At 49.8% G+C, this 1,144,709-nt stretch overlaps 13 protein-coding genes, 10 long non-coding RNA genes, 3 other non-coding genes and 1 pseudogene across 51 annotated transcripts; 17 read left to right on the top strand and 10 right to left on the bottom strand.

The window, feature by feature from the left end:
* The first annotated feature begins 34,234 nt into the window (after positions 1 to 34,234).
* On the top strand, positions 34,235 to 50,987 carry LOC109256071 (uncharacterized). Of its 2 annotated transcripts, none has more exons than XR_002075494.2 (3): positions 34,235 to 34,439; positions 42,726 to 42,858; positions 50,523 to 50,981. It is a non-coding gene; the product is annotated as an uncharacterized LOC109256071 (long non-coding RNA). The 2 variants fall into 2 exon arrangements; XR_002075495.2 differs by having other exon boundaries at positions 34,253 to 34,439; positions 50,875 to 50,987.
* A 1,154-nt stretch (positions 50,988 to 52,141) lies between these two features.
* Positions 52,142 to 123,334, top strand: RAB7A (RAB7A, member RAS oncogene family). The gene is made up of 6 exons (XM_019430964.2): positions 52,142 to 52,360; positions 103,276 to 103,336; positions 104,876 to 105,002; positions 115,032 to 115,250; positions 116,817 to 116,945; positions 121,837 to 123,334. The coding sequence occupies exons 2-6, from the start codon at positions 103,284 to 103,286 to the stop codon at positions 121,930 to 121,932; spliced, it is 624 nt and encodes a 207-aa protein (XP_019286509.1). The 5' UTR covers positions 52,142 to 52,360; positions 103,276 to 103,283; the 3' UTR covers positions 121,933 to 123,334.
* LOC128775704 (ATP synthase subunit s, mitochondrial-like) lies at positions 107,508 to 110,546 on the top strand (annotated as a pseudogene).
* On the top strand, positions 109,301 to 109,407 carry LOC128775839 (U6 spliceosomal RNA). The gene has a single exon (XR_008420793.1). It is a non-coding gene; the product is annotated as a U6 spliceosomal RNA (small nuclear RNA).
* Positions 123,335 to 149,331: 25,997 nt separating the features above from the next.
* On the top strand, positions 149,332 to 150,850 carry LOC109256056 (histone H1.10). The gene has a single exon (XM_019430990.2). The coding sequence runs from the start codon at positions 149,717 to 149,719 to the stop codon at positions 150,356 to 150,358; it is 642 nt and encodes a 213-aa protein (XP_019286535.1). The 5' UTR covers positions 149,332 to 149,716; the 3' UTR covers positions 150,359 to 150,850.
* Positions 150,851 to 160,723: 9,873 nt separating this feature from the next.
* Positions 160,724 to 179,656, bottom strand: HMCES (5-hydroxymethylcytosine binding, ES cell specific). The gene is made up of 7 exons (XM_019431000.1): positions 179,527 to 179,656; positions 178,882 to 179,087; positions 172,079 to 172,222; positions 171,458 to 171,583; positions 164,705 to 164,886; positions 163,226 to 163,418; positions 160,724 to 161,340 (listed from the first exon to the last, which is right to left on the bottom strand). The coding sequence occupies exons 2-7, from the start codon at positions 179,062 to 179,064 to the stop codon at positions 161,113 to 161,115; spliced, it is 1,056 nt and encodes a 351-aa protein (XP_019286545.1). The 5' UTR covers positions 179,065 to 179,087; positions 179,527 to 179,656; the 3' UTR covers positions 160,724 to 161,112.
* A 1,046-nt stretch (positions 179,657 to 180,702) lies between these two features.
* Positions 180,703 to 204,922, bottom strand: COPG1 (COPI coat complex subunit gamma 1). Of its 2 annotated transcripts, XM_019430944.2 has the most exons (24): positions 204,769 to 204,922; positions 203,800 to 203,852; positions 203,276 to 203,356; positions 202,943 to 203,014; positions 202,755 to 202,834; positions 201,226 to 201,301; positions 200,859 to 200,951; positions 200,366 to 200,452; positions 198,921 to 199,078; positions 198,696 to 198,829; positions 197,529 to 197,596; positions 197,100 to 197,288; positions 196,072 to 196,167; positions 194,718 to 194,961; positions 193,824 to 193,899; positions 191,351 to 191,454; positions 190,762 to 190,887; positions 190,399 to 190,467; positions 187,059 to 187,201; positions 186,578 to 186,749; positions 185,453 to 185,550; positions 184,329 to 184,467; positions 183,662 to 183,760; positions 180,703 to 181,206 (listed from the first exon to the last, which is right to left on the bottom strand). In XM_019430944.2, the coding sequence occupies exons 1-24, from the start codon at positions 204,803 to 204,805 to the stop codon at positions 181,076 to 181,078; spliced, it is 2,625 nt and encodes an 874-aa protein (XP_019286489.1). In that variant the 5' UTR covers positions 204,806 to 204,922; the 3' UTR covers positions 180,703 to 181,075. The 2 variants fall into 2 exon arrangements, with proteins under 2 accessions (XP_019286489.1, XP_019286490.1); XM_019430945.2 differs by lacking the exons at positions 203,800 to 203,852; positions 204,769 to 204,922 and adding an exon at positions 203,611 to 203,717.
* Positions 201,898 to 202,004, bottom strand: LOC128775729 (U6 spliceosomal RNA). The gene has a single exon (XR_008420709.1). It is a non-coding gene; the product is annotated as a U6 spliceosomal RNA (small nuclear RNA).
* A 61,429-nt stretch (positions 204,923 to 266,351) lies between the features above and the next one.
* Positions 266,352 to 277,030, top strand: CNBP (CCHC-type zinc finger nucleic acid binding protein). Of its 4 annotated transcripts, none has more exons than XM_019430949.2 (5): positions 266,352 to 266,504; positions 273,966 to 274,082; positions 274,202 to 274,294; positions 274,472 to 274,673; positions 276,022 to 277,030. In XM_019430949.2, the coding sequence occupies exons 2-5, from the start codon at positions 273,980 to 273,982 to the stop codon at positions 276,137 to 276,139; spliced, it is 516 nt and encodes a 171-aa protein (XP_019286494.1). In that variant the 5' UTR covers positions 266,352 to 266,504; positions 273,966 to 273,979; the 3' UTR covers positions 276,140 to 277,030. The 4 variants fall into 4 exon arrangements, with proteins under 4 accessions (XP_019286494.1, XP_019286491.1, XP_019286495.1 ...); XM_019430946.2 differs by having other exon boundaries at positions 266,353 to 266,504; positions 273,966 to 274,103; XM_019430950.2 differs by having other exon boundaries at positions 266,354 to 266,504; positions 274,475 to 274,673.
* On the top strand, positions 274,687 to 275,780 carry LOC128775487 (uncharacterized). The gene is made up of 2 exons (XR_008420150.1): positions 274,687 to 275,435; positions 275,703 to 275,780. It is a non-coding gene; the product is annotated as an uncharacterized LOC128775487 (long non-coding RNA).
* Positions 277,031 to 280,289: 3,259 nt separating the features above from the next.
* LOC128775546 (uncharacterized) lies at positions 280,290 to 289,311 on the top strand. Its single transcript, XR_008420307.1, has 2 exons — positions 280,290 to 284,587; positions 287,811 to 289,311. It is a non-coding gene; the product is annotated as an uncharacterized LOC128775546 (long non-coding RNA).
* Positions 289,312 to 293,025: 3,714 nt separating this feature from the next.
* ISY1 (ISY1 splicing factor homolog) lies at positions 293,026 to 318,375 on the top strand. Its single transcript, XM_019430972.2, has 11 exons — positions 293,026 to 293,236; positions 295,319 to 295,341; positions 295,945 to 295,996; positions 297,710 to 297,775; positions 298,780 to 298,822; positions 303,432 to 303,544; positions 309,209 to 309,326; positions 312,927 to 313,049; positions 313,844 to 313,965; positions 317,206 to 317,292; positions 317,678 to 318,375. The coding sequence occupies exons 1-11, from the start codon at positions 293,234 to 293,236 to the stop codon at positions 317,783 to 317,785; spliced, it is 858 nt and encodes a 285-aa protein (XP_019286517.1). The 5' UTR covers positions 293,026 to 293,233; the 3' UTR covers positions 317,786 to 318,375.
* Positions 318,376 to 323,636: 5,261 nt separating this feature from the next.
* Positions 323,637 to 353,810, top strand: RAB43 (RAB43, member RAS oncogene family). 2 transcript variants are annotated; one of them, XM_053898571.1, is made up of 3 exons: positions 323,637 to 323,987; positions 349,266 to 349,443; positions 352,931 to 353,810. In XM_053898571.1, the coding sequence occupies exons 1-3, from the start codon at positions 323,784 to 323,786 to the stop codon at positions 353,179 to 353,181; spliced, it is 633 nt and encodes a 210-aa protein (XP_053754546.1). In that variant the 5' UTR covers positions 323,637 to 323,783; the 3' UTR covers positions 353,182 to 353,810. The 2 variants fall into 2 exon arrangements, with proteins under 2 accessions (XP_053754546.1, XP_019286518.1); XM_019430973.2 differs by having other exon boundaries at positions 323,641 to 323,987; positions 349,260 to 349,443.
* A 13,863-nt stretch (positions 353,811 to 367,673) lies between these two features.
* Positions 367,674 to 369,681, bottom strand: GP9 (glycoprotein IX platelet). Its single transcript, XM_053897645.1, is given in 4 exon segments — positions 367,674 to 367,922; positions 367,924 to 368,291; positions 368,399 to 368,527; positions 369,266 to 369,681. Coding segments are annotated over 4 exon segments (741 nt in total). The 5' UTR covers positions 369,333 to 369,681; the 3' UTR covers positions 367,674 to 367,745.
* Positions 369,682 to 391,016: 21,335 nt separating this feature from the next.
* Positions 391,017 to 432,325, bottom strand: EFCC1 (EF-hand and coiled-coil domain containing 1; the record flags this gene model as incomplete). Its single annotated transcript, XM_053896722.1, has 8 exons — positions 391,017 to 392,997; positions 393,823 to 393,892; positions 395,618 to 395,758; positions 397,583 to 397,721; positions 398,914 to 399,052; positions 400,800 to 400,957; positions 429,706 to 429,989; positions 431,345 to 432,325. Coding segments are annotated over 8 exons (2,049 nt in total), but the record flags the coding sequence as incomplete, so codon positions are not given.
* Positions 432,326 to 432,441: 116 nt separating this feature from the next.
* Positions 432,442 to 433,582, top strand: LOC128775605 (uncharacterized). The gene is made up of 2 exons (XR_008420444.1): positions 432,442 to 432,777; positions 433,406 to 433,582. It is a non-coding gene; the product is annotated as an uncharacterized LOC128775605 (long non-coding RNA).
* An 8,244-nt stretch (positions 433,583 to 441,826) lies between these two features.
* On the top strand, positions 441,827 to 513,849 carry CFAP92 (cilia and flagella associated protein 92 (putative)). 5 transcript variants are annotated; one of them, XM_053897741.1, is made up of 16 exons: positions 441,828 to 442,709; positions 443,329 to 443,620; positions 444,839 to 445,029; positions 445,852 to 446,056; positions 448,109 to 448,240; positions 449,175 to 449,247; positions 450,804 to 450,925; positions 455,127 to 455,270; positions 459,003 to 459,187; positions 481,127 to 482,031; positions 487,353 to 487,547; positions 489,475 to 489,772; positions 508,793 to 508,957; positions 509,498 to 509,710; positions 509,799 to 509,943; positions 513,608 to 513,849. In XM_053897741.1, the coding sequence occupies exons 2-16, from the start codon at positions 443,362 to 443,364 to the stop codon at positions 513,640 to 513,642; spliced, it is 3,267 nt and encodes a 1,088-aa protein (XP_053753716.1). In that variant the 5' UTR covers positions 441,828 to 442,709; positions 443,329 to 443,361; the 3' UTR covers positions 513,643 to 513,849. The 5 variants fall into 5 exon arrangements, with proteins under 5 accessions (XP_053753717.1, XP_053753718.1, XP_053753716.1 ...); XM_053897740.1 differs by having other exon boundaries at positions 449,172 to 449,247; XM_019430952.2 differs by lacking the exon at positions 441,828 to 442,709 and having other exon boundaries at positions 442,855 to 443,620; positions 449,172 to 449,247.
* TRNAL-UAG (transfer RNA leucine (anticodon UAG)) lies at positions 466,018 to 466,102 on the top strand. The gene has a single exon. It is a non-coding gene; the product is annotated as a tRNA-Leu (tRNA).
* ACAD9 (acyl-CoA dehydrogenase family member 9) lies at positions 511,384 to 557,501 on the bottom strand. 2 transcript variants are annotated; one of them, XM_053897744.1, is made up of 18 exons: positions 557,296 to 557,501; positions 551,641 to 551,734; positions 533,588 to 533,689; positions 530,442 to 530,548; positions 529,394 to 529,494; positions 528,249 to 528,327; positions 527,077 to 527,251; positions 524,396 to 524,469; positions 520,893 to 520,968; positions 519,261 to 519,331; positions 518,883 to 519,002; positions 517,612 to 517,740; positions 515,603 to 515,682; positions 514,746 to 514,872; positions 514,453 to 514,530; positions 513,861 to 513,989; positions 513,152 to 513,224; positions 511,384 to 512,282 (listed from the first exon to the last, which is right to left on the bottom strand). In XM_053897744.1, the coding sequence occupies exons 1-18, from the start codon at positions 557,443 to 557,445 to the stop codon at positions 512,182 to 512,184; spliced, it is 1,866 nt and encodes a 621-aa protein (XP_053753719.1). In that variant the 5' UTR covers positions 557,446 to 557,501; the 3' UTR covers positions 511,384 to 512,181. The 2 variants fall into 2 exon arrangements, with proteins under 2 accessions (XP_053753719.1, XP_053753720.1); XM_053897745.1 differs by lacking the exon at positions 551,641 to 551,734 and having other exon boundaries at positions 557,296 to 557,397.
* Positions 557,502 to 572,026: 14,525 nt separating this feature from the next.
* LOC109256072 (uncharacterized) lies at positions 572,027 to 582,770 on the bottom strand. The gene is made up of 2 exons (XR_002075496.2): positions 580,923 to 582,770; positions 572,027 to 572,873 (listed from the first exon to the last, which is right to left on the bottom strand). It is a non-coding gene; the product is annotated as an uncharacterized LOC109256072 (long non-coding RNA).
* Positions 582,771 to 583,798: 1,028 nt separating this feature from the next.
* Positions 583,799 to 1,008,861, bottom strand: IQSEC1 (IQ motif and Sec7 domain ArfGEF 1). 11 transcript variants are annotated; one of them, XM_053896948.1, is made up of 15 exons: positions 1,008,502 to 1,008,858; positions 874,360 to 874,389; positions 630,229 to 630,520; positions 624,416 to 625,665; positions 611,643 to 611,804; positions 608,725 to 608,847; positions 607,023 to 607,189; positions 602,216 to 602,355; positions 601,692 to 601,721; positions 600,037 to 600,162; positions 598,721 to 598,820; positions 596,052 to 596,213; positions 595,050 to 595,226; positions 589,574 to 589,623; positions 583,799 to 586,082 (listed from the first exon to the last, which is right to left on the bottom strand). In XM_053896948.1, the coding sequence occupies exons 1-15, from the start codon at positions 1,008,771 to 1,008,773 to the stop codon at positions 586,038 to 586,040; spliced, it is 3,126 nt and encodes a 1,041-aa protein (XP_053752923.1). In that variant the 5' UTR covers positions 1,008,774 to 1,008,858; the 3' UTR covers positions 583,799 to 586,037. The 11 variants fall into 11 exon arrangements, with proteins under 11 accessions (XP_053752923.1, XP_053752922.1, XP_053752926.1 ...); XM_053896942.1 differs by lacking the exon at positions 583,799 to 586,082 and adding an exon at positions 586,475 to 588,281 and having other exon boundaries at positions 1,008,502 to 1,008,861; XM_053896947.1 differs by lacking the exon at positions 589,574 to 589,623 and having other exon boundaries at positions 1,008,502 to 1,008,859.
* On the top strand, positions 720,138 to 721,197 carry LOC109256031 (uncharacterized). Its single transcript, XR_002075477.2, has 2 exons — positions 720,138 to 720,331; positions 720,793 to 721,197. It is a non-coding gene; the product is annotated as an uncharacterized LOC109256031 (long non-coding RNA).
* Positions 813,545 to 814,552, top strand: LOC128775496 (uncharacterized). Its single transcript, XR_008420194.1, has 2 exons — positions 813,545 to 813,782; positions 814,238 to 814,552. It is a non-coding gene; the product is annotated as an uncharacterized LOC128775496 (long non-coding RNA).
* Positions 863,298 to 868,846, top strand: LOC109261542 (uncharacterized). The gene is made up of 2 exons (XR_008420195.1): positions 863,298 to 863,528; positions 866,857 to 868,846. It is a non-coding gene; the product is annotated as an uncharacterized LOC109261542 (long non-coding RNA).
* LOC109261392 (uncharacterized) lies at positions 880,866 to 888,633 on the top strand. 2 transcript variants are annotated; one of them, XR_002077362.2, is made up of 3 exons: positions 880,866 to 881,012; positions 887,943 to 888,104; positions 888,579 to 888,633. It is a non-coding gene; the product is annotated as an uncharacterized LOC109261392 (long non-coding RNA). The 2 variants fall into 2 exon arrangements; XR_002077361.2 differs by lacking the exon at positions 880,866 to 881,012 and adding an exon at positions 883,198 to 883,444.
* A 17,991-nt stretch (positions 1,008,862 to 1,026,852) lies between the features above and the next one.
* On the bottom strand, positions 1,026,853 to 1,034,059 carry LOC109261553 (uncharacterized). Its single transcript, XR_002077437.2, has 3 exons — positions 1,031,148 to 1,034,059; positions 1,028,943 to 1,029,016; positions 1,026,853 to 1,027,192 (listed from the first exon to the last, which is right to left on the bottom strand). It is a non-coding gene; the product is annotated as an uncharacterized LOC109261553 (long non-coding RNA).
* Positions 1,034,060 to 1,034,312: 253 nt separating this feature from the next.
* On the bottom strand, positions 1,034,313 to 1,143,558 carry NUP210 (nucleoporin 210). 4 transcript variants are annotated; one of them, XM_053898569.1, is made up of 40 exons: positions 1,143,171 to 1,143,558; positions 1,123,804 to 1,123,940; positions 1,121,979 to 1,122,110; positions 1,118,616 to 1,118,712; positions 1,114,975 to 1,115,125; positions 1,112,750 to 1,112,882; positions 1,107,498 to 1,107,656; positions 1,106,850 to 1,106,918; positions 1,104,427 to 1,104,533; positions 1,103,291 to 1,103,431; positions 1,102,270 to 1,102,407; positions 1,100,875 to 1,101,030; positions 1,099,179 to 1,099,377; positions 1,094,196 to 1,094,341; positions 1,084,538 to 1,084,759; positions 1,082,239 to 1,082,412; positions 1,076,505 to 1,076,697; positions 1,075,869 to 1,075,975; positions 1,073,994 to 1,074,098; positions 1,073,810 to 1,073,911; positions 1,065,290 to 1,065,418; positions 1,064,079 to 1,064,206; positions 1,063,854 to 1,063,989; positions 1,062,209 to 1,062,271; positions 1,061,862 to 1,062,041; positions 1,058,701 to 1,058,781; positions 1,057,496 to 1,057,627; positions 1,056,227 to 1,056,385; positions 1,053,064 to 1,053,155; positions 1,051,275 to 1,051,449; positions 1,049,695 to 1,049,870; positions 1,047,494 to 1,047,714; positions 1,046,135 to 1,046,271; positions 1,043,223 to 1,043,340; positions 1,042,054 to 1,042,200; positions 1,040,247 to 1,040,497; positions 1,039,043 to 1,039,259; positions 1,037,202 to 1,037,297; positions 1,037,039 to 1,037,122; positions 1,034,313 to 1,035,832 (listed from the first exon to the last, which is right to left on the bottom strand). In XM_053898569.1, exons 1-40 carry the CDS (start codon positions 1,143,341 to 1,143,343, stop codon positions 1,035,732 to 1,035,734), a joined length of 5,664 nt encoding a protein of 1,887 aa, XP_053754544.1. In that variant the 5' UTR covers positions 1,143,344 to 1,143,558; the 3' UTR covers positions 1,034,313 to 1,035,731. The 4 variants fall into 4 exon arrangements, with proteins under 4 accessions (XP_053754544.1, XP_053754543.1, XP_053754542.1 ...); XM_053898568.1 differs by lacking the exon at positions 1,143,171 to 1,143,558 and adding an exon at positions 1,137,986 to 1,138,527 and having other exon boundaries at positions 1,082,242 to 1,082,412; XM_053898567.1 differs by lacking the exon at positions 1,143,171 to 1,143,558 and adding an exon at positions 1,137,986 to 1,138,526.
* Positions 1,143,559 to 1,144,709: the final 1,151 nt, after the last annotated feature.

The following is a 1,144,709-nucleotide window of genomic DNA, read 5'->3' as shown; positions in this document are numbered from 1 at the left end:
CATGGGGTCCTCGCCACCCTGTGAGGAGACACTGTTTTTACACGCATCTTATAGATGCGGAAGTTGAGGCTCAGAGCCGTTATGAGGCTTGCCTGGGGTCACTCAGCAGGTCAGTGATGGAGCGAGTTGCGATTTGATCCCAGGCGGTCTGGCTCCAGACTCCACGCTCTTTACCACGAGACTGCATGGTCCCTTTGGACCCCGACCAGGCCCTAGCTCTCCCTCCTGGTGACTGGTCCAGGACTCTGGGATGGGTCTGCCATAGGGCCCCTCATGGAGTACAGAAGAGCTTTGTCCCTGAACCCTGGATCCATGGTGGGTCTGGGCCTGCCCTGGGCCTCCTTGGCCCTGGAGGGTGCCCTCCCCAGCTTCCGAGGCTGAGCCAGGCCAGCCGGTGTTGCTCCTGTTTGCGGCCGGGGAGTCCCAGCTCCAGTTAGAAACTTCTCTCTTTTGTAGGCTCTAGAAACTCTGAGAAGGGACCTAAATGGTGGGCCCTCGATTAAGGGGTTTCAGAAGGCAGGAGCCCCAGGGACACCTTGCTTTGTGAAGCCTCTTGTGTTCCAGGGAACTGCTCTCTGTGGCCACCTCAAGACAAGGTGTTTTTGACAAACATGTGTCACCTTCATGACACTTGTAAGCAGTTATGCCATGGCCATAAATCTGGGCTTGTGCTGCCGAGTGCGATACCGGCTCCTACATGTGGCTGAAGCACTGCCAATAGTGTCTCTGCTGGTTTGCCTGGCAGTCGGGGGTGCCAGGCTGCTTCAGGACACATCGGCTCCCAGTCAGTGGCTGTGTGCTATGAAGGTCCCAACGCCGACGTCTTTCTCAGCATCCCACCCTCCCTTCCTAACCTTCGCTGGCTCCCTCTGGATGTCTCACAATGTGGACACTTTTGCACCCAGTCATGCTAATTGCTCTGAAAAGAAATAAAGCGGGAGGAGTGTGCAGGGAGTGACGCAGACCATTTGGTAAGAATGATCTGTGATCTCCGGTTTGTTTAACAAAGCCTACTGGGTCAGAGCCTGAAGGAAATGGGGGGGGGGGGGAGCCGTGCGGGTATCCGGGAAGAGCATGCTAGTCAGGAGAGCTGCACATGCAAAGGCCCGGAGGTCAGGTTGGGTCTTATGGGTTGGAGGCAGGTGTGTCTGGAATGCAGTGAGAGGCGCAAAGCTGGGAGCAGGGTGGGAATAGGGAGTATGGTGTGGGATGGTGAGGCATTTGGGTTTCACCTGGAGTGTCATGGAAAGCGGCTGGAAGGCCCTGGGTAGGTCCAGGAAACCGTAGAGGAGGCCAGATGGCTTAGGCGCAGCCACTCCCGGGCCAACTATACCTTGGTCGTAACTGTGCTGACTGTAGATCCAGCTGTAGAGCAGAACCCAGGTAACAGCAAACCTGAGGGCCAGGTGACGGTCCCGAGGCCAGCCAGTCCACCTGCCTGCAGCCAGGCCTCTGCCTATAAATCCTGCAGCCTGTGCATCCTGCCCAGAATGCTGGGATGCCTGGATCAGTTAGTTTCTGCTGCGGAATAACCACCCCGAAATGTAGCAGCTTGCACCAACTGTTGACTTAGCTGAGCAGCTAGCTGGTCGGGCAGGTCTTCCGGGCTCCCTCAAGCACGTGTGGTCGATGGCAGGGGTCGGCTGATTTCTGCCTGGCTGTTGGCCGGGGCGACTAGGGGTGGTGGTGAGTAGGCTACATGTGTCCCATTCTTCCAGGAGGCCGTCTGGGCTTCTGCACATGGTGGTGCCAGGGTCCCGAGAGGGTGGGCACGCAAGGCCACGAGGCTCTTTGAGGCCTACACCTGAAATTGGCACTGCATCATTTCCACCACATTCTTTCGGCCAGAGCAAGTCACGGAGCCAGCGCAGATTCAAAGCGGGGGGATCTAGACCCCACCCCTGATGGGAAGAGCTGCCCCATCATAGTGCAAAGGGTAGGGAGACAGGGGGTGGAGGAACAGAGCTGTTTAGGGGTCAACCGCAGTGTCCCGTGTTCTGGAGAGAGGAGCAAGGCAGGAGCCAGGGCCCCAGAACAGTCAGCCATGGCTGTTTCTCTGTCGCCCTGAAGAAACCAGACCCCCAACAATCCAGGACTAGGCAGAGGAAGCTCGGACCATTTGTTACTTTGTCACCAAATGCCACCTAGCCAGTAGCGATAGACTCAACAGTCCCCATGGAGGTGTCTTTCTCTGGGATGCTTACACCCAAGGACTGCAGAGATCATATGGAACATCGCACACCTTTGGCACCACCTCTTCCAGGAAGGCCTCCAGGCTTCTTCTGGGCTCTCCCAGGCTCACCCCCCACCCCCCGTCACAGAAGACAGTGTATTTGTGTCCCTCATTGGTGCATGTGTGTGTCAGCCTCCTGAGTCAGAAAGGCCAAGGCCTGAGGACGGGGCTGTGTCTCACTCACCCCAAATCCCTACTCCTAGCTGGGAGTGTGCACTGAGGATGAGGCTGGCAAGGTATGGGTATACTGGGGACCTGCATTCAGTGCTGACTCACAGTTGATGTCTGCAAGGGAAGGGGAGGGTCACTGTACCTGGTAGCAGGCCCCAGATGAGCTCGGCCGGGAGCAGGGACGGGGGTGCTGGGAACGGATGCTGGATGCAGGTGGCAGCCAGAGCTCAGCGGAGCAAGGGCAGAGACCACAGTCCTCTTGCAGACACAAATGGGTCTCGAGCTCTGGGCACCAGCACCAAGGCAGGAAGGCAGCCCACAGGAGAGCATGCAGAGAAGCCACTCCGGGTGTTCAAGGCCAGCACTGGGCAGATGGAAAGGCAGGCAGGGCCTGCCACCGCCGAGGAAAAAAGAAACATCAGCCACGTTTGACTAGAGTCAGCTTTCGTTTACTGGAGTTTCCCTTGCCTGAGATCCACTGTACCCAAAATCAATATTATTAGCATTAAAAAAGAGAAACAAGCCAACTAGGATGTAGCAACCCCGAATGCACTGTGGTTTCGGTGCCATCACAGCACAGGAGAAAAATCTTCATCACCTTCTCATGCATACCAGAGACAAGGGAGGGAAGAATGGCAGCGGTGCGGGGGGGGCGGGGGGGGAGCCGTCTTCACGAGGCCTCCAGGAGTGCCTCCCTGGGGCTCATGGTGAGTTAAGCCAGCCAGGCCTGCTAGTGTGCCAGCTCCTCCTGCCCACCTGGCGTCAGCACCATTGCCCCGGGCTGGGCCGGGCAGTCTCCCTTGGGGAGAGAGCTCGAAGCTTTTGCAGTTTGTAGTGGTCTGTTGTATTTAGAAACTCGAGCATCCCAGAGTCATAAATTACCTTGAACTAGTTTGCTAACCCTTGTGACTCGGTACAGCGCCTTTTCAGAAGCGGCCAGTTATGTAACGGACTGAGTGAGGCATGGCCCGGTCCCCTCAGTGAGGCAGTGTGTGCCAGGCCTGGCGTGGGTGGTAGCCACCCAGGACCACGGGGACAATGCAGGGAGGTGCCGCAGGTCTGTGCACGGCATTTCTGTGGAAATGCACTCCCAGAAGGGAGAAGGGTCTGCGAGTCCACGAAGTGGGATTCTCACTCCCAGCACGTGGTCGTGAGATCTGTACCACATGGAAGAGGCAGAGCGCACCATGTAGTTGAGCATCTCCTGTTACATCCCTGCTAGAGGATCAGCTCCTGCTTGCACCTTTCCGGGGATGGGGGCTCATCACTGCCTGAGACATTTCACACTGACAGGAAGTTAGCTTCGCACAAATTCCAGCTCCATCATCTGGGTACATGTTCTGAATCCATGCTTGCAACAGCCTGGACAGAGTGGGAGGCCGTTGCAAGGCTGCTGGCCAGCTAGGACGGCTCTCCCAGCCTTTCCTCCATTGCCACAGCCCTCTGGTCACAACAGGTGCTAAAGGGCCCATCTGGTTAGACATTCCGAGTGTTATCCCCGCACTGCAAGTTCATTGGCCGCGGCAATGTTGACATCGAGAGAAACACGTGTCATCTTCTTATCTCTAAAAAGAGCTCCAACCCCCTCCCCGTTTTTGTATTCAGAGAGCAGAGGGGTGACCCACACTTTCTGGGGTCATGGGGAGGAGATTCAGGTGTGAAGGGAGCATCTGCTTGTAATGTGGGATCCAGTTCCAGGATCCCCTGGCGTTCCTTGAAATTTGCTGGAGAAACAAAACCCATTTGATGTTCAAACCCAGGCTTCCAACAGAATGGGACAGCTGAAACACCCCAAAAATGGACAAACCACATGAAACAGGTTTTGAAGGCCGCAGCCTTTCTGGCAGTCTGAGCCTCCCCGAGCAGCAGGGAACGGGTTTTGCCGGGAGACGCCCGTTTGCGATGGCGCACGCGCTACTTTTCCCCCGGGCGAGACAGGTGCAAAGTCAGATGTATTCATTTTCCACCAACGAAACGACTCGGTTTTGACCATGTTGCAGACCTAGGACTTGGCTCCCTTGTTCCTGGGGGGTGTGTGTCTGGTTTTCACTCCATTCCGAAGGAGCCTGTGGAGGCTCCCAACTTTGAACCTTCTAATGATAATGATTTACTGGTTTCAGGGGGTTCGGGGTGGGGGTGGCGGGGGGAGGTGGGACAAGAAGAGTGATGCAGAGTTTGGAGTCTGAAGGAATGATTAGCTGGGTGGAGGGCCCGGGGCCAGTGCTGATTCTGTAGTTAAGGCACAAGGACTTTCCGCAGCACCAAAGCATCACCTTTTGCTTCTCATCAACCCCTTGAAACGAACTCAGTCATGTTCACTGATAGCAATCAGTGCCACATAATGAGTGTTTGCCATGGGTCGGGGCCTCACCGCACCTGTACAACCAACCCCACCTGTTCAAGAGGGTTATGGTGCGCCCCAGTGTTTGAGCTCTGGGAGACTGGGGTAGAGAAATGCTGAACAGCTTCCCTAGATAACACGGCTTTCAAATGCAGATCTGAGACTTCCCACCCTAAGCCTTTCCAGGTCCTGTCCTTGGTGCCTGTGGAAGGTACAGATTTCCAGGCCCTGTCCTTGACGTGTCTGACTCGGTAGGGTCGGGGGGCGGGGCCTGAGACTCTGAATTTTGCCCCCTTCCCGCGTGATTCCAGCAGGCAGCCTGGACACCCAGCCTCTGTCCAAGCAGGCCGCGTCCAGTATTCGGCTGTGCCCAGCTCACCAGTGTGAGCTCAGAAACACCGAACCAAGCAGTTCCCATAGATCCCCCCACCCCCCACCCCTGGCAGAAGAATCCTAAAACCCTGACTGGCATTTTCCAAAGGTCCCAGCAAGCTTCTCGGGACCCTGAGCAGCCAGCCAGTGAAACCTGAGGACTGCTTGTTTGGGGAGTGTGGGGGCTGCTTCTGGAGAAGGTGGGCTTGGTTACAAGCGTTGTCTTAATTGGCATGAGGACGTGGAAGGGAAAGCAATGAGTCCAAATTAATCTGTTTTGCTGTGAACATCTCCCACCACTCCGTGCCAAGGCGAGGCAGCCTTTGTAATGAACTGACTGGGCCTTTTCTCCCCCCAAACCCAAAATGGGAGCGTGCAATTTATTTTGTGTGCGAGGTGGTATGAAAATTGACAAAGTTGGCAGATGAGGCTGGGATGTTGGTGGAGCTGGGTAAGCAGGGCTGAGCTGTCTGTCACCTCCAGGTCGGAATGGGGAGCTGGCTCCAAAGCAGGGACAGGGGCTGGGGCCACGGAGGTGCTGTGCCGAGGGCTGAGCAGGTGGCCTTGGGAGGAGAGCAGAAACTTCTTAGCACTGTGGATGGGAGTAGAGGCACTACAGTTCTGAAATCAAAGCCTTCTCCTCGTCCTACCCTGTGTCACCACGGACCAGACACTTAACTCTCCAAGCGTCAGAGTCCACGTGGGTTCAGCGGTCTTTACTGAGTGCCTGCCGTGTGTAGTGAACCCAAGTTCATCTGCCTGATGCGCATCAAGACCATCACTGAGACATGGAGTATAAAGCAAAGCAAGAGTTTATTCCAGAGGCAGGAGGGCGAGCCTCACATCCACCTCCCTAGAGGAGGAGAGTCAGGGGTACTTAGTGGCAAAGGAAAAAGGTCAGGGTACAAAGTTGCGGCCGCTAACCCTTTGGTTACCCTTTTCAGTCCCCAGGGTCTTTTGATCCGTCCTCATTCTTGTGGGTATTGGGACCACGACCCGGCCGCGGCTGTTACTTCCTCCTGAGGTGGGGTGAAGACTGGGGTTAGACAAGTGGAAACTTTGGGGTGGAAAGGAATGTTCTGCATTACCGGGATTTTTGTCCTTTGGTCAATAGTTCCTGGACCATGTTGTGTCTAGGGTTTTAGGGGTACTAGAGAACAACAGGTAGCATGTTGTACTCATGGCTTGATTCCCTTGGACCAGTTACCCCGAGTCGGAGGTTCAGGTCCGGCAGAGGCTCACTGGTCTGAGCCGGGTCCCTTTCGACCTCCTCCCTGCTGACAGGGTGTAGGGAACCTGTGGATTCTTGTCATTCAAGTGTGAATCCACGGCTCAATTCCCTGTAGTTTCGGGGGGAGTGGGGGGTCAACAGCACCTCTCAGGGTCTGACCTGTCCAGTGAGGCTGGAGCTGGTCCTCTGGGCTCCCGCTCTTCAGGTCTTTACTGACATCTTTAGTGACACCTTCGGATGTCACTAAGGGATTCAGGCAGCGTGAAGACACATCTGTGAGGTACATCAGCCTGCCGGAAGCAAACTCAGGCCCTGGATGTACCTGATAGTATCCAAATCGCTGGTGGCAGCCCCGCCAGCAACTTCTAGGTCACGAAAAGGACATAGAAAGTCTTCCATATAACATTCCACAGGGGCTTAAACCAAGCCCTCTTCTAGGGACCACTCTTTCCCAAAGCAGGGCAGATGGCACAGGTTGTTCCCAAGTCAAGTGGGTTTCTTGGCAGAGCTTTGCCAAAGTTCATTTTTTTTCCCTTTTTCCACTGTCGCGGTGTCTCCAGGAAGCGTGTGATTTCCACTGAATGGCCAAGGCCTTGGACGCTGTGGTTGTCACTCCATTGTCACTCTGAATTATTAGCGGCAGTCCAAACCTAGAAATGATCTCGCTTAAAAGCATTTTGACAACTCCCGAGGCCTTCTCTGAACAGCAGGGAGGAACCTCAACCCCGTTGATAAAGGTGTCTGCAGATACAAGCAAACCCCGAGAATTTCCCATTGTTCTTTGCATTCCGGGAAAGGCTGCCTGCCGGTCTTCCCCAGGTTTAGGGCCTCTCAGTTGTATACCCTTGAGAACTTGTGGGCACCCAGTCTTAGGATTGTTTTTAGCACAAGCGTTGCCTTTTGTAGCATTTCGCTGAAATCGGAGCCCACAGTATACTTCTGGATCCACTGGAGAGTGGCATCTTTCCCATAACGGGTGCTTCGAGGAATGTGGCTAATTATTTCTTTCATCAGATGCTCTAGGGTAAGGATTCATTCTATTTCCAGCCGGTGTCAATGCCAGCACGGTGTCCAAACCCCCACTCCTTACTTAACTCCTCTTTGGTCCTCCAAGGGACGTTGGGGTTGATATGTAGTTAGGTCTATCTTTGGCACTAAAGCTCTTCCAGAGGGTCTTGGAGTCTTCGACGGGCTGCCAGCATGGTTCCCTTGGGCAGTCGGTCCACTTTGTGGCATCTTCCGCAGCAGACGATAGCTGATGGGTCACCACTGCACCCAGCTCTTCCTTGTCTTTGACCCGTGAAACTGTCCCCATCCGTGAACACGTCCACGTCTGGATGATCCGATGGCAGCTTGTCCAGTCGGGAAGGCTGCGATCAGCTTGCTCAGCTATCCATGTGTCTCTGGTGATCTTTCTGAGTGGCCCTTAGATCACCGGGCCACTTTTCTGTCACGTGTACCTCGGGTGGTCTGGCTTCGATTTGCAGGGCTTCAGGGAAAAGCAGTTTTCGTTCTCAGTGCTTCCAGTCAACACAGTGGGAGAAAACTGGAAACCTTAGTTTGGAGAGTCAGGGTCAGACATTCAAGGAAACCAGAAGAATTCAGGACCCAGCCCAGATGTATAGACAACCAACGAACCCTCAAAGACGGTTCATCGGAACTGTGATCTTACATTTTCACAGGTGTGTTACTGGAACAATCTCTCTCTCTGAAACCACCCTCATCTCCACCAAAGATCGCCAAATTAGGACACATTTCTTTGTAAAATTGTCCAGTTGAAGCTGGGCCTGTTTACACAAGCGCCATCACAACGGTGATTGGTCATATAGGTGTTTGGTTTTTTCAATCTGCTTCGCTGGAACTTTTCGTAAGGAATGTCAGATTGAACTTTTAACAGCCTTGTCAGGCTCAAGAAGCCAAGCCAAATACTGGCCACCAGTCTTTGCCTGCCATACCTATAGATGTGGGTGGCTCCCTCTCTTCTCGAGATCCCCCAAATACCCTGAGGTTCCTGCACCTGCCAGGAAGTGACAACCTTCCTTATTCACCTGGTAGTGCTGCTGGAAACTTTGTAAGCAAGGTACGAGGCAAGTTTTCCAAGGGGCTTCATTGGCTAGGAAAGTCAACCTTAATTAGTTCCTTAAAGCTCTCTGATTGTAGCTGAGTCTAGGCATATCTCCCTCAACTGTGACATTCCAGTCAAAGCCTTGGCAACATGACCAATGTTTCCAGTGGCGTCCTGTTGCAAGGAGAACGGATTCGTATCGAACTTCTGCAAATAAATACACTGCCGTGAAAAAACGAGAATACTCCCTGAGAGTTTTGAATTCTGGTGGTACCAGGTAGGGAGAAAGGGATAAATGTTTCCTATCTGTTTATGAAGAACTTATTTACCAAACGTCTACCAAATGTCATAGGCAGACTTAAATTTAGAAGAGCAAACATTAGAGGACCAGCAATGTTTACACAAGTGTCTGTTTGAAAGCAGTTTCCCCATTAGTTCTGGAAATTCTTACTAAGCTTAGCTTTATGATCCTGAAGGGATCAGAGGGCTAGCTGTATTTGTCAATGCAGTGCAGCTGGCAAGGAGATTCTGTGACACACGATACTTCAGTAGTTAGTATTACAAGCGATGACGCTATACCAGGACATATCAAAACCTTAGGAATCTTATAAAATCTCTAGGACACTTAGAGCAATCACCCATACAACAAAGCCTAAGAAGGTTCCTCATCGCTTATTTGATGATGCCTCCCATGTCATTTGACACACCAGGGAATAAGCCTAATTCGTCAAAAAGACTTCCATTCACAAGCTGGGTTTTTGGAAGTTGGTGAAATACCAGAAGGTTTCAAAACACGTGCCTAAATAGGATTACAGATCGTTACAAAACGGGATACTTATTTAGCCAGGATGGCAAGAAGAGATTCTCAAGGTAAATGCAGACAGCAAGGTAAATGGAGCTGTGAGCAAACCTTAGCTCTCTTAACACTGAGCAGATTCAACTTTCTTAAGTAAGCAAAGACCTGACAAAGACAAGACATAGAAACTTTGTTTTTCTAGGCAGATTAAAGGTAAAGAAAAACCTCTGTTGATAATTTAGACCCATCATCTAAGAAGCCTCTGTCACATTAACAGCGAGAAAACCCAAATTCCAGTCTTATACCGCTGTACTTTGGATATTAAAACTCATTCGTTGCAACGAGATGAATTTTTAAAAAGATATGCAGTCCCTTCTTTCTTCCTCCGTGTCACCTCCCACGTTGATACATACTTATTTGGACAAGGACATCCAGGGCACTGCATGGGTCTGAGTTCTTGTGACGGGTGTTGGGATGTGCTGACCAGAATCTCCGGCAGGAACCAAGGTCTCCCAGCCATAGCAATGCTGCCTACAGCCTTCGACGCTCAGACATCATCAGGGATCGCCGTGACTGTAGACAGCGGCCTTGCCAAGGGCATTGCCCGCTGCCCAGGTGGTCACATCCAAAGACGCTTACGAAGAGCCAGCCCCTTTCACCTAAGTTTGGATGCTTCCGAAGGGCAGTCCAACTTTCGGGACTGCTCAGAGAGTCGGCTAAGGCTTCCGTTGAAGTGTCACTGCTCAACTTCTGCCTGACATCGTTCTCTGCCTCCCCCTTCTCTTCGCCGGGGGTGGATCGCTGCCCTCATAAACTTGTTTCTTACATGCGAAACTCCAGAATCTCGGTCCCGACCATGCATAGCATTTCTTTCGAAAGATTCCCTTCTCGCAAACCTTCTGCAATTTTCCCTTTCTCATTCCTTCAGATTTTGTCCTACGTTTTCCCCTCTTTATTTTTTTTTAAATTTTGTTTGAGAGAGAGAGAGAGAGCACAAGCGGGGGAGGGGGGGAGAGAGAGACACAGAGAGACACAGAGAGAGAGAATCTCAAGCAGGCTCCACTTGGAGCCTGACACGGGGCTCAATCCCACAACTCTGGGATTATGACTTGCGCAGAGGTCAGGAGTGGGATGCTCAACAGACTGAGCCACCCAGGTACCCCAAGTTTTCCCTCTTTGAATAACCAGTCTCACTTTCATTAAATACAGAATTTTTTCCCTTATTTTTTCAAGTAGCCTTAATTACATTTATTAAAATTATTTACATCTGTCTGTCTGTCCTTCACTTGCCCATAAAGCTTCAGAAGCCATTGGACAGGGCTCTAACGTCTTTTTCTTTTCCATCACATTTTGTGACAGTCACAACGCCAACAGCTGGTTTGACTTACAGTAAACACAAGCAGAGTGAAACTATCATATTTAATGTTGGCAATTCTAAAGACTTATGTCCATTTTAACTAAACGAACAACGTTACATTAGCTTTCATACCAAATATTATCCAAGATCACTTGAACTTGAACGACACCTGGGGTTAGTTTCTATCTTTCTGAGTTTTAGAACGCCCAGTTCTTTTTTTTCTTTTAATTGTTTTAATGTTTATTTACTTTTGAGAGAGAGAGAGAGACAGAGCGTGAATGGAAGAGGATTAGAGAGAGAGGGAGACACAGAATCTCAAGCAGGCTCCAGGCTCTGAGCCCTCAGCACAGAGCCCTATGTGGGGCTCGAACCCACAGACCACAAGATCATGACCTGGGCTGAAGTCAGACGCTTAACCGACCGAGCCACCCAGGCGCCCCTAGAACACCCAGTTCTTACAAGCACTTGCCTTCAAACCAGCTAAGTAGAGCACTTTTACAAATTAATTTTCACAACCACCACCCGGAGGTAGAGAAACTATCTCACATTTACAACATACATAGACACACGTACCATTCCACAAACAGGGTGCAAGCAAAACCTTAAAGGCCCAGTTTCCTAATATCTTCCTTTTACAAAACACAGCTAAGTACAAGATGGTCTTACCATTTATGGATCCCTTCATTGGTCGTCTTTCTCAGGAGTCTGATGAATATTGTGGTGGAGCAGAGTTGCCAAAAACAAACGATGGCCTCGTTTGGGAGACTCCAGCCCATAGGGCTGGATGTGCAGATAGATTGTCCTTTCCCAGCGTCCAACGAGGACATGGCTTGTTGTATTCAAAGATGCCCAAAGCGGTCAAAGCAGCTGACAGACCAATTGAAGCCCAGGTTACCTCCATGAATTTTCCCCTCCCCACCCCACCCCCTGCCCCGCTTCAGCTGTGTCCAGTCTGCGGTGTGGCCCATCCGTTGTGGACGGAGGCTCTCAGAAGAGGTCCATAGATGTTCAGCCTGATTCTGGAGACACTACTGGTCCTCTCTTTCCACAGACAAGAGAAAGGTCTCTTTTGTCGCTGAGAAAATAACTCATCTGGCTGGATATTTTCGAAAACTCCTCTGGTGACTGTCTGGAAGGTGGCCCAGAGATATTTAGGGTGCATCAAAGCAATGCCGGCCTGATAGAATTAGTTAGGAAGTGTTCTTTCTCCTGAATTTTTTGGAAGAGTTTGAGAAGATTGGTGTCAATTCTTCCAATGTTTGGTAGAATTCACCAGTGAGGCTGTCAGATCCGGGGCTTTTTTTTGTCAAGTGGTCTTCGATTGCAGCCTCAATCTCCTCCCTAGTTATGTACGAATCTCTTCCGATTTTCTCTTTCTTTGTGATTTAGTCTTGGTAGGTTTTCTAGGTCTAGAGATTTGTCCATTGTATCTGGATTCTCCAATGAGCTGGAATACACTTGTTGATAGCACTCTAACCCTTTCTACGTCTGTAAGGAGTAGAAAGACGCTCTGTTTCATTTATCTCTGCTCTAATCTTTATTATTTCCTTCCCTTTGCTACCTTTGGCTTTTTCTAGTTTCTTAAGTTGCACGTCTATGGTGTTGATTTAAGATCTGTCTTGATGTTTACTGTGAGCGTTTACAGCTATAAATTTCCCCCTCACCACTGCTTTGTTGTTTTCCAGGAGTTTTGACGCGTCGTGTTTCATTTCCCTTCACCTCTACGTATTTTCGCATTCCACTGTGATTTCTTCTTCGACACATTGGTTCTTTGAGAGTGTGTTTTCAGTTTTCACAGCTTTTTAAATTTTCCACTCTTCCTTCTGTTACCGATTTCTGACTTCATCTTCTTGTGGTTGGAAAAGATACTTTGTATGATATCTATCTTGTAAAATCTACTGAGACTTAACTCGTGACCTAATGCAAAGTCTGTCTCAGAGAAGGTCCCTCGTGCCGTTATTGTTGGGTGGGGTCCCGTGCCCGTCTGTTAGATCTGGCTGGGCTATCGTGTTCTTCAATCCTCTGTGTCCTTACTTACCTTCTGTCTGGTTGTTCTGTCCATTATTGACAGTGGGATATTGAAGGCTCCAATGATTATTATAGAACTATTTTTCCCTTCAGTTCTGTCGATAATGGCCTCTCATTATGTGTGTAAATGTTTATCATTTTTTCTTCTTGCTGTACTGAACCTCTTAATTCATATAAAATGTCCTTCTTTGTCTCTTGTAACATTTTCTGATTGAACGTCTGTTTTGTCTGGTATTATTACAGCCACTCCACCCTTTCTTTTGGTTACTATTTGCATGGATTATCTTTTTCCTTCCTTTCATGTTCAACTTTTTTGTGTCTTTGGATCTGAGTCCCTTGTAGGTAACAGATAGTTGGATCCTATGTTTTTATCCATTTCACTAATCTGTTTAATCTGCTTACATTTAAAGTCATTACTGATAAGGAAGGAATTCCTTCTGTGGTTTGCTCTCTGTTTTCTATATGCCTTAATTGCTTTCTGTCTCAAATTTTCTGCATGACTATCTTCTTTTGCATTTAGTTGATTTTTTTTGTAGTGAAACATTTTAATTCCCTTCTCATTTCCTTTTGTGTATGTTCTGTGGCATGTGTGTGTGTGTGTGTGTGTGTGTGTGTGTGGTTGTGTGTGGTTACCATGGGATTGCTTTTAACATCCTAAAGTTACAACATTGTAATGTCAATTTATACCAGCTTAACCTCAATAACACATGAAAACTCAGCTACTTTACAGCCCTGACCCCACCTTCTTTCAGTTGTTAATGTCACAAAATTACATCTTTATGCATCTTGTGTCCAAAAGCATAGATGAATAATTAGGTTTTTAAGTATATCAGTCTCTTAACATAGAGAACAAAAAGTAGAGCTACAGACCAAAGTCATAACAGTACTAGCGTTCATAATTGTCTGTCTGCTTACTTTTACCAGAGATTATTTCTTCAGAAGGCTTCGAGTTACTTGTTCAGTGCCCTTTCATTTCAACCTGAAGGACCCCCTTCACTGCAGGGCCGGTCTAGTCATCAGGGCAAGGCTTTCAGCTTTGGTCGATCTGGGAATGTCTTCATTTCTTCCTCATTTTTGAAGGACAGTTTTCCCAAATGTAGGATTCTTGGTTGACAGCTTTTTTCCTTCAATGCTTTCAACACATCAACCCATGCCTTCTAGCCTCCAAGGTTTCTGATGAGAAATCTCCTCACAACCTTATCAGTGAAAATATGATGAAAAGCAATGTTCCTCTGAGCTTTATAGATGTTAATAATGAGCCTTATCGTGTTTTACACAACACAACATTTCCTTATACGTTGTAGCACCATTTTGAGACCAGGAACTGAGTATTTTAAGTGTAGACATTACAAGGTCTATACAAGCCAAAATTACAGTTTTCTAAACTTGAAGTGAAAAGGCCACTGAACCATCTTACAGATTTTGATTTCTAACAAAGTAAATATCAATCTTGAAAAGCCCACACAAACAAACAAAAAGCCCATTGGGGGTCTTTTTTTTTTTATTGAGTAAAGGGGTTTTGGGAATAAAAAGTGAGGAAACCACTGTGGTCTCAGACATCCCCAGCCATGATTGCATAATTGGCCCATTTCTTGCTGTGCCCTCACAAAGCCCCATGGTGAAGTCATGGCAAGACCTGTCTATATAAGACCCTGGCTCGGCTGGGTGTTTGGTCTTTACAGTCCAGGAAGCTTTGGTGACCTGTCGGCCTTTGACCCTAGCTAGTTTGATTTCGACTTCTCTTTTTTTCATTTTGTTTATTTATTTTTTTATTTTCATTTTTCTTTCTTCTCTACTCCTTTTCTCTCCCAATTTTTTTTGCCTTTTTCTGTTTTTACTTTTTTCTTTTTTTTCTCCTTTTTTAGTTTTTCTTTTTCTCAATTTTTCTTCGTTTCCTCCCTTCATTTTCTTTGTGTGTGTGTGTGTGTGTGTGTGTGTGAGTGTGTGTGCGCGTGTGTGTTTTTCATTTGTTTTTTTTTGTGTTAGCGTTTTAGTACAGTTAGTATAGTTCATATTGTTAGTATAGTTCATATTGTTAGTATAGTTCATAAGCATAGTATTGTTAGTATTGTTAGTATTTTGTAGGTTGGTATTGTTGGTTAGCATAGTCCGTGTAATTAGCATTATTTAGCGTTAGTATAGTTAGTAGGTCACCATGCTTCAGGGGCGTAAGGCCATTACCGCTGGTGAGGAGGACTTCTGTATTTACGAGATCCCCGAGATCACCAGTGAGGGCAGCGTCCCCCCCAGGAAGCAGTCTGATGTGACGTTCATCAAGAAAACCCAGAAGGACCCCGCTGGCCTCCAGGGACTTTGTCGTGAAGCCCAGAATATGAAGACCTCAAGTCACCCAAGTGTTGTCAAGTCACTTGAGGTGATCAACACCAAGGAAACATTGGTTCTCCTTTCAGAATACGTAAGCAGAGACAACCTGCGTGACGATTTTACGCACCATGGCCAAGTGACGGAGGAGGTTCCAGACAAATTCTGCCAGCTGTTATCGGTGGTGGAGTACTGCCACCAACAAGGGATGATAGGCGGGTATCTAAAGCTAGAGAGACTGCTTTTTCAAAAGAAGCTGAAGGTAAAACTCACGGGGGTTGGACTGAGCATCCAGTTTGCTGGCTACAAACTCCACACTTTCTGGGACAGCCCCCCTTATTCTGCCCCGCGACTCTTCCTGCAGCAAAGGGAGGACACCCCTTCCGCAAACGCTTGGAGCCTGGGGGTGGTTTGGTACTGCTTGGCCACCGGGTTGGAGCCGTTTGAGGGGGAAGTCTTCTGGGACGCGGAACGAAATATCGAAAACAGGGAACACAGTGCTCTGGTTTTCATGTCCCTGGAGAGTGAAAACATGTGGTACACGTTGACAACTATCCAGCCCACGATCAGGACACCAACCACAGTCCGCTCCTGGAGCTCCATCGCAACCTGTTCCAGCACAGGCCTGTCCTCAGAGCAGAGTAGTCTGACCTCCGAAGGGACCAGCATAGGGACCACGATTAGCGGGCCCAGATGCAACTCGCCAGCCACAAACTCCGACACCAGCAGTGAATACAGGCAGCCAGGGAGGATGTCCCTAGAGCCAAAAAATCAGGTTCTCAAACATCTCAATTAAAAAATGTATTTAAAAAAAATAATAAAATACAACCCCAAAAAAACAAATGAGAGCCATGAAAGCCACGTGTCCGTGCCTTTATTTTATTTTGTTTTTTAACTTTAAAGGAACTTAAATGTTTGTTTTGAAAGAGAAGGGACAGTGCGAGTGGGGGAGGGACAGAGAGAGAACCCCAAGTCTACTCTGTGCTATCCGCTCGGAGCCCGACGCGGGGCTCCAGCTCACAAAACTGTGAGATGGCGACCTGAGCAAGACCAAGAGTGGGACGCTTGAGCCACTGAGGCCCACCCAGGAGCCCCGTCCCTGCTTTTTAAGTGCAGGGAACGATGCTGAGCTCCAGGAAGCCCAGGGACATGGCACAGGAGATTGGCCAGGGCGACGGGTGGGACCAGATCCAGAACAGCTTCACAGGCTGGAGGAGTGTCGGTGGGATAGTGACCTGCTGGATGTGGAGTTGTAGGAAGCACAAGGTGGAGGTGGTGAAGTTTTGGAGTGATGGGGGGTTCGTGGGTCTGGAGCCGATGGCCAAGGAAGAATTCGTGAAGAAGTCTTTCACCTTTTTGCACCAAAGGTGCACAAAAGGTGCAAAAAAGGTGATTTTATTAAAGCACGGGGACAGGTCCATGGGCAGGGAGAGCTGCACTGGCGTCGTGACGGGTAGCTCATTATATACCCTCAGGTTGGGAGGGGGTTAGGGAGAGAGCCAGAATTCCTTGGAGACTTACTCTAGGACTCAAGGTTCCAGGACCTTGAGGGGCTAGCTGTTGCCAGGAAAACGCCATTTCTTGCCGTTTAATGAAACCTCAGCCATGAGACTCTTTAGATGGATCTGGGCAGGCCATAAGCGTGGAGGATGATTGCCAGCATATATGTTGCGGGGGTTGAGATGAAGTAGATTTGTCATTATTTGTCATAATGGCGTGTGGGCAGCGGGGGCCCCGGGGGTGGGTCACAATGGGGTATGGGCAGTGGGAGTCCGGGGGGTGGGTCACAATGGGGTGTGGGCAGCGGGAGCCCCAGGGGTGGGTCACAATGGGGTGTGGGCAGCGGGAGCCGGGGGGGTGAGTCACAATGGGGTGTGGTCAGCGGAGGCCCCGGGGGTGGGTCACAATGGCGTGTGGGCACAGGGAGCCCGGGGGGTGGGTCACAATGGGGTGTGGGCAGGGGGCCCCAGCGGGTGGGTCACAATGGGGTGTGGGCAGCGGGAGCCCCGGGGGTGGGTCACAACGGGGTGTGGGCAGCGGGGGCGCCGGGGGTGGGTCACAATGGCGTGTGGGCAATGGGAGCCCCAGGTCCCCTTCCAGGGACTACCCACCTGGTGGGGAAGGGATGAGCTGGGTGCAAACACTCTGGATATCACCCTCTCTTTCCTGTGCACCCACTGGGGACCAGACCTCAGCCGGTGGATGTCCCAGCTCTCCCTACCCCACCCTCCCCCCTGCTGTCCCCCTCCTCCCTTCTGCCCTGGCTCCGGACTCACCTGCTCTCACTGGCCACAGGTGCAGGGTCCATCATGGCCCCCTTCCTTTCATGTCTCACTTTGGCCACCTCCGGAAGCTGACTTGGATGACCACGCATAGCAGGCTCTTTTTGCCCAGATGTTGGGTCAACAGTAATCCACTTATCTCACTGGAAAGTCTTAAGACACCACATAAAACCAAATCGTGGCTCTGTGCCCTCTGTATACATGACAGAGAACCCCAATATAACAGACTGGTGAGGAAGGAGGTGGGGTGAGATCAGAGGGTCCCTAGTAATGGCCCCCGAGTTGTAACTACTGAGAGGCTTGTCACCTCTGGGTGCCCCAGGAGATTCACTCCTCTCTCCCCTTCATCCCCGACCAGAAACACTCCAGATTTGTGCCAGCAGACTGGTTGACTGTACTGTGTTTTAAAGGACAAGGAGTGCGTAATTCACTCATTTATTCACTCAACAAACACGTTTACATGATGGTATATATGGTGGAGGTTCCATGGGGCACAGGACCCAGTTCCTGCCCTTCAGAGCTGAGGCCACCGGGAATAGGTAAGGGAGCGTGGAGTGCAGTTCCAGAGTCAGGTTCAGATCGCAGCTCTACCACTGACTCGCCATGTGACCTTGGGGAAGTCACTTAACCTCTCGGGGCCTCAGTCTTCCCACCTATAAAATGCATACACTAGTGATGCCCGCCTCGAGGACAGCTGTGAAATTGAAATAAGGTCATTTAGAGAAGCTCTGGGAACACTGCCCAGGGCAAAGTGCGGCAAGTATTTACTGCTCATTTAGCGGCCATTACTGAGCACCTACTATGTGCCAGGCACCAGGGATGCAGCAGTGATGGAGACACTGATGGGGTGCTAGGCCCCGGAGGGGTAGACAGGTGAGCAGTGCAGAATACCCAGGAGACCCCAGGTGTGGGAAAGCAGAGGCTCCTGGGGATCACACTCCCTCCACCTTTCCCTGCCCTGAACCTACAGCTGCTGGCCCCTCCTGCTCACCTGCCAGCCAGACCCCATTGTCCTGCGGCATCTGGGGAGCGCTTTGCCAATTGCCTGCCTCAAAGGTGCACTTGTCCTAGCTCTTGCCAGCTGGGGGACCTCAGGACACTGCCTTGGCCTCTCATCACCTGCTTTCTTTCTGTGAGGGAGGACCCAGCCCTTCCACGGGGGTTCAGCGAGGAGCAGGGGACAGAGTGGATGGCATCCAGCCAGCAGGGTCAGCTCCTGCGGTGACCGGGAAGCAGCTTTAAACACACCTGCAGCTCCCCTGTGGCTCGCGGAGCCTCGTGGTCTGTGGTCTGCAGAGGCGGCCCAGGGCGGGTGATGTATCTGTGCCCCAGGTGTGGTGGAGGGGGGTTAATTAAAAAGGTGGCTGGGAGATGAATTTCTGGAAACACAAATTGGAAACCAGTGGAAGCTATTGATCTGCCTAATGGGAAGCCGATGGTTTCTGAGCGTGCAGACAGCTCCGGCACAGCCAGGTGGCAGGAATGATGTGGCCCCTTCCCCGAGCTGATCGGCCCCAGGTGCACTGGGAACATGGGTCGGGGAAGGGCCAAGGAGGTGCCCACAGCCTCCCGGTGGGGCTCTGGGGTACTGATTCTGGCTCAGAGCTGGGGAACCCGCTGCGTTTCTGCTTGGGGTCCTCATCAGAGGAGCTCCTATCCTGCCTCAGTTTCCTCATCTGGAAACTCCTGACCCCTGGTATTATTGTCAGGTTAAGTGGGTTGTGACAAATACCGTCCTCAGTGCTGGGTACACGGGAGTAAACACCCTGGCCCACGTCTCAGCCCTCCTGGAGCTCACACTCTAGTGGGTGCGACACACAATGAGCAGATACAGTTTCAGGGAGAACTGCCTGTGCAAAGGCCTTGAGGGGGGAGGACCCGGTGGCCTGCAGTTGGCAACAGTAGCCTGGGATGTGAATAGACATCACCGTGGCAATCCACAAATACCCCCCAAATTTCAGATCCCCACACCCCCAGGGGACTGCGGCACCATTGCGGAGAACCGGTGATGTGGATCTGCTCGTTTCCTTTTCACGGAGTCCCTGCGGCATACACGTAATTTTATGCCCGTTACATAGATAAACAAAGTAAAGCTCAGAGACGCTTGGCCAGGGCTGAAGGCCACACAGCTAGGAAACCGAGCCTCCAGTGCAGTGCTTTGCCACAGCTCATGGAGCGGGCGTGGCTGTATTCCTTTGGTGTCCCCGCACTATCACAGCAGGGCTGGGCCCAGGGCCTGGCTCACCAGCCCCGGCCCATCTCGGGCTGCGCTGCTGTAGAATGTAGGCAGGTGACTGTTCACACTGCCCCTGGTGAGTGGATGCCATTGAGGCGTGGGCAGACTTTATCAAGCGCCGGCTGGTGCCTGGGCTCCTGTCTCACCGCAGCCCCTCCTTCCCTCCCTAGACCAGAGTCAATTTGAAAGCACTTACTCGTGAAATGCTCTCTCAGGATTTGGGTGGGGAAGATGGCCAGTGTTAGTCTGCTTATTGACCGCTGGACTTTATAAGGGTTTATCTCTGAAACAGTAAAACTGAAAGATGGCCTCTAAATTTATATCTCCAGCCTATATCTCCACCGCCTCCCCCCCAATTCCAGGCTTTTTAGCACCAGTGGCCCTTCAGGCATCACACTGCCCATCCACCCAAGGACCTCCTGGGTCTCCGTTTCCTTTCTACTGTCTCAGCAGGGGGAGCTTTTATAAGCACAAACCACATCATGTTGCTGGTTTGGAACACCCGATGCTTTGCACTTTGCCCAAAATCTAGATTCCCCATCACACCTGCCCCGCCTCCCCCTCTACCTCCCCTGAAGGGGCACTCCCCTTCAGACACTCCATTCCCCTTGCAGCTCTTCAAGTACACAGGGTGTTCTCTGGCCTCAGGGACTTTGCACTGGCCACTCCCTGTCTGAACCACTAGCATCTCAGGTCTTTGCATGACTGGTGCCTTGTCACTATCCAGGTCTCAGCTCACAGGTCACCTCCTTGTGAAACACTCCCGGACCATCCCCAGACACCTTCACGGCGCGTAGTGCCCTCTCCAAGTATTGAGTGTGCACCTGTGCACAAGCTTCCCGTCTATCCCTACCCCCATGGTAGCAGGAACTGTCTTTCCTACTTACCGCCCAATCCCCAGGGCCTAGGCCAGGGTTCGGTAAACATTTGTACAATTAATCAATGAACAGAGTGTGAGGCTTTGCAAAAATTCAGCCAGAGACACAACCTGACTTGGCCCGGAATCCTGGGGCTTTGCTGGATTTACCCTCACTTGGTGGCATTGTGCTGGGTCTGCCCGCCACCCTCTCCACCAGTCCCAAACCACTGACCTGAGGATAGGTAACCCTGTGGTGTCCTCAGCCCCTGGCTCTGTCCCAGCTCGGAGGGCGGGCCTCAAGGGGATGTCCTGGAGGCCGGTCTGCACTGAAAGTCCAAGCCCTCTGTGTGTGTTGAGGGGAAATGCCTCACCCTGGGCTGCCAACCCCAGCAGAGGAAACCACCCCAACACCCAAGGGGTTAGGACTTGAGGATGAAGTTTCACCAGGCAGATGAGGAGAGAGGGAAGAGTGTCCTGGGCAGAGGGAACAGTGTGTGCAAAGGCCTAGATGTAGGAAGAGCCTGGTATAAAGACAGAAGAGGAAAGAGCCAGCCAAACCTCATTTTGGAAGGAGGACTATGGTCTTCATCTGCCTCATTGGATCTCCCCCACCACTCTATGCTAAGGAGGAGTCGGTGGAGCTTCACTCAAGGTCATGGGGAAGTCTTCTCCCATGGCCCCTTGTACCAGCCTCCTCCCTGCCCTCCCTGTTCCTTCCCTTGCCACCCTGCTATCTGTTCTCAGCACAAAGCCAGAGGGGCCCTCCCAAGGCTCCCACCTTAGAGTAAAGGCCAAGGCCATCCAAAGCCTGCACCAGCCAGTCCTCTGACCACCCCTCCTCAACTGTCCCCATCACTCCCTCTGCACCAGCACAGCGGCCTCCTCGCTGATCCTGGAACACACCAGGCACACTCCTACCTCACTCAGGGCCTTTGCACGTGCTGAGCCCTCTGCCCAGAACCACCTCCTTCATTGCTGGTTCTGCTTTTATAGGGAGACAAGGTGAATTGGGCACGAACAGGGAGCACTTTGAGGTTGAGGGGGCTTTCCTGGTATCTAAAGCTGCCCCAAGGGAGACCTTTTGGGGAACACTGATGGCTATTTTCCTAAAACTTAGGGCCAAGAAGCCCTCCCAGAGCTGGAGCCCCAGGGTGATCTGGGAGAAGTCCCATTTACCTTGGCCTGCTTCATTCCTGTAAATACTGACTGTGGCTTCCCAAAAGATCGAGCTCTGCCAGTGATGTGACTTAAGTGGGGCCTCTAAGGGCTACGGATGCCTGGGCCAGCACTCAGGCACAGAATGGCCACTACCTGTAAGCCCTGCCTGGTGCCGCCTCCGCTCTTTCTGAACAGAGGACGGTAGTGACCTCCGTGACCACCCGAGGGACCTGAGCCTGAAAAGCATTTGTCCCACTGGCTCTGAGAGGATGCAAGTCTTAGTGGTTTTAAAACGTCAGATTCTCATGAAATGCCATCCAGCACACCTGAAGCAGCATCCCCTCCCACCCCACCGAGTACTTGTCAGCTACCCCCAGGCCGGAGTCTGACACGCCCACGTGCCCACTTCTGGCATCAACTTCCCCAGGTGGCAGACACAGGCAGCCTAGTCCAGCTGCACCCATTCCTGGACCTGAAACTCCACTCAGGTCTCTGCTCAAGTGTCGCCTCCTAACCCCCCTCCCCATTTTACCCCAGTTCCTTCTCCTTCAGGGCACTGTTGGCTACCTGACATGTGACATAGTCATTTACATATAGAAAGCCCACCCGCTTAAAGCATGCAAGGCAACGGTTTTAGTATATTCAGAGTTGTGCAACCATCACCACTGTCTAATTTTGTGATGTTTGCATCACCCATAAACCTATACCCATTAATAGTCATTCCCCGTTATTACCCCCGTCTTCCAAGCCCCTGGCAACCACTTACCCATTTCCTGTCTCTGTGGACTCGCCTGTCCTGAATATTCCTATAAACGGGACCATGCGCTCTGTGGTCTTTTGTGACCGACTTCGTTCATGGAGCAAAGTGTTATTTCTAATCATCCATTTCCCCCTACCTCAGGGCCTTTGCACTGCTGCTCCCTTTGCCGTGAATGTTCTTCCTCAGATACCTCTGCGGCTCCTTCCTTCACTCCCCTCCTCAGCAAGGGCTTCCCCAACCCCTATTTAAATGGGTAATTGTCGCCCTCTTCCTGGCCCTTCCAACCTTACCAGCTTTGCTTTCCTTCAGAGATCTTAGCTTCCCCCCACTCCCTGACATTGCTGCACTTCCCTATGATTCTGTTATCAGCCTCCCCAAAAGTCAGGGACCTTGTCTCGCTCACTGCTCAGTGCCCCCAAAAATGGCTGCATGTAATAGCTGCTCTGTGTTGGTTGAATGAAGAAATTCCAGGGTCTTCTGGGATCCTTTTAACCTTATTCAGAGCCAGCCTAGGGTCTGGTGAGGCCATGAGCCACCTGGGGGCAGGCACGCATCAGGAGCGCTATCACCCTGGGATGCTCAGTTTCGGCCTCTAGATGCCGCCACAGTGCTCAGGGTTCCAGGGGCCGAGCTCAGCAAGGGCCTTAAGTGTCCGGGGCCTTCGGTGCCCACGAAGGGCAGCTGGGCATCTCCCACAGTGCCATGGAGCTGGCCATGAGGACAAGGTCTGCAAGCAGGGCTCAGGCCTCAGCCTTCCCCGGTGACAAATGGCTGATAATTAATGTTGGACCCGCACGTTATTAATCAATTTAAAGTCGAGTGCGCAGCCAGAAGCGATTCCGAGGAAAAAAATGTTCAGCCCCACATCCTCTCATTCTTACTCATCAATCACCAATTTTGCAGGCAGCTTATTAAAATGTAGAGAAAAGCATGGCTGGAGAAATAAAAAGCCCTTAAAGGCCCAGAGATGGTTTATCAGGGTTTTGCAGATGCGGAGGCAAAGGGTGGAGAGAGGGGTGTCAGGAATGGCAGAGCTGAGGGGCCAGGCCCCATTTCACAGAGGGAGGGGCTGAGGCCAGATCCTCAAAGGTGAAGGGCGATGGTGTGAAATCCAGAAGGGTTCATGCCAGCCCAGGAGCATGGCCAGAGGCTCGAGCCCCCAGCCCAGGAGGGGGGTGGAAGGGGGGGAGGGGGGGCGGAGCTTGCATAACATGCCAGCAGACAGAACGAAGATCCCATGTGGAGGACTTAGTGACCGAGGACAGCGGATCTAGGTCCAAATGCAGGGCAGGGGAAGACCATTGCTTTGGAGCTAGGCAGATCTGGATTCAAATCCCAGCTCTTCTCCCAACCAGTGGTATTAGCGGGTAAGTCGCTTTCTGTCTTGGAGCCTCAACTTCCTCCTGAGCCAGGAGAAAACCAGACCACTCTCAAAGGTTTGCAAGCATGGAAGGAGGCCACGTATACGAAGGCCTGGGAGACTTTAGGCAGAGAATAGATGCTCAGTAAATGAGAACTATCTCTGAAGGCCCAGAACCGGTCACAGACCACAGCTGGTGTTTCTTCCGTGTCTCCGGAGGGCATGAGGATGTATTTTGAGTCTAGAGCCAAGCAGGTTTGCCCTCTGCTAGGACAGTCTTTCCAAGTACCAGAAGCCTGCTATGCTTTTGCTTGTCCTGTTTCTTGTCTGGGAGTGTGCTTTCTTGTCTCCTTCCCCTAGGGAACTCTTACGCATCCTTCAAAACCTAGCTCATACGGCACCTCCTCTGTGCTGCCTTCCCAGTACTGTCAGTTGCTTGACTTCTGTGTTCCAAACATACTGGATTCTTGCTAGATTGTGAATCCCTTGTGGGAAGGGCCTTGCTTTGTGCCGCCTCAGGCGGTGGCATAATACCTTTAATTTGATGAATAACTAAAGGGATGAGCAAATAAATGAATGGCCGTTTACCCCTTCCCTGATGTCACTTAGAGGCCTGTCCCTCGCCATCCTTTGCCTCCATGACTGTGAACTTCTCAAGAGCCAGAGCCTGGTCTAGGGGTCTTGCCTTTGTCTGTCTCCCACTGGCCAGGTCCGTTCTTGATACATACTAGCTACTCAAAAGGTGTCAGAATGACCGAGAGGGAAAAGAGGAGACGGGAAAGCTGAGCCCATGCTTAGTAAGCACCTACTAAGAGTCAAGGGTGGTGCTGAGCATTTTTACCTGTATGATCCTTTTTTTAGCGTCATACCAAGCTCATGGCGCAGATGTGGGTACTGGGGCAGAAGGACCCAGATATGTGCAGGAGCCAGAATTTAAACCACAGAGTCTGAATGGCCCTTGAGAGCTGTTGCCATTTCATGATGATGCCTTCCAAAGGCGTTCATGCATGCATGAGTGACTTAATGAGTACACAGATAAATGAATGAATTACAGAGTTCTCAGGAGAAGCCTGCTGCCTCCTTCCTCTCTCACGCCAGTCCCTCTGCCTCCTGCCCAGGCCTTTCTCCGGTACAGCTGGGTCAGCGCTTTTATTTGGGGCTGTAGAATGAGACCTGGCCCGCCCCATGCCTTTGCAGGACTCCTACCTCCCTGCAGATTTTCCTGTGCGCCGCCCCCCTCCTACACCCTACCTTTCCTTGCTCTGCAGCTGCTGGCCCTTCCCGCTCCCCTGCCAATCAGACCCCCATTGTCCTGCCACATCTGGACTGCTCTGCAAATTGCCAGCCCCAAAAGGCTCACTCAGCATTCTCTGCAAGAAGACGTCCAGGCTTCATTCACAAACACGCGTTCCTAAAAGACTGGTGATTGTGTCCTCAGCATCCCCATTGGGGCCTACCTGGAGACTTGGAGTGGCAGAAAAAGCCCCAGATGGCTGGGGAGGGAGGGGTGATGGAGCAGGAAGGGAGCTTGGCCTCTGGGAAGTGCAGGGCATGCATTACAATATCCTTTGCTCCATGGGCGCCAAAGCCTGTGTTCCTGCCTCTCAAGAGGTAGTGTCTCCCTAATGGGGCTGCAAGGATGTCGGTGGGAAGGCTGTTAACACCCCGAGGGCTGGACCTGCCCCGGGGTTCTGGTTCAAGAAGCCTGGGGTGGACATTTGATGCTTTGGTTAGGGGAACCATGAGGAGGCTTCAGGAAGGGCGAGACCCTGCCCAGCTGGGCTCGCCTCTGGGGAAGGCAGTGACCATCTGGACCGGGTCACACGCAGCCCAGGGGACCCCAGGGACAGGGATGGTGGCAGTCTCTGGCTCATTCGCCTGTGCAGTAAGCCTAGAGCAAGGTGAGGAAGAGGGAGGGTGCTCAGAGAGCAAGATCTGACTGGTGCCAGCTCACTGATGACCATGGTCACTACCATGGTGAAACAGCAGCAGTGGCCCCTCTGAACCCCTACCGTGCGCCAAGTACAGAACACCTACCTCGCTTAGGGTCTGATTTGACATCAGTGAAGTCTTTGTTCGTGAATAATCTGAATGTGCCCCTCTGCTTTCCGGGGAGGTAATGATCGAACTGAGCTCCCACCCTCCCTGAATTTCCAGTAGAAGCCCAGAGAGGGCATGCACTCTACCCCAGGTCACACAGCTTAGCAGGTGTAGGACTGACTGAGAGAAGGCCCTCGCGAACATGTGGTTGCTGGAATCAGTTGGCCTGGGTTTGGCTCCTGGGCCCCTCTGCTCAGCCGTGTGGCGAGAGACAGACCCCGAGCTTCACTGTCCTCAGTTTCTACTTCTGTTCTATGGGCCTGAGGAGAAGAAAGAGGCTGCTGTGACCACTCACGCTCAACCCCCCCATCAGTGGGCATGGCTGCTTCTCTGCCACCACCTCCTTATGGCAAACCTGAGAGACGAGGAGCCTGAGGGTCAGGGTGAGGCAGTCCCCAGGGTCACACAGTGCAGTCCCCTCCCTGAGACATCGCTCCTCCTCTGGAAGCTGCTTTTAGAGGCTCGTGGCCTCCTGGAAGACCGTGTGCGGGCTGTGCTCACCCTGAACCTGGTGTCAGAGCCAGGGTGAGGATCTTCCTGAGCATAGGCAGGGCAGGGCCAGGCCTATAAGCTCCTCACAGGGCTGTGGGAGGCAGGACTCAAAATGCCTTGGATTAAAATACATAAGAAAAACGGACAGTGGAAATTGATAAATGCGAAATTAGTGTCCTCAAGGTAGGATATGGCAGCTGACCAGGCACAGCCCGGCCCACCTCCCCGGGCTCTCAGAGCAGACTGCCGAGGGACACCTTGTGACTTAGGACCTGGGTGGGTCACTGAGAAGTGACAGTATCTGAGTGGGACCTTCAAGTCTGACTTAGTGCATGGGTGAGGCCACTGAGGGGTGACTTTGGACCTGGGTGGGGCTAAAACAATCCCACGCACGGAGATGTTGCCAAAAGGATCCAATCTAGAAACAAGATGTAGGGACTGGCATGGGTGTGGAGGTGGCGAGTGGTCTCATGGGCAGGCCTGGGAGGGAGCCAGGTCTGTTGGGCCTCTCTGGACCTCCTTGAGTCCCAGAGGTTTGGGGTTTTGCCAGCAACTCTTTCCAGGACTGTGTGGCAGCCACATGCTGCCCTCTGCTGGGACATCGTAGTATTACACCCCATGACATTGGGCTTGGGGCAACACCAGGGCTTCCCTGAGAACTTCATGGGGACATCCCTGGGATCCAGAGTCCTCAGGGCTGGCAGAGGCTCCCAAGGCCTTCTTCTGCCCCTGACAGACCCTTGATTTCTTAGTCACGGAGACGGGGAGCTCACTCCTTTTTGCAGTCAGCTTCAACCCTGCACAGCGCGGATCAGCTTGGCCCCAGAAGGCGTTGCAGTTGGCTCCCTCCTGGTGTCATCTCTGCTCTCTGGGTTTCAGGACTGCCTGTAGAGCCTGGGGGTGCTAGGCTGCCCTCCACCAAGCTGCCCTGCTCCAGACCGGGCTGTCCGGTTCCTCCAGGCCCTGCCCACCCTAGCCCTACACAAGCTGCCTTATGCCTGTTCATCTTCCATGGGGGAGCTCCAGACCAAAGAGACCTGGCAGGAGCTCCGAACAGCTGAGCACCCCCCCCTCCCCTGGAGGGTAAGGCTTTCTCAGGAAAATCCCTGCAGATCTCTCAGACGTGCCTGTGTCTTTGTTTCTATGCCAGAGACACTCAGTGTCCCTGGATCCAAAGGGAGGCTGACAATGGGCCAGGAGTTGAGGAATAGCTGGATATGGACAAAGGGGTGAGTGGCCGGCTCAGAGAGGCCAGCCAGGGTGAGGCCGCAGCACAGCCGGGAACTGGGACTTCTCTGGAGCATCATGGACAGGTCCCACAGGGGGCTCTCAGGACCTTCCACGCCCAAGTTCCTGCTCCTGCAGGAGCCACAAAGGAGGGTATTCTCAGGGAGGCCAAGGAGAAAGGAGAGGGGAGGGGGAAGTTGGCAGGCTTGGTGGTGAAGGAAGAGGACCGATCACTTGAGTAAAAAGCCCAGCGACTTTATCCGTCATCATGTAAGCAGACTCGTTCATTTGCTCGTTCCTCAAATATGTTTTGAGTACAAGCATACCTTACCTTATTGCGCTTTGCAGATACTGCATTTTTTTTTTTTTTTTTTTACCAATCGAAGGTTCGTGGTGACCCTGCTTTAAGCAAGTCGCTCGGCGCCCTTTCTTCTGCAGCATTTGCTCGCTTCACGTCCCTGTGTCACATCTCGGTAATTCTCGCAGTATTTCAAATTTTTTTGTTGTTAATCTATTTGTTCTGGCGATCCGTGATCAGAGATTGTTGAATGTTGCTGCTGTAACTGATTTGAGGTGCCGTGAACCGCGTCCATAAAAGATGGGGAATTTAATCGAAAGATGTGCGTGTTCTGACGGCTCCAGCGACTAGCCCCTCCCCTTCCCCCCTTCCTCTCCTCGGGCCTCCCTGTTCCCCGAGACACGATAATATTGAAATCAGGCCAGTGAAGAGGCCTACAGTGGCCTCTACGCGTTCGAGTGAAATGAGGACTCCCACGTCTCTCACTTCACGTGAAAAGGTAGAAGTGATTCCGCTTAGTGAGGCAAGCGTGTCAAAAACCGAGAAAGGCCCCAAGCCAGGCCTTGTGCAACAAATAGCCAAGGAACGTGGCTGTGATGCGAATGCGAAGGAAAAGTTCTGGAAGGAAATTCAAAGTGCTCCGCCAGTGAACACAAAAACGGTAAGAAAGTCACGCAGCCTGAACGCAGATATGGAGAAGGTTTTCGTGGTCTGGATAAGAGATCAAACCAGCCGCAACATTCTCTTAAGCCAAAGCCTAATCCAGAGCAAGGCCCTGACTCTCTTCAATTCTGTGAAGGCTGAGAGAGGTGAGGAAGCCGCAGAAGAAACGTCTGAAGCTAGCGGAGATTGGTTCGTGAGGTTTAAGGAAAGAAGCTGTCTCCCCAACATACGAGGACAAGGTGAAGCAGCAAGTGCTGATGTAGAACCCCCAGCGAGTTTTCCAGAAGGTCAGGCTGAGATACGAATGAAGGTGGGTTCACTAACCAGATTTCCAGTGTAGATGAAACAGCCTTCTGTTGGGAGAAGATGCCGTCTAGGATTTTCATAACGAGAGAAGCAAAGTCAATGCCTGGCTTCAAAGCTTCAAAGGACAGGCTTGCCTCTCTTGTTAGGGGCTAATGCAGCTGGTGACTTTAAGTGGAAGCCAGTGCTCACTTACCATGCAGAAAATCCCGGGGCCCTTGACAATTACGCTTTATCTACCCTGCCAATGCTCTCTACGTGCAACAACAAGGCCTGAATGACAGCACATCCGTGTACAACGTGGATTGCTGAATATTTTAAGCCCACTGTTGAGACCTACTGCTCAGAAAAAAAGATTACTTTCTAAATATTACTGTTCACTAATGATGTATCTGGTCACCCCAGAGCTATGAAGGAGATGTTCAAGATTCATGTTTTCATGTCTGCTAACACAACATCCATTCTACAGCATGGGGATCAAGGAGTGATTTCAACTTTTAAGTCTTATTATTTAAGAAATACATTGTGTAGAGCTATAGTTGCCATAGATACTGATTCCTCTGATGGATCTGGGCAAATTCCATTGAAAACTTTCTGGAAAGGATTCACCATTCTAGATGCCATTAAGAGTATTCGTGATTCATGGGAAGCGGTCAAAATATCAATATGAACAGAAGTTTGGAAGAAGTTGAGTCCAACCCTCATGGAGGACTTTGAGGGGGTTCAAGGCTTTAATGGAGGAAGTCACCACAGATGTGGTACAAACAGTAAGAGAACCAGAATTAGAAGTGGAGCCTGAAGATATGACTGAATGACTGCCATCTCATGATCAAACTTTAACAGATGAGGAGTTGCTTCTTATAGATGACAAAGAAAGTGGTTGCTTGAAATGAATCTATTCCTAGTGGAGATCCTGTGACGACTCTTGAAATGACAACAAAGGATTCGGAATATGACAATGACTTAATTGATAAAGCAGCAGCAGGGTTTGAGAGTTTGGACTCCAATTTTGAAAGAAGTTCTGCTGTGGGTAAAATGCTATCAAACAGCATCACATGCTAGAGAGAAATGGTTCATGAAAGGAGAGTCAATCAACGCAGCAGACTCCATTGTTGTCTTATTTTAAGAATTTGCCACAGGGGCGCCTGGGTGGCTCGGTCGGTTAAGCGTCCGACTTCGGCTCAGGTCATGATCTCGCGGTCCGTGGGTTCGAGCCCCGCGTCGGGCTCTGTGCTGAATGCTCAGAGCCTGGAGCCTGTTTCAGATTCTGTGTCTCCCTCTCTCTGTGACCCTCCCCCGTTCATGCTCTGTCTCTCTCTGTCTCAAAAAAAAATAAACGAAAAAATTTAAAAAAAAAAGAATTTGCCACAGCCACCCAGCCCTGGGCAACCTAGCTACCCTGGTCAGACAGCAGCCATCCACATCGAGTCAAGATTCTACACCAACAATAAGGTGATGGCTCCCTGAAAGCTTAGGTGATGGTTAACACTTTTACCAGTAAAGTATTTTTTACATTAGGTATGTACATTGTTTTTTTTTCTTAATTTTTATTTATTTTAAGTAGGCTTCATGCCCAACACAGGTTTTGAGCTCACGACCCTGAGATCAAGAGTTACATGCTCTACCAGCCGAGCCAGGCACCCCCCATACATTGGTTTTTTTAGACATAATGCACATTTAATAGACTGAAGTGTAGTGTAAACATAACTTTTACATACGTTGGGAAGCAAAAAATTCATTTGACTGACTGGATTATGCTATTTGCTTTATTGTGGTGGTCTGGAACCAACCCTGCAATAGCTCCAAGGAACGCCTGTGTCTTGTCAGTTTTCAGCCAGGACAAACAGTAATATTTCTGGCAGTATTAAACAAATTCCTTCCTTGGATGTGAGAGGGGTCCCCAAGAGGGTGCAAAGGATATTACCTTCCCAAGATCCGGAATCACTCCCAAAGGTAGCCAAAAGAAAGGACTGACAACCTGTATGCTCCAGGCAGGCAGAAAGCCAAGCCAAGTTCTTAGTATACAAAACTAGGCAAGAAAGAAGGCAATAGCTATTTCTGGGAGTGAAAAGGTTGAAAACCAACAGGTCCGGGTTTGCAAAGGAAGGGACAAGGCGAAATTTTATTTCCCGGCATGTAGGGGATGTGATTTCTTTGGATGGGGATCTAGAATTTATCTGCAAAGGACATTGATAGGAAAGCCTGATGTTGGCAGAGCCTGATTGTAGAGCTCAGCAAACCAAGCCCTATTCCCTGTCCAAGGGGCTTCTACTAACTTTACTTCCTGACTTTTAGCACTTAAATGAGCAACCTATATACCACGGGCCTGAAGATCAGGCCAGAGAGCTCTCTGTAAATCTTGTAGGGAAAAGGAAGTCGAAATACACAGACACGGCTAGATTTTAAGAAGGAGAATTCGGGGCACCTGGGTGGCTCAGTCAGTTGAGTATCTGACCTTGGCTCAGGTCATGATCTTACAGTTTGGGGGTTCAAGACCCACACAAGGCTCTGTGCTGACAGCTCAGAGACTGGAACCTGCTTTTGGATTCTGTATTTCCACCTCTCTGTGTTCATGCTCTGTCTCTCAAAACTAAAGAAACATTTTAAAAAATGAAAGGAATTCACATTGGATTTAATTTTTGTTTTAAGTCTAATTCGTGTTCCTTCATCTTGTTAAGGGAGTCCCTAAGGCTAGCCATTATAACTTGTTGTGTCCTCTTTTTAATTTGGTCTTTGTATGGGTACCAATAAGATACTTGTTTAGGATAACAGCTCTCTAAAACACTTTTTTTTTCTTTTAAATATAGCCAGTTCAAAGGCTCCATCGACGAATAACTCCAACCAATAAGTCTTTTTCTTTTTAATTTTTTTAATGTTTATTTATTTTTGAGAGACAGAGCGTGAGCGGGGGAGGGGCAGAGAGAGAGAGAGAGAGAGAGAGAGAAACAGAATCTGAAGCACTCTCCAGGCTCTGAGCTGTCAGCACAGAGCCTGACACGGGGCTCAAACTCACAAGCCATGAGATCATGACCTGAGCAGACGCTTAACCGACTGAGCCACCCAAGTGCCCCCCAATAAGTCTTTTTATGACTTAACCATGAACTCAAGAGGTATTTCCAAAGGAGAGTATAAAAACTGCAGCCCTAACAAGGTCCAAAAATATTCACTCCCAAAGTTAGCCTGAAAATGATCCAGCCGCAGATGGGGGTACGCTCACAATTCTATCCTGCAAAACTAGTGACAACAGAGATTGAGAAAACAAAGGCTCCTTATGGACCAGGACCCCTTATGTCAAATTCCCCTGAAAACTGGCACAGTTGGACAAAGAGAATTCTGCTTACGAGATCCACAGGCTATGGCTATCCACCCGATGCAAACCAGTACATGCATCCTCCAGAGTATTCTCGCTGTTGATAAAGCCAAGTTCTCACGACATAGAACAGGAGAAAAGGGAAACCTCATCCAGTTTTTCTTATATGCACGTTAACAGCTTTAGCTAAGCCTTGGGTCTCTCAGACCCAAATTAATATGTAAGACGGATGTGCCTCAGGGTTGGGGATTGTGTGGTGGTTTACAGTGTGCCTCATTACACAGAAATTTTCTTAAGGCTGGCAGGTGACCTACGGTCAGCCAAACCTGTTCTGTAACCAGTGTATCGTAACACATGAGTCTTTGAGTTACGTGACGATCATTCTAACAGCGTTTAAGTGCTAGACCCGTGCCCACCAGTTTTGTGGCTTTGGCTTCCAAAATGTCCCTTAGCAACAGTCTTTATCTCATGTGAACAATTACCCACAGCAACGTTTGTCTAAGTGAACACGGGTCTGTTGAGAGCCATGGGCTCACCATTCTGGGAGGCCAGGTCAGACAGCAGGCTTACAGGCCCACGCCTGCATTCTTCCCTGTGGCTTTCTTCCTCCCGACAAATGACACAACAGAGACAAAGGAAAACAGTGACCATCTCTGGGAGGAAAAGGATTAACAAAAAAATCAAGAGTATGCCTATCAAATCTTCACCGGAGTCCCTAAATCGAAGGACCTAGCTGCACACAGATTTTCTCCTGCTTATCTAAATTTAGAAAAGGAGAGGGACGCCTGGGTGGCTCAGTCGGTTAAGTGTCCGACTTCAGCTCAGGTCATGATCTCATAGTCCGTGAGTTCGAGCCCCGCGTCGGGCTCTGTGCTGACAGCTCGGAGCCTGGAGCCTGCTTCGGATTCTGTGTCTCCCCCTCTCTCTGACCCTCTCCCGTTCATGCTCTGTCTCTCTCTGTCTCAAAAATAAATAAACATTAAAAAAAATTTAAAAAAAAATAAATTTAGAAAAGGAGAAAAGTGGGAAAGAAAAGAGTCACCACTGTCTCTTCCACAAGTCTCTGTAGGCAGAGATCTGGGAGACTGAAGTGGTAAGAATTCTTACTGCCTGCTAGTGCTTGTCAGAGGTCCCAGGCCCTCTATGTTGCAGCAGCCTCAAAGCAAGCAGTTTCCAGCCGGTGGTGCATCCTGCTGGGGAGGTGCTGACTGCTGGGGAGGAAAAATCTTTCTTGGTAAATTGATATAAGACAGATTAACAGGAGAAAAACAAATTTAAGAGCGCCTGGGTGGCTCAGTCACTTAAGTGTCAGACTTTGGCTCAGGTCATGATCTCCCAGTCCATGAGTTCAAGCCCTGCGTCAGGCTCTGTGCTGACAGCTCAGAGCCTGGAGCCTGCTTCTGATTCTGTGTGTGTGTCTCTCTCTGCCCCTGCCCCACTTGTGTGTGCGCACTCTCTCTCAAAAATAAAATAAATATTAAAAAAAAAAAGAAAGACAAATTTAATTGCATACATGTGGGGACCCCACAAAGACAATGAGATTCCAAAGATGAGACAGTCAGTTGAGGCTTATATGCCCTCCGAAGCTAGGGAATGGGATGGGGGCCTGGTGCTTCAAAGGGACAGAGGGTCGTTCACAGGACAGCAGGAAGAGTGGATGTTTGGTAATTAGGTGTTTGCCCTGCTGTACAGATAGATCTTTCAGATAAACAGCCACTTTTGGTAACAGCTCTCTTTCTGGGCCGGGACCCAATTCTAAATTCCTTTAGGTAGTTAAGGAAGAAGTAAAAAAAAAAAGTTTTTCTTGAATCTGCTGGTCTTGATTGCCTTCAGCTCAAAATAATCCTTGTGCCAAAGTGACTGACATATTTTGGGGTCAGGTATTTTGCTCCCTCTCATACGATTCCATTCGTATGAGGTTCCTGGAATAGTCAAATTCATAGAGTCAGAGTAGAATGGTAGTTACCAAGGGCTGGGGAGGGGAGAATGGGGAGTTATTTTTTAATGGCTACGGAGTTTTAATATGGAATGGTGAAAAAGCTCCGTGGATGGTGATAGTTGCCAAACAGTGCGAATGTACTTAATGCCACTGAATTAAACACTCAGAAAAGGTCAAGATGGCCAACTTCATGTTGCATGTACCCCACTACGATAGAAGTTTTAATTAAAAAATTTAAATCTACAGACTTGAATTACTATATGGTCATTGGAAAAAAACGGAAGACCTTTAAGAGGCCGTTAAGTAGAAGTAGTTGACTTTTATTTCCTTTTTTTAAAGATTTTATTTTATTTTACTTTATTTTGTAAGTACGCCCTATGTCCAAACTGGGGCTTGAACTCATGACCCCGAGATCAAGAGTGGCCTGCTCCCTGGACTCCGCCAGCCAGGCACCCCTAAAAATGGTTGAAGACAAGAAAAATCAAAGGTTGCCCAAGAAAGGAAATGTAACCATAGTATGCTGCTTGGTTGTGGAGGTAATAGTGCTTATTTATATAGTTTTAATCCTATGAACAATATTGACTTTTCAACTTTAGTTTTTAATTTTTATTTAATGTCTCATTTATTTTTCAGAGAGAAAGAGAGCACGGGGCGGGGGGGCAGAGAGAGAAAGGGACAGAGGATCCGAAGCGAGCTCTGTGTGTTGACAGCAGAGAGCCTGATGTGGGGCTTGAACTCCAAACCTGTGAGATCATGGCTGGAGCCAAAGTCAGACGCTTAACTGACTGAGCCAGCCAGGCGCCCTTAAAAGTAGTTCGATAAGTTCAGTACAAGAAAAATCAAAGGCTGTCCAAGAAAGGAAATATAACCATAGTGTACTGCCTGGTAATAATGTTTATATAGTTCTAACCCTGTGAGCAATATTGACTTTTCAACTTTAAAAGTCAACCTATAGACGCAGCAAGGAAGAGAATTTTGGTTACAGAACAAAACATAAGCACTCTCTGGTTTGATAGTGTAAAATTAAAATCAGAGATCACAGGAGTAGGCAGGTGGGAGAAAGAGGCAGAGGGAAGGGTAGATGGCAGAATAGCCGTATCTGACAGTCTTGGAACTTAGATTCCAAGTCTACGGTTCATAGAACTAAACGCTCTCACGGTTTGTGGGTTCGAGCTCCTCATCAGACTCTGCGCTGGTAGCGCAGAACCTGCTTGGAATTCTCTCTCTCCCCACCCCTTCCCCACTTGCGTGGGCTCGCTCTCTCTCTCTCTCTCTCTCTCTCTGTCTCTCTCTTTCTCCCTCTAAACAAATACATACATACGTACATACATGCCCAAAGCTGAGGCCTAGAAGATGTTAGGGCAATGGTTCTCAATCTAGGACATAAAACAGAAGTTGTTTGTATTGTAGCAAGAGCAGTGGGCTGCAGGGATGCCCGAAAAGACCTTCTCCTTCCCTACTGGTTGGCCCTGGTCTGTAGCATACGACAGCGTTGAAACCTCTAGCCCAAGAAGCACTCCGATGGCCAATGGATCCCTGGAAAGGCTGGCTTGGGTCTCACTCCCTCGTCCATACGCTGCCCTGAGCGAGTCCTGGGGCCACATGAGTCATTGGCTTTGGACAAGGAGCTCTCAGCCTGTGCTCAAGCAGCATCCCAACCCCTTATGCCATCTCCACTGAACTTTCTCTTTTATTTTCCTGGAATATAGACCGTAGCCCACAGACGAGGGCAAGGAGAAGGAACAGAGACCCAGACAGGCCCCTCCCTCCTCTCTGGTCTTGAGCCTTCCAGTCTGCACACTGGAGGGTGCAGCAGATCTCCTGGAGGGAGGGAGGGAGAGAGAGAGAGAGAGAGAGAGAGAGGGAGCACGCAAGTGGGGAAGGGGTGGAGAGAGAAAGAATTCCAAGCAGGCTCTGCACCACCAGCGCAGTGCATTCTCTGCAACAGATCAGCCCCATCAGAGGGGAACTGGGAGCTGATGGATGACCACAGCCACCAGGAGGAAGTGGCCTGGAAGAGTTTTCACTTCTCCAAAGTTAGCCCTGCTGGTGGCTCTCACAGTCTGTATGTGACGAAGTGGGGGTGGGAGTGGGGTGGCCAGGAGCGAATCTCAACTTTGTCACTGACCACTGCCACCACATCACCCTGACAGGTCATTTCTATTTTCTGACCCTCAGTGTCCATTCTCAAGTGGGGGAAAAAAATAAGCAACTGTTACAGTTGTCAGGAGGACTAACTACGATCCTGCAGTGGGTTTTCCAAATCCTAGGAATTGCTATGCCACCTGCGTGGTTTGCCGTGCTCTATTATTACTTACCTAATAATTCCCCCTACTTGGTTTGCCATTTAAATATGTCCCGAAGAGGGGCGCCTAGGTGGCTTAGTCAGTTAAGCATCCGACTTTTAATTTTGGCTCAGGTCATGATCTCATTGTTCGTGGGTTCGAGCCCCGTGTCAGACTCCAAGCTGCTTGGGATCCTATCTCTCCCTCTCTCTCTGCCCTTACTCCACTCATGTTCTCTCTCTCTCTCTCTCTCTCTCTCTCTCTCTCCCTCCCTCAAAATAAATAAATAAACTTTAAAAAATTAAAGTGTTCATGTGAGAATTTAAATAAAAACTTGAAACAAACAAATAATAATAAAAAAAAATGTTCATGTGTGTACCACATGAATGGTGGGGTGACAGATGCAGAGAGATCACTCCTTCCTCTTTGCTTATGCACCACCACCTCTCCCCACCCCTGCCTCCGCAGGCTCTGATTTAACATCCATGGCTTTGTTTGTACGGAAATGAAAGAGGCTCCAAATTTCTGTAATGGTAGGTATTTTAACACATTCAGTATGTCCTTGCAGAGACTCAAGTGGCCTGAGTCACGGCTAGGTCTCACCTGCCTTTGTTTACACAGCTAAGCAAGGTCAGGGCCAATTCCTTTTAGCTCCTGCCATATAAAAAAGAAAAAGACTGAAGCAAGGTAGCAAAATTTCTGTACAGCATAAAGGTTTTAAGTTTAGACTAGAAGAGACACTCGCTGTATAAAAGAATTCATGATCTAGGAAGTCCTATGTGATTTTTACTCTATCTCGGGTGGTTTTTCTTAACAAGATAACATGTTCCAGATTTAAAGGAGTTCTAACAGGATACAAAATGGTCATTACATAGAGATGTCCATCACTGCAAAACATTGGAAATAACCTAATAATAAATCGACATGGAAGGGATTAAAGAAACAATGATTCATTCATTCAAAGGAAAATTGCAGCCATTAAAATAATGACAATTACGTGTCAACATATAATGAGCTTTGAAGTTACGCTGAATCAAGAAAGATGATAAAATAGTCCTCAAATTGGGAATCTATGTTGAAAAAGCATGTACACAAAAAGAACCAAAAGCCATGAACACTTACAGTGTGATAGGCCTTCTGCTGAGTCTTGAGGATACACAAACGAATGAAATGTGGTCCTAATACGGCTTTCTGCTATGTACCTGCACCCACTGATGTGCAGTTAAATATTTAGCAGCCAGCTACCAGTTGGGGGTAGAGAGAAACATTTTGTACTTTTGCCAGTTTCTGTGATGTAAGCATTTCTGCCATGGCCCATTTCAAGCTACCAATGGACTTTCATTGACCAGAGATTTGGGAAGAGAGGTATACAAGTGGGTCTTGCGAGTCAGTGCCCCCTGGCTCCAGCATATCCCTGGAGATTTCCACCATCTAATGTCGAACAGTTGGGAGGCGGTTCTTCAAGCAACAATAATTTATTCATAGAGTGGAATGCAATTCAGTCATGAGAACATCATACTTCAGAATAATTAGTCATTTGAAAAAGTTCAGAGTTCATTTTCAAGTTTAAAAAAAAAAGTAGGTGTGAGTGAGATCAGTGAAAATGGCAATGTAAGGACTCAAAAAAATGTTTCCTCCCTAAAATCAACCAGAAAACTGAAAAATGATCAAAATCAACTTTTTGAGGCCTGTGGAAATTAGCCAAAGGCTTGAAACAACCTGAAGAACACTTAATCAAGAGTAAATATGAGTGTCAGTACAAACAGTGTTTTATGACATCTTCACTTGCCCTAGACCCATCCCTTGTTGTCCAGGTCCACAGTAACCTTCAAAAATAACAACCTGCAGGCCTGGTCTGGTGTGGCAGCTACCAGAGGAAGAAGAATGGAGCTAGAACTCTTTAAAGATGCATTCCTGAGGGGCGCCTGGGTGGCTCAGTCGGTTGAGCGTCCAACTTTGGCTCAGGTCATGATCTCGCGGCTTGTTGAGTTCAAGCCCCACTTTGGGCTCTGTGCTGACAGCTCAGAGCCTGGAGCCTGTTTTGGATTCTGTGTCTCCCTTTTTCTCTGCCCTTCTCCCATTCATGCTCTCTCTCTCTCTCTCTCTCTCTCTCTCTCTCTCTCTCTCTCTCTTTCTCTTTCTCTTTCTCTCATCAATAAACATTTAAAAAAATTTTTTAATTGTTTAAAAGAAAATGTTCTGGAATAAGTGGTAGTGTTTCCACAACCTTGTGACTACGTCAGAAATCACTGAATTGTACCCTCTAAAATTGGTGAAAGGTCAATTTTGTGGTATATGAATTATATCTCAAGTAAACAAAACACCAGTAGGTTACAGAATAATGTTTTGTATAAGCTTTTGTATAAGCAGTCAGTAGGCAGCCCCTTACATGGCCCCCAGGGATTCTCATCTGGCCTTTTGGTATAGGCCAGATTTAGGGACTGGCTCGTAACAACACAGCTGAAGTGGTAGAACGTTGCTTTTGATACTGCTTTGTAAAAAGATTGTGCCTTCCATACTGGAGACTCTCCATCTCTCTGCTTCTCCCTTCTCTCCTCGTTCCGGAGAAGCCAGCTGCCATATCATGAGCAGCTCTATGGAGATCCCGTGTGGTGAGGAACTAATGTCCGCAGACCACAGGGCAGACCGAAGGCCTGCCAACAGCCAGCAAGTCAGCTTCAAAGTGGATCCTTCTAAGGGGCGCCTGGGTGGCTCAGTCAGTTGAGCATCTGACTTCGGCTCAGGTCCTGATCTCTCAGTCCATGAGTTCGAGCCCTGCGTCGGGCTCTGTGCTGACAGCTCAGAGCCTGGAGCCTGCTTCTGATTCTGTGTGTGTCTCTCTCTCTTCCCCTCCCCTGCTCGTGCTCTGTCTCTCTCTCTCTCTGTCAAAAGTAAAAATGAACATTAAAAAAAAATTAACAAAGTGGATCCTCCCAGCCCCAGTCGAGTCTTGAGATGAGGATAGTTTCAACCACCCCCTTGATTGTAGCCTTTTGAGAGAATCTGAGCCAGATGCACCCAACTAAGTTGCTCCTGAATTCTTGACCCACAGAGACTGTGAGATAATAAAGTGTTGATTTTTAGCTGCTGAGTTTTGGGGTAGTTTTGATATTTTCTAAAGTTAACGAATACGGTATGTTATGTTGTTACGTCAAACATGCACAAAAAACCAGTAATGATGTATACCACATATTATTTTGCTGGTTATCTCTAGGTAGTGTGATTGTTGATGCCCTATTTTCCTATTCACGGATTCCTGATCTTTCTAAACTGTTCAATAATGAATATATTGTTTACATAATGAGGGAGAATAGGAAAGTGATAGCTACTTTTATTTATTTTTTATTTATTTTTGAGAGAATAGGGGGAAAGGCAGAAAGAGGGAGACAGAATCTGAAGCAGACTCCGCACTGTCAGTCCAAAGCCCGATGCAGGGCTGAAACTCATGAACCGTGAGATCATGACCTGAGCCAAAGTCAGACACTTAACCGACTGAGCCACCCAGGAGCCCCAGTGACAGCTACTTTTAGTATGCTTAGGGACTATTTGGTAACATATAAAATGGATTTGATACAATATTAGGTAAAATAAGCAATATAAAAATCGTATGTGTAATATATCACTATTATTACATAAAAATTCCTTCTGTATTTGGATAAAGTCTGTAAAGGAAAGCTCAAAACAGTTAATTCTGCTGGCTCAGTCAGGAGATCATGCAACTCTTGATCTCAGGAGTTGTGAGTTCCAGCCCCATGCTGGGGTTGGAGCTTACTAAAACAAACAAACAAACAAACAAACAAACAAACAAAAAACCACCACCAACAACAGTTAATTCTTCAGAATCTCCCTTTGAATTTCAAATTCATTGTTATCATGGTGTTTAATTATTGAGTTCCACTTGGCTAGAACGTTGAGAATGAAGAAAGATCACCTTGGCAGACCTTGGAGAAAGGCAGAGTAGAGGCTAGGCCCTGGGAGGAGAGTGGAATGGTAGGTCTGTATGGGGTGTAGAGCTCAGAGGTTGGAGTAGAAAGAAGGATGAACCCAAGAGAGGATTAGGAGGCCATATGGGTAGACCCTGGTGCCTGGTTAATAAGGAGGCAGAGAGAGATGACCAGAATAAGTATCCCACACTTGACATAGTCTCTAAAGACCCCCGAGAAGGGAAATTGATCTACTCACTCACAGTGTCAATGTTACTAAGAGGTTATTTGAAAGCTGTACATAATTCTTTGTGTTCTATTCGCCTTGCTTTCCCCCAAGAATGGATTAGAGACCTGGCCCTTTCAGGGTGTTCACCAATGCACACAATGGGTAAACAGTGTGATAGTGGTCGTTAGTATTCAAATTCTCCTCCTTTCAGGAACTTAGTAAGATCTTGCTTCCCTGCCTAATTGAAGCTAGTTAGGGCATGACAGGCTTTGTCTCAGAAAACAGAAATGGAGGCAACAGGTTTCACACGTGAGTGGGGCCCAGGGCATAATTTCCATAGCCACACCCCCATGACACAGCACGTGCTATGCCAGTAAGGGGAGGCCTGCTCCATCAGCCCAGGTTCCTAAATGAGGACAAGTTGGGGCAAGACATACCATTAAAAAACACACAGAATCTACGGTGGTGGATACACAAATCTAGACAGGAGATCACATTACATAGAATTTAGTACACACACACACACACACATACACAAAAATGAGTACAAGTAAAAGTGAGGAATGTTGAGTAAGATTGATGTCAGTAGGGGTGCCTGGGTGGCTCAGTCGGTTAAGCATCCGACCTCAGCTCAAGTCATTATCTCGTGGTTTGTGAGTTTGAGCCCCGCGTCAGGCTCTGTGCTGACAGCTCAGAGCCTGGAGCCTGCTTCGGATTCTGTGTCTCCCTCTCTCTCTGCCCGTCCCCTGCTCATGCTCTGTGTCTCTCTGTCTCTCATAATAAGTGTTAAAAAAAAGAAAGATTGATGTCAGTATTCTCACAGTGAGGCACTATATAACTCTGCAAAATGTCACCACTGGGGGAAACAGAAAAGTATACGAACCATCCCCGTATTATTTCTCACAACTGCGTGTGAATCTACAGTTGGCAACAGATGATAAAATTATTCCTTTTTCAGTTTTTTCTGATCTTTCTGATTACCCAAAGTAGAAATTATAAATATGACAGCCATGTACCTTGTACACTTCTCTGACACTTGCAAATTCCCCTTTTGAACAAAGAAAGAGCAAGATTCATTCTTAAAATCTTCACCAGACAATATCTATCTATAATTCAATAATGCTTAAGCATGCTTATTTTGGCAGTTATCTTTATATGTTAAGAAAGACTCATTATCCCCTTATAATGGTGATACAAAATTTTCCTTTAAAAAAATAAATTAAAAGACAATTTAAATCAACTCCCTTTCTGTAAAAAGCAGTATTGGGGTGCCTGCGTGGCTAAGTCAGTTAAGCATCCGACTCTTTTTTTTTTTAAGTTTATTTATTTTGAGAGAGACGGAGACAGAACAATATGGGGAGGGGCAGAGAGAGAGAGAGAGGGAGGGAGAGAATCCCAAGCAGGCTCCGTGCCATCAGCACAGAGCCCCGGTTGGGGCTCCAGCTCATGAACCGCGAGATCATGACCTGAGCCAAGACCAAGAGTCGGACGCTTAACCGACTAAGCCACCCAGGTGCCCCTGACATGAAATATTTTTTGAAGTGTAACATGTACAGAAGCAAGTATTTGAGTCATAACTTTGTAACTCGGCAAAATTCTCCTCAAATGGATCTACGAATGCCATGCAATTCTAGTCAACATTTATGGCAGAATTTTTTTTGTGGAAATTGACAAGTTGATTCTAAAATGTATATGGAGATCCAAGGGGCCAGCAAGAGCCAAGACAATTCATAAGAGGAAGAATAAGGGTGGTGGACTTACGCTACCAGATACCAGATACTTACGTAAGTATAATAATTAATACAATGTAGTATTGGCATGAAGATAGGCAAACAGCTCAGTGGAACGGGACAGAGTCTAGACATAGACCCATAAATATGCAGTCATCTGATTTATGAGAAAGGTGATACTCCAGAGCAGTGGGGAGAAGATGGTCTTTTTAGGAGATGATACAGGGCTGTGGCTGCTTCTCTGACTATGCTCACTGATCCTTGACCTCTTCCGTGGGGCCTGCATTTCTAACAGGGCATGTGTGAGTTATGCACAGAACCCTGTGGGGTCTTCCCATAGATCAAAATCATAATGAGGGAGAGCTGACTCAGCTCTGTTGAGGATAAACCCCCAATCCGCTTAAGGATCCCCCCTTCCCTCACCAGCCCTTCTGGGTGAGAAGGCAAAACAGGGATGTGGTCTCCAGCCTCCACTTTGGGCCCAATGATCTTTACCTCCTGGTGTTCATTTCCTGCTATAGTTTCCTCTTACACAGAATCAGAGCTGAACTGTATGGTGAGTAGAATTCTGTACAGGTGACAGTGTATGACTTCTGAGGCTTGGTAGTATCAGACATTACAGCTTCTATCTTGGTCCTTTGGGTTGTTTTCTCAGGGGGGAGTCAGCTTCCGTGTCATAAGGACAAACAGTCCCTTGGAGTGGCCCATATGGAAAGAAACCAATTTGTCAGCACCAGTTTGCCGGCCATGTGCGTGAGCCACCTTGGAAGTAGATTCTCCAGCCCCAGGTAAGTCCTTCAGATGATGGTAGCTTCTAGCTGAGGTCCCAGACATCATGGAATAGAGATAGGTCATGTGTACTGTGCTCCATCTGAACTCCTGGTCCATGGAAATCATGACATGATAAATGACTATTGGTTCATGGCTCTAAGTTTTAGGGTATTTTGTTTTGCAGCAATAAGTAGCTGATACAGTGGCTCAAGCCCGATGCCCTTCTGGCCCAAACCCTTGATGTTGGGAAACTCCTGCCCATTAGCCTCACCCCTGAGGGTTTGTTGGCAGCTCCCCTGCAGCCTCCTCTTGTCCTCATGTCCCTGTCCTTTCTCTGTCCAGGGAGGCAGAGGGCAGGATCAACACACCTGCTGCCTAAGTGGAGGTTCCACTGGGAAACCAGATGCACATCAATCTTGCTCGTAGCCCCCCACCCCAGCTTTAAGAGTAAGTCTCATAGAATCCCCTCACCTTGGCGATGGTGGGGAAGGGAAAAAAAAACCAGGAGTCCCCAGTGGACCCTGAGCCTACATGGATTCCCTGTCTCACCTCTTCCCATACTTTTGCTCATGGAGGGGCGGAGGAGGAGGGTGACTGTGGTAGGGCCAGTCCTGCCACTTCTCTGTATACTCCCAGGGCAGTGTCTGTTCTTGCCCCGGTCTTAGTAGACATCCTTAATCATCCTTAAATGCGAGGTCCTCAACACTGTCCTCAACCTTGCATCTACTTCAATTGTCAATACCAGGAAAACAGGAAAAGGCCCCTGGCAACATCTAGGTCAAAGGTGTTCACATCCTATTATGACCTACTCTTTCTTCTTAGGTTTCCTTGCAGCTCTTGCTTTCTTTCCTCTAACGCTGTTTCCTAGGAACACTGAACCATCATCAATTTCTGGAATAAGTTATGACAAGGGGCACCTGGGTGGCTCAGTCAGTTAAGCGTCTGAGTTCGGCTCAGGTCATGATCTCACGGCTCATGAGTTTGAGCCCTGCGTTGGGCTTTGTGCTGACAGCTCGGAGCCCAGAACTTGCTTTGGATTCTGTGTCTCCCTCTCTCTCTGCCCCTCCCCTGCTCAACTCTCTCTCTCAAAAATAAACAAACATTTAAAAAGTTAAACAAAATAAGTTATGACATGCTCTCTCTTTTCTCCAAACCTTTGCACATAGTCATTCCTCTGTTGGCAGTAACCTCCTTCTTCCTTTGCCCAGCAGATTCTTTCTTACCCTTCATGAGTCACCTCATCACTACCTTCTCTGGGAAGCCCGCCCATGACTCCTCTGTCTCTCAGGCTACATCAGGTGCTTCTCCTGGGCCACCCTCACCCCTTTGTTTCCTGTATGTAGCATGTATCATGCTGTATTTGTGTCAGAGGCAGAAAGCTGTCCACCAAAGTTTCTTCTCCAACTTCCATGGCAAACAGCTGTTGCCAGAAGGCAGCTGCCTAACCCTGTCCTTCATTTCCCACCTCCTCTTGCAACTAGAGATGATATGGAGAAAATGATACCATGCAACAAGGCCATAGGATAAAGAACTACTGAGAAATGCATTAGGCAGGGTGATCCAGGGGGGTCACCTATAGTGTCATTTGAGTTAAGACTCAAATGGTAGGAAGGATCCAGCTGTGTAAAGATCTTCAGAGTGGAGGAGAGGGGAAATAGTTGAGACAGAGGACCTAAGAAGGCAATGGTGGTAACAACTCTGATGTATTTGAGAACAGGAAGAAGACCAGTGTGGCAGGAGTGGACTGATCAAGGGAGAAAGGGAGACTAGCTGGGGGCAGGGTCCTGCGCCAACCCCACTTCCCCACTGTATTTTTCTCCATCACACATCGCTATCTAGTATGCTACATATTTCACTTATTTATATGGTTTATTTTCTGTGTCTGCCTCGTGTAAGTTCCACGAGGGCAAGGGTTTTGTCTGATTTGTTCACTGCTCTCTCTCCGGGGCTTAGAATAATGCCTGCCACACAGTAAGTGCTCAAACTAGGTTTGTTGCATGAATAAACGCATGAAAGATAGACAAAGGCCAAATGATGTAGGGCCTTGAAGACCATGGTATAGGGGCATCCCTGGCAAAGGGGACCAGAGGCACACACAGGAATAATGGGCATGTGTTGCTAAAGGCAGGACAAAGCACCCATAGCATTGTCGGGATGATGGCTTCAGAGGCTAGAGGGGGCTTCGATCCACACTGTAGAAAGAATGCCTGGGTGGCAGCAGGACTCCCTGGTCCGTGTGGTGCTTATTAACCTGAAGTGCAAAGTCTGAAACAAATACAGTGGTCCACCTTGGCAGTGGTCCCCAGGGCAGACATCACCCATATGAGAGAACACAGAAGGATCCCACGGCCACTGAATGGTTAGCAGCCCTTTCTCCTAGCCTCATTAACTCAGTGTGGCAGGGGCCAGCTCTGGGACTCAACCTCCTGTCTTCTGGGGTGACTGCAGTGACCTACTACTGCTGTGGGGTTGCCACCTTGCCCTTCATAAGGTCTTTGGACCTTCTCATCCATCCTAGGCTATCAGTGGGGTGGAAACTCCTATCCTCATTCCACAGAAGAGGAAACAGGCCAAGTTTTCATCAGGACTCTTGGATGTAAGTGACAGAAATCTAACTTGAACTGCCTTATGTGCAAGGCTTGGCTCCTAGCACATAGCACCTGAGAGCAAGCCTGACATGCTGCTGCTTTATTGTTAAGTTCAATACCTGGGCAGCAAGAGTGAAAGAAAAAGCAAAGTGAGGAAAGGACAGGGGAGAAGGGAAAACAAACAGAAGGTAATGTGTTATCATACTGGTCACAGCCTCAGCAGGCACAGCTGGTTGCTGGGTCTCATACAGGCTGCCAGATCAATATAGGACGCCCAGGTAAATTTGAATTGCAGATGAATATGAATAATGTTTTAGGCCAAATTAAAAAAAAAATTTTAACATTTATTTACTTTTGAGAGACAGAGAGAGAGAGAGACAGAGCATGAGCGGGGGAGGGGTAGAGAGAAAGAGGGAGACCCAGAATCCGAAGCAGGCTCCAGACTCGGAGCTGTCAGCACAGAGCCCGACATGGGGCTTGAACCCATGAACCATGAGATCCTGACCTGAGCTGAACTTGGACGCTTAACTGACTGAGCCACCCAGGCGGCCCTAAGCCAAGCCTTTTTATTTGCTAATTCTGACAACTTTAGTCCCATGAGATATCTCTAGACAGGCATTTGGAACCATCCACTGCGGAAAGATAAAAGCAAGACTTTACCTCTCAGTTCCCAAATCCTGAGTCCCGTTGATCAGAGTTTATCCAGGGGGATGTTCACCCCCCTTCATTTCTGGGCTGTATTTCCTGCCTCTTCTGAGCAGTCCGTAGAAGAGTCACCAAAGCCTGTGTAAGTCCACTTGGGCGGGACTTGGGACCTGAAGCCGCTGTAGCTCCTGCTTGAGGCTGGCCCCTGGGAATGGCTGTGACTTTCCCTTAAACAAGTGGTGAAGGCTGGAGGGTGGAGTGGAGATGGGGTTGGGGAAATGGGGGAGGGAGGAGGCAGGTGGATTCAGGCATCACTGGATACAAGTGCCCAGATTTTAACCCTCAGACATGTCCCTCACCATCTCTTTGTTTTCCTCTGTTTTTATTTTTTACGTAAAACCCAGCATGGGGCTTGAACACATGACCCTGAGATTGAGAGTTGCATGCTCTACCACCTGAGCCAGTCAGGCACCACTGTTTTCTTCTGTTATTTAGTAAGTAAAGACTCCCAGGCGGTCTGCCTCAAGGTGACAAGAAATCCCCCAGCAATTCTAGACATGTCTTACTCTTTATCCACAGGGAAAACGTCTTCTCTCTTCCAAAAATCTGCCTTCTTCCACCCCAAAAAAGAACTGGACTTGAGCAGTTTTTAAAAAAAATTTTTAACGTTCATTCCTTTTTGAGAGAGAGAGACAGAGAGAAAGCGGGGGAGGACCAGAGAGACAGGGAGACACAGAACCTGAAGCAGGTTCCAGGCTCTCAACACAGAGCCCTATGTGGGGCTCGAACTCACAAACTGTGAGATCGTGACCTGAGCTGAAGTCAGCCACTTAACCAACTGCAACACCCAGGAACCCCTGGACTTGAGAGTTATTAGCCTTGATTTCCCTGGAGCTGATCGAGTGCCCATTCCTAACAGGGTTACTGTGGGCAGAGGGCTACAGTGCAGCCTTGTGAGCAGGAAAGCTCTGGAAAGCAGTCTGTGGCTAGTGTTATGGGAAGAGGAAGAAGACCTTGTGTAATGTGAGGTTGTCTTTTTGTAGGTACACCCCTGACCACATACACACACACAACACTGGGACCTCTTGGAGCACAGGGACCGTGGCTGGTACATCTCTCTGTTCCTAGGGTTGTCCTGCAAGCTGAGAACTGATTTGTTTTGGATGAACAAATGAATGGATCTTTCTTTCCTTCACTACATTTAGCAGGAAGATGCCTGAAGCCACCACCCCAGATTTATCTCACCCAGCAACTGATATATAACTTCATTCATTCTCCTACATGTGATAGAGTACTTGATAAATCACTTTCACATCTGATTCCCACAATAACTCAGAGTTGGTGTTATCAATTCCATGTATTTATCTTTTTTTAATGTTTATTTTATTTTTGAGAGAGAGAGAGAGAGAGAGAGAGAGGGATTGAGTGGAGGAGGGGCAGAGAGAGAGGGAGACACAGAATCCGAAGCAGGCTCCAGGCTCTGAGCTGTCAGCACAGAGCCCAACGCGGAGCTCAAACTCGTGGACCGTGAGATCATGACCTGAGCCGAAGTTAGCACTTAGCCAACTGACCCACTCAGGCGCCCCACTACCATTTTTGGATGAGGAAATTGAGGCCCACATTGCTCAAGTGAGTTTCTCAAAGGCACAGGGGCTTAGACTGGGGAAGTACCAAAAAGGGAAGATTAGAGCAGGCATGAAGGGACAGCCAGCAAGTGACTCCTGGGTTAGTAGGAACTGCCAAGGAAGGAACCCTTGAGCAAAACTTGGCTATGTTTCTTTTTTTTTTTTTAATTTGTTTCATTTCTATTTATTTTATATATATAGAGAGAGCACGCAAGCAGGGGAAAGGGGCAGAGGGAGAGAGAGAGCGCGCAAGAGAAAGAGAGAGAGAGAGGGAATCTCAAGCAGGCTCAGAGCAGAGCCCGTCATGGGGCTCAATCCCACAACCTTGGGATCATGACCTGAGCTGAAATTGAGAGTCAGATGCTCAACCGGCTGAGCCACCCAGGCGCCCCTGAAACTTGCCACGTTAAAATAGCAAACCCCATGGAGGGGCGCCTGAGTGGCTCAGTCGGTTAAGCATCCGACTTCGGCTCAGGTCATGATCTCGCGGTCCGTGAGTTCGAGCCCCGCGTCAGGCTCTGTGCTGACAGCTCAGAGCCTGGAGCCTGTTTCAGATTCTGTGTCTCCCTCTCTCTCTGACCCTCCCCCATTCATGCCGTCTCTCCCTGTCTCAAAAATAAATAAATGTTTAAAAAAAATTATAAATAAATAAATAAATAAATAAATAAATAAATAAATAAATAGCAAACCCCATGGGGTGCCTGGGTGGGTCAGTCGGTTGAGCATCCGACTTCGGCTCAGGTCATGATCTCTCAGTCTGTGAGTTCGAGCTCCGCATCGGGCTCTGTGCTGACAGCTGGGAGCCTGGAGCCTGCTTCTGATTCTGTGTCTCCCTCTCTCTCTGCCCCTCCCCTGCTCACGCTCTGTCTCTCTCTGTCTCAAAATAAATAAATGTAAAAAAAAAAAAAAGGAGTTGGATCCTTAACTGACTGAGACACCCAGGTGCCCCCCTCCCCACCCAAATTCAAAAGGAAGGGAAGTAGACTCCACATCTCGAAGTAGGAGCAAAGAATTTACCACTGCCTTTAATCTACAACAGACCCCCTTCTAGACACAAATTATTTCTATTACTTACTTCCATGTGCAAAAGATATTTACTTCCTCCCAAGGACCCTTGAAGTCTCATCCCAAAATATCATTGGCTCATAATGCATCTTATCATATAAATCAGGTCCAGGTACAGATCAGGTACAGATGATTCCTCAAGAACAGCTTCTTGAGTACTATTCCTCTTGATCTGAAGACATGCAAGCTACAGACGGGTTTTCTGCTTTCCAGATACCCAGCAAGTAGAGTTGACCAGGCTTGAGCTCACCAGATCTCAAGCAGACACTTCTGTTCCAACAAAGGGGGAAAACGGGAGTGATGTGGCTACCCTGGGTCATAGCAATTCTGAAATCCAGTTAGGTATGCGTTGCCAGCTCTTAGATTCTGGTCCAATACTGCTTCCTGGGACCGATTCTCTGCAGCTCTTGACTCTACCCTCTGGTGAGTTTCTTCTGAGTCATCCCTTCTATTCCATAAGAAATAGCCCATGTTTACACCTGAATAGCCTCCTCAGTCAGCTTCTTAGAAGGCAGGGGCTCACAGGTTTCTCCTTTTGTGCTCTGCCTTTCCCTATGTTCTGTAATTGCTTATCTTCAATCCTAGCATTTTGTAAGGCTGCAGGATGGGGCGCAGTTTCCATAATTCTTGGCCTTTGAGACTATTTCCAACTTCTATTCCCGTGAATACTCTGCGAAAGGTACTCCTTGAGCACCGACTGTGCCCTAGCACTATTTTAGGGATCAGGGACATAGCTATGAATGAAACAGACAAAAATGCCTGCTCTTATGGAGATGCCATTCTAGTGGAGAGATGGGCAATAAGCAAGTAAGCAATATAAACAAACAAACAAACAAAGCGAGCAGGGAAATAGCAAGTGGTATTTTGTGTCAGTAGGAAGGAGAACTTCCATTTTAAATAGGAAAGGCCATTCTCACTGAGGAGATGACATTGAAGTCAAGACCTGAGAAAAGTGAGAGTGGCCGTACAGGTATCTGAGGGAAGAGTCTTTCAGACAGAACGAAATACAACTGCAAAGACCTGAGTTAGATGTGTGCCTTCTCTTTTCTTAAACTAATGTAGTTTGAGCAGACCTATCTGAGGTCAGAGAGGTATTTGGGGATCAGATGGGGTAGGACCTTTTGCTTGTGAAGCTTTTAGTTTTAGTCTGATTTATGGGAAGAGTTTGACCAGGAGAATGACATGGTTTGACATTTTTATAGAATTACTCTGGCTGCTGTGTTAAGAATTGACAAGGAATGAGGTGGGAGCAGGAAACCACGATTTTTTACTGCAATCCAGGGGAGAAGTGATGGAGGTTCAGAACAGGTGGTAATGGCAGAGATAGTAAGTGGTCATGCTCTGAATATCTTTTGAAGGCTGTGAACGAGGGGTACAAGAGAGAGGGGAGTTTAATTCATTTTCCAGGACTGCTGTAAACAAATCACCACCAGCTTGGTGGCTTAAAACAACAGAAATATATTCTCTCAAATACATCTCAAATAGAAAATTCAAAATCAAAGCCTCCACCCCCCACCCTACCCTCCACCTTTTTTGTCTCTTTCAGCTTCTGGTGGCTGTCAGCATTCGTTGGCTTGTGGCTACTCACTCCAATCTCTGACCCCATCTTCATATGGACTTCTTTTCTCTGTGTGTTTGTACTCCGTGTGTATCTTCTAAGGACACTTGTCATTGGATGTAGGACCCACCTGGATAATCCAGGATGCTTTCATCTCAAGATCTTTAATTACATCTGCAAATACCCTTTTTCCAAATCAGGTCACATCCACAGGTTCCACGGTATAGGCTTACCTTTTGGCCGGTGACTATTCAGTCCGCTACAGGAGACAAGAATGATTCCAATATTTTTTGGACCGAGCAACTGAAAGAATGAAGCTTTCATGAACCAAGACAGGAAAGGACTATGAGGAGAGCATGTTGTCGAAGATGTTGATCTGAGTTCTGAGTTGATCTTAATGTGCCCAGATGGGGCAGGTGCTTGGTAGGGTGTCCCACCCTCCTAAGCTCAGAGAGTCTTGAGCTGTTGTCACCAGCTGGGCCCCAAAGCCTGACCTTTACTGCCTACCTGTCTATTGTACTCACTGACCTTTCTCTCACCTTTTTCCTTAAGCTCTACTTTCCAGCTTATCTCTTAACTCAGGCAAAAGACCTGAGGGACATAACATCCCAGATGGAAACACAAATACCTCTCAAGCAATAACAACTGCCTAGACCACCCAGACCCACTCTTGTCTGTGCAGATGGACCATGGAGAGATCCGTGGAGTGACTGACAGTTACAATTACCTCATTATAATAGTAAAATCTCTGCCCAAGGAGGAGCATACACCTCATATACATAACATACGATGTATGTATAGGCATGTTTCCTTAAGGTGCCTGCGCCTCCTTTTGCCCCCCTCTACATAGGATGACAAGGCTTCCCTATCTAAATATTCATCCTAACCCTAAGTGGAAGGAACCTATTCACCCTCGCTCAGGAAGTCATGGCTTCGGAAGTTATTCCTCAGCAATCTCCTTATTTGCTGCAAATAAAGTTTACTTCGTGTGACAGCTCCACCTGGCATGGCTGTGACTCACTAAGAAGCGACTTCATGTTAGTTGGATAACACTGTTTTTCCGTTTTCTTGGACCCTTTCTTCTGCCAGAAAAAAAATGTTCTGGTAGTGTCTAATTTACCTCCATGTCTTTATCACTCTGTAACACAATGGTGTAGTCGTTTGCCGTCTACTCGATTATGCACATTGACATCAGACATCCCTTGATTCACATCCCACTCTACCAATTACTGCGTGGAGCGATGCCGAGTGACCTGTAGTGGGTCTCTGTTGCCTATTTGCAAAATGGTGAACATAATCTTTCCCTAAAGTGGTTAAAATGGAGATGATCCAAAGGTTTATAGTACAGGGTCACGGGAGATACTCAATATATACGGGTGCCCTTCCTCAACCCATTGTAAGTTTGTCAAATAACCACACTCTTGCGTCTTAACACTCAGATTTCTCCCTAAGAAAGCCTGTTCCTACAGCATGCTTTGTGAATCCTGAAGAACTCAGGGCACACAGTAGGACTCTTTAGTTGTGATCAGGGCCTTCTGCAGAAGGACACTAATGGAAGAGCCAGTTTATTCACGTCCTCTCTTCCCTGGCATTCATTATTCCAGGGTAACGGAATAGCTGAGACATCCGTTTGCGGGTTCAACATGGCGCCGTCCTGCTCATTGTACGAGCCTCAAAGATGGCGACAACCACTAAGGGGCAGACATGTTTGTGCCACATGATCAAGGTTCAGCCCAGAGGCGGCCGGAACGAGACGGAAGATTGAGGCGGGGCTCCTCCCCCGCACTCCTGGCGTCGGGCGTCTCGTGACAGGTACTTCCGCTCGGGGCGGCGGCGGTGGCGGAAGTGGGAGCGGAGCCGGAGTCTTGGCCATAAAGCCTGAGGCGGCGGCAGCGGCGGCGTTGAAAGCTTGGGGAGTGCCGAGGAGTCCTCTGGAACCGGAACTTGGACTTCTCTGCCTCTGTCCTCCCTTGCATCTCCTCCTCGGTGGGAGCCCTAGCTACGCGCCCGGCCCGGAGCCCCCAGCGGAGCGGCCGCGGTAAGCAGCGGGCCCAGCCCGGCCGGTGGCCTGGTCCCATCCCCCTCCTCAGCTCCTCGGTCGCCTGGGCCTCGCGTCGTCCGTGTCTTGGGTAGGCTCTGGACCCAGCGCAGGCCTCGCGGGGAAACTCCGCGTCGCCCAGGGCCCAAGCGCAGGCCCGGACCGCGCCCGGCCGGGGGGAGGTCAGAGGTCGCCGGGTGTGACCTCTGGCCGGGTTGCGGACCCCGGGCCGGCTGTCCCGGACGCCTTGTTTATTGGTGGCGTCAAGACCCGAGACCCGGGAGGGTCTCCTGATTCGGGGGGGGGGGGGGGGCCTCTGGACACTGGGGGCCCTGCGGCGCGGCGGGACGCGCTGTTGGGCTGGGGCTCTTGGAGTAGCTAGCCGGAGTGTGTCGGAGCCGACCCCGCCCGCTGACTTGTCCGGGGGACGCTGGCCCGGGACCCGCCGACCGCGCGGGCCTTGTTAACAGGCGCCCAAGGCTGAGCCACGTTCCTATCTGTCTGTTCAGTTGAACAGCCCGACCCTGCTAATGAGAGAGGTTCCCTGACAGCAACTGAGTCAAGGCAGTGAGTCAGATCACGTGCACTGGGCTCTCCCCAAGCACTTGTATACATGTGAGACGCCTCTGGCTCTGGGAGACAGGGAGCTTTTTGTCCTAAGTATGTTGTAAATCCTGAGAGAAGTTTTCAAACTTACCGGTGGGGGGGGGGGGGGGGGAAGATGGTGTTTGGCTGTCGGGCTGTGTTGGGATTCCACCGCGTCGGGGGATCTTCTACCGCATTAAATTGAACCTTGGTGCATAGTGGTTCTTAAAAGTGGAAAATCGAGAAGAAGAAGAATAGCAAGCATTTGAGCGTGTGTTGTATTTTGGGCAGGTGGGCAAGAACTTTGCACAGATCATTATGTTTAATCCTCGGAAAGGCCCTCTGAAGTAACCATTATTGTCGAAGAACGGGGAGGTTAACTTGTTTGTCCAAGGTCACCGTAAATAACTTCTGGAGGGAGATTCGACCCCGGGCGGTCAGACTCCGGAGCACTCTGATCAGTCCCTGGGTTGTACTGCCTTCCCATGCTGCTGAAGTTTGTGATCCATCTTTCGCTGTCTGGTGTATTTGCCTCTCTCTGCCTCCTTTGTTTTTAGTGATGCGTTTGAAAGCCTATTCTGGTAGCTGCCTTAGTGCTACCGCATAAACCGTAAGCTGTTCTCTATGCGGTTGTGACTTTTAACACAGCTTGTTTGTAGTGCTTGTAAAGGAGAAGCTCTACGGTTCCAGCAGAGTGCTTGATTGAGGTCTGAAGAATTTTGTTACTTAAATCTTTGGTCAAACAAGTTAAGTCTGGCAATCCTGCCGTGTGGACAGCCTTTCTTAAAACCTTAGTGTGTGGGTATCTAGCCAGTTGGTTCTTTCCTGTTGAAAATACTGTATCTTCTCTTTGGATTCCAAAAGAACAGGCTCTTGTCTCTTCCTTGTGACTTAAGCAGCTGATTAGCCGCATGACTTCTCATCCACGGATTAATAGAGTCTCCTATTAGTGTGTTTGTCTTCAGACTTGGGAGAGTTTGCTCAGATTTGAGTCTAAGAACTGGAAGGTGAGTTGTGAGTGCTTCTGAAGATACTGTCCAAGCTGAAGCTTAGTCCTCACCACCCTGTTGTATTCTAATTTCTTTTTTTTTTTTTTTTAACTTTTATACCTGAACTGATGTATTTAAGCGAGTGGTAAGTGCGTAGTACTTAAGTGGTAAGTCTTAAATAATGTCTGTGTTTGGAAGAGAGTAGTGATGAGCACTTTTTCATTCATTCGGATGTTTTGAGTATCTAGCATGTATGAGGCATTACTGGTTATTGACTCAGAGAGGTAGGTGTGGTTCCTGTCCTAAAGGAATTTAAAAATGGTGTGTGATTGTGGTCAGGCGTTCTGTTGTGGAATGGCTTGGTGGTAGAACCTGAGGCTTTTGGAAAGAGTGGTTTCTCACCTTTTCCCAAGTGAGTTCATAGTAGGCAGTCTGGTGTTCCCGCCAACTCGAAGGCTTTGTTAATTGCAGTGGCATTTGTATGGTTTGCTCTTGAAAGTACAGAAGATAATATTACAGTTTCAAATTGATCATGCTTTTTGAAGAGTAACCTTCAACACTAAGCTTGTTTCTCCTTTTGCTCTAGTGGCATTTTGTTGTTGTTGTTCACTGGAGGGAGTTCATGTCACTGCCATTTGACACTGCAAACGTTAGCTGTTGCAGTGCTCTTTGAGCAAAGGCACATTTGGCATGCTGGATTTTTTTTCTTTAGCTGATGAAGAAAGTTTAATATAGTGCTTACCAGTTACAGTGTCTGTATTATACTAAACAAAACCCTGTGCTGTCCCTTCTTTTGCAACTGTTCCGTCTTCCCTTTCAAAGGAGATGTGAGTTTTGCCTTTGTGGTAGAACTGCATGAGTAAACAAACAGAAGGGTGGAATGTAGGAGAAGGCATTCTAAAAATAGTTTTGTTAGTATATCTCTCCAGGTGATTCTCAGCAATCACTTGGGGCATTTGCTTGTTTTGTTATGTTTTGGGGGGCCAACCAGGCCTAAGCCCCCAACCCCATCATCAAAAAGCACTGCTTTATAGTACAGTATGGCTTTGCATCCGATTCCTGACCCCACCACCGAGTGAAGCAAAAATGGTTTTGGTTATTTGATTAGCTTTTAATAAACCTCCAAAGAGAATTACACAAATAACATCTCTGCCCTTATATTTGGTATTAGCCTTTCTGTGCAAAGGTGTAGCAAATTCAGACCACACACATGTGATAGTCTTATACACTGTTCCTTTCTGAGATTTGACATAAATAGTTCTCATTATTATGCCTGTGATAAAGTGTCCTAATTCTGTATCTATATAATTCAACAAATATGGCTGAGGATTTGACAAGATATTGGACTAGGAGTTATAAGCAAGGTTTTCCAGGGAAGTAAGGAGGTGGAATCCTCTTGAGTAAGGCTTAAACAGTGGTTCCCTTGGCACTGATGTCATCCTCTGAAGGAGACTGAAGCTCTAGAAATTAGCACTCCCCCCCACCCCTTGCGGCTACTGGCTTTCTGCTGACTCTTATCTCCCATGTAAGGTTGCCATTGTATTCTCAGTCATCCATTCCTATGTGTTATCAAACATTTATCTGTTAATGCTATCTAATAGCTCTGTAGGTTGTGCCTCTGCAGTTTGCTGCAGAAACATTTTCAATGTGTTGATCTCTTCAGTATTTGCTTTCACATCTTCCCTCTATTTTCTGACTTTTCATAAACACAGAAAAATAGCTTGTATTTATGTTTTAAAACTTTTTCATGGTAATTGTGGTCAGTGTGATTTGTGAATCAAAGGTAAAAGTGATGTGTCGTGGGTGAAATCAGAACAGGCCTCGTAGCAGTGCCTCTGACTAGTTTCAATTTTAGTACTCAGGCTGTGATTTCAAAAACAAATTTAAGAATAGCTACTTGCAGAATATCTCTGTGGGGGAGGAAGAAAGCTTGGGAGTTGGTTCCAGTGGTGACATACAGTGTTGGCCTCGTTCATTTGCCTGAAGATGCAGTACTTAATGCGGGGGACCTCTAGCCTCTCCCGGGCTGTCTGGTGATGTCATCGCTGCCGTGGAGATCAGTCTGACTGATTTTGTTGTCCATTTCCTGGTTGCCTCCGACTGTTTGCTTTAGGGGCAGAGTAAATCTGAAGCATGTTTAGGGAGGTCTGGGGACCTGGGCAGTTTAGGAATCCTGTAACCTCACTTGGCTCTCAAATGAGCTTGCTTGTGTGACTGCTGCCAGACCCAGTGAAGGAGCGTCTCTGTTCTCCCTGACTCTTCAAGTAACGACAGCTTATGCTTGCTACTGGCTTTCCTGGAGTCACCCAGCCCAGTTCCGGAATCCTTTAAAAATTGCGTTGGGAGGTAAATAGTTAACATCGTTGGTTTCCAATGTTTGTATGCAATTTTAATTAAAAGTCTATTTCAGATGGCTAAACTCTTAGTTCGAGTTAATTTGAGAATACGTGACAGAGCCGAAAAAACCCAGTCGTAACAGCACAGACTTTATGAAAAGTAGTGCCTCTTACATATGGTAGTCAGTCTACCAACAGTGCTCTGTGCACTGTGCACTTAGAGATCTGGGGACCCCCAGAGATAACTCTGGGTCATCTGGGCAGCCCACAGGGTAAGAGCCCCTCTGAAATCCTGTGACCTGTGCCAGCTGATGGTTGTTAAAGAGTACTAACGTTTTGTAGAAACGTTACTACGTGATACTTGTCTTTAAATAGATGCTTTTTAGTGTTTGTGTGTTGCCTACCTTTTACATAAGGTTTCATTTGGTGCTTAGAACATCTCTGTACGCTGAGAGGATAGCCTTTTCTGTTTTTGTGTCTGAGAGAGCTACTGCTGGTGCTCAGGTGGCCCAGCTCCTAGACAATGCTAATCTAGGTCTGCTGAAACACATAGCTCAGTGCTCTTTCTGATACACCACCCTCCCTTTTTGATTACACGATTGCCTTAAAGCCCTCAGCATTTGGCTCCTTTTTTTTTTTTTTTTTTTTTTTTTTTTAACGTTTTATTTATTTTCGAGACAGGGAGAGACAGAGCATGAACAGGGGAGGGTCAGAGAGAGGGAGACACAGAATCTGAAACAGGCTCCAGGCTCCGAGCTGTCAGTACAGAGCCTGACGCGGGGCTTGAACTCACGGACCGCGAGATCATGACCTGAGCCGAAGTCGGCCGCTTAACCGACTGAGCCACCCAGGCGCCCCAGCATTTGACTCCTTTTAAAAATGTATTTGTCTGGAGCTCTTGTGTGGGGCAGTCCAACTCTGGACTTCCTCTCAGGTCAAGATCAAGCCCTGCATCAGGTTTTGTGCTGATAGCGCAGAGCCTGCTTGTGATTCTCTTTGTTTCTCTCTCCCTCTCTCTCTCTCTCTCTCTCTCTCTCTCTCTCTCTCTCTCTCTCTGCCCCTCCCTTGCCTGCTCCTGCATGTGCTCTGTCTCAAAATAAATAAATAATACTAAACATTAAAAAAAAGGTTTTTTCTTCCACTACTGTTTATTTTAACGTTTTTTTTTTTTTGTTTTGTTTTTTTTTTTTGTTTTTTTTTTTTTTGTTTTTTAAGTAATCTCTACACCCAACATGGGGCTCAAACTCACAACTCCAATCTCAAGAGTTGTATGATCTTCCAACTGAGCCAGCCAGACACCCCCCCAACAACCTTTTGTTTAAAATGATGTTACTCGGGACACCTGGGTGGCTCAGTCAGTTAAGTGACTTCGGCTCAGGTCATGATCTCACAGTTGCTGAGTTCGAGCCTTGCGTCAAGCTCTGTACTGATAGCTTGGAGCCTGGAGCCTGCTTTGGATTATCTGCCTCTCTCTGTCCTTCTGCCTCTCTCCCTCATTTGCGCACACGCTCTCTCTCAAGAACAAACAAATAAAGCATTTAAAAAATTTAATAAAATGGTGTTTCTCTTTTGCTGGTTATTAAATGAATCCATTCTTTTAAAGGAAACACACACACACACACACACACACACACACACACACACACGGGAAATACAGAAGTAAAAAGGAAAAAACCACCATTCACTATCCAGAGGAAGACCGCAGAGTTAACTGGTTGTTTTCTTCCTATGAATGCATCCTTTAATACCTTTCTTTTATGAAATAGACTAAAATATGGTGTGAGAATTTAACTATGACTGGGACTGGACACTTGAATCCTTTGACCTATGGGACTTCTAATAAACACTGTGATGGGAAGCTGGGGACCATGAGGCTAGCTGTGGTTTTCAGATGTTTAATGGCAACAGGTGAAGAACCTGATGGATTCAGTTCCAGAATAAAGTTATTTGGCATGGTGACGCTGGATAAGTAAAATGTTGCCCTGATTTTTAAGTAATTTGTCATTTTTATATGCTGCTAAACTTTGAAGTTGAAGCAGAACATACTTATAGAAAAGTACACAAGTAAGTGAACTTGGAGACATTTATTTAAATAATTTACTTTTTGGGCTTTTTTTTAATGTTTATTTTTGAGAGAGAACACAAGCGGGGGAGGGACAGAGAGAGAGAGAGAGGGAGACACAGAATCTGAAGCAGGCTCCAGGCTCTGAGCGCTTAGCAAAGAGCCCGATGTGGGGATCAAACTCACGAACCACAAAATCATGACTTTAGCTGAAGTTGGATGCTTAACCGACTGAGAGACTCAGGTGCCCCAACTTGGAGGATTTTTGTAAACTTAGAAGCCCCCTTGTGCCTCCTTCAAGTCATTATCATCCCCTCGTCCCTGGGTAATGAGTCTGCTGATTTTTAGCACTGTGGTGTGATTTTTGCCCGAATTGGACTTTATATAAATGGAGTTATACGCTATGTACTCTTCTGTGTCTGGTTTCTTTGATCCATTATTGTTTGTGAGATTTTGTATTGAGTGCAGTTCTCAACTCCATTTTTATTGCTCAGAAGTGTTCCATTGTGTGGTATACCAGATGTATTTATTAATTTATTGACGTGCATTTGGGTAGCTTATAACTTTTGGCTGTTACAAATAATGTTGTATGAATGTTCTTGTGTGGTCAGAATGTTTTTCTGACTAATATGTGTTCGTATTTCTATTAGGTTAATACCGAGGAGTGGAAAGGCTTAATTTTAGGCTTAAAATGTATATGTATTCTTTTGCTAAGGCTGCTGTAATAAATACCACAGACTGAGTGGCTTAACAAAAAGAAAAAATTTTCGCCATAATTCTCGAAGCTAGAAGCTCAAGATGCTGTGTTGTGTTGGCGGGGTTGATTTGTTTGTTTGGAGACTTCTCTTAGCTTGTAGATGGCTGTCCTGTGTCCTCACGTGCCTGTGTCCTAGTCTCTTCTCATAAGGACATCAGTCATATTGATTAGAGCTCACTCTCATGACCTCATTTAATCTTAATCACATCTTTAAAGTTCCTGTCTCTGAAGATAGTCATATTTTGAGGTATTGGGGGTTAGGACTTCCACATACGAATTTGGGGCGGATACAGTTCAGCCCATAACAGTATGTTACACTTTGGTATAGATACTGTCAATTATCCAATTGTTGTACCAGCTTACACTCCCACCAGCAGTGTTTTGCATTTATGATCTGGATCCATTCCTGCTGGTGGAATGGGCCCCAAAGGATCATCTGTGCTTTCATTCAAATTCTTTGCTTTGACACTTGAGTCCTTAAAATACTGGATTCCATCATACACATGCTAGAAATAGGTCTGTTTACATGTTCTGACTGACCATTTACATATTGGTGTTTGACCAACAGCTTTCTGGCTAAGTGATCTTGAGCTTTGTACATCCACTGTAGACCTTAGTTTGGTTGGAATGATATTACATGACTTTGCTTCCCCCCACCCCTACTCTAAACTCCTTGAGGGCAGAGATAAATTATTCTAGGATGGATCTTGAAATATTCAGTAAACTTAAAAAATTTTTTCCAGTTCTAACTTTGCACAGTAAATTACTATTTGTAGCATGTAAGTTATGCTTCTGGGCCAGTGATTAATATGTAGAGCTTTCCTGAATGCTGAACTGTGTTTTGTGTTCATTTGACAGATTTTTATTGTCTGCTGTAAGAAAACACTGCTGACAGCTGTGGGGAGTATAAAATGAAGATCACTGGAGGTTTAGGAATAATTGTAAAACAAGGCAAATGAGAGTCATAAAAATAGCTTAAAGAAAATGCTAGAGGTGTTCAAATGGCTGGGTTAGGTGGGTGCTGGGTAGAGTTGTGGTATGGAAGGGAGACTTGGGAAACCCATTGTAATTGGAGAGACTGGCATAAGCAAATGAATGGAGGTAAGGAAATGCTAAGGCAGATGGAATGACTGCATTATCTCCAATTTGGGAATGAGTATATGTACGGGGGCCAGATGGAGTGGGGGAGGGGAGGCACTCTAGTGCCTTCTTGAAGGATTTATGTTTAACAAAGTGATATTTGAATAGATAATGCTAGGATAGGGCATAATCCTCTCACTTGAACGTCACAACCCTATTGAGTAAGGCAGGTGGTACCCCAGGTATGGGTAAGGAATGACTTTGATATTATAATTTACCTAAAGAAACACACATTGAGAGATTAGTGGGGCTAGGAGTCAAATACAAATGTGTTTAAACCTTCAAAGAGGTGCTTCCTTAGAAGTGCATTTAACACAGATTAAAAGGAGTTGGTTTGGAGGGATGGAATGGAGAAGGAGCAGTTAGTTTGGTTTTCCTCTTTAGCCAGCCAGCCCACTATGGGCTCCTTTTAGCAATTTATGAGCAATCTATTTTACTGGTAAATGTCTGAGATAAGCAAGGGTTGCTATAAAAGCTTTGAGTTATTGAAATGGTTCTGTGTAACTGTCTATTTTACTAGCTAGCTGCTTTCCAGTCTGTTTTACCAAAAAAGAAAAAAAAAAAAAAAAGGCACTACCATCCGGGTCTCTGACTAAAGCCTCTGCTCTTGGTTTGGTACCTGCCTTTAGAAAGCTCGAGAGCAGTGAGCGCAACATAGTGGAGAATCTATTGGGCTGGGTTGCCAAGTCCTCTTAACAAGAATTGCTTTTCAAGAAACTTGCTTTTTTAATTTTAATTTTAATTTTATTTATTAAAACAATTTTTAATGTTTATTCATTTTTGAGAGAAAGGGAGACACAGAATCTGAAGCAGGCTCCAGACTCTGAGCTGTCAGCACAGAGCCTGACGTGAGCCATGAGATCATGACCTGAGCTGAAGTCAGACGCTCAACCTACTGAGCCACCTAGGCTCCCCAATTTATTTTTTTAATTTACATCCAAGTTAGTTAGCATATAGTGCCACAATTATTTCGGGAGTAGATTCCTTAATGGCCCTTACCCGTTTAGCCCATGCCCCTTCCCACAACCCCTCCAGTAACCCTCTGTTCGTTCTCCATATTTAAGAGTCTCTTGTGTTTTGTCCCCCTCCCTTTTTTATATTATTTTTTCTTTCTTTCCCTTATGTTCATCTGTTTTGTCTCTTAAAGTCCTCATATGAGTGAAGTCATATATTTGTCTTTCTCTAATTTTGCTTAGCATAATATTCTCTAGTTCCATCCATGTAGTTGCAAATGGTAAGATTTCATTCTTTTTGATTGCCAAGTAATACTCATTTTCTTTATCCATTCATCCGTGGATGGACATTTGGGCTCTTTCCATACTTTGGCTATTGTTGATAGTGCTGCTATAAACATTGGGGTGCATGTGCCCCTTTGGAAGAGCACACCTGTATCCCTTAGATAAATACCTAATAGTGCAATTGCTGGGTTGTAGGGTAGTTCTATTTTTAATTTTTTGAGGAACCTCTATACTGTTTCCTGGAATGGCTGCACCAGTTTGTATTCCCACCAGCAGTGCAAAAGGGATCCTCTTTCTCCGCATCCTTGCCAACATTGTTGTTGCCTGAGTTGTTAATGTTAGCCATTCTGACAGGGGTGAGGTGGTCTCTCATTGTGGGTTTTTTTGTTTTGTTTTGTTTTTAACGTTTATTTATTTTTGAGACAGAGAGAGACAGAGCATGAACGGGGGAGGGTCAGAGAGAGAGGGAAACACAGAATCCGAAACAGGCTCCAGGCTCTGCGCGGTCAGCACAGAGCCCGACGCGTGGCTCAAACTCACAGGCAGCGAGATCATGACCTGAGCCGAAGTCGACCGCCCAACCGACTGAGCCACCCAGGCGCCCCTTTCATTGTGGTTTTGATTTGTACTTCCCTGATGATGAGTGATGTTGAGCATTTTTTCATGTGTCGGTTGGCCATCTGGATGTCTTCTTTGGGAAGTGTCTATTCCTGTCTTTTACCCATTTCTTCACTGGATTATTTGTTTTTGGAGTGTTGAGTTGGATAAGTTCTTTTAGATTTTGGATACTGACCCTTTATCTGATATGTCGTTTGCAAATATCTTCCCCCATTCTGTAGGTTGCCTTTTAGTTTTGCTGATTGTTTCCTTCGCTGTGCAAAAGCTTTTTATTTTGATGAGGTCCCAGTAGTTCACGTTTGCTTTTGTTTCCCTTGCCTCTGAGGACCAGTTGAGTAAGAAGTTGCTGAGGTCAAGATCAAAGAGGTTTTTGCCTGCTTTCTCCTTGAGGATTTTGATGGCTTCCTGTCTTATATTGAAGTCTTTCATCCATTTTGAGTTTATTTTTGTGTATTATGTAAGAAAGTGGTCCAAATTCATTTTTCCGCATGTTGCTGTGCAGTTTTCCCAGCACCACTTGCTGAAGAGACTGCCTTGCTTCCAGTGGATAGTCTTTCCTGCTTTGTCAAAGATTAGTTGGCCATACATTTCTGGGTCCATTTCTGGGTTCTCTATTCTGTTCCGTTGATCTGAGTGTCTGTTCTTGTGCCAGTACCATACTGTTCAAGAAACTTGCTTCTTTGTAAAAGTTGCCTTAGTTTTTCCCCCTTTTCATGAGTGATACATGGAACAAAGTGTGTATGTATAATTATTCTCTTACAGAGCTCAACTGTTACCTTGTTTAAGCTTCACTTCAAAGTTCAATCTAAGCAGCATGTGAGTTATTACCATCTCTTTGCAGACACGGAAATGGCCTGAAAGGATGCGCTCAGTACCATGGAGTACCCAGGTAGTGGGATTAGAACTGGCACTTCATATTCCAAGTAGCCAAATGTTTCTTTAACCCTAATAGTTGTGAGAAAAATAACATATAGAAGAAGAGCTTATGTAAATTTTATTTAGTTTTGTTTAAGGGTTTGTAAAAAGAAGGATGCTTTGTTCTCTTTTGATATGTAAATTTCCAGGTAGTGAATTTTCCAGCGGAATGAGACTGAATAGGCTAGGTTATTCTGCAGCAATAAATAACCTCAAAATGGTCGAAAGCAACACAGGTTTATTTTCTGCTTGTGCAGCATGTGCATCATGAGTTTTCCAGGGGCTCTGCCTAATTCCTACTCCACCTGAAGGAGCAGCGACAATATGGAATATTGCTGGGCATCTTGGCAAAGTGAAAAAGGACTATTGGAAGGTCTTGCTCCTGAAGTTAAATGTTCCAGCCCAGAGGGACACGTCACTTCTGCTTACAACTCACTGGCCAGAATGAGTCACACCACACCAGAGACCAAGAAGTGGGATTCTGCCGTGGGCTTGGAAAGCACAGAGTTGGAAATATTTAGGAAACAGTACTAGTTGTATCGTGGCTTGCTGTAACAGGTAATAGGTGTTGGGGAAAGACTGCCTCATAGATTCTTGCCCCAGTCAACTGGTAATTTAAATGCCAAAAGGATAACAAATTGCCTCACTCACAAATCACCTTTCTATCCTAAGAAATCTACTTCTTTTAAATGGTGTATAATAGGGGCGCCTGGGTGGCTCAGTCAGTTAAGCATCGGACTTCTGCTCAGGTCACAGCGGGGAGCCTGCTTGGGATTCTCTCTGCCCCTCCCCTGCGCACGTGTTCTCTCTTTCTTTCTCTCTAAAAAATTAATTTTTTAAAAAATTTATTAAAAAAATAAACAATGTGATCATCTCAACTCAAGTGTCTTGAAATGCCCTTTGCATGAAGTAGGTGTGAAAGAAACAGCCAAGTGTGAGCATTCTCTTGCCTGCCATATTTTCAGTGTTGGAATCCTATAGATACCCTAAATGTCTTTTTACTGATTTCTCACTCCCCTTCTCCTCCAGTCCTTCTCCTAAAGTGCTACCAGATAGTCATAGTCTTAAAAGTACTCCTAAGTCCTATTCTTTCCCTGCCCGCAGAACCCTTTGTTTTTTCAGTGCCCTTGGTTATTTCCCTCCACAAACTGCCTGCAGCTGGTCTTCCTGGTTTTGTGCTTTCTCTGATACAGACCCTTTATTGAGAGTTGTTTTACTTACTTTTCCTTAGGACACTTTGTTCCCTGCTGCTTTCAGCTTGGTTCCTGCCAGGTCCCTTCATTTCTGTTACATCTGTTGGGATCCTGCCTGGCTCAGGTACCACCAGCTTCATTTTTAGCCTGTACTATTCTTAGCTTTCCTTGAATCCCTGTGACTTGTATTTCATGTGTGTGTCTGACACACACATATATGCATCTTACCTACTCTAGGAGAGGGGCTTCAGGGTAGATCCTAGACTAATTTATGTCCGTCCCCCCCCCCCCCCCCAAAGCTAAGCATTTGAAAGAAAGAACTAAAAATATATTCTCCAAGTGGCTTTTTATACACACACACACACACACACACACACACACACACACACACACACACACTCTCTATTGTGTTCTCTGGCTGAAAAAAAAAAAAAAAAAAGAAATTCATGTTTGAAATCAGTAGGCCAGAGGCTGTAGGGTGCAGAGACTTCCTTAAGCAGGGCCACAGGATGACTCTCAAGTGAGTTCCTAAGCTTCTGTTTCCATTTTTGAAAAATGAGAGTAGCGGATTGGCTGTCCTCAAGATCCTTTCATATTTTGGCTTTCTTTGGCTCTTGGTCATACTGCAGTGGCTTTTGCAATATCCCAACTGGCAAGATGACTTTGAGTACCCTTTCAGCAATTTCAAAGCTGTCACCTACATGGAGCCCTGCTCATTCACTTCTTTATGAGGAGCAAGAATAACCTCACTGTATAGAGGTGGTTAGAATTTTCCTGAAGTGAACTTGTTTCTAAATTACAGAAGCAAGTGAATAGGTTTCTGTCACCCTCCTGGATAACTTGGTGACTATATTTATCTTTGTCCACTTATTTGATCATTTCCTTATAATTGTTATTCATACTTAAAATTTGGTATATATTACCATACAGCCTCCAAGAAGTTTGCATACTTAACATTTGTAGCTTGAGAATTCTATTTATATAGTTGCCTATGTCAGTCATCAGTTTTCTTAATGGTTGCCAGTTTAGTGGGAAAAATTTAAATGATACCTCATTTCCATTTCATTGATGATAGATTAAACTTTTAAAAAATAGTAACCATTTATTTTTCTTCTGTGATTTGACTGTTTTGTATAAAGCCCAAGTGAGACAGGTTTTTGTTTTAACCTAAACTTTTTATCTATAGCAAGAATATTGACACTTTTTCATGTTGCAAACATTCCAGCCTTGTTTCTCATGGCTTGGTTTGGTTGATGGTGTGTTTTTGTAGTAAAGAAACTTTCCTGTAGTCAACTGTTGATTTGTGTGTGGGGGGCGGGGGAGTTTACATTATTATATGTTGGCCCAACCTATCCTGAGGGCAGTAAAACAATGTTTTCCCCTAGTATTTAGCGCATTGGAATTCATTTTTTTTTTTTTAAGGTTTTATTTATTTCTGAGACAGAGAGACAGAGCATGAGCAGGGGAAGGGCAGAGAGAGAGGGAGACACAGAACCCAAGCAGGCTTCAGGCTCTGAGCTGTCAGCACAGAGCCCGACGGCGGGCTCGAACTCACAAACCGCGAGATCATGACCTGAGCCAAAGTCGGACGCTTAACCAACTGAGCCACCCAGGCACCCCCGGAATTCTTATATATGATGCAATATGATGTCAGAATCTTCCTAAATGTATCGTTGTCTCAGTATTTCATTATATTGTCATCCTTTTCTCACTGACTAGAAATCTTTTTATCACATACTAATTACCCACCTACATGTGTCTTTTTTTAACTTTTCCATTCTTTGTCTCTGGGACAGTACTGCTGTCTTATTTGCTTCTGCTTCATAATACATTTTGATAAGTTTGCAGTTTTCCATCTTGCATAGAACTCTGTTGAAGTTAGGCTCAAAACACGTTTGCTTCTGATTAAATTGGTACTCTTTCTACCCTTGGTCCCTTAGTCAATTTGTAGGACAGTTTCATCCATCAAGTTTAGAAGAAGCTTTTACTAAGGTGCCCTGACAGAGGGAAGCAGTGAAATTCTCTCCCCTATGTATCTGGGACAAATACTGTATAATGGCTCATGTAGCCAGTAGGTTTCATTGAGCAGCCACCACGTCCAAACCCTTGTGCAAGGCAATAGCTGTACGAATAGTAGAAAACCTGCTGGTTTCTGACCCCCAGTGAGCCTTGGATTTGGTGGGGCAGTGGTACACATCTTTTAGTCTTTTTTTTTTTTTTTTTAATTTTTTTTTTTAGCGTGTTTATTTTTGACAGAGAGAGAGAGACAGAGCATGAACGGGGGAGGGTCAGAGAGAGAGGGAGACACAGAATCTGAAGCAGGCTCCAGGCTCTGAGCTGTCAGCACAGAGCCCGACGCGGGGCTCGAACTCACGGACTGTGAGATCATGACCTGAGCCAAAGTCGGTCGCTCAACCAACTGAGCCACCCAGGTGCCCCACATCTTTTAATCTTAGTATCCAGATGCCGAATGTAAAGGATTGAAAAAGGACACTGGAAAGCAAGTATTAGGTTTTAAGTTATGTTCATAAAGCTTTTATGTATTTCATTTTTTTTTTAAGGTTTATTTATTTTTGAGAGACTGAGACAGAGTGCTAGTAGGGGGAGGTGGGGGAGAGAGAGGGAGACAGAATTCGAAGCAGACACCAGGCTCTTGAGCCGTCAGCACAGGGCTGGGCTCGAACTCAAAAACTGAGATCACGACCTGAGCCCAAGTCAGAAGCTTAACTGACCAAGCCCCCTCATGTTTTGTCTTCTGTGGTCATTTCTTGCAGTATTCGAACATACACAGTTACTTATAATCTGTGTTCTAGATGGATTTTTTACTAACTTTTCTTGTCTAACTTGGACAAAATAGATTTGTTTGTCACTCCTGGTAGAGGGTTGTAATAGCAGATTCCATAGGAATGTCCCAAACTTGACAAGAGTTAAAAATGTTTTTTTCCTTTTATTAATTAATTCTAATATATAAGGAGGGAGTTAATTAATTTTCACAGATGAAGATCACACCATTGGGCCAGTCTTTATTTTCAGGGTTGTTAAAGGAATGTTAGTCTGAATTGGTAAAAAATGATTGCCTTTCTACAGGAAAAAAGTACACTGGGTTTGCCAGTTCTTCCTTTTTTCCCTTTGCTTATTATCTTCTAAAGTTATAGCTAATCATTTTGCATGCCGTCAACATGAAATTCTGTGTACATATGACTGGCCACCACTCTGGCAAATGGCAGCCTTCTATGGCTTGCGGTTCTCTGAGCCCATAAAGTCGTCTGGAGTTATAGAGCACCCACGATCTACTTGGGGGAGAGAAAGGAGTGCTGTCTCTGTGAAGGTTGGAACCTTGTGGCCAGAATTCTGTTAGCCCACTGGAGCCATGAGGCAGTAGCAAGATTCCACTTGTGAGTTTGAGAAGGGGGTGGGAGGTTAGAGGGGAGTGAGGAGGAAGGAGCTCATGTTGGCCAGCCTTGGAATGTACCCCCTCCCTAGACACGTGGTATACACACACATTTAACGAATAACTTCACCTGTGGTTGTTCACAGGCCAAAATCAAACAGTGCATGTCAGAATCTGAGAAGGGAGTTGGTTTTTCTCCTTCTTACTGCTCTGGTAGGGAACAAGTTCTACCCCTGGTGATACAGGGGAAGTGGACATGTAGTTATTCAGGCATGCAAGTATCCAAATGGTGCTTCGTGCCGAGTGCTACGCTAGGGAAATGCCAAAGGAGTAAGATAGTTCCTGTCTTGGAGGAATTTTTCTTTTTGACTGCATGACACATGAGGAGCCACCCACAAAAGGGGGTGATGTAGTATGAACAAGATTTGATAGGAGGCTTTTGGACAGGTGTTGAGTTTTTGGATGTGAGGAGGAGGTAATGATACACTTCATAAATCTAATTGTACAGAAGGAAACCTTGAAAACAAATATTTTCATACCTCAATCCCTCCTACCTTAGAGACAATAGTGAACCCTATAAAGTTGATTGGTTTTGACCAAACATGACACTTTCATAGGATTCAGCCTAATAAACACAAATGGAAACATTATCTTGTTCTGTACCATACTTAAAGAAAACCTGGGGCACCTGGGTGGCTCAGTTGGTTAAGTGTCCAACTCTTGATTTAGGCCGGGGTCGTGATCTCATGGTTGTGGGATTGAGCCCCACGTCAGGCTCCACGCTCAGCATGGAGCCTGCTTAAGATTCTCTCCCTCTGCTGCTCCCCTGCTTGGGCACATGTGCTTGCTTGTGCTCTCTCTCACAGAAAAAATCTAACTACATTTTAGAATGTTCACTCATAATACATGTAAGTCTGTCCCTGTGTATTTATGTGTTTTGAATATGCATTTTGAAGCAGGGGCAGATTTCTTTCCCCCACTTGTATTTTCTTGGCTGAGAGAGATGCATCAAGGAAAGGGGAGAAGTGGACTTATGACCTTCCAAATATGTTCATGTGGCCAAACCTGGAAGTAGGTGTCTAGATTTTTGGCAGTGATTGATTTGAGGTGATAGATTTGAGAGGACGGTAGGCCTTAAAAATGAGGAAAGACTGGGGCAATACAGTAAGAAATCCAGGTGGTATGCACTGCTGCTCAGGTAGTTCCAGGTGCGGCAGGCTTTGTGTTTTTCAGGTATGTTACCGTTCAAGAGCGTAGGCAGGAAGCTCTATGATGTTCTGTAAAGGCAACAGATTTTTGGTACCTCTCTTTTTCACATTAACCACATCTCATCATGATAATCTATCCATATTTATGTATTTGAAAGGAAAAGATAAGAAAATATGAGGGACATTACTCTGGTTGAAAGGATTTACAAGTTGTATAGAATGGGTATGATGTGTATAAGCCTGGTCTAAGATGGTGACTGTGGCTCTAAAAGCAAGAATGCCTATTTGACAGGCTTTACGCAGATAGGGGTCTGCTTGGGCAAGCATAGCCGAGTTGGTGAAAGAGGAAACAGAGCTAACTGCTCCTGAAAAGACAGGATTAACCAAAGATGCCTAGGCAGTGCTGGTATGGTATGGTGCCCTGACTTGTATCCATTTCTGGTGATACTGAAAGGAAGTTCTCAACTTCCCCTTTTGCTCCTAACCAGTGATTATGTCCTATTCATGGGGAACTCATTTATAGTTACAGCCTCTAACTGGTTAACTGTTGATGTAGTTTGGCTGTTTTTGGAGGAAGAATTTGTTTGATGGGAATTGCTGACTGTTAGGACATTAATTTTCCAACCATTGTAACTCTCAGCTTATCCTACTGATAGAAATTTCTTACTTCAAAAAAGGCATGTTTTTTTTTTTTAATTTTTTTTTTTTTAGCATTTATTTTTTATTTTTGAGACAGAGAGACAGAGCATGAATGGGGGAGGGTCAGAGAGAGGGAGACACAGAATCTGAAACAGGCTCCAGGCTCTGGGCTGTCAGCACAGAGCCCAACGCGGGGCTTGAACTCACGGACCGCGAGATCATGACCTGAGCCGAAGTCGGCCACTTAACCAGCTGAGCCACCCAGGCGCCCCAAAAAAAGGCATGTTTTAAAGAGAGAAGGTTTTTGGAGTGAGAGCTAAGTACTTTACCTGTATGGAGCATTCTTTGTATCCTTTCTTATGTATGCATCCAGAAAGATGCTTCTATTAAGGCAAAGGAATATTCAAGTTCCTAATGTGTGCTGAGCACAGAGAAGTGTTAACTCTTCTTCAGAGCACTGGACGGTTGAATAATGACTCTTTTTTTGTTGTTGTTGTTAATTTTTTTACGATTTTATTTTTAAGTATCTCTACACCCAGTGTGGGGCTTGCACTCACAACCCTGAAATCAAGAGCTGGATGCTCTACCAACTGTGGCAGCCAGGTGCCCCCACACTCAACAGTTTGTTTTTTATTTTTTAATATTTACATCCAAATTAGTTAGCATATAGTGCAACAATGATTTCAGGAGTAGATTCCTTAGTGCCCCTTACCCATTTAGCCCCTCTACCCTCCCATAACCTCCCCCCCCCCAGTAACCCTCTGTTTGTTCTCCATATTTAAGAGTCTCTTCTGTTTTTTTCCCCTCCCTGTTTTTATATTATTTTTGTTTCCCTTCCCTTATGTTCATCTGTTTTACCTGTTAAAGTCCTCATATGAGTGAATTCGTATGTTTTTTGTCTTTCTCTGACTAATTTCACTTAGCATAATACCCTTCAGTTCCATCCACGTAGTAGTAAATGACAAGATTTCATTCTTTTTGATTGCCGAGTGATACTCCATTGTATGTATATACACCACATCTTCTTTATCCATTCATCTGTTGATGGACATTTGGGCTCCTTCCATACTTTGGCTATTGTTGATAGTGCTGCTATAAACATGGGGGTGCATGTGTTCCTTCGAAACAGCACACCTGTATCCCGTGGATAAATGCCTAGTCGTGCAATTGCTGGGTCGTAGGGTAGTTCCTATTTTTAGTTTTTTGAGGGACCTCCATACTGTTTTCCAGAGTGGCTGCACCAGCTTGCATTCCCAAATAATGACTCCTGAAGGGAATTCTGTGCCATGTTCCCAGTCAACTACCTCTTAATACGACATTTCACTTCTAATATTTTGAACAGTACTTAAACCCAGGAGCCACTAGTTTGATATTTTGAGTCTGTGCTATTAGATTATGTTCGTCTTCTGCCGCATGTCAAATCTGTTCCTGTGATGGTCTTCTGTGGTCACAAAAGATTTAAGGAAGAACTAACATTTAGGGAAGGAGTGACTCATTCTGATCCCTTACCAAAACTAGAAAACAAATCATACTTCTGTTCAAAAAATAGGCATGTACCTGGCATTTTCTGCTGAGAGAATTAGCAGTGATTCAAGGACTTGATTGAGTTTGGTCAAGGACTAAAAATTGGACTCGTTCACTGATATTTAAATTAAGACTATAGGAACACCTGGGTGGCTCAGTCAGTTAAGCATCTGGCTCTTGGTTTTGGCTCAGGTCATGATCTCACAGGTCGTGAGTTTGAGCCCCGCACTGGGCTCTGTGCTGACAGTGCAGATAGAGCCTGCTTGAGATCCTCTCTCTCCCCCCTGCCCTGCCCCTCCCCTGCTTGCTCACTCTCTCTCAAAATAAACTTAAAAAAAATTGAGGCTATAGACCACAGTGATATCACACAAAATGACAGAGTGGGAAGCTTTGGAGGTCAGTTCCTCTACCAGTCAAAGCCATTGACCTAGAGAGAGTGGTTAGAATCAACTGTTTTGAAACTCTGGAACCTGATTGGATGGAGATGTGCTTCACGCAGGGATAGGCTACTGATCTTTCATAAGTGAGTGGTGTGCTTACAAATGGATGGTTCCAGCTTTCAGCAAGCAACAATGAGCAATCCCTGATGAACAAGAGAGTGAGATTTCCAGGATACCACATTATAGTACTCAGAATGTTCATTTCTCAACAACAACAAAAATCTGAAACATAAAGAAACAGAAAAGTGCGTCCCATCCACAGGAAACAAAGGAATTGGACAGAAACTATCTCGGAGGAAGCTCAGACATTGGAATTGTAAGTCAAAGACGTTAAATTAACTGTGTTAAATATACTCAAAGAGGTAACGGAAACCATGGACAAAGAACTAAAGGAAATGGAGAATACAATGTCTGAACAAAATGAGAACATCAAGAAAAAATATATAAAAAGAAAAAAATTCTGGAGCAGAAAGGTACAGTAACTGAAATGAAATTTATTAGAAGGGTTTAGGAGCAGATTTGAGCAGACAGAAGAAAAGATCAGCAAGCCGAAGATAAAACCATCAAAATTATTCAGTCTGAGGAACAGGAAAAAGAATTACAAAAAGTAACACAGCCTGAGTGACCTGTGGGACACCATCAAGCATGCCAAATATACTTCCCAGGAGCCCCAGAGGGGGAATATATACGAGGGGTAAAACATTTTTGAAAATATAATGGTCCAAACCTTCCAAAATCTAATGAATCTACGCATCTAAGAAGGTTAATGAACTCCAAGTAGGGTAAACTCAAAGGAGATTTACACCAAGGCACATTTATAGTAGAGTAGTAACTTGAACTTTCAAAGCAACAAGGACTTGAAAGCAAGAGAATCAACTTGTCATATATAAGAGATTCTAAATAAGATTTTAGCAGCTGATTTTTTTTTTATTTCAAGATTTTTTTTTTTAATGTTCCCTATTTATTTTGAGAGAGGCAGGGGAGGGGCAGAGAGAGAGGGAGGGTAAGAATCCCAAGCAGGCTCTGTGCTATCAGTGTTGAGCCCAACAAAGGGTTGCATCTCATGAAGTGTGAGATCGTGACTGGAGCTGAGATCAAGAGTTGGATGTCTAAGCCACTGAGCCACCCAGGAGCTCCCAACAGCTGATTTTTTATGAAAAATCATGGATGCCAAAAGACAGTAAAAATGGCATATTTTGAAGTCCTGAAAGAAGAAAAAAAAATAATCTTATCAACTAAGAATTCTGTGTCTGGCAGAGCTATCCTTTAAGAATGAAGGAGAAATTAAGATATTTCCAAATGATGAACAAAAGCTGAGGGTATTCCTTACTGGTACGCCTGCCCCACAGGAGATGCTAGAGGGAGTTCTTCAGGATGAAGTGAAAAGACACTGGATGCTAACTCAAAGCCATAAGGAGAAATAACACTGGTAAGGATAACTATGCGGGCAAATTTAAAAGCCAGTATTCTTGCTCTTTTTGTTCTCTTTTTTTCTTACATTTATAACATGAAAGTTATAAATTTGTCATAACAGCCACACAGTGTATATAGATGTAATCTTTGGTAATATAGAGAAAGGACAGAGATTAGAACAGAGTGTATACTATTGAAATGAATTGATATTGTTTAAACTAGGTTATTATAAGTTTAAGATGTTAATTGTAATCCCTGACGTAACTACTAAGAAAATAATAAATATACACAAGAGGAAAGAAGAGGGAATTGAAATGGTATGTAAAAATTACATTAAAAATTCAACTAAATACAAAAATATCAGTAAAGGAAGAAATGAACAACAACCAGAAATAGACATTTAGAAAACAAATAGTATATGACAGAGGTAAAGACTTCCTTATCAATACTTACCAACTCCTCTTGCCCAAGCGTCTTGCACGCACAGCATGTACTTCTTACATTGCTTCTGCCCACGGCTCTTTGTGTCCAGTCTCTGGTTGATCTGTACTGTGTTGCCAGGCTCCCTGGAGCTCAGCATCTTCTTTCTCTACATTTAAAATGCAGGGAGCACAGCTCAACCTCCCCACGGTCTTTGATTTGATTTCTGCCTTGGCCATCCACCATGAGAAATTCAATTGGCTTCATTCTGTTTTGTTTGCTGTTCTGATTCTTGCTGGGCAGCCTGAACAGAAGTGTCTTAGAATAAACTTGAAGGACCTGCCCCCCCCCCCCCGCCCCGCCCCCGCCTCCCTTCCCCAGAGGCAGAGGCTTGGGTCATACTATCAGGCTGTCTGGTTTGGAGCAGATTTTCTTTCAATGACACACCTTGAGGACAGTTGGTTCCCTCTGGCGCCATGCTACTGGTGGTGGAGGAGGAGGCCCACCAATGCTAGGGGGCTGAGCTGGGGATGGTGGTCCTCAGCTCCAGCCTGCGTAGGGGATGAGAAGGCCCTGTGGCCTTTTATCCTGACTCCTGGTCCTCCTCGGGCCACTGATTCTCTGCCTTGGAGAACCAGGTGGGGATAGCAGGCTTGCTGTAGGTATTCTTCACTTCATCGTTAGACACCTGCTGAACCTTCTGGGTTGGAGAAAGAATGCAGCTGTTGGAGTCAGCAGAAGGGGAGGGCCTTACTGTGATGGGGTGGCCCTCCACCTTGGATTTCTTGAGCTTGGATCACTTTGGTGGCCATCACACTGTCATACATCCAGCCTGTTGATGGGTCCTGGATCTGGTCCCACCCATAGCTCATGTTCATCATCACCTTGGTCACACCGGCGGTTCTTGTTGTCATGAGGCAGCTCTGTGTAAGATCTGAGTTTCTCCTCCTGGCCCATATTTATCCATGGGCCATTTTATCTTTTTTTTTTCTTTTTAAGTTTATTTATTTTTGAGAGGGAGAGGTAGAGAGAGAGAGAGGGTGGGCAGGGGCAGGGGAGAGGAGGGACAGAGAGAGCTAGAGAGAAAGTCCTAAGCAGGCCCCATGCTGTCAGCGAGGAGTCTTGCTCAATCCCATGAACCATGAGATCATGACCTGAGTTAAAATCAAGAGTCAGACGCCACCTAGGCGCCCCCCCCCCCATAATATCTTCTAACGTTCTACTGTCACTGGGGTTGAGGGCCATCAGTTTTCTCAAGAGGTTTTCACATTAAACAGATAAGAATATTGCAATGTGGTATTGCCCCCTCAGGATCTGCTTCCATAGCTGCCAGAAGTCCTCTCCCACAAAAGGCTGGGACACTGGTGACCATGGTGCCAGAATGACTCCTTATGCTCCACACATCCACCATGGTGGATCGTTGTACTTTTTGGCACAGGAAGAGTTCTGGGGTAGCATAAGGGGGGCTGTTAGAGTAGGTATTCCACTTATGGCCAATGGTGAACTGATTGCTAAAGCCAAAGTCTGAAATTTTTATATTTAGCTGCATGCCACAAAGCAGGTTCTCTGGCTTCAGGTCCCTATGGATTGTACCATTCTGATGGCGGTACTGCACAGTGGATACTAGCTGCTGGAATTTGCCTCTGGCCCCTTTCTGTCATGTGGCCATGGTCCAATAAATAACCGAACATGTCTCCTCCACTAATGTACTCTAAAAAAGGAATAGTGCTTCCTCAGTGTCACTCACCTCAAATAACTTTACAGTATTGGTATGATTCAAGGCCTCCATGCTGCGTGCTTCACAGCAAAGTCCCTGCAGGCTGGAGGAGCTCTGCTCACTCTTCTTAATGACCTTCACCGCCTCTGTCCCGGTCAAGATGTGCTGGGCCAACCTCACTTTGGCAAAGTTACCCTGGCCAGTGGTCTTGAGGAGCTCATAATTGTCGATATGGGTAGTATGTTAGCAGAGATGGCCGTGAGGCCCTGCTGCATGATGATCTCCTAACCCAGTTGTACTAACAACACTAATGATACAAAACAGTAGTTATGCTTACTGACTATGCTAATAAAAGAAAAAGGAGAAAAATGAGAAAAGACAAAAAGAATGAAAAAAAATTTAAGAAAATAGAACAAAGAAAAATAAGAAAAAGGAAAATAGGAAAAAATGGGAAAAACAAAAGAATGGAGACAATAAATAAGATGGAAAATTTTTCAAAAGGAGAAGACAAGCTGTCAGGTCACCAGAAATCAACTTTCTGGGCTATAAGGACCAAAAAACCTAGGTGCAGCCAGGGGCTGATTGGGGTGTTTGTGATTCCATCACCAATGGTGCAGAGCGAGACATGGACTGATAGTGGCTAGAGATAATCTACGGTGGTTTTCTCACTTTTTTGTCACAAGACTTTTCGTTCTTTTTTTTTAAAAGGGACTCCAAAGAACTTCTTGTTTTAGGTGGGTTATTAGAGACTAATATTTATTTTATTGAAAATTAGGGGTGCCTGGGTGGCTCAGTCGGTTGAGTGTCCGACTTCGGCTCAGGTCATGATCTCACGGTCTGTGAGTTCGAGCCCCGCGTCAGGCTCTGTGCTGACAGCTCAGAGCCTGGAGCTGCTTTGGATTCTGTGTCTCCCTCTCTCTCTCTGCCCCTCTCCCGCTCATGCTCTGTCTGTCTCAAAAATAAATAAACATTAAAAAAAAAAAAAAGAAAATTAAAATCTGGGGTGCTTCAGTGGGTTTTTCCTTTCTAGTTTGGAAATCTGTAATAATTTTTGGCTTTGAAGACCTCAGTGTTTATACCTGAAATCTTTGTTTCCTTTTGCTTAAGCTCTGATTGGTGTTAAAATGAGGCTACAACTATGTTTGCATCACAATACTATAGGAAAGGGTTTTGTGGCATAAGACGCAATAAGGTACGTTATTAACATCTGTAGCGTTGAGAGGAAGATAGCTTTCTTTCATCTTATTTTCACCAATGTGATTATGAGTAGATTTCTAATGAGAAACCTTGGAGGCCAGAAGGCATGGGTTGATGTGTTCAAAGTGTTGAAGAGAAGAAGCTGTCAACCAAGCATCCTGTATCTGGTAAAACTGTCCTTCAAAAATGAGGAAGAGATTAAGAGATTCCCAGATAAAGCAAAGTAGACAGACCATTACCCCTATACCTGGCCTACATGAAGGGAGTCCTTCACCTTTGAAAAGAAAGGACACTAGACAGTAACTCAAAACCTTATAAATGAATAAGGATTTCTGGTAAAAGTAAATACCTGGAAAATTATAAAAGCTAGCACTATTGTAGCTTGGGTTTATAGCTCTGCCTTTTGTTTTCTTTGTAATTTAAGAGACTATATATGTATATATTTAAAAAAAATTTTTAGTGTTTATTTTTGAGAGGGGCAGAGAGAGGGAGACACAGAATCTGACAGGCTGTGTCTGAGCTGTCAACACAGAGCTGACATGGGGCTTGAACTCAAGAGCCGTGAGATCATGCTCCAAGCCAAAGTTTGATACTCAACTGACCGAGTCACCCAGGTGCCCCTGTGTGTGTGTGTATGTATATATATATTTTAATATTTATTTATTATGAGAGAGAGTGAGTGCACGGGCAGGGGGAGGGGCAGAGAGATGCGGGGGTGGGGGTGGGGAGAGAAGACCAAGCAGGCTCTGCACTGTCACCATAGAGCCCAATGTGGAACTTGATCTCATGAACCATGAGATTATGACCTGATGTGAAATCAAGAATTGGAAGCTTGGGGCGCCTGGGTGGCTCAGTCGGTTGAGCGTCCGACTTCAGCTCAGGTCACGATCTCACGGTTCGTGAGTTCGAGCCCCGAGTCGGGCTCTGGGCTGATGGCTCAGAGCCTGGAGCCTGCTTCCGATTCTGTGTCTCCCTCTCTCTCTGCCCCTCCCCCTTTCATGCTCTGTCTCTCTCTGTCTCAAAAATAAATAAACATTAAAAAAAAAAAATTAAAAAAAAAAAAAAGAATTGGACGCTTAACCAACTAAACTGCACAGGCACTCCAAGAGACTAATACAGTTTTTAAAATTAATATGTTTTTGGATGCATAGTACATAAAGATGTGACATCTGTAACTGAAAGGGGGTTGGGTCAGAGCTGTAAAGGAGCTGAGGTTTTGTGTTACTAAAGCTGGTATAAGTGCACATAAAAGTGTTATAACTTTAGGATGTTAAATGTAATCTAGGGGTAATGACAAAGAAAATAGCTATAGAATACACACAAAAGGAAATGGAAAGGTAATTAAATATTTCACTACGAAAAATCAACTAAACATAGAAGACAGTCATGCAGAATGACAAAAAAGCTCTAAGATGCATAGAACACAAACACCAAAGTCACAGAAATAAATCCTTCCTTGTCAGTAATTTATTTTTTTAAGTATTTTTTAAAATATTTATTTTTGAGAGAGAGAGACACAGAGTGTGAGCAGGGCAGGGGCAGAGAGAGAGGGAGACACAGAATCTGAAGCAGGTTCCAGGCTCTGAGCTGTCAGCACAGAGTCCAAAGCGGGGCTCGAACTCACCATGAGATCATGACCTGAGCTGAAGTCAGTCGCTCAACTGACTGAGCCACCCAGCCGCCCCAGTAATTACTTTAAATGAAAATCCATTAAACTCTCCGTGTAAAGCAGATGGGCAGATTGAATAGAAAAAAACGTGATCTAACTATTTGCTGTGTACAAGAGACTCAATTTAGATCCAGAGACATAAAAAATTTGAATGTGGAAGAATGGAAAAAGATAATCCATGCAAATTTATGTAACTGAAAGAGAGCTGAGATGGCTGTACTGGTATGAGTCAAGATAGATTTTATTTTATTTTATTTTATTTTAATTTTTCTTTAACGTTTATTTATTTTTGAGACAGAGAGAGACGGAGCATGAGTGGGGGAGGGTCAGAGAGAGGGAGACACAGAAGTGGAAACAGGCTCCAGGCTCTGAGCTGTCAGCACAGAGCCCGACGCGGGGCTCGAACTCACGGACTGCAAGATCATGACCTGAGCCGAAGTCGGCCGCTTAACCGACTGAGCCACCCAGGTGCCCCAAGATAGATTTTAAATGAAAAAAGTTATGAGACAAAGAAGGACATATGTTAATAAAATGTTCAGTACAGGAAGAAGATAAAATAATGATAAACATTTACATGCCTGATGACAGGCCATCAAATTATATGAATCCAAAACTGACGGGACTGAAGGGAGAAATAGACGATTTTACAATGATATTGGAGAGTGGGTAGAACCAGAGAGAAAGTAAGTGAGGAAATAGACAACTTGAATAACAATAACCCAACCAGATCTAAGAGACAGGACCCCACCCAACAACAGCACAAGTTCTTCTCAAGTGCCTATGGGACCTTCTCCAAGACACACCTGCTGTTAGACCACAGTTTAAGTCTCAGTAGATTTTGCAAGGTAGATATCATATAAAATGTCTTTTCTGACCACAATATTGAGATAAAGTTAGAAATCAGTCACGGGATATGGCACCTGGGTAGTTCAGTCAGTTAAGCATCTGACTTTTGATCTCAATTCGGGTCTGGATCTCAGAGTTGTGAGTTCATGCCCCACATTGGGTTCCATGCTGGGTGCAAAGCCTACTTTAAAAAAAAAAAAAGGAAATCAGTCACAGGAGGAAAACTGGAAAATTCACAGATTTATGGGTATTAAACAACACACTCTTAACTAATGGGCCAAAGATGAAATCACAAGGGAAATTTTTAAATACTCAGGTTAATTAAATGAAAAGTCAGTACACCAGAACTTTGGGACACAGCAAAGCAGAGCTAAGGGGGAAATTTATGGCTGTGAAAAAGGAGAAACCTCTCCAATCAACAACCTAACTTTATTTCCTAAGGAACTGGAAAAAAAAAGAACCAACCAAAGCCAAAGCCAGTAGAAGGAAAGGAAATTGTAAAGATTAGAGCAGACAAACTTTTAGCTAGATTGACTAAGGGGGGAAAAAGTTCATGTCACTTAAAGTCAGAAATGAACTTTGTGGGGATGTTACTACCAATTCTACAGAAAAAAATGGATTATAAGAGAGTTGTATAAACACCTATACACCAACAGATTCAATATCTGGATGAAATTAATAATTTCTAGGAATGTAAACTACCAAAACTGACTCCATAAAAAATTACACTTGTTGTCAAGTAACGAAATGAAATCAGTTGTCTAGAACCTCCCAACAAAGAGAAGCCCTGGACCTGATGTCTTCTCTGGTGAATGCATTTAAAGAACTAATACTGATCCTCAGATTCTTCCCAGAAATCAGAGGGGGAAACACTTACTAACTCCTTCAATGAGGGCAGCATTGCTCTGATACCGAAGCCAGGCAAACACTACAGAAAAAGGAAAACTACAGTGATTGAAAAACTCCTGAACGGATACCAGCAAATAAAATTTCCCAGCATATTAAAAGGATTATTTGTCATGAACAAGTGGGATTTGTTCCTGGGATGCTAGGATGATTTCACATTGAAAAAGTGATCAGTGTATACCGTATACGGTACTTGTACACCACATTAACGGAGTAAAAGGAACAGCAGCAACAAAAACAAAACATCATCTCATTTGATGTAAAAAAAAAAAAAAAAAAAAAAAAAAAAAAGCTTTGACAAAATTCAGCTTTTCATGACTCAGAACACTAGGAATAAAAGGCAATTACTTCCAACATAATAAAAGCCATATATGAAAAGCACTCAGTGACCATGATAATGGTGAAAGGCTGATAGCATTTCCTCTGAGATCAGGAGCAAGGCAAGGATGCCCACTGCTGCCACTTCTATTCATAATAGTCCTGGAAGTTCTAGCCTGACCAAACTGGCAAGAAGGAAAAAAAGGCATAGGAATGGGAAAGGAAAGAGTAAAATTATCTCTGTTGTGGATGATATACTCTTATACATGTAGAATATCTGAAGATTTCATACTAAAAATAAATAAAAACCCATTAGAGCTAATAAACTAATCTAGCAAAGTTACAGGATAGCAAATGCACACACAAAGAAACCAGCTGCATTTCTATATACTAACAACAAACTGTCCAAAAAGGAAACCAAGAAAATAGTTCCACGGAAAATAGCATCAAAAAGAATAAAATTAGCTTGCTAGGAAAGACAAGTACCCTATGATTTCACTCACATGTGGCATCTAAGAAATAATTGAGCAAAGGAGAGACAAACTAAGAAGCGGACTCTTAACTATAGAGAAGAAACTGATGGCTACCAGAGGGGAGGAGAGCGGGGGATGGGTGAAATGGGTGATGGGTGATGGGGATTAAGGAATGCACTTGTAGTGATGAACATTGGGTGATGTGTGGAAGTGTTGAGTCACTATATTGTACACCTGAAACTAGTATAAAACTGTATGTTTACTGGAATTTAAAATAAAAAATGTTTAAAAATTAACTTGGTACGTGAAAGGCCTGAAAACTATAAAACTGCTGAAAAATTGAAAGAAGATATAAATAGAAAGATAGCTCATGTTTTTGGATTAGAAAAGTCTATTAGGATGACAGTATTACTCAAAACCATCTACAGATTCAGTGCAGTCTTTATTAAAATCTCAGTGACTTTTTGCAGAAATAGAAAAATGCATTCTAAAATTTATATAGAGAATCATGGGACCCTGAATAGTCAAAACAATCTTGAAAGCTCAAAACGAAGTAGGAGGTGTCCCACTTTGTGATTTCAAAGCTTACTACAAAGTCACAGTAATCAAAACATTGTGATATTGGCATCTGGATACATGTGTAGAATATAGAGCCCAGAAACTGACCTTCACATACATGGTCAGTTGAACTTCCACAAGGGTGCTAAATCCGCCTAGTGGTAAAAGGACAGTGTCTTCACCAAACGGTAATGGTACTGGAAAACACGTACCTGCCAAAGTGACCCTTAGCTATGACTATGAACAAAAATTAAAACTAATCAAAGACTGGGGTGCCTGGCTGGTTCAGTCAGTTAGGTGTCCGACTTCAGCTCAGGGCATGATCTCGTGGTTCGTGAGTTCGAGCCCCGTGTTGGGTTCTGTGCTGACAGCTCAGAGCCTGGAGCCTGCTTCGGATTCTGTGTCTCCCCCTCTCTCTGCCCCTCTCCTACTCATGCACGTGCGCTGTGCTCTCTCAAAAAATGAATAAACATTAAAAAATGTTTTAAGCTAATCAAAGACTTAAATCTAAAGATTAAAACTATAAAATTCTTAGAAGAAAACATAAGGGAAAGTTTTGTGCATGGGTTTGATAGTGATTTTGTAAATGTGACACCAAAAGCACAGGCAACAACAGGAAAAACAAGTAAATTGGATTTGATCAAAAAATCTTCTGTGCTTCAAAAGACACTATCAAGAGAGTAAAAAGACAACCCTCAGAATGAGAGAAAATACCTGTAAATCATACATCTGATGAGACATTAATATTCAGAATATTTGAAGAACTCCTACATCTTGCTGGCTCAGTCTGTAAGAGCTGCGACTCTTGATCTCATAGTCATGAATTCAAGCCCCATGTTGGGCATGGAGCTTACTTAAACGCACACACACACACACACACACACACACACACACACAACTCCCTACAACTCAGCAACAAACAACACAATTCAAAAGGGGCACAGGACCTGCATAAACATTTCTTCAAAGATACGCAAAATGCACATCACCAGTCATTAGGGAAATATAAATTAAGCCAACAGTGAGATACCACTTCACAGTGACTGTGATGGCTATTCATTTTTTTTTATTTTTTTTTTAATGTTTATTTATTTTTGAGACAGAGAGAGAGCGTGAACGAGGGAGGGTCAGAGAGAGAGGGAGACACAGAATCTGAAGCAGGCTCCAGGCTCTGACCTGTTAGCACAGAGCCCGATGCGGGGCTCCAACCCACGAACTGTGAGATCATGACCTGAGCCGAAGTCGGACGCCCAACCGACTGAGCCACCCAGGCATCCCTATTCATTATTTTTTTTACGTTTATTTATTTATTTTGAGAGAGAGTGTGAGTTGGGGAGGGGCAGAGAGAGTTGGGGAGAGAGAGAATCCAAGGCAGGCTCCATGCTGTCGGCACTGAGCCTGATGCGGGGCTCAATCCCACACACTGTGAGATCATGATCTGAGCCAAAACCAGCCAAGCCACCCAGGCACCTCAGTGATGACTATTATTTAAAACACAACAGCAACATGAAGAATACATGAGGTGAGGATGTGGAGAAATTGGACGTCTTGCTGTTGCTGCTGAGAAGGTGAAATAGTGCTGGCCCTGTGGAAAGCTAGAGTCAGAACCCAGACTCACTGTATGTCCTGGCAAAGCCACTCTCAGGTGGATGTGAAAACAGGATCTCAGACAGATATTCACACAGTCGTTCGCTGGAGAATTGCTCACAACAGTCCAAAAGTAGGAATAACCCACATCATCAGCAGATAAAAGGATATAAACCAAATTTGGTATTTACACGCAGTGGTGTGTTATTCACCGCCTGAAGGACTGAAGCGTGCACGCTGCAACGCGGATGAACCTTGAAAACGTGCAAGTGAGGTCAACCAAACACGAAAGGATGAATATCGTATGATCCCACTCACGTGAGCTCTTTAGAAAAGGAAGATTCATGGACAGAAAGTGGACATTGCTAAGGGCTAGGGGAGCGGCACCTGGGGAGTTCTTGCTTAATCTGTATGGAGTATCTGTTTGCTGTGATGAAAAGTTCTGGAAATAGACGGTGGTGATGTTGCACCATAGTGCGATGTTCTTACAAATGAGGAAATTAAGATCAGTAGCTTCTCTTCATACACACTCTTCCTCTCAAATAAAGCCAAACTGCATCTTAGCGGACAGATCTCTGCCCTTGAAATATGATTTCATAGTTACATTGAGGCTAGTAAGCAGCAATGGGGAAACGGAGAAGCTCTGTTCTAAAGCAACTATCCCAACCAAGGAAGAATAAAGTTACATAAACTGATTTACCACCTCGTGGTGTGCTCAGCCATGCAGTGTGGTGTGGTAGAAAAGCACATAATTATGGAATGTGAAATGTTCGTCCCTTTTCCTTTTTTATCAGGGTAGCTGTGTCCTTCACCTTGAGTTAGTATTCAGCAGTGATCTCTCTAAATGTTGTCCGAAGCAAGCTGTCTGTTGGCGATCGTGTTTGGCGGGTGGATCTTCGTTTTGCCGAAATTGTGTGAGCCCGGTGTTAGTCCTGTTAAACCTACTCTTCAGTAATGTAACCCTTGAAATAGAAGCAGTGTTGTGAAACTTGTGACATTGCTGTTCGTTAGCATTTCCTTCTCAGCCCAAAGAGCTGGGCCTGTGCCTGAGCATCACAGTTCCTCATTTCACCTGACTCTGTTAGCTTTCTGTGCCTACCCCTTGGCCTGGTGGCTTATTTTGTGTCAGCCTGACTGGGGCCCGGATGCCCGCTTATTTGGGTAAAGCGTTACTCTGGCTCTATCTGTGAGGATCTTTCTGGATGAGATGAACATTTGAATCTGTAGACTGAGCAAAGCACCTTGCCCTCATCCAATCGGTAGAGTCCTGCCTAGAACAAAAGGCTGAGCAAGAGAGAATTCACTCTCTCTGAAGGTTTTCTCCTGGTTGTCAGACCCTCACACTGCAGATCTTGGCCTCCTTAATCATGTGAGCTACTTCCTTGTAATAAATGGCATATGTAGAAATTTTATGTATGTGTTTATATGCTCACATATATATTTATATGATCGTATACATTGTTGTATATGTAAATCTCATGTATATGAAGTGTATTATTTTTGAAGTTTATTTTTAACAACATATATATATTTTTTAAGTTTATTTTGGGAGAGAGCAAGCAGGGGAGAGGAAGAGAGAGAGGGAGACAGAATCCCAAACGCCATCAGTGCAGAACCTGATGCAGGGCTTGAACTCATGAACTGTGACACCATGACCTGAGCCCAAATCAAGAGTCAGACGCTTAACTGACTGAGCTACCCAGGTGCCCCTTAACATTATATTTAAAATCTCACTTGAAGGTAATTGGCAAAATTTGGACTTTTTATGGTGCCAGCAGAGCCAGTAAGTTCTTTTTCTCCATCTGGTGGTTCTGGTGGTTCTGGTGGTTCTGTATTTCTGGAGAACCCTGACTAATGAACTTGGCATTAATAGAGTCACTCTTTCCTAGAGATAGGTCCCAGAGTATCCTTATATGATCCTTTACATAGTTCTGTTTCTCAGATAGTTCTTAGAATTCAGGGAACTAGTGTCTGGTTTTTGAACAGCCAGCTGTATTCTGGCAGAAAGTTTAGTCACTTAACCAACAGGCTTTTTTGATAGTTAAGCCTTTGGGTAAAAGTGAAGAAGTTCATCCAGCAACCATAACAGAAGTGAGATGTAGAAATGAAAGGATGGGTAGCTTTGGGGTGAGTGAGAGCTATAGGAAAACAGTCTCTAGGTTAATGGATTCAAAAAACATATGGGAATAGTGTTAACTGAAATCTTTTAAAATCTCATCCTGTTTGTAGGAGAGACAAGGCAAGAATCATATTCTCTACTGTCAGTCCCATATTGACTTCAGAGAAGTTGTATGCATGTAAAGTGTTTTATTGTTTACAAGGCTGCTTTACCTATTCACACGTGGAATCCTCCCTACAACCCTACAACCAGTTAGAGGTGGGCAGGAAGTCTCTCTCTTACATGTGAGGAAGGAAATTGAATTGTAGATGTGAAAATTTGTTTATAAAGCTAGTAAGGTTAAAATGGTAAATTTTATGTTCTGCATATTTTGCCACAGTAAATCATAATAAAATAAAGTAAGAATGCTTTCTATAACTTTATGCTAGTAAATTTGAAGACCTGTTGGGGTGAGGATAGTCTTGGCAATATTGAACTAAAAATGATGGGTCAGTTTGTTCTAGGCTGCAGATAGCTTTTGTTGTGTGGAGGTTAAAGATGAAAAAGGCTAAGGGAGTAAGGGAAGGGAAAACAATGGAAACTTTAAGGATTTCTGCCCACCGTCCCTCAGGAATCAGAAGGAATGTTTACCAGGGTACCTAGGTAGCTCAGTTGGTTAAGCACCTCACTCTTGATTTTGGCCCAGGTCATGATGTGAGATCGAGCATCTCACCACTTGGTCGGGCTCTGTGCTGGGCATGGAGCCTGCTTGAGCTTCTTTCTCCCTCTCTCTCTGCCCCTCGTCTGCTTTTGCTTGTATTCTCATTCCCTATAGGGGAGAAAAAAAAAAAAAAAAAAAGAATGTTTACTAGAATTTGTGCCCTTTCAAGCTCTTCTGTCTCAACACAGTAAACTAAGCAGACCATGTTATTTATTATTCTTTATTACAAACCCCTCCCACACTTCTTAACTTTCTGAAGTCTTATCACAGACACAACCCTCTAAAACAAACAAAAAAAATGGGAGGGAATTGTATGACTAGATGCAAAGGATTACTTAAATCTGAACTAAGTGCTCAACTGTCTAAGCACACCTGCAGTACTTTGGAAGGTTTTATTTGAGGCACTTCTGCATGTTGAAGTTCCTTGGCAGGTCTAACAGCCCACGATGAAGTTGGGGAATCCTGGGGGTTAAGTATCAGAATGTGATCTGGTCAGAGGTCATGCTCTAACAGTACTGCTTCAGGAAGCCACTCTTCCTCTAATGTGGAGTAGCCATCTCTTTTTCACATGTTCTATTCCGGGGGCACCTGGGTGGCTCAGTCGCTTAAGCGTCGGACTCTTGGTTTCAGCTCAGGTCGTGATCTCACGGTTTGTGGGTTCGAGCCCTGCGTTGGCCTCTGCTCTGACAGCGAGAAGCCTGCTTGGGATTCTCTCTCTCCCTCTCTCTCTGCCCCTCCCCTGCTCACTCACATGCTCTCTAAATAAATAAATAAACATCTAATAAGTTAAGTGTTCTGTTATGAAAAAATGCAAGTAAATAGAATCATAAAATATACGAACACACACACTCCTACCTAATTTCAGCAGTTGATCCTTGAGCAGTGCAGGGGTTAAGGGTACCAAGTCCCCATGTAGTCAAATTCAAGTATAACTTCTGACTCCCCAGAAACTTAACTATTAATAGACTACTGTTGACCAGAAGCCACACCCATAAACACTTGTATGTTACATGTATTATATACAGTATTCTTACAATAAAGTAAGCTAGAGAAAAAACGTTAAGAAAATAGTAAGAGAAAATATAGTTACAGTACTGTCCTGTAAAAAGTACACATATAAGTGGACCCACACAGTTGAGACCTGTGTTATTGCAGGGTCAAGTCTGTTTGCTCTATCTGTTCTGTTGGTTGACCTAATACAAAATAAAGTAGATATTATCATGACATTTCACCCCTAAATGCTCAAGTCTTTTCATCTAGACTGTGATCCCTTCCCCTCCCTGCTTTTATGTCATTAACTTTGAAAAGATCAAGCCAATTGTCTTAACAGAATGTTCCACATTCTGGGTTTGGCAGGTTGCATCCTTTGATAGTCAATGTGTTCCTCTAGCCCTGGTATTTCTTGTGTCCTGGAAATTACAACTAAAAGCTTGGGTAAATTTAGGTTATGTGTTTTTGACAAGAACATTTCATAATGTCTGATTATCCCACTGTTGGTGGGAATAAGTTTAATCGCTGTATTAGGGTAGTCACAGTTCTGTACTGCTCTTCCTTCCCAGCCTCTGTGATTAGGAAGTGATCTGTGAAATGCTGTTTCAGTGCCTTGTGGATCTTTAATTCCCCACCCACCTTTCATCTATGGTATTAGCATCATCGATGATCTTGACCTGAATCTTTCCTTTTCATTCAGGGTTGCAGAATAATTTTTTTTTTTTCTATTTCAATCATTCCTTCTGGCATTCATCTGTTCAAAATTTTTTCCTACTTGTCAGCTGGTACAATTCCTATTAAAAAGGCAGGGTACATTGCTTTCCTCTAATTACATATCTTCAGGATGAGGAATTATATGAAATAATGGTTTCTTGAAATAATTTTGTTCATCAGAATTTACACTTTATGATGCTCTTGGTAGCTGATTATAAAATCATGAAGCCAGAAAGGAATCACATGGTACATTTTGTCCAGTCTTGCTGCCGTGATGAATGACCTACCTCCTGTTGCCCGTGACAGTGTTTACCAGTGTTTAACAGTGGTTACCAGTGTTTTTTGGTGTAGCCTGCGTTTTATTCAGCAACTGGTAGTTACTGTTCGTCATTTCGAAACTTAATTGTTTTCTTTACTTAAAAAAGATTTTTTGGGGACGCCTGGGTGGCTCAGTTGATTAAGCTTCCAGCTTTAGCTCAGGTCATGATCTCACGGTTTGTGGGTTCGAGCCCCGCATGGGGCTCTGTGCTGACAGCTCAGAGCCTGGAGCCTGCTTCAGATTCTGTCTCCTTCTCCCTCTCTGCCCCTCCCCCACTTGTGCTCTGTCTCTCAAAAAAATAAAAAAAGATTAAAAAAAATTTAAAAAGAAGGATTTTTTTAAAGTTTATTTTTGAGAGAGAGAGAGAGAGAGAGAGAGACACGGAGCACGAACAGGGGAGGGGCAGAGAGAGCCAGAGACACAGAATCTGAAGCAGGACCCAGGCTCCAAGCGTGTCTATTGGTAGAGCACATCAATGTTAGTGGTAATTTTCTGCATGTGTGAGTAGAGAGGCCAACTGAAGACAGAAATTTGTTCAGTTTTGGAGGCGTTATTTGTGTTACCCAAGGATGGTGAGGAGCAAGAAGGCCTTTCCAGTTAAAAGCAGTGTCAACTGGCAGAGTCAGAAGTAGAAACGTCTCAGGCACTGGAAAGGGATTGAATTTGGCAAAATGAGAAAGTTGTGGCTAAGAGCTGTTTCTTTCAAGGCATGGGAATAGCGTATGCAGTCAAGGCTGTCTCTGTCCTGCTCATCACTCACATGGACTGGCTGGGAGGAATTACCACAAGGATACTGGGGAGAATCTTAGGGAAGTCTTTTTCAGCCCAGCTTAGCACGAGTGGGAAGGTTGTCATCTCTGTGGAACATCTTGTGGTTGCTCATCTCTCCTCCCTTGTTGACTTTTTTAGTTTTTCTAAGGGCCCAAATTATTTTTCTTACTGGGAGTTTGTGCTCTTTACATCAGTTGGTACCATTTGGGTGGTTTCCTCTTTTTTGGCTATCGTGAATAACGATGCTATGAATATTTGTGTGCAAGTTTTTGTGTGGACATGTTTCATTTCATTTCTCTTAGGTTCATATCTAGGACTGGAATTGCTGGGTCATAAGGTGACTGTTTAACTTTCTTTTTTTTTTTTAAGTTTCTTTTTTTATTTTTGAGAGAGCATGCGCAGAGGGGCAGTGAGAGAGGGGTACAGAGGATCTGAAGTGGGCTCTGTGCCAACAGAGAGCCCGATGAGGGGCTCGAACCCTCACACCATGAGATCATGACCTGAGCCAAAGTCAGATGGTTAACCGACTGAGGCCCCCCCGCCGGCGCCCCTATGTTTAACTTTCTGGGGGACTGCCAGCCTTTTGCAGAGCAGCTGCACAGTTTTACCTTCCCACCAGCTTGGACTGTGTGGGACTTCCGGTTTCTCCACATGCTCATCAGCACTTGTTACTGTCTGTCCTTTTGGTTATAGTCATCCTAGTGGATATGAAGTGTGTTCTTCTGTTCTCTCTACTGACACCTGGGTCTGACTTGCGTGTTCTGCATCCTTTGTGCCTAGTATGTGGCACTGCTTAACCAAGCTGCATGCTGGCATTGAGATTCCATTGAGAATGTGAGTGGTTCAGCACCTACTGTGTGGATCGACAGCTTCCGTCAGTTGTTTACCTCTAGGCTAATCAGGAGTTGCTGGGTTTGGCTCATAGTACAAGAGGGATACTCCTTGTAGGATCCGGAGCTGGGAGAGTGTGGAGAGGCAGGGTACAGTGGAAGGGGAATTTGGATGTGGTAGGCAAATAGACCAAAAGGGAGCGGGGGCCTATCCTGGGAAGGCTGTAAGAGTTAGCCCAAGGAGCTCTGCCTTTGGTAGCTAACATTGTGTATGTACATTATGTATAACATTATGTAGCAAAGCAGACTAAATAGAGCAGGGGAACTCTGGGGCTAAGGAAATAAAGTGCAGTAAGTAGCGAGGATTCAAAGTGAGGTTGTTCCAATGGAAAGGAGAGGTTTGGGGAGGATTAGTTATGGGTGGGACTAGATCAGATGTAATGCTTAGAGTAAAGGAACATAGGAAATAGTGTTGAGTCTGAGCACAGGAGAGAATGTTCCTCTTGAGAAGGACAGATTTGGGTGGGTGGATTTCTGTATGTAATGTGACTTTAGATGCTGACAGAACACGTGACAAGTGTGTGCGCAGCAGATAATTAAGAAAAGCCTAAACTGGAATCCGGATTTGATGTCCTCGATGAGGTGGGAACTGAAGCATTGCAAGGTCACCACTTCTTCCATGTCATCCCCTCAAATATCTGCAGATAGCCTCTGATTACTTTCTCTCTCTTTTCTTAAGTTTATGAACGAGGGAGAGGGAGAGAGAGAATCCCAAGCAGGCTCCACCCTGTCAGTGCACAGACTTATGAACCTTGAGATCATGACCAGAACCAAAGTCAAGAGTTGGATGCTTAACCAACTGAGCCACCCAGATGCCCCTATTACCGTCTCTTCTTTTAGAACACCTTAATTGAGGTATAATTGCCGTATAGAAAATGCCATACCTGTTTACGCTATACACGTTGAGTTTGACACAACACAGTTTGACATCTGTGAAACTATCACCACAATCAAGACAATGAATGAATGCATTACCCCGAAAAGTCTCCTAAGGCTCCTTTGTAAATCCTCCCTCCTGCCTACTTCCCCTTCCTTTACCCATCCCCAGACAACCACTGGCTTGCTTTCTAGTTTGCATTTTCTGGTATTTCATTTCAATGGAATTGTGTGTATGCTTTACGTAGATGTGCATTCTGTGGAGGTACTTTTGGGGGAGAGGTGTCTGCCTTTTCACTCAACGTCATTATTCTGAGATTCATGAATCCATGTTGCATGTATCAGATGTGATGCGGCATTATCCTGCTGTAGTAAGCTTATGAAAAATTCAGACAGAAAGTTTGCTATTGAAGAACCAGCATTTTTATTGTGTTGTCAAGAATGAAAGGTGGAAGGTTATTGATAATGAAACAAGGAATGGCCGTAAATTGAGATTTGAGATGTTTGAGGGCTCGTATTAATCCTGGTGAAATGCTCCAGAATTGTTTAGACCAGCACTGTACTATAAAACTTCCTGTGATAATGGAAATGCTCTATATCCGCACTGTCCAGTATGGTAGGTGCTAGCCACAGCTGGCTATTAAGCACTTAGAGTGTGGCTAGTGTGGCTGAGGAACTTATTTGACTTCACTTAATTTCATTTAAGTAGCCACCTGTGGTTAGTAACTACTGTGTGGGGCATGTAGTAACTACTGCATAGGACATGTGCACTGTCCAAGCAGTCATTGTTTGCCAAGCCCTCGTGGGCCATGCACACTGTTGGGAGTTGGGGATCCAGGGATGGAGGAGAGACTGCCTTCAAGGAGAGCTTTCCTCTTCCTCCGCCCCCAGTTAGGTGACAGACAGACACTCAGGTAAGTCACGATTCCGTATGATAAAAAGGGACATGGGACCCAGATGCCCTGGGGCTTGCGGAGTGGTGTCCAGGAAGACAGGCCGTCAAGACCGCCTCGACATTGCCCCTTCTCACATGAGCAGGCTCCTGGGTACATGATGGGGGTGGGACCCTGGGGAAGGAGCGCGAAGTGCACTTGAGACACAAGGCCTGTTGGGGTGGAAATGATGCCTGTTCTAGAGAAATAGTGTAAGGTTTGGTCGTCTAGAGTGCCCATGGCGAGAGAGGCTTTAGCTTTTGTGTGCCAGCTCCAGCCATGGTGGATTTGTCCCCTTGGGCCCTGTGCACATCCCAGCTGTCTTGGCCCCCAGACGGTTCTTTTTGATCCCTCTGATGTCTAGCTGCTCCTCAGACCTGACCCCTCACAGTCTTGATCTTCTCATTTCAGCCTTTTAACATCTCCCACTGAGCTTCCTGGGAACTTCTCTGAGGCTAGTAAGGAATGGAAAACAAGTAAAACATCCTGACCAATTAGTTTTGACACATTGAACACTCCTTAGGCATTGTGGGTACAGCTGTTCAGTCTTGCTTTTGAAATGTTCCAGTATTCCTGCTGATACAGTTCTCTCCCTTGCCATACAGCACTCTTAAAGTACTGTCTGTATATGCCCTGTGTAATGATGATGTCTTCTTGCCTACCAGACAGCAAACCTCTAGAAGGCAAGGCCAGCCATCTATTATTCTTTGTACTGCCCTTGTGTGCCCGGTGAATGCTGACATTCCCATTTTAGCACAGGCATCTAGACTGAAGTCCTAAAATCCTAACACAAACAAGTATTCCCTCAGCAGTGAAATTTGAGATACAACTGAATACAGTGTATCTTAAAAAATATATATATATGTATATACATATATATATATATTTTATATATATATATAAAATATACATATATATATATAGGGGCACCTGTCTGGCTCAGTTGGGAGAGCAGCACCTGACTCTTGATCTTGGGGTGGTGAATGCGAGCCCCACGTTGGGGGTAGAGTTTACTTAAAAAAAAAAAAAAAAAGATTTGACTGCAGGGTTACTCCAGGCCCTCTCATAGGAGGAAAGGGGAACATGATAAAACTCAACTGAGCTCATATTTTTCCTAGACTTGGAAATCCCTGTAAGCTGTAACATGAAAGTAGTTGAAATATGAATTTCAAAATACACGTTCCTCATCAGATCCTTGACTCTGTTAAAGCAGTGGCTCTTGAACTTTCCAGGGTACAAACTACTTCAGCAGGGCAAGAAATTCCACAGCCTCTGCCCACTGCCCAGACATTTATGTCCCAGGCGTAGGCTCCCTCTTGGGGCAGATTCCACTCTAGGTTGGTCATCGCTTAGTCCTACCCATAATATCTCTTCGTTTATTGGGTGGATATAATGGAAACTGGCAGAAGGAAGACTTGAGTCTGTCTTGGGCCTTGGGAAGGCTAAAGGAGGCTTCTTGATGAAGGCAGCATTTGACCCAAAAGGGAAAAACTACCTACAAACTCTGGTGCCCTGGGCACAGAGAACCTAGATTTAAGGTTTTACAGTTATTGTGAAATACAGTTGTGTTGAAAGAAGGGCATTAAGAGATTGGCCAGTTGAATGGCAGGGAAGGTGCTCTAGGCCAGGCAAGTGACTTTATTCAATAAAAACAAGACAAAGGTTAGTTAAACCTAAGAGTGGCTTGCTTGCCTAAATGCCTGTTGTGCATCCAGAGATAGTGATTCTTCTGACCTGGTTGCTAAATTCTGCTTTCCAGCCTAATCCTGTTGTCTCAGTTTCTGGAACACCAGCACTATCCTGAGCTCCCCCAAAGTGACTTCATGATTCCACAGAAAGGGCTTTTGTCAAAGCCCTCCACTCATCCCCTTCCCTCCTCCTTGACAGACTGGCACCCTGCCAGTCCTACCCCTTGCCCAGAATGGGCCTTTTCCTCTCTCATGCCTTACATCCCCTCCTGGAAGTGTATGACTGTGACCTACTTTTTTCTCTCCTTCGCTTTCCTGTACCTGCACCCGGTTCTTGTACCATCTGATCATGGGGTTTCCAAACAACTCCAGTTTCCATCTTTCTTGTTTGCTTATTGGAGGGACATTTTTGCTACTGTTTGAAATTGTGGCTTCAATTTTAATTCAGTAGCTCTCACAACCTCATTTGGTGATGTTATTTCTCTTGCCTTTCCTCTGGGCCTAGAATTTTGAAACCATTTTTATGTTTAACTCAGGCAATCTGTTATGTCCCTCTCCTTTTTCCTCTTTCTTTTAGTAGAGGATTTCTCTGATTTGCTAACCCTTGGATTGTTAGAGTAGCCACACTTCAACTCTCCTCCCCAAAGGACACTGAACACCCTTAAACTGTCCTGTAAGGAACACTCAGTTATCTTACTCTTCATGTTTACCCAGATAAGATGCTTAGTCTAGAGACCAGCACACAGTGAGTTTTCAGGAGAAGCACTTGGTAATGTTTGATTCTTAGGCCTCTGTGTAGCTAGTCTTCCTTCACTTCCTTCACTGTATTTCCTATGCCCATCTAACAAACCTACCTTCTGCAAACCAGCATAACTTCCTTTCTTCCACCTTCTGGCTTGGAGTGCTGGTGAGAATTGTTTTTATTTACCTTTATGACATTGCATGGCTGTCTCCCGCTACTGTAGAACCCTTATGCAGTGTCTTTCAGCAATTGGAATTGGCTAGGTGATATTATCTGTTGAAAAATTCTATTCTTTGGGGGCCTGGCTGCCTCAGTCGGTAGAGCTTGCAGCTCTTGATCTCGGGATCATAGTTTGAGCCCCATGTTGGGGATAGAGATTATTTTTTAAAAATCTGCTCTTTTTCCAACTTTTCACTTTTTTTTTTTTTTAAAGCTTATTTATGTATTTTTGAGAGAGAGCACACAAGAGGGGTAGGGGCAGAGAGAGAGAATCCCAGACAGGCTCTGCACAGTTAGGGCAGAGCCCAATGCGGAGCTCAAACCCACAAACTGTGAGATTATGACCTGCACTGGAGTCAAACTCTTAACTCAACTGACTGAGCCACCCAGGCACCCGTTCACTTTCGCTCTTAAGCTGCTCTGTTGTAGGAATCCAAACTCCTATTATCCCTCTCCCTTTCTTTCTCAAACTGATCTTAAAACAAGTTACTTTGGGGGCACCTGGCTGGCTTGGTTGGTAGAACATGTGACGCTTGATCTCAGGGTCATGTTGGGTGTGGAGCCTCCTCAAAAAAAAAAAGTTACTGGGCGCCTGGGTGGCTCAGTCAGTTGAGCTTCTGACTTCAGCTCAGGTCATGATCCCGTGCTTGGTGGGTTCCGGCCCCACATCTGGCTCTGTGCTGACAGCTCAGAGCCCAGAGCCTGCTTTGGATTCTGTGTCTTCCTCTCTCTGCCCCTCCCCCACTCATGCTCTGTCTCTCAAAAATAAACATTAAAACAAATTTTTTTAAGTTACTTCTTATCAAAGTCATAACAATTTTTTTATATAGTCTTCTTTTTTTTGAGTGAGTGAGAGAGAGAGAGAGAGAGAGACAGCGTGTGAGTGGGGGAGGGGCAGAGAGAGAGGGAGACACGGAATCCCAAGCAGGCTCCAGGCTCTGAACGATATAGGCTTCCTTTTTAGAAGGTATGTGCCGTGTTTCCAACCTAAGATTTCTATGGTGACAAAACTAACAGTCGGCTTGCCCTCAGACCAAAAGCTGATCATCACAGATGATGATTTATCAAGCCTGAATCTGGGACACATTTGCCATAAAAACTTGCCACAGTATTTTTATTAATGAAAATAAATTTACACATTCTTGATTTTTTCCTCCAGACATTCCTAATTTGTTAAAAGTATGAATTGTATTTACAATTTTTTATGGAAAATCTCAAATATGTACAAAAATAGCATGAGCAGTACTATGCGCCCAATTTCTCAACATGTTACTAGCTCGTGCTGGTCTTGTTTTGGCTATACACTCCATCTCACCCTCTGGGTTATTTGGAAGCATGAAATGCCTTTTTGATCTTGGTGGGCAACCCAGTGTAGTGGCTGAGATGAACAAGGTCTTTGTAATTGGTCGTGGGCTCCAGTCTCACATCTGAATATTTTTACAAATCCAGTGAACACCTATGAGCTTCTGTTTCCTCATGTGTTAAATGAGAATAAGACCTTATAGGCTTGCTGTATTAACTGCATGACCTTAGTGAAGTCTATAATGTAGTGCCTGGTTACAGAGTGCATTCAGGAAGGGGTCTTTTATTCTGTGCTCTTCAACTGTTTAGGTCCTAATCTGATTCTTGACTTTGGAAAGTTAAAAAGAGCATACCTACAGTAGACATTACTGTTCAGGTTGATAACCAGCACAATAATAGTATATGACTGCAAATGCCTTCCTGGTGTCTCCCCTGTAACCTTCTCCAAAATTTTACCAGCACATGTTGCTTGCTTATTTCATTCTGACCCTTCTATTTGTTGGTTTTGAGGACAGGGTATGCTGCTGGGTCTTTAATGGTCAGGTACAGAGCACGGAGTCTTGGAAGAAAATGGGATGGAGCTGTTCCATGCTGGTTAAAGTTTAGAATGGTACTTTTGAATCCGCTCAGAAGCCTACAACTTCTGGAATCTGCGTCCCCATGATGCTTCCCTTTCAGTACTATATTTAAACCATGTATGCAATAAATCACATTATGGTAGGTAAAACAGGCAGAGACCGTCAAAGACAGCTGAGAGATACCTGGTTGAAATGTTTGACCTCTGCTAATCTAAAGAAATGCAGGTGGAACCAGTTGACCCTCTTTTCTAGGTATATGATTAACAATGATTCGTGCTAATGATAGCTGGGGTATGGTGAAATGGAAATACTAGTTCACTGCTGGTGTGGGTGTTAATAAAGCTGTTCTGGAAAATAATTCGTCAGTATGTTTCAAGGGCCTTGAAATTTTTCATACTATTTTGCTTAGTGATAACACATTTGTGTGTCTGCTCAGGTTATGCTGACAGATCATACACATAGGTTCATCTCATAATTAAAAATAACTGCATGCTTAATAACAAGGAAATGAGCGGGATTATCCGTATGCTGAAATAAATCATGCAACCTTAATGTTAATAACATGGGGGGATATTTAATATACAAAAAAACCAGGATGCAAAGTTACATACAGCATAATCTCAACCATCTGAAGGAACACTAGAAAGACCTATACTCTGATGCTAATAGTGATTGTTTCTAGATGAAATTGTGGGTGCCTTTTTTGTCTTTGCTTCATTCTTTTGTGTACCTTTCTGAATTTTCTGCAATTCAGTACTTTATTTGGGGGACGGGGAGAGACAGGGTAGCAGAAAAGTCAACTGTATGATTAGGACCTACGTGTTACAGGTAGGCAACTTGGCAGCACCAAGCAAATAAAACTATCAGCTGATTTCTCTGTCCCATCCTTGTTGCACCTTTAGCATTTGTTCACATATTTAGTGCTGTCATTGCATCAGACACACATGCAAATCACAACGGCAGTTATGACCTCAAGTCAGTGGTTTCCAAACCCTGTGTGTGTGCCTCAGTTGCTAGAGGGAACTTTTCACAATGCCTAACTGAGGACTGATTCCCCACCCTGGTGAAACAGATCCTCTTTGCTGTGAGAGCTGGTATCACAGAGTGGCATGATGGTTGATTGTTGGGGCCTGCACTGACATGCCTGATAATTCTAGCTCTGTCACTCAATTGCTGTGTGTCCTTGGACATGATACAACACCTCGTTCACTTTCATTCCCTGCATTTTACACTGTTGTCTTAATGGCTTTGCAGATGCTTTGCTTTCAACTTTTTTTTTTTAATCTTTCGATATTTTTGAGAGAGAGAGAAGAGAGAATGAGGAGGGGAGGGGCAGAGAGAGAGGGAGAAGAGAATCCGAAGCAGGCTTCAGGCTCTGAGCTGACAGCACAGAACCCGACGTGGGGCTCGAACTCATGGACAGGACAGTGAGATCATGACCTGACCCGAAGTTGGAGGCTTAATCGACTGAGCCACCCAAGTGCCCTGCTTTCAACTTCTTAATACTGTACTTCCTTAGAGCCTCACCTCCACTTGACTGCAGTCATTGTGAGTTTGTGATCACCACGCAAAATTGCACTGGCCAGACTTTGCAGTGGCCTGCTGACCCCCAACTTCTGCCCCTTTCCTTTTGGTCCAGTTTCTTTCATATCAGTTCTTTGTTTTCTCTGCCCTCCACCTGACCATTCTCGGTCAGGCCTTTTCTGACTGACCCTGACAGGCCCTCGCTGACCCTGCCCAGCCCAGACACCCCCACCCCCCCACTGGCTTTTTTTTTTTTTTTTTTTTTTTTTTTTTTTTTTTTTTGAGAAAGCGAAAGGGAGCAAGTGAGCAAGGGGCAGAGAGAGAGAGAATCCCAGGAGGGGCGCAGAGAGAGAAGTGGGGCCCACCTGAAGTGGGGCTTGAGCTCACCCAAAGCAGGGCACAAGGTCACTCTGTATGGGACTTGAACCCACGAACTTTGAGATCGTAGCCTGAGCCGAAGTCAGATGCTTGATGCCAGAGCCACCCAGGCGCCCAACCCAGCCCCTTGAACAGTATTTTCCTGACCTTTTCTACTTACTTGGGCTTTCTTTGTTGTTGGGCAGTTGGCTTCTCCGCTTCAGAGATGAAGAAAGTGATAACTTCAGGCTAATAGAGGAAAATTCTAGCTATTGATTTATTATACAAGAAAAATTATCCTTGAGGGAAAGAATTGATTCAGCATATGGAATACTGTTAGTGTTTGCTCAGAAAAAAAAGTGCCTATTGGGGTGCCTGGGTGGCTCAGTCAGTTGAGCATCGACTCTTGATCCTGGCTCAGGTCATGATCTCACAGTCTGTGAGTATGAGCCCCACGTCAGCACAGAGCTGCTTGGAATTCTGTCTCTCTCTCTCTCTCTCTCTCTCTCTCTCTCTCTTTCTCTCTCCCCCCCTCTCCCCCTCTCCCTCTCTCCCCCTCTCCCTCTCTCCCCCTCTCCCCCTCTCCCTCTCTCCCCCTCTCCCCCTCTCCCTCTCTCCCTCTCTCCCTCTCTCCCTCTCTCCCTCTCTCCCTCTCTCCCTCTCTCCCTCTCTCCCTCTCTCCCTCTCTCCCTCTCTCCCTCTTCCTCCCTCCCTCCCTCTCTCCCTCCCTCTCTCTCTGCCCCGTCCTCCACTTGCATGTGTGCATTCTCTAAATAAATAAATAAATAAATAAATAAATAAATAAATAAATAAATAAATAAATGTTTAGGGGTGCCTGGGTGGTTCAGCCAGTTAAGAGTCTGACTTTGGCTCACATCATGATCTCACAGCTCATGGGTTCAAGCCCTGCGTGGGGCTCTGTGCTGACAGCTCAGAGCCTGGAGCCTGCTTCAGTTTCTACGTCTCCCTCTCTTTCTCTGAACCTCCCCCACTTGCACTCTGTCTCTTTCCCTCTCAAAAATAATAAACATTAAAATAAATTTAAAATCTTTTTTTAAATTTTTCCCCCCTCCACAGGTCACAATAATATAGCATAAAGAAAACAAAGCTATTTGTAATTCTGTCACCCAGGAAAAACCTGCTAATATTGTGTGTATTCCTTTCAACTTCATTTTTACATTTAAATTTTTACTCCTTTGGGAATCTGTTTTGGAACATGAAGTATAGGGATCTTAATTCTCATCAGAATTTTTCTGGCTGCCTTCACTTAGTGAATTTTTTCATCCTTTTGCTACTGAATTTTATAATGCTATATTTGTCTGAGTTGTTCATTTCTGGGCTCTTTTTCTGTTTAGTCCTATTCCAGACCCATATTTTTAATACTGTATAACATACTTTCCAAGACTGTTAACACAAGTCCTCTATCAATATTCTTTTGGGGAGAGGAATGGGAGGGATTCCTGTGCACTTATTTTTATGAATAAAGTTGGGTTATCAAGTTCCAAAACAACCCTTAGTATTGTTTCAGCAGGGGAGAATTTTTGTCTCTGTATTAAGGATTTCTGTTGGGAATATCTCTTCATTTATTCAGATTCCCTTTGTTTCAATAAGATTGTCATTTTAAGTTTTTTTTTTTTAATTTTGAGAGAGCAAGAGAGAGAGAATCCCAAGCAAGCTCTGTACTGTCAGTGCAGAGCTGGATGCAGGGCTTGAACCCTCAAACCCTGAGATCCTGACCTGAGCCAAAACTGAGAGTCAGACACTTAACTGACTGAGCCACCCAGGTGCCCCGAGATTGTCATTTTCTTATTTAAGTCCTGTGCTGCTGTTGGGGCACCTCGGTGGCTCAGTCAGTTAAGTGTCCAGCTTTTTATTTCAGTTCAGGTCATGATCTCACAGTTCATGAGTTTGAGCCCTGCATCGGGCTCTGTGCTGACAGTACAGAGCCTGCTTGGGATTCTCTCTCTCCTCCTTCTCTCTCTGACCCTACCCCGTTTGCTCTCTCTCTCAAAGTAAGTAAACTTTAAAAATTTAATTAAAAAGTAATAAAAAAATATTAAGTCCTACTGCTGTTAACCATTGCAACAGTTGCAGTGTATAAATGTGGAAAATCCTTCAGGAAAGTGAGTTAGTGAAAGTCATGAAGATGTTTATACTTTTGACTCAGTAACCCCATTCCTAAACATTATCTATAAATTAAATTTAGGAAAACCTTTTTTTCCTGTGTGAGAATTTGACCTTTGGTTAATTTTGTTTCCTGGGAACCTGATAAAGGCAGATTGTTGCTTCTGTTGCTGGGCACTGTGGCTTATGGTTAAATGTCTCCTGGTTGGTAATTGCATCCGGACAGGGAGAGGCTGTGCGTCATACTGATGGGCCCCCATGCTTGGGCTTCACAGAGCACAGTGGCTCTTGTGCTGGATGTGTCCCTCACATGGAGCTAAAGAAGCTATTCAAAGAGATGATTGGCTCCCCTCAGCAGTGAAGGTTTTAAGTCAGGTTGAACCCACGCTGTCTCCCTGTACCTGAGAGCTGCTATGTGGATTGTTGCACGAACAGCTAGCAAGCTGTGTTCCTGTCCCAGTCCTCAGTAGACAAGTGCCAAGTATGGCCTGTGATAGTCTTGTGAGTCTAAGAAGATTGCTGTGTCCCAAAGAAATGATCCCACAAACTGAAGTTCAAAGATGTTCTTTATAGCATTACTATCCCCAGATTTTTGGTATAATATGTAAAAGGCAGGAATGGCTGTTTAAACACTTAATTCACTCAAAGGAATATTAGATGTGAAGACTATAACAGAAGCAAGTACTAGCAACAAGGATAAAGAATAATATAGGAGAGGGGCGCCTGGGTGGCGCAGTCGGTTAAGCGTCCGACTTCAGCCAGGTCACGATCTCGCGGTCCGTGAGTTCGAGCCCCGCGTCGGGCTCTGGGCTGATGGCTCGGAGCCTGGAGCCTGTTTCCGATTCTGTGTCTCCCTCTCTCTCTGCCCCTCCCCCGTTCATGCTCTGTCTCTCTCTGTCCCAAAAATAAATAAAAAAAAAAAAAAAAACGTTGAAAAAAAAATTTATAAAAAAAAAAAAGAATAATATAGGAGAAACAAAATACAGATTGTGTGCTGGGGATGTGCACCTGCTCTAGTGGGCACTTAGGAGACTTTAGTACTGTGTGTTCAGGTGTCTTCTGGGATCACCGTGACTGAAGAAAACCCTCAGGGCTCTGCTGCTCAAGAGAGTCAGCCTAACAAGGTAGCTACACAGGTCGGCTTGCCTGCAGCCTGTGTGAGCAGAAACACAAAGGAAACAAACATGAAATCTGTCATGTGGGAACAGCAAGGTGAAGCGCATTTCTTGGTGTTTTTTTAAGTAAATTTAAAATCATCATTTGTTAAATTAGTATTTATAATATTTACTTTTAAGCCCTCTTTATTATTTTTTTAATGTTTATTCATTTTGGAGAGAGTGCAAGAGTGCCAGAGAGCTTGAGCCGGGGTGGGGAGGTAGGCAGATAGAGAAGGGTACTGAGGATCCAATGCAGGGCTCGAACTCACGAACCGTGAGACCATAACCCAAGCCTAAAGTCGGACATTTAACCGACTAAGCCACCCAGTTGCCCTTTGTTTATAATATTTAAAAGCCATTAAGTAATTCTTGGTACATCAGTGAAATTCACTAAACCAAGTTATGGAAATCCCTTTTCACATTCTCATAATCCTTCCTAAATATTCTTCAAGGCTTTCTTTGTAAAGTTTCTCCTCTTTTTTCATCCCTTTCCTTAATTTGCCCTTCAAATTTGAATCTTGTCCAACTGTCATAATCTGATCTCTACCCCAAAATGTAGACCAGACCTGGGTTGATTTTTTTTTTTAACTTGTTTTATTTTTTATGGTTTTAAATTTACATCCAAATTAGTTAGCATATAGTGCAACAGTGATTTCAGGAGTAGATTCCTTAGTGCCCCTTACCCATTTAGCCCATCCCCCCCCCCCATAACCCCTCCCATAGCCCTCAGTTTGTTCTCCATATTTATGAGTCTCTTCTGCTTTGTCCCCCGGGTTGATATTCTTAAACCTTGGTCAAGGCAGTCTCTGGGGAGGAAGGAGGGGGTGATGGGGCTCCACAGGTAACAGGTGATTTGGGGGTATACCTCTCACGGTGGGGGGGGGGGCACGGGAAACTAGGTATGATGGAAGACTAAAGGAAACAGGTTTTGCACAAACTCAGCTCGTCTTGTACTGCCCCCTAATTGGCACTAATGGGAGTTTTATAGACAGATACTGGTGGGCAGAGATGGTGTCTTAAGTAGACCTGCCAGGGGAGTGAGGCTTTGGGCAGTGAGAGACAGCATGACCCTTGGGTGTGTCATGGGGCCTGGTTTACATGCCTGGTAAAACTGTCTTCTGGTCTCGCTCCCACTGCTGCACTCTTTGAGAAGCCATGGAAAACGCCACCCTCAGGGGCATAGGATTCATTATCTAACCCTGCCCTATGGGGCAGTAGTCAGTTGTAAAATTTCCTTTTAGTTTGTGGTCTTTGTTGCAGTGCCACCTGTTGAAAGAGCAGTTGACAGCCAAGCACCTGGAAATGGGGGAGTGTGGCTTCCTTACCTTGTCTAGGCTCTGTGATTTCCTGGTTCTCTCAGTGCCTTCTGGAGTCTTCTGTTACACATCTCTGTATTTGACACTCATTGAATCGGTAGCAGCCAACATTTGTTAACTACTTACTATATTCTAGTGACCGTCCTGAGCATTTTAGTCACTCAGGCCTCATAGTATCCTTAGGACATGATGGCTCTGATCCCTGTATCCCCATTCCAACAGAATGGTTCGATAATTTGCCTGAGGTCACATAGCTAATAAGTAGCAAAGCCAGAGTAAAAATCTAAGTAGTCTGGGAACAGTTTTTGCATGCTTAAGTCACACTGTAGCCAGTACTATCTGCTTCAGCCTTCTAGAAGCTAGGTGGTTAAAAATGAAACTAAAAAGTAGCTTTTCTAGGACCCAGTCCTGACTGCCTGTTCTCCCAAACTGTAGAAGAATAACAGGCTTTATTGAACACACTTATTTACTTTTTTATATGTAAACACTTATTTCCCCCAGTTCCACTGGAGGCAGGAGGTAGAGTTGACCCTGGCCTTGTTACTTGTAGTCTGCTGCCCTAGCTGTTTCACTGTCTGGTGAGGATAATGGGCCAGAGCTTGGTAGTGGTTCTCCGAAGATGTAGATGTCAATCTTGAGGCACTCACATTCAGTCTTGAATTCCTGATTCTGGAGGAGAACACAGGCCTCCTGCTGGGGATTCCAGCCGCGCCTGAGGAGTGTTCCTCCAGCAGTCTTAGATTAGTCGCTGCCATTGGGGTCCAGAATTTAGGACTCCTACTCTCCTGGAAGTCACTGAGTCAGGTTTGGGACACCGAGGGATAATTAAGACAGGAACCCTGTCTTGATAAGTAAACAGGGGCAAGTTCTGGAATAGAGATGAACACAGATTAGGCGTCTGACATATGGTCAGTGGTAGGGAAGGCTGCCTAAAAGATGTTCTAGAAAACAGTGATCCCAGGAGCTACAGGTCAGGTATTATTCTCACGCTAACCCAATATTTGATAATAATTCTCTACTTGGCACTGGAGATGCAGCAGGGAATACATCTGTCTTGGCAGAGATTATTGGAAAAGGGAGAAGACAGACAGATGTAATAGATGCGAATGTGAAGTAATGGTAGGTTCTCTGAAGAAAACTAAGGCCATGTAAAGGGATAGAGAGCAGATAGGGAGAGGGGGTGCTACTTTCGATAAAGTGATCACCTCTCTGATGAGGTGCTGTTTGAACAGTGACTTGAATGAAACAGGACCGAGCTGTTGAGTAAGTTGGGAGCATTGATCCAGACTGATCCAGGAGGGAGAATCCATTCTTTTAGGCCATTTCAAGGGGCAAGATGGCCAACAGGAAGGCTCGGGACACAGTTCTCCTGCGTCTCTTGAGAGGTTTGTGCCAGGGGAGGTGGTTTGCCTTGGTAATTCTGTCACACTCACAGTGTGTTTTCCTTTCTCCTTTTAGTTTGAAGGATGACCTCTAGGAAGAAAGTGTTGCTGAAGGTTATCATCCTGGGAGATTCTGGGTAAGTGGCTCTCACCATTTGAACTGACACATTGGTTTGGATGAAGCCTCCTTTGAAGCCCGTGCGCTCCACGCTGACACCTGCCACTTCCTTCTCTGGTAGTGGTGGCATGAGGGCCCCAGGTCTCCAGCTGTTTTGGGCACAGCAGAAATGTGAACGATCTCTTGTTATATAACCCTTCGTTCCATGATCTCAGGCATGATTTGGGGGGAGGGGGTGCTATTTAAACTCAAGAGCAGTTTCATGGAGTCCCTTTTTTCCAAGCTGGTTAGACCGAGGAGTGCTGTTTAAGTAGATTTGTTGCCACTGATGCCATGCCTAGCAGCTGTGGGGCCTAGCAGTAGCTCAGAAAAGGAGACTTCTGAGGTGACCTGTGAAACCTTAGACCAACTGAAAGCTGGGTCTTTTTAAAAATAATAATAATAATAAACACAGGTGTGCCTCCATATCCCAAAGTCCCCTGCCCTTTAAAAAGGCAGTGATTTTTCTACTCTGGCTGGCTTTTTCAATTGCCTGAGGAGCCTTTTAAAAGTTGGTGTTTTTCCAGACCAGTGGGTAGGGCCGAGTTGGCAGTACCTTAAATACACACATCTGTCTGTCTGTTTGTCTGTCTCCCTCCCATACTCTTAGTGACTCTAGTGTGCTGTCAGGATTGAGGGATACGGTTTTAGGCCCAAACTTGCCCAGAAAGAATCACCAGGCCTTTACTCGATTCTGGATCTCCTGTCCTCTCCCCTGAAAATTCAGATGCAGGTGGCCTGGATTGGAGAACACTCACTTCCTTAAGCTGTAACTGTACTTCCAGGTGCTCTGCATATACAGATAAGAATGTTCCTTAGTGAGAAAGGAAGGTGATCTAGTTGGCTTTGAAGAAGGCTTTTGCATCATCTTCAGCCTGCCCTAACTAATCTCATCACCAAGAAATCCATTGTCTCTTTGCTGAGTTCTCATACTGGGGGGGGGGGGGGGACGGGGGACGGGACATCTCTGGAAGAGCTTACTTTGAGGTAGATTCTGATTTGGTGGAATACTGGTGCTTTCTCCTTCAGATTTTAGACTTTGAAGCAGCAGGTGGCTGACTGGTGTATATGTCTGCTCTCAGCCAGTGACTTCCTCCTGCCATTACTTTCTTGGACTGAATAGCAGCCTCTAAATGGAGAGACACCAAAGACATAAGGGATATTTTTGGAATATTGGGACGATCTTATTACTGTAGCTTCTTTTAGAAGGAGAGTATTTGCTGACATCTTTCTGGAAGGAAAAAATAATATTAGGCTCTACCATCTGAGGTGCTTGTACCAAAACTTACAAGCAACTTTTCAACATCTGGACTACATTTGTACCCTCTATTTTTATCCCAGGAGAAAATACAATCTCAAATGAATAATGCTGGGCAGTTTGCTGGCACTGCCCTCTGTTGTGATTACAGTTCTTTGTTTTCTTTCAAGATAGGCAAGTCTCTTCAGAGCTGCAAATACCGGAATCAGTTTTCAGTCCCTTCCTAGTTGACCTATACTTGTGGTTTTTCTCCAATTTCAGAGTTGGTAAGACATCACTCATGAACCAGTATGTGAACAAGAAATTCAGTAATCAGTACAAAGCTACAATAGGAGCAGACTTTCTGACAAAGGAGGTGATGGTGGATGACAGACTAGTTACAATGCAGGTAAGCACATGTCACAACTTTGCCAATCAAATCTTGTTAGTTCATTCATTCTGAACCCTTTTTTTCATGCCTAGGCATTTCCCCTCTCTGTTCTTCAGTTCCTACTACTATATTCATGGATAATTTTCCACAGGTGATATTGCCGAGAAAATACAGGACATCAAGTATGACCATATATTGCATGAGACATACTAGAAATTTTTCATTGTCTTTCCAGAAAAGTTCAAATTTCATTGGACTTCCTGTTTTGGGGTTTTGTTTTTGTTTTTGCTGAATTTGAAAACACACAGTCCTCTGTCTTATTGTGTCTCCAAAATGTCTAACTCATGCCTTTTTTAATATCCTTGCATAGTTTTTTAGGCCAGAACATCTTTGGGTCTCTCCTAGGTTCTTACAGTAGCTATTAATGTAGTTCCCTGTTTTTCTGGCTTCTTTTCATCTGTCCTGCCTGTAGCCGCCAAAGTTGAGTTTCTTTTAAGCCAGCCTGGCTTTTGCATGTATCACCTTAATCTTTCAAGGGCTTCTCTTGCAACAGTTAGGATAAAATACGGGTTCTTTCATATGGCCTTTGGAAAGCCTTTGCGTTCTGGCTACAAACTGTTACTTCGCTTTTTTGTCTTTTGCCAGCTCTTCCAAACCATGTGCTGCTCTTACAACCCTGTCCTTGCACATGTCTGCTTCCAGCCCAGCCCCTTTGTCCCATCTCTGCCCATCCCCAGGTCTCCAACCTTTAGCCCAGGTGTTGTCTTTTCAAATTCCTACCTCCACAGCAGTTATTTCTTCCTATATTAAATGATGCCCTTGGCAGACTCAGGCCTCTTGAGACAAATATAGTTCTTATCCCACTGTAGTCCTAGCAAACGCCAAGTTTGCTGAAATGTTTGAATGATCCAGGCGTTACAGATGGTTTTTATGCACATTGACCTCAAGCTGTGACGTGCTCCCAGAGGATAAAGACTCTTGACACTTCCTTGACTTACACCTCCAGGATGCAGTTAATATGGATTTCCCCTCCCCACCTCCCTCACACATACACATAGAGATGTTTAAAATACAACTAAAGTTTTTTTTAAGTTCTAAGTTTTATTTGACAGAGCGCATGCGCTCACATGTGCATGTGAGCAGGGGAGGGGCAGAGAGGGTGAGGGAGAGAATCCCAAGCAGATTCCCAAGCTGACAGTCCGAAGTCCAGTGTGGGGCTCAAACTCAAGAACCATGAGATCATGGTCTGAGCTAAAATCAAAAGTCGGATATTTAACCAACTGAGCCACCCAGGCTCAGACTAAAGTTTTAAAGGCCAAGCTTGAGAGAAAAGGAAATTTCCAGATTACAGGAAAGAAGATGGAACTGAGAACTAGTGATAAGCCCAGGGACTTCTGTCATGATGCTTTAAAAGCAACTTTATAATCAGGACTAGAGTTTTATCACTCACCATGGGCAAGAGAAGTGACTACAAAAGGTGGAAGAGCTGGAACTAGGAATCCCCTTGGAGAGAGAGAGGGAGGGAGAGAGACTCCCACTCACATGGGACCTTGGAAAGATGTGAAAACAGGAACAAATGCCTTAATCCAGTGAAGTGGCAGAGCTCTGCATGAAGTAAAAGCTTGGGGCTTTTGCCTCTTTGCCTTCTTGTTGGAGACGCTCAGTCCCACTATGCTCATGTGTGGGTTCTGAGCTTATACTCTACATGGTACAGAAATGTTAAAGAATTTGACATAAACCTATAAACCCCTGCCACTCTTGACACAAGCAGAGTCGAGACCATTTTATAGGAAGACTTGCAACCTCAGAACGGAAGGTGAGCTCATAGCCACATGAGGAAATAACGTACCACAAAAGATGTTCCCAACGACTAGAGATTTTTAGAAAGGGAATAGAAACCATAGAGAAAAAGGACACTATAAAAAATGAGGATATGGAAAACGTAGAACTTCAAGAAGTGAAAAGATGGTCATTGAAATAAGACAAACGAACAGTTAAACTGCAGGTTAAAGACACCTGAAGAAAACAGCTGTAAGAAGTGAGCAAATTACCTGGGAAACTCAAAACTGCAGAACACCAACAAGCAAAATCTGTCTCTGAAGAGAAGAGACTGATTACTTAACAACAGTTAGAGGAGTTCTCAGAGACAATAGAAGGCAGAAGGGAACAGAATAGCTTCAGGGTACTAGAGTAAAGTAGCACCTGAGGATTCCACATGTGTACCAGTCAGACTAAAAGCTGCATCCTGTACCTAGGAGAAACAGAGCTATAGGACCAAGCTGTGGTTTTGACGGCGATGTGGGCTGATTCAGAAGTCAGACCCCAGGTCCTCCTGGGTTTGGGGCCATTATAATAGAGCCCACATACCCTACTAAGCTTGCACCCTATACTGCTGCACTACTGGAGTGAACACCATCTGAAGAACCACTGGTCACTGGAGTCTGGAAACAGTGGGAAAGAGAACGTGTTCCTTTTTTTTTTTTAATATTTTTGAGAGAGTGCGAGCAGGGGTGGGGTGGGGGGGTGGGCAGAGAGAGGGAGACACAGAATCCGAAGCAGGTTCCAGGCTCTGAGCTGTCAGCACAGAGCCCAGTGCGGGGCTCAAACTCATGAACGATGAGATCATGACTTCAGCTGAAGTCAGACACTTAATCGACTGAGCCACCGAGGTGCCCCAGAGAACGTGTTCCTGAAAGGTTGAAAGGCACAGCTGGCCCTCATGCTGTTGCAGGCAGCTTGAAAGACTAGAAGTAAATGAGAGTCATCATCTCTGGACAAAGGCATCATCAAGGTAGATCTTGAAGAATCCTCACATATTTTTCACGGGCTTTTAGCAACGTGCAATAAGATGATCCGAATAAGAAAACAAGACAAGAACCAATGGAAAGTTCCCTGATCTTTCAGAGTGGTTTTTATATTTCAGAGAAATAAGACAATCTTAGATATCTGGAGAGAAGAAACTAAACAAGTGTGTAAGTTAATAGAATTTATAAAAAGAAAATACAATAACCAAAAGGTGGAAATCCGAGAATGTTTTTAGCAACAGATCAGTATGCTAGAAGAGAGCTGAAATGAAGAATGGTAGGAGAGGTACAAACAGGATTCAATAGATAGGTCAGACTTCCTTTTAATCAATCTCAAAACAAAGATCAAAGATAATATTTGCTGCGAATTTGCTAGAACTGATGTGGCACCAATCCACAGATTGAGGAAGCTCAAACTCCCAAGATGGATAAATAAAAAAGAAATCTCGATGAATCATAATGAAATTACAAAAAAAAAAAAAAAAAAAAAAAAAAGACAGGGGCGCCTGGGTGGCTCTAGATTTTGGCTCAGATCATGATCTCAGCATTGTGAAATCGAGCCCCACGTTGGGCTTCATGCTGAGCATGGAGCCTGCTAGGATTCTCTCCCTCCCTCTCCTGCCCCCCTCCCCTGGTGCACTTGGTCGTTCTCTCTCTCCAAAAAAAAAAAAAGACAAACTTGAAAGCATCCAGAGAAAAAAGATGATCTTGAAAAGGAGCAGAAATGAGGCTGTTGACTCCAAACAGTAACTGTGGAGATCACCAGGCAGTGGAATATATTCTGAAAGAAACCTTGACCACAGTATTCTGTCTCTACTAAAAATACTAAGAATGAAAGCATATATCCTTGAGTTCCACGGTGAAAATTCTAAAAGATGTACTTCAGACAGAAGGAAAGTGATTTCATTTGGAAAGGTTAGGAAGATAAATTGAGGTCAACTTTAATTGTATACATGTATTTATTGTTAGAATTATGACCATAATAGTAAGAGTATGTAACTTCTAAACTATCATAGAAAACCAAGATTGGACCTCTGTAATTTAATGTGTGGAGGAAGATTAGTGACTGCTGTGGGTTTTTTAAATTCCTTACATGGTTCAGGAAGAAGCTAGAAATCAGTCAGTAGTAAACATTAGATGGAATCAAGTATGCATGAAAAATTTAAAGGTAACTTACTCTGAATCCATAGCAATTTAAACTGTGATATTGTCAGAGACATATCAAGGGAACAGAGAGCACACAAACAAGCCACCCCCAGCTGGACACTGAGTAGAGAGGTGGCTTCCAGAAGACTAGCAAAGTGGAGTTACACAGTAAATGGGACGGGCCAGTGGTTTTCCCTTTAAATGAGGAGGAGTAACCAAGAGGGAGGGTTCAAGACCTGAATGAAAAAAATACAAAATGAAAACTTTAAAAGTAGAAAAAAAATTTTTTTAACCTTTGGTGTTTAAAATAGAGAAAGAGAAAATCCTAAAGGATTGACAGTAAACTACATTAAAGTAAACATTTGAGTGCTCGCTTCGGCAGCACATATACTAAAATTGGAACGATACAGAGAAGATTAGCATGGCCCCTGCGCAAGGATGACACGCAAATTCGTGAAGCGTTCCATATTTTTAAAAAGAAAGAAAGGAAAAAAAAAAAGTAAACATTTGAATAAGACTCCCTAATGACAAAAACAAACCACAGACCAGAAGAAGATGTTAGTAATGCATCATAGTATCCAGTCAACAGACAACCCACTGGATAACTGGACAAAAGACATCAGCAGGCTTATGAGAAGAAGCCTTTAATTCCAATGGCTTAACTGCAGGGAACTGCAAATTTAAAAAGGTGACAGGGCAGGCTGGACCACTGTAGGTGCAGGGAACACCTCCTCTTCCTTACACCCTCCGCTTCTCCGACGCTATCAAATGATGCCTTCGGGAAAAACTTTCCAGCAGTTGTGTGGCTTAAAGAAACTCCCGTGGTCCTGTGACTCCAGATACTTCTGGGCCTGGTTGAATAAAGTGGATGTCAACCCTGAAGGGACAGCATCCATGTGGCTACTGTGCGGTGGGGCCGTGGTGCGCTGCCGTGGCCAGGAGAGTTGACAGAAGGACTATAACGACCTCTCAGCAGGCTCCCTAGACAGACAGGATTCAGGCAGTTGATGCACCGGCTCTTAAATCCTGAGCATCGGGTTTGGTCCCACGGAGCACTAACAGCATGCTAGAAAGATAAGGTCATGCACGTGTCATGATATTGAGGATTACTGTTGAGACTTTGTAAACTTAAAAATTTACAACAAAGTGTGTTGGAAATGGAAACAATTCTGTGTGGGGCTATCACAGACAAAGGCATCATTTCTCTGCATCACTTAAGTAAAACCCTCAAGTGTTTGCTGTTAAGTGATCTTCCTGGAGTAACAGAAAAAGAAAACCTTGTCCAAGCCTTTAAGATAGTACTGCCTTCTCTGGAACTAAAATTAGATTTGAAGTAAAATTATAATATTCAGTGAGTGTTTTATTTCATATGGAAGCAGCCCAAGTGTCCATCCACAGATGAATGAATAGACAAGACGCGTATACATACAATGGAATGTTACTCGCAATAAAAAAGGAATGAGATCTTGCCATTTGCAACACCATGGGTGGGCCTATGCTAAGTGAAATAAATCAAAGACAAATACCATATTTCACTTGTCTGTGGAATCTGAAAAAAACAAATGAATAAACAAAAACAGACTCATAAATACACAGAACGAACCGGTGGCCACCAGAGGGGAGGGAGGGTGGGAAATGGGAGAAACAGGTCAAGGTGAAGGAACAAACTTCTGGTTATAAAATAAGTAAATCATGGAGATGGGAAGAAAAGTGTCTTATTTCAATATAAAGTATTATCTGAAATTGTTAATGGTATAAATTAAAACATTAAAAAAATAATTTAAAAAAAAATGGGGCGCCTGGGTGGCTCAGTTGGTTAAGCGTCCGACTTCAGCTCAGGTCATGATCTCGCAGTCTGTGAGTTCGAGCCCCGCGTCGGGCTCTGTGCTGACAGCTCGGAGCCTGGAGCCTGCTTCGGATTCTGTGTCTCCCTCTCTCTCTTCCCCTCCCCTGTTCGTGCTTGGTCTCTCTTTGTCTCAAAAATAAATAAAAACATTAAAAAATAATAATAATTGAAATCGTTAATGGTAAACAGTAACAGATATTCTATTTACCGTCCATAGGACTAAAAGAATGTCATACTGTAACTTTTTTTTTTTTAACTTATTCATTTTTGAGTGAGAGAGAACACGAGAGGGGGACAGGGAGAGAGAATCCTCAGCAGGCTCCATGCTGTCAGCTCAGAGTCCTACACAGTGCTTTGGGACTTGCTCGCAAACTGTGAGATCATGACCTGGGCTGAAACCAAGAGTTGGATGTTTAACCGACAGAGCCACCCAGGAGCCCCTTTACCATAACATTTTAAACAAGGAGTCCATCATGTAGAAAATAAATATTCAGACATGACTTATTATTAAAGTCACTGAGTTGCAAGTGAGAGTTTATATACATTTTAAGAAAAATGCAAACTAGATAGCCTTTTAATTCTAATATATTCCTCATTTTATACAGATCTCTCTTGATGTAGATAGAGTTCTTTAAAGTGATTCAGATGTACTACCCAGATATTCTTTATTGTATTTTAACAGTAATTTGTTACATTGTAATTTAAAGTTAAAGCATGGGGTGACCCAGACTCGAGTCAGTTGAGTGTCTGACTTCAGCTCAGGTCATGATCTCACAGTTGGTGAGTTTGAGCCCTGCATCAGGCTCGCTGGTGTCAGTATAGAGCCTACTTCAGATCCTCTGTTTTCCTCTGTCCCTTGCCCACATTGTGTGTCTGTCTGTCTGTCTCTCAAAAATAAACATTTTTAAAAATTTTAAGTTAATAAAGTGTGTTACTATAAATATGTACACGTGAAGGGACACCTGGGTGGCTCGTTCAGTTAAGCGTCCGACCCTTGGTTTCAGCTCAGGTCATGATCTCTCAGTTTGTGGGTTTGCAGAGCCTGCTTGAGATTCTGTCACTCTCCCTCTCTGTTCTTCCCTGCTTGCATGCATGTACATGTGGCTTTCTCTCCAAATAAATTTTTTTTTGAATGTGCAGACATGGAAAAAAAGGCTGACAAAATCAAGTTTGGGCAGGAATATAGGGAAGCAGAATATTCTCAAGCTGTTGGTGGGATATTAGCTCTTCTTAATAGAGACTACCATTTTGCTTTCCATTGTTGAACATGCACAATTCTCTGTCTAGGCAGGTAGCCTAGAGAAATTTACCTCTGGGCACAAGAAGAGAAGCCTAGGAAAAATGCTCATTGCAGCTTTTTTGAAAAACTGCAAACAGCTCAGATGACCAGGGAATAAAGGATGTATATTAAGAAAGTGGAATGCTATATAACCATTAACTTTTGGAAAAGGGGGAAAAAAAAGCAAATTGCAAAAAAAGATGTATAGGATAATACCATTTGTCTAAAAAGTTCTTCAGGAACCATTTACTTCTGGGGAGGGAGGAAAGGGAATGCTGTGAGGAAGGGTTAACTCTGTTTCCTTTTAAAAAAGGGGATGGGGTAGGGGGCTGGGTGGCTCAGTTTAAACATCTGATTCTTGATTTCAGCTCAGGTCATGATTTCGAGGTTCATGAGTTTGAGCCCCATGTTGGGCTCTGCACTGATGGTGGTGCAAAGCCTGCTTTGGATTCTCTCTCTCTCTCTCTCTCTCTCTCTCTCTCTCTCTCTCTCTCCCTCTCCCTCCCTCTCCCTCTCTCTCTCCCTCTCTCTCTCTCTCCCTCCCTCCCTCTCTCCCCCCCTCCTCTGCTCTCTCTCTCTCTCTCTTTCTCTCTCTCTCTGTCTCTCTCTCTCTCTCCCCCCCCCCCAAAATCAATAAATAAACTTTGAAAAAATAAATAATTTTTTAAATGACTAAAATTTAAATAAAACTAGACAATAAAAAAATAGTAAAAAAACTGACATGAAGGTGTCAGTGTTAATATTTGTCACATTCGAGTAGCACGTAGTTATATGGGTGTGTTTTGAATGTAGAAAACAAAATATTTCAGTTAAAATACTAAAAAGTTTTAAAGACCACAGTTATAGGACTATATTTTTCTAGGTTTGAAGATAAATTAATTTTTGAAAGTTGCTAAGAATAACTGCCCAGCTTTTCAGCTTTTCTCTTTAACAACCCCTTACTTTGCCTTCTCTGTGTGTGTGAGTTCCAAATACCCATTAGGTTCCACCCAAAAGTGGTAGAGTTCTTATGTAATTCTCCTGTTGGGATTCTGTCCTAAACAAGCACCTGAAATACAGAAGAGGCTCTGTATGTTAGCATTCATTACTGAGTTACAAGTACAGAAAATTGGCAGCCGGGGTGTTTTTTTTTGTTTTGCTTTTTTTAACAAGGATGAAGTTATTTGCTGAGTTTGTTGGGCATCCATAAAGGTGTGAGTCGCTGTCAGAGAAAGTGCTGCAGTGTTTCACAGGGCAGAGAGGAGTGACGTGTGGGGGAGGATTTCAGCTACATAAAACCCCACAGCACGGACACCTAGAGTAATGGTCTCGTGGGGCGGTGTGTGCCAAGTGTTTGGAGGGCTCTTTTGGCTTTACTTACCCAGATGTTTACATAAGAACAATGTTACTTACTTCTCTAACGGAATTTTTTTTTTTTTTTTTTTTTTTTTTTTTTTTTTTTGGTACAAGCCTAGATTTAAATTCTGGTTTTAAATCTTGTTTTCTTATTTTCTCTTTATAGGAATAGTTGTCTGTTTCTACTTTCCTTATTGTGTGACCAAGCTCTCGAGTCCCCCTTCGTCCCAGTCTCTCTCTTACGAGAAAGGGTTCATTTTTTCACTCAGAGACGCACATTCAGTGTAGGATGTTGGGAAACCCGAAAAGCACAAAATCAGACCTCACCAACAGCCCCTCTGCTGGGGATCCAGTGACGCTAGAGATCACATCATGTCTACATGTGTGTACTTAGCTTGTTGTCTTGGGGGTGGGGCAGCATTTAGTCCTCCAACTCTGATGAGAGGCAGTTAGACTAATAGGCTTTAGGTTTGTTTCTGCTGCCCTTCAGCCTCGCACCTAAGTCATCCTAACCAGGCATCCTAGCCTCGTCTTGTATGGTGCTCTTCTTACCTGAACTGGGAGCTCAATCTTTGTATGGCCTAGGGACACTTGACGTGTTGCCCAGGTGTTCCAGATCACCTGGAGTGAGGCAGGACTGGCTGCCTGAGAAGGGCTTCACAGAGGAGCTCAACCATCTTTCTGCAGAATCTGGTTCTGGAGATAAAACCATAGTAGTCCAATCCACACCCCATTTGGGTTCAAACCCTGGGCCTTTGGGGTGGTTGGCCGGTGATGTGGACGTAAAGTTGGTATGTATCTGGGTTGTAAGGATGGTCCAAGTTCTTGTGTTCTGAAGCTGAGCGGGTTCCCTGCCGACAGTGAATCCAGTAGTGGGAGGGAGACCCGTGTCAGCTGGAGGTAATAGTATGCTGCTTCTGACCCAGCCACTTTCTTAAACCTGGTGACTGGCTGGGGGATGTGGGACCATTTCTCATAACACCTGTCATCTCTCCAGGCTGATCAGGGTGGCCTTGTTAGGAATCTAGGGCAGTGAGGGAATCCATCTTCGCTCTCAAACCTAGCAAGGCAATGAACGGCGTGAAGTTCTTTGAGCTGGTCAGTAGTACATGGTGTTCAGACTGAAAGCCGGCTTTCACCTATATTCTAGAGTGTGTTCTTGTTGTCTGTCTTTCCCTTCATCTCTCTCTGTCAGGGGTTTTTGTTTGCTTTTTTTGTTTTTAAGTGAGTTATAGTATAAATAAAACATGCTGATTTTTTTAAGGTAAGCTTGATAGACAGTAAAATGTGTAAATTTAAATATACAATTCAGTGAGTAATCACCTCCCTGTATTCTGTCACCCCCAAAAAGTCCCCAGAGTACATAAACCTTAAGGTTACATCATGAATTTCACATAAATATCTGTTCGTGTGACTACCACCTGGATCAAGGTAAAGACATTTTCTAACAGAGTTCGGACTCAGTGTCACCCCTCACAGACACATGCACTCACACATGCTGTCTGTCAGGGCTCTTCTGGATACTCTGGTTCTGAAGTCACTTGTCTCTGAGTGTCTCCATGATCCAGCTCGTTTCCTCTGGTGTCCCCCACTCCTACAGCCGTGTTCCCCAAGGAATAATGTTTTCTCTCTCGCAGATCTGGGACACAGCAGGACAGGAACGGTTCCAGTCCCTTGGTGTGGCCTTCTACAGAGGCGCAGACTGCTGCGTTCTGGTATTTGACGTCACTGCCCCCAACACATTCAAAACCCTTGATAGCTGGAGAGATGAGTTTCTCATCCAGGCCAGTCCCCGGGATCCTGAAAACTTCCCCTTCGTGGTGTTGGGAAACAAGATTGACCTCGAAAACAGACAAGTAAGTGCCAAAGGTAGTGACAGTCGAAAATGTGGAGGCTTACGAATCTACCCTCATTTAGGTCGTGGCTGCTGGGCCTTCTTTTAAAAGTAGCAGCTAAGTTTCAGATGGCTACTGTTTTTAGTTTTGATTAGTAAAAAGCCACGTGCCTTAAGGACCAATACCCAGTATCTCTGTGTGTGTGTGTGTGTGTGTGTGTCCCAGTCCCATACTGGGGGAGAGGGGAGAGATCACTAGTTACCCATCCAGCCCTTGGAATAAAGCCTTGCTTCCTAACCGAGTAATGGCATACCAGTTTTGCTTTCTCTGTGGCAGCACAGGGACAGTGAAAGTCTGCAGTGGTTTTCCCTTTGAGATTATGCCAGCAAAGTAGCAAGTCCATCACTTTTGGTCCCCATGAAATAATTGGACTTGAGGCTGGGTTGCAGTCTGCATTTTGGTCTTTTGGATTTAAAAGCAGACTTGCATTTAAAGCCTGGCTCATGCACTTTTAATTTGGGAATACTTCTTGGAGTCTGAACGTTGACTCCTATAACAAGAATACTCTGGGATCAGGTGACGCTGCACCTGAAAGCCTGGCACCCAGGAAGAGCTTGGAAAATGGTGGCTTTCTATGGGCCCGTTGTTATTTTCCCCTCCTGTGAGAGGCACTGGCTTCCACGGTGCCTTGTGGTTTGGAGGGTTCTTTGCTACGCTCAGAATGGCTCTAGAAAGGTATATGTGGGAATGTGAACTACCTTTTGGCCAGCTGCCTTTGAGGACCAGGGCTCAGGAGACCTGGTTTAAATCCCCACGCTGCCCCTGACCGGCTGTGACTTTGGACCATTGCCTTTGCCTTCTGAGCCTCAGTTCTTCTTCTGCACTTGAAAGGAAGGGATTAGATTTTGTAATTCTGCTCTCCTGCACCTCGGAGGCCTGCCTGGATCTCCATGTGTGCAAAAGATTGCGCTTTGGGCTTTGAGTAAAATTGCTCTGGTTCACTTTCAAATAGCATTTCTCTTGGGAACATAGACTCTTAATTATAACTAGGTTTATTTCTGGCCATTGATCTCATTTTCTCCCTTTTCTAAGTGACAGTCCCCTCATGCCTGAAAATAGGCTAAGGCTCAGGGAAGGAATTGGGGTAGGAGAGGGTAGGGGTGCTGGTGAGAGCAGCAGGATTCTGTGACACAAGGTTGTGACACAGGTGGTTTAATATGAGCAGTAATGGGTAAGGGACAGTGAACCTTAGAGACCAAGCTGCCAGGCATTTCCTGGGCTGGGACCTCTGAGGTCCTAGGAGAAATGATTCAATACTTCTTGGGCTGGCTGCTTACTCCTTTTAAGTGTAGCTAAGGGTCAGAAACTATGGATTATAGAATGGGCTTTGGGTTTGAGGTCTAGCTGTGTTATGCAGAGCCAGCAGGGTGACCTTGGACAGGTCTGCAGCTGTGTCCCTGCACACCCTCACCCCCCAGGTCTGCTCCCTCACCTGTGCTACCTATAGGCTAGGGACCATGATCCTTCTAGAGAAGGTTGAGGCCGTGCTAGATTAGGAGCACACATACACCCTGCTTCCTCTTCCAGGTGGCCACAAAGCGGGCACAGGCCTGGTGCTACAGCAAAAACAACATTCCCTACTTCGAGACCAGTGCCAAGGAGGCCATCAACGTGGAGCAGGCGTTCCAGACGATTGCACGGAATGCACTTAAACAGGTGGGTCTCCAGCAGCTATCTGGCTCCCTCTGCTGACTGACCATCAACCCAGCCCCTGCCTGGCTTCCTTGTCCGTAATCTTCTTTCCTAGCTCTTTTGTCTGTGTAGCCAGAAAACCCCATGTGTTTATCTGGGAAGGTAATGAGGCATTTTGCTAAATCTCCCAGAAATTCCACCTCTATAGGACAGGGGCAGTGAAGACAGGCTGAGGGCCACCCTTACGGGTATGTGCTTATTCTCCCGCATGCTGTTAGGAGATCAGACCGCTAGGAGGCCCCTGGCCACATTGCTCCTTCCATTGGAGGAGAGCATCAATTGGAATTCAAATTCCAGGTTTGCTACGCATCATTAAATTTAGTGGTGGTGTGTGTGTGTGTGTGTGTGTGTTTCATCTCTGAACTTCCATCCCCTCACAAAAAGAGAATACTTGCTTGCAGGATGGTTAAGATTGAATGAGATGGGGTCACTCCTGTCATCCTCATAAATGGTTATATTTGATCACCAGAAGGAAAGCTTACCCAGAAACTCGAGGAAATGTATTCCTTGAATGAGAATTTCTTTCTTAATGTTGTTTACTCAGCTGTTTCCAGAAAACAAACAGTTACTTCTTGTTGTTGGAATGTGGGAGTTGAAGACTCTTTTGATTGAGTGGCTCTGTTAGGGCCAGTGAGTTAAGGGACATCATGAGGCATCGTCCGTCATCTGTGATAGTCAGACTTAGGTGGGGAGTGAGTGTCAGAGGTGAGGCGCCTGCCAGAGGGTGCAGAGAACATTTGAGGAAGCACGTGGTGGCTGTGAGGGGCAAGGCAGGTTCTGCCAGCTCCTGGAAACCAGGTTTCTAGAATGCAGCAGTTCTCAGCAGGATGGGGCATCTGGACCTGTGGGCAGGGAGGTAACTGGAATGAGTTGTTCCCATTCTGGAACAACTGGAGGCTGCACTGAGGGTTCCGTGATGAAAGGGGGCGGTCTTGCCTGACGAAGAATTGATTGACCCAGAATGCCAGGATAGCCCCTGTTGAGAAACGTGGATAACAGGGTGCAGGCCTGAGGCCTAGGCCTCCCTCTCTTCCGCTTCCTCTAACCCACCTTCGCACCTAGATCAATAATAGCCTGCTATGTTTTCCCTAATGTTCCTGATACTTGCATGCGAATCTAAACAGGTATGGGGAGTTGCCTTCAACCAGTTCCCTGTTGACTGGCATCACTGTCAGTTTTTCTCTCTGAATATTGCTGTCTCTGTAGCCTTATTATAATGCTTTTTTGTTCCTACATGCTAGCCTCTCAGGAGTAAGATTGTTAGATTGAAAGGTATGTGTGCTTTTAAAAGATGGTGCCAGGGACACCTGGGTGGCTCAGTCGGTTAAGCGTCTGATTCCTGGTTTCGGGTCAGGTCATGATCTCACGGTTTGTGAGTTCGAGCCCCGCATCGGGCTCTACGCTGATAGCAGGAGGCCTGCTTGGGATTCTCTCTGCCCCTTCCCTGCTTGCACGTGCGTGCTCTCTCGCTCTCTCTCAAACTCTAAAAAATAATTAATAGTAAAAGATGCTGCCAGAACGTTTTCCTCAAAGGCAGCAGTGCTTCAGCCCTTTCTCTTACCTGCTGACCAGCGAGCAGTCGGCACCATCTGTAGGTCTGCTGCTGTGCTGCCGGTCTGGGGGTTCCCTGTCCTGTAGGCCACCGCTGTGCGGCACTGGGGCCTGGGCACCTGTCGCTGATCGTGAGCACTCTGTGAACAGGAATTAACTTTACCTGCATCGCATGTGACTTTTCCAATTATGCTTTATCCCTGGGCCATAGGAAAAGAGTAATTTTTTAAGACAGGTATGTCATTTTAAATTTCTAGGTTTTCTATATCTAGCTTATGTGTTGTCTGATTCAACTGGAATTCATCTAGGCTTATAGGCGGAAATAGAGTCTCACCTTTCTCTTTAAGAGGGATAGCCAATTATTTCCAACATTAGTTGCAAATTGTTAAAAAACCACTTTCCCCAGTGGATTGAAGCATTACCTTTATGTAGGTGAATGTTCATGTATACTGGGATCTATTTCGGGTCTCTCCAGTCCATTTGACAATTGTGCATTGGACCGTCTTGATTTGACTGCCTTTATAGTGTATCTGACCTCTGATAAGGCAAGTCTCCCCCCACTCCCCCACCCCCCCCAGTCTTGTTTGTATTTTTCCCTTGGCCATGTTGGTGCATTTTCCATTTAGGCTGAGAATTTTATTATAGTTCCACCTTTTTTCTCCCCCCCGCTCCCGGCACCCAAGTAGAAAACTTTATTGAGATTCTGACTGGGATTGCGCATTACAGCTGTCTTATTAGTATGCTCTGGATGCCATAACAAAATACTATAGACTAGGTGGCAAAACAGCAGGCTTTTATCTTCTCTTGGTTCTGGAAGCCAGAGGTTTGTAATCACCGTGCCAGCAAATTCACTTTCTGCTAAGGACTCTCTCCCCCACTTGCTGACTGCTGTGTTCTCGGGTGCATGGCTTTTCCTACGTGATCACAGACAGCAAGACCTAGAGCAAGCAAGAGCCCCCTCTCTCTGGTGTCCCTTCCTTCAAGGACACACTAATCCTGTCCGATCAGGGCCCCAGCCTTATGGCCTCATTTAACCTTCATTTCTTATTCCTAATACTAGCACACTGGGGATTAGGATTTCAATGTAGGAATTTGGGGGAGACACAAAGATGCAGTCCATAACAGCTATTATTTTAGGTCTTGTGTGATATCCTTCAATAAAACCGTATCATTTTTCAGATCCTTTGCCTTTCATATTAAATACACTCCTGGTGGGAATGTAAAATAGTGCAGCCAGTATGGAAAACAGTCTGGCAGTTCTTCAAAAAAGTTACACATAAAGAGTTATCTTTTTTTTTTTTTTAAGTCTGTCTATTTTTAAGAGAGAGAGTGGGCAAGCAGGGGAGGGGCAAAGAAAGAATCCCAGGTAGGCTCTGCACTGTCAGCATGGAGCCCAGTACGGGGCTCAAACTCAACGAACCATGAGATCATGACCTGAGCCGAAATCAAGAGTCAGACACTTAACCGACTGAGCCACCCAGGCACCCCAAGAGTTACCATTTGACTCCACTCCTACGTATATACTCAGGAAGAGTGAAAACATGTCCATCCAAAATAGCCATAGTAGCCAAAAAGCAGAAACAAACAAATGTCCATCAAGTGAAGTGTCCAAAATAGGCGGATCTATTAAGACAAAGTAGATGGGGGCACATGGGTGGCTTAGTCAGTTTAGCATCCGACTTCAGCTCAGGTCATGATCTCACGGTTTGTGGGTTTGAGCCCCACATCGGGGTCACTGCTATCAGCGCAGATCCTGCTTCAGATCCTCTATCCCCGCATCTCTGCCCCTCTCCCGCTCATGCTTTCTCTCAAAAATAAATATATTTAAAAAAAAAAATGTAGGGGCACCTTGGTGGCTCAGTCAGTTGGGCATCCGACTTCGGCTCAGGTCATGATCTCGTGGTTCACGAGTTCGAGCCCCGCGTCGGATTCTGTCTCCTCTCTCTCTGCCCCTCCCCAGCTCATACTCTGTCTGTCTGTCTCTCTCTCTCTCTCAAAAATAAATAAAACATTAAAAAATAAAAATAAAAAAAATGCAGATGAGTGGTTGCCAAGGCTTAGGGGTGTCTGATGGGGATGGGGAATGACTGCTAATGAGTGCAGGGTTTCCTTATGGGGTGAAGAAAATGTTCTGGAATTAGTGGTGATGGTTGCCCAACTTTGTGAATACACTAAAAAACCACTGAATTGTACACTCTGTATCCCTCGGTAGACCTTTTACTTTTTTTAATGTGAATTCTTGGGGGTTTTTACTTTTATAGCTATTGTGAATAGTATAATTTTCCCTAGAAAACTTTGTTTTAAATTTTTTTCCGTGTTGATTTTTGAGAGAGAGCGTGAGTGGGGGAGGGACAGAGAGAGAGGAAGACAGAATCCAAAGTCAGCACCACACTATCAGCTCAGAGCCCGACAGGGGGCTCAAAACCACGAACTGTGAGATCATGACCTGAGCAGAAGTCAGACACTCGACTGACTGAGCCACCCAGGCCCTCATTCCCTAGACAACTTTTAGCGACTAGAAACATTGCTTGCTTCATCTCCATATCCTAGAACAGTTGCTGGCACATAGGTGCTCAGTGTTTAAGTGACAGATTATTTTCCTACACCAGGAAGTAGAAAACTGCTCCTCACTGGATACTTGTTAATTCAGCAGAAAGTCACACTAAACTGACCACAGTCCATCTGCTGTGACCTCGCAACCACAGTTGGTGATAAAATTCATCCATAGCTGGTTTCTGAGCACGCAGCACTTAGAGACAAAAACCCTCTTAACTTTGGAAGAAAAAGAAAATATACCGTAAGTCCAGAAAAATGAATGTCAAATAGGGGCCTAGGGGAATGTTTTGGGACTGAGAGGGCAGCCAGCACTCCAGCCCCAGCCCCTTCCTGCCTTGTGGAAGGGCTAAGAGCTGCCAGGATCCAGCCCATGCTGAAGCCTGACTTCTGAAGTGTTGGCAATGATATGATACGGACCACTCCAAGCATCTGTGAGCTGGCTGTGGTCCCCAAGCCACCAGATTTCGATTATGATGGAGAGCATGAGTCAGCTCTGTCCTGAGTGCTCAGTGTCGATTGCTGCCCTTCCTGCTGAATTTCTCTCTTCACCTTGTCCCAGAGTTATTGCAAAACCTGTCTTCCCCCCGTTTGGGCCTAGAGGGTTGAATGCCTTCCACCAGAGCCCTCTGTTCACTGCCAGGTCTGGCCCCTGGCCCCTGCCCACTGTGCCCAGTGGAAGAGGGCCAGAGCTGAGCTCAGAAACTCCCCATACCCTGAGTAACAGGCCTTTCTCTCTCTCCCTGCCCAGGAAACAGAGGTGGAGCTGTACAACGAATTCCCCGAACCCATCAAACTGGACAAGAACGACCGGGCCAAGGCCTCGGCGGAAAGCTGCAGTTGCTGAAGGGGCAGTGAGAGCAGAGCACAGAGTCCTTCACAAACAAAGAACACACTTAGGCCTTCCAACACAAGCCCCCTCTCCTCTTCCAAACAAAACATAAAGTCATCTCTCAAATCCAGCTGCCAAAAGAAACCCCAACAAACATACTCACCCTTACACACACACACACACACACACACACACACACACACACACACACACACACACACACACACCCCTATACCTACACCTGACACAAGCAGACAGACTCCAGCCCAGGCCTGTGATGACTCCATCGGGGTCTGCCCACCCACCGCATCAGCCCTCGTATGGCAGCCAGGACAGGCAAGCTGTAGAAATCGTTCTGGTGTGGAGTCGGCATCGGAAGCTTATTCTTTTTGTCCACTGGGGAGAGAGAACTGTTTACAGTTAATCTGTGTCTAATTAGTTATCTGATTTTTTTAACGGTCTTGTGGTCTTTTTACCCCCCCACCCCACCCCTCCCTCCTGTGAAGGCTACCACTTGGGAAGGCTGGTGCCCCATGCTTCATTACAGGCTCACACCCAGTCTGATAAGGCTGAGTTTTGTATGTATCTGTTAATGCTTGTTACTTTTAACTAATCAGATCTTTTTACAGTATCCATTTATTATGTAATGCTTCTTAGAAAAGAATCTTATAGTACATGTTAATATATGCAACCAATTAAAAATGTATAAATTAGTGTAAGAAATTCTTGGATTATGTGTTTAAGTCCTGTAATGCAGGCGTGTAAGATGGAGGGTTGAACCCTGTCTGGATTGCAGAGTGTTAGCAACTCAGAATTCAGAAATCCAGCTAGAGGCAGTATTCTGTACAGTAGACACAAGAATTATGTACGCCTTTTATCAAAGACTTAAGAGCCAAAAAGCTTTTCATCTCTCCAGGGGGAAAACTGTCTAGTTCCCTTCTGTGTCTAAATTTTCCAAAAGGTTGATTTGCATAATACAGTGGTGCGTGCAATGGATAAATGGTTGTTTCAGAAATTAAAATTCTCATTTTTCCTCCCCTCCCCACTTCCACACTTCGATCCCCTATAGATCAGCATCCTACTGATAAGAGGGAAAGGAAAATCCTAACAGATCTGTCCTAGTGATTTTACCTTTGTTCTAGAAGGCGCTCCTTTCAGGGTTGTGGTATCCTTAGGCTAGCAAACCTTTTTCTCCTTTTCCCCACCGACTCCCAGTCTTGCCCATTATTAATTAACCTGTTTCTTTGGTATGGAACCCTGGCAGTTCTGCCCCCTCCCTAGGATCTGCCCCTGCATTGTAGCTTGCTTAACGGAGCACTTCCCCCTTTTCCAAAGGTCTACATTCTAGGGTGTGGGCCAAGTTCTTCTGTAAAGAGATGAACGTGATGCCAATAAAATGTAACAAGAACAAAGATCATCTGCCTTTGCCCTGTCTTTTTTCCTTCTTCTAGACCCTTGGCTCGGTAGAGACCATGTTAGCTAATCATAGCCAGTGCTTTATCAAGCTAAAGAGCCCTCCATAACTGGGCTCATGTGGTTCTCTGAGGCAGAAAGGCCTTGTCACATCCAGCTGTGCAGTACCTACCCCTAGTTTTGGGGTTTGTTTTTTTTTAAATCACAGTGATGGGGCCTGGGGACTCTGAATGGAGAAGACGTTGTCCCTTTAGAGGAGCAGCTACCGAGTGTTGGTTGCCTGTGGACCATGCACAGCCTGTGGGTATGACTATAACTTAGCCTTTGTGTTCTTTTTGTTCTGTGTTGTGGTTGGCATAGTTGCTGATACTTAGATACCACATAGTTCTGGATTTCTGATCTTTCGCAGGAGAGGAAGATGTGGCAGCAGGGGCCCCGTGTTCAACATTCTAGGTCACCAGCTGGAACTGAATAGATGCCACGTCAGAGGGTTGGCGTAGGTTTTGCTTCTAGAAGTGCCCCCGTTGACTAAGCTCTTGGATTCTCCTTTGCTACACGTTTCTACATTCCCACGTCTCAGGCTCCTCATCTGGTTCCTTCCCTCGCGCCTGCTGTTGGCTCCATTTGTGTGTTACAGATAGCATTCTCAGAAGCGCACAGCTACAACTCCACCTTGGCTGGTGCCGCGTGGCCTAGATCTTCTCTGGTTATGGACCCTGGGTGATGCGCTCCTCTACAGACCAGGCTCCTGTTCAGCGATCTTGTTCTCTGGTCCTAACCTTAAATGTGACGTGGAGATTCACCTTGACCTCTCATCGCAACCATTATTCTAAGACGGATAACCACCCTGGCCGTTTACAGAAAGAAGGAATGGCTGACACTGAACCCTGCACTAGTACAGTATCTTTTTTCGTATTCCCACTTAGATTCACCATTAGCATGTGCTTTTGACCAAACAAGTCGATTTGCTTCAACAAGCGGTAAGGATTTATTTTTGAGGAGGATGTGTGGGATGGAGTTTGTTTTCATTGATACTTAGGATTCTCTTCAGTAACACTCCTCGGGTTCATTTGAATGTGCTCTGCCTCCCGGTAAGAACGTGAATGGAGACGGATGCTGTTGCTGTGCTCACGCTCATCTCCGTTTGCTCTGATAGGGAGATGTTACTTTTGAGAAGAATGGGAATGCGTTTGTTGCGCTAACACAGATTTGTTTAAGTAGTATGCTTTAGTTGGACCCAAAGTCACTGTGTGTCACAGTGTGAGTGTGGATTGCTGGGTTTACTGGTAGTTTGCTCCAACAACCTATAAGGAGTCCCAGGCCGATTTTGTTACATTGACAGGAATTCTTATCCCAACTCCTCTTCAGATTGAACCTAATTCCTCCCACTTCTCATTAAAAATATGCCTTTGAGATGAATGTGTGTTGCATTGCTTATGTTCGTGTTAGTTGATACTAACTAGGTAATGAGGTTTTGCCTTTAGGAAGAATGCCTGAGACCGAGCTCATTTGAACTAATAATGATGCTTCTCAATAGCACTAATTAGATTCGTGCTAATTCACTCTACCTCCCAGTAAGAATGTGCCAAAGAGATGAACGCATGGAGCGCACTTCTTGTGTCCATCTTGGTTTAGACTAACTTGCAGTTAGGAGTAACATAAATCAAATGAATCAGACTGAGTGTGCTTACACTAATTAGACTCCTCTTAATTGGCTCAGACTCTCAGACCTGGCTCTTGACGTGAATTTATATTGCTGAGTTTTCCTTCATTTGTTTCACTAATCCTGACCCAGACCCTGATGCTCAGCCAGACATACTCTAAAGACCCATGATTTGGGGGCGCCTGGGTGGCTCAGTTGGTTAAGTGTACGACTTCAGCTCAGGTCATGATCTCAAGGTTCATGGGTTTGAGCCCCACGTCGGGCTCTGTGCTGACAGCTCAGAGACTCAAGCTTGCTTCGGATTCTGTGTCTCTCCTCTCCCTGCCCCCCCCCCCCCGCCTCTCCCTTGCTTGTACACACACGCGCTCTCTCTCTCTCTCTCTCTCTCTCTCTCTCTCTCTCTCTCTAAAAATAAACTCAAAAAAAATACACAGGGGCACCTGGGTGGCTCAGTCAGTTTAGCATCCAACTTTGGCTCAGGTCATGATCTCATGGTTTGTGAGTTTGAGCCCCATGTCGGGCTCTGTGTTGACAGCTCAGAGCCTGGAGCCTACTTTGGATTCTGTGTCTCTGTCTCTCTGTCTCTCTCTGCCCCTCCCCCACTGTATTCAGTCTCTATCAAAAATAAATAAAATGTAAAAAAATAAAAAATAAAGACCCATGATTTTGCCCCCAGTCTGATCTTGAACATGAACTTGATGCTGAACCTCTTAACCTTCACTATGACCTTGATGATCTTCCTGGCTTTGAAATGACCTTGAAACTCATTCTGACCATGTTTCACCCTTTGAACCTGACCTGATACTGCCCTGATTCTGACCATGTCTCATCCTGATTATAAGTTGACTCCGTTCTTTACCTCAAACTGGACCTTTTCTGTGAACCCAACCTTGACCCGCCCTGGCTATAAAGTGATCTTGGACTTGGTTTTATGCTAGAACCTTCCCTCGATCCTAACCCTGATCCAGTCTCTCACCCTTTGGATATCATGTTTCTCTTGAATTACCTTCATTTTGAGCTTGACCCTAAACATCACATTTAATATTCATTACAACTTTGGGATGAACTTAAACTTCAAAATTGACCTTCAGCCTGATGCTGCCATGCTAATTAACCAAGATCAATGCTGAACTTACCCTTGAATTTAATCATGAAATGACCATGAAGTTAACCCTTGTCCCAGCCCTGATCATCCTCCATCTCACAGAGCCCCTGGTTTTAACCAAGAACCACTTGATCCGGACCTTGTCCTTCTTACACTAATGATCCTGACTATGATCCCCTTGACATGACCTTGGGTTAACTTTAAAATTAACCTGGAATCTCACCCTGATCCACTAATGTTCTGACTATAGCTCACTCTTTGAACTTGACCTTGATCTTCAACCTGTACACTGATAATCATCCTGACTTTAACTCTCCCTGAAATTGGAATTACTACGAATTTGACCTTGAGTTTGAAAGTGGTCCTGAACCAGGCCCTAATTCTAACCCTTGTTTTCATCCTAACCATCATCCTTACCATATTTTGCTCTCAGTTTTAACTTGTCCTTGAAACTGACCTAACTTATGACACAGAACCAAATGCTGACACTGATGCCTTCAACCTAAATCTGAAACATCCTGATTATTGTCCTGGCCATCTCATGTCCTAAGTTTATATTTGACCTTGATTCTGTCACTGATGATATCCCTGATTTTGAGCTGCCATGAACTTAAAATGTCTTTGACCCTGGCCCTTATCCTTCACTTTATTCAGACCTTTCAGCAGACTCTTAACTCTGATGCAGACCACCACCCTGACCATATCTTACCCCAAATTTGTACTTGATCTTGAAATGACCCTAATTCTTAGTATTCTTTTTTTTTTTTAAGTTTGTTTGTTTGTTTGTTTGTTTTTGGTAATCTCTACACCCATCATGGGGTTCAAGCTCATTAGTCCAAGATCAAGAGTCTGGACACTTTTCTGACTGAGCAAGTCAGGTGCCCATTTGAGACTCTTGTCCTGACACCAAAACGTTCTGTATTGTGAGACACCCTGGCCTTGAGGTGAATGTGAGTTTGAATTTTTCCTTGAATCTGACTCTGGTTCTGACCCTGATCATCATGATTATATCTTACTTTCATTTTGAACCTGACCTTGACCCTGCTCTAGATTCTCACTTTGATACTGACAGTCATTCTAACCTTTCTCAACTTGACCTTGAAATAACATTACCTTCATACTGATCCTGCCACTGTATTAACTGACCCTTGTAACCTTGAACCTTACATCGTAACCATCCTTTGGACACAGGCCATGATCCATACCCTGTCTTGAAATAATTGATAATTCTCCTTAACACTGACCCTGATCTTTGTCCTCTTACCTTCATCATGACAAATCACGATCTGACCTGCCACACCATGAACTTTATCCTGAAGCCAACTCTGAACCTGACTATGATGTGCCCTCCTAGAGTCCTTTTCCCATTTCCCAAACTATTTTCACCTCACAGATCCCATTGTGTTCTTTGGCTCTTCTCTTGGATATGTCCTGTATTAGTTTGCTAAGACTACTGTTACAAATATGCAGAGTCTGGGTGACTTAAACAAAAGAATTTTATTTTCTTGCAAGTTTGGAAGATAGAAGTTTGAGATTGAAGTGTCAGCAGAATTGGTTCTTTCTGGGGGCCCTCTCCTTGGCCTGGCCTGTAGGTGGGTGTCTTCTCCCTGTTTCTTCACATCGTCTTCCCTCTGTGTGCGTCTATGTCCTAATGTCTCCTTACAAGGACACCAGTCATACTGATACTGGGTTAGGGCCCATGCATACGACCTCATTTCAACTTAATTACCTCTTGAAAGAATGTGTCCTCACATTCTGAGGTACTGGAGGTACCATTGCAACATGTGAATTTGGGAGGGGACACAATTCAGCCCTTAACATGCTATCTACATGTGTTAGCTCCCTCGTCTCTCGTTACCTTTTAACATTTAACTTTCATTTTTTTAAGCCTATTTTGAGAAAGAGAGAGAGAGAGAGAGAGAGAGAAAGAAAGAGAGAATCCCAAGCAGGCTCTGTGCTGTCAGCACCAGCCTGACGTGGGTCTCAATCCCACAAACAATGAGATCATGACACCTGAGCTGAAATTAAGAGACACATGCTTAACTGATTGAGTCACCCAGGTGCCCCAACTTTTCTTTTATTTTTTTTTTTATGTTTATTTTTGAGGGCAAGAACGAGAGTGCGGGAGCTGGAGAGAGACGGGGAGGTGGTGGGGAGGACAGAGGATCCAAAGAGGGCTCTGTACTGACAGCAGAAAGCCCAGTTCGGGGCTCAAGCTCAAACCATGAGATCATGACCTGAGCTGAAGTCACCTTTCATTGCTTAAAACTGGCTTCATGCCAGGTTTCCTCTTTCCTGACTTAAAATTTTTCCCTTTCTTTAAAACCCTGAAAAGTGAGGGGCTCATGGGTGGCTCAGTCGGCTGAATGTCCAACTTTGGTTCAGGGCATGAACTTGCTGTTTGTGAGTTCAAGCCCCGCGTTGGGCTGTCACCACAGAGCCCACTTCATATCCTTGGTCTCCTCTCTGCCCCTCCTTTGTTTGTGCTCTCCCTCTCAAAAATAAACAAACGTTAAAAAAAAAAAAGAAGAAAAGAAACCTTGTAAGGTACAAACTACCCTATGTAAAGAGGAAAAAAAACAAGTTGAAGAGAAAACAGCTTGCAGAAGGTTCCTTTCTCTCAAGCTTAGCTGTGTATTAGAATCAGCTGGAGGCCTGGGCCCCATCCTATTCACTGAACTTGACAGTGCTGGGGTATCCCAAGTAGCTTTTTTAAGATTTTATTTTTAATCTCTACACCGATCATGGGGCCTGAACCAAAACCCCAGTATCAAGAGTTGTGTGCTCTACTAACTGAGCCAGCCAGGCGTCCCTTTTAAAACTTTTCCAGGAGGGGAAACCAGTCTGGTTCCATTAGTTGAACTTCTGACTCATGGCTCAGGTCATGATCCCAGGGTTGTGGGATCAAGCCATTTGTTGGGCTCCTCGTTGAACGTTGAACGTAGAGCCTGCATAAGATTCTCCCTCCCCCTCCCCCTCTGTGTGTGTGTGTATATATATGTGTGTGTGTGTGTGTGTGTGTGTGTGTGTATATATATATATATATATATGTATATATATATATATGCCCCTCTGCTCCTCTCCCCCACTTGTGCCTGCTCGCTCACTTGCTCGCTTACTCTCTCTCCAGTAAATTAAAAAAAAAAAAAAAAAAAAAAAAAGACAATGGAAAACAAAATACCTCCTCAGGTGATTCTAACGTGCAGCCAGAGTTGAAGTGGTATAAAAATAATACCCTAAAGTATTTTGAGCTACAACTAATGTGTAAGGCCCACAGAGAGAAGAGGATTTAGCCTTAAAAAAAAAAAAATTTAAAGATATCAAATGCGTGCTCTAGCCAGCCCCTCTCCCCACCACTAAGCTTGCAGTCTTGCCCATTGATTGCCTCCCACAGGGAGGTCAGTCTCACCAGCCATGAGATCACGACCTGAGCCAAGATTAAAAGTTGGACGCTTTAACCAAGTGAGCCACTCAGGTGCCCCCTGCCTGTTAACTTTTGATTCTACTTTCCCTACATGCATCCAACCAATATATATATATTTTTTTAATGTTTATTTATTTTTGACAGAGAGAGAGAGAGAGACCGAGCATGAGCAGGGGAGGGGCAGAGAAGGAGACACAGAATCCAAGGCAGGCTCCAGGCTCTGAGCTGTCAGCACAGAGGCCGATGTGGGGCTCGAACCCACGAACTGTGAGATCATGACCTGAGCTGAAGTTGGACGCTAAACTGACTGAGCCACCCGGGTTCCCCATCCAACCAATATTTTTAAACTGGAAGATAGCACACAATATCCAGTTTTCTAGCTGCTCTTGAAGTAGAGGAAAGGGGTGCCTGCCTGGCTCAGTTGATGGAGCATCCAACCTTGACTTTGGGGGTGTGAATAAAAGCCCCATGTTGAATTGTAGAAATTACTTTAAAAGAATTTGGGGCAGGGAAAGTGGGTGATGGGAATTAAGGAGGACACTTGTTGGGATTGAGCACTGGGTGTTGTATGTAAGCCAATTTGACAATAAATTCTATTTTAAAAAGAAGAATTTGGGGCACCTGGGTGGCTCAGTCAGTTAAGCGTCCAACTTCGGCTCAAGTCATGATCTCACAATTCTCGAGTTCAAGCCCTGCATCGGGCTCTCTGCTATCAACACGGAGCCCACTTTGGATCTTCTCGTCCCCGTCTCTCTCTGCTCCTCACCTGATTACACTCCAAAATAAACTTTTTCTTAAGTTTAAAAAAAATAAAAATTTGTGAGGGCACCTATAAAGCCTACACACTAAAATAATAATAATAATAATTATTATATATATATATACACATACATATATATATATTTTTTTTTTTTTTATTTTTTTTTTTATTTTTTTTTTTTTTAATTGGAAGAGGGGCACCTGGCTGGTGCAGTTGGTTAAGCGCCTGACTCCTGATTTCGGCTCAGGTCTTGATTCATGAGATCAAGCCTCAATTCTTTTTTTTTTTTTTTTTTTTTTTTTTTTTTTTTTTTTTTTTTAATTTTTTTTTTTCAACGTTTTTTATTTATTTTTGGGACAGAGAGAGACAGAGCATGAACAGGGGAGGGGCAGAGAGAGAGGGAGACACAGAATCGGAAACAGGCTCCAGGCTCCGAGCCATCAGCCCAGAGCCCGACTCGGGCCTCTAACTCACGGACCGTGAGATCGTGACCTGGCTGAAGTCGGACGCTTAACCGACTGTGCCACCCAGGCGCCCCTATCAAGCCTCAATTCTTGAGATCAGGCGTCGAGTTGGGCTCTGCACTGACAGTGTGAGGCCTGCTTGAGATTCATTCTGTCTCTTTCTCACCCTCCCTCCTTCCCCTGCTTGCATTCTCTCTCAAAATGTATAAACATTTTTTTTAATGGGCAGAAAATGGAATACTGTGATCTCATTCCTGAATACCTCAGAATGATCATTAATTGAGGACCCACCTCAGTTAAAACTTGCATGCACTGCTCATATGTTGTAAAAAAATGCCTTTTGCAAGTGCCGGCTGAGAAGTCTGAGTGGAATACACGTGCTTCAGGAGACCTGGTTATGGGTGTGAGGCGCTGGCGGGACTTCTTTGCCAAGTGGGCTTAGCCCGTCCCGCTCTACCGGCTTTCCATGGCCTTCGTTTCCTGAACCAGCCAGAAAATCCTGGCCGTCTGGAAGATAACCTGAGCACCAGCATGGTGCACCCTGTTCCTCTCTCCTTCCAGGAGAGGAGCCCTGTGCCTTCACAGTACCTTTCCTGGCCCCCCTTCCTCTGGCAGAAATCCCACCTCCGCACTGCAAGGCTGAAGATGCCCCCCTCTGCTGGGGCGCATGTAATTTTCCTGGAATTACAGGAAGGGAGCCAGTGCTGGAACTTTGTCAGCCACTTCGGCCTTAGTCTGGTTCATGGGTGGATTATTACTGCCTAGTCTAGACCAGGGAGGAGAAAGGGTAAAGGCTGTGATAAATTTCTAGCCTGAGGGGAGGAAAAAGCCACCTTGGGGGCCTACTGAACTAAAGTGGTGGATTCGGTAGTAGGATTTGCATCTGTGTATGTTGCTTCTGCTTTGAGAAACTTGCCTGGCTGTCAGTTCAGAAAAATACTCTGGCTCTGGCTCTAGTCATTTTTCCACCCCTAGCAAGCACTGTTTGGGGGTTGTTCAGGAGTTGTGGAAGGACAGGGAAACTTGCTGTCTTTTCATTCCTTGCCATGGGATCGGATCCTCCAACTCTGACATCACTTCAGGTTATCCTGAAGAGCACCAAATTAAAAGGAGTATACACCAGGGCCAAGTGGTACTTATTCTTAGAATGCAAGGGTGATTCAGCATGAAGATCTATCAATATAATCCACATTTATAGAAGGAAGGAAAAAATCCAACATGACCCTCAATTGATGCAGAAGAAACACTGAAAAGTATTCAACAAGAATTGAATGGGGAAAATAGTTACACATCATATTCTGATAAGGGGTATTAACCCCCTTGGATATATATCCAAGATACAGAAAGGGTTATAACTCAATAGCAAAAAAAAAAAAAAAAAAAAAAAAAAAATCCAATTAAAAAATGGGCAGAGGAGCTGAATAGACATTTTCCCAAAGATAGATAGCTAACAGGTATATGAAAGGGTGCTCGACATCACTTATCATCAGGGAAATGTAAGTCAAAACCGCAATGAGATCCCACCTGTGACAATGGCTAAAATGAAAAACAAGTGTGGTGAGGATGTGGAAGAAAAGGAACCCTCGTGCGCTGCTGGTGGGAATGCAAACTGGTGCAGCCACTCTGGAAAACAGTATGGATGTTCCTCAAAAAACTAAATCCAAAGGAAATGAAAATACTAGCTCGAAAGATACCTGCACCCAGTGCTCACTGCAGCATTATTTATAGTAGCCAAGACATGGAAGCCACAGAAGCGTCCATCAATCAGTGAATGGATAAGGATGTGTGTGTGTGTGTGTGTGTGTGTGTGTGTGTGTGTGTGTGTGTATGTATGTGTATATATATATATATATTCAGAGCCACAAAAAGGGAAATTTTGCCATTTGTAACAACATGGATAGACCTCGAAGGTATCATGCTGAGTGAAGTAAGTCTGAGAAAGATGGAGTACCCTATGATCTCACATGTGGAATCTAAAAAAGCAAAAAACCAAACTCATACAGAAAGCAGAGTGGTGGTTGCCAGAGGCAGGGAGTGGGAGGTGGCTGAAATCAGTGAAAGTGGTCAGAAGTACATACCTCCGTTACAAAGTACAGAAGCCCATGATGTAGTTAATGTACAGTATGGTGACTAGAATTAATACTGTGTTCCGTGTCTGAAAGTTGCTAACTGTAAAACTCTTAAAAGTTTTCATCAGAAGAAAAAAAAATTGTAATTGTGTTGATGGATGTTAACTACATTTGCTGTGATCATTTGCCATATACACAAATAATCAAACCATTACGTTGTACGCCTAAAATTGATGCCATGTTGTATCTCGAAAAAATTCAACATCTTTTCATTATTAAAACGCTGAAAACAATAGAAGGAAGTTTTTTGACGTAACAAAGGCCATACTATGGCAAAAGCCATTTACCTAAAATCAGGAACAAGACAAAGATGCCCACTTTCTATTCAACATAGTGCTGGAAATTCTATGCAGAACAATTAGGCAAGAAAAAGAAAAGACTTCCTAATTGGAAAGGAAGAAATAAAATATCCCTGTTCACAGGTGACACATATACATAGAAAACCCTAAAGGATACACACACACACATATACACAACATTAGAGGTACTAAACTAAGTAACACTGCAAAATACAAAATCAATACACAAAAATCAGTTGCATTTCTATACACTGAAAACAATTCAAAGTAAATTAAGAAAATAATTTCACTGGGGCCCCTGGGTGGCTCTGTCAGTTGAGCATCTGACTTCGGCTCAGGTCACAATCTCTCTGTCCACGAGTTCAACCCCCGCTTCAGGCTCTGTGCTGACAGCTCAGAGCCTGGAGCCTGCCTTGGATTCTGTGTCTCCTCTCTCTGCCCCTCCCCCACTCATGCTCTGTCTCGCTCTCTGTCAAAAATAAACATTAAGAAAAGTAAAATAATTTCATTTACAACAGTACCAGAAAGAATATTTTTAAGTTATAAAATACCACTTTTTAAAATTTTTATTTTTTAATTTACATCCAAGTTAGCATATAGAGCAATAATGGTTTGGGGAGTAGATTCCAGTGATTCATCCCCTATTTATAACACCCAGTGCTCATCCCAACAAGTGTCCTCCTTAATGCCCCTTACCCATTTAAGCCCGTCCCCCCACCCATAACCCCTCCAGTAACCCTCAGTTTGTTCTCTATATTTAAGAGTCATGTTTTGTCCCCCTCCTTGTTTTTATATTACTTTTGCTTCCTTTCCCTTATGTTCAAATGTTTTGTATCTTATATTCCACATATGAGTGAAATCGTAGGATATTTGTCTTTCTCTAATTTCATTTAGGATATTATTATCCTCCAGTTCCGTCCACATAGTTGCAAATGGCAAGATTTCATTCTTTTGATTGCCGAGTAATACTCCATTGTATATATATACCACATCTTCTTCATCCATTCATCCATCGATGGACATTTGGGCTCTTTCCATACTTTGGCTATTGTTGATAGAGCTGCTATAAACATTGGGGTGCACGTGCCCCTTCAAAACAGCACACCTCTATCCCTTGGATAAATACCTAGTAGTGCCATTGCTGGGTTGTAGAGTAGTTCTATTTTTAGTTTTTTCAGAAACCTCCATACTGTTTTCCAGAGTGGCTGCACCAGTTTGCATTCCCACCAGCAGTGCAGAAGGGATCCTCTCCACATCCTCGCCAACATCTGTTGTTGCCTGAGTTGTTAATATAGCCATTCTGACAGGTATGAGGTGTTGTCTCATTGTGGTTTTGATTTGTATTCCCCTGATGATGAGTGACGTTGAGCATTTTATCATGTTTCGGTTGGCCATCTGGATGTCTTCTTTGGAGAAGTGTCTATTCCTGTCTTTTGCCTATTTCTTCACTGGATTGTTTTTTAGGTGTTGAGTTTGATAAGTTCTTTCAGATTTTGGATACTAACCCTTTATCTGATGTGTTGTTTGAAAATATCTTCTTGCATTCCGTTGGTTGCCTTTTAGTTTTGCTGATTGTTTCCTTCGCTGTGCAGCAGTTTTTTATCTTGATGAGGTCCCAATACTTCACTTTTGCTTTTGTTTCCCTTTCCTCCAGAGATGTGTTGAGTAAGAAGTTGCTGCAGCTGAGGTCAAAGAGATTTTTGCCTGCTTTCTTCTCGAGGATTTTGATGGCTTCCTGTCTTACGTTTAGGTCTTTCATCCATTTTGAGTTTATTTTTGTGTGTGGTGTAAGAAAGTGGTTCAGGTTCATTTTTCTGCATGTCGCTGTCCAGTTTTCCCAGCACCACTTGCTGAAGAGACTGTCTTGATTCCATTGGATAGTCTTTCCTGCTTTGTCAAAGATTAGGTGGCCATACACTTGTGGGTCCATTTCTGGGTTCTCTATTCTGTTGCATTGGTCTGAGTGTCTGTTCTTGTGCCAGTCCCATACTGTCTTGATAATTACAGCTTTGTAATACAGCCTGAATTCCAGGATTGTGATGCCTCCAGCTTTGGTCTTCTTTTTCAGGGTTGCTTTGGCTATTTGGGGTCTTGCCTGGTTCCGTACAAATTTTAGGATTGTTTGTTTTAGCTCTGTGAAGAATGCTGGTATTATTTTGATAGGAATTTGCACTGAATACGTAGATTGCTTTGGGTAGTATCTACATTTTACGATATTTGTTCTTCTAATCCATGAGCATGGAATATTTTTCCATTTCTTGGTGTCGTCCTCAATTTCTTTCATAAGCTTTATTTTTCTTTTCTTTTTATTTTATTTTTGAGAGAGAGAGAGTGTGAGCGGGGAAGGGACAGAGAGAGGGGAGACGCAGAATCTGAAGCAGGCTCCAGGCTCTGAGCTGTCAGCACAGAGCCCGATACGGGGCTTGAACCCACTAACCACGAGATCCAGGCACCCCTGGATATTAAGGCAACAGTACTACCCAAGATTATACAAATTTAATGCAATCTTTATCAAAGTCTCATGATGTTTTTGCAGCAATAGAAAAACCTGTCCTTAAATTCATATGGAAAATCATGGGACCTTGAAAATTAAAACAATCTTGAAAAAGAACAAAGTTGAAATTCTCACGCTTAACTTCCTGATTCAAAACTGAATGCAAAAGTACTGTAGGTGCCTGGGTGGCTCGGTTGGTTAAGGAACCAACTTCAGATAAGATCATGATCTCACAGTTCGAACCCCTCATGGGCTCTGTGTTGTCAGCTCAGAGCCTGGAGTCTGCACTTGATTCTGTGTCTTCCTTTCTGCCCTTCCCTGCTCTCACTGTCTCTCTCTCTCTCTCTCAAAAATAAACATTAAAATTTTTTTTTAGTTTAAGAGTATATAAAGAACTCCTACAACTCAGTAACAAAAAAATCAAAGGACTTGAAAAGACATTTTTCCCAAGAAGATATACAGATGGCCAATAAGCACAAGAAAAAGATGCTCAGTGTCATTAGTCACTTGGGAATGCAAATCCAAACCACTTCACATTCATTAGTGTGGCTATTATACAAAGTGGAAAACAAGTGTTGAGAATAATGTGCAGACATTGGGGCCCTTGTGCATTGCTAGAGGGAATGTAAAATGGTGCAGCCGCTGTGGGAAATAGTTTAGTCATTCCTCAAAAAGTTAAATGTGGAGTTACCATATGACCCAGCAATACCACTCCTAGGTACAGACCCCAAATAATGAAAGCTGGGACTCAGAGAGATACTCCGACATTGTGTTCACAGAAGCATTATTCACAATAGCCAAAGGGTTTGGGGCGCCTGGGTGGCTCAGTTGGTTAAGCGTCCAACTTCACTCAGGTCATGATCTCACAGTATGTGAGTTCGAGCCCCGCATCGGGCTCTGTGCTGACACCTCGGAGCCTGGAGCCCGCTTCAGATTGTGTCTCTCTGCCCCGCACCCACTCTGTCTCTCTCTGTCTCTCAAACATAAATAAACATTAAAAAAAAAAAATAGCCAAAGGGTGGTTACAACCCAAGTGCCCATCAGCAGATCAATAGGTAAACAAAATGCAGTATATGTTCACACACACACGGAATACTATTCAGCCATAAATTCTGAGTCATGCTATCACATGGATGCACCTTGAAGGTGCTATGCAAAGTAAAATAAGTCTGACATAGAAGGTTAAGTAATGTATGATTCCACTTAGATGAAGTGCCTAGAATACGAAAAATCCAAGACCCTGAATGTAGGATAGAAGTGGGGGCGGGGCAAGGGAGAGTTAATATTCGGTTGATACACTTTCTATTTGGGCTGTTGGAAATACTAACTATGGTTGCACAACATTGTGAATACACTCAATGCCACTGAACTCTATGCTAAAAAAGGTTAAAATGATCAATTTTATGTTATGTACGTTTTATTTTTAAAAGGAAACTATTGATGTAAAAAAGTCCAAGGCTTTTTTAGTACCTAAAGTCATAGTACCTAAAGTCATAGTACCTAAGTCTATGACCCTGAAAATAGGGCTTAGCCTCACAGAAACCCCAGCTCCCTTGTATAGATAGAGTGTGAGCTCCATGCAGTGTTGCGGAGGAGTTAAGGAGGGATGATTTCTCTGGCCATAATGCTTTGAGAGCCTGTGGACCACCTGCCACCTTTGCTGGTGGAAGGGGGTATAAGCAGGAGTGAAAAGAGAATGCCTTTGGGGCACCCTTCCCCCTGCTCTCCATGACCGGTGAAATGGTCCGGGGGAAGTGTGGTGTCCGCCGCCCCCCCAGATTTCCCTGTTATCCCAGCTTCAGATTGCTCTCTACTGTTGGGAGTGCTGCCATTCCAGAAACTGGGGTGCCCAGAAGTTTGTCCCTTTCACCATTAGGAGCCCCTGGAGCTCATCTCCTCAGGCTGGGCCACAGAGTTTGAGCTGCCAAGGCAGTATTTCACATGTCCCAAGACGGTCATTCTCCCCCTTGGTGATGCCCAAGGCGGTCATTCTCCCCCCTACACTTGTGTGGAGGGCTAGAACTTTAAGATATTTCATGGGGCGCCTGGGTGGCTCAGGTGTTTAAGCATCTCATTTTTTTTTTCCTCTTTTTAATGTTTATTTTTGAGAGAGCGTGAGCTGGGGAGGAGCAGAGAGAGATGGAAACAGAATCTGAAGCAGGCTTCAGGCTCTGAGCTGTCAGCACAGAACCCAGTGCAGGGCTCGAACTCACGAACCGCAAGATCACTGCCTGAGCTGAAGTTGGATGCCAACCGACTGAGCCTCCCGGGTGCCCCTAAGCATCTGACTTGATACCAGCTCAGGTGATGATCTCACAGTTCTCTCTCCCTCTCTGCCCCTTCCCTACTCCGTGAGCTTTCTCTCTCCCTCTCTCTCTCTCTCTGTCTCTCTCAAAATAAGTAAACAAACATTTTCAAAATAAAATATATCCTCATGTCGGGGCCCTACCATCAGTGCTTTCAATTCAATTGGTATGAAAGAAAGCACTGTATTTTTTAAAGCTTACCAGGTGATTTGAGTGTGTAGCCAGGATTGAGAACCACACTTCTTGGGGGTGATAAGTCAGCAGAAGCTTTTGGCTCAAGGCCCCATACAAAACTAGGAAAGGAGCTGGGAGTCATTGTATTCTAGCATATACCCAAGGGTCCATATACCCAAGGGTCTAAACTCTCTAGGCTTTGGGGTCAATTCCCTTCCCAAGCCTGCCGATCATCATGATCCATCATAAGAATCGCCTTGCTAAAGGAGATTCCCACGCCCCTCCCTGAACCTATTGACTGACTCTTCAGGGAAGGAGTCTGGGAGTCTGCATGTCAATAAGCGTCTGGGAGACAAGGCTCGCGGTGCCCAGAGAAGGCGCGCAGGGCAGGCACGCGCCGCCGCAGGACGGCCTTTGAGAGGCGGGCGCGGTGCAGCGTGCGGGTCTCCGTGGAGACGAGGGGCGGGGCTGGCCCGCGACGGCTGGGACGTCGGGGGCGGGGCGCGCGCCCAACCCCTAACGGCTGAGCCGAACCCAGTGGCCCGGGGCCGTCTCGCCGCTGCCATTCCCGCCCGCTCCCGCTCCGGGGACGGGCCTGGCCCGGCGGCTCGGACCTCTGGGGGCGGTGGGGCGGTGCGGCGGTGGGGCGGGTGGGGCGAGGGAGGGAAGGGCGCCTGCAGGCGGCGGCGAGACAGAAGCGCAGGGTCCCGCGCCGCCTCTTCGGCAAAGGCCGTCGAGGGCCGCGCCCCCCCTACCCGAGTGCTCGGGCCCCCGTGAAACGGAGGGGCGGAGGGGGCACTATTGCACCCCCGCTCTGGAGAGGCACCGACTGAGGCAATAGCTAGGCACCCACCACTGCTAAACCCCCTAGAGTAGAGAAGGGCACGTCCGCTTGGGGGCCAGCACCAACACCTTGCCGGTGTGTCGCCGGAACCCTTTATCTTATGTCCCCCAAAGGTCTCCCCGTTGACCCTGACCTCGGCCGTCGCTTACCCGAACTACGCCACATCCTCCCGGTTCGTTTTCAACCCTGGCTTTGAAACCCTCCCGTTCCCTGGACACAAAGTTGCCCCAGGTGGGCCCGTTCTGCCTCCGGCTGGGGTGAACGGCCACCTCGTGGCAATCCTGACCTGAGATGGGGGGCTCCGGGAAAGATGCTGTCTTGGCCTTCACCCCCCCCCCCCGCCCCCCCCCAGGCTCTCCAGACACCTGGTGTAATACTTGGGACAGAAAAGACCAGGCCAAATCTCTGTACCCCGGAGGGGCCCTTTTTTTTTTCCTTCATTTATTCAAACAAATATTTATTGAGCATCTATTGTGTGCCACGTACAGAGGATTCCGTGATACACAAGACAGATAAGCTAACTTTAGGGTGGGGCAGAGAAATGAGGATTAGAAACGCACAAACTCCCCAATAGTGAGACGTGCTATGACGAAAAACATGGGAAAGTGTGGAGGAAGGGGGGGCGTGGGTAACCCTACTTCAGATGGGGTGTTTAAGGAGGGTTTCCCAGAGAAGGTGACATTAACTTGTCACAAAAAGGGGCAATTGCCGTGAAAGTCTTCAAATTGAAGACTGGAAACAGCACAAAGGCACTGCGGTGGCCTGCGGCTTGGATGTCCAAGGCATGGACAGAAAAGCCAGCAATGAAGGGGAGCCAGGGTAAAAACAGGAGACCAGCAGGGGACAGGACCACATCTGGCCTTCCAGGCTGTGAGGAGACGTTTGGATTTTACTCCGAGTGTGATGGGAAGCTGTCCAAGTGTTTCGGCAGGGGTGGGCAAGATCCCACAGGGGCTTTGGGGAAAACTTGGCCTCTGTGAAGATCTGGCAACAGGGAGACCCACTTTGAGGCTTTCTCAATGTCTTGGGGCAGGGGGTGCAAGGCAGGCAGGTCCAGAATACAGTTTAGCGTCAGAGAGAGCTCAGTCCCTCTTGGTATTCTTCTCGAGGTCAAACACCCCCTTCAGCTGTTTCCAGTGAGGCATGGTTCTGGGGCCTGGGGCCCAGATGAACAGCCTTTATGGTTGTCTTTCACACCCAGACAAGGGTGGCTCACAGCCTGATGCCCGCCCTCATCCTGTGGCCCTGCTCTCCCCTCCCCACGCCCAGCCAACTGGACAGATGGGGCAAGGGTACTGGACTGGTAATTAGACTTGGAGTAGAATCCGCATGCCCCAAGTGAGTCCTGCCTCTTCTCTGGACCTCAGCTTCGTCATGTAAAATGGGGCGGGGCGGGGGGGGGGGGCGGACAGGGCAGATGGGACAAGATGTGGGCTAAGAATCCTCCCATTCAATCCCTTGATGGTCTCAAAAGCATTATTCAAAGCCCACTTCTTTCAAGAAAGATTACCTGAGGAGGGGGGGAGAAAAGGAAGGGAGCATATTTTTTGAGAGTTACTGATGTCAGGCTCCAGATTACACGTTGGTTTGGTTGGGTATTTTTTCCCCCATCTTTAAATTTCTGAACCTGACTTAGGGCCAAGAGTTAGATTCGTTTCTAGATTCTCATCATTCGATGCTACACAAGACAGCCAAGGTCTTGGAGGCAGGCGGACAGATAGGAAGCAAGTAAATAAAAGCTCATGCAGCTGGAGAAACCTTAAGAGAAAAGGAATCAGGATGACAGGATGGAGGGAGCCAGTGTGGATGGGGGCGGCAGTCGGGGGTGGGGAGGGGGCAGGCTAGCAGGATGCCTGGCGCCACAGCCGGCATGTCTGCAGGGGTGTGCCCGCCAGGAGAAGGAGCCCGCAGGGAGGGAGGGAGCGCCGGCGGATAAATTCGAAGAGGTCAGCGGGGCCTGGCGGAGTCGGGGTGGGGGGTGGGGCACTGGAGGGTCCCAGCAGGACAGTCACAAGCTCTGGTTTGCCTTTTAAAAGCTCCTCTGGCTGCCTCGTAAGTAGAGGAAGAACTGGATTGAATTTGGCCGAGGAGGGGGACCATGGCAGGGCCAGGTGTATGTATGGTGGCCATCCAAGCGGGACGCCTTTGCTGCCAGCTACCCGGTGCAGCCGTAATGTCCCCACCCTTCAGGCCCCCCTCAGATAATGGCAATTAGGGAGCAGTCTGGTGTGAGGCTGTGCCTCATCACGGGAAGAAAGGGGCAGTTAACACATACTTGACTAGTAGAAAAGTTCAAGGTCCCCAAATGGGACAAGCAACGATGAAATAAAATTCTGTGCCTTGCAAAGGTCGCAGTAGGCTTTCCACTAGGGTCTTCAAAGGTGTCACAATTCTGTGGGGTCCCTGCCTGCTCTGCCAGGCAGCCCAGTGGGCTCAGTGCACAGATACTTCGAGTTGTGACCCATGTAAGGTCAGTGCTGGGACAGGAAGCCAGACCCGGTTTGAATCCCATCTCATTCATTCAACAAATATTTACTGAGGGCCTACTATGTGCCAGGCCCTATGCAGCAGTGAGTTAGACAGGGCTCCTGCTCTAGTGGGAACAGGCAGGAGACAGGATAATCTCAGAAAGTGATAAGTGCGATAAAACAAAGTACATCAAGTGTCTGGGGGTAGGGGAGCGGGGGCTACTTGCAATGGGGTAAACAGCAAATGCCTTGCCATCTTTTTCTGGCCGGATGTCATTGGGGCATTGCCCAACCTTTCTGAAGCCTCAGTTTCCTCATCTGGACAGTGGAGGGACATGCACCCACCACCCCCTGGAAACGATATTCCGGGAAAGCGTGGTGCCCAGGCTCCCAGCTGCTGAGCATGGGGCTGCAGGCTGCTCTCCCCGCCGCCCCCGCACCTGTTTAGGGCTTTCAGTTCTTCCCCAGGAAGAAAGTGTCCACTAACTGAGGTTGGTTGTGACAAAGGGAGATAAAGCCAAGTTTCCCTTGCCTGCACCTCAGCCAACAGGGATTGCGCTGTAGGGGTGGCCAAAGCAGGCCACTGGGGCTGGTGGCCCAAGGAGACACAGGCAGGTGGTTTCTGCCTGTCGGCTTTTGTCCTCGTCTTCTGGATCCCTCTCCAGAATGGTTTCTCGATCCTGTCCTAGCTCCTTGGGCCTCAAACCGAAGTTCTGGGGAAGAGATGTCCCCCAGCTCCCTCCCCCCCAACTCCACACTCCCCTCTAAGGAAACCAAGCCCTGCAGGGGCAGAGGCGAGGCCGCAGGTCCCGGAGCCCGAGCCAGGCCAGAGCTCCCTCTCGGAGCCTGTAAACTGACCCTTGGGTGGGGGGAAGAAGCGGGGGGGGGGGGGGGGGGACCGGGAATGTACCCAGAAGACCCCTGCCCCCCAAGGAAAGGGAATCCCCAGAAGGCTTTGGGCTGGGAGCTACCCTCTCCTCACGAGGCCTTTCCTCCCTAACGTTAACCACCCAGCTCCTCTCAGCTGCTCTCCTTGGTCCCCACCCAAGGGTGAGCCTGGGAGGGGACAGTTACTCAAGGGCGGAGCCTGGAGAAGCCATTTTCTAGTTTCCACTGCTCACTCCCTCCTTCAAATCCTCACCCCTGGTCCAGGCTCTCTGAGCGGCCCACATGCAGGCCCTGTGACACACACACGGACGGGAGGGCTGGACAGAGACCCCAGTTCCAAGCCTCAGGATCCCCGGGGCTGGGGATGCTGCTTGGGGGCAGGGGGAGGTGCAGTCAAGTGTAGGGTGAGCCCAGAGCAGCCAGGCGGACTGCTGAGGCCACTAACAGGAATGAAGAATGGGATATGAACTTAGAAAAGCAGGCAGGAGGCAGACCACAGCCAGTCTCCGCCACAGCCCAGAAGAGAGGGCAGTGGGGGTGGCGGGGTGGGGGGACAGAGGCCCTGAGGAGTGATGGCAGCACCTGAGGTGGGAGCCCAAGGGAGGGCACGTGCACACCAGCTGGGGGTTACAAAACCTGAAAAGGAAGAAAAACGAATCCTGAGGGTCCAGCGCTCTCCCTGTGGGGTGGCACTCATGCGTGGAAAAAGGCCCCAGGTGGGGACACAGCACAGCACAGCAGTAGGAAATGGTGGGGGGGGGGGGGGGGGGGACATGCTCTTGAGGGCAACCTGGTCTCAGGTCACCAAGAGTTAGCAAATCTCTTGGACAGAGGAACCCCATTTACAGGACGAATCCTCTAGATCTTTCCAGGATAGCAAGGAAGGCTAGTCCCGGCTTGCGCCACACATCCACCCACAGGGCTGGTGGAAAACACCCAGGCCCTGTTCTGAAGGCCAAGTTACACCTGGATGTGTCAGTGGAAACGTCCTGTTCAACAGAGCGGGAAGCACAACTGCGTGTGCGACAGGGAGCGGTGACACGAGGGCCCCCGTTCAGCCGCGGGCGCCTGCCAAGAGCTGGGCCGAGGCCAGGCGGTGGGGGCGAGGGGCGGGGACTTGGTTTTCCCTCCGCATCCTTCCTTCTACACCGTTGGGTTTTATACCACGAACAACTTTATTGAGAAAAAACTAACGAGCTTTTAAAGAACTGGGGGGAGGGGCAAGGCGGCCTGGGGAAGGGCAGCGAGATTGCTGGCAGCGCCGCGGCAGGCTGGGCCCCCACCCCCCTTTCCTCCTGTGCCCGCTGCTGGGTCCCGCAGCCTTCCGACTTTTGGAGGACGGACTTTTGGAGGACGGACGGAGGGGGGCGGCTGGCTCCTGGAGACAGGTTCAAATCTCCCATCACCCTCAATTCTTTCACCCTCGCGGCCTTATCTCTAGTGGTTGGGGATTCTTACTCGATACCCATGGTCCGCAGGTGCCTGGGGTGAAGGCTCCCCTAAAGGCCAAATGCAGACGTGTGCACGCGGTCCTGCCATCCCTTCTCCCTTAATGCCATTCCGAATGAAAACGGCACGAAGCTGTGTGAAGTTCCACGAAGGTCTGGTTTCTTCCACGAGAACTACTTACCTCCATTCTTAAAACAATGAGTACTGTATTAGAACCCTTCGCGGGGCTCACGCTTTGCCGGTGCCCTAAGCATGGGCCACCTGCACTTCAGAGCCTGCCCCCTGGCCTATCCCATTCCACCCGGCTCTTCCTTTACGCCCCGCTCGGGCCTGGGGGGCCAGCAGGCTCCCTGCAAGCGGGGCCTCCGGGAACTCCGAGCTCTCTCGGTCCCCACGTTTCGCACCCTTTCAGCCTCAGCAGCGACTTGGCCCCTCCTTTGATCTCTGGCCACTCTGCCCGGGTTCGTCTGACCCACGGACCCCTCGGAGCCCACTGCCCGGCCACAAGGGGCTAGGGGCCAGGGCCCCGAACAACGTCCCCATTCAGGGTTTCACAATATACATTTGCATCTTAAAGGCAACCTTCCCCACCGTCTCGCCTGGTGAATTTCCCTTTGTCTCCACTTAAATGCTGAAAAGTACTTAATGCCTCTCTATTTACATTTAAAATCCCAAACTGGGCCCAGCCACCCTCCCTCCCAGCCCAGGCCTAGGCTGGAGCCAACCTCTCAGTTTAAAACCCCTTTTGGGGAGACCGATTCTTTGGCCTTCAACTCTCTGCAGCCGGCTCAAGCCAATGAGGCCTTTCCGGGTGAAGGACCCTCAGGGGGCAGGGTCTCTGAACCCCATCCCTGAGGCTGGTGACTCCCACGCAGGTCTTCTGAAACCCTCCCAGGGGAAGGTGCCTCCATTCGAGCTCTAGTGTGTGTACCCCTTTTACAGATGACACTGAGGCTGACAGAAGCACAGGAGGGAACCTGCCCAGAGCCCGGGGTTTTGCATCCTAGACCCAGACTTGCCATCAGGCCCAGCAGACTCCTCTGCTGACACCAAGATCTCTGTTTTATGTCCCATCCTCCAGGCAGGCTGTGTTCTTCCCAGTCCTCCCTTCTCTTGAGGACATCTCGGTTTGGCTTTCCAGACTCAGACTGCCAAAGCTGGAGGAGGGTCGTTCAAACTGCACACATCCCTTTTTCACAAACTGGGGAACCGAGGCAGAGCAGTGGGGGGTGGGGGGCGGTGGGTGGCACAAGAGGTCTGGGGGAGTGGCCAGGGTCGAGGTCAAACCAGGAGCTCATGGCTCTGGGTCCATCTCCCTGTTGCTGCAGTACAGACAGCAATGAACAGGGGTACCCAGCAGGCAGGGTGTGGCCAGGGCTGGGATCTGGCAGGGAGCAAGGCAGGCCCCACTCTGTTCTTACAGTTTTACACAAGCAAATAGACAGAATAGGGTCAGATGATGATGGTAAGCACATGATCAGAGGATGATGTGATACAGGTACTTCAGCCAGGCTGGCGTGGAGGCTGCCCTGAAGAGGTAGGTATTCATGGATTGCAATCGAAATAAAGGCAGTCAGCGGTACACCAAGTGCAAAGGCCCTGAGGTGGGAGTCCCCTGGGTCTGTGTGAGGAACACAAAGGCCAGCGTAGGGGCGCCTGGGTGGCTCAGTGGGTTAAGCATCCGACTTCAGCTCAGGTCATGATCTCCCAGTTTGTGAGTTCGAGCCCCGCGTCAGGCTTTGTGCTGACAGCTCAGAGACTGGAGCCTGCTTCAGATTCTGTGTCTCCCTCCCTCTCTCTCTGCCCCTCCCTGGCTCACACTGTCTCTCTCAAAAAAATAAACATTAAAAAAAAAAAAAAAAAAAGGCCAGTGTGGCTGAGTGCAGACTCCTCTTAAGTCTGATGAAAAGCCACTGGAGGCCTTCTCAACAGAGGTGGGAAGCAGGGGATCAGACTTCACATCAGCTGCTCTGCCTGCTGCTGAATGGAGAGGACTGTGGAGAGTGTGGGGGTGGGCTTGGGGAGGAACCTGTTTGGGGGTAGCTGTGACAGGAAACTATGGGGTGAATGAGAGGGTAGAGGGAAAAAAAAAAACAGGGCGAGTCTATGCTTTGGGGCTAGGACTGCCTGGGAACCTTGGGGAGAGGAGCAGGTTTGCAAGAGAAAAAAACCGAGTTCTGTTTTAGCCAGGACGCAGATGAGATGTGTCTGGACATCCCAGTGGAGGCCACGACAGGCGGCTGGATGCCAGAGTCCTTTGGTCAGGAGAGAGACAGAAATGAGGGCTGATAGAAACGGGGGTCAGCAGGGTATGGATGGTATTTGGAGCTCCAGGATTGGATGAGCTCAACTAGGGAGAGAGAGAGAGAGAGAGAGAGAGAGAGAGAGAGAGAGATGCCCTGGCCACTTCCATATGTTTCTTTTTCCAAATTTTGTCATGTTTCATTGGTTTGCTTGAGGCCTTCCCCACCTACGTTTCCATAGAGGGGTGATGGGGGTGGGGAGCTGTTTGGGAGGTATGGGGTTTGAGAAGCATCCCTGAAGGCTGGCAGCACCCCAGGCCTAGAATCCTGGCTAACTGGACATCCAGGTAGCCCCAGGCCTCAGTTTCCTCATCTGTACAACGAGGCCAGTGGGATGAAACCACTTGCGTCTCTGGCAGTTCCCAAAGCCCTAGAATTATTAGTCTCCCAGAGCCCTGGTCTACAGGTCCACAGGCAGCGCTCCCCTCCCCCCACAAGCACCTGCTCCACCAGCAGGCCAAGGAGCCCACTAGGGCCGGTGTGGACTCTGAGCCGCGTCTTCTGCACCCTCCCCACCGCCTGGGCCACACTGCCCTGCCTGTACGTATTCACTCCCTCCGCTGGTTCCTTCTCCCCTCCAACCCTGGCAGGCCTCCCCCAGGGCTGGAGAACCTTCCCTCTGCCCCACACTGGCCACACTCCCTAAACTGACCAGGTGTTGGGGGTCTAGCCCATCTAGCAGAAAAACTGTTAACTCAGGCCCTGTTCTTTCTGCCCCCACCCAGGGTGAGTCCTCAGATTTTTTGAAGGGAAAGCTGAAGTCTGGACACATTTTTACCCGAAATCACCTGATTTTTTTAATCCTGGTGTTTTAAAACCCACGGGGCAAACCGGGCAGATTCCAGCCAGGGGGTCTCGAGGGCCGGAAGCTCGCCGGTCCATTCTGATAGACTGATCCACTTTCTGAAGGGGCTGCACGGTGACCGACCAGCCCTTGTTTCTTGAAACTCTCTCTTCCTTAGCTTCCGTGACACCTGCCACGCCTGGTTTCCTCCTCCCTCTCTGACCGTTCTTCCTCTGTCTCCAGTGGAGCACCCCTCCCTTTTCTACCATTTCCACGTCCTCCTTTTCCCTGCGCGATGACCCCAGGGAAGACACCCCTGACCCAGCCTGCTCCAGATTCACATTTCCAGCGACCTTCTCTCCCGGAATGGCTGGGCAAATTTCAGTCTGAGGATGTCCCTGCGGCCCATGCCAGGGTTCCCCCAGGGGCATCACCCTCTGCTCTTGCTCTGACCTTTAGAGCCCCAAGCTCTAGCCTCTCTAGGCCAGGCACCTGGCTACCCCCTCCACCTGATTTCCTTGGGCCGGCTCTCTTTCCGGTGTCCCTGTTCCTGCCCCATCATGTACCCTGGGCCACCGGGTAGGGCCGCCATGCCCACCTCCCCCGGCGTGCCCTCTGCTCATTCTTGGATGGCTCCTGTTCCTGGACAGACAGACACTCCTCAGGGGGCTGCAGCAGCTCCGTCTTCCTGCTTCTCGGTCACTGCACTGCATCCTCCAAGCAGCCCAGCCTGCACACACTTTGCATTTCCGGAACCTGTGGTTTTTGTGCTCAAGTCACGTGCAGTTTCTGCAAGACCTTTGCAAGACCACCCCAGCAAGACCTTTCTGCTCCCCAGGGCCGCCCCCAGGGCTCAGCTCTGTGGCACTTTCAGAAACCCCTCTCAGTCAGGAAATTCCTGGCGGTCTTTTCTCACTTTGGCTGAGGTCTCAGGCCCCAAGGTTTTCCTGGCCCTTGACAGACAGTCCACTCAGGGGGGTCCTCATTCCTGGAAGAGGGGCTTGGCCTTCTTTGCTGGGACGGGACCTGTGATTATCTCCCCTCCCCTATGGGCCGTACTCACCGCCCTGGGAGTGAAGCCCTTCCTGGCTCCCAGCGACTGACACCCCCCCCCGCCCCCCTCAAAACCACTCCCCGTCTCACCTTTTCCTAGCTTCAATTTCTTCCTCTCCTGGACCTTATTCACTAGCTTGTCAGAGGGCAAATGGGGTCTGTGCTTGGGGGTGCGCGCCGACAAGAGGGGACTCTTGGGGTAGAAGGCCCAGAACACCCCCACTCTGCTTTTCCGGATTTGAAGGCCTCCAGCTCTCTCCACCCTGAAACCCCAATTTTCTACGTCCCGTCCCACCCACCCCTCCATGCTCAGGCCTAAAATCACTTACCCCAAAGGGATCAGCTCTCCTCTCTGGGTGTCTCCCCATGGTCTCAGCTTCCCCAAGCAGAGGCTTCTTTGGCTTCAAGAAAGACCGTCCGGCGCCTCCTCCGCACCCGCGACACTGGACCCCGCCCAGCTCAGGGCCGCCAGACTTGCACGATCCTCTGCGGAGGACTTCGCCTGGTACCAGGAGAAAGGAGCCGGGCGAGCGGTCTCCAGGACCCGCTCTCAATCGCACTCTCCCGACGAGAATGGGAGGGGTGTGGCCGGAGCAACTCCCCTCCCCCATCCTGTCCGAGAACTCCTTCGGGGGTCGCACCCCGACATTTCGCTCAACCTGCTTCACCGTGGAGCCGACATTTGGCTTTGCGGGGGGGGGGACCGTGGCGGCTACTCGCGCACCACAAAATGGGGCACTTAGAGCATCAGCGCCAGTGGGGGTGGGGGGCTAAGAAATGTCCTCAGAGAGACACTTGCGGTCGTCCCCCACGTCCTCTCGGGCGGTGCCCGGGCCCCTTAGGCCTAACAAGACCCCGGGCGCACAGCTGGAGGGCGCCTCCAGCCGCCATCCCCTCGGACTCGGGTGGAGACCCCCCTCGAAGATGTCCTAGCACACTTCACATTGCCCCAGCCGACCACGTGAGGGCGTGCCCTGTGTTAGTTCGGACAAATTAAAGCTTGTCCTGCGGGCAGGCCTGGGGCCCCCTGGACGCGCTCGGGGCTTAGGTGGCCGTGGCGCACTCTTGGCTGCCGGCCGCAAAGCTCCGCGCCGCGCGGCCTCCCCCGGGGCCCGAGCTATTCGTCTCCAAACCGGGTGCCCCCCTCCACTCGCGCTCCCGCAGCCTAGGGTGCACCCCTCCGTTCCCCTTTGTCGAGCCCTTCCTGGGCGCAGGCCGCTTCTCCGCTGCGCCGCAGGCTCGGGCCCTGTCCGGGGCGCTCGGCGGTGGGCTCGGTGGCGCCCGGGAGGCGCTGCCCGGGAAGCCAGAGGCCGAGGAAGGGGCTCCAAGAAGCACAAGTTGGCGCTGGCTCCAGACCAGGCTGTTGTTGTTCTCAACGTGGTCCGCCACGGAGCTATAAAGGCGGAGCGGAGCGCCCTCCTCACCAGAGCGCAGCGCGCACGCCCAGCGAGCTCCGGCGACAACGGTGGTAGCGGCAGCAGCGGCGCTTCCCTCGGCCGATTTCCTCGCTCCTGCAGGGTCCCGGCTCCGGCGCCCTCCGCTCCGGCCCCTCCGCTCCGGCTCCGGCTCCGGCCCCGGCCCCGGCCCAGGACCCCGGATCCGGCCGGCCCGGCCCCCACCCCAGCCCTGCCGCCCGGCCCCAGGCCCGGCCGCGGCCGCTCCCGCCTGGAGCCGCCGCGCGCCCCCAGTCCCCCGGCGCCCCCTCGGCCTCTCGCCTTCCTCTTCCCGGCGCGGCCCCCGGGCTTCCGCGCCCCGCCCGCCACCAACCCGCTCGCCACCATGTCTGTGGAGCTCGAGGAGGCCCTGCCGCTGACGACCGCCGAGGGGGCGGCCAAGAAGGCGGCCAAGGCTGGCGGCTCGGCAGCGCTGTCCCCGTCCAAGAAGAAGAAGAACAACAAGAAGAAGAACCAGCCGGGCAAGTACAGCCAGCTGGTGGTGGAGACCATCCGCAGGCTGGGCGAGCGCAACGGCTCGTCGCTGGCCAAGATCTACACGGAGGCCAAGAAGGTGGCGTGGTTCGACCAGCAGAACGGGCGCACCTACCTCAAGTACTCCATCAAGGCGCTGGTGCAGAACGACACGCTCCTGCAGGTGAAGGGCACCGGCGCCAACGGCTCCTTCAAGCTCAACCGCAAGAAGCTGGAGGGCGGCGGCGAGCGGCGCGGAGCCACAGCGGCCGCCACCGCCCCGGCGCCCGCCGCGCACAAGGCCAAGAAGGCGGCCCCGGGCGCGGCCGGCCCCCGGCGCGCGGACAAGAAGCCGGCCAAGGGCCAGAAGCCCGAGAAGCGTTCGCACAAGAAGGGCGCCGCCTCCAAGAAGGACAAAGGCAGCAAGGCTAAGAAGGCGGCGGCTGCCGGGGGCAAGAAGGTGAAGAAGGCGGCCAAGCCCAGCGTCCCCAAGGTGCCCAAGGGCCGCAAGTGAGCTCGCCGGCCTGCCGGGTCTTTCCGGTGTTCGGTTTTTCTACCCCAAGTGTATGTAGGTTTTTGTACGGTTGCCCGGCCAGGCCACCGCCGCCCCTGCTCTGAGCCGCACGGAGGGCCCGGGGCTCCCTCCATCCCCTTTCCTGCCCCCCCCTCCCCCGCCGCGGTAGCGGTTTTTTGTTGTTGTTTTTGCTTTAGATTTTTGAAACGGCCAGGCGACGCCCCTATTGGCTCTCGCCCTTGGCAACGGCTGTCTCCATGGTAACCGGCCCCTAGGCGCCAATGGCCGAGGCCGCGCCTGCCTGCCAGGGCGGGGGCCGCGGGTTGGCCGGGCCCTGGTGCGCTGAGACGCCGCCGCCGCGCCGCCCTTCCCCACTCCCCACCCTCCGCCTTTGGGTGCGCGACAAACAATCGCTCGGGGCGCGGGGCCGCGCGGCCTTCCTTTCCTCCCGTTGGCCTTTTTGGGGCACAATAAATTGTTTAAACCTTTGAACCGCTCTCGTTTTCTTCCGAGTGGAGTAGGGATGGGTGCGGTCGGCGAGCAGCTTGGGTTGGATGGTGGGTCCCAAGGGTCTTGGGTACCCCGGATGTTAGCTAGGTAGGCCTGGAGTTCCCCGTGAGGGGTGGAAACTGCGGGGAGGGGGCGCCTGGCTGATGCCGGAAGGAGCCTCAAGGGACCGATCTCTAGTGTGCGGAGGTGGAAACATGCTGGAGATAGGCTGCTCCGGTCCCCGACAGGGGGTGGGGAGAGGGGGAGGGGACAGCCATGGCTTTTTGGGCTTACTGGTCAGTGCCCCTCAGCACGTACGAGGTCCCTCCAGGATGAGCCTTGGCAAAGGTTAGTTATTCCGAATTCACTGAGACTTTGTGTTGATGTGAGAGGGATGTGGAGGCCTCGGGCTCTGGCACACTGAGCACAACCCGAGGTGTGGCCTGAGCAAGGCAGGGATCCTCAGCTTGTTTGTTCATCTGGAGTGCACACGCGGGACCCCGGAGGATTCCTGGACAAGTTGGAAAGTGTGAACCTGAGCCCTGGGACACTCTGGTGTCCAGCATATGGAATAGTTGTACTTAAGGCCGTTTGAGCCTTTGACAGATGTTCCTATGAGGACAACCCTGCAAAAGGAGGGCTCTGGAAGCTAGGGAATGTTCTAGAACAGTGCGTGTGTACATGTACCAAACGGTAAGCCTGGGCTGGGGGTAGGTGAAAGATGGAGATGATCTCTGTGTTAGTGTTAGAGACTAGGAGAGGGGAGGGAGCATCACTGGAGAAGCGCCCCTGGCCTGCTGGTATCCCAGAGCAGGGCCTGGCAGCCACTACCCTCCCCCTGCACACAGAGTGGGGGTCACAGAGCAAACACTTCAGCCATCTGTCACCCTGCAGATCCTTCCACACAGGGCGAGTGGCCACTCCACTTGCTCTTTCAGTGTCTTAAAGTCAGTGGGGGCTCCTCCCTGCTGCCTCCTGCCTCAGGGACAAGTCCCAGACACGTCCCTTGGCACATCATTGCTCTCTAGGCAGAAGGTTTGAGGACAAGGTGCCCCTCCACCTACTAGCCTGGCTGTGACTGTTCTGATTCTGGGGAACTGGGGGTGTCCAGGAGGCAGGAAGGAGGCCTGGGTTGGAGACTGTGGGTATGGTGGGCCAGGGCTGACCATTCACTCACCCTGCCAGCCCATGCCCTGGCCACTTGCCTTTCAGTAATGGCTTCATCCATTTTGCATCTTTGACTGGGGGGTGGCACGGCCAGTGCCTTGCTACAGGATCATTGAGCCAGCCCAGCTCCTGTCCCATACTGCCTGCAGGGCCACCTGAGAGGCTGCCAGCAGCTAGAGGCCAGGACAGGCCCCGGCCTACCCAGGATTCTGGGGGGGGTGGGGGGGGGTGGGGGATGGTTCTCCTGACCAGCTGAATGTGATCTCTGATTCCACACCCATTCCCTAAACCAGAAACCCAAGCCCAGATCCCACCTGGCCTCACCCCAGTTGTCCAAGTATCAGTCTGAGGCCAGGGGCCTGGGACTTAGCTTTTCGATCAGCTCCCAGGTAACAGGTTCTGAGACGGTTCAGAAGGGCTGCTACAGGGGCCACGGGCAGGGGGACACTGTACCTTCCCATGCAACAATTCACACTGAGCTCCATCCCTTCTGAGTCCTTCCTAACCAAAGCCCCCCCCCACCCCCAACCGTCTATCCTTTGCAGACATCACGGGAGCTCCAGGGCCCCAAAATGCCCTTCAGGTCCATTTTATTCGAACCCTCCTTTCCGTGTTTCCCACCCAAACCCACCCTCTTGTTCATACCATCTGGCTCCCCCAGTGGCCTCCTGCTTTGATGCTGCTGCCCCACCTCTGTCCTGTCTCCTGTCTCCATTCCATGAACACTTGGGCCCCTGGCTGTCCTCTCCATCCTAAGGCCTGCCTTATAGCCCATGGACCAGCCCTCCACGGGGCAGGCCTCCCACTCTATTAAAGGACATTGTAATATTTTTCTGGTGACCCAAACCCCCCTACTTTCAGGCCACATGGCTCTGGATTTCTCCATGAGGGTCATGTGGCTGAGGACCTGGCCAATGAAGAGCATTCCATTGTTCACTTTGCCACAGCCAATGGGTCAGAAATAGGTTCTTGAAGGCAGTGAGTTGAATGAGTGTCAATCCTGGCACTCTTCCCGGAGCTACTGAAAAAGAGGTGCTCCCTCCCCCAGGTAGGGACAGGAGGCCAGAGTTACCAGTAGCCATTTTTGTCAGTATACAGGGAGGGAGAGCCCATGTGACAAAGGAACCCCAACTGAGAAAGTTGGAACCACAAGATGGAGATAGATAATCTGAGGACATTAACGGAGCCTCTGGATCCAGCCATGCCTGAAGCTAGTTAGATCTGACTACCACGTGAACTGATACATTGCTTTCTACGTAAGCGCATTTGAATTGTTTTTTTTTGTCACTTGCAATCTGGTCTCTCACTCCTTTGACCCACTTTACCCTCCCATGCTCACATCCTGGACACCTTGTCATCCCTTTAAATTGTTCTTCTGAAAGGACTTTCCCAGTGTCCCACCGTCTACCCACAGGCCCTCCCCCTCCTCTCTTCTCGGGGTGCTCACTCAGCCCCTTCAAGCTGAGCTGCACCTTGGGGTGGGGCCCACATCTCTGACCTGCACCCCAAGTTGAAGAATGGATGGCCGTAAGCAGCCCCATGTGAACACTCTGTATGTGGCCAGCACTAAGGCAAGCTGCACAGGTCTCCTCTCAGCCCTGTGACAGCCCCAGCGAGGGGAGTGTTTAAAAGCTCGTCGTGTGGGTTTGGAGCTGAGACTGGGAAGGCTGTATTTCCTGCCCTGACACCACACTCAGCTCCTGCACGGGACTGAGGAGCCCGGGACCCAGCATTTACCTACTGTGTCTTTTAGACCTCACTTCAAAGATTCCCAATTCCAGGTGAACCTTGGAGGCTCATGACACTGGGAGGCTCTGGAGGAGAGCTTCCTGGGGCAAGTGACCCTGGTGCAGTGAGGAAGCAAGGGACCAGGTGTATTTGCTTATCTGCAAAATACGGGCTTAGCAATGGCCCCAGCCTGGTCTCCTCTCTGCACCCTTTGATAGGGATGGGGGTTGGGTGGGACCAGGTCCCTGGAGGCTGAGGCCAGCTTTCTGGATCTTGTCCACCATGTCTTTTGTTCTGGGCAAGACTGTTCTCCCCATTCCTCAGTTTCCTCATGTCTAAATGGAACCAAGAAAGATTTCTTTTACTCACCTATCTGTTAACCAGGGGGTCCAAACACACTGCCTATGGCCGGGGTCTCCAGGATTTCCCTGCCTTCTTCCTCTCATGAGGCTGGGACCTGCCTCCCTTTGATATCCTCAGGCGGAGGGGGTGGTACTCAGGTCTGCCTTCTGGGTCCCTAGATGCAACTTCTCCCTGGGCCCAGGACAGCCTTGAAGACACTGGAAAGGCCCCTTTGCAGGCAGTGCAGGCCTTAGTGACCACAGGATGGGGTCTCCACTGACTGAACAACCTAGCTGAATCTGTCCCTCTGCCAGGGCAAGGCTTAGTACTGAGCACAGAACCTGATGGGGGTGAGGGGCTTGAGCACTCAGCACAAGGTCGGGGATGGCGGGGGGGTGCTGCTATCCCTCTGTCCCAGGCATCAGACTTTGGGTGATACAGCCAGAGGGCCCATTAGTTGTACTAGCAGCTCCATTAGTCCTGAGGCAACAAAGAGGCCCTGGGGTCTTTCGTATGGCCTAGTCCATGGTCACTCATTGAGGACACACTGGCTGAGGAGGCAGGGATCTGCTTCCTGTTCTTGAGGAGGATGCACAGGACACACAAACCGGCAACAATGGGGGATCGACAGTCCAGGCGGGAGCAGCAATGACACAGGCTCCCAGTGTGACAAAAGCTCCTGAGTCTGGGGAACGGTGAAAGCAGCAGGTACACTGACAGGCATGAGGCAGGAGTCAGCAGGGCTTCAGGGTCCCCGCTCAGTCAGAGTTCGGTGGGGAAGCAGAACCGGAGGGCTAGTGGCACTGACACACCCATACACCGGATCGGTTACAGGGAACTGGCTTGCACACTTGCGGGGCCGATGAAACAGTTTCCAGGAGGCTGGATCACCGTGACAGAGGCTGGAGCCGGAGGTGCCCAGGCAGGAGGGGAAGCTCACGAGCAGGCTGAATCCGCACAAGCTGGAACGCCAGGACAGACCAACTTGTGTTGGTTCCCGGTGCCTCTGACCTTGGCGATGACGGTACCCTGTGGAAGCTAAGACGCTTTGTCAGAGTTAACCATGCACACCCCTGAGTCAGCAAGACCGAAGGAGAATCCAGGGAAAGTCGTCATTGGTGCTGCCTCACACCAAGGAGGTAAATCAGCAGATCGGCAACCACAACGATGGCTTCCTTCCAAATCTGGCCAGAATCCACCTTGCGGCCCACCCTACAGGAAACACACAGAGAAGGGAATTGTGGGAAATGTAGTTCGGCCTAGCCCAGTTGGACACAATACAAAGCCAATCCAGTTCCCCATTACAAACTGGGCATGCATGGAAGGCGGATGAGGAGGGACGAGACCAGGGGTCTCTAACACAGATGTGCATGGGCACCAGGCCAGGCAGGGCGGTCTGGCCAAGTGGAAGACACAGACCCCACCTGAAGACAGGCAGTGACGACCAGTTCTGCTGACTGCTTCCCGTTTTCTCAGACCGTATTAGAAGCACCTCCTGACAATGTGTCTGAAGATGCGGCTTGGGCCATCCAGGGGGCTTGGGAGGGTGCCTCAACCTGCCAATGGTCCCACATGGGGCTAAGTCATCAGAAGCACCTGCTGAGAATTTTTTATGTAGAAACTATGCACTTTTTGGGTGTGAAACCTCCCGCTTGTGAAATGTGGGTTTAACCAAAAGAAATACTCGAAACGCCCAACCATCAAGACGACTACTTAAAAAAAAAAAAAAAAAAGCGTGGGCGAGAATGTGCAGAAATTGGAGCCCTTGGACACGGTCAGTGGGATTGTGAGATGGGTGTAGCTGCTGAGGACAACAGTATGGAGGTCCCTCAAAAAAATTACATGTCCCATCGTCATATCATCCAGCAATTTTACTTCTGGGTATAGGCCTGAAAGAATTGAAAGTATCAGCTCAAAGAGATGTGTACAGCCACGTTCACAGCATTTTGTCCACCACAGCCAAGAGGCGGAATTCACACAAGCGCCCACCGCCTGGCGAATGGATAAGTAGAATGTGGCGTATCCATCCAACGGAGTGTTATCCCACCTTCGCGAGGGAGGAGATTCTGACACAGGCTATGGCGTGGATGAAGCTTGAGGACATTATGCAAAATATAGTAACCCAGTCAACAAGAAAGATAAGTTCTGTATGAGTCCACTTACATGAAATATGGCCAAAACCACAGAGACAGGAAATTGAGTGGTGGTTGCCAGGGACCGGACGGTGGACAGAAAAGGGAGTTGTTTACCGGTCACAAAAGTTTAGTTTTGCAAGATGCAAACGTTGCGGAGATCGGTTGCGCAACAATGTGAATACACGTAGTGCTACCGAAATGGTTAAGATGGCAAATTTTATGTTACGTGTATGTTACCACAATTGAGAACAAATAGATGCGAGATGGGCCAAACAAAATCACGTGTGAGCTCAGGGGGCCCACGATTCCCTGCCTTTTGAGATCACCCAACTTGATCTTCTGTGAGAGCCCCTTCTGGCTGCTTCACAAGACAAGAAGTAATGAATGGTGGTGCCCTGATGGAAACTAAGCCAAAGGAAGCTATAAAGTGGTGAAAGCCAGAGACCCGGCCTGCCCCCACCGAAAGTCTGCACCAGGGGTTACGCCCTGTCCATACAAGATTGGCATTAGGATTCCGGAGCCTCGTGCAATGCACCGTGCAGACACATGCTCCCAGAGGCCCTTTTTCTTCCCCACCTCCTCTTACCTCTCCCAGCGCCTGTCTTCTGGCTGCCTCCATTAGGGGCCAGGAGTGTGGCTTTGGGGCCCTGCCCCAGCCTGACTGCCCTTGAAAACTTTTCGTGTTGTTCAGCTTAATCATCCAACCCCTTTCACCGATGCCCCAAGCTCCTCCAAATAGTCCTTCCTCTAGCTTCTGCAGCCCACCAGGTGTTGCCTGGGAAGTCTGCAGCATGCCTCTCCTCCCTGGAGTCCTGGATGCAAAGGGAGATCCTCATCTTTCTCTACATGAGGGGCTCCAGCCCAGGGGTAGGTTCTGGTCTCCCAACAACCAGCATCTGTTGCTCTGGGCTCCTAGGAGTTCAACTGTGAGTACCCACTCTCCTGATTCACAGATGGGCAAATGAAGTCTCTGAGGAGCCAAAGGACTTTGTCAATTTTTTAAAAACATTTTTTAACGTTTATTTATTTTCAAGAGACAGAGAGACAGAGCGTGAGTGGGGAAGGGGCAGAGGGATGGAGACACAGAATCTGAAGCAGGCTCCAGGCTCCGAGCTGTCAGCACAGAGCCTGACGCGGGGCTTGAACTCACAAACTGCAAGATCATGACCTGAGCCGAAGTCGGACGCTCAACCGACGGAGCCACCCGGCGCCACTGTCAATTTTTTTTAAACATTTTTTTTTCATGTTTACTTATATTGAGAGAGAGAGAGAGCTAGAGAGAGAGCGCGAGCACGTGCGCACAAGTGGGGGAGGGCCAGAGAGAGAGGAGAAAGAATCCCAGGCAGGCTCCATGCCGTCAGCACAGTGCCCAATGTGGGGCTTGAACCCACAAAACCGTGAGACCATGACCTGAGCTGAGACCAAGATTCAGACACTTAACTAAGCTACACAGATGCCCCTGGACTTTGTCAATTTTTCACTGGGGACCCCCCTATACAGCCTAAGGCAAAGTTCCTTTCCCCAAGGAATGACCTCCCACCCTTCCCACCACTTGCTTCTCACTCTGGCTGCGAAGGGGGAGGGAGGGTATATAGGCCGAGTGAGGATCTAGGAGTCTGAGGCCACCCATTACTATCTCTGGTTCCCACCACCAATCCATCCTCCGGGTGTTTGCAGCAGCAAACAGGAGCTTGTCCAGACTCTCTAAGTTTGAACACCTCTCCCAGGTCAGGAGCCCCTTGGATATGTCCTCAACTTAACCTATGCCTAGCTATGTGTTCTTGACCAAGCCCTTCCCTTGCCCCAGTCTGTTCTACCTCTACATGAAGCACGTTGGGCTTTAGGAACACAGGCTTTGTACTAGGAGATGGATCTAGATGGATTGCAGATGGGGGCAGATACCTGTCTATTAGGACCTGGAGTACCAGGGACCCTCTGCCTCTTCTAAGGCTACAAGAGGAGGGAAGAATCCCCTAAGGCCCGGACCCAGGCCTGGTCACTGCACAGGTAAAGCAGAGGTAAGGGGAGCTGCCATCTGGGGGACCCAGCCAAGGGCCAGACAGATTTTAGGGCTGTCCCACCTGCCCCAGGAAACAGCTGGGGCCCTGGCCTGACTTGGCCACATCAACTGGCAGGTGAAGGCTGCCCTCTTTGTCTCTCAGATTTATTCTTTAAAAGCAAAGGACAAGAAGAGGTGTTCCACTGCTCTAAGTAAGCAAGGTAAGTATTGGCAAAAGGTGGGATTCATATGTCCCTGAAATAAGTGAAAATCTGTGGAGAGCAATTTGGCAATACCTATGAAGGCTGTTGACCCAGCCAAGAAAAAAAAAATTTGCAGAACGAAATGCCCAAGAAGATAACCATTTTTGTAAACCTGAAAATCACAAAATATGTTCTCAGGTACATGAATGTGCTTTTAACATCACATGTATTTGCAAATAAACCTGAGTGAAAAGGATACATGCCCCTGAGGACATTCTGTCATCTGACTTCAGATCTGGTCATGATCTCTGGTGGGTTCAAACCCTGCATTGGGCTCTGTGCTGACAGCTTAGAACCTGGAGCCTGCTTTGGATTCTGTGATTCCATGTCTCTCTCTCTCGCCCTACCCCGCTCCTTCTCTCTCCCTCAAAACTAAAAATTAAAAAAGAAAAAAGAAAAAAAGAAAAGTCCCCACCACAGTGATTTCCAACACTGACAAATAGTGGAGATGGTAATAAAAAACAAAGGGAATTTCATTTTTGTTGCTTATTAAATTTGAAGCAAATATGACAAAATAGTCGTAACAGTCAATCTCTGGTTAGTTACATGTATTTTTAAATTTCTTGGTAATACTAACAACCAAAAGCCCACGCAAATCAGCCCAAACAAAACGAGGTCACAGTGAAAACGCCCCCGCCTGCAGGGTGCAGGAAGCCGGAGCGCTAACCACCCAGGGCCAACTCCGCCCCCTCAGCCGGAAGGGAGGCCGCTCCAAAGAGGAATTTGGAGAGCGGGGGAAGGCAGGCCTCCGCTGTGGTCTGGGTTCCGAGTCGACCGACTAGCCCGTGCCCCGCCCCCGCGCAGCTCCCCGCCCCCCCTCCCAACTCGAAGGCGTGCCGCGCGCTCTCATTAGCAGGAACAGCGCCGGAGCTCCCCTCTGATTGGTGAGAATTGCGATCCTTGATTTGCATAGGGCTTGGAGCCAGCGCCCCCGCCTATCGCGGGCTGCGTCTGCGCGGTGGTCCAATCGCACTGGGCGGCCTGCCACCCGCGGAGCGCGATGGGTCCGCCCCGCCCTTCCTCCTCCTCTCGTCGGCCCACTTCCGTGCAAAGCCCAGCGCAGCGTTTTGTGCTCCTGGTCTCCCTGATGCCCCATAGAAGAAGTAGCGGAGCGGCCCTGGCGCTCCTGGAGATTCTTCTGTGCCCCATCCTGTGGGAGGGCCTCTCCTGTCTCACCAGCGCCCCGCGCTTGTTCTCCATGGTCCGTGCACCCTCTTCTTCCCCGGAGGTTTGCTGGAGACCCCACTGACAGTGGCCCTCTGGATACTTTTCCAGTCCCTTGGATATAGGCGCTAGGCGCACACCCACACCCACAATTGCCAGGTGTGGTTATCTAATGCCTGCCGTTTCTTGCCCAGGGTGGGGCATGTAGTAAGTGCTCACATTCACCTAACAAGTACTTAAACACCGACCATTAACACTGGGAGAAAATAACGGTGAAAAAGCGGCCCCTGCTTTCAGAGAACTAATGATCTGGGTGGGGAGAGGTTAATAGGTAACCATTCTAAATAATTATAAAGAAGGTTCAGTGCCAAGGAGGATTCTGCAGAGTAAATCACAGGGGCTCTGACCAGGCTGGGGCGGATGGTCAGCCCTGCTCCGGTCCCCAAGTCCATGTCACCCTCGTACCCTGCTCTGCTCTGAGGCTGGGAATGTGGATAGGGCTTGGTGGGCTGTGACGGGGGGCTTCTCCTCAACCAGATCCTATGCTCCCTGTGGTCAGGACAGAGTTTTGGCCTCTACAGCATTCTCCCCCTAGTCCCCTGTGTTCGGCAAGCACCCAGGTTGGTTTTAAGCTAAAGGATTCACAGGGGTGCCTGGGTGGCTCAGTTGGTTTAAGCGTCCCAACTCTGGCCTAGGTCATGATCTCAGAACTGGTGGGTTTGAGCCCCGCATCAGGCTCTGCTGACAGCTCAGAGCCTGGAGCCTGCTAAGGATTCTGTATCTCCCTCTCTCTCTGCCCCTCCCCTGCTCATGCTCGGTCTCAAAAATAAATAAAAAACCATTAAAAATTTTTAAGCTAAAGGACTCACAAAACTTACAAGTATTAAGAATAAAGAGACTCAATAAAGAACATTCCCTAACCCCCACTGAACCTTCTTACTATTTCCAAGAAAGCAGTTTTATCCACAGAAAGCCCCAGTGCTCCATATTTGTGACAAAGTCCATTCCCTAGGACTGATCCTAGGAGAAAACAGTAAGATCCAGAACTTCCCCTAACAGCAGCATTTTCTGGAATGTAGACAGTTTATCAAATATAATTTATTCAGAAAAAAAGACAACGTCTTGAGAACTTAATTCCAAAAGCTGGCAGAAAACAGCCTTTTGTAAGCAGTACCAGGTCAGGGCTGAGAATTGCCAGCAGGGTCCACCAGTCAAACCAGCAGAGGGCCACAGCCATAAAGCCCCTTATGCACTGATGGTGGTGGCCCCTCGTCTTTCTAGGCTGCCCATTTGCCCCCCTGTGGGTTCATGGTGCAGGCAGGATAGCTACTCATTCATAAACCCACAACTGTCAACTACTACTGTGCTACCGCATCCCAAAGCAAATCCACAAACATACAACGCAAGCATCTGTCACCAGCAACAATATTTAATGCAGCAAATCGTGGCAGTAGTCTCTGAAAGTCGTTACTGGTTGTGCGGCCGCTTGGCCATGGGCTCCTCCTGCTTCAGCCATCGCTCCAAGAGTCCTGTGGCACCTCTCTTGGTGGGGAGTGGGCTCTTCTGCAGGAACTGGTTGGACCACTGGGGCACATCTGACTCTGTCTTTTGGGGTGTTTTGGGGTCTTCCTTTTTGGGTGACTTTGTGGCCAGCCATTGCATCATCTTCTGGCTACTACGACTTGCCTTGGGCTCCTAGGACAAAGAACGCTCAAACCACCCAGCTCTAGCTTTTAGGAAAACACCAACTCCAAGGGAAGAAACAGGGGTAGAGGCATTAGGTACTGACCCAGGCTTAGAAAATGTTATTAAGAGCCAGATGGGGATGACTGGTCAGGAGTGAGGGGAAGGAAGGAGCAACGGAGTATGCTCCAAGGGGTACAAACAGGCAGGGACCAGCTCTCAGAGCAAGCTTCACATATAAGGTGCGTGGGACTGGTCAGAAAAGAGGAGTTGATGAGCATTTCAAACAGGTGCAGAGAAAGAAGCTTTCTTAGGGAAGAGGATGTAGTTCAGTGAGAGCAGGCTGAGCATGGGGAAATGACACTGGAGAGGTATGGCTTTGAAGAGTCACCATGATTAAGGATTCAGCTAAGGCTGAACAGGCTGACTTGTTTCCCCGCTGGGCAGCCTCTTCTTGACCAGCCTGCTCCCTCCTGCTCTCTCACACCTGCACCCCAACGCTGAACTGAAGGTTCTGAATTTGCCTAATGCCACCTCTCCAGAATGGGAGTTCTTCAGGAGTAAAGACCATGACAGAAATGGGGCAGAGTCTAGTACAAAATGAATGCGTATCATTACATTTTTAGAGACATCTAAGAAATAAAAGATCAGGGTTGCAGGAGTTTGCAAAGAACTGCGACAAAAGAAAAAGATGACACAGAGTATGGAAAACGTAGAAACCTGAATAAAAATGGGGGGTGGGGGGAGCTGTTTTGTAATCATTGTCCTTAACACTTCTCAGGCATTCTAAAATGTCTATTCTTGGAACACTCAGCCATGTCCTATTTTTTTTTTTTTACGTTTTTTTTTAAAATTTATTTTTGAGACAGAGAGAGACAGAGCATGAACGGGGGAGGGTCAGAGAGAGAGAGGGAGACACAGAATCTGAAATGGGCTCCAGGCTCTGAGCTGTCAGCACAGAGCCCGATGCGGGGCTCGAACTCACGGACTGCGAGATCATGACCTGAGCCGAAGTCGGACGCCCAACCGACTAAGCCACCCAAGCGCCCAGCCATGTCCTACTTAAGTCCCTCTGTGCCACCTGGAAACAGTTGCTACTCCTAAATCTTCATCCCCAAATATTGGCAAAAGCCAGTTTTTTGCTCTGGAACTTCTGTTCCCACTGGAGGCCTTTGGTCTGCTCACCTTCCCTTGAAAATACAACTGGATCCTTGCCAATTCTAAAAAGTTAAAGTTCAGGGCAGGAATGTTCTCAAATCCTCCTAAAGGAGTACAAGGATTGGAACTCCTCCAACTTGTAGTTGGGAAAGCAGATACAGAAAAGAGAAAAAAAAACTACACAGCTGGGAGGCAAAGATACAATTATGGACAAGGATTCCTTTGTCTTTCTTATAATCACCCTCTAGATTAGCAATCTTCAAACTTGGCTTATCAGACTTACTTAAGAAGCTTCTTAAAGACACAGAAGCCCAAGCCCAGCCCTGAATACTGACTCAATAGGTCTAGATAGGATCCAGCATTTACATTTTGAAAGAGCTCTCCTGAGGAGTCTGAGTCACAGCCAGCTTGGAGAATCACTGCTCTGTTCAACCTTGCCATACCCAAGGAAATGTGAGCATTGGGTGGTTTAAATTAGAGCTAATTGTCGTGTGCCTGGGTGGCACAGTCGGTTAAGCATCTGACTTCGGCTTAGGTTTGTGAGTTTGAGCCCTGCTTCGGGTGAGCCCCACTTTTCTCTCTCTCTCTCTCTCTCAAAACAATAAATAAATAAAAATAAATAAATAAATAAGTTAAAAAAACATAAAGCTAATTGGGAAAGGCCGTATCCTAAAAGAAAAAGATATCTTGACAGAAGACAGAAAGCTCAGAAAGGACTGTCAGAATCACAGGCCCCTACCTTTTTGACCAGTAGGCTGATAGGAGTCACACATTCAGGAGTGTTGTTTCCGGAGTCGTTCACCACGGAAGAGACTGCATGGAAGGTGATATTCTCTGTGGGGTGGATTAACTTCAGAGCTTCCTGAGTTGAGACCTCACCAAAGTCAAGCCATTTAGAGACTTCCTCCTCTCCATCTAATATAGCAGGCATCCTAGCCAGTGAGGTAGAGACATTAGTTAGCAGGTAGAGTAGAGTGAGGGTAGGGACAGAAGGGAGACTTGAGTCAGTGCAAATCATCCTAAGGAGAAGCTCGTCCTTCCTCTGCACCTCACGTGCTGATTGTTGCCATGTGCTCCTTGACCACAACTTGACAGGGCACGAAATTCACCACGAGGAGAACGAGCTTACACAGTTTTATGGCAAAGACAGTGAATGGTGCTATGATTGGATCCAGAGCACTCCAGTGTACATGCTAACCAACTGGTAAACTTCCCACGATGCCTCAGCCAAGAATTAAAGGGAAATTAAAGGGAAAACTTACAATATTAATCTCTAAATTTACAGTAAGAAAGAGTTATTCCCAAAATTGTGAACTATGCCTATGCCTCAGAAGGCAAAATGGCTGCCTTAAGATGCCTCCTGGGACCCAGATGTTAGGAATAATTTTCTCAGCAGTGATACAGAAGTTAATTGCAGGAGGAGGCTATACGTTGGATCAAATTGTTCAATTCTGATTAAATACATACCTATTATAAATGCATGTCTTGAAGGAACAACACTTCAAAGGCAGAAAGACATGCCCCAGTATTTAAGACCGCAAAAGATCATAAATTTTAAATAATCTTCCTTTCATTTCATAATAGCTCATAAGCTACAACTTTTCCAACACTCATTTCCAGAAGCAAATTTTTCTAAGGTAAAGTGCCATATTTAATGTAATATCTACATAGACAACAATAGTACTGTTTTTAATATACAGATCCCTATTATTTCTTCATGTGTTCCTGACCAATTTTTAGGTGTTGCCCCTTAAAACCCCACTTTTCTCATAAGTTCTTGGGTATACACTGTACAGTTTTGCATAGTGTGACTTTTAGGAACACATGTCATATTATAGTGAAACTGACTGTAACTGTATTTTGCAAAACAACTTCTACTCTCTAAATTTGTGCATACAGGGGCGCCTGGGTGGCTCAGTCAGTTGGGCGTCCAACTTTGGCTCAGGTCACGATCTCACTGTCTGTGGGTTCGAGCCCCGTGTCGGGCTCTGTGCTGACTGCTCAGAGCCTGGAGCCTGTTTCAGATTCTGTGTCTCCCTCTCTCTCTGACCCTCCCCTGTTCATGCTCTGTCTCTCTCTGTCTCAAAAATAAATAAATGTTAAAAAAAAAAAAATTTGTGCATACAGAAACACTGAATCCAAAAGCTACCTATCTAAAAGCAGGAAACAAATCTTCCTCTGAATCCTTTTGGACCCAGGGATAAGATCTGTGACTTGCCTAGGGTGAATGTCATTCAAGCTTTTGCAGGAATCTACTGTGATGATGGTGTAGGAATACAGGAGGTCTCCTCCTTCTGGGGGCTCCCAGCAGTCAAAGATCCCCGCCATTGTCAGCAGCCTCCAGTTGTCCCAGACTTTCCTCCAGTGCTCAGAACTCTCTGCAACATCAGTGCTACCTGACTGGAAGCAAAATATGTGGACAGATTAGATATTCAGCAGCCCCCTCCTACACACAGTTGGGTACTACTATAGACTTAACATGACAATGTTTAGAGGTACTTCAGCCCATGTGTTATTAACTGTTCTTGATCCACTGTTGCCAAAAGAAAGAGGTTTGGTGGTAAGTACCCACTGAAGCTATGGATTTATGGCTCCTTAATGCTTTCAGAATACAAACCAACACCATCAGTAGGCATTCAGGTTTTCCAGGATCTAGCCTGTCATTCCCCTCCACCCTAACAATAAGAAAAAAAGCTAGGAGAGGCACCTGGGTGGCTCAGTCAGTGATCTCACGGTTTTGTGAGTTTGAGCCTCATGTTTGGGCTCTGTGCTGACAGATCAGAGCCTGGAGCCTGCTTTGGATTCTGTGTTTTCCTCTCTCTCTGCCCCTCCCCCACTCACACTCTGTCTCTCTTTCTTTCAAATAAACATGAAAAAAAAAAAAAAAAGCTAGGAGTACCTGGGTGGCTCAGTCAGTTAAGCATCCAACTTTGGCTGAGATCCTGATCTCAGGGCTTGTGAGTTCGAGCCCCACATCAGGCCCTATGCTGACAGCTCAGAGCCTGGAGCCTGCTTCGGATTCTGTGTCTCCCTCTCTCTCTGCCCCTCCCGTTTGTGTGCTTGCTTTCTCTCTCTCTCTCTCTCAAAAATTAACATTAGAAGAAAAAAATATATATAAAAAAAGAAAAAAGCTAGATAATCTACAAAAATCATAACTTCAAAAAAATTCATCAGAAAACTGAGGTCACTGGGCAACAAACTGGCCTGAACTTTACGGAAAGACAGGGGCCTCCAAGGGAAGACAAGACATAAGTACTGGCTTACTGATGGCAATAGGAGGAAGACAAGGCCTTCATTCAGACAAAATTATTACCAAATTGTTTAAAAGCACTGTGTGGGCTAGCCTGTGAGTCTACTGTGAGTCTAGAACCCGTGGGAGCTGCAGACATCAGGGGACTTTGCATCAGCTTGCAGACTCTTCTCCATGAACCTTCCTAGCTGCTCACAAGAAAGATGGAGGCAGAGCAGGAGACTAGAGAAAGCCTTCCTTGCTGGTATGCGCCTAGAGGAGGGGAGCTCTCCTGCATCAGGAAAGGCGTGAAGTCTCACCCAATCATTTCTCCTCTAAGGAGCAAAAGCCTTAAGGGGCCAGAGTATGGGTTATAAACCCTATTGACCATAAGATACAGGTAAAGACCCACTGAGTCTGGGGAAGGGTGAAAGAAAAATCCCTCTACTCTCCTGGGGAAAGAGCAGGATCCCTGAGAAAGCCTGAGCTTGACAGTTCTCAGATTTGAGGCTGTATGAAGACAATAAAGAATGCTCTCCCACCCTTTAGATCAGCAAGCACCACATGGACAGCAACAGCAGCCTAATTCTGGGGAAGCAGCAAGAGCACAGACAGAGCCTATCCACAGCACAGGCTCAAAGGGAAGTACTACAGCGGAAGGAAGCAGGGCTACTGAGAAAAACTCTCTGGAAAATCACCCTTACCATGAACACAAAATGGCACAGAGAAATTTAAAACCTGTAATGAACAAAGGTAATCGTATCAACAAAACCAGTTCAGCTCCTGATAAGATCAACTCAACCTCACACATTACCCTATTAGAAGGATAAGTGTATCCATTTCCAGGCAAAAATTTATCTCAGCCTGTATGTCTGGCAATCAATCAAAAATTACAAGATCGGGGGTGCCTGGGTGGCTCAGTCAGTTGAGCATCTGACTTCGGCTCAGGTCATGATCTCACCTTTGTGAGTTCGAGCCCCACGTCAGGCTCTGTGCTGACAGTGCACAGCCTGGAGCCTGCTTCAGAATCTGTCTCCCTCTCTCTCTGCCCTTCCCCTGCTCACACTCTGTCTCTCTGCCTCTCAAAAATAAACAAAGATTAAAAAAAATTTTTTTTAGGGGCGCCTGGGTGGCGCAGTCGGTTAAGCATCCGATTTCGGCTCAGGTCACGATCTCGCGGTCCGTGAGTTCGAGCCCCGCGTCAGGCTCTGGGCTGATGGCTCAGAGCCTGGAGCCTGTTTCCGATTCTGTGTCTCCCTCTCTCTCTGGCCCTCCCCCGTTCATGCTCTGTCTCTCTCTGTCCCAAAAATAAATAAACGTTGAAAAAAAAAATTTTTTTTTTTAATTAAAAAAAAAAAAAAATTTTTTTTTTAAATTACAAGATGGGGTGCCTGGGTGGCTCAGTCAGTTGAGTATCCAACTCTTGATTTGGAATCAGATCACGATCCCTGGGGTTGTGAGATCGAGCCCTACACTGGGGTCCATGCTAAGTGTAGAACCTGCTTAAGATTTTCTCTCTCTCCCTCTGCCCCTCTCCCCTGCTTGAATTCTCTCTCAAATTTAAAAAAAAAAAAAAGCCAGAAAACAAAATGAACTGTCAAGGGATATAGAAATCAACAGAACCAGACTCAAGACACCACTTTCCCCAAATGCTCAACTATCAGAGGGAATTTAAAATAAGTTTAATTAGAGGCCCCTGGGTGGGCCCAGACAGTAGGCATCTGACTTCAGCTCAGGTCATGATTTCATGGTTTTTGAGTTTGAGCCCTGTGTCAGGCTCTGTACTGACCGCTCAGAGCCTGGAGCCTGCTTGCTTCAGATTTTGTGTCTCCCTCATCTGCCTCTTCCCCGTTCACGCTTTGTCTGTCTGTCTGTCTGTGTCTCTCTCTCAAAAATAAACATTAAAACATGTTTAGTTAATATGTTAAAGGTTCTTGGGGCACCTGGGTGGCTTAGGCATCTGACTCTTAATTTCAGCTCAGGTCATGATCTTGGCATCATGAGTTCACATTCCGTGTTGGGTGTGAAGTCTACTTAAAAAAAATGTTAAAGGCTCTTGTAGAAAAGGTGAACAGCATACATTCAACAGTTAAGAAATGTTGGCAAAATAAGAAAATATCAGTGAACTTAAAAATTTGACAGTAAAAACTACCCAAACTAAAACAGAGATAAAATAAAATACACAGAACACTGAAGAACTATGGGACAATATCAAATGGTCTAACGTGCAATTAGAATCACAGAATGTGAAGAGAAATGAGTAAGAAGAAATATCTGAATATACAATGGCTGAAAATTTACCAAAAATTATGAGAGACATCAAACCACAGATAGGAGGAAGCTCAGTGAACATGCCAAACATACAAACGCACAAAACTACACATATCATATTAAAACTGCTAAAAACCAATGGGAAATGTTGAAGGCATTAGGGAAAGAGGGGTGATAGAAACACATTACAAATGGAAGAAAAAAGACAAAAATTAGAGTAGACTTCTCAAAAAAACCCTAGAAGAGCCAGAGCCTATGGAGTACTTTTTTTAAGTGCTGGAAAAAAACCGAAAGACTGCCAACCCAGAATTCTATACACAGTGAAAACACCGTTCAAAAATGGAAATAGTGGGGGTACCTGGGTAGCTCAGTCGGTTAAGCATTTGACTCTTGATTTTGGCTCAGGTCATGATCTTACGGTTGGTGGGTTCAAGTTCCGGGTCGGGCTCTGTGCTCATAGCTTAGAGCCTGGAGCCTGCTTCAGATTCTGTGTGTGTGTCTCTCTCTCTCTGTGCATCCCCCACTTGTGCTCTGTCTCTCTCTCTTTCTCTCAAAAAAAATGTAAAAAAAATGTGTATTACAGAATAGCTACCAAAAGCATTTTTATTCTATTTTTGTTTTTAACTAAACGAAGCTTCTTTTTATATTTTATCTTATTTATTTATTTTTAAATTTTATTATTTTATTTTTGAGAGCACATGTGTGTAAGCAAGCAGGGGAGGGGCAGGGAGAGAGGGGAAGAAAGAATCTTTTTTTTAATGTTTATTTATTTTGAGAGTGAGAGAGAGCTCAAGTGGGGGAGGAGCAGAGGGAGGGGGAGAGAGAGAGAATCCCAGGCAGACTCTGCATTGTCAGTGAGGAACCCAATGTGGGGCTCGAACCCATGAACCATGAGGTCACGACCTGAGCTGAAGTTGGATGTTTAACCGACTGGACACCCACCCAGGTGACCCACAAAAACTTTACTTATTTATTTAAAATTTTTTTGAGAGAGAGCAGGGGACGGGGTAGAGGGAGAAAGAGAGAATATCAAGTAGGGTCTGCATTGTTAGCACAGAGCTTGTCACAGGGCTTGATTCCACGACCCTGGGATCATGAACTGAGCTGAATTTTAAGAGTTGTATGCTTGACCAACTGAGCCACCCGGATGCCCTCAAAAAACAATTTTTTTAAATTTTTTTAAATGTTTATTTAAATTTGAGAGAGAGAGCGAGCGTGTGCACAAGCAGGGGAAGGGCAGAGAGAGAGGGAGACAGAATCCAAAGCAGGCTTCAGCGCTCAAACCCACAAACTGTGAGATCACGACCTGAGCCGAAGTTGGATACCTAACCGACTTAACATTTTTAAAAGAAGTAAAAGTAAGCAGCCAACAGTGGAGACGAAATGGAATCATAAAAAGTACTGAATCCAAAAGCAGCCGGGAAAAACATGAGAAAAGGAAAAACGAGCTAATGAAAACAACTAGCAAACTAGCAGAATGCTGAATTTTTAACCCCACCAGATTGCTAATTACATCAAGGGCAAATCTTCTAAACGTTACAAAGTTCCCTCCTCTGGGAAGCCTTCTGAGATGCCCCAGGCTCAGTTACGTGCTGTCTTCTGTGCTGCCATAACTCACAAGCATGCCTTCAGTGAGCATTCACCCCTGACCTGCAACTGTTGACTTGTGTGTGTCTTGGTAATCGAGTATCGAGGGCAGAAATCCTGTCTCACTGAACTTCCAGGAGACTAGTAGCAGGACCATATACAATCGTATGTGGTTAATGAAAGTCCAGTGAACAGATACATTTTTATAGGTAAGAAAAACTGTATAGGACTGAAGGAAGTCCCATCCTAATCCACACAAATGCCTCGTAGTCTCTCAAGAAGAGTGTCCAAGGAAATTGCAATTTTAAGATAGGAAATTCCTAAAGATGGAAAAGCTAAGCACTAGGAATCTTTTGGAGTGGATTCCTCTAGAGAGCCCCAGAATTCTGACTTACTAGTAATTCAATTTAATTTAATTAATTAATTTATTTATTTTTAAAGGTTTTATTTTTAAGGAATCTCTATACCCAATGTGGGGCTTGAACTCGCAACCCTGAGATTGAGTCACGTGCTCCACTGACTGAGCCAGCCAGGCGCCCCCCATAATTTGCAATTTTAACAAAGCAAACTGCAGTGAGAACGCAAAGGCTTTAGCAGTATTAGAGCAGTAAATCTGATTAAAATGAGAACATGATGTTGGCACACCTGATTTGTTTTCAATCTCCTCATAATGTTATGTGAACAGGCTAAATTTACCATTTGTCTTAAAATGAAAGTTCTAGGGGCGCCTGGTGGCTCAGTCAGTTGGGCGTCCGACTTCGGCTCAGGTCATGATCTCACAGTTCGTGAGTTTGAGCCCCGCGTCAGGTTCTGTGCTGACGGCTCAGAGCCTGGAGCCTGTTTCAGATTCTGTGTCTCCCTTTCTCTCTGCCCCTCCCCTGCTCATGCTCTGTCTCTCTCTGTCTCAAAAATAAATAAACATTAAAAAAAATAAATAAAAAAAATAAAATAAAATGAAAGTTCTAGGGGCGCCTGGGTGGCTCAGTTGGTTAAACGTCCCACTTCGGTCAGGTCATGATCTCACAGTTTGTGAGTTCGAGCCCCACATTGGGCTCTGTGCCGTTGGTTCGGAGCCTGGAGCCTGCTTCGGATTCTGTGTCTCCTTCTCTCTCCACCCTTCCCCTGCTCATGCTCCGTCTCTCTCTGCCTCTCAAAAAATGAATAAACATTAAAAAAAAAAAATTAAAAAAAAAAAAATGAAAGTTCTACGAGGAAAATGTGAAGTATAGAGTTACCATGTGACCTGGCCAATTCACCCCTAGGTATAAACTTGAGAAATTAAAACATACCCATGTAACAACTTGTACACGAATGTCCATAGCAGCCTTATTCATAACCATCAAAAGTAGAAACAACCCAAGTGTCCATCAACTGGTGAATGAATAAACAAAATGTGGCCTTTCCATACAATGGACTATTACTCAGCCATAAACAAGCAATTAAATAGTGACACATTCTATCACATGGATCAACCTTGAAAACCTTATACTGAGTAAAACAAGCCAGATACAAAAGACCACATATTATACGACTCCAAATATATTAAATGTCCAATTAGGCAAATCTATAGCGACTGAAAGATTCGTGGTTGCCAGGACTGGGAAGAATAGGGAATGGACAGTGACAGGTAACAGATATGGGATTTCTTTTGGGGGCAATGAAAATGTAATATTAGACAGCAGTGATGGTTGCACAACTTTGACTATACTACAAAAACCGCTGACTTGCATCCTTTAAAAAGGTGAATTTTATGGTGAATTATAGCTCAATAAAGCAGTTATGTCAAAAAAAATAACCCACAACTCTATGAGGAAAGATACAAAATGTCCTTTTTTGCATCGGTTTCTCTGTCCCTTTCCAAACTGTGAATGCTGTTGACAATACCTCTTCTGTTTTGGCTTGGGGAAAATAGATGAAGTACGGCTGCTTTTGGCTTGTTCCCTGACGTCTCCGCCACTCGTAGAATCCATCTGCTAAGACGACACAGCGTCTTCCTTTTCCAAGAGGGACCTGAGGAAAAACGTGAGCAAGACACAGTCTTGGTGACAGAATGTTTCATGTACTTGAGCGAAAAATCTCACATCCACCAATGTGTGACCTTAATTATTTAATGTCTGTGTGCCTCACTTTCCTTATGCATAACTTCCTTATGCAGATGTTGAAAAGATTAAATAATGTACTCCAGCCCCAGCTGTCATTTGATTATAAGTGCATGAAAACCTCCAAGTGAAAACTGTCTAGTTGTCATTCTCTCTCTCTCTCTCTCTCTCTCTCTCTCAACCTAGTCAACCTACAAAATATGAGAAGTAATAGTTTTGTTTTAAACCACTATGTGTTGGCATGATTTATCATGCAGTAATATGCATAACCACCCTCAACATTATTCGCGACTGGGAACACACTTTCCAGGAGATCCTTATTTTATTTCTCAGGTGTATAAGATACTAACAACTCTGTCGGAAAACAGAACAGAATATGTGCCTTTTCTCTAGACCAGCTACCTACCTTGAAGGACCGTTTCTCCATTATGGTATCACTACGACAGTTGGTAGTGTTGAACTGAAGTTTGGAAGGATCATCCTCTTTGAACCAAGATGGGACCAAGCCCCATCGCATGGGAGCAATGATACGCTCAGATGGGTCTGCACCCTGCCACAGGAAAAGGTTAAGATCCAGTGAGTAGAGCATAATGAAATTTACAAAACCAAATTTGGCACATGCATTATGTTACTATTAATATCAAAATACAAAAAGTACAGAGAAGAACACTAAAAGGGAAAGATCTATTTGAAAAACAATTTTAATGATTTATCTATCATGATGTGAGTAACTTGAACTCTTCAGCAATTCACGTTCTTTAGCATTTATTAGAATGTAAGACATACTGCTTGGGTAGGGTGGGGGATACAAAGTTTAGTCCCTGTAGACTTTGAATTAGTGCCTGCTATGAGAGAGAGAGAGTGCTAGGCCTAGCAGTTTATGCAGTTCCAGCTCTTAAAAAGCACATACTACAGAGGAGCTGGGGTGGCTTGGTTGGCTGAGTGTCCAACTCTTGATTTTGGCTCAGATCATGATCCCAGGATTGTGGGATTGAGCCCCACGTTGGGTTTGGCACTGAGCATGGAGCCACTTAAAGCCCCCCCCCCTCTCTCTCCTTCTCTACACCACTCACACTCTCTCTCTAAAATAAAAATAAATAAGTCAGCACATGTTACAGACAACGATAATACAATGAGGGACATGCTAGGATGAGGGATGCTCAGGGTGCTGTGGGGGCACATAGAAGAGTGCTTAACTTCAAAGGACTTGCACGATGACATATGAGGCCACAAAGACATAAAAACATTAATAATATAATATACAACAAAACATTAATAATATAAGATACGATAGGCTAAGGGCCATAGAAGTGGTACATACAAGGGGCGCCTGGGTGGCTCAGTCGGTTGAGCGTCCGACTTCGGCTCAGGTCATGATCTCACAGCTCGTGGGTTCGAGCCCTGTGTCAGGCTCTGTGCTGACACCTCAGAGCCTGGAGCCTGCTTCCGATTCTGTCTCCCTCTCTCTCTGCCCCTAACCCACTCTCATTCTGTCTCTGTGTCTCTCAAAAATAAATAAACATTTTTTAAAAATTAAAAAAGAAGTGGTACATACAAGGAGTCACAAAGGAGTTCAGCAGAGAGTGATCCGTGAGAGATGGAATGGAAAAGTATCAGCTCCTTAGAAGAGGCAGAAAGGACACGGGTGAGGTAGTTCTTAAACTGGATCCCACAAGAGGTACAAAATGCAGACAAAGAAGAGAATGGGAGGGAAGACCAGATATGAAATCAAACGAACATGGGTGCCTGGCTGGCTCAGTTGGAGGAGTCTGCAACTCTTGATCTTGGGGTCATGAATTCCAGCCCTACACTGGTTGTAGAGATTACTAAAAAAAGTAACTAAACTTAAAAAAAAATTAAATGAACAAAGAGGCAATGTCAAGAATGTGTAGGAAGTGGTTTTGTGCAGAAAAGTTATAGCAAGTCCAAGGATGCTATTTTCAGGAAGGCCTGCTTACAAGGTTGGCCCTTAGCATCTGGGACCTTGGATTTTGAGTGTTCCCCTTTTCCTAACAGATACAGGATGGTTCACTGTACCTAGTCTGTACAAAAATGAGGTTTATGCTGAACATCTGCTTTCCTTTTGAGACTCTGGAATTTAGGTACTTGCTAGGCAGAGTACCTAATAAAAACCCTGGGCTTTTAGTTTCTAATGGATTGCCCCAGGCAGAAACACCACACATTACTGTATTTTTCATTGCTGGAGAAGGATATTTCCTGCCATATCTCCTCACAGGAAGGAGAGAACCTAAGGAAGCCTATGCATGGATTTTTTTTCCAGACTCCTACTTATGTCTCTTTCCCTTGCTAATGCTATTGCATATCTTTTCACTGTAATAAACCTGAGCCTTATACGCTAAGTCCTTCTAACCGAATCTCCAAATGTGGGGGTAATCTTAGGGGCCTCTGACACATAGTCGTTACACTTTATTGGGGTAATTGGCCCCTTGAGACTTTGATGAAATCTACAGATTAAAATGCACGCGCGCGCGCACACACACACACACACTATTCTATGTGGTGTGGTACAATACAGGTTGGAAGAGACCATGAGCAGAGAGTGAATTCTATCACTCAGCCATAAACAAGCAATGAAGTAGTGACACATTCTATCAAATGGATCAACCTTGAAAACATTACACTGAGTAAAATAAGCCAGATATCTCTGACAACTCAGAGTCTGGAGCCTGCTTCAGATCTTGTGTCTCCCTCTCTCTCTGCTCCTCCTGCTCATGCTCTCTCTCTCTCTCAAAAATAAATAAACATTTAAATAAGTAAGTAAATAAAATACTAGCCAGCACTCTAGCACTATGCTTGGGAGCAATTTTTTTTTAATTTATTTATTTTGAGAGAGAGAGAGAAAAAGTCCAAGTGGGTGGAGAGAGAGGGAGAGAAAGAGAGAATCCCAAGCAGGCTCTGCACTGTCAGCTCAGAGCCCCATGGGGGACTCAAACTCAGAAACCATGAGATCATGAGATCATAACCTGAGCCAAAGTCAGACACTTAAACATCTGAGCCACCCAGGTGCCCAGCTTGGGGGCAATTTCAAACAGTGAAATCACCAACAAAATGCAGAGAAATGCAAGAAATAGCACTAAATCAACTCCAAGAAGAGTACTTGTTTACAATGTAAGAGCTGAAACAAGAAGGTAAAGTTTTGCCTTACTCAACCTCAGCTGGGAATGTGTACTTTGGGTAATTCAAAATTTCTTCCTGTCTATATGTCTGTGAAAGACTTCAAAAGCGACATGAGTATTATTTTGGGGAATATACACAATTTTAGCAAGCAGACACATTTGCAAACATGAAATCTACAAATAATGAGTTTCAACTGTGCATGTGTGTATACATATGCACACGTGTGTATATTTTCCTGCTTAAAGACAGAGGCAGTCTGGGTATCTTGTATGCCAAGAGGCAGGAAAAACAAAAGCAACTGATGAGCGTGCAACGTAACTAAGGAAAAGACTACCCTAGAAGAAATGGTAGTATAACTGAACTAACAGTTGACTTCGCTCCTTGGTGAGTTCCACATAGAGACTATACCAGGTGGAGTCACACAAAGGAAACTATTTGCAGCAAATAAGACGGGAGGAGGGAGTAAGATGGGGGAAGTGGAGATGGGGGTGGTGGTGACTGGGTTTATTTTAGGGTTAGGATGAACATTCAGAAAGGGGAGCTTTGTCACTGCATGTGAAAGTGGACATAAGGCTGCACAGGTGTACTTAGAGAACATGACTATACATGCAACCTATATTACATTAATGAAGCCTGTGCTCCTTATAAGGAAGCAGAGGTAACTGTAGGACAAGGGGAAAGGGGTTAAGGGCAGGCTCAGGGACAGCAGTGTGTGAACTGCATGGGGCTTGGGCTCATTATTTCAGGTAAGGAATGCTGGACCTTGTTTACTTTTGAAACAGCACTGGGAGTTTTACCACTGGTATGGTTAGGCTACTTCCTGGACTGGTAGAGAGTGTTAGTTTTTGCATTCCCTTTTTTCCCTTAAAATCCTTAACTACAGGAGGTTTTTGTATTTCTTTGTAATTCTGACACCTCCTTTTGAAATTCTGCAAGAAGTGTGCTTAGGCAAGTGGAGCCAGTAGGGCGTAGATCACAGAAAATAGGTAGGGGCCTAAAATGACTTCTCTTGTGTCACCAAAGCTATGTCTCATCTTTCTTTTTCTGGGGGCCCCTCATTCCTTCTGTTTACAGTAGGGTAGACAATGAAAATCCAAGTGTTAATCTCATCTGAGATAGGAAGAGAAAGAATGAAAACAGAGCTTTTGTAAGTCCTCTTTTCCAGAATCAAACGTGCCTTCCAAGCCCCCTACCCAAAGCATAAATGAGAGAACATTATACAATGGTCAACTAAATGGATTCTCATCAGGAATCTGCAAGACAACAATACTCTAAATTTGAGATTCGCAACATGTGGCAAGTGTGACAATCCTTCCCCACCACCAAGATCTAGGGGGTAGAAATCTGGCGGGTAGAGGCCAGCAAGGCTGCTAAACATTCTGCAGTGCACAGAACAGCTTCCCACCACAAAGAATCTGGTGGTTAGAGGCCAGTAATGCTACCGGCATCTGGTAGGTAGAAGCCAGCAATGCTGATAAACATGCTGCAATGCACAGGACAGCTTTTCACAGCAAAGACTTTTCCCACCCAAAATGTTGATACTGCTTAGGTTGAGAAATCCTACTTTTACAAATCCCACCGATCACCTTTAATGCTAGTGTGTTCACTGGACGATTGAAAACTGAACCTAGGGGCGCCTGGGTGGCTCAGTCGGTTGAGCGCCGACTTCGGCTCAGGTCACGATCTCGCGGTCCGTGGGTTCGAGCCCCGCATCGGGCCCCTGTGCTGACAGCTCAGAGCCCGGAGCCTGTTTCAAATTCTGTGTCTCCCTCTCTCTGACCCTCCCCCATTCATGCTCTGTCTCTCTCTGTCTCAAAAATAAATAAACGTTAAAAAAAATTAAAAAAAAAAAAAAGAAAACTGAACCTAAACATGAGGCTGCCCCCTACTGGGAACAAGAAATAAAAGGTGGCTGAGAAGCCAAAATACTGAAAATATTGCTCAATATTAGTCATCTTTTTCCTCTACCCTTTTGGACTTGTGACCAGAACAGCTGGTAGAGCTGGGGTAGATAAATGAAAGAGGAAGTAATCTGCAAATCAGTGGTTTCAAATGCAAATATTGCAATCTGTACACATGTTGGCCGTTGATGATAAGGTTTAATGAACAGCTGAAATGATTCTAATTTTGTTTTGCAATTTACAGGTTTGAGACAAATGGAACCTCAAATTTTATCAAAATTAGGAAACCCCAGCAATCTTAACAAAATTTATTAGAGATGTGGAATCAAAACACTACATCAGCAAATTCATACCACTGACGGAAAGAGAGGGCTACTTTTGCTAGAGGCTCCACCTTCCCCATTCCTAGTTCCGGGAAGCATCCACTGGAGTGGGGAAAGTGGTCTGGACCTCAGTCCCAGCTCTGTCCCTCATTTTGCTGGGTAACCTAGGACAAGTCACAATATGTCTACACTTCTTTACATCTGCTAAAACAAATATTTTCTTCCAGCTGACATTCATTCTATAATTTTAAAGAGGTGATATAAAGAGAACCAAGGCTAAAAAAGAATAAGGACCACACATTTAATCCGTCTCTCTTTTCACTTCCAATTTGGTCTTCCTCTGAGACATGTTTAATTCTTTCCTTTCCAAGTTAAGATCCCCCATGATATTTATTTTGATTTCCCTCTCATAAAAAAAAAATTTTTTTTTAGTTTCAACAGGGAGGTATGCACCCAGTAAAAATGGCTCAAGAATAAGCCATTTACTATTTCATTCAACAAAAAAGATCAATGTTATTTAGTATGCTTATTTCTTCTAAATATTATATTTTTGAGAGAGAGAGAAAGAGTGCAACAGAGTGCGAGCAGGGGTGGAGCAGAAAGAGAAGGAGACACAGAATCTGAAGCAGATTCCAGGCTCTAAGCTGTCAGCACAGAGCCCGATGCAGGGCTCGAACTCAAGAACTGCGAGATCATGACCTGAGCCAAAGTCGGATGCCTTAACCGACTGAGCCACCCGGGTGCCCATTTATTTCAAGTAATATAGAAACGAATCTTGACTACAATATTATCACAAGAGTTCTGAAGAGTAAGTAGCAAGGGTATAATTGACTTTATAAATTGATTTAAGCATTATGGATCCAATAGAATAAATACCCATGATGGAAAACAATCATAATTTTTCATAACCTCTCAAGGGCATTTAAAATGCTTAAGACATGGAGAGACCAACCATTCATTTCTAGAATTAGGCATTTTATTTACTACATGCTAGCACTGGCACACAGTTGCACGCACACATGTGAACACACACATTCAGGAGTTAAACCAAAGAACCAAAACATGATTATGCATTATTGGTCACTCCAACACTACATGGGTAAATACTGTAGAAACAATAAGGTGGAATTAAACTTCAGATAACCAAACCAAATGCATCTGTTCCTAGTTTCAATAAAAGACAAAACATAAACCGACTGAAAACACAAGCAGAAAAAAATAGAAACTTCAACATTCAAGAAGCACCACAAGTGTTTCACATTAGCTAGCCTTAATCCTGCCCTAGGCCTAGAGATTCTGGTTCAACTGGGCTGGTAAGGGGCATGGAAATCTTTTTTTTCCCCCAAAGGTACTCAAATGACCTTGATGATCGTGAGGTTTGAAAGATGTGATCTTAAAAAACCTTCGAGGGGCGCCTGGGTGGCTCAGTCATTAAGCGCGGGGCTCTGGCTCAGGTCACGATCTCAAGGTTAGTGAGTTCCAGCCCCATATTGCGCTCTGCGCTGACGTTCGGAGCCTGCTTGGGATTCTGTCTCTCTCTCTCTCTCTCAAAATAAATAAAAACGTTAAAAAAAAAGTACTCAAATGGGGGGGCGTGTTCAAATAAATTTGGCATGTATTATGACTAGCCTTCAAGTGAGCCTGAAGAATAAATACGGCATCCTCTTCTAAGGTAAGAAGAAAGCGATAAAACTTCTTGCAGTGAGGTCCAGAGTGGTTCTCAACTGGGGATCAGACTATATGAGCAACGGCTGGTTTTCAAGTTCAATGTCAGGGGCTGAGCAGACGCCAAACCCTACTGAAGCGGATGGGCCGGAAGCTGGTGTGGCGCAGAGACCCGCGGTTACCTTCTCAAAGTGCAGACGTGACAAGAGCACGGGGCTGTTCGACTGAGGGCTCGTGTTGTAAGAGGGGCAGTACTTGTCGGGGTCCTTCCACTCGGGGAGCCGCTCCCGGCCCTGCCGGTCCCGATAGGCACACGCTCTCGCGAGCACATCTCTGGGCAGGTGACAGGAGGTTCGGCCGCACATCCTCCGGCGGGGCCCCGCACACCCTGAAGACGAGAGCACACCGGGAGCGGGTCGCACTCGCGTATTCACGGCCCTCTCTCCACGCCGCGCGGGCACCCGTGCGCGGGGAGGCGGCCAGCTCCGAGGTGCTATTCTTGCAGCTCAGCGGTGCGGCCAAGAAACACACGAGGCGGGGGGGGGGGGGGGGGGGGACGGGTACGGTCACAGCTGGAGCCACTTCCTCTGCGTGACCCTCCCCGGCCCCGCTCTTCTCCCCTCAGGGCACCGACTGGGGCCTCCCGCCTGCTAAAGCTCCAGGACCGCAGCCGGCGCCGCCAGGGGGCGGGCCCTCCCGGAGGAGAGGTCCGGGGCCCCCGCGTCCCCGCCCGCCCCACCTCGCGGCTCCGCGCCCGGGCCGCGGACCGCCTCGGCCGGCCGCCCCGCCTCTCCTCCATTCGGCCCCGCAGTCCCGCCTCGCCTCACCTCGTCTCACTTCGCCTCACGTCCACCTCCGCCCGCCTAGCCTCACCTCACGTTCACCTCCTCTAGGCCGCCGGCGACGCTCTTCCCCCGCGGGCGCTCCGGCTCGGCGGGCCAGCGCTCACGGCGCCAGGCCCCACCCCCAGCCAGGTCAGCCCCGCCCCCAGCGACGGCGCCTAGCCCCGCCCCCGCGCGCCTGGAGGTTCCCGTGGCGTCCAGCTATCTGAAAGTAGCCGGGGCGGGGGAAGACTACGACTGGCTTTGGGGACTCCCCGGTTCTCGAAGCTCAGCTCTCCTCCGTAAAGGCCCACTGCCTCCCTGCCTTTGGGGACTCCCCGCTTCTTGAAGCTCAGCTCTCCTCCGTGAAGGCCCACTCCCTGCCGTAGGAATGGGGTGGAGCCCAGGGAGCGTGAGGTGTCCTGGTCTGTATAGTGGGAGCCGGAATTAGAGCACTGGGTCGTTGTAGGGATGATAACGGAACATTTGATTTACTTCGCAGTGAGGCTGACTGCCTCAGAGTTTGGGACAAACGTTGAGAAACCATCAGGAAAACTTACGTGAATCATGCAAGTCACTCTTAAACTTCAGTGGGCACCAAAATGTGACTTTCCAGGCCTTTGGCTACCTTCCCAACCCAAATATGAATTCCTAAGAGTCAGGCCTGGATTTTAGAAAACAGGCTTTGCAGACCTGTTTCAGCCATGAAATTAGCAAAGCCGCCTGGCTTGAGTTTAAAAGGGCAGGCCTCTGAGCCTGCTGCCTTGGGTCGTGAACCAAGGATTTCTGCATCTTCAGCCAATAGAGTGCTCTCTAAGGCCTGTCTGTTCTCCTCTGTGCATTCACTGAACTGGGAGCAGGCAAACCCCAGTGCACACTCCACCTCAAACCTCATGCTAGGTAATACCCAAGTGATCCACCCAAACCCTCTGCAGCCTCCATTCACCACCTAGAGCAGGAGGGTGGTGGTGAGGATGCCAAGGGCAGGTTCATGACCTCAGTGCCTGCTGTCATACCCTCAGCTCTTGTTCCTGGGGCTTGGATGGGGATGAGTGAGAGCAATCTGGCCTCAAGGTAAGTGCAGCAGCCAAAAGGCTGTGGAAGTGAAGGGGATAGAGGTGTTCTCAGTGGGGAGGCTCAGAAGGGGGAAAGGGGAACGCTTAAGCATGAGTCTACAGAAGCAGTAGTCATTCAATAAATACATGCGGATTTATTTATAGGGATAAGATGGTTTCCTTGGGGATAATTTCAGGAGGAGGTGTGTTTTATTCATCTGGCATGTCCCTACCGTGACAGGGCAGCAGGTTCTAGGACAAGCTAAAATCATCCCCTATTTTAAAAAAGAAAAAAAAGTTACCCCCTAGTCGTCCTGGGGCAGGGGTTAAATTAAAAAAAAAGTTTTTTTTTTCAGTGATTCCTAATTGTTTTTGAATACAGAGACTTAGGATGGAGTTTCCACTGCGTTCACGATGAAGGTGTGACTTCTGCGTAGTGTTGGCGGGGGGTGGGGGGTGGGCAGAAGAGGGTAGGAGTAGGGCCCATGCAGGCTGGCCTCTTAGCCCACAGACGCCAAGATCATGTCTACTGGCAGCTCCTCCGAACTTCTGGCTGTCACCTGCATTGTTACTGTGTCCAAAAGCAGAAGTCGGGAGCGCACCAGGATGTCATGATTTCCCCGGAACACACCTAGAGGGAAGAGAGGAGTACAAGTGTGTAAGGCAGAAGTGAGCTGCAGAGGCTAGGCTGAGGGTGGCAGCTGCAGCAACTGATCAAGGCAGCTGTGGTACAGTGAAATGGAAGGGGTCTGGGAACTGGAGAGCTGGGCTGAAATCCCTCTGAGCCACAGTATTGCCAATTACAAAGTAGAGGAGATACTAACCATTGTTTAAGCTTCTGCCAGGTACAAATGAATTAACGGACATACAAGGCTTCTACCTGGCACGGGAGAGGCTCTAATGCATGTTGGCTAAATCTAAGAGCACTGACAGAGGGACAGCCCCTCTATGACAAAACCGCACAGCAGGTGTCTGCCAGACCCAGGGGACTGAGTTGCTTCAGTGTGGCCAGAAATGATTTGCTTGGGGTCCATCAGCTGTGAGCAGGGCACTGAAGCGGAGCTGCCTCCCAACCCTGATTATAAATACTCAGAAAGAAAACAAAAAAATCTCTGACTTCCTTTTGTTCACAGTTCTCGGTGTGACGACTGTATTGCCCCCACTCCTTTAATTAATTAATTAATTAATTAATTAATTAATTAATTAAAATGTTTATCATTTTCGAGAGTGAGCAAGCAAGAGAGTGCATATACACGCACCCTCTAGGGCAGAGGAGGGGCAGAAAGAGAGAGGGAGACAGAGGATCCAAAGTGGCTCCGCACTGACAGCAGGGGAGCCCCATGTGGGGGCTCAAGTTCACAAACCTTGAGATCATGACCTGACCTGAAGTCGGATGTTTAACTAAGTCAAGCAGGCACTCCCTTCCCCACCCCTTTAAACAAAGACTTTAGAGACATCCAGATCTAGAGATATTTACATACAAAATGCTGTATCTGGAATTTTCTTTAAAATAACCCAGGGCGGGGAGTAGAATGAGTGGCGGTATAGATGCTGTTAGTTGTTGAAGCTGGAAGATGAGCACATGAGGGTTCATTATACCATTCAGTTTTTGTGTGTATCTGAAAATTTCCATGTTGACTTAAAATTCCATTCCTATTAGAGAAGACCAACCAACCCAGTAGAAAAGTAGAGAAAGGATATGAAAATAATTCACAGAAAAAGAAATACAAATGGCACACACGTTTCAGATGCTTAACTTCATCCAATATGTAAGAAATGTGAAATAAAAACGACACTAAGATACCATTTTTCACCCAGACTGTGAAAAATCATTTGCTAATGATTTGATAATATGCTGTGTATATTACTGATAATACATACTGTGTTGTCCACAGTGTGGGAGGAAAGGCAAACAGTTCCTATGGAAGGCAACTAGAAATTTTTACCAAAATGAGAAATGCACTTTAACCTGATAATGCCTTGGGAAATTTTTCCTATAGACATCCTTAGGGCACACATACAAAATAAAGTATGTGTGAATGTATGTATGTATGTGGTTATTCACTACAGCATTGTTTATAATAGCAAAAGCCTGGAACACTCTAAATGTTCATCAATACAGACTAATTCTATAAAATATGGCACAACCATAAAATGGAATATGAGGAAGCTACAAAAAAGTGTGAGTATTCACTTTGGGATGATAAAAAAGTCCTGGAGACAGATGGTGTTGATAACCACACAATAATATGGATATACTTAATGCCACTGAACTGCACACCTAAGGTTAAAATGGTAAATTTTACTTTATGTAGATTTTACCACAATTAAAAAAAGAAAAAGAGGAAACTCTATTTTTAATCTAATCTCCACCCCCAATGTGGGGCTCCAACTCATGACCCTGAGATAAAGAGTCGCATGCTCTACCAACCGAGCCAGCTAGGCACCCAAGAAAACTCTATGTATTGACAAGATAGATCTGTCAAGTGAAAAGCAAAGTGCAGAACAATGTATATACCATTTACACATAAATATCTGAGTTAAAATAGGGAAATGTATACATCCTAGCTTTCATATCCATAAAATGACTGGAAGGATATAGTAGCATTGTTTGTAATAACAGTGCTTCGGTGCCTGTTGCAAGGAACTGGATGAGAGGCAGATGAGAGGGTCAGAGGGCATTTCACTACTGGTCTTTTTTTATTATTTAAAAAAAATTTTTTTAAATATCTTTTAATTTTTTTATGTTTATTTTTGAGAGGGAGAGGGAGAGACAGCACGAGCAAGGGAGGGGCAAAGAGACAGGGAGACAGAATCTGAAGCAGGCTTCAGGCTCTGAGCTGTCAGCACAGAGCCCAACACAGGGCTTGAACCCACAAAGTCTGAGATCGTGACCTGAGCTGAAGTCACACGCTCAACCGACTTGAACCTACCCAGGCGCCCCACTGCTGGTCTTTTTAACTCTGTAAATTTTCAATGCTACGAATTTGAATCCTCATGTTCCCAGTGGGAGCCCTCAGCCCAGGATGCAGTGGCATCCAGGCTGTGAGCTACCCAGGCACTTCCCATCTAGAAATGTTGCTTACCAGCCAGGAGCAATGTGTGGGTATTCTTGTTATCTGGCACTTTGTCTGACCTCTCACAAGGGTGCATTCCCAGGAATTTCACAATATTGCCCACAGCCTCTGTAGGGAGAAATCGCAGCATCATTAAGCCACACCTCATTTCCCTTTTGTGTCACCACTACTACCCCATCCCCAAAGTCTGCTCTTAAGGGCTTTTTTTTTTTTTTTAAGTTTATTTTTTTATTTTGAAAGAGAGAGAGAATGCGGAGGGGCAGAGAGAGAGGGGGACAGAGGATCTGAAGCAGGCTCTGAGCTGACAGCAGAGACCCTGATGTGGGACTTGAATTCACGAACCATGAGATTATGACTTGAGCCGAAGTCAGATGCTTAACCAACTGAACCACCCACGGGTGCTCCTCCCCGCTCCCCCCACCCCCCCAACCCCCACCGTCTTTTTTGAGTTTGTTTAGTTAGTAATCTCTACACCCAACATGGGGCTCAAACTCACAACCCCAGGATTAAGAGATGCATACTCTTCTGACTGAGCCAGCCAGGTGCCCCTCTAAGGGGCTTTTAATGAAGTGGCATCTGAAGTATATGCTCTAGACATGGCCTTGGATCCCTGGGGAACAAAAGTTGGGAGGAGTGAAAGGGGAGGACACATTTCAACAGTAGCCAAGGATTTTACCTTCAAGTGTCTTGATGGTAGACAAGGTGAATGTCTCCTCCTTCTCAAACTCATCCCCTAACTGATCCCAGGCTGCTTCAAAGTTCAGCACCATGACCTTTTGGATGTGATCAGCGACAGTGACTTCCAGATCTTCCAGCTGGGGAGATGGAGGTGGAAGTTAGGCACATACCTCCAGGGGAGTGAGTTCCTGCTCTGTATACCTCTGGGCCCCTGCTCTGAACTCATTCCCCCCCACTTTTTAATGTTTGTTTATTTTTGGGGTGCCTGGGTGGCTCAATTGGTGAAGCATCTGACTTCGGCTCAGGTCATGATCTCACGGTTCATGAGTTTGAGCCCCGCGTCGGGCTCTGTGCTAACCGCTCAGAGCCTAGAGCCTGGAGCCTGCTTTGGATTCTGTGTCTCTCCCTCTCTCTGCTTCTCCCCAACTCGTGCTCTGTCTCTCAAAAATAAATAAACATTAAAAAAAATTTTAAATAAGGGTGGTAGGGGAAAGCTATGTACTAATTCAGAAAGAGCTCTAAAATATAGTACGTGAAAAAATACAACAGCTTTAAAAAATAAAATAAATAATAAATGTTTGTTTATTTTTGAGAGAGAGAGAGAGAGAGAACGTAAGCAGGGAAGCAGGAGAGGGTTAGAGAGAGAGAGGATCTGAAGTGGGCTCTGTGCCAACAGGGCTCGAACCCATTAACTGCAAGATCATGACCCGAGCTGAAGGCGGACGCTCAACCAATTGAGTTCAACCAATGAACTCATGACACCACGATCAAGAGTCACATGCTCCTCAGACTGAGCCAGCCAGGTGCCCCTACACTATGGTTTTAAGTGGAAACTGGAAGGTGTGTGATGTACACAATCAATGACCTTTATTACGTAACTCCTGCCTACTCCTCCAAATAACTCCCAAGGACCATGAGTAATGTTTTCCTGTTTGTTCATGCTTGGTTTTTACACTTCCCAAGTTTTCTTTTCTTAAAGCATGAATTCTTTTGAGTTTAAAAACGGTTTCTTTCAAAGAGCCAAAACAGCAAGAAAAACGTTAAGTCTAGCTGTTAGCTCCTGGACAGGGTTGCTCTGCAGCCTCAGGCACAAAATTGAGCCTCCCGACATTAGCTTCTTACCACATATTCATCTTCATAGCCTTCATCGTCGGTCTCCCCAGTGGTGGGGTCACAATCCTTGACAGTGAACTTCATCATGCAGCTGAATGTGCAGGCCACTGCAAGGAAGAAAGGCTGGATGGTCAGGATGACTCCAACCACAGCGGGGGAGGAGTTCCTCCATAGGGCAGGTGGCCTCACCCTGCTCCCCAGGCCTCTATTACATTATCAGTAGCGGCAACCCCACAAATAGCCATCTGACTCCACAAATCTGGACAGAAGATACCTTGGGAAAGGGCAAAAGAGTCAAGTCATGGGTCTGGGAGTCCCCTCACAGGAAAGGAAGAAAGAGGAAAGCAGGGGTGCTGCAGGATGGCTAAGCCCATGCCACAGTCACGTGTCCATTGTGCATGGCCTGGAAAAAGAAGCTGGTGGGTTCCTTGGAAGGGGTGGAGCTGGGATGTTTCCGTGCTTGTTCATGGTAAAATGAAAGAGTACAGGTTGAGGACCAGATAGACCCAGGTTCTGCCTCTTACCAGCCCCGTGAACTTAGGGGAGTCATTTAACTTGAGTCTCAGTTTCCTTAGAATTTCCTAGTCCTAGGAGTAAGAGCAGTACTCATCCCCATAGGTCTTCTATGAAGGTGAAATGGGATGACATAGGACAAGTTCCCAGGACTCAGCCTTTCTTCTTTAACCTTTCTCAACCTTTTTTTTTTTTTAATGGCTTAGATGCATTTTATTGGTTTTCTTTCAGAATCCTACAAAAAGCAAAGTTAAAAACCAAGTCCCTGGCAAGAAAGTGAACACCTCCTCTTTCCTGAGAGCCCCCCACCTCTTCCCCTGTTCCCTAGCTGTGTCAGTACTTGTTTCATGGGCATGGAGGGCTTGCTACTTTCATCCCCTACCAACTCCCAAAAGGGGAAAGACCTACCACCTAGCAACCCCCTGCCCCTCAGCCCCATCCCCCACATGTTGATCCTGGTCACAGAAAGCCAAGGTAAGAATTTAACCTTGATTTTCTCAAGGTTAAAATCAAGGAGTTGAGGCTCTCATAGGAGACAAATGGTTGGTGCACAACTGGCCCACCCCATCTGGATCCCAAGGCCTCCCAGAAGACCAGGGTGGGGTCAGGAGAAGGGCTCACCAGCTGTGGGGTCTTCCTTGGGCAGTGCCACCAGCGTGTAACAGGTCCCAGGCTGGTTGTAGGGTAGGCTTCGGGCAGGCACATAACAGAGCACTTCATAAGCTTCAGTGGGCTCCATCTGGACTGTGACATTCTCCAGAGTCTGGTCATTGAGTGTGTTTGTGCAGTCAAACTGGACCAGGGAGGAGAGGGATTGCTTAGACACTGCTCTAGGTCAAAGCCCTGCTGCAAAGGAAGAGCCCGGAGGTCCTAACTCACCCCATGGGCCAAACTGACTCCTATCCCAGGTGCCCCCGCACAGGGTCCCTGACCCCACGTTGACACACAGGAGCCAGAGAGGTCCTGGGTCAAGGCTGCAAGACACATACCGGCCGGTGACAAAACCCAGCATCAAGTTGGGCTCCTGACCTATAAGACCCGTCACACTCGGGACCACTCCCTGGGCCCAAGCCTCAGCAGGGCCTCAGCCCTCCCCACTCACCTGGAACACCATGTGGTCAGTGAAGGTGTGTTTGGTACAGCGGATGACATACTCTGTCTCTGACTCAGTGAGGGCCACAGGCTCAGGCGAGGACTTGAAGAGGAGCCCCAGCCCATGGAACTCTGGCACTGCCGCCAACTGTTCTGAAAGCCACAGGCCACACGTTTACTCAGCCTTTCAATTCTCAGACCAACCTGTGATGGTTTCTAATAAATGCTCATGGCCAATTCTCCAGGGCTTTTACCCTACTGAGATGGATAGATATGTATATACAATGACAGGTTACTCGCTATATCCCAAATATACTGATCATTTTCTCCTCTCGCTAACTTTCCTCAAGCTGTACCACGTCCCATGAATACTCTCTTCCCCTCTGTCTCACAAAAGACCTCAGCCACAGAACACTGACTGGGAGATCCCCAATGGCCTAGGCCTAATCCATCTGGAGACTCCCACAACTTTAGAAGCTCGGCAAGGATTCTTAGAAGGTAGAGATTAGGAAGACTCTAAGGATGAGATGAATGCTGTTATCGCCCCAGAATCAGGCAAAAGAACGAACTGATCCTACACATTTGTCAGTTAAGAGAAAAGGCCAGTACTAGGAGATGTTTCAGATTCAGACTTGCCGAAAACCCCACTTCAGGTGGTATGTGAGTACCTGGGAAGGCCCATCTGTACACCTCAAAGCCAGGTTCCAGCAGTGGGCTGGGTCCAGTAGCCCACAGGCCGCCAACGTGGCCCGTCCAGGTGAAGGAGACATCTGATAGCCGCCTGCACACGATGTCCACCTATGACGGCCTGCGGCTACTGCTCTCTTTCCTATTCTATGGCAGGGGCAGTGTTCCTCAATGGATCACTAGTGTCAGAATTACCTGGGGGTCGGGGCTTATTAAAAACTGAGATTCCGGGCCCATCCTAAATACAGTCTATCAGAATCTTTGGGTTTGGGACTCAGGAATCTGCATTTCTTTTTTTTTTTTTAGGAATCTACATTCTTAAGAAATTTTGCCAGCTGATTCTGATGTAAGCTGATATCTGAAGACCACTGCTCTAACATTTTTAACTTGTCTTCCCAAATCAATTGAACTCTATAAGGACAGAAAATGTGCCCTGAGGCCAGGGATCTGGTATTTTGCCCTGAACTTAGAACGTACTTCATTCATGTTTCATGGATAGAGACAGAAAGTAGGCATTATTATTATTATTATTTGGCTTTCTCCCCCCACAGAGTCAGGCTTTGTGACTGCTTCAGCCCTCTGCGGCCTGAAGGATTATATTTGATGAATGTGCAGGCAGTGAAAAGCCCAGAAAGAGCCAGCTTAGAAATGAGGAGGCACTTTTGGGCCATTGTGATCATCAGCCACCAGAGTGCTTTTCTGTGAGAATTGATTTCACTGGGATATCAAGTTTCTAGACCTGACACTTAACTACCCTGGGGGATTCTGCTAGAAGCTATCAGTTAATGCCTCTGAGTTTCCAACTCTTCACCGATAAAATCGATACAATAATCTTGCTCACAGGATTGTTGTGAAGATAAATGAGGCAATAAATGTCAGGATCTAGCAAACCTTCTAGAACCGAACAGGTGATCAATAAACGTTAGGTTTCAGAAGAGTGCTTAAAGATGAAATTGATACCCTCAAAGAGGCTTAAAAAGAGTCTTCCTTTGAAGCTGGGGCAGAATGGTAGCCTCAAGATACGCACAAGCTAATTCCCAGAACTTTTACCCACATGGTAAAAGGGAGTTCGCAGATATGATTAAATTGGATCTTGAGACTGGGAGATTATCCTGGATTATCTGGATGGGCCCAGTGTCCTTATAAGAAGGAGGCAGAAGGCTCAGAGTCAGATTTGAAGAGGCCATGCTGCTAGCTGTGAAGGCGGAGGAAGGGGTCACCAGGAGAGGAATGGAGTCCTCCAGAAACTTGAAAAAGCAGAGACCTAATTCTCCCCTGGAGCCTCCAGAGGAAGCTCAGCACTGCCAATACAATGAAACCCATTTTGGACTTCTGCCCTCAGAATTGTAAGATAACTGTGCTGCGTTAAGGCAATGACTTTGTGGTAATTTGCGAGAACAGCAAAGGGGAAGTAATACAGAAGGGAAAGTTTTGGGTGAGAGTGATCCCAGTTACCTCAGGATTCAGATTTTGCTCAATCTGAAAGATGTGTTGACAGAAGACAGGCTTCTCAAATGGAATGGGGGCGGGGGAGGATTTGATTAATTAACTAATTAATTTTTATAGTTTATTCTCATGAACCGTGAGATCATGACCTGAGCCGAAATCAAGAATCTGATGCTTAACCAACTGAGTCATCCAGGTGCCCCAGCGGGGGTGGTGGTGGAGGATGTAATTTAATTCAACAATCATTGGGAGCTCACTGTGAGGAAGGAAGGCACTGTGCTAAGTACTGTGATAGAGAATATAAAGGACAGAACCTACAAAGAACCACACGGAACTACTTGAGGGAAGGCGGAAGACTGGGAGTAGAAGTGATGAGCACAGGAGATTCTTCATGAAGGAAGAGGGACACATGTCAGTCCTTCATGGTGGGATTCAGTAGATAATATGGTCTGTCGCTTAGATACACAGCCTCTACCCTTAAAAAGATGCTAGACCAGGGGCGCCTGGGTGGCTCAGTCGGTTAAGCGTCTGACTTCAGCTCAGGTCACGATCTCACAGTCTGTGAGTTCGAGCCCCGCATCGGGCTCTGGGCTGATGGCTCAGAGCCTGGAGCCTGCTTCCAATTCTGTGTCTCCCTCTCTCTCTGCCCCTCCCCCGTTCATGTTCTATCTCTCTCTGTCTCAAAAATAAACATTAAAAAAAAATTAAAAAAAAAAAAGAAACACAAAAAAAGATGCTAGACCAGAGGGATAGATAACCACCCAAACAAAACCTTACCAAACAATGTGGACTGAGGCCCTCTGGAACCCAAGAAAAAGTATTAGCGTCTTTGGACCCCAACTGTGCTGAATCTGACATCAGGTACCGGCCTGGGCTCCAGGGACCTGAGCCCTCAGAACCAAGGCCGAGGGGCAGCTGTGAGCCAGTTTGATGTGGATCTTAATTCCAGCCCCTGCAGTTTCTTGCGGTGCAGCCTTAGGCATATCACTTTCTCTCTCTGAACTTCCAATTCCTCCAATACCAAATGGACCCGATAACTGCCACCTGAGGGTCAAATGTGTTGACTAAAGTACTCTCAGGACCCAGAACTCAAGGGTAAGAACTGTCGTTGAGTAGGTCTCTCCTAATTCCCCTGAGGAAAGCAACGACACCCCCCACCCCCAAAGCTGAGGAGACCAAGCCCAGTCCTGAGCGCCCCACCAAGCACCGCTACTCACCCTGGAAGATGTCTTCTCGAGTGGCTGCCACTTTCTCCGCCTGCTTGGCGGCTGTGATGGGGGTGCTTTCTGCAGGAGCAAACACACATGGTGACCAACAACTCCAGTAATGGGGCAGTGTGGGGCTGACCACAGAGCTGGTCCAACCCCCTGAGAGAGTGTGAGCACGCGAGAGAGCGAGTGTTTGTGTGCATGTGTCTCCAATCCTGGAGTCAGCCGTAGAAAGGATTAGAAAGGACTGTTCCATCCTCTTGGTACAATCCCCCCCATCCTGGCTAGGTTTAGTGGTTTCACGGCCCATGCAGACCCTCCAACAGAGGCCTGGACCTGAAAGTCTCTACAAGGAGCACAGACATTACTTACCTGTTCTCTGCTCTGCCATGGGCGTGGTGGCCAGGGGCACAGACTTGAGGTCAAAAGGTTTTTCCGATGGTTCTAGAGTGTATTGCTGCAGAGCTCTCTCCAGACCAGGGATGGAAACAGTCAGACCTAGAAGCCAGTGGGAGCGAGGCACTGCCTGAAGGCATGACAGAATGAGCAGCCGGAATCCCCCACGGAAGCCTGTGGCCCTGGGGTCTAAGTTGTATGACTCTAGACCACTGAGAAAACCACTTAACACTCTCTGGGCTTCCACTTTCTCATCTGGATCCTCCTGGGCTGGTATGGTGATAAATGTATACAAGAGTGACTTATATAAAGGACTATGGGAAGAGAGGTTTTTATCAATGACTAGTGTTTCAGTTCACTGAGCTGCTGCCACCCACACTGGTGTGAACTGCAAGATTCGCGGTCTCCTGAGGTCACAGTGATGCCATGAAGTTGCCATGAAAGTCCAGCCCAAAGCGTCTTGCCTCAGACTTCCCTACCCAGAGAGGGTGTGCCTGCTCTGGAGTGGGGAGGAGGGCCACAGCTCTGGGAGGGGGCCTAGTCGAAGACAGCCAGGGAAACTCACCATTTAGGATATAGCCTGCATTGAGGGCCTTCTGCTTCTGCTCCAGGACATTGAGATAGAAAGTGGCTCGGTCCCTTACTTCATTGTCATCGTCCATCACGCACCTGCAGCCAGAAAACATAGTAATCTGTTTTTTGTTTTTTTTAATGTTCGTTCATTTTTGGGAGAAAGAGAGAGAGAGGGAGAGAGCGAGCGCCCACAAATGGGGGAAGAGCAGAGAGAGACAGGGGACAGAGGATTTCAAGCAGGCTCTGTGCTTTCATCACAGAGCCTGACACAGAGCCTGATGTGGGGCTTGAACCCACAAACTGCAAGATCATGACCTGAGCCAAATCCGGATGCTTAACTGGCTGAGCCACCCAGGCGCCCTGGGAACCCATGGTAATCTTGACTGCGGCCCCACGGGTGGCAGGGGAACACTGCAGGGTTTCATCAGACGGTAGTAAGGGGAAGCAAGTCTCTTAAAGTTCAGTCCCCAGATGAACATGCCTGTGGGATCCAGGCATCAAACACACGGAGGGGCCTATAAAATTCTAGCTCATTACCTAAGAGGTGGCCACATTCATATTCCCCGGGCCCACTCCCTAAAGCCCACCCAGTGAAGGAGGCAATCTCCTACATCCAGCAGCATATGTCAAAGAAGAATTTAATATGACCCAATAATTCAACTCCCAGGCATCTCCTCTTGAGAACTGACAACATACATCACACAAAAACTTGTACGTGAATGTTCATAACAGCATTATTCATGAGAGCCGAAAAGTGGAAACCAAACCAAGTCTGTCAATTGGTGAATAGATAAAATGTGGTGTGCTCGTGCAATGAATTATTTGGCCATAAGAAGGAATGAAGTACTGATATATGTTGCAGCATTGATGAATCTTAAAAAAAACATCACAGAGAAGCCAAACATAGGAAAGGTCGCAGATTGTACGACAGCATTTCTAAGAAACGACCATAATGGGCAAATGCATAGGGACATAAAGTAGATTAGTGGTTGTCTAGGGCTGGGGGGGAGTAGGTGTTGGGGAGAGGGCAGTGACTACTAATCAATATAGGGTTTTTCTTTAGTACTTAAAAAAGTTTTTAACGTTATTTTTAAGACAGAGCTAGAGACAAAGACAGAGCACGAACAGGGGAAGGGGCAGAGAGAGAGGACACAGAATCCGAAGCAGGCTCCAGGCTCCGAGCTGTCAGCACAGAGCCCGATGTGGGGCTTGAACTCACCAGCTGTGAGATCACGACCCGAGAGGAAGTCGGACACTTAACCGACTGAGCCACCCAGGCGCCCCTCTTTCTTTTTTTTTTTTTTTTTTAAACCCCCCGCTAACCAGCAAAACAGGCAAGCAGGCACAGCTGAAAACAGCCTCACCAAACTCCATACACTGCAAAAAACCACAGGGACCAAGGATTCTTAATGCTGGAAACTAACACCCACACTGAAAATACTGTCCTAGCCTAATAGACATTTACTCTGCCCGGTAAACACCATGGATATCAGGTTTCTATTGGCAATGATAGAAATGTTTTAAACTTAGATTATGGTGATGGTCACAACTCTGTGAATATATTAAGAAACATCATGTTAGGGGCGCCTGGGTAGCTCGGTTGGGCGACCAACTTGGACTCAGGACATGATCTCGCGATTTGTGAGTTCGAGCCCCGCGTCGGGCTCTGTGCTGACGGCTCAGAGCCTGGAGCCTGCTTCAGATTCTATGTCTCCCCATCTCTCTGCCCCTCCCCTGCTCACGCTCTGTGTCTGTCTCTCAATAATAAATAAACGTTAAAAAAAAAAAAAAGGAAACATCTTGTTATATGTTTTATTTATTTTTTGATGTTTACTGATTTATTTTGAGAGAGAGAGTACAAGTAGGGGGAGGGACAGAGAGAGCCGGAAAGAGAGAATCGAATCCCAAGCAAGGTTAGTGCAGAGCCTGACGCAGGCTTAATTAATCTCATGATCTGTGAAATCATGATCTGAGCCAAAGTCAAGAGTCAGACACTTAACCCACAGAGCCACCTACTGCCCCAGAATTTTATTTTTTTATTTTAGAGAGTGAGAGAGTGTGAGTGGGGAAGAGGAGCAGAAGGAGAGGCAGAATTTTAAGCAGGCTCCACGCTCAGCACGCAGCCTGACATGGAGCTCAGTCCCATGGTCATGACCTGAGCCAAAATTAAGAGTCGGATGTTCAACTGATTGAGCTACCCAGGTTCCCTTTATACGTTTCAAATGGGTAAACTGTATGGCTCGCAAACTGTGTATCAATAAAGCCATTTTTTAAAAAAGAAAGGCATTAAAAAAAAAAAGGAAGAAAAAACTCAACAATAGTCACACCTAGGTGGAGGGATTTTTGCATGATATTTTTCCATGCTTTACAATGCTTTCTATTTTTTTCCCCCTACAATCCATTGTTGTATAACCTCTCCCCCGGGGAACACCGTCACCCATCAGGGACCTCTGGCCTATACTCACCTCTTCAGCAACACCAAGATACTGGGTAACATCTCTTCATTCTGGGCTCCAAACTTGGCCAGAGCACTCACAGCGCCTGTGTTTATGAAGCAAATATAATTTACTTAACCCACCTGATAGCTCACGACAGTTCCAGTACTTGTAACGAATCTTTGGGCAGAAGAGGTCCTGAGTGAAGCAGTTCTCAGCCTGGAGGCCCACAACTGCCTGCAGTGCAATGAGTGGCCCTGGGTGGACCTCCTTTGGGCCTCAACTCCCTCAGCTGTTTCAAGGAGAAGACAGTCCCATTCCTGGGTTCCAGGAGCCATTTCAGCACTGACTACGACGTGGCCACAGAAGCTAGCCACACACAGGCTTCTCACCTTCTGTATCCAAATGGGTTCAATTCAGTTAGCCTTTGTATTATATAAATGAGAAAACGACCCATTACTTAATGAATATTAATTGCTGAAAGAGGAAAAATCTGTCCAGTGGGGGCATGAGAAGAACAGTAAATTTAAAGTTAAGAATATGATGGATGCACACTGAATTGCATACTCACGCAAAAGAGTAAATTTTACAGTATGTGAATTACACCTCAATAAAGCTAACCATTGAAAAAAATACCTAAACACTTAAAAAAAAAAAAAAGCAAGCAAGAGAGAAAAAGTTAAACACCAACATATAGTGAAAGTTAAAAACCAAAAATCAAAAACCAACAATACAAGTCAGAGCTAAGGAACCACTGAACTGGGTGACACGCAAGCATCCAAGATCCTGCCCACAATGTTATAAACCACGGAGCTGGTGAGGCTAGAACACAGAGTGCCTGGGGACTGAGGCTCAGGTCCCTCTGACAGGTCATCTGCTCAAGAAGCAGCAAAGAGCCCCAGTTCAGCCCTGGCTCAGACCCACCTGCCCGGACCTCCTCATGCTCCAAGACCACGCGGTTATAGATGAAGCGGATATACTTGGAGGGGTTGTTGGTCTTGGGTCCCTCCTGGCCCAGGAGATGCAGGATGCGGGTGGCCAGGACGGTGAACTCGCAGTCCTCGATGAACTCGCACAGGTGTGACAGCCCGGTCTCCTTGCTCTCTGTGTTTTCCTCAATGATGCTAATGATGCAGTCCACGATGGCCCGCTTGTACTCAAAGCCGCCCTGCAGTGGGAGGGGTCAAGCTGAGCGAGGAGGCTGCTCTCTCCAGAAATGAGCTGGGAGGCCCAACACCTAACCAGGACCAGGGAGGACAGCAGTCCAAACAGAACATGGAGGTAAGGGACCTGGCTATCTGGGCTCTACCTTATTTTCTGTGTAAAATAAAAGGCCTGGACTGAATGTTCGCTGGGGCCCTTCCAGATCTAACAGTCAACTGTTAAATAGAAACATTTTGTGTCTCGTTAAGAATTTTATTTTATTTTATTTTAGAGAGAGAAAAGAGTGCGAGCCAGGGAGAAAGCCAGACACGGGGCTTGATCCCAAGACCTTGGGATCATGACCAGGGCCGAAATCAATAGTTGGACGCTTAACTGAGCCACCCAGATGCCCCTCAGATCCCTGATTTTTACAGGGAGAAATTGATGTCTGTTGACAAGACCTGTTATGAGGGTAAGACTGTGTATGCTGTGTAGTGTCTCCAAAGTACTGGACCTATTAGCTGAAGGCTTCTTAGGTATTAGTGCCCTCCTCCAATCTCAGGAGACCCAATGACACCCAAGGCAAGGGCTTCTTGGTCCAAGGGCCACTCTGTGCTGGGGCGAAGGGGCAACCAGATATGTAGGGACCAAATCTACTCCAAAAACCCTTTGCTTCTGCTCTTCTGAATTACCTGGTTTCGTTGAGACATTCAAGGAAGGTAGTGTAAGTGAATCACTAAGACACGTGAGAAACAAAAATAGAACCCAATGTCAAATTATTAGCATCAATTGCAGAAGAAACCATGCTGGAGGTCCCAGAATGGCCCAGAAAATTTCTACACTAGGCACCAGTAGAGAACACAGGTTTTCCTGACTCCAGCACAAAGCATCGCCTCAGGGCATCTGCTGTGACTTTAAAGCCAGGGTGGTGAGTCATTACTTATTACTGTAATCACTAGGAATTGGTGCATGTTTATATTGTCAGGTCTGTAGGCACCAAGAAATTCACTTGGCCAACGGGTTGATATGCATACCTTCCAAGAAGAGACTCTTGGCTCCAAACTGAGAATGGAGCTTACAGCCAGGTCACTCCCTGCACCAGAAGACCTGGCATGCCCCAAATGCCTGCTCTTACCTCTTCCCGCAGCATGGTGAACAGGAAATTCATGAGCACGGCGTGTTTGCGAGGATACTTCTGACATAGGGCACTGATGGCCTGGACCACCACCACCTGAGTCAAACAGACGTGTATGAGCAGCGGCCCCTGCCTCCAGGCTTGAGTTACTTAGTTCACTAAGTGCCAACCAAGTCCTTCCTTAGGCCCAGCCAGGCCCTGGACCCAGAGGGCAAGGAGCTGAGAGGAACTCCATCTCTACCCTCAGGGAGCATGCGATCCCTGAGCCCATCCAAGTAGGGTAGCAGGCACATCAGTTCCAACAGCCCCAGGTCCAGCCTCTGGGTCCCCCAAACTCTGATTTTCTACTCAGACCTCAGGGTAGGTCCACTGGTCCCTCTACAGCCTGCCTGTTCTGCTTCTCTTCCTACCTCCACCCCCACGATCCCACCTATAGGCTGTTCAGGCTCCTCCCTGGGTACTTTGGCCTGGGCCCTCTCCCCTTTGCACACGGTGTCTTTGGCAGTCCTACCTCCTCCCGTGGTTTTAACCCACCTCTTCCATGCCACTCACTCCCAAACCTTTGTCTGTGTCCGAGCTCAAGCCCAATGTTAGCGAATGTCTACCAGACAACTCCACCTGGTACCCATGGCACCTCAAACTCAACACGTCCACAATCACCATCATTACCTTCCTACCTCCCTCACCTAGGACCTGACTCTCCCTCCTTCCCCAAATTGACCAACAGCACCACCATCAGCCCATACCAGAAAACTAGAAATCTCTGACAACATTTGCTCTCAGCCCTCACCCCATGCCCTGCCACTGGCCTTACGAAGGAACCGTACGGACAAAGACCCCAAGGCTGGATGTGCGCGTCTCCCAAGGGCGAGCCCCGTGAAGAGCGATGTGCCACCTCTTCCACTGAGTCCTCAAGCCCTACCAGGCCCAGGTCAATCCTGGCCTGGGGGCTGGGGAATGTAAGGGAGCAGGCACAGAGCATCTTCCTCATTCCGGGAACGGTGGGTGTTGCAGGCATGCCTGGGCACCTTGAACTCATCTGAGATCTCCGACATGAAGGACGAGATCTGCTTCATGAGGCGATCGATGCTGCTCTCGCTGCCAGTCTTGAGGAGTGTGGTGATGGCCAACGTGGCGATGCTGCGATTTGAATCTGTAACCAGGTTCTCTAGGTCCAGATTGCAGGCTGTCACTGCTGACGGATGCTTCATGGCCACCTGTTTTGGGAGGACAGAACAGACATACAAAGGGACTTCCGTCATTCCACTGGATGACTCTGGCCTGGTCAGAGGTCCTGTGGATGGGCTCATCTCGCCATCTTGTAGGAAGCAACTGTGATCAGTGTTACACCTTCTGCAGCTCCGGTCAGGGGCCAAGACACGCCTCCAGCTGGATCAAGCACCTCCCGACCCTCTCAAAAGGCAAAGTGCTCATTCTGCCCACCCCTAAACTCTCACCTTATTGAGGGTACGGACAGCAGCATAGCGGAGAGCGGCCTTGGGGGAGCTGCAGAAAAGCTGGAGCACTGTGGAGAGATACATGCCACATGTCAGGCCTCCCTCGCCGCTCGGCAGCTAGAAAAGCTCAGGCCTCCGGGGAATGGTCAGGCAGGGCATGGGGGATACATGAGGGCTATGAAGCTGTTCTGACTCAAACCCTCTGTTCAGCTCATATCCCTGCTGGCACCCTCACCCCAACCAAGGAAAAGAGCTCACGAGCACAGAGGCTTTAATACGTTTATGAGAGCCCAGTGGGTCTCGTGAATGACGGCCGCTACTTACTGAGCACCTGCTATGTGCCAGATGTTGTGCTAAGGAGCTGCTGTGCCTTGTCTGATTGGTTTCTCACAAGCCCACAAAGCAGCTATTATTATTATCCCCATTTAACAGATACAGAGACTGAGGCACACGGGTAAAACTCACGTAACTCTAGGTTAGCTACCAGTAAATGGCAGAACAAGGATTGAGATCCAGGACTACCCATACCTGATGCCTGAGTCTTTTATCCAAAGTAAAACTCCACTCCTCTCTCCTGGGGCATGTATGCAGACCAGCAGAATTACCTCAGTCCTGCCTTAAACAACTGCCCTGGTTCCTATTGTACGTGGTTGCATGTCAGGCAGCAAAGCCCTCCGTGTGCTTTGGCTCTAGGAAAGCGAGGACTCCAACCCAGGCTATTGGGCTCCAGTATGCAGGCTTTGAATGACCCCTCTGAATTGCCTTCTCCTTTGCCTGAGATAGCCTGGCCCCTAGCAAGCAATTATAAAACCTGGTTTTATAAATTTTGGGTTCTTCCACCAGGGCCTCTTGCCATCACTAGCCAGCCCAACAGGCTGCAGCATGGATCTGAACCCCATCTCTGCCTCTTAGCGGCGCCCCAGCCTCTTTAATGGTAAGATGGAACTCAAAGTACCCAAACATGATGAGTGTGAGAGACCCTGGCACAGCGTGCCTGGCACCAAATGGGTACTTACTAGGTCCCAATTCCTCTTCTTAACACCCCGCCGTGGCCTATCTGAGGGCATTTTCTTTCTTTCTTTCTTTGTTTCCTCCAACCCCCCAGCCCAGGGCCCAGTTCCCAGCAGGCACAGATGTGTGGGGCCGGGGCGAAAGGAGGTGTGTAACCTGACACAGCGGGGGCCAGCTCTTTGGCGCTGCAGCCTGGCAGGTTGACGATGGCCGAGGCGGCTTCGTACACCACCATCTCGTGCTTGTTGCGCAAGCAGCTCTCAATAAAGTCGAACAGAGGGCTGTCACGGCTACAAAAGGACACGGGCGGCAAGAAGTTGGGGATGGCCCAGCGCGGAATAGGGCGCCATCTGGCCAAGGGGGACAAGAGCCATTCGTTACCTGCCATCCTCTTCCTCCAGCTGTTTGCTGGCCACCCGGATCATCATGCAGTAGGCAAAGGGAGACTTGAGGCCATGCCGGGTGAACTTGCTGATCATCTTATTGACAGCCAGGCGGTCGTTCTTCCGCACGTGGTACAGGAGCCCCAGAGCATGGTACTAGAGAGCGGGAGGTCGTGGCAGAGTACAGGTGCGTGAAGCCCAGGTCTACCAGCTGTGTGGCCCGAGAGAGGCCTCCGCACCTCTCTGGGCTTCAGCCTTCTCGTGTCTAAGATGGGCATCACAGTAGCTACCTCGCAGAGTGGCTGTGACAATTTCCCCAGATGCTCTGTACGGATGGCCCCGGGACGATGCTCACCACACCACGTGAGTGTTGTGTGTAGTCTAGCTCCCGCCCTCAAGTTCAGCAAGGGCCCCAACAGGCATCATGAGTACATATGTGGAGGGGACAACAGAGACCACAGTGATGAAAGAATGGAAGACCAGGTGTCCTTCAACAAGAGAAAGTGGGTGCCAGGCCCTGAGCATGGACAGGTGTTATAAGGTGCCATGCAGCACACCTCATACAAGACCTTGTAGAATTAAACCTTACGCCACCCCTGAAGGTAGATACTCTTAGTCTCACTGAGTTGCCCAAGGACACATGGCTGGTACTGGCAAAGCTAGGTCTGGAGGGCTCAAAGTCAAGGGATTACCCTTCTGGAGATATAAGGTACACAGAGTTATTTCCTGTTCCCTCTGCTCTTTTTTGTTTCTTTACCAGGGTGGCATTCAAGGGCTAAGTCATGCGACTGTGGGTGCCTTGTATGGGAGAGCCTTCTCTGACACTGGGAAAGATCTTGAGGGGCCATGGCTGGCCCTGGAGAGAAGAATCAGCACAAGGGGTGAGGAGAAAGAGAAGAGAAAAACACACAGGGGGCGCCCACAGGTATGTACCCAACAAGTCAGATGTTCTAGATGCTCTTTCATATTATCCTCACGGCTTTGTGAGGCAGAAACTTTCATTCCCATTTTATAGACAAGGAAACTTGTCTTACAGAGATAAAAGGAATTTCTGGACTAGGTCACTGAAAAAGTGTTAAGTAGCTGAAAGCCCCACCAAGACATTTACATGCATCACTAAAAAAGCCAGCTCGGCAAAGGCTCTCTGGCTGCCTGGACCAAGTTTGCTATATCCCATATCCCAAAACATGACTCAGCTGGTTATCAGACACTTGAACATTTTAGTTCCAGCCGGTAAGGAGCTCCTAACTTAAACCATGCCAAGTGGTACCCTGGATCGTTTCCCCAAACCCCCAAGTCTCCCCACAATCCAGTGACAAAAGATGAAAGCCTGCTCCTGCTAGGGGACACCAGGATCTCCGGGGTGAGCGTCCATTTCTGAATCACCAGTCCCAGCTCATTTGCCTAAGAATCGTCAATATTATTGCTCTGCTCACACCTCACCTGGACCATGATGTTATCACTGGACGCCGCCTCCTGGGCCTCATTCACCCAGCGCTTGACCACGTCAAAGCTGCACTTCAGTAGGTGCTAAGGGCAACAGAGTACATTAAGAGGCGGGCAGACAAGGTGCCCTGCCATCATGCCTCCTGGCCCTGGCTCACAGTTCAGTCCAGCTCTGGGTCTTCCCTCAGACACGGCCCAGAGCCTCTCCGTTGTCCTGGTTCTCTTGACACAGCACACAAGGATGGCTCCCACCCTCACTCTCTGCCCTGGTGGTAGATCTCCCACGAGGCCCAAACTCCCCACAATCTGTCACCCCAAGGGATGGGTCAAGAGTTCCCCAGGCACTCTTCACTGAGAAGGTGGGTGGGACTCTCAGATCTGGGAAGGGATATAGAAACTTTCTTTTTCCTACTGAAAAGCAACTCTGATATTTTCTTCAGTTTCCCAATCTGCTGCCCAGGCCCCCGCCACAGGGTCCCCAGCTACATACCAGGGAAGACACCAGGGCAGAGCTGGAGACACTGGGCACCTTGTCCACGATGGCCTGTTTCATGTAGCGCTCAATAGCCTGCAGCATGGTGCTCTGTGGGAACAATGGGTGGGGCAGAAGGGGACCCAATCAATCCTTGGCAACCGTCAGGAGTGCATGTGATGGGTGGGGAAGAGTGGGGACAAGAAGGAAGGAAGCAAACCTGTTTCTTGTGTTACTGCACCCTACCCTCATCCCCACACCACCTGGCTCAGTGCTTTGCTCAGGAGACGTGGGACAACCTAATGCATGCACAGAGGATCATGACTGAGCCTTGCCCAAGAAGCAGGGAAAAAGAGGAACAGCTCAGCAGGGGCAGCAGACTCACATCAGTGATCTGGCAGAGGGCACGCACAGCCGGGCCACGGTAGTTGTCTTCTTTCCCAGTCATGTCCTTTGTCAGGCTGTGGGAGGGGAAGGCATTGTCCGCGCAGGAGCATGGCCTGTCCTCCCCAAGCCCTTGTCTGCACCCGCTCCTCCCTAGCTCTAGTCACACCCCCTTGTCTGGACTACTACACAAGTCTAACTAGCGTTCTTGCTGTATTCTTACTCTTTCCCGGTCAAACTCCAAGCAGCAACAAGAGAGATTTTTTACAAAACTCCAGACTCTGGGGCGCCTGGGTGGTTTAGTCAGTAAGCATCTGACTTCGGCTCAGGTCATGATCTCACGGTGCATGAGTTCGAGTCCCACATCGGGTGAGCTTGAGCCACGCATCCGGTGAGCTCGACCCCCACTTTGGGTGAGTCCCTCGCTCACTTGCACCCCGCCCTCCTCAAAAATCAAGGTCACTCCCCTGCTTGGATTAAAACATTCCCAAGGCTTCCTACTGCCCATTACCATCAAGCATAAACTCCTTAACAGAGACTCTCCTCTCCGGGCCTTGACATCTGCTATTCCCTCAGCCTAGAGTACTCCTGGCCCTCTCCATCTCTGTCCTGCTATTAATAAGCATTTTTGGAAGAGATTAATTTTCAGTGGCTTCTTTCATTCTTTTGGGAGGGGGATATGGAACACTTCCCGAATTTGCCTGTCATCCTTGTGCAAGGGCCATGCTAATCTTCCCTGAGTTGTTCCAATTTTAGTATATGTGCTGCTGAAGTGAGCACTGTCCTGCTATTTCTTGCTCATCCTTCAGCACTTTGCTCAGACAGGTCTAGGGGGCCTTTCCTGATCCAAATTCAAGTTGTATATCCTTCTGGTCTGTTCTCACACCCTATCATACTTCCCCGGATAAACTCTGTTATATATTCTAATGCCTGTCTCCTCGGTTGTTTCTCTGGGACTGCAGAGGCCATGTCTACCTTACTTACTGCTAGCTTCCCAAAGTTATGCACAGGGACTGGTAGATGTTCAAAAAAATGCTTTCTAAACCACCCTACAATGGAATGTATAGCATCTCCCCGCCCCCCATAAACTGTGGCAAGAGAACTGAGCTCCAGTTCTTAAGGACAGGGATTATATTTTAGTCACACCTTTCCCCTGAATAACTCAGTCTAACACAGAAACCAGTACTTGGGAAGTGAACCTGTTTGTATACCCCCTGCATTCTCTATGTCTATTTTTCTTGTGTTCTCTCTTGGCACTCACTAAAGTCTTTCGTAAGCTCCAGCCTGGCTCAGCTGACTGAGAGGAATCAAGGCAAGGAAGGGTTTGTACCTCAGGTAAGGCTAGGGAAACTGCACACTCTAGAGTGCCATGGAGGGGCAGCAGTAACTGAAAGGTGAGGGAGACAGAAGAGGAAGGGGCACCTGACATTATGTCAAACAAAAGTCTCATCACCTGATACACATGAGTAAAAATGGCTTCTGTGTCAATGGCACCCGTCAAAAGAGCCATACACAGACCCGAAGACTCACCTGCTGGTAACAATAATGACATCCTCGGCAATGCAAGACATCTCCTTGATGGTCAAATAGCACATCCGACGGAGTGTGGGCTGGGAAAGAGAGAGGAAAAGCCTATGACCACTGACTCAACACGAAAGCCAAGGTTAGGAAAACTCCAATCCACACAAAGGTAGACCATACTGACTGTGGGCACTTACATCGTTGGACTGAAAGAGCTTGGTCATGGCAAAGAAGGCCTCGGTTGCTTCGGTGGTCCCTAGGTGCTCCCCCTGTTTTAATCAAAAACGAAGTCTCAGCTTGGGACAGAGAGGCCAGAAGGCTCTTCCTGCCAGATCAGCCCAGGTCATATCCACAGACCCTACAGAGGCTCCATCAAGGGCAAACACATCAGAGTTAGACCCTGAGGGAACCCAGAGCTGGGCTATATCCACACAGGAGCTATCAAATACCCTAAGGGCTATGTGACTTATGCTAACGCCCCCAACAACTCCCAGCACCATGATCCCTGCCCCCAAACTTCACTCTCTTACCTGGTTTATGAGGTAAAGGATCTTGGTGAGGATGTGGGCACATTTTCGAGGGTTGATGGGTGTCTCATTAAATACACGGGCCTAAAAAGAAGCAACCAAGAACATTACCTTCTGACTTAGTTTATTTCCCTTCCATTGACTGCCTCTCAGGTACATTCAAGCTCTGAGAAGTCCCAGGGTAAATACATACATTTGCCTGGATAAGCTTATTTTCATAAGGAAAGTTTTGTTTTGCTTTCTCCCTAATCCATCTATTAAGAACTCCTGAAATCTGCCCTAAATATCAGTTAGGGACATGCTGACTTACTAACAGATACTCAGTAAACACGTGTTACCTTGAAAGAGAAACACAGAACGACAACAACTGCAAGCGTATTGAACTCTCTCCAGGAGCAAAGCGTTCCTGTCTTTCCAGGAACAGGTTTTCTCCCCTACTGTTCTTTAAACCACCCCTTTGAATGTGTTAGTATTTTGAGCACGTTGACTGTGAACACTTGGGATGGCAGGTGACAAATGACACTTGCCTCCTGGAGTACTGCACTCTTCTCAAGATGCTGGAATGGGTTGGAGCCTCCACCTAAAGTCAGAGAACGGAGAAGAGTGAGTACAGGTTGTAAGCCTGAATTGCATATACAGAGACATAGAGAAGGGAAAGATGTCATTACCGTCTGCTTAGTCAAGTTCAAACTACTCCAGAATGGCAATCAAAGCTCTACAACCTGCATATAGGTCCTACCACTCTACCTCAAACCACTTCCTTAAGTCACCTAGCAACCCTGACATAGTCCTTCTGTGCCTCTCATAGCATCGTGTCTTGCATTCATGTATGTAACTTGTACTTAACTGAATCCCTACAATATGCGGGAACCATCATCTGGTGACTGGGCTTTCTTCACAGCAAATGTCACATTTGTAATTAATTATATGTGTCATTATCTGGTTGATATCTATCTTCCCTACTTCGCCTGTGACCATTTTAATATTCCCAGCTCAGGCACTGAGTGTCTCATTTGTTCCACTGCAGTATCAGGACACAGTACAGTGCCTGGAACACTGTAAGCGACCAATACATATTTGCTGAGTAGTTACATTAAAGAGGGTTCTCAGCGCAGAACATTGGCTCCACAGATTACGCCCCATTTGGCCAGTAGCAACGCAGCCCGGCGAATATCAAGAGGTCACCCGGCGAAAAGTCACAGTGGTTCACCAGGCTCTGCCCCTTCCCCTGACAACTGGGGAAACCGAGGCCCACAGGAGAGTGACCCTCCCAAGGTCACCGAGCGAATCGTGGTCCGAGCTTACGAGTGGGGGCAGCGGAGCATGCTCGGGCTCTCCGAGGCCCGCCGCTGACCAGTTGCCGACCTTGGCATAAGCCCCTGCCCCTCACTGGGTCTCGGCTTCAGGTCTACGCAGAGGCCCCGAAGGAGGCACCCAAGGAGGGTGCAGAGAGCTTGTAAGAGGGTCCAGCCTCCCCCAAGCCTACGCCCTCTCACCCGATTCCTCGTCTTTCTTATCAAATTTCTTCAGCATGGTGGTGCCGGCCGGGCCCAAAGCAGCAGCCCTGCGCTAGCCGGGTTCAGCGAGCAGGGGTTGTCCGGCGGCGGTTCCGCACAGACCACTTCCGGCCGGCCACGTCGCCCGGATCTCCGCGCAAGCGCAATCCGCGCTCTGCGCATGCGCACACTCTCCGTCGCTGCGCCCTGCGTTAACCTTTTCCCTGCCGGGGAGGGGCGGGCCAAGGGCTGGGGGCTCGGGGGGAAAGGGCGGAGGCCTTAGACTCGGGGCTGACCACCCCAACTCTGCACCTTACGTCCTCCTTATCTGTGTAATGGGAGCGGTCGTTCCTGCCTCACTGCGTTGTGGCGTTATTTTAAAGGGGCTTTCGAAGGTGAGGCCCTCAGTAGACACCCAATTGTTACCTGTTACTATTTTCACCTTTTCTGGGTGGCTTCACTTTGTTTCCTTACCTCGCCTGATTTTTTTTCTCCCTGGCTCGAACCACCATATAACACACTGTATTTTTACACTATCGATTTTATTGTCTTTTATTCACTGTCGTGGTTAGTGTTGGCATACAGTAGGTGCTCAAGTCAATTCCTGTTAACTGAATGAATGCATGAACTTTCTCTTATAATTCCTATCTGCCCACCCCCATCCCCCATCACATCTAATCCTGGTGCAAATTGTTTTGTACTTTATTAACTTTCAGGGATCGAAAGTAAAAAGCCAGCATAGGAACTTCAATGTGCTTTTAAAATACTTTGGATACCTATCGAGCGCCTACTAGATGCGCCGCCCTAGCGCAGAAGGCTGGAATGGGCTGAAAGGGGAAAACGAAACGTCACCCACAGTTTAGGTCTTCCTGGGCATCTGCGCGGGACACCCTGAAGCTAAGGTAAGGATGGTGCGTGCCAGCGTGCCAAACTGCATTTGGCTACGGCAAACCCGAGTCAGGGTGGCCGAGAGCTGACGCATGGCAGGCAATCGGCTTGCCTGAGTAGGGGGCTGCCCGAAACCAGGCGGGGGAGAAGGAGACCTGGTGAGCCAGGAGAGGACACGAGCGGCAGGGGTCTGGGGCTGAGGCCCACAAGTGAAAGAGGAGGTAACAGCTTAGCGAGAGGAGGGGACTAAGGGGGAGGGGCCAGCCTCTAGGGTCTGGCTTTGCAGAGACGGAGGCTGGGGACTTGGAGGAAGCAGGGGAGGGGGATCTTGAGCCAAGATGAAATTGTTAAGAGCCAGAAAGATGTTCAAAATCCTTAACCAGTAACCCACCCCTTATCTGGTGGAAATCATCCTCAAGAAAATAAAGTTGCTCACTGCGGCAGTGTGCAGCAAAGTACCTGGAAACATCCTAAATGACCAGCAAAAATGAGATGGTTGAGGGAATTATGGTGTATCTATCCGGTGAAATATTCCACACCCTCTCTAAAGGGATATTTCTGATGACTTGGGAGGCGATATGCTAAAATATAATTTTATGTTTTAATATTCTATAAAACTATACCGAGGCCAAAATGTACAATTTTTACAAATACCTTTCCGAGAATGAGAATTGTAGGTGGGCTTATATAGATAATTGTATGGGCTCTAAGGAAGGGCTTATATACATAATTGTACGGTTTTTATTGTTTTTAAATATTAATATACATTCTTCTTGATAATTGCTAAGTCCTTTATAAAAACACAGAATACTGAAAGTACAAGAGAAACAATGAATAACATTGGTAGATTGTACCAATATTCAATACACTGGTTGTGATATTATGTTTTATTAATTTTACTAGTTTAAAAAATTGAGCTGGAACACTACCTAAAATTCACCTTTTTAAATATACAACTCATGGTTCTCAGTGTCTTTGGAATTGTGTACCCACCGCCGCTAATTGTAGACCTCACTCCTAAAAGAACCTGGTATCTATTAGAAGTCAATCTGCATTCCTCACTCCCCTTCCTTCCCCAACCATTAATCTACTTTCTGTCTCAGTGGCTTTTCCTCCTCTGGATATTTCATATAAATGGAATCATACAATATGTGGCCTTTTGTGTATCTGGCTTTTTTCACTTAGCATAATGTTTTCGAAGTTCAGCTATGTCATAGCATGAGTGAGTACTTCATTCTTTTTTATTGCTGAATAATATTCCATTTTATGGATATGCCACATTTCATTTATCATGCATTATTGGTTGATAGGCATTTGGGTTGTTTCTACTTTTTGGCTTTCATGAATGATGCTGCTATGAACATTTGTATACCAGTTTTTATCTGACATGTATTCTCATTTTTCTTGGGTGTATACCTAGGAGTAGAAATGCTAGGTTATATGATAACAGTTTAATGTTATAAACAGTTAATTTTCCAAAGCATCAGCACCACTTTATAGTCCCACCAGCAATTTCAATATCAATTTCAGTTTCTCCACATCCTCACCAACACTTATTGTCTTTTTGATTTTTTTATTGTCTTTTGATTATAGCCATCCTAGTGGGTGTGAAATGGTATCTCATTGTGGTTTTGATGTGCATTTCCTCAATGGTTCATGATATTTTGGGTTCTTACATGCCATTTGTATGCATTCCACTTTGAAGAATTGTCTATTTTAATGCTTTGCTCATTTTAAAATTGTTTTTTTTTAATTCTAGAGTTGTAAGATATTTTTATATATTCTGGATACTAGATCCTTATCATGTATATGATTTGCAAATATTTTCTTACATTCTGCGACTTGTCTTTTTGTTACTTGTTTTACAATGTCATTTGAAGATGAAAAGTTTTTTTTTTTTTTTTAATGAGGTCCAGTTTATTTTTTCTTTTGTTGCTTGTTCTTTTGGTGTCATATATAAGAAATCATTGCTTAAGCCAAGGTCATGAAGATATATCCTTATGTTTTTTTACCTAAGAATTTTATAGTTTTACCTCTTAAGTTTCAGATCTTTGGCTCATTTTAGTTTTTGTATATGGTGTGAGGTAGGGGTCCAACTTCATTTTTGTTTTGTTTTTTTTTTTGTTTTTTGGATATCCAGTTGTTCCAGCACCATTTGTCAAAAAAGACTGTTCTTTCACCCATTGAATTGTGTTTGGTCAATTTGACCTTTGACAATTGTGGTTTTGACCTTTGTCAAAAATCAGTTGACACTTAGGGTGCCTGGGTGGCTCAGTCAGTTAAGTGCCTGACTCTTGATTTCAATTCAGGTCATGATCTCACAGTTTGTGGGTTTGAGCCCTGCATCGGGCTCCGTGCTGACAGTGTGGATCCTGTTTGGGATTCTGTCTCCCTCTCTCTCTCTGCCCCTCTCCTGCTCACTCTCTATCTCTCTTTCTCTCTCTCAAAATAAATAAATAAACATTTAAAACATTAAAAAAAAATCAATTGACAATAATGTACGGCTTTATTTCTGGACTCTAAATTCTGTTCCATTTATCTATACACTATGGTTTCACAAAATGTTATTATTGGGGGAAACTGGGTAAAGGACACCTGGCATTTCTCTATATTATTTCTTACAACTGCTCATGAATCTACAGTTATCTCAATAACAATTTAATTTTTTAAAAGCACAGGTTATTTTTAAGCTACATTCTTACCACCACCTGTACCCCTGAACTAAAAGACCTGTCTTATTCTAAGAATTTTTCTAGCCTTTGTCTGAGTTGCCTACTCTCATCCTCCAGGTGGCACCAACTCTCTTTTTTTACTTCTAGTTTTTCACAAGCAAGAGCCGGAAAAGGCCCTGCCAGCGTCTTTTGACAAGTGCAAGGCCCCTTGCCAGACTCTGTCTGTTCACCAGAATGACTCAGGGGCTGTTTCAGGGCTCTGGCCTGCCCTGAAGTTCCCCTCAATTTAACAGGGAGATTCAGACCTGCTGCTTACCTTTGCCTTAGAGGCAGCTTCTAGCCTCATAAAATTAATTCTGGGGTGCCTGGGTGACTCAGTCAGCTAAGCCTCTGACTCTTGATCTCAACTCATGACTTGAGTCCATGAGATGGAGCCCTGTGTTGGGCTCTGTGCTGACAGTTCAGAGCCTGCTTGTGATTCTTTCTCTTCCTCTCTCTCTCTCTCTCTCTGCCCCTTCCCCACTCATGTATGCTTTCTCTCTCTCGCAATATAAATAAATAAAACTTTAAAAAAAGTTTGTAAAATGAATTCCCAAAAGAAGCAGTCCACTATTTTTTCTCTTGTTACACCCACCTTTGAAAGCATTCATTCATTTATTCCATCAGCACCTACGGAGCACCCACTATTATATTACTCTTATAAACATAGCAAGTATTCTATACATGTAAAGTATTATTTTAATAAAGTTAGGCCTTTTTTCAGGATCAGATAATGACTATAATTCCCCACACACTTTTGCAACCTGTAAAGGGCTACACTATAATAAGGTGCGATCATTATTGGGGCAGGAGGATCACAATATAAGTGCGGGCAGACCAGAAGACAGACACTTCATATATTTTATCCTTAACCCACCCAAGCAAAGCTCAAAGTAAACATCACTGTGCTCTTACAGTCACAAAGAATCCAAATCTCAGAGAAGTTATGTACATTGCCAAAGGACACACAGCTACTGAATGACAGAGCTGGCATTCACAGCTAGGTTCTCAGGTTGCCAAAGACTGATGCTTCTTCTCCTGAACTCCCAGCCATCAACTGAAAGGAAATCTCAGGGTGAAGCCACCATCAGGAAGGTTTGTGCTCCACACATAGTTATTAAATGACCAGGGAAATTGGTCAGCCTCTTAGATATGCTTTTCTTACACCATTTCTTCCAAGTATCCTAACACAGTTCTATTTATAAATGATTCCTGAATTTAGCAAGAGACATTTCCCAGATAATGTAATATATTTCTTTTTTTTCTGATTAGGAAAAAAAAGCATATATATTTGGGGGGAAGAAATCATAATACAGAAAAGTAAAATGAAAAGGAGAAAACTATTCCCTTTTTATTACATCTTTATTTACATTTGGTGCATACAAAGGAGTTTATGTAATGCTTGTGTAAGTTTGGGGGCATGATAATGCAATGACCCTCCTGAATTCACCTCCCAAATGCAGATCTAGAACATCACCAATAACCAGAATCCCTCTACATTATCATGCCATACCCACCCCCCAGAAGTCACTAACACCCTGAATTTTTAGTGTATTGTTTCCCTGCCTTTTGAAAAAAAAAAAATCATCTATGTATGCATGCTTAAAGAATGAACTTTGTACATTTTGTTTATTTTTGAGCTTTATAAAAATAGTATCACACCATAAGTAGTATTCCAGGACTTAATGTACTCAGCATTATCGAAGATTTATCTTAAAGTCATGTAGCTGTAGTTTATCCTTTTCATGGCTGTATAATATTCCATTGTGAATATACCACAACATACTTATCTGTTTTCCCAATGCTGGGCATTTAATTTGTTTCCAGGTGTTTTTTTTTTTAATTAAAAAAATTTTTAATGTTTATTTATGTTTGAGAGAGAGACAGAGTGCAAGCAGTGGAGGGGCAGAGAGAGAAGGAGACACACAATCTGAAGGAGGCTCCAGGCTCTGAGCTGTCAGCACAATGAAGGGCTCGAACTCAGGAACTGTGAGATCATGACCTGAGCTGAAGTCAGATGCTTAACCGACTGAGCCACCCAGGCGCCCCTCCAGGTTTTTTTTTTAAGTGTTTATTTATTTATTTTGAGAGAGAGAGAAAGAGAGTGAGAGTGAGTAAACAGGAGCAGGGGAGGGCCAGAGAGAAGAGAGAGAGAGAGAGAGAGAGAGAGAGAGAGAGAGAGAGAGAGAGAATCCCAAGCAGATGTCAGTGCAGAGCCTGATGTGGGGCTTGATCCCACAACACCTGAGATCATGACCTGAGCCAAAATCAAGGGTCAGACCAGACGCTTAACTGACTGAGCCACCCAGGCACCCCTCCGGGTTTTTTTTATTACCCAAAATTGCTGCTATGAACATTCTTGTGCCTGTTTCCTATGCATATATGTAGGAATGCCTCTTGCATATATGTAAGGAGAGGAATTGCCTAGGATATTAAACCTTGCAAGATAATTTCCAATTGTTTCCCAAAGTTGTTGTACCAATTTATAGTCACACCATGAATCCACATCCTCTCCAAGTATTGTTAAAATTAGTTTTTGCCTATCTAGTGGCTATAAATGGAATATGACTGAAGTCTAATTTACTTTTCCCTTTTATCTGTTTATTGGACAATTATGAAACATCTCTGAAATACCCATTCATGTCTTTTGTTGTTGTTTTTTGGTCGCCAATATGTAGGAGTTCTCTTTATCTTGTGAGCGCTAATCTTTGTCAATTACATTTATTACAGATAATCTTCTCTCGGTTCTTGACATGTCTTTTCTTTTTTTTTAAGTTTCTTTATTTTTTGAGAGAGAGAGAATGTGCGCAGTGGAGGGGGGGGGGGGGTGGAGACAGAATGGGAGAGAGAGAATTCCAAAAAGGTTCTGTGCTCTCAATGTAGAACCTTCACAGGGCTCAATCTCACGAACTGTGAGATCATGACCTGAGCCAAAACCAAGAGTCAGATGCTTAACCGACTGAGCCACCCAGGTGCCCCATGACTTATCTTTTCATTTGCTTTATGGTATGTTTTGATAAATAGAAGTGTGAATATTTAATGAATTGAATTATCAATATTTCCCTTTGTGGATAGCATTTTTTGTCTTTTTAGAGAAATATTTCCCTTTCCCAAGGATGGAAAGATATTCTTCTATATCAAATATTGTTCCATAGGACTTTCTCCAGTGATGGATATGTCCTTTATCTGTGATATCCAGGACAGTAGCCACTAACCACATGTGGCTACTGAACACTTGAAATGTGGCTAGTGTGACCCAGAGACTAAATTTTACATTTTACTTAATGTTAATTTAAAAATAATTTGAGGGATGCCTGGGTGGCTTAGTCAGTTAAGCATCTGGCTCTCAAAATAAATAAATGAACAAAAAAAAATAAAAATAATTTAATGTTTTTAAAGGTGTTCTTTATTTTATTTTATTATTTTTGAGAGAGAGAGAGAAAATGCGAGCAGGGAGGAGCAGAGAGACAGAAAGAGAAATCCCAAGCAGGCTCCATGCTGTCAGCACAAAGCCAGATGCAGGGCTTGAACTCACGAACTGTGAGATCATGACCTGAGCCGAAATCAAGAGTCCAACACTAAACGACTGAGCCACCCAGGTGCCCTTCAAAATAAAAATAATTTAAAATAGCCACGTGTGGTTAGTGCCTGATGTATTAAACAGTATAGTTTTATGTTTTCTTCTTTAGAAGAAATTTTGCTTTTCACATTTAATTTCTGACTTCATCTGAAAAATTTGGGTATGGTGTGAGACAAGAAGCCAATTTCATTTTTTTCCAGTATGGATAATCAGCTGCCCCAGCACAATTGATTGAATAATTCTTTCTTTCCACACTGATCTGGACTGCCACTTTTGTCCTGTATCAGTCTTTCACTTATATTCTATTTATACGGTCATATATCAAAGCCCCATTTCTATGGGTGTGTTTCTAGGCTCCCTGTTCTCTATCCGTCAATCCGTCTATCCCTGTGTCAATTCCACAATGTCTTAGTTATCATAGTCTTAGAATAAATCTTGATATCAATATCTGGTAGAGCAAGGCTTTCCCTGTTATCCTTTTTGGAGAATGCCTTGCCTCTTCTTGGCCTCTCCTCCTCCATAGAAATCCTCCAAATAAAGCTTATGCCATAAACAAACCAAACAAACCTGTGGGATTTTAATTAAAATTGCATTAATCTGTAGGTCAATTTGAGTAATCTGAGGCACAGCTATCGATTTTATATATGTATGTAGCTTTTGGCTTTTTAAAAGTTGACCTGGGGTCCTTGCATTTTCCCCAAGGGATCCCACATCCTACTGGAGCCTGATGGGTGCCAGGTGCTGAGTGGTGGGTCACATGTGCACTTCCATGTAATCGTATCACAACCCTAGGTGGCAGGGGTGCTATTGTTGTCTCCGTTTCCCAAGTTAACTGAGGTTTACAGGATTTGATGACTTGCCAGAAGTCATCCAGGGAGGCCCTTGAAGAGCCATGTCTCTGCGACTTCAAAACTCTAGCTTTAATGTACCAAAGTGTCTTTAAACCGCCCCTTAGCTCAGACATTTACTTGTTTCCGGTTTTCCTCTATGTAAGTGACATTGTAATGAACATCTTTGGTATTCATTTTGTCTCTGTTTCTCATTGTTTTCCTGGGTCACATGGGAGGTAGTCCCTTGTTAAAGGATATGGCGATACTGCCTCCCAGAAAGTTCACGTCAGTTCTACTTTCCTGTCTTGTTTTAGTGTCAACATTTACCAGTCACTGCCCCTAGTGAACAACCAGAAAAAGAAACTGACATCTCTACTGCCACTTCTTTGGGTGGGACAGAGTACTAACTCACTCTCTTATGTTATCTCATTTGATCCTCACAATGATGTCAGGAAACTACAGCTCAGAGAGGAACATTCATTTGCCCAGGATCATATAGCAAGCTAGACATGCAAGCAGCCAGAGTGTTACACTTCTTAGAATCTTCCAAAACATTACCCTTGTACTAGGAACAAAATCCAAACTCCCCCCTACGGCCTGTGAATCCCTAATGCCTTGCATACTTCCTCCCTCTCCCACCATGCTCCCTTCCAACCATACTGGTATTCTTTCTGTCCCTCCAGCTCTCCAGGATCCTGCCCACCCCAGGGCCTTTGCCCAACCATCTCCTCACATCTTTTACATGGCTGTTGCTCTTTCAGTCTGGTTTAGCTGAAAGGCCACCTCCTCAGAGAGGTGGCCCTGACCTCCATAGCTAAAGTACCGCCCTCCTCTTTTTCTCGATCTTGTTTTATTTTCCTCACAGCAGTTTGTCATTGTCAGATCGATCATTGATTTGCTTGCTGTATTTGTCAGGATTCTCCAGAGAAACAGAAACAACAGGGTGTATGCATGTGGAGAAAGAGAAATTGATTTACTGTAAGGAATTTTCTCACGCAGTTATGGAAATGGGAAGGTCTGACAATCTGCAGGGTGAGCTGACAATCTGAAGACTCAGGAGAGCCGATGATTTAGTTTCAGTTCGGGTCGAGAGGTCTGAGAACCAGGAGAGCTGATTGCATTGTTCCCAACCAAAGACTGGTAGGCTCAAGACTTAGCAAGTGCTGATGCCTCGATACGAATACAAAGGCAGAAGAGAAGCTGATCCCTCAGTTTGAAGGCAATCAGGCAAGTGTAGTTCCCTCTTATTCAGCATTTTTGTTTTATTCAGGTCTTCAACTGATTGGATGAGGCCCACCCACATTGAGGAGGACAATCTGCTTTACTCGGTCTACTGATTTATTTAAAAAAAATTTTTTTAATGTTTATTTAATTTTGAGACAGAGACAGAGTGTGAGAGGGGGAGGGGCACAGAGCGAAGGAGACACAGAATCTGAAGCAGGCTCCAGGCTCTGAGCTATCAGCACAGAGCCCGACTCTTGGGCTCGAACTCACTGACTGCAAGATCATGACCTGAGCTGAAATTGGACACCTACCGACTGAGCCACCCAGGCACACCTCGGTCTACTGATTTAAATATTAATCTCATTCCAAAACACCCTCACAGAAATACCCAGAAAAATATTTGACCAGATATCTGGGCACTCCATAACCCAGTCAAGTTGACACAGAATTAACCATCACACTTGTTTACTGTCATCTCTCCACCTTTAGCTGCTAAGGCAGCTCCTTGACTGCCCTGTCCCTGGCATCCGGCCCATAGTAGGAACTCGGCAACAGCAGTCGAATGAATGAATGGCAGAGCCTAGACTCCAGCCCTGATCTGAGCAATTCCACATTTATTCTTTTTCTGTAGTAAATTACTTCACGTTGATCACTGATGGTTTCCTGAAAAGAAAATCATGATGTAACATCTCAAGTCAAATCAATGTCTGTGTGCAAGCACGTGATGTGTGTGTGTGTGTGTGTGTGTGTGTGTGTGTGTGTGTGTGTGTGTGATGACAGAGCCCCGGATTGGGAGTCTGAGGGCACTACTCAGCTTCTTGGGGACCCTTGGTTCCCAAGCAACAAATTAACACCCATACTGCTCTTCTCTGAGTGTGGGACCCTGAGCCAACTGCAAGCCCAGTAGACCTGTAGCAGAGCTTCAAGGTTACTGAGAGATGATTTCCTGTCACTGCGAGGTAGGAGGAGAAGCATCCACAGGAGGGGTGAAGTAGCTGAATACTTATTAGTGATTCATCAGCAGCTGGTGACAGTGCATAGAAAGGGTTAGAACATCTTCACCCATCAGACGGAAGAATAATGACCTTCCAGTATATCCAAAGGGAGTATCTGTGATAAGCTCTGAGGCCCGGCCTTCCCCACCCCCCCACCCCCCGTGAGTGCTTTATGTCAACCATAACACCTGGGCCCAGTAAACATTGGATTGTGCCTGGGTCTGGGGATTCTGTAGTCAGAAGGCCCCCAGAACAAGTCTGTCTTTACTTAAACAGCCAAAATACACATGCATGATGTGGTGGAGTGCACACAAATTACACTTGTGTGAATAAAGCAGGAACACACTTCATGTGCAAGGACTTGGCTCCGGCACCCCCCTGGAGGATGTTTATGGTACAGTTTGTGAAGGACCTTTGACTCAGGAACCCCCAGGAAGTTCAGCCATAGGGGTGATTTTGTTGTCTCTTGCAAAAAATGTCATCGGGGACCTACTATGCATATGCATTGTGCTTTGCTTGGAAGAGACTTGACCAAGACTTGGTGCATTGGGGAAGGAAGGGTAGGGAGCTGGATTGCCCAAGAGACAGATTGAACATGTATTTGCAACCCAGCCAAACAGGGGCACCAAGAGGAAAGAGAGAGGGAGAATCCTCGAAATAATCAAATCTTTAATATTTACCACCCAAAAAACACTCAAAATAGCCAGTCAAGGGAAATAAAACTAGAACATTACTGGTTTACATTGTCTTGTTTTTTATTTTGCTTCAGAATTAGGCAAGCAAGCAAAACCTTTTGGTAAATGTGCAAGCTCGAGAGCCACTCAGGCTGGGTTCCAGTTCTAGTCCCACCAGAAGTGCCATAGGCATTTAAACATGATCAATTCTTTCCTATTTTAAAAAGGAAAAAAGGATAAAACCCTCCTGACTACTACCATCTTCCCTTTATCTCACCCTGTCTGGAAAGAACATAGACAAGCCATAAAAATTTTACAGACCATGACTTAAAAAGTTGTCCTTATTCTTCTTTGCCTTCAGGCTTGCTGCTGCCCAGCCCTGCCCACCCCACCCCCACCCTTGGAGTGAGTAGAGTCTGCTCTGCCCAAGGTCCCCACCTTTGTTATGTGATGACTGCGGGAGCTTTTGTTTCAGTTCTCTTCCTCAACCTTTCAGCTGCTTTGGAAACCAAACTCCCTTCTTGGAACTCACAGAATGAAATGGTATATTACTTATTTCTTGCTACGTAAAAATCACCCCAAAACTCAGCTGCCGAAAACAACACACGTTTAGTAAGATACTACCTCATGTGCTTTGGGGTGGCCACTATAGAAAAAACAAACAAACAAAAAACCCAAAACAAACAATCCCCCAGTAAAACCAGTGTTGGCACAGATGTGGAGGAATTGAAACGCTTAGGTACTGCTAGCTGGAATATAAAATGGTGCCATTGCTGTAGAAAACGGTATGGTGATTCCTCAAAAAAATTAGACAGAATTACCATATGATCCAGTAATTCTACTTCTGGGGATATATTCGAAAGAACAGAATATAGGATCTAAAAGAGATATTTGTACACAATGTTTATCGCAGCACTAGTCATAACAGCCAAAAGGTGGAAGCAATCCAAGTATCCATTGATGGATGAATGGGTAGACAAAACGTGGTCTGTACGTACAATGGAATATGATTAAGCCTAAAAGAGGAAGGAAATGCTGACACATGCTGCAGCAGGGATGAACCTTGAGGACATTATGCTAAGTGAAGTAAGCCAGTCACAAAAAGACAAATGCTGTATGATTCCTCTTCCATAAGTCATCTAAAGTAGTCAAAATTATCGTAAGGACAGAAGGTAGAATGGTGGTTACCAGGGTCTGAGATGAAGGAGAAATGACGTTGTTCCGTGGATATAGAGCTTCAGTTTACAAAACGAAGAAGTTCTAGAGATCTGTCATACAACAATGTGAATATAGCCAATGCTACTGAACTGTATGCTTAAAAATGGTTAAGATGAAAAAAAATAAAAATAAAAATAAAAATGGTTAAGATGATAAAGTCTATGTAATGTGCTTTTATCACAATTATACATATATATCTTTATTATCTCATACTTTATATATATACATATATATATGTATATTTTATATATATTATCTCACACTTTAAATATGTATAATATATATATATACTATACATATACCTTTACACCTTAATAAAGGTGTATGTATAATAGATATATATAAAGATATATATCATATATATATATATACATATATATATACACACACACACACATTCATAGGGAGGAGATTAGACAAGGGCATGAGCGCCAGCAGGCAAGGATCCCTGGGGACTATCTTAGAAATCTTGGGGCGCCTGGGTGGCTCAGTCGGTTAAGCATCCAACTTCGGCTCAGGTCATGATCTCACAGTTTGTGAGTTTGAGCCCCGTGTAGGGCCCTGTGCTGACAGCTTAGAGCCTGGAGCCTGCTTCAGATTCTGTGTCTCCCTCTCTCTGTGCACCTCCTCTGCTCACACTCTGTCTCTCTCTCTCTCTCAAAAACAAACATTAAAAATTTTTTTTAAGAATTAAAAACAAAAAAATAAATCTCATAGGCAGAGAAGGCATGTCCAATTAGAAGTAGGTTCCCTCCCATTTTTCAAGAAATGCTTGACTGTCTTAGTCTATATTTTGTTTTCCTACTTTCAGTAGAAACATACATTTAAGGTATCCTCTCCTTTCAGGGTGCCTGGCTGGCTCAGTCAGTAGGGCATGAGCTCTCGATCTTGCAGTTGTAGGTTTGAACCCAACGTTGGGTGTAGAGATTACTTAAATATAAAATCTTAAAATAAAAAAGAAAACCTCTCCTTTCTTTTAACCCTACTAGAAGAAAAGCAGTAATGCAATTGAGATGGTGTCATAGGCTGAATGTTTGTGTCTCCCCCAAATTCATATATGGGAACCTTAATCCCAAATGTGATGGTATTAAGAGGTTTAGATCAGGTCATGAGGCTGGGAGCCTCATGATGGGATTAGTGCCCTATAGGAAGAGGAAGAAAGGAAGAAAGGAAGAAAGGAAGAAAGGAAGAGGATAAGAACCAAGGAAACGCCACGTGAGCACCCAGCAAGAAGGTGTGGCTATTTGCAGGCCAGGAAGCAGGCTTCCACTAGGAACTAGTTCACAGCCTCCAGAACTGTGAGAAATAAATGTCTACAGTGTAAGCCACCCAGTCTATGATATTTTGTTATAGCAGCTCAGGCTGACCAGGACAGAGGGTGAATGACACCTGCCAGGCCTCACACCTCAGCTAATAGGGACAGCCATTTATGACTTATGGCACTTGGCTCTTGGCATACAGGAATTCAGGCCCAGAACGGCCCACATTCCATTTTTTTTCCAGGGAAACTAGAATAGAGATTTCAAAAGAAATACTCTTATTTTGGGGCCATCTGGGTGGCTCAGTCGGGTTAGGTGTCTGACTCTTGATTTTAGCTCAGGTCATGATCTCATGGGAGATTGAGCCCAGCTCTGGGCTGACAGTGGAGCCTGCTTGGGATTCTCTCTCTCTCTCTCTCTCTCTCTCTCTCTCTCTCTCTCTCTCTCTCCCCCCCCCTCTCCGCCCCTCCCACCCCTCAAAAGTAAATAAGTAAACTTAAAAAAAAGTTTAAGGGGCACCTGGGTGGTTCATTTGGTTAAGCATCCAACTCTTCATTTCAGCTCAGGTCATGATCTCCTGTTTTGTTAGTTCCAGTCCCGCGTGTGGCTCTATGCAGACAGCGTGGAGCCTGCGTGGGATTCTCCTTCTCTCCCTCTCTCTGTGCCCCTCCCCTGCTCACACTCTCTCTCTGTCTCTAAAAATAAATAAAAATAAACCTTTTTTTAAAAGCATTGAAAAAAAAAAAGAAATACATAGTTGAAATTTTAGCAACTAATTCAAAATGTTTTAAAATATTGTGCAGGCCAAGAAGACAGACCAAAAAAAACATATATGCTCCAGCCCAATGATGCCTGTAGATACCACATTGCACCCCCTTCTCTTTTTCCTTGGCTTCTGTGGGGGAGGGGTCACACTGCCCTGGTTTCCCACTTAATTTTTCAGCTGCTGTTTTGCTAGATGCTTTCTTCTCACAACATCAGACATTGACGTTGCTTAAGGCTCTGCCCTACGTCTTCTCAAGCGAGAACTCAACATACTTCCGTGGGTTATCTCAGTTACCCCCAGACTCCATTTACTACTTATGTGGCGACCACTCCTAAATCCACATCTTCCACCTAAAACAGCTCCAGAACCAGGGCAACATAATAAGTGTCTTCTCAGTGCCACGTTCCCTAATCCAGTCCATCCCCCTGTCTCCAGCCTAACCCATTGGCTGCCCCTTCTTGGCTCCTCACCTGGTCAATGACACCACCCCAGTTGCCTAACCCAGAAACCTGGAACCATCCTGACGTCTTCTTTCCCCTCATTTGTCACATCCAATCTATCTACATTCTTCCCTGTCTCTTCGGCAAATACATGCAAAGTTCCTTCTTATGGACCAGGCTGTGCGCTTGGCTTTGGGGATCAGCAACAAACAGGACAGGAAAGATCTCTGCTCTCTCAAAGCCCACACTCTAGCTGAGACAATAGTTTAAAACTTATTTCTTCAGCTTGAAAATTAATGTAAAATAGGACTTAACTGGCACATAATAAGTATGCTCAACAACTGCTTGTTGTTAGAGAAAGTTCTGGGCTGGGCTGAGGTAGAAGAGGTGGAGAGAGAGAATGGGACCTACACAGGAATGTTTCAGAAGCAGAATCGACATGGTCTGCTGTGGGTGGGTGAGGCAAGGGAAAGGGAGCAATCAGAGAGGATGTCCATGTCTGGCTTTCATTTTCCAATATCATTTTTGGAAAGGGGATTGTCTAGCACACCACCAGTGTAGGGGAGGGGTGGAAAACAAGGCTCCCAGCGGAGAGCTCCAATAGACTGTTTCCTGCATGGTCACTTGAATCCACCCTGTCCCTCCCTCTCCCCTATCACCCCGTAGTCCTGGCCGCCTGCCTGTCTCCCTGACTTCTGAAGTAGCTTCCATCCTGTTTCACTGGTGTCCAGCCCTCCTTCACTGTGCAGCTCAGGAGGCCTCGTCCACACAAACTTTCTCTAGTCACTCCCTGGCAAGCAAATAATTGCTTCATGTAAGAGTTCAATAGGTGTCTGTTAACTTATAGGTTTATAAGCTATTGGAGCCAAAAGGGGCCTTAACACCATCTACTTCAAATATTCAGTCAAGTAGTCTTTCTGCTTCCAGATTTCTCCTCCACTGCTCTGTCCTTATGAGGGGCAGTGTGGCATCGTGACAGAGGTAGGCCTTTGGAATCAAGTAGAACCTGCATTCAGTTCAGGTAAGTTACTTAAATTCTGGGGACTCTAGACATTTTCTTTGTGAAAAAAAGAATCTCCTTTGTAATTGGTATGTTAGGCCCCCAGGACCGCCCTCAGGTTCATGATTTGCTAGAAAGACTTAGGCACCTCAGAAAAGCTGTTACACTTGTGGTTACAGTTTATTACAGCAAAAGAATAATGCTTAAAATCAGCAAAGGAAAAAAGTGCATCAGGCAGAGTCCAGCAGAGACCAGATGTGTGGTTCTAGTTGTCCTCACCCAGGGGAGTCCTACAGACAGAGCTTGACTCTCCCAGGGATGATGTATGACAGTGCACACAAATGTTGCTAACCATCTGAGCCTTGGTGTCCAGGGTTTTTATTGAGGGTCAGTTGTATAGGCGTGGAGCACCCGCATGACTGGCCACAGGTATGTAGTCTTTGCTACCACTCCCCCACCCCAATCAGTCAGACTAAAATAGCGTGGCCAAGGCCCCAGCCAAATGAAAACAGGCATTCATCCCAAGTCACATTGTTAGCATAAGCTATCTGGTGTGACCCAAGGCCCTGAGTATAGAAAGACGGTCTTATCAGGCAGGATATTCCAAGGGTTTATAGGTTATCTCCCAGAGCCAACCAAAGGCCAGTCCTTTCTTTGGACTGTGCAGAGTTTGAGGACTCCATTCCTGCTGATTTAATCCTTTACTGCATAGTTAGTTTAAAAAATTACCGTGCAAGGAGCACCTGGGTAGCTCAGTCGGTTGAGCATCCAATTTTGGCTCAGGTCATGATCTCGCAGTTTGTGGGTTTGAGCCCTGCCTCAGGCTCTGTGCTGACAGCTGAGAGCCTGGAGCCTGCTTCGGATTCTGTGTCTTCCACTCTTTCTGCCCCTCTCCTGCTCGTGCTCTGTCTCTCTTTCTTGCTCAAAAATAAACAAACATTAAAAAAAATAATAATAAAAAATATTGTGTGTATCAGCCAGACTCCAGGCAGGAAAATCGAAACCACTGTAGTTATTTAAAACAGAATCGAAATGCCTGGATGGCACAGTTAAGCGTCCGGCTTTGGCTCAGGTCACGATCTCGCAGTTCATTAGTTCAAGCCCCATGTCGGGCTCTGTGCTGACAGCTCAGAGCCGGAGCCTGCTGTAGATTCTGTGTGTCCCTCTCTCTCTGCCCCTCTCCTGCTCGCGCTCTGTCTCTCTCTGTCTCTGTCTCTCTCTCTCTCAAAAATAAACATTAAAAAAATAAATAAATAAATAAAACAGAATTTAGTAAAAGGTGTTGGTTACATAGGTGATGGAGGAGGTGAGAAGCTAGGCAGGAGACAATGAGGGAACCCGGAAATCGGCAGCAACAACAGGAAGCCTCTCCTGCCCCTAGGACTAGAGGTGATACCAGAGCCCAAAGGCTGGGGTCATCTGTGGGAACAGATGGGTGGGGACATCTGGGGGACGCTGGGACCACAGAGGGAGGGGCTATCCTGTAGGGAGCCAGAACTATAGAGGAAGAATCAGCTCCTATCCCACCCCCAAGCAGTGGGAGATAGGGAGATATACCCTGGCTTCTCCCTTCCTCCCATCTGTTAATCTCCCACTTGCATCTCCTATTGGCTGAACCCAGCCATGAGCTTACTGATAAGGGAGCTTGGGAAATGTAGTTTTCACAAGGGTGGGGGCTTTCCAGGAGATGACTCAGACACCGCTTACTTAGGGCCTGTTGTATTATGACACCGCCAGACATGTTCGCCCACACCACCTACGTAGCCTGCCTGAGAACTGCCCTGCAAGGAGATATCACTGCTCCATTATACGGATGAGGACATTTAGGGACTCAGATGAAGAAAAATAGTCTGTGGGGGGGTAGAGAGGGAGCAATTGGAGTGGGAGAAAGGAGGCAGGACTGCAGGCTTTATCCCATCATCAATGCACACAAAGTTTTTCCAAAAACCTTCCAAGTCAGGAAGTATCCGCTGTAGCCAGAGCTGACAGAGGTGGGAAGAGTGAGGTATTAGTTCAACACGTTCTTTTTAATTTTTTTTCTTAACGTTTATTTATTTTTGAGACAGAGAGAGACAGAGCATGAATAGGGAAGGGTCAGAGAGAGAGGGAGACACAGAATCTGAAACAGGCTCCAGGCTCTGAGCTGTCAGCACAGAGCCCGACGCCGGGCTGGAACTCACAGACCACGAGATCGTGACCTGAGCCGAAGTCAGACGCTCAAACGACTGAGCCACCCAGGCGCCCCAGCACCTTCTTTATTAATTTAACCCAGTAAGGAATTTCCTTCCTCAGTCAAATTGCCTGACCTGGGTCTCCCCAGTGAAGACCTGGGTTCATGCACAGCAGAAATCGTTTGCACTGAATCTCTTCAGTCTTTCTTGTTCTCTCTCACGGCTGCAAAGATGACTCGTGGCTACAGGTTTTGTTTCTCCTCAAAGACTTACTCGCTTCTGTTGGTTCCTGTCACTCTCACGCTGCTGATAGGTGAGCTCAGCCTGGGGCTTGCTAGTACACAGGCAGCTGATTACACAGGCTCAGAATCCAGAGGCCAAGGAGCTCCCACAAATAGTTTGAAACAAACCCTTGAATGATGCTAACTTCACACGTTTGTCCGGGTCTCAAGATCAGAAAGCCCTCTCGTGCACATCCCCCACATTTGGCTCAGCACGCTGGCCGACTTTCCTGTGCTCCTGGATAAAACTTGGAGATAAAAACCTTATCTCCTTCCTCCAAGCCCTTTGTTCGAAGATTCTGGCTAATTATAGTTAATTTTCTCAGGTGCGACAATGGTTTGGTGCTTATGTAGAAGAATCGGACTTACCTCCAAATCTTTGAGGAAAACACATGTACACGTGTGCACACACACAGTGAATATGGAAACTTATTTTTTTTAATGTTTGTTTTATTTTTGAGAGAGACAGAATATGAGTGGGGGGCAGGGGCAGAGAGAGAGGGAGACAGAATCTGGAGCAGGCTCCCGGCTCCAAGCTGTCAGCACAGAGCCCCCACGTGGGGCTCGAACTCACAAACCGTGAGATCACAACCTGAGCTGAAGTCAGATGCTCGAAAGACTGAGCCACCCAGGCACCCCTGAATATGGCAACATATTAATTGTTGGATCTTTTAACTCTTCTGTATATTTGACCTTTTTGTAATACAAATTTTAGCAGCAAAATAATCCCTACTTCCTCTCCTTCAAAATTTTTTTTACATATTTATTTGTAACTGTAAAGTTAATTATTTTTTTACTCTCAGATAACCAATCATCATTTCTTAACCGACTGAGCCACCCAGGTGCCCCAACCAATCATTTCTAATCTCCTTGAGTTGAATTGTGTCACCACTTTGAATTTATTTAATTGCATCCAAGAGGGCAAAAAAAGAGGAAAAAGAAATATTTAAACTTAGGTTTGGAGGCAGTATAGAGTAGGATTTGGTTTGGTGGTTTTTGTTTTGTTTTTTAAACTTTTTTCTTAAGTTTATTTATTTATTTTGAGACAGAGAGAAAGAGAGAGAATGACCAGGGGAAGGGCAAAGAGAGAGGGGAACAGAGGATCCGAAGTGGGCTCTGTGCTGACAACAGAGAACCTGATGCAGGGCTTGAACTCACAAACTATGAGATCACAACCTGAGCTAAAGTCGGATGCTTAACTGACTGAGCCACCCAGGTGCCCCCTGGTTTGGCTTGGCTTGTCTTGTCTTGTCTTGATTTGGTTTGGGTTTTAAAGACATGAATGGCTTCAGGGTTAGGTAGACCCGCCCCATTCTCTCTCTCCCTCTCTCTCTCTCTCTCAAAGAATAACCAGTGCTATGGAAACGGGGAACATAGGATGGGTGTGTGTCTACCGGGGGCCTAGGGAGGGGAAGATGTGTCCCCCAAACCTCAGGAGTCAGAGAGAGAGGAGAGAGTGGCTTGATGTCAGTGCTTCGTGAGCTGTAAAATGACCCTATTACACTTGATGGCCTTGAAGATCATATGAGCAAGGGACTACAATCACCTTGCCAACTTCCCTGCTTTAAGACAGCAGCCTGAACACTGATGCTCAGCTTGAAAGCTGCTCCCTAGGTGGGTAGAGTCTTCCCCCAAGTCTCCGGTGGCAGAGTTAGCCATGCCCTCTCTGGGCCCCCACAGGCCTTTCTTTGGCCTCTATGGACACTGGTGTTCAACCTCCTGCACTTGGGCTGCTGTGCTGGGAGTTGACCTCAGGGAACAGCCGTGTGAAGTGTTTGGGAAGTGAATCTTCACTACCTCTTTGTGCACCTTCTGCATCATTGGCACACACACATACACACATGCACAACTGTCTGCACACAGGTGGCACAGAGACTAGCGTGTAGAGGGGCTCAACAAATCTCTGAATGAAGACTCTTGGATTGACTTAACTTGTGCAAGATGCCCGGCAAAGTGGGAAAAACAAAGATAATTATATTGCATCCCTTTGCCTCGGGCTCACAGTCTAGTAGAGGAAGGGTGTAGACGCATACACAACCACTTGTAATGAGAGAGACACTGGTGTTTCAGCTACCTGTTGCTGTGTCACAAGCCATGCCAAACTTATAAAAAATAATGATTTGTTATTTCTCAAGGTTCTGCCATCTGGGCTGGATCCAGCTAGGTGGCCCTACCTGGTATGTGCTGGGGAGGAATGTCCCAGGGAACTTCTTCACTCACATTTCCAGCACTTCGACAGGAACGGCTGGAATTGTGGGGGCTGGCGGGGCTCATCTGTCTCTCCATGTGGTCCCTTCATTAAGGTAACTCTTTACAAGGTAACTCAGGACCTCAAGACAGTGTCCCAAGAGGACAAACAAGCATTGAAGGACTTATCAAGCCTCTGCTTACATCACACTTGCTAGCATCCTATTGGAGAAAGCAAGTCACATGACCATGCCTGGAGTTGATATGTGAGGGACTACAAAAGAGCATGGATATTGGATGCTGTGTTTCATTGGAGTCCACCAATGTACCAATCTAGCACGACTGAAATAAGCACTGCATACAGGAGTAAATATACTGCCATGGCTCGCCCAGGAGGAAGCTATCCTGCTATGAAGATATCATAGAGCCTTTCACTCATTCATTCGTGCAACAAGCATTTCTTGTGTGTGGGAGTGCCGGGGATTCAGTATGGACAAGACAGATGTGCTCTTGACTCTGGGAGGTATCAAATAACAAGTACATACGCACATGAGACCATCTCAGGTGATGGTAAGTGCTAAGAAGAAAGTAAAACAGTATAATAGGGTAAAAAGTGAGTAGAGGTTGAGGGACGGCTACTTTAGCTAAGGAGGTCAGGAGAGCCCTTCCTTGGAGGGGTAGCTGCTCGGAGACCTCAATGATGAGAGGAAGCTGGCCATGTGGAGATCTGAGGAAGAATGTTCTGGGAAGAGGAAACAAGGGCGAAGGAAGGGGGCAGGAATACACCTTGACTAAAACTCGACGTATTTTAGGGACACAAAGAGGTGCCAGAGTGGCTAGCGTGTAAGAAGAGATTGGAGACAATGGGAGCTAAGGTCCAAGGAAGCACGCAGGTGCCCTGCTAGACCTTTGGAGGCAGCCTTGAAGTATTTATTGAATGTCAGGAGCTGTGACCCATAATTCCTTGCCTACAAGCATGGCCTTGAGCATTTCCAGAACCTTTCTGAGAAGCTTGCTAGATGGGGCAACTGCCCAAAGGGGAGGGGCTCAGAAGGAAGTTAAAATAGATCACATTTGAGGCCTGACGTCCCTGTCCTGGAAGTTGGGGAGGCAACACAAAGACCCCCACCACTATCATCTACGATGCAAACAGATATACTGTCTTGACATAGATTCAAGACACAGGGCCCCTGTTACCCATTTCTAATTATAACCAACATTTGTTTTCACATACATCATCCAATGTAATCCTCACATCCAGCAGGGAGAGGCAGTCTAAGGAAGCAAACATTTGAGCGACCTTGGTGCTAAAGCCCTGTGCTAGGCACCAACCTATGTATTATCTCAGTTATTCTTCCCCACAACCCTGTGAAGGTTTTATTACTGTCTCCATCTTGCTGTGGAGGACTTAGGTTCAGAGTCAACACAAGGAATGGCAGAACTGCAATTCCAACGTGAGTCCTTTGATTTCCTGCCATAGGTTTGTCTACTCCCTGCAACTCTTGCTGTCTCATAGCAGGGCCTGGCATGGGCAGGTGGCCAGGTTGTGCATTCTCCAAGAGCCTCATCTCTATATAAGGATGTGCATGAGTCAGAGACACCCTGGCAGGATTTAAAGAAGACACTTACCATATTACCTTGAATTTGTCTTCCTTTATCAAATCAGAACACCGGGAGTACACTATGAGTAGATAGATAAATAGATAGATAGATAGATAGATAGATAGATAGATAGATAGATAATTCATATATGTGTAAAAATTTCCCTGTTTATTTACTGTATTTTTTCAAATGAACAATTGGATCTGTTGCTTTAATTTTAGATGTTTTGTGCCTGAAAAAGTGGCTAGAGATTAAAGAAACAAATACTGTGGGGCGCCTGGGTGGCTCAGTTGGTTAAGTGTCCAACTTCGGCTCAGGTCATGATCTCACTGTCCGTGAGTTCGAGCCCTGAGTCGGGCTCTGTGCTGACCTCTCCGAGCTTGGAGCCTGCTTCAGATTCTGTGTCCCCACCCTCCCTCTCTTTGCCTCACCCCGCTCACAGTGTGTCTCGCTCTGTCTCTCAAAAATAAATACATGTGAAAAAAAATTAAAAAGAAGAAACAAATATTGAACATATAATTTGAAAAGGTAACTAATATACTATTTAAAAACAAACTTATCCCATGTCTTGACTTTCAAAAATACCTATACGTTCCAAAAAAGAAATATATGTATCTCCAGACATTCATACAAAACTCTGTAGTTATCTTTAGCACTATTATAAATGCAATGCTTCTGTGTTGAAAGTGTTAATTTTTAAACCTGATTTGATATTTCTTCATATTGGAAAAGCAAATGAGAAGTGGCCCAAGCCTCTCTCAACCCCTTAAGGGGCCCTCTGCTCCAGCTAATTTGAACCATATCAAATGTAGGATTACTTTGTGTTTTAAGTTTCAGGAAAAAGTGACCTGCTTGGAGTAGTTTAGTTTGCATCCCATGTTCAGATATGGCAAAAACACTTGCTGGCCAATCACATCCCCTCACTTGGCAGAGACTGACAAGGGAATCCTCTGCCTCTCTCTCTCTCTCTCTCTCTCTCTCTCTCTCTCTCTCTCTCTCTCTCTTTCTCTCACCAGCCGTTTCAGATCCTCACCACTGTGTCCCTTACACAGGCTGTCACATGTCCTAGTGACAACCTCTGGCCTGGGGTTGTGGCTGTAACTGAGCATGAGCCTGCGTCCTAAATACCTCTCACTGTGGCCAAGCCTGATTACAATTCTTTCTGGATATAGTCTCTGATTTGCTTTCCAAAGGTCAGCAGCTTGAGTTAATGTGTCCCAAGGATGACCCAATCAGCTTGTATTTAAGAAAGACCTTTTCTAACTTGAAAAAGAAGATTGTGTGGTGCCTGGGTGGCTACGTCCGTTGAGCCTCTGACTTCAGCTCAGCCATGATCTCATGGTTCATGAGTTCGAGCCCCACATTGGGCTCACTGCTGTCAGTGCAGAGCTCACTTCAGATTCTCTGTTGCCCTCTCTCTCTGCCCTTCTCCCACTTGCTCTTGTGCACACTCTCTCTCAGAAATAAACACTAAGAACAAAAAATAAGATTGAGCTTCTGGGTCTTGGGGAAGCACACATTAAGTCTTTTTCCTCTATTTTTGATTTGTATTTTTTTTGCAATGTAATAATATAGGCAATAAAAATTGGAAAGCCCTCAACAATCTCCACATTTTTCCTGTCCAGCCCTTATCCAAATAGGGGCATATTGTGACAAAGCCGTAGTTGTATCACTGTACAAATTTGTGTTCTAACGTCATTAATTCCAAAAATGAAGAACTTAGCTATCTAGAGGGGAGGGGTTACTTTTTATTCTAAGATGGTGTAATATTACGTAAAGTTTGGGGAAATTGAAAAAAATTTATTCACAAGCCTGCCATCGTTACTAAACAATTTTAATTTTCGCATTTCTATCTATACTTGGTTCACTGCATCCATATTTTGCATATTTTACATAATGAAACTATTCTGGTTATTGCCCACAAGCATTCACAGGTTTAAAAAAAAGAATGCATATGTCTACACTCTAAAAAACTCTAAAAACCTGTTTGAGTTCTCCTTACCAGCCCTTATCCACATGCATATTTCATTTTTACAGTTGTAACCAAAGCATGAATTTAATTTAATGTTTTAATTATGTTATCATATATTCCAAGATATTTACAGTTTTCTTATAGTCTTTGTCATTCTTTTTTTAAATTTTTTTTTTAATGTTTATTTTTGAGAGAGAGAGAGAGAGAGAGAGAGAGAGACAAAGCGTGAGCGGGGGAGGGGCAAAGAGAGAGGGAGACAGAATCCCAAGCAGGCTCCAGCCTCTGAGCTGTCAGCACAGAGCCTCATGTGGGACTCAAACACGCAAACGGGGAGATCGTGACCTGAGCCAAAGTCAGACGCCCAATGGACTGAGCCACCCTGGTGCCCCTTTGTCATTCTTAAGTTTTCTTTAAGAATTAAAAGAATTAGGGGCACCTGGGTGGCCCAGTTGGTCTGACTTCACCTTAGGTCATGCTTTCATGGTTCATGGGTTTGAGCCCCACATCAGGCTCCGTGCTGACAGCTCAGAACCTGGGTCTGCTTCTGATTCTGTTTCTCCCCCTCTCTCTGCCCCTCCCCACCACCGCTCACACTCTGTCTCTCTCTCTCTCAAAAATAAAAATAAATAAATAATTAAAAAAAAAAAAAGACTTGAAAGAATTACAAAGACAATTCATACTCATTTATTACAAGGGAAATAATATAGAATTTTGTGAAAGAAAAATTATGTCTGCTCTACACCCTACTCTAATTTCATCCCCCGAAGTAATAAATACTAACAGCCTGAAGTGCTCAATGCATATTTTTCTATCTTTCAGATATAAACAATATATACAATATATACTTCTTTTTTTTAACAGAACATGATATTATGCACATTTCTTGACAAATCAGTTTTTTTTTTTTAAATCATGGCATGCCTGTTTCTCCAGATCAATAGATACCAATTTAACTTACTCTTTTATTTACTTTTATTATTTTTTCTCTTTTTTTAAGTTTATTTATTTATTTATTTTGAGAGAGAGAGAGAGCATGTGCACAAGTGGGGGGAGGACAGAGAGAGACAGAGAGGGAGAGAATCCCAAATAGGGTCTGCACTGTCAGCCCAGAGCCCAACGGGGGGCTCAAACTCACAAACCGTGAAATCATGACCTGAGCCGAAGTCAGACGCTTAACTGACTGAGCCACTCAGGTGCTCCTGTTTATTTTTAAAGATTTAATTTTTAAGTAATTTCTACACCCAATGTGGGGCTCGAGTCCACAACCCCGAGGTCAAGAGTTGCATGCTTCACCAACTGAGCCAGTCAGGTGCCCTTCCAATTTAACTTATTCTTTTAAATGGGTTCATAATATTCTACAGGAAGGACCTACCTTAATGTATTCAGCTATTTTCCTAATGATAAATATTCCTATCATTTCCAGTTTTTTGCCTCTAAAAACAGTGCTGTAATAAAACACCATTTACATATATTCTTCCATATGTATTCTTCCGTACTTTTATTTCTGCTGGCCTGATTTTCTGAAATGGGATTTACAAGATCAACAAACACATATATTTGTATTCTTAACTTTGAAACAGGCATTGGGGTGCCTGGCTAGCTCAGAAGAGCATGCAACTCTTGACCTCGGGGTTGTGAGTTCCAGACACACATTGGGTGTTAAAGATTACTTAAATAAATGAAACTTAAAAAAAAAAATCACAAGAAACCAACTCTATTGAGATATAACATACATACAGTACAATGCTCCCATTTTAAGTGTCTCATTCAATGAGTTTTGACAAATGTATTCAACAAGGTAACTACTGACACAATCCAGGTACGAAACTTTCCATCACCCCACAGGGCCCCTTCTGCTCCTTCACTGAAGAGCCCTGCTCCCACTGCCCATATAGGTTTCAGTTTCCTGGGATTCCATATAAATGACATCATCGATGCATGGACACTTACGTCTGGCTTTTTTTACTTGGCACTCACAGTGCTTTTGAGATTCGTCCATCTTGTTCATATCAGTAGTTCCTCCTTTTTTGCTGCTGAGTAGAATTTTAATTTTTTTTTTAGTGTTTTATTTATTTTTGAGAGAGAGAGAGAGAGTACGAGCGGGGAAAGGGCAGAGAGAGAGGGAGGCACAGTATCCGAAGCAGGCTCCAAGCTGACAGCACAGAGCCTAATGTAGGGCTCGAACCCACGAACCGTGAGATCATGACCTGAGCTGAAGTCGATGCTTAACCGATGGAGCCACCCAGGCGCCCCATTGCTGAGTAGAATTTTGAGAATACCTCATTATTTTCCCAAAAAAAAGGTTATCGTAGGTCACGCTTCTACCAGCAATAAGCAAGAATGTCTTTTTCCCTAATTTTTACAAGGACTGGATGTTCTTCATGCTTTCTGGGTTTTGCCAGTCTCACAAAGGAATGTTAGTACCTCATTGTTGCCTGAATTTGCATTGCCCTAACTGTAGAGCTTGTGTTTCTGGGATTTCTTCTTATAAATTGTCCGTATGTATCATTTACCCATTTTTCTTTTGGATTTTAATTTTACTAAGTAAACTTACTGTTTACTAAGGATGTCAACCTTTGTTGTACATATTACAGTTTTTTCCCGCTGTGTTCATTGTCCTCTGACTTTTCAATAGTGTTTTTTGTCGTAAAACTTAAAATATTTTAAGTGGCCAAATATGAATATCTTTGTTTTTATAGCTTCGGGATTCCCTGATGAGCATAATGCATATATGCTTTTGTGTTCTTTTTCTTCACTCAAGATGTAAGTATTTCTCATTTGTTACAGCCCTCACAATTATAATTGTTGGTGGCTGCATAATATCCCAGCCAGGGATGATCCATAAATTAATTAAACTTATTCTTCTCTTGGATACATAAGTTGTTTTGATTTTTCATTTTTTAATTTATTTTTTTAAGTAATCTCTACACCTAATGTGGGGCTCAAACTCACAACCCCAAGATCAAGAGTTGCATGCTCTTCTGACTGAGTCAGTGAGGCACCCCAGTTTTTCAGTTTTTATTGAAACATCTTTGTGCTCATGCCCTTTTCTACTTATTCAATTAATTAGTTTCAATAATTTCTCAGGAATAACCCTAGGTTTTGAATATGCCATGTACATTTATTTTTTTTTTTTAATGCTTATTTATTTTGAGAGAGAGAGAGAAAGAGAGCATGAGCTGGAGAGGGGCAGAGAGAGAGAGAATCCCCAAGCAGGATCCTTGCTGTCAGCGCAGAGCCCGACGTGGGGCTCAATCTCATGAACTGAACCATGAGATCATGACCTGAGCTGAAATCAAGATTTGGAGGCTCAATCGACTGAGTCACCCAGGCACCCAGGTAGAGGCAGAGGGAGAGGGAGAGAATTTTAAGCAGCCTCCACACCCAGCACAGAGCCCTACTGGGGCTTGATTTTAAAACTGTAATATTGTGACCTGAGCAGAAATCAAGAGTCTGACACTTAACTGACTGAGCCACCCAGGTGCCCCTTATCATGTAATTTTAAAAATATATCAGTAATCTCAAGAAAAGCCAGCACAACATCATTAATGCTTTCATTAAGTTTTTTGTAATGTTTATTTTTGAGGGAGAGAGAAACAGAGTGTGAGTGGGGGAGGGGCAGTGGGGGAGGACATGGGGCTCTAACCCAAGAGCCTGGAGATTATGACCTGAGCTGAAGTCAGACCCTCAACCGACTGAGCCACCCAGGTGCCCTAATCATTAATGATTTCATAGTTGAGTGTAAAACAGGGCTAATAAGAGACTTACAGGTTCAAGGGACGACACATCAACCCCAAAAGTGCCTGGAGCTCACTGCTGTCTGGTTTGTGGTGGAAAAGAAAGAGACACTTAATGCTACTTGCTCTAGGCTTTCCCAGATCTCGTTTGACTGTACTATCTCTCCCACCCCCATCTCCTTTTTACCGCCGAGTAAACAAGCTCAGAGCCAAGTGGGTACAGCCAGGATTGGATCGCAACCCTGAATCTGACTCCAAAGCCTGGTCTTCACGCTCTATCTGTGAATAAAGTAACATTTGTACAGCACAGAGCCCATCACGGTTTACAAAAGCCCTTTTACATCTTTTTACACTAGGACTCCCTTTCTGCTTTTCTCAGCCCAGTGAATGCCTTCTCTTTCTCGGGATGGTCTTGCCATTCACTACACTGTATTTTAGTCTGTCATTTATGTCAGTCTCCCTGAGCGACCCTGGCTCCTCTGCCCACTTGGGGTCTATCAGAAGGGCAGCAAGTACCTTCGCAGGCTGAGCATGGTCAGGGGCCCACGTGGTGGGATCCGTGTGAGGGGAGGGTGGAGCTGCTAAGGTTGGCTGGGGCTGGGTCACCAAGAAACTTGCTTGCCACGCAGGAGACTAGACTTCATCCTATGGTTAGCATGGAGCCGATAGAGGGGCTTAAATCGTGTGCAGGCTGATGACAGAGTCAGGGTCCAGCAGAGACAGCTGGGACAAAAGTCAAGGAAAAATTTGGATTCCAGAGAGAAATTGTACTTTGAAACAGTAAGTCTTGGCCGCTGTAGTGTCTGCTGCTATTCAAGAACACCCTGGGTTGATTTCCCCCTTCAGAACTTGACAAGCCAGACAGGTGGGGCGTGGGCATCGGAGTGGATATGACAAAGCAAAATAAGTGACTAAGGGTGTATGCAGGGTCTGGGGCTGGTGTGCCTGAGTTCAAATCCTGAAGAGTGAGTGTCCTCACTATGCCCTCTCTAGGCAGCCATTGTTTTCAGCTTTAAGGTGAGAGTACCTATCTCATTGTGTTGTCGGGGAGAGTAAGAGTTAAGGGACGTAAAATGCTTTGCACACAATAAGCATTCAATAAATGTGAACTGTTAATGGCTGTAAGAACATAACAGGTTAGCCCAGAGAAACAGGTTAGCACTCACACAGGCCTGGAACAGCCATAAGACTTTGTGAAAGTGGCTTAGGGGGTGAATCTGCCAGGAAGCACACCCCAAAGGCACAAGACACAAGAGAATCTAGAGTCTTCCTTGTTGGTGACGGTGGAGGAGTGGAGTGGAGGAAAATGGGTTTCCGTGTGCATTCTGTAAACTCATGGCTTAAAATCTTGTCTCATTCTTCCCCCTTATGTCTGGCACAGGATCAGCTCCCAATACTTAAATGAATGAAATGCTTCCAAAATATTTTTTTTTAATTTTCAAAATTTCGTGTAAATTACTTTTATTAAAAAACACTCATAGCAAAAAATTTCACCCGTTCATTAAAGAAACTTCAGAAGACAGACGTTGTCAAAGCTGCTTAATGAATCGAGTCTGCCTGGCTTTGATAGAATGAAGAGGAAGCTTAGGCAGTCTTTTAAAATTACTTATATTTATTATAAAATTTTTAAACATAACAGAAGATTGTCCAATATAAGAGTATGTAATCTACCCCAGCTCCCTGTTAGGCAACAGCACACCCAGGCGAGTTTCTTAACTTATAGGTGGATGTCATGTTAGGGACACCCCGTCCTCACAGCTGCTAGACACTTGCTCACTGTGGGTGGGATCCAGGACAAAGGCTTCCTCATCAGAGGGGGGACCAGAGCTTTCAGCCAGAGACTCACTCCACCTTCAAGAGTTGGAAGGTGGGAGAACAGCATGCCACCCTGCTGCAGTGCAACACATGACAAGTCCTGCCAGCTCAGGTTTTTGAACTTTGGAGTGGGGAGTGGATTTCTGAGATTGATTTCCCAATTTCCCAATTGATTGATGGGGAATCATTGCCCATTGCCTCCTATAGTGTGATCTGCTGGGCTATGTGCAAATGAGCAAACCCTAGCATGTTGTTTCCAGGTACGACTGGTGCACATTTGCCTCTCCTGTAGGTCTTATGAATATGCAAATAGGCAACCCCAATATGTCAATACCAGTATGATGTGTTTACCCTCCCTAGGATAGGGCAGGCCGCATGTGTTGGTAATTGATAAGATACTGTGCCCAGAACTAGGACTTTGAGTCATAGGCACACCCACTCAACATATATAAACAAAAATGAAGAAAATTGTAATTTCTCATAATCCCACCAGTGATGACATTTTGTTGAGGTTATGTGTGTGTTGTGTATGTTGCTATGTTTTATATATCTGTATAGACACATTTTGAAAAAATGAAAACAAAACCTACAGCAATAAAAATGAAATAATACTATACATACAGTTGCATACCTTATTTTTCACTTAAATTAATGGATGTGTGTCTGGGCTTGCCACTTACTAACTAGGTGGTCTTGAACAAGTTACTTAACCCCCATGCTTCAGTGCTCTCGGCTATAAAATTTAAAAATACTAGTATTTTATCACAGGGAGTTATATTGTGAGGATTGAATAAGATAATACATGTGGAATACTTAATTAGGGCCCAGCGTATGTTAGTTACTATTATTAAGTGATTAAATACTCTTCTCCAGTATTTAAAAAAAATTTATTTTTATTAATTTTTTTAATGTTTATTTATTTTTCAGAGAGAGACGGAGACAGAATGCGAGTGGGGAAGGGGCAGAGAGAGAGGGAGACACAGAATCCGAAGCAGGCTCCAGGTTCCGAGCTGTCAGCACAGAGCCCGACATGGGGCTCGAACTCACAAGCTGTGAGATCATGACTTGAGCCGAAGCGGGACGCTCAACTGACTGAGCCACCTCGGTGCCCCTAAAAAAAAAATTTTAATGTTTATTTATTTATTTATTTATTTTTTTATTTTTTATAAATTTTTTTTTTCAACGTTTTTTATTTATTTTTGGGACAGAGAGAGACAGAGCATGAACGGGGGAGGGGCAGAGAGAGAGGGAGACACAGAATCGGAAACAGGCTCCAGGCTCCGAGCCATCAGCCCGGAGCCTGACGCGGGGCTCGAACTCACGGACCGCGAGATCGTGACCTGGCTGAAGTCGGTTGCTTAACCGACTGCGCCACCCAGGCGCCCCAATGTTTATTTATTTTTGAGGGACAGAGAGAGACATGGCACGAGTTGGGGAGGGGTAGAGAGAGAGAGAGGGAGACACAGAATCTGAAGCAGGCTCCAGGTTCTAAGCTGTCAGCACAGAGCCCGATTTGGGGCTCGAACTTATGAGCTGTGAGATCATGACCTGAGCCGAAGTCGGACACTCAACCGACTGAACCACTCAGGCGCCTCTCCAATATTTTAAATGACTATATAGCATTGATACACTGACATATGTTAAATAAATATATATTTGTAGAATATAAATATATTTACATGTTATTTATATTACCTATTATATGTACATATGATATATATCTGGCACATATATTGATATACTGGTGTATGTATACTGGCACATGTTTATTTATACATATGTTATCATATAATATATATGTATATATAACCAATTCCTGGGGCACCTGGGTGGCTCAGTCAGTTAAGCATCTGACTCTTGGTTTTGGCTCAGGTCATTATCTCACTGTTTGGGGGTTCGAGCCTCACACTGTCAGTGCAGAGCCTGCTTGGGATTCTCTCTCTGCCCCACCCCCACCTTCATGCACATGCTCTCTCTCTCTCTCTCAAAAAAAATAAACTTAAAAAAAAAATTCCTTATCTTTAGACATGTAAGTTATTCCTTCTTTTTCAGTATGATAAGCAATTATCTTAGTCCATTTGTCTGCTGTAACAAATCATCATAGACTGGGGGGCTTAAACAACAAGCATTTGCTTCTTACAGTTCTGGAGGCTGGAAAGCCCAAGATCAAGGTGCTGGCAGACCTGGTGTCTGATGAGAGCCTGCTTCCTAGTTTGCATATAGCTGTCTGCTCATTTTGTCCTCACATGGTAGAAAAGGAGCAAGCTAGCTCTCTAGCCCCTTATAAGGGCACTGATCCTGTTTGTGAGAGCTCCACCCTCCTGAGCTATTTACCTCCTAAAGGCCTCACCTCCAAACACGATCACCCTGGGGATTAGGGTTTCAGCATATGAATTTGGGAGAGACCCAAACATTCAGTCCATAACAACAGTCCTTCAGTGAACATTCTTGCAACTAAATATTTGTGCATATCGGGGCGCCTGGGTGGCCCAGTTGTTAAGCATCCAACTTAGGCTCAGGTCATGATCTCACGGTTCATGAGTTTGAGCCCCGTGTCAGGCTCTGTGCTGACAGCTAAGAGCCTGCAGCCTGCAGTCTGCAGCCTGCTTCAGATTCTGTGTCTCCCTCTCTGTCTGTCCCTTACCACCACCCCCAAATTAAATAAACATTAAAACAGTTTTTTAATAAATAAATATTTGTGCACATCATTGAACATTTATTTCATTAAGATAAATTTCCAAAAGTGAAAATGATGAGTTAAAATATCTTAAATATTTTTCCCAACTGGTACATATTTTATTTTAAATACCAGAGTGTTAACTGGAGCTGAAATGCAGTGGAATCACGAGAATCACCATCAGTTAGTTTCACTTACTTCCAAACATTTCATAAGGGGGAGTCCTACAGCATATGAATCTGAGACTCATCCGTGTGTTGGCAGGGAGTCATGCTTAGTTCCTTGTCCAGTGCTGCACAGTATTCCACTGCCACACCCGTTTCACTGCCTCCTTTTACTTCTACATTACTATTCATTGCTTTAAATCTTTGTTTTTTATTTTTTATTTGAGAGAGAGAGAGAGAGAGCAAGTGGGGGAGAAGGGCAGAGAGACGCACAGAGAGAATCCCAACGCAGGGCTTGATCCCGCAATTTTGGGATCATGACCTGAGCCCAAATAAAGAGTTGGATGCTCAACTGACTAAGCCACTCATTGCTTATATCCCTAAACTCTCATTGCTTATATCCAGGTTCTGCTCAACATCTTAGGCTTATGTTTGTGGGCTAAGCATAGAGAGAATAACTTTATCTCCTTTGGATAATTTCTTTTGTGAAAATTCTAATACCATTATGAACATTAAAACTATTGGATAAGTCAGCCCCATAACTCTCTAGTTTGTGTGTGTGTGTTTTCATTTGTCTCTCAAGAAACCTTTAGAGACTGCCCCAGATGCTCCAATGAGGATAGAATCATCAATTGAAAATTTTAGGAGAGAAGGTTTTTTTCTATCTTGTACTGTGTACCCAATTTGGTCCCCAAACGTTGGAATTAGAAGCATTCTTGGAGATCCCAGTCCAGCCCTCTCATTTTACAGAAGAGAAAGCAGATCCAGAGAGGGGACTGTCTTTCAGGTGGTGGCAGAGATGTACCTGGAACATCTGTCTTCCGGACGGCATGTTCCAGTGGCCTTTCTGCTCGAGCACACTGCTTCCTGAGGCGCGACCTTGGCCAGCTCCTGACTGCTTGAACCACTTTTTCTGTTGGTCCATACAACTGCTGAGCAGACAGTCCTATGTGAGCCCAGATGACTCAGAGCTGAGGCCTAGGAGGGGTCAGGGTGGGGTGGTGGGTGGTGTAGGAGAGCCCGGTTACTCACAGGAGGGAACCAGACTCTCAGACCCAGGAATTGGAGAAGGCCTCGTGGAGCTGGGCCAGTAGGATTTGGGCGCAGGCCATGAGCAGCCTAGAAGAGGTAGAAGAAAAACTGCTGGAAAAGTCTGGAAAGGCAGCATGGAGGGTCCTCCCTGCCAGCTGTAGTGGATTTTGAGTTCTGCAAGACTGTGGAGCCACTGAAGGGTTTTTTGGTTTGTTTTTTTGTTTCTTTGTTTTGTTGGGGAAAAATATATAAAAGTGGCCATTTCCACTATTTTTAAGTATACACTTCAGTGGCACTAATTACAGTGTTGTGCAACCATCGCCACTACCTATTTCCACAACTTTCCATCACCCAAAAGAGAAACTCTAAACTCTGTACTTAAGCAACAACTCCCCGCTTTCCCCTCTGCTCCCAGCCCTTGGTAACCTCTAATCTACTTTCTGCCTCTATGAATTTGCCTCTTCTAGCTATTTCATTTAAGTGGAATCATACAGTACTTGTCTTTTTGCATCCAGCTTGTTTCACTTAGAAACGTCTTAAAGATCCATCCGTGTTGTAGAATATATCAGAAGTTCACTCCCCTTTTGTGGGGGAGGGGGTCCTAAATATGTCATGTTTTCATTTGCTTTTACCTTATTTTGATAAAATATATGTAACATAAAATTTACCAGTTTAGGGGCGCCCGGGTGGTTCAGTCAGTTAAGTGTCCGACTTGGTCTGGCTCAGGTCACAATCCCATAGCTTCGTGGGTTCAAGCCCTGCATCAGGCTGTGTGCTGGCAGTGTGGAGCCTGCGTGGGATTCGCTCTCTCTCCCTCTCCCTCTGCTCCTCCCCCACTCGTGCTGTCTCTGTCTCTCTCAAAATAAATAAACTTTAAAAAATCCAGGCTAGGGGCGCCTGGGTGGCTCAGTCGGTTGAGCGTCCGACTTCGGCTCAGGTCATGATCTCACAGTCCGTGGGTTCGAGCCCCGCGTCAGGCTCTGTGCTGACCGCTCGGAGCCTGGAGCCTGTTTCGGATTCTGTGTCTCCCTCTCTCTCTGCCCCTCCCCCACTTGCACTCTGTCTCTCTCTGTCTCAAAAATAAATAAACATTTAAAAAAAAAAAAAATCCAGGCTAGTCTTATTTTTTTTTAAATTACCCGTGTGACCATTTTTAAATGGATAGCTGAGTGACATTAATACATTCACACTGTTGTGCAGCCATCACCACCATCCATCTCCAGAATGTTTTCATCTTCCCAAACTGAAACTCTGTTGCCATTAAACACTAACTACCATTCCCTCTCCTCCAGCCCCTGGAAGCCACTATCCTATTTTCCATCTCTAGGAAATTGACTATTCTAGACATGTCAAATAAATGGATTTGTACAATATTTGGCCTTGTGTGACTGGCTTATTTAACTTAGCATCATATTTTCATGGCTCGCCCATGTTTAGCATATGTCAGAATTTCATTATTTTTAAAAGACTTTCTAAAATATATATATTGTTAAATAATCTCTCCACCCAACATGGGGCTCGGGCTCGCAACTCCGAGATCAAGAGTTGCATGCTCTAGGGACTGAGCCAACCAGGCACTCCAGAATTTCATATTTTTTTGAGCCTGAATATGTGTTTATGCATTTATGCATTGTTGGACATTTGGGTTGTTTCTACCTTTTAGCTATTGGGACTAATGCTGCTGTGAACACTGGTGTACAAGTCTCTGTTCAACTCTTTGCTTTTAGGTCTTTTGGGGTATTTAGCCAGGAGAGGAACTGTTGGATCATATAGTAATTTTATTTTTAATGTTTTGAGGAACTCAAACTGTTTTTCCATAGCAACTGCACCATTTTTCATTCCCACCAGCAAAGAATGAGGATTCCACTTCCTCCACATCCTCGCCAACACTTGTTATTTTCTGTTTTCACTCCTTTTTATGGCAGAATAAGATTCTATTGAATGTATATATCACATCTTTTTTTTATCCATTCATCTATTGATGGACACTTGGCTTTGTTTTCACCTCGCGGCTATTGTGGTGAATAATGCTTCAATATACACTGGCATACCAGTATCTGTTTGAGTCCCTGTTTTCAAATCTTTTGGTTCTACCCCTAGGAGTGGAATTGCTGAGTCATATGGTAATTCTGTCTGACCTTTTTTAAAATTTTTATTTATTTATTTATTTTTTGACCTTAAAAAAAATTTTTTTTTAATGTTTATTTATTTTTGAGAGAGAGGGAGACACAGAGTCAGAAGCAGGCCCCAGGCTCTGAGCTGTCAGCACAGAGCCGGACTCGGGGCTTGAATCCACAAGGCGCGAGATCATGACCTGAGCCGAAGTCGGGCGCTTAACCGGCTGAGCCACCCAGGCGCCCCTAAGTCTGACTTTTTGAGGAGCCATCAAACTATTTTCCACTGTGGCCACACCGTTTTACATTCCCACCAGTAATGTACAAGGGCCACTGGAGGGGTTTGAGCAAGCCTTCAGAATGAGCAAGCACTTTCCCGCCTGGCCTGCCGCAGTCAGTATTCCTCGGGGATTAGGAAATCACTTCTGTGTAAACTGCCTGCTTCTGGGCTATTCCAGTGCCTCCCCTGAGGCTTTCTTTTCTTTTTGGTGTCAGTATTTTAATTCTGTAGTGATTACCTTTCTTCTTAATCCTACTAGATCCCACTCTATGGAGATAATGAGCAAAACTATTAGATCTCCCTATACCAGCATATTTCTGCTTTGTTATATGTTTTCTCACCTCCTTAAACACTTTCTTATTAGAGCCTATTGGATTTGGGGAAAGGGTTGTTGTCCTGGTTCTGTGACTGTCAGCAGGTCACTGAAAATTTTCTGGGCATATTGCCTCCTGGAAGATGTTGGAAGATGTGATTTCTGAGTTATTTTTTTCAGAAAATTGTCTGTCCTGCTACTTGGAAAAAAAGAACCCAGTTATATAGCATATCTTCATGATACTTCAAATATACCCATGCTTGATGTTAAGATTTTAATTTTTTTTTAATGTTTATTTATTTTTGAGAAAGAGGGAGAAAAAGAGAGAGAGGAAGAGGGGCAGAGAGAGAGAGGGAGAGACAGATTCCGAAGCAGCTCCAGGCTCTGAGCTGTCAGCACAGAGCCCGATGTGGGGCTTGAACTCAAGAACTTCAAGATCATGACCTGAGCTGAAGTCAGACACTTAACTGACTGAGCCACCCAGGCTCCCCAATGTTTTGTTTTTTTTTTATTTAAGAGAGTGAGAAAGACAGAGACAGAGTGTGAGTGGGGGAGGGGCAAAGAGAGGAAGACACAGAATCTGAAGCAGGCTCCAGGCTCTCAGCTGTCAGCACAGACCCCAATGCAGGGCTCGAACTCACGAACCATGAGCTCATACCCTGAGCCCATGTCGGAGGCTTAACCAACTGAGGCACCCAGGTGCCCCTTGATGTTGAGATTTTAAAACTGAGATCCTAGTTATTTTTAAACTTTTATTTCCAAATCACAGGGGTGGTTTACGCCTTAAAAATCATTTTAACTGAAGTCCCTACAGAATAATTCAAGTTCACATTCCACGTGCATTTGAAATATTGTTATTATTAAGTTTTATTCAGTTTTTAACATTTTTTCCATGTTTATTTATTTATTTTGAGAGAGAGAGAGAATCTCAAGCAGGTTCCCAGCCCTCAGCACAGAGCCTGACACAGGGGTCCATCCCATGAACCATGAGATCATGACCTGAGCTGAAATCAAGAGTCGGACACTTAACTGACTGACCCACCCAGGTGCTGCATGCATATGTTTTATTCATTTTTATTTTTTTAATTAAAAAATTTTTTTTATTTAATGTTTATTTATTTTTGAGACAGAGAGAGACAGAGCATGAATGGGGAAGGGTCAGAGAGAGAGGGAGACACAGAATCTGAAGTGGACTCCAGGCACGAAGCTGTCAGCACAGAGCCTGACGCAGCGCTCGAACTCACAGACCGTGAGATCCTGACCTGAGCCGAAGTCTGACGCTCAACTGACCGAGCCACGCAGGCACCCCATATGTTTTATTCATTTTTCAATAAAAATATTTATATCATCTTGGATTTTCTTCCTATGGTGGATACTGATAAAATCATCAAGGCAGCTTTTATTTGTCACAATTTATACGTTAGGGGGAAGTATTTTAAATGTGTTCAAAATCAGTAAGTACCATTAATTTTGCATATATAAAAATACATATCTACATTCTTTATAGTGATATAAATATATAAACATGCTACATTTATGCATATAATTATAAATATGGAATATAACTACTTTCTTAATGGTAAGACAGTGTAAGAAAGCAGTATTTCCTGGTTGGACTGTTTTCTAGATGCACTAACAGTTACCACTTTGACTTCAGTTTGATAAATTTATGATAGGAAGAGGTGATAAAAATTCCTGTACCTAGAAAATATTATATGAAAAAAGTAGTCAAATACTAAAGTATGAGAATAAGGCATTAGTAAATATTTTATAGATTGTCATTTTCCTATAGACTAAAGATTTCCTTGCACCAATTAATGCACACTTTTTGTAAAGATTTATATAAGGCAATACAATCCATGATATATATTAATTGGTTTGTCCTAGACTGGAAAGTTCCTAAGATATTTTGTTTATGGAAACTCATTTGTATCTATTTCTCAGAAACACAGCTCCAGAACACAGGCTGATTATCTCAGAGCCTGCGGATAAAGTGAAATATCTAAAAGGAAACAATGTTTCCAGTTGCTCTGATTCAGCACAATTTAGATTCTCCTTGGCAAAGAAAACTAAATAATGCTCTGCTACTTCTCGGCCTCAGTCAATAGAGAGAACTTGGAGCTCCTTGTCCAAATGATCATCACTGCAAAGGCAGCCTCAGGAGAGGGCCTGGGGAGCCGGCGTGGACCCATCGCACCGGATGCTCCCTCTTGGCCAGCCCATGTCTTTAGGTTGCCTCTGCTCAGTACATTTGTTTGCAAAATCAGGACTGATTTTTGTTGTTGTAGTTTTAAGGTGAAGCAAAATGAATAAATAAAAATTCAGATAAAGAACTTATGGACACAGGCTCCAACATGGATGAACCCTGAGGACACGGTGCAAAGTGAAGTAAGCTGGTCACGAAAGGGTAAATATGGTAGGGTTCCACTTATATGCACAATAAATACTCTGCTCTTCTAGTAGAGTCTTCAAACTGATAGAGACAGAAAGTAGAATGGTGGTTTCCAAGGGCTGGGGAGGGGAAGTAGGGGGTTGTTTCATGGGGACAGAGTTTCATTTTAGGAAGACACAGAAGTTCTGCGGCTGGATGGTGGTCATGGTTGTACAACAATATGAATACACTTAATGCTGCTGAGCTGTACAATAAAAAATAGTTGAGGTGGTAAATTTTGTTAGGTATATTTTACCACAATAAAAAAGAAAATTCAGTTGGAGAATCTACCTCAAATCCACATGGTTTTGTACGTTTAGGCTTTGGCCTGTTAAACAGAAATCTGCTTAGTCTTCCTTTACTGAATACTAAACCTTTTTTTCTTTAATTTTTTTTTTAAAGTTTGTTTATTTGGGGGGGGGAAGGCAGAGAGAGGGAGAGAGAGAGAATCCCAAGCAGGCTCCACACTGCACATAGCCTGATGCAGGGCTCAAACTCACAAACCTCAAGATCATGACCTGAGCCGAAGTCAAGAGTCAGATGTTCGTTCAACCGACTGAGCCACCCAGGAGCCCCTAAGCCTTTTTTTTTTTTTAAACTTTCATAAATCAGATGAAAACATAGAGAGGTGGAGATTTGGGAGATTTTCTTAAAGAAAGTTAATTTTTCCAGATTAAAATTACAGTCAGTCTTGGCTCAGATACAGCAGATTCAGTGGTGCCAATACTCGGGGCCTAACCCTACCATGTGCCAAGAGGTAACTGGGTGGTCCCAGGCTGCTCACAGACTACATGCAATTGAACTAGAAATCAACAACAGGAAAGAAAGCTGGAAAGCCTTCAAATACATGGAGATTGAACAACACACTTCAAAATAATACAAGTATCAAAGAAGTCTCAAGAGAAATTTTAAAATATTTTGGCTATACAAAGAACACTTAAAATTAAAAACTAAGAAAAGGGACAACCCGAGGATCAGTTGATTAAGCGTCTGAGTCTTGATTTCGGCTCAGGTCGTGATCTCGTGGTTTGTGGGATGGAGCCCCTACCGGGCTCCGGGCTGACAGTATGGAGCCTGCTTGGGAGTCTCTCTCTCTCTCCCTCTCTCCCTCTCTCTGTCCTCTCCTGCTCACCCACATGCACATACTCTTTCTCTCTCAAAATAAATAAATAAATAAAAAGAAAAAGGAACAACTCAGTCAAAAAATGAGCAGAACACCTGAACAGACATCTCACCAAAGAAGATACAGAGGTGGCAAATAAGGATATGAAAAGATGTTCAATATTGTATGTCATTAGGGAAATGCACATTAAGACAAAAACAAGGGGTGCCTGGCTGGCTCAGTCCACAGAGGATGTGACTCTTGATCTGAGGGTCGGAAGTTGAAGCCCCACAATGGGCACGGAGCATACTTAAAAAAAAAAAAAACCAAAAAAACTAACAAAAAACAACAAACAAAAAAACCAAAATACCACTACACACCCCTATCAGAATGCCCAGAGTTCAATACACTGACAACATCAAATGCTGATGAAGACGTGGAGAAACAGGAACTCTCATTCATTGTTGGTACAGCCACTTTGAAGGACAATTTGGCAATTTCTTATAAAACTAAACGTACTCTTGCCATAGGATTCGGCAATCGCACTTCCTGATATGTACCCAAACCAAAGGAGTTGAAAAATTTTGTGCACAAAAAACCTGCACACAGATGTTTACAGCAACTGTAAACAGTTCTTCATAACTGCCAACACTTAGAAAACAGTTCTTCATAACTGCCAACACTTAGAAGCAACCAAGATGTCTTTCAGTAGGTGAATGGGTACATAAACAGTGGTACCTCTGGGCAGTGGGATGTTACTCAGCTCTAAAAAGAAGTGAGCTATCAAGCCACAAAGAGACATGGGAGAAATGTAAATGTATATTACCAAGTGAAAGAAGCCAATTTGAAAAGGCTATATACTGCATGATTCCAACTAACTATACAACATTTTGGAAAAGGCAAAACTGGAGACAGTAAAATGAGCAGTCTTGCCAGGGTTTCTGGGGGAGGGAGGTGGGAACTTTCTGTACGCTCCGTTCAATTTTGCTGTGAATCTAAAACTGCTCTTAAAAAACAAAAAAAAAAAAAGTCTGGAATTAGATAGTGGTAATGATTGCATGGCTCTGTGAATGTACTAAAACTCACTGAACTGTACACTATAAAAAGGTGACTTTGGGGCACCTGGGTGGCTCAGTCGGTTGAGCATCCGACTTTGGCTCAGGTCATGATCTCGCGGCTTGTGAGTTCGAGCCCCACATCGGGCTCTGTGCTGAGAGCTCAGAGCCTGGAGCCTGCTTCAGATTCTGCGTCTCCCTCTCTCTCTCTGCCCCTACCCCACTTGCACTCTGTCTCTCAAAAATAAATAAACATTAAAAAAAAAAAAGTGACTTATGGCATATCCATTATATCCCAATAAAGCTGTTATTAAAAAAAATACCTACTTCATAAGGTTGTACAGATTAAAGAAAGTCAGGAGTGGGGGGGGGGGGGTTCCCCTCCCTTTGCTGGATGGGATGCTCCTAATTCATGAATTACTTAATAAAGCCAATTAGATCTTCAAGTTAAAAAGAAAAAAAAGAAGAAGGCCCTGAGGCATTTTACACATGGCTGTTATCACACTTAGCAAATACTGTTTTGGAAATGCTTGTCCCTTTCCACATTTCCCTCCAGAGCCTGCACTGCGTCTTTCATATTTATATCCTCCGGCACTTAGGGAATGCTAAGTAAAGATTTAAAGAAGGAATTGGAGGTGAGAGATAAAGGAGAGATAAGGCCACTGATGACTCCAGGGCTTCTAATCTAGACAAACAGATGGACTGTGACAGACAGGGACTTCAAGATGGGAGGCAAGTTTCCTTCTATTTATTTGTATGTTGAGTAAAGCTTATTCTAGTTTAAACAAATTGTATTGAGTAGTCTGTGGAATGCCCCAGTTAAAGCATCCAAATTTTCAATGAAAAATACAGGTCTCAAACTCAAGAAAGAAGTGTAGGGTAAAGCCAGTCACAGGTTGCTAACCACAGTCTGTAGGCCAAATCCGTACTACTAATGGGATTCATTTGGCCAGAGTAATTTTTTTTGATAGACACTATTTTTTAGAGTAGTTTTAGGTTCCTGGGAAAATTGAGTGGAAGATACGGAGAGTTCGCCTATACCCTCTGCCTGGACACACACGTACTGTCCCCCACTCTCAACATCCCCCACCAGAACGGTGTATTTGTTATGGTCAGTGAACCTATACTGACACATCATAATCACCCAAAGCCCATAGTTTACATTAGGATTCACTCTTGGCACTGAACATTCTTTGGGTTTGGAGAAATTTATAATGATATGCATTATATATAGTATCATGGAGAGTCGTTTCAGTCCCATAAAAATCCTCTGCAATTTTTTTTTTAGCATAACACTTTTTTTTTAAGTTTATTTATTTATGTTGAGAGAGAAAACGCGTGTATACACACGCACGTGTGAGCAGGGGAAGGGACAGAGAGAGAGAGAGACGAAAGAGAATCCCAAGCAGGCTCCACGTTGTCAGCCTGGAGTTGGACACAGGGCTTGAACTCATGAACTGTGAGATGATGACCTGAACCAAAGTCAAGAGTCAGACGTTTAACCAACTGAGCCACCCAGGCATCCCCTCTGCAATTTTGTTAATTTTATTTTACTTTATTTTTATTTTTTTAATATTTATTTATTTTTGAGAGAGAGAGAGCAAGCAGGGGAGAGGCAGAGACAGAAGGGATAGAGGATCTGAAGTGGGTTCTGTGCTGACAGCAGAGAGCCCAATGTGGGGCTCGAACTCACAAACTGTAAGATCATGACTTGAGCCGAAGTCGGACACTCAACTGATTGAGCCACCCAGGCACCCCCTCTGCCATTTAAAAAATAAGTCTAAAGCAGTTGAAACTGGGAAATTTGTCATAAGAACCAAGAATTTCAACTTCGGTCAAAAAATGAGACATCTCAGGTGCCTGTGTGGCTTAGTTGATTATGCACCTGGCTCTTGTTTTCCACTTAGCTCATGATCTCATAGTTGTGAGATCGAGTCCCACCTCGGGCTCCCAGCTGAGGGTGGAGACTACTTAAGATTCTCTCTCCCTCTGCCCCTCCTTCACCTGCGTGGGTGTCAACACTCTCTTTCTCTCTCTTAAGAAAAAAAAAAAAAAAAGACATCTGGCAACCCTAATCCCATATTCTCCAAAGACAAGTAGCTAGATTTGAATAAGGGCTATCTCCTTCGAGCAGGTGGACTCACATGTGCTCGTTTGTTTTGGTCATTTTCATTCTACCCCTTCCCCAAATTTAACTTAGGTAACTTTCCCCTTGCCTCCTTTCCTCTTTGGTAAATGGCAGTTGAAACAGGGAAATTAGGGAGTGAGGAGAGAAAGCAGCCAAGGACAGAACCTTCGGGAACACCAAGGGTTAAAGATTAAGAGGGGAAAGCAGGCATAATGGGAGGTCTTATGTTCAATGGTCTTTCCACTTCTGAGCCTTTTTCTGGGTTTCTCTAATCTTTTTTTTTTTTTTTTTTAATGTTTATTTCTGAAGGAGAGAGAGAGAGAGAGACAGAGTGCGAGTGGGGGAGGGGCAGAAAGACGGAAACACAGACTCCAAAGTGGGCTCCAGGCTCTGAGCTGTCAGCACAGAGCCTGATGAGGAGCTCAAACCCACAAGTTGTGAGATCATGACCTGAGCCAAAGTGACCGACCGACCAAGCCACCCAGGCGGCCTTAGGTTTCTCTAATCTTTTTTTTTTTTTTAGCGTTTATTTATTTATTTATTTATTTATTTTTAAAATATTTATTTATTTTTGAGACAGGGAGAGACAGCATGAACGGGGGAGGGTCAGAGAGAGAGGGAGACACAGAATCTGAAACTGGCTCCAGGCTCTGAGCTGTCAGCACAGAGCCTGACGCGGGACTCCAACTCGCAGACTGCGAGATCATGACTTGAGCCGAAGTCGGATGCTTAACCGACCCAGCCACCCAGGCACCCCAACGTTTATTTATTTTTGAGACAATGCGAGAGACAGAGCACAAGCAGCAGAGGGGCAGACAGAGGGAGACACAGAGGGAGCCTGAAGCAGGCTCCAGGCTCTGAGCTGTCAGCCCAGAGCCCCACACGGGGCTCGAACTCACAAACCATGAGATCATGATATGAGTTGGAGTTGGACACTTAACGACTGAGCCACTCAGGCGCCCCAGGTTTCTCTAATCTTTAGCTTGGCTTCTTGTTGCTTTGTCAAGAATCTAATCCTGGTTGATCTTGGAGGAATTGATGAAGAATCTAACCATAGTTACCTTGTAGTTGGAACCCCTTTCCACAATTCTTTTATCCTGTTTTGTCTTTCCTAGCAGAAGGTTATTGGAAACTGGAAATTAAAAGTAGCCTTCTTCTTCCTATTCATTGTGATAAAACACTTGCACTGGATAAGAGTGAATGAGATAGCAAGTCTTGAGGTATTTTGCCAGAATACCATTTCACTGACCAAAAATATTGGAAAACCACTGCTTTGTCATATAGAGTAAAAATGACCTGGAATACTCTTTATAAGGTGCTATTGGTAGTTTTAAAATAATAATAGTGGCTAAAATATGGATAGCACTTTACAGTACTTCTTACAAACATTATTCTACAGTCCTAACCCTTGTTAGGTAAGCATCAACCTTTCCTTTGAATGGTAGTTCCATTTTAAAACTATTTGTGTTAACATCAGTTCTGGTGATTCCAGATTTTGTTACTGTATTATTGCAAAGGCCAGCAAAAAAACACAAGCCAACTGATGTTGTCACCAGAAAATCGAGGTTGGCCAGTACTGAAAAAAAAAACAGGAAAAGCCTGTGGGAAATGCCTTGTCTTAGCGACTTTCGACTTTCGAGTGAGATGTAATAAATGCTGGCTCTGAGAACAATGAAGAATCTGGGCAATCTTAGGCGTGCTGCCGAGACAGACAATGAAATCTTCATTCACTCAATAATAATTCATTGAGGATCTATATTCAAGATACTCTGTTAGGTACTGGTATTATAAAAATTAGACTTTGCCTACCCTTGACCTTGGAGGGCCTACAGTTTAGAATCGTATAATGAAATTAAGAGATTTGTGACTTCCTGTGATTTTACTTTTCTGAGTTACCTTTTTCTCCTATTGTGGATCTTAAAAACTACAGTTTCACCTTTAATATCCCCATATGATAACCTGTCCTTTTATATGGGAACTTATAATGGTCTTAAAAGTAGATAGGATGAACAAATGTGTAAGGGTCTGTGGCTATGATACGGGGAACCTTGAAAGAGCCTATACTTTATTAGCCTCTCTACAAAATCTACCACGAAAGATTTAATGGACTCTTCAAGAAGGACCCATGGAAGAAACCCTGGAAAAGCTGAGACCCTTGGCTAACTTCTCAATAGGAAGCTCTTTGTTGGCTCTTACTCAGCTGAGATCACTACCTAAGAGTAAAGGAAAGACAATGGTAAGGAGGGGGAAAGTGACTTGTGAAAAGGAAGAGGGACAGAAATCAAAGACAATTGTCACCTTCCAGATGGGTCTTAGGTCCCCCAGAGGGCAAGTCAGTATCCTTGGAGTTGTTGGTCTCCAGAGGAGGTTTTACCCTCTTGTGTTATTCTTCCAATCTCCCAATAATCAAGGGCATGTAAGGTTCTGTGGGCAGGTGAGCATGTGTGTGAGCGCAGGTGCTGAAGCTCTCAAACATCTCTTCTAATAGCCCTTCACCCCAGCCAAACAGCCCCATTGATGATTTCCTGGGAGTAGCAAGCCAACAGGAAAAGCTGGTCGAACAGCAGTCAGATACTCAAATGTTCCAGTGCCAGCCCTGGGCTCCAGGTTCTTCTGCTCCGAAAACTCTGCACACAGAAGGAGTAGAAAACAGGAGGTTGGTTCTGCCCTCTTTTTTTTTTTTCTCCCTCCATTTGAAAAACACCGTTAATGCTCAAGTATAGCTGGCCAGAGTGTTGTAATTACTCAACAGCATCCTTGCCATATCACAGGGCGAAAATGATCTTGTGTTTTATTTTTAACAGCAACAGTATATTTCTTGAGGATCTTTTCTTCCACCATAATCACCACACACATTACTCCCAACAGCTGACCCTCAAGGCCTGATCCAAAGGCAGATACTTAAACTGGATTAGGCGAGAGGCTCTGGAAATGCCACCCCCACGTACTTCCCTTCTCCTCTTCCACTGTTCAGGATTCCTTTGAATGTCATCTGATTTCCCACACTCGCTCCCCTTGCAGACCCTCCGTTCCCTCTTTGCCCAATCTACCTATCCTTCATGTTGTCTTTGTGATCGATTACATTTTGTTGTACTTCCTCTGCTCTTATTTACTTCATATTTATTCTTAAATTAACTCATGTTTTACTCTTAAGAGGAAACTTGACAAAATTCTTTTATTTAAATGTAGTGGAGGGGTGCCTGGGTGGCTCAGTCGGTTAAGCGTCCAACTTCGGCTCAGATCACGGATCTCACGGTTTGTGAGTTCCAGCCCTGCATCGGGCTCTGGGCTGACAGCTCAGAGCCTGGAACCCGCTTCGGATTCTGTGTCTCCCTCTCTCTCCCCCTCTTCTGTGCGAGCTTGGTCTCTCTGCCTCTCTCTCTGAAAAATAAATAAAAATTTAAAAAAATGTTTTAATATGAATGTAGTTGACACACAATGTTCTACTAGTTTCAGGTGTACAACATAGTGGTTTGAGAAATTTCTACCTTATGCTGTGCTTACCACAAATGTAGCTACCATTTGTTACCAACACTGTTACAATACCATTGACTATATTCCCCGTGTTGTACCTTTCATCCCATGGCTTATTCATTTCATAATTGGAAGCCTGTATCTCTCACTCCCCTCCTCTTCCCCACCCGACCTCCCCTGGCAACCACCAGTTTGTTCTCTGGATTTATGGGTCTGTTTCTGCATTTTATTTGTTGTTTATTTGAGGTTTTTTTGATTTTTGTTTTAGATTCAACATATGACTGAAATCATGTGGTACTTGTGTTTCTCAGTCTGTATAGACTCAGTCTGCTTTAGTATAAAACTCACTAGGTCCATCCCTGTTGTCACAAATGGCACAATCTTATCCTTTTTTATGACTGCATAATATTTTATGTACAGAGCCTGACGCAGGGCTCAAACCCATGAACTGTGAGATCATGACCTGAACCGAAACCAAGAATCAGATGTTTAACTGACTGAGCCACTCAAGTGTCCCTGTATTTCTTTTTTTTTTTTTTTTTTAAATTTTTTCAATGTTTATTTTTGAGAGACAGAGAGACAGAGCATGAGGGGGATTGGGTAGAGAGAGAGGGAGACACAAAATCTGAAGCAGGCTCCAGGCTCTGAGCTGTCAGCACAGAGCCTGATGCGGGGCTCAAACTCATGAAACGCGTGATCATGACCTGAGCCGAAGTTGGACGCTTAACCAACCGAGCCACCCAGGTGCCCCTGCCCCTGTATTTCTATTTATAATTTTTTGAGGGAACTCTATACTGTTTTCTACAGTGGCTGTACCAATTTACATTCCTACCAACAGTGTAAGAGGGTTCCCTTTTCTCCACATCCTCACCAAGACTTGTTATTTCTTGTCTTTTTTGTTTTTAGCCATTCTGACTGGTGCAAAGTGCTATGTCATTGTGGTTTTGATTTACATTTCCCTGATGATTAGTATTATTGAGCATCTTTTCATGTGTCTGCTGGTCATCTGTATGTCTTCTTTGGAAAAATGTCCATTCAGGTCCTCTGCCTGTTTTTTAGTTGGATCATTTGGGTTTTTTTTTGGTGAGGTGTATAAGTTCTTTATAGATTTTGGATATTAACCCCTTATCAGATATATCATTTGTAAATATCCTCTCCCATTCAGTAAGTTGTGTTTTTGTTGATTGTTTCCTTTACTGTGCAAAACCTTTTTATTTTGACATAGTCCTAATAGTTTAGTTTGCTTTTGTTTCGCTTGCCTCAGAAGACACATCTAGAAAAATGTTGCTATGGCCGATGTCAGAGAAATTACCGCCTGTGCTCTCTCCTAGGATTTTTATGGCTTCAGGACTCACATTTAGGTCTTTAATCTATTTTGAGGTTACTTTTGTGTATGTGTTAGAAAATGGTCCAGGGACACCTGCGTGGCTCAGTTGGTTAAGAAGCCGACCCTTGAGTTCAGTTCAGGTCATGATCTCATAGTTCATGAGTTCAAGCCTCATTTCAGGCTCTGAGCTGAGGGCACAGAGCCTGCTTGGGATTCTCTCTCCCTCTTTCTCTCTCTACCCCTCTCTCTCTCATTGATGCATGTGCTCTTTCTCTCTCTCTCTCAAAATAAATAACTAAACATTTAAAAAAAAGAAAAGAAAAGAAAAGAAAGAAAGAAAAAAGAAAGTGACCCAGTTCAGGGCGCCTGGGTGGCTCAGTCGGTTGAGTGTTTGCCTCCTGATTTCCACTCAGGTCATGATCCCAGGGTTGTGGGATCAAGCCCTGTGTCCAGCTCTGCACTGAGTGTGGAGCCTGCATACTTCTCTCTCTTCCTCTGCCCCTGTCCCCTGCTTGTGCTCTGTCACTGAAAAATGAAAAAAAAATAAAAAGGAAATAGTCCGGCTTCATTCTTTTACTTGTAGCTGTCCAATTCTTCCAGTACCGTTTATTGAAGAGATTGTTTTCTCCTCATTGTATATTCTTGCCTTCTTTGTCACAGATTAAATGACCATATAATCGTAGGTTTATTTCTGGGCTCTCTATTCTGTTCTATTGTTCTATGCATCTATTTTTTTGTGCCAGTATCATACTATTTTGATTACAGTTTTGCAGTATGTCTTGAAATCTGGAATTGTGATACCTCTAGCTTTGTTCTTCTTTCTCAAGATTGCTTTGGCTATTCAGGGTCTTTGTGGTTCTGTACAACTTTTAGTATTATTTGTTCTGGTTCTGTGAAAAATCCTGTTGGTATTTTGGTAGGGATTACATTGAATCTGTAAATTGCTTTGGGTAGTATGGACATTGTAACAATATTAATTCTTCTTTTCTTAAAAAATGTTATTTATTTTTGAGAGAGAGTGCAAGCAAGCAGGGAAGGGGAAAGAGAGAAGGAGACAGAATCCTAAGCAGGCTCCATGCTGTCAGCACAGAGTTCGATGTGCGGCTGGAACTCATGAACCATAAAATCATGAGCCAGGATCAAGAATCGGACATTTAGCCAACCAAGCCAACCAGGCGCCCCAACAATATTAATTCTTCTAATCCATGAGCATGGGATATCTTTTTATATGTTTGTGTCATCTTCAATTTTTTCATTGATGTTTTATAGTTTTTAGCATACCAGTCATTCATCACTTTGGTTAAGTTTATTCCTAGATTCCTAGATAAATCTAGATTCCTAGATTTATTCTTTTTTAAAAATATTTATTCTTTTTGGTGCAATTGTAAATGGTATTGTTTTCTTTTTTTTAATGTTTATTTCTTTTTGAGAGAGAGAGAGGGGGCAAGATGGAGCAGAGTCGGGGAGGGGCAGAGAGAGAAGGAGACACAGAATCGGAAGCAGGCTCCAGGCTCCGAGCTGTCAGCACAGAGCCCGAAGCAGGGCTTAAACTCAAAAGCTGTGAGATCATGACCTGAGCTGAATTTGGACTGCTTAGCTGTCTGAACCACCCAGGTGCCCCGGTATTGTTTTCTTAATTACTTTTGTTTTTAAAGATTTTATTATTATTATTATTTTTTTAAACACTTGCATTTTATTTATTTTAAAATGTTTTTATTTATTTTTGAAAGAGAGAGAGTGCAAGCAAGGGAGGGGCAGAGGGTAGGGGAGACAAGAGGATCTGAAGCTGGCTTTGTGCTGACAGCAGAGAGCCTAATGCAGGTCTCAAACTCACAAACCATGAGATCATGACCTGAGCCGAAGTTGGACACTTAACCGACTGAGCCACCTAGGCACCCTTTAAAGATTTTATTTTTAAGCAATCTCTACACCCAATGTGGGGCTCGAACCCACAAACCTTGGATCAAGGGTCGCACACTTCACTGACTGAGCCAGCCAGGTGCCCCGTTTTCTGAATTTCCAAGAGGAAACTTCTGGAAACAACATAGATGTCCATTGACGGATGAATGGATGAAGAAAATGTATATATATACAATGGAATATTATCCAGCCATTAAAAAAGAAGGAAATCCTGCATTTTGTGACAACACGGATAGACTTTATGGGCATTATGCTAAGTGAGATAAGTCAGACAAAGAAGTACAAATACTATATGATTTCACTTATATGTAGACTCTAAACAAACAAACAAACATACACACACACACACACACACACACACACACACACACACACACACACAAAGAATAAAAGCTGATAGATACAGAGAACAGGTTGGTGGTTATAGATACAGAGTTGGTGCTGATAGATACAGAGAACAGGTTGCTAGAGGCAGGGGGAGGGTGGTGGGTGAATTAGGCGAAGGGGTCAAAAGGTATAAACTTCCAGTAATAAATAAGTCCTGGGGATATAATGTACAGCGTGGTGACTGCAGTGAATCATACTGTATTTTATATTTGAAAGTTGCTAAGAGAGTAAATCTTAAAAGTTTTCAAAATGAGAAAAAAAATTGTGACTATGTACAGTGATGAGTGTTAACTAGATTTATTGTGGGATCATTTCACAATATATACAAGTGTCAAATCATTATATTGTTACACCTGAAACTAATATAATATTTTTTGTCAATTATATCTTGATTAAAAATGCCCAAGTCTGCAACTTACTCTCAGCTGCTTCAGCAATAAAATACGTGTATGTGTGTGTGTATGTGAACAAAAGAGGAAACTTGATTACACAAGTGAGAAAACAGCGTAACTTGTCTATTGCATTATCATAATAAAATGATAATGTTCTAGATGGTTACTTGGACCTACACTCTCCTCATTAAGAAAGGTTAAATACAGTCCTAGAGGAGTTAAAGCCTGGTAAGCACCAAAGTGAGACTTTCCCCTTGAGACAGAGGGATTACAAGAACTTGAAATGAGACTTTGTTACCATATCATGTAACTTTAGCTGATGCCCTGCCATATACCACCTGGAAGCATTGCATGAGTCAGGAGGCTAATGCCTCCTACTTACATATATAGATCTTACCTAGAGAAGTTATGCTTGAATCTAGGAGGTTTCTGTAAGAACTAAATAAGATAACAAAGGTGAAAATACCATGGGTAGTATGGCACATAATAACATCTCAATGATACCAGCTGAATGTTTATGTGCAAACCATAAAGTGCTATGTAAATTAACTTATTATTAACCTAGCATGATGATAGTCCTATGTAAATTAACTTATTATTAACCTAGCATGATGATATTAACCTAAGATGATAGTCCCGATAGACAGGGCAGGTCAATCTTGAAGAGAAAAGGAAGTGGCCCTGATCGACTCAGGAAATCCCTAGGAAACTAGAGGTGTATTTGAAGTGTCAAAAAGGAGGAAAATAGGAAGCCCAGGAGGGATCACATGAAGCACCCCCATTAGTTTAGTCCTGAAGTGTCTTTAATTTTTTTTAATGTTTATTTATTTTTGAGAGAGAGGGAGAGACAGAGCGTGAGCAGAAGAGGGGCTGAGAGAGAGGGAGACACAGAATCCAAAGCAGGCTCCAGGCTCCGAGCTGTCAGTACAGAGCCCGATATGGGGCTCGAACCCACAAACCGCAAGACCATGACCTGAGCTGAAGTCGGACGCTCAGCCAACTGAGCCACCCAGGCGCCCCATGAGCTGTGTTTAAATTCTGTACCACGCAGGCAAATTTCATTTTGGATAAATCTTCAGCATCCGTAAGTTTTAGAGTCAGTTTTAGTCCCCTGAGAACTTTTATTGCATCAAATGGAGCAGCCAACATCTAAATAAAGGGAAAAAATTACTTCCAATCATTCTTCAAATACAATTGAAATATTATCATTGCCTATTCACATGTCCAAGATACTGTTTATGTGTTTTAAATCAGCGTACAAAAGGAATTTCATGCCTTAGATGTATCAGAAACGAATCCTAATAATATTTTACCTTGGTAAGACACTTTGGAATTAGTGAAGCATTTTCATATATTATACATTATTTAATCCTCACCACTGCCCTTTGAAAATATCCAAAGCCTCTTAACATTTCTTTGTATAGCTTAAGTATAAATTTCATGCTCCTAGAAATCCTGGTACTTGCCTTTATGTTTTGTTTTGTTTTGTTTTATTTCCCCTGTGGTTTGAGGGGAAATTATAAGAAACTTTGTGTATCAGTTTCTTCACAGGCAATCCATGAACAATTGCAATGTTCTTATAAATAAACTAGTCAAGATAATTTTGACCAGTGAATATTTTATAAGGTAATTTATTGAAATGAGAACTAAATTTGGAATTGTTAACTCAGCTATGCAGACTGTTTCACTGTAAGCGCCACACCCCAGCCTGGACTCTGCAGATGGGAAAGACAACTCACTGAGCTCAGAAGGACAGGACTGGCCGTGCCAGCTAGTACAATCCACAGCTTTATGGCCAGGATTGTAGAAGCGTGGCTTCCCCTTCAGTCAAAGGAGAAAGGACAGTAACTGAGCAGAAGAGAAAGTTAGAAAAGTCTCACTGTTACCTGAATTGCATTGGTTTTGGTTTGTCCAAAAGCTATTTCCCCTTTCAAAGTCACTTTGTGAGCGTTGACCATACCAGAATGATCAGCATTCTGTGTGGCTGGCTGAAGGGTGAGTCAGGATTCTAAATTCCAGCTGCAGTGCTGGGGAAAATGGAAACACCAGTGGAGTACATCATGATGTCAGCAATTTCCGAGGGCTATTAAAATGCTGAAAAACAAGATTTTGTGATACAATAAATTGCATCTGAATGCCCTGCCCCAAAATGAGGCAAAGGGTTTGCTAAAAGCAAATCTAAGGACTCTTACGTGGCATTTGCTCTCAGGCAGGCAGAAGTTTTGATATGCTCTGCCTAGCATCCAACATGCCACCATTAAAGCATATTGATGGCATTTAACATATGCAAAGGAGGTGCTGCAGAGCATGGGGGCTGCAGCAGTATTCCCACACTCCTTTTTTTTTCTTCGGAACTCTCGATGGGTAGCCCTGAGTGACAGTTCCTGAATGAAATCACTCTCTGTCTTCATCAATGATCTAAGTCCAAGTTCCAGGAATTCTTCATCAGTTCCTAAACTTTACATCACGTTGAGAAACAACGATCAGCAAAATGTCAACACATACAATGTCATATAACTGACAAAGGATTGGTATCCAGAACATATAAAGAATGCTTTCAGGGGCACCTGGGTGGCTCAGTTGGTGAAGCGTCCGACTTTTGGTTTTGTCTCAGGTCATGATCTCAGGGTTTGTGAGTTTGAGCCCCACATCAGGCTCTGTGCTGACAGCATGGAGTCTGCTTAGGATTCTCTGTCTCCCTTTCTCTCTCTCTCTCTGCCCCTCCTCTGTTCACTACCTGTTTCTCTCTTTCTCAAAATAAGTAAATAAACATTAAAAAAAAGAAAGAAAAAAAGAACGCTTTCAAATCAGTAAGAAAAAGGCAAATGACAAAACAGACAAAATGAGTGAAATCAACCCTTCTTAAAAGAGGAAACTTGAAGAGTCTACAAATATGTGAAGAGATGTTCAGCTTCATTGGTAATGTGGGAAATGTTAATTGAAAAAAATGAAATACCGAATGAAAACGTGTTCACACAAAAACCTACACAGGAATGTTCATAGCAGCTTTATTTGTAATAGCCCAAATTTAGAAATAGCACAGGAGTCTTTCCATGGGTGTTGGTTAAACTATGGTTCATTCATATTGTGGAATGTTACTCAGTAATAAAGGAACAAGCTATTTGATGCACACAGCTACTCCCATGAATCTCCAGGGAATTATGCTGAATGAAACAAAAGCCAATTCTGAAAAGTTACATACTGCACAATTCCATTTATGTAACTTAAAAAAAAAATTGTATAACATTTTCTAAAAGTTTATTTATTTATTTATTTGTAATCTCTACACCCAGCGTGGGGCTTGAACCCATGACCCTGAGATCAAGAGTCATGTGCTACTCCAAGTGAGCCAGCCAGGTGCCCCTATACATAACATTTTTGAAAGGACATTTTAGAAATGGAGGACAGGGATTAGGGAGGAGTGGAAGGGTGGGAGGGAAGTGGATGTGGCTATAAAGGGGTCTTCTGTATCTTGAGTGCAGAGGTAGTTACATGGACCTACATTAAGATTTGATTGCATAGAATTACACACATGCACATACACACACATAGACACACAGAGTATAACTAAAATGGGGGAAATTTGAACAAAACCAGTGGGCTGTATCAATTTCTTTCTTGCTTTCTTCCTTTTTTTTTTTTTTTGAGAGAGAGAGAGAGCTCAAGTGAGCAAGGGCAGAGAGAGAGGGAGAGAGGGAGGGAGAAAGGGAGAAAGAGAGAAGTGGGGGTTGAGCTCACTCAATGCAGGGCTCAAACTCAAGAACTGTGAGGTCATGACCTGAGCGGAAGTCAGATGCGTAACAGACTGAGTCACCCAGGCACCCTGGGTTATATCGGTTTCGATATTCTGGTTGTGATGTTATACTATGTATTTTTGTAAGATGTTACCATTGGGGGAAATTGGGTAGAGGATATACAGGATCTCTCTATATTACTTCTTTCAACTATATGTGAATCTACAATTATCTCAGTAAAAACAAACAAAACAGAGACAACATGTCTCATCCATCAGGCTAGCAAAAAATTAAATAATTTCACAGTGTGAAGTGCTGGCAAAGATTTGAGAAACATGGCACCCTCACTCATTGCTGCTGGGAGTATAATTTGGTGTGACCACTTTGGAGAGCAATATGGCAGGCAGCCAGTGAAATTTAAAATACACACCCTTCCTTGTCCAACTGTTCTCCTTATGGGTTTCTATGCCCTGTAGACACTCTCCACATGTGCCTGAGGAGACTTGTATACAAGGGCACTTTTTACAATGTTGTTTATAATAGCAAAAGAGTGGAAGTAATATAAATATCTTCCAATATGGGCACGAATACTAGTATATTTATAATACATAGCAGTAAAAATGATGAACCAGATAAGATTATATATATATAATATACGCTGTAAGTCAGAAACACAACATCAAATTTAAAAAGCAAGATACAGATTGATATTTATTTATTCAGCAAATATTTGAGTGCCTGCCACATATAAGGAGCTGTTCTAGGGCCTGGAAGTACAGCAGAAAACAGACAAAGTCAAAGTTCTTGCCTTGTGGATTTTATGTTCTTGTAAGGGAACACAAACAAATAAGCAAATATATATGGTAGTATTTATGTAAAATTTTTAGTTATTCATGTGTATGTACACACACATATGTATATATACATATATAGTAATTATATATACACACATATGTAATACACTTACTATAGACTATATAATTACTGTATACATATATAATTGTTATATACTATATAGATTTATTATATACTATATGCATAGTAATTTTATTATATATTATAAGAAATAGACCTGAAGGACATACCCCTATTTGTAGTATGGGGAGGAAGGAAAAGAAGTGGGACTCAGGGTAAGAAGGGATAAAGGGAGCATTAGTATCTGTAATATTCTAATTGCCTTAAAAGCCATTTTTTTGCCAAGTATAATTTCAAATGTTCTGTTTTGTAGTTACAATTCATAATTGAAAGATGTTTTCCTAGTATAAAAATTTAGAGTCTAAAGTCAGTGTTTCTTGGGGCACCTGGGTGGTTCAGTCGGTTAAGCATCCAACTTCGGCTTAGGTCATGAACTCATGGTTCATGAGTTCGAGCCCCATATCAGGCTCTGTGCTGACAGCTCGGAGCCTGGAGCCTGCTTCAGATTCTGTGTCTCCCTCTCTCTCTGCCCTTCCCCTGCTCACGCTCTGTCTCTATCTGTCTCTAAAAATAAACATTGAAAAACATTTTTTTAAGTCAAAAATTTTTTTATTTAAATCCAAGTTAGTTAACATATAGTATAATAATGATTTCAGGGATAAAATTCAGTGATACATCACTTACATATAACACCCAGTGCTCATCCCTAATGCCCATTGCCCATTGAGCCCATTCCCCCCACCCAGTATCCCACCAGCAACCCTCAGTTTGTTTTCTGTATTTAAGAGTCACTTATGGTTTGTTCTCCCTCTTTGTTTTTTTCTTATTTTTGCTTCCCTTCCCCTATGTTCATCTGTTTTGTTTCTTATATTCCACATATGAGTGAAATCATGTGGTATTTGTCTTTCTCTGACTTATTTCTCTTAACATAATACGCTCTAGTTCCATCCACATTGTTGCAAATGGCAAGATTTCATTCTTTTTGATCTCTGAGTAGTATTCTATCATCTATCTATCTATCTATCTATCTATCTATCTATCTATCTATATTGCATCTTCTTTATCCATTCATCAGTCAATAGACATTTGGGTTCTTTCCATACTTTGACTATTGTTGATAGTGCTGTTATAAACATTGGGGTGCATGTGCCCCTTCAAATCAGCATTTTGGTATCCTTTGGATAAATACCTAATAGTGCAATTGCTGGGTCATCAGGTAGTTCTATTTTTAATTTTTTGAGGAACATCCATACTGTTTTCCAGAGTGGCTGCACCAGTTTGCATTCCCACCAGCAGTGCAAAAGGGTTCCTCTTTCTCTGCATCCCTGCCAACATCTGTTGTTGCCTGAGTTGTTAATTTTAGCCATTCTGACAGGTGTGAGGTGGTATCTCATTGTGGTTTCGATTTGCATTTCCCTGATGATGAGTGATGTTGAGCATCTTTTCATGTGTCTGTTAGCCATCTGGATGTCTTCTTTGGAAACATGTCTATTTATGTCTTCTGCCTATTTCTTCACTGGATTATTTGTGTTTTGGGTGTTGAGTTTGATAAGTTCTTTATAGATTTTGGATGCTGATCCTTTATCTGATATGTCATTTGCAAATATATTCTCACATTCCATAGGTTGCCTTTTAGTTTTGCTGATTGTTTCCTTTACAGTGCAGAAGTTTTTTATCTTGATGAAGTCCCAGTTGTTCATTTTTCTTTTGTTTGCATTGCCTCTGGAGATATGTCAAGTAAGAAGTTGCTGCCACCGAGATCAAAGAGGTTGTTGCCTATTTTCTTCTCTAGGATTTTGATGGCTTCCTGTCTTATGCTTAGGTCTTTCATCCATTTTGAGTTTATTTTTGTGTATGATCTAAGAAAGTGGTCCAGTTTTCCCAACACCATTTGCTGAAGAGACTGTCTTTTTTCCATTGGATATTCTTTCCTGCTTTGTCAAAGATAAGTTGGCCATACATTTGTGGGGCCATTTCTAGGTTCTCTATTCTGTTCCATTGATCTATGTGTCTGTTTTTGTGCCAGAATCTGTCTGGCACAATCATACTGTCTTGATGATTATAGCTTTGTAATACAGCTTAAAGTCCAGGATTATGATGCCTCCAGTTTTGGTTTTCTTTTTCAACATTACTTTGGCTACTTGGGGTCTTTTCTGATTTCATACAAATTTTAGAATTTTTGTTCTAGCTCTGTGAAGAATGCTGGTATTATTTTGATAGGGATTGCATTGAATATGTAGATTACTTTGGGTAGTATTGACATTTTAACAATATTTGTTCTTTCAATCTATGAGCATAGAAAATATTTCCATTTTTTTGTGTCTTTTTCAATTTCTTTTATAAACTTTCTACAGTTCTCAGTATACAGAGTTTTCACCTCTTTCCTTAGGTTTATTCCTAGGTATTTTATAGGTTTTGGTGCAATTGTAAATGGGATTGATTCCTTGATTTCCCTTTCTGCTGCTTCATTATTGGTATATAGAAATGCAACTGATTTCTGTACATTGATTTTATATCCTGTGACTTTGCTGAATTAATATATCAGTTCTAGCAGGTTTTTTTGGTGGAGTCTTTTGGATTTTCCACATAGTACCTCATGCCATCTGCGAAGAGTGAAAGTTTGACTTCCTCCTTGCCGATTTGGATGCCTAAAGTTAATGTTTCTTATATTGAAGTCTGAGTACGTTTCTCAAGATTTAGAAATTGATTGTTTATTCATCTTTGTCAAACTCATAAACGACTACTTTATAAATGAGAATGGCCATTTGTGTTAATTTCCAAAGAAAAAGGCTAGAGACACATGGTACAGTGTACAGTATTAGATTTGGGCTCTCCTTTTCTTACTAACTGCAGTTACTTGAATTAACCAGGTCACAAGCATAGCTAACAGCTCCTTTGGGCTCTTAGTCACTCAGTTGGAAGAGCTTGCGAGACTCGTAATCTCAGGGTCATGAGTTCGGAACCCTGTTAAGGGTAGAGATTACTTAAATAAATAAACTTAAAAAAAAAAAATGCCCTAACAGCTCCTTCCTTATGAGATGTGGGTGGCACCCTGGTTTGTTCATGTCAAAAACATCAGTTCTTTTGGGAACTTGTGGGAACCCTGAGTAACTCTATAGCCTTTTTCTCATTTAAATGAGGGGATTAAATGAAATATTCTGAGATTAGGCTAAATACTCTTCTAGATGTTAGATTCTAATTCACCCGAATATATAGTGCTTCTTTTTCAATTTAATCTTGAAAAGTCAGTTACATTATTTTTGTAGATTATGAGAGCCAAATGATCAAATTTATAATGCTCTCTCAAAAAACAACAGAAGACATTTTGTAAAGTTCTACGTGGAAAACATGCAAACACCGTTATTTTGCTATTCACTACGTATTTCAAGATTTAACTAAATAATGAAAAGATGAAGTTACTTTTTTTAAATGAATGCAACTGCTTTTCTTTTAAGAAAAAAAATGGGTGGTTTCACTTTGAACCTTTAAAAATTATTTGTAAATAAAGTTCTCTTGCCAGTTAGTTTGCAGAAGTAGAGAGAAGTTCAATTCAAGGTCATAGAGGAGGAAGCCAAATGATGGACTGCTCACTAAATTATTAGTCGGTGTTTCATATTTCCCTTATCAACAGTTAATATTCTCTACACTGTCACTTTAAGGAGTCAATGGAAAATTGTAGGATTAGGTTTCAATCACTACTGGGAGGCTGGAAGCTTTGTGCTTAGGCACTTAGGTTGCCTTGGTTTGAAGCCTGCACTATCATTTATTCACTCTCTGACCTTTAGCAGAATACTTCAATTCTCTGGAATTTTATTTCCTCCTGGGGATAATAAAAGTACTTATCTCATAGAGGTTTTGTGTAAACTTAAAAAGAGATTATAAACAATGACTGGCATATAATAAGCACTCAATAACAATAACAAAAATAATAGATAACACTTTAATAGTAATTATGCCAGGCCCTTTTAAAGAACTTTATATACACTATTATCTATTATTAGTATAACTGATTTCAATTTCAGGATTTAGCTTAATAAACTGTGTTTTAGTTGCAGGAGCAGACAGGAGAGGTAAAAACGATATATGCTCTTTAACCTTAGTTGCATACTTTCCAGGTCAAGTCACAGAGACTATTTCCCTGCAGGCAGAGAAAACAAGACACTGAAGGTTTAGAACAATATATACGATATCCTCTCCATTTAACAGCAGAATTTAAGGCATGTACTATTGCAGTTGGGCATTTTAGCGGAAATTAAGAGTTGGCAGGTGCTGCTGCTCAACTCGTACTCATTTTAAGGAATCCTGAATCATGCTGAATCATAGCATTTTAGCTGGTCCTCCCTCAGGATACTTAATACTTTCTTATGGCTTTTTTCATCTTGCAAGATCTTCAAGGGCAAGGTTTGTCTGAACTAGTCACCTTTGTAACACATTGCTGAGCATAGTAGTGTTGGTAAGACTGACTACTGGAAGGGAGGAGGGAGAGAAAATACATTTCCAGGGGAAGGAAATGTAATAGGAGACTTTCTTCATATATAGTTGGCAGTTTATCTTCTGAGTGGGCTGCCTTTTTCCTTTCTTATTTTCAAGCATCTCTAGTGAAAATAGGTGTACCCAAGGGTATAACCGGACAACACAAACTACTGTAGTTAAATTTCATCATAGACCTCTGGAGACAGAATGCCTCATGATCAGTCTGGCTTTGTTAATAATAATAGTCACTACAGAAAGCTGGATGTCGGGTGGAGAAGAGCCATTACCTGTTACTACTCCTAGAGCCTAGCAACAAAGACCATATTATGCTTCCATTCCTTCCACTTAAGTCTTTTGAAACCTACAGAAGATCATATGTTCACTATCTGTTTCACACCCACCCTCATTTTTCTTTTAACATTAGGAACATTCTGTCCCTGGGTCTATAATAAATATCAAACATTTTATGTAGCATTGTGGTTGGGATGATAAACAAAAATCAAGTCAAAAATATGAATTTATGGTTACTATGACAATTTAACTAATCTTCCTGGCATGATGCGGATGCACCCAGGGTGGACTTCCTCCATATAGCCTCTTGCATTGTACTGACTCACTGCTGGGGCTTAGGAAATCACTACTTAAGTGTCTGCAATTACCACACTAGTACTTACCTCAAGATATTATAAAGATTAATCAGGGGAAATCTATAAAGCTGTGTTAAGCTTCTTGGTAATAAAACCACAGAAGCACAAAACACTGTTTTATTATGGTAACTGGTATTAAAACTCAACACAGAAACTGCTGGGCAATTCAATCTTATTGGAAATGGGACCATCTCCTACTGAATTTTGAAATATTTTTACTTTAATCGTCTTGGTTAAAAACAGCTTAAAAATCATTGGTCCTTGAGATAGTTCATTCACTCTTTGATAATTGCTACCCTTTATTGAGCACGATGTTGCGTACAATCTGCTAAATGCGCTACAATGATTGAGTCAGCACTAGTGATTTGAAACCAGGTTTAATGCCTGATTCTCAACACCTGTGGTCTTCACTGCTTTGCCTCCTCATAAACATGATTTCAGAAGCCATACAGCCTGGGGACCGGGACGATTCAATGAAACCAAGGGCAAAGAACAGTTCCAGTCTTTGTAGCTACCCACGGAACTAATGCTACACACAAGGACCATTCATCAGTTTTAACATCTCAATAGATCTGTACAGTTAATTTCAAAGAAGATGGCCATTAAAGGAAAGAAAATTTCTGGGCTATACCAGCCAACAACATGGGCTGCACACCAACCTTGAGAAGCATATTAAGCTCAGTAGGAGACTATAGTCGCTTCAGGGCTTTTAGAGCTCGAGAGGCTGGGGACGCTTGTTTTTTTCCTGTTTGTAACAGAAGCCCTTCCAAAATGGTACACAAAATTCTCTAACATTTTAGTTCATATTCAGCAATTTAAATTGTTTGCATCCTGGAAAAGTATCTGACTACATAGCCAATCTTTTTTTGGAGAAGATACCAAATCTCAACTGAAGGCCATTCCTGAACATGATAGCCCAGGCCAGATGGCTCTCCTGGCACTCCATGTTACCCCTTAAGTCGCAGGCAATGTCACTCATCAGTGTGCTGAACAGTCACTAGGTGTGTTGTGAGGCAAAGAGGTCTCGGTGCCATCCCTTCGCCATCCTCACACCCTCACAAGGTACTTTTCTGGGAGAAAGGGATGTTTGGGGGTTGGTGGTGGCGGTAGATGTTAGAGGTGAACACAGCAAGGCGTTCCAGGCTCTGCCGAGGCTCACACAAAAACCAGAACAAACCTCAGGGCCCGTGACCTTCAGCCACAGAAACTTCCGTCACTTAGCAACCAGGACTCTTCCCCAAACTGAGACGTGTGTATTAGGAAATGGGTCCTGGCTCCGAAAGCCAGAACGATACAAAGGCCTAGCGGCAGCTTTTTTCTGAGCCCCAAAAGGGACCGGAATTTTCCCCGACCCCACGTTAATCACAGCCATTTCACTCAGACCCGCCCTCTGGCATCCCTCGTCGCCGGCTGCCGCGAGAGATCACCAAGGCCGGGACGGGGTCGCGAGGGGCCTGGAATTTAGCGGGAAGAGCCCGAGAACGGTCGGGGGCCGAGGTTCCAGGCGGGAAAGGCCGCGCGCGGGGCACGGCGGGAAAGGCCGCGGCGCGCCGAGGTAGAAGCCGGCCCCGCCCCGCGCCGCGCTCAAGCTGGGCGGCCCTCCTCTGGGCGACTCTGATTGGACCGCGGAGCTCCGCGCGCTGATTGGCCGCGTGGGCGAGGCGGAGGAGAGCCGTGCGCAGCGGCGTGTGTGGGGCCGTGTGCAGACCCGCGTGTGGCGCAGGCAAGGACCCTGAAAATAAACAGCCGCTACCTAGCGAGCCGACTTCTCCGGGCCTGCGTCCGAGTCTCCGCCGCTGCGGGCCAGCTCAGACGCCGAAGGTGAGGGCCTGGAGTGGGGCCTGAGCTTGGGGGAGCCACGGTGCGGGCCCTGGCCGAGGCGGACGGAGAGGGTAGGGAGCGGTGAGGCGGAGATGGCGGCCGCACTCTGGCCTGCTCTGCTGCTGCGTCAGGCGGGAAACTCGGCTGCCACCGCTGCTTCAGGTTCAGGTTTCTGGCCTGCCGCAGTCGGACGACCCTTCCGCCCTTCCTTCCGTCTTGGGAAGCCGGGCCGCTGCACGTCGGGGCCTCTTCTGCGGCCGAGGCCGCACCCCAGGCCGCAGCCTTAAAGCAGAGGAGGCCCAGGCCCGTGCGCCCTTGGGACTGAGGCCCTGAGACTTTAAGGGTCGTGGAATGCGGGAAGGAGGGTCGATTTGGCGGGAACTTACTGGAAGGTGGTTGTGGTGGGGAAAAGACCCTAGTGCAGATGGGGAGCGGGGGGGTTGGGTATTTATGCAGGCCATGTGCTGGGGTAGTGGGCCTGGCGGGCCATGTGCCAAGTGTTCTGATGGGCTTAGAAAAGGGTCATTGAAGACGCGCTTGCGGTTAGAGTGAGGGGATACCCTGCCAGAAGGTCTGAGAATGTTTGAAATTCTTACTCTCTATACTTGATAGCTTTCCGATCCTTGAATTTTTATCGTCGTTCAAAGGCTAAATTACTTGTCTTACATGGCAATTCGAAAAGAGGCAGCTAGGTTTCGCTTTCCATGAATCAACGAAACACACATCATTTCTTGGATTCATTAAACGAATATAATTTAATCTAAAAACGAGACGTGAAAGTTAATGAGCCAGCCCCCATCTAGATATTCCAAATGTGAAAACCTATTTTAGAAGGACATAATTGCCCACATTTGGGTTTGGGTGTTGATTTTATTATGGGTAAGCATTATGCTTGTTGCCACATGTTAACCACATGGCCCCAGTCACAGGGCACTTCCAAAGGAAGTGACTGCATCTGGTATTGGGGAGCTTACTTAGAAAAAGAAAATATTGCTCAGTAGTCATTTGTGACTTGGGATAGTGTGTTTCAGTCATTCAGAAAGACAAAGTGTAAGAGGAATCTGGGTTGCTTTTTTCTTTTAAGGTAAACAAGGATTAATTTACAGCCTCCTCATAAAAGTTTTTTTAAAAAGGCTTTCCTGCTTTCCTGTCGTTTGACTCCGTTTTTGAGAGAAACATAACCAGTTAATTTCTGCATGGAAGAGTTACCTTAAATTAAGATAGCAACTTTGTTACTCTGTTGCTCAAGCGCTGTAAATTGCATGTAAGGTTTTGAGGGTTTTTAAAAGATGCAGGAGATGAAATTCCCACCTCTTAGGCTTTTTTCCCCCTCTGCAAAGCAGTCATTTTCAAATACTTGCTTAAAAATTGCTCTGATCATGGCTTAATCACACCTGCAAATGCCACGTACTTAGGTGTGTACTCTGTTTAGGTTGTTGAGCCTGATTCTTGTCTACAAGGAGCTCTCTTGCACTGGAATATAAAAGGAATCATTTATTAGAGTCCCAAGGGCTGAATTAAGGACTTGAAAGTTTCTCCAAATTGCAACTCTTGGCAGCGGTGGTTTTGTTTTTTTTTTTTTTTTAAAGCTATCCGTATGTTTGTGTACTTATCTGCATGTCACATTAGAAAACTTGGATGAGTCTTAGCAACCCAAAGGTCCACATTTTCATGTTTGATAATGAGAGGTAATGATTTCAAACAAATGTGGAGTCTCTAAAATATTTTGAGCCAAATCAATGGAAGATCAAAGGGCATTTATTGCACTAGAATTTGAACAACTGGAACAGGCAGAGTGATCTCTTCTTTACGGTATTATAAGTGGGTTTTGTGAATGGTTTTATATGTTTGGATTATTTTTACTGTTCTTTTTAAATCTAATAAAAATACCTGGTACCTACATCCTACATGGGAAGTTACCAAATTGGTGCTTAAAAGCAGTGGAACCACAGTTTGACTAATTGGAACGATTGGTCTGTTGGCTAAGCACTTGACCACAAGAGAGATTTTGCTTTTTTTTTTTTTTTTTTTTGCAGGAGTGAGAGTTTTAAAAAATTGTTGGCTTCTTTCCTCTTCCTAGCCTCCTGACAGTAAGTGGAGAGCCAGAAGACTGATGCCAAGGCATCCTGGCCTGCTATGTGGAGAATGCTCTTTCCTTACTGTCTCACTTAATAGAACTCCTATTCTGGCAGTGTCAGATGCTGCTGCAGTAAGGGCATGCTATTGAGAATTCCAGTAAACTGTGCACCATTTTTGTGTTGTAAAAAACTGCTGGAATAATAAAGTGAGAGCTTGTGGCAACCAAAATGCAAGTTGTAAGTAGAATCTATTAATCAGTAGTATGAGAATGTAATATAGTGATCACCTGGAGTGGCTCCGTAATTACAAATGAGGGTATTAACTAGGGAAATCAGGTGGTCAGTCTTTGGATGTGTAGTGACACTTTAAGTTCTACAAAGAGGTTTGAGAAAATCTGTCTTGGCTTAAAATTCAGGAAAGCTGTGTGATGGTATGCTGTGAATAAATTTGTGTATGGTTGTGTATGGCTGTGTATTTTTAAAAAGCTATCAGTTCTAGTTTTGATTTATCTAAAGAGATAAGAATACAGAATACAAATACTTTTTGTATTAAAATTGACATGTTTTATGTGGTCTCAGTTCTTGAGCTTCCCTATCAGTAAAATGGGAACAAGAATGCATAACTTGCATAACTTGTTGTAAGGATTGTAGATACTATGTTTATTAACCTTTGATCCGTAGTAGATATCTAGCTATTAAAACCTCCAAACCCTTTGTGGGTAATCAGAGCAGAAACCAGGATGAGAACCCAGAATCACTCCCACTGTTGCACTCTGGTCTCTATTATTCTGGCGGGAATGCAGGTAACTATACACAATGTAACTTCCTTCCATTCTGAGTTTTTTATTTGTCTTAAAACAGCCTGAAATGTTGCAGTACCATGTTGGAACACTGAACCACTTTATAAGAGTGTAGTGATGAATGAGTATATTCAGGGGGACAAAAGCTCCCCTATGGTCTGGATGCAGTTAGGGTTACATGGATGAGTCAGGGATAATCCTACACTTGAGGGAAATAACTAGAGATGCCGAAAATGTGAATATATACAGGTATATTAGGAAAGCCATATAAAACAGGATAGCCAGGTCCCCATCATACCTTGTCACCCTCCCCTCCCCTCCCCCACTTAGCTATCACTACCTATTTTAAATGTATTTATAGAGACAGGGTCTTTTATTCATTGCAACTCACATTGTTAGTCTTGAATTGTGTATTAAGATTTAAGTCATTTACTGGCTTTGTTCTTATAAAAAATGTGGAACAATTACATTGATGAAGACAAGTTAGTATTACGGTGTTTTGCTACCAATTGTGAGATTTAAGCCTAGATGAGTGTAAAATAGACCTCTTAGTTACATATGGTCTTTCAGTGAATTTTCAGTCTTTTCAGGCGATATCTTGACTGCATTATCCCTCCTGCTGCCTGGCATGACCTGTGCTCCTACACATCTTTAAGTGTGGTTTGTGTCATGAAAATTAGATATACAGAAATTAAAGTGGAAACACAACATTTCTGTTGTTGGGAATGTGAAGTCATTTGGCACTCACCCATTTTTCTTAGCTCTTCTCCATTCCATTGAGGAAGTAGACTTTGAGATGGAAAACTTAATTATAAGCACAGTTTGCCCTATGCTAAGTCTGCTCTGTAGGCATTGCACTGAGTTCTAATCCACCTGGTAACACTTAAGCACAGGGCACCTGGTAACACTTCTCATCACTGATCAGTTTTCCCATCTTTTCCTAATACATCAAATTTCTGAGGTAACACAACAGGTGGTTAAACTGGGTTAAGTTGTTAACCCAGGCTTACCTATGGTCCCCAAATCTTTTTACTATGTGAAGATAACAGGTGTAGAGATACCTAGCAATGAGTTTTAGCAGCAAAAGGAGGAAAATACATGCTCTCTTTCTGCCTGGCAACAGTGAAAATACAGCATTTTGTCTTTTATCTTAAATTTGTAGATACGTTTTGTAGCATTCCATAAAATATTACTGAGGTCTAGTTGATTGAATTTTTGGAGTAATAGGATTTTGTTAGGTAATCTGAAATAAGCATTCTTGAATTCAGAGTTCATCCTTAATGAGTACATAATTTAAAAATACATTGTTACTCTAATGGTGCAATAATTCCCGTGATAGCAAGAATTTAGGTGTTTTATTGTTAGTACTTGGTTAGATTGGGTCTGTACAAGAAACAGTTTGTTTCATTCAGCAAATGACTATTAGTTGCCCCCCCCCCCCCCAGCAGTTAAAATACTGAATACAACTGCTACTAAAAGAATAATTATATGGGGTGTTGTGATGATTGAAAGGTGAAGTACTTGGTCTCTGCCCTCAAGGTAAGAGGCAATATGGTAGTGTCATCAGACAGATCCTAACAAAGTACCCTGGGTTTAACTAGGAAGGAGAGTTCCAAGCTGGGAGATGTGGTCAGATTCTTTTATAAGAGTTGGCATTTGAGCTGGCCCTTGAAGGTTGGAAAAGGTTGTGACAGGTGGAGGGGGCGGAGGCAGAACAGTGCTGCAAAATTGCAGCCAAGAGCAGTCATACGCTGTGAGAAGCACAGAGCCATAATTTTCAATTTTCTTACCTTACTGGCACTCCTTTTCATAGGGAATAGCATACAGTTCTCTAAAGAACTTTTAACTCAATACATTTGCATATAAGATGGATATTAGGATGGGGATCTGCTCCTAGGATAAGTGGCAGGTCTCTAAAATGTAGTGGGAGTGGGTTGGTTTAATGTTAATGAAGAGACAAATATATCACAGGGGACTTAGTGAAAATACAGAACAGCTAATTGACTGCAATTGGCTTGGCTGAAGGGAGAAGAGGCAGATTGCACACACGGTACCTAAGCCCACTGAGAAGACCTTTAAAAAAGCCTGTGGCCTACTGATGATGGTCTTTGGGATATTAATGAAGTTAATGTTTCTTTTACCTTTCAAGATGTAGTATTAAGCCTTAATTTATTCCAGTGAACAAAATTATGTGAGACTGAAATTGGTTGATGGCAAAACAAATATTTAAAATTAGTTACATGTATAAAGTTGCATATCTGTTTTGTGGAATAGTTTAATTTCTGTCTAAATGAAGAAATACCTTTTTCCCTAAGTAATTTGTGGTTCATACAGCAATGATCACATTTTAACCAACTTTCAATTAGGAATTAGGGTAGGAGGAAGTAGAGCTTAGTGTTTAATCTTTTAATGTTACTTTAATTGTCTTCTTTCCAGAAGTACTTTTCCTATCATTTCTTTTTCCTTTAGGATCTGGGTACCATGAAAAGAGAGATAAGGCAAAACGGAGAAACAGTTCATGAAAAATCTACGTGTAAATTAAATCTTGAGTCGTTTTTTAAACTGATATTTCTATACCAAAAGTATAGAAAAACCTGAAATTTTTTACCTGTTGACTTTATTCCACTGATAAACACATGATGATTCATTATAATGCATTTCCTTTGTACTTTATTATGAAATAAACAAGGCCCTTTTAAAGTAGCAGTCTAAAGGGGAGATTACCTGGAACGATCATTTTTTTTTAAATTAGCATTGGAAATACATAGCGTGTTGAATGTATAGGATTGTCATTTTCTGTAAAAACAGTCTTTAAATATTAAATGGTAACCTATTAAGGACTTTTCATATTGCCTAACTTACGATGTAAAAGAACACGATCATTTCTGTGCAAAGAACTCATCGACAGCAGTAAATGTGCTCAAATTGGTCTGGCTGTAAACTGGAGAAGATCCAAAATGAAATGGGGATGGAGAGGAGGATGAGGTACCCTAAGCAGCTCTTTTCTGTGATCTTTTTATCTTATTTTGTTCTCTCTGGAAGCCAGGACCTCGCATAATATTGAAGGCTAATACCAGTATAAGAAAGCAAATGTAATCTCAGATTTTCCAGTGGCTGTTTTCTTCTGGCTAGAAATGTACATTATGCATCTGAAACCACTAATGCTTAAGTATCCCATGCAGCTCCGCACCTGCCCTTCCTTTTTTTGTTAATGTGTTCATATGGCAAGTGGCAAGAATTGATAGAAAGATCCCTTTTGAAAACTTATCCTGAATCTGATTGCAGAGACTTGGGATAAGTATTGAATTCTTTTGAATATTTGACAATGGAAACTTTTGAAACTGAACTTCAGCTTAATTTTTAGTTACTATCTGTATAACTTGTGATGAACCAGTTAAAGAATGGGTGGAGGCTTTACTGTTTTGCTGTCATTTGATATTTGGTGCTGTGGTTGGTTTGGGTAATTCCACTGTCCAGTCAGTCTTGTTCCCTTGAAGCAATATGTTTTGCTAGACCATGGTCCTTAACGGTTGGCTTTGAGAGGGTAGTTAAAAAAAACTTTTTATACCATGGCTTGACACTGGAAATAAGGGTAAAAATGTTCAGATGTGGAAATGTAAAGGTTATTACATTGTTTTGAGCTGGGTTTTTTTTAACTACTTTCTGAGGAGTTTGTCCTGAAACATTCCATTCTTTTCCATTCTATTCCAGGAATAGCCCTTGCTTATTTTTAGATTGTTACATAAGAAGTATAAAATCCATTTGCTTTAGTGGGAGTTTTTCCCTTTTTTGTAAAAAAGTAGTACCCAATAAAGGAATCTATTGTGAAATTCCAAGTAGCGTTGTTTTAAATGTAAAACTGGGAAAACTTGGAGAGAATAGAAAAGAGAAAAAAGTGGTCCCAGTGCTTTAGGTGCTATTAGCACTTTGGTGTGCCTTTTTGTTGTTTTTCTAATATTTTTAACATACTGTACCTTCTAGAGATAAAATTTGTCCTGCGTTTCTTCTAACACATCTGCTCTAAAGAGTCAGCAGGCAAGTGTTGCAGCACAACTGGGTGTTAGATACTAAAGTTACAGAGAGAAATTGTTTTTCTTTACTCCTCACTTTCAATCCATACTACAGCTCCATTGGTTTGAGCTTTTCTGATTTTATGATGATTAAATAACTTCCAGTTGCCCAAAATAAAGTTTACTGGCTTGTAACCATGAAAATGTGTCCGTTAAGTTGGACCTCGCGTGAGGTAGATGTTATTTCTAATACTGGATATTCATTGATATTAACTCTATAAATTCCATCACCCCCATCAATAACTGAATTAACATTTGTATTAATATATGCATAATCCTAATGGTTTTAAAGATCAAGAATTATATCAAAATATGTTTACATTTTTTTTTTTCACTTTTAATATATTTCATAATAGGTGTATAATGCCAAAGTGTATAGTTGTGTGGCTGTTTTTCCTAACCAATATATATTCTGGCTTCTTCCCCCCCAGAATAATTATCCAAAAATACACTAAAAGGGCAATAAAAGTTAATTCCAAGTGGTTTAACATTGTCATTTTTAATATTTTGAAGATCTAACTGCAGCCATGAGCAGCAATGAGTGTTTCAAGTGTGGACGATCTGGTCATTGGGCCCGGGAATGCCCTACTGGTGGAGGCCGTGGTCGTGGAATGAGAAGCCGTGGCAGAGGTGGTTTTACCTCGGATAGAGGTATTTTTGTCGAATAAAAAATTTTGAAGTACTTCAGTGTTTCTTAGTATCAAGACTGGTCTAATTAGTCAAATTCTTTTTGTTTCTGCCCAAAATAGGTTTCCAGTTTGTTTCCTCATCTCTTCCAGACATCTGTTATCGCTGTGGTGAGTCTGGTCATCTTGCCAAGGATTGTGATCTTCAAGAGGATGGTAAGTATTTAATACTTCCTTTTCATACCTTTCTAGAACTTGGAGCGGTGAGGATGTACTACTACTGCACGTAGCATTGGAAAGGACTTGCTACTTTTGAGATTTTGTATTGGGCTTAGAACAGCAACGTTATGTAAAGGTTTTATAGTCTTGGTCTGCTTCTTTTCCTTATTGTTGAAGCCTGCTATAACTGCGGTAGAGGTGGCCACATTGCCAAGGACTGCAAGGAGCCCAAGAGAGAGCGAGAGCAGTGCTGCTACAACTGTGGCAAACCAGGCCATCTGGCTCGTGACTGTGACCATGCTGATGAGCAGAAGTGCTATTCTTGTGGAGAATTTGGACACATTCAAAAAGACTGCACCAAAGTGAAGTGCTATAGGTAAGTTGTTAGGGTGTTACTGAAGGAAAGCTCATTGTAGAGATTATTTTAGAAGTGAGCTATAAATGGAAGGACCTTGCGGACCAGTACATTCAGTGAAAGTTGGTTGTGACCAGATGATAATGGTTTTAAGCATATATAACCAGCAGCCTATCTGTACATCAGTCACTATTCTACCATGATAATTTGTGGCTTATGGCTGCTGGACAACTTACACAACTTGGGAATTTTTAATGTAAAAATTAATGTTATGCTGTAATTTGGTGTTTTCAGAGACATTGGAGAAAACTAAATTCATAATTTGCATACACAGATCTGTTTTTGTTTTGTTTTTAATGTTTATCTTTGTGGGGGTGGCACAGAGAGAAGGGAGAGAGGAAATCCCAAGCAGGGTCCGCACTGTTCACACACAGCCCAACGCTGGACTTGAAATCCCAAACCTAGAGATCATGACCTAAGCCAAAGTTGGATGCTTAACTGACTGAGCCACTAAGGCACCTCCCCACCCCCATCCACAAATCTTTTGTCCTGCAACCAGAAATCTTTGTGGTTGTGACATATAATGTACATATTTAAAGTGTAAAATTTGGTAAGTTTTGATACGTACATACCAGTGAGATCTTAGGGATTAATTTGTATAAAGGTTCAACATCTTGGGGCACCTGGATGGCTCAGTTAGTGGAGCATGCGACTCTTGATTTTGAGGTTGTGAGTTTGAGCCCCATGTTTGATGTAGAGATTACTAAAAACTTTTTTAAAAAGGTAACAGTTGGGGCGCCTGGGTGGCGCAGTCGGTTGAGCGTCCGACTTCAGCCAGGTCACGATCTCGCGGTCCGTGAGTTCGAGCCCCGCGTCAGGCTCTGGGCTGATGGCTCGGAGCCTGGAGCCTGTTTCCGATTCTGTGTCTCCCTCTCTCTCTGCCCCTCCCCCATTCATGCTCTGTCTCTCTCTCTGTCCCAAAAATAAATAAAAAAAAAAAAAGTTGAAAAAAAAATTAAAAAAAAAAAAATTAAAAAAAAAAAAAAAAAGGTAACAGCATTTTGCCCAGTGTTATTGTTGTGTTGGTTTTGATATTGGTGGATCTCTTACAGTGAAAATTTTAATTTTAATGTAATGGCTTAGGCTGCACGATTGAGTACTTTGTTATCTAATTCCTCCTTTCTGCTCTTAGTTTAGGGGTTAATGAGGCTGTTTTGAGGGGGAAAAATATGTTCCTTCACTTGTTAACTGCTTTTTGTTCTGCAGTTAATTATTGCTTCACTATGGTTTTGTACTTTCTGAACACATTGTGGAAAATTATCTTAATTTCTTTCTCTTCTTTTTTTTTTTTTTTTTTTTTTTTTTGTAGGTGTGGTGAAACTGGTCATGTAGCCATCAATTGCAGCAAGACAAGTGAAGTCAACTGTTACCGCTGTGGCGAGTCAGGGCACCTTGCACGGGAATGCACGATTGAAGCCACAGCTTAATTATTTTCCTTTGTCGCCCCTCCTTTTTCTGATTGATGGTTGTATTATTTTCTCTGAATCCTCTTCACTGGCCAAAGGTTGGCAGATAGAGGCTACTCCCAGGCCAGTGAGCTTTACTTGCCGTGTAAAAGGAGGAAAGGGGTGGAAAAAAATCGACTTTCTGCATTTAACTACAAAAAAAAAGTTTATGTTTAGTTTGGTAGAGGTGTTATGTATAATGCTTTGTTAAAGAACCCCCTTTCCGCGCCACTGGTGAATAGGGATTGATGAATGGGAAGAGTTGAGTCAGACCAGTAAGCCCGTTCTGGGTTTCTTGGATATGTTCCCATGTAGGAGGTAAAAACAATTCTGGAAGTATCTATGAGCTTCCATAAATAACTTTAATTTTAGCATAATGATGGCCTTGGATTGTCTGACCTCAGTAGCTATTAAATAACATCAAGTAACATCTGTATCAGGCCCTACATAGAACATACAGTTGAGTGGGAGTAAACAAAATAAAAAGACAAACGTGTGTTAATGGCTGTGCAAGAAAGATCGGGATAAAGGCCTAAACAGGAACAACTTCATCACAGCGTTGATGCTGGATATACATAAGGTGATGACAAAGGTTTAGAACACATTTTTTTCAAAGACTAAATCTAAAACCCAGAGTAAACATCTAAGCTCAGAGTTAGCATAATTTGGAGTTATTCAGGAATTGCAGAGAAATGCATTTTCACAGAAATCAAGATGTTATTTTTGTATACTATATCACTTAGACAACTGTGTTTCATTTGCTGTAATCAGTTTTTAAAAGTCAGATGGAAAAAGCAACTGAAGTCCTAGAAAATAGAAATGTAATTTTAAACTATCCAATAAAGCTGGAGGAGGAAGGGGAGTTTGACTAAAGTTCTTTTTGTTTGTTTCAAATTTTCATTAATGTATATAGTGCAAAATGCCATATTAAAGAGGGGAATGTGGAGGACTAAAAGCTGACAGTTTGGACTTTTCTTTGTGTACTAAGTCACGTCTTAGTAATGAAAAATACCTGTTATAAGGAAGCATAGGCTTTAGCTATTTAGGTGTCCGTTTGCGAAGATGTAAAAGTTTTATTTCTCTTTGTAACCCATTATATTGCTGTCCTTGAGCTCTGGTGTCCACTCTCAATAGTTTTAATGCCATTGTTGTTATGTTTTTATTTTTTATTTATTTGTTTTTATTTTTGAGAGTGAGCAAGAGGGGGAGGGGCAGAGAGACACAGAATCTGAAGCAGGCTTCAGGCTCTGAGCTGTCAGCACAGAGCCCCACATGGGGCTTGAACCCACAAACCGCGAGATCATGACCTGAGCCAAAGTCAGACGCTCAACCAATTGAACCACCCAGGTGCCCCCATTGTTCTGTTTTAGCATTTAATAGTTTTCCTGGGCTTCACAAGGATCTGAAATGTTCGATTGTTTTTTCTAGGATTTGATCTAGAGGTGGACCTTAGAAATCATTTGGTTTAAGGAACTCACTTTGTACATGACTTAGTGGAAACTTGGTTGAAAAATGTATGGCTGTCTAGAGCCTAGAACCTACTCCAGTATCCTTCCCACCTTGTGTCCTCTTCTTTTTTTGTTCCCCACTCCCCATAAGCTAACTATAGTTAGTGGCTTATGCCTTCCTGACTTAGTTTTTCCCCTCCATGTGATTCTTCGCATTGGATGTATTGTGAATTTTCATCCTCGTGTGATATATATCATTGCACGATTAAGATGTTGGTGCCTCAGCCATGCTATGCTAATTCCTACTTTGTCAAATTAACAGTCAAAAGCAGGCAAAAAAACCCGAAGTCCTGTCGTGTAGGTCCGTTCACTTACGAATACAAGCTTACAAATTCCTTTTTCATTTGATATTTTTACTGAGCAAATGGTATATCTCAGATGTTAACTAAGCAGCATCTTGATAATTTTTCTTTCTATTGCAAATAAACAATGTAAGGGAAGACCTGTTTTCAAGGGGATCACTGTTAAATGTAGTTAAATTCAGGTTTGGGGGTGGTGCACACGGAGCTATTTTCCTTTGAGGTTTCTGGCCTCAGAAAACCCAGCAAGTGAGATACTTAGAACTGCTTTGCTTTACACAACTGTTCTTTGTGTTGCATTTGTAGTACCTAGCAGCCTTTTGTTCCAAGCTCTTTGATAAACATAACTGAGGGCCTATTCACAGGCCACATAAGTGTTCTTTCATAAGATAGCATTTAGTTGCATTGACCTTGATGATTGGGCAAGTACAACATGAAAATTCTAGGGAAATTCACTTAGCTATGCTGGAAGCCAATGAGCCGTTCCTGTAACAATTAATGGTTTGTTATAAGAGTGGGTTTTAAGCAACTTTTTTTAGGTGTATTTATTTTGAGAGAGCGTGCACATGTGGGGGAGTGGGGAGAAGAGAGAATCCCAAGCAGGCTCCAGGCTGAAGCTCAGACCCTGATGCGGGACTTGATTTCCTGAACTTGGGAGGTCATGATCTGAGCTGAAATCAAGAGTTGATGCTTAAACTGACTGAGCACCCCCTGGCGCCCTGGTTTTAAGCAACTTTTTAAAAACTTTTCGGACCTTAATTAACATTCCCTTGATTGGCGAATGGTTCTTTCAATAGTGAGGTTTGCTTGGGGGTTTAGCAGCTTTCACCTTTGGTTAAGAAAACTTGAATTCTTCCTCTGGGGGATCTGGATTAGGAAGAAACTAATCCTCCGTTTCTATAATACCGACTGAGGTTCCTATCCTTGCAGGCTATGATAAAAATGTCAAGGATTTCTCTTGTGACAAAGGGTTGAGGGGATGATGGAAAGATTAGTGAAGGTACTACAATGAGTTTTTCATTGTGTAACAAAATTTCTTCTTTGCATCATCATGGAATTTTGCTACTTTTTTGCCTACTTCTGGAATGGCTATTTCTCTTCAGCGTCTTGAAGCTGCTTCATCAGTGACTTAAATGAAGTGGATCAGATGGCAAGCTTTTGCCTACAAACTTATTTTGAAGAAGTTAAAAGAATAATCTGTACACTTACGGGCGCCTGGCTGGCTCAGTCGGTAGAACCTGCAACTTTTGATCTTGAATTGAAGATCAAGCCCCACAGTGGGCTTAGAGCTTACATTAAAAAAAAAAAAAAAGAAAAATACATTGAACACTTTCTACTCCCCACCTAGATTTAACAGCAAACATTTGCTGAGCCATTTGAAAATAAGTTGGTACACCTGACACTTATCTCTTATTGTGGCTTACATGTCCTAAGAACTAAGATGTTCTCTCAATCACAAGGATTGCAATCCATTATCATACTTAGAAAATTTGACCTTATTTCTCTAGTACCATCTGATCCTTAATAAAATAATTCAAACAGTGCCGGTTGTACCAAAATCAACATCGCCAGGTTTTCCAAACTGGATCTAGTCAAGGTATGTAAGTTGTGTTTGGTTGATAAGTTTATTTAGACTCTCTTCATCTAACAGTTCCCTACCTTTCCCCCTCATAACCATGGGTTTTTGGTTTGTTTTTGAAGAGACCAGAGCAGTTTTCTTGAATGTCCTGTATTTACTAATTATTTTTTCTTCCTGGTGTCAGCTTATTTATGTCTTCTATTTTTCCTGCTGTAGAGTCCTGATTATTAGGTTCAGCTTGAACTTGTTTTGGCACGAATGTTTTAAAAGTATGTAATGTTGCATTTCATTAGTTTTACTTTTGATACAGACCTTTATCGATCGTTTAAGACTATTTTTTCATTGCAGTGATACGTGTTTCTCTTGAAAATTTAGTAATCGGTCTCCATCCCCAGTATCTTTTCACGTAATGCTTTTAGCACGTATTATGCCTTGTTCAGATGTTGCTTTGAGTTCATAAATTTGTTGTGCAATTGCTAGGGATGTAGAATGTAATCTCACTAGCTCAGCAAAGCCAGGTTATACCCAGAATGATGCCGGGTATCCCAAACCATAGGTTCTTTATAAATGTTAAGTATCTCTAAAAAAGCCACAAAAGGAAAAGTTGGTTTTCTTGATATAAATTATAGTCCCGTTTCTGTTGAAGTTGTGGGTACAAAACTTCTAAAATAAGCATATGTGTATGTATGTATATATATATATATATATATATATATATATATATATATACACACACACACACGAGTTTTCATGTTAAATGTTACATGAAACCTGTTTTTAATAGTTCTAGAGCCAGGGTCAGATGCTTGGGTTTTCTAATCATAGCAGAGTATGAGACATTTTTCTCTGGGAAGTGTAGTGGTCCACCTAGCTTGAGGTAGAAAGCTTATTTAATAACCTTGAAGTTGAACATCCCATCTAACTTAGATATGCATAGCAAAGAAAACTACACTTTTAGGTACTATTTTAAAATGTTAATTTGACTGGTCTTTGCATTCTTGGTGTGACACTTTATCTTATTTTTAAATTATTTAAAAAAAGTATTTTAGGGGTGGCTGGGTGGCCCTGTTGGTTAAGTGTCCCAACTTCAGCTCAGGCCATGATCTTACAGTTGGGGAGTTTGAGCCCCGTGTCAGGCTCTGTGCCGACAGCTCGGACCCTGGAGCCAGCTTTGGCTCTCTCTGCCCCTCCCCCATTCGTGCCTCTGTCTCTCTGCTTCGAAAATAAAATTTCAAGAAAATTAAAAAAAAATTTTTTTTTAATGTTTATTTTTGAGACAATGCGAGAGAGTGCAAGCAGCGGAGGGGCAGACAGGGAGACAGAATCTGAAGTGGGCTCCAGGCTCTGAGCTGTCAGCCCCAGAGCCCAATGGGGGGCTTGAACTCACAAACCGTGAGATCATGACCTGAGCTGAAGTCGGATGCTTAACCGACTGAGCCACTCAGGCACCCCCAAAACGTTTTTAATACAGAGTATGCACCTGTGAACAGGAGGTGGGGGAGGAGAGGAAGAGAATCTCAAGCAGGCTCCACGCTGAGTGTGGAGCTGAAGCAGGGCTTGATCCCATGACCCTAGAGATCATGACCTGAGCCAAAATCAATAATTGGATGCTCAACTGACTGACCCCCCCCAAATTTCCCTTCTTTTTAAAGTTTTACTTGAGTAATCTCTACACCCGACATGGGGTCAAACCCACAACCCCAAGATCGAGTCATGTGCCCATCAGACCGAGCCAGCCAGGCACCCCTTGCTTTGATACTTCCTTCCTTTTCCTATTGTAGATAAGTCCAGAATTCTCTCTACACAGCCGATATGCTGGATTGCGATGATGGAGGTGATTTCGTGATGCACTGGTTACATCTGAAGCACGTCTGCTTTATTAGGAGTCTAGTGCAGCGCTGTACAACAATGTACAAAAACTTGAACGTACTGCTTTGATGAGTATCAAAGGGCATTGGGTAGTCGACTTCAGGAAACGTTTAGGTTCTGCTGTCTGGTACAGGTGCGCTTGTAACCTTGTGCACTTAAAAGTCCCCCAAGGTAAAACCTTGGTATTTGGGGGGAGTTCAGTGTTTGGTGCGTACTTTTACCATCTGTCTCTTATTTTCTGTTTTGGATGTGTTTGCTTTAATATGCATTAGTATTTGTTGTGGTAGTCTAAGTTAATGACTTTTCAAAGTTCTCTAAAAGATTCGGAGCACGTGGTTTTCTTGTTGGATTCTGTTATGTCCTAGGAAGCATTAGACATCGTATTTCCTGTGTGTAACCGGAAGTGCTGGGGGTACTGTTGTGAGTCTGGTGTGCTTGCTGTGCGGAGCGAGCGACTGTGAAGCAGTGAAGCAGGAATCTTAACAGCCTCGTGGCTGGGTGCTGGTAACCGATAGAATTAGGCATGCAGGCATCTAGGTCTAATTTGGGTGGGTCCCTAAGCTATTGGTGTTTTATAAGCTTCTAGATGATTCTACGGTACCAGTGGGTTGAAAACCACTGGGGTACGTAACTGAGGTCATAGCCCCAGTGGTGCAGTTGGAATTTGAAAACTCAGTCCTGTGCTTATGCTCTTGGTTACAGGGGTTTACACGTAATTACCCTTTCTTGCTTGCTTTAGAACTGAAAGAACATTCATTAAACATACCTGCTTCACATCTATTCCATTTTCAACCCCACAACAAACCTTTTACAAGGAACGTAGCTGCAATTCTGTTGAGTAGTGTGGATGCATTTTAGTCTTGATATTTCCTGATCTTTTTTCTCCCTACTATTGTGGTTCTTGGTTTTCAGCACTGCGTTTTTCTTGGTAGTTACTTTGCAGTGTGACCCCCCAACAAAGGGCCTAGAACTGGACTACTCTTGTCTCCCCAGGGAACATTGTTAAGTGACCAAGCAGAGGCAAAAACAGAGTTAATTAATTCAGTGACTTCTCAGTATGAATTTTTCCACTTCAATTGAGATGGACTTCTTTCCTAAGTGTGGCTACTTCATGGCTTTGTCTTCCCAGAGTAACCATCCTTTTCCCTTAGGTTCATTTCAGATATTCTTAGTTGCAGTTCGCTTGCCTTCTTGTGCCCCAAATAATGATAGTCATAGGAGCAATGGTATCACAATGGGACCTCCACTTAAAGTGGGTGCAAGTGGAATAGAACGAGGGACAGTTCCCTGGAAGGAGAATTGGGATCTCCGGTCATTCTGCCTGTATATTTATACTTCATGGATCAGGCCACCATAAGCAATGCAATAGGCAAATGTGCTTGTTGCTTAGCTGATGCAACTGCCATTTGTGAGGCAGCCTTATATGATCACTGGCGCTCTTAAGAGCCTTCTCATCAAGAATTGATTGCACCTGGTTGAATGGCTCAACGTCAGAAGATTTTTGGCTAATCTAGGTATAAGGCCACTTGGATGGGCATTCATTCAGTGCTTCCACGTGGTGTTTTTAATTGGGAAGGGTCAAACTATATTTGTACATGTTACATGGTGTTAACAGGTGAGGTGACACTTCTCTTCAAGCTGTGGTCACTTGTCCACTAATATTTTTGGGCGATAGTTTCTACACAGTGAACCTGAACAGATGTGGCAGAGGTCAGAGCTTACAGATTTTTCTTTTTTCTAAATCGGACAAAAATTCAAGGGCAAGATTTTTGTTTTTTGAAATTTTAAACTACAGCTGAGAGCAGAAGCAAAAACTGGTCATTGCTGATGACCAAAACCTTTGCTGATTCTCTCTTGTGAATGGAAGAGAAAGTCTATTCACTCTAGTATTTTCATGCCAGTTTGAGAATTAGCTCACAGTCATTCTAGCTGCCAAGTTAATCTCAACTTCTTACAAACGTGTTTCATTAACTAGGTTTCTGAATCAGATCAACCAAAAAAATGCCTGGAATTGGAATATTTGTAAAGTGGTAAGTGGTAATGTATGGAGGAAACGTGAATTTCCCACTTGATTTCATTTTAATTTTTTCTAGTTGGTTTGTTGGATCAGGATCCAAATGTTCTATATACATTGCATTTGGTAATGTCTTATATTTGTAATAGTTGCCTGTCCTTATTGGAAAAACAAATTGAGGAATTCCTAATGACTTGCATTTGGCTGATTGTATTCCTGTCATATTGTTTCATACGGTTTTATCTCCCCGAGTTTAGTAATAGATCTAGAAGCTTGATTATGTTTTGATTATTTTTTAAGGCTAGATACATCATAGTGGGTGCTGCATACTTCCTTTTGCATCATATCAGGAGGTACGTAATGTCAGATTGCCTTACTTTTGATACTAAGCTTGGTTAGTAGATTCTAGTGATTTCAGGGTTTTCTATCCATTATAAAGTCTTCCATCAACGTTGCACCAAATAGTTTTAGCAGCCATGGATGATAAACATCTACACTGATACTTTAGTCATAAACAACAAATTAGTGAAAGGACCTTAAATTTCTTAAGGCAAGCCCAGAATACAAGACCCCAAGAATTAATATATGTGACTTCTAAAAGCTGTGCAAGTTATCTAGGGTGACTGGGTGGCTCAGCCAGTTAAGTGTCTGACTTCAGCTCAGGTTACGATCTCGCTGTCCGGTCAGTGAGTTCAAGCCCTGCGTCGGGCTCTGTGCTGATAAGCGTGGAGCCTGGAGCCTGCTTTGGATTCTGTGTCTCCCTCTCTCTCCACCCCTCCCCACTTGTGCTCGCTCGCTCTCTCCCCAAAATAAATAAACCTTAAAAAAATTTTAAAAAGCTGTGCAAATTATCTTGCACTTTTCCCCCCAAGGTCTGTTGGTACTGCAGTATCTATGCCTCCAAAAACCTGGTTTTAGCTTCACGGCCTTGCTCATTTTTGAAACAGTGGCATCATGCAGCCAATATGGGCTGTGGTGTCAGACTTCACTGGAATCTCAGTTCTAAGTCTGTTGTTGGCTTACATTTGAAACAGCAAGATTTCTAAGCTCCACTTTCCTCATCTGTAAAGTGAGAAAACCTTGTATTTATTTTGCAGGATCACTATGATGGATTACATGAGACATTGGCAAAGGGCTTAGCACTTACTGGAATAATAAATGGTACATACTATTTTTATGCAAACTTCCTACAGTGCCACCAGATTGCCGCATGCCAACTGAGAGGAATACCTCTCAGGATGTTTGGCAGGTCTGAAAGAAGACCTGGCTGAACCAGTTCAGGGACACCTTTAATGTATGCCACTAACTCCTGAGCCTTTGGAAGGCAGCAGATGGTGCTATGAATGAAGCAGGTCAGCTGGGAGATGGGGGAGGTGGTGCTGTAGAAAACTCTGGAGAAGAGCCCACGTCCCTCCAGGGACAACAGCTACTTGGCTCCTCCTGATTGAGAGATTCTCTAATGATTTGGTGCAAGGAGGAGCAGTCTACTATTTTATTACTTTTTTAGTAGTCTGTTTTAAACTTTGATACATACTCTGTTAAACCTGAGCAACATTTTGAAAATCAGTTTTTCTCGGGCATTGAGGCCTTGGTTCCAAATATGTCCAAAATTTAAACTTTGAATAGAAATTTAATCTGGTTTTGGGGTGCCTGGGTGGCTCAATCGGTTAAACGACTGACTCTTGATTTTGGCTCAGATCATGATCCCAGTCATGGGATCGAGCCCCATGCACCGAGCGTGGAGCCTGCTTAAGATTCTCTCCCTCCTGCCTCTTTCCCCCTTGCGTGCTTGCTCACTCTCTCTCTCTCAAAATAAACTTTAAAAAATTTTTTAATCTGGTTTTGAAATTTTTAAGCAGAAACACTACAAATACCATGGTTTAAAGTTTTACTAAGAACTTTACATTTTTTCTGCCTTTGTGATGTTCCAGTCATACACCTTCCTAAGGATCTTAATAATTCTACCATATTCCATTTTTTAAAAAAATGTTTACTTTGAGACAGGGAGAGAAAATTGCAAGCAGGCTCCATGCTATCAGCACAGCTGACAGCACAGAGCCCAATGTGGGGCTGATCTCACTAACTGTGAGATTATGACTCGAGCCGAAATCAAGAGTTGGTGGCTTAACTGACTGAGCCACCCAGGTGTCCCTACCATATTCCTTTTTTAATGCTTTTTCTTGAGTATAAACAATCAGATGCAAGAGAAAGTGGATGTCCTCTCATCTCAGGTTGTCAGTGGGAGTTTCTGGTATTTTGGGCTGGTTAGCCCTAGGTTAGGACAATTCCAAAGGTGATTAAAATCAGATTCTGGAAGTGAGGTTGAATCCTCTTTTTTTTTTTTTTTAATTTTTTCTTTTTTAACATTTATTTATTTTTGAGAGCTAGAGACAGAGCACAAGTGGGGGAGGGGCAGAGAGAGAGGGAGACACAGAATCTGAAGCAGGCTCCAGGCTCAGGGCTGCCTGCACAGAGCCTGATGCGGGGCTTGAACTCACGGACTATGAGATCATGACCTGGACCAAAGTCGGATGCTTAACCAACCGAGCCACCCAGGTGCCCCAAATCCTCTTTCATAACAGTTTTTCTTAATATGGTCGTACACAACAGGTCTCCTGACCCCTATCTTTCAAGCACATTAAAACAATTTTTTTTAATATTTATTTTTGAAAGAGAGCATGAGTTGGGGAGGGGCAGAGAGAGGGAGACACAGACTCTGAAGCAGGCTCCAGGCTCTGAGCTGTCAGCACAGAGCCCAATGTGGGGTTCAAACTGAGACCGCAAGACCAGGACCTGAGCCGAAGTTGGACGCTTAATTGACTGAGCCACCCAGGCGCCCCCTTTCAAGCACATTTAAAGTGTTTGGACCCTTTTTTCTAGAAACAAAGTGGTCTTGCAGTATTTTTTAAATATTAGACCACAGGTGTTGATCAGACCTTTTTGTTCTTTGTGTAGTTTATACATTTTCTGGATTGTTTAGCTGATTTGGGACATTTTGATTCAGTTCATGGGCGAAAAGTACACATCTATATAATTAGAAGTTCCTTTAAAAGAACTATATGTTCATATCTTTGTAACTAGTTTTCATAAACTCTTTTTAAATTTTTTTTTAACATTTATTTATTTTTGAGAGACAGAGCACAAGCGGGGGGGGGGGGTCGGGGAGGTGGGGGGTTATGGGCAGAGAGAGGAGACAGAATCCGAAGCAGGCTCCATGCTCTGAGCTGTAAGCACAGAGCCCGAAGCGGGCTTGAACTCACAAACTGCGAGATCATGACCTGAGCCGAAGTTGGACGCTCAACCGACTGAGCCACCCAGGCGCCCCTCATACGCTTTTTCTCTTAAGCTCACTTATTTATTTTGAGAAAGAGCATGCAGGGGAGGGGCAGAGAGAGGATTGCAAGCTGGCTCTGCCTTGTCAGCACAGAGCCCAACATGGGGCTCGAACTCCAGAAATGTGAAATCATGATGTGAGCTGAAATCAAGAGTCTGACGGTTAACCGACTGAGCCACCCAGGTGCCCGTGTATATTTTAACGTAGCAAAATTGTGAACCCATGGACTTTTACAAATTACCTTTTATTATTTTATGCTCATATTGTCACATCCTTATTTTCTGCTAAGAACAGCATTCTACAAGATCCATTCTGTTTTTTTTTTTTTTTTTTTTTTTTTTTTTCTGCCCAAGTGAAGGAATCAATCACTGTATTAGTTTCCTGTTAATGATGTAACTTAATCACACCCCCAAAGTCCTTTGGCCATGTAAGGTAACTCCCAGGTTTTGGGGATTAGGACATGTACATCTCTGACAGGGCATTACTCTTCCTACCTCAGTCTGGCTTCTGGCCCCTAAAGATTCACAGTCACCTCACATGCAAAATGCATTCATTTCCTCCCAGCATCCCCCAACATGTCAACCCATTATACACCAAAGAAAAAAACCTCCCAACTCTCAGCTCCAAAGTCCAAGTCTCATTGTCTAAATCAGGTCTAGGTAAGAGCTGAGCATGATCTATCGTGGGGCAAAATCCCTCTCCATCTGTGGTTTTATAACAGGTTTTTAAGTTATCTGCTCCCCAAATGTCAATAGTAAGATAGGTATTGGACATCAGTAATAGACGTGGTCCTTCGAAATGGGAAGAAATGAAAGGGAAAAAGGAGTCACTGGTCTCAACCAATTTAAAAATCTAGCTGGGCAAACAGTGTCCAGTTTAAGGCCTGAGGGTATTCTCCGGGCTCAAGCTATACCTTCCTGAGTCCTCCCTTCTTTTTCATGAAAGGTAGCGCTTGTTCATAGCTGAGTAGTTTTGTCAGCTTGTTTCCTGCTTACAGAATTTCGGGAATTTAACAGACTTCTTTAATTTGATCCTTTCTCCATCCCTCAGAGTCCAGGCTGGCAGTGTTTCGGCTGGTATAAAAATTCTCAACCTTGATCTTCTGTGGATGTCACGGAAATTCACTTCATTGGACAAGAGGTGCCTCCACAGAACTTTCCTGGGTAATCCCATCTCTATTCCTGGGTTCTGCTGAGATGGTTGAGAGTATTCATGAGTCACACGCCTAATCTCCTATCTGTGTGGACAAATATGACCTTTTGGTCATTCTGAGGCACTAGAAAAAGGGGGCTCAACCACACCTTGGCTTTTTCTCCAGAGCACACTTCCCTGTGAGTCTCCTAATTTTAGCATCTTTTGCAGTGTGGATAGGCTGAGATTTCTGCATTAAGTTCAGGTTCTGTTTTAACCGTTCTTCCCTAGATTTATCTCTTTGCTCTTGCATTTTACTACAAGCATCAAAAAGAAATGAAAAAAAATCCCTTCAGCTAAATATCCAAGTTTGTTATGTGCAAGTTCTGCCTTCCACATAACTGTTGGGTACAACTCAGCTATGTTTCTACCATATAAGGATTCCCCTTTCTTCCAGTTTCCGCTAACATTACCCAATTCCTTCTGAGCCCTCACCAGCCGTGCTTTTAGTGTCTGTATTTCTATTCACAGTCTGTTTATGTATTCTCTAAGACTACAGATTTTCTACTAGGCTCTTCACTTCCTTCTGAGTCCTCACTGACAGAATTGTTAACATTCATGTTTGTAGTAACAATCCGTGGAAAGCATTCTATCATACCCATAATTCTTCCAGCCTGTGTCCATTTTTCAGTTCCAAAACCACTTCTACATCTTAAGGTATTTGTTACAGTAGCATTCCACTTCCAGGTACCAAAATCTGTTTTAGTTTCTATATTGCTGTTGTAACAAATTACCACAAACTTAGTGACTTCAAACACTTTGAATTATTACACTTCTGGAAGGCAAAAGTTGGAAATGGGTTTTACAGGACTAAATGGAAAAAACAGGGCTGCTTTCCTTCTGGAAGCTCTGAGAATCCTTCCTTGCCTTTTCAAGCTTCTAGAGGATGTCTGCATTCCTTGACTAGTGGCCACTCACTCCAACCTCTTCTTCTGTAGTCATGCTTTCTTGGACTCTGATCCTTGGTCTCCTTATAAAGATCCTTGTGGATGACACTGGGGCCATCGAGTAATCCAGGATAACCTTCCCCTATCCCAAGATCCTTAATTTAGTTACAGCTGCTAAGTCCCATTTGCCATGTAAGGTGATATGTTCACAAGTTTTGGGGATTGGAATGTGGGCATCTTTGGCCAGGGGTGGGGGAGGGGGTGCTTGCCTGCCACACCTGCTCTCCAATGCAGTATTGAGGTCCTTAAATGGGTGCTAGGGGACACATGAATGAGTGTTGCTAGGTGAAACTACTGCCTCTGTTGCTTGTTGGGTCAGACAGAACTGGAAAATGTCTTTTTAATGTAAAGAGGTTTTTTTTTTTCCCCTACCCAATTAAATGTATTGCATTAAATGTATTACATGCTCACAACATGGACTGATTTAATATTAAGGTTTTTCACTTGTATTGACAATTACTGTGCAGGCATGTGGGTTCAGTGTTACCTCATATCAGGATTTCTATGTGAGATTTTCTAGTTCTTATAACATGATACAGGGCAAAGCAATGCTATAGGCCAAATTCAGCCTGCTGGCCAGTTTATAGCTGTGGTCTTATGGATTAGTGATGTGATCTAATGATAGATCGTTGATTGTGGATGCATAAGTAGATAAGATATATATGACTGATACTGGGATATGAGTACAAAAAGTCTTAGCACTACAAATATGCTGTTCAAATTTACAGGGTGGCTAAGAAACACAGCATTAAGTTGAGGCTGTTGGCACAAAAATAAGGCAGTTTAGTGCCACTGTCTTTGCTCCTTTATTCGTTTAGCCATGGTATCTCACAAGTCAGACCTATAGAGTGGAGATAAAAAAAACAAGATAGGATTCCAGTAGGGCAAGACCTGTAAATCTTAAGTCTGGTGATTTAAAGACTAACAAAGCTAGGGGCACCTAGCTGGTTCAGTCAGAAGAGCGTACGACTCTTGATCTCAGGGTTGTATATTTATATAAGTAAGTAAATAAATATATGTATATATAAATAAATAAAAGGCTAACAGAGCTCTTACAAAGCCCCTGAGCCTCCCAGCTGTACATGGAGTTGGATAAGGCCACGTAATAGATTTGACTGCCGATCATGGGGTTTTGAGTTTTGAAATAGTTACTGAGAAGTTTACATAGATCTGTTCTGAGCACCTTATATGCTGTTCCCTCTTTTTATTAAATTTGTTTTTAACGTTTTATTTATTTTTGAGACAGAGACACAGCATGAACGGGGGAGGGGCAGAGAGAGAGGGAGACACAGAATCGGAAGCAAGCTCCAGGCTCTGAGCCATCAGCCCAGAGCCCGACGCGGGGCTCGAACTCGCGGACTGTGAGATCGTGACCTGAGCTGAAGTCGGGAGCCTAACCGACTGAGCCACCCAGGCGCCCCTGCTGTTCCCTCTTTTTAATAACAGGTCTGTAAGGCAAGTGTCCCAATTTCATGAGTGATGAAAAATGAGAACAGAAGGGTAAATACTGCTATGTCAATTTCACAATAGAAATGAAACAGGTTGTGTAAGTCACCTAAGGCCACAGAACTACTAAGTGGTGGAACTATGATAAATCCAGGATGTCTAAATTGTCTCAGATGATAAGTAGGCATAAACAAGGAATATTTGCAGAGTGGAGGCAGGGTGCTGCAGGCAAAAGGAACACTATGGGCAAAGACAGGATCATTGTGCACGCAGCGAGGACATTAGCAGACTGTGGCAAGATAAATGGTATCATCAGGATGCTCTTAGTTTTAAGTACTGGTAGGTCTAACTTTTACTTGTTTCAACACTAAAGAGAGTTTATTGGTCTATATAACTGAAGACTGAGCGGTGGGTGTGAGTGGCTGACAGCAGCTTCTGGTATTACATTTGCTCTGCATCTAGCAGGATGTATTCTACCCAGCATTGCAAGCCAAGTCCTGAGACTCAACTTTGGGTCAGCTTGGGTTTGTTTTGTTTTGTTTATTTGTTTGATAGAGCATGGGAGGGGCAGAGAGGGAGGGAGAGAGAATCCCAAGCAGGCTTCACCCTGTCAGTGCACAGCCTGATGCGGGCTCGATCTCACAGTTGGTGAGACCTAAGCTGAAATCAAGAGTCAGATGCTTAACCAACTGCTTGGGTTTTCAGTCCACCAATCAATATTCATAGGGAGATAGGATGGATTGTTTAGCTTAACCTAGCTCTTTCATTCTGCTCTTAAAGCTGGGCATGCAGTTCCCTTCCCCTGAACCGTAAGATCCCCAAATGTAATTCAGGTAAGCGGGTAGGGAGAATGGATGCTGGAAGGACAATCAATACAGGTAATGCCTCTTGAATCCTGTTATATATGATCTCTGTATCCTAGAGTCAGGGATTTAATGGACAAAGATACAGAAATGTGAGAAACTTCTGTCTCACAAATAACTTGAGTGAGAAATGACCTTGCTTGTTTGGGAACAGGTGTTATTTATGGTAAAGGTTAACAAAGGTAATAAAAGACTCCCAAATGCAGCAGCTTACACAAGACTAGGTTTGTTTCTTGGGGCACCTGGGTGGCGCATTCGGTTGACTGTCCGACTCTTGATTTCAGCTCAGGTCATGATCTCATTTCAGCACAGGGCTCTGTGCTGACAGCACGGAGCCTGCTTGGGATTCTCCCTCTCTCTCACTCTCAATCAACATAAACATTAAAAAAAATAAAGTTTGAGAAGCAAAACCATTCCTCTCAACGCTTATATTAAAAAAAAAAAAAAAAAAGAAGACCATGTTTATCTCTCTCATTTCACAGGGCTAGATGTTCCAGAGCTGGGAGTGTAGCATCCTCCCAATTCAGTTCTTCCATTTCTGAACTTGAGGTGGCTGTTGGCCATAGTCACCTCTCAGCCGTGAAGGGAAAAGGGCAAGGGAAAGGCGTGTCCATACTTTTCATGGCATTGCCTATGTGGCATTTATTCCCTCCATTCAATTCCCATTGGCGGTTATATAATCACAAACCCACAATTATCTGTCAGAAGTGGGAAGATGGGAATCTAGTTGGGTGGCCATATGCCCAGCTGAAATTTTAAGAACTTGTCCTTATCACCGCTCAGGCATGAGATCCTGGTGTCTATTCTGAGTACATGTCTGTCCTGTCTGATCCTGAACCACATGTCAGCTGCTTTCCCCAGATGGCTTGTGCCTCCTGGGTGAAGCTGAAGTGCCCATCATTGGTTGCGTCCTCTGGTAGAGAAGACACCATGGCCGAAGCTGTAACTGGCTTAATTTGCTACTGTCCTTTACCTGAATTCCACACAGCTCTGGACACCATATGGGGATAGCCACCAGAACCGTACGTATCAAGTGGCCTCTCCCGTGTCCCTGGGTCCTTGTCTGACGATCTCCTGATCCCAGCAACGCGCCCATCACACACTGACCGCATCTCTCTGGGTAATGACCCAAACTACCTTTCTAACCAACCTCCTCCTCCAAGTAAATAGGCTTTTCTTCCCTGGGCCTTAAATTTCTTATCTTAAAAGAGGGTGACTTAAAACACTGGTCCAGCTCTGATTGAGCCTGGCGATTCCAGAAGAGCTCAGAAAAAGTTAAGTCCCCACGTAAATGACAGGGAAACGCGGAGGAATTTACGAAGCCCCGCCAGCTCGAACTCCTGGAGAACACTCGCTCTGACCTGACCAAAAGGGCGTTTCAGCGCCTACTACCTGGGGCCTGCGGCTTCCACTTCTTGAGCTGCCTAACCTCTTACGAAGGCTGGGTTCAGCGAGCCCAGTCGGCTGTGAGGACTCAGGTCGTTCAGAGGCATGAGGACGAGCGACTTCCGAAAGGGCATGTTTCCTCTCACCAAAAGAAATAAAAAGGGGGCCGGTGGAATGCGATCCAGAACGGCAACCATAACCCCAAGCAGCTTACAGTCAACCGCACCCGGTGTCCTCCGCTTCCGCAGTAGCAATAGTTAACGCAAGAAAATTTGCACTTGTTATCGCGAGAGCGAAACCAGACGTCGGGAGCGGAGTCTAAGACACGTCAGTCTCACTACGCAGGCGCAATTTGCCAACGCCCCCAGTCTTCGTACGCGCGTGTCAGTGCGACGCCCGAACGCCTAGGGAAGGCAGTCCTACAAGAGCGCTTTTGCGTTTCCTCTTCCTCCTCTAGTAGAGAACCATTTTCGCTTCCGGCCCCCAACTTCCGGTCCATCCCGTTTGTCCTTCCGACAGAAAAATCGGTGGTGCGGCCAGCTAGAGTGTTTCAGTTCCCGCCGGGGTCGGCCTCGCCCGAGTCAGTGAAGCTCCCGGGGCTGGGGCCGCGCGGCCCGAGGGCGGCGCCCTCACTGCCACCATGGTGAGTTGGGTGGGTGCGTGGTGGAGGGGGCGAGCGGGCGCGCAGTGAGGGCTCCCAGCCCTATTCGGTCGCTCGTGGTGGAGGGGTGCAGCCGGGCATCACTGCAGGCTTCAGGCTCCTTGTCTACCTGTAACTTGGGTTCTCTTCCTCCTCTCTTCAGCTGTCAGAATTTGGGGTGGGAAATGGGAACCTCGGAGAGCGGAGTTACCGTCTCCAGCACTGTTGTAATCTCGATGAAGCGCCTTATCTTATCGCCCGGGAAAACTAAGAGAGGCGCAAGGACCGGCAGCGAGTCACGGTGCCTGGCGTGGGCCCACTTGTTTGTCCCCAGGTCCCATACGGGGGATGAGCAGCGGGGGTGACAGTATGTTTCTGGGTTATTTGATTTATGTCTCTTCTCTTCTCCATCTCCCCCGCAAGATGTAAACTTCACGGGGGTCGGTCTTTTCAACATTGCTTTCTTAGTGTCTAATAGTGGCTTTCTTAGGGGTGTGACACGTTGTAGGTGTTCAGTAACGATTGAATGGATGGCGTAGTGTTACTACCACAGAGGGTATGATCTCTGTGGTCTGGAGTGGTTTGTTGGCTTTTCCATTGGTTCAGGAAGCACACCCGACATGTCAGTGTGAGAATGCACCTAGCGCTGGTACAAAGAAGATGCTCATACATGTTAGTTACCATATTTTCATTAAGCGAAGCCCGCATAAGAAGCACAACACGCAGTAATGAGGTTATAGAAGATGTATTGCAAGCTCTTGTAGATTAATGAGCCCAAGATCCCAAGAAGGGAAGAAACCTTCTTGGGCTGGAATCAGACCTTTCTGTGGGAGACTATATCCCAAATTACTGCTTCATACTGCCCTGCTCAGCCTTGAGGCTCGTCATTTCTGAACTCTAACAAACATAGGGAATCCTTCTGCCTATTCCCTAGCAGGGGAGAAGAATCCCTGGGCCTAGATATTTTTGGGTACAGGAGTTGTTGGGTATTTTATATCCCTGTCACCATCACACATTCATATATGAGTGGGCTTACGTTACCCTGGGTACCTGCCCGTATCACATTGATTCATTGTTTGGTGTGGAAGTTCCAACGAGCACCTACCGCGGTGTTTTAAGCATGCAGTAAACATTGAGAAACACTAAATTAAATATCTAGAATCTCTAGGATTTAGTAAAATAGGTAGGACACTGCCTCAGCCTTCAAGGTGATGGCTTCCCCTGGGAGAGCTGCTTTGTTTTATCCTTAGTTGGTAATGTGTTCACGTATCCGCCAAGCTTTTGCCAAGTTTGTTGCTGTGTCCATTGTAGCAGAAGGCCAGGAAGGAGACTTACGTTGAACTTAACTTTTGCTGAGGCTCTAGAAGCTGCATACCTGATGTTTTTATGTGTTTATCTCTTAAGTCTTCATGACATCTCTAGGAGATAAGAGGTATGATCCCTGTTGTAAAGGTGGGGAATCTGAGAGACTACTTCTCCGGGATGGTGAGTGGAAGAGTTGAGAGTAAAGTTCAAGTCCCTGACTTAGCAAGTACTCTTTCTACTTAAACTACAACCCAGAAAACATGTTCTGTGCTTGACAGTGTTTCAGGGACAGTGGACTTGACACTTGTGTGACAGTAGTTACATAAAACTCCTTTTGGAAAAGCCAGTCTTTTCTTCCTCAAGTTCTGCTGGCTGGAAACAGACAGTTGGGATGCTGAGTGGAAAGGACCATGGTAGTTACAAACCCACACAAAAGGTAGCAGCCCAGTTGGGAAGAAGGGGCCACAGATGAACTTTCTGGGATGGCGATGACACCGGTGATACATTTTGAAGGATGGATAAGAGTCAGATCCAAAGGGTGGGGAGGGACAGTGGAGGAGTGAAGATTTTAGGCGGAGGGAGCAGCGTGGGTAAAGTCACAGGATTTGGACGTCTTTTGATTATTTTTTCTTTTGGTTTTCTTTTCTTTCTTTTTTTTCTTTTGGGATACTAGTTCAAACATTATGCTTGTGACTGTCCTTTTGATACTTTTCTCTAAAAGTATGTGAAAAAAGAGTATTTTAAACATGGGCATTTTTCTCCCCTTCTGTCTCCTTTTAGGCCCGAAATGCAGAAAAGGCCATGTAAGTATCAATTCAGTTTTGTCTGTAAATTTAAGGGACTTAATTATCACCATGGAGCTCTTTTTGTGTTTGGTTCTTTCGTATTTTTCTTTCTCTACGTGTGTTAAAATAGTATGCCTGTGTTCGATGTTTGTTTTCCCTACTAGTGTTTTCTGACAACTCCCCAGAACTTATACTGGATAAACACTAGTTTAGTTGGGGATGGTACAGGGGCTATGAGAGTGACAACTAGGCACCCCATGATGCTAGTCTTTTAGCATCCGGATGTGTTGCTCACCAAGTGGTCTGATCAGGAGAGTTTCCCACGGTCTTTACACACAGTGTAAGTAAAATAGATATTTGGGTGTTCAGGAACACCCATGGCTTTTTAAGTTCCACTGTCGGGACACGGAAACCCAAAACTTCTCTTTGGTGTCTTAATCTCTTGTGCATGCTCATGTATGCTCTCTTTTTATGAAGAATAATTATTATAATCTATTTATGAATAATGTTCATGAATGGCTGATGTTAAATATGGTCATGAGCAGATCTACGTCATCTAGGAACTTGAGTGATAAGAAGTCTGTGAGCGGTATCTAATGGATTCTTCTCTGTTTCTGATAGGACGGCCTTAGCAAGATTTCGCCAAGCTCAACTGGAAGAGGGAAAAGTGAAGGTTGGTGTAAATCTTCATGAATTGTAAATCGTTAAGAATAAATGTGGTAAAACTCTCTCCTGAGCAGACGAGACTTCCAATTTCTTGTCTATAGCCACTGGCACTCTTAGGAGTCTATACATTTGAATTCTAGGTGTCTCTCTGTAGCTGGGGCAGTGTGATTGATGATCTAGCTGCTTCCATTTCCTCTGTATTATGATAATTGGCTTTCCATATTATCCCAGCTCTGTCTAATAGTGAATAATAGAAAATGGAATGTGCTATGGAGAGGAGCTCTAAGCTGATACCAGTAAATGATCTCGACTCATGGAGACTCAACCAGGTCAGGGATAATAGGCAGCATTCTTTCAATATTTTTGTTTTATTTTATAGAAATTAAACACACAGGGGCGCCTGGGTGGCTCAGTCGGTTAAGTGTCCGACTTCGGCTCAGGTCATGATCTCACAGTCTGTGAGTTTGAGCCCCGTGTTGGGCTCTGTGCTGACAGCCCAGAGCCTGGAGCCTGCTTCCGATTCTGTGTCTCCCCCTCTCTCTGCCCCTCCCCCACTCACACTCTGTCTATCTCCCTCTCTCAAAAATAAATAAACGTTAAAAAAAATTAAAAAAAAAAGAAATTAAACACACATGCTCACACACACATGCATGTGTACACATACACGTTTATGTATGTTCTGAATATTGTAGATATTTCTTTTTTTTTTAAGTTTCTTTATTTTGAGAGAGAGAGAGAGAGCAAGTAGGGGAGGGACAGAGAGAGAAGGAGAGAGAGAGAGAAGAGAGAGAGTGAGAGAGAGAGAGAGAGAGAGAGAGAGAGAGAATCCCAAGCAGCCTCCACACCATTAGTGCAGAGCCTGATAGAGGGCTCGAAATCATGAACCATGAGATCATGACTGACTGAACCACCCAGGTGTCCGATAGACATCATTTCTTTTTTCTTTTTTTTTTTTTTTTTTAATTTTAACATTTATTTATTTTTGAGACAGAGAGAGAGAGAGCATAAACAGGGGAGGGTCCGAGGAAGAGGGAGACACAGAATCTGAAACAGGCTCCAGGCTCTGAGCTGCAAGCACAGAGCTGACGCGGGGCTTGAACCCACAGACCGTGAGATCATGACCTGAGCTGAAGTCGGATGCTTAACTGACTGAGCCACCCAGGCGCCCCGATAGACATTATTTCTTAAGATAATACGAATATTCCATGAAGTGAATATAACCTAGCTTACTTAGTCATCTCTCTATTATTGAACTTTTAAGTTGTTTCCAGTGGTTCACTGTACCAGATACAGTGCAATGTATGTATGTTTTTGCATGTATAGTTGTTTCCTTTTTTAAAAAAAGTTATTTATTTATTTTAAGAGAGAGACAGTGCATGCACAAGTGGGGCAGGGGGAGAGGGAGAATCCCAAGCAGGCTCCACCCTCTTAGCACAGGGCCCATTGCAGGGCTCTGTCCCATGAACCGTGAGATCATGACCTGACCTGAAATCAAGAGTCAGATGCTCAATTGACTGAGCCACCCGGGCAGCCCTCGTATAGTTGTTTCCAAGTGGAAACTGTAGTGTGAGATATAAGGCTTGATGGAGATCATTTGGAACTGAAACTTCAAGTGTGTTTAGACCACTAGACATTTAGTCTTCAGGGCTGAATCAGTTGTGAATGCTGCACAGAGCTTGTAACTAGTACAGTGGCAACATGTGTATTTTCTTCTTCATAGGAAAGAAGACCCTTCCTTGCCTCAGAATGTACTGAGCTACCCAAAGCTGAAAAGTGGAGACGACAAGTATGTTCTGGGTGAATCTGGTCTTAGTAGAAGTAACAAGTCTCTGATTGTTTCTTTTTTTTATTGAAGTACAGTTGACACAGAATGTTACATTAGTTTCAGGTATACAACATGGTGATCCCACAAGTGTAGCTACTATCTATTACCATAAATGCTATTATAATACCATTGACTATATTTCCTATGCTGAACTCCACTGCACCTCCCCACCCCCCGCCACTGTGAGTTATCAATCCATAACTGGAAGCCTGTATCTCCCACTCCCCTTCACCCATTATTATGCCCATCCCCCACCTCCTTCCCCTTTGGCAGTCATCAGTTTGTTCTCTGTCTTTATGGGTCTGTTTCTGCTTTTTTGTTTGTTAATTGATTTGATTTGCTTTTTAGAGTCCACATGTAAGTGAAATCTGTCTGGCTCATTTCACTTAGCATAATACCCTCTAGGTCCATCCATGTTGTTGAAAATGGCAAGATCTCATTCTTTCTTATGGCTGAGTAGTGTTCCGTTGTATATGTGTAACACATCTTTCTTATCCATTCAACTGTCCAAGGACACTTGGGTTGCTTACATATCTTGGGTATTGTAAATAATACTGCAGTTAACATGTATCTTTCAAATTAGTGTTTTCATTTTCTTTGGGTAAATACCCAGGAGTGGAATTATTGGATCATATAGTATTTCTATTTTTCATTTTTTTTGGAACCTCCATGTTTTCCATGGTGGCTGTACCAATTTACATTTCTACCTACAGTGCACGAGGGTTCTCTTTTTTCTACATTCTCACCAACACTTACTTCTTGTCTTTTTAATTCTAGCCATTCTGACAGGTGTAAGGTGATACCTCATTGTGGTTTTGATTTGTATTCTGATTGTTTCTTATTCTCTCAGTGATTCTTTACCAGAATTCTAAGTATTTTTAATTACTAATTTTGAATTATATGTTTTCTGTGCTTTCAGACATAATCAAAAGTCATGAGAATATTACCTTTTCTTTTTTTCACAGATCATTGGAGAGATCTCTAAAAAAGTGGCTCAAATTCAGAATGGTAAGCTAATTTGTCTTTTACAGTGGTTTTTTTTTTTTAAGTTTTACTTATTTTGAGAGAGAGTGCATGCATGCACGAGGGGGGTAGGGGCAGAGAGAGGGAGAGAGAGAATCCCAAGCAGGCTCCATGCTGACAGCATGGAGCTCGACCCCACAGAACCATGAGATCATGACCTGGGCCAAAGCCAAGAGTTGGACACTCAACCACTTGAGCCACCCAGGTACCCCTGCAGTGTTGATTCTCAAATCCACCATTAGACTTGGGGATTTCAACACTTCTCTTTCAATAATCAGTAGAACAAGTAGATAGAAGATCATTAAGGACATAGAAGAACTGAATAATAGTATGAGTCAATTGGACACTTCTAGAACATTCCACCTAGCAAAAAAAACATTTTTTAAAAGTTTTATTATTTTTTATTTTATTTTATTTTTTTGAGAGAGAGAGCCAGATGGGAGGAGCAGAGAGAGAGGGAGAGAGAATCCTAAGCAGGCTCCGCACTATCAGTCTGGAGACCAAAGCGGGGCTCAAACTTACCAACCACCGGTGAGATCGTGACCTGAGCCGAAATCAAGAGTCGGACGCTTAACCGACTAAGCCACCCAGGCATCCCAGAATGCTTTCTTTTTTTAAGAGCATCTAGAATAGTCACGAAAATAGAACATGTTCTGGGTTATAAGACAAATGTTAGCAAATTTAAAATAATTGAAATCTTACAAAGTATGTTCTCTGATTATAACAGAATTAATGTAGAAATCCGTAACGGAAAGACACCTAGAAAATTCCTAAATATTTGGAAATTAAGCAGCATGTATCTAAGCAACTCATGTGTCTAAGAGCAAACTGCAAGGATATTCGAAAATATTTTGAAGTAAATGAAAATGAAAACATAATATCAGAATTTAAGGGACAAAAACAATTTTGGAGGGGGATGTTCTTTTTTTGTATTAAAATAATAGAAAATAAGAAAGGTCTCAAATCAATGATCTAAACTTCTACGCTAAGAAACTAGAAAAGAAGAGTAAACCAAACCCTAAGTAAGCAGAAGGAAGAAAATAATAAAGGTAAGAGCAGATATCGATGAAACTGAAAATGGAAGATGAAGAGAGAAAAGTCAAAAGCTGGTTCTTTTTTTTTTTTTTAAAGCCTCACCGAGGCTTTACTCTTTTATTTTTTATTTAAAAAATTTTTTTAATGTTTATTTATTCTTAAGAGAGAGAGAGCACGTGAGCAGGGGAGGTACAGAGAGAGAGGGAGACACAGAATCCGAAGCAGGCTCCAGGCTCTGAGCCGTTAGCACAGAGCCAGTGTGGGGCTCGAACTCAGTAACTGTGAGATCATGACCTAAGCCAGAGTCGTTCAACCCAACGCCCCTAAAACCTGGTTCTTTAAAAATATCAGTAAGTGATGCCTGGGTGACTCAGTCGGTTAAGTGTCTGATTCTTGGTTTTGGCTCAGGTCATGAGGTCACAGTTCATGAATTTGAGCCCCACATTGAACTATCAGTGCAGCAGAGCCTGCTTGGGACTCTCTCTCTCTCTGTCTCTCTCTCTGTCTCTCTCTCTCTCTGTCTCTCCCCTCCTCCCACCCGTCCCCTGCTCACTCTTTATGTCTCTCAAAATAAATAAACTTCAAAAAAAAAGAAAATTAAATAAATAAAAAGGTCAATAAAATTAGACTGACCAAGAAAAAAAGAAGATACAAATTAGGAACATCTAGGGGTGTCTGGCTTGCTCAGTCAGTAGAGCACGTGACTCTTGAGCTCAGGGTCATGAGTTCGAGCCCCACGTTGGGTATAGAGATTACATAAATAAACAAGCCAACAAACAAGCAAACTTAAAAAAATTACAAGCACAAGGAATGACACTGGGAATATTACTACAGACTCTCCAGACATTAGAAGGTTAATAAGGGAATGTTACAGACAATGTTATGCCTGTAATTCATCAACTCAGATGAAACCGACCAGTCCTTGAAAGACAGAAACTTAAAGAGAATTAGTTCTTACCCAGGGGCAGTTTTGCCCCTCCAGGGGACATTTGTCAGTATCTGGAGAAACTTTGATTTTTATAACTTGGGGTGCTACTGGCATCTAGTGGTTAAAGCCAGGGAAGCCACTAAGCATCTTACAGTGTATCCTGCAAAGAATTATTTGACTCAAAATGTCAGTAGTGCCACTGTTTAGAAACATTGTTCAAGATGAAATTGAAACCTGAGCATTCCTATGTCTATTAAAGAAATCAAGAATTTTTTTTTTTTTTTAAGTAAACTCCATGCCCAGCATGGGGCTCAAACCCATGACCCCAAGATCAAGAGTTGCATGCTCTACTGACCGAGGCAGTCAGATGCCCCTGTATCTGTTAAAGAAATTGAATTCATAGTTAAAGCCTTCCAGCAAAGAAAACTCCAGACCCAGATGGCTTCACAGGTAAGTTCTACCTAACATTTAAGGAAGAAAAAATACCAATTCAACACAGTTTCTTCCAGAAAATTGAAGAGGAAGGAACACTTCCTCCTTCATTTTAGAAGTTTGACTATTAGCATTACCATGATACTATAATCAGAAAAAGACATTACACGTAAAATTTCCAACTAATATTCCTCATGAGTGTAGAAATCTTCAATAGAATATTAGCAAACCAAATCCAGTAATTTATAAAAAGGATAACACATCACAACCAAGTGAGATTTATCCTTGGTGTACATGTCTGATTCAGTATTCAGAAATGAATATAATTCACTGTATCATCATTCTAAAGTAGAGAAGCCTCTCTAGATGATCTTTAGTAGAGATCATCTCAGTAGATGATGGAAAAAATTTTTGGCAAAATTTAACATCCACTCATGGTAAAAACTCTCTGCTAACTGGGAATAAGAGGGAATTTTTTTCACCCAGATAAAACACTTCTCCCAAAAAACCTATAGCCAGCATCGTACTTAATGGCAAAGGTTGAATGCTTTCCTCCTAAGAGCAAGGACGAGGCAGAAATTCTTACCGCTTATATTCAAGGTCGTACTGGAATTCCTAGTCTGTGCAGTAAAGCAAGGAAAGGAAATAAAAGGCACACAGATTGGAAAGGAAGAAATACAATTCTCTTCTCAAACTATGTCATTTTCCGTGTAGACGATCCCAAGAAATCTTATGGGAAGCTTTCTAAAGTGAGTAAGTGAGGTTAGCAAGGTTACAGAGTAGAAAGGACAGTACACACAAATCAATTCTGTTGTTATAAACCAGCACTGAAAAATTGGTAATAGAACATTTGCAAAAAGGGCTATTTACAAAAGCACCAAAACAGAAGAAATACTTAGGCATACATCTAACAAAATGTATGTGTGGTCTGTTTGCTTAAAACTAAAACATTGATGAAGGAAATCAGAGAAGACCTAAGTAAGTGGAGAGGTACACGGCATTCGTGGATGGCAAGACCCAAACCTAGTAGTGATGTCAATTCTTGGTCTTTTCAAATACTACCACAATCAAAATCCCGATGGGATTTTTTTTTTTTATATATAGGTTGCCAGATTTTTTCTACATTTTAAATGGAAAGTCAAAGGAACTAGGATAGCCAAAATAATTTTGAAAAAGAACAAGATTGTAGCATTCATACCACCTAACTTTAAGATTTTATATAAAGCTACTGTATTCCAGATAATGGGGTGGGTAGTGGTGAAAGATAGACCAATGGAAGAGAGTAAGAAATAGAGCCACACATGTGGTCAGTTGACTTTTGACAGTGGTATAAAAGCCATTCAGTGGAGAAGGGGGAGGGAGGTTACTCCCTTGCAACAGCCACGTGATACTTTGTTTCAACATATCAAGGTTCATTAGCCATTTCCCTTCCTTTGTGGTGGGATGCTCCAGCTGCTCTTGGCTGGGAGACAACACCTCTGCAAACTCTCTTGTGCATATTCCTTTAAATGAGTCCCTTAGGGGGCGCCTGGGTGGCTCAGTCGGTTAGGCGGCCGACTTCGGCTCAGGTCATGATCTCACGGTCAGTGAGTTTGAGCCCCACGTCAGACTCTGTGCTGACAGCTCAGAGCCTGGAGCCTGTTTCGGATTCTGTGTCTCCCTCTCTCCGACCCTCCCCCGTTCATGCTCTGTCTCTCTCTGTCTCAAAAATAAATAAACATTAAAAAAAATTTTTTTAAATGAGTCCCTTAGGCTTCATTCTCAGAGTATAGTCTTTGCCAAAAGACGTTCCCATATAACAAAACATTGCTTTCCTGAAAGGGTGAAACCAACACAGAATTCTCCCAGTCCCGGTGCTTATGTCAGCCTCGCTGCATATTTGCTGACGTTGGATGCCAGGTGCCCCCACCACCAAAGTATTTTAATAGTTGCATAAATGGAACAGTAGGATTGCTTCAGTTTATATTTCTTCAGTTGCTAATGATGATGAAGGTTTTCCTCAAGAATTTTTTTCCCCTGTGCTGGTGGGGACTCGGTTCATAATCCTTGCCATTTCCTTTGTTTGGGTGTGATGGTTTTTCTTATAAATTTAAATGAGTGTTTTTGTCCCGCATACCTTTGTAGGTATTGACATTTATTATTAGGGTATAACATTGAGTGCTATTTTGAAGAAACAATGTTAATGTTTTTGTTTTCCAGCTGGTTTAGGTGAATTCCGAATTCGGGACCTGAATGATGAAATTAACAAACTGCTAAGAGAGAAAGGACACTGGGAAGTCCGGATAAAGGAGTTGGGTGGTCCTGATTATGGAGTAAGTAAGCCACTGTGCCAGTGGATCTTGCGGGTAAGCGTTTTGGCAGGCTGGGTAACTTTGCATCCGCTGCAGCTCCCAGCCCATGCTGGTCATGGAGTAGGTACTTGAGGAATGAAAGAAGCTTTGAAGAATGCCTGTTAAATGTGGACAGGAAACATGGGAAAGGTAGGGAGGATAATTCTTTTTTTTTTTTTTTTTTAATTTTTTAATTTTTATTTTTTTTTAATGTTTATTTTTGGGACAGAAAGAGACATAGCATGAGCAGGGAAGGGGCAGAGAGAGAGGGAGACACAGAACGTGAAGCAGGCTCCAGGCTCTGAGCTGTCAGCACAGAGTCCGACGCGGGGCTCGAACTCACAAACTGTGAGATCATGACCTGAGCCAAAGTTGGATGCTTAACCGACTGAGCCACCCAGGTGCCCCTTAATGTTTATTTTTGAGAGAGAGAGAGACAGAGAGCGAGCAGGGGAGGGGCAGAGAGAGAGGGAGACAGAATCTGAAGCAGGCTCCAGGCTCCACACAGCCAGCACAGAGCCTGACGTGGGGCTTGAACTCACAAACTGTGAGATCATGACCTGGGCCGAAGTCGGACGCTTAACCGACTGAGCCACCCAGGCGCTCCATGGTAGGATAATTCTTAAACACCCCATAGCACAGCCATCAGAGCAGATAGGGCCCCTCAGTTTACTGTCCAGATGTTCTTGAGTAAGCCACTTAATCTCTCTGGGCCTCTTGTTTGTTCGTTTATTTATTTATTTTTAAATGTTTATTAATTTTTGAGAGAGAGTGCGAGTAGGGGAGGGGCAGAGAGAAAGGGAGACAGAGTTTCTGAAGCAGGCTCTGCTCTGACAGCAGAGAGCACAATGTGGGGCTCAAACTCACAAACTGTGAGATTGTGACCTGAGCCGAAGTCTTAGGCTCAACCAATGGAGCCAGCCAGGCGCCTCTGGCCTCTTGTTTAAAATGACCATGGTCCTGGAGCACCTGGCTGGCTCAGTCAGAGGAACATGCCGCTCTTGATCTTGGGGTTGTGAGTTTGAGCCCCACGTTGGGTGTAGAGATTATTTAAAAGAATAAAAATATTTAAAAAATGTGTATTATTTATTTTGAGAGAGAGAGAGTGGGGGAGGGGCAGAGAGAGAAGGATGGAGAGAATCCTAAGCAGGCTCTGCGCTGTCAGTGCAGAGCCTGACATGGGGCTTGATCTCACATTCTGTGAGATCATGACCTGAGCCGAAATCAAGAGTCAGATGATTAACCAACTGAGCCACCCACGTTCCCCAATCTCACTCTTTTTATGGCTGAGTGTTCCATTATACACGCATACACACCCCACATCTTTTTTTTTTTTTTTAATTTTTCTTACTAACATTATTTTTTGAGAGTCAGAGAGAGACAGAGCACAAGCAGGGGAGGTGCAGAGAGAGGGAGACACAGAATTGGCTCCAGGCTCCAGGCTCCAGGCCCTGAGCTGTCAGCACAGAGCCCGACATGGGGCTCAAACCTACAAACTGTGAGATCATGACCCGAGCTGAGGTTGGTTGCTTAACCGACTGAGCCACCCAGGCGCCCCACACACTACGTCTTCTTTATCCATTCATCAATCCATGAACAGTTGAGTTGCTTCCATATCTTGGTTATTGTGAATAATGCTACAGTATTAGGAGTGCATTTTATCTTTTAGAATCAGTGTTTTTCATTTTTCTTTAGGCAAATACCCAGTAGTGGAATTATTGGATCATATGGGTAATTCTGTTTTTAATTTTGAGGAACCTCCATACTGTTTTCCACAGTGGCTGTACCAGTTTGCATTCCCACCAACAGTGCGTGAGGTTCCTTTTATTCCACATCCTTGCCATGCCAACACTTGTTGTTTCTTGTGTTTTTGATACTAAGCCATTCTGACAGGATATCTCGTAGTTTTGATTTGCATTTTCCTAATGATGAGTGATGTAGAGCATCTTTTCAATGTGTCTGTTGGCCATCTTTGCCTTTGGAAAAATGTTCATGTCATCTGCCCATTTTTTAATTGGATTATTTGTTTCTTGGTGTTGAGTTGTAGAAGTTCTTTTATATTTTGGATATTAATCTCTTATTGGATATATCCTTTGTAAATATATTCTCCTAATTAATAGGTTGTCTTTTTGTTTTATTGATTATTTCCTTTGTTCTGTAGAAGCTATTTATTTTGATGTAGTCACAATAGTTTATTTTTGCTTTTGTTTCCCTTGCCTTAGGAGACATATCTAGAAAAGTGTTGGTATGGCCGATGTCAGAGAATTTAGTGCCTGTGCTCTCTTCTAGTGTATTTATGGTTTCAAGTGTCACGTTTAGGTCTTTAATCCATTTGGAGTTTCTTTTTGGGTATGGTGTTAGAAAGTAGTCCAGTTTCATTCTTTTGCATGTAGCTCTCCAGTTTTCCCAGCACTGTTTTTGAGGAGACTGTCTTCCCATTGCATATTCTTGGCTTCCTTTGTTGTGCATTAATTGGCCATATAATTCTAGGTTTATTTCTGGGCTCTGTCTTGTGTTCCGTTGACCTGTGTGTCTGTGTTTGTGTCACTGCCATACTATTTGGATTATTACAGTTTTGTAGTATATCTTGAAATCTGGAATTCAGCTTTGTTTTTCTTTCTCAAGATTGCTTTGGCTGTTTGGGGTCTTTGTTGTTCTATACAAGTTTTAGCATTATGTGTTCTAGTTTTTTGGAAAGTGCTGCTGGTATTTTGATAGGGATTGCATTAAATCTGCAGATTGCATTAGGTAATATGGACATCTTAACAATATTAATTCTCCCAGTACATGAGCATGGAAGAGCTTTCCATTTCATTTGTCATCTTCAATTTTTTTCGTGAGTGTTTTACAGTTTTCAGAGTACAGGTCTTTCACCTCCTTGGTCAAGTTTATTTTACAAATTTTTGGTGCAATTCACATTAATCTTTCAATATTTTTCTTGAATTTTTTTTAATGCTTAACAGTTTTATTTCCATTTTCTATGTGTAAAAGTAATACATTTAAAATTTTAGTTTCACAAGATGAGACGAGTTCTGCAGATTAATGGTGGTGAGGGTTATATAATATTATGAATGTATTTAGTATCACTGAATTGTCCACCAAAAATGGTTAAGATGGGTGGTGCCTGGGTGGCTCAGTTGGTTGAGTACCTGGCTCTGGATTTTGACTCGGGTCATGATCTCATGGTTTGTGGGTTTGAGCCCTGTGTTGGGCTCTTCGCTGGTACTGCAGAACTGCTTGGAATTCTGTCTCCCTCTCTCTGCTCCTCCCCCCACTTGTGCATGCACGCTGCACACTCTCTCTCTCTCCCTCTCTCAAAATAAGCAAATAAACTTTTAAAAAAAGGTTAAGATGCTGGGGCGCCTGGGTGGCTCAGTCAGTTAAGCATCCGACTTAGGCTCAGATCATGATCTTGCAGTTTGTGAGTTCAAGCCCTGCGTCGGGCTCTGTGCTGACAGGTCAGAGCCTGGAGCCTGCTTTAGATTCTGTGTCTCCCTCTGTCTCTGCCCCACCCCCACTCATGCTGTCTGTCTGTCTGTCTGTCTCTCTCTCTCATAAATAAATAAACTTAAAAAAAAAAGGTTAAGATGGTAAATTTTGTTATGTGTATTTTGCCACATTAAAAAAGAAAAGTAGTACATTTATCAAGTTCAGAAAAGTATAAAGAAGCAGGATAGCATTCAGTCAGGATGGCATTACCTGGATGAAACTACTTGAATAGTTCCTTCTGTTGTTTTCCTGTGAGTGCCACGATTGAGATCACACTCACTGTGTATACAACTTTGGTTGTAGGATTTGTTTCTTTCCAAAATAGTAACATTGCCTGTGTAGATACTACAGAGTTTTATGCAAAAAAAAAGAAAAAAAAAAAAGGAAGAAAATATAAAATAAAAAATCATAAAAATTGTAAAATATTAAAAAATTTGTTATATTCTATGAATGATACAGAATGTTATATAGTTTTCTACTACACAGAAATAACTACTACTGACATTTTCTATTTAACCTTTCTAGCATTTTTTCTATGTATATATATGTTTATTTTTACGGAAATTGTTTTTTATTGTAACTATATGCTTTGTTCACTTAACAGTGTTTCAGGAGCATACTTGCATGTCAATAGTCATTTATATCATCATTTTATTTTTATTTTTATTTGTTTATTTTTAAGTAGGCTCTATGCCCAATGTGGAGCTTGAACTCATGACCCTGAGATGAAGAGCCACATGCCCCTCATCATTTTAATTTTTTTTTTTTTAACGTTTTATTTATTTTTGAGACAGGGAGAGACAGAGCATGAACAGGGGAGGGTCAGAGAGAGGGAGACATAGAATCTGAAACAGGCTCCAGGCTCTGAGCTGTCAGCACAGAGCCCGACGCGGGGCTCAAACTCACGGACCGCGAGATCATGACCTGAGCCGAAGTCGGCCACTTAACCGACTGAGCCACCCAGGCGCCCCGCCCCTCATCATTTTAAAAAGCATTTTTGAGGGGTGCCTGGGTGGCTCATTCGGTTTAGTGTCCAACTCCTGTACTTGGCTCAGGTCATGATCTCGCGATTTGTGTTTCAAGCCCCGCGTTGGGATTCTCTGTCTCACCTTCTCTGCCCCTTTCCTACTCGCTCTCTCTCTCTCTCAAAAACAAATAAACATTAAAAAAAAAAAAAAAGCAAATTTTTGAGAAAGTTGCAAAATTAGTACAGAGAATTCTTATATACCCTTCATACACATTTACCAGATTTTGGCTTTTTTCCTGTGTTTACTTTGTCATTTTCTGTGTGTACCTTAATACATTATGCTTCTTTATCCCTTAATACTTAGTATCTCTTGTGTATATTTTCTCTCTTTCTTATTTTTGTTATTTTCTTATTAGAGAGAGAGAATGCAAATGGGGGAGAGGGGCAGAGGGTGAGAGAGAGAGAGAGAGAGAGAGAGAGAGAATCTCAAGCAGGATCCATGCTCCATGCAGAGCCCATCATGGGGCTTTATCCCATGACCCTGCAGTCATGACTTGAGCTGAAATCAAGAGTTGAACGCTCGACTGACTGAGCCACCGAGGCACCCCTGTGTGTATTTTCCAAGAGGAAGAATGTTCTCTTACATAACTGTGGTAGAATTATCAAGTGTAAGACACTTTGGTACAGTCATTTTATGTAAAGTACTTGACTGTTTCATAGATTTTCCCAACAATATCCTTTTATAGTCCTATAGACCTGGCTCAGGGTCACCATACTACATGTAGTTGTTGACATCATCATTTTTAATGGGTAGAATTCCGTTTTCAGGATGTATCTCATTTGTCTTCTACTGCTCGTCATTTAGGTTGTTTGCAGTTGTGTTGTGAGCTTTTGTCACTTACCTCATGTTATAAGTGTTTTCCCAAGGCAGTATAGGAGTTTCATAAGAATCATTATCTTTAAGTTATAGAATATATTCCATCCATGACAGTGCTATAATTTACATAAATCATCCTCTTACTGTTAGGTATTTAGGTTGATTTTAATTTACAAAAAAAAGTGCCCAAATGTTTTTCCGTGTACATCAGTATTTTCCCACAATTAGTGTTATTATCTTAAAATATATTTGCAAACATGGAAATAGTGGGTTAAAGGATCAGATTCATTTTCTCTTTTTCCTTCCCAATAAGAAAGTTGGCCCTAAAATGCTGGATCATGAAGGGAAAGAAGTCCCCGGAAATCGAGGTTACAAGTACTTTGGAGCAGCCAAAGATTTGCCTGGTGTTAGAGAGCTATTTGAAAAAGAACGTAAGTGACTGCTAATGTTTGTGAAGGTCTTAGCCTCTAATTGTTGGTAGTCATCCTAACAGATCTGTATGCTAGGTGCTCCTCCTGCATGGTTTCTCAGCTGCACAGTAGTAGTGTCAGAATTACTGTTCCCCCATTTTAAATGAGAAACTTTAAATACCAGGAGTTGAAGTCACCGACCCAAGGCATGCAGTCGGGGTTGGGAGCGAATCCAGAATTGACTGGCGCCAAATTCTCACATGCCAGTCTCTCAGTCTGAATGACAAGTTTCCGATTTGAAGTTTCCTCGAACTATCAGGGCAGGCTCTGATGTTCATTGAAATGGGCTCATGTTTCAGTTACTTGTTAGCTGAAAAAACCCTAGCCAAAGAACAAAAGCTTGGACCGAACCCCAGTAGGTATAAATGGAGTAATGGGGAACTGGTCTATGCGAATTCAGGGCTGGTCCCCTCACCTGTCCTGCCTTTTCCCTCCGTGGCCGTGGGGAGCTTCAGCCAAACCTTGGCCTTCCAAAATGCAATTGGAAACCACTAGCCTGGGGTGTTTGTGGATTTTAATTTTGCCTTTTAAGAAAGTAGTCTAAATATTATAGAAAAAAATGTGAATAGCAGAGAAGAATGACAGCAATATTCTCACCACTGTTGGTGTTCTTCTCTATTTCCTTCCAGTCAGTTTTTCTTTTAAAAATATAATTCTAGGGGCGCCTGGTGGCCCAGTCGGTTTGAATGTCCGACTTCGGCTCAGGTCATGATCTCACGGTTGGTGGGTTCGAGCCCTGTGTCAGGCTCTGTGCTGACAGCCTAGAACCAGCCTCAGATTCTGTGTCTCCCTCTCGCTCTGTTCCTCCCCCAACTCATGCTCTGTTTCTCTCTGTCTCAAAAATAAATAAACATTAAAAAAAATTTAGAAAAGAAAATATATAACTCTAGGGGCGCCTGGGTGGCTCAGTCGGTTAAGCATCCGACTTCTGCTCTGGTCATGATCTTATGGTTTGTGAGTTCGAGCCCCAAGTTGGGCTCTATGCTGACAGCCCAGAGCCTGGAGCCTGCTTCAGATTCTGTGTCTCCCTAATCTCTCTGCCCCTCCCCCACTTGTGCCCTGTCTCTTTCTCTCAAAAATAAATAAATGTTAAAAATATATTTATAATTCTATCTGTATTCAGCCCTGTTTTTTTTTTTTTTTTTTTTAAGTTTGTTTATTTATTTTGAGAGATAGAGAACTGGCAGGGGAAGGGCAGAGAGAGGAGGGTGCAGAGGATCCAAAGCAGGCTCTGTGCTAACAGTAGAGAGCCCAATGCGGGGCTGGAACCCACAGACCGTGAGATTATGACTTGAGCCGAAATCAGACACTTAACCGACTGAGCCACCTCAGTGCCCCAAGCCCTGCTTAATTTTAAATTAATTATGCCCAAACTGGTTTTGCATGCGTTATTAACACCACTTAAAATTAATTCAAGGGTTACCTGGCTGGCTCAGTCGGTGGAGCATGTGACTCTTGATCTTGAGGTTGTGAGTTTGAACTCCACGTTGGGTGTAGAGGTTACTTAAATATAAAATTGTAAAAAAAAAAAAAAAAAATCTTAAAAAAACTTTAAAAAATAATTCAAAGTGTAAGTATCATGCTGTTCATTGTGAAAATAATATAGTTTTATTACAGAGAAGTGGTAAAATACAGAAAATCAGAAAAACAACTGCCCATATTTTCCCATCTGTAGATGACAATTGTTGACCTATTGGGACATATTTCCATCTAGTTTTTAAAGGGAAATGACAACCCAACAGATTGGTCAAAGAATCAAAGCTGATAATTTAAGAAGAAAAAATTCATATGTTGGGGGGGCACCTATATTGAGGTCATTATTTTTAGAAAAATAATTTTTCTAAATTTATTATTTATTCCAGTTGTAGATTTTTTTTTTTAAATGAGAAGGTATATAAGTCAGTCTTCATGAGTATATTCAAAAGTACTCTCCCCTGGGTACCACCCCCCTTCCCCGTGCCCCTGGATAACTGGTAATCATTATTATCTGTTTGTTACGTTCCCTTCCAGGTCTTTTTTAATGCACTTACGTGCTTATTTCATAAGCTGAATTTCATCAGTGTGAGTGACACTTGGCTTAACCCCAATTCAGTTTAGGCAGGAGAGTGAATTTATTGGCTCACATAACTGAGAAGCCCACGGTGGTTTGCTTTCAGGAATGGCTGATTCCAGGCCACATTTCCTCCATGTTGCAGTTTTGACTTCCACTGCGTGAACTTTTTTCTCTGTTTAGTTCTCTGCTTGTGGCAGCAAGTGGTTTATCACCAACTTACATTTTGTCCTCTTCAGCAAGAGATTTTTTTTTCTCCCAAGCAGTTTAAGCAAAACCCCCAGAATTGAATCTGGTTGGCTTTGACCAGATCATAGTTCTACCCTTAAACCACTCCCTTTGACTGGGAGGAACGCAGCGTTCTGAGCCAGAGGGGTTTTAGCCCTGAACCTGGTCCTGGGTGCAGCCAGCATGGTCACGGGTCAGGGACCAAGAGTAGTGGAGCAGTGAATGGTGAGATCGTGACCTGAGCCAAAATCAGAGGTCAGGACTGAGCCACCCAGGCATCATGCTAAATGAAATTTTTATACATGTGAGCTTTTTCTGCTGAAATGATCAGCTTTTACTCTTTCACCTATCTGTTGGGTTGCCATTTCCCTTTTGATTTTTTTTTTTTTTAAGATTTTTTATTTTTAAGTAATCTCTACACCTAGTATGGGGTTCAAACTCACAACCCTGAGATCAAAAGTTGCATACTCTACTGACTGAGCCAGCCAGATGCCCTCCCTTTTGATTTTAAGAATTACTTAGATATCCTGAATAGTAACCCTTAGTCTGAAAAAAAATTTTTTTTTAAATTTTTTTTAATGTTTGTTTATTTCTGAGACAGAGAGAGACAGAGCATGAACAGGGGAGGGGCAGAGAGAGGGAGACACAGAATCCGAAACAGGCTCCAGGCACTGAGCTGTCAGCACAGAGCCTGACGCAGGGCTCGAACTCACAAACCGTGAGATCATGACCTGAGCTGAAGTTGGTCGCTCAACCAACTGAGCCACCCAGGTGCCCCTGAAAATATTTTCTTTAGGACTTTCTCATTTATCTTTTTTGGTTTTTTATAGTTTCTTTTGTCTTATCTATATACTTACATTTTCCTATCCTGTTTTTTTCATTTAACATGACATTTCCTATATTATCAAAGCATCTTGTGTAAGAGCAGTACAGGGGTCATCAGATACCCCATTTTACACACATCCTACAGCTTACATAGAGCCTTAGGTTATTCCAGGCTTTCACGACCCTGTGAATAATGTATATCTCTGTCCATTAGGCTTTGCTAGCTTTTGTTTTTGTGTTTTTAATTAGTATAAATTTTTTCTAAATAGACTAATTGGGTTAAAGTTTTAAAAAGGGTTGTACCACTTAATGTAAATCTCTGGCTAGTACAGAGAGGTGCCTACATCATGGTATTTTCTTGAGCATGCACACTCCACGGCCACATAACGTTGTCCAGGATGAAGGCTTGGGTGTGACTGTGGTGGGATATTTAGCTGAGCTGGTGCTGTTTCTTTCAGCTCTTCCCCCTCCAAGAAAGACACGCGCTGAGCTCATGAAAGCAATCGATTTTGAATACTACGGTTACCTTGATGAAGATGATGGTGTCATCGTGCCTTTGGAACAGGAATATGAAAAGAAATGTAGGTCTCCGAGCATTTCGTTTCATTATAGATGGCATCTGGTTTCTGTTCTGTCCTTTGAAAATGTCCTTTACACCAGAAGTGGGTTGGTTTTATTGCTGATGGTCTTCTGAGGAAATGGTCTGCTCGGTATCTATGATGCAGTCAGGGCTGTATTGGGCCAGAAGCAGCAGGTTGGGGAAGCCCAAGAGTGACATCTGACCTGCCCCCTATCCACCCAGAATGCATCGTCTAGATTCCTTCCCACGTTGGTTTTCTTGAAATCGGGAAGTGGTGCCCATTTAAGTAGCTTTCAGATATGCTTTAAGCACAGCTAATAGGTTATCAGTGTAGAGCAAGGTGGGTGTCTCTTTCTGAGTGCTTCTTCCATGCCAAGCCTTGTGCTGAACATTTTATGGACATTGTCCTGAAGCCTCATGACAGCCCTATGAGGAAGAAGTTAGTGCTGAGACCCCTGGTGTGTCAGCTAGGGCTTTGGGGGCAGGTGGTCAGGAGTCTGAGCCCTCTTCCGGCATGCTGTACCACTGTGTATCCTCTTTCATGTAGGCATGTCAGGAAGTCACTTAGGTCGTTGAACTGGGGATGATCTGGGGTTGTCCCCTGGCAGGCTGCCTTGTTGTAACTGGGAGGTAGAGCTGTGGTGTGACCAGACTACCTCTCACACTCCACTCCTGCCTGCCAGGGCAGAATGGAGGGTTCCCCTCTTCCGAGGGGACATGTGGGCCTCACCCTGCATTGCACATAAAGCTGATTAGAGGCCTGACTAAGCAGCACCTGCTCTCCTGTTTCTCCAGTCAGGGCCGGATTGGTGGAAAAGTGGAAAGCTGAGAGAGAGGCCCGGCTGGCAAGAGGAGAAAAGGAGGAGGAGGAGGAAGAGGAGGAAGAGATCAACATCTATGCTGTCACCGAGGAAGAGGTACTGTGGGCAGTGGGGGGCCCCGGTGCTCACTGCCTCTGCTCTGAGCCACGAAGGCTGGGCCTTGGGAGAATGGGTGGGATGGTAGGAAGCCTCAGCCCATTGGCGGGGGGTCGGGGCCAAAGCCCAGCCCTGAGAATTCAGTGTCCTCAGCTGGAAGATGGATGTGAGGACTCAGCATCCCAGGGAGGGTTCTAGAAGGGAATGGCTGTTAGAGCACTTGGTAAACTGTACTTTATACCCAGCATTACTTACCTGCTTTGTAGAGATAGGCCCTTCTGAATACACTGCTGTCAGACTTATAAACACATTTGATGCCATGAGTTCTAGCCCGTGTCCCCATCGTTTCTTTTTATTTATTTATTCGCTTCTTTATTATTACCACGTTTTCAGGTTTAATTATGTATCTATTGTATTAGTTGCTTATACATTACAAGGTACCACAGATTGGGCGGCTTAAACACCAGAAATGGATGTTTCTAGCCTCAGAGTTCTAGAGGCTAGAAGTCTAATATCAAGGTGTCAGCAGGGTAGGCCTCAGCATTTATTTTTATTTTTTGATGTTTTTATTAAAAGTTTTTTTTGAAATGTTTGTTTATTTTTGAGAGAGAGCATGCGGGCCGGGGAGGGGCAGAGAGAGAGAGGGACAAAGGATCTGAAGCAGGCTCTTTGCTGACAGCAGAGAACCCGATGCAGGGTCGAACTCATGAACCGTGAAATCACGACCTGAGCTGAAGTTGGACACTGACTGAGCCACCCAGGGGCCCCTCATCATTTCCTTTTAAGTGGCAGTGCCAAAAGGTCTTGTTTAGTCTTAACAACCCCATTTTAGAGATAGAAACCAGCCCAGAGCAGAGAGGGCCTTATTCAGAGGGTGGTGGTTGAGGTTGGAGCTATGATCCTGCCTCTCAGGCAGAGCCTGCTAGCTCTGGACTCTTCTGAAGAGCCTGCCATGCAGCCCTTGCTCCCTGGACACATCGAGAAGGGATGAAATGGATTTGCTGGACTGAGAAGGGGAGGGGAATTACCCGTGCGTGGGCGATAGGTCAGGTCCCGGGTGAGGAACTTGCCGTGACATCGGTGGCAAGGAAGCAGGCTCTGAGAAGTTTAGTGACTTGGTCATTATCACACAGGGTACGGCGGACCTGAGGTTAGGCTCATATGCAGGTCTGGCTGCTCAGCAGTGGGGACAGTGAAACATTTGAAGCCCTAGGAAGGTCTTCTTCAGCTGCAAATAATTCATTTGCTCTTTCAGCGGGTGTTTGTTTAATTAGTGGCTACTGTGAACCAGGCCTGTGCCAGGGGCACAGCAAGAGACAAGCTCTGCTTGTAGCTTAGAGTCAGTGGGGAGACAGTCCGGTGAGCAGAGACAGTGGGAACCAGTGGCTGTGACAGCGGTCTGCGATAGTGATGTGGTGCAGGGAGAGCCCATGAAGGCTCTCCCTGGGAGCTGACCCTTCAGCCGAGGTCTGGAAGATCAGGACAAGTTAATAACCAAGGGAGAGGCAGTGAGGGAAGAGTGTTCCAGCAACGGGGGAAACATATGTACTGAAAGACATCATGGGAGTGTGAGGGACAGAGGATGGGCCGGTGTGGCTGGAGCACAGTAAGGGGCTGCTGGGGTGGAGGCAAGGCAGAACAGGCTGGCGCCCCTGCTCCATGGTGAGAAGGGTTTGCCTTCATCCGAAGAGCGATGGAAAGCCACCAAAGGTGGGTTTTTTTTGTAGTTTTGAAATAATTTACAGGAAGTTGTAAAGGTGGTACAGAAGGTCCTGTATATCCTTCACCCAGTTTGCCCCAACGGTTACATCTTCCAGAGTTACAGGACGGTGTCAACACTAGGAAACAGAGATGGCGTAATGAGTGTATAGCATTGTGTGTCTTTTATCACACGTGTGGATTTGTACAACCACCATTTTGGTCAAGATACAGAGCCGTTCCCTTCGCGTGTTGCACCCTGACAGGCCTCCTTCCTTCCCCCATCCCGTGGCCAACTCCAGTCGGTTCCCTGTCTCTATAATTCTGTCCTTTTGAGGATGTTTCACAAATGGAAGCATACCGTATGCCACCTTTGAGGATGGTCTTTATACTCAACACAGTGCCCTTGAGCTCCATCCGAGGTGTTGAATCCAAGAGTTCATTCCTCTGTATTGCTAGGTAGTAGTCAGCGGGTGTGGGCAGAGGCTGGTGCAGGGCGTCTGGCACCGACACTGGCAAACAGCGGACCCCACCACCTCACGGGAGCCCTCTCTCCTCAGATTTCCAAGGCCACATTATTTCTTGAAGTTATTGGCAATCTCTTTTGACTCGTGGGCAGACCTGAATTGATCTTTTTTCTATATTTGGTACATTTTCCATATTGGGTACATTTGGTAATTAAATTTTTTAAATTTTAATTAAAGAACTAGATAACATTCACAAGGTTCAAAAACCAAAGAATGTGTAAAGACCAACAAAGATTCCCTAGTTCTCTGGGTGCAAAGATGCACTCGGTTCTCACGGCTGTCACTAGATTCTCTTCTAATTCTCTTTCCTCATTCAAAAGGTAGCATCATTTGCACAGTGTTTTGTGGCTTTTTTAAATAGTTAGTGGGTGTCTCCATGTCTTTCTGTGTGAGCACTGAATGTCCCCATTCCTTTTGTTTTTTTCCTTTTATTTTTTATTTTTTTATTTTTATTTGTTTATTTTAATGTTTTATGTATTTTTGAGACAGAGAGAGAGAGAGCATGAGCAGGGGAGGGGCAGAGAGAGAGCGAGACACAGACTCCGAAGCAGGCTCCAGGCTCTGAGCTGTCAGCACAGAGCCCGACACGGGGCTCAAACTCACAAGCTGAGATCATGACCTGAGCCGAAGTCGGACGCTCCACCAACAGAGCCACCCAGGCACACCTGGCATTTATTTTTTAAGTTTATTTTGTGAGAGAGACTTTATTTATTTAGTTAGTTAGTTACTTATTTATTATCTCGCATACACAAGAGAGACCAGGGGAGGAGCAGAGAGAGAGAATCCCAAGCAGGTTCCATTGCTGTCAGCAAGGAGCTCGAGTGAGGCTAGATCCTACAAACAGAGAGATCATTACCTGAGCCAAAATCAGGTTGGATGCTTAACTGACCAAGCCACCTAGGCACCCCTGTTTTTTTCCTCTTAAATAGCTGCCGAATTGTGCGTTTTGTAGCGGTTCCAACATGTGTGTAACAGGCTCTGGCTCACTGCCTTTTGGTGGTTCTCTGTTTTGTAGTCTGACGAGGAAGGCAGCCAGGAGAAAGGAGGTGAAGACGGGCAGCAGAAGTTCATCGCCCATGTCCCAGTGCCATCACAGCAAGAGGTAGGACAGAGGCTGAGAGCTGCTCCCCTTGCAGGTGGGGCTTCCCCAGTGCCAGGGGACTCGGGGAAAAGGAGCCTGCACAGAGTGCGTTTGTGGGTTTTCTTCGCCCTTCCTATCCGTTAGGGCAGCTCTGACTCTGACCACTTGGCACTGGTCGCTATGCTTCCGGTAGGTAAGGTGCAGCATGCAGCGGGGGGCTGGGTCCCGTCCACTTCAGGGGATACTGACAAACAGGGTTGTTCCTCCGCTTCCAGTGGGAGCTGGCTCTGGGGTTTGGCTCCTCGATGGCCTCTGTCTGGGGATCTCCCTCCTGGCTGAGCTCCAGCAGGGCACGGAGGGCTTGTGGAGGAGTCCAACATGAGCTCTTCACTCTCGCTGTCCACAGATCGAGGAGGCCCTTGTGCGAAGGAAGAAGATGGAACTCCTCCAGAAGTACGCCAGTGAGACCCTGCAGGCCCAGAGTGAAGAGGCCAAAAGACTTCTGGGGTATTAGGGCTGAGCCGGGACCTGTGCAGGGTCTGGAAATCTGTCAGGGGACCATCATCCCCCGCTGGCCCTTGCCACAGGGCTCTGCTGTCCTGGGACTGCAGACGGGCAGGCTGGCGCTGTGAGTCCTGGGGCTCCTTCTCCCACCTTCTCTTACCCTGGCCCCTGTCCCTCCCTGGCAGGCTGTGCGCTTCAGCTGTCACTTTTGTACACATGTTTTGCTTTTGTAGGAACCCACTTATTTTTATCTTGAGTGTGTAAAACAGGCTGCTAGCTGGGTGCTTGCGTTTTATTTAGCTTTCTCCTGTCACTCCCGGGGGGGGGGGGGGAGGTCAATTTATGACTACCGTTAAAAAGATATACTGCTACCTCCTCTTGAAAAATGAGACTGTGTCAACTCGGCCCACAGTCCCATGTGTCAGCCACCAGCTAGAGCTGTTCCTTTTGGGTCGGCTACTGCTCGCAGTTCTCCGTGGCCTTCCCAGCCTGCCTCATTCCCTCCTGCCCAGGTGGCAGGACTTTCAGTTTGGTACTTCCGTTTTATGACAGGTTCTGAAGAGAGCTATTTTTATTAAAGATTTTTATATGGAAGGGCAACCCCCACGTCTGCGGCTGGCTCCCTGGGAACCGTACTGAGGCGATGGCTGCAGCAGGACGCGAGGTTCAGAATCGCTGCAGGGGACAGAGTCCCGAAGCACACAGCCCACGTGGGGGAGGGCTGGGATGGTCCGGGCTCCGTCCAGGGCCGAGGTGGGCGGGCAGAGCCGTCCTCGCCACACCCCCGGGCTGGCCCGCATGAAGGCACACCACGGATGTCCAGGAGGCGCGAGTGGGAGCCCAGCCTGCCATCCGGGCTGGGTCTTTTCTTTCCGGGGCGGGGAACCGACGGCAGCGACGGGGGACAGCCGTCTCTGAGACTGTGTGTGTGGGAGGGGGTTCCCCATGCTCCGGAGGGCTCCTAGGAGTAGCTGGGAGTGAGTGTCAGGACCAAGCAAGGGGGTGACCCGGTCGGTCAGTGCGTGGCCTGCTTTAGGAAGGTGTGTGGAGCTGGGTGTGGAGACGGGAGGCAGGAGCCAGGCCAGGCAGAGGCTGGGCAGAGACTGGCTGGGGTGGGGAGTGGCCGTGTGGGGAAAGGGACAGAGGACGAGGAGAGGGGATGTGACTCGGGTGAGGGCACCCTGCGTCCTGGCTTCCCCAAAGGAGGGGTGGCGCGGTCCCTCCTCAGTTGAGCCCCTGGCTGAATGTGTGGTTGGGGTTGGGGCTTTGGGGGCCCCCGGGGGGGGGCGGCCAGGGCCAGACTCCACTCTGGGACCTAGGACCCAGCCCCAGCCTGGTCCGGGACAGGGGCTCAGGAGCCAACTTGGGACTTTGAGTGAGTCCCTCTAGGCCCCTGGCCTCACTCTCCCTGTTTTCAAGCCCAAGACGTTGTCCCAGGGTCTGGCAGTCCCATGGTGCGGGCAGAGGCAAGAGAGGGCCCTCAGCACAGCCTCTGGGGGCCACGTGGTGGCCCGGCTCAGACCACCCAGTTAGGGGTTTTTCTTCCAAGGGCCACATGCAAGCTTGGGGCCGCCCTGCATTCAAGGACACCAGGAAATTCAAACAACAGGTATCTCTCCCTGGAAAAGGTCACAGAAGAGACTGCGGTGTGGCCCCTCTGGAACGCCCAGGGCTCCAGGCCGGCCTCTTGTCATTCAGTTCATGGAATTCACAGGTTTCGAACCTCTGGGACAGTCAGAAACAGGCGTCGCTGCTCCTGTCCTTCAGTTTCCAAAGTCCCTCCCAGCTGGGATGTCCTGGTGGCTTCCCAGGATGCAGGCAGGACAGGAATTCGTGTCCCACGTCTGAGGAAACTGAGGCTGGGTAGAGAAGCACGTAGCACAGGTGTTACTGGCTGAGACGGACCCAACCCCAGATTTCTTCCTATCCTGAAGGCCCTGGCTACTTGTCTGCCAGGGGCCCCAAGGGGGAAGATCTGTGCATGTCTCCCACTCTAGGCCTGTAACAGCAGAGGAACTGGCTTGGCATGTGTGACCATTGGTGGGGATGTGATTCCCTTGGCCCAGTTCATTGCTCAGGGGCAAAGGAACCAGTCTCAGGAACCTTGATTTTGTTGACAAAATCTGTTTCATGGTTTGGCTTTGGCTCTGCCCAACATTTCCAGAGAGGCGATTTTTCATGGATACATTTCCATAGACCTCCTTCCCCTTTGCTTATTCCTTGTTTTCCTGAGCAAAATGTCAATATTCCTCTTGTTTTGCTTTAAGATTCGACACACCAGCCCCACCCAGGCCTCAGACCGCCCTCCTTTTCCTGCATCACCCCCCCACCTCCCTGCACTCTGCCCCCTGACCCTTGTGCTCCTGCTCTTGAGCAATTTATAAACAAGAAGGAGATTAAAATCTTTCTCCTCTGGCCCTGGATACCTTGGGCTGCTATGAGAGGGCCAGGCCTGTCTCAGAGAAGCAAAGGTGCTGGTTTTGATGCTGCACAGACTGCCCCGTTCCCACCCCCACCCCATCCTCTACTACTGTCCTCCTCCCAAAGCCCCAAGAGAGGATGGAGTAGGGGTGTGTCATCCTCTGCTCACAGGAACTGCGAAGTGGTGACAGCAGGAACCCATCTGGGTACATCAGGCCTTCCCTCACTTCCCTCACTGGGCAGGCACCACTTAACTAATGAGCAGAGACAGGCCCCCTGGGAGATTTGTGGCAGCAGCATGCCCCTTCAGGCATTTTCACATCATGTCCATCTCCTTCATTTCTCCCCACCTCCCCCTGAAAATAAGTGTGGCGGGAAGGTCTCCTGCAGGACTGAGCAGGGCAGAGTTCCTGCACAGGGTATTTTTTGCAAGCTTCAGAGCCTGGGTTTCCGCCTAAGCATGGTGAGGAGTGGTGAGCTCAGGGCTGATCCCACCAGTCCTTCCGGCAGGACCCTGGAGGATTCTGTGAAAACTGGAAGGTTGGAGGGTCTGGGAAACAGGGGAGGGGCTTCCTGGCAGGGGAACAGATGATTATGGAGGGGTGGACCTTGAAGGTGTGGGTGTTCCAGAGGGTCTGGGCTCATCACTGACATTTGAGCAGGGGGAGTGACCTCATAAGAGCCCTTCCAGCAAGCCTATTTGGTGGTGGGGGACTGTGGGGACTAGAAGCTGGCAGGGGAGAAAGCCAGGGCAGTGCTGGGTGGGGCACTGAGCTGGGTGTGGGGGTAGCAGAGGGGGTGGAAGGGCAGCATGGAGTTGGTAGAGGTTGGCATAGGGGTGCTGAGACCCAATTGCTCCCTTATTTCTAGGCAAAGCCTCAAGCGTGAAATGGGTACCATCAACGGAAGCAAGGGAGGCCTGGGGGTCATTTGACCAGTGTTTATAACATTTTGGGGTTTGGGGAGGGGGGAAAGAGTGGGATGGCTGCCATTTTTTTGGCCACCAGGTGGGTTGAGGGCTGCCCCTGCGAGGGAGCCTTCCCAGTCCTCAGCCATCACCAGCCCAGTCCTTGCTGCTCTGTTATATTCTAATAATGTGCACCAAGCACTCTTTACTAACGCAGGGTATCACGGTTGGTGTCTGGTCTTCTTTGTGGTGTTTTCTCGCCTTCGTGTATGTTGGGGACACATTTTTAGCACTAGCCTGGGCACTGACAAGTAAAACTCAAGATGGTATTGTTAGAGGCTGTATATTTTACCAAAGGTGACAGTGGAAAGAAAGATAAAGATGAAAAAGGAACGGAGGGAGGAACTAAGGAAGAGGGAAGATGGCATTTGTCTCTCTAACCACTGGGAGGAGTTCTGATCCACGCTGTGTGGGGGTTACAGTGCATGCTTCAGCATGTCAGCTAGGCTGGTGCCCCCCCATGTGACAACGGCATAGTTAAAACTCAGCATTCCCCCTGCCCCCCCCCCCCCCCAGCTGTAAGAATGTTAAATTCTTGACCTATTTTTTAAAATTTGGGATGTGCATCATTTCACATTTGGGGCATTAAGTGAGACATCATAAAACATTTCTAAATTTGAATTGCTGTATTTCAAATGTGCATAATTCAACTTCAGATAAAATGGCACCCGGCTACTCAGAAACTTCCCACCAAAAAAGAGGAAATGCGGATATTTTTTAAACAGCTTTATTGAGGTGTAACTTAACACACCATCTTCCCCACCCATGGTAAGTGTAGTTTAAGGACTTTAATACATTTCCTGAGTCATGCAGCCCTCATCGCAACAGTCTGGTTTTAGAACCTTTCCATCACCCTACCAAAGCAAGTGGTGGCTGGGCCTTCTGGCAAAATCCATAGCAAGACCAACATGCCCCCACCCCACCCCAAACCAATTCCAGGCAAGGCAAATGAAAAGGCCAGTTCAGTTCATCAGCCACTCATCCACCCCACCCTGCAACTGTTGACATTCTTCCTTCCTCTCCCGGTGCTTCCAGCAGCTAAGCCTTGGCTCAATCCAGCTCCTGGGCTCACCTTTCCCTTCCCTGTCTCCACCAGTGGCTGTGAGTAGCCACTCAGGGCTGGAGCAGATGTTATTTTCTAGAGTTCTAAGCTTTGACATGCCCCAGTTTCCCAGAGCCAACCCCAGCATGTGGAAGCCCTCCATCCCATATCCTGTCTCCTTCCACCTCAGGATGGAGGCTATTTCCTGCCACTCCAGTCTGATGTAATAAAGCTGGGCTCCCAGAATTGCTTTTCCATGGCACTTTGGGGGTTCCTGTCTGGCACTGTTGGGTATTTACCATGGGAGTAGAGTTCACACTGTTCCAGAACAAATTGCTCCTCCAACATCTCCATGGGTCTGCCTTTGCCTCCTCATCCAGTCTCTTCCCCACTTGGCCAGTAAAGCTGGTCAGGGATCCTCAAGGTACTGGCCCTGGTGGACTTGCCCTCTGTGGTCTCCTTAAGCCATGGAAAAGCCCTCTTTCCTTTTCTACTGGGGAGGGTATGGATTTTTGTCTGCTTTGTGGACTGAAAGGAACAAAGGCCCTAGAACAGTACCTGAACCATGGTAGGCATTAACCAAATTTATTGAACTAAGTAGAATTGGAGGGCAAGAGTGTTCTCAGTTCCCTCCCATCTTGGTGGTCGGGAAGCCCTTTGGGGGGATAGGTCCCATTTGATCTATTTTCAGCTTCTTATAGACATTTGGGTTCCATTTCTCCAAGGACCCCTGGTTTATGGACCATCTTGGCAGGAGCTGATCTGCCCTTCCATAGAGCTCCCCACAAACCTCCCATGTTCCTCTGCTCAGGCCAAGTGTTTGGTTCTTTTTGGCTGGGTCAGGCCCAAAGATCCTACCGTTGCCTGGAGCCTGTTCCTGACTGCTTCTGCGAGCGGGCTGACTAGCGGGACGGCGGGGGGCGTGACGAGTGCTGGGGGCGGTGCTGCGGGCGGAGTTAGGTTGTGGGAAGGCTTAGGAGCGGTGCTGAGGGGGTTCGTCCACCCGCCTAGGGCCGCGGCGAGCGCGCAGTCGGGTTGGGGGCGGGGCCGACAGCGATGCTGGGGACGGAGTCTGGCTGGGGGCGCGGCCAAGAACGGCGCTGCGGGCGGAGTCTGGCCGGGGCGGGGCTGAGAGCGGAGTCTAATCGGGGGTGTGGCTGAGGGCGGAGTCTGTCCTGCAAAGTGCTGAGGTTGGAGTGGGGATGGGGGGGGCCCGATGTGCTGAGGCTAGAGTCGGGCTGGGGCCGTGCGGGGGGCGGAGCCTGGCCGCGGCAGGGCTGAGGCCGGACCTGAGGGCCGGACTGGCCGGGAGCTAGCAGAGGGCCGGCCGCGAGCTTTGCGGAGGAGGGACCGGGCGAGTCCCGGGCGGAGCCTAGGCCGGTGGGCTCCGGCCTGGCCGGGGGCGGGGCGGAAGGGCGGAGAGGCGGGGCCGGGGCGGGCCCGGGTTGGGGCCGGCAGTCGGCTGCACCCCTTCTTCAGGTGTTGCGGTGGTTCCACGTCGCCTGGCGGTCCGTAGCTTCCGTGAGCCCGGGCTGCCCCCAGCGTCCGGAGCGCCGGCCCTTCGGCTCCCGCGCGGCCATGGCGGGGCCGGGCCCGGGCCAGGGGGACCCGGACGAGCAGTACGATTTCCTGTTCAAGCTGGTGCTGGTGGGCGACGCGAGCGTGGGCAAGACGTGCGTGGTGCAGCGCTTCAAGACGGGCGCCTTCTCCGAGCGTCAGGGCAGCACCATCGGCGTCGACTTCACCATGAAGACGCTGGAGGTCCAGGGCAAGCGGGTCAAGGTGGGAGGCCCGGCCTGGGGTCGCCGCGCGGGGGGTGGTTTGGCCTTCTCTGACTGCGGCGCGGCCGGGGCAACGACGGGCACTGGGGGTCGACCAGGGACCCCGGAAGGCGCGCTCCCCCAGCGGGGGCAAGGGCTGGTTCAACCCCAGACCGCAGCGAGCGCCCCGGATTGTTCTGAGGTTCTGACAAACCCCTTTCATTTCCCCTTACCCTTCCTCCTGTAGTAGCAGGCCTGGGCCTTAGGGTCTAGGTCAGGTTCAGTCCTCAGAGCGCCGGCCTTGGGGTGTGTGTGTGCGGGTGTGGGTGTGTGTGTTTGGGGATAGTGTGGGGGAGGAGTCCCTGCCCTCCCGAGCTCACACCCTGGGGGCACTTTGCTCCAAAATAACTTCGCCGGTGGAAGGCAGCAGAGCGCCTCGGAGTGCGGGGTATAGAAGGGCCCATGGTTGGCCTGACCCTTCCCCACCGCGATCGAAGGCCCTAGCTCGGCCCCGGGCTGGGAGAACCCGGCCAGAAAACTACCCCTTCCCCCCTCCCTCCACGACTAGAAAGGATCAGGAAGTAGTTGCTTCTAGGACCGGAGGGCCAAAACTTTTTGTCAGAATTTCCGGCCTGGCCACGCCTCCCTGCAGTCTCTTTGTGGACCTGGTGGTGGAACTTTACTCGACTAGGGCCAGCACTGGGTCCCCTCCCCCATCTGGAGTTTGATAGAAACTGAAAAGTTCACAGATACCGGAAGGTGGGGGAGAGGACCAAACTTTGGCAATGGCTCTGAATAGAAACAGCAGGATGTAGTTGCCACAATGTCCTGGCAGTGGTTTGATAAATAATATTTGTGATTAATGAATCAGAGTTTTCTTAACCTGGGTGCCAGCTCTCCCTAATAGAGTTAGGAGATCGTGGCCAGGACCGAGCATTGTTTTTGCCCAGTAACTTTACTTAACTGAGCTGTGCAGAAATCTTTTCCATTCTTTCATGGTTTTGAATTCACATGATCTCCAGGACGGCTCTTAAGAGCACCGGGCAGGGGCGGCACAGGGCAAGTGTTTTCTCCTGTTATCTCTGTGTTTTCTAGAAGATGAACCAGAGTACTGAAGTCCCTTGAGGCCTGATGCTCTGGTGCTTTGCGTCCCTGGGCCGCTGGAGCCCTGCTCATGTTTGCCTTTTGCCAGGGTACTTCGCTCTTTGTTTCTGCAGAATTGGGATAATTTGTGGGTGTTGCCTACCTCCTGTCTCTCCGTGGAGAAAAAGTAAGCCAACAAACTTTACATGACCACAGTGCCCCTAGAATGGATGTGCCAGAGGAAGCAGAAACTCCCTACCTGAAGCGTTTGTTGTTTGTTTGTGTGTGGTTGTTGTTTTTAAACAGTCTTTTCGGTTTCTGTGTGTTTTGGTTTCTTTCGGAGAGCAGAAAAAAGGAGCAGCGTGTGGCAGGCAGCTTTGAGTCATTATTTGGGACCACCCCTTTGGAGCAGATGGTGAGGGAAAGGGCTGTAGGATGGGTGGGGTGTGTCTCTGGATGAGTCTGTGCCCTGTGATGATGCCAGCAGCCACAGGGAAAGCGGAGTGCCTAAAATATAGGCATAAATAGCCGTGGTGTTCCTGTGAGCTGTCGGCCTTCTCCTGCACCCAAGTGTTTGTGGTGACTGGGTGCTGACGGTGGTCAAGGAGGGGGCAGTGTGTTTCTGTTTACCTGGTGTGATAACAGCCTGTGCCCCGGTGGAGCCCAGGGTGTACTGTGTTCCCGGGCACAGGTTATGCAATGCAGCGCGGGCAGTTTGTGATTTCTTTTCCTTATGGTCACCTCCTCATTCAGAACAGTATGGGGATGGTAAAACCCCTGGGTAGTTACGACGGCTGTTGTGACTCACAACGTGGTAGTTGAGAGTCTGTTGTGTGCCAGCTGTTTTACAGCTGTGTGTGTGTGTGTGTTTAATGTTTATTTATTTTGAGAGGGGGAGGGGGCAGCGAGAGAGGGAGAGAGAATCTCAAGCAGGCTTTGCGCTGTTAGCGCAGAGCCTGACGTGGGGTTCCATCTCACGACTGTGAGATCCTGACCTGAGCCAAAATCAAGAGTCAGATGCTTGACTGCCTGAGCCACCCAGGCACCCCTACAGATGTGTCCTTATTAACCCTGTCTGGCATAGGACAGGCTTGCCCCAGGGCACACAGCAGGTAATGGTAGCAGTGGGAATTTTCTTCCACTGTTTCAGTTTCCACAGCACTGAGGTCTTTCCCCTTACACCAGACTGCTTCTTAGAATCTGATTGTTTGGAGTGGGAAAGTCTTTGGCAATTATTTATCTCTTCATTTTGTAGTCAGAGAAACCTGAGGCCCAGGATGCTAAAGAGGCTTTGAATTAAAACTGAGCAAAAAAGACTACAAAAAACACAAAAAACTGTGAGCAGTAGTGGGTGGGGGACTTTTGGGGTTCTACTGACTCAGAAGGAGCAAGTCACTTTTGCTTTCTGAGTCTGTTTCCTCATCCATAAAACACCTAGGAGGTGTCTTTTTTTTCTCCCCTCAAAAAACTCACCAGGTTTATTAAAGTTTAATTTATGCTCCTTAAACATTTCCCATTTTAGGTGTGCTGTTCTGTCAATTTTGACAAACGTATACAGTCCCATAATCACCCCCACAATCACAATATAGAATACTTCCAGCGACCCAGAAAGTTCCCTTGTGTCCCTTTGTGTCAGTGTCCTCCCTTCACCCCAGCCCCTGGCAATCACCGATCTGTTTTCTGTCCCTATAGTTTCAGCAATGTGATTTTAACTGGAACCTTTGGTGAGCTAGATTTTATTGTTATTGTTCCTGCAGAAAGTGTGTCCGTATCAGGGATTTAGTTTAAAACCTTTCCAGGGGCTGTTGGGGTTCCAACAAGCATCCAACATGATCTCCCAAACCTCCTCTCCGTGTGCCACAGGCTTTTGTTAGAGCTCCAACAACCCAGAGATAGATCACCCGGTGTTTTTCCAGCCCCTCTGAACGCCAGTGCTAGGCAGGGCAGCTGGGGTGGGGTACTGCTGCAGGGGTGAAGGGGGAAGGCCGAGGGGCTACAGGTTCTGGCTTCTCACCCAGCCAGAGTAATACTCCTTTTATCCACTTCTGTATTGAGGGTCCACTTGTTTCTATTTGACTGAAAAGTTCTGCTAAAAACTGTTTGAAATGTCACAGATCTAATCAGACTTCCTTATTTCTATAGTCACTTCCTGTTGCAACCACAATAACATCCAGACTCCTTACCTGAGGAGGTGGGCCCCCGTCTACCTGGGCTGATTTCATGTCCCTCCCTCTGTCCCTCACTTGCTGCTGTCTAGCCTTGCTAGCCCTTTCTGCCTTGGGGTCTTTGTATCTGTCCCCCTGCCTATCATACCGTGTTCCTGTATCCGCTTGCTGCTTCATTATTTGGCTTCCACTGCAAATGCCTTCTCTTCAGAGAGAGGCCTTCCCTGACCTTCTAGACCCTCTCTCCCATTACAGTATAAGTTCATAGCACTTATTAGGACTTGAAATTACCTCGTTTGTTGGTCCCCTCCTGTACGATGTGTATCAGCTCCTTGGAAGCACAGGGATCTAGTCTGCCTTATGGGCCTATGAGTCCCTAGCACATTGTTAAGACACATGATGTGCAGTACATGTTTGTGCATTGATTTTTATTAATAGAGGGGAAGCTGAGGCCAAAATAAATGAAGTGACCAGCATGCCCAAGGCTACACACAAGTCAGTGGCAAAACCAGGACTTGAGCCCAGGGTCTGCCTGGGTCCCAAGCCTAGTGCTTGTTTTCATACTCAACACCTCCCTGCCTCCCCCACCCGCCCCCCATCTGAGTCCCTCTGAGTTCATAATAATGACCCTCAGAGTCTGCAAGTTAATGAATCTAGTAAAAATGCAGTTGCAGCCACCGCACTTTGAGACAAGAATGTGGACTTGGGCATTTCATAGATTTTTCAGTAATAAGGGTTGAAGCCTCAGTGAGTTCCAGCATGTTTGTCCAGTAACAGAACATCTAGCCAGCCTTGAACAGCCCACAGAGCCTGCTGTGCTGGCTAGGAAGGCACCTTATGGGGTGACAGGTTCCTGTGCCCAACCTCATGGGGATTCCTGAGGTGCTGGCTATGCAGGTTGAACTTCAAGAGTGAACCTGGGGGCGCCATCTTGCACACCGTGCAGTCTCTGAAAGAGAGCACTGGCTTAGGAGTCTGAAGGTCTGAATCTTCCATCCAGCTCTGGCACAACCGTGGCGAATTCCTTTTCCCTTCTTGGAGCCCATGGCTTGCTTCCTCATTTTTGAGTTGGGACTAATGATCTTTGCTTGTTTCTTAGGGCTGTTGGAAAACTATGGACGTACTTAAAATAGTGTAAAAATTCCCCTTACATATTTTTGAATGGATGATCCATCCACGTGGTCCAGAATTTCAAAATTTCGAAGACATAAAAGGGCATACAGTTAAAAAAAAAAAAAAATCTCCCTTTGACCCCCAACTCTGTGGTGCCCTCTAAGAAGAGACAACCAGTGTTACTCATTTCTGGTCTATCCTGAAAGTGACGTTGCGGATAAAATCAAGGAATTGCAAATATGAGGACTTACATTATTATTGCTGTTGTTACCATTTTTCCTCCTCAGAGCAGACAGGTGATTTCTTAACTCGCCCCTCCTCCACCCCTCACTCCCCACCCCGCCCACCTCACTGTCCCCCAGGAAATCTCAGCCGGTTCTAAATCCTTAAAACATTCTGACCGCTCCTCTACTCTCTCTTATCTGGGACAATACAAAGGCCTGTTATGTAAACTCGTTTTGCAGATCACTGGGGACACAGGCCTCAAGTCCACACACAGAGGTTAGCCTTGTCGAATTGTACCCCCTTTATTCAGCTCTCTGTCGGGTTTACTCTCCCCTTGTTGGGGAGGTTGCCAGATCTCTCCTTCACAGAGGTAAAGTTTATGCCCTTGGGCCTGGGCCTCCAGATTTCAGGACCTTGGGCCTTGGCTCTCAAGCTTCCCCGGGCCCTACAAGTAATCTTTGTTTTTGTAGCCTGGCACTTCCAAAAGAGGGGGCAGGGGCAGGGAAATAGGCATTGCCTTCTTTTAAAGTTTGCATCCTCGGTCCTTCCAATCGGGATTTTGTGGTTCGGATCAGGTGCTTTTCCTACTTGGGTCATATTGGTTGGACTTTTTCAGTTTTGATCAGAAATAGCAAAAGGACTGTTAGATAAGAAAGAAGTACTGGGTCGTGCTGGTTGTCCGAGGAAATCTGTTCTTGATGAGAATGACAGCTATCCCTGTTGCAAAATAAACCTTGCTGAGGTTTCTGACCGTCCTGAGGCAGCACGTGTAGCGGAAAGACCGTGGAACGAGCTCCAGGAGCAGACCCACGCTGCTCCTTAAGATTTACCACCTTGGGGCGCCTGGGTGGCGCAGTCGGTTAAGCGTCCGACTTCAGCCAGGTCACGATCTCGCAGTCTGTGAGTTCGAGCCCTGCGTCAGGCTCTGGGCCGATGGCTCGGAGCCTGGAGCCTGTTTCCGATTCTGTGTCTCCCTCTCTCTCTGCCCCTCCCCCGTTCATGCTCTGTCTCTCTCTGTCCCAAAAATAAATAAAAAACGTTGAAAAAAAATTAAAAAAAAAAAAAAGATTTACCACCTTAAAATCTTGGCTTTGCCACGTAGCCCTTTAGGCGTGTGATGTCACCTCCTCTTACCGGCTTCACCCTCAAACCCTGCAAACCCCTTCGCTTTAGGGACATGGCCCATTGCAGATCATCAGTAAATGGGTGCTGACGTTGGTATGGAAATCACCTGGGAGAGAGAGCGAGCGAGTGATGTGGCGAGTCAGGAAGCTTGGGTGCACAGCGGACCTTACGCAAGTCATTTCACTGATCTGTTACCCTGTCAGTGAATGCAGGAAGGATCCCTGTCTTACCTACCCATATGGGGTTTCTCCGTGGCCACCCTGTGAGAGAGACCCTTATCTTACAGAGCAGGACATGGAGGCCTGCGGGTGACAGATCTGAACAGAACTGAGCCTTCTGGCTCCCGGTGCTTCTGCTCACTGTTGGCCATGCCCTCCCCTGCCCCCCTCCTGGTAGTACCCGCACCAACACCACGCACACGCAGAAAGGTTGGGGAGGAATGAGTTCAATATCTGGGCTGTCATATATCACTTGCATTTCACACTCTTCGTGTGTTTTGATTAGCAGTACCGAAGCAGCATCCTGATGCCAGGTGCTTGTTACACAAATCCTTGTTAATTCAGATGAATTGGGTGAAGTGGTGCATTTGGCTGGTACGAACAAAAGAAAAAGCCTATCTTCTAGAATGGCTTACAAAATGCGGTCCTGTTGAACACATAGCGACAGAACCCAAGCAAGGACTGTTAGAGGATCCCTCCAGCCCGCTGGGAGGGATTAGTAAGTGAAGACCATTTCTCATTAGCAGCTCCTGTATATACACCACGACACACATGGACTTCTCTGATCTTACTTGCTCTACTGTGCCTCGTAAGCCTCTGTTTCCCAGATTGGAAAGAGGCGAATTTAACCCGAGATGAGGTGTGTGAGCATCGGCGGTTCTTAGAGGTTTTCTCACCTATTCGTCAACGTTTGAGGTGACAGCATCCCAAATTTGGAGCGTGACTAAGGAGCGATGTGCCTGATTTGTAAAAAATAGCAACCCCAGAACCTGATGTGTCCACGGGTGCTGCGCCTTTCAAAAGAGTCTCCTTGAAAAATTGTACACGTATTTCCCAGATGTTTAACCAGCTGCGATGATCCTTACTCAAATTCTTCAGAATGTACAGATCTTTTTTTTTTTAAGTTTATTTATTTATTTTGAGAGAGAGAGAGAGAGAGAACAAGTGAGAGAGGGAGAGAAAGGGAATCCCAGTCTCCTCACTGCCAGCACAGAGCCTGATGTGGGGCTCAAACTCATGAACCATGAGATCATGGCCTGAGCCGAAATCAAAGAGTGGGACGCTTAACCGACTGAGCCACCCAGGCACCCTGCAGCTCTTACTTTTGGCAGGACTTTCAGGGATGTATTTGAACACCTGCCATAGTGTTAAGCACTTCTTCAGTCCAAAACGAGGTCTGACTATAAAATCACAAATCTGGTGTATGGCAGGCCAGGGGGCTTGCCCATGTGCCCTGATGGCAACTGCAGTGTGTGTTGGGCAGTGATAGGTCATTGGAGTGTGTCCCGTCTTGAGACAACCGCTTTTTAAAGGGATGCCATTCATCCTTTTTTTTTAAGTTTATTTATTTTGAGAGAGAGCACGTGCACATGAGCGGGGGAGAGGCCGAGAGAGAGAATCCCGAGCCCAATGCAGGGCTCGATCCCACAAATTGTGGGATCATGAGCGGAGTCGAAATCAAGAATCGGACGCTTAGCCAACTGAGCCACCCAGGTGCCCCGGGGATGCTGTGCATCTTGATGTGAGAGGCTCACAGCTGATGGTTAGTGGGTTACGGTTGCTGATGGTGAGGATGTTGGACCATTTCACTGAAAAAAATTTTTCTTATAATTTCAAGCCAGGTAACCTCCACTCCTGCCATTTTCATGCCCGAGAAGGGTAAAAATCCAATAGTTTTTAAAATTAAAAATATTCCGTTTACATTTTCTAATGAAAAACTTTGATTTTTTAAAATTTATTTAACTTGTTTTTTTATTCTTGGGTTTTAACTCTCTAATGGATACACAAACAGTAGGTGATTTCGTGATGAAAAAGTGGATCAAAGCCGTCAGAATAAACTTCAGTTCGCTAGCTCTGAATTGTACATATCTTGCCATGTTTATGTGATAGATGAATTACATAGAAAAAGATCAATTTTATAAAATACATGAACATTCTTTGAAATACATAGAAAAGAGTCTATTTTATTATTGAAACCACAAGGTAAATTAAATACCTCTGTGTGCACTCTGACTCTAGGGTTTTCTTTGGGTTATTTTCCCCAGAATAAGCCCTTGATACGTGCTGACTGAGTGAACGAGCAAGTTAGTGAGAGGGAGGGAAGGGTAGAGAAGGAGGGAGAAGGGAGAGTCTTCTAAGCGGGAAAGGGTGACGGTGGGGCTCTGCTTGAAGAGTGGGGTTCATGCATCAGCTGAAGGGCTCCTGGCCAGGGAGGCGAGTTAAATGACTGATGAGAGCAGGAGACCTTACGGGGAACTCCATTTTTGTTTTGTTTGATTTTATGACTTTTGAGAAATAGTACCACCACAGCACAAGTTGATGGGGAAAGTTTTATAGACTAGTTTGCTAAAAGGCCTGATCTCTTGGGACACCTTGGTGGCTCAGTCGGTTAAGTGTCCGACTTCGGCTCAGGTCATGATCTCGTGGTTCGTGAGTTCGAGTCCTGCGTCGGGCTCTGTGCTGACAGTACGGAGCCTGGAGCCTGCTTCAGATTCTCTCTCTCTCTCTCTCTCTCGCTCTCTCTCTCTCTCTCTCTCTCCCCACCCCCCACTTGTACTCTGTCTCTCTCTCAAAAATAAATAAACACTAAAAAAAGTTCAAAAAACAAAAAACAAAGCCCGATCTCTTAAAATTTAATTGGCAAAGTTGGGCTAATTTGATGCAAAATGGTCACACAGTTGGTACTTTCAAGCCTAACATGAAAAACTCATTAAGTATTAAAAGGACTCCAAGCTATAGAATTCCCACTAGATTCTTCTTTTTACCAGTCAGGGTTTCCCCTGCCTCTGAGCAGGAGCGTGGTAATGGATGGAAGGCCGTGGCTATTAAGATGCTTTGGGGCAGTTTGCTCTGCGTGTGTGCACATGTGTGTAAACATCAACAGATTGTTATTTTGCTTTACATGAGTTGGCCTTACTGGACTAGCTTGTCTAAAGTAGCGTTCTACCAAGTTCCTTTAAAAAAAAAATCTTTATTGGGGTGCCTGGGTGGCTCTGTCAGTTCAGCCTCTGACTCTTGATTTCAGCTCAGGTCTTGATCTCAGGGTAGTGAGTTCAAGCGCTGCGTTGGCCTCCACCCTGGGTGTGGAGTCTACTTAAAAAAAAAAAAAATTCTTGGGGGGAACCTGGGTGACTCAGTTGGTTAAGCGTCTGACTTTGGCTCAGGTCATGATCTCACAGTTCCTGAGTTTGAGCCCCACAGCTGTGCTGACAGCTCGGAGCCTGGAGCCTGATTCTGTGTCTCCTTCTCTGTCCACCCCTCCCCTGCTTACACTCTGTCTGTCTTTCTCTCAAAAATAAATAAACATTAAAAAAAAATCTTGGGGTGCCTGGGTGGCTCAGTTGGTTAAGCGTCTGACTCTCTGGTTCAGCTCAGGTCACGATCTCACCGTTTCATGAGTTCGAGCTCTGCATCGGGCTCTTTGCTGACAGTGCAGAGCCTGCTTGAGATTCTCTTTCTCCCTTTCTCTCTCTGCCCCTCCTCTGCTCACATTGTCTCTGTCTCTCTCAAAATAAATAAATAAACTTAAAAAAAAATTGAAAAAAAAGTCTTTACTGAGATATAATCCATATCCCGTAGAACTCCCGCATTGAAAATGTTCAGTTCAGGGTGGTGATGGCGTGTACTCACAGAGTTGTATAACTGTCAGCACACTTAATTGCCAGGTATTTTCATCGCCCCAAGAGACACCTTCTACCTGTTAGCAGTCGCTCTTGTTGCTGCCTCCCCATGCTCCTGGCAACCACCTGTCTACTTTCTGCCTCTATAGATTGCCTGTTCTGGACATTCTGTGTAAGTAGAACCCACAATGTGGCAGGTATTCCCGCATCTAGCTTCTTTCGCTGAGCATAACGTTTTCGCGGTCTGCGTTCCTTTATATCCTTTACTTGCCTTACTTTTTTTTTCTTCCTACCACTTACCACCACCCCACATCACACGCTTTCTTGTTGGTTCCCAGGCCCGGGAGGGAATGTGAGCTCTGCTGTGTCCCTATTCCACTGCCCGCTCTCTGTTGTTGAATGAACTGGATGAAGCCTTCTGCCCTCACTGTTCAGTGACTGCCTTTTTCCACGTCACGAAGTACGTCTTTGCCTTTGGCGGATCCAATATTTGTCTGTCTCCCATGCTACCCTCTAGTAGTTGGGAAATCCATATACCCTATTTCTACTTATCTTGTTAAATGTTAAATGCGTATTCAAACTTATATTTTTCTACCTGCGGTCTAGAATCAGCATTTATTTCTTTGACCCTAAGAGTACAAGAACCTGGCACATTCTCCCTGTGTGTTTATTGCCTCCTCATCCCCAATTTCCACGTTGAAATCATCTAAAACTTGCGTGTCAGATCATTGTTGATTTTTTTTTTTGGCATTATGCATTAGATAGAAACAGTATGAATATTCCTATACTTCTGAAGGCCTAAGGAATTTTTTAAAATGTCTCTCATAAGCTCCTTCTTGTCATTTTCCCTGTTCTCTCCTCCAGAGCTTGCATGGGACAGGAGCTGGAACTTAGGGTCTCTTCTCCACATCGCTTGCCTTCTCCTCCACTTTAACAGCGTTGTGTTCTGTTGTGTTGTATTCTGGACAAAACCTGGGCTCCACCTTCTGGCACAACGATTTCCTTTTGAGCTGTATCTGTTCTGATCATTCATCTCTCGGTTTCTTTATTTTGACAAATACGATTTTCGTTCCCAAGATCTCTAGCTGGTTTTTTTCATATCTGTAATACCTTCATTCTGAGGTTGTTATTAATACTCTCATTTTCCCTGACTTTTTACTGTGACAACTTTCAAGCGTAACAGAAAGGGTGAAAGAACACAGTAAACCGTGAAACTGTCCTCCGCCTGGATTCAGCCACTGTTTGTATTTTGCTGTGTGCCTTATCTTTCTGTATATGTAATATAATTTTTTTTAATTTATTTATCTATTGGGAGAGAGGGCGAGCGCACCAGCAGGGGGAGGGGCAGAGAAAAAGAGAGGGAGAGAGAATCCCAAGCAGGCTCCACACTGTCACCACAGAGCCCAGTGTGAGGCTTCAACTCACGAACTGTGAGATCATGACCTGAGTCGAAATCAAGAATTGGGTGCTTAACCGACTGAGCCACCCAGGCATCCCTCTTCCTAATGACTTTCTTTCTTTCTTTTTATTTATTTATTTATTTATGTTTGTTTGTTTGTTTGTTTGTTTAAATTTACATCCAAATTAGTTAGCATTTAGTGCAACAATGATTTCAGGAATAGATTCCTTAGTGCCCCTTACCCACTTAGCCCATCCCCCCACCCCCTCCCACAACCCCTCCAGTAACCCTCAGTTTGTTCTCCATATTCATGAGTCTCTTCTGTTTTGTCCCCCTCCCTCCCTGGTTTCCCATCCCTTCCCTTATGTTAATCTGTTTTGTCTCTGAAGTCCTCATATGAGTGAAGTCATAGGATGTTTGTCTTTCTCTGACTAATTTCACTTAGCATAATACCTTCTAGTTCCATCCACGTAGTTGCAAATGGCAAGATTTCATTCTTTTTGATTGCCGAGTGATACTCCATTGTAGATATATACCACATCTTCTTTATCCATTCATCTGTCGATGGACATTTGGGCTCTTTCCATACTTTGGCTATTGTTGATAGTGCTGCTATAAACATGGGGGTGCATGTGTCCCTTCGAAACAGCACACCTGTATCCCTTGGATAAACACCTAGTAGTGCAATCGTAGGGATTATGGCTTTCTTAATAACATTGCTTTCTCTAGCTTATTTTATTGTAAGAATATAGTATATAGTACATATAACATATAAAATACATGCTAATTGACTGTTTATGTTATCTACAAGTCTTCCAGTCAACAGTTAAGCTATTAGTAGATACGTTTTTGAGAGTCCAAAGTTACCCCCAGATTTTCAACTGCCCAGGGGGTTGGCGCGTCTAACCCCCACATTGTTCAAGGGTCAATTGTATTTCTATAATAGCTTCTACTGTCTAGCTGATTTTTAAGCTTTTCCAACTTTTCTCCCAAATGTCTTTTATAGTGTGTTTCCTCTTTGAACCAGAGTCTAGTACAGGCTTGGTCCAGAACAACACCTTGCTACCTTTTTTTTTTTTTTTTTTTTTTATGATACTGATTTTTTTTTTCTTTTTTAAGATTCGCTCCCTGGATTTGTCTTGTGGTTTCCTTGGGGCGTCTTTGGACTTGTCCCTTTGTCTCCTGTATTTCCTGTAAACTGGAGATTGGGTTAGAGGCTCACTTTGGCTCGGGTGGGATGGTTTGGGCAAGAATGAATCATAGGTAATGTGTGCTGCCCATTTGCACCACGGCAGGCAGTACCAGCTGCCAGGTTACCCCCTGGTACTGATGCCTTCTTTGATCACTTGGTGAGGGGAGTGCCTGCCAGATTTCTCTGTTCACGTTTATTGTTAAAAGATTCCTTTCTGCTCTTAGCTTGTTTCTTGGGGGATCACTTCAGAGCCATGGCCTTGACCTGGCCTTTTCTGCCTAGAGCAGCAGACAAGATGAAATGGGATTGAAAGGGAAAAACGCCTAACGTTTAGAAGGTACTCTGCCCAGCTTAATTACAGTTGTTGGTAGAATTTACCATCTGACACCCTGAGACACCAACTGCATATCGGGGAGATCATTAAATGGAGACTCATTCATGGGTTATCCATCCATTCTGTAACTACCTCCTCTTTCCCCAGGCACCGTTCTAAGCTCTGAAGAGAAAAAAAGGGGAATAAGAGACAGTCCCTGTTCTTTAGGAGCTCACATCTGGTTGGGGGAACAGATATGTAAACAGATAGCTAGCGTGCAGTGCTGTGAATGTTGCTACCCAGTTTCTGAACCCAGAATTGGAGCATGTGGCCTGACAAGTAAGTATGTGTGTATTTATTGTGGCCACAAGACCAAATATGGAAAATTAGGACCAGGACGCCTGGGTGGCCCAGTCGGTTGAGCCTCTGACTTCAGCTCAGGTCATGGTCCCCCGGTTCGTGAGTTCGAGCCCCACATCGGGCTCGCTGCTATCAGTGCAGAGCCCTCTTCAGATCCTCTGTCCCCCTCTCTCTGCCCCTCCCTTGCTAGCGCTCCCCCCAAAATAAATACATATTTAAAAGAAGGAGAAGAAAAGAAAATTAGGACTGTTCCCACAAAGCAGGGCCCTGTGGTTGCCATGGCTGTCCTAGGGGTGTTGGCTGAGTGCTGCAGGGCCACCGAGGAGGCAGCAGTCCGCTCTCCCCAGGGTTGCAGAGGCAGGGAGTTTCAAGCTTAGGTAGGCCCTGGAAGATGAGTCAGTGTCCCATTGAGGAAAGAGAGAAGAGGCTTTGCTACCAGAGCCACATATGCACAAAGCCATGGAGGTGTGGGAGAGGAAGTGTAGGTGTTCGTCCAAGTCCAAAGTGGCTGGAGTGTGTTGGGGTGGGGGCAGGGATGAGCGTAAGGAGGGGGCTCAAGACCAGACTTCTGAACATAGAAGGCGCGTCAATGGTGTCCTGAGGGCTGTGGGAAGCGTTCTCTGGAAGACCCACTGTTTGTCCCTCAGGGTTGATGCGGGCGGGAGGCACGATCAGCTGTGGCTGAGTGGAGGGGCGCCCAAGGGGTCAAGGCCGAGCGGGTATCCCTGCTTGGTGCACTCTCCATTAACCCTAGTGGCAGGGCACTGGAGGGACACCTTGAGGGAAGGCAGAGCTCAGTTTGGGACGTATGGCATACAACCCTTCTGTGGGCTGAGTCCTTGCTGCTGAGGAAGTTTGGAAAAAGAGAAGCCGGTGGGCTTAAGGGAATTACTGTCGAGGCAGTGAGGGCTCTACCAGACCGTTTACCCAGAGAGTCTGAGCTTGTGGCCGTGGCTTTAGGAATGCTGCCGTTGCTTGTTCTCGGCCTTTCCTGGGAGGCATGGGTTGTTGCCACAAGGAGCCAGCAGCCCACCCTGTTTGTTATGGGCTCTTCCTGGCCTAGCGGGGGACTGCCTGATTACTGAATCAGGTGGGGGGGCCTCCTGGCACCCTGCTTGGGTCAGGTCCCTCTCTGTTTCCCCGCAGCACCTCAAAGGGCCTGTGAGTGCAGTTTGGTGGCAGCAGGGAAGGGGGACGGGTGGGGGGAAGGGCTTGGGTTGTGCTGGATGGTCTCCGCTTCCCTGTGAGAAGGAGGAGGGGCGTCCCTGGGGAGCCAGTGGCCCTTTGCTAGCGACCGAGGCAGGACTCATTGGTCAGAGGCTCTGGTCTTTTTCCCACGTCGTGCCTTTTCCCCATGCAGACTGTTCAGGAAGGGGTTTGACTGATTCCTGCAGGAGGTATGAATCATCAGTGAGGTTTCTTGGAAGAAAGAAAACAAAACCAAACCAAACAAAGCATTTAAGGTTTGTGGAGGAGCCATACACAGTAAAGGTCATGGGGTTTTAGAATCAGACCAGGCTCTTCTGCCAACGGCTTCCCTGTGACCCTTCGACCCCTGGTGTAGAAAGTCATAAACCTTCTAGAGCTGTCGTGAGGATGAGATGGACTGGCAGATGTGAGCAGTAACACTGGTGGTGCCTGATGTTCTCGAAGCACGTTAGAACCCTTCCTGCGCCCCGTGCCCCCCGCAGCCCTGCAGAGGGGGGCTGGTCGCTGCTCCTCCCAAGATCCTGGTGAGGAAATACCGACTCCAGGAAGCTACTGAACCATCCTTGGCCCCTCGGCAGATGGAGAACGGGAACCCGAGAGTCCTGATGGCTCTTTGACCTCAGACTACGGGTAACCTGCCGAGGAGGGCTGCGTTGTAACAGGGGATGAGAACTCTGTGACGCTGGGACCTGGAGCAGCTGTGTTTAGGGGGCAGGAGGAATCTGGACTGAGGAGTCCGTCCCCAGCACTCACTGCCCGCCACAGAGGAGCCATCTGTGTTCAGGGCCACGTTGCTTGCCCTTCCCTGTCTCGCCCTTGTCTCCCTCACTCAGTGTCTGTGCTGCCTGTCTTCAGCTAGTATACTGGACGTTTGGCAGCACGTCACTGTCGCTCCTGATGGCACACCCGTGTCTCGATCGTGGCTGGTTGGCAAGCCCCAGGCCACCCTCTTCCCTGGAGGACTGGGGCAGAAGTGACAGCAGCTGGCTGGAGGAATGGCCTGCAGACTCCACCTCCTGGTTCGACCCCCCACATCCCAAGACATGACGAAAAATAACTCAGGAACTCGTATTTGGGTCAGTCTGGCCAGTTTTCAGAGTTTTGTCCTGAGAACTCATTTTCCCAGGGTCCTTTTCTACTCTGAATTAGCAAGGAACTTTGCGTCGTCTGTTCCGTCATGCAGGAGAAAGACTGTTCAAATAAAATCTTCTCTTTCCACTGGAGGAGACAGTGCTAGACATAGATTTTGGGAACTCAACCACTAGCAATGCTTTTAACCTAATGAGCAGAACTGATTTTCCACTGGGGCACATGTGAACTCACTCCTTGGGGACAGCCGGCACAGATCCCTGGAAAGCAGCTTTAGCCTCACTGGGCCTGTTGTCCCCCTCTTGTCCCCTCTCACTGCCCCAACTACCAGGACTTGTCTTCAGAAAGCTTCCTTTATTGTTGAGTACCTGGGTCTGTGCCAGGTTGCTGGTAACACAAAGAATAGATGGGGTCTCTCCCCTCAAGAGCCCATTCTTTTTTTTTTCCTAAGTTTATTTATTTTGAGAGAGCAAGAGTGAGCAGGGGAGGGGCAGAGAGAGAGAGAGAGAGAGAGAGAGAGAGAGAGAGAATCTCAGGTAGGCCCTGAACTTTCAACATGGAGCCCAATGCAGGGCTTGAACCCACAACCCATTGAGATCATGACCTGAGCTGAAATCAAGAGTTGGACACTGAAATGACTGAGCCACCTACGCTCCCCTAGAGCCTATTCTTGATGGCAACAGACAGACTTACAAACCTAGAGCCCCAGACAGACAGCCCTAGGCCAGTTTTCCACTAAGAAACCTGTTTTTGTGTGTGTGTGTGTGTGTGTGTGCCTACAGAATGGTCATTTGTTAGTTTTTGGGTTTTTTTTGGATTTGCTTTAGGCAGGATTTCCTTTTCTGTTGTCTTGCTACTTTTTTTTTTTTTTTTTTTAGTTCTTTATTTTGAGAGACGGAGATGGTGAATGGTGGAGGCATAGAGAGAGAGGGAGACAGAGGATCCCAAGCAGGCTCTGCGCTGTGAGCGCGGAGCCCAACACAGGGCTCCACCTCTTGAAACCCTGAGATCATGACCTGAGCTGAAACCAAGAGTCAGACGCTTCACTGACTGACTCACCCAGGCACCTCAGTCTTGCTGCATTTTATGTTCCTTGCCTGGCCCCCAGGGCACCTTCGTTTGGGACAGTTGAATGAAATGTTGAACACAGTCTGCCGTGGGTGCTGTTACAGAAGCAAGAACCAGGATGCTAGGGAGCCAGGAAGGAAAGAAGAATGAATTCCCCTCTGGGCTGGGGCCTAGGCCTGTGTGTCAGGGAGAGCTCTACTAATCAGATGACTTCTGATCTGGGGTCTTGAAGGTTAGGTAGGAGTTCACCAAAAGGTCAAGATGAATGCCATCTATCCTAGAAAAGGAAGATAAAGGTGTCGTCCCTAGTGACTCAGAGGGACAGTGTAAACTAGGACTCATTACACATGGAGCTTAGGAGAAAAAATAAGCGTCATCCCTCATCCTGAGACTGCTTCCCCCCACTGAGGCTGTGATCAGTGTGCCTGAGCCCTCCTGTCACCAGGGTGGAAGAAGGACCTGATGAAACCCAGGACTCTTGCAGCCTTGGAATCCCTACCCCTTGCCCATTTGAAACTTACCTGACTGACCCCTGCTGAGTGGGAGTGGGGGCAGCCTCCCTCTTCTGAATGTACATGCTTTGGGAGCCCTTCTCCATCCTAACTGGGCTGCCCTCCTGCCCTCTGTGCCTAGCAGATGCTTCTGAATGTCACTCCAGATGTCAGCAGCCCCGAAAGTTTCCCCTGAAGTTGAATGTAAGATGTGGAGGCCTGGCTGGGGAAGGTAGGAGAGGCTGGCAGTGTGCCAGGTGGGAGGTGGGAGAGTGAGGGAGGGCAGGCTGAGACCTAACCCACAGGACAAAGTCCCTATCTGTCAAGTGAGCGTGCGTGCAGAGGACTTCCGGTGAGTGGGGTAGTAGTTTCAACTTGGCAGATGTTCTCTTGGCTTCAGGCTGATTATGGACTTGGGGTAGGATTCCAAGCTAACTCCATGGTTAGCTTTCCTAAGCCAGGCCCTGGAGCCCAATCTGCTAGATGGAGACCTGGCAGGGCAGGGTGACAAGGCTTTAAGGGCAGACAGGGTGCTCATCTGCCCAGCATGTATTAATCGAGGACCTTCTTCATGCCAGAAGGCTCAGCCGGTTAAGAGTCTGACTCTTGGTTTCGGGTCAGGACATGATCTTACAGTTCATGAGTTTGAGCCTTGCATTGAGCTCTGCACTGACAGCTTGGGATTCTCTCTCTCTCTCTCTCTCTCTCTCTCTCTGCCCCTCTCCTGGCTTTCTCTCTCTCCTCTTCAAAATAAATAAACTTTAAAATAGATAAAAAGATCTGCGGAGGAAAAGTAAATTGGGGTGAGGGGACAGGACGGACTGCTCTTTTAAGAAAGGGTGGTTGTGAAAGAGCTGTGAGTGGAGTTGATACTTGAAAGCAGGCTGGAAATGAAGGGTGGTGCCAATCGTGCACCAGTCTGGGAGAAGAACACTTCAGGAAGGGGAACATCAAGGGCCAGGGGCTTGGTATAGAGACCCCGGAGTGCTCAGGGATCAGCCAGGAGCAAATATGGCCCCAAGGGAAGTTCTGTGGAGGTGAGTAAGGTCCATGCCGCAGGACCTTTAGGCCTTTCCGGGGAGGAGAATGGAGGAGTGACGAGATTCTTAATACTGTTTTCGTGGCTCTACGTTGGCTGTGGGGTGGACAATGGACCGCAGTGCAGGAGGAAGCCTGGGGCGGGTTTGAGGCCATCCGCAGTGGCCCCGTGTAAGGCTTGGTGACAACAGGTGTGGAGGGCACGGAGCAACGAAGGACTCCGTGTCCATGATTCCTGCTCACCCAGGCCCCTGCTGAGGGTGGAGAGCAAGGAGGTAAGCGGACAGACAGACAGCCAGACAGACTCGCGTGGGCCCAGCACGATGCTCACATGTCTCAGCCAATCATGGGGCTGTCAGAGCCTGCCTTTCTGCTCTGTGCCTTGGGCTGGTAGTCTCTGCCTGCAGGCTCTGTTGGGGACCCGGTGAGGTGGCCTGCACGCCTGCCCCAGGACCCCACAGCATCCATGCAGTGGATTCTGCTGTCACTTCTGAGAAGTAGAGCCTGCATCATCCTCTCCGATGGAAGGTTCAGGATGGTGCTGGCGTGCTTGCCTGCCTCGTCACCTTCCTGTCTCTTGAGGAGCTGAGGTGGCTGATCACGCTCATTAAACTTTTCACCCAGACCCCCTCGGGGCGCTGCCTAATGGCAAACCTGGGGCTCCGGCAGAGTAGCTTCACTTGGCTGCTGGGAAAGCAGGGCCTCCCCTGGTTTGGCTTCTCGCACCTCTTCTGGAACACAGAGGGCATTTGGGCCAAGAGATTGAGCCTCCTCAACTAAAACCTCCTCTGCGATCCCACGGCAGGACCGCGCCGCGCTCAGCAGCCCAGATGTACTTCACAGACATCAGTCAAGAGTGCTTCTCGTCTTAGCCTGGGCTCCCTCTGGAAAACGGCCTGAGACAAGGGCTTGCTCGCAGCTCGTTTGTTTTGGCAACTGGAGAGGGGGAAACAGAGGAGGAAGGACACGTTACAAGGCCGCATCCTCAAGTTGGTCGCTGCCATGGGCAGATAGGGCTTGATCTGGCCGGACATCCCTTGCTCCCCATTGGCCAAGGGTTGATCCATAGGGTTGGTGAGGCCTTCTCACATGTGTGTCACGAAGGCATGAAAGCTTGGTGGTTTGTGCAGCACCGCCCCACCCCCGCCCCTGGCTAGAATCGGAGAGACTCCCAGGTGGGATGGAAGAGATGTCTAATGTATATTTCCCTGATGCAGACCATCTCCAGTGGCTTCCCATCGCGGTAAAAATAAAACCTGCACTTGACGATGGCCCGTAAGATCCCACACGTTCTGGCTTCAGTCTGCCTCTGACCGCGTCTCCTTCCATGTCCCTTTTCACTGCCGTCTGGCCACACTGCCCTTTCTGTATCTCCCAACACGGAGAGCTTTGTCCTTCTGGACACTGTCGCGCTGTTCCCTCTGCCCGAGCACTGTCCCCATGATTGGCTTCTCATCATCAGGCCTCAGCTCGAGTGCCCCCTTCTGTGACCACCCGAGGAGGCCCCTGTCCCAGGGAGTCTCTCCTATTACCTGTATCCTCTTCAGAGTGCTCGTTACCCTTCTCTGCAAGGATCCTGTCTGCATTCCTGTCTCTCCTTTTGCTGCGATGTGAACCCTGTGTTTGTTTTGTTCCCTGCAGTATCTCCAGTTCCTAGAGCAAGGGCTGGCACACGGCAGAAACTCAGCACACGTTAGATGAACAAGTGGTTGGCCCATGCCCACAGCCCAGTAGGTTTTCCTTTGGGCATTTCATGTATTCTACCTTTTACATTAAATCTCCTTTGTGTATATTAAAAACACTAGCCAAAAATTGTAAATAGCTACGCAAATATTGTTAAATGGCTGCATTTATCCAGCACCTTCTCTGTGTTAGGCACCGTGCACACTGAATCTGTCATGTGGCCCTTACTGGACCTTTTTTTGTTTTGTTTTGTTTTTTTTGGAACAGATGAGAAACTGAATTCAGTTGTAGCCCAGAGATAACCGTGCTGGAAAGTGACAGAGTCGGGTCGGTCGGACCCCAAGAGCGCTGACACTGCTCTTTTCCTTCCCTTCCTCTAATGTGGGAGAGGATGAGAATATTGCCAGTCATGGGAAGGACCTACTTTCCAGAAATACCTCCTCCATTGCCACCCAAATTTCACCAATTGGTTGACCCAGATACCTTGACCTGTAGCTATTTTGTTTTTAATTTAGTTTTTATTTTTATCAGAGTTGTACTTGTGTATGGTTGAAAGAGTCATCTGGTTCAACAAGGCGCGGTACAAAAAGGTCTCCTGATACGGCCACCCGCAGCCTCTGGGGGTAACCCCTTCGAGCTCTTTTCAGTTGATGGGGTTTTTCTATTTATTTTGCTTACATTGCTACCTGCCTCCACTTCCCCCAGTTACACACGTAGTCTGTTGACTTCTGACTTCAGAAGGTGAGAGTTAACTAACTCTCAGTGCCTCCCCAGCCCCCATCACACACGTACACACTCCGCATCCTCCCAGTAGAGTGGTGTGGCAATATTGATTAGATCAACAGTATGTTCCTTTCAGCACTGTTCTCAGAACGTATTCTGAATTTGTTCCTTTCTCCCCACCTTCGCTGTGGTAACCACAGGGTGGTTACCACCCTGGTCCAACCGCTGTCTTTTACCTGGATGATGGCCCTTGCCTCCTAACTGGTCTCCCCATTTCTGTCCTGGATCTCTTTTGATCTCTTCTCCGGGCAGCAGTCAGAGCGATCCTGTTAGAAAGTAAATCTGATTGGCTCTAAACTCCCATGGCTTCCCACCTTCACTCAGAGTGAAGGCCAAAAGTTCTTGCTATGGTCTGGAAGCCACTGTGTGATCTGGTCCCCCCTCCCCGCCCCGATCATCCCTGACTACTCTCTCCCTTTGTATTCTGTGCCAAACACACCCATTGTCTTGCTTCTTTGTCTCTGCTTCAGGGCCTTTGCACTTGTTCTCTCTCCCTGAAATACTTCTCTCCCAGACATCTGCACTGGTAGCTAACCTTCTCCAGATCTTTACGAACAATGAGGTCTTGTGTGGTTGTCCTATCTAAATCTCCATTCCTCGCCTTGCCTCATAATTCCTTTCCCTGCTCATTTTTTCCCATCTGATCACTAGCTACCATAATTACTATTTTTATTATTTACTTTATAATTGATAGTATTTATATTATAGATATTTATGTATAAATAAATATATTTTATAATAATTATAAACCCTTATTACTTATGATCTTACTTAGCATTTGTCTCCTGCACTGTAAGCTTGAGGACAGCAAATCGCATCTGTTTGGTTGGCCCCAGTATCTCTAGTATTTTCTTGTTGAAATGGTTGAAGGGGGGCGCCTGGGTGGCTCAGTCGGTTGAACGTCTGACTTCAGCTCAGGTCATGATCTCACGGTTTGTGAGTTCGAGCTCCGTGTCAGGCTCTTGGCCAACAGCTTGGAGCCTGGAGCCTGCTTCAAGTTCTGTGTCTCCCTCCTCTCTCTGCCCCTCCCTGCTCCTGCTCACACTCTGCTTTCTCTCTCTCTCAAAAATAAATAAACATTAAAAAAACACTTTTTTTTAAAGAAATTGTTGAAGGAATTGTTCAACTAAGGGTGATGATTATATCACTAAGAGTTGTTCACTGATCTTCCGTTGGCCACGTCCCACTAGTTCTTCCTGGAAGCACTATCATCTTGGTTTTGCTTACGTGTCTGTGTTTTTACCATTAATTCATCTCTGCAAGTAGGGGAGATCCTAACTGGGATAGCTGTCCTCCCCATCTGTCCAACATACCGTAAACCCTGCCTCTCAGTATATGACCTTCCCTCAGTTCTGTCTTCTTGAAGAAATCTCTCTCAGAGCTTTCTTGATTTCTATTTTAGGTTTTTGTTTGTTTGTTTTTGTGGTGAGAGTACTACTCTATAAGAATTCCATTTTTGAAATGTCCTGAGACTTACTTGAGGCCCAGTGTATGTATATGGTTTATCTTGGTGAATATGCTGGGTCCACTTGAAAAAAAAGGGGGCGGTTCTGCCGTGTTGGGTATGGTGTTCTGGAAATACCAATTTGATCAATAGTGTGGTTTAGATGTTCTTTACCCAACACTGATTTTTTTTTTCTCTGTTTATTCTATCAATTCCTGAGAGAGAGGTATTAAATCTCCAACGATAGTTGTGGATTTGTTTCTCCCTTTAGTTTTATCAGTTTTAACTTCATGGGATTTAAAACTCTGTAATTAGGTAGATACATATGTAGTATCATTATTTTGAGAGGGAGTTGGGGAGTAGTAAGTCTGAGTGGGAGAGGCACAGAGGGGTGAGGGGGAGAGAGAATCCCAAGCAGGCTTTACACTCTGTGCGGAGCCCAACATGGGGCTCGATCCCACCATGGGGCTCGATCCCACATTGTGAGATCATGACCTGAGCCGATACCAAGAGATGCTTAACTGATTGAGCCACCCAGGTGCCCCAAAGTGTCTCTTTATCTCTTGCAATTCTTGGTCTGGAAGCCTTTGATATTACTGTAACTGTCATTCATATACTTTCTTACCCTCACTTCTTATATGTATTTTATTACATGTTTCGTTTTTTTATAGGCTACCTATTTGTGTCTTTATATTTAAGGTGCCTCTCGTTGGGCTCTATGCTGACAGCACAGAGCCTGCTTGGGATTCTCTCTCTCCCTCTCTCTCTGCCCCTCCCCTGCTTGCACACCTCCCTCTCTCTCTCAAAATAAATTTAAAAAAAAATTTTTTTTTTAAATACCAGTTTATTTCCTCTACTGACTTGCTGTTTCTCTTACTAGTTGATGTAGGGCCAATGATAAGTTAGGGCGTCCTTAACTTATAAAGTCTCTTTACAGTTTTGTATCACTTCATATGTTACAACTGGCACTGAACCCTTCTCATTTTTCACTTCACATCTGACACCGCACAAGTGTAGTCACCTTACAACAGGATGATTTCATGTATCTGCTTTCCTTTTTTGTGTCTGCTATTATTGTCCTACTTTTTTATTTCTTACACATTAGAAATCCCACTTTACAGTCCTTATTTATCGTTTTCTGGTCAGTTGTCTTATAAGGAAATTACAAGAAACAATAATTTTTTTTAATGTTTATTTATTTTTGAGAGAGACAGAGATAGAGCGTGAACAGGGAGGGGCAGAGAGAGAGGGAGACGCAGAATCCGAGGCAGGCTCCAGGCTCCGAGCCGTCAGCACAGAGCCTGACGTGGGGCTTGAACCCGTGAACCATGAGATCATGACCTGAGCTGAAGTCGGACACTTAATGGACTAAGCCACCCTGGCGCCCCTAGGCATTTTTCATTGGATATCTAATGCCATATGGATTTTTATGAAACTTTAACCTTAATACCTGTTTTCTTTTCTTTTTTTTTTTCTTTCTGGAAGCTTTTAGCACTTTCCCCTACCCCATTGTAGAATTCCCACACAGTGTGTTGGGGGGGGGGGGTGTCTGTTTTCTTCCATTGTGTGTTATGTTCAGTGGGCCCTTTGAACTCTCAGAGGGAGTTTTCTTGAAGTCTTTCTTTGATTTCCTCCCCTTGATTTTACTGTTCTTTTTCTTTTTTTTTTCAGTTTTTTTTTTTTTTTTTTTTTTAATTTTTTAACGTTTATTTTTGAGAGAGAGACCGAGCATGAGCAGGGGAGGAGCAGAGAGAGAAGGAGACACAGAATCCGAAGCAGGCTCCAGGCTCTGAGGGCTTAGCACAGAGCCCGACACGGGGCTCAAACTCAAACCATGAGATCATGACCTGAGCCAAAGTCCAATGCTCAACGGACTGATCCACCAGGCGCCCCACTGTTCTTTTCCTTCTGAAATGCTTACTATCCCGATATTAGACCTCTTAGGCTGGCTCTACAGTTTTTTCCCTCTTACTCTTCTTATTTCTTCTTATTTCTTTGTATTTCTTTATTTTGGAAGGATTTCTTCAACTTTATCTTCCAGCCCTTAGGTTGTACTTTTCATTGATATATTTTTAATAGTCAAAAGCTCTTTTTTTCCCTGAATACTCCCACAACTTAAAAAAAAATAGTATTCTATTATTGTTTTGTGGATCTTTTCCTATCTCTGAAAATACCGATGTTTGGTTTTGATAAACAAAAATTTGCTTCTGCCTAGCTTTTGTTTCGTCCAGGTCACTTTTTTTTCTGTGTTTGTCCTTTGTCTTTTGTGTCATGCGCTCTCTCTGGGGTATGGGGATGAGTTTCTTGGTCAACTGGATTCCAGATTTGTGTATTGCCAGACTTCATGCCTTTCGCTTCGCCCCCCCTTCGCCCCCCCCCCATCATGCGTAAGCAAGCAGATACCTGATTTCCTTGGAACCTTTCATAGTTGAGTAAATAGGAGGTCTTGGGACAGGAGGGTCTCATTTGGCATGTTGTGGCTGAGTTTGTTAACTCTTGAACGTCTCTTTGTGGGGCCGAGGGAAGAGGTTGCTCACCTCCATGGTACCAGGGCCTGAAGCCCTGCCCTCAGGAACAGTCTGAGGCCTCTGGGGTTTTTCTCTACCCCGGATGGACTAGGGTGCCTCCCAATACCTTGAGAACTAGATAAAGAGGCCCCCAGAATGCTTGTGCCAGCAAAGGAAAATGGATGGACCCAGAGCTTGGTGGAGACCCAAGGCTCGTGTTCATCTTCAGAGAGCCCCAAGAACCTGTGATCTGTGGAGCAGAGAAAGCAAGTCCTGAGCCCCCAAGAGTCCTGCCATCTGCCTCCTCTGATGCCTGCCTGCAGTCCATCTCTCCCAGTTGCAGAGCTGGTGACCTCCACCCAGAGTGCGCAGCCTCCCAGCCCGGGCACAGTGAAGGTCCAAGGTCTACCCTGGGTTCAGGCCCTCCCCCTGCCCTATCTGGGAATGCCAGACTATTGCTTCTCCAGAAACTAGGGAAGCTCCCGCTACACAGGCACCTCTCGTCCATGGCCAGGGTGCAGGAAGGCTTGGCAGTGGGCACTGATGGGTGTTAGTTAAGTGAAAACATGGGCAAGGAAAGACCCCAAGTTCCTTGCCTTTGGCCAAGGCTGGGCCAGCAGGTGATAAAGGCCCCGCCAGAGGACTCCATCCACTGCTTCCCCCAGGCCGTCACTGCCACCAGGCATCACCGAGGCAGAAGTAGAGAACCCTAATGCTGGAGGAGCTTTCCACGTGGCTGGGTGTAGCAGTGTGTTTACGGGCCCAGAGAGGGGAAGGCACAGGACATGCACACACAGCCAGCATCATAGCATACCAGAACCAGCTCGCCGGACCGTGAGCTGCTGGAGCTCTTCTGGTTCAGTGTCCCAACAGCAGAGAGCCCAGCCTTAGGGGAGCCTTGGGCACTCTAGAGAGCAGAGATGAGGGCTCCCCACCTTCCTTTGCATCCTCCTGCCCCCCTCAAAGCTGGGCCACTGAGTTGTCTTGTAAGGGATCAGGGGTCCTCTCTGTCCACCTTCTAGCCCCTCTTGCATGATTCCCGCCAAGGTGTGGGCTGGTGGCCTGCCCAGTGGAACCAGCGCTTTGGGCATGGGTCTGTGGGATTGCCCTCCCTATCCCCCGTGCTTGGTCACACCACCAGGTTCACGGGAGGCCCCCTATTTCTTTAGCTGCAGATCTGGGACACAGCTGGCCAGGAGCGATTCCGCACCATCACCCAGAGCTATTACCGCAGTGCCAACGGGGCCATCCTGGCTTACGACATCACCAAGAGGAGCACCTTTCTGTCCGTGCCTCACTGGATCGAGGACGTGAGGAAGTACGCGGGCTCCAACATTGTGCAGCTGCTGATCGGTGAGCTGAGGGGAACAGGGCCAGGGCCAGCAGGGTTTCTCGGGGCCACGGTTCTGTCTCTCTGTCTTAGTGTCTTTCTCCTTTAAAAAAAAAATTGTTTTTAATGTTTATTTATTTTTGAGAGAGAGAGAAACAGAGCACGAATGGGGGAGGGGCAGAAAGAGAGGGAGACACAGAATCGGAAGCAGGCTCCAGGCTCCGAGCTGTCAGCACAGAGCCCGACACGGGGCTCGAACCCACGGACTGTGAGATCATGACCTGAGCCGAAGTTGGACGCTTAACCTACTGAGCCACCCGGGGACCCCTCATCTTTCTCCTTTTTAAACAAAGGGCAGGTGGAGCGCAGAGAGAGGCTGAGCTTGAACGGTGATCTTGCAAATTCTGATCCTGCCAATCACTTACAAAGTCATATTCAAAACTGGAATTGGAGGGAGGGAGAAAGGAGCGAACATTTGCTTTTTACTTCCCGCATATCCCCACCATGGTCAGCCCTGGTTAAACCTTCACGTGTGTCTCTGGATTCAGTTCCCATAACCTTGGCTACTGGCTCCTCCTGGTTTGGCAGGGCTAGAGCCGAAGCTCAGAAAAGTGGAGTAACTTGTCCCAGTTCGCGCACCCTGTGAGCCTATAAATCCGAAACTGGGGCCCTGCTGGTGGTGCTTTGGTGACATGCTGTCCCCCCACACCGCAGAGCAGCGCTTCTCAAACCTTTGCGCTCCGAAGGTTTGTTAAAGCACAGATGCCAGGCGTGGTGTCTGACTCAGGAGGGCTGGGTGGGGCCCATGAATGTGCATTTCTCACAGGTTCCCAGGTGACGCAGGTGACGTCCATGTTGGCGGCCCAGAGACCCCACACTGAGAACCACTGTTGCAGAGAGATGCTCTTACTTCCATTTTCCCTTTTCCTCCTACATAAACTCCCCAGACCTGGGCTCAAGCGCTTTGGACCATTTCTGTGGTCCCCAGGGTCCTCATTCCAACAGTCAGGCGGATTCTTCTTCCTTTTTTTTTCTTTTCTTTTTTTTTTTTGAGAGAGAGAGTGAGAGAGCACACGCACATGCACACAACTGGGGAGGGGCAGAGGGAGAGAGAGAATCTTAATTTTCTTAAGTTTATCTACTTATTTATTTAGAGAGAGAGAATCTTAAATTTTATTTTGAGAGAGAGAGAGCACACCACGCACAAGTGGAGGAGGGGCAGAGAGAAAGAGAGAGAGAGAGAATTGCCAGCAGGCTCCGCACTGTCAGCAAAGAGCCCGATGTGGGGCTTGAACCCACAAACCATGAGATCACAACCTGAGCCGAAGTCAAGAGCTGGACGCTTAACCAACTGAGCCACCCAGGCGCCCCAATTTTGTTCTCGTTTTTTAGAGGCAGATTCTTCTAAGATGAATTTGTACAGATGGGGCTGCACATAGCTCCACCTGGGGAAAGGGTGATGCTTGGTTCCCTGCCTGGCCTCGGATATGGGAGCACTCAGTGGAGCTGGGCTCCCCTGCCAGGAATGGGGTTCTCCTTACCTGGCCTGACACTTCCCTTTTATCCAGAACATTCAAAATAAAACATTCTGGGGCGCCTGGGGGGCTCAGTTGGTTAAGCATCCAACTTTGGCTCAGATCATAATCTCACAGTTCGTGGGTTCAAGCCCCGCCTAGGGCTCTGTGCTGATGGCTTAGAGCCTGGAGCCTGCTTCAGAGTCTGTGGCTCCTTCTCTCTCTGCCCTTCCCCCACTCACATTCTGTGTCTCTGTCTCTCCAAAATGAATAAACGTTAAAAAAAATAAAAAATAAAACAAAACATTCTATCATAGAGCATTTTATACAAGTATAAAAATAGAATAGTGCACTGAACCCCAGATACCCAGTACCCAGCTTCAGCAATGAGCCATTCACGGCCAGTTTCCTCTCTACCCTCATCCCTTCCCCTCCCTTGTCTTACTTTGGAACAAATCCCAACACCAAACTATTTCATTTATCAATATTCCAGCATAAATCTATAAAAGGTACAAACACTTCAATAAAAAGTACATAACAATACCATTTTCACATCCACAAGATATTGATATTTTCTTCTTATTATTATTATTTAGTTTATTTATTTTTGAGAGAGAGAGCAGGGGAGGGGCAGAAAGAGAGGGAGAGAGAAGCCCAAAAAGGCTCTGCACGGTCAGCCCAGAGCCCAATGCAGGATTTGAACTCACGAACCACAAGATCATGATCTGAGCCAAAATCAAGAGTCAGATGCTTAATCGACTGAGCCACCTAGGCACCCCCCATATTGATATTTTCTTAATATAATCAAATGGCTGATGAGTGCTCAGATTTATAATTGCTAATAAATATCACATGTACTTGTTTTTTTTCTTTTTGTTGAAATCAGGATCCAAACGAGTTCCACACATTGAAATTAGTTGCTGTAGCATTTAAGGTTACCAAAGACAGTCTTGATTTTTATAGGTGGTTATCTATTTTTTTTTAATGTTTATTCATTTTTGAGAGACAGCATGAGTGGGGGAGGAGCAGAGAGAGAGGGAGACACAGAATCCGAAGCAGGCTCCAGGCTCTGAGCCGTCAGCACAGAGCCTGACGCGGGGCTCAAACTCACGAACTGTGAGATCATGACCTGAGCTGAAGTCGGACACTTAACCAACTGAGCCACCCAGGGGCCCCGTGGTTATCTTTTTTTTGTGTCCTCCCTATAACCACATTACAAAAGTCAACCGCTTAGAGACTTAAAAAAAAAAAATTCTTCTAGAAATCGGGTCAAGGAGCAGTTGACCAGATTATTTAGAACATAATGACACAGCTGACACCTTGTAGGAGCAACCAGAGGTGCGCTCTCAGGTCAGGCGGTGGGCTGTGCTCTTACTATCAGCAAAGCAAAATAATCAAAGTCCCCGTCTTCCAGGCAATGAAAGAATTCCAGATGAGAATAGGAGAGCCTAAATAATAAGCATAACGAAATTGTAGCCAAGGAAACAATTGGCAGTGCGAGACTTCCTTGTTGGCGTCCCCTCGTAGGGAGCGTCTGCCAAGTGCCCGTTGCTTTCAGGTTCACTGTATCATCTGATCCCTCCTGTGCTGAAGGTGGCATCACAGATGGGGAAACCGAGACCCAGGGATGAAGTGACTTCCCCAAGGGTCACGCAGCAGGTGCAAGGGAGCTGAAGTTTCCTGCAGCTCTAAGGTTCTTTCCACCAAAGTTGAGTGCTCCAATGTGTCAGGAAGAAGCCATAAAAGACACCAGCCTCTGGCAAAGATAAAAAAGAGAAACAAAAGGAGGGACTAAAGGCTGGACTAAGAGCCTTAAAATAAAAGAAGGTCTTTTTTCTTCCCCCAAAAAGATGGAGGGCCACACCAGAAGGTATTCATTGGTGGCTGGCCGAGCGCGGTGGGCGGCTTGACGTGTCTTGGCTTGGCCCCACCGGGTGGGACAGGGCAGGCTGGCACCCGTGGGCCTCACCAAGCTGCACCTGGCCTTTCCCTACAGGGAACAAGTCGGACCTCGGCGAGCTCCGGGAGGTCCCGCTGGCCGAGGCACAGAGCCTGGCAGAGCACTATGACATCCTGTGTGCCATCGAGACGTCGGCCAAGGACTCGAGCAACGTGGAGGAGGCCTTCGTGAGGGTGGCCACGGAGCTGGTCATGCGGCACGGCGGCCCTCTGCTCAGTGAGAAGGGCACCGACCACATCCAGCTGGATAGCAAGGACGTTGGAGAGAGCTGGGGCTGCGGCTGCTGACCGGGGTGCAGGGCAGGCAGGCAGGGGCCTCCCCACCTTCTCTCTCTGGCCTGCCAGGCCCACCCCCCCAGAGCTGGCCCTCCACGGTGCCAGCGATCCTAGAGCAGCTGGATAAAGCCCTGGAATTCTCCATTCCGTGGCCTGGGTGCTTGATGGGAAAGCTACCCTGGATGAAGGAAGCAGCGGGATACCTTCTGAGGGAGACCTGTTGGCCTGTGGGGCGTGGGGCGTGGGGCCCCACCTGCCAGCCAGTGGCCGTCCCCTCTGTGTTCTTCACAGTCCAGGACTGGCCCAGGCCTGCCGGTGTGGATCCCAGCAGGAGAGGGGCCGGGATGTGCCTCCCTTGCTGCACATGTACTGGGTCTGACCATTTCGCACCTTGAGTCTTGCTGCAGCTGAGGCGGCAGGGGTGTGTGGCTGGTGCCTTGGGTTCTTTCAGGTCACTCCAGGGCCTCTGTACCGAGTGAGAGCAACCCGCCCAGCAGACTCGGTTCCTGAGCATAGCCCCAGGGAAGCCCCAGCTCCTTCCAGGCCGGGAACTTCCTTCCTTCCTTCACTGCCAGCTCGAAGCTCACAGACAGCTTGGGGCTTGGCCTGCTGCCTTAGCAAGACCTCTCAAGTTTTCTGGTTTTCCGTGTAGCTTCTTGTTTTCGTCGGCACAAGTATGGGGTCATGGCCCACAGCCCAGCGGGGACCGTCTGCTGGCCTGGGGCCCAAAGTGTGGCCACTCAGGTTGCAAAACCATCTGATTCCTTCAGCACCGACTCTCAGAACTTGGGGGTTGGGGGAATGAGGTGGGAATGTGGACACTTAAGGGAAAAGTAAACGCTTGCATCCCTGAGGCTACAGTCTGAGAGGGACCCTCAGGGCACTTAGTCTTAGCTGTGCAGAAGCCCTTCCTGCCACGTTCAGAGCGACAGCTCCCTAACTGCTTCCAGTCTAGCTTCTGGTTTCTCAAACCAAAAAGGTGATGCCCCGGCAGTCCTGGGTCTGGCTTTTTTATCCTGGGCCTTACCAGCCTCAACGTGTGCAGGGTGCTGAGGTTAGAAGGCGGGTGGGGGCTGGGATCACTGGGGCTGCACTCTGTGGGTAGCTCAGAGGGTCACAGGGATTGAGCTGGGGGAGGCGGGTGATCTCCCCGTACTACCCGGACCCCCCATGTCAGCCCAGTCTAGCCCCTTAGGCCCCCTCAGTGGAGGGCCCCGGGAAATAAACTGCCGTCAGAGCCGTGGGGAAGGTCACATCGTGGAGGTGCAGCCCAGAGCCTTGTGGGGCCCAGGCGGTGCTCCAGCCGACTTCCCTTGCCTTCCACTTCCTGCACTTTCGTCTGCACCGTCCCACCCCTTCTTGTAGGCAGGCCTGACCGCAGAGTGAGAAGCCAGACCCACGACATTCTGTGGGCTTGGGCATGGAAGGCTTCCCTGGCTGAGACCGAGACCAGCAGGGCTGATGACTCTGTTTCAGGCAGGCATGTCTGAGCCCGGTTCTGGAAGGGAAGGATGTTGGCCTGGTTGGGCCAAGAGCTGCTGAGCAGGGTCCTGTGCTGAGGGCAGCCGGCCCACTGGTGGCCGTGGTGGGGTGGGAGCTGGGAGCAAGAAGGCCACTTGGCTTCCTTCCTCAGTGGCCTTGTCAGTGAGATGGGGTGAGCGGGGCCTGGGGTCCAGCTGCTGGCAGGGAGAGCTGGTGTCTGCCAGGCCCCTCCATTGCAGTGCCTGGGCTCTACCTCCAAAGTAGAAAGTGCCTGTCACTGAGACACATTCAGACCATGGCCTCTAAGGGCTGATCTTGGGGCAGAGCTAAGCCGTCTACCAGGGCCCAAGCTGGAAGAGCGATCTCATGAAGCCTGACCTTCCAGAGGCCTGCTGCTTTGGGGGGCGGTGGCGGGAACGCGGGGGATCTTGGAGCACGGGTCTGGGCCTGCACCCCCATCGTTGACTTGCAGCCACAGTTCCAGCTGAGCACAGGTGCAGGCCCTTGCTGTTGTTACCTGCTGCACCTTCTCTGCCTCAGGGCTGGGATGGCTTTGGCAAGGTGGGGAGACCTTTCATTTCCTCTCTATGAGCCATCTCCCTCCTCCTCCAGACCCCTGGGATGGAGACCTGAAACTTTGCAAGGGCCTGGCTGAGAGGGGGCAGGGAGCAGCTGGCCCAGCCTGGACCGGGGAGGTTTCCTCACTGGCAGCCTCTTGGCTCACCCAGCAACAACCCCCAGCACGATTCTCTTCTCCCTTCAGAGTCCCAAGGTGTCTGAAACGTGGGCTGATTGGTCTCTGGCCATCCCTCCTTCAGGCACCACAGCCAATAGGGTCTAGCCAGGACCCTCCCTCTCCCCTCCCCACCACAGTGCTGGGATCCCGCCTCCATACTCCCTCCCCCCCCCCCCCCCGCCCCTGCTCTGGATGGGCCCCAGGATCCCCTGGACATCTCATGGACCTCTTTGGCTCCTGGGCCTCTAGCCTGTGCAGCCCAAGCCACCCTCGTGCTGCAGTCAGAGTGGCATTTGTAGAAGGTCACAACTGATGCTGCTGCCCCCTCCCCATTCCAGGGTGTCTGGGGCCCTTGGGATATGGCCCATACTCAATCTAGGTGTCCAAGGCCTCCACAGCTGCGCCCTGGCTTCTCCCAGCACCTTGTCCCCCAGGAGCACCCTTTACGCAGGCCGCGCCCTTCCTGCCCTCCCCCACCCCCACTTACCCAGCCTTTTTATCCATGTCATTCAGAGTCCCACAAATGACCCAGCTGGACACCTCTGAGCACTGGCCCCACCCCAAGCTAGTCCTTAGCCCATAGTACCCTCTGGTGAGATTGAGTTCCTTCTCCCCCTCTTCCTGGGCAGAAGCCATTTCCTGCAGCCTCGAACAGAGACCATTTCCGGGTTTCAGTCACAGGCGCAAATGCTAGTGCTCAGGGCCCCACGCTGGTGGGCTGCCTGTAGTGAGGCATCAGGCAGGAACCTCACTACCTCCTGGGCCTCAGTCTTCTGTCACGTGGGGACCCGGATTTGGGTAAGAGAAAACAGGGTAGCTGTGTGAGACAGAACACAACCCACCTTTGTTTCCTCCTGCAACAGCCCAGGCCTTCTGGGGCTGAAGGGAAACAGCTTTATCTCTCCCTCTGTTTATAAATTACCCAGTAGCAGGAGCCGATGAGGTCAGAGGCCAGGGTTTAGGAGAGGAGGCAGGGATCAGAGGGCCAGGAAGTATCCTGGCCGCCACCAGGTCCCCGGGGACAGGGCAGTCTGTGGCCTGGGTGGGGCTAATGGGGCGTGGGCTGAAGAAGGAGAAGGCTGGTGTTTTCTACTCCCAGGAGGAGGAGCGGGGCTGCCCAGAGGGTCCCTGTCCTTCCAGAAAAGGGCTTCAAGGACACAGACCCCGGCAGGCAGCCATGGAGCTAGAGGAAGCTCCTAATTCATATTGAATTCAGTTACTCTTCCCCAGGAGGGCTGCCACGGGTGGGGGCCTCAAGGACCCTCTGAGCCCTGCTGGACTGGACTGTTGGGCTGCAGGGAGGGCCTCAGCATTGCAATAAGGCAATGCCATTTTGCATTTGGGAATTTTTCATGTTACCTATTTATGATACATAAATCTTTATAGCAAATCTATTTTTTAAAACATGGGAAAGTTGCCTTTATGGAAACTTAGCAGAGCCAGAGTCTACACATTCCTAAACCATTAAACAGATTTCTGCAAAGAGTCAATGGCGCCCAAGACTGCTTCTCTCACCTTTGAGCCCAGAGCTGGCCCAGGTGGCCACATCTCTACAGATGGTCCCACCTGCCCAGCTGGTTTCCCCGACTAGTCTCCAGGCCCAGAGTGGACGGGTGGGTCTGCACTTCTCACCGCCCATCTATTGCCTGGAGCCCTGTTAAGACTTCTCTGCCCCAGGCCAATGTGGGATCCTTTGGCAGAGGAGCAGTCAGTGCCCAAGGGGCAGGAAAGAGCTTGGGTTCGGTCCTCACTCAGCCAGGGAGACCACGGGCAAGTCACTGAACGACTCCTGGGCCTCTGGTTCCTTCAGCTGGATTTGAGTTGGGGAGGCAGGTTGAGGAGTACGGTTGGGCGATGCCCGGGGGAACCAGGCCTCTCCCACACCTACAACCCTGTGGGGGAGGTGTTACCATCCCCGTGCTTTGCAGATAAGCCAGTGGACTCAGTGGTTGGGAGTGTCTTGCCCGAGCCTTGCAGCTGTAACAAGTTAGACCTTGTATTCCAAGTCAGGAGAGGCCCTACAAGGGCCAGGACTGGTCTTGCTCACTGCTGCTATGTTCCCAGGGCAGAGAATGGTCTGGGTGCATACTAGGTGCTCAAAAAACTGCCAAGTGCCTGAATGGGGCCCCTGCCACCAGGAACCATAGCCCGCCGAGACCATCTGGGATCTGTCCCCGGTCATTCTCAGAAGGGGGCCTATGCTGACACAGGGGCCAGATGACGATAGCGTGACTGTGCACGGTGGCCAGGTAGTAACTGTACCCGGCTGGCAGCCCGGCTCTGAGACACGCTGACAACATGGGGGTCAGACCAACCTCCATTCCAATCCCAGGTCCGCTATGACTAGTGTGACCTTAGGCAAGTCATTTCTCCACCCAGCCTCAGCTTCCTCAGACGTGGGACACAAATTCCTGTCCTGCCTGCATCCTGGGAAGCCACCAGGAGATCCCAGCTGGGTGGGACTTTGGAAACTGAAGGACAGGAGCAGTGACACTCTGACTCTGTCCCAGAGGTTTGAAACCTGTGAATTCCACGGACTGAATGACGGAGGTGGGCCTGGAGCCCTGGGCGTTCCAGAGGGGCCACACCGCAGTCTCTTCCGTGACCTTTTCCAGGGAGAGATACCTGTTGTTTGAATTTCCTGGTGTCCTTGAATGCAGGGCGGCCCCAAGCCTGCATGTGGCCCTTGGAAGAAAAACCCCTAACTGGGTGGTCTGAGCCGGGCCACCACGTGGCCCCCAGAGGCTGTGCTGAGGGCCCTCTCTTGCCTCTGCCCGCACCATGGGACTGCCAGACCCTGGGACAACGTCCTGGGCTTGGAAACGGAGAGTGAGGCCAGGGGCCTGAGGGACTCACTCAAAGCCCCCAGTAAGTTGGCTCCTGAGCCCCTGTCCCAGACCAAGCTGGGGCTGGGTCCTAGGTCCCAGAGCGGAGTCTGGTCCCAGCGCCCCCCCCCCCCCGGGGGGCCCCCAAAGCCCCACCCCCGACCACACATTCAGCCAGGGGCTCAGCTGAGGAGGGACTGCGCCACCCTTCCTTTGGGAAAGCCAGGATGCAGGGTGCCCTCACCCAAGTCACATCCCCTCTCCTCGTCCTCTGTCCCTTTCCCCACACGGCCCCTCCCCACCCCAGCCAGTCTCTGCCCAGCCTCTGCCTGACCTGGCTCCTGCCTCCGCTCTCCACACACCTTCCTAAAGCAGGCCACGCACTGACCGACCGGGTCACCCCCTTGCTTGGTCCTGACACTCACTCCCAGCTACTCCTAGGAGCCCTCTAGAACGTGGGGAACCCCCTCCCACACACACAGCCCCAGAGAGGGCTGTACCCCATCGCTGCCGTCGGTTCCCCACCCTGGAAAGAAAAGACCCAGCCCGGATGGCAGGCTGGGCTCCCACTCGCGCCTCCTGGACATCCGTGGTGTGCCTTCACGCGGGCCAGCCCGGGGGTGTGGCGAGGACGGCTCTGCCCGCCCACCTCGGCCCTGGACGGAGCCCGGACAGTCCCAGCCCTCCCCCACGTGGGCTGTGTGCTTCGGGACTCTGTCCCCTGCAGCGGTTCTGAACCTCGCGTCCTGCTGCAGCCATGGCCTCAGTACGATTCCTGGGGAGCCAGCCGCAGACGTGGGGGTTGCCGGTTCAAAGCTGCTTCCTCACCAGCACAGTGATGACGGTGTCCACCAGGGAACTGGAGGCCCTGTGTGCAGGGTTCAGGGGACATCAGGAGGTGCGGACCCAGCAAAGGAGGCCAGGAGACAGAGAGGGTGGTCAGGGGGCTGGTGAGTTAGCTCCCGGCCAACATGCTCCAACCTTATGCCCAACGTGTGGTCCACGGGCCGCCAGCCCGGCGTCATCCGGGAGCCGGTTAGAAACACGGGATCTCAGCGTCCACAGCAGAGCTCCTGAGTCAGAACCTAGATTGCAGTAAGTTCCCCAAGGGATCTGCATGCAAGTTACAGTTTGAGGAACCCTGGTCTGCACCGCCTGCCCACCCCACTCATGTGTCCCCTGGGCAGGTCTTCGTGCCTCAGAAGTTTTTAGTTTCTTCCTAAAAAAGAAGAGCCGAAGGTTCTTGCACGTTTACCCCTGAAGAGTGTTTTCTGTCCTCTGCACAGAGGCAAAGGACATCAGAGGCAAAGGGCTGGTGGCAGGGTCTGATTCTGATGGCCAGATCACCTGACACCCAGCACTCTTCCATCATACTCCAACCCCCTCTGGCAACATTTGAGCTCGTGCCTGATGCGGGTTCTGGGTCTTGTCTGGATCTGTGACCCCTTTAAGCTGTAGACCTTCCAGTTGGAAAACATACGGATTCACAAGAGAATTCACGTAGAATTTGAGGCCTTGCCTCAAATGCACATCCAGTGAACAGCAGAGATGAGATGCGAGGCCTCGATGTGGTGCTGTAGGGTCGTGCCTTGACCCCCCTGAAATCCTGGGGGGACCCCTTGGGTTTCATCGGGTGGGACTGTGGCTGCAGTGACAGTGCCGTGTACTCAGGTTTAGATTCGACGAAAGGGACTCAATTCTAAGTGGACAGGTCTGAAAAGAACGGAAAACTTACAGGGATCTATCTCAAGGAACACATCTTTTTCTTTTTTAAGTTTACTTATTTACTTTGAGAGCAAGAGAGAGAGAGTTTGTGCGCATGTAAGCAGGGGAGGGGCAGAGAGAGAGAATCCCAAGAAGGCTCCGTGCTGTCGGCACAGAACCCGATGTGGGGCTCGATCTCATGAGCCATGAGATCATGACCTGAGCCAAAATCAAGAGTCAGATGCTTAACTGACTGAGTCACCCGGGCGCCCCTCGAGGAATGATTCTTAAAAACAATAAAACCTCTACGCACAGGAATATCCATGATAGCCTTATTCCCATATGAGGGGGACCCAGGAGGTAGCCATCCCTCGCTGCAGAGTATTTTAGACAGTATGTTGGAACGCTGGAAATGTAGGACCATCTCTCAGTGAAGGGCTGGGGAGCTTGGGTCTTCCTTCTGCCTTTCTACACTCTCCAGTCTTCCATAATCAATATCTACTATTTTTGTAATAGAAAGGCATAATATATATACTTCAGAAGAGTCAGGAAAACAATGTAACGTTCAAAAATATGATGCAATAGTCAGCAAACGATCCAGAGTACCCAAGTAAAGAAGTGTTCCGACTGATGTAAACAAGAAAGTCGGGACATGAAAATGTTAACAGCGATTGTGTTAAAATAGAGCTATGAAGAACTTCCTCCTTCTTTTCTTTCTTTTATAAATCTTAAAAATGGAACTATCTTTTATATATATATATATATATATATATATATATATATATATATAACGTATTTTATATGTATCCTATTGATACATATTACATAAGTGTGTGTAACTATATACCTATATCTAGCTATAGACACAGGTACATATGGGTACATGCTCATATGGGAAATAAGTAATAAATCTGATGAGAGGGGTGCCTGGGTGGCTCAGTCGGTTGAGCGTCCGACTTCAGCTCAGGTCATGATCTCCTGGTTCGTGGGTTTGAGCCCCGCGTTGGGCTCTGTGCTGACAGCTCAGAGCCTGGAGCTTGCTTCGGATTCTGTGTCTCCCTCTCTCTCTGCCCCTCCCCCGCTCACACTCCATCTCTCTCTCCCTCTCAAAAGTAAAGAAACATTAAATTTTTTTTTAATTCTTTTGTTTCATTTCTGAATAAGAGTCACATCACAATTGCAACAGGGGAGCATGGAGCCTCCTGGGGGTTCAGTGGGGCAACGCTGCGGCCCCTCCTCGGTGGTCCCAGTGCAGGCCATGGGGGGAGCCTCCTGTCACCTGCTGAGGCAGTGGCGACTCCTCTGTCCACTGTCCGTCTTACAGAAGCTTGTGGGCATCACTTTCCTACTGTTGTCTCCTCTATTAACCCATCCTTGGAAACTTACCCTTTTTTTTTTTTTACATTTTTTTTCAATATATGAAATTTATTGTCACATTGGTTTCCATACAACACCCAGTGCTCATCCCAAAAGATGCCCTCTTCAATGCCCATCACCTACCCTCTCCTCCCTCCCACCCCGCCATCAACCCTCAGTTTGTTCTCAGTTTTTAAGAGTCTCTTATGCTTTGGCTCTCTCCCACTCTAACCTCTTTTTTTTTTCTTCCCCTCCCCCATGGGTTTCTGTTAAGTTTCTCAGGATCCACCTAAGAGTGAAACCATATGGTATCTGTCTTTCTCTGTATGGCTTATTTCACTTAGCATCACACTCTCCAGTTCCGTCCACGTTGCTACAAAGGGCCATATTTCATTCTTTCTCATTGCCACGTAGTACTCCATTGTGTATATAAACCACAATTTCTTTATCCATTCATCAGTGGATGGACATTTAGGCTCTTTCCATAATTTGGCTATTGTTGAGAGTGCTGCTGTAAACATTGGGGTACAAGTGCCCCTACACATCAGTACTCCTGTATCCCTTGAACTTACCCTTTTTTTTTTTTACAATCATCTAATAACTTCCATGGGGCTTGAGGCAGGGAGAGCTGTCTGTCCCATGTGGTCAGCATGCTCAGCGTAAGCAGTCTGGGGAAAATTCTGTCCGCCTCACCCACGCCCCTCCAAGCTGCCGCTCTGGCTTTATCTGACTTTCTGCTTAAACCTTTCACGAGGATTGATAAGGAGGTTCCAGTGACGCCGGTCTCATCCCTCATTTGTCAGGTTCTATAGCAAAAATTTTGATTGGGATGACATTGAATTTAGAGACTAATCTGGGAGGACTGAGTGTTGCGGTTCTTGAACGGGTACCTCTTTCCATTTCCAGACCATGTGTCCTCAGAGACAGTTCGCTGTACTTGTTTTGTTTTTAATTTTTTTTTTAACATTTATTTATTTTTAAGACAGAGAGAGACAGAGCATGAACGGAGGAGGGGCAGAGAGAGAGGGAGACACAGAATCGGAAGCAGGCTCCAGGCTCTGAGCCATCAGCCCAGAGCCCGACGCACGGCTCGAACTCACGGACCGCGAGATCGTGACCTGAGCTGGTCAGACGCTTAACCGACTGCGCCACCCAGGCGCCCCTGTTTTTAATTTCTTAAAATGTTTATTTACTTTTTGAGAGAGAGACAGACAGACAGAGTGTGAGCGGGGGAGGGCCAGAGAGGGAGGGAGACGCAGCATGTGAAGCAGGCTCCAGGCCCCGAGCCGTCAGCGCAGAGCCAGAGGTGGGGCTCGAACCCACAGCTGTGAGATCATGACCTGAGCCGAAGTCAGCCGCTTAACTGACTGAGCCACCCGGGTGCCCCTGTACTCTTTTTTTTTTTTTAAACCAAATTTTAATACCCCACTAAAACTCTAGACCTGTGTTTCACAAATGGGCTTTTGGAAGAGTCTTGAAGCCTGTCAGTAGCCCACAAAAGGCAGGGATGGGGAAGGAGGGAAGGATGCCAGTTAGGCCCCCATCCAACTAGATGGAGACACTTTATTTCATATACCAGGTACTGCCTAGGGGTTCGTTGGTAGAAAGGTCTTACTGCTAAAAGGTTTGAAAACCATCACTCTAGACTTCTTTTTAAAAAAGAATTTTTTTTTTAATTTATTTTTGAGACAGAGAGAGACAGAGCATGAACAGGGGAGGGTCAGAGAGAGAGGGAGACACAGAATCTGAAACAGGCTCCAGGCTCTGAGCTGTCAGCCCAGAGCCCGATGCGGGGCTCGAACTCACGGACCGCGAGATCATGACCTGAGCCGAAGTCGGATGCTCACCCAACTGAGCCACCCAGGCGCCCCTCTAGATTTCTTTTAAAAAGTTGTGATAGCACATGCATAGCATAAAATTTACCATCTTAAGCTTTTTTAAGTGTCTAGTTCCGGAGTGTTAAGTATATTCACGTGGGTGTGCGACCATTGCCACCATCCACCTCCAGAGCTTCTTCGTCTTAGTTCTTGCAAAACAAAACTCTACACGCCTTCAACAGCTCCCCAAACTCCCCACCCCCGAGTCTCCACTGTCGACTTTTTAAAGGCTTCAATTACAGAATACAATTATCCGTGTTTGTTGAAAGATACTGCATAAATATACAAAGACTTTCTGTATGGTAATTCAAACTTTCTGAACTCAGAGGAAGGAATAGTCATTCAGCTTGCGATGCAGGTGTGCGGAGTTCTTTTAGATTCTGAAACGTCAAATGCATGTATTCATGCTTTTGTTTTCACTAACAAGTCAGCACCCTGAAGCATCAGATAAAGAACCCAGCAGGTTGGATGAACCTCAGAGCCCGACCTCTCTTTTCACGATATCGTTGTAAACCTCATATTTGTTTTCTACTTAATAGGGGTACACAGATCTAAAAGAAAGGAATAGGACTAAATCTATGTCCCTCTAACAGTCTGAACACAAACAGGACAGGATCAATAGGGCTGATCCGGGGCTCCATCTGGCTCCTTCTGTATTGTTGCCCTGACAACCCCGAGGTTTTTTTGTTTTGTTTTGTGTGTGTGTGTGTGTGTGTGTGTGTGTGTGTTTATTAAGAAAGTAATATAGTTTTGGGGCACCTGGGTGGCTCAGTTGGTTAAGCGTCTGACTTCAGTTCAGGTCATGATCTCACGGTTCATGGGTTCGAGCCCCGCATCGGGCTCTGTGCTGACACCTTGGAGCCTGGGGCCTGCTTCAGATTCTGTCTCCCTCTCTCTCTGCCCCTCCCCCACTCATTCTCTCTCTCTCTCTCTCTCTCTCTCCCAAGAATAAATAAACATTAAAAAAGAAAATAGAGGTGTCTGGGTGGCTCAGCCAGTTAAGCTGAGTTAAGGGCAGCTGAGTGGGTTGAGCATCTGACTTCAGCTCAGGTCATGATCTCACGGTTCGTGGGTTCAAGCCCCGTGTTGGGCTCTGTGTTGACAGCTCGGAGCCTGGAACCTGCTTCGGATTCTGTGTCTCCCCCTGTCTCCTCCTCCTCCCCTGCTCACACTCTGTCTCTCTCTCTCAAAAATAAATAAACACACACACACAAAAAGAAAGAAAGTATTACAGTTTTGCTTTCCTCTCTGAATTTAACCCACTTAGTTAGAGATCTATCTACAGAAACAAAACTTTCCCAAGATTTTAAGACATATTGCCTGTAGTGATTTAAAATGAGGATTCTGGCCCCAGAGCTGTTTAGAAAGCTGACATTCAGAGGCCAGGGGTGTCTGTCAAGTCAGATGCTGTTCTTAGAAGATTCCTCAGGCCCCGGACTCAGCGTCCCCCTTTGGAGCGGAGCCCGGGGAGGGCAGAGCCTTCCACCTTCTCTCTGCCATCTCAGCCACATACACAGGGGCTGGCTCAGGCCGCTTTCAAGAAATGGAGTGCATCCTTTGCCCGACAAGGAATTCACTCTTATCAGGTTTGACGTGTCAACCCCAGGGGCTGGAGACGGTGAGGGTCCTGGCTGGGCCATGGAGCCTTAGGAGACTCTGTGCACACATGCACTTACAGGAGGTGTGGTTAAGTGTGTATGCAAAACACATGAGATGGGCACCGTGTTAGGGGCTGGGTCTGGCTGTGGCTCAGGGCCAAAACTCGGCGTGTGCCCCGAGACCGCCCAGGTTTCACAGATTCCCTCTCTACAGTGTGCCTGCCTTCTGATCAAGTGCCATTACCTTTGCGTAGACCGGGTGGGGCCGGCAGTGGCCAGATGCCCGCCTGCTGCTGCGGTTGGGCACACATGGGGAGCAGTTCCAGGCCTCCCTTGTGGTTAGGGCGGGGCCGGTGGCTGGTTCCAGACAACAGCTGCTTGCAAAGGCCCTCCCTACCACTTCCAGGCCCGGCCACGAACATCCGCGCTTTCCTCTTTGGTCTCTCCACTCACCCACTGGCCAGAGGATTGCAGAGGACCAGCAGAGGGCTCTGAGCAGGCCCTAGAAGCCGAGTGGAGCAGGAGCCTTGGAGCAGGGGCAGAAGGCCGAGGTGGCAAGGGGGTCAGCAGCTGGTGAAAGTCACCTTAGCGAATTCTCCACGTGCCGCTTGATTTTGAAAACGTTCATGAGGGAGATGGTCATGAGGATTACGTCAGGGTGACTGTGGGATAGATTGACAATGGTGACAGAGATGACATTTTGCTTATGATGGGGCCAAGGTCCCTGGTTGTTTGGTGCTAGAGGTGACAGAAGCAGTAGGGGGCTGGCGGGGCAGGAGGTGGGCAGTGTCACCTGATGTCTGTGGCTGTGGCCGACCCGTAGGAGACAGTGGTGGCCGGTGGATGGTCGGCCGTGGTGATAGGATCTGTGGATGCTGGGTTGGTGGCTGTGGAGTGGGTGGGGACTATGCGCGTGGCGCTGTGGTGGCCACCTTGCTGGCCTGGGACAAAGACCATGGGGACAACGGAGGTGGCCAATTGAGTTTCCCAGTGCACCTGTTTCCCTGGGGATTCTCGTGTGAATCCGCCATCCACCTCGGGAGATCCCTGCCCTCCCTACCTCCGCGGGGACGTCACCCTCTGCATTGACGATGCTGTGCTGTCTGGGCTTCTGGCAGGGTCTCATGGGACCAGCTGCTTGGCCAGTAGGATCAAGGCTTATGATCACTACTGTGCCAGAGCTGTGGCTGCATGTGTGGGCCTCAGGAAGGGGCAGTAGCAGGATTTAGGGGCACCCTACATGGGGGGCCCTGGGGTTGCTGAAGGGCCTTAGTTTGAGGAAGCTGTCAAGGGGGCACTTTTCAGGTACGAAAGGGGACCTGTCTGAGATCACGCCTGTGAAGAGACTGTCGTGGGCCCTGGGGCTGTGTCCTCCATCCGGTGTGGGGGAGCAGTGCCCTCCTCACGGGGCATATAAGAAGGCCCCATGGCGGGTGGTTCACGCAGGGCCGCACACCTACTAAGTGCCCTGTGGGGAGATGCCAGCTTTTCCTGCTTCCCAAGGCCGCCCCGTTCCAGCTGATCCCGACTGTAAAATTCACAGACTCTCAGCCTACGGACTCCATCCAGTCAATCAATGTATTTTATGTGTCCTGTTGATGTATACGTATTTTTTTCCGGATTTACTTGCCAACACTGAGGTTGGGATTTCACATACAGATGTACATTTCCGATCTCTCCGGACGAATGGGAAGACAGGGTTCACATCTGCACAGGGCAGCACAGATGGAACACGGGCTGTCGGGGTTTGCCACAGTCTCCACCTCTCCCTATAGCTCACCCCCGCCCCCGAGTTCGGGCCTCCTGCTCCAGCCTCAGCTCTGTGGCTCAGTGCCCTCCCATGGTTCTCTGTGCCTACCTGACCTTCCTTATGGTACCCTCTGAGCCCTAGGCCCACCACATGCAGGATCTCCTCCAGGGAAGGACCTTGGGGTGATTATATTTGGATTCGGATTGGCCGTAACAGACCTGGAAGCACTCTCATACAGTGGAGAAATGTTTTATTAGTTTAACTGCTGGCACCAGAATCCTCTGAGGGAGAGAAGAGTCTTGTTTGAAGAATTTGGTGACCATTGCTTGGGGTAGAGGTGGGACTCCAGAGTTTGAGGTGTCTGATGTCAGTACCTGGAGTTGTTTCCATGAGAAAGGGAAAAATTTCTTTTGTTTCTTTTTTAAAAATGCCTTAGATGTTTATTTATATTTGGGGGGGAGGGGCAGAGAGAGGGAGACACAGAATCTGAAGCAGGCTCCAGGCTCTGCACTGTCAGCACAGAGCCTGACGTGGGGCTCGAACTCACAAGCCGTGAGGTCATGACCTGAGCCAGAGTTGGACGCTGAGCCGACTGAGCCACCCAGGAGCCCCACTTTTGTTTCTGAAGAAAGAGGGATAGAGAGAGGAGGAAAGGAGAGAAGGCCTGCAGGAGAAGATGAGAAAGGATGGGGCTGGAAAAGCAGGTGTCTTTGTGGCCAGGACACAAAAGGCTGTTTTGGACACGGTGGTGTGCCTTTCAAGGTATGTCTGTCACAGAGATGGAAACTCCTCCCACCTGCCTGGGGTCTTCTGCGCCTCCCGCTTGCTCACTGCTGTGTCGTGAGAGCCAGCTTTCTGCAGAATTTGGACGGGAGCCACGTGTTGATGTGAAATTCGCCTGGGCCCTCCAGAGTGTCCCATGTGAGCGCCGGGACAGAGGAGAGCGTGCGGACCGGAGTCCTGGGACCTGTCAGGCACCGAAGAAGGGCTCGGGATGTCCACAGATGGTGGAATTGGGGGTGGGTGGTGTGGGGGAGGTGGAACAGCCCATTTTACTAGGAACCTGGGGGACAGAGAAGCCCCAGTTGATATCAGGTTATAACAAAACGGACCCAGGTTTCCAGAAGGAGCCAGACTTGGGTACCGAGAGGAAACACAATTTTTCTGAGCTTGGAGACAATGGTTGAGCAGTTTATTTTGGGTTACTGGGGGCTCAGGCTGGGGGGAGTGACCCTGGGGGCCCCGGGCTCAGTCCAGGGTCTCTGTGGCGGTGCACAGCAGGCCAGCCAGGAGAGCCAGGCCCAGCGTGGCCACGACCACCAGCGCCACGTCCTGCCAGAAGCCCGGGTAGGCCCAGGATGCCTGCAGGTGCCAGCCGCAGCTGCCCAGCTCATAGCCCGTGAGCTGGCCCAGGGGGTGGGCGGGTGGCGAGCTTGGGGCTGGCGCAGCGGACGTGCAGCAGGGCCTCGGGCGTGCGGTCCTCCAGCCAGAGACGCAGGTAGGTGAGACTGCAGTCGCAGTGCCAGGGGTTCTGCGTCACGTCGAGGACCTGTAGCTGGGGCAGGTGGTCGAAGGCACCCGGAGGCACGGAGCTAAGGCTGTTATTGGCCAGCAGGAGGTGGCGGGTCTGGGTGGGCAGGGCGGGCAGGGCCGTGAGCCCCCGCCCCCTGCAGTCCACCGACAGCCCCATGGTTTCCAGGGCCTGGCAGGTGCACTCCGCCGGGCAGTCCTTGGTGGCCTCTGCGGCAGCCCAGAGCAGCAACAGGGCCCCCCAGGCAGGCATTGGCAGGCTGGCTGTGGGGAGGGTGGCCGTGAGGTGAGGGAGGGTGAGGGAGGGCCCGGCAGCCTCCACCCCATGCCAAGGGCTAGGGGGATCGAACCTGAGACAAGGGACCACTCACCTCCGCTCTCAGGCCTCAACTTTCTCCTGTATTGAAATGGGGTGGTGAAGACAGAAGCAAGTGTAATGCGTCCCACCCAGGCCTCGCTGAGCCTCACTGGACACTCAGAAGGCAGGATGGTGAGCGTGGCTGTGATGGGGGACGGGAGGAAGGGTACGAAGGTTCTTGGGAAGGGACCTCCTGGCCCCTAACAGAGACCCCACCCCCAGTTCATGGGTGAGGGGCGCTGATGCCTGCTACGTGATTCCCAGTTCCGACCCCTGGCCCCCAGGCTCCTCCCAGCCCCCCTACCTCTAAGCCTGGGGTCAGGCAGCCAGTGTGAATTTCACAGCCCACACCTCCTCCCAACCATGCCAAACAGCTCGCCCCGAGGCCGAGTGAACTCTTAGGTGAAAGCCAATGCTGAAAACTGGATGCTGAGGCGCAGACAGGGAAGGAGAACAGAAGAGGTTCCCTGTGGGAAGCCATGCATCTAGGCTAATGCTCAGAGTTGGGGAAATTGAGGCCCAGGGACGGAGCGTGACTTGTGCAGGGTCACCCAGCGGTCTGTGTCAGAGAACAGACTCAAACTCAGGCCTCGTGAGCTCCAGGTGACTTCCCTACGAGCGTTTCCCCTTCCTAAGACAGGCCCTCCCCACCAGGGCCTGGCCCGCACAGGCTTCCTGTGAATTTGGGTTGAATAAACCAAGGAGCCAGTGTCTCAGAGCGAGTGCCCCCCGCCCAGCCCCATCTGGAGCGGAGAGCTGAAGGTGGGACACAGGCAGGCCTCGGTGGCTGGCCTCCCCTGCCAGGCCCTGTCCCATTGTCCTACCTGGGTGCGGGGGTGTGTGTGAGAGGGGGCGATGGGTAATAGGGAGGGCCACTTACTTGTGAGGCCTGCAGTCGGCACCCTCTTCTGTGGTTTGAACTGTCCTGGTGGAGGCTGAGTTGGCATCTGGATGTGAGGCGGCAGATGGTGGGCGCTGCTCGAGTGGGAGGAAGGAAGTGATGAAAATAGCCTGGCTTATCCCCTGAATGCAGCCGCCGGGGGGCCCTATCTGCGGGGGCAGCGGGCACTCAGGGATCCAGCAGGCTTGGGCCCAGAACGGTAAGTCGACCCCAGTTTACGGAAGGGGGTCCCTCAAGGTACGCTATGTGCCACCAGCGCCTCACTGGGCCTCAGTTCAGGGTCTGTGGGAGGACCAAGGAGGCCCCTCACCAGGTCCCCGGCGGTGGGGAAGGTTTCCAGGAAGAAGAGGCCTTGGAGCTGAGTGACTTTGCTGGCTGTTCCTCCAAATCTCAGATTTCCTCATCTGTAAAATGGGAGCGATGATGTCTGTCCTGCTTGCATACACGGGGTGTGGGCTGGGCAGCTCCTATGGGCTGAGAACCCCACAGGGGGAGAACGACGTGGGTTTTCATTTTCTTCGGTTCTTCGGAATAGGCCAGGGAGAAAGTCGCTTTTTGGTTCCCCTGTGTCTTTAGCGCCTTCTAACGCTTTGCTGAACCCTGTTTTTCACAGGACACTGCAGTCTGGGGCTCAGTTTCCATCAAACACTGGTCTCTAGCTAGAGACCATTTTTAATTTGCATTATATTTAGACCGTGCCTCAGTCTGACTTCTGCTCAGGCCATGATCTCACTGTTCATGAGTTCGAGGCCCGCGTCGGGCTCTGTGCTGACAGCTCAGATTCTGGAGCCTGCTTCGGATTCTGTGTTTCCCTCTCTTTCTGCCCTCCCCCGTTCACTCTCTGTCTGTCTGTCTCTCTCTCTCTCTCAAAAATAAACATTAAAAAAAAAAAAACAACATTAAACACCCCGTTTACACACTACCCTAGACCCACAGGAGCATTCCTGTGTTCACATGGAATGTGGGTGTTTTATTTTTTTAGCATCTGGCAACTCCCAGGCCACTTCAAGGTATGGCATTGCTCCCATTCTTGTGTGTATCTGTCATCTGCCTTTTCCTCAACTGCACAGGGGTCCCTGAGGGCGGGAACCGTCTCCGCGGTCCCGTGACAGTGCCCAGGTCAGTGCCTGCACGTTGCGGGTCCTCACTTAGTTTGTGCCGGGTGATTGCAGGAGGGAGCCAGTGCTTTGACTCTGACCGATCCCATCCGCAGGGGGGACCCTGGTCCTCTTCTAACCTGACCCCTCATTGTGTGGATGCCGGATGCTGGCAGGCAGCTCTGAGGGGAGCCCTGGCTCACCAAGAGCCTCACCTGTCACGGTGGCCCCGGGCTTCTGAGCAGACTTCTGGTCCTAGGACACCTGGGATTGGGTTTGTTTTTGTTTTTAAATACCCAAAGCAGTGTTGTTAATGGTAGCAAAGAGCCGGAAGCAAAAGGGATAGGTACTGGTGCATTCACACCCCGGGATATGATACTGACATTACATTAAGTGACATAAAACTGCATGAATTGTGTTGAAGGAATTTCCATTGTATTGAGTGTAATGTAATACCTCATTTCGGTAAAACAAACTGCGACAAACTATCCAAACTATCCTTGCCCAGGGCGGGGTGGGGGGTGGGGAGAGGGGGGCTTGAGAATGGGGGCCTTCTTGTTTAGTTTACTTATTTATTTTTATATTTGTTGTTTTTTAAGGTTTATTTATTTTGAGAGAGAAAGCGGACATGTGAGGGGGGAGGGGCAGAGAGAGGAGGAGAGAGAATCTCAAGCAGGTTCCGGGAGGTCAGCGAAGAGCTCCACTCAGGGCTCGATCCCATGAACTGTGAGATCGCGACCTGAGCCAAAATCAACTGTCGGGCGCCCAACGGACTGAACCACCCAGGCGCCCCAAGGCCTTCTTATTTCTTACCATGCACCTGCCAAAGGGCCAGCCTCCCCGACCTTCTGATGCCTGGCCCAGAGCAGGGTGGGAAAGGTGTCATTCGGGCCCCTGGAATCATGCCTGCTGTGGAGATTGCTTGTTCCAGGTGGGGTCCCCTGGCAGGTACTTGGTGAACATTCTCAGTAGAGCCTGGACCCCAGACGGGAACCTCGGCCTCCATGGACCCTCCCTTGGAGGTCCACTTGTGAACGCCTGGCCTTGTCCCATCTCCCTCTGCCTGCATGAGTTTACAGCAGTTGGGGAAGGAGTCCCGGTGAGTGGGGGTCCCACAGCCCCCAGGCTGTGTTCCCTGACCTGACCTGACCTAGTTGGGCCCACGCTCTTTCTTCCTCTTGGCCCTCTGAGATCGCCTTCTTATTTTTAGCATGTACAACTAAAAAAAAACAAAAAAGGGGACAAATGAGAACTCATTTTTGTTGTGGAAAAATTGAGCGTTCAGATGAGCAGGAAAGAGACAATAAAATGTTCTCTCAATTCTAATACCAAGCAGGCTTGCCTTTTACTTTTTCCCTGTGTGTATTTTTTTTCTTACCCAAATCAGGTCACTTGGGGCCCATGCTCTTCTGGAACCTTCTCCTCCCACCTGTGAAACACCCACATATGTCACCAGCATTCGCCATGACTCCATTGTATGGATGTGGCACCTTTTATTTAAGGACTCTTTGGGCATAAGGAACATGCCTTGCTCTCCTTATCTCGGTCAGACAGGCCTTTGTGGGGGCTGAGGGTGGGAGGGGGACAGCTCTTGGGGCTTCCTGAGGTGGGGAGACTCCTCCTTCCAGGCCGACCCAAGTTGGCTGGCCTGGTTTATTACACCATTTTCCCTGTGGGGAAACTGAGGCATTCTCCTTTCCTGCCCCTTCAGGCTCCTTACCAGGTCACCCCCCACTCTCTATATGTGGAGGCCTCTTCTGTCTGGCCCCTTCCTTCTTCTCAATTCCTGTACATGCTCATGACCTCTTATATTCTGGAAAGATCTTGTGCGTGTGTGTATGTGTGTGTGCATGTTTTGAACACCACAGCATGCTCCCTGCCCATTCCCCTCATCCCCTTGGGATGACGACCATCCCAGATACAGTCGCTGCGTCCCACAGGCACCAAGTCCTACCTCAGTCCTGTGTGTTCTCTCTTAGCTTCCAGTCCAGCTGCACTGCTCGCCTACCCATCTCCAATGCCAGCCCAGACCTGGGTATCCTGTAACTCCTGGACAAACCCTCTGAGTGTCCTACAGGGTGGTCACACCCACCATGGCCTAAACCTGGTTGTTTTTCCCCAACGCCAGCCCTTCTCAGTGTTCTCCACCTTAGGGAGGGCCAGCTTCGTCCACCCCATCACCCAGCCAGAAACCTGGGATACCATTAGGGATGTCCTCTCTTCCCCACTCTCATATCCCATTGGCCTCCAAGCTGGCCAAATGCCTCCCACATATCTGTAGACTTCGTCCCGTTTTGGGTGGCTCTCTGCTCACTCTATGTCCCCCTCCTCTGGCCTTTCTTTCCACCTCTCTCAAGCAACCCTCACCACTCCCCTTTCTCCTCTCACATCCTTCTCCACTTCTAGAATGGAAACCCAGCTCTTCCCTAGGACCCTATCCTCTTGCTCCTTCTTGATGCTTGTTGTCTACCAGGCCACCTACTCCTGCCAGCAGCTCCCCATCCTGGTCACTCCTCTTCTGGGTGACCCCCACTTCGGGTACATGACTTCCTGTCCACCATGAACACTGCCCTCACTCTCTGTAATTCTAGCATCCACGTGGATGACCCTTGGTCCCCCTGGCCTCACAGTCCGTTGGCCTCTCCCTGCACTGTACTCCTGCCCTCTGCCACTCACCCTCACAATCCTACCCCAGACTGGCCATCACCAGCAACCACTCCTCCTCCAACCCTTGATTCAAGTGCCCCACCCCTTGACTACACCTCTCCATTCCAGCACAAGTTTTTGAGCATACCTGCTCTGGTCCTTCTCTGACCTCATCAAGATCTCCAGGCCAGTGGCCTTATCATGGTCCTTTTATACTCTCAATGTCATGGCCTCACAAGCTGACTCCGGGATGACCATTGTCTTTCAGTGTCCACTCTTCCTTTCTCTCACACAAATAGAATTTTAGCTGGACATGTGGCCGCCAAGCTAAAGACTATATTTCCCAGCCTCCTTTGCCTTTCAGTGTAGTCATGTGACCAAGTGTAGGCCAATGGGGAAAGAGGAAGAAGTGATCAGTTCTGCTTTCCACTGGCTGCAGAGGGCAGGGAAAGCCATCTTGGTCCATGAGGAATAGCCCTGACTTGACGATAGCAGAGCAAAAAGAAGGAGCCCGGGTTCTTGATGGTTCTGGAACTGCCATCAGGCTCAGGCACGTGCCTCAGCAGCCTATGTGCCTCTGAGGGCAAACCCCGCCAGTCTGCCCGTAGGTTTGCCCTCACACATTCTGCCATGCCACCTGCTACAGTGCAAGGAGGCCCTGCGGTTCTGGGGCACCTGGGTGGCCCAGTTGGTGAAGCATCTGACTTTAGCTCAGTCCATATTGGGCTTTCTGCTGTCAGCACAGAGCCCACTTCGGATCCTCTGTCTCCCTCTCTCTCTGCCCCTCCCTGCTCGCTCTCACTCTCTCAAAAAGAAAAACAAAAAAGAAGGTCCTGCTGTTATAAGGCTGGGTGGGCAGAATTCCTAGGAATGCCTCCCTAACTCCAAGATCCCACATCCGAATCCCCAGAATTGGTGAATCTGATGAGACATCACTGCCATGGTGGTGCTGTGTTTTATGGTACAGTTGACCGTACAAAGGGAGGTGTTCCAGGAGGGCCTGATCCACACATGTGGGCTCTTAAATGCAGAGAATTTTCTGTGGCTGCTGGCAGAAGAGGAAGTGAGAGAGATGCGGCAGAAAGGGAAGCTGGAGAGATCCGGAGTGTAAGAATGGAATCGTTCTAGAAATGTCAAGGTGGATAGAAATTAAGGTGGACACACTAATTCTTCAGGAAGGGGGACTTGAAACTAAACAAATGTTTCTCTTCCTCACTTTTTTTTTTTGAGAGAGTGTGTGCACAAGTGGGGGAGGAGTGGGGGGGGGGAGAGAAAGAGAGAGAGAGAGAGAGAGAGAGAGAGAGAGAGAGAGAGAGAGGAATCCCAAGCAGTCTCCATGCTCAGCGTGGAGCTGGATGCGGGGCTCAATCTCACGACCGTGAGATCAGGACCTGAGCCTAAATCAAGAGTTGGACGCTTAACCTACTGAGCCACCCAGGTGCCCCCTTCTTCCTCATTCTTGAGGCCTCTCCCCTCCCCTTCACTTGTTTTTCTGTAGAATGCTTTGTTCTGGAACTTGGTATTGATACTTAATAATGAGGCTTGGATAGCCTGTGCCAGTGCCAGTTATAAGACCATCTCAAAGACATGACACACGTGACTGAAGCATACCAGATTCTTATCAAAACTGCCCAGATCCTGTATTTCCCTATAAAACCCCTCAGCCTTTTACCCTGGGCAGGTCTAAAGCATTAGAAGGCATTTGAAGGCATTCAGCCTGCTGCAGCCTCCTTTTGCCTGGCAAACTAATACAATTGTTCCTCTTTATCCCCAAACTCTGTCCTCCTGTTATATTTCAGCTCCAGAGCACAGAGGTCGGTTTTTGACCACGAGGACTTGATGTGAGACTTCCGATTTGAAGACAAAGCAAGAGCTGAATGTTGCCAACGGCGGGAATGAGCCAGCGAGTGGATTCTAACCCAGAGCGTCTGGGAAGGAACACAGGCAGCCCTGCCCACACTTGATTTCAGCCTTGTGAGACCTTAAGCACAGAACCAAGAGCCACACTGGGCCCACACCTCTGCCCCTTGAAAAATGTGAGATAAGAAACGAGTGTTGCTGTAAGCCTTACTACAAGTCTGTAGTAATTTCTCACAGCAGCAAGAGAAAACCAGCGCCAAGGGCAGGCTCCGCTCAGGTGCTCTGCATTCTATCCCCTTTGGGAAAAGTCATGAAAGGAAATCTTGTTCAGAATGGAGCGGGGAGGCAGGCAGGGGGAGCGCTCATGCCCTACCACCCATGGTCAATTATAGACCCAATAGGAAGAGAGGGACCTGGCACTTGAATGCTACTTTACTCTCTAGCAGGTGGAAGGAAGGTTTCTCTTGCCCCGCCTTCGCAACAGCCCAGCCAATGAGAGGCTGTCACAACTCAGCCAATGAGAAGTCACTACACTTTGAGCTCCTAGTTTACGCCAAATAGGCTTTTTGTTTAATGAAGACAGCCCCTCCCAGCTCCTCCCTTTCCTCTATAAAAGAGCCTTCTCTTTTATTCTGCGGATTTGCCTATGGTTTTGCAGTAGCTTCTTTGTCTCCAGTTGCAATTCTCTGCTGTTCCCGAATAAGCCCATTTTTTTGCTGGCAAGGTAACTGATAGTTTTATTTTTAAGGTCATCATCTTTCACCTTCTTAAGCACATTGCTCCCACAGCTAGCCACTCTCCCGCATCATCAAATTTATCCTCTACAGTACCATTCCCATTAGATTGCAAATGGTCTATAATATCGTCCTTTTATAAAACCCTCCCTAATGCCACACTTTAATCCAGTCTCCTCCACTTCTCCTGCCTCTCTCCATCACGAAATTCCTCCAAAGATTTGGTTTCACCTGCTATCCAACCCATCAGTAATTCCTGTTGTCTCAGCCCCCAAATATACAGAATTTACCCACTGGACTGCCACTGCCCTGGTCTTCTGTAAACTTTCTCAGCTTCCTATTGCAACTAGAATAAACTCCATTTTCCGTGTTATATGAGGTCCTTTGTGGCTTGACCCCCACCCAGTTCTTGACCTTTGCTCCCTAATCTAAGCCACGCTGACCTTTTTTTCGGTTCCTCAAACACTCCAGTATCTTCCTGCCTCAGGGCCTTTGCACTCCCAGATCTCTCTGCTTGGAGCACCCTTCCCCCAGACCCTGCCATGGCTTCCTCCTGACCGTCATTCATGTCTCAATTGAAGTGACCTCCTTCTCAAAGACTCTGCCCCCACCCGCTAAGGCAGCTCTCCATTATTCTGCCCCATAGTATTCCATTCAATTCCTTTAGAGTGGTGGGGTCCAGAGCTGATGGCCAAGAAAGAATTCTTGAGACACCATTGGTGCAAAAAGGGGGGTTTATTAAAGCACTGTGACAGTGCCCGTGGGCAGAAAGAGCTGCCCTGGGGTTGTGATGAGTGACTGGTCATATACTATGGAGTTGGCGGAGGTCAAGTCAAAAGGGAGGCCTCCAGGAGGACTTTCACATGCTAAAGAGGACTCAGAAGATGCCAGGGACCTTGCTATTGTCAAGCTAAGGGTGTTTTCCCTCTAGTAAGGCATTAACATGAAGACAGAAGGGAGTTCCTGGAGAAATGTTCTACTCTGTATTTGCCTCAAGTATTTGTCAATGAGCTGCAGGCTATAAGGAAATTTAATTTTACCTGCCTTTTCCTTCTTGTCTTTGTTTCCCACATCACTATGGCGGGGAGGGTGATGTTGGGGTTCCAGGAAACTGAGTCTCTAGGTTTCTGGAGATCCGGCTATTGATAAGATGGCCTTTTTCTTGTAATTAACTAAGATTTGTTAACTCAAGTCCTGTAGGACTGTGCTATTGGTTAACCATTTGTTTTCTTTCCTTTCCTTTGTCCTCATGCAGCCAGGAGTGCCTGGGGAATGTCACACACATCCCACCTGGGGCGGGGGTGGGGGGGCGGTGCTTGAAGGGTGTCAGCTTGCTTTATGCTCCCTCATCAATAGCACTTGATGGGACCTAAGATTATCTTATTTTATTTTTTATTTTTTTAATGTTTATTTTTGAGAGAGAGAGAGCATGCACGAGCAGGGGAGGGCCAGAGGGAGAGGGAGACAGAGGATCTGAGGCAAGCTCTGTGCTGACAGCATAGAAGCCCAATGCGGGGCTTGAACTCACGAACCTTGAGATCATGACCTGAGCCGAAGTTGGAGGCTCAACTGACTGAGCCACGTAGGCGCCCCTTCTATGTACATTTTTGAGCATTTCTTAAATGTCTGTGCCCCTGACGCTGAACTTCAAGAGGACAGGGACTCTGTTAACTACTGTTTATAACCACACCTATGCCTGACACATAGTATGTGCCTAATACATATTTGTCAGTTTTGCTGACCAGCTCTCCTCCGATGCTGGCTAGTCCATATCTCTCCAGGACTTTTGTCTCCTGGATGCCAGTCTCTGCCTCTGGCTACAGAGGTTTGACCTTGACACTCAGCTGCTCAACATCTTTTCATGGCTCCTTGGTTATCTTCAGGATGAAGTCCAACTCCTCCTCAGAGTTCTCCTCGGCCATCCACTCCAGGCTCCCCTGTCATGTCTTCCTGACCAGAAGCCTCAGGGTAGGTCATCTCTGATGCTACTCCCCACCCACATGCTGGTTTCCCTCTCTGTGCCTCTCTCTTTCTGGAGTCTGCTCCCCTCCCCAGCTGGTTTTCCTGTCACACTCCTCTCTTTAAGATTCACCTAGGATGAGGGGCGCCTGGGTGGCTCAGTCGGTTAAGCACCTGACTTTGGCTCAGGTCACAATCTCATGGATCGTGGGTTCGAGCCCCGCATCGGGCTCTGTGCTGACAGCTCATAGCCTGGAGCCTGCTTCGGATTCTGTGTCTCCCTCTCTCTCTGCACCCCCCACCCCCGCCATGCTCTTTCTCTCTGTCTCTCTCTCTCTCAAAAGTAAGTAAACATTAAAAAATATATATATTCAGGGGCGTCTGGGTGGCTCAGTTGGTTGGGTGACCGACTTGGCGCAGGTCTTGATCTCACAGTTCGTGAGTTCGAGTCCCGCGTCGGGCTCTGTGCTGACAGCTCAGAGCCTGGAGCCTACTTCAGATTCTGTGTCTCCCCTCTCTCTCCCCCTCCCCTGCTCATGCTCTGTGTCTGTGTCTCAATAATAAATAAATGTAAAAAATATATACATATATTCACCTAGGACATGACCTCTTTCCAGAAGTCCTCCCAGACCTGCTTCCCCAGCTGAGTTAGTGGCCCTGCTGTTTGCCTGTCTGTCTGCCCATAAGCCCAGCTCCTTGGGGACTGCAGGCACCCACAGAGGTATAATGGATGAGCTTCACAGAGTGAGGAAGGACTCAAAGCTGTTTGAGTTTCTCAGGTGATCTCAGCACATACACATGCCTTTGACATACATACTAAGACACAGGAGGGACAGAGTCACTCCTCTCCCATCCCCTGACCCAAAGGTGATGTCGGAGCATAAGGCAAGCTGAGGTCAAAGCCCAAGCTAGCAAGCCCCTCCCCCCAACCCCAGGTGGGATATGTGTGACATTCCTCAGTCACTCCTGGCTGCCCTAAAGCTAAAGCAGAGGGGAAAACAAATGGTGAACTGATAGAGATCACAGTCATGAGCTTCCATTGGTTTCCAAATATCTTAGTAAATTACAAGAAAAAGGCAATCTTATCAATAGCCTGATCTCCAGAAACCTATGACCCAGTTTCCTGGAGCCCACCCTCACCCTCCCCTCCATAGTGATGTGGGGAACAAAGAAGGAAATGGCAGGTAAAATTAAATTTCCTTATAACCTGCCTAGGCAGAGTAGAACATTTCTCCAGGAACTCCCTACTGTTGTAATGTTAATGCCTTACTAGAGGGAAAACACCCTTAGCTTGACAATAGCAAGGCCTCAGGTATCTTAGGAATAGTCTAGCTTTTAGCATATGAAAGCGCTTTTGGAAGCCACCCATTTGGCTTTACCTCCCCCAACTCCCCAGTATATCATCAGTCACTCTTCACAGCCCCGTTGCAGCTCTTTCTGCCCACCGGTCCTGTCCCGAGCTTTAATACACTCACCTTTTTGCACCAAAGATGTCTCAAGAATTCTTTCTTGGCCATCAGCTCCAGACCCCACCACCACTCCAAAACCGCATCAAAGGAGAGAGCCTTGGTCTGCTTATTGTATAAGGGAAGCTGCTTAGAAACCCTTTATTTGGGGACCCCAGGATCCTTCACTGTCCTCCTGAAATAATTTTTTCTTCTCATGGGAAGCAGAGGAGAATAAGACGTGATTACTGTTACCTAGCATTTCATTTTTAATTGTGTTTTTTTTTTTTTTTTTAATTTTTTTTTTTTTCAACGTTTTTTTTTTTAAATTTATTTTTGGGACAGAGAGAGACAGAGCATGAACGGGGGAGGGGCAGAGAGAGAGGGAGACACAGAATCGGAAACAGGCTCCAGGCTCTGAGCCATCAGCCCAGAGCCTGACGCGGGGCTCGAACTCACGGACCGCGAGATCGTGACCTGGCTGAAGTCGGACGCTCAACCGACTGCGCCACCCAGGCGCCCCATAATTGTGTTTTTTTTTTAAAAAACTTTATTTATTTACTTTGAGAGAGAGAGAGAGAGAGAGAGAGAGAGTGAGCTGGGAGGGGCAGAGAGAGAGGGGGAGAGAGAGAATCCTAACCAGGCTCCACACTGCCAACGCGGAGCCCCAGGTGGGGCTTGAACTCACAAACCGTGAGACCATGACCTTGATAAGGGAGCCCAAGGCAAACAGGGCAATGCACAGCTAGCACGCCCCAGGTGGGATGTGTGTGACATTCCCCAGGCTCTCCTGGGAAAGGAAAGGAAACAAATGGTTAACCGATAGAGATCACAGTCCTTCAGGACACTGGGTCTTGATCAGTTTACAAATCTTAGTTAATTGCAAGAAAAAGGCCATCTTATCAATAGCCGGATCTCCAGAAACTTAGAGACTCAGTTTCCTGGAACCCCAACATCACCCTCCCCACCGTAGTGATGTGGGGGACAAGAAGGAAATGGCAGGTAAAATTAAATTTCCTTATAGCCTGCAGCTCATTGACAAATACTTGAGGCAAATACAGAGTAGAACATTTCTCCAGGAACTCCCTTCTGTCTTCATGTTAATGCCCTACTAGAGGGAAAACACCCTTAGCTTGACAATAGCAAGGTCCCTGGCATCTTCTGAGTCCTCTTTAGCATATGAAAGTCCTCCTGGAGGCCTCCCTTTTGACTTGACCTCCGCCAACTCCATAGTATATGACCAGTCACTCATCACAACCCCAGGGCAGCTCTTTCTGCCCACGGGCACTGTCACGGTGCTTTAATAACCCCCCCTTTTTGCACCAATGGTGTCTCAAGAATTCTTTCTTGGCCATCAGCTCTGGACCCCACCACTCCAAAACCTCATCAACCTGAACGGAAATCTAGAGTCAGACGCTTAACTGACTGAACCACCCAGGTGCCCCACTACTCCCTAGCATTTTTAGCTGGTGTGCAACCAGGCAGTGAAAGGATCACCCTTGCCCCAGCTGCTGGGGCCCCTTTGACCAGAAATTCTGCTGGCTGGTTCTTTGCGGATACACATCTCTGTCAATAAAGCTGTCTGGGACCAGGCTGTAGGGCAGCGTGCGTGGCTCCAAACCCACCTGTTGCTAACTTTCCTAGCTCCGTGATCTTGGGCAACAGTCTCAGCTTCTCCCTGCCTCAGTTTCCTCATCTGTAAAATGGAGGAATAAAAGAAGCTGCCTCTCTGGGGAACCATGAGGGCTGCGTGAGTCAGGCACTTGAAGCGCGTTGCTTGGAGCCTGGTACAGTCCGAGCTGGTCCAGCCAGCCACAGGCAAGGCACTGTCTGCTATCAGGGCATAAAAGGTGGGCCTGACACCCTTGGATCTGTCTGTGGTTTCAGAGGATTCTCGTCTCTTTGGTTGTGATGTGGTTTTGAGTGGGGGTGGGGGTCCGGAGCTGACGGCTGAGAAAGAATTCTTGAGGCATCTTTGTTGCAAAAAGGTGATTTTATTAAAAGCATGGGGACAGGACCCGTGGGCAGAAAGAGCTGCACTGGGGTTGTGTTGGGTGACTGATTATATACCTTCAGGTTGGGAGGGGGTTAGGGATAGTGTAAATCTCTAAGGAATTTGGAAGCAAGGTTTCCAGGACCTTGGGGGCTAGCTTCTGTTAGGGAAAGTCATTTATTACTGTTCAGTAAAACCTCGGTCATGAGACCTTCAGATGTGTACCAGGGGGCCATTAAACTTGGAGTATGATTGCCAACATATATTTTGGCGGGGGAGTGGGTGGTAATAGATAAAAGATGTTTCCAAAGGAATTTTTACATGTTAAAGTAGACTTATAGGATCCTGGAGGGTTGGGCTAAGATTGCCTTTTGCCTTGAGCAAAGTGTCGTCATCTGGCAGCCGAGCTCCTAGAGGAAGGTCACTCTGCCTGTCTCAAGGACTTGTCAGTGGGGTGTAAATTGTAAGAAAATTTAATTTTTCATTCGTCTTTGCGTCCCAAATCAGTTGTGTGAAAGGATCAGACAGTCTAGCTTGGCACCCCTGAGCACTGGGGCTTTGCCCCTTGCTTGTCTCCTCAGGCTCCGCAAATGCATCTGGTCAGAAGCTACAAGTCGTCATATTTTCTGTGAACTTCCTGTTACATTACTCTCTTGGTTCGGCAGGCGGGACTGCTTTCTCAATTAAATTAGAGCACAACAACTTTTCGTCCTAAAGCCATTTCCGTAAGTTTAAAAGGGGGGCTGATTCTAAGAAAAATATCGAGTTGGTAATAGCACAAGTAGTGCAAAGATACGGCAAATATCTAAGGAGGGGCATCCGGATGCGTTCAATCCCAGACTCCCAGACCTCATGCTTAAGGCGATTTTGAACCCTCTGTTAGTTCCTCTATTCAGTGAGTGCGCTCGCCACCTAGTGGCAAGAGTGTGAAATTACAGGATGTTTGGAGAAATGGGAGCAATTTCAGGTCGACACAATTTTGTCACCAGAAGCTGAGAAAGTGTGTTAGTTAGAAATTCCCAGTAAAACATTTTCCCCCCAGAAAAACATTTGTAACTAGTTTCAGGCCATTTGAACAATCCCAAAGAATCCTCTCTAGAAAAAAGGCAAGAGAAGAGTGATAGATGTGGAGGCTATTCACAAATACTCAATTCTCCTCTTCTCCTGGAAACACGGTAGGATTACTAGCCCACTCCCCACCTCCTCCTTGCTTTTCTCTCTACCCAGCGCCAGCTTCAGGACATGTATCCAGTGTAGTTGCAAGGGCTCCCCACTCAGAAAGGCCCTACGATTGGGGTTTAATGCTCTGTGGCTTCTGTCTTGAAATTCCTAATTGTCTTAACTTTGAATTTGTTTTGTAAGCAAAGTCTAACAGGACAATGGTGCAGGCACCGGGGACTTGGAGCCTGGCTAACACATACTGTTGCATCCACATAACTCCTGAAACAGAAGACTGTGGGCACCAGTGACAGTCACAACCAAGTTTATTGCAATGAGAGGCAAGGCAAACCGATCCATCGGGACTGACACTCCTGACCCAAGTGCGGTCTCAAACAGCCGGGGTACAGAGTTTTTATAGCCGACCACATTGTCTTATTACCTGGGAACAGAACAAAGGAATAGTTTCCCAGATGGGGGTGGAAACAGTTCAGACGTGCCCTTGCCCCAGTCGAATCAAACACTAACCCGGTTGATTTTCCTTAAACTTTTGTTCCCTTGATGGACAGGATAAGGCTGTTATCTCTTAACCTACAGTGTTAAAACAAAGCTGTTATTTCTTAAAGCTACAGGTTAGCCCTACGCTACAATTTAACCCTGTTACCTCCCTGATTCTTGGTTGCCTACTCCCTCCCCTGCCGCACTGGTCCTCTGGACTCCCATGCTGCCCTCCTGCCAGGGTGTATTTAGTCAGCCAGCTCTGTGCCTGGGGGGGACCCTTGTCCTCCTTCCAACGTGCTAGTGATTATTGTCAGGCCTCCAATGGTTATTAATATACTAATGTACCTAAACACCCACCACAGACATATCCAAATTATCCTGTGTTCTGTTTAAAAATTTTTTTTAATTTTTAATTTTTAAAAATCTTTATTTATTTATTTTGAAGGAGCTAGAGAGCACACAAGCAGGGGAGGGACAGAGAGAGAGAGAGGGAGAGAGAGAATCCCAGGCTCCCCAAGCCTTTTTTTTTTTTTTTAATTAGGAAATGTATCTGTTATCTCCAGCTGCATAACAAATCGTCCCCCATACTGGCAGCTGGTAGCAATACCACGTGTTCGTTTATGATCTCGCCATTTCGTGGCTTGAGAGCTTGGGAGTGGCTTGGATATTCCGTTTGGAATCTCAGCCAGGGCTACATTCTCTGGAAGACTTGATTAGGGCTAGAGGATCTGCTTCTTGAGTGTGAGCCATGGCTGTTGGTCTGAGATCTCGGTTCCTCGCAGGCTACTGACAGGAGACCCAGATCCTGGTCACACGGCCTCTTTCATGGGGTGCTTGGGTGCCCTCATGACACAGGGAGCAAGGAGGGAGCACAGGGCCTCTCATGACCGCATAGGAGAAGTCACACCACCCATTCTGCCACACTGGCTTTGTTAAGACTGGGTTGCTGGGGCGCCTGGGTGGCTCAGTCGCTGAAGCGTCAGACTCTTGGTTTTCGGCTCAGGTCATGATCTCACGGTTTGTGGGATCGAGCCCCACACTGGGCTCTGCACTGCCAGCGTGGAGCCTGCTTGGGATTGTCTCTCTTCCTCTCTTTCTCTGCCCCTCACGCCTGTGCGTGTGCTCTCCTTCTCTGTCTCAAAATAAATAAACATTAAAAAAAAGAAGACTGAATTGCTAAGTCTAGCTCATGCTCACGGGGAAGGGAGTTCGGCCTTACAGGTTGAAGGAAGAGTATCGAAGACTGTGGACACTTTAACACAGTTGTAAGGTTGCTCTCAAGGAAACGCTAAAGCTTTATTGAGAGGCATCTACCCAGGGATTAATTAGTTAATGGTAGCTCCCAGGAGGCTCAGCTGTCAGGAAACTTCTGGGTCAGAGTTGGGATTGATCCTCAGGCCCAAATATCAGGGGAGGCCCCTTTTCCAGTGAGGGCTTCTCAGGAGCTGAACACTTATTTTGCTTCTGACCAGAGGAAACCCAAGTTTCCCGTGATGGCAGCTCCCTGGGCTCCACGATTTCTCCCCCAGGAGACATCACCCCGGCCTTCGGCTCAGCAAAGGTGTGCCCTATCTTTTGGGGAAATTGTGCCCTCTGACCTTTTCTGTCAGCGACCTCAGGCTCTGGTGCTCGGTACAAGCCCTGCCTGCTTATCACAGCGACAGGCTGGGGCCTGAATCCTGGCTCTGCTATTGAGCTGTGTGGCGGTGGACGAGGGCCGCCATTAGTCAGAGGTGGAGGTGAGAGGAAAGAAACCCTGCCCACCCCCACCCTGCCTGGCTTCTGTTGGTCCCTGACTTGGGCCTTTTTCCAGGGAAGTCCCTAAGTCCCTTGGTCTTCTCAGGATGTCACGCCTGGAGGCAGCATGGGGCCAGATTCCCTGGGCCAAGTTCCACGGGGCCGGGGGCAGCAGGCCGACCTTGACCCAGAACAGAGCATCAGGCAGATGCTTAGGTCACACCCACGTTCAGGGTCTTGAAGTTGAGGAGGTCCCAGGCTCTCCCCACCGGGCAAGAGGAAGGCCGCCCAGGGGCAAGTCAGCAATGCTGAGGGGCCAGGAAGCACTTGACCCCGGGGTTGACTGCAAAGGTGGCCGAGAGACCTTCTGTACCCATTCTTCCTTTATTTCATTTAAAAAAAAATTTTTTTTAACATTTATTTATTTTTGAGACAGAGAGAGAGCATGAACAGGGAGGGTCAGAGAAAGAGGGAGACACAGAATCTGAAACAGGCTCCAGGCTCTGAGCTGTCAGCACAGAGCCCGGCGCGGGGCTCGAACCCATGGACTGTGAGATCATGACCTGAGCTGAAGTCGGATGCTTAACCGACTGAGCCACCCAGGCGCCCCTCCTTTATTTAGTTTTAAGTGGACTTTATTTTTCTAGAGCAGTTTTAGGTTCACAGCAAAACTGGCCAGAAAGTATAGAGTTCCCCTATACTCCCCACCCCCCGTCACATGCACAGCCTCCCCCACCACCTCCCCAAGTCCACGGCTTACATTAGGGTCCACTGTTGGGGTTGTTCGTTCTACGCGTTTTGACAGACATACCTGTTACCATGGGCTCATACAGAATAGTTTCTCTGCCCTGAACTACTCTGCACTCCACCCTGTCATCCCTCCCCACTGCACCCCTGGCAACCGCCACTCTTTTTACCGTCTCCGAAGTTTTACCGTTTCCAGAATGATCTATAGATGCACTTGGACAGTATATAGTCTTTTCAGACCAGCTTCTTTCACTTAGTAATATCCATTTAAGGTTCCTCCATGTCTTTCCATGGCTTGATAGCTCATTCCTTTCTAGTGCTGAATGATATCCCATTGTCTGGATGTGCCACAGTTTATGTATCCGATCCCCCACTGAGGGACATCTCGACTGCTGCCAAGTTTTGGCACCTATGATTAAAGCTGCCATAAACATCCCTGTGTGAGTTTTTGTATGGATGTACATTTCAACTCTTTTGGGTAAATACCAAGGAGTGTGACCACTGGATCGTATGGTGAGAACATATTAAATTTTTAAGAAAGTGCCACAGCGTCTTCCAAAGTGGCTGTAGCCCTTGTGTCATTCCCAACCAGCAGAGTGGCATCCCCATCAGCAAGGAACGAGAATGCCTGTTTCTCCACATCCTCACCAGCATTTGGTGCTGTCAGTGTTTCTGATTTTGGCCATGCTATTTATTAGGTGAGGAGTGGAATTCATTGTTGTAATTTGCAATTCCCAGATGACACATGTTGTTGAACATCTTTTCATACGTGTATTTGCCTCCTCTGTATCTTCTTTGGGGAGTCGTCTATTCAAGGTCTTTGCTCATTAAAAAAATCAGGTGGTTAATTTTCTTATTATTGAGTTTTAAGAGTTCTTTTGTATATTTCAGATAATAATTTCATCTGATGTGTCTTGTGCGGGTATTTTCTCCCAGGCTGTGGCTTTTCTTCTCATTCTCTTGACAGTGTCTTTCTCATATCGGGAGATTTTCATTTTAACAAATTCCAGAGTATCAGTGGTTTCTTGGATGGATCACACCTGTGGTATTATATTTAAAAAGCTCATAACCGTACTCAAGTTCGTCTAGATTTTCTCCTGTTTTACATTCTAGGAGTTTTTGTAGGTTTGCATTAAAAAAATTTTTTTTAATGTTTTTATTTATTTTTGAAGGAGAGAGAGACAGAGCGTGAGTGAGGGAAGAGCAGAGAGAGAGGGAGACACAGAATTCGAAGCAGGTTCCAGGGTCTGAGCTGTCCACGCAGAACCTGACGCAGGGCTTGAACCCACGAGCTGTGAGATCATGACCTGAGCCGAACTCGGACGCTTAACCGACTGAGCCACCCAGGTGCCCCTGTAGGTTTGCATTTTATATTTAGGTTTATGATTCAGTTGAATTTTTATGAAGGGTGTAAGGTCTGTGTCTAAATTTTTTTTTTTTTTTTGCATGTGGATGTCCACTTGTCCTAGCACCATTTATTGAAAAATCTATCTTTGTTCCACTGTACTGCTTCTGTTCCTTTCTCAGAGATCGGCTGACTATATTTGTGTGGGTCTATTCTGGGCTCTCCACTCTGTTCCAGTGATTTATTTGCCAGCACCGTATGTCTTGATTACTGTAGCTTTATAGTAAGTCTTGAAGTTGGGTAGTGTCAGTCCTCCAACTTTGTCCTTGTCTTTAATATTGTGTTGGTTATTCTGGACCTTTTGCCTCCCCATATAAACTTTGGAATCGGTTTGTCAATATCCACAAAATATCTTGCTGGGATTTTGACTGGGGCTGCACTGAATGGAGAGATCAGTTGAGAAGAACTGATGTCTTGATACTTTTGAGCCTTCCTGTCTGTGAACGTGGAATATGCCTCCATTTGTTTAGTTCTTTCATTTCTTTTATTGGAGTTTTGTATTTTTCTTCATGTAGATCTTGCACATATCTTGCTCGGTTCATATCAAAGTATTTCATTTTAGGGGGTGCTAATGTAAATGGTGTGGTGTTTTTTATTTCAAGGTCTACTTGTTAATTGATAGGAAATGCAATGACTTTTGTATATTAACCTTGTATTTTGCAATCTCGCTATAATCACTTATTAGTTCCAATTTGTTGTTGTTGATTCTTTAGGATTTCTACTTAGATGATCATGTCACCTGCACACAAAGAAAGTTGTATTTCTTCCTTTCCAATCTGTGTATCTTTTGACTTAATCAGTTTGGGTTGCTAATAACAAACACCATGGACTGGGGGGCTTAAACGACAAACATTTCTCACAGTTCCGGAGGCTGGATTAGCGTGCCAGCATCATTGGATTCTTGGTGGGGGCCCTCTTCCTGGTTTATGGACGGTCACTTTCTTGTATCCTTGCATGGCAGAGACAGAGAGACAGAGGAAGCAAGCAGTCTCAGGTCTCTTCTTATAATGGCACTAATTATCATGATGGCTCCACCCTCATGCCCTAATTGCCTCCCAAAGGCCTCTGCTCCAAATACTATCCCACTGGGGATTAGGGTTTCAACATATGAACTTTGAGGAGATGCAAGTTTTCAGTCCATAGCACCTTTCATTTCCTTTTCTTGTCTTATTGCATTGGCTGGGACTTCCAATAAGATGTTGAAAAGGAATGGTGGGAGACATAAGGTGTTGAAAAGGAGAGGGGGACATCCTTGCCTTGTTGCTGGTCTTAGTTGGAAATTATCTAGTTTTTCTCTCATTAAGTGTGATGTTGGCTGTAGGTTTTCTGTAGATGTTCTTTATCGAATTGAGGAGGTTCCCTATGCCTAGTTTGCTGATGGGTTGGTGTTTTATTATGAATAAGTGTTGGATTTTGTCAAATGCTTTCTCTGCATTTATTAATATAATCATGAGATTTTTTTTCTTCTTCAGCCTGTTGATGTGTTGATTACATTAGTTGATTTTTGAATGTTGAGCCAGCCTTGCATACATAGGATAAATCCCACTTGGTGATGGTGTATAATTCTTTTTGTACATTGATGGATTTACTTTTTTGAGGACTTTTGCACCTGTGTTCATGATGTAGCTCTGTATTTTTCTCTCTTTTTTTTAAAATGTTTATTTATTTTTGAGAGAGAGCATGAGTGGGGGAGGTGCAGAGAGAGAGGGAGAGACAGAGAATCCCAAGCAGCCTGTCAGTGCAGAGCCTTGATGGGGCCTCGAACTGATGGGGCTCATGAACCATGAGATCATGACCTGAACCAAAATCAAGAGTTGGACGCTTAAGACTGAGCCACCCAGGCATCCCGTGTAGTTTTATTTTCTTGTAATAGCTTTGTTTAATTTTGGTATTAGAGTAATTCTGGCCTCAGAATGAGTTAGGGAGTATTCCCTCTGCTTCTGTTTTCTGGAAGAGATTGCAGAAAATTGGAAGAATTTCTTCCTTAAATGTTTCTTCCTTAAATTTACCGGTGAACCCATCTGGGGCCTGGTGCTTTCTATTTGGGAAGGTTATTAATTATTAATTCAATCCCTTTATTTAATTTTTAAAAGATTTTAATTTTAGGTAATCTCTACATCCAATGTGGGGCTTGAACTTACAACGCCAAAATCAAGAGTCACATGCTCTACTGACTGAGCCAGTCAGGTGCCCCTGATTCAACCTTTTTAGTAGATACAGGCCTATTCAGATTTCTTGTTGTGTGATTGTTGGCCAATTGTGTCTTTCAAGGAATTGGGTCATTTCATCTAGGTAATCAGATTTGGGGACTTCAAGTTTTTCATAACATTGCTTTATTATCCTTTTAATGTTCATGGGATCCATCGTGATACATACTCATTCATGTCTGATATTAGCAATATGTGTCTTCTCCTATTTTTCTCAATTAGCCTGGCTAGAGGATTATTGAATCTATTCACCTTGTCAAAGAACCAGCTTTTGGTTTCATTGTTTTTCTTTATTGTTTTCTCATTTTCAATTTCATTGATTTATGCTCTAATTTTTAAAATTATTTCTTCTGCTTATTTTGGACTTAATTTGCTCTTATTCTTCTAGTTTCCTAGGTGGAAGCTTAGGTTTTTGATTTTACATCTTTTTCTTCTCCAATATATGCATCAATGCTATAAACTTCCCTGTAATCACTGCATCCCACAAATTTTGGTAGATTTTATTTCATTTTCATTTAGCTCAAAGCATTTTTAAGTCTTCTTGATTTTTGTTCTTTCACCTACATGTTATTTAGGAGTATGTTGTTTAATTTCTACATATTGAGAGATTTTCCACCTACTTTTGTTGATTGATTTCTAGTTTAATTCTGTTATGGTCTGAGAGCATACAGAACACATTGGAAATTGTGAGGGTGTGTTTTATGACCCAGAATATGGTATATCTTGGTGAATATTCCATGTGATCTTGAGAAAAATGTGCATTCTGTATTTTCTGGATGAAGTCCTCCATAGGTATCAATTAAATCCAGTTGGTTGATGGTACTGTTGAGTTCAACTGTGTCCTTACTGATTTTATACTTGCTGGATCTGCCCATTTCTGTTAAAGGGGAGTTGAAGTCTCCATATATAATAGTGGATCCATCCATTTCAACTTGTAGTTCTACTGGTTTTTGCTTTATATATTTTGACACTGTTGTTAGGCGCATATACATTAAGGATTGTTATGTCTTCTTGGAGAACTGACCCTTTATCATCATTATATAAAGAGGCATTACATAATGCCTCAACATTTTTCCTTTTCTGAAGTCTGCTCTGTCTAAAATTAATATAGGCTCTGATAAAACCCCAATAAGTTAAGCTCTGGCAAAATAGTTTCTCTTAAGGGCCTTGTTAAGAAAAACAGAGTGTTCTGGCGTATTTCAACATGGCATATTTCCCTTCTACTGTGAGAAGCAGGTTTTTTTCCTCTCTGAGTTTCACTGTGAGGACCTGGTAGAGCTTCAGAAGGTAAAGCTCACAAAGGTGTGGGACTCCACCCCTTCCGTGACTGGGTCACCCTGGAGTTTTTAACTCTCATACCTGTGCACACTGAGCCTCCACCAATTTGTCAATCACAGTTGAGCTTTTCCTATTCTGGTACCGGTTCCTGAGAAGGTGGCTTCTGCTTTGGCAAGTTGTGATTCTCTGCATTCGGCAGTCTGTCTCTCCAATTTGGGGGGCAGCCTTTGTCCTGTGACGTTCATGGATTTAAGAGGATTTGTTGAATTTCCAGCTTGTTCAGCTTTTTACTTGTCGTTAGGATGGGCTGATGACTCCCAAGCTCCTTACATGCTGGACTGGAAACTGGGCACATGGTTGCCCAGCCACAGACTACATCTCCCAGCTTCCCTTGCAGCTAGGCATGGCCAGTGGGGTGTAAGTAGAAACCTTGTGAGCCAGAGAGCCTTTCCTTCCCTTCCCCTCTCCTCCTTCCTATGGGTTGGAAGGCAGATACAATTCTGATGAATTGGCTTCCACAGTGCAAGGGAGGACATCACTCTACGGAATGGCAGAGCCACAAAGTGGAAGGGACCTGGGTCCGTGGGTGACCACATAGAGCAGAGCTGCTCTGCCAACCAGGACCACGCACCTTTGGATTCTTACAGCAGGGAAGTAAAGTTCTATCCTCTTGGACCCAGAGTATTTTGGGGTCTCTTTATCAAGGCAATTTAGCCTGTACCCTAACTAATCCAGACCCCAAACCCTTAGCGAGCCCAGAGTTTCCTAGCCAGAGACAGCTGGCTGTGGTAGAAAGTACATGAGATACGGGCCGAAAACAGGCCTGCTCCAGGCTTGGATGCTGATTTACCCGGTAGCTCACCTACGCTCTCTGGGCACTTCTCCATCCTAATCCACCTCAACTTGCCTCCAATGAGCTGAGGGGCATACAAGTGTGGCGATGAACCACGGATGGCCGGGCAGTTGGTAAGAGCAGATTTTAATGAGGGACATCCCGAGGATGAAGCTTACTGTGACTATAGCCTATGAGAGCCCTCTGTGCCTCTGTCTGCAGATTTCAGGTGGCTAGACCTGGAGGCACTGTAGGAATGTGTCTTCCGGTGGCTCTTGGGTTTTATTAACATAACGGTCAAGTTGACTTTTTTGAGGACAGCTTCCAGGTCTGTGAATCTTAACACACGTGTAGCGTCCTATGCTTGCTGCCATGGTCAGGATACAGAACAGCTGGCCCTTCTCACTGGGTGGGGCACAGGTGAGGCTCAACCTGGGTCATGCAGTCAGCAGCACAGCCGGGGGAGGCGGGCCTGGTGGGCTCAGGCTGAGCTGAGAGGAGCAAGCTGGGGGCAGCCCCCTCCTCAGGGCTCAGACCAGCCTCCTCAAGGCTCTTCCCTGCCCACTGGCCCCTGAAGAGTCCTAGGGGCCTTCTCAAAAAAGCCTGGCTCATCTGACAGGACCAGGGGTGAGGTGGCCCCCTGGAATGGCCACTGGCCTTGGTCTCTTTCCTTCCATTCCCAGAGGAACCATAGAGAAACTGGGTTGGGGCCTGTGTCACCCTGCTTAGGAGCCTGCAGTGGCTCCCTGATGCCTTCTGGCCCCATCCAAGGTGCTGAGTGTCTGAGGTCAGAGAGGAGGTCGGTCATTGTCTGTCCCCAGTCCCTGCTGCCCTGCCCTGGAGTGTCTGCTGCTCCCAGGCTCCCCCTGGGTACCCCTTGGTCCTCCTTCTCCCATGATCCCCTTCTGTATCCCTGTAGCTTTGGCCCCAAGCTGCTGGTGCCGCCTTCCTTCCACGGACCTGCAGCTGCCTCTTCTTCCCTCCTCTCCATCCATGCTCCATGGGGCAGCTCAGAATCCTCCAGTGGCTCCTGATCGCCTGTGGAAGCAAGTCCCGGATCCTCATCTGCTATTGGGTTCCCCCACTCCCGACCTTGCCACTGTCCCCCCAGGCACCTGGCCTCACCCCTGCCATTCCCCTCTGTGTTGCATCTGCCCTCCTTGGCTCGGATGAACCCCTCTAGGCTGGACTCCTGAGTAACTATTTTACCTTGATTTAGCACTGATTTCATGCATGTTGCGCTATTTGCCAACGCATCTTTCTCTCCTATGAGATGTTAAGGTAGGTGAGAACGGGCAGCTTGTCTTACTCTCTCCTGTGACCCCATGAAACCCAGTATCCACTGCATGCTTGTGAAAGAGGTGTTCCAGGTACTGTACTAATGGGGGCCCTTTCTGGCCCCACACTTTGCTCTTGCTGTTTCCTCACATTAGCATTTAATGTCCTTCTCTCCTCTCTCTGTCCATCGAAATCCTGCCTCTCATCTAGAGCTAGTTCAAGGGCAGCCTCTACCTGGAAGCCTGCAGTGATCACCCCCTCCTTATGTTTCCCCAGCCTGTGTGGCCTGGAGGTTGGGCACAGTGTGCCTGCATCAGGCACATGGGTGACAGGAAGGGGGCAGTGCTGGAAGGGGAATAGACTCCAGGAGCCCAGGGAGGGGATTCTGGGCCGGTTTGTGCATGAATGTAGGCAACTCTGCACTGAGGGCAGGGGAAGCAGCAGCAGGTATGGGCTGATCCAGCAGCCTCAGGGTTTGAACGTGAACTCTGGCAGCAGGAACGCAAGGGAATCTGTGAGGAACGAAAGGAAAGGATGTCTGTCAGGCTCTGTCGTGGGAGGCTCTGGGGTTAAGTCCAGTCTCAGAAGGAGTCTGGGTCTCCAGGGTTCTGAAGATGTGATGCTGGTCAGGCTGACATGGAGGCTGGTCTGATGGAGGTCGGGCTGACCCAGGTGCCCACAGGTTGGGCCAGTGGCCTCAGCAGGAGATGAGGAGGGGGTTGGCGAGTGCAGGAGCCGTGGAGGCTGGTGCCGAGGGCTCTCTCCGCAAGAGCTCACAGCCAGCCAAAGCCGTGTGCAGGGCGTCCAGGATGGCTGAGGGTCCAGATCTCCCCTCTGGAAGGGAAGAGTAGACAGGGAGGGCACGTCAGTTTGCTCACCATGGCCCACAGAGCCACTTTTCTTTCTGGGGCCCTCCCCAGCCCTCTCTTGTCTTACTCCCACTGAGGACCCCAGAGAAGCCGGCTCCTAGCACATAATTTCTGACCTCCCTCTCAATTCCAGGGGCCATTCCAGGTGCTAGACATACCCAAGCCTTGCCCAGCAATGCCCTGTGAGGCTAGCGAGCAAAGGCTTATGACCAGTTGGTCATCCCATTAGCGTGTGAGGCCCTTTGAGGAGAGAGCTTGGCCTGGCTCGTCTTGATTTCACAAGACACAATCTGGCACTGATGTAATCCTACTGCCCCTGAACTTTATCCAAAAATGGCGACCATGTAGCTCAGTGCTTAAAGGAGAGACCTAAGGCTTTGGGTGCAGCTGGCACTTGGCCTCTCTGTGCTTCAGTCTCTCCATCTGTGGAATGGGCACAATAACAGAACCTTCTTCAGTGGGCTGCTGTCGTGATGCAGGGGGTTAAAACCATGTGAGGTGCCTCTCCAGAGCCTGGCCCATAGTCAGCCTGCCGACTGAACTGAGAGCAGGGAACCCTGCCCAGTTCCCTTGTGGGTTTTTATCCCTGCTAGCTTCTGCTGGGCTCTTCTCCCCAGGACTTCTGTTCCCCTGCTCTTGTCAAATAGCATTTTGAACTGTTCCTGACTATGTACTTTCAGGGTGGTAATGACAGTGGAATTTTGCAGACAAGACACTCAGGACAGACAGTGCTGAGTCAGGCTACCGTCAGATGCTGTCCAGGCTCTGATAGACAGGAGAGATCTCCTACCATGTGTGGGGTCCTTGCAAGCATCCAGCGTGTTCAGCAAAATCTTCCCCAGGGCTCTTTTCGATATGTTCTAAAAAAGAAATAGAGACAGGGCTGGACTGCACTGTGGCTGCTGTGTCCTCGTTCAGTGGGTCGGACTTGGTGGCCCCTACGGGGTTCTGTATGGCTCCCTGGGGCACAGAGAGTCACTACCCCCCTCCCTTCCTGGCCCCCTGGCCCTAGGCTGGCAACACTGCTTGCTGGGCTTCTCAGAGACTTTTGGTGGGTGGATCGAGTGGTATGCAGGACCCATTCCATCAAAGATCACATATTTGTGGATTACCACTCATGTGCTCAAGGAGAAGTAGGCACTTGGGAAATAAACATGAATAAGAGCATTTCTATGCATGGTCTCATGTAACCTTTGCAACAGCTTATATTATTAGGCTCCTTTTAATGGGTGAAAAAAGCAGTGCTGAGAAAGAATGAGACATTCGGCCATAGCTACCCAGCAAGGAGGCAGAAGAACCAGCATTTACCCACAGGCTGCATGGCCAGAAGCTGCCTGCTGGTGCTGGCTGCCCCTCAGCTCTTCTCCCAGGCTGTGCTAATCTGGCCTGGGCCTTGCTGGTTCTGTATCCTAGGCAGTCTGGTGCACAGGTAATAGCCTGCTTAAAACTCACGCAAGCCGGGTTCAGATCCCACTTTCACCTTACAGCGGCTGTAATTCCAAGTTAATTGTCTCTCAAGAAAAAATTTTAAATGTTTATTTATTTTTGAGAAAGAGAGAGAGAGAGAACATGAGTTGGGGGAGAGGCAGAGAGAAGTGGGGACAGAGACTCCGAAGCAGGCTCTGTGCTGACAGCAGAGAGCCTGATGCGGGGCTCAAACCCACAAACCATGAGATTGTGACCTGAGCCAAAGTTGGACGTTTAACTGATGGAGCCACCCAGGCACCCCTCAAAAAAATTTTTTTTAAAAATAGTTTGCTGATGCTATTTAGGAACACACTTGATTTCTGTACTCTGATATTTTATCATTCACCTTGCCAAGAAATTACAATAATTTCCTTATGGATTCTCTTGGGTATTTCTGTGTAGATGAATATGATATATAATTACTGATAGCTTAATGTCTTCTTGTCTAATCCTTACACCTTTTCTTTTTTTTTCTTGTCTTATCGCATTGGCTAGAACAACTAGCTGGAATACAGACAGTGAGGACAGTCATGTTGGTCTTGATTCTGACTTTAGAAGGATTCCTTCTAACATTTCACCAATATCCGTGAGGTTTGTGAGATGTAGTCGGCTGAGACTCCTTATCTGGTAAAGGAGGGTCCTTACTGTTCTTCTTCTTTTTTTTTAATGTTTATTTGTTTTTGAAGAAGAGAGAGAAAGCAAGTGAGTGGGGAAGGGGCAGAAAGAGAAGAAGACATGGAATCCGAAGCAGGCTCCAGGCTCTGAGCTGTCAGCATGGAGCCCGATGCGGGGGCCCAAACCCACAAACTGAAATCATGACCTGAGCCGAAGTCGGATGCTTAACCAACTAAGCTACCCAGGCTCCCCTATGATTTTCCTTTCTTATATTCATCCTTCTGTGGTTTTGAAATCAAAGTTAGGTTAGCTTTATAGAACAAATTAGAGAGCCTCCTCTTATTTTTAATTGCCTTCCCTGAGCCTCCTTTTCTGCATTGGAAAGTGGAGATAACACCTGCCTAATGTGAGGAAAGCTCAGAGCCAGGTGCCCAACATAGGCCGGTGCCCCCTTCTGAGAGCCCCTCTCGTTGCCCTGGGTGGGCCACCTCCTGTGAGCCTACCAGGTCCCGGAGCCTTTGCAGGAGCTGCACCACGTCTACCAGCTTCTCCTCCAGCAGGGACAGCCGCACCCTCTCTGTCTCCACCATCTGCAGCTCCAGCCTCAGCTGCTCATTCTCTTCCACCTTCCGCTGCAGCTCTGCCTGTGGGGACCAATGGGGACTCAGCGCCCACACTCACCGTGCTGTCTCCGGGCAGGACCCACAGCTTGCCTTGACCCTTTCTCAGAGGTCATCTGGCCCCCTCTGCCCCCCCCCCCCCCCCACAGCCCAGAGAGGCTGCATGTCTGGCCTAAGGTCGCACAGTGTGTTGGGTTAATGTGAGAATATGCATATTTTGGTTTCTAGTGGAGAACTTCATTTTCCCTTCTCTATGCATATGCTTTATTTTCATATATATATATATATATATATATATATATATATATTTTTTTTTTTTTTAATTTAAATGAAAACAAAATTTTTTTTTTGGTTGCAAGCAACAGAAACTTTTCTGGCTAGCTTAAACAGAAAAAAAAATTCATTAGTGGGCTATGGGTCATTCCCAGAACAGACCGGTGGATGGAGAAGCTCAGGGATGGGGCAGCAGTGGGGGCTGAGACAGTAGGACGGTCTCAGGCCTCTTGTCCAGGGGCCAGAACTGAGAAGAACACTTTCCAGCAACTCTCCCATCTCTCTCAAGATGGAAGGCCTCAGGAGAGGGGCCTGATTGGGCCAGTGTGAGTCACTGGCCCACCCTTGGCCAGAGGAGCACTGAGACCGTGGGTATCCACTGGGATACCCACTAGGGGGCAGATGCCAGGCAGTCATAAAGTGTCACACGGCTATCTGCTTTCTAAAGCAGGGATGCCAGGAGTAAGGTGGTCCCTGTTCTTAGCACTGATGGAGGGAAAGAGAAGCAGCTGAAGACGTGGTGCCCTTGGACACTCTGAGTCCTCTTTGGGCTTTGGGCAGGACAGAGAAGGCGTGGTGCCTATGCCTCCTTGCAGACGGGCCTGGAAGGTGGGCTTGGGGACACAGCTCGTGTGCCTCAGTAACTCTCCTGATCCCCACTTCCTGGAAATTTACTTAGAAAAGGGGTGGTGGCTATGCCTTGTGGAACTGCATCAGACCAATGTCAAAGACAGCATGGGTTTAGAATTTCAGGTATATAAATATAAAACGATCTTCTCTCAAAACGACAGTTGGCAAAAGCGCAATGTGCTGGGGCTTAACGAAATGGCGACTCTCAGTAGCACTCCACACTTGATTACTGTGGGATGGAGAAGTTGCTCGGAGTGGAGAGATGAGAAAAAAGGCCAAGCGGTCTCATTGAAACGGAGACACCTCGCCATTGGCTGTTGGTGTTATTTGTCGGCTCCCTCCCTTACCCTCCATAACTCTCCTGGGGGGCAGTGTCCCTCCTCCCCCTCATCTGACTTTGACGGAGCTGCTAATCACTGAATCTTGCCCGGCTACCACAGGGACTGGCCCAGGGACACTCCCATGACCGAGGCTGGGCCGGTTTGCATTCCTCCCTGAGGTTTAGTATATTGGGCTCTTATCCCCCTGGGCTTTCTTAGGTGGGCCAGTGGGAGGCTGGAGCTGTGGTCCCTTTCCCCACCATACGGAGGAAGCCTTTCTGAAGTAGGGCGAAATGAGGCCAGCGCCAAGAGAAACACAGAGCAGATAGGTGGCAACAATCTAGTCTGAGTCGCTGGATCCAGCTGTTTCTGACGCTCATCTCCTCGGCTGTTCTTGCCAGCTCCATATTCTAACAAATACCTATTTTGCACGCAAGCTGTTCTGAGACGGTTCCTTTAACTTGCAACCAAAATATTCTTCATTAAATCTACGACAAATCTCTTTGAGTCTTGGTTTACCCATCTGTGAACAGGGCACAGGACTTGGCTGACATCCCTCAGGGTTCTTCCAGCTATGAGAGACTTTAGCATTGGTCCAGACCTCGGCCTCTGGGGCTCAGCTGACCTCCTCCCCAGGTGTCCCCAGGGTCTGCTCCACCAGCACGGCGATGCGAGCCTCCAGCTCCCCCAGGTTACAGGCATGGTCAGCACTGCCAAAGTGGCCGAAGTAAGTCACGAGCTTCTTGGCTGTCTGTTCATCACACCTGCAGCAAAGGAGAGCACCAGCACTGTGGGGCTGCTTTCCAGAGTCTGCTCCAGCCTCAGAAAGTGGGTGTTGCCACCGAGTCTAAAAGCCAGGCCATGGCACCCCCTGGTCAGTACCCCTCCCATGGCTCCCCATCTGACTGAGAGGAAAAGCCAAAGGCCTCACCCAATGTGCCCCTCTGATCTCCCTGGCCTCCCTGTCATCCATCTCCACTCACTGTGCTCCAGCCACAGAAACCTCCTCACTGCCCCTCCAACATGCCTCAGGGCCTTTGCACTTCTTGCTGTCCCCTCTTCCCGGAATGCTCTTCCCTCATTTCCTTCAGGTCTTTGCTCCAATAGCGTCTTCTTAGAGTGGCCTTCCTGGCATCTCCTCGCCCCTCCCTCTTCTGCTGCTTCACCTTATTTTCCTCCTACTTGTCACCACTCACTAGAATAGGGGCTCCAGGAGAGGAGGGCTGCTGTCTTGTTTATTGCCGTTCTCTCAGAGCCTCCAGATTTGTCTGGCATGAAGTAGGTGCTTAATAAATGCTTGTTGTTGACTTAAGGGTCGGTGGTGACAATAGTCCTGGAAAGCTGAGAGCACCATACAAGATAATAATAAACATCAGCGCTGCCCCTTGGTGGCGTACCTACTGCGGTCAGGCACCTGTTAGGCATTTTATAGCCTTGACAACAAATCTTCACAAACCTCTTGCCTGCCTTAGAGACGAGGAAGCTGAGGCTCAGAGGAGTCAGGAGACTTGTCTGAGGTGCCCCAGGCATCTGGGTCTTTCTCCCCTCTAGGGTGGTTATGAGGATTACATAAGTTGGGGAGTCAGAAGGCCCCTGACCTGGGCCAGGCTGGAGGAGGGCACCGTAAACGCTGTTTCTCGCAGGAGCGACCGGGTAAGGAACGGTCTGGTATGTCCTGGAATTACACGGAGCTGTGGGCCATGTCCTGGGATAGCGGCCAGGGGACTGAGAAGACACCAATGGTCATTAAAGCCCCTCACAAAGTGTGCCTTTGCCAGTCCCCTCATTTCATCCCCGCACATGCCGGGGGTGGGGGGCGGGGCATCTGATCACTTCCCTCCTATGGACTAGGGGACAGAATCAGGCCTGTCAGCCTCCTAAGCTCAAGTTCTGTCACTGTGTGAAGGGGCTCTGAGCCTCTCGCGCCCCCCCCGCCGCCCCCCGTGGCACACATACCCACTCCTGCAGCTGGAGAGGCGAGCCAGCAGCGTCTTGACCTTGGCCAGTGACCTCTGCTCTTCCTGACACTTCTGGGCCTCCTCTTCTTCGTCGGAGGCGGCCTGGCCCTCCACTGAGCGGAACAGCTGCCCGTCCACTGCTGGAGAAACACGGGATGTGGGGACAAGGGACAGAGGGAGGGAACCAGACAGCCTGCCCCAGGGGGAAGCCACCAAGGCTCCACCAGGAGCCAAGCCGGCCACCCGGAGCCCCTCCCTGACATTCTACCCAGGGACCCTGAGAGAGAGAAGCCCTTTTTCTTCTTCGCTTTCTACGATGACACAACCAGCCAGGACCTGTCTGTGCCCTCAGAGATGCAATATTATTCCCATTTGAGGATATGGCCATCCCAGCCAGGAAAGCCGTGGGGTGGGGGCTGGGGCTCTGCTGGCACACACACCAGGTTGAACAGGTTTTCAGCTTGCAGGGGGCTGCATGCCTTTGACACTCGAGCGGGGGGGCAGGGGATGCAGAGGAAGAGCAGTCATACGCGTGACTCTGTGTGATCCCCAGCATGGCTGTGTCTGGTTGGTGTCCCCCAGTCTGGCTGTGCATCAGAAACCCCGGGTCGGTTGTGGCCTCCTGGTGTCCCGTCACCCAGCATCAGGCTGTGTCTCTGGGGGGGGGGGACAGCCCCCGAATATCTCTCCAGGGGAGCCCTCCCTTTCCTCCCCACTCCACCCCAGCCCCGGGGACACAGATGTCCAGCCTGGCCAGGCAGAGTGCAGACTAGACGGCCACGGGACTGGTTCAGCCAGGGCAGCAGACCCAGGGCGGGCCGAGGACAATCAGGCCAAAATCTGATTCAAACTTCCAGGGAAGAGAAGGGCCTGCATTCTCCTGGCCTGGGAGTTGGAGGGTGTGGGTCTGGAGCTCCTGGGGGCTGTCTGGTCAGTAAGAGGGGAGCGCCTTCCGCACGATGGGTCCACGAAGGCAAGGCAGCAAGGGGTGCAGCTCTGCTGACATCTCGGCTGTGCCCAAAGCCTACTTGGACTTTTTAATTAATTCCCTGCACAGTACCTTCCATCTAACTCGGGCCAGTTTGACAGTGACAATGGCCTGACCCTCGCAGACAGACAGTAGCCTGAGCAGCAAAGCTGTGCATGCCTTCCCCCGTAGAGGGAGAGGAGAATCAGAAGCAGCAGATCTGAGGTGGGCCTGGGCATCTGTGATCCGGGCCACCTGGCAGGTTTGGGAACCACTGATTCAGGTATCCTGACTTGGGACACCCGTCTCTCCAGCCTGACTGTCCCAGCTGGGTGGGCTCAGGGCCCTTGCGTTTTGTTTCAATAGAAACTGTCCCAGACCAGAGCGCCTGGGTGGCTCAATCGGTTGGGTGTCTGACTTGGGCTTAGGTCACGATCTCATGGTTCGTGAGTTCAAACCCCACGTCGGGCTCTGTGCTGACAGCCTGGAGCCTGCTTTGGATTCTGTGTCTCCCTCTCGCTCTGCCCCTCCCCCGCTCACGCTCTGTCTCTCTCTCTCTCAAAAATAAATAAATGTTAAAAAAGAAAAAAAAGAAACTGTCCCGGACCAAACAGAACCAGGGTTGAGGTGACTGATCCATGACGTTTTGGTTGCGTGAATCGTGTTCCCAATATTGACGGTTTGTTTCTCGTCCTCGGGATTTCCTGGTGCTGTGTGTATGTGTGTTGTGTATGTGTGCATGTATATATGCATGTGTGTGTGTGTGGTATCATTACAGTCACGGTCATTAACATGTCCTGGTGCCCAAGGCAGGGGCAGGCAAGGGGCTCTGAAGATAAACGGGAAAGATGGCACCCAGCGGCCCCTCCGTGCCTGCCCATGGCTGAGCCCAGCGAACACTGTGTGCAGGGACAAACCTTCGTCCAGGGGTCTGTTCCCGGAGCTGCTGTCTGACTGCCAGGCTCCCTCTGGAGAGGTGTCTGGGCTTCTGGTCCCACTTTCCTCAGGTTCACCACTCTTGGCTTCTGGCTCTGGGCTGCCTCGTGAGGAGATTGGGAGCTGGGTGCCCTCTGACCTGTGGGCAGGGGAGAAGACACAGGTGCTGAGAGGGAGGAGGGGGCTTGGCCAGCTTCCTGCCGGCAGTGTGGGATGTGGACCCACCCTCTGCCACTGCTTACTCTGCACAGGTGAACTGTCTATGATGTGCCTGAAGAAGACCCTGTGGTTGACCTTCCTGGCTCCCCACCCAACGGCCAGGATGTTAGAGTCAGACTTCCATGACAGACACTCCCTGTCCCAGTGTCCCTTGCACCTAAGGCACAGGCTGCAATCTAATTTTAGCCAAGGAGGCTAAAGGAAAAATCTTCTGGGGAGCCTCTGGAATGGATTTTTATCCCTTACTAAAAATAAATCAGGAAAGAAAATGCCCTTTCTTCTTGCCTTTGGACTTTGTCGTGTGGATATGTTTGAAGCACTGGCAGCCATCTTGTGACCATGAGGAAATGGCTGAGAGAATTATGGAGTAGTTGAACAAGAGCCCTGATATCTTTCAGCTGCTGAGAGTCCTGGACCTCCCACCGCGGGACTTCTTATTATGGGAGAGATTTTTTTTAAAAGTCTTAATTGTTTCAGTTACTTTTAATTGGGCTTTGGAGAACCTACTTCACCCTCATCAATCAATGTTCTTGATATTCTAAGGTTCTCACTTGAATCTTCAGGGTCCGTGTCACTGCCCTTACAAAATCAAGGGAAAAAAAGAAAAACAAATCTATCCTAGCATGAAAATATTCACTAATGAACTGGCTGCTTATTAAACTAGTCCTTTCCTCCTCTTTCATTTTATACCCACATCTGTCTTTCATCTCTTCAGAATCTGTTGTTACTCAACCTCTCCCTGTCGGATGTAACAGCCCAATAGAAAAGAAAGGGCTGTGAAGTGAAATTTCACATCTTGGAAAAGAAGAGGCTGTGGGGGTGTCATTGAAGGGGTACTGGGGAACCATGGGACTCACAGGCAAAGCTACTGATGGTGGGAATGTGGCAGAGTTGGGCCAGTTTACAACAGAACAAGAGAAAAATCAACAGGATTAGGAAGGTCCAGGAGTACCAGAAGAGACTTGGGGGACTGGGAAAAGCCCTTAGAAAAACGATCAAAAGTCTCGAATATTTTTGCATAAGAGACCCTCCTCATGACCAAGTTGCAACAACAAGAAAATGTGACGTTAAGGACGCCCCATTGTGTTTTCACACAGTTTTGTTGGGAAAATTATTCCAAAAGGAATATAATCAACCTGGAAACAGTCTACATCTAAGAATTAATACACTGTCCTACAGTCATGAAGATTGCTTTTAAAAAAGGAGTGAAAAGTGAAAAACAGAATTGCCGTGTGACCCGGCAGACCACTTCTGGGTATGTACCCAAAAGATCTGAAAGCCGGGACTCAAGCAGATGTTGACACACCCTTGTCCACCGCAGCATGATTCAAAAGGTAGAAGTGACCCAAGTGTCCACTGATGGATGAATGGATAAAGTGTGATCTATCCATACAATGCAATATTATCTAGCCTCCCAAAGGGAGCAAATACCGACACGCGCTACGACATGGACGAGACTTGACTTGGTGCTCAGTGAAAGAAGCCAGTCATCAGAGGACAAATGCTGTATGATCCCACTTCTGTGAGGTCCCTAGAGCGCTCAGATTCCTGGAGACAGAAAGTAGGAGGGTGGGTGCCGGGGGCTGGGGGCCAGGAGAATGGGGAGTTAGTGTTTAATGGGGACAAAGTTACATTTTGGGAAGATGAGAGAGGTTCTGTGGATGGGTGGGGGGATGGTTGCACAACAGTGTGAATGTACTTAACGCCACTGAACTGTGCACTAAAAAATGGCTACAATGGTTAAGTTGTATGTTATGTATACATGGTACAATGGAAAAAAAAAAAAAAGAAGGAATAAGTAGTTGAAAACATCACCTGGTTTTATCTGCTAAGTAGCACAAGAAACTCACTTTAATACATTTTGGGTTTATTTTTCAAGTTAAAGCCTCAGTCAGATCAGACACAGGCCACTCTCTTTGGTCCCATTTTGTGCAGATTCACTTCAGTGGATCTCTCCGGGGCCAAGTATTATTGGAAACCGAGGACCCTTCTGCTCAGTTCAGGAGTTGCTGTTTGAAGTCACCGGTCAGTCCTTGCCCACACAGACCACTGTAAAGATAGAAGCCACACGACACCGTGGATGAAGCAGGGGCCTTGGTGCCAGCCCTGGCCTTGCCAATGAGGAAGTGGCAGTGGGACTTGGTCCCTATTTTGCAGATGGGTCGCTGGAGCCGATGACCTCTGAGGTCCTCCCATCTCTGCTTGCGTTCTGGTGATCAGGCCTGTGTGAGTATTCAGAGGAGCCAGCTTGGCCAGCATGCGTGTCAGGGAAACGACAGCAGCCGTTCCAGAGTGAGTGGGACACGGGGACGCGGCACTGCAGAGAGTCCTAGCAGGTGTGGGTGCCCAGTGTTTGTTTGGTGGATTCAGCATCGGGGGGACTGTCTGCTGAGCCAAACAAGAGGGGATCTGCGGGACTGCACTCGGGACCCAGAGCAGGGCATCGGCCGCCTGGGGCCACCCAGCACCTCCTCCCCGTTGGTGGCAGCTTCCCCGACTGCCACCCAGATGTCTCACCTGCTCACCTACCCCTACCACCAGTAGCTAGTCTGCTCAGAGGAGGGCGTGGCGCGTGGCTCCTCCCCATGCTAATTAGCATGAGCCCATCCCTGGCCACCGTGATTGGCCCAGGCCTGCACAGGTAGCCAATGAGACCAAAGGAACTGTCTGCTGGGGTTTCTCGCGGACCCGCTGGCTCCCTGCCTGGTGAGGTCTGAGGACACGTAGGGGAGATGTGACAGCCCAGGGGGCCGGCTGGAGATGCAGGGAGCTACAGAGAGAGCCTGAAGATGACAACAGAAACGACGTCCTTAATGACATGATTTGGGTTGCTGGATCAGGGCTAACCCTGAACTTTTGTGTGTGTGTTTTTAAAATTTTTTATTTTGGGGAGAGAGCACGAGCACGCGACTGGGAGAGAGGGGCAGAGAGAGAGAGTATCCCAACCAGGCTCCACGCTTAGTGCAGAGCCCAATGCGGGGCTCGATCCCAGGACCCTGGGATCATGACGTGAGCAGAAATCAAGAGCTGGATGCTCAAGCGACTGAGCAACCAGGAGCCCCTAAACTTTTGTGCTTTACGAGCCAATAACTCTGACTGATTAAGTCCTGTATTCAAGCTCCTGTAATGCAAGCCGAGAACAGGGATCTGGCTTGGCAGCCGTCAGTGTGAAAAGGCCATGGGCGGGTATTCTTGTTTAAGCATGACGCCATGTGAGGTTTCCATAGGCTCATACAGCCCGGAGAAGAGAAGACACGAGGGTATGGGGTCACTGTTTCCAAGACTCAAAGGTGGAGACAAGTAGCCTTTTTATGGCCCCAGAGGGCGATGCTTGCCCAGAAGGAGAGAAGGAGGGGGAAGCAAAGATGAGATTTGGAGAATCAGAAGGAGGCAGTTTTAGCTCACTGTGAGGAATGACTTTCTCACAGGGATTGCTGACCAAGAACAGAATGGGCTGTCTTGTAAGGTAATGAGCTTCTGGGCCAAGGAGGTATGTAAGGAGGTAAGGGACTTCAATGGGCTGGAATTTTGAACAGAGTTGGAGGCCGAACTTGACAATATCTACGTCTTCCCACTCTGAAATGCTGCTTTCCCCCTAAATTATTTAAGGGCTTCAACAAACAATATGAGACGGAGGGACCCAGCCCTTATTTACAAGTTTCCTAGTATAGGCTAGCGCTGGCACCCTGGTCCCTCCTCTCCCCACATGCCCACAGCCACTTGAGTCTTGGAAACCCTGCCCCAAGTGCAACTTTGTGCATTACCAACAATAACCAAAAACAACAACTACATCTTTCAGAATGCTTACTAGGTGCCAGGCACTGTTCTCAGTGCTTTAAACATTTTCCTCGCAGCAACCCTAGGAAGTAGGTACTGCCATTACCCCCATTTTGCAGAGGCACAGACAGCCAGAGTAACTTCCTCAAGCCTCACAACTCAGTTCTGGAGCTGCTGGGATTCACGCTCAGGCCACTGGCTCCGGGCCCACACCTCCGTGGCCCTGCCACGTGGGAGGAAGTTTGGGAGGCAAGGTCTGGAGTGACCCAGCCCAGCCGCCATTCTCATTAGGTGACTATAGGCCACAGGCAATGAAGTCGGGAAGAGGAAGCCACTGAGAACAGAGTGTGGAGAGTGGGACGGGGGCGGATATGCCTCGGAATTTTCCAAGAAGTAAAATGTGGCTGCAAAGCAACAGAGTGTCCCCAGGGACGCCGAGCGTGTGCTACCTGGTCTAGTAACTGGTATTTGACCGAGTCTGTCATTACCCCCCCCCCCCCCCCAACCCCTTCCTGCTGATTCACTCTGTAGGGTCATTCGCATAGTCACGTAAATGTGCTGTAATATCTCCACCTTAATACCAACAACGAAAGCCAACCAATGAAATAACCCTCCCCAGCATACAGGTTCCCCCACCTACCACCCCTCTCTCTGTCCGGTTTAGGGCAGAACTTCTAGAAAGAGCTGCCTCGGCTACACATGCCATTCTGATCTCACCTTGTCACCCACCACAGCTGCCCTGCGAGACCCAATGGCTGCCTCTCAGTGCTCATCTGGCCGGTGAAATGAACACTACACTTCCTAGTGCACACGTCATGGTGCACGTTTCATTTTTTTCACATTTATTTTTAATTAATTTTAGAGAGAGAGAGCAAGCAGGGAAGAGGGGCAGAGGGAGAGAGAGAGAGAGAGAGAGAGAGAGAGAGAGAGAGAGAGAGAAAGAGAATCTCAAGCTCGGTGTGGAGCCCAACTCGGGGCTCAGTCCTACAACCCTGGGATCCTGACCTGAGCCAAAATCAAGAGTCAGATCCTCAACGCTCAACCTATGGAGCCAGCCGGTGTCCCCATAGTGCACATTTCATGGGGTACGTTTCACGAACACTACTATATAGAAGGCAGTGGATGCTACATTACTCCCTCACCTGGTCACTTTCTTCAGGTGGCTTCCAGGAGACAGCTCATCCCTCCCTGGTGCTCCTCCTTGTCTACTTGGCTCGTTCCTCCTCTTCCTCCCTACTCCTCTGTGCTGGCTGGCATGCCCTCAGACCCCACCTGAGAATTTTATATCCATTTAGTCTTTAAGGGGTCTCAGCCAATGCTGTGGCCGTAAGAGCCGATGACTTCCAAATGTATCTCCAGCTTTGGCTTCTGGGATCCAGTTTTATGACAGCCTTACCCAGCTTAACTGCTGCCTTGGCATCTCAACCTGGATGTCCCACAGGCATTGCAGATGCCTCCGAGTATCCTTGTCTTTCTCCATCTGCTCCCTCTGTTCGCCCTCAGTGAAAAGCGCCAACACTCACTTGGCCCCCCAAAGTAGAGGTCATACATGAAGGTGGAAAGTCTGACCCATCACTCAGTTCTGATCCCATGTCCAGACCAGGGGTGCTGGAGGGAGACAGAGGGCCGTTCTATAATGCTATTGTGTGGCCACTCCCATGCTGGGTTTGGGCAGGTGGGGACAGAAGTGGGAAGGAGGCAGGGGGAGTGCAGCCCCTGCCCTCAGTGGATTTCTCGGTGACAGGGAGTCCAGACCCTTCACTCTTCAAGGCAGTGCCCACTGGACTCGGGGCCAGACCCTCATAGACAAGGAGGGTGCTGGGTCTGCAAAGCAGGGAAGGTGTCCTAGAGGAGGTAGGACTTGGGGTTGAACAGAATGAAAGAGGCTTGGGCAGAAGAGGAAAGGCAGCAGGTGTCTCTGGGGACAGATCAGGGGCAGCAGGGCCAGAGAAAAGGAGTCACAGTAGACCAGAAAGGGCTGAACAGGCCCTGATTGGGCACCCCAACTCTGGGCTGGGCCTTATGTGTGCTGTTTTGAGTACTGCTCAATGGACTTAGGAGGTCGATATCTCTCAGAGGAGGAAAAGGTTAAGTCACAGGTGGTTGAGGGCCAGCAGAGATCCGGACCTGGGTCCTTCCTCTCCAAAGCCTGACCTCACCTTGTTCCGTTGTTCCATTCCCTAGGTCACCAGGCCTTGGAAGTTCCCACATCTTATAGATGGTGGAAGCAAGCAGAGGTTGAACCATATGGAATTGCTGGGTTTTGCTGTTTTTTTTTTTTTTTTTTTTTTTTGAGAGAGAGAGAGAGAGAGAAGGGAGAACATGAGGGGCAGGGGTGGGGGGGTGGGTGGTGACAGAGAGAGAGAGTGAGTCAGAGGATCCGAAGCGGGCTCTGTGGCTGTTGGCTCAGGGCCCAATGCGGGGCTTGAACCTACAAACCACGAGATCATGACCTGAGCCGAAATCGGATGCTTAACCGACTGAGCCACCCAGGCTGATTTTGCTGATTTAGACCTGCAAAGGGGAATTTAAAATGGTTCAATCTGATAGGATGTGTATGGATAAGGTCTCTCAATTGATCGGTTGCAAATCTGTCACTTCAGCGGTGAGTACCTTGGTTTGTGAGAGGCTTTGTTAGAATTTTCTAGGCCTACAGGGCTCCTGGCTGGTTCAGTCGGTGGAGCACGTGACTCTTGATCTTGGGGTTGTGAGTTCAAGCACCATGATGGATATAGAGATTACTTAGAAATAAAAAGAAAAGAAAAAAAGGGTTTTCTGGGCCTAGAAAGCTGATAGCCATCCACCCTAGGACTGGGCCATATAGCCCGGTGGTTTAAGGAGTGTTTCCCATAAGAATGGGTCCCTTCGAGTCAGCTCTGGGCAGGAGATGGAACTGCTTGGGGACAAGGCAGAGGGTCACCTGTCATCTTGCTGAATGAGCTGGGTGCTATGGCCCCCTCCCCCCCCCTCCCCGCCGACCCACAGGTCCAGCCTCCTTGAAACACCAGTCCCAAGGTCACAGAGCAGACACTGTATCATGTTACGTCTCTACCCTCCCTCCCCACCCCCTGGGCCATCAGTACTTGCTATCATGGTCATTTTCTGGAAGACAGCTCTGACCCTGCTCCAAAGCCCTCTGTGGCTCCCATGGCCAACTGGAGAGGTCCAGATCCCCTGATATCTGAACCCCTCCATGGAGGAGTTTCTGAAGTTGCAAAGCAAAGATCTGACGGAGGAAAGAACACATTTTGCTCAGGAGGGCCCTCTGGGTGGGGACAAGTCCCTCTGCTCCCTCCCCATCCCCCGTCCTGCCCTCCAGTCCCCACTGTACGGGAGTACAGTAAGGGAGCAGAGGTCAGCTCTGACCCCGTGTCTCTTGCCTTCAAAATGCTTCAGTGGCTCTCTGTGGCCACCAGGAAGAACTTCAATATCCTTAACACAACATCAAGGGTCCTCCAAGATCTGACCTAACCCTCCAGCCTCATCACTGGTGATGACCACCGGGCACAGCACAGCCAGACCCACCAAACTCCTGTGTGTTGCTCTTGGGGCCTTTGCGCGTGACAACCACAGCCAACACCCGTATGGCCTCACCGTGTGCCAGACACAACACCATTCTGAGTCTTTTAATGCAAACTGCTCTATTCTTCCCAGTAACCCTAAGAAGGAGTGATTTCTTCTTCTTCTTCTTCTTTTTTACTTTGTGCATTTTGAGAGAGAGAGAGAGAGAGAGAATGTGCATGAGTTGGGGAGGGACAGAGAAAGAAGGAGAGAGAGAGAACCCCAAGCAGGTTCTGCACTTGGTGGTTTGGAGCCCTGGGTGAGGCTCGATCTCACGACCACGAGATCACGACCCGAGCCAAGATCAGGAGTTGGACACGCAACTGACTGAGCCACCCAGGCACCCCTGAAGGAGTGATTCTTGTTACTGCCATTTTACAGATGAGGAAACTGAGGTGCAGAGAGCAATTTGCCCAAGGCCACACAGATTGCCCCATCTTCAATGTGCACCCTGAGCCCAGCAAGTTCAGCCTGGAAAATCCTACTGGCCCTTTGCTCTCCCCTCTGCAATGCAAATACCACTTCCTCTCAGAACTCCCCTCTCTCTCACTTGGACTCCCAGAGCTCACATGCTCTCAGGTGTCCTGTTATGATACATGTCCCTCACCAGACAGAGGTTTCCTCCGGGCATCACAGGGACAGAGCGGCCCAATAATGAATTAGTGAATGAGGGCATGAATGTGTGAAGGGTAGGTCAGGCCTGGACAAGTCCTGAGCCTGGGTGAGGATCCCAGCTTCCTCCCTCACCTTGTGCTCTTGGATTGTTCCAGAAAGGACAGAGAGGAGAGCACTCATTGTGAAGCCACAAGGCCTGGGTGGTGCCCCAGCTCTGATCAGCTTTTCCTGTGGATCAGGGCTCATCTCCTGTGCACCTCACTGAGGGGCGGACCCTCAAAGTGAGAGGGTGTCGTGCTTTCTTAAACTGCACACCTTTTTGGCCACTGACCCTATTGCTTACTAATATAGGTTTCCTTTCCTAGGAAACACGATTACCAGCCGTGGAAAGCCGGTATCTCGTCCCACATAGAAAGTAACAACAGCAACAAAAATACATAAAAGAACAACAAAACAAAGTGAGTCGATTCTACCTAGCCCTGAGGTTTCTGTCTGCCTCTGAACCCGAGACTGCTTTTTCTCCCTTAAAGTGGGTTAGCCCGGAGGCCCTAGAGATTTGCCTGTTCCAAACCAGGACTGAGGAGGCCCAGCCTCCTTGCTCCATGCCTCCCTGGCCTGTGACCCCTTCTGCTCCTCGGTGCCACTTTCCTTTGGGAGCCATGGAGGAACTGGGGGCGGTGGGGGGGGGGGACTCCTGTGACTGTAGAGGTACCTGTCACTCAGCAAGCACTGGAGAAGGACCCCCTTCCCAGTTCCAGGCGGTTCTGGGGCAAGGTGGGTGCTGGAGGCTGTCCACTGTCCCCTTACACCCTCGCTTCCGGACAGACCCAAGTCCTCGTGTGCGGTTGGGCGTTCCCTCCAGCTGGCCGCATCTGTGCACTTCCCGGAGGCTGGGGTGAACCTCTGATGTCTCCCTCCTGTTGGAGGCCGACGGCCACATCTGGCCACCAGCCCGGCGGCTTATGCAATCTGACAAAGGCCAGATGTTGCTTTCTCCCTTCCTCCAGTCCTGCGGCTCTTGGCTGTCAGCTCGAGGTCCCCAACACACAGGCCCCTTCTTGGGATCCACGATGCCGAGAGGGGTCTTGGGAACTGCCTGATCTGGGTCGCGTCCCGCAGGACTGTGGCTCTGCAGTGTGACCCCCGGGTCTCCATTTCATCCTCCCATTCACTCGTGAGTAAACACGGAGGGGTCCTGGGTCCCATGAGGGTGACATGAAATGACACAGTACTTCCAAAGCTGGGGAGCCCCGGCCTCCACTAACATTCGAGGCCATCCAAGGTGGTGCTCAGATGGATAGTTGCGTGTGTGTGTTTTAAACAGCTGAGCATTCATTTTGACATGTATGAAGCACAAATAACAAGCACACCAAACAATTTCAGTTTTCTGTGTATGACAGTGTTATACCTTTCTTTTCTTTAAAAAAAAAATTTTTTTTTTTTAACATTTATTTATTTTTTTGAGAGACAGAGAAAGACAGAGCATGAGCAGGGGAGGTGCAGAGAAAAGGAGACACAGAATCGAAAGCAGGCTCCAGGCTCTGAACTGTCAGCACAGAGCCCGACGCTGGGCTCGAACTCACGAACCGTGAGATCATGACCTGGGCCGAAGTCGGTCGCCTAACAGACTGAGCCACCCAGGCGCCCCCTTTCTTTTCTTTTTAAACAATGTTTATTTATTTACTCATTTTAAAAATGTTTATTTATTTTGAGAGAGAGAGAGAGACAGCATGAGCATGAATGGGGGAGGGGCAGAGAAAGAGGGAGCAGGAGGATCCCAGGCAGGCTCCACACGGTAAGCACAGAGCCCGACGTGGGGCTTGAACTCATGAACTGTGAAATCATGACCTGAGCTGAAATCAAGAGTTGAATGCTCGACAGACTGAGCCACCCAGGGGCCCCTAACTTTCTTTTCAATAAATTTATTTAAGTAAAAAGAGTGAGATGATTTAAGGAAAAATAGTAAATAATAATAGCACAGGTGCTATGCAGATAATGGCAAAAAGTGACACGGAGCCTAGGAGAATGTCTGAAGCTTGGCGAGCCTTAGACCAGCACACGGTAAGCTCCGGGAGCTACGAGAGCTGCACTCTTTACGGCCTCAGCCACTTGGTTAGCCCCTCAGGGGAAAGGACCCCAACTCTAAATATGGGCACCCTCTTTTTACAATGGCTATTTTGGAATGGCCCCACATGAGCTGGATAAATAATATACTCAATCCTCACAAATATTCGAAAAAATTCGAAAAAAATTAATGTGATGTGCTAACAGTGATTTAAAGGAGAAAGGAATGTTATAATACACATTTCAACATGTAAATATTCAGATGTAATGATACTTTTAGGTGGTTAAACCTATGTATAATGGCTTTTTTAAAGTTAAAGTGTACTTAACACAATGTGACATTAGTTTCAGGTGTATGACACAGTGATCACACATTCTGCTGTGTTCACCACACGTGTAGCTGTCCTCTGTCACCATACAACACTGTTACAATACCAGTGACCATGTTCCCTGTGCTGTACCTTCATCCCATGACTTACTCATTCCATAACTGGAAGCCTGTATGTCCCACTGCCCTTCACCCATTGTGCCCATCCCCCCACCCCTCCCCTCTGGCGGCCATCAGTTTGTTCTCTGTATTTATGGGTCTGTTTCTACTTTGTGTTTGTTTTGTTATAACAGCTACAGTTGAATTTGAGAGTCATGAGGTAATATTCAATTGCATGTTGTTGACATTCTTTCCCTATATTTGGCATTTTGAAATAAGGGCTAAGAAAATATATTCAGATGGATGGATGGATGGATGGATGGATAGATGGATAGGTGACTGGATGGATGGATGGATGGATGGATGGATAGGTGACTAGATGGATAGATGGATGGATAGTTGGATGAATAGATGGATGAATAGATGGATGGATGTATGGATGGATAGGTGACTGGATGGATAGATGGATGGATGGATGCATGGATGGATGGATGGATAGGTGACTAGATGGATAGATGGATGGATAGATGGATGAATAGATGGATGAATAGATGGATGGATGTATGGATGGATAGGTGGATGGATAGATGGATGGATAGATGGATGAATGGATGGATGGATGGATGGATGTATGGATGGATAGGTGACTGGATGGATAGATGGGTGGATAGATGGATGGATGAATGGATGGATGGATGGATGGATGGATGGATGGATGGATAGGTGACTGGATGGATAGATGGATGGATGGATGGATGGATGGATGGATGGATAGGTGACTGGATGGATAGATGGATGGATAGATGGATGGATAGATGGATGGATGGATGGATGGATGGATGGATGGATAGGTGAATGGATGGATAGATGGATGGATGGATGGATGGATGCATGGGTGGATGGATAGGTGAATGGATGTGTGGACAGATGGGTTGATAGATAAGCAGACTCACTGGGACACAGCATAATAAATGCCAGTGGACACAGACATTCCTTATCAGCTGGTCAAGCACAAGTGTTGTCAGTGTGTAGGATGTGGTTTTGAAATGATGAGCAATTCTTGGAAAATTCCAAACAAAACAAAGTATAACCTTCCCACTACTCACGCAGCATTACATTCTTGGAAAATCCATTGTACGTTAAAGCTATGCAAAGAATTTGTGGTTATATGTAAAGCAGCGTTAGATCCCAGTCTCAGACAATTGTAGTGACAGCAAGTTTTTCACAGAATGAATGTCCAGACATTTGGAAGCCGTGTGGGGTACAGGGCAATCCTGGGTTGTACAGGACCTGTGCAGAAGCTTGCGTCCCTGGGAGGGCCCCCCTCAAGGGCCAGGAACGCTGTCCCCCTATTCATTGAGACAAACACTCCCTCCCCACAAGTTTCCAGAACATCCCTGGAGGGAAGCTGCTTCCAGAGAGATGCCTTGTTGCAGACTCCCTCCTTGCTCCTGTTCTAACCTCAGGTCCCACTGGCTATGGGAGCCTCCACCCAAACCTGGCTCTAGGCTGCCTCATGGGGGGACTATAAGGTGCCCAATTGATGGATTTGGACTTGGAGGCTGCCGGTTCGGCCACTTGGACCATGCCAATGCCCTGGGGAAGCACCCAGGATCTCCATTGGCCAGTGCCCTCTGGTCTGCAGCCATTCTGGCCACCCCCTCCCCCCCCCCCACCATGTGGTCTCTGGGCTTGCAGAGCCACGAAGGATGGGGGATTGGCTTGTATCTGTTTACTCCTGGGCCAGCCTCTCAAGCAAGGGTGCCCTCATCAAGTCCCTTCCCCTCACTGAGACTCAGCAGCCCCAAGCTTTTAAATGGGGAAGTTGCCCCTGCTCATGGATGAGAGCTGGGGCTAAGTGAGGGACGTGTGCACCTGTTCACACTGTAGGCACGCATCCAACTCTTGTTAGCTCCCATCCTCTGTTCACAACTGCCTCCTTCTCTATTCATTTTGTTTTTTAAAAACCTCAAATAAATGCTTCAGCGCAGGGATAGTCGCCCAGTTTCTTAATCTGACCTGTGCCGATGAATATGGTGGCCACTTGTCATACTGGGCTACTGAAATTTAAACTAATTACAGTGAAATTCAGCTCCTCAGCATGTGAGCCACATGTCAAGTGCTCAGTAGCCACATGTGGCTTATGGCTACCATATTGGACAGTGCAGATATAAGCCATTTACATCATCACAGAAAGTTATGTTGGACAGCACTGAGGTTATGGTAAGAAGGTAAAGTAATACTTCACAGTCATTTTGCCTCGAACCATAATTCTGACTTGTAAGTCGCCTGTCCAATTCACTATTACGTTCGTGCAGTGATAATTCTGCTTAAATTGCAATTATCTGAACCTAGAAATTGACCCTGTTGTATGTATAAACAAAATATATCACAAGTGGGTTCCTGCCATAATCCAATGCACTCCTCTCTACATGGAAAAACTCAAACTGGGTCCCCGTCTACACCCACTGAAGGGGTGGACTCTGGGTGGATTAAAGACCTAAATATGAAGGGCAGAATTAAAATAGAACATACAGCAGGATGAGTGGCTTTGAGACCTAGGGGTGGGGGACAGCTCAAACAAAAACTCAAAAGCAAAAATCACAAGGCCCAAAGCATTTGATGAATTTGATTAATCAAAGGACACATGGGAGCCGGCTGGCGTCCCTTGGTCAAGTTCTGTGCAAGCCTCTCACAACCCAGCAATTCCGCCCCGGGGTATTGTTTTTTGGGGGAAGTTCTAGCACCCGTCTGCAGGGTGGCATGGAGGAGAATGCTCATCAGTGTCATCTGGGGAGGTGGCAGCTGGGAGGCGGCTCTGGGATTGGGCGGGAGACTCACCAGGAGGGAGGGACAAGGGGCAGCCGTGCACACAGCCAAGGCACCTGAAACATGCAAGGCTGAGTGAAAAATGCAAGACGCGGCATGAGACACAGAACACAGTGCCGTTACGGACGCGGAACGCAGACACAGAAACACGTTTTGCCGGAGCACAGTGAAAAGAAGATACCTGGAAGTCACTTGAGGAGGGTTGCCGATAGGGCGGACAGGGAAGTGGGAAGAGAAGGGGAGAAAGTATCCATTCGTACCCCTGCTCCAACCCAAGTCTCCCGCTCTGAGTACACAACCTTCCAAGGGTCAGTCTACATGTTCACCGATGAGCAGCACGGCAGCTGTAGGACATTATCACTGAACTCAGGGGCTGGCAAACTTTTCCTGTAGAGGGCCAGGGGGTCAATATTTCAGGCTCAGCAGCCCATGTGGCCACTGCTGTAGTTACTCAGTTCTGCCTTTCAGGTGCAAAAGCAGCTACAGACAATCCATAAGGAAATGAACACGGCTGTGTTCCAAACTTTATTTTATGGATACTGAAATTTGCAACGTCATGAAATTCTTCTGTGCCAGGAATATTGTTCCTTTTCGCGTTTTCAACCACGTGAAAAGGTTGAAATCATAGTTTGCATAAGGTCCATAAATAGGCATGGGGCTAGATATGGCCCACAGGCTGTAGTTTGCGAACTCCTGGTTTAATTGATGACTTTTGCCCCCGGTGGACAGAATTTCGTCCAGAGAAAACGTGTTTAATCGGTGTGGTAGACTGAGGGCTCACCTTGCCCCCAAGGCCAGCCAGCCAGCACCTTCTGGATTTGTGAAGAGCACTGAATGAGAGATGGAACAGAGCAACCATCTGGCTGGGGCCAGAAAGACCACCCTGAGGGGAGTGGGGACCCCCTGAATGGGCAGCATGGCGTATCCATCTGGGTCAGCAGGAGGGAGGGATGTTGTTTGTGGCTGATATGCTAAGGGAGTGGGTGGCTGACAGCCTGTGGGACACACGTTCACAGGTGCAGGCTCACTCGAGCTCATTGGTGGCATCTAATGGCAGAGGGCATGAGCGGTGGGTGGCAGGAGGGGACGCCAGCAGCCTGCTCCTAGACCAGCCGGGTCAGCTCTGCCTTGCTTTGGCCTGAGTCTGGCCCTCCGATGTGCTGGCCCCTGACACCCTGCCAAGTAATTCCCTTCTGGCTTTAGTGAGCCAGCGTCACTTCCTGTTGTTTGCAACCATGGTCCCCCAGCTGGTATGGCTTTGAGCAATTCACATCACCTTTCTCAACTTCAACTTTCTTTCCACAAAAATGTCTTACTTACATGGTGTGCACCATGGTTACGGCAGGGTGGGCAGAGTTTCTAGCAATGACTCAAAGGTTCCTGCAGCCCTTGACTGTGGGGAGGTATCATCCCCTTGATGGTGTTATGTTATGTTGTTACAGCTGATGTCAAGGGGGTTAACGTTCCCATCCAGTCACACGAGTCCCTTTAAAAACAGAGAGCTCTCTTGGGGCGCCTGGGTGGCTCAGTTGGTTAAGTGTCTGACTTCAGCTCAGGTCATGATCTTGTGGTTCGTGGGTTCAAGCCCCGCATCGGGCTCTGCGCTGACAGCTCGGAGCCTGGAGCCTGCTTTGGGTTCTGTGTCTCCCTCTCTCTCTGCCCCTCCCCTGCTCGTGCTCTGTCTCTCTCTCAAAAATCAATAAACATTAAAAAAAAAAAAATTTAATAACAGAGAGCTCTCCGGTCCAAAGAGGACTTCAGGGAGACCTGAAGTGTGAGAAGGACTTGGGTCCTCACTGGCCAGAAGGTGAATGGGCCATGCGAGGCGCAGTGTGACCAGTGACCCTGGAGCTGACAGCCAGCAAGGAAACTGGGATCTTAGTCCTGCAACCGAAAGGAATGTAATTCCGCCGACACCGGAGTTTGGACACATGTTCTCCCCCTGAGCCTCTATACCTGGCCAGTGACACCTTGATTTCAGCCTCGTGAGAGCCTAAGGAGAGCCAAGCCAAGCCTGCCTGGACTTCTGGCTTACACAACGTGAGATCATCAATGGGTGTTGTTTCAAGCCACTAAGTTTATGGTAATTTGTTACGGTTGCATAGAAACCAAACACAACTGCCAAACAGACGCGCCCCATCTGCACACACAACCTCAATTACCCTTTCAGGCACTGAGTGGCCATGTGCTTCTGGAGAAGAGATCTGATTGGTCTGTGTTGGATCATGGTGACTCCTCCCCTTTACCAGGGATTGGTTTAGGGATAGGCATGTTATGTGCTTTTGGCCAGTAAGAGGGAAGGGAAGTGTTCCAGGACGATCTCTGGGAAAAGGGAAGTCCAAGGAGGAAGTTATTTTTCTGTCTGTGCATGTGGCAGTGATGCCTGAGACCATGGCAGCTATCTTGTGACCATGAGGGAGGCTTGCCGACAGGCCAAGACGACAAGCTGAGGAAGACAGTGTGGGAAGATGAAGAATTGTAATCCTTGCAGACATCACTGAGTTTCGAAGAAACTGCTTTTTCCCCGGACTTCTTATGGGTGATCATCAGCGTCCTTAAGATTTAAGCCATTTGGAGTTGGGTTTTCTGTTTCTTGCAGCCCAAAGTGTTGTCACCGAAAACGGCTCACAGCGCTGCTTGGGGGTTAAGTGAGGTTGTGTATGTGAAGTCCTTAGCGCAGAGCCTCAGGCCCAGCAGGTGCTCAGAAATGTTAGCCTGCAGTCTTAATGCCTCTCCCCTCCTGCCTTAGCCCTGGGGTGAGTCAGGGTTCAACCGGAGGACTGGGGCCAGCAGGGGACATTGATCTGTGCCTACGTCTGTAGTTCCAGCACTGTCTCAAGAGCTTTATTATAAGGAAGTGGCTTCTGTGGTTGGGGGGCTGGCTCAGCCGGTCTGAAATCCCTAAGAGGGGGAGATGACAGGCAGGCTGGGATCCCTGGGCATAGAGAAGCTCTAGTCACAGGCAGAACCTGTGAAAGAAGAACCTTCTTTCTTTCAGAGAAGTCCTCAGCCTTGCAAGTGATTAAATTGCGCTCACCCAGATTATCCCAGATCACCTCCCTTGCTGAAAGTCAACTGATCACAGACTTTAATAACAGTTGCAGAATGCCTTCACAGCGAGCCTCGATTTGTGTTTGGACCGCCTGGGGCTGTTACCAAGTGACACATCAGAAGACCGTCACCGCTCCCCGGCCCGGCTTTTCCTAGAATGGCTGGAAAATGTCACTTGCGTTCGCTTCCCTTTCTGCTTTCAGCTGCCTGAGCCACTCAGCCCCTCTGTGCGCTTTGGGGAGCTGCAGGGCGGACAGGACATCTAGAGCCCGGCCAGGGCCCACCGACGGGTGGGGGCTTCCAGGCAGCCGGCCAGGCCGCTGAGCCTGCCCCGGAGGGCCTGGGGGCTTGCACACCGTGCTTCCTTCGCTGCGTGCCGGCGTTTCCTGAGCGAAGCCTCGCAGGAAACGGAGGCCAGCATGTGAAAACAAGAGAACAACAGTAGGAAGAAGAGCTTGAGAGGGGGCTGTGGAGGGTGAGCTGAAAATAAATCACGAAGAGGGGAGTGTGGGACAGTCCTCAGGGGTGCTTTGGGCCTGGGAAGGGTTGTCCATGACTCCTCAACTCTGGCTCCTACTTGCCTTTCCTGGGGTGGGAGGCAGGTGCAATGGGAGTGTGTCCATCAGGGTCTCGGTGCAGGGGTCACACTGCCACTGAGTGGTCTCTAGAGGCGTCTCTCCGCCTAGCTGCTAATTTTGTTCTGTGATTCATCTGACAGATGCATCACTGAGCCAGCCACCGCGCCCAGTGCCAGAGGTATTGCACTTAGCAGCAGACAGCCCTAGCCTCATGGAATTCACCTTCCCCCAGGGGACACAGACCTTAATGAAGGGGTCACGACAGTAAATTAAGGATGGAAAAAGCCAGGGGCTGTGAGAGATGACAGGGGAGCAGACTAGATGGGGCTGGGGCCTCTCTGAAGAAGTGAGCCATAGCAGAGGAGACCGGCGGTATGGATGACTTAGGCCGGTGACTTAGGCAAGGCAGGGCTGAGAGCGGTCAGGAACTAAACGATCAAGGAGCAGAAGGGCCACTGTGGCCAGAGTGACGTGGACAGTGGGCAGAGTGGAGGACGCTGGGGCTGGATCCGTGGGTGGTGGCCAGATCACTCAGGTCCACGATAGTCAATGCAAGGAGGCCAGTGTTTATTCTAAGGGCAACAGGAAGCCACAAGGTTAGATGTGGGTTTAGAAAGCCTCCCCCCCTCCCCCGCCCCGCCAGCCACTGTGTGGTTGGTTAGTGGGCTAGAGAGCTAGGGACAGCAGTCACATCTGTGCTGATGCTGGTGGGTGGCAGGTGTGGCTGAAGGGGAGCAGGTAGGTTGGAGACTTAAAATTCAAACATTACCTCCTCAAGGAAGCCTTCTGCCAGGCAGGACTGAATTTACATGAAGTCTTCACCCTCAGAGCCTCGGAAAGTGACTGTATTTGGTGACAGGGTCTTGATAGAGGCGATCAAGTTAAAATGAGGTCACTGGGGTGGCCCTAATCCAATCTGACTCATGTCTTTATAGGAAGAGGAGATTAGGATCCAAACATGTGCAGAGGGAGGGCTATGTGAGGACAGAAGCAGAAGACGGCCATCTGCAAACACATTCTCCTGCAGAGCCCCCAGAAGGAACCAACCCTGCCCACACCTTGATCCTGGACTTCTGGCCTCCAGGACGGTGAAATGATGCATGTCTGTTTAAGCCGGCAATAGTATTTGTCACGCAGCCAATCTGACTGATACACTGTCCCAAGCGCCATAGTAAAGAAACCTCTTCCACCTTGCCCATATCTTATTCATCCCATTTATTGTCACCCATTGGCTGACCATATCCCCTACCCAGGATGTCAGTCCCATGAGGGAAGAGACTTTGTCTCAGTCATAGCTGTCAGGACAGCGTCGGCACTCTCTGGGCATGCAACAAAATTTGGGTGAATAAAGAAAAGTCAGTAGTTATGTCTGATGGAGACGATGAAGAGACTAAGAGAGGATTCTCTGTCCTCCACGCTTACTGGGTCTCTGACTGCTGTTGGCCCCAAGCTTCTCCAGGTCACCTCAGTCCTCTTGGGAGAAGTGTCCCCACTGCTCCCAATTCAGAGCAGGCAGTGGGAATCCTCAGATGTTTCCAAAGTCCAAGCACCTGCCAGCCAGTAGGCAGCCCTCGTCTTTCCTGGGCTTGGGCCTCTGCTAGGCTCAGTGGCAGCAGGGACAGAAAAGAGGGGCGCTGGGTGCCATCATTGCCCACAAGAAGTTCCCAGTCTAGGAGCTCCTGCCTCAACTTCCTGCATGAGACCCAGGCCTGATCAATCACAGTGATTGGTTCCGAGTAGTTACACGACTCCCACCTGGGCCCATCACTACCTTCCGTGTCCCTGTTGTCAATGATTGGTTCAAGGATGGGCATATAACCATGTCAGGATAATCAGAGTTAATCTAAGGGTTTTGTTGGAACTACCGGAAAAGAAAAGCTCTTTCTGTTGGGGGTGATTCAGAAGGTGGAAACTCACCCTCGTGATGCTGGCAGACCTCTTGCTCCCATATAGGAAGAATGTCTGAAAGTGGAGCCCACAAGAGGGAAGCAGAGGTAAGAGATAGAGAGATTCCACATGTCATTATTTGTACTCCTAGATCCAGCCATGCCTGAAGCCATACTCTTGTGCTTTTCACAGATCATGCACCCTGCTCCCACCAACTTTTAAATTTAAGCCAGTTTGAGTTTAATTTCCGCCATTGGCGACAAGTGTCCGATATAACAGAGATATTCCACTACCTCCAAAAAAGCATACATTTATTTCTCACCATTTCCCCCACACGAGAGCACCTTGATGGTCTATACCCCAGGTCGTTGCATCAGAACATCCTGGAGACCATGATGCCCACTCCCTCATGTGCTCCAGGGTTTCTCTGGCTTGGGTCTCAGGCAGAAGCCATTTATACCACCCAGAACTCGAGACAGGTGATGTCAGGATCCTGGCTCTATAGTGCCTCTGAAGCAACAAGGCCTGCCAGGCCTCCAGCCCGGCACTGGCCTCTTCCTTGTGTTTCCTTATGTGGTCGGGACCACCCTAGACGAGGGGAACCATCCACATGTACCAAGGACCTCTGGCTTTCTGGAACACCACTACACTACACAACAAACTTCCAAAAAAACTTCCCACATCTGGCTCAGGGGCCCAAACATCCGCTTTTTCATCTTCCCTTTACTTGGTGCCATGTGGCCTGGGGTGGCTCGGTCAGTTGAGTGTCCAACTTCGGCTCAGGTCACGATCTCACGGTTCGTGGGTTCGAGCCCCACATCGGGCTCTCTGTTGTCAGCGCAGGGCCTGGAGCCTGCTTCGGGTTCTGTGTCTCCCTCTCTCTCTGCCCCTTCCCCGCTTGTGCTTTGTCTCTCTTCCTCTCTCAAAAATAAATAAACATTAAAAAAAAATTGCTTCGTTGGTGCCATGCTGCGGCCTTTATGATTCTTGGATTTTCACTTCCAGAAAGGAAGCTCACGGGTTAGACGTTTGTTGTTTTTGTCTGACCTGCATCCTTCTTCTGTCTCCAGGTAACGGCACCCACATTGCTTTGAGGAACTCCCCTGCCCCCACACCCAGGCTAAGCACCCACCTCTCCCAGACCTCAGGGCTCAGTGTGTGCTCTGGCCCTGGCCGGATGGAGTCTCCCAGCACCCTGGCTTAAGGAATCCCAGCCATGGATTCTTCCCTGGGACATCATCCACAGGTGCTAGAAAGCAGGATGTTGGGTCACCGAAGCTGGGCTCACTGCAGCCACGTTCGTGGGTAAAACCAAGCAGGGACAAGCAGAGATACAGGATGCACAGAGTGTGCTGGCGGCATGGGGATTTAAATCTGCTCCGGAGTGTGGAGCAGACAGATGCACGAATGCTCCCCACAGACGAGAAGGCCCCCACCACGGGAGGCCAACTGATGACAGTGACATTTACTGAGTGCCAAGTACGTGCCAGGCACAATTTGAAGTGCCCTTTGCATCCTGGCTAATTCTTCCTTCGTGACGTAGGCACTAACATCAACCCCATTTTCCAGATGAGGAAACTGAGGCGCGATAGGTTGAGTCAGAGCTTCCCAAGAAGTGTCAAGGCACCAAAGAAAATAGACGCACATAGAGGTAAGTGGAGAAGGTGGGTCATGGCCAAACATGGCTGGTGCGGCCCCTCAGGCCACCCTGGGTCCGTGTGGCTGGCTCTGACCTGGGGACCCCCGTCCACTTGGGACCCATCTGCATGCTTCAGGCTACCTGCCTGGCTGGGAACTGGACAAGCTGGGACCAGAAAGCAGGGGATCGCAGAGCCCATCCCCTAATCTGAGCACAAAGACACAGGAACTGCAGCTTGTTCCCAACCACCCAAGGGAAGCGGCACACGCAGCCCTAGACTCTGGGACTCTTGAGGACTGAGTCTCGCTTGGGGGTTGCCCTGTCCTACTGGGTGACCTTGGGAAGATCACTGTCCGTCTCTGGGCTCCAGCTTCTTCTCTGAAGGACACGTTTGCTGCACACATTAGCCTGTACGGTCAAGATCCCGCTCCTTGGTAGGCACATGAAGTCCCAGACCCTGGGCCGTCAGCCATAAGGGTGGGCTCAGCTCTGCTCTCAGAGAAATCTGGCTGGGGGCATGCTTTGCCTGAGGGGAGACTTCTCTGCGGAGATACTATTGAGCAAAGAACGCCGCAGCTCTTCTGGCCTCGCCGTCTCCATTCCTGGGACTGAAAAGGCCTCACTCCTTCTTCGGGCCCTTCTGCGCCTCCGTGACCCCGCTCTGGCCATTGTGTTCACATAGACATCCACTGGTGAGTGGTTTCTCAGCAGGCTTTGCTTTTTTGGATAGAAAAGAACAGATGTCCCCCTTCTTTCTGCCTTTAATAGGGTTGTGGAGGCCACACGTCTGAAGGAACATTGCAAAGACTCATTTGCTGCAGCTCCACGTCAGGGTCCGAGCTCTCAGGGCAGAGCCTGCTTGAGATTCTCTCCCTCTCTCTCTGCCCTTCCCCCGCTCGTGTACGTGTGTGCACACTCTCTCTCTCTTGCTCAAAATAAATAAATAAACTTTAAAGTCTGTTTCAGCCCGCAAATCCCAAGGTTCCATCCTTGCAGAAGGCTCTGTCTTGGAACAGAGAATAGCAGGCCTGAGGCACCCCCCGAACTCCTGGCAAGGCCTCCAAGTATGGGACTGGGGGTCTGTCCCTTCTCAGGGGCTGGAGGTCAGGCCCTGAGTTCTCTCTCCCTAGACCCAGATATATCCTCCTCACCTGTCTCCTTGCCTCTCGCCACCCCTCCTGCCTGATCTGTCTTCCAGACACAGTTAGAGGGGTCTCCGTGAAGCTCAAATCTGATTAGGCCCTTCTTGCTTAAGCCCTTCTCTGTCTCCCTTGTTCTCTGGGGTAAAGGTCTCATGCTCAGTCTGGTGCTCAGGGTCCTTCGCCACCCCCTGCCTGCCTTCCAGCCTCCTCTCCTGCCACTTTCCACTTCAAACCCTCTCCCACCGTAAGTCTCCCTGTTCGCAGGAGGCACCCAAGCCCTTCACATCTCTAAGCCTTTGTACTCACTGCAACCTGCATTTGCAATGCCGGAGAAAACTCCTACTCATCCTTTAATACCCAGGTTGGATGATGGAATAACCCCAAGAGATGCCCTGACCCCCCTGCCTCATTCATGCCTCCTCCATGCTTGTCTACACTCTGCAACTTGATTAGGGTCCTGTCTACAATCAGCTGAGACTGTCCATTGTTTGCTGCTGGTCTCCAGACAGAAGGCTCTCTAGGGGTCGGGCTCTGTTACTATTAACACCAACCACCATGACCGTTACTATTTATGGGGGGTATTGTGATAAGGGATCAATAATAATAGTAACATGATATTCATTAAGCTTTCTCTCAACGCTAAGCACTTTTCTAGGTGCTTTATACATGTTAGCATTCTGAATCTTCAAATACCCCAGGAAATGGGTATTATTAGTAGTAATATTCTCGTCATCCCCATTTTACAGATGAGGAAACTGAGGCTCACAGAGAGAAAGGGAAGGGCTCCAAGTCCCACAGAAAATATGTGGAAAAGCTGGGATTCAAACGCAGGTCAGGCTGGGCCTCCTGAGCCTGCCCCCACCCCCTGGCCCCCCCATCAAGCCCATCTGTGGAGGGTCCCAGGCCGGGGCATGTGGCAGGTGCCTGACCACCACTGCCTCTTTGTGAGCCCTGGGTATTGTCCCTGAGAGAAAGGCCTCGGTTCCCACCAGTGGCCACCCACACACCTGCTTCCAAGACTAATGGAATCCGTGACCAGACGCCTCCTAGCTCCAGATGGTACCCCATGCCCCACTGCCCCGCCTCTGCCTGTCTGCTTTCCTCTCTCCCCTGACCTGCTGACTTGGCCCCCCCCTGCCCCCGGCCCCCCCCCCCCCCCCCAGGTCAGGCTGGGCTGCCGCAGTGGGGCAGAAGAAAGGAGCTGGCCCTCCAATGGCCTCATCTTTGTGTCCCTTCCACGGTGGTCTGGTCTGCCGAAGGAGCTGTCCTCCTACTCGCCCCCACCCCCACGGGGCCTTTTCATCTTTCCCCTCCCGGACAACAAAGCCACAGAGGCCAGGAGGAAGCCCCTCCTCCCTGCTCCAGCTGAGCTGAGCTTTCTGTCTTCTTTTCTGTAAGTTTCAGCTCAGCCCCTGCCCAGAGGTACTGGCCCCAGGCTCAGCGCAGAGAGGGGCAGGCAGGCTTCAAGGTGGAGATGCCAGAAACCCACGGTCACTGAGTCAAGGGCAGTTCCTCCAGGAGCACCACCCGCCTTGAAGCAGGATCTACCCACTGGACCACTCACCCAGGGCTGACCCTGTGCTGGAGTCCCCTGTGCCCGCACCCTTCTCACCAAGACACGTCTGAGGTCGCATCCATCCATACGCTCACGCGTCCATTCATTCACCATCTTACTGCGAGCCCTGGGCTGGGTGCCCGGCTACAGAAATGCCAACACGTAGTGTTGGAGACCAGTTATTATGACCCTTTTTGCCCACTCTCCGAGCAAGTTCTGAAGCGCCTGAACAGGCACAGGATGGCGAGGGTGGAATGCCCCTAACCACCCAAAGCATTCAGCAGCCTGGAAAAGCCAACCTTGAGACAAGCCTGTTCTGCAGCTAAACCAGCCTTCCTCCCCGGGGCCTCCCCTGTCCAGGGAGTCTCCGGCTGCCAGAGTTGGCCTATTTTTCAAGACAAGAAGGGGGATTTGGGCTGCAGGCTCCAGAGAGAGGCATGGGTGGGGGATATGTGTTTTTTACCACATATGGGATATGTTCCTCCTTAATTGTCCTGGGAGGGGCTCAGTCCCACAGTCCGATGGGGCTGGCTGTGGCTCCAGCAGTGGGTATGTGACTAAGCTTTGGCCAATCAGAACATCAAATCTTCTTGGCCCTCCTCTACCTCCCGCTCCCCACCCCCACTGATGGGTTCAGGGATGAATATGTTTCCAAGTTGGTTCAATGATTTCCAGTTCCAGGACTTCACTGGGATGTCTCAGACGAGAGATGATCTTTCTATTGGACTTAGAGCTTTGAGGAGGTAAGTGCCCCAAAGGCTACCAGGAGAGAGAACTTGCTTGAAAGAGAGGCAGAGCTTCTATATTCTGGTGACATTGTTTGAGTACCTTGATCTAGCCATGCCTGAAGCTGGTCTGCCGAGACTTTCCCAGAAGCCACTGTTTTAACCCAAGTCATTTAGAGTCAGGCTTCCAGGCATTCATCTAAGAGAGCTGGCTGATGGGAAGAAAGAAAACAGAGAAGAGAAGGGTGGAGAGTGGCTGGGTGTAGACTGGGAGAAGTAACAGTGAAAACCCTGGTTGGATGTGGGGTTAAATGACATTTGATGACTCGGGATGGGAAATATTCATAAAAAATGATCGCTGTAATGTCATCTCTCCTCCCTCCCGTCATCAGTAAGGTCTACGCTGCTCAAAAATGTGTTGGGAGGGGGGACTGTTTTCGGGGATTTGAAGAAGCCGTCTCTCGTCTGAGATGAGGTGGTGCATCCAGCTCTGGGAAGCAGGAGCCCAGAGGCTGATGTGGCTGTGATGGAGCAGGTAATCCTCCTTGGCAGACTGGGCTGGGTCCGGTGAGCCCCTGAGTTTTTGTCTCGTTCCAAGAGGCCCGAAGACCCCTTTGATTCCTGGAATGCTTCCATATGATCTGGGACTCACTCCCACAGCTGTGAAACCAGAAGTTCTTCCGTGGGGCCCGTCTGCACACAGCCCATTTGTATCCTAACATGGGTGTTCATGGCCTGCTCCCCCCAGGCCCCAGAGGAGCCTCTGGGGGCAGCAGACACGTCTGTGTCATTCCCGTGTACCCGACGTATCCACTTTCTCCATGGAAGGTGCGTAGAGAACGTGGAACTAATATGTGAACATCCTCAATTGCTTAAATGTTTACTGTCTGTTCTCTTAGGTTCCTGGTCAGGGTGGTGAATTGAGGTGCTGTGCAAGGTTCCCTTCCCATGTACCAATACACAGAAGAACTGGATAAAATATAACCATTTAAATGAGTACAGAGCCAAGGTCAAAAACAAGAAGGAGCTTGCCTGGGGAGTTCATACAAGGAGGCTCCTGCATGAAGCCAGGGGCCAGCCCGGGGCTGCCTCATCCATGAACAGAGGTGAGAAAAACCCCTCTTACTGGCCTTGGGATGTTGTCCCTATATATGGACTCAATTTCTCCCGACCTGTGTAGTTCTGAAGCTTCAAGCTGAGAAATGAAGTTACAAGCCAGCCCGGAATCGGGCCCTGGGGGAGGCAGACGGGGAACAGCTCTGACGGGAACACCACAGCCCTGGGGATGGGTGGGTTCTCCAGGATCATGGCTTCTGCCAAAGATGGGCTCGCAGCTGGCCATCACGAGGCACACCGAGGACCTTGCCATCAGCACGGAAAGGGCAGAGAGGTAAAACACCAGGGAAAGCTGAGCGGTTGCAGTGATCCCAAAGAGATTGGAAAAGAAGGACGTTTGGGAAAGACATGACGGGCAGGATGGCATCCACAACACAAGGACAGAGGGGGACGAAAAAGAAGTAAATGGAAGCCCAGGGAATGAGAAAGGGAGTCACTGAGATATCGTTTTAGGGCGACGGCACGGAAGGGGAAAGGACATCTACTTGGAGTCGGGAAACTCACCAGGGCCCTGGAACAGCCAAGGTTTCGTTAGGAGGCCACCCCCGCTCCAGGGCTCTATTTCCTCGTGTGAGAAAAGGTGGCTCAGATACCAACCTCAGAGGTTATGAGAAGGTCAGAGTGTGTCGCTTCCTGCCACAGTGCTGGAAAAGTGTCATTCATTCTAACCACATGGCTTCAAGCTGTCATTCCCAGCAGGGATTTCAGTCACTGCGCTTTTTCTCCCCAAAGATACATCTGCAGAACACCTGGAGGCATTCCAGAGCGATGTCACTTAAGAGGGCATGACAGGCTCTAGTCTTTGGGGTGTGAGGCCTCTTCAACCCACCAAGTTCCTTCGGACCCTACCGCAGGCTCCATGCGTCTGGTCACAGAGGGACACTTGAGTTCCTGACACTTATCATGCAAAAACAGAGGTGACACTGTAGCCCACAGCTCCTCTGCAGGCTGTGACATTCCTTCAGGTGTTTCGGGGGTGGGGGGCACGGGGAGACTCCAGGAGGACTTGTGGAAGTTGCCAGACTGGCCTGGGGTAGGTGGCTTTGTGCTGTTCGGGCTGGGGCTTGGATCCTGGCTTGTCTGGCCTTGGTTTTCTCATCCAGCAAGTGGAGATAATAATAATACCTTTCTCTGAGGCCAGTTGAGGGGCTCATTTGTACTAACATGGGGAAAGTGCCTTGCATCATGCCTGGTACACACGTGATGCTCAACGCATGTCCTTGGCTCTTCCACCCCCCCCCCCCCCGCCCTTTCCTTTCTTCAAAGAAGGAGAGCTTTGGGGCAAGTCACCCACAAACTCTGATCGTAGAAAACGGGCAGAGGAGGTCTGCCTCCTGGGGCTGGGCATGGTTTAGGGGGCATGTTGTTATAGGGGCAGGGGAGCGAGTGACAGAGCCATCTCCTAATCACCGCGACCTGAGCACAGTGTCAGTCTTTCTCCTCACCAAGAGAACCCAGTTTTGTTTGAGGCCTCAGTATGTAGATAAGAGCAGCCATGTGACACGATGCTGGCCCAGGACATGGAGATGTACGTTCTGGTGGGGAAGGGGTGTCTCTCCCTGGAAACAAAGGCAAAGCTCACTTGAAGAAAATCCTCCCCACCCTCAGCATTGCCCATCCTTCTTCTGATGCCTGGACACAGACGTGAGGCCTGGAGGTGTGGCAGCCATCTTGTAACTGTGAGTCCACACACACATGAAAAGGTAAAGTGGAAAGAAAGAAAGAAAGAAAGAAGAAGAAAGAAAGAAAGAAAGAAAGAAAGAAAGAAAGAAAGAAAAAAGAAAGAGGGCAGGGAGGGAGGGAGGAAGGAAGGAAAGGAGGAAGAAAGAACACAGGTGGTAGGGGCAGGCTGACCTTACTTTTCCATGTTCTGGCTGTGTGACCTTGGGTATGTTACTTCACTTCTCAGAGCCTCACTCCCCACAATCTGTAAACTGGGGATAAAACCTCTACCTTGGCACAGTTCTTGTGAGGGTTAAGTGGTGCCCTGGATACAAATCCACCTTTTCTAGCACAAAGGGCTATCCCAATGTTTGTAGTGGCTTCTGTAGTCATGCTGTGGGAGACAGTGAGTTACTTTAGGGTGAAACAAAGAAGGGCCCCTTCATTTCTCCTCTTGGAGAAAGTTCTAAGGCTGGACACAGGCCCCAAGCCAACCAACTCTGCTCTTTGGTCGATCAGCTATGCAAACAGGAAGTGACTACCCAAACATTTGGAGCTGCAGGAGGCTGGCCCCGGGGTGGGCCTCCTCACGGAGGCCTCTCTCCACATTGTGTCTTCTCATCTTCCAGCTGGGAGCACCTCAGAAGTGAAGGAGGAGGTCCCTCCTCTGAGGGGCTAGGTTCAAAGCCTCCCCTTCTGGTTGCCTTGCCCACCAGCCTAGGCCAGGCCACTTTCCCTTGGGCTGGAAGATGACAACAGCCCCTCTGTGGGCTCCCCACAGGCTCTTGCTCTTCCCTCCTCCCGTCTCTTTGTCACAACTGCAGCCAGGGCCACTTTTTTTGAAATGCAAATCTGTTCCTGTCCCCCTCTTGCTGAAGTCTTTCATGCTCTCTTTGGGGGAAAGATTAAAGCCCCTGACACACCCTTCCAGGCCCTGGAAGGCCTGGCCTCGGCCTGCCGCTCCAGCCACTCTGGCCTCCTTTTAGTTTCTGGAATGTGCCACAGTTCCCCTTGCCTCAGGGCTTTGCCATTTTCTAACCCCCCCCCCTTTCCCCTGTCCCTCTCCCCGGCCCACCTTGCCAAGTAACATCCTATTCTCAGCTCTCAGCAGCTCAAGGGTCACTTCAGGTGCTGGCTGAGCCCCGCTCTTCCCCCACAGCATTCATCCAGCCGGCTGCCCTACATCTCATCACATGATCTCACATGCTCGGTAGTGGCTGCTCAGGGCAGGGACTTGGGGCTGTCTTGCCCCCAGTCACATTCCTGGTACCTGGTATAGCCTCTGTACAGAGTCAGTGCTCAGTAAATGTGGAAGGCAGGCAGGCAGGCAGGTAGGTGTGCCTTGGGATTCAAAATGGAGAGGGGGCTGCTCACTGAGCGCCTGCCCCGTGGCAGGCAGGACCTCGCGCCCTCTTCACAGCCACTCTGGCAGGCAGGGACTCCACTCTGTTCTACCAAAGGGGAAACAGAAGCTCCAAGAGGGGTCAGTGACTTGCCCAAGGTCGCACATCTGGCAGAGGCCCTGCTGGGATTTAAACTTGGTCCCAAGCCCGGCTTCCTGCCTGATGGAGTTGGCACAAGGGATCGTACATCTGTTTCCTCATCTGCCGAGCGGGGATGAAATGGTACCAAGTGACGGGGCTGCCGTGAGGATTCAGTCAGGCCACTAAAGTGCTTGGCTCAGCGTCTGGTGCACGTTAAGGACTCAGCAACTGTTAGCTATCACCACCACCACCACCATCATCATCATCACCGGGTTGATCAAAGAACGGATACGAATAACTCTATCCTGTTGCGACCCACGCATGGGCAAATGGAAGGCCTTTGTGGGTGAACACGCACAGGAGAGGTCGGGTGGGTGGCAAGCGATGGAGTGGATGAACGTCGGAGGAAAGGGAAGAACGGCCGACGGAGCGGAGGGATACACGAAACGAACAAACGGGAACGCGAGCACCAGCGTGCGTGCGGGGAGGATACACGCCCGTGGTCTGGGACACCCGGAGCTGACTTGGGGCACCGGGGCCGCACCCCCCCGCTCACCTGTAGCGCCGCAGCTCGCCCTCCAGCCGCCGCACCCAGCGCTGCAGGCCGGGCACCTGTCTCGCCAGCGCTTCGAGCTCGCGCACGCGGCCCAGGCTGCGCAGCACCGCCTCCCGGGCCTCCTCGGCGCGTCGCCGAACCTCGACCTGGCCCTGGCGCAGCCGCCCCGCGCGGGCCTCGGCCACCGCCAGGGCGCCCCGCGCCTGCCGCAGCTCCCGCGCCGCCACCTCGGGCCCAACGCGCCCCGCCTCCTGCGCGCCCGCCTGGCTCTTCCAGAGGCCGACCTGCGGGGGACAGGGCCGCGGGGACAGCCGTGAGCGCCTCGCTGCGCTCACCATTCCCGCGCCCCCAGGAGCACCGACCGTGCACGTTTGTTGCGCGCACTGCCTCCCGCTCCCGGGCTGCTCTGAACTCGGTTCATTCCTCGCAATAAACCTAAGGAGACAGGAGCTCTGATCAGCCCCCCTTTTCCTGGGTGATGGAAACTGAGCCACAACACCCATGTTCTCATCTTGGCGCGGGTACCAATTAATTCCCAAACTTTACGACTCTTCCCTGCCGATTGCCTGCATTGGTGGCACTCGACCTTCCGTGGCGCCTCCGATCCCTAGACTCGAGGAACAAAAAGGCGTTTCCGGACTTCCCCAAGGTCTGGTCAATAGACTGTTCTTGACGATGGGGTTTTGTTGTCTTGTTTACTGCGGTGTCCCCGACACCTAAACCAGGCCTGGCACACAGTAGGTGCTCAATAAATACCTGGAGTGAATGATCCTGGACCCTCTTACTCTGCACTCCCACCCTTTGCTTCTCTGGTGCTCCCTGGCTGCCAGCCCTTGCCTCGTCCATAGCTACGGCCACTCAAAGCAGCGCCCTGCCACCCCTCTGCCACTCAGGGCTGGTGTCTGGGCAGAGTGCAGAGCAAGGCCAATACAGGTCAGTTCCCTCCTGCCCTAGGCTTCCTTGGGGCTGCTCTTTTCCTCCTCCCACCCCTGTCGCCCTTGGCACAGGGCTGGGCACAGTGCAGAAGTGTTTGTTGACTGAATCCCAGATGCTTGGGCTGGGTCCATATCTTGCTCACTGCTTCCTTCTCAATATCCCAGAGAAGGCCTGACCCCCACAGGTGTTTGGTGGCCGGCGACTACCCGATGAACACCAGGCCCTGGCCCCGAGGGAGGCCCATCACTATTTGCTGAATGATCCAATGAGCTGCTTAAGGGGGGGTGGGGTGGGGTGGGGACAGGGCCTCTTTCACCCCTTATCTCCTAACCTCTCCCCGCACCCCCATAGCCTGCCACCACGGAGAGCTCAAGATGCCTGTTTAATGACTGAATGTGTGAGCCGGTCCAGGTTTCCGGGGCGAATGCAACTACTGGGTTAGAAGAGGCAAGAAGGGACAGTGAGGGTGGGGAGATGGGGTGGGCTGGTGATCTGGGTGTGACAGCGGTTCTGGAGGTGGCACGGGGGAGGAGAAGAGGAGGGCTGGAGTGGGGCGGGAGAGGGACAGGATGCCAGCGACCTGGAGTGGGGTGGGGCTGCCCTCTCTCCCCTGTTCCACTTCCTGTGCCCGGTCCCGGCTGTTCGAACGACCCCCGCCCCCATCCAGTCGTTGCCGCCCCCCTCCCTCCGCGCCGGCGCGCACCTGCAGCGCTAGGCAGCGCGCGTCACTGCTCTGCAGCGCGGCCCGCAGGTCCTCCACCAACTCGCGCAGGCTGCCGTTCTCCTCCTCCAACCGCGCCAGGCGCTCGCCGTCCCGGCCGCCGTCGGGGCAGTCGGGGCCGCCGTCCGGGCCCGGCGTGTGGGGGGTGCGGCGGCGGCGGCGCGGGCGGCGCAGGCGGATCTGCGTCTCGATGTGCTCGCTGAGAGCGCCGCGGGGCAGCCGGGGCCCCGCGCGCGTGCCGAAGTAGCCGCAGAGGCGCGCGTGGAACTGGCGGAAGGTGAGCTCGGGCGGCTCCGCGCGCAGCGCCAGGCGCGCCTCCTCTTCGGCATCTGCGTCCCCGTCGGTGGCCACCCCGGCGGCCGCGTCCCCGGCGGCCGCATCCCCCGGGTTCGCGTCTCGGGCGGCCGCATCCCCGGAGGCCTCCCCGGCGGCGGCCCCCTCGGCGCGCAGCCCCAGCACGGCGCAGAGCGCGCGGAAGTCGGCGCGGGGCAGGCGGCCGGCGCCGCGGCAGTCCAGGTGGTGGAAGACCTCCTGCAGGTACTGGTCCAGGCCGGTGGCCAGCACCACGATCTCGTTCTCCACGCCGCGGTCCAGCCCGTAGTGGTGCGCCAGGGCGCTCAACAGCCACTGGGTGCGCCGCGCGGGTCGCCGGTACGGGTCACCCGCCGCGCCTTCCATGCCGGCCTCCCGGCCCGCGCCGTTCGGCTCCTTCGCCGCCGAGCGTCGCTTCTCGGGTGCCTCCGCCCCGCCACTTCCAGGGGCGGCTCCGGAGTTCCTCGGAAGGAGGGGCTTAGGCTTAGCGGTCGCGGTCTGGTTGGAGCGGCGCGGGGGGCCGTGTCCCTCAGCTGCGCCGGCTTGGCGGGTCGTCTGTGTTTCCCCGGTTGGCTTGGAGGGGACTGGGGTAGGGGGCCGGGTCCCTCTCTCTGTCTCGCTTCTCCGGGTGGCCCCCGCGCTCTCCTCCCCTCATCACTCCGGGGGCGTTCCTGGCGTCTCGTCTTCCCCTCCCACTCCTGGCTCTGTGGGCTTTCGACTCCCTCACCCTCGGCCCCACCCGCCCTGGGCTCAGAGTTTGCCCGGGGACAGGCGCGAGGCGTGGGCGCAGGATGGGAAGCCGGAGCGGGACGGGACGGTGGCAGCCAGGTCCTGTGGCTGGGGGCGTGCCCCCCAAGCCCACGTGTCACTCCACCCCTTCTCCTCTGAAAGGAAAGTCTTCCGAGGATAGCCCCACGAGCTGGCTCCAACCGTCCTCTCCCCGCGCCGGTGCAGAGAAGCCCCTCTCCCCGTATGTTCAGATACTGGGGTCTTAAACTCACACGTCGCTCCACGGCAGGCGGTGCGGGGAGCCTCACGTGTAATTAGAGCCGAGGAGAGGCAGGTTGGAGGAGTGAATGGACCGCTTTAGCGGCATCGCGCCGGTAAGAAGTCGATCTGAGATGGACAGACCTTCTCTCTCTAAGCTGCGTGTGTGTTTGGTGAGGGGTGTGGGGGGGGGGGGGAGGCGGGGAAAGCAAGGTATTTTTCCGGTTGGCGGGGCGACCTGAGTTCCACCTCTGAGCTGGGGTTATGCTGGTAGGTTGTTTGGCCAACACTTTCTCTCGTGCCTTACAACACGTTTTTGGCAGGTGAAAGGAAAACCACCCTCTCGGGGAGACCTAGGTTGCTTTTCCTTTCTTTTTCACCAGAGAGATGTCATGCACCTGTTACCGGCACTGGGACTGGTTGTCCAGCCATGTTGGAGCAGACTTTATTCAACTGTCCCTGGCTTTAAGATGGGCAAAATGTGGGCTTGTGTATAGCTCTAGGAATTTAAATGCTAAATCCTGGAATTTGAAAAAGCGCTAAAATTCTGTCTCCTCTTCGGCAGTATCCCAGAGTCAGCAGTTTATTTGGTAAACTCCTGCCCATTCTTGAAGATTTTTCCCAAAGGAAGGACTTAGATGCTTCTCCCCAACCATTTTGGACATATTTTTTTTTAAACTATAAAAGTAATAACATTTTGACAAAAAGTGTTACATCAGTTTCACTTCTTGGCTCCTACCTTAGAAAAATACATGTGCACAGGATGTTCACTGCATCATTGTTTATAATATTGAGAAACTAGAGACAACCTAGTACCCATCAGCCTCGATGAATCACCAAAAAAGGAGTGAGCAAGGCAAGTTGAAACCTGTTATGTACAATGTTAAGACTTACATGTAACAATAACAACAAAACCACACAGCAGGGTAGTAAATATTTTCTGTAAAGACATGTATATATGCATAGAGAGAGATGGGAGGATTCAAAACTGATTTTGTGGTTATTTCTGAGGATCAAAGATATTTAGCCTTTGCTATAGCATTTCTCTTTTTGACAAGATGACTTCTCCCTCCCTCCCTTCCTTTTTTTCTTTTTTCTTCCTTCCTTCCCTCCTTCCTTCTTTCTTTGCTTCCTTCCTCCTTCCTGCTTTCCTCTTTCTTTCTTTCTTTCTTTCTTTCTTTCTTTCTTTCTTTCTTTCTTTCTTTCTTTCTTTCTTTCCAGGGAGGACATACCTTATTTACCATTTACATGCCATAAAATTCACCCACTTAATGGTATAAGTAAATGCTTTTAGTGCATTTGTAGAGTGTATAACCATCACAGTCTAACTTCAGAACGTTTTCATCCCCTGTTTCCCAAAAACCTTTGTACTACTTAACTCATTCAGTACGTCTCCACCTTCCACCCCCAACCTCCACTGCTCAGCAGCCACCACTTTCTGTGTCTATAGATTTGTCTCTTCTGGACATTGCATGTAAAAGGAATCATACAGTGTGTGACAGCCTCCTTTTTGAAAACATTAACAATAATGTTTTCCAGGTTCACCCACATTGTAGCATGTATCGGTACTTTCTTCCTTTCTACGGATGAGTGATATCCCATTGTGTGGGTAGATCACGTTTTTGCTTATCCGCTCATCAGTTGATGGACATTTGGGTTGTCCCCACCTTTTGTCTATTCCAAATACTGCTGCTGTGAACATTCACGTGGGCATGTTTTCATTCCTCTTGTTGTATAGACCCAGGGTGGGAAGGCTGCTTAGATGGCTTTTTTTTTAATGTTCATTTTATTTATTTTTGAGAGAGAGAGAGAGAGAGAGCACCAGCAGGGGAGGAGCAGAGAGAGAGCGAGAGTGAGAGAGAGAGAGAGAGAGAGAGAGAGAGAGAATCCCAAGCAGGCTTCATGCTGTCAGCACAGAGCCCAACGTGGGGCTCTATCTCCCAACCATGAGATCGTGACCGGAGCTGAAATCAAGAGTTGGCTGCTTTAACCGACAGAGCCACCCAGGCGCCCCACTGGATGGTAGTTTTATGTTTAATTTTTGAGGAATTGCCCAACTGGTTTTCACAATGGCTGCACCATTTACCTTCCTACCGGCAGTGTTTTCCTGTTTCTTGATGGGTTAAGTGATACGACCGGTCTCAATCCCGGCCTCCTGCAGCTTCCATGTCAGTTCGCGGTGCCCCCAGCCTTCCTCAGCAAGTCCCTGCCATCTTCTGTTCTTCTCTGTGCTCATGCCCAGCCTCTAGACCGTCGGGCCGTCCAGTGCTGTACCCTCAGAAGACATCCCGAATCCGACTCCCTCAGCCCCCTCCACTGGTACCACCCTGGGCCAAACCCCCAGGGTCTCCGACCTGTATTATTGCAACAGACTCCCCCAAGAACTGCCCTTGGACTCCTACAGTCTGTTCCATAGCCAGAGGACCCCTCCTCTGCTCACGACCCCCTAATTCTTTCCCTCTCACAGGGACTAGAGGCTAAGTCCTCCCCGGATCCCTAGAGTCACATTCCTCAGCCATTACTATGGACTTGCTCCCCAACCTCCTCTCAGTTCTTCTGACCTCAGGGTATTTGCATCTGCTTCCGCCAGCTGTTTACAGCCCCCTCACCTCCAAGGCCTTTGCTCCAACATCACCGCCTCAGGGAGGCCTCTGGTGACATCGAATGCACCCTGCACCTCTGACAGGCTGTCTTGCCTGTGTGTGGTGTCTGTCTCCTTGTCCGAAACTGTCCGTCAGCCATGAGGGTAGCAGCACTTGTCTGTTGCCCTGGAACGGTGTCAGGCACGCCGAAAGGAGAGAGGGTCTCCAACTTCCATCCCGGCTGCCTCCCTGGTCCCCACCCTGGGTATGGCATCGTGTGTCACCTGCCACATAGTTTCTTTGCCTACAAATGCTATGTGTGTTTTTTATGTGTATTTTTTTTTAAGGCAGCTATTACACCACATTGTTATTTATTTGTGGGCCTCGCAGGAGGTCTGAGAACCTGATGCCCTGCAGTCCCAGCAGGGGCCTGGCACAGAGTAGGGACTAATAATGCTGCTTTGACCGAACATGTGAAGTCACTGCATCGAATGGGAAGAGTGCCTCTAGCTGGCACGGGGGTGGGGGTGTGTGGGGGGGATTCGGTGTCCTTTGATGCACTGGTGTTGGAGTCCGTGAGACTCCAAATGTTGGTAGTTGACTGGATCAGCTGGGCCGCAGAAGCTTCTGGGCCCGGAGCCCCCTGGTCTGCGGGTTTGCTGTGTAAGACAGGACTCTGGATCTTGGCTCTGGACTTCTGGGTCGCACTTCTGCAGTCGAATGGGATTTGATTTCATGGGGGTGCTGAGAGCTGGCACGCCCAGCCAGACCACAGCGCTCACCCCTACCCCCTGTCCCTGCAGCTGGGGACTGCTCTTGGTGAGGGAATCCTTTGAACAGTAACGTTCCCCTGGCCGGTCAACGCTGAAAAGAAAGCCTTTAAATATCTTGCCATGGAGCGTTGCCTGGGCCTCTGCCCCCCGCCGTTCAGCAGGGGCCAGGGAAGTCGGGGTTTATAATGGTGCGCTGTCAGGCCTGTCTGTCTGTGGGGCAGGGTTACCAGGCGCCTCTGAAATCATTCCGGTTGGACCCACAAGGTTTTTGTTTAAGGTTCGGAGTGAGCAAACTCAAAGGTCTCCTGTGCTCTTTTGTCTGAGCTGGGGGATGGGTGTGTGTCTGCCTGGGGGAGAGCCGAGGCCCCCGCAAAGAGATGATTTTCTGAAGTCAGTTCACTGTTGTTTGAGCCATTTCAAACAGTATATTGTTTAAAGTGCCTTTCAACAGCCCCGAAAAATGCTAAACAGCAAAAGTCACCCCCGTAAGCGGGGACCATAGACACTTCTGATGTATTTATTTCCAGGCGTTTTCCATGCATTGAAAGAACTCCACTGGGGTGGTTGTTATGGGACTGTGTACATCTGTCAAAGCACTTACAAGGACGAGTTTTACAGGATGTGAATTGTACCTCATTAAACTCAACCTAGAGAAACACAGTTGAAATGCTCTTGCTGGGATCTTTCCTTGCACATCAGCCATACTTCCTCAACAGCTTTGCCGTCATTAATATTCCTTTGCAAATGTTCTTGAGACGGCTTCTTGTTGCCTCTTGGGAGCTGTGAGGTGTTTCCTCATCCCCCAGCGATGCACATCAAGGTGGTTTGTGGTTTTTCTCCATCAAAACAACACCGTAAACTGTTGACTCTCCATCCTGAGTGATTTACTACCGTGCCAAGGAGTTTGGACATTTATTTTATAAGCTCCTGATATTGTCGAACTGTTTTTCAGAAACGTTTTGTCATTCTGTACAGCCCCCTGGCATGTCTGGGAATGTCTGGGAGCCATCATTTTCTGTGACAAACCTTTTATATTTTCGGGAGTCTTGGTCGTGGATTTGCTTAGCGTTCAGACTCCAAGTTTTACTCTTCTCTCTATTAAAAATCGGACTGAGCTAGGCAAGTTTTCTTAGACACAACAAATGCATGATCCAAAAACAAAACAAAAAAAAATTGGTAAATTGGACCTAATCAAAATACAAAACTTTTGCATTTCAAACTGCAATGGTAAAGACACCGTTAAGAAAATAAAAGGACCAGCAGGAGACCAGGAGGAAGTATTTGCAGAACATAGGCCCTGCAATTAAAGGACTTATGTTCTGACTTTACAGAGAACTCCTACAACTCAGTAAGATAATCCAATCAAAAAGTGGGCGAAAGACAGGAACAGACATTTTACCAAAGAGGATCATGGATGACCAATAAGTCCACGAAAAGATCTCAATATCATTAGTCATTGGTGAAATACAAAATAAAACCACAACGAGATACTATTCCATACTCATGAGAATGGCTGTAGTAAGTTAGACGGCAATAAATGGTTTCTGGAAGATGGGGAGGAACAGGAACCCTCATCCTATGATGGCGGGAATGTGAAATGGCGCAGCCACTTTGGAAAATGGTTTGGCAATTTCTCAAAGAGAGAAACATGAAACTACTGATGTGGAGATGTTGGGGTTTGGAGCAGGCAGTCAAGAAAGAATTCTTGAGACATCTTCGGTGTAAAAGGTGGTCTTGTTAAAGCTCAGGGACAGGACCTGTGGGCAGAAAGAGCCGCACTGGGGTTGTGAGGAGTGACTGATTATACATATTCAAGTTGGGAGGGGGTCAGGGATAGCATAAGACTCTAAGGAACTTGGAAGCAAGGTTTCCAGGATCTTGAAGGACTAACTGTTGTTAGGAAAAGGTCATTTGCTACTGTCTAGTAAAACCTCGGTCATGAGACCTTCGGATGTGTATCAGTGGGCCATGTGCTTGGAGGATGATTGCTAACATATATCTGGGAGGGGTAGAGATAAAGGAAGTTTCCAAAGGAATTTTTATATGTTAAAGGAGACTCACAGGATCTTGGAGGGGCGAGATAATGTTAAGCAAAGATTGCCTTTTTTCCTTAGCAAAATATTAACGTCGAAGCATCTGATCTTCTAGAGGAAGGTCACCCTGCCTGTCTCAAGGACTTACCAATGGGCTGTAAGTTGTAAGGAAATTTATTTATTTTTTCTTTTGCTTTTGTTCCCCACACCACTACCACACGACCCAGCTATTTTACTCCAAGTGTCTACCCAAGAGAAATGAACGTATCTGATGACGCAGAGATTTTTAGGGGAATGTTCATGGCAGCATTTTTCATAAATGTCTAAGTGTTCGGCCTGAATTTCCATGAACGGATGAACGGATAGACAAAATGTGGTCTATCACACAATGGAACATATTTAGACACAAAAAGGAATGAAGTATTGATTCATGCTATAGCATGAATGAGCCTCAAAAACATGCTAAGTGACAGAGGCCAGTCACAAAGCCAAACCATGTAATATATGACTCCAATTATATGAAATATCCAGAAAAGGCAAGTTTTTAGAGGCAGAGGTAGATTACTGGTTGCCTGGGCCTGGGGCTGGGAACAGAGATTCATTGTAAATGTGCACGAAGGCTCTTATTAGGGAGATGGATGGTTTCATCACTTGGTAAAGTTACCAAAAACCATTGGGACTCTACACTCGAAATGGGTGCATTTTATGATATAGAATATACCTCATTACAGCTGTTAAAAAGGGGGGTTGGAGATGCCAAGAAGAAGGTGGGTGTAGCTTTTCCCCAAAGATGCATCCTCTGCCAGAGGCTTAGGAGAACTTCAGAAAGGCTCTTCTGGATGCCCGTGGAAACTTTGGGGCTCCCCTACTCTGGGAGGAAGAAGGAAGTGATAGAATGCCTTCAGATTGCTCCCACCCATGGGACATCTGTCTGCAATGTGGCTTCGCCCTTCCTCCTATCCAGAGGTGGAGTCTGTTCTTCATCCCCTTGAATCTTGGCTGGCCCTTGTGACTGGCTGTGGTCAATGGATATGGCAGAAGTGACCCTGTGCCATTTCCCAAGCCTTGGTCTCAAGAGGCCCTAGACCTTGCACCTTGCTTTCCTGGAACCCTGCCCTGAGAATGCCATCTGAGGAAGCCAGTCCAGCCTGGTGGAGCATGGCGGGGGGGGGGCATATGGACGGGGAGAGGGAGATTGAGGGACCCCAGGCAAGGGCACCAACGGCCAGACATGTGAGGCCATCTTGGACCTCCCAGCCCTGTGGATACAGATGATCCAGCTCAGTGAGTGAGCCCAGGCCACACCATCGGAGAGTCACTGGTCTATAGAACTGTGAACATATACCCTCTTTGCTTTGCTTTCCTTTGACTTTGCCTGTCCTGAAGGCACCTTTGTTGAAGTGAGGTTGTGGACCCACCTCCCACACCCAAGTACCAGCAAGCACACCTGTGCCTTCACTCCTTCCCGTGATGCTCTGGGTCTTGACCTAGACACCATTTCTCTCAAAGCAGTGGTTCTAAAACTTGGCTGTGCGATAGAATCTTGGTGGAGGCAACTTTAAAAAATATGGGGTCGGTTCCAGTCATTTTTTATTAAAAATTAAAAATTTTTTTAACTTTATTCATTTTTGAGAGACAGAGAGAGACAGAGCATGAGCAGAGAAGGGGCAGAGAGAGAGGGAGACGCAGACTCCGAAGCAGGCTCCAGGCCCTGAGCTGTCAGCATAGAGCCTGACGCGGGGCTTGAACTCATGGACTGTGAGATCATGACGTGAGCTGAAGTCAGACGTTCAACCAATTGAGCCACCCAGGTGCCCCGCAAATTTTTTTAAATGTTTATTTTTGAGAGAGAGCGAGCGAGAGGAAGACACAGAATCCAAAGTAGGATCCAAGCTGTCAGCACAGAGCCCTAGGCCAGGCTTGAACTCACGAACTGCCAGAGATCATAACCTAAGCCAAAGTCGGACACTCAACCAACTGAGCCACCCAGGCGCCGCCCAGTTATTTGTTATTGTGCAACAGATCGTCCTAAACCTTAGTGGCTTAAGACAACAATAATTTACTTCGGTCATAAAGCTCAATTTGGGGAGAGTTTGGTGATAGCAGCTGGTTTCTGTTACATATGGTGGCCATTGGGGTGACTCAAAGGCTGGGAGCTGGAATCATCTGAAGTCTGGCACTCTTGCACGTCTGGTGGTTGAGGCTGGGAGGCAGCTGGGAACTCAGCTGGTGCTGTTGGCCAGAACATCCATATGTGGACCTTCCATGTGGCTTCTTGGACTGCCCCCCAACATCCTGGATGAATTCTCAGAGTGAGCTCCCCAGAAGAACAAGGCAGAGCACATGGGGTTTGTATGACCTGGCCTCAGAAGTTACAGAGTCACTCTGTGGGCTGAGGTGGTCGCAGAAAGTCTTACCTGGATCCAAGGGGGAAGGGACTAGACCTACCACTGCATGGGAGGAGTCCGACATCATTCTGTAAGGGGAGTGTGTGGGAGATCTATTGAGGTGGCTGTCTTTGGAGAATACAGTGACTGGTTCCTAAGCCCCACCCCTGGAGAATCAATTCTGAAAGTCTGGAGTGAAGCCTCAGGATTGAAGTTTTGACATGTTCCTGGGTGATTCTGGTGCATAACCAGGACCAGGAAGTGGCCCTTTGTCTTAGGCCTGTGGCCTCTCAATTCTGAGCTCAGAGCTGTCCACACCACAGAAGATGCTGGGGAGATCGACTTTGGAGAGAAACCAGCCTCGGGTCAGCAGGGGGACCTGAGGAACAGGAGGCCTGCTGTCTGTGCAGGGGAGGGTGGTGTCACTGACCTGCCTTTCTTTTTTATTAAAACATTTTTTTTGATGTTTATTTATTTTTGAGAGAGAGTGAGTGAGCAGGGGAGGGACACAGAGAGAGGGAGACGCAGAATCTGAAGCAGGCTCCAGGCTCTGAGTCGTCAGCACAGAGCCCCAGTGTGGGGATCGAACTCACGAACTGTGAGATCATGACCTGAGCCACCTGGGTGCCTCGACCTGCCCTTATTAATGGGGCCTTTTGGGAGCTGGTGCATCCTACCAGCCTTCTTTTCTTCCAACCCTGTGTGTGTCTCTTTAGCACTTCCTGGTTTGTAGACGGTGATGTCCAGGCTGCTGGTGGTACAGTATGAGAGGGTGGTATGGCATTTAGTGGGGACAGTTTGAGTTCTCCTCTCCAGGGTGCTCACTGCCATCTGGGGCCTTCCCCTCATAGCTATTCTTGAGCCTCAGGTTTTTTTAGATTGATTCAACCTGAGGACTATTGGAGGGCCCTAGTCAGTGGGCAGGATTCTAGAAGGGGGTGGTCTAGGGAGGCAGGAAGTGGGAGGCAGGGGACCTGGGTTCCAGCTCCAGCTGGGCCACCATTTTGCTTCTTTAACCATGGGTAGGTCATATCTCAGCTCAGAGCCTCAGTTTCCCCAACAGGTACACGTGTGGAGTCTCAGCTCCCATTCTCTTGAGTGGAGCTACTCTCCCTTAACAGAAAACCCGAGGTGGCTCCTCATTGACTCTAGTCTTTGAGTCCTGCCTGCCCTTCACACCTGGGTCTCCGGGGCCCTCCGCTCACCACTCCAGCCTCATCATCCCTTCCCAGAACTTGCGGGCACCTTCACCCCCTCTGGGCTTTTGCATAGGCTCTTCCCGCTGCCTGGAATACTTTCTCTTGCATTCATTTCCTGGCAAACCCCCGACGTTTGGCTTTTGTCACCTCTTCCATGAAGCCTGCCCCTGCCCCGCCCCCCCCCCCCCCCCCCCCCCCCCGCCAGCTACCTCTGCGGTGTGTCCCTCCGCCCTAGCCCCTTGGATGTTCTGTGATCTACGTAGGGAGCAGCCGCCAGTGTTCTCTCAGCTGGGGAGCTTTGGGGTGGCGGTGGTGTTTGCAGACGAGCCCAGGCTTTAGCGTCAGATAGTCTGGATTTCCACCCAGTGCTGCGACACACTCGCTTGTGTGACCTCCGGCGAGTCGTGGCACCAGTCGAAGCCTCAGTTTTCTCATCTCTGAGTTGGGGCTCCTGATCACGAAACAGAATTCTCATGATATTTTAAGGACATCAGCGACAGAAGCAGAGTCTATATGAAAGAGGTTTGGGGTAGGGTTAGAGATACCAGAGTTTTCAGAGCCCATTGCTTCCCTCGCCCTTATCAAAGAATGGAAGGTGGGGGCTGATGGCAATACAGGCGGGGCCACAATCCTTGTCCCCTGTACTGCGGGTAAGGGCGAGGTGTGTAATAGGCGCTCACGTTCAGATCTGGAATTCTTTAAAGATTGAATGAATGAGTGGATGGATGGATGAATGGATGAATGCGTGCATGCAAGGGCTCCAACTAGTTTCCGGATTTGGATACACCTTTTTGCCACACCTTGGCTGCACCTGGTCAGGGACCAGGGGCTGAGGACGGAAGTCCCACCTCCAGGAGCCCCGCCCCCAGAGGAGCCCCGCCCCAGGGCCGTAGCCACGCCTGTCTCCTAGCAACTGTAAACAGAATTGGGCAGCTTCGACCCCCGGGCCTCCCTGCCTGGGCGGATCGACTTGCATCCTCCGAGCCTTCTCGCCTGGCGGCTGTGCAGCGGGTGTACGAGCTGGCTGACGCCAGGGTCTGAGCCCAGGGTGCTGCCCAGCGCATCGCGTTGCAGGTACCGAAGGTCCCCTGCCACCTGCCCGTCCTGCTGGGCACCCCTTTCTGAGCATTTGCCCGAGTTCCTCCTGCATGGACCCAGAGTTTGTGCCCTGAGCCCAGCACTCAGTGCCCATTCGTGTCTTGCCCCCGGGGGGGTTCCCGCCCTCTTTGACCTCACCAGGCCCTTGCACTGCCGTCCCCTGGCCCGGTTCGCCTGTCCCTACGTGGCAAACGCATACTGTGCTTTGACACTGCTCACCCGCGGCCCCACGGAGTGGAAACACCCGGTTCTCTCCCAGCTTCTCATTCTTAGGGAATTGCACTCACCTGGGGCTGGCTCTCCAGAAGTGCCAATGATTGACTTGGCGAAAGGGGGAGGAGCTGGGGCTGGGGGAGGAGGGAGACTCAAGCTGGAGTTGGTGTTGCTTATCGTGAGTCCTGCAAGCCGTCATTCTCTGTGACTCACTGTTGCACGCCTACTGTGTGCCAGGCGGTGTTCCAGGCCTTGGCCGTTCACCCCAGACAGGACAAGGGAAAGGAAGGGAAGGAGAGGAAGGGTGGGTAATCCTGAAAGAGGCAGGGCTTGCCTCCGGGGAACAGAGGGTGGTGACAGCAGTGCCTTCATCGTCTTCCAGCCAGGAGTGCCGGGCCTGTGGGTGCTCTGCGGAATGTCCCTGCACGCCTGGGAGTGGGAAGATCAGGACAGGGCGAGCATGGGGCCCATGTCCTCCATGGGCAGCTTTTACCAGTCTGGCAGTGAGTGGGACACGGAGGAGTACCTGAAGGTCAGAGGCCAAGCCCCGGAGTTGGATTCCGACCACCCGTGTAGCAAGTCCTCACATGGGCCTGCCGACAGCTTCCAGTCTGATGTGCCCCAGGCTGTCCCCTGCAAGTTCGTCATCTCACTGGCCTTCCCGGTGACTGCTGGTAAGTGCTAGGGCAGAGTCCCAACACCCTCTGCAGAAAGGGGTGTGCCAATGACCTGCCCCCAGAAGTTTGGGGCCCCCGAGCTCCCTCTGTTGGCTTCCCCAAGTGAGGTGGCCAATGCCAGCAGCAGAGATCAGAAAAGCAGCTGCAATTTCAGGGGCCCACAGTGGGCCAGCAAGTAAGCGGTTACATGGGCTTCACGTGCTTAATCCTCTCAATAACCCTAAGAGGTAGGTGGTATTATTTCTACTTTTTGCAGATGAGTACACGGGGAAGAGGTGAAGGCATTGGTTCCCCTCAACTGGTTGTGTATCGCCTAATTCCTTGTTGAAAACACAGATTCTCAGATGCATGGGATCCAGCTCTCTGGGTGTATAGGTGCATCAGTTGGTTTTTGCCACACAAATGCGGTGTCACAAACCCAAACGACTCCACAAGTCGGGGGCTTCGAACAGGAATCCCTCGTTCTGGATGAGCAGGTGGGCGGGTCCAGGCGTGTCTCCCTGTAGTGGCTCTGCTCTGCTTCGTGCCCCTCTCACCCTCCTCCGGGACATGGGGGCTAGCCAGACACATTCTCATTATGGGAAGGCACAGGCACACCAAGGGGGCAAGCCCGGACATCCAAGAACTCTTCAAGTCTTTGAGCACCTCCCACCTGCTAGCATTTTATTGGCAAAGCCAGTCACATGGTTGAACCCCAAGATTAGGGGCAGAGAAAAGAACTCCATGTTTTGAGATATATATATATATATATATATTTTTTTTTTTTTCCCTACTTGGTCTCCCCCCCGCCCCGCCCCGGGTAGAAGATTAATTTCAGCTTCTCCTTTGTTTTATCCATTGTTGCCTCAGATACTTTGGATGCTATTTGGTTAGATGTATATACCATGTTTAGAATTGACCGACGGTCTTGGTGACTCGAACTTTTTTACTGCCAAGACCGCATGAGGCAGGCAAAGCAGGCAGGTGAAACATTTAAGGAGACACTCCCTTTCAGAGCTGCATTTTTGCACCCTGCTGACTGGTGCACAGCCTGTTCCTCTACCAGCCAGGGGGACCAGATCTGCATCTCAGCCTCCGAGCTGGGGAGCAGCCTGGGGTGGGGGCAGGGGCAGCCTCCCACAGCCTCGGGCTCTTCCTTGCTTCCAGGGCACTGCGGGGTGGGGTCTGCTTTCTCGTGTGAGGTTCAACCAAGACTCCTGAAATCATGTCTCCTAGGTCATAGAGGAAAACATACATGTTTTATTGAAAAACATAGGAAACACTCTCAAATGGACAAGCATGCTTCCAAGCAGCGCTGTTACTACCACATGGAGTATTTCCTTCTGCCGGATGATGCAGAGCCTAAAAAGATTGACATGGTGGTGTTTCCAACGGTGGCCAAATTGTTCCTGGATTCAGGAGTAAAGGTGTGTGTGAATGCGTGTGCACCTCACATATACTCTAATACTGTACCAAGGGTGCTTTCTTCCCTGGAGCTTGCTAGAAATGCAGGATATTAAGTTCCCACCCCAGCCCTACTGAATGAGAATCCTCACTGACCTAATAATACCAGTTACCTGACTTTCTATTTAGGTATTTTTGTCAGGTAGCTTCTTTGGTATTTTAAAAGTTTTTGCCCCTCTTACGATTTCTTTTTTGGGTACCCATGTGTGTGCACACCTGCTTGCCCGCGCACACATTCACCCTCCTGCCCGAGGCCTGGCTGTGGGTCAGTGCTTCGAAGTCACTGGAGAGGGTGCTATTTGCAGGTAATTGCTTTGATTCTGGGTTCCCGAGGAACCCAGAGGTGTGACAAGGCCCAGGCCGGGACAGCCATTTCCTGATATGGGGTGGGAGCTGAGGGAGGGCTGGGCCCAGAAGGCAGACAGGTGGAGAGCAGCACCCGGCTCTGGTCCCCGGAAGGGTGAGGCTGGCAGGGATGGGTAGTCGTGGGCTCTAAGCCTCCCAGCCTTGCACACTTCAAACCCCTTGGTGTTCTGGGGTGCCTGGGTGGCGCAGTCGGTTGGGCGTCCGACTTCAGCCAGGTCACGATCTCGCGGTCCGTGGGTTCGAGCCCCGCGTCAGGCTCCGGGCTGATGGCTCGGAGCCTGGAGCCTGTTTCCGATTCTGTGTCTCCCTCTCTCTCTGCCCCTCCCCCGTTCATGCTCTGTCTCTCTCTGTCCCAAAAATAAGTAAATGTTGAAAAAAAAAAACACAAAAAAAAAAACCCTTGGTGTTCTTTTACACAGACGGTGAGGCCGTGGCAGGAAGGGGACAAAATCTGGGTGTCATGGACCCAGACTTTCAACATCAACATGACGAAGGAATTACTAAAGAAAATAAATGTTCACAAAATCACCTTGAAGGTCTGGGACACCAAGGACAAGGTTTCAAGAAAAGTCAGGTATTATCGGTTAAAGACTCCTGCATATTCAGAAGACGCAGGATCTTTTGGTAAGTCGGGTGTTTGTGTTTTATTTGAAACGTTTCTACAGGCGTGTGGCTTCTCACTGTTTACAGGATAAAAGCCAGTGTTCCATCATTTACTTCGGGGAACATGTTACTTTGTGGACAAGCTTGGGAGTACCGCCTGGCGGAGCTGTGTCGGAGGGTGGACAGCATCTGTTTTGCATGTACAGGGTCCCCACCTCCACCTCCGCCGCATTTCTGGACTTCCTGTCCCCAGGCAGCGCGACCTGTGCAGTCCCCACTGGCCTGTCTTCTGGCCAAGTAATGGGTGTTCACTGACCACACACACACACAACACACACAACACACACACACACACACACACACAACACCAAGAAACAAAAGAGAAAACCTAAAAGTCCCACACCCCTGAGACAACCATGTTAACATTTTCGTATAGACCTTCTAGATTCTTACTTGGGTGAATATTCTCTCAAGGACCAGAAAATGTCCTTTTGAGCTCACCTCCAAGGAGAGAACCAGGAGAGTGGAAAGATCCAGGCTTTGAAGTCAGCTGACTTCAACCTGTCTCCATGTTGGCCTTGGGCAGCTTACTACTTCCGGTGGTTATATGCCCCTGAGGCAGGATGATGGGAGTGCCCCCCACCCCGCGATAAAGAGGGTGTGTGTTGTCTATAAAGAATTTAAAAGCTAGGGCACCTGAGTGGCTCAGTCTGTTAAGTGTTTGATTCTCGAGCCCTGTGAACAGGCTCTGCGCTCTGGCAGCACAGAACGTGGGATTCTCTCTCTCCCCCCCTCTCTGCTCCTCCCCCGCTTGTGCTCCCTCTCTTTATCAAAATAAATAAGCATTTAGCATCCTAAAATGCTACCAGTTAAACTCTGTGGCGGTAATCATAAGATGCATCCAGTTTTTAGAGACCTTGAAACGTCGCAGCAGTGTGCATCTGAGATTGGTCGGAGTACGGTCTAGAGCACTGTTGGTGGTGGCTGCAGACAAGTACAGTTGTCCCCATTTTACAGGGAGCAAAGGAGACCCACACCTGCTTGAAGGGCAAGGCAGTGCCGCAATCAGAACCCATTCTGTTTGTGACTGGAAAGCCTCTCCTTTCTCTGGGTTTCCAGCCTGCCTTCTTGAGGAGCCGGTCTGACATGGGGTGGGGGGGGGGGAGGGGGAGGGGCATTTCCGACTGTTCATCTTTCACTTTTATCTGGGGTTTCTTGCCCTCGGTGCTGTTGGCATTTTGGCCCGGATCATTCCGTGGGGACTGTCCTGGGACCTTGACCTGATAGATGCCAATAGTCTCCCTGTTGTGACAACCAAAAAAAAAAATTAATGTATATTTATTTTTGAGAGAGAGAGAGAGAGAGAGAGAGAGAGAGAGAGAGAGTGTGAGTGGGGGAAGGGGCAGAGAGAGAGGGAGACACAGAATCCAAAGCAGACCCCAGGCTCTGAGCTGGAGCCCGATGGCGGGACTCCAACCCACCAACCATGGGGGGATCATGACCTGAGCCGAAGTCGGATGCTTAACCAACTGAGCCACCCAGGCACCCCATTTCACCTCTTTCTCGTAGCTTCCATTATCTCCATTCATTCATTCGCTCCCTCTGCTCATTCATTATTCCACACGTGTTGGTTACTGCTACGTTCCTGCAGAGTCCTGTATTGATAGAAGTGAAAAACAGAGCACCCATCTCCTTAGCTCGATGCCCTGAGCCCTGGGGGTAGCTCTGGCTTAATAAGTGCCAGCTCTGTGATCACAGGAAAGTTATCATTGTCATATTCCCCATCTGTAAAGTAGGGCAAGTGGAAGTGCCTTCAAGTGAAATGTGATGATTAAATGGACCAACACAAGTCAAATCCTTAATGGTCTTATTTGGAAGAAGTCATTGCCAGTTGAAGTTTCAATTACCTGGTATTTTGAAGGAGCCCCCTAGGCAACTGCTGCTGGAAGACAGGGGTCCTGCCTGTCTTGTCCACTGCCCCATCTGCAGCACTAGGAGAGTGCCGTATGCACAGAAGGTGTTCAGTAAGTATTTCTGATTGACTGAGTCAATGATTCTCCTCCTGCATTCTAGAGGAAGTGAAAAATTTGGTTTTAAGTCAGAGAAGATTGTGTGAAGAGGGCGCACACATCAGAAAGGAGTGGAACCAGGAGCATGCACCAGAAAAAGCAGAAAAGGCAGGAAAACACATAAAGCCTTCGCATGGTGAGTGGAGATGACCTCCGTGGACAAACTGAGTGTAGGGCGATGGCAGAGAACGAGGTGGATGGGTGTTGCTGGTACCGTGCACGTGCACTGGTACCCTTCACGTGTATCAGCAACTCCTGCCGGTGCTGCTTCGCCCTTGAAGCAAACAATGCTCTCAGGGCAGGAGTCACTTTCTGTTGTTGATCCTTTTTCTTTGTTTTATTTTTGTTTATTTTGTGACTTATACAATTTTTCTAACTGTAGGAGTTACACTTGTAGGTTTTTTTTTTTTTAAAGAAAATTCAGTGAATATAGAAAAGTACAAAACAAGCAGGGAAAACAGTCTATAATTCCATCACCAGGAACAAGCAGTGTGGTATTTTGGTTATTATATTATGGCAAATACCTTTGTTGTAAGTTTTTTTTTTTTTCTTTTACATAGATGAGGTTGTCCCGGATTCCGAATTTTGTATTCTGAGATTAACCTGTCACCACATGCGCTTCCTGTTTACTTAAGAACTTTGCATAAACTCCGTTTGTGGTGACTACATAATATATCAGCTGCTGGTAGCACTATACGTTTCTTAATCGTTCCCTGTAGGTGGAAACTTGGGGGTCTTGGAAGTGTTTTCAGTATTCTCTGATGTAAATGGTGCTGAAGCAGACAACTGAATAGACTTTCTTTCTCCCCCCCTCCATGGCATGTTATATAAGAAATCGGAGGCCTTGTCTTGCCTCCATTTGTCCAAATAACTGTAATTATTTACAATTACATTCACTCATTTACTCATTCATTATTAACTAATCTTTTTATGGAATGCTCACCACACACCAAGCCCTCTGTCTGGTGACTGGCATTGCAAAATGGGTCAAGGGCCCTCATTTCTTAATGAACTAGAATGGGACAAGAAGTCCATTTACTAATAAATATTATCCGATTCTCACTCAGCAGAGCCTGAAACTTTTTCCAAGAGCTCCGAGGAATATGAAAAGGCACTCCGAATGGATGATCTTGGCATAGTTCGGTAAGGATGGACCCATGTTATTTTGGGGAGTGGGAGTGGAACCCCCTCTTGTACTGGCCCTATAAACTCTCGCCAAGAGTTATGTGGGTTTTAGTAACTTCAGTTAAGTCGGAACTCATACAATCCAGGTGAAATTAATTTTTTTTTTTTCAACGCTTTTTATTTATTTTTGGGACAGAGAGAGACAGAGCATGAACGGGGGAGGGGCAGAGAGAGAGGGAGACACAGAATCGGAAACAGGCTCCAGGCTCCGAGCCATCAGCCCAGAGCCCGACGCGGGGCTCGAACTCACAGACCGCGAGATCGTGACCTGGCTGAAGTCGGACGCTTAACCGACTGCGCCACCCAGGCGCCCCAATCCAGGTGAAATTAAAGGAATAGAGAAAGGAATGGTTGTGTTTATGAGTATAAACATGTACTTTTGCATGTGTAGTTTATCTCACTTAATCCTCATCATGGTCACTCTGTGAGGTGGTATTACTATCTCCATTGTCTTCACAAGCTAACAGAGTGGTGGTAAAGCAATTTGCACAAAGCTTTAAAATTGGAATTCTTTGGAATCTTGGGAGTGTTGGTAAAGCCAGGACCCCATCCCATACCTTTGGATCACCAAGTCCGCAGCCTTTCCTGCTGAGTGCAGTTGCTCTTGGAGCCTAAGAAGGATATGGAGAAGGAGATTCCTTGGATGCTGTGGGGACCAGGGTGGAGGCCCAGCTGGTGGCTTGAGAGAATAGGATGGGGAGAACCCAAGAGACCATGTCGTTAAAAAATCTCGATTTTTAGGGGAGCTTCTGTGGCTTGGTTGAGCATCCGACTTTGGCTCAGGTCATGGTATCACAGCTCATGAGTTCAAGCCCTGCGTCGGGTGGGCTCTGTGCTGACAGCTCAGAGCCTCGAGCCTGCTTCAGATTCTGCGTCCCCCTCTCTCTCTGCCCTTCTCCCACTCATTCTGTCTCTCAAAAGTAAATAAAAACATTTAAAAAAATTTTACAGAATCTCGATTTTTAAAAAATTGTTTTTCTGCATTGAATTTATGCGTTAATTTGGGAAGAATTGACATTTTTACATTGAGAAGTTCTCCTGTCCATGATCATGGTATACCTTTTCACCTAATTCAGTTCCTTCTTTATGATTTTTAATAGAGTTAAAAATTTTTCTTCCTATAGATGTTGGATAATTCCTATAAGCGAGTTCCTGGATTTTTTTTAGAGTTTGGGTGCTTTTATAAAAAATATAATATTTTCCTTAATGTCTCTGGTTGGTTAGAAATTGATAGTACAAGTGTGGTCTGCAGAGCAACAGCATCAGCATTCCTGGGAACCTGTTAAAAATGTAGAATGTCAGGTCCACTCCAGGCTTACTGAACCCTAACCTGACTTTTATTTAACAGCATTTTCAGGTGATTCATATGCACAATGAAATTTATGAAGCATTGGTTAGAGAAATACAGTGTCATTTAAAAAAATCTGCTCCCATTTGGTCCAGTAAATAGATTCTTAGATCTGGTCCCTGATTTTTTTCACCTTCATTTATTTTTCTCTTTGTGAATTTTCTAGATGGAGTATTTCAAGAGAACCCACTGTTTATTTGGAGACAGCACCTGGGATGGAGATGAAGGAATTAATGGAGAGATCATTTAGCAGTTTAACAAACATAGTAGAAAAGCAAAAATTTCAAAGTAAGTTAGGATGGGATTTTGGAATTTTATAACGTAACTAGACTTGGAAGAATTATGAAATATTTCTTTTTTTTATATATTTTAGAGAGTGAGTGCCCATGAGTGGGGGGAGGGGCAGAAGGAGAGGGAGAGAGAGAAAATCTTAAGCAGGCTTCATGCCCAGCATGGAGCCCAACATGGGGCTCTATCCCATGACCTGGGATCATGACCTGAGCCAAAATCAAGAGTCGGATGCTCAACTGACTGAGCCAACCAGGCACCCGGGATTATGAAATATTTTAAATTCAGAATACTTCAGAAAGATTCTTTGATATCTGACCAAACGTGACTCAAAAGTAAAAGAATACTACATACACATTCAACTTGCCCATTCTATCTCACCTCAACCAGCCATCCCTACCACCCCATCCATCCATTCCAACCGACCTCATCCCATTCAGTTACCTGCGTGATCCCACCCATCCACACTGCATCCCCCTTCCACTCCACCAATGTTTCTGTGCTCCCGACTCATGGTGTCGTGAACATGGGAAGCATGAAAATCTCTAATGTTGATGGAGACTTTCTAATAAATAATGATAGTCCTATGTGATAGATGCTGTGGTAGGGTAGGTAGGCATGTTGGGGAAGCACAAAAGAGTTGGGGCTATGGAAATAATCTTGGAAGATAAGTTATTTGCTTCTTATGGTGGAATAAGGGAAATAGCATGCCAGGTTACAGGAACTGCTCATGCAGATGCTTGTAATCTTAGTGACAGACAAGAGGCAAAGTGTCGTCAGAAGCCACTAAGTGGACCTGTTCATTCTTGACCTTGTTCTCCTCACCAGTTTTTCAGTAAGCAGTTGGGTTTCCAGTATGAGGTGGAATATTCTAGAGCTGATGCACTTGCTGCTTCTGGGATGGCCTACTTCCTGTTTGTTCAGCTGTAACTGCTACAGATCATTTCCTTAACTCTCTATCAATTAATCTGCTTTTCCTGGTTCGCATTCAACACTCTGAAGCTGGGTGAAGAAGTGGCTGCTTGAGTCGGCTCTCTGCCAGGCGTCAGAAACACAGTTGTTCATGTTCCTATTTTTAAGGCCCTAAAAGTCTAGTCAACACTTTCACATCGGAACACCTTCAACTCTGAGTTTTCTCTTTTTCAGATTAAAGAGGCTTGCTCAAAAAAAAAAAAATTTTTTTTTAATGTTTATTCATTTTTGAGAGACAGAGCAGGGAGGGGCAGAGGGAGAGGGAGAAACAGAATCCAAAGCGGGCTCCAGGCTCTGAGCCCGATGCAGGGCTTGAACTCATGAGCCGTGAGATCATGACCTGAGCTGAAGTCGGATGCCTAACCAGCTGAGCCACCCAGGCGCCCCTAAAGAGACTTGCTTTTTAAGAAAATATATTTATTTATTTATTTTGAGAGAGTGTGAGAGAGTCCTCATATGGGCAAGGGAGGGGCAGAGAGAGAGGGGGAGAGAGAATCACAAGCAGGCTCCATGTTGTTAATGCAGAACCTGATGTGGGGCTTGATCCCATGAACCATGAGATCATGACCTGAGCCAAAATCAAGGGTTGGCCACTTAATCTACTGAGCCACCCAGGTGCCCCTAAATAGCCTTGCTTTTGAAAAATATTCTTTAAGCATTTTAATGAGCTTTTCACACCCTCCTTTTTACTTTGTAAAAGTACACAGTAAAATACAACCACAGCTTTCTTGAGAAAGGAAAGTTTACAGATAGAGTTTGTCTCCTTTACACCCTGTGCTTTTAAGAAGCATACCCTGTCCTGCAGATAAATTGGTGTGACCCTTCCCTGCCACCCCTTTCTTTCTGACACATTCATACAACATTGTATTGATTTTTATTTTTGTGAGTCACAGAAATGATTTCATACTGTACATATCTTCCTGCAGCTTGCTCTTTGCATTCAGCTTGATTTTTGAGATATTCGTGTCCGTATACCTAAGTCCAGCTCCTTCCTTGGAACTTCTGTAGAATACCCCATTAGATGGACGTGCCATCCTTCACCCATACAGTCCCCACTGAGGGACATTTGAGTTGTCTCGTTTCCTGCTGTCACCAGTGCTGTGACAGCGAGCACTCTTGGGTAGGTCTCCATGTGCCTGTGCCAGAGAGTCTAGGGCATTTGCCCAGAGGGATCACAGGGCATGGGAAATGCACCTTGACCTCCTCAGGAGGTATTCGGGTTTATTACTCTCTGGGTGGTACCAGTTTGCTCTCTGGACAGAAGTCCTGAGAATTCCAGTTTTTCCATGTCATCAGCCGTGCTTGGTGCGCTCAGGGCCTTATTTCCTGATTCCCAGTGGGGTTGAGAACATCTCATGTGCCTATTTGGTCACCGTCTTATGTGATTTGGCTATTGCGATTCTTTGCTTATTTTTCTGTTGGGTTTTATATTTTTTTCCTAGCGATGTGTAAGCTTTATTTCTGACATCTTCTGGATAATTATGCATTGTCAGTTACATGCACTATAAACATCACAGCCCGCAGTCTGCAATTTACCCTGTTACTTTATGTGTGCTGTTTTGTTTTGCACACCCTTTATTTGACTATTCCTTTCTAGTTTGTACTTTTGGTAATGTTTAAGGAATCCTTCCTTGGGGTGCCTGGGTGGCTCAATTGGTTAAGTGGCCAACTTCAGCTCAGGTCACGATCTCACGGTCTGTGAGTTCGAGCCCCGCGTCGGGCTCTGTGCTGACGGCTCAGACCCTGGAGCCTGCTTCGGATTCTGGGTCTCCCTCTCTCTCTGCCCCTCCCCTGCTCACACTGTACTCTGTCTCTCTCTTTTAAAAATGAATAAACATTGGAAAAAAAATAAAATCATTTCTCATCCAGATGTCAATAGAGTCTTCTCTGTATTCTCCAAATGAGTTTGAAGTTTTTGTTTTCTGTCATTAGTCTGCAATTCATTTTGCATATGGCATGAGATGCCTGATAATTTCATCTGCCTCCGAATGGATAGTCAATATAATTAACCGACTGATCCATCCTTTCCTGAGATCTGAAATGCCACCTCTGGCATCTATTAAGTCCCTCTATGCTAGCAGATGTATTTCTGGGCTTTCTAGGTTCTGTTCCCTTGGTCGTTATATCACGGAACAAATAGCTCATGGTTTTTTGTTTTTTTTTTTAAATTTTTTTTAACGTTTATTTATTTTTGAGACAGAGAGAGACAGAGCATGAACAGGGGAGGGTCAGAGAGAGGGAGACACAGAATCTGAAGCTGGCTCCAGGCTCCAAGCAGTCAGCACAGAGCCCGACGCGGGGCTTGAACTCACGGACCACGAGATCATGACCTGAGCCGAAGTCGGACGCTCAACCAACTGAGCCACCCAGGCGCCCCGCTCATGGTTTTAATTACCATAGAAATATATGTCTTATTGTCTCCTTTTTAATCTCTGGATCTGAGCTTGGCACAGAGCTGAGTATTTTATGTACCTTTGCTCATTTCCTCTTCTCAACACCCTACAGGGTAAGCACTATAGCTCCCATTCTACAGATTCTACAGATCGAGGCTTAGAATGGTGACAGAGGGGGAGACCTGGTTCTGGAACTTTGGTGGTTCAACTCCGAAGCCCAAACCTCAACCCTACACTGTGGTTAAGGCTGACTTGGGGGAGAACTTTGGTATGTGATGGTGCTGTGGTCATCATCCAATCTTAGCCCCCTTCTGCCCATGTTCTTAGGTAGGAGAGGCTGGGAGGTCACATTCTTCCTGAATGTAACTGATAACTGGTCTGGTATCTACATTTAGACACCTCTTCTGGTTGCTGGGGAACGGCAGCACCAAGGACAGCCTCTGCCTTCAAGGATCTTCCAGAACCTACCTACCTTCTTTCTTTCTTTCTTTCTTTCTTTCTTTCTTTCTTTCTTTCTTTCTTTCTTTCTTTCTTTAATGTTTATTTATTTTTGAGAGAGAGACAGAATATGAGTGCAGGAGGGGCAGAGAGAAAGGGAGACACAGAATCCAAAGCAGGCTCCAGGCTCTGAGCTGTCAGCACAGAGCCCGATGCGGGGCTCAAACCCATGAACTGTGAGATCACAACCCGAGCTGAAGTTGATGCTTAACCAACTGAGCCACCCAGGCGCCCCTGTTCCAGAACCTTTCCGAATCTCTGCAGCATGTAAGAATTCACATATGGTAGCTTGGATACGTTCTCCTCTTAACACTGATTTCCTTCCTTTGATTTTACAGGTAAAAGGAAAGAGTCGGAGGTGAAAAAGAAGAGCCAGAAGAGAAAGAGGAAATCTCGAGTGGAAGACAGTGACTTCAAGGGGGCAGGAAATTGGAAGCACGGAGCTTTCTCTACCGAACTGGTGCTGATGCCGCTCCTCGCAGGTAGTTACACCTGTTCCCAGCAGTTCTTAGTTGTCTGGTCCCACGTGGCTAGAATGTCCATAAACAGGATGCTTGCATTGACCAAGCCTCTCCTCTGCCACCTACTTCCATGCTCCCAGCCATTTCAGCAAAATGGAGGTGTCTCCATTACACAGAGGAGGAAAAAGAGGTGCAGAGAGGTCAGCCGGGTTGTCCGAGATCACACCAGCAAGTAAAGGCGAGGCTAGGATTGGAACTCAGGTCTGATTCCGAAGTCCAAAGAAACCTGTGAGAATAACTGCCCTGATTTTGTTTTCTAAATAGGATGCTGCTTTTTATAAACGCCTTCCTGCAGAGTTTTACAAAAACATCTAGTAAAGGAAATGAGGAAAAGGAACCAGTGTTCCTGGCCCATCATTTACTGCTCATGGCAAACTCAGATCCTCCCGGTGAACTTGTAGCTGTGGTGTTGGGCTCGCTCTCCTTTATTCTGTGAGGGACCAAAACTCAGAGAAGTCAGAGCAACCTACTTGAGGTCACAGAGCTCAGTGGCAGGACAGGGGTTTCATTCTTCTGCTTTGTAAGATCTATCACAATTTAGAAATGAGGCTTTCTCTGGCTTAAATAATAAATAGTAGGCATGTTATATCCATAGGTTGTGCTCATGGAAAGCTCAGAATATATTTTGGGTAACATTATGTGACTTCGTTTCTGAAATAGTATATGGGGGGAAACCCTTCTCTTTTAGAGAAGGTAATTTTCGAGACTAATTCATTGTAAATTTTTTTTGGCCATCAGGGTAAATGTGCGCCCTCTACTGGCCAATCTGCAGAAATTTAGGCTTCCGTCTTGGGATGGAACCCACCTTTGCAGCTGCTTGGGGTTTTACCTCCTAAAGTCAGTGTCGAGTGACTGGAAAATCATTTCTCACAAGCTCTTGGGTTGATATTGATACAGTTTGAGGAAATACCTTTAACTTTTTAGTTTTTACTTTTAGTTATTTAAAAAAAATTTTTTTTAACATTTATTTATTTTTGAGAGAGAGTGTGTGAATGGAGGAGGGGCAGAGAGAGGAGGGGACACAGAATCCAAAGCAGGCTCCAGGCTCTGAGCTGTCAGCACAGAGTCTGACGTGGGGCTTGAACTCACAAACTGTGAAATCATGACCTGAACTGAAGCTGAATGCTTAACCGACTGAGCCACCCAGGTGCCCCTATATGTTTGTTTTTGCCATAAAATAATAGCATAAGACTATTCCAAGACTAGCATGATAATTTTTGGTAATCATCTTCAATTTCAAATTAGGCCATAGGCTTTGCATCCCTGAGTGATAAATGCTGGTTGGCTAGTAACACATTAAGATTCTAGAAAGATTCTGTGTTTGGAATGAGCTCTTTACTTTCTATTATTGCATAGCGGAGGGGCCAAGCATAGCCAGGCAGGACTGGCTTGGACATGGGTTCTGCCACTTATGGGCCAGGAGACCTCGGATGGCGTCTCACCATTTCTGGACCTCGGTTTCTGTATCTACAAAGCAGACATTATGGCGGCCACACAGGGCTGTTCTCAGGATCAAATGGCATGAATGCAGGCTCAAGTCTGGCCGTTTCAGTGCACACACTGTGTGGCGTTCATTCCCCCGCTCCTTTTCTCTCCTCGGCTTGGGCACGTGTGCCTCCCCCCACTCCACCCCCCACAGTGTGAGAATGTATTTTGGTTGTCACAGGTGGGAGCAGAGCGTTAGAGGGTTGCTGCTAACTGCCCCACGATACACAGGACAGTCCCCACAACAGAGAACTCTCTGTCCTCAAGTGTCTGTGGTTTTGAGGTTGGGAAACCCTACCCTGGAATTATGGCTCTCCCTGCCCTAAATTTCTGAATGATGATTTGAGTGCATGTTTGCACGGGAGATTTCTTCTAAACTGGGCAGTCTTTTTCTACGAAGAGGCTTGCAAAGTTCTAGAACACAAATCATAATTAGTTATGGCCTTCATGAGTCAGCTCCATTGAAAAGAGAGATGTGGGAGCACTGAGGGCTGCTCCCCTGGAGCTGCACACGGCCCCACGCTCACGGCCTGTGCACATGGCCAGACACGCTGGGCCCATAACTTGTTTTGGAAGTGACTGCTCTTTTCTTTCTTTACTCTTTGCTTTTTTTTTTAACATTTGTTTATTTTTGAGGAGGGGGAGGGGCGGCAAGAGAGGGAGACAGAGGGTCTGAAAAGGGCTCTGTGCTGACAGTAGAGAGACGATGCGGGGCTCGCACTCACACACCGTGAGATCGTGATCTGAGCCCAAGTCAGAAGCCTAAATGACTGAGCCACCCAGGGGCTCCTGGAAGTGACTCCTCTTTCTGAGTGTGACTGACCGGGTTTTTGTGTGCCCTGGAAACGCATTTACAAGTGTCGTGAAAGGAACAGAACTGATTTTTTTGAGCACCCACCGTATGCTGTGTGGTATCCCCAGCACCTTCACATATATGAGCCCTCTTGACTCTCCTGACCAAGAAAGCTGGGATCTGTGCCTGTTTTGCCCATGAGGACATGAAGCCTCAAAGAACCTATGCTTGTACGTCTCATGACTGCTGAGAATTGAATCTGGGATTTAAGCCTAGGCCTCTCTGCTTGTTAAATTGGAGGATTTCCCTCTTCCCCTCCCCTCGCCCCCCACCCCGGTATGTCTCCACCTGGTAAAATGTAGGGACGCCTTTCGCAAGAACATATTCTCACTGCTACCCGTGTGCCACGCGGTGGCTCAGTTCACCCACCCTTTTCCCTAGTTGCGCCATCGCGCAGCCATTGGGGAAGGGGCGCCATGCTTGATCCAGTACCAGTTACGTTCTACGTCAGCATCTAGGCTTTTCTCACTGGACTGCGACAGTGAAAGTGGCACCACTGGCCCCTGTAACAGACCCACTGACATTATGTGTTGTGTTCTAAAATAACTGCCCGGAGCAGCACTCTCTAGTGGAGCTTTCTGCAGTGATGGAAATGTTCTGTATCCGTGGTGTCCAGGCCAGTGGCTCCTAGCTACACGTGGCCACTTGAACATTTGCAACGTGACTTGTGTGATGAAGGAACTGCGTTTTAAATTATATTTAAGTTTAAATTTCAGCAGCCACAAATGGCCTGAGAACTTATTTATTTATTTATTTTAACACTTATTCATTTTTGAGAGACAGAGAGAGAGAGAGAGAGAGAGAGAGAGAGAGAGACAGTGAGTGGGGGAGGGGCAGAGAGAGAGGGAGACACAGAATCCGATGCAGGCTCCAGGCTCCAAGCAGTCAGCACAGAGCCTGACGCGGGGCTCGAACCCACAAACGGCAAGATCATGACCTGAGCCGAAGTCGGTCGCTCAACTGACTGAGCCACTCAGGCGCCCCAGCCTGAGAAGTTTTTAAAAACCTTAGTGTGGAGGCTACATCCCAGACCAAGTACATGAGACTGCTTGAAGGTACCACCCAAACATCGGTATTCTTGTAGATGATTCAGGAAATGCTGATATTACAAGGTGATCATCAAGATTAAATCGCAACAAGTAAATTCTCTTAGGAGACCTATGGGACCTCAGTTTGAAAAACTGACATATACTATGCTGCCCGTAGGTGTTTGCCAATTCGCTTTTTTTTTCTTTTAAGTTTTCTTCTTTTAGTTGCGATTTATCATTGGCTTTTGTCAGGTTGCCCTATCCCTCTGTGTTTGTGGTGGGGCTTTCAAGAGTAACAGTCTAATGCTCTGTGTATGTCCCTCCTAGGATGGCAAACTGTCATGAGTTGTGGCTGTTGGAAGTCTGCCAGCATTTTAGATTGTTATTTGAGTTTTAAAACAGAAGTTCCTATCATGACTGAGGAGCAAAAGCAGGATTTAAACCCTTTGACCATAAAGATCAAGTGTGTTTCCTGCCTTCCATCACAACCTGTGCCAATCCATGAACTAGAGGTAAGAGTGAGCCAGAAAAACGGACTTGAGAGCTCTTTTTCCCATCCAGTTGTCCGTGTCATCTCTACTTCCCCACCATGACCTTATGTGAGATGTATAATCATTTAGGATCTCATAGCGAGATATGAGAGAGATTAGGTTCCTGGGATTAAGAGCTACCGATTCTTGATGTCTCCCCGCTGCACCACAGGTGTCCTTCAAGTGCAGGTAGTGATCCTCCCTTCAGATCCCACCCGCCAGGCTTCATGAATACAGTAACAGCACTCACCTAGATGCTCACTCATTTTGAACCAACCAGGTTTAGCACTGATGTTTATCCTGGGAGTTCCCTTTTTCCTTTCTTGGTGGGATCCTTGTTTCCTGGATTCTGTCTTTCTCTTGATTTGTTTGCTTTCTGGTTTTGCTGGATATCTTCCTGTAGATTCTTGAGAACAGGTTAATGAGAGGTGATTGTTTTGAGGTCTCATGTTCTGAAAATATCTTTATTCTACCCTTACACTTGATTTATAGTTTAGCTAGGCATAGAATTCTAATTTTCCTTCAGAGTTTTGAAGGCATTGTTCTGCCATCTTTTATGTTCCATTTGAACCTTTGTATGTGCTTTGAATGTGGTTTTTTTTTTTTTATGTTTATTTAGTTTTGACAGAGAGAAAGAGACAGAACATGAGCCAGGGAGGGGCAGAGAGAGAGGAAGACACAGAGTCGGAAGCAGGCTCCAGGCTCTGAGCTGTCAGCACAGAGCCTGATGTGGGGCTCGAACTCACAGACTGTGAGATCATGACCTGAGCCAAAGTCAGACACTCAACCGGCTGAGCCACCCAGGCGCCCCTGAATGTGTTGTTGTTGTTGTTTTTTTTAACCTACAATCTTCTTCTTGTCTTCTGAAACTGATTAATTATGTATCTTAGCTTGGGCATGTCCACATCTGTGTATTATACTTTTATTTTGAAATAAAAGTTCAGATGAAGTTACAATCGTAGAACAGAGATCCTATGTAGTCTTTGCCCAGTTTTTTTCATGTTTATTATTTATTTTTGAGAGAGAGAGAGGGAGGGAGAGAATGAGTGGGGGAAGGGCAGAGAGAGAGGGAGACACAGAATCTGAAGCAGGCTCCAGGCTCTGAGCTGTCAGCACAGAGCCTGATGTGGGGCTTGAACCCACGAATTGTGAGATCATGACCTGAGGTGAAGTTAGATGCTAACCAACTATCACCCAGGTACCCCTGTCCAGTTTTTTTCCAGTGGTTATATCTTATATAACTATAGTGTAATATCAAAATCAAGATATTGATAAATGTGTGTGTAGTTCTATGCCATTTTATCTTTTGTGTAGATTTATGTAACTGTCATTGCACTCAAGATACAGAATTACTACATCACCACAAAGATCTCTCATGCTATTGCTTTATGGTCACAACCACTTCTTAACCTCCCACCACCCCTAACCACTAACGTGTTTTCCATCTCTATAATTTTGTCAATTTGAGAATGTTATTTTTGTGGGTTGAATTGTGTTCCCTCAAAAAGATATGTTCAACACCTAACTGCTAGCAACTCAGAATGTGACTTTATTTGGAAATTGGGCCTTTACAGAGGTAATCAAGTTAAAATGAGGTCTTGAGGATGGGCCCTAATCCAATATAACTGCTGTCCTTATAAAATTTGGATGTAGAGACATAGAGGTAAGACTATATGAAGAGATATAGGGAGAATGCTATGTGAAGAGTAGAGTTATGCTGTCACAAGCCAGGAAGTGTGTCAGGCTACCAGAAACTGGAGGAGGCTGGGAAGAATCTTTCCTTAGCATCTTTAGAGGGAGCATGGCCTTGTTGACACCATGATTTTGCACTTGTAGCCTCCAGAACTGTGAGACAATGAATTTCTGTTGTGCTAAACCACCCAGTTTGTGGTAATTTATTATGGCAGCCCTGGGAAACGAACAGTTATATAAATGGAAACATCCAGTGTATGACATTTTGAGATATGCTCCCCTGCTTCAGCATAATGCCCTTGCATTTAGTGCAGTTTTTTTTTTTTTTAATTCACTAGCTCTTCTAATTGGTTTATTTAGACCATTTACATTTAGTGTAATTATTGATATTTTAGAGATTAGGTCTGCCATTTTAATATTTGCTTTCTGTTTCTTTGTTTTCTTGCCTTCTAGTGGGTTATATGAAAGCTTTCTATGACTCTATTTTGATTATCTACAGCATTTTTGAATGCATCTCTTTATATAGGTTTTTAGTGGTTACTACAGGAATTACATTATGCATACGTAGCTTATCACAGCCTACTGGTGTCAACATATTTCCAGTTTGAGTGAAATGTAGAAACCTTACCTTTCATCAAATCTGTTTACCCTATCTCATTTACAATTGTCTTAAATATTTCCTCTACATAGACTGAGAACCACATCAGATGATGTTATACTTTTTTTTTTTAATTTATTTTTTAAAACTCAAGTTAGTTAACATACAGTGTAGTATTGGTTTCAGGAGTAGAACCCAGTGATTCATCACTTATGTATTACACCCAGTGTTCACCCCAACAAGGGCTCTCCTTAATGCCCATCACCCATTTAGCCCATCCCCCCGTCCACCTCCCCTCTGACAATCCCCAGTCCATTCTCTGTATTTAAGAGCCTCCTATGGTTTGCCTCCCTCCCTGTTTTTATCTTATTTTTCCTTCCCTTACTCTATGTTCCTCTGTGTTCCTTAAATTCCATATAAGTGAAATCATGTGATATTTGTCTTTCTCTGCCTGACTTATTTTGCTTAGCATAAGCGAAAACTCTAGCTCCATCCACATTTTTGCAAATGGCAAGATTTCATTCTTTTTGATGCGGAATAGTATTCCATTGTATATGTATACACACCACAGGATGATATTATACTTTTTGATTCATTGTCAAACATAATTTAGAAAACTCAAGAGGAGAAGAAAAGTGTATTTATCTATAGGTTTGCTCTTTTTAGTGTTCTTTTTCCTTTTTGATGTTCCAAGATTTAAAAAAAATATTTCTGTTTCAAGAAATTCCTTTAGTAATTATTTTAGGGTAGATCTGATAACAACCAATTCTCTTAGTTTCTCTTTGAGCATGTCTATTTCTCCTCTATTCCTGAAGGCTAACTTCACTTGATTTAGAATTGGGGGTTGAGCATTTGAAAGAAGTTGTGCCTCTTCCTTTTGACCTGTATGGTTTTTTGGTAAGAAATCAACTGTCTTTCCCAATAGGCTGGGTGGCATTTATTACTTGTAGCTTTCAACTTTTTTTTTTTCCTTTGTCTCTGGTTTTCAGAAGTTTGACTATGATATGACTCGGTGTGTATTTCTTTGGGTTTATCCTATGGATTCACTCAGTTTATGGAAATTTTAGGCTTACATCTTTTGCCAAATTTGGGGAAATTCCAGCTATTATTTCATTATTTTTTCCTTTTAAAATTTTTATTTAAACTCTAGTTAGTTAACAGTGCAGTATTGGTTTCAGGAGTAGAATTCAGTGATTAATCACTTACGTACAACAACCAGTGCTCATCATAACTAGTGCCCTCCTTACTACCTATCACCTGTATAACCTACTCCCCACCCACCTCCCTCCAACAACCCTCAGTTCTCTATCTTTAAAAGTCTCTTACAGTTTGTTTCCCTCTCTTTCTTCCCCCCGTCTCATATGTTTATCTATTTTCTTTCTTAAATTCCACATATGAATGAAATCGTATGGTATTTCTCTTTCTCTCACTTATTTTGCAAGGCATAATACACTCTAGCTCCATCCATGTTGTTGCAAATGGCAAGATTTCATTCTTTTTGATGGCTAATATTCCATTGTATATGTATACCACATCTTTTTTATCCATTCATCAGTTGATGGACATTTGGGCTTCGTAGTATGGCTATTGTTGATAATGCTGCTTATAAACATTGGGGTGCATGCACCCCTTCAATTCTGTATTTTTGTATCCTTTGGGTAAAAACCCAGTAGAGCAATTGCTGGGTCTCTTGTATGGTTCTCTTTAGTTTTTTAAGGAACCTCCATACTGTTCTCCAGAGTAGCTGCACCAATTTGCATTCCCACCAACAGTGCAAGAGTACTCCCCTTTCTCCACATCCTCACCAACACCATTTTGTTCTTGTGTTGTTAATTTTAGCCATTCTGACAAATATGAGGTGGTATCTCATCATGGTTTTGACTTGCATTTCCCCGATGATGAGTAATGTTGAGCATTTTTTCCTGTGTCTGTTAGCCATCTGGATGTCTTCTTTGAATAAATGTCTATTCATATCTTTTGCCCATTTCTTAACTGGATTATTTGCTCTTTGGGTGTTGAGTTTGATAAGTTCTTTATAGATTTTGGATACTAACCCTTATCAGATATGTCATTTGCAAATATCATCTCCCATTCTGTAGGCTGCCTTTTCGTTTTGTTGATTGTTTCCTTTGCTGTGCAGAAACTTGTTACCTTGATGAGGTCCCAATACTTCCATTTTTTCTTTTGTTTCCCTTGCTTCCAGCGGCATGTCTCATAAGAAGTTGCTATGGCCAAGGTCAGAGAGGTTGCTGCCTGTGTTCTCCTCTAGGATTTTGATGGTTTCCTGTCTCTCACATTTAGGTCTTTCATCCATTTTGAATTTATTTTTGTGTATGGTGTAAGAAAGTGGTCCAGTTTCATTCTTTTGCATGTTGGTCTCCAGTTTTCCCAACACCATTCGTTGAAGAGACTGTCTTTTTTTCTATTGGATGTGCTTTCCTGCTTTTTTGAAGATTAGTTGACCATATGGTTGCAGGTCCATTTTTGGGTTTTCTATTCTGTTTCATTGATCTTAGTGTCTGTTTTTGTGCCAGTATCATACTGTATTGATGATTACAGCTTTATAATATAGCTTGAAGTCTGCGATTGTGATGCTTTTGTTTTTCTTTTTTAGGATTGCTTTGGCTCCTTGGGGTCTTTTGTGGTTCTACACAAATTTTAGGATTGTTTGTTCTAGCTCTGTGAGAAACCCTGGTGGTATTTTGATGGGGATTGTATTAAATGTGTAGATTGCTTTGGGTAGTATAGACATTTTAACAGTGTTTGTTCTTCCAATCCATGAGCATGGAGTGCTTTTCCATTTCTTTGTGTCCTTTTCAATTTCATTCATAAGTGTTCTGGATTTATTCCTAAGTCCTACTGAATTCCTATTCATAAGTGATTAGGTTTATTCCTAGATATCTAATTGTTTTTGGTGCAGTTGCAGATGGAATTGATTCCTTGGTTTCTTTGTCTGCTGCTTTGTTATTGATGTATAGAAATGGAACAGATTTCTGTATATTGACTTTTATATCCTGCAGCTTTGCTGAATTCATGTATTCTAGCAATCTTTTGGTGGAATGTTTCAGGTTTTCTACATAGAGTATCATGTCATCTGCAAATAGTCGAAGTTTGACTTCTTCCTTGCCCGTTTGGATGCCTTTTATTTCTTTTTGTTGTCTAATTGCTGAGGCTAAGACTTTCACTACTGTATTAAATAGTAATGGTGAGAGTGGACATCCTTGTCTTGTTCCTGACTATAGGGGAAAGGCTCTCAGTTTTTCCTCATTGAAGATTATATGAGCTGTGGGTCTTTTGCATATGGTCTTTATGATGTTGAGGTATGTTCCACCAGTCCCTACTTTGATGGGCATTTTAATTAAGAAAGGATGCTGGATTTTGTCAAATGCTTTCTGCATCTATTGAGAGGATCATATGGTTCTTATCCTTTCTTTTATTAATGAGGTTATATCACATTGATTGATTTGCAAATATTGAACCAGCCCTGCAGCCCAGGAATAAATCCCACTTGATCATGGTGAATAATTATTTTAATTTACTGTTTATTCAATTTGCTAGTATCTTGTTGAGAATTTTTTCATCCATGTTCATCAGGGAGGTTGGCCTGTAAATCTCCTTTTTATTGGGGTCATCTGGTTTTGGAAGCAAGGTAATGCTGGCCTTGTAGAATGAATTTGGAAGTTTTCCTTTCATTTCTATTTTTTTGGAACAATTTGAGAAGGATAGGTATTAAATCCTCTTTAAATGTCTGGTAGAGTTCTCTTGGGAAGCCATCTGGCCCTGGAGTTTGGTTTGTTGGGAGATTTTTGATTACAATTTTCATTTCTTTTCTGGTTATATGTCTGTTCAAGTTTTCTACTTCTTCCTGTTTCAGTTTTGGTAGTTTGTGTGTTTCTATAAATTTATCCATTTCTTCCACAGATTGCCCAGTTTCTTGGCATATAATTTTTCATAAAATTCTCTTATAATTGTTTGTATTTCTGTGGTGTTGGTTGTGATCTCTCCCCTTTCACTTGTGATTTTATTGGGTCATTTATCTTTTCTTTTTGATAAGTCTTGCTAGGAACTTATCAATGTTATTAATTCTTTCAAAGAACCAGCTCTTAGTTTTGTTGATCTAGTCTACTGGGGTTTATTGTATCTATATTATTTGTTTCTGCTCTTCTGCTGGCTTTAGGCTTTATTTGCTCTTCCTTTTCTAGCTCCTTTAGGTGTAAATTTAGGTTACACCTAAAGTATTAGGTATTTGAGACTTTTCTTGCTCTCGAGGTAAGCCTGTAGTGCAATATATTTCCCTTTTAGGACTGCCTTTGCTGCATCCCAAAGGTTTTTGGACTTGTGTTTTCATTTTCATTTGCTTCCGTATACTTTTTTATTTCATCTTTAATTTCCTAGTTAACCCATTCATTCTCTAGTAGGATGTTCTTTAGCCTCCATGTATTTGTGGTCTTTCCGATTTTTTTTCTTGTGGTTGACTTCAAGTTTCATAGCATTGTGGTATGAAAATATGCATGGTCAGGATGCCTGGGTGGCTCAGTCGGTTGAGTGTCTGACTTAGGCTCAGGTCATGATCTCACGGTTCGTGGGTTCGAGCCCCGCGTCGGGCTCTGTGCTGACAGCTCAGAGCCTGGAGCCTGCTTCCGATTCTGTGTCTCTCCCTCTCTCTGCCCCTCCCCCGCTCATGCTCTGTCTCTCTGCCTCTCAAAAATAAAGAAACGTAATAAAAAATTTTTTTTTAAATATGCATGGTATAATCTCAATCTTTTTGTACTTGTTGAGGGCTGATTTGTGACCCAGTATGTAATCTATTCTGGAGAATGTTCCATGTGCATTCTAGAAGAATGTGCATTCTTCTGCTTTAGGATAGAATGTTCTGAATATATCTGTTAAGTCCATCCAGTCCAGTGTGTCATTCAACGCCATTGTTTTCCTGTTGATCTTCTGCTTAGATGATCTGTCCATTGATGTAAGTGGGGTTTTAAAGTCCCCTACTATTGTATTATTGTATTATCATCAGTGAGTTTCTTTATGTTTGTTGTTAATTGATTTATATATTTGGGTGCTTTCAGGTTGGGGGTACAAATATTTATAATGGTTAGATCTTGATGGGTAGACCCCTTAATTATGATATAATGCTCTTCTTTATCTCTTGTTACAGTCTTTGGTTTAAAATCTAGTTTAGGGGTGTCTGGATTGCTCAGTCGGTTAAGTGCCCAACTCTTAGTTTTGGCTCAGGTCATGATCTCACGGTTCATGAATTTGAGCCCCACTTTCAGCTCTGTGCTGACAATGCAGAGCATACTTGGGATTAATTCTCTCTCTCTATCTCTCCCCCTTTCTCTCTCTCTGCTCCTCCTTCACTCTCTCGCTCTCAAAATAAATAAACTAGGTTTTTTTTCCCCATTTTTTAAAAGTTTATCTGATATAAGTATATGGTTACTCTGGCTTTCTTTTGGTGTCTATTCGCATGATAGATGGTTTTTCATCCCTTCACTTTCAATCTGCAGGTGTCTTTAGGTCTAAAATGAGTATCTTGTAGGTAGCATATAGATGGATCTTGTGTTTTTATCCATTCTGATACCCTATGTGTTTTGATTGGAGCATTTACATTCAGAGGGATTATTGAAAGATATGAGTTTAGTGCCATTGTGTTATCTGTAAACTTGGTGTTTCTGGTGATGTTCTCTGTTTCTTTCTTTCTAGTCTTTGTTGCTTTTGGTCTTTTTCACCCCACTCAGAGTCCCCCTTAATATTTTTTGCAAGGCTAGTTTAATGGTCACAAACTCCTTAGTTTTTGTTTGGGGAAATCTATCTCTCCTATTGTGAATGACTGCCTTGCTAGGTAAAGTATTCTTGGCTGCGTATTTTCCCCATTTAGCATGTTGAATATATCCTGTCATTCCCTTCTGGTGTACCAAGTTTCTGTGGACAGATCTGCTGAGAACCTGATCTGTCTTCCCTTATACATTAAGGACTTTTTTCCCCTTGCTGCCCTCAGGATTCTTTCCTTGTCTGTGTATTTTGTGAATTTTACTATGATATGCCTTGGTGATGGCCAGCCTTTGTTGAATTTAATGGGAGTTCTCTGTACTTCTTGGATTTTGATGTTTGCATTCTTCCCCAGATTAGGGAAGTTTTCAGCTATAGTTTGTTCAAATAAATCTTCTGTCCCTTTTTCTCTCCATCTTCTGGGATTTCTATGATATGAGTGTTATTCTGTTTTAATAAGTCACTGAATTCCCTAAGTCTATCTTCTGATCCATTACCACTTTTTTTCAGCTTCATTGTGTTTCATAATTTTGTTGTCTGTATCACTAATTTGTTCCTCTGCTTCATCCATCCACACTGGCATGGCATACACTCAGATTTGCATCTCGGTTATAGCATTTTAAATTTTGGTCTGACTAGATTTTAGCTGTTTTATCTCTGCAATAAGGGATTCTCTAGTGTCGTTGTTGTTGTTGTTGTTTTTTCAAGCCCAGCTAGAATCCTTATAATTGTTTTACATTCTGATTCAGACATTTAACTTATATCTGTATTGATTAAATCCCTGACCATCATTTATTCCTTCTTTCTTTTGGGATTAATTCTTCCATCTTGTCATTTTGGAGGAAAAATTAAATTAAATTTAATTTAAATTAAAAAAATTTTTAAATAAAATAAAGAAAGCTAGATTCTAGGTATGCTTTGGTCTGCTTGTTAAGAGAAGCTTGATAGAAAAAAAAGACAAAAATTAAAAAATAAGTAAGTAAACAAAACTTGCTCTTTCTGTATTCAAGAAAAACAAAGCAAAACAAAAACAGAATCAGCCAACCAATCAACCAACCAAAAACCTGAAGGAAGCTAGATCCTGTTTCCCCTAGAACTGAAGCTTTGCAGCACTCTATGATCAGTAGACTTGGTGTGGGCAAGGGGTTTGTGCTGGTCTTCGGGGGAGGGGGCTGCTGTTCTGATTCTCAGGTGGACTTGTCCTATTGGAGATGTGCCTGGAGGGAGCAGTGGGCATGGCTTGGTGTAATGGCTCCGTTCTCCACTTGGTGGTGCTGTTTAGCTCACTGAAGTCAGTTAGTGCTGGTGGGCTAGGGGTGAAAATGACTTCAGCCCTCTCTCTAGTCTCTGGAGTGGAAGGTCCATACCCTCACAGACACGCGATCAGTCACCCTTCCTGTATCTCCAGCTTTTGTTAGATCCCCACCTTCACCCTGTCTGTGTCCAAGCTGCCTGCCTGCCAGGTGCTGCTGCCCTTCTGTGTCTTATCTCTCAGGTATGGCTGTGTTTCAAAACCCCACACTTCAGAGATCCCCACACTTCAGACCAGCACTAATCCTCTGGGGGAGGATCTCTCTGTGCTGTGGCTGGTGCCAGCTTGTCCCAGAAAACATTTGTGTGATTGTGCAGCAGTAGTGGCTCAGTATTTATGGTAAATTGCAACACACAGCTGGTGCCAGGGTTTGCTGCCCTCAGCTGGTGTCTTTATTCCTATACTGGTGAACGGGGCAGCTCTATGGTGCCCACTGGGTCTTTTAACCATGGAGAGACCATATCACCTCTACCAAATGCACTCCAAGCTGGGGAACTGCTTTTCCCCATGTGACCCAGGGGATCTTTAGAAGTGCTGCCTGCTCCTAAGGCTCCACCCCAGTTCCTTGCTGTAGCATCACCAGGGGCTGAAGTCCGAAATTTCAGACTCTGCGTGCTCTGCTGTTTATAAGAACTGGTGATATTGTTGGGCACCTGGGTTGCATCAGTTGGTTGAACATCCAACTCTTGATTTTGGCTCAGGTCATGAGCTCACAATTTATGAGATCAAGTACCAAGTAGGGCTCCATGCTGACAGCACAGAGCGTGCTTGGGATTCTCTCTCCATCTCTGTCTGCCCCTCCCTTGCTCACGTGTGCACTTTCTTTCTATGAAAATAAATAAACAAACTGAAAAAAATACTGGCAGTACTGAAATCCTCTCCTTTTTTCCTGTCAATGGTTTTGGGGAGCAGTTTTCTTGTGCAATCCCCCATGCACATTTTCACTCTTTTTTTTACCCATTGTTTCTCTCTGTCTCTCTCTAGCTACTCTCTCCGCATTGAGGGCTCCCTTCCCACCACAGCACCTGGGGCTCTTTTCTACCACAAATCAAGTCTGCACTTCCTACCTTCCACGGGTCATTTTTTCTGTTTGTAAATGTGCAGCTTTGTTCTCTAAGACTTTCCATCAATTTCTTGGGTGTTCAGAATGATTTGATATTTATCTAGCTGTTTGGGGTGTGGGGAGGCAAGCTTAGGGTTGCCCTACTCCTCTGCCATCTTAACCCTCCCCCCCCATTCCAGCCATTATTTCTTTAAATACATTTTAGCACTACCCTTGTTCTTCTCTCCTTCTAGGACTCCAATGACACGAAGGTTAGTTCTTTTGTTATAGTCCCCACAGGTCCCTGAAGTTTTAGCTCATTTGTTTTTAGCTTATTTTTCCTCTATGTTCTTCAGATTGGATAATGTATATAGTTTTATCTTCAAGTTCACCAGATCTTTTCTCTGTCCTTTCCATTCTGTTATTGAGCCTATCCATTGAGTTTTAAAATATTAGTTATTGTATTTTTCAATTCTAAAATTTCCATTTGGGTGGTGCCTGGGTGGCTCAGTCAATTAAGCCTCCAACTCTGGATCTCAGCACAGGTCTTGGTTTCAGGGTCATGAGTTCAAGCCTCACATTGGGCTCCATGCTGGGTGTGAGGCCTACTTAAAAAAATAAAAATTTTCATTTGGTTCTTCTTTATTTCTTTGCTGAGACTTAAAAAAAATTTTTTTTTCCATTTGATTCAGTAATGTTCATACTTGCTTTAAAATTCTTGTCCGGTAATTCCAAGAGGTGTCATTTGGTGTTAGCATCTGTTGATTGTTATTTGTCATTTAAGAAGTGGTGAGAGTGGGCATCCTTGTCTTGGTCCTGACCTTACGGAAAAGGCTCTCAGTTTTTCACCATTGGCAATGATATTAGCTGTTGGTTTTTCATAGAAGGCCTTTATTATGTTGAGGTATTTCCCCTCTAAACCTACTTTGTTGAGGTTTTTTTTTTATCATGAATAAATGTCATACTTCATTAAATGATTTTTCTGCCTCTGTAGAAATGATCATATGGTTCTTATCATTTCTCTTATTGATGTGATGCATCATGTTGATTGATTTGCAAATATTGAACTACCCTTACAAATCAGAAATAAATTCCACTTGATCATGGTGAAAAAAATTTTTAAATGTATTGTTGGATTTGGTTTGCCATTATTTTGTTGAGGATTTTTGCATCTGTGTTCACCAATGAGAGTGGCCTATAGTTCTTTTTTTGTGATGTCTTTATCTGATTTGGGTATCAGAGTAATGCTGGCCTGATGGAATGAATTTGGAAGTTTTCCTTTCTTTTCTATTCTTGGAAATAGTTTGAGAATAATAGGTATTAACTCTTCTTTATTTTTTTTTCAATATAAGAAATTTATTGTCAAATTGGTTTCCATACAACACCCAGTGCTCATCCCAAAAGGTGCCCTCCTCAATACCCATCATCCACCCTCGGCTCCCTCCCACCCCCCATCAGCCCTCAGCTTGTTCTCAGTTTTTATTTATTATTAATTAATTAATTAATTAATTTACTGAAAAGTCCACATTGTGTTCTCAGTTTTTAAGAGTCTCTTATGCTTTGGCTCTCTCCCACTCTAACCTCTCTTTTTTTTTTTTTTCTTCCCCTCCCCCATGGGTTCCTGTTAAGTTTCTCAGGATCCACATAAGAGTGAAAATATGATATCTGTCTTTCTCTGTATGGCTTATTTCAGTTAGCATCACACTCTCCAGTTCCATCCACGTTGCTACAAAGGGACATATTTCATTCTTTCTCATTGCCACGTAGTATTCCATTGTGTATATAAACCACAATTTCTTTATCCATTCATCAGTTGATGGACATTTAGGCTCTTTCCACATTTTGGCTATTGTTGAGAGTGCTGCTATAAACAAGTGCCCCTATGCATCAGCACTCCTGTATCCCTTGGGTAAATTCCTAGCAGTGCTATTGCTGGGTCATAGGGTAGGTCTATTTTTAATTTTCTGAGGAACCTCCTCACTGTTTTCCAGAGTGGCTGCACCAATTTGTATTCCCACCAACAGTGCAAGAGGGTTCCCGTTTCTCCACATCCTCTCCAGTATCTATAGTCTTCTGATTTGTTCATTTTGGCCACTCTGACTGGTGTGAGGTGATATCTGAGTGTGGTTTTGATTTGTATTTCCCTGATGAGGAGCGACGTTGAGCATCTTTTCATGTGCCTGTTGGCCATCCAGATGTCTTCTTTAGAGAAGTGTCTATTCATGTTTTCTGCCCATTTCTTCACTGGGTTATTTGTTTTTCGGGTGTGGAGTATTAACTCTTCTTTAAATGTTTGATAGAATTCACCTGTGAAGCAAATGGTCCTGGATTTTTTGTTTGTTGGGAGTTTTGTGACTACCAATTCAATTTCTTTGCTGGTAATCAATCTGTTCAAATTCTATTTCTTCCTGATTCAGTTTTGGTAGGTTATATGTTTCTAGGAATTTATCCATTTCTTCTAGGTTGTCCGATTTGTGGGCATGTAGTTTTTTATAATATTCTCTTATAATTGTTTGTATTTCTATGGTGTTTGTTGTTATCCCTGCTCTCTTTTTTAATTTGATTTTTTATTTTTATCTTTCTTCTCTTTTATATGTTTTTATTTTCTTGGCTCCTTTCCACTTTTTTGTTGTTGTTGATAAGTCTGGCTAGAAGCTTATCAATTTTATTTATTATTTTTGAAGAACCGGCTCCTTGTTTCATTGATCTGTTCTATTTGTTTGTTTTAGTTTCTATATCATTTTTCTTTTCTAATCTTGTTGTTTCCTTCCTTCTGCTGGTTTTAGGTTTTGTTATTCTTTTTCTAGCTCCTTTAGGTGTAAGGTTAAGTTGTTTATTTGAGATTTTTTTGTTTCTTGAGATAGGTCTGTATTGCTATAAACATCTTTCCTAGAACCACCTTTGCTGTGTCCCAAAGATTTTGAGCTTTGTGTTTTCATTTTCATTTGTTTCCATGTATTTTTTAAAAAAATTTCTTATTTTATTTCCTGGTGGCCCATTCATTGTTTACTAGCATGTTATTTAACCTCCATGTATTTGTGATCTTTCCAGGTTTTTTTCTTGTGATTGACTTCTAGTTTCATAGTGTCGTGATCAGAAAGGTGCATGTTATGACTTCAATATTCTTGAGGTTTGTCTCGTGGCCTAATATGTAATCTATTCTGGAGAAGGTTTTTTTTTTTTTAATTTTTTAAATATTTACTTATTTTTGAGAGAGAGAGCACATACAGGGGAGGGGCAGAGAGAGATGGGGGCAGAGGATCCAAAGTGGGCTCTGCACTGACAGCAGTGAGCCCAGTGTGGAGTTCAGACTCACAAATTGTGAGGTCGTGACCCGAGCCAAAGTCGGACACTTAACTGACTGAGCCACCCAGGCGCCCCACACCCTGTCTTTTGATTGGAGCATTTAGTCCATTTACATTCAGAGTAATTATTGATAGTTATGTATTTGTTGCCTTTTTATTACTTGTTTTGTGGTTGTTTCTGAAGATTTTCCCTGATCCTTTCTTCTCTTTCTCTCTTTCATGGTTTGATGGTTTTCTTTAGTGATATATTTGGATTTCTTTTTTTTTTATTCTTTGCATATTTATTAGTGTCTTTTTATTTGTGGTTACTATTATGTTTGTATATAACATCTTCTGCATATAGCGGTCTATGTTAAATTGATGGTTGCATATGTTTGAACCCATTCTTTACTCCTCTTCCCTCCCATGTTTTAGTGTCATATGGTGTCATATTTTACATCCTTTTACTTTATGAGTCCCTTGACTCATATTCAAAGAAATACTTATTTTTAATGCTTTTGTAGTTTTTATTTTTCATACTCTCACCTGTATTCTTTCCATTAGACTCAAAGAGTTCCCATTAAGGGGCGCCTGGGTGGCTCAGTTGGTTAAGCATCTGACTTCGGTTCAAGTCATGATCTCATGGTTCATGGGTTCGAGCCCTGCGTCGGGCTCTATGCTGACATCTCAGAGCCTGGTGCCTGCTTTGAATTCTATGTCTGTGTGTCCCTCTTTCTCTGCCCTCCCCCACTTGCACTCTGTCTCTCTTTCTCTCTCTCAAAAACAAATAAACATTAAAAAAATAAAGAAAAAATGTTTCCTGTTAATATTTCTTGCAGGGCTGGTTTAGTGGTCATGAACTCCTTTAGTTTTTGTTTGTCTGAGAAACTCTTTATCTGTCCTATTCTGAATGATAGACTAGCTGGATAGAGTATTCTTGGCTGCAGATTTTTCCCTTTCAGCACTTTGAAGATATCATGCCACTCCCTTCTGACCTGTAAAGTTTCTGCTGAAAAGTTTGCTGGTAGCCTTATAAGCTATTTTTAATTTAATTTAATTTAATTAAAAAAAATTTACATCCAAGTTAGTTAGCATATAGTGCGACAATGATCTCAGGGGAAGATTCCTTAGTGCCCCTTACCCACTTAGCCCATCCCCCCCACCCCCTCCCACACCCCCTCCAGTAACCCTCTATCTGTTCTCCACATTTGAGAGTCTCTTGTGTTTTGTACCCCTCCCTGTTTTTATATTATTTTCGCTTCCCTTCCCTTGTGTTCATCTGTTCTGTCTTAAAGTCCTCCTATGAGTGAAGTCATATGATATTTGTCTTTCTCTGACTAATTTTGCTTAGCGTAATGCCCTCTAGTTCCATCCACATAGTTGTAAATGGCAAGATTTCATTCTTTTTGATTGCTGAGTGATACTCCATTGTATCTATATACCACATCTTCTTTATCCATTCATCCATTGATGGACACTTGGGCTCTTTCCATACTTTGGCTATTGTCGATAGTGCTGCTATAAACATGGGGCGCATGTGGCCCTTCGAAACAGCATAACTGTATCCCGTGGATAAATGCCTAGTAGTGAAATTGTTGGGTCATAGGGTAGTTCTATTTTTAATTTTTTGAGGATCCTCCATACTGTTTTCCAGAGTGGCTGCCCCAGTTTGTATTCCCACCAGCAGTGCAAAAGAGATCCTGTCTCTCTGCATCCTCGCCAACATCTGTTGTTGTCTGAGTTGTTAATGTTAGCCATTCTGGCAGGTGTGAGGTGGTATCTCATTGTGGTTTTGATTTGTGTTTGCTTGATGATGAGTGATGTTGAGCATTTTTCATGTGTCGGTTGGCCATCTGGATGTCTTCTTTGGAGAAGTGTCTATTCCTGTCTTTTGCCCATTTCTTCACTGGCTTGTTTTTTGGGTGTTGAGTTGGATAAGGTCTTTATAGATTTTGGATACTAACCCTTTCTCTGCCATGTTGTTTACAAATATCTTCTCCCATTCTGTCACTTGCCTTTTAGTTTTGCTGATTGTTTCTTTGCTGTGCAGAAGCTTTTTATTTTAATGAGGTCCCAGTAGTTCATTTTTGCTTTTGTTTCCCTTGCGTCTGGAGACGTGTTAAGAAGTTGCTGCAGCTAGGGGCGCCTGGGTGGCTCAGTTGGTTGGGCATCTGACTTCGGTTCAGGTCATGATCTCACACTCCATGAGTTCGAGCCCCGCGTTGGGCTCTGTGCTGACAGCTCAGAGCCTGGAGCCTGCTTTGGATTCTGTGTGTGTGTCTCTCTCTGCCCCTCCCCTGCTCATGCTCTGTCTCTCTCTGTCTCAAAAATAAATAAAAAACATTAAAAGAAATATTTAAAAAGAAATTGCTGCAGCTAAGATCAAAGAAGTTTTTGCCTGCTTTCTCCTTGAGGATTTTGATGGCTTCCTGCCTTACATTTAGGTCTTTCATCCAAATTGAGTTTATTTTTGTGTATGGTGTAAGAAAGTGGTCCAGGTTCATTTTCCTGCATGTCACTGTGTCCAGTTTTCCCAGCACCACTTGCTGAAGAGACTGTCTTGATTCCATTGGATATTCTCTCCTGCTTTGTCAAAGATTATTTGGCCATACATTTGTGGGTCCATTTCTGTGTTCTCTATTCTGTTCCATTGATCTGAGTGTCTGTTCTGTGCCAGTACCATACTGTCTTGATGGTTACAGCTTTGTAATACAGCTTGAAGTCCGGGATTGAGATGCCTCCTGCTTTGGTTTTCTTTTTCAAGATTGCTTTGGCTATTTGGCATCTTTTCTGATTCCATACAAATTTTAAGATTGTTTGTTCCAGCTCTGTGAAGAATGCTGGTGTTATTTTGGTAGGGATTGCATCAAATATGTAGATTGCTTTGGGTAGTATTGGCATTTTAACAATATTTGTTCTTCCTATCCAGGAGCATGGAATCTTTTTCCATTTTTTTGTGTCTTCTTCATTTTCTTTCATAAGCTTTCTATAGTTTTCAGCGTATAGATTTTTCACCTCTTTGGTTAGATTTATTCTTAGGTGTTTTATGGTTTTTGGTGCATGGGCTCTTCTTTTTTAATGTTTGTTAATTTTCGAAGGAAGAAAGACAGAGCATGAGTGGGGCAGCGGCAGAGAGAGAGAGAGAGAGACAGACACAGAATCTGAAATGGGCTCCAGGCTCTGAGCTGTCAGTGCAGAGGCTCAAACTCACAAACTGCGAGATCATGACCTGAGCTGAAGTCGGTCGGTTAACCGCCAGAGCCACCCAGGCCCCCCTTCAAATAAACTTTCTGATCTCTTTTCTCTCTCTTCTTTTGGGATCCTTATATTTTATTAAAAATTTTGCTTGTTTGTTTTTGAGAGAGCACGTGTTGGGGAGGGGCAGAGAGAGAGAGAGAGGGAGAAAGAGAATCTTAAGCAGGCTCCATGCCCAGCACCGAGACTGACATGGGGCTCTATCTCATGACAGTGAGATCATGACTTGAGCCAAAATCAAGAGTCAGATGCTTAATTGACTGAGCACCCAGGCGCCCCCTTCTGAGATCCCTATAATATGAAAGTTATTATGCTTGATGGAGTTGCTGAGTTTCCTAACACTATTCTCAGTTTGCATAATTTTTGTTGTCTCATTTGCTCATCTTGGTTACTTTACTGTCTTCCAGGTTATTAAATCATTCCTCTGCTTCATCTAGCTTCCTATTTATTCCATCAAATATATTTTAAATGTCACTTATTTTGTTCTTCATCTCTGATTGATTCTTTTTTTATCTCTTTGTTAAGGATCTCACTGAAGTCCTCCACTATTTTCTCCAGTGAGCATCTTTACGATCATTACTTTAAATTCTCTATCAGGCATATTACTTCTATCCATTTGCTTATGTCTCTTGCTATGGTTTGGTCCTGTTCTTTCATTTGGGATATCTTTCTCTGTCTCCTCATTTTGTCTAACTCTCTGTGACTGTTTCTCTGTGTTAGGAAAGTCAGCTACTTCTCCTGCTCTTGAAGGTAATGGTCTTAAGAAGAAAAAGTCCTATAGTGGCTCTGCAGTGTCCCCTGTTCCCTGGGACCTGGCGCTTCAGGGAGTTCCTCCTATGTGTGTTGTTTATATCCTGCTGTTGAGTCCTGGCACCCTCCCTTTTTTTCAGTCCAGTTGCCTGCAGAGGCTGTCTTTGCCTGTTGTGGGCAGTGTTTGGCTCCCAGCAGGGGTGGGGTGCATTTTAATAAGGTGTGCACTGGTCTGCTTGTGAAATGAGACCTGCCAGCACAGCTGCTCCTGCTAGAACTAAGGTCCCATAAAATATGCAGGTCGGGAGATGAGGTGTTGGTGCAGTTTGTGCCCGTTTTCTGGGAGAGGGACCCTGCAGTGTGGGGACTGAGACAAGCATGACTGGGAAGGGTAGGTCTACCAAAGTTTGTGGAGTGGGGGAGACCTTGGTGTAAGCCAGTTAGGTAGTGAGTGTCAGTGATGCACTAGTTCCCGCAGGTGGCCGTATGTTTTTGCTGGGGGTAGGGGAGGGAAATGGCATCTGCCAGCTCCTTTGTTCCTGGAGAGGTTTCCCTGTTATCCCTGCCTCTCTGGGCCATGATTTTGATGAGTGAATCACTCTCCCTCTTCTCTACCCCCACCACCCCTGGCATTTTTCAAACTGCTGCTTCTAGGCTGTGTCTGCCTGGGTTGTTTGTCATGCTGTCTCTTTAAGGGTGAGAACTCTACTTTCTAATGTCTTCTGGGCTCTCCCAGGGCTGAACCTACTGATTTCTAAAATCTAGGCTTTAAGTCTCACTCACAAAACTCAGCCCCTCTTTCTTTCAATACCACATGTTATGCGGATTCGTCTTCCCTTTGTGGGCTCCCTGGTGTGAAAGTCTATTTTTTGGCCTTCTCTGCAACATTGGCTCCTTCCCCACCACATACGGACACAGTTCGTCTCTTTCCCAAACCATGTCTTTTCCCTTCCCACCTTCTTTGATGTGACCTCTTCTCTACCTTTAGTTATGGAGTTGTTCTGTTAGTCTTCAGATCATTTTCTGGGTTATTTACACTGATGTGAGCGTTATCTCGTTGTATCTGTGGGAAGAGGTGTGTGCTTAGGGTCCTCCTACTCTGCCATCTTCCCAGCCTCCTCAGATATCTTTTATACAAGTTTCTTCTCTTCTCCTAGAGCTCTGATGATACAAATGTGAGACCTTTTCATATTGTCCCACAGGTCCTTGAGGCTCAGTTTACTTTTAATTTTCAGTCTTTCTTTCTCTATGTGTTCAGGTTGCATACTTTCTATTGATCTATCCTCAAGGTCACATACTTGTTCCTCTGCCATCTCCATTTTGTTCTTTGGGCCATCCAGCAAATATTTAATTTCAGTTATATTTTTTAGTTCTAAAATTTCCCTTTGGTTCTTTGTTATTGTTTCTATTTGCTGAGACTGGTTACCTTCCATTTGTTTCAAAAATGTTTGCAGTTACTTGTTGGAGAATGATTATAATTGTGGTCTTAAAGTTTTCATCTGATAACTCCAGTATTCATGTCATCTCAGAGCTGGCATTTGTTGGTTGTCTCTCCCCCTGATAATTGGTCAACATTCCTAGTTCTTTGTATGTCCAGTAATTTTGGATTATATCTTAGACATTTTAAATACTATGTTATGAGCCCCTGAGTCTTTTTAAATCCTATGGAGAATGTTGATTTCTTTGTTTTATTAGATAATAACCACAGTTAGGGTGAAGGTGTAATTTCCAGTTTACCTTCTGTAGCTGTGGTTTTAAGGCCAATTCAGTATTCAAAGATTTTGTAGTGATATTTAAGCCTGTGCTGCATGTGCACTACTCAGGGGCTAGTCTGAGACCTGTGCAGTGGTCTCTCTATAGTTCAGTTCTCAGAACCCCTGGTATGCTGCTTAAGGCCAGATCCACACATGCATAGTTCAGGTATAAGCCCAAGTTTACACATAGCTTTATGGAATCCTTTTCTTGATTTTCCTCCTATCTACACTCTCCAGTTCCTAAGGAATCCTCTTCCTGGTCTGCTGGCTTGAAAGGTGTATCTTTAGTGTTTCCACTCTAACATGCCTTTCCTGGGACTTGGACTGCTTCTGAGAATAGGTGGTGGGAAGACATGTAGAGTAAAAACAATAGCGAGGGTGTGCCACACACTTCGTATCACAGTTACTTTGGTCAAAGAGGATTTCCCTCTTTCGGATTTTTAGGTGCCTTTGGGGTGGTTGGCTGGGTCAGTTGGTAGAGCATGCGACTCTTGATCTCAGGGTTGTAAGTTTGAGCTCCACGTTGGGTGTATTTATTACTTAAAACCTTCAAAAAAACAAACAAAAGATTTTTCAGTGCCTGCCCAGTTGCTGCCACTGCCATCAGATTGCAGTGTTGGAACTTGAACTTGAATGAGGGCAGAGCCGGGAGAGAAAAACAACAGGAGATCCTCCCCAACCTCTACTCTTTGTATCCTGTAGTGGCGGGGGAGGGGGGGGAGTCCCTCCTCCCATTCTTTAGAACAGAAAGAAAGGGCTTCTCTTAGAGCTCTGACAGTCAATGCCTGGTGCACAATTCTGGGATTCAGGCTTCCTTTTGAATCCAGTCTGTGACATACAGGAGGAAGATAAAATCCAGGAAACTCACAGCTAGATTGGTTGTACTTTGAGTTTGTTCTCTTTCTGCAATCTGCCCATTACCTTTTACTTTCCAGAGACCTCTGACAGCAGCTCCATGCATTCTGTCTACAGTTTTTGGTTGCATTCACTGGGAGATACATGGCGGATGTGCTTACTCCATTTAACCAAATTTTAAAGTTCATCTTGACCAGTTTTAATTTTTCTTTTTTATTATTGTTTTATAGATGTTCTTTTTATAGTCTGCATACAAGTCCTTTATCAGATGTTTAGGTATTGCCCATATTTTATGCCAGTTGAGGACTCGGCTTTATTTGACAAAGTCAATTTTATTAGCTCTGGCTGTTATAACTAGTGCTTTTTTGTGTCCTGTCAAAGAGATCTTATCCTTTGTTCATGAAGATTCTCTCCTATGTCTTCTTCTAGAAGATGTAAGATTTCAGCTTTTGTATTTAGGTCTATGATTCATCTAGAATTAATTGCATTTTTCTGACCATGAAAACTGTGTATTTCTCTATTTAGATTTTCTTTAATTTCTTTCTGCAATAGTTTGTAGTTTTCAGTGTGTACAGGTCTTACACATCTTTTATTGCATTTCTTTCTAGGCATTTTATGTTTTTATGGTATTCTAGGTGATATCTTTATTCATCACCAGTAAATTGAAATACAATAGATTTGACCTTGATATTCCTTTTTATACACATAACCAAATATATTTAGTTTATATGTATCTGATCGTTCTAATATCTTATGCCTTTGTGCAACCAATTTTGCTAGTAGTACCTTTTACCTTAGTTATTTTGTGATTTTTTACTATGAGCTCACATTTAATTGGACTTTATCTGTGGGGGTTCTTTGAGGCCAAGGTTGAATGTGGATTTCTCTAGGTTTCTTGATTGCTTCTCCCAGGTACCTGGGAGCATACCAGCCCAGGATTATTTAAAAGTAATTTTCAGTTTCTGTGTAAAATAAGTAGTACACTTGGAGTATGAATTCAGATCATAAACTTGCATAAGGGATAACTTTTGATAATAAAATCTTAGCCCCAAGGTTAAAAGTTGCAAGATTCCCTGTTTTCTGTTCCTCCTTTCCATCTCATTCTCCATGCCCTCTTAAGCCCCAAACCTCTGAGCCTTTCCTCACCTTGTATCTTTCTCCTTGAATACCTAGTGATATGCTGAAGGTGAGCCCATGCCAGCCCTCCAGATGGATGTCTGGGAAATATGGATTACCTTTTCTAAAAACCACTTACCTCCGCCTTTTCTGCACCTAGCCCTGGGCTTGGAAGTAAAAATACAGGTGTGCAAAATGCACGTGGACTGTCATCATGACACTCAGTTTGGGAGGAGGAAATAGTGACTTAATACTTATTAAGCCCTTGTCTTGTGTCAGCCACCATCTTTCACATATATCACCTAATCCCAGGGATTACCTGGCAGAGCAGGCTTTTCATCAGTATTTGTGGATGAGGAAATCCAGGCCACAGGGGCTGCAGGTGACAAATGCGACATTAGGATTTGAGCCCGTGTGGGATTCTTCCTTTAAAGAGGAGGCAGGGTGACTGCCACTGCATCCTGGTGATCTGTCGTCACCTCGCTCTCTCCTAGAGGCTGTGCACCCCCGTGTACTGCAAGTACAAGTTCTTTAAGACTCCAGTTCACAAGACGGAGGGGAAGCCCCATGGAGTACACATCTACTTCCAGGACATCAATGTCATCTTTCTTGGGCCAATGCAGCCCAGTGACCTGAGGGAATACCTGGAGGGGCCCCCCATGATTGTGGAGGTTCACGACAGGGACCGCAAGTTAGAAGAGTATTCCTGGAAGCCCATCCTGTTTGGGGATGACCCCTTGGATTCACACCTCAACCTCCAGGCCCTCATCTCTCCGGAAGAGACAGAGAACAACCCCTTTGAATCCCAAAACAAGATATGGGACCCTTATGGGGTTGCCAAGGTCAGTTTTGCCGACCTTCTCCTTGGCCACAAGTACTTGAACTTGGTTGTCCCCATCCACAGGTGTGAGCCCAAGCCCACACATCATGGCCGAGATGGCAGGAGCAGGAAGGTTGTGGGGTTTCGGGTCCCCACAGATGGCTTTCAGCACAGCTCAGTGCCCATGGGCAACTACCTCGAAGCCAACTCCCAGCTCAAGCTGCGGGTGGACATTGCAGTGCCACTGCGGGCCAGCGCCGAAGCCCCTGACCCTGAACTTACAGGCACCCTGTTTGGCCGCATCATTTTCGTGTTTGACTCCAGAAAGATCTCCCTCCTCTCCAGCCTGCTGCAGGACATCTCCATGATCAATGCCAAGGCCCTTGATCTGGACGCCTACTCTGCTGGGAACATCCAGCAGATTCTGTCTGCCTTTAAGATGCACATGAGGATCCAGGAAAGGCAGGACCTGGATGTGCTCACTGGCTTCCACCTGCTGGATGGGAAGATCCATCTTCTCATTCTGGAAGGTTTGGCTGACCAAGGCTTGAAGCGGCTGTGGGATAGCCATCAAAGCCGGTGAGTGGGTGGTTTTGTGTTTCATGTAAAAGTCATCATGTCTGGATGCTGAGTGAGTGGGGAAATCTTTTGAAGCCAGGATCAGGTTCAGTATGTTCATCTGTGAGAAGGATATGCTGATTCAGCTCCTCTTGGGGTTTATTGTAAAGCACTTTACAGGGCTCTGTACTTGGCCTTGATCACAGAAGCAGTTGCTTGCCTTTGGATGAAGAAAAGACTTTAGGGGCATCTAGAAGAGAGGATGGTTGAGGAAAATGGGTCTGCCTTCATACTTCTGAGGGGCCTACTTGGCTAACAGGGAGAAGAATGTTCTTTATGGCCATAAGATGGACACTACAGGGAAATAGATTTCAACTCACCCCAAGGAAGACCTTTCTGATTATTTTGGGGCTGGGAAAACTGCCTCAGGTGCAGAGGGTTTCCCTTCCCTGATGGCCTCCAGGAGCACCTGATGACTGCTCAGTGGGGATATTGGAGAGGCAATTCAAGTGTCTGATTTGGGGCTAGAGCAGGTGGCCCCTTATGGTCCTTCCATTCTTTAGTTTTGGTTTCCTGACAATTCTCTTTTCCTTTTATTATTTGCATGTATCCTAGTTCGGGTTAAAAGGACCTCCCTGTTTTAGTCTGGGAACACCCTCTCTCTGTCTTTGGAGTTCAGATGCCCCAGGACCCAGATGATGACAATAGCAGGTAGTCCTGAGGTTGAGTGCATCCACCCAGGAGGGAAGAGCGGCCCTGCGGGGACCTGTCTTAATGTGCTAGTGGGCCAAGAGGCACTGTGGAGAAGCTGGCAATATGTCTAGTTACCTGCCCAAGAGAACTGAAAACATAGGTCCACGCAAAAACTTGTACAGGAATGTTCACAGCATCATTATTTATAATAGTCACAAAGCGGAAACAAGCCAAATGTGCTGCAACCAATGAACAAGATGTGATATATCCATACACATGAATAATGTTCAGCCATGAAAAAGGAAAGAAGTACTGATCCACGTACTTCAACATGGATGAAGCTTGAAAACATACCAAGTAAAAGAAGCTGGGCATAAAAGGCCACATGTTGAATGATTCTGTTTATGCGAAATACCTAGAATAGTCAAATCCACAGAGACAGAAGATTAGTGGTTCCCAAGGTCTCAGGGGAGGGATGAGGGAGAAGTGGGGAGTGACCGATAATGGGTACAGTTTCTTTTTGGGGTGATGAAAATTTTCTAGAATTAATGTTTGCGATCGCACAACATTGTTAATATACTCAAAACCATTGAATTGTTACAATTAAAAAGGGCAGACTTACAGTGTGCGGTGAAGAATCTGGCCTTGCCTAAAAGGTCTGGCCTTTGCCCTTCCTTGGCTTCTGGGAGGTGACATATGTCATACCATATATAAGTGCCTTTGTTTAGGATGGGGGCTGACTGCACTAGATCTTAGAATGGGACCAGCCTCACCTGACAATCATAGGATAGAGGCTGACCATGCCAGATAGACCAACAGTGTGAGTTAGGATTGGGGCTTTGGTCTTGCAGTGTTGGTTGGTCTAGAGACTGAAATTGCTATGTGGGCAATCAAGCAGTAAATTGGTCATGTCCCTGTAATGGAGCCCAAATAAGAACTCTACACACTAGGGCTTGGGGGAACTTCTCTCTGCATATTGTCCCATCAGTGTCATAAGGGTGATACATCCTGACTCCATGAGGAAAGAGCAATGGAATCTTGGTGTTTGGAACCATCCTGTACCCTGCCCTGTGTCTCTTCCTCTGGCTGATTTTAATCTGTATCCTTTCCTTGTAATAAGCTTTGTGAGTATAACAGCTTTCAATAAGTTGAATAATCGGTGAGCCTGGGGGTGGTATTAGGAACCCCCTGAACTTCAGTTGGTATCAGAAATCAGGGTAGTTTTGGGGACTATGACCTCAAATTTTGTAGTTTGGCTAAGTTGGGGGGTATGGTATGATCTTGTATCTCAATGAACAGTTTTTTCCCAGTAGGAGAAATGATATAAAGTATGTTCATGGACCCCAGTTAAATTAAACTACAAATAAATTACTAACCAAGAAAAAATTTTACATGCTTGGAAATTAGCAAATACTTCCAAGTAACCCATGAGTCAAAAGAGAAATTGTAATATAATTTAGACATTGTTGAATTGAACACTAATGAAAAGAGTATAATATCTAAATTTGTGGGGTAATGTTAAAGTGTTATTTAGAGGAAACTTTATAGACTTAAATACTTACATTAGAAAAGAAGAAAGGATGAAAATGATTGATAGATGTTGCAGAGATTGAAATAAGCATTGTAAACTATGTCAGTAAACTTAAATATGTACAAGAAATTCCAAATATATAAAAATGTTTTCAGAGGAGATAGTTTAGAGGTTTCTGGATATAAAAGTTAATGTAAAAATCTATTGAATGTCTGAATACTATCTACATACAAAAGTCATTTTTAAAAAAGTTAATACTTTTAAGTATCATAAAAATATGAAATTTGCATGAATAAATTCAACATAAAGGAGTGGAAGACCTCTATCATGAATACTATGGAACTTTTAGACACTTTAAAGAAAACCTAAATAAGCGAAGAGACATACCATGTTCATGGATTTGAACACATAATAATGTAGAGGTGTCAGTTATCCCCAAATTGGATATATAGATTCAATGCAATATCAATTTAAAAATGCCACTTTTTCAAAAGTATGGAACTTGAAAAGCTGATTTATGAATTTACATCAGCCTGCAAAAAATACATTCTTGAATAAGAACAAGATGGGAGAACTTTACTAGATATCGGGACTCATGATAAAACCACAGTGATTAAGATCATGTATTGGTTCAGGGATAGACAAGCAGATGTATGAGATGTAATAGAAAATCCAAAAAGAGACCTACATGTAAGTGGTAACTTGACATATGACATATGCAGATTGAAAAATCAGTGGGAATGAATTTTAAATGCATTAAAAGTGTGAATTTACATAACGCAATATCACTTTACACCCACTAGTCTGGCTAGAATTAAAACGTCAGATTATAGCAAGTGTTGACAAGGATGTGGAGAAATCAGAATTGTTATTCACTGCTGGTAAGAATTAGGTGAATTAGATGGTGTAGTCACTTTGGAAAATAGTCTGGCAGTTCCTCAAAAGAGTTACTATTTGACCTAGCAGCCCCACTCCGAGGTAAATGCCCAAGGTAAATGAGACTATATATCCATGCTAAACAGTATATAACTTTATAACAAGATTATAATAGCCATTAGGGGGGCACCTGGGTGGCTTAGTTGGTTAAGCATCTGACTCTTGCTCAGATCATAATCTCATGGTTCATGAATAAAAACGATTGAAGTATACACATTAAACGAATGAATTGTATGGAGTGTGAATTAAATCTCAATTGAAAAATACCTCTGGGGGGCGCCTGGGTGGCTCAGTTGGGTTAAGTGACCAACTCTTGGTTTCGGCTCAGGCCATGATTTCACAGTTTGTGAGTTCAAACCCCGTGTTGGGCTTTGCGCAGACAGTGTAGAGCCTGCTTGGGATTCTCTCTGCCCTTCCTCTGCTCATGTTCTCTCTCTTTCTCAAAATAAATAAACGTTATAAATAAAAAAGAAAAGTACCTCTAGTAGGCAAAAAAAAAAAAAAAAAACAACTGAGGAAAGGAGAAAATGTTTTCAAAAAATGGTGTTGGGATAATTGTTTATCCAGAAGAAAAAAGGAAAATAATTTCCTACATCGAACCATTCACACATATCAATTCCAGCTGGATTAAAAATCTGTGTACATTTTCAACTTTCTGAAACATTTTTTAATGGTTATTTCTGAGAAAGAGAGAGTGCACGAGTAGGGGAGCGGCAGAGAGACAGAGGGAGACACAGAATCTGAAATGGGCTCCAGGCTCCGAGCCGTCAGTACAGAGCTTGACGTGGAGCTCGAACTCACAAACCACGAGATGGTGACCTGAGCCAAAGTCGGATGCTCAACCGACTGAGCCACCCAGGCGCCCCTCAACTTTTTATTTTGAGATACTTATAGATTCACAGGAAGTTTAAAGAATGTCGCAGAGATCTCACATACCCTTTCCCCACAGTGGTTACATCTTACCTAAGTACAGTACAATATCTAAACCAGGACGCTGATACCAATACACTGTGTGTGTTGTCTGTGCCAGTTGGTCAAATACAAATTTGTAAGACCACTACGCTAATGAAGTTCCACCCTCTTTCTCCGTCCTGTTTTCCACTTCCTTAATTTTTTCGTCTGTGTATAATCTTGCATATTAATGGAATCATACAGTGTATGACCTTAGGAGATTGGGTTTTCTCCACTCAGTATAGATTGTGACAGGTCCATGCGAGCTTTTGTGTATGTCAATAGCTCATTCCTCTTTGTTGCTGATTAGTATTTCATGAAATGGATGTACCACAGTTAAACCATCCATTTATTGAGAGACCTTTTGGTTATTCCCAGTTTTGGACTTTTACATACGAAGCTGCCGTGAACAATGACGTACAGGTTTTTACGTGGACATAAGTCTTTTTTTAAAAAAAATTTTTTTTTTTAACGTTTATTTATTTTTGAGACAGAGACAGAGCATGAACGGGGGAGGGTCAGAGAGAGAGGGAGACACAGAATCTGAAACAGGCTCCAGGCTCTGAGCTGTCAGCACAGAGCCCGACGCGGGGCTCGAACTCACGGACCGCGAGATCATGACCTGAGCCGAAGTCGGCCGCTTAACCGACTGAGCCACCCAGGCGCCCCAAGTCTTCTTTTCTTTTTAATTGAATTATAATTGACTTACACTATTATATTAGTTCCAGGTGTACAGGACAGTGATTTGATGTTTGTATGCACTGCAAAATGATCACCATGGTAGATCGGATTACCATCTGTAACCGTACAAAGTTATTAAATATTATAGACTCTATTCCCTGTGCTGCACATTACATCCCTGTGACTTATTTATTTTATAACTAGAAGTTTGTACCTCTTAATGTTTATTTATTTTTGAGAGAGAGACAGAGCATGAGCAGAGAAGGGACGGAGAAAGAGAGAGGGAGGTATAGAATCTGAAGTAGGATCTAGGCTCTGAGCCGTCAGCACAGAGTCTGACACGGGGCTCGAACTCATGAGCTGTGAGATCATGACCTGAGCCGAAGGCGGATGCTCAACCGACTGAGCCACCCAGGCGCCCCTATGCTTGTGTGTTTTTAAACAAGTGAAAAGAAAAGGAAAAGGCTCTTGCCAAAGGGCAAAACCGCGGAGCATTCTGGGGGCCTGCAGAGCGGTGCTGGTAAAACCCCGCCCTGCGGGCTCCTTGCAGAAACACCAAAGCAGAACACGGGAAATGCAAGGTGCTCTACAACTCCACGTTACTGTTTCGCCACCGCCTGTACGCAGACCTGGAGACCGTCCTGTACCAAGTGCACCTCTTCAAGCCGCTGTCGCAGCTCATGAAGCACTCGGTGCTCTACGTCCGCAACACCGTTCCAGAGAAGACCTTCCAGGCCCTGACCAGGTGTGCCGGGCTGCCACGGAGATGAAGGTCCCCTCCCTCGGGGTGGGCGCCGGGGCCTCGTGGGGGGGCCCCTCCAGGGGCAGTTGTTGATACTCTTCATGCCCAAAGGAGTCGAACCAGGAGTGTAGCACGGTTCTGAGGGACCCCGAGCTTCTGTCATGCCCCCCCACCGAGGGGGTTTTGGAATCGCACTGGGGAAGGGAGGGCGGTTGACTTGAACACGGGTCACATGAAGCTCTCTGCTGCTCTTGGGGAATAGCCTAGAATAGCGTGAGCAGTGAGGGGGGGGGGGGGTTAAAACCCCTTTTCCCAGTGAGTGATGAGGACCAGAACCACATCCACCAGGCCTGCAGCAGTTGTCTCTACCAACTGGATGTTTGCTTTTGTTGGCTTCTTCCCCAGCGGCCTGTCCAGAAAGCCACCGTCAGAAAGGCATCCTCCAAAGATCTAGATCTTAAACAGGGCATGCCTTAATCTGTGCTCAACCCTGGGAAGCTGTGTGCTCCTCCTGCTGGGTTGAGCACGGCTCGTGCTCCAGGAGGACCTCCTCCCTTCACGTAGGGAACAGCCACTGCCCGGTAGCAGTGGGGCCGAACGAGGCACACCCAGTTTGGAAGCAGAGACGGAGAAAGCATAGTGCGGTGGGGTTCCTGGGACCCTGGCCAGCCTGTGCCGGGCTTCGTGGGGGCAGCGAAGGACCGTGGCTGGTTCTTTCGGGAGGTCAGGAAAGGCTGACCTTGAATGTCAGTGAGCAGGCATTCATCAGGTGGACAAGTCCTCTCACTGCCGTCTGGGGCAGGGGTACCGACTGTCTCTTTACACCTTTAAAAGCAGCAACAGCCGTGGCCGAGACGTGGCGCCCAGCTGATTGAACGTATTAATGAAGGAGAGGGCAGAGGCAAGAGAGAGGAAGGGAGAGAGCCCGGAAGCGGAGAAAGAGGACTTAGTCCTATTATTTCCCACTTCTCCATGCGCGGGTCTGCCTGAGGGGCTAGGCAGGGTAGCCCTGAAACAGTAGGCCGAAGCTGCAACTCAGGAAGGGTCGTGTGTGCAGTGGGCCTCAGGCTCATGGTGGGGAGGTGCTGGGATATGGGGGTGTCCAGAGCTTTGGCAGTCAGTCAGAGGAGGCTGGACCCTGCCCTGTCCTGCCCTGCTGGTGACAGGAAGTAGTGGGGGTGGGTGGGTGTTAGGGAAAGGGAAGAAAACCGCTATTTATGAAGTGCTGGCTGCATCCTGGGCAGCTGTCCCCATCGTGGCTTTATTCCCATCTGCAAGGTCCCATGGTGGCCAGAGAGCTCAGCGGGTGAGAGGCAGAGCCCGCCATCCTCAGGCATGCCCCCTTGCGGTGGACCTTGGGAGTGTCAGAGACAGCAGCAAGTAACAGCTGCTATGTGTATGTTGTAGAACATCAGCGTCAGCCAAGTGCCCAAGGTGCACCGCCCCCCCCCCCCCCCCCCGGAGAGGGCAGCGAGGAGGAGTCTCAGGGCAGGGGACGTGGGAGGGGGGGTGTGGGTGGTGGCCGCTCAGTCCTGAGCTTTGCGGAGACACGAGGCTGTGTGTGTACTGCCTTCCTCCTGCGGCAGGAGCTCTGAGATCCACACCCCTGACCAGCTAGCTGGTTGGGGCTATACCCTGATGGGGCGCAGGTTGGTGACAGGCGTGGAATAAGGCCACGGTAGCAGAAAAATAATCAGAGTGGACTGTGGAAAGCCCTTAACTTCTGGGGCCTGGGAGGAGAGCGGAAAGGGGGCATTGCGTTTTGTGGGCTCGTCCGAGTGGAGTCTAAACTGCACGTATGAGGTCTGTGATCTGGGACCAGCTGGCCAACCTCTGAGCTTCCTTTGGTGTTGTGAAATGGGGCCGCTTTCGCCCATCTTGAAAGGTTAGACGAGGCTGTGTTGTGGCGGGGGGGCCCTCTGCGTTTCAGGATCTACTGCATCTGCTATCACAGCAGCAAACTCAGGGAGGTGATCACAGGAGACCTGCTGCCATCCTCCGCCATGGTCAAAGACTTGAGCCAAGAGCTGGGGCTGCCCATTTCGCAAGAAGGCCTCACAGATGGAAAATTGTTGGTCTTGCCAACTCCTCCCGCCCCCAATCTCGAGGACTTCCGAGCTCAGAAATCCGACCTCGGTTATGAGATCCAAGCCCACCAGGAGAAGTATCTGCGGTGGCGGAACGCCATGGCGCTAAAGAACAGAGGCCAGGAGCGCAGCCTGATCCAGGTGGGCACTCTCTCCTCCCCGGGTCAGGGGTCCCAGGCCTTTGCCCCACCTGGGCTGTCCAGTCACCACAGGGGATACAGGGCAGATGACCAGTTCCTGTACCTGCTCTCCTGGGATCCCGGGCAGGTTGCGTAAGAGGTGCCGGGTTGGGGGCTGAACCAGGTCAGAAGCGTTCACTCCCAGCCGTCAGGTACCCATCGTTCCTGAAAGTGAAAAGGAACGCTCTTAGGTGTTGTCACCTTTACCTTGGCCCCGGAGTTCACCTTGAAGGCTGGGCGCTAAGGAAAATCTCCCTCCCTCCACAGCCACCAAGAAGGCTTAAAACACTGACATCCAAGGTATGACTTGAACTTGTCCGCCCACGGTCTGTGTGAAGCACCTCCCTCCCCCCAATCTCCAGGGAGAGAAAAGTTCAGAAAGAAGTTTGTGAGCTTTGCAAGTGGATATTATGAGAACCAGCAAAGAAGTTGTTTTCCCATTTGTGTTCAGGTTTTTGGTTTTTTCCAAAGAACCAGTTCTTGGATTCATCAATCTGCTTTTTCTCTGGTCTGTTTTCTAATTAACTTCAGCTTTTTATCTTTTATCATCTTTTAAAACTTTTTCTCTTCTTTCTAGCTTCTTTAAATTTTATTATTGAAGTATAATTGGCATACGGTTAGTAAGTGTAGTCACCATCTGTCACCAAAAAACATTATTACAATATTATTGACTATATTCCCCATGTCGTAATTTGAATCTCTGTGGCTTATGTATTTTATAATTGGACATTTGTACCTCCTAATCCCTTTTATCTATTTCACCCATCCCTCCACTCACATCCCCTCTGGAAACTACCAGTTTGTTTTCTGTTTTTAAGAGTCTATTTGTTTTTTGTTTGTTTGTTCATTTGCTTTATTTTTAGACTCTACATATAAGAGAAATCATATGGTATTCGTCTTTCTCTGACTTACTGTACTTAGCATTATATTCTCTAACCCCATCCATGTTATTGCAAATGGCAAGATCTCATTCTTTTTTCATGGCTGAGTAATATCCCATTGTACATATATACCACATCTCCTTATCCATTAATCAGTTGATGGACACTTGGGCTGTTTCCCCATCTTGGCTATTGTAAATACTGCTGCAGTCAACATAGATGTGCATGTATCTTTTCAAATTAGTGTTTTCATTTTCTTTGAGTAAATACCCAGTAGTGGAATTACTAGATCATATGGTAGTCGTATTTTTAATTTTCTGAGGCACCTCCATACGGTTTTCCACAGTGGCTGCACCTTCCTAGCTTCTTGAGTTGACTATTTCATTCATTTTTATTCTTCCTTATTTAATAAGAAAGGCTACACATTTTCCTCTGTACACATCCTTGGCCACATTCTGTAAAGTGTTACATGTATTGTATGTTGCGATTGTTATTTGCCTGAAATGTCTTAGAAATTTCAGAACAAAACAAGACCTAGATACAGTCCTAGAAAAAAGTCAAACCACTGAGTCTATGAGAAGTCTTCCCTGACCCCCTTATTCTACCTTCTCAATGCACTTACACAGGCACACACTTGCGCACACATGCATTCAAGTACACAAATGTATCACATTCATTTATGGGTTAACACTGTTGTGTTAATGCCATTTAACACAGGGCCTTGAAGATTTTATAAAAATATGCCTGTATAGAATTTTGTAATATGTTTGTACAATTAATATCTTTCTATCATCTGTATTTTATTGAAACCACTTGGAAATATTGTTTCTATTATCTCAGTTATTGCTAATTTCAAATGGCCTTAAGTAGCTTATCCATGCTATACTGAATCATTGAAACCCAGCCATAACTTAATTTTTCTATTTTTACTCTAAGATATAATTTACATACCATAAAATTTAATCATTGTAAGTGTATATAAATCAGTAATTTTTAAGCAAATTTGTGGAGTTGTGTACAACACAATCCAGTTTTAGAACATTTCCATCCCCATAAAATTTTTCCCTATTGCTGTTTGAAGTCAATCCCTGTTACCACCTCCAGCCCCAGGTAACCACTGATCTACTTTTTATCTCTACAGATTTGCCTTTTCTAGACATTTCATGTAAATGGAATCAGACAACACGCGACCTTTTGTGTCTGGCTTCTTTCACTGAGTATAATCTGACCTTCATCCATGTCGCAGAATGTATCAATAGTTCCTTTTTAAAATTGATGAATAGTATTCCATTGATTGGATGTATCGCATTGAAAGTTTTGTTTAATGTGTATTTATTTATTTTGAGAGAGAGACAGAGAGCGAGCAGGGAGGGGCAGAGAGAGAGAGAGACAGAATCCCAAGCAGGCTCTATGCTGTCAGCGTGAAGTCTGATGCGGGGCTTGAACTCACGAACTGTGAGATCATGACCTGACCCCAAATCAAGAGTCAGATGCTTAACCAACTGAGCCACCCAGGCACCCATGGGTGTATCACATGTTTACTTACTCATTCCCCACTTGGTGAAATTTGTATTGTTTCTAGTTTGGGACTCTTATGAATATCGCTGGTTTGAACATTTGCATACAGATCATTATGTGAAAATGTATTTTCATTTCTCTCAAGTAGAAACCTAGATAGAGAATTGCTGGGTCATGTGGTAAATTTAACATTTTAAGACATTTTCAAGCAGTTTGACAATGAAGTTGTACCATTTTACACCACAAAAAGCACTCCAAGAGTTGGTTTCTCCATATCCTCGCAAACACTTGTTACTGTCAGTCTTTTTTCATTTATTTATTTATTTATTTATTTATTTATTTATTTATTTATTTATTTATTTATGAGAGAGCGAGGGCATGAGCTGGAGAGGGGCAGAGAGAGAGAAAGAGAGAGAGAGAATGCAAAGCAGGCTCCACACTGCTAGTGTGGAGCCTGATGCCAGGTCAAATTGAATCCATGAACCGTGCAATCATGACCTGAGCTGAAATCAAGAGTCAGACGCTTAACCAACTGAGCCACCCAGATACCCGTTGGATATCTCTTAATGTACTTATTAATGATTTATATATCTCTGGTAGCTATTCATATATTTTACATGTTTTAAATTCAGGTTGTTTTCTTGTTGAATTGTAAGAGATCTTTATTTTGGATATAGTTGCTTAATCAGAACTATGATTTGCAAATATTTTCTCTGTATATGTGGCTTGTCTCTTTCTTAATTGTGGTAGGAAAAACTCTTGACGTGTAAAGGCTTTTAATTTTGATGAATTCCAGTTTATCAGTGTCTTTGTCTTATTGATCATGCTTTTGGTGACATAGCTCAGGGCTCTGCTTAACCCAAGCTCACAAAGATTTTCTCCTGTGCTGCCTTCTAGGGTATTTGGAGTTTTGGCTTACTTTTAGACTTTAAAGCATCTTCACCAATTTTTTGTGTGCATGCATAATGGAAGGTAAGGGTCTAAATTCATCTTTTTTGCATGTGGATATCCAATCGTTTTAGCACCGCTTTTCAAAAAGATGAACTATCCCCGCACCGTCCCTAAGAATCCATTGATGAGAAATGCAGAGGTTTATTTCTAGGCTGTTATACTCCATTGACTTAGATGCCTGTCCTTACACGAGCCCCACATTATCTTGATTACTATAGCTTTACAGGCAGTTTTGAAATTGGGTTGTATAAAGTCTTTTAACTTCTTTTTCAAAATTGTTAGACTATTTTGGGTCCCTTGCATTTCTATATAATTTTAGGATCACCTTGCCAATTTATTAAAAAAAAAAAAACAACTTGTGGGGATTTTCCTGAGGCTTATATTGAATATGTAGATCAGTTTCGGGGAGAATTGCCATATTGACAGTTTTGAGGCTTGTAATTCATAAACATGGAACGTCTAGACTTCTTTTGGGTCTTCTGTAATATCCTTCAGGAAGCTCTGTAGCTGTCACACACAGGCCTTACACCTGATGAAATCTTTGCTGTTATGAGCTGAATTATTTAATTTTTGAATTGTTGCAATAACAGAAATACAGTTGGCTTCTGTATATTGATTTCGTATCCTGAAATCTTTGGAAACTGGATCATGTCATCCCTAGATAAAGATCTCTTTACTTCTTCCTTCCCAAGCTGGATACCCTTCCTTCCTGCATTAGTCTATGCAGATTGTCATACAGAACACAACGGTCGGGTGGCTTAAATGTCAGAAAGTGCTTTTCTCACAGTCCTGGGGGGTGGGAAGTCAGGATCAATATGCTGGTAGAGTAGGTCTCATTCTGAGGCCTCTTCTCTTGGCTTATAGGTGGCTGCATCTCACTGTGTGCTCTTTTCTTTTTTTCTTTAATGTTTATTTACTTTTGAGAGAGAGAGAGAGACAGAGCATGAGCAGGGGAGGGGCAGAGAGAGAGAGGGAGACACAGAATCCAAAGCAGGCTCCAGGCTCCGAGCTGTCAGCACAGAGCCTGACGCAGGGCTTGAACTCAGGAACCGTGAGATCACAACCTGAGCTGAAGTCGGACGCTCAACTGACTGAGCCACCCAGGCGCCCCTCTCTGTGGCTCTTCTTTGGCGTGGGGAGAAAGACAGTGGGCCCCCTGGTTCCTCCTCTCATAAGGACATTAATCCTGTCAGATCAGAGTCCCCCCACTCTTACTCATCTAACCGTAATTACTTCCTTACCCAAATACAGCCACACTGGGGATTAGGGATTCAATGCATGAATGGGGTGTCGGGGGGGGGGGGGCATTCATTCTATAATCCTCCCTTCGCTTCCGTTTGTACTGCCTATAACCTGTAGTATAAAGGTCAGTGTCAAATAGGAGTGGTAAGAGCAGACATGCTTGTTTTCTTCCTGATCTTGGGGAAAGCAATCTTTGACCATGGAGTTGGATATTAACTACAGGTTTGGGGTACGCTTTATGAGGTTGAGGAAGTTTCCTTGTAGTCTTAGTGTGTTGAGAGTTTTCATCATGAATAAATGTTGGATTCTGTCAAATGCCTTCTTCCCCCTGAACACATTGTGGTTCTTGTCTTTTATTCATATGGTGTATGACGTTACTTGATGTTTGGACGTTAAAACACCCTTTCACTCCTGGAATACATCCCACTTGATCATGGTGCATGACTTTTTATCTACGTGTTTCTGAATTTAGTTTGCTAATATTTTGTATTTTTCTTGTGATAGCTTTGTCTCACCTTGGTACCCATGGAATACTGGCCCTGTAAAATGAGTTGGTGTTTCCTCCTCTTCTATATTCTGGAAACAAGTGAACTGTTGGTATTCATTCTCTCATTGTTTGGTAGAATGAACCAGTGACTCCGTCTAAGCCTGAGCTTTCCTTGGTGGGTAAAAGGCTGATTTGATCTCTTTATTTGTTATAAGTCTATTCAGATATCTCTTTCTTAAGACAGGTTTGATAACTTGTGTCTTTCTAATTTATCCATTAGATGTAAGCCCTCCAGTTTGCTCTCCTATACTTGTTCATAGTACTCTCCTATAATCCTTTTAATTTCTGTAAAGTCAGTAGAATGTCTCCTCTATCACTCCTGATTTTACTAATTTGTACGTTTTTCTTTCTTGGTCATTCTAGCTAAAGATTTGCCAATGTTGGTGGTCTTTTTGAAGAACCATTTTTGAAAAAAACAGGAACAGCAGGAAGAGCATTTTTTTTTAAATGTTTATTTTTGAGAGAGCATGAGCAGGGGAGGAGCAGAGAGAGAGAAGGAGACACAGAATCCAAGCAGGCTCCAGGTTCTAGGCCATCAGCACAGAGCCTGACACAGGGTTTGAACTCACGAACTGTGAGATCATGACCTGAGCCGAAGTCAGATGCTTAACCAACTGAGCCACCCAGGCGCCCCTGAAAAAACATTTTTGGAATTTGTTCATTTTCTCTATTTTTCTATTTCATGTTTTTCTGCTCTAAACTGTATTATGATTTCTTCCTTCTGCTTATTTGGATTCATTTTGTGACTCTAGTTTCTTTTCTTTTTTTTTTTTTTTTTAATTTTTTGATGTTTATTTTTGAAAGAGAGAAAGAGCACGAGAGGGGGAAGGGCAGAGAGAGAAGGAGACAGAGGATCCAAAGCAGGCTCCAGGCTCCAAGCTGTTAGCACAGAACCCGATGTGGCGCTTGAACCCACGAACTGTGAGATCATGACCTGAGCTGACGTTGGACAGTTAACCGACTGAGCCACCCAGGCGCCCCTGTGACTCCAGTTTCTTAAGGAGTAAAGTCAGGTTTTCGATTTGGATCTTTTTTTATGCATGTGTTTCCAGCTACAAATTTCCCCCTAAACTCTACATTAGATGCATCCCATAAACTTAATATGTAGTATTTTCATTTCATTCACCAAAAAATATTTTATAATTTCCATTGTGGCTTTTAGAAATTTTGAATTTAATTCCGTTGTGACTAGGGAATGTACTTTGTATGATTTCTATTGAATGAAATTTATTACAATTTGTTTTATGGCATAGATACATCCTCAGGCTTGAAAGGAGTATATACTTTTCTGACATTGGGAGGAATGTTGTATAAATGGCAGGATGATAAGTGTTGTTCAGGTCTTCTGTGTCATTGATTTTCCTTTCTCAGGTTCAATGATTGGATTGAGGTATTGAAGTCTCTATTGATGGTCGAATTGTCTATTTCTCCTGTCAATTCTGTTTAATTTTTCTTATTGTCTTTTGGGGCTCTGTTGTTAGGCGTGTTTGTGTTTATAATTATATCTTCTTGATGAACTGACACTTTAATCATTATGAAATATCTTTTGTTTCTAATAACATGTCTTGTCTAAAACACCATTTTGTCTTATATTAATGTACTCACACCAGCTCTTTTCTGGTTTGCATACTATATATTTTTTCACCCCTTTGACTTTCAAACTGTGCCTTTACATCTAATATGCGTATTCTGTAGACAGCAGATATCTGCATCCTTTTTTTAAAGTCCAGTCTGACAATCTTTGCTGTTTGTCCATTTATGAGTAATATAATTTTTGATATGGTTCGATTTATGTCTTGTTTTTTATATATTTAATATTAATTCCGATTCTCTGTTGTTCCTTTACTGCCTCCTTTTGTGTTGAACAGATATAAAGTTGTACCACTTTAATTCCTTCATGGATTTTTTTCTTAAAAAAATGATTTCCTAGTGGTTTCTCTAGGATTCATCTATAATATGCATCTTAAGCACAATCTACTTCAGATTATCACTAGCTTTATTTGGGTAAATGTAGAAACTGTTCTGCTATATAGCTGTTTCCTCCCCTCCTTTTATTTTATTATTGTTATATCTATATATGCAGTAATCCCCAAATATGGTGTTATTATTGTTTTATGCAGTCAGGTCTTTTAAAAGTTGAGAGAAGGAAAAATGTATATAATATTTTATATTTACCACATATTTGTCTTTTCCAGTGATTTTTCAAACACTTATTTTTGAGGGGGGAGGGGCAGAGAGAAGGCAGAGGATCCAAAACGGGCTCTGCACTGGCAGAAGAGAGCCCAAGGAGGGGCTCAAACTCATGGGTTGTGAGATCATGACTTGAGCCAAAGTCAGACGCTCAACTGACTGAGCCATCCAGGTACCCCAGTGATTTTTTAAATGTAAATTCTAGTTACCATTTGATGTCATTTATTCTCAGCTTTAAAGGATCTCCTTTGGTATATTTGATAATTTTCAGGTTACTACCAACAAATTCTACCTTTATCAGAGGATATCTTTATTGACCTTCGATTTTGAAAGATGGTTTTTGCGGGACACAGAATTCATGGTATATTTACCAATAACTTTTTTTTCTTTCACCACTTTGAAAATGTTATTACATTGTGTCTCTGTTGTTTCTGTTGATATTTAGCCATTAAATCATATTTCCTTGTACATGATGAGTCATGAGTTATTTTTTTCCCTTGCTGTTTCTAAGATTTTTATCATTGTATTTTTCTTTCAACTGTTTGACTCTAATATGTACAGGTGTAGATCTCTCTATATTTATCCTACTTGGGGTTTATTGAGCTTCCCTAGATCAGTAGATTAATGTTTCGGGTCTTTAGTTCTTCAATACTTTTTGCGGCTTCTTCCTCTCTCCCCACCCTCCCTTCTCAGACTTCCATTATGTGCATGTTGGTTCACTTATTAATATCCCATACGTCTTGAGGCACTATTAATTTAAAAAAATATTCTCTTGGGGCACCTGGGTGGCTCAATCAGTTAAGCGTCTGATTTTGGCTCAGGTCATAATCTCGCGGTTTGTGAGTTCGAGCCCTGCGTCGGGCTCTGTGCTGACAGCTCAGAGCCTAGAGCCTGCTTTGGATTCTGTGTCTCCCTCTTTCTCTGCCCCTCCCCTGCTCACGCGCTCTCTCTCTCTGTCTCTCAAAAATAAACAAATGTAAAAAAAATACTCTTTTGTTTCTGTTCCTCAGGTTGAATAATCTCTATCTTCGGGTTCAGATTCTTTGCTTAAATCTGTTGTGTCCCTCTACTGCATTTTTCATTTCAGTTACTGTACAATATAACTGCAGAGTCTTCCTGTAGCTTTTTAAAATTCAGATTGCCTATTTCTTTTTTTTAATATTTATTTGTTTTTTGAGAGAGGGACACAGAGTGTGAGCAGAGGAGGGGCAGAGAGAGAGGGAGACACAGAATCCGAAGCAAGCTCCAGGCTCTGAGCTGTCAGCACAGAGCCCAATATGGGGCTCGAACTCACGAACTGTGAGATCATGACCTGAGCTGAAATCTGATGCTCAACCAACTGAGCCACCCAGGCACCCCTCAGATTGTGTATTTCTTGACTTGGTGTATACTTTCTTTAAATTTTTGAAATAATTTTCTCTAGGTTTTTTTTTTTTTTTTGTAGTAATAGCCACATCGAAATCTTTGCTAAAGTCAACCAGCTAGACCTACTGGACGGTTTCTAGTGACTATTTTCCTGAATAAGGTTTACAATTTACTATTTCTTTACATGTCTCCTAAGTTTTGGTTGAAAACTGGACACCTAAGGGGCACCTGGGTGGCTCAGTTGGTAAATCCGACTTTGGCTCAGGTCATGATCTTGCTGTTTGTGAGTTTGAGCTCTGTATTGACAGCTTGGAGCCTGGAGCCTGCTTCAGATTCTGTGTCTCCCTGTCTCTCTGAACCTCCCCTGCTTGCACTCTGTCTCTTTCTCAAAAATAAGTAAACATTAAAAAAAGAAAGAAAGAAAACTGTACATTTAAAATGCACTGCAGTAGGGGCACCTGGGTGGCTCAGTTGGGGGACTCTTGATTTCAGCTCAGGTCATGATCTCTTGGTTGGTGGGATCGAGCCCCACCTTGGGCTCTGAGCTGACAACATGGGGCCTGCTTGGAATTCTCTCTCTCTGCCCCTCCCCTGCTCTCTCTCTCACATCTCCTCTGCTGGTGCAGGCAGGCAGTCAGCAAGCGATATATGAAGAGCATATTAAGGTGGCTATTTCATTTCCTGTGTCTCCCCATTAATTAGTTTGCTTGCCTGTTGCTTGTGCCACGTAGGACGGCAACCTCAGGTCTGCTGAGCAGCTCACCTGCTCTGTTGGTTTGCTGCTGAGATTGCTGTCGTTGCTTATAATTGGCCCTGCCTGTGGGCTTTGCAAGCTGCAGTGCAGATCAAGTAAGTGTGCACTTAAGCGGGCAGTGCAGCTGGTGATCTTCCTGACTCGCACACCCTCGGGAGAACTACTGCTCGAAGTGCCCGGGGATGGCAGGAATGACGTTGACTCTTCCTGTTCTTACCTGAAGTTGAGCACGTTTCCATGAATAAACACTTTGAAGTTTTTTGGTATGCTTTTGGACAGTTTCCAGTGGTTGCTTTTGACAGTTTTGTCCAGTTTTATTGTTTTTTGACGGAAGGATTGGACTCCTTACTCCACCATACTAGAAGTCCTGTCTTCCTCCTAGCCAACTTCAAATTTTTACTTATTTCTATTCTTGCAATGATGTGTGCGTGTTGTGTCTACGTAATCCTTTGCTTTACTATTTTTTTTTTCTTTCAGAAAGTTTTTGTAGATAATGAACTTTCAGGGTGCTTGCAGGTCCATGGTTATCATTGTCTTTGCACTTGAATAGCACATGAACTGTTTTTTGAGATTATGCTTTCAAATCTCTGCACGCAGCCTTCCCCCCACCCCCCACCAAACCCATGGCTTTCTAAAATCAAGAATCATGGGTAAGTCTGATGCCCACCTGATCCTGTTTCCTTTTTAACTAGACTGTCATCTCCTCTGGAATCTTTTAAAACTTTCCCTTAATCCTTAGTGTTCACCTCGGTGTCGAGGTGGGAGCTTTTTGTTTTTCACTGAAGCTTGAAGGGCTTTCCTCCATTTTGTTTGCCCTCTTAATTTGTACTTGTTGGTATTTAAGTTTTTTTTTATATTTATTTTTGAGAGAGAGAGAGACAGAGAGTACTAGTGGGGTAGGGGCAGAGAGAGAGGGGGAGACAGAATCTGAAACAGGCTCCAGGCTCTGAGCTGTCAGCACAGAGCCTGACGTGGGGCTCAAACTCACCAACTGTGAGATCATGACCTGAGCCAAAGTTGGACATTCAACCGCCTGAGACACCCAGGTGCAACCCCCCTTTTTTTTCTTTAATTTTTTTTTTTAATGTTTATTTATTTTTGAGAGAGAGAGACAGAGCACAAGTGGGGGAGGGGCAGAGAGAGGAGGAGACAGAATCCGAAGCAGGCTCCAGGCTCTGAGCTGTCAGCACAGAGCCCGATGTGGGGTTCGAACCCACGAACCACGAGATCGTGACCTGAGCCGAAGTCGGATGCTTAACCGACGGAGTCACCCAGGCACCCCTCTTCTAAAAAGATTTAAATTTTTGTTCATCATATTTACATTTTGGATCTATCAGGAATGTATTTTTTGTATGAGGGTAGGACTCTAATTTCATTTCTTCCACATGATCAATGGTACCAGCGCTTTGCTTAAATGCCCATCCCTTCCCAAATGATTTATGTTGCCTATTCTGTCAGATCAAGTTGCTTTTCATACATGAGTTTGTTTATGGGAGATTGAGATCTTTATTGAAATTGCATTTACGAATGCCTTATTTTCTTCAAAGAACCAGTGTCTCTGTTGTTTTTTGATTCCATATTGTACACTTATTTCCTATTGATTTCTGCTCTTATTCCTTCTTCTTACTTTCTCTGGCTTGAATTTGCTCTGCTTTTTCTGATTTCTTCAGATGGATGTTTTGATTATTTTCAGATATGCGTCATTTTATTATCTTAGTGTATTTATTTTAGCTAAAAATTTCCTATGAACATCAAGTGCATCCCCGTTTTTATACATTGTGTTTTCATGACTCAGTTAAAAATGTTTTCTACTATCCATTTTCATTTTTTGTTTGATCAGTGGATTAGCTAATAGTATATTCTGTAATTTCCAAATACTTTGGGCTTTTTGTTACCTCTGTTTGTTTTTCAGTTCTACGCACCGCTGTCGGAGAATATATTTTGTATAATTCCTATCCTTTGTTGATATTTTACAATCCAGAAAAGGTCAGTTTTGGAAAGTGTTCCAGAGTATTTGAGGAAAAAAAAAAAATATCCTGCAGTTGCTGACAGTGTTCCAAATACATCAACTTTGTTTTGTTTTTCAAACCTCTATCCTGATCTTTAAATTCTGATTCTTCTCTCAGTTACTAGGGGAAGTCTGTTAAAATCTCCAAATAGGATTATGGATTTGTTTCTTCTCTCCTGGTTTTGCTTTATATCTGCCCGCTTATGTTTTAGATATACACAAATTTAGGACTGCTTTATCCTGTTGATTTGATTTTTACAAATATGATAAGTCTCTTTTTGTCTCTGGTAATACTTTTTAGAGCAAATACCGTAAAATGCATATATCTTAAGTATATAGCCTCATTCATTTCCATCTATGCACATCCCTGTGAAACCATTACACAGATCAGGGGGTAGAAGGTTTCTATCACCCCAAAAAGTACCACGCTCCTTCCCAATTAACTACTATCTTGAATTCTGTCATCATGGAATAGGTTTGCTTGCTATTTGTTGGACCTTATATAATGGAACCATACAGCGTGCATCCTCACACTGGCTTCTTTTGCTACACAAACATATTTATAAAGACTTATGTTATTACATATTTGTTGCTGTGCAGTTTTCCATTATGCGTATGCCACAATTATTTGTTCTCCTGCTGATTTCCATTTGTGTTGTTTTCCAGGGTATTTTGGGGGAGGCTATTATGGCTAAAGTTGCTATGGTGTTTTTGTACAGATCCTCTTTGTTGGACCCATCTACTCATCCCTTTGGGCATATACCTAGGAGTAAACTTACTGGGTCATAGGGTAGGCATGTGTTTAACTGCCACATTTCCGAAGTAGTTGTGCCATTTCACACTTCTGCCAGCAAATACAGGAGTGTAGCTTTCCATCTGTGCTCCAGACACTTGAATTTGTCCATCTTTATAGTCCTACCCACTCTGGTGAGGTGTACTGGTATTACATTTTAATTCTAATGTGCTTTTCCCTGATGAATAATAATACTGAGCACCTATTTTCACCTACTGTCGGCTATTTGTATATTTTCTTTTGTGAGGTGCCTGTTCAAATGCAGTTTTTCCTCCAGCTCATCTGGACTTTGCTTTTTTTAAAAAATCCAGATAAGCTGTGAGTTACATGCATTATAAGTATCTGTGTGCGTGGCTTGCCTTTGCGTTATTTCAGTGTCCTATTTTGAGGACACGTGTCAATTAGTTCCATTTATCACGGTTCTCTGGTTAATTTTGGGGGGACATTTTTCTTGGCAGAATGCTAGCTTGGCAGTTATTTTCACACTTTAAAGCTGTCAGTTTTGCTCTTTTTGAAGATACTGTCCTCTCCTGGTTGCATTTAACATTGTTCTCCTTTTTTCTTTTTTAAAAATTTTTTAGTGTTTATTTTTGAGAGTGAGTGAGCGAGCGAGAGTGAGCGCATGAGCAGGGGAAGGGCAGAAAGAGAGGGAGACACAGAATCCAAAGCAGGCTCCAGGCTCTGGACTGACAGCAAAGAGCCCAAAATGGGGCTCGAACCCACCAGCTGTGAGATCATGACCTGAGCCAAAGTCGGACGCTCAACCGACTGAGCCACCCAGCTGCCCCAAAATTGTTCTCCTTTTCCTTTTCAGTTTTACTATGATGCTCCTAGGTGTATTTTTCTTTGTATTTACCTTGCTATGGGTTTGTAGAGCTGATTGAATCTGTGGCTTGATATCTTTACATTAAAAAAAATCTAGACCAGTATTTCTTTTCAAAAATACTTCTGTTCTAGTCAAGTTCTCTCTCCCTGTCCTCCTGGGATTCTAATGACGTTAGATATTTTCACTATGACTTACATCTTATATTACTTATATATCTCATGCTTTTATTTTTCCATGTTTTAGTGGGTGTTCTTCAATCTGGATATTTTTTTAAATGTTTATTTTTGAGAGAGAGCATGAACAGGTGAGGGATGGGGGGGGGGAACAGAGGATCTGAAGTGGGCTCCGTTCTGAGAGCAGAGAGCCCAATGTGGGGCTCGAACCCAAGAACCATAAGATCATGACCCTTGCCAAAGTAGGACACTCAACTGACTGAGCCACCCAGGCGTCTTCAATTTATACCATACGGTAGTATACAGTACAAATTTTAACTAATCTATCTTAACTCATTGATCTCTTCTGGTGGATGTTCATTCTGCTGTTAAACCCATCCAGTGAATTATAATTTTAATGATTTAAAAAATTTTAAGATTTCCATTTGATTTGGATTTAAGAAATCCATTTGATATGGATTCCGGATATCTAGTTCAATTCTCCACCTTTTCATTTAGCTTATTATATTAATTGTAATTCCAGTATCTGGATTATCTTGGGTTTCTTTCTATTACCTACCTTTTCTCTTCGTTTTCCTATTTGGTCCTGTGTCTTGGCATGTGTCTTAGTTTTTTAAAATTGAGACATAACCGACATGTTCTATTCGTTTCAGGTATACAACATAATGATTCAGTATTTGTGTATATTGTGAAATGATCACCATGGTAAGTCCAGTTAACGCCCATCACCACATATAGCAATTTTTTTTTTTCCTTAGGAAAACTCTTAAGATCTACTTTCTTAGTAACTTTCATATACAATGTAGTACTATTAACTGTAGTCACCATGCTATCTATGTATCACGTCCCCATGATTTACTTATTGTATGATTAAGAGTTTGTACCCTTTGACCATTTATTAATTTCACCCACCCCCTACCTCTAGCAACCACCAATGTGTTGTGTATTTATGAATTCGTGTTTTTGTTCATTTTAGATTCCACAAGTAAGTGAGGTTTCTCAGTCTTATTTCATGTAGCATAATGCCCTCAAGGCCTATCCATGTTGTCACAGAAGGCATGATTTCCTTCTATTTTATGGCTGAGTAGTATTGCATTGTGTAACACACACACACACACCCCACTCCACATCTTTGTCCGTTCATCCATGGATAGACACAGGCTGCTTCCACGTCTTGGCTATCATAAATGCTGCAGTGAACATGGAGGTCCATATATCTTCTTCAGTTAGTGTTTTCATTTCCTTCAGATAAATACCCAGTAATGGAATTGCTGGATCATATGGTAGTTCCATTAATTTTTTGAGGAACTTCCATACTATTTTCCATAGCCGCTGAACCAATTTACATTCCTACCAAGGGTACGCAAGGGGCCCATTTTCTCCACACCCTTGTCAACACTGGTTATTTCTTGTCGTTTAAATAATAGTCATTAAAACGTGTGGGGTGGTTTTGATTTCCATATTCCTGACGGTTAGTGATGTTAAGCATTTTTTATTTACCTGTTGGCCATTTGTGTATCTTTTCTGGAAAAATGTTTATTCAGAACTTCTGCCCATTTTTAATCAGGTGTGTTTTGTTGTTTTTTGATTGTTGCTATTGAGCTATAGGAGTTCTTTATTTAGTTTAGGTATTAACCCCCTTATTGGTTGTATCACTTGCAAATGCCTTCTCCCATTCAGTAGGTTGCCTTTTCATCTTGCTGATGGCCTCCTTTGCTGTGCAGAAGCTTTCTACTTTGACGTAGTCCCACTTGTTTATTTTTGCTTTTGTCAAATCCAAAAAAAATCATTGCTAAGACGGATGTCAAAGAGTTAACTGCCTATTTTTTCTTCCAGGATTTTTATGGTTTCAGGTCTTAGATCCAAGTCTTTAATGCATTTTGACTTGATTTTTGTGTATGGTGTGAACTGTGGTCCAATTTTTTTTTTTTTTTTTTTTTTTTGCATGCAGCTGTCCTATTTTCCCAGCACCACTTATCGAAAAGACCATTCTTTCCATTGTATATTACTGGCTCCTTTATTATAAATGGACTATATATGTGTGGTTTATTTCTGGGCTCTATTCTGTTCCATTGAACTTTGTGTCTATTTTTATGGCAATACCATACTGTTTTGATTATAATAGTTTTGTGATATAGTTGAATCAGGAAATGATGCCTCCAGCTTTGGTCTTTCTCAAGATTGTTTGGGCTCTTTGGGGTCTTTGGTGGTTTGGTAAAAATTTTAGAATTGTTCTATTTCTGTGAAAAATGCCATTCGAATTTTTATAGGGATTGTATTGAATTGGTAGATTGCCTTGGGGTGTTTCCTTAAATGGTGAACACTGTACAGGAAAAACTGTATCTTCCTACAGAGAGGATTTAATTTTCTTCTAGCACACCAATGAAGGACAAATTCCCCTAAAAAGGCTTATCCCTTGTTTGCATTTATTTCTAAGCACAGATTTTCTGAATTTTCGACTATAAGCTTAGGGTGTAAACAGGTGCCTTCCTCCTTGGCACACTGTGGAATCCAGTTTTTGATTTCCAGCATGGTGACACTTTCCAAAATACCTGCTGAACATTGAACCTCTTAGCTGCTTTTTTTTTTTTTTTAAATGTCTTCTGTTTATTTCTGAGACAGAGCATGAGTGGGGGAGGGGCGGAGAGGGAGGGAGACACAGAACCCCAAGCAGGCTCCAGGCCCTGAGCTGTCAGCACAGAGCCCAATGTGGGGGGTCGAACCCACGAACCATGAGATCATGACCTGAGCTGAAGTCGGTCGCTCAACTGACTGAGCCACCCAGGCGCTCCGAACATCTTGGCTGCTTTTTCTGCCTGGGTTCTTGTCTGCTCCATTCATCTCATTCATGAGCAATTTAGGAATCAGCAAATAAATACCTTGAGAGTAAACTGTGTAGGGTGGGTGGGGGAGGATTCAATGTTTTCTCCTTCTCTCCAGGTTCTTGGCCCCTCGAATTCGGACTTCCTTGATCACTATCCAGTGATGTTAAGCAGATGTCCATTTCTCTCTGCAGTCCTGTCAGTTGCTTAATAAACTTTGAGGCTGTATTGTTAAGGGGCACAAATGTTCATGACAGTTATACCTTCTTGCTCTGTTTCTCAATATACAAGGTCTCTTGATAGATTTTTATCTTGAATTATGTGCTCCAGTCTTCCGAATGCCACTCCAGTTTTTCTCGTCTTGGTTTTGTGGTTCCTTTTTGCCTAGTTTGTATTCTTCCTCCCTTTAATTGCAACCCTGTATCTTTTGGTCTAAAGCCATTCTTTTTAAAAAGATTTATTTTGTAATTAATCTCTACACCCAACATGGGGTTTGAACTCACGACCCTGGGATCAAGAGTCATATATGCTTTACTGACAGGGCCAGCCAGGCACTCCTAAAGCAGTTTTTATAGACAGCATGTTAGCTTAAAAAAAAAAAAAAAAAATTGAGTCCGAGATTTGCCAGTTGGCAAGCCATTTACTGAGAGTATTGTTAGATTAGGCTTTTGAGGCTCACTTTTAAATTCTTCCTTTCTTTGGTTAGACCAAAGATTTAAGAGTTACACATTCTTGGTTTCTAAGGTGGCTGTCCTAAAGACCACATTCATTTTTGTAAATTCCTACTGAATTCTGAAACTTTAATAAAGTGTATTCTGAGATCGAGAGAGTGTGTGCAAAAGGGGAAGAGGCACACAGAGAGAGAAAATCCCAAGCAGGCTGCGGCCTGTCAGCGCAGAGCCCAACATGGGGCTTTAACCCACGAACTGTGAGATCATGCCCTGAGCAAAAATCAAGAGTCGGACACGCAAATGACTGAGCCACCCAGAGGCGGCCCCTGAAACTTTTTATATTAATGCCCTCCTTTTCCTATGCACACCTTACCATCCCTTTTATATATTAAGTCTCCAGAATTTCAGTTCTAGGTTACTATGCTTTTCTGGTCCTTTTTAGACAAGAAAACATCACTTGGTACCTTTGTCCAAACTCTTGGGTTTTCCTCCTCCCTTTTGAATTTTCTTCCCAGTGTATTTCCAAAGTCTCTGCCTAAATTCCCAGGCCTTGCACACCTGACACACTCACCTCAACTGATGTACAGTCCTAGGTTCAAGTTCTCCACCTTGTTTCCTGCTCTTGTAGAATCTGAGGTCAGTCTGGTACTTTTCCCTTCGCAGGTGGCCTGCTGTCTCTTGGGGTCTCACACTTCATAAACAGTGTGTCCAGGCTTGGAAGTTTCCTGATCTATTCTGATGTTCCTGCTTTCTTAAGAGTTCCGATTCTCGTTTCCCCCTTCCTTTTGGGGCTTCTGTTATTCACGCATTTTGGGTTTGGTTCCCATTCCCTAAACTCGGGCTTGCTGTCTGAGCCTGGATTCCAGTTCACGAGTTCACTCTGCGGCGTCTCACTCGCCCACGCCCCTGATCTCAACTCTCATGTTTTGCCCCCAGTGTTTGTTTCTTTCGTCTGCCGTTTTTAGGATTGCATGTACGATCAATTTTTATCCCATCCCTTCCAATAGCTTGGCTTCAGTTCAGTTTGTGCCTCTGGTCTTGGATACTGGTCCTCCTCCTCAGGCATCTAGTTACTTTGGCTGAAGAGTCCAACTTTCCCTGCAGCCTCCACCCCCAGGGCAGAGAACGCCGGGCGTCCAGAAACACCGTTGACCACTGTTTTGACCTCACGTAATCTCTTTTGGTTGGAACTTCAACCTCAAACTCCAGGAAGTATCATAAAAGGAAGAAGCGGACTCCCTTAGGTCGTAATCCCCCAGCTCTGAGGACTTGCACTTTTATTGACGCAGACTGACTCATTCCGACCAACCCTCCCACTGGAAAAACTGGACCAAATACTCAGTGCTCTGACGAAGGCATGTGTGTGCCACCACAGGGTCCTAGCTCAGATGGCCCGTCTGGCACGGTCATCTGGAAGGTGCTCCAAGGCAAGAGTTTTGTCCCTCACCCGATGACGTGTGGCCTGCCTTTGCCTTCAGTCCCTGTTGCTCTCAGCCATGCGGGTCCTACTGCCTTGACCTTCCCTTCGTGTCTGAGTCACAGATTTATTTAATCTTTCCCTTGGTTACTTTGCTTTCTCTTACGGAAACTGCTCAGAGACTAAGACACTGGGGCTTGGCCTGAAGTAGTGGTTAGTATGTGAGTCAAGGTCACCATCTTCGGTTAAGAAAAAAAGTTCCTTCAAAGCAAAAGATGGTGACTTTGCTGGAGGTGCACAGGCAAGTGAAGGGCAGGCTATGGGTGCTGCACAGTACGGAGTGCAGCTTCCTCCTGGGGCCCCGCCACCTTTCCCTGCACTGTTCTCTTTCCTCACTGCTGTTTTCATTCACAAAGGGAGCTGACAGACCACCGTGGGGCTCTGGAGAGACGGGGACGCTCCCTATGTAGTCAGCACTGAAAGGTGACCACGGGCAAGGATGGGATATACCATGAAAATCTGAAGCTTCTCCCACTTCTGGCCATCTGAGCCACAAATTCTCTCCATGGCTGGGTGCTGTGTGTTTCAGTCACGCCGACCTTACTTACGCCAATCTCCTTTCTGGTCCCAAGTTCCACCCCGGACGGTGAGGCGTTGGACCTGATGGCCCTCTGGCAGTGTTCTGGGATGGAGTGGCCGCCCTGGTGCTCAGGAAGTGACACCTGAACCACAGCCATGTCCCAGGGGTCCGCTTGCTCCACATAAGCTGGCAGCTGGTGTCGAGGGGCCTGTGTGCGGGTTGTGACCGGTGTCTCTTTCTTCAGAAAAATATTGCCGGGGTCTACCAGGTCGGCAAGAAGCCTCTGAAGTCTGTGGTGAAGGTGATCAGAATCGCAGTGCCTGCCAAAGACGCGGTTTATAACTACAGTATCCAGACCCTGAATTCCACACAGCTTGCCAAGAAGGAGCTGTATCGAGAGATGGCCAAGGTGAGAGGCCCAGAGAGGGAGGCAGTGGATGCAGCTAACCCGGTGAACCCTCTCCTCTCGTGACCATGCTGCCCGGAGGTCAGCAGGCACTCTCCGACGTGCACAAGAGAGTCAACCAGTGAGGGGAAGGAGACGGGGGGGGGTCGCACCCCGGAGGGAGAGGTGTTCTGTTCCCATGCTACATGTGAATCCTCCACACGTGGGAGAGCCAAGCGATCCTCAACACCTGCTCCCGGGCACCTGTCTGCACACAAGTGCGGAGGCCTCGCCTTCCCTAGAGAGCTCTTGTTGCCGTCACCCCGAAGGAAAAGCCTTGGCTGAGGCTGCCAGCACGTGACCTTTAGAAGAGGGCTGCTTCCGTCGAGAACACCCACGCCACCCTCACGGTTCAGTTACTCTGGAGGTCTGGTTGTCAGGGACTGTCATTCTGTCCCCCCTATGCCGCCGTTTCTGACACCTGCTTGGAGACTGGAGGGCTAGTCGGCCCTGTCTGTGTCTGTTACCAGCCCTTCTACCCTCGTGTCTGCCCCTCGTTTCTAGGAACCGAGGAAGAGGTTCACGTACTCCCAGAATTACCTCTCAGCCATGGTGGAGCCCCAGGACTCTGAGGAAGAGGAAAAGAAAGCCAAGAAGCAATCCCGCCAGGCCTGGCTCACGGCCAACGGATTCCAACTGACAGGTCTTCACAAAAGCACCGAAAGCGACCGTCGCATCAGGCTGCCGCCCGTTGGCATGGTCACAGAGCTGAACGAGGTCCGGGGAGGGGGGGGGGGCAGTAGGGCCTCAGGCTGGGTGTGCACAGGAACCTCCCTCCTAACTTACCGTGCCGTCCTCCACGCAGGAGTGGAGGGAAAACACACCGCTCGCTAACGTGCTGGATCGAAGGAGGTGGACGTGGGACCGGCGCCACCAGGACTTTGACCTGTACAGGAAGCCACCACTTTTCTTCGAGCTGCCCCCTTCTCCAGTGCTAAAGCCCAGAACAGGTAAGAGGCCTTTGCGGGGCTGAGCCTCCCGATGCCATGGGCAGTTGGGAACTCTGCTGCTGTGCGTTTGTGGCAGGATCCATTTCGCTTTAGCTGCCCAGACTTTCTGAGAGTCAGATTTGGGTTTGGCGTCAGCGGGCTGGGTGAAAACTCAGGGGCCCTGGATTCTAATTCCAGCTGTCATGCTAACTTGCTGTGTGACGTTGGGCAAGTTGCTTCACTGCTCTGGATCTGGTTTCTTACAAAACGCAGAAGTCGGAAGATAGGTCTAAGGGCTTTCTGAGCCCCAACACACATTACCCAGGACCAGATGCCTGGCCAGTGGCTGGGGGCAGGGGCTCTGGGCACCTCTGGGACCTTCTGACTCCCTTCCTATTCCAAGATGCTGCCATCCCTCTCTGGGGGAGGGAGGGAGCCTAGGAGCATGGGTCCCTCTCACCCTGTTTATGAAGATGGGCCTCATTTACAGGTTAACAGAGAATCCAGACTTGTTGGTTGCCAGAGCCTTTGGTCAGGGAGAGAGAAACTCATCTCTGGTTTGCCAGAGAAACGTTTCTCAGAAAGCTAGATCAGATAGATAAAATGGATTTCTTTCTTCCCGCAAGCCCCGAGGGCAGTGGGTAACAGCTCTGAGAAACAGTTGGAAATGCTGGCAGGCTGCTGAAATTGGCCTCCCTCCTGTCTGGCCCTTGCTGCCTCCCTCCAGAACAGGCTCTGGGGCTGCGTGAAGGTCTCCTGGCCTGGCCCAGCGATGCCAGGCCCCACTGCAGGCCTTCCCAAGCCGCGTTCCCTGGGCACGGTGGGTAGCCAGTGCCAGCTGACAGCAGGCCACAGACGCACACTGGGGCCTCTCCTCCCCACAATGTGTTTAAGGAAAACTTGGAAATGGCAGGTGGGAAAGGGAGATTTGAACCAGGGGCCCCAGCCTTTGAAACTCAGCTGGATGCAGAGAACCAGCTGCCGCCAGGGGCAACCATGACTCCGGGCCCACAGTGAAGCCCTTTCCCGAGGGCTGCCCTCAGGGGCGGGAGGTCTGAACAGATGCTTCCCTGGCAAAGGTGCTCCATGCAGCCTCCGGTCCCGGCACTATACTAGAAGGTTAGTACTCTCCATTTTGTACAGAATGCTTCCCTGCGAACAAAACACTAAGAATGTCAGGTTTCACTGGAAAGTCACGTCCAATGTCACAAGATTTGTAAACTTTTACCTCTTGAAGATTAGTTCCCCAAACCCTGGCGGAGTGCTCAGGCCAGCCGTCCACGCAGACTGACTCGTATTTGAAGGGAAAGGGAAGGGCCTGGCCGCTTCCTCCCACCTCCAGGTGATGGCCAAAGCGGGCTTTCTGGAGCCCCAAACTTCTCAGGACCAGGTGAGGCCTGGAAGCGTGCCAGTGTGAGCACACAGGGACCAAGGCATCTGGCTAACAACATCAGAAAAGAGTCTAGAGAAATGCAAAGGTCTATTAGTGTCACCTCAAGATTCCTTTTTGTCCCCTCTTCAAGAGTGAAGGCCAACTTCTATAGAGACAGGAAACAGGCCCCAGGCAAGAAACAGCATATGCTGTCATGCAGCCGACCATATGGTTTTCACCCATCACCCAAGAAAGCCCAGAGACAGGGACTTGGTACTCCCTGGAGCACTGTGGCCTGGGCACCTGCCCGTCAGCATTCAGGGCCTTCCTCTTCCTGCGGGGTGAACACAAAGGGAACTGGAGGCCATCACCAGACGGGGGATCCCAGGGCTCTGAGGAAAAACGTGACCAGGGCGGCAAAGACTGAAACACAAACGATGTTTTCTGGTTTTCATTAGCTCCCAGTATATGTTTTAAGTGTATATGCTCCACGTACACAGTTGGCAGGTGGTTTCTTGGAGAACGCACAGCCCACCAGAAGAATGTGTGGTCCGGCAGAAGCAGCTCCCCAAGCCCAAAACAGGTCCCCACCAGCCTCGTGCCACAGGCAGCGATGTCTCCCACTAAACTAGCAGAAGCCCCTCAAATCCCAGGTGTCACCAACTGCCTTCTCTCCGTTTCTTCAGCACCTGGGATCAGGTCAAGCAGCAGGGCCTGCAGGGCAAAGCCTAAAGAGGTGCCTTGAGGCCAGGAGAAGGCCCTTTTGGTATAGACTGGGAAGAAACGGTTCCACTTGTAAAAAACCCCAAGTCCTCCACCTTCTGGAGAAAGAGTTGTCCAGCGATGGGCCATGGCTTGGGGGCAGCAAGGAACACTGTCCTCTTGCTTCAGGACGTCCTTTCCAGGGGGTGGGCACAGATGTAAGCTCGCTTCTCTAGGACTTGCTCGGACACTTTCTTAATCTGTTCATCTAGATTTTCTGGAGAATCTGGGAGGAAAAAAGAATAGATTTGTGATAACAGAAATATTCCTGGAACTTCTTTTTTTTTTTCAAAGAACAGCCCACCCACTGTGAAGGGAGTCCTGAAGGTGACCCTCTTCCTCCAAACCCCCAAGGAGGTGATTCTGGCTGCAGGGAGAAAGGAGGGAGAGGGGCTTCATCCCGTAAACCAAAGGGTTCATCCTGGTAACCCCGAAGAACCCTGGATCTTGTGGGAGCAGGGGCTGGAGAAGGACCCTTTCACCAGGCAAACCTGCCAGAGGAGCAAGCGTGTCTCCCCCCACAGCACGTAACAGACATGCCAGCACCCAGGGCCAGGAGCTGTACACGATCACAGGCTCCTCTCCTCCGTCACTTGGCAACAGGGGTGGGCTCTGCAGGGGACACGTGACACGGAGCCTTGAGGCCAAATGACCGTAAGGGTCAGAAGAAGAATGTGAGCCGGGTGTTCCCAGACTTGGCCAAGTGGCTACAGTAGAAGAGGAGCATTCCAGACCAACAGCTGCATGAGCCAAAGCCTGGGACTTCTGCTAGAAGGCAGACTGATTTTCCCTGGAGTGCAGGGGGTGAAGAGGCAGGTAAAACGCTGCCTTCCTGTGCAAACCTTCACTAGGCAGCTGCCAGACTGGGGCTAGGCATGCTGGGCAGACACCTGTGGGGACTCTGACAGTCTTTGCTCCTGCCCGGCAGGCCAGCCTGGCAGGCTGGCCAGCCCGGCTGACCCTCCCTCACTCAAGGGAGAGGTTGGTGAACAGCCAGCAGGCCCTGGGAGCCTGACAGGGGCCAGGAGCAGCTCACCATCAACAGTCACCTGGAATTAGGCCCTCCCCTCCCACCCCCAAGGCCACCCTACTTACACTTGTCCAGCTGGGACAGGGTGAAGAGATTCTGGTAATAAGCTTCGGCACAGTATATGTTAGCCAGGAGAACCTGCCAGAACCAAGGTTAAAGAGTTGACATAGAGACCTAGAGATGACATAGGGCACCCCCTTTCTGGTGTGTGAGCTTTAAGGAACTCCATCAGCCAAACTAAGCAGCTTGGCTGGGGTCAAAAGGCCTTGCTCAGGAGCCAGAGTCATTATTCTAATTCCAGCCCTGACCCAACTAGTTAGCTAATTATGCGACACTCTGAGCCTTAGTTTCCTCTGTGGCAGGAAGGCCATCATAATCCTAGTGCCCACAGGCTATTGTGGGACAATGCACACAGCAGGTGCTCAGTTACGGCATCCGGCCCCTCGGGCAGGGTAAGGGAGGCAGCCAGAGGAGGGCACAGCTTTGGGACCCTCCTCACTCACCCACTCCTCTTCCCTCAGGTAGGAAGACAAAAGGGAGTAGCCCTGTGTCCTGAGCAGCACAGACCTCCTCCTCAGAGCTGACCGCCAGTGCGGGCCACGGCCACAACTCAGCAAACCAGCAGCCTCCTGGACCAGTACCGGGCTGAGGCCTTTGACCTGCCCAGTCCCTCGCTCCCGAGACTCCTTGACTGGGTCATGCGGCTCGCTGACCCCCTCCTCCAACCACTGGCCTCATTAAAGTTCAGAGGATAAAGCGGGCAGGGAGACTCACCTCATGGTCGTGGTTGGGGAGCCCCACTCGGATGGAGCGGCTGGCCCGCGACAGCACCGCCGTCATGCCGTACAGGTTGATGAGGATGTTGGCCACCCGCTTCAGGATCATCTGCTCCTCCACGATGGTCTGGGAGCACAGGGCCCAGGGTGGAGGCTCGCCGCCCACGCCCTCCCTCCCCGGGCACATCTTCACCCACCTCCAGGCCTCAATTCATGCCTAACACGGCCTCTCCCTTTGGGTTGGGGGAGGCTGGCTCACTGGATGCCCGGTTTTCCCTTCTGTTTCGGTTTGGGCAGGGGTCAAGGTAAGACCAGGTCCCAGGAAACTGAGACACAGGCTGGTGCTTACTGTGCTTCATGTCACCGGGAGCAGCAACGGCCCTAGATTTGGGCTCCAAGGAGCCTCTCTCTGCCTGGAAGGCACCCACCCAAGTGGCCCCTGGCACAGCCAGCCCCACCCCATGCCTCCATGGTGACCAAGATTTCTTTCTAGGCCTGGTCCCAAAGGTGGACACTTCAGACAGCCCATCTCCCTGGCTCCCAAGTCGGAGGGGGCCTGCCCTCCCCAGATCTGGCAGGGGCCCAGGTACCTTGCCAAAGCGGAGCAGTAATGTCTCCACAGTGCGGCCAAAGTAATACACGTTTTCCTCGAGCTTGCTGGCGCTGTCCTAGTATGTCAGAGGAGTGTCAGAGGAGTGACTGCTCAGCGTCCCCTCCCCATGGTGCCCATCCTACCCAGACACGGCACGGCTGGGGCTCTGGGGCCCAGGCTCTGCTACCAGGCAGGGGCCGTCTTCCCCAATGCCCTGGGCACAGCCCTCTGGAAAGGGACATCCCCCGGAAGGGCACCCAGATGGGGGGTATGCCAGCTGTGCCCACTCACCGCGACACTGGGGTGCACAGCTCCCAGCTTCCCTGTCAGCCCCATGTTCACGGTTCGGCCCACGGAGTCTCGAAGCTTCTGGCTGATGGTCTCAATGACAGTGCTCACATTGCCCCGTTTAAGCTCACTGCAGAAAGCCCATGGCCCCACGAACTCAGGCCCCACTGCTGGTTTCCACTGCCCAGCAACAGGGTCCCTAGTGGCACACCAGAACTGCAGGGCACCTCTTCCCTAGGACTATCCAAGGCATTAAAGGGACCTACTCAAGACCTACGTGCTGCCTGCCCTGGCCTGGGCCTGCTGCACGCCTGTCAGAGAGCAGCTGGTCCTTCTGAGTGGAGCCACACGAGTTCTCTCCACAAGTAGCAGTCACAGCCGGCCCCCAGGTGCTCTCGGGTTAAGGAGTCTGCAAATAGTCTCAGCAACCCGTATGGGGTTCCAGCAGTGATTTCTAATTGCTCCGAGCCCATGACACGGGTCCAGGGGAGCCATGAGGGAGAGAAGGAAGTGGTCTCCTCTTAGCCTGGGAGCCCAGCACCTGAGGGGTACCTCTCAGTCCCTAGGTTCTGAGAACACAGCTCCCTGTAGTGTGGGAGGCAGGAGCTGCCAGTGGAGGCGGCCCGTGACTTCCTGAGGCAGCGGACCCTCCCGTCACTCGCAGGTGCAGGCCAAGCTCTGGAGCACGGCTTTTAATTTCAAGGCTCCTGTCCCCTTCCCTCCCTCCAGCCAGCCTGTGACTGAGCTGAGCACTGCATGGCTTCACTGGGACGGGGCGGCCTCCCTCCTCCAGCTGCCCTGGGATGGGCTTCTGATGGGCAGGTGGGACCCGAGGAGCAGACAGTGGGGCTGGCACCTACTTGATCCTTGCGGTCAGGATGCGACCGGCGTGCTGCAGGCCTGTCAGGGCAATGTACATCCGGAGAATCTCGTTGGTTCCCTGTGGCCAGCAGTATGGAGGTCAGAGGCTGCCCCCTCGGGATGGCCTTGCCTGTGCTGTGCACGTGACTGGGTAGGTCACACCACTGCCTACCTGTGCTACAGAAGCTGCTGTTTTTGGAAGCGACCTCAAAAAGGGAGCAGGGCTGTGACCTGAGGGTCAGGGCAACATGCTGGCTACCACCTCCATGGGGAGGAGTTGCGGGCTGACCAGAGAACCATGGCCTCCCTAGGGACCTACCAATTCTCTATGACCAACTGCACAGGAGTCATTCCTTTCTCCAAGCCTCTACTTCGGCTTCTTTATGAGAGAAGCCACTTTCCCCGGTGGGGAGGGATGCTGATGCCCAGGGCGCAGCAAGTGCTGTGCGGGCACCACCAGATTCCTCGGGGCAGCCTCTGACTGTGCCCGGGTACCAGGTGTCAGTACCTGCTGCTGTGCCCACGCACACCACTTACTCCCTGGGATTATCTCAGGGAGCCAGTGGGGCTGTGGGTCACACACACAGCCAGCATGGGGCACTGAGCGCTACAGCCGGGCTGAGCCATGGACGGGAGACTCGCATGGGAGAGGAAGGAGAGCTTGGAGGACCGCAGGCCGAGCCATGCCCCGTCTCGCAGTCTAGACTAGAGCATTTGCTTTGCACCGAGGGGTCCGTGCCCCTCAGAGCTTCTGCCCCACCCAGTCACACAGGATTGAATTCAACCAGGCTGAGGGAATGGGGCCTTGGAAGAAGCATTCTTGGGGCAGCAGGGATGTGACGCATCCCCGTGCCCTTGGGACTTGTGACTTCAGGCTGGTCACATCCTGTGTATCCACTAAGAAAGAGGACCACAGGGGCTGGGATGTGGAGAGCATGCCCTGAGGCCTTCCCCTGAGTTGGTAGCCCAGGAGCAGGGCCCCACCTGCACATGGTCTGAAGGTGGCCCTTCAGAAACCACACCAGTTGCTCAGGCTCCGAGCCTGGTCCATGGGCCTGCCTCTCTTACAGCCTGCGTGCATCCTGAAATCCCATCCATCTCCACAGCCTCTGGACTCAACCTCTCTCTTCTGCTGCGTGCACCCGGCCTCTGGTCTCACCTCTGCAACCCACCCCCTGATGTCAGCCCCAGGGAATCTCCCACAATGGGAATGTACCCGAGTCACTCCCTGCTCAGAAACCTCTGACGGCTTCCAGCACCTTCACAGTAACATCCAGACTCTGCTTATTGGCCACGGTCCTCCACAGCCTGGCTACTTGCCTCTCCTTCTTCTCTACCCTCTGCCCCAGCTCCCCCCAACCAGGACTGTCCGCTGCTCCCACAAAGGTTTGCTTACTCTACCTAGTGCTGGCAGGCAAGGCCCTGTCTGGGCCTGGCATACTCCATCTCCTCTGCTTGGCCCAAACCACCCTCCCGTAGGCCAGGCCTAAGTTGTTTCTGCCGCCAGGGGCCCAGTGCACTTGCTTCCTGAGACTCCAGCTGCTCTAGGAGGAGGAGCACCTCAGGCCCTCACTGCACTAGTCTGGCCGTGCAGTCAGACCATGAGCTCCCCGAGAGCTTCTCGGCGGCCCCCACGTCCCCTTTCCTTATCCCCCCCACTCGGCCTCTCCCCACTCACTGAAGTCCCTCTTTAGGCTTGTGAGCCCATGGAAGGGGGCAGTAATTAGAGAGGGAGCGGTCAGGACTGGGGAAGCCCATGGAGAGGACCCTCAGCTGCCTCAATACCCAGAGAAGGAAACCCAGACCCAGAGAGAGCCCTGGAGGCAGAACCAGGCCCTCCCATGAGACCTCTGCTTGTCTCAACATAGCGAACGGAAGCGGCAGGCTCGGAAGAGGCCCTTGCTTGGCCCCTCGGCCTCCCCTCCACGCCTGGGGAAGAGGCTCCGTGAGGAGGGACAAACGAGAGCGCTCACGGTGGGTGGTGGGGGGCGGAGTGGTGGGCACTCACCTCGAAGATGAGCAGGATGCGGGTGTCACGCAGCATGCGCTCGTACGGGTAGTCCCTCATGTAGCCTGAGCCCCCGAGGATCTGCAGCGCCTCGCTCACACACTGCCAGGCACACTCTGAGCTGAACACCTGCCACAGACCCAGGACACGGTCAGCACGGGGGCGGCAGGGCCGAGTCCCTTCCAAGAGGGGGTCTTAGCCAGGGTGGGGTGACTGGGCACAGAGAACTGGTCTCTAGGATGAGACCGACCCTGTAGCAGCCCCGATGCAATCTCCCGGGGAGGCCTCAGGCAAGTCCTTTGCTTCCTGGACCACAATGACCAGCTCTGGCCCCCCACCCACCGTGACTCCTCCTACCTCTGAGGCTTCCTAACAGTGGAAGGGGCCACTCTACACCTTCCACAGAGGAATCTCCTGTCCTCCTCCACGAGGCCCGACCCTGCCTGCCCAGGCCCTTTCACCCACAGCTTGCCCCTCTGCACGCGAGCTGCTTGGCCCGACACCTGGCTGTGGGTGACACAAAGACACATCTGTCCACACGTGAGCACCGGACAGCAGAGTCACTGTCCTCGGCTGGGAGCTCAGCCTCTGGGCAGAGGCTGCATCCAGGGGCCGTCCCTGTGTCTGGCTGTCGGTGAAGGATAAGGGGGCACAGTGAATGCAAAGTGCCTGGCACAGAGACCTACTGACGGTGCCTCTAAAGCGCCTCGAGACACTGCAGGGTCTCTCCTCTGAGCTCCTCTCACCACTTCTCCTGAACCAGGGATGCCTCTTTTATACTGGAGCTTAAAAAAAAAAAAAAAAAAAAAAAAAAAAAAAGACACTCCTCACCGCCCCCCTCCCCAAAATGAAGGTACTGAAAACTCTAGTATTTACCCAAAAACAGGAAGGCTGAACACTCACAACAAAAGTCCTAAGAAAGCTTGGCTGCTGTTTTACACTGACGTGAAATTACATACATGGCCTAGATTTTTCTCCATCTGCTACAGATCGGAGACAACTTGGCACAAACTGTGCTCAGGAGACACTGACCTGTCCTAGAAACAGACTCAACTGGGCACTGTTCTTTGCTGCTTCTCCTATGCTATCCTGGTCTCTCCATGTGTGTCCTAGGGCTGTACCTGGCACATGGTAGGGACACCACGGATACTGGGTCGATGATAAACTGGCCTATCAGCTAAAGAGAAGAGGAAGGTGGCAGGCAACACTGGGTCTGAAAGGCCACAGCTAAGGAGCTGTTCTTGCTCTCTCCCGGGCTGTGCAGGGATTACCTTCACCATGGCAGCCTCAATGGAGCAGTCAGGAAACCCTGGTCGGTCCAGCATCCCTGCGGTGAGGTAGGCCATACTTTCCATTACATAAGCCTTCTGAGCCATCAGGGCAAACTTTTCCTGGGGTGTTCAGAAAAAAACACAATCAAGAAACAATTTGCACGTGCTGAGACCCAGATGTGCCAGCCAGCAGAGAAGGCAATGAAGGCCAAAGCCTAGGTGCCCAAGAGAACCAAGCCCCGGCATCCCGAACAGGGAGGCACGTTATCTCGCGGTCTTCCGAACCGCTGCACGAGAGTCCCCAGTACAGACCACAAAAGCATACGTGTAACGCCCACACGTGAAATCGACACGTGCAGCACCCACAACCTTCAGTACCTGAATTAATCCAAATTCGCTGAGGTTCTTGTTGAACTGTTTCCTTGTGCAGGCATATTCGGCAGTCATTTCTGGAGAAGAGCAGAGTCATCACAAACCATTTTCTGGCTATCCTAGAATGATCTCCTAAGGCTATCATCACGTCCCTGCGAACACTCAGGCAGGAACTATGAGAAGCAGGTCGGCTGAGACCAAATGCCCTGCAAGATGGCGCTGCCCCTTCCTAGTGTATCTGGTCAGAGGAGCAGCTGTCCACTCTCCGGGTGCCTCAGCAGTGGACAGGGGCACAAGCAAAGAGTTTAGAGTCGGGCCCAACCCTGGCGCTTTTCCTTACCAGACAGTAGGCCGGGCCAAGCAGCCAACATCCCTGAGCAACACTACCGGCCTCCTAGCATGGCTGCCAAGGTTATCAGAGAGGAAGGTGTAAGGCACCTAGCAAGAGCCAGGGCCCCAGAAGCACCCCGACAAGAGGAGCAGGCTCACGCCTGTCCCAGCCGGCCCTCAGCAGAGCAGGAGGGCAGCCTGTTTTGTGTATAGCTGTGAACAGGCGCCCAGCTCTGAGGTCACCTGAGAGGACACGGCAGCCTCTCAGCAGTCGGCAGCAAAGGCCAGCCCCGCCCCCTGCGGTGTTCTCTGAACATTTCACAGGCATGATCCAACCACGGTCTGGCCCCCATGATGGGTTCAGGAGGTAGACAGGCACCCACATTCACACATTCCTTCGGGCCTCGGGATCGCAAGAGTCTACATCCTTTGGAGACAGGCAAACCATGAGCGCCCCCACGAAGCTCTTGCTTCCTCATGCTTCTTGAGTTTTCCCGACGGGGAAGAGGAAGCAGAGGCCCAGACGGCTTCAGGGGTCTTGGCAGCTCAGCAAAGTGAGATGAGCCCGGAGCTTGGAGTCTGACAGGGTCAGATTTTGGCCCAGGTGAGTGGCCTCGGGCAAATGAGTGATCCTTTCTGAGTCTCAGGCTCCTCATCTATGAAATGGAGAGAAGAGCCTAAAACAAAGCCTCTCTGTCCCCCACCTGGCCCTGCACTCTGAGGAACTTCACAAGCACTCTACCAGCCTCCAGGTAACCCTCAGCTCTGTGCCTTTCCCTTCAAGTCACTTCCACAAAGCTGACATCCTTGCCCAACAAAATCCTACAGGGTTAAGTTCGCTGACAAAAACTTCTAGGTTTCAGGTACGCTAATGGAAAAAACAAAGGCAACATCCCGAAACCAAGTGATAGGAGTCCCACTCCTCACCCACTGAGTCACTACAAAATGGGCATCTTGTGAGAAACAGCACTAATGTGCTGCTCACATCTGGATGTTTGCTAAGTAGCTCTGTTCTTAGTGGTCAGGGTAGCAACCCCTCTTGACCTCTGGCAGACTACACCGGCTGCCCCGATCCTTTGTAAGTAAAACAGAGGAGTGTGAAATGGGAACATTAGCCACCTGGGCGCAGACTGACTACGACTTTTGGTCTAAACCAAAGCCCGCATCTTAACCTGCAGCTGGGCTGTCTGTCCAGTGGCCTGGCTCAGCACCGGCCTGCTGCGAGGACGTGGCAGAGCCTCCGGGATGGAGTGGGGGCCGCAGGAGCAAGGTTGTGCCACAAAAGGCTCCTGCCCCCAATGTACCTACCGATCAGTTTCTTGAGCATCCCAGCCACAACGCTGCCCATGCTGAACCGCCCACTGTTGAGGATGTTCATGGCCACCTGCAGGGAGAGTGGGGGTGGCTCACTGGGACTGCACTGCCCAAGTGTCCTGCTCACCCCTGCTGTACTAGGAAAAGCCCAAGGGCCAGACTGCAGCACTGCTTGTCTATTTTTACCAGGTTTCATGAAGACAAAAGGCAAGTCGGTACAGAATTCTGTAGCAGCATCTGGGAAAGTTAATTGTTCTGCCAATCCCCACCAGGCTGGGAGAGAGTGTAGTCCCCACACGTTACAACAAGGTAACTCAATCACAAACATCCTTGGAGTCACCCCCTGATAAAGGAACTGAACATTATTCCAGAACAGGACAATTCTTAGTCCTCAGAGGAGAGGAGCAGAAACTAAGACCTACCAGGTACCCCTGCAAGCTACTTGGACTTTCCCACCACTACTGAGAAATAGTAGTGACCTGCCACGCCCCTACCATGCCTGTGATGCCTCAGAGGCAGGCTGGGGCTGAGGGCAGAAGGAGTCTGTGAACACCACAGTTTTCTTAAAAGCTCAACTTCAAGCGTATTACAGCTTTTGACTGAACGCTTATAGAGGACTTGGATGAATAAATCATGCAGCTGAATCTGAATTTATAATTACTTGTTAACCTGAACAGGAGAATCTCAAAGCAGACTTTGTGAGGTTGGCAACAACTGCTGGGAGGGGCGAGTGCAGTTCCCACGGGAATGCAGGAACAAGGCCCAGCCCTGGGTGCTGGATGGAGGAGAGGGTGCCGTTATGCGCCACCACAGTGTGACAGACACCCAGATCCTGCCCTGCTTCCTCCTGGGCCACCTCTGGCCTCAGACTCCCTGAGTCTCGGGCCGTGGGTGTGCGCCAGTCTAGACCTGCCAGGACTACGATGAGGACGCGAACGCCCCACCTTCATTCCCTCTGCCCACACAGGCTTGCGAAAGCCGGCTCACGGTTTTACGAATGAAATCCGTTTCGTGGCCTCTTCAGAGTTTATTCTTAACCTCATTAAAAAAATTGATTTTGAAGGAAAAAAAGATTTGAGACGAGGTCTCATTCCCCAGAGGACCAACGACCTAACAGATTTCACCCTTTCTCAAGAGGGGCTCCCGAGCTCAAGTGTCAATCCTACTTAACCCCAGGATCCCCCCGCTGCCCGTGCAGCCCCAGAATGCTGCAACAGCATCCCTACTGCAGACCTCTCTGTCCATAATTTCTAAGCTGCATTCTACATCGCGGCCTGCCCACGAGCAAGACACATACTCCGCGCTTTCAACAGCCCCTGCCCGACCGTTCACTGCCTCCATGCCTCAAAGATCTGACCATGGACAAAACCTCTGACTGTCCACAGGAAGAGGCTTACTTTTCTCCCACATCAGCCAGGCAATGTTCCCCTGGCCTTTGCTCATTCTGTGGTCTCTGGAATCACTCACTGTTTAGCGTTTAGGCTAACTGGCAAGTAATCCTACTAATAACAAAGAGAGGGCTTTGGAAATCTTTCTTTTGTATATTAAAACAATTGTTTTTTTCATCTACCACGATGGGAACAATGTGTTAATGCAGTGTGGAAAGGACTAGGGCAAGGGGCACTCCCACACGCCGCTGGTGGGTGGGCGCTGGCCCAACTCCCCACACAGCTTGGCAGCAAGGGCCACGAACTAAAAATGTTAGTGCTTTCCGACCTGGCAAGTCTCCTGCTGGATGTTTAAACTCAGGACAAGTGTGTACAGCTACAAGCAAGGACATACACCACACAATCTGGTTCTGAGCAGGGAAGGTGTGTGAACAGTACCGCGTGCCCGATCTCAGGGACTGGGAACATCAAAGGTGCCGTCCCAAAGATATTCTGCACCGTGAAATATTAGCAACATATATTCACTGGCACGAAGACAAGACTGGAATTCTTGGTGAGCGAAAAACTGCGGGCTGTATTACACAAATGGTGTTACCAAATATTTACGAGATGGATGTTCTTTAAAAAGATCAAAATCTAGGAAGATAAGCACCCAAACTGAACGATGAATATCAACTCTCTTGGAGTCAACCTTCAGTAATTTCATCTTTCCCATCTACATTCTCTTACCTGTACAGAACATCCGGGATAAACATACCATCGTGTGCATACAACTGTTCCCTTTTTGTCTGCCCACCTCTAAAGTCCTCTGGTAGACATTTACCGGGCAGCCTTGGGCCAGGAGCTTTGGCTAATGGCACACATCAGATTCTTGTAACACCCAGAAAGGGAGAAAGGTACTGCTGTGATCCCCGCTTCATAGCCAAGGTGGGTGGGGCTCCCCAGGGCAAAGATGCTTGCCCGGGTCACCCATGAAATTAGGGCAGGGCAACAGTAAAGACAAATAGCCCAGTATAAAACTGTGTAAAGGAGGGGCGCCTGGCTGGCTCATGTGGTGGAGAGTGCAACTCTTGATCTGAGGGTGGTGAGTCTGAGTCCCATGTTGGGTGCAGAGATTAGTATTGGTGAGGATGTGGAGAAAATGGACCTCTTTACATCGCTGCTGGCAACGTAACATGGTGCAGCCACTGGAAAACAGTCTGCAGTTCCTCAAAAAGTTAAACATATAGTCACCACGTGGCCAGCAATGTTGCTTCTAGGTATATACCTAAAAGAACTGAAAACACATTGTTCACGCAAAGACTTATACGTGCATGTTCACAGCAGCATTATTGACGATAGTCTAAGAGTGGAAACAGTGCAAATGCCCGTGAGCTGATGAATGGATTAGCAAGTGTGGTGTATCCACACGATGAGTATTATTCAGCCACGGAAAGGAATGACACGTGCCACAAGGTAGGTGAACCTCGAAAACATTCTGCTGTGTGAAGAGAGGCCAGACACAAAAGATCACATAAGGATTCCACACATGCGACGTTTAAAATAGGCAAATCCACAGAAACAGAAAAATAGCGACGCCAAAGATGGTGAGAGGAGCAATGAGAAGGTGTGGCATTTTTGGAGTGATGAAAATGTTCCAGAATTAGACCATGGGGATGGCTATACAACATAGTGAATATATTAAAAAAACACCCATGTGTACATCTGAAAACGGTAAATTTACGTTATGTGAGTCATATCAATTAAAAACAATACTAAATCTGACTCCAAGAAAAATTAGGGCAGGGACTCAGGACCCAGGGTTGTGCATTCAGAGAACTGGAGCTTCTTCAACGCCCACTGGCCTGCTTTCTTACCCTCGCTGGAGAGAGGACTCCTAACCCTCCTCAAGGCAAACAAAGCCTTGCAGAGGAAGGAGATGGAGTTCCAACTACACACTCCCTCTTCTGGGAACCAACTCTTCTCCACTCCGATTTCCCAGTGGAGAATTATGCAGTCACCTGGCAAGTGCACTGGTCGGCCACAAACAGGGACGGTACAGGAAACTGGGGGGCCAACAAGCTAAACCGTGAAACCGCAGCCCTCCCAGGGCCTGCTCTAACCGCGCACCTTAAACCCGCCTCCGACTTCTCCAAGGACATTCTCGACCGGCACCCTGGTGTTTTCAAAATGGACCTCACAAGCTGAAAAAGATGAAATTGCAGGCTTTACTTGACAAATGCGAACCATTCTGCACTTGACCCATAGGAACAAATTCATTCACTCATTCATTCTCCAGCTACAACAGGACAGTACAGAAAGACAAGGGTTTTGTCCACGTGGAGCTCATACTTTGCTAGGAACATGTTGGTGTTGTAAGTGCTACAGAGGAAATACATAGAACACGGTGGGGACGCCTGGGTGTCTCAGTCCGTTAAGCATCAGACTCTTGGTTTCAGCTTGGGTCCTGACCTCACAGTTTGGGAGTTCAAGCTCTGCATTGGGCTCTGAGCTGACAGCATACAGCCTGCTTGGGATCCTCGCTCCCTCCCCACCCCTCTCTCTGCCCCTCCTCTGCTCGTGCTCTCTCTCTAAAAAACTTAAAAAAATGTTTTAAAAAAATAGAGCATGGTGACAAAATCAGAGGTTGGAGAGGAGGTGAGTAATATTTTTGACTAGGGCTTACATCAGGATTTTCTAAGCTGACATTCAGCAGAAGTGTGAAGGAGGAACAAGAGCCAAAGGCGGAACAATGAAAGTGGACAGCACAGCCTTTGTAAGGTCCCTGTATCTCACGGGAGTACGGGTCCCACTTAGCTTGGATGCAGCCACACCCTACGCTGTGACTCTGTGGAAGCGGACTGCGCTTCCCCGTTAGCTGTCGCCAGGGACACACAGCTGACCCGACATGAGCCGAGGCCTTAGGTGTGAGCCAGCTTGGCCCCCAGGGGCCGTGATCTGCTGTGAGGAACACATGCCCCAACATGGCACGCACACGGCAGACACATGGCAGACGGGGAGCCAAACCACAGGCTGAAGCAGGCTGAGTGAGAGGACGGCTCGCTCTGTCAACTCAGTGCTGGGGTGGCTTCTCACAAAGGTGACGATGGTGACGGAGGACGAGCAGACCCTGAAGTGAGGAACCACTTGGGTGTGCAGAAGCAGAAAGCCAAGGTCAAGGTGACAGAGGCAGGCAGAGAAGGGAAAGCATGGCAGTGGTGACGACAGAGGCAGGACAGAACAGGGGCTTTTGACCCATGTTTTCTGTAGCAGCGTGCTTTTGCACGTTGTCACATAAACACTGCAACTCCCCAGCGACTTAACACTGGAAGAAAGGGAGACTCGGGACAAAGAAGGTCATGGCTCAAGAGCAGCCACATAGCAGGCAAGTCAAGTGTGGGCAACTGGGTCCACTAACCTTTTATTCTACTATTCCAACAGCCTGGTCGTGAAATACAATGAAATCTCCACCTCTCTGGCCGCCGGGTCCTAGCTTACCACCTTGGCTGCGGGGCCAGGCGCTTGTCCCAGTGGCTCGAATTCCTTCACCAAGCTGTGGAGTGTGGGAAGGACTCTGCCTCCCTCTCTGACCTCAACTTGTGTCACTCACTCCACTCTTGCAGGGCCACTGCATGGTCCCAGGGGCACCACCTACCCTGAGTTCAGTGTGGACACTGCCCAAGCAGTGTGCAGGCCTGCCACCCTGCTCCCTCCCCTGTCAGGGCCCCCTTTCCCTCACCAGCACGCCAAGCTCTTTACCTTGGGCCTTTGGGCGCGCTCCTTTCCCTCTGGGAACATGGCAGGAGCTAACGCTGTCCTGCTTTCGTGTGCACTAAGCATCGTACAGACGTTGTAACACTTCTTTCCCGTGTCACATTACTAGGTAGGTTCTGTTATCACCTCTTGCCTTTAGGTGAGGAAACGGAGGCATGGGAAAGTAAGCTAGCTGGTTCAAGGTCACAGTGTTTCTAGGTGGTGGAGTCCGGTTAGAGCTCAGAGCTCCTCTGACCCCTCTGAACCAGGCTGCTGTGGCAAATATCGCCAGCCAGAACACAGAGTGGCAAACAAGCAGGTCCAGAGGTGCCGAGGGCAGCACGCTGGTCCCCACATCACAGACACCCCACGATCTAAACTAGGATCCCCAAGAGGCAGAGTCTTGTAAGGACTCCATGGCAGCACTGGGCGGGTATAAGGGAGCGCCAGAGGAAGGAGGAGGTCCCAGGCAGGAAAGATGGGGTGTCCTGCAGTGGGGTGTCTCCTTAGGACACCTCTCTGCCTCTCTGGTGTCCGTTACACCTGCCTCACAGGATGGAGCGCTCCATGAGGCTGTGATGAGCTCTCGTGGAGATCGCCAGTGCCTGCTGCGTGGGGAAGGGCATAAATGAGCTGAAAGAATAAATTAGCTTCAAGGGCTCCTCTGCACTGCCATGAAGTCACTGTGGTTTTTTGTTTTTGTTTTTTTTTTAATTTTGAGAGAGACGGAGAGAGAGATAATGCATGAGCAAGGGAGGCGCAGAAAGGGGGAGAGAGAATCCCAAGGAGGTTTCTTGCTGCCAGAGCAGAGCCCTACATGGGGCTCGATCCCACAAACTGTGAAATCATGACCTGAGTGGAGATCAAGAGTTGGATGCTTAACCGACTGGGCCACCCAGCTGCCTCTCACTGTGGCATTCTTAACGTGATTTTGCTGACATGCTTATGTGAAACCAACACTATTTACATCTCATTTTCTCTTGCATTTGGATGGGGCTGAAGGGTGGCTCTCTTTCACACACACATACCGCATGCACACACACACGCGTGCTACTTACTGTTGGAGCCACGTATGCCTAACTTATCCTCAGGTTTCCCGTTAGTGACTCCACCAAAGTCTCTCTCTACTATGAATGCTGTGATTTTGTCTTTTACTGAGCTTTCAGAATCAACAACCTGCGTCTTTGCAAACACGGTAAAAATATTGGCCAGTCCGCCATTGGTGATCCAGACCTGAGGGAAGAAAGAAAAAGGGCTCTGGAGAAAGCAAAACTGTTACGCATCACCTCTCAGCTCCATCTTTGCTACAGGATGCTCCAGGGGCCTGTCAAATTTCAGGCCACAAACATAAAGCCCTCGGCTCGGGGGAAGCCAAGCCTGCATGGGCAGAAGACAGGGGATCACCGCAATCTCCCAAGAGCAAGGATCTCCCCAAGAGGCACAAGTGGCCGTGTGTGTGCACATGCGCACGGAAGAGACGCCAGAGGTACCGAGACGGCTCAGGCTCTAGAACCGAGCAGCCAGGTTTCCTCAAGGAAACAGAGCAGGCGGGAAGGAGTGAGGAGAGGCAAAGAAGAAACGGGAAAAGGAGGGAGAGGGCAAGAGAGAGCCTCCTCAACAAACTGCAATGTACGGAACCTAATCGGATCTGGGTTCAAACAAATTATTTGAAAAATAAGAAGGTACGAGATGACCAGAGAGTCTGGAATGCTGACCAGAGACGAAGAAATGACCAACGGGTTTTTTTAAATAGTCTTATCTGGCTGAGACACACGCTCAGACCGTAGGGATGCGACCAGAGGGGGCAATGTTGACCGAAAAGACACGGCGGGCCGTGGGCGAGTAACTGCTGAAGCTGGTGACGGCCGCATGGAGCCTCACTACACTAAACTGTTGCGTGTTTGAAATTTTGTGCAATCAATTAAAACACAAACACACAACACCAGCCCCAGCTACCGGAAGGCAGCTAGTTCTGCACAGGCGTGTAGGGTCTGGAGGCAGGACAGCTTGCTTCCGATCCTGGTTCCGCTACTGAGCAGACACAGGCCACTGGCAAGTCACTTCACCTCGAGCGTTTCTTCTTTCAAAAAGAGCAGCATCCACCCAAGAGCTGCCAGTCAAGAGCTGAGGTGTACACGCTTTAGGATCCGCGGGGTGCAGGAAGCAGTCAGTGCGTGGCGGAGGCCGTGGCTGAGACCCCAAGCAGGCCGCAGAGGCCACGGAGCGCTACCTTGGAGCCATTGAGGATGTAGTACTTCTTGTCCTCGCTTAGCGTGGCCCTGGTCTTGATGGAGGCCACGTCACTCCCACTGCAGAAACAGAAACACGTGGCTGAAGCGAGTGATGCTGGGGTGAACAATGTCTCTGGGGGGCTACAAATGGACGGTTTGGTACTTTAACATGGGAGTCCGCCAACTTAAAAATAAAGGGCCAGAAAGTATATCTATTTGGCTTTGCAGCCCGCAGGATGTCTGTCCCACCTGCTCAGCTCTGCTGCTGTGGCACGCAGGTGGCCACAGACAACCTGTAAACAAATGGCGTGCTTCAGTAAAACCCTATTTACAAAGACAGGGGCCGGCCGGCCACCCCAGCTTTATCACATCAAAGAGTGGCAGTGTGGGGGCACTCAGCCGGTTAAGTGTCCCGCTTCAGCTCAGGTCATGATCTCACGGTTTGTGAGTTCAAGCCCTGTATCGATCTGTGCTGTCAGTACAGAGCCTGTCTGGGATTCTCTTTCTCCTTGTCCCTCTGCCCCTCTGCCCCCCTACTCTAAAAACTAAAACAAAGACTCTGAAACAACAGGCCTAGGTTTAAAAAAAAAAAAGTGGCAGTGAAAACCTCCTGGGCTTAGGTTTAAACACAGGAATGTGTGCAGAGAACAGGCTCATGTGAGCTCCTGTGAGGAGTGCAGGATACCCCCCCCAGCCCCCCCCCCCCCCCCCCGGTTCCGGATGGAGCACGGCCCAAGTAACGGACTTGTCAGCAGAAGCCCTGAGGCCTAAGCCAGCCGTGTGATCTTGGGCTGATGACACAACCCCACTGAACTAAGGTTCCTAACATGTTCAGTGGGGACGATACCACTTGCAAAGCTGCTTAGAAGCCTGAATGCTTATCCTGTGTAAGGTGTGCTGTGGACACAAAACAATTACTTGATAGGTGCCATCAGGTATGTTATCTCCCTTGTAAGTATCCATAGGACAGAGAAATAAGGTAAAGATAAGAGAACTGGCAAGAAAAGTTGCTGAGCTGACTCTCTGGAAGATTCAGGGAGGGAAGAAAGAAAAGCCACAAGCTATGAGCCAGAGCCCTCATCCCAGGGTGCCCTGGAAGGTTCCCCAGAGGCTGCCGTGCAGCACCTCTTGTCAGGGGGCAGACCTGGAAGGCTCCGTCAGACAGAAGGCGGCAATGTGCTCTCCAGATGCCAGCCTGGGCAGGTATTTGGCTTTTTGTTCCTTGCTGCCGGCCAGGATGATCCCCTAAACCAAACACACACAGGCTATCAGCTGTGGGGAAAAGAAAGTGTGAAGTGTGCTTGCAGAATGTGGTCCCTTCTAGAGAAAATACTTCACACAAGAAGAAACACTCTGAGCTCAGAGCCAGCAGCCCCAGCTGAGAAATGAACAGGTGCTGATGAGTATGGGAGCCAGACTCAGGGACTGTCACCACCAGGCTGGGTGGCCTTGGGCAAGGGATGTCCCCTCTCTGAGCCTCCATGCCATCAACTCCATGCCACTGGGGATAATCCTACCCACCGGGGAGGGGTGTTGGATGATACACGGGAGTGCATAAAGAAGGTGTGCGGTCAATGTCAGAACTGTCTGACCCCTTCTCAGTCGGTGCCCTGGGGAGAAGTTCGCTCTTTCCACCAATGACCGCTCGGAGCACAGGTGGGGGGTGGGGGGCCCAAGTACACTGTTCACTTGGCTCCCTTCACTTTCTCCATTGAGCAGAGACAGCCTGAGTAATGGGACTGTCACTGAGTGTGACAGTGGACCTGCCCAAAATGCTGCAAGCCCAGAGGTAAAGAAGACACGTGCACAGACAGCAGGGAGGGGAGGACATGCTCAGGCCCCTAGTGACTCAAGAGCTCAGCAGGGGAGGCTGGCTTCCAGCATGAGGTGAAGACAGGCTCCTCAGAGTATCTGATGTGGGCCTCAAAGGATGGGTCAAAGGCGATGGGGACAGGAGGATTCCAAGGGGGGGACAGTATAATCGAAGCACCACTGCTTGTGGGGGACCCAGCATCAGCTGGTGTGGCTGGAGAGAGGAGGTGTACCAGGGGGTTGCTGCAGGGGCCCCTCCAAGACCCGACACGGCGAGCCTAATTCACTTCTTGGTAAAAACGAGCAAGGCTCCTGCCTCAATGCCACCGTGTGACTCCAGACCAACAGAGAGCATCAGACAGAAGCCATAGACACTTGACCTTAAGGCCAATAGCCTGGTGTGCTGCTAGGGTCACAGCGATTGACCCATCCAGGCCGACGATTTCTCCCATACGCGCATACAATGTGTTGGAGAGGCCCAGGCCACCTGAAGAAAAAACAGACCAGCTTTACTTATGGTCCAGCACCAAATTCCTCCCGCTGAAGGCAAAGACCTTGACTGTTTTATCTGCTTGTAAAGTAATACCAGATCACTATTTTAAGAAGTCATACTTACAGAAAGGTAGGAAGAAAACAAAAATTACCCATAAACTTACCAGAGCATTTTTGTGTACCTCCTTTCAGATTTTTTTTAGGTATATAAGCATATATTTTTATCATAAAAACATAACATTTAATACAAAAAGAGTACCTTCACACGCATTAAACCATTTAAAATGTTGTGAATATCTTCTGTCACAGACCTAGATCTTTATAAACAAGACAGCTATCTAGCATCCCACTCCTGGTATCCAGTGGACTCCAGGGCTGGCCTCTCTGCCTCAGTACTACTGACATTTTGGGATGGATCATTCTTTGCTGTGGGGGACTGTTCAAAGTACCACAGGATGTTTAGCAGCAACCTTGGCCTCCACCCACGAGATGCCAATAGCTCCCCTTCTCCCAGTTTTGACAACCAAAGACATCTCTAGACATTGCCAAACATTCCCTGGGGGGTGGGGGGGCAGTAATTCACCCTGGATGGGAGTTTTCTAGGAAGAAGACAAAGATTTAAAAAAATAAAAAACTCCATTGAACTCATGTATTTTGCATTTCCTCTTTAACCTCGAGGAGGCTGGGTGGCCTATGTGCATCTTAAAAGTGACAAACTGGGGCCCAGGGTCATGTGGCCAACACGCAGCATAGCTGGGCCCTGAGTTCGGGTGGGGTTCTGGCCCTGGAGCCCCCTGCACGGCCCAAATGCAATAGGTGCACATAAAGGGGAGGGCAGCCCCGCCTGACTGTGCAGTCCCCTGGGATCAGTACCCAGGGAAGGCCGGGGCTCCACGGTATCCCATCCCCACGCCCCCTACTCCATCCGTGCCTCAGTTGCAAACAAAAGTTTTGGTCTTACTCATTTCATATACTGAGGGAGTCAGTACTGTTTGTTTAAAAGAAAAGGGCTGGGAGTGGGGGGGGCACTGGAGTGCCTCAGTCAGTTAAGCATCCAACTTTGGCTCAGGTCATGATCTCACAGTTTGTGAGTTTGAGCCCTGTGTCGGGCTCTGTGCTGACAGCTGACAGCCTGGAGGCTGCTTCGGATTCGGATTCTGTGTCCCCTTCTCTCTCTAACCAGGCCCCCGACTTGTGCCCTCTCTCAAAAATAAATACATAATGTAAAATAAAAAATTCTGATGCTTTTCCCCTGATGTAAGTATCACAATTGTGGGGGAACGCAATCACATGGAGACAGATGATGAGTAGGCGGAGACGGCTGGCTGGGGAGGGGCTGAGACAGGAAACGGTCACACACTGGGCAGCACACAGGGACCTGGGGGAGAAAATCCAGGCTCGGTTGGCAAAAGGGCCCCCGTTTTCCAGGATGGTGGTTTCCAGCCAGTCTTCAGAATACTCCAGACTGGGAATGTTTCCCTCAAAAATTTGGGGCCCACCCATAAGGTTGTGCTTGTCTTAAAATTCCCAAGAAAGGATAAAAAAGAGAAAGAAAAAAGAAAAGAGTAAAAAAAGGCCCAAACTCGTCACAGGCAAGAACGAACATTTTCACACCAGAGAACAGCACGTAAACCAAAACGAGGGGTGCAGAGTTGTCCAACCTCATGCCAACACACACCCCCGCCCATACATGCTGGCACAAAACACACACGCACAGGTGAAGTCACATCCCAAACGGACACAAAGTGTCTGCAGAAAAAATGAAGTCCTTTTCACCAAGCAAGAGGGAATTTAAAAATGCTTCTGAAGGGGAAATATATACTATTACTAACCTGGGTAGGTCTAGAGGCTTTCTTCTCCACTTATGCTTTCTCCAAGCGGCTGGTTGGTAGGTTGGTGGACTGGCAGGTAGGTATGTATGTATTTATAGCCGATGACAGACCCACTTTAGCTCTCTGGCTCTGCCTGCACCTTCGTTCTGTTCTAGTATTTACCAAGGACCACACACCACGGGGGACAGTGTCCCTTGTGAGCTCGGACACGGACAAGCCTCCCAAGTCTGGGCAGAGCTCAGTCTCCCCCCACCGCACACAGAGGCTACAGGTTTTGGCAAGGAAACCCAGGACGTGTCTCGCCCTCTGCAGCCGTGCATGCTGCCACACCCTGCCACAGGGGATGCAGCGTCACTGATGGCTTCGTGGCCTCTGCAAGGGGCTGTTTTTATACATTTAGGGATGTGAGGAGAGCTATTTCATAAAGGACAAATGACAACTGTTTAATCCCTTAATATGCTGCAGTAAACACACATGTAAACTCACGGTTTGTGAGTGCAAGCCCTGTACTGGGCTCTGTGCTGTCAGGGCAGAGCCTGCTTCAGATCCTCTGTCTCCCTCTCTCTCTGTTCCTCTACCGCGCGTGCATGCTCTCACTCCCCAAAATAAACAAACGTTAAAAAAAAAATATGCCTCAGAATCGGGGCACCCGGGTAGCTCAGTTGGTTGGGTGTCTGACTCTTGGCTTCAGTTCAAGTCATGATCTCGGGGTTCGTGAGTTCAAGCCCCGTGTCAGGCTCTGCACTAACAGGGCAAAGCCTGCTTTGAATTCTTTCTCTTTCCCCATCTTTCTCTGCCCTCCCCCAAAATAAGTAAACTTAAAATACACACACACACACACACACACACACACACACACACACGCTTCAGAATCAAGCCGGCATTGCACTCCATTACACCTAGTTGGTCCTAAATGTTCACATTTGGTCTCAGACTGGACCAGCTCCAGACTGGGTAACAGTGGGAACTTATTCTGTAGACACTGAGGCCCCCCAGGGGTGCCTGGCTACAGGGGTGGGAGAGGAACAACACAGGCCTAACTGTAACTTCTGGAGATAAACCAGGTAGGGAGACAAAATATCAAGAAAAGCTCCTGACTTCTGTGAAAGAACATACTGTTCTTTCCCAAACAGAACCCTTTTTTGGGGCAAATATGAAGCACTTTCTTAAGAGCCAGCAGGGTGGTGTTTTCCTTTACTTACCATATTCTTCTGGGACTTGCATCCCAAAAAGACCCAGGCTCTTCAGTTTCTCTAATGTTTCATCTGGGATTTTTTCCTCCCGGTCAATTCTTTGAGAATCCACTGCCAAGAGAAAATGTTTGATTAAGTAAAACAGAAGCTATGTTTAGACAAATAAAAGTAAACAGAACAATTTCTCCAGGGTCAGAAACTTCAAAACGGAGTGGTCTGGTCAGTTAGTCAGCAGGTGCTCAAGATCACCTAATTAATCAGCCCAGCCAGCACTTGATTTTGAAAAATGACCAGGGGTGTCTGGGTGGCTCAGTCGGTTAAGCGTCCGACTTCGGCTCAGGTCATGATCTCGCGGTTTGTGAGTTCAAGCCCTGTGTCGGGCTCTGTGCTGACAGCTCGGAGCCTGGAGCCTGCTTCCGATTCTGTGTCTCCCTCTCTCTCTGCCCCTCCCCTGCTCATGCTCTGTCTTTCTCTGTCTCTCAATAATAAATAAACGTGAAGAAGAAAAAAATTAAAAAGAAAGAAAGATGACCAGTACCAGGTAGTGTCCTGTATCTGGGTGCTATTCACATGGGTGTATTTCCTGCGTAAAACTCCAGCAAATTACACAATATAAACTTTTCTGAAGGCATACTCTACCTGAATTTTTTATTACCATTACCTTCTAGAAAATTAGAAACTAAGCATGCAACTTCCAAAACTGTCCAAAAATGTGAGGCTAGATAGCCAAATTCTGGGCGCTATCTGGACCCACATTCACCTAGTCTACAGAAATCACAACTGCGTCACCACAGCCCACAGGTTCTGAGGGCGGCGTAATCTGTTTAACACCTACTCACTTCCCTTAGAGCAGAATGGAGCAACCAGCGGCATTAGGTCTATCATCGTGCACTTTATACATACACGATTTTGCCTGAAGCAAGTTCAAATGCCCTTTCAAACTGTCAGCAAATTAAATTTCACTACTAACATAAATTTGAAAAACTATCATAACCTGCACTTGGGAATTTTTATGCACAGAGGTCACAAAGGAGAAATACACATTCCCTCCAAAACTCCAAACCTCTCATTTTTTTATTTACCTTTTTTACAGCTTTACTGACATATACAAGTGGCATATAGTAAACCTTACATATTTACAATATTTCATTTGTTGAGTTCTCACATCTTCCCATGAAACTACTCCCACCAAATAAATAAAGAATAAAAATTTCGTTTTCCACCAAGCCTCCTCATGCTCCTTTGTGATCAATCCCTCAGTCCATTTCCAACCCCAGGCAACCTCCTTTGTGTCTGTAGATTAGTCTGCATTTTTGAGTTTTATATAAATGGGATCACACAGAATGTATTTTGGGGGGCTGGCTTCTTTGACTCAGTATGATTTTGAGATTCATCCATATTGCTGCATGTTTCAGTACTTTATCATAATACTTTTTACTGTTCAATACTCTACCGTATGGGTAAAAACCAGCTTATCCATTCACCTCTCGATGGACATTTGGATGGCTCTCAGGTTTTGGTTCTTAGAAACAGAGCTTCCACAAACATTCATATGCCCATTTCACACAGCTCTGTCTTCATTTCTCTTGCATCACTATTTTGGAGTGGAATGCTTGGGCTGTACTAGGTAGAGTATGCGTAATAAGAAACCGCCAGGATCTGGGGGGCGGGGGGGCTCTGCTTCCAATGGAGATGGAGTACCAGGGACTGGAATGACCTCCTTCCACAAGACACTAAATGCACAGGGCACTGGGCACAGCACGCACGAGAGCAACATGTCACCAGTAGAGAATTAGCCCTAGATCACGAATTCTCAACAAGGGCAACAGCACTCCCCAAGGTATAAAAAAACTGGGTCTGGCGTGGAGCAGCCAAAAATATTTTTTTAATGTATAAAGACCAGAAATACAAATAATACACAAACAGATATTTGTTACAACTGTGGCATTAAAGTTTCATTAGTAGGGTGTAAATAGGGGGCCATAAAGGACAGGAGGAGAGGGGGCAATAATGAAAAACAGGTTGACAAACACTGCTCTACAGGCTGCTCTACTCCCACCAAACGACACTTAAAAGCAGACCTTGACCAAAACCAAAGACACCACCAAAATTAGAGGTCAATATCCCTGAGGGAATATTGATACAAAATCCTCAACAGAACACTAACAAATACTGAATTCAGTAATATAACAAATGGATCATTCACTATGATCAAGTGGGATTTATCCGGGGATGCAAAGATGGTTCAATATCTGCAAATCGATGTGATACATCACATTAACAAAAAGGATAAAAATCATGGGAATGCAAGCTGGTGCAGCCACTCTGGAAAACAGTATGGAGGTTCCTCAAAAAACTGAAAACAGAACTACCCTACGACCCAGCAATTGCACGACTAGGCATTTATCCATGGGATACAGGTGTGCTGTTTCAAAGGGGCACATGCACCCCAATGTTTATAGCAGCACTATCGACAATAGCCAAAGTATGGAAAGAGCCCAAATGCCCATCGACGGATGAATGGATAAAGAAGATGTGGTACATATATATACACAATGGAGTATTACCCAGCAATCAAAAGAATGAAATCTTGCCATCTGCAACTACATGGATGGAACTAGAGGGTATTATGCTAAGTGAATTAGTCAGAGAAAGACAAAAATCATATGACTTCACTCATATGAGGACTTTAAGAGGCAGAACAGATGAACATAAGGGAAGGGAAGCAAAAATAAGATAAAAACAGGGATGAGGACAAAACATAAGAGACTCATAAATACGGAGAACAGACAGAGGGTTACTGGAGGGGGTGTAGGAGGGGGGATGGGCTAAATGGGTCAGGGGCATTAAGGAATCTACTCCTGAAATCATTGTTTCACTATATGCTAATTTGGATGTAAATTTTAAAAAATTAAAAAAAAATAAATTTTTAAAAAAGCACTTAATAAAATTCAACATCCATTTCTGATTAAAACTCTCAACAAAGTAGGGATAGAAGGAACTTAACATAATAAAGGCCACAGATGACAAACCCACAGCTGAGTGTGAAGCTAGCAGAAGTTGGTTCATGAGGTTTTTTTTTTTTTTTAATTTTTTTTTCAACGTTTTTAATTTATTTTTGGGACAGAGAGAGACAGAGCATGAATGGGGGAGGGGCAGAGAGAGAGGGAGACACAGAATCGGAAACAGGCTCCAGGCTCCGAGCCATCAGCCCAGAGCCTGACGCGGGGCTCGAACTCACGGACCGCAAGATCGTGACCTGGCTGAAGTCGGACGCTTAACCGACTGCGCCACCCAGGCGCCCCGGTTCATGAGGTTTAAGTGGAGCCGGCTTGGGATTCCCTCTCCCTCTCTCTGCTTCTCCCCAACTCATGCACGTGCATGCTCTCAAAGTAAATATATAAAAAAAATAAAAAGCTTGTGCACAGCAAAGGAAACCATCAACATAAAAGGCAACCTACTGAATGGAAGAAAATATTTGCAAATAAGAGATCTGATAAGGGATCAATATCCAAAATACATAAAGAACTCAAAGCTCCATGTCAAAAAACAATCCAATTAAAAAATGGACGGAGGATGTGACTAGACAGTCCTCCAAAGACAGCATACAGATGACCATTAGACACAAGAAAAGATGCTGAACATCATTAATCATCAGGGAAAAGCAAATCAAAACCACAATAAAATGTCACCTCAGGCATGTCAGCATGGTTAGTACCAAAAAGACAAGAAATAACAAGTGTCGGTGAGGATGTGGAGAAAAAAGTAACCCTTGTGCACTATTAGTGGGAATGCAAAATGGGGCAGCCACTGTGGAAAAACAGTATGAAGGTTCCTCAAAAATGTTAAAATACAACTGCCATACAATTCAGTAATTCCACTTTGGGGTATTTGTATTAAGGAAGCAAAAACACCAATTTGAAAAAGTACATACTGCCTCTATCTTTACTGCAACGTTATTAACAACGGCCAAAATACAGAAGCAAACTAAGTGTCCATCAATAGATGAATGGATAAAAAGATGTGGTATGTACATATACAATGCAATACTACTCAGCTATAAAAAAAATGAAATCATGTCATTTGTGACAACATGGATAGATGGAGAGGGTATCATACTTAGTGAAATGATAAGACAAAGACCGTATGCTTTCACTTATATGTGGAATCTAAAAAACAAAAGAACCAAAACAGAAACAGACTCACAGACACAGAGAACAATAAGGTGGTTGCCAGAGGGGAGGGGGGATGGAGGGCTAGGCAGAAGTAGGGGAAGGGAATTAAAAGATATAAACTTCCAGTTACGAGAAAAAAAAAAAAAAAGACACAGGGATACAATGTACAGCATAAGGAATACAGTTAATAATAGGTAACAACTTTGTATGGTGACAGATGGGAGCTAGATTTATACTGGTGATCACTTTGTAATGTACATAAACGTTGCATCACTCACTAGATTGTTTACCTGAAACTAATATAATATTATATGTTAATTACACTTCAATTAAAATATAATAAAATAAAATGATCATTTAACTATAAAAAAGGATAAACTGGTCCTCAGGCAGTATTAAACAATCCAATTTAATTCTGCTGTTGTAGACAATATAGGACCCTCTCTTATATTCAAAATAATTTTAAGAGGCATTATCAATAGTGTCTAGGGACTTTTTATTTGCAATAATTTTGGTATGTAAATATGAGTATTTTGTATCTCATTCCTTGTTAACTGGTACATAAAATGCCCACATTTCCTACTGTGCTCTCATTTCCACATAAAAGAATGGTTTCAGACAACACATGAACACAATGAAAACACTTTAACTTACTCTTTGGGTAGTGGGGGAGAGAGCAACCCTTCAAAGGATCAAACTGTTCCAAAGTAATTTACCGTACCTTAGAACAAAGCTTAACATCACACACACACACACGCATGCACGCACCTGGCACCAATGATGTGGAACCCACAGTGACTGCTACCCAGTAGGAAACTACCAGGCACATGCAGAAGCAGGGAAATATGACTGACACTCTGACAGTGAAAAGAAACAACAATCAACTGAACATGACATATAAACAACACAGATAGTAGACAAAGACATTAAAAGAGCCATTATAACTATATTCCAAATGCTTGAGAAAGTTAGAAAAAATACAAGCATGTTAAGGAGACATGGAAGAAACAGAAACATACAAGTTGAACTTCTAGAGAACACACACACACACACACACACACACACACACACACACACACTTGGAGTCCCCAAAGGAGGGTGGGGGAGGAGGGGGCAGGAGATGTGGTGCTAAAAAAAATTTTAAAGAAATAATGGCCAAAAGCTAATCAAAGTTGGTCAATACTATGAACACACAGACCAAAGAACCAAAGTTCAAAGAATCCCAAGCAAAAGAAATGGGAAGAAAACTACACCAACACATATTATAATCCGATTTTCCTAGACCCAATCAAAAGCAGCCAGAGAATAAAGAGACGTTATGTAAGAATAAGATGGCGGCAGACACCTCGCTGGAAACAACACTAAGTCAGAAGACAGTGGAGCAAAGCCTTCAAGGGGCTGGAAGAACAATACCGTCAACAAAGAAATCTTTTCTGATGAAATAAACTTCACACACATAAAACTTGAAAACATTCATCCTGCAAAGCTACACAAGAAATATCAAAAAGTCTTCCCATGGAAAGGGATGGTACCAGAAAGAAATCCAGTTACACTGGAGGAAATGAAGATTAGAAATAGCAGGCAGACAGGGGTGCCTGGTGGCTCAGTCGGTTGAGTGCCTGACTTCAGCTCAGGTCATGGTGTCACAGTCTGTGGGTTCGAGCCCCATGTTGGGCTCTGTGCTGACAGCTCGGAGCCTGGAGCCTGCTTCGGATTCTGTGTCTCCCTCTCTCTCCTACCCTCTCCCATTCATTCTCTGTCTCAAAAATAAATAAACATTAAAAAAATCTTTTTTTTTTGAAATAATTTCAGATTTAAAGAAAAGTTACAAAAATAGTATAGAGTTCCTATATACTCTTCATCCCGCTTTTAAGAGAACCTTGTAAGAACCAGAAAAAATTCTCAAAATTAGGAAACTGGCATTCATACAATATTACTAACTCACTTCCAGAATTAATTTCACTTCTTATCCATTAATGTCCTTTTTCTGTTCCTGGATCCAATCCAGGATTCTACATTGTACGTAGTGATGTCTCCTTAGTATCCTACAGTCTGTGAGAGTTCTTCAGTGTTTCCTGGTCTTTTGTGGCCCTGATACTTTTGAAACACCGGTTACTTTGTAGAATGTCCTTCAATTTGGGTTTGCCTGATGTTTTGACACGACTAGCCTGAGGTTATATGTTTTGGGCAAGAGTATCACAGGCGTTATGAAGTCTTCTCATGATTTGGAATATCATATCAGGGGGTACATGATGTCACTAAGTGTCACTACTGGTGATACTAACCTTGAATACTTGTGCAAGGTGGTGTTTGCCAAGATTCTCTATATAAAGTTACCATTTTCCCCTTTGTAATTAGTAAATATCATAGGGAAACTACTTTGAGATTATATAAACAAACTGTTTCTCCTCGAACTTTAACCCGGTAACACTAGCATCCATTAGTGGAACTTGGCTACAACAACTTTACTATAGGGTGTGCTTCATGATAATTTTGTATTTCTACAATCCCTTCTATGCTTATTAAGTGGAAGAGAAACCCACTTGGAGTATAAAACACAAATCGGTCAAGAGGATGAAAAAAACATACTATACTAACACAAATCAAAAGACAGCTGGTGGGGCACCTGGGTGGCTCAGTCGGGCTGGGTGTCTGACTCTTGATTTCAGCTCAGGTCATGATCTCACGGTTCGCGAGATCGAGCCCTGCATCGGGCTCTGTGCTGCAGTGCAGAGCCTGCTTGGGGTTCTCATTTTGCCTCTCCCCTATGCATGCTTGCTCTCCCTCTCTCAAAATAAGCAAAAAAAAAAAAAAAAAAAAAGAACAGCTGGAGTAGCAACACCAGGCAAAGTAGATTTCTAAACAAATGCTATCACCATGAATAAAAAGATCATTTCATTTCATAAGGACTCAGCAACTCAACATACAGACAAATAATCCTGAATTTTCATGCACCTGATACCGAAGCCTCAAAATACATGAAAAAAACCTGATAGAAATGAAAAGGAAAAAAACATACAACCATGCTGGAAAGGTCAACATCCCTCTCTCATTAACTGATGGAAAAAGTCGCTAAAAAAATTTGTAAGGATACATTAGAACAACACTACCAGCCAATCTGTCCTAATTGACATTTATAGGGCACTCAACCAAACGATGGGAGAATATTGTTTCAAATGCACATGGAAGAACACCCACAAAGTAGACCGTATTATGGCCATAAAACAAATTTCAGTAAATCTCAGAGAACTCAAGTCATACAATGTTCCCTGACCATAATGGACCACTTTTTAGAAATCAACAATGGGAATATCAGCACAAAGCCTACAGTCTTTAAGAGGATAAAGAGATAATGGGGCACCTGGGTGGCTCAGTCAGTTAAGCCTCTGACTGGCTCTGGTCATGATCTCACGGGTTGTGAGTTCGAGCCCCATGTCAGGCTCCATGCTAACAGCTCGGAGCCTGGAGCCTGCTTTGGATTCTGTGTCTCCCTCTCCCTCTGCCCCTCCCCTGCTTGTGCTCCTCTTCTCTTCTCTTCTCTTCTCTTCTCTTCTCTTCTCTTCTCTTCTCTTCTCTTCTCTCTCTCCCTCCCTCTGCCCCTCTCCCACTCATGCTCAGTCTCTCTTGCTCTCAAAAATAAACATAAAAAAATTTGTTTAAAGAAAAAAAGAGGATAAAGAGATGATTATAAACAACTTCAAGTTAGTAGGCTCAACAACTTTGATAAAATGAATAAATTCCTTAAAATTTATGAACCATCAAAGTTCACAGAATTATATAATCTAAATAGCCTTATATCTATTAAAGAAATTGAATTAGTTAACTTTCCCATTAAGAAAATTCAAGGCTCAAATAGCTTCACTGCTGAATTCTGCCAAATATTTAGGGAAGAAATAACACCAACCTTACACAAGGCCTCAAAGAAACTTTAAGAGGAGGAAACACTTCCTGACTTAGTCTATATGGCAGGCCAGCATTATTCTGATTTTAAAAAAATCACAGAAAATTAAACTACAGACAAATATGTCCAGGAACACAGATGCAAACATTCTTAAAATTTTAGCAAACTGAACCCAACAATGTAAGAAAGCGTAATAACATCACGACCAAGTATGAATTATCCTGGAAATGTGAGGTGGGTGAGCAATCAACATGCAATTTACCAGGTCCATAAAGACAAAAAATAATCACCTCAAGAGATGTGGAAAAAAAGCACTGGACAAAATTCGATACAATTTATGATGAAAATGGTCAGCAAACTAGTAATGGAAGGAACCTCCCTTGACCTAATACAGAGCGTGGACAGAAGTACAGCTAACGTCACACCTAGCGGTCAAAGACTGCCTGCCTCGCCCTAAGATCAGGAACAAGGCAAGGAAGTCTGCTTTTACTACTTATGTTCAACACCATACTGGAGGTTTTAGCCACCACGATGAAACAAGTAAAGAAAGGGAAACCAGACTGGAAAGAAAGAAAGAAAACTGCCCTTCACCAACACCACTGTCTATGCAGAAAATCCTCCACGACCTACCCAAAAAACTCCTAGCACTGATAAATGAGTTGAAGAAGGGGTTTCTTCCCAGGTTTTCTCTTTATTAGCATTTCCATTTTGTTCATACATTCTTGACTTTCTTCATGTCTACCATGGGTTCTCTGAGCATCTTTAAGACAGCAGGTTTAAAGTCTGGTCCTCCATCAGATCTTTCACAGAAACAGTTTCTACTGTTTCGTTGGTTTGGTTTTGTTTTTCTTTGAACAGGCCGTTCTTTCCTGCTTCTTTGTATGCCTTGTGATTTTTTTTTTTTTTTTCCCCCCTGGAGATGTGAATCTGATAAAAGGTGGTAACTCTGGAAATCAGATCTTCCCTCTCCCCCAGAGTTTGCAGGGTTTCTGCTTCTGCTTTTTGTTCTTTTAATTGAATATATTTGATATGTAGCATTGTCTAAATTTAAGGATACTAGGGATACCTGGGTGGCTCAGTCTGTTAAGCGTCCAACTTTGGCTCAGTTCATGATCTCACGGTTCATGGGTTTGAGCCCCGGTATTGCACTCTGTGCTGACAGCTGGGAGCCTGGAGCCTGCTTTGGATTCTGTGTCTTCCTCTCTCTCTCCCCTCCCCTGTTGTGTTCTGTCCCTCTGAAAAATGAATAAGCTTTAAAAAAAATTTTTTTAAAAGTTTAAGGATACCACATGTTAAATTTGATACATTTATATATTGCAATAAGATGGCCATTGTAGCCTTAGCTAATGCTTCTATCGCATCATATATTTTTCATGTCTTTTTTGTGGTGGGAGTAAGACCTTATGCCTTAGCACATTTGGGGTTTATAATACAGTTTTGTTGTCTATAATCACTATACTGCTAAAGACTTATTTATCTAGTAGTTGCAAATTTGTATCCTTAAACATCTCTCCTGTACCGTCACCCCCTGGTAACTACCATTCTACTGTTTTTAGGAGCTTGGCTTTTTTAGATTCCACATGTAAGTGATGTTTTTTCTTTTTTTTTTTAATTTTTTAAAAATGTTTTATTTATTTTTGAGAGAGGGAGAGACAGAGCATGAACAGGGGAGGGTCAGAGAGAGGGAGACACAGAATCTGAAACAGGCTCCAGGCTCTGAGCTGTCAGCACAGAGCCCGACGCGGGGCTTGAACTCACGGACCGCGAGATCATGACCTGAGCCGAAGTCGGCCGCTTAACCGATTGAGCCACCCAGGCGCCCCAAGTGATGTTTTACAGTATTTGTCTTTCTCTGGCTTATCTCACCTAGCATGATGTCCTCAAGGTCTATTCATGTTGTTGCAAACAGCAGGCTTGTGTGTGTTTATATACGCACATAACTCACACTTTATTCATCAGTTGATGGGTACTTAGGTTGTTTCCACAGCTTGGCTACTGTGATTAACGCTGCAATAAAAATGGGAATGCACATCTTTCTGATACCCAATTTTCATTTTCTGTTTTCTTTGGATATATACCCAGAGGTAGAACTGATGGAACCTTTGGTAATTTTTTTTTTTTTTTTTTTTTTGGTAGGCTCAATGCCCAGCATAGAGCCCAGCATGGAGCTTGAACCCACAGTCCTTAGATCAAGACCTGACCTGAGATCAAGAGTCAGACACTTAACCGACTGAGCCACCCAGGTGGCTCCATAATTCTATTTTCTTTTTCTTTCTTTTTTTTTGGGGGGGGGGGTGGAGAGGGGAGGGCACAAGTGAGTGAGGGGCAGAGAGAGAGAAGTTGGGGCTTGAGCTCACCAGATGTGAGGCTCAAACTCCTGGACCGTGAGATCATGACCTGAGCCGAAGTCAGATGCTTAAAGACCGAGCCACTCAGGCGCCCCCGTATTTTCACTCGGGGAACCACTATGTTGTTTTCCACGATGTCTGAAACAGTCACATTCCCTTCAAAAGGGTACACGGATTCCCTTTTCTCTACATCTGTGTCAACACTTTTATCTCATCTTCTTGATGAGAGCTGTTCTAATAGGTGTGAGCTGATACTTCAGTGTGCTTCTGATTTGACTTTCCCTGATGACTACTCACATTGGGCACCCCTTGTACCTGTTGGCCATCTGTATGTCTTCTCTGGAAAATGACTATTTAGTTCCTCTGCCCTTTTTTAAATTGGATTGCCTGAGTTTGCTACTGAGTTGTAAGAGTTCTTTACGTATTTTAGATATTAACCCCTTATCCAATATATGGTTTGCAAATATTTTCTCCCAATTCTTAAGTGATGGTTTCTTTTGCTGTGCGGAAGTTTTTAAGTTTGCTACAGTCCCATATGTTGATTTTTGCTTTTGTTGATTGTACTTTTGATGTTTGGATTTTAAAAAACTGTGTTTTTTTGTTGTTGTTGTTGTTGTTGTTGTTTTAAAACAGTGCCAGTGATCAGCCCCAGGTATAAATCTAAGGCCTTCTCAGGTCCTTCCTGAGTCTATGCCTTTCCCTGGGCATATGTGGTGACTTTCTAATTCCCCCTGTATATATGATTGCTTTTGAATGTCCTGGTCTTCAATCTGGTTCCCAAAAGAGGAAAAAGAAAAATGAAGGGTGGGGGGAACAAGAAAAGACACAGCATCCCCTGACTGTCACTTTCGCTACAGGGGTAAGGGTTTGCAACAATAAGAGAAGGTGGAAAAATGGTCTCTGCCTTTTGGTCTGTATCTCTGTGATCAGAAGCAGCAATCAGAGCACAGATCCCTAATACCTGACGGCCAAGGTGTTTTTGTCTCCTCTGGCTCCCACAAGCTGAGTGCAAGCTGCTCCAGGAACAAGTGCACAGCTGACTACTTTGGGGCTGGGGTGGGGAATGGGTAGCTGTGCTCAGAGCTAACTGACCAAAATTAAATGGACTCCAGAGTTCCAAAAACAGTTACATCACACAGATTCTGCCACTGTTGTCCAGGTGGGGAGACAGGATTCCTGGTGCTTCCTACCACTCTGCTATTGTCCCAGAATTCTCTGGTCAATTGATTTTGGCAAAGGTACCAAGTGAATTAAATGGGGAAAGGATAATCTTTTCAGCAAATATTGCTGCAACAATTGGACAGTCATATGCAAAAAATCCTCCAATTTTACCTCACATCATATATAAAATTAACCGGAAAAGGGTCATAAATCTGAATGTTAACACTTAAAAATATAAGCCTTCTAAAGTAAATATAGACAGAAATCACCAAGACCTTAGGTTTGGCAGATTTCTTACATAAAATAAAAAAAAAAATATGAACTACAAAAGAAAATAAAATTGTACTTAAATCAATATTAAAAACATTTGCTCTTTACTTAACAAATATTATTCTTTTTTTAAAAGTTTATTTATTTTAAGGGGGGGGAGGGGCAGAGAGAGGGAAAAGGGCAGAGAGAATCCCAGGCAGGCTCTGTGCTGTCAACGCACAGCCCAATGAGGGGCTCGATCTCATGAACTGTGAGATAATGACCTGAGCCAAAATCAAGAGTCAGATGCTTAACCGACTGAGCTACCAAGGTGCCCCAACTTTTGCTCTTCAAAAAGATAAAATGATCAATGAAACCAGAAACTGGTCCTTTGAAAGAATGAACAAAATTGATAAACCACTAGCCAGTTTGATCAAAAAGAAGAAGGAAAGGGCCCAAATAAATAAAATCAAGTATGAAAGAGAAGAGATCACAACCAACACAGCAGAAATAAAAACAGTAATAAGAGAATATTATGAGCAATTATACACCAGTAAAATGGGCAATCTGGAAGAAATGGACAAATTCCTAGAAACCTATAGACTACCAAAACTGAAACAGGAAGAAATAGAAAATTTGAACAGACCCACAACCAGTAAAGAAATTGAATTAGTAATCAAAAATCTCCCAAAAAACAAGAGTTCAGGGCCAGATGGCTTTCCAGGGAAATTCTACCAAACAATTAAAGAAGAGTTAATACCTATTTTTTGGAAGCTGTTCCAAAAAAAAAAATGGAAGGAAAATTTCCAAACTTATTCTATGAGGCCAGCATTACCTTGATTCCAAAACCAGACAAGACCCCACTAAAAAGGAGAACTACACACCAATTTCCCCGATGAACATGGATGCAAAAATCCTCAACAAGATATTAGCCAACCATATCCAACAATACATTTTAAAAATTATCCACCACGACCAAGTGGGATTTATGCCTGGGATGCAAGGCTGGTTCAATATCCACAAAACAATCAGTGTGACTCATCACGTCAATAAAAGAAAGGACAAGAACCATATGATCCTCTCAATACATGAAGAGAAAGCATCTGACAAAATACAACATCCTTTCTTGATAAAAACCCTCAAGAAAGTAGGGATAGAAGGATTACACCTCAAGATCGTAAAAGCCATGTATGAAAGACCCAATACTAATATCATCCTCAATGGGGAAAACCTGAGAGCTTTCCCCCTAAGGTCAGGAATAAGACAGGAATGTCCACTCTTGCCATTGTTATCCAACATAGTATTGGAAGTCTTAGCCTCAGCAATCAGACAACACAAAGGAATAAAAGGCATCCAAATCGGCCAGGAGGAGGTCAAACTTTCCCTCTTTGCAGATACTCTATACGGAAAACCCAAAAGATTCCACCAAAAAACTGCTAGACTGATTCATGAATTCAGAAAAGTTTCAGGATACAAAATCAATGCACAGAAATTGGTTGCATTCCTATACATCAACAATGAAACAACAGAAAGAGAAATCAAGGAATCGATCTCATTTACAATTGCACCCAAAACCATAAACTACCTAGGAATAAATCTAACCAAAGAGGTGAAAAATCTTTACACTGAAAACTATAGAAAGCTTATGAAAGAAACTGAAGAAGACACAAAAAAATGGAAAAAGATTCCATGCTCCTGGATAAGAAGAACAAATATTGTTAAAATGTCAACACTACCCAAAGCAATCTACATATTCAATGCCATCCCTATCAAAATAACACCAGCATTCTTCCTAGACCTAGAGCAAACAATCCTAAAATTTGTATGGAACCAGAAAAGACCCCAAAGAGCCAAAGCAATCTTCAAAAAGAAAACCAACACAGGAGGGGTCACAATCCCGGACTTCAAGCTGTATTACAAAGCTGTAATCATTAAGACAGTATGGTACTGGCACAAGAACAGACACTCAGATCAATGGAACAGAACAGAGAACCCAGAAATGGACCCACAAACGTATGGCCAACTAATCTTTGACAAAGCAGGAAGGAGTATCTAATGGAATAAAGACAGTCTCTTCAGCAAGTGGTGCTGGGAAAACTGGACAGCAACATGCAGAAAAATGAACCTGGACCACTTTTTTTTTTTTTAATTTTTTTTTTTTAACACTTATTTATTTTTGAGACAGAGAGAGACAGAGCATGAACAGGGGAGGGGCAGAGAGAGAGGGAGACACAGAATCTGAAACAGGCTCCAGGCTCTGAGCTGTCAGCACAGAGCCTGACGCGAGGCTCGAACTCACGGACCGTGAGATCATGACCTGAGCCAAAGTCGGCCGCTTAACCGACTGAGCCACCCAGGCGCCCCGAACCTGGACCACTTTCTTACACCATAGACAAAAATAAACTCAAAATGGATGAAAGACCTCAATGTAAGACAGGAAGCCATCAAAATCTTTGAGGAGAAAGCAGGCCGATCTTGGCTGCAACAACTTCTTACTCAACATGTCTCCAGAGGCAAGGGAAACCAAAGCAAAAATGAACTATTGGGACCTCATCAAAATGAAAAGCTTCTGCACAGCGAAGGAAACAATCAGCAAAACTAAAAGGCAACCGACAGAATGGGAGAAGATATTTGCAAATGACGTATCAGATAAAGGGTTAGTATCCAAAATCTCTAAAGAACTTGTCAAACTCAACACCCAAAAAACGAACAATCCAGTGAAGAAATGGGCAAAAGAGAGGAATAGACACTTCTCCAAAGAAGACATCCAAATGGCCAAGTGACACATGAAAAAATGCTCAACATCTCTCATCATCAGGGAAATACAAATCAAAACCACAATGAGATACCACCTCACGCCAGTCAGAATGGCTAACATTAACAACTCAGGCAACAACAGATGTTGGCGAGGATGCGGAGAAGGAGGATCTCTTGCACTGCTGGTGGGAACGCAAACTGGGGCAGCCACTCTGGAAAACAGCATAGAGGTTCTTCAAAAAATTAAAAATAGAACTACCCTACGACCCAGCAATTGCACTACTAGGTATTTATCCAAGGGATACAGGGATGCTGTTTGGAAGGGGCACATGCACCCCCATGTTTATAGCAGCACTATCGACAATAGCCAAAGTATGGAAAGAGCCCAAATGTCCATCGATGGATGCATGGATAAAGAAGATGTGGTACATATATACAAAGGAGTATTACTCAGCAATCAAAAAGAATGAAATCTTGCCACCTGCAACTACGTGGATGGAACTAGAGGGTATTATGCTAAGCAAAATTAGAGAACGCCAAATATCATATGACTGCACTCATAGGACTTTAAGACACAGAACAGATGAACACAAGGGAAGGGAAGCAAAAATAATATAAAAACAGGGAGGGGGACAAAACAAAAGAAACTCTTAAATATGGAGAACAAACAGAGGGTTACTGGAGGAGTTGTGGGAGGGGGGATGGGCCAAATGGGTCAGGGGCATTAAGGAACCTACTCCTGAAATCGCTGTTGCACTATATGCTAACTAACTTGGATGTAAGTTAAAAAAATGAATTAAAAAAAAGAAAAAAAAAAGATAAAATGAAAAGTCAAACCACAGACTAGAAGGAGAAAAACTTTGCTCAACAGATATTGGGCAGAAAACTAGCACTGAGAATAAAGACTTCTTATAACTCAACAGTAAGACAATCCCATTTTTTTTGTAATGTATAAAATATCTGGAAGACATCTCACCAAAAAAGATACACAGATTGCAGGTAAGCACATAAGATGCCTAACATTATCAGTGATCAGGGAAATGAAAAGTATAGCCACAATGAGGTACCACAAGACACCCACTAAAGCGGCTAAAATAGAAGACAGACCATATGAAGTGTCAGTGAAAATGCGGAGCAACGGCAAGTGTAATACTCCACTAGTGGGAATGTTAAGTGGTGACCACAGTGGAAAACAGTTTGGTAGATGAAGTTAAATGTGAACCTATCTTGTAATCCGGACATTCCACACCCTCGTATTTTCCCAAGAGAAATGTGAGCATATGTGCACCAGACTCATAGAAAAACACTCACAACACCTTTTGTGATAGCTAAAGTCTGGATGCATGATGTCAATTAATAGGTGAATGAATAAACTATGGTATATCCACACAAAGAAATACTACGTGGCATTAAAAGGGATGAACTATTAGTACACTCAACACAGACGAAAACTCAAAAGTTATACTGAAAGCAGCTAGACGAAAACATACGTAATGTAGAATTCCACTTAAACAGAATTCCAGGAAACGCAAACTTATCTACGACAGACATCAGATCACTGGTTGCCTGGGGACAGGAGGGGATGAAAAGGGCATGAGAAAACTTTGAGGGGTAATGGATAGGTTTATTAACGTAATTGTATTGATGCTCCCTTGGGAGTACATATATATCAGAATTTATCAGACATTACCCTTTAAATATGTGCAAATTACACCTCCATAAAGCTTATGAAAACCCTGACAAATCACATAGTAAAAGTTTAAGTAAAAGAGCAAGGAACTAAGAAAAGATACAAGAAGATAATCACTAAACCAAAAACAGAAGTATTTCTAAATAAAAGATATTTATACACAACTAAGCAACTTTTAAAACTAGCAACGTAACAACACTTAGTGATATAAAATTTCTCAAAATGTGTGTGTGTGTGGGGGGGCGGTGGAGAGGGGAGGACTAAGACGCTTCCAGGGAGTCCACAGGGCCAAAGCTATTTTAGCAATGGTAAAATTTTCTTTGCCTTTTTAATTCTATTTCTGTCATGAGTATAGAGTGGGGTTTTCCAAGGACTACATGAAATATGTCATAGATTAAATGCAGAAACAGTTCTGGGAATCCAGCTGGATTCTGGTTCCAGTTAGATTCTGATATCTGTTGCATACAACAATAAGCCAAATATTTAAAAGATCTGTAAAACTGTAAAACCATACCACTCCTATTTTTGTTTGTTTGTTTATTTGTTTGGAATTAAATATTAGGGGCACCTGGGTGGCTCAGTCAGTTGCGCATCCAACTTTTTTTTTTTTTTTTAATAATGTTTATCTTTGAGAAAGAGACAGTGTGTGAGCATGGTAGGGGCAGAGAGAGAGGGAGACACAGAATCCGAAGCAGGCTCCAGGCTCCGAGCTGTCAGCACAGAGCTCGACACGGGGCTCGAACTCACGAACTGCAAGATTGTGACCTGAGCCGAAGGACACTCAATCAACTGAGCCACCTAGGCGCCCCATGCATCCAACTCTTGATTTTGGCTCAGGTCATGAAACCAGGGTCGTGGGATCAAGCCCTGCACTGGGCTCTGTGCTGAGCATTGAGCCTACTTATGATTCTACCCCTCTCTCCCTCTCTCTCTCCCACTCTGCCCCTTTCTCCCGCTTGCGCTCTCGCTCTCAAAAAAAAAAAAAAAATTAAAAAATTAAAAAATAACTTAAAAAAGGAAATATTATTTGTCATTTAAAATATCATTTCTGTTAACATGTAATGGGCTTTTCATAATTTTAAATAAAGTAATAAATGAACACAGTAATTTTTAAATTTCTCAGTTTTGATCTTCTAGCAGGGCACATGTCCCTAGAGAAAACCCACATCAAAAAGAACTCTGGAGTCCTCAGTGCTAGAGAGGTAGTCCCGGCTGTGTGTGAATCATCACTGAGCTCCCCAGAGAGCTCTGTCCGCCGAGGGGCCGCAGCTCCATCCCAGGGCTGGCTGCCAGCTCTAAGGGAGGCATCCCGCAGGCTGTACTGGGGCCCTCAAAACCTGAGCTCTGCAGGCTGCCGGACTATTCCCGGTTCCTAATGAGAGAGTAAATCTTTAAAAACATTTACAGCATTTTTATATTGCCACACAACCAAGCACATGATCAATGGATTTATATTCTATAGATCTTTGGTTATTTTTCTTTTCATTTTTCTAGTTGTTCATTTTATTATAGTTTACGAAAGTGTTGTTCTGCAACAGTTTGGAAATGTTTAACAGTGATCCTTCATCACAGAAACATCGAGAAGCACTAAACTAGATGCCTTGTAATTAAATAGCATTTATAAACTGGGATGATTCTTAAAGCAAAATATTATCAATAGATATTATTTCTCCATGATTAATGATATTCAAGACAGCTCCCATATGAGTATTGCTTCTAATGTAAATATCTAAACAACCATCCTTAAAATGGAAATGAGTAACGATAAAGATCATACATACCCTCTTCAGTGAAGAATTTTTCTACAGGTCCCACAAACTGATTGATTTCATTAAGTTCATCTTGGCTAACTTCTGGAAATGGGAAAACTTCTTTCTAAAAATGATAAACATTGACTAAAAATTTAATTGTTAACAACCTCCCAGAGTGGTAATGTCAGTCAAAAGGGGAGGAAACAGGGCACCGGGGTGGCTCAGTTGGTTGGACTCTGACTCTTTTGGCTCAGGCCATGATCCTGCACGGAGTGTGGAGCCTGCTGGAGATTCTCATGCTCTCTCTCTGCTCCACCCTCCCCACCTCGCTCTCAAAAAAAAAAAAAAAAGGCAGAGGTAGGAAACAGTTGGTAGATTCTGTGTCCAGTAGGCGGGGCCTTACTCACTGAAGAAGTCAGAATGCAAATTCTAGAACAGGAGTTGTGCGCAGGACTCCACCAGCCATGGAGATCCTCCCTCCAACTTGAGCAGGTTTATTCTGGATTTGGATCTGCTTTCCCAATCAGCAACAAGTTACGTGGAGTGTCCCACAAAGCAAAGGGCCCCAACACTTCAAAGCCTTGGGTTTTGTTCCCTGCTTTGCAGCCTGCTAACTGGGTGGTCTTAGCCAACCCCCTTCACCTCTTCCTATGCCATCCATAACATGCAGGTAGTATTTACTCAATGGTGTCGCGAGGATTGTGAAAAGGAATAGACGGGAAAGCTCTCTACCGATACGTAAAATTCTACACTGGTTATTTTGTGAGTTCAAAGATGTTATGCCGACAAGAATACACTGTGGTGACAAGGCCGCGCATCCCGCCAGGTTCTCACCCGGCTGCGTACGCCAGCCTCCATCCCTCCTGTTTGAACACCTGCTACCTGTAGGGAGGGCCACTGCAGGTTGAGCCAAATCAGCCTGAATTCAACTCCGGCTCTGCCACTTACATGTGCGACTTGGCCTTTCTCAGTGTCAGTTTCTCCTCTGTTACAGAGGACACTTCAGAAGATGAGGCTCTCAAGAGACAAGGTGTATCCTGGAACCCAAAGTAACTGATTATCCATATGAGATACTGGCTCTGCTCTGAGCTTCAAGTCTCTGTCTCAAACTGTCAAGTGCCCAATGTTTCCGGCCGGTCTAGGATTCCTCACTGGGTCGTCACCATATATTGCCTAAAACCTCCTGCTGTGCTCTTAGCCCCTCTGGCTTTCTGGGCTCCTGCTACCCCTCAGCTGCCAGCATAGCGCAAGTACTTGGGACTTGAGAAGTGAGGTCGCCGATCACAGGCTGCCAGCCTCCAGGAGCCCTGCCTCTCCTCACGGCACCTCCCACCAAGTGTTCAAGAAAGGTCTTCAAAGCAGAGGAGTCCTCAATCTTCCCCCTCCAGTCTCTCGTGTGGCTCATCAGCCACTGAAGCCTGTCCGCTCTAGTAACATGCTCCCAGGTCTGTTCTCTCCTCTCAGGACCCATGATTCCAGGCTTGTGGTGGATCCCTATCCAAAAATGACAGCAGACTTAAAGGAATTCCTGTCCCCCACCCCCAGGCCATCCCTTACTCTGCCCTCAAGATGGTCTAGAAGGAAAATACGCTGAGATTTTCATCGTCTCAGAACAAAACCGGATGCTTAGCAGAGCATCTAGAGGCTCAACCCAGGCCCTTCACAGCCTCATTAGTTCCTGTGGGCCTTGTGCATTAGGCTGTGCTAGAGGAAGATTATTCAGTGCTTGTGCCAGTGAGCAAGAGAACAGCCTGAGCTAACCGGCCGCACCTATAACCAAAACCCTTTGGATTTGGATTTGTAGGACTGCTACAGGAAGAGAGATCTCAAGTGCATTTAAGAACAGATCTCTGATAGCAAAGTTCAAAAACCTAATGGGGTGCCTTATAGATGTTAGGCTTAATTTCTATTCAGCAGTTTTAACATTCTTAAAGCAGTGGAACCTGTTTTTCAAATAAATCTACTACAGAAGCCAAATATGAAAAACAGGTAAAAGCGAAGCTGCTGTGGTGGGGGATGGGGAGGTCACCCACACGCCTCCCATTCGACTCTCCACTGGTCCCTGCAGTAGCCGCTGGGATGCTTCCTTGAATAGCAAGGGTCAAACTGCGGGCAGTGTGACAGCTACAGGCGTAGAGAATCTTGAAGGTTTTTCTCTCTTCTGAGATTCTTAGCATCTCAGATGCCATGTTTCTGCTCAAACCCCAATGATGCTGTGAGAGAGGAGGTTGGCCTGAATCAGGGCAGTAGCAGTGGAAGGGCTTAAAAGTGGTCACATTCTAAATATATCCCGAAAGTAGAGAAAACAGGATTTGCTGTTGGCTTAGATGTGGATTACGAGAATAAGAGGCATCAAAGGAGACTCCAGGCGTTTGGCCTGAACAAGTGGAACAGAGGCCCCACCATCTATGATAAAGAGGACTGGTGGGAGGAATAAGATTGGGTGGAAAGACCAGGAACTCAATTTTAGTATGCTAAATCTGAGGTGCATATTAGACATCTAAGTGGAGCTTTTGAGTATAAAGGCAGAGGTCAAGAGCCTGGAGGTCAGTAAGTCTGAGCTGGAGAAATAGATCTGAGTCACCAGGATATTGACAGTATTTAATTTTTTTTTTAATGTTTATTTATTTTTGTAAGAGAGAGTGAGTGGTGTAGGAGCAGAGAGAGAGGGAGACACAGAATCTGAAGCAGAGTCCAGGCTCTGAGCTGTCAGTACAGAGCCCGATGCGGGGCTCAAACTCACGAACCGTGAGATCATGACCTGAGCTGAAGTCTGACACTTACCAACTGAGCCACCCAGGCACCCCAGGATACTGACAGTATTTAAAGCCATAATACTAAATTAGATTAAAGGAAGAATTGTGGATAAAAAGAGAAGTCTATAGACGGAGTCTCAGAAAACTCCAACTCTGAAAAACAGACCCATAAGTACAGAGAACTAAAGGGTGCCAGAGAAGGAGGTAGGAGAACGGGCCAAATAGGTGAAGAGGAGTGGGAGGTACAAGTTTCCAGGGATGAAAGGTACAGCAAAGGGAACATGGTCAATGGTATTCTAACACTGTTGTATGGTGACAGATGGCAGCTACACTTGTGACGAGCCTAAATATAGACTTGTCAAATCACTATGTTGTATACCTGCAACTAATGTAATGTTGTGTGTCAACTATACTTCAATTAAAAAAAAGAAAAAAGATACACCTGAAACTAATATAACAGTGTTATGTTAACTATACTGTAATTAAAAAAAATAAAATAAAAAAATAAAAAGTTAGGGAAGCCTGGCTGACTCTGTTGGTAGAGCATCTGACTCGTGACCTGGGGTCATGAATTCAAGCCCACATTTGGTATAGAGATTACTTTAAAAAAAAAAAAAAAAAGAGGTTAAAAATAGGACCACCCTACAATCCAGTAATCGAACTACTGGGGATTTACCCAAAATATACAAAAACACTAATTCAAAAAGATACACACAACCCTGTATTTATTGCAGCATTACTTACAATGGCCAACTTATGGAAGCAGCCCAAATGCCCATCGATAGTTGAATGGAAAAAGATGTGGCATAAGTGTACAATGAAATATTATTCACCCATAAAAAATGAAATCTTGCCATTGGCAACATGGATGGAGCTAGAGAGTATTATGCTAAGTGAAATAAGCCAGAGAAAGACAAATGCCATATGATTTCACTCCTGTGGAATTTAAGAAACAAAACAAACGAGCAAAGGGAAACAAGAGAAAGACGCAAACTAAGAAAAAGACTCTGAACTACAGAGACTAAACGGATGGTTACTACAGGGGAGGTAGGTAGGGGGGATGGTTAAAATAGGTGATGGGAATTAAAGTGTACATTTACCATGATGAGAACTGAGTAATGATCAGAACTGCTGAATCACTGTATTGTACACTTGAAACTAACATAACACCGCATGTTAACTATACTGGAACTAAAATTAAAAACCTAGACAAAAAGAAAAAAAAATTCCCAACTCTGACTGGGCTAGTCAGACTGGCCACTGTTTATGGGGTAAGGAGCAAGCGACAGAGAAGCATTAGCCAACAAAGTAAACAGAAAAGCCAGAAGAGATTTTTTTTTTTTTTTTTTTTTTTTTTTTAGAAGCCAGGAGTGATGAACTGTGTCAAATCCCAGAGATGGGTCAAGTAAGATGAGAAAATATCACTAGATTTGACAACAGGGAGGTCACCACTGATCTTGCAGGAGAGCAGTTTTAGCAGATTGTTAAGGACAGAAGCCTGAATGGTATGGGGGCAAGACGCAGCAGAGAGGAAACAATCACTGATGTAGATGAGAAAGGAGAGAATTACTGGATCAATGAATGCCCCTGAGTAGGTGAGAAGGCAGGGGATCTAGTGATGAGGTTGGTCTTTGCCAAGAGTAGATAGTTCGTCCACAGTAAGAGTGTAGACCGTGTGGGCATGTGTGGGGAAGAGGAGTAAACGTGGTGGAGGTTCTCACCCGACTGTATGTACTTTCTCAGTGAAACAAGAAGCAAAGTTGACAGGTGGGTGTGAAGACAGGGGAGGTGGTGCAAGAGGCTTTGAGAAAGAGATGCATGAAAGATTCGGGGTTTTTTCACTCATGTGCTGGAAGGCATGACATCCCAGGGCTGAGTGCCCAATGGCCCCAGGTTCTGGGAAAAATGGTTTCTCAAATGTTAAAACCTGGGTTTGTATTTCCTAGCAGGGCAAACCACTCTGAATTTCAGCTTCTGCAACTGTAATGCCTGATTAGAGGAACACTCTAAAAGAAAACACCAGGGAGTAACTTTAAATAATACAGTATCAGCCAACATTTCAGCCTACCTCAAAGCATTTGACACAAATGTCTGCTTTACACTGCACTTTTAGGAGTGGGCAAGTACTACTTCTACTATTTTGTAGATTAGCACACTCAGGCACGGGAAAGTGAAGTGACTAATCCAAGTGGTGAGTGAAGCCGGCATTAATTACCTACCCTGCTGCCTCTTCCATCAGCACGGTACCTGACAGTTTACAAAGCATTTCCACACACTACAAATGTCACTTTACAACACATCTGTGTGAGACAGCACACATCACTAGCTCCACTTTAAGGCTGAAAGCACTGAGGCTCAAAGTTACAGGACCAAGGACCAAGGTCAAATCCATAAGATTGATAATGTAGCTGTTACTACTGACAGGGTTGTACGACCTATGGAAGGGAAGGGATGGGGAAGGCAACTTGAAGCCAGACTGCCGGGGAGCCTGAGTGACAGAGGGACGCGCTGGAACTCAAGCTGTGAAAGCTAAGGGGCCCCTGGAAGAGGACAGAAGAGCGCCAGGGTCTGAGCTGTGTTTTAGGAATCAGATAGGAAGCACCGCACATTCCGGGGCCAGAACGCCGAGTCGAGTGACCACCTCGCCTAGGGTTTCCCAAATTGAGCTAACAAGAATTAGCTGGAATATACGTCACAATCACAGATGGATTCTCAGGACCCCGTCCCCGGGACTCTTCCCTCTCCCTGGAAAGGTTCCAGCGGAGCTCAGGAACTTGGGAACTTTAGTACGCCCCTCCACCCCCGCCGCCCCGACGGGTATATATGTCAGCCAGGTATGGGGACTCTCACTCACTCCGACCCCTCTTTTCTGCTAAAGGGCAAAAAGCGAGAGGCAAGAGCTCAAGGGTCGACCAGGGCTCGGCGTTACCTTCTCGATTTTGCCCAGGAAGAGCTCCTTGGCGAAAGCCCCGCTCGGCGGACTAGTGCGCAGCAGGCGCCGGCTCGTTGCGAAGGCCACCAGGGCCCGGCAGGCACGCGCCGCCGCCGCCCTGCGCAAGAGGAGCGCCACCGCACTCATGCTGCTGAAGTCGACCGCGCCACCCCCGCGGTGGAGGCCTCCTTTTTGGAGCCCCGGTCACGTGCACGCGGCTCGCGCCGCCGGATGACGTCACCGGCCTGAGCCCAGCCGCCGGTCTGCACCGCCCCGCCCGCCGCCTCTGCGCTTGCGCGGCCTCCGCCAGGGAGGTAGGGGGAGGTCGCAGGGGGTGGGGTTGCTGCCGTGTTGGCGGCTTCGTGGTCGGCTTGGAGGGGCTGCTGCGAAGTGTTTGTTTTCAAATGCCGGTGGGTGGTTGCGTCCCTGCCAGCCGGGGGAAACTTCTCAGGGACGCCCAGCTCCTTCTCGCCAGTTGTGGCGCTGAGGACGCCGCATAGCGAAAGAAAAGGAAATGGGGCGGGAGGAATTTACAGTATTGGTTTATCTCTGGGGGGGAGCTCAGTAGGCGTAATGTTTTTTAAAAAAGTGAATGGTGGATTCCTTTTGATTCGTGGCTTTCGTGTATGTTACATATCCTTATTTTGCAAGAGGAAAATAAAAAGCTTGTTCTGCCAGAAAGGGGTCTGGATATAATCCTGAGTCACAAAACTCTCCCTGGGAAACAGCAACTTAAAAGGCAGGCGGAGGAAGAGAAGCTCCAGAGGGAACCGAGAAGGGGTGTGTACACTTGGAAGGGACCGGCAAGGCCATGGGGCCCAGGGAGGAGGGCCAGCAGCCCCGTGGCACCCCAGGTCCTTGCGCAGCGATGCCTGCCTGACCCTCGTGGGCACCCTCGTGGTTTTAAGTCAGCCTCCTCCAGGAACATTTCTTGTTTGTGCTTGTACCCTGATTCTGGCATTGACACAGTATTGGAAAACGCTTTCTGCCGCCACCCTGTGAACTCCTGGAGAAGAGTGGGAAATCGCAGTCGGTCTCAGCGTGCTTTGCCGGCCCGGCCCAATAAAAGGTTGACTTGATGACACAACATCAGGGGAAAAGAGCTCAAAAACGTTTCCGGTTGCAAAATCTTTGCAAGTATCTAATGCAATCTGTGTTACTTAGAGACACAGAATCTGGGCAGGCTCCTAAATATATAGAAGGCTCCCACGAACCGGGAGATCATGACCTGAGCTGAAGTCGGAGGCTTAACGGATTGAGCCACCCATGCGCCCCTAGTAGGGGCTACTCCCTTTTTGATGTATATTTGTTCCCATTTGGGATACATTAGTTCTTACAGAAATAAGGAAGTCATTGGTTTAAAAGCCACAAAGGTAATAGAGTGTTACGAGTTGAATTGTGTACCCCCAAGATTCATTTGTTGAAGTCCTACCCTCTAGTACCGAAGAATATGACCTAATTTGGAAAGAGGACTTCCTGTTGTATTCTGTTGCTGATGTAATTAGCTAAGTTAGGATGAGTCACACTAGAGCAGTGTGACCCCTAATCGAATATGACTGGTGCCCTTAGGAGAACCCCATGTGAGAATGGAGACCCAGACTGGGTTGACATTTCCATAAGCCAAGAAACACCAGAGATTGCCAGCAACCCACAAGAAGCTGGATACAAGCTTGGGGCAGATTTTCTTTTCAGCCCCCAGAAGGGACCAACCCTGCTGACACCTTGATCTTGGATTTCTAGCCTCCAGAACTACAAGACCATGGATTGTTTAAGCCACCTGGTCTGCAGTTCTTTTCTTTCTTTAAAATATATGTTGAGAGGTTTATGTCAAAGCCTTGACTTCCATGATTGTAGGGACTGGCGAGTCAAACTGTAGGCATGCAACACACTTGGAAACTCAAGCAGGAACTGACACTCCAATTTTGAGGCCGAACTTCTTCTTCTTAGTGTGTGGTTTTTATTAGAGCAGCCCTCACAGACTAATATGAGACATGTGATCCTTGGTACACAGGGTTTTTAGACATAAGTAGGGCCTAATAGTGACTGCAGGACTGAGGCTGTGTCTTAGAACCCATACGCCCACAGCTTTCGCTGCGGTTTGGAATCAATAGTTTCGTAAATGATAGGAGCCTGGCACAGTTAAACATTTTGGGGAATCCCCTTAGACTTGACAGCACAGCCTGTGGTATAGGTAGAGGAGAGACGCAAGATGTGAGAACAACACGAGGCTTCAAGAGAGACCGAGCCCCAACTCTGTCACTTGCCGGCTGTGGGATTCGCCTCGGAGCCTCAACCATATTGCCTACGACTTGGAAGCGGTGCATTAGCCAAAAAAGTGGCCCCAAAAGCCTGCCACATCCTTAGCATCCAGTTGTCAGTGCAAGGCAGCTGCCAGCCTGGGACTACGTTCCCCCGGCCCCCTGCATCCAGAATGACGTTCGCACCAACCCAGTGTGAATGGAAGTGATGTGTGACTTCTGTTGTTTTAAGAAATGAAAACATCCTCTCTTCTACCAGCTGGAAGCTGGGGGCTCTAGGCCCCAGGGACAGCAGCACAAGACGGAAGGGGCCTAGGTCTTTGAATCAACCATATGGAGAACAGCCAGCCACAGAATAGGGACACCCATGTTGAACTGTTACACGAGCAAGAGATAGCCGTTGTAGTAAGCCACTGACATTTCGGGGTTTATTTGTTATGGCAACCAGTGTTGACAAAAATACCTCCCAAGTTTCAAAGAAAACACTGAAGTACGGTAAGGTACAGCATAAACACAGCCATCATTCCAAGAGCCCATCACATTCATCAGACACAGTAATTGAGTCCCAGGCAACCACACTGGTATTATTAAGCCCCGTCTTGGTCACTGGAGACAGTGCCTCAAAGACCGTGATAGTAGCAGCTAATACTTAGCGCTTTTTTTTTTTTTTTTTTTTTTTTTGAGACAGAGACAGAGCATGAACGGGGGAGGGGCAGAGAGAGAGGGAGACACAAAATCGGAAGCAGGCTCCAGGCTCTGAGCCATCAGCCCAGAGCCCGACGCGGGGCTCGAACTCATGGACTGCGAGATCGTGACCCAAGCTGAAGTCGGACGCCCAACCGACTGAGCCACCCAGGTGCCCCCTTAGCGCTTTTTTGTGCCAGACACTGTTTCATGTACTTCACCTGTGCTGTGTTATTGAATTCTCCAAACCCGCCTGGGCGTTCAGCGTTGTTACTTTATGTCCATTTTACAAGCGCGACAACATACTGAAAGGTCACACAGCCCTAAATAGCGAAGCCAGACTCGGGGCCTCTCTAACCACCTCCTGATCCCGCGTCTTCTTGTCCCTCTTCCTCTGCCGTCTTCCTGAGATGAAAGGGGGAGGCGAGGTCAAGAGAGACGCGTAGCCCTCTTTCTTTGTGCTCTTTTCCCCCATTACTGATTGACCTGAAATATGGCCAAATGAGTCTAACAGATAAGGTCAGGAGCCCCATCAGGTCGTCTCTCACTCTCCACCCCTGCCAACTCATCCAAGGCGACAGGACCTTTAGGTCAAGATTGCATTGGAGGGCAAGTGCAGCACCTGGTACCCAGGTTCTCGTCGTATGCATGTGCTATTCCTTCTCAGGTGGAACCATCAGTCTGAATATTCTGAAACTCTTTTTTTTTTTTTAAGCGTATTTATTTTGAGAGAGAGAGAGAGAGAGGGACAGGGAATCCCAAGCCGGCTCCCCACTGTCAGCTTGGAGCCCAATATGGGGCTTGAACTTACAAGCTGTGAAATCATGACCTGAACTGAAATCAAGAGTCGGATGCTCAACCGACTGAGCCACCCAGGCGCCCCAGTCTCAATATTTTGGATTTATCTAAGGAATCTTTCTGCCTAGCAGACAAGACACGTTATCCTGTTCTTCCCTCTCCATCATTGCCATCACTGCCATTGCACCTTAGGCAAGACATATCACAGGATCTCAGTTTCTTCCTCCTTCATAAAATAATGAAGTCAATAAAAAGGATGTATTTTTAAATAAGATTAAATAGATTAACATTGGCTTCTCTTCTCGTTCCACCCACCCTATATTTCAGAATCTAGCAATCCCGCTAAAAAGGAAAAAAAGTCCAAAAATAGAGGCTTTTAAGTTCAGACTTGATCCTTTTTTAAAAAATTTTTTAAAATCTTTTTTTATTTTTGAGAGAGAGCGAGTGACAGAGCGTGAGTTGGGGAGGAGCAGAGAGAGGGAGACACAGAATTGAAGCAGGCTCCAGGCTCTGAGCTGTCAGCACAGAGCCTGACGTGGGGCTTGAACTCATGAACCGAGAGATCATGACCTGAGCTGAAGTCAGACACCTAACCGACTGAGCCACCCAGGCACCTGGAAATTTAAAAATTTTTTATATTTATTTATTTTTGAGAGAGAGAGACAGACAGACAGACAGCGTGTGAGCAGGGGAGGAGCAGAGAGAGAGGGAGATACAGAATCCGAAGCAGACTCCAGGCTCTGAGCTGTCAGCACAGAGCCTGACGCGGGGCTCGAACCCACAAACTGTAAGATCATGACCTGAGCTGAAGTCGGATGCTTAGCCGACTGAGCCACCCAGGCGCCCCAGTTCAGACTTGATCCTAATGATCTTTTCAAAACCTCGGGAGAGCTGAAGTATCAAGAGCACTAACAACGAAACCAAAGTACTTTTGATTTTCTCTTGTGTTTCAAAAGCCAAAACAGCCTAAGGTCCAAGTTCTAGAGCATGTGGCCCCCACTATTACAGCATGAAAACTGTGTAAAGCAACACAAAGCTGTGTTGAAAGTGTTAGAATTCTCGAAGCAATTGCTGCAAGTAAGAACCAGGTATTCGCATTAACCCACTGGGATCTTCTGTATCTGCACAAGAGCCAGGAGAGTGAAATCGCATTTCGAGATGGTGAGGAGGCAGAGCCAGCATGGAAAAACCTTAACTCATGGGAAACTACACATAAAGAAAATGCAATGCCAGTCCTGGCTAAAGGGACTATATTATGGAGGACTGTCGTCGCCCAGCACCCCCATCCGCGGTTTTGCTCTCTATGGTTTCAGTTCCCCATGGTCAACTGCAGTCCAGAAGCATCAGATCCTCCTTCTGATGTACATTCAGAAGGTCACTAGTAGCCTAATGCTACGGCACAATGCCTACGTCGTTCCCTCGACTTCATCTCATCGCGTGGCATCTTACCATCTCACATCGTCACAAGAAGACAACTTGAGGGGGCCTGGGTGGCTCAGTCCATTGGGTGTCCAACTTCGGCTCATGATCTCAGAGTTTGTGAGTTTGAGCCCTGCGTCGGGCCGTCTGCTGTCAGCACAGAACCCACTTCAGCTTCTGTCCCCTTTTCTGCCCCTGCCCCGCTCATGCTCGCGCGCTCTCTCTCTCAAAATAAACATAAAAAAAGATATTTTGAGAGAGAGAACACATAACTTGTATTACAGTATATTGCCAAAATTGCTCTATAGTTGTTAATCCCTTAGGGTACCTAATTGATAAATTAAACTTTATCATAGACATGCATGTCTATGGAAAAAAGCTATATATATATATATATATATATATATATATATATATACACACACATATATATATATGTATATACATACACACACACACACACACACATATATATATATACATAGGGTTTGGTACAATCTGCAGTTTCAGGCATCCACTAAATGTCTCGGAACACATCCCCTGTGGATAAGGGAGGACCACTGTGTTCCTCTTCAACTCGAACAAATAAATACCGGGAAACATATTTGGGAAAGCGTAGCTCATCACCCTGCTGCCTGCTGCAGTGGAAGCAGGACACACAGCAGGTCACTGTCAGCAAGGGCGACAGCCAACCTCTTTCCAGAAAACCCTGGGGCTGCAGCAACGGCAGTTAGCACTCAGCGCTAACAACAATATTTTCTGTAATCCTCTGAGCCAGTGACCGTGGGACTGCAAACCAGATAATGAAGTGCGATGTGGGGAATTCATTTTAATGGTTCACCCACTGAGCACAGAAGGCAGAGGCTGTTCAGGCTCCCAAACCAGTGCCTGCATTTCAAAAAGCTTTCAATGCTCACTCAGCACGAGTTGATAAAGAGTTTGCTCCACGTTAAAGCTCCATAAAATACCTAGCAGACGATGTGATTTTCGATGCAGAGAATTGATAATCAGCTCTGTCCTCCACGTTTGTTCATTTATCATTTCTACCCTGTCTGCCCCCTAGAAGGATCTGGAGTGTATATTCACACGCCATCAGAGGAATGACGTGTGTGAAAAACTCCTCCCAGTTGTTCCTAGAGGTTGTAAATGCAGAGTACAGGACTGCGGAGATTTGGCATGAAATAAAAAGTTATTGGAAAAGGGAACTGTATCTGTTCCCTTTTAAAGACAATTACTTCTCTTAATCATTTAATAGAACTCGGCATTTATTTGGATTCATTTTTCCTCCAGCTGTAATTTATAGGAGAGAGAACTCCATGAAACTCATCTGAGGAGCCAATTTTACATTTTCCCCTGTAATACGTTGTAATTAATAGGTTTTTTCCCCCTGTTTTCCTGAACATCCAACACTCAACGGCTGGCCAGATTGTGGTCTATCAACTGTAAGTGGCCAGCATCCCTGCAAACAGCTCTGCTCTGAGCTTTCACCTGCAAATGGCGTTGTAACAGTGGGTTTCAGGATGTCCAGCCAAAGGTGTCAGACATCCGGGTCTGACTTCCAAGTCACAGTGAAAAGGCCATTTGGGGTGCCATCTACCAAGAAATATTCCCTAGAATGAAGACTTGTGTCTTCTCAGTGTCCACCACACGTGAATGAGTAAATACCTCCCTGCCTTGAACACAAAGCCCAGTTAAGTGTATGAATTCAGCCAGGGAGAGAAAGCAGTATTCAGTCACCAACATTTTTTTCTGTGGATCCCAAAATTCAAAAAGAAAAAGTTTCTTTATTACATAAACTCGACCCCCAATGTGGGGCTCGAAGTCACGACCCCAAGGTCAAGAAGAATCTCATGCTCCACCGACTGAGCCAGCCAGGCGCCTCTTACCAAAATGATTTCTAGGGGAGTAAAAGGTAATTGTAAACTTACATTATCGGGTGTTGTAAAATACATGATCCCCTTATGGGTGTTAAGGATAATGAATTTAGCCTGAGTTCCAAATGTGTGAAATGGGTTTTAACTCAAAAAGTAAGGAGGACTGTGGGGTAAAGGATGGATTGTAGACCCAAAGGTGATGCAGTGTTGTTTCTCCTTCAAAACCTTTCCCTTGTTACTGGGGCACCTGGGTGGCTCAGTCGGTGGGGCGTCTGACTTCGGCTCCAGTCGTGATCTCACGGTGCGGGGGCTCGGGCCCCACGTCGGGCTCTATGCTGACAGCTCGGAGCCTGGAGCCTGCTTCAGATTCTGTCTCCCTCTCTCTCTGCCCCTCCCCTGCTCACGCTCTGTCTCTCTCTCTCTCAAAAATAAATAACCATTAAAAAAAAACAAAACACCTTTCCCTTGCTATGGCTTTGATGCCAGGCAAGGCTACAGGACCCAAGGAAATACTATGAACAACTGAAAAGCATGAATACTTGGTTTCTGAACAGCAAGAAATGCAAATACCTTGAAAAACCCAACGGTGTCCTGGCTGGCAATGTGTTTCTTAACACACAGAAGCAGCTAGGTGCTTCTCAGCACGCTCTAAAGTTCGACTTTTGGAGCAAAAGAACTACCCGAATGTCTCTGATGAGTCCTAAGTTTACCAACAATATACCATAATGGGGTCAGAAACATTTTTGAGGAACGAGATTTAAACACTGTCCAAAATAACACTCCCACTACAAAATCCTTTGTGGAAAAAGGCAAGGCAGGAACATAGCAAATACATCCTAGCCATCTTTTTCAATGCACAAAACTCAAAACTCAAAATACACAAATCAAAACGTCAGGCTGGAGTTCTGGGCAAGGGGCAGGTTGCACACGTCCATCTATATTTGCTCCCTTCCCACTAAAACCGGAATAAGTGTTTTCACAACAACAGCACCGGAGATAAATCCTTCGTCTTGAAGAGAACAGGAGAGGAGACAATACACTAACAATCTGGAAGCTGGAAAGCAGATGGACAAGTCAAAAGTGACTTCACAGATAGCCAAACCCTCAGCTGGCAGTGGAGACAGCTGAGAAGCAATCTTTATACCATAGATTTCTCAAAAGCTCAGGAACTGGAAAGTCCAGTATCTCCTGAAATGGGGGTAAGGAGTGGCTATAATATGGAGGGTTGGGTAAAAGGTGTTTGGGAAGAGTCAAATTGGGCCTTTTCCAAATCTGCTTGGGCAACTGCCTCTCCCTGATCCTGGCAGTAATCTGAAAGTTAATTTCTCAGTAAAGTAAGGGGAAAAAAAGGCATTTTCTTTCCTTCTTTCTCTTTCTTTCTTTCTTTCTTTCTTTCTTTCTTTCTTTCTTTCTTTCTTTCTTGTGTATTTATTTATTTTGAGGAGGCGGGCAGAGAGAGAGGGAGAGAGAATCCCAAGCAGGCTCTGCACTGTCAGTGCAGGGGCCAACACGGGGCTCAAACTCACAAACCATTGAGATCATGACCTGAGCCGAAATCAAGAGTCAGGTGCTTAACCAACTAAGCCACCCAGGTGCCCCCCCCAACAAAAAGCCATTTTCAGACGTGCAAAGGTTCAAATAATTGATCTCCCATGTGTGCATCCTTTTTCAGGAAGCTACTGGAGGATATGCTCTATCAAAGCGAGGAACAGACCACAAAAAAGGACATGACACTCAGGAAACAGGGGATCCAGTACAGGAGAGTGTGAGGGGAACCCCTAGCTGGGTTACCATTCAACAGTCCTAGAGAGTAAGCCCTTGACATTTAAGAAGATTCAAACATGTGTAACTAAGGAAAGTGTAGGGCTCTGTATCTGTCTCCATCCATGAAAATAATTGAAATCTCCGTTCTATCAATAAGATCCCCAAGCATAATGTGAATGCTTGCTTGCATTGAAGCCTGGTGCCTCTCTCTGAATATTCTGGCAAGAATGTTCTGATCTTCATAGGTTTTATATCAGAATAAAATATACATCTACCTATATATTTATGTACATGTACATAGACATATATGTGTATATATACGCATATATGTGTGTATATACATATATGCATGTATGTGTGTGTGTATATATATATATATATGAAGCTACCTAACAAGAGGAATTCTCAACCACACATGGATTATATGCAAGAATAGCCTTGGAAGGAATCCCAATAAGCTGGAAACAATAGTTGTCTTGGGGAAGAGATTTGGCAGGCTGGGAAGAAGGAGGAATAAAGAAGACTATTTCACCATTTGATTTTTGTTGTTGTTCCTTTTGAAGTTTCTATCATGTGCATGAATTATTCAAAATAAATTAACGAGACTAAATAGATCTAAGCAAATCATGCTTGTCACTATTAATCACTTTACTGGGATTTCTGCCAATGAGAATTCTTGAGGGCAGGATTACAAAACAACCTGCCAGGTTATTGTAGCATTTCCCACACTCTAATGCAAACATTTTATTCTGGCCGTCTCACCAAGGTGAGTGGCACATTCAAGCCAATGAACTTGGATAAACAAGTCCATGCGATAAATAAAAAAGCGTTGCCTGCCGCTGGTTCTGCCCCTAGGAGAATCTGTGAATCTGAAGGTTTGGGAGGAAAAGAAAGACCACACAACTAGGACCCAGACAGAAGTAGTTTTCTGTGCCTGCTCCTGTGCTTACTAACGGTGTCACCGTGCGCAAGTGACAAGCCGTCCGAGCCACTTTCCTCCTCTTGGACAAGAGTGATATGAGAATACAAAACTACGGTACGGATGAAAGCAGGCAGCAGAGTGCCTGGCACAGGGGGAGATGCTTCCACAGCATCAACAGCATCCAAAGGAGTCATTCTAACAGGTGCCATGCTCTTCCTCTCTGCCATTCTTTCCTTTAACTTGGAAAATAGGATCCTTTCCCGTGCCCAAGCAATTTCCCTGCTGGTCTAATAGGCTTTACTACTGAAAGGAGAATAATCAATAACTCCATCTAATTTAAAGTTGATTTTCAACTGATTAAAATGTTTGCCCCTGAAAGGAGAGCAGAGTGAATGGGGGTGTGGCAGGAGCCTTCAAGGATGGCCCCCAATGATCCCCAACTTCACAGCCGCGTGTATCCCCTTCCTGCATGGCTGTGTGATCAGTAGTGCTGGTAAATTACTTCCCAGATTACACTGGAGGCACTTCAGCTTCTATCTTGGGCTCTCTCGCCCTGCCCAAGTTATCAAGAGTTATCACACGCTCTGGGGGAAGCTGTGTCATGACACCCGGCCCTATAGAAAGCCCTCACCTGGCGAGTGAGGAAGAGAAGCTTCCCCCTGCCCACAGCAAGCTCAGGAGTGGGTCCTCCAGCCCCACTCAAGGCTTTGGAGCCTCCAGCTCCTGCTGACATCCTGACTCCAGGCTCACGAGAGGCGCTGAGCCACGACATACGCATCAAAATAAGGATGCTAACTTTGATGCGGTACCACGATCTAATCCTCGGACCTCCTTCAGGCTTTTTCCTACCATCCCAGCAAGACCTTCCCAGCAAAAAGAATGAAGCCCCAAACCACGGGTTGCATTTAGTTCCTTCAATCTAGAAAAACGCCCCCGTCGTTCCTTTACTTTCATACCTTCGATTGTTTTACTTCCATATTTTTAAAGCCTACAGGCCAGCGATTTTGTAGAATGTCCCTCAAAGTGGCTTCATCTGACACCTCATCATTAGAGTCAGAACAAGCATCTTTGACAAGAATATCACCGAAACAACGCTGTGTTCTTCTCGTTGCATTTTCCTGGCTGGCGCATGATTTAGGTGGCACCTGCCAGGCTTACTCACGGAAAGGTTGGTCTTTTTCCCATTGGAACAAATAAGTATGTTGTGGGAAAGTACTATGCTTAGTAAGATACCCTCTAGATCCATTCATGTTGTTGCAAATGGAAAGATTTCAATGCTTTTTTTAATGGCTGAGTAGTACTCCGCTGTATTTTGTGTATGTGTGTATATATATATACACACATATATATACACACACACACACACACACACATATATATATATATATATATATATACACACACACACACATATATATGCCACATTTTCTTTATCCATTCATCTATGGATGGGCACTTGGATTGCTTTCGTATCTTGGCTACTGTAAATAATGCTGAAATAAACATAAGGGTGGTAGGAAAGTACATTCTTTTAAAAGTAATCGCTACACCCAATGCGGGACTTGAACTCACAATCCTGAGATCAAGAGTCACATGCTCCACTGATTGAGCCAGCCAGGTGCCCCTGGTACTTTGGACTATGTAAATATCCCAATCCTTATCAGATGTTTAATTAATTCTTTTTTTTTTTTTTTAATGTTTATTTATTTTTGAGACAGAGAGAGACAGAGCATGAATGGGGGAGGGTCAGAGAGAGGGAGACACAGAATTGAAACAGGCTCCGGGCTCTGAGCTGTCAGCACAGGGGCCCGATGCGGGGCTCGAACTCACGGACCGCGAGATCGTGACCTGAGCGAAGTCGGCGCTCAACCGACTGAGCCACCCAGGCGCCCCTAATTAATTCATTTTTAACTTGATAATACAGATTCCTATTGCATCCAATGATTTTTATAATCATTACTATAATTACTTATTTTAAAACTCAAATTACCCCGTATTTGTGCAGTAGGAGCCCTTTCGAGCTGGCTCCTGTGTCATTTTGAGCATGTCCTTACTTTCTGGCACAATGAAGTGCTCCAGACTCATCTTGTATTTTCCCTGCCCTCGTCCTGGAATCAGTCATTACCCCTTGGAGCCCTGGCTCCTGTTCATAGAGAATAGCATTTAGAAGCCAAGATCTGGGCACTAAGTGCACTTGCGGCTACTGAAGTCTCACTGTTCCCAATTCCTGTCAGTGGACACAGGGAATATACGTATTTCTAACCTATTTACATCTCTATTTATTCCTATCATTTATCTTTCTATATTGAAGACCTTGAGTTCATGCCGAGTGGTAGCCAGTCTCCAAGATGGTCCTTGATGACCTTGCCTCCTGGGATTCATGTCCTTGTCTGAAAGGCACAGAGACTGTAAGAAATGAAGAGAGGCTGTTGGGCATCCAGAAGGCTACTGGAAGAAAACAGGTGGAGCAAATCACACAGCTGCAAACACATACTACCTTTCACGAAAAAGGAAAGATGCCCCAGAGGGAGGGGCAAAGAGCCATGGAGAGTCACTCCTGGGCAGGAATAGAACTGAATCCCAGTCAGTGAGCTCCCAATATTTTCTTGGCTGCATTTCAAACTGCCTTGGACCACTGACTGCGGTGTGCCTCCCATTTTCCCCCTTTATGAATAGGTCTACAACAGTTATCCTACGCCTATATCTCACCATTTGTGCGTTGGTGTGTGTACTTTAAGGGGTGGGGTGGGGAGGGGCTGATAATTTGTGTCTTCAGTTCATGAGTCAAAGGAACTGCCTTTGAAGAGCCTTATCTGCACCTGGATGGCAAGATCCTGGACTTTGAGCGGGTGCTACACTGGGATGAGATTTGGGGAAGAAGGGTGAGCATATTTTGCATGTGGGACCCACAGGAATCATTGCAGACTAGAGGGTAGACATTGACAGGCAGCCTTCAGGATGGTCCCCATTCTTACCCCAGTGTGATTTCCATCCGTTGCATATGGGTTGCACTTAGTGATGGCTTCTAATGAACAGGATAAGGCAGAAGTGACCCTGTGTCACTGAGACTAGGTCTTAGAAGGCAATGTGGCACTGCTTCGGTTCTTAGATCACCCACTGTAGGGGGAAGCCAGCTGCCATGCTGGGAGCTGTGCTATGGAGAAGGCCACATGGTGAAGAGCGGAGTCCCCTGGCCAACAGCCACATAAGTGAGCTTGAAAGCTCTAGTCAAGCCTCGAGATGACTGTGGCCCTGGCTGGCACTGTGACTGCAACCTTGTGAGAAACCAGGGGCCAGGACCACCAGCTAAGCGGTTCCTGCATTTCTGACCCACAGAAACTGGGGGATCAAAAATATGTTTTGTTTGAAGCGGCTAAGTTTTAAAGGTAATTCTTATGCAACAGCAAATAGCTAATACAAGGGTGCCTGGCTGGCTGAGGTGGAAAAGCATGTGATTCTTGATCTCTGGGTTGTGAGTTCGAGCCCCATGTTGGTGTAGAGATGACTTAAATCAATAAAACTTAAAAAAATAACAAATACACTCCAATTGTCCAATTTCAGTCCATCCCTGTGGGGTTCATTCTTGATTTCTCTCTTTCCATATTTGTAACTCCCTTCTCTGACAATGAGAAGCCTGGCTCCCATTAGTCTTAACTAATTTGCTTGTCAGTCTCCCTCCATGCAACCAATGTCCGTTGCTGCCGCCACTTTATTCTCCTCTCCTATGTTTTGATCCAACTCATCTGTTAACACGCTCATAAGGTGGCTGCACGCCCCCTCCCCCGCCACGTGGATGCCCTCCTCACCTCGCTCCAGGCCTCCAGTCTCCTTCTCCAAGCCTGGCTGGACACCTGTCTTTTTTTTTTTTTTAAGTTTATTTATCTTGAAAGAGAGAGAGAGAGAGAGGGAGAATCCCAAGCAGGCTCTGTGCTTCAGTGTGGAGCCTAATGCAGGGCTCGATCTCAAGAACCACAAGATCAAGACCTGAGCTGAAATCAAGAGTCAGACGCTTAACCGACTGAGCCACCAAGGAGCCCCTGAACACCTGTCTTGCTTGGCCCCTGTTAATGACCCTTGGATTGTATTTCCCTGGAAAGCGGAAGAAGGAAGGATAGGGCAACATTAACTTTTTGAAGACTCTAGCCCCGTGGCCCCACATTTAAAAAATTTTCCCCACATGTTATGCTTCAGATTCTCCCTCTCTCTCTGCCCCTCCCATGCTCATGCTCTGTCTCTCTCTGTCTCAAAAATAAATACACATTAACAAAAAAAAATTTTTTTTTAAATTTTCCGCACATTTTAGACCTAATTCTTTTCCCATCATGGTTACATCTAACCCTTCTATCCCCTATTATTGCCGTATTAGAAGTTAAGTCTAAATGTTTGGCAAGATTCAGGGTAAACCATTTGGCAAAAGGTAACGCTGCATACTTCCTATCACATCGCAGGGCATTGTCAGCTGCAACCTGCAAACAGGAAAAACTGAGTTACCTGCGGCGCAAACAAGAAACTCACCAGAACCTGGAAGAAATCTCCTTCCTCTGGCAGTGTCCCTCCAGCGCCCTCTATCGACAAAGCTCACCATCAAGCCAGGTGGCAAATGTAGAACCCAGGTCTATTATCCCAGAGCAAGGCGAGGAGGGTGGATGTGGAACTGTCAATAAAGTGGTAATAATGGAGCGATTATGAGTGAAAATGCAAGACACAGAACAGTGTGCACAGTGTGCTGTCTTCTGCGGAGGCAAGGCTGGGAAATTATGTGTCTTGGCTTAATTTTGCACAACGGAACACTGGAATGATACATCTAGAAACTAGTAAACACGGTTACCTGTGGAGCAGTGAGGAGTGAAATAAGGCTAGAAGGAGTGGAGATCGAAGCGTGATTTCCTTAAAATGCCTTCTTATGTGGTTTTGACTTTTGAACCAGGTACTTTATATGCCCCCCCCCCAAATAGAATTAAACAACAACAAAAAAAAGCCCCCCCCCCCAATAGAATTAACAACAACAACAGGAAGCAAAAGGGTTTATTCCACTTGCTGGATGGATTGACCCCAATTACCAAGGGGGCATTGGGTTGCTGCTACACAATGGGGCATGAAGGTCTGCAACCAAGGGGTTCTCTGGGGGCGCCTCTTAGTGCTTCCACACCCAAAAGAAATGGTTAATGAGAAGCTATGGCAACCCAAACAGGCAGGACAGTTGGAAGACTCCCACCGTCTGGGAACGATGGCTTGTCAGTCCACTCTGACCAGCTGAAATTTGGCCCGAGGGCAGGGGACGCATGGAATCGGCAATGGAAGAAGGAAGCCATGGATGCCAAACACAGCCTCCCCATCAATTTCAGAACTGAGGACTGCAGTTCGCTTTGTGCATTTTCTCTTTCCTTGCCATCTGTGGGTGTTTGTTTGTGTATGCTGTTCCTGTCTTCACTCTCCTCCTTCCCGTTTTTGTTTTTGTTTTTTTCACTTTATTTACAAGTTGTTGGAGGTGAACTTTACAATTCTGTCTTTAGGGAACAGAATTTCCCGTGAAGCTTTGACAATTTGAGGGTCATTAACATGGCCCACGATGGATCCGAGGACCGCTTCTACTGTGCAGCTCCTCACTCTGGGGAGAAGGTGAGAAACTCCACATCTCTGAAGTGTGGTTGTATCTTAGGAGGCGGAAACACAGAGCTGTTTTGCTGTGCCGAAGTCCAAATGCGGGTAGGAAGGTGCACACGGAAAGCCGAGTAGCCAAAGGGGGTGAACGTGGGAGTTGCTGATTTCTTCTGTCAGCTCCAAATCTATTCTTCAGTCCTTATTCTGTGATAATGGAGCCCGTCTTCAGCAGTAGAGGACACTGGAGCGGGGCAGCTGTGGGAGGAAGGGTTGCGTTGCACATCCATCGCTTTTTTTTTGCACTGCAGCTGCTTTGGCCTGCCTGACCCCAGAAGGAGCAGTTTCTCTGAGTGTGAATTCTGACTTCTAGTCCCCCATCGTGGGCCAGCGCCCTGGCGGGGGATTTCCTGCCTGCCAGCCTCAGCCCGTGACTGGGCCAGCTGGGGCCTGGAGTAACCAGCACAATTCACCACTGTTTGGTGGGTCACAACCATTTCTCCAATGAGACTGGGCCTTGGGACCAGAAGAATTGCCCAGCCAACCCTTAACCTACTTAGAAACATACATTGTTTCCATTAATTAATTTATAGAGAGAGCGAGCGTAAGCGGGCGAGGGGGGCACCCGAAGAGAGAGATAATCTTAAGCGGGCTCCACACTCAGCATGAGGACTGATGTGGGGCTTGATCCCACAACTTTGGAATCATTTTTTTTTTTTTTTGAGAGAGAGTGAGAGGGAGAGAGAGAGAATGAATGAGCATGGTAAGGGCAGACAGAGGGGGAGACACAGAATCTGAAGCAGGCTCCAGGCTCTGAGCTGTCAGCACAGAGCCCGATGCGGGGCTTGAACCCATGAACCGGGAGATCATGACCTGAGCCAAAGTCAGATGCTTAACCAACCGAGCCACCCAGGCATCTCGAGGTGATATGATTTTTATTCTCATTTCAATTAAAATTATAGATTGTGTTAGTGATTTTCCTGATATCGAATCATCCTTGCATTCCTGAAGTAAACCCCTACTTGGTCATGAAGTACATTAGCTTACATTTAACCTGTCATTGGAGGTTTGCCATTATTTCACTCACAGTTTTGCATAGATGGTCTTATATTTATGCAACTTTTCTCAGGTTTAGGAAACATTGCTAGAGTTAACTTCTTAAAAATAATTTGGAAGTTTTCCTGCTATAATCTGAAATAGCTTAAGTAGCACTGAGATCATCTGATATTTGAAGGTTTGGAATAATTCCCCTATGAAACCTTATGGGCCCGGCAGGTTGTTACTTTTTCTATTTCTCTTATGGGAATGTGTCTGCATAAGATTTCTCTCTCTCCTGAGGTCAGTTTTGGCTAATTATCAATATTATCTGGGTTTTTCAGAAGTATTTGCATGAAAGTTGTTCAAAGTAGCATCATATCAAAAAACATCCTTCATTTCATAAAAGCCATATGATCATTTCAATAGATGCATAAAAAGCATTTGATAAAGTACAACATCCATTCATGATAAAAAAAAAAAAAACCCTCAGCAAAGTAGATTTAGAGGGAACATACCTCAACACTGTAAAGGCCTTAGGTGAAAAGCCCACAACCAACATCACACTCAAAGATGAAAAAAACTGAGAGCTTTCCCTCTAAGTCAGGAACAAGACAAGGATGTCCACTCTCACCACTTTAATTCAGCATAGTACTGGAAGGTCTAGCCACAGCAACAGCAATCAGACAAGAAAAGGAATAAAAGGCATCCAGATTGGTAAGGAAGAAGTCAAATTTTCACTACTTGCAGATGACATGAAACTGTATATAGAAAACCCTAAAGACTCCACCCAAAAAACTACTAGAACTGCTAAATGAATTCAGTAAGGTTGCAGGATATAAAACCACTGTACAGAAATCCATCGCCTTTCAATACACGAATAATGAAGCAGCAGAAAGAGAAATTAAGAAAAGAATCCCGTTTACAATTGCACCCAAAATAATAAAATGCCTAGAAATAAACTGTAACCCAAGTCATGAAAGACCTATACTCTGAAGACTATAAAACACTGATGAAAGAAACTGAAGACAATACAAATGGAAAGAAATTCCATGCTCATGGACTACAAGAACACACGTTGTTAGAATGTCCATAAATCTACAGATTTAATTCAATCCCTATCAAAATGCCAGCAGCATTTTTTTCACAGATCTAGAGAAAACAACCCTAAAATGTGTATGGAGCCACAAAAGACGCCACATGGCCAAAGTAACTTGAAAAAGAAAAAGAAAACCTGAGCTATCGCAAGTCCAGATTTCAAGTTATACTACAAAGCCGTAGTAATCTGACCCGTATGGTAGTGGTGCAAAAACAGATGCATAGATCAATGGAACAGAAGAGAAAGCCCAAATATAAACCCATGGTTATATGGTCAATTAACTTCGACAAAGAAGGCAAGAATATCCAATAGGAAAAAGATAATCTCTTTAACAAGTGGTGCTGGGAAAACTGGACAGCTATATGCATAAGAGTGAAACTGGACCATACACAGGATGTGTATACCATATGCAAAATAAACTCAAAATGGATTAAGGACTGAAATGTGAGACTCAAAACCATAAAAATCCTAGGAAAGAGCCCAGGCAGTCACGTCTCTGACATTGGTTATAACAGCATCTTTCTAGATATGTCTCTTGAGGCAAGAAAAACAAAAGCAAAAACAACAACGACAATAACAACAAAAAACCCCCAAAACAAAAAACCAAAAACCAAACAAACAAAAAACAAAACCAAAAAACAAAACTATTGGGACTACATCAAAATAAAAACCTTCTGCATGGCAAAGGAAACAGTCAACAAAACTAAAAGACAATGTACTGAATGGGAGAAGCTATTTGCAAATGATGTATCCGATAAGGGGTTAGTATCCAAAATAAATGAAGAACTTATATAACTCAACACCAAAAAACAAAACAAAACAAAACAAAACAAAACAAAACAAAACAAAACAAAACACCCCCACAAATAATCCAACTAAAAAATGGGCAAAAGACATGAACAGACATTTCTCCAAAGAAGACATCCAGATGGCCAACAGACACATGAAAAGATGCTCATCATCACTCATCATCAGGGAAATGCAAATCAAAACCACAGTGAGATACCACCTCTCATCTGTCAGAATGGCTAAAATAAAAAACTCAAGAAGCAACAAGTGTTGGCCAGGATGTGGAGAAAAAGGAACCTTCCTGCACCGTTGGTGGGAATGCAAGGTGGTACAGCCACTGCGGAAAACTAAAACTCAAAAAATTAAAACTAGATCTACTCTATGATCCAGTAATCATACTACTGGGTATTTACCCAAAGAATATGAAAACACTAGTGCACCTCTGTGTTTATTGCAGCATTATTTACCATAGTCAAATTATGGAAAGAGCCCAAATGTCCATGGATGGATGAATGGCTAAAGAAGATGTGGTATGTATATATAATGGAATATTGTTCAGCCACAAAAAGGATGAAATCTTGTCATTTGGAACAACATTGATGGATCTAGAGAGTATAATGTTAAGTGAAATAAGTCAGAGAAAGACAAACACCATATTATTTCAATCCTATGCAGAATTTAAGAAGTGAAACGAATGAGTGAAGGAGAAAAAACCAAGCAACAGACTCTTAACTATAGAGAACCGATGGCTACCTGAGGGGAGGTGGGGGGGGGGGGTGGGAATGGGTTACTGGGTGATGTACGGAACTGCTTGATCACTATATTGTACCCCTGAAACTAATATAACACTGATGTTAACTACAATGGAATTCAGATTTAAAAAGTTTCCTTTTTTTCAATAGTTGCTTCCCTCTTCTTTGGTGTGTTTGTGCTTTCTTCTCAGCTTGACTTGGTCAACTCTCAGTTTGTCTACTGTGACAGTTTTCTAATATTTTTCTATTATTTGCTCTTTCTGCTTAGTTTCCTTTGTTCCCTTCCTAATTTTGAGCTTGATGTTTCTTTTCATTCTTTCATTTTTTGTCAAGGTAATTTCCCCTTGATTCAAATAAAGGTTTTATCATATTTAAAGAAATCCTACAGTTTTAGTTTGTATTTGTCTTTCGATCCAAGAGTAATCTAATAGAGAATTAATTACATTTCCAGTTGGAAGAGACTCTTTGATTATACAGTTAATTTCTGGTTTTACTGCATTGTGATTAGAGAATATGTTTGTATCATTTCTACCTTATGGAATATATTAAAGTTTTCTCTGTGGCTTAATAGAAGGCCAACTTTCATGAATGTTCCATTTGTGCTTGAAAAGAAGGCATTTTTCTCTGCTATCAGGATATGAAGTTCCGTATCTGTCTGGAGGAAACTTTTATCTTTGTCCTCTTAACTTGTCTTGGATTTAGAAAGGTGGGTTAACCGGTTATTAATATGTTTTTATTTATTCTTGCATCTCTACAGTTTTTGCTTTTTGTGGGTTGCTGTTGTGTTATTTGATGCATAGATACTCTTACCTATCATGTGTTCACCGGGAATTGTAGCTTTTAGCATTAAGTCACTTCATCTCATTTATTGTTTTTGAGGCTGAATTCCACCTTGTCAGATACCAAGATTGTAATTTCTCCCCCGTGCCATTTTTGGCTTGCATTTGCCTGTGCCTATCCATTGCTTCATGTTTAGCCTTTCTGAATGTTTATGTTGGGTGTGCCTAGAGTGGATTGGCATAGAGTTGGTTGGGCTTTGCTCTGTGATCTGGGATAGATTGACTATAGTGGTATTCTATACCCTTACCTTGACTTCATGAAAGGCAGGGTATACTTTCCAACCCTTTGACTTTGGGACTGGGCATGGAGTTGTTATGCTCAATTGGGTTTTAGTGGACATTGCATGAGCAAAGTTTGGAAATGTGAGCACTGTTGGGCTTGCCTTCTTGTACTCTGTCCTTTTGCTGTGGCCAGGACATGCCTCAAATAGGCACTGGTCCAAGGAGAATGAGGGACACATGGAGCAGACCTAGACCCAGACTGAAGCTCAGAGCCGAGCTCAGGCTAGATCAGAGGAAATTCCAAACAATCTGCAGATGCTCGGGTGAGGAATAAATATTTATTGTTTAACGCTGCTGACTTTTGGGGTTATTGGCCACACAGAATTATTATGGCAATAGCTGAGTGGCACAGGAGCCAATCTTAAAATCTTACCGGGGATCTAAGCATATTTACATTTCTTGATACAAGTGATACGTTTGGTCTTGTTCTGTGCTTATGTTTTACAGTTTCTGGGTGTATCCTGTTACTGTGTATCCTTCGCGCTAAGGTCTAGTCTCTTCTCTCCCCGCCCCCCACCCTTTTTGCTTTGTTTTGGGCTTATTTTTAGGAAGGCTCACATTTTTGTTCTAGGGATTATCCTTATAATAACACCTTCAAATAATGTTCTTAGTCCCCTTTTTTCCTACTTTTATATTTGGCTTCACCAGGTTTCAATAATATCGTCTAAGTCTCATGCTTTAACAAGACAGCAGTGAATAAGTTTCTTCTACTCTTTCTTCTCTCCCCTTTCTCCTCCCATTAAAACACTGTGTTATGTCTACTTGTCTTGGCACGTGACATGGTGTGGTATTCATTCATCCTTATCCATTATGTTTTAGATCTACATTTAAGTAAATCCAGTGCTCGTCATCAGTCCTTTTGCCCAAATTTGTCAAATCTCTCAGATGGATGGTTTGTCCTAAAAGATCCCTCCTGAAAGGACTCATAAATAGTATACTCACTCTTGTATGTTCAAAACCAGTTTGAAGCTACTCGTCTAGACCCTGGAACCTGAAAGCCAGCCTGGCTGGATACCAAATCCCTGCCTCACACCTTTCCTCGTGTCTTTTTAAAATGTTGCTTCTCTGTTATCTTGACTTACATGTTATTTTGAGAAACCTGAGACCAATACGATTTTCCTTTCTTTTTATCTGACCTGATTTTATGGCCTGAAGATCCAGTGACTTTCTTCTTTATCTTCAAAGTTCACTAAGTTTTCCCACGATATGTCTTTCAGAACTGGTAACTCTGGGTTTGCTTTTTCCCAAGGACATAGTGGACTCTTTCAGGATGAAGTCTCAGCTTTTTATTACAGGACATCGTCTTCACTTATAGTGTTACATCTTAGGTCTATTTCATTATTTTGTTTTTCTTCTAGGATTTCACTTATATGAGTGTTAACCACTCTTTTTTCCATCTGCTGAATTTATGCTTCCTCTCTGATCTCTAACGCCTCCCTACAGTTTCATTTTCTTGAGTCCTTTTATTGCCATCCTTGGTGTCTGTTTCCATACTTTCTGTTGTATCTGCTCTCCCTTGGGCATGTGAGATAATTTTGTGTTTTTCTTCAGTTTTCTCCCTGAGTTCAGTGAGCTCCCATTGCACCTGGTACTTGTCCATTTCTATTCTGAGCTCGGGACGCTACGGTTTGCAATCCTCCTTCATGTGATGCTGCTTGTTTATACCTAACTAGTGATGGGGATGCTGTTACAATTTTCCCCTGCTTTTGGCTTTTTATCTGGATTGCATGTATTGCGTATTTTTATTTGCTGAACAGTTTTCCAAGTTTTCTTCTGAAAGTACTTTGTATGCATGCTTTATGTGTTTGAATTGCATTTCCTTTAATAAGACACTTTTTTTTTTTGACGTCTTCTGATTCTTTGACAGCATCTTGCTTGAAGAGGGCTCTTCTCTTAGCTCCTTCTTTTCCTTCACTGCCACACCTCCAAGGGAAATCTATTTCTAAGGTGCTCCCTGTTCTCCAGCAGTGTCTTCTGTCGCCTCTCGGTCCAAACCTTTCCATATCTCTTCCTTTTGACTCCAGCAGGTCTCAAGCCTTCTCTCAGCATTTCTCCAAGCAAGGTGGGTGTCTCTTCTGATGGGCATGAGCCCTAGATGTGGCCCGTTTTTACCGCCATTAGGATGGCACCAGTTTCTCTTTCCCATGCAGTCTCCGCCTGGATTTATATATTTTGATTTGGGGCTTGATGTCAGCTCTTCTAGTCGAAGATGTTTATTTTCCCACTGACCTTTCATTGAAATGTCAGTAAACTTCCCTGGTAAACGGTAGGTCTGAGCTACAAGTGACTTTATTTATTCTTTTCCTGAACAGTTCTTTTTTTGGTTTGTTTTGTTTTTTAATTTTTTTAACGTTTATTTATTTTTGAGACAGAGAGAGACAGAGCATGAACGGGGGAGGGTCAGAGAGAGGGAGACACAGAATCCAAAACAGGCTCCAGGCTCTGAGCTGTCAGCACAGAGCCCGACGCGGGGCTTGAACTCACGGACCGCGAGATCATGACCTGGGCCGAAGTTGGACGCTTAACTGACTGAGCCACCCAGGCGACCCAGTTCTTTTTTTTTTTTTTTTAATTTTTAAATTTATTTTTGAGAGACAGAGAGTGAGCAGGGGAGGGGGAGAGAGAGAGAGAGAGAGAGAGAGAGAGAGAAAGAGAATCTGAAGCAGGCTCCAGTCCCTGAGCTACCAGCACAGAGCCTGACATGGGGCTTGAACTCATAAGCTGTGAGATCATGACCTGAGCTGAAGTCAAATGCTTAACCAACAGAGCCACCCAGGTATCCTCTGAACAGTTCTTGTTAAAAATTTTGTTTAATGTTTATTTATTTTTGAGAGAGAGAGAGAGAGACAGACAGAGCACAAGCGGGGGAGGTGCAGAAAGAAACAGAGACACAGAATCCGAAGCAGGCTCCAGGCTCTGAGCTGTCAGCCCTGAGCCCGATGCGGGGCTCCAGCCCACGGACCGTGAGATCACGACCTGAGCTGAAGTTGGACGCTCGACCGACCGAGCCACCCAGGCGCCCCTTTTCCTGAACAGTTCTTAAAGGATGTGGGGCCAAATGTCAACTGAGGTGGCTGGGATTACCCGCTGGCATTTTTATCGTGGAACGGTTTCCTCCCTGCTAACTCCATGGGAGATGAGGAGTAACACTGGTCACACTGGAGGTAGGGGTAGAGCACGGCTGCAAATAACAGGAAAGGAAGAAAAGATTCCTCGAGAAATGCCTTAACATGAAGCTGCACATTAGAAACGGGGGGAATCGGCCCTCACGACATACCTACCATCAGCCGGCCAATAAATCTTTATTACAGCCCATTCTGTGCTGAGAAGTGGGATGGGTCCCCTTGGGTAGTGAGCACTGACTTCAATACACTGACTGGAGCGGCATCTCAGCTGCCACGTGGCTACCAAAACGGTGTCGACGTTCACCCCAGGAACCCAGCACTGAAGCTAGATTCAGGGGTCTGATCCGGGTCTCAAATCCTTACCAGAATCACCAGAAGCCACTCACCAAATCCACTCAGAAACTATTATTTTCTTCTGTTTGTTCCTTGTTCACCAAAATAACACTATCTGTCTGTCAAGTACATCATGGGACATCCATACGATGGGCCATCATGCAGACGTTATAAACTGGTCGAGTCTTTCGCACTAAGGGGAAAAAAGAATACAATTTACACATACAAACTTGTACTAAACCGTATGCCGTAGAATGCAACAGCTCCGCAGTAAGCCTAGGAAACGTGGCACAGACTGTCTAGCTTTCAGAGATTCACAACACACATCATCCTTTCAAAGGCTCTGAGAAGTCCTGTAGTAAAAGGCCAGTTTCACTTTGTCTAATCTGGCATTTCCTACACGTTTTTTTGATGGTGAACTGTTTGTCATGGCGGGCACCAAATAACACTTAACAAACCCTTTGGGACACACGTAGAAGATCTGAACCAGGTAGCTGAGAATACATGTGCGGAGAAGCCGGTGGTAGGATTGTGGGTGATGTTTTCCCCTGCTTTGTATGGATCTATTCCTTCCAAATGCTCTAAATGTTAAAACACATTTGGCGAGGTCTAAAACATAATAGCCTCCAACCGCTGCCTCAAGTGCTCCTGGAAGTAACGAGGCATGCCAGTAGGCCCAGTCAGCCTCTCCCCAGCCCGCGGGCCCCACACCACTTCCCCAGGCCCCGAGCTCATTCTCAGCCGCTAACTTGCATCATGTGTTTTAGCACTAAATTTCATCTTTGGTCCTATGGTGTTCATCTATTCATTCAACAAACATGTACGGCCATTCTGCTCATGCCTCGGGTTGAGATTACGGCAGGGCGCAAGAGTACCCACTGTCCTGACCTCGTGACCTCTGCTGTCGCAAAACGATCACACCATTGAATATACAACCACGGGGAACGCATCTCACCGGGAGCAATGGCTGAACTAAAAAGTTTCTTAGATGAAACGGGAGCTGACTAAACAAAGATGCAAGGAAAAGCATCCCACCTTTGGGGGAAGGGAGAGAACATGCCTGCACAGGCCCAGTGGCAGGAGGAGACACAGGCTGTCTGGGCATCTGAAAGGCTGGAGAGCAAGGGGAAAGTGAGGGTGATGGGGCCAGATCATGCAGGCCTTGTGAAGACCACGCAAAGGAACTTTTTCTTATTTTTTTTCCAAAACGTTTTTAATGTTTTTTTTTAAATTTATTTTTGAGACAGAGAGAGACAGAGCGTGAACAGGGGAGGGGCAGAGAGAGAGGGAGACACAGAATCCGAAGTGGGCTCCAGGCTCTGAGCTGTCAGCACAGAGCCTGATGTGGGGCTCGAACTCACAGACTGTTGAGATCATGACCTGGGCCGAAATCAAGAGTTGGACGCTTAACCGACTGAGCCCCCTCGGGCACTCCATGATGATGATACACTAGGATCAGCCAGTGGTTTTGCTGTGACCACCATCCACCCCCCCCTGCCACCCCACTCCTCCTTGCAACCATCAGTTTGTTTTCAGATGCGCTTTGACATCTGACAGTCCTGTGCTGGTCCTCGGACACAGAGAAGTGCATCAGATGCAGCCCTGGCCCCCACGGGGCTCACAGTCTGTCGGTGGGGGCGGGGGAGACAACACAAAACCGAGAATCATCACCTCGAAGCACTGGCCTAGCCGCTCACCTACACCAAGCAGCTGGCGAGTGCAGCCCCGTGAATGGTGGCACCAGACAAAACCAGAGCTCAGTGTCTCGGGCTTTTCAGTAACCAGCCTCACCTGCTGAAGAGCCTCTCACCAGCTGGGAAAGGAATGACCGCCCAGCTGCAGAAATCAGAGAACATCTTTCGATCACAATTCACTTCTCTATGAAGGGCAGGCCACAGCTAGTTTCTTTTTTCTTGTCCACAAATTAGATCTACCGGTTTTGCTTCACTTTATGGAATGAAACGGAAACTTTAAGGTAGCATTCCCTGGAGCTGAATTTGGTTCCAGGAAAGGAGAAATCGCACAGGCCAATCCCATTCTCACAGGTAAAGCAGAATTCACCTTCCTGGGTTCCTTTTCTTGTTTTTATTTTTTATTTTAAAGAGAGAGAGAGAGTGAGCGCATGTGAGCAGGGGAGAGGGGAAGACGGAGAGAGAATCCCAAGCAGGCTCCACGCTCAGGGTGAAGCCTGATGGGGCTCGATCCCACGGCCCTGGGATCATGACCTGAGCCAAAGTCAAGAGTGAGATGCTCAACCAACTAAGCCACCCAGGTGCCCCTCACCTTCCTGGTTTTTGCACATCGCATTAATCATCGCGTGGGAGAACGGGCTGCTTTGACCTTGTAAAATAACCTCTCCTCAACCATTTGAGGACTGGCTCCCCCACGTCATTCCCAGTCCACGTCAACACTCCAAAGGACCCATCTCCTCTCTAACTCAATGGAAGCCCTCAAATTGGCTGCAGGTTGCTAGAAATCATATCTACCTTTGATGGGGCGCCTGGGTGGCTCAGTCAGTTAAGTGTCAGACTTTGGCTCAGGTCATGATCTCACGGTTTGTGGGTTCGAGCCCCGAACAGGGCTCTGTGCTGACAGCTCAGAGCCTGGAGCCTGCTTTGGATTCTGTGTCTCCCTCTGTCTCTGCCCCTCCCCCACTCGAGCTCTGCCTGTCTCTCTCTCTCAAAAAAAAAAAAAAAAATAGACATTAAAAAAAATTAAATACCTTTGACACCATCCGTGCCTGTGTTGTGACATGTACCTTTGAGTCTTATATACCAGCACCCTCGATGAGAGCCAGACCCACACCTTCCAGGAGAGCTACTGCCCACAGCAGTCATGATGAGGACGGGCCACGCTGGTCACCTGGAGAGCTCTCTGTGTCTGCTCAATGGGGAAACAGCTGGGCTTTTCAGAAACAGTAAAAACCCGAGAGTTTTAAAGGATTTATTTGATTTCTCCACATGATCACAGCTATGGTTTTACATCAATAGAGTCTGTTACTACTCACAAACACAACGCGTGTTAAAACAAAAGCACTCCTGTCCTGCCCAAAGTTACACAGCGGGTGCCGGGCCTCTGGCGAGGGAGGTGTCTCTCGAAGTCTTTGGAAGGTCTGCAGTCAAGACCTGATGCTAACCGTTTAAAACAACTAGAAGGTGGACGACAGTTCCCAAGGGGAGATGGGTCCTGTACGGGACCTCGATGCGACCGCGGTTAGGCTAACGTGCGCCCCTTCGTGGGTAAGAAAGAGGCACACGCCCCTCCTCCCACCTGTCCCTTTCCACCACCCCCCACTTGGCACTGATCCGTCTCGAAATCTGTTTCCTGGATTATTGTTGTTATTGGAGATACTTTACAAAATTCCTCAGTTTTCAGGCAGGAAGAGTGATGGTATTTTACAACGAAACCGTAAGATGCATGCTTACCCGTAGAGACCCAGCTTTGCAGGGAGTGCTGAGTCAACACCTAGGGTCGTGTTTACATATCTGCTGTCTTTTCAGCTCGTTTTAAAGACAAACAAGAGGCTTCTTCTGCATGCAGCGCGTGATGGAAACATCGCTCTACGCTGGGTGACTGAAGACATTTTTAAGCAAGATGTGCACATCATATTAGGATGAACTTTATTTTTACATTGTTGTACAATTCATTCGTAAACTTAAAAAAAAATACAAACACATGATTTAATTGTTGTCCCAGAAAAGATTTTTGTGGTGCTACCTGCCGCTTCCTCTACTCCTGCTCGTGTCGGAAATGACCGTTTCACTGGAACAATTTGCACGACTTGAGAGAAAGGTCCCAAGTGTGTCCCGACGGTGGGGAAGGAGGACACAAACGTCCTGCTCGGCGTCCTGCTGCCTATCCCCGGGGTGGGGGGTGGACGGCAGGCCCCCACAGCGCTGACCCTATGGCAGGCTGGGGTCTAGAAAGAACAGTTCCACGAGAGCGCCACCCAGGGGGTGGGGGTGGGGCGCGGGAAAGCAATCTGTCGGCAGTTTTTGCTTCCCAAAAGAGATTCCGGGCAGCGTGGCTCCAGCCTCCTTGGAAACACTCCCTGGAGACGCTTCCCACGGTAAGCGTGTAAATCAAACAAAGAATGATGAAGCCTCGCTGACCTGAGCCCAACACGCTATACAAAGTTGGACACATGGGGAGAAAGGGAATTGGTTCGAGAAGCCCCCTTTTGCTAGATCCGGCCGTGTGGCCACCAGACCACGCTTCAGGACACACGGACGGCAGTTTTGGAAGTAAGGGTTCTGAGTGGCCCGTGGTGCACGAAGGACGGCGATGGAGACAGCACCCCCAACCCGACCCCATCGGCTTTGCTGTCCACCCTTTTTCATCGGTGGTCACCCCTTCAGAAAGGGCAACCTTGTGCCAAACAGCCTGCATCTTTTCTGGAACAACCTCGAGTTTACAGGTAGACTCTACTATCGGTACAGAGGGTGAAGAAAGGCCGACATATTTAATATGTTATCACTTTACTTCAACTATTTGTCAACAGTAACACTGATATAGTTTGCAAATACACAATACATAGAGTGTGGCCTCACACGACTGACGCCAGATGGCATGCAGTACAATTCGACTTCTCCTGGTCAGAACAACAACCTTTAAACCGCAAGACAGAGAACGCCTCGGGGAGCCTGATTCTGCAGGAAAACCAAGGAATCTAGGAGCCGGTGGAAGCGGGGAGCCTCCCACCAGCCTGGCCTGGACCAGATCAGACGCACCCGTGCTTTGTACACGTCCCTCCTTCCGAGCAGGTGCCCGGGAGAGAAACACGACACGATGGGAAGATAAAGGTGGGCAGGTTAAAGTCACACTTCTTCCAAAAAAAAAAAAAAAAAAAAAGGCTAAACTCTAGATTGCTGTATTTGCTCTCTGTGGAGATTAACAAAGTGCTCGGTTTGCAGATTTGCTGGTATGGTGGCCTCGATGATATGACAAAGGGGCGGGTGGGGAGGGAAACGGGCGGGGCCCCCCCCCCCTGCCCCCGGCCGGCCCGCCAGGTGGGCTCCCCTCGGTCGTCCTGCCGTCTGGCCACGGCGCACCACGCCGTCCACGGCGTGCGGAGCCTGTGGCCCGCGGAGTCCAGCACTAGCTTCGCCCTTTCTGAAAGGGCTCTCCGCCGGGGCAGGGGCCGCGGGGCAGTCCTCCGGTCCCACGGCTTAGGAGCACAGCACTGGCGGCTGCAGTGGCTCGAAAGGCTGAAACTACAAAGTACGGCCCGTGGGTGACTCAGTCACAGAACCGGACGCGTGCGGCGCCCGGCCCCAGGGGAGCGGATGGTGTCACCACAACACGGAAGCGACAAGAGCACAGCTGAGAGTCATGTGATGCCCTGGCAGCTAACTGGACCATGAGAAGGCAGCGGGGGCTTCGCTGGCGAGGGCCGGCACTCGTCGGCCGGGAGGTGGGGGTCAGAGGGGCCACGGTGAGGACACAGGGGTTGTGCTAGCACATGGCCACATGGAATCACGATGATCGCGGCTACCGCTCAGAAAACAAAATGGGAAACACACACACCGCCCTGGGTTGCTACATGCTAGAATCAGCCTTCGGGTTTGGAGCGGTTCCCGGCGGAAACTCGCTGGGGTGGGGGTGGGGGTGGGGGTGGGAGTGGTGCCTGTGGCAGTTGGAGACAGGATGAGTTAGTTATGGTGTTGGGGAGGCGAGTATGGGAGCTGGCCGCCCTCATGTTGGAGATGAACACTTCTGCCGTGGATGGGTGCCCCCCTGAGAGGACTCTGAATGAGTGTGCATTAAATCATATGCATATAAAAGAAATATGGATCATGGAAATTCACAGTTATCGCAGCCATTAAAGTGTCTAAGAATCTGTGGAACCAATATCCTCAGACAACCAGTTCCTAACCAGTTGTCCTGAGTTGCTACTGTAGAGTTTCCTGCATTTGTATCTATTTGCTTACCTGAAATAACAGAGCAGTTTATAATACTGATTACTTATGATAGTTTTCTGTTAATAAAATAAGGATTTATACAAAGCAATATTGGACTTTTTAAACAGTTAGATGCTATGTTACTTGGCACAGTTAGTAATGATTGCGTAAAGATTTTAGCCAGTCCCTGGAGGGACTTCTCCTCTTTTTTTATGAAAATATGGAAGTATCTGAATTTGTTCCTAGCGTTTACGTTTTTGGTTTACTCTCTCACATTCATGTAAGATACTGTCTTCCTAGCGGGTAAGTGGAGCTCCTTGGAAAGTCTATATTGCTAATTTTGTGGACTGAGACATTTCCTTTCACACACAAATACTACCTATACAGTATATATATATATATATTTATATATTTATATATTTATATTATATAAAGTTTACTTACGTATTTTCATCAACCATATCAGGTCTACTTAATTTTTTGCCCATTGTCAATAAAAGAGCAATAAATGCAGCAAGTTTGGTTTGTTTTTGTTTTTGTTCTGTTTTGTTCTGTCTCTGGTTTTTGTGTCTCGTTTCTTCTTTTCCTAGGCTGGGTTTTCATATGCGTGTACAGTTGGGGAGCAGAGCTGAGGGCTGCTTTGGGGTGGGGGACAGCTCAACATCTACGTGGCCGGTGGCGCCGTTTTCAAGGCTGATGGTGGCCGAGGCCCACCCCTTGGGTCCAAGTGGATGGAACCCAGGACACCAACGCTAAGTGAGATCGTGAACTTTGTTCCCTGCAACACAAGCCCCGTGGGCTCAGAGGGCTCCATCCAGGCCGCGGGGAGCAGAGGGGAGAGGTGGAAACAGAGGTGCCCTGGGTCTGGTCTGAGGCCGGCCGCCCCTGGGCATGGCTCTGTGTGGTGTGCAGGTGTTCCGGGGCAGTCTGGGACCCCGCCCAGGCTGTCTACACAATTGTGCTGATGCCGCTGGGTTTGGCCTTGCTGCTGGTGGGGGGCGGCGGGGCGGGGGGCTGCCCGTGGTGGTGCGCTGCGTGGCCGTGGCCCGTGTGGCCCGGGTGGCCGGCGTGGGCTGAGGGCAGCGGTGGGTGGCTGTGCACGTGGGCCCCGTAGGGTGGGTGCCCCCCGTGGGGGCCGTGGTGGTACTGGTGTGCGTGCTGGATGTGCTGGGGGGGGTGGTAGTGGTGGTGGTGGTGGTAGGGGGGCGGGTTCTGCTGCACGTGGCAGTACTGGGCGTGGTGCCCGTGCACCTGGGCCTGCGGCGGGCCCTCAGCAGGCCCCTGGTGGTGGCTGGCCCCAGAATGCTGCGCGTGGGGCAGGCCCGGTGGGTGGGGGGGTGGCTGGGGAGGGGCTGAGGGCGGGTGGGCCTGGGGAGGGGGCTTCCCTCTCTTACTCCCAAATAAGGAGCCCAGGAGGGAGGATGAGTTAGGCATAGTCTGGTGTGGGCGAGATGGACACTCTCGTGTTGATGTAGCTCTCCGGCGCATGTGAGGACTGCTAATGATGGACCCCTAAAAAGGAAATTCATAGAAATCAAAATTAAAAGACCTTACAGCACTTATGTCAGAATGATTTTTTTTTTTTTTTTTTTTTATGTAAAAAAGTTCACCCACTGACTGCTAAGCCTTAGTTAACTCTCTGGCTGCAGAGGGAGGGGCTGGGTGAGGCTGGGTCAGTGCCACCTCCGCTCACGCGACTGGGGGCCACAGGGACCCAGGGTGGCCTTCCACTGAGAGGAGTGGGGATGGGGTAGGGGATGAGGGACGCTCCTGTCTGGTCAAAGCAGCAGCAGCAGCAGCACAAGTGTGACTTCTGCTCTCGTCCTGATACGGAAGGCGGCCTGAGCTTTCGGATCAGAACGACTGGCCCGGGGGTGCCTGTGAGCGCCATGTGCTGCGTGGAGTAGGCTGGGCTGATGTGCATGAAGAAGAACCCCGTTCCTGCTGAAACTGCGCCATCTGCTCTGCCTGTGTGGGCCCCGAGCTTTCTGGGAAGCTGGTGGTAGGGACCGGGGTGGGGGGGCTCGGGGAACCTTGTCCTTGTTGGAGGGGCGAGGGGGCTGCCTAGGCATTTCACTGCAGCTACCTACTGCAAACCAAACAAGGAAAAAGAAGGAAACAAAAAGGTCTGCAAGCTGAGGTTACGATGTGAACAGTAATATAGAAATGGTTGGCAGATGAATGAAATCTCATGAAATCCACACGGAATTTTTTCTTCCTCTCATGGCTTTCCTCCCCCGAGCTAGCTAAGCAATTCCATGATGTCCTGACTGCAGACACACAGCAATCGGAACTCCAGGAAGGAAGCGATGGGGATGGCGGAGCATGGAAGTCAAGAGATGGGCAAACCTACCCTCCCGCCCCCGACAGTGCGGGTGGAGGGTGCACAGATGCCTGGCGGGCGGTGCTTCCTGCCCAGGAGCAGTGTCGGCAGGCGGGGGGCCCCGGGGTGGGGGTGGGGGAGTGCCAGGGAGCCGGGATGTTAACCATGCTTGGGGGGCCACAGGGGACGGGGTTAAGCGGGAACTAAAACACGGAATCCAGAACCACCCCCACCTCCCATGGGTCCAGCCCAAACAAGCGGTGAGAGGCACGGGCGATTCTAGGAGGGGGGAAGCTGGCATGCACTGGGGCTGAGGCAGGCATGGGGGACGGGGCGTGTCTGCGCCTCTGTGCAGTAGGGGGAAGGAAGAGCAAAACGGAAAAAAAAAAAAAAAAGAAAAAAAAAAAAGACAACAGATATAAACCAAGGATCGGGGAGGCAACACACGACAGCCAGCTGGACGTAGGCGCTTCCTACTTACTTCCACATTGCTCTCTAGCGATCCCGCACTGCTGCGACGCCCTCGCTTCCCTGCCCAGAACATGCAATACCAGAGGTTAGACACGGACACGAGGCCGGGCCGCCGCCTGCCTGGCCCTGGGTCACCACTGCCGCAGGCCGGGGGGAGGGTCGGAGGACTGGCTCCGTAGGGAAGCCCGTGGGAGGGCAGTAATGAGTTTCAAAAGAAAAAAAAAAGAAAAAGAAAAAAAAAGAAGGGGGAGTTCAAAGAAAAAAATTCGTTTTCAACCAGCCCCAACTTGATACCCCTTCTCCTGGACTGGCAGTCTGTTGGTGGGGGGGTGGGGGGGGGTGGGGGGGATGCCTCCAGGTGGGCTGGGGCACGTGCACAGCCGGGGCCAGATGCCCTGTGCTCCAGCCACCTGCCAACAGGGGATGGGACAGGGGCAGCTTCTCCAATGGCTCAAAACAAACAAGATGTGGTCCTGTGCGGCCCTGACTGCGTGGATTTCATATACATATGTATATGCATATTTACACATACATATACATCTCCCCCCTTGCAGGCAGGGTGGGGTTGATGGTTAGGAGGAAACTAAACTTGGTGTCCTGTCTTTTCCTTCTGGGGAGCTCAAATGTGCTGGTGCCTCTGGAGCCAACTGTTTGGTTTGTGCAGTGCCCTGGCCAGGGGCAGGAGGCAGGGTCAGGGTCTGCTGGGAGAGCCCAGAGTCCTGCTTCCCTTCTGCGGGTACCGCCCTTCCGGATGCCACAAGTGCTCCCTCAGCTGTGAGCGCTGCCTGCCGATGGCTTTCTACTACCCCCCCGGCACATGGCATATAGTAGGCACTCAATATATGTTGGCTGTGTTACAGGAAGGCTGTCTCTTCTTGGTTCTGGAGGCCTAAGGCTCAGCCTGGCCTCCAGGGTCCTTTTGGAGGCCCTCTCCATGGATTCCTGCAGGACACTGAGGCTGGCAAGAATGGTGGGTGCCCAAGCTTCGGGGTCCGGTCTCTGTTCAGCCCTCAGGAAAGCAGATAGGAAGAGGGGACAGAGAAGGGGCCGCCCACTTGATGTTCTGGAGGCTTCCACCTGTGCAGCCCTGGCCACGAGCCGAATACATTTGTTCTTGGTCAAGCCCCGCAGCAATGCAGTACAGGTGTCCCTTTGTGCCAAGGAGAAGGAGGAGGTGGAGGCTGAGGTTCATGGACCGACTGTCCAATTCCACAGTGAGCGAGCGGGACTCACACCCAGGTCTGCCTGTCCATCTCTGGGGCTGGGAAGCTTGGCCATGCTGCCTTCTGAGCGGAATGCAGGCTGAGTGAGCCCAGGAGCCTGAAAGATGGAAAGGCTGCTACGTGCCTCTCTGTGGCCAAGAAGCTGGCCCTGTGCGGGGTAGAGAGTGGGTCTGTGGGTCCTTCAGGCCTCACCGTGGCATCTGAGTGTACTGGGACGGAGCCTTGATCTTGGGCATACAACAGTGGACTCGGGGGACATTCGGTCCCTTTGCTTGGCCTGCCAACCCCCAAACCTGAGTCCCAGCTGGGAACTTTGCTTGACTCTGGCATGTGTGAGAGGGCTTCAGAGCTCACTCAGGACAGGGCCACACAGAAGATTAGGGCAAGAGTGTTTTCCACCAGTTGCTGAGGACCAGGGAGAACCACGTAGGACTTGGCCCTTATTCCCAGCTGGAAGAAAGATGAGGGTCAACACATATCCTCATCTTTCAGCTCGTATGAGAAGAGAGGCTGGCCATCTTCCCTTCCTGCTTTTTGTCCCAACACAGTAGTCCAGGGACATAGAGCAGAATGAGGCTCTTTGGCTGAAGAGGTAACCCCACTTGGCATTCCTTTGATTCTTTAGCACAGTTTCTGCATCTGTGAAATGGGTACGCGCCTTCCTCTGAGTAGGGTAGACGTGAGCATCAGACACTCGGGATCTTGTGGCACCATGCAGAAATGCTGACGTCAGATCTCTGCTGTCTCTGTGGTTTTAAAATCAGCTCTCTGGCCCCTCGAAGCCTAGAGGGCTCCCCTAACTGAAAACCAGGGACACAGTAAGGCCAGCCTGCCCCACCAGTGCCCAGCAATGTCTTCCGACTGATGTGCTTCTCTCAAGGGGACTTAGGCCAGGCCTGGAGCTAGGTTTGGGGGCTCTGTGTGGTATCTGACCTGAAGTACAACAAAACCCTCCTCCTCCTGCCCCCAAGTGGGCCAAGACTTAGGACAGTTTTAACTTGGATGTCTTTGAGTAATGCTAAGTTTCTCAGAATCCGTCTTTTCAACTTCCCAAATAAGCATGAGATGTGAGGTATCCCTACCTCACTGCTGTCTGCAGTCCAGTCCCAGAGCCCCTAGTCATGGGCACACCCCACAGACACCTGCTTGCTATAGACCTGTGTCCGGGTGTGTGCACACAGGTGCACATCATGTGCTAATGGAGGTGAAGCATGCTGGGAAAGTGGCTCTCGCCCATGCACCCACACTATCCCTCACCTGCACTCTATCTCCTGCTATACTCCCTCTCTCTTGGGGGTGGGGGGGGTCCTGCACCAGCCACAGGTGAGCCCTGCCCTGCCCAGTGCCTCTCCCAGAACCTGATCAGGCCCTGCCAGGCCAACTGTGGCCAGGATCAGTAACCACGTCTGGAAGGAGTTCCAAGCATGGCTCTTCACAGCCTTCTCCTGCTTCTCGGTATCGGCACAGAATGCAGCAAGGGCTCTCAACCCAGGGTCCCACCCTGTGGTCCTTAATAATGTTGGAGGCTGAGCAGGTGCTGCTTTGGACACTGGCCACCAGGAGCCACCAAATCTCCCCTGAGAGGGCTTCCCGGGTTCCCTGGGGCAGAACATGGCAGGTCTCTGGGTAGGCCCCGGAGCAATGACAGGTGCAGGCAGGTCCCATGGCCTCTAGGAGACATCCTCTCTCTGGAGACTGATGTTGGGCAGCTTGGCTGGGAGGGGCAGGAGGACCCTGGGGGCTTGGGGATAGCGTCCATCATGAGTTGACTGATCTGGGCCAGGGGTTAAGGCCCCAGTCACACCTGTGCCCCCGGTCCACGCAGGCCCTTGATCGCAGGCCGACAGGGCTCTGGTGCCACTGAAATGAGCATGGATCCCGGATGAAGGAAGACCGTGTGGAGAGAATTGGTGGTGGGGGGTGGGGGGATCCACGTCTGAGGTGTGTCGTCACCTGGAATGACGTGTGATTGCAGGTCCAGGGCAGACGCCCCCAGAGCAGTGACGTGCCAACAACTGAGCGCTAGCTTTCCCGAAGGGAGAGGGTATCCCCGAGGCCTTGCCTCTTCTCCAGCAGCCCTCTTAGTGAGGGCCATGGTGGGGAGAGCGACGATGCCTCCGGAGAGCTTCATTCCGACCCAGTCCGGGGCATGTCTTCGGGTGCTGAGCCCAGCATCTTCCTGGATGGCTGCCGACACTGGCCGGTCTCCCTCTGGAGACTGCACGTGGAGGGCTCCCAGTCTGGGGCCTTGGCAGCTGCCAGGACTCAAACACACCTTCCAGGCTTCCTGGGGACAGGGGGCTGCCTTCCCGGGGGATTCTTCACATGGTCTCCTGGGAAGACTCAATCCCTAGAGTTTTTCTTAGTTCAGAATGTCCAAACGACAACGGCAACAGTGACGATAGAAGGAAAGCAGCTGAACCTCAGCACTCTGTCTCTCACACAGGACTGGGGTGCAGCTCTATCTGACCCCCAGGAGCTGGAGTCCTAGGTGTGGCTGGCCACGTTGGGAGCCTCAGTTTCAACAGAGCCACTGTTACCTGAGGGACTGGACGGGACCCATCCGCCTTCCAGGTGCTGCATCAGGGAACAGAGAGGCCAGGCCTAATGCCACTGCACAAACCCAAACAGAGGTCCCGGCTACCAGCCTGCAGAGGCCCAGAGCTGTCCAATTACGTTTAGCTGGGTTTAACAAGCCATAGGGAAAACCAGTGGTTCTCAACCCGTGGCACTTTGCCAACTAGGGGTGATTTTTGCCCCCCAGAGGACCCCTGGAAATTTCTGGAGACATTATTGTCTGTTATGACTGGGGGGGGGGGGGGGAGGATACTCTTGGTATCTCGTAAGTAGAGGCCCGGGATGCTGGTAAACATCCTGCAGTGCACAGGACAGCACCCTCCAACAGCACGGAATTATCTGGCACAAAACATCAATGGTGCTGGGGTTGAGAAACCCTGGGTGAACCCTCATGCTGGCAATGGATTTCTGATTTTTACTATGAAAAAAAAAATGACAGGACAAAATAAGGACAAAAAAATTCCAACTCAAAAAAAGAAAAAAAAAAGAAAAAAAATTTCTGGGAAATGAGTAAGCTGGAGGGAGGCAGTGCGGCCGGTGGGACAGGTGTGGGATGGAGTCATGAGCGGGCTTTTTTAGTAGCGGGGCCCAGGGCTGGCCACGAGGTAATGTCCGAGGCAGGGTGGGGCGGGTGAGGCCCCGAGAACAGGAGGGGGCTGTCGGGCCCCTGGAGAGGAGGCGGCTGATCTTGGCCCGAGAGGGTCTTTTCTGACAACCCAGGGCCTGCAATCAGGCTCCTAGAGCCGGGACACCTGGAGCCGTGTGCCCTCTGTGGGACAACGTCCTGTAACCTCTGCTCCATTGTAGCTGGAGCCTCCTCCCAGGAGAAGCTGCCTGTTGAGACGTGACTGGGGGGCTTCAGGGGCTGTCCCTCTGCAGCTTCTCTGACAGCACTGCAGGCAAAGCAGGCTAAACAACACTCACGGACGGCTGGCCCGGGGGACCCGGCCGGGCGAGCTGCCCCCAAAAGCTCCCTGATGCTCTAGACACACCTCCTCCCCTGGGAAATCTGGGAGGCTCGAGGGGTGCTGCTTGCTTAGGGGTTAAGAGGCTGGCAGCAAATAAACACACACAGAAACAAAGAAACAGTAACAAAAACCACGGTTGTGCCAGGGCTCCCCCCCTTCCCCACCGCCCCGACATCCAGGGGGCAGCTGCGGCCACTGCCTCTGGGCCGGATGGGGGCCCGGGTTTCCCAGGAAGGGAGACCTCCGTGAGGGAAATGAGACCAGGGACAGTGGGAGAGGGGGGTCTCCAACACAGTTTCGAGGGCTTCACTCCATTTCATTCATCAGCATAAAACACAGGGACGCGGCAGCACAGAGGACAAGGGACACATCCATCAGTGGGGCCTGGCTCGCTCTGTGTGAGAGCAGTTTCCGGAAAATAAATAAAAGAATAAATAAAACCCCTAGAAGAAGAAAGGGAGAATAGGGGTAACCTCCTGGCTGTTCTGCCTTGACAACCGGATCCTGTTTCCTCTGGCCTTTTTGGGACTCCCTCGCTGTGTGGTCAGATGCTACTACGGTCTGGGGACAGTCACGGGAAACCCAACGGCACTCCGTCTGAGCCCTGCCGCCACCAGCCGCCACTGCGGTCCTTTCCCGGCACGCAACGCGTGCCCCAGCTGCCCGGTCTGAGTCCTGCGTGTGCTGGGCTAGGAAGGGGGTCCTGGCCCGCTCTTACCCGCTTCGGAGAGGTCCCGCAAGGAGCTGCTGAGGGCGCTGCGCTTGAGGCCCTCACCGCTGGCGTAGCTGTCATCCAGGCAGGCTCGGCTCAGCGTCCCGTTGCCGGACTCCTTTTTGAGGCTGGAGCACTGGGACATGCTGGGCCGCACGACGCCTTTCTGCTTCTCGAGCTCCGCTGAAACAGAGGGGGCGAGGGACCAGTGAGAGAAACACAGCCTTGAGGGGGAGGCCCTGGGCCCTCTGTGCAGGCTCGGCATCGTGCCCAGCTGCCATCTGTTTGGCCTGAGGAAAAGTGAGGGCCCACAGCTGTCTTGGGAAAGAAAGAGAAGGTGTGAACGCTGCCTTTGACAAAAGGGAGCCAGGAGGAAACTCTGAGAGGCACGGGTCTTGGGGTCTGCAGGAAAGACCGTCACTTTGCAGGCTTGAGGGCTGGCAAGGAGACTGGCTGGCCTGGGTCTGTGGACGAGTAAGGGGTAACCCGAACTTGCCATGGGAGGGGCCCAAAGGTGGGGGTAGTTGTGTGTCTCCAGGGAGTGAGGCTTGGAGCCAGGAGAGAAAAGATGATAATCAGGTCCGATGAAACCCACAGGATGGGCTTGGTGGTGACTTCCCTGACGTGGAAGATGAAAGAAGAATAAGCACACCAAGGTGCAACGAGATCAGCTCCGGATCTCCGGGAAATCTCATCTCGTGGGGCGACGGGGGAACCAGGCTCTCTCAGGGCATGCCATGTGGTCCCACAGGCAGGATGGGCCTGGGCCGCGGAAGCCCTCACTCTCACGCGGAGGCCTCTGCTGCCCTCCCCACGCCACCTCCTCTGGCCCGGGTATGGGGGCTGCCCTGTCACAGGGCTGTGGGAAGGCTAGGTGAGACCAGGGCACCTTACTTTTGTGGGGCCCCAGAGTCCCTGGCACCAGATGGGAGCCAACGGCCGCATCCAGCAAGTCCCATGAGATGCCGGGGCTGCTGGCTCTTCCTCTCCAGGGGGCCTGGGACTTACACTCTATCCTGTGCTTCTCCATCTCCTGCACTTCCGCGATGGACTCCCGCAGGTCGTCGGTGAACTTCTTGCGGTCTTGAGGATTGGGAGCGTTAAAGTTTATTAACACTTTGATGTCTGCTCCGGGGACAGCAGATGTGAGCCGGATGCCATTGGGGTAGTCTACAAAGGAGAAGGGGAGGAGAAGAACCCATGGATCCCTGGGTGCTCTCTGCACTCTCTCTGCTGGTCAAGAAAATGCTAAGTCTAAGGGTCCAGGCTCTCAGCAGACACGTCTAACCAGGGAGGAAAGGCATCCACAGGGCAGACCAGAGAGACTGCCAGGAAATCCCCATCTCCTGACTTGGGTCTGTGTTGTTCTATGGAGAAGTCTGGGGCAGATTTGGCCAATCTGAACAGAGGTCAGGGCCCCCATCCTTCCTCAACCTGAAGGTCATGGAGACTAGACCCTTCAAGTCAAGGTCCTTGGTCATTGCCTGAAGCTCAAGAATGGCCAGGGGTGGAGTCCGGGAGTCAGAGTCAGTGTCCTGTACTGGCGGCGGGGGGGGGGGAGTCTTATCTGGTCTCCCTGGGCAATTCTGAGTGCACACTGAGCTCTGTTCTCTCACAAGTGGCCTCCAGACCCTCAGTTCCCTTGGGTGCTTCATGGGAGCCCCATACCCAATGCACTCTATGCTGAGTGCTTGGTCTTTCTGGCCTGTGACCTGCCTGGTGCCACTTCCAAGCTCACAGAGTCTCTGTGGCTTTGGTCCCCTGGTAGCGCCTCTCTCCTCAGCGGGAATCAAGCATCAGCTACTGGGTGTTTGGAGGTTCTTGGTCCAAACACCAATCCCACTTTTGCTCAGACCTAAGTCAAGGCTGGGAACTCAAATGCCTAGTGTGTTCCCATAAATGTAGGAAGTAAACCACATGAGACTGAGCAACAGAGTCGGGGTGGGGGGGGAGGGGCATGCAGCCCACGACAGCCACATGACGTGGGAATGTGGGCCTAGCAAAAACCTTCTTGGTTTTCAAGAAAACTCAAAAATATCTAAAATTTTAGTTATTTTATTTTTTAATTAAATTTTTTTAATGTTTATTTTTGAGAGAGAGAGAGAGAGAGGCAGAGTGTGAGGGGGGAGGGGGCAAAGAGAGAAAGAGGGAGACAGAATCCAAAGCAGTTTCCAGGCTCTGAGCCATCACCACAGAGCCCGATGCAGGGCTCAAACTCACGAACTGTGAGATTATGACCTGAGATGAAGTTGGACGCTTAGGGACTGAGCCACCCAGGTGCCCCCAATTTTAGTAATTTTAGATATTAAGTATCAGCTCAACAAATTTTTTAAAATGTGTAAACCAAACACATAACTGGGCTGTGACTGACCCACGGCTACCACTTTGAGATCCCTGCTACGAAGGCATGTCCCATAGAAATGTCAGTGTCAACTCTTGGGCTTATGCCAGGACCTTGGGTTCAGGGCTGAGGGCTGAGCCCTGGGAATGTAAAAACGAGGAGGGCACAGCCTCTGCCTGCGGATTCAGTCTGGTCGGGCCCACTGCTGGGAGCATCACAACCACTGCCACCCCTTCGGAGAGAGGGCCTGCCGGTCAGGACGATGTGGGGTGGCACCATGCTCCCTGAGGCCACCTTCCACCCTGGTAGAAACCAAGGCAAGGCAGGGATGGCCCAGGCACAGGTCCCTGGTTCTTTTTCAACCTGCAGATTGAAAGTGGATCGGACGGTAGCTTGGCAACCTGTCCGAGAGGATGAGGGCTTCCCTGCTGCTGGAGATATCATGACGCTCAACTGGAACGGTCCTCCCCTGGGGCCAGTGCAAAATGGGCAGGGCAACAGGACCTCCCCCTCACCCCCCATCTCAGGAGGCCTGGCTCAGCCTACAGCTCAGGGACCTCCAACAGGGACGGGACAAAGAGGGAGAAAGGTAAAGGGAAGGGATTCGGTATCAGAGAAAGACCAGGTCAACAGAAAAAAGTCAGTGGGGGTGTCAGCTCCTCCCCCAAGTCCTCAGGCCTCATGGCCCACTCATACCCAGAGAAGACTCCAATAACACCTAAGAATAAATCCTGCTCTAAGCACTTCATGTATGGACTCACCTAAGTCCCTGAGGTAGGTGCTATCACCTCACTTTACAGACAAAGGGAATGCGGCCCGGGGACCGCTAGGTCCTGATGCATTTGCACCCGGGCTCTCCGCTCAGGACCGGGCTCCTGTCCTACAGCCCCCCAGGCCTTGCCTGCACCTGTTTGTTTGCCTGTGTTTGCACATCACCTGTGCCATTTACTTGGTGTCTTCCGGGCAACATTTTATTGGCATAAATCCACTCCGCCCTGAATTAAAAAAATCTTAACCACACGGTAAGAAGACATAGGAGCAAAAGCAAAGGCAATCACCACCATGTACAATGTTATCAAATTCTCCCCAGGTACTGTTGCTCGTCAGGCCCCTGGCCTGCAACCTTCTCTCTGCTGGCGAAGCAGGAATACGGAACACACGTGGGAGAGCTGGGGGAGATCCCCAGGGGGAGATCCTTGGGGAGCACAGCACTTCGTGACTACAAGGTGGGAGTTGTGACACCGTTTCCGCCATGTGGCACATGGCCACGTGTGGACGAGTGCTCCAGCACGCATACTCGCGGCCGGGCCACGGCAGGCCCCCAGCACGGACTTACACTGGTTCTCGAAGAGCAGAACCTGCATGCCGTACAGGGAGAAGGACTGTCGGAAGCTGTACGTCACCGAGTTCTTCTTTTTCTGGAAGATCTTGGTCACCTGGGGGCAGCCAGAGACAGAGGCTGAGTCGTATTGCCTGCACCGCTCAGGGGCAACTCTGGGCGCTCGGGATTCTGACCGAGACTACCGTCAAAACCCTCTCGGCAGTGCAGAGGTCGGGAGGCCTCTGGGGCAGGGCAGGCCTGTGTGTCCAGGCACATCCTGACATGGATGCTGGCTTCCGCTCCCGTGAATCCCAGCGGTCGTCCTGGCTGGCGATGAAGCCCCTCAGCAGAGAGGTGGCAGGCACCACGCTGCACATGACCCCAAAGGCACCAGGCCGGGCTCTGACACCCAGGACCCCACCTGAGCTCTGTGACTGCCTGAGAGATTTTGGAGGAGGAAACGGAGGCTCAGGAATTTGAAGTCACTTGCTTGAGGTCAGGGACTCTTGACAAAGACTTGAAACCCACAGATCCAGATTCCAACCTCAGCAGTCAGAGAGAAGTGGCTGGTCCTCAGGCAGGTAGTGGTCAGGGACAAGGGCCTCTAGCAAGAAATCCCGGGGCATGCAGGAGAGACAAAGACCCAAGGGACAGTTTCCCCCCGTTGTCTCCAGGGGCATCTTTATCCCCAGTGGCCAGCATCCATGCCACCTTTTTTTGGGCAAGAGCTCTGCAGTTTCCTTTTGGGGAACCCCCTCTCTGCCACCCGGCACTCCTGGGGGTGAGCAGTGACCCAGGTTTAGCCAATGAGACAGCACTGCACCTGCCTGGCCCCTGTGAGCGGCTCAGGCATGGGCAAGGGAACCAGTGAGACCTCTGCCCGGACTCTTCCCAAGAAAATCCCCCTGGTGGCCGGGGATGCAGGGAGGGGGCAGGATTAAGCCTGCAACTGCCGAGACTGACTTTCTCTTTGTGGACAGAGCTCCTGAGAAGGGAGCCCACGCAGCTGAGAGACAGAGAGCCTAATAAAGGAGTCCCGCTGACGCTGTGTAAGCTTCTAGAAATAGTTGGGGCTGAAGCCCCACACCCCCCTCCGGGCTTTTACATAAGCTGACGAAGCCCCGTTTTCATCAGCCGTACTGTGAGTTAGATTCTGCCTCTTATAACCCAAGACCGTGGGGCTGACTCCATCCCCTTCACCTCCACCCCACGCACGTGGGTGCCTTTCCCCAAGCGCAGGCGCACAAGGCCAGATGGGAGACTGGAGCTGCAGTTCAAGGCCACCCCGAGCCACAGGTCCCAGCCACGACACGCTCTGGGGAACCACATACCACCAGGAGGTCGTTAAACAGGAAGATTTCTCGCTGGTGCAGCCCGAGCTTCTGGGGCTTGTTTGGGTCTGGAACCTCGAAGAGCCGGCAGTAGCAGACCAGCCGCCGGTGGGGCAGAGAGAGCACCTGTATGGGGAGGAAGCGCTGCGTCAGCCCCCGGCCCCTCCGCTGCAGTCCCTGTGCGCTGGGAACCCAGCCTGTGGGCCTGGCCTTCGAAAACGCCTTTTCCCACCAACCGCACACAGCAGACGTGCCTGGACTCCTTGCAACTTTCCCTGCTCTTCCTCAGGAGCTCTCCTGAAGGGCCGTGGAAAGCGTCCCTGCCTCTCGCGACACCTCCTTTCCTTTCCTTCAGGCAGGTCCCAGACGTCTTAGAGCATCACGTGCACACGGGAGCCCCCACAGTGAGGAATTCGTGATTTCTCAGTCCCCACAAAGTGCCCATCACACACATAAACCTGTTAGTCCCGGCAAAGATTTCTCCAGAGTGTCTACTTGAGATGAGGACACTGAGGCACAGAGAGGTTGAACAACTTGCCTCAGCCACACAACTGGGAAGGTGCAGAGCCGAGAGAGGATTCCAGGCCCCTCCTAAAGAATCCGGACGCTTCTGATGGCTCCCTGCCCCAACTCCTGGGCCGGCAGCCACACCACCCCGTGGGGCCTGGCCTGGGCCTCCACGCGGAGCACGCCTGCCATGGGTTCACGTGAGCCCCCACTCTGCCGAAGCCCGAGCCACTCACAAGGCCAGGTACAACCTGTATGGTGTCTAAGCGCTGCGGTGACAAGTCACTGGGGAGGCCCAGTGGCGGCTCTGAGAGCACCCAGGCTCACGCAGGAGACAGCAGGTTAGTAAAGGGATGTGCTGGCAGGGAGGGTTCACTCTGCAACGGGTACCCTGGTGGTGGGAGGCCCGAGCTCAGCGCATCAGGAAGATGGGAGGAAGGGCTTGGCCCAGGCTGGCGTGCTCAGGGAGGGGCATCGTTTGGAACAAAAGGGTGAAGGGGAGAGGGTGGTGGGAGGTGGGGCCGGAGAGGTGGGTGAGGGCTGGCCATGGCAGCATCTAGTGGTTTGTCTCTAGGCCAAAGTGGGAAGAAGGGGGAGCAGACAGGTTTGTGACGCTGACTCTTGCAGTGCAGGCTGCCCGGTGAAGGGTAAAGACGGACACATAAGGAAAGTGCCACGTAACTGCAAGGCTAGCCTTGCTGCTCCTGGGGTGAGCAGGCAGGCAGACCTGCTCAAGGTGGTGACAGTGGAGTGTGGGCGGCAGAGGGCGGGTTGGGTGGGCAGGCTTGCGATGGCCCATCAACCTAATCTGTTTTGGGCACAGTGCCTCGGGTCGGAGGCAAGCCTTGGCCTCTGCGCTCAACCAGGCCGGGTGAGAGGGAGGGACACCATCTGCCCTGGCCTGACGGTACACAACCCTCCCCAGGTGGCTGCAGTCTGGGTCTGCAGAGGTTCGAGGCTGGGAGAACGATGAAAATCAAATTTCTTATCACTCCGGAAAGGAACTCAAGCCAGAATTGTGGATCTAGGAACCAGGGGATGCAGGGAGGTGAACACAGAACATGGTGGACCTCCCCGCCCCCACCCCAACCCCAACCCCAACCCAGGGTGGGATATCAGCCAGGATGTAAAAGCAGAGGGATACTCACACAGCCAAGCCCGTGATGCAGGGATCCAATCTATGTGGGAAACATTAAACAAACAAGAAAAGATATTAATGATCCAAAGCATGCACCTGGGACATGAGGGAGCTAATGGGATGACATCCGAGTAGGTAAGCACCCCTCCAGAGGCACGTTCCCATAGCCTTTGTCCAGACATCCACACACAGCTCAGGAGACCTCCTCGCTGCCAGAACTTGGGAAGGCCGATAAGGACATTCCCAGGCCACCAAGAGACCACTGTGCAACTTGGGCTGGTTTCTTAAGAGCCTCAGGCTCTCTTTAAATATAACCCAGGGCCAATGGTTATTATTCCCCAATATCAGGCAGGAGCCACCCTAAACCTAAAGGAACCGCCCCCCCCCCCCCCCCCAACTATGCCCCGAAGAAGCCAGGTTCCAAATGGCATCAGGGCCCCTGTCCAAAGCTAATGCCAGTGGGGCAGGCCTGGGGTCGCATGGAGGGGGGGTGGGTGGGAGTGAGGGAGCCAGGGATGCAGGGCCACCACATACCGGCTTTTTCCCCACGATGAGCTTTTCCACCTTCTGCACCTGGGACACGTGGTCCTCGTTGGTTTTCAGTTCCCGCTTGCGAATGCGCTCGTAGATCCCAATTAGCATCTCCCGGGGAATGTCCTCACCATCGTCCACACCTGGGCAGGAGACAGTAGCCAGGCATCAGGGCGGGCCAGGGTCTGGGTGGCTGTGGCACCGCTCAGCTTCGGGGCCCTAGGCTCACCCCTGATTTGCCAAGTTTCTAAACCCAATCAGAATATCAATCCCTTTCATCAATCCTCAGCAGAACCAAAGACCTTCCAGACCCACAGCCACTGAACACCTTCAGTCAATTATGAAATGCCCTAGGATCCTTCCGCCAGGACAAGGCCAGCATAGCCACCCAGATCAGCACGCAGAGGGCTGTGCCAGCTTCCAGCCATGCTCCAAGGGCTTTATAAACATCAGCTTGCTAATCCTGACCATGGCCCGGCTGGGTGGGTGTGGCCGTCTCCATTCCGCAGCTGGGAAAGCGAGGCTTGGGGAAGGGCCCGGGGTTGGGGGTGGCTGTGAAGCTGGTGTTTGTGGCTTCAGGCTCCCACAGGCATGGGCCTAAGTTCTTGCTTTGCCCCTCACGAGCCGTGGGACCGAGTCTCTGTGCTGGGGGTCCTCTGTGAAGCAGGCCACCAAGAGCACGGGTGACTTCACGGAGGTCTCGTGAAGAAGACAGAGCAGCGGCGGTGCGTTCCCAGAAAGTGAGAACTCCGTGCACCTGAGCAGCGCCACCAGCTGTTGTCCCACGTCACGTGCGCAGAAGCTGGGGTCTGGCCTTGAAGCCGGGTTGTTCTGACGACAGGCATGCACCCTTTCTGCTATACCCTGAAATACTGCTGCAAGGAAAACTCGGCCCCACTCAAGAGAGAAACGCAACCCCATGCCAGTCCTCAGACCACAGACTGGCAGAGGTCCAGAGGTTTGGTAACCTGCGCAGTTGGCGAGGCTGTGGGAAGGGGCCTCCCAGCCACTGCTGGTGGGAGGGTCACAAATATACACTCAAAGCCCCTCTGGGCCACTGGTTGCGTCCAGGGCAAATTTATCCCATGGGCCATGATGCACAGACCAGGTCACTCATGGCAGCATGGTTTCCAAAGAGCGGAAGACTGGGATTCACTCATTTACCCATTAATAGGGGACTGGTTAAGCCATCCCTGCACGGGTGCAATGCAATACCACACAGCTGCCAGGAAAATGAGGACGACCACAGGGAACCGACACGGAACTGTAAGGGGGAGGGTGTGGCCTTGGGCACACAGGTAGGGGTGGGAGGGGCTCTGCTACCCACCGTTCATACTTTTTTTTTTTAATTTTACAGAGAGAGTGTGAGAGCGGGGGAGAGTGGCAGAGGGAAGGGGGGGACAGAGAGAGAGGGAGAGAATCCTAAGCAGAGCCCAACACAGGGCTCAATCCCATGACCCCGGGATCGTGACCTGAGCTGAAATCAAGAGTCGGACGCTCAAGTGACTGAGCCACCCAGGCACCCCACACATTTTTTAAAACCAGACTATTTTTTAGAACTGTGTTTTAGAGCAATTAAGTTCACAGCAAAATTCAGGGGAAAGCCCAGAGATTTCCCCATAACACCGGCCCCCACCCACTACCAACTTCCCACACCAGAGTCATATATTTATTAGAAGCAGTGAACCCACACTGACACACTATTATCACCCGAAATCCATAATTTACATTGGGATTCACTCTTGGTGTTGTGCGTTCGATAATAAACGTTTACCGACACGTCTCCACCACCACGGAGTCAGGTGGAATAGTGTCACTGCCCGAAAACTCCCCCGTGCTCCACCTCCTCCGCCCCTCCACCCTCCAACCCCTGGTGACCACTGATCTCTGATATGTCTCCATAGTTTTGCCTTTTCCAGAAGGTCATGTGGCTGGCCTCCTATGGTATGCAACCATTTAAGACTGGCTTCCTTCACTTGGTGGTATGCATTTTTAAGGTTCCTCCCTGTTTTCTCATGGCTTCTTTTCTTTTTAGTGCTGAATAATATTCCATTGTCTGCATGGACTACCGTTTATGTATCCGTTCCCCCACCGAACGACATCTCTCGACTGCTGCCAAGTTTTGGCAACTATGAATAAAACTGCTATAAACATCCTGTGCAGGATTTTGTGTGGATGTACGGGGTTTTCAATTCCTTTGGGTAAATACCAAAGAATGTGATTGCTAGCTTGTCTTACTCTGTGTGTGTTTTTTTTTTTTTTGAAACTATGTGAGGATAATAGCCATTAAAAAGAAATCAATCTAGAAAACTTAAAAACAAACATCAATAAAAGAAAATCATTGCTCGTCTGGCTGCCATGCTGGTGAGCGATTCCTCCCCTGCTTACCCTCCAACCCCCCAAATGCACTCCTGCTGAGGGTCTCCCCAGGGGAACCAGAGTGAGGAATTCCAGAGAAAATGCGCCCAGTGTGTGCAGGGGGGGAAGGTCTCCTCTACAAACACCAAGCTGGATGTCTGCCTGGTACGGAGCACCAGCCAGGCTGTGGGAGACCAGAGTCCTGCCCCCGTGGACGTGACCTTGGGCAGATCCCTTCCCTCTGCCTTGGCTACCCTTCTGAACACAAGGAAGACTTAACAGAACACTCCTGAGCTCCTGGCTTGAAAAGATGGGATTTGGAGGGAACGGTCCAGGCTTGGGAGACAGCTGACAGCTTGATCTCCTGAGAAGTGGGATGATAACTCCCCCAGACTGCTGGGATAGTCGGGTGCAAGGCCGGATACAAACGACAAAGCCACTGATGTGAGGGTGGCCGACTGGCAGAATCTGACTGAGCAACCCTTCCCTCCTTGAGCCTTCTCTCCTCTGGGCTAATCATTTCAGGCTCCTCCTGTTGTTCCCCATATGGGAGTCCCAATTATGTGGGTGAGGTCTAAAGGCAGAAAAAAAAAATCAGAGTCAAATCGCAAAGACCTTTAAACTCCAGTGCATGGGGTCACCAACAGCATGCAGCGCACAGCCTGCCCTCCGGGCAGCGAGGGAGCACAGGCCTACACGCTAAGGCCACGGGGACCCTGTGAAGACCAGAATCAGGCTCAGCCCCGTGAGGAGAGACAGCCCCTGTCCCATCAAAGCATCTGCTGGTTGCTCTCTCACGCTCTGGTGCTGAATTGCCATTAAGAAAATTCCCAGACTCCTTAGCTTCCTGGGAACTGTAGCTAAGACCTGAATTCCTTGGGGTCCACAGCACCCCTGAGATCTAGCAGAGGGCCACACACCGTGAGTGCTCTGGGCAGGGGATGGCCGTCTGGTTGGTCTGAACCAAGCCCTGCCCCTTGGCTTCCCTGACTGATCAGGTCCTGGAGCCCAGCTGGGAAAAGCGGGCAGCTTGGCACTCTTCTGGATGGGCACCCCATTAGCTGGCCTGTTGCAGGGTACCCACCACCAGGGGGCGCACCAGGACTGTTCAAACCCCGGTTCGGGGGGGGGGGGGGAGGGGCGGGCCTTCCTGGACCAGGAAAGGGAGGACAAAGCGGTGGTTTTATAGGAAATTTAAATGGCGCAACAAAGATCAAAAACTTAAAGTTTTGTCATCAGTTCAGAAGACTTAAAGAACTGGATAGGAAAAAAAAATAGCTCAACAAGCTGACAAAGTTAGACCTGATTCAGACCAACTTTTTTCCTTTTTTAAAAAAAATATGACACCCTAAGGGGATCTCAGCCTGCTGCACCTTGGTGTTTCCCAAGGAAAGGGACATAGTCCCTCCTCCTCCCTGCAGGGACTCCAGGTAAACGAGGACATGCTGTCAGCTAACATGGTGCCACTTGGGAGACAGCCGTCTCCTTTTCAATTCCTTTCCTCTGCAACGACACCAGGAAGGCCTTCCTTCCTGCTGCCCACCGTTAGCACCTGTCTAACATGGGCCACTCGCCCCGGCCTGGTGTTTTCGTCCACTGAATTCATTTTTACAATGGCTGCCTACGTGTGGCAAATGACACGGTCTTCCTGTTTACAGTGTGCTTATATAAGGTTCCTCTTAAAAATACACACCAAAGGCAAGTCAGGGGATGCCTGGGTCAGTCAGGCTCAGTCAGTTGTGTCCGACTTCGGCTCAGGTCATGATCTCACGATTCGTGGGTTCGAGCCCCATGTCGGGCTCTGTGCTGACAGCTCGGGAGCCTGGAGCCTGCTTTAGATTCTGTGTGTGTGTGTGTGTGTGTCTCTCTCTCTGTCCCTCCCCCACTCCCACTCTGTCTCTCTCTCAAAAATAAAATAAACATAAAAAAAAAGTCAAGTCAGTTTCATGAGGAACACGGAGTGTAGGAGAGGGCACAGCAGTGATGGTGGCACAGACTCTCTGCCCGGCCCCTCCCCTGCCTGGCTTCCCCGCTCCTGCCCTGTTCCCGACTGTGCTCCCTCACATCACTCCATCAGCCTCTGTGGACCATGTCTGGCCTGGCCCTCCCGAGCTGGGCTGAGCTTGCCCACCTGTCAAATCCCTGTGCGTCTTTGCGAAACAAGCTAAAACCATCACAGCACAAGACCCGGGTGTGGGTCACTCCGTCCATGCTCCCAGTGTGTGTCACGGAGCGTGACAGGAGTCTGCCCTCTTCAGGATGACTTGTGCCGTGTCTGTGGAGCCGGTGCTCGCCCAAGGCCCTTGTGTGCGATGGCTGGGTGCGCTGGAGCCCAGCTCCCTTGTGCTGCCCTGCGCCCAGCGCACTCACGTCCTGGCCCCACGCCCAGCCGGGTGTGTGTGCAGAGTGTGGGACGGCTGTATGCCACAGCCCGGGACCCGGGGCCGCTCACCTCGCAGGTTCTTGACGAAGTCCTCCAGCTTCATTTTCCGCTCAGGTTTGACGTTGGGGCTGTACATGTCTGTGTTGAGCAGGATGATGGCAAAGGCCAGGATGAAAATGGTGTCTGGGTTCCGGAACTGCCGAACCACCCCAGGGTTGCAGATGCAGTATCGCTGGCTGGGGGCCGGGAGAGGGAGCAGGGTCAGGACCACTTCAGTCAGGGCAGGGAGTGGGTCTAGCCCTCACACACGGCAGCCACCATCACTTGGGCCCTGGCACCTAATGGCTGAGGCCGGGTGCTGCCTTACAAGCCTCGGTTTCTGCATCTGGTAAACGGGGGTAAATAACACCTGCCAGGCAGAAGGCCGCTCTATCCACTCTCTCCTTCTCACACTGGTTATATCTCCCACCTGTATTTAGGCTGGCAATGCCTTCTTAGGACGAGGACTGCATGCTCCAGTCTCCCTCGGGATTGGATGCAGCCCAGAAGGTGATTAAGTTCTGGCCAATGGGATAAGAGCAGATGGGATGTGGGCATCTTCGAGGCTGTACCTTAAAAGGCAGAGCCCACTCCTCTCCCCTGTGGTGGTGGGTGTTGGCCCTGCTCCCTGGGACCCTGAGATGAAGGGAGCCCGGCTTGGGCCTCCTTCATGCCAGCTCAGAGGGAGATGCACTTCCATCTTGTTTCAGCCACGGCTGCTGGAGCATCTTTGTTACAGCAGCTGAAGCAACAGCCTCACTAATGTATTCTGCTTATTGTTCTCATTGCCTCAAATGTGCGCCCCTGCCCCAAACTCCAAGAGGCCCCCATCCACTGGGGACTTCAGGGGGAGCTGGGTGAGGGGGACAGATCAGAGAAGAGGAACCATGGGGTGCCAGGACTAAGGCAGTGGCTATCACAGCTCAGATGACGTGGGCTTCAATCCTGCCTTTTCCATTAGTGCCGCCACCTCCAAGAAGTCCTCCTGGAAGGAAGTGCCTGAACAACCCCCCCCCTCAGGGCCCCAGAGTTGTCCTCCTATTGTGTCCTCATTCCCCACCTTGGCCCCACCAGTGGTGCTGAGCCTGGAGGGCTGGGTCAGTGGCTGACTCGTGTGTCCCATACCCAGCAAGGGCACAGAGGATCCCACCCAGTCAATGTGCACACAGTCCCGGGATGAATGACTGTAGGGTCATAGCTGCCCTTGACTGTGGGCTCTGTCATGCTAGGCATGGGCTAAGCATGCCCACACGTCCAAAGGGGTTCAGTCCTTCCACTCTGTCCAGGGTAGGTGCTTTCGTTATCCCCACTCTATAAGCAAGGACGTGAGGCACAGAGAGATGAAGTCACTAGGGCAAAGTCACACAGCTAGTAAGCGGTGGAGCGGGTGCTACAGCCAGGCCGTGTGGCTCTGCAGCTTGTGCTCTGGGTCACTGTGTGAGACTGGCTGCCCTCTGTGAATGGGCGGACGATGGGGACACGGGCTCATGAGTGAGTGACGCTCATGAGGACCTGGAGGAAGACGGACTGTCCAAAAGTCTGCTTCTGGCAATAACCAGCACAGCCCCTGGCATGCAGAAGGGGCCACTGCCTCATCTTCCCAGGCAAGGGCAAGGCCACCTGACCCTGCTTAGGGGAGGGGGTGAAGGGGGATTCGGGCCCAGGCCCTGGGCCTCACGACCAGGAACCTTCCTCTTGCCCACGCCCACCCACGCCCTGCCCCGCCCCCAACCTGAACGCCTCGATGAGCCGCTCCACCTTCTGAGCCTCCCCTTGGACCCGGATGTGTGCCTGGAACTTCCGGAGAGCTTCGTCTAGCTCCATGGCGGAGAAATCCATCTCGTCTACCACGCAGCTGGAAAGAGACACCAAGGCCACGTCAGCGCCTGCTGCCCGCAGGGCCTCTGCCGGCCTTCCTGCTGGGGGCGGAGCGCAAAGGGAGTCAGTGCAGGGGCAGGTGCTGAGCTGCCTGGAGCCAGGACGGCCGGCCGCCTCTTGTCCAGGAGGATCCTCCGCCTGGCTTCCTCCAATCAGCAAACACTTCAGATTATGTAGCCCAAAGACCCCCATGCTTCTGGGATGTCTACAGACCCCCCTGAAACTATGGGAAGGCATTAGTGCTTATATCTATGTGTGTAATTTTTTCTTTTTTCTCAAAATTATTTGAGAGAGACAGAGACAGCGTGAGTGGGGGAGGGGCAGAGAGCAACGGAGAGAGAGAATTGCAAGCAGGCTCCGTGCTGCCAGCGCAGAGCCCGACGTGGGGCTTGAACTCACACAACTGCAAGATCATGACCCGAGATGAAATCAAGGGTCAGACGCCACCCGGGCGCCTCGTACGTGTGTGATTTTCTACAGAGGAGCCAGACAGAGCCTATGGCTGCTCCTGATAAAGGCCGCCGGGGCACAAACAATCGGCTCTCGGGGCGCGCGGTCCACAGGGCACAAAGCGAGACGTTACTGCTCCGGTCTGCTCGGGCTGTCCGCGAGGGATGCCAGGAGCACGCGCCCATCTTCTCCAGGAGGAAGCGGAGGCCCAGGGTGCTAACTCGCCGGGCTAACTCTGCCCTGAGCCGGTCCTCCCACGTGGAGGGTTTGGGGCGAGGTGCCTGGGTTTTGCCGGGAATTTTCGAGAGGCATCTTGGAGAACCTCTGCCATCCTCATCTGCCAATCCGCCGAGTGGAGGCGGAGCTGACAGAAGGCGCTGGTAACCGGGTTTTGGTCCATTCCACTCATCCCAGCGCTGCCCCCCAGCACAGCATGCTCCCTTTCCTGAACAGAGAAGGCGGGGTCTGGTATCCAGTGTATCCATTTGCAACAAAGCCATGGCTACCCCGGGTGTGGCTGCAGAGGCCTCGGCCATGGGGGGGCCTAGTCCTCGCTTCCAGGGCCGCCCTCCCTCTGTTGGGTGCCATGGGCTTGGGCATAAACTGTGCTGCCTCCAACTTCTCTGAGTGCTCACGGCTCTGGGGGCAGCATCCTCGGAGGCTGGGGCAGAGCAGGTGGGGGAGGGGGACGGGGCCACACGGAGTAATTTTGCTGACTAGCATCTGAGCTGGACGCCTGGTGTGGGGGGTGGGGGTGGGGGTGGGGGTGGGGGGTGGGGGGTGGGGTTAGGATTGCTACTTCCTCAGGCTGCTGCTATTTTCTGATGGGGAAGAACAATGCCTGGATTTCCTACCACCAGCAGCCAGCTTGGGGTGTGTGGGGGGGAACGCAGGAACGGGGGCAGGGGATGGGGGGCTGGCCCAAGACAGCCTTAGGCCCAATTCTCTAAGGACCTCATCTGCTTTCCCCTGGACTGCTTCCTGAGGCTGGGTTAAAGAGAGAGAGGGGCACTAGCCACACTAGTGGCAGCAGGCTTTTCCTGATGGGGGAACACAAATGCCAAGCAGGGAGAAAGCAGCCCAGGTGGGCATGCCCGGTGCCAGGCACAGCCAGCTGCCACCAAAGGCCTGGCTCACTGCATCCTGTGTGCCTGCGCATCTACCTGTGTGTACAAGTGGGCGTCCGTGTGCCCGAATGAGGACAAACGTGTGTACGTGAGTCCGGGTGTGTGTGTGGGGATGGGGGGAGCACCGAGGCCAGCTCCTCCCTGAGCCGAAAAAGAGGCCCCGGGCAGATGCCCGCCTCCTCCCAGGGAAGTGTAGAGATGGCGGGAACACGCATGGCCAGGCTCTTCCTTATTGCAGAGGCGCCTGGCCCCAGCAGGCCCGAGCCCGCCCCCCTTGCTTTGTTCTTTCATGCCGTGGGGCAGAGCTGGACGGATGCAGGGCGCTGCCCTTGTTACTAACGGTCCGCTCTTTACCCTGCTCTGATTTCTGCTCCTGGCCTACATCTCTGTGCAGCTGCCTGGTCAGGAAAATCCTCAACGGGCTGGAGGTGCTCCCCCAGGCCCTGAGCCACCCTGTGCCATGCTATTCTGCGGCTTTGGCTCCTCCTCTGAGAGAGGGAGTTAGCGAGACCCGGCATGCCCCGACCCCTGAGTGTGAGGGGAAGACACAGGGCTTGTGCACAGTAACTGCACTACAACAGACCCAAGGGTCCAAGCGCAGGGTGCCTGTCTACTCAGGGCAGTCTCAAGGAGGAATGGAGAGATTTGGGGTCCGAGCTTTTCAAACTGTCGGCAGTTTCCAGGGAGCTGGAAACCCGGCTTTCTGCAGAGTTCCAAGTAGCTGGGAGGGCTCTGGCCACAAGCCATGGTTGGACTCTCACCCTGAGATCTCCCAGCCAGGAGAGGCAGGAAAGAGGCAGGGGAGGGAGGCACCGGGGGTCTCTCTGGGCTCCCCACCCCTCGCCCTGAGGGCGTGTTGGGACAGCTGGCAGCCAGGCTGGGGAAGGGAGCCCAGACCTCCAACCCCCGAGCCCTGCAGTGGCTCGGCTCTGCTGGAGAGGGATGGAGGTGCTGAGGGTGTGTGCCAGGGGGCCCGTGGGGTCCATGTGTGACATACGGTGCCCGAGGGTGCAAGCACACACGTATGCGGCAGGGTGTGATGTACGAACCCGCGGGGGGCGTCCGTTTGTGTCTCAGAGCAATAAAGAGATAAGGGGAGGATTGGGTGTACGCTCCAGTAAGCAGGCAAATCTGACGCTGCGTGCGCGCAGGTCCCTGCCCCCGCCCCCCCCCCCCCCCCAGCCGTGGAACTCACTCCAGCACATCTCGGTTGAACTGTTTCTGTCGGTTGCCCAGGAACTCGCCGATCATCTGCCTGCTGAGGCCCTTGCGCTGCAGCAGGAAGTGGGCCACCCCCACTGGCGTGTCAGGCACGAAGCCACGTTCGATGAGGTACTGGACGCCCTTCTCAGGCTTCCTGGGGATGGGACGAGAGAAAGGCTTAGCCCTGGCTGTCCCAGCCCCTCCTGGCTTGCCTCTCTCCTCCCTGGGTACCCTAAGTGCCCTATCCTGTTCCGCCCGGAGCCCGTAATATGAGGGAACCCGGGAGTGCCCAGACTGTGCACCGGGCGTGGGCTGGGACTGGGCCACTGGCAGGAGTGTGGGCACGGGTGCTGGAGCAGGGACCCTCCCCACCCCCCTACCACTCTGCACTGCCCTGTACTTCACAGCCAGGCAGACTGGAACCCCCTGCCCAGCATATGCTGGCCTGCCCTCCACCCACCGAGAGTAAACAGTCTCTAATAGGCGCTGAGCACTTACTCTGAGCACCAATGTCCAAGCACCTACACATATTAACTTACTTCTCACACTCCCCCTGCTGGTTGGTACTCTTGTAACCTGGGCTGTTTAGGAGCCTGACAGCCCCGTCACCTCACCAGGGGCCTCAACCACCCTTGTAAGGACTTCCTGAGTTTGAACAGAGTCAGGTGCCTGGAATGATCTGTGCGGTAAGCACCGTGGAAGGTTCTCGTGACTAGCTCCAACTTATGGGAAAGGAAGCAAAGGTGCAGCATTGACCCCTCCTGGGCAAAGGGAGTTTCCGGGAAGGGCTGGGCTGGCCCTGCAGGGCTGAGTGTGTCCACCTGCACTGGGAGCCATGGGGCCCTGGTGGGCTGTGGTGGAGGGAGCCCCCTCAGGGGCTGGGCAGGAGGCCCAGGACAGGCTTGGCTGACCTCACAGGGTGGTGTGACGGGGCCGCATGTGTGACCCTCGGAAAGCAGGTGTCCTCTGACAACCCCCGAGCCTCAGACGGGCCCGAGGAGCTGTGGAACCGCTGTGGTGTACCTGGCACCGTGCAGGGGTGAGGTCAGCAGGGCTACCCGCTAACTGGGAGCCGCCCCCTCCCTTGCTCCAGCAGGTAGAGATCCGTGTACTGCTGTCCCCCAGGAGCCTGGAAGGTGAGAGCCAGTGTCCACCTGTCCCCGTAAACCATGCAGCTCCTGGCTGACAGCAGCGTCCAGCAGATACTGTATTTCCACCTGCCAGCGAAAGCAAACTTCCTGCTGCAAGGTGACCTTGCTATTTTTACCCCAGGATGACCACACACCCTAACATCACCTTCAGGAGTTTTGGCAGGGAGCAGCTGCTGGCTAGCTGGGCCCAGCACAGAAGTGGTGACAGAGTAGCATTGCTCCCACACCCCTGGTGGGACCCCACCTCCACCCCCTGCCACATACCCCATTCCTCCCCATGACTCTGGTGTATCCAACCTAGAACTGCTCCCGTCCCAGGCCTCCCCAGCCACTCAGCTGCTCGTGCTGTGGTCAGGGCAGGCCATGCTCCCTCACAGCCCTGCTCCACGCCAGCCCCTACAGGACCCCAACCCTGTGGCAAGGGGTCACCGCGGCAAGCCCGCAGATGGGCTTTCTTTAGCTCATGCGACATTAGCGGAAAGAATTCTAGTTAGTCGCCAGCATTTAGAAATTGGGAGAGCTCAACACAGAATCCAGATTTCTGGCTTCTCTTGAAAAATCAGGCCGTCTGGCACTCCTGGGCCTGTGCTCCCGTGTGGCAATGACTGGAGAGCTGGGCTGGACCTCCTCGCTCAGGCACCCTGCATCAGCCACCCACCCCGGGGCCTGCCTGGTCCCTCCCCTGAGTCCCCAATATGGGGCCCAGATCCAGGCCCAGCCTGCCAACATCACACAGCATGTCAGACTTCCAAGATTTGGGCTCCTCTACCCGGGGAGGAGCAGAATGCAGAGGGAAAGTGGAATGCACTTTGGAGGGAGAGTCTTACAAGGGGCCAGGGGAATGCGGATTCTTCAAAGATTAAGGACAGAGAGTCTACTTTTCACTAGGCCCAGCTCGGGATGATAGCAGTGAACAGGGCTGGTCATGAACAAATGCCTAGCACAAAGGCAGGCTCTAACCCTTGGTCTCAAGGACAAAGGGACAGAATGATGGCAGGAGGGTGTAGGGAAGGTCTCCTGCGGGAGAATCAGAGGACTTCTCTGAGCAGGTGACATTGGGCACCTAAGTTATTAAGGAGCTTCCTAGGTGGAGGCAATAGTGCATGCAAAGGCCCTGAGGCAGCCATGGGTTTTGCAGGATTGAGGACCAGGAAGCTGCTTGAGGGTGGCTGAGAGTGGGGGCGTGAGGGGAGGGGCAGAAGAGCAGCAGGGAGGGTGGGCCAGACCCCACAGCACTGTGGAGGTCACAGGGGGAATCTGGTTTTCCTCTGAGTGGGGTGAGAAGCCCCAGTATATTAAGAATAGGGCAATGATGGGATCTGATGTCCATGCTTGAGAAGCTCCCGCTGTCTGCTCTGTAAAGAGCCAGGCTAGGTCCAAGGTGGGAGCCCAGTGAGGAGGCTCCCACAGGCATCCAGACTACAGTGCAGGAGGTGGGGAGAGCAGCCAGTGTTCAGACACAGCTCAAGGGTAGAGATGACAATATTCGCTGGTGGATCTGACTTTGAACCCAACGGCCCTGGCTCCCAGTCTGAACCAAACGTGGGAGGGACTGATTCCACCTGGCAGGTTTCACAGTGATGTCGCAGGAGGAAGGAATCTGACTGGGCCTTGCGCAGGGACCAGGAGCTCGCTGAGCAATTGAGAGGAAAGATGTGGTGGCAGAAGGCATGGAAGGGAGCTGGGGTGGGGGGTGCGGGCCAGGCTGGGAGCTCCAGGGTCAGGATGAATGTGGCTATCCAAGGAAGCCTCTGGAGTGGCCTGGCCTTCAGCAACTTCCTTGACAGCACGTGGCCAGTGCACTGGATATCTGCTGCTGTGAGTCCCCTGCCTGTCAGGACTGTGCTGGCCCCACCCTCCCTGGCAGTGCAGTGAGGCCCCCAGCGTGCTCCTGGGGGCCCTGCCAGGCGGTGGTCTGGGATCCACCTGCTCCCTCACACTGTTCCATGCTGACTGAAAGGGCATGTGCCCACAGATCTTGCTAGGCGTCACACACAGTGACCTGCTGGGTGAAGGGACACAGGCGGGATGAGCCATGAGTGCTGCCCTCCCACCTCCCCTTGTGGCAGTTAGGGGACCACATGACATGCTTTGGCCAATGCTCTTCCTATGGGAGCTGTATGATCCCTTATGGCGATGGCGCCTTCTCTCGCCACAGGGAACCGGGAAGGACACCCCCGCTGTCTTGTCCCTGAGAGACTTGATGAACAGAGCCCCTGGCCAACCTATGATGGATGCCAGCGTGCCAGAGAAATTAACCTGTGCCGTGCCAGCACGTCAGAGCCCACCCAGACTGGCCGAGGAGGGCTAGTCCGGCCATGGAAACTGGGTCACAGAGCATCCACCCAAGCACAGACACGGTGGTGGGGCTCTGTCTCCCTCCCCACCTGTGGCTTTACATTCCCTTCCTACAAGGGTACCGTGGGACTCCCGTCTGGAACCCCAGGCTCTAAAGACTGAAGAGGGCACAGACTGGGGCTCACCTGGCTCCTGACCCTTAGGTCCGGCAAGGGTCTGGCCCACACAGAGCATGCCCATCAAAGGAGGCACAAAACGTGCCTTGGAGAAGGGCTGCCTTAGCCTGGGTCACTAGGACCCTATTTTAAAACCTTTTCAGGGCCTCCTAACCCCTGCAGGACAAGATCCGGTGGACACTCTTCCCCTTGAGTCACTTCTTCATTCATTCCACAAACATTTACTGAGTACCTGCTCTGGGCCAGGGGCTGTGCTAGCATACCTGTGGTCCAAACAAAGTCCCCATCCTTGAAAAACGCCCTACCTGGAGCGTGATAAAGAAGGGAAACAACTCCTGGGATATAGAAATGCTCACAGCATAGGAGCCAAGGGCATGTCCTCCGGAGCCTGGAAGAGGGGGACCTGCTAGAAGGAGTGGCAGATGCAAAAGCCTTATTTGACTCGTAACTAAAAGGGGGCACAGAAAGGTCAAAGAACTTGGCTCCGGGTTACCAGGCGAGAGAAAGCATGTTGGGAGTGTCAACCCACTCCTCTGCTCCAAGACGCCCCCCAAAGTTCCACTCCGCCCTCCCCACCATCACTGCTGCTGGAAATCCAGTCTATCCACCTGCTGAGCCGGCTTGCTTCTCCAAGGGCCCGGCGTCAATAGGTGCCCAGAGTGACAGCTATGCCATCCACACCTGACCTGCTGCTGCATTCTGGGCCCTGCCGGAAAGAGCCCTCGAAAGGCGTCAGCAGGACAGGCTGGAGCGGGAGAGTCCACAGCTTGGCCCTGCTGCCTGCCACCAGGCGAGGCCGGCTTTTCTCCACGTCAGCCGCTGATTCAGACTTGGCTGTGACAGGTGAGCACGCGCAGACCACACGGGTGACGTCTCTTACGTGCATCTCCCGTCGCAGGGCTGCGAGCAGCCGGCGGTGACGCCAAGCTTGCGGGACTCCGCTGAGGGCAGTTACGAGGCGGGGCACCGCACTTAGGGGTCACCCACTTACTGGAACGCGAAGCTAAGTGCTTTGCAGGCTCTTTTCCCAGCAGCGGTCTGCAGGGCCAACAATGGGCTTCCCCTGTCATTTCCAGTTGCTGGAGCAGCTGAAGAGAAGTGGGAGTGGGCAGCTGTCCACACCTCCCGGCCCGGCGTCTAGGCCATTTGGATGGCCTTTGGATGTCCCACCCCACCCGCTCTTCCCCCTCACCCCGCAGGCTGACCTCACCCCCAGCCTGGCCAGTCAGAGCTCGGAATCCTGCTGACCACAGCGAGCAGTGCGGTGTGAGCTGGCAGGAGCCAAAGAGAGAGGAGAATCTCTTTCCCCTGGGGTTGCCGTGAGGCTGGACCGTGAGCCCAGGACTCCTGGCAGGCCTCCCGCCCTGGTGGGGCAGAGGACGACTCTGGGGAAAACGGCTGAGAGTCGCCCAACGGCTTTTCAGGTCCAGAACCAGTAAGCCCTCTGCTTAAACCAGTTTGATTGGGTTCCTGCCACTTGGAATGGAGAACAGCCCTGACTCACAGACACCAACGCAAAGGTCTGTTTACCTACGGTACCCTGGGGATACTCTGCGGTCAGGAGGCTGTGCCATCCCCGTGACTGGTCTCAGCTGGCCACGGGGACAGGTTCAGTACTCAGACAGCTCCTGCACACCTGTAAGCGCCCTCCGCTCCGGCAACGCAGGCTCAAATGCCTCCGGCGTCCTACCAGGAAGTGACCACCTGCCATCTGCTCGCATGCTTCCAGGACCGGCAAGCGCACCACCGCCTTTTCAGACTGTATTTCATCCAGCTCTGATCTTTACGAAGTTCTTCCTGATGCCGGGAACCCAGGCTGAATGGGGTTCGCACTTATCACAGAGAGAGGAGGAGGAATTGCCCTCCAGCGTGGCTGTATGCCCTGTGGGGCCTGCTTTGGCACTGTTTTCTTGCCCGAGGGACTCAGCATAAGCCCCTCCCATCCTCGGGACAGGGCTAGGGACCTCCAGGGCCGTGAGGGCAGCAAGGCCCACGGGCTCGATGGGTAGCTCATGTCCAGGGTAGTGGGACCCCGACCTTCCTCTTAGCAGCTCAAGGTGCTCCTAGATGAGCCAGTCATTTAAATGTCAGCACTACCAGCAACGGCGAACAGCCCACTGGAACCCTGCAGCCAGCACGTCCGGCTCTGTGGCCTCGAGCGAGAGCTGACTTCTCTGAGCCCCGGCTCCCCAGAGCCAAGCGTCACAGGTTCGCTGCGACAGTTCAGGGAGGTGATGCACACGAAGTGCTGTGCACGCTGCCTGGGACCTAATATGTACGTATACGGGCTGGCTGTCGTCGGGCTTAGCTTCATTAATCCCAAGAGACACGTCGCGCGTGAGGAGCACGCGGGTGGGGCTAGCAGATCGGAAGCCCGCCCCCAGCCCTGCTGCTTACTGAGAGAGCCGACCCGGCTCTGCACCTTCGGAGCCCACTCCCCACGCAGGCAGAGCGCGGCTGAGCACCCGTGGATGCAGGCAGGGTGAAATCTCAGAGCATCCCAGACTCCCGCCCGGGCTCTCCGCCTCCCGCAGCGGCTCCAGGGGGCAGCAGGCGTGCAGAAAGAACAGGCAGGGCAGCAGCTTGGCAGGCCCCAGAGGCCGGGCATGGGGTGGAGGGGAGGCCTGCCTCCAAGTGCCAGGCCCTGGGCTGGAAGGGACCTCAGAGGCCCCTGTCAACAGCTCCCAGCCCGAGCAAGAGTCGGGGCACACCAAGTGGTTGTTGAGGCCCTCCTTACATGCTCCTCAGAAGCCAGGTGCTCACTCCCTCACGAGGCCCCTGTTTTATCACAGGGCAGCTCTGGGGATGAGAACACTCAGAGGTGGGAGAGGTCTGGTCCACCCGTGACGAAGGCGGCCTCTGTACAGTCGCCAGGGCTCTTGCCGGAGTGAGAGGGGCATGGCAGGGGGGAGACCAACACAGTGAGGCCTGTTCCCGTGAGCATGTGTGTGGAGCACAGCAACAGGGGACCACATCAGGGCCGTGGGGGTAGGGACTCCAGCTCCTGCCACGGTGATGGCCCAAGGACCACCACTGCTGGGCTGTGTGGCCTCCCATGAGTGGCGTGGCTTCGCCTCCTGAACTCTCAGTTTATATCCGCGGCCCAGTGAGCTGGTGGGGGTGCACAGGGCTACACACATAGAAGTTCCCACACTGCATTCTAAGAGGATGCTATTCAGGAGCCGGGTGGTGGGGGGGTGTGAGTTCCAACCTGCCCCCCCGACTAGCGGTGTGACCTCAGGCAAGTGACCCTCTTGGAACCTCCGTTCACCCATCTGTACAGTGGGGTCAACAACAGAATCCCTTTCCCGCAGAAGAATGGGATTTAAAACATGACAGGCGCATAGAACAGTGTCTGGCCCACTCTAAGCACATGTCACTGTTAGCCACTGTCATTCTCTATGACTGCTCTGTCTACCAAACCTCCTGTTGGGTCCTCCTAAAGCCTGAGTTCCTAGAAGCCCCCTCCCCTTTGCTCTGGGCACAGGAGCCCCAGCTTCCACCCATAAGCACCTCCTTGATGGCAGCCTCCAGGCAAGGCTCTTGGTTCCACTATATAATCATCACCAGACGCTGGGAGGCAGAGACCTTGTGCCCATTTTCCAGGTATAGCCTGCAAGGCTCAGAGAGTGCAGGGAATTGCCAAGTCCCTGCAGCTGGGATGTGGCAGAACAGGGGCTGAAACCCTCCTTCCTCTAGCTCCTGGACCCTCATCCTCCCTCCAGCGCTGTAAGCTGAATGAGTGGCCCGGGGCTTGTGAAGGGCAAGTGCTCGGAGGAACAGCTGGATGTCAGGCAGACTGCTGCCTCCTCCAGGATGCCCCTCCGGCCAACTGGCCTCACGTTCCAGGGTCTCTTCCTCCCCGACCACGGGCTCACTTACCCACTTTGGGTGCATCATTCAGATCCGCCATGTACCCCTTTGGGGGGCTGGGGTTCTCTGTCGGGAAAGCTTACTACCGGGAGGGGGTGGGCCTGGGGCAGTCAGGGGTATGGGCAAGGGTTGGGGGCGGGGCTGGGAGACAAGTGACCCACAGGGAGAGAGGGGAGCAGAGGTAGGCAGTGGTGAAGAGGAACCTTCTGGGGAGGAACCCCAGCCTTGGACTGCTCAGTGTCCACTAGCATCTTCTGCCCTCCCTCAGCCGGCAGCTCCAGGAAAAACTGGTCACATTGCTGGGAGGCTCCAGGGGTGGGGGGAGGGTATGCCAGTAGGCATATATCTGTGGAAGGGCCTTATGAGCTGAAAAGCTCAATCTGTGTAAGAAAGGTGCTCAATTGTTTAAATAACACGATTTTGGAAAAGTGGTTTCTCCGATACGACAACCTCTGGAGGTAGGAAACTGAGGCTCGGCGGCAGTGAAGGCTGAGAGGGAGGAAGCCCAGTGCTCCGTAACACACTCTCACAGCCCTGGAGCCTCCCTGGTGGGCAAGGGGAATGCTTCACATGGAGGCCATGGGCTCCTGCCATTGGGGGCCAGCCCCACTGCCCTCCCCCACACCCCGCATGGACAGAGACTTGCTGCTGACTGTCCCTCAGCGCTCTAGAGTGGGGCTGTCCACGAGCACGTTCTGCGGGGACAGAACTGTCCTAGATCTGTGCTCCAAGGCACATAGCCACGTGTGGTTGGTGAGCTGCACCGTGGCCAGTGCACCAGAGGGACTGGATTCATGTTACATTTTAGTTAACTTTAATTTCGATCGCCACCAGTGGCTGGACCTCAATGCTGTTAAAGCACAAGTTCCCCCAAGTTATTCTCTGAGTTGAAGGCAATGCTGGTGAAAATTCAGCCAGGATCGCTCATGGGTCTTAATGCAAGACTCCCAAAATTCACATGGAAGAGTACCTGCCCAAAACAGCCGAGACAATTTTTAAAAAGAACCAGAGAGGGGTTTTGTCCTAACAAGAAAAAAAACCATGAAACTCAAAGTCTGATGCTTGCACAGAAATGGACAGGTCCTCTAACCCTGAATGTGGATTTTTTCTGTTCCCTGATCTGTTCCAGGTCCCTAAAACACTGCCTGGTTGGTATAAGTAGCAGGTGCTCAATAAATATCTGTCGAATGAGTGAAAAGATCCAATTCATGTAGGAATTAGGTGGAACCTGAAGTCAATGGAGAAGGGACAGACTGTTCAATAAATTGCTTGGAAACAACTGGCTAATCTATGCAGAATAATAATAGGGCACGCTGGGGTGGCTCAGTCCATTGAGCATCCTACTCTTGATTTCAGCTCAGGTCATGATCCCAGGGTCATGGGATTGATCTCTGCATCAGGCTCTGCACTGAACGTGGAACCTGCTTGGGATTCTCTCCCTCTCTCTCTCTCTCTCTCTCTCTCCCTCTGCCCCTCTACCTTGCATATGTGCGCGTGCTCTCTCTTAAAAAAAAAAAAAAAATTGGACCCCTCACGTTGTATGGTTCCCTGAAACAAATTTCAGCTTAAAGTCCTAAAGGGCATACAAATATCCTGAAGAAAGTATTTTAAAACTATATTTATGATGCGGGGCAAAGCCCCTTTTAAAATAAAACATGAAAAGCCAAAGAAATGAAACAATACTTGTTAATTTAGCTAATTAAAATTAAAACCTTCCATGGGGCGCCTGGGTGGCGCAGTCGGTTAAGCGTCCGACTTCAGCCAGGTCACAATCTCGTGGTCCGTGGGTTCGAGCCCCGCGTCGGGCTCTGGGCTGATGGCTCGGAGCCTGGAGCCTTTTTCCGATTCTGTGTCTCCCTCTCTCTCTGCCCCTCCCCCGTTCATGCTCTGTCTCTCTCTGTCCCAAAAATAAATAAAAAACGTTGAAAAAAAAAAAAAAAAACCTTCCTGTATAGCACACTGGATTGTATATTTGAAAGTTGCTAAGAGAGTAGATCTTAAACGTTCTCATCACAAGAAAAAAGATGTAACTGTGTGGTGAGGGATGTTAATGCATTGTGGTCATTTTGCAATATACATAAAAATAGAATCATTACATTGTGCATCTGAAACTGATGTTATATGTCAATTTATCTCAATTTAAAAAACACAAAAAACAAAAAAAACTTTTGTTAGATGAAAGAGCACAAAGTTAAAAGACATAACTGAGAACCACTGAACTGCACACTTTTTATAAGGGTGAATTTTATGGTGTGTGAATTATATCTCAAAAGAAAAATTAGAAAGAGGACAAGTGACAGAAAATGTTTGTAATTACAAATGATCAGTATCCATGATAAATAAAGAACTACTAGTAAATCAACATGACAAAAACTGAGCAAAAAACATGAACTAGAGTGTATTATACTAAGCTACATAAGTCAGGCAGAGAAAGATATCGTATGATTTCACTCATATGTGTAAGAAACACAACAGATGAACACAGGAGAAGAGAAGGAAAAATAAGATAAAAAGAGAGAGGGAGGCAAACCATAAGAGACTCTTAAATACAGAGAACAAACTGAGGGTTGCTGTGGGGTGTGTGGGGGGGGGGATGGGCTAAATGGGTGATGGGCATTAGGGAGGGCACTTGCTGGGATGAGCACTGGGTGTCATAGTTAAGTGATGAATCACTGGGTTCTACTTCTGAAAGCAATACTACACTGTATGTTAAACAACTTGAATTTAAATAAATACATATAAAAAATATATAAACTGGGGGCACCCAGCTAGTTTAGGAGAGCACGCAACTCTTGATCTCGGGGTTCTAAGTTCAAGCTCCATGTTGGGTATAAAGATTACTTAAAAAAAATTTAAAAAAAATATATAAACTGGCATTTTATAGAAGAGAAAATACAAATGGCTAAGACACATACAGATGCAAAGCTAGAAAATGCAAACTAAAACGACCAAGAGAGAATTATTTCTACCCTCTGATTGGGGGTGGGGAGACAACACGGACTGTTGCCAAGCATGCGGGAGCAAGACGACCTTTCGGATCCAGCAGCAGAGAGAGGAAATGGGTAGAGCCCCCTTTTAAAGAGTAAGTTGGCAGCTCCTATTTCAATGGAGAACGTGCCTACCTAAGCCCCCATGATACCGCTTTTAGCTAGCTTCCCTGCAGACGCCCTTGGGAGTGTATGCTGAGAACAGATCCACACTCCTGGTCATAGGTGGTTAGTAATCATGAAGAAGAAGTAGGAACGACTGGCCGGATCGGTGATGTGAATAGCCACACCAGGGCCTACTACACAGCAGTGAGCAGGAGGGAGGGGGCCATGCACACGGACGGGGGAGATCTCCCAACAGCAAGCCGTGCGGCGATATCCTAGTAGAGGACGTCCACAACTCCAGGCCCCAGATGATGTCAGCAAGGCCGCAGCAACCGTGGCTAACACTTGGATACGACTTACTCTGTGCCAGGCGCTGCTCTGAGCACTTTACACACCCGCTCGCGTACAACTCACACCCTGCGAGGTGGAGGCTACTGGGCCCAGCCCCACCGTACAGAAGAGAGGCCAGTCTGAGCCCAGGCAGGCTGTCTGCAGTTCCTAAGAGCACACACACCCACGCACGGAATAAAGATCTGGGGGGAGAGGCTCCGAAATGACAAGAGCCAAAGGGAATGCTATCCTAACTGGAAGGCTTTCATTTTCCGTCGGGAACATATTCCCGTGCCGCACACATAACTCAAAACAGAGCTAATCTACACAGACCAACACTGGTCGGTTGAGGGACTTTCTTCTGCACTCCACCTGCCGATGCAGCTCGGACCCCCACCCTCAGGACGTCTCTGGCAGTTTGCCAGTCCAAGAGGTCGGCTTGGACACTAGGCGAGCCCCAGGTCATTCCAGCCTCCCCCAGGAGGGCACGGGCCTGGGTCTGGGAGCTGGCCTGTGCCCAGGAGCAGGTGGGAACGCATTTTCCGGACAGAGCTCAGGGTGGGCTCAGCAGGATATGGCCCTTCCTGCTAGTGCGCTGCTCCAGCCATGGTTCGTGCAGTGGTGAGGCTGTCCTCACGTGCCGCGAGCCACGGGCTGATGGGCGTCTCAGGAGAGAGCACCCTGGCAGATGTGAGGTGTCTGAGACTCTTAGTTCTTAGCTGAGTGAGGACCAGTGACCCAGAGACCTCTGGCTGCTCCCATGTAAATGTCCCGTTCCTTACACCCACCCTGTGGGTCGAGGCCTCTCTGAACCCCCAAGACAGAGCAGCACTTCCATTGGTGCCAGGGATGGCTCAAAAGTGGCCCCAAGTCTCCCTAAATCTAGAAGAGGGCACAGGGAAGAGTAGAGGGCATGTGTCCGTAACCACTGGGCAGTCTGGCCACATCCCCAAGTTTGGAGGGGTCAGTGCCAGGCTGACGTCTGATGACCCCCAATCCCAGAGGCCCCGGGGCTGGAAACGCTGTGAAATATGAGGCTGAATAACCAGAGCCCGCCAGCGTCTCCTCCTAGGGAGTAGTCACAGCTCCCCTCCCCTTCCGCTTGCTATTTTTGGCCGGGCTAAGAATAGCCTGCTTTAAATACCCTTCTCCCTCCTTAAATCTGCTCTCAGGACTGCCCCCACAGCACCTTTCTAGAACTCCTGGCGGGTAGTGGCCACTCAACAGACCCAATTCACACATCTCCCACAGGACCTTGCTGAGATTTCTGCTAGCACCGGGTTTACCTGTGTCCTTCCTCCCCGACGCACGCCTCCGAGCCCAGCCTGCACCTGCCCTGGGAGATCTTGCTCAGACACGGACACCATTATGCCCTTGCCCAAAGACCTTTGTGCCCCTCGTCACCCAGAGAATAAAATCCAACCCCCCGAGCCTGGTATTCATGGCCAGGTGCAGCGTTTCACAGCACATCAGCCTGTACATTCATGTTTCCAGAGAACCTACTGTATGCTGGGGGCTGTTCTAGGTGCCAACAGGGCCCTGAACTCCTGTCCCCATGTTGCTCTATCAGAGAAACCCTTCATTCGGCTGCGGCTCTGCCTGTGAGCCTCTGCTCTCCCCACAACAGGGTCCTCGGGGCGGCGGTGGGGGGGGCCGGGCCCACCGCTCACCGGGCTCCAATCTCCTCTACGACAGCATTGGCTGTGCCAGGTGCTGCTGTAGGTGCCATTAGCGCAGTGTCATGGCCTCACGCATGCTCATTTTTAAACCACAGGTGCGTGCAAAGGCCCCGGGGCACGAGAGGAAGGCCTGCCCCACGCTCCCGCGGGGCTGGCAGGCACTCACTTGTTGAAGAGATTGAGGCCAATGCGATAGTGCCTCTTGCGGATGACGTCGTTGCTGAAGGCCGGGGAGTCCCAGCTGTTGCGGGTCTCCTTGTGGTAGGTCTGCTTGCTGAGCGTCTGCTCCCGCAGGCTGTCACGGGACGACGATTCAGAGCTGCAGTTGATGGTGTCGTTGGAGTTGGACGTGCTGTTGATGCTGTCGTTGTCCCCGTCCGAGTAGTCAGACTCGGACCTGCTCTGCCTGTTGGCCGAGCCGTTGATGGCCAGGTGGCTGTCCAGGGGCCGGGGGGGCCGGGGCCGCAACTCGGGCTCCTCCCGGGGAAGGCTCTTCGGGGGGCCGCCCAGGGGGCCGTGCTTGGGGCTGCCCTGTGGCCCGCCCAGGCCGCGTTCGTAGGCGCTCTGCCTCTTGAGCGAGCCGCGGTCCGAGCGGTCGCTGAGGTCCACGGAGCTGTCGCTGGGCGGCTCGATGGTGAGCAGCGGGAGGTGCTCCATGCGCAGCCGCTGCTCTTGCCGTTCGAGCGACGGCGTGCTCCGGCAGCTCGTGTCCGTGTCCCCCTTGTCGTCTTTGTGGGCCAGCGCCCAGTAGTCCTGCGAGGCGCCCCCGGCCCGCAGCCGCGGGTCCGACTCGGCGCTGGGCGGCCGGTGCCCGGCCTGTGAGAGGGGCAGGGGGGGCGACAGCTCCTCCTCATCGATGTACAGGGTGACGTCGCTGTACGAGGCCGTCATCTCGTCCAGTTTGTGGTGGTCGGCGCCGTGCAGGGCCGGCTTGGGCTCGGCATCCCGGGCCCGCCCCGTGTCGGCAGCTGGCGCCTCCCCTGAGTGCAGGCTGCGGCAGTGGAGGGCGTCGTCGATGGACTCTGCCAGCGATTTCACCTGCCGGGAGAAGGCGTCCTCCAGCTCCGTGATGGCGTCCGCGAAGTCGCTGGATGGGGCGGGAGACTTGAGGGCGGGCGGCTCGCCGAGGTCGCCGCGCTCCGACGGCACCAGGGCCCCCAGCTGCGAGCCGTCATCCGTCACCGAGACCTGCTTCCCCTCGAAGTAGGAGCTGTGCACCTTCTCAGGACCCTCGAAGGAGAACTGCATCCTCATGTTGGACAGCACGATCCGGCGTGACATGCGGTTCTCCGACATGGAGCTGCGCAGGCGCTCGAAGTTCTTGTTCATCTGGTACTGGCGGAAGGCCGTCTGGATGGTGCGGGCCGCATGGCGGGTCACAAGGCGGCCTCCATACTTGCGTTCTAGCATCTCCACCTGGGAGGGGAGAGGACAGGACGGTGAGGACAGCCCCGTGCGCTGGCACAGCGCCTTGCCCACCTATGCTCCTGCTGGCGCCCAGCCCCGTGGCAGCACCATGTGGAGAGAGAGGCCTGGGCACATCCCAAAGTTGATTCCGGCAACCACGGAGGCGAGCTGGTGAAGGTGGGCAAAACGGGGGTTCCCAGGCCAAATAAAATGGAGCAGCACCACGTGAACGCAAGATGTTCCCTGCGGGACTTCTCAGAACCTTTAAAAGGTGGTGAGTTCCCAAATTTCTTTGGCCACAGAAACCTTTGGCCCTAGTGCATCTTGCGGGCCTGTGGTTTAATGAAACTTGGGAGATGCTGGGAGAGGTGAAGGCAGCCCCTGCAGAGAGGAGGGACCCATGGCACGAGAAGGTTAAGAGACCCGCCAAAGATGTCAGTGAGATCCTGGATGCTGAGCAGGGGCTGCAGGCTTTTGGCCTTATTTCTTTTCTATAGCAGACAATGTGCTCTTACTAGCTGGGGGCAGGTGTGTGTGTGTGTGTGTGTGTGTGTGTGTGTGTGTGTGTGTGTGAGACTGAGCTTCAGGGAGGCCTGAGAGAATCACCTTACTGAGGCACAGACTTCGAGGCCAGATGCCCACGCTGCAATCCCGCCCTGTCCTCATTAGCTGTGTTACTCTGCATAAGCCTTGAAGCCGTGCCCTTCCCCAGTTTCCGTATCTATAAAGTAGGGGACAGACTCAGACCCACGTTGTAGGATCATGGCGAGCACCTGATGACATAGATGCTAGAAGGCCCTTGATGGCATTCCTGGAAGGTGTTTACAATTTAGGGGGTCCCCAAGGCCCCTCACTAGACAGATGGGGAAGCTAAGGCCCAGAGAAGACACTGAGCACATGGCTGGAGGCCTCCAGACTCCAGAGTGAGTCCGGAACCATGTGTCCTGCTCATCCCTCTCCTTGATGAGGCACGGAGACGGGGCAAGGCTGCAGGCAGGTAGCACTGCCTGGGACTCCCCCATGTGACCCATGAGTCTCCCAAAGCCCTGAGGCTCATGCCAGCGCTCGGTGACCAAGGACAGCCCAAGGGCTGCTCCCCGCGCCTTGTTCCTGAGTAGGAGCCGGCTCTGTAGGAATCAAAGAGAACTCAAGACAAGGAACTGGTTTCTCGGCCAAGCCAGGGCTTTTGGGGTGCTGGGCACAGGGGGTACCTGATGTGGGGCCAAAAGAGGTCTCAGGTCCTCAGGAGTGAGGCACATGTGCACCACACCCTGCTTGTCTAGACCCCACCTGCCTACTCTGTGCCCGGTATCACACCAAAGCTGGTGGCAGACAGAGATAAGGTCCCTGCCCTCAAGAAGCAAACAGCCTGTCCAGGGGAACAGACACACACACACCTAACTGAAATAGAACCAAACAGATGCTCAGCAAATCCAGGCTATGGCCCGAGTCAGGGGAGAGGGTCACTCAGAGCCGTGGTGGGGTGGGCCGGGAACAGAGGGCTTGGAGCTTCACGCACATCAGTGCAGGTCCTGGACCCCTCACTTCCCGGATCTGGGATGTCAGCTCCCCCCCGAAAACCGAACGCGCCAGCTCTCTGGGGCCCACAGGCAAGGGAGCGGCAGGCTGGGCAGAGCGGCTCTCTTCAGAGGAGAGGAGCGTGGAGTGTGTGTGTGTGTGGGGGGGGGGGTGGGTGGTGGATCAAAACGACTTTTCTGGGCCCAGAGTCAGCCAGGGTGGGTCTGTTTTTTCTCCTGCCCTGAAGTTACTGAACACCATCCAAAGAGATGACCTCACTTCCACATCTGTAAGCAGACTTTGTTTTCTTGGGGTTTTGAGTGGGGCTGTGAAAGCCAATGGAGCCGATAAAGGGCCCAAGGCTGAGCTCTAGGGAGCCATTTCTTCTCCGCCGTCCAAGGCCTGTGTTGTGGGCCCCCTCACGTCACCTTTGGGGGTGGGGTCACGATGGCAGTGCCACCAGCTCAGATCCAGGGTTCACTTCAGGGCTCTCTCTTCCCTGCTGACTTTGGACCTCAGAATCCAAGTAGCAACCCTGCTTGCCTGAGACTGGCTCCCCAGATCTGGGGGAGGGGTCAGGGGAAAGAAGAGGGACTTTGGGAACGCAGAAATGGGCTCTGTTTTTGTCATCAAAGCCCCTCTTGGTCCAGGACACATGCTGGCCCAGGCCTGCTCTTACGCATTGCCTAGACTCCCCCTGGTCATTCTTCTGTCTGGGCCAGAACTGACTCAAGGCCCAGTCTGAAAGTTTATTGGGGTACAGGGGAGGGAATCCAATCTCTACGTGCTCACCTGCTATATATCACCCTCGCCCAATACTCACGTGACATCCAGTCTGCAGAGGGGCTCTGGGACTCCCCACTTCTCGGAGGACAGAGGCTCTGGGAGGTAAGGTGGAGCTGACCCGTAGCGGGGGCTCTCCCGGCAAGCCCTCACTCTCCCTTTAAAAGGACACTTCTCAACATTGGGGGAGGGATGGGGAACAGAGAGGAAACGCCCTTCCACTAAGCAGACCTACCACTTCTTGATGACTTAGGACTCTTGTTCTCATTGATAGGAGACTGCCAGAAGGTACAGAGGCCCTGAAGCCAGAGGGCTCCCTTCACTAAGCGGGACTCCGTGTTACCCTATTGCGCACCCTGCTTCCATCCGGCAGCTCCCATGTAATCTGTCCTATTCCCACTCTAGCTAGGATTGCCAGGAAGTCAACAGCTCAGAGACCCTCTCACCTTTCCACCACCTCTTCCTTGCCATCCTTTCTACCACTGCTGTTCTGCCTCAGGGCCTTTGCGCCTGCAGTTACCACTTCCTGGAAGGCCCCTTCCTCACACACTCCATTCTAATGCTAGCCTGGGGAGGCCTTCCTCACCACCCTTATCCAATGCTGGCGCCTCCCACAGTCACTCCATTTCTTCCCCCTATTTTATAATCTCTGGGGTTTGTATCACGTTCCGGAATTAAACTGTCTTTATTGCTAACTTGTCTGCGGATCCATCTTCTGGACCACAGTGTCAGCTCAAGAGCTGGGGCCTCGCCCTGTCCATTGTCGACTTCCCAGCACCCAGCACGGTGTGTGGCACACGATGGGCTTTTGGTTAACATGCGTGAGATGAAAATGAACAGCCGTGGCCACGGTAAGACCAGATGAAGCAGGCAATTATTTATTTCCATGGGCCTCTCTTAGGTCTTCAACTTCCTTACTTCTACTTCAACGGTTCTGTTGGGGGTCTTTTACTATCAACTGTTTCTGATCCACTTTGGATCTGGGTGGAACTGATAAACGGAACAGAGGTGGTCCTCACCTGTTGTGGGCCTGGCTACGGGGCCAAGGGACACAGGGGACGGGGGGCTATTTGCTATCAGGCCCTGGCCACTGGCCAGGCTCCCTGTCTCCCAACTCACAGGCAGAAGGCTGAAGAGAACGAGGGCTGAGCAAGTAGGACTGTCCAAAGCCGCAGGGTGGAACCGAGAACAGGGAGAGGAGGGGCCTGTAGGGGATTCTGGGGGTGGGGGATAGGGAAGATCCGCCCTGGGCAGTACCTGCATTGCTCCTCCGAGCCAGGTGCCACACCGGGCCCAGACCTCTGCTCTGTAAAAGACACGTGGGAAGACTAGGAGGCAAATGGAGGGCAGCAAGGCGAGGGGTCGATGTGGCCACACATCGGGAGGAGATGGGAGGAGATGGCCCAAGGAACTCCCAGAAGCTAGGGGAAGCCGGCCAGACAAGTTGGGCCTTGCACATCTGCACAGCTGCTTGCTGCAGCCTCAGGTTCTTGCCATCAGTTTCACACGAGAATTCTTATTAAAGTACCTACTACGTGCCTGCTCTTGAAGTGAGAGCTCTCCGGCCCCGGCCCCCGCCCACCACCCAGCCAGGACAGGCCTCTCCCCTCGACCCCAAGAAGCTGTCTTTACTTCTCCCTGGAGCCCAGCCACGGGGGCGGGCCGTGCGCCCACCTCATTCTGCACACAGGTGCCAACCTCACGGTGGGTCTGGGCCAAGGCCCCTGCCTTGGGAGGAAGTGAGCCCTCAGTGAGGTCGTTTCCCACGAGAACACAGAGTTGTAAACCGAAAGGGATATAATAAGCAACCTCGCCCGCTGGCTGTGGATGGGCTTGGTGTTCTTTTCAGAGCCTGTGCTATTTATGTTGTAAACTGACCTCCCGCCCTTCTCTGCAGGGACTCCTCCCCAGGGCTACCTAAGGTTCAGCCCTCTCCTGGGACCTCAAACCCTCAGTGTCTGGCCACCTAACCTGTGTGCATGGCCATGAGGACTGTGAGTGGGGGAGAGGCGAAGTCCTGACACTCCAGTGCCCTCACTCTGAGAGCCTCCACGGGTCGGGAGGAGCAGGAAGGGCAGCCTGGGCCGATGCAAAGGTCACAGTCGTAGCGCGCGTGCGCATAACCATGCTTCCATCTGTGGGAGAGCACAGGACGCCGGTGTCCGAGAGCCGAGACTCCTGCTGCCCAAGGCAGTCCCAGCAAAGGGCCGCTCGTCGTCCTCCAGGCAGAGCAGCCCGGCTGCCTGTCCCCGCGTGGTGGGTCCTGCCTACCTGCTTGTCCTGCAGGTCCGAGGAGAGCTCATAGCTCTCAGAGAGTGACCGCGAGCGCTTGATGGCCTCCTCCTCGGCCTGCTTGCGCAGGATGGAGGTCGAGTGCTGCAGCTTGGGCCTCCGTGTGCGCTGCTGTTGCCCCGGCGGGCCCGCGTACAGCCCATAGGCTCCCACCGACGTGTGCTCGTAGTGGTCCGGGCTCAGGCTGGAACCAGGCGCTAGGGGGCCCTGGTAGGCCGACGGGCTGTCCAGGGACGTGCCGGTCTCGCTGCTGGGGGCCTCGCCCTCCACGCTGCAGGGGACAGAGAGAGGAGAGAGGCCTCCTGTGAGTGGGAGACAAGACCCCGGGGCCTGACAGGGAGCCAGGAGGTGGGAGGGGGCTGCAGCCAAGAGGCAGCCCCCACCCCCACCCCGCATCCCCTGCAACACCGTTTAAGCATCCAACACACTTTACTGATTGATTTTGCTTATTGTCCATCTCCTACATGAGCGTGTCAGCTCGTGAGGACAGAGGTTTCACCCACTACACGCAGTGATGAACCCCAGTGCCCAGAGTGGGGCCTGGCACACAGTAGGTGGTCAGTGAATATTTACTGACCCCCTCAATGACTCCGGTCACCTTCTCTGCCTCAATCCCACCACATGGATTGAGTCAACCACGGATTTTTGTACTTTTTGTTCTTATTTTTTTAAATAAAAATTAACAAAAGTGACTCTTCTCTCCACACCTACTTGGGCATCAGGCACTGTAACATTTGTTATGGGCTGAATCGTGTCCCCGCCCAGAATTTATATCTTGAAGTCCTAACCCCAGCACTTGAGAATGTGTGTTAAGAGACGGGATCTTCAAAGAGGTAGTTAAATTACAGTGAGGTCTATTAGGGTCCTAATCCAACATGACTGGTGTCCTTCTAAGAGGAGATTAGGAGTCAGACATGCACAGAGGGACGACCATGTGAGGACACAAGGAGAAGGTGGCCACCAAGGAGAGAGACCTTAATGACACTAACATACAGGACTTCCGGCCTCCCTCCGGAACAGTGAGAAAACAAATGTTACCATTTATTTATAAATACCAGTCTGTGGTGTTATGGCAAGCTTGGAAATGAATACAGTGTCATACATATATTTTCTCTAAATCTTTTTTTTTAAATTTTTTTAATGTTTTTATTTATTTTTGAGACACACAGAAACAGAGCATGAGCAGGGGAGGGGCAGAGAGAGAGACACACACAGAATCTGAAGCAGGCTCCAGGCTCTGAGCTGCCAGCACAGAGCCTGACGCGGGGCTCGAACTCACAGACTGTGAGATCGTGACCTGAGCTGAAGTTGGACGCTTAACCAACTGAACCACCAGGCGCCCCGTATTTTCTCTAAATCTTAAAACCAGTCTGCAAAGAGTTATTAACTCACTGTTTCCAGGTGGGGAAACTGAGGCCCACAGAAGTACGGGTACCTGCCTGCGGTTGCACAGGTAGTGAGTGGGTGAGTCCGGGGGTCAGCACCTAAGTTGGCTGGATTCCAAGCCCGGGCACACCCCTCCACCTCACCACCCCTCATCCCTCTCAACATTCCAAGCACCAGACTGTGGGGACAGAGAGGGAGTGGCTCATCCCAAATTCGTGAACTCAGAAAACAGACATTGGTTCCTTCTGCAGACTACCTTTCAGCATAGGACAAGGAGACAAGGTTGTTTCTCACACGGTTTCCGGTAGCCTCTCTGGTCAAGCCTTGCCATTTCCCTGTCCCTGCAAGACATCAGTCAACCTTTGAAGGCTCTCTGATCCCTGGGTCCAGGGCAGGGGTCTCTCTGGAAGGGGCCCAGCAGAGAGAAGGGAATACAGCACCCCCTCTCAAGCTGCAGTCCTTCCTCAGGGGTTCTGTCTTCAGACCAAAGGGAGCACCCCACACGCAACATCCCTGGGGCCAAATGGTCTTCCCCCGCCCAGCTCTGCTACATTGTCCCCACACATCACAGGGCCTGGCAGGGCTCCCTGCCAGTATAGAAGGTGACTGTTCACGGACTCCTGGGGACGACAGACTCGGAGTAGGGGCAGAGGGAAACAGCCTGCCCTTTGGTTCCAGTTCTGCCCCGAGCCAGGGATGGGCTGCAAATCCCTGCACTTGCTTTCCAACTTGTAGGTCAAGAATAGTACAGGACTTCCGCTCCACCAACTGGCTCCGGCCTCCGGGGACATGCGGTGGGTGTCCTGTGACAAAGGACATCCCATCCTGCTCCCCAGAGGCTAAAGTGTGGCAAAGGTCCTTCCTTGGGGAAGAGGTCTGGGTACTTTGCCTTGATGTGGCTCTAAATCAGGGAGGGTCATCCTTCACTTCCAGGCCTGCCTCCCCATCCATTATCAATGTGGATGGACTAGACCCTCTTAAGGTGTCAGAGGAATATCACCCTTCAAGACTCCTGACGTCACAGTTACCCAACGGCTGTTTCCTCTGGGCCCCATTTGTGTGCACTGGGTGGGGGAGTAGGGTGGGGTCTAACAAAAGTTAAAATTCCCCTATTCTATTGACATAGCTTTGAACAGTGCCTCACAATAAATACTCGGTGCCTTGATCAATAGTTGCATGGAAGAGAGAAGGAATCCCCCTATTAGACTCGTAGGTGGTCGATCCCCAGCTTACAGGCGAGCAAGCCTATCCACGGACAGATGAGCCAGAGCGCCTGCCTTTGCTCTGGCCCCCACACGCCTTCCTGCCTTGCCCTTTTCGTGCAGCCTCCGAGCGCCTTGCAAGGAATTATTTCTACACATACATCCCCCCTACTGGAAATGCTTCATTCGGGGGCAGAGTCTGTTTTTCCGAGCAAGAGGCTGACAGGAGACAAAATCTCATCCTCGAGGACAAGCAGCTGGGGCCCTGCTCATAAGGTTTTAAAAGAGTCTCACAACCCCGGGTTTCCAGAAACACGGGGAGACCGAAGGGGCGGGCTCTCTGCAGGTCCCCAGAGCAGGAAGCCCTTCTGTGCCTCACGGTGGCTCCGTCAGGGAGGGGTGGGCCTTGATACGCCCCAGGATAAGGCAGTGGCCACCTCTCGTGTCTGCGGGGGATTCAACCCTTTCCCTGGGCCTTGCTCACCGGGCCTAAAGCAACGGTGAACAGGCAAAGGGGCATTCTTACTGGCAGCAGTGGTGATGAGTCTGTGAATGTGAGAGGCTGTCTTCATTCCCCGGTTGGCTGTGGTTTGGGGCAGAAGGGGCCGAGGAAAGAGAAGCAGGCGACAAGCCTCTGGACTCAAGGGCCGTATGTGGCTCAGTAGCCGGGGAAGGGCCTGGCTGCCTCGAAGGCTGGGGGCAGGGGCAGGATGTCTATGGGTGGTGACCTGACAGGGATGCGGCACTTCCTGGGGCTATGCCAGCCCAGGATCCTTGCTCTGGGCATTACCTGGCTCCCACTGTCTTAAGGCAGCAGGTTCCAGAACATGCTCAGGAGAGAGGGCCAAGCCTCCCCTCACAGCCAAGGGAAGGGGTCTGACGGTCACTCGCAGCCTTTCTCTTCACCATGAGGCAGCTGCAGCCTCCCCCCCATCAGCCCTACCTTCCGTACACACCCAGGCTCTGCTCTCTTCTCAGCAGATGGTCCAGGCCACCATCACTGCTCCCTGGATTATCACAACAGCCTCCTCGGTGGTCCCCCTGCCTCTCTTCTCCCCATGGCTGCCACAGTGACTCTGATAAAACATAAGATCAAGTGCTTCCCTTGATCCCCATTACACTTAGAAGACGCTGTCCTTGCAATGTCCTTGAAGGCCTGACCTCAGCTGCTCTCATCTTAGCTCCTCTCCTTGCTCATTCTGACTTCCTGATTCACGGACTTCCTCTCTGCTCAAAGGGGTCAGGCATCCTCCTGCCTCAGGGCCTTTGCACTGGCTGTTCTCTCTGCCTGGAACACTCTCCCCCAGATCTCTGCTAGCACCAGATTTAAAAATCATAGCTCTCTCTCCACTCCCACCCCCAGATTACTGGTCCCTTTCTTCTCTTTTGTTTTTTCCTTTGGTGACAATCATTACTTCAAAACACACTGTATAATGCATTTATCTAGTTTTTTGGTTTGTCGTCTGTCTCGGACATCAGTGTATAAGCTGTAAGAGAGTGGGGGCAATTTGTCTGTTTTGCTTGCTGATGTTCCCCAAATGCCAACCCGCGTGCCCAGGTAACAGTGCTCAGTAAATACTTGCCAAAGGAGAGAAGGCATTTCCCCAGGCCTGCTGGGAGCCAGGTCCCGGAACATAGTTTCTCACATCATTCCTGCCAGACATCGTGGGTGCCCCAAACCAAACTCATGCTCTTTCTCCACCGTCACACAGTGACACGAGTCAGGGTCCTGGGTGTCATCATCACGTCAGGCCCTTCCCCACAGCCAGCCCCCACCCCCGTCCCACTCAATCTGTCACCCAGTCCTGCTGAATCTACCTGAATGGTATCCTCTCGACTCGTGCAATGTGGCAATGCTTCCACGGCACCAAAATCAAAAACAACCCCAGACCATCCTGGTAAGAAAAGAATTGGCCAGGCCATCCTACCGCAACCAGCATGGCCCCACCACCGACAAAGTCCTCTGATACATAAGTGAGCACTGCGTGAAAGTACGTATGCAGCGCAACAACCCACCCTGAGCCCGAGGACGATCAGAAGCCACACGCTATTCGACACGAAAAGAGACTCCTTTCTTAATCTGAGCCAAACAGCTGGTGAACAGAAAGGTAACTTTTTTTCAAGTGAAAATGCCCCATGGTGACGAGTATGGCCAATAGCCACTCTCAGAACATCTAAGTTGGTATAAGTTTTTCAGAGTACTAGATGGAAACAGCTATCAAATTCCACTTGAACATCCTCTGACGGAACCCGTAAAGCTACTTTACTTATAGCAACGCCCTGAAACTCACGGGCCCCTCGGTTCTGGTTAGTACTCAGCTCTGCCCCCAGTTCCTTCCTGGGGGAGGAGGAGGGTTGTCCAGTGTGAACAGAACAGTCATCCTCTCCCTTCCCACAGCAGGTTGCCCTAGGGACGGAGACCTTTGCTTTATATGACGGCCACGCTTGACATAGCAGGGATTTGGGGGTCAGGGAACTATCAGGCCCAGCCCCTGGCCTCCATCCTCTGCTGCCCCAACCCCCTCTTCCCTCCCCTGCCTCCTGCACCAGCAGCCCACCCTGCACACCATTTCTTTGCCACGGTGATTTCTGCACCAGAGCACAACATCTCACCACCCGGGTCAGCTGCCTTTGGGAAGCTTCTGCTACAACCTGCGTCCATCAGCCAGGCCTGAACACCCTGGAGTGGGTCCTCAACTGCACAATGGCATCCGGGATCTCTCCTAGACACCTGGGTCATATGCAAATCAAGGAGTGGGGCTGGCACCTGTTCCAAGTGGCTGACAGTCCCTGGCAGTTTAGAATTTCTGGAACATTCTACGACAGTTAGGAGGCTGCTGCCCAGCACTCTCAGAAGGTGCTCCTGGTCTGGTAATCCCTCTCCTAGAGATTCACGCTAAGGAAATGAGCGAATCTGCAAAGCGGTAAATGCAAGGAATTTCACTGCAGTGTTGTTTCTAACTATAAAAGTTTGGAAATAATCTAAATGCCCGTCAACAAGGGATTGATTTAAATTACTTATATATCCATATAATGGAAACAATGTCAAGCTCTGGGGAAGATTCTGGTTTGATGGCTGTTCTTATGAAAAAAGACAAGGTTTGTCTGGCCGACCATGAGCTTAACATGAGCTGATGCAGTGACACAGCTGGGAAGCCAGTCGCTAACATGAATATAAAGCCAGAAGCAAAAGCAGCCTGGCTGTCCACTACAGGTGTCAGATCACAGCAGAGGACCGCGTCTGGGCACAAACCGCTTGCTTCTCCTCGTTTGTCTGTGGCAGACATTGCTAATTGATCACAGATTCCCTCCTGCAGATCTCCTCATGCCTGACCCCAGCTGGCTCGTGGCAAAACTCTATTTGCCAACCCCAAATTACAGTATGCCAGGAATAAAACTCCAGGTCTAGAAACCACCTCTCACAAAGAGCTGGGACTGGTTGGCAGGAGAAAAGCAGCCAGAGGGGAGGGAAGATGCCTAGCATTAAGCCTCTGACAGGCTGACAAGAGAAGGATGGAACAGATGTTTGCAGACAGAACTACGGCCGAGGTTGTCCTCCCTGAGAAAGTATGTGCTCATGTGGTTAGCGCTGCTTAGGAAGTGATGAGCTCTCTGTCATAGGAGATGTGCAAGCTGCAGGTCAGATACCTGTCAGGGATCTAGCAAAAGAACTCCTCTACCGGCTAGAATCTGCTATGGACTGTCTGAATCTGCACCCCCCACCCCATGCATCCCCGCTGCCCTTCACTTGCATTCTTCTGCCTCTGAGGGGCCACACTCTGTTCCAACTCAAATCCCACTTCCCGCACGAGGCTACCCCCAGCTAGTGAAACCCCCCATTCCCACACTCTGTCATGGTGTAGATTACCTGGAGAAAGAGAGAATGTGAGGGGTGGACCCCACCCCACCGGGAGTCCCATTCCATGAGGGATTGGTCCCTGGAAGTCCTGGCCTCCAGCAAAGACTGGGACCCGACACGGGCTCCTTTCCGAGACTAAGCTCCACATGGGCACAATGGGGCTCCAGAGGTGAGCTGGCCCGGCACAGCTAGCCAGCTGATAGCTGGAGCTGCACACGGATGTGTCCCTTCTGGCCCCTGTGGCCTAGGGACTCAGAGCCCTGAATCCTGAGACAGTGACCCCAACCTCCTCCTCCCCTTCTCCAGTCTTCCAAATGTGCCTTCCTCTGCCAGAGGCTGGTGTGTATGATATTTATGTGGGGAAATGGCTGGATCGCTACAGAACAGCGTCTAGAGTTTCCGACCGCCCTAGGATGATGAAAAGCACATAAGAACTGAAAACACATTTTGAAAAGTGTAACATCCCTGTGCCTTCCTGCCAAGCGAGGGGGCTGGATGGCCTCCCTGCTGCAGCCTCCGAGCCAGATTTCTGGGTTGGAATTCTGCTTCTACTGCTTACCAGCTGAGTAACCACGGGCAAGAATACTTCCATGCCTCAGTTTCCTTTGCTGTAAAATGGGGGCAGAGTCCTGACTACACACGCCTGCTATGAGGCTTAACAGAGTCAACACATATGAAGTCCTTAAAAGACTGCTCGCTTCATAAAAGGCATTTTCTAAATGCTGTCTCTGGTTATTCTTTGACTGATAGGGCCCAACCTACACATCCCGGCAGCTAGAGGTGGGGGGCAGACAGGCCCAGCGTGTGAGCCAGGGGACCCGCCTCTGCCCGCTACAGGGCCTCTCTCTGTGCAGACAGCCGCCTCCAGCCATGGGCTGGAGTCATTGGTGACGAGGCCCTAGGGAGGGCGGGACAGTCCCAGAAAGGGACCCGGGCTTCGTGGCTCAGACGCCACGTCCTGACTCTAGCTGGGGAGTGAGTCAGGGCCGGGGCGGGAGGGCCCTCAGCCACTCGGGCCACGGATGTCTCTAATTATGGCCTTTGAAGTCACGAATGACTTTTCTCAAGAAAAATGTTAGAGGAGGCTCCAGGCAGAAGCAAGGGGGCATGGGTGAAGACGGGACCCTCTGTTAGCAGGCTGGCTATTCACCCCAACGTAAGGACGCCGATCGTAGGAACAGTTAATGTCTATATAGTTAGCAGTGCTCTAAGCATTAAATGTGACTCAGTCCTCGAAACCACTTTACAGGTATGGAGAGGAGGTTAAGCTCAACCCGAAGGTCATACAGCGAGTGGGTGAACTCAGAACCCACGCAGTCTGGTTTGAGTCTGCACACTTACCCACTGTGTTCACATGACCCCTTAATCACACACACGGGTTTGGGTCATGTAGTGGTAACTCTCCTCTGTAAAGCCTGCTGCATACAGGTGCCGTGTTAAGTGTTTAAACTACATGGCCTGTAACCCAACTACCATCGCGGGGAGCCAGGAGGGAGCCGTGCCTTCCGTATGTGGGCTTGGGGCTTGGTGGAGTCGAGTCACTAGGCCAAAGCTATCCATGTAGGGAAGAGCAGGGCTCGGACTTGACCCCAAGCAGGTGTCTCAGCCACCCAGCTGTCCAGAGGAAAAAGCATGCCATTGACATGCCGAGGTAGAGCTGGGGTCCAGCGCCTGGGGGGCTTGGGGTTGTGCACGGTCACGAGATAAATAAGCCTGGGCTGTGTGTGGCCAGGTCTGGTCACGTAAGATGGCAAAGCCACCCGCTTCAGAGTGGGCTTGGCCCATGCTGGAGGAAGCAGCACTCTAAAGCCTGCCTGTGGTTAAATGTCCATGCCAGGAGCCTCAGCCCAGACTGACTGCTGGCAGTCTGCACGGGCCAGAGCAAAACAGCCTCCTGAAATACATATGCCCCTCGTGCCTCCAGGCCTTGTGGCCTCCCAGTGCTCTGCTTTCAGGGTTTCTGATTTCCAGAAAGGGAGTCTAGGCCAGGGCAGGAACAACTAATTCCCAGCCCTCACACATTCTGCCGTGGGGCTTCTACAGCTCTTTGCTGCCCAGGCCATATTAACTGAGGTTTATCACTCAGGAGGGGATGGTTTTGCTCTGCTCCAGGTCCTGGGGGAGGGATGCAGATTAACTAGGGCAGGATCCGGGGAGGTGAGGGTGGGAAGGAAAAGGTGGCCATGTCCTCTGAGAAAGAACGGGGAGGGCTCAGCTGCAGAAAGGCAGCCTTGGGACCATCTACAACTCCCAGGTCTCTGCAGGGCCATCCTGGGGCAACGGGAGCAGGCAGGTCAGTCACACCAGAAGTAGAGTGAAGGCAGCCTGGTAGCTCTGGGGATGTAGAGGTTTTTAGCAGTTCAGCTCTTGGGGAAGGGGCTGCCTCAGGAAACAGCGTCCACGTATTTAATCCCATCAAGGAGACTCAGAAAGGATTGATGGCTTGCCCAAGATTGCAGAGTTCAGGAGCAAAGCCTAGACTCAGCTGTGCGACATGCTCCCAGTCTTTCCCACTCAGTGAAAAGTCCCCGGGGCCAGGGAGGCAGCCCCCAAGGGCTGGCCTGGCTGCAAGGAGCAGAGTACAAGGACACAGAGGGGTGGATTTCAAGGGAAGACTGAGAGCATACAGGAACGCACAGCTGGTGTGCCCAGCAAGAAAGGGACAGAGAAGACCTCCCCACGGAAACTGGGGAGGCCATTCTTAAGCAGGCCATCCACAACGTCTTCCCTGGTCAGGGTGGGGAGAGGAGGTGGTGGAAAGGCAGCACCCCCACAGACGCCTAAACCCATGATAAGTGTTCTTGGGAAGACAGGTGTCTGGCTGGTGACCGAAGTGACTTATGAACACCCAGCCAACGTCCCAAAGCTTTGTCCCTCCTGGGAGGAGGAGCTGGGGACCACCTAAACCAAGTCCTGGCAATGCTGGGCGTCTCCGCTGGGGGGCAGGGTCAGGATGAACGGGACCCAGAAAGAAAGAGCCTCAGGAGGAGTGGTGAGCAGGACGGGGTGTGCTTCTAGTGTGTACAGCCAGCGGCGATCTGAGGAGGGCCCAGGGGAGGCACTCGTGCAGGCACAGATGTTGAGCCCTGTGCTCCCAGCCTCCAGGCACTGCCACAGCCTGGCATGGAGGGGCCCGGGGAGGCTGGTGCCCTTGCAGGAAGGTGTGAAAAGACTTAGGGTGTGAATCCACATGAGGCACACACGCTCAACATGACTTCTGGCTGGTTAACCAAGAGCAAGGGAGGTGATGAGCTGTCTGGACAGTCCAGCAGAGACCCCAAAAGGGCTTGCTGGGGGTCAGGGGCAGTCAGGAAGGTTCCTGCTTTAACCGGTTCCCAAATCTGCTTTAGTGAGGATATACAGTAGTCACATCTAACTGCCCAGCACCACCCCCCTTCGATGACTGGCGGACCTCTCGAAGACAGGCAGGCAGGCTCACCAGGAGCCCACGCACTCTCCCGGCCCCTCGGCGGAGAGCGACTCCATCCTTTCAGCCACTCAGGCCCAAAATCAGAGCAACTCCTGGCAACTCTCTCTTCCTCACACCCTACTGCCCACCCGCCAGCAGATGTGGTTGCTCCACCTTCAAAACTGAGGCCGCACCCGACCAGTGGGCCTGCCCCCCTGCCCCCAGCCCGGTGAGCTGCTGTCACCTGTTCCCTGCATTGCTGCCACAGCCTCTCTGATGGGCTCTCCTGGCCTCTTACTACACACCCTTCTACATACAGAAGCTGGGATCCTATTAAAACACAACTCTGACCAGGTCCCTCCTCTGATCCCACCTCATTGGCTCACGGAGGCCAAGTCCTCAGACGGACCCAGAAGACTGCAAGGCCCAAACATTCTTCCTGCTACCCCTCCTCCATGCCCCCTTGGCCACCCCGCCACAGCCCCCACTGTCCTCCTGTTACTCTACATTCCCGGCACACTCCTACCTCAGGACATTTGTACATGCCGTTCCCTTTGCCTGGTGTCTCTTTTCTCAGATGTCTTCCTGGTTCACTCCCTCATCTCCTTCAGCTCACCTCATTTAAAAACCATACCCTTCCCCCGCCCTCCCTTATTCTTCCCTGCTCCATTTCCTTCTATAGCACTGAACCAGCACCATCACACCACTATATGTGAGGATAGGACCCCAAGAGCTGGGGCTTCCCTGCTAGGATGGGGAACTGGACTCTGTTAAAACACAACTCGGTCACTCTGTCGCTTCATTCAGCGAACATGTCCTGAATGCCAGCTAGGTGACAGACCCCTGCCAGGCACTGTGAGCGTGGCCGTGAACAGATAGACACAGCCCTGTCCTCATGGGCACACTGGGGGATGCAATTAATTAATAATGACGGCTTGTGTTAGGAACAGTAATGGAGGAAGCGTCAGGCACTGTAGGATGGTGAGCAGAGCCCGTGCCCTGGTGCCAGAGGTGGAAAATCTTCCTAGGAGGCATGTGGCATCAGCCAGGACCCGCGGAGGAACGCCACCCGGCAGTGAGGGGTGAAGGCTGAGCGGACAGAGGTGGGTATTCACAGTGCACATGAGGGATGGGACGGAGAAGTTCAGTCTGGCATATACAGAGGGGCGGGCAGGACCAGACCTTGCAGGGCCTTGTGAGGCTTGTTAAGGAGTCCGGACTTGACCCCGGGACCAGGGCAAGGCTGAGTGAGCAGGGGAAAGATGGAGAGGGGAGGTGGCAGTGCCTGGGGGACAGCACTGTCTACACCAGGTGGTGAGGAGCTATGTGGGGGGTGGTGAGAAGCTGGGAGACACCTGTGGGAGGAGTGGGAGGAAGGACAGGAGTCCTCAGGGTCCTGAATCCAAGTTGGCGGGGCCAGAGTCACCAAAAGTTGAGGCAGCAGAGAGCAGGGACACGGCAACGCAAGGGTGGCATAGGGCGGGGATCGGAAGTCGGGCTGTGGCGGGGTAAAGGGAAGAGCTGGTGCAGAAGCTTTTGAGGATGGTGGCTCAGGAGATGGTGGAGATGGGGTGGCAGCTGAAGGGGGCTGGGGGCTGCAAGGAAGACTGGTTGTAAAGCTGGGACAGACCTGGGCCCAGGAGGAGAGGGGGGCCCTGGGAAGGCCCAGGAGGAAAGGGCACTGGGCATGGGCTGGGGCCCTGAGATTTGAGCTGGCAGGGGGGGATGCAGCCAGGTAGGGCCCTTCCTCTGGGGGTCTCCCTGCTCCCTGAGGGGCAGGCAGGGGGGTCAGAGGGCTGCTGAGGGGGCCTGACCCCTCCCACCAGCAGGCTGGGGCTAAGGCAGGGCCAGCTTCAGGTCTCAACCAAGAGACCTTGGCCCGAGGTCTCAACCAAGAGAAAATGGGGGGTTTACTCCAAGCCTGTGCCCCACTGCAGGAAGTGGGCCCACAGACCTCTCAGGTGGACCCTGAGCCCACAACAGCTGCTTCTAGAGCAACCCTACATGGGTGCCCAGCTGCCTCTCTGCTGACTGCCCCCTTATCTCAGGGAAGAGAGCCACAACCAAGCCCCGGCCTGCTGACTCCCTACCCTGAGGCCTGCCCTGCCGAGGCCGAGACAAGGTCTGGCCCAGATGTACCTCCCAGGCTATAGCATTATCTCTAATTACCCGGCACCGAGACCTCCAGGAGTAACTTTCTGTATACATATAAAAATATACAGCTCTGAACAATAAGCTTCTCAAAGCAGAGGCTATTTTTAGAGCTATGCTTACTGAACCAGCATCCAGCATTTCCCTGCTTGTCAGCAGCTCCCGGCGGGATGGGCAGGCGCCACAGGGATATGTAGGCAGCGCTTAGGAATGGTGGGGTCTTCTCAGACCTCTCGAGCATAGCAAGAAAGGGGCCGTTTGGCAGGATGCCCAAGCTGGCGGGGGCATGGCGGTGGCAGACAGCTCTTGCTCCTTGCCCTCTGGTCCTGAGCGCCCTGCACAGCTCTGCAAGGTCTGCCTCCATCCTAATGTGGTGACAACATGAGTGACAGGGAGAATCTCCAACCCCAGCTTCCCTGAGCCTCGATTTCCCACTTGCCTGGGGTGGGGGAAAGGCCACCACTTCGAGGCAATGTGATGGAGTCAGGTGAATGGCGCCCTGGCAAGGAGCCCTGCAGACAGCCAATGCCCTACCTAATTAGAGGGAATTATCCAGGAGGGGCCTCGGCAGCGCCCTTCCTCAGTTGGGGCTTGTTCTCGTCAGCGCACAGCCAGAGGGAAGAAAAAAGTCTGCTGTCCTGTGAAGCCAGCGCATGCAGCCAGGCCCTCACCCTGTCCTGTCAACATGTTTTCCAAGGTCATCTTTCTGGCCCTGGGGAAGTGGTGGCTCCAGTCTCCCCAGCCCAGGCCTCACTCCTAAACATAAAGAACATCTGTCTCCAGCCTGCTAGAGATGGGCTGGACTGTCCCAGTCCTCTGCTTGTGAGTCAGTCCCATTAAAATAACCCGGAGGACCAGAACGGGCTTTGGAGATGGGAATTCAGGGTCCTGGAGACAGGGACGGGCAGGAGGGCAGCCCTTGGAACCTGCGATCAGATATCCCTTGAATGTTTATGATCCTGGAGGCTCCCATCGGGATGAGGGTCTTGGCTGTGCATAAACACTGAGCCCGATGCAAGGCCAGGGGAGGCCCCGCATGGTGCGTGGTGCCTGCCCAGGGGGTCCCATGGAGCTCAGAGCATGGCAAATGTGTGTGTGGGGGGAAGGGGTCACCCAGGCAGGAGGGAAGGAAAAGGGGTTCTAGATCTACAAGTGCCACCTCCACTGTCTCGGTCATGTCGAGCTCTTGGGTCTCTTCATAGCACACCCCTCACTATCTTTTTTCCATTCATTTGTTCTGTAAGTCTGTCTCTTGCTGTGAGAAAGCTGACTCCAGAAGGGTGGAGGTGTGGCTGCCTGTGCTGCTTCTGTTTCTGGATCAGGCATCCCCAGTGCTGTGAACAGGGCTTAGCACAAGCAGGTGCTCAGTTAGTATTTGTGGATGGATGGATGGATGAGTGATGGATGCTACTGGTGACTAAGGAGCCCACAAGAACCTGGAAGGCAGCATCACTCATCTGTCCATTCAACAAACACAGAGAGCTCTATGCCAGGTGCACCCTCCCACAACCGCACCTCGTCTGACCTTCTCCCCTGGACCAAGAGCCGCGGGACCAAACCCCTCTCATTTCCTTCTAAGACCCTCAGGCGGCATCCCCTTATCACACTGTCCCCTGGCATTTCAGCTGGGCCCCCTTGTTCACTCCCTGTGAACCTGGGGCAGGGCTCACTCCTCTCTGGTTTGCAAGCAGGGGCACCGAGGCCTGGAGGGGAGCGAGGCTTAGCTGGGTCACTGACACACTGCACAGCCGAGACGGGGCTCACTCCCTCACCCTGCAGCTGGGCCTCCGAAATATTAAACGGCTGCAGAATGTTTCTCCGAGATACAGATATGTGGTCTGCACCCAGAACACTGCTCTCCACGCCCTGAGTCACAGGGGGACAGGGGCCTCATGCGGTCCCACCCCTTGGGGACCCCTGGCTCAGTTCCCCTGGGCCTACCTCTGCCCTGTGCCCATCTCCCACAATCCTGGGAAGGCTGTGAGGCCAGGCTGGCTCTGGCGGGGCCTCAGACAGGAAGCAGAAACAGAGTCTCACTCCACAAGTTGGTGAACGTGCGCTTTTACTTAGGCTGAAAGCCAGCTGGCAGAGGGCAGCCATGAAACTCTGCATGAGGGCAGGCGCCCGGGGCGACGCAAACACCCTGCAGTCAAGTCCAGCCAGGGCCTCTGCTCGGTGAGGGGCCAGTCCTAGTGGCATCGCCATTAGTCCCAGAGCAGTTGGTTTTCAACCTGCCTGGGATCTCACCCTACATCCTGGAGTCCGGAGCATTAAGCTGGGGATAGGCCTAAACCAGGGGGATAATCAGGCTTCAACACCAGTCCTGCAGTCAAGCCCAGGATGGGCAGCCTTTCCACAGAGAGTCTGTGAAAAAGCCCTTTATTCTCCCCAGTGCTATCTGGGCCAGGCCAAGGCAGGGTGAGGCCCATCCGGGACCCTGAGCCTTGCCCCCGGGGCAAAGCTGGGTGGGAGGCCTGATGCCCCCCCTCCCCCATACAGACACTGTAGACCTCACAGAGCTCCCTGAAAGCCAGAGGGTCTCTCTGCTCATGGCTCACGGGGTCTCAACACAGAGCTCCAGGTCAGCAGCCCTGGGCCTAAAGAGTATTTAAAAAAGAAACAAACAAAAAACCCTCCAAAGCTATAATAAATCACCACACTTGACATCTAGAAGGTATTTTTTCTCCTTTAAATGCAAATCCAGGCTTCTGACTTTTCTTGGGGAGAGAAATGGTTGAGGATCTGGCCATACTGGGCCCACGGTCCTGCCTGATGACAGACAGAGCAGGGGTAGCCACACCCAGATGGGGCATGCTCTTCCTCTGCCCTAGTCCTCACAGCTCCCTATTGCTCGCCATACTCGGCCTGCTCCTCCCCCATTGGTCACCTTCTTGCCTGCTGCCATGCTCACAGAGGACCCATCTCAAAGAGCAGCAGTCTGATCTGCGGACCCGGGCTCAGCCATTCCCAGGGAACCTGATTTAGAACACCAGGTCCCGAGGGGCAGGATCCAAGACTTCCCACAGCTCTGCACGGCTAGTGGGAACGTCAGGGCCTTCTGCTCTGCTGCATCCTGTATTTAACTTTTACAAGACCTTACCAATGTAACGCCACCACACTGGTTCTGATCCAAAACCATGTGGCCATCATAGCCACCAAGCCTCAATTTCCCAGATGCCCTCATTTCTCAGTTCCATATGGTCAAGATATCATTTGAAAAGCCCTCTGATGGGGCACCTGGGTGGCTCAGTTGGTTAAGCGTCCGACTTCAGCTCAGGTCATGATCCCACGGTCCGTGGATTCGAGCCCTGTGTCTGGCTCTGTGCTGACAGCTCGGAGCCTGGAGCCTGCTTCAGATTCTGTGTCTCCCTCTCTCTCTCTGTCCCTCCCCCATTCATGCTCTGTCTCTCACTGTCTCAAAAATAAATAAACATTAAAAAAAAAGAAAAGAAAAGAAAAGCCCTGTGATAACCTGGTGTCTATTCTCAAACTGGACTCTCAGGTGGTCTCCTGGGGTTGGAAGCTCAGCTCTGCCCACCCTAGGCCGCCTCCTCTGCCTGTCTCTGTATTTGGAACAATGCCCTCATGGCTCCAGAAGCACCCACAGAGAGTATGGGGAAGATCGGTGAGATCAGACCATGTTGAGACGAGGTTCCCACTTCCGGGCTGAGTGACCTGGGGCAAGTTACCTCACCTCTCTGGGCTTCTGGTTGTCTCATCTTTGCAGTGGGGATCATTCCTGCCCTTCTTGCCCAACAGAAATGTGGGAATCAAGAGGGGACACACTTTGCCAGCTACAAACCCCTGTGTAGGCATGTGGGGCTGTCTCTGCTGTGCTCCCACTGCTGATCAGAGAAGAAGGGCTCAGTAGAGAGTCTTTTGCTGGGATTGTCAAGGCCAAAAAGAGGGATTCAGGATAAGTGTCCTCCAGCCAAGCACCAAACTAAGCACGTCCTGCTTGGGAAACCAGAAATGTCTCTTGTGGATCTGTACAGAGCTTTATACTTTCAGAAGCCCCTTTCCCTGCATCCTTCCCACTGCTTACCTGGTCTCAAGCAATAAAGTTTACAAAACAGCTTCCCTGACTATGATCTCATCTGTGTATGGCATTGCCCTCTTCCTTTTCTATATATATAGCTATTTTCTATATACTCTGCCAGACCCTCACCCCCAGCTAAGCCAGGGTAGTCCTTGTTGGTTTTGACTTTTTGACTGCATAAAGACGACCAGAGCTTCCAACCCCTGGGGCTCACTCGGAAAGATTTTTCAGAATACACACACACACACACACACACACACACACACACACACACACACACAGAGCCAAAAATCTTCTGGCTGAGCCAAATTAAATACAGAGGCCTCTAGTTATTTCCATACGTGCAAAATGGACTCAAATAAAGCAGTTCTCTGTGGCAGGCTCCAGCAGACAGGGCTGGGCCAGGCCCCAGGGACGCCCCGGGAGTGCCGGGCAGGAGGCACAGGCTGGGGAGGCTGGCGCTGGGACAGAGTGTGGGCAGAGAGGAGGAAGATGCCCACTGTGCAGGCCTCGCTGCCTCCGGCCCACCCTGCTGGCCAGGGCCAGGCGTGCGGCCGTCTGGGAGCCTGGGACAGCCTCGGCCCCAGCTCTCCAGTCCCACCCAGACTGGCACCCATACTAAGCTTGCCTACCCTCAACAGCCAGAAAGCACTTTCTAAAATGCAAATCGCTCAAGTCTTTTCGGGCATAAAATCTTTGTCATGGTCCAGGCGTCTCAATGGGGCACTTCCTCTGGCCTCCCACAGGCTCCCAACCCACCTCCCAGCCTGCTGCCCCTCCCGCTGACCCCACCTCACTCCCAGGCTGCAGCTCTGCGGCGCTGTGACTCCCGGCCTGGCCCTGGATGCGCCACCACGGAGGGAGCAGAGCCCACAAGAGCCCACGGGACTGCTCTGCCCAGCTGTGAGCTGACCCCAGGAGGCGGCGCATTTCATGTGTCTGGGTCCGCAGTGATGAAAACCCACGTATAAAATGCATAAATGAGTAAATAAATGAACGGACGACGGCGCGAAAGATACTACACTGACAACAACAGATGCTCGCACAGAAATAACTCGTAGCGTCCTGTCACAATGTTTTAAAACAGATTTTCATTTTTTAAAGCAGTTTTAGGTTCCCAGAAACACTGAGCAGAAAGTAGAGATATCCCATATTCTCCGTCACCCCCTCCCCACGCATAACCTCCCCCGCTCTCACCTCCCCAGCCCTCTCTGTGCTGCATTTTCTAATCCATGGACCTACACTGACATGAGGTTTTCACCCCAAGTCCACAGTTTACAGGAGGCTTCACTCTTGGTGGCGCGGACAACCACTACTGGAGACGGATGCAGCGTCATCTCCCCATTTCATGGATGGAGAAACTGACGTGCAGTGGGGCGATGTGACTTAGCACAGCCCACACAACCCCCACACAGGTGACTGAGGCACCGGGCCAAGCACTTCACGCCCCCCACCTTCCGCATGGTCTTCCCTCTCCTGGGAAAGCCTCCCCCTCACCTGCTGCCCCCCATCTTCCCACGTCTGGGAGAAAGATGGAGGCTCAGGATAGGGAGCACCAACCCCTCAACCTCCTGCACCTGCAGCTTTGGCACATGGCCCTTCCCTGTAGACTGCCTGTCTGGCACCTGGCAGAAAGGGGCTGTGTGACCTTGGGTAAGTGACTTGGCTTCTCTGTGCCTCCGTCTGCTGGCCGTAAAATGTGGGTACTGTCTATCTCACAGGCAAATGATAATGCAGACACAAATCCTCAGCCTGGGGCCTGTCACCCAGAGTGCTCAGGGTAGCTGCTGTTATTATCACGATACAGGATTATTACTCCCCACGGTGCACGGGGGCCATGGGGACTAAGGGAGGGACTCTAAGGCTGTGAGTGTGCAACAACGGGAAGAAGCCTTAAGCACACCCTTTGTTCACAAGTAGGCGCTGGACCGTGTGACCCAACCGCAGCACGTGCACCTGAGGAGAGCGAGGGGTGAGCTGACAGGACATGGCCACTGCTCAGAGCAGAACGGGGGTGGGACTCAGGCCCACGGTTTGTTTTTTTAACTAAACTGGGTTGAGGGCCCACTGGGTGCCAAGCACTGTAAGGTGCAAGGGGTAGTATATGTTCCTAAAAATATATCAGAATATTATTGAAACTAATACAGGAATTGCAACTAAAATTTGCCAAGCACCTGTTATGTGCCAGGCTCCAAAAGCAGCACCATTAGAAGCAGCAGGGTGGAAGAGACCACGTGGTGAGAAGGGAAGGGGACCTGGCAGAGGCCTAGGGAAGCCCGGGACTGACACAGTGTGGTGGGAGGAAGCCGGGAAAGCCTGGTCGCTTAGGCCAGGGAAGAGCGCTCAGAGTGTCCAGAGGCCAAGCAAGGTGAGGGGCCAACCTGTCTCGGGGCAAAGGCAGGTGCCACTGCCCAACTCTGCCAGCAGGCAAGGGGCAAGGAGGGCAGCAGGCAGGGCCTGTGGAGCCACTCAGCAGAGTCCCAGTCCTGCCTGGGGAGCCAAGGCATGACGGCAAGAGCCTTGGGCACTCCTGACCTGATGCGAGCCCAGGAAAGTCCTCGCCTGATGGGGACGCACGAGCCTGGCCTCCCCTAGCCACCTGTAGACACAGCGCCTTTGACACAGACTTCTCTGAATGGGGCAGGCATCGCTTGGTCTTCAAGGCTGGGAAACTGGCCCGGCCTCCAGCTTCCCCAGTTGGGTCAACGCAGCCAAGGGCCGTTTAGGGAACTCTACGCTTTGTCCTGGGAACCCACCCCAACAAACTGGACATCTCCGCCTCCACACGACAGGTCCTTGACTAAAACCACCAAAATGTCTGGGATGTGCTTTGAAATAATCTGGGGGCAATGAAATACAATTGTCTGTAGGGGTCATCGTACCATTCTCTCTAGTTCTGTGTATGTTTAAAATATTTCATAAGGAAAAGTTCAAAATAGTGCTAAGAATCTGCTATCCACATCAAGGCCTTCCCCGGGCCATTTTGCCAATTTTTACTAAGTAGGAAAACAAAAACAAAATCCCAGTTCCTGCCCATTTAAGTTATGGCTCTTAGAAAAGTCAGTGGCCCCAAAGAAACAGAGAGGAGTTTGCATGGCTGCACCTCCCCCGCTCCTTCCTCCTCTGGTAACAGCAGAGGAAAGAGCTGCTTCCCCAAACACTTCCTTTCCAACTGCCCCCCCACCCCCGCACGGGACTAACTGCACTTCGGGGTCCAGTCCAGGGCCTGTACGGGGAAATCACGGCAGGAATAACAACTGTGGTCGATACCAATTAATAAGAACCGTAGGAACGACTGGCATTTAGTGAACACCTACTACAAGTCTGGCACCGTTCTAGCCCCCCCTTTCTTGTCATCTCCGTGGAGAGTCATCCCAGGGAATGTGGAAGACAGTTCTTACACCCAGATGACCTCCTGGGGCCGGCAAACACTGCTGCTGGGGTTCAAGGCCACTTGCCAGGGCTTCCAAGGGTCCTCTGTCAACTCTGCAAAATGACAGTGCACCTCTGTGCCCATCTGAGTGCCAGGGCCCAGTGGGGTCCTGCCGGTGCCTTCCCTCTCCTCTGCCCACCATTCTAAGGCCCAGACTCCCCCCACCTAGTGATGTCAGGGAGCAGGAAAGATACATTAACCAGAATACCAAATGACCTTCTGCAAAGCTTGGGCATTATTTTCATTTTTGTCTTGGTTTGCTTATCCGTAAAGTGGGAATGCCACCAGCTACATACTAAGGGTCCGGGGAAGTTCAAATAAGGTAAGTATGTAAAATTCAAAGGCCACCCAAATGTCAGATACTATCATTTTTATTCTGTGGCCTGTTCCGGCTCCGGTCTCAAACCTCTGCCAACTCCAGACCCACCAAAAACAGTTGTGGCTTTGCTCAAAGCCAGCTGAACCCTTTCCCTTTCATACCAGCAGGTTCTAGGCACTGTTGTATATGTCACCCACAACCACCTCGCACGATCCCCACTCACAGAGGTGGCCACCTTGCCCTGGCCACTCATTCACAGAGGAGCAGAATTGGGACTCATGTCAACTTTCTCCAGCCCAAATGTCACCTTCTTCCCGCTGCGGCCAGCTGCCTCACTGCCTGGCGGCTGGACCAGGCTGGGGAGGGCAGGACAGCACCGTGAAGGACCCAAGGCCAGGCTCTGGAGCTCTTAGCCGCATTCGGCACCAGGAGCAACCCCAGGTAGACCAGATGCCACACTTGCCCTAAGTACCAGATCTCAGCACAGGCATCCGGTGGTGAACTCTGGAGGCCACCATGCCCCACCTCAGGGGCACGGGGCTGAGGCATCAGCCTCAATGTCCCCACTCCTGAAGTGTCCCCAGGGGGCCTCTCCATCACCCATGGTGCAGACCATTTCCCTGTCCTGTCTAAGAAACCTTCACTCTGAGAGCCAAGCCACCTTATTTTGCAATTTTTCCAACCCATAGGCAAAGCGATTCCCAAAATGCTTTGGACCATCCTCTACAAGCACATGCACAAGCCTATGGGCCTTCGTTGTCTGTCACCAAGGCTGCGACTGTCTCGCTTGTGAGCAGCACCACGACCCTCGCGTGGCTCCCCTCAACTCGCACCCCTCTTCTTCCTTCTCACTCTTACCTCTGGCTTTGTCTGTGGCCAAAAGGAGAGAAGATGCATTCCTGTCTAACAACACATCTCCCCTGAATGAGTACCATGGTCCAATTTCAGCACAGTTGGACCTGGAAGCCCTGATGTCACAGCTAAAAGCTAGCACCTGTCGGGTGTTAACTGTGTGGCATTTAAGCACTTCGCGTGGATTAATTTGTTTAATCCTCATAGAAACTCCCTTGGTTCCTACTGTCACCTACATTTTACAAATGGGGAAACCAAGGCACAGGAAGCCTGAGGACCACGCCTGAAATCACAGAGAGTGTGCGGAGCAGAGCTGGGGTTAGGGCTATGGGCGGGCTGGCCACAGAATCTGCTCCCCTAACACTGGGTCAAACGTCCTTCCTCAGCAAATGACCACAAGAGTCACTAAGCCCACCCCTCTTCACAGAGGGGAAACCAAGGCCCAGAAAGGGGATGGGAAGAGGTGACGGGTGCCGGAGCTTATAGGGAGGCTGAATGCCAACAGCCAGTTAGAGCCAGCTCTGCCCAGGCCTCTGGAGGGAGAGAACCTTCCAAGCTTAGCAAGAATCAGGATGGATAGTAACAACCACAATGATTATAATTAACATTTATTGAGCACTTACTGTATATAATACGATAAGGCACGGTTTTAAGTGTTTCACGTGTACTGACTCATTTAATTCTTATGCCACCTAGCCTCCCTGCCAGAAAAAGGAAAAGCAAACACCAGTTGCTTCCATCTTTTAAAACAGCCACCGGGGACAAAGTATTCATGGTGGTGGACAGACCTGGACTGGGCTTGGGCAACAGGCGATTTTGGGAAACCTGAATGAGGAGGCTGTCTCCTAGCTGGGGATTCTTCCAAACTTTCCAGTTTATTAACAGTCCTTCTCCTCTCTCGTGGGAGCGAGTTCAGCAGCCCACATGCATGTGTGTCTCCTAATGACGTCAAAGGCCCTGGCCTTGGGTTTCCTCACCATGCAGAAGCTGGTTGTGTTTGCTCTGGTCCTGCAGAGAGTCAGGGGACAGCTGGCTTTTGTCCCCAAGAGCCCGGTCTGTGCTGAGGCTGGCCTGGGGCAAGTGTGCTCCCTTCAGACTGCACAAGTGCTCGGGACCAAAGGGCTCGGTCTCAGATTCCGGTTGGAGCATCTGGGGGAGCAGCTCTTGGGGTCTGAGGGGTCTGGCAAGACACCAGGGGGGCCCAGAGGGTTGTCATCAAACCAGCCTGAGGCTGGGACATTTGGGAACATTTTGGAAATGATGACACCAGGGGATACCAGACACACCTGTTCCATGGCTTGGGAAAGATGCAAAAGACTCCATTGTGATGGTGACATATTTTGTTAAAGGTTACTTAATCCCAGAGGAGGCACGGGCTGGCTAATGAAGAACACAGACCCCAAAGCCAGGCGGACTGAGTGCAAATCCCAGCTCTAAGACCTGCCGGCCAGTGACCCTGGGCAAGTCACATAACCTTTCCCCAACTGTTCCCCAAATGGGGACGGAATGCTATTATTATTATTACTACACTGACCTTTGAGCAAAGAGGAAAAAACAAATGTGGTCATAGTTTCCCCGTCCAGACAAACAAGGAGGGACTCTTGCTATGCTTCTGCATCTGGGCCTTCAGTTCAGATTAGGCTGTCACCATGTTAGGAAAGCGGCACACCGAGGAAAGAAAACGGAAAGAATGACCCTCTCCATCAAGAAGCAGGGAAGCCATGGCTACGTTCAAATAAAGCATAAAAGGACATTAAAGTCAGAGCAGCTAGGACCATGCCTTACCCTCAAGGACGGGGGTTGCACAAAAAGCCATGCAGCTCCAGAAGCCACCGAAAAAGAAAACTGCGAGGAGCCACTTTAACTCAGTAGCTCTCCAAAGAGAAGCGGCAGTGATGATGCTGATGTTGACAGCTGTCACTTGTTGGGGCATCTAATAGGTATAAGTCACCTGGCCAAGCTTCATATCCCCTCTGGGGAGCCCCATTTCATGGATGGGAAAATCAAGGCTCAGACAGGGAGGCAACATCACCGAAGCCACACAGCTGGGAAGAGGCAGAGTTGGTTTTGTGCCACCCCGAGGCCTGTGTTCTGTGACACATTGTTTCAAATCATTAATCCTGGTTCCTTTACATCTAGCCCAGGGCCTGGCACAAAGCAGGGGCTCAGTAGCTGGTGAGTGAATAAAGGAACACAGGAAAATGCAACAGTGGGTCTTAATCACCTTCTGAGAACAAAGCACCCCCCAGCGCAGGAGAGCATGCGGGTGCATTCGCTCACAGACACCCGGCTGTGCCTACCACTTGGCCACAGGCATCAGGACGCACAGGCCCAGGGCTTAAAGGGGCACTTGCCCGTCTAGGGGTACAGCCACAGCAGCCAGAGGAGTGGCAGGTCCAGGTGGCACCACGCCATGTTTTCCACCATAATCACCATCTATTGCCTCTCAGCAGCAGCTCAGGCAGGGTGAACGGCCAGATTCTCCAAGGCTGCACCAATTAATTCTTCAAGAGCCTTAATGGCCTTTAAACTCATTATGCTTCGATTCTGAGGACAAGTGATAAATCACATTCAACGGCCTTTGAGCATCCTCCCCCACCACACAAACACACACACGCTTCTGGGCCTGGGGGGCCCAGGCCACCTCTGCGGAGCTCTCCCCTGGGGCCCCTGGCCTGGTGCAAGCCCACTGGGCAGATATTCCACACGTCATCACAATTCAGAGGAAATTTACAAAAGGGGAAGGAAGAGAATCCCACAGGTCACTGGCGGTGGGAAGAGCAGAGTGCTGACTTGGACAGTCGCAGTTGGAGCTGGAGACGTGGGGCCGACTAGCACTGCCAGGGCTGTCGGACGCATCCTCAAGCATCTCTGTGAAGCGGGTATCATCCCCTTCCACGGAGGGGGCCACTGAGGCTCAGAGGGATGTGGCAACTTGCGTAGCGTCACAAAGCTGAGCTGGGATTTCAAAGTCCGTCTGCCTCCCCAAGCCCTCCTCTGCTGATGCCCTGAGCTGCTCTGGACTCACAGATTCTCCTGGCAAACCAAGATACCTCGTTCCACAGAATCTGGTCAGATAGCACCCGCACACACGCACACACACACATATACATCCTGAGCTCCTGGAGCCCGGGGAGCCCTGTTCAGTCCCTTCCAGAAACACCTATTTGCCCAGTCATCACACTGTCTGACCGTGCAGCTGTCAGTCCTGTCCATGTTTTTGAACTGGAGCTGTGTAAATATTAGCACAGCTAGTTCATAGTCCGGCTTCCTTGAGCAAAAGCCTGAAAATCCTGGCAGGGGCTGGCAGGGGCCCTCCAGAGGCCCTCCATCAGAACATCTGGGTTCGACTCCAGGATACCCTTGTCATATTCTGGACAAGTCGTTGGATTCCCTATCTTAACAGCCCCTTTAGAAAGGGAGGGTAAGAAAGGGAGGGTAACAGCCCATTTAGAAAGGGCAGCCTGGGCTGCCGCAAGTCTCAAACAGCAAACCATCATGGTGCTGCCATGTGAGGTGCCATGGGCTGTTAGGGTGGCATGGCTGTGCTTAGAAGGGCTGTCTTGGAGCTGTTACAGACTGGGGGTCTCCTGAGGTCCCTGGAGCATGCTGGCTCCTTTCTGGGTTTAGAGAGGGTTTATCTGGAATGGCCAGCTGGAGGGACTCTGGGTGGGGGGGCAAGCCGGCCAGCCCAAGCAGCTACTGGCTAAGCCTCCACAGGCCAGGAGCTGGCCTGATTTGTTTCTCCCACCCCACCCACTTCCTTCAGAACCACATACCAGGCACTCCACAGCAGTGATCCACCTGCTCTGAGGCTGAAGGGTAAACTTCGGGCTGTGTTGGAGCAGGGCTTCTCAATCTCCAGGACACCTGGTCCGTGTTCTGAGATTGGGGGAGCAGGGGTTTATCACCACCCCTGACGACAAAAGGACCAAAGCAGGCTTCCCTGCAGCTAGAAGATTTAGATTGGATACAAAGAAGGACTTCCAATAAGAAGAGCCTGGCCTTGGGACCTTCACTGTGCTGTCCTGCCCTCCCCAGCCTGGTCCAGCTGCCAGGCAGTGAGGCAGCTGGCCGCAGCGGGAAGAAGGTGACATTTGGGCTGGAGAAATGTACACGAGTGGTGGCCACGGGCATCCCAACTGGAAAGGTGACACTGGAGAGGTCCTAACAGAGGGGCACCAGGGAAACCCTCTCTCAGCTGGGAGTGGAGGAAGAGGTGTAGCCTGCAGAGCATGCCGACTGTGTCCCTGCCAGTCTACTGGTGCCAGGAGGACAAACACTGAGTTTTGCTCCCTGCTGTGTCCCCGGTGCCTAGACAGGGAATGCTCACGGAAGGTACTCAATAAACCGCAGAGCCGGGGGTGCTGATGAGAACGAACACACTCAACCTCAGTTTGCTCTCCGGCGATGTGGGGGGGTGCCGGAGCCACAAGGACAAGAATGCAAATGCAATACCGGGTGGGACAGCTGCATAAGGCAGCGGCACGTGTGGGATATGAATATCGTGACCCCCATTCTCGGACTGATGCCACCAATTCTAGACAGCTGGCCCTGCAGCTGCAGCTTGCCCAGCCCCCACCCCAGACACAAGAAGCAACGGGTTCTTGGGAACCACACCCCCACAACCACCCATGGAGCCTTCAGGGCCCAGCGTCCCAGGCTCCTGGGGTGAGGAGGGGGCAGAGGGGAACACATGCATGTTCTCAGTGCAACTGCCAGACACACACTGCAGAATTTTTGAACTCAGAGATCAAACGGCTGCAGGTGGGCTTGCCCCCGCAGCCCCCAGGGGGCCCGACGCAAGCCCAGTCGGCTTGTCAACAAATCCTCTCCGCCCCACCGCCTGGCTCCTGGCTCCTCCGAGGGGCCTGCAGACAGCTCGGGGGGCAGCTGTGCTGGCGAGCGTAGCAAGGAAATCGATATTCTCAGCACATACACACTCTCTCTCTCTCTCTCCCTGTCTCCATAAATGCGGGCCTTGGACACTCAGGCAGCCACCCACAGCCCCAAAGCAGAAAAGGGTTGCTCTCTGGGATACACCTTTATTCCCCCGACCCCACAAAGACTCCATCCCTGAGCACACCAGGCGCACAGAAACACGCACACGCCATCCCATCGGCAGACCCCTCACTGCCGCACTCAACACAACAGCGGCAGCCACACAGATCTCAGGTTCCCCGACGCACTCCTGGGTGGCCCGGCCGGGAGCACACCTGGAGCACCTGCGCACAGCCTCACACGCGCTTGCACAGGGTCTCCCTGACGGCGCACGCGTGACCCTGGACACAGGCCCAGGGTCTCGCGGAACTAGGCCCACGGGGAGACTCCCTGGCAGCCTCCGCCCGCCCGCAACGATGCCCGCGGGCCACACTCCGACTCACAAACTCCAGTCCGCTCGCTCCCAGCTGGCACCGATACCCACTCCCATCAGTTTCTCCCATGGAAGCTCACCCCCACACAAGCTCCCATCCCAACAGTCACTCGCCAGGGAGTGCACCCCCCCCCCCCCCGCCCCGTCCTGACACCATCTCTTCTTCTCACACGCACAAACTCAGGTCCCAGGTCCGGGTGCACCCACACCACTCAGCCTCCCTCCACCCTGTCAGCCCTCCTCCCTCTCTCACACACAGGCACTCCCCACACACATCCTGACGGTCTCACGCACGCCGGCACACCCATCCCCACAGCCTCGCCGGCACACGCTCGCACGCTCGCACTTACAGTCCCGACAGACTCTACCAAACCAACGCAGGCAACACAGCACCCGGCTCTCTCACGAACCCACAACATACCGCACGCCAACTGTGCGACGGCTGGGTGCCGCTGGCATCCCCACCCCGCCCCGCCGGCCTAGGTCCGCGCAGCTCCTCCCCAAAGCCCTCTCGCCCAAGGCCCCGGCGCTCACCCCCCCACCCGCCCCGACCCGACCCCCGGCCTCGGCCCCGCCCGGGGCCCTTACCCGCTGTCAAGCTCCAGCTCCAGCAGGGACTGGGTCCGCTCCGAGTTGCAGTGCAGGCACCACATGGCGGCCGCGGCGGGAGCTGACGGGGCCGGGCGCCCGGGACCCAGGCCCCGCCGAGCACTGCCGACTCCCGCCGGGGCGGCCGGATCCCGGGGCGGACACCCGACCACCCGGAGACCTGACCACCCGCCACGCGACCACGTCGGGTCACCCGGTCCAGTGCCCGCCGGTTCCCGCTACTCCCGGCCGCAAGTCTGAGCCCCCAGACCAGCCGAGCCCACTCCTCCACCACCACACCACCACCGCCGCCACCCGCCCGCCTGGCGCAGAGCGAGGCCCGGCCGGAGGAATGTGGCCCGTGAGGGGGCGGAGCCAGGGGCGGGGCCGGAGGACGGACTGCGCCGGGGGGGCGGGGCCGCGCGGAGCCTCGTGGGGAAGCGCGGGGGCGGGGCTGCACGCAAGGGGCGGGGCAGGACGGGGCGGGGCTGCGCACGGGGGCGGGGCGAGCAGAGCCAAGTCCGGAGGAGAGCCGGGGCGAAGTTTTCTGGGGGGACAGCATCCCCTGTACCTTTTCCGGGAGGGCGGTGCGCTCCCTCCAAAACAGAGTCCCCACACGTACATATCTTCCTCCCCAAAGTGTAAGCACAGCAAATACAAAACCCACACCAACCGGCTGTAGCCTACTCTGCTGACGGCGCCAATGTCTGCCAATCCCGGCTTTGGCCTCGGTTTATAAAATGAGGCCTTTGCTCCCCGGAAAGGTGTGGTTTGTGGGCTCTGAAGCTCCTGACCCAGAGAAAAAAGTGGGTTCCATCCTGAGGCTGGGGACACCCATTTGGGGACTTTTTGGTGAGAATCTGATGAAAGCAGCTTCTTTTTCCCTAAGCCTATCCAACCTCCTACTCTTCCCTCACCCAGAGACAACTTTCAACACCCCCCCCCCCCCCGCCCCGCCATCCCGCCCTTGGCAGGCTTCACAGTCATCCTAATTCGCTATTAGAGCTCGTTACCTATACTTGGTTTTCAAGACACTGTGATAGAGGTAGAGCTATTAGTGGCCCCATTTTCCGTTAAAGGAAACTAAGGCTTACCCTTAACTGGGTTAATTCTAAGAGGCTTTCCCTCACTTCCTCTTCCAGAGCTGCTCAGCTCTCCCTACCATAAGCAGTCATGGCTTGCTATGCCCAATTTGCACACTTACGGGTTTATTATTTGTCTTTGGGCTTCACGAAGGCAGGCATAGCACCCACTACCCACACTTGTGGGATGCCCAAATATGGTTGGGAGACAATCAAGCAGCCACAGATACAAACAAGACCCCACCTGCCCCACCTGCAAATCCACTTCCTGGAGGGCTAGGCAGCTGGAAGTTCTGTGGGAGTCAGGAAGCTATTGGAAGCCACTAATGCAGGGACATCATCTTGTGCCTTTTTGAAGCTTTCATTTGGAGGGGGTGGTGCAAAAAGCCTAATGATGAGTGTTATTCCCATATGGGGAAAGTGGGGTGGGGTGGGGTGGGGGACAGTGAAGGAAGAGGGCTGGGCTGGCCCAGCTTGCAGCACAAGAAAAGGCCACCCCTAGATGCAGTTTAGTGTACCAGGGTTCCCAGGCAACAAGCTGAGTGGGAATCCAGTGCCCCTCACTGCCCATCTCCACATATCTTCTCTTCACTTCTGTTGTTGTCTCTGCCACACTGAGAATAAATAAAGACTCAGAATGGGAGAAAATATTTCTGAATCACATATAGTATCCATGCCATATAAAGAACTCTTGCAACTCAACAATAAAAAGGTAAATAGCCCAGTTAAAAAAATGGGCTAAGGATCTGAATAGGCATTTCTTCAGAGAAGATATATGAAGGGCCAAGAAACATGAAAAGAGGTCGAACATCACCAGTCATCAGGGAAATGCAAATCAAAACCACAATGAGCTATCACCTCCTACCCACCAAGATGGTTGGAATCAGGAAGATGGACCAAAGGACCTACACGCAAGGGTTCTGGAAGGAGAAGACTGCTGAGACACGCTGCTCAGAAACTGCTACCACATCCAGCGGCCTGGCTGGGAGAGGAGGGAGTTAGGAGGGGATAGGGTTGAAATCGTCCAGTTGGGGGTGTGGAAAACTCCCACCCCAGCTTGAACGGCCCTCTAAAAATAGGCTGCAATAAATGGAGCCAAGAGAATTCCCCCAGCCCAGCTGCTGGAGCACTCCAGACACGGGCTCCGACAGCCTCACGACCTGGATTCTCCAAGAATTCCAGGCACTTGTCCAGACCCACGGCCTTAGCCGCCTGCCAGGATGGTCTTGGCGACATGGTTCCGGCCGGGATTTAGAAGAAGGGGGTTGAATTTCCCCTTCAGTATTTGGAATACCAGAGGATGGAGTCGCTGGAAACCAAATGCCTCTTAATTCTCTTGTTCTGTTTTATCTTCCTACAAAGTGTGCCTCTTGCTTTTGCTGGGTTAACTGCCTCGCAGATTAATAATATAGGGAATCGGGAGGCGAGCGAAAAAGTTCCAGCCTGGAGAGGCAGAGAGAGCCAATTTTTCTGCTAAAATGACTAGACGGGGCAGATTTCTTACATATCCCGTTTGGGCAAATTGCTTAGCCTTCCGAGTTGCAGTTTCTCAACGGTAAAGTGTGGCTCGTGGACCACATCTACCCTGGCAGATTCTCCTTGCCGTTTAATTTAATGTAGCAAGCATTTATTAGTGCTTACTCTGTGCCTGTCATCTGAGGCCTCAATGGGACACTGATGTGACAAGTGTCCCCAGGATGATGTTAAGATAATCTGGAGGAAGAGCCTGTAACTCTGCCCCATGAGAGGCTCCCGAGATGAAGGGACTTTTGGGCTAGGCCTTGAGGAATGAGTAGGAGCCCATATATAGGGTGTAAGATTCAAGAAAGTCATGAAAATGTTTAGTTGCACTGTCCCGTCCTAGGTTTCAGCCCTGAGTTGCTTGCCTTGGCCTGTTTCACATGCCATCACCGACTTCATCCCAATCCGCCTGGCTTCTGACAGCCTCCCTGCTCTGCTTCCATCAGACATGTATGTAGTACCTCGTCATCCGAAAGCCAACCTCTGCAGTCCCTCTCCCGGAGCTGCCGGGATGAAGGCCAGTCCCTCCACACAGCCGGCCTCCAGGCCTGTGTGCCCTGACAGAGGCTTATCTCGCCAGCCCTGGACATTCATGATGCCCCTTGCGTGCACACCGCACCTCCAGCAGCAAAATACTTCTTGCAGACCCCCCAAATCCCGCTGTGTCTGGCTCATGGCTAAGGCTCTTGGTTTTGGCTTTCACTGTCACTTCTCCCAGAAAGCCACCCCTAGCAGCCCCTCGTCCAAGTTAGAAAGTCCTCTTACACACTCCCAGGTTTACTCTGTACCTGCCCTCCCATCACAACAATGAGCTGTATTGTCACTGCCAGGCCTCCCTCAGGCCTACTATGAGGCCTGGGGCACAGAGGTGCTCAGCAGTTGAGTAAATCCAGCCTAAGAGTCAAATCTGGTCCACTGCCTGCTTTTTAAAAATAAAGTGTTTTGTGCAGGCCTGCTGTGGACAAACCCTGGAAAAGCAGAAGTCGTATGTCATGGAGATTCCTGGAGATGGGCCTCTGCCCTCTAAGCCTGAAGGCTTGTTAGGACAGGGGTGGGAAGGGGAAAGGAGGACTTTTCACTCTATGCCCTCCCCACACCCCTTTTTTTAAATTTACATCCAAGTTAGTTAACATATAATGCAATAATGATTTCAGGAGTAGAATCCAGCGATTCATCCTCTTATACCCTTTTATAGTTTTCAGAACTTTAGGGGTGCCTGGGGTGGCTCAGTCGGTTAAGTGTCCGCCTTCTGCTCAGGTCATGATCTCATGGTTCGTAGGTTCGAGTCCCGTGTCGGGCTCTGTGCTGACAGCTCAGAGCCTGGAGCCTATTTCCGATTCTGTGTCTCCCTCTCTCTGTGACTCTTCCCCGTTCATGCTCTGTCTCTCTCTGTCTCAAAAATAAATAAACGTTAAAAAAAAAAAAAAAGAAAGAAAGAAAGCCGGTGCGATACAGAAATCAATACAAGTCACGGCAACCCACGGGACCAGAGGTCTCGCATCTTGTGGGAGACTCAAGCCCTCCAGAGCCAGTCCTCAAAGACCCCAAATTCCGTACTGTACTTAAGTCACCTCTTGGGCCACCCTGGTTTCCTTGTCCTTCGAGTAGGTGGTGTCTTACTGACAGCCACGAAAATCAATTGGAGTTGCGTTATAGCCCTCTCGAGTTCCCCTCTCAGTGCCTGTTGATCATTAATCTGTTCATAACACTGAATGGACTTCCCTATCTCACAGCCAGGATGCTGGGTCCAGGAGGACGCGCTGTGATCATCCTTCCAGCACAAGCCCTCATTTTACAGACAGGGAAACTGAGGCCCAGGGTGCCAAAGGGATGTGCCCTGGGGTGTGTGTGGGCAGGTACCACTACAGACAAAGACACTGGCCCAGGAGTCCTGCCTCCTGGGCCACAGTACCCCATTGTCGGCACGACACAGCAGGACTTGCACAATCCAGCATACGGCCTGGGTGACTGAGGCGTGGGTTCCGTACCGAACAGAACTTATTCGTCTGAGTGTTGCATGCTGTGGAAAACCAGACACAGCTGTGCAGAATGCAGAATTGTGTAGTGTTACCTCAGAGAAGCTAGTCAGCCCCCCAGTAGAGAAAATTTCCAAACAAATCAAGCTGATCTTAAGGGACAGGTTACTTTCAAAATTTCAAGCAGTTTTCACTGGTTATCATTCAGTCCCTGACTCTTTCCAGCCTCCTTCCCAGATACCTAGCTACGATATAGCTCCTCCCAGAATGCACCATGCACTCCTCTGTTCCAGTGCCTTTGCTTATGCTCTTCCCACTTCCTGGGCTGCCCTATTCATCTGCTTGGCAATGTCCTACTCAACCATCAAGACACAGCCAAATATCACAGGGGAAGCCTCTCCCTGTGCCCCATCCCCTAGGTGGGGAGAGAACCCCCCACCTAGACTGTGGGCACCTTGGAGACAGGGACAATGGCTCTCCATCCACTCTCCTGGTGGTGGGGTTCAGACGCCGCCACTGCTCTACATGACTAGCCACCAGCGGAGTTGAGTCCCAACCATAAAAGCTCAGCAGTACTGGGGTTCGCCAAGACCTGGACCGCGAGGGTTGAGATTCAAGTGGCTTTAACATTAGCATAGCCTAGGGCTTCAGGGCTGGAAAGAGTCACCAGAACCCAGTGCTGCCTGACTATTGGGTGAGGAGCCTGAGCCTAGGGAGGGGGGGAGCACTTCCCCAAGTCACTCTGAGGCACAGCCAAGAGTTGGTCATCTGACTTCCTTTCCATGGCTCCTTCCCCACTGCTCTGACAAAGCAAACCACAGAGTCAGGGAACCATTGTGGTTTGAGGTGTAAGAAGGCTGTTTTCCTGTGGTCTTTAAATGAACAATAAAAATTAGACGCAGTTCTGTTATGCCAACAGTTGACAAGGGGATTAACACAGGCTGTGAGGGCATGGGAAAATCCTTAGGGAGGGGTTGCAATAACAGAACCGCATGGTTAGGACACAGGGTCAGATGCAAGGAGAAACCAAATGAAACGGAACAAAACCCCGTACCAGTATAGGATGGCTCTGTAGGAGCTCTGAAAAAGTCAGGATGTGCTCAGTGACTGACAATGTGAACAAAACAGCTGGGAATGATCACCTCCTCCAAGAAGCCCACCATGCTTCTAGGTCCCGAGCGCCCACTGCGACCCCTACCACCCAGTGGGTGATAGTTCGTCATAAAAGGGAAGGGAGGTGGTGGTGGCAGCCGTGGGTCACAAGGTGCTCATTGCATCCCTCCTAGGTCTGGCCACTCCTGTGGGCACGCTCCATCCGTCCTGGTCCCTCTGCTGGGCCCAGCCAGGTAAGCTGGCTGCTTGGCCCGGAGGTGAGGGGGCAGGGCCTGTGGAGAACAGACCTGTGGCTTCTGAGTGCAGCTACTGCAATTATGGGTCTCTGTTCAAGTGGATGGGAAATGGCCATTTGCCAGTCTTCTCGCAGGATTCAAGAGGCCTGACGACATCAGGAAGAAATATAGAAGCAAACATCTGAGCTGCTACCTTCACCAGCGGAGGGCTCTTCCCTGAGCCCGCACTGACCCCCGAATCACACTGTGCACCACACTTCCCATCAGGCGGCCCTGCCAGCCCCCTGGATACAATCAAAAGTGACCCCCACCTCAGCCCCTCAAACTCACCCCTCCTTTCCCTGGCTGGTGGCAGAAGGAAGCCACCGCCAGATCCTCAGGGATAGAGGGGCAGGGCCCACGATGCTTATGCGGAGGGAGTCAGCCCTCCCTTGGGGACAGCTCCAGGAAAATGACTCCAGGCCTCTTCTAGGTCCAACCCCTCTGTGTCCACTCTCTGGACCTGAGAGGGACCTCAGTTCTCCGCTGCAGGTGGAAGAGGCAGCCTTGTGGCCAGTGGGCCTGGACATGCATCTTTAGCTCCCTATCAATCCCCTTATGTGACCTCGGGTGAGTCACACAGCTTCCTGGGGCCTCGGTGTATTCACCTGTACACCTTCCTTGCAGGAGCGGTGCGGGGCTTGGCAAGAACACCCATAACTGCCTAGCCAGTGCCGGATACCCAGCAGGCCTTCAGAGCCTGGTAGTCCCTTCCCCTGTGCCACCGTTGCCCCCACAGAGTGGGAAGGCTCACGGCATGGGCACCTGGTGGCGTCATAACCTGGCTTCCCAGCATCTCATGTTCGATCTTGCCTCTTGGGCAAGTGGATGGGTCTTTCTGAACCTCCTTTCCCCACCTCCCTGCCTCTACCTGCCTCTTCCTTAAGTCCGGGGACTGCTACCTCCCGAGACGGCCAAGGCCACCCATCATGGGGCACACACTCTGGGTCAGGCACTTTACAGAAGTGATCGCATTCAATGTTCAACAACCCTCCCCTCCATTTTACAGATACATTGTGGCTCAGAGAGGTTGAGTAACTTACTTAAGGCCACACACCTAGAGGCTGGATGATAGGGATTTGAGCACCTGTCCATTTGGCCCGCAGACCATTAACGTAACCACGAAGCTAGACCTGCCTGGTCTTCCCCCTACACAAAGTGCTTATTGAATGCAGGTTCCGTGCTAAATGCTTTACCTATCATCTCATTTAAGCCTTATAATAAACTTCTAAGGAACATACTACTATTGTCCTCATCCTATCATCCAGAAAGAGAAACTGAGCCTCAGAAAGGTTAATGGGGCACCTGGGCGGCTCAGTTGGTTAAGCATCCGACTTCAGCTCAAGTCATGACCTCACAGTTCATGAGTTCAAGCCCCGTGTCGGGCTCTGCACTGACAGTTCAGGGCCTGGAGCCTGTTTGGGTTCTCTGTCTCCCTCTCTCTCTCTGCCCCTCCCCCGCTTATGTGCACGTGCTCTCTCTCTCTCTCTCTCTCTCTCTCTTTCTCTCAAAAATAAATAAATAAACATTAAACAAAAAAAAAAAAGAAAGGTTAAGGAATTTGTTTGAGGCCAAGCAGCTAGTAAGTAAGGATTTGAACCCAGGGCTGTCTGATTCCCAAGTCTGTGCTTATAACACCATTCCCTTTGGTCTTCAAGGTTTAGTTCCAAGAAGTCCCCCGCAGAAGACCATTTCCCTTCGTGACTGATGTAATGGAAATAACAAAAGCAAATCTAGCCCCCACATGCCCCACCGGCTATGGAGTCAGACTCCCGGCCCTGTCCCCTTATTGGCAGGGTGGTCTCGGGCAGGGCCTCTCTGAGCCTCAGTCTTCTCTGTCAAATGGGAAGGGATAACAATGCATATCACTGAGGTTGTTGCAAAGACTTCAGTGACATATCAAGTGCTGGGCCCCCAGCAAGAGTTCTGCCTCCCACTGCCCCCACTTCACCAGCTCCCAGGACCCAGGTCACAAATCCCGGTTCCTTTTGCCCTGGGGAACGCCCCACCTCCCTTCTGGAGTGGAGAGCAGCTGGGGAGAGGCAGGAGGGGCATCGTGGTGGCCAGGCCTGGGAAGGACTTGAGGCTTTTGCCAGTTCTGCTGAGGCGTCCCAGAGGCCCGGGTGCGGTCAAATCGGGCAAGCAGTCCTGCCTTTTTCCCTTCTCCCCAGCTGCCTGTGCCTCTCCCTTCCTCCCTCAACAAGCCTGCCCCGGGGTTGAGCTCGCGCTCAGAGGGCCCCTTGAACTAGTTTGCGAGAGGAAGGAGGAATTAGGTTCTGTGGTTCCAAGCCCCACCCCCACGCCTACAGTCTGGGCAAGAGACAGACCCCACATGTGAAGGGCTCTGAGACCGCACACACATGTTCCAACAGACGGCGGCCCGCTTGCTGTCACCTCCTCTGAGGGACCTTCTGGGACACCCCCAGGTAAAGCACATCCCCGTTCTCTCTAGCTCATCTAATTCCCTGTGAAGCCCATCTCCCAGCCTATATTTATCTTGCTTAATTACTTGCTTCTTTACGGTCTGTCCCCTCTACCAGAACGAAGATCTTCATGTGAAGGAGGGGACTTTGTTTACCACGGTATCCCCAGGATCCAGATGGCACCTGCTCTACAGTACGTGCTCAATAAATGTCTGATAAATGAGTGAGTCCTGTTGACCCAGTCATTCTCACTCAGGACAACCAGAGTGATGGCACAAGGCCTGTCAGCTGGGAATGGCAGGCCCCCGCCCGCTCCCTGTTCTCGCCCTTATCTTATTCCGTCGGGGCCAGCGCCCCTTTTTACACCACAGATAGTCTCTGGAAGTCTACCCATTTTCATCTCCGGCATGCCCATTGCTTATGGGATCCAGCCGCTCAAGACTTTATCAATAAAAGAGGCATCCCTTTAAGCAAAGCGAATGACCATCCTTGACGTATTCGGGGTTCTTTCCTAGTCGCTTTGCTTAAACCAGGGCCCATCTGTATTAAAGAGAGCAGGTAACGTGAGGGAATCTAGAAAGAAATACAGAAATCTGCAAGGCCTGGCTCTGTTTCGGAACGTCCCAGCCGGCCACCACTGATCCAGACGCGTGGCGTTCCAGGGAATGCCTGGAAGTAGGGAAGCAGCTGGCTTACTCTTCTGCAGTGCGTGCATACCACAGAAACGGCTACCGTGGGGGTGCCAAGCCAGTGCCCCAGCGGCCCTCTCCCTTAATGAATTTATAACGTTCATTTATAACAAGTGCTGGGGACGCCTGTTTGGCGAACGGATGCCACTAAGTGCTCCTAACCGACAGCTTCTCTTAAGTGGGTTAAACATTCCCCTCTGCAATCGTCTTTATGTTATTGATTTAAACACCTTCCTTTGTCCCAGGGGGAGGAAGATGGCAACCAGCTTGACTCGACTCCACTGATTCGGAATTAATGGACGCGGGATATGTGTGATGTCTGAGTCATTGTTTGAATAAATCTATAACGGAGAACATGGGCGTTCCTGAATGCGTTTCAACAACCGCCCCCAACATTTATGATTACCTATTACGTGTCAGGCACTGGCTACGTATCTCAGAGGATACAGAACCAAAGAGGCGTGGGGCCTACCTTCCGGAAGCTTGGTGGGTAAAGGGACTGCAGGCAAATCAGAGTCATTGGTGCCAGCCCTGTTCCCACAGGAGTTCACATAATCCTGACAGCCACTCTATACGGTGGGTAGGCATCCCAGTTTATCACGGAGGCCCTGAAGCCCAGAGAGGCTAAGTAATTTGTCCAAAGACACACAACCTGTAAAGGACGGAGCTGGGATTAGAACCCACCTACACTGACGCTCAGCCTGTGTTCTTCCCATGCCACCGGTGGTTCTCAAATCAATGGAAATGCAAATTTCCACACTCGGTGATTCTGATGAATCTGCACTAGCCAGGGCACTGAAATGGGCCACCAGTGCAGTGTGGGAGCCACCTGGCAGAGGGCTGGGGGGATGGCCATTTAGGGAAGGCTTCCTGGAAGAGGTGATGCCTGTCTTGGGATTTGTGGCACGAAAGGGAATTCACGGGGTGGCCCGGCAAGAGAAGGGCACTCCAGGTACAGGGAACAGCATAGGCAAAAGCTTGGTTCGCTTGGGAAAGTAGAATCATACATCGTACACACAAAATCTACATCTATGTGGAGTGCGAAGAGTGGGGACGGGTGAGCAGTGAGGAATGAGGCCACAGGATGAAGGGGGCAGAATTCTGCTGGCAGAAATGGCCTGGATTTGGGGCGCCCGAGTGGCTCAGTCGGTTGAGCGTCCGTCTTCGGCTCAGGTCATGATCTCTCTGTTTGTGAGCTCCAGCCCCGCATCGGGCTCCGTGCTGACAGCTCAGAGCCTGGAGCCTGCTTCGGATTCTGGGTCTCCCTCTCTCTCTGCCCCTCCCCCACTCGCACTCTGTCCCTATCTCTCTCAAAAATAAATAAACATTAAAAAAAATTTTTTTTAAAAGAGCAGAAGAAATCAGTTCATTAAAAAAAAAAAAAAAAAAAAGTGGCCTGGATTTAGCCCCAGGTTGGTTTTCCCAATGACCACATAGCACCTGTATACCGATTACTTAACACTATTCTTTGTATCAGGGAAACTATGCATTTGCTCCATCAACAAAGAATCCCAGTCTCACTGAGAATAAATTCAGTTTTCCCATAAAAACAAATCACCAAAACACCGTTATAAAATCCTGCTTGGATCCTGTCACCCGCAGACGGCCTGTGCTTCAGCCCCGCTCTGTGTTTGTTTAACACAGGAATTAGTTAAGTACGGAGAATCCGTGTTATAGAAGGCAGCCATAAAACAGAAGGATCACTTTTATATCCTGATCGGGAATGAGATACACGATATATTGCCAGGTGAAACCAGGAAGGTGATGAATGCTGTATTCGGGTACAGAAGGAAGGGAGAGGAGTAAACACATGCAGGCTGACATATGCATAAAGTATCTGGATGGCGGTTACCTCTGGGGGAAACTGACAGGGCCGGGAGGGCAGCTCAGTGCTCATTGTGTGCCTTTTGTATCTTTAACTGTTGAGCCTTGTGACTATATAACTTCCTATAAAATAACAAGATACAATTAAGCCTTCTTTTGAGTGATAAAGAGGCATTAAAGAACTTTAGCACCCATGGACACTTTGGTCTTGAAATACTTGGAAGGGCCGGAAGAGCATTGGGAAGGGAATAGCATTCTTCTGGGTCCCACGTCATTATTTTCCTTGTTACCGAACGCTGAATCTGTGGCTCACCTGGAATCATTTCATGTGGCTCGGGTCTCAGGGATCTGAGAATACGCTTTTTTCCAACAAGAAATATCCTTAAGCATGTAGTGTAACTTGACCGCCGCAGAAGGCTGGGGAGGGCCCAGGTGGGGCCTGGGCCCAGTGGAGGGGCGGGGGGGTGGGGGGGTGGTGGGGAGGTCAAGGCCCTCTTCCCATCCTTTTGGGAACAAGACTAGGCTGCCATCCCACAAGGTCAGGCCCCCCCGGGGAGCACCTCCGAATGCTGGGTAGTGCTCCCCATACGCTCTCCTGCGGCCAGTTATCAAGTCCTGTTGCGTAGCCCACAAGGAAAACGGGAGACACAGAGAGGTTAAGTGAGGTTAAGCGGTATGCCCTGAGGCCGCTCCCCTGCTAGTGGCAGAGCTGGGATTCCAACCTGTAGGCCCAGGCAGGGAAAGCCTAGGAGCCTCTGAACCAAGCCGGCCTGGGGCGGGTAAGGGAATGCGACCCCACCCCACGAAACAAGAGTAAACCTTAAGACCCAGACTGGGCCACCCCAGACTCCTGGAGCGGATCCACAACGAGCATCCCTTACGCAGCACAACCCACAGACAACTTTGGTCTCTCTCGCCATTTCCATAAGTGAGTATAATTTATGTGTCTAATAGCAAAGATATCAAGGTTGGGAACCCCCTGGAGTGTTAGAAATGCAATTTGTAATTACAAGCACACAACAATTTGTTCAACATGTCAGCTACGTCCGCGGTAATTATTACCCTGGTTAAGGGTAATCCCCGCCACGCATGGGGATGGGAAGCCAGGAGTGGGGGCACTGGGCTTGGAACCCGGTTGTCTTCCTTGAGGCCATTTCTTCTCCCAAGACCCCTCCTGTTCCCTCCCACAGTGGGCCAATATCCCTATGGTGGCTGCCCCCCGGTGGGCCTCTCACGGGCTCGGCCCTGCCTGCGGGTGCCTAAGTACGGATCAGTGGGCACCTCCTTCTTGGGAGGCATCCCTAGTGGATCCTGACACCTGCTCTCAGGAGGGGCCCTGTTCCAGGCTTGCTTCCCATTTTTCCTCGACAGTCTGGGGATAACGCTACCTTCTAGTAAGTTCCCTCCTGCTGTAGGCTGCTTGCGATGCAGCCTCTAGCTCCTTCCCCTTGGCCTCCTTTGGTGGTCACCTGGAGTTCTACGCTAGGGACAGTTAGGTACACTAGCAGTGGCCGCGGCTGCCACTTCCGGAGCACCGATTCTGTGCCCGGTGCTCCACGGCGCTCACACTGGGGCGCAGCAAACTTCCTAGCCACACAGAGGGCAGAGTCCACATCTTACCCAAGGGACAGAGGCCCAGAAGTACCAAGGCACTCGCACAAAATGCAAGACGCACAGATCACAGGGAAGCGAGATTCGATACGGTGGGTGGTCCGAGCCATGAGGGTCCCCACTCTGGGACGCAGCCTCTGGTTGGAAAGGGCACTTCTTCATTCAACACACATCGGCTCCTTTTGTGCTTTAACTCCAGTGCGAGGGACAGGGGCCATGTGGAGCTGGGGAAGGGAGTTCCAGGCTCTGAAGGCTTGCTAAATGTCCAGCACTGGCTAGACTAACTGTTGGGCACTCACTCTGTGTTTTACACACGTGATTTGTCAATGCCCCTGTCCGCCCTGTGAGGCTGGGACTTCATTAACTGCAGATCAGAGATCAGGACCCCGGCACTGCCCTGTAAAGTGGGGGTTCACCCAGAAGTCCCCAGGTTGGGCTTGCTGGCAAATTATGATTGGTTTGAGACCACAGTTCAGGGCACAGCTGGTGGAGCCCTCCCTGGAGAGGACGAAAGATAGGGTGGCGAAAACTGCAGGCCAGAGCCACCGAACCAGCAGTCTGGGTGTCGGGTCAGGGTGCGGGTGAGGAGCAGGGGGCAGTGTGGCTGGCCCTGGCCTGATCAGAGTGGCCCCAATCCCACCACTCACTAGGCTGGTCCTGGCACGGGGCGGCGTTCACCGGCCACCGCTGGGGCGCTGGCGCCACCTCTCGCCCTTCTGGAGAACTGCAGCCTGGCCTTCCCAGATGGGACAGAGCGGGCCACACAGGGTGGTACCGCCCAGCCTTGGAGCAGGTGTAGAGAGGGGCCGCTGAGCCAGCCCGTGGACCCCGCCCGAAGCTTCCTCATACAAACCTCTTCCATTCTGCCTGAAGAATCTAAGGCCCCCTCCTCCCCAGCTCTCCTTGTACAGAGGGCGGGCGGCTGGGTTAGGAAGCAGAGCAGGGCTCAAACCCAATTTCACCGACGTTTCAATCTAACAACATGTCACTGCCCTGCTTCGAACCCTGGCTCCTCACTGCTTAAGAAATGAGTACCAAACTCCTCGCTATGCCCACAAGGCCTCGCAGATTTGGCCTCTGCCCTCCCCCTCCGCGCGGCCTCATCCTCTTATCCAGCAAGCTGGCTCCAGCCCCTGGGCCTTTGCAAAGGCCAGTCCCTCTGTCCAGCACACGTCTCTCTCTTTTCACCTACTTAACCCCGGCTCCACCTGCATGCCTCAGCTCCTTCAGGGAGGCCTTGCCTGACCTCTCCACAGGCCCCATCGAGGAATGTCTCCTAGCACCGTGGATGCTGCTCAGGGGAGCATCTCCCTCTCTTATGCTGCACAGCTGCGTGAGGATAAGGATCGTGTCTGCTCGACTCCCCATTTATTTCAGCTCCAGTGCAGTGCCAGGCACATACTAGGTGCTTCAGAAATATTTGTGGATGAAATTAGTTATGTCTAATTCACGTGAGTCCCTGTCCCCAGATTAACATGCCTTCATAAATACAGCATTCATTTCTCAAGGGACCAGGCACAGAGGGAAATAAAGGTCCTTCCTACTTGAGTTCTGGGGAGGGGGATATTAATAGACGGTAAAGTGGAGGGTCTGTGCACCGATGTCCTGAGCAGGAGCAGACAGCCGGGAAAAGCTAGAGCTGAGATGTGGACCTAGGTCTGTTTTGACTGAAGCCATTCTGTGGCCCCTGAAGCCAGGCATATGGCCCAGTTCCCTCAGGATTCACCGGGTTGGATCTGCTTGAGCCGCTCACGCAGACGGAGGAGAATGGAGTTGCCTTGCCCCTGAGGTTACCAACAGAGTCCTGGAGAGAGAGTCTAAAAAATTAAGCATAGGAGGGCTGCCTAAGTGGGGAGGAGAACCCATTCCCAGGCATCTCTCCTTTGCCAGTCAGCATGCTCAAGGCTGGTTCTACCACCAGCAGGCAGGGCTCCCATATGTGAATCTGTAAAAGGCGCCCTCATCTGGTGGACATAGCCTCTTACGCCCACGCTTGGCAAGACTGCCATTTCTTTCTTTGCCAACTGCTCTCACACAGTGCACAACCTGAACATCTGTACACTAGAAGCGCCTGGAGCTCCGCCCCACTGGGTGGGGTCCCTGCTATTACTCTCCTCACACTGACAGTGGATCTGGCTCTTCCTTCAAGGGGGCAGGGAGCCCTTCCAGTAAGGACTTGTAATCATGCATGCAGGACATGTGGCCACATGCAGCCACCTGTGCCTTCCTTTCTTAGACCCTGGGAGAGAGAAAGCCCCAGAGAAAGCCCTCTGGGAGATTTCCACAGCAGAGATAAGCCACCGGCAGGTCCAGAAATCACAAGGCCCACAGAGAAAACATCAGCAAAACTTAGCATTGACTTAAGCTGCCTCATGGAATCCCATCAAATCTGAACAGGAGGGCAGTGAAAACCCCAGCCCACATCATGGGCTTAAACTCAGGTGGAAAGGGTGACATGTGGCTTGCTTGGGTCTTCAAGGAGACAGACCCTCAGTCCTCTCAGAGAGACTGCTGCATGCCCTGGGCTTCTGCATTGAGGCAGGAGCCCGGAGGAGGCCAGGGCATGCTCAAGGTCACCCAATGGCCAGCTGGCAGCCAGGCTGGGCCCGCGCCAGGTCTCCAGGCTCCGCCCTCACTCCAGCCCCAGATCTGCTGGAGTGGGGAGGAGGGGGAGCTGGTCTCCCAACTTGGGCCTTCATGGGGCACAGAGGGACCGTTCTTTGCAGCTCAACAATCCCCCTGTTTGCCCCGTGCCAGGCTACAGCCTCCCTCGAGTCCTGCTGACGAGGAAAATCTGGTGCCAGCGTCCACAAATATGTGTGCCTTCTGGAGGGAGGAGGCAGCCGGCCTTTCTAGCCGAGTGGGCAGATTTAAAGGCCCAGAGAGAAGCCACAGGATAGGGGCAGAGGGAGCTGCTGGGTGTTTTCTTTAAAATACAGCGTGGGGAATAAACATACATACACACACACACACACACACACACACAAAGCTCCTGAATATTTCCGACCAGATACCACAAAAACGCTTTCCATGTTTGCTCTGAGCGGGAGGTGGGGGGCATATGAAGTTTTTGTTGTATCTTCTTGTAATGTTGAACACTTTTACCACGGGCCTGCTTTCCTAAGCAAATAGTAAACTCCTAGAAATAAACTGAAAATAAGAAACCCAGAAAGAAAGAGAAAAAAGGGAGCTCAGGTATCGACCTTCTCTGTAAAAACCTTCTCTGTGCTTGCTGGGACACGGGCTGCGTTGGTGGCCCATTCGTGCACATTTACACTGTAGCCACAGAGTGACCCGGAGAAGGGGGCCCCTCTTGTTGTCACCCCCACTACACAAACCATTGCCCAGGTCCTAGCCTGGCTAGGCACACTAGTCCTGGCCTAGTTCTAGGCTGATTCTTGCTCTTCACTTCTTCCCGGGGACCTGAAGTTCTCAGAGAGCCTGGGGAGGAGTGACACTGCTCCAGAGGGAATGTGCCTTGTCAGGCAACCAAGGGGAGTCCGCAGGCCGTGGTGGGAGCAGAGCCTACAACCTCCGGGGCCCTAGAGACGGTCCGCTGAGATGCTGCCGGGCCATGCTCTCAGCCCAGGCCCCTGCTGAACCATAGCCCCTTCCTGGGCCTCAGTCTCCTCGTCTATTAAATGGGCGAATCTGCCCTGGTTTGCCTGGTAGGAGTAAAGATTACTCCTACTCCAAGGGGAGGTGCCTGGCACCTAGCAGGTGCTCAGTCCACACCCACTTCCTCCCTCCCTCCCTGCCCTGATAACTCCAAGAGCAGTAAGGCTATGTCCTGCCAGGCCAGGGACTGGCCACTGCCCGGGGAAAGGCACCGGGATCTGGAGGGCTGACTGGAGGTTGGCAGTGACCCCCTCTCTCTAGCGGGCATGCCCTGGACACTGGAGAGGACGCAGAGTCTCCTGGGAGACGGGTGGGCTGGGTGCCTGAGCCTGTGTGTGGGCTCAAGTGAGTTCGCATAGCGGCCTGAGATCTGGCAGGTCCTTGTGGCAGGCTGTGTCCCTCCACCTCCTGCTTCCATTGCCTCAAACAGACCCGGATGCAAAGGGCTTAGGAGGAGACATTTATTTTCCAGACGCAGGTACCCAGAGGTGGGCAAGGAAGACACAGCCAGGGATCGCCCTGGCCTTCCCTTACCTTGGTCCAGTGCCCTGGGTGGGGGTCTCCTGCAGCACACAGCACGGCCTCGCTGGCCCCAGGGGCCTCCTCTGTGGCCCACGTAGATGAGCTTCCTCAGCCCTTCCCGGGCCTATGCAGTGGCCAGCGTGGGTCATAAGCCCTCAGCCCCTGCTTAATCCGCCAGAGCCCGAGTCAGCGCCAGCGGGACACGTGACAGCCACAGCCCCACAGACCTGTTTGGCAGGAGTGGCAGCTGGTCCCATGGGGGAGGGCCGCCTGCGCAGCCCTCCTTGCCCTCGGGGGCTGTCCCTGATCACCACACTCCTGCTGGCTCCTCCTGTCTAGAGCCTGTGTCCTGGGCTCCTGCCCGCCACCCCCGGAAAGGTATGGGTATGTGGGGGGGGGGGGGCAGGGCAGATGGGGAAAAGGGCTCATCAAATGGTGCTGGGTAATGGTGTGTGTGCGTGTGTGTGCGTGTGCACACTTGGAACGGGATCCTTATCTTACGCCACACACGAATCAATTCCAGGTAAAGATCTAATGTAAAATATACAGAATATGCATGGCCACGGAGTGGGAAAGGATTTCTTAAAACAGAAAACATTGATAATAAAGCTCGAGATAAATTTGACTACTTAAATGAAGAACTCTGAAATGCAGTGCCTGGGCGGCTCCATCGGTTGAAAGTCCAACTCTTGATTTTGGCTCAGGTCATGATTTCACGGTTCCTGAGTTCGAGCCCCGAGCTGGGCTCTGCGCTGACAGTGTGGAGGCTGCTTGGGATTCTCTCTCTCCTTCTCTCTCTGCTCCTCCCCTGCTCGCTCTCTCTCTCTCTCTCTCTCTCAAAATAAAAAAATAAACTTAAAAAAAAAGAACTCTGAAATGAAGATGTCCACCCAAAGACCCCAGAAAGAGTAAAAACAGCAAGATATTTACAACATATATAAATGATCAAGGATTCAAGTCTCAAATGCCTAAAGAATCCCCCCAATCAACAAGAAAATAAAAAGCCCAAGATGGGCAAAAACACTTCCCCAAAGAAGAGATCCAAATGGCCAATAAGCAGGCAAAAACGACCCAACCTCATCAGCAATCAGGGAGATGCAAATTAATGCCACGGTGACCCACTATTACACACCCACCAGCTGAGCAACAATGCCAAAGACTGATAATAGCCGATGTCGGGAGAAGGGGGTGCCATGGGAGGGAATGACCACACAGCATTCTCTACGACCCAGTGAGAGGTAATGCCCTGGAGAAGGGCATGCCATGCACACTAGGGCACAGACAGGTTCAAGAACAATAGCCCCAAACCAAAAACAACCCACATGTCCACCACAGTAGACTGGAATACATAAACTGTGGCCCCAGCGAGGCGAGGCAGTGTCACCAGGCAGTGACAAGGACAAACCGTAGCTACTCACGACTGGAGGAGTCACAGAGCTGCACCCGCAAGCCGAAGAAGCCAGACCCAAACAAGTTATCTACAGCCTATGTCTATGTAACAGACAGCTCGAAAATAAGAAAAACAAAATGATACCGTAAAGAGTTGTTCAGCTGGGGCGCCTGGGTGGCTCAGTCGGTTGAGCCTCCGACTTCGGCTCAGGTCATGATCTCTCGGTTCGTGAGTTCGAGCCCCGCATCGGGCTCTGTGCTGACAGCTCAGGGCCTGGAGCCTGCTTTGGACTCTGTGTCTCCCTCTGCCCCTCCCCCACTCCCGCTCTATCTCTGTCTCTCCCTCTGTCTCAAAAATAAACATTAAAAAAAAAAAAGAGTTGTTCCGCTGGGCGGTAACACAGCAAGAACAAGAGCATCATTAACACAAGAGTCTAAATGGTGAGAATCTTTGAGGGGTAATGGTTGGGGAAGAGCACCAAGCTGGGTGGGGGTAGGGGGCTTCTGGCAACACTCAGTCTCTTGACCCAGGTGGTAGGCACATGTATGTGTCTCTAACTTTTCTTTAAGCTGCTGCACAGATGTCTACTCACTTTCCTGTGTGACAGGTTGCATATCACATTTAAATAGAAAGATGTATCTGACATTGGTAGGGGACAGGCGGACACCCCAAGCTGTGATTGCAGAGTCACCTGCCACAACCAGTCACACTTCGACACCATAGCCACCCAGCCACACAGGACATGTGAGCTGTGAGGGCTCATTCTACCCTCTCATTTTAAACACAAGCACCGAGGATCAGAGATAGAAAGGAACTTGCCCAAGGCTGCACAGCAAGTTGGGGTCAGGACTGGAATCTAGGTCCCAAACCAGGTTCTCTCCTTTTCCGTTTGGGAGAATTTTTCCATTGCAAATCACCTTTAACATCAATCAGGGCAGACTGATTCCTTGTAGCATTTACCACTCTCTGAAATTTTCTTTATTCCCTTACTTATCCATCGTGGGTCTCTGGGCGCTAGAACAAAAACTCCTGGGGGGAAGGGTTTTTTGTCTGTTTTGCTCCTGAGGTATCATAGTAGGTGCTCCATAAATATTTGTTGCATGAATGGAGCTTGCATTTCTATTTGGACTCTGAGGTCCTAGAAATACTCAGTGGCTCCTGTGACATCCCCAAAGGAGAAAATGAAAAATAACTATGACATTGACACACTTTCTCAGAATTATTTTCATAACTGTCTTAGGCAGCTGGTACTATCATCACCCCCATCTTAAGGAGGAGGAAACTGAGGCTCAGGGAGGTTGTGAATTATCCAAGGTCACAGCACTAGGAAGTTGAGAGCTGGCACTTGAACCCAGCCCCAGAGGCAGGCCAGCCTGTCAGTCAGTCCACATACAGGGTCCGGGTATCGGGGTCTACGTGCTCCAGCCCTCCTGTTCCCCCATTCCTACCCCCCAACCCCACTCCTTTGGGGTGCCAGTTACAGCTTCCAAAGCGTGTTCTTTTTAAAAAAATTTTTTTTAACAATTTACTCATTTTTCAGAGACAGAGAGAGACAGAGTGTGAATGGGGGAGAGCCAGAGAGAAAGGGAGACAGAGAATCCAAAGCAGGCTCCAGGCTCTGAGCTGTCAGCACAGAGCCCGATTCGGGGCCCGAACTCATGGACCACAAGATCCTGACCTGAGCCGGAGTCAGACACTTAACCAACTGAGCCACCCAGGCGCCCCTTCCAAACTGTGTCCTGGCCTGTTCCAAACTCCGGTCCGGGGGGCGGGAAGGGACTCGTCCAAAGCGAGAGCTTGTCCAAAGCGCTCTTCCCTCAAGTTTCCCAAGCCAGGGTGACCAACAGTGACCCGAGCACTGCTCACGGATTTGCCATAAGACACTCAATTTCCGTATTGCTTCACTTCATACCAAATCCTCAGGCCCCCTGGCTAAGTCCAAAAACTGGTCCTAGTTCCGTATCTGGATGAGCTGAATAATGAAATATTCCCATAATACCCCCAGGCAACTGGCTTTATTAAAACACTCTGGCCCTTAGCATTTTTACAAACCTATATTACTATCAGGATAGCTTTCAGCAAGCCCTCGGGTAGTAATAATAATAATAATAATAATAATAATAAATCATTGGCTCTGGGAGTCTTGGAGCTCCAATGACCCTCCAGGGCATCTAAACCAACTGAGAAACATAAATCTTCTGATCAGCCTCAGTTTGCATACCTCCAGTGAAGGGAACTCACTCCCTCATGAAGGCAGGTTGTTTTTTGCTTTTTGTTTTTTTTGTTTTTTGGATCCAGCCCAGTTGAGCACAACAAAAAATTATATTAGCCCCCAGCACTAGGGACTACGAGGTGCCTCAGCCACTGTTCTGGCCTCAGGGAGTTTAGTCGTGAGTGATTGTGTCATTCCAACAGAAAGGGACACAGCACAGGCTGGGATTACCTTCTAAAGAGGCAGCATGTGAGGCCCAAGCCTTTATATCCCTGTCACATATGGCACGTGGATTTATGTGGGTCAGCCTGGACTCTGTGCTCACTCATGAGCCCCTCCCAGAGGAATGTCTCCCTAGGAGCATCTGGGCATGAAAACTGGCAAACCGTGGGGCTCTAGGGGCCCAAGGAACAGAAAGGATCGTCATCCGAGGTAGGTGGGAGGGTGCAGCATCCCAAATCCTTCCCGCTGGCCTGTGGGATTGACATAATTGTTTTAATATTATGCTTCCAGAACCTTCACACACATTGATAGATGGCTTTGTGGTTTTGCAAATGAAATGGGATAATATATGTGAGAGCCACCGTGAGGGGCTCTGGCAAGGAGCAGATGCTTAAAAAACGTTCACTGGGTTTGAACTGCAATCGTGTTGGATCAGAAGGCCACATACACGTAGTTCTTCGAAGAGTCGCTGACAGCTTGGCTGCCTGTGTCCTGCCTTCCCAAGTTGGCACTTGCTGAGGTAGCCTTACTGAACAGCCTGGGGGGTGGGGGTGAGGGAGGGGCTTCCTGAAGCCTAGTGTCTCACCAGGGAGGTCTAATGGCAGTCTCACCTATGCCCCAGCACACTATTCTGCTCAGCGATAATGGCTCACTTTAGGGGAGAACACAGGGACTCAGGGCAGGCTTTGCTGAGGCAGTGACATAGATGAGAATAAAAAAGGATGAACAGAGGTGTCTAGGTGGCAGGGCGGGGTATGCATTCTTGTGGGAGCCAGGACGGGGCCAGGCTGGGTCCAGTGGGAAGACATCAGGCACTAGAAGATGCTGATCCCCCAAGCAGGTCTGAGTTATACCTCACCATGGCAATAGCCAGGTCTGAGTTCCGTGGTGTGGGGGCGGGACGGGGGGAACCCCAGTCCACACGGACCTCACCAACAGGATGGGGCTTGGCCCAGCCACTTTTATGCAAAACTCACTTCTTGACAGGAGCAAACAATCCCATTCCCCACCCCAATTCTGAGATGCCGGCAGGGAGGGATGAGACATGGGGTCAACCCTCCAGATTCGTAGCCTCCCTCACTGGTCAGTACTGAGCCCCGCTTGCACACCCTGCTGACAGGAAGCTTACTATAGAACCAAAGGCCAGCTGTGCTCTTTTTGGGTACGGTTGGTTAGGTGCTTAGTTTACCCCCCACCCCCCATCCCAGTAGTCAGAACACCAGGGGTGGGAGAAAGGTGAAGACACAAAGGGTCCCAAGTTCTGGCTCGGCCTCGGCATTCCCCTCCGCACAATGGGGAAGGGGCATAACTGATATCATGGGGGTTGCTGTGGGGCCAGCAGGTATGGGGTGGGCAGGGCAGGCTGGTCAGAACAGCTGTTGGAAGGGCAGGCAGCCACAGGCACTTTTGAAAAGCAGCCTTGAGAAAGGTATGGCAACTCTGGTCATGAGACCCGAGATTGCTTAATGTTTGCACGGTGTGCAGGAGCTGGAGTCCCCTGCAGAAGATGGCACCAGTCCCCTTCCTTGTCTCTCCACTGCAGGGACCTCTATGGGAACAGCGAGTCCTCTGAGTGTTCCCTAGCAACCCAAGGATGTCTGGAGAGCTGGGGACAGTGGGAGGCTGTGTGACCTTGGACGTGTTCCTGCCTCTCTCTGGCCTCAGTTTCCCCATCTCTAATAAGGGATTGGGCCCTAGGATGCTCCCTCCAGCTCTGATGCTCAGTGTCAAGGCTGTGGGCATTGTGGCACACCCAGCCCCTCTTAGCTCATCTTTTCCTGCCGGGGTGGGGGGCAAAGGGGGGGGGTGGGACTGTTTCTCTTCTCTCCTTTCAAACTCAACTGCTGGGCTCTGGCCTTACCAGTCCAAGGGAGGAGTCAGGCACAGTGCTGGGGGCAGGAGAGGGTGACCAGAGGGGCATTCCCGTGTCACCTCAGTTTAGAGTTGCTCCCAGGGGCTGCACAGGCCAGCATGTGCAGTCTGGTGGGGACAGAGCACAGAGTGGAGCAGGGCCTCATCAAAGCACACAACCAGACTCTTGCTCCTATAGTGCAGGACAACTGCTTCCCCTCTCCCCCCACCCCCACCAATTATGGAGCATGCTCAGAGCAAAATGTGCAAAGCTGACCAGGCAGAGCAGAATGCCGTCCCCATGAGCCTAATCTCATGGACAGGGCTGGGGGGAGGGGACACCCACTGTCGTCTTTCTGCTCCGTCTGCTCCAGGAACAGATCAGCTGTGACAGTTGAGAGCTTGGCAATTTAAAGTGGCAAATGCCTGGCAGAAACATGGGAAGGGGGGGTTCCCCATGACTGGGGTGGGGACAGCCTCCTCTCACCACCAGGGCCAAATGTCCCTTCCCTCAATACTGCCCAAGGCTGTGGTATCAGACAGGGCAAGGGTTTCCTACACCCCGGACCCCCTGGCCCAGGAGCGTCCACCTCAGGCTGTCCTGACACCTGAAACAACCCCATCAGTTCTCAGACCACTGCTGCCTCCTATTTGGGACTGGGTCCAAGGACTGCCCTGGCTGTTCCAGTCCTCAAGCACCATCACCTACACCAATTGCCCGCCCCTGGGGGTCTGACCCGGAGCGTCTCCAGAATAAAAACCAGCCTCTTGCCCACGTGGTGGCAGGAGGAGGGGCTGCCCAAGGTCACACAGGGGGTCAGGGGCAGGTCTGGATTCGGACCCAGCCCTCCAGCCCAGCCCTAACTCCTCACTCCCTCCCTGGACGCGTCTATCTGGCTCCCAGCGAATTCCGGAGATGCCTCAACCTCCCGCCCGCAGGCTCCCGACCCCGGACGCGTGGCTGGTTTTCTCCGCTGGGAGGCAGGAGCAGGGGAAGGGCTGGTAGGGGGCAGCTTCACCAGGCGACCCTCCGGGCCTGGATTCACGTTTCCCCGCCCCAGGGAGACAGCCAACTGCATAGACGCGGAAATGGAGCACCCTGAGCCCCCCCTCCCCCCAACATCGCGCCTTCAGCGTCCACAAGGTTTTGCATAAAGGGTCCGCATAGCCGCGGAGGCTGAATCTCCTACGTCCTCACCGATCGAGTTCCAGAGAGCGACACCCGCAGAGCCCGGGCTCAGAAAGACTGGCGTTGGCGCACCCCAGGCCCTCCGGGCCGCCTGCGTAACCCCGGCTTCCAAGGCCGAGAGCCTGGCGGCCTCTGATCCCCCAACCCTACGACCCAGTGGCCAGTGTCCTCTCCGCCACTGCGGCTTCGGAACCTCCTCCCCGGCCGGGCTCCGCAAAGCCTCCTGCGATCACCCCTCCCTCCCCCGGTTCCCAAGAGCTGCTCGCGCGTCCGTGTAGCCGCGGCTCCGGGGGCGGAGCTGCCGCCCAGGCCTTTCGGCGGAGGGGACTCCGGGCCGCAGTCCCCGCAGCCCCCAGCCCCGGGCTCGACCCCGCACCGCACCGCACCGGCCGCCGCGCGCGTCCCCCGCCGGCCCGCCTCCTACCTCGCGGGTCCGCCTGCAGCCGCCGAGCGCGCGCCGTCCCCGCGGCGGGCGCGGAGCGCGGGCGCGGCTCCAGCGCGTCGGGCCGGCGGGGCGCGGGGGGGCCCGGGGGCGTCAGCAGCCCGAGCCCGAGCCCGAGCCCGAGCCCGAGCCCGAGCCCGAGCACCGCCGGCCCTTCTGCCCTCTCCGCCACCGCGCGCCGTGACCTTGGCTGCGGCCTCGCCACGCCAGCCTCAGTTTACCCCCTTGGAAAGGTGTATGTGTGTGTGTGGGGGGGGGGCGGCGGCGGTGGGGAGGATGGGTGCCGCCCCGGCCGCCGACGTCACCTGAGCGGGGACAAGGTGAGGGCGCTCGGGTTGGTGGGGCCGCTGCAGCCGCTGGCTGGGGGAGCCGGGTACACAAGGTCCAGGCGCGTTGGAGCGCGCACTGTGGCCCCAGCATTTCCCTCACTCCCCGAGACCCTCACATAAACACCTAGTAACCGCGACCTCAGGCCAAGTCCCTCGGCCCCTCCCCCGGAGAAATGCAGCCCCAGCAGGCAGGCAATGCCCAGCACCCCCCCCCCCCCCCCCCCAGCCTTCCCGGTTCACAGATGAGAAAACCGAGGCTCAGAGAGAGGCAGCCACTGGTCCGGAGTTGCACAGCGGGAGCGGGATGCTCACACCCACCCTGGCACCACGTCCCTCTGAGTCTCCTCCAGGACACAAGGCCCCTCGCAGTCTGGGGGGAGGGTCTCTGCCTGCCGGCTGCGCGGCTTACCCAACAGCAAACGTTGACTCAGCACCAGCTGAATGCTGGGGATGGGCCTCAGTGGTGTGGCAACTCTCCTAGAGGATGGGGTGGCACAGTTTGAGAGAGGGACCCGATACCTGGGGAAGAAGTGGCGTAAAGAGGAGAGGCTGGGCCTGAAAGGGGCAGGAAGGGGGCCGACGCTCCAGGAGGAGGGTGCTTAAGGATAAAGCAAGGATGGGAATGCGCATTGCCCTGTGTGTATGGGAGAGAAGGCGGGTTCTGAGAGCCTTGAACACCAGGCCAAATAAAGAGCATCTTCCGTTCGTTCCTAGGCGGCGGGGAGCCCCCGACCAGTTTGCAGCCAGGACCTCAGCTGTTTGGGCTGTGAGTTAGGAAACGCCCCCTGGTGGCCAGAAAGGGGCAAGACAGGAGGCCAGAGGGATGCGTCTGCAGTGGTCCAGCTGTGGGGAAGCCGCCTTAGTGATGTAATGAGTCAGGAGACTGGAGTCTTTGCGGGCCCTGCCACCCACGGGCTGCATGACCTTGGGCAAGGCACTTCCCCTCTCTGGGCTTCTGGGAGGGAAGGAGCCTGATTTTCAGCTTTGTATCTCATGACCCTGGATATGGGGACCAGGTTGGAGTAGGCAGCAGATCGAGGAAGGAACCGACAGATCAGAGGCGAGAGGTAGACATTTTGTTCAGCACTTTATGGGACTTAGTTCATTTACTTGCGGTAGAACTACTATCCCAATTTCATAGACAAGGACACTATGGCACAGAGAGGGTAATTCACCTTTCCAGGCTCACACAACTGCTAAGTGTCTGAGCTGGGATTTGAACACAGACTTATGAAAAAGGGGCACCTGACCACCTCAGTCTCTTGCCTTGCAGCATTTACTGAGCGTCTAAGGCATTCTTGGAGTATACAAGGCACTAGTGACAGGTGAATAAAGGAGCAGTTCAGCTCCTGGTGGCTCTTCCTCACCTCGTGGCAACTTATTGATGCTCACGGCAAACTGGACAGTGGCCACCGGGAGTAGACTTTTGGGGCAGAGCATGTGTCCCCATCCCGAGCCTCCTGTTACATTCTTCTGTATGTTGGAGGTTTTGTTTTTAAGAACTATGAATGAACTTTATAATTTCAAAAACGTTTTTAAAAAGAGCATCTAAAGGAAGAAAAGATGCTTGTGGTTTTAATAACTGACGACGGTCTTCTAGAGAAGACACATCCTCTTGTTATCAGTGCCAGGAGTGTGTTCCTTGGTTAATTGGAAAGCAGGTGAGGGAAGTGAGAACAGCAAGGGTTCTAGAAACTATGCAGCCTGGGCGAGTCCTCTCACCTTTCTGAGCCTCATGTGGACTCATCTATAAAATGAAACGAATGATAAAAATCCCCACCCCGCCTCGCTTCAAAGGCTGCTGTGCAGATCAACCATGATACTGTGTGAAAAGGTTGTGCAAAGTGCACTGTATAAATATTTTTATTTCCAGAAACCATGAAGGAAAATAGTAATAAATTTACCTATGTGAGAATTAAAACTTCTAAACAGAATAAAAAAACCCCACAAAGTTAAAAAGGACACACGGCAAACTTAAAAAAAAAAAATTATCTGCAGCACAGATGCCAGAAGTAAATTGAAGAAAATGAGATGAACGTTCATTTTCCTGACCCAAAACGAGCTCTTTCAGATCGATAGGAAGAGATGACTAACCGATTAGAAAAGAAGAGCAAAGGATATAAACAAGCAATTCATGGAAAGATATTCAATGCCGCTTGTAATTAAATGCATATTAAAGAAAGACGAATCAAAATAGAGCATGCGAGTCACTTTTTTTTTTTTAACCTACCAAGTTGGCAAAAACGAACAAGTTTGGTGATACTTTTGCTGTTGAAGGTGGGGGAAACGCACACACTCACCAACACTGTTGGGTGAGGGGCAAGGTAGTCCATTTTTCTGAAGGGCGATCTGGCAAAGCTAGAGAGCATGCTAATATAAAAATATAAGGATAGTCAACAGTCTTCCGTGTAAGGTAAGCAAAGAGGAGAACCTCTGATGTCCAACAGGAGGGGACGAAGAGGCTGCATGAAGACACCGAAGCCAAGACTTTGCCCTGGGGTGGACAAATCTTCAAGGTGCAATTCTCGTGAAAAATGCAAGAGACAGAAGACTGTGTATGTTATGACCCCTTTTGCATACATTTTTTTAAAGGTTATACATATATGTGTATTGGGAGTTCCTAATTTTTCTCCCAAGAGGTTACACGCACACCAAAACAAACAGTGGTGACCGCCCTATGGGAGAATGGTGGGGGGCGGGGTGGTGGTGTGGAATGGGTATATGAGGAATCTGAGGGCTCATTGATTTTTAAAAAGTCACTAGGGGTTATCTGGACACAGACACAGCCTCATGAGCCAATAAAATCTTCTTTACATGCATTAGATTAACTTAGATTTTAACAGTAGATAACTAGGGGTGCCTGGGTAGCTCAGTGGGCTAAGGTCCGTGAGTTTGAGCCCCGTGTCGGGCTCTGTGCTGACAGCTCGGAGCCTGGAGGCTGCTTCAGAATCTGTGTCTCCCTCTGTCTCTCTGCCCCTCCCCTTCTTGCACTCTGTCTCTCTCTCTCAAAAATAAATAAACATTAAAAAAATTTTTTAAGTAGATAACTAAGTTAGATAACTTAGATTAAAAAGAATAACTGTTCCTAAAGTGACTAAAAATCACCATTATTATTATTATTACCTAACATGAACCTTGAGGGCCTCGTTCAACAGATTATCATTAGGATACATCCATGATAGAAGCCTATGCAGCTATTTTTTTTTTTTAAAAAGTGTCTTCTAAACATGGATGGATTAAGGATCAACCTCTAAGATCATTTTGGTAAGTGGGAAAAGCAAAGTGTGGTACAGGGTATGGTGTGTTACTTTTTACGTAAAAAAGGCAGGGGTCTTGTATACGTGCAGGTACGTGCATATGTCATCCCTGACACGGGTGTTTAAGAAGCTGGAACAGCGGCACCCTGAGGAAGGTCATGGAGAGTTGGGGCTGGAGTGGGCAGGGGACTGACTGGCTTTCCACGGAAATGTTGTTTAAAATTTGTTTGCTCTGTATGCGTGTACTACTGGGTTTTGAAAAGTAGGTTGACAAAAACAATCATTTCTGAAACTGGGCGGGGAGTTTCTAGGGCCTGCTCTGACACAAGCTGGGGACAACTCCCTCTGTGACCTCGGTATAGGATTGTGTCCCTCTGAGCATCAAGGTCCCCTCTATCTAGTGGACAGGCGGAGCGAGATAAGAGTTCCAAGGCTCCTTACAGTTCTGACGCCATGCCAGCCCCAGAACCTTCTCACCAGAAGAGCCAACCAGCTATGGAAAGGCTGCTGTGGAGGTACAGGGTTTGCCACCCTTGGACCTGTGGGAGCAGAGGCCAACAGTCATTTGCCCTGGGGACAGAGGCTTACATGACTTCTAAGACACCTCCTGACATGCCAATGTGCTATTCCTTTTTTCTTCTTTCACTCACAGCGCCCTGCCCGGAAACTCTTGGTTCATATTTCCTCTCCAGGTTACCCCTAGCAACGTCCCATCTGTCTGGGTTGGAGGTCAGCTCTGGGGAGCAGGGACAGATGACACAGCACTGAGCACCCATGTGGGGTTGAGATGTCAGTGGGGCAAAGCCTTATGCTGGGAAACTGAAACTCTTGCCCCATCCAGAGATCAGCCTTGGCCTCAGTCCTGTTCCTTCCCACCTCCACAGACAGCTCTCCATCCCCACTGACCCTCTGGTTCACGCCCAGTCATCACCCAGAATGTTCTGTGGCTTCCCATTGCCCACAAAGCCAAGTTGACACTCTTCAGCTGGACATTCAAAGTTTGTACTTTCTGGCCTCCATTTACCCTCATAGCCCTTCCCTTCATCCATTATGTCCCTTACTTAAAGCAATTTTCAATAATACAGATTTCATCACATCCTTCTCTTGCTTAAGACCCTTCTAGGGCTCCCAGTGACCTGTAGGACTCAGGTCTAAGTGTCACCGGCTAGACCCCCAAGCCCTGACATTGACTGCCCACCTGCTTGTACTCACTAACCTTTGACGTTTCTCCTGAAGCTCTTCTTTGCAGTTCACCTCTTTTTAAAAAAAATTTTTTGTAAATGTTTATTTATTTTTGATAAGAGACAGAGCACAAGTGGGGGAGGGGCAGAGAGAGAAGGAGGCACAAAATCCGAAGCAGGCTCCAGGCTCTGAGCTGTCAGCACAGAGCCCGACGCGGGGCTCAAACTCACAAACTGCAAGATCATGACCTGAGCCGAAGTCGGACGCTTAACTGACTGAGCCACCCAGGCATCCCTGCAGTTCACCTCTTAACTCAGGCAAAAGAAACCCCAAATCACCCATTGGGTGATGGCGACTGCTGTGATAAGACCTCCCACTGGCCCAGACGACCCAGACCTTTTGAGCTAACCCCCCAGCTCAAGCCCTCACAGATGGACCGAGGAGTGACTTCTGGAATGATGTACCATTACCTTTACCTCATTATAATACTAAATCTCCGCCCAAGGAGGAGCCCCAGCCTCATTTACATAACATGCAATGTGTGTATAGGCATTTTCTTTAAGGGGCACACACCGCCTTATGCTCCCCTCTACATAGGATGACAAGGCTTCCCTACCTAACTATTCATCCTAACCCTAAACTAAAGGAACCCATTCACCCTCTCTCAGGGAGTCACAGATTTGGAAACCATTCCCCATGATTTTACTTGCTGCAAATAAAAGTTTTCTTTGTGTGACAGCTCAACCTGGTACAGTTTCTAACTCACCAAAGAGCGAACTCACTTCGGTGTGGTTACATAAACTTCTCAGGTTAGCATCAGAACTCATTTCTGCCTTTTTTGCCTAGTTCCATCTTCAGTGGCTTCCCCCAAAGTCAACCTATACTTACCGCCTTTGGAGTACATGGTGCTATTTCACGAGATGAAATAGTGGCACATACTCTTCCTTTGGTTCCTCAATATATCAAGAGTTCTTACCAATAAGCAAGAGAAAACCATGAACCACTCAAGATAAAAATAACTGATTGGTTTACCTCAGTAGTTCAGAGAAAAAGTCATCCAGATGATTGGGAACATGCTTTTGTTAAAATGAGAGAGGGTTGTCATTTTCATGAAAATGACATTTAAAAGACTGTATCATGGTCAAATGATTCTTCACAAAGGTGTCGAGAGAACTTACTGGAGAGAATACTTTCTTCAACAAATAGCACTGGGACGATGTCTACATGCAAAAGGATGTATTTGGACCCTTCCCATAATATACAAAAATTAACTCAAAATGATCAATGATCTAAATGTAAGAGTTACAACCATAGGGGCACCTGGCTGGCTCAGCCGGTTAAGCGTCCAAGTGTTGATTCCGTTCAGGTCACGATCTCATGGTTCGTGGGTTTGAGCCCCACATTGGGCTCTGCATTGACAGTGAGATTCTTTCTCTCCCTCTCTCTGCCCCTCCCCTGCTCTTTCTCTCTCTCTCTCAAAAAACAAACTAAAAAAAAATTAAAAAAAAAACCTTATATAACTCTTAGAAGAAAACATAAGAGTAAATCATTGTCACCTTGGGTGGGGAAGTAGTTTCCTAGATATAAAATGATTTTTTAGATATAAAAATATCTTAGATTTTTTTCTTAGATATAATGATTTCTTAGATATCAAACACATAAGCAATAAAAAAAATGATAAATTGGACTTTATCAAAATTAAAACTTTTTACATTTCAAAAGACACAATCAAGAAAGCAAAAAATTTAAGCCACCGACTAGGAGAACATGTTTACAAGTCATATAACCAAAACACAAAACAAAACAAAACACCCCACAAAGATTTGTATTTAGAACATGAAAAGAACTCTGTGACTTAATAATAAGAACACAATACAATTTAAAAATGGGCAAAAAGTCTGATAGGGTCTTTCACCAGAGGAGGTACATGAATGGCCAAGAAGCACATGAAAAGATGCTGAACATCACTAGCCATCAGAGAAATGCAAATCAAAACCACAATAGCCCGTCTCCCTCTCTCTCTCTCTGCCCTTCCCCCATTCACACTCTGTCTCTCTCACTCTCAAAAATAAATCAACATTAAAAAAAAAAGTTAAGCATAGAGTTACCATCTGACCCCTCAATTCTATTCCCAGACATCTACCCAAGAGAAATGAAAACATATGTCCATGTAAGAACTTATATATATATATTCATAGCAGTATTATTCATAATAACCCTAAAGTGGAAGCAACCGAAACGTCCATCAACTGGTCTATCCATACAATGGAGTATTATTGCCATAAAAAGGAATGAAATACTGCCACGTTCTACAACATGGATGAACCTGGAAAACATTACACCAAGAGGAAGGAGCCAGACCCAAAAGGTCACGTATTGGATGACTCCATTTATAATGAAACGCTCAGAAAGGCAAATCTATAGAGACAAAAAGCAGATTAGCGGTTGCCAGGGGCTGGAGGCGGGACAAGGCATTGACGGAAACTAGAGACGAGGCTTCTTTTCAGGGTGATGGAGATAATTTAAAATAAAAATCATGATGTGTATACAACTCTACCAATATCTCTCAACGATCATGAGATGGGACACTTGACACAAGGGAATTTTATGGTATGTAAATGGCATCTTCATAAAGCTTTAAGAGAACACGTGACGACTCTGGGGAGTCCTGGGTCAGGGAAAAATGACATAAAGGGCATTATTGAGACAATTGGTAAAGGTGACTATAAACTGTATTGTATCTGTGCTAAACTTCTTGTCTTTGGCTATTGAACCATGTTTATGTAACCAAATGTTCTTGTTCTTAGGAAATAGACACTGAAGCATTATTCAGGAGTAAAAGTCATCATGTTCCATGTTTGCAATGACCTCGCAAATAGTTCTGGGGGGGAAATATTTGGTAAAACATTAGTAATAATGAATTGGGGTGAAGAGTACATGGGAGGACTTGTTTTGGATATTATTCTTGCAAGTCTCCCTGGTGATTGAAATTATTACAAACAACTCTTGCAACTCCTAAAGAATCCACAAATAAAAAAAAAATTATTGTGTGGAACCTGAAAACTCCTGAGAATAAATCCACGGACCCCAAAGGGAGAAAAAAAACACTGATCTAGCTGTGATCGCAACTCCCATAGGGGGTGCCCCCTGCTCATCATATGTCTCTGAGACCTCCAAAAAGAAGACACAGTCAGAAGCCGGAGGGCATGGTTGGGACACATGCCTGTGTGCCCCTCAGCTTGCATTCATTCATTCATTCATTCATTCATTCACCCAACAAATATTTGAGTGTCTATTATGTGCAAGGGATCAGCTGGGAGCCACACACACACAAATGTCCCTCCTTTCATGGTGCTGATGTCCAGCCGGGAGCAGGGAAGGGTCCTGCAGCAGGAGGAAGGGGAAGTGGAAACCCTTAACCTGTGCCCAGGCCCCAGCCTAGAGGGCAGGGATTGGTGTCTGAATCACCTCTGTTCCCCTGGATTATAAGGAAGTCAAATTCCGTCCCCGCAGAAAAGAGGGTCACAGCTTTTGGACACTGGGGCACACATCCTAGAGGGACTGGGCAAAAATGTTGGGTCACCTCCGATGGGTAGAGCTCAGAACAGAACCAGGAGAACGGATAGTAAGGAGGGTGGCTATGGGCTGTGGGTATGGAGGGGTGTAGGAATGGAGGGCAGAGTGTCGAGGGAGAACCTCACTCCCCTCCCTCCACAAAAGCCAGCATGGGGCTAGCCCAAGTGCTGGCCACACAGAGACAGCATAAGGTGCCCCCCCCCCATTGCCATCCTGGAAGCTTCGGGGATTCCCAAGCTGGGAGCCCCTGAATTATTTTAGGGGATCTTACATCCCATATGCACACCCAACGCTGCTGGTAGACCAAACAAATACTGTTTCACACATTAACATCTTTCAAACCAAAATAGAAGCTGTTGCAGTGAATAAAATTCATAGATTTCAAATTCATCTGAAATGGGTTCTCAGTGGCTTATTGTAATTTTTCAGCCATGGATACTCACCATGGGGGTGGGGAGGTTTCTCACAGGCATCCTGCTTTTACTAGAAAAGCCTGGAGAGTGCAAACAGAGCCTCCCCTTGCTTCATGGTGGGGAGGACAGTGTTGGAGCTAGGGGCTTGCTCCAAGAGGGTGTGGCCCTAGGGCTCCCCACTCGGCACATCTCAGGTCCTGGCTTCCCTGAGGGCAGGGCGGGTCAGACACAGGGGCTGGAGGGATGCCCGGCAGGGCTGGCCCCGCTCACATACTGGCCCCTTGCATTATCAGTCCCTCAAGAGAAGCGACTGGGATAAGGCTGAGTCACTTCTGGGTCCCAAGCAGCCAGCACAAGGCCTGGGTAACTACAAAGGTGGGCAGGTAGGAGGGCAGCTGAATGAAGGGGGCTGAGTTGGGCTCAGGCCAGCTGACCCCTAGCTCTCCACTTGTTGGCTCGGTTGGACCACTGAGCGCTTGGAATGTGGCTAGTGCAGATGGGGAACTGAGTTTGAAAAAGATTTTATTTAACCTGTTAAAATTTAAATGGCCCCATAGGGCTAGTAGCTTCTGTCTGGGGGCAGTGCAGCTCTACAGGCTTAATAGTAACACAGAATGGAGCCTCCAAAGGTGAGCAGTGATTTGGACCCCATGCACTCCCAGTGGGGATTTGTGGGTCCCTTTCTCACCACAATGGCTGGAATGCCTGGGCAAGCCTTGCTGCCTTCATCTTGTCTGGCTCAAGGACCTCACACTTCAGTGGGCACAGAGATCCCTATAGCACGGGTACACAAACTAGGGACTCTATATGACAGGTCTTCAAGGGTAATTTTACCAGGCTGCTTTGGGGCTTTGCATATGATGACTTCAGAACTTGCTTTGCTCATCCCAACCTTTGTGAGATAAGAGCCCAGCAAAATCCCAATGATACACATGCTGTGATTACAAGATATGCCTACAGATTGCCCCCATCCTGGTGCCCAGGCCCCTCTGCAGTGGGATTTGTCCCCTCCTCTTCCCACCCAGAGGGGGTTTATTTCCCGTCCCCTTGGCCACATGATTTCTTTGTGCAGTCGAATGTGGCAGGAGTGATGGTTGTGCCGGTTCTGAGACTGTGCCTCAGGAGGCCATGCACCTCCACGTTCGTCTTCGTGGAACGCTGCTCTTGGACCCCAGTGGATGGCAGATGGTTGTCCACTGGGGACCATGTGGAGGGGAACTGAGGGGACCCCTTGTACAGAAGCGGGCTGCCCACTGAGCAGGCGAGGGGCCATGTGGAGGGGACCTGCGGTCCCCAACCAACCACAGACATGTGGACCTGGACCCTCGGCAGAGCAGTCTCTGAGGCTCCCAGGGGAACTTCTCTGCCCCACAGGGAGGCTGTCCTGGGGAGATGCCCTGAGGTTTGCCTTGTGGGCTGGGCAGGCTCTGACTGGTCACAGCCAGGACCCGATGAGCCCGGGTGCAGAGGGTTTCTGAATCAGCAGCACCCGGCTCCTGGCACATTTACATAGACACCTGCCCAAAGTCACTCTTGCCAGCCCCACCCTTCCCCAGAGCCAGCTTCTTGGTCCTCCCTGCTATCCAGCCAGCTCCCCACCTTGAGGGCAGCAGGCCCCCATAGACACTCCTCCAAGTCCCAACTCCAGGGGAAGCCGGCAGGGGGCTGTCACAACAGACAGGGACTGTGTATCTTCACGCAGTGAGGATGTGGGGTGCAGGAGCCGTCAGCAAAGGACTTCACCTTCAGCAGACATATTGTCTGGAGGCACCAGATGGGGCCTTTCTCCCACACTGGCCCAGCAGCCATGTCCATCCTCCAGATGATGGAGCAGTGGGGGACCAGCTGGGGACCAGCTGCCACCTGGGAGGAGGGCAGACACCAGAGTAGGAAGCCCGTGAACACCTCTCCACTTATCTGACCCACTACGCTGGTCAGCCCTCCAGTTCCCAAAGGAAAGCTCAATTCTGGGTTCCAACTCCGACGCGGCCACTTTCCAGCTAGCAAGAAATGTGAACAAGTTATCTGGCGTGCCTCCGTTTCCCCGTCTGCCGAACAGGATAGGCATTCCGACTGGACGGGGTTGCCGGGAGAATTAAATGAGCACAGAGTAGGGCTCGACACACAGGCGGCACTCAGACGGTGGCACGTCACTGTCATTACCGTTGCCGCCGAGAAGCCTCCTCAGGCCGCCATGGCTCCTTGCCTTGTTTGTGCCCCGGTGTCACCCAGCAGGGTGTGTCAGGGGGGTGTCGTGACGCAGCCTCGAGGTGCTCGTTGTGGCCTACTTATCTGGGGCATCTGTGCTTGCAGATGAAACGTGGCTTGTTATGTGCTTCCTGACTGTTTGAAGTTGAGCCCAGACGTCTCTGGCTGTTTCTGGGGCCCCACCTCTTACCCCATCACTCTTGGGCAGGCGCCCCACAGCGTGTTAACCTTGCCTTGGGACCCACCTTGACACCCCTGCCCAGCCAAGCTCACAGAATCCCCTGGCCTGTGGGAGAATGGCTTCTTATAGACCCTCCAGACCCTTATAGACTTTCTATGCTGTGCCTCCTGGGAAGCCACCAGAGAGAGCGGTGACACACATTTCTAGAGATTCATCCAGCCCTTTCCGGTGGGCCAGGAAGGTGCCAGTCCCTCCATGAGCACATCTGACCCAGAGCAGGGTGCAGGGCATGGAGTTCGTGGCTAGCTCTGGGTCCCAGCCCAGGTTCAGATCCCACCTCTGACATTACTGAATGAACCCGGCCAAGGGACTTAACTTTACTCTCAGTTTCTTCATCCACAAAGTGGGGCTGTTACAAGCGGTGCAGAAAAACAGACCCCCTTTGGGGTAGTGGGTAGTCGAGTCTCCACGTTAGCCGGAGGATTTCATTGTGCCACGGCCAGCGTCTGCCTTTGACGCCTAGGACCGAGCCAGCACCGACGGGACCCACACTGGCGCAGGACGTTTTAGGGACAAACGTCTTCAGGGTTTCGGCACCAGGTTTACTTGTTTGGTTTTGGACAGAAGGGGCCTGTGTTTCCTACACATCCCAGAATCCAGCTACAAAGTCTTTCCATATCAGGTGTCAGTCGTGTCCAACAGACGCCCCCCCCCCCCCACCAGTGCCGAAAAGCTCACTGTGACAATACAAGACACCAGAAGACCACAAAGGGCCCATCAGCGCCCCACACACATAGATGCTCCACGAGCAACAGCTGACATTATTATTATTTGTGTTCCTGTGTCTCCAGAAGAGGCCAGAGCCCAGGGAGGGGCAATGGCCCGCCTCGGGCACACGCGCTAGCAGTCCAAGCTGGGGTGGTTTCAGTACTTAAAGGTGAAATGTGGTTACTTGTGTGGTTCTGACAGGTTTCTGGAGTTTGGGGCTGAACCCAGAGGCCTCCCCCTGGGGTCCCCCTGCCACCTGCGACCTGCCACCCTCAGTCTGGGGCTCCGAGGCCAAGCAAGAGAGGTGGCTTGCGACCACCAGGCTCTGGACAGGTCCTCCCTCCCCTGTCGTCCCCCCATCAGCCTTCACAGGTAGGCCCTGCTTCCAGCAAATGCTTAACAAATGAGGTGGACTATCCCCCAACGGCGACCCTCAGGCTCTCACACCTGGGGGAAGCAAGGTCCGGCCCACCCGGACTCCCTCTCCTGGGAGGGGGTGCTAGAAGCCCCCAACCCCTCTCTCCTTTGAGCCTGAATTCCCTGCCGGCTGTGCCCCTGCTCCTCCCCCCCTGCCACCGGGCCCATCCCCCTTCTCTCCTCTACTCTGGTGCCCTCTGCAGAGAGGCTCTTGCCGACCACCCATAAAGTAGTCTCCACCAGGCCATTCCCCCCACATCAACCCATTTATTTTCCTCATTGCAAAGTCTGAAAGTATCCTGTTTAGTTGTTCGCAGCTCCAGGGGGAGGGGATCTTGGTCTGACTTTCTCATTCCTTTGAGCAGTGCCTGGCACACAGTAGGTGCTCAGCAGATATTAGCTGAATGATTTATGAATACAATAACTCACTTGGCCCACTCCCAGGGCAGGAAGAGGAGCCGTGGGGGGCAGGCGGATGCCCAGCTGCCCAGTGGGAAGGAGACATATGAGAAAAAGGGGCCATCCCATGGGCTGGCATTGTTAGTCCTCTCCGTAACCTCTGAGGTGGTGATTAGCAAGCCATTTTCTAGATAAGGCAACTGAGGTCCAGAGAAGTTAAGTGACTTGCCCAAGGCCACGCAGCTTATACACAAGAAAGCTTTCTTTCCTAGGACCCATAGCCATTCATCCCTTCTATGAGTTCGCCACACAAAGGAAGAAAATGTAACAGCCAACATTTACTGACACCTGCCAGGCACTGGCCCAGGTGCTTTTCCGAGGTCCACTCTGGGAGGTAATTACAGGTCCATTTTGCAGATATAAAACTGAGGCCCAGAGCAGCTCTGTGACTTACCCTAGGCCACACAGCAAAGCAGCAGCCCATATACCCTACGGTGGGTACTCAGGCTACCGGGCTTCCTCACGTGGTGAGAACAAAGTTAAGGTGTGCGGTGCCCCAACTGCCTCAGTTTTCCCTTTGTGCAATGAGGGTGTGGGCAGAATGACTTCTGGCATGTATGATATCATCGGGGAGGCCCGACTCTTGCCTGGGGAGCCTTAGAGCTGAAAAGGGAACTGAGGAGTGGCTGTTTCCCCATCCTGCCCTGCCCCCCAAGCTGGCCCTGAGCCAGGTGGGTGGTTACTGACCTTTGACCACTTCCTCCGGAAATTCCCCAGGAAATGCCCGTGTGCCCATAGCCTGAGCATAAGTCCAGCCTCCAGGCCCAGGGGCCTCACACCTTGCATCCTCCTGCTAAGATTGCCCGAAATAGAAACCAGTAGGCAAAATAATTAGGATGCTTATGAATGTGTGTGCCCATATGTATGTATACACACACACACGTGTGTGTATATACAAAGTGCGGCTGTGTGTATGTATGTGTATGTGTATACATACAAATGTGTATATTGCTGATTAGATAAATTTATCTACATAAGAAAACAACAACGAGGGGTGCCTGGGTGGCTCAGGCGGTTAAGTATCCGACTTCAGCTCAGGTCATGATCTTGCGGCTCCCGAGTTGGAGCCCCGCATCGGGCTCTGGGCTGATGGCTCAGAGCCTGGAACCTGCTTCCGATTCTGTGTCTCCCTCTCTCTCTGCCCCTCCCTCGCTCATGCTCTGTCTCTGTCTCTCTCTCTCTTGAGAATAAATAAAACATTTAAAAAAATTTAAAGAAAACAACAATGAAAGCTAGGCTGACGGTACACCGAGACAAACCGTACCTCTATCTCCTAGGGTCCCTTCCTCTCCCCTCTGCCTGTGCGGCACCAGCCTCCTGCCCCAGCCTTTGCCTCTGGTCTCTCTCTTGCCAGTCTGTCCTCCATTCAAGCTCCCAAGGTATCTTCTCCAAACTCAGATCTGAAAGCTCCAAAGGCAGTGAAACAGATGGTTAAGAATCCCAGCTTTGGGGTCCAGCAGATTTAGGGTTGGAGGCCATTTGCTATGACCCTGGGCAAGTGACTTTATCTCCCTAAGCCTCCGTTTTCTCATCTGCAAAATAGGGGTCAAAAGAAACCCTGCCACATGGGGCTGACATGAAGGGATGACGCACATCAGGTCACCTAGCCCAGAGTGCAAACAGAAGACCTGGCAGGTCTTCTCAGGTCACAGTGGTGGATGCGGGATGTTTTTGCCTTCCCAGCCTCCACTCTCACTTCAGGTAAGGCACCCTGATTTTCTCTGGGGATTCTTCCCTCCTCCACTCTTAGTCCATCTAGTTTTTGTCAGCTGACTCCATCTCTAACTCTAGAATATTACACCCCCTAGCCAAATCACCTGGTTCAGGGATCGGCATGTGACCCCAGCTAGACCACTGAGAGTCTGTTCTGGGAGCTCTGATGGAACTGTTTCTACACAGCGTTATTAGCTGCAAGACGGTTGTAAACCTGGGGCTGCTGGGGCAATCACAGGCAGAGAGGCTCCCTGAAGTAAAGTCAGGAGAGATGAAAACAGAGACACCAGCTTGAGCCCCTGAATCAAACTGTACCTGAAGCCCTCCCTGTTTCAGAAACAGAAGGCAATGAATTCAGCTTTTGGCTCGAGACCATCTGTTTTTGTTATCTGGTTGTTCATTTGTTTTTGTCACTTGTGACCAAAAGGGTGCTGGTTAATACAACCTCCCTGTTTAAAAACTCCAGAGGCCTACTCTGGACTCTGGGCCCCGTCTGCCTCCTTTTTGGGCCCTCAATTCTGGTCTTCTACCTTCCTAGGTTCCACACCATCCAAGACTGATGGCTGTTCCCCAACACACCGTGGTAGACTCATCCTACAAATTCTCTCCCACTCTCCATTTGGCCAATTCTCATTCACGCTCCAGACCTGGCTCAGGTGACAACTCTCCCAGAGACCTTCTCCCAGTATCCTTCTACCACTCTGAAATGTCAGTGGCATCTGCCTCTGGCCTCCTTCCGCTCCCTGTATATCACCCGGGTACAGTTCACTACCGTTCTCTCTTCCCTGTTCAAAAAACTTTGTCTTACCAACTCCTTTAAGAAATGAAAACCTTGGATCAATTACTATTGGACAAGTTCCAAATTTGGGTTTAACTCACCGAGTACATTTCCTGAACCTCAAGCCTGACCAGCAGACACAAGGCTGAACGACCATGTGCTTGCCCTTGGGGGGGGTCTAGAGTCTGAAGCAAACAGTTTCCCATTTGACTCAAGTCTGTGGCTGCAAAAATGGCAATTTTTAAAAAATGTCATAATCAAACTGAGAATGTTTCTTTTACTTGGGGATAATCATCCTTGACATTTATTGAGCTATTTCTATGTCATTGCGTATGGCACGCCCTCACTTTACAGATGAGGAGACTGAGGCTTACAGGGGTTATAGCAACCAAAGGGGGGGCTGGGATCTGGCCCTCCATCTTCCTGCTCCCACCCCACGTTCCTCTCCCTGGCTTATCTCAGCTACAGGTGAACGCACTGTGAGGGGGCAGCTGAGAGGTGGTCTAAAACTTTGCAGCTTAAAGCTCAGACTCAAGCTGGTTTCCCCCGGTCGCTCATGACCTGTGGCTCTCCACACCTACTTCAGCTTGGGGGTCTCAGGCTTCACAGCTCACACCTGGCCATGGGCTATGATGTGCCCCCTCTCCTGCAGACATCGGGTTTCAGATTTACTGTGCTCGCTTCCGGCAAACACCCTGCCTGTGTGATGGGAGTCTTAGTGGTTAGTCTGCTGGGAAGGTGTTTCAACATGTAACTGTTTTGAACAAGGTGACTTCCCCATATGTCCCTACCATAGGTGGCATCCCAGTAGCCTCTTAATGGCAGATCAGAGGCCACCGAGCCTGGCCAGTTGCTAAGTGCAAAGTTCTAAGTTTGTGGGGGGAAATAGGTCTGATTGACTCCGATAGGCCGTCTGTCCTGGCACCTGCTTCCATCTCTGCACAGGGGGGATGAGAAACCTCCAGGGGCTGTCGTGTAACCGGAACGAGGCAACATATGGAAAGTCACAGGCACACAGTAGGTGCTCAGTACGTGCTCATTCTTTCCCATCCTCATTGCCTTAAAGCCAGAGCCACCTTTCACCCACATATAGACCCAGTTGGCCCCACATCCACCACCTGTGCTGACCTCTAAGCCCCACTGGGAACTCCACGGCCTGGCCAACCCCACTGTGTGCGGGTCCTGAAGCAGCCTGAACACCACACTGAACCCCAGGGCCCCTGCCCCCTCACTTCTTGTTCCCCAAGCCAACTCCTCCTCTGCTTTCAAAATCTAGTTCGGCTGTCATCTCTTCTAGGAAGACTTTGGGGAACCCATCCTGATGTGAAACTGACATTACTCCTCTGGTCTCCCATTGGCTCTGGAGCTCACGCCCGGCTAGGCTCTGATCACCCTGCATGGTAACTTCCTCTTTTCTTGTCCCATATCCCCCAGGGCACTGTCAACATCCCCAAGACAGAGACCATGTGTTGCTGGTTGCAGCCTGGCCCCTGAAGCTGGCCTGTTGCTGGATTGGGGAGAATTCCCTACACGCTAAGCACAGAGCTGGGGACCCCACACAGAGTGGCCCTGCTTCAAAATGGAGCCAGCAGGGAGGAAGGCAGAGGTGAGAGCTGAGACATCTAAACCCATTGCATAAAGTGAACCCCTGGATCCAGCCGTTCCTGAAGCGAGCCACACCCTAGGCTTTTCAGTTCCATGAACCAATGAAGCCCTTTTATGCTTAAGCCTGTTTGATTTGGCTTTTCTGTTACCTGCAATGACAAGGGTCCTCAGTGACAGACTGAGGCTAACCTGACACACCCCAGGTCAAATAGCTAAGAGAGTAGCAGGGTTGAGACTCACACCAAGGTCAAGGCTCTCAACCTACTTCGGCAGCCTGACAAGTGCCTGGATGCTCTCTGTAAGCTGGGTGCAGCTTGGACACCCCACTCTGCCTGGCCAGACTCCTCTTTCCTTTCCCCCAGAAGTCACACTCATATAGCTTTCTGGGCACTGGTTTGCTCATCCCTCAAGTGGGGCTCATAACCCCTCCCTCACAGACTCAGGGAGAAGGCCCAGGGGTGCCTCACACTGGCCCATAAGGGACCTGCTCTCAACTGTCTGCTTACAGATGCTGTGCTCAGCAGGCCCCAGCTCGGGGGGGCCGTGTGGAGCTGCACCCATACCCTGCCCACGCCTGGCCAGTCCTCCCATTTGGGCAATAATTCCACATCGGGGCAGGGGTTCTGAAGGCCAGACTGTTTTGGCTGTCTGATGATGGGGGTGGGGGCCCTGCTCAGTCTCTGCTCACTCTGAGCCCAGGGGAGCGGGCTTCAGACAGGAGGAGACTGGCAGGCCCCGGGGGGATGGCAGGGCCCCAGTTGGCTTCTTGGACCCTGTGTCCCACACAGGTCCAGTCCCCAAGGAAAAGGCCTAAGGAAAACCCTCGTGCCTCCAAGGATACAGGCTCTTCAAGGTACGACGGGGGCGAGGGGCCAGGAGGAGAGGTCCCACCAACCTGAGTTTACTTGGTGCCATGAAACAATCTTTCACGCTCCAACAGCTGGAGGCTCAGGCGAGGCCTGTGACTTGCCCAGACTCACACGGGCAGGCCTGCGGAGCTGGGACCCAAACCAGGGACTCTAACACCTACATGGCAGCAGCTGACTTAGAGGGTCAGAAGTCCGATGTGACCGTTAGATGTGAAAGACCTTAAGCAAAGCTGAGCTGAAGAGGGTCATGTCGTAAGTGGGACTTGGTCTGGGGACTTCCAGAAGTGTCAGGGGAAGGAGCATCTCTGGAAGCCCCACGTCTCTCCTCAAAGCCCGGACTCCCCCTAGGCACACAGCAAAGCTCGGCCCTGCTTACCTTGTCTCTGCTTAGAGTCCCAGGCACCTGCCGCCCTCTCCACCCACCACCTGCTCTCTATTTTTTTTTTAAGTTTATTTATTTTGGGAGAGAGACAGAGAGAGCTCGAGCAGGGGAGGGGCAGAGAGAGAGAGAGAGAGAGAGAGAGAGAGAGAATCCCAAGCAGGCTCTGCGCTGTCAGCACAGAGCCTGACGTGGGGCTCGGGCCCACGAAGCCATGACATCATGACCTGAGCCGAAATCAAGAGTCGGACACTTAACCCACTGAGCCCCTCAGACGCCCCCCTCAAGGCTCCTGACTCGCCGTGGCCATTCACAGGGAAAGAAAGTTGCTTGTCTGAGATCCTCAGTGGCCCAGAAGAGGTGGCTGCCACAGAGCCCGGCAGTCCTGGCCCCTGGTGACATTCTATCTGCCCTTCCCTCAGGACTGGAAGAGGCCTTCCCCCAGGAGAGGTGCTGGCACCTGCCTGGCTGGGCTCCCCAGTTTGCACCCCGGAGGCCAACAGGGGCAGGTAGCTGCTGGAGACCGCTGAACTGGAGGCCGGAGCCCTGGGCCCTGAGCTGCCTGACCACCCGGGGTCCCCACACGGCCCTCTGGCTCACTGGGGTCATAGAGAGCTCTGCCGATGCATCAGAGGAAGGCTTTGTCGACCTGGGATCAGAGAGCCGCCCTGGGGGTTCTCACTTCTGCAGCCAAGCCTACCTTGAGCCCAGCCCCAGCTCTTGGAGGCCAACAGGGGCAGACAGCTCCCTGCTTAGCACTGGAGTCCAACCCCACTACAGGTGGAAAAACCGAGGCCCAGTGATAGGACAGTTATGGGATCATTCACCCCTGCCCCTGTACCCCAGACAGAGACTGTATGATGCACTGAGGGGCATAGAGTCACTCTGGGTCCAAGCCCCAGCTCCCCAACTTACACCTGCTGCGGGACATCGTACAGATGTCCTAACATCTCTGTGCCTAAGTTTCCACATAACCCAAACGTGACAGTCATTCTCCTTTCCAGGGTTGTAGCGAGGTTAGATGGGGAAGCAGAGCTCAGTGGGGAATCTCCCTGCGGGGCAGGTGGCCCCAGGGCTCCCCATCTTGCCACAGGGGATTTCCCGAGGGACAGCACCAAAGAGGCTCACTGGATCTTTCTCATTCAGTGTGTCCAGAGCTTTCCATCCACGTGGGGGCTGTCCCCAAGGTTCCTCCTGGCCCCGGAGAATCTACAGATCCTCAAGATTTCTCTCTGGATCATTTTGGAAAGAAGCTTCTCCTCCCTCTGCCCCGTGCCTCCTTTTGCTCAAAGTGTATGCCTTATGGGGTGAGGGGGTAGCAGTGGGGGAAGGAAACTGCACCAACTACCCTCCAGGAGCCCTCAGCAACCGTGCAACCTCTGTGGGCCTCAGTATACTCAGCTGTAAAATGGGTGTGGCTCCTCCTCAGGGTGGTTATGAGCGCCTAGGCCTAGGACTAACCAGCCTGGGTGGGCTGAGGGACCCTAGACCTTCTGCCCTCCCCAGGACCTGGGGCTGGTCTAATGCCCAAGGGAGTGAGAGAACCTCCCTCTTGCAGCTGAAGCTGCCCTTCGAGGCAGCTCTGGGGAAACACCTGGGGCTCCCTGGGCCCAGGGTGGGCCTTTGTGCCATCCAGGCAGTGAGAAGAGGTCACAGAAAACGGTTCTAAGAAACATCACAAACCCTGATGAGAGCCCCAGGGACCCTCTGCCCTGGCCATCAGCAGCCCCCCCCCCCCCCAGGTTTCTCAGGTGGCTGACACCCTCTCCCTCCCCCAAGCTAGATGGTTGGTACTCACAGTGTCACAGGGGAGAGGGTGGAGGTCTTCCTGGAGCCCCGGCACCCTGCCTGCCTCCACGGCCCCTGGGGACGAGCTCTGGGCCCTCCCCACTGCAGGGCCTGACGTCTGACTTCCTCCCTGCTCAGCCGGCATGAAGGAAACCACGCCCTGGGGAGAGGGTGCTGGGCACCCTGAGGCCCCCGCCCACCTCTGACTGGGCCCCAGACACTGCCCAGTGGTCTCCTCAAGGTCTGGCCAGTCCACACGCCTTCAGCAGGGAGGCCCCAGAAGCTCTGGCCAATAAATAATACAGCTCCCTCCCTGGCCAGTCTCGTGTGGCCGATCGTGTTTCAGGGCCACTTGAGTTTCTGGCGAGGCTGCTTTGTTGGGAGTGCCTGTCCCGCCTGGGTCTCTGGCCACGGGGGCACTAACATTCTCACTGAGGACCGGCCTGAGCCAGCAGGACAAAGGTGTGTGACAGGTGGCCCTGGAGAGACGCTGCCCTACTTATTCTGAAAGCAGCTCCGGCCACCTGGGACCGGGGTGGCAGGGGCGGGATGTTCAACCTCATCTCCTTATGTCCTCCTGGTACTCAGCGCCCCACTCCTATACTGTGGTGCCCCCTGGAGAGCCCTATCACCACTGCCCCTCTGCCTGGCCCACCCACCCCCACTCTTGGAGGCCCTGTCCAGGCCCCTCCTCCAGGAAGCCTCCTCACCCCCATCAGGGAGTAATCTGTTCCCATCTGAACTCCCACTGCCATTGTCTGCCAGTCTGTCTCCTTTGGGTATCAATCATCGTCTCTCTTCTAGACAGCAGCCGCTGCCTCCTCATTGGTGTCCCGTCCCCCAAGCTCCCACCCCGCCCTCTCCACGGTCTCATTTCCTTAGAGCAGCTCCAGTGATTGTTGGAAAACAGAAAGAACACCATGTCGTCCTGCTTTAAACCCTGCCCTGTCTCTCCCCCACCCCAGTGAACTCTCAAGTCCTCAAAGGGATCTGGCAGTGACAGACTTGGGGACTGCACATCCCTTCCCTCCTGGGCCCCTGCTGGGCCTTCTCCGTGTTCTTCAAATACACCGGGCATGCTCCCGTCTCAGGGCCTTTGCACCTGCTGTTCCCTCTGCCTGGAATGCTCTTCCCCAGGTCTTCAGAAGCTTCCTCCTTCCTGCCCCTCTCAACTCCATGCCACCCCCGCAGACAGGTCTTTTCAACTTCTTTCTTTTTATTGAGATACAATTCATATTCTATAAAATCCACCCACTTAAAGTATACAATGATTTCAGGATATTCGGAATCTGACACATCACCGCAACCTAAGATTAGAACATTTTCATCATCCCCCAAGAGAACCCCTGTCTGCATTAAGCAGTCCTTGTCCCCTACCCACCCAGCCAGCCTGCGCCCCACCCCCCACCCCTGGCAATCACCGCTCTACTTCCTGTCCCTGTGGGCTCGTCTACTGTGGACGTCCACACACTCAGTGGTCTTTTGTGGGTCCGGCTTCTCTCTTAGCATAACGTTTCCAAGGGCTGCTCTGTGCTGTGACACAGGGCACCACTTAATTTCTTTTCGCGGCTGCATGGCACTCCGTCGTGTGGACAGACCCCATTTCATTTGTCTGCTCATCAGCCAGTGCGCAGCTGGGACAGGCCTTTCCTCACCACCTAGGTCACGTGCCCTCTCTGCTCCCCTCCCTCGATAAGCCTTCCCGGTTTTATCCTTTTCCTTTAATCCCTGGCCGAAGGCACCTTCATCATTTTGCTCTGTTTACTGTTTCTGTCCACCCCCCTCAACCCCCGCCCCAAATGTCCGGCTCCATGAGGCCTGGGCCGCCGCCTCACTCCTTGCCATATTCCCAGGGCTCTGGCACGGGCCTGATGCAGAGCAGGGGCCCAGCAAATATTTACTCGCTGGCCGAATGAAGCCTTTTTCCAGCGAGATGCCCAATCTCCCTGCCCGGCTCAGAGGACATGTGCGGCCCTCACCAAGTGACCCAGCATGGGGATCAGTAACTCGAGGCTCTGGAGCCCCAAGTTCCTCCTCTGTCCAGTGGGATAGTGGCCTTCACAGGTAGACCTTAGCTGGCTGGATGGGAGGCTGTACATGAACATCCGACACAGTGCCAGGGACAGAGTAGGTGTTCAACCCCACACAAAGACTGGAAGGGGGGGATGGGGAGGGGCGGGGGCGGGGGGAGGACAGGGCTGAGGCAGTAAGTCCCATGTATGAAAGGGTAAAGCAGCTGCCAGAAGGATCCATGTGTGCTTAGGGAGGTGGCAGTCCTGCCCAGGAGCTCCTGCCCCGTCCCATACTCAGCCCCGGACTATGCTCAGGGAGGGACAGGGATCGTCTGGGCCTGTCCAGAAGGGGAAGGAGGTAGGGAGGGGACTGGAGACCCCATCCGCAGCCTCAGGGAATCCTGGCCACTGCAGGCTCTCCCAGGACGGCAAAGCGGATGGGTTGGGGACCCTGAGAGTAGGGCCGCGCCCTCCCGGTGTGTGTGGGTGTGTGTGTGCGGGTGTGGGGGGGTGCATCATCAGAAGACGGGTGTCAGCTCCAAGTGGGAAAGTATTTCCTTGTATCAGAGCTGCCCAGGCATGGTCCAGGATGGGAGGCGGTGAGCTCTGTGTCCCAGGAGGTGTGTGCACACAGGGCCTCCCGCGGAGGGGCATCAGATGGCTAATTGTCAGGGAAGCGCCCTGGAAGCTTCCAGAGACCCACTGCCAGCTGCTCCCAGGCCCTCCTCCTCAGACACACCACAGCGGGGGAGGGGTGGGGGCGGGGCTTGCTCAGCAGATCCCCCTGCCCGCCCCACCCCCCACCGGCACCCCAAGCGGGCTGCCTCTGCCCACCAGGCATCTCAAATGTCCCATGGGCCCTCAAGGCACAAAACGATCTCTCGTTCCCAAAATAACACCAGATGCAAAAGTGATTTTCCAGCCTGGCCCCGGAGGCTGAGGATTACCAATACCACAGACTAAGGCTACGGACAGACAGGGCCCTGGAGGTGGGTGCTCAGAGACACGGCCTCAGCACGGCACCGACCCTTCCCCGGCAGGCCTACAGGCCCGACTCCTTTCATCCCAGAACAGCCCTAAAAGTCACTTACACATTAGAAAGCGACTGTGCCGGGTTTCGAACCCAGGCAGGCCTGACTGCCAAGCCCGTGTCCTCCCTACTCCATCACTCCGCCTCTTCAACACTGAGGCTGAGAGGGAAGAAGGGAGCGGGCATCACAGGGAGACGCTCCGCCGGGTGCTGGGCCAACAGAACCCATCTGTGAGTTTCCCAAGGAGCACCTAGCTGGCACCGTTCTCCTCTCATTACCCGCTGCCCAAGGAAACGGGCCCAGAGGGGGTCTAGCAACTCGCCCCAAAATGTACCTCATACAACCTACCGTTGCGCTCTGGGCCCCGGCGTGCCTGGCTCCTAGGTGTGGTGTCCTCTCTCGGAGGCCTGGGGCTGAAGTCCCAGAGACCCCGTCCCCGGCTTCTGGGCTGCAGTCGCTGAACCCCTGGGCAAGGGGCCAGGGCTGGCCGGCCAGCAGCCCGCTCCCCGCACACACCTCTTGCTTTTCCAGATGTGAGTGGGTCCGGGCCAGGGGCGACAGACCCAGGCGGAGGGGAATCTGAAGACGCAAGTGGAAAACTATGTGCTGTCCGATCGCAACCCTCCAATTTGTCACTGTGGCTGCCGCCAGCCCCGCCTCAGGCCGCAGACCTGCTGACTCAGGTCTTCCCTGGCAGCTGAGGGGGCTGGGATCCCGCCGAGGGCCTGCTCTGTCCGTCTGTCTGTTTGTCTGACTCGGGGAGCAGCCTCCACCCTCTCGGGGGCCTCCTAACAAAATGGGGTGGGGGGGCCCGGAGAGCAGAGCCAGTCTTCTGGAGCCCCCTAAGGGCCGTCCTCCCCAGCTAACCATGGAAGTGCCCTGTACTTACAGGTGCTAAGTGCGGGTTTGGGGGCCAACCCGGCGCCAATTACGATGTCTGCACCCACCCAGAGCTGCCTTCCAGCCCTGCGATGCTGTCGGGCCACCAGGCCAAAAAACACTCTTGGAGGACTTACCACGAGCCACTCGAGGCTCAACCCCACAGCCCTGACTGGTAGTTAGCCCCTGTGCCTTTACCCCTGTGCTGTACATGTGGCAAGTGAGGCACGGAGAGGCTGGTCTACCGGGCTCTGTGAGGCTGCGCAACTCCTCCTGAGTGCGGGAGAGCCCCTGGCAGAGCACGGCTGGGCCTCCCAGTGCTGGGCCCCCTGCATCCTGTAAACAGCCCTCGAGGTTTCCATACTGCCAGTCCCTGGAAACCACAGGAGAGAATGAGACACAGGGAAATCCAGCTGAGGTTGTAGGGAAAGGCACACAGTGCTCTTGCCAGAGCCCGGGGACTCACCCCCTGCCTGGCCTGACCTCCAAGGTCCCCACCCAAGGAGGCCTATCCCAGGGTCTAAGGAGGGACAGGTGGCCGCTGACTCACCCCTGGGGTGAGCTCTCCTCTCTCTACTCCCATAGTCAGCCACATCCCCATCCAAGAGAATGCCTCCGCTCTCTCTGTCTGCCCCGTTCTCCTAAAACCAGGCCCCAGGCCTATCTCTGCAATGTCTCTCACCTTCCCCCACACACCTGTTCAGGCCAAAGGCCCAAGGTCCCAGACACTCTCATTTAGCAGCAAAGGCAACTATGGCCATTGTAATGATGATGTCCTATCACAGTGAGTGTGGGCTGAGGGGCTAGGTTTCCCCTTTCTCTTTGGCTGCCAGGAAGCTCAGTAATGTTTAGCTCAACAGAATGACCTCAGGACCCTGTTTATCTCTGTTCCATTCTATTTTTTTCCCGTAGGTCATGGCATTCCATTCTATATTGTGCTTACCCTGTTCCGGATATTTTATTTTATTTATTATAGGTATTTCCTATAGTGATCACAAATATTTTGGAGAGGAAAGAAGGAAGGAAGGAAAGGAGAGTTAATACAGTTTATATACCAGGTGATGAGGGCGGGAAGAAAGAGGGAGTATCTTCCGATCCCTTCCCCTTGGTAAAACCTCCCCTTGAAGTAACAAATATGCCCTTAGCTAGTATCTAAATAGATGTCTTCTTTCCAGCCCTTCCAAGCAGCTGCCTCTAAGCCCCGCCCATAACAATCCTGGCCCCACCTAATCCCCCTTTACAGATGAGCCCCAGCCTTGCCTGAGATCACACGGGATCCAGCTTCCCACTCCCTGGTCTGGACCCCTCCGGCAGGTGCAGAGGCGGGAGTCAACCCAGAGACGTGCACCCTCCCCGGGGGGCAAAGAGCCTTGCGCCCCCTCCCCCACCCCATCTCCGCTGACAAGCACAGGGGCTCTGTTCCAGGCACTCCTCCCCATCCACCTGGCTGAGGGGGGGAGGTACCGAACGACAGCAGCGGTAATCACACCTAATGTTTACCCCGCGCTGGCGGTGCGCCTGGCCCTGTTCTTTGCACACCATCTCATTTAATCCTCATGCTAATCCTGTAAGGACCTGCAGGCGGGAAGCCGTGGCCACAGAGATGAGGCCCCTTCACGCCGGCGCTAACGCCAAAGCCAGGTATGAACTTGGGCAGCGCGGTGCCGGAGTCGGGGCCGAATTCTCCGCCACTCGGCGACTGCCATTGACAGTCACACGAAATCGTCGTCTGAAGGGACGAGCGTGAGCCCCCATTTCACTGATGGGGAGCAGGCTGTGAGAGGCTAGGGGACGGGGCCAAGGTCACCGGCTGTGCTCAGTGCCGGCGTGTTAAGTAACACACGCCCGTTTCCGTGCTCACTTGGGACAGACACACTACCTGCCAGACACACTACCTGCCCCTGGCATCCTCCAGTGGGCACTCCGGGTCCCGGCCAGATGCCCGCACACTCCCTAACTAGTGTTGCACTGTCCTCCCTCCCTCCCCGCTAGAGACTCTGAGTTTCTCCGGAGGGCACCAGGCATGACCTTTCCTGCCCTCCATCCCTGCTTCCCCCCAGGCTGGAGCTGTCCTGGACCTCGCAGAGTCAATGCAAACCGGCAGGCCTGGTGCCCAGGCCTCCCCTCCCGCCAGGCGATGGCCAGGCACAGCTGCGTCCAGACACACACCCCCTGGTACCTGAGGGTCCTCACGGAGATGCAGTATTTCCACATAAGGCTCCACACGGCACTGCCACCGCCCTTCATGCCTGGCTAGTTGGGAGAGCCGGCGGCTGACGGACCCACAGCCACAGCCCTCCAACCCTGGTCTCCTCCCGGCCAGGGGCTGGCTGTCTTTGCTGGCTCTCAGGTCACTTCCTTCTTCATGGTGGGAAGAAGAAAGACAAGGCCTAAAAGCCAGGAGAGGGGGGAGGCGCCGGCTCCCACTGGCCACTGTAAGTCTCAGCCACCGGCCTTGCTGTCCCCAGGCCAGCCTCTGCGAGCTGGCCTGTCCGGCTGCTCCAGACCCTCCTGGCTGAGCAACCCTCTCGCACCAGACCCTGTGGCTTCTGCACAACCTTGCGCCTGCCTCCTGCCAGGAGACAGCGGTGGCTGTGGGCCAGGGGAGCAGTGAGTCACTCGGGGCGGGACGGGTGAGGGGCGTCTGCCCGGTGAGGGAGAGTGCTGGTCCTGTGTCCAGAGGCTGGCCTGGGACGGCAGAGGCTGAGCCCGAGAGGGAGGGAGGTGGGCGGGGAGGCGAGGGCGGGCCCACATCCTCCCCCATCTCCCCAGAGGCTTAAACCCAACACCCGCCCCGCAGCCTGGCCCACCCCAAGCAGGGGCCAGGAGCCAGCCAGGAAGGGGAAAGGGGCTGTTCTGCCTGCTTGGCTCCTGGCGGGGAGCTCGGGGTGCACGGGAGACAAAGGAAGGACGAAGTCAGGGCTGCTTCCTGGGAGAGTAGCTGGCCCATGAGGGTCTCCGTCTGCTGGGAGAGACAAAGTTCCCAGGCTTGGCCAGACCACTTCCTCGCCGTGTGACGGATGATGCTGTGTGTGGCTGGCCCCTGTGACCTTCATTCCTCCCTGACCACCTCGGGCTCAGGGAGCCCTGGGCAGTGGTGTCAGCTCTCCACGGGTCCAGAACCAACACGTCCAGTTCTCCCAACGGCCTTATGATTTTATCATCAGCTCCATTTCCCATGTGAGGCAACTGAGGCACAGATGGGGGAAGTCACTAACCCCAGGTCACAGCCCTAAGAAGCGGTGAATGTGGGATCTGTGCCCTGGCGGTCTGGCTCTGGGAACAGCGAGCGCACGCCAGCTCTTCTGGGTGGGGGTGGGGGGGTGGGGGTGGGCTGGAGGGCTTCGGCCCCTCTGAGCGGCCGTGGGGCCTGGGCCCGAGCTGGGTCTGGGGCATTTCCAGACCGGGGTCCCAGCTGGAGCCCCCGCCCCTGCTCTCCACCCCCTACCAGCTGTTCCTAGGCCCAGCCCAGGGCAGGCAGCTGGGGTTTCCCAGGCAGAGCCCCCAGGGACAATGACTCACAGCTCAAGGTCTGCATTCACAGAACCTACTTCTATCCACCCACAGCCCCCAGGAAGTCCCCCAGGGTCAGGTGGGTCCAGATCTCGGCACCCTGCAAGGCCCTGGGCATCAGGCGTAGCAGCCAGTGTCATCACGTCCAGTGGCCACCAGGGCCCCCATTCCACCTAGAAGGAAACTGAGGCTCAGAGGTGGGCCTGAGCCTGGGTCTCCAGGTCGAAGCCTTGCTCTGTCCCCGGGCCCCCTGCCCTGGCCTGGGCGGGATGTCTCGGATTCCAGCCTGATTCCCACAGCGAAGACCAGCAGCTGCACGCTTGTCTGTCCCCCAAGCCCAGAAAGAACTTTCTATCCGAAAGCAAGACTGGCTTCTACAAAGGTTGTGGCCTCCCTGGGAGAGCTCAGGAACCCCAATTCTCTTTCCTCGTTGCCAGAAGCTACCGCAGCAGTTCAGTGCCTGCCTTAGGAGCTCCTCCATGGCACCCTGGGGAACTGGCTGCCCAGCCTCGGTTTGAACACCCCGAGTGATGGGAAGCTCATTACCTCTTGAGGCTGCCGTTGCATCATGAGCCTCTGCTGACCTAAGGAAATTCTCCCTGGGGCAGAGCCTCACTTCCGTGAGCCACATAGCCTAAGACCTCCATTCAAGAGTTTGTCTGGTCTGTGCTGCTGGTGAAAGTTTTGTCAACATCTATTGTGGGTGGAGGCAGCCTGTTTACATATCTCCACCGGCCACCGCTATATTCACACCATCCACGGACTCACTCACCCACTCAGACATCCATGCGCGTCCCCCCTAGCCCTCAACCTCTTCTTTTCCAATCATCCGCCCCTCTGTCCTCTCTTCTCCCTTCTGTCTGTCCCCTCACTCACTCCCCTTATGGCCCCGGCTGGCCCCTTATCCCCACAGGGTGAAGAGGTATGATAGGCGATGGCAGAGATCCCCTTCTCTTCCAGAGGCATCTTCCGGAACCCTCATCTCAGCCTCCCTACCAGCCCGTTGCCTCTCACCTGGTCCCCCAGGATTCCACCCATGGCCTGTCACATGCCTGGCAAACCTGACCCTTCTCACTTTCTGCCCCATGCCCCCCAGGCTCTGGGTTCCCATGTCTCTTGGGCCCTATGGCCTCAGGCTCTGTCTGGGGCAGACCAACCCCCCCCCCCCCCCCCCCCCGCCAGGCCTGGGCTTAGCACCAGAGCCACTCACCACCCAGAGGGGAGGAGTATTTGTCACGTGCACCTCCCATGCCTGCTCTGTGTGGGACACCGGTCATGGCAGGTACCTCTCCACCCGGAGAGGGGCAAAGTGGCACTTTGGGCCCTGGAGGTGATCTCAGAGAGAGGTGTCATTTTCAGACAGGAGGCCGAGGCCCTTGTGGGGGACCCCTTCCAAGTCCCCGTGTCCTGGAACACACCGCTGCCACCAAAGCGCCTGGAGGGCCCAGGCCTCACTTCCGTGTTCTTCCCCTTGGCTGCATCCACCTGTGTCCACCTCTCCAACAGCATCGCCCTCGGGCTTCTCGCCCCCACTTTACAGATGGGGAAACTAAGGCACCGGGAAAGGATGGGTGCGGCTTACCCCAGCTGCCAGGGCATCGCCTGCTTCTCAGAAGACTGCTGCCTTGGCTTGATGGGGAGGGAGCGGGGAGCCGATGGAGGGTTAGGACAGCTTCAGGGAAGTGCTGAGGGCACGGCCACCCAGCAGGGGCCAAGCCCTGAGCCACCTCCCACACTCCCTTGCGGGTGGCCCTCAAGGATCTGCTTTCAGAAGGCTTGGGCAGTCTCCACACCTTGGCGGTCAACCTGGTCCGTGATGTCAAACAGTGGGGTGGCAGCCGGGGTGGCCTGGGGGTGTGCTGCCTCCCTTCATGATGGTCGCTCTTAACATGTCCTCTCAACATGAGGGGTGGCTGTCATTATCCCCATTTTACAGGTGAGGAACTCGAGGCTCCAAGTGCTTTGAGGTTTCCTGAACGTGCTCTTACCACACACTCCGTCTGTCCTCATCACTGAGGGTGGCCTGTCCCCGAGAATGGGGGCGGGCTCCTTATTCACCTCTGACACCCTCGTCCCTAACACCAGTCATCTCATCGCTCTGAGTCTCAGTGTTCCTCTGCCAAGTGGGAATAAGCATCCCTACCCTCCTGGCTGTGGGGAGGAAAAAAAGACTGTGTGGCCCTGGGTGTGAGACTCAGCCTCTCAGGGGCATCTTCCTATCAATGGTCATTTCAAAAGCCCCTGGCACTGCGGGGCTTGTGTTAGGTGACTGGTGACGTTGCCCTTCCCTCCCCGGTGGGACCCAGGGGGCCACAGCAGGAAGAGAGAGAAGTGAGGTAGGTCTGCATGGAAACGTTCACACCCTCAGCTACTCCCTCTCCCCAGCCACACGGCCAAAGCCCGGCTCTGCGGAGAGCTGGCCAGCCCTCCACCCTCGGTGCAGTGACTCACACGGCCCACTGGGGATGAAGTCACTGCCGCCCAGGCAAAGAAAAGGATACATTTGTTCCCTGAGAGATGCCGATGCCATGGTGAACTTGGCCTGTGAGGGCAGGACACGGCTCGGGGCCTGTGCTCACTGGAGGGACCCAACCGCACCAGTGGGGAGGGCAGTGGGTGGAGACACTGTTCAGGGAGATGGGGACTGTGGGGTGGGGTGCACCCCTCCTCTGCAGGCCAAGGGAGGGTCTAGCCTCCAGCCCCAGCTGGGTTTGCCCCTTCTACTTATCTGTGAGGAGGGCCTGTGGGCTCAGGGCTCTAAAGCCCCCCAGATTCTGCCTCTGACTTAAAAGGCAGGCTATCGCTCCCCGTCTGCCTGTCTCCTCCACGAAACGGTCACACTCTGCCCCACTCCCGAGCACCGGGCTTGAGGTGATGGTGGGGTTTATGAGGCCAGATGTCGGCCCCCTCCCCGCTCTCTGGATCTCCGTGCAGCCTCCCCAGTGCTCTGCCTGCCTTCGGCCCGCCTCCCGCTGTCCATCATCAGGTTCCTTCTAACACCCGACATCCTCCCTGCTGCTGGCCGTGGCCTCCTCCTGGCCAAACCACAGCTGGGCAGGCAAGACCCCTTCCCATCTGCCACCCACATGGAGCTTGCTGATCCCCACAAGTGGTCCAGCCACACCCCAGCCCTCCTGGCTCCAAGCCTACCCACTCTGGACAGGAGCTCTGCATACCTGGGCCCGCTCTGCTCCAAATGCCCTGCAGATGGGACTGTCTACTTTGCTCTGGGCCCATGGATTGAATCACCAGGCTCCCATACCCTCTGTTACCTGTTGGCTGTGGCCAGTGGGAGACCCTGGCAGGAGGGCAGGAGGCAGAGGAGCGGGGGTGTGGTCAGGGCACTCACTGCCCCTCTGCAGCCACAGTGCCTGGCAGGTGGCCCTTTCCACACAGCTCTCTCTCTCTCTCTCTCTTTCCCCTGCTGCACGTAACTACTCTCTCTCCCCACCCTCAGGGCCTGGGTTGTAAGGCCTCCCCACCATTGCACATGGCCCCACTGTGGCCGGCATTGCATGCACACACTTCTGGTGAACCCTCCATACACGTTGGAAGGTGGCCCTTCCAAGGCCATCACCTCTAGGTGTTCCTTCATCCAGTCAACATGTCTTGACTGCCTCATTGTGTGGGATGCCACTCGAGGACCCAGTGAGGAAGACCGTGAAGCCAAGCAGGGCTGATGTCTGGTGTGGGAGGAATAACCAGCACAAAGCACATAAATGAACCCGATAAGCCTTCCGGGTCTCCCGCCTCTTCCGCCCCACATCCCCTCCAGTCCCTGAGCCTGGGCTACAGCCAGTCTTTACCTTGCATGGACATCGCCTGTGTCTGCATCCCTTTCCCTCCTTGCTCTGGGATCCCGTGGGAGGCGGGGCAAATACCCACAGAGCTTAGCTCTTTGCATACCTCCCCACATCCTGAGTAATGGCACTCATTATCATCTGCCTCTTTTACAAATTAACACACCGAGGTTCAGATGCCTTGTCCAGAGTAACCTCTAAGCCCAGCTCCACCCATCCAACACCGAAGCCAGAGCTCTTTCTCCTGCCTCAAGCTGAAAGCAAAATGAATCACCCATCATGTATATTGAGAGACTTCCCGTGGTGCCCAGAGCAGGGCCAGGCGTGAGGCAGGCACTCGACGCATGCCAAGTTGGCTGAATGTTGAAACCCTTAACCTTCCTGCCTCTTAAGCAGTGTTTGTCTTACGAAGAGGATGCACAGGGATGCCCCTATTTTTCAGATGGGAAAATGGAGGCCCGAGGTGGTTAAGAGCCTTGGCTCACGGGTGATCATTGCTGGGCTCCCAAGCCCCTGGGCATCTGGCCAACCTGACTCCTGCCACCTTGTCTCAGGCCCAGGAGGCCACTAATGGCTGAGGGTGCAGGCAGAGCAGGCCACCGACTCAGGTCAGGTGTTGAGGAAGAAGCCAGAGAAAGAGCTTTGCCCCACCCATCTTGGGGAGCATGAGGCACATTGTGTCCAAGGTCCCCAACTGGGTGCGCAGGGTCTCACTTGGCTTGTGGTGCAGACGGGAGACTCTGGGGGGCAATGACAGAAGCAAGGATCAGGGAGCAGCTGGTGCCTGGACCTGGGGGGTGGCCCAGATGGTGGGGACAAGTAACTGAAACGTTCTCAAAGCAGAGAGCCAGTAGGGATTGCTGATGGATACAATAAGGGGTGAGACAGAAAGTCCAGCCAGAGATGATGCCTGGGTTTCTGGCCTGAGCAACTGGGCTATTGGAGGTTCCACGGACGGCGATGGGGACATGGGGACGGCTTGTGGGAAGAGGTGGGGAGGATGGTCAGGTGGGACGGAGGGGTGGGAACCACGCAGTCTAAACAGACAACTGTTGCTCTGTAGGAATGAGGGCTCTGTTTTCTCAGAAGTCAGAAATCCAGATTTTCCCCTGAAAGCTCTCGGTTTTTACACGTCTGCAATAAATTCAAACTTAAAATGCCCTGTTAGGGCTAATTCCATGCAGGCCAAATAAAGTCCATTTGTGGGTGTCTGGCTCGTGGGTCACCGCCTCTTGAACTCTCAAGAGTTCCTTCTCACTCGCCAAGGCTCTCTGAGCTGCCATGTCCTACCGGAAGCTGCCATGACTGGTCCAGCTTCAGAGATGCCTGTGGCTCCTCACAGCCCTGACGCCAGGGAAAAAGCCAGACTGGGAGTGACCCGAGGGTGGACATGGGATTTGCTCATCAGTGTCTCAGGCCCTGGCAGACAATTTGGCCCCGAGAAGGAGTTAATAAAAGAGTATGTGCTGAATGAAGGAATAGCTCTTTCCCTTGATCTGTCTGCCTTTTTATTTTGTAACAATGTAAGTGAGGAAACTGAGGCCCAGAGAAAGGACGCGGCCTGCCTAGGGTGAGGTCTGGGGCCAGGACCTGCTCACCATCCAGGCTCTGTGTGTCACCTGGCCCTGAGACTGGGTGGGGGCAGGAAGTACAAAGACGGCACCACGAGCTTATCGAGTTTTGCCAGTGGAGGGAAAGCCAGGACCCTGGGAAGCTCCTAAGTGTCGGGGTGGGTGGGGGGAGACTGTTCCAGGGACGTGCCTGGTATGGTGGATGCCCGCTGGGATCTGGGCAGAGCCAGACCTCAGGGCTAGGACTGGATACCGCTGCAGGCAGCCTGGCTGTGGGACAGGTGGAGCCCCAAGGGGCGGGGTCTGACATCAGCCATCAGTCACACCAACAGCCAGTCCTCCTGGCTTCTCTGTTCTGGGACTTCTGATTCTGTACTCTCTGGGCCCTGGCGAAGGCAGATAGTACCGGGGCCTTCAGGGTTGGTGCCCTGATCTGCCACGTAGGGAAATCAGACAGTTGAAACGATGGAGGTCCAACTCCCATTCCCTAATGTTGGAGATGGAGAAACGGAGTCATGGAGGGGTTAAGTGACTTACTTAAGATCACACAGCCGGGGAGCAGAAGATCTGGGACTCTGAACAGGGGTCCTGACTAAGACCTGTATCCTCTCCACACCACTGAGTTGCACTGGCCGGGGGGGTCTTCATAAACCATTCCTGATACCCGCCCGGCCCCCAATGCCTCAGTGTCTTCATCTGCAAAACGGGGACAGAACAAAACCTGCCTCGGGGGTGTTTTGTGAATAGCAAGTGCATCCAAGGAGCCGATGCTGTGTGATCGTGCTTTGAGAAGTTCACGAAGGATCATGAACGGAAAGCAATGCTCTCTGGAGCTTCTAGTCTCTCAAGTCGCTGGGTGTGGCAACCACCAAAACCTCCAGGGAGAGACATCGCACTGTCATCTAATAACAATAACACTGTAGCCAGTGCCCTACATGTGATTACCTCACTGAATCCTTAAGCCCCTCCTTGAGGTAGGTACCGTTATTACCTCATCTATAGAGTGGAGAAACTAAGGCACCGAGAGGCTGACCAGCATGCCTGGGGTTACACAAATAGGAAATGGCAGAGCAAGGATTTGGGCCCAAGCACTTTTGCTCCAAAACACGCATTACAGCCACCAGGTAACAAAACTTTCCTCCTCCGGTATGGAAGTCCTCCTCTATGCCTAACCTAAATCCCACTTGCTGCTGGCTGAGCCCAGCCCCTAGCTCCTTCTTGGGCAAAGGAGAAAAGCTGTTCCCTTGGATGCCCATCATGTGCTGAAAGGCCTAACATCTGTGGCCCCTGGCTCCTAGCTTCCTGGATCTTGGCATGCAGGTCAAGAGACTCCAAATAGGAAATCTCCCCTTGACTGACTGTGCCCACACACGAAGCTCCTTCAAAGAGAACTGATGAGGACTGCACCACCCTGGGCCAGGACCCCACCTCCTCAGTGGCCTCCCTGCCTCCTTTTTCATCAGCTGCCTTAGGGCTGTTCCCAATACCGCAGCCCTACCCTGTCCGGGTCAGCCCCCTGGCTGAGTCCCCTCCATTTCCTTCCTCTGTTCACAGGCAGTTCCCAGCTCCACTGTCACCCCACCCTTATGCTGCAGACTCTCTCTGTGGACATGCTAATAGTTCATTTAATGCATGAATGAATTATGCTCAGGTCATGATCTCGTGGTCTGTGGGTTCGAGCCCGGCATCGGGCTCTGTGCTGACAGCTCAGAGCCTGAAGCCTGCTTTGGAGTCTGTGTCTCCCTCTCTCTCTGCCCCTAACCCACTCACATTCTGTCTGCCTCTCTCAAAAATAAATAAACATTAAAAAAAAAGTTTAAAAACAATGCACGAAAAAACCAAACTAACTGGCTTTCACTACTGAATACATTTATTTTAAAAGGAAACTTTATATCACTCCCCCAAATGGAAAACTCATATCACTTGCTGAAGTAGAGGTTACCATGAAAACAAGACAATGTTATTCAATTTCAGGCAGATACTGTTTCCTGCCGAAGGCGCTGGGCTTAAAATCTGCCCCGTCTTTGTTCTGAAGAAGCCAGGGGAGAGAAGTGAACCCACTCTCCTTGTGGGCCCACTGTCTGGGGACAGTGTCCTGAAAGGTCAGGTGCACGAAACACATTTTCTTCTGCTCTTTCCTCCTTCGGGGACAGAGCAGTGAGGGGCCCGGCAATCCCGGCAGCAGAGAGGATCTCAGCTGGGGGACACTGAGACGGTGCAGCAGCCTGCGGCTTTCTGCATCACACAGTCCAAAAGCTTTAGAGCTGGGGTCAAGATGAAGAAATGGAAGGCCAGAGTCGGGTGGGACACTGCCCAAGGTCACTTGGGAAGTCTAAGGGGGAAACCAGGAAGGACAAGACTCGGGGTTTTTGACCTGCAGCCCTACTGTGTGCCGGGCACAGAGGATGGAGGGGGGCGCGGGGCAGGGACAAGACAGAGTTCCATAGAGCTGACATTTGGAGGGAGGGGGCAGAAGAGACAACCGTTAGGCAAATGGTACGATAATTTCTGATGCTGGTGAGGGCGATCAAACAAAACTGGCAGATGTGAAAGATGACAAATAGGACAGGGTGGTGCTGTGCCAGACCAGGTGACCAGGGAGGCCCTCTCTGAGGAGGTGGCATTGCAGCTGAGACCTGAAGGTCTAGGAAGGAGGCAGAGGAGAAATCTGGGGTCAGGAGGCTGCAGAAGGAGAGCGTGAGCAGTGAACTAGCTCCCAGTTACCCCTGACACTATTTTTAAAAGTATCTTGAGTTAATTTCAGCCTTACAGGAAAGTGGGGGGAAGAGTACAAAGAACCCTTTGTATCCTTCACCCAGATTCCCCACACGTTCACACTGTACCCAATTTGCTTTATCATATTGTCTTTCTTTCTTCCCCCCCCACCCCGCCCCACACTTCCACACGTACAAGCACACCCACACCCACTCACACACACGTACTTTTTTTTCTCCAGAATTCTTTGAGAGTGAGTTGCCCACCTCAAGCCCCCGCTACTCCAGAGTGTCTGCCCTAAAACAAGGATGTTCTCTGACACGATCATGGTACGGTTTTCAAAGTCAGGACATCAACATTGATTCGATACTATTATCTAATCCTCAAATCTTATTCAGAGTTGCCAACTGACCTAAAGATGTCCTCTATGGAGAAACAATCCCTAATTCTTTTTTTTTTTTTAAATGTTTATTTATTTTTGAAAGGGAGACCATGAGCAGGGCAGGGAGAGAGAGAGGGGGGGACAGATGATCCGGAGCAGGCTCCACGCTGGCAGCAGTGAGCCCAATGTGGGGTTGGAACCCATGAACTGTGAGATCATGACTTGAGCTAAAGTCAGACACTCAACTGACTGAGCCACCCAGGCGCCCCTCCAATCCCTCATTCTTAAGCCTCCTTTACACATATCCAGAGGGAAACATGGTCTCGGGATGGCCTTCCGAGGAGAACACCCTGCCTGACCCTTTAAAGTGGACAACGCAGCATGTGGACAGCTGGCTCAGGGCCAGCTACAGCACAGGGCAGAGCCACATCAGAGCCCCCTGTGAAGGGAAAAATGTGCACCCCTACATACACTTACCCAAAGAACATGCTGTATCTTGAACAAAGTGAAAAGGTTGATAAGGCTTTAAAATAATAATAATAATAATAATAATAATAATAAAAGAACATATACACAGCCTCAGGGTTCTTTGTCTATTTGCACATCACTGCCAACCCTCACAAACCTGGCCTGCGGGGGACACCGGGTCGCAGCCCCTGCAGAAATGACCGGTCCCGTGGCCCAGTGATGTAGCACCGTAAATCAAACAGCAGCCTGTCTTTGGGTACAATTTGGACATTTGATTTGCTTGATTGCTGAGGGTTGTCTGGTGCCTGCTTCCACCCTGTGCCCGCGGGGAGGGCCTCACTGGCCTCACCCCATTGTGTGTGACAGTCTCATGGTAAGCCTGAGGAGGGGCCCTTGGGCCCACTTCACAGATGAAAACAGAGAGGTTCGCTATAACAAAGTATCACGGACTAGAGAGCTTAAACAACAGAAATGATTTTTTTTTTTTTTTCTGTTCTGGAGGCTAGAGGTCTGAGATCTAGGTGTCCACAGGGTTGGGTTGGTTTCCTCCGAGGCCTCTCTCCTTGGTGGATAGATGGCCTCTTCTCCCTGTGTCCTCACGCCGTGAATCATTCAGGGTCGTCCAGAGGAAGAGAACCAACGGGATGTACGTGTCTGTGTACACGCACACATACACGCACACATTTATTTATCATAAACGATTAGGAAGGCTGGCAAGTCCCGAGGTCGGCAGCTGGCAAGCTGGAGACCCAGAACGCTGATGGCGAGTTTCAGTCCAAATGCTGGGAGGCTCGGGACCCAGGAAGAGCCGAGGTGTTGGCGGGAGTCTAGAGCTAGGGCTCAAGGGCAGGCAGGCAGGGGGAGTTTGTGCTCTACTCAGGCCTTCAACTGATTGGATGAGGCCCACCCACGCTGGGGAGGGCAATCTGCTTTGCTCAGTCTATTGATTCAAATGTTCATCTCATCCAGAAACACTGTCACAGATACATTCAGAAGGATGTTTAGCCAAAGATGTGGACACCCCTCACCCTGTCAAGGTGACACACAAAGTTAATCATCAGACATGGTCTTCCCTCTGTGTATATCTGTGCCCTAATCTATTTCTTTTTAATGTTTATTTTTGATAGAGAGAGAGAGAGAGTGAGCGAGAGCGAGTATGAGCAGGGGAGGGGCAGAGAGAGAGGGAGACACAGAATCCCAAGCAGGCTCCAGGCTCTGAGCTGTCAGCACAGAGCCCGATGGGGGCTCGAACCCATGAACTGTGAAATCATGACTGGAGCTGAAGTCGGATGCTCAACCAACCGAGCCACCCAGGCACCCCTTCTTTTTTTTTTTTTTAAGTTTTATTTATTTAAGTAATCTCTACACATGGGGCTCAAACTCACAACCCTGAGATTAAGAGTTTCACCCTCCTCCAAATGAGCCAGCCAGGCACCCCTGCCCTAATATCTTCTTAAAAGGACACAAGTAATATTGGATGAGGGCCATCTTAATGATTTCATTTTAACTTAATGGCCCTTTTAAAGACTGTATCTCCAATGCGGTCCCATTCTGAGTTACTGGGGTTAGGACGTCAACATATAAACTCGGGGTGGGGGGCACAACTGACCCCATAACAGGCCCTGACTGGAGAAGGGACCCGGCTTATAAGCTTCGGGGCCCAGCTCTTTCCTCCTGTGAGTTGCCTGGGCATCTGGGGCCCCTCATGTTGGCATGCCCTTCCCCAGGCAGGCTGACCCATCCATCCAATGGCTGCCAAGACAGGGCTGAGGTGCAGACAATCACTCAGTCTGGATAATCTCACGTGCAAAGTCCAGCAATTGCCGAGACAAAAGTGGTTGTTGGGGAGAGCCAGTATTTTCTCCCCCGGCCTCCGGCCACCAGAGGGATCTTGCTAAGACACAAGGCTGCCAGGAGACCTCAAGCGTGAAAGACTGGAGCCCTGAAGCCTGCTTCCAGCGCCCTCTAGATGCACCTGGCGAGGACAGGTGGATGGAGGCAGGCGGCCTCATCGCAGTCTCTCTGAACTTGAGCTAGGTTCAGCTCTGGCTCCCGGATCCTCAAGCCTTCCCTGACTATTCCGCTGAAGCCCAGCTTCTCCAGGCCCCTGACAATTTGGTGACACCGAGCCTCTGGTGTATACGTCACCATGGCTCGCTCTGGTCCAGCAGTGCCTGAACGGGGAGGCCACGCTCACGGGGAACACGGGCCATTTCGCACCCCACGACTCCTTCCTAACAGCCCTCCCGTATAGCCCAGGGCCCGGCCTCTCCCACGCAGAGTGTAGTGCTGGTGGGGGTGGGGGCCAAGGGGTCCCTGGAGGCTCCTTCCTACAGATACTCCCCCTGGCCTCAGCACAGCAAGGGGCAGGAAATGGCCTGCGCTGGACCCGTCAGACTCGTGCCCCAGACTTTATTTCCTGAGTAGAGACACATGGCTGTGGGCTCCATGGATGCAGGCAGCCTTCTTCACAGCTGGGCGGCTCTCCAGGGGGCCCAGCCCACTCCCCCAGCTTCCTCTGATCCTCTCAACCCCCCAGGGAGCGGCACCAGGGTTCCCTTTCGCTCCCATGGGTTGGCCACGGGCAATTTCTGTGGCTCGCCACCAGAGACTAGCAGATCCAATGCTCACACACCACCTCACTCACATCCTTTCCACACCTGTCTGCCGCGGGCACTGACCACCCCGTGGCAATGGGAAAATCCTCCTTGTCCCTCAAGACCTGTCTCAGCTGTACAAGAACCTTCCCGGCTTTTCCCAGCTGACGTGATCACTCCCCCTCTCGAATAATAACGACACATTCTTCTTCATTACTAAAAAGAAGATCTGTGATGTGTCAAGCTCCAACTGCGTCCCAGGTGTTCTTTCTAAGCCTGTTTCGGCTCAGGACAGAAGTATCTTGGACGGTCACCGGGGCGGACACTACCTCCCAGGATGGCCCCATAGCTGGGCCAGACCTTGCAACTCCTGGTCAGGACATGGGGCGTAAGTCGCACCCCCCTTGGCTGTGGGAAGGACTCTGTGATGCCCCAGGGAACGGACCGCAACGGAAGTGATGCTGCATGTCTTCTGAGGTCATGAAAGGTGACACATCTCCTACGTGGCTCTCTCTAGGAAAGCTAACTCTGGGGGCGGAGCCACCATGGTGTGAGGAGCCCAGGGCACATGCGGGGGGCCCTTAAGGGTGTTTCAGCCAACAGCCAGCAGCAACTGCCAGGTGAGCGACGGGGTGAGTGGGCGGTTGGGCGGGGCTCCTGAGAAGTCCCGCCTCCAGTCTTCAAGAAACGCCGTCTGATGGGCGTAGAACAGGGCCCACCCAAAGACCAGACCCACAGGAAGGACAAATACGGTCACTGTTTCAAGTCCTTACATTCTGGGGTAATTTGCTAGGCAGCCACAACCAGTGGAACAGTTGCACGGAGGCAGGAGGCTTTAAACAACGCAGAGAGTGAGTGGGGCAGGGCAGCCTCGTGGGGTCCATCGTTTGGGTTGGACTGCCCACATTCTGTCACCTTAGGTAGGGCACTTAGCCTCTCGTCATCGGACATATGGGGAAAATAACAGTTATCTATGTCATAAGGCTGTTGGGAGGACGAATGGAGACAGGGCATGAAAAGCATTTAGCACCTATAAATGCTCAGTGAAAGTAAGGAATAATAGTAATAATTATTCCCAAAGGGACCAGCCAGATCAGATTCCCGGTCAGCCTGACGTCAGAGCCTGCCCTGTCCCCTCAGGTCACAGAGCATCCAGGGTCTCACTGCCAAGTTTCTCCTCAACAGACCGAACCTCACCAGCCACGGGCTGAGGCCTGGGACTTGGGTGTGCGGTGGGGGCACCCCGTGCCCTCTGAGCGGCCCCAGAAGTCCTGCCTGTCCAGTTCCCGGGGCTGCATGCTTGAAACTGTCAGCCCGCTAAGTTCACTCACTGTGGCCAAGGCTTAGGGAGCTCTCTCCAAAGTGAGTTTCTTCACGCTGTGGTTTTGGCACACCTGGCCTTTGGTTATTTCCAACAGAGGTGGTCAGTGAAACCTGCCCATCAGGAAACAAGTTGATAAATGGTATCATCTGAACTAGTCCTACATTTGTTTGTTGTTGAAAAATTTCTTCAATGTTTATTTATTATTTTTGTGAAAAAGAAAGAGAGAGCGCATGAGTAGGGAGGGGCAGAGAGAGAGAGACAGAGACAGAGACAGAGACAGAGACAGAGACAGAAGATCCCAAGCAGGCTCCACGCTGTCAGTGCAGAGCCCGATGCGGGGCTCGAACACACACACCGTGAGATCATGACCTGAGCTGAAGTTGGACAGTTAACCGAGCCACCCAGGCGCTCCGTCCTGGTGCTACATTTGTAACCAAACAGTCACACTCTGCTCAGAGGTGAGGTTACAGAGTCAGTCTGGGGGCAAGTGAACATGCAGAGTTACAATTACTCTGGAAAATTCCTTACTATGGGGGACCCAGGACTACACAGATCGAGGCAGCCAGTCATGCGTGTCTCACCCTCCCCTTCAGGACGTCCCACACCATGTACACGGCTCTCCCCTTCTCCTCTCTGTCTCCTTCTCTCCTTTTGACACCAAAAATAGCATTTGGCTTTTAATACCGAGTGAAGGCAAGCATGTGGAGACACGGGGACTCTCACCCACTGCTGGTGAGGATGCCCGCTGTGAAACCACCTTGGAAAGCACTTTCACAAAGCTCAGTGAGGCTTAAGACACTCACGTACTGCCCTGTTACAAACCCTGCAGAAACTCTGCAAAGGAGAGCAAGGAGTTATGCATGAGAGTGTTCACCACAGCCCTGCCTGTAACATCAAAACACAGGAAACCACCTGAATACCTTAAAACAGCAGAACAGATCATTGCACAAGGCATATTTGTACAACGGAATACTACACATCAGTGAAAACGAGTGAATGAGAATTATACATAGCAGCATGGATGAATCTCACCAATAAACATTGAGTGAAAACAGCAAGTTGCATCTTGAAGAGATATCTGTATACCCACGTGCATAGTCCTATTACTCACAGTAGCCAAAAGGTGGAAGGAACCCAAGTGTCCACTGAGGAATGGACAAAGTGTGGTCAATCCATACAGTGGAGTATTATCCAGCCTTAAAAAGGAAAGAAATTCTGAGGCGCGCTACAACGTGGACGAACCTCGAGGATACTGTGCTAAGTGAAACAAGCCGGTCACAAAAGGACAAACGTTGTATGATACCACGTACATGAGGCCCCGGAGTGGTCAAATTCAGAGACAGAAAGTAGGATGGGGTTTCCGGGGGCTGAGGGAGGAGGGAACGGGGGGCTCATGTTTAGTGGGGACAGAGTTTTGGGAGGGGCTGCAAGATGAAAAGAATCCTGGAGATGGATGGTGGTGATGTGTGTGCAGCAAAATGTGAATGTACTTCATGCCACTGAACTGGACACTTAAAAATGGCTAAGGTGGGGGCGCCTGGTCATGATCTCGCGGTCCGTGAGTTCAAGCCCCGCGTCGGGCTCTGTGCTGACAGCTCAGAGCCTGGAGCCTGTTTCGGATTCTGTGTCTCCCTCTCTCTGACCCTCCCCCGTTCATGCTCTGTCTCCCTCTGTCTCAAAAATAAATAAACGTTAAAAAAAATAAAAAAATAAAAAAAAAACTGGCTAAGGTGGTCACTTTTAAGTTATGTGTACTTTACTACAATTAAAAAAAATTTTAAAGCGAGGTGCAGATTGCATCGTGTATCTGGGGTTTAAAAACATGTACAACAGCCTTTTGTGTGGACAAAGTTATAAGAATGTGCATGGGAAATGTACAGATGAAATGGGGGGGGGGGTGTTGCTCTGCTTAGATTTAGCTCCAGGGGGAGCGGGGGTGGGATGGGATTTGAGGGAGGTCCACAGGGGCCACATTGGTGACAATTTGTCGCTGAAGGCAGGAGGTGGGTATACTACTCTCTATATTCTCTGCACCTATTTCATTAATAAGAAAGAGTACCCTGAGGTCTGCTGGGCTCTGGTGACTGGGGAGAGGGCTGTGTCCTCCCACCATGGCCGCTTGGCCAAAGCTGAAGGGTCCGCGGGGTCCCCATCCACCCAGGCGGCATGCAGAAGTCCCTAGGAACATTCTTTCATTCTCTGGTTGAAATACGCAGCTCCGCCCCTCCCCCAGCCCCAGCCTCTGGCAGAGCTCCAGGATTATTTTACATTAATTTAAGATCCCTAATGAAGAATAATTAACAGCTTCAAGGGAGCCTGGCACACCCTGTGTTTAGAAGTGGTTAATTATGCATTGTCTGCAAAACATCCTTTTCATACTCTTAAGTTTTGGGTCGCTGTTTTAAACAACGGAATATGGCATCAGGAAAAAAGCCAAGTGGTTCCATTTGCAAAGCCTTCCTGGGGCAAGGGCAGCCCCCATTTCCCACGCCCCTACTAAGCGCGGCGTGGTAAGCGTTTTCCTGGAGTTGACCCCGTCAGCCCCTCCAGGGGTAGTGAGAGGTGGGCTGGCACGCGTCCCACCTTGCACAGGGGCAGGCTTGCAGGGAAAGGGACTCTCTGAGCCCTCTGCTGGGATGAGGCCAGACCATAAAGCCAAGTTCGTATCTACCTGACTGACCTTTATTTATGGTCACTGATAGAAAGGAGACTGACCCGGCCCTGAGCTTCTCATTTGCTGGGGTGCATAGTTGGGATTCCTCAGCTGGCAGTGGGTGGCCTCCACAGCTGGGCTGCCTGGTGAAATCCTGATGGTCCCACTGACAGGCCGTGTGACTCTGGGCAAACTACTTCTCCTTCCTGTGCCTCAGTTTCCCTCAGCGGGAAAATGGGATAATCGTGTCCCCCTCTTCATTGGGTTGCTGCAGAGTCAGGGCTTAGAACCAGGCCTGACATGTAGCAGGTGCTCAGTGAGTCTCAGTATTATGGTCACCTACTCTGCCTTCCTTTTTAGGCTCATTCCCTTATATGTATCCTACCCTTCAGCCTCTCCTTTGGCCATTTCTGAACCATGCCAGGCTCGGTCCTACCTCCTTATGTTTAAACTGTGCTCTCTGCCCTTCCCTGTCTGGGAAAATCCCACTTCTTCGATCAGCTCAGATGCCACCTCCTGCAGGAAGCCTTCCTTGATTTCTCCCAGATAGCCTCCCTCATGCTCCTAGTATCTTTGTGCCACCTCGATCTCCCATTCTTAATTTTCATGGCTTGTTTAGTGGGTCTGTTTCCCCCTTGGAGGCTGGGACCTCCTTGAGGACCATGTCCCAATTGTCTCTGGGCTGCAGGAGGGGCTTGGGAAAAGAGCCCCAACTCTATATCTATTCCTCCCATGGCGGGCAGGGGCCAAGAGGTCTCCCACCAGCTCCCCCTGGAGGCTGAGCCATGCCCCTCACAAAGAGCATGCGACCCCCAGAGGTGACTCTCAATGTGTCACTCCTTCCCTACACTCGTCATGGGGTCCTCACTGTGTGCAGCACAGAGCCCACCCCCTGGTCCTGGACTCCAATCCTAGGGACCCTCTCCTAGCTCCATGGTCTTTTGCTGCCACCTGAAGACATCTGCCCTTTGAAAAGTTCTGGGTTTTTTTCCACGTGCTTTTCCCTCTGCCTTCAACACCAACCTTCTCCTTCTCGGCCCTGCCAGCTTCTCCAGACACTTCCCTGCCCGCTCAGCTGTCACCTCCTCTGTGGAGCCCCCACACTCTGGTCCTCTGTCCATGACAACTCCTGCCTCGTCCAGCTGAGCCCCTGTGGGCCGGGGCTGTGCCTCAGTCATCCCTCTCACTCCAAGACCCCGATGTGCTGCAAGGCCTCAAGCCGTGAGCACTCCAGAGAGATCGTCTTGGGACAAGAGAGACCTTAGTTCCAAATACTGTGGCCCCGCTGACTTGGCTACCTGCCCTTCATTGTCCCTCGGCTCACCTGCTCAAAGCGGGGGCTTAATGCCTCTTTTGCAGAAGGGGTGAGGGTTTAACCATCAGGTAAAGTGCCCCGCCCTCAGCAGTCAATAACCAACAGCCAGAATACGCCAGGTGCCCCAAGGCTCTAACAACAAACTCCCCAAAGTGGGGGGTGAAGACTCATCCACCTGCACAGCGTGCACATCCCACCTGGTGTGGCCTTCCGCTCAGATGTGGCCGTGCTAATCAGATGCAGGACAGGCCTCTGTCGCTGGCACCCGCCCAAGAGTAGGGACTTCCTTTCTGAGGCTGCCGTGAGACCCTCAGTGCCCGCCCCCTTTGCAGAAAGCCCCTGGAAGAGAAAAGAAAAGCTCCCACACTTTCCCAGAACTGCTCGCATGCTAATGCCCATGGAATTCACAGAGTGTGAAATCAGGAAAAACTAATTCCCTCAGAATAGCTGGTATTCTGATTCCCTCCTCCCAGATCTTTCAAGGCGACCACGGGGATGGCTCCACGATGCCCCTCCTGCTGGCCTAGGCACCGGCGTTTCTCGGCCAAGGGGTGCGAGCGGACAGAACACACGTGCAGACCATATTGTCACGTTTGTTAACATTTGAACGCATGGTGTTGGCAGCCTGCATCATTTCAGGGAGCAGTCCCCAAATGCCGCTGTTATCAGTTCCAAATACCTAAAGATGGGGAAACCGGGGCTCAGCAAGGGAAAGCAGCCTGCCCAAAGTCACACAGCAAGGGAAGGGACTTGAACTCTGGTCTCCTGACCTCCAGACCAGGGATCCCCCATTCAGCCTCCCCAAACAGTTCTCAAATTCCTGCTTGGTATCCAGGTAGTCGTGCCTGTTAATCAGATGAGCCACCCATCAGGCTGGAGGGAATGTACCCTGGCAGGGCCAGGCTGCCCTCCCGTGGGGTCACCCCTGCCCAGGATCAAGTCCACTCCAGGGAGGACCCCAACAGCAAGAAACAACGAAAGCAGCATTTGGCCACAGAACACTCTGGGGTGACCACTTCCCTGCAGAAAGCCTACCGGTTTCAGGGCCGGAGGGAGAGGAGGGGACAATCACGCCAAGTTGCAAAGTGACCCACAGCACAGGCCGCCGCCGTTCTTGGCCAGTGGCAAGGACCCTGGGCCGACCTGGGAAGGCCCTCCAGTGGGCAGGCCAGGGTGTGGGGGGGACTTTCCCTCACAGCCCCCTGCCCTACGGCAGAGGTCCTCCCCAGACCGTCCACATACCTTTTATAGACTCCATGCAGCGGCTGCAGGCACAGGAACTGCCAGTAATCCAGGCAAAAGGCCTTGAACTTGAGCATTTTCACCTTTCGGTCTCCAGCCGGACCACTGTGGCTCCTCCACCGGGGTTGGAGAGGGTTTGGGGGTGGTTGGGGGACTGGCCACGCAGGCCCACCCTGGTCCCACCGCGGCCCCCACTCACATGGCCCGGCCCTGCCCAGCCCGCTCCTAGAGCACACGCCTCCAATACAAAGAGCAGCGCGCACAAAAGCCTAGCAACTCGTTGGTGCGGCTCACCCGGCCAGGCTTAGACTGCTGCTGTCTCTGGCGGCTGGTTCTTCTTGGGGCTCCTCTGCGGGTCCCCAGGGTACGCCGAGGCAGCCCTGGCTGTGCCCGGCTGCAGGGGCCCCTGGACTGTCATCCTTGGGGTCCTGGATGCTGGGGGCTCCTGATGGCCGTTCCCCAAGCCCCTTCTTCCAGCCAGGCCCTGGACACTTGGCGGCCGTGCCTGCACCTGGCCGGGCAGTCGGCCACCCGCCTGTCTGGCCCAGAGTGGCTCAGGCCCCAAAGACCCGGGCGTGAGGCAAGGAGGGGGCGAAATGACAGACAAACGCTGACCTTGACACCCAGATCAATTACGTTTGGTGGAATCCTGGTCCGGCCCGAGTGAGCGAGAACTCACCACATAGCCACATGGTGTGGGTGGGAGCAGCTTGGCTCTGAAAGGCAGGCGGAGAAAGACTGACAGGGCCGCCAGGAGCGGTTGCCCGGGCGACAGGGACACATTGATAAAATCTAAAATGGAACCTCGATGACAGCTGCTCATTGGCTGCCGGGAGGGGAACTCCTGTAGCTAGTGAGGGAGGGAGGGAGAAGAGCTGCTGGGCTGGGCTGAGGGGCCGAGGCCAGCCAGGGGCTGTTGGGCAGGAACGGGGTGGGGGGATGGGGGGGGGACAGGCAGAGTGGGTGGCTCGGTGGCCTCAGGACCTGACAGTCACAGGCAATGGAGCAGAACCACCAGCCAGGCCTCTCTCTCTATCCCTGCCCGTGGGTCCTGGTTCTGCTCTGACCACTTTAGGGACCATTCCCTATACACCAGCCTTCATGTCATTTGGCCACACCCTCATGTGGCCCCACGCTGCTCTCAGAATAAAGGCCAAACTCCCGACTGGTGACCGGCTCCTGCTGATGGACCGACAGACCATACCATCTGACCTCTCTGAGGCTCCCGACTCCCAGACACCTGGCCCCCTTCACACCCCCTGACCCACCACCCCCTTCAGGTCTTCTGTGCAGGGCTTTCTCTGGGGGTGCCCCCTCCCCCGGGGCAGAGACTCATCATCCAACAGATATCACCTCCAACACCTCCTCAGAGCCTTCTCTGACCATCCGAGCCTCCTTCGCCCTACACCCTGTCTCATTCTCTCCCCTGGACACGCCATCCTCTGAAACGATCCCGTTTATTCACTCGTTTTCTGCCTGTCTGCCGTGGCTGCGGCACGAGCATCTCCTGGGCATCTCCCGGGCAGGGCCCACGCCCCTCCTTTCACAGCCCATCTCACGGGCCAGCCTCACGCCTCGCCCACCGCTGGCACCCTGTCATCATTAGTTGAAGGAACAAAGGATTTGGGGTAGCAGAATGGAAGGGTCTGGACCCACAAAGCACAGCACGCTCACACCTCCGCTCCTTCAGGTCCCCGGTTTGCTCAACATCATTTACAAAGCGATGGTCCCTCGGCATCCTTACAACCCTCCCCTGCTGGAAGATGGGGAAGCTGAGGCTCAGAAAAGACTATATGCCCGTGGGTGAGGGGTGACATCCAGGAGACATCGGCCGCAGATGGGAGCCGGCGCTGAGCAAGCCCGCCAGGCTTCAGGGGCCTGACCCCAGCCCCGTGCTCTGGCAAAGCCCAAGAACAAGGTCAACGGGCTCAGGAGGGCAGTTTTCTGTCTGCTGTTGGCAAACATGCTGAGCAGGGCTTCTTACCCAGCGGCTGTTAGGGCACTGTCCCCCTCGCCACCAGGGGACACTTGGCAATGTCTGGAGAAGTCTGGGGTGGCCATAACCGGGAAGGAGTGTGTTACTGGCATCTAGTGGCATTTCGATGCTGCTGAACATCCCCCAGGGCTCAGGAGAGCCCCCACGCCAGAGAATGATCCCTCCCCTGCTTCGGAGAGTAGCTCTCTCAGAAATGTCCCATCGTGGACAGTCAGAACTGGAAGGGCATTTAAAATGGCTCAGTCCAAGCCTCCTCTAGTATAAACAAGGAGAGGGAGGCCCAGTGAGGGAAAGGGCACACCCAGCATCAACAGCATGGGTCCACGCTGGACCCAGGAAGCCCCACGCTGTTCTGGGGCTGGGGAGAGACGAGCCACTGGATAACCGGGCTGGTAACTGTGGGGTAGATGGGGACGGAGGGTGACAGTGGCCATCTGCCAAGGGTGATGAGCCTGTGGGCCTGTTTGCCAAGGTAGCACAGGCCCCGTGGAGTGCTTCCCCGCCCCTCTCCCCCGGACAAGGACATCAGCTTCCCTCTCACGCCTGTGGCAGAGGAAGCCGGCTGTGCCTTTGAAAGGAGGCAATTACTGGCTGGGACCTTTGTTTCTGAATTCCCAAGCCGTGAATGGGGCCTCCAGGACCTCGAATGGCACCTCCTCCCCTCCACTGGGGCCTGAGGGCCAGGTTTCCCAGAGGCTCCCACAGCAAAGCTGGTGACCCTGCTGCACGAAAAGGGCACAGAGGCCAGGTGGTGGTAGGGGTATGTGAGGGTCCTGGGTCCCAGGCCTGGATCTGGCACCAATATTCCTCTGGTCTCTGCATCTCAAGTTTTCCTCATCTGTGAAATGCGAACGTCAAGCCTGGCTCTGCCTGTGTCCCAAGGCTGCTGTGAGGGTCAGAAGTCAGGACGCGTGGGACTGCAGGATCACAGGAATGGGGGCAGATCCTGTTTAGCGCCTGCCTCTTTTCTGTTCCTCAAATGGGCCAAGCATGTGCCACCTCAGGACCTTTGCACTGGCCATCTCCACCGCCTGGATGCACTTCCTCCAGTCATGGGACTCACCCCCACGTTCTTTCTGGTCTCTGGTTAAACGGCACTTCCTCACAGACCTTCCCTGGCCACCCTCCGATCGCCCTCTATCCCCTTCACCCCGATTTCTTTTCCTTCATAGCATTTGCCACCCGACACAGTATATTAAAACCTGATTCCTTTGTTCCTTTGCTGCCTGAGCCCCCGCCTGACACAGTAGCCCAGCAAAGGCAGCACTGTTGACCATGGTGTAGCAAGCACCTGACACCTGAAATAAGGGCTGGGGGGAGGAGGGGAAAGGGCAGAGCTGAGGGTGGTCCTGCTGTCTGCTCTGACCCCTAGCTTGGTCCTCTGGGACTGTCAAGGCACTGGGTCAAGTGCGGCCAGCCTCAGGGGGGCGATTACTATGGCCGCTCCCTGACCACGGCCGCCTGCCAGGCCTGGCAAGAGCTGGGTCTGGGTTAAACCTGAGGGGGCAGGGGGACACGTGACAGTCCCCACCCAACCCCCAGACACTCTGGGACAAAAGCCTCACCCTCTGCCCCCCTTCGTTCCAGAGCCTTCTCCGGCCTGGCCCCTAGCAGAGTGCTGACTAGCTGGCTGTCGGGGGTAGGCAAAGCGGGTGGAGCCACACTGCCATCTGACATGTTGGTGGCTTTCAGAGAAGCCGGTGGCTCAGCTGGTTTACAGGAGTTTCGTGAGCCTCTCACCCTGGGCTCAGCCCGTTCTGCCACAGACACCCATACACCTGCCCAGCACCCCGGGCTGGCCAGGCAGGGGCGTCCAGCTGTGAGCCTGCGAAAACAGAGCGTGGCCAGGGGTGGGGGTGGGGGGTTGAGCCCACGCACAGGAGGGATGGAGTGAGGGTCCGCCCTTGTGAGGAACGGAGGGTGCCGATGCTCTGCACGCGGTGCATGTGAGACTGTGCAAAGCGCTGTGCCAAGAGCTGAGGGTATGAGGTGTGTCCACGGGGGCAAGGAGTGTATTGTGGCCTTGGGCAGCGTTCACAGCAGGATCTGGGTTCAAGTCCGGCTCTGCTGGCCAGCTGAGAATCCTGAACCAGCGACATCTGTGATACGGGCTAACACCAACCCGTTCCGAGTGCTCGTGAGGAAGTAGGACACCGTCAGCTTTCGCGGCACCCGCGCACGCCTGTTAGCGTCACGTGTGGCTGTGGCCGTGGAGCGTCCCCCTACAGGGTTATCAGAGAGTGCTGGCAGCCGCCAGCCCCACGCTGGCTCAGGAAAGCACCCCTCTGCCCTTCTCACAGCCTCAGGCAGCTTTAGGGTCTCAGAGCTGGTGGCCATGACCGTCTCGTCCCAGGGGAGCAACTACTAGACCCGCCCCCTGCACAGGGGGCCCAGGCCCTGTCGTGTCGCCAGTGCAGGGGGCTCACGACCACTGGGCCTGCTTTCGGCCGTTCGGGCCCCTTGGTGCGACTCAGCTCCCTCTGCCTCACCCTCCCCGGCTGGGCACGTCCGGCCACATGCAGCCCTGTGGCTCCTCACCGGGCATATGCCCTTTCCTGGCAGTGGCGCATCTCCCACCCACGGAGAGGGATGCGCCTATTTCCAGTCGGCGTGGCCCAGTCCACCCCTCCCCGACCCACGCCGCTACACTGGACGTGGCTCCCCATGCCAACACCGCGCCGGGGCCAGCTAGCTGCCCCTTCCTGGTCTTTTGTGCCCCAGCCTGTGAGCAGAGATCGGCTGACTTCCGATCCAGGGGACCTTCCTGTGTGCCTCAGTCTCTGCCCCCTTCTTGTAATGTTAGACAATGCTTCCTTCTGAAGACATCTCGTAGAAACGACAAGATCCAAAAGCCATGTGAAGGCAGAGGTCCTCAGACACCCCGGCTTCCACGAACCGTGATCGGAAAACCAACTGGAAGCGTCAGCTTGGCCCCTGGGCTGCAGCCTGGGCGTCATGGGAACGGGCGGCTGCGGGCTGGCCCTCAGAGGGACCACCAGCCTTGGTTCTCAGAGGAACCCTTAGCCGAGCCCCTGAGGGACCATTCCTAGCTGGACTAGTCCTCAGGGGATGTGTCAGCAGTACTGCTGGTCCCTGGGGGAGTTTGAGGGCCCAATGGGGGGACTAATTTCCCTTGATGCCTCCTGGGGACCACCCGCGGTGCCGATGGGAACAGTGGGCCCAGAGTGGAGGGAGCGACGGTACCCGTAGCGGTCAGTGGACAGGCTGCTTCTGGTCTCCAGGGAACTCCTGAGGGTGACAGAAGTGAGACAGGGTTACCGGTGACCCCCGACACAACAAATGCTCCCGGGGGCCGTGCCGGCTCAGGCCACACTGGGTGGTCCCAGGACAGGTCCTGGGGTGGGTGAGCAGCCCCGGGAAGGGTTTGGCGCCCACATGCAAGAAACCATGTGCTTTCTCGCCCTCTGTCTCTCTCCCACACCCCCGCTCAGAGAGCTCAGTTACAAAGCATCTTTAGCAGCATCAAGTCCAGCTGCTCTCTGTTCGCTGGGGAAGCTAAGGCCCGAGGTCCCCCAGGGAGTCTCCCAGGCCGAGGCTCTTTGTAGTCAGAGACCCAACTGGGGCCTTGGCCTGCTAGTGTGCAGCTCTGCTCATGGGCCCCCAACCCCCGCCACTGACAAACCCTTGCCACGCAGGAGCTGGCCCCTGTGTCTGCACCCTCCTCTCATCCTCCCCCATTTTACAGAAGTCGCTTGTTCAGGATTCTCAGCTGGCGAGCAGAGCCAGATTTGAACCCAGGTCCTGCTGTGAACACTGCCCAAGGCCACAATACACTCCTTGCCCACGTGGACACACCTCCAACCAACCTGCTGCCTTGCTTGTTCCTGCAACATGTTCCTGCCCCAGGGCCTTTGCACTTGTCCCCTTTTCTTAGGATGCTCAGTCCCCATCACTCACTTGCCATCACTCACTTGCCAGAGAGGCCTTTCCTTGGTGTCTATAGCGGCCCCAGCCCCTTATGCTCTCCACTCATCACTCAGTTTTATTTCTTTCAGAGCCCTATGTAAAAAGGGCTAAGCCATTTATCTGTGTGCTTGTTCACTGCCTTTCGGGTGTCCCTCCCTAAAGGCAGGGCCTTGTGTGCCCTGGACATTTTTGGCTCCACTAAAGGCAGGTGGGTGCAGTCAGATGAGAGGAGGGGGCCCTGCCCGAGGTCCCACAGCAACCTGTGAGGCAGCCTCTTAGCCCCCATTGTGGGTGAGGAAACTGAGGCTCAGAGGGGTTAGCACCATGCGCAGAGTCTAACAGCTCTGAGAGGCTGGGCTGGGATTGGGACTCAGGTCTGTCCGGCCTGGGACCACTGTGTTCTGTCCCCAAAGAGGCCTCCCGGCCGAGTCCTTGCAGACCACAGGCCAGGCCCACGATCTCTATGCCCAGAGCCCAGAGGCCCGGCAAAGAGACTTGATGTCCAGGTTTGGATCTGGCCCCAGAGACAGCCCAACCTGAGGTCAGGGCCCGTTCCACCCTTGACTCACCATGGATTTGGTACAAGTCCCTTCACCCTTCTGTGCCTCAGTTTCCACATTTGTAAAAGGATGGTAAGTAACAGTAAGTCACTCACAGGGGGAAATAATGGATGTGAAATGACTGTGGAGAAAGAAACAGGAACCTTTGCTACGCACGGTGGCATGGCCAGTGTCTGAGGCCTTTGGGGTCTTAGGGTGTGCCTGTCACTACTCGGTGGCCTGGCTCCCCCTGCCCTGTCCCTGCCTTTCCGGGCAGCGGCTGCTGTGACAGCCGACACAGCCGTGGACGCACTGTCCCTGGACTCCACCTCTCCTCCCACGCCAGGCTGCCTTTCCTCATGGGATACCACCTCTCCCCACTGGGGGTCCCCTGCACACCTCTCCCCCACCCAATGTCTCAGAAGCCCAGGGCCCCTGCTTCCCGTGGGCCTGTGCTTGGCGCTTGGACTTTGCTATTCTGAGCCAATGCTGGGTGCTTACCACGGGTCATCTGAGCTTCAGCCTTAGTTTACCTACTTGTTCTTACCACAGCCTTGATGGAAACTCTCCCTGCTGGAGGCTGACCCCCCGCCCCTTCCACATCCCCACTTCCGGTCCAACGAAAGCATCGCTGGTTTTCTGGGTCCCGTATTCAGCAGATTAGCTTCCCCAGAACCAAGCCCTGCCCCAGGCGCCCCCTCCTTTTCCAGCCCCGGCTAAAGAGGCCATGGACAAGCTTCCCTCCCCCCTGGAGCCAGAGCCGCCCCAGGGCCGTGCACTGTGCCTGTGTCAACAGCACCTTGCCAGAGCCCAACGAGAAAAGGGGACGTAAAGGACGGTGTCAGGATGCTACCCCGTCACTGTCCCAGACTGTTTGCTGTCCTGCGCCTGCCCCAGTGAGCGATGGCTTTTCTGGGAGGGAGAGAGGGCGGGGCTGGCGAGGCAGGCCTCACCTCCCTGCCGCGCCAGGACCCTCACTGGCAGAGGCGAGCGATTCCTGCCTTTGGGAAGCCCCTAGTCCAGACAAGGGGACCCAGCCCTCAATGCCTGTCGCCCAGTGACTGGCCTCTCCAGTCAGGTGAGGAGATACCAGTATGAGAGCCCCCTAGTGCCAGGTGCGTTTCTCATCTAACCCTTGATAAACCTCATGAGGCACAAGGAATTTACAAACGCTACCAGTGCAGCTCAGAGGCACTCTATACCCGGAACACCACTCCATCCCCTGCCTCTTTATCCCGCAGCAAACTCCTATTCACCCTGCAAAACTGTGTTCAAATGTCAACTCCTTGGTGCAGCCTTCTTTGCCCACCCTGACCCCCCACGCAGACTACCGTCTCCCTTCCTTCCTCCTTTCCCCTCTCCCTCCTTCCCTCCCTTCCTTCTCTCTCCCACTCCCCCAATGACCATGAGTATATTTTGAGCAGTTCCTATGTGCTACGAGGGAGGCGTTGCTGTTAACACTTTACGGCGATCAACTCATTCAGTCTTCGCCGGAGCCCAGGAGGGAGGTACAGTGACACTCTACTATGTTGTGACACACGGGTCCAAGATGTTGAAGGGTGCACGAGATTTTCCAAGCAGATAGTACTGTCACTGAAGTATGCATGTGAAGATGGGGACTGTCTGTTGAGCACCCCCTGCCCCCACAGGACTGAGGCGCCCTAATAGCCATGCAGGGCTGACCTGGCCTGCCGTGGCCCAACCCTAAACCCTGTGGCGGGTGGTGACCTCTGCTTGGGCTCTCCACTCCTCCCCACCCTCTCTGCCTATCCCTGGGGTCCCCTCGGTGGCCTGAGCCCCTTGGCGGTCCCCTTCCTGCTGTCTCACTGACCCTCCATCAGCCCAGTGAGGACTGGCTCTAAGAGGAGAACCAGCCTCTGCCATGTGCCCTGCTGGGTCCATGCAGCTTTGGAGTCACAGACGGAGGCCCGTTCCGCTCACCACTGTCTGCTGCTCAGCCCAGCGGTCAACAGGAAAGGTTTGGGCCCGTGCAGGACAGGCCCAGGTTGAGGGTGCTCGGAGAACACGAGAGACCGCCTGGCTGAGCATACCTGGCTTTGGAACCAACCACCTGAGCTCACACCCCAGTCCAACCTTGGGGGCGACAGAAACTCGAAGCCTCGACCTCCTCCTCCGGTGATAATAAGAGCTCCACCTCACACGGATGATGCAAGATGAGGTGGTCAGCACAGAGCCCGATGCAGGGCTTGAACCTATGAACCGAGAGATCATGACCTGAGCCGAATCTGGATGCTTAACTGACCGAGCCACCCAGCCACCCTATTGGTGTATACATCTAAAGCACTTAAGACAATGCCAGATACAGAATCAGCATTCCATAAATGACAGCTATCATTAGTATAGATAGGATTCAAAAGATTTGCATATTACTCAATATATCTTATGTAACATACGATATAGAATATATTAATGCCTAACACCAACAGTATAGAAGTGAAATATTAATGTGTTACATTAACATTGATTCTACATTAGTAGATATTTGTGTTATTCACATATATAAAATCCTCATTTTATATGCAGGGAAACTGAGAGGTGGTTTCTTCAATGCCACCAGTCCTACATGAGGACTGGTGCTGCTGTACCTCCCCCTGCTCAGGGGCCCCAGGATCTTTGGGGGACCCTGGACCAGGTTCATGGACACAGGGCTCTCAGTCAGCCAGGCAGGGCTCCAGCTCCTCTTCTGGTCTCCAGTTCTAGCTCAGGGCATAAATAGCCCATTCTGGCCACCCTGGACAAGGAAGACCGCCCCGGGACAGTCCTTCCTCTGAATCCCCCACCCCCAGCCCTCCTTTATGGGGCTCCTGGGGAGGCCACTTCCTTTTCCTTCAGAATAAACTGGCTGCTCCAGTCTCCCCTGGCACAGCTTCTAAACAGCACCCAACTATTTACACAAAGTTCAGGAACAGGAAAAACTACTCTGTGTGCTGTAAGAAGTCAGGGGAGGGCTCCCCTGGGGGATGGGCCAAGACTGGCAGGGCCCCAGGGGGGCCCCAGGGGGCTTGATCATGAGTGGGGTTCTAGAGGGGGCCTGGGTCGTCTTGGTTTTGGGGCCTTGGTGCTGATTACGTGAGTGTGTTGTTTGTGACAATGCAATAAGCTGTACACTGTACTTTAATAAAAGTTTACGTGAAAACAAACTGCCTGGTTCAGTCCCAGCCCCGGGGCAGCAGGAAAAACCTTGGGCCGCTTGCAGGTGGATGCCCTCCCCTTCAGTCACCCTGCAGCAGCTCTGTGGCCCTGGGAAAACCCCTTCCCCTCTCTGGCCTCAGTTTCCCTCTGCTGAATGAGGAAGTGGTCAGTGTGTCTATTCCTGGCTGTACAGCAGGAACGGAGCCTCTGAGAAACACTGATGTACGGATGCCTGGGCCCTAAGACGGACCAATTAAGTCATACAGCCTCTGGGGGTGTGTTTCTGCACCTTCGCTTTGTTCTAAATTTTCCCTTTGAAAAAACCATAGCTTCACAGGAAGCTGTAAAATACAACGTCCTGGGAGGTCCCATGAACCCCCATCCCCAGCCTCCTCCAGCCATAACCCCTTGTGCAACTGCAGACACCATCCAGACCAGGAAACTGACATAGGTAAATCCGCCGAGGTTATTCTGACTTCACCAGACGAGCACATGCGTGTGCGTGCATGTGGGTCTCCCTGTAATTTTACACCCAGGTCGCTTGCGGTAGTCCCCTGCCGCAACTGTAGTCACACAACTGTTCCATCACCAGGCTCTCAGTGCTACCCCCCATAGCCATGCCCACCTGTCCTCCGCAGTCCCTCCCCGTGTCGACAGCCACCAATCTGTCCCCGGGCTCCACCATTTTGCCCTTTCAGGAATGCTATACAAATGAAATCGTAGACTTTCACTCAGTGTCCCTGGAAGTTCATCATTACTTCCTTCCTGTTGATGGCTGCAGAATACGTGCTCCACGGCACAGATGCACCAGTTTAATATCTATTCGCCCCCCGAAGGGCATCTGGGCACCTTCCAGTTTGGGGGCTGTTCTGAATACAACCACGATGACCATTCTGATACAGGATGTTGTGTGACCATAAGTCTTCATTTCTCTGGAATGAATGCCCAAGAGTGCAATAGCTAGGTCATACGAGAAGCGTGCATTTACTCTGAAAGGAAACCGCCAAACTGTCTTCCGGAGCAGCTGGACCGTCTTACATTCCCAACAGCGAGGCAGCAGCGGTCCGGTTTCGCCGCATCCCTGCCAGCGTCTCATGCTGCTACTATTTTTTTTTTTTTTTTCTTACATCAGCCACTCTAATAGCTACGGGGCGAGAGCTCACTGTGGTTTTGGGGTGCATCTCACTGACGGCCCATGCTGTTGACCATTATTGTTACGTGTGTTTACCTGCCAGCCGCGTATCTTCTTTGGTGAAATGTCTGTTCGCGTGCACCTTCATTTTTAAAAGCTCCCCGGATGGGTTTGATGTGCGACCAGCTAATCCCCTAGGAGCTTCTGAACTTGGGAAGTTCTGTCAGTTTTAAAAAGAACACGGTCGCTGCTGTAAGAATTCTGGGCAGCCTGCGCTTTCTGGAAGGGCTACCTGGAGAGATCTGTGGTGGGGTCCAGGCTACTACAGGTGGCTTGGAGTTACTGTGTCTCAGGCCAGAGGGGGAAGTCTGTCTGTTCCTGAGAAGGAATGGGGAGAAAACAGAGAGCAGAGACAGAGGGGAGAAGGAGGCTCTGGAGGCCACGTGGCATAGGAGGGGACCCCTCCTGGGAGCCCCCTCCAGCAGGGAGTTAGCCCAAAGCCCATGGGAGCCTCTACAGGTATTACTGTCTCATACAGAGCAGTGAGTGGCTAAGTCCATGTCTAGGGCGAGGGCATGACCCAGGAGGGAACTTGAGGCAAGCCAGCTCCAGACTGTCGCAGGTCCCGGAATGGACCTATTTGTGGAGTTTACGTCAGTCTCCAAAGGGGTGGGGAAGGCCGTACCCCTCCCAGTTACAGGGCCCCCTCCCTCTCATTAAATAAGCAATAAATGCCCACTGCACCAACTGTAGAAATAACAGCAGAGCACAACAAGGAAATAAAATCATCCACTGTCCCAGCTCTCTAGGGACTAACCAGTGTAACTATTTGAGGGTACTTTCTGGCTGGGCCTTTCTCTAAATGTGTGCCTGTGACTGGGCGTATATATGTTTTTTGGTTACACAGAAGTACATTCTGTTCTATAAAATACATCCACCCCCTCACCCCACACTTGTCTCAAGCATGTTTTTAGGTCTTCAAACATCCCTCCACGTCACCCCTTTGGAAGCTGCCTGGAACCCCTGTGGGTTCCTCATCGCCCCAGGTGGGCGCTGGGCTTAGGTCCATCTCTCCTCTCCTGGTAAACAAAGCTGCGGGACCGTCCCATCAATGCGGCCTCTGTGCACAGGTTGGGATGTTCCTCTAGGACCCATTCCTGGAATTTCTGGGTCACAGGGTGGGAGTGTTTTGATGTCTCTGGGTACACACAGACGCTGACCCAAGAGGTTGGGCCAACACACTCCTGGTGGCAGTGATGGTGAGTGTTTGGCCATCTCGGGGCTCCAGAAGTTTCTCTGTTGGGGCAGAGATGAGCGCAAGGGAGAAGGTGCTGGGTGGCACTGTGCCCCATGCAGAATGCCCTTACTCGACGCCAGGTCCACAGGAATGAGCCGTGAGACATGCCACAGAGGCTGTGTGAGCAATGGTGCACCAGGTCTGTGCTTCTGACCCCTCCACTGGCTGTCGGGGAGAAAGTAGCTAACAGCCAGGGCCAGGTCTGGGGCTCGCCCCTCACCACTGGCCTCCAGAATCAGTAAGCAGGGTGCCTCTCTGGGGGCGTGGAAGCAGAGACACAGAGAAGGTGCCCTTATCCCTCAGGCGTGAGGCTTTTTGCCTACCGGCTGGGGTTCCCAGTTCTGGTCTCACAAGCGAAATGACCCTGCCCCAGTCTCTGCTTCCTCATCTATGAAACGGGGCTGATCTTCCCGCCTCAGAGGCTGTTAATGAGGCTCCTGGGAGCTTACAGACTGGAGGTGCCTTGTAAACAGACAGATGTGAAGTGTTGCCATGCTGGCTCATGCCCGGGCTGTCCCGCCCAGTCCCCCAAACCCCACCTGGGGCCTCCCTCTGAAAAGGCCACAGAGGGCTCCTGCCCGCCCACCCTCTGCCTTCCTGTCCTGGCTCTGGGCCCCAGACAGCCCTGCCTGCCAGCCTGAGGTCCCACCGCCCAGCGGCACAGTGAGACGATTATCTCCAGGCTGGCCTCTGTGCCCTTCCGTCCTGCCAGGCAGTTCTGCCCAGGAGCTCAGCCTGAGTCTGGAAAACTCCCTGCTGGCGGTGGGATGGGAGTGGGATGTGTCTCTTTGCAACGCCCCCTGGGCAGAGGTGTGGAGAGAGAGATCAGGGTGGCCAGGCAGGGGCCCTGGGTGAGACCCTGAGGGCATCTAGTCCCTCTCTGGGCCTCAGTTTCCCTGCCTGCACCATGAGGGTGTTTGTCTAAAGAAGTGGTTCTTCACTCTGTGTGTGTGTGGGGGGGGTGCGTCAGGCCATTTGGGGACAGTGATTCATTCATCCCACTTAGTAACCATGCAGTCCCCACTTTGGGCCAGGCTCTCTAAGAGCTTAGGACTGACTCACATCACCCTCACAGCCAGCCTGCGATGTGGGATGTCCTTATCTCCACTTCACAGATGAGAAAACAGAGGCTCCCGGATGTGATCAGGGGCATTATTCCGAGCACAGGACGATACGGAGTGAATAAGACAGACCCATCACTGTCCGTGTGGACGGAGGGGGCACACAAGAAAAGTAGATAAGGATATGTGCACAGACAAGGCTGCTTGGACCAGTACAGAAAGTAGGAGCAGCTGCACGAGACAGGAGAGACACTAGCCAAGAAAAGCCCCTAAGAAGAAGTGACCGCTGGCTCTGAAGGGCGGGGCTCCGTGTAATGGATAAGCAAGGGAAAGGCCTGAGGCGGGAGCCAGCTGTGCACGTTCAAGGTGAGGGTCCCTCATGTGGTGCACGGGGCCAGGCCAGGCATCTGCTGCAGGAACGAAGCCTGGCTTGGAGAAGGAGGCCCACTGAGCCCCCCAATACCACCACTCCAGCCCAGCATGGAGCCCAGTTCGGGGCTTGAACTCACGACCCTGAGATCAAGACCTGAGCTGAGATCAAGAGTCAGATACTTAATGGCTGAGCCACCCAGGTGCCCCAAGCTTCTCAAGGGCTGTAGAGGGCCCCAAAGCCTTAGTGGGGGGTGGGGGGGTGGTGTCTGGATAAAAGGGGAGTCCTAACCTACACCCTCGGTTCATGGGACGGAGGGGCTGGAAAGCAACTCAGTGTGTGGGGGCTTCTATTTCAGGGGTGGCAAGATGCCATCACAGCTCTGTCCCCCACATGGCTGGTCTCTGCTTGGGACACAGAGCACTCTCTGGGCAGATGGCTACGGCCCAGGCAGAAGGCCTTGGGTGTCCTTGGCCCACGGGGTGGGCTGGTGGCTGCAGCAGCAGCAGGCAGAGTCCATCTGTGGCTCAGCCGAGTGGGTGGATGGAGGCAGTGTCCCCACTGGAGGGTGAGAGTGGCGGTCCGACCCAGCCCCTGACCTCCCCAGACTCCAACCTACAGAACACCCAGCTAGGCCCTCCCCCAGCTCCCCTCTCTGTACCAGCAATTCCCATATGGGGGGGCCCATTATGGTGATAGCATTGCCACCCACCCAGACCCCCAAGGCAGACCCCTGAGTACTACAGTCTGTGACCCCTTTGATGCCTTCCTCTCCCTCCCCGCCCCCATCCCCCCCTCCCCCCCCACGTCCTCGGGCTGACCCTCATTGGACACTCTCCTCCATGAGCTGCCTTGGCCTCCCCCTTGGACCACCTCTGGCACTTCCCATAATGCCTGCCCCACCCAGCCCAGGCCTGGCATGGGAGCACCCTCTGGACAGCGCTTTCTGGGTGAAAGAAAGAGAGACAGACAACAAACTTCAGGCTGAAGGAGACAATGTGGGACATCCTTCTCTCACCTGACAAACACCGAGAGCTGTTCTGCGTCAGGCTCTGGCCTGTCACTAAGGCCTGGCTCAAGTGCCACCTCCTGGGCATAGCTCCCCAGGGTCTCTGGTCCCTCAGTCAGTACACAGATAGTTGCAGAGCACAAAAAGGAGGGGGGTGTGGCTGGAGGGAGCAAGTAGGGGGAGGCTGGAAGGCTCCTGAGGGCCTGGCCTGGAGATCCTATGACTCGATATGTGTGCAATGTCAGTGAGACAGATGTGGCCCTAGGAGAGGGGGTGAGCAACCCTGCTGTCCCCAAGCCAGAGTCCACACCCTGGCTTTCCACTGATGGGCTAGGTGACCCTGGGGGAGAGCTCTGTCCTCTCAGGGCTCATGTCCCTGTCTGGGGCTGCCTGGTAGGGATACCTATCTGAGGCCTGATGACAGGCTAAGCGCGTGTCTACAGAGGCAAAGCCATACGCACAGCGCGGCTGGGGAAGGCTGCTGGAGGGGAGGACGCCCTGCGTGTCTGGCCCGTGCAGCACCCACCCTGCCCGTGGAGCTCTGGGGTTGGCAGATCCTCACCCCTAGGCTCCAGGAGGAAGCAGCAGCCCTGAGAACAGGAGGGGGAACACACAATTGGTCCAGGGAACACATCAGCTGAGTACAGGACCTGGACCCGGACCCGGACTACCCAGGCCCGAATCCCCTTCAGCCCACAGGGCCCTTGAGGCTAGCTACGTATCTCCTGGAGCCTCGAGCTCTCCTTCTAAGGAAGAGCCTCCAGACCCTGCTCTGCCTCTCTGGTGGCTCTGAGCCTCATAGGTACCTCCTAGTGAGCGCTCTCTAACCTGGGAAACGCCATGGACAAATCTCGGGCCCTGTACATTCTGGCTGCAGAAGCCCAGGCCATCTGAGGGCCTGACCCTTGCTGAGAAATTGCTCTCCCCTGAGAACCCTTTTGTGCCACCTGAAGTCATCTCTGTGAGTCCTCACTCTGGCCTCAGGGGCCCGGGAATGGCCCATTTACAGATGCGGGGCAGGCCTGCCCCACAGCCCTCACTCTGCCTCTCCCCCAGGCTGCTCCCCTCCAGGGAGACAAGGCACAGACAGGATTTCCCCCTCCCTGAGGTGCTGGTTAAAAAGGATGTGAGGTCGATCTGAAACATAATTTTTTTTTTTTTTTTTTTTTGGAAATATACGGTGCCCCAGGCAGCTTAAAAAAAGTGTGTGTGTGTGTTTTTTTTTTAAAATACATACTACTGGGAAAAAGAGCAAAGATGAAATGGTAAGAAAAATGATTTCTTGTTTATAGGTCCCAGCTTGGCTAAGAAGGATGGAGGTGCGGCAGCCTGGGGTGGGAGGTCACCTGGTCCCGGGCATCGAGCATGGGGGTGGGGGGCGGTCCTGAGGATTTATGTAGATACACCCAGGGGTAAACCCTGTCCTCCCATCCGTAGAGCCCCTGGCACTCAGGGTCAGTGAGTCCAGGCTCTGTGCTGGGGCCAGGGGCCGGCCGCCTGGGTGAAGGGGGGCATCCCTGTGCCTACCTGTGGCTTTGGTAGCTGTGTGCATATGCCCCAGCTGAGGCGGCCCGCTTGGCCTATGTTGCCCTCTGCTTCCAAATATACTCAGTGGGCTGTCTGTAGCCTCGGTTTACTGCCCTGCCCCCACAAACACACAAGTGAATCCTCCCCCTACATGGTCAGGTGGGGCTGACCCCACCTGCCCAGCTCTAGAGGCAGCCAAGTGACAGAAGCAAGCTGACTGGCATACAGCCTTCCCTGGGCCATGGAGGTGGTTTCGGGAGTGGCCATGAGCCCCAGGGCTGACCAGTGAGATGGGAGGCCAGAGCTCCCACAGGGGAACATGACCCCAGGGGCAGACAAACAGGGGAGCAGAGTATTAGAGCCCCTGGAACCAGCCACACTGAAGCAGACCCCTGGGCTGTGCCCGGATAGTAACCATTCAAATCTCTTCTGACTCGAGTTTCTGTCCTTTGCCGCCCAAGGGCTCCTGGGTTAAGTCCGCTCCCCAGCCCCGGCCTGGCTTCCTTCCCTTCCCAGATGTCCATGTTCCTTAAGCCCCAGTGTGTCCCAAAGCTTCTCTCTGCGTGGTGAGAATCCAGGGAAGGCAGGGGACAAGAACAGTATTTTAGGTCACAGATCCACCATGTACTTCATTACCTCACGGAATCCCGATGGCTACCCTGCAAAGCTGGAATTATTGGCCCCACTTGACAGACAAGGAAACTGAGCTTCAGAGAGGTTAAGCCATCTGTCCCAAGCCCCACTGCCACCGGGTGGCAGATACGGGGCTCCATCTGAGCAACTTCTTGGAGGGTGGCTGGGCCCTGTGTCAGGAGGTGGTATTGGAAAAGCCCTCGAGAATGCCAACACGGTGCCCCCTCCCAGCTCCGCTGTCCCCCCACCCCCCGCCCCAGTCTCAGGGAACTCCTCTGAGGCAGCCTGATCACCCAGCAGCCCTGGAGATTGTCGGGGACTGAAGCCGACCCAGGATGGGGGATTGAGGGACTTGGAAGGTGCCTGCAGCCATCTGGGTGACAACGGAGTGAAGCCGGGCGTTTCTCTCTTGTTCGATAATGAGAGCAAATGTGAGGAAGGCTCTCTGTGTTATCACAGGGCCCAGCAAGCGTGGTGAGACACAGGCTGTGATTTTCAGTGAGGGCTGTGGTGATTAAAAATGCATCACTTCCCTTATTAACCATTCCAAACAGATGCCGGGACCGTCTTGACGAGGAATGGAACTGCCGAAGCCAATAAAACATCTTGCAATTAGCCACACTCAGATGGGCTGCCCGCTAAGCTCCGAGGCTGCTCCAGTGGGACCCTGTCACAATTGGATGATTTGTCCCTCTGAGGACAGGCCAGTGCACCAGTGTCCAACAAGGTCAGGCGTGACCGGAGACTGGGAGACTCGGGGCATCTCCAGCCCAGGCCTCGTGTCCCCAGCTCATCCCCAGAAGGTCAGGTGGACGAGAGCAGGAGGCCAGAGTTCTCCAGCTGGGGTCTGTCCAGGGAGCCCAGCCCCCGAGATCCCAGGTGGATCGGGCCCTGAGCCCACACCACACTCGGTCTGGCTTCAGCCCCGCCATCCCCAGCCTCACCGGCCTTGTCCTGGCTCTCCCTCAACCCGTGACAAGTCAATTTGCCAAAATCCCATTCACTGAATAGTCAATTTGCAGGACGACAGGCTCATCAAAAACACTCGATTCCCTTAACCTTTTTGTTTTAGTTGGCTGGGTTACATTTTTGCTTTCAAATGGCATTTGAACGAAGGTTTGATTTGTGTCTCCCTGAGAATGGGCACAGAGAGACAGAGGGGACAGAGGAAGAATGAGGTGGCTGTATTATCACCCACACAGGTGGCACTGGGCGGAGGCTGAGCGGGAGGGAGTGGACGGTCCAGGCCCACTTGGGGGAGCCTCTAGGTGGGGCCGGGCCCAGGCTTTGGGAGGGTGGGGTGCTTTGGGGTTAGGGTCTCTAGGGAGAGCTCCAGACTCTCAACCTTCTTGCCAGGGCTGACCAGGCACCGGCTGACAGCAAAAGGGGCCTATGTTGTCTTTCTGGGGTAGGGAAGGAAGCAGGTCCCCGTGCCCCTGGCTGGGGAGAGGTCAAGGGGTCTCACCTGTCAGGGAGGGGAGGGCGAGAGAGGTCAGTGACCACACAGGCTTCTCCTGGAAGGACCAAGACAGGGGTTGCTGGTCTTCCTGTCTCGTAGTAGCCCATCAGACCCAGCACCGGTCCTCAGCCCTTTTAAAAAGTTAAACCTGTTATTTTGAGACCCCTATAGATTCACTGCTAGTTGCTGAAAGTAACAGAGAGAAATCCTATGTGTAGAGGACAATATCACCACCAGGATACTGCCGTTGTACCGTCCATCATCCTAGATTTCCCGTTTTACTCCTACTCATGTGCATGCGTCTGCATGTGTGCGTGTGCCCATGTGTGCACGTGTGCGTTTGGTTCCATGCCCTCCCATCGCACGTGCAGGTTCACATACCCACCCTCCCAGTCAAAACATGCAACCGTTCCATTACAAGGAGCCCTCGTCCACCCCTCTCTTTTACAACCCAAACCTTCTGCGACCCCCTTCTCTGTTCTGAAACAGAGCTCACAAATAACGGATCTATCTACATGCATATTTTAAAACAAAAGTCAACAGAATGCCCTCACTGTAACAACACAGAAAAGGAGCAAAGTGACCCACAAGGAAGTGACAGGCATCAGGTGTGATAGTGGTGGGTCTGGCTGTCCCACAGGGCAAATGAGGAGGTCAGCTGCCTGCCTCTCTAGGCGACGGTGGCTCCACCCCAGATGGATGCAGGGGCTTGCCGGCCAGTCGGTGCCACAGGGGATGCTGCCCTCCATGACGGGATCCTTTGAATGGTGACAACACTTGGCAAAGCTCTGAACATACCAAAGTCTGATCTGCCCTCGACTGTGAGAAGAGCAGTGTGTTCCTGGGAAACTCAATGTATATTAAAATCATATGAAATGCATTTTGTAGCTCGGATGTCGAATAGAGTGAGGTCCCAGGCTGTTAATTATGCACGGATTTTCAATCCCATGAATCTGGGGTTAGACATTCGCAGGTTCTTGGCTGTGCAGGCCTGCCCCACACGGTGCACGGAGCTAGACCTCTGACCCCTGCCAGCCACACACCTTTCCTTGAGGCCCCCATAATGCCTGCTAACATCTCCAGTGGCCCCAAGGAGGCAGTGCGGCCCTGCTGAAAGTCCCCACAACTCACTCTCTGTCCCCACGCGGACAGTTCCACCTGTATCTGTCTCCCCAGGGGCAGGGGCTGCGGTCCCCCAGGATCCAGCCCAGGCCCGGTGCTGGACAGGTGCTAATAAATGTGCCCAATAGGGCTGATCTGGACAGAGTCAGCCAAGGTGACAATGGTGAAGCTATGACGAACTGGCTCCCCTGAGGCCTGGTGGGTCAGGGCTTCCCATCAGGAGACTGCTGCTTCCTTTAAGGGCCCGTTGGTCACCATGTCCTCCAAACTGAGCTTTTAATTGGCTCAAATCCGGAACTTCAAAGCAGTGATTGGAAATGAAACTGCTTTATGCAACTGGCTTGGCAGCTGGGGCATCTCAATAATAAAGCACATGTGCAAATACACAGAACTTCCCTGAAGGACCCGAAGGAAGCAGACACAGCAGTGTCCCTCTAAGTAGAGGGACAAGGAGGGAGGAATTGATTTTGTACTGTGTACTGTGTACAGACATTTAAAAAAATGTTTATGTATTTCTGAGAGAGAGAGAGAGAGAGAGAGAGAGAGACTCTGTTGAGTGCAAGCCGGGGAGGGGCAGAGAGAGAGAGAGGGAGACACAGAATCCGAAGCAGGCCCAGGCTCTGAGCTGTCAGCACAGAGCCCAACGCGGGGCTCGAACTCACAAACCCTGAGATCATGATCTGAGCCAAGGTCAGACGATCAACCAACTGGGCCACCCAGGTGCTCTTGTGTACAGACAGTTTTGTTCCATGCGGATGAATTATCTCTCAATTATATGAATAAATAATCACCAAAAAAACCAGATCGAAGCAGGTATTACTTGTGTGACTAAAAACTGTTTGAGCACCTACTGTGTGCCAGGCACCCCCAGAGAGCCCATCCCCCTGGAATGCTTATGTCCTAAGGACTGGGTTCTGGATGGAGGGCCCAGAGCCCCCCGAATCTCCCCTCTGTCCCGGGACAGAGACCCCAGTGAAGGCAGTGGAGGCACTGGCAGGTGCCCAGCCAGTCCCACCCCTCCTGAGTCAACGCCAGGGGTCCCCGGAGCTAAGCGGTCCAACAGAAAGTGCGAGGCCTGCATCGCTCAGCCTTTATCAAAGAAAGGGTAGATCAGAACCACAACGAGACCACATCACACCATGAGGATGGCTGTTAGGAAAAGCCCCAAACACAAAATAGCAAGCACTGTTGAGGATGCGGAGAAATTGAAACACGTGTGCATTGCTGGAAGGAACGTAAAATGGTGCAGCTGCTGTGGAATACAATACACTGGTTCCTCAAAGAATTAAATATACAGGCACCTGGGGGACTCAGTCGGTTGGGCGTCCGACTTTGGCTCAGGTCACGATCTTGCAGTTCGTGGGATCGAGCCCCGCGTCGGGCTCTGTGCTGACAGCTCGGAGCCTGGAGCCTGCTTCTGATTCTGTGTCTCCCTCTCTCTCTCTGCCCCTCCCTCATTCCCACGCTGTGTCTGTCTGTCTCTCTGTCAAAAGTAAACACTAAAAAATTTTTTTATTAATCAAATATAGGGGCGCCCGGGTGGCTCAGTCGGTTAAGCTCAGGTCATGATATGGGCTCAGGTCGTGATCTGGCAGTTTGTGGGATCGAGCCCTGCGTCGGGCTCCACGCTGAGTGGAGAGCCTGCTTGGGATTGTCTCTCTGCCAGTCCCCCCCCCTCAAAATAAATAATTAAACAATTTTTAAAAACTAAATACAGAATTACCAGATGATGCAGCATTTCCACTTCTGGCTATGTAACCAAAAGGATCAAAAGCAGGGTCTGGAAGAGATGTTGGTACACACATGCTCATGGCAGTGTTATTCACAAGAGCTAAACGTGGATGCATCAAGTGTCCACTGATGGGTGAACTAATAAAGAAGATGCGGTCTATCCACACAATGGAATATTATTCACCCCTAGAAAGGAAGGACATTGTGAGAGACGCTACAACATGGATGAACCTTGAGGACGTAATGCTGAGTGAAATCAGCCAGTCACGAAAGGACAAATACCCTACCTATGATCCCATTTATATGCGGTCTCTAGAGCAGACAAACGTAAGTGGTGGCGGAAGCTGGGGGAGGGGAACGGAGAGTTAGTGTTTAATGGGGACAGACTTTCAGTTTGGGAAGATGAAAAGGTTCTGGAGGTGGATGGTGGGGACGGCTGCACAACAGTGTGAGTATATATGTATATATATTTTTAATATATATTTTTTTAATTTGGGGGGGAGGGGCAGAGGGAGAGAGTGAATCCCAAGCACTGAGGGCCTGACCCCATGACCCCGGGATCATGACCCGAGCTGAAATCAAGAGGACGGTGCTCAGCCAAGTGAGCCCCTGGGTTCCCCAGCACTGTGACTGTATCTCATGCCACTGAACTGCACCCTTACAAATGGTTAAAATGGTAAATTTTATGCTACGTGTGTATTTTATCACAACTTTAAGAAGAAGGTTGTCGGTGTCTTGCCAGGCCAGGGCCTGCAGGGCTGCCGAGAAACAAAGTGGGGCCCTGCCTGCAAGGGACGCCCCGAGTCTGGTGGGGGAGACAGGGAAGCGGGTAGTCGGTGACAACAGAGGGCCCTGTAGTGTAGCACAGGGGAGGCCTGGGGATCCAGGAGCCCAGCGAGGGGACCCATTTGCCTGGGGAGTCCAGAAAGAGGCATGAGCTGGATGTTGGGGCCTGAGGTGAGGGGCGGAAAGGGTATCCCTGGAAGAGGAACCAGCAGGGGCCAAAATGTGGAGGCGTGAACTCTGTCTCCTAAGAGCCTGGGCAGGAGTGGGGTGCAGCGGGGTCAGCACAGGACAGGAGAAGCGGGAGGCAGTAGGGGCCCTGGAGCCAGAGACGGGGAGTGTGCGAGCAGGGCCACCCCACTGCTCTGCGGCGCCCACCCTATTTTCTTCCCTCCGTCTCACCAGGGCTTGGGCCCCTGTGGCCTTGTTCACCACCCCTCCGGACCGCAGCTGTTTGCTGCGAGCACCCCACCAGGGCTGGCACACAGACCGGGTCGGATGAATGAATTGGCGCGTGGACGATGACCCCACGGTGACCACGTATGACAGGCAGACTCAGGTGTGTGCGAAAGATTCAGGATGTCTGAATGCAGCTTCCCCTTCTTGGAGCCACCGGTCCCTCTCCTCCCAGCCACCCATGCGGTCCGGTACCCGGCAAGAGCTGACCCTGCCGCTCTGCTTCTGGGTGACAACACAGGCGCAGAGAGGGCGAGAGGCCTGCCCAGGATCACAGAGCCAGGCAGGGCCAGAGCTGGAGTGGAATGTCCTTCTCTTGTTCTAGAAGACCCTGGGAGGGCCTCAGAGACCTAGGGGCAGGGGTGAGGTGACACAGAGACAACAGGAGCCAGAGTGCAGGTGGGGTGAGACACGCCAGGGAAAGTGGCGGCCTCAGATAAGCCCGGTGGGTGGTCAGTCGGCACCCAACAACAATGCCTCCTGGGCCCCTGTTGACCACAACAGAACTGGGGTTAGACCATGATCCAGGGGCATTCTCAGGAGCATCCTGGCTCCCAGCCCCTGCCATTAGCAGACCTGCAGGGAGCAAGCTTCACCCCTGCTTAGCCAGCCTCTGCCTCACCGGCAGTTTTCCTGGCTGTCCAAATGGGGTGTGGAGGTCTGAGGCCCTAGGATGTCACTAGTCTCTGGGGACACATGTGCCCTACTACGGGCATGGGAAAAGGACAAATGAGAGCCCTGTCTGGCCTCCCCTCCAACTTCCCCACAGTCCAGCCATGGAACCATGGCCACCACCCCTGATCAGGACCCTCCATGGCTCCCTCCCGGCCACTACCTGCAGAGAGAGTCTACTCCTGGCACTCCAGGTGACTTCTGCCTTGGGTCCTGCCCACATTTTCAGTGTCGTCTCTGTCTTTTCCCTCACGCTTGGGGCTCGGACCAGACGTAGCTGCTTTCAGTAAAAGCCTTTAGTATATGCACAGCACTGGAGCTGGGCTTTAGGGGCTGGCTGTGCAGCCTCAAGCCCTGTGCTACCCCCTCACCGGGTGCCACCTGGGACAAGTTATTTGATAACTCAGTGGCATTGTCAGCACAATAGGGATAATAACAGCCCCACCTCCCAGGGTCACTGTGAAGGTCAAATGAGCTTATGCCTGCAACATTCTTGCGATCGTGGCCTGACATTTGTGTACCTGAAGTGCTCGTCCCTCCTTGACCACCTGGAAAATTCCCATTCACACTACATGCCTGCTGTAGGATGCAGTGACCCTCCCCATCGCCGGGTCATCTTCCTGTCCCGGCCCTTGGCACTGTGTATTGAGAGTGTCTGTTCATGTCTGTCTCGCCCACCGGCCTTCAGGCTCCCAGAAGGCAGAAACTATCTATTACTCAGCAATGTGCCCCACTGCTTAGGGCAGTGCCCGCTGCAGATCCATAATTCATTCATTCAAGAGAGATTTACTGAGCAGTTACTATATGCCTGTGCTTTTCTAGATGCTAGGGTAGCAGCAGCTAACACACTGTCAACCTCTCTGCCCTGGTACGTTCTAGCAGGTGAACCAATCAACCAACAGCAGCAGGCAGATGGAGACAGCGCTGGGCAGAGAAGGAATAGAGGAATGTCAGGTGAGGAGTCACGGAAGTTCCAGCCAGAGTGAATGAACGAATGAGCAGGAGGCGCCCCACTTCAGCCCCCAACCCCCCAGAAGCTGTGAATTTCACACTCAGTGCGAACTCCCTGTAGCCCCAGCTTTCCGTGTTCAAGCAGCAGGATGTGACGTGCCCGTAAGACGGCGGTTACCCTGTTAAGTGTAGTTACAGTCTGAAAGGGGCTCACCTTAATTAAGACACCATTAATTAAGCCGTCAGTATGGTAATGATCTCAGTTGTTAGCAAATTTGATTAAGGAGCTGATTCTGGAGGCCTCGCGATTTCCCCCCATTGCATTAATAAATCTCCCGCTCGTGTCGTATTGCCGTCCTTTATCTTGTTCACTCTGCCACCGCTGTAAGTGACTGAGCCCCCCACCGGCGGGTACCCACCCTCGGACAGAGCCCAAATGTCATAACATTCTCTTAGGGCCTGCTCCAGGGGACCCAGAGGATGGCCACCTGGACGAGCTCCTCTAAGCCACGGGACACCCTGATCCTGCCACGCACGGGGACCCCGGAGCGAGTCGGTCGAGTCTGGCACATGACATACCAGGGGAGGGACCCCACTGTCAAGGAAACAGCCACGTGACCTCGGCCACGCTCCTACCCTCCCTGAGCCTCAGTTTCCTCTTCTGTAAGATGAGATCAACAACACCCCCATTCTAGAACAGTTGGTGAGAACCAACAGGGCAACTGGGCGGAAAGGGCTCTGAAGCTAAATGGTACGACGGTATGTTGGCCAGATGTTACCATGCTTGGGTTTCCAGCTGCCCTGAGAGTTAAACAGCTAGAGACATGCCGCTCCCCGTCCCCCGTCCCCCCTACCACATCAAAAGCGCTGGGAACAAAGGTCGAGCAGCAGGTGCTAGGAGAGCCCTGGTTCTGGGCCACGGTGAAGCAGGGAGCAAACACACAGGGCTCTGTGTCTGCTGTGCAGCCTTGTCAAGCAGGCCTGCTCTGGGTCCCAAGTCTTTCCCTAAAAACAATGGGGCAATGGCTCATCTCCAGTCGCCCCCTCCCCAGCCTCTCTGCCACCTCTGGTAGCCATAGGTTTGTGGCAGCACCTGGGTGCTGGATGTCACGGTACCAGGCTGTAGGAGCCTGAGAGCTGGAGGAGCATAAAAGGACCCACACCAATGAGAGGTAGGGGGCACAGAGCCCCCCAACAGGCCCTCCCTCTGCACCGGCTCAGCCCCTCTCCCAGGCAAGCCGGGCAGGGCAGGGCAGGCTTCGTCTAGGAGACGAAACTGCCAGGAGCTTAAAGTGCAGGTTCCAGGGCTCCTGGCGGACCGAACCAGTCTGTACTGGTATTGGGGCAAGTACTGGATGGCAACTGTGTCCCTGGCAAGACCGTGAGCAGATAGGCTTGGGCAGCTCCTGGGCCCGGGCAAAGGTGTGGCAGGAAGAAGACGGCTGCCTGGGGAGGGCCCTCTTCCCAGCAACGGTGGCGGATGCAGCAACGGTGGGGAAGGATTTACTATTTGTTTCCAAAAATACAGCTAGGACCTTGTCACAGCGAGTGAGAGAGAACACTGGGGTGTCCTGCTCACATCAGCACCGCAACCTGTGGGCTTTTCCACTAAAAAAGCAAATGAACATCATAGCAAACCGTAGACACAGGCCACCTTCACCACCACCCAGGGCTCCTGTCAGGGCCTGCTGGCGCATGGCAAGAAGTATGTTTATTTTCCTTCACGCTCCATTAGCGAGAGAGCTGTCCCTCCACGGAGGGGTGGGGGTGCTGCTTAACTGGGAGCTCCACAGGTCCTTGTCACGGTATAGGGTCGTGAGGCCTTGGAGTGGCCCCCAAGATGTCCCCCTAAATGAGGCTCCAGGCTTTTCCTTTCTAGTCCTGGGGATGGAGCCCAGCCCAAGAGGCTCCAACTCTGTTCTCTAACCTTACAAGGTCTGAGGTCACTGAACAGCCCCGAAAGCTGAGGTGTGGGGCAAATTGCCTAGGGCAGGTGGAGATGTGGAGCTGTGTCCCACCCTACAGCTCTGAGCCCTAGAGGAAGGATCCTGCAAGGCCAGAGACCGAAGGTTCCTCGCCCCAGAACAGCACGGTGCAGAGCCCCGAGAGCCGTGAGGCAAGCTGGCGTTCTAATCCGATGCCCCCCCGGGAAGCCTAGCTTAAAGGCACGGACTTTGGTTTCCATAAATACCCAGACCCGTGATGTCACCACCCCGTGCAGAGTTTAACAGCTTCTACCACTGGCTGTAGGCCCAGCAGACAAGTGGTCTGCCGCTAGCCCACAGAACACCTGCATGGCCCAGAAGGACACCAACGCCCCTGCTCTCGATGGCAGGCCGGACCTTCACCTGTCCATGGAGGACATGGCATCCTGTCCCCACCCCGACCTGCCTGCCAGCCTTCCATCAGGCACGGCAGAACTGCCGGTCACGGATGACCTGGGCAGGAGAGGCTTCTTCCAAATAGTCATGCTGAGGGCTATACCAAAAGCCAAAATGGCAGTGGTGGCTTTGAAAACCCTGGATATGGATTTGGGGGGATTACTTGCCCTCAGCGATAGGGAATTTCACAGCCCAATGGAGACCTGCTGACTAACAGCCTTTTCCTCATCACCACCAACAAATACCTCCACTGCAGGGCACAAACGCTGACAACCTCTGCCCGGAGGCCAGCTCCCTCTGCAAGACACCTGCACAGCAACCCCCCCCCCTCCCCCCACCAAGCCCCCACTCTGGCTCCAAGCTCATCTGGGGCCCCTCTGGCCTCCGGCCCGAGTTTCAGGTATAAACCTGCCACATATACTCACAAGTAGCGTCTTCTGCAAGCCATCCTGTCTGGGGGCAATTTTCCCCTTCCCTCTCTCTCTCCAGCTGGGAAGGCTCCGCGTGGTTAGAGGAGGAGCAGGATGCTCAGCCGAGAAGTGGAAGGGAATAAAATTAAACAGAGGGGCGAGTCACATTCCCCGGGGGCGGCGGGCTCCTCCGCTGGGGCGGGAGCAGGGGGGGGGGGGGGTGACAGCAGCAGGCTCCGAGGGGCCCCGGGCACAGCAGGGTTCACACCATGCCCAAGAGCCTGCCAAGTCGTCCAGTCACCATGGTCGCCAGGTTGGGCGGGGGCGTCGGCCTCGCTGGTACCTGGGACCACCTCGGGTTTTTTCCCTCCCGCACATCCGGGGTGGCTGAGCGCGGGGAGGAGGGGGGTGCTGGGGGGAATCTGCGCCCGCTTTGCTCTCGCAGCATCCGGAGGAGGGGCGGGCGCTCGCGAGCCTCCCCCCGCCCCCCCACCGCTTCTCGGCGCCAAGGAGCAACGTAGTGCGGCCGCGCTGGACCAATCGCCGAGGCGCTCGTCGCCATGACAACTGCAGCATCAGGCGCGGCCACCCGGCGGCGCCCTCGCGGCAAAGCCACCCGCCCGACGGAGAGCGCCCGCGCAGCGCGAGGGTGCCGCAGCCTGCCGGGGCCCCTTCCTGGCTGGCTCTGGAAACCTGGAAATCTCGTTGCTAAAATGCACGACGCTGTCCAGAGCCTGCGATGACGCTGCTTTCCAGGGTGGCTTTTCTGCCTTTGGCACGGAGTCGTGCAAGCCATGGAGCGCAACAGGCTGGCGCCCTGGAGTCAGGCCCACCGGTTCCAAGGCTGGCTTTGACCCCTAAGGGCCTCGAGGCTGTGGACAAGCCGCTTCCCTTCTGGGAGCCTCGACTGATGCTATCGTGAAATGGGATCATAATGGCTACGTCACAGGGGTCCAGGAGGGCTTGTCACACACAGTAGCTGCACAGATGCATAGCTGTTATGATGTGTGCCGGCCATGTCCTGGAGCTAGGGAGAATTTTTGCTGTAGCTGTGGAACCCATTCATTCCTTCACCACTCACTCACTCATTTACTGTTTCTGGACTGGCAGCTCAGTGATGAATAAGGTGACGCTCTCATGGTGTTCACCTCTTAAGAGGGAAACAGGAAATCAACATGCAGTCACATATATAATTTTACATGGTAAGGAGGAGGACAAAAAGTAAAGCCGAAGAGGTAGAAGGGAGGGGGACAGCAGGAAGGAGGAAGCCATCTACATCAGACGGGGTGCTCAGGGAAGGCCTCTCTAAGAGGGCACATGTGGGCTGAATAATGGAAGATCCCGGGAAAGAACATTCCAGGCAGAGGGAAAAGCTAGTGTCAAGGCCCTGAGGCAGGAAGGAGCGGAGTGTGTTTGAGCAACACTGAGGAGGCCAGAGTGGCTGCAAGTGGTGAGCCACAGGGATGTGAGGGTGAGAAGGCCTACATCCACCCTCTCCCCTCCAGATTTTCTCTTTCACGCACAGATCTCTCCTTGTCTGATGGTTCACTGGGCAGAGTCTGTTTGCTCGTCTGTAAATCAGGAATCCAAAATCTATCTCGTATACGTACACACCTATAATTCTTATTTCCATTATAATCTTTACGACGTCAATGAGGTATAAGATTATCATAGTATTCTCCGGGGAGAAAACTAAAGCCAGAGGTTTAGCAGCTGGCCCAGAGCCACACAGCTGGTGAGTGGTATGCCAGGGGAGTCTGGCTCTGGAGTCCCGGCCCTTAAGCACCTGCAAATCTTCCTCTTTGGGAAGATCACATGAGACAATGGCTGTGAAAAGCCCACCCACCCTGGGCAGCTGTGAGGGCCATTCCCTTTTTCCTATTCTCTCTGGATTCTCAGACTCACTGAAGTTACGGGAAGGAGGGATCCTGCATCCTTAAGTTTTGTTCCTTCCTTTGGACAGTGGACAAAATGGAGCTCAGAGAGGGTGAGTGATGTGCCTGAAGTTGCACAGCACTGAGTGGCAGAAGTGGGACTGGGACCCAGTTCCTCTGGCTCCATGTCCCTTATGGGGCCAGGGTAGAGCGGAGCATCTGAGTGACTGGTAAATGGCATCAGAACAGCACGATGCTTCCTGATTCACCTCCTATAACAAATCTTTGAATGGCCAAGCTTCCTACACCGGGGGCTTCCCTCCCTGAGAATAATGCAGTCGTGGACATAATTGGTATTTCTGTGGACTTAACATGTTACAGATCCCCCACCCCCCCCATCTCTCCTGGAGTTGGACAAGTTCTTTTATTTTTTATTTTCGGACAAGACTTTAATAACAATACAAACATAGCAGCAGCTACAACCACGAGGGCTTCAGGAGGATCATTTTGCTTCAGATCTGATCTGATGTTCAGTGAATTCGTAGAGGCACTGTACAAAGTAGGTTGATTTCCCCTCCTACGCAGAGAGGTCTCACCTCTACACAGCAGCAGAGCAGACTCGAAGCCACCTCTCTGTGACTCCCAAGCCTGGGCCCTAGCAACTCCCCGCACGGCCTCCTCCACATGGGGATTATTTTATCACCCCCATCTTCCAGAAGAGGAAACTGAGGCTCAGAGCCCAGGCAGGCCCTGATTACAGCGCCGGCACCAGCATCCTTTTCCTGGGTTTCCTCTCCTGCCCCAGTGCCCCAGGGAGCCTCCCCGGGGGGCCAGGACACCCCTCTGCATATTAACTGCTTTTTGGCACTTTCTCCTTATAAACAGACTTGCATGTCTGTTTCTTGTATGTTACGCTGTTATTTCGAAATAGGGCACATGGCAAAGACATGGCATTCGGACCAAATGCCAAGAGCGTAGGCACCTGGGCTGTGTTTACAGGACACCCGGGCTGTTTTTGATTTCTGATGGTGGGTGTCCACCACAGGGTCGGGCACCAGAGAGTCCCCAAAACTCGTGGATCCAAGGCCCGGCAGGGAATTGGCGTTGGGACAGCTGCAGCCGCCACTCACTCTCAAGGCCCCTCTGGAAATGCCTGCACACACAACCCCCCCCAAACACACACCCACACCTTGTACCTGTCTGTGGCCCCCTGCAAGCAACCCAGACTAGAATGAGAAAGTGGCTGACAAAGAGCAGGTGGGGAAATCTTCCGCACCCAGGACTCCCCTCCTGGACTGGAAAATTCCAACCTGCAGGCTGACAGGCAGATTCACGCAGGGAATGTCTGGCTCCTGCACCCTGCTGCCCATGTGCCCCCATCTGTCCCCAGCACGAAAGGAGGCACAACGGCATTTGGAAAGAGGCAGGACAGAAAGGGCTGGAACACACAGTCCACAGATCCCCAGGCCACAGCACCTTTCAGGCTGGCAGCCCGGGAGTCCCAGGGATTGAACCTCTTCCACGGGGGTAGGATGGAGCTCCAGTCCTTGTCCTCAAGCCACCAACCGTTCTAGCCGTGGAAACACAGAACTGTCAACATTCTGACTCTTCAAAGCTCAGAATCACAAATCCTTCAAATCCTGGATTTTTTTTTTTCCCTTTTAGCGTAAGCTTCACATTGGAAAGAAATAGAACCTTAATTGCACAAATAATCTGAAAATCTCTTCTCTTTCAACACAGTGAAGTCCCCTTGACCGCACCCCTACATCTCACTCCCTTTGCCCACCTCCATAGAGGTAACTGCTGTCCTCTGTTTGGAGCACATGCTTCCAGAACTTTAGCGAAGTCTCTAGCTAGCTAGATTTATATGCCTATAGAAAATATGAAGAATTACATGGATGGACCTTAAAAAATGGCATCATATTAAGTTAAGAAAGTTTTAAAACTTTAAATACACCAAAAGTCATAAAGAGAAATACAGTGGGGCACCTGGGTGGCTCAGTCGGTTAAGCGTCTGACTTCAGCTCAGGTCATGATCTCATGGTTCATGAGTTCGAGCCCCGCGTCGGGCTCTGGGCCGATGGCTCAGAGCCTGGAGCCTGCTTCCGATTCTGTGTCTCCCTCTCTCTCTGCCCCTCCCCCGCTCATGCTCTACCTGTCTCTCTCTCAAAAGTAAAATATTGAAAAAAGAGAGAGAGAGAGAGAGAGAGACAGTAAACTCTGTTGTCCGCAGGGCCTCCTACAAGAATCAGACCATCACGAAGCTGATGGAAGCCGCGTCGCTGCCTCTCTTCTGCCTCCTCCCCAGCCCTTCCCTCCTCACATTTACACAGTGAGTTCACTGCAGAGTGAATCATTCCTATACAGCGTTCCTACTCAGACAGGTGCCCACAAAGGGCAGGGATGCTTGCACATGTTTTTAAACTTCCCACAAACAGAATCACACTGCACGTCGCTTTCTGCGATCCTCTTTCCCCAGTCAACATTCCACTCGGGGCACCGACTGATGGAATCTCTAAACCAGACTCTTCTTTGCTGAGTGGCCAAATCCTAGGCTTTTCTGATCACAGCCGTGGGCTGGGCTCTTGTTGCTGAGAGGGGCCTGGCAGGCTCGTGCACAGGCCTCATTTGGTTCTGAAACCGCCTCCCCCCACCCCCCCCCCCCGGCCCCACCCCTGCTCCTCACGTGCAGGCAGCGGAGGAAGGGAGGAGGCAGCTACTGCAAATATCTCTGGAAACGCGTGTGGACTCCTGGAAGCTTGGCAGACACCCTCTCTGCACTGCACCAAAATACCAAGGTGCCCTGTCCCCTGTACTTGGGGAGCAGACAAGACCCTGGCCCCTGGACGGCTGTAGGAGGGGGTCCCTGACATGCGGCTGGAATGCAATGGCTGCTGCTTCTCAGGGCCATTTGGAGCCCCGACCGATGGAGAGTTGGAAGCCCACAGGGCTGGCATCAGTCTCTGCCCTCCCACTGCTGTGCCAGGCTTGCCAAGGACGGCCCTGGTCTCCGGAGCTGGCTGAGGCCCATGAGAAGCGAGGGGGCTGTGGCCAGGAGGACGCTGCCTGCAGAAGCTCCTGCTACATCTGGGCCGTGCTGGTGGAGGAAAGGGGGTGCGGGAGAGGGGTGCTGCTCTGTGTGTCCACTTCTGCAGGGGCTGAGCCTCTGTGTCCCGCTCACCTGAAGGGCGAGAACTAGCAGGAGCAGAGGGTGCTGGGAACAGCCCCTGCCTTTCTGAGCCTCCACTCGTTAGCCTTCGAGAGCCCCCCAGCGTGATGGAGGGTGGGCGTGGCTGTGAACGAGAGGCACCACTGGTCAAGTGCAGGCGTCCTGAGGCCCGTGTAGGATGAACCAGCCACAGACGCTAAGCCAGAGCTGATGGGTCTGAGTGTGCCTTGGGGTGTAGGCTCCCTCCCTCTCCTAACATACTGCCTCTCCACTCTCCCCCACCCCAGAACCTGCACCTGCTCAGCAGGCAACGTAGCCTGGTAGTCCAGGCTGGGCTGGACTCTGGGCGGGTGACCCAACGTCAGCCTCCGCATCTATGCACTGAGTCTCACAGGGCATCTCCTTCTGCCTCCAGGCAAGGTCTAAACGAGTTACTGCGGGCAAAGCCCTTAGACCGGGGCCTGGTACTGCCTCCTTGCCCCAGAAGTGTCAGCCAGGCTGGTTATTGTTCTCGAGCTGGCCGGGATGCTGGAAAGTTCACAGAACTGAAATTCGCAGGGAACTGGAGCTAGAAGATGGGGGTGACACCTCCCCACCACCCCAGCTGAAATGAGAGCCTATGGCGTACCCCAAACCAACCTCACAGCACCTCCCGTTTCTCACCCTCCTGACGAATTTGACTAATAGTTTTCTTAAATCTAAAAATAGTTTTTATTTAAAAGCGAAACTTCCTGTCACTGTGGTAAATCGTGTACTTGATAGGCTAGTTACATCACAAATAAATATTCAGATAAATAGGGTTATGAAAGAAAAATTGCTCGCCTGAAGCCCTCCCTTGGCCTCAGAGGTCTAAGTGTCCCTGGCTGGAAAACCCCGGGCTGATGCTGGGGACACCAGGCAGGGTGGGCACAGGGCAGACGTCGGGGCGGGCAGCGGGGATGGCCCTGCTCGTGAGCTGGGTCAGAAAAGACCAGGGATACGTGTGGCAGCGTTGGGGAAGGTCACAGGGCTATCCGTGGTCACTGTGGGGGTGGGACTCACTTTCCTCTCCAGGAATCTGTCTTGCTTGCCTCAGCTGCGGGGTTCTGCGTGCCTGTGTGTGTGTGTATCTGCCTGTGTGTGTGTGTGTGTCTATCTGTGTCTATTTTTGGTGACTGGCACCGCTCCTCAGAAACAGAGCGGAAAGGCCTCAGGCCCATATGAAGGGGACAGCAGTCCTCTATGGCCGCCTTATGTCATTGCCACAGGCTGGTCTGCTGGGTGGTCTCCTCCTGGGTCTTCATGGGAATCTGCGAAGTCATGCTGGGCTGTGTGTGTGGCTGGGGACCAGCAAGTGTGCCCAGCCCCCAGCTCACAGGGCCATGAGCATTTCCTGACCACAGAGCAGCACTCATTCTCTATTCGCTTGTATCTTCATCCATAGAATGCCGACTACTTCTTGCTTTGGGCCTGGCCCAGTCTAGGCAGTGGGGGTACAAGGTGAGATAAAAAGCCATGTGTCCTGCCCGGAGGAAGGGACGTGTTCCACATCTTGAGGCCTTGACAGCCAACACCTCTCCCTGCCCAGCTGCCTCCCCTCCTGGCAATCACCCCTGCATCCCTCTCAGTGTCTGGGGCTCAGGTGGGCCTGACTCTGCTCCCAAGAACAGGCATGGCACTCAAGCTGGGCCCAGGAGAGGCAGGCCCAGACTTCACTGACACTGTCGCGTGAGAGAAGCTCTGAGCTTGAATTCAAACTTAAATCTGAAAGGTATGAGCCAGCACTTTCCATCGGGCCCCTTGAGGAGGAAGCCAATGCAGGGGGAAGCTAGACTCAGAGCAGAAGAGGGACAGGTCCAGGGTCAGGACTGGAACTTCTGGATCTAGCCATACCTGAAGCTTTGGGGATATGTGAGAATCTCTTTTCATTTAGGCCAGTTTGAAGTGGGCACTCTGTCACTTGCAACCAAAAGTCCTAATACATGTACCTTCTAATCGTTATAATTCTGAATGAATATTTTAATATTGAGTGATTGTTTCAATAGAAAGGTACACAGAAAACTATATGATATGAGGGAAGGAGGGGCAAGTTCTTTGAGAAAGGGGATATAGGAAGGAAAAATGGAAGTTTCCATTTCCAGGATGTTGCAGCTGAGTCTAAAAGGATGAGTAGAAGCTTGTCAGGTAGACAGTGCATGGAAAGGCATTACATCCATATGGAACAGCATGTGTAAAGGCGTGGAGGTGAGAAGCACAACAGCGAAAGTCAACTTACTGAAGGGCTTGGGCTTCTTCGGAAGGATGCTGAGGAGGGACATGAAACTAAATAAATCCCTTCATGGGGTATGGGTTCAAGGGGGAGAGGTTAGAGGCAGGGGGACAGTGCCTCTGGAGAAAGGGAACGGCAGGTCTGGAGGCCTGTGGTGGACAGTCGGTACTTCTCTCTGCCCTGTATACAGCAAGGGGTGGGATGGGAAAGAAGAAATGTGTTGGGGAGACGTAAGGGTGAGGTATGACGGCGATGCAGGGTCAAAGTCAACACCAGGTTCCTAGCTTGGGCACTGGATGGATGGTAGTGCTATTTACCTACCTGGGGACCCAAGAAGAGGTACAGGGTGTAAGGAGAGACAACCCAGCCCCTTTTGGATGTGCTGGGGTACGGAGCCTAGGGGATGCTCAGGAGAAGCAGCCAGGAGGCTATAAGAATCTGGCTGGAGGCCCGGCTCCAGGAGGGAGAGGTGGGGAGAGAGTGGGTTGAAGAGGGAAGGCCGGGCAGAGCCCTGGGCATGTGGATATTTATGGGCAGAAGCAAAGGCCAGCAAAGGAGAGGGAGAAGGAGCCGCTGGAGCAGTGGGAAGAGGCCTGGCGAGCTCCCTGCCCGCAGCTGCAAGCTGCGTTCTGCAGCCCCTCCCCTGCAGGTCCTTCCTGGGGATCCGCCATCTGCCCTGTCCTGCCACAGTGAGTTAGGACCTGCTCCTGCCTCCCCAAGGACCTGAGATAACATAAGAATGGCATTTCTTAGCAAAAAGGAATCCCAAATGAGCACCAAGCTTCATGTTCAAAGATGTTCATCGCAGCATTATTTATAAGAACAATGAGCAAACCAAAACTCCAAACAAATATTAAGGTAAATGTACAACGTTGGGAGCTGCCTAAAAATGCATGGCTTTGCACGTGCTAGCAGGCAGCCTTTAAAGGACATGTTTACAAGCAATGATGTTAACATCTGTTAGTTAAGCAAAAAGTAGGTTCTCGGGGCACCTGCGGGGCTCAGTCAGTTAAGCGCTGACTTCGGCTCAGGTCATGATCTGGCGGTTCGTGAGTTCCAGCCCCGTGTGGGGCTCTGTGCTGACCGCTCAGAGCCTGGAGCCTGCTTCGGATTCTGTGTCTCCCTCTTTCTCTGCCCGTCTCCTGCTCATGTTCTGTCTCTCTCTGTCTCTCAAAAAATAAATAAATGCTAAAAAAGAAATTAAAAAAAAAAGTAGGTTCTCAAAGTATATATGGAGTATGAACCCTGTAATGTGAGCGTGACACACAGCTAGAAAAATGCCCAGGGGCGCCTGGGTGGCTCAGTCCATTAAGCGTCTGACTTCGGCTCAGGTCATGATCCCTCACAGTTTGTGGGTTCAAGCCCCACATCAGGCACTGCGCTGACAGCTGGGAGCCTGGAGCTTGCCTCGGATTCTGTCTCCCTCTCTCTGCCCCTCTACCGTTCACGCTCTGTCTGTGTCTCTCAAAAGTAAACATTAAAAAAATTTTTTTAGAGAAAAAGAAAAATGACTGGAAGGACACATGCCAACATGTCACCATTAATAGTTGCCACCTCTGAGTGTTGGAAGTACGGGCCAACTTTATTTCCCTTTTCGTTTTGTTTTTCACAATTTCTACAACATGCTTAAATATAATAAGGGAAAATACCGTTTTCTGCAGGGGCCAGCACATAGGTTCGGAGTCACGTGTACGTTTGAATCCAGCTCCCTGCCCTGCCTCGGCGCTGGGCGCCTTCTAGCTCCTTCCAGTCTGGTTTTCCCTCCAAAGGTTCATCCCAGCCCCTCGCACAGGCCTACGTGGGTACCAGACGGGTGGACGTAGGCAGCGCGCCAGGAAGAGGGGGTGCGCCAGATAGGTGTTGCACAAAGATGACCAGCATCCTCAGAGGTCACAAAATCAGGATGCTGTGAAGGCGACCCTTTGGGCACAATGTGTAACTGGCTGGGCGCTGGCCGCAGCCTGAGTGGGTCCCGCTGAACCGAGCGTCCGTGGTGCACAAAAGTGCCACCTTCAGAGTCCCTGATACAGTTTTCAAAGCGGTGTTGTGGACGGTACCCTGGAAGCCTGGGAGCCAGACCCTGTGTTACCGATGGGGACTGAGGCTGGACATGAAGCCCCGAGGCCATGTCTGGAGCCTCCCTACGAAACTCGTTCCTGGCCTGAAGGGCGTGTGGGAGTCTGGGCCTGGAGTGAGGCTCCGCTGGGCTCCAGAAGGTGGGAGCGGCTGTCCTAGTTCTTTCTGTCGGGCCCCAGACCCAGAGGCCAGGCGGGGCCTGAGGACAGGACCACCGACAAGGCTGACCCTGGGAGCCCGGGCCCTGCGGTCTCCTCTCCCCATGTCTCCAGGTGGCTCTGGGCCCGAGTTTTCCTGTCTGTCACCCGCTTGTCCTTACTGTAGAGGGGATTTGGAAGGTGATTCTTCTCTGGGCTGGCTGGGGCTGATCTGGTCGGTGAGCTGGGCTGCCAGTGGGGCCCTTATGGCAGGGCTGGGGTCCGGAGTCACCCTGCCCAGAGAGACATAGTCTGTCTGGTCTGATGAGGGCTGTTCCCAGGGCAGACTGGGCTGGGGCAGGCTGGGGGCACAGCAGACACAGACTCTGTTCTCAGGCCTCAGTTCCTCAGTTCAGGTCTCCACCAACCGCTTACCTGCTGTGTGACCTTGGGCAAGCGACTGCCCGTCTCTGTGCCTCAGTTCCTACCCTGGAAAATGGGAAAAGCAGACCCCCACTGGGAACAGACACAAGAAGGGTTACAGGAGATGTGCCTGCCACAGCACACACTAGGGGAAGCCTGGGCTCAGGGAGGGCATGCAAAATAGTAGTCCTCGGCCTTGAGAGGTCTGTCCCTGTCTCCATGCTGGTTCAGCCTCAGGAGAGGGGTCTGGAGGAAGCTAGATGCGCAGAGACACCCCCAGGAGTGAGAACCAGAGGGGATCTCTTCTGGGAGGGTCAGGATCTTTCTCTACCCTAGTTGGGGTTACTGCCAACTCAGACTGTGGCACATCATCTCGCACAAACACAAATCACATCTGTCCTTCTCTAGCTTCAAAATAGAATCCACATGCCTGGCTTGGCATCATGGCTCTGCCAGTCTCATTCATCCCTTCGCCCACTCTGTTCCATGCCAACCTGTTCCTGCCTCAGAGCCTTTGCACATGATATTCCCCTTGTCAGAACACCCCCCCCCCCCCCCCCCAGATCTCTGCACGGCTCACTCTCTAGGTCTCAGCTCAGAGATTACCTCTTTGGGAGGCATTTCCTGAGCACCCTTGGTGAAATGTTCCTCACCCCCTACCCCTCACCATTTTAGTTCATCCAGAGTATTTTAAATCAACCTGTTTAGTTGGTTTTTTCTTCTTCTTCTTTTTCAACATCTGTCTGCCATCAAGAGAATGTTGGGTCCCCAGGGACAGAGTCACCACCTGTCTTGGCCATCACAGCATCTCCCAGTGCACTGATGTGGCTCGGCATACAGTAGGTGCCTAATAAATGTTCACCAGCTGAAAACATAAATGGATGATCTCAAGCCACACTACCTGGCTCACCCCACTGGATCCAAGGGAACATGGGTACCACCCCGTAGCTTCTCATTATTTCCACATGTCACAACCTCTGTGGGTTTGGTAAAAATCCCAGCCCAGACGAACGTTCTTCCCACAGTCTAAATCTGCACAGGGCAATTACTTGCGCATCCGCACTAATAATAGGTCTTATGATTATAGTTTATTTGCTGCGATTTTAGTTAATAGACCGGATGGAATATTTGCATGTGGAAAGTTCCCCGGCTATTTCGGAGAGCTCCCAAATTCACCGCTCATGGGAGAAAAGGCTCTTGGTGCAGAAGGAGCCTCAAGTGCACGCGGGAGGCCCGGAGGCAAGCCCTTTACCTCCCTCAGTCTCCAGTTCCTCATCTGTAAAGTGGGGTGATAACACCTACCTCTCCGGGAAGGAGTCCGTGAGCCAGTCTCAACCCTCTGCCACCATGAACACTGTGCCCTTTGCACCAGTATCCACGTAATGGCTCACTTTAAGCTGATTTTTTTTTTTTAACTTGGATGTTTTTGTTTGTTTGTCTTAATTTTTTTTAACGTTTATTTATTTTTGAGACAGAGAGAGACAGAGCATGAATAGGGGAGGGGCAGAGAGAGAGGGAGACACAGATTCTGAAGCAGGCTCCAGGCTCTGAGCCATCAGCCCAGAGCCCGACGCGGGGCTCGAACTCACGGACCGCGAGATCGTGACCTGAGCTGAAGTCGGACGCTTAACCGACCGAGCCACCCAGGCGCCCCTGTTTGTTTGTTTTTTAAGTAGGCTCCACACCCAGCATGGAGCCCAGCATGGGGCTTGAACTCATGACCCTGGAGATCAAGACCTGAGCTAAGATCAAGGGTCGGACGCTTGACTAACTAAGCCACCCAGGCGCCCCTTGAATGCATTTAAAAGGGAAACTTTGTTTCCCACCAGAGTCCCACCAACAGGGAGGCTGAAGGGTCCAAAGGAGCTGGCCACCCATGCATATGTTCATTCCATGAGCACCTACTGTGTGCCGGCACCTACTAGGTGCTGGGATACAGCAATAAACGAGACTATGTCTTTTCTGTTCCCCTCTCCTTCCTCATCTCCTCACCCGGCTCCTCCTTGTCTCCGTGTCCCTGGCCTCTTATTGTCTGCACTCACCCCCTGGTAGTCTCATCCAGACTCCTAGCTTTGTAAACCACCCAGACGCTGGCCACACCCATGTTTACACTTCCAACCTCTACCTCTCTGTTGATTCCAGACCCAAGGTCCAGGAAGGACTCCTAGGACACGGTAAGCTCAACATGTCCGGCGAGGTACATCCCATCTCTCCCCAAACCCTGCTCCTCTTGCGATCTCGTTTTCTCAGCAAGGCAACCTTACCCTGTTATTTCCTCTCTCCTTCTCGTACCCCCCACCCCACACACCTGCTCTCGCTACTCCGCACCTCCATATCCCACCCTGGTCCCGGCCTCCCTCTGAGCTCTGGATGACCGTAAGCCTCCCTGTTCCCCGGGTTGGCTCTCAATAGCCTATCTACAGACAGCAGCCAGATTGTATTCTTGGGCTAAAAGTAAGCAAGGCACGTTGACTGCTCTGCTCAGCACCCTCCAGGGCTCCCGGCCCATTCAGAGGAAAAGCCGAAGTCCTTGCAATGACCCACAAGGCCCTGAGTGATCCCCCTGACCTGTCTCCCACCCCTCTCCCCTTCATTCACTCTGCCCCAAGCGTAGGGTCTCTTCTTCCCTCCAGCCTGCCCAGCCCTCTCCTGCCCCAGGGCTTTTGCATGTGCTGTGGACTTCACCCAGGGGAATATTAAAACAAGGGCACTGACCCTGAGCACTCAGAAACACCTCCTGCTCTGCTAAGTACTAACTCCTTTGTTGCAAGTCCTGGGGATGTGTGAGGGGGCCACTAGTGGGGCTGGACAGCACAGCAGCAGCATGGGGACATTCTAGGGGCTCAGGCATGGTCTTCAACTCACTGGCATGAAAGTATTTTAATATTTTAACAAAGGTACGTACCTGCTGAACATGAGCCCTGCCTTGGCCCAGCCACTCCTCTCCCAACTATCTGCTTGTATCTTTGTCTCCTTTGGGCCTTTGCTCAGGGCCCCATCCTCAGTGAGGCCCTGCCGTATGCCCTCCCCAGTCCACACTGCCAGACCCCATCCTTGCCTTTTCTCCTTAGCGCTTCTCATCGTCAAAACTCTTCCTAGTCCCAAAGTGGAAACAACTCAAACATCCATCAACAGGTGAATGGATAAAGAAACATGGCCTGTCCATGCGATGGAATATTTTGTGGCCATAAAAAAGGAAGGGCTGACATGGTACAATGTGGATGAACCTTGAAAACATTGTGCTTAGTGAAAGAAGCCACAGAAGACCACGGATTGTGTGCTTCTACTTATATGAAAGGTCTAGAATAAGTAAATCCATAGGGACAGAGTAGGTTAGTGACTGCCAGGAGCTTGGGGCCCGGGGAGGGTGAGGAGCGAGTTCATGGGTACAGGGTTTCTGTTTGGGGTGATGAGGATGTTCTAAAATTGATTGTGGCGATGGTCGTGCAACTCAGTGATTATGGTATAAACCATTGAGGGGCTCAGTTGGTTGAGCGTCCGACTTCAGCTCAGGTGTGATCTCACTGTTCATGAGTTCAAGCTTCACGTCGGGCTCTGTGCTGTCAGCTCAGAGCCTGGAGCCTACTTCGGATTCTCTGTCTCCCTCTCGCTCTGCCCTTCCTCTGTTCACACTCTTTCTCTCTCTGTCTCTCTCTCAAAAATGAATAAACATTAAAAAAAAAAAATTTAAACCACTTAATTGTACACCTTAACAAAATTCATGTATTTTTAGTTATGGATTCTAGTGTCTGGCCTGTCCCCTCCTCCCATTACTGTGTCAACTCCACGCAGATAAGGTTTCTATCTGTTTTGTTGACTGCTATATTCCCAGTGGTCGCGACACAGTAGATGCTCAACAAAACACTGAATGAGCGAGTGGATGAAATTTGAGCTCACGGCACAGCTCCATGGTGGTCCCACCATTCAGGCACATCCCCCACATTTTCCCCCACATTGTCCCGCTCTGTGTCGGCATCTGCCTCCCCTGCTGGCTGTGAGCTCTCTCTGCAGGTCATGCCCATGAGGCGTGGAAGGTGAGGACGCCACAGGCCTCTCGCAGGGTAGGTCCTGGCCCAGACCACAGGTCCTCCTCTGGCCCACACCCCCTCCCCATACCACTGCAAGGGGCACCTTTGCTCAACACGCATCTCCTGGGCACCTGCTGGGCATTTGGCGATACAGGGCAGAACCTCACACCCAGAGACCAGGAGAGTCTCAATGGAGAGTTTGGATCTGGAACCCTGGGCCCACGAGGTTCACCCCCCCCTCCCCCTGCCACGCTTGCTTGGTTGATGACCCCCGGGGCAGAAGGGCTGGGACTATACCCACCATCCCCCTGGCTGCCTTGACCAAGAAGCCAGGCTGCAAGGGCAGCACGTGGACGATACTGTCCTTCCCCTTCTCACAGCCCAGGCCCTCCTGGGCCTGACGCCTACTGCCTTCCTCCCAGGTGGTTTTTATATAAGATTTAACTGAGGGGGTGTGGCAGGCCAACGATCTGCATCAAGGGAGTTCCCTCCTGGCTGAGTGAATGACCCAGACGAGGACCTCTGGCGGGGACGGGGTGGGGGACCGCGGTCACCCACACCAGCCAGGAGCCAACTGCGTTTCTGGAATCAAGCTTCAGCTATCACTTCCAGGGACTGCTGAGGGCTGGTCTGGATGAGTTGGTGCAGTTTGCTCACGTTAGCTCTTTTCTTATTCTTTTTTTTTTTGTTGTTAAAATGTTTTTTTTTTTTAACATTTGTTTTTGAGAGAGAGCGAGCGAGCACGAGTGGGGGAGGGGCAGAGAGAGGGACACAGAGGATCCGAAGCAGGCTCAGCACTGTGAGCGCAGAGCCCGACGCGGGGCTCGAACTCACGAACCAGGAGATCATGACCTGAGCCGAAACTGAGAGTCAGCCACTGGACCGACTGAGCCACCCAGGCGCCCCCACATTTGCTCTCTAAAACTGCACTTGCATGGTGTATTTGCAGGATTCAAAACCACAAAATATGAAAGGTTTATACTGAAAAGTCTGGTCCCCACCTCTCCTCCTCCCTTCTCAGCTCTGTGGCTCCTATTCATCAAGGCATTACGTTTTCTGCAGGCTTCCTGTGCAGGAAGTCGCTTTGTTTTCACAAACAAGCAAATACGGGGCAAAGACTCTGAACGGACATTTCTCCAAAGAGAGGTCCGAACGCCAAGAGGCGCACGAAAAGGTGCTTGGCTTCGGCCCTCGTTAGAAAAATGCAAATCTAAGCCACGATGAGAAACTAGTTCACACCCACCAGGACAGCTCAGACGAAAACTGGATGGCGACAAGTGTTGACGAGGAGGTGGAGAAGCAGGAACCCTCGCGCACTGCTGGTGGGAACGTGCACGGTGCAGCCACTGGGGCAGGTGGTCTGGCAGTTCCTCAAAGTATGAAACATGGAGCTGTCACCGGACCCGTGACTCCACCCCTGGTGCGCACAAGAAGCGGAGACGTGTGGACGGAGAAAGCTGTGCACGGATGCTCGCAGCAACGTTACCCAGAATCGCCCCAAAGTGGGAAAGACCCAAATGTCCACCGACTGATGAGTGGATCAACAAACTGTGTCACATACATCCAATGGCACGTGACTTTGCCGCAAAAAGGAGTGAGGGGCTGACACATGTTACAAGGCGGACGAGCCTTGAAAACATGACGTTCAGTGAAAAGAAGCCGGTCACAGAAGGCCACAGATTGTAAGATGCCGTTTACGTGAGATGTCCAGAAGAGGCCAATCCATAGAGATCGAGAGTAGATCGGTGGTTGCCGGGGGCTGAGGGGAGAGCGGGGTGAGGGAGACGGCTAGCGGATATGGGGTTTCTTTTTTAAAATAAACTTATTGTTGGGGTGCTCAGTTGGTTAAACGTCCAACTTCGACTCAGGCCACGATCTCACGATTCGTGGGTTTGAGCCCCGCGTCGGGCTCTGTGCCGACAGCTCGGAGCCTGGAGCCTGCTTCCGATTCTGTATCTCCCTCTCTCTCTGCCCCTTCCCTGTTCACGCTCTTTCTCTCTCAAAAGTAAAGAAACATTAAAATTTTTTAAAAAATTTATTATTGAAGTATAGTTGAGGTGCAATGTTCTGTTTGTTTCAGGTGTGCAACACAGTGATTTGACACTTCTTGCATTACACGATGCTCGCCGTGATAAATGTAGTGACCATCTGTCGCCAGACAACGTTAATTCAAGACTCGAACCATATCCCAAGTGTCGCACTTTTCATCCCTGTGACTTATTCTATAACCGGAAGTCTGTACCTCTTAATGTCCTATTTCACACCCCCCACCTCCTCCCCTCTGGCCACCACCAGTTTGTTCTTCGTACTTAACATTTTCTCTTCTCCAGCTTACTTTATTGCGAGAATACAGTATAAAGTCCGTGTAACACACAAGATGTGTCAACTGCCTGTTTATGCTACCAGTAAGGTTTCTGGTCAACAGGAGGTGATTAGTAGTTAAGTGTTTGGGGAGTCAAGAGTTACATGTGGATTTCTGACGACACAGGGAGCCCTGGCCCTCAAGCTGTCCAAGGATCGACTGTGTACCTAGTACATTGCCCTGGATTTTCACCCGGCCCGTTCTTCTCAGCAGGTAGGTGTCTTCTCACAGGGGCTTTTCCTGCCCACCTATCCCCTGACGTCATCCACCCCGTCACCCTCAAGCCACTATCTTCGGAGCACTTACCACTTTCTGAAAGCATCTCATTTGTTTGCTGACTGTCTCCCTCATTCAGGTATAGACTCCGTAAAGGGGAGGGGATTCTGCTTGTTTTACTCACTGGTATAGACTCAAGCCTCGGGACCGCGCCTGGCACATAGTAGGCACGCCTCACAGGCAGTGTGGGTTTGGCTCCAGGCCATGACGATAAAGCCGGTGTCGCAATAAAATCAAACGAATGTTTTGGTTTGTGCGTATGACAGTGCATCTAAAAGTTACGTTTACACGCCACGGTTGACTCTCGAACAATGTGGGCGTTAGGGGCTCTGACCCCCATGCAGTTCGAAATCTGCGCCTACATTTTGACTCCCCCTAAACTTAACTGCTAATAGCCTCCCGCGGACCAGAGCCTTACCGGTAACATAAACGGTCGGTTAACCCATATGTTGTGTGTTGTATCTATTATGCACTGTATTCTTACAGCTATAGCTGTAAGCAAGCTATAGAAAAAAAAACTTTATTAAGAAAATGATAAAGAAGGGAACTAAACTAAAGCAAGCTATAGAAAAAAACTTTACTAAGAAAATGATAAAGAAGGGAAAATACATTTATAGTACTGTAAAAACTCCACACATACGTGGACCCACACAGTTCGAACACGTGTTGTTCAAGGATCAGTCACACTGTTGTCTATCGAGTGTGCGATTGTCTTGTGTCCAAAAAAGCAATATACATACCTTAACTTAAAAATACTTTGGGGGCGCCTGGGTGGCTCAGTCGGTTAAGTGTCCGACTTCGGCTCAGGTCATGATCTCGCGGTTCGTGGGTTGGAGCCTCGCATCGGGCTCTGTGCTGACAGCTCAGAGCCTGGAGCCTGCTTCGGATTCTGTGTCTCCCTCTCTCTCTGCCCCTCCCCTGCTCACACTCTGTCTGTCTCTCTCTCAAAAATAAATAAAACATTAAGAAGAAATTTAAAAAAAAGTAGACAATAATGCATTGATTGACGCTTCCTTTCACAAGCCATTTCTCTGTAGCCTGCAATGCTGTTCGAGAGCATTTCACCCACAGGAGAACTTCGTTCAAAATTGAAATCAATCCTTGCAAACCCGGCCGCTGCTTTATCAATTAAGTTTATGTAATATTCTAAACCCTCGGTTGTCATTTCAACAATCTTCACGGCATCTCCACCGGGAGTTCATTCCATCTCAGGAAACCACTTTCTTGGCTCATCAGTCGGAAGCAACTTCTCATCTGTTCAAGATTGATCATGAGATTCCGATAATTCAGTCCCATCTTCAGGCTCCACTTCTAATTCTGGTTCTCTTGCTCTTTCCGCCACAGTTGCAGTGACATCCTCCCCTCAAGTCCTGAACCCTTAAAGTCCTCTGTGAGGGTTGGACTCAACTTCTTCCAAATTCCTGTGAAGGTTGATATTTTTGCCCCTTCCCACGAATCACGAATGTTCTTAATGGCACCTAGAATGGCGAATCCTTTCCAGAAGGTTTTCCATTTACTTTGCCCAGCGCCATCAAAGGAATCAGGATCTATGGCAGCTATAGCCTTAGGAAATGTATTTCTTAAACAATAAGACTTGAAAGTTGAGGGGTGCCTGGGTGGCTGAGTTGGTTGAGTGTCCCAACTCTTGATTTTGGCTCAGGTCACAATCTCACGGTTCGTGAGATCGAGCCCCACGTCAGGCTCTGCACTGACAGAGCAGAGACTACTTGGGATTCTCTCTCTTCCTCTCTCTCTGCCCCTCCCCAACTTGTGCATGTGCTGTCTCTCTCTCACAGTAAATAAATTAATTTAAAAAATTTGTAAATGTTTATTTATTTTTGAGAGAGGGAGAGAGAGAGAGAGAGAGAGAGCGAGCGTGAACAAGTAGGGGAGGGGCAGAGAGAGAGGGAGACACAGAATCCGAAGCAGGCTCCAGGCTCTGAGCTGTCAGCACAGAGCCTGACATGGGGCTCGAACCCACAAACCGTGAGATCATGACCTGAGCTGAAGTTGGATGCCCAACCGACTGAGTCACCTAGGCACCCCAATAAATAAATTAATTAACATATATATATATATATATACACACACACACACACACACACACACACACATGTAGGGGCACCTGGGTGGCTGAGTCACCCAGGCACCCTAATAAATAAATTAACATATCTATATCTATATCTATATCTATATCTATATCTATATCTATATGTATAGGGGCACCCGGGTGGCTCGGTCAGTTGGGCATCCAACTTCAGCTCAGGTCATGATCTCACGGTTTGTGGGTTCGAGTCCCACGTCGGGCTCTGTGCTGACCGCTCAGAGCCTGGAGCCCGTTTCAGATTCTGTGTCTCCCTCTCTCTCTCTGCCCTTCCCTGTTCACGTTCTATCACATTCTCTCTCAAAAATCAATAAACATTACAAACATATTTAAAAATATATAAAAGGAATCTTTTTGTCTGAGCAGCAGGTCTCAACAGTGGGCTTAAAATATTCAGCAATCCACGTTGTACACGGATGTGCTGTCATTCAGGCCTTGTTGTTGCACGTAGAGAGCATTGGCAGGGTAGATAAAGCGTAATTGTCAAGGGCCCCGGGATTTTCTGCATGGTAAGTGAGCACTGGCTTCGACTTAAAGCCACCAGCTGCATTAGCCCCTAACAAGAGAGGCAGCCTGTCCTTTGAAGCTTTGAAGCCAGGCATTGACTTTGCTTCTCTCGTTATGAAAATCCTAGATGGCATCTTCTCCCAACAGAAGGCTGTTTCATCTACACTGGAAATCTGGTTAGTGAACCCACCTTCATTCGCATCTCAGCCTGACCTTCTGGAAAACTCGCTGCAGCTTCTACATCAGCACTTGCTGCTTCACCTTGTCCTCGTATGTTGGGGAGACAGCTTCTTTCCTTAAACCTCACGAACCAATCTCCGCTAGCTTCAGACGTTTCTTCTGCGGCTTCCTCACCTCTCTCAGCCTTCATAGAATTGAAGAGAGTCAGGGCCTTGCTCTGGATTAGGCTTTGGCTTAAGAGAATGTTGCGGCTGGTTTGATCTCTTATCCAGACCACGAAGACCTTCTCCATATCTGCGTTCAGGCTGCGTGACTTTCTTACCGTTTTTGTGTTCACTGGCGGAGCACTTTGAATTTCCTTCCAGAACTTTTCCTTCGCATTCGCATCACAGCCACGTTCCTTGGCTATTTGTTGCACAAGGCCTGGCTTGGGGCCTTTCTCGGTTTTTGACACGCTTGCCTCACTAAGCGGAATCACTTCTACCTTTTCACTTGAAGTGAGAGACGTGGGAGTCCTCATTTCACTCGAACGCGTAGAGGCCACTGTAGGCCTCTTCACTGGCCTGATTTCAATATTATCGTGTCTCGGGGAACAGGGAGGCCCGAGGAGAGGAAGGGGGGAAGGGGAGGGGCTAGTCGCTGGAGCCGTCAGAACACGCACATCTTTCGATTAAATTCCCCATCTTTTATGGACGCGGTTCACGGCACCTCAAATCAGTTACAGCAGCAACATTCAACAATCTCTGATCACGGATCGCCAGAACAAATAGATTAACAACAAAAAAATTTGAAATACTGCGAGAATTACCGAGATGTGACACAGGGACGTGAAGCGAGCAAATGCTGCAGAAGAAAGGGCGCCGAGCGACTTGCTTAAAGCAGGGTCACCACGAACCTTCGATTGGTAAAAAAAAAAAAAAAAAAAAAAAAAAAAATGCAGTATCTGCAAAGCGCAATAAGGTAAGGTGTGCTTGTACTCAAAACATATTTGAGGAACGAGCAAATGAACGAGTCTGCTTACATGATGACGGATAAAGTCGCTGGGCTTTTTACTCAAGTGATCGGTCCTCTTCCTTCACCACCAAGCCTGCCAACTTCCCCCTCCCCTCTCCTTTCTCCTTGGCCTCCCTGAGAATACCCTCCTTTGTGGCTCCTGCAAGAGCAGGAACTTGGGCGTGGAAGGTCCTGAGAGCCCCCTGTGGGACCTGCCCATGATGCTCCAGAGAAGTCCCAGCTCCCGGCTGTGCTGCGGCCTCACCCTGGCTGGCCTCTCTGAGCCGGCCACTCACCCCTTTGTCCATATCCAGCCATTCCTCAACTCCTGGCCCATTGTCAGCCTCCCTTTGGATCCAGGGACACTGAGCGTCTCTGGCATAGAAACAAAGACACAGGCACGTCTGAGAGATCTGCAGGGATTTTCCTGAGAAAGCCTTACCCTCCAGGGGAGGGGGGGGTGCTCAGCTGTTCGGAGCTCCTGCCAGGTCTCTTTGGTCTGGAGCTCCCCCATGGAAGATGAACAGGCATAAGGCAGCTTGTGTAGGGCTAGGGTGGGCAGGGCCTGGAGGAACCGGACAGCCCGGTCTGGAGCAGGGCAGCTTGGTGGAGGGCAGCTCAGCACCCCCAGGCTCTACAGGCAGTCCTGAAACCCAGAGAGCAGAGATGACACCAGGAGGGAGCCAACTGCAACGCCTTCTGGGGCCAAGCTGATCCGCGCTGTGCAGCGTTGAAGCTGACTGCAAAAAGGAGTGAGTTCCCCGTCTCCGTGACTAAGAAAGCAAGGGTCTGTCAGGGGCAGAAGAAGGCCTTGGGAGCCTCTGCCAGCCCTGAGGACTCTGGATCCCAGGGATGTCCCCATGAAGTTCTCAGGGAAGCCCTGGTGTTGCCCCAAGCCCAATGTCATGGGGTGTAATACTACGATGTCCCAGCAGAGGGCAGCATGTGGCTGCCACACAGTCCTGGAAAGAGTTGCTGGCAAAACCCCAAACCTCTGGGACTCAAGGAGGTCCAGAGAGGCCCAACAGACCTGGCTCCCTCCCAGGCCTGCCCATGAGACCACTCGCCACCTCCACACCCATGCCAGTCCCTACATCTTGTTTCTAGATTGGATCCTTTTGGCAACATCTCCGTGCGTGGGATTGTTTTAGCCTCACCCAGGTCCAAAGTCACCCCTCAGTGGCCTCACCCATGCACTAAGTCAGACTTGAAGGTCCCACTCAGATACTGTCACTTCTCAGTGACCCACCCAGGTCCTAAGTCACAAGGTGTCCCTCGGCAGTCTGCTCTGAGAGCCCGGGGAGGTGGGCCGGGCTGTGCCTGGTCAGCTGCCATATCCTACCTTGAGGACACTAATTTCGCATTTATCAATTTCCACTGTCCGTTTTTCTTATGTATTTTAATCCAAGGCATTTTGAGTCCTGCCTCCCACAGCCCTGTGAGGAGCTTATAGGCCTGGACCTGCCCTGCCTGTGCTCAGGAAGATCCTCACCCCGGCTCTGACACCAGGTTCAGGGTGAGCACAGCCCGCACACGGTCTCCCAGGAGGCCACGAGCCTCTAAAAGCAGCTTCCAGAGGAGGAGCGATGTCTCAGGGAGGGGACTGCACTGTGTGACCCTGGGGACTGCCTCACCCTGACCCTCAGGCTCCTCGTCTCTCAGGTTTGCCATAAGGAGGTGGTGGCAGAGAAGCAGCCACGTCCACTGATGGGGGGTTGAGCGTGAGTGGTCACAGCAGCCTCTCTCTTCTCCTCAGGCCCATAGAACAGAAGTAGAAACTGAGGACAGTGAAGCTCGGGGTCTGTCTCTCGCCACACGGCTGAGCAGAGGGGCCCAGGAGCCAAACCCAGGCCAACTGATTCCAGCAACCACATGTTCACGAGGGCCTTCTCTCAGTCAGTCCTACACCTGCTAAGCTGTGTGACCTGGGGTAGAGTGCATGCCCTCTCTGGGCTTCTACTGGAAATTCAGGGAGGGTGGGAGCTCAGTTCGATCATTACCTCCCCGGAAAGCAGAGGGGCACATTCAGATTATTCACGAACAAAGACTTCACTGATGTCAAATCAGACCCTAAGCGAGGTAGGTGTTCTGTACTTGGCGCACGGTAGGGGTTCAGAGGGGCCACTGCTGCTGTTTCACCATGGTAGTGACCATGGTCATCAGTGAGCTGGCACCAGTCAGATCTTGCTCTCTGAGCACCCTCCCTCTTCCTCACCTTGCTCTAGGCTTACTGCACAGGCGAATGAGCCAGAGACTGCCACCATCCCTGTCCCTGGGGTCCCCTGGGCTGCGTGTGACCCGGTCCAGATGGTCACTGCCTTCCCCAGAGGCGAGCCCAGCTGGGCAGGGTCTCGCCCTTCCTGAAGCCTCCTCATGGTTCCCCTAACCAAAGCGTCAAATGTCCACCCCAGGCTTCTTGAACCAGAACCCCGGGGCAGGTCCAGCCCTCGGGGTGTTAACAGCCTTCCCACCGACATCCTTGCAGCCCCATTAGGGAGACACTACCTCTTGAGAGGCAGGAACACAGGCTTTGGCGCCCATGGAGCAAAGGATATTGTAATGCATGCCCTGCACTTCCCAGAGGCCAAGCTCCCTTCCTGCTCCATCACCCCTCCCTCCCCAGCCATCTGGGGCTTTTTCTGCCACTCCAAGTCTCCAGGTAGGCCCCAATGGGGATGCTGAGGACACAATCACCAGTCTTTTAGGAACGCGTGTTTGTGAATGAAGCCTGGACGTCTTCTTGCAGAGAATGCTGAGTGAGACTTTTGGGGCTGGCAATTTGCAGAGCAGTCCAGATGTGGCAGGACAATGGGGGTCTGATTGGCAGGGGAGCGGGAAGGGCCAGCAGCTGCAGAGCAAGGAAAGGTAGGGTGTAGGAGGGGGGCGGCGCACAGGAAAATCTGCAGGGAGGTAGGAGTCCTGCAAAGGCATGGGGCGGGCCAGGTCTCATTCTACAGCCCCAAATAAAAACGCTGACCCAGCTGTACCGGAGAAAGGCCTGGGCAGGAGGCAGAGGGACTGGCGTGAGAGAGGAAGGAGGCAGCAGGCTTCTCCTGAGAACTCTGTAATTCATTCATTTATCTGTGTACTCATTAAGTCACTCATGCATGCATGAACGCCTTTGGAAGGCATCATCATGAAATGGCAACAGCTCTCAAGGGCCATTCAGACTCTGTGGTTTAAATTCTGGCTCCTGCACATATCTGGGTCCTTCTGCCCCAGTACCCACATCTGCGCCATGAGCTTGGTATGACGCTAAAAAAAGGATCATACAGGTAAAAATGCTCAGCACCACCCTTGACTCTTAGTAGGTGCTTACTAAGCATGGGCTCAGCTTTCCCGTCTCCTCTTTTCCCTCTCGGTCATTCTGACACCTTTTGAGTAGCTAGTATGTATCAAGAACGGACCTGGCCAGTGGGAGACAGACAAAGGCAAGACCCCTAGACCGGGCTCTGGCTCTTGAGAAGTTCACAGTCATGGAGGCAAAGGATGGCGAGGGACAGGCCTCTAAGTGACATCAGGGAAGGGGTAAACGGCCATTCATTTATTTGCTCATCCCTTTAGTTATTCATCAAATTAAAGGTATTATGCCACCGCCTGAGGCGGCACAAAGCAAGGCCCTTCCCACAAGGGATTCACAATCTAGCAAGAATCCAGTATGTTTGGAACACAGAAGTCAAGCAACTGACAGTACTGGGAAGGCAGCACAGAGGAGGTGCCGTATGAGCTAGGTTTTGAAGGATGCGTAAGAGTTCCCTAGGGGAAGGAGACAAGAAAGCACACTCCCAGACAAGAAACAGGACAAGCAAAAGCATAGCAGGCTTCTGGTACTTGGAAAGACTGTCCTAGCAGAGGGCAAACCTGCTTGGCTCTAGACTCAAAATACATCCTCATGCCCTCCGGAGACACGGAAGAAACACCAGCTGTGGTCTGTGACCGGTTCTGGGCCTTCAGAGATAGTTCTCATTTACTGAGCATCTATTCTCTGCCTAAAGTCTCCCAGGCCTTCGTATACGTGGCCTCCTTCCATGCTTGCAAACCTTTGAGAGTGGTCTGGTTTTCTCCTGACTCAGGAGGAAGTTGAGGCTCCAAGACAGAAAGCGACTTACCCGCTAATACCACTGGTTGGGAGAAGAGCTGGGATTTGAATCCAGATCTGCCTAGCTCCAAAGCAATGGTCTTCCCCTGCCCTGCATTTGGACCTAGATCCGCTGTCCTCGGTCACTAAGTCCTCCACATGGGATCTTCGTTCTGTCTGCTGGCATGTTATGCAAGCTCCGCCCCCCCTCCCCCCCTTCCACCCCCCTCCTGGGCTGGGGGCTCGAGCCTCTGGCCATGCTCCTGGGCTGGCATGAACCCTTCTGGATTTCACACCATCGCCCTTCACCTTTGAGGATCTGGCCTCAGCCCCTCCCTCTGTGAAATGGGGCCTGGCCCCTCAGCTCTGCCATTCCTGACACCCCTCTCTCCACCCTTTGCCTCCGCATCTGCAAAACCCTGATAAACCATCTCTGGGCCTTTAAGGGCTTTTTATTTCTCCAGCCATGCTTTTCTCTACATTTTAATAAGCTGCCTGCAAAATTGGTGATTGATGAGTAAGAATGAGAGGATGTGGGGCTGAACATTTTTTTCCTCGGAATCGCTTCTGGCTGCGCACTCGACTTTAAATTGATTAATAACGTGCGGGTCCAACATTAATTATCAGCCATTTGTCACCGGGGAAGGCTGAGGCCTGAGCCCTGCTTGCAGACCTTGTCCTCATGGCCAGCTCCACGGCACTGTGGGAGATGCCCAGCTGCCCTTCGTGGGCACCGAAGGCCCCGGACACTTAAGGCCCTTGCTGAGCTCGGCCCCTGGAACCCTGAGCACTGTGGCGGCATCTAGAGGCCGAAACTGAGCATCCCAGGGTGATAGCGCTCCTGATGCGTGCCTGCCCCCAGGTGGCTCATGGCCTCACCAGACCCTAGGCTGGCTCTGAATAAGGTTAAAAGGATCCCAGAAGACCCTGGAATTTCTTCATTCAACCAACACAGAGCAGCTATTACATGCAGCCATTTTTGGGGGCACTGAGCAGTGAGCGAGACAAGGTCCCTGACTTTTGGGGAGGCTGATAACAGAATCATAGGGAAATGCAGCAATGTCAGGGAGTGGGGGGAAGCTAAGATCTCTGAAGGAAAGCAAAGCTGGTAAGGTTGGAAGGGCCAGGAAGAGGGCGACAATTACCCATTTAAATAGGGGTTGGGGAAGCCCTTGCTGAGGAGGGAAGTGAAGGAAGGAGCCGCAGAGGTATCTGAGGAAGAACATTCACGGCAAAGGGAGCAGCAGTGCAAAGGCCCTGAGGTAGGGGGAAATGGATGATTAGAAATAACACTTTGCTCCATGAACGAAGTCGGTCACAAAAGACCACAGAGCGCATGGTCCCGTTTATAGGAATATTCAGGACAGGCGAGTCCACAGAGACAGGAAATGGGTAAGTGGTTGCCAGGGGCTTGGAAGACGGGGGTAATAACGGGGAATGACTATTAATGGGTATAGGTTTATGGGTGATGCAAACATCACAAAATTAGACAGTGGTGATGGTTGCACAACTCTGAATATACTAAAACCGTTGCCTTGCATGCTTTAAGCGGGTGGGCTTTCTATATGTAAATGACTATGTCACATGTCAGGTAGCCAACAGTGCCCTGAAGGAGAAGGAACTGGGGTAAAATGGGGAGGGGGGTTAGGAGGCGACACTTGAGCAGAGACCTGAGTGGAGTTTCAGGTCCAGGAATGGGTGCAGCTGGACTAGGCTGCCTGTGTCTGCCACCTGGGGAAGTTGATGCCAGAGGTGGGCACGTGGGCGTGTCAGACTCCAGCCTGGGGGTGCTGACAAGTACTCGGTGGGGTGGGAGGGGAAGGCGCTTCAGGTGTGCTGGATGGCATTTCATGAGAATCTGACGTTTTAAAACCACTAAGACTTGCATCCTCTCAGAGCCAGTGGGACAAATGCTTTTCAGGCTCAGGTCCCTCGGGTGGTCACGGAGGTCACTACCGTCCTCTGTTCAGAAAGAGCGGAGGCGGCACCAGGCGGGGCTTACGGGTAGTGGCCATTCTGTGCCTGAGTGCTGGCCCAGGCATCCGTAGCCCTTAGAGGCCCCGCTTAAGTCACATCACTGGCAGAGCTCGATCTTTTGGGAAGCCACAGTCAGTATTTACAGGAATGAAGCAGGCCAAGGTAAATGGGACTTCTCCCAGATCACCCTGGGGCTCCAGCTCTGGGAGGGCTTCTTGGCCCTAAGTTTTAGGAAAATAGCCATCAGTGTTCCCCAAAAGGTCTCCCTTGGGGCAGCTTTAGATACCAGGAAAGCCCCCTCAACCTCAAAGTGCTCCCTGTTCGTGCCCAATTCACCTTGTCTCCCTATAAAAGCAGAACCAGCAATGAAGGAGGTGGTTCTGGGCAGAGGGCTCAGCACGTGCAAAGGCCCTGAGTGAGGTAGGAGTGTGCCTGGTGTGTTCCAGGATCAGCGAGGAGGCCGCTGTGCTGGTGCAGAGGGAGTGATGGGGACAGTTGAGGAGGGGTGGTCAGAGGACTGGCTGGTGCAGGCTTTGGATGGCCTTGGCCTTTACTCTAAGGTGGGAGCCTTGGGAGGGCCCCTCTGGCTTTGTGCTGAGAACAGATAGCAGGGTGGCAAGGGCAGGAACAGGGAGGGCAGGGAGGAGGCTGGTACAAGGAGCCATGGGAGAAGACTTCCCCATGACCTTGAGTGAAGCTCCACCGACTCCTCCTTAGCATAGAGTGGTGGGGGAGATCCAATGAGGCAGATGAAGACCATAGTCCTCCTTCCAAAATGAGGTTTGGCTGGCTCTTTCCTCTTCTGTCTTTATACCAGGCTCTTCCTACATCTAGGCCTTTGCACACAGTTCCCTCTGCCCAGGACACTCTTCCCTCTCTCCTCATCTGCCTGGTGAAACTTCATCCTCAAGTCCTAACCCCTTGGGTGTTGGGGTGGTTTCCTCTGCTGGGGTTGGCAGCCCAGGGTGAGGCATTTCCCCTCAACACACACAGAGGGCTTGGACTTTCAGTGCAGACCGGCCTCCAGGACATCCCCTTGAGGCCCGCCCTCCGAGCTGAGACAGAGCCAGGGGCTGAGGACACCACAGGGTTACCTATCCTCAGGTCAGTGGTTTGGGACTGGTGGAGGGGGTGGCGGGCAGACCCAGCACAATGCCACCAAGTGAGGGTAAATCCAGCAAAGCCCCAGGATTCCGGGCCAAGTCAGGTTGTGTCTCTGGCTGAATTTTTGCAAAGCCTCACACTCTGTTCATTGATTAATTGTACAAATGTTTACCGAACCCTGGCCTAGGCCCTGGGGATTGGGCGGTAAGTAGGAAAGACAGTTCCTGCTACCATGGGGGTAGGGATAGACGGGAAGCTTGTGCACAGGTGCACACTCAATACTTGGAGAGGGCACTACGCGCCGTGAAGGTGTCTGGGGATGGTCCGGGAGTGTTTCCCAAGGAGGTGACCTGTGAGCTGAGACCTGGATAGTGACAAGGCACCAGTCATGCAAAGACCTGGGATGCTAGTGGTTCAGACAGGGAGTGGCCAGTGCAAAGTCCCTGAGGCCAGAGAACACCCTGTGTACTTGAAGAGCTGCAAGGGGAACGGAGTGTCTGAAGGGGAGTGCCCCTTCAGGGGAGGTAGAGGGGGAGGCGGGGCAGGTGTGATGGGGAATCTAGATTTTGGGCAAAGTGCAAAGCATCGGGTGTTCCAAACCAGCAACATGATGTGGTTTGTGCTTATAAAAGCTCCCCCTGCTGAGACAGTAGAAAGGAAACGGAGACCCAGGAGGCCCTTGGGTGGATGGGCAGTGTGATGCCTGAAGGGCCACTGGTGCTAAAAAGCCTGGAATTGGGGGGGAGGTGGTGGAGATATAGGCTGGAGATATAAATTTAGAGGCCATCTTTCAGTTTCATTGTTTCAGAGATAAACCCTTATAAAGTCCAGCGATCAATAAGCAGACTAACACTGGCCATCTTCCCCACCCAAATCCTGAGAGAGCATTTCACGAGTAAGTGCTTTCAAATTGACTCTGGTCTAGGGAGGGAAGGAGGGGCTGCGGTGAGACAGGAGCCCAGGCACCAGCCGGCGCTTGATAAAGTCTGCCCACGCCTCAATGGCATCCACTCACCAGGGGCAGTGTGAACAGTCACCTGCCTACATTCTACAGCAGCGCAGCCCGAGATGGGCCGGGGCTGGTGAGCCAGGCCCTGGGCCCAGCCCTGCTGTGATAGTGCGGGGACACCAAAGGAATACAGCCACGCCCGCTCCATGAGCTGTGGCAAAGCACTGCACTGGAGGCTCGGTTTCCTAGCTGTGTGGCCTTCAGCCCTGGCCAAGCGTCTCTGAGCTTTACTTTGTTTATCTGTGTAACGGGCATAAAATTACGTGTATGCCGCAGGGACTCCGTGAAAAGGAAACGAGCAGATCCACATCACTGGTTCTCCGCAATGGTGCCGCAGTCCCCTGGGGGTGTGGGGATCTGAAATTTGGGGGGTATTTGTGGATTGCCACGGTGATGTCTATTCACATCCCAGGCTACTGTTGCCAACTGCAGGCCACCGGGTCCTCCCCCCTCAAGGCCTTTGCACAGGCAGTTCTCCCTGAAACTGTATCTGCTCATTGTGTGTCGCACCCACTAGAGTGTGAGCTCCAGGAGGGCTGAGACGTGGGCCAGGGTGTTTACTACCGTGTACCCAGCACTGAGGATGGTATTTGTCACAACCCACTTAACCTGACAATAATACCAGGGGTCAGGAGTTTCCAGATGAGGAAACTGAGGCAGGATAGGAGCTCCTCTGATGAGGACCCCAAGCAGAAACGCAGCGGGCTCCCCAGCTCTGAGCCAGAATCAGTACCCCAGGGCCCCACCGGGAGGCTGTGGGCACCTCCTTGGCCCTTCCCCGACCCATGTTCCCAGTGCACCTGGGGCCGATCAGCTCGGGGAAGGGGCCACATCATTCCTGCCACCTGCCTGAGCCGGAGCTGTCTGCACGCTGAGAAACCATCGGCTTCCCATTAGGCAGATCAATAGCTTCCACTGGTTTCCAATTTGTGTTTCCAGAAATTCATCTCCCAGCCACCTTTTTAATTAACCCCCTCCACCACACCTGGGGCACAGATACATCACCCGCCCTGGGCCGCCTCTGCAGACCACAGACCACGAGGCTCCGCGAGCCACAGGGGAGCTGCAGGTGTGTTTAAAGCTGCTTCCCTGTCACCGCAGGAGCTGACCCTGCTGGCTGGATGCCATCCACTCTGTCCCCTGCTCCTCGCTGAACCCCTGTGGAAGGGGCTGGGTCCTCCCTCACAGAAAGAAAGCAGGTGATGAGAGGCCAAGGCAGTGTCCTGAGGTCCCCCAGCTGGCAAGAGCTAGGACAAGTGCACCTTTGAGGCAGGCAATTGGCAAAGCGCTCCCCAGATGCCGCAGGACAATGGGGTCTGGCTGGCAGGTGAGCAGGAGGGGCCAGCAGCTGTAGGTTCAGGGCAGGGAAAGGTGGAGGGAGTGTGATCCCCAGGAGCCTCTGCTTTCCCACACCTGGGGTCTCCTGGGTATTCTGCACTGCTCACCTGTCTACCCCTCCGGGGCCTAGCACCCCATCAGTGTCTCCATCACTGCTGCATCCCTGGTGCCTGGCACATAGTAGGTGCTCAGTAATGGCCGCTAAATGAGCAGTAAATACTTGCCGCACTTTGCCCTGGGCAGTGTTCCCAGAGCTTCTCTAAATGACCTTATTTCAATTTCACAGCTGTCCTCGAGGCGGGCATCACTAGTGTATGCATTTTATAGGTGGGAAGACTGAGGCCCCGAGAGGTTAAGTGACTTCCCCAAGGTCACACGGCGAGTCAGTGGTAGAGCTGCGATCTGAACCTGACTCTGGAACTGCACTCCACGCTCCCTTACCTATTCCCGGTGGCCTCAGCTCTGAAGGGCAGGAACTGGGTCCTGTGCCCCATGGAACCTCCACCATATATACCATCATGTAAACGTGTTTGTTGAGTGAATAAATGAGTGAATTACGCACTCCTTGTCCTTTAAAACACAGTACAGTCAACCAGTCTGCTGGCACAAATCTGGAGTGTTTCTGGTCGGGGATGAAGGGGAGAGAGGAGTGAATCTCCTGGGGCACCCAGAGGTGACAAGCCTCTCAGTAGTTACAACTCGGGGGCCATTACTAGGGACCCTCTGATCTCACCCCACCTCCTTCCTCACCAGTCTGTTATATTGGGGTTCTCTGTCATGTATACAGAGGGCACAGAGCCACGATTTGGTTTTATGTGGTGTCTTAAGACTTTCCAGTGAGATAAGTGGATTACTGTTGACCCAACATCTGGGCAAAAAGAGCCTGCTATGCGTGGTCATCCAAGTCAGCTTCCGGAGGTGGCCAAAGTGAGACATGAAAGGAAGGGGGCCATGATGGACCCTGCACCTGTGGCCAGTGAGAGCAGGTGAGTCCGGAGCCAGGGCAGAAGGGAGGAGGGGGACAGCAGGGGGGAGGGTGGGGTAGGGAGAGCTGGGACATCCACCGGCTGAGGTCTGGTCCCCAGTGGGTGCACAGGAAAGAGAGGGTGATATCCAGAGTGTTTGCACCCAGCTCATCCCTTCCCCACCAGGTGGGCAGTCCCTGGAAGGGGACCCGGGGCTCCCATTGCCCACACGCCATTGTGACCCACCCCCGGCGCCCCCGCTGCCCACACCCCATTGTGACCCACCCCCGGGGCTCCCGCTGCCCACACCCCATTGTGACCCACCCCCGGCGCCCCGCTGACCACACGCCATTGTGACCCACCCCCGGCGCCCCGCTGCCCACACCCCATTGTGACCCACCCCCGGCGCCCCCGCTGCCCACACCCCATTGTGACCCACCCCCGGGGCTCCCGCTGCCCACACCCCATTGTGACCCACCCCCGGGGCTCCCGCTGCCCACACCCCATTGTGACCCACCCCCGGGGCTCCCGTTGCCCACACGGGGCTCCCGCTGCCCACACCCCATTGTGACCCACCCCCGGGGCTCCCGTTGCCCACACGCCATTGTGACCCACCCCCCGGACTCCCGCTGCCCATACCCCATTGTGACCCACCCCCGGGGCCCCCGCTGCCCACACGCCATTATGACAAATAATGACAAATCTACATCTCAACCCCCGCAACATATATGCTGGCAATCATCCTCCACGCTTATGGCCTGCCCAGATCCATCTAAAGGGTCTCATGGCTGAGGTTTCATTAAACGGCAAGAAATGGCATTTTCCTGGCAACAGCTAGCCCCTCAAGGTCCTGGAACCTTGAGTCCTAGAGTAAGTCTCCAAGGAATTCTGGCTCTCTCCCTAACCCCCTCCCAACCTGAGGGTATATAATGAGCTACCCGTCACGACGCCAGTGCAGCTCTCCCTGCCCATGGGACCTGTCCCCGTGCTTTAATAAAATCACCTTTTTGCACCAAAGACTTCTTCACGAATTCTTCCTTGGCCATCGGCTCCAGACCCACGAACCCCCCATCACTCCAAAACTTCACCACCTCCACCTTGTGCTTCCTACTACTCCACATCCAGCAGGTCACTATCCCACCGACACTCCTCCAGCCTGTGAAGCTGTTCTGGATCTGGTCCCACCCGTCGCCCTGGCCAATCTCCTGTGCCATGTCCCCGGGCTTCCTGGAGCTCAGCATCGTTCCCTGCACTTAAAAAGCAGGGACGGGGCTCCTGGGTGGGCCTCAGTGGCTCAAGCGTCCCACTCTTGGTCTTGCTCAGGTCGCCATCTCACAGTTTTGTGAGCTGGAGCCCTGCGTCGGGCTCCGAGCTGATAGCACAGAGTAGACTTGGGGTTCTCTCTCTGTCCCTCCCCACTCGCACTGTCCCTTCTCTTTCAAAACAAACATTTTTCCTTTAAAGTTAAAAAACAAAATAAAATAAAGGCACGGACACGTGGCTCTCTTATGGCTCTCATTTATTTGCATTTTTTGGGGGTTGTATTTTATTATTTTTTTTAAATACATTTTTTAATTTATTGAGATGTTTGAGAACCTGATTTTTTGGCTCTAGGGACATCCTCCCTGGCTGCCTGTATTCACTGCTGGTGTCGGAGTTTGTGGCTGGCGAGTTGAATCTGGGCCCGCTAATCGTGGTCACTATGGTAGTCCCTTCAGAGGTCAGACTACTCTGCTCTGAGGACAGGCCTGTGCTGGAACAGGTTGGGATGGGGCCCCAGCAGCAGATTCTTCTTGGTGTCCTGATCGTGGGCTGGATAGTTGTCAACGTGTACCACATGTTTTCACTCTCCAGGGACATGAAAACCAGAGCATTGTGTTCCCTGTTTTCGATATTTCGTTCCGCATCCCAGAAGACTTCCCCCTCAAACGGCTCCAACCCGGTGGCCAAGCAGTACCAAACCACCCCCAGGCTCCAAGCGTTTGCGGAAGGGGTGTCCTCCCTTTGCTGCAGGAAGAGTCGCGGGGCAGAATAAGGGGGGCTGTCCCAGAAAGTGTGGAGTTTGTAGCCAGCAAACTGGATGCTCAGTCCAACCCCCGTGAGTTTTACCTTCAGCTTCTTTTGAAAAAGCAGTGTCTCTAGCTTTAGATACCCGCCTATCATCCCTTGTTGGTGGCAGTACTCCACCACCGATAACAGCTGGCAGAATTTGTCTGGAACCTCCTCCGTCACTTGGCCACGGTGCGTAAAATCGTCACGCAGGTTGTCTCTGCTTACGTATTCTGAAAGGAGAACCAATGTTTCCTTGGTGTTGATCACCTCAAGTGACTTGACAACACTTGGGTGACTTGAGGTCTTCATATTCTGGGCTTCACGACAAAGTCCCTGGAGGCCAGCGGGGTCCTTCTGGGTTTTCTTGATGAACGTCACATCAGACTGCTTCCTGGGGGGGACGCTGCCCTCACTGGTGATCTCGGGGATCTCGTAAATACAGAAGTCCTCCTCACCAGCGGTAATGGCCTTACGCCCCTGAAGCATGGTGACCTACTAACTATACTAACGCTAAATAATGCTAATTACACGGACTATGCTAACCAACAATACCAACCTACAAAATTTGCCAATACTAACAATACTATGCTTATGAACTATACTAACAATATGAACTATACTAACAATATGAACTATACTAACAATATGAACTATACTAACTGTACTAAAACGCTAACACACAAAAAAAACAAATGAAAAACACACACGCGCACGCGCACACACACACTCACACACACACACATACACACACACACAAAGAAAATGAAGGGAGGAAACGAAGAAAAATTGAGAAAAAGAAAAACTAAAAAAGGAGAAAAAAAGAAAAAAGTAAAAACAGAAAAAGGCAAAAAAAAATTGGGAGAGAAAAGGAATAGAGAAAAAAGAAAAATGAAAGTAAAAAAATAAACAAAATGAAAAAAAGAGAAGTCGAAATCAAACTAGCTAGGGTCAAAGGCCGACAGGTCACCAAAGCTTCCTGGGCTGTAAAGACCAAACACCCAGCCGAGCCAGGGTCTTATATAGACAGGTCTTGCCATGACTTCACCATGGGGCTTTGTGAGGGCACAGCAAGAAATGGGCCAATTATGCAATCATGGCTGGGGATGTCTGAGACCACAGTGGTTTCCTCACTTTTTATTCCCAAAACCCCTTTATTCAATAAAAAAAAAAAGACCCCCCAATGGGCTTTTTGTTTGTTTGTGTGGGCTTTTCAAGATTGATATTTACTTTGTTAGAAATCAAAATCTGTAAGATGGTTCAGTGGCCTTTTCACTTCAAGTTTAGAAAACTGTAATTTTGGCTTGTATAGACCTCGTAATGTCTACACTTAAAATACTCAGTTCCTGGTCTCAAAATGGTGCTACAACGTATAAGGAAATGTTGTGTTGTGTAAAACACGATAAGGCTCATTATTAACATCTATAAAGCTCAGAGGAACATTGCTTTTCATCATATTTTCACTGATAAGGTTGTGAGGAGATTTCTCATCAGAAACCTTGGAGGCTAGAAGGCATGGGTTGATGTGTTGAAAGCATTGAAGGAAAAAAGCTGTCAACCAAGAATCCTACATTTGGGAAAACTGTCCTTCAAAAATGAGGAAGAAATGAAGACATTCCCAGATCGACCAAAGATGAAAGCCTTGCCCTGATGACTAGACCGGCCCTGCAGTGAAGGGGGTCCTTCAGGTTGAAATGAAAGGGCACTGAACAAGTAACTCGAAGCCTTCTGAAGAAATAATCTCCAGTAAAAGTAAGCAGACAGACAATTATGAACGCTAGTACTGTTATGACTTTGGTCTGTAGCTCTACTTTTTGTTCTCTATGTTAAGAGACTGATATATTTAAAAACCTAATTATTCATCTATGCTTTTGGACACAAGATGCATAAAGATGTAATTTTGTGACATTAACAACTGAAAGAAGGTGGGGTCAGGGCTGTAAAGTAGCTGAGTTTTCATGTGTTATTGAGGTTAAGCTGGTATAAATTGACATTACAATGTTGTAACTTTAGGATGTTAAAAGCAATCCCATGGTAACCACACACAACCACACACACACACACACACACACACACACACGCCACAGAACATACACAAAAGGAAATGAGAAGGGAATTAAAATGTTGCACTACAAAAAAAATCAACTAAATGCAAAAGAAGATAGTCATGCAGAAAATTTGAGACAGAAAGCAATTAAGGCATATAGAAAACAAAGAGCAAACCACAGAAGGAATTCCTTCCTTATCAGTAATGACTTTAAATGTAAGCAGATTAAACAGATTAGTGAAATGGATAAAAACATAGGATCCAACTATCTGTTACCTACAAGGGACTCAGATCCAAAGACACAAAAAAGTTGAACATGAAAGGAAGGAAAAAGATAATCCATGCAAATAGTAACCAAAAGAAAGGGTGGAGTGGCTGTAATAATACCAGACAAAACAGACGTTCAATCAGAAAATGTTACAAGAGACAAAGAAGGACATTTTATAGGAATTAAGAGGTTCAGTACAGCAAGAAGAAAAAATGATAAACATTTACACACATAATGAGAGGCCATTATCGACAGAACTGAAGGGAAAAATGGTTCTATAATAATCATTGGAGCCTTCAATATCCCACTGTCAATAATGGACAGAACAACCAGACAGAAGGTAAGTAAGGACACAGAGGATTTGAAGAACACGATAGCCCAGCCAGATCTAACAGACGGGCACGGGACCCCACCCAATAATAACGGCACGAGGGACCTTCTCTGAGACAGACTTTGCATTAGGTCACGAGTTAAGTCTCAGTAGATTTTACAAGATAGATATCATACAAAGTATCTTTTCCAACCACAAGAAGATGAAGTCAGAAATCGGTAACAGAAGGAAGAGTGGAAAATTTAAAAAGCTGTGAAAACTGAAAACACACTCTCAAAGAACCAATGTGTCGAAGAAGAAATCACAGTGGAATGCGAAAACACGTAGAGGTGAAGGGAAATGAAACACGACGCGTCAAAACTCCTGGAAAACAACAAAGCAGTGGTGAGGGGGAAATTTATAGCTGTAAACGCTCACAGTAAACATCAAGACAGATCTTAAATCAACACCATAGACGTGCAACTTAAGAAACTAGAAAAAGCCAAAGGTAGCAAAGGGAAGGAAATAATAAAGATTAGAGCAGAGATAAATGAAACAGAGGGTCTTTCTACTCCTTACAGACGTCGAAAGGGCTAGAGTGCTATCAACAAGTGTAGTCCAGCTCATTGGAGAATCCAGATACAATGGACAAATCTCTAGACCTAGAAAACCTACCAAGACTAAATCACAAAGAAAGAGAAAATCGGAAGAGATTCGTACATAACTAGGGAGGAGATTGAGGCTGTAATCGAAGACCACTTGACAAAAAAAAGCCCTGGATCTGACAGCCTCACTGGTGAATTCTACCAAACATTGGAAGAATTGACACCAATCTCCTCAAACTCTTCCAAAAAATTCAGGAGAAAGAACACTTCCTAACTAATTCTATCAGGCCGGCATTGCTTTGATGCACCCTAAATATCTCTGGGCCACCTTCCAGACAGTCACCAGAGGAGTTTTCGAAAATATCCAGCCGCATGAGTTATTTTCTCAGCGACAAAAGAGACCTTTCTCTTGTCTGTGGAAAGAGAGGACCAGTAGTGTCTCCAGAATCAGGCTGAACATCTATGGACCTCTTCTGAGAGCTTCCGTCCACAACGGATGGGCCACACCGCAGACTGGACACAGCTGAAGCTGGGCAGGGGGTGGGGTGGGGAGGGGAAAATTCACGGAGGTAACCTGGGCTTCAACTGGTCTGTCAGCTGCTTTGACCGCTTTGGGCATCTTTGAATACAACAAGCCATGACCTCGTTGGACGCTGGGAAAGGACAATCTATCTGCACATCCAGCCCTACGGGCTGGAGTCTCCCAAACGAGGCCATCGTTTGTTTTTGGCAACTCTGCTCCACCACAATATTCATCAGACTCCTGAGAAAGACGACCGATGAAGGGATCCATAAATGGTAAGACCATCTTGCACTTAGCTGTGTTTTGTAAAAGGGAGATATTAGGCAACTGGGCCTTTAAGGTTTTGCTTGCACCCTGTTTGTGGAATGGTACGTGTCTATGTATGTTGTAAATGTGAGATAGTTTCTCTACCTCCGGGTGGTGGTTGTGAAAATTAATTTGTAAAAGTGCTCTACTTAGCTGGTTTGAAGGCAAGTGCTTGTAAGAACTGGGTGTTCTAGGGGCGCCTGGGTGGCTCGGTCGGTTAAGCGTCTGACTTCAGCTCAGGTCATGATCTTGTGGTGTGGATTCGAGCCCCACGTAGGGCTCTGTGCTGAGGGCTCAGAGCCTGGAGCCTGCTTGAGATTCTGTGTCTCCCTCTCTCTCTAATCCTCCTCCATTCACGCTCTGTCTCTCTCTGTCTCTCTCTCTCTCTCAAAAGTAAATAAACATTAAAACAATTAAAAGAAAAAAAAGAACTGGGCATTCTAAAACTCAGAAAGATAGAAACTAACCCCAGGTGTCGTTCAAGTTCAAGTGATCTTGGATAATATTTGGTATGAAAGCTAATGTAACGTTGTTCGTTTAGTTAAAATGGACATAAGTCTTTAGAATTGCCAACATTAAATATGATAGTTTCACTCTGCTTGTGTTTACTGTAAGTCAAACCAGCTGTTGGCGTTGTGACTGTCACAAAATGTGATGGAAAAGAAAAAGACGTTAGAGCCCTGTCCAATGGCTTCTGAAGCTTTATGGGCAAGTGAAGGACAGACAGACAGATGTAAATAATTTTAATAAATGTAATTAAGGCTACTTGAAAAAATAAGGGAAAAAATTCTGTATTTAATGAAAGTGAGAATGGTTATTCAAAGAGGGAAAACTTGGGGTACCTGGGTGGCTCAGTCTGTTGAGCATCCCACTCCTGACCTCTGCGCAAGTCATAATCCCAGAGTTGTGGGATTGAGCCCCGTGTCAGGCTCCAAGTGGAGCCTGCTTGAGATTCTCTCTCTCTGTGTCTCTCTCTCCCCCCCTCCCCCGCTTGTGCTCTCTCTCTCTCAAACAAAATTTAAAAAAAAATAAAGAGGGGAAAACGTAGGACAAAATCTGAAGGAATGCGAAAGGGAAAATTGCAGAAGGTTTGCGAGAAGGGAATCTTTCAAAAGAAATGCTATGCATGGTCGGGACCGAGATTCTGGAGTTTCGCATGTAAGAAACAAGTTTATGAGGGCAGCGATCGACCCCCGGGGAAGAGAAGGGGGAGGCAGAGAACGATGTCAGGCAGAAGTTGAGCAGTGACACTTCAACGGAAGCCTTAGCCGACTCTCTGAGCAGTCCCGAAAGTTGGACTGCCCTTCGGAAGCATCCAAACTTAGGTGAAAGGGGCTGGCTCTTCGTAAGCGTCTTTGGATGTGACCACCTCGGGCAAGGCCGCTGTCTACAGTCACGGCGATCCCTGATGATGTCTGAGCGTCGAAGGCTGTAGGCAGCATTGCTATGGCTGGGAGACCTTGGTTCCTGCCGGAGATTCTGGTCAGCACATCCCAACACCCGTCACAAGAACTCAGACCCATGCAGTGCCCTGGATGTCCTTGTCCAAATAAGTATGTATCAACGTGGGAGGTGACACGGAGGAAGAAAGAAGGGACTGCATATCTTTTTAAAAATTCATCTCGTTGCAACGAATGAGTTTTAATATCCAAAGTACAGCGGTATAAGACTGGAATTTGGGTTTTCTCGCTGTTAATGTGACAGAGGCTTCTTAGATGATGGGTCTAAATTATCAACAGAGGTTTTTCTTTACCTTTAATCTGCCTAGAAAAACAAAGTTTCTATGTCTTGTCTTTGTCAGGTCTTTGCTTACTTAAGAAAGTTGAATCTGCTCAGTGTTAAGAGAGCTAAGGTTTGCTCACAGCTCCATTTACCTTGCTGTCTGCATTTACCTTGAGAATCTCTTCTTGCCATCCTGGCTAAATAAGTATCCCGTTTTGTAACGATCTGTAATCCTATTTAGGCACGTGTTTTGAAACCTTCTGGTATTTCACCAACTTCCAAAAACCCAGCTTGTGAATGGAAGTCTTTTTGACGAATTAGGCTTATTCCCTGGTGTGTCAAATGACATGGGAGGCATCATCAAATAAGCGATGAGGAACCTTCTTAGGCTTTGTTGTATGGGTGATTGCTCTAAGTGTCCTAGAGATTTTATAAGATTCCTAAGGTTTTGATATGTCCTGGTATAGCGTCATCGCTTGTAATACTAACTACTGAAGTATCGTGTGTCACAGAATCTCCTTGCCAGCTGCACTGCATTGACAAATACAGCTAGCCCTCTGATCCCTTCAGGATCATAAAGCTAAGCTTAGTAAGAATTTCCAGAACTAATGGGGAAACTGCTTTCAAACAGACACTTGTGTAAACATTGCTGGTCCTCTAATGTTTGCTCTTCTAAATTTAAGTCTGCCTATGACATTTGGTAGACGTTTGGTAAATAAGTTCTTCATAAACAGATAGGAAACATTTATCCCTTTCTCCCTACCTGGTACCACCAGAATTCAAAACTCTCAGGGAGTATTCTCGTTTTTTCACGGCAGTGTATTTATTTGCAGAAGTTCGATACGAATCCGTTCTCCTTGCAACAGGACGCCACTGGAAACATTGGTCATGTTGCCAAGGCTTTGACTGGAATGTCACAGTTGAGGGAGATATGCCTAGACTCAGCTACAATCAGAGAGCTTTAAGGAACTAATTAAGGTTGACTTTCCTAGCCAATGAAGCCCCTTGGAAAACTTGCCTCGTACCTTGCTTACAAAGTTTCCAGCAGCACTACCAGGTGAATAAGGAAGGTTGTCACTTCCTGGCAGGTGCAGGAACCTCAGGGTATTTGGGGGATCTCGAGAAGAGAGGGAGCCACCCACATCTATAGGTATGGCAGGCAAAGACTGGTGGCCAGTATTTGGCTTGGCTTCTTGAGCCTGACAAGGCTGTTAAAAGTTCAATCTGACATTCCTTACGAAAAGTTCCAGCGAAGCAGATTGAAAAAACCAAACACCTATATGACCAATCACCGTTGTGATGGCGCTTGTGTAAACAGGCCCAGCTTCAACTGGACAATTTTACAAAGAAATGTGTCCTAATTTGGCGATCTTTGGTGGAGATGAGGGTGGTTTCAGAGAGAGAGATTGTTCCAGTAACACACCTGTGAAAATGTAAGATCACAGTTCCGATGAACCATCTTTGAGGGTTCGTTGGTTGTCTATACATCTGGGCTGGGTCCTGAATTCTTCTGGTTTCCTTGAATGTCTGACCCTGACTCTCCAAACTAAGGTTTCCAGTTTTCTCCCACTGTGTTGACTGGAAGCACTGAGAACGAAAACTGCTTTTCCCTGAAGCCCTGCAAATCGAAGCCAGACCACCCGAGGTACACGTGACAGAAAAGTGGCCCGGTGATCTAAGGGCCACTCAGAAAGATCACCAGAGACACATGGATAGCTGAGCAAGCTGATCGCAGCCTTCCCGACTGGACAAGCTGCCATCGGATCATCCAGACGTGGACGTGTTCACGGATGGGGACAGTTTCACGGGTCAAAGACAAGGAAGAGCTGGGTGCAGTGGTGACCCATCAGCTATCGTCTGCTGCGGAAGATGCCACAAAGTGGACCGACTGCCCAAGGGAACCATGCTGGCAGCCCGTCGAAGACTCCAAGACCCTCTGGAAGAGCTTTAGTGCCAAAGATAGACCTAACTACATATCAACCCCAACGTCCCTTGGAGGACCAAAGAGGAGTTAAGTAAGGAGTGGGGGTTTGGACACCGTGCTGGCATTGACACCGGCTGGAAATAGAATGAATCCTTACCCTAGAGCATCTGATGAAAGAAATAATTAGCCACATTCCTCGAAGCACCCGTTATGGGAAAGATGCCACTCTCCAGTGGATCCAGAAGTATACTGTGGGCTCCGATTTCAGCGAAATGCTACAAAAGGCAACGCTTGTGCTAAAAACAATCCTAAGACTGGGTGCCCACAAGTTCTCAAGGGTATACAACTGAGAGGCCCTAAACCTGGGGAAGACCGGCAGGCAGCCTTTCCCGGAATGCAAAGAACAATGGGAAATTCTCGGGGTTTGCTTGTATCTGCAGACACCTTTATCAACGGGGTTGAGGTTCCTCCCTGCTGTTCAGAGAAGGCCTCGGGAGTTGTCAAAATGCTTTTAAGCGAGATCATTTCTAGGTTTGGACTGCCGCTAATAATTCAGAGTGACAATGGAGTGACAACCACAGCGTCCAAGGCCTTGGCCATTCAGTGGAAATCACACGCTTCCTGGAGACACCGCGACAGTGGAAAAAGGGAAAAAAAATGAACTTTGGCAAAGCTCTGCCAAGAAACCCACTTGACTTGGGAACAACCTGTGCCATCTGCCCTGCTTTGGGAAAGAGTGGTCCCTAGAAGAGGGCTTGGTTTAAGCCCCTGTGGAATGTTATATGGAAGACTTTCTATGTCCTTTTCGTGACCTAGAAGTTGCTGGCGGGGCTGCCACCAGCGATTTGGATACTATCAGGTACATCCAGGGCCTGAGTTTGCTTCCGGCAGGCTGATGTACCTCACAGATGTGTCTTCACGCTGCCTGAATCCCTTAGTGACATCCGAAGGTGTCACTAAAGATGTCAGTAAAGACCTGAAGAGCGGGAGCCCAGAGGACCAGCTCCAGCCTCACTGGACAGGTCAGACCCTGAGAGGTGCTGTTGACCCCCCACTCCCCCCGAAACTACAGGGAATTGAGCCGTGGATTCACACTTGAATGACAAGAATCCACAGGTTCCCTACACCCTGTCAGCAGGGAGGAGGTCCAAAGGGACCCGGCTCAGACCAGTGAGCCTCTGCCGGACCTGAACCTCCGACTCGGGGTAACTGGTCCAAGGGAATCAAGCCATGAGTACAACATGCTACCTGTTGTTCTCTAGTACCCCTAAAACCCTAGACACAACATGGTCCAGGAACTATTGACCAAAGGACAAAAATCCCGGTAATGCAGAACATTCCTTTCCACCCCAAAGTTTCCACTTGTCTAACCCCAGTCTTCACCCCACCTCAGGAGGAAGTAACAGCCGCGGCCGGGTCGTGGTCCCAATACCCACAAGAATGAGGACGGATCAAAAGACCCTGGGGACTGAAAAGGGTAACCAAAGGGTTAGCGGCCGCAACTTTGTACCCTGACCTTTTTCCTTTGCCACTAAGTACCCCTGACTCTCCTCCTCTAGGGAGGTGGATGTGAGGCTCGCCCTCCTGCCTCTGGAATAAACTCTTGCTTTGCTTTATACTCCATGTCTCAGTGATGGTCTTGATGCGCATCAGGCAGATGAACTTGGGTTCACTACACACGGCAGGCACTCAGTAAAGACCGCTGAACCCACGTGGACTCTGACGCTTGGAGAGTTAAGTGTCTGGTCCGTGGTGACACAGGTAGGACGAGGAGAAGGCTTTGATTTCTGAACTATAGTGCCTCTACTCCCATCCACAGTGCTAAGAAGTTTCTGCTCTCCTCCCAAGGCCACCTGCTCAGCCCTCGGCACAGCACCTCCGTGGCCCCAGCCCCTGTCCCTGCTTTGGAGCCAGCTCCCCATTCCGACCTGGAGGTGACAGACAGCTCAGCCCTGCTTACCCAGCTCCACCAACATCCCAGCCTCATCTGCCAACTTTGGCAATTTTCATACCACCTCGCACACAAAATAAATTGCACGCTCCCATTTTGGGTTTGGGGGGAGAAAAGGCCCAGTCAGTTAATTACAAAGGCTGCCTCGCCTTGGCACGGAGTGGTGGGAGATGTTCACAGGAAAACGGATTAATTTGGACTCATTGCTTTCCCTTCCACGTCCTCGTGCCAATTAAGACAACGCTTGTAACCAAGCCCACCTTCTCCAGAAGCAGCCCCCACACTCCCCAAACAAGCAGTCCTCAGGTTTCACTGGCTGGCTGCTCAGGGTCCCGAGAAGCTTGCTGGGACCTTTGGAAAATGCCAGTCAGGGTTTTAGGATTCTTTTGCCAGGGGTGGGGGGTGGGGGGACCTATGGGAACTGCTTGGTTCGGTGTTTCTGAGCTCACACTGGTGAGCTGGGCACAGCCAAATACTGGACGCTGGCCTGCTTGGACAGAGGCTGGGTGTCCAGGTTGCCTGCTGGAATCAAGCGGGAAGGGGGCAAAATTCAGAGTCTCAGGCCCCGCCCCCCGACCCTACCGAGTCAGACACGTCAAGGACAGGGCCTGGAAATCTGTACCTTCCACAGGCACCAAGGACAGGACCTGGAAAGGCTTTGGGTGGGAAGTCTCAGATCTGCATTTGAAAGCCGTGTTATCTAGGGAAGCTGTTCAGCATTTCTCTACCCCAGTCTCCCAGAGCTCAAACACTGGGGTGCACCATAACCCTCTTGAACGGGTGGGGTTGATTGTACAGGTGTGGTGAGGCCCCGACCCATGGCAGACACTCATTACGTGGTACTGATTCCTATCAGTGAACATGACCGAGTTCGTTTCAAGGGGTTGATGAGAAGCAAAAGGTGATGCTTTGGTGCTGCGGAAAGTCCTTGTGCCTTAACTACAGCATCAGCACTGGCCCCGGGCCCTCCACCCAGCTAATCATTCCTTCAGACTCCAAACTCTGCATCACTCTTCTTGTCCCACCTCCCCCCGCCACCCCCACCCTGAACCCCCTGAAACCAGTAAATCATTATCATTAGAAGGTTCAAAGTTGGGAGCCTCCACAGGCTCCTTCGGAATGGAGTGAAAACCAGACACACACCCCCCAGGAACAAGGGAGCCAAGTCCTAGGTCTGCAACATGGTCAAAACCGAGTCGTTTCGTTGGTGGAAAATGAATACATCTGACTTTGCACCTGTCTCGCCCGGGGGGAAAGTAGCGCGTGCGCCATCGCAAACGGGCGTCTCCCGGCAAAACCCGTTCCCTGCTGCTCGGGGAGGCTCAGACTGCCAGAAAGGCTGCGGCCTTCAAAACCTGTTTCATGTGGTTTGTCCATTTTTGGGGTGTTTCAGCTGTCCCATTCTGTTGGAAGCCTGGGTTTGAACATCAAATGGGTTTTGTTTCTCCAGCAAATTTCAAGGAACGCCAGGGGATCCTGGAACTGGATCCCACATTACAAGCAGATGCTCCCTTCACACCTGAATCTCCTCCCCATGACCCCAGAAAGTGTGGGTCACCCCTCTGCTCTCTGAATACAAAAACGGGGAGGGGGTTGGAGCTCTTTTTAGAGATAAGAAGATGACACGTGTTTCTCTCGATGTCAACATTGCCGCGGCCAATGAACTTGCAGTGCGGGGATAACACTCGGAATGTCTAACCAGATGGGCCCTTTAGCACCTGTTGTGACCAGAGGGCTGTGGCAATGGAGGAAAGGCTGGGAGAGCCGTCGTAGCTGGCCAGCAGCCTTGCAACGGCCTCCCACTCTGTCCAGGCTGTTGCAAGCATGGATTCAGAACATGTACCCAGATGATGGAGCTGGAATTTGCGGGAAGCTAACTTCCTGTCAGTGTGAAATGTCTCAGGCAGTGATGAGCCCCCATCCCCGGAAAGGTGCAAGCAGGAGCTGATCCTCTAGCAGGGATGTAACAGGAGATGCTCAACTACACGGTGCGCTCTGCCTCTTCCATGTGGTACAGATCTCACGACCACGTGCTGGGAGTGAGAATCCCACTTCGTGGACTCGCAGACCCTTCTCCCTTCCGGGAGTGCATTTCCACAGAAATGCCGTGCACAGACCTGCGGCACCTCCCTGCATTGTCCCCGTGGTCCTGGGTGGCTACCACCCACGCCAGGCCTGGCACACACTGCCTCACTGAGGGGACCGGGCCATGCCTCACTCAGTCCGTTACATAACTGGCCGCTTCTGAAAAGGCGCTGTACCGAGTCACAAGGGTTAGCAAACTAGTTCAAGGTAATTTATGACTCTGGGATGCTCGGGTTTCTAAATACAACAGACCACTACAAACTGCAAAAGCTTCGAGCTCTCTCCCCAGGGGAGACTGCCCGGCCCAGCCCGGGGCAATGGTGCTGACGCCAGGTGGGCAGGACGAGCTGGCACACTAGCAGGCCTGGCTGGCTTAACTCACCATGAGCCCCAGGGAGGCACTCCTGGAGGCCTCGTGAAGACGGCTCCACCCCCCCCCCCCCCCCCCCCGCCCCCTACCGCCTCCATTCTTCCCTCCCTTGTCTCTGGTATGCATGAGAAGGTGATGAAGATTTTTCTCGTGCGCTGTGATGGCACCGAAACCACAGTGCATTCGGGGTTGCTACATCCTAGTTGGCTTGTTTCTCTTTTTTAATGCTAATAATATTGATTTTGGGTACAGTGGATCTCAGGCAAGGGAAACTCCAGTAAACGAAAGCTGACTCTAGTCAAACGTGGCTGATGTTTCTTTTTTCCTCGGCGGTGGCAGGCCCTGCCTGCCTTTCCATCTGCCCAGTGCTGGCCTTGAACACCCGGAGTGGCTTCTCTGCATGCTCTCCTGTGGGCTGCCTTCCTGCCTTGGTGCTGGCGCCCAGAGCTCGAGACCCATTTGTGTCTGCAAGAGGACTGTGGTCTCTGCCCTTGCTCCGCTGAGCTCTGGCTGCCACCTGCATCCAGCATCCGTTCCCAGCACCCCCGTCCCTGCTCCCGGCCGAGCTCATCTGGGGCCTGCTACCAGGTACAGTGACCCTCCCCTTCCCTTGCAGACATCAACTGTGAGTCAGCACTGAATGCAGGTCCCCAGTATACCCATACCTTGCCAGCCTCATCCTCAGTGCACACTCCCAGCTAGGAGTAGGGATTCGGGGTGAGTGAGACACAGCCTCGTCCTCAGGCCTTGGCCTTTCTGACTCAGGAGGCTGACACACACATGCACCAATGAGGGACACAAATACACTGTCTTCTGTGACGGGGGGTGGGGGGTGAGCCTGGGAGAGCCCAGAAGAAGCCTGGAGGCCTTCCTGGAAGAGGTGGTGCCAAAGGTGTGCGATGTTCCATATGATCTCTGCAGTCCTTGGGTGTAAGCATCCCAGAGAAAGACACCTCCATGGGGACTGTTGAGTCTATTGCTACTGGCTAGGTGGCATTTGGTGACAAAGTAACAAATGGTCCGAGCTTCCTCTGCCTAGTCCTGGATTGTTGGGGGTCTGGTTTCTTCAGGGCGACAGAGAAACAGCCATGGCTGACTGTTCTGGGGCCCTGGCTCCTGCCTTGCTCCTCTCTCCAGAACACGGGACACTGCGGTTGACCCCTAAACAGCTCTGTTCCTCCACCCCCTGTCTCCCTACCCTTTGCACTATGATGGGGCAGCTCTTCCCATCAGGGGTAGGGTCTAGATCCCCCTGCTTTGAATCTGCGCTGGCTCCGTGACTTGCTCTGGCCGAAAGAATGTGGTGGAAATGATGCCGTGCCAATTTCAGGTGTAGGCCTCAAAGAGCCTCGTGGCCTTGCGTGCCCACCCTCTCGGGACCCTGGCACCACCATGTGCAGAAGCCCAGACGGCCTCCTGGAAGAATGGGACACATGTAGCCTACTCACCACCACCCCTAGTCGCCCCGGCCAACAGCCAGGCAGAAATCAGCCGACCCCTGCCATCGACCACACATGCTTGAGGGAGCCCGGAAGACCTGCCCGACCAGCTAGCTGCTCAGCTAAGTCAACAGTTGGTGCAAGCTGCTACATTTCGGGGTGGTTATTCCGCAGCAGAAACTAACTGATCCAGGCATCCCAGCATTCTGGGCAGGATGCACAGGCTGCAGGATTTATAGGCAGAGGCCTGGCTGCAGGCAGATGGACTGGCTGGCCTCGGGACCGTCACCTGGCCCTCAGGTTTGCTGTTACCTGGGTTCTGCTCTACAGCTGGATCTACAGTCAGCACAGTTACGACCAAGGTATAGTTGGCCCGGGAGTGGCTGCGCCTAAGCCATCTGGCCTCCTCTATGGTTTCCTGGACCTACCCAGGGCCTTCCAGCCGCTTTCCATGACACTCCAGGTGAAACCCAAATGCCTCACCATCCCACACCATGCTCCCTATTCCCACCCTGCTCCCAGCTTTGCGCCTCTCACTGCACTCCAGACACACCTGCCTCCAACCCATAAGACCCAACCTGACCTCCGGGCCTTTGCATGTGCAGCTCTCCTGACTAGCATGCTCTTCCCGGATACCCGCACGGCTCCCCCCCCCCCCCATTTCCTTCAGGCTCTGACCCAGTAGGCTTTGTTAAACAAACCGGAGATCACAGATCATTCTTACCAAATGGCCTGCGTCACTCCCTGCACACTCCTCCCGCTTTATTTCTTTTCAGAGCAATTAGCATGACTGGGTGCAAAAGTGTCCACATTGTGAGACATCCAGAGGGAGCCAGCGAAGGTTAGGAAGGGAGGGTGGGATGCTGAGAAAGACGTCGGCGTTGGGACCTTCATAGCACACAGCCACTGACTGGGAGCCGATGTGTCCTGAAGCAGCCTGGCACCCCCGACTGCCAGGCAAACCAGCAGAGACACTATTGGCAGTGCTTCAGCCACATGTAGGAGCCGGTATCGCACTCGGCAGCACAAGCCCAGATTTATGGCCATGGCATAACTGCTTACAAGTGTCATGCAGGTGACACATGTTTGTCAAAAATACCTTGTTTGTCTAATAATACATGTTTGTCTAAAACACCTTGTCTTGAGGTGGCCACAGAGAGCAGTTCCCTGGAACACAAGAGGCTTCACAAAGCAAGGTGTCCCTGGGGCTCCTGCCTTCTGAAACCCCTTAATCGAGGGCCCACCATTTAGGTCCCTTCTCAGAGTTTCTAGAGCCTACAAAAGAGAGAAGTCACTAACTGGAGCTGGGACTCCCCGGCCGCAAACAGGAGCAACACCGGCTGGCCTGGCTCAGCCTCGGAAGCTGGGGAGGGCACCCTCCAGGGCCAAGGAGGCCCAGGGCAGGCCCAGACCCACCATGGATCCAGGGTTCAGGGACAAAGCTCTTCTGTACTCCATGAGGGGCCCTATGGCAGACCCATCCCAGAGTCCTGGACCAGTCACCAGGAGGGAGAGCTAGGGCCTGGTCGGGGTCCAAAGGGACCATGCAGTCTCGTGGTAAAGAGCGTGGAGTCTGGAGCCAGACCGCCTGGGATCAAATCGCAGCTCGCTCCATCACTGACCTGCTGAGTGACCCCAGGCAAGCCTCATAACGGCTCTGAGCCTCAACTTCCGCATCTATAAGATGAGTGTAAAAACAGTGTCTCCTCACAGGGTGGCGAGGACCCCATGGAATGCTCAGACCAGGCCCCGGCACAGAAGTGAGTTGTCATCCACATCATCACAGGCCATGACTCGGCATCACTCAGAGCAAGGGTGGAGCCTTCCCGGCAAGGATTCGACTCTGTTCCAGGTTTGAGGGTACTGGGGTACTGCTCCCAGGCCTCTCCCTCCCCTTACCGGGCAAGGAGCCGGTGGGGAGTGAGAGGCAGGAGTTAAAGCTCAGCTGCTTCATCATAAAAGGACAGCAGGAGGGATGAGGCAGGGGTGAGAAGCAGAGGTGGCAGGAGGTTTTCAGGCCCCCAGGAACAATGTGCCCAAATGGCTTTCACACCAGCTCAGGGGAGCCCATGGGACGGAAACGGAAAGGCAGGCTGTCATGTCTGATCCCTCCACCGACAGCCCCAGGGTCCTGGGTCCCAACCCACCAGCCCTACTGTGCACAGCCAGACACCAAGAGGAAGGAACACAGAACCCGCCTTCAGAGAATCGGAGACAGACTCCACGTTGGGGTCACCCAACACGGTCGTTGTGTGGCCATTACAAACTCAACCCTCCTCTGTGCTCCTGTTTCCTCATCCTCACAAAAACATCCATGGATGGGGTGCCTGGGTGACTCCGTCAGTTAAGCGTCTGACTCTTGCTGTCAGCCCAGGTCACGATCTCACAGTCAGGGGACCGAGCCCCACATCGGGCTCTGCGCCGACAGCATGGAGCCTGCTTAGGATTTTAAACTCTGTCCTTGCCCCTTCCCCACTCTCTCTCTCCTTCTCAAAAAACGATAAAGAAAGAAACATAGAAAAAAAATCCATAGATGGCTACACAGGGCGTCCTGGGGCACCTGCATGTACCAGGGATCGCAATGGTAAAAAGAGGGAGAGGGGAGAACACGCGGACAGCAGGCATGAATGACTGCAGGTGTGCTACAAATGATCAGAGATCTGAAGAGCTCAATACTTAGGAGTTTTAAAAAGGCTTCTTGACATGTGACTGGAGAAAGGCGGCCCAGTTAGTAAACGGTGCTGGGACATCGGAACCAATTCCAGACACATTAAAAATCTATATTTGAAAGAGAGAAGTTGAAGAGGGGGATATTTTGGGGGAGTATCTTTCCAAACTTGGGGTTGGGAACAATTTCTTTAACAAGGTGTTAAAAGCTCAGTAAGCATAAAAAAAAATCGATAGGTTTGACTGCAGTAAAATGTAAATTTCCCTTCACCAAATGACGGGTGAAAAGACAAATCACTAAAAGCAGAAGACCTCTGGCATATGTACAACTAGCAAAGGATCAGTATCCAGAATACATAAAGAAGTCCTACAAATCCACAAGAAGAAGAGAGGCAATGAGCAAAAAGACCACAGCAGGCATGTCGTAGAGGAGGAAACGGAGTGCACAGATGAACACGGGAAAAGCTGCCCGATGTCACGAGGATGCAGGGAAGTGCAAGGTAAGGTCCCCGTGAGAGATTTCACATCCATCAGGCTCACAGTGAGGAAGACACGTGACATCTGACAGCACCGAGGGTCTGAGAGGATGTAGATCAGCTGGCACCCACGGTTGATGAGCGTGAAACCTGGTCTGGCCACACTGAAAACCACTTTGGCCTTTTCTTGTTAGGTTGACCAGTCCCATAGCTTAGAACCCTGCAAATCCACTCCCAGGAGTCACACAAGGCACACCCGAGAAGAGTTCGTCGCAGCACTGTTAGCAAGAGGAGGGGGAGAAAGGAAATGACCCAAATTGCAGAGGGGGGTGACCTCCAGGCAAGGAGAAGATGGAAGTGACTGGGAATGTTCTAGTTCTGGAGTTGAGCTGCGGGCCCACGGATGTTCATTGTCCCACCATCCTTCATAATGCACGAAACACACCAAGTATTAAAACAGAACAGAGGCAAAGGAGAAAAGCAAGAAGAGAAACATGGTGTGGGTCCAGACACATCCAGTATGATTTCCTTGTCACACACATAGTTGACTGTTTTCACGTGGTGTCACGGGGGTACCAAGAGTTCCGTCGAGAGGCCAGAGCGGGAAGTGAAAGGACAGGCAATTGGACGAGGGCATTCTTCCCTCTGGGCCTCAGTTTCTCCATATGCAAAATAAGGGGGTGTACCAGGAGTGGCAAATGGCTGGCGTGCATAACCCAGGTCTCCCCTTCCTCACCCGCTGCGGACACTACTCAGGGATTGCAGCACTGTTTCACATGGAGCACAGACACGCAGCGTTGGGCTCCGCAGCTGGGCCCTGCAGGCTGCCAGGGATGCCAGTCTGAGAGGGCACACTAAGTGATACCTACGTGCTGATCTCGAGAGGGTCCCTCCAGCTGTGGCCTGGAAGGTTCTGAAGCCTCACACCAGCAGGCACTAGCTAGTCTGAGAGGCAGGGGCCCTAGGGAGGAGCCGACTGGCTTTGGAACTGACCCTAGCCGGACCCTGGCAGTGTGCAGCCTCAGCTTCTACACTGCCCACGCCTGTGGCCTCCGGTCCGCCGCGGGGGGGGGCCCTGCCCCCCCCCCATTATCTGACCAGAGCCCGTGCTCCCATCCATCGGGTGGGCAGGCTCATGTCTACGCTCTGCGGGTGAGCTCTGCTGGACCTGAAAACGGCAAGACGGGCAGAGGGCCGGGCAGGCGCTCAGCATCACCCTCTAGCCCAGAGAGCCGTGGAAGCGGCCCCGTTGTGCCAGATTCAACCAGCTCTCTGAGGCAGGAGGATGGCATTCCTTGCACCACCGCCTAGGCCTGCCTGGGCCTGCAGGCCTTTGCTCCTGTGCTCCCCTCCATACCTGCCCCCCCCGCCCCCGCCTGTCCCCTCTTCCTCCCCTTATGGTCCCAGCTCACAAGACTCCTCCTTGGTTGTGCTATTCCATCTACCTCCCACCCCCACCCCCCAGGGAGCGCTGACGTCCCTCCTCTAGACAACCAGCACACAGAGGTCAGCTTTTCCGAGGAGAGCTTGTGTGCTGGGTCTGGTCCAGTTCTGTGGGTGTCTGTCCCCTCCAGTATGGGGAGCCCAGCAGGGTCCACCTCACAACCCGCGTGAAAATAATACCATCAAACAGCCACAATTCCTTGGAATCAATGGGCTTCCCCGAGAACTGTCCACCTACTGCCTAAGCCGCACAGCCAGTGAGGTTGGCAGTCGGGGAATGGTACCTCCCTCCCTATTCCAACAGCGAGAAACTCAAGGGCCACAGAGGGGGGTGACTTCTCCAGCATCACTGCCCACCCTCCAACCTTCTGGGAGGCTGAGAAGCTTTTCTGTCATGTCCCATCAGGGCACTCAAACCCCAGGAAACACCTCACTTCCCCAGAGCAGGGGCCTGCTGAGTGACCACAGCCCCTAATCATGGAGCATCTGGTTTCATCCGTGTCCCTGCGGATTCTTGTAATAACAAGATCATGTGGAGAGACATCATACCCAGGGACGTGATGCTTCAGCGATTTCTCTCTCTTTCATTTTGTTCACCTGATACACGTTTTAAATGACTACTGGGCTCTGTACACGGGAAGCCTTGATTCACTAGAAAGAACCGTGGTGGGTTTTCTTAGAAGACAAAGTCAGGTATTTAAGGCATCCAGACGTGTCCAATGAGCAGAGTGGAGACAAAGATGTCTCTCCCGCTGCTGTGTCCGGGAACACAGCTGCCCACACATGCCCACCACACCCTCGGATCTGAGCCTGCCACTGATATCCACGGTGTGAAAGGGCTTGGAACCCACTGTCATCTTTGTCACCATCCCTCGACCCCAGGAAGCAAACACCATGAGCTTGCAAAGGCACTCCAACAGGAACGCTCACTTGTGTTCCCAGGAATACACACAGACGCCAGATATTTACTTCTGGTTCCAACTTCTCCTGGGTTCATCCTCTTTCAAGTCCTGGAAACTCTGGACACCACTTCTTGCCCTACAATCCCTCCATCAGATCCCCCCATCGCCCACTCTCCCAGGAGGCTCCCCCCACCTGGACACCTCCAAATCCTCCTCAAAGCCATCTCTGACTCCCCCTCTTCCTTGCCTTCTCGCTGGCCTCTTTACACTAATTTCCTGCTAGAACGATCATAATGGGTTCAAATGCTGCTGCTTGCACACCTATCTCCCCCGTCACGGGGCAGGTTGTGGGAGCAGGGCCCAGGGCCGATGTACCCCCGTTACCTCCAGCCCCTCAGCATGGGCCCGGGCACATTGGTGGGGGGTGGAGTAGGGCCTCAAAGAAGCATGATCTAAATCCCTGGGCTCTGTTTTCCTCAAACTTAGAGTGTAGTGAAAGAGCTCTAATGACAAAGAAGGTAAATTCTAGGTATTCTGAACAGGGACCAGGCAATCCTTTCCTGAGTATTTCACAGTGAAGCCAAGACCTCATTGGTGAGTAACTGTCAACTGCCCAACAGTGGGAGTGAAGAACTTTCCCAGGAGAGACAGAGTCACAGACAAATGTTGTAAGGAGGGAGGGAGCAACTTGAGTAAGGACCGAAAGGCCAGTGGTGCCTCAGCAAAGCAATGGGGCGATGGGCAAGAGTTCATGGATTATGCGTATCGGTTAGGTTAGGATGGGTTACGCTGCATAACACACAATTCTCTAAATCTCAGTGGCCTACAATAAAGTTTCTTTATGTCTCAGACTATATGCACATGTGGCTCTCCTTCGTCTCCTCTCCCCTCTGGACTCAGGTTGACAGAGCAGTCTGTCTCTATGTGGAATATTGCCATTGTCGTGGAAAAAGGAAAAGAAAAGTGGTAAAGTACTCACTGGTTCTTAACGCGTGTGCTCACATCTGTTTTCACTGTTCACCAGCCCCTCTGCCATGCCCGAGGACAACATGGGCCGTGCTGTATAATCCTCCAACCGAGCAGTGCACTTCGATATAGGGCACCGAATGTGGGGGAGTGGTAATCCAGTTCCACACCGTGCTTATGATTTTGACGTCTTACCTAGGATCAGTGAAATCTGTTGAATAAACTGTTCATTTCTAAAAATCCCTCTGGCTGTAGTGAGAGACACAGACTGGAAATGGGCAACGGTGGGATTCGGGAGAAAATTCAGGAGGCTGCCTCAGTTTCCCCAGGCAATAAAAAAAAAGAAAAGTACTTTACACTAGGGTCATGGCAGTGGAAATGGAGAGAAGCCAAGAGATTTAAAAGATGGAAGGGTCTAGTGATGTACAAAGAGGAGCAGAGGTGAGTGAATGTGTGACCCCAGAATGGCAAAAAGGTACAGCAGGCTTGGCTTCTCATGTCTTAAACAGTTGCTGGCTCCCATCTTTGGGGAGGACCAGCTACTCTATTCTCTGCTTGTCCTTGGGCTCTCTATGTTCTCCTAAGAAATCTCCCTTCTTGCTTGAAAAAAAAAAAAAGGCTGAGCTAAATCAAGATGGGAAGACATGGATGTGGTGAGCAGCCGAGTGAGCTGACAAATGAGTGACACAGTGACCGGGGGAATTAATTCATGTCTCCAAGTGTCCAAAGAGTGAAGAGAAACTAGACCCAAGCGGAAGAAAAAGAAAGTCCTCCCACTGGGCATGCCTCAAAAGGATCCCTCGCCTCCCTACTGACACATCCGGCATCTTTCTTCTTCCACGGGGCTATGACCAATTTCGGCTATAACAGAGAAAGGGGAGTGGGTGAGAGAAGAAGAAGGGAGGGACAGGGAGGCAGAGGAAGGATGGGCTCCATGGACATATAGCAACCTCTATAGAATCCTCTCGTCTCCTCCATGTGGCCTCCCTCCCTATGCTTTCTTTTCAGAGTTCCAGACTTGACTTTCAGTGGTGGGAGGGCTTGGGATTCACAAATACCTCAAAAGAGAATTTCTGTAGCAGCACCATTAGGCCACCTTACAGGAACTTAGAGCCTTGGGGTCCACACAGGCACAGAAAGCCGCGGGGTCTCCTCTGCCCTGGGTGTTCTCAATAGCCAAGAAGAGGAAGGTTCAGACACAGAACTGTATGGCACCTCCTCGGCCCCTCCCCGACCCATGATCCCAGTGCACCTGGGGCCGATCAGCTCGGGGTAGGGGCCACATCGATTCCTGCCACCTCCCTGAGCCGGAGCTGTCTGCACGCTCAGATACCATCGGCTTCCCTTTAGGCAGATCAATAGCTTCCACTGGTTTCCAATTTGTGTTTCCAGAAATTCATCTCCCAGCCACCTTTTTAATTAACCCCCTCCACCACACCTGGGGCACAGATACATCACCCGCCCTGGGCCGCCTCTGCAGACCACAGACCACGAGGCTCCGCGAGCCACAGGGGAGCTGCAGGTGTGTTTAAAGCTGCTTCCCTGTCACCGCAGGAGCTGACCCTGCTGGCTGGATGCCATCCACTCTGTCCCCTGCTCCTCGCTGAACCCCTGTGGAAGGGGCTGGGTCCTCCCTCACAGAAAGAAAGCAGGTGATGAGAGGCCAAGGCAGTGTCCTGAGGTCCCCCAGCTGGCAAGAGCTAGGACAAGTGCACCTTTGAGGCAGGCAATTGGCAAAGCGCTCCCCAGATGCCGCAGGACAATGGGGTCTGGCTGGCAGGTGAGCAGGAGGGGCCAGCAGCTGTAGGTTCAGGGCAGGGAAAGGTGGAGGGAGTGTGATCCCCAGGAGCCTCTGCTTTCCCACACCTGGGGTCTCCTGGGTATTCTGCACTGCTCACCTGTCTACCCCTCCGGGGCCTAGCACCCCATCAGTGTCTCCATCACTGCTGCATCCCTGGTGCCTGGCACATAGTAGGTGCTCAGTAATGGCCGCTAAATGAGCAGTAAATACTTGCCGCACTTTGCCCTGGGCAGTGTTCCCAGAGCTTCTCTAAATGACCTTATTTCAATTTCACAGCTGTCCTCGAGGCGGGCATCACTAGTGTATGCATTTTATAGGTGGGAAGACTGAGGCCCCGAGAGGTTAAGTGACTTCCCCAAGGTCACACGGCGAGTCAGTGGTAGAGCTGCGATCTGAACCTGACTCTGGAACTGCACTCCACGCTCCCTTACCTATTCCCGGTGGCCTCAGCTCTGAAGGGCAGGAACTGGGTCCTGTGCCCCATGGAACCTCCACCATATATACCATCATGTAAACGTGTTTGTTGAGTGAATAAATGAGTGAATTACGCACTCCTTGTCCTTTATTTATTTATTTATTTATTTTTTCAACATTTTTAATTTATTTTTGGGACAGAGAGAGACAGAGCATGAACGGGGGAGGGGCAGAGAGAGAGGGAGACACAGAATCGGAAACAGGCTCCAGGCTCCGAGCCATCAGCCCAGAGCCTGACGCGGGGCTCGAACTCACGGACCGCGAGATCGTGACCTGGCTGAAGTCGGACGCTTAACCGACTGCGCCACCCAGGTGCCCCACTCCTTGTCCTTTTAAACACAGTACAGTCAACCAGTCTGCTGGCACAAATCTGGAGTGTTTCTGGTCGGGGATGAAGGGGAGAGAGGAGTGAATCTCCTGGGGCACCCAGAGGTGACAAGCCTCTCAGTAGTTACAACTCGGGGGTCATTACTAGGGACCCTCTGATCTCACCCCACCTCCTTCCTCACCAGTCTGTTATATTGGGGTTCTCTGTCATGTATACAGAGGGCACAGAGCCACGATTTGGTTTTATGTGGTGTCTTAAGACTTTCCAGTGAGATAAGTGGATTACTGTTGACCCAACATCTGGGCAAAAAGAGCCTGCTATGCGTGGTCATCCAAGTCAGCTTCCGGAGGTGGCCAAAGTGAGACATGAAAGGAAGGGGGCCATGATGGACCCTGCACCTGTGGCCAGTGAGAGCAGGTGAGTCCGGAGCCAGGGCAGAAGGGAGGAGGGGGACAGCAGGGGGGAGGGTGGGGTAGGGAGAGCTGGGACATCCACCGGCTGAGGTCTGGTCCCCAGTGGGTGCACAGGAAAGAGAGGGTGATATCCAGAGTGTTTGCACCCAGCTCATCCCTTCCCCACCAGGTGGGCAGTCCCTGGAAGGGGACCCGGGGCTCCCATTGCCCACACGCCATTGTGACCCACCCCCCTGGCTCCCGCTGCCCACACGCCATTGTGACCCACCCCCGGGGCTCCCGCTGCCCACACCCCATTGTGACCCACCCCCGGGTCTCCCGCCGCCCACACCCCATTGTGACCCATCCCCGGGGCTCCCGCTGCCCACACCCCATTGTGACCCACCCCCAGGGCCCCCGCTGCCCACACCCCATTGTGACCCACCCCCGGCGCCCCTGCTGCCCACACCCCATTGTGACCCACACCCGGGGCCCCCATTGCCCGTACCCCATTGTGACCCATCCCCGGGGCTCCCGCTGCCCACACCCCATTGTGACCCACCCCCGGGTCCCCTGCTGCCCACACCCCATTGTGACCCACCCCCGGGGCTCCCGCTCCCCACACCCCATTGTGACCCACCCGCTGGGCCCCCACTGCCCACACCCCATTGTGGCCCACCCCCGGGGCCTCCGCTGCCCACACCCCATTGTGACCCAACCCTGGGGCCTCCGCTGCCCACACCCATTGTGACCCACCCCTGGGGCTCCCGCTGCCCACACCCCATTGTGACCCACCCTGTCACCTCCCCCCACTACCGTACCTCCACTGTGACTCTGCATCGTGTGTCTGCCTCCCCAGCTCCCCACCCCCATGCCACCTCCTGGGGCACGGGACCCTTCTTATTTTGGAACCCAGCATCGGCCTGGGGTAATCAGTCTCCATTTTTTTTTTAGCGCTTGCTGTATGCCAAGTATGGTTCTGAGCTCTTTACGCATTTAATCCTGAGCACAGCTCCACGAAATTGTGCCTGTGAATGAGGCCAAGTAATGTGCCCAAAGTCACACAGCAGCAGGAGGTGGGGCAGGGAATCCAGCCTTCACCACGCCATGCCCTTAACCCTGGGGCAACGCTGCTTCTCTGTGGCACAGCGGGCTAACCCGCTGTGAGCACATGAGTGGGTGTTGGGGGAGAATCCACGGATCTGCACTGCCTGGTGCCTCCTACAGGGGGCTATGGCCCACGGGCCCCTGATTCATCCGCATCAGATGAAGTCCCCTTCTCACTCCCGTGGAGCGTGGCTGGGCCCCGAGTACACACTCCAAACACATTCATAAAACCAGTGACCGAACAGACATCTGGGGGTGGGGGGAACAGCCATTACGGAAGTTCGAGGCCTTGGAGTTCACCCTCTCACAATCCTACGTGTGCATCCACTTCTCCCAAATACATCATCTCAGATCTGCTTGAGGAGATGTCCAATGCCAGCTCCGTGGCCCATTAAAGCTAACCAGCCGTGCGGAGTTAGCAGAAATGATGAAAATAGTTGAAGAGTCGGGTGGCTTTATGGGAAGGCTTACATCTTAATGAAATACCAGCCCAAAGCAACAGTGAACATGTGAGATGCCACAAAGCTGGCAGATCCCTGGCCACTCTTCGCTGCTTTTGCCATTTTTGATGTGAAGAAGGTGTGGCTTGGCTCAGGTGACCACCAGGCAACAGAGGCCTCGGGGCCTCCGTGTGACCCCAGAGGTCATCCAGGAGCCAGAAGAAAGATGAGCCAGGGCTGATCAGGGCCGTGGCTAGAGAAAAGCAACACCATTTCCCACTCTAATGGCAAAGTCCAGGCCCTCTAGGGATCACTCAGATAAGTAAAGGCAGCGGGCAGGTAGATGCTTCCTACTTGTTTAATCTTCCCAGGAATCAGTTCAGGTGAGACTTACTGTCTCCATTTTATGCACGAAGAAACTAAACAGGCTCCGAGAGGTCAAGTGCCTCACCAAAGGCCACACAGCGGGTAGGTGACAGATATCACAGGATTAGGACCAAAGCGGGTTCCATTACTCACGTTCCAAGAGGAAGCATTGCCCAACATCAAGAGGGAACCCCAAATATGGCCTCAGGGTGGTCAGTGCTTTCTTAACAGTATGGTTTTGCCAGGACCTCCACTCAAGGTCTAGGACTCTGCCTCTGACTGCCTGATCTCCCAGAACTTTGAGCCGCGGGGTCTGTCACTCCAGGTAAGCCCCCGTGGCCACGGACGAGATGATGGAGCCCTTGGCTCGCTGCCAGCTGGCCTCAGAATGTGGCTCAGCAAGACACGCGAGGGACCCGTACCTCCCCACGCTGTGTGCCAGCCTGGCCTGTCACAGCCTGCAGCCAAGCTCCCGGGTCCTTCACCCAGTGAGCCCAGGGGACCAGCCCCTCGTGCTGCCACGGATACCTTACAGCCTTTAAATTCTAAAAGCCTAGAAAATCACAGCATGGTACAAACGAAACGAAAGTCACCCATAATCTCACCACCTGGAATGAACCACTCTGCCTTTTTGTGAATTTTCTACTGGTCGTTTTTTCAAGGCATTTTGTGTTAGCTTTTTCGTGACCACTGTTTCATGAGCATCCTTCTGCCTCATGTTTTAAAAACTCTACTTTTGTTTTTTGAGAGAGAGAGAGAGAGAGAGAGAGCGTGCAGGAGCCAGGGAGGGGCAGAGGAAGAGACGGAGAGACTCTTAAGCAGGCTCCGCATTTAGCGTGGAGCCCCAATGTGGGGCTTCGATCTTGCGATGCTGGGATCACGACCTGACACAGAACCAAGAGTCAATGCTCAACCGACTGAGCCACCCAGGCGTTCTCCTTTTTAATCACTCCCTTCAACACCAGCATGTGGCTGGGATGTAAATCATGAATGGAAACCTCTATTTTTAGAGAGCAGTGTTCTTGCTGACACTTGGGGGTGCGAGAGCTATGTTGTCAGCCGTTTCCTCATTTCCGTCTACGAGGAGATCCTTCAGGAGCATTGCAAGAGGCAGAATTATGGGTCAGAATTGTGGACACTTCGGGGGCCCCTTCGTTACAAATGCCCACACCACTCTCCGGTGTGCAGGCCCCAGGCTGCGATGAGCGTGTTCCCTGTGTTACCAGGCAGCCACGCACAGCCATCTCCCCTCCTGCAAGCACTCCCCTTCTGAGGGAATCTCCTCACTCCTCTGGTGACTCAGTCTTCGGTGAGAGCCTCCCTTTCCAGCTCAGGGTGGACACATAGCCCTCTGAGTTTAGAATCCTGAGCCGAATGGCTGCAAGGTCGAGAAGCCATGGGACACACCTTTGCATGTGCGTGTAGGCTCTCCAGGCGTTCTTAGCGCAGCCAAAGCTTGAAAACACCACAGGGATCCAAACAGGGCACGGTGCTAAATAGGTAGGTGCCATCTGATAGAATTTGTGCAAAGCCCACAAATGAAACGGTAACTTCTGGACCACACAGCCCCTCTGCTGGGGTTGAGGCAGAGGAGCCGGCAGGTGATAGCCCTCAAGTCGGGAAACGTCTTGAAGGTCAATGTGTGGGACAATGGACAGGATGCAGGTCGGGAGGGTGTGGCCTCCTCCAAGTTCAGGGGTCACAGGGCCAGCATGTCCCTCTGGGGCTCTCTGATCATGGATATAGACCTCTAGACAGCAACTGTGGAAGGGCATGTCCAGAGCGTGGGTTGCAGGGGCGTAGGGTACAGACACAGTCTACCACGGTCCTCCAATGCATGGGGACTCTGTGGCCAATGCACATACATGTGTGAGGGACCGTCCACCCTGGCAGGGGCCGGGGCAGCCCCAGAGTACTAGCTTCCTCTCCCTGCCCCCCCTTTTAAGGCACAATATAAATGCCAGCTATTCTGGGGCGCCTGGGTGGCTCAGTTGGTTGAGTGTGAGACTTCAGCTCAGGTCATGATTTCGCAGTTCATGGGTTCAAGCCCCGTGTCGGGCTCTGCGCTGACAGCTCAGAGCCTGGAGCCTGTTTCAGATTCTGTGTCTCCCTCTCTCTTTTCCCCTCTCCCACTCATGCTCTGTCTCTGTCTCTGTCTCTCTCTCAAAAATAAATGAACATTAAAAAAATTTTTTTAAATAAAATAAAATAAATGCCAGCTAATCTGGATGGTGGGTGGGTTTATTCAGTGTCTTAGAATGATTCTGGGCACACGGGCAGTGCCATGTAAGTATAAGCTCTTGTCTTTTATTTTTAATGGTTATTTATTTTTGAGAGAGAGAGAGAAAGAGAGAGAGAGAGAGAGAGAGTGTGTGTGTGTGTGTGTGTGTGTGTGTGTGTGAGCTGGGGAGGGGCAGCGAGAGAGGGAGAGAGAGAATCCCAAGCAGGCTCCGAGCTGGCAGCACAGAGCCCGATGTGGGGCTCGATCTCACGAACCACGAAATCATGACCTGAGCCGAAATCAAGAGTCAGACACTTAACTGACTGAGCCACAGAGGTGCCCCTAGGCTCTTTTTATTTTCCCGAGATTTGGAATATTTTGTCACCTGGAAAACTCCTACACCTGTGGCTGAGTTATTCCAACAGAGGCAACACGCCTGTTTGCCAGTTCCTCTCCTGAGCCCCTGTCGTGCTGGCCTGGCTCCCGCTTGCACTAGGCCGCCCTGACCCTCACCCCACCTCTAATCCTCTTGGGATGATTTTGGCCAAAGCTCTTCCTGTCTCTTGAACCCGAAAAGCTGCCTGATAGCCCAGCCATAGGCACTCCCTGGACTGCCGAGCGTCTGGGACACGCAGAGCCACGGTCACCGCCGCAGCTGCAGAGGCCTGACAGATTTATGCTCTGATTCTACAGCAGTGGGTTTGGAGATTTACACTGGGTGGGGCAGGGCACCGGTTAAAGGGAGATGCAAATGAATCGTCTTAAAGAGCTTACCCAGGGAACAGCCAGCCGGCCCTGCAGTGAACAATGAGGATGGCTGGGGGGAATTACCCGCTCAGCTGTCATCCCTAAGCAGAGAAGTGTCAGAGGGGACCAGACCGGAGAGCCCAGGAAGCACGTAAGGAAAAAGCAATCTGGGGCCCCCACCACCCAGGGAGGTGTGCTGGAGAGGGAGAGCATCCACACCAACTTCCTGCCTGCCTTGCAGAGGCTGGACAGCTCATCCCCTGCAGCGAGGGCTTGGGATGTCCTTCCCTGGGCTTTTCAGGGACCTCGCATAGTCATTGGTCAATATGCCCCACTGCCCGCCCCGCTTCCCCAGCCCAGGCCCTTCCCTGCTCTTATGCCTCATCTCCTGTGTCTGGGAGGAGGGTCTGGCTTTTCCTCCAGCAGCATCTGGGGGCCCAGCGCCAGCCTCTTGACCCCCACCTTCCTGACTGTGGCAGAGGTTGATCCGGGCCAGTTCTGCAGTGCTGCTCTGGGCTGGTTCCTGAGGGCCTGTACCTTCAGACTTTCTGGTGATGTCGGCAGGCTCCTGACCCCCTGTATTACAACTCTTTCTGCTTAATACAGCTGAGTGTTATGGACTGGAGGTTTGTGTCCCCCACAATTCATATGTTGAAACCCTAACCCCCAATATGATGGTATTTGGAGGTAAACAGGCTTAGATGAAGCCATGTGGGTGGAGCCCCCATGGGATTAGAGTCCTTACAAGAAGAGAAAGAGAGACCAACGACCCCGCTCCTCTCTCAGGCACGTGAGGGCACAGCCAAGAAGCGGCTACGTGCAAGCCAGAAAGAGAACTCACCGGAAACTGAACTCACCGACCCCCCTCACCTTGGAATCCCAAGCCTCCAGAACTGTGAGAAATAAATGTGTGTTGCTTACGCCCCCAGAGTGTGGTGGTTTGTCATATCAGCCTGAGCTGTCTAGTACACTGAGTGATTTTGTTTTTGCCATGTTCCCCAACTTTTATGCTTTACACATGGGTGGCCCTCCACTCTCATCGCGGCTTCCTGCACTTGCCGTGCTTTGCAAATGTTGTTCCCCCTGCCTGGGCTGCCCTTCCTTCCGCCCATCTGCCAGATGGACTCTTACTCAGCCTCTGTGTCGAAGCTGACACGCCATCCCTCTTCTGCTGTTCCCCCCACCCCCCGTCTCTTTCCTGTGTCCATGATGCACAGAGTTAACAGCTTCCTCCCAGGCCCCCAGCACGTGGACCAGCATTTGCCAGGGCTACAGTTCACAAATGCCGATGGAGTGCCGACCAGGGTCCTCGCCCCCCGAGGAGTGCGGCACAGACCAGGAATGCCCACACGTTACCAGCTGGTCTGGCTCTTTCTGAGCTGTGTGGCCTGGGGCAACTCCTGAATTTCTCTGTGTCCCATCCAAAAAGTGAGGCTGTCGGGACTGTTTACACCCGTAAATGTCCTATCAGGGTCCCCAGCATGGGTCAAGTGCCATGCAGGTGATGGTGACCACTGTCAGTGGTCAGACAGACAACGGACAGACAGAGTGGGGAAAACTCTGCCCCAGCCCTGAGAGCCATGAAGGGAACAGTCTGTCTACGGTGGTCAGGGAGGACTTCCCTGAGGAGGCGACGCTTGAGTGGAGGAGATCTGGACACCTCTGAGCATCTGCCATCGCAGATACAGAGCTTCTTAGGCGGTGACACCCCCGGGGGGTGGGCCAGACAGTCAACCCAGCAGAAGGTGGGCTGTGCCAGGCATGCAGTGACGCTCAGACGGAGGGAGCCTCCTGGCAGGGGCTTCTGAGATCCCTTCCAGGCCAGTCCCTGCGTCCCTCTCCCTCAAGGCTGGAGCTGGTGCTCGGTAGGCATGGGCAGATGGAAGAGGCCTGAGGGACTTCGGGGGGGGTGCTCCCCAGAGTGGAAGCCCCACCCCCTGCATCACTACTGAAGCCAGAGAAAGACAAATGAGACACCAGACAATGTCGCACGAATCGGTGTCTGAATCTGCCAAATTCTCATCTTGCTGTGATTAAAAACCAGCTAGAGCATCATAAACTTGCTCTGGCTTCGGGCTGCAGCAGCTGAACATCAGTCACTGGGTGGCAGGCAGCTGGGTCCCACAGGGCTCTCTGGGGGAGGGAACGCCCTCTTATCAGGCTCCTGACTGTTCACCCGAAGCGGTGGGGTGCTGCCCAAGGTCAGCCTCCACAACAGGGTCTCCCACTGCCAGCCCCACTCACAGTGAGAAAACTGAAACTCAAAGACGGCGAGTAGCCAGCTTTGGTCACACAGCTTGGAGGAGGCGATGGAGGCAGACACGTATCCCGGTGGGCTGCCCCTTTGCCTGGGTCTGGGGGTGAGGCAAGAAGGCAGGGGCTAGTAGTGACAGGACAAACACTGAAGCTGGTTGCTGGGGTGGGTGGGTTCAATTCAGTTGAGCTGGTTTCACATCCAAGGGGCAGTAGTTAAATGCACAGACCCTAGAGCCAACCTCACTTACTGCCTTGTGACACTGACCACCTCGGTGACCTCTTTGGGCTTTGGCGTGTGCATCTGTAAAGTGAATGTAATGCTTGCCTACCTCGGAGGGTGTGGGAGGATTACAGAAATACCAGCAGGCGCAGCACCCAGAGGAGAGCGCGGTGCAGAACGAGGATCCTTCAAACGTTGCCTTTTGGTGCTGTTTACGGAGCTGGACGCTGTCCTCGGCATGGGGGCTGTGGCGGTGAGGGCACGAGACCCCAACACTCTGGGAGTTTTAGGGTCCCCTGCAGGATGGGGGGGGTGGCTGCTGGCAGCAAGGGGGCCCCTGGGGAGCCGGCCACGCTGCCGATGTGGCGAGGGCTGGTCAAATAAAAGGAAAGCAAGCTGGACGTGAGCCTCCGTGGGGGACTGGCAAAGATACGCTGAGGGACACCCTAAGCTGCAGGTCAAGGATGACATGTGGAAAAGTTCCGGGAGTACAAAGGCAGTTGCAAAACATCCCGCACGCAGTGTAATTCTATTTATGAGCGAGGAAGACGTATGCAGAGCGCCACCAGCTGCGTGCTCGTGTGTACCTGACGATGCACAAAACAGTTCTGCCAGGATACACCTCAAACAGAGGTCAGCAGGCGCCCGTTGGGCTGGGAACACTGGCCAAAAGGCACGTCAGCCCCGTTACAGCTTTAATTGGTCATCTAGAGGATGACTTCCTGTGTTGTTTTTTGAACCTGAACGCTGCGGATGAAGTTACTGAGTTAGTGTCGTTTTTCCTAGGTGAGGTTCCCCAGGACGGCAGCCCTGTGCTCGGGTGTTGGGTGGGGGGAGCTGTCACAGCATCTATAGCCTGCCGGTTGGCAAAAGGTGTAGACTGGTGTGTATTCCCAGGGAAGGATGCAGTGGCCACTCACAGGAGATGCTGACAGTTGGGGAACCCAGGCAAAGTTCTATAGGAGGACTTATCATGTTGTTGTTCCAGTTTTTCCATGGGTTTGACATTTTGAAAATAAAAAATTTCAGAACGTGTGACCCGGGAGAGATGGTGGAGTGCCAAAGAGGAGGGCCAAGCACCGGGGAGATTTGGAGAGAAGGTGGTATTTCAGCTAGTGGGGTAGGGGGGCAGGGTGGGGGTGTGGGTGAGCCCTGAGGGTGCTGGGCAGGTGGGCTGAAGGTGCTGGACAGCTCGGGTGAGGCCTTTGAAGGCCAGGAGGTTTGCATTTCTTTCTATTGTTTAAAGGGAGCCAGAAGAGACGATCTTTGAGCTGGGGTGTGCCATGGCTGAGTGGGCAATGAAATACTCAGACGGTCAGGTTGCTGCCTATGTGGGCGTGGCCTGGCTTAGCTTGTTCCCCTCCCCCATCCCCGCTGCACGCCCTCTCCTGTTTCTGTGGCCAAGTCCTCTCCCTTCTTGCTCCAGGACATTGTACCTGTCCAGGTGCTCGGCGGGGCCCTATTTCAGGATGGGAGTCTTGCAAGAAATGGGGTTGAATCACAGTGTCCCTCAGGGGTCTGGACCCCCAAGATGTCCCCGGGGGGGTGTCCCCATTCCCTCTGTGACCGCAGATAAATCTCTGAACATATTTCCTCATCTGTAAGGCAGGGGCGGTAATGCATTGTCTCGCCAGCAGAGGCGCTGGGGAGTGGAACACTCCAGCATCTGGACTGGAGGCTGTCAGAACACACTGGCACCTGTGACTGCATCTGTGGCCCCAACAAGTGGCCGGGCCAGGCGCCTGGAGTGGGCACTGACCATGGACCATGGCCTGCTCTAGGCCTTTGCCTCAGTGCTATTCACGGTACTATTAACCAGTAAAACACCCTTGTCTGGTTGGTAAGTTGCCTTGAGCCCCTCCCACTGCCTGGCTGCCTGCCTGGCACTGCTCCCCACTTTCCCCAAATTCAGCAACTAAAAGGTTAACATCTGGTGCAGCAGGGAGCCTCCAGGATGCTGTGAAATAGTTCAACTATGCATCTCAGTTTCTCCTCTAGCCAAATCAATAGGGAAGGAGAAGTCCTGAGGCGTGGAGGGGCCACCAGGGAAAAAACGAAGGGCCCTTAGGGAATGAATGAGAGGTCCTGTAGTACTTTAACGTCTTTGCCACTATGTGTCTGGAAGTGTACCAAGGCAGAGGCCATTGAAAATCCTCCCGGTCAACAGAAGGCAACAAACCCACACCATTGGCAGAGCACCTACTAGGTGGTGGAGCACCTACTAGGTGGTGAACCTTGCACTGCCTGCCGGGGGAAAATGGAAGAAGCCATCCAGGGAGCTCATGTCCTGGAGTCTCCAGAGGAGACTGGACCATATTGCCAGACGGTAATTTTGCCTTTGGCAGTCTAATGTTCTTTCTTTTCTTTCTTTTTTTCTTTTTTTTAAAGTCTATTTATTTATTTTGAGAGAAAGAGACAGAGAGAGAGAGAGAGAGAGAGAGAGAGAGAGAGAGAGAGAGACAGCATGAGTAGGGGAGGGGCAGAGAAAATCCCAAGCTGGTTCTGCACAGAGCCCATGCTGGGTCTGAACCCACGAAACTAAGAGATCACGACCTGAGCCAAAATCAAGAGTCAGATGCTTAACCGACTGAGCCACCCAGCTGCCCCCAGAGCCTGACTTTCTCTGTCACAGCTACTCTGACTCTGTTTTCTCTCCAAAGCAGCTGTAGACAATACATAAGTGAATGGTGTGGCCATGTTCCAATAAAACTTTACAAACACAGCATAGAACAGAGATCCCAGAAATAAACCCTCACATACATGATCAAATGGTCTGAGACAAGGGGGCCAAGACCACTCCAGGGTGAAAGGTCAGTGTTCAACGAATGGTGTCATGGAAACTGGATTCCACATGCAGAAGAATAAAGTCAGATCCAAACTTCACACCATATAAAAAATTAATTCAAACAGATCAAAGAGCTAAACATTAGAACTGAAACTATAAAAATCTTGGAAAGAAACATACAGAAAGCTTCATGACACTTTATGACACCAGGGTGTGGCAATTACTATTTTTTTGGACATAATACTAAAGCAGTCAGAGACAAAACATACACAGGCACCAAAGGAAAAAAACAGCTACACCAGAATTCATCAAAAGTACAAACTTCTGTATATAAGGGGACGCGTCGACAGAGTGAGAAGAAAACCCACGGAATGAGAGGAAGTATTGGTAAATCATGAATTTGGTAAGGGATTGAGATCCAGAAGAAAGAGCTGTTAAAACTCAACAAGAAAAAAAAAAAAAAACAACCCCAATGAAAAAAACGTATGAAGGGCTTGAACGGATACACACGACCGGCATGCACACGAAAAGATGCTCAACTTAGGCAAATGCAAACCAAAACCACAATGAGATACCACTTCGCACCCAATCGATGGCGGTTACCAAAACCCAGAAGAGCACTGGGCAAGATGCGGGGGAAATGCGTGCACTGCTGGTGCAGCAGCTGTGGGAAACAGCAGGGCGGTGCCTCGAAAAACTTACTATAGAATTATCATTACAATCCAGCAGTTCCACTTGCGGGCAGGTACCCGGAAGAATGGAAAGCAGCGTCTCAAAGAGACATCTCTACACAACGCTCAGAGCACCAGGAGTCACAGTGGCTGAAAGGCAGAAACGGGTCAAGTGTCCAACGATGGATGGATGGAGAGAACAAAACGTGACCGAGCCATACGATAGAGTATCACGCAGCCCTAAAAAAGAAGGAAGTTCCAGCACACGCTGCGACGTGGATGAACGTTGAGGACATTATGCGAAGTGAAATGAACCCGTCACAAAAGGACAAACACTGCATGGCTTCACTCGCATGAGGTCCCTAGAGTCATCAAACCCAGAGACGGAAAGCACAATGGTGGCTGCAGGCGCCGGGGTGGCGGGGGCGGTGGGGGAGAAGCCTGGGGAGATCGTGTTTAAGGTGGACAGGGTTTCAGTTTGGGGAGATGGAAAAGTTCCGGAGGTGGATGGTGGGGACGGTTGCTTATGCCTCTCCACCTCACGCTAATGGTAAAAATGGCAAATATTGTGTTATATAGATTTTAAAAAGGAAATGGAAAATAAAAAGCACCTCCCCACGTGAGCACATTGCTTGGTCCCTCCAACCCCATCCTTCGAAAGGGACCAGAGAACTGGACCCTCACCCAGTGCACGTGGGGCAGTCTGGCTTCCGACGGGCACAGGATGAGGGCGGAGGTAGGGATACTGATCACGCTGGACGACGATGAGGCTGATTACGGGGTGCCAGGATCAAGGGTGGGTTGGGGGGCGCCTGGGTGGCTCAGTCTGTTTGCGTCCGACTTCGGCTCAGGTCATGATCTTGCGGTCTGTGGGTTCGAGCCCCGTGTCGGGCTCTGTGCTGACGGCCGGGAGCCTGGAGCCTGCTTTGGATTCCGTGTCTCCCCCTCTCTCTCTGCCCCTCCCCACTCACTCTCTGTCTCTCAAAAACTGAATAAACATTAATAAAAAAAAAAGAGTGGGTTGGAACCCTGATTTTCCAACGTGGCGCGGGCTTTGCTTTTCCCAGCACAGCACAGCATTTCTGTTGGTCTCTCTGTCAGCACAGAAGGCCATCACACCCCACCTTGTGAGCTAAGTACCATTTCCTGGGTTCTCTGTGGGCCCACCTGGGAACCAGTCAATGACTCGGGTAGGGGCAAAGGGCAGACCCCTTCCTGCTCCCCACTTTCCTAGGAAGGCTTTCAGAACTCTTTTTGGACACGGGGGCATGCTCTTTGGAAGGCACTCCTTTGGCACAGGGACAGTGTGAGGACGTAATGCACAAGGGCCTGCCGCTAACACTCCAGCTCAGGGAGAAGGGTGTGCATGGGGCTGACTGGGCAGTCTCCAGCGGTAGTGACCTTCAGGCCCCAAGAGACAGGGTGAGGACTCTCTGTCCCTCTTCCTCCCTCCCTCCAGACCTCACTGGATCCTTAGGATCACTCTGAGAGGTGGTGACCATCGCTGTGTCCCATTTACAGATGAGAAACCTGAGGCTTGGTGGGAGCAGGCATTCTCAGCCCCAGCCTCTCTGACTTCAACTTGTGTTCCTCATGCCTGGCCACTCCTGTCAGGATGAGACAGAGCGCACGCAGGGCGAGGGAGCAAGGGAGGGTCCCAACTCCAGATCCCAGCTCCGGGGCTCTTAATCTGTGTGCCCTTGGGCAGGCATGTGACCTCTCTGGTCTCCTTGAACTCCTCGTCCCCAAGGCCTCCACGTGGCACACATTCAATTAATGTTAATTCTTCCTCTTCCCTTCCCGAAGGAGGAGCTGCTCATAGTCTAGAGGGAGGAGGCAAACATTTAACTAAGAAGAATTTAGAACACAATCTGAGACCGGGTTGCATAGAGCAATGAGCAGAGGGATCTCGGAGCACCAGGGAAAAAGACAGTGCCAGCGGAGGAGTCTCTCGGGCAATAAAGCAGGACGCATGAGAACTGCCAGGCCCCTGCCTGCACTCAGCTGCCCCCGAGGGCACAGCCCAGGCTTGCTTCAAAGTGGTGGCACCAGGCAGGGTGAGATCGGCCGCCTCTGCGGGGCCTCCTGGCCGACCTTGGCCGTGAGTTAAGTGCTAGCTCTCCCTTCTCCCAGAACTTACCCTGCCCTGTTAGGGATTAAATGCGGCTTCAGGGAAACCCAGACAGACTAAATGAGGCTTAAACAGATGGAAGCAGAACGCGGTGCTGTTGAAATCTCGCTCACCTCGTGCCTGCTTTGCCCCCAGCACTGTGCAACCCCAGACCGCAACTTTCCTGTAGTCCTGGGTCCCAGAGGAGGACAGCATCACCACCCTCATCAGCAGCCATGATTAGAGCAGCAGCTGTGCCTTCTGCGCCCATCCCAGACACTCTGCACCAGAGGCCAGCAGGCAACGGCCCCCAGGCCATAACTGGCCCACCGGCTGTTTTCCTAAGGTCTCACTGGAACGCAGCCACACCCACCGTTGACATGTCGTCTATGGCTGGGGCATCCGCAGAATTGAGTGGTGATGACAGACTGTATGGCCCACAGAGCCTAAAATATTTCCTGTCTGGCCCTTGACAGAAAACATTTGTTGATGCTGTTCTATATCTGTCTCATGTACTCCTCACAGCCTCCTGGGAAGCCAATGTTATTATTATTTGACACAGGAGGGCCCTAAGGCTTGGAGAGGGGAGGCCGGCCCCATCGGGACAGGGCTTCATCCTGTTCCCAGCATACACAGCAGGGGCAGGCAGAGAACAGCTGCTTGGTGACTATTTACTGAAAGGATAGACAGACATATGGACGCATGACACGACTTGAATGAACCACCCTACTCTGCAGGGACCCTCCTGGCACCTGTAGGGGTAAGGTGCTCACTGCCCCAGGGACCAAGGCCCTACACAGAGCTGTGTACCCGTAAGCTGATGTGCTCTGAGATGCCACCTGTCAAGGTCCTGGGCAGCCAGGGCACAACAGGGCCAAGGCCAGTCCTGAGTGGACAAGCAGGGGTGGCCAGGGAGGCACAAACCGGCTGTTTTTGTCTCTGGAGGATGACAGGCTTGGGGCCTGGTTTGGGGCTGTGCGATCTACAAAGAGCAAAAGGGAAAGAACGGGGCTAGGAGTCCCTGGCCCACAGGAAGTAGGTGCTCCCCTCCGCTGAATCAGCGGAGCATCGCAGGGGCTGGGCACTGGGCCAGGCTGCGGAATTCCTGGCTCTGACAATGGAGGGAACAGACCAGGGGCTGCCGGGTGAGCTGGGCGTTGTGCAGCCCTCCAGAACTTACCCCGGGCTCAGGGCACTGCTAAGGCAGCAGGAGACTGAAATGGGCCTTCCATCCAAACTAAAGACCACATCCCTCAAGGCTGGGTGGAAATAATCCAGGTCTGCCAGAGGCAGGCAAGAGCTCCTAGCACCTGCCCTGGGTCAGGGCTGCCTGCAGGATGTCCGCTTTCCAGTGAGGGGGATGACAGTAAACCAAATCTGGCACACGGTGACGTGCACTGTGAATAGAAATACCCTCTCAGGGGAAGGGGTTAATGTTGCAAGTACAAACAGGCTGGTCAGGGAAGGCCCCTAGGAGATGAAACCATGTAAAGACTTGATGGTGAGGGAGCCACGCAGGTGTCCAGGGGGGAAGAGTGAGCCAGGCAGAAGGCATTGCCAGTGCAAAGGCCCTGGGGCAGGAGTGTGCCTGGAACCCAGCCAGTGACCGCAGGAAGAGATGAGGGCAGAAGGATGATGGGGCAGATGATCAGGACCATGAGGATTATGGGGAGGACACTGTTTCTGACTGTGCGTGAGGAGGGAGCCATGGTAGGGGGCTGAGGGGCTGGCACTGACCTAGCTTTTATCGGGATCCCTCTGGCTGTCCAGTGGAGAATGGACTGAGTGTGAGAAGGAAGGAAGGAAAGAAACAACGAATGAATGCACAGAGGGGCTGGGGAGGGGAACCAGGAGCTGAACAGAGCTGCACACTCAGGAGACACACAGGGGTAAGGCAGCATGTGGGTCGCAGACCGCTAACTGTGCCCTCCAGGATAACCAGTGCTCTCAAAGCTGGAGCTCAGCACAGACTCCCAGGAAGAGTATTTCCACTAGGTCCCCACAGCGGCTTCACTTTGCTGCCCAGGACCCTGGAGCTCAGAGAGTGGTGGACCTTGCCGAGGTCACATGGCCTCGTTACTGGATAGGTTAGGACGCGAATCCACATCCTCCTCACCACGACACCAGGCTCTGGGCCCTCCAGGGGGCAGCAGCATCCCAACTCCTCGGATCCACCACGAGCTCCTTCTGCGTCAGTCTAATAATGAAGGAGGAGGGCTTGGAGAACGTGCAGGCTGGTGACCCTGTCCCACAGAGAGGAACGTCTTCATGCGGGCGTCCAGTATGAGGTGTGCTGGGTCCCCTGCATGCCCCATGGGACAGGGCTAGAATTTAGCGCTCTCTTTATTTTAATAAAGACCATTCAGGGCCCTGAAAGTTAATCTCCCAGAAAGACAATTACATGTCAAATAATACACCCACTGAGCAAATGATTAAGAAAAACCCAGCCAAGAAGGTTTTGCACAGGCTAAGTCTGAGATATGTGAGCTCAACATGGAAGGCCTTGGAAGGTTATTACCAGGTGGAAATGAACACAGGCGCATGGGTGAGGCAAGGGAGTCTATATCTAATGTTTGCGCCCTCCCCCCCCCCCCCCAGCCCCTGCAACTCATTTCAAACCTGAAGACAACGTCTGTTGGGAAAGTCAGTCTTCTCTGTCCCCTAGTAAAAGCAGACAAGCCCTGAGCTGAGGGGTCGCAAAGGGACACAGCTTGTGGGTGTGGTCGGCCCCACACAAGTCAGGCTGGTCTGAGTCAGTGGCCAGCATACAACCACGAGGGTTCACATCTAAATGTGGCCTGTGACTTCTGAAATGTTGGGGGCCAGTGTCCCTATCAGCGATGACTGACGGCAATGGAGAAGCCAGCTGAGTCCTTAGATGGGCCCAAGTCCCCCCACCAGCCAGCCTTTCTCTGTTACATGGTAGTGTGACCCCAGCAGCTCTGAGTTTGCACCCCGGATCCAGCCTTCAGGTGTGGACAGTGAGGCCCAGAGACATCAAGCAAGTTGCTAGGATTATAGTGCGTGACGGAACATGGAACCCAGGCCCACTTCTGCGCCACCCAGTACCCTACTCTGCCCTGGGCCCATAGCAGGTCTGCCGCTTGGCCTGGAGTCAGGCTGATGAATCTGGGTTATCATGGGACTTGCTATGTGTAGAACAAAGGCCGACCAACTATGGGTCTTGAGCCAAATTTGGCTTGCTGCCTGCTTTTGTAAGTCAAGTTTTGCTGGAACACAGGCATGCTCACTTCTGTCTGTATCGGGGTATGGCAGCTTTTGGACAAGAGCAGCCCAAGAGATGCTGCCCACTCAGGCCAATCCAGCTGCTTAGTGTGGGTTACCTCCAATCCTCAGTCTGGCAACCCTTTTGTGCCCTGAGGAGGCTCACATTAGGGTGCATGGCCCCTTTGCAAGGCTGTGAGGGTGAGCAGCCTGTGGGGGTAGGGGGAGGGTGGTGATAGCGGATCGTCAGGACCCCATTTATAGATCAGGTCATCCTGGCTGCTTTGGTAAGCTGTGACTGCTGGGGGAGGGCAGCTTCTCAGGGGTCTTGATGAGCTCACCAAACTGTGCCTCTAAAGCGGGGAAGTCAAGGACTCCAGAATGTTAATCATTGGAAGTTGTGCTCAACTCCTGAACCTCAGTTTCTCTGCCTATAGGGGGGGCTCATATTCAATGATTTCTGAGGCCCTGCTCTGCCAGAATAGTCTATGGATCTCAATAAAGACCCACAGGACTCTGACAGGTGGTGAGCAGTGGCTCCTCTGTAAAGTGGGGCTATTAGTGGCACCTCCCATCCTCCCTCCCCTCACAGCCACAGTGGATTGCAATTGTGCAAACCGGAGATGCTCAGACTGTGAAGAGGTAGACAGGGCTCACACACAGAACTCAAGAAAGGGCACTGGTAGGACTGCCATTGGTGGCATAACTGGCAAATGTCATGGGCAGTGACCCCACCCCTGACTCATGAGTAGAGGAGCTCTCAGGTGCACCTCCCATGGGAGCTCCTGGCTCCCCTAGGCTTCTCTGGCTCAGTGATGAGCCGTGCTTCCTTCTGGTGGCCCCTGGTTTATTACATCTGTTTTCCATCCTTTTACTTTTAACATATTTTCATCTTTATATTTAAGGTATTTCTTGTAGGTAGTACATAGTTCTTGCTTTTTAAAAACATCTAATCTGGAGTGCCTGGGTGGCTTGGTCAATTAAGCGCCAGACTTCAGCTCAAGTCATGATCTCACAGTTTGTGGGTTCCAGCCCTGTGTTGGGCTCTGTGCTGACAGCTCAGAGCCTGGAGCCTGCTTTGGATTCTGTGTCTCCCTCTTTCTACCCCTCCCCTGCTTGCTTTCTCTCTCTCTCTCTCTCAAAAACAAATAAACATTAAAAAAAAAAACCCCACCATATCTGGCAATCACTGCCTTTTAATTAGTGTATTTAGGCCATTTACATTTAATATGAATACTGAAATGATTAGACATATCTGTTTGTTTTCTTTCTATCTCATTGGTTCCTTGTTCTATTTTTCTTCTTTTCCTAACCCTTTTTTTTATTATTTGAATATTTTTTGTGACTGCATTAGAGTTTAATCTTTACAAGTTTAAAAAAAATCTTGCATGTTTATACACAACCTGTTGAACATATGGAATGCAGTTATAATAACTATTTTAATGGCCTTTTCTGCTAATTCTAGCTTCAGTGTTTATTTTGGGCCAGTTTGATTAATTTTTCTTCTCATATGGGTCATATTTTCTTGCCTGTTTTCATGCCATAAAACTTTTCACTGGACGTCAGACATTGTGAATTTCGCCCTGCTGGATATTTTTGTATTCCTCTAAACCACCTTGAGCTTTGTTCTGGGACATGGTAAGTTATGTGGAAATAACTTGATCCTAAGTGTCTTGTTTTTAAGGTTGTCAAATTCAGCAGTGCTTGGTTTAGGGCTAATCCTTTCCTACTACTGGGGCAAGTCTGTTCAGAATACTTTGCCAATGTCCCAGGCATCATGAGGTTTTCTAGTCTGGCTGGTAAGAGCAGACACTTGCTACCTCTGACTTCTTTTGGATAGTTAATTTCCCAGTTTCTCTCACACATGTCCTAGCCAGCACTCCACTGAATACCCAAGGGAGAAACTCTGCAGATGTCCTGAGTACTCCCTTCATGCCGTGCAGTCCTCTTTGATACTTGTGGTGAGCTCTAGCTGCTTTGGTCTTTCCAGACACTCAGCTCCACCTCTTAACTCAGGGAGGACTCCAGGCTCTGTCCTCCCCTCCCTTACTACACACACACACACACGCACACGCGCGCGCACACACACACACACACCACCTGCCAAGTTGGGTCATGACCTCTTCCCAAGGAAGATGCTCAGAGCACCACAAAGATCACTTCCCTCCTCTCAGGGACCACTGTCCTTTGTTGCCTGATGTTCATTTAGTGTCTTCAAAACCTGTTTCATGTGGTTTGTCCATTTTTGGGGTGTTTCAGCTGTCCCATTCTTTTGGAAGCCTGGGTTTGAACATCAAATGGGTTTTGTTTCTCCAGCAAATTTCAAGGAACGCCAGGGGATCCTGGAACTGGATCCCACATTACAAGCAGATGCTCCCTTCACACCTGAATCTCCTCCCCATGACCCCAGAAAGTGTGGGTCACCCCTCTGCTCTCTGAATACAAAAACGGGGAGGGGGTTGGAGCTCTTTTTAGAGATAAGAAGATGACACGTGTTTCTCTCGATGTCAACATTGCCGCGGCCAATGAACTTGCAGTGCGGGGATAACACTCGGAATGTCTAACCAGATGGGCCCTTTAGCACCTGTTGTGACCAGAGGGCTGTGGCAATGGAGGAAAGGCTGGGAGAGCCGTCGTAGCTGGCCAGCAGCCTTGCAACGGCCTCCCACTCTGTCCAGGCTGTTGCAAGCATGGATTCAGAACATGTACCCAGATGATGGAGCTGGAATTTGCGGGAAGCTAACTTCCTGTCAGTGTGAAATGTCTCAGGCAGTGATGAGCCCCCATCCCCGGAAAGGTGCAAGCAGGAGCTGATCCTCTAGCAGGGATGTAACAGGAGATGCTCAACTACACGGTGCGCTCTGCCTCTTCCATGTGGTATAGATCTCACGACCACGTGCTGGGAGTGAGAATCCCACTTCGTGGACTCGCAGACCCTTCTCCCTTCCGGGAGTGCATTTCCACAGAAATGCCGTGCACAGACCTGCGGCACCTCCCTGCATTGTCCCCGTGGTCCTGGGTGGCTACCACCCACGCCAGGCCTGGCACACACTGCCTCACTGAGGGGACCGGGCCATGCCTCACTCAGTCCGTTACATAACTGGCCGCTTCTGAAAAGGCGCTGTACCGAGTCACAAGGGTTAGCAAACTAGTTCAAGGTAATTTATGACTCTGGGATGCTCGGGTTTCTAAATACAACAGACCTCTACAAACTGCAAAAGCTTCGAGCTCTCTCCCCAAGGGAGACTGCCCGGCCCAGCCCAGGGCAATGGTGCTGACGCCAGGTGGGCAGGACGAGCTGGCACACTAGCAGGCCTGGCTGGCTTAACTCACCATGAGCCCCAGGGAGGCACTCCTGGAGGCCTCGTGAAGACGGCTCCCCCCCCCCCCGCCCCCACCGCACCGCTGCCATTCTTCCCTCCCTTGTCTCTGGTATGCATGAGAAGGTGCTGAATATTTTTCTCCTGTGCTGTGATGGCACCGAAACCACAGTGCATTCGGGGTTGCTACATCCTAGTTGGCTTGTTTCTCTTTTTTAATGCTAATAATATTGATTTTGGGTACAGTGGATCTCAGGCAAGGGAAACTCCAGTAAACCAAAGCTGACTCTAGTCAAACGTGGCTGATGTTTCTTTTTTCCTCGGGGGTGGCAGGCCCTGCCTGCCTTTCCATCTGCCCAGTGCTGGCCTTGAACACCCGGAGTGGCTTCTCTGCATGCTCTCCTGTGAGCTGCCTTCCTGCCTTGGTGCTGGCGCCCAGAGCTCGAGACCCATTTGTGTCTGCAAGAGGACTGTGGTCTCTGCACTTGCTCCGCTGAGCTCTGGCTGCCGCCTGCATCCAGCATCCGTTCCCAGCACCCCCCGTCCCGGCTCCAGGCCGAGCTCATCTGGGGCCTGCTACCAGGTACAGTGACCCTCCCCTTCCCTTGCAGACATCAACTGTGAGTCAGCACTGAATGCAGGTCCCCAGTATACCCATACCTTGCCAGCCTCATCCTCAGTGCACACTCCCAGCTAGGAGTAGGGATTCGGGGTGAGTGAGACACAGCCCCGTCCTCAGGCCTTGGCCTTTTTGACTCAGGAGGCTGACACACACATGCACCAATGAGGGACACAAATACACTGTCTTCTGTGACGGGGGGTGGGGGGTGAGCCTGGGAGAGCCCAGAAGAAGCCTGGAGGGCTTCCTGGAAGAGGTGGTGCCAAAGGTGTGCGATGTTCCATATGACCTCTGCAGTCCTTGGGTGTAAGCATCCCAGAGAAAGACACCTCCATGGGGACTGTTGAGTCTACCGCTACTGGCTAGGTGGCATTTGGTGACAAAGTAACAAATGGTCCGAGCTTCCTCTGCCTAGTCCTGGATTGTTGGGGGTCTGGTTTCTTCAGGGCGACAGAGAAACAGCCATGGCTGACTGTTCTGGGGCCCTGGCTCCTGCCTTGCTCCTCTCTCCAGAACACGGGACACTGCAGTTGACCCCTAAACAGCTCTGTTCCTCCACCCCCTGTCTCCCTACCCTTTGCACTATGATGGGGCAGCTCTTCCCATCAGGGGTAGGGTCTAGATCCCCCCGCTTTGAATCTGCGCTGGCTCCGTGACTTGCTCTGGTCGAAAGAATGTGGTGGAAATGATGCCGTGCCAATTTCAGGTGAGGCCTCAAAGAGCCTCGTGGCCTTGCGTGCCCACCCTCTCGGGACCCTGGCACCACCATGTGCAGAAGCCCAGACGGCCTCCTGGAAGAATGGGACACATGTAGCCTACTCACCACCACCCCTAGTCGCCCCGGCCAACAGCCAGGCAGAAATCAGCCGACCCCTGCCATCGACCACACATGCTTGAGGGAGCCCGGAAGACCTGCCCGACCAGCTAGCTGCTCAGCTAAGTCAACAGTTGGTGCAAGCTGCTACATTTCGGGGTGGTTATTCCGCAGCAGAAACTAACTGATCCAGGCATCCCAGCATTCTGGGCAGGATGCACAGGCTGCAGGATTTATAGGCAGAGGCCTGGCTGCAGGCAGATGGACTGGCTGGCCTCGGGACCATCACCTGGCCCTCAGGTTTGCTGTTACCTGGGTTCTGCTCTACAGCTGGATCTACAGTCAGCACAGTTACGACCAAGGTATAGTTGGCCCGGGAGTGGCTGCGCCTAAGCCATCTGGCCTCCTCTACGGTTTCCTGGACCTACCCAGGGCCTTCCAGCCGCTTTCCATGACACTCCAGGTGAAACCCAAATGCCTCACCATCCCACACCATGCTCCCTATTCCCACCCTGCTCCCAGCTTTATGCCTCTCACTGCACTCCAGACACACCTGCCTCCAACCCATAAGACCCAACCTGACCTCCGGGCCTTTGCATGTGCAGCTCTCCTGACTAGCATGCTCTTCCCGGATACCCGCACGGCTCCCCCCCCATTTCCTTCAGGCTCTGACCCAGTAGGCTTTGTTAAACAAACCGGAGATCACAGATCATTCTTACCAAATGGCCTGCGTCACTCCCTGCACACTCCTCCCGCTTTATTTCTTTTCAGAGCAATTAGCATGACTGGGTGCAAAAGTGTCCACATTGTGAGACATCCAGAGGGAGCCAGCGAAGGTTAGGAAGGGAGGGTGGGATGCTGAGAAAGACGTCGGCGTTGGGACCTTCATAGCACACAGCCACTGACTGGGAGCCCATGTGTCCTGAAGCAGCCTGCCACCCCCCACTGCCAGACAAACCAGCAGAGACACTGTTGGCAGTGCTTCAGCCACATGTAGGAGCCGGTATCGCACTCGGCAGCACAAGCCCAGATTTATGGCCATGGCATAACTGCTTACAAGTGTCATGAAGGTGACACGTGTTTGTCAAAAATACCTCGTCTTGAGGTGGCCACAGAGAGCAGTCCCCTGGAACACAAGAGGCTTCACAAAGCAAGGTGTCCCTGGGGCTCCTGCCTTCTGAAACCCCTTAATCGAGGGCCCACCATTTAGGTCCCTACTCAGAGTTTCTAGAGCCTACAAAAGAGAGAAGTCTCTAATTGGAGCTGGGACTCCCCGGCCGCAAACAGGAGCAACACCGGCTGGCCTGGCTCAGCCTCGGAAGCTGGGGAGAGCACCCTCCAGGGCCAAGGAGGCCCAGGGCAGGCCCAGACCCACCAGGGATCCAGGGTTCAGGGACAAAGCTCTTCTGCACTCCGTGAGGGGTCCCATGGCAGACCCATCCCAGAGTCCTGGACCAGTCACCAGGAGGGAGAGCTAGGGCCTGGTTGGGGTCCAAAGGGACCATGCAGTCTCGTGGTAAAGAGCGTGGAGTCTGGAGCCAGACCGCCTGGGATTAAATCGCAGCTCACTCCATCACTGACCTGCTGAGTGACCCCAGGAAAGCCTCATAAGGGCTCTGAGCCTCAGCTTCCACATCTATAAGATGAGTGTAAAAACAGTGTCTCCTCACAGGGTGGCGAGGACCCCACGGAATGCTCAGACCGGGCCCCGGCACATCACAAACGCTGCAGAAGTGAGTTGTCATCCACATCATCAGAGGCCATGACTCTGCATCACTCAGACCGAGGGTGGAGCCTTCCCAGCAAGGATTCGACTCTGTTCCAGGTTTGAGGGTGCTGGGGTACTGCTCCCAGGGCTCTCCCTCCCCTTACCGGACAAGGAGCCGGTGGGGAGTGAGAGGCAGGAGTTAAAGCTCAGCTGCTTCATCATCAAAAGGACAGCAGGAGGGATGAGGCAGGGGTGAGAAGCAGAGGTGGCAGGAGGTTTTCAGGCCCCCAGGAACAATGTGCCCAAATGGCTTTCACACCAGCTCAGGGGAGCCCATGGGACGGAAACGGAAAGGCAGGCTGTCATGTCTGATCCCTCCACCGACAGCCCCAGGGTCCTGGGTCCCAACCCACCAGCCCTACTGTGCACAGCCAGACACCAAGAGGAAGGAACACAGAACCCGCCTTCAGAGAATCGGAGACAGACTCCACGTTGGGGTCACCCAACATGGTCGTTGTGTGGCCATTACAAACTCAACCCTCCTCTGTGCTCCTGTTTCCTCATCCTCACAAAAACATCCATGGATGGGGCGCCTGGGTGACTCCGTCAGTTAAGCGTCTGACTCTTGCTGTCAGCCCAGGTCACGATCTCACAGTCAGGGGACCGAGCCCCACATCAGGCTCTGCGCCGACAGCATGGAGCCTGCTTAGGATTTTCTCTCTCTCTGCCCCTTCCCCACTCTCTCTCTCTCTCTCCTTCTCAAAAAATGATAAAGAAAGAAACATAGAAAAAAAATCCATAGATGGCTACACAGGGCCTCCTGGGGCACCTGCACGTACCAGGGATCGCAATGGTAAGAAGAGGGAGAGGGGAGAACACGCGGACAGCAGGCATGAATGACTGCAGGTGTGCTACAAATGATCAGAGATCTGAAGAGCTCAATATTAGGAGTTTTAAAAAGGCTTCTTGACATGTGACTGGAGAAAGGCGGCCCAGTTAGTAAACGGTGCTGGGACATCGGAACCAATTCCAGACACATTAAAAATCTATATTTAAAAGAGAGAAGTTGAAGAGGGGGATTATCTGGGGGAATACTTTCCAAACTTGGGGTTGGGAACAATTTCTTTAACAAGGTGTTAAAAGCTCAGTAAGCATAAAAAAAAAAATCGATAGGTTTGACTGCAGTAAAATGTAAATTTCCCTTCACCAAATGACGGGTGAAAAGACAAATCACTAAAAGCAGAAGACCTCTGGCATATGTACAACTAGCAAAGGATCAGTATCCAGAATACATAAAGAAGTCCTACAAATCCACAGGAAGAAGAGAGGCAATGAGCAAAAAGAGCACAGCAGGCATGTCGTAGAGGAGGAAACGGAGTACACAGATGAACACGGGAAAAGCTGCCCGATGTCACGAGGATGCAGGGAAGTGCAAGGTAAGGTCCCCGTGAGAGATTTCACATCCATCAGGCTCACAGTGAGGAAGACATGTGACATCTGACAGCACCGAGGGTCTGAGAGGATGTAGATCAGCTGGCACCCACGGTTGATGAGCGTGAAACCTGGTCTGGCCACACTGAAAACCACTTTGGCCTTTTCTTGTTAGGTTGACCAGTCCCATAGCTTAGAACCCTGCACATCCACTCCCAGGAGTCACACAAGGCACACCCGAGAAGAGTTCGTCGCGGCACTGTTAGCAAGAGGAGGGGAAGAAAGGAAATGACCCAGATACTCATTGACAGAGCAATGCAAAAAGAAATTGTAGCACAGTCACACAATTTCTTTCCACACTGGTGACAACAAACTCCAGCTACACAGCAGCACAGCTCAAGCGTAGAGACAGGGAAATGTTGAGTACAAAAATGCAAATTTTAGAGATCTACGTACAGAGAGCAAGTTTTTAGAGCTTGAGAACAAAGAAGCAATCTAATGTTTAGGCTTATTCAGTCGACCTGTGAGCAAGAGAATGGCAAACAAACAAACACCAAATTGCAGAGAGGGGTGACCTCCAGGCAAGGAGAAGATGGAAGTGACTGGGAATGTTCTAGTTCTGGAGTTGAGCTGCGGGCCCACGGATGTTCATTGTCCCACCATCCTTCATAATGCATGAAACACACCAAGTATTAAAACAGAACAGAGGCAAAGGAGAAAAGCAAGAAGAGAAACATGGTGTGGGTCCAGACACATCCAGTATGATTTCCTTGTCACACACATAGTTGACTGTTTTCATGTGGTGTCACGGGGGGTACCAAGAGTTCCGTCGAGAGCCCAGAGCGGGAAGTGAAAGGACAGGCAATTGGACGAGGGCATTCTTCCCTCTGGGCCTCAGTTTCTCCATATGCAAAATAAGGGGGTGTGCCAGGAGTGGCAAATGGCTGGCGTGCATAACCCAGGTCTCCCCTTCCTCACCCGCTGCGGACACTACTCATGGATTGCAGCACTGTTTCACATGGAGCACAGACACGCAGCGTTGGGCTCCGCAGCTGGGCCCTGCAGGCTGCCAGGGATGCCAGTCTGAGAGGGCACACTAAGTGATACCTACGTGCTGATCTCGAGAGGGTCCCTCCAGCTGTGGCCTGGAAGGTTCTGAAGCCTCACACCAGCAGGCACTAGCTAGTCTGAGAGGCAGGGGCCCTAGGGAGGAGCCGACTGGCTTTGGAACTGACTCTAGCCGGACCCTGGCAGCGTGCAGCCTCAGCTTCTACACTGCCCACGCCTGTGGCCTCCGGTCCGCCGCGGGGGGGGGGGGGCCCTGCCCCCCCCCATTATCTGACCAGAGCCCGTGCTCCCATCCGTCGGGTGGGCAGGCTCATGTCTACGCTCTGCGGGTGAGCTCTGCTGGACCTGAAAACGGCAAGACGGGCAGAGGGCCGGGCAGGCGCTCAGCATCACCCTCCAGCCCAGAGAGCCGTGGAAGCGGCCCCGTTGTGCCAGATTCAACCAGCTCTCTGAGGCAGGAGGATGGCATTCCTTGCACCACCGCCTAGGCCTGCCTGGGCCTGCAGGCCTTTGCTCCTGTGCTCCCCTCCATACCTGCCCCCCCCGCCCCCGCCTGTCCCCTCTTCCTCCCCTTATGGTCCCAGCTCACAAGACTCCTCCTTGGTTGTGCTATTCCATCTACCTCCCACCCCCACCCCCCAGGGAGCGCTGACGTCCCTCCTCTAGACAACCAGCACACAGAGGTCAGCTTTTCCGAGGAGAGCTTGTGTGCTGGGTCTGGTCCAGTTTCTGTGGGTGTCTGTCCCCTCCAGTATGGGGAGCCCAGCAGGGTCCACCTCACAACCCGCGTGAAAACAATACCATCAAACAGCCACAATTCCTTGGAATCAATGGGCTTCTCCGAGAACTGTCCACCTACTGCCTAAGCCGCACAGCCAGTGAGGTTGGCAGTCGGGGAATGGTACCTCCCTCCCTATTCCAACAGCGAGAAACTCAAGGGCCACAGAGGGGGGTGACTTCTCCAGCATCACTGCCCACCCTCCAACCTTCTGGGAGGCTGAGAAGCTTTTCTGTCATGTCCCATCAGGGCACTCAAACCCCAGGAAACACCTCACTTCCCCAGAGCAGGGGCCTGCTGAGTGACCACAGCCCCTAATCATGGAGCATCTGGTTTCATCCGTGTCCCTGCGGATTCTTGTAATAACAAGATCATGTGGAGAGACATCATACCCAGGGACGTGATGCTTCAGCGATTTCTCTCTCTTTCATTTTGTTCACCTGATACACGTTTTAAATGACTACTGGGCTCTGTACACGGGAAGCCTTGATTCACTAGAAAGAACCGTGGTGGGTTTTCTTAGAAGACAAAGTCAGGTATTTAAGGCATCCAGACGTGTCCAATGAGCAGAGTGGAGACAAAGATGTCTCTCCCGCTGCTGTGTCCGGGAACACAGCTGCCCACACATGCCCACCACACCCTCGGATCAGAGCCTGCCACTGATATCCATGGTGTGAAAGGGCTTGGAACCCACTGTCATCTTTATCATCATCCCTCGACCCCAGGAAGCAAACACCATGAGCTTGCAAAGGCACTCCAACAGGAACGCTCACTTGTGTTCCCAGGAATACACACAGACGCCAGATATTTACTTCTGGTTCCAACTTCTCCTGGGTTCATCCTCTTTCAAGTCCTGGAAACTCTGGGCACCACTTCTTGCCCTACAATCCCTCCATCAGATCCCCCCAACGCCCACTCTCCCAGGAAGCTCCCCCCACCTGGACACCTCCAAATTCTCCTCAAAGCCATCTCTGAATCCCCCTCTTCCTTGCCTTCTCGCTGGCCTCTTTACACTAATTTCCTGCTAGAACGATCATAATGGGTTCAAATGCTGCTGCTTGCACACCTATCTCCCCCGTCACGGGGCAGGTTGTGGGAGCAGGGCCCAGGGCCGATGTACCCCCGTTACCTCCAGCCCCTCAGCATGGGCCCGGGCACATTGGTTGGGGGTGGAGTAGGGCCTCAAAGAAGCATGTTCTAAATCCCTGGGCTCTGTTTTCCTCAAACTTAGAGTGTAGTGAAAGAGCTCTAATGACAAAGAAGGTAAATTCTAGGTATTCTGAACAGGGACCAGGCAATCCTTTCCTGAGTATTTCACAGTGAAGCCAAGACCTCATTGGTGAGTAACTGTCAACTGCCCAACAGTGGGAGTGAAGAACTTTCCCAGGAGAGACAGAGTCACAGACAAATGTTGTAAGGAGGGAGGGAGCAACTTGAGTAAGGACCGAAAGGCCAGTGGTGCCTCAGCAAAGCAATGGGGCGATGGGCAAGAGTTCATGGATTATGCGTATCGGTTAGGTTAGGATGGGTTACGCTGCATAACACACAATTCTCTAAATCTCAGTGGCCTACAATAAAGTTTCTTTATGTCTCAGACTATATGCACATGTGGCTCTCCTTCGTCTCCTCTCCCCTCTGGACTCAGGTTGACAGAGCAGTCTGTCTCTAAGGAAACGAAAAGTGGTAAAGTACTCACTGGTTCTTAACGCGTGTGCTCACATCTGTTTTCACTGTTCACCAGCCCCTCTGCCATGCCTGAGGACAACATGGGCCGTGCTGTATAATCCTCCAACCGAGCAGGGCACTTCGATACAGGGCACCGAATATGGGGGAGTGGTAATCCAGTTCCACACCGTGCTTATGATTTTGACGTCTTTCCTAGGATCAGTGAAATCTGTTGAATAAACTGTTCATTTCTAAAAATCCCTCTGGCTGTAGTGAGAGACACAGACTGGAAATGGGCAACGGTGGGATTCGGGAGAAAATTCAGGAGGCTGCCTCAGTTTCCCCAGGCAATAAAAAAAAAGAAAAGTACTTTACACTAGGGTCATGGCAGTGGAAATGGAGAGAAGCCAAGAGATTTAAAAGATGGAAGGGTCTAGTGATGTACAAAGAGGAGCAGAGGTGAGTGAATATGTGACCCCAGAATGGCGAAAAGGTACAGCAGGCTTGGCTTCTCATGTCTTAAACAGTTGCTGGCTCCCATCTTTGGGGAGGACCAGCCACTCTATTCTCTACTTGTCCATGGGCTCTCTATGTTCTCCTAAGAAATCTCCCTTCTTTCTTGAAAAAAAAAAAAAAAAAAGGCTGAGCTAAATCAAGATGGGAAGACATGGATGTGGTGAGCAGCCGAGTGAGCTGACAAATGAGTGACACAGTGACCGGGGGAATTAATTCATGTCTCCAAGTGTCCAAAGAGTGAAGAGAAACTAGACCCAAGTGGAAGAAAAAGAAAGTCCTCCCACTGGGCATGCCTCAAAAGGATCCCTCGCCTCCCTACTGACACATCCGGCATCTTTCTTCTTCCACGGGGCTATGACCAATTTCGGCTATAACAGAGAAAGGGGAGTGGGTGAGAGAAGAAGGGAGGGACAGGGAGGCAGAGGAAGGATGGGCTCCATGGACATATAGCAACCTCTATAGAATCCTCTCGTCTCCTCCATGTGGCCTCCCTCCCTATGCTTTCTTTTCAGAGTTCCAGACTTGACTTTCAGTGGTGGGAGGGCTTGGGATTCACAAACACCTCAAAAGAGAATTTCTGTAGCAGCACCATTAGGCCACCTTACAGGAATTTAGAGCCTTGGGGTCCACACAGGCACAGAAAGCCGGGGGGTCTCCTCTGCCCTGGGTGTTCTCAATAGCCAAGAACAGGAAGGTTCAGACACAGAACTGTATGGTTGTGGACTCAGTTCAGCGCACCCACGGGGACAGCAAACAAGATGCTCCCTGCGGCAGCAGAGAGAGTGTTGTGGTCACTGTCCATGGTGCTTACAGGCTGACTCAGCTGGAGAGGCTTGTTCTAAGACCCAGCCACACAGGATGTCAGAGCTGAGAGGGCTCCAGGATTTCAACTTTCCCAGTCCCTCATTTTGCAGATAAGAAAGCACAAGTCCAGAGAGGGGAAAGACTTCCCTCGGGGCCACACAGTGGGTGGCACCGAGGGACTGGAAGCTAGCCTCTAGATGCTTGCTCAGACAAAACTCATTTCCTTGGAAGGCTCCTGGGATTTGCCCCCAGAAACCCAGAATAATTAGACCCTGAAAACTTACGGGAGCACATAGCAGGTACTCAGTGGACACTGGTTGACTGAATAAACGATTATACCGGGGCGCAAAAAAACAAATCTTGAAGCTGGGGGTGGGCCCTGGATCCTGAATTCAAACAGGAAGTCGTGTTCCTTTTTGGTATGGGTGAAATGGTACAGAAGAAAGCAGTGGGGGAAGGGAAGAAGTGCTGCCACGAAGACAGTGGGGTGGTGGGAAGAGGATAAGAGCAGTTGCAACCCAGGATATTAAGCACAGAGGAGGGCAGCAACTGGACACTAACCTCTGTTCTCTCAGGTTCACTCCCACCCTGGAAATCAGGTTGAACGGCTCAGGAGTTTTTCCTTAGGGAGGGTGGTCACACGACCTCAATCTGGCCATCCTCCCTGGCCACAGTGATTGGCTCAGCACTGGGTATGTGCCAGTCAGGTCCCAGTGGGTCCAGACCTTAGGGCTGGAATCATAGGGAATGAAGGGTTCTTTTTCTGTTGGGAGGCTGAAGGTGACTGTTGGGGGCCATCTTGCTTTCCTAACAGAAAAGCCCAGCTGAGAATGACACCAGCACAGAGGAAAGTAAGCAAGGCCAAGAGGTCGGGAAAGATGATTGCTACTGATGTCATCAAGCACCCAGGTACGGCCTTGCCTAAAACTGTCTGCCCTTAGCCTTCTTAGGTACATAAATCATTCTCTCCTGCCTCGTTTGATTGCTTGTTTAGGCCTCTTTGGTTTTTCTGTCACTCAGCGGCTATCAAAAAACGACAACAATAACAACAACAACAACAACAACAACAACAACAACTCCAATTGCTCCTTGAAGTTGTCTAAAAGGAGCATCCTGGAATTGTGACAGTATGGATTTAGGCTAGGTTCAAGGGGGACTTTGAGATAACAGTGCAAAACTCCACAGTCTAACCTGGAGAGCCAAATGGATTCAAACCGTATCTGTTGGCGGCCTGCTATAGGCTGGGCCAGTCACATTACCCAAATTAATCCTCATAGGACCGACCCTGTTAAGGTAGCAACTGATGACCCCATTTTAGAGGACGTGGCGGAGGCTCAGAGAAAGGAGGTGACAGGGCTATAGCTTGGAAGTGTGGAGCCCAGATTGCACACCCGGATTCTGCTGTGTGCAGCCTGAGAAGCCTCATGGTACGGTCTGTCCGTGTGTCAGGGCACCCGGCCCCACACCTGGCGTTCTGTGGGTGCCTGAGACTTGGTAACTGTCATGTGCCTGTTACAAGACTCAAAAAAGCAATGTGCACTGAAGGCAGGCAGGAACCTTCTTTCCCCAGCACTAACACAACTTCCCAGTTCCCCGAGGACTAGAATCCCTCTCTTTCCCTTGCTTTCTTTGGCAGAGTCCTGCTCATGTGACCACAGGGCAGTCCCCCATTCACAGCCGACATTGGGAGCTGCTACAAGGGAGGCCAAGAGCCTTCACCCCTCCACCATGCCTGGGGACATCTCTTTCCTTGGAGCCTTGGGGAACCTGACGCCCGACTTGCACACCCGAGGTCTTTTCCAGAACATGCCAAGAGTCTCACTCGGTTTGGAATGGGATGTATCCATCACTGCACTTTCCATGTCTCACTCGTGCACTCTTTTCTGTGCACGGTGGCCTCCCGTGCCTGCCACAGGAGAGGCCAAGCTGACAAGAAATCAACAGCTTAGCACTTGAAGGGACACACTAGGCAAGAGCTGACAGCTGGAAAGCTCTATTTAGAAAAGACCTCACGTGGGGCGCCTGGGTGGCTCAGTCGGTTAAGCGTCCGACTTCGGCTCAGGTCACGATCTCGCGGTCCGCGGGTTCGAGCCCCGCGTCGGGCTCTGGGCTGATGGCTCAGAGCCTGGAGCCTGCTTCCTATTCTGTGTTTCCCTCTCTCTCTGCCCCTCCCCCGTTCATGCTGTGTCTCTCTCTGTCTGAAAAATAAATAAACGTTAAAAAAAAATTAAAAAAAAAAAAAAAGAAAAGACCTCACGCTTTACACTGAAGAGGCTGTCAAAGCCCTCGGGGTCCGGAAGCAGTGCTTGGGCCAAAGTGAACTGGAAGGCTTCATGATGGCTCGAGGCTCTGGCCATGATGGGGGAGGAGAGGGTGTGGTGAGGTCCCTGGGGTGACCCGAAGGCCCACTGCGTGCAGGCTCAGGTTGGCCAGAAAGGAAAAGGCAGAGGCTTGTCCCAGAGGTGTTCACAGACCAAACATGAATGGGCCAACCAGACAGACAGAGCACTGTAGCTCATGGGTGTAGAGTACAGGGACAGGGGCAGAGATCCAAGTCTGCTGGGGAACTAGTTAAGAACAGAGAAATTTTAACCGACACTAGAAGGCTGTATCAGTTGGATGTGTTTGGCTGAAGTGACAGAAAACCCTACCAAGAGTGGCTTAAACTCTGAAGGCATCTAACATTGAATGTTTAATGACGATGTGAGAGATGGGAGGTCCAGGGGTGGTCTGGTGGCTCACAATGTCATCAGTGACCCAGGTGCCGCCTGCCTCTCCGTTCTACCGTTAACAGAATATTGGTGTCACTGGTTCACGGTTGCCGTGTGGCTGCCTCCACTCCGGCCGTCACATCTGCACAGTTAGCACTCAAGTCGGAAGCAAGGGGGCACCTTCTTGAACCCTGCCCACCTCTACTCAGGAAGGAGAATCTCTCACAGAAGCCCCCAAAGACTTCCTCTAATACCTCATTGGCCAGAACTGGGTCCCGAGCCCCTTCCCCAGCCAGTCACCAGCTGCAGGAAAAGTGGTTGCTGTGACTGGCTTGGACCAACCCTGATTCCTCCAAGTGGAGCATCCACAGGAAGAAGGCAGGGCGGGCTGGACAAAGGCTACTATGTGAGCATCTGACACCATCCAGCTCTAAGGGACAAGTGGATAAGGGAGCCGAGGGCTCAAAGCACAGGGAATGGAGAGCCGAAGGAATGGCACAGAGGTGCAGAGGTGTGGGGACAGTTTGGGTGTTCGGGATTACTGCTGGTTCCTTACCGTGGGAACACAGCACAGGTGGGAAAGGTGGGCAGGCCCTCATTTTCCAGTTTAGGCCTGGAGTGGGGCAGGCCTTAGGCTGTGGGGAGCTCCTAGGAGACGCTGAGCATGAGAGTGAGTGCGGGAGCAGAGGGGAAATCGCAGTTTTGTACGGGCACTTTAGGAACGGAGTAGAGCCATTCTGCGACAGCCAATAATGTCGCTAATAAAACTCTGGTGGCCTCTATTCAAACGGATGATTATAATTGACAAGAGAGAGCAAACATGACCTTAACTCGTACATTTGGTAGTGGCAGCTACCTGTTTCTGGATATTAGAACGCACACCCTCAGCCTGGTCCTTTAGACAGCTACTGTGTCACATCCGTGACCCTGTGGCCCCCACCGGTCCCACCTGCCCTCAGCCTGGCTTCCAGCCGGAGGCCCCAGGGGGCCTGAAATGACTCGGTGCCCGGTGTTGTCATGTACACGGGATGCCCCCAGCTCGAGGGTGGGGCTGACTGTGTCCCACTCTCCAGAAAAGACAGCAGAGGCTGGAAGTGAGTGGGGGCTTGCTGTGAGGTGTGGGGTAGGGTGTGACCCCAGAGCCTCTGCCTTTCCCCATCCACCGTGCTATGTATGACTTCAGGACTTCAGGAAGCTTGCTTATTGGCTAAACAAACCGAAGGGGGGCTCAGAACTCCTGCTCACTCCAGCGCTCCACCAGGGGTGTGCAGAGGATGGGAAGGGAGAGGACATGGGGAGGGGAGGGAGGAGGGCTCTGCTCTGTGCCATGCTCACCCATGCAGAGGGGCACACATGTGACCCCATAAACGTGTCATCCATCCGTTATGCCCTGGGGCCCTCTGAGCTGAGTGTGAAGAATGCCCTGCTCTTGCAGGGACCACACGGTCTGGGGGTGCCCAGGTGGGCAGGTGCACCGCAGGGGAGGCCCTCACGGTCCAGCCCGTGTCTGAGAGGGCAGCAGCCCTAATGAAGGCCCTCTGTTCCAGGAAATCACATCCTGGGATGGACAGGTGCCTGGGTTGCCAGGTCAGCCAATTCTGGCCTTAAAGGGCAAGCTGGTATCATCCAGGGGGCTGATTTTTTTTTTAATTAAATGGCACATTGAGAACCCACTAGTTAAGCCCCAATCCTGCTCTCTTGTAGCCCTCAGCCTCAGCTTTGATTTCTTCTGGGGCCACAGCTTCTGAGCTTCAAGTTGAGTCCCATTATGCACATCAATTCTGTTCCCTTCCTGCGTTGACTTTAGTGTTAAGAGGCCACCCCAATAAACTCCCCCTCGCACACAGGCCAGCAGGCCTCTTTTCATGCAGTTCTGTAAAACGTTGAGCTGAGGGTTTAGAATCACAAGGCTGGGAGGGGCCTGTCTGACCAAGCAGGGCGGGTGGGCGAGCACCAAGGATTCACCCAGAAAACCTCAGCCAGCAAAGTGTCAGGCCGCCAGGAGAGCTGCCGCCAGGGATTGAGTGGGTTTAGAGGAAATCGATTAAGTGGATTCATCCAGCTGCCTCCGGGACGGCAGGCCCTGGAGGGGGGCTGTATGTGTGAAAGATGGAGTGTCCCAGCCGCCTGGACCCGCCCCTTCTCCAAACCAGGTGGCGAGACATGGCTTTGAAATAGGAACACTGGCATTCAAAGCTGGCTCCATCTCTTAGTCATCAAAAGGAAAATGAGCCTCAGTTTTCTTATCTGTAAACTGGGACTCTTGAAAGCCCTCCCTCTTAGGGTGGGGTGGGGGGGGGATTAAGCGAGGTAACACCGGGTTAGCTCGGAAGCTGGTTGGGGCTGAGTGTGCTCCCAGACACGCTATCATTGCTGTCGTGATCCCTGTCTTCCAGGGCAGGGTCGGAATGCTTTCTCCATAAAGCATTTTGCTCCGCCTTTGTGTCTGCCACAACTCCTCGGCTCTGCTGTTCTGGTACAAAACAAACCTTAGCCATAGAGTCCGCACTCTCCAGCTCTGCTTTCTGGGTGACGGGGGTTCAGGCACCTGGGACCTGCCATGTGACACAGTCACATTTTCAGCAGTGGGCAGGGCTGTTTTCCCAACAAGTTGCACTTGGCCTTGGATCGCTAACCCTGTTCTAGGAGGCTGGCTAGGCATGAGTCCCCTGGAGTCCCCTAAATTCCCCGGGCAGAGGCTCATGTGCCCTGGAATCCATACCTCTTGGCCCCCAAGCAGTGGGGCAATTAGTAAATCGTGCCCCTGGGGGCCTTGCAGCTAAGACCCGAGTGAGTGGCGCTCTGTCCCTTATTCAAACTACCAGGAAACCCAGTCGTGGGAGACGGGGGATTCGCCCAGGTCACACAAACTCAGTTCAGACTTCCTGGGGCACTGTGACCTGCTCTTCATCACTGTCAGTGACAAGGGAAAGGCCTCAGGTGGGAGGGGTGTGTGGGCAGGAGGACCTGTTGGGTCACGCTAGCCCCGCCTGTCAAGGAGCAGCTCTGGGTGACACATGGCCCACGTGTGTCACCTTTCAGCTCATAAGAGAAGGTCCCTTTGGAAGCACTGGCTTCTGTCCTTCGATGGAGAGCCGACTGCGTGCCAAGCACAGCAACCCTACGAGTCAGGTTGGGAAAGCCGGGCACAGAGAGGTCAGGGCAGTTTCCAGGTCACACAGCAGGTAGGGGCAGAGCTGGGGTCTGATGCAGACCTGATGCCCAGGCCCACACTCTCTACTTCCCCAGGAGCCATCATGACACATGCCAGTGTCCCTCGGAGAGGTACCAGCTATCAGCCCCGGGAGCCATCCCTGACCAACAACCAGGCAGTCATAAAAGGGAGGAAGGACAGGGACGTCTCCTGGGTGCCAGGCTGGGTTTGAATCCTGGCTCTGTCTCCGGGTGAGTCGCCAAGTCCTCCTGTCCCCATGGTGCTGAAATCAGCAACTACTTTTTAAAAAAATTTTTCTAATTAACGTTTTTTTACTTAGTTTTGAGAGAGAGAGAGAGAGAGACACAGAGCGTGAGCGAGGGAAGGGCCAGAGAGAGAGGGAGACACGGAATCTGAAGCCAGCTCCAGGCAGTGAGGCGGCTCTGCCAGTGAGGCGGAGACCTAGCGGCCTGCAGGACACTGCACCCTGCCCAGGAGGCTGATTTTGGGGTGGTGGTGGTGGTGAAGGGGTGCCCCTGCATGTCCACAAGGAGGCCACCAGGTGGGGGCACAGGGGCTGCGCATATCCTGAATCTGGACCCTGTCTCGGGGCTCCCGGCCCTCAGCCCATCTCTAGTCAAGCGACTTTAACCAAGGGCCAGGAACTAGGCCGCAGGGGCCAAATCCAGACTTTGAAAGAATTAATTTTCACATTCAACATTGGGAAAGTTCAGATGGAAACCCAGGTGTGGCGATTTTAGCGGTGGCTGTGTGATCTGACATGAGAAGATCTAGCTGGGGAGGAGCCAACAAGGAGGGAGAGCGTGCAAGTTGTTTTTGCATCTTGCATCCATGAAATACAGCCAGATCAATTCCAAACCATCCTGCACACCTAGAAAACTGATTTGAGTATTAACACAACAACATGCACAACCTGAACCACAGAACTCAGCAGGTACACGACACGGAGAGGCGAACTGGGGGGAGAGAGAAGCCGCGGAGGGCAGGGAGCTGTTTTTGCATGTAGAGAGAGGATGGAGACGCGGGCGGGGGGGTGAGGTACGGGAAAAGCACTCCCCCCCCCAAAAGCATTTGGAGAGAAAGTGAAAAAGTGGAAACAGCCACAGTGACTGAACTAAAAAGGGAGAAAGGAGAAAGGAGAGGGCTTAAATTCCATTAAGATGCTATAAACAGGTGGAACGCAGAGCCTGGAAGTCCGCAGCTCAATACCTGGCAGTGCTCTGGTGGGAAGGGCAAATCCCCAGGAGGAGAGTGAAGTCCAGAGGGTCTTCGAGCCACAGGGGAGAGGCGGTTCCCCTGCTGGGAGGACATCTGGTAGAGGCGACGCGGCCCCCACAGAGGCAAAGGTACCAGCAGACCCTGGAGAACAACCGTATTCGCCGGTGCTGGAACAAGGTTGTCAAGGGTGAAGCCTGGCGCCAGAATTGTGTCGTGATTTTGCATAATCCCTGAAATGCTGCCGCTATATGATTGCGTGAACTTTTTCTGGGGCGGGCTGGCACCCGGTCGCAGTCTCTGCGCATCAGCAGCAGCACGGTCCTGTGAACGTTCCTGGGTGCGGTTGGCACCTGGCCATTGCTCAGTGAGACTCTCCCGCAGAAAGTCTCAGTGGGTCAAAGCCACAGACCCTCAGAAGTGAGGGGTCGGGAAACACTGCTGCATCTGAGATAAAACTCAGGAGGGAGGTGCCGCCTGGCAACCTGACGGCTTGGTCACGGACAGTGTAAAAGCAGGCAGTGAATGGAAGCTGGAGACAAAGGACAGGTGTGCGACTGCTGGTTGGGGAGAGCAGAGTTCCCATACTAGAGACTGGGTAGCCGGGAGTTGCCATTTTCACCCCTCCCGCGCATGAGCATACATACCTACAAGCGCCACAACAATCCACCCCAGTAAGCTAAGCAGCGTCATCTAGTGGAGAATGGAGCCGTTACACTAAGCCCCGCCCAACTGGGCCAACCTCGCTCTTCAGGAACACCACAAGTCTCTGCTTGCTTAGTTTATGGACTATAAAGTGCTTCATAGTTTGACTTCTAGAGAAAAAGGATGTAATTTCAACCATATTTCAGGCTGTTTGCTGGTCCATCTATTCCATTTTCTTTTTCTTTTTTTGTTTCTTTTCTTTTTCTTGACTACAGGAAGAGAAAAAATTTATTTTTATTTTCAATTTTTATTAAAAATATTTTTCTTTAATTTTTCTTTCTACTATACTTTTTACTTTTTTGTAAGTTTTCAAATTCTATTTTACTTCCATCATTTCATTTTATTCTATATTCATTTTTCATTCTATATTCATTTTTTTCAAATTTTCAAATGTTTTCCTTCCCCCTCCCTTTTTTTCCCCTCCAATCTATCAATCTCATTTCAAGAACCAGAACAAAACACACCTAGGATCTAGCATCATTTATTTGATTTGTGTGTGTGTGTGTGTTTAATTTTTAATTTTATATTTTTTACATGATTAATTCTTCTTCTTCCTTGAAAATGACAAGACGAAGTTATTCACCCCAAAAGAAAGAGCAGGAAGAAACGACAGCAAGGGACTTTAACCGACACAGACCCAATCAAGATGTCTGAATCAGAATTTAGAATCACGATAATAAGAATACTACCTGGAGTCGAAAATAGATTAGAACCCCTTTCTGCACAGATAACAGAAGTTAAATCTAGTCAGGATGAAATAAAAAATGCTATACTGAGCTGCAATCTTGAAAGGATGCCATGGTGGCAAGGATGGATGAGGCAGAGAAGTGATTCAGGGATACAGAGGACAAACTTATGGAGAATAATGAAACAGAAAAATAGAGGGAGACCAAGGCAAAAGAGCACAATTTAAGAATTAGAGAAATCAGTGACTCATTAAAAAGGAACAACATCAGAATCATAGGGGTCTCAGGAGATGAAGAGAGAGAGAAAGGGGTAGAAGGTTTAAGTGAGCAAATCACAGAAGAAAAGTGTCCTAATCTGGAGAAAGACACGGACATCAAAATCCAGGAGGTACAGAGGACTCCCATTAGATTCAACAAAAACTGACCATCAACAAGGCATCTCATAGTCAAATTCACAAAATACTCAGGCGAGGAAAGAATCATGAAAGCAGCAAGGGAAACAAGTCCTTAACCTACAAGGGAAGACAGGTCAGGTTTTCAGCAGACCTATCACCAGAAACTTGGCAGGTCAGAAAGGAGTGGCAGAATATATTCAATGTGCTGAATTGGAAAAATATGCAGCCAAAAATTCTTTATCCAGCAAGGCTGTCATTCAAAATAGAAGGAGAGATTAAAAGTCTTAGACAAACAAAAATTAAAGGAGTTTGTGACCACTAAATCAGTCCTGCAAGGAAGTTTAAGGGGGACTCTCTGAGGGGGGAAAGGATGAAAAAAAAAAAAAAGAGAGAGAGAGAGAGAGAGACCAAAAGCAACAAAGACTAGAAAGGACAAGAGAACACCACCAGAAACTCCAACTCCACAAGAAACATAATGGCAATAAATTTATATCTTTCAGTACTCACTCTAAATGTCAATGGACTAAATGCTCCAACCAAAAGACATAGGGTAACAGAATGGATAAGAAGACAAGATCCATGTATATGCTGTTTACAAGAGATCCACTTTAGAACTAAAGATATCTTCAGATTGACAGTAAGGGGATGGAGTACCATCTATCATGCTAATGGCTGACAAAAGAAAGCCAGAGTAGCCATACTTATATCAGACCATCTAGACTTTAAAATAAAGACTGTAACAAGAGATGAAGAAGAGCATTATATCATAATGAAGGGTCTATCCACCAAGAAGACCTAACAATTGTAAAGATTTATGCTCCAAATGTAGGAGGACCCAAATATATAAGTCAATTAATCACAAACAGAAAGAAACTCATTGATAATAATACCATCATAGTAGGGGACTTCAACACCCCACTTACAACAATGGACAGATCATCTAAACAGAAAACCAAGAAGTAAACAATGGCTTTGAATGACACACTGGACCAGATGGACTTAACAGATATATTCAGAAAATTAAATCCTAAAGCAACACGGGGTGCCTGGGTGGCTCAGTCAGTTATGCGTCCGACTTCGGCTCAGGTCATGATCTCGTGGTCCGTGAGTTCGAGCCCCATGTCGGGCTCTGTGCTGACAGCTCAGAGCCTGGAGCCTGCTTCAGATTCTGTGTCTCCCTCTCTCTCTAATCCTCCCCCATTCATGCTCTGTCTCTCTCTGTCTCAAAAATAAAGAAACGTTAAAAAAAATTTAAATCCTAAAGCAACGGAATATACATTCTTCTCCAGTGCGCTCAGAATTTGCTCCAGAATAGATCATGTACTGGGACACAAATAAATCCTCAACAAACACAAAAAGATCGAGATCATAACATGGATAGTTTCAGACCACAATGCTGGGAAACTCAAAATCAACCACAAGAAAAAAATGTGGAAAGATAACAAATACTTGGAGACTAAAGAACATCCTACTGAAGAATGATTGGGCCAACCAAGAAGTTGAAGAGGAAATTTAAAAGTACATGGAAGCCAATGAAAATAACACCACAGCCCAAAACCTCTGGGACACTGCAAAGGCGGTCATAAGAGGGAAGGATATAGCAATCCAGGCCTTCTGACAGAAGGAGGAAAGGTCTCAGATACACAACCTAACCTTACACCTTGAAGAGCTGGAAAAAGGACAGCAAGGAAAACCCAACACCAGAAGACAGGAAATAATAAAGATTAGAGCAGAAATCAATGCTATTGAAACCAAAAAACAAAACAAAACAAAACAAAAACCCAGTAGAACAGATCAATGAAACCAGAAGCTGGTTCTTTGAAAGCATTAACACAATTGATAAACCACTAGCCAGTTTGACCAAAAAGAAAAAGGAAAGGACCCAAATAAATAAAATCAGGAATGAAACAGGAGAGATCACAACCAACACAGCAGAAATAAAAACAATTAAGAGATTATTATGAACAATTATACGCCAATAAAATGGGCACTCTCGAACAAACGGACAAATTCCCAGAAACATATAAATACCAAATCTGAAACAGGAAGAAATGGAAAATTTGAACAGACCCATAACCAGTAAAGAAATCTAAATAGTAATCAAAAATCTTCCCCAAAACAAGAGTCCAGGGCCAGATGGCTTTCCAGGGGAATTCTACCAAACATTTAAGGAAGAGTTAACACTTATTCTCTTGAAGCTGTTCCAAAAAAATAGAGGAGTGGAAGGAAAACTTCCTTTCTATGAGGCCAGCATTACCTGGATCCAAAACCAGATAGAGACCCCACTAAAAAGGAGAACTATAGACCAATTTCCCTGCTGAACATGGATGCAAAAGTCCTCAACAAGGTATTAGCCAACAGGACCCAACAATACATTAAAAAAATTATTCGCCACGACCACGTGGGATTTATACCTGGGATGCAGGGCTGGTTCAATATCTGCAAACAATAGATAGGATTCATCACCTCAATAAAAGAAAGGACAAGAATCACATGATCCTCTCAATAGATGCAGAGAAAGCATTTGACAGCATCCTTTCTTGATAAAAACCATCAAGAGAGTAGGGATAGAAGGATCACACCTTGAGATCATAAAAGCCATATATGAAAGACCCAATGCTAATATCATCCTCAATGGGGGAAAACTGAGAGCTTTCCCCCTAAGGTCAGGAACAGGGCAGGGATGTCCACTCTCACCATTTTTATTCAACATAGTATTGAGAGTCTTAGTCTCAGCAATCAGACCACACAAAGAAATAAAATGTATCCAAATCAGCCAGGAGGAGGTCAAACTTTCACTCTTTGCAGATGACATGATACTCTATATGGAAAACCCAAAAGATTCCATCAAAAAACTGCTAGAACTGACCCATGAGTTCAGCAAAGTCACAGGATATAAAATGAATGCACAGAAATCAGTTGCATTCCTATACACCAACAATGAAGCAACAGAAAGAGAAATCAAGGAATCGATCCCATTTACAACTGCACCAAAAACCATGAAACACCTAGGGATAAATCTAACCAAAGAGGTGAAAAATATATACACTGAAAACTATAGAAAGCTTATGAAAGAATTTGAAGAAGACACAAAGAAATGGAAAAATATTCCATGGTCCTGGATAGGAAGAACAAATATTGCTAAAATGTCAATGCTATCCAAAGCAATCTACATAGTCAATGCAATCCCTATCAAAATAACACCAGCATTCTTCCTAGAGCTAGAACAAAGAATCTTAAAATTTGTATGGAACCACAAAAGACCCCGAAGAGCCAAAGCAATCTTGAAAAAGAAAACCAAAGCGGGAGGCATCACAATCCCAGACTTCAAACTTTATTACAAAGCTGTAATCATCAAGACAGTGTGGTACTGGCACAAAAACAGACCCTCAGATCAATGGAACACAATAGAGAACCCAGAAATGGAGCCACAAATGTATGGCCAACTAATCTTTGACAAAGCAGGAAAGAATACCCAATGGAATAAAGACGGTCCCTTCAGCAATTGGTGCTGGGAAAACTGGACAGCGACATGCAGAAAAATGAACCTGGACCACTTTCTTACACCATACACAAAACTAAACTCAAAATGGATGAAAGACCTAAACATAAGACAGGAAGCCATCAAAATCCTCCAGGAGCAAGCAGGCAAAAATCTCTTTGATCTTGGCCACAGCAACTTCGTACTCAGCACGTCTCTGGAGGCAAGGAAACAAAACGCAAAAATGAACTACTGGGGCCTCATCAAAAGGAAAATTCTGCACAGCGAAGGAAACAATCGGCAAGACTTAAAGGCAACCAACAGAATGGGAGAAGATATTTGCAAATGACGTATCAGATAAAGGGTTAGTATCCAAAACCTATAAAGAACTTATCCAACTCAACACCCAAAAACCAAACAATCCAGTGAAGAAATGGGCAAAAGACATGAATAGACGCTTCTCCAAAGAAGACATCCAGATGGCCAACCGAAACATGATAAAATGCTCAACATCACTCATCATCAGGGGAATACAAATCAAAACCACAATGAGAGAACACCTTATACCTGTCAGAATGGCTAACCTTAACAACTCAGGCAACAACAGATGTTGGCGAGGATGCGGAGAAAGAGGATCTCTTTTGCATTGTTGGTGGCAATGCAAGTTGCTGCAGCCACTCTGGAAAACAGTATGGAGTTTCCTCAAAAAATTAAAAATAGAACTACCCTACGACCCAGCCATTGCACTACTAGATATTTATCCAAGGGATACAGGTATGCTGTACTGAAGGGACACATGCACGCCAATGTTTACAGCAGCACTGCCGACAATAGCCAAAGTATGGAAAGAGCCCAAATGTCCATCTCTGGATGAATGGATAAAGACGTGGTATATACATACAATGGAGTATTACTCGGCAATCAAAAAGAATGAAATCTTGCCATTTGCAACTACGTGGATGGAACTAGAGGGTATTATGCTAAGTGAAGTTAGTCAGTCAGAGAAAGACAAATTCCTATAACTTCACTCCTATGAGGACTTTCAGATACAAAACAGAGGGAAGGGAAGCAAAAATAACATAAATACAGGGAGAGAGACAAAACATAAGAGACTCTTATACCTGGAGAACAAACAGAGGGTTACTGGAGGGGTTGTGGGAGGGGGGATGGGCTAAATGTGTAAGGGGCATTAAGGAATCTATATTGTTGCACTATATGCTAACTAACTTGCATATAAAGTCAAAAAAATAAATATAAACAGAAAAAGAAGATCCAGATGCTTGGGGGACATTCCCTCCGGACCGCTCTCTTCTGGGGCTGAGCTGGAGCCATCCTGTGGACAGAGCTTGTCCCCCTCCACAGTCCCCACTGCTCCCTAAGCTCCCCCTGCCTCTCCAGACTCGGCCCCTGGAGTCATCTGAGTCTGCTGTCCTCCCTGCTGCCTCATGGAGCTTCACTTCCTCATCTGGGCATGAACCACAGCCATGTCAGCCTGCCCCAGTCCCTGGCCAGGGGTCTCAATGGGCTGAGAAGGTAGCCCTCAAGGCCGGCCCTGCAGAAGCAGCTGAGAAGGGGAGGAGGTGGGCCAGGAGTTGGGAACAAGGGCTCTGGGAAGTGTCCCCAAGGTATGCCATGGCTTCTGACTTCCCAAGATCCACCCTAACAGTCCCTCATACAGCCCTCCATCAGGCATTTGCAGACCCCAGCCAGTGGGTGTCTGTGGTCCCAAGGTCAACACTGAGGGCACACAGCAGCAGACGCCCGGCCCAGCGCTCCAGTTCTGGCATGTATAGCTCATGTATGGCACATGTGCTCATGTATAGCACAGCATCCTGTGCTGTGAGGTGGCTGTGGCCAGGCCCACTTGCAGGGAGACAAGGGGCTTGCCCGAGGTCATGCACACTAATAGGGGTTAGAACCTCAGTCTGCCAGTCTATAAAGCTGCCCCTCAAAAAGCAGACCATGTCCCCAGGAGACTGGTCATCAGGCAGTTACAATCAGGTGATTTGAGTATAGATGGGGTGAGTGTGTCAGGGTGGGGGGTGGGCAGGCAGGGTCGGAAGAGCAGAGTCCTGAAGGGGGAGGGGCTTTGCTAGGTGCTGAGGACCCAGCTTGTGCAAAGGCCCAGGGGTGGGATGCAATGGGGGCGACCGGGCTCGTATGCTAAGGCAGGAGCAGCGGAGTGGGACAGAAGGTGACGCTGGGCGCACTCGCCCCCATGTGTGGAAGCCCCCAGATTCCCCCCTCCTCCCGGCTCCACCCACGTCCTGGCAGCCCTGTCTCCACGTCTCCATCTGTCTCCTGCCCTGAGGCCCGGCCCCCTAGCTGTCTCCTCAGCGTCCTGAGCTGCCACACATGGGGAAGCTGTCCTGTCTTGGCTCAGACACAACAGATGGATTCCCGCCCTTGAAGTGATAATTAGTTTCTCATTACCGAGAGGTACCATTCTGACATGTCCTCAAAGTTTAAAATAAATTAAAATTGGAAAAAAAAATCCAGACTCTTAATGGTGTAAATGAGCATGGGAGTAAGAGAAGGTCCCTCGGCTCCTATTAATGATGGAGCCCTTCTGGTCCTAGAGAGAAGGAGGAGGTGGGCTTGACCCACAGGTGGCCTGTGTCTATTCGGTATTCTATCTATCGTCACATTTTTCTCAGCCCGTTTTTGCATCTGGCCCAGAGCCCTTAGAGAGCTCACGGACTGGAGAGGAACCAGGGTGATCACAGCCCTGTGCCGGAGGGGTCTCGGTGAGGCCAGAGGGGGCTGTGGAAGGCGGTGGGAATCAAGAAGGGCTTCGAGGAGGAGGGTCTCCCAGGATGAGCCATCATCTGGCCACAGGGAAGCAATGGGAATACATGATGGAATGAGTAAGTGAATGAATGAATGAACGAATGAACAAATGGGTGCCCATCCAACAGAGAGCAAGAAGGAGCAGCCAGCCCAGGCCCGGGTGGAAACGCGAGGCATCCTGAGTGGGAGGGCTGTAGTGTGATAACTGCCACACACCTGTCCTTATGGCCCTCTCGCTGCCACACCTAGCCTGAGCCGGCTGCATGGGAGCCCTGCTCTGTCCTCTGCTCCGGGACACTGCTCATCATTCCTAGCAACATCCCCCAGGGTGGCCTCAGTATCCCCACGTGTACTTGTACCTGCCCCCTGGGGGTTGGCTGAGTTCAACAGATTGATAACGCAGACTCGCATTAATTAGCTAGAAAGGTGAAACCAAGGAGTACCGAATGCACAAAATACAGACTCGAGACAAAGCTAAGATTCCACACTAATAATTAAGACATGGGCATCCCGCTGCAGCCTCAGGGCCTTTGCACTTGCTCTTCTCGCAACCTGGAACTCTGCCCAGTGTATCACTTGCTCCCGAAACACCTTTAGGAACTGCGTCCAACATCCTTCCTGATTTTATTTTTCTCCACTCTATACGCCACCACCTGACTTCGCGTACACATCACTTCTTTTTTTTTCATCTCTCCCACTAGACCGTTGGCTACATGAGAATGGAGACCCCTGCTGGCTTGAGCCACCGCTGTGCCCTGGTGTCTGGAACCAGCCCGGCATGCGAGGGCCTCAGTGAATGTGCCCCAGGTGAGTGAATGTTGTAGACCACAAACCAGAATGTCCTGGGTAGTGCTGAGGGCTGTTTATTCACCCTTTATTGACCCCCTACGTGTGCCTGGCACCGACCTAGGTGTAGACACAGCAATGAATGAGACAAAACAAGCAAACAAACAAACAAACAACAACCCCCAGATACCTCTGTGCCCTGCTCCTGAGGCAAAGACACCGTGGAGGGCAGACAGTGAGCACACTGTGTTAGAAGGGGCATGCGCGGCAGAGGAAAGGCAGGAGTCAGGAGGCTCAGAAGTGCCAGGGTGGGGCTGGAAGAGGCTGGGGGCCAGCCACGGCTGGGGCATGGGGGAACAATCATGGGAGAAGAGATTGCACAGGACCTGGTGCCCTTGTGCATGAGGACTCTTCCTCCGGATGGGGGAGCCGTGCCTGGGTGCTTGAGCAGGGGTGGAGCCCTGAATGCCCCGAAGGGATGAAGTTGGTACTGGCAAGGGAGACTAGGGGTGGGGGACGCTGTGACTGGGGGTTGGGTAGGCGGGGATGGTTCCTCCGAGAAGGTGACACGTAAGATGAGGCCAGTGTGCGTGCGTCTGTCTGCCTGACAGGTCGCGTGCTGAGTCACTTTGACTTGACCTCTCTGGCTTGTCACCACCCCCTCCCGCCCCCAGGAAGAATCCTCCTTCTAGGGGCCCACTCGCCAAATAGAAACGACCAACGCAGAGCCCACACCCCCCCACCTCCTTTCAGGCTGTCAGACTCTCCGACTCCGGGCCACTGTCTACCTGGCGTAATCACCCCCGGGCCAGGTACCAGATCATTCGGGACAGCTCCCACCCAGGCCCCAGGGTCCTGAAATTATCCACACTAGCCAATCCTAAGCGTGTCACCTGCCTTGCTCGTTCCCTCCTGCAGAAACCACAAGTAAGGCGCCTGTCATAATTGTCCCTCCTCCTGGGGTTTCTTCACGTGGCCCTGCACAGTGTGGCGTGCCCCTTCCTCCTGGGAACCGTGAGTAACAAACTCTTCTCAAAGGCATCGTCTCCTGATCTGTAGGCCTTACTGAACCTCAGATTTTCTCTAGACACACTTTATTTTAAAGCGGCACTACCAGACCCTTTGCAGACAATTAAGAGTAACAAACAAATGGACTGTATACGTTGTCATGACATCTTCAGCAAAGTTAATGTTATTAGAAGTCCTTCCCCCCCATAAGATGCAGGTTCCGTAAGAGCGGAGGGCGTATAGGAAATGACCCTGAGCAGACCAGGCACCTGTGAAGTCCTTGGTATCTGTCTCCCCAGACTGAGAGCTCAGGCCCAGTCGTCCCCAAGTCCCGGGCTCCACCTTCCTACCGTGCTTGCTGTTTGGTCGGTTTGTCAAATTCAGCTTTTAAGCTTGTCAGCTTTGCAGGGAACTTGTCAGCTCCAAACTCATCTTTTGAGCAATAATCAAGTTACACCGTGCGCGAGACGGCCTGTTCCCAGAGTTATTTAATTAGAATTCGCAGCTATTAGCGGGGCGAGAGTCAGCACAGCCTATTTCAAAGCCAGCTACCTCTCTGGCGGAGGGTGGGAATGCACGGTGTGGGAGGGAAGAGGATGAAGTCCCTGAAGATACGAGGTGGACTCCTTACGTTGGGAGCGTGGAGCCTCTTGTATTTCCAGGGAAGCCCCTGAAGAGGGGAGGGCTAGAGCCGAGCTTGGCTGTTCACCCCACGGAAGGAAGGGCTGAGAATTTCGGAGGGCTGTGGTTCTGGGAGCAGCCTGGCCCAAAGGAAGCACACGGAAAAGTCTGCCCCAAGACTGCTGTCCTGGTTACGACAAGGTTCAGCTGCTGTCACGGAGGTGCCCCGCATGAGTTTGCATCTCTCTCCGGCTCAGTCTACAGGCAGACGGTCCAGGGCTGGCCTGGCAGGGCTGCCCCAGGAAGCTCCTCTCCCCAAAGCCCTGTCATCCCAGAGGAGCCGCCCTGGGGCCAGGGTGGGAGTTTGCGTTCCCAGCAGCAGGACAGGGAGAGAAGCAGAAAGGGCCTGGTTCTCTGCTAGGAGACACCCCAGAAGGACAAATCGCTTCCCGTCCCATCCAGCGGGGAGAGTCTGGTCACTCAACTGGCCCTGCCGCAGAGGATGCCGGGAACCCTAGGGTCTTGGGCGGCCACACGCGCAGTTCAAAGTCCGGTGTCTGGTTACTCCGAGTAGTGGATAATGCCACCGGGAGCCACATGGACACGTCTGCCACATCCCCTTTAATGTCCTCTCTCGGCACTGACCACTCTCTACCCTGAGTTCATGTTTTACGAGAGACTGTTCATCACACAAGCTGCATGAAGTAATTTCATAATTCAGGAAGCAGGTGAGAACCCACCAGGGGTGTCAAATCACTGAGGGACGCGATGACTGTCTCTGAAGCTCCCCACCCAGAGCCCACTGTGCACCTGCAGCCAAAGGTGTCTTGAGTCGCGGAAGTCGTCACGTTGGTCCCCACTCTTTAGAACATGAAGACTGTCCCCGAGAACCCGCTTGGACTAAGGAGACCAGAGGCAGCCAGGGGCCCTGAGCTCACAGGAGAAAGTCTCATTGGTGGAGCATCCCATGCTCCCAGCAGACTGCTTCCCAGGCCCTGAGCTAGGGGACATTCAAGTCTGGGGATGCAGAGCAAAATGCACTAGTGGGCATGGTCCTGGAAATAAGGGGTGCTGCTCCAAACGCCCACCCCTGCCTGCCTCCCCCACCTCTGTCCTGTATGTGCACAGCTTCCTTTGGTGTGAAAACCCTCCAGGTTCCTGTGGTGGGGTGGGGTGGGGGGGATCCCTCCCCATGCGGGACATGGAAAAGCTAGACTCCTACATTACAGTGGAGACTCAGCTGCAACGTTTGGGACCCCTAAGCTACTTTGGGGGCCCACCCCCACGCCATTTCCACTCCCACACAGGCTGGTTCTCAGGACTTTGTTACCCTGTTGTGAACTCTTGGTCATAAGCAACACAGGCCACAGGACCTAAATGTTCCCCTTGGCCCTTCTGAAAATGTGGGGCAATGTTAGTGTAGGAAGGTAGGATACAATCTCTACATTGCTTTCTTTTTTTTTTTTTTAATTTTTTTAATGTTTATTTATTTTTGAGAGACAGAGAGAGACAGAGCATGAGCATGGGAGGGACAGAGAGAGGGGGAGAGACAGAACCGAAGCAGGCTCCAGGGTCCGAGCTGTCAGCACAGAGCCCGACGTGGGGCTCGAACCCACAAACTGCAAGGTCACGACCTGAGCTAAATTGTGACACTTAAACAACTGAGCCACCCAGGCGCCCCACAATCTCTTCATTTCTGTAAAAAAAAAATTTGTTATAACATTTCTTTATTTTTGAGAGAGACAGAGACAGAGTGAGAGCTGGGGAGGGGCAGAGAGAGAGGGAGACACAGGATCTGGGCTCCAAGCCGTCAGCGCAGGGCCCGATGAGGAACTCGGACCCAGGAACTGCAAGATCGGGACCTGAGCCGAAGTCGGCCACTCACCGACTGAGCCACCCAGGCGCCTCCAAGGTCTGCATTTCTGCCCTGCAATACTCCCACGACAAGTCCCTTGGGTGATTTTTCCATTTAGTTGTTCTGGTGAATTCCCTAGGACTGCATCACTCCACACTCCTCCGACCGGGACATGCGCGGCCCCAATTCTGTGCGGCGAGAATGCAAACAGAGTATCTGTGATACACCTTTCTGCGGCATCAACTTCATTACGAGATTTGGAATAACGGCCTCCCTCCTCCCCACACAAAAAACACAAGAGCAGGGGAGGAGAGAGATGCCTCAGGAAAAGCAGCCCAGTCTCTAAAGCTTCACCCAGCTGCGGACAGAAGGACAGACCCGCAGCTAGGGTGGCCTCACTGCAGAGAACTCTGAGGGGTGTGCACATTCCCGTTGTCCACGGGACCGTATCTGCTTGCCCGGGCCACCGTGTCCACACGGTGCACCCACGTTGCATCACACACACCCGCGTGGGTTTGGGTCCGATTCCTGGCCAGTGTCCTGCACCTGTCCCGGGGCTTCCTGGAGCTCAGCATCTTTCGCTGCACTTAAAATGCAGGGACGGGGAACCTGGGTGGGCCTCAGTCCCTCGGCATCCCACGCGTGGTTTTGCTCAGGTCGTGATCTCACAGTTTTGTGAGTTGGAGCCCCACATCGGGCTCTGAGCTGATAGCACAGAGGCTGCTTGGGTTCTCTCTCTGCCCCTCCAGCACTCGCACTGTCCCTCTCTTTCAAAACAAGTATTTATTGAAGTTGCTTTAAACTTCGAAAATGAAACAAAACAAAACAAAATAAAATGGAGGCATGGAGCCGTGGCTCTCTCATTTGGGTTTTATTTTATTGTTTTGAAAAATCTTTTTTTTCAATCTGTATGCAGTTTCTACACAGCGGTTTTCTGGCTCTAGGGACGTGCTCCCTGGCTCCCAGCGTTCGCCGTGTGTGTCTGAGTCTGTGGTGAATGGGTCACACCTGGCCGGGCTAATGGTTCTCATGATGCTGGTTCCTACAGAAGTCAAAAGGCTCTGCTTTGAGAATATGCTGGAGCTGCAGAAGGCTGGAATGAGGCTCCAGGAGAGGGCTGGTCTCTGGGCTGGCAGGGAGACTGCCTGGACATTTTGCCTTCTGCTCTGTCATTATCTGAGGCAGCCGGGGGGTCCTCGGTGTCATGGCCTGGCTCCACATAAGGACTGAGTCCTTCCTCCTGCCCTTTATTTTCCCATCGGTCCTTCATAACGGCTTTGAACTCTGCTCTCTTGCTTGGGTGGACGCTCATCAATTTCCTCCAAAGGTTGTCTCATTTGAGGGTCGCAAATACTAGAACATAGTTGCATTCCCCGCTCGGTATTTGTCCTGGCGCCTCCCAGAAGACCCCCCCCGCCGCCCTGCCCCAGATGGCTGGAACTTGGATCGGGGAAGGGCTGTGGCTCATGGAGTCAGCAAAAAGGAAGGGCCTCACCATGATGGTGTGGCCCTCCACCTTGTGCTTCCTACAACTCCACATCCAGCAGGTCACTATCCCACCGACACTCCTCCAGCCTGTGAAGCTGTTCTGGATCTGGTCCCACCCGTCGCCCTGGCCAATCTCCTGTGCCATGTCCCCGGGCTTCCTGGAGCTCAGCATCGTTCCCTGCACTTAAAAAGCAGGGATGGGGCTCCTGGGTGGGCCTCAGTGGCTCAAGCGTCCCACTCTTGGTCTTGCTCAGGTCGCCATATCACAGTTTTGTGAGCTGGAGCCCTGCGTCGGGCTCCGAGCTGATAGCACAGAGTAGACTTGGGGTTCTCTCTCTGTCCCTCCCCACTCGCACTGTCCCTTCTCTTTCAAAACAAACATTTTTCCTTTAAAGTTAAAAAACAAAATAAAATAAAGGCACGGACACGTGGCTCTCTTATGGCTCTCATTTATTTGCATTTTTTGGGGGTTGTATTTTATTATTTTTTTTAAATACATTTTTTAATTTATTGAGATGTTTGAGAACCTGATTTTTTGGCTCTAGGGACATCCTCCCTGGCTGCCTGTATTCACTGCTGGTGTCGGAGTTTGTGGCTGGCGAGTTGAATCTGGGCCCGCTAATCGTGGTCACTATGGTAGTCCCTTCAGAGGTCAGACTACTCTGCTCTGAGGACAGGCCTGTGCTGGAACAGGTTGGGATGGGGCCCCAGCAGCAGATTCTTCTTGGTGTCCTGATCGTGGGCTGGATAGTTGTCAACGTGTACCACATGTTTTCACTCTCCAGGGACATGAAAACCAGAGCACTGTGTTCCCTGTTTTCGATATTTCGTTCCGCGTCCCAGAAGACTTCCCCCTCAAACGGCTCCAACCCGGTGGCCAAGCAGTACCAAACCACCCCCAGGCTCCAAGCGTTTGCGGAAGGGGTGTCCTCCCTTTGCTGCAGGAAGAGTCGCGGGGCAGAATAAGGGGGGCTGTCCCAGAAAGTGTGGAGTTTGTAGCCAGCAAACTGGATGCTCAGTCCAACCCCTGTGAGTTTTACCTTCAGCTTCTTTTGAAAAAGCAGTGTCTCTAGCTTTAGATACCCGCCTATCATCCCTTGTTGGTGGCAGTACTCCACCACCGATAACAGCTGGCAGAATTTGTCTGGAACCTCCTCCGTCACTTGGCCACGGTGCGTAAAATCGTCACGCAGGTTGTCTCTGCTTACGTATTCTGAAAGGAGAACCAATGTTTCCTTGGTGTTGATCACCTCAAGTGACTTGACAACACTTGGGTGACTTGAGGTCTTCATATTCTGGGCTTCACGACAAAGTCCCTGGAGGCCAGCGGGGTCCTTCTGGGTTTTCTTGATGAACGTCACATCAGACTGCTTCCTGGGGGGGACGCTGCCCTCACTGGTGATCTCGGGGATCTCGTAAATACAGAAGTCCTCCTCACCAGTGGTAATGGCCTTACGCCCCTGAAGCATGGTGACCTACTAACTATACTAACGTTAAATAATGCTAATTACACGGACTATGCTAACCAACAATACCAACCTCCAAAATTTGCCAATACTAACAATACTATGCTTATGAACTATACTAACAATATGAACTATACTAACAATATGAACTATACTAACTGTACTAAAACGCTAACACACAAAAAAAACAAATGAAAAACACACACGCGCACGCGCACACACACACTCACACACACACACACACACACACACACAAAGAAAATGAAGGGAGGAAACGAAGAAAAATTGAGAAAAAGAAAAACTAAAAAAGGAGAAAAAAAGAAAAAAGTAAAAACAGAAAAAGGCAAAAAAAAAAATTGGGAGAGAAAAGGAATAGAGAAAAAAGAAAAATGAAAGTAAAAAAATAAACAAAATGAAAAAAGAGAAGTCGAAATCAAACTAGCTAGGGTCAAAAGCCGACAGGTCACCAAAGCTTCCTGGGCTGTAAGACCAAACACCCAGCCGAGCCAGGGCCTTATATAGACAGGTCTTGCCATGACTTCACCATGGGGCTTTGTGAGGGCACAGCAAGAAATGGGCCAATTATGCAATCATGGCTGGGGATGTCTGAGACCACAGTGGTTTCCTCACTTTTTATTCCCAAAACCCCTTTATTCAATAAAAAAAAAAGACCCCCCAATGGGCTTTTTGTTTGTTTGTGTGGGCTTTTCAAGATTGATATTTACTTTGTTAGAAATCAAAATCTGTAAGATGGTTCAGTGGCCTTTTCACTTCAAGTTTAGAAAACTGTAATTTTGGCTTGTATAGACCTCGTAATGTCTACACTTAAAATACTCAGTTCCTGGTCTCAAAATGGTGCTACAACGTATAAGGAAATGTTGTGTTGTGTAAAACACGATAAGGCTCATTATTAACATCTATAAAGCTCAGAGGAACATTGCTTTTCATCATATTTTCACTGATAAGGTTGTGAGGAGATTTCTCATCAGAAACCTTGGAGGCTAGAAGGCATGGGTTGATGTGTTGAAAGCATTGAAGGAAAAAAGCTGTCAACCAAGAATCCTACATTTGGGAAAACTGTCCTTCAAAAATGAGGAAGAAATGAAGACATTCCCAGATCGACCAAAGATGAAAGCCTTGCCCTGATGACTAGACCGGCCCTGCAGTGAAGGGGGTCCTTCAGGTTGAAATGAAAGGGCACTGAACAAGTAACTCGAAGCCTTCTGAAGAAATAATCTCCGGTAAAAGTAAGCAGACAGACAATTATGAACGCTAGTACTGTTATGACTTTGGTCTGTAGCTCTACTTTTTGTTCTCTATGTTAAGAGACTGATATATTTAAAAACCTAATTATTCATCTATGCTTTTGGACACAAGATGCATAAAGATGTAATTTTGTGACATTAACAACTGAAAGAAGGTGGGGTCAGGGCTGTAAAGTAGCTGAGTTTTCATGTGTTATTGAGGTTAAGCTGGTATAAATTGACATTACAATGTTGTAACTTTAGGATGTTAAAAGCAATCCCATGGTAACCACACACAACCACACACACACACACACACACACACACACACACGCCACAGAACATACACAAAAGGAAATGAGAAGGGAATTAAAATGTTTCACTACAAAAAAAATCAACTAAATGCAAAAGAAGATAGTCATGCAGAAAATTTGAGACAGAAAGCAATTAAGGCATATAGAAAACAGAGGGCAAACCACAGAAGGAATTCCTTCCTTATCAGTAATGACTTTAAATGTAAGCAGATTAAACAGATTAGTGAAATGGATAAAAACATAGGATCCAACTATCTGTTACCTACAAGGGACTCAGATCCAAAGACACAAAAAAGTTGAACATGAAAGGAAGGAAAAAGATAATCCATGCAAATAGTAACCAAAAGAAAGGGTGGAGTGGCTGTAATAATACCAGACAAAACAGACGTTCAATCAGAAAATGTTACAAGAGACAAAGAAGGACATTTTATAGGAATTAAGAGGTTCAGTACAGCAAGAAGAAAAAATGATAAACATTTACCCACATAATGAGAGGCCATTATCGACAGAACTGAAGGGAAAAATAGTTCTATAATAATCATTGGAGCCTTCAATATCCCACTGTCAATAATGGACAGAACAACCAGACAGAAGGTAAGTAAGGACACAGAGGATTTGAAGAACACGATAGCCCAGCCAGATCTAACAGGCGGGCACGGGACCCCACCCAACAATAACGGCACGAGGGACCTTCTCTGAGACAGACTTTGCATTAGGTCACGAGTTAAGTCTCAGTAGATTTTACAAGATAGATATCATACAAAGTATCTTTTCCAACCACAAGAAGATGAAGTCAGAAATCGGTAACAGAAGGAAGAGTGGAAAATTTAAAAAGCTGTGAAAACTGAAAACACACTCTCAAAGAACCAATGTGTCGAAGAAGAAATCACAGTGGAATGCGAAAATACGTAGAGGTGAAGGGAAATGAAACACGACGCGTCAAAACTCCTGGAAAACAACAAAGCAGTGGTGAGGGGGAAATTTATAGCTGTAAACGCTCACAGTAAACATCAAGACAGATCTTAAATCAACACCATAGACGTGCAACTTAAGAAACTAGAAAAAGCCAAAGGTAGCAAAGGGAAGGAAATAATAAAGATTAGAACAGAGATAAATGAAACAGAGGGTCTTTCTACTCCTTACAGACGTCGAAAGGGTTAGAGTGCTATCAACAAGTGTAGTCCAGCTCATTGGAGAATCCAGATACAATGGACAAATCTCTAGACCTAGAAAACCTACCAAGACTAAATCACAAAGAAAGAGAAAATCGGAAGAGATTCGTACATAACTAGGGAGGAGATTGAGGCTGTAATCGAAGACCACTTGACAAAAAAAAGCCCCGGATCTGACAGCCTCACTGGTGAATTCTACCAAACATTGGAAGAATTGACACCAATCTTCTCAAACTCTTCCAAAAAATTCAGGAGAAAGAACACTTCCTAACTAATTCTATCAGGCTGGCATTGCTTTGATGCACCCTAAATATCTCTGGGCCACATTCCAGACAGTCACCAGAGGAGTTTTCGAAAATATCCAGCCACATGAGTTATTTTCTCAGCGACAAAAGAGACCTTTCTCTTGTCTGTGGAAAGAGAGGACCAGTAGTGTCTCCAGAATCAGGCTGAACATCTATGGACCTCTTCTGAGACCTTCCGTCCACAACGGATGGGCCACACCGCAGACTGGACACAGCTGAAGCGGGGCAGGGGGTGGGGTGGGGAGGGGAAAATTCACGGAGGTAACCTGGGCTTCAATTGGTCTGTCAGCTGCTTGGACCGCTTTGGGCATCTTTGAATACAACAGGCCATGTCCTCGTTGGACGCTGGGAAAGGACAATCTATCTGCACATCCAGCCCTACGGGCTGGAGTCTCCCAAACGAGGCCATCGTTTGTTTTTGGCAACTCTGCTCCACCACAATATTCATCAGACTCCTGAGAAAGACGACTGATGAAGGGATCCATAAATGGTAAGACCATCTTGCACTTAGCTGTGTTTTGTAAAAGGGAGATATTAGGAAACTGGGCCTTTAAGGTTTTGCTTGCACCCTGTTTGTGGAATGGTACGTGTGTCTATGTATGTTGTAAATGTGAGATAGTTTCTCTACCTCCGGGTGGTGGTTGTGAAAATTAATTTGTAAAAGTGCTCTACTTAGCTGGTTTGAAGGCAAGTGCTTGTAAGAACTGGGTGTTCTAGGGGTGCCTGGGTGGCTCGGTCGGTTAAGCGTCTGACTTCAGCCCAGGTCATGATCTTGTGGTCTGTGGGTTCGAGCCCCACGTAGGGCTCTGTGCTGAGGGCTCAGAGCCTGGAGCCTGCTTGAGATTCTGTGTCTCCCTCTCTCTCTAATCCTCCCCCATTCACGCTCTCTCTCTGTCTCTCTCTCTCTCTCAAAAGTAAATAAACATTAAAACAATTAAAAGAAAAAAAAGAACTGGACGTTCTAAAACTCAGAAAGATAGAAACTAACCCCAGGTGTCTTTCAAGTTCAAGTGATCTTGGATAATATTTGGTATGAAAGCTAATGTAACGTTGTTCGTTTAGTTAAAATGGACATAAGTCTTTAGAATTGCCAACATTAAATATGATAGTTTCACTCTGCTTGTGTTTACTGTAAGTCAAACCAGCTGTTGGCATTGTGACTGTCACAAAATGTGATGGAAAAGAAAAAGACGTTAGAGCCCTGTCCAATGGCTTCTGAAGCTTTATGGGCAAGTGAAGGACAGACAGACAGATGTAAATAATTTTAATAAATGTAATTAAGGCTACTTGAAAAAATAAGGGGAAAAATTCTGTATTTAATGAAAGTGAGACTGGTTATTCAAAGAGGGAAAACTTGGGGTACCTGGGTGGCTCAGTCTGTTGAGTATCCCACTCCTGACCTCTGCGCAAGTCATAATCCCAGAGTTGTGGGATTGAGCCCCGTGTCAGGCTCCAAGTGGAGCCTGCTTGAGATTCTCTGTGTCTCTCTGTGTCTCTCTCTCCCCCCCTCCCCCGCTTGTGCTCTCTCTCTCTCAAACAAAATTTAAAAAAAAAATAAAGAGGGGAAAACGTAGGACAAAATCTGAAGGAATGCGAAAGGGAAAATTGCAGAAGGTTTGCGAGAAGGGAATCTTTCAAAAGAAATGCTATGCATGGTCGGGACCGAGATTCTGGAGTTTCGCATGTAAGAAACAAGTTTATGAGGGCAGCGATCGACCCCCGGGGAAGAGAAGGGGGAGGCAGAGAACGATGTCAGGCAGAAGTTGAGCAGTGACACTTCAACGGAAGCCTTAGCCGACTCTCTGAGCAGTCCCGAAAGTTGGACTGCCCTTCGGAAGCATCCAAACTTAGGTGAAAGGGGCTGGCTCTTCGTAAGCGTCTTTGGATGTGACCACCTCGGGCAGCGGGCAATGCCCTTGGCAAGGCCGCTGTCTACAGTCACGGCGATCCCTGATGATGTCTGAGCGTCGAAGGCTGTAGGCAGCATTGCTATGGCTGGGAGACCTTGGTTCCTGCCGGAGATTCTGGTCAGCACATCCCAACACCCGTCACAAGAACTCAGACCCATGCAGTGCCCTGGATGTCCTTGTCCAAATAAGTATGTATCAACGTGGGAGGTGACACGGAGGAAGAAAGAAGGGACTGCATATCTTTTTAAAAATTCATCTCGTTGCAACGAATGAGTTTTAATATCCAAAGTACAGCGGTATAAGACTGGAATTTGGGTTTTCTCGCTGTTAATGTGACAGAGGCTTCTTAGATGATGGGTCTAAATTATCAACAGAGGTTTTTCTTTACCTTTAATCTGCCTAGAAAAACAAAGTTTCTATGTCTTGTCTTTGTCAGGTCTTTGCTTACTTAAGAAAGTTGAATCTGCTCAGTGTTAAGAGAGCTAAGGTTTGCTCACAGCTCCATTTGCCTTGCTGTCTGCATTTACCTTGAGAATCTCTTCTTGCCATCCTGGCTAAATAAGTATCCCGTTTTGTAACGATCTGTAATCCTATTTAGGCACGTGTTTTGAAACCTTCTGGTATTTCACCAACTTCCAAAAACCCAGCTTGTGAATGGAAGTCTTTTTGACGAATTAGGCTTATTCCCTGGTGTGTCAAATGACATGGGAGGCATCATCAAATAAGCGATGAGGAACCTTCTTAGGCTTTGTTGTATGGGTGATTGCTCTAAGTGTCCTAGAGATTTTATAAGATTCCTAAGGTTTTGATATGTCCTGGTATAGCGTCATCGCTTGTAATACTAACTACTGAAGTATCGTGTGTCACAGAATCTCCTTGCCAGCTGCACTGCATTGACAAATACAGCTAGCCCTCTGATCCCTTCAGGATCATAAAGCTAAGCTTAGTAAGAATTCCCAGAACTAATGGGGAAACTGCTTTCAAACAGACACTTGTGTAAACATTGCTGGTCCTCTAATGTTTGCTCTTCTAAATTTAAGTCTGCCTATGACATTTGGTAGACGTTTGGTAAATAAGTTCTTCATAAACAGATAGGAAACATTTATCCCTTTCTCCCTACCTGGTACCACCAGAATTCAAAACTCTCAGGGAGTATTCTCGTTTCTTCATGGCAGTGTATTTATTTGCAGAAGTTCGATACGAATCCGTTCTCCTTGCAACAGGACGCCACTGGAAACATTGGTCATGTTGCCAAGGCTTTGACTGGAATGTCACAGTTGAGGGAGATATGCCTAGACTCAGCTACAATCAGAGAGCTTTAAGGAACTAATTAAGGTTGACTTTCCTAGCCAATGAAGCCCCTTGGAAAACTTGCCTCGTACCTTGCTTACAAAGTTTCCAGCAGCCCTACCAGGTGAATAAGGAAGGTTGTCACTTCCTGGCAGGTGCAGGAACCTCAGGGTATTTGGGGGATCTCGAGAAGAGAGGGAGCCACCCACATCTATAGGCATGGCAGGCAAAGGCTGGTGGCCAGTATTTGGCTTGGCTTCTTGAGCCTGACAAGGCTGTTAAAAGTTCAATCTGACATTCCTTATGAAAAGTTCCAGCGAAGCAGATTGAAAAAACCAAACACCTATATGACCAATCACCGTTGTGATGGCGCTTGTGTAAACAGGCCCAGCTTCAACTGGACAATTTTACAAACAAATGTGTCCTAATTTGGCGATCTTTGGTGGAGATGAGGGTGGTTTCAGAGAGAGAGATTGTTCCAGTAACACACCTGTGAAAATGTAAGATCACAGTTCCGATGAACCGTCTTTGAGGGTTCGTTGGTTGTCTATACACCTGGGCTGGGTCCTGAATTCTTCTGGTTTCCTTGAATGTCTGACCCTGACTCTCCAAACTAAGGTTTCCAGTTTTCTCCCACTGTGTTGACTGGAAGCACTGAGAACGAAAACTGCTTTTCCCTGAAGCCCCGCAAACCGAAGCCAGACCACCCGAGGTACACGTGACAGAAAAGTGGCCCGGTGATCTAAGGGCCACTCAGAAAGATCACCAGAGACACATGGATAGCTGAGCAAGCTGATTGCAGCCTTCCCGACTGGACAAGCTGCCATCGGATCATCCAGACGTGGACGTGTTCACGGATGGGGACAGTTTCACGGGTCAAAGACAAGGAAGAGCTGGGTGCAGTGGTGACCCATCAGCTATCGTCTGCTGCGGAAGATGCCACAAAGTGGACCGACTGCCCAAGGGAACCATGCTGGCAGCCCGTCGAAGACTCCAAGACCCTCTGGAAGAGCTTTAGTGCCAAAGATAGACCTAACTACATATCAACCCCAACGTCCCTTGGAGGACCAAAGAGGAGTTAAGTAAGGAGTGGGGGTTTGGACACCGTGCTGGCATTGACACTGGCTGGAAATAGAATGAATCCTTACCCTAGAGCATCTGATGAAAGAAATAATTAGCCACATTCCTCGAAGCACCCGTTATGGGAAAGATGCCACTCTCCAGTGGATCCAGAAGTATACTGCGGGCTCCGATTTCAGCGAAATGCTACAAAAGGCAACGCTTGTGCTAAAAACAATCCTAAGACTGGGTGCCCACAAGTTCTCAAGGGTATACAACTGAGAGGCCCTAAACCTGGGGAAGACCGGCAGGCAGCCTTTCCCGGAATGCAAAGAACAATGGGAAATTCTCGGGGTTTGCTTGCATCTGCAGACACCTTTATCAACGGGGTTGAGGTTCCTCCCTGCTGTTCAGAGAAGGCCTCGGGAGTTGTCAAAATGCTTTTAAGCGAGATCATTTCTAGGTTTGGACTGCCGCTAATAATTCAGAGTGACAATGGAGTGACAACCACAGCGTCCAAGGCCTTGGCCATTCAGTGGAAATCACACGCTTCCTGGAGACACCGCGACAGTGGAAATAGGGAAAAAAATGAACTTTGGCAAAGCTCTGCCAAGAAACCCACTTCACTTGGGAACAACCCGTGCCATCTGCCCTGCTTTGGGAAAGAGTGGTCCCTAGAAGAGGGCTTGGTTTAAGCCCCTGTGGAATGTTATATGGAAGACTTTCTATGTCCTTTTCGTGACCTAGGAGTTGCTGGCGGGGCTGCCACCAGCGTTTTGGATACTATCAGGTACATCCAGTGCCTGAGTTTGCTTCCGGCAGGCTGATGTACCTCACAGATGTGTCTTCACGCTGCCTGAATCCCTTAGTGACATCCGAAGGTGTCACTAAAGATGTCAGTAAAGACCTGAAGAGCGGGAGCCCAGAGGACCAGCTCCAGCCTCACTGGACAGGTCAGACCCTGAGAGGTGCTGTTGACCCCCCACTCCCCCCGAAACTACAGGGAATTGAGCCGTGGATTCACACTTGAATGACAAGAATCCACAGGTTCCCTACACCCTGTCAGCAGGGAGGAGGTCGAAAGGGACCCGGCTCAGACCAGTGAGCCTCTGCCGGACCTGAACCTCCGACTCGGGGTAACTGGTCCAAGGGAATCAAGCCATGAGTACAACATGCTACCTGTTGTTCTCTAGTACCCCTAAAACCCTAGACACAACATGGTCCAGGAACTATTGACCAAAGGACAAAAATCCCGGTAATGCAGAACATTCCTTTCCACCCCAAAGTTTCCACTTGTCTAACCCCAGTCTTCACCCCACCTCAGCAGGAAGTAACGGCCGCGGCCAGGTCGTGGTCCCAATACCCACAAGAATGAGGACGGATCAAAAGACCCTGGGGACTGAAAAGGGTAACCAAAGGGTTAGCGGCCGCAACTTTGTACCCTGACCTTTTTCCTTTGCCACTAAGTACCCCTGACTCTCCTCCTCTAGGGAGGTGGATGTGAGGCTCGCCCTCCTGCCTCTGGAATAAACTCTTGCTTTGCTTTATACTCCATGTCTCAGTGATGGTCTTGATGCGCATCAGGCAGATGAACTTGGGTTCACTACACACGGCAGGCACTCAGTAAAGGCCGCTGAACCCACGTGGACTCTGACGCTTGGAGAGTTAAGTGTCTGGTCCGTGGTGACACAGGGTAGGACGAGGAGAAGGCTTTGATTTCAGAACTGTAGTGCCTCTACTCCCATCCACAGTGCTAAGAAGTTTCTGCTCTCCTCCCAAGGCCACCTGCTCAGCCCTCGGCACAGCACCTCCGTGGCCCCAGCCCCTGTCCCTGCTTTGGAGCCAGCTCCCCATTCCGACCTGGAGGTGACAGACAGCTCAGCCCTGCTTACCCAGCTCCACCAACATCCCAGCCTCATCTGCCAACTTTGGCAATTTTCATACCACCTCGCACACAAAATAAATTGCACGCTCCCATTTTGGGTTTGGGGGGAGAAAAGGCCCAGTCAGTTAATTACAAAGGCTGCCTCGCCTTGGCACGGAGTGGTGGGAGATGTTCACAGGAAAACGGATTAATTTGGACTCATTGCTTTCCCTTCCACGTCCTCGTGCCAATTAAGACAACGCTTGTAACCAAGCCCACCTTCTCCAGAAGCAGCCCCCACACTCCCCAAACAAGCAGTCCTCAGGTTTCACTGGCTGGCTGCTCAGGGTCCCGAGAAGCTTGCTGGGACCTTTGGAAAATGCCAGTCAGGGTTTTAGGATTCTTCTGCCAGGGGTGGGGGGTTTTGGGTGGGGGTTGGGGGGACCTACGGGAACTGCTTGGTTCGGTGTTTCTGAGCTCACACTGGTGAGCTGGGCACAGCCGAATACTGGACGCGGCCTGCTTGGACAGAGGCTGGGTGTCCAGGCTGCCTGCTGGAATCACGCGGGAAGGGGGCAAAATTCAGAGTCTCAGGCCCCGCCCCCCGACCCTACCGAGTCAGACACGTCAAGGACAGGGCCTGGAAATCTGTACCTTCCACAGGCACCAAGGACAGGACCTGGAAAGGCTTAGGGTGGGAAGTCTCAGATCTGCATTTGAAAGCCGTGTTATCTAGGGAAGCTGTTCAGCATTTCTCTACCCCAGTCTCCCAGAGCTCAAACACTGGGGCGCACCATAACCCTCTTGAACAGGTGGGGTTGGTTGTACAGGTGCGGTGAGGCCCCGACCCATGGCGAACACTCATTATGTGGCACTGATTGCTATCAGTGAACATGACTGAGTTCGTTTCAAGGGGTTGATGAGAAGCAAAAGGTGATGCTTTGGTGCTGCGGAAAGTCCTTGTGCCTTAACTACAGCATCAGCACTGGCCCCGGGCCCTCCACCCAGCTAATCATTCCTTCAGACTCCAAACTCTGCATCACTCTTCTTGTCCCACCTCCCCCTGCCACCCCCACCCCGAACCCCCTGAAACCAGTAAATCATTATTAGAAGGTTCAAAGTTGGGAGCCTCCACAGGCTCCTTCGGAATGGAGTGAAAACCAGACACACACCCCCCGGGAACAAGGGAGCCAAGTCCTAGGTCTGCAACATGGTCAAAACCGAGTCGTTTCGTTGGTGGAAAATGAATACATCTGACTTTGCACCTGTCTCGCCCGGGGGGAAAGTAGCGCGTGCGCCATCGCAAACGGGCGTCTCCCGGCAAAACCCGTTCCCTGCTGCTCGAGGAGGCTCAGACTGCCAGAAAGGCTGTAGCTCACGTCCTCTGAGTGGAAAGAAAAAACCCTCACCAAGCAGGGACCCCAGGGTAGGGGTGGGGTAAGTAGGGTCTCTCAGGGTTAATTTCCTTAACATTTAGCAAAGATCATCCGCTCTTGGTGTCCATCCAGACCTTGGCCAGTATAATGAAAGCCAGAGGTCACCTTTTCTGAGTTCAGAATGGCCCCTTCTGCCCCCTGTGTTTGGTGTTTGTTGTGGAAGGGGGGATGAAGCAGTGGAGAGGAAGGGGTCTCCACTGAGCAGGGCAAATGGTCCACTTATTTTTCCCTTCCAGTTCACAGCCTGAAAATATTTATGAGTTCCGAATCCAATTAAGCAAACATTAATTTGCACCAGTTCTGTGGGCAAGGCATTGTGCCCAGGGTGCCCGGCGAGACCAAGGTGAACTCATTCCACTATGGCCCGGCCTGTTGGGGCCTGCCCTGTGCTCTGTGCTCTGTGCCGGGAGACAACCCGGGGCTTCATGCAGGCTCCTTACTCTGCCTGGGGTTAAGTGTTCAAGTCGCTAGGACAGAAATCAAAGTGAACATGGATATCAGAAGCAAGCACAAGAAGCCAAAGAGGGCAAGCAGGGCCAGGGCACTTCAGCCATGACCCCCCTCAAAGCTTCAGTGGGGCCACGGCTTGACGTTCTCACAGAGGTGTGGGTCTGCTGAACACAGGGGGCACAGGAAATAGCACTAGTCCCACAGACAAGCTGGAAGACAGGCAGGGAACCCATGGACGCACCTGGAACCAGAGGGAAGCACCGCTGGGCAGTGCGCTGGGCAGCCGCGCAAGGTGCCCCGGGGGGACAGGAGCAGGAAACTGGGCCACACACGAGAGAGGCGGCCGGCTCACGGGGCCTCAGTGAGAGCCACAGCTAGAGAGTGTTGGGCAAAGGGGCTCCATGGAGGGCAAAGCAGGGAGGGTCACAGTCAGACTTGACTTTCTGTCCTTCTGGTGGGCGGGCCCTTGGGGGAACACTCAGCAGAAGATCAGGCTCCCTTTAGGAAGGGACCTCATGGTCCTTCTTCCCTGGGAAACAGATTTTGCAGCTGTCTGGGGGTAGTGACCTGAATCGTGAAGAGTGGGTCAGATCTGAACCGTCCGGGGGGCTTCCTGGCCTGTGCCCCTGTGCCTACCTGTGTTGAGCAGAGGGTGTGACATGTGACCAAGGTCTGACCCCCGCCGTGACAGCTCCCTGAGGGCAAAACACGTGCCTGGCACAGGACAGAGACTCAGTCAACGCCTGACCCCAGCATCCTAAAGTCCCAGCAAGGCCTTCTACCACGACTCCTATAGGTGTCTGGGGCTGTCCCCGAGAGTCAGCACAGCAGAGTAGAAGTCGTTATGGGGTTGGGTTTTTGAGCCTCAGAAAAATCTCAGATGCAGCCTTCTCTGCCTGGACTCACATCAGTTTTCTTCCCTGCCTGGCTCCTCACCTCTAGGAGTCCTGCTGACAACCAGTTGGCTCCAGCTGGGGACATAGGTTCCAGTCTCCATACGGTCCCCACCCCCACGCCAGCCCCGGGCCCCATTCCGAGGCCATTCCTTATTCTCTCGCCAAGCAGGTCCTTGGTGTTCCTGTCCCCCCCACTGAAATGTCTTTCCCACCCTTCCTCGGAGCAGAGAACTGCCCTCCTGCTTCACCTGGCCTGCAAAATCAGGTTCCTGACAGCCCACAGCAGGGAACCCTGAGGCAGGGGGTGGGTGGGGTTGGGCAGGGCCAAACAGCCACCCTACACACATCTCCCAGCACTTACAGGTGAAAGCCCACTGGTCTCAGGAGATCTCGGTGAAGGGCGCCCCGTCATCAGCCAGGAACACCTTCTGGGGGAGTGTATCAGAGCAGGGAGGGCTCAGATCCTGGGGCTGAAGGCACCTCTCCTTCCTATTCCGCCTGTGAATCCCCTTCCAATGTCTGTGCATACCCCAGGAACGGGATGCTCACTACCCCTCAGCAACCCTCCCTGTCCTCAGATAGCTCTTCATTTTTTTTTAAATGTTTTTTTTTTTTATTTAATCTTGAGAGAGAGAAAGAACACGAGCGAGGGAGGGGCAGAGCGAGAGAGGGACACAGAATCCGAAGCAGGCTCCAGGCTCCGAGCCATCAGCACAGAGCCCGACGCAGGGCTCGAACTCACAACTGCAAGATCATGACCTGAGCCGAAGTCAGATGCTCAACTGACTGAGCCACCCAGGTGCCCCAGTAAATCTTCATTTTTAACAAGTTTTCTGGACAGGTAATACATGTTGCATGGTTCCGAGCTCAAGCGACAGCATAGTGCACACTACAAGGAGGCTCACAGCCACTCTTATCTCTGCCTGCCCGGCTCCTTACCTCCCAAGGGATCATTTGAACAGCTGTTCGGGTCTCCTGCCATTGCTTATGCATGCAAACGTTATAAGCAAGAAACCACATTCTTCCATGCAACTTTTCTTACCCCAAATGTAACGTGAGATACACGCTCTCCCGCACCTTGCTTTGCTCAGGAAACGGCGCACCTGGGGCCTTTCCCCATCAGTCCATGGAGCGCACCTTCCCTTTGCCCTCACGGCTGCACATATTCAGAGGGGCCATGGCTCCAGAATGCCCAGCTGCCCCTCCTCCCGCATCTCCTGGCCTGGGCCATTCTCTGTCTCTCAGGGCATCTCCTCTCCCCTCTCAGGCCCGGGGGCCACCTGGCCCTCACCCCATCCGTAGCCCCTGTATGACACTCCTCCATCCCCTCACCCTGCGTGTGCCTCTGCTTCCCGCTGGGACCCTGCCGGACTCAGGGTCTATAGACCCAGCCCTCCCAGTGCCCCCTATTCTGCCTCCCTGGCTTGGGACCACCACTCACGTGTCCCGGGTTGCGCCCAAGCCGAGTGTGCGGGTACACACTAGGGCCTCGCCATGCTGATTCCTGGAGCCTCCCCACGATGCAGCCTACCTGTCACCCATCTGCACTTCTCTCTCTGTAGGCTGCCCAGAGGACCCCACCCAAGCCCGAAACTCCCAGCTCCAGGCTCAGGATGCACAATTTGTGTTGTGCCCAGTCACGGAGCGATTTCAGAAATCTGAAATCTGCTGCCAGTGCGGCTGGGCGTCCCTGTGGCCCTTAAATTGCCTCCATGCTCCTCCTCTTCTCCCCCACCCTCATCACCAGCCCGCTGTATCCCATCCCTCATGGCCGTCCTGGTCCCCCAACTCAAGCCTTGAGACCTGCCTGGCCCCAGCCCCCTGGGCTGAGGCAGTAGCACCCTGGGATTCTGGTTCCTAGCTGCCCCTCCCTTCATCCAGTCAGGAGCCCCAGCTGTGACCCAACTCCATGCCGACCCCCTCCCCTCCACTGGTGGGGGTGAGGAGAGGCAGGGGTCTCAACTGCAGGCATCGTGTTCTCCACGGGCCACGGAGACACCGCATCATTCAAGGCTGCTAGGAGCCCGCCCCTCCACCAAACAGCCCAGAGATTTGCCCCATCTGGCCCCAGGGACTGCCTGAGCTGAGAAGCTTCTGGTCGTAGATATGTCACAGCCTAGGACACCGCCGCTGCCCTTGAGGGGATGGAACTACCACCAAGCCAAGTGACGCCCCACGAAGGTCACTCTAGAACCGAGTAAGCCCGCACAGTAAACCGGTGCTCTCTCTCCAGGACACCCAGCCAGCAGACGGCAGGGCCATGGTCCTCAGGTGGCGGGCCAGGGCCAGGAGCAGCAAGGGAGCAGGGCTCTGACCTGGTGCGACCTCATCACAGAGACACCAAAGCGCAAAGTTTCATTGAAGCCACCCGCTCCCAGGACCCAGACGCACAAACAGAGGCCGATGACACACATACCTGACATTCCGGGAGCTCTCACCTTCAGACCTGCAACGATAGAGAACACAAACTTAGGATGCAAGTACCTTCCACTATGGGAGATCCACTGGAGCACATGAGCTGTGGGGACATGTGAGGTCCCCAGCTCCCCTGGGATCCCTTCTGCAGTCTCAGCAGACTGTCCCCAGGCCCAGCCCCCAAGGTGTCACATTGCTGGTCTTCTGACCTGGAATCCCACCCTGAAAGCCACGTCCTCCCAGAAGTTGGGCAGCAACCCCAGAGGGGGGTTCCAGAACTCTGTGCCCTGGGCCCTGTGAGGCAGCAACGGAAGGAAAGAGTGAGTGGGGATAGTGTAGCTGGCCTCACTGCATCCTCTACTTGGTATTTCCAGCATCTCTCCCACTGCCGGCTCTATTTTCAAGGACCCAGAAATCAATTACACCACTTTACGAAGGAGACAAGCCTGAATGTCAAGAAACTGGACAATTAGATCCTATCGCACACACTTGAACTTTCAATGGAGACTGTGAAATACCTGGCAGCCAAATACAAGACAGCGATGCCTTGCCGCTCTGTAAACCAAAGGAAAGGGGCTTGGGGATTAAAATGCATGCAGCTAAGGGCTTAAAGCCACAGCTGGGCTTCCTGAGTCTGAAGGAGCAAAGGGCTGTGAGCAAGCACATTTGGGAAGCTAATCCCTGGACGTCCCCAATTGGATTTTATTGCCAGCGAGCTACAGAAATAAAAACACACTTAACTCAAAGTCGTTTTTGTACTTTTTTTTTCTTCTGCAAATTGCCTTTTTCAGTAATTGTGCAGACTAACTGCATCGCCCCATGAGCACTCAAGCCCAGGGGACAGCTCCTCCCACAGAGCCACCCTCGCTGGTCTTAGGAGAGCACCCCGTGCCCTTTCCTATGTCTGCTGTGTCAATGACAGATTTTACCCCGGTTGTCTTTCAAGCTAATTGACAGCCCAGCCCAGGAAAGTTTCTCCAGGATGCCCTACAGGATCTTAAACACCAACTGTCCGCTGTCTGGAAGGCTCCCGTTGTCCCCAGCTCTCACGGCAGCTACACAACGCAGGCCAGTGCCATTGGCCACTTCCGGGCTCAGCCAGTGCAAAACCGGAAATAAAGGTCAATGATGATGATGATGATGAGAGACGCCCCTTTCTCAGCCTTTACCAGGTGCCAAGCCCAGAGCCGGGCCCTGACACAGGCCATTGATGATTTTCACAGCAACCTGGCAGGCCCAGCATGGCTCTCACTGTGCCCAAGAGGGACCAAGGCTCCCGGAGGCTGTGTCCGCACACGGTCGCATGAGCGGCCAGCATCGAGGTGCTCTCCTGCCACGCCTCGGCAGCCAGAGAGCAAACCAGACCCCATCCAGTCAGGATGGAGGTCACTTGGGCGAGTGACAGAAGGGGGCCCTGGGGGCTTGCAGGTGCTGCTCACGTTTAGTTCCCGATCCATCCAGGTCCTGGTTACCCAGGTGCAAGATCGTGATTAATACAAAGGGCAGATTTGGCCATTCAGATTCCAAAATGTATTCCTCCTATCCATTTGGTCTTTGTCCACAGTTCCTGGCGCACACAGCACCCCGAACCCTTGGGATTTTCTGAGCAAAAAAGAGCAACGGGAACATCTTCTGTTATCATATTTGGTTGCATGTCCTCCACCCCTGAAATCACTTCAGAGCCACGATGGGGGCAGGAAATGTTCCACCACACCCAGGATCGTGTCAATGCGGTGACTCTCGGAGAGCACCTAAGGATGCGAACTCACGGTCCCGCCCCCTGAAATCAATCACCAAAAGCCAATGATTCAATCAGTCGGGTCTATGTGATGAAGCCTCCGTAAAAAACCCGAAAGGACGAGGTTCAGATTGCTTCCGGTTGGGATGGACAGTGTTTCCCCGGGAAGGTCAGGGCACCCTCGGACCCACAAGTTCTGCTCCTAGGTACAGCGGAGATTCAGAGAGCGTGGCGTGTCCAGAGGGCGTGGAAGCTCTGAGTCCCTTCCCCATGCCGTGCCCTGCGCATCTCTCCTACTTGGCTCTTCCTGAGTTACATCCTTTGAGAGTAACTCAGTACTCCGCTGAGTAAACTGGTTTCCTGAGTTCTGTGAGCCACTCTAACAAACTGATTGACCTCAAGGGTTGGGGGCCGGGGGGGAGGAGTCACAGGAACCTCTGATTTCCAGCCGGTCAGTCAGAAGCGTAGGTTCACAAGTTAGGCTTGTGACCGGCATGTGCAAGCTGGGGGCAGTCTTGTAGGACTGAGCCCTCCACCTGTGGCATCTGAGGCCATCTCCAGTTAGAGGGTATCAGAACTGGTGGAACTGTAGGACACGAGTCTGTGTCTTGAGAACGGCCTGGTGGTGTGGGAACTCACCCCCCGGCATGTATGTTTTGGAACTGGGTACCAGAATCTCTACCAGCGGGGGGAGGGGGGGAACCAAGTGTGAAAACCCAGGCTGCCACAGGCTCACGACACAAACACGTTCAGAAATAGCGCGGTTTTATTTTAAAAAATGGGGAAGAATAGGGGCACCTGGGTGGGTCCGAGTCAGCTAAGCGTCCAACATCAGCTCAGGTCATGATCTTGGGGTTCGTGGGTTCGAGCTCCCCCGTCGGGCCCTGTGCTGACGGCTCAGAGCCTGGAGCCGGCTTCGGGTTCTGAGTCTCCCTCTCTCTCTGCCCCTCGCCCGCTCGCGTTGTGTCTCCCTGTCTCTCACAAATGACTAAACGTTTAAAAAACTTGGAAAATATACAATATGACAGGGATAAGGAGGGGGGATAAGATTAGCTGTGAGCCGACCATTGTTGAAGTGGGATATGAGGGGTGGGAGGGTCTTACGCTGCTTTGCCTACTTTGGTACACGTTTGAAGTTTTCCACGAGAAGAAGCTGAAACAAACACACGAGGGTTAAGTGAATGTGGGTGCCCGCGTCACTGGACTCCTGCCAAGTGGCAGGTGGGGAGTTGGGCCCATGATAAACCATGGCTTCGCTGAGGTGGCCTCAGAGGGGCCAGGCCAACCACTGTCTCTCACACCCATGTCACAGAGATAGATTCAAATCAGATGTATTGTCACGACCTTGGCACCCTTCTCTGGGGGAGACACCCATCAGAGAATCTGGTCCCAGCCACGGACCTCACTCCAGGAAAACCCACACACGCCCCTACAACTCCAGTCGTGGGGTTCCTGTGCACTGCCCGCCAAGACACCAGCCCCAGACAGTGGCATCTGGGACGGCCAGCTCCAACTTCCACAGCTCTGGTGTGCCCCAGCCCCGTGACCTCACTCTCTGGGGCTGCACTGGCTTGAGGAGAGACCTGGCCAGCCTGTGCTTCAAAGGCAAGAGGATGCGTGACCTGGGAGGTGATGGCAAACACAGTGTTTCTACAGCGTTTACAAGTGCATGGCTGAAGGAAGACGGGTCCATATGCTCACCAGGGGTTGGGAGGTGGGGGAAACGGCCAGAGGTCGGTCAGAGGGTGCAAGGTTGCCGTTTACGTGGGATGAGGAAGTCTGGAGGTCCAATGTCCAGCATGGTGACCATCGTTAACAAGGCCGTATGGTGTACTGGAATGTGCTAAGAACAGATTTCAGGTGCTTGCACCATAAGAAACAAAGACAATTATGTGAAGAGACAAACACGTTAACTAGCCTGCCTATAGAGATCATGTTACAATACAACACACTATACCCCTTAAATAGACACCATTTTTATTTAAAAAAAAGAAAAAGGGCAAGGTCTGTGACATGAGTGGTCAGTGGCTGTACCTGGACTCTGTGACATCTGTGATGGCAGAAATGACCCCCTTGCCAGGTTCAGGCCTAACCTTTGAAAGGACTGGCAACTTCTGCTATCTTGCTGTTAGAAAGATAGAAGAAAGAAGATGCCGAGAGGAAGCCCTCACCACCACACAGGGGAAGAGGAAGGCTCCCGGCCCTCAGCCCCGCTGAGCTTCCGGCTGTCAGCCATGGTAAGCAAAGTCTCAGCTGATGTCACACACACAGCACAGAGCGGCTGTCCCCACGGGCCCCGCCCAAAGCGGGAAACCCCGCGCAAATACACATGATGACCACTGTTTCCAATCACTCAGCTTGGGCAGGGTTTGGGGAAACCCCAAGCACTGCCTCACCTCTTGCCCCATGAACGTTCCGGCCCCTCATATCCCCCTCACCCCTGCTGCAGACCAAATGTTTGTGTCCCCCAAATTCATATGCCGAAGCCCTACCGCCCCTCCCCCAGTGCGGCCCTACTTGGAGATGGGCCTGTGGGCAGGAGCTGAAAGTTCAGTGGGGTCCTGAGGGTGGGGCCCTGAGAAGGCAGCCCGCTGCAAGCCAGGAGGAGAGGCCTCAATAGAAACCAACCCTGCCAGACCTCCATCAGGGGTTTCCCGCCTCCAGAAACGGTGAGGGAGTCCACGTCTGTTATGCAAGCCATGCCGTCCAAGGTGCCGTGTCAGGGCGGCCAGGGTCATCACCGTCTGCGGCCTCCGAGCCTCCACACACACTCTTCCTCCGGCCTGCGGCACTCTGCGTAGTCCGCACCCCGACTACCGGTCCCTTTCCGCAGCTGGGTCCCTCACGGCGGGGGGCGGGGCGGGGGGGGGGGGGTTGGGTCACTCTCACCACCCTCTGGGAACTCGGCCAGGCCTCCCTACCTGCTCGGGCCTCTCAAGCAGACTGCTGTCCTGCACAGCAGGGCCCAGTCTACTGCTCAGATGTCTTTGAGTCATGGTTCCCTCAGTACTGCTCCCTGCCTCCCTGGCTCTTCACGGGGCCCACGGAAGTGCTCCCTCATAGGACGGACAGTGTTCCCCCAGGAAGGTCAGGACACCCTCGGACCCACAAGTTCTGCTTCTAGGTACAGGCCCCAGTGAAACACATGACTTTGTGGTAGGAAAAGACCGGATTCAGTGGGCAGAGAGGGGACGTTTAGGACCTGAGGTCCCTGGGTGGGGAAAAACATGCATTTTGGAACAATGCTGGGAGGGTCTGACCATAGCGAACCCCTTCAGGTGTGTGGTTCCCCTTAAGCATGTACCAGGCACCAACCTCCTCCCCGTCAGGTCCCCCTCAGGAATGTGACAAAAGACCTGGCTAAAACTAAGTAGCAGGCCATTAAACGTATGACCCACAAGGGATCGATACGGCCACAGACCACCCCACACACAAGGGGGTCGAGACGATCGGGAATGGACAACCCAGCACCTAGAGTGATCAAGTCAATAAGGGTGGGACCTGAGAAGGAACGAGGGGGAAGGGAAGAGAGGGCTGACTGGAACCTTCTAAAACGGAGACCCTCACCTAGAGGCCTCGGGCATTCACTTTTGAACGCCCCCTCTCTGCAAAGAGACCTTTGCTACTGCCCTTCCTTTCTGATCCTCTACTCTAATCAACTGGCCTACTGCTCATTTTGTGTCTCCTTCTTCATTCTTCGAAGTGGTGAGACAACAAACCCCGGGTACTGAGGTAATAAATAATCCCGCACCGATTTGGCCTGAGTGATGTGCTCCCTGAGCCCTGAGCTGGAAGAGGCCTCCTGTGTCTCGGCAGGAAAATGGGTGAATGTGGCCCATCCACACCAAACAAGGGATGCTAAGCCCCCAGGAGAACACACAAGCCCTGGCCACCCCCAGCAGGGGGGGAGTGGCCGAGGCAGCCAGAGAAGGCACATGTCACAATCCACCTGAATGAAGCAAAGCAGCCAAAACTCGGTGCCTCAGCTGCAAGGTGCCCACCTGGGAGTTAAACCATGAAGCCACAAAAGTCGGGCCACCAGTCCTCCCCCAGAGAGACGTTGCTGTCGGGGGAACAGTACGTGGTCGCCAGGCTGCTGGCCCCCCCCCCCCTTGTGGACTTAGGTGGTGAGGCAAGGTGTCTGTACCATAGTGAATCTGTGACCTGCACACACACACACACACACACACACACACACACACACACCCCTACATATGTACATGGACACTTCGTATGTCCTCTGTATGTAGAAGCCACAATTTTAAAATGGAAAAATAGGAACAGACTGTTTGGCAAGGTGACGAGTTATTTTCAAAAGAGGGCCAGAGCCCCCACTCTGTTCCTCAAACATCCAGGCCCACTGTCACAGGTGGGTTCCTCTGGCCACACCCAGCCACCCCTGCGCCCTCGCCGGTAGCAAGTAAGGTGAAAAGCAGGTGTCTCCCAGCCACGTGTGTTCTAGTTGCCTGAACCCTCATTCTAGAAGGGCCACGGACTCCTGCCTGGCAATTCCAAGTGGCATCAGCGCAAGCCAACACAGGCCACACTGCCCCCCACCGTGGCAGGTGATGGATGACCAGAAGGGCCAACAGAAGCGTGTGATGCTTCCTCACCCCGGGGGATGCAGCAAGGAGCCGATGAGGCCTCCATTAGCTGGAAGACGCTCCAAAGCCGTCCTCCGGGGGCCTGGAGCCACAGGAGGCGCCATCCTTAGGAGCAGCTATAGAAGGTTCTTGTTTTGTTTTTGTTTTCCATTTCCTCAGAGCTGTGGCAGAAAAGCAAGCAAGCAGAGCCTGTGTGTGCACGCCCACGAGCACACGTGCATGTGTGCATCTCACTCTTAATGTCCACCTTGACCTCACCCTGCAGGAAGCCAGCTGAACTGTCCTGTGAGCGGCCCTGGAGAGACCCACGTGGTAAGGTCCTGACGCCCCGGCCACCAACCATGTGTTGGTAGCTTACAGGTACATTTCCCAGCCCTCCGGCTGATGCAGCCCCAACCGACACCTTGCTGGCGATCTCAGAGACCGTGAGTCAGAACCACCCAGCTATCCTGCTCCCGGGCTCCTGACCCACGCGCACCAAGACAAGAAAAGGTCGCCTCTGTAAACCGCTAAGTGTTGGGGTCGTTTGTTACACAGCAGTAGAAAATGCTCCTCAACACCTCTCCCTCACATCACCCCACGGGGTAGCCTTCGCTCCGCCCCATTTGAAGTGATCTTGTTTACTGTATCTATTCCTCAGTAAGGGGGTGCTCCAAGGAGACAAGGGGTTTGTTAGGTTCACTGTGGCGTCTCTGGTGCTAAGACAATGTAGAGGCTGCTGGTTAGTGGCTGAGTTACAGTGAGGCGTCAATGCCAGGAGCCCATCATTCTGGGATGTCCCGTGTCTGGGAAGCCAGGACATGCCAGGGAAACAAGAACAGACCCTTAGAGCTTCCTGGTCCCAGACCCAGCACTGCCACTTACTGCTGCCCAGTGGCCTCAGAATGTCACTCAACCTCTATGAGCCTCAGTTTCCTCATCTGTGGATCGGGGATGATAACGACCCCCACGAGTGCTGTAAGGAGACAAGGCTCGAGTATGACACACAGCATCTGATTGATAAAGCCGCTTCTCTTGCCACCTGCCTGAGGCGTCACTTGAGAACGCGGGCTCCCTGCCGCTAGGCTGCTGGGTGGCCGCTCACGGGCAGACCTGCAGCACAGGAGGGAAGGAGGGAAGGGTGATTCTGTAGTAGATGATGTGTCCCCAAGTGCCAGAGCCCAGCGTGGGGCCTGGCATCCAGCGGACTGCAGGGGGTGGGGGGATGTTTGTTACGTGAGCCCGTAACGGAGCTGGCTGCCACCTCACACGCTACGAGCGGCACACAGCGGTCCCTGTTTAAACCGAGGATGGTCATGCTCATGTTTGAACCTCAAGGCATAGCAGCACGGTCTTAGGGCAGAAGGAGTAATAAATGCTGTGGGGAGAAAGGGCAGAGAACGGCTGGGCAGAACTCTGGTGAGGGCGACACCTACACGTGCACGCTTGGCCGTGGCGTCAGCGTGGGTGAGGTGGCAGGCGGCGGGGAGCATACTGGAGCCCTCTGGTTCCCTGCCGAAGGGGGTGAGAACCAGGAATAGGGCGCCTTTCCAAACTGGCACGAACAGATGCAAGGTCACAAATGCAGCCTCACACGTGTTCAACCAACACCCGGAGCCAGCATGAGGCTTCACATGTGTGCACGCGTAGGCCACGGACGCGTTACTTTGAGTGGCCCCAGACATGCCTGGAGACAAGGATTGTGGCACAAGTTGTTTATTTGGGAGGTGAAGGCGAGGGGGGAAGGGAAGTGAGAAAAGGAAGGGAAGGCAGCAAATCAAGGCTATCAAGCCATCCACACCGTGCAGGAGCCCACTACTGTGGAAAACAGGAACCGGGCCACCAGGAAGCCGTGTGCAGAGCTCTCCCAGCCAAGAGGCAAGGCAGCTGGGGTACTGGCTGAAGTGCCCCGGGAACGCCATCTCCACACTTCGGCCTACCGCCCAAGTGGCCAAGGGGTCTCCAGCAGCAAGGAGGTGCTGGCAGTTAGAAGTCAGGCCAGTGTGTACTGAGGAGGCTAGGGCAAGGGACGCTGGTGGCCAGTGCTCTCTGGACTAAGAAAGCCTCCCATTGTCCTTATGACAACACAATGGATGATTAAGCCTTCATGTGCCTTTCAGAAAGTCAAGGGTGTAAGGAACCATTCTGGTCACTCTTGTTTTGATTCTGTGGTGGACCTTGCGGACTGAGTCATTAAACAAGGGTGCCAATCCCCTCCTTCCATGCCCTGTGGTAGTTGGTCTCTGGAAAAAACTGAAATCTACATTTCCCAGACACCCTTGCAGCTAGGTTTCTGTGGGTGGTCTCAGCTGCTCTAGATAGATGCCTGCCCAAGGTATAGAAGGTGGAAGTGAGCAACACAGAGCGGTGGACAGATGGGACGCCCCGGCTGGCAGGGAACAGAAAGGTCTGGTTCTCCCACAGCAGCTGGCTCCAGTGTTTGGGCCTGAGCATCACAGACAGTGGTGTTTCCGTGGCAACAGTCTCAGGCAGGGTTAGCTGATTGTCCAGGCTATGGTGTCCCTGGCCATGGCGCATCAAAGTTTATTCCCCTGGTAGTTCTGGAATCTCAATCCGAACACCCAGGAATAAATTCCACTCTGCTCAAACCAGAAAGAGTGGATTCTGGTGTCTGCGACTAATCACTGCGACTGGATACAAATTCAGATTCTGAAATCACCTCTATTGTGTTTTCTCGTGTGGAAGAAATACAGAAAAGCTTAAGAAAAACAAGTATAAATCATCTGCAATCCCACCACCAGGAGGTAATGACTATAACATTTTTGCAGGTTTATCTCCAGGCTTTTTTTTTTTAATCTTTTTATACAGTCAAAAGACAGTTTGTACTGTTCTATGCCAGCTTTGCTCACTTAATGTGGATTAGAAATGTGCCCCAGTGACCCTATTCCTGAGGCTTTTAGCAACCTGGACCGAATCAGAGTCCCCTCCGTCGACTTTTTTCTTTAACCTCTCTACTGAGGTGTAACTGACCTACACAAAGGTGTACATATTTACTGTATACAACCTGATGACGTATGAGATAAGTGACATCTGTAAAACCGTCATGACTGTCTACACCATAAACACATCCATCACCTCCAAAAGTTTCTTCCACCCTCTTTATTTATTATTATTTTTTTCTTGGGGCGCCTGGGTGGCTCATTCAGTTAAGCATCCAACTTCAGCTCAGGTCATGATCTCGTGTCCCATGAGTTCAAGCCCCACGTCAGGCTCTGTGCTGACAGCTCAGAGCCTGGAGCCTGCTTTGGTTTCTGTGTCTTCCTCTCTCTGCCCCTCCCCAGCTTGCACTCTGTGTGTCTGTGTGTCTCTCTCTCTCTCAAAAAATAAACATTAAAAAAATTTTTTAAAACTGTTATTTTTTTCTGATATGAATGCTTAACCTAAAAATCTACCCCCTCCGCAAAGTTTTACATATATAAAATGGCAATATTAATGATAGGTACTGTGCCATGTAAATCTCTAGGACTTACTCATCTTGTCCAACTGAAACTCTGTGCCCTTTGACCATCACCTCCCCATTTCCCCCTTTCTCCAGCCCCTGGAAACCACCATTCTACTCTCTTTTATATCTGACTATTTTAGCTTCCCCATCTAAGTGGTATTATGTAGTGTTTGTCCTTCTGTATCTGACTTATCTCACTTAGCATAATGTCCTCCAGGTTCATCCGTGTTGTTGCAAATGGCAGGATTTCCTTCTTTTTAAAGGCGTACTGATATCCCATTGAGACTATATACCACATTTTCTTTGTTCATCATGAGTCGATACGCATTTAGGTTGCTTCCATGTCTTGGCTACTGTGAACAATGCTTCAGTGAACATGGGGGTGCAGGTATCTCCTTGAGATTATTTTGATTCCTTTGGGTATGTACCAAGAGGTGGCGCTGCTGAATCATATGGTCACTCTATTTCTAATATTTTATCTGGCTTTCCTGTCAGGGTAATGTTGGCTTCATAAAATGAGTTCAGAAGTATCGTGCTTCTTCCTGTAGGTTTTGGAAGCATTTGAGGATTGCTATTAATTCTTTGAATGGTAGACTTCACCTGTGAAGACACCTGGTCTCACTTTCCCTTGTTGGGAGGTGTTTGGTTACTGATTCAATATTCTTATTTATTGTTAGTGTGTTCAAACTTTCTCTTTCTTCCAAATTCTGCCTTGGTAGGTTGTATGTTTCTAGGGATTTGTCCTATTCTTGCAGGTTGTCCAATTTATTGGCATAAAATTGTTCATAGTCGTTTCTTTTCTTTTTTATTTCTGTGGCATCTGTTGTGATGTCTTCTCTTTCATTTACAATTTTCTTTATGTCCTCTCTTTTTTGTCTTAGTCTTGCTAAGGGTTTGTCAATTTTGTTTCTCTTTTCAAACCACCAAACTTAGTTTCATTTATTTTTTTTCTACTATTTTTCTATTTTCTATGTGATTTATTTCTGCTCTGATCTTCATTATTTCTTTCCTTCTGCTAACTCTGGGCTGTGTCTGTTCTTTTTCTAGAACCTTGAGGTATAAAGCTAGATTATTTATTTGAGATTTTTCTTTTTTACGGAGGTGTTTCTCAGTACCTGTTAATATTGTTTTTGCAAGGTTTTGGTATACTGTATTTTCATTTTCATGTGTCTTGAAATATTTTCTAATTTCCCTTTTAGTTTTTCTTTCCAATGACTGTTCAAGGATATGTTGTTCAATTTCCATGTATCTGTGAATTTTCCCATTTTCTTCTGTCACTGATTTCTAGCTTCATTCCACTGTAGACAGAAAAGATACCTGGGATGATTTTCATCTTGTTAAATTTGTTAAGACTTGTTTTGTGACCTGTTATGTGTTTTATCTATGAGAATGTTCTGTGTGTGCTTGAGAAGAGTGTGTATTCTGCAACTGTTGGGTGCTCTATATGTCTTTTAGGTACATTTTGTTTATAGAGTTGTTCAAATATGCAATTTCCTTATTGATTTTCCATTTGGATTTTCTGTCCACTATTGAAAGTTGGGCATTGAAGTCTCCTCCTACTGAAGTCTCCTTCAGAACTGTCAATGTTTGCTTTATATGTTTAGGAACTCTGATGTTCAGTGCATACATATTTATAATTGTTATATCTTCCTGTTGAACTAAACCTGTTATCATTACATAATGATCTTCTCTATCTCTTATAGTTCTTGACTTAAAGTCTATTTTATCTCATATAGTATAACCACCCCTACTCTCTTTTGGTCACCATTTGCAAGGAGTATCTTTTATCTAGCCCATCATTTTCAGCCCTTGTGTGTCTTTGAAGCTAGAGTCTCATGTACTCAATATATAGTTGCAGCCTGTTGTTTTATCCATTCAGTCTTTCTATGGCTTTTGATGGGTGAGTTTAAACTATTTACACTTAGTTATTGATAGGTAAGGACTTACTATTGGCATTTATTCATCATTTTCTGTTTCTTTTGTAGTTATTTTATTCCCCTCTTATTCTTTTGCTGTCTTCCCTTATGATGTGATGATTTTTTTTGATATTATATGCTTTGATTACTTTCTTTTTCGTGTGTATCTTCTTTAAATACTTCCTTTGTGGTTACATGAGGCTTATACACAACATCTTATAGTTTTAACAGTCCATTTTAAGCTGATAACAACTTGATTTCCACCACATACAAAAACTCTACACTTTTACTCCCCCCCCCCACATTTTATGTTATTGATGTCACAATTTGCATATTTTATATTGTGCACCCTTAACAAATTTTTATAGTTTTAGTTATCCTTAATACTTTTGTTTTTTAACTTTTATACTTGGATTAAGAGTGATTTGTGTATAATCATTACAGTATTGCATTGTTCTTTATTTGTCTTTATATTCACCCTTACCAGTAAGACTTATACTTTCATATACGTTTGTGTTGCTGTTTAGTGTCCTTTCATTTCAACTTGACAAACTCCCCTTGGTCTAGTGAGGGGTGCCTGGGTGGCTCAGTAGGTTTAGCATCCAACTTTGGCTCAGGTCATAATCTCGTGGTTTGTGAGTTCAAGCCCTGCATCAGGCTCTGTGCTGACAGCTCGGAGCCTGGAGCCTGCTTCAGATTCTGTGTTTGCATCTCTCTCTGCTCCTCCACTTCCACACACTCTCTCTCTCTCTCTCTCTCTCTCTCTCTCTCTCAAAAACAAATAAACATTAAAAAAAAAAAGGTCTAGTGATAACAAACTCCCTTGATTTTTGTTTGTCTGGGAAAGTTTTGATCTCTCCTTCATTTTTATTTTTTTTAAGTTTATTTTTTATTTTGATGCCGGGTAGGGGGCAAAGAGAGAAGGAGAGAGAGAATCCCAAGCAGGCTCCACTTTGTCAGTGCAGACCCAAATGTGGGGCTAAAACTCACAAATTATGAGATCATGACCTGAGCCAAAACCAAGAGTCAGATGCTTAACCAACTGAGCCACCCAGGTGCTCCTCTGCTTCATTTTTAAAGAGGAATTTTGCCAGGTAGAGTATTCTTGGTTGGTAGATTTTTTTCCTTCAGCATTTTGAATATATCATTCCACTCTCTGCTAGCCTTCAAGGTTTCTGCTAACAATTCTGCTGATAATCCTAATGGAGTTCTGTTGTATATGAGTTGCTTTTCTCTTGCTGTTTTCAAACTTTTTGACTTTTGACAGTTCTCATGTGCTTCACTGTAGACCTTCTTAGATTCAACCTATTTTGTATCTTTTGGGCTTCATGAATCTGGATGTCCATCTCTCTTCCTAGATTTGGGGAGTTTTCAGCTATTACTTCTTTAAATAAGCTTTCTGCCACCTTCTCCTTCTCTTCTTCTTCTGGAACACCCATTATTTTATATTGGTTTTCTTGATGGTGCCCCATAAATCCTGTAGGCTTTCTTAACTCTTTCTTATTCCTCTTTCTTTTTGCTCCTCTGAGTAGACAGTTTCAAATATCCTCTCCTCAGGTTCACTGATTCTTGCTTCTACTTGATCAAGTCTGCTACTGTACTGACTTTTTCAATTCAGGCATTGTGTGCTTTAGGTCCAGAATTTGTTTTGGTTCTTTTTTATGGTTTCTCTTTGTTGAACTTCTCATTTTGATCATAGATTGTTTTTCTACCTTTTGTTGTCTATCTGTGCTCTCTCATAGTTCAATGAGATTTTTTAAATGACAATTTATAATTCTTTGTAAGGCAATTCATAGATCTCCATTTCTTTGGGGTCAGTTAATGGAGTCTTGTTTTGTTCCTTTGGTGATGTTATGTTTCCCTGATTCTTCATGATCTTTATAGCCTGTGGTGGTGTCTGCATATATAAAGAAGTAGTCACCTCTTCCAGTATTTATGGACAGGATTTGGGAAGAAAAGACCTTCATCAGACAGCCTGCCTAAAGATTCTGGATATCTCTCAAACCTTTTCTATGGACCACTCCACTTCCACTACATTCTGGGGAGGTAATCTTAGGATTGTGTGCCTTCTCTAAATCCCACAGAGCCATGCCAGGTGCTGAGAGTTACCCATTGCTTTCCCCTAGGGCATTGCCCTAATATGCCAGGGCACTGGGTGCAAGTTCCACTTCCTCCCCTCCCCTCTGTAAAGCATGCCTTAGGATTTTGTGCCCTCTCCCTACCCTACGCAGCCATGTTGAGTGCCAAGAGTTAACCACCCCCTTTCCATAGGGTAATGCATCAATATGCCAGGACAATGGGTAAAAGTTCCACTTCTCTCCATCCCTCCTGAGGAAACAGTTTCAGAGTTGTGCACCTTCTCCCAATCCTGCAGAATCAAGGCTATTGCCGAGATCCTTCCTAGATGCTGAGATCTGCATGCCATGTGTGGGGATGTGTGGAGCCCCATCTGTGGGGGGCTGTGGTTTGGGGATATACATGCTAGTTGCTATAAGCGTCTGCCCTTTACTTAGTTCTCAGCTGCTCTCCGATGATCCAAGCCATACCAATTTCCTCAGTGCTCTAATGTGCCAAGGTAAGCAGGGCTTTTGGGCATTGCCCCCAAAGGTCAGGAAGCTGGACCTTCTCTTGTTCTTTCTCCTGAGGGAGAAGTCATGGACTGCGGGGATCTCTCTTGGCTCTGAGTTTTGTTGGTCGGGGGAGGGATGATGCATGCAAAGTGCAACTGCTCCTTTTACCCTTTTCAGTGTGACTGATGCTGGATTTTGTGGTCCACTGGGGTGCTGATACCTTCAACTGAACTCCAGAGCTCTCACAAAGGTATTTTGTATGTAGGTGATTGGCAAGTCAGTGTTTCTGTGGGGGGAGATACGCTAGGACCTCCTATTCTGTCTTCTTACTGATATCATTTTCCTTCTCCATCCGCTGTTAATAACACTTTAAGAACAAAAGACATACTCTACCCACAGCCTACAAGCCCGGAGGAGTCTGGGATTGCTCGTTTCTCCAGCTTCCTCAGCATCCAGCTTCCTCCTGGCTCACCCTGCTCCAGCCACACATCTCCCAAACAGCCAATCTCCCCACCTCCAGCATCCTGCTAATTCCCATTCCTTCTGCCTGGATGATCTTTTCCTACCTGTTTGTTTCTCTGGATCCCTCTCATCTTTTGGATTTCACTTTAAATGACAGCTCCTAGGACAAGCTTTCCCTATTTGCCACATCTGAACAGTCCTCCCCAACCCACCCAGGATTCTCTACCACATAACCCCATTCTTTCTTTGTTGTACTGGTCACGGTCTGAAATTGTCTCATTTGTCCACTTGCTTACTGTCTGTCTTGCCCAGTAGAATGTCAGCTCCACGAGGCCAGGCACTGCGTCTCTCTGGTTTATCACTATATTCCCTGCTTATTCCCCAAAAAATTGTTTTTAAAGCAACATTTCAAATGGTAACACAGCAGTCAATGTTCAATGTGTCATACTTGACTTTGCCCTTTCCTATTTGTGAATACATAGTAGTTTCTGAGTATAAATAATACTGCAATTGACATCTTTGTGCATAATATTCTTTGTCCCTGCCTCTTATGACTTTGCTAAGCAACAGTCTCAGAAGTAGAAATAGCAGCTCCATCAAAAAGCATGAATATTTTTAAGGCTCCCTCATACACACGACCACACTGTCTTCCAGAAAGTCTGAATTAAAGACCTAACATAGGTCCCACCACCCCTGAATGTGAGGGCTAAGAGATGAGAGATGAGTCTTTAGCAGTGCACATAAATCAACTGGGCACCTGATTAAAATTCAAATTCTGATGGAGGAGGTCTGGAGTGGGGCTCAAGATGCTATGTTTCTGGGGCGCCTGGGTGGGTCGGTCGGTTAGCGTCCAGCCCTCGATTTCGGCTCAGGTCATAATCTCCCAATTGTGAGATCAAGCCCTATGTCAGGCTCCATGTTTAAGATTTTTCTCTCTCCCTCTCCCTCTGCCCTTCTCCTGCTCACACTCAATCTCTCTCTCTCTCTCTCTCAAAAAAAAAAGATGCCTTATTTCTAACAAACTCCGAGGAGAATCCCTCCAGAGGTTCTCATCCTCATGCTGTTTGCCATCAGTGTCCAGGTTCCCTACTGATACAGCCTCTGGGCACCTGTGCCATATCCATCCCCAAGCCCCCAAGGCCAGCAGCCCCAGCAGGAAAGCCTGTGCTTGTTTCCAATTCTTCTTGTCTCCATTTGGTTCTTAAGTCCAGGCTCCATGACACCTGGTGTTACGTGCAGTTCTTAGGGGTTTTGAGTTGGGTTTTCCACCAGTTGTGGGGTGCACTTATCCCTTCAGATCCTAGGATGCTCCACTGTCCCGGATGGGACCGTAGACATCTGTGACTATGTTTCCTGCCTGCCCTTTACTTCCTCATCTTATACCAATAATACATCTTTTTTCCTTTGAAGACCTTGCCCCATCAGTTTTTCCTAGTCTATATAATTTGGGGGATGTTAACTCTCTACAGAATCAAAAGGTGGGCACATAACCTAGATCTGGCCAATCAGTGGATTTCATGCCTTTTGTTTTAGTAACGGATCGAAGGCTGGACGTGTGACCTGGGCCCAGCAAACCCATGCCAGGACTTGCCACAGAACTTTTGTGAACGAGAACCTCTATTCCCTCGGGGAGCTGTTGGGGCTACCACCCGCAACAAACTGACTAGACAGTGAGGCCAACATGGAAAGCAGAGGGCGAAGGTAACTCCTGATGACACAACGTGAGTTGCTGGGTAAAACCGGACCTGATGCTGTTTTGACTTGGATGGGAGTGGACTACAGGGAGCTGGGACCAAAGCCAGCAAAGCAACACACGAGCTTGAGCACTGATGTTCGTGCATGTCAGTGTGTTCAGCATAAACTATAGAGGGAAGAGGACTCCAGAAAGAGAACCCCTAAGAGCGTGCATGCACACATCATGCTCACAGTTCAGGCCACAATAGTGCGGGTCATGGCAGGGGGCTGGGAGGACCTAGAGTCAACAGAGGAAGGTCTGCTCTGGCCGAATAGGAGGCTTTACCACATTGTTGGCATCTCTGTATGATACGCAATTAGCTTTGAAACAAGAATAAAAATAAGGCATCAGTCAGCTATAAAGTAGCTTAATGGGTGCATGAATCAAAACAGCATTTAAATATGGTACAGCAGCCTATTTGGAGGCTTTAAAAAGCCTCGTGCTGTTGATCTCTCCCCAAGGAGGAAATCCTCGGTGTTGCTGCCCTCTCTTTCTTATGCATGAACAGGGCCTTCAAATGCATCATCTCCTGGGATCCGTGGAGGGACAGGTGGCCGGGTCAAGGTCACACGGGCTACTGAGGCACAGCAGACCTGTGGACAAAGGTCTTCCTACTACAACCCCGGGTTTGACGCATCACCAGAGGCAGGTTTCCTCAGGAGCCACGGAGGCTGAAGCCGCAGGGCCCTCACTTGTGTGACCCTTTCTTAGATCTGACACGTAATTCTGGGTTCTTTTTCTTAAAAAGTGCCACCCAAAAATATGTAAGTTCTACGCTCTAGGCCCACAAGGCATGGATCAGCCCCAATCCCCAGCCACACCCGAGGCTGTTTTCCCACTCCTTTCTCCCCATCTTTCAAGAACCCCAAACCCACAGGGCGTTGTCACAGACTTGAAATAGCTACTCAAAGCCTCTGCTGCCAGAACGTCTCTGCTCCGTCCTTATCTGCAGTTTCCTCCCCATTACTGATGATTTAGACACTTGTTATGTAAATGACATCTACAGAGACCCATTCTGTGAAATGCTTACAGGACTCTTTTAACGTCTTCATCATTTTAAAAATAAAACCAAATCTTCCTGCTTCTCCCTGGGCCAGTTGCTGGGAGTCCACAACCCCCATCCCTTGGGCCATCTCAGGGACCTCTTTCCCATGCCTTCTAACCTGTCAGGGCTGGACGAGGGCTGATGTCAGTCACACTTGCTTGGCCCAGACTCGGTTTCTGCCCAGACGTCCCCTCCCTGCCCCTCAAGCCTTCTCAGACTTTCAAGGGCATCCCAGTCTTAAGACTGAAGGGACACACCTGCCCTCCCCACACCTGTGCTCAGGGGCCCCCAGAGCTGGCAGCGCTAGACCAGAGAGAGGGGGCTGCCCAGGGGTAAAGGCGGGGGGGGGGGGGCGGCTGGCACCCTGCCCAGAACCACCTTAGGGCTTCTCACCTTCCTCCCTAGAATGTGATTCTCAGCACCCCACACTCCCAGTACAAAAGGGGACCCCGGCTTCTCCTGAAGTTACATGACTGATGTTCATGATATCATGCTGTAGAACTGCTTGAAAAGTAATAGTTCCAATGATAATAATTATTGCTTTTTATTTTATTTTATATTATTATTATTACTCTTATTATGACAACTAACATTCACTCAGCTTGTACCACAAACCAGGCCCCATTCCAATCATTATACACGTACTGACTCATTTAAACCTCGTGATGTCCCAGGAGACAGGTGGTGCCTTGACTTCATTTAACTTTTCCGCTCTCTGGGGCTTCTTTGTTTTAATTGCAAAAGGAACACATGCTCGTTGGAGTGAACCGAATTGTCCAGAGGTGTGTAAGAGCACGTCCACAGTGTCCCCCGTGCCCCCACTCTCTCCCTTCCATCCCTGTCTACTGCACTCCCCTGGCCTAACCAAGGAGAGAGGTTTCAGGTACCCAATCTGTGCATATGCCAATGTGTGCAGCGCATATTGGGAGGCTCTCTTAGAATCATCCTCCCCATGCTATGGAGGAGGGAAGTGCAGCTCAGAGAGGTTGAGTGACTCCCCCAAGGTCACACAGCAGGCGAGTGGAGGAGCTGACACTTGACTCCCAAATTTAATGGCAAAGTCTGTGACCCTATCCACTGGCCCGCATTGCCTCCAAAAGTCTTATCGGCTTCGAACAAAATGGGTGGTAATGATCATAATGATAGAAAATAGCAGTGCACATTGATTATGGAGCACAGTACCATTTGGGGTACGTTATACATACTCATCTAGACTTTCCCAAAGCCTACTACTCTCACAGCCTCTCTCCCATTTCACAGAGAAGGGAACTGAGGCATCATGAGGGGAAGCCACTGCCCCAGGTCATGCAGCTATAAGCAGTGACAGAGCAGGATACAGACTCCAGGTCCTCAACTATAAAGTCAGCCCAGGAAGGATGTTGGGGTAGGAAAGGGCAGGGTTTGGTAGGATGGCCACTGTCCTCATCTCGAACTCAGAGGGACGGATGAGAGTGCCTCACGCTGACCACCTCAGGGCTTTTGCACAGGTGGTTCCTCCATGACTGTTACCCCTTGCTTGGCCTAAATAATGCTTGTTACCCCTCCGGCTCCCAGCTTACTTAGCAATGAGGCCCTGGGGCCCCTGGGTAAATCCCGGTGCTTGCCCCTGTAGCACTGGTGCCCAGCAGACGTGGGGCAAACGTGTTCAGGGGGCAGTGCTCCATGAATAATGTGTTCCCATAGGAGGAAGGCTGTGCCAGGCTGAGGGGACACTATTCGTGAAGCAACGGGGCGAAGGGATGCTGGTGGCTCAACAGGCCTGGTTCCTGGGGAAGCACGGGAAGGGTGGGGATATGGCAGAGCAAGCCTGGACCGTGGGAGGCACTGCGGAGGGTGGAAAGTGGCAGGGCAGGAGGCAGGGCCACCAGGAGGAACGCCAGCGGAAGGCAAGAGGGAACCAGGAAGGACTATGGGCATCTGTTGGAGTTCAGAGCCAGAGTTCAGAGTTCCTAATAATAGCAGACACCTGAAAAGCAGAAGCCAACACCTCAATGGGCAGTGCTACTCACTACGGCTCAGGGAAACTGAGGTAGGAGCATTGCTTCACGTCTGCTGGGGGCCCCTTGGCTAGGCCTGGTTCTCATTCCGCAGGGACCCCGCAGGCAGCACGGGTGCTGGGTGTGGACACACAGACCTGACTCTGGACAGGAGTCCTAGAGCCCACCCGCCCCTCCCTGCTGTGTGCCACTAAGGCAAATCCTACTCACTCTGGGCCTCGAGCTACCCACCTGCAAAATGGAGATATGAGAAACCATGGAAGGAATGAGCAAAGGTGTTTTGGGAATACGACAGCTATAAACAAAAAATAAACAGCTCTCTGTTCCTGGGTTTCCCACAAGGCAAGGGGTAAAATGTTTCTGAACGAAGAAGCAGGTAAATGCGTGAATGGCCGCCCTGTTCCCTCCCCTCACATCATGGCGAGTGGTTTAATGAGTCCAGTTGGCATCTACTGCCCTTTTTAAGAATCTCCAAAGGGGCGCCTCGGTGGCACGGTCGGTTAAGTGTCCGACTCTTGATCTCGGCTCAGGTCATGGTCTCATAGTTCGTGAGTTCAAGCCCCGCATCGGGCTCTGTGCTGATGGTACAGAGTCTGCTTGGGATTCTGTCTCTCCCTCTCTCAGCCCCTCCCCTGCTTGTGCTCTGTCTCTCAAAATAAATAAACTTAAAAAAAAAAAAACTTAAAAAATCTCCAAGGAGTTTCCCTCTCCCCGTGAGAGGAGAGGGCACCCTGAGCACTGTGAATCGGGACGCCACCAGCAGAGAAGGGCTGTTCCATTTCCCACCACCATAGGGGCTGCAGACAGACGCGTGGTGCCCGGAAGCCACTGTGGAAGCAGCCGGCACTCGGGCCAGCAGTAAGGAGCCCAGAAGTTTCCTTCTGTAAATGGCCAACTGTAAAAGGTACCTGTGGGCGAGAACAATCCACGCGGCCTGGGTCAGGCGGAAGGCAGAGAGCTGGAACCTTAGAAACGGTCCAGTCGAAGCCGCCTGCCCACTTTAAACGCTTCTGTGGTCTCCTGGGTGAGAATTAGAAACTCTTTTGGACAAGATGATTTTTCAGAAAGGAGGATGGATTTAGAATGAGAATGACATATCCAAACAGGCTCTATCAGACCTTGAGCAAGTGCTATATTTTCAACGGTGCTGATTTAATCCTCTCATACCAGGCCTCCGGGGCATCCAGGGGCTTCTCCACCTGAAACCCCCTGCTGGGTAGTCATCAAGTAAAGCACCAGGGACAGGTTCTTGTCAATGAGGTTCTGGAGGCTCTGTTTCCCTAAGACATTTTCTCAGCCACCAAAATGAGCTCAGCCCAAACTATCTCACCTGCCCGAGCAATGAGACTGGTCAGGTCTCAGATGGTGATGCTGGGAGGGAGCGGGAGACCAGAGTGTGCTCAGTGGAGAGCCCCAGCCAGTGAGGAGTGCCCAGGGGTGCTGTCCCGGGGCTGGGGAGCAGGTAGAGTCAGGGCCCCCAAGGGCAGCAACGTCAGCACCAGGGGAAACAGAAATTGTGGCTCTCACAAAAACTGTCAAAACACCTACAGGTATCTCAAGATGGAATGGTTGTGCCTGAAAAACAGAGCTCCCTGTCCCTGGAAGGGACGCAAGAGTCAGTGTGGGTGCACAGGGCGTGCAGAACAGATGAGGGGTCTCGGCCCCCAGGAGGTGCCAGGATGCTAAGATCTGGCTGTTCCTGTTAAACAAAGGGCAGAAGCTCCTCCTCGCTGGCTAGGGCCAGTCGAAGGAGCACGGACTGCGGTCCATGGGGAAAATAAGCCCACGTCACACATGTTCCCGCTTGCAGGTGCATCATTTCACAGGAGACATTCCAACAAAGCTCAGCAGAGAGCCACCTGCTCAGGGTTCCGCGTGTGGGAGGCTCCTGAAGGGGGCAACGGTGGGGTCGAGCATCCCAGGCCGAAGGATCAGGGAGGGGTTTCTGAGAAGAGACCCGAGGGCAACCAGCTACTGGAGAGAGCCCAAAACATGTCTTCACCCCTCCAGAACCCAGGGTGGGATATGCAGGCCCCAGCCCGGATGTCTGTAGGCCAGGACATTGTCTACATTTGCTCACACACAGGCCATCGGCGGGTAGGACACAACACTGCTATCCAAATTACATTTGGGGGGGGGGGGCGGGGAAACTGACACTTTCTTCTTCCCTCCTTCCTTGGCTGGGTCCTCCAAGGCCAGCAAAGGTCTCAGCCTCCAGCCTGCCAAGGTGGGCCGGGGAGGGTGACAGCTGGGGAGCGATTGCAACCGCCACCAGGAGGGGCTGGTGCAGGGCCTTGCACAGGAGGCCTGTCTTCCCCAAACCGTTGTTGAGTGAAGGAGAGGGGTGAGAATAGCAATGGTGTGACTTAGAGCACTGAAAAAGAATGGGCAATAGGGAGCTACAGCAGGATCTTGAGCAGAGGAGTAACAGGATAGAAATTTGCGGTTCCAGAGAAAGCACGTGAGCCATCTGGTAGTGGTGTACAAAGCAGACAAGATGGGGATGAAAATAACGACCAGCAGGATGACAAGCCCTCCCGGAGGGCAGGTAAGGGGCCTGGCAAGTTCTGAGGAATGTGTCTCTATCACGGCATTCTGTCCTCACACAGTAACTCTGCAGGGCGGGGACTGCCACTGTCCCCTTTGCACAGAGGCACAGTGGCCTGCCTGGGTCACCACAGGTACGCAGTGGCACTGGCTCCATGCTCCATGCTCCATGGTCTGCTCTGGGGCCAGTGGACAGGCAGGACAGTGTGCTCTGTGTCTCTGGGGAATTCCTCAGCATGCCGGGCCTCAGTCTGCCCATCTGAGACCTGGGAGTGAGTGATAAATGCCCCTCTCTCAGGTTCTCTCTGACCCCAAAGACTCTCTGTGATCTTCCCACTGCACGGCAGGCAGAGGCGGCCCTTGGAGGAAGCCTCACATGCATTTTCAGGAAGAAGGGCAAAAAACCCAAACAACAACAACAACAACAAAAACCCCACTCTCCAATGATTTCCTTGAAAGGCCAGTTTTAACCCAATGGCTGGCATTTTGATTTTTTCCCCTAAGAAGAGTCTGGAAGGAATTATCTAGTGTTAACAAAATTGGGGAACCTTCCCAGGACTTTAGGATTCAACTTCCGTAACCGCTCTGGCTAGGTCAGTCACCTTGAAACAAAATCCAATACTCTCTTTGACGGGGCACCTTGTCAGGAATTTTTAATGTGCCTTAGCCACACTGTGTATGAGGAAGAGGGGCAGACACCCTGGCTCAGGGTCCCCTCCCACTGGCATGGCTGAGCTGCTGACACTCACTTAAGAGACCCGGCCCCTGGACAGAGGCAGGCCCCAGGGTGCCTCCGACCCTCCCGGCCTACGGGCACCTGTAGCCCCTCCTCCCGGCCCTGGTGCCACACGGGCCCCCACATCAGTCCCTGTGTGTCAGGCCCTGGGGACCAGACCCAGAGCCGCCTGGCCCAGCCGCCCAGGAGGGGCCTCCTGCTGGCAGAGGAGGGAAAAGCTCCTGGAATGAGGGGGCTTGCGGGTCATCCTGTGGGCTGGAGCCAGCCCTTGAGGCACTCCTGAGGTCTCTGAGGACAATCTCAGAAGTCTTACGCTGTCAGCAGCAGACGCCTCGCCCCTGCCCAACGCCAGGAAGGTCCTGCCTCCTATTTCAACAAGAGGGTTTCAACCTCCAGAGAGAATCAACGTGGGCTGAAAACCAACCATACACGGTCAGCCCCAAGCTCTCCCCCGGCGGGGACCGGCATATCCAACTGGCCCCGGCATGTCCCCGTGGATATCTGACGGACATGGCAAACACTCAGCTGCGGCTGGACCCGCAGCCTCCCCCTAGGCTTTCCCATGTCAGCCGGGGCCCATCCACCTCTCCAGGGGCTCAGGCCAAACACCTGGGTCAGTCTGTGTCCCTCCTCGTCTCGCGCACCCTCATCTCATCCACCGCCAGGCCTGGGGGCTCCACCCTTAGAATTGCCCAGAACGTGCTCCTTCGCCACCTCTCCGCCCAGGGCTCCGGGCCAAACCACCGCCAGTCCTCCCTGTCAAGGTTGCGGCCCCCTGCTCTGCCCTCACCGCGGAGTCTGTTCCCCGCATGCTGCCAGACGGACCCTGCTCAGACCACATCGGGCTATATCCCTCGTCTCCACTCCTGCCATGGCCAACCCTGAGGCGAAGCCAGGACCTCCCAGGCCTTAATGATGGGGCCGACCTCATTTCCTGCCCGCTGGCCACCCACCCACTCCAGCTGGCTGGCCTCCCCATCTGCCCTTATTCTTGTCCCTCCTCCTAGGACGCTCTTCCCAATGACCACACAGTTCCCTCACGTCTGTCTTTCAAGTCTTTGCTCAAATTTCCCCTTCTCAGTGAGGCATTCCCTGACCTCCCCCTCTCACTACACGGACCCCAGGGTGGTCTCAGTCTGCCTGCATGTGACACATTCTCCCCAACCACCTGCGAGGCCCCAAGAGCTGGCCAGAATCCTGGCTCTGCCACTTACCAGCTGTGTGACTTTGGGCAAGGTACTTAACCTCTCTGTGCTTCCATTTCCTCATCTGGAAAATGTACCCTCTCTCTGGGTTATTACAGAAATTAAATGAGTTAATATGTACCAACTGTCTGGAATACAGCAGATGTCCAATTAGCTATTATTAGAATCGTTACCGCGTGCTATGGGCCAAGGGGTTTGATTGCTAGGCTCTAGTCCACCTCTGCCCTCACTCTCCATGTGACCTTGCGCAAGTCCCTTCCTCTAGCTGCCAAACATGGAGATTAGCCAATAAGCGGTCTGAGACCCTGGGGTGGTTTTAAAACACGCCCACAAAATGTTTGATACTCCCTTGTTCAAAAGGCAGCTCTGAATCCGCCCTCCACATAGGCTGGACTCAGTGACTTTTTTCGAATGAATAGAATGTGGCAGAAAAGTGATGGCGGGTGGTTCCCAGTGTGACAGACGTTGCTGTCCCTCTTTGCTCACTCGGGGAAAGCCAGACGCCCTGTGAGGACCCTTAGGCAGCCTCTGGAGAGGCCAGCATGGGGAGGACTGAGGCCTGCCCACACCACATGGGTGAGCCAGCTTAGAGGTGGGTCCTCCAGCCCTAGGCGAGCGTTCAGATGATGCAGCCCCAGCCATCGACTGAACTGTGGTCCGGGTGGACTCTCACCTGAGCCACCCCAGACACTGGGAACATAGTAAATATTAAGGTTCTAAGCCTCTTGGTTTAGGTAATTTGCAATGGAGCAATAGACAAAATACAGCCCCTTCCCCTCTGACACTCCAGATCCCTACGGGAGCCCCTTTCTTGCACCCACCTCCAGCCCCAGCCTGAGCCCCAGCCCCCTCCACTCAATGCCATTTTGTGAGATCAACTAGGGCAGCTGAAAACCTTTAATGGGCTCTCTGATCAGCCTGCAAAGCAGCAGGAAAGAAATATGCTAAATACAGCTTTCAAGTTCTCATTCCTGAAGCAAGCCCCAAACAAGCACCAGGCCCCAGGATGGGGCCCGCGGGGCAGGGTGCACCTCCCAGCGGAGCTGTGTGGGACCCTCTGATGTCCTGAAGTACCAGGAAGCAAGAGGAGAACTATGTCAAAGCAAAGCAGACAGACCCAAAAACCCAGGGCCATCGCCCTGCCTGAAACAGTGAAACTATATACATTTATTTTTAAATGCATCGTTGAGTTATCTCCAAATTAAGGACATAGTTGAAACAAAACCAAATCAACTGATGAATAGATAAAGAAAATATGGTCCATCCACACAATGGAATATTATTTGGCCATAAAAAGGAAAGAAGCCAGACACAAAGGACCACATATTGTAGGATTCCATTTAAACTGCACACTCAGCAGAGCGCCGGGTGGCTCAGTCAGTTAAGCATCCGACTTTGGCTCAGGTCATGATCTCACGGCCTATGGGTTCGAGCCCCATGTCAGGCTCTGTGCTGACAGCTCAGAGCCTGGAACCTCCTTTGGATTCTGTGTCTCCCTCTCTCTCTGCCCCTCCCCCACTCACGCTCTGTCTCTCTCCATCTCTCAAAAAATGAATAAGCATTAAAAACATTTTTTTTTAATTGCACACTCAGAACAGGCAAATCTACAGACACAAAATGTAGATTAGGGGTTGCCAGGATCTGGGGAAAGGTGGAATGGAGAGTGAATGCTAATTAATGGGTATGGAGTTTCTTTTGGGGGTGATGAAAACATTCTGGAATTAGGTAGTGGGGGATGGCTGCACAACTCTGCAAATACATGGAAAACCATGAAATTGTACACTTTTTTCAGTTTATTTATTTTGAGAGAGAGCACAAGCGTGAGCAGAGGAGGGGCAGAGAGAGGGGGAGAGAGAGAGTCCCAAGCAGGCTCCGTGCTGTCAGCACAGAGCCCCCCGTGGGGATCGATCCCACAAACTGTGAGATCATGACCTGAGCCGAGGTCAAGAGTCGGATGCTTAACTGACTGAGCCACCCAGGAGACCCCAAATTGTACACTTTAAATGGATGAATTTTATGGTTTGTGAATCATATCTCAATAACGTTGTTAAAAGCAACAGGATTGAAAGTATGGCCCCCACCAAGGAGGGCGCTGGAATAGGAGGGCTCGCTCAGCTGAGACCCTGAGTGCTATACCTGCAGGGGTGCAAAGCAAGCCAGCAGCGAGGAAGCTGGCTTTTCTGTCTCTAGCTTGGTGCTGATCAGAGGGAAAAACAGAAGTCCCCCCAAGAATTCATAATGGCAGAGATGAGATAGGCCAGGAACTGTGCAGAGCAGGGCCAGGAATAACACCAGAAGTGGGGCCCTTCCTCCCATGAACCTGAGGGCTCGGGACATAAACAGCTTCATCTCCTCTGAGGACATTAACCCTGAAATGCCAGAAGCAAGCCAGGCGGTTAGGACTGCAGAATACACCCACGTGGACCCCTCACCCCCACATACTCCTGCCCCACCTCAGGAAGCTGTCGGGTCTCTATTCTGAGTCTATTCCTGTGGCCCCTGGGTGAAGTGACAGAGGCATCTTGCCGACAACCTTTGAACAGAGAAAGATGCCCAACCAGGTGGCGCCCGCCCTGCGTGTGCCATGCGAGTCCCCTGCCGGCCCTGCTGCTGGTCGAGCAGCTGTCGGTGTGCACGGCCAACCACACTGCCGGTCATGTTGTTGGTCACTCTGCAGTCCTCACGACCAACCACACAACTGGCCATGCTGTTGGCCACAGGGCCTCCCATCCAGAGAAGGCAGGGGCCTCATCCTGCACAGCCGCTCCTGAATAAACCTGGCCAGCTGATGCCAGAAGGGACAGACACAACCCTTACCACGTGACAAGTGGCAGCCTGTGTTCTCTGAGGGCTGGGGCTGGGGGGAGGAAACCACCACCACTTGGATGGCGGGGCGTCCCCTGGCCGCACCGAAATGTCTGTATGGTCGCACACACTCTACGTGGGTCACGAGGCCCTGGGAGCAGACATCGGATGCTAGAGATCTGAGATTCCCCAGGCTCCCTGACTCCTGGTCAGTCTCTCTTTCTCTCTCTCTCTCTCTCTCTGACAAATGCATGCATTCATTCATTTCTTCCTATCAACAAATATCCAAGTGCCTACCATGTGCCAGATGCTGGTGCCAGACAGCTCACCTGGTCTCTGCCCTTGGGGAATTTGCATCCTGGGCATCAAAGTCAACAGGCAGACAGATACACAAATGGTCCTTTCAGACGCTGGTAAGTACTATGAAGTGAAGCAGGGTGGTGCAGTAGAGAGGATTCTCAGGATTTGGGTTGAGCCCCAAAAGATGATTTTCAGAAGTTGGCAATTACAGAAAAATCTAATGGAGGTAAGTAAGTTATCCACATGGGTGCCAGGGGGATAGACCTTTGAGGCAGAGGTCTGGGCTTTCTGATGTGGAGCACAGAAGATCCATAATCCCAGGGTGAGAACAAATGGTCAGCAAACACATGAGGAGATGTCCCACCCCCCTTCCCCCCCCCCCCCCAGCCATCAGAGTCACTTACATTAAGACATCACGAGATGCTGTTTGGGACCCATTAGACTGGGAAAATAAGGCGTCTGACCAGACAGGGGCTCTTATCTGGTTGGCAGGGGCTCTTATCACCACTGGTGGCTGGGTTTAAGTTGAAAAATCTCCTGTCTTATGACTAATTCCACTCCCAGGAATATGCTCGATGTGAATGTATGCTCGAGTGCACAAGGAGGGGTACACGAAAATGCTGACAGAGATGTCATTCAAAACAACTTTGAGATGGAAACAACTCAGTGCCTATCAGGAGGAAAATCGATAAACCACGGCAACGTATTCTGCAGCAGTGAAAGTAAACTGACGATAGCTACATGCAATAACCTGGATGTAGCTCCATTATTTCATCACGGCCAAGGAAAGAAATTTCTGGAAGATGACATAGAGTAAAGCATCTTTACAAAAACAAAGTTAAGAAAAGACAAACCAGAACTTCTGGCTTCTACTTACAATGTAGAGTGCTAGAAAGAGCTCTCACCCTAAAAAGACAATGATGGAAAGCAAGGGGATATCTGAATCCACAACTTTTCCTCAACTCATCAGAGAGCCCAGGCAGTAGGAACTCAGTAAACTCAAAATCCAAGACAAGGTAGGCACCTCCAAAAACAGAGAGGACGTGAGTTCTGCTTTACCTAAAGTGTTGGGAAACATATTAGCTGAAAAACTTCCACAGTGAATAACGTTCACCACACCACAGAGCCAAGAAGCTCAGAAAGCAACCGGCAGATAAATACAAAACAAAAACAAAAACACCTTGGCACATCGTATTCCAACTTTCAGAAGATAAAGAAAGACATAGAACACATACTAAAGGCCGTCAGAGTTAAAAACACACTGCAATAAATACAGAGGACCAACGCTAAGAAAGAGTCACAGCAGGTTTCTCATCAGAAAATCATGCAATCCAGGAGGAGCCAAGATGGCAGAACAGCATGGAAGGTTTTTTTTGCATCTCAGGTACTTGAAATACAGCCAGATCAACACTAAACCATCCTGCACACTTAGAAAACTGATTTGAGGATTAACACAACAATCTGCACAACTTGAACCACAGAACTCAGCAGGTACATGACACAGAGAGGTGAAATGGGGGAGAGAGAAGCCGCGGAGGGCAGGGAGCTGTTTTTGCTTGCGGAGAGAGGATGGAGATGGGGAGAGGGGGAGAATACAGGAAAAGCACCCCCCCCCCAAAAGCAGCTGGAGAGAAAGTGGAAAAGTGGAAACAGCCACAGGGACTGACTAAAAAGGGAGAAAGGAAAAAGGAGAGAGTTTAAATTCCATTAAGACTCTATAAACAGGGGGAGCGCAGAGTCTGAAACTCTGCAGCTCAATACCTGGCTGTGCTCTGGTGGGAAGGGCAAATCCCCAGGAGCAGAGTAAAGTCCGGAGGGTCTTCAAGCCACAGGGGAGAGGCGGTTCCCCTGCTGGGAGGACATCTGGTAGAGGCAGTGTGGCACCCCCACAGGCAAAGATGTCAGCAGACCCTGGAGAATAACCACATTCGTCGGTGCTGGAACAAGGTTGTCGGTTGTCAAGGGTGACGCCTGGTGCCAGATGTGTGTTGTGATTTTCCATAATCTCTGTAACGCTGCTGCTACCCAATCGTGTGAACTTTTTCTGGGGTGGCTGGCACCCAGCTGCAGTCTCTGGGCATCAGTAACAGCACAGTCCTGCAAATGTTCCTGGGTGCAGCAGGCACCTGGCCATTGCTCGGTGAGACCATCCCGCAGAAGTTCTCAGAGGGTCAAAGCGGGAGTCCTCAGAAGTGAGGGGTCGGGAAACACAGCCGCATCTGAGATAAAACTCAGGAGGGAGGGGCCGCCTGGCAACCTGACAGCTTGGACAAGGACAGTGTAAAAGCAGGGAGTGAATGGAAGCCGGAGACAAAGGACGGGTGTGCGACTGCTGGTCAAGGAGAGCAGAGTTCGGATAATAGAGACTGGGTAGCCAGGGACGCCATATTTACCCCTCCAGAGCATGTGCATACACACCTACGAGCGCCACACCAATCCACCCCAGTAACTAAGCAGCGCCATCTAGTGAAGAATGGAGCCATTACATTAAGCCCTGGCCAACTGGACCAACCTTGCCCTTCAGGAACACCACAAGTCTCTCGGCCTGCTTAGTTTACGGACTATAAAGTGATTCAGAGTTTGACTTCTAGAGAAAAACAATGTAATTTCAACCGTATTTCAGGCTGTTTGTTGGTCCATCTATTCAATTTTATTTTTTTCTTTTTCATTTCTTTTCTTTTTCGTGAATACAGAAACAGAAAAAAAAAATTTTATTTTCAATTTTTATGAAACATATTTTTCTTTAAATTGTCCTACTATACTTTTTACTTTTTTGGTAAATTTTTCATATTCTATTTTACTTCCATCATTTAATTTCATTGTATTCATTTTTTAAAATTTTCAACGTTTTCCTTTTTTTTTCTTTTCTTTTTTTTCCCCTTTTTTCTCTAATCTCTCAAGCTCCTTTCAACACCCAGACCAAAATACACCTAGGATATAGCATCATTTATTTGACTTTTTTGTGTGTGTGTGTTGTTTTTAATTTTTAATTTAAAATTTTTTTACCTGATTAATTCCTCTTCTTCCTTGAAAATGACAAAATGAAGGAATTCACCCCAAAAGAAAGAGCAGGAAGAAACTACAGCCAGGGACTTAACTAACACAGACCCAACCAAGATGTCTGAACCAGAATTTAGAATCACGATAATAAGAATACTACCTGGAGTCGAAAATACATTAGAACCCCTTTCTGCACAGACAACAGAAGTTAAATCTAGTCAGGATGAAATAAAAAATGCTATAATTGAGCTGCAATCTCAAATGGATGCTATGGCAGCAAGGATGGATGGTATGGAGGACAAACTTATGGAGAATAATGAAGCAGAAAAAAAAGAGGGAGACTAAGGCAAAAGAGCACAATTTAAGAATTAGAGAAATAAATGACTCATTAAAAAGGAACAACATCAGAATCATAGGGGTTCCAGAAGATGAAGAGAGAGAAAAGACGGTAGAAGGGTTAAGTGAGCAAATCATAGCAAAAAAGTTCTCTAACCTGGGTAAGACACAGACATCAAAATCCAGGTAGCACAGAGGATCCGATTAGATTAAACAAAAACCAACCATCAACAAAGCATCTCATAGTCAAATTCACAAAATAGGCAAGGAAAGAATCATGAAAACAGCAAGGGGAAAAAAAGTCCTTAACCTACAAGAAAAGACAGATCAGGTTTGCAACAGACCTATCCACAGAAACCTGGCAGGCCAGAAAGGAGTGGCAGAATATATTCAATGTGCTGAATTGGAAAAATATGCAGCCAAGAATTCTTTATCCAGCAAGGCTGTCATTCAAAATAGAAGGAGAGATTAAAAGTTTCTCAGACAAACAAAAATTAAAGGAGACTGTGAACACTAAACAAGCCCTACAACAAATTTTAAGAGGGGGGGGGGGCTCTCTGAAGGGAGAAAAGATTGAAAAACACAAGACCAAAAGCAACAAAGACTAGAAAGGAACAGAGAACACCACCAGAAATTCCAACTCTACAAGAAACATAATGGCAATAAATTCATATCTTTCAGTACTCACTCTAAATGTCAATGGACTAAATGCTCCAATAAAAAGACATAGGGTAACAGAATGGATAAGAAAAAAAGATCCATCTATATGTTGTTTACAGGAGACCCACTTTAGACTTAAAGACACCTTCAGATTGAAAGTAAGGGGATGGAGAACCATCATGCTAATGGCTGACAAAAGAAAGTTGGATACCCATATTTGTATCAGACCATCTAGACTTTAAAATAAAGACTGTAACAAGAGATGAAGAAGGGCATTATATTATAATTAAGGAGTCTATCCACCAAGAAGACCCAACAATTGTAAACATTTATGCTCCAAATGTAGGAGGACCCAAATATATAAGTCAATTAATCACAAACAGAAAGAAACTCATTGATAATAATATGTCATAGTAGGGGACTTCAACACCCCACTTACAACAATGGACAGATCATCTAAACAGAAAATCAAGAAGTTAACAATGGCTTTGAATGACACACTGGACCAGATGGACTTAACAGATATATGCAGAAAATTAAATCCTAAAGCAACATGGGGTGCCTGGGTGGCTCAGTCGGTTACGCGTCCGACTTCAGCTGAGGTCATGATCTCATGGTCCGTAGTTCAAGCTCCACGTCAGGCTCTGTGCTGACAGCTCAAGCCTGGAGTCTGCTTCAGATTCTGTGTCTCCCTCTCTCTAATCCTCCCCCATTCATGCTCTGTCTCTCTCTGTCTCAAAAATAAATAAACATTAAAAAAATTTAAATCCTAAAGCAATGGAATATACGTTTTTCTCCAGTGCACATAGAACGTGCTCCAGAATAGATCACATACTGGGACACAAATCAGTCCTCAACAAACACAAAAAGATCGAGATCATAACATGGATAGCTTCAGACCACAATGCTGGGAAACTCAAAATCAGCCACAAGAAAAAATGTGGAAAGATAACAAATACTTGGAGACTAAAGAACATCCTACTAAAGAATGAATGGGCCAACCAAGAAGCTGAAGAGGAAATTTAAGAGTACATGGAAGCCAATGAAAATGATAACACCACAGCCCAAACCCTCTGGGACACAGCAAAGGTGGTCATAAGAGGGAAGGATATAGCAATCCAGGCCTTCTGACAGAAGGAGGAAAGGTCTCAGATACACAACCTAACCTTACACCTTAAAGAGCTGGAAAAAGGACAGCAAGGAAAACCCAACACCAGCAGAAGACAGGAAATAATAAGGATTAGAGCAGAAACCAATGCTATCGAAACCAAAAAACAAAACAAAACAAACAAATAAACAAAAAACCAAACCCAGTAGAACAGATCGATGAAACCAGAAGCTGGTTCTTTGAAAGCATTAACACAATTGATAAACCACTAGCCAATCTGACCAAAAAGAAAAAGGAAAGGACCCAAATAAATAAAATCAGGAATGAAACAGGAGAGATCACAACCAACACAGCAGAAATAAAAACAATAAGAGATTATTATGAACAATTATACACCAATAAAATGGGCACTCTCGAAGAAACGGACAAATTCCCAGAAACATATAAATACCAAATCTGAAACAGGAAGAAATAGAAAATTTGAACAGACCCATAACCAGTAAAGAAATCTAATTAGTAATCAAAAATCTCCCCCAAAACAAGAGTCCAGGGCCAGATGGCTTTCCAGGGGAATTCTACCAAACATTTAAGGAAGAGTTAGCACCTATTCTCTTGAAGCTGTTCCAAAAAATAGGAGTGGAAGGAAAACTTCCAAACTCTTTCTAGGAAGCCAGCATTACCTGGATTCCAAAACCAGACGGAGACCCCACTAAAAAGGAGAACTATAGACCAATTTCCCTGCTGAACATGGATGCAAAAGTCCTCAACAAGGTATTAGCCAACAGGACCCAACAATACATTAAAAAAATTATTCGCCACGACCAAGTGGGATTTATACCTGGGGTGTAGGGCTGGTTCAATATCTGCAAACAATAGATAGGATTCATCACCTCAATAAATGAAAGGACAAGAACCACATGATCCTCTCAATAGATGCAGAGAAAGCATTTGACAGCATCCTTTCTTGATAAAAACCCTCAAGAAAGTAGGGATAGAAGGATCACCTCTCGACATCATAAAAGCCATATATGACAGACCCAATGCTAATATCATCCTCAATGGGGAAAAACTGAGAGCTTTCCCCCTAAGGTCAAGAACACGGCAGGGATGTCCACTCTCACCATCGTTATTCAACATAGTATTGGAAGTCTTAGCCTCAGCAATCAGACCACACAAAGAAATAAAAGGTATCCAAATCAGCCAGGAGGAGGTCAAACTTTCACTCTTTGCAGATGACATGATACTCTATATGGAAAACCCAAAAGATTCCATCAAAAAACTGCTAGAACTGACCCATGAGTTCAGCAAAGTCACAGGATATAAAATGAATGCACAGAAATCAGTTGCATTCCTATACACCAACAATGAAGCAACAGAAAGGGAAATCAAGGAATCGATCCCATTTTACAACTGCACCAAAAACCATAAAATACCTAAGAATAAATCTAACCAAAGAGGTGAAAAATCTATACACTGAAAACTATAGGAAGTTTATGAAAAAATTCGAAGAAAACACAAAAAAAATGGAAAAATATTCCATGGTCCTGGATAGGAAGAACAAATATTGCTAAAATGTCAATACTATCCAAATCAATCTACATAGTCAATGCGAATACCTACCAAAATAACACCAGCATTCTTCCTAGAGCTAGAACAAACAATTCTAAAATTTGTATGGAACCACAAAAGACCCTGAAGAGCCAAAGCAATCTTGAAAAAGAAAACCAAAGCGGGAGGCATCACAATCCCGGATTTCAAACTGTATTACAAAGCTGTAATCATCAAGACAGTATGGTACTGGCACAAAAACAGACACTCAGATCAATGGAACACAATAGAGAACCCAGAAATGGACCCACAAATGTATGGCCAACTAATCTTTGACAAAGCGGGAAAGAATATCCAATGGAATAAAGATGGTCCCTTCAGCAAGTGGTGCTGGGAAAACTGGACAGCGACATGCAGAAAAATGAACCTGGACCACTTTCTTACAGCATAAATAAAACTAAACTCAAAATAGATGAAAGACCTAAACATAAGACAGGAAGCCATCAAAATCCTAGAGGAGCAAGCAGGCAAAATCTCTTTGATCTTGGCCACAGCAACTTCTTACTCAGCACGCCTCCGGAGGCAAGGAAACAAAAAGCAAAAATGAACTACTGGGACCTCATCAAAAGGAAAAGCTTCTGCACAGTGAAGGAAACAATCAGCAAGACTTAAAGGCAACCAACAGAATGGGAGAAGATATTTGCTAATGACATATCAGATAAAGGGTTAGTATCCAAAACCTATAAAGAACGTATCCAACTCAACACCCAAAAATCAAACAATCCAGTGAAGAAATGGGCAAAAGACATGAATAGACAGTTCTCCAAAGAAGACATCTAGATGGCCAACTGACACATGGAAATATGCTGAACATCACTCACCATCAGGGAAATACAAATCAAAACCACAATGAGAGAACACCTCACATCTGTCAGAATGGCTAATGTTAACAACTCAGGCAACAACAGATGTTGGTGAGGATGCGGAGAAAGAGGATCTCTTTTGCATTGTTGGTGGGAATGCAAGCTGGTGCAGCCACTCTGGAAAACAGTATGGAGGTTCCTCACAAAACTAAAAATAGAACTACCCTACAACCCAGCAACTGCACTACTAGGCATTTATCCATGGGATACAGGTGTGCTGTTTCAAAGGGACACATGCACCCCCATGTTTATAGCAACACTATCAACAATATCCAATGTATGGAAAGAGCCCAAATGTCCATCGACCGATGAATGGATAAAGAAGATGTGGTATATAAATACAATGGAGTATCACTCGGCAATCAAAAAGAATGAAATCTTGCCATTTGCAACTACGTGGATGGAACTGGAGAGTATTATGCTAAGTGAAATTAGTCAGAGAAGGAGAAATTCCTATGACTTCATATGAGGACTTTCAGATACAAAACAGATGAACATAAGGGAAGGGAAGCCAAAATAATACAAAAACAGGGAGGGGGAGAAAACAGAGACTCTTACATATGGGGAACAAACAGAGGGTTACTGGAGGGGTTGTGGGAGGGGGGATGAGCTAAATGGGTAAGGGGCATTAAGGAATCTACTCCTGAAATCATTGTTGCACTATATGCTAAGTAACTTGGATGTAAATTAAAAAAAATAAATTAAATAAAATGGCGGAAAATAAAAATAAAATTTCAAAACTGAAAACAAAAAATAAAAAGCAGAAAAAAAAAGAAAATCATGCCATCCAGATGGACAGTGGAGTGACAAACCTGTGAACCCAGGATCTATATTCCATGAAAATATCATTACACATACACATACACAGTAACTAAAGGGACAATTCTCCAAGAAGACATGACAGTGCCCAATGGGTGCTCACCTACCTAAGCTTCAAAGCATAGTAAGCCAAAACTCACAGGACTGAAAGGAGAAATAGGTAAATCCACAATCGTCAAATGTCAATAATCCTTTCAGTAATTGATAGAGCAAGCGGGGGAAAATCAGTAATGGTGTAGAAATACCTGGAAACTATCAACTAACTTGACCTATCGATATTGACAGAACACTCCGCCCAACAGCACCAGAATATCCACCCACCACTCCCTCCCCACATCCACAAACCCATACTGGGCATCTATCATGGGTGAGGCACTATACTAAGCAGAGATGCATCAAGCCCCTCAGAGAGCTTACAGTCCAGCCAGGTAGACAGACCTGTAGACAGATCACCCCTCCTGCATCACGGGTGGTGTCATGAGACAGATGGAAGCAAATGGAACAGCACGACCACAGAGGGGGGAGGGGCGTGAGGCCCATATACCCAGCACCTAGCCCCAGCAAAAGCCCTCAGTAAATGCCTGATGAATGAATTTGTTTTATTGATTTTGAATGTGTCTTGAATAATGATTTTAATATGAAGCATATTATGAAACATTTTTAAATTATGAATATATTTTATTTCATGACACGTTTATTGTCCATCTCTCCCCAGAGTGCAGCTTTCATGAGAACAGGGACTGCTTCTGTCCTGTTCACTGCTGTGTCTCAGAACCTAGAGTGATGGCTGGCACACAGCAGGTGCTCAATAAGTATTTAAATGCTAAAGGAATACACTCCTTTATAAATATTTATGTATTCCTCAGTAAACATTTATATAAATGGGTGATCAATGAACAGGTGAATCAATGGATAGATGACTGCATGGACATAAAGGCTAAGTGGGCAGGTGAATACTAAGTGGAGAGATAGAGGGATAGATAGATAGATAGAAGTGCATGTAGATCAATCACCAACCAAGAGCATATTCTGAGCCATAAAACAAACCTTAACAAATCTAAAAGAATTAGAAGTTAAACAGTCACTTCCAGATCACCTAGGGGTCAAAGAGGAAGAGATCACAAAGGAAACCCAAATATACTCTGAATTAAATGAAAATGAAAACACAACATATCACAATTTGTGAGACAGAGCTAAAGCAGTGCCTAGAAGGAAATTTATCACATTAAATGCTTATGTGAGAAAATAAGAAAAGGTCTCAAATCAAGCACATTAAATGCAAAGCAAGCAGAAGGAAGAATAAAGAGCAGAAATCGATGGAATCAAGAATGGAAAACTTCATTTTGTGATGTGTAGAATTGCTGAATCACTGTATTGTATGTCTGAAACTAATACAGTATTATATATCAACTATTCTTTAATTTTTTTTAAAATGGAAAAACAAGAGACAAAAGCATTGAATCCAAGTTGGAAAAAAAAATCAATGAAGTTGAGAAACCTGTAGACCAGGCATCAGCAAACCTTTTCTATAAAGGGAAGATAGTATATATTTTAGGCTTTTCTGGCCACATATAGTCCCTATCACATGTTCTGTCTATGTTTTCTCTTCCCTTCCCTTCCTTTCCCTTCCTTTCCCTTCCTTTCCCTTCCTTTCCCTTCTTTTCCTTTCCTTTCCTTTCCTTTCCTTTCCTTTCCTTTCCTTTCCTTCTTTTTTCTTTCTTTTTTTTTTTTTCCTTAACTTTAACAATGGGTCATGGGCTAGATTTAGACTGCAGGCTGTAGTTTGCTAATCCCTGCTCCAGACACACTGATCAAGAGGAAAAAAAAAGGAGAAAACACAGAACTTACAACTAAGAAACACTAGGGACGTCCAACCCTACACTACTTAGATAACATGACGAATTCCTTAAAATACATGAACTGTCCAAATTCACCCAGGAAGAAATAGATAGCATGAATAGTCCTATATCCTAATTCCATCAAACACGTAGAGGAGAAATAACACCAATTCTACACAAAATCTTCTAGAACATAAAGGGAGGAATCACTTCCCACCCCATTTTATGAGGCTCACATTTGCCCTGATACCCAAACCAAACAAAGGCATGACCATAAGGAAAACTACAGACCAGTATCCCTCATGAACACGAGACACAAAAACCCTTAACACAATACTAGTGAATAAAATTCAGCAAGAAGGCTGGTTCAGCATTTGAAAATTGATCAATAGAATTCACCATGTTTACAAACTAAAGGAAAAATAAGGATTGTATCTATAGATGCAGAAACAAATCTTGACAAAATTCAATATTTGTATACGACAAAAACTCTCTATCAGCTAGGAACAGGATACTTCCTCAGCCTGAAAAAGGGCATCTGCAAAAATCTACAGTTCACATCCTCACATTCCAACCCCCGCCCCCCACCTCATCTGAACAAGCACTTCCTCGGCCCTGGACCTTTCAGGAGAACTTACCTCCTAGAATGTTCCACCCCAGCTGTTTAATGGGCTGGCATCCTCTCATCCTTCAGGTCTCAACTCAGAGAAGCCTTTGTGACCCTTGCCCTCCCTTGTCACACCCCGTCATACCCCACTTTACCTAGTTCTCTTGTTTCTTTGTGTACTTGTTTATTCTGTGTCTTCTGCCTTGAATGTCAGCTCCAGGAGGACAAAAGCCCTTATGCTTACTCACCACAGGGCCCAGCACTGTGCCACTTCAGCAAATGTTTGATTATGGATGTACAACATATAATCACAGCTACAACTGCAGCTTGATTTCTTCAACTAACAGGGAGATGATTACATATTGGGAGACAGCCCATTTCATGGGTCGACACATCCAAAAATAAAGACTGTTGCTGGGAGGAATCTCAAATGGGGTAAGTGAGGCTCAGAGAGGAAAGGAAGTTATCTAAGGTCACAGGACAGCAGAGATGACATTAGACCCACATATTGCTTCCACTGTATCCTAATTGCTAGAAAGTACTTCTGGCTCCCCAGGAGACCCATCCTCTGGGGAACAGGCATCTTCAGGATGCTGGCTTAGATGCCAACTTCCTGGCCCACTTTTCTGCACAAATTTCTCTTTGTTCCTTTCCAGGACAGAAGTGCTGCAGGGCACCTGCCCCAAGGTGAGCCCAGTCCCATTGGGAACACCCTTCAGAAGAAATAATGGGCATTGGCCTTTGACATCATAACTCACTCTGGCATGTAAACTTCTTTACCCAGTTTGACACATTCAGCGGGATTTAAAAGACGTGCTCAGCAAATCTTGTTAGCACTGATAGGAGAGGGTTTATTGCTCTGTTCTCCTCATCCTGAGTGGCACAGAGGGGAATAATCATAGTTTCTCTGGAAGGTTCCCCCCCCCCCCCGCTCCTGCATCAACCAGGCATGTGGTCTTAAGCAGCCACCTGGAGCCCATCTCAGGCCAGGAGGCAGGGCTGCAGGTGTAAACTCTTTCTGGAGAGGAAGTTCACACCTCAATACAACTTCTGGTCACTAGAATCTGTTTGGAGAATATGAGTATTCTTACATAAGAACATCACAATTTTGTCCTTACATGTAACTTCAAGAAGGAGCTGCTTTCTTAAAATGTGAATCATTATATCAAAGGATCAAGTTCCCCCTCCTTTTTTTACTCTCTCCTGGGGGAAAGGAAGCTCACGTTAATAGAGGATTCACTGTGCCCCAGTCTCCTGGTCCCCTGGCCAGGAGCTTACAGACATGTAATCTAACCTGCTCCAGCCAGTGACCCTGATGGGTAGGACTGGGAGAAACTGAGGCTCAGAGGGGGCTTAAGTGCTTTCCTCAGGCTCCAGCATGAGGCAGTGACAAGGCCCAACTTTGACCTGAGTCTGCCGGACACGAGGTGTTCATGTAACTCAAACCACAAAAGTCGGCCCCGCTGCCCAGCTTTAACACATCCTTTTCTTCTTAGAGCCGAGCACAGCAGGAGGCACATAGCAGGTGCTCATATATAGGGCGGACATCTGACTAAGAAGCCGCCAGTGTGACGTAAGTAAGCCAGGACAGGAAGAGAGACAGACACACAGACACAATGTGCTGATAAATCTGTCTTGAGACCTGGATCAAGCCATAAGTGAAACCAGACCTTGTCCTGAATTCTCAGTTCCATGAACTGGTACATTAAGCTACTCCCCTCCTTTTTGTTTAAGTCTGTTTCAGTTGGCCTTTCACTTGCAACAGAGTTCTTACATCCACCCATGTACAGCTGGCCCATGTATTTTCTTTCTTTTTTTTTTAAGTTTATTTTATTTATTTAATTTTTTTGAGAGAGAGATAGAGAGCAAGTGGGGTGAGACAGACAGAGAGGGAGACAGATAATCCCAAGCAGGCTCCGTGCTGTCAGTGCTGAGCTTGACAGGGGCTCAAACTCACAAAGTGTGAGATCATGACCTGAGCTGAAACCAAGAGTTGGACACTTAACCAACTGAGCCACCCAGGCATCCCTCACCTATGTGTCTTCTTTCTGGACTCTGGTTCCAGTTGAGAACATAATCCCTTCATCCTCCTGCATCATGTTCTTTCTCCCTGAACCTTCCTTCTGTCTTCCCACCCCTGCCCCCTGGGGAGTCCTTTCCTGGTTTCTAATGCTACTGTTGGCTGTTCCTGGCGCAGGGCCTTGAACGCACAAAGCACATTCTTTGCCCAGGGCCTTTGCCAGACTTCCATGTGTCCTGCTCTCTTTCTTCACATCAGATTTGATCAAATATCATCTCATCAAGAAATCCACTCCTAGCCAGTGGGTCCTAGAGAACCTCTCAATGCCCATAATTCTTACACCTGCCTCTGGCTTGTTTTCCTTCATTACACTTAGCACTACCTGAAATTATGTCCTGTTTACTTGTAGATTACCTGCCACCCACTGAAATGGCAGTGCCATGATGAGGAGGCCAGGCCCATCTCGACCCCATTGGGCCCAGCACTGTGCCTGCCTCTAAATGGAAGCTCTAAAAATATCCTAAAACTTGAGTTTGGAAAAGATCTTTTCTTAGACCATGAATTGTGATCAAGGAAGGAACAGTGACAGAATTTGTATAAATACGATCATTACCAGAAATGAAAAGTCTGACAAAAATGGTGTTTACAACTGCTTAAAATACCCCACACCTGGAAAGAAGTCATTTGGGGGTGGGAAAAGCTGGAAAATTGGGCTCTTTTACATTTTAAAGACTTGCCTACTTTCCTTACTTGAAAAAAAGAATCCCTAGTTTGGGTTGGAGGGTCCGGCACCCTGAGAGGACCCACTTGTCAGCCTGGCTGAAATGTCTCAGGCATTTCCATGCAGAGTGAGTGTCTGCAGAATGGCCTGCCAGTTCCCTGATGATCCAAGGATGTGGCAGAGGTGACCTAAAAAGCCACCATGGTTGGGGCGTCTGGGTGGCTCAGTCGGTTGGGCGGCCGACTACGGCTCAGGTCATGATCTCGCAGTCTGTGAGTTCGAGCCCCACATCGGGATCTGTGCTGAGAGAGCTCTCTGCTTCCGATTCTGTGTCTCCCTCTCTCTGCCCCTTCCCTGCTTGCTCTCTCTCTGTCCCTCTCTCTCTCTCTCAAAAATAATAAACATTAAAAAAAAATTTTTTTAAAGCCACCGTGGTTGATCCCAGCAAGGAAGTGCTGGCCCCACCACTCTGCACATGGTCGAATGGTGTTTCCTTATCTATGGCACAGCGACCTGGGCACCCAGGAAGGACTTGAACCCTTTGACAGGCCCAAACTCCACTGGGGATTTAAGTTTTAGCTGGAATCCAGCCTTTCCTATAACACACCCCCTGCCCCAAACCCCAAAGGAGACATCTAACAGCCAAGAATAGAATCCAAATACCCCGAAGTCATCTGATAAGGGGTAAGCACATTCAGATACTATAAAAATCTTTTATACCAAGATGCTCTGGACTTGCTGTCCCTTAAGTCTAAATATATAGGTTGGTGGGGCGCCTGGGTGGCGCAGTCGGTTAAGCGTCCGACTTCAGCCAGGTCACGATCTCGCGGTCCGTGAGTTTGAGCCCCGCGTCGGGCTCTGGGCTGATGGCTCGGAGCCTGGAGCCTGTTTCCGATTCTGTGTCTCCCTCTCTCTCTGCCCCTCCCCCGTTCATGCTCTGTCTCTCTCTGTCCCAAAAATAAATAAAAAAAAAAACGTTGAAAAAAAATAAATATATAGGTTGGAAGAGTTTGGTTGGGAAATGGAGTAGGTGGACAAGTTCCTTCATCCATCCTTCCTTCCTTCCTTCCTTCCTTCCTTCCTTCCTTCCTTCCCTCTTTCCTTCCTTCCCTCTTTCCTTCCTTCCTTCTTTCCATCCTTCCTTCCTTCCTTCCTTCCTTCCATCTGTCCTCCTACCTGCTATCCCTATACCCACCTATCCATCTACCCCATGCACTAATTTATCCATAACTTCCACCCTTTACCCACCCATCCACCTACCCATCTATCCATCCATCTACCATCATTTATACTCTCACCCAACCATTCATCCATCCATCCATCCATCCATCCATCCATCCACTGATTCACCCACCCATTTAACCATCACACAAACCCATACTGGGCATCTATCATGGGTGAGGCACTATACTAAGTAGAGTTGCATCAAGCCCCTCAGGGAGTTTACAGTCCAGCCAGGTAGACAGACCTGTAGATAGATCACTCCTCCTGTGTCACGGGTGGTGTCATGAGACAGACGGAAGCAAATGGAACAGCAGAACCACGGAGGGGGGAGAGGGGTGTGAAGCTCATATACCCAGCACCTAGCCCCAGCAAAAGCCCTCAGTAAATGCCTGATGAATGAATTTGTTTTATTGATCTTGAATATGTCTTGAATAATGATTTTAATATGAAGCATATTATGAAACATATTTTTAAATTATGAATATATTTTATTTGTTATCTCGTTCATTGCCCATCCACCACTCTGCCCGCCCCCCCCCCCCACCATCAGAATGTGGCTTCAGGAGAGCAGTGACTGCTCCTATCTTGTTTACTGCTAAACCTCGGGACTCAGACTGATGGCTGGCACATAGTAGGTACTCAAGAAACATTTATATGCTAAAGAAACATCCTTTCTGCTTCCTGACCCGAACTTTGTCTCCTATTTTCAGCCATTCTTTTTGCCTTGGAGTATGTCAACCACTCTTGGTCTGCAGATCTGCCTTTTAGAGGTTTTGTAGGGCCTGGAATTGGAATCCTGTGGTTCTCCCTCCTTCCATGCCAGTCTAGGTAATCAGATCCCTGCCTTCCTGATCACCGGGACTAGTTCAGAGACAAGGTACTGTTTGAAGAAATTTTCATTTGCTGTCTCTCTCCATCCTTATAACAGAAACACTCTAAGGTAAACGTGCTATTATTATCCTCATTTCACAAATGAGGAAACTGAGACCCAGAAAGTTTAAGTGACCTGCCCAAGGTCACACAGCCCTAAAGTAGCAAAGCCAGGACCTTTATCCCTGCTGTCTGGCTCCTAAGTTCAAACTCCAAACTACCATGTCTTTTTTTTTTTAAGTTTGTTTGTTTGTTTAGAGAGACTGGTGTGTGTAAGTGTGACTGTGCACATGAGCAGGGGAGGGGCAGAGAAGGAGGGAGAGAGAGAATCCCAAGCAGGCTTCACACGATCAGCACAGAGCCTGACACGGGGCCGGATCCCACAAACCGTGAGATCATGACCTGAGCCAAGATTAAGAGTTGGATGCTTAACTGACGGAGCCACCCAGCACCTCTAAACTACCATGTCTTTTGAGCAAATGCCAAACGCATACAATAGAGACTCGGTCCCTGGACTTGGGCTCCATCTACTGACAGGTGTCCTCTCCTCACTGCAAGCCTGATGCTCTCAGACTGACAAAGAAAGAGGCTCCAGAGGAAGAAACCAACTAGAGGCAAATGGAAGTTGAGAGCAGGAAAGCGACGCAGGGCCGGCCTCTGCGCCCCTGGATCCATCAACGCCTGAGGCCATTGGGAATTTTAATGTTCATGGGCCCCAATTCCTTTACTGGGATTTGGAGTTTGGTCTCTGCTCAGACTGATAAGCTAGATCACTTCCACTTGCTTCAAGCCTGAGACCCAAACCCGAGGCCATCCCCTCATGAGGAATTTAGATTTCGCATGCTGGCTTCTGCCTTGTCTCTCTCACCTGTATCCCCGGCTCCTTCCATCTCTTAGCCCAGCCTGTCCAGGACTAAGCCCACCCTGCAGCGGTCCCACCCCTTCCCAGGGTAGGCTGTGGGGAGCTGTGCTGTTGGGCTCAAAATTGCTAACTGGGGACCCCTAGAGCCCATAAGCTCTCCACACTGCAACCTCCCTGCCTGTGCCCCATGATATCGATTCCCACTGGGCTAATTAACTTCTGCCTCAGTCTCCCTTACAGCCCTACAGCATCCCCCTGGGTTTGGGGATGCTGGTAGCTACTGCCCTAGAGCGGGCCCCATTCCCTGCCCCCCAGACACTGCCTGGAGTCCTGCTCCAAGCCAATGGGCCCACACCGGCCTCCCTCCCCAAATACCCTGGTCTGGAGACTCCTGAAGGCCTTCCCCCTCCTTGCTCCACCGAGTCTGGACCCTCCTTCAGACTCCATCCCTCCCTGCTTCCTTCTCCTTTGCCATAACAAGTCCTCCAGAGACCCCTCGGGGCACACCCCGAGGCTCTCCCTGCACCCAGTGGCAAGCACAGCAAACTGCAGATGGCTCAGAGGACAGGCTGTGCCACAGCCCCGTCTTCTGGCATGTGCTCACACGAGTCCCAGCAGCACCCACCCTTTGCCCTCCTGGACACCTTTGCCCTGCTGTCCGTCCTACAATGCTCTTGCCATGTGCCCTCCCACCTAGCTTTCAGCTCCAAGGCCGCTCCTCAGAAGACGGGCACCCAGCCACCCTCCACTGGATTCTGGCCCACATTCCTCATGGTGCCTGCGCTGTTGGAAATGACTTTCTTAATTTGTGCACCAAGGACTGTCTCACTGTCTCCAGCTGGAATGCCAGCCCCCGAGGACAGGAACCTTATGTGCCCTGTTCACTGCCTTATCCCAGCATCGGTAATATAAACAGTCAGCGCTTAATAAATGTCTGCTGAATGAAGACATGGCCCACTCTGAGCCTGCTGCAGCAGGATAAGGAGAGGCCGCCCTGGTTGGTGAGTGCACCCCCCAGGGCAGATGCACCTGGCCCAGCAGCCTGGCTCACAGGTTCTGACTCTCAGCTCCTCCCGGGCTGCCCAGGGCTCCCTGAGAGTTACATGAATGGCAACAAGCCCCCAGAAAGGCCCAGGTTCCCCAGAGCAAATCCCAGGCACCAGGCACTGAGAGCACCCTGGGGGCCCAGCACAGTGCCAGACACACTGGGCCCCTTCGGCAGCCCTAGCGGAGGGACCGCTGTTGTTCACGCTCCGAGACGCAAGCTGGCACGGCCAGGTCAGCTGTGACCCAGGTCACATGGCCAGGGAGCTGTGCAGCCTGGGGGACTCCCTGGAGCGGGAAAGGGTGGCACAACAGCCCACAGAGGCGACGTCGAGTCTCTCTTTCGGGCACCCTTAGTGGGATTTGGTAGTTCTTCCTGTTGGAAGTATCCGAGAGACCCTGCGTCCTCACGCCTCGAGCGGGCGGTTGGAGCATCAGAGAAGCCCGAGCCCAAACAGCTGCATGTCAAACTGGAAAAGCTGGCTCTCTGGACAGCAACACCACCCTCCCAGGAGGTCAGGATACCAGGCAGCAGGGCTCAAAGCAGAGGGCTGACCACGGCCCTGTCTGCATCCCCCATCCAGCCCCCAAATGCCAGAGACACGAGCCAGGTTGTAGCTGTCCCCATCCCTTAGCAGGCAGCCCACCTTGAGGCCTGGTCTTGCTCCTATAAGTCAATTTCCAAGCTCCTCACCTTGCTGCTAACCCCCGGCCCCTTTCATTGAGGTTCCCTTCTGCCCTTGGCTGTCCCTGAGAGCCAGTTCTGAAACTGCCCAAGGGCACAGAGCTCCACCTACCCTGACCGCCTGAGCTGGCAACTGGGACAGGTTGCACACTTTGGACTCAGGCAGTTTCCTAGGCTCTCCCCATCTCAGGCCTCCAGTGCCCAGGGCTGCATCTTCTGTCCCTGGACAGCCCATCTAGAAGCAAAACACCTCCTGGGCTGGGCCCTGAGGGGACGTTTCTGGGCCCTTCTCCACCGTGCCCCAGTGCCCAGAAGCATCCTCAGCAAACCGATGCCCCTCCGCCCAGCGCCCTGCCATGACACCCCTGCTCTGGTTCACCCTGTTTCTACTCTTTGTTCTCCTCATTTACCAGCTTAGACATGTAGCCTCCCTAACACCAGACCCCAAACCTTTCTAGAGCCAGGCACAGTCGGGGACTGTCCTCCTCACATTCCCAAGGTTCTTTTCATCATCTGATTGTTTTGCCTGGTGTGAGCCTCAGGGCACACCCACAGCTGTGTTTCCAGATGCTGTCTCCACCTGGACTTCTAAGCACAAGTTCATCTACTGTCCTGAAGGTCCTGGTCCCCAGGGCAGGCCTTATATTCCAGAGCAGCAGCTGGAAATGCTAGCATATCATTGGATAAAGAGCAGCTGCCTCAAGCCCCCCCCCCCCCAGGCGTCCCTCCCCCGGGGACCCAGGACATTCCCATGATTCAGAATTAACCCCTGCAGCAGAGACCCACAGCTGGCCCTTTGTGAATGGCCTGTGCTCAAGAACCATGGTTAAATATCTCAAACATGCACCTGCATCCCAGTCTGGTCCCTGAGTTGCGTTTATTCTGTAACCGTTCTTGGAACGCGTGCCCTCTGGTAGGCCTGGGGTGGGACCTCGGATGCAGGCTCTGAGGTCTGATGGAAGACAGTGTTGAGGATGTGCGCACACACACACACACACACACACACACACACACACAGATGGGCCTGTGTCCAGGATGCACAGCCAAGGGGGTGCCCTTGGGAAGGCAGAGTCTGGGGTGGGGGCGGGGTCTCAGGGCAAGCCTGGACACCCATCACGACGCTGTATATACCCCACTACGACCCCAGACATGTGACTCTTCAGAAAGCCCCCTCCCCCCACCCCCCCACCCCTGGCTTCACCCCTGCGAGGCTCTAGGTGGGGCTGACTCCTGACAGTCACAAATCCCAGCCCACAAACCCCGGGGGCACACAGGCTCCAGAAGCAGCTGCGTCCCAGGGGACAGAGACAAGAAAAGCTTAGCACTATCTTTCTTCTTTCCAAGACAGTGCAAACATTCTTCAGCTCTTTTATTACATTTCTCCTTTTTTTTCTATTAAATCTCTGAGAATCTTGGACGCCAGGGACTAGATGGTCCCTGAGGTCATTTGGCCTGATCCTCCCCAGATGCTTCAGCGTCCTTTTTGACTCACTTGAAAAAGTCAGTAAGTATTTTTGAGAACAAAAACTAACAGCATGCTTCTAGGTGATAACCTTTAAGCTGCTGATCACTTTCACTCTTCCTTGTAGGGGTGTGGACCCTCCCGTGGGGCATTCACCTTGAAATGCAAACTCTAGCAGTATCTGTGCTGCCTAAGTGACCACTTGCCCCAGGCTGGGGACAGGGGTGGGGTGGGGTGGGGGGAGGGGAGCTGCCCCAGCCTCACCTCCCACACGGGGCCCCATGAGTGGAGACATGTCTGTCAGCCAAGTGCAGCTGGGACACACTCCCCACCCTCCAGTCCCAGAAAGCCCTCTCGAAAGGGTGGGGGCTGCAGAATTTTCCATGTCTATGAAGGATGCCAGGAATCATTTCCTTAGCCCCTGGAGACGGCCCTGGTGCACTTGGCTGTCAGGGTCCTCTTTCGACTGCAAATATTTGCACACACACTTTTCCATCCTGCCAAAATGCTGTTAAATCTTCCCATTGGTCATCCCTATTAATTGCATTTGCCCTAAAGAGAAGAGGGGCATCAAGGAGAAGCAGGGTGTGGTGCGGGCAATGCCTGGGAATGAGTCTGTCTGCTTCATAACAAGCAACTTTGAGGATTATTGATGGCTTAAGGATGCCCCTATAATGGGCTAGACGGGGTCTCACTTTCATTCCAAGAATTAAAACAAAACAAAGCGAAACAAAACCATGCACAGGCAGGAGACCAATTGTCTGTAATAACTATCCATTTCTGACTGGTATGAAATAGGCCCTTCAGGCAAACACAAGCCCCATAAACAAACCGCCAACCGCCCCAAAGCCCAAGACCATAATAATGATAATTATTATTACTGTTCTTGTTATAATAGTAACTTGCATTTTAATGGTACTTTGTACTAGAAACAAACATGTGCTGGCTGCAACCGAGAAACCCAGAGGAGCCCACTCTTGGGGAAGACAAGCGAACCCACAATTTGAAAGACGCGTAATCGATCTGCATACGGAGCAGAAAAGTGAAATCCTTAACTCAGCCCAGGAGGTCAGAGAGGGCTTCCTGAAGGAGGCAGCCTCTCCGTTGAGCCTGGACAGAAAAAAGCAGACATTTTCCAGGGAGAAGAGCTGGAAGGGTTCCTGGGAATAGAGAACAGAATGAGCAAAGGCTTGAAGGCAGGAACAGCAGGCTGCATTTGGGAAACTTGGAGCTAACCAAAGTGGCTGGAGCTCAGAGTTCCAGGGCGTTCCGGAGGAAAATGGGTGCTGAGCTGGGCACAGACCAAAGGGTCTCACAGGCCGTGTGGAAGACTTTGGATTTTACCACAAGGCAATGGGAAGTCACAGAAAGATTTAATTTATTACGCTCTGCTCTGCGTGTGTGTGTTTTACCGAAGAAGGACTTTTGAGTCCATTTAGTCTCAAAAATATTCAGGCATAATCTCTTCTGTGGCTTCTTCTACCATTCCCTCAAATCTCAGCTTCTGGAACTACCGCATCAGAGCCACTCAGCCTGGCGTCCAAGTCCCTCACCTGGCTTTTCACACATTTATTCTTAATTCTTTAAGAAACATTCTTAGATAAAGAGATACCCTGGGCTGTGTTTTGGGTGAATTCCTCAGTACTCATTTCAAAGCTACTATTTCTGTCTTTGATGATTTTCTTCCTCTGACTGTCTATGGTGGTTTTACAGCTATAATTTCCGAGATGATGTTTTTAATGTTTAGGCTGACTAACTGGGCCTTTTTCATATCCCTCTATCCCTGTCTCTTCGGCTTTCTGTTCTGATTTTCACAAGTGTTTGTTCTTTTCGTAGATGTGATTCCTCCTTTTTCTCTTACAAAATCCTGTTATGGGTTGAATTGTGTTCCTCCACAAAGACACGTTGCAGTCCTCGCCCCCAGAACCTCAGAATGTGACCTGATTTGGAAATAGGGTAGTTGCAGAGGTAATTGGTTAAGATGAGGTCATTGGGGTGGGCCCCCAATCCCACATGACTGGTGTCTTTATAAAAAGGGGAAGGTTTGGGGGCACCTGGGTGGCTCAGTCGGTTAAGAATCTGACTCTCCATTTTGGCTCAGGTCATGATCTCGCAGTTTCTAAGTTTGAGCCCCGCACTGGGGTCTGTGCTGACTGCTGGGAGCCTGCTTGGGATTCCCTCTCTCCCTCTCCCTCTATCTCTCAAAAATAAATAAATGAACATTAAAAAAGGCAAGGGGAGAATTGGACAGAGGCGCAGAGTGAAGACAGTGTGCAAACAGGAAGACGGAGGCCGCGGCCGCGGTGATGCCTCAGCTACAAGCCAGGGAGTCCCAGGCACTGCTCACAACGCCAGAAGTGAGGGGAGAGAGGCACAGAGTGGGTTCTCCCTCGGAGCCCTCAGCACGACCAATGCTGACCCGCTGGTTTGGGACTCCCAGCCCCCAGAACTGTGAGAGAACAAACTTTGGTTGCCTTCGCCATCCCCCCTCCCCCGCCCCGTCTGTGACACTTGGTTATAACAGCTGCAGGAAGCTGACACAGATCCCAAACATCCCTCATGTCACGGACATTTCGGATGACCTTCCATGTGGTTTTGGGGTGGCCCTACCCGGCGTTAGTTTTGGAATTCTGGTGTACAGACTCATGCCATGTGGGATGCTTGGTCTCCCTCCCCTGCAGGAGTGCACTGCCCTACACCAGCACCCTCTCTGTCCCTTGAAGCCTAGACTCGGCTAGAACCAGGTCTCACGCTGGTGCCCAGGACCCCTGCTCCACGGTGATGTCGGCAGATTGCACCTGTGGCCAGCAGGTGGCTTGCCCCGCCCCCTGCCACTGACTCTCTCCCCGCACCCCTGCCTTCAGCCTCTGGCAGCCGGACAGATGCCCCCGTCCCTGCAGTGGTAAGAGCACTCCTATGAGCTATTTTCAGTCTCCTCCTATGAGCTAGCTAGTGGGGCCCGCCCCGCCCAGAGCTCCAACAGTGGGCCTGGCTCCTGTCCCCCACTTGTCATGGGCCAGCTTGAGTCTCCACCACCCACCAGTTCCTGCTGCTGCATCTGAATCCAGAGTTCATCGGATCCACAGCTTCAGACTCACTGGCAACCTTGTGTTTCTGAATCTCGTCTGGTCCAGGGCAACGTCTGTCTTCGTTTGTGGAGATTTGCCCTTTCCATTTTGGAATACGTATTTAGGAGCGGGGCGGGGGCGGGGGTGGGGGTGGGGGGGCAGGTGCCGACATCCACTGGTGAGCACAGACAAGGAGTGGAAAGACCAGGATGTGGTTTTTTGAATGGGGCTCTGGCTACAGAGCAGAGGTGGCAGGCAAGGAGAGCAGGGGCGGGGGCCATGTGACACGACTCGGCACGGGGCCGTGGGAGCAACTGAGAGATCTGGAAGAAGAACCGGCAGCTCTCGGTGATTCAGGGAGGAGGGAGGGGACAGCCAGAAGGGGGCAGACCAGGAGTTCCCACCTGGGCTGGTGGGTTTATGCTAAGAGAAGGAGGAGAGAAGCCACGCCGGTTTGGGCAGGCGGGAGAGAGAAAGTGTGGTTGGGTCCAGTTTGGGGCACGCCAGGCCAACGTGTCTAGAACACTCTCGAGGAGCTAAGAGGCAGCCAGAGATGGCAACACTTATGTCTGAGCTTGAACTCCTCCTCTTCAGGCTTTCCTTGACCTCCTGTGCTACACGCTGTCCACGCGCCCTGCACCCGTGGCCTGACCACGTGACTCCACCAGTGGCCAACCGGCTTGCCATTTGCATTACCTCCGGCTGCCATAAATGATACCGCAGACCGGGGGCTTACGCAACAGCCGTGCGCTGTCTCACGGTTCTGGAGGCTGGACGTCTGAGGTCAAGGTGCCCGCAGGGGTTTCCCCTGAGGCCTCTCTCCTCGGCTCACAGATGACCGTCTTCTCCCTGTGTCCTCACAGGGTCGTCCCTCTGTGCCGGTAGTGTTTTAACCTCTACTTTTTATAAGGATACCTGTCAGGCTGGATTAGAGCCCACCAGGATGACCCCATTTTAACTTCATTACCTCCCTAAAGATTCCACCTCCAAATAGGGTCACATTTTGAGGCATGGGGGGGTTAGGGCTTCAGTGTATGAATTTTGCCCATAACGCAGCCGGCTCAGTCGCTGAGCCCTAGTAACAAGGCCCCCTCCTGGGACCCCTCAGCCTGGGGGAGCACGGATCCTGGGGGAGCAGGGGGCTGTTGCCAGGCCCCAGTGCCATACTGTCCCTTAGCTCCACCAACATGGCCATACCAGGTTAATCTCTTCATTAACCTCTCTTCGGTTTCCCCTCGACTGTGTCAGCTCTTCCTTGCCAAGACCCATGATTGCCCACCCACTTTCCATCCCTCGGCTCTAGGCTAACTTCTACAGGAATCTTAGGAGCCTATCGCAGACCTGAAATCCCAAAGGAGCTCCTAGAAACCCAAGGGCCCACCCCTGTGCTGGTATTTCCCAGAGATTGAGGGGTGGGGTCTATGCTCCCGCCTTCCCTGCAGCCCTGACCAGTGAACATCGGGACGCTGAGTGACTTTCCAGTTCAGACACCCACAGGTGATAAAAGCAAACCGAGACCTAAATCTCACGCCTTATACAAAAATGACCTGTAAACGGGTCAAGGGCTTAAGTGGAAAGTGTGAATTCATAAAGCTTTTAGGTTTTAGGGACCTGGACCTGGGACCTCAACCCAGACCTAGGCAAAGAGCTCTTAGACTTTACACAGAAAGGGTGCCCCGTGGAAGGGAAAGTCAGTAAGCGGGACCTCCGAAGAATTCAACACTTTTGCCCCACACAAGACGTCAGGAGGAGGGTGACGTACTGGGAAGCACACCTGCAAAGCACACATCCGACAAGGATGGGCAGCTAGAACGCTCACAACTCCACGGTATGAAACCCAACAATTCAAACCGGAAGATGGGCATGAACAGACACTTTGCCCAAGGAGTCATACAGGTGGCAAAGGAGCACGTGAACACGCTCAGGATCGTCGCCCTTGGAGCGGCGTGGACTGCAACCATGGTGGGAAACCGGCGCACGCGCACGCTGGCGACGAACACGAACCACAGCGCGACACCGATGCTGGACAGAAGGTGCCGGCAAAACGGTGCGGCCCCTCTGGGAACCAGGTTGGCATTTTCTTTCAAGACTAAATGTGCAACTTACCACAGAAGCAGCAGCGGCACTCTTGGGCATTTAGCCCAGAGACACGAAAACCTACGCTCACGCAAAGACCTCTACACAAACGTTCATCGCAGCTGTGTTTGTAATAACCCTGGAATGGAAACAACACAGATGCCTCTCCATGGCTGATGGTGAAACCGTGATCCATCCATACCACAGGATGCCACACGGCAGTAAGAAGGAAGAATCTAGGGGGTGCCCGGGTGGCTCAGTCGGTTAAGAGTCTGACTCTTGGTTTGGGCTCAGGTCGTGATCTCATGGTTTCATGAGTTCGAACCCTACATCGGGCTCCGCGCTGGCAGTGCAGAGCCTGCTTGGGCTTCTCTCTCTCTCTCTCTCTCTCTCTTTCTCTCTCCCTTCCCCCACTTGCACTGTCTCTCTCTCAAAATAAATAAACTTAAAAAAAAGGGAATAATCTATCGATACCCACAACTACCTGGATGGATCCTAAAGCTGTTATCTGGGGTGAAGAAAGTCAATCCCAACAGGTTATATTCTATGAGTCCAATTATATGACATTCTCGAAATGACAACATTATAAAGATGGAGAATGGACAAGTAGTTGCTAGGGAGAGAGGGGCAGGAAGGAGAGGAGTATGATTATAAGAAGGGCGCCACGAGGGACCTTGTGAGGATGGAACCATTCTGTATCTTGACTGGTGGCGGATAGGACGGAACGGTCCATCTCTCTCCCTCTGTCCCTCTGTTGCCCTCTGTCTTCCCCTCTCTCTCTGTCTTGAGACACAGCCGCTATGCTGTAAGGAAGCTCACACCCCAGGGTGTGGGTGAGCCAGCCAACAGCCTTGGCTAGACCCCGAGATGATGCCAGCATCATCAGCAGGACACGAGAGCGACAAAGCCTCCAGATGACCCCAGCCTCAGCACCAAGTCACCCTGAGACTGTGAGCCTTCCAGCCGGTGCCACAGCTGTTGTGGGCACAGACCCACCGGGTGTGTGAAAGATAACACAGGAATATCATCATTGGAAGGCACGAAGGGTTGGGAGCCTTGCTCTCTGGGCCGGGTCAGCACCTCCGGATCAGGCCTGCTGTCCTTGAGGCGTTACACGCTCTGCTCACTGGCTCCATCCAGCCCTCACGCAGCCCCACCTCCGAGGGGACGGCCAGGGGGAGGGCCGTGCGAGCAGCCTACCAAGGCTCCTCGCTTCCCTCCCCACTGGATGACTGTGCATTTCCAACCCCCTCACACACCACAGTGCAAAAGGCAAGCCTCGGGGGAACACTCCTCTTCTTGGAGTGTGCATCAATGTCCTGGCCAAGACTCTCTCTGGGAGGGAAGGAGCAAAGCACCTTGTCCCCGCCCTTCACGCTCCCCACCCCACCCTGCAGCCTGTGGTCAGCTCTAGGCCCCACCCTGTGAGGGGCAGGGGGCTGGAGAGCCCATCCTAGAAGAGCCGGAAGTTGCAGCGCAGCTGTGAGGGGAGTCCCAGGCAGGAAAGACCACAGAGCAGAGCCAACAGCCACATTCGGGGTCCGGGTGGGGGTGACACAGGGCCCCAGACCCAGCCCAGAACCAGGCAGAGACACGCAGGGGTCACTGAGGGGGATCCTGAGGGCTGCTGCAGACAGGACCCCTGCCCCTGAGGCCCAAACTGACCTGTAGCTGGAGGGCACCCCCCTCCCCCACCCCCCGAGCCTCAGTGGCTGCAGATCATGGGCCAGGATGGCAAGAACTTCAAAGACAGCCTCCTCTTGGTGCTGTAGAGATTTGTCGGCCTCTCAGGGGGATCCTGCAGAAATCCTGATGGGTTTTCTTAGAGGAAGATCCAGAGGATGCAAATGAACCCGTGTCTCCCTTCATTAGGATGGGAAATGCTCGCTCACGGCACACAAGTGGGATTTTACAAAATCCACTTTGCCAACCCACGCGGAGCACCTACAGCAGCACGAGGAGCCATGCTCACGAAGGGCGGCCTCCTGCAAGGACAGGACCGGTGGAAGGGCACTGGCAGGTTGGATCGGGCCTCCCCAGTCTAAGGCTGGGAGAAGGAGCTTTCTGTGTGAACCCTCCCTTGACTTCCTGTCTGGCAGATGGGAAACACCGTACCTGGCCCTGTCTCCTGTGGGGAGGGTACCGGCTTCCCCTCCTGGGGCAGGCACTCCCCTCGCTCAAGCTGACTTCAGGGCCAAGCTACAGACGTGACTAAGGAGCCTACTTCCAACTTGGCCACGTGGTCCCTAGGGCCTCACACGTCACGGCTGGAGAATGACCAGGACCCCTGGGACGAAGCCACGCTAGGCAGTGGCCTCTTTACAAGTACCCAGATTCAGGCCCTAAGGTTATCGTGACTACGTCGAGGCGGTCACCAGGTGGGATCCCATCTTACAGATAAGGAGACTGAGGTTCAGAGAGGTGACCTGCCAGGCACGGGCTGGTGTCTGGCATCCCGACCCGGTGGGGAGCTGCAGGCCCCTTTTACAGGTGGGAACGCTGAAGTCCAGAGAGGGCATGAAGAAAGTCAAGGTCACACAGCCTTGTGTGGCAGCAGTAGGGAGTGATGTTCTGTTTGCTGAATGTATTTGGTGATACGGTGTCCTATCAAGGCCATGAAGGTCCAGCTTCTACCCTTAGGTGAGCCCCCTAGTGGCCGACCACCTATTCTTTCGTGCCCTGGCCTGCGGGGACAGCCCCACTCTCCCAGCTTACATGCCCGAGACAGGCACCCGGGAATTGAGGACTGCCCTGTCAGCCAGCTACGTGTTTCACCCCTCACAGCAGGCCAGCTCCTCAAGCTTTAGCACAAGGCTGGCGGTGAGGTTGGTAGGAGCGAACCCCAGTCAGTAGAAAGGGGAACCCTAGACCCAGAGGGCCCAAGTGATCTGTCTGTTTTCTCTAATTCTAACAATTTCTGCTGCTCCCTCCCACAGAGGATCTCTGTAATTTAGTCCTGGGGTCAGCAAGCTTATCTGGACATTAAAAGTTAATTTCTTCTCTGTTCCTCCTACCTATCATGACCTATGCGAGGGCTTTTTCCCCCCAAAAGCACAAACCTTGCATCCTTGTAAAATAAAACATTCAAACAGCAATTCCAAGGTTTGAGCTGAACTTGCCAACTGAGGCAGGCGTTGCACAGGAAGGCCCTCAGCCCAGGGTCAGAAGAAAATTCGGCACCCAGTATGTCATGGGGCCCAGCACCCAGATGGTGTTGGCCTGCTGGAATGTTCTGTAGCCACTGGGAGTCCTGTGCTTGATGCTCTGGGCACCCGGGAAAATATCTATGTTCTGGCAGTGAGTGTGGCCCCGTGGCCTACAGAGCCAAGATCCTGGCACAGCCATCTGGCTCTCAATTCTGGTCCTGACGCCAGCTGGCTGTGTCCATTTGTTTCCACAAGACCCTGGACAAGTCATGACAACTGTCCACGCCTAAGCTCCTTGGCCACAAAATGGGGTGAAGACTAACTACGCCCAAAGTATTAAGCCCACACCTGGCCAAGAGTTAACACCCACAGACTGGGTGTTATTATTAAAGCAGAGCCCCGAATTTTCTGCTACTGGGAAATAAAAAGCATGCTGAGGAAAAAATTTTCTAGGAGGAAATACACCAGAGTGGTAATAGCTGTGCTCTGGGGAGGTGGATGGGTCTTTTTTTTTTTTTTTTTCCTTAGACCTTATTTCCCAAACTTTCTGTAGTGTTTTATCTTCTTTGATACTAAAAACACATTGACATGAAAATAGTGCATCTGAGGGGCGCCTGGGTGGCTCAGTCAGTTGAGCATCTGACTCTTGATTTCGGTTCAGGTCATGATCCCAGGGTTGCAGGATTGAACCCCACATCAGGCTCTGTGCTGAGCGAGGAGTCTGCTTGGGATTCTCTCTGTCTCTTCCCCTCTCCCCTGCTTGCTCTCTCTCTCTCTCAAATATTAAAAATTAAAAAAAAAATAGTGCATCTGATCATTCCTGCACTCAGGAGCCACGTGCTGTCTGCAGGTGGCACTGGGAAGAGATCGGGTGGGGTCAGGTGACAAAACAGACTGGAATCAACCCTGTGTCACAGGAAGCTACTGGGTGGGAGGAGGCCCCTGGCCCACTGTAAGGTGGAGAGTCAGGTGGGGAGTGAGAAAGCTTCCTGGAGAAAATGACATCTTACCCCTTCTTAGAGGGGAGGAGGCCATTTGATGCAGTCCCTGTGAGAGGTTCACGGGTGGACACGAGGGCTCACGACTCAGAAATGTGACCTCTATCGTGAGGCATGTGCCAAGCACCCCCAACTTCCTCAGTGGGGACATCCCGGGGCGGGGGTCACACGAGCCTCACCCCAGAGGAAGCCCCTCTGAGCCAAGCACCTCACATGGGACTTCGTGGCCAGCACCTCAGATTCTCCAACAGCCTGGTGAGGTCGGATTCCTCATGCCCCACTACAGTTGAGGAAACTGAGGCTCAGAGAGCTCTGGGGCTTATCCAAGGTGACTCAGGGCACAGATCCAGACCAGATCTGTGGGCCACCAGCACTGGCCATTCTTCACCACCTGCCTCCAGGGCTGTCTCTCTCCAAGTGCAAAAGTGAGCCCCTGCCAACCGTGCCCTTCAGTTTTCCTGTCCCCCAGCCCTAGAGTGGGTGGCCCCCCACCCTCTGCTCAGGAGGGTCTCATAGGCTTCCTTTCTCGAAGCCTGTAGGGGCCACTTGGGAGTCCTACCTGCTGCCCTTAGGGAGCCCCCCTCCCCAGACCTCTCTGCCCTCACTCAGCTGGCTGTCCCCCCTGCAGCTGAGGCAGCTGGGCTGACCATGAACTAGGAAGGGTATCCTTCCCTCTGCCCAGCGTCAAAGCCTCCCCCTACCCGGGAAGGCCCCCTTCCCTGCAAGTAATTGGCACTGAGGGCAAAAGCAATCCTAAAGAATTCTGTTTTCCCCCAGCTTTCCAGAAGCATAATTCATCGCACAACGTGATGATGTGATGCATGCATACACCGTGAAATATTTGCCATACTCAGGTTAATTAACACTTCCATCACTTCATATTACCTGTTTGTTTCTGTGTGTTGAGAACACTTAACATCTACTCTCTTAACAACTTTCAAGTATATAATATGGTCTTCCTTTTTTTTTTAAGTTTATTTATTTTTGAGAGAGACAGAGACAGCACAAGTAGGGAAGGAGCAGACAGGGAGAGAGAGAGAGAGAATCCCAAGCAGACTCCATGCTGGCATTGCAGAGCCCAACTCGGGGCTCGAACTCACCAAACCCTCGTGAAACCGAGAGATCATGACCTGAGCCGAAACCAAGAGTCAGACACTTAACTGACTGAGCCACCCGGGCGCCCCACCCCACTGTCTTCTTAACTACAGTCATCATGTTGTACGTCAGATCCTCAGCACCTACGCATCTTACAGCGGAAAGTCCGTGCTCTCTGACCAACACCACCCCCTCCTCCCACCCAACCCACAGCCCCTGGCAACGGCCATCCTGCTCTCCGCTTCTGAGTCTGACACTTGTTTTAGATTCCACATGTAAGTGATGCCATCTTTCTCTGTCTGGCTTATTTCCCTCAGCATAATCCCCTCCAGGTTCATCCATGTTGTTAGAAATGGCAGGACTGCCTCCTTTTTATGGCTGAAAAACATTCACAAGAGCCAAGCCATGGAAACAACCTAAGTGTCCCTCGATGGATGAACAGATCAAGAAAATATGGGCTATGCCCACAGTGGAATATTATCCAGCCCTACAGAATTCTTGGGGAACACAGCTCCCTCCCGTCCCTGTCATTTACCAGCACTCTACCAAGTGTTTTCGACTCTGAAAAACCTAGAAATGCACAGAAAACAGACTGGAAGGGCCTTTGCTTCGCCTCAGTGGAGCCCTGCAAGGTTTATTTTCTTCTTTCTGCTCTCCCGGACTCTCTAAATCTGAAACGGTGGTGATCAGGCATTACTTTTGTAATCACCAACAATAACTCTTAATGAGTTATTAAGGAGGACTTTCATCAGAATTCAAGGTCGGGTCCTTTTATAGATGAGGAAGTTGAGCTGGTGAACTAAATGCCCAAGGTCACAGGGCTGATGCCTGGCAGGGAAAGGAGGAAACCCAGGTGTGTCTGACTCCCACCTGGCAGGTGACTCTGGGGCAGAGACTGGAGTAAGAAGGCCCGTTTTCCGCTCTCAGGACTGGGGATGTTCTAACGGGAGGTGGTCAAACAAGGAGACAGATCACCACACTGGCCCCCAGCTGTCTCTGACGCCTTATACCTTCATGCCCCATGCTGCCCTGGCTTTGTTTCATCTGCTCTTTTTACTTACTGCCTTGCTGTGTGATTCTGGTGAGTCACTAGACCTCTCTGTGCCTCCATGTCCTCATTTTTAAATCAGAGGTGACTATTTCTTGGGACAATCAAATGAGATCCTGAGTGAGAGAGGTAACTGTGGAAGGCTGTAACATGGGCCAAGAAACAAAAGTGTGTGCAAGATGGGAAAATCAAGGCAAGACCACATTACATTCCAGGTTTCCTGCGTCCTACCTTAGTGCACTGCTGCATTTAACTCACCTTTGGGGGGACCACCTAGGATCACCTCATACTGTCTTCAAGCAAACCTGCAAGATGAGTTCCATTGTTCTTACCCTGCACTAGACGCGACTGATGGTGCACAAAGAAACCGAAATCAGCTTGCCCAAAGCATACAACTAGGAAGGAAGGTGACTGGAAGTCAAACATAGGGGCCCCTAACTTCCCACTACACCCCCTAATTTCTCCTGTGTTCTTGTGGGCCATCCTTGTCTGTTGTTTCAAAGCTGGGCAGGAGGCCAAGAGAGGGGACACAGGGAAGGGCTGATTTAAGAGGATTCTGTGTGCAAAAGGCAGACCTCGAGGTCACAGGAGGCATCCTGGACAGAAGCACCACACTTCTTTCCCAGGGATGGTTTAAGAATGAAGCTTTCTCTGTAGGGGAAACATCATATTTATTTCTAGCACTGTAACTAGGTGGGGTACATTCTAACAGCCACACCAAAGCACACCCACCAATTCAGTCTCGACGCCATGCATCTGCGTTGCTAAGTCAGTTCATCTACAGTCACAGATGCTGTGGCTTTTTAGATAGCTTCGTTGCATCAGAATTCTGTTAGTAGGACAAATGGAGAAAGAAGGGAAACTCTTACAGAGCACTTTAAAAGAAGTATTATACTGTTTTCTAATCCATAGAGACACTCTAGCTAACTGGCAGCCAAGTGTTACCAACAGGACTCTTGCATTAATGAACATCTGCCCCATCCATCCATCCATCCATCCATCCACCCATCCATCCATCCATCTATCCATCCATCCGTCAGTCGGTCGATCCATCCATCCATCAATCCATCGATCCATCGATCCATCGATCCATCCATCCATCCATCCATCCACCTACCATCCACCCATCCATCCATCTATCTACCCATCCACCCATCCACCCATCCACCCATCCATCCATCCATCCACCTGCCATCGATCCATCCATCTATCCATCCATCTATCCATCCATCCATCCATCCACCTGCCATCGATCCATCCATCTATCTATCCATCTATCCATCCATCCATCCATCCATCCATCCATCCATCCATCCATCCATCCATTTTACTATGTACAAAAGTCTGTGCTGGAGCCTCACATCCATTAGATGGCTACCATCCAAAAAAAGCCCCAAACAAACAAACAAACAAATAGAAAATAACAAGTGTTGGTGATGATGTAGACAAATTGGGACCCATATGCCCTGCTGGTGGGAATGTAAAACGCTGCAGTTACTATGAAAAACAGTAAGGTGGTTCCTCAAAAAATTAAAAATAGAATTACCATGTGATCCAGCAATCCCACTTCAGAGTATTTACTGAAAAGAATGAAAAGTGGGTCTCAAACAGGTATTTGCACACCTATGTTTATAGTAGTAATTCTCACAATAGCCAAGAGGCAGAAACAACCCAAGTGACTATCAACATTTTTTTCCTAGTGATGAATGGATACATAAAATGTAGAATACCCATACAGTGGAATATTATTTTGCCTTAAAAAGGAAATTCTTACACATGCTACAACACGGACAAATCTTGAGGACACTATGCTCAGTGAAATAAGCCAGTAACAAAAGGACAAACACCATGTGATCCCACTTACATGAGGTCCCTAGAGAAGTCAGATTCCTAGAGACAGAAAGTAGGAGGGTGGGTGTCAGGGCCCGGGGGATGGGATGGGGAGTTAGTATTCAGGAGGGACAGTTCCAGTTGGAGAAGATGAAAAGGCTTTGGAGAAGGATGGTGGGGACGGTTGCACAACAGTGTGAATGGGCTTGTCACTGAACTGGATGCTTAAAGAACGGTTAAAACGGTAAATTTTATGTCATGTGTATTTTACCACAAAAACGTCTATACTGGATACTTTCTATGAGGGTATAAAAAGAGTTATAATAATGGTAAAGACCACTGATAGGAGTGTTCATGGGGGCCAGGCGCCATTACGAGCATGTTACATCCAATACCTCATTTATTCCCTGCAACACACATTAAGGTCTATACTCTTACTGTGGCCATTTTACAAATGACATCTCTGCTCAACCCCGACATGGAGCTGGGAGTCGACCTCCGGGAGGTTCATTTCCACAGATGGAATCAGCCAGGCTCCCCTGTGCTCTTGGCTGAGTTCTTTCAGCCCATGGAGGCCCCAGCAGGAGACTGGAAGGACAGAGGAGGGAGGGGCTGGGGTATTTGTCCCAGGCTCCCTTCCTGCTGGTCTGGAGCTTTGCTCCCCTCCCTATGCACACAGGCCGTGCTATGGAGCCTTCTCTTAGAGCCACAGTGCTCACTGGATTCCATTAATGCCACACAGGCACATACACACACACCACCTGCACACGTGCACACACGTACTTACACATATGCACATGGCTGGCTGCCCACTGCTGCTCAACTCTGGGTGCCACATCAGCCCTGCTGGCTTCCTTTACTTCACTCACATCTCTGCAACTCGTCCCTTCGTTAAACCTCCCTGTGACGATGCTTCAGTTTCCCTAGCACCCCTATACACCTCTCGGCCCACAGGCATAAGACAGATTTCTAAGGGCACCTGGATGGCTCAGTCGGTTGAGCATCCGACTCTTGGTTTTGGCTCAGGTCATGATCTCAGAGTCAGTGAGTTCAAGCCCCACATCAGGCTCCACGCTGACAGGAGGGAGCCTGCTTGGGATTCTCTCTCTGCCCCTTCTCTGCTTGTACATGCTCTCTCTTCCTCTCTCTCTCTCTCTCTCTCTCTCTCAAAAACAAACAGACTTAAAGACAGATTTGTAGTTGGGGCACCCGCAGATTGCAGAGACTCTTGATCCTGTCCCTGCGATGCCCACACTCCAGGCCTGCCATTGGGAGTGGGGTGTGAACAGAGTATGTGAGACACAGGAAACACGCAGGACGAGAAGGCTCCGCCGTCCCAGAACAAACCTTACCTCAGCAGCGGCAACAAAAATGTACTTGCCAAGCAAATTAGTAAGTTGTAGAGACACAATGTGGCAGGCTTAAAATTAAGTCTGGGAACCGATCTGTCGGCAAGTGATAAGTGAAGGATTCTGGGTAAACTGACAGAGAACCCTGCCCATCAGCAGGTGAAGACTGACCTTAGTCACATGGCCCAGGTCCAAAGATCAAGTCTTCCTTCTTCTGTCCCTCTTTTGTCTCAAGTTTACTCACCATGTGCCAGCCCCCATGCCGGCTCTCAGGAATGTGCCCGTGAACAGACAAGGACTTGGGTGGGTGTCTGTGGGGGCTTGGGCATCCCTCTGTCCCTGTGCTCAGCTTCCCTGCCCTAGTCCCCTGGCCTGCGTCCAGGCCAAGCGGATTTGTGGAGGTGGACTCCTCCCCCACCACGCTCCGAGGGTAGCTCCAGTCGTACCTCCCCCCGCCCATCCGTGAAACCCCTTCCACGGTGGGTATTGTCCAGTCTTCAAAAGTGAGGAGCTGGCATTTCCCACCATAATAGGCTGTGGTGCTAAGTCCCTGCTGGTCGGGGAAGATTACAAACCCCTAGAGCACTCTCGCAGGGCCGCGGAGGGTGGGTGCAGGAGGTTCCAGCACCATGGCCAGGTCCCAGGTGGGACTGTGATAAAGAAAACCCTCAGCAAACAGCTGGGGCGCCAGAGCCCCTGAGTCAAGAAGGAATTAGAAACCACAGTGAGCGGCTGTGCCCACTGGAGCTGCAAGCTGGGGAAGACCAAGAAACAGCTTCCGGGTTGTGGCTGCAGTGAGGGTGGCATCTGCAGCGGGCTGTGTGATCTGCAGAACCCCTTCCACGACTGTTATGGCGCTTTGGCCCCCACAGTCCCACGAGGTGGGGGTGCCGGGCTTATCCTCAGTTTACAGATGAGGTGACGTACCACACCCAGATGGCTCGAAACCAGCGAGAGGTGGCTGATGTCGAGCCTCAGTTTTCTGATCTCCAAAATGGGGACAGCGATGCTTGGCTTTGAGGAGCTCTGTGAGGCCCGAATGGCATAAGTAGGTGTGAGGAACTCTCAGCGCCGGGCCTGGTACTTTGCAGGAGCTCAGCTCAGCAGGAGCGGCTCCCCGTCCCCTTTCCTGCTCTTCTGTGCTGTGCAATCTCTTATGTCCACCCAAGTCACAAGTTTGATGCAGAAAATGTTTTCATGCTCATCCTGGCACCTGGAACTAGACAGGCATGTGTTTCCCATTCCCATCCTGAACAATAAGACAATAGCACAGGGGCGCCTGGCTGGCTCAGTCAGTTAAGCGTCGGACTTCGGTGCAAGTCATGACCTTGCGGTTCATGAGTTCGAGCCCCACATCGGGCTCTCTGCTGACAGCTCAGAGCCTAGAGCCTGCTTCAGATTCTGTGTCTCCCTCTCTCTCTGTCCTTCTCAGACACTGTCTCGCTCTCTCTCTCAAAAATAAATAAACATTAAAAAAAAAAAGACAAAAGCATAAAGGCAACGTGTCATCTATCCATTTCAAAATCGGACCCCCTGAAACAAACACTAGGGACCATCCTGTGCCACAAGTCCACCTCCAGGTGGGATATGCCAGACTAGTTCAGCCACTCTACCCATCCCAGAACCACTGTACTGGTATATAAACACTCATTTGCACCACATCCCAAGACCATGAAACTGAGGCCTCACAGCTTAAATGGGCCCAATATTCATATAGGAGATGCTTCCTGGCCACCTTGTCTATCCATCCATCCATCCATCCACCCATCCATCCATCCATCCATCCATCCATCCATCCACCCATGCATCCATCTGTTCAGCAACCCATGTGCCAAGCACTGTTCTAGGCAATGCAGACTAGCAGTGAACAAAACAGAGAGGAACCCCACCTTGCAGAAGGTAACACAGTGGGGTGAGGTGGGGCCATTGCACATAGCAGATAAAAGATGAGGACACTCACATGATCACACCCACGCCCCTCCTCTCCCCTACCTCCCAATTTTCATGACCTCACTATTTTTACATCGTCCAGTTTTCAAGCTCACATTCTGTTCATAACTTGGTTTCCTCTTCACTCTGTATTTAAATGGATTAATTGTTCACTACTAGCTTTTGCATAGATGCCTGGAGAATTCTTCCTCTTGTCTGAGCTTGGATCTATCTGATCAGATGTTTCTGGAACGCAGCGGGCTTTTCCAACCTTTGCTTCTCTAGTGCATCTTCTTCTGGATGCTTCTTCCATTTGAGCATTAGCCACCGTCCCCCTTCAGAGACGTAAACTAAGCTTCTGAGCATCACCGGTGTTTTCTTGCACACCGGCTGGTTCTTGCTAATTGCTTTTATCTCTTCCCCTCATTTTTTCCGAACCACATTCATTCTGGTTATCTTAAGTCTTCCGTTTCTGACATTTTCTCCATTTCAGCAGTATATCTTCTATTCCTCACTGCTCCTAATTTATTTATTCGTCCTTAATAATACTGCTTTGATCTTCAATTTTTTCCTTAGGTCCTCAATCTCCCTTTTCATCTCACCCTGATTTTTTTAATCTTCTATTTTTTTGAGCTCCTCAACTGCAGTTCTTATTAAGTTGCTTTATAGCATGGAGCAATTATGAGAAAATTTCATTACGTTCCTTTTTTTCGAGGTGAGATTCCTTTTTCTTTTTTCCTAACATCACATTACAAAAATTTTTAGAGAGTGCGATCGGAAAATAGCTTTAGGTTGAACCGTATGAAATTGCTGATATGTGACCATTTTCCATCTATAAAAATAGTAATTTCATGGTTCAACCTAATACCATGAACACCCAGTTAAATACTTATCTACACACTTTTTAGTTCTGCTAAAAAATAAGTTACCAGGCTCAAGATACTTCGCTCCTAAAGATTTGAGCAGGAGTCTCCTAAGAACAACCTTGCCCTATGAAAACCATGACTCTGCTCCCTCCATCTTCCCTTCCTTCCGTATCTCTCGTTTTATTTTACCCTCGGACGTGTCTGCACAGCACCTATGCCATCTGGCACATGCCTGGGCAGCTCTGTGCAGACAGTGCACTTGCTGTGATGTGGTGGGCGTGGACCCTCACTCTCTCTCCATGGGTCTGCTGTGCTCTCCCAGGCACAGTGGAAGGGCCGAGAATCTGGGGCCCCACCCCCACTTCCACAGAGCCAAGGGAGACTGATCAGGACACCCAAGCTTTGCTCTGTCTGCAACAGAGGGTGGGAACAAATTCCCAAGTCATACTCGGGCCAAGGGCAGCAATCCTGAGTCATCCTGAGGCTCCCTACAGAGGGCTAGAATAGCCAGGGAAGGACATTTCAGAACTTTCTGCCCTTTACGTGAATAATTCCTTCTGCCTGGACTCCTTCTTCCCTTCTCACCCTCCTCTTTGCTTGCCTAACCTTTTCTATCTTTCAGGGTTCAGCTAAGATGTCACCTCCCCCAGGAAGCCATCTATATCCCCACAAACTGGGTTAGGGGATCTGCCTCTATATGCCCACTGTCCTAAGGATTTTCCCTGTCACCACCCTTATCACCTGAGATGTCACTGATGAATTATGCATCTGTCTGTCTTCTCTTAGGCTGTGGATGTCCGAACAGCAGGGGCTGGGTCTTTTTCACCATATACCTCTCGTGCCTAGCATAGTGCCTGACCTATACTTCAAAATATGTTTCAAAGTCAGTGAAAAAGCAGGTGGTGTCCAAAGAAACCTGTGTCACCAATAAAGAATTATATAAACCTACGCAGTGAAGTTTAGTAAAATTAAGAAATTCCGTCCACCCTAACACCATAAACAGAATGAAAGAGAAACCACAGACTGGGCAAAGACATTCACCATACATAAATCTCACAAAGGGCTTGCACCCATAATACCTGTACCTCCTGCAGTTCAATAACAAGACAACCCAATAAAAACAGTGAGCAAGAGACTGGGTGACGCATTTCATAAGGGGGAAGTTCTAACGGCTGCGAAAGCTTCGACAAGGTACTCAAACCAAACCACAGTGAGATCCCAGCATACTCTCAGAGCAGCTAAGAGCCAGAAGGCCGACAACCCCAAATGTGGTTGAGACTCTGAAACAACAGGAACCCTCATTCTTTGTCGGGGGAGTGCAGAAAGCAATCTGGAAAACTGTTTCTATGAGAGCCCTTTGCAATTCTACTCCCAGTGCATACCCAGCAGATACCTGCGCGTGCATCCACCAAAAGACACGGAATACTGACGGGCCGTGAAAGTGAACCGGCCATGGTTATACACAAAAATTGGCACCTCTCTCACAAAGGTGCGTGCAAGAAGCCAGACAAAGGGCTATATAGCACACGACTCCATGTATGTTAAGTCCCAAATCACACAAAACTAATCCATGCTGCTGAGAGTCAAAACAGTGGTTGGGGTGGGGAGCCAGTGGCTGGTCAGGGGGACAAGAGGGGGTCTTCTGGGGCCCTGGAGAGCTGTCGGTTTTCATCCCCATGGCAGGCACACAGGTGTACATGAAGGGAAAAACCAGCTAAGATGTGTGCCCTTTACTCTCTGCAAATATACTTTAATAAAAATTGTAAAATCATAGGAAACATTAAAAAAAAACTGGGGCACCTGGGTGGTTCGGTCGGCTGAGCGTCCGACTTCGGCTCAGGGCATGATCTTGCGGTTCGTGGGTTCGAGCCCCACGTCAGGCTCTGTGCTGACAGCTCGGAGCCTGGAGCCTGCTTTGGATTCTGTGTCTCCTTCTCTCTCTGCCCCTCCCCTGCTCGTTCTCTCTCTCTCTCTGTCTCTCTCTCTCTCTCTCTCTGTCTCTCTCTGTCTCTCTCTGTCTCTCTCCCTCAAAATAAACATTAAAGAATTTTTTTTAATACTTTTGTGTGCATGATGTACTAAAACAAAACCAAGGTGAGGGTTAGACACAAGACTGAGGACAGCGGTCACCTGGGTCATCCCGGCGGAGCTAGGGGTAGGAGGAGCACGTGTGTAGGTACAACTCACTGATAATATTCTCAATATTGCTGCTGTTTGCTGTGCAAACCTCATCTCTCTCAGGAAGCCTTCACTGACCCCCAACAAACATCCCTGCCACCCTAGTCGTGTTGTCACATCACCCCGTGTGCTCTGCTTTGACTTTTTTTTTTTTTAATGTTTATTTATTTTTGAGACAGAGAAAGAGCATGAACGGGGGAGGGTCAGAGAGAGAGGGAGACACAGAATCTGAAACAGGCTCCAGGCTCTGAGCTGTCAGCACAGAGCCTGACGCGGGGCTCGAACTCACAGACCGTGAGATCATGACCTGAGCTGAAGTCGGACGCTTAACCGACTGAGCCACCCAGGCGCCCCTCTGCTTTGACTTTTTACTTACTTGTCGACTCCATTTACCTACAGCATAAGTCCCAGAGACAAGAGATCTTTCTCACTGCTATATTCCCAGCCTGGCACACAGTAGGTGCTCAATAAATAGATCGTGAATGAATCTTGAATGAATAAGTCACTGAATATATATATATATATATATACGCACACACATTTATATACATATATAAATAAGAGATTTTATTTTTAATATGTTATATATATTTTATTTTTAATATACATTAATGTACAGGTTTTATTTTTAACATATATTATATATATATATATATATATATATATATATATATATATATATATGTACTCTGACTCACCAAACGCTTTGCCAAATCACACAACTTTAAAATTCAGGTTTTTAGAAGTATCTACTAGTTTGGAACCTAGTGAAGTTTGGGTGGGTGGGTGGGTGGCCAGAGAGGGATATGAGCAAAGTAAAGAGTGACAGTTAACTAAGCTTGGAAGAGCCACTCAAGGCTAAACTGAACTGGTCAAGCTGGAGAATAGCTCGGCAGAATAAATTCTTCCCAGGTTTACAGACAACTTCCCAGCTTTCCACTGCTGCAGCCAAAAGCACCACGTCCAGAGGGACCACGGGGCCCTTCAGCATCTGGCCACCAGCATCTTCCCCCTCCCAGTCCCCAGAGCTCTTCTCGGACCCTAATGTCATTGTTTACCCTCCCATGCTGTTCCCTCTGTTCCCTCTCACTCCCTGTCCACCGGGTGAACTCCTATTCACCTGTAAGAACCCAGGCCCAGGAACCCACCCGGGGATGCCTCCTTTCATCTTTCCCAGCCCAAGCCCCTCAAACACACCCATGCCTCCGTGCCTGCACCCAGGCTTTCTTGCACAGGTTCATTCATGTCCACCTTCCCGGTCAGCTCACGCCTGACCCACAGCCAGGGCCAGATAAACAGCTCCCGCGTGAGGGAACAAATGGAGGGTTTCCAAAGCGAAGTAGGTGGCTGAACTTTCCCCACCGTCCAACGGTGTGCTGATTCGGGCGAGCCTCTCCCCTCGCTCCTGTGTCTTATCCGCCTCCCTTCCCAGGCTGCCCACACAAGCCCCACACTGGTTTTCCAGTTGCTTCATATCCACCTCTTGAGGGTGGGGAGCTGGCAGGATTTGCCCTCTGATCCCTTCCTCCCGGGGAGGCAAAGGCCACATCTAAGTCAAGGCAGGGCAGCTGGACCAGGGTCACACCTGACCAGAAGGCAGACGTGGGGACAAGAATCATACCTAGACCAATGCTCTATGGGAAAAACAGCGTGTGAGTCACCCGCAAAGAGCGGCTTCCAAGGATGCAGTGCGCAACCCTGAGCATCGTCTACAGGCTAGCTGTCTCTGGCTGAAGCCAGGTGAAACAACGTTCAGGGGTCAGAGCGCGTGTTGTCAGACACTGGGGCCACACTCGGCAGGCCACAAGCTTGCAGCACGCGGGCACCTGGAACCTAGAGACGCCGCTTCCCGACTCTGGACAGGAAAGCGCCAGGAGAAGCAGAAGCGAACAGTGTCCACTCTTTAAGTCATCCTCTGTCTTTCCACCCCTCCCCTCTCCTCCAGTGTGGTTAGAGGAGCACAGACTAAACATGACTGTGCTGCGATCCCCTGTAATGCATTCTTTTCTGGGTCCAGTTAAGCAGCCGGGCCACAATTTGCTGACCGCCTGTGAAATCATTCCCTGGGGCGTCTGTGGAGAAGCCAGCCTCCCTGAGCCAGCTGGGCTGGGCCCCTCTTGACCGGTTGAGTTTGGATGGTCTGGTAGGGTATCAGCTCTGGCAGCCTGGCCCACCCTGATGCCCTCCCCTGCCCACAGCTGCCCCCACCTCCACAACCTTCCTCGGGGAACCACACAGGAGTCTTTCCGGTGGCCTGTGCTGTGCGTTGCTCATTCCAGCAGCCTGGTGGCGGGGGGCTTTTCCAAGCTCACGGCACCTACTCCTAACAGCCCAGGGCGGGTGGGCCTGTGCCGAACACCGCTGGGTTTTCTCCGTCGGCAATTTTCTTTCCCACTCTCCAGGTACTCTGCACGGGAGCCACTTGGTCCTCACACCCCCTGAGGCCACGGCTCCCATCCCCTTGCCACCTCTGGGTGTCGGAATGGAGCAAGGACATCATCCAGCCTTCACTAGACACGCTGCAGTGGAAGCTCACTGAGCAACGTCATTCGATGGCTGTGTGACCTTGAGCAGGTCGCTTCACCCCTCTGAGCCTTGGATCCTCAGCCGGGGTGGGGGAGCCTGGCAGGTGAGTATCCACCAGGTTTCGAATCCTGGCTCCGCCAAACGCCAGGGATGTGACCTGGGCAGAGTGGCTTGACCTTCCCAGCCCTTAGTCTTTGCATGAGTAAAATGGGGGGTTTAATAGCCACCCCCAGCTGGGGGATCCAATGAAGCAACACACGTGTCAAGTGCCTGGCGTATTCCCAATGAAGGCAAGTTGCCCTTATCCCCAGGCGACACACACAAGGACCTCAGTTCTGCCCCCATCTAGTCTCCCACATGCTCATGGTGGGAGGTGTTGCATGAAGCTGGCGGGGTCTGCACCTCCCTGTGCTGCCCTGGGAAGAAGGGGAACCCCAAGCCCCCCACCCCAACCCTGCAGAGGCACCAAGCTGCCAGGCCACCTGCTCCTTCCCTGGGATGATTGTGCTGAGCCCCAGGGAGCAGGAGCTAATCAGTGCCAGGGTAGATTAACCCCGGGAGCCCCAGCTACTACTCCAGATGATTCCAATTTACAAGATGAAGCCTGGCCTCTGAAAACTGTAGGCCGACCCTGTCACAGCATCCAGAGCCTGCTACAGCCCTCAGGCACCTCTGCTCTGACTTTGCCTAACAAGGAGGAAGGCTGGGTGGCAGATCTCCAAGAGGCACAGTGGACACTCAGGGATCCTCAGGTACCATGTAGGGGCGTTCTTCGTATATTGCATCCCAAGGGAGACATTCCTGGGAGGAGAGGGTGAGGAGACTGGCCCCAAGGCCCTTTAAACAGATGCCGCCGTGTGGAGGGCTTGGCCTGCTCTGGACTGAGATGACAATTGCCTGGTTAATGAGGCAGGTCCGGGAGGTCTGGCGGGAGGGGAGCAGGCTGTGAATCGACAATCACGGTGGCACAGACAGCAGATACATCCCGCCTGGTAACATTCTCGCTCAACAAACATTACCAATCTGTTCCCAGTGCCCAGGGGGTTGGCCTGAGGCTGGAGACTGGGGACAAAGAGACAACAAGAGTCCCCTGATATAGAAGGACTTTGGGTGCTCTGCTCCCCGTTGTAGCCTCAACGTCCAGCACAGTGCCTGGCACATATTAGGTACGCAGTGAAGGTTTGTTGAATGACTAAGTGACCTCCACCCTCAGGCGCTCACAGTGTGAGGAAAAGACAGAAGAGCAGGAGAGCAGTGCGCCTCCATTTGATCACGGCATGCTGGAAAAGCACAGCGTGGAGAAGTGGGGGTCCAGCCCCTGCTTTCATACCTGTGGTGATGAGGGCCTCACTACCTACTGGACAGCAGTGAGCTCTTCTCTTCATCTTTTTGTTCCTGAACCCATTATTCTCAATAATGTTCGTTCCATAATACTTACTGAGTTAGGAAGGGAGGGAGGGCCTATCCCTGCCAGCGGTCCCTACCCTGCGCTCTGGGCCCCCACAGACCCACCTGCTCCCTGGCCCACATCATCTTACAGAGACCCCGACGCTGGGTCTGGGGCCCCTCTGGTGTCCATGCTCTGATTCCCTTTCAGGATTAGGGTCTTCGGCCATCCCCCCCTGACAGGTCCCTCCCAACCCAGGGTGGGTGGATGAGGCACTCTCCTCGGCTCTCCAAGGGCCCCAAAAGAAGGACTAATCCCCTTAGCACATCCCTGAGGGCCAGGCCAGGTCCCAGGGCTCTGTTACCACCTCAGCCCTGCTCCGTAGCCACCGACAACTCAAATAGAGCCGCCCTGCCGCCAGGCCTTTGCCCTTGAAATTCCCTCCTCCTGGAATGCCTGGCCAGAGCCTCCAAGGGGTGGAGGTGGCCGCGGCCCCAGGCCAGCTCCCAGTTTCCCTTTAGGGCACTTTTATAAGAATCTGCACAGGCAGCTATGCTCCTGTGACCCGGCTGTCCTCCTCCCTGGTCCTACTGCCCCTTCCGTCCCTTCTGCCGCCCCTCCCCCAGCCTCTCCCCTCCTCCTCCCAAGACTGCACCTGCTCCTCCTGGGGGCCTTCTGGCCCTATGTCAGAGACCTTCTGAGTTAACACTAAACGATCCCCTCCTCTGTGAGGCCTTCCCACCCCTGACTGGGAGTTCTTCCTCTCTTTCCGGCCTCCTTCTGCTGGAATGGGTGGTAAAGTTCCAACTCAGAGCCGGCCGCCAGCCTCCCACTCTCCCTGCACCTGGATGGGCAGGCCTGCCGTGCATCCACACCCGAGGTACACAGGTCTGGCGTGGAGTGGGTTTGTAGCAGGCAGGCAGGTCGGAAGGATGGAAGAGAGAACAAATGCCCTCCCATAATGGATAAGCCAAAAAGCAAGACAGACGCCAAAGACATCACATTTCTACCCCCTAGTCCCAACGAGAAATCACACATACCTCCCCCACTGCAGGGCTAGGCTGCAAACCCAGTGCCTTCCCTGATGACCGGCAAAATGCAACTCACCAGGGAGGTTATGTTTCACAGGGGACACCTGACGGGCGCCCTCCCTCAAGTACTAGGCAGCCTAGAGGTCACCACGCCCGCCACTGTGGCTCCGCCCCCCCAGAGGTACAGCTGTGTGTGTGCTCACCTGAGACACAGCCCTGGCCGAGCAGGCACGTGCCGGCCCCTCCACATCACTTGTGCTGTCTCTGGGGCCCAAGCATCTGGGGCTCTCTGTCCACCATGGCAATGGTTCATTGAGTGTCCATACAGCCCACTCCTCCAGCTTCTACATCGACAGGCCTGGGGGAGGCCAGGGTGGGGGGGAAGGGAGTGGTGCTCATCTGGCCTGCCCCAGATGCCAGGGAGAGCACAGCCATCTCCACAGCAGCGACTTCTGGCCCAGTGGCCAGGCCTGGGGCGTCTCCATGTGCCCCTCGCGATGGCTCCACCGTATAGGGTCATCCCTGCATGTTGTGGGCGGGGCGGGGGGGGCACCAAGTGAAAGGAAGGGCCTGGCCAGCAGAGAGGTGTTAGACTCTGCACAGCTCCCTCCATAAAGCTCTCAGCAACCTCACTGTACATATAAGGAAACCGATGCTCCAGGATTTTAGAAAACCAGCCTGTGGGATGTAGGCCACGTGAGGTCGGAGGCCCATCCACATCTGTGTCCCCAGGTTCCCACGGCCAGCTTCAGCATAACCTAGCACGTGTTTACTGCCCCAAATACATCATTAATCCCATTGATCTACTGGTCAGCAAATCAAAGAGGCCAAGGTCACAGGGATCCCCTGTGGGGCTGGGAAAGATTGAAAAGTTGTATCTCCATAAAGGTGTTTGAAAATGTCACCCATCCAACTCCCAACAAGGCCAGGCAGGAATCTCCTCTACAGGGAGCCATGAGATGCTTCTTGAACACCTTTAGGGATGAGCAGCTCACCCTCGTTCTTTTTTGACAAAAGCTTGATTGAAGTATAATTCGCATACCACACAATGCACCCATTTAAAATGTACAAGTCAGTGGTATTCAGTTGATTCAGAGTTGTGCAACCATTGCCCAATTTTAGAACATTTTCATCATCTCCAAAAGAAACCCTCAATTCCCCCCCCCCCATTTCCCCCAGCCCGGCCCCTGGTAAACATCAGGCTACTTCTGTCTCTATAGATATGCCGCTGAACATTCCACATACAAGTGATCATATCGGACTTTTGTGCCTGGCTACTTTCACTCGGCATCGTGCTTTCTAGGTCCATCCATGTTGTAGCATGTGCTAGCACTCCACTCCTTTCCGAGCTGAGTAATATTCCATGGTATGGACAGGTCATATTTTTCTATCCATTCATCCGTCACTCACCATGGACACTTGAGCTGTTTCCACGTTTTGACTACTCTGAATAATACTGGCGTGAACATTTGTGTACAAGTTTGTGTGTGGACATAGGGTTTATGTCTCTTGGGTCTACACCTAGGAGTGAAATTGCTGGGCCATATAACTCTATGTTAAACTGCTTGAGGAATTGCCAGGCTGGTTTCTGGAGTGGTGACACCATTTTCCCTTCCCACCAGCAGAGTAAGAGGAATTTCCCCACATCCCAACACTTGTTATATTGCCTGTCTTTTTGATTTGAGCCATTCTATTGGGTGTGAGGTAGTCTCTCATTGTGGTTTTGATTTGCATTTCCCTGATGCTAGTGATGTCAGACATCTCCTGTGCTTACTGGCTATGTATCCTGCTTGGAGAAACGTCTATTCAAGTCTTCAGACCATTTTAAAAGCCGGCTGGGTTTTTTGTTATTGTTTTGCTCACGTTTTAGTTAGGTTACATGTCTTCTTTTTTTTTTTAACGTTTACTTATTATTATTGACAGACAGAGAGACACAGAGCATGAGCAGGGGAGGGGTAGACAGAGGGGAGACACAGAATCTGAAGCAGGCTCCAGGCTCTGAGCTGTCAGCACAGAGCCTGACGCGGGGCTCAAACTCACAAACTGCAAGATCATGACCTGAGCCGAAGTCAGTTGCCTAACCACCTGAGCCACCCAGGCGCCCCAGGTTATATGTCTTTTTAATATTCAATTGTAAGAGCTCTTTATATATCCCATATACAAGTCTCTTATGAGATCCATGAGATCCAAATATTTTCTTCTGTTCTGTGTGTTGTCTTCTCACCTTCTTGGTAGTGTTCTTTGAAGCATAAAAGTGTTTTTTTATATTGATGGAGTTCGATTAAATTTATCTGATTTTCTTTAGCTGCTCATGCTTTTAGTATCATATATAAGAATCCCTCGGGCACCTGGGTGGCTCAGTCAGTTAAGCATCTGACTTCAGATCAGGTCATGATCTCACAGTTTGTGAGTTCAAACCCAGTGTCAGGCTCTGTGCTGACAGCTCAGAGCCCGGAGCCTACTTCGGATTCTGTGTTTCCCTCTCTTTCTGCCCCTCCCTGCTCATGCTCTGTCTCTCTCTGTTTCAGAGATAAATATTAAAAAAAAAAAAAAAATCCTTCGCCAAAACCAAGGTCACACAGATCGACCCCAAGTGTTGTTGTTTGTTTGTTTGTTTTGTTTGTTTGTTTTGTTTGTTTGTTTTGTTTTTGTAAGAGTTTTATCATTTTTCGCTCTTACATTCAGGCCTCGGATCACTTTGAGAGAGTCTTTGTTTATGGTGTGAGGTAGGGATCTGACTTCATTCTTTTGCATGTGGGTATCTAGTTGTCCCAGCACCATCTGTTGGAAAGACTCTCTTCTCCCACTGAATGATCTCAGCACCCTGTGGAAAACAGCTGGCCACAGATTTATGCATTTGTTTCTGGACTCTCAATTCCATTCCATTGATCTATATGTCTATCCTTGTGCCAGTACCATATAGTCTAAATTACTGTTGCTTTGTAGTAAGTTTTGAAATCAGGAAGTGTGGGTCCTCCTCCTTTGCTTCTTTTTCAGGATTGCTGTGGCTCTCCTGGGCCCCTCGCAATTCCACGTGAATCACAGGGTCCACTTGTTACCCTCACTCTTGATCAACCTGCACCTGCAGGAAGGATTTCACCCAGGGCTCCTTTAAAACTTCGTGTCCTTCACTTTGAGTCAAATGTTCAGCCATAAAAGATCCTATTAAACCTGATCAAATCCAATCAGTCGGCACATTTAGTAATGACCACACTGCAAATTAAAGTGACCGATGCCGCCCAGAGTGGGACTGAGAACATAAAGCCGTAAGAGATGGCTGGATGGAAAACAAACAGACGCCCGGGCCATGTCAGGAATGGCCATCACCCCCCACTCCCACCCCAGGCACCCAAACCGGGGACGAGCACCACCACAGACTCCAGCGTCCGCCTCCTACTGCCAAATAGCCCCAAATCCCCAACCTGACAAACTCCTCTCTCAGAGTTCATCTCTTCTATTTATGCAGCGCCCGAGTCAGGCAACATCAGTACTGGGGATACAGTGGTGAAAAGAGCTTCCTCCTTCATGGGAACTCCGTTCTGGCAGGTAAGACAGCTCACAAGTAGACACCTGAACCCAAGGAGGCGGGGGCACAAAGCACCCGTGAACTGAACGGGAGGAGTAAATGGCAAACAACTTCACCAGCCTTGTTGCTCTTGCCCCTGCAGGGCCCTGGGGGCTGCCCTGGCTCTTCCTCCTCACCAACTTGGTACAATCAGTCAACATCCTTCATCTTTCCTTTCCTTGATTACAAATGAAGTCAAGGACGTCTTTGTTTGTTTGCCATGCATTTGCATATCTCCTTTTGCAAAGCCCCACCTTCCCCCGGCCCCAGGTAAGGTTGACTGAGTCCTTACACACTCTGTGCCCCCAACTCACCCACAGAAACCTTCCTCAGAGGATCCATAAACGCGTATCCCCCTTGGCTCTCTGCTGCCCACACCGCATCTGCCAAGGGCCATTCGGCAGCTCTGTGTGCCCCGTCTGCTGCGACAAACCGTGGTTGTGACTTTTGGCCGTGACCTCGTTGCCAAGTTTGGGGGAACTTCTCTCCTTGTCAGCCTTCCCTTCTCTGAGGCATAAATGAGAAACTCGCTCTCAGAGACCCCACCACAGCTCAGGCACAGCACGGCGCCCTGCTCTGCCAGTCGGGCACACCTGTGCAGGAACTGGGCCAGAAACACCTGCCAGGTGAGGAATCCATCCCAGCAAGAGGACAGAACGTGACAGGGGAGGCAGCTGGAGACCAGAGGGGCAGGGTTCCCAGGGGGCAGACGTGCCGTCTCATTCGGGTGCTGTCCCTGACCATGCAGCCAGATTCTCTGGGCCTCCCGGGTGGCACAGAGCACCCGACATCCTTCAACAACTTCTCTGCTTAAACTTGAAAGAACAGCTTCTGCCGTTGAATGAATGGACGGGTATCTCACTACACTGTGAGCCCCAGGGCCTGGCACGGAGTAGCCCCAGGACACGCTTGAGGGCTGGTGGGATGAAGAGGGAGTGCCTACAGAAGGTTCGGGGATGCTTCCCGAGGGCTGAGAGGAGAGGAGCAGATGGCAGGGGCTCAGCTCCTGGTTCACCGTCTGGCAATAGAAAAGAAGGTGACTCCTGACTTGCCCGTCACTCCCATTTGCACCTACAGAGCAGGCAGTATGGCCTTCGTCCCCGAGAGACAGTCCCAAGGAAAGGCTCCCACAGCACATAAGACAGGAACGTGGGGAAAGATGAACGAAAACCCTCAACCTGGGGAATGAAAGAGATTCCAGAATAAGCCATCGGCCAAGGTGCAGAAGGGCCGACCTGCGGATGTGCCCAGAGGACAGGGCATGCCACACGCTGCCACCCGGTGAAATCAACAAGGACATTAGTGAGAACAATCAGCTCAGCACCAAAAGCACCACCCAGGGCCTGTGCTCTGGACACACACACACACACACACACACACAGTGACAACGATCCCACCGGGCAAATTCGAGGTCATTGTGAAGATCATCCTTGGGATCCCTCGGAAAAGCAAAGGACCGCAAACAGCAGGATTTTTATTTTAAAATTATTTAAAGCCCGATGGCTTCCAAGTCATAAAGAGCAGACGGAGCATTCTGCACATGTGAGGGTGTTGATAAGCGCCTCTTTGAGGCTGGGGCAGGGGGAGGCAAAGCCACAGAGATACCAAAAAGCCGATATATTATAACACACTGTCAGCAGCATAGATATGTGGACGTGTTGACAGCTCAGAAAAGGCACACACACATCCCCTGTATCTTAACCGCCGTTATGGCTGGGCAAAGGGCTTGGCACGGTCCATTCGTTTCAACTGGCTCTACAATTCCGCAAGGCTCGGAGCTCAGAGCAGAGCCCTGGACCGCCAATGTCACATAGCTGGAGCGTGAGCTCCTTTCTACCTGGGCTTCGCCAGGTCCCTCCAAAACACCTGTGATTTACTGGCGCAGGGCGCTCGAGGCAAGGCCTGCGCGTGAGCTCACGGAACAGGCATCATTAAGGCTCCTGAATAAACTGGTCCCCCAAACCAAATTGCTGTTTTCAGTTGTCACAGCTGGAGCCCGTGTTCCTAAGGGACTCGGGGGACCCGAGGGGGTCCCAGGGGACCATGCCTTGCAGTGGTGCAGTCACACCCCTGGAGCTGGGCCACCTTCAAGAGCTCTGTCCAGTATCTCCTGGAAATACATTTAAGTGGGCATTCCTTCAGACATTCTAGGAATCTATCCAACGCACATAATCATTGCCCAAAGATGCAAAAAAATATTGGCAGTGGCCAGCTCTTCAACAGCAGAAGATTAAATATATAACGATACCACACGCGTGGTACGGGAAATGGTATGTCTACTTAAACGCTGCTGTAGAATGACCTTTCCCAAACGGAAGTCCTACACACCATCAGCCCATCTGCCCTCCTGGAGAAGAAGCACAAGGTCAACTACGTTTAGGGTATGACACCCATCAGGGAACACAAGGCCCTCAAAAGGGAGGGTCATTGGAGCAAGCCATTTGAAGGGCTCAGGTTAGGGGAGCCAACCAGAGAGGATAAAGCTCGCAGGGATGGCACAAGTGGGGAGCTGCTAAGCCCCTTGTCCTAAGAGACAGGGGAGGGAGCATTTACAGAGCCTGAAAGGTTTGCAAGGGGAGACCGTCTCCACAGCGGCTGTGGCTGGACACAGAGGGACACAGCCGCAGCCTACGCCTGACCCAGCAGAATGAATATTCCAGCCTTTTCTCATCCCGCCCACTGATCTTGCATCCCCGCCTCCCTGGGTGAGACAAACAGGAGGTCAGTGGGCACAGGAGCCAGTGACAGAGGGTGTCCTTCCTGGGCACAGAGCATAGTGGAGGGGAGAGAACAGAGAATATCCAGGTGGATGGATCTCTTCCTCTCAGAGACTCAAAGCTCAAGTTCATCGGTGCATACACATTTCACTTTGTTTTTCCTCCAGCCTCTTCCCAGAGTTTTTGACCTGGGGCCTTTGGGTGACCTCAACCTAGAATAGTTGATGTCAGACACAGCATACCATTAAGGAAGCAAAATGAAGGAAGTACAAAACGTCACTGATGATGTGAGCTTAGTGTGGGGACAAAGTATTCGCCCAGGAGAAAAGCTCAAGAGGCAGTTCTCCCACATTATGGACGACTAAAGATAATTTTCATTTTGTTCTTAGTGATTTTCTTTATTTTTTCAACCCAAACCGAGTGAATGTGACTCAGGTTTGTTGGCTGGTTGGTTTGCTTTCTTTTACACTTCAGTGATTTTTAGTAACATTGCCGAGTGGTGCAACCGCCCGCATAAATCAGTCTTAAAACATTCTCTTGCTCCAATAAGATCCCTCATGCTTAATTACATACAGCCCATCCCGTTCCCATCACTGGTCCCTGGAAACCACGAATCTACTTCTGTCTCTACAGACTTGCCTAGTCTGGACTTTGATAGGATGGAGCCCTAAGGTACGTGGCCTTGTGTGACTGGCTTCTTTCACGGAGTATAAGGTTTTCAAAATTCATCCATGACATAGGATGTATCAGTAAGTAGTTCATTCCTTTGTCAGGGCTGAGTAGTGTTCCACGGTATCGATGTACCACATTTCACCTATACGTTTACACTACTTTCCAGACCATTTCTACCAGAAGCCACCAGGAGGGACCCCAAGGCCCAGAATGAGGGCAGAACAGGGGCACCTCCACACCTGTCCAAGCAGCATTAGACCTACGCACTTCTGAATTGGGTGGCATTCACAACACCTGCTTCCCCAGCAAGAGGAAGGCAACCATCAGCGGACTCAAGAATGGATCACTCAACACAGTCATGGCGCCCACTTTGTCCAGGTGCAGAAATCCCTCCCTGGAGTTGCTCAGAGTGATGTAAGCCACACACACCCTCCCCCTGTGACCCCCAGGGACTTTCCCAAACTGGAAAACTGCCTGGTGACCCCAAGATGGCATAACCATGTGGCCTTAGAGGAAGTGCCCCCCCCAACCCAACCCTACCCTGGTGGGAAGTAACATTAAGCAGACACACCGTACATAATGCTGCCTCATTATTCATGACGACCTCACCAAATGCCTGCCCTATCGGAGGGCCCTGGGGGAACCAGTGGAGGACGTGAAAAATGGACGCATTAAGATGTTAAATAATTCAACAGCAAGCAGACATTGCCAAATGCTCGGCAGCCTTTCTGCTCCGGCAGCAGCACCAATGCTTGTCCAGGGACTGGCCACCACGGCAGGACCTGCCCAGCCTGGGGGACTGTCCATGCCAGTCATGTGGCTATAAGAGAGGGTTGGCACCCTTCACGGGGAGGGGGATGGCACTTCTTTGTCCAAAGATTAACACTGGTTTCAGCAAGGCCCCTGGAGCTGCTCATGTTCATTTCAGTAACGCTGAGGCCGCCCAAAACAGCTGGGAAACTTCACTTTGGGATGTGAATGTGTTTGTGGATGACAGAACCAGGCCCGGTGGGGCCTGGGGACGCAAACCGGCCCTCCCAAAGGGACAGCACCGCCCAGCTCCGGCACCATATCCTTCCATCTCAAGCCTGGAAAACATCACAGACGATAAAGGCGGCCTCTCACCAACATCTGGGTCCCCAAGAAGGAGGATGCCCTAATAATTACCTCTTGAAGTGAACGACTAATTAATAACGGAGCCTATTTTCTGGTCTAAAGCAAGGGACAGCCTTAAAACAAAAGCTGGCTTACTCCTCTGGTGGACGTTATTACCTCGGGAGCTGTTCCCTGAAAAGCAGCCTCGCCTGAAATGTTCTCCGTCACATCTCAACCCTCGCAGACAGCTAACCTACTCCCCAGGTGTGAAGGGCAATGCCCATCTGGATGCCCACATCCTGGGACGTGTGGCTCCATCGGCCTCATTAACAGTCTGGCCAAACCACTCCTCACATATCCCTTCATCGAGATCCGCATGGATGGGTTTGGCTGCCAAACTCCTGTTACTATTAATAGCTACCAGCCGTGGGAACGCTCCACAGGCACTTACTCCACTTATGTTTCAAAACCACATCGTGAGCTGCTTACCCCATCCTTGGGTGGGGAAAAGAAGGAGCAGAGAGAGGCAGTGATGAGTCTGGGAGAGGCAGGGAGGCCAGGATGAGCCCAGAGCGTCCGGCTCTGAGGTCATGCTCGAGACCATGCCCCAGGATCGGTCACCAGAATGACCCTGGGATGTCAACACCCTAGGAAGCCCTCAGGCGAAGGGACCGAGTAAGACTGTAAGAGAAGACGCAGGTGCTTATGCCCCTGAGCACTGTCCCAGGCCCTGTGGGCAGAGGCAAGGCCTTCCCAACCTGGTCAAGGTGGGATCATCTCAAGGGTGAAGCCCAGAGGGTCCTGCCTGCCTGGAGGTGGCCCCTGGGGGCATACATGGGGCCCCATGCTTGCCTGCTCTCTGGCCCACTGCCCCTCTGCAGGCCCACCCGGCTCAACCGGAGGGATGACAGTTTTTACAATAGGTTCAAGACCCTCAGGGAGGAGCCAGAGAAAGCACACACAAAAAAGGGCAGCGACTCGGGACACAGGCGCCTTCCTCACAACTCACAGCACCTCTGAGAGGCACACGGGGAAGCTTCTGGGCAAGCCCAGGTGAAGGGCCCACCTAGTAGGCAGCAGAGCTGGCCTTCCCATACCGCCAGCCCACCCTGGCCACCTGGCACCCAATTAGCTCACAAAACCCGGGCTCCCTGAGCGTCTGGGAACAGATGCCTGGAGCGGGTGGTGGCCTTCCCGAGCCCCGCACAGCGCTTCCGTAGCTACAGTCAGGGCTGCATATGGCTCGGGGACGGAATCAAAGGGGCCGGGCCACCTCCGCGTGAAGCTGCTGGCACCGGCATCTGCCACAAGACGGGACATTCCACCTTGAGTGAGCGATCTGGAAAATGCAGCTCGGCGCCTATGGTGACCAGATTCATTTTAAAGGACCCCAGGGCCAGGCAGCTGCCTGGCCTCACAATTTATTGTGTTCCAGAGATGATTTGAGTTTCCTCGGCCAGGCCCAGTCCCTGCCCAGAGACGCAAGTCCCCAGAGAGGAGGGGTGGGAGGGAGGGGGAGCATTCTGCCCAGCCCCACACCCCTGCAACCCCAGAGGAGTTTCTTTCTTTTTCCTTTTTCTTTCTTTCTTTTTTTTTTTTTTAAACCGTGGTTACAAGATGCCCAACATGAAATCTGCCATTTTAAGCATAGAGTTCAATGGCACTAAGCACACTAATATTGTTCAACTGTCCCCACCATCCATCCCCAGAACGTTCTCATCTTCCCACACTGAAGCTCTCCCCATTAAACACGGTCTCCCCATTTCCCTCCCTCAGCCCCTGGCACCCCGCATCCTACTTTCTGTCTCTGTGGATTTGACTGCTCTCGGGACCTCCTCACCCCTTGTGACAGCTTATTTCACCGAGCACCAAGGCCTCAAGCTTCATCCATGCTATGGCACATGTCAGAATTTCCTTCCTTTAAGCCTGAATAATATTCCATCGTATGGGGAGACCGCGATGGACACTCGGGTTGCTTCCACGTTTGGCTGTTGTGAATGATGCTGCTGTGAACATGGGTGTGCAAACAGCTGTTCAGATCGCCGCTTTCAATTATTTGGGGTGCAGACCCAGAGGTGGGATTGCCGGATCATACAGTGATTCTATGCTTAACTTTTTGAGGAGGTGCCAGACGGCTTTCTGCAGTGGCTACGCCACCTTGCATCCCCACCAGCAGTGTGTGAGGGTTTCAATCTCCACATCCTCGCCCGCCAGAGAAGAGTTTCTCGAAGCTCACTCTGAGGTATGGGAGGAGCTGTGACCGGCCATGGAAAAGCTTTCCAAGCCCAGCCCGGTTTGGCAACCGGTGAGGATGTTTCTTTCCCGCAGGGCTCCTCAGAACTACTAAGATGCCGGTGAACTCAGGGACCAGACAAGGGACAAGGTAAGTGGAGCTGCTCCAAACTCTGCTCGCTTCAGACCTATCAGGACCTATCAGTCCCCATGCCACAGGACAATAGCAGAGAAAATACAGAAACCCGGGGTCAGCATCATTTGCAGAAATGTTTATAGCCATTCTATAGCGTTCTGACATCCTACTTGGGATTTTGTATTTGGCCAAAGTATCAGATGCAATAGATTGGTAATAACAAGAAAGGGGGTCTTTTTTTCAGAGGGAGAGGTTGAGAACTACTGTTCTAGAAGATGCTGTTACAGAGATTTGGGCAGGGGTGGGGGAAGACAGAACTCCCCAGACCCCTTGGCATTCCCACAGTGCTGTGGTGCACTATTCTACCAGGCTCTCCATACTCTGTAAATAATTCCCCCGAATGTCATCGCTTCACGGAAAAATTAGTGCTTCTAACTTGGGCCTCTCCTGGGCTCAAGACATGGGCTGCAGGAGGAAATCCTAGAAGGACAGAAGCGCAGCTTTGGAAGGAACCCTACAGACTCAACTGCTTCCAAGAAGGAGAAAACTCCAGATTTCAGCCAAGTGGTGCCCGGGCCCTGCTTCCCTGCCCGGAGTGAAAAGCCTTTCCCGCACGCTAAGCTGAACCCTCTCCGTGCACAGGGACTGTTCATGACCGAATTCCTTGGGGCTGGCAGACCTTCCAGGCCAGGGAGAAGCTGGGGATGGACAAGAGGGACGGGCGAGCCCAAGTCCAGTGTCCCCGCGGAAGAATGTGCACACTGGCCTCCCATCGTGCCCTCCCCTGCCCTCCCTTGGGCACTCCAGCTCTGAGAATCTGAGCTGGGGATGGACAAGAGGGATGGGCGAGCCTGAGTCCAGTGTCCCTGAGGAAGGATGTACACACTGGCCTCCCATCGTGCCCTCCCCTGCCCTCCCTGCTGGGCACTCCAGCTCTGAGAATCTGAGCTCCTGCCTACCAGAGATATGTTGGGCTACCAGGGAGACCATGGCTGTCCGCAAAGGAAGTCAAAACAAAGACATTAGAGGGAAGAGGAAAAGCTTATTAATTTTTGGGCCCCATTCCAGATTTGACACCTGGCCCATTTCAGCATTTTCAGAACTGACAGATTCAGGCAGAAGGAGGGAAGGAAGGGGGACATCTTGTGCCCTAGAAATTTACTGCCCAGAGCCACCTACTAAGGCAGTGTTGATTTAGAATCACAGGACATTAATTAGCTTGGGAAGAGAATGGGAGGTCAGCACAATGCTGGATTCAGAGCCAGGCTCCAGAGCTGGATGGCTGGGGCTGAGTCCTCACTTGGCCACGTGCCTGCTGAGCAACCTTGAGTGAGTTACTTAACCTCCCCGAACCTCCAGGCCTTTACCCGAGAAACAGAGAGGATAGGGTGCTGACCTCCTGAGGCCAGTGGGAGGCTTAAGTGGGGAAAGAAGATGGAATCCAGGATGCAATCCAGGGCTGGCATGGAGTGAGAGCAGGTGAGGGGGGCCATTAGAACTTGCATCCCTAGCCCCCGACCCTGGCTGGGAGTCCCCTCCACAACCCCATCCAGGCAGAGGGAGGGAGATAACAGAGGCCCGTCCCAAGCCCCTCAGTGTCGCCAGGAGCAAACTTACCACACCTGGTTAGCAGACTGCAAGGGAAGCAGTGGAGAGGCCTGTAAGGGGAATTATTTCTGTACTGGGGGTCAAGGCCAAAGCCACAGGTCCTTACCAGTTCTAGGCCCAGTCTCGGCCAAGGCGAGGACCGCCTGCCCTCTGGGATGCGGTGGGGGAAAAGGGGGCTGGACGCAACGTGGGCCCTCTTCAGCCTCATGACTACCATGCAGCCAGACCATGCAGCCTTCTCTTTAGACTCCCAAGTGTTCATTAAGCACCACCTACTGACTCTCCGGTACCGAGTTATTAGGCAAGTGTTACAGTAGGTTTTGGCTATGGCCACCAGAGTGTCTGGAGTTCAAACTCAACGTTTGGGATCCCACAGCTATCTCAGGCCACCCTCTGCCCAGAAGGGCACGGGACAGGAACACAACCTGCCAGCAGGGTAGTTTCAAGCGTCCCCCCCTCCGTGGCAGCCCCCACAGCCACCTGGGGGGCCATCTCCATTGTCACCTCCACCCCTAGGTAACTGCTCAGGTGCGAGGAGATGAGACACAGCAGGCAGGTGCAGGAGCTGCGCTGGCATAAAAGCTCCATGCCCCACGGGAGCCAACAGCTCTATGAATAATTCCATCAGCAAAGTGTCCAGGCTCCCCACAAGGGATACAGCCAGCACAAGAGCCACTGTGCTCAGCAAAGCCCAAGCACGGGGGCCCATTCAGAGCCTTAGCCTGTCCAGATGCAATTTACCAACCAGGGGACATTTTTCCATATGCAATGCTGCCCAGGGACAGAAGTGATATTCTGCTTTTATCTGTTCCCAGGGAAACAGCTAGAAAGTTAACCAGAGGTCAAATTCTCACATAGGAGAAAGGGTTTTGCTACTCACTGTCCACACCTATGACCTTTGGCTAACACCTTTCCATAGAAGTTAATTCACTTTATGACCGCCAGGATTTGCATTACCCGAGTGGGACATTAATGTCCCTTTTATCCCCTAACCAAGTAGACTTTGCTTGTGGCCAATTAGTTTTATAGCCCTCACAATATCTTTCGATCCTGGGGACCTAATGTAAATTTACCTCGGGTAACATGAAATGTTTGTGTTTTACACACCAAAGACAGAGCAGTATTCTACCAGAAGCATCTTGCTCTGAATAAATGACGTGAAGAGTCATCACGAGACATGATTTTATGAGATTTAGTTATGATGTGGGCCCATTTTTCTCTCTTTGAAACATATGGACAGTGTTAAAATGAAGGTTCATCATAAACAGGATTGAATATGCATGTACTCACTTGGCAGGTGGTAAGGGCCAGAAACACTGCTAGTCACACATTCAACAAATATTTATTAGGCCCCTGACGTGTGAGACACAGGCTGGGAGACACAAAGAAAGTAAAACAAGGTCCCTGCCATGAAGAGACTCAAATTAAATAGAGATTCAGAAAGACACATAAATAGGTAGATTCTAAGGAACCTGACCAAGGTATGTCCACAGAGCAATGAAAGCAAGGAAGAGAGAGGAATTAAATACCTGGTAGAGGGGTAATTTAGCTTGGGTTTTGAGGAATGAATAGGAGTTCTCTACAAGAAAGAGCATCCTAATAAGCTGCAACAGCATGGCAAAAGAATGGAGGTGGGAAGGAGAATCAAAAGCAAGAAAAGGTTTGGTGATCTAGTGCACAGGGTGCAAGAAGAATCTAGAAAGGATAGAGAAAGTCACCAGTGGTTAATTAGACAGGCAATATAGTTTAGGAATTAAAAAGTCTGCCATTCAGGGCCTGAGTGACCCTGAGTTAGTTTATCTCCCTGTGCCTCAATTTACTCATCTGTAAACTGACAATAACCGTACCTATCTCCAATCATTCATTATTCATTCCTGAATAATTACTGAGCACCCACTTTTGCCAGGAATTGTTCCGGGCACTTGAGACACGTCATAATGAAACAAAGATTCTTGCCCCCTCTTGTAGCTCCCATTCTAGTAGGAAATAGTAGAAGAGAAAAAGGAAGAAGGGTAAGGCATAAGGTCACAGGGGAGACAGGGACAGATTATGCAAGGCCTGTATCCCTTTGCCCTGGTTGAAGCAGGAGTCATGGCAGGTGCTGAGCAGAGAGAAACAAGGGCTGACTTGGGTTCTCTCAGGATCTCTGTGGCTAAGAGTAGAGCAGAGAGACCTTTATAAGGCCACAATCAAGAGAGAGCTGGTGGCCCGGGAGGGGGCCGTGCAGGGGTGGGGAGGGGTCCAACTCCGGGCGGATTCTGAAAGGTGAGCCACCAAGATTCACTGACGGAAAAGATGAGTGTGTGAGGGACAGAAAGCGGTCGAGGACATTCAGAGGACTAAATAAGTTACTATGTAAACAGCAGACAGGGCAGGGCAGGCATGTGGCCAAGCCCCCAGGACACGGCAGGAAAATATTCACGGGGTGCCTGCTTTGTGCCAGACTCTCTGCTACATGAAGCCCTGAAGAATTCGGACAGCTCCCGTCCGGAGGCGAAGGGCAGGCTTCTGAGCCGGCCGTGCTGGGCCCAGCTCCAAGTGCAGGCCTGGAGGGGTGAGACCAGAGGCCAGGCAGGCCAAGTCAATGGCCACGGGGACTCTCGAAGGTGGCCTTTCACAGGAAGGAGTCCACACATCGGGAACAGGAGGGGTCACAGGCCCAGCTGGAAGCTGTGTGGGCACAAGTGTTGGGCACGGTTCCCTGTGTGGCTGCGGTGGCGGCTGGGGCCTGAGGTCTGACACCTCTACCCTTCCTCTGCTCCCTGCTCCTCACCCTGGAGCCCAGCCCCAGCCTCAGCGGCCTGGCCTCAGATTCCAAAAGGGATAAAGGCCAGAAGAAGATGCTCTGACTCTGACCTTCATGACCTTCCCTGTGTGCCTACAGCCAGGCTCCCCTCATTCTCCGGGTAGGGCTGGTACTCACCTCCCGACTGGCCGCAGTGACTCGGCGGCTGTAGCAGGAGCCGTGATGTCCTCATCCGCGAGCCCCACACAGCCTGGATACCACTACTAAATGACCTTAGAGGGCCACCTTTTCCACTCCTGGACTTCCTGAGTGTCCCAGACCCCGTCTCCTGGGCACAAGCTGATAGTTTCCATGCCATCTGCTAAGAAGTTCAGAGTTGCTTTTTCATCGTAAGGCTTGCAGGATCACACTGGTGTGAGAACTTGCCAGAAGCTGCAAGTTCATGAAAGGTCCCCATTCAACAGACAGGAAACAGAGGAGCAGAGAGAAGGACAGATTCTGCAAAGGGCTTGGTGGGCTGGAACCTGAGCTGGGCCCACCTCTCCCTCCAAACGGCTGGCTTCTCACTGGTCAAGCTCTCACATTTGGAAAAAGAATGTGGAGAACGTGCTTGTCACAGCCCTGAGCCCAGCTGTGTGGCCACGGGCAACTCACTGTGCTTCTCAGAGGCACTCTTTCTCATCCCTACGCTGCAGACAATAAGGACCTACCGTGCAGGTGTGGTCAGAGTGAAAGACCATGTGCGTAAAATGCTCGGTGAATAGCTGACATTAATAATTACAGCAATTAACAAAATTATAGCAGTTATTTTTATTGATTTAGTATTGAAATCTATTGCAAACTTTGAAAAGCCAAAACTATTTAAAAAAATTTTTTTAATGTTTACTTATTTTTAAAGGAGAGAGAGACAGAGTGTGAGTGGGGGAGGGGCAGAGAGAAAGGGAGACACTGAATTGGAAGCAGGCTCTAGGCTCTGAGCCGTCAGCACAGAGCCCCACGCAGGGCTCGAACCCACAAACTGCGAGATCATGACCTGAGCCGAAGTCGGACGCCCAACCGACTGAGCCACCCAGGAGCCCCCAAAAAAGCCAAAACTATTTTAACTTGCGAAGATCTTAACATCTTTAAAGAAACTGAAATCCTGTTTCAAAACATTACCAAACCCTTTGAATGGCCATACACGTGCCAAATAATTGGTTCCTGCTCCCTTCTCCCTTCCCACCTCCTCTCTCGCACCCTTGCCTTGCATACTCCAACCTCACTGAGCTATTAAGTCCTCCAAACAAGAAAACTTAAGCTCACCTCAGGGCCTTTGTACATGCTGTTCCTCTGCTTGGAACACCAGTCCCTTCACTTGATACCTGGCAATTCCTTCCCTCTCTTTCCTCAGGCTTCAGTGTAAATGCTACTTCTTCACCAAGGCCTTCCATGCTGGAAATTTCAGCCCCTCCCATCTCACTGAATTTTCTTCTTTTGGCACTTGGACAATTTCTGCTTTGTCTGAGAACTCCCCCTAAGAGCGTCTGTTTGTCTGTCTTTTTCTTTTTACCAGTAGAGCCCAGCCTGGTTCCTGACACAAGGTAGGCACACAGTTCAGAACACAGCATAAATCAATGAATCTGGGATAACAGTTGGCATTATTTGTTTCCACACACACTTACACACACACATACATACAGTCAACATAGCACGGCATGGAGTCGAGTCCCAAGTTCTAGACTGCCTAGGTTCAAATTCCCCTTTTGCCCTGAAGAGCCCTGATTAACGTAAGTTTCCTGCAAATTTTAAGGCTAGAATATTGTTTCAGTTTGCCAAGATCTCAGCATCACGATATTATACCATGACCGTATGCCGTCTGCACACGGTACAGGTGATAACGGAATCTGACACATACTAACGGCTACGCAAATGTTAACTGTTGTTAGAACTGCGGTTCTCACAGACACAGACCGTTCAGGCCCTCAGTATCTACTGAGTGTCCACGGGCCAGGTACTGCCATCACGGGGACACGGAGGTGGCAGTTCCCCTCCCAGGCCCCTCAGGGTGCGCTCGTGGTCTCCTGTGTGACAACTTAAACACCAGTGCAAGAGATGACGGAGCGATTGAGGCAGCGAGGCTGAGCTGGGCCAAGCTGCCAGGGACTGACGGTCGCGTGAGTGATTGCAGACCAGCGCAGGGGACAGCGGGGGAGATGGCGGAGGGATCGGGCAGGGGCGTCTCCGAGGAGGAGAGTCGGCAGGGGGCTCACCTTCATTGACTCATGCACCCACTCTTTTCTCAAGCTTCTGTTGCTCCAGATACCAAGCAGAGGGGCTCTGGTGCCCAACAGCGGTTGGTGGTGACAGGACAGACAGCAGAGGAGTGGCACCAGGGGTTTGGATCCTGCACTTGACCCTGGCCAGCCACGCGTTCTCAGATCTCGTCCGTGACGTGCGGATGGAATCCTTTGCCAAGGATTACACGTATTGGGCAGGACACCAGGTACAGATCGCCACCCTCTCCACCAGTGTAGACACCCCCCCTGCCCTGCAGTGAGGTCATGAGGGCCGGCAGATGGGGTCATGACTCTCGACATATTCTCCTAGTCTGCGGAGGTGATGACCCTGTGGTCTCTCCTGTGGGGCTGACTCCAGACCACCCTCCTGGCCATTCCATCATCACACCTGCCACCTGCCTGCTCCCCACAGGTCACCGCCCTGCCCAGAGACCTCCGTGCCTTGCCTCTCCCAACTGCCTTCCCGCCTGGCTCAGGAATGTGGGGATCTCACCCGTGGGTTACGACTCTCGTTACTAGCCGTGCTTGAGGCAGCCTCCCACCAGAAGGGCTGAGGCCATGGGGAGGAGGAGCGGCACAGTGGGGTGAGCCAGTGGAACCCGCTCCCAAACAGAGAGGATGGGCTGCGGGCAGGCCGCCAGGGGCGACCAGTGGAAAACACCCAATGCCTGTGTCCTCAGACCCGAGCTTTTCCCCCCAGCCAGCTGGGCACGCGGCCCATTTTCTTGGCCTCTCCAGGCCTCAGTTTCCCCCCCCCCATCATGCAACGGTGGTGGGACTGAGGGGCTTGTGCACAACTCTCAGCCCAATCCGACTGTCTGGGATAGCAAACATTTTATGCCCCTGCTTTAATATCCTGCAAGAAAATCACAGCTGACAAAGCATGCCGGCCAAATGACTTTTTAAGAACCAGTACGGTGCCCTAACTGTACCATAAAGTAGAAATCAAAGTCAAATGATTTATGACAAAAATAATACAGGTTTTAGGAGGTCAGCACACCATGTGCCTAATATGACCCTGCTGTGGGACAAAGTAAAGAAGCAATCACATCTACGCGTGGCCGCTGCAGAGACCGTCAGGAACGGGCAGGTGTCCAACGGGGGCTCCCACGCCATTCAGGGCGTTGCCAAGGCGATGTGATTTTCCGAAATCAGGAACAGCTCCCAGTCCAGATCAAAACAAAAGAAAGTACAACTTCTCACAATTTAGAGACCAGCTGTGCTCCTGGGAAAGTCGGCACTTAGGCGGAAACCAGGTGGTAGTCTCTGGGGATTAAGGGCGGATTTTTCCCTTCGTGAAGGTCTGACGGAACCTTCCAAAGTCAGAGGCATACAGGATAATTCTCTACTCTGGGGATTGCCCCACGCATTACTGTATGTCCAGCATGTCCACCCCCATGAATGTCGGTCACCCCCATCCCCTGGACAAGCAAACAGCCCTGCCAGCACCCCCGCGATGGGGACCACCTGGCCCCTGTAGCAGGAGTCGGGTAACGGAGGCTGACGGCCACCCAAAGGCTGCTGCTCTCCCCAGAGCCCTGGGAACAGGAAGGTGAGGGGTGAAGGCAGAGGCAGGGAGACCAGTGAGGAGGCTTCAAGAATAACTCAGGTGACAAATAAAAGGGTCCTGATTGCAAGTAGTGCCGGGCAACAAGGAACTACGGGGAAGGTGCAGGGGGCTCGGGGGGATGTTAAGGACCCATAACCCAGTGGTGAGAGAGAGCGGGGGACCCGACGACTCCCTGGGGCTGGCCTGGATGAGTGGGTGGGTGAGGCAGTTACCCCGAGGAAGGCGCAGATCTGGGGAAGCGGATGCCTGGCCGTGCCTAGTGCAGCCTGCGTGCAGGTGCCGGCAGAGGGGCCCCAGACTCAAGAGACCCACAGCCCCACGCCCCCACCGGGCGCCCAGCCCATTGCGAATATGCATAAAATATCACTACTCTCCCGACCCCTGCACACTGCCCCACTGAGTAACCCTGTTCCCACGTTCCACCCTGGGGAACCTCGGCACCTGCCCCGCCCGCCAGCCCTCTCTCGCCATTTGCTGTGAGGATCTGCACCCGTGTCACCACCATCAGCCACGGGCAGGAGACCAGCCAGCCCCCGAGGGACAGGGCTTACAGAAGGGTACATGGAGGGTACTCAGCTCAGTTTCTCTCCCGCTCGCTTCCAGCCAGAGCCTGAATCCCAAACCCAGGACTGAGACGAAGCCAGAGTCCCTGGAGCCACGAGGAGGACTTTGTTCATAGGCATCAAAGCCACCCTGCTTGGCCCCAGCTCTCAGAGCCACATTTCTGGGTCTGATTACCCACAACTAAGGCTGCCCTGCCAGGGCCCTGGGGTGGGGGAGACGGAAGGCGAGAATTCCTGGGGCGAGGTACAAGAACAGGGTTCCCAAAGGGCAGAGGGGAGCAGGCTCTGGGACATTAGAGCCCAGTACAGCGGTTCCTAAAATAATTCCACAATTACTGTATGAGCCGCCCGACAATCCTACTTCTGGGTATTTATTTACCTGACTGAATCGAAAGCAGGGACCTGAAGAGAGATTTGTCCATCCACCTCCACGGCAGTGCTGTTCACAAGAGCCAAGACTGAGGGCAACCTAGGTGTCCATCGACGGACGGATAAACAAAATGTGGTCTATTCGTGCGGCGGAATATTATTACTCAGCCCTTAAAAAAAGGAAGGAAATTCCGACGTGTGCTACAATATGGATGAACCTCGTGGACACTGTACTCAGTGAAAGAAGCCAGTCCCAACAGGATGAACACTGGATGATTCCACTTGTGGGAGGCACCTGGAGTTGTCAAACTCACAGAGACAGAAAGCAGGACAGTGGTCCCCGGGACTGGTGCGGGGGAGGGGGGTGGGTTCGTGTTTAAGGGGGGACAGATCTTCGGTTTGGGAAGATGGAAAGGTTCTGCAGATGGATGGTGGGGACAGCTGTACAATAGGAGTATACATAAAGCCCCTGAACTGGACACTTCAAAATGGCTACAATGGCCCAGCCTCTCCCCTGTCCCAGCCCCACACTGTCACCCCCTCCCCACAAAAGCTTCCTTCCTTCCTTCCACTTTCCTGACTTTTCTCTCAGCCCGTCAGTAAAATCCTCAACAGATTAGCCCAGAGTAGCCTGTTGTCTTATTTTCCAGTTCTTGTCTTAAGGAATCCTTTAAAAAAAAAAAAAAAAAAGCCAAGAGGCACTCAATTCCCCAGGAAAGAGCATGGGCTCCGGGGCATACCCCTGGAGTTCAAATCCCAGCTCTGCTGCTTACAAGCTATGTGGCCTTGGGCAGGGCACTTGACCTCTCTGTGCCTCCCCTGCAAACTGGGAGTAATTCTAGTACCTAGCAACCCATACAGGGTGGCCGGGAGGGTTAAATGAGGTAAGATGTGCACAGCGTTCAGAACAGAGGCTGGCACCGGGTGAGTGCTATTTAAGGGTCTGCTGTTATTATTACTGACAACGTGAAACAGACGCTCTCTGAATGTTACTTCTGGGATCTTCAAAAAACACAAGCTTCCTCTAGCTCTTGAATACTGGGTTTATCTTAATATTAGACTTCAGAATTTGGCACAGATTGTGTGTGTGTGCCTGTGCGTGTCCCTGTGTCTATGTGTCCCCGTGCCTGTCTACAGGTGCACATATTTGCATGTGGTCTTTCTATAACCATGTTGGCAGGTGTCTTCCCAGGGAGGATGTGTCTGCCACAAGCCTGCTACCAGCAGGACAGAATTGAGACACCACACCCTGCCCCCCACCCCCCGTGCCCTTTTACACGGAGCCTGCCTTGCCTCCGAGGCCCCACGTCCTGCCCTGTATGCTGTGCTCGCCCACCACACACACACACACACACACACACACACACACACACACACGCACGCACACGCACACACACGCACACACACGCATGCACAGAGACAGAGTACTATCGCCTCAACATGGCAGGCACCATCAGGCCCTACCTTTGCTTGTGCTGTTCTTAATGAGAACCCTTTTCTCAGTCCCCCGGAAGATCCTGACTCCCTCTCCCAGAACCACCTCCAGAGGCCCCACGGGCTACCCAGCCCTGCTCTGCCCACACCTTCCTGGCTCCGGGGCACTTCCTACACGTCCCTCCTCTGAGAATCCTCCCCACAGCCCCTCCTCCCAGGGTGGGTACCCCTCCATCCTCCACACTGTCCATCCCGCAGTGCTGTGGGGCTCCTGGAGAGACCCTGTGCTCAGGGTGGGGTGCGGGTGCCCCAGCCATGGACCGGGAGAGTTGTCCCTGCCTCTCCTGAATGGTCACAACCTCACGTGCCCTCTGCACCACGGGCCCTCCCCACCCACCCGTGCACCTGGGGCGCAGCTCCACAAGAAGGGACCCAAGACCACAGCTAAAGCTGCTCGTGGGTGTACCTCTCCGAGAGGAAGCCCACACACTTTCTCTTCCCTCCAGGAGTCCGTCCCCATCCTCCCTTCCTGGCAGCACACTGCATTTCCTCTAAATCGACTTCTCCCCTCCCTTGGTATCTTGTCCTATTGCTGGTGACACTAATTTATTCCTGCAGCTGGACTGGAGGGATTACCGCGGCGCCCCCAAACCATCCCTTCCAGGGGCTGGTCTGGCTGGGATAAAAAAAGAAAAAAACAAAAAAAAACAAAAACTCCCGGGCAAGTTGTGTCTCAGCAATGACAAGAGGTGGGGCAAAATGGCCCAGCGGGGGCCCAATACCCAAGCCACACATGCAAAATCTGCTTTTCCTTCCTTCCCTTCCCCTGCACGCACCTCACAACTCTTGTTGTGCTTGATTAAAAACAGAAAATATTAGTGTTCCTTAATTCTTTCCCGGCATTTACAACTAATGAGAAATGTATCCTATTATTTCCAGTGCTTGCAGTTTCTCACCCCATGAAAGCTAATAAATCTCTCGCGTGCTTTCCCCGACCATTGCACACGGTGTTTATTTTGAAATGTGATTTGAGTTTGCCAGCAGTCAGCTACAAGATGTGGATTATTGCTGAGGCGCTGGGAAAAGACGGGAGCGGAAGAGGCTCCGTGTGTGGATTGGGGGCTCTGGGGCCAGGCTCTGGGGAGCCGATGAGGTATACAGGCTCTGTGTATGTGTGTGCATTTGATTTTTCAGGGCTAAGATCCCCTGGGTTCTTCTGTGGGATCTGGGAGCCAGAGAAGGACTCAGAGGGCTCCCCCCATTAGAAGTAGGGCTGGGCTGCCCCTCTGCCTCAAGTATGGGGGAGGGGGTCTGGTGGGGGGCTTGGCTGGCACTCCCTCCCACCCCCTGACCCTGACCTGGCTTTCCAAGGAGGCTCCAGGGCCCAGCACCTGCATCCTGCTGTGGCCTCAGAGTGATGCACCTGTCTCCAGTGGATGCCACGGTTATGCGATCTGCCTCATTTACAGGTGCTGGTCCTGAGAGGACCTTAAGGCGCCTGTCTCCAGTGGCTCAGAAGTGGGGAGAGCCCAGATCCATCCCAAACATCCCTGCTCACAGTGGGGTCTGTGCATCCCATACCACCCCAACAGCAAAATCCCCGGATGAGACAGTCCCAGAGGACTCTCTCTGGGTACACGCCCCCTGCTCCTGGGCCTGTATCTCCAGGGTCAACCAGTATTCCAAGTTGGTCATGGGGTGATAGGGGCTGGTCGCTGCACCAGATGGGGGTGTGAAAATACGAGGAGGGGGGGATCCCGTCTAAAAGTGCCCTTCTGAGGAGAGAGGCTGTGCTGTCCACTGTAGCTGAGGCCAGCACCTCTCCTAAGGCTTGGAGTCTGCTGGTCCCTTCCTGCAGACATTAATCCAGGACCCCAAACGGCCTGTGCAGCCAAGGACCATGCTCCCTGTGCTGCTGACAAATGTCTGAGCAAGTTATTCTTATGTCTGTAAAATGTCTTCAGTCCCTGCTGCTACGGGCTGAATGTAGAGTGCTTGTTACTTGAAGGCGTGTGGCAGTAACCTCGAGAGAGGCAGGGAGGGGGGTGTGTACAACCAAGGACAACCCTGGTGGCTCTTGTCTTTACATCCTGTTCTCACACTGCCTCTCCATCCTCTGAAGCAACTGGCACATCTGAGGACATCTGAGACAGTGAGCTGGGGCAGAAGGAGCAGGGGCTTCACAGGCAGAAAGTCACTGCTGTCACTAGCCTGACCCCATGAACTTAGGAATGACCCCCTGAACTCAGGACTGACCCCATGAACTCAGGGCTGACCCCATGAACTCAGGGCTGACCCCATGAATTCAGGACTGACTCCCTGAACTCAGGACTGACCCCATGAACTCAGGACTGACTCCCTGAACTCAGGACTGACCTCCTGAACTCAGGACTGACCCCCTGAACTCAGGGCTGATCCCATGAACTCAGGAATGACTCCCTGAACTCAGGACTGACCTCCTGAACTCAGGAAACTCCTAGAAGCTTCTGCCTAACTGTCAATCTTACCTTTTAGAGACTAACGAACTGCTGGGACAGAAAAAGAAACATTTGAGGAAGACGCCTGTGCAGATGAATCAGAAAGTGCCAGAAAGTGCCTCGACCTCATTATAATGTTAAAATCCCCCTCTGAATATTCATCCTAAGCCCTAATGAAAGGAGTCTGCTTTCTCTAGTCTGGGGAGTCATGGGCTGGGGAGTCATTATCCCCTGTGATCTCCTTATTTGTACCAATAAAGTGACCTCATAAGGCAACTCTGCCTGCTGCAGTCTCTTGTCTGCAGAGACCCACTCTGGTCCCGTAACACCACCTTCTAGATGGGGGCCCTCAGCAGGAGACACAATTTCTTTATGCCTTTGCTTCCCGCCAGGTGAGGCAAACGCATCTCCCCTCCAAGGACCTGGTGAGGGTAGCCGTGACCATGCATGGAGAGCCCCGCACCGGGCTGGGCACTGCCGACATTCTCTAACTGTGGTTCTGTCGCTCCAGCTGCAGAGTTCAAGGGAGAGAGACCTCACGGCAAGTTCACAGCCAGAGAGCCGAGACATAAGCCCTCCAGAGGGGCCGGCTTGGTTTAGCAGATGAGTCCAGATCTGCAGCAGGGGGCCACAAAAGCTGATGTCTCAGGCACCCTGGCCCCCAGGGCTGTATCCTTCACAGTCTGGCCAGGCTGGACTGGAACCCCTCTGACAACCCCTATCACCCAGCTTTCTAAATGAAACTGGCCACCCTGTCTGCTCAGCTGACATTTCCAGGAGCTGGGCCCCCCACCGAGGGTGGGGCCCAAGTCTGCCCTGCTTTCACTCATGGGGAAACTATGGTTCCAGGTGGTTCAGGGGTACCCCAAACTTTTCCTCCCACCTCACATCACCCGGGAGGTCTGGAGAGATTTCAGAAAAGAAGAAAGCTAGTGTCCTGTGTGTTTATTAATTCACTCCACCCTCACATCAGCCCTATGTGGTGGATCCCACCTTTACCCCTATTTGTTGGACGAGGAAACCGAGGTCACAGCATGGGTGGTGCCAGGATTGGTACCCAGGCCAACTGGCTCCAGACTCAGGTTCTAAATAACCACATCACGCTTCCTCTGGAGAAGAGCTTGGTGGAGAAAGCGGAGGAGAGGGAAGCTAGGCCTCCTGAGGCCCAGGCAAATACCTTCCAAGCCTCCACTCCTCTGTGCTGTGGACATGTGGCCCTGCTCGCACACACTCCAGTGACGGGAGGCTCACTAGCTTACAAAGGCTCTCACCCCATCTTCAGGCACTTTCAAATTGCAGAACCTTCTCCCATTAAGCCCCCTGGCAACCCACCCTCTCAAGGCAAGGACAGATCTTTTCCCTCTGCCCGTGACCGGCCCGCAAAGATGCAAACCCATGAAGGGCCCCACTCCATGCCTGGCCTGGGCTGGGAGTGGGGATACAGTGGAAGGGGTAGAGTTGCTGCCCTCAGCCCCCCGGGCTGGCTCTCTGTATCTGGTGCCTCTGGCCTCTGCCAGAAGCAGCCCATGCTGTCCCCCACCCCCACCGGCTGGGCCTTGAATATCCTGGGGGCCTTGTGAGATGCTGTGTTGTAGATGTGACAAAATGCTCCCCAACCAGGTTTTGAGGGTTGATCTGCTTGTCCAAGGCTAAGGGCCTGGTCTGGAGGGCCCTGGGTTGGCCAGAAGCTGCCCCAGGCCTTGCTAACCACTCCTGATGCTCCTGCCCAAGCAAGAACTTCCTAATGGTGGAGGGATGTTCCACTGTGCTACCCTAGATCCTGGGTCCAGGGGTGGGGCTGCCTTATGGGAGGCCTCCCCCCTGTCCCTGTCCCTGTCCCAGAGCATGTCTGCTGTCCTCTGCTTTATGTATCCTGGTTTCACACATTTGGAGGGAGGGTTCTGCTGATAAAAATTTTTAAATATAAAAGTCTGGAAACCACTTCCATGGAAGATCCATCTGTATGGGGCAGGACAGTGCTGAGTCAAGGGTAAGCCAGAACAGTCAATAGGCTAACAGCGACTGCCCCATGGAGGGTGGCATCAGCACCCCTCACCCTCCTGTGGCTCCGGCCAGGCCCCCCATCTACATACAACTGAGTACCGCTGGCCTCCCTCACAGAGTCAGGACTCAGGGACCAAATGCAAAACATTCCCCATTCTGAATTTTTCCTCCAACAGTCTTTGTTTACCCCTTCGGTCATCGGCCACCAATCATCTCTGAGTGAGTGCACCCAGATGACAAAATCATCCACCGAAAAACAAACATTAGGACTCGCTCTGGAACAGCTTCAGGGCCTGGCCCACCCTAGACACGGTGTCGGACTGCATGCACAGAGTCTTCTGTGGCATGATGGAAAAGGAGAGGCTTTCAAATTAGCAGAACTGCATTTGGGCCGCAGCCTTGCCCTTGGAGGTGTGTGTGCTTGGGAAAGTTGTTTAGCTCTGGGTCAGTTTCGTCATCTGTAAAATGGGGTTGGTACCTACCGGAAAGTACTCTGTGGTTTCTGAGCAGATGTTTCTAACCCCAGCTCAGTTTAGTTTTAAGAGGAGGTGGGGAGCTCAACACCGGCCCCCAGAGTCAGAGGCAGCCCTGCCGTAGCTTGGCAAGCCCCCAAACGCTTCCTTAGTCACTCCCAGACCTGCCATGAGGAGCACCGACCTGTGGCTCTGCCACTCATATCCTGGTGCATCTGGGGCACCCCTGAGCTGAGAGTCCATATGCAGACGGGACAACTGTGGTTTGCAACCAGGTGGGCTTGCATCAACCCTGGCTCCCCTGTACCCTGGACCTTTCTGCACCTACCCCTGCTCATCTGGAAAACCAGCTACCCACCTGCCTCAGGGGTCCAGGACACAGGCACTGCCCGCGACCTGCTCTCCTCTCCTGGTCCTTTCAAGACACATGTCAGAGTCTATCATGCCTCCATGCAACCACAAGGCATGCACACACCTCTCTCTCCCTCCCTCCTGCCCCGTGTTTTCCGGGGGGTAGGGCATATGCTGGCCGCACTCTCCCCTCACCCTCAGTGGGCGACTCGAGCACAGTGACTCTGTGACAACCCTTCGCCACACTCCCGATGGGCGCTCCTGCTTCTTCAGTAAGCAGCTCATTTTAAAAATGTAGTATTTTGCTTCTGCTGAGCTCATTCACGGGCTTTACTTTCCAAGACTGGACTGGAGTCTCACCTTGGGCGGATGCCAGGTTTTAACACCCACGCGTGAGGTGGGGTGCCACCGTGAAGTCATGCACAGGCAAAGAACCCTTGAAAATTCCTTAAATTACCTTCTGGGGGGGTGGGGGGAAGGGCTTATCTCCGGGCAGGTGCTGGGGCCTGACAGGAAACTTTAAATCCCCCAGCAGCGATGGGGATGGTGAAAGAAACGGAAAGTGTCCCAGTGGCCTGCGCGGTTGACTACTTCTGGATAAGTTAGGTCTCAAAACCGTCCTGCACATAAGCTGGGAGCTAGTCTCGTCCCTGCGAGAGCTCAAGAGAAAATACAGGTAAGGGCCCCTAGCACAGGCCTGGGCTCAGAGAGGTGCTTAAAATGTTTTCTAACTTGCACACTCACCTCGCGGGGCCAGGCCCTCTGCCACAGTGCCTCGGTGGCCGCCTCTTCCTGCTGCCCAGTGGCACTCACACCTCCTTGGCCAGGGGACTCATGATGACCGTGGCGTGCCAGCTTTGAGGAAGGAAGAGGTTCGGCTGCCCATGAGCAAGCTCCAGCCTGTCCGCCAAAGGCTGCCATCCGGCCAATGACCAGACGGAGGGCTGTCTGGACATCTGGAGCTTGCCGGGGGCCCCCTAAGCCACAGACTATCCCCCCCCCCCCCACACACACACACACGCTGCCATCCAAGGCCAGCTAAGAGCTTCTTTGAGAGTGCACTTCTGACAGACCCTTCTGGAGCAATACCTTCCTCCTGTGGGTGGTTCTCGGATCCAGATGGCTGGAAGGAGGGGCTGCTGGCCTCGCACCCACCCTTGTCTCTCTGACGCTCACAGAGGCACCTGTACCCGGTGGAAGCTGAAGTCAAGCAGATGTGCTCAGCCGGGAGGTGGCTGGGGACTGACAGCTGGGCAGCCCCACTCCCCCAGCACTGGCCCCTGAGGACCTAAGACAAGTTCCAGGAACAGATCTGACCGTGCTGGGCCGGTTCACTTCCTGCAGAGGCATCCTCCTCACTGCCTGGGATAAACCAACGTGGATGGTCCCCTTACCCTCCAGTCTCCCTCCTAGAAGTGTCTGGATCTGTAGCTGTTCTCTGGGCGTTCTCTAGACTTCTGGGGAGGCAGCTCGGCAGAGCGGGACGTAGCCACGGGCACCGGGGTTCCTTTCTGCTGCTTCTCCATCCTCATCATCCCTCTGGGCCTGGGCTTCCTTGTCTGCCGAGGAGGCCTCGCAGGCCACACTTGCAGATTCAAATTCAATGACACGTGACATCCTTTCATTTGCTCTGCACACATCTGTGCTTGTGTGTGCTCTGTGCCAGGCACCGTTCCAGGTGCCGGGGATACAGCTGAGAGCCAGGCAAAAGGTGGCCCTGCTTTGTGACCGGAGACCAGCCCCCAGCCTGTCTGACTCTGCAATACGCTGTTGCTTTCTTAAAAAGCAGCTGATTTTCAACCCTCTGCCAACTGCAGACCCCAGCTTCACACACCACTGATGTCTCCTGAGAACCTCGCTGGGGACACAGCCCAGAGTCCAGAGTCTTAGGAAGCATGGTGCATCAGCTCTCTGTTGCTAAGATGCCGCTGCCCCACGAGCTGCTCCAGAACTTAGTGGCTTAAAACAGCCACTATTTGTCATCTTTCATGAGTCTACAGGCTGGCTGCGTGTCTTGGGCTCATCCCGTCGTGTGTCTGTGGTCGCCCCGTGGCTCAGTGGGAGCTGGCCAGCCCTGGATGGCTGAGGTCCCATGACCCAGAGTCAAATTCACGGAGACAGAAGTCAGGGTGGTGGGTGCCAGGCGCCAGGGAGGGGCAGTGGGGAGTTACTGCTTAACAGATATGGAGTTTTACTTCTGCAAAATGAGAAAGTTCCAGAGATGGATGGTGGTGATGGCTGCACAACACGAGTGTATTTGGTGCCCAGGACTGTATGCTTAAAAATGGTCAAGACGGTAAACTTTATGTGTATTTTGTCACAATTAAAAATAACAAAACAGGGGCACCTGGGTGGCTCAGTCAGTTAAGCGTCTGACTTCAGCTCAGGTCATGATCTCACAGTTTGGGAGTTCGAGCCCCGTGTCGGGCTCTGTGCTGACAGCTCAGAGCCTGGAGCCCGTTTCACATTCTGTGTCTCCCCCTCTCTGTGCCCCTCCCCTGCTCATGCTCTGTCTCTGTCTCTCAAAGCTAAATACACATTTAAAAAAATTAATTTTTTTTAATAAAAATAGGGGTGCCTGGGTGGCTCAGTCGGTAAGCGTCTGAATTCAGCTCAGGTCATGATCTTGCAGTTCGTGAGTTTGAGCCACACATCAGGCTCTGTGCTGACAGCTCGAAGCCTGGAGCCTGCTTCAGATTCTGTGTGTCCTTCTCTCTTTGCCCCTTCCCCACTCATGCTTTGTTTCTCTGTTTCTCTCTCTCTCTCTCTCTCTCTCTCTCTCTCTCTCTCTCTCTCTCCCTCTCTCAAAAATAAACATTAACAAATTAAAAAAAACAACAACAGATATAGTAGTCCAAATAGATAGAGCAAAGATCGTGATGGCGGTTTTCAGAAGCCTCTTAGTACAGACATCACCCCTATCCTATGAAAGTCAGTGCACTAACTCAGAGAGGCCCGCTCCAGCATGGCCAGCCCACGTGCAGTCACAGGCCACACCCCCTAGGGTGTGCCCCAGCTCTCTGCACCTGCAGTCAAGTCCAGAGGCATTGCTAGTTAGCACAAGGCACGTTCAGGAGCAGGGGCTCGCAGATGAAGCCAGCGGCTTACTAACCAGCATGGCTGCAGTGGGAACAGGCTCAAGCTGCACCAGGGGTGGTATTCCCAGAGAATCCTGCAGACGCACTGCCCTCCCGTACATGAAAGGGTATGAACAGCCAGCAAGCGGTGTCCTTGCGGGGAACGGGGGTACCCAGCTGGGTCCGTACACAGACCTGGCTCTGACGGGCGAATGGAGAGGATTCTCCCTGTTCTGCTGACCTGGGCTGTGACCGATCACCGAATCCTTTCCCTGGAACACTGACCTGCTTGCCTTCGGTGAGCCTTTCAGGTAAGGAGGTTCCACGCGCCCAAAAGGACTTCTTGAGCTTTCACGGTGGGCTGAGTGACTCGTGATGCCTCCTTGCAGCAGAATTTGGTCTAACACCCACTAGTGAAGTCTGCGGAGGGGCCTGCTAACTCAGCCTTGACCTCCGAAATCTACTAAAAATTACCGAATAAATCTGTCTGCCCCAACTGGCTTTGCCCGGGGTCCCACACCCCACCCCCCAGACGCCCCAAGGGTGCCCTGGGACTCCATTCCATTCTCTCGGATAACATGACCACCTAATGGCTTGTCCTTGTCACCTCCTCCACTGGCTGCAGCCCCTCCTCTGGTCCTCACAGGCCGAGTCCTCACCCTCTGTCCAGGGTCAGCCCAAGGCACACACTCAGGCCCCAGGATGAACGCGGAGGTTCCTGCGGCCTCACCACCCTCCAGGGCCCCCACGAGCCATGGGTAGTAGAGGGCTCACCCGTCTCTGCCCTCACTGTGTCGAGTGACCACGGAGCACTTCTTTTCTTTCACATAAAGCTGGGCCAGATATTTATCTCCGATAATTTTCACTACATGAGCTTTTGCCCAGCAGTTAGGGGTGTCAAAACCACTTACAGTCTTCATTCCATCACATTATCCGCCTTCTCAGTTCTGTGTCAAGTGCAAATTTGATAATGAGCTTCTGTGGTCTCCGTTTGGATCTCCCAGGAGAGGCTCCAGGGCCGGGGGGGGGGGGCGGGTTCTGGCGGCTTCCTCTGGACTGGCCCGGCCACCTCCAGAGCCACACAAGGCGCAGCCCCAGCCTTCCCGTGGAGGCATGACTGATGTGACAGCCTGGCTGAGGCCCTGGGAAAGCCACCTGCAGGGGCTGTGCCCTCCGGGTCCCAGGGCTCAAACTGACCCTGACCCTTCGGCCCAGGACCACGGCCATCTGCTTAACAGTTCTTTCCAGCATCCCACCTGAGGCCGAGCCCCAGCTCACAACAGCACAGGTGTTGATGTCCGAATGCCCCAGGTCGGGAAACAGTGCTCCCTGGAGTCACCAGGATTGGGAGGATCCCCCTCTCCATCTGCCTTTTAGAAGCACAGGAAGGGAACGCTTCAGGCTTAGAAACTGGCGCTCTTTCCAAATTCCCCACTGCTCCTCTGTGGCCACTGGAAAGTCAGGGTGTGCACTGGTGCGGGAGCAGGGGGCTTCTCCCTCTGAACTTCTTAACGACGGCTCTCACCACATCACTGTGTGCTGAGCAAAATGGAGTTCTCCGTGGGCATTTGAGGCTGTCCTGCTCTGGCCTTCTGGCTCACCTCCCCTGCCTCCCCCCGGTGCCCAGACCCCAGGCAAACAGGCTCACATGTCTGCTCCCCAAACGTGCTCCTGACTCCCCAGTAGAATAACCACCTCTCTCTGCTGCGCTCCTCCCCACCCTCAAGGGGGCCTTTCTTGTCCCCTTATCCGGGGGGCTACAAACCACACGCCGTGACCTGCTTCCTCAGAACCCTTCTTGACCCTAGTAATGACGATGGCCAACATTTACTGAGTGATAAGTACACACCTCACTCACAGTATGTTACTCTCTACCATGACTCTATGGGTCCTTTTGTCATCTCCATATTATACACCAGGGACTGAAGCAAAGAGAGGTTAAGTGACTTGCCCGAGGTCACACAGCTGGTCAATACAGAGCTGGGGTTGGCCCCAGGTCCTCAGGCCCCAGCATCTGTACCTCTGACCCCTCTCCGCCTCCTGCCTCACGCTGGGGGCAGGTGTCTCGCTCTTCACTGAAATCACTGGTTGGGTCACAATCCCACCTCCTTCAGGGTAGGGCTTCAATGCATGGTTGTGAGAAAGGAAGGGTGAAATTCCTTTGGGGAATTTCACTGAACGAAATGTACTTCATGGATATTCTTCCGTCATTGTCGTCAGTCTATCCTTGCTTCTTTCAGTCGACCACAGGACAGTGTAGAACAGTGAAGAGGAGCTCAGCTCCTGCTGTGTGACCCTAGGCAGATGACTCCACCTGTCTGGGCCTCATTTTCCTCTTCTGAAACATGGGGTAGAAGAGCCTAGGGGATGTGGGGATGAGATGCGAGGATGCAAGCACAGAACCTGACTCGGGGGAAGCAGGACGGTCAGCACAGCCGCCTTCATTCTCTCAGGTCAGGACAAAGACCCCCAGATTTCCAGGGCAGTTCAGCTTTGGCTCCAAACAGCCTCACGGCAGCTCACCTCTCTGGGGCTGTGTCTCAGTCTGTACGGTGAGGTCCCCCTTCTGCCTCCTGCACGTCTGAAGTCTGGAGATTTTGTTTTGCCCTGTGGTAGCGTCGTATTTGCTCCTGCCATAGCTAACTAGCTCACAGCAGGCTCCACGCTGCCCCAAACATCGTACAGGTAGGATATTTCCTTCTTGGCCTTTCTAGGGCTTGTCACAAGCTTTCAGGGGACAGAGCAAATAGCAGAAGGTCTGCAGATTCAAAGAAGACAAGCCAGGTCCCCCCAGTTTGTAGCAACCCTGGCGGGGATACCCCACTTGCCAGCCACCATCATGGCTTGCCTGGATTACCACAGTGGCCCTCATTGGTCTCCTGCCCTCCACCCTCATGCCCTTTGGTCTCTCCTCCACACAGCATCCAGGGAAGTCCAGATCCAGATCAGGTCTCTCCTCTGCACAGACACTTCCATGGTTCCCCTTGTCTGGGAGCCCTACACAGCCCCATGTGGACTCTCCTTTGCTTGACCTCTGTGTCCTCAGCTCCACTTCCCTCCTCTCACTCACCCTCAGCCGACCAGCCTCCTCACCATCCCTCCTACATGCCGGTCTCAGGGCCTTTGCACTGGCTGTGCTCTCTGCCTGGCTCGCTCTTCCCAGAGATAGACAGAGCTCACTCCTCTCTTCCTCTGGTCTTTGCTGTTCACTCTGTCCAAAATTCCAACAACATCCCACCCACCCCCAGCTCTCCTTGCCCTTGCTTTCTTTTTCTCCTAATCACGTCTCTTCTCGAACACACTAAATATTACCTATATTTATCTCAATTATCTGTTTCTCCCCATTGAAATGTGAGCCCACGAGGGCAGGGATTTTTGTGTTTTGTATACTGCTGTAACTGCTCAACAAACTGGAATAATGCCTAGCACATGTAATGCTTAATAAATATTTCTTGAATGAACAAATGAATGATGTTTGCTGAAAAAAACCTAAGCACTCAGGAATATTTTAAATGTTGCCGTAGTTTACAGCCAGCAAAATGCACAGGAAAACTCTGAATAGCTGTCACAGATATCATTCAGAGGACTGAAATCACAGCATTTACACACTAGCATCTGAAAGAGTGAAATATGCCAGCTCAGAGCTGGAGCCTGGCTAAGGAAGACAAAGGTCCTGATAAGGACTGCAAATGATTCTTGAATCAAGGGGCAAGGAGGCTTCACCAAGGAAGGTTGAGCAACAACTCCCCCCCCACCCCCATGCTAGAATTAGAGGCCAGGCAGGAGATTCAACAAAGGCACCCCTTCAGGGCTGAGTGCTGAGACTGTAAACTCCCAAACAGGGGGAATTCTGACCTCAGGCAGCTCAAAGTGTATTAAGTACAACAACAGCAACAGACAGGAACCCCAGGGCTCACTATAGGCCAGAAGCTATTCTAAGTGCTTTGCAAATATTAATTCAGTTAAGCCCTTATGGGGTAGGTACCGTGATCATCCCCCATTTTACAGATGTGGACACTGAGGCACAGAGAGATTTAGGAACTTGCCAAAGGGCACAGAAGCGAATACTATAAGTAGCAGAGCCAGGACTTGAACCCGGAATGTCTGACTCCACAGGGAGTGCAAAGCCCGGCGAAGGGGCATGGCACCCACCGGGCAGCTGACTCCTCCCCGGGAGTGATCACCTCACTCCTGAACAGCACAAGATGCACATCTACCCAACTGAGCTTGGCTGGCGGTGGCCGGGAGGCGCGGCGGAGGAGGTGGGAAGGGCTCGCACCAAGGCCGAATGCAGCCTCGGTGGTACTTTATTACAAACGTCTTTCAACACTGCCACGGAGAAAACTAAATTCAACTCTGTTTTCGTAAGAATTCCATCCATCAAAATATTAGATCAGAACAGTCAGCCTTTGATTTCGAAAATGCAAAATGCAAGAGCACACAGGGCGATAAACGTAATGATACTCTTAAGCGACTCTATTTTTGAAGTATCAATAGCCTCATTTTCTGGGTAGATGACTGTGTGTGGGAGAAGCACAGACGCCCTCAAGGCTGCTGCACGACCAGCATCACACGGCGGGGGGGGGGGGGGGGGGGAGGGGGGACAAAAGGCCAGGATTTATGAGACTAAAAGGTAACCCAACACTGGTCCCTTCCCAAGCACGGTGACGATCACCAGAGTCAAATGGCTCTGGTCCCCAGAGCCTCCCTGGAAATGGGACACCATCCCGACAAGGGAGCGACACGCACTGGGCCAGGGTCCCCAGTGCCTCCCGCCGCCACATGACGTGAGCATCAGAGCTACGGCTAATACAGGACTGCAGCCGACCTCTCGGCTTCTGGTCTAATGCGAGGGGCTGCATATGACGGTGACGGCCTGTGTGCATTTACCTACGCGTCCAGCCCGGCTTCCCGGGTCCTGTCTGTATTCTTTACAGTCATTTGCTGACCTGCCCACGTTACAGAACACAATGGCCCTGGGGCATCTGTACACTCAGCAAACACACCCCCCCCCCACCATCCCCCTGGTGGGCCGGCGGATCCCTCCCGGCCAGAGGTGCTGGTGGCCGCGCCTGGAGGGACGAGTGGATGGGGACACCCCAGCAGTGCCCTGGGGGACACTGTGGGCCCCTGCCAGCTGCCTCAGCCACCTCTCCCCCACCGCCGCTGGCTCCAAAGCACCTGAGTGGTTCTGAGCAGAGGCTGCCCCAGTCACCGCGAATAAAGGTGTCAGCGAGACATCACTGCGGGGAAAGAGGCCAGGATGCGGGATTCAGCAGCAGCAAACCCCGCTGGAGGCTAGGAGGATGGACAAGCTCACGTCCGGCACAGTGACAGGCTAGAGGGCGTGAGCAAAGCACATAAGCCTTTCAATGACAGGCCTCCGTGAGAGGCTCCTCCCATCAGGCCAGGTACGGGCTCCACTAGAGTGTGTGCCGATGCTCCGCGTGTGGGGCAGCAGAGCCCGACCCCCGGACTGCTCTCCGTGACCCCATCCACCCCCACACCAGACGAGGAAGCTCAGGTCCAGGGCTCCCTGGCTTTCCCGGGCCATAGGTTAACCACCCGTCACAACGGCACACGGCCTTCTTTAGGTCACCCGATATCCCGACCAAGCTCCGCCCGGCCCTCGCCCTGGCTCCACTCCAGAGCAAGCAGAGAAACTGTCCCAGACAGCGGGCATGCTCTCAGAAAGCTCGAGAACCATTCGGAACCTCCACTTAGGGCAGCTCTAGAAGCTGCCTTCATTTTTATGAAAGACTAGGTTTCTGGCAACGAGATAAAAGCCAGAAGTTGGTCCTTTTCTTTCCAAACCAGCTGGGTTTACCCGACAGCCAGCAGGTGGGGGGGCAGGCGGAGGTGTCTGGCCCGAGGGAGGGAGAGGGCACTGTGTCAGTGCCACAGCCTGGGTCCCAAGGACGGTCTGCCGTGTGCGATGGAGGCCTGTCCCTGCCCATCCGGGGACAAGGGGTGTGTAGCTGCAGGTGGGGGCGGGGTCACCCTGGCCCAGGGCCTGTGCCAGGATTTGAAAGGAAGCATGTGTGCCTGAATTCGAGGGCCCCCAGCACCGGCTCACCATCTCAGTCTGTGGCGGCCTCAAGGCCAAAGCTAACTAACACAGGGCAAAGTCCACACAAAGGGCCACAGGGCTCGAGGAGCCAAACAGTAAGGAAAGGGCTCTTCTTGGTGTCTGAAAAAGCTGTACCATGTGCCCATGATTGATTTGCTCCCCCCCAAATGGGCTGTCTGGTTTCCCGCTGGCTAGCTTCAAGCTCATAAGCCAGTGGTTGCCAGCCAGAGGCAACCTCCAACCTAACCCGGGAGGCACTGGGCGATGTCTGAGATATTATCTTCCCATTTATCTATTTTTAATGAAAAGGCTACATACGAAGGTGCACAGCGTGTTGATTTGGCATCCATTCGCATAGTGAAACGATTACTACTGTCGGGATGATTAACACCCCCGCCCCCACCGCTGCCATTTGCACGTGTGGTGAGAGCACCTGAAATCCCTCTCTTAGCGTATTTCCAGCATTCAGTGCACGCGACGAGACTGAGGACACTCTTTGCCGCTGCACGTCATTAGGTCTCCAGACTCACTCATCCCACATTACTGCATCTTTGTAGCATCTGGAGACGTTTTTGACCGTCAAGGTTGAGGAGGGGGCTCCACTGGCATCTATAGGGTCAAGGCCAGAGATGCTGCTCGACACCAGATGGATCCCACAGCAAGGAATTATCTGGCGCAGAACATTAACGGAGCCAAGGCTGAGAACCTCTCTTAAACAGGTGGACACTGAGCTGATGTCACCTCAGGAAAAAAAAAAAATAACATCGTGGACTATTATAATACAGTGCATAATGTCTGTTTAACAGGGACAGGGCTTCTGTCGGGGAAGATGTAAAAGTTCTGGACATGGATGGTGGGGACAGTTGCACAAGAGTGTGCTCAAGAATGTACTTAATGCTAGGGGCGCCTGAGTGTCTCGGTCGGTCGAGCGTCCGACTTCGGCTGAGGTCATGATCTCACGGTTCGTGGGTTCGAGCCCCGCGTCGGGCTCTGTGCTGCCAGCTCGGAGCCTGGAGCCTGCTTCGGATTCTGTGTCTCCCTCTCTCTCTGCTCCTCCCCCGCTCATGCTCTATCTCTCTCTGTCTCAGAGATAAATAAATATTATCTCTGTGTCTCCCTCTCTCTGCCCCTCCCCCACTCGTGCTCTATCTCTGTCTCTCAAAAATAAATAAATGTTAAAAACATAAAAAAAAAAAAAGAATCTACTTAATGCCACTGAACTTGACGTTAGGAGATGGTTAAAATCGTACCCTTTATGTTATGTACACTTCACCACAATACAAATCCTATAATTTGTCACTTAATGACATCATATGGTTATATACTACATGATTACAGATGTGTAATAATGTCCAGTGCTGACCATACACCCATCCCTATTATAACCCATGACTTTTATCCCTCCCTGTCCCCTTCGGAAGGTGAGCAACCTGAAGTCACTGCACAGACTGGACTGACTTGCCCACGGCCACTGACTGTAAGTGCCTGGGCAGGGCTTTGGACTTGGGCATCTGGCCTCAGAGAAAGGCTTGTATTCCTAGGGCTCTGTTCTCAACCCATCTGACCTCACCAACCCCAATGCAGCCTTCAGGATAGTCTGTTCAGCAAACAGGCACCAGGCACTGGCTCTGTGTCCGGCCCTGGGGCTGCAGAAGGAACTAGACATACAGACACCCCTCCCTCAGGGAGCCAGGCCAAGGTGGGGGGACAGAACATGAACCAGGAACAAAACCCATAGGCACACATTGGGAGGCAGGTCAGACAGTGCCATGGAGGCAAGCTAAGCTCTCAGAGGTGACAGACACCCCTGGGGAGAGGCCACTTACTGCGAAGGCATCATCCAGGGAAAGAGCTGCAGGAGGCCAAGAGCCCTACCCCACCCCCAGGGAAGCAGCCCCTCCTTCCTTCTCTGCTCCTCAACCAAGAGAAGGCACTCTGCACTAGATCCCAGCCAATCTTCTGTGTGTTCACAAGCAAGTTCCTTAACCTCTCTGTGCCCAATTTTCTGTTTATGAAAGTTTATGTTCTGAAAGTTTCTGTTATGAAAGTTTATGAAAGATGAGACGGCGTGTAAACTACCTACCACCTTGTTGGTGTGCACGGGGTTCATGGGATGCGGTGCCTGATCATCTAATAATGACAAGAATGGCAATGCCACCCTCGCATAGGGGTACACCCCACTGTGGCTGGGGACTCAGGACCAACATCTCCAGATGTGTGGTCTCTTATCGTGATATCCGTATATAAGCTGTCCATGAGGAGTTTCACCCTTGAGTGTACAAGACAGACAGACATTACCCTGGCAAGCCCGGGTGTTTCCAAGGACACCCCCGGCTATTTCTCAGACCTTACTAAGTAATTGCCCACACCGTAGTCTCCTGTGCTGGGTGACTTTGTCCCCTTATGTAGCCCCCAACGGAGCAAGCACCTTAACCTTGCCTCCAAACAAGACCAAACACAGGCCAGCACCCATTGATTTTCCCTCCAAGCTTCCCTGCTCCCAGCCCAGTGGGACCCAAGAAAATTCAGAGACTGGGACACATTTTCCTTGTTTGTGCTTGCTTGAGACCATCACGTTCTGGTCTCCATGCCATCCACGTGGTCTGAGAAGGCTGGGGAGACTGGAAGGGGGCTCGGAGGGGTGGGGCGGAGAATGTACTGGTGGGGGGGGGAATCTGTGAAGTTCTCAGAACAAGTACAGCCCCTTAAAGGGGTCGAAAATCTAGAACCCCAGGAGCACAAAATGGTACGGCCACTTTGGAAGACAGTTTGGCAATTTCTTACAAAACTAAAATTATTCTTACCATACGATCCAGCAGTCAAGCTCCTTGGTATTTACCCAAAGGAGTTGAAAACTTACATCCAAACAAAAACCTGCACATGGGTGGTTACAACAGCTTTATTCACAGTTGCCAAAACTTGGAAGCAGTCGAGCCGTCCTCCAGTGGGGGAATGGATACACAAAGTGTGGTCCATCCAGACAATGGGATGTTACTCAGCACTAAAAAGAAACGAGGTACCGAACCATGAGAAGACATGGGGGGAACCTTAAATAATATACCACTAAGTGAAAGAAGCCAGTCTGAAAAGGCTACAATACTGTAGGAGTCCAACCATATGATACTCTGGAAAAAGTAAGATCAGGGGTTTCCAGGGGTTAAGGGGAAGCAAGGAGGAGCACAGGGGACGTTGAGGGCAATAAAAACACGCTGTATGACACCGTTAGGGTGGATCCATGTCATTACACACGTCCAGCCCCACAGAATGTACAACACTGAGAGTGAACACTCAAGCAATCTATGGACTTCAGTTACTAATAACGCAGCAACACAAGCTCATCAACTGTAATGCCCGCCAGGGTGATGCAAGAGGTTAATGACAGGGGAAACTGGAGGGGCAAGTTCTAGCAATACCCTGTATGGACTGCTCTGTTTTCTTGTAAACCCAAAATGTTCTCAAAAAATAAAGCCCTTAAAAAAAAAAATCTAGAACCCAGAGAAGATGACAGAGGCAGGGGACTCCAGCCAGTGAGCCGCACAACCAATAGGGAACGTGAAACATCTCACACACCCCCTCCTCCCGCCCCCTGGAACTGCCCTGACCCCCTCCCCCCATGGACGTGCCTGCGCCCAGTAGTGGCACCAACCACCCACTCGGTTACTCGAGCCAGAAGCCTAGGGAGCCTTCCACGATTCCAGACATCACCCCCTGGCCCATCTGTGAGTCTTGTGGGCTCGCAACACCCCCAAATCTGGGCTTCTGACCAACACCCCCCCCCACCTCCCTAGCCCAAGCCCCATCATTTCTCTCCTGGGTCACTGCTACAGCCACGTCTTGTGACCCTGTGGTCAATTTCCCACTACGGCTGGAGAGGTCTTCTAAAATGATACCTGGGACCTTGTTCCACAGCAACCAGAGCAAAACCCCAACTGCCCCAGGTCCCTGCTAACCTCTCCTTTTCACCCCGCACTGGCACGTGGTGTTTTCCACTAGAATAGGAGCTGACACACAGTAGGTGCTCATTAAGCCCTGCTGACTATACTACACAATAAATAACGCTGCAGTGTTCTGGACGGATGTTATCATCTGCGTTCCGTAAATGGGAAATCGGAGGAGTATCACCAGTTCCCCTGGGGTTGGAGGCTTGCTGACGAATGGACCCTTTAAGCCACAACTGTTTACTAAGTGCTTATTATTAACTTGACGATCGCAGAAGACCCATTGCGCTTGTCCGTTGCCATGCAAAACTCACCGCTTTGGAGCCATCTCTTCTGGTCCGCAGCCCCACCCCACCCCAGCCCACTTCTGCCCTACCCCTCCTATGGGAAGCGTCCCTGGCTCACCTCCACCTGCTGTCGTCCTCTGATCACTGACAGACGCCTGAGGGGCCGGCAGACACCCCCGTCCAGCCGAGGCCACCCAAGAGGCGGTCAACTGGGCCCGGCTGCTGTGGCACTCAGCGGGAGAAGTTTCTGAATATATGGTTATTAATGACTTTATTTATATACCAATATTTAGTACTGCTCGCAATTAAGCAGATCTGCTTTCAAAATATGACTAATTAGAACAGTCGTGCTGGCAGGGAGACCTCAGCAGGGAACGCACTGCCTTCTAGCAAAAGTTGCCCCCTGCCAGCCGCAAAACCAGGTGCTAGGGCTCAGGAAGGAGGATAGGGAGGCAAGGGGAGGGAGAGGGAGGAAGAGGGCAGAGGAAAAGAAAGACGCAGCCTCCACCCAGAAGCCTTCATTTGTATGATGCTAGTTAACTACGTTCTCCGGCCTGACATTTTCTGCTACTTGGAAGCCAACCAGAAGGGTCTGGGCTGCCTAACTCCCCCGGCTGACATTTTGCAGGAAGCCAGAGGAGGGGGAACCTGTTCGGTGATGCGGAAACCCAGATCGATACAGGTTGATGTGTAAAACTTGCCGTTAATCACCCGTGAGCTCCTGTCCCCATGACACGCTCATGGATTTATACCCAATAAGGGTCAAGACTTCCTGGTTTTTCCCCGAGTGACCAGTTTTGGTCAAAATAGGCACATCCAGGGGTGCCTGGGTGGCTCAACTGGTTAAACACCCGACTCTTGATTTCAGCCCAGGTCATGATCTCTCAGTTCGTAAGTTCGAGCCCTGTGTCTGCACTGTGAGTGCAGAGCCTGCCTGGGATTCTCTCTTCCTCTTTCTCTGCCCCTTCCCTGCTCTCTCTCTCTTTCTCTCTCTCTCAAAAATAGCATAAACATTAAAAATAGGCACATCTGTCAAAGGGGCCAAAAGCTCAAGTTCCTGAAGACTGTTCCAGCCCTGGTGTCCCAGCAGACTGAAAACCAGCGTCCCTCCAGGGCGACTCCATCTAACTTCGCCTACCTGACCCACAGCCGCCTCCTTCCTGATGTCCAACTCGGGTCCCTATTCTGTGCCAGCCATAGAGTCCAAGACTCTGACCTTGACCCTGAACCCAAGGTCCTCAGGTGTGTGACACAGGCATAGAAACAGACAACCATCCTGCCCGGTGACCCTGGGGACAAGGCCCAATGGGGAGGCTTCCTGGAGGAGGAGGCCCAAAGCTGAGGTGGGGGGTGGAGTCTGCACTGAGCAAGCACAAGGCAACAGGAAAGCCCCATGGTGGGTGCAAAGAGTCTCCAGAATGGCAGGCCCTGGTCCCCAGGGGGCAGCTGCTGAGAGCAGTGGGGCACCCCTAGACCCCCACACCTGTCACCCCTCACTTCTGTTGCTCTCTGCTCAAGGTCACCCACCAGAGGCCCTCCCCAACCAGGTCGCCTAAGACCACACCCTGTCACTATCCACCTCCTTGCCCTGCTTAATTTTTCTGTCTAGTGCCCGCCTCTGCTGGACGTTCCAATCCACGCTGACCTACTTCTCTCTCTAGTGCCTGTACCCCCACTAGAATGTAAGTTCCCCAGGACAGGGGAGACCCAGGCAACAGTGTAGAGCCTGGTACCCAGTCGGAACCCCACCCCCACCCCGCCTCCAGCCGCCACAAACATGGGCTGAGTGCATACTGAGGAGTAAAGAATGGAAAATTCATCTGCAGCCTGCAGGGGCATAACCGCAAAGCCCCTGGCAGGACCTGAGGGAAGCCAGTGGCTGCGGCCGTGTGAGCCGTGCCATCTAGGCATGGTTTGGGCCACCCTGCAGCCAGAGCCCCTCCTGCGCAAGGGCGGGGGCACTGCTCAGTGTTCAAGAAAAGCTGGAAATCTCAGGCTTCGCGTGAAATCTCCTGATCTGTAAACGTTGGCAACTAATGCAGGTTTTAAAAATACAGATCTATCATCTGGGCGTAGTCCGTGGGGCCAGATTTGCCAACTCAGAGGAAAAGAACACAGGAAAGGTTTTCAGAGCAGAAGGGATGTCCTCTGCTTTGCACATGGAAAGATCTGCCTGCCCAGATACAGTAGATGCTGCGGTGGCCACCAAGGTCCCACCTTGGCAGAGGGCTTGCATCCCACACCTGCCAGTGGGGCTGCTGGCTGGGGCCTCTCGCCTACGTCCCTTTCTGCAAGCCGCTTTTGACCAAGGTTAGGACTCGCTTCCCCAGTGGCAACCACATCCAACGTCTGGTCCATGCAGAGGGACAAAGGGCCAGTCTCCTTGCCTCAATTAGAGGCATCTCTGCAGGGTCATCCCAGCTCTGGAGCTGTCACTGGCATTGGTTGAGGAAGCCCTCTGCTGGAAGGGCCTCTGCATGGCCCAACATCGCCCCGGCCCTCCCTGCCCTCTGGAAACTCCCCACTGTGGCAACATGGGACCGTGCTCCTGTCCCCCGGGGCTCCTGGGGCAAGGGGGAGAGGCCAGGAACATGGGGCCCCACAAGAGCTGAGAGCCAAAGCCTTATCCCCAAGGTCTGCGGTGAATCTCCCGCAGGGTGAATCGTTAACGCCAGGGCCTCTGTGCTCACACTGAATGCCTTCCCCCTCCACAGTCTTCCGAAGCACAGCCATTGCCCCTAGTTTACAGATGAGGAAACTGAGGCACAGAGGAGTTAAGCGTGCCAAGGTCGCACAGCTGGCCTTGGACTGCAGGCAGTCTGGCTGCAGGGTGGACCCGCCCAGGTGGTCCTTCCGTGAACAGGTAGGAGCAGGTCTCCCTGAGCGCCTACAGGGCACCGGGCCCTCCTGACCCTCAGTAACCCACTGGGTCCTCCTTCCAGCCCTACGGGGTGGGCTCATTTACCCCCACTGAGCAGCAGGCAGGAGGGGAGGCGGGGGCACCCCAAAGACGGCTTTAAAGCCAGAAGGGGATGAGAAGCAGATAAACAGCAGGGAGGGGGACGATGCTCGGCACGGGTGTGGGGACACAGCCCTGCAACAGGAGCACAGCCTGGGCCGCCTTTCTGGAGAACCACCTCACCCTGCTGGGGGTGCTGCCCCTGCTACATGTCTACTCCTGTGAAGGAAATGCTCACACAGACCCCTGAGGGGACACTCAGCAGGATGGCGCTTCGTGAGCATAACCTGCTGTGGACGTGGCCCAGTGTCTGACCCCACGGGAGGGGCTGCTGGATCATGGCAGACACCCCACTCCCCGCCCCGGGGGATTCTGGTCAGGGAGAAGCAATCAGCGGGGTGCACGTCAGCCTCACCACGAACCTTGAAAATACAGAGCTGAGGGGACACGAGAAGGGTGAGATGTTCAGGGCAGGCTTCCGGCAGCAGGGGCCCCGTCAACTGAGGGGGGCTCTCAGGGGACGCCAGGCAGGGTGGGGGCTCCAGGAGGGGCCACGGGGCCCAGACAGTAAAGTCACTGGAGACGTCCTGCCTGGAGGCGAGGCATGGGCCACTGGGGCCGGGTAGGATGAGCCTATCTGGGTGAGGCCCCCCTCACCATTTCTTCCAAGAAGACCCGCCTCCCATCGGCTGCAGCCCCTGGGAGTGAGGGTATTAAGGGGGTCTGCCCACAACTAACCAGACCCACGTACAGAAATCGTTATGGGTGCTGACGGCAGACACAGAGGGGCAGGGGCCTAGAAGAGCAGACGGCCACCACGCCAGGGGCCAGGGGGAGGGGACGGTCCCACGCGGAGCGGGCGCAGGGCAGGGGGAGAAACGAATGGATGAAGGCAGAGAGCGGCCTTGGCTGGACGGCGATGATAAATGCACCACGCCTGCTGAGTGTGATTAACTCTCCCTCCTCACGGGAGGTCAGCCGCGGAGCCGGGAGGGCTGTGGCCACAGTCACTGTGCTGCGTGCACGGTGGGGACGCCCGCACACTGCAGATGGGGTCACTGCGTCGCAGACGCTCTCAACCACCAAATAGCACCCCTGAGTCTGGAGCAGCCAGAGCCCCGTCGGAAGCCGAGTTAATAACCGGAGTGGTAGAGGGATGTTCGTCACCGTCAGCCCCGAGCGCAGGGCCAGGCGGGGACCTGCGAGAGGCCACCAGGCCTGGGCTGCCCTTGGCAGCTGCTCCAGGTGCAGAGGAAGGAGCTCCGCGAATGGGGACACAAGGCCAGGCGGCCCTGCAGGTGCAGGGCCCCTCAGCTGGGCTACCAGGGGCTCCCGCAGGGCCAGGGCTGTGCAGAAGCAGCAGGAGAGGGAGAGAATGCCCACTGTGTGCAATCGGTCACTGACTATTTCCTGAGGGCCTACTGTGTGCTGCTGGGGCTTCAAGAATGAGCAAACAGGGACGCCTGTGTGGCTCAGTCGGTTAATTGGCTGACTTGGGCTCAGGTCATGATCTCGTGGTCTGTGGGTTTGGGCCCCGCATCGGGCTCCGTGCTGACAGCTCAGAGCCTGGAGCCTGCTTCGGATTCGGTGTCTCCCTCTGTCTCTGCCCCTCCCCTGCTCATGCTCTCTCTCTCTGTGTCTCTCAAAAATAAACAAACATTAAAAATTAAAAAAAAAAGAATGAGCAAATGGAAAATCCTGCCCCTATGAAACCAGCATCCTTCAGGGTAATAAGCAAACACCTCCAGAATATGGGGTGCAGGGCTCTGTGCCCAGAGGGAGAGCAGGGCAAGGGGGAAGGATCTGAGGGGAGAGCCAGAGGCTCAGACAGGGTGCTCAGGGAAGGCGGACCCCCAGAAGGAAGAGGGGGAGGGAGCCACGCACCTCCCCAGAGAAGAGCCAGGAAATGGAGGCATCGTATGGCTCCCCTCCAACCATTCCTATCTCCACCTGCCTCCTGCCCACTCTTCTGCCTCAGTTTCCTCATCTGTAAAACACAGACAACACTTACCTCAGCAGTTACACAACAGCTCAGTTCCTATATCTAAAAGTCTCTAGGGGCACCTGGGTGGCTCAGTGGGTTGAGCACCGACTTCGGCTCAGGTCACGATCTCGCGGTCCGTGAGTTCGAGCCCCGCATCGGGCCCCTGTGCTGACAGCTCAGAGCCCGGAGCCTGTTTCGGATTCTGTGTCTCCCTCTCTCTGACCCTCCCCCATTCATGCTCTGTCTCTCTCTGTCTCAAAAATAAATAAACGTTAAAAAAAAAATAAATAAATAAATAAATAAATAAATAAATAAATAAATAAAAATAAAAGTCTGTAGGGGTGCCTCATTGGCTCAGTCGGTTGACCACCTGACTTCAGCTCAGGTCACAATCTTGCAGTTTGTGAGTTCGAGCCCCGCATCGGGCTCTGTGCTGATGGCTCAGAGCCTGGAGCCTGCTTTGAACTCTGTGTCTCCCTCTCTCTCTACCTCTCCCCCACTCATGCTCTGTCTCTGTCTCTCTCTCTCTCTCTCTCAAAATAAATAAACATTGAAAAAAATTGCTTTTAAGTCTCCAGCACATCCCCATAGAACCCAGAAATGCCACTCCTGGGCAAACACCCAAAAGAAGTGAAAGTATGATGTCAATGTCCACAGCAATATCATTCACAATAACCAAAAGGTGGAAGCAGCCCAAGCATCCATCAACGAACAAATGGACCAAGTGTGGTCTCTCCGTACGGTGGAATATTACTCAGCCTTAAAGAGGAAGGAAGTCCTGATGCAGGCCACAGCATGGATGAACCTTGTGGACATTATGCCTGGTGAAGTCAGCCAGTCACAGAAAGATAACTATGGTACGATCCCACTTACACGAGGTCCCTAGAGGGGTCCGATTCCTAGAGATGGAAAAGTAGGGTGGTGGGTGCCAGGGAAGGAGGAGTGGGGAGCTAGAGTTCCAGTTTTGCAAGATGGAGAGGGTTCTGGAGTCGGCTGGTGAGTACTGTGTGTGTGTGTGTGTGTGTGTGTGTGCACAACGCTGTGTGTTTAATGCCACTGAACTGGACACCTAAAAATGGCTACAAATGAGAAGTTTTATGTCATCTGTATTTACCATAGCTTTTAAAAATAGGGGCTCCTTAAAAAATAAAATAAAATAAAATAAAATAAAATAAAATAAAATAAAATAAAATAAAAAAATAGGGGTTCTGGGTGGCTCAGTCAGTTAAGCATCTGACTCTTGACTGTGGCTCAGGTCATGATCTCGCAGTTTGTGAGATTGAGCCCCACGTCGGTCTCTGCGCTGACAGTGTGGAGCCTGCTTGGGATTCTCTCTCTCTCTCCTTCTTCTGCTCCTCCCCAGCTCATTCTCGCTCTCTCAAAATAAATAAATAAACATGTAAAAATTTAAAAAATATTTAAAATAAACCACACTCCTCTGGACAAGAAAAGTACCTGGCACATAATAAGTGCTCAACTAATGCCTGGTCCCTGGCAGCGCCCCACCCCTGCCTCCCCCCTCAGGACAGAGAAACAGGAGCACAGGGCTTGGCACACACAAGCTGGTGACTCTGGCCAAGTTCTCGGCCTGCCTGAGTTCAGGTGTGGATAAAGAGGTCCTTCTAGCCCTTCTCTGAATTCAGTCCTCGTCCCTCAGCCTGTCGACCCAGGGGGCCGGGGTGTAGAAGCCAGCACAACTCAGCTTTGCGCAGGATCACTGAGATCAAAAGATTTGCTGGAGTGGATATAAATAGCCCCAAAGCTCTGGCTTTGCTGCTGAGCCGGGCACTGGTGGGGCAGACCAGGGGGCCCCCAGAAAGCCCGGCAGCAAACTCGTCTTCCCGGAGCGGCCACTGCACGGACTCCGGCTGCTGAGGCCGCATCCTCCTGTGTTCTCAGGGTTCAGGCTCCTCACGACCTATCACAATTCCTCTTTTAAAACTCAAATTGGCTTTTAAATCAAAGTAGTCTCTTCCCCTGCCCGTGGAAAACACCTGGTTTCCTATGTAAGGACACCTGGGGCACAGGGAAGGGGTGGGGCTGGGAGCAGACAGTAAAAATGTACCCCCTTTCAGGCTCGCTTTTACCCCAACTCTTATAATGATTCTAATTAGTCTCAGAATCTTCTGGCACATAAGGCACCTCCAGAACAAGAGGCAGAGGCATTTTCTGATGCCTGTGCAGCAACGCTCCCTACCCCCACCCCGTCCACCTCCTCCCTCCCTCCCTCCCTCCCCCTCCCTCACACCAGCGGGCATCCCCCTGAGGGCTGACTCCAGCGTTGCAGGCTGCAGGCTGGCACTTAGGAGCCTGGGTGAGTGCTGGTTAAGTGAATGAATAAATGAATAAATCAATGACTAATTCAACACACGTGGGAAGAAAAGAAGGCAGTGCGAGAAGGACAGTCCCAGACATGTGGTTGCCCACACATCTCGCAGCCTCTGCCTCTCCCTGGGTCTCCCTCTGTCCCTCTGTCTCTATTTCTAAACCCCGCCACAGCCCATCAGGATCTGTCAGCCTGTCTGCCTCTCTCCCAGCAGGCAGCTGTGTTGCCCCTTCTCCTTCCAGAAGGTCTGTCCATCTGCCCACCTCCCCACTTTCCGAAAGGCCAGCCTCTTGCCCCTCTTCTTGGCCTGAGCAGCGGCCACCCAGCTAACCCATCGAGTCTTACCCTGAGAGAACCCTGCTGGCCCCAGCGCTTCCCGTGGGTGCCACCATCCACCAGCGTCAGGGTCCATGGGCCTCAGCCAATCCTCTGCCTCTGTGACTCATACTGTATGAAGTAACTGGCCTTCATTCACTCAATAAGATTAAATTTAGCAACTACCCTAACACTAGGGTCCCTGGGGGACCCACCTCCATTCCGAATGACTCAAACTCTGAAGCCTCAGGCTCTCAAGCATCTTCAAATCACGGCTGTAAAACCACCCTCATTGTAACCTTAGGACTGATGAAGAGAGGCCAAAACCAAAGACACTAACACGGCCTTCCACACATGGTTTTAGTCTCTCATGTAAGAGCCTCGAGGTAGGCAGTCCAGGGTGTGTGCTGTGGTTCCCCCAAGTTATCAGGGGCCCAGGCTCCCTGCAACTCACTGCATCCCTGTGGGGCAGCCCTTGTCCTCACAACCCATAATGGCTGCCTATGCATCAGCCATCACATTCTTACTTTAGCCAACAGGAAGGAGCAAGGGGCCAAAGACCCACCCCTTCCTTTTAAAGACACTTCCTGGAAGCTGCACACCACACTTATGCTTTCCTCTTTTTGGCCAGAACAGAGTCACACGGCCATCTCTAAGTACCAGTGAGGCTAAGAAATGCAGTCTGTATTTCTGATTGGCCTCGTGGCCATATTAAAAAACAAAAAACAAAACACATGCACACACCCAACAGAAGTTTCAATGTTAAAGAACACAAGGGAAAGCAGACCCTGGAGGTAGCTGTCTGGCTCATACACACCATCCTCATGCAGTACAAAGATCACCCCTTTTATCACCTCCAAGACCCCTTGTACCGTTTCTCCCACAATTTCCCAAACAATAATGGCTGTGGGCTGTCACAGCCAGTGCTGGACTTCCTGGAACGACAGCGCCGTTCCCTATCATTGTGCCCCCTTTCCGGAGGAGGAAACTCACCCCAGCTGCTCAGGACAGAGCCAGCCTCCAAACCCAGACTTGCAAACACCCACCACCTCAGCGATTTTCATTCATCAAACTGCACTTGGCAAACGGGGCAGGCGAAGTGACAGTGTTCCATCCCAACCCCACGGCCCTTGACATCCCCCTGTGCGATCGAGACCACATCTAGGCCACTGCCTGAGACAGCGTCTCAACCATGGAAAATAACCGAGGACCCAGCATGGGTCTCACTACAGCAGCACTGGCCTTTTTCAGACAGAAAGCCAAGCTCAGCCTGCAGCGTGAGAGGCACAGACCCCGGCCGGGGACTTTTCCATTGAACCCGGGAGCCCAGGCTGGCCACCAGCTCATACATGGGGAAGGAAGTGGTTTGTTTCAATCAAATTAAAGCAAAAGAGAACCATTCGGGGAGAAAAATCGCAAGCTTCAGCTTCAGCTGTCACCTTGAGAAGAAAAAGAAAGTCAACCCTCCCGCCTAGAGGGACACAGGTAAAACCCAGGATGTGGGGTCCCTGAAGGGCAGTGTGGAAGGGCGTGCTAAGACTATCTGGGGCTCCCCGTCCCTCCTAACACTCTCCCTCACCTCCCCAGCCCCAGACTTTCCAGCAGACTCTCCTCACAGACGCCTGCACAGGGGAGAGGCCACCTGCTTCCCTACCAGGCCGTGAGGCCACCTCCCTGTGCCCCCAGACCTGTCCCCCTCCCTGGCACACATCTGCATGCACAAGGTTCCGTAACTGCTTACTGGATTGGACCTCAAGTTCCAGTTCAGTAGAGAGATTAAAGACACTACCTTGTACAATAAAAACAGTCCTTACAAAGAAGAGGGGCTGACATTCTGACATGATAAAAGCTGCCGTTCCCATCCCTCTGGTCTCCTCCAGCTGAGGCGGACAGGGCTTTTGGCATCTGGCGAAGCGGAATCTGGGAAGACTCGATGAATGAGCTCCCGCCATCTCACCCCCATGCTGCCCTGAGCTCCCGGGGGCCGGAGTCTGCATGTTTCTTAAACAAGAGGGCCGTACCCAACAGACGTTCCTGCTGAACCACTGTCCTCCAGATCTGTCCGTGTCCTCTCCTCCTGGGCCCCTGCTTTCAGGTTTCTGGGTAGACGAAAGAGACCACGCTTGTGGAGTCCCGTCCACGAGGGAGAAGGCTTTGCATGCCACATCCAGACCATGGCTAGCAGGACCACCCCTCTCTCCCGGAGGCCACAGAAACACAGAGGAGGTCAGCTCCCATCACTGCCACTGCCCCACCACAGGCAGAGCCCGAGAGCTTGGCCAGCGGTGGGCCTCGGGGCCACCAGACACAGAGCAGAAGGGAAGAGCACTGGTTTGGGAGTCACAGTTCATGGTGGGCCCTGCCCTTACTAGCTGTGCAACCGCAAGCAAGATGCTTCACTTCTCTGAGCCTCAGAGCCCCCCTCTGTAAAGTGGGGCCATGCAGATAAAGAGGGGATCAGCCAGCACATAGCAGGTGCTCAAGAAAGGCTTATTTCAACCAGTCTCACGGTGGAGGCCAGGAAAGTAGCTGCCTGGAGGAGGAAAGCAGTAGAAAGTCAGACACTAGACTTTTTAATGAGAGTCTGAACACACGTCCGCACAATAAACGTAAGCCCACTGATAACACACACATCGCCAGTCCACCAAAATGACATTGAAGGATGAAATTAAATAATCAAGGGAAATAGAAGCTCCAACATTTTTGTCCTGTACCTCAAACGATGGTGGTTTTTGCCCCCAAGGATGTGCCCACTCCATTTTGGAGACCCTGGACATGTCCACATAACAATCGAGGATTTATCTAAAATATCCGATTTTAGGAGCGCCTGGGTGGCTCAGTCGGTTGAGCATCCGACTTCGGCTCAGGTCATGATCTCACGATTCATGGGCTCAAGCCCCGTGTCAGGCTCTGTGCTGACAGCTCAGAGCCCGGAGCCTGCTTCCGATTCTGTGTCTCCCTCTCTGTCTTCCACTCCCCTGCTGGCACTGTGTCTCTGTCTCTCTCAAGAAATGAACAAACATCAAAAATATGTCTATACAAAAAAGAGAGCACTGATTCTGACGTATATGAAATTATGAAGAGTTCTGAGATGGGAGCCTGTCCTTAAAGGACACGTGGGGTTTCTGGAGGCAGCCGTGGAGGTGTGGGAAGGGCATTCCGGGCAGAGGGAGCAGCGTGGGCAAAGGCACCAAGGTGTGACAACAGCACAGGTGGGCGTGGGTGGCAGGTAGCCGCCTGGCCACCCCACCTGGGCAGGTTTCAGAGCAAGAGAGATCCCCGTGCCTGTGGCTAGGACAAACAGGATCGGGGGAGGGTACACGGCCCCTGCCTGCTCACTGAGTGGCGGCTCAGGCCTCAGTGCACTCTGGGGCATCCTCTCCCAGGAGCTAGTCCAGGACGTGTGTGACTGCCCTGCCCAGAGAGTCCCCTGAGGTCCCCAGCAAGATGGGAGCAAGTCTGTGGGAACCCCCACCTGCCCCCGCAGGACGGCAGCCTCTCCAGGCAGGCGTGGTGCTCACACAAGGCACCAGTGGGGGGGGGGGGGCAGGAGTGGGGGGAGATGGTGGGAGGAGAACACCACGCTCTTAATTGCTGCAGTTATCCAAAACGCATTAGCGGCGATGATTTCCTCCAGACCCCCTTTCTCCTCCCTGGATGTTTTGGCTGCTTCGCCATATGGCGGGAGTTAAAAATACAGCTCAGAGGGAGGGGGGCCGCAGGCAAGCTACTAGGGAAACTTCTGACAGCCTTAGGTTGGGGAAGCGACAACACGGCATGAGCACACCTGACACGGCAGATTAACAGGGCCGGCTGTGGACCCCTGCTCCTCCTCCCACTGAGACCAGCAGGAGGGGGCAGAAGTGACCATCCAGGGCTCCCAAGGTCGAGTCACACAAAGCCTTGCGGCTCCCACCAGACTTTTTGGAACACCGGCTCTGGGAGCCCCGGGCCACCACGCGAGAAGCCCGACCCCCTGAGACCGCCGTGTTGGAGGAGCCACACGCACACCCTCCGGTCAGCAGTTCTGGCTGAGCCCGGCCTTCCAGACATGTCCACAAGTTCCCAGATACGAACATGAGTTCGTGCTGCACCCTCCAGACCAGCTCACCTGCGACGTGAATTCCACTGAGTAACTTCCATGGACAAAGAGAGCAGAAGAAGCTACCGATGAAGCCCGGCCCACCCCCCGACCTGCAGAATCTCAGGAGCATAATTTGTTACACAGCCACCGATGACCAGAGCTTTTGCAGCGAGTGGGAGAGTGAGTCATTCATTCATTCATTCGCTCATTCAACACATTCATTAAAACCCACCCTGAGGCAGGGCCCCTTACAGGAACACCAGAGACAAATCATTCTCCTCCTCCCCAAAGGAGCTTCTGGGCTGGATCATCAGCACCCACCCAGTTTGTCTGGGTCCATCCCATGTACCCGTCTCCCTGATTGGCAGCTTTCTCCCTGGGGGCCTGTCACTTCTGGCCTTTATGACCAACGCACTCTTGTCCAGTTCCCACCCCTGCCTTCATTCTCTCTGGGCAAGGAGATGTTCTGCCTCTCAAACAGGTTTTAGTATGCTTGGAAAAGCCATCTGCGTACTAAAACAACAAGGGTATTTAAATGTCGCACTAGAAAATACTTTTTACCAAAAAACAAAGTAGTAAGGGAGGGACAGGGGAAGAAAAGAAGAGATAAGACATACTGAGAATGAGTAACAAAGTTGCAGACATAAATCCGAACTTATTAAGGATTACTTGAAATATATGAAACACTCCGATCAAAAGGGAGAGACCAGAAGAATGGATTAAAAACACATAATCCAACTATGTGCTAAGAGAGCCACTTTAGATTCAAAAACACTATAGTGCTGAATATAAAAGATGGAAAAAGGAGGGTGCCTGGGTGGCTCAGTCAGATAAGTATCTGACTCTTGGTTTCGGCTCAGGTCATGATTTCGCGGCTCATGGATTCGAGCCTGGGCATCAGGCTCTCTTTATGGATGGCGTGGAGCCTGATTGGGATTTCTCTCTCCCTCTATCGCTGCCCCTCCCTGGCTTGCTCTCTTTCCCTCTCTCAAAAAATAAATACACATTTTTCAAGCAGATGGAAAAATGGATATCATACAAATAGCCAAAGAGAGCAGATATCAAACACAGACTTTAAGACAAAATCTGTTATTACAGACAAAGAAGGCATTTTATAAGGACCAAAGGATCAATCCATCAGGAAGATACAACATTTACAAACATACATGCACCAAGCAACAAAGCCCCAAAGCACATAAAACAAAAACTGACAGAAATAAAGCGAGAAATAGACAGCTCCCCATGGACAGTTGGAGACATTAATGCCCCACTTTCAGTAATGGGTAGAACAACCAGGCAGAAGGTCAGCAAAGAAAACAGCGGACTTGAACACTGGAAACCAACCAGACCTAGCAGACAGACACAGAACACCTCCCACCAGTAGGTGCGTACTTCCCTCAAGTGTACTTGGAACATTCTCCAGGGCAGATCCTATCTTAGCCCTCAATATGAGTCTCAGTCCATTTAACAAGGTGGTCATCGTACAAAGTGTATTCTCTAAGCACAACAGGCTGAAATTTAAAGAGCCCCCTACCGATGTCTAGATGATAGCTCTCGGGGGAATGTGCTTGGCTCATCCTTGCTCAAACCACAACCTTCCCCGCCACCCTCGCCTCTCTGTGCCTCAGTTTCCCCACCTGTACGACAGTGGTACCTCCCAGAGCTGTAGTAAGTGTGTGTAATAAACAAGTCAGCTGTCACTACTATTACTCATTGTCGACGGAGGGTGGCAATGACAATCCCTCACATTCCATCTCGGGGTGAGGAGACATTCATTCATACAACGGGTTACGGCTTTCAGAATGCCTTCGCTTTTCCTGTTTCATCTTGTCCTCACTGCAGTCCTGCAGGATCACCCGCTAAATGGGAAAAAATTGGTAGTGGTGAGGCCCCAGTATGGTGGCACAGTGGGCGCCAGGAAGGGGGCAGGTTGGCCTATGGGTGGGCATGGCGTGGGGGCTGATCAGCTACCCGGACACCCCTTGTGGGTGTGGAGTATCTTATGTACCTCAAAGTTTAGAGGTGCTGAACTGGGTGACAGTAAAGCCTCAAAGAAGTCTAGACAGAGTTGTGAGCCTATAATGGGCTGGGGAGGGTGGGGGCAGGCAGAGCATTCCAGATGCCTCTGCTTTTTGTGGGGAGGCCTCCATTCTGTTGAAATAACGTAAGTTTCCCCTTTCACTGCGGGTTACAGGTATGGCCACGGCCTCTCTTACAAAGGTTTGGGTTTGTGATTGGCTACATTAAATGTGCAGAAGTCAGACAGACAATAGAGAGATAAACGCCAAACCCCACTCACTGGATCCTAAATCCCGCGACTTTTCTCGAACATCAAATTTCTTCTCCGCCTAGGTAAGAGGGAACAGCAGTGACAAAAGCTGGCAAGGATGAGGGGCAATGTGCTTCACCCGTAATACAGATTTATCCTCACAGCCCCTCTCGGAGGGAGGTGATATTTTATAACCCCGTTTTACAAGTGAAAACACTGAGACCCAGAGAGGCTGAGTAACCGGCCAGAGGCAGTACAGCCAGATCATAGTGGAGGGGGTGGCCTGGTCCCACAGTGCCTGTCCTGCGTATGAGCATGTACTATGTGTGTGCCCCGACCAGGAGCTATCTAGACCAGCCACCCTGGGGGAGCTGAGTGTCTCTGCATGGGCTGCTTCTCCAGAGGGGTGAGTGAGAGGGGCGGGCTGGAGGCAGGGTCCAGGGACGTCAGCCGGCCCCCACTCACTCCCCTGTCCAAGAGCACTGCAGGCAACAAAGACCTACATGCACTCTGCCATCTGGAGGCTTTTCTCCTGCTTAAGCAACACTCTCTCCTTCCCATCTGGACAGGTAGTTGTTGGGTGAGGGGAAAGGATGGGACTACGTTCCTTTTATCCACAACCCACGTGCTTCTGCTTAGCTCCACCAGCACCCCATGCCCCCAGTCCTGTAGCATCTCCTGAAGCCTCCTACTCGCTGGCCCCTGCTTCCGCCGGGGACAGGGGTCCCATCCACACCTGAGTCCAGTCCTGGCCCTCCTCTGGGAGGCACCCCCCAGGGACGCCTGTCTCCCAAAGTCCCTCTGGGACTCTGCAGCCCTGCTCGCCCTGCCCACTGCTGTGCGTCCCGTACCCCTTCTCTCCCTTGTTGTCCCCTTGCTCACTCTGGTCCAGATACACCTGTCTCTTCATTGCATCTTGGCCATGCCAGGCACCCTCCCCTCTGAGGGCAACCCCAAAAGGGAAATCCAGTCGTCCCCCTGGATCCACTCTCCCCTGTTGGGGAAAACGAAGCCGAGGCTCAGAGAGGTTCATTTCACAGGCCCGGGGACAGGAAGAAGAGCTTGGTGCCCTGGCCAGGACCCTATCAGATTCTTACCCCCAAGGTGACCACATGGACCACCGGCCCATTCACGTTCAGTTTCAGGCTGTCCAGAGACCCTTGCAACCTGTCCCTGAATAATCCACACTCATGCACTCGAGGATGTCTCTGCAAGGCTCCCTAGCAGCTGCCCCCTCCCCCGTACCTCTGGACACGGGCTGAGGACTTTCTGTGTGAGCCCTGAGACCATCCGGGCAGGCAGTGGGGTCTCATGCAGCACCGCATCTAAGCCTGCGACATCAGACACTTCACAGGCAGGTTGCAAATGACCTGCCGCGAGGCTCCTCCGGATCTGCCAATCCAGGACACCTTCCTCGGAAGCCCGCTTCCCTGTGGTTGAGGTGAGGGGGGCCAGGCCCAGGTGCCTTGATTCCCCAGAAGGCCTGACACTCTTCATGCAAGGGCAGCCTCAGAGCAAGCAGGCCCTTCAAATCAACAAGGGGAGGGAGCAGAGCCAGAAAAGGGGCACATATGTCCACCCTCCCGTACGACCAAGCATCCCAGTGTGTCCTGATGAATGAACACATGGAGAGAGGCCCGAAGCTGCTTCACGAAGAGCTCTCCAGCAGGCTAGCAAATGCCTGCATGTTCCGAGTGGGGAAGTGAAGCCAACTCAAGGCGGAATGCCCGGCACGGGCTGGGTGGCGCCTGACAGCTTAGAGAGACCCTTCCCCCGCACACGTGCACCTGCTGTCCACGACCACCCCGCCAGCGGCAGGCCTCCATCAAAATTTTGCCAAAAAGGGATTTGGGCTCCCGGCGGCGACATAAATTCTCCAAGGGGACCACAACAACGAGAGGCCAATTCTGACGCCCAGAGGGAAAAGCCATAGCCGTCCCCTGGGCGGGTGACCGTGCTGGAGTTAATTCTGGGTGGTCTGGGTGAACTGGCCATAGAGATCTGGAAACAGCTCCACACGTTTCACAAAACACTTACTCAGAGCAGCGAACGGCTTCGAAGGCACACAGTGTGGCTCTGTGAGCTGCATGAGCTCTGGCGGCAGACAGACCTGCGTGGGAACCCGGCCTCTGCCACTGGGTGATGGCGCACAACCTGTTTCAGAACTCCCTGAGCCTCAGTTTTCATATCTGCAAAATGGGATGTCAACAGCTCACGGCTGTCACAGGCTTGGTGCGCCAATGGAGACACAGAGGAACGGGCTCAGTTATTACCGCGGTTTGACTACAATCGGAGCATTCTAAGTTTAGGCGCAAAATAACCCAGGATTTCTGTCCTGCTGCTCTGTGAATCTCGCCTCCTCCCAGAAGGAAAGGCAAGCATTTCACACGCAGGGCTCAGACACGGCACGCACAGCTTGGCAGGGGGGAGCCGGTCTTGTTCACCAGCCCACCCCCACTACCGGGCTGAAATCTAGGCCCTAAGCAGGTGCCCGGGGGCTGGTCCCTGCCTGTCTGGACCTCACCTGGCCCAGCTGTTCCCACTCACAGGCCTGGCGTGGCCATATAGCACCTCCCACCCTCCAAACCTGCCAGGTGCCTCTCGCCTCCCCTTTTACATGTGCTGTGTCCCTGGCTTGATATCCTCCTCCTCCTCCTCTTTCTAGCTCAAATGTCACCTCCTCCGGGAAGCCTCTGTTGATGCCCGAGGGCGGCCATCTGCTTCCGGCTCTAGGGCGCCACACCACTAGACCCCACTTCCTACCCGGCCCGATATCTCCGCAACCTTCTTTACAGGCTTATGTCCCTGTTCAAGGGTGTCCAAGTAGAGGCAGTGGGGGCGCTGCCCAGATCAAGGACAAGAATCGGGCTCAGGTGCCCGAGTGTTCGACAGTTCGTGAATGAAAGGACATGCAGACTGCAAAGCACGTGTGCACTGTTCAGCCTGTTCCTGGTATACAACAGGCGCTCCATAAATGTTCGTTCTCCAACAGCGTGGTTCCGAATACCCTCAAGAATGGACAGGCATGTAATACAGCAAAGAGTACAACAAACTACGATTGCGGAAGCTGAGAGGGTGTTCTGCCTTGTACGGTTCTTTCCATTTCTCTACATATTTGAAAATTTTCGTAATAAAACGTTAGGGAAAACAACCCTCAAAAGCAATCTCAGTATGCTAGCTGTTCTTGCCCCTGGAGCTACCAGCTATCAGCTGACTCTGATGTTACCAAACAGAAGCAGCCCTCCCCCACTTTACATGGGAGAGGAGGGAGATACTCAGCCTCAGGAGGCCAAGGGCAACGCTTTGCCTTACTTGGAAAGCCCGCGCTGCTGGGAGGTAGCTGAGGCAGGACGGGGTTCCTGCACACTGGCTACTGGAGCAGGGCTTAACTGCTCAGGTGTTGGTCACTGGGCGGCCTAGAGGGTCCTGAGAGCAAGGCCAGGGCAGCTGGGGTTGGGGACACATTTGAAAAACTCAAGGCTGCAGCTCCTCACCTTTTAAAACAGAAGCACTCGGCGTTTACAATAACTGGTCTGGCATATCCTCCTGGAAATATAAACCCTACGGAGGCTCAGGATTCAGACTCCAAAGGCCACTCACTGATGTTGCCACTCAGCAAAGTCTGGTTCACAGCCGGGCCCGTGTCAGCCACGGCCTGGCCTGGGTCTGCACCGGGTGGGGAGTGGCAAGGTCGAGGCCCAAGTTACTTCCAGGCCACGAGTGTGACCCCGGACCGCCTCTCGGCCTCATCCGCCACTTCTGTTCTGCTTCAATTAGGTCAGTGCACTTTCCCCACCCCAGTTCTTGCTGAACACCCAGCTTGTCTGTGTTTGTTTGGTTTGTTTTTTTTTTCTGCTGCTCTGTGGCAATTATTCAGATGACACTTACCCTGACAAGCTCAGAATGGTGCCCTTCCCAAGTTAGGCAAAGCGTCGCTCTTTCTTACACAAACAGCGAGCAAAGAACAAAAACCACGATCAGCTGTCAAAACACTGTCACAGACAAAACAGCTGACTAGTAGCCACCCAGCTGACAAAAAATGCTGATGCCCCCAAGTTCCCGATGCTCAAACCCCCCCCCCCCACCACGGCACAGCCCCGAGATCTCTACAGGCTCCGGGAGGCCTGAACCCAGAGAGCCGAGGGGGAAACAGACATGGGAACGAGAACACGCACGGTACTGCTCCCTGTTTTTTCCCAAGCCTAGCCAGATAAAGAAGCTTTTCACGATTTATTTTCCAGGTTGTAAAATAATAATTTGCTTAGCTTGTCAGACAGCTGGGGGAGAACTTCAGAGAAACACTCTTCCTCATCTTTCTGCGGATTCTACCATCTGCTGGAAAAATCAGAGCGCCTCACCCCGCGCCCTCAGAGCTGAATGCATTTTGCCCAACCAGGACAAGCTTCTCTGAGCATGTTCTAGCTCGTTCTGGCCGGGGGACATCCTCCCCGGCACTGGGTACTTGGCTTTATCTTGGCCGAGAGAACAAGAACATTCTTTCACGAAGCCGTGAACACAGTATCTCCCTCTGCCACCTTCTCCGCCGCCCTCTCAGATCAGGAAAACCCTTGAGGCCTCTCTCAGCCCGTACGCAGTTCCCACTCTCTGCTAAGAGGGGGGAAAGGAGACAGGGACAGAAGGTTCTCGGGGCTTCAGACCCTGAAGCTCAGGTCTGGTACTTCCAGCTACCCTGAAGAACAGAACGGCATGCTTTCAGAGGCGTCTTGCCAGGACCCTCCCGAGTACAGCTTCTTGCGTCAGTGACTTCTTGCCTGCCACCCCCTCTCTCCGCTGGCCACCCTTAAGCTTCCCTCTGAACTGCTACACCACCATCACCACGAATGTCACCACAGACCCGGGGAGAGCGCTCGTTTGGTAAGTCAACAGAGACTGAATGCCACTGGAAGCCTCCCCCAGAGTGAGTCACCAACTCAGAGCTTCAGCAAAACGTCCTCTTGGAGTGATGTGACAGCTCTTGAGGGCCGGAGGGGACGGGAAAGCGAGGGAGGCCGCTTCACAGGGCCCTCTCTCCAACCTCTGCAGGCTGGTGTTTACTTCTGCCGGGAGACTCTGGAAGATCGGAGGCTGGGAGGGGTCACCACGCTCAACCCTTGCCCCACTCACTGCCACCTCGGGTGATGCTGAGGCCCGGACTCGGTGATGGGATCCCACACGGCAGGACAAAAGCCACGTATGCTGGGCTTCCTCTGGCACTGGAGGCTGGGAGTCACACAGGATCCCGGCAGGGGGAGGGTCGCCTGATCATTCTGCAGCAGGGAGGGCTGTTGGGGGGTGGGTGAGAGCAGGGGGCTAGAGCCAGGCCACCTGAGCCCCAATCCCGGCTCCGTTACTAGGGGGTGGGAGAACCTGAGTAAGTCACATGACCTCTGAGCTTCAGTCTCCGCATCCATAAAATGGGAGCAGCAGCTGTTCCTGCCTCGTGGTAGTGCTGTGCCCATGCAGCGCACTGACACATGCACATGCCCGCAGCAGTGCGGGGCACATGGGAGGCCTTCAGTGCATGTAGCCATAATGCACTCATCCCTGCTGACCAGAGATCTGGCTCCGTGTCAGTGGGGCCGGCTCAAGTTCAAGCTGACTTTGGAAAGGAAAACACAGCAGTTCTAATCAATCCTGCCTACCTTCATCCACTCAACAGGTATCTATTGAGTGTCTATTATGTACCCCAATCTCTAGTGGGAGGGAACAGTCCTAGAAACATCATGAGAACGTAACCCGCTAAACACTGGATATGAATTCTGATGTCAGAAAAAAGTCAACTAAATAATCCAACAGAAACAAAGTTATCCTCTTTTTTTCCTGTTATCTTCCTGGTGTCCCCAAACTTGAGAAACTCACGATGGTATCTTCCAGCAGAGGACTTCCGAGGAAGGGTTTCAAGTTTGGGGTTTGAGAGTATCTACCATGCTCGGGGGAGGTGGTACGAGATCACTGTTGTCCCAGGATGAGCCTTTTCAGTGGTCTCTCCCCTGCATCTATCTGTTCTCCCTTCTGGATACGCAGGTGCAGCCTGTCCACGTGGTGGCGGGGGCCAAAGGGCTCCTGACTCCAGCCAGAGCAGCTGGCGGCCGCTGAAGAAATGGGTAGCTAGGCGTGCCTTAGCCTGACACGCTCTGTGCACCCTTGCCTCTGTGCACACGCTCTGTGTACCCCTGTCTGCAGGCAGGAGGGCCTGGGAGCCGGCACGGGCAGTGCCCACTGGTGGGTGCACCAGCACTGGGAGAAGGTGGAGCCAAGTGCCCCAGCAGGAAGTCATCCCGACGCTGTGGTCTTGCACTGCCCGTCGCCTCGGGAAGCTCACGCGCAGGTGTTCCCTGCTCCATCCCAGGTGGCCAACCCCAAGTTGCCCTTGAGTTCTGGACAGCCGTTCTAGCTCCACACCCCCTGCACCGGGCCCCAGGGGGTCTCAGGCAGGTTGTCAGGAAGTTCACTCACCTCCTGCCAGGGCACCATGGGCCCCAAAGAACGGAGAAACCGATGGACAAAGGAAGAATCTGAAATGCATTAGGCACCTACTGTATACCAGTTTCCTCCATGCCCATTATCCTCCCTTAACCCTCAGAAAAAGTATGGGAGGCAGCTGTGATCGTCCCTGCTTTGTGTGCATTAAAAACAAAAACAAAAAAAAAAACAAAAAACAAAAAAACCCTGAGGCTAAATGAGGAGGCATGACTTGTCCCATGGTCACTGGCTGAGAGCCGGCCATCGGTCCCAAGTCTGCACGTGTCCCCTTCTCCTCTTCCTCTGTTCTCTGCCCTTGCCTTTGTGTCTCCAAGCACATCACTAACAGTTCTGCACACAGTAGACACTTCATAAAAGTTGGCTGCTCTCAAGGGGGTTGGTTAAACCATGCTCCTCAGGCATAGATCATTTTGCTACATAGATGGACAGTGGGTGGGCACGTCAAAACCAGGTGTGGAAAAGCAGCCCTCAGCTCACTCCCCCTACACGGTCCAGTGACCCAGAATCCCAAGGGTGCGAGAAGGCACGTATGATACCACGGCCCCCCAAGAGCCTCCTATGAAGGGAGGGAGGCGGCCTCCCAAAAGGCTGGGACATGCAGTGGATGCTAGAAATGGGCCGGCGCGCTCCATCTCGAGGGACCAAACTGTTCTGTTAATATGCTGGTGCCACACAGTCTCGTTTGTCACGGTGCGTTCTGGGGGCCAGCAGCATCTACAGCTTCTGGGAGCTTGTGTGCCTGCCCTGGGCCTACTGGTCAGAATCTGGATTTTAGCAGGATCCCCAGGCACTTGGTGTGCACATTCAAGTTGACTTAGAACTTGACTGGTTGCGGTTCCTCTGAAAGGGGATGCCATCACAGGCTCTGGCTGTATCTCAGTGGAGGGAAGCCAGTGTGACAGAGCTGGGGACTTGTGAAATAAACCCCACACCCACATCCCCAGCTCCCCCCTCCAAGGCCACCGCCCAGATGCAACGCTGGGGATTCCCCACAGCAAGCAGGACTCACAGTCTCCATCCTCCCTCTTGGTCACCAGAGGTGACTTTGAAGAGAAGAAAGGAATGCATTCCCCAGGACGGTGCTGGGAGGCATTTGCCAACAGCGTGTGTCACTGTTGCCTGTGAAAGTGGACCGTGCGTCCCTGCCCTTGTGTGTCGCCTCCCTGAGCTGCTGAGGACCTCACCTGGGCCATCCCCAGCTTTTCTTTCAGTCCCTGCATGAGGGCGCGGGGCTCCGTCTCCTGCAATAGCACCAAGTAATCCACAGCCACTGTGGGAGGGACTGAGTGACCCCTGAGTGACACCAGAGAGCCAGGGGTGGGGCGCACGGAGGGAGCAGGGTCTCTGCTTTCTCTCGCTGACACCAGCTAGGAGCTATCCACAGGCCTCGTGAAACCTTCCCAGGATAAAGAGAAAGCAGGAGTTTGCTAGTGGGCCTGCCACCCCAGAGCCATGAGGCTGACCCACGCCCTGACCTCACCCTCACAACCCTCCTTCTTCAGAGCCCACAAGAGCCCAGAAGCACTGCCCAGAACCGGTGCAGGAAGCAGGGTGACAGGCAGGGGTCCTCTGTCCCACCACCACAGCCTGGCACAGCTGCTCCTGGTGGGGGAGATACCAGGTCTGAGATGGCTGTACCTGGACTCTGGGAATCAGGAGCCCCTTCCCCACCACCCCCAGCAGGATTTGGGAGTCAGGGTCAACTCCTCCCCCATCATCCCTGCCTACCCCCAGCCTCCCAGGAAACCTTTCCTGAAGCTGCTGATCACCATCCTCCTTCCTCCCTCCGTCCCCCCCCCCCCCCCCCAACAGTGTTTTTCTCCTCTGCCCCGGGTCCAAACCATGGAGTGTGGCCAGGTGGTCCCAAAGACAGAAGGACGGAGAGGGCAGACAGGCTCACAGCACCCCGGAATCCAACCCTGGAGTCACCTGAAGCCCCCGTGCCCCCTGTCTCTCCCCAGAAAGGCACCCGGACTTCTGCGGAGAGGAGCCCCGCACCCGACTTGGGCAACCCTGGAAAGCGAACGGGCTGCTGCACGCAAGCTGCGAGCTCACCCCAGGACGCCTGGGGCCAGCGCGGCCGGGCAATCCCGCCCCCATTCTGTCCCCCGCTTAATCCTTGGTCCGAAATAGCCAGGGGTAATCCCAGGGTGAGGCGGGCGGGGTATAACCCCCGGGCGGCGAAGGAGGAGACGGAGGCGTCCAGAGGGAAGAGGCTCGCTCATCTCCGGCTAGAGGGAGTATAAGGTCCCTCCCGGAGGGACAGTGACCCGCGAGTGACCCAGGCCCGCTCGGGGGCGGGATCTGCGCCTCCCGCACCCCCTTCCCACTGGGTCTCGGGCTCTCCGGGTCAGGAGTTCTGGCCCCACTACCCAGAGCCCCAGTTCTGCGCGCGGACAGCAAGCACCCCGTAGCGAGGCCGATCCCGCCACCGAGCCTCGGGGGTCGCTGGAGCCCGAGTCCGGAGCCGTCCGTCTTCGGAGAGCGGGCCGGTGGAAGCGCCAGGCAGCGCCCCAGAACCTCTTTCCCAGGGAACCCGGTCCCCGCCCGAGCTCCAGCCCCGGGTCGGGGGTCCCCCGGCGCGCCCTCTGGACGGGCTTCTCCCCGCCTCCGCCCAACTCCCCGCCCAGCCCCGAGGGGAGCGGGCCCCCCTCCCCAAGAAGTTCGCGCACCCTCGACACGCCCGCCGCCCCCGGTGCCTGCTTACTTGTCGCGGCGGCAGCCGAGCTCCGGGATGACGCCGAGCGGCTGCGGGCCGGCGCCGGGGCTGGGGTCCGGGCGGCGGGCGCACGCGGCCAGGTGTCGCCGGTGCCGCTCCAGCAGGCCGGCGTTCTCGCGGCTCAGCCGCGCCACTTGGCGCTCCAGCTCCTCGATGCGCCGCCGCCGGCGCGCCAGCAGCTCCTGCTGCGCCGCGACGATCCGGGTCAGCTCCTGCAGGTACTCGGCCGCCTTGCCGGGGGGCTCGGCGGCGCTGGCCATGGCCCCCGCCCGGCGGCCGGCAGCGCCTCAGGCCAGCGGGCGGCGGGGCGGCGGCGGCGGCGGCGGCGGGGCGGCCATGGCTGCGCGGCGGGGACGGCGGCTCGGCGCGGCGCGGCGCGGGGCTCGGCCCGGGGGGCGCGGCGGCGCGGGGCTGGCGCGGCCCCGCCTCGGCTCCCGCCTCCGCCGGCGCCCGCCCCCGGCGCTTCCGCGCCTCGCGCTCCCCGCGCCGCCGCGCTCCGCCGCCGCCCGCTGCCCCACGGACGCGCCGGGGCGGGCAGGGCGCGGAGCTGCGGCCGCCGCGGGCAAGCGAGGAGTTTTGCAAAGTGCCGGCTGCGACGCGAGGGGGAGAGGGAGCCGGAGCGGCCGGCGCGGGAGGAGGCGGGAGGGAGGGAGGGAGGGAGGGCGCCGCCTGCCGGGCCCCGCGCCCCGCGCCCCGCGCCCCGCGCCCCGCGCCCCGCGCCCCGCGCCCCGCGCCCCGCGCCCCGCGCCCCGCGCCCCGCGCCCCGCGCGAAACACTACCGCCTCATCACCCGCCCCCTCCCAGCCGCTCTGATGTATACATTTAATTTAAAAAGAAATTCGGCAAAATATATCTTCATATTGCCATCAGCAAACGATTTTCGGGGTGAGTAGAAAAATAGTTAATAAATTCAGAAGAACTTTGAATTTTTAAAAACATCGATCTCCTAAGCGCCGGGTTTGTTTGGTTGCAGACCTCTACAAGTTTCCTAGACCATCCATTCTGCGTTCTAACGGGTTGGTGGCCCTGATGCCTCCAAGATGTCAACGTGGACGAGCCACCAAGATTCAGGCATGGTCATTCCAAAGGCACCTCGAGTTCTGGGAGCCCATGGGACTGTAGGGCAAACACCCACCCAGACACTGGCGTTGAGACCTTGGGCAACTTGTTTTGCCTCCCAGCTGCTGTTTCCTCAGCACTGTTTTCTAGTTCTTTACTTTTTGTAATCTTTATTATTTTCATACTCCAGATTTCCTTGGAGCTAAACCTATTTTTCGATCTTTTTGGCTTGAGGAGTTAGGTTCTTTCCATTGTTGTTTTGCAGCAAATGCCTTTAAGGCTATACATTTACCTCTGGGTGAAGCTTTAGCTACATCTCATAAGTCTCTAAAACTCTGTTATAATGTACATTTGATGGTTTTTTTTCTTTGTTAAGGGTCGCACTGCACTGGCTTTGCTGACTCTTGATATTCTATACCCATGTTTGTTGATATCTCTCTAACTCCAGGAGAGGATGGTCCCTGCATGGAGTTCCAAGGTCCTAAGCCCTCCGTGGGTATCCCCTGGACACGGCCTATGGAGAGGGAGAGAATAGAAGGGCCCCATTTATTTGGGTCCTCAAATTCAAGAACTATTACATCAGGATAAGGTTTTATACCCACACCATGGTGAATGAAAACTCCCAACACTTAACTTTAAACTTGGCTCTTGTTACTAGACCAGTAATAGTCCTCTAGAAATTAATACTCTTTTTAAAAAGTCCTGCACTTGCAGTGGACTAGAAATTAATATTATTTTTCTAAATCCTGTAATTATCCTCTGAAGAACACAATATTACACTCTACTTGTGTGTGTATGTGTAAAAAGTGTTTGTCACTTCAGTCTATACATTTCCAATATACCAACGTCTTTGCAATCCTATTTTAATATTTCTACATTTTAGAAATATGCCAAGAGCCTCCCAAAAAGGGAGGTGCCCCCAGCCTCTCCTGACTTTCTGGGGGGGGATACCTGACCCCAGAGTCAGGCGTGGGGCCTCTGCCAGTATTGGGGAGGGAAGGAAATTCAATTCTAAATCCTGGCGCATGGCAGTGAGGATGGCAGTGAGGAGATGGAGTGGTGGACCCCTCTCCCAGCCCCAACCCAGAGGCTCCTCCTAGCGGTTCCAGGAGGAAGCTGACCTCTCCTCTCCATTTCCACACTGACTCCCTGCTCTCCGAAACCTGCCCCCTCTCCACTCCACAGTGCCAGGCCCTCGTGGGTGCTGGAGACCCTGAGCAGATGAGGCTCCATCCGTGCCTCCCAGGCGCTGCCAGGCCAGGCCATCCTGCAACCATGGGGGCCTCAGGGGACCTGCACCTATACCCCGGGACTAGGCAGGACCCTTTCCTTCTGGACCTGCCACCCCCAGCCCCCCGAACCAAACAGAGATGTCCACGGAGCATAAAGAGAACACCCATGGGTGGCAGGAATGATGGCGAGTTTTCCGATGCATTTCTCTGCTCCTCCCAGCTGCTATCACTGAGCTCCTCGGCCTCAGGCAATGGGAGAGGTGAAGGGAGTGAGGCATCGCTGACTTGCCATCTGCCTTCGGTCTTACTCATTTTCCTTGACCTCCATTCTTGGCACTCTGGGGCGTTCCAGTCAGTGCCAAATCCCTGACACGGGTGGTTACAAGAGAGTCTGTCACGAGCAATGAGGCCATGTACACCAGCCCTCCCAGTTCACACGCAGGTTCACACCCACAACAAAGGCTGCCCCCTCCCCAAAAGGCCTCTTCCTCAGAGCACATCACCTGGTCGCTCAGTTTGCTAATGTCACTGAGCAATGACTCGGGCCAGGCTCTCGGGACCCTGTGCATGACAGACAAGCCCTGCTCTCCTGGAGCGCCCCTGTGAAAACAGACCCTGACGAGTAGGGTGGGCGGGTGTGTGCTCTGGGCAGTCAGGCAGGGCCCACTCCCGTGTCACCATCTTAATGGTCTTAATTTTTGGACAAGAGGCCGAGCGTTTTAATTTTGCACTGAGCCCCCTGAATCATGAGGCCAGTCCTGGAGGAGTGCAGTGGCGTGCTGGGTGAGCATGGGACAATCAGAAGAAAGCACTGTCTGTGGCATTTGCTGATCTTTGTCGTGTAAATGCTCCTACCACGGCCAATTCCACCAGACTGCAGTGAACGTGGAGCTAGGGGGAGGCATGCATGGCAGTGCAGACGAGGTACAAGGCATTGCAGAAGCTGTAACAAGTGCTTGGCCTATTTGAGATTCAGCAGAAACCTAATAGTAATAATAAGGTGCCAGCAGAAGAGTTTCGCCTTTGGGTCAAAGGACTTGAGAGCTGAGAGCAAAGATTCCCACCACAGAAGTCTCCATGGACACCTCCACCCTGCTCCAAGCTAGAGAGTGTCCCGCACCCCCACATTCCTTAAATGGCTGGGGGGACTGAAATGCTTACATACAAGGTCATGTAGGCTCGACCTTGGAAGATGGTCCAGCAAGACCTGCCTTACGATAAGGTCTGTTGCCACATGCTAGGGTATCCCTGGCTTGGATCCCCACTACTAGACCCCAGTGTTGTGAGAAAACTGACCTCTCTTCTGGGTAAGACACTTAGCTGTCCAGGTGTCTCTTATGATCTTCCCAGGTAAGAACACTGACTTTGTCTGTACACCATTACTTTTACCTGGTTATGATTTGTGGGGTTTACATGCTGTTCCATAATTCTAGTTAAGGTCTCCATGCTTTGTATACGTATCTATTCTAAACTCTGAAAAGCCAATAATTGGCTTTTCCAATATTGTAATTATATAAATACAGGGCCAAATAGTTTACAATGAACTTCACAGAAAAAGATGTAGCTATGCATTTAAAAGAAAATACAGGTAACAAAAATTTGGAGGAGGAAACAGGAATAAGCCTATTATGATTATTTATTCATTTTCACTATTATCCACATTCAGCTTCTCAGTAAGGTCATCTATCTTTTTAAATATTACCATCAGTTGCAGCATATTCATTTTTCTTCTTAAAAACGTTCCTCTGAGAGCTCTCTGATTCACTGTTGTAATTTGGGCTGGCTGCTTCCTTGGCCTGCTACATGGCTATCATTGGAGAGTTCTTGGCATTACACTTCTGGATTGGGTCCATGGTTTCTTGGATCCTATGTATTCTCTTTCTTGGAATCATTTTTTTATTTTGCCAGGTACATCCTCTAACAATTCTCCCAGTGATAGCCTGTCAGAAGGTCTCTGAGTCTTTGGGTGTCTAAATGTATTTATTTTGCCCTCCCACTTGACTGACAGTTTAGCTGGGTATAGATTTCGAGACTAAAAATCAATTTCCTCAGAACCTGGAAGGGTTTGTTCTGTTTTCCTCTATCATGTAGCATTACTAATGTTCATCTGATTATTGTTCCCTTGAATAAGAGATTATCTTTGGGAGGTGGAGATGGTACTGACCCTAATCAGGACATGTGGAACTATGATGAGGGAAATTTTTGATCATCACAATGATTGTGAACACTCTGGTCTTAATGGGCAGGGGCCTGGGATACACTGTGCAAAGTAGTCCCACTCAACCCAAACTGTCCCACTCAAATTGTCAAAAAGAGAAACAAAGTCAGAGGACTCATGCTACTGATTTCAAGACTTATTGTAAAGCAAGGGTCATCAAAACAAGTGGTACCGGCATCAAGACAGGCATAAAGATCAACAAAGATACTAATAAGGCACCTTGATGAGGGAAAGGATAGTTTTTTAACAAATGTGATTGGAAAATAGGATATTCACAAGCAAAAGAGTGACCCTTTGACCCATGCCTCTATAGAGCATCTATGAAAATTAACTTGGAAAAGAAAGTAGACCTAAATGTGAGAGTTAAATGCATATAACTTCTGGAGGGTGGAAGGGAAAAATCTTAATGGCCTTCATTTTGGCAAAGATTTCTTAAGTCTATGGTACCAAAAGCATGAACTTCAGAAGAAAATAAAATCAATAAATTGGACTTCATTGCAATAAAAAACTTATTTTGGGGGCCATCTGGGTGGCTCAGTTGGTTAAGCATCCGACTTCAGCTCAAGTCATGATCTCATGGTTCATGAGTTCAAGTCCCACATCAGGCTCTGTGCTGACAACTCAGAGCCTGGAGTCTGCTTCTGATTCTGTGTCTCCCTCTCTCTCTGCCTCTCTCTCTCTCTCTCTCTCTCTCTCTCATGAACAGACAGTAAAAAAAAAAAAATTAACTTATTTATAATAAGTATAAAATTTATAATAAGTATAAAAATAAGTTAATTTTTTTTTTTTGAGAGCAAGAGAGGGCACAAGTGAGTGAGGGGCAGAGAGAAAGACAGAAGTGGGGCTTACCTGAAGCGGGGCTCAAGTTTATCCTGTGTGGGACTCAAACTCATGAACTGTAAGATCATGAGTTGAGCTGAAGTCAGATGTTTAATGACAGCCACCCAGGTGCCCCAAAACCTTGTTTTTCCATACACACTGTTAAGAAGAAGAAGAAGCAAGCTAAGTATGGGAGAAAATATTTGGCAACATGTGTATTCAATGAAGGACTTGTGTATAGAATATATGACGAGCTCTTAAAATGTAATAATAACAAGACAAAGAACCCAATATAAAATGCATCATAAGATTTAAACAGACATTTTACCAAAGAAGACAAACAAGTGGCAAATAAGCCGATAAAAAGATGCCCAAGGGGCACCTGGGTGGCTCAAGTGGTTAAGCATCTGACTTCAGCTCAGGTCATGATCTCACAGTTCATGAGTTCGAGCCCCATGTAGGGCTCTGTGCTGACAGCTCAGAGCCTGGAGCCTGCTTCAGATTCTGTGTCTCCCTCTCTCTCTGCCTGGAGAGAGATAATTCTCTCTCCGATCTCTACCCCGATCATTCTCTCTCTCTCTCTCTCTCTCTCTCTCTCTCTCTCCCTCCCTTCCTTCCTCCCTCTCTCCCTCTCCCTCTCCCTCTCTCTCCTTCTCCCCCCCCTCAAAAATAAACCTTAAAAAAAAAGATACTCAACATCATTAGTCATTAGAGAAATGCAAATCAACACCACGGTGACTTATAAATGACACCCAAACCGTAAGCAACCAAAGGAAAAGCAGATCAGTTGAATATCACCGAAATCAAAAACGTTTGTGCTTCAAAGGACACCAGTCAAGAAACTGGAATTGACAACCTACAGGACAGGGAAAAAGAGTTTTTGCTGATCATATATTTGATGAGAGACTTGTATCTAGAATATCTAAGGAGCTTTTATAGCTCAATAACTAAAAAGGCGGGGTAACCCCGATGTAAAATGGGTAAAGGATCTGAATAGACATTTCTCCCCAAGCAGATATAATAAGCACATGAAAAGATGCTCACCTTCAGTAGCCCTCAGGAAAACGCAAATCGAAACCACTAAGATATCCCTTCACACCTCGTGGGTGTGGCTAAAATTAATTTAGCCCGTAGGTTGGCTAACATTAATAATACAAAAAATAATAAGTGTTGGCAAGGATGTAGAGAAATTGAACACTCAGACACTGCTGGTGGGAATGTAATATGGTATGGCTGCTTTGGAAAATAATCTGGCAGTTCCTCAAACATTTAAGCCGTATGACCCCGAAATTCCACTCCTAGGTATACAGCCGGGAGAACTGAAAACATACATTCACACAAAATCTTGTACATAAATCCAAAGGTCCGTCAATTGAACAATGGATACATAACAATGGTATATCCATACCATGAGTATTATTTGGTAATAAAATGGAATAGAATACTGACATGTGCTCTAATATGGATAAATCTTCCAAACGTTATGCTAAGTGGAAGGAGTCATGCACAAAAGACTATGTATTGTATGATTCCGTTTATGCACAATTCCCAGAACAGGTAAATCCACAGAAACAGAAAGCAGATCTGTGGTCACTTAGGGCTGGGCTGGGGGTAGTGGGTAGGTGAAGAATTCTTTATGGGGTAAAGAAAATGTCCTGAAATGGACTGTGATGGTGTTTGTAAAACTCCCTGACTGTACTGAAAGTTGTTGAGTTGTATACTTTTAAAGGGTGAACTGTGTGGTATGTTAATTGAACCTCGACGAAGCTGCTAAAAGGAAAAAAAAATGATTATTTACTAGAATGGCTTTAGTTAAGAAGACTGACCATTCTTCCAGAGTCCCCATGCGGTGCAGGGTGGTGGGGTGGGGAGCCAGGGGTGGGTAACCAGTTTCTCCAGGCTCAGCATGAATCCCTCCCAGAACTCCTGCCCAGTTGGGGACATCGATGTGACCATGGGGGAGACCTGGCCTGCCTGACCCCAGTGCACATCTGCAACCTCCCGCCAGAGGCCTGGCCCAGAGAAGCCGCAGATCATTGTGTTCCTGTTGAAGAAATAGCATCGCTGCCCTGTCGCTTGGACACATTCTGTTGGCCAAAGTCCTGAGTCCAGCCAGGTTCAAAGGAAGCCCCTGGATGGGAGACGCCGTGCACCGCCAAGGGTGTGGAGACAGGAAGGGGGCAGCATCAGGCCGTTGGTGTAATCGTGGCTTACGTGGCACCAGGTGCGCAACAGAGGCTCCGTAAGTGAGGCTCACATTTCATTTCAAGAGCACATCCATCGCTTCCTGCAGCTTGAAGCCAGGACTGTGGTGGGATGAGGGAAGGGGCTTTTTCTCAGGACACCCCAGCAGCCAGGGCCCCTTGATGGCATCGTAAACCGGCCCCTCCTCGGCAGGACCAAGCTCTGTTGTAGCTGTCGCCTTCCATGTGCCATCACATGCCCTCCATTGATGTCGGTGACGATGATGTTAGGTGCTACTGCGGCCGTCTGCCTACCCGGGGCGACACTGTGTCATGGGGCTCCCTTCCCATCTTCCCACTCCCGGCAAGCGTGAGGAGCTAGCGGACCTGCTGAAACACGCAGTGTCTGCTTGGTAAGTTGAGTCTCACTGTAGAAGGCCATGGGAAGAGCGCAGAGGGCTCTGGAGGTGGAGGCAAGATGAGTGGAGCCTGAGGAGAGCTGAAGTCCCCGCATGCCAGGACAGCAACTGCCTGCTAAACTCCGCCTCCAGCCACCTTCCCTTCACCCCGAGCTGGGGCCGTGTCAACAAGCCCAGCATGGATTCCTGGGTATGGATGACGAGGTTGAAACCCAAGGCAAGAGTCACTTGCCCAAGGCCACCCAGCAGGCTAGAGGCAGAGGGTTTTGTCCTTGAACTCCAGGCTCTATATACATGGTTTCCCCCCACCCTGCACCATTTCCAGTGGTTTATTATTTCACAAGACCTCACCTTGAAGTGAAGCCTTCTTTCATACTCTATCATAGAGGGGACAGAGAAAAGGGGTCAAGGTACAGCTACCAGTGCCCCCCCCATTACTGGACACCCACATTCCCTCCTCTCCACTCTACCATTCTGCATTTCCTCACATTAGACACGTCACATGCTCTAATGCCTTTGCTTTTTTGCACATGCTGTTCCTTCTCCCAGATACTCCTTTCCCTTTCCCGTACTCCCCAGACTGGCAAATTCCTACCCATCCTACAAGACCCAATCCAAGTGACACCTCCCTCCAGAAGCCCTCTCAGACTTCTTCCCTGGCCCACTTGAAGCCTCCTTTTGGTTCTTCGTGATATTTAAAAGATGGTCTTTACCAGTTTGATGGGGCTGTAGAGAAACAAGCACTAACTCTTAGTCACTGCTGGAGTGACAATTGGCACAAGCTCCTTGAGGGACAACTGGAGAATCGAACTGTCCTCCAGATGTCAAATGCATGCACCCTTTGACCCGAAAGCTCCAGTATTAGAAGCCTAGCCCATGATAAACTCACTCGCGTGCTCAAAGGAATCATGGAGAGTCTGCTCTGAGGACCTTCTGCGGCCTTAGAGGACATTGGGTGGCTCCCTATGGATTGACGAGAGTGACCTCAGGATAGAGGGAGTGACAAAAGTTGGGCACAGGAACGGTAGACACGGATGTTTCTAACAGTGTGACGATATGAAGGGATATGCAGATTGAGTGCTTGAATATGTATAGACTATTTCCAGAAGGATACACTCCAGATAGTGCTGAAAGTGATGCCTCTGAATTTTTCTACTTCCTCATGTATATTTTACCATTTTACAAAGTGTTGAGAGCCTAGCAGCAGGAAGAAGACTGACCCTATAGACTTTCGTAGAGGTCGGATATCGTTTTCCATTCACACATGTATTGCCTTTTCAAAACACAGCCATAATAATTAACTGACAGAAAACAAAAAATCTCAGGGCATTACATTCTCTATGCACATCTGTCTGTCCTTTCCACCACATTCTGCAGGCTGGAACCATGTATGATGAATCCCTGTACCTCCACTCCCACATCCTGCCACAAAGAAGGGCTCAGGAGATATGTGATGAATAAAGAACGAATCAATGAACAAACGAATGAACGAATGCATGGGGGAGGGAATAAGTGACCGAGAAGCCTGCAGTGTTACGAGGCGGGGGCAGTCCCTGAGCTCCTAGTTCAGACCTGAATCCACACAGGGATCCTTCCCAGAGCTCTGCTGGGCTCCCTGGTTCCCTGAACCCTCGCTGGCAGGAATTAAGGGCCAGACGATCAGGGAGGAAGCTCCATCCTCCCCCTGCACATCCTCATCCCTACCCCTGGCATTTCTGTCTTACTCTCTGCTTTGCCTGACCCTTTATTAAGTACAGACAAGTAGGAGAAAGTACAGAGAGGCAGACAAACAAAAAATGGTGGATCAGGACTCAGAAATTCCGTTTGGCCACCAACTTGCTATTTAACCCAGGGTAACTCTCTTCTCTCAACTGTCTCTTTAAACTTTACGTTCCTCATCTGTAAATGGGCAGACTAAGCCCCCTTTCCAGGCTGCTCTGACGGCAAAATGGGGTCACGTATGGAAACGCTTAGAAAGAACCTGGCACATGGTAGATGTTGTAACATTGTCCCCTGCTCCACACTCTGATCTCCGCACTCCACACTCTGATTTGTCAGTGTCACCACGATGGAGTTGGAATAGAGACACCACCAAACAGTAAGCATGATTAGGAAACTAGGTACGTATGTTAAAAATATCAAAGTAGCCATTAGAAAAATAGAGACAGAAGGCATGATTTTCAAAGCAGTAGGGGGGAGAAATGGAACAAAACCAGTTTGATCGGTTTACAAATGAAACAATGAAATTATAATTAAAAACATAAACTAAGGTGGCCAAATGAGTCCAAAGAGATCAACAAGTGCAATAAACATTAATGTTTTCAACTCCCTTATTAAAAGGCTGAGACTCTCAGGACTGTCCCGATGCCCAGCTGCCTGTATTTACAAGAGGAAAGGCATCGCAAGACCCCCTCCAGGTTGGAGCTCCCGCCTCCTGCCCCCCCCCCCCACCTCACCTGTGCTGATGTTCCAGACCTCCAATCCTCAAACCTGGCCATTTGGCCCTGCCCAGTGGGGGGCTGGGGAGCACTTTGTGGTCAGCCCAGATGAGGGCCCGCTGGTGGATGCAGTCACCTTGTCAGTCATCATTTTTCTGCAAATCAGAAGGATGCTCATCCCTCATCTGTCCCGCCTTTCACAAACAGGTAACTGCTTTCAGGGCCCCTGGGAGCAGCTGCCCACAACAAGTAGGATTGAAGACCCTCCCGAGGTCTGACACCCCCAGTGCCATGCTCCTGGAGTGTGTGAGCACAGAGCATAGTATCAGGACTCAGGCCTGTTCCAAGTGCCCCTGGTCCACTGTCTGCTGGGCCTAAATGGAAGCCTTTGATCTTCCCTTCAGAAAAAGGAATCTTCAGAATTACATTGTTAGCACTGACGCCTGTCTAGGCAAACAATCCCTTTATGACAAATGAAGAGGCCCAGAGAGGGGGTGTGGCTTGTCCGAGGACACACAGCCCACCCTCAACATAACCCCAAATTTGGTCATTAATGCTGCCTTTGTGAATTTTGCCATCACCAGATACTCCTAAATGCATTCTTGATTTTTTTCTTTGATTTACTTTTCTTAACAAAATACTTTTAATTTAAAAGTTTTGTTACCGAAACATATTTAGTCTGCAATAAAGCTTTGTTGGGGGCACGTGGGTGGCTCAGTTGGTTAAGTGTCCAACTTTGGCTGAGGCTGTGGTCTCACGGGCTGTGAGTTCGAGCCCCGCGTCGGGCTCTGTGCTGACAGCTCAGACCCTGGAGCCTGCTTCGGAGTCTGTATCTCCCTCTCTGTCTGCCCTTCCCCCACTCATGCTCTCAAAAATAAATAAACATTAAGAAACTTTTTGAAATAAAGCTTTGTAGCACTTGCCATAATTAGAAGTTTATCTATATAATAAAACAGGATGGAAAAAAATGTTAGTATCTGGATAGAAAGTGTTGTCATTCTACACTGTGAGTTGATGGCTGTTCTTTCTAGATTAACAAGGGCTAGAGAGGTGTTAAAGGCCCAGTAGCACATAGCTGAGCCCTTCCCTTCATATAATCAGAGGGACTGAAGAAGAGAGACCTTTCTCTCCCTATGACCCTATGCTGTTTGGTGTGCTTTTGTCCACATCTCAAACGACCCTTGGGGACTTGGTCTCAGGTGTATGAGGGCCCCGCAGGGCTGGTCCTAACCCCACCCCAAATCTCCGTCTTTCATCTGTAAAATGGACATAAGAATATCTACTTCTGAGAGCTGGTGGAGGCCATACAATCAAATGAGGAAATAGGGGCGCTCAAGTGGCTCAGTCAGGATCTGACTCTTGACTTCGGCCCAGGTCATGATCTCATGGTTCATGGGATCGAGCTCCACGTCGGGCTCTGCGCTGACAGTGAGAGGCCTGCTTGGGATTCTCTCTCTCTGCCCTTCCCCGACTTGTGCTCTCATGTGCTCTCTCTCTTTCTCTCTCAAAATAAATAAACAACAAAGAGAGGGGGGGAGGGGAGAAGGAAGGAAGGAAGGAAGGAAGGAAGGAAGGAAGGAACACGTGAGTTGCCCAGCACAGTGTTGCCCTGGGAGGGACTTAGAGTTGCCATTGCTGCAATAAATCTGAGGGGGAACAGCTTTAACAACACCCACCATGGGAGGCATGCGTATCTCTCCCCTTTTACAGACAGGAAGCCTGAGGCCCTGAGACAAGGCCTTCTCCCCTAGGCGTCTTCAGCCAGGAGCCTCTCAGGGGCCCATGAATATGTTTGAGAAGGGGAGTGGGGAAGGGAGGAAAGAAACACACTGACAAACACGTCAAAATGAATGAATGTTTAATTAAATGTCCAGAGAACGTAACATTAGTCAACTAGTCAATGGCATTTCAACTCAGCTCTGATACAGTTATATATAAATTCTATTTAATGAGGCATGTGGGTGCCTTTTAATACGTTTGACGTGATGTGGTGTGGATGGGCCAAACAGGACCTGGCAGAAGCCTTAAGATAGGCCTGCCCACACAAAGGAAGAGGTTTGTCAAGGAGTCCACTTGCATTCATTCATTCACCCATTCATTCATTCGCCCAGCAAGCTGAGAGTCTGCGAACTCAGCAGAGCCCACATGACAGTCCCTGATTCTGCTGGGTGGTCGCTCAGAGTCACTGCCTCCCTCCAGTGCTCATCTCTTAGTATCTCATCCTGAACTCGATTCCTCCCTCCATCTCCCCCCAGTGCAGGGTCCCTCCTGTACACATGGGGAAACGGAGGCTCGGAGAGAGCAAGGCAGGCATGAGGTCACGGAGGCTCACCCCGTCGGTGGCAGAGCAGGGATTAGCACCCACGCCTCCCCGCTGTGCCTCTCCTGCAAGCAGGCAGGCCTACGTCCCCCAGGGACCCTCTCCTGGATCCTCATGAATATGTACGCGGCTGACCCCATCCAGCCTCCCCTCCTTCCAGAAGTCTGCGAGGAAGCCCATTACAGATTCATGTGGCACCGCCTGCATTTCTAATTAAGAGAACACGGCTGTTCTAATTTTAACATCAGTCCCGTACTACCTCTGACCCTCCCTGTCACTTCTACAAGGGATGTTTTCGCCTCCAAAGACCACGTGCAGCCCTAGCTCTCTTGTCTGGTACTTGGGATGAATCATCTTCTGGAGGGCTCTTGGTAATGTGGGCGACTCGAATCCCTTGTTCTGGGGTCCCCGACGGATGCGTCCTCCATTAAGTGAAGAACGCCCACCCAGTTAGCACCTGGACCAGGCTGGGGGCTGGAGGCCACGGTCCCTGTTAACCATGACCCTAAGAATAAAACCCAGCCGCCTCCCCAGGCCCACCAAGCCTCTGCTGCTGACTTCTCTCTTCCAACTCTCCCTCCTGCCCCTCCCCACCAGCCTAGGATTGCCAGAGGAAATATAGGGCGCCCAGCTACATTGGGATCTCCCAAGAAGACCAAATGATTTTTTAGTGTAAGGATGCCCTGTGCCACATTTGGGGACATACTTATACTAAAAGCTCCTTTGCCGTTTATCTGAAATTCTCATTTCAGAAATGTAACTGGGGGCTCTACGTTTGTATTTGCTAAATCTGGCAGCCCTATTCCAGCCACACTGTCCCCGTGCTATTCCACGATCACACCCGCTAGCATTCCCGCCTCAGGGCCTTTGCACATGCTGTTCCTTCAGTCCGGAACACTCTTCCTGCCCCATCTTTGCAGATTCCTCAACTCAAACGTCACTGCTGCAGAAATCCTCCCTGACCACCAGACTGGAGCACTATCCCACCGTCACTGCCATCGTCCTCTCTTTCGCGATCTGGTCTTACGCCTCTTGGAGAGTTCAGCGTGATCTCTGAGGTGATCTTACATGTCTGTGTTTTTCTGTCTCTCCCCCCACGGCGTCAGCTCCACGGGAGAAGTGAGTCTGCCCAGCAGGGGGCCGGGCACGTGCCTGCATCTTGGATGTTGTTCAATATGTACAAGTTACCCCCCCTTGCAAGGAGCTTTCGTTTTGTCTACACTGTAGCACCAGAAACCCGAGTAGGGGGGTGACTGATATGTCCTTGGCCTCCAGCTGGCCCTTTGTAGGCCAGCAATTCCGCCCAGTACTTTCCATTGGTTGACTCATTTAACCTCAAATCAGCCCAGGTGACGGAGGCACCACTACTGCTTCTATTTCCCAGGGGAGGCAACAGAGACACAGAGAGAATCAGCCGCTTGCTCATAGTCACAGAGCTCAGGAGAAGTGGAGTCAGAATCTAAAGCCAGGCCTCCTGATTCCAGAGCCTGCACATGGAAAACAGCGGCCCGGCCCAGCCCCTCGCCTCATTCTCTGACGTGTTTACAGCAGACTCCCAGAAGCCCCGCCCCCCGCCGCCCAACCTCAACACCCTCCCGACCTCAGCCAGACACTTCTCTTCCCCCACCATCGCCCACCCAGCGCCCACGCAATCCCCTGTCTTGTCCCCGTCAACTTAGCAACTGCCGCCGCTCTTCTTGGGGACCCTTCTTTCTTTTGTTTACCAGAAAACATTTTACTATTTCATCGAGATGTCTGACAAGCGTCCTCTCTTCCAGGCAGCCCTCCCTGACCATCCCCTCCCTCCCAGCACTAGGCTGGGGCCTCCTCCAGGGCTTCCTCAGGACTTCTCCCACTCTGGCCCTGGTCCAAGCCTGGGCTCTCTCCGTGCTAGACCATGAGCTCTGGAAGGGCACAAGTGGGCTGGAGGCCTCCCAGGGCCCCAGCACCCAGTGCAGACCGGGCTGAGAGGGTAATAGAAGTTCAGGACTGTGAGCACTACCCCTCCCATCAGCAGGGAACCTCAGTTGCTTCTGTCCCTTCTGTCCTCAGCAGGACTTTGGTTCCCATCTCGGGCTGTCCCTGGCCACCTGGAGCTGACTCCCCCGGTCGAACTGGAACAGGGACAGCCACTGAGTTGGGGCAGCTGGTTCATGGAGGGGCTTCCAGAAATTACATCCAGGTTGGGACTTTGGCTCAACAACTCTCAACACCCACCCAGAGGAAAGCCCATGCCCATATTTAGAAAGGTATCCTAGGGAGGGGCACCTGGGTGGCTCAGTTGGTTAAGCATCTGCCTTCGGCTCAGGTTTGATCTCACTGTTTGTTGAGTTCCGGCCCCACGTCGGGTTCTCTGCTGTCAGTGTGGAGCCCGCTTTAGATCCTCTGCCTCCCTCTCTCTGCCCCTCTCCTGCTTGCATGCCCTCGCTCTGAAAGACAAACATTAAAACATTTTTTTTAAAAGAAAGTTATCCTAGGGAAATAATCAGACAAATGCACAGAGACGAATGAAGATGTACATTTCGGGGACCAGCAAAACAGTGGAAACATTTATAACAATAAAATGGTATAGGGGCAGCCGGGTGGCTCAGTCAGTTAAGTGTCCGACTTCTGCTCAGGTCGTGATCTCGCGGTTCGTGGGTTCGAGCCCCACACCGGGCTCTGTGCTGACAGCTCGGAGCCTGGAGCCTGCTTCGGATTCTGTGTCTCCCTCACTCTCTGCCCCTCCCCCACTCACTCCCTCAAAAATGAACATTAAGAAATTTTTTTTTATAATGATAAATAAAACATCGGAGACCAGCTGCTGCCCACTCCCCAGGGACTGGTTTTCTGACTTGTGCTGCATCTATGCCAGGCCACTGGCTCTGCCTGCATCAGCTGTTTCTCTTGTACCGTTTTTGTCCTGTTCTCCGTCAGCCACAATAGCCACATCCCCTCCAGCTAGAGCCTTTGCTCACGCTGTTTCCCCTGCCCAGATCACTCTTCCCTCCCTTCCTTGCCTGGGTCACTACCACTCACTCCTCAAATCCCAACCCAGTCCTCACTTCCTTGTGGGGGCCCTCCCTGCCCAGATCACATCCCGCAATAACGTGGGCCTCCCAGGAACCCGTCATACACGCCATGGTCCCTGGATTGGTGTGATTCTTGGTTTATCTTTTTCCCCGATTGGACCGTAAGCTCCACAAAGGTAGGAACTGATCTGTTTCACTTCCCCATCTAGCGCAGCGCCTGGCACACAGTGGGTGCTCAATATTTGTTGAAAGGATGTTTACATTAATGAATCACTAATGGATACAGACCCACACTTGCCGACGTGGCAAGATGCCTGTGATATATTTACATGCATGAAGAACATAGGTTACAAAATCTCTACTGCTTGCTGATGCTTTTGCAAGAAACACAATTTTTCTGTAGGCATTTATATAAAAGAAAAAAATCTTGGAAGGAAGAACAGGAAATCGAAATGCAATCAGCAGAGGGGCTGTGAAGGGATGTTTCTTTTCTTCTTGCTTATCTATAGTTTCTGCTTCAACTAGCTCAGATTACTTGGTAATTAGAAAAGTGCACACGAGTCCCCGGGGGGTCTCGTTGAAGCACAGGTTCTGATCCAGCAGGTCTGGGGCGGGGCTCCAGGTGACGCCCATGCTCTCAATCTAAGGGCTAGTCTCTCTCTCTCTCTCTCTCTCTCTCTCTCTCTCTCAGATGTCCGGAATCAGGCAGGGAGAGCCAGGGGCTTCAGCCCCTCACAGTGGTCATTATTGGGTAAATGGGGCCGGGGTTTGGCGGGGAGCTGGCCTGCTGGCCTGTCCAGCCCAGCTCAGCTATCCCTCTGCCGTCTAACCTCTCTGCTGCGGAGGACAGGGCAGCCCCTTGAGGACAGCAAATGTGCTGCCTGAGGACCTGGCTCAGAAGGCAGCCTGGGGCCTGGGCACTGGGGCTACTCCTTCACTGGACCCTCAGCACTGCAGAGCTGGGAGCACCTGATCAGAACTGAGGGGGACACTGAGGCCTGGACAGAGGAGGGGACTAGACAGAAAGGACCAGAAGTAGAAGCCTGGGGAAGAGAAAGGGGCACAGGCGAGACAGTGTTTTCCCCAGATACAGCCCGTCCACTCCCTTGATTCACCAGTCATCCCGCCAGCTACCACCGAAGCTATTCAACCCTCACATTCACCCCTAGGATACCCTTATTAGCCCAAACATATCAGGCTCCTGCTCAAGCACCATCCATGGCTCCCCATTGCCTGTGGGAGAGGTTTTACAACTTTTTTGTTGACTCTCACAGAATTTTCACAGAACCCCATCCCCCCAACCTTTCTAAGTTAGCATCTATGACTTCTCATGTTTAAAGATATACTTTCATTAATAGGAAATAGAACGTATGAAACATTTCATAGGATGAAATGTGATGAGGATCTACCATAGTTAGAATACTTTATGATATGACTTGAGAAAATAGATTTTAATCAAATTAAATACCTTCCTCAGGATCTGAAATTAGGCAAAAATTTTATTGGATGGGTTTTATCCATTTTGTAACTCAAAATGGATAAAATGCAGGAAACCTCAAAAAGAGTCTGGGGAAATTGGAAAGAATCATTTTTGCTGACTTCTCTTTGGCTGCCCTGAATTCAGAACATGTTCACCCAGGCCACATGTACCCAGGAGTGGATATTACAAGACTGGAAGAGACAGGGAGCCTGCAGTTTGAACATAGTGATCTCAATCATCCCAAACCAGCACCATCATCCCCGAGTCTGGGGGCCAGGAGCTTTTTATACCCAGCACAACATACCACAGCTGCATTCCAAACAGGTGAGGATTCAAACCCAGGCCACTACGTGTTCCTCCCTACTGCTCAATGCTGTCCCTACCTGAGTTTCTGACCTTGGGCTCAAACTGGCTCCTATGCTGAGATGTCCATTGTCCCAGCCCAGATTCTGACTTACCTCTTCCTGGGACCCTCCTCTGACCTACCAACCTGGAACAGTCCCTTCCCTGAGGTTCCAGCACTTTCCATACCATAGAAGGTGCATATCTGTCTCCCTCCCTGTCCCTCCCTAAAGAAGCCCCATCTGACTCACACTCTGTTCCTCTCCCCCTCATCCCCGCTGGCTCCTTGGGAAGCTGCCAACACATAACTTGAGCTAATAAATGTTTAGAGAATAAATACATGGGCAAGCAGGGCATTGATAAAGGGTGCCAACGTCCCTTGGAGGTGATAACAGCAACTCAACCTTCCTGGCTTAGGGAACAAAATTAGTGACTTGGCAACCAACATGAATCTGCCTCCAACCTGGGTGTCTAAGAAACAGCCCTTGATAATTGTCCTTTGATTTAGATCATGAGCTCCCATCTGCCCTCTCCCCGCGCACTGCCCCCCCCCCACCTCCACGAATAGGAAATGTCATTTCAGTGGTTCCTGAAAACAGCAAAATGATTACATTTACATACATTTGCACACCCTGCCCCCCCACCCCCATGCAGTCCCTTTGCCCACTGCCTCTGGGGCCTGTGGGGAGTAGGGGCGGGCCGCTGGGGCTGCAGCCATTGCCTGTGCCTTCCGCATTTTAAGATGCTTCAGCTCCAAACCTATAATTTTGAACGAGGGTAAAAAACCTCCAAGCACACACAGCAGCTTTTAGCTTCTATCTGTGTCCATCCCGGGCAAGTGGCCAGAGAAAAGCTAACACGTTCACATCTTTGGCTACGGGTGAGCTAAAACCAGTCCTTCTCCACCTCTAAAACGAAGGGCTCCTCTGTCAACACCAGATGACTGGCTGTGGCTTCCCAGAACACTGGATGAAGTCCTGCTGGAGCGGAGTGGGAAGGAGGGGAAGGAGTGCTAGGAGCAGTTAGCACTGTCTGCCAGGGTGATCGGAAGGGAATGTGGAGATACACCCACTGAACGTTGCCATTGATGAAATTCAGAGAAGATCGAAAAGCGGTGGTCTGAGGGCAGGTTTCTTTGGCCCACACAAGTTGTTTTTCCTATTTAAATTTTTTTTTTTGAGGAGAGAGAGAGAGAACGAGCAGGGGAGGGGCAGAGATAGAGGGAGAGTGAATCCTAAGTAGGTTCCCAGCTGTCAGCTGAGAACCTGACACGGGGCTCGAACCCATGAACCGTGACATCATGACGTGAGCCAAAATCAAGAGTCAGACGCTTAACCGACTGAGCCACCCAGGCACCCCTGTGTTTTCTACTTTTTAAACTTGAATTTTGTTACCACTATTTATAAAGAGGAAGGTTTTACCCCCAACCTCCCCCCCCACACACACACACCCAAAATTGGATTTGGGGAAATCTCTAGAAAACCACAAAAACTAGCTCCATGGGCCTTTATTCTCACGTGGCAGCTGGGGCAAGTGGGTAAGGCTGTGCACTCCAGGTCACTGCCCCCACCGCCAGCTCCTCAGGGGTATCATCTACCTGGCCTGTCACGCTCATGTTTGTAAGCCCGGGTTGATCACCAATTTGCTCAGCTGGCAGGTGGCAGAGGGGACAGCTGGAAAGACTCCCAGAGGGTATGTGTTGTGGCCCCTGAGAGAGTGAGGGTGGCTGTCCCGGACCACCCAGGGAGAGAGGAAGGAAGAAAAGTTCATGTTTTTGAGCATGAACTATTTGCTCCCACGTGCTGGGGGTTTCTATGCAGGAGCTCGTTAAGCCCACAGAGCAAACCGCTGGATGAAGTCATATGACAATCCCCATTTTACAGACAGAGAAACTGAGGCTCAGAGAGACAAGGTCAAGGTCACCTGTCTGGTGAGAGGCAAAGGCAGGAGCGTCTGGGCCCTGTCCACCAGGCTCCCCAGCTTCTCTCTGGGGGAGGAGGGACGGAGCCCTGCTGCCCTGGGGTGATTGTGCCTTAATGCAGTGAAGCAATAGGTCTTTCGGATTCCATTTTCCTGGTGCTTATAAATGGTCTTTATTTGCTTTCAGTAAATACTCCCCACATGAAAGTGGTCACCTGATGAGGCTGCTAATGAAACCCTCCACAGAATTTTATCTGCTAATTACATACAACATAAAACTTAACAAAATAATAGACGATCGGCAAACCCGTGGTCTTGGGTTTTGTTTTCCTCCTTTTTCTCACTCTTGGAATTGCTCACTTTATTGGATGTAAAAATTGTGGCTCTAAACCAGCTCCTTGAGAATTCATCATAGGCTAAAACGCTCACAACGATCTATCGAAACATCCACATGAACTGTCTTAGTTGCGGTGACCAGCATGGTCAGGTGGGGGCCTTAAATGTCAGGGGAAGGGGCTAGAACATGGTGTGTTACTCAGGTGTGACCCTGGGCGAGTCCCTTCCCGTGTCTCAGCCTCAGTTTTCCCATCTGTACGATGAGGGAATCACACGGGTTTCAAAATTTTATTTCAGAAGCAGAAGATCTCAGACAAAATATCAAAATATAAACTATCAATGTGCACCTTGAATAGAGGGCTACTGCCAATGAGTCAAAAAAAAGACAACCATGACAAATTTGCATTGATGATCTTGATTCTTCACCCCTCCATTCACACCCTATCCCTTGTGGCTTTGTAGGTCCTCCCATCAAAGGGAGAGTCTATTCCCCAAACCCTGATTTTAGAATCAGACATGTGACTTGTTTGGTCCAATACAATGAAGCACAGATGATAGCATGCCAGTCCCAGCCTAGCCCTCAAGTAGCTGTATGGCAATTCCACCTGCTCTCTTACATCAAGGTTGTCACCCTGAGAGGGACATGTCTCACCTGGCCTGTGGGTCCTAGAAGGAGGGTGAGAGACACAGTCACTCCCAGCTGAGCCCAGCCTGGATTAGCTGACCCTGGATTCATGAGAAATAATTAATGTTAGCTGATGTAAATCATTGAGAATGGGGGGGGGGTAAGTTTGTTACACAGCAATAGCTAACTGATACATTGATGACAAAATTGGGCATATGACTAGGTTTCTTATAGTATCTCTCTTTTGGAGTGGCAAATAAGCTTTAAAAAAGTCAACATTTGGGTGGAGGACAGAGAAAAATATAAATGGCCGATAAACAAAAAAAGTTCACCTTCCGTAGCCATCCGAGAATTTGAATTCAACTTATCAAATTCAAAGTCACCCATCAAACCAGTAAAACTAAATATACATAGATATGACAATGTGATGTGCTGACAAGGATAGGGGAAATCGAATCTCTCATATCCAGCTGGCAGGTGTGAGAATCGTGCAATGCTTTGGAAATCAATTTAGTAGCATCGAGGCAAACTCATAATGGGCACACCCTTTGCCTTGGGAAACCCCAGCCCCTGGGCCCATGGAGGCTTGTACAGGAACATTCACTGCAGCACTGTTCAGTATAGCAAAACTCGGAAATAAGCTTCTGTCCAACAATAGGGGAAGAAAGAATTCAATTGAAATGAAGCTATATGATAGAATAATACAAGGAGGGGAAAAAACAAGAGTTGAATGAGACAAAGTATGACCAAGGTCATGCAAATGTATAAAAATACACACAAAACAGCAATACGTATATATATTTTTTACCGATGCTTATTATTAACAATAAATGTTGCTTTGGAAGGACATGCTGCAAATTTATAAAGGTAGCTGCCTCTGAGAGGGGAGAGAAGGGGGAGAAGGCAGAAGGTAAATTAAATTCAAGTCATATTAGTTTTTTGCTCTTCTGTGTTTTTAAACACCACCACCATATTCAATTTTTTTCCTTGTGAAAAATCAAATGACCCATGAGACAGCCTGAAGCAGAGCTGCTCGGAGGGGTGTGGGTGCCGGCCCTGGCTCCCTGCGCACAACAGCCTGCCCCTCTGGGATGGATCCCCCACTGCCCGCTCCAGGTGGGCAGGGGCAGGAACTGGTGTGGGACAGCGAACCCTGCCGCCAGTCTGAGTGGATTCGGATTCTGGTTCTGCCACTTGCCAGTCGTGGGACGCCAGAAGGGTGGCTTAACCTTGTGTGCCTCGGTTTCCCCACCTGTCAATAGCTGAGGTGAGGATGAAGCGAACTAGAGATTAGAAAGGGCTTCGCATGTGCCTGGTTGCAGTGGGGGAGGGGTGCAGTAAATGTCAGCAGCTTTGCTCGCCTGTGCAGCCCCAGGCCTCTTCCGTCATTCACGCTGGCCACAGGGAGCCATGGCTGGCTATAAGAAGTGGTGGCTACCTGCCAAGCTATCTTTCCTTGGCCCTGGTGCTTGGTCTGGTACCCTTGCAGCCATTTGCCAGAGCCACCCAGAAAACCCTGTGCCAGCAGGAAGGGCCGAGGGGGCCCACCTCAGGGTTCAGCCATGTCATTCAGACTCTGTGACAAGTGGCAGGAAACTTGCCTTCGATGGTTCAGCCAGAAGGGAATCATATCATGCTTTGTATCAGCCACCTACTGCTACAGTAATGCTGCCTAACAAACCGTCCCCAAAGTCAGTGGGTTTTCACACCTGTCATTTATTCCAAGTCATGGATTTGCAGGTCGGTTGTTCCAAGATGAGCAGATCCATATCAGGTCCCCCTTTAGGTGTCTTTTTCCCTCCTTGCACCAGCAGCTACCTGGGCTTCCTTATTATTACGTCAATGGCAGAAGCACAAGAAGGGTGTGTGGAAACTTCAGGTCCCAGGCTCTGAGGCTTCAGGTCCCTCCCACCACATCCTTCCAGCCAAAGCAAGTCACAGTACCATGGCCAACTTCCACGGGCAGGGGATATACTTAGCCTCTCGTGGGAGGTTCTGCAGTTACATGCCAAAGGGTGTGCATGCAGAGAGGGAGGAGCCTGGAATAATAATGCACCTGCTTCCTGCTGGCAGCCATTTGGGGTGATGGGCAGGACAGATGCCAGCATGGCCATTTCGTAGAACAGGGGACTGCTGTGGCCCAGAAAGGTAAAATGATTTCTCTTCAGCCCCAGAAGGTAGGCCTACACTCCTGGTCACCTGATCTCTAAGCTTCACGCATTCCCCACTCACCTAGACCTTTCCCGCCCATCCTGGATGTCCCGGGTCCTAGGCTTTCTTCTAGCCAGTCCATCAGACCTTGAAATGTAACATTTCCAGACTGCACAGAGAACAGGAAGATGCAGACACAGAGAGTTAATTTTTGCCCAAACTTAGGAATTCTGGAGGAAAAAAAAAAAACCTATACGCAATACTATATTTTTAGCGCTAAATGGTGCTAAAAGCATTTTTTGGCACCCTTTGGGCGGTTCGTTTGGGAGCGGAAAGCTGAATGTGCTGTGCGTCCCCTGGTTTTGTCAAAGCACTCCCTTCTGGCAAGGTGGGCCTGCTTCTGGCAGCCCGTGCATTCACGGTCCTTTGTATGTGCATTAAAATGGTGGTCGCCTCTGGGGAGAAGAAAGCCCGGGCCTCTCACCTGTATCTGGCTCTCTCTCTAGAGTATCTGAGATGGGTAAAGGGAAGAAAATGCCATCATCACAGAGAAAACCAGCAGATGCTGAGACCTTTCTATTTTGATCTGAAAGAAGTTGAGCGTGTTGATACACTGACCTCCACTCAACTGTGAAGGATTGCCATACATGGACGTGATCATCCTGTTGCCCTCACTAGCCATGGGGCAGGAATGGCCAGAAGAGCCAACTCTGGCTATAGACATGACGGAAACCATCCGCTGAGGATCCTTCCAGGAAAGAAATCTTTAGTCCTTAGAAGGAGACAGGAAGAGATTATCCCTCTGCTTCTCTTCTTCTTCTGGATGCTGCCATGTCTGGACATGCTGTGATGCCTGGATCTTGGCAGCCATCTTGCATCACTGAGGGGGACCTACCTGGGGGCAATACTGTCATTATTGTGCGTTGCATGCCAGGCAGGCCCTGTGCTGAACGTAGGACATGGATTGAATGCTTTCTAGATCTTCTTAGGTGCCAGGTCCTGAGGACACAGAAGAACAGGCCTCAAAGAGGTCCCAGCTGGGGAGGGATAACAGGGTCAGACAATGGCAACACAGCACAGGGAATGACAACAGAGGTCCAGGGGGCTGGGGGAGCACCCTCCCTGCTGCTCACCTGCTGCCTCTGCATCTCGCCATTCTGTAAACAAATGTTCTCCCACCATCTGGGCTCCTCATGGGCCCCGTGCCAGCTTTCCCCAACAACAGTGACAGCAGCATATGTGGATTAGCACCTCCTATCAGTTCATTTTGTCCTCCCAGGATCCTCATGAGGAAAGCGTCCTCCCCATTTTCCAGTCAGGGAAACCAGGCCCAGGGAGGTGACGACGCTTTTAGGCTTTTAGCTTCGGCATTAACTTCTCAGTGTGGGCGGGCCACAAGGGCTTTGGTGCCCTGGAGTTGTCACTTGTCCCCCAAGCGCTTCTGTGCCCAGTCACCCCCACTGCCCAGGGCCCTCAGGACCGGATCTGCCACACAGAACGTTCCTCATTCCTCGGGGAGCTGGGCCCTCCCCCTCGGCTTCTCCCTCCCCTGCCGTCCCCTCTGACAGTCAGATCTGCCATTCCCTACGGGAGAGGAAGGCACCCCTAGTCACCAACCCGCTGCCCAAAGAGAAGGCCCCACACATGGCTTCTGGTTTACGTTTACAGTAACTGATGGCACCGCCGTGCCCACTTTGCAGAGGAGAAAACTGAAGCCCAGAGTGGGGGAGAGCAGAGCAGGAGCACACAGGTGGGAGAGGGTGGGTGCAGGACTACCCCAACCCTGGCTGGTGTCAAAGCCCCAGGGCCCGGGGGTGGGGGTGGCCTGGTTGGCTGCTTCTACTAGAGGTGAAGAGGTGGTGGTGGGGGGGGGAGCTGGTGTGAACAAAGGGACCGCACCCACCCCAAGGGCAAGCTGGCTGCAGCAGAGTTTAAGCAGGAGGGTGTGAGCGGTCAGATCTGTGAGCAGCGGGTTGGTGCAGGGGACACGGAGGCTGGCACCTCATCCCAGGGGAGGCTCCCTGGGCCAAGAAGAGGGTCGTGGGGAGGGCAGATTCATGGGAACTTGGAGACTGGCCACACGAAGGGTATGGGAGAGGAAGGTCTGAGGGGGGGACCCGAGTTGTACAGGAGCAAGTATGTCCACAGCGGGGGGAGGGGGCAGGGGGGAGAGCTCTGGTGGTGGCCAGATGTGGGGGCGTGGCTACAAGAGGGGGCCTGCCAGGCTCGTGTTGGGGCGCTGCCATTGAATTGGCTGGGATTCGGTTCGGCTGTGGCAGAAGACTCACTGGAAGCCGCTGGGAGTGTCCTTCCTTCCTGTCAAGGGAGGCCGTCCTGGGCGGGGCACAGGCTCCAAGGACAATGGCTGAGCCATTCTGGTGGCCTCCTCCCAGCCAGCTCAGCCAGGGTTGGGACAACGTGGTGCGGAGGGCACCGCCTCCCGTCAGTCCAGTTCCTGAGCTGCCCGGGACACCACTGCTCACATTCTGTCCCCAAAACATAGTCACGTGTTGGCTTCCAGCAGCCAAAACGGCTGGGACACCTCGTATGGATTCTGGCCGCTGTCTGCCCAGCTCTGAGTCAGGAAGAAGGTGGATGATGTGGGCGACAGGGGGTCTCCGCCAGAGGCGCCTTCCAATAGCCTGCTGCCTTGGGTGGCCACCTGGTCTCTCTAGGCATCTGCCTGGGACGTGGGACAGGAGAACCTGCCTCAGGCACTTGGGGTGAGCCTGCGTGAGAGCTCCGCGACGGCGGAAGCCAGGGCACGAGGGGGCTGTGGAGGGTGGGCAGAGGACCACCCCGAGGGGAGCGGGAATGGGGAAGGCGGAGGGTGAGGGGCTGGGGAGGCAGGAGCGGCTGCCAGCGAGCAGTGGGGCGAGGTCCAGGCTGCAGAGTCAGTGAGAGGATCAGTGACACCAGGGAGATCAGCCGGTGCGGAGAGTGGGTGCAGAGACCAGAGTGACACGAGGAAAGGACAGCTGCAGAGTGAGAGGCGCCCGAGAGAGAGAGAGAGAGAGAGAGAGAGAGAGATAGGGGTGGGACACGTGGTGATACCTGGTGATGTGTGGGCGGGGCTGCGGCATCCCCAGGCACCTGTGGGGGCCCCGTGGGAGGGGGGTGTGGCACAGAAGGGCAGCGGAACAGACCCGCTCCCCAAATCTCTGTAACCGGAAGGAAGCCAAGTCACCGGAGCCTGGGTCACGTCCAGGCAGGACGCACGCGGATCCGGCAGTGATCACGCCCCTCTTAAGAAATTAGATAGAGCTTTATTAAATAAACCAAGTAGAAACGCGGCTATTTACATCCAAGTCGTCAGTTTGAGCTCAAGTGATAGGCAAGGCACAATTCTTCCTGTCTCCAGCTTTAGAAAAATAAATCGCACGGCCTGGACCCAAAGGCCTGCGGTAGGTTCACGCTTGCGGCTCAGAGTCCAAGGGGACGACTCCCCCCACACAGCGACCCCGTGGGCCGGGCTCGGGGTGCGCCTCCAGTTCTTCCTGAGAGCGGCACAGCTCTCGGCCCAGGGCGGAGAGGCCGCGTTCTGGAGGCCTCGGGTGCTGAATGAACGAGGGGGCATCTTCTAGACATCTTCTCCTTCCCGGCCCCTTCCTGGAGGGCAGGCCCACCCTCCTCACTGGCCGGGTCTGGCTCCGTGGCCTGCTGGGGGGCTGCCGCGGGGAGACTGGTGCCCACACGGGGCAGGCCAGAGGCTCAGGGCTGCTGAGGTGCACGACCGTGGTACAAAAGGAGGAAGGGAGAACACTGGGTTTTGGTCTGGTGCTCGGGCGGAACACAGTGGCTTCTCAAAACAAACAAACAAACAAACCAGAAGAAAAGGTCCCAGTCTCTGGCTCAGGGATGTTTTCCTAACTACGACTCCAAAGTCCCTGTGTGGGTAGAGAAGCCGGGATAGGGAGGAGGAGCCGGACCCCAAAGAGCACCTCGATGGAGCTGCGGCCAAGTCCAGGAGACGCTTCCACGCGCAGGAAGCAACCACAGAGGACGCCGTCTATATTCACAGTGGCCCCCACGGAGGCAAAGAGCAGCCCGGCTTGTGGCTCCTGTGGCCCGTCGGCGTCTCCCGGTGAGGCTGAGCCAGTGTGGGGTTGGGCCCCGTTGGCGCCTACCTGAGGCCTCCGTGCAGTCACGGGGCCAGCTTCGGACACTCATGTCTGCTCGCTCCCCTCATTTCCTGGCAGGGCCGGAGTAGGGGAAAAGTAAAGTTTCCAAGGAGGGGAAAAAAACCCCACAAATGTTAAGAAAAAATCAAAAAGTCCTTTCCCTGAGGCCACTTCAGGAACATCCCTTACAGACCACTAGTGAAGGGAGCTTCACCTGCTCAAAGTCTCGAGAAGGGAGTGGTTCCAGAGACTGCGGGGAAGGAAAAGCGTAAGTGCACGTTGTCCAGAAACCCTAGACAACCGGGCACAGAGGAATGAGCGAGAGTCTTAGCCTTTGTAAGATTCTGAAGTAAGAACAGAACAGAAAACAAGAGCCAACAGAAAGCCCTACACGGAAGGGTGAGCTAGCGGGCACAGCCTAAACTACAGGTCTACAAGAACACAGCAGGCAGCGACACGGGCCTGGGCCAGGGCTCGGGGCCCAGGGGTGCTCCAGGCCAGGCCCACCGTGGGGGCGCAGGGGCGTCAGGGCCCGGCCCACGGACTAGTGGGAGGGGTACGCGGGGCTCCACAGCCCCGACGGAGGGCTGGCTCTGCGGATGGGAGGCAGTGCGTTGAAAGGCGTCGGCGATGAGGCAGCAAAATCTAGGGAGAAAAGAGATGAGGTGACCAACAGAGCATATGGGAGAGCTCGGTGCTCCACAGGGAGCCCTCCGTGCCTGCACCGGAACAGCCGCTGAGGACGCATCCGCTGCCCAGCTCGGCCATCCCCCTGACCGTGCCCCCAGGCAGCCCTGGGCCAGCGATGTGAGGTCACCCAGGGAAGGGGTGACAGCTGGACGTGCCGAGAGGCTTGGAGCATGAGCCCTGACCTCCCGCAGCTGCAGAGTGAGAACAAGCAGTGGGTCTTAAAACCATATGGGCGCGTCTGTGGGTCCGTGGGGCACGCAGGGAGCGGGGCCTGTCCATCTGGGCAGGAACAGCCTCTTGGGCAGAGAAAGCCGCATGAACAAAGACTCCAGGGCCTGGAGCGTTCAGGAGGTAACGCAACTACTCCACTATGGCTCCGACACACAGAGGGAGGGGTTGGAAGATGGGATTAGAAAAGGCGAGTGCCCGTCGTAAGGATGGCTGAATGACATTTGCAGAAGACTATGATTCCAGGGGTCCAGGATGCACGTGGGATCTGGTTACCCAGGAAAATGTATCTATATACATAACTGCATCCTTTTCCAAAAAGTTTCAGACTCTTTGAAGCCTGGCCATGCCCCTTTTGGGTCAGCAGACACCATTCAAGGATTCCTCCTATAGGGGAGAGAACCCTCAAACGGAAAAGATATAAAGGCCACCACGTGCAGCTGTGAAGGTTGGGCACTACACAAGGTTCAAGGGACACCGCTCCCAGGGAGAAGTGTCCCCTGGAGTTGTGTAGGATCACCAGGGCCTCAGGGTCACCAGAGACAACTGGACTCGAAGAGGAATGGCTCCTGTGATTCTCCTCCATCTGGGAGATCCATCAGCGGGACTGTCCAGAATCCTCACCTCTGAGTCAGTCAGTTCAACCCAGCTTAGAGCCCTCTGCAGCAGCCCCAGCAGGTAAGAACCAGTCCCAACACGCACCCCTGCAGAGACGGCCCCTGCTACCAGCCCTCCACCCTCCACGGTTCTGCCGGGGGAAAGCTCTCCTTGCACAGGACCAGCTCCCAGATCTGCCTTCTGGGCCTCACACCCCAGCTGCCACTTTTGTGTGGGGCCAGAGCTTCTGAGACCTGGGGTTCAGGGCCTTGATCCCCACAACCCTCCCTCATAGCCCTGGCTCTGCCTGGCTGCATCCACAGGGTGGTGACTCACAGTGGGGGCTGTGGCGAGGGCTGGCTCCGGGGGAGAGGCCTGGGGGTGCAGTGAGCTCCCGGGGTGTGCAGACCGTGTGGTAGGCTGCAAGACAACATGGCTGGTTAGAGTTGGGGTCGGGGGGGGGGGGGCAGCCCAGGGGACACAATGCAGCCCGCCTCACCTATGATCATGACAGCAGTCCCAGCCAGCAGGGCAAAAAGTGTGAAGAACATGACCTGGTAGGAATCCAGGAAGTGCTGGAAAAGGCTGGCTCCATCTGTAGTCAATGGAAAGACAAGTTACCAAACGGCCACGTGGAGTCCCCTTGTGTCTCTGTGCGTGGCCGGAGGGCGAGGCGGCCTGCCTGAGGCCTGGGGCAGCAGCCGGTCCTGTGGGGCTGTCACTCCAGTGGTCCGTCCTATTCCATCTTGGGCCACTTGAACCGACCCGCGTCCACCTGAGGCCCTGCTGGGAGGAGGGTTCAGTTTCCATACCCATTCCGGGGAAGAGCAGAGCTGTCTGGGGGAGTTCGGAGGGTAAGGGTGGCCCAGGAGTCAGCCACGTGCCCGGAAAGGCAAGGCAGTGTGGAAGATGTCAAGCCAGGAGCTGCTGTCATGAAAACGGAGGTCAGGGTTGGGCAAAGGCTCTGGACAGGGATGTTGCCGCCCTCAGAACTGAGGCCCATGCACCACGGGAGCCCGGCATCAGCTACCCCAAAGCCACTCCTCCTTTGGGGCCCTGCCTCGGGGTGGCCCAGACTGTGGCTTCCTCTTGCATCTCCCTCTGCCTCATCCTGGGCCCCTCCTCCTCCCCTAAATGGGCTGTCCTGAGTCAGGACACATCCCTGCTTGATGGGAGGAAGGAGGTGGCCTCTTCAAGTGCCCCTGACATTGGCCTTAGCCCCTCAGGCTGTTCCTCTCCAGACCTGACCAGGCCATTTCCCTGCTCTCAAGAAAAAGCCCAAGCCCCTGGCCGGGGGTTCAAGGCTCCTCATGGCCCGGCCCCTCACCCTGCATCTCACCCCAGGGCCCTTCTGACTGCTCGGCCCTCCCCCTGGCTACTCATCCTTCCAGACCTGAAGGAAGCAGTCCCTTTGAACCACACCCTCAGGCCAGCAAGTGTAAAATCACCCGCTCCGTGTGCCCCACACTTCTTGAGCCCCATGTTTAGGATCATTCCTTTCTCACTGCGTCTGTAATATTCCATGCCCTGTTTGAGGTGGGGGCTTCTCAGGCATCTGCCCAGCACATGTGCTGCTGTGCAACAGGTGCTCATACACGACTGCGGGATAAATGAGGCATCCGTTACTGAGCACCTACTGTATATGCTAGGTAGGCCCTGTTCTAAGTGCTGTCCCCACATGCAGTACTCAGCTCCCAGTTGGGGAAGACCAGCGGAAATTATAATTAGTTGTATTAATTATTCCCTAGGCTGACGGTGGGGAATAGGGCTATGGAAGAAGGAGAAGGATTTACGTGGGAGTAAGGTTCAGAATTTCCTAATATCTGAGCAGGGAATGTGTGAGGAAAGGTGGGTTTGACTGAGGTGGGGACGTGGCCAAGGGGCTATCGGGGGGAGAGGCGTCCCAGGCAGAGGGAACAGTGTATGCCAAGGGCTTAGCTGGGAGTTGCACGTGTTCCCAAAGTAGGAAGAAGGCCAGCGTGGCTGTAGCAAGGTGCCCAAGCGGGGAGACAAGTCATCGATGGTTTGGGGAGGCAGATTATGTGGGGCCGGCCTTTCAAGACACTGGAGAGGCTTGGGCTTTACCCCCCAGGGGAGGTGGGCGCCAAAGCAGTGCTGAGCAGAGGAGGGGGTACAATCCAGTCACATTTCAACAGGATCCCTCTAGCTACCCGAATGGGCCAAATCCACTTTGTGGGACAATCTGCATTTCTGAGTCCTCCAGGTCTTGACCCGCCCCCCTCCTGCTCTCCTGCCCAGATTTCCACCCACAGCCAAGACCACCCGGACCGGCCCTCCTCGCCCAGGTCCATCCCAGCAGTGTCCCATCCCATGACTCACGAGGACCAGGCCCTCGGCGATCCATCACAAAGGCCACGGTGACCGGAATGGTGAGGGCTTGGTTAGTCATGGGGCTGGAGAAGGTCAGGGCGGTGGACAGAGGCCCCTGACTGCCAGCTGTGGGATCCGAGATGCTGACTGTGTATGTGATGAAGCTGGGGAGCCCCAAAGACTTTTCCTTCTCAAAGGCCAGCACAGCCGGGGACCCTGATTTCACCTGGGAGAGACAATGCAGCTGGAAAGCGGCACCCCCACCCCCACTTCCGCCTGACATGCTGTGCTTCCCTCTGGGGCCCAGACGGTAGGGGTGGGGACCCTTCCCTGGTCCACCTTCCTAGGTAGGCGATGACGCCTGGGTACTTCTAAGTGACAGCGTGAAATCTGCAAAGTCAGGGAAGGAGCATACTGTCTACACTTGGGAGTGTTTTTAAGGAAAGGACAAATCAATATCATTGAATTCTAATCAAGTGCTCTTTAAAAAAATGCTAAACCAACACGAACTACCACCAAACGCCAACTTTCCAAGGCAGTAGCCTGGAGCTCTGTTAATGGCCGATCGCCAGCAGCTCAACCCCTGGACTGGCAGACCCTCCATCAGCAGCAATGAATTCATCGCCGTCTCGCTCCAAGAACGTTCATCCACGTCCACGTTTGCTGCAGTGAGACCAGGGATACGGCAAACGGAGGAGCCAAAAACCCCTTTGTCACATCACCCCAGATCTCTTACCGGCCTGCTGGGCTGCGGGACCTAGGACATCGTTCACCTGGCATTCACCAGATGGGGACACTGAGGCCCAGGGCTAGGGACTCGTCCCCAGTTGCGCGGGCATCGGTGATAAGTTAGGGGTTATAGCGTTTCTTCCTCCCCCATGTCAGTGTACGTTCCTGCACTGACTTCATTCACTGAACATACTAAGTGTTCACTGAGCACATACTATGTGCTAGGTACGCTCTGTGCTAAGTACTGCCCTCGCATACCGAGCTCCTGGTTGGGGAAGTCCGGCAGCATTCCCAGTAACTAATTCAATGATACAAGCTCACAGATAATGGTATGGGGGAAAAGAAAAGGTTAAGGGTATTTACGTTTAAAAAATCTTTTTTTCACTTTTAAAGAGAGGTGGTCCATGACTTCCACGTTTCACCTCGTCTTCCCTGCCTTCCGGTCCTTTCCAAGGCCCCCGGCTCATGCATGGACGCCACTCACCTCCAGGTTCTCGAGAATCTCCACGGTACCAAAGACCTTGACCTCAGAGCTGGTGAAGTGGTTGCTCAAAAGGATTTCAGCCTGGTCAGTGTAAAGCCCTGGGCTGAAGGGCACCTCGGCACCAACGTGCTCGCCAGAGATGTGGCTGCCGGGGATGGAGGCGGTGACCAGCAGCGCTGTCTTCTTCATGCTGAGGTGTTTCAGCTGCTTGTCCGTCAGCCTGTGCATCGTGACTGAGCAGAGGTACCGGCCTGTGGAGACAAGCAAGCTCTGAGTTGTCCCCTCTCCCACCCACGCCCGGACGCTGCACTTTCTCCTTGCTCTTCTAACTGCAAAACTCCTACGCATCCTTCAGAGCCCAGGTGAGGCGTCACCTCCTCCAGGGACCTCCAGGGACGTCCCTCTTCAGCACCCCTGATCCAGCTTGGACACCCTTTCTGTGACCAGCACTCTCGCTCACTCCTCAGAATCCTCTGCTCGCCAGATCCCCACTGCATGGACGTTGCCTGGGGAAGGAACGTCTGGGCCAGCTCTGCACTTCAGGGCCTAGCCATCCTGGCTCTCAGGATGGGGGCGAGTAAATAATGAACGGATACCGTGACCCGATGCTGAGCTACAGGCTGAGCTGGAGCGGACTCCCAGTATGGCCCGTGGCCCCAGATAACAGCAGGAAGTCCTGTGAAGGTGTGGATTGGGGCTACCTTGGTGTTTGTTGGACCCTCCACGCCTGGCCCTGGGTAGATAAATGAGTTCAATGCACACTGTTGAGCAATGCCCTGGAAAGTACCTGGAACCTGGATGCCTGGGCTGGAGTCCCCTCCGTGCCCTTGCCAGCCAAGTGCCCCTGGCTGAGTCAGCCTCCTTGCTGGCCTGGTTTTCTTGGATCAAGTGGGAATAACTTCACACCCCTTCATGGGGCTGCATTAGCCAATAAACAGGGCACGGGACCATCAAATACCTGTTCTGTCTCTGCACTTGGGCCCCACACAGGTGCCCTGAGGACATACCTCCTGCATCTTAGGCAGCGGCCTGGGTGCTGACCCCGGGCCATGGCAAGCTGCAGGCTGGGCTTATTATGGTCTGGTGTTGTGCCCTCGCTAACTCCTCCTAATTAAGACTGGGCTGCATGTTCTTGGAAGGAACTGAAGAATGGTCCAAATGCTCATCGACACTCATTATCATAATGACACTGGGCAGCTACTGTCGAGGACTCGATAGTATATGCTGGGCACTGTGCTCAGCATATGGCAGGAACTATCCTACTGAACCCTCGAAGCACCCCACGTGGGCACCCCCCTTCTCAGACACTCCGCACCACGTGGCCGGCATGCCCGGGGCCAGGCAGTCACTCCAGCCCATGGCGCGGGCATCAGGGGCAGTGGAAGTTCTGTTTGGACACACTGTGGGGCCCTTGGCTAGTTAACAAGGGCCCTTCTGCCCAGCTCTCGCTTGCACCGCTCAGCTCTAAGGCATCATCCTTCCCATTTCACAGAGGGAGGCAGCCTTAACACCCACTGGCCCTGAGGTAGGAAGAGCAGAAAGGGACCTAAACCCGGGCTTTCCAACTCTGAAATGTGTCCTGCCTGCTGCGTGTAGGTGGGTGCCGAGGACAGCCAGCGCCCAGCATTGGACCGCCAACCCCGCCCGGCGGCCAAAATGAATGACAGGCCAGAGTGGTGGCATCGACCGTCAGGCTGGGCTCCTGACAGACATGGCCCTTCCGGACAGATGGCTGCCGTGAGCCCGGCACACCAACAGGAACCTTCCATGCAAGCCAGTCGTCCCATGCAAACCCCTGCAAACGTACCCAGGGTGGCGTCAAATCCTGGTTCTGCCGTAAAAACGTCACGCGCTGGGAAATCGAAGACATCTTGCTTGAACTGGAGGTGGCAGCTAATGAGGGATTCTGGGTGCAGAGTCTCAATGGTTTCCATCTGGGAGGGAGAGCACTCACCTGGAGAGGGGAAGGGGTGAGAAGGGCATGGGCCAGACCTACTAGGCGCCCCACCCCGGCCCCCCTGCACAGGCTTCTGCATCCATCTGTTAGAGCCCCAAAACGAGGGAGCAAGAGCAGGCCAGGTGCAGGCTAGCCGGGCCGTGAAACGCCCCACGTTCCTTCCACACAGGGCCCCCTGAGGGCTGCCCAAAGCTTCGTGACAGCACCACAGTTTATAAGAGCTAGGGAGAATTCTAGGGGGGAGGAGGGTCATTCCGAATCGTGGGCAATTTCAGATCAGAATTTCAGCATTTGGGCTACAGAGCCTGTGTCCCGCAGCACAGCAGATGGGTCGGGCCCACTAATGCACATCGTCTGTTCCTGTCGGCAGGGGGAAAATGGGCAATTTATTTCTGGACTTCAGGAGGGCAACAGTTTCCCACTAATACACTGAGTATCATCTCGGCAATTGTGCAGTATTGGCCCTGTGCCCTGAAGTAGGAAAAGAGAGGTTATATGATGCAGAAAAGCTACCTCATCAATCAGAACAAGAACAGTGGTATTTAATTCCACTGGGTACGTGGTTTAAAACAAAAACAAAAACAAAAAAAACCAAACCAGCCCACATCGGTGTATTTACTTCTGGAAGTTGCTGTCCAGGGCTGTCACGGGCAGGGCCAGGGTCGGATGTTCTATGCATGACTTGGAAAAGGTAATTACAAAAACCAAAATCGGCCGCGAGGCCTGCTAAATCATTACTTTCTTGGGATTACCAGCAGTCAACTGGGGCTTTCTTTACTCGGCTGCCCTGGGGCTGAAGTGGCACTTCCAGCTCAGACACAGGCAGCTTCTGGGTGCTGGGCTCTTTTAGAAAGAACACTCGGATTTCGAAAAAGCTGGAAGGAATGGGCCAGCAGGGGTTAAATGCTCTCTCTGCCTTTGGCGTGAGGTTAAGCAGGGCCACGGGGAGCCTCCTCCCTGCTCGTGCGACTGGACTGGCGGGGCCCCTCCCCAGACCAAGCAAGCCCCTCACTCTTTACCTCTCAGGTTAGAGCCTCTGTCTCCCAAGGTGACGGTCACTTTGGAGGCCTCCTGGAAGCTGGTCTGGCCTGGGCGGACGGAATGGGCCACGATCCTTTGAGGGACACCGATCGCTATCTGGGGAGGGAGCCGAGGCAGCTGCACTGAGCACCGACCACGTGTGGGCTCAGTGACGGGCATTTTTGTGACCTCACCCCGTTGCCTGGGATGCAGGCACTGCCCATTGCATAGGGGACAAAACTGAGGCTCCACGTCTTTTTGAGACTTGGCCAGATGTGGCAGATCTGGGCTTAGACCCCAGGCCGGTCAGACTCTGCCTCCCTCTGAACGAGCTGCTTTTCCTAACAGCAGAGTGCGGTGCTGAACAGCAGGTCTGAATGCATTCAGTCCGGGGTGGGCTGTGGGGTTTGGCTCCTGGGACAGCGGCAGATCACTTCTCTGTTCATCAGTTTGCTTAATTAGTCTTTCAGCAATGAGAGAAGGAGCCATTTTACTTTACTGTCATTTATTCAAAATAAATCAACCTGACCAAAAGGCAACTCACATAGCCTGGGTATTGAACGCCCCTCCAGACTCCAGTCTTCCCAGACTTTCCCCTGCTCACCCCCCTTGGCCCAGCCTGCACTGGCTGCACCCAAACACCCCAGTCGTGTGCCCCTCTTAAGCTGGGATCACCCTCCCCCCTCCCCCCGCAGAGCCTGACCCCATCGGCCCTCGCAGGCCCAGCTCCAGCATGGTCCCCTCCAGCCGGCAGGCTGTCCTCCCACCTCTGGGCAGGCGCTGAGCACTTCCTGCCTCCCACAGGATTTCTAGCGGAACGTGATCTCGTAAAGAGCAGGGATGGGGTCTCACTCCTCCCCAAAGCCCAGGGAGCTCCTGTGGCTGACACAAGAGCGCAGGCAGGCCGTCAGGCTGGCCCCATCACCTCCACGCTCACTGGTGGGCACCCACATCCGGGCCCTGGTTCTTCCCACCTTCTCCTGTACTCCTGGCTGCCTGCCGTCTTGTCCCTGCTTCCTCTGCCTCCTCCCCCGACACCTGGCAGAGGGGGCCCAAGGCCTTGCTCTGGTATGTGCTGCATGTATGTGCACCTGTCCACTGTCAGGTCTTCCAGAACCATGTCTGTGCTGTGGACTCCCACCCCATCTCCAGCTTGCTGTCTTGGAGTTCCAGAAACACCTGCTGCCTCATCACCGGCCTCACCTAGAGGAGCTGCAAACGCCTCCAACTGGCCACGCCTCCATCCACTCATCATCTTTCCCCAGCGCCGGCCCCTCCTTCTGCAACCCCCTACCGCCATCAGGGCAAAGGACCGACATCCACCTTGTCACTCAGTCCGGACGCCGGGGAGGTCATCCCCCAAAGGGTTCTCCCTCAACCCCTACTTCCAAATGGTCACCAAGCTCTGATGACCCTCCCTTAGTTTCTGCCCACCCAACAGGGCCAGCAGAGTGCCCATCCTGTCTCCTGGCTCACTACCCCTGCAGCTACTCCCCATCTCTTGGGCTCTTAGACTCCACCAGGAACTGGATACTCATTCCAAACATTACCTCTGATTGTGATCACTCTTTACTTAAAAAAAAAAAAAAATTCTGATAGGGATGCCTGGGTGGCTCAGTCAGTTAAGCGTCCGACTTTGGCTCAGGTCATGATCTCACAGTTCCTGGGTTCAAGCCCTGCATCGGGCCCTATGCTAACAGCTCAGAGCCTAGAGCCTGTTTCAGATTCTGTGTCACCCCCTCTCTCTGTCCCTCCCTCCAAATAAATAAACATTAAAAATTTTTTTACAAAATTAAAAATAAAATAAAATAAAATAAAATAACCCCAAAAACCCTGATAAATCCCTACTGGGTCTGGCATAAGCTTCTCCTCTTTGCTCCAGAATAGTAACAGGTGCAGCTAATACCTACTGAACATTTGCTGGGTGCTGAGTACCATTCTAAGTGCTTCACACAGGTTAACTCTTAATCCTCTTAGCCCTCTTACCTCCATTTTACAGACACAGAGAGGTGAAATAACTTATCCAATGCCACACAGCCTCTCAGTGGCCTGGCTGGGATTTGAACCCAGGCAGCCTGGCCCCAGAGCTCACGTGCTTAACCAGGAACTACCCAGAACACAATGTGCATCACACGATCTGACTGCAACGCCAGCCTCCACACTCCCTCCACTGCCTATGTTCCAGCCACCGGGGCTCGACTCTTGAGCCCTGCACACTTTTGCCTACGCTGTGCCCTCTCCTCCAGCCCCCCTCCCACCCGCCCCTGCCCACTCTCCGCGGCTCCTCCTGGGAGAGCACTGCTTTATTAGTCACAAGGTGCCTCTATCTGCAACCCGCTCACCCACTGCAGAGCCCCGGCACTAAATATGCAAGCTATTAGGTTAAACTGCTGGATTCGATCACGTGCACGCTGGCTCTAAAATGAGACACGTTTGGAACGCAGCCAGACGCTGCTCATTGATTCATTCTCGGCTGGAGATAAATAGAAGAGAGAACGGTTTTGTTCCCCTCCAGAAAGACTCAAAAAGTGACTTGCCGGGGAGGCTTAACTTTGCCGGTGATGCCAAATGGCCACGCCGGCCCGCCCGCCCCGAGACTCCTGGGGAAGCGCCCACAGGGGACACCCGTGCCCTTACGCCAGCGTGCGTGGGAGCTGGGGGGGCGGCCCCAGGAGGTCAGCCCTTGTCATGACACCATTTTGAGCGTGGGAGGCAGGGGCCTGGGAAGGAAAGGGCACCTGTTCCAATCCCGGAGGAAGTGGGGAGCAGACCCCAGACTCACGACTCCGGATCCTGACTGCCTAGCAGGGTGCTGGTGCTTCTTTTTTTTTAAAGGGAAGGGTGCCATTCAGGATAGAAAGCCGAGGCTTTTACCCCAAGAGGGTGAGCCACGTATGCCCCGAAGCCCTACCTCCTTGTAGGTTCTCAGGTGCCCAGCAATCTCGTAGTAAACCGTCACAGATCCCGCCTCTTGGGCCACAGCCACGCCCGTCCTGGGGTCGATGCGGAGGATGCTGTGAGCTGAAGAGCTCCAGGTTCCGGAGAGGCCTGGGAGAGAAAACCCTGGCTGTCACTCATCTTTCCCACGTCGGCCATTCCCGCCCAGCCCTGTCGCCTGGGTGACACTGCCCCACCACCATGCTCCACCCTGCTCCCGGGGGAGCTCACTCATCACCCTCAGGGTAGAATCCACGCCACTGGCCTCTGCACCCTGGCTCTCGCCCCCGCCCCCCACCTCCCCTGGCTCCTGGCTGCGGCCACCCGGAGCACACCGGCTCTCTGCCCGGCTGTGACCCTGCCCAGAGTGAACCTCTGGCCCTATGTTCACTCCAGTGCTTCCCTGCTTGGAATCTCTCGATCACTTCCTTGTCCTGGGATGACCCGGGTGCTGAACCTCCCCACGCACCACCCCTGCCCACCCCTGACTGTTTATCAACCCCTTTGTGCAAACAAAGCAAGTGTCAGGTTCAAGAGCGTTTCTCAGTTAAAAGCCAATTGCATTATATAACAGATACAACAAAATAACTCAACAGCCACGTTCTATTTCTGGCAAATTGTATTTGCTTTCTTTTAAGGGCAGTGTTGAACGTCTTTTTGAAATGAATTTAATTAGGTAAAAAAAAAAAACAAAACAGGGAGTCAAATTGAAAAAAGAAGTTGAGTAATATAGGTGGTGAATCTACAGGTGGCATGGGAACAGGCCCGAGAGCTGTTCTCTCCTTACATTTCCTTCTAGATGTAGGCCGTTGGCGATACATGGTAACCACTAGCCACCAGATGAATTAAAATGAAACACATAGCTCCTCGGTTGCATTAGCCACATTTAGAGTACTGGATCGTGAGTGCCCCGTGTCAGACAGTGTAGATATGGGATGTTTCCACAGTGCTAGAAACTTCTAGCGGACAGGGCTATACGAGCGCACGGGTTGGCCAGCCTCCTCCACAAAGGGCCAGATGACACATCTGTTGGGCCGTGCGGGCCCAGAGGTCTCTGATGCCAGCGCTCAAACCCAGCAGTTGGAGGGTAAAAACGGCCCCTGACAACATGTAAATGAGGGTGTGCCAGAGTTCCCAGGCACTTGTGTTTGCAAAAAGAGACAGCATGCTGGATTTGGCCTGTGGCTTTCTGACTCCTGCTCTTGAACGTCATGCCAGCCCTGCTTGTCTCACCCCCATGACAGGAGCCCGCTCCCATCTTTGGGGCTGCCCCGGACTCAAAAGGAAGCCCCTCACCCCGACCCCGGCCAGTATCTCTCTCTCTCTCTCTCACCTTCCAGGCCGACAAGAACTGTGGCCAGACAGAGGACGTCCCCCACCACCACCGCTCCGGACAGCTCCGGGGAGATGGCCTGTAGGACGGGCAACGGGACGAAGTCGGACAGGCCCACGTGCTCCGTGTCCCGCACGCTGAGCAGCGTCAGGCCCACGCTGATGGTCCGGACGATGCAGGTGTTGTTGGCGACGCCCTTCCCAATCTGCACGAACTCGTCTCTAGGCACAGGAGGGGAATGCGGGCTCTCAGTCTCAGGAAAGAGCCCCCAACTCCAGAGGGAGAAACGTAGTTGAGTCCTCTGCTGGGCGAAGCTTCTTGCTAACGGTGGCTCCAGGGCGTCCCTCCAGCTTAAGTTTACCAAGCAGCTGCCCAAACCTGGTCTCATCTCATCTCCTCCGGGGAGGAGCCCATGGCCCACAGCACATGCCCCATGTCCCAGGAGGGAAAGCTGAGGTCAGAGGGCAAGGCGAGCTTCGAGATGCTTGCTGGTCCCTTCCCAACAGGGAATAAAGACATTCTCAGGAGGCATGGCCTCTGCCCACTTCCTCATGGGTAAAACGGGGATAATATGTACCCACGTCCAGGGCTGGATGTAAGCGCTAAACCAGGTCAGTAGCTATAAAGCACCGAGACCAGTGCCTGGCACAGTGAGTGCTTGGTCAACACCAGCCAATGTCGCTCTGGTGGAAAGGCCCAGACCGGCAGCTCTGAGGGGTAGGGTCTCTGGCTTCGTCTCCTCCGCCACGCTGTCTCTCTTCGGAGCTCCCGCTGGTCTCTAAGAGAGAGGCTCAAGGGCTGGCGGGACTTCTGTGGGGTAGCTGAGGGGCTGGGAGGAGCTGGCTCCATTTCCTCCAGGGTGGCCAAGATCCCAGACTCATGGATGGCCCATACAATGTGCAAAGAGCTCCACACTTTGCCAGACGCCTTCACGACTATGGCTTCAGCTGCCGGCCCCGAGGACTAGGCATGTTCCCCGCATGACAGGTGTGGAAACAGAGGCCTGGAGAGGTGAGCAGCCTTGTTTGGGAAGGCGCCACAAAGGCCAGAGCTAGGGCTTGAACAGGCTCCAACTCCAAGCCCCAGTTCCCCACCATGCTAAGCCCCCCTACACCTGGCCCTGGGCGCGCTAAGCAGGCCTGTGAGGAGGCCAAGTTGCAATGGTCACCCACACCTGGATACAATCGTCTGCCCCCCATAGGCCCTAGAACCCCTGCCCAAGCCATCCTTCTTCCTATGCCTGATGCTTCTCTCTCCTCCTCTGAGCTAGTCTGCATGCCCCTGGGGCAGTAGTTCTCAACCTTTAGAATCGCCTGGAGGTCTAATTAAAACAGACTGATGGTGGGGCCCCTGGGTGGCTCAGTGGGTTAAGCGTCCCACTTCAGCTCAGGTCATGATCTTCCGGTTTGTGAGTTCAAGCCCCGCATCGGGCTCTGTGCTGACAGCTCGGAGCCTGGAGCCTGCTTCGGATTCTGTGTCCCCCTCTCTCTGCCCCTCCGCACTCACGCTCTGTCTCTCAAAAATGAACATTAAAAAGAAACCCCAGGTTGTTGGGGTATTTACAGGGCCAGCCAAAATGAACCTCATGTGGAGCCTGGTGTTCAAAGCCCGCGTGACCCTGAGCAAGTGGCTTGACCTCTCTGGGCCTCTACAAACAGGCGGCAGTGAGGAGTCAGCGAGATGTCACGTGGAAAGGCCTGTACACCCACAAGGGGATGCAGTGAAGGTCAGACCCCTTCCTCCCCGGCACCAGAGCATTGGAATGTGTGTGCCTTGCTCTGACCAACTTTTATAAAGTCTGTGATCACTGATTTGCATCCGCTGATCACAGGGCCAGTGCAATGGCCAGGGTGGCTACGTCTCCCCTGCAGTCGGCTTTCACGGGTACACCAAAGTTTATCACAAACCCCAACACCTGTGTCTCACCTCCGGCCCGCCACGGGACATCGCCAACAGCTTCTCGCCACGCGGTAGTACAGGCTCTGTGCCCTGCCTTCCCCTCACCGCTGCCTCCTGCCCAAGCCCAGTGCTCCCCCTGGGGTCCTGCAAGCACGACACGCTCCCTCCTCAAGACTGCAGGGAACGAAGCTCTCCTTCCAGTGGCACGGAGGGTCTAGTGGACTCAGCCACCCCCATACATCAAATCCAAGTACAACTGACACACATCTTCACGGGGGAGATGAGCATCACCCGCACCCTACCTGTTGGTCGCAAAGCTGAGGACCGAATTGTGAGCATGGAAGCTATCTCCGGAGTTGTCGTGGAAGTGGACGGTGAAGGTCACGGTCATTCCCAAAGGCAGGGCTGCCAGAGCCTCCTTGTTCTGGGTGTGCAGGGTGGGGCTCATGGAGAGCCTCAGGTAAGACACAGGAGATACCTGGGGACAGTGAGCAGGTGTGGTGATGACTGCCCTGGGGACCAGCCTCCCAGGGAGGAGTCACTTGCCCCCAGTGGGGCCCGCCTCGGGAGGGATCGGGAGGCTGATCGACTCAGGGGTCATGGAAAGAGAAAAGGCCTTGGTCCGCTAAGCGTCCCAACCTAGCGACAAGAATCCCACCTTCCCACACAGTGGGCTGGCCTCACTAGAAGAAAACCCCCCAATCTACAAGACTCAAAACCCATGACTTTGAAAAATTAGATCATTATTCACATTGGCAAAAATTTCCCCTGGGCTTTCGATGTTCAGTTTCCTTCGAAAACCTGGCTCTCTGGGTGTTTAAAGTGGAAGTAATGCCCACTTGGACGGCAGAGGAAGTATTAACCAGGAGCCACGACGTGCCGACAGGTGCTCCAGGGAAAGAATCCCAGAGCCCAGAAACCCAAGCTCCAGGGAGAGCAGCCCTGACCCTCCAACTCCGGGTAAAATCTATCCTGGCCAGAAAGTTAGCTCCGCTCAGAAGACCCAATTTCTTGGATAAAGATCGGCGGGTGCAGCGACCTCTACTCAGCTGGTGCTCAGTACATACTTGCTGAGGTAGGATGAGCAGGAAGCTGCTTTCACCGACTCAAAAACCAGGCTGAAGGTTCCCTGCCAGGCATTAATTACGGAAACAAAAAGACATTAATTAAGGAAACAGATCTGTGACCACAGCAAAATCTCGAACGTGAAGTCATGTATCTTGTCTGTCACCCAGGATTCAGAAAGTGGCTATGACAAGATAGTGGAAGGAAATTCCGGGGACCCGACCCGAGGATGCTCGAGGAGGAGAAAGTCCCCGTCACCACGGAGCACAGAGGGCAGAGGGACATGGGAAGCGCTGTGATGCGGCCGGATGACCAGACCCTGACTTTCCACCACTGAAGTGACTCACTGAGTGAGTCATTTCCATGGTGAGTCCCATTGTCCTTGCCTGTAAAATGGGTCACTGAACTGCACATGCTGCCACATGTATAATGCAACCATTTCTGTGTCAGGTGCCCAGCACATGCAGTCAATGTGCATAGGCACCTATCACGTTCCAGGTGCTGGCTGCCCAGTCAGGACATGGGTGCTGGTCCCAGCAAATCACGGGCCTCGCTGGGCCTCAGTTTCCCCATCTATGAAATGAGGCCACTACAATCAATCTCCAAGGATCTTCCGCTCTGACATCTAGAAGATGCTAGAACTTTTCAGCTAGGACCTCTGCTCCCAAGTTATTCTTCAATAAATTCTTACCTACAATTTCTCAGCTGGAAGTTGATAGATCTATTTTATACCTGCGAGGGGAGTTTTTTTTTTTTTTTTTTTTACCTCGACACGATTGCTTTTATTACTCCAAAAAGCAGGAAAGCATGAACCTACCTTTACAGCAAAGAGGATGGTCTGGTTGGCCCCAAAAGGCTCTTGGGCAGTCACTTGGATTGTGGACATCCCAATCACGGACCCTGACGTCAGGCAGCCTTTCTCGTCAACATGCACGACAGGAACCTTCTCCGGCCCGTCCAGGACGCGGTAGCTCAGAGATGCTGCTCCGTCCCTTTGGAAAAAAAACAGACTCGGTTTTTCAGAGTGTGGGAGCGGGTCACAGCAAGGGGCCCGAAATCCCTGCCCTGAGATCCAGCCATCTGGGCTTCCCGATGGCTCCTGGGAGAAGGAAAAGGCCTGATCTTAGCCCCACTGTGCATTAGGACCTGGGTGCTCAGCTCAACTTCAGCCTCATCAGTCACCCACGGGAAACTTAATTTGCAAAACCGATGGTTCCAAAGAGGGCGCTGCTTCTGGGAGAAGAGGCTGAGGCCTGAGCTCCTCTCATCAGCTGCATGGGACATATGCTGTCAAAGATCGTTTCTGGGGCAAACTTCCCCATTTGCTGCCATAAGGCAGCCTGGCACAGTGAAAGACCATCGTCAGGCAGAAGCTGAGTGCAGTCCCAATGCCCCGCAAACAGCTGCGTGCCTCCTCTCTTGGCCTCGGTCTCCCCAGCTGTGAAAGGGAAGCAATGGTGTTGCCCTGTCCTGTTTCCAAGGGCAGGGAACGGGATGCAAATGGGCTGCTGGCTCAGAAGGTGGTTTGGGCTGGGTGGGAGACACATCTCAGTGTTTCATACTCTCTTTCAGGCTTATTACAGAACAAAGAAACACCAGGGAGCAAAGGTGTTCAGCCCCCAGGGCCTGTCCCCCTCCCCGTGCTCTTTGCATGCAGCCCGACAGACCCTCCTCAGATGACCTTAAAGTAAATGTTACTGCTTCTGCTTCAACTTTCTCCCCCATCAGTAACCCCTTGCCTGGAACCTGCAGAATTCCTCTTCATCCTTCAATAGCTCAAGCCTCACTATCTCAGACAGGCCTCCCCTAAATCCTTGCACAGAAGGCCCTTCTTTGGGCCTTGGCTTAACCGTTATACCTTGTTTCGTTGTCCCCTTCTCGTGCCGTACTTCTCGCTTCCCCACCAGCACGTCATGCACCTGTTCCAAGAGCCTAGCACACAGCCTGGCATCTAGACACGTGCACGAATGACCACCACATGTGTGTGCTCCACAGAACACGCGAGCACTCCTGTGGTCCTTACAGCCCCTCCCCCACCGTGCAACTGTAGGTCACGTGCAAATCATTGCCACCAAAGGCGCCCCATTTGAATGCAAGGTGGGAATGACATTTGCAGACGTGTTTTACACCTGTGCCTTGTAGACAACGATGTGCATCCCCATCGAGTGGGGGTCTTGTTACGTGCAGGTCTGGGGTGGGGCCCGGGGTCTGCATTTTAACCGGCTCCCAGGTGATGCCCATGCTGCTGGGTCAGGAATTATTCACACTGAACAGCAAGCCTTGAAGACAAAGGGGCATTTGAAAATTTAACTCTTCCAAGGTAGCACTTCTTTCCCTTTAAGGTAGCGGGTTTGAGCAGTGGGCATTCAAACCTTTCGAGGCTACGGGGAAGATAAGAAGGACCCTTGGGAACACGTGATGCGGAACAGCAGAAGACGACATCCATGGCGGAGAGAGGGGGAAATGCAGAAGCCGCACCCACTTCAAGCCCAGGAAGATGCCGTTCGCTTGAAGCACCCGCGGCTCCTGACAACTTTGACAAATGAGCCGTCGGGTGCCGAGCGCAGCGTCTCAGCCCAGCTGCAAACAAGCGCTGAGTCACGTACCTGTTTGTCTGAAGCTTTATAAACGAGTTGGGCGACATTAATATTTGCTCTGCTTCTATTTCAGGGCTCAGCAGCAGCAGCTTTTCGAATACCTAGAATGGAGGGAGTTTTGTTTCCTGTCATGCGACTGTAGTCACGGCCAGGCACCAGCTCCCCTCCAGGGAGGGAGACCAACGGGGTGGAGACAGGAGGATCACTGTTGCCAGCACCTGTCAGGTGGCTGGGGATGGGACGGGGAGGGCTGACTTTTAAGAGAGGCCCCGACGGCATCTGCTTCATGGAGCCAGGAAGCACGGGCCCCTCCCCAGATTCCCGGTGGTGGGGACGTCTCTCTGGGCACGGAAGGCAGCGTAGAGAGTTACAGGACCCAGGGTCTTGCTCAGCTGCTCCTCAATGTGACCATCTCAGAATAACCCCCATCTCACTCCCTCCTGCCACGCTCCCGCGGGATCCGCACAGTGTGGGTACGGGGCATGTTGGCGAACCAGGGCAGATGATAAACCTGGTAATGTCCGAGTGAATCTGATCATCGCTCCCCAGGAGCCCCGGGGCCCTCGACGGCTCCCCAGCCCATGGTTGCTGCACTTATGGTAACTCGAGACCCCTCCCTACATGCACCCTAACTGCCCACCACCCTTCCAAGTCCCTTTCTCTAGGAACCCTTGGAAGGACCTTCCTTGGCATCCGGGTCTGGATGCTGAGCACAGCTCTGAGCTCCCCACTGGCTTCCGATCTGATCAGACTGGCTGGATCCCAAGGGCTCGGTTTTCCAAGAAGACTCCCTCCCTCCCAGCACTGCTATGTTCTGATCGTATATGTAAGTCTAGATTTCTTCATCTGTAAAATGGGTCTAGAACGAATAATCCTTGCCATGTCTGTCTCAAAGAGCCGCAGGATTCTAGTAGCAATGTGCGTGGCAGCACTTCCGAAATGGTGAATGATAAATGACCTTGGGAGCTAGATGAGGTTCTGGCATCAGGGGAGTCCTTCCACTAGGCAGGTGGCACCCAGAGTGGAGCAGCCTGATTTTGACTCGGATGCATGCACTGCACAGGAAGTACATGCAAAAATGTCTCCTCCTACTTCCTATTTGTCTTAAATGCATATTCTTTATTGTCCCTCTTTATTTTATTTTTTTTAATGTTTATTTTTCAGGGAAAGACAGAGAGGGACAAAGCATGAGCAGGGGAGGGGCAGAGAGAGAGGGAGACAGAATCTGAAGCAGGCTCCAGGCTCCGAGCTGTCGGCACAGAGCCCGACGCAGGGCTTGAACTCACGAACTGCAAGATCGCGACCTGAGCCGAAGTCAGATGCTTAAGTGACTGAGCCACCCAGGCGCCCCTATTGTCCCTCTTTAGAGGTAAATCAAGGTGCAAGAGAGATATTATTTTCCTGTTAACTCAAGTTTAAGAAAAGGAATAATGCAAGCACCAGGGTCAATGGCAACTGACAGGTGGTCTCACCATCGGGGAGAAGCGGGGGGCAATGGGGCCAGGAGGGGCTGCTTCCCATCTCCTGCTGATTTTGGCACATGTGGAAAAATGCCATGTATCTTCAGGACAAGCTGCCTATTGGATTTTTATACATCTTCCTATTTTTAAATGTTCGCAATAAATAAAAATGGTTTCAGAGCACAGAATGAGCCAAATCAAATACATCTGTGGGCTGGATCCAGCATCGCTAAGTCTCTGACATACCCAAACCTCCAACTGCTATCAGCTAGGGAAACTGAGGCACAAAGATGCTCAGTGACTCATGCAAGGTCACAGAATTCGAAGGCTGCAAAGCCCCATCTTTATCCAATGAGGAGGTGCCAGACATGCTTTCATTTTTAACTGGGAAGAACATCTATTTGCACGTGTCTGTGTTTGTATTTATCTGTGTATACATACGTGTCTGTGTCTCTGCATGCGTATGTATGTTACGTGTCTGTGTGTGTTTGTGTCTGTGTGTGTGCATGCACACATGTGCAGCCCGAGGTGAGGGGGGTTGGTAAATGACAGTTTCTTTCTTTGAGAATCTTTACCCCTGACTAGGTAGGCGCCTAGGTTAGAAAATGCTTTATTTCTTCTTGAAGAGGGGACCTGATCTGTTTCTTTTCTCACGTTCAGGAGCTGCTTTCAATTTTTTCTTGCAATTTTTTTTAACGTTTATTTTTGAGAGAGAGAGAGAGAGACAGAGCATGAGTGGGAGAGGGGCAGACAGAGCGGGAGACACAGAATACGAAGCAGGCTCCAGGCTCTGGGCTGTTAGCTCAGAGCCTGACGTAGGGCTTGAACCCACAAACCGTGAGATCATGACCTGAGCTGAAGTCGGACGTTTAACTGACTGAGCCACCCAAGTACCCCCAATTTTTCTTTGCCATTTAAGGCATCCCAGAGGTTATTGGGTCCCAGATCCTTAGTTTCACTGAGGGGCTCCGAAAGTCAGGGGAGGAAGGAGGGCAGACTGGAGAGAAAGACACAGGTACTGAGGCCTGGGTGGGAGAAAAACTGCTGAGCTCCTGGTCCTGACTCAGTGGGGCTCCTCTGGGGGCTTGGAGCAGACCCCCTCCCTCTCTGAGGCTCGGTTTCCATCTATGAATCGATGGGTCACACCGTCTCCCAGGCCGTACACACAGCACAGCCCTCCAGGCCTTTCAGGACCCACCACCCACTCACTGCAACCTGGGGGCACACTCTGACCCCTCCCCGCTAAGGCCTCAGGCTCATCATCAAGCAGCAACGCCCACAGCGCCTGCCCCACAGGCTTCGGGAGGCACTTCACGGGTGAGGCAACACTGGGGACTGGGGAATGGCAAGTTCGCCTCTGGTAAGTGGTCTGTGAGTGTTTGCGAAATAAACACAGACAATTCAATTAATGCCCCATTCAGACAGTTCTCTGGCTTCTTTCTACCATGAAGGTGCCTCAGACTCCTAGCTCAGGATTACCCGCTCTTTAGGGAATACATCAAGCTATTTCAGACCTCCTGGACTGCCAGCCACCCGCCCCCACCCTATGCCCTCAGGCAGCCCCATCTTCGGGCTCCCCCGCAGCCCGAGAACTCCTCAGGTATGGGGTGGCAGAAGGGCTGATGTGCCCCCGAATGGTCCCCGGGGGGAGAGGCTGCTGGGTTGGCACCTCCTCTCCCTCTGACGGCGGCTTCTGCCCACGTGTCCTTTACCTGGATTTGGATCTCGTCAGTGAGCTCTTTGGCGAGGCCGTGCAGCTGTCCAGCAGCGGGGTCCAGAGCCTTGACCACCACCCTCAGCCCGGTCCGGCCTTTCACCCGGCCGTGCACGTTCATGGCAAAGTTGTACTGTGACGGGAGCCGGAGCGAAGCCTGGGATGGACACCAAACAGGTTCTCAGGGAGGGCCAGGGGCTCCAGTTCCCCTGACATCTACCTGCCTGTTCTCAAAGGCCGTCGCCTCACCGCTCCAGCCAGGGCCCGCTAACCTGTCATGGGTGCGGGAGGCAGAGTTTCACGAGGTTCATGGGTGCATGTGGGGGATGTTGGGCCAACCCAGGCAGGCGGAGCTTCTCAGAGCCCTTAGTGTGTGGGGTGGGTGATGAACCGAGAGGTATTTGCTAGACCTGGCAGTTTTCCGCGAAGGGACCCTCTATTCTGGGATGTCCATGTTATGGGAACAGTCTGAGGAAGCCCCTGGCACTGGAGACAGGACCCTCCCCACCATGCACAGACAAGGCAAGAAGAAACCTCTCAAAACCACCCCACACTCGAGTCCTGTATGACCCAGGGAGGGCAGACTAGAGTCACCAGGGCTGGAACCTGGTCCCATTGTCCCATTTCCCCACTGGCTCCCTGGGCCAGACAGGCATGTCCCTTCCGTATGGGCTCGTCAACACAACGAGGGGGTTATAACTACTCGTCCAGCTCTGAGGTCTGAGGAGAGGCCAGGGTCCCTCTAAGAAGCGCTAAGGGGAGGGGGGCGGGGGTGGTTGCCCTCTGGGGTAAATCTGGAAAAAGCCCCAGGGCTGTGAGGCATGGCCTCAGAAAGAAGGTCAGAAGTACAGAGTAGGGGCCCTGACCAAGACCCTGTGACGGCCTGGAACTTTTGTGACTTCCCCACAAGGCTGCCTTCTGAAGCGGGTTACCCGCGACGCCCCTCTCTGGCACTTAGCAAGAATGTGCTTAAAGTGGAAAGGGTTGCAGGCAGTCCGGGACCGGGAAGGAGGGAGAGCTAGGAGCCCATATTCCTGGTCACGAGAGGACTGGGAACGGAGGCAGGTCACTGGGGGTGGGGGGTGGACAGTGCAGTGGCAGGATCTGGGAGAAGGTGTCCCAACGAGCCCTGAGAGAGAGCAGGACAGGGCCAGGACCAGCCTGGGAGGGAGGGGGCAGAGCTCACGTGCAGAAACGTGGGGAGAACCCTCCCGGCTCCGGACGCCGGTGCATGCAGGGGGCAGGGGACCCGGGGGTGGGGGGTTACCTCCTGGTGCCGCCCCCGGATGTCCAGGATGTCCCGCTTGGTGACAGACCAGTGGAAGGTCAGGCCCGGCACGGCATTGCCAAAGGAGAAAGGGTTCTGGCTGTTGGTGATCCCAGTGATGTAAACAGGCATCTGCAGGAGAGAAGCCAGGCCCGTGACCAGCAGGGTCCCACCGCCAAGAGTGCCCCCCCAAGCCCTGAGGAACCTCCAGCAGCCCGGGCGCTTTCCTGTCTCCTTTGTGCAAGGGGGGCCCTTCTTCCCTAACCAGAGAAGGGCCTGGCACAGGGGCGAGAAGCTCTGGTGAAATAGCAAATGAGCAAACAAGAGACAGAGCCAGCCCCTCTGCACGCGGTCCTTCTTGAGCTGTGCACGGCGTCTCACCTTGGCTGACAGACCCCCTTGGTGACGTGGCCCCCTACAGCTCCAGGGGGCCTGCAGCCCCCCGGGCAGCCCAGCCCAGGCCACCCTGCCATCCGTGCCTCTGCTCCTCTCTCAATCTAGCAGGGGCTCCCTGCTCACGTGGAATGGGCACAGGTGGGGTTCACGGGCTCCCTCAACCCGTGCTTCCTGAGTGCCCACCAGGGGAGGCAATACCGCTAACGGGAAGAATGGACTCCATGCCAGGCCGCCTGGGTCAACTTCCAGTTCTGGCACTTACTAGCCATGCGACCTTGGGCAGAGGCCATAAGCTTTCTAGGCTTTCATTTCCCCACCCGTAACATAGAGACTGACACCGGGAGCCACCTCACAGCTTGTTGATGAGTGTCAAATGAGTCACCGCACAGAAAGCCCTGAGGTCCTGCTATCCAAGCGTTGGCTCCTGTTCCCTGCCAGGTGCTATTCCAGGTGTGGAAGGGTGACAGACTCGGGGGAGGGAGACACAGGCATCACTCAATAACTGTGCTGAGGGAGGGGGACCCAGAACTGGAGAGGGGTAAATGCTATGCCCACGAGGGCTTTGCACTGGGAGCGAGAACACACAGAATGCCTGCGAGGCCTAGAGCAGGAAATGGTAGGGCTCCGTCCTAAAGCTCAGTCTGACCCCAGAGATAAGCGGGGGTTGAGCAGGAGAGGAAACAGCGACCTAGTAGCAACTTCCACTCCCCGCAAGCTCAGCCTGAACCAGAACTCGGAGCCTGAGACCCGCCAGGGGGCTGCCCAGACAGCGACACCGGCAGCAGGTGCTGGAGGGGTCCCTGTCTCACCTGAGTTCCCGTCCTCATCCGAGTGATGGGGGCACGGATCCTCACCGCCTGGAGAAGCAGCACCTCCACCTCCACGAGGTCCTAGGGAAAGGGCTTTGGGCTCAGGCTGGCTGGGGCAGGGGGGTACTATCAGCCAACAACAGGTGTTTCACCAAGGGACCCCTCCAAACAGGGAGGCTCTTGCCAAGGCCAGCTTGGGAGCTGCATGGCTGGAAGGTGCTCACGGATGTCCAGCACCACCCTCCTCTTCCCAAGGCAGCCTGGTTTTGTGGGTGGCTCACCCCACACAGATCTGGCCACCGTTCCTCCCGTTCCCTTGGGGCTCCCAGCCTTGTCCTCTGAGCCTGCAGACCTATTGGATGGAGTTGTTCCGGGTCAGCACCAGAGAGACTAGGGGGCAGTGACCGGACACTGTTCTTCTCTAGGTTGGGTGGCCCTCACAAGACAGGAGTCCAGATGCTCCCGACCCTAAATCTAATGTGTTACTCTCCGTCAATGATCAGGGTGTTGGGACAAATGTGGGATACAGATAGAGTCTGGTTAGAGCAGACTGTATATTCTCCTTCATTCTGAAGTCTATACTCTTGCTAATCTGGTCAAAGATTAACCTTATCAGGCTTCTTTATAGTGCTATTGACTCTGTTGAACCCAGGCTACTAAAACCCTTAAGCCTTTTTTATATACTGAGCCCACCCTGTGTCTTGTGATCCGGGCTAATGCCTGGCATATAGTAGGTACTCAATAAACACCCATTCTCTTCCTTCTCTTCCTTGCCTTTGTCCCTTTCACTGCCCAGTCTCCTTCTGCCAGTCCAGGCCCATGCTTTGGCCATGGGTACTGATTCTATGATCTGGTTTAGAAAGATGAACTGGGAGCTTCTGAGCAGAACCCCCTACACTTTGTGGACACGTGGGCCTCAGGCTGAACCACTGCCTGCCTGGGCTCTAGGAGATGGATTTCAGATGGAACTGCTGGCAAAGTCACTCCACCTGCCCAGGGGTGCCAGACCCTCCCCGAGTTCCTCTCCCACCCCACCCGATGAGAGACACACGGAGAGAGGTGGCCCAGCGAGGTCAGACCACAAAGAGAAGTGGGATGCCTGGGTGGCTCAGTCAATTGAGTGTCCGACTCTTGGTTTCGGCTCAGGTCATGATCTCACAGTTGATGGGTTCAAGCCCCACATCGGGCTCCATACAGACAGTGGGGAGCCTGCTTGGGTCTCTCTCTCTCTCTCTCTCTCTCTCTCTCTCTCTCTCTCTCTCTCTCCCTCTGCTCCTCCCCTCATTGCACACTTTATCTCTCAAAAAAAAAAAAAAACAATTATTTAAAGAAAAGAGAGAGAGAAGTGGCTGGGAGGGAAATGCATGGCCGTCAGCTCCTCTGGCCATAGTTCCAGCCAGCTGCCATTTCAGCCACCTGGGCCCCCAGGGGGAGAAAAATAGGCTGGTTCCCGAAGCCCTAATCCTTTCTTCAGAAGAAGAGAAAAAAAAAAAAAAAAGGCAAGGCCTCGTTGGTCCTTCATCTTCTCCTCCAAGACGTCTATCTGAATCCTGCTGTATGCCACAGGGCAGATTTCACGTTCCCGACACTTTGTCTTTATAAAAATCAATAGGTACAATCAGGGCATCTACCTCCACGATGCAAAAGGACTTTGTGGCTTAACCGGTTACTTGCAGAGACACTGAAACTAGGGCAAACAGGAGTAAATCAATGAACCCAATGTCAGATCAAAGTCAGCCGCAGGGAAGAAGGGCACATCTCCAGGGCAGTGCACAGAGCCAGCTCCCTTGGGTGCCCTGTGTTCAGATGCTATGAGCTCATGGGAGCTCATGGACTCCTTCCAGGGGGCCCTGCAGGCTGGACAAGGAGCAGGGTGACAGGGTTCTGAAAAGGCTGTCCACAGTCACGTTACACAAAACAATGCTCTTCTTAGAGCCCAGATTTCTGGCACGGTCATGTCCACGCTGCAGTCTCCCCTGAGACGCTTCCACAGGGCACCGTCAGGGAGAATCTGAGCACTCTGAGCCCTGCTCAGGAGGTGGAAACCATCTCCCGTCTCCCTTCCGGACCCCGGTGAGGTCTCTACCCCCTGGGAAACAAGGGAAACTATCGGACTTAGAAACCGACTTTCACCCGCCTAGTGTCAATGCTACTAATGAGGGGCAGGAAGACCCTCCTGGGGGGAGGACTCCCCTAGCTCGGCCTTCCATTGTCTCCGCTGATCCAGAAAAGCGCTTAGCAAAAGTCCCCGAGTCCAGCCGAGAGGCTTGGAGGATAACTTAAGTTCGTTGGTACGTGATTCAGGGTCTCCTTTTCTCCTGGAAATAGAACTCTGGGTCTGAAACACTACTGATGTCCGATCGTCCACATGCTTAGAGCAGTCTGGCTACACACGCCCCTGAAAACACACACTGCGATCCACGAAGCGTGTCGGAACTAACAGTAACCCCTTTTCCATCAGAATGTCCCCAAGCCCTGGCCCACTAGCTGTGCCTCAGGACCATCGTCTGGAAACAGGGTAGCCGTAGACGCCCTGGGGCAGGGGTGCTGAGAGGACTAGAGGGCTGCAGGCTGCGTGACCATCGTGCACTGGAATGTCCCCAGGGCAGGGACGGGGTTGAAGACCAGGCTCTGTCCCTTAAGGAGCAGCTGGGGAGGGGCGCCTGGGTGGCTCAGTCAGTTAAGCGTCCGACTTCAGCTTCAGCTCAGGTTATGGTCTCACGGTTTGTGAGTTCAAATCCCATGTTGGGCTCTATGCTGTCAGCACAGAGCCTGCTTTGGATCCTCTCTCTCTCTCTCTCTCCCCCTCCACCACTTATGTGCTCTCTCTCTCAAAAACAAACATTAAAAAAAAAAGAGCACTTGGGGAGACTCAGTCTGGAGAATTCTGAGCGATCTTAGGGGCCCCCAAGTTGGCTAGGCTGGCCCTGGTGGGTGGTCAGGTGGCAGACAGGGGCTGTGGACTCAGAGGGCAGAAGCAGGACCCTCAGAGAGGGGTGGTCCTCACGAGCAGAGCCAGAACCCAGTTAACAGACTTCCTCCCCATCCCAGCTGACCAGCACCCCAGCTCTTGAGGGGCGCAGTGCACCCCAGCACTTAGAGGGTTCATGCCCAGGGAGGCTTCGGAAGCACCCACGTCCAGTGGAGCCCACGCTCGTTACCTGAGACACGATGACAAGCTTGCCGGTCTCAGCGTCCACGGCCTGCACGACCCCAGACACGGTGCCATTGCCGACGGCCAGCCCCCGCACCAGCCCGGCACTGTTTACCACGGCAACGGTCTCATTGCTGATGGAGAAGAGGATGTTGGACTGGGGCTGGGGGCCACCCTCCGAGGTGATCTGGCGTAGGGAGAAATAGCAGTGCCCATCAGCCCCTGCCTCATCCTCAGAGCTCAGGGCCCGGAGCGCCCCATCTTAGCCCTCTGGCGCCCAGGAGGGCAGGCCAGCCTGGAGCTAGGCAGGGGCCAAGGGTGGGGGTGGGCGAGCACGCGGCCTTTGGTTCCTACCTGCATCATAGCCCCGATGATCAGCGTCACCTTCCTGGGTATCAACCTAAACGGGGGAAAGACCTGCGTGTGGAGACACAAGAGAGAAGGGGGCCATCGTGTTCCAAGCTCGCGCAGCTGGGCAGAATTCACCCCTGAATATTTTCAGGGAGGCACGGTGCCTGGACATCCCTCCTCTGTTAGAAGGGACTGGCGAGGGCCTGGGGTCCTGACCAGCTCTGGTGGGGGGGGGCTGAGCGCCCCCCCCGCCCAGGATTTCAGCCCGCCCATGGGCCTGAGGATCTGTGGTTCTCAGGGGCATGTTCTGTTGTTTACAACGATGCTTCATTTCACCAGATGTGAAACCCCATGAAAAGAAAGACAATTTTATTCATGTGAGACCCCTGCGTAGAGCAGTGGTTCTCACGGCACGGTCCCCTGACCAGCAGCACCAGGGTCACCGGGCAATCGTTAGAAATACACATTCTCCAGCCCACCCCGGTCTATGAAACCAGAATGAGGCAGGGCGGTGGGGGGGGGGGGGGGGGGGGGAGTCCTGAAATCTATATGTTAACAAGTCCTCCAGGGGATTCCAATGCACGTCAAGGTTTACATTCCAGTGCCTTCAAGATGTTCCATTTCACTGAACTTCTCCAATTTCTACTGATAAATTGCCTGAGAATAGTGCTCTACTTCGATGCCCTCAAAACTTCTCAGATGAAGAAAGAGGGGTGTGGGGGGTCAAGGACAAGGATGTCCTGGTCTCTGCAGCACAAAGAAGCCCAACACCATCGTCCTGCAACCCCCCCGCAGTGCCCGCCCGGCAGGAGCACAGGAAGAGCCTGGTCGGCCAAGGGGCTGCTTTGTGCATCAGGATTAGTCTCCGCAGGGCTGAGCTATTTATGGCAGAAATGAATTCTTCTTCACCAGAAGAAAGGAGCCCTTCCTTCTAGAGGCACGAACCAGAACCACCAGCTCCGGCACAGTTTAATATAAAGTCTATCCGCCCCTGGGTGGATGAGACCCGTGGAGGACGCTGGCAGGAGACAAGCAGCTGATGGAGAAACTTGGCCGGGAAATTCTGGCCAGCGGGGACTGGGAGGCTTGTGTGAACACCTAATGCCACAAGACGAGTCCCAAGTCACACACTGAGATGACTGCGGGGTGCCCCAGAGCTCCCTCACTCAGGACCTGCTTGCTCCAGGAGCTCACGACAAAAGCCCACTGCTTCTAAGGGCGGGTGCAGACCGACTGTCAAGATGGGCTTCCACACAGGAGCCTAAATCTGCCCACAGCTTCTACCCAGCCGCTCCCTTCTGGCACCGAAGGGTTTCAAGAGTGTTCTTCCACTCCCCGGCTGTGTGACGAGCGGCTCCCTTTCTCTGAGCCACATCCTGCCCACTCTGTCCCAGAGGGAGGTAAAAGTCACTCAGGTCCCTCCCTCTGGAGCTGCCTCCCCAGATCCCTGGGACTGGTGATGGCTCCCTTTTAATCAGGGGACATTGCAGGGTATAGATTTTAACCTGGTTTCTCCACGGCAGCTTCCTGGGCTACCCCCATAATTCCCTGGCCCGCCACAGAAATGACACACTTCCCACCCCGTGCACACATGCAGTAAGGGCAGGACTGATCCCACACAGGAAGGTGGGAAGGGAAACAGCTTTACCTCAATCTGCTGCGGGGCTGAGTTGATTCGCTGTCCAGCTTTATCACTCACGGTTGCGGTGAGGCTGGTCTGGCCAATGGCCACACCGTGGACGCGGAACGTGGCGGTATAGTTATCAAGGGCTTCATCGAGGGCCCTGGAACAGAGGGAAGGGCTGGGACTTCTCCCCTGGACCTGCCAGTCCTGTCCCTGTGATGCCTTCCTCTGACCCCTAGGAGGACTCACACCAATGTAATGATCTGGGAGGCTGCTCGGAGCTTCAGGTCCATGAAGGCGAAGTATTTGGCCAGGAAAGGCTTCTTGTGAAAGTCCAGCACCCGGACATATGCCTTGACCGTCTTTCCAATCTCCACCTGCATCATAGGGGACAGAAACTCAGGGTAGCCTTTGAATGACCAGTTTCATCACCTACTGTACCCTAAGGCTTTCTGTGAAAGCGTCATCAACCTTAAACCCACAGACCTAGCTTGAACTCCAGACAATCAGCCAATCAACAGATGAAAATTAATCAAGTGCCTACTGCACACAAAGAGCTTTGGGGATCCTTAAATGCAAAAATTACGCTCTCCGCTCTTAAAGAATTAAGAATCTAGTTAGAGTGAAAAGACACAGCCAGAATGGCATACAGTAGGAGTTCCATAAGTGCTCACTGACTGAACAGCTCACATCTGGCACCATATAATACGTACAGTAAGAACTTTAAGATACCAAGAGTCAGAAATGCTTAGTGAAGAAGTAGAACTCTGATCAGCAAATTACCAGTGGAAGTAAAACCACAGAAGGAACATTTGAGGCGGTGTGAGAGAATATTGGCTTTTCAAGCACTCTAAGCTGCTCGAACATTCCCCTTTTAATTACTAACCATTCTCTCCAGTCAGGAAGATAGGAACCTGACAGCAACCCTCTATAAGCCTGGCTGCAGCTCCTTCAGGTATTTGCAGTAATAAAAATTCCCTGTTTGCATTAAAGAAAATCCTAGACCTATTACGCATTCCTTTTGCAAAAGCACTTGGCATAGCTCATTTTACTCATTTGCTGATGAGATTCCAAAAACCCTCACACTAGGGAGAAAATTCACCATCAGCAAGGGGTATGCCTGGCCAGTTAGTAACTACACCAGCTAGAGACCGAGAATCCCCAAGTCGGGGCTCACGAGGAGACGACGTCGGGCGGGATTCGCAATTGAGCTTTACCGATGTCGACTGGCAGGAAGAAGTATAACCTCAGAGGTTGCTTGACATCACACACGCGGAGTGACAGAGGAGAGACAACATCATAAGCTCAAAGCAACTTGGCGGGGTGGGGGTGGGGGGGCAGGCGGAGCTGGGTACAGGGACTCAGAAACAGGGCATGAGGAAGATAACTCCCACAGAAACACCGCTCTCCCAGCCTCTGTGAATCAGCAGCGAGGGGCCTTTTAGGGAGTGGCTACTGACCTTGTCAACCACACGGACGTACAGCTCCTGAATGTCCGAGACGTAGACATCAGCCTTCGCCGGGGCTGGGAAGGCCAGGCACAGGTCATGGATCATGATTGTCGACACGCCCGGGAGCAAAGGGAACACCTGGAAGGTTGGAGTGGGGCTCAGTCCTGCAGCTGCTCATGGCATCGGCCCATTGCCCATGGGACACCATCTCCAGGAGACGGCTGGGCCAGGGCTCAGAGGAAGATCCTAACCCAAGCATTGCCCTGCCCACCCTCGCCATGAGCCCCCACTGCCAACCAGGGGAAGTGCTTGAAATGTAAAATGGTAGAACTGGGATGGATCTCTGAGAGCATTTACTCCAATTTATGAGAAGGAGAAAACGGAAGCTGCTTAAAGCAGGGCAGTTGATGGCCACGGGGCACAGAGCAATTCGGAGGTAGAATGAGGATTCCAACCCGGGATTTCCCAGCTTCTGTGCAGGCCACCTGCCTCTGCAGCTCTGGTGACGGAAGAGTGTCATGCATGACATAGCTCCTTTCCAAACAAACCTCTCACTCAGAAGTCCTAACCTGACCTTGCAGAATCTCAGAACCTGCAAAGAGACCATAGAGGCCACCACAGTCTCAAGGTTTAGCTCTGTGAGTCTCATTCATCTCTGCCTCAGCCGTGCTTGACGTAGAGACCTTGTGAACATTCCGAGGAGATGGACACACCCGGGTTACTGTGTTCCGGTCTTCACTGCAAAAACCCCCCCACCCCCAATTTTAAACCTCCTCCTTTCCCTATCTGCTTCCTGGGACCACACGTTCAGAAGCATCTCTCCCCAAATAAACTGCACCATAATCACTCTCCCACGCTGTAGATGCACTTGTAGTGACGTGTTGTATTGTTAAGGCATGTATCTCAACTACGTGGTCTGGGGGCTGGGCAAGTGGGGTACGCCACAGAGCTGGTGGGTGAATCCAGAGCGGCGCTTCCTGTCTCTAACCCTGGCTTTGCTGCCTGCAGCTTGTGGTGTTACAGTCATGGGGGGCAGGGGATGTTTACAGTGAATGGTTCAGTGCTTGCAAAGCTAGGATTTCAATATCAAGAACCAGTGGGGGAAATAAAAAGCAGATTTCTGACCCTAATGAGAGAGCCAAAAATGATCACATCATATCCAGGTTAAAATCCTTCAAAAAATGGGGCACCTGGGAGGCTCAGCTGGTTACGTGTCTGACTTCAGCTCAGGTCATGATCTCACGGTTTGTGGGGTTGAGCCCCACGTCAGGCTCTGTGCTGACAGATCGGAGCCTGGAGCCTGTTTCGGATTCTGTGTCTTCCTCTCTCTCTGCCCCTCCCCTGCTCACACTCTGTCTCTCTCTGTCTCTCTCAAAAATAAATAAGCACTCAAATTTTTTTTTTCTAAATCCTTCAAAGACTGCCCAAAGAGTGAGTCCAAATCCTTAGCCCATCCTGGAAGAACCTGGCACGAGCTGGCCCTTGCCCATGGCTCTAATGTCACTGTAAACCATGATCCCTCACCACTGTCAGGCTCCAGCCACAGTTCTGCTCTGTTCTCCAAAGCCAGCTAGCACCTGCCTGCCTGCCTGCCTGCAGACCACACAGTCCATCTTAATGATCTGGGGTTCTTCCCCTGCACCCTGTCTTCACCTGCTGGCTCCTGCTCATCCTTCAGGCCCCTGTTCAAGCATCCTTCCTCAGAAAAGTCTTCCCTGACCAGACAGCTAAGAGGTACCTCTGTTCACTTCTCCTAGTGCAGCTTTACTGCATATAATTTGGCCATGATGGAGACCGTGGTCTAGTGTCCATCCTCCCTCAGGCTGTCTTCTCGCCAGCTGTAGCCTCAGGGCTGAGCCTGGCACCCAGCACAGTACCAATAAACATGTACCAATCAGGTCAAGATCCAGGATCATAGCTCTAGGTCACTGCAGTTACGGCAAAGAAACCTGACTTTCCAGCTTGCTTCCTTAGCTTTACTTTTAGCTTTGCTAAAACCTAGAAATTCTAGGGAAAAAAAAAAAAAGTCTGCAAACCCCATGTACCCTCATCTCTTTGGGAAGTGCTGTGATCCAACTCCTTCAATGCACATATGGGGAAACTGAGGCCCACTCAGGACGGGAACCCAGCCTTGAGGGGCAGCACTGGGGAGAGAACCCAGGTGCCCAAGCTCCCAGTTCAGGGCTCCTTCTGCCACACTCTGCCAGAGCAACCAGAATGGAACTGTGGGCAGGGGAGGAGGGCGGGGCCGGCCGGAAAAGGCCAGAGCTGAGGCAGGCCCCAGCCCCATTAGCAAGCTCGGCCAAGCTGGAAACCCTGCCAGTGTCATTGAGCTCAAGGGCACATCAACCTGGATGAGGCGTGCCTGAGTTATTCCACACGATGACTTAGAGTCGATTAACAAAGATCCCGTGGCGGAAATCACACTCGCCTTCCAAAGCGATGCCTGTGCAATTTGAGCCATTGCCACACGAGTCCGGAATTAAATACAGGCCGAGGAGTGGGGTCTGGAAACCAGGGGCTTCCAGTTTTGCCGAGGACGATTCATCCTGGCTTATTCTCTTTCCCTCAACGGAAACTCATTTAAAAACTTGAGAGAGAAATGAGAGCTTTCTTTGAAAGCCTAACGCGAAGCTCCGATCTAATCCTCCTGCAGAAGTTATTGCTGTCAGGACCTGGCGTGTCCTTCACAGCGCGAAGAAATTACACGTTGCACTGGCTGCTGAAAGACCCGCACAGGGGAATGCACGGAAAGCTTTCTCGTTTTCTTTTTTTCTCTCCTTCAAAAGGACCATTTTGCTCATTTTAAACAAAGACGGAAAGTGGCGAGGGGAAATCAATTCGTCTTCCGCTTGATTTCCCAGAGGCTGGAGGTCCGGCCACCTTCCGGGTGACAGACGCGGAGACGCTGCGTGGCCTGGCCGGCCGGCCTGCCTGCTGGCACCCATCAGCTCGCCTCACCCCCCCTGAACAAAGCTCTAAGGGAGAGAGTTCACCAGGCCCCTTGGGAGACGAAGAAGCTGCTCTGGGGGAAGCGGGGGGACCTGCCAGGCAGCTGGAGGCAGAGTGGGGGCCTGCCTCACTGCAAACTCTAGACTGTGCACGTCTGTTTCTGCAGGCATTCCGGGTCCACTTGCTTCTTGACCGACATTGAGGCACGAGTATGAAGGAGAGGAGGAGGAGAAAAATCCAAGCCCAGAGCGAATTCTAATTTCCAAGTGTTGAAGGTGCCACCTGAGAACTTCAGCGAACACTGAGCCCAGAGGAAAGTCCTGTCATCTCTTCAGAGGCGATGAATGCATTACTGCTCATTAAGACACTGTCAGTGGCACCGGAGGCAGCTCGTGAGTGGGCTGGAGCCGTGACGTCTACTGGCCCCCATCAGGCCCCGAGGGTCTGCCCGCATCATTCCGGTTCCTCGCTTCCCTGGGCCCCCACACACTTCAGACTTGTCCCTTGATGGGTAGCATTCATAGAAGAGTAAGGACTGTATAAATATTTGCACACGTCACAGGAGCCATCAGCTCCTGCTTCCTATTATATAGCGTGCTTGTCAATGTTGTGCGGTGGGTCAGGCCATGCCACGCAAGCACTGGGGTCTGTGCCCCTGACTGGATGCCATCGAGACCCCGAGGGGGTGACCACGAGCCCATGAAGATCACAGACACCGAGAAGAACCCTGGCTTGGATGCTGGGTGGAAATCCAGCCAGGGACCCCAGCCAGCCCTATGCCTTCCTGCAGGGCCAGGACTGGGACGGGTACCTCTGTCCACAGGTCACACTCAGGGGGAAAGCAGGACACACCCAAGTTCAAACCCTGAGGTTCGCACCTGCTACCCGCCTCATCTTCCTTCCTGACGCGCTTCCACAGACGTACAATGTCACCATGATCGGCTATGCATCACGGGACCAAGGAAATGGGCAGAAACACTGTAGCTCATGAGGTGTTCCCCACGGACTCCCAGTGCCTGGACCGGGACCAGGCACATGACAGGCACCGATCTTTGCGAGATGAATGCGTTAGTTACAGGTACAAAGTGCTTGGCGCACAGTAGGGCCTTCCCCGCTGCTCTTATAATCGCATGATTATAAGATCCTTCTGTTGGAACGACTTGGTTTGAAATATAAAGAATCGGTGAGAAGAAAGAAACCCTAAGTTTAACTCGGGTAAACACTCCTAGGGGCAACCAGCTAAAACTGAAACGAAGGCCCCTTGCAGAGTTTTAGGGGGTGTGAGCAGAATTCCGCACAGCCCTCCATGCATTGTGTGGACATAATAGCCTCCACAATGGGCCCGGTGCGTGAGCTCCGCGGCTGCCTTCCAGAGACAAACGCTCAGAAGCCGAAACACCCAGAAGCCATTCTTGCATCCCGAATGTGTATCAATAGGAAAGAAAGAAACATTTTCTATGAGCTAATTGAAAAACTCCTGTGGGCTTTCTTGTCTCTGTGATTAAGGGAAATGAGAATGTTGCTAATTAGCAGCTGGAAAATGCCAAAGAAATGTGTAAACGTCCTTCAGAAACAACCGTCTGAGAGAAGCTGCTAGGATCTGTCACAGATTGTCAACGCTCCATGAAAAACTTCCCTGGCAGGTTACAGAAGAGGCAAGGGGGAACCGGATCCCAATCTCCACCTCGAGGTGCAGAGGTCTCTGCACAGGTGATGGGAAGCAGAGACACCAGGGCTCAAGGTGCCTTCAGGACACCTTCTGGGGCAAAAGCAACTCTTGTAGGGCCTGTCACACGAGCTGCTGCTGGTACGTCCATAGTGTGCTAGGCTTGTCCTGTGGGATGTCTGCACTGGGCACCGTGTCCCATTCCATAAGGGCCACGAAGCAATGAGACATGCGAGCAAAGGGCCAGTCCACAGGCAAGGGAGAAGGGCTATAGCTCTACTAGAACCATCTGTAAAATGGGGACATTAATATTTGTCTTGATTGGAGAATCCTAGCATCTGTTGCTGAGGGGGACTGCACAGGGAACTGCAGAATTGTAGGACTGAACAGGGGTTCACAGGTCGCCTGGGGAAACTTGCCTCTGATGCTGAAATCCCATCTCTAGTCTTCCAGACAAGGGTCCCAGCTCCCATTTGGTTGCCTCCAGAGACGGGGCACTCACTATCTACAGAGGCAGCCCAGTCCAACACGGGCTCTTCAAAGCATTTGTTCTTGGAGGAAAGTTCTCTCTCTGGCTGTAGGTTTATCCTCAGGGCTTACTCAAAACGTATGGTGCGAGGTAAATATGAGTAAAGGGGTCCCCAAGTATTGTTGGCACTGTGCACATTTTTCTGAACTGCAACTTCCCTCTTCTTTATTTTTTTTAATGTTTATTTTTGAGAAAGAGAGAGAGCGAGCGAGCACGAGTGGGGGAGGGGCAGAGATAAAGAGGGAGACACAGAATCTGAAGCAGGCTCCAGGCTCTGAACTGCCAGCACAGAGCCCGACGTGGGGCTCGAACTAGTGAACTACGAGACTTGAGCCAAAGTTGGACACTCAACTGACTGAGCCACCCAGGGGCCCTGAAACTTCCCTCTTCCTGATAACAGGGGAGTTATTTTTAATTTCCAGAAGTAAAGCAAAGCAAGGCATATCTCAAGCAGTCAGAATTATTTACGATTTGAGCTTTTCCTTTTAATATGAAGGATGTGACAGCAAACACTCATTTACATGGCAGGAGGGATGGCCAGGGAATTATTCTTTCTTTCATAAAGGGAACAAAAATGCCCAGGGGACAGCTTCCTATGATCTCGGGCTTCTAGCAGCACACATTTATTCCCAGGTGCTGAGAGATCGTGTTTTCTTGTTCTGATTTACGGCCACACACCTCAGAGGTCCTGCCATGTGAGACTGTGCCTCTGAGAGGAACAGGAACATTATGACGTGTTTCCTCACCCTTCACTGAAGGGCCATACCAGGGAAAAGCATCCTTTCCACAGACAGGTAAAGACCAAGGCCGACCACTGGAAGAATGTAAAAAAATGTAAAAACAAATAACAAAAACAAAGAAAAACCTCAACTGTCCTCAAAAGACCCAAGCCACCAAAACTGACTCAGAAAGAAACAATGTGAATAGGCCGATAACAAACGAAGAGACTGGATTTATAATCAAAAAACTACCCACGAAGGAAAGATGATGGCCCAGTGGCTTCACCGGTTAATCCTACCAGACATTTAAGAGTAATTATTAGCTGGGCGCCTGGGTGGTTCAGTCAGCTGAGCGTCCGACTTTGGCTCAGGTCATGACTTCACAGTTCATGAGTTTGAGTCCCACATCGGGCTCACTTGCTGTCAGCTCAGAGCCCGCTTCAGATCCCCTGTCCCTCTCTTGCTCTGCGCCTCCCCTGCTCTCTCTTTCTAAAATGAATAAACATTTATTTTTTTTTAAAAGAGTAATTATTACCAAGTCTACATAAACTGTTCCAAAAATAAGAAGAAACACTTCTAAGCCATTCTGTGAGGCCAATGTTACCCTGATACCCAAACCGGACAAAGAAATCACAGAAGAGAAAAGCACGGACCAGCATCTCTTACGACTCTTAACGACACAAACCCGCCAAAATATTAGCACGCGGAACCCAGTTCCATATAAAAAGAACTATATGTCACGATCTAGTAGCGCTTGTCCCAAGAATGCAAGGTTGGTTTAACATCTGAAAGGCAACTAACACCATTCATCATATCAACAGAATAAAAAACAAAAAACCACATCAATATTTCAAGAGACACAGAGCATTTGACAAAGTCCAACACTCTTGTGTGTGTGTGTGTGTGTGTGTGTGTGTTTGTGTGTGTGTGTGTTTGTGTGTGTGTGTGTGTGTGTGTGTGTGTGTGTGTGTAAAAGCAGGGAGGAGATGGCTCAACCGTCCGGAGTTTCTGTTTGAGGTGATGAAAACGCCCCAGAACTGACTGTGGTCATGGCTGCACCTGCCTAGGAATGTATTAGACACCACTGAATCGCACACTTTAAATAGGTGGACGGTATGGCATAGGAATTATACCACAATATTAAGCTGTTGTTAAAAACCAACAGAAAGGGATGCCTGGGTGGCTCAGGCGGTTGAGCGTTGGACTCTTGATTTCAGCTCAGCTCATAATCCCGGGGTTGTGGGATGGAGCCCTGCCCTGGGCTCTGCACTGATCATGGAGCCTGCTTGGGATTCATTCATTCATTCATTCATTCATTCATTCTCTCTCTCTCTCCTCCTCTGCCCCTCACCCCCCCCTTGTGTGCTTTCTCTCTCTCTCAAAAACAAAAATAAAAACCTTTTTAAAAATAACAAAAGGCCACTAGAGGCACACCGCAGCTGTCCCTTAGACACAGTCTCTGCTTTCCACTCTGCCACAGTCCCCACCACCCCCTACTACTCTCTGACACTGAAACTAAGCCTCTCCCACACTTCCAGGTACGTTCCTCATGGGAAACCCTGCTCATGTCCCTCATTTACTTTCCACCTATCCCACTCCAGAGGCAAATAATTTCGTGACACCCATGTCAAGATGGTCAGTGAATGCAAACCGAGAAAAGGACCTCTGGAGCCGCCCAAAGGCAACAGCACAGTGGCAATTTAATGACACGACTTAGGTGTCATGTCTTTGTTCTTGGCCGCCTACATTTATGACTTCTGGTAGTGGTCTGATATGTTCTCTGACACATTCCGTAGTGAGTTTATTTTAAAGGAAGTTCGGTTTTCATAACTGCAAAAATAACTCATTGTGCAGATATGCAGACATTTAGGATACTGGTGTTTGCTTTTACCCTTTGCTACAACTATACGGCTATTCAAAAAGAGAGAGAGAGAGAGATTTAAACAACCGAAATGCTCTACAAAGAGAGAATGGCTAAGTACAAATGATAGCATAGAAATAATCAGCCAGCCTACAGAGCAACACGGGGGGGGGGGGGGGGGGGAAACTAAGGGTGTAACCAGTGACCAAAGCAGAATACTAAATTCTTCCATATCACAGGCACAGCTAAGTCAATATTTGCAAGAATAGGAAGGTCAAGAAAGGAATATGGAAAAACACGAAAAGCAGATACATCTTTCAAAAGCAATCTTCCTGGGGGGCCTGGGGCGGCTCAGTCGGTTCAGCGTCCAACTCTTAATTTTGGCTCAGGTCACGATCTCACAGTTCATGGGATCGAGCCCCATGTTGGCCTCTGTGCTAACAGTACAGAGCCTGTTTCCCACTCTCTCTTCTCTCTCCCTCTTTCAAAATAAATCAGTAAACTTTGTTTTAAAAAAAGCAATCTTCCTTACGGTTGTCAGACTTGTGTTTATATGATAATGTTTTAATTCACAGACTGATTGACAGGAAACCATTAGCTAACTAAGAGTGTGGGTAGTTTGCAGAGAAGGAACAAAAGTCACAAATGATGGAAGTTTCACGAACAATGAATCAGAGACTCTAAAGACGTTACAAGTCGCATCTGCTGCGATTGAGCACCTGCTTCTGACACAACCAATCTGATAACCACAAGGCCACCGGACGAGGGATGACAAGGACGGTGGAGATGGGCCCGTACTCACCGTGGCCACGCCCCTGGCCTCCTGGTAGGTCACCTTGATGATGTCTGTGGTGCTGGTGTTGAGGAAGAAGTAGCCAGAGCCTTCTCTGATGTGCAGCTCAGCCTGCAAGGAAGGGTGGGCCTGGGTGTCGAAGGCGAGGCCTCCCCGTGGGCCACGCCCAGGTGGCAGGTGGAAGGGACCGTACCTGCACATCGGGGTGGTTGTAGATGGTCACCTCTTCTGGGCTCACCCTCACGTCCTCCACCAGGATGAGTTCTATGGAGGCCGACACAGGCGTGAGAGGGTCGTGCTGAAGGGGTGAGGCAGTGCTATTAGATCCAAAGGCAACGGCCCAACCCTGGCCAGTCTGTGGGTCGCCCCCCCCACCGACCCCTGCCCTGAAGGAGCATAGAAACCCCAGGTCCTGGCGTCACCCCAGGGTACTCATTATGTTGGGGACATAAGCCCCAGTAAAACCATCATGTTTCAAGCCCAGCTTAGAGGACACATTCCTTTGAGGCAACCAGAATTCTGCCAAGGCCGGTGCCCCACCCCAGGTGGCCCGGCCCCATGAGAGTGGTGATTCCCACGCACTCCAGGAAAGTGGGGGTGCACAGCAGATGACCTGCTGCAGTGCCCTGTGTGAGGGACGGGGACACGGGCAAACAGCATATAGGTGCTGAGAGGAGGGGGCGTAGAGGCGTCCTCACGGGGGGCTCATGGGGGATGCAGCACAGCCCTCACTCCCCTGGGTGCTGCCCGTATCCGTATGCGAAGCTGCTGCCTGTCCTTCCAGGGAGACTGCTGGACCCAACCCGGCCCTGGACTCACCTGCTTCAGCACCCGTCCCCGCCCAGCCCTGTGCTAGCCCTGGGGGTTCGACAGCGGTCCTCAGGCAATGATGCAGATTTAATCCAATGTCAGAATTACATTATAAGGGACAGTAAACGAATGGCCTGTGTCAGCACGTAGGACAGGTTGTGAAGGCGACGAAGGGCCAGGTAGGCGCGAGGGGGGAAGGGGGGGGACTCTCAAATGAGCAGACACCCAGAAGTGAAGGCTGTGAGCAGTACTGCTAGAGAAAAGCCCACAGGCCAACGAGGCTAAGTGCAGATGCCCTGGAGGGGGAGGCCCGCGAGGCCACCCACAGCCAAGGGACTCCCTGTGCAGGTGGGGACAGACGACCTCGGACTGAAGCCACCAGGGGCGTACAGGTGTGCTCCTTCAGGGCCAGCCTCAGTGCCGCTCCCACTGGGGTCTCCACCCCCTTGCTCCCCCCCCCACCCGGGAGACAATTTCAAGCCCCGTCTGCTGGAACTTAGGGTCCCTTGGAACCCCATCCCACCCTCTCCTTCCAGCCATTATCTGCTGCCTTCACCCTACTCAAAACCCACGTTGGTGTGGGTATCATTCAGCAGGACCGCTCTTGGGGAGCCCTTCCATGCACCCATTTGCCACCCAGGAGCAGTGCCTCTGCGGGGGGCCCATGAGATGCCGGGGTGGGGAGGCTCGGGTCAGTGGGCCTTGACCCAAGCGTATGCAGACGATGGCAACAGTCTGTATGTGCAGGGATGTCTGTACCATACCAGGGGGCGCACAGGGGGATCTGAGGCCTTGGGCAGCTACTGTGTGCCCAGGGTTCAGGGACTGCTTCCCAGAGGCTGACACTGTGGCTGAGCCTAACAAACAGGAAGTAAGGGAGTGAGGGGACAGCATTCCAGGCAGCGGGGACTGGAGCTGCAAAGGCACAGAAGCCCGAGCCACCTGGGCACAACCTCGGGCAGGGTCTGAGGTCAGGGCCACGGGTGAGGGGGCGGGGGGAAACAGGCTGGACAGACAAGGCTGAGGGCTCCCAAAGCTGTGCGCCGGGGCCTCGAGGTGACAGGGCCAGACTGCCTGAATGCCAGGCGTGTGGGGCAGGGGTACTGGCGGCCAGAAGCCAGAGGGAAGGCGCTCGATTCAGGGATGGGTTAGTGAACAGAGGGTGCGACCCAGCAAAGGGACTCAGGACACTGGGAGGCCGGACAGGATGCAGGCAGACGCGGGGGCCTCCCTGCCACCGGCGGGCCTGGGGACGTACCGGCTGCACCACTCTGGCCGTGCTGAGGTGGGACTGCTGGTAGCCAGTCGCGGTGGCAGAGATGGCTGTGGTTCCCGACGCCTCGTGCACCGAGATGGCCTGCAAACCTGAGTCCAGGGAGAGGAAAACGGGTGTCGGGTTTTGCCCCCTGCCTCCCTGTGATTTGCAGTCTTAAATCTCCATAGTCCTAAACATACATCACTGAGTCTGTTTAAACTGCATGCACCATAAGAGTTAGCGGGCCCTGAGCAAAAGGCCCATGGTGCAGCTTCGGGGAGCTGCACAGGACTCCATGTGTGGCTGCCGAGGGGTCTGTGAAGGCAGCATGACTCAGAGCAGCACGGGTCCCAGAGGCTGGCTGATCCGTACAACCGGGGATGGGAGACACACCTGCTGTGCACCCTGAGCCCGTGTCCCCATCCCTGAAATAGAGATTCCAGTTCCTGCCTCACGGAACGTCTGTGCAGGATCAAAGCAGAGGAGTGAACTTGCTTCCTTTCCGTTCTGGATAAAGGGGAGTCCCCGATGAAAGCCCCCAGCAGCCGCCAGCCCTCCTCAGCACCCCTCTCGTCTGTCTGGGGTTTCACAACACCCTGTCGTTCTGACCTGGGTCGTCGGGCTCACCACCCAGCTCACCGTGCAACTTCTTCTGGCCGCTCCCATCATCCCGGGCCACCAGCTGCATGGGCAGGTCAAGGTTGATGCTGGCCAGCGACGGCCTGGTCGACTCCCACTGGATGTTCAGAGAGCTGAAGTTGTCGAATCTGCGGCCCTGCTGGTCATAGGCGGCCAGGTCCAGCAGGGGGTTGCGGTGGCTGGAGACTGGAACCTGCGAGAAGCAAAAGTCAGACGTCGTGGCCAAGCCCAGGCCTGGACACAGCCACTCTTGACCATGCGGTGCACCCTGAACCTGGCTGACTGCCTTCGGAAGGGCTCCCGGCATCCTGGTGATGGAGGGGGGCAAGTCACTAACTACTGCTGTGCAGCGGTCAAGATACTTCATAGGCTCGTCCAACCTGGTGTCTTAGTCCACCCCGTGGTCCTTTAGGGGGGACCGGTTTGCCCTTTCAAGGAGGCCTTGGCGATATCTGAAAGCATTTTTGATTTTTATAGCTGGGTGGGGGTGCAACAAGCATCTAGTGGGTAGAGGTCAGGGATGCTGCCTAACACCCTCTAATGCACAGGACAGCCCTCAAGAAGTAAGGATCTGGCCCCAAAGGTCAGGAGTGCCAAGGTCAAGACACCCCGCCCTAGAGCCCTCCCCCAGCCAGGCTGCTCTCTCCTTCCTCTCTTGGCCTCACCTTTCCAAATCCTTGCTACCTCCTCCCTGCCCCACCGAGCCCCTCCAAGAGGAAGGCTGCCCCCACCTGGGTTTCATAGGAACGCCAGTTACAACCTCCAAAATGTTCCAGAGCCATTCGGCTTGCAAGGCTCCTTGCAGAGCCAAGTTCTCACCTGATCCTTAAATATCCCAATGAGATGGGAGCTGTCGTCCCTATATAAAGGGTGAGGAAGCAGAGTCCCAGGGAAGAAAAGGAACAAATAAAAGGCAACTCCGAGAATGAGTGGCACACCCTTCGGGGTTCGGCTCCAAACCCTGAATTACTAACCACTCTACCATTACCTCTTGTTCCCCAGGCAAACCCGCCCTGGGCAACCCAAGCCAAGTCGCCCTCCTTCCTCCCAGATGCTGCTTCATCCCCCACCTTCCCCGCCTCCTGGCAAGGGGGCAGGTGGGGCAGGTAGTGAAGCAGGGACCCTAGGTACATAGGCATCTGCGTCCCCCTGCCTGGCCTGGAAGCTCGGCCTGTCACCACCCCAGGCAAGCCAGTGGAAGTCACAACAGGGCCCACCTCCCAGGACTCTGTTTTAACCAAGGGTCGTATGAGACCATTTGCAAGAGGTCGGCTCACTGTAACAAACGTGCAGGCAGGGACACGGGCGGTCGTGCGCAGTGTCCCCAGGCGTACCCACTGATGCACGCACGGGGCCAGGAGCGAGGACCACACTGTTTTGGCCTTTGCAAGTTAGGAGTGACCGTATCACTTGCTTTGACCCGTGAAAGGTGAAACGGGACTTGACAACAATTCCGGGGGGAAGCCTTAACGGCCAGAACACAACCCGCCAGGGAGTGCCGCCTCCTTCTCTCTGCAGTGGCACCCAACCACATTCAACACGCCCTGGAAGGATGGGAACAGCGACATGAAGCAGGGTCCCCCGCCACCACGGTGCACACGCAGGACGAGCAAGAAGTGAACCGTGCTGTGTGAATCCACCGCGATCTGTGCTTGTCTGTTCCCGCAGCCTCGCCTCGCCTGTCCAGACCGATGCTGTCACCGAACTACCGACCGGCACCGTGAGGGCTCCGCCACAAGTCCTTCTAGCTCTCTTGCCCCCAGAGAACACTGAGCCCAAGCACGCTGCAGATTTTCACTGTAGGTCACAGCCCAATCAATTGCGGATGCTGGCTTCGGTCAGGAGCTACAACCACAGACAGGGATGGGAGTGGCCCCACTCTTTCCCCGAGATGCGTCCTGGGTGGGAAGCCGATGCCCTTCCCTCCCCCTGTGCTCCCAGGGAAGGATGTTAACAGTCTGCTCCAAGCATGCTTGGATCCTTCCAATGGGCATCTGAGGGAACAGCATCATCCCCATTCTACAAATGGGAAGGCGGAGGCTCAGAGACATTAAGCAAGTTGCCCGAGGTCACACAGGGTTAGGGGTGGAACACTGTTGGTCTGGTTTTAAAGCGCACAGGCCTCCCCTGTGACTGTGCAGCCTCCCCTGACCGTGAGGCCTCTCCCCGGTACACCAGTCAGGCTCCATCCGAGCTCCCACTAATCAGTCTCCTGGCACACGACGGGTGCTCAGCCATAGTGAGCTGAACACAGGACGACCCGTGCAGAGGGCTGGGGTCAGGCCAGAGTCTGGTTCCACTTTGTCACTCTGACTGGTCAGCTCCATTCTGGTATGTGGCCTCGCCAATAATTTACTCAGCAAACACGTCTCGGGTGGCCTCTGGCTTTGGAGAGGTATAAAATTAAATTGATACTGTACCCAGGATGCATGGCAGGGATACAGCTTTCTCAAGGTCCCCTAGTGAGATCATAAATCGCAGGGGCCGTGCCCGATCGGCTCACAGCTCTGGAACTCTAGGGCTGATGGATCACACGGCAATTCTGTGTTTGAAGTCCATTATTTCCTGGCAAGCGGGATCTACGACACACGCAAGCCAATTCAGATCCGTGCTCTGCTGCCTTGACTGTCGTCTTTCCGTCAAGAGAGACAACCCCGCGCTGACCCAGAGGTCACAGCCAACAGATGGCCAGACACGGCTCACTTGGCAAATGCCCAACGTGCAAAGACAGGGAAGATACATATAGATCTGCCTGGTTTTTTCTTTGAAAATAAGAAGGTTTGACCAGCCTGGGGTTGAATGGGCTAGAGTCGAGCTGGGCAGACCGTCACTATGGAGGGGCACCTGCTCTCCAGGTCTGCACCACCCACCCCCCTACCCCCAGCCCCCTTTCTTCAGCAGTGCCCCGCTTGGCTTCTCCAGACGTTTGAGCCTGCAAGAGTCAGGGCCAGAAGACACAGGGACACTGGCATGGTGTGCATGTTTCTGTGTTCATTCATCCATCACATTTACTGAGCTCCTACCATGAGCTGAGGTCTTTTCTAGAGACTCGCAGAGAATAAGATAAATATGTAAATTCTACAGCATTAGATGATGTGCAGAGCTTGGGGGCAGGGGAACAGGGAACTGGAATATGAAATGTTGAGGGAAGGGAGAAACTTTAGGTAAGGTCTAAAGGCTGAGGACTCCCTACCTGCAAGGGGTAACATTTGAATAAAAAACTGAAGGAGGCAGGGAGGGAGGCTTGGGGACACAGGAGTAGAGAGAAGCCAGAGGGACAGTAAGTTCGGGATGCATGCAGGGCACGTTCTGGTATGCTCAGGGTATGACAGGGTGTCCAAGGACAGGAAGAGCAGGGTGGTGGATTAATGGGGACCGGAGCTCAGAGACTGTGGGTTACAGAAGGGGCTTGGCTTTTGCTCTGGGGGAGCGGGAAGCTGTTGGCTGGGTCTAAGCAGAGGATAAGGTTAAAGTGTAACATTTACCACTCACGCTTTTCCCCTACAACCCTAGGGGACCACTGTCACCCATTGTCATTCAAGGAGGAATTCAGGCCCAGCTGTCAGTGCCTACTGATGTCAGCTGCTGTCTGGCTTGTGACCTCACACTCGGTGGACCAGCAGAGCGGCTTTTCCAGAAGAGTCCAGACTTAGCAGGACTATACTCTTTATAAAGAGGTAATTTGTTAATACACAAAAGTGTTGGGGTGCCTGGGTGGCTCAGTCGGTTAAGTGTCCGACTTCAGCTCAGGTCATGATCTCGCAGCTTGTGGGTTCAAGCCCGGCATCGGGCTCTGTGCTGACGGCTCAGAGCCTGGAGCCTGCTTTGGATTCTGTGTCTCCCTCTCTCTCTGCCCCTCCCCTGCTCATGCTCTGTCTCTCTCTCTCTCTCAAAAATAAATAAACATTAAAAAAAAATTTTTTTTTAAATACATAAAAGTGTTTTAAAATGTGACCCTTTCAGGACATTCGCCTCAACAGCCCCCAAAGTCAGGAGGCAGAAAAGTCCTGAACACACAGATTTTCAGCTTGGGAATGACAGCCACCTGCTCCCTTCCAGTAACACCCAGGCCTGAGCTAGGGGTAAATGAGGCGTCATGGTGACAAGCCTCCAGAGGGGCTCTAGGCTCGGGGCCAGTTCTCCTCACCTGTCACGAGGGAACATGGGTGCCCGGCCCCCACGGGGTAGGTGGGAGAATGCCCCGATGCTGGGCGCAAAGTGTCCTCATTTGTAACTGATGCTGTTGAGGCACTGACCCGTAAGGGACCGGCATTGGGGGCAGCAGAGGGGCTCACACACCCATGTGTCTCCGAGCTGAGCAATCAGGAAAGCCTGAGAGAAGACAGAAGCCCACCAGAACAGCAGGAAGAAAAGCCAACTAAACTCACAGGGGACATGGAGGCCAAGAGTCACATGCCAGACAGGCAGGAGTGGTCCCAAGTCTTACACACTGGAGTCTGGGACCTCCCGCAGAGCGTCAAAGAAATGCACTTCAACAAAACACAAAGCCATCCTCCTGCTTCACCCACGGGGAGCCAAATCCCAAATCTCTCTGCGGGTGGTGGGAGAGGCTGCCCACAGAAACAGCCTCAGAAAGCTTCCATCAGGTGCACAGAGGAGATGCGCTGAGCGCTCTCAGGGCAAGCAGCAAAGAGGTGAGGGGCTCCCATCCCCAGAACGGGGCCCTCAGGAGCCACCAAGGCAGGGGGCAGCTGGACATGCCTTGGAGCGGGGGGAGCTGATCACAGGGCTGGGGCCGGGAGAAGAGAAGCAGCTGCGAGGACCAAAGAGGGGGCACTGAACTTGGGAGCCGGGCGGATGTAGGGCCTCTGGGACCCTGCCCACCTCCGGGCCTCGTGGACAAACTCGTGAAGGGGATGCAATGAGCCTGGCCTCACAGATGGTCCGACGATGGGGAATAAGGCACACAGGTGAGAGCTGTGTGAGAGAACACACAATGGTTCTGATTGCTGCGTGGGCAGCAGGGATGCAGAGACCCCAGGCTAACCTCAGGGCCTTTGCACTTGCTGTTCTACCTGCCCGGAACACCCTTCCTTCTGCTCTTCTCAGCTGGCATCTCCTGACACGGTATGTGCCCTCCTCACGGAGGCCTTTCCTGGCTCCATCTGAAGCGGCCTCCCATGGCAGCCGTCCCGCACCCTGCCTCACTTGCTCCACGGCGCTTCCCACCTTCTGTCCATCTTGCCTACTGTTTGCGGGCCTCCTGCTCTTGCTGTCACCTCCGTGGGGCAGATGTCTCACCAACCGGAGTACTCCTGTATTCTAGAACCCCGAGTTCTGTGCCTCACACTGAGAAGGTGCTCAACAAATACACAGTGAAGGAATGAAGGGAAAGAAACCTGCCTAGTCTCCGCCTCTGTGAAGGGGCTGGGGGCTGGGGCTGGCCGGGAGGGTGTCCGTACCCCTGACCCTGAACAGCAGGGCTTCTAAGTCCTCCACATCTGTCGCCCGATCTCTGGGTGTCCTGGCGTGGAGGGCTAGACTGGCCAGAAGCCCAGGTGCTCCAGGCCCGTGGGTTCACCTTCCAGCCCCACTCGTCAGAAGAACCCCCGAGTGACTTTCTTCCCCCTCCCACATTTACGTTTGAAACACAGCCCCCCGATACGTAAAAGCCGGACAAAAGCAGGCCCCGTGCACGGAGGGGAGGTGGCACAGTGCTGACCCGTCCTCGTCACCACACCCCCGCCGCCCCCCGCGAGAACTGCCCACTCACCACCTGCTTGTTCTGCTGCAGCAGCGGGCACGACAGGTCCAGCTGGGGGCTGGCGTAGACAGGCGTCAGGGTGAGCCTGGAGGGCGGGGCGCAGACGAACTTCACCACAGCGGGCTCCAGTGCGGGGAAGGGGTTGGTGACACTGGGCTTGTTCCCCACCGAGAGGGCGATGACCTGGCGGGGCACAGGAGCACTCAGGGTCCGAGTGCCTGCTCCACCGTGAGCCTGGCCTCCCCACCCAGCAACCTTGGACTTGGTTTGCTGCTCCACAGAATGGGAAGGTGAGAGCTACCCCACCAGGGGGTTACAAAGGTCCAGTGACATACGTGTGGCAGCGTGCTCTTTCAACATGCGAGAGGCCTTCCCGCAGGGGCTCTGATGCCCTCTACAAATGCCAGCCGAACGCCTCCTGCTCCGTGAGCCAGGGAGGAGGCGGATTGGTGATGCCTCGCGGCTGCGCAGGACCCTGCGAACACCTCATAGTTGACTGAGCAAATTCACAAGCCTGTGGATTTTCTAAAGGAGGAGCCCACACTGACTTTGGAGGATTCATCACAGTAAGGCGCAGGTGTGGGAGGGCGTGTGCCGACGGACAGAGGCCCGCATGGCAGCCGGACGGGAGAAGGGCCGTGGGGGGCCTCGGCCTGCACACCTTCCTTCTTGAGAGAAGCTCGGCTGGCCACTGCAGAGGCCAAAATTAAAGGTGCCAGAAAAGAGGGAAGCTTGAGTCTGCTTTGAGAGCTGGGGCATCAGAAATCAAGCCCAGGCCCAAGTTTTATGACCGCAGCTAATGGTCCATCCCCAGAGAGTGCCCCAGGCCCCTGAAATGACACGCACTTTCTTTAGGACACGTGGTCCGGCCCAGAGTCCCTCAGCCTTCCTGATCCCAAGACAGGACGGAGGGCGGTTTCCATGCTGCCCTGCAGGCTCTCGGCCTCCACCCCGACGTCCCAAGGAACTGAGGCACACGGCACGGGAGTGGAAGGGTCCCGGAGGCGCCTCTGTTCAGAGGCCCAACCCCTATAGCCCAGTGGGGGATGCGGATGAGCAAGCCGAGTCAGGGAGAAGAAAGTTCTCTAGCTTAGTTCTGGACTGGGTTTATCCTCATGGTATTACTTACATTTCTTTTACTTATTAGTTAAAAAAGACAAAGCCAGCGGGAATCAGGGTCTTTCACTGTGCATCTTTTCTGCTCACACCAAGGGAGTCTCAGTGTGGCAAGCTTCATAAGGGTACCTTGGGGGGGGGGGGGGGTGTGCATGTGTGTTTTAACACCAGCTGGCACTATTAGACACGCAAAGGGATTCTCCACTTCCCTGAAGACGTGTTCTCTTTCTTTTTTTTTTTTTTTTAATGTTTTTTAAATTTTATTTTAGAGAGAGAGGACACAGAGTGGGGGAGAGGGGCAGAGGGAGAAAGAGAATCTAAGCAGGCTCCATGATCTGTGCAGAGCCTGACACGGGGCTCGACCCACAAACCTGGGATCATGACCTGAGCCGAAATCAAGAGTTGGATGCTCAACCGACTGAGCCACCCAGGCGCCCCTCTCCTTCTTTCTTGGGTCACGCTGGCCTCCCACCCTCTTTCTGTTTCCCGGCTCCAGGGCACCCTGTGAATGGAGGGCTACATCCCTGCTAGAAGCAAATTAGTGGGCGGCCCTGAGCCTCCGGAGGACCAGGCACAGGGACCGGATGGGCAAGCTGCCACCCCGTCCAGCCCAGTCCTTCACACAGGGGCTCCGGTGTGGCTCTAGCCCCACGAGAGTTCGGCCACAGACGTGTTGTGTTTGGTCCACCCAGTCTCCTAATTTTTTTGGTTTTCATTCAGCATTGTGGAAAACAAAAATCAAGAGATTTCACAGAAAAAAAAAAAAAGAAAGAAAAACTACGGGGATTCCTGGCTTATCCTGAAACACCAAAAACAATCTCCCAAATCTGGGCTGAAGCCTCACTCGTTTATGATATCCGCCTGAACCCCGGAGGCCTCTGACTGTGACCCCCGATCTCGTCCCATCCTCTGATCTGGTGGCAGGAAACGCAGTCCAGAGAGACAATAGGTCCCCCCACTAGTGGAGAGGGAGCTGAGACTGACTGGCTCTAGCAAAGCCGCCATGTGTCAGGAGGGTCCCAGCGGCTGCCCCCAGACCAACCTGCCTGTGTCTACTCAGTCATTCCACCTCACTGATCCTCAGTTTGCCTGTCTGTGAAATGGTGCTGTGAGCACAGCAGGGTACTCAGGCAACACGACTTTGCACCCCTCCCTCTGGGCAAGGTGGGTCTAGGGACAGCCATGTTCTTACCTGCTCGCCCAAGGCCTGGCAGGTCACGAGGATCCAGTGTTGCTGGTAATTCCGGGAGGTAGAGGGCCCAAAGAGAGCCAGACTGATGCTGTCTGTGTCTTCAGAAGTGATGTTCCGGAAGAATTTGGAAGGCTCGAGGACCCAGGGTCTGGGACCTCCTTCGAACAGCATCTCCTTTGAGGAGCCAAGGGTCACCAAGGCGACGGAGGAGGGGTCAACAGCCTGTGGGGGGGAGGTGAGGGGGAAAGGAGAGGCAGCATTCCTCTGGGAGGCCTGTGCAGGCTTGCCCTGCTGCCAACTCGCCCCTGCAGAGGTCAGGCAAGCCCCAAGTCCTCTCTGGAACTCAGTCTGCTCATCAGCAACACTACCAGGACTGTTGTCAAGATCCAAAGGCATAGGAAGGCTCTGGGAAGAACTGTGTCCTCACTCTCTGATATGCCGCTGAGGGGAGGGCTAAACAGACTTGCCTCTTCTGTGAAATAATCAGTAAAAGCCTTGAAAATACCCACAGCACTTGCCCTGGAACCCAGGAACTCCTCACCTGGAACCTAACCTAAACAGAACAGGAAGGACAGAAACAGATTCACCCACAAAGAGACGTTCGTCACACTATTACCTATAATAGCAAATCATAGGCAACAATCTGAAATCCACAGTGCGGGGCTGGGTAAATAAACATGGTACATCCACACAATGGGAGGTTCCACGGGTCCCCGAGGCAGCATGTACAAAGAGCCGGATACAAAACTGACTCCAGTTTGATCACAGCCGCGTGGCTTTAAAAAGCATAAAGCCATCCTACAAAGAAACACACCAGAAGACTGAGGGAAACGCAGGCAGCCTGTCCTTGCTGGCGGTTTGTTTCCTTTTTCCTCCACAGACTCTCCCACACTTTCTACAACGTACGGATAAGCTTTGGGGGGAAGGGGAGGGGGCAAGACTTTTTTGCCTGCTTTGTCCCCAGCACTTAGAACAGTGCCTGGCCCATAGTCGGTGCTCAATCATTATTTGCTGAAGGAAAGAGTGAACGTTAAGTCCTACAAGTACTCAACCAATAAGGACAAAGTAAAATAATTTTTTAGGAGCGCCTGGGTGGCTTAGTCGGTTAAGCGTCTGAATTCAGCTCAGGTCATGAACTCGCGGTTCGTGGGTTTGAGCCCCACATCAGGCTGTGTGCTGACAGCTCAGATCCTGGAGCCTGCTTGGGATTCTATGTCTCCCTCTCTATCTGCCCCTTCCTCACTCACTTGAGCACATGCTTTCTCTCTCTCTCAAAAATAAATAAGCTTTAAAATAAAACAAAATAAAAATTTTTTTTTATAAAAGCCCTCATCTGCTTTCACAGTCTTTGTGCTGAGGGTCCCAGGGCCTCCCTGCACAGACAAGGGCAGAGCTTAGAGTCTATAAGAAAGGGTGCCATTCCCATCCAACATCAGGGAGAGGGCCAGCTCCGCCAGGAAGACGTGGTTTGCTCTGCCCAAGGACACCTCCCTCCACAGACACAGCTGGGGTCTCTTTGAGGGGTCCTGCAGCCTTGCTCCCTGGCTCCCTGCTGGGGCTTACCTGCTCTGCTCCAGAGGGTCTCGCTGAGGTTGCCCCAACTACTTACTTACCAGCGGGCTTCCCTGTTGGACCCCACTCTACCCTCCAAGAACTTCCAGATGTCCCTTCTGAAAGCACAGATCTGACCCCGTCACTCCTGCACTAAACCATTCTGTAGCACCTGCTGTCCTCGGAAGAAAGCCTTAGCCCAGGATTCGGGCTCTTCCAGGGTAGCCCTCGCCTTATCTCTCCTAGTCCCACCTTTAGACTAGCCCTCACAGAAGCCACCCCACTGACCCTGTCCCCTTACCTACTCCTTTCTCCAAGAAGCCCCCACTTCCTCCCTCACCCGATGACGTCCAGCCTGCCAGGGCAGACAGCTCATTCTCTGGTCCCTGCTTTGCCTCATGTCAGCATACTGCAAGGAAATGATTGGTCTGGGGACCTACCTCCCTGATCAGCCTAAGGGTTCATTAAAGGTAAGGCCTGCTTTCTTCTATAACCACAGCAATCAAACTGTATGAGAAATAAAAAATGTAGAGAAAACAAGAATATTTTTTTAAAAAAGACGGGAAATTACAATGACTCTGTGGTACTATTTCTTTTTTTTTTTTTTTTAATGTTTATTTATTTTTGAGAGAGACAGACAGAACGTGAGCAGGGAGGGGCAGAGAGAGAGGGAGACACAGAATCCGAAGCAGGCTCCAGGCTCTGAGCTGTTAGCACAGAGCCCGATGTGGGACTCAAACTCACAAACTGTGAGATCATGACCTGAGCTGAAGTCTGATGCTTAACCAACTGAGCCACCCAGGCACACTGCCCCTAGATTCTTTTTTTTTTTTAATTTTTTTTTTAATGCATATATATTTTTTGAGAGAGAGAGAGAGAGAGAGAGAGAGAGAACATGAGCAGAGGATGGGTCAGAGAGAGAGGGAGATACAGAATCCGAAGCAGGCTCCAGGCTCTGAGCTGTCAGCACACAGCCCGATGTGGGGCTTGAACCCATGAACCATGAGATCATGACCTGAGCCAAAGTCTGATGCTCAACCAACTGAGCCACCTAGGTGACCCCGTGATACTATTTCGTAGCCATATGATTAGCAAGAATCTAAAAGTTTGAGCACACACTCTGCTGGTGAGTATGCAGGGAAATGTGCACTCTTTTTAAAGAATTTAGTTACTTTTTTACTTAACTTTTTATTGAGATATAATTGACATATAACATAGCATTGGCTTCAGATGTACAGCATAACAATTTGATATTTGTATAGAGAGTTGACCTTTGAACTACGCAGGGGTTAGGGGTGCTGACCCACCCAGCATGTCAAAAGTCTACATGTGACTCTTGACTCCCCCAAAAAGGAATGGAGGTGAGATTTCTAAGTATCTCTCTTTTTTTTTTAAGTTTTATTTATTTATTTTGAGAGAGAAGGGCAGAGAGAGAGGGGGAGAGAGAATCTGAAGCAACCTCTGCACTGTCAGCTCAGAGCTCGATGCGGGGCTCAAATTCAGGAACCATGAGACCACGACCCAAGCTGAAACCAAGAATTGGATGCTTAACTGGGCCACCAGGCACCCCTAAGTATCTTTCTGATATAGCTTTAACTCTGGAACTATATAACTTACATATACATAATAGTAAAAACAAAAACCAAACCCTAAAACTGACACCTGGAAACAGACCAATGTGTCTGACAGATGGGTCATTACAAAGCTGCAGTGACTAAGTGTGTGCCTGTCCCCTACCCTTGGCCTAAACAATACCTTAACCTCTCATGATTCCCAACGTCTTTTAGAACAAGAGTTACAAACACCTGTTCCTCTGACTGCCTTTCAACAGCTGGCGAGGGTGGGGGTCCACGGAGCCGGTTCCTAAGGTGGAATCAGCACCAGGCAGTAAAGGGCGCCAGGATCCATCAGCTATGTCTGCTGTGGGCACAGCACAGATGCACACAGGTGCCATGCCTGCATTAGCCTGGAGTCCACCTGGGCAGGGGCCGCTTCTGGTTCAGAATGGCCAGCATGCTGGGAGTATGGAGGCTACCGCTAACACAGATCGAGGGAGTCCTTAGTTTAATGCCTATAACGTAGTGTACTTGACAGCTATGTCCACGTCCGGTTCTCCCAAGCTCTCCTCTCCAAGAATCCTTGGAGCCCTGAGTGTTGGTGCTGCTTGAGGCAGAACATCCAGTCTCCCACCCCTCTGCGGGTAGAGACCAGAATGTATTGCTGGGATGTCATAAAGCCTGGGCTGAACCAAAGCATCCCAGCGCTCAGACAGTGCCAGCCCCTTCCATTTTGGACCCGCATGTGTGAACTCCAGTTACTGTAGGGTGTTAGTCTATTTCTGTAGTCACCTGCCAGGACTGGGGTGACGGACCCACCCCTCAGGGCCCCCTGACCCTTCACCTAGCTCCCTCCATGCCCTCACCCCCACGGCGGCTGTGTAATTCCTCAACTGCCAAGAACCTGACGTCCTCACAGATTCAGACAACCACCTGGCTGTCACCCGTAGTCCTGGACCCAGAGCAGTGCCCCAGCCAGTTGCCACCTCGCTATGGAGGGGAGTCACCGGAGTGACAGCTTTAAGATGCACACGCCCTCGAGGGGCACAGGGTGACGATCTGCTGAGGCCTACGGGGCACAGCTTCTCTTGGCTGTGGACTTACATTAAACCCTTAGCAAAGAAAGGGAATCACTTGTCAATGAGAATTCTGTCCTTTTAACTTTTTTTTCCCAATATTTTTCTGAATTTGCTATTGGTTATCAACTCTCCAGGAATCCCTCCCTGCACACATATGCACATGTGTAGACGCAGGCAATTTCAAAAAACCTGGGGCGCCCCCACCCGCAGACTCTGCCTTGTTGCATGCCCAGATTTTGAAACCATCAAGATAGCCCTTTTTCTGCATGTGAATGGCCAAGCATGACCAGGGCCTTTGACTTTTCCTCCCTGGCCCTCCTACTCCACTCAGGCCTCTTTGCTCAAACATCACCTCCTCCAAGAGGCCTTCTCTGATCCTGTAAGGCAGAACCTCTTGTCACCTGCTACCTCCTTTCCCGCTCAACTGCCCTTATTACTACCTGCCATCACTTTGTATGTAGTCATTTGTTTCTGTCGCCACAACTAGAATGAAGCTGTTACTGGCTAGCTGTGTGACCGCAAGCAGGTTAACCTCTAGGAGGCTCAGTCTCTGCATTCTGTAAAATGGGTATAACAAGAACTTGCACCTCGTGGGATTTTACCACAGAGATTCAAGGAGTTGGGGGCAGGGGGTGCCTGGGTGGCTCAGTCGGTTAAGCCTCTGATCTTGACTTTGGCTCAGGTCATGATCTCATGGTATGTGAGTTGGAGACCCACATCGTGCTCTGTGCTGACAGTGCAGAGCCTGCTTGGGATTCTCTCTTTCCCTCTCTGTCTCAAAATAAGTAAATAAATTTTTTAAAAAAGAGATTCAAGGGAATGTGAATGAAAGCCCCAAATACATGTCCAGCAACACGGGCTCAATAAAGGACCTGAGCTAGGGCACCTGGGTGGCTCAGTCATTTGAGTGTCAGACTTCACCTCAGGTTGTGCTCTCTCGGTTCATGAGTTTGAGCCCTGCATCCGGCTCTGCACTGACAGCTCAGAGCCTGCTTCGGATCCTCTGTCCGGTCTCTGCCCCTCTCCCACTCGCATCCTGTCAAACATAAGTGAACATTAAAAAAAAAAAATGGCCCGTGCTATTATCAACTATCCTTATCATCCCCATTTTACAGATGGAAAACATGAATCCCAGCAAAGTGAAGCAACGTGTCCAAGTGTATCCAGTCTGTTCCGACTGCAGATCCCCTGTTCTTCCCCGTGTGTCAATGCTACAACCAGCAAAACTTCACTGCGGGCAAAACAGGTCACTGTAAACCCTGCCAAAGGATTTTTTTTTCCACCACCAGCCCAAAGGGAAAGACTGTGTAAAGGCACCACACGTCCTATAATTAACAGCTGCCAAACTATGAATTACCACCTTCGCGTGTAATTCTCCTCCCATTCAGGCATAAACGGGCCAGAGAATTCTGTGCCAGGGAGAAAGGTTAATAATCACCACTGCTAACGAAGGACGCTCATAAATCATAAGGGCTCCTCAGTGGATGTCAGAGCACAGATACTTGAAGGGGCAAACCAGAGAGGAGAGGGTCTGTGCACGTCAGACCAGACGTCTACTCTGGGCCTCGGTCTCCTGATTTGCAGAACCAAGAGGGTGAGTCTAAACATCCAGAGGCCCTTAGCGCAGACGGTTTACATTTCTAGCAGATGGAATGCACGCACCCCTTCACAGGATACTCACGCTTGGTCTAGGACCAAAAGACAGCAGGAGAGGGGTGGGGTGGTTGGAAGTGAAGGCCCCACTTCCCCTGGCTATCCCAGCGGCTCTGGGGTCATTGTGTTCAGCCGTACTGAACAGCTCCATTGTGGGAACGGGGAGCCAGGGGGGGTCCTCACACCCGGGCACTGGGGGCTCCCAGAGAGTAACCTGCATGGGGGTCAAGGGTCTCCAGATCCCTGCAGCAGACAAAAGCTGAAGAGTACCTGGGGTGCGGACCGCGGAGGGAATTAGGTAGCCAGCAAGAACAAGGCCTCCATAGTCCAAACAGACGGAGGAAGGTACATGTAAGTCGGGGGTGGGGGCCAGAGCTGAGCGGTGCCCATCTTATGTGTGGACCTGATTTTGTCCTCCTCTGACCTTCACCAGCTGCCCACTGCTGGGTGAGAACAGAATAAATATCTAGCCCCTAGCCCAGCATTCAAAACCCTCCTTGATCTGACCCAGGGAGACTTCCCAGCCTCTTATCTCACCCGAGATATACTATTTCTAGTGCCCTCAGCAGCCAAGCTTCCTGCCTCCATGCCCTCCTTCTCCTTCTGTGTTCGCTGGTGACCTGTCCCCCTCGGGACTCTTCCTTATCTCTGTCATGCTCATTGCAGTTGTCTGAGCAGCTGCCTCCCCCACAGACCAGTGGCCACCCAGGGCACAGTATGGGACTTCACCTGGGATCTCTGTCTCCCCAGCCTGGACTGTACCAACAAAGTGCCCAGGGACAATCTGCAGGGTAAATTGACGGATGGACAAGCAAACAGTCACTGATAGTTGCTTTCCTAGTTTCTATGCTCCCCTCTTCCTTAAAGAAAAGAACCCTCATTTTGTCAGGGTAGAAAAGTATCTAGCTAAAATATTTCCTGGTCTCTGTTGAAGCTAGGTATGGCCAATGGATTTAGTTCTGGCCAGTGAGATGCAGGTAGAAACTGTTCTTTTAAACTCCTGACAAGGCTACTACAAGAAGCTAACTTAGCTGAAAGGAAAGCTCTTTCCTCTTTTAGCTATGTGGGATACAGATGTGATAGCTGGAGCTCCAGCAGCTATTTTAGACTGCGAGGCAAACGTGAGGATGAAAGCCACATACTAGAATGAGGAAAGACAGAAACCTAGGTCCCTGATACTATGGAACTGCCACACTAGCCCCAGGCAAGACCTCTCACATGAAAGAGAAATAAACTCTCTTTTGGCTAAGACACTGTTTTAGATTTTGTTACATGTAAATAAACCTGATCTTAACTGTTATCAAGACAGAAGAAAGATAAAAAAAGAAAGTCATATCTTTCTCCTACAGCTTGTCTAGTCAGGAAGCCTTGACTGGGGACACGTCTACATTATCTTCACCCTTAATCCCACCTCAGGACAGTGAGCTCATTCGGTGCCCTCTGATGCTTCAGCCACACACCCCAGATAATTGGGATGTCTGGTCATGAAGCAAGCACCCAGGAAGAGCCCTGAAGAATCTCTCCTCAGGGTCCTAGGGAAACCGCACCTCATGGAAGGCTCCGGCAGGGGTTCCTCAAGAGTGACTGACGCCATCCATCTTAGGGAGGTCGATCCTCTTGAAACCTGTTCTCTGAGCCCTCAGTGCTTCCTGATCAGTGAGGGGACCCTGACTTCCTAATTTTACATTGCCACCCTCCCTTCTACTACCCTCCCTATCACCCTCTCCTTCCTTACTTTTTCCATGGTATGCATTGGCTTATTACTGTCTCCACCGCTGTCTCTGCTAGAATGCCAGTTCCTGAGGGCAGGGATTTCTGTGTGTTTTTTGCTCTGTTGTATTCCTAAGGTGTAGAGCCGGGACTGGTGTAGTAGGTATTCATATAAATTTTGGTGTGGGGGGGTCAGGAGACCTGGCTCCAGTCCTGGCTGGTAAGCCTGGACACATTTGCCCACTCATTCATTCTAAACAAAACAACCCTTCTCAGATAATACCCACTTCTGGGTATTTAACCGCAGGAAAGGAAAACACTAACTCAAAAAGATATTTGCACTCCCGTGTTCATAATAGCATTATTTACAATAGCCAAGATATGGAAATAACTTAAGTGTTCATTGATGGATGAATAAAGATGACACACATACACAGAGAGGAATATTATTTAACCATAAAAAAGAAGGAAATCTATTTGCAACACCGTGGATGGACCTTGAGGGCATTATGCTAAGTGAATTAAGTCAGACAGAGTAAGACAAGCACTGTATGATCTCACTGATGTGTGTAATCTAAAAAAAAAAAAAAAGAAAAGTCATAGATATAGAGAACAGATTGGTGGTTGCTGCGGAGGGGTGTGGGGCAAGAAATGGGTGAAGGGAGTCAAAAGGTAGAAACTTCCAGTTATAAAATAAATAACTCACGGCGATGTAATGCACAGCATGAAGCCTGCAGTTAACAATACCGTATTGTATATTTGAAAGTTGCTAAGAGTAGATCTCAAAAGTTGTCACCACAAGAAAAAGATGTGTACCTTTGGTGCTGGATATTAACCAGACTTACTGTGGCGATCATTTCACAATATACACAAATATTGAATCATTATGTCATACACCTGAAACTAATATAATGTTATATGTCAATTATACCTCAATTGAAAAAAAAAAAAAGGAAAAAAAAAACCTGTTGGTGGTTATCTGCTCTGTATCAAACACCATGCTCCAGGCTAGGGTTTCAGAGGTGAAAGGCTCTAATCTCACGGACCCTGCTTCTAATGGGTGAGAGAAACATGGGGGAAGAAAACATGTTGCCAAAAACCAAGGGGACCAGAACTGTCCTGCAGGCTGGAGCTGGGGGTCAGGGAAATGTAAGCCCTGACTGTCCCAGCCCGGGAGGCCCCTGGGAGGCGCCCCGGGACAACCCTTTTGCCCCCTGAAGGGGGAGCTGACACACCCTCTCTGGACCTCCTGTGTGAGAGGCAGGCTTTGCATTAGGTCCACTTCCTGCGGTGGGGCCTGCATGAAGCCTTCCCATCCACCCTTGGAGGAAGGTCTGGTTCTCTTTCATCTGTATTTTAAACTAACCCTTACGGAGCACTCACTACCTCCCAGGCACTGTTCTAAGCCTCTCTCATTCACTAGCCCTGCTAATCCACACCATAACCCTATGATTTAGGTGCTGTATTAGCCCCATTTTACAGGCAGGGAAACAGAGGCCCAGAAAATTAAACTAGTCAATGCCACTGAGTTGGTGTCAGACCTGGATTCAAACTCGGCAGTCAGTGTCAAAGCCGAGGCAGTGAGTTCTGAGCTCTGAAGGCCTCTCGCCACAGAGAGATGAAGGGGGACTCACACACCAGCTGGGTACCTGATGTCAGGCAGGCACCAGAATCCTCTGCAGACAGCATTTCATCCCCACAGATGTCAACGATCACCTTCCGCCATCAGGGAGGCCCTGCTCTTTCTACACACTTCCTGATTTCAGCTTGATGACGAGAGGGAGCGGTAGCTATTCCAAAAGCTATTCTGACCAATCAGGGTTTAAAAAAAAATTTTTTTTATGTTCCATTGTATACTTCAGAGAGAAAGAAACAGAGTGTGAGCAGGGGAGGGGCAGAGAGAGACAGAATCGGAAGCAGGCTCCAGGCTCCGAGCTGTCAGCACAGAGCCCGACGCGGGACTCAAACTCACGAACAGTGAGATCATGACCTGAGCCGGAGTCAGACGCTCAACCGACTGAGCCACCCAGGCGCCCCACCAATCGGGTTTTAATACAAATTTGCCAGAGCAACTGAATTATTCGCATCAAGGGGAAGAGGTGGGCTCACCTTGAGGGGCAGGTAGGCAGCGATGGTGATCCGGGCACTCAGGTGGATGTGGCCATGTTTGTAGCTCACGAGGAGTGTGGTGTAGCCCTGGGCCTCCGCTCTCACCTTGACCCCGCTGCAGTGCTCAGACCCTGGCTGCAGCCTCCCTGTAAGAAGAGAACCAAACGATCCCTGTGAACTTGCCTTTGCCAAGAAAAACATGACAGGCTGACAGCCCCTCCTTCATCCTGGGCTTGATACACAATCTAACTTTTTTAACTAAAAAATCTGAAGTGGGGCGCCTGGGTGGCTCAGTCGGTTAAGCATCCGACTTCGGCTCAGGTCATGATCTCGCGGTTCGTGGGTTCGAGCCCCGCATCGGGCTCCGTGCTGACAGCTCAGAGCCTGGAGCCTGCTTTGGATCCTGTGTCTCCCTCTCTCTCTGTCCCTCCCCCACTCGCGCTCTGTCTCTCTGTCTCAAAAATAATAAACATTAAAAAAAATTTTTTTAAAAATCTGAAGTATAATTCCCATACCAAAATACACTTATCATGAGCATACCATTCATAATGATTTTTTCCCCCACCAACTGAACACACCCTGTATCTAGAGAAACACTATGACCTGTATCCCTGAATCTCCCATAGATCTTTCTGGTCACTAGCCCTCCCCAGAGGAAAACCACTGCCACCTGACTTCTAACAGCTTAATTTTGCTGACTTCTATATTTTACATGAAGGGAGTCACTGAGCATAAGCTCCTGTGCGTCTATCCTCTTAAGCTCAACACTGGTGGTGAGAGCTCTCCTTACACTTTGCACAATGTACATCTTTTATCCCCATTTGTAAATATGACTTCACTGTATGAATATGTAGCAACTGATTTCCCCATGCTACTGCAAACATCTGGGTTGTTTGCAGAGTGGGGCTTTGAAGCAGGGTGCTGCTGTGAACACGTATGCGTGTTTTCTGGGGTGGACGCATTTCGGCATTTCTGCTGGGCGTATCCCTAAGAGTCCGGTATCTTCACCCCTAGTCCTTATTCCCCAGGAGCACGGGTATGTTTGTATATCATCATCACTGCCAAATATGTTCCCTAAAATGGTTACATCAAGCTATACTGTTCTTAGTTGCTGCACAGCATCCCTGCCAATACTTGGTATTTTCCACAATTTTTAAAAAAGGCATTCTAGTGGGAGTGTAACGGTATTTTATTGTTTTGTTTCCAAACATTTAGAAAAAAAATCTGTGAAACCCCACATACCCATCCCCTAGATTCTACAATGAATATTTCGCTGTATTTCTCCTACCGCATATCCATCCATCCCCCTACCCATCTACCCACTGATCTTATTTTTTTTATGCATTTAAAAGTAAGTTGCAGGCATCAGTACACTTCATTCCAAATGCTTTAGCATACATATAATTATCCACAGTCCGATATTTCTTCATGGTTCTCTTTCCCGAAGGTCAAATTTACACATAGTGAAATAGTACAGATCTTAAGTGGACCATGCCATGAGTTCTGACAGACGCGTCTACCTGTGAAGCCCTAACCTCTACCAAGATGCGGGACACGACCTATCCCCATGGTTCCCTCCTGCTCCTTCTCAGGAAATCCCTGCTCACCCCTTTCCCTGGAAGCAAGCACTATGGCATTCGTTTTACATCATGGTTTAAGGGTTTTGGGGTTTTATTAAATAATAATTTTATTGAACTATAACTCACATGTCACAGAATCACCCATTTATTTTTTTTTTTTGCTTTTTTTTTAATGTTTGTTTATTTTTGAGAGAGAGAGAGAGAGAGCATGAGCAGGAGTGGGGCAGAGAGAGAGAGGGAGACACAGAATCCGCAGCAGGCTCCAGGCTCCGAGCTGTCAGCACAGAGCCCGGTGCGGGGCTCGAACTGATGAACCACGAGATCATGACCCAGGCCGAAGTCTGACGCTTAACCGACTGAGCTACCCAGGCCCTCCAGAATCACCCATTTCGAGTGCACACACAATTCAGTGGTTTTTTAACACATTCACAGAGTTGGGCAACTACCACCACTAATTCTAGAACATCTCATCTCCCAAAACGAAACCTGCACCCATGGCCAGTGGCGCCCTCCCCTCTCCAGTCCCCGGCAGCCACTGCTGTACTTTCCGTCTCTCTCTCCATGGAGATCGGTGTGCCCCCCACTGCACGCCAATGAAGCGCATTCTTTGGGTCTGGCGGCTGTCACGCAGCATGTTTTTGAAATTCATCTATGCTGTCCCATGATCAGTAAGCCGGTTCCTTTTTATTGCGGAATACTGTCCTGCGAGGGTGCCCCACAGTCAGTCTGCTCATCCATTCACCAGCTGAGGAGCACTGGCGATGTTTCCAGGTTGGGACAGAGCACGCTGTTGTGTCAGTGGCCACCACTGTGGCCAGGGCAGAAGTCCCCGCACCGCCAGGAAGGGTGGGCTATAGAGTCCACGGGCAGAGCCCACGAGCCCCGGAAAACTGCAGCTCTGCCCAGTGGGCCTGTGTCCACAATCACACACAGCGAATAGGGCAATGCTAGGTCTGAGTGTGGACCCTGCTGGCTTCCGGTCGGGTTCAGAGAGGCTGGGCGAATGCTCTCCTGGACTCGGCCCTGAATGTGAGACAGGACGCCGGGTCCTCTGCAGAGCTGGGAAGTGGGTGCTGGGGAGTGGGGGCGGGGCGGCCTGAGCATGATGCCCTCTGCCCCCTGCCCCAGCCTGCCTGGTGTAGAGACTCAGCACTCCCCGAGTGCCAGGCTCTCCCGTCCCACGACCTCCACCCTGACCTGGGGCCGAACTTGGAATGTGTCACTCCCTCTGCGGTCTCTGGCTCCTGACCTACTCTTCCTTCTTCTCAGAACACTCTTCTCCCAATTTTCCCCCTCCCATCCTTCAGGTTCAGCTCTCACTTCATTTAAGCAGCCTTCCCAGACATCCCCAAACTGGCTCAGGCACCCAACTTCTGCCGAGGAATATGTTCAGGTTTTCCTGCCGAGTGCACGCCCAGGGGTGGGACAGAACTCACGGTCCCTGTGCTCGCCCACCGGCCCACTCCGTCCCAGGCACCGTAAATGCCTGTGGAGCCACCTGTCTTGGTTCTTAGTGGGCCATGAAGGAGACACCACACGTCTCGTGTTCACCAGGAACCCCCAGAGCACAGCACTTACTAGGTGCTCAGCGAACAGGCTGCTGAAAACCAGCCGAGGCTGGGAGCAGAGCAAGGGCCAGGGCAGAGCAGGAGCCCAGGTGTCACAGCACCCCGCCAAGCCCAGAGCCCTGGGGCTCCATCAAAGGCTTGCAATGGTGCCCACGGCCAAACAGCTTCCAAGGGGGCTTCAGCGATGAGGACAAGGAGGAAATGGGACCCCAGCTGCCAACTCCAGCAGGAAGAAAGTGGAGCCCCAAACTCACCGAGAGGGGGTCTTGGGGCCTGGGGCTGCAGCCACTGAGGGACCCATCACGTGTCCTCTCAACCAGGCAATCTCACCTGAGACAGACAGACAGAGAAGGAAGCCTAGCGTGGGGATACATCTGCCCCAAGCACCTGTCCCATGAGCCTCCTGGGCCCCAGACAGATGTCACTCAACCCGCTGGCCCCACCTGGTCACTGGCCCCACAGATCCTCTGTACGCCTGCATCTCTGTGGCCAGGCTAGGCTCCAGGTTAGAAGGTATGTATTTCTCATATAGCCTGGACCCTATAAGCGAGGCTTCACCAAGCCACATGTGTACTCTACACCAAGGGACATTCCAGGAGCTTTCTGAGGGAAATTTTGACACCACGGGTGTTGGTCTCGGCTGCTACCTTCAGAACCAATCTCCTTGAAACATGCTTCTTGCGCTGGGCTGAGGGACATTCGTTCATAACCCTCACAGCTAGTGAGGAGCGGGTATCCCTATTTTACCCATAAGGATTGTAGGTTCAGAGAGGCTGGGCAACTTGTCCACCATCACACAGCCAATGTGAGAAAGAAGTGACGCTCAGACCCATAGCTGTGAATCCCAAACCTTGTCCCCCATTCCCAGGACCTCCTGGGTGCCAAGCCGGTGCCTGGGCCGCGGCCTGCAGGCTCCCCTCCCGGACACACGTCAGGGGCAGTGCAGGGGGGCAGCTCCTCTCCTGCCTCAGCGGGCCTCTCTCTCCCTCACGCAGAGGTCTTTACCCCGGGCGGCTGACCACCGAGGCCCTGCCCACCTGTTACTTCCAACCCCTCCCCAAACCTTCCTCCCTCACTGGATTGTCAGTCCTTGGCTTTCTTCATCCACAGGAATCCCCTCACTGCCCCGTCTCCACCTCTCAGGGGATGATGGCTCCACGGTCAGTGTCAGACACACCCAGGTCTGTATCCCACCCTCACCTGTGCCCTTGTGTGACCCTGAGCAGCTAGCTAGTGAAGAGCAGTTCCCTGTCTCTTCATCTGACACGTGGGCCAACCATAGCCCGCCCTCCCACGAAGTCTGATGAGTCACACACACATACTGAGTGCTTACTCTGCACCTGGTGGGGTTGACGTTCTTTAAACTGACTGCCACCGCCACCATTACCACCGACATCACAACCGAAGCCCCGCGGGGCAAGCCAAAGAGGAAAGGTCAATGTGCATTGAGGGGTGGACACGCTTCATGCCACCAAGGTGTCAGGATTCTGTCACCAGCCAAAATCCCTACCGACAGGTATCCCGAGTACCTACTGCAAATCCAGGCACTGCAATGGTCACGAGGACATGTGATTCTATTTAAGATGACACCCATTTTAGAGATGTGGCAACTGAGGGCTCCCAAAGCCCAATGACAGGGTGGGTCACACGATGGGCAGGAGCCGGACCAGACCACTGCTGATGGTGGACAAGGGGACACATGTCATTCCTCGTGCTATGACCCGCCCCCCCCCCCCCCGCCCCGATGTCTCAAGCCCTCCAGTGGGCAATCGGGGGCAGCCCCTGTTGAGAACTTAGGCATTCTGTCTGGTGCCCCCTCATCAGTGCTGGCTCACCTGGGAGTGGCTGGAACACGCCCTGGTTCTCCACCTCGATCGCCAAGTCGAAATGGGAGCAGTCGCTCAGGGTGACCACCTCGTCGGCCCCACCAGGAATGAGGCCGTTGATCCTCAGCGGCAGCTCCAAGGTCTGGCCCACGCGTGCCTCCACCTGGCATGGTGCGAACTCCATGCTGCTGGGCTCGATCACGTACACCTGTGGGACAGTGGTGTGGACTGAGGTCATCGGGTTCCGCGGGAGAGGAAGGGCATGTGCTAGTGTTTCCTAAGAGCTGCCGTGCACTGGGCACTGAGGACACGTCAGTGAAGAGACTGAGCTGGGAGGACAGGTGTGTGCAGTGAATTGGGGGACAGAGCTGTCAGGGAAGGCCGCTCTGATAAGGTGACCCAGGAGCTCAGACCTGAGAGCCATGTCAGACGCAGCCAGACAGAAGTGTAGGGGGAAAACATTCCGGGAAGCAGAGACAGTCGGTGCAAAGGTCCTGAGCCACGTACCAGCTCAGCTTGCTGGAGGAATATAAAGAAGGCCACAATACAGGGTGAGAGAGGCATCATCACCCACAGATGACACTTCTATAAAACAAAACTTGTCACACTCCAGGTTCTGTTCTAAAAACACTGCTAATTCATTCAGTGCTCTCAGGCTCTTTGTTAAGATTTTATTAGCCACCTCTACTTGAGAAAACCTGGACGGTGGGTCTGGGCCGGGCAGCCTGGCCTCTGGGGCCATTACACAGTCTCTCGAGGAACCATCCCCAGGCTGCTGAGCAACTGGATGAAAGGTAGCACGTGTACTGAGATTAAAGAAACTCAGGGGGAGGAGGACAGTGGTCACAGTTCATCCATAATTTGACAATCATGCTGTAGCTAAAGGGTCTCGGCTACGACCCTTTTTACGTGAGAATGAGATCGATCCTTAGGAGTGTGTGTGTGTGTGTGTGTGTGTGTGTGTGTGTGTGTATCTATGTGGATCCAGATATAAAGACCAGGACAACCTGTCCATCCACGTCCCAAATAATATACGAGCAGGTTGAGACTGGACACGCTGTGTAAGGAGCTTTGACTTCTGCCTAAGTGAAGTCATAGAGGTAGGTGGAGGTCGGGGTCAGGGTCAGGAAGTCAGGAGGCCAAGGTGGGTGGCAGTGACTCACACCCACCACCCACGGCCTTCGCCACGTGAGCTGGTCCTGCACCACCTGGGGTCAACAGCCAGGTGCAGGGCTCCAGTACAGAGAAGGAAATGAGTCAGAGCCAGGTCTCACGGAGTCTGGGGCCTCCCTTTGACCATGAATTTGCCAACGCTCAGTGGCATTTCTGATTTGGACATTTCATTCCTTTCGGGTCTGAGGACTTTTCTAGAATGACCCCTTGGTTACCTCATGTCTTCTGTGTTCCCTGGTCCCCCTTCCAGAAACTCTCACTATGCTGACCCTGCCCCTTCTGGTCTCATCCCCTGCCTGGTGGGGGATGTCACACCCATCCCCCTGCTGTGACCTGAGCTCCTCAAGGGCGGGGCTGGGGCCTGACCCCCATCCCCCTGCCGGCCACCAAAACCCAGTCCAAGACTGAGGGCCGAAGTGCTTCTGAATAAGCCTGAAGGCTGCATGTGAGGAGGCGGGCTGGAGACCTCCGTCCTGCGCCTCTCCCCACCCCCAACCCCGCCCCCAAGCTGTCCGGGGCCCCGAGGTCTCACCTTCATCTCCCCAAAGTGGAGAGGGTTCTGCACATCATGCGCCTGGATCACACTGAGTCCAGTGTTACTGCCTGTGGTCATGACGCCCTTGACGGTGACCATGGCCACCATGTGGCTTGACGAAGACCAGCTGAAGTTCCCACTCCCGCCGTGGGCCTGGGGAGGAAAACCAGTGCATCGGCCCGCCTGCCTGCCCGCGCTCTCTCTCTCTCCCTCTGTCTGTCTCTTCCTGCCGCACACTCACGCTCGCTCTCTGACTCTCACGGTCAGCGGCCTCTCACCACCTGCAGCACCAGCTGACCCCCGGCTGGAGGCCGCCTCCCCACCTCGCTCTCTCTACCGGGTCTCATTTCCGGTCCTCATACTGTGGGGGCCTTGTGGCCGACACACACACATGCACACGCCTGTGACACTGGCCCCAGACCTGGCGGCACCCGCAGACCTGAGTGGGAGGACCCTGGGCCACACGGCAAGGTCCAGGAAGCTGCTTCCCCGACCAGGCACAGGCTCCCTCCCGGCACACACCCCTCCTGCTGCTAGCCGTCTCCCCTGAAGTACAGGCAGTCCAGTGGCTCCCCACATCGGAGGCCAGCACCCCAAGCCCTGGACGGGGACACACCTGAGTGAACAGGCAGCAGGTGCCGGTGACAGTCGTCACGGCCAGGGAGACAGCAGGGACAGTGCTGGCCACCGGGGCTCGAGCCCCCATGGGAGTCGGTCAGTGCCCGCTGACTGAGGCCAGGTGGGCGCGTGCATATCAAAGACCGAGAACACTTGATAGGTGACAGTTAGAGATGTTCTCGCCTTGAATTTCAAATTCTTCTCCAAGGATATTTACACTGCTTTTGGAAAACAACCTTTTTTTATCATTATTATTTTATTTTTTATTTAAAAAAAAAATTTTTTTTTTAACGTTTATTTATTTTTGAGACAGAGAGAGACAGAGCATGAATGGGGAGGGTGAGAGAGAGGGAGACACAGAATCTGAAACAGGCTCCAGGCTCTGAGCTGTCAGCACACAGCCCAACGCGGGGCTCGAACTCACGGACCGCGAGATCATGACCTGAGCCGAAGTCGGCTGCTCAACCGACTGAGCCACCCAGGCGCCCCTTATTTTATTTTTTAACAAAAACAAATGCTGAAGTTGAAGGTGCCCTCGAGGCTTTCTTTATTATGCTTCCTTGTCTGTTGATCTGGGTTTTTTTTTTTTTTTCTGATTGCCAAAATATGACGCTGTGACGGACACCCCAGAAAGTAGAAAAAGCATAAAAACTCCCCGATTTTAAATTCTCTCCGACCACTAGAAGGTAACAGTAAAAGACACAGAATAGACAAAAAGCCCTAATCCCATGGAAACCCCCAAAGGAGCGAACCCAGATGTGGGGTGTCAGTTACCTTTATTGTGTACTGATAGGCGCCCGTCTTTGGTTGCCACGGAAACGTCAAGATGCTCGGATAGAGGGTGATGGGGACGTGAATTTCTACCTCCTGCTGGTTCCACACAGGTACCCGCAACGTGTGGACCCCTCCATCCTACAAGGGGGTGAGGGAGCTGCACGTCACCATGACAACCAGGTCATCAGAAGTTTTTGCACCCAAGCAGACCCCCACCCCTCCCCGGAGATCAGGTCACAAGGAGATTTTGTGATTGTCGGGGAGCAGGAAGGATGATGCCGGATACCCTCCACCCTCCTCTGTCTCCATGGAGACAGCTTTCCACGGCTCTGTAACAGCCACTCAAGTAAATGCTGCCTGACTTCATCTTCACGGCACCCCAGGTGGGACGATGTGGTTATCCCACTTTACAGGCAGGAAAACTGAGACATGGGGCACGAAAGCAACTTGCCCAAAACCCCCAGAGCTGAAGTGAGACTGGTAGGAATCGCTGTCTAACCCCCAGGCCGTTCTCTCTGCTGCCTCTAGCTGCCTCCTCCAGGTCCGGGGCAGGTTTGTGCAGGGTAGGAAGAGATCACCCGTCACCCATGCCAATTTCCCAATCAGTTAAAAACCTGCTCACACCTAAAACTGACTAGCCTTTTAAATGAAAGGACTTGGAAGGACCCAAGCAGCCAAACGGCCAAAGGGATGCTCCTGGCTCCTGGCTGTACCACAGCTAGACACACGGGCCCAGTGTGGTTTCCCCAACAGGGTTTCTGCCCCAATCCCAGAAGGGCAGACTCACCTTCACAGGGGCTGGCAAAGGGCAGGGGAAGAGGGGCACCCAGTATGGGGACGGGGGACAGGGAAAGCCCCAAGCCCCACCACCAGACAGCCCTCGAGAGCCCAGACAGAGGCGACCCTCACGGTACCCATGAGAGCAGCACACCAGGCTGATCCGGGGGTCCCCGGCCTCCCAGGGCTCATGTCCGGCCTGGGAGGGCGCAGGGGGTGAACACAGAGGGAGGTGCCAACTCACCTGGTCCACCACGGAGGTGAGGGCTGCCTCGATAGCCGTCTGGCCCTTCTTTGTCGCCCTGACGTGATGGTACGAGCCATTCTGGGAAGAAGCGAGCACCTCAAAGAACTCAGGAGGTAACACGGTGTCGATGCGGAGATTCTGGAAGGGGGGCAGGATGGGTGAGAGAGGCACTTCTGGGACGAGTCCGGAAGTCAGAATGCAGGAAAGGAGCGAGGTCAGGCCACGGGGCCGCCTGAGGCCCAGGGGCCTCAAAACCAGCAGAGGAGCTGGGCGAGGCCCCAGAACTGAGCTCTGACCACTCTGGCCTTGGAGCCCTCCCAGGCCACCCTCCCCGCAGGGCCCGGGACCCAGCGCTCCTGCTGTGATCACCCAGTGGTGCTCAAGCCCATGTCAGTTTTCTCAGACCCTGAGGTCCCAGCAAAGAAACCACTAAACACCAAACCACAAAAAAGGTCGTGAATATCCACGAGATCCTGGCCCCCCTCACCCCCAAAAAAGGGTGATCGTCAGGGTCCTTGTTCAATAACACAAAGAAAGCAATAACCTGCAAAGCTGCCTAAGGGGGAACCTTGCCTCCTTCTTCTCAAACCTCAGAAGCCGCCAGGAAGGTCCCAGATGGTCCAACTGAGGATCCTGGAAACCTCTCCTGAAGGAACAAAACGTGCCGAGACTCCTCTCCCCCCACCTATGTCTGCCGTTCCTTTCTAGAGCCAGAAAGCTAAGGGATGTTGGCCTTGGTCACCTGGGACTTCCAGACAGAGTTATAGGTATTCCTGGCCCTGCAGGAAAAGATGCATCCTCAGCAGAGTGAGGTAAAGTCTCAGGCTAATGACAAGGGAGCAGGAAGGCAGCTGGCAGACAACGCTTGCTTCCCGTCACCGCCTCCTTGGACTGTGCTGCCTGTGGCTTCCTCTCCCCACTCCAGCCCTACAGGGAGAGGGCCAGGGGTACAGACTCCCAGGCTCACAACGTCCTGAGAGGCCCCGGGGATCCCACGGTGCTGTCTCCCATGGACCCGGCAGCACCACCAGGAATCACCGGACTCAGCTTGCCCGCGTGGGGGCCCTGCTGCTTCGGGCGCTGCTCTGGGAGACGCGTCCCACACCCCGCCGGGCCCCGAGGCAGGCACTCACGTCGGACAGGTAGACCTTGTTGCCGGACTTGTCAAGCACTTCAATGGTAATTTCATACAGGCGGCCCGTCTCCAGCACCCACCTGTCACCAGGCTGGACGGCGAACCCTACAAAGCAGGCAAGCAACAAAGCCTGACCACCCGGACCACAGGGGTGTGCAGCTGAGGAAGGGGATGGTACCAGGCACCATCAGCCCCAGGGCCCCACAGCCGCTCACAACCTGCTCCCCTCCGAGGAGAAAGAACAGCTGCTGATCATGGTGAGATCTGACGCCCACCACCAACCTGAGCCCTCAGAACCTGAGGTGATCTCTCAGATGCCCAGGACCAACCTGAGCACATCCCTCACTGGCTGCTCAAGGGCTCACTCACACTTGATCAGACGGTCCACGGATGCTCTACACTGAATCCACAGTAGGTCTACACTGTGAATCTGAGTAGGTCTGAATCTGAATCTGAATCCACATCTGAATCCACAGTAGGTCTACACTCTGAACCCGCAGCGAGTCTACACTGAATCCACAGTAGGTCTATACTCTGAACCCGCAGGGAGTCTACATCTGAATCCACAGGAGGTCTACACTGTGACTCCACGAGTCTACACTGAATCCACAGGAGGTCTACACTGTGAATCTGAGTAGGTCTGAATCTGAATCTGAATCCACATCTGAATCCACAGTAGGTCTACACTCTGAACCCACAGCGAGTCTACACTGAATCCACAGTAGGTCTACACTGTGACTCCACGAGTCTACACTGAATCCACAGTAGGTCTACACTCTGAACCCGCAGTGAGTCTACACTGAATCCACAGGAGGTCTACACTGTGAATCCGCAGGGAGTCTACACTGAATCCACAGGAGGTCTATACTCTGAACCCGCAGTGAGTCTATACTGAACCCACAGGAGGTCTACACTGTGAATCTGCAGGGAGTCTACACTGAATCCACAGGAGGTCTACACTCTGAACCCGCAGCGAGTCTACACTGAATCCACAGGAGGTCTACACTGTGAATCTGCAGGGAGTCTACATCTGAATCCACAGTAGGCCTACACTATGACTCCACAAGTCTACATCTGAATCCACAGGAGGTCTACACTCTGAACCTGCAGTGAGTCTATACTGAACCCACAGGAGGTCTACACTGTGAATCCGCAGGGAGTCTACACTGAATCCACAGGAGGTCTACAGTCTGAACCCGCAGTGAGTCTATGATCCAAATCCAAAGTGAGTCTACCTCTGAATCCACTGTGAGTCTATGCTGTTAATCCGCAGGACTTCTACCCACTGAATCCCCAGTAAGTAATGCTCTGAATCCACAGGGTTTCCCTCTGAGGCCTGGCACTGAGCGGCCCTCCCTCCCAGGCCTCCGGCTGTGTTCCCACTCGGGGCCACAGCAGCTGCTGGCTGACCCCCAAGAGGCCACGCGCTTTCTCACCACACCTGCGCCCGAGCTGTTACTTCGGCCGGGCTGACCTGCCTCGGAAGGAGCCCCTCTGAAATGCCTGCCTCGAACATCATCTCCCAGAGGCCTTTCCTCTGCACTCACATCCACTGGCTCTGGACCCCTGTCCTGTCACCATCGTTCACACTGGTCTCTCCTGCGCGAGGACCTAAGCTTCCTCCCTCCAGAGCCCCGATGCCCAGCAGAGGCCAGACTGAGGGAAGGTACCAAGAAAACCTTTCTGAATAAATGAAGTCCCTGAGACACACAGGGCTCCCCTGCCAGGTGTCACTGCACGGTCAGCTGGGGTCCGCACCAAGCAGCAAGCTCATGTGGTGGCTAACAAGAGGACCTAAGGGGTTGCCGCGTGTCAGTCAAGTGCTGTCTGTTCTGAACCAGTTCGGTACGCTCAACAAGGAGTCAACTCCGAGGAAACACAAAGGAAGCACCGTCACTGTGACCAGGGGTGACACGTGTCGCGGACATCTGCCAAGCCGCGGTCAGTTATGGCAGCCCCTGGGCCCCGGCTCTGCCCCTATAGGTCCTCCATAAGTGCAGATTCCTCCCTTCCTCCCTCAGTCAAACACCTCCCCTTTCTCCCCACTGAGACTTTTACCGAGTGCCACACTGCTTTAGGGGCTCCTTTGTAACTGTGCTGCCCACTGGGGCCCCCAACCTCCAAATGGCCACAGCCACGGTCAGGTCTGGACGGAGGCTTGGAATAAAACCCAGGAAGGGACAAAGCCCTACTGACTCGACCGAAATATTTCTGTCTCTGTTGAGCCGGTCGCCTACCCTGACCTTGGCCTACCCTCTGCTTGTCTGTGCATCAGTGGGGGAAGGACTAGGGAGCAGCCGGACAAGGACTGGCAGAGCTGGCCAGACTGAAGCACTTTCTAGGGAGCCGTTCCCTTTACTTGTATTTTTTAACTCCTATAAATAAACAACATCCAGGGGGACCCACGATGACCCAACTCACCCAGGTATCCAGGTTCAACCACGTAGATGGTGCTGTTGGGTAACCTAGAAGCACCCTGCATGCGGATACCTGAATTCTTAATTAAGGAACAAAACATAGGAAGGAAAACAGACTGGCTGGCAGGATTCAGCTGGCTTGGATGACTTGATTACCATCTAGACATCACAGGCAAAGGAGAGGGGATGAAAGCTTGCTCGCCTGAGGCCAAATAGAACAAGGCCGTTTTCCAGAACCCAAGGGCCCAGCACACTTCCTATATGAGCAAAGGTGGATCTCTGCAAGAGACACTGGAGACCACGGGAGCAGGTCTAGGACAGGGACAACCCATGTGCCAGTGTGGAAATAGCCGCGGCCAGGCCCCTCGGATAAGGCTACCCAGGCCCAAGACGGTTCCGGAGGCGAGGAGCACGGCTCAGCTCCTGCCACCACCTCCCATCCGGGGAGCCTCTCCGGTGAGTCACCCACCGAGGTGAGCAATTCTACACGGCCGTGTTGCTATTTCGGTTCCTTCTGATTGTCAGACCTTGAGGGAAAACAGGGTTATTTTTAGCCTAGCCAAGCTTTCAGGGAGAAAAAGGGCTTCCCAACAGCAGATATCCCGCGTGAGGCACACGTATGCACTTGCAGACTGGCCAGGGAAAAGGGTACTCCTGTGGCTGAGAACCAGGTTGCTCTGTCCCAGCTGCACTGCAGTGACCATCGACGTGTCCTGGTCCAAGACAGCCACGGGCCGGCTCGGGTCTCCCTCGGGGCTCGGGATGCTGTTCTGAAGCTGCAGCTCATACTGCTCGGAAGGCATTGAGAGCTCTGACCACCCGGAGTCAAAAAGGGGAGACAAGAGCAAAGACAGGAAACGTTAGTAGCCAATGTGGCAGTCCCGCCCCAAATCCCTGGAAGCGTCTCCCAGGGCTGCTGCTTAACGGACGGACTTTCCTTGTTTCTTCCTTCCTTTCTTCTTTCCTTCCTTCTTGCCCTCCCTCCTTCCCTCTCTGCCCCCCCTTCCTTCCCTCCCTCCATTCCCTCCCTTCCCTCTCCCTCCCTTTCTTCCTTCCCTCCTCCTTCTTTCCTTCCTTCCTATTTCTTTCTTTTGCTTAGCTTTCTCAATACTTTTTTTTTAATTCCAGTATAGTTAACATACAGTGTTATATCTTATCAACCCTTTTAATTTTAACATTATGCTCAATGCCTGTGGAGAAAGCTGACACTCTCCATGAATTTTCAGAGACAATCAGTTTTTCAGTGACTGCTGTAAACTGCCTTTTTTTTTTTTTTTTTTAAATTAAGCACGGCTTCCGACTCCAATTGCAGACTGCTTACAGCATACAGGAGTTAAATGAACTCTATTACTGCACTAAGGGTCCAGCATGGGGCTCACTGGATCTGTGCGTCCTCTGGGAGTTTCCAAAAAGGCACCAATCCGTGGTTTCCCACCGGGTTTTGGGAGCTCAGTCTAGAATTCTCTCTGTTGCCATCCTGCCCATCCATCAATGCTTCCCCTCTCTGTGTCATGTTGTAGAAGAGAACTCGCTCATTCTGGACCAGGATGAAAAACAATTTCCCCAAGGACATAAGGGGTTCCACAAAATCCACCACCCCTGCATCCATTTTCCACACTACGGTAGTGACCACGAGCACTTTTGATACAAATGGCTGCCACTGACCACGAAATTGAGATGTGGCAGGACTGCGCCTGGTGTTTGATGTGCACATTACCCCATTTTATCCCACAACAACCCTTGAAACAGGCACTACTGATGCCCACACCCTCAAGGTGGTGGTGCTGCAGAAGTCAGGACAAGAAGCCCGCCGGAGGTCCCACAGCAGGCAGCGGCAGAGCTGGGATTCAAACCAAAGAGACCACAAGCACTTTCCCATGACTTCTTCCTGGCCCATCAAATTTCCTACCCAGCAACCCACTCGTGGAGCCTGTAGGTGCTGCCACGTCCCCGCCCTCCGGCAAGAGAGAAAAGAAAGCGGAGAACCGCTGACAGCATCCCTGCTTGTTGTTCATCTCTGGGCCCCGGCTCAGGGCCTTGCCCCGGGAGGCGTCCAGGACAAGGACCAGGAGGAATTGCAGCTCGAGCATCCTTCAGAATTCCCAAGGATTCCAATGGGAACTCTAAAAGGGAGGCAACTGGTCTATTTCCGGTCTTAGGGTATCTTCTGTGTGTTCCAGTAAGCCCCCAAGAACTTGCTCTCAAGCAGAGACTCTCAAAGCGTGGTCCCTGGACCATCTGCGTCACCTGCCAACTACAAATGACTGGCCCCAGCCCAGAGCTTCTGGATCAAACTCTGGGGGCCCAGTGCTCAGAGTCTGAACAGGCTCTCCAGGGGATTCCAGTGCACACTAGAACTGAGAATCCCTTAGCGAACACACAGCCCATTTCTTGTCTCTAACTGGGGGAAGCCCAGCCAAGCTGGGCTGTGATGCTTGCAGACCGTATGTTCAGAAAATAGCAGCAGCACGTCAAGGATCCATGCCATGATAAAATAATGCTGCTGCTCAATAGAGCAGTATTACTTTATGTTGTTTTATGAAGCACTAGCTCCCTCCTTTATTTAAAGTTCCCCAAACGAATAGGCCATTTTGGGAAGGGAATATACTGATTCTCACAAGATCTTGCACGACGACGTATTTACAAAAGCCTAAGACAACGAAAATAAGGGGCTTGTCTGACTCCTTAAACACCTCTTACAAACGCAGAACCAGCTGCTTCTAAGAGGCACTGAATACTAAGGGTCACTATCTGTCTGGAAACATAGGAAGGTTGTTCTTGGGACACGAGACCAGCCCGTCTACCGTCTGCAGAGGGGAAAGGGCCATCCCCAAAGGCTGCCCCTCTGTAAGCCAAGAGGCCCACATGCTTCTAGGAGACAGGCTCTGTGACCCCTCCGGACCCCGTCTAATGCTCCAGACATGCTCCTAATCCACCCACCCCGTGTAGGCTCACGGAGCTCCTGGGGAAGTGGGCCTGAGCCCATGACCGTGGGGGGCTCACTCCCCTGCCTCCAACTCCAACACCTGCTCACGTAGCCCGTGTGACTCAGTGCTGGGAAGCACAGCTCAAGGGTGTGCTGGGTTCCAAGTCCTTCGCCACCTGGGACACAGACACCCGTCTATGCGGTTGGTTTTCCCAGCTTCAGTGCATTTTAGCTCAGTCATTTCCACTATTCCACTGCCCTCAGTCAGCATTGTCCTTTCTAGGGTTTCTTCTGTCTGATGGTGTGGTTACTGTGCCAGCCAGGTCTGCAAGCAACACAAACACCAACAGGGTGGAGAACCGAGGGGAGAGGCCTGTGGCCCCCACTGGTCTGCAGGCAACACCGAGGCTCCTGTCATGAGCTCCAAGAGCCCCTCTCCTCCCTCACCGGCCCCCGCTTGTAACATGTTTGCAGGGTAATCATTGGATTGACTGCTGGGCTGTGCGCTCCAGGAGGGCAGGGACCTGGGCCGCATACACAGCACCCAGCAGGCTGCGGCACACAGTAGGTGCTCAATAAATGGGCTTGCAAGACAGCAAGTCCCCAAATAAAGAGAGGCGGGACATAGGGAAACATGGAAGAAAAAATAATTATATTTTTAAGGAAGGAAAACCGCAAAAAAAAAAAAAAAAAACCCAGAAAGAATAAACTTGGGGTTACAATGATCTACATGCTAATAAATCCACATGACTGTCCTCTAACCTATAATTCTCCGAGCCAAAGCAGGATGTCATGCAAGACAGACAGTGGCTGAAATTCATGTCCCCTGTAACACCATCAGTCCTGGCTTTCCTGTCTAGTCAACTTGTTTCGGATGACAGTGATGTGAATTATATCTCAATTAAAAAAAAAACAACAAATTCATCTAAAATGAATGGACAGAGTTTCCGTTTATATGACTCGTTCACGGTAGGCCTTTGCTGGCTCAGTTCTCAAGGCATCTGTCTGGAATCCTCTCCAGAGCTGTGCCAACCACAACCCTCAATCACACAGGTGTGTTTATCTTTGGAGGAATTTTCCATCTCATTACCTCACTGATGAAAGGGAGGCAACATGACTATTTCCGGTCCTGGGGTATCTCTTGTGTGTTCCAATTCTTTGATGTCTATAGTAGTCACTAAACCCACAAGCTTCCTGGGTACTTGGGATGTGTCGTTCCCCTGAACTATGGCCCCTGAACTCATTCAGGGTGAGCTCTTCAGACGTCTTAATTAAATCACCCACCCTTGGGGAGCCTGGGTGGCTCAGTCAGTTAAGCGTCCGACTTCGTCTCAGGTCATGATCTCACGGTCCGTGGGTTCGAGCCCCGCATCAGGCTCTGTGCTGACAGCTGGGAGCCTGGAGCCTGCTTTGGATTCTGTGTCTCCCTCTGTCTCTTCCCTCCCCTGCTCACACTCTGTCTCTCTCTCAAAAAATGAGTAAATATTGGAGTGCCTGGGTGGCTCAGTCGGTTAAGTGTCCGACTTCGGCTCAGGTCATGATCTCGCGGTCTGTAGGTTCGAGCCCCACGTCGGGCCCTGTGCTGACAGCTCAGAGCCTGGAGCCTGCTTCGGATTCTGTGCCTCCTTCTCTCTCTGCCCTCTCCTGCTCATGCTCTGTCTCTGTCCCTCTCTCTCTCAAAATTAGATAAACATAAAAAAATTTTTTAAAAAAATAATCCACCCTTAACCATGCTCACTGCCCTCCCTGGTTGGGGCTCAGCCCTCAGGCCCCGCCCTGCGTCCTATGCAGAAGGGGTTGGTTTCTCAGCTTCTGTGGTCTGAGGGCAGAGAGCCACACAGTGGCTTCTGATTGGATCCACTGCTCTGAGGTGAGGCAGTCTCTTTGAGGACCCCATCTATGCCACAAAAACCCAAATTTCTTGGATACTGAAGCATCTATGCACCCCGCATCACAGAGTGACCCTCCAATCTAGGGGAGGCACCTATCCAGACACACATCAAAGCCCTCGGATGGACAGGTGACACTCCTGTGCCCAAGATCTTAACATCCTGTGCTCTGACCATGAAACATGGGTAAATGTTTTTAAAAAAGGATAATAACAGTAATAATTCTTAGGAGGACTGGTGCTGCATGAAGAATGCTCATCACATAAAATGCATCCCAGGTCCACGGCCGTCTAGAACTTCCAGAACAAATGCACATCCGTTAAGTAGTTTTGCCCTCACAGCACAGACAGAAAGTCCTCAAGGGCTCTGATGGAGAAACTGAGCCCCAAGGGGGGACAGTGGCCTGCCAAGGCTGCCCGGCACTCAGTGGCAGGCCGAGGGCAAGACTCACTCCCATGTGAGGTTCACAGCTTCTGACGTTCTGAAAACAAAGGGACGGACACACACCCAAGAGGACTGAAAGCAGCATCTCGCAAAGATATTTGCACTCCTGTGCTCATAGCAACTTTACTAACAGTAGCCAAGGCAAGGAAGCAGTAAGTGCCCATCAGTAGGTGAATGGAGATAAACATTCAACAGACGTGAACACCCATGCAGTGGACTACTCTTCAGCCTTAAAAAAGGAAGGAAATTCGGACACTGGCTACAACAAGGACGAGCCTTGAGGACGTCATGGCTAAGTGAAATAAGCCGGTCACAAAGGGACAAATATGGTAGGATTCCACTTCCTGGAAGTCTCTAGAGAAGTCAGATCCACAGAGACAGAAAGGAGGACGGTGGGTGCCAGGGACTGAGGGAGGCGGGAGGGATGGGGAGTTGGTGTTGAATGAAAACAGAGTCTCAACTTGGGAAGATGAAAAAAGTTCCAGAGCTGGATAGTCGTGATGGTTGCATGACAACACGTGTGTACTCCATGCCACTGAACGCTTAAAAAGCATCAAAATGGGAAATTTTATGCCATGTGTATTTTACCACAATAATAAAAAAGGGAGCCTCTGCCGTGATTCCCCCGCAGAGTCAGCGACCCACCTGTAATCTTTCCTTGTCTGATTTTCTGCACCTTATAGCGAATGGAGGTCCCCACCATCAGGTAGACGTCGTACGCTGGGTTCAGGAGGATGTTCTCCAAAATCAGCAGCCTGACCTCTGCAGGGTGCACGTGCTTGGAAGACGGAGGAGGGCAGGGAAGGGAAGGTGAGGTGAGGTTGGGGAACGGAGAGCAGTGTGGGCAAGAGAAAGAGAATCTAGAACTTTTCAGGATGCTCGTGTGCGGACCGAGAAGTTAGGGAGACAGAAACAAGGCAATGCTCCCAGCCCCACACCTTCAGTCCCCCGAAACCCCAGGGGAACCGGTGTGAACAGCAGGCACGTATTCAGCGGCCATTGCCACACGGACCGAGCAAGTTGCCTCACATTACGCACGCTGCAGCTCTGGGTACAATCTTAATTAAATGGAAAGAAAAGTGAGGAGTGAGATCCACGGACACTGTGGCCAACAGGAGCTCGGGGGCTCCCCCCGCAAAAACCCAAAGGCCAGGGAGTTTGGGAGGCCACTGGCAAACCTGAAAAGGGGCAGAGATGCATGTCTCTGATGAGTGCTCGGCCCATCCTGCCCACCTCTCACCCCACGCTGCGACCTCCTCACCAGGAAAAGGCACGAGAGACTTGAAACGGGAGAAAGATCCCATCTCGAGTCCAGCACACCCCTCCGGTTACCAGTCTGCGGGGGCCCGCACCTTCCACTGCCTTTGATCTGCTGGCAACTCTTCCAGTCGGAGAAAACTTGGCAAAGGAAACAATTCTCATCCACAGAAATGCAAATACATTGTCTCAGGTGGAGATGTGGCTGATTTTCATCCCGTGGATATTTTTTTTATGTTTATTTATTGATTTTGAGAGAGAGACAGAGACAGAGCGTGAGCCAGGGAGGGGCAGAGAGAGAGGGAGACACAGAATCCCAAGCAGGCTCCAGGCTCCGAGCTGTCAGCACAGAGCCTGACGCGAGGCTCGAACCCACAAACCGCGAGATCATGACCTGAGCCCAAGTCGGACACTTAACCGACTGAGCCACCCAGGCGCCCCATCGTCCCATGGATATCGTGGATATTGACAAGTTCTGCTTCCATTTCTAAATTCTTGGGATTCTCCTTTGACCCATTTGTAACATCTTAAAGGTTTCGTCACTTAATGCTAGCTTAAATAGTATCTTTGACTCATCAAAAAAGAAAAAAAAAACAGGCCTTGGGCTGGGCTTGGTGGCGGTACTTTCTAGCACGACAGGCAGAGAAGTCACTTACAGACAGCAGGCAGGACAAGGGTGCCTTTCCAGCTCAGCAGTGGGGTGGGCTGGGCCGGGGCTCCGAGAAACGGAGGCAAACTGTCTCCAAATACTAATTGCAGGGTGCTACAGGATAACGCCTGGGATATGGCATGTCCCGTGCTTCTAAACCCCCCCAGGACCCCCAGCCTACTGGCTAAACCATGAAAAAGAGTGAATCAGGAGGAGTTCTCTCACCTGCCACTTTAGAAAGTAAAGAGAGACATGGGGTGGGGTGGGGTGGGGTGGGGAGCCCTCCACAGATGGGACCACCAGTCCCGGGGCTCAAAGTGGGACCCAAGAAGAAACAGCATGGGGGACACCAGGAAGCCCCCAGTCTTTTCAGAGCCCCAAATGCTTGGACGCATCCCTCTACTGGGACAGGTGGGTATTTGTTGAAAATCTGCTAGTTAATGAAAATCTTGCCGCTCCTGGTCTCCCTCAAAACTGACAATGGACCAGGGCGCCTGGTGGCTCAGTCGGTTAAGCGTCCGACTCTTGGTTTTGGCTCAGGTCACGATCTCACAGTTCACGGGTTCGAGTCCCGCGTCAGGCTCTGTGCTGACAGTGCAGAGCCTGCTTGGGATTCTCTGCCTTCTTTCTGTTCCCCTCCCCCACTCGTGCTGTCTCTGTCTCTCTCAAAATAAATAAATAAACTTAAAAAAAAAAATGACAACGGCCCGACTACTTTGTGACTCTGGGGACGGTGTACTCCAGTTCCCCCAACTACCTCTCTCAAAAGCTGTGGCCCCCAAAAAACCAGACCAAAGAAACAGAAATATAGAACTACAGCCTGAAGTTCCCATGGCACCAACGATGAAGCCTTCACAGTAGAGCAACTCATTCCCACTCCTAAATGCGTGCATGGGTGTGAGCGGCATGGCCGGCCTGGTGTCCCCCCAGGAAGCCCGGCACCTCCCCAGCCCCAGGGCCCCACCTTGTAGACGGCCTCCTGGATGCACGCCTTGAGCTTGGAGCTTCCAGTCTTCATCCCGGACACCAGGATGGTGTCCCCCTGCTTGGCCACTTTCTCCATCTCGGAGATGTAGGAAGGAGGGATGTATGTGGACTCCAGGAATGTGAGGATTCTGGAAAGGGAATGTGTCATCAGACCCGGTACGTGGAACCAAAGACCCTAACATATTCACCATCTATCGGCGCCTCTAGGAGGGCCAGGAGCTAACAGGGAGTGGCGTTGCTTACAAATGTGTCCCTGAACCTCCTACATCGGAACTGCCAACCTCCTTGGAAAAAAATGCAGACTCTTGGCCCCTGGCCCAGGTCTTTGTCTACACGAAGCCTGGCGATCTGCCTTGTGTCAAAATGTGCACGTGGTTATGGGAAACACCAAATTAGGAGGACCGCCTGCTTAGTCGAAATGCTTCTCTCACAGATGTGGCAGGTGAGGTCCATGGAAACTGACAAGCGGGCCCACGACCACAGAGCCAGCCGGGGTGGTGCCAGCCAAGCCACCAGCCTCCCAGGGCTCCCTGCTCCATTCTATCCACCCCTCTGGGCCAGCTCCTATCGCTGGGAAATGATTCTCAATGACCCCTCCCTCAGGTGTCAGGACGAGGGGATCACACCCATCTTATTGTTCTGGGGGTTGGGCTGTGGGGAGAAGCCCCAGGTCGGGAGAGAAGTCAGGATGCGGTGACCCTCCCTGCAGTGTAGGCTGGAAGCAGGGCTTGAGGGACCCTTTCCATACAGTCTCTCTCTTGCAGCCTGCGATCTACAAGTCAGCCTGCCTTTCCACTTGAACAAGAGCATCCCCTGGAAATGCTTTCATTCTCCCAAGACCCACCGGGCGCTGCACTACACTGTGATGTATTTCCTTGCCTGGTTTCACTAGGTGTCACATCCTGAATTTAAAAAAAAAATTTTTTTTAATGTTTATTTATTTTTGAGAGAGAGAGAGAGAGAGAGAGAGAGAGACAGAGCATGAGCGAGGGAGGGGCAGAGAGAGAGGGAGACACAGACCTCGACGCGGGCTCCAGGCTCTGAGCAGTCAGCACAAAGCCTGACGCGGGGCTCGAACTCACGGACTGTGAGATCGTGACCTGAGCTGAAGTCAGACGCTCAACCGACTGAGTCACCCAGGCACCCCACATCCTGAATGTAATGAAAACCCAGGACACTCTGGTCACAACGTGCCTGGAAGTTCCGGGGGCTTGACAGGAAATGCACCTGGCGGCACAGAATGGGGCAGGGAACCAGTGTTCTCTGAGCATCTGGGGCGTCAGGCCCAGAGAGGGGCTTTGAATACCAGTCAGCATGCTAACCCACAGAGCTGCCGCGGCCCAGATGGGTTGTGTTCCTTGACTAAGGCCACAGGCAGGAAGTGACCGGGCCAGGATTCGGGCCAGGACTGGAATCCAGGTCTCTTTGATGCACAGCCCATGTGCCCGGCTTTATGAGACACCAGAAATTCCAGAGCTCATTCAGAAGACAGAGCCTGAGGGCCCCATTTCCCAAAAGACCTCAGACCCAAGAGGGAAGCCCAGCTTGCACAGCGTCAGGGCAGGAGGATGTGTGCCATGGGGACAAGCGTGAGCAAAGCCAAGATGTTCCCTAAAGCCCAGAGCTGCACTTCTAAAAGTATAAAGCAAAGACCAGACCCTTAACTCCCCACAAAATACTAACTGCAAAGTGGTAAGAAAGTGACTTCACAGTGGGGCCGCCAGGCAGACACCATCTCGCCCAAGTGACGACAGGGAACATCGTTGGTGACAGACCCACAAAGTCATGACAAGATGCACTCGGGAGAATACAGAATCTCGCCTCGGTGACATTCCCGCCCAAGACGCAAAGCTCTGAGTCTAACCAGGAGGGAATATCAGATAATCCCGAAATGAGGGACATTCTGCAAAATAACTGGACTATAATCTTCACAAGCACCAAGGTCCCAAAAGCCAAACAAAGACCAAGAAACTGTCCTGGGCTGATAGAAACTAAGAGACCAGACAGTATACAGCAGGTGGCTCTGGCTGGGGTCTTTGCTTCACACGAAGGATAGAATCGGGATAGACCGCCAAGGTTTGACCGGCATCCGATGCCTGCAGACGGTGTCAATCTCCTCACTTTGATGACCATCCTGTAGATGCGGTCCATAAGTAGGGGACATGAGGTCGACAACTTGCTCTCAAATGCCTCAGGGACACCACTCTGTGTACCGTACTTGCAACTTTTCCGTAGGCTGAAAATAACGGCAAGTTTTTGTTTTCTTTTTTAATTAAGTCTTCCTCAGAGCTCGAGAGCATGACGCTAAGTGACACACGTCAGCCAGAGAAATACAAATACCGTATGACTTCACTCATATGTGGAATTTAAGAAACAACCAAGGAAGGGAAAAAGAAGAGGGAGACAGAGGCGAAGCAGGAAACAGACTCCTGATTACACAGAACAAACCGATGGTTACCAGAGGGGAGGTGGGTGCAGGGGGGACGGGTGAAACAGGTGATGGGGATTCAGGAAGCCACTTGTCATGAGGAGCACCGGGCGACTCACGGAAGCGCTGAATCGCTACACGTGCACCCGACACTAACACAACGTTGTACGTTAACTGTGCCGGAATCAAAATAAAACAAAGTAAAAAAAAAATAAAGATTATAAGTGGCTAGTCACAATAAAAAATTAAGTCTTCCCCCCCCCCCCCCCACAAGAGGGACTTTGAAATTTTACTTAATAAGGCATGAGGCAAAGCAGTATATAGTAGGGGATATGAACCCCGACCCCGGGTCTGCATCACCACCTCTCTGGCCAACAGGACTTCCTGGTCCACACCTGCTCTGTCCAATGGGTAGGAGCCACTAGCTGCATAGTTAACAAGCGCTTGAAACACAGCTAGTACAGCTGAGGAGCGAGAGTTTTCATTTTGTGAATCTAAATTTAAAGAGCCAGGGTTGGCTTGGGTTAGCGGCTACCATATTGGATAGTGCAGATGTGCGTAGATCGAGTGCAAATTCTAGGTCCAGCCACTTATCAACCAGACAAGTGGCTTACACCTTTGTTTCTAGGTCTGAAGAATCGCAAAAAAACAGTGGGATGTGAGCCCACGTGGCTGGTGGGGGGACTGAGTGAGGCGGGATCCTGAACGAGCCCATCGCATAAGGAGCCCGTCTGCATCCCCCAGCGCTGAGGGACGCAGCCTCTTGCGCCTGTGAAGGGCTGGCTGTCACTGCCGGAATGTCCTCCTGGCCGAAAACTGTCTCCCCTTTAACGTATCCCCATGGGAGGGCTGCCCTCTGAGGCCATGTGCCACTGTTCCCTGCGCCCCGTGACAGCCTTCCATTACCTGGGACAAGTTTTCTGTTTCACAGCCGGGCACCCCAGCCCCCTCGACCACTTCCCACGGAGAGCGCCCCAGCAGGCTGCAGAGGCTGTAAGCTTCTGGCACGGCTGTGTGAGCCGAAACGCCCTGCCTCAGTCAGTCATGGGGAATGCTGGCCAGCATCCCGGGAACTTTCCTGGGCTCCTTGCTGAAGGTGGGATGGTGACGGCGACGATAAAGCCCCCAGCTGCATGCAGCCAACCGACGGCCCCCCTCCCGCTTCCCTGCAAAGGTGGGGCGCCTCTTACCGCAGGGCGTTGTGGGAGTCTGAGAACCCATTGGCCTCCGTGTCCTTCACGATTGTCCAGTCAAAGACGAGCCCAGCGAGGGTGCTGAACGTGTTCCCTGTAAGAGCAGGTGGTGGGGGAGCAAAAAATGCATCAGACCTAACTCCCTGCTGCCAGGGGAAGGGGCAAAGGCACTCAGCACCACCCTTCTGCAAAGCAGGCGTCACACCTCCATTTCAGGAAAGGGAAACTGAGGCATAAAGGGCCAGGGTTGTGTGACTGTGAGGGACTAAGCTGGGATGTGAACCAAATCTGTCTCAGGTGAGCATCTGTGTTCTTCCCACTGTACCTCCAGCCTCTGACTGCTCACGACAGGCGCGGTGAAGTGCGTGACACCATCACCCCTCACGTCTGGAAGCACTTTACAGTTTAGACGCAGCCTCTGAGACCTGAGCCATTGGTTCCTCCTCACCCTCCCTCTGCGGGGAAAGAAGCTGGGGATGAGGGGCAGCGTCTGGTCTCTCCACCTAGGTGCTGAGACTCCCAGGGTCCCAGCATGGAGGAGGTGGCAAGCCACCCAGCTGGCCCGAGCTCTGAAGTGCCAGCTTGCTGCCTGTGAGCCTTCTGATAGGACGTCAGGACGATTGGAGCCCAGCCAGAGCGACCAGGCGATGGTTTTTGGAGACAGGACCCAGTGTGGGTCCTAACACGCCATAAAGACCTTCTTAGTCTAAGTACAAGATCTGGTCCCGCCTGGAAACCCTGCAACAGGGCAGAGGGTGGAAACTGGTCACTCTGAGGCCTGATCTCCTAGGAGCTGTGGCTTTGCTGTTACCCAGTCAATGCTTCTTTTGCATTTTTGAGGTATTTCCCACCGTTTCAAGTTAAGAAATGCAACCTATAAAACCAACTTCCGTGTTCTCTTGAAGAGTCTGCAGATCCAGCCTCCTGGGCCCTCGTCCCTCTGGTGACCAACCAGTGGCTGGCCCAGCCTCACTAGAAGGGATCATAGTCTCCGGTTTGCCACACTCCCCACCATGCTCTGTTGTCCCACCCCCACTCTGTAGTCCTCATCTACATTCCCTGTCTTGCCAGCTCCCAAATAGAACATCGGAGGTCTAGGAAAGCTCTTTCTACAGAGCAAAGGGTAAGGCATTTAGAGTCAGAGGGGTCCCGCCCCTCCCCACCCATGTGATTTTAGAAGCCAGATGAAACAGTGCTCAGCAAAAGCTCCAGAAAACGGGGCCGCCTTTGCCATCACTTTTAGGGCAACACAGAGGTACTCTGTGACCCAGCAATTCCACCCCTGGGTATACACACTCAGGGGAAACGAGAAACTACGTCCACATAAAGACTTGCACACGAATGGCCCCAGCAGTATTATTCACAACAGCCAAAAAGTGGAAACAACCTGAATGTCCATCAACAAATGAATGGATAAACAAACGTGGTCCATTCATACAGCAGGATATTATTCACCCATAAAAAGGAAGGAAATCCATGCAACTACATAGATAAACATTATGCTAAGAAGTCAGACACAAAAGGCCATACATCGTACGATTCTATTTATACGAAACGTTCACAACAGAGAAATCTATACACGGAAAGCAGTGGTTGCCAGGGGCTGGAGAGAGGAAAGAATGGGAAGCAACCATTCTTGGGTCCTGGGTTTCATTTCTGTAGTGACGAAAATGTTCTAAAATTAGCGAGTGGGGACGGTTGCACAACTCTGTGAATATATTAAAAGCATATAAAATGAACTGGATGAATTTAAATTTAAATGGATGAATTTCATGGTATTGGAATCTCAAAAATAAATAAATCTTTTTTTTGTTTTAAGCAACATAAGACAGGAAATAAAACAGAGTGGGCTAGAGCAGGGCTTGGCAAACTATGGCACACTGTCAGTTTTTGTAAATAAAGCTTTATTAGAACACAGCCCGCGAAGCATCCTCTATGACTGCTTCAGAACGACGGCTCGGTCAAACATCACGTCCCTAAGAAACTGTCCTGACTTCTGTCCCCCACGCACCAGCCTCCAACCTTCCCTGGGGTCGGTTCCCCCAGCTGTGCAGCGCTTTCACACCTGCATCCAAGGTGATGAGAAGCAGCACCTGCTGAGATGCATGTGCCCCTCCCCCCTCCCCCACAGCCTGAGCTGCGGGGGCAGAAGCACCTGGCAGGACGCCCAGCAGATGGAAACGCCCAGCCGCCGGCTCACTGAGAACCACTACCTGCCGCCCGGCACTAAGCCCCGCACACACTTCCCACCAAATCCTTGCAACCCCCCCGATAAACACCACTATCTCAGTTTCACAGACCAGACAACAGCTCGGAGAAGTGAGGCGGCTTACCCGATAAATAAATAGGAACAAGGGAACTGTCAGATGCTCTAGAGCAGTGATTTCACCCCCAGGGGGCATTTGGCAATGGCTGGAGATACTTTTGGTTATGAAGCTTTGGGGAGTTCTCCTTCCCTCTGGTGGGTGGAGGCCAGGGATGCTCCTGAACTTCCTATGACATACTGGAGCCCCGACCACAAATCATTATCTAGCCCCAAGTGTGGATAGTACCCGGGCTGGGAAATTCCAGTCTAGAGAATTCTTTGTTTTGTTTTGTTTTGTTTTAAAGCAGAGGCAGCTGAGATGGTCAGGGAAGATTTCAAAGGCAAGGTGTGCCAAGGTCTGGGCTGAAGTTTTTTGGGAGATCCCTCGGCCTGAAAGACATCTATTGCCTGACTTAGTTTCTCCAATAGGAATCTCAACTGTCAGGTTTCCCTCTGCTCCTCGGCCACGAGGTCGGGCTACAGCCAACACAGCCCACTTGGTACCAACAACAGATCTTCTAAGAATCCCAGGACAATCCAGTATCAGACTCCAGTGACACAAAGTGAAGGATGGTGCAGAGGCCGGCACAGGGACATTTCCTGGCGTGCACACATGCGCACACACACACACACACGTGCGCCCCACAGTCTGGACCAGGAAGCCAACTCCGGCCCTCAATGCCAGGCAGGGAGAACACTGCCACTGTTTAGAGTGTACTGACCCCGTGACCCTCTCCCACCGTCCCACAGCTCCACGACCCCGGACGTCAGCTTCCCAAAGATGCGTTCTACCCAGCATGACCCTGTGCACAGGCGCAGAGTCCCCCTCCAGGAAACGCCAAAGCTCTCATCTCACAGGCACTGCTGCAGAGGCCGGGGTGTGCCAGGCACGGCCATGGCCCTGCTGCCCCCGAGCGCCTGGGGGCCACTCAGAGCGATCCCGACCTCTTCGGTGCCTTCCCAGCGCCAGCTTCACCATCCTGGCTGGGGCAGCCCTCCCTGGGGGACAGCAGGGTCAGACGAGAGGGGACAGAGAAGCAGGGGCACCTCCTCACCTTCAGAGTCCAGGGCCTGGATCTTCAGTTCCAGGGGCGAGTCCTCCAGGTACAGCTCGCGGGTGGTGGAGACGATCTGAATGCCGTGGATGAGGTCGACGATGGCATCGCAGCGCAGGACCTGGCCCGTGGCTGGAGGGACGGGAACGGACCGGTCAGCACAGAAGGCGGCACCCTGACCGCCAGGGTCTCGCCGGTCAGGTGCTCTTGCATTTTGGCAAAGATGAGAGCAATCAACAAAACCAGCACCCCGAAATGGGGCCGGGAGAACCACACTAACCCTCAGAAGCCAAGCCGCTGACCAGCACACGGGCCTCCTAAAAGGCAGCACGGACCTGTGCACAGAAAGGGCTCGGAGACATTTCAGGTGCCCATCTCGTACTCCTCCAACGTGAGCACCAGCATTTAAAGCGGTGTGCGAAAAAACTCCTCTGAGAAAATCTAGTTTTATTCAGGGTGTGACCACTAAGTTAAATGACCAGGGTACTTTATGAGGAGTTAGCATCCAGAAAGCTGAGGCTGTTCTGAATGCTCGTCCCCACGCTGAAATCAGGAACTGCGCCCTGAGTCAGTCTGTGCGTTTACACGGGTGCTTTTACACAGACTATCAACTGCACTATCGAATACATGGGTTATGTGAGCAAGCACACAGACTTTTTTACGTGCCCCATAAAGAAGATACACAAATGGCATTGCCTGGAGAATTCTCCAGTGTAAAAATCACAGCATGTGACACAAAATCATTCTGACCATTCTCCAGGCACCATATAAAACCCTTTGTGTGCTGTTAATGGTACCTTGTTAGAAAGCAGTCATCAAAATCCTTACAGATAGTTCATATGTAAAACTGGGACTCTATCCTTGGTAGTAAATAACTTAAAACAACCCAAAAGTGGGGCGCCTGGGCAGCTCAGTTGGTTAAGCATCTGACTCTTGATCTCAACTCAGGTCTTGATCTCAGAGTCTTAAGTTCAAGCCCTGCATTGGGCTCCATGCTGGGCATGGGGCCTATTTAAAACAAATTTTTTTCTTAATTGTTCTCTGTATAAATATAACACTGAAACAAGCAGCTGAAAACAATCTAAATGTCCAATATAAGGGGATCCTTACAGGACAACCCCCCGTGGGAAGTGTTATTCAGCTGTTAAAAATGACTATCAAAATGAAAACTTTTCATATCACGTTAAATGGAAGAAAGCATGACAGAAAATAGCATTGTCTTCTAAGCATTTTACAACTATGATGTGGTCAATTAAGTATGGGGCAGTAAGAGAATCACAAAAAGAATCACAACAATTTTCTTCGTTTTGATTCAACCCCCATTGAAGAGTTATTTGGGTAACAAATAATAATTTAGAAAGGAAAGCCAGGGGCGCCTGGATGGCTCAGTTGGTCAAGCATCTGACTTCGGCTCAGGTCATGATCTCACAGTCCGTGAGTTTGAGCCCCACGTCAGGCTCTGTGCTGACAGCTCAGAGCCTGGAGCCTGCTTCGGATTCTGTCTCCCTCTCTCTCTGCCCATCCCTGGCTCATGCTCTGTCTCTCTCTGTCTCAAAAATAAATAAAAACATTAAAAAAAATTTTTTTTAAAGAAAGGAAAGCCAGCCTCCCTCCGTGAGGGGGGAAACAGGACACAGCACCAGGGGGAGGGACGGGGGGTGGGGGGGGGTGTTGCCTGCATGGCCTCTCCTCCTGCCTGAGCATCCTCTGACCCAACAAGAGAGGAAGCGCTGCCACAGGCCTGGGCAGGCTGTGTGGCCAAGGTCTCAGTGGGGTGCTTCCCGCCTCTTGTCCCGCCACGGGTCCCAGGGCACTGAGCTCTTACTGATGTCCTCGGCGAAGATGATGCTGGTCAGGCGGGCGGGCTGGGATAGGCGGGCCTGCACCACTGCCTTCTGGGAGCACTGCGCTTCGTCCACGCCCAGCGGCTCTATACTGGCCACCTCCGGCCGGGTCGATGACCTACAGCAGGAAGATGAGACTTCACTCTCTGGGGTGGGGCTACCCCGAGAGGCACAGCTGGGACCAGAAGCCAGAGCTGCAGGTCCCTATCCGGGGCCCCATCCCAGACGCCAACACAGAGTAGAGGTGGGCGGTGTCCAGGCGGTTTCACACCCAGGGGAGAAAGGGGGCCCGGCTGAGGCCCCTCAAACGCAAGCATGACCACCGAAGGACATGGGACCTCCCCTCCCGAACACACACACACTGAGCAAATCAAACAGGGGACCAAACACATGGGAACACCTTACAAGCCTTATAAGACTTCTCTATGGAACAAGAAATAATTCTCAGGGCGCCTGGGTGGCTCAGTTGGTTAAGCATCTGACTTCAGCTCAACTCATGATCTTGTGGTTCATGAGTTTGAGCCCCACGTCGGGGTCTGTGCTGACAGCTCAGAGCTCACTTCAGATCCTCTGTCCCCCTCTCTCTTTGCCCTCTCACTCTCTTTCTCTCTCTCTCCCTCCCTCTCAAAAATAAACACTAAGAGGGCCACCTAGGTGGCTCAGTCGGTTAAGCGTCCGAGTTCGACTCAGGTCATGATCTCACAGTTCGTGAGTTCGAGCCCCGCATCAGGCTCTGTGCTGACAGCTCGGAGCCTGGAACCTGCTTCAGATTCTGTGTCTCTCTCTGTGTGTCCCTCCCCCGCTCATGCTCTGTCTTTCTCTCTCTCTCTCTCAAAAATAAATAAACATTAAAAAATTAAAATAAATAAATAAACATTGGGGGGGAAAAGGAAATAATTCTCTATCAGTGGGAAAACTGCCTTTGCTGTCAGGTGAGGAGGAAACACAATGGATCTGTGCTGACCTCTGGGCCGGGCCTGGCACAGAGCAGCCAAGCATTAGCCACCCCCCAACAGGTCCTACGAAACCTGGAGACCACCAGCTGTGAAGACAACCACAATCGTAAAGTCCCAGTGCACACAGAGATGCCATTAGGGGAAAGACGAGAAGAAAGGCAGATAAGCTCAAATAAACCAGCAAAATCTAGGAGATGGCTTCCCATGGAGAGACGGGGCCCCACGACAGGATGAAGGGACGGCGTGATTGGGGGAGTGACCCAAGGCCAGTGCCACGGCTCCCCACCTATGACAGGCTGACGACAGTTCCTGGGCCAAGGTGGGATGAGAAGTAGTGGGGGTGAGCAGAGAGGAGACTCCACAGAAAGTGCTGGGTGAGCATGTGCCATTACAGCTCTCTGCAGACAGGGTGCTCATGGAAGCTTCCGGGGAAGGCGTCTCGGTGAAGACCACACAAAGATCGGGGGGTTCGGGCACGGCCCGGAGGTGGGCAGCAGCCAGGAGGGCTCCAGGAACAGAAAGACTAGTGTGATCTGAGGCCTGGGACGCCATTCCAGGAGACCAGAGGCGTTGGCCAAAGCCTGTGCTCCTAACCACCACCCCAAGCCGCTAATGGCCTTTCTTGAGCAGTTTTCAAAATCTGGAGTCGCATCATCAGGAAAACGTAAATCAGAGCCACAATGAGATTATCACCTCACGCCCGCTAGAATGGCTATTATCAAAAAGACAAGGCGAGGATGTGGGGAAAAGGGAGCCTTCATGCACCATCGGTGGGAATACAAATTGGGGCAGCCACCGTGGAAAACCGTATGGAGGTTCCTCGAGAAAACTAAAAACACAAGTCCCGTAGGATTCATCAATTCCACTTCTGGGAATATAACCAGAGGAAATGAAATCACTGACTTGAGAAGCTATCTGCACCCCCGTGAGTACTGCAGCACTATTCACAGCAGCCAACACACTGGAACAACCTCAGTGACCATCAGTGGTCAAGTGGATAAAGAACATGTGGAACACACACACACACACACACACACACACACACCCTCCCCCCCCCACACACACACACAAATATTACTGAGCCATAAAAGAGAAGGAAACCCTGCCATTGGGTGACAACATGGATGGACCTTCAGGGTGTTATGCTAAGTGGAGTAAGTCAGAAAGAGAAAGACAAATACTGTATGATTTCACTTACACGTGGATTCTAAAAGCAACCAAACTCACAGAAACAGAGAATACACTGGTGGTTGCCAGAGGCAGGGGGATGGAGGAAATGGGTGAAGGGAATCAAGAGGTACAAACTTCTGGCTATAAAATAAATAAATCCTGGTGATGCAAGGTACAGCATGGTTACTACAGTTAACAATCCTGTATTGCACGTTTGAAAGTTGCTAAGGGAATAGATTTCAAAAGTTGTCAACACAAGAAGGAAATTGTAACTATGTATGGTGATGGATGTTCGCTAGATGTACTGCGGTGATCATTTGGCAACATACACCTGTATCAACTCATTCTGTTGTCCACCTTAAACTAATACAATGTTCTGTGTCAAATATAGCTCAATAAAACTGGAAAAAAAATCTTCGAAGGAGATGGTGGGGGTTGAGGTCAAAGAGATGGCAGGAACTGAGGTCAGGGAGGCTCGGGGGGCCACAAGTAAAGAGCTCAGATTTATTCTGGGAGCCATGACAAGCCAGCAGGGGATTGTCAGCAGGTGCACGATCTCCTCTGATTCACTCTGCAGAGCAGAGAACAAGGTGTTGCGCTCAGGGAGCGTGCAGGACCCAGGGGAGGGGTGCCCACCCAGCACTGTCCTAGGAGCTGCACTCTGCACAGAGCAGGTTCTACCAGTCTTAGCTCCCCTCCCAGCCCTTGGCTTAAACTCACTGGAACTCCATTGATCTGGGGTATTCAGAAAGAAACTTGTAAGAAACCAAAAATGCCTGGGGCTAAAAAGCAATGGTGTGAAACCACAGCCCAAAAGACATCTATCTCCACTTGTCACCGAGTGCCTCTCCCGGGGCCAGGCAGGCACAGTGGCACCTCCACACACACCTAGGGATGCTTGTGTGGCACAGACATCACGAGCCCACGCTGAGCTGCTGGCAGGATGCCTGGAGATGGACCAACACCGCCACCGGAAGTACTCAGAACATAAACCTCACCTACCGTCAAGGGAGGGAATCCAAGCCCCCGAGGACACAGAATCCGAAGCAGGCTCCAGGCTCTGAGCTGTCAGCAAAGAGCCTGATGCGGGGCTCGAACCCACGAACCGTGAGATCGTGACCTGAGCCGAAACCAAGAGTCAGACGCTTAACCGACTGAGCCACCCGGGCGCCCTAATAGACTGTTTAGAGCAGTTTTAAGTTTGCACACAACTGAGTGCTAAGTGTGGAAAGTTCCATACTCTCTACCCCCGCACACGCACTGCCTCCCCCGCTGTCAACACCCCTGGACAGAAGGCACACTTGTGACAACTGGGGCGCCTACACGGACACAGCATCATTACCCAGAGCCCATCGTTTGCGGGGGGTTCACTCCTGGGGTTGTACAGTCTGTGTATGAGGACACGTATCCACCATCTGTAACATCACACGGAACAGTCAACTGCCCTAAAAATGCTGTGCTCGGCCGATTCATGCCTATGTTTTGAAGTTCCTATTAAAAAGTCCTATTCAAGCAACGGGTGAATTAACCTTAATTATACCTATGATGTAACCCAACATACCCCAGGCCTTATCATTCCAACATGCAGACCAGCTGCATCCCAAGCTGTCACTGTCACACGAGGTGAGTGGTGAAGGCATGCGACGGCCAGCTCAGAGGACTGAGAGCCAGGCAGGCAAACACTATTCCCAGCTTACCACTTGTCCTGGGGATATCCTCTAATCCCCCCCCCCCCCCAAAGGACCAGCTCTGGAGTTGGTGGGTGCTGAGAGCTCTTGCCCCTCTTGAGAAAGTTCCCCGTCTTCACACTTAGGGCTGATACAAGGGCACGAAGTGCAGCCTCCAGATAAGAAAAGCAGCGTGCCTGGCCTCCAGCTGCCTGGAAGGAGGTGCCCACCCCACCCACCCTCGGGCCTGCAGTGAGCGGGCTGTCCAGGGTCCCAGCCAGAAGACAGCGCGATCCGCGCAGGCAAGGGAGGGCAGCCTCCAGCGCGGGCATGTGGTGGGATGTGAGCCCTGCACCTGCTCGCCTCGGCTAAGCTGGGACAATGGGAGCCAGGCTCCCTCCTCACGGAGCAGCTGGGAGGGCCAGAAGGCACCTCATAAAGTGACAAAGAACATCAACAGATGTGGCAGACAGCCAGGATTGGGACAGACTGCACCACGTTCCCCTGCCCGCCCGTTTCACCCGCGAATCTTCTCTCAGCACCAGGGGGCTGCATGTGAAGCTGGTAAGGCTCACGCCACCCCCCTACAGGAGGGCTTAAGACAGTCATTCCAGTGGTGTTTCTGTTACCAGCAAAAGGGTTCTTTTCAGTTATCTGAGTCTTTCTGGGGCGTCCTGAGGCCTGCCTGCTTCAGCCATACTTTTCTTTTTTTTTTTTAAGTTTATTTATTTTGAGAGAGACGGAGAGAGAGCACAAGTGGGGTAGGGGCAGAGAGAATCGCAAGTAGGCTCTGCACTGTCAGTGTAGAGCCTGATGCGGGGCTCGAACTCACGAACTGTGAGATCGTGACCTGAGCCGAAGTCAGATGCTTAACCCACTGAGCCACCACCCAGGTGCCCCTCAGCTATACTTTTAGGAGGCACAAAGGAATTATGTGCCCCTGTCATGGTGAAGTCCAAGTGGATTCTGGATGAAACAGCACACTCAAAGTGTTGGGAATTACAAAGGGAAAGGTACCCTCAGGACTCGAGCTCCGAACAGAGACTGCCAGGGGTAAGGGGTGAAACATGGGGTGGCGGCAAAGGGAACTTGAGCGTTACTGGCAGTGTTGGATTTCTCACCCAAAAGAAACAGACTGGAAACAAATACATAAATTGTAACCCATGGCTAATTCCAATGGTAACATTGTGGGTATGCATTATGTTATTCTTCGTTATTTTCTATACTATTTCAACTTTGTTCTTTCTTCCTTTATTTTGAGGGAGAGAGACAGAGAGTGAGCGCACATGCAAGAGGGAGGGGCAGAGAGGGAGACAGAGAGAATCCCAAGCAAGATCCGCACCGTCAGCACAGAGCCTGACGCGGGGCTCAAACCCACAAACATGAGATCACGACCTGAGCCGAAATCAAGAGTCAGACACTCAGTCAACCGAGCCACCAATGTGCCCCAGAACTATTTCAGCTTTGAAATGCATACTTCCCCCTAACACTGGACACAACTTAGAAAACTACTGCTGTGCCCTCTTTGTACAGGGAAGCACACTGAGGCTCAGAAAGACAAGGGGACCTAGTTAAAGGTCATGCCAGGGCCAGGATACACGTGATCAAGGCTGGGTCTGGGTGTGTTTTGCTACTCGAGTCCCCTCCCAACTACACAGAAGGGCTGTGTCTGCATCTCACAGCTCTCTAGGGTGGGCTCATAAAACCCCACAGATGCCCTGGAGACTCAGGCTGGCTCCTCCCAGGGCTGGGAATGGAAGAGTTGGCCACACATATGCAATTCTGGAATGTTTCTGCGTCTAGGATCCAGCAAGAGAAGACTCGCTTTTCCAAAGGGGGAGGACGGGCAATTCTGGAGACACAGTGGCTAATCACGCCGAGGCAGGCAGAGACAGGGAGTGCCAGAGGAGATAACAGAGGTGATGATGGGCAGGCGTACCTCACATCTGGCTAGTGCTGAGACATCCAGGGACCATGTTTCGATTAAAGTATAAAAGCGGTGGGCACCTGGTTGGCTTAGTTGGAAGAGCATATGACTCTTGATCTCAGGGTCGTGAGTTCGAGTCCCATGTTGGGTATAGAGATTACTTACATAAAACTTAAAAAAAAAGGGGGGGGGGACGCCTGGGTGGCTCAGTCGGTTAAGCGTCCAACTTCGGCCCAGGTCATGATTTCACAGTTCATGAGTTCGAGCCCCACGTTGGGCTCTGTGCTGTCAGCTCGGAGCCTGGAGCCTGCTTCGGATTCTGTGTCTCCCTCTGTCTCTCTCTCTGCCCCTCCCCAGCTCATGCTCACACTCTGTCTCTGTCAAAAAATAAACTTAAAAAAAAATTTTTTTTAAATGTGTATGTGTGTGTGTGTGTGTGTGTGTGTGTGTGCGTGCGCGCGCGCGCGTGCTGGGGGAATATGGTAATTAATCTTAGGGGTCAGCTTGACTGGGCCACGAGGTTAACTGGGCAAACATTATTCTGGGTGTTTCTGCAAGGGTATTTTTGGATGAGATTAACATTTACACCAGTAGACCGAGTAAAGCAGATTGCCCTAATGTCGGTGGGCCTTACCCAATCAGTTGAAGGCTTGGAGAGCCCAAAAGGGCTGATCCTCCTCCAAGAAAAAAAGAATTTCTCTTGCTGACTGCCTCTGAATTGGGACATTGGCTTATTCTTGCCTTCAGACTCAAACTGAAACATCAGCTTTTCTTGGGTCTCCAGTCTGCCAGCCTTTGGATGGGAATTACATCATTGGCTTCCCTGGGTCTCCAGCTCGCCAACTCACCCTGCAGATCTTGGGACTTGTGAACCTCCATAATCATATGGGCCAATTCCTTGTAATAAATCCCTTCGTATATAATAAAATTATATGCTATTGGTCCTGTTTCTCTAGAGAATCCTTACTAACACAGGGAGGGGCTAGAAGATAAGAAAGGGGATTGTGCACCACATGTTAAACCAGGGTTGAATACTTACATCCATCAGATTACTTATCCTCCAGCTGGCCTTCTGGGAAAACAAAACTGAGGCTCAGAGAGGTCAAGTAATTTTCCCCAAGCCCCACAGCTGTCAGTGGCAGGGCCAGGGATCACAGCAAGGTCTGTGCAACTCCAGGTCAGATACTTCTCCCTCTTCATAAGTATTTTCACCGGGGTATGATACACACAACAGCAAAGAGGAGTCATTTACAGACGAACTATTTTTTAAATGAACTCTTTATGTATTTCAATTCTTATTCTTTCACTTTATTTTTTAAAAATTTTTAAAAGGTTTATTTGTTTTGAGAGAGAGAGAGAGAGAGAGAGAGAGAGAGAGAGAGAGAGAGAGAGAGAATCCCAGGCAGGCCCCACAATGCCAGCACGGAGCCTGATGCAGGGCTTGAACTCGCGAAGCACGAGATCATGACCTGAGTGGAGGTTGGATGCTTAACCGACTGAGCCACCTAGGTGCCCCTCAATTGTTATTCTTTCATGGTAAAGTGTGTTACGAAAAACAAATGTATCAAACTCATGAGTTCATAAATGTTTATACTAAAGACAGTATCAATTTCCCAAAAAAGTGAGTCATTTTGTAGGAAACAGTAAGCAAATTCCAATGCAGGTCATGAGTAAGACAAAGCCAAACTCTGACAGTGGCCCGAAGCGTCTGCAGCTTCACGGCGTGGGAGACAAGGGGCAGAGGGAGAGCGACCTGGTCCCACCACGCCAGCTACACCTTCTCTCTGGCACTACTCTATCAGCTGCCATTTCCCCATGCTTCCAGAAAAACAAGGACAGAGCAGCCTCACGCACTGACGTCAGGGGCTCTGGAGACCAGCAAGTCCCCTCTCTGGTTGGGCAGGTCCCACGGCGAGGAGCAGAGGAGGCGATGAAAGATGTGTCCCATGCCACAAGACCGAACGTGGCGGCCGCACACATCCCAGGCAACAGTGCACGGGATCCTCGGGACAGACCCCGGGGGACGGGGCTCAGAGACAGACAAGCACTAACAGCCTAGGAGGCAGGTCCGCGTGCAGCCCAGACAGCTGAGACGCCCTCTAGGCAACCTGCCACCCACGGAAGCCAGCTCTCTGCGGCCACAGCCCAATTCATTTGCACATATGAATGAATGAATGAATGAATGAATGAATGAATGAATGAATTTGCACAGCCCAATTCATTTGCACATAACACCGTGTTCCACCAAAGAGACAAGTCCTGGCTCCTACGGCTTTTCTGCTGAAGAGCCTTCCTCTGACCCCAGTTTAAATTAACTGTCAGTCCACTGACAGGATTCATGATGCCCCAGCTCGCACGTGCACGGTCCTTCCATACATCTCAGCCGGTGGTTGGTGGGCCCCGTCTTCCCACTGACCGGCACGCCCCAGGGCCCACAGGACAGGCTCCCAGGGCTCCCCCGGGCCCCTGGCGCAGCGTGGTAAGCAGCACTTGGTGATGGTGACAGGCCTCCCTCTGTTCTCTGTTGGTCTCTGCTACAAGGTGTCGTCCTAAGACAGCAGGGTGCTGCCACTCACCTGCTGTGTGGCCTTAACCAAACAATCTAATCTCTCCAGGCCTCTGTCTCTTCATTTGCACGGTGGAATAAAAATAGTTCCTGACGCAAAGGATCGGGGTGGATTAGATGGGATAGAAGATATAAAGCTCTCATTATGGGCCTTAAACATAGCAAGCTCTCAAGTTCAGGAAACACAAGGTTCTCAAATGAGAGGCCTTTCGTGCAGTGCTGACCACGAGAACTTAGCTTTTTAAGGGAAGGAAGACAATGCAGGTCCTTCTAGATCATGACCATTTATGCCTCACCGTGTCCATCCGTTTCCCTGAGCGAAGCCGGACCCTGGTCCCTGTTGTCAGGCCCCCATAGCAGCTTCATCAGGGACCCCCACCGTCAACGGTGGAGCCAAGGCAGGGTAACTGGCCCAAAACCACACCACCAGCAAGATCCCGACCCATCAGACTTCAAGTCTAGCCTCTGCCCGGAATTCCCTCCCACCCTCCCCCCCAGCTTTCATACCTCCATTCCTTTGCTTCTGCCGTTCCTGCCACCTCACATGCCCTTCCTTCTCCCAGCTCTCAGGCTACCAGCCTTCATGGCTTCGTGGCTCGCGGTAAATGGCAGCTCTTGCACGGCCCCATCCCCAAGCCTCCTCACCCCCTCCTCTCAGCCCCCACAGCCCCACTGGTCCTCATGCATTCATGCACCGAATCCACATTTGCTGGGTTATATGCTGTACTCCAGGTTATCTGCTGCTCTAAGTGCTGGGGATACACCAAGGGACAAGATATGCATTAATCCCCATCTTCATGGAGCTTACATTTCAGTGCGAAGAATAAAAACAAGTAAGTGAATGCAGGATCTTACACAATAGGGCTGTGGACAAACATAAAGCAGGGACGGGAAAGGTTGCGATTTTTGGGAGGATGGTCAGAGGAAGCCTTAACAGAGAGGGTGACACGAGCACAGACTGAAATGTCTCTGAAGGAGAGGCAGACGTTGGCCCTTTGAATATCTGAGGGAAGAGCATTCAAGGCAAACAGCTCAGCAAGCACAGATGTCTCCAGGCAGCGGCTTGGCAATGACCTTTTCCTGTCCAACTTCCCTCAGAGACAATGTGAAGACCGAGTCCGTGGCTTGTGGACTCCTTGGGGACTTCTTGCCCCCAATACCTTTAGCACAAGACTCTGGTACAAGGTTTGGCAGGTGCCCTGTATCAGGTTATACATTCTCTTCTATGCCTAGTTTACTACAAATGTTGAACCGTGAATGGGTGTTGAATGCACTGCACCTATGGAGACAATTATATGGCTTTTCTTCTTCATTCCATTGATACGGTGACTTACCGTGATTGTGAATGTTAAACCAACCTTGCATTTCTGGGATTTATCCCAGTGGGTCATGGTGACTCATCATCCTTTTTATAGTTTTCTGGATCTGACTTGCTACTATTCCGTTAAAGAATTTGTGCTTTTCTCCTGTGGATTTCTTATTCTTGTAATGTTTTTGTCTGGTTGGCAATAAGTGGAATGTTGACCTCATAAAAATGACCTAGGGTATCATCACTCCTTTTTCTTTCTTGACTTTATACAAAACATGTACTATCCATCCCTTAAGTGTTTTGTGGGATTTACACACAGGCCATCTGGGCTTGGAATTTTCTTTCTTTCTTTCTTTCTTTCTTTCTTTCTTTCTTTCTTTCTTTCTTTCTTTCTTTCTTTCTTTAATGTTTATTTATTTTTGAGAGAGAAAGACAGAGCATGAGTGGGGAGGGACAGAGAGAGAGAGAGAGAGAGAGACAGAATCCCAAGCAGGCTCCAGGCTCCGTGCTTATCAGCACAGAGCCCGACGTGGGGCTCAAACACACAACCTGCAAGATTGTGACCTAAGCCGAAGTCGGACACTCAACCAACTGAGTCACCCAGGTACCCCTGGGCTTGGACTTTTCTTTGTGAGAAGGTTTTTTTTTTTTTTTAATTTTTTTTTAACCTTTATTTATTTTTGAGACAGAGAGAGACAGAGCATGAACAGGAAAGGGTCAGAGAGAGGGAGACACAGAATCTGAAACAGGCTCCAGGCTCTGAGCTGTCAGCACAGAGCCCGACACGGGGCTTGAACTCACGGACTGTGAGATCACGACCCGAGCCGAAGTCGGACGCTTAACCGACTGAGCCACCCAGGCGCCCCTGTGAGAAGGTTTTTAATTAGAAACCTAATTTCACCAAATGTCCTAACTGAATGGAAGGCAAGGAGGATGTCATTCCCATTGGTGGCCCATGTTGGATTTTGGCTGGCCAGCCCCCATCCACCTCTCTCAGTAACAGTACCCAGCTTTTCTGTGGGTGCTGCCTCTCCTCACACTCTCAGACCATAAGGCTGCAGAGAGCTCACCCTGCTCCAGACTCTAGGAGACAAGTAGCTGGGGCCTGGCCAATCGGCTCTCTGTGTTCACCTGCCTGGAGAGGGGTTCAGACCCAGGCACGTGCCCAGGTGAGTCAGCCCGAATGGGTGCTGTGGCCTGTGCCCCCCTAGACTGGACTCTGGGGGCTGTACGGCTGGAACTGTGACCTTGACACCCCAGGAGGGTACCCGGCCAAAGCCAAGACCCAAGGACCGAGAAGCCAGGTCCTGCTGACGTCACACGAACCCCTGCAGCACAGAAGCGAGGGCGTTCAGTTCAGTTCCGGAAGCCAAAACAACATTCCTTGGTTTTATTTAAACTATTTTGGCTTGAACTTCCTGTTGCCTATAGGCAGAAGAATCTGGACGAAAGAAACACCCCTGACTGAATCCTTCAAGGCTTATTGCTTTATTTCATTCAAAGTACTGGTATTTTTTTCTCTTTTTAAGCAAAACCCAAAAAAAACCCTTGTATTCATTATGTGTTTACTCTGCCAGGCACAGGGTGAAACACAACGCAACTGTTTCATTTGCTCCTAGCATCCTGGTAAGACCCCCATTTGACACCTGAGATCTCCACAGAGATGTTAAGTCACCAGCCCAAGGTCACATTCCTAGGAAAAAAAAAGGCTCAGCCCAGCCTGGCTCTGGACCCGGTCCGGTCCGGTCCCAGTCCAGACAGGGCCCTACTCCCTCCTGCTGGAGGCACTGTTATTCAAAACAGGGCCAAAGGCCTCCCACCCGCCCTGGGGCTGCCCGAGGGGAGGGCCCGGGCTCCCAGACTCTAGCGGAAGAGGCCTCAGCCCCCTCCTGAATCACAACCCCACGTGTATCCTTTATCCTGCTTCTGAAAAGTGTCCTTGATCTTATTAAGGCCTATTGAAGGGACCCGGGTGAACCACCCACTGGCTGAGAAGCGCTGGCACCATCCCGTGTGGTCCCGGGAGCGAGCTGGCTCTGGGGACGGCGACCTGGTTCTTCCAGTAACCAGCTCATCTCCGGCTACCAATTTGCACAGGGAGTAGTCCTTCTTACCAAAAAGGGTTTTTTGTTTTTGTTGCCTTTTTTTTTTTTTTTTTTTTTTTTTTTAGGATTAAGTGGGGAATAATATAAAGGGATTCGCAGAAAAAAAAACAAAAAACTGGTTCTGCTATCTTGGCTCCCTCTGCCACACACACCCTTCGATATCTGAAGCCTCTGGATGTGCATGTCCGGCTTCCCCGGCAGCTGCCTGCACAGCTGCGGTCTGCCAGCCCCTTCCCCACCTCCAGGCCCCCTCTCTGTATGCTGCCCTCCAGGGGTCCAGTCACGTCCAGGTAACCCTTGCATCGTTTTCTTATTTTTTTCTTCTAGATGGATTCTTCTTTAAAGAAAAAGCACTTTAAAAGGAAACCCTGTGGGGTGGCTCCGTCGGTTAAGCGTCCGACTCTTGATTTGGGCTCAGGTTGTGATCTCACCGTTCGTGGGTTTAAGCCCCACATCAGGCTCTCTGCTGACAGCGCGGAGCCTGCTTGGGATTCTCTCTCTCCCTCTCTCTGCCCCTCCTCTCTCTCAAAATATGTAAATAAAACATGTTAAAAAATAATAATTTAAAAAAAATTTTTTAATGTTTTATTTATTTAGAGAGAGAGAGACAGAGAGCAAGCAGAGGAGGGGCAGAGAGAGAGGGAGACAAAGAATCCGAAGCAGGCTCCAGGCTCCGAGCTGTCAGCACAGAGCCCAATGCGGGGTTCGAACCCACAAACCGCAAGATCATGACTTGAGCCAAAGTTGGGACACTTAACCAACTAAGTCACCCAGGCACCCCCAAAAATAATTTTCTTAAAGGAAACCTTGTATCACTAGTGAAAATGAAAAGCCCATACCGTTTGCCCTACATCTCTGGAAACCATAAAAACAAATGTATCAAAACAATGTTACCAGACTCTGGGGGGGGGGGGGGGGGGGGGGCATGTCTGCTCTCAGGAGACACGCAACTATTCAAAGGTGTTAAGGAAAGCAGAATGGTGGTTTCCAGGGGCTGTGGGGGGAGGAGGGGGGCAGTTTCTGTCTGATGGGGCAGAGTTTCAGTTGAGGATTATCAAAAAGTTCTGCACATGGACGGTGGGGATGGCTGCACAACAGTATGAATGTGCTTCAAGCCACTGAACTGTGCACCTAAACAGGATTAAGATGGTAAATTTTGCAAGATGCATATCTTTCCACAATTTAAGAAACAAACAAACAAAAATGTAAGCTGCATATTGGCACCAGAAATCCACTTTTATTTTGAGGAAACCTAACGGGCTGACAGTGGCTTCTGGAAGGGTCAGTCAGTCTTTCCCATTCCGCGGGACAGAAGGCCAGCTCACACACACTGCGTCAGGCGCTCTGGAGCCCCACGGCCTTGGGGGAACCACTCACGACTCCTCAGAACACAGGAACAGGAGCTGGGCAGGGGAACCCAAGGCCAGGCCAGAAAGAGAGTCCAAAAACGAGAAGTGAGAGATGCACAGGAGCAGGGGGTGGGTGGGAGTGGAGGGAAGCACAGCCCGCCTCCCCTCCACCTGCAGGCTCCAGCCCCTCTGGGGCAGAGGCAGGGCCTGCAGGGAGGAAGCCACCCAACTGTGGGGGCAGAGTAGGGCAGAGCAGACCGCAAAGGAGGCAGGAAGAAAACAACCCAGCACCAGGTCAACTCAAGTCAACACACATTTCCCGGCACCTCCCTCTGTGAGTCGTCGAAGGGAACTGCACGAGGCCCCGGCAGCCCCGAGCTGCAGGCCGACCTCGAGGCGGGTGCAGAGCAGAGAGCAAGGCCCTAAGAATGAACTGGTCCCAGGCTAACACGCCCCAAGTCCTGACCCTGGCAACCCGCTTCCTGTCTCCTAACCACAGCCCACAAGGTCCCACATGGCCCGGCCCCTGTCACCCTCTCTAACGTCGCCCTTCCCCTCACCAAACATGCCTTGTCTGTGCTCCTCCCCCAGGGCCTTTGCACTTGCTTCTCCCTCTGGCTGGTACCCGTTCAGGTCCCAGGTCAGCTTCAAGAAGGCTTCTCCTGACCACCCTGCCCAACATCGCATACCGTCTTCTGCGGCCCTTGTCACAACGTGTTGTTTTATGTCCTTCGCAGACTTCTTACCATAGGAAATGCAGCCATTCATTTCATCTCGGTTCATCATTTAACTCTCCCAGCCAGCTACAAGCTCCAGGACAGCAGGGCACCCACACATCTGCCTGTTCACGATCCCAGGCCCCAGGCCCAGGAGTGGCGCCTGGCTCGGGTAGAAGTCACAGACATTCATCCCCTGCTAAGTAGACCCCCAGGCCTCATCTGTGAAATGTGTGTTGCTGACCAGTGCACTTGGGCAGGATGGCCCTTCACAGTGAGCACTGATGGGCCTCCCGCTGAATCAAGCCCACTTTTGTGGTTAAGCTTCCACATTGTCAATTTTTTATTTCGATTTCAGGGCCTGATTCTCCAGTTTCCCCTGGGTTCTACTGCCTCACCTGTCCAGCTTCAAGCACGTGAACAGCCTCCGTCCTTCAGGCCGAGTCCGTGAGCTCGGCAGAAGGCAGCTGGCTGGCTGACTTTCCTCCTTGGCTCGGTGTGCAGAAGGGGCCCCGGAAGAGCCAGAGGAAACCCCGCCCCTCCTCTTTCTCTTCCACTTTCCCCAGGCTGCAGCGGGACTGGCCGAGAGGCCCTGGGAGGTGCGCTGCTGGCCTTGGACTTCACACAGCCGCGGGTCAGCAAGGGCAGAGGGACTGTCGGCTCTTACGTGCCCCGATTCGCCAAGGGTCATCTGAGGTGCGTGAGACGCAACACACGCCAAGGACAAGGGCCACTGTGTGGGGACCGCCACAGCAGGAAGGGCTCCCATCTGCCTCCCAAGAACCCTAACACCCGTGGCCGAGAAGTGCACGCTGGTTCAGGACCCAGCCTGGCCAACACGCCAGGCAGCTTCGGGGTGCCCTGGGAAGGCTTCTTCGGGCACAGGGAAGGAGGAGAAGTCTGGGTACAGCAGCTTAGTGGGGGCTCTAGGATGCCCTGCCTAGATGCCCTTTACCAGGCCGACCCCCCCCTCTCAGCGGGGGGCATGCTGCCTCTCATGGTGTGCACGCATAACCTTACCCACTCAAACACCCCTGGCCAATAGGGCTGCTTCACCCAGAGCCCCAGAAGGTTGCACAACACCCCCTTCCCCAGCGGCAGCCACTGGCTGACTGCGGGTGCGAGCTCAAAAGCTCGGCTTCACCTATACCTCAAGGGAGATGGCCGTGAAGTGCGTTTCAACTGCACAAGGTCACAAGAGTCACACAGACTTTCTCTGGGACCACATCCTTGCTCATGTCCTTCCTCTTCCCTATCCTGCCTCCCAGGAGAGCACACTCTCCAATAAACCACAGGCAACCAAGTCCTCGTCTCAGGCTGCACTGGGAAGCTGACCTAAGAAACTCACTTTCTCCAAGACAAGCCCAGGGGAGAAAGCAGAACCTGGGACTTCAATCACAGGGGAAAGTGTGAGCAGATGATGGAACACCAGAATGGTGCTCAGACACTCAGAATTTTGGAAGATAATGAAACACCCTAAAGAAATACTTGAGGGGCGCCTGGATGGCGCAGTCGGTTAAGCGTCCGACTTCAGCCAGGTCACGATCTCGCGGTCCGTGAGTTCAAGCCCCGCGTCAGGCTCTGGGCTGATGGCTCGGAGCCTGGAGCCTGTTTCCGATTCTGTGTCTCCCTCTCTCTCTGCCCCTCCCCCGTTCATGCTCTGTCTCTCTCTGTCCCAAAAATAAATAAAAATAAAAAAAAAAAAAAAAAAAAAAAAACGTTGAAAAAAAAAAAAGAAATACTTGAGACCTGGGCACCCGGGTGGCCCAGTCAGTTAAGTGTCTGACTCTTAATTTTGGCCCAGGTCATGATCTCACCGTTTGATTCATGAGATCAAGCCCCGTGTCAGGCTCCATGCTGAGATTGCAGAGCCTGCTTGGGACTCTTTCTCTCCCTGCCCCTCTGTCGCTCACATTCTCTCTCTCTCCCTCTCTCTCTCTGTCTCAAAATAAATAAATAAACTTAAAAAAAATAAAAAGAAAAGAAAAATACTTGAGCCTTAATGTGAGCTGGTGGTTAGCAGAGAAAAAGATACCAAATGACCCAAGTACCAAGCATGAGGCAATGTTAGAAAGGAGCTCCAGGGGGGGAATTAGTGACTAAAAGGAAGCTCAAATAGTGACTGGCCGTGTTACGCTGAAGGATTAGGGCCTATTTCTCTTTTTCTATATTTTCCCAATTGTCTATGTAATGCCATTTTGTATATAAAAGGATACCTTAAAAAAAAAAAAAAAAAAAAAAAAAGACCTGAGGCTCCTGGCTGGCTCAGTCGGTGGACTGTGCAACTCTTAATCTCAGGGTTGTGAGTCAATCAGTGGCTGGCCAATTAGCCGGAGGCCGCAAGTCCCGGAAGGAGGTGGGAATGGTGGCATCCCGTGAGCTCCCACTCAACTCAGAGACTATTGCCACAGATCTCCCTCGACTTATGATGGGGTCAGGCCCCGATAAACGCATCTCAAATTGAAACTATCGGGGCGCCTGGGTGACTCAGTCGGTGAAGCGTCCGACTCTTGATTTTGGCTCAGGTCATGATCTCATGGTGTGTGAGTTCAAGGCCCACATCGGGCTATCAGAGGGGAGCCTGCTTGGGATTCTCTCTCTCTCCCTCTCTCTCTCTGCCCCTCCCCCACTTGTATTCTCTCTCTCTCTCTCTCTCTCTCTCCCTCTCTCTCTCTCCCTCCCTCCAAAATAAACTTCAAAAACATATGTATTTCAAGTTGAAAATGCATTTAATACACCAAATGTACCAAACATCATAGTTTGGCCTGGCCTACCTTAACCGTGCTGGGAACACTTATATTAGCCTCCGGTTGGGCAAAATCCTCTAACAGAGACCCATCTGATAATGAAATGTTGAGTGTGTCCTATAACTGTTGAATACTGTACCTGGAAGTGAATAACAATGCTTGTAAGGGTATTGGGTGTTGACCCGCGTGATCGCATGACTGACCTGTAGCTGCTGCCTGCTGCCCAGCTTCGCGGAGGGAGCGTCAGACTGCATGCCGCTAGCCCAGGAAGTGATCTAAAGTCCCAAGTACAGTCTCAAAGTCCCAAGTACAGTTTCTGCTGAATGCCTATCGCTTTTGCACCATCATAAAGCTGAACAATCTAAGTAGAACCATCGCTGGTCGGGGACCACCTGTGTTTATGCCACATCACAGAGCCCTTCCTTCTCTGAGGCCCCGAGGACAATTTGCATTACGATCTCTAGGGCTCCCCAGGCCAAACACTGTCCGACTATCTGATGCTATAAAATCAAGAAAGAGGAAAAGTGTCAACTTTAAGGCACTGGCTGAGGCATGCAGTGGTTTCAGGGTAAACGTGGAACCTGGCTCCAAATTCAAACGATTGAGCAAAAGTTCCCCCAAGGTCCAGGAGAGTTTTAATTCTTTTGTTCTTCCATAGCAGACTTAACTTCCTGGATGAAGGGGATAGTTTCCTCCCAGGTTTAGATACCTGCGGACGTACAGCTCATCTGCATGCCAACTCTTAAAACCTCCAGAGGAAATTCTTCAAAAACTAAAGCAACAGAGAACTAAACTAGGAACAGCACTACTAAAAATAAATATTTTCAATGCTTGATTGATGGAAGATTTTCCTGTGAAATTAAGGGGAAAATCACCACCACCAAATACCTCTGAAGAGACACATAAGCTAAGCAGTCACACATTTGCGATGAAAATGATGGATCAGATGCAAAACAAGTCATAAGGTACTTAGCACTTCTCTGATGCATAGGAGATTAGGAATGTGGTTTTTTTCCCCCCTTCCTCCTAAGAAGCTTTACAAGTAAATTAAAAATCACCAGCCCCTCTCAGAAAAGAAAATGTACTTAGGCGGGAAAAAAGTGTAGCTACAGAATCTCAAAGGAAGCAGCACACAAATACATCCAAAGGGATTCATTTGAAGCCAGCTGTTTTTAACAATCAGCTTCCTCTTTCTTGCGCATATATCAAGAGAACAGACAACCTCCACCAGAGAAAAAGCATGTATCTCCTGGAAAGCATGGACTAGCAGTTCATCTTCCCACACAAGACAAGGCCCTAGTCAGGTATATAGAAAACTTTTGAGCCAAAGGCCAGCCTCTGGTACCAAGCCAGAAACAAGACCCTCCCGGGGCATAAGGCACTAAGCCCCAAATGCAATTGGCTGACTCAGCATGGCTTTATTTCACAAGGCCGCTTTCAGAAAACACATAGCTGCAAACAGCATCCTTGAGGAGGAAGACCGCTGCTCTGGGCCAGGGTGGGGGGTCAAGCATGTCTGCCTGATAGGCACACACTGATATCCAGACAGACTCAAAATATACATACGCACACCTGTTCTCTGAAACGTGATCACACCTTGTTGAGCCTCAGCACCGGCCCAGGCATCAAACAGGAAAAGGAAGGGACAGGCAAAAGCGCCTCATGGAAGCCAGCGGGCAGAGAACCGCCTTTTTTCATCTCTAGCAAGGTGGGGCCTCAGTCACACCCTGGCAGAAGCTGAATTCTCTGGCGGGTTAGATGGACGGTCTGAGCCACATTACCCTGCCCAGCCAGGCCTCTCGGTCTAGGGGGTAAGAGGGAACAAACGGAGGCCTCTAGTTTCATTCTTTTCTGGGGTTTCCGAGATCCCACCCCTCCACAATGAATGTAGAATTCCTGATGCCCCAGGAAGCGCGGAGGGGACAGAAAAAAAAAAAGCCTGAGTTTTGAGCATAAAGGCTTAACCCCACTCTGGACAACCGGAGGTGAATCACCAACCAGTCCTTGCGTTTCATTTCTCATCTGTAAAATGGGTCCCTAGGGTTTCCTTCGCAAGACCTTTCATCAAAGGTTTATGTTCCTCCCAACGATGCCGAACGGGTATGATTCTTCCCACGCACGCCTTTCATACTTCCCCACAAACCCAACTCCCACACCAGTCCGGCGCCAGGGATGAGTCCCCCATCACCGGCCAAAACCAAGAAACCTGCGTCTCCGGGCTAGGGCTTTGTAGGGCCTTGAGCATCCCCTCCCCAGAGTCCTGGACATGAAGGGGAAGAGTAAGACCACGCGGACCCCCATCCCCGGCCCAGGAGCTCCAGGGCACTCCTCTCCCCACAGGGGAAGTCCTGAAGACCCCTTTCCCTGGTAGGGCCTTCCCGGAGCCCTTCCTCAAGTCAGGCCGACTCTCGGGCTCCCTCCTCCCGCACAAACAGCTAGCTGCGGCCCGGGCCCCGCTCCCTTCCAGCCGGAGGCGCGCGGAGGCCCAGGCGGCGCCATGCGCAGTGACGGCGACCCGCGCGCAAGCCGCCGAGCTCCGCGCGGCCGGCCTCTCCGGCGGGCCTGGGCGGCCTGGCAGCGGCCCGGGTGCCCAGAAAGCGCGCGCCGGCGCACCTGCTGCGCGCGGGCCCGCTGGGGGCGCGCCCGGCCGCCCCGCCGGCCCCCGGGCGCCCGCCCCGGCCCCGGAAGCCGCGCGCTCCCGCCGGCCCCGCGCGGCCCGGCCCGGCGAGCCGCGGCCGCGCTCTCCCCGCGCCGGCGCACCTGCAGCGCGCGCCCGCCTGCCGGCCCGCCCGGCCCCGGGGCCCTCCCTCCTCCGGCCGTGGGCCGCGCGCCTCACCAGCGGTAGCAGCCCTCCGAGGCCTCCAGCGTGAAGTTCACGCGCGTGGCCCGCGTGAAGGGCAGCAGCACTTTGGGGATGTTGAGCTTGGCCGCCGCGGCGGTGGGACCCAGCGCCAGCAGCACCGAGAGCGCGAGCAGCAGCGGCGGTAGCCCCGGGCCCCGCGCCGCCATCCTCGCCGCGCTTCACCTCCGGCGACCCGGCTCCTGGCCGCCCGCGCGCTCCCCCTGTCGCCCTCCTTCCCCGCCCGCGTGCGCCGGGCCAGCAGGTGATAAGCGCGGGCGGGAGGAGGCGGGGCGAGGGCCGCGGCCTAGGGCCACTTCCTGGGCCTCGGCGGGGCCCGAGCGCGGGAACTGAAGGGGCCGAGCCCGTGGCGACCCCACCCCCGGCCCCGGCCCGCGCGCCCCCGACCACGCGGGGCGGAGGGAGCATCTAGAGCGCGCGCGCCCTTGGCCGCGCAGTGCGGGCGGGGAGAGGGTGGGTAATGTGGGACACGCGCCCCGGGACACGGTGGGGGTTGGGGCCCGTGCCCGAGCCACCGTAAGGCGGGGGATGAGAGGCTAGGGCGCGCGCCCACGTGGGGTCAGCCTGAACGCGTGCGCCTGCGGGCCACCCCTCTACCACGCGGGATCCGCTGCCCGGTTTTCTGGTCTCCGCGCTCAAACCCCGAGGTTTCAAACTCTCCAGCTGTACTGGGCGCCAGTGTGGAGCCTTGCGGCCTTGCCCGCAGCCACTCATTCAGCTCTGTTCGCCTCTGGCAATTGAGCCGGGCCTGGACGCGGCTCAAACGAGGCCGTAACCGTCAACTCGGTCGGGGAGGCTGACCGTCGACACGCAAAGGGTCAGGCACCCCGGAAATCTGGGGAAGCGGAGTGCCGAGGTGCACTTCACCCCGGTCTGTGCTTTCCAGAAGAGGGACCCGGGTTCCACAAGGGGCAGCGACCTGCTGAAGCACTGAGAGCTGTCTGGGTGCTTCCTCCCACTTCAGCCTCCACACTGCCCAGCCAGAGAGAGATTATGATCCCCATTTCTCCTGGAGGAAACAGGTTGAGTGGCCCGAAGATCACCCAGCAAGCAGTGCTAGGGCTCTAAGATCCCAAAGCCCTTGTCTTCTGGCTTCTGGAAGTCAGGGAGGTTACCCAAAGGGCAGATTTGGAGCACCAGCACTGCCGGAGCTCACTCTACCCCCTCTCCCCTCCAAAAGAGAAGAATGTTCAGCATCACTGAATTCATCTGCATGCAGAGATCTTGGATCTTACATTCAGTCTACGTCTTGTGCTCTGTGGTTTGTAGATGTCTTTGTCATGATTTGCATGAGGGAGTGGGTTCAGCAGACACAACGCGGCACCAGTGCCTCCAAAATGTCAATCTATTGCAAGGTGGGGGGGGGGGGCAGGTGAGGGGGGCAGTCTAGTGGGAGGTCAGGAAAGGGGTGGGGTGAGGGTGCACCAGACCAGCTTGTGTAAAAGTTTCAGGAAGTGTGCACTGAATTGTAACCAAAAAGGCACGCATTAATGCCACTGCCTGACAAGGAAGGAG

The sequence above is a fragment of the Panthera pardus genome, unplaced genomic scaffold (genome assembly GCF_024362965.1).
Source record: "Panthera pardus isolate Hobbes unplaced genomic scaffold, ASM2436296v1 HiC_scaffold_8, whole genome shotgun sequence".
NCBI classification, from domain to species: Eukaryota; Metazoa; Chordata; class Mammalia; order Carnivora; family Felidae; genus Panthera; species Panthera pardus.
Note: the sequence above shows the minus strand (reverse complement) of the source record. Positions and strands in the feature narration are given on the sequence as shown.

What these genes read in the sequence shown, in the direction of transcription:
- NUP210 (XM_053898567.1), bottom strand. Translation starts at nt 1,138,356, where the DNA reads ATGGGAGCCCTTCCTGCTGTGGCGGTCCCCACACAGTGGCCCTTGTCC. An exon ending in AGCTTGTCATCGTGTCTCAG is followed by an intron (nt 1,058,782 to 1,061,861) that starts GTAACGAGCGTG and finishes CCCTTTCCCTAG; the next exon opens with GACCTCGTGGAGGTGGAGGT. An exon ending in AGATTCTCGAGAACCTGGAG is followed by an intron (nt 1,039,260 to 1,040,246) that starts GTGAGTGGCGTC and finishes TGTCTCTCCCAG; the next exon opens with GTGAAATCAGGGTCCCCGGC.
- ACAD9 (XM_053897744.1), bottom strand. Translation starts at nt 557,445, where the DNA reads ATGAGTGCGGTGGCGCTCCTCTTGCGCAGGGCGGCGGCGGCGCGTGCC. An exon ending in AGGCATACGTGGCTCCAACA is followed by an intron (nt 524,470 to 527,076) that starts GTAAGTAGCACG and finishes CATCTTTTTCAG; the next exon opens with CTTGTGAGGTCCATTTTGAA. An exon ending in TTGAGGCTGCCATGGTGAAG is followed by an intron (nt 517,741 to 518,882) that starts GTAATCCCTGCA and finishes GGTCTGTGGCAG; the next exon opens with GTGTTCAGCTCAGAGTGTGC.
- HMCES (XM_019431000.1), bottom strand. Translation starts at nt 179,064, where the DNA reads ATGTGCGGCCGAACCTCCTGTCACCTGCCCAGAGATGTGCTCGCGAGA. An exon ending in TGGAGAAACGGTCCTTCAAG is followed by an intron (nt 171,584 to 172,078) that starts GTAGGTAGCTGG and finishes GTTTTTCCTCAG; the next exon opens with GTCCCTCTTGGAAAAGGAAG. An exon ending in CCCAAGCCAAAACAGAAGAG is followed by an intron (nt 164,887 to 171,457) that starts GTATTGTCAACA and finishes TTTTGCTTCCAG; the next exon opens with TCAGGTAGCACTGATGTTGC.
- COPG1 (XM_019430944.2), bottom strand. Translation starts at nt 204,805, where the DNA reads ATGCTGAAGAAATTTGATAAGAAAGACGAGGAATCGG. An exon ending in TCCTTTACCTCATAAACCAG is followed by an intron (nt 203,015 to 203,275) that starts GTAAGAGAGTGA and finishes TGATTAAAACAG; the next exon opens with GGGGAGCACCTAGGGACCAC. An exon ending in CCCTCTGCCAGATCACTGAT is followed by an intron (nt 200,952 to 201,225) that starts GTGAGTCTGCTG and finishes TTGTTCCCACAG; the next exon opens with AGCACCATGCTGCAGGCTAT.
- RAB43 (XM_019430973.2), top strand. Translation starts at nt 323,784, where the DNA reads ATGGCGGGGCCGGGCCCGGGCCAGGGGGACCCGGACGAGCAGTACGAT. An exon ending in TCCAGGGCAAGCGGGTCAAG is followed by an intron (nt 323,988 to 349,259) that starts GTGGGAGGCCCG and finishes CTATTTCTTTAG; the next exon opens with CTGCAGATCTGGGACACAGC. An exon ending in CATTGTGCAGCTGCTGATCG is followed by an intron (nt 349,444 to 352,930) that starts GTGAGCTGAGGG and finishes CTTTCCCTACAG; the next exon opens with GGAACAAGTCGGACCTCGGC.
- CFAP92 (XM_053897740.1), top strand. Translation starts at nt 443,362, where the DNA reads ATGTCCCTGCACGCCTGGGAGTGGGAAGATCAGGACAGGGCGAGCATG. An exon ending in AGAAAAGCAAAAATTTCAAA is followed by an intron (nt 450,926 to 455,126) that starts GTAAGTTAGGAT and finishes TTGATTTTACAG; the next exon opens with GTAAAAGGAAAGAGTCGGAG. An exon ending in GCTGATGCCGCTCCTCGCAG is followed by an intron (nt 455,271 to 459,002) that starts GTAGTTACACCT and finishes TGTCCCTCCTAG; the next exon opens with GATGGCAAACTGTCATGAGT.
- CNBP (XM_019430946.2), top strand. Translation starts at nt 273,980, where the DNA reads ATGAGCAGCAATGAGTGTTTCAAGTGTGGACGATCTGGTCATTGGGCC. An exon ending in TGGTTTTACCTCGGATAGAG is followed by an intron (nt 274,104 to 274,201) that starts GTATTTTTGTCG and finishes TGCCCAAAATAG; the next exon opens with GTTTCCAGTTTGTTTCCTCA. An exon ending in ACCAAAGTGAAGTGCTATAG is followed by an intron (nt 274,674 to 276,021) that starts GTAAGTTGTTAG and finishes TTTTTTTTGTAG; the next exon opens with GTGTGGTGAAACTGGTCATG.
- IQSEC1 (XM_053896942.1), bottom strand. Translation starts at nt 1,008,773, where the DNA reads ATGGCCAGCGCCGCCGAGCCCCCCGGCAAGGCGGCCGAGTACCTGCAG. An exon ending in TGTTTAACGACCTCCTGGTG is followed by an intron (nt 598,821 to 600,036) that starts GTATGTGGTTCC and finishes GGCTGCCCCCAG; the next exon opens with GTGACCAAGATCTTCCAGAA. An exon ending in CGCTAGAGAGCAATGTGGAA is followed by an intron (nt 588,282 to 589,573) that starts GTAAGTAGGAAG and finishes TTTCCTTTTTAG; the next exon opens with GGGTCCATCATTAGCAGTCC.
- RAB7A (XM_019430964.2), top strand. Translation starts at nt 103,284, where the DNA reads ATGACCTCTAGGAAGAAAGTGTTGCTGAAGGTTATCATCCTGGGAGAT. An exon ending in ACAGACTAGTTACAATGCAG is followed by an intron (nt 105,003 to 115,031) that starts GTAAGCACATGT and finishes TCTCTCTCGCAG; the next exon opens with ATCTGGGACACAGCAGGACA. An exon ending in CACGGAATGCACTTAAACAG is followed by an intron (nt 116,946 to 121,836) that starts GTGGGTCTCCAG and finishes CTCCCTGCCCAG; the next exon opens with GAAACAGAGGTGGAGCTGTA.
- ISY1 (XM_019430972.2), top strand. An exon ending in TGGAAGAGGGAAAAGTGAAG is followed by an intron (nt 295,997 to 297,709) that starts GTTGGTGTAAAT and finishes TCTTCTTCATAG; the next exon opens with GAAAGAAGACCCTTCCTTGC. An exon ending in AGTGGCTCAAATTCAGAATG is followed by an intron (nt 298,823 to 303,431) that starts GTAAGCTAATTT and finishes TTTGTTTTCCAG; the next exon opens with CTGGTTTAGGTGAATTCCGA.
- LOC109256056 (XM_019430990.2), top strand. Translation starts at nt 149,717, where the DNA reads ATGTCTGTGGAGCTCGAGGAGGCCCTGCCGCTGACGACCGCCGAGGGG.